This window comes from Erpetoichthys calabaricus, chromosome 13 (assembly GCF_900747795.2).
Source record: "Erpetoichthys calabaricus chromosome 13, fErpCal1.3, whole genome shotgun sequence".
Classification (NCBI taxonomy): domain Eukaryota; kingdom Metazoa; phylum Chordata; class Cladistia; order Polypteriformes; family Polypteridae; genus Erpetoichthys; species Erpetoichthys calabaricus.
In genome coordinates this window covers 20,114,841-21,268,273 of record NC_041406.2, presented here as the reverse complement: position 1 = coordinate 21,268,273, position 1,153,433 = coordinate 20,114,841, and the positions used below count along the sequence as shown (strand labels likewise).

General features: G+C 41.9%; 5 protein-coding genes and 1 long non-coding RNA gene across 19 annotated transcripts; 2 read left to right on the top strand and 4 right to left on the bottom strand.

Annotated features, from left to right (window-relative positions):
* Positions 1-28,198: 28,198 nt before the first annotated feature.
* smpd5 (sphingomyelin phosphodiesterase 5) lies at positions 28,199-82,007 on the top strand. Its single transcript, XM_028818001.2, has 8 exons — positions 28,199-28,493; positions 50,428-51,694; positions 56,565-56,640; positions 61,292-61,432; positions 66,567-66,656; positions 71,863-71,920; positions 76,140-76,287; positions 79,946-82,007. Exons 2-8 carry the CDS (start codon positions 50,564-50,566, stop codon positions 80,051-80,053), a joined length of 1,752 nt encoding a protein of 583 aa, XP_028673834.1. The 5' UTR covers positions 28,199-28,493; positions 50,428-50,563; the 3' UTR covers positions 80,054-82,007.
* Positions 82,008-97,812: 15,805 nt separating this feature from the next.
* Positions 97,813-148,130, bottom strand: LOC114664027 (uncharacterized). Of its 3 annotated transcripts, XM_028817999.2 has the most exons (15): positions 148,056-148,130; positions 143,805-143,870; positions 141,486-141,554; positions 129,955-129,979; positions 122,185-122,271; positions 116,442-116,578; positions 116,066-116,182; positions 111,570-111,630; positions 109,846-109,980; positions 105,179-106,055; positions 104,250-104,307; positions 103,279-103,350; positions 103,044-103,142; positions 101,570-101,624; positions 97,813-98,747 (listed from the first exon to the last, which is right to left on the bottom strand). In XM_028817999.2, the coding sequence occupies exons 2-15, from the start codon at positions 143,859-143,861 to the stop codon at positions 98,362-98,364; spliced, it is 2,235 nt and encodes a 744-aa protein (XP_028673832.2). In that variant the 5' UTR covers positions 143,862-143,870; positions 148,056-148,130; the 3' UTR covers positions 97,813-98,361. The 3 variants fall into 3 exon arrangements, with proteins under 3 accessions (XP_028673832.2, XP_028673833.2, XP_051791606.1); XM_028818000.2 differs by lacking the exon at positions 103,279-103,350 and having other exon boundaries at positions 105,170-106,055; XM_051935646.1 differs by lacking the exons at positions 129,955-129,979; positions 148,056-148,130 and having other exon boundaries at positions 105,170-106,055; positions 143,805-143,871.
* A 19,865-nt stretch (positions 148,131-167,995) lies between these two features.
* On the bottom strand, positions 167,996-243,328 carry LOC114664026 (regulation of nuclear pre-mRNA domain-containing protein 1A-like). 6 transcript variants are annotated; one of them, XM_028817995.2, is made up of 7 exons: positions 242,960-243,328; positions 217,062-217,191; positions 211,892-211,998; positions 207,316-207,410; positions 202,029-202,155; positions 198,488-198,663; positions 167,996-169,636 (listed from the first exon to the last, which is right to left on the bottom strand). In XM_028817995.2, the coding sequence occupies exons 1-7, from the start codon at positions 243,108-243,110 to the stop codon at positions 169,487-169,489; spliced, it is 936 nt and encodes a 311-aa protein (XP_028673828.1). In that variant the 5' UTR covers positions 243,111-243,328; the 3' UTR covers positions 167,996-169,486. The 6 variants fall into 6 exon arrangements, with proteins under 6 accessions (XP_028673828.1, XP_028673829.1, XP_051791630.1 ...); XM_028817996.2 differs by having other exon boundaries at positions 198,488-198,603; XM_051935670.1 differs by lacking the exon at positions 167,996-169,636 and adding an exon at positions 189,073-190,127.
* A 14,706-nt stretch (positions 243,329-258,034) lies between these two features.
* On the bottom strand, positions 258,035-273,020 carry gstr (glutathione S-transferase rho). The gene is made up of 6 exons (XM_028817994.2): positions 272,769-273,020; positions 271,757-271,822; positions 267,108-267,213; positions 263,654-263,772; positions 263,348-263,436; positions 258,035-258,332 (listed from the first exon to the last, which is right to left on the bottom strand). Exons 1-6 carry the CDS (start codon positions 272,940-272,942, stop codon positions 258,200-258,202), a joined length of 687 nt encoding a protein of 228 aa, XP_028673827.1. The 5' UTR covers positions 272,943-273,020; the 3' UTR covers positions 258,035-258,199.
* Positions 273,021-372,765: 99,745 nt separating this feature from the next.
* LOC114664022 (FH1/FH2 domain-containing protein 3-like) lies at positions 372,766-1,095,015 on the bottom strand. Of its 7 annotated transcripts, XM_051935621.1 has the most exons (30): positions 1,094,374-1,095,013; positions 1,035,602-1,035,708; positions 967,551-967,615; positions 754,400-754,467; positions 744,966-745,071; positions 664,293-664,387; positions 611,676-611,787; positions 602,964-603,058; positions 593,920-594,063; positions 588,759-589,009; positions 585,918-586,016; positions 560,457-560,555; positions 549,411-549,830; positions 536,941-537,060; positions 531,601-531,735; positions 525,476-525,526; positions 503,960-504,168; positions 464,284-464,667; positions 459,197-460,083; positions 444,244-444,402; positions 440,572-440,754; positions 436,402-436,521; positions 423,048-423,209; positions 416,474-416,664; positions 413,946-414,138; positions 404,555-404,578; positions 394,453-394,624; positions 392,770-392,931; positions 378,268-380,795; positions 372,766-377,991 (listed from the first exon to the last, which is right to left on the bottom strand). In XM_051935621.1, the coding sequence occupies exons 1-29, from the start codon at positions 1,094,536-1,094,538 to the stop codon at positions 380,713-380,715; spliced, it is 5,061 nt and encodes a 1,686-aa protein (XP_051791581.1). In that variant the 5' UTR covers positions 1,094,539-1,095,013; the 3' UTR covers positions 372,766-377,991; positions 378,268-380,712. The 7 variants fall into 7 exon arrangements, with proteins under 7 accessions (XP_051791581.1, XP_051791584.1, XP_051791582.1 ...); XM_051935624.1 differs by lacking the exon at positions 549,411-549,830 and having other exon boundaries at positions 1,094,374-1,095,015; XM_051935622.1 differs by lacking the exon at positions 404,555-404,578 and having other exon boundaries at positions 1,094,374-1,095,012.
* On the top strand, positions 1,094,478-1,097,235 carry LOC127530046 (uncharacterized). Its single transcript, XR_007936579.1, has 2 exons — positions 1,094,478-1,094,618; positions 1,097,162-1,097,235. It is a non-coding gene; the product is annotated as an uncharacterized LOC127530046 (long non-coding RNA).
* The last annotated feature ends 56,198 nt before the right edge of the window (positions 1,097,236-1,153,433 follow it).

The following is a 1,153,433-nucleotide window of genomic DNA, read 5'->3' as shown; positions in this document are numbered from 1 at the left end:
GCCATTCCAGCCTGGAGTCTTCTTGGGTTCGATGTGACAAACTTCACACACCAAGATATGGGGATTTCAAGCTGGGTCAGGTTTGATGGAGACCATCTAGAGGACAGCCATCTTCAAGTCTCTCCTGAGATATTTGATTGGTTTCAAGTCTGTGCTGTGGCCGAGCCACTCAAGGACATTCAAAGAGTTGTCCCTAAGCCAAGTTATGTGGTTGGGTCATTGTCCTGTTGGAAGGTGAACCTCAGGCCCAGTCTGAAACTGCATGCACTCTGGAGCTACATTCCTTTTATTTGGCTGCATTCATCCTCCCCTCAATTCTAACCAATCTCCCTGTCCCTGCACCCTCATGGTGTCACCACCATGCTTCACCATAGGGATGATATTAGGCCAATGATGAGAGGTGCCTGATCTTCACCAGACATAGTGTTTGGCCAAAGAGTTCAATGTTTGTCTCATCAGACCAGAGAATCTTTCCCCTCATGTTTTCAGACTCCTGTAAGCTATCATATACCTTTAATTTAAGAGTAACTTCTGTCTAACCACTCTGCCATAAATGCCACATTAATGAAGTGGTCATCCTTCCATCTCAGCAGAGGACTTCTTAAGCTCTATTACAGTGACCATTAGGTTCTTGGTCACCTACTTGACTAAGGCTCTTCCTGACTGGTTACTCAGTTGGTTGACTCTAGAAAGAGCCCCGGTGGTTCCAGACATTTTCAGTTTTACAATTACTAAGGCCTCAACGCTTCAGAAATGTTTGAATCCCCTTGCTCTGACCTTTGCCTCCCACTAATTTGATTACAGGGGTCTACAGAGAGTTCCTTGGACTTCATGATTTGATTTTTGTCCTGACAGGCAGTGTGAATTGTGGGACCTTCAATACACAAGTGTGTGCCTTTCTAAACAATGTCCAATCAATTCAGTTCACCACAGGTGGACTCCAATCAAGTTCTAGAAAAGTCTCAAGGAGAATTAAAGCAAACAGGAGGCACTTGAGAACAATATGGAGCACAACAGCAAAGGGTCTTAATACTTACATGAATGAGAGATTTCAGTTTTTGATTTTTAATAAATTTGCAAACCTTTTTGGAAACACAGTTTCACTTCGTCATTATGGGTTATTGAGTGTAGACTGACGGACAAAAATAGCAAAATGTATCCATTTAAAATGAAATGTACAACACAAGAAAGTGTGCAGAGAGTTAAGGTTTCTGAATGATCTCTGAATTCTCTGTACATAACACAGAAATTTTACAGACCCCAAAATCAGCAATGAAGCACAAAACTAAAATACTTTTAGCTTAATGGCTTCAATTATAGGTTTGAGGGGTCATTATTGTCACATGTACAGAGTACAGTGAAATTCTTATCGTAAAAAATCTTACACCAGTGATGAGCTAAATAATTTGTATGAAGCTGAATTTGCAGCAAAATCAGTGTTTCAGTTTGCAAAAACCAAAAATGGACAAATGAATGATATTTTACTTCCAGTAAAATCCATGCCATTGACACAAGAAGAAAAGCGTTTGGTTCCCGTCAAGAAGCATTTATATCTATTACTGCCACAGGCATCATCCATCCATCAATTTTCCAACCCGCTGAATCCAAACACAGGGTCACGGGGGTCTGCTGGAGCCAATCCCAGCCAACACAGGGCACAAGGCAGGAACCAATCCCGGGCAGGGTGCCAACCCACCACAGCAGGCATCATCTGTCTTTCATTTAGTATTAAAATTAATAAATAAAAATCACCAGACTCATTTCCTATCCTGCATAGGGAAATTGTTAAGGGGTCAGCCATTTGTTGAGATTTGTCTGGTAGTATGATCCCCACTTTGTCGATGATGGTGACAATCTCAACAATCGTCTCACATCATGAAGACCTTTGAGAGGCTGGTCCTGGACTATACGTGTCTGCTTGTGATAGACCACTTGGACCCACTGCAGTTTGCCTACTGGACAAAGATTGGAGTGGAGGCTGGAATTATCTGTCTGCTTCACAAAGCTGGCAGCACTGAGAGGATTCTGTTTTTTGATTTCTCCAGTGCCTTCAATACCATCCAGCCAACACTGTTAAGCGGTAACCTCAGAGATACACAGGTGAATGAGCTTATGGTGCCCTGGGTAATGGATGATCTATCAGGCGGACCACAGTCTGTGAGACTCGAGGAGTGTGATACGGATTTGAGCAACAATGGAGCACCACAAAGACCAGTCCCGTCTCCTTTCTTATTCACTCTGTACACCTCGGACTATAAATATAACTCCAAGTCATTTCCACAACCTCTTCTACGGGAATCAAGAAACAGCAGGTTAACTATTTAGGCGTGACTTTCGATGTAGTCAGATTTTCCTGTAGAGAAAACCCAGTACTGTAATGTGGGCGATGGTGCATTCTGGTGTGTCTTCATGTGTAGAATGTGCATCATGTCACATTTTTTTAAAAAAACAAGCTGCACTCCTCTGTGACATTGTGAATGAAAGGCAAAAACAGCATTGATTATACTGGTGTGCATTAAGCAGCTGCAGAACAGAAGTGTACAAGAGGCTAGGGATTGTCATGTATGGGCGTCTGAGGATCACCCATCGGAGTCTGCTGATGCTTGCAGTACCACCCCAGGGTGAAAGGGGGCGCAATAGCTAACTATATCATCTCTTTTTCCCTCTGCAGGGCTGAGAAAACACCCAGCGAGGGTAATTGAGCCCTGCCCACAACACTCCTAGAAAATCCACCCCTTCTGGTCAAACCCCAGAAGATGCGCCGTCAGTTGAGAAGCAGACCTCCTGCATGAACAGACGTCCCTGAAACTGATCAGCTCAATCAAGCACTGAAAATCGAGAAGCAGAGTAAGCTACCCAGGAAGTTTGTGTGCTTGTTTTCTGTTATTGCGTTACGGAGTGCCTGTTTTAGTTCTATTTTTTGGACTCTTGCATTAAATGAGGTGGCCCAGCTGGTCCCCAAACTTTTCCTACGGACTCCTATGCTCACATACCTCTTGACAGGAGCAATATTCCTTCGTTATTTACCTCAATAAATCCTTTAACATCCCGCAAGAAACTCTTTTAAATGAGTTTTGCAATATCAAAAATCACCTGAAAAGTTATGTTTAGTGTTGCCTTTGTCACTCATCACTAGTCAAAACTCTCTGGCACTTTGATTAGAGGGTATGATGACTCAAAGGTTCTGTCTTCTTTACTTGAAAAATCTCAACTGGACATTTTTAGCAGTGTGGTGTCATCTACAAGAAAATACAGTGACTATCAATGGAAAAGTAGGGATCAGACCAGTCTTCGATATTGAGACATTAAAAAGTCCTTTGCCCAATTGCTATAGGTGACAACCTGAAGTATTTCTTCACAAATATCACTCATCCAAAGTGTAAATCCATTTGTTTTGATGCAGAGCTGAAAAGAAGCAGTGCACCTCTGTTAGGAGTTTATTTTGTAGAAGTCCCTGCATCAGTTTAGATAATTTTACATTCATTTGGGTTGTTTTTAGGTCACTGAAGCTAATTTCTCAGTGTCAAAATTTCTCTATTTCTTTTTGCTTAATTAGGAAATATTTTTTGGAGCATTTCATCCATCATTTTGTAATTTTGCTATCGCCATGATACCGATTTCCCATTGTTGAGGCTAACGCACTGGTTGTTAGGAGTGTGTCCTTGGAAGTTGTGACCTTTGATCATGACACAACGGGATGACAGATCACCCATGAAAACACCTCCTGTGGATTCAATACCCAAATCTTGTTCCACTTTTGATTTTTAGTTATTTATTTGCATTTTTCCTTAGATTTTTGACCACAAATTTTGTCTCACATTTGGGTTAGATACTCGTTATTAGTGATCTTCTGGTTTTGACTCTTTTTTTCTGGCTTTCATTAATCTCCTGGCTCACTCGTAAACCTTGTCTAACTGTCAACATAGCACTGCCTTGGGAATGTTGAGAACTAAGTAGGAACCAAACCTTGGCTGGGACACCAGTCCACTTTAGGGGGTCATGAGACAGCATCTAAAGGAATTATGGCAAGAGAAAGAATAGGATCAGGAGGAAATAACACAAGATGAGAACTGCAGTCTGGCAAGGTCTGCAGGAATTATGGCAAGGAACAAACAAAATGCTGGGGCAAACCAAACATCAGAGTTCAAAGTCAAAACAGAGATCCAAAACCTGTGGCCTACTTGATAAGTCAACAAAATACCACTATAGAATTTGAGATTTATCCAACTGAGAGATAATAATACGGAGAGTCGTCGCCATGTTTATAGTAGAACTTCCACATATGTCACAGATGCAGTCCACATCACCTGTAACTTATAAACTTGTTTTTTTACCTGGGCTAAGCTGGAGTTGCCAATTAATCTAATGTTTCTTTGGAATGTGGTAGGAGAACCAGAGTATCTTCTAGAAAAGTCTGTGCAGATGTGTAAAAATGTGTAAACAGACAGTGACAGGGCCTGGGATTTGGACCCAGACATTTGCTGCTGTGTACTACCACAAATTACTGACTGCTTAATTAGTCTAATTGGTCCTGATTACAGTGACCAGTCCATTAACAGACTCGTGTATTTTTGTGTAATACCTTCTACTTGCTCTCTAGTGTTGTCCAGGGGTCCTGGATGTTTCCTCTTTTCTCAACCACTAACGAAGCCTCATGAGCTTACCAGAACCTGGCGGTGCACTTGCTTGGTTCAAAAAAGGACCATCATCTCCAGAACTGTGAGATAAGCCTCCGTGAAGCCACAAATGTGGTGCCTTCAAAGGGTCAGTTAAGAATCAGGAGGCAATTTAACAGCCCAGGCATTCACAGCCCTTCACAATACAATGTTAGCCATTTCTGTATTTATTTGTCCTGTTTATAGAACATCAAAGGTGAGAGTTTCAGAGCAATCTGTGTCCGCCAACTAAATTTGTCATTCAAATCTGCATTCTGCTGGCTGTGCAGAGATGGTGTATGTTTTTCTTTAAAACTGCTAAAAGGTCAGACATTTATAGCTAAACATAAAATATATATTTTTAGAAAAAAAAAAAAGAGAATTCCAGCAGTGTTACTAATCTTCTAAAGCTATAATCAATGAAACACCAGAATAGAAGATTCCATTGAGGCAAAAAAGTACGAAGCATTTCATCATTCCTTCACCCAGAGAACACAAATTATATAAAATCACTCAGCTGTCCTGCTATAGATGGAGACAGCGGGTTTTAAATGGGAAGGGAGATGAGACGTAGTTAAAATGAACAGGCAAGGGGCGAAAGCAGAAAGTCAAAACGCGCTGTTGTCAAGGCCAAACAAGTCAAAAGACAAAGATAAAGTTGTTGTACCAGGAAATGCTAATCAATAATAACTGCACACTAAGTTTTGAGGCGTTTATCTACAAAATCATAAACTGGTGGCATCTGAGAAAAACAAAATGGCGTAGCAAAAGATGTAATGAGAAATGACAAGACAGAAAGAATAAAGTTTTGCAGAGCAGCCAGTACCCCAATTTAATACGAACTAAAGATTGTAGAAAGAAAACAAAAGTACTAAAGGAATTATTGTGTATCCGGTTCACAACAAACGCCGATTTCTAGCAACACAACCCTTTAAATAGCCTGCTGGGCAGAGGAGGTGGGACCTACAGGGCCAAGCCAGAGGCAGTGGGCAGAAGGAGAGCAGCTGATGCTGGCTCCATAATGCTGCAAGGATGCTCCCAAATTGCTTGACTGCAACCCTATCTATATTACTAAACGAAGGTTGTATATATGCACGGATGCAGGACAACGGACGCAGGACGCCAGACACATCGAAGCGCACGCGCGCTGCGACTCAGCGCCCCAGAGTCAAACCCAGTGGCTTCCCAGACTCAGTAGGTAGCGTCCAAACAACACAACACAACCTGTAAACTAAACTTCAGGTCACAATACAACCACTGCCCGAACGCGCACACCACCGCATATAAAACTTTCGTTTAGTAATGGTTACGAAGGTTATATATATGCACGGATGCCAGACGCAACCCGTGCCAAAAGCGCACGCGCACTCGCACAGCACCCAAGAGTCAAACCCAGCGGCTTCCCAAAGTCAGTAAGTGGCACCCAAACAACACAACGCAACCTGTAAACTAAACTTGACGTAAAGCGTGTACGCCAACAAGTTGCCATGGTGACATATTTAAACATTGACATAGAATAACTAGACACCTCATGACTAGCAGAATCGTACGTCAACGTCGCCGCCATATTGTGAGTGGCACTGCTGTGGAGTGAAGTAATGAATAATGTGCTGCTAGGGATTGTACAAACCGCTGTACGCTCCAAACCAGATCCCGGGGGATTAAATTTCATGGGTAAGGCTGAACAATTGTTTTGGTTATATTTGGTCGTTAGAAAATCCAGTTTTATAATCTTTGCTTTAGCTAAGCCAGGCTAAGCTAGCAAACCTATGCATTTATGAGCTCAAGTGAGCCTGCAAACAACGTTTTGGCTAAACGTATTTAGTCACTATTTAGATTGTTGTTAGCTGTTAACATTTCTCAAACTTGATGATGTTTTTTACTCAAGGAGCACATTGAGGAAACACAGTTTGAAACTGACAATCATCATTTTATGCTCATGTCTTTAGTTGTGTCTGTCTTCCACAAACTAAGGCTGCGCCATATTGCCAGACTGAATACTCTCAAATTACAAGATCTGAGTGAGCGAGAGGAGTGTAAGTCTGGAGGAGATCAGTGAGGTTGTGGAGAGCTTTAAATGTTAAGAGCGGTATTTAGTATTGCAATCGGTAGTTAACAGGGAGCCAGTGAAGTTGAGAGAGAATAGGTGTAATATGTTCAGTGGATTTACAACAGCAGGATATTATCCTGCCAGCAGAATTTTGAAGAAGTTGTAAGCGATGGATACGTTTTTGTGGGATGCCAGATAAAATAGCATTACAGTAATCTATACGTGACGTGACTTGGGCATTAAACAATACTTCAGTACTGTGTTTCCAGGACAAAGTCTGGAAATGTTTCAAAGATAGAAGAAGGCAGTCCCCGAAATGTTACTTATATGAGAGGAATGGTTAATAATAATAATAATTATAATCATTATTATTTAATAATTGCCATTATTAGTGTATCAATGGATATAAATAATTGCATTTAAACGATTCGCCAAAATCTGTCATATGTAAATGATACTGTTTTAAACGTTATTGTTTTTTCATCAGAAAACCCGGTTTCCACGTCTACCTGTATTAGTTTAAATGGCACTTTTGCCACTCGCAATAAGGCTGACGTATCGTGTCTACTGGAAAACACAGTGAATGCGGCGTCTATCTATATATGTGTATGTATTTAAACTTGAGGTAGTGGTGACTACTGACAGTGCCAGCAGTCAGCTACTCCACAGTGCCAGCGGTCAGGGGTTCAATTATGATTCCTAACAGCAAATGACGTCTAGCTAACAACACACCCATAGATAAACAAAAACGAGACTGCATGGATAAAAACAATGAACGAAGGCACCTACAACGCGCTTCTGAAACACCAGAACCAAACGAGTCACGGCTCCAAAAAGAAACAGCTTTACTACAAATATATTTATTTCATTAAATGAAAACTTTCCCAGGACGCTCCCACCCTCCATGATCTTACATCTCTACAAAGATTGGAGGGAACAAAAAGTAATTGCCATTCTTGGATTTGTGATTCTTTAGAGAATCGGGGGTTTATGGGTGTTAAATAAACGTTTAAACAAAAACTAATTTCAGTATGGTAAAAAAAAACAGAAAATAAATTGGATAGATGTTGTAAAATTTTAAAACAAATCCACGTTATAACATCAGCCATGCAAATATCATTATTGTTATAACGAACACAAGGAATGGCAAAATTAGGGATGGAGGTTACCAGGAGATGAAACAACGCAAACACTGTGTGAACTTAAGCATCTATCTATCCATCCATCCATTATCCAACCCACTATATCCTAACTATAGGGTCACGGGGGTCTGCTGGAGCCAATCCCAGCCAACACAGGGCGCAAGGCAGGAAACAAACCCTAGGCAGGGCGCACACACACACACACACACCAAGCACACACTAGGGACAATTTAGAATCGCCAATGCACCTAACCTGCATGTCTTTGGACTGTCCGGAGGAAACCCATGGAGACACAGGGAGAACATGAAAACTCCACGCAGGGAGGACCCGGGAAGCGAACCCAGGTCTCTTAACTGTGAGGCAGCAGTGCTACCCACTGCACCACCGTACCGCCCAGCATCTATCTACCACCTAATAAAACACTAAGGTCTGTGTGTCCAATCCCTCTGAGCAATCTGATTGGTCAGTTTGGCTTTGGTGTGATTGGTCAGTTTGGCTTTGGTTATATGATTGAAAGAGGAAGTGCGAGTGTCAGACACACGAGGAGAACTAAAGGCATAGGAGGCATGCTGAGAGTGTTGCCTTCAAAGATGGCAAGTATAAAAGCATAGAGGAGGAGAGCAAGACGGAATCTGATAATTTGGCTTTACCAGAACATGCTCGAGAGAGGGAGCACCAGTCAAGAGAGGTTCAGACCCACGAGGATACCGAAGAAAGGTGCTGAAGTAACATGCAGAGCAAGAGGTAGCAAATATTTTTACATGTATTCTATTACTTGTCTTTGACTGGTTATGTGGCTAGTGTGTATAATAAAATGCTAATGTCTGTGTGCATGTGTATGTGTGTGTGTGGACCCTTCAAGAAATCTGATTGGTCAGTTTGGCTTTGGTGATATGATTGAAAGAGGAAGTGCGAGTGTCAGACACACGAGGAGGAGTAAAGGCATAGGAGGCACACTGAGTGAGAGTCACCTTCAAAGATGGAAAGTATAAAAGAAGGACAGGAGGTGACATAGGCACCTTGAAATAAGACAAGCCTTACGAAAATACATTTGAGAAAGGGAGCACCGGTCAAAACACGCGAGGACACTGAAGAAAGGTGCTGAAGGTACATGTAGAGCATGAGATAGCAAGTATTTGTACATGTATTCTATTATTTGTCATTGACAAGTTATGTGGCTAGTGTGTATAATAAAACTCTAATGTCTGTGTGTGTGAGTGTGTGTCTGCCCCCAGCTCCCCCCCCCCCCAAGCATTCTGATTGGTCAGTTATGCTTTGGAGTGATTGGTCAATTTGGCTTTGGTGATGCGATTGAAAGAGGAAGTGTGAGTGTCAGAGACATATGAGGAGGAGTAAAAGCATGGAAGGCACACTGAGAGAGAGTCGCCTTCAAAGTTGTCAAGTATGAAAGGCACCTCCAAAATAAACACGAGAGGAGTGTGAGGAGACGTTCACACGTGCAAAAAGAGAGGAAAGGCAGCGAAATTACATGCAGGGCAAATATGTTTTAATTATCGTATTACCTGTCTTCGATTGGTACCATGGCTAGTAAATTAATAAAAACACAGCCAATCTGTCACCAATCCATCAGGTGGCACAGGTGACCATCTAAGGTGCCAACACCTGAGGTGCACTATTTATGTAGCTGAAGCATCATGCACGCCATACCTTTCCTTTACGGCAGGGCTATGTATAGCAAGAAGCACCGTTTTGGTAAGTCAAGGGCATGCATGCTGAAGGGGAGTGAAAGCCCTCCCTGAATACCACCCTGCAACCCACCGCCCCCCATCCAACAATCCTTGAGAGTCTAATAATACTGAAGCTTACTGTGGACACCAAGGAGCACTGTTTATGTAACTACTGTATCAGGGGCATGCGAACCCCCAGTCCACCTAGGGCTCCATAGGGGCTTAGGCTAGTACTGAATAAAACTCTTATTTAATTAATTATAAAAGACTTCATAAAAAGCTATAGGCCATCTTTTGTCAACCCAAAATGCTAATCAAAAATCAAAGTGTTTTAACAAAAGGGCTGAAGTCTTATGCAGGGATAGTGTTTAAGGTAGGGGTGTCGAGGGGAGCCAATCCCTGCCAACACAGGGCACAAGGCAGGAACCAATCCCAGGCAGGGCGCCAACCCACCACAGGACACATACGGGACAATTTAGAATCGCCAATGCACCTAACCTGCATGTCTTTGGACTGTGGGAGGAAACCCACACAGACACGAGGAGAGCATGCAAACTACATGCAGCGAACCCAGGTCTCCTTACTGCGAGGCAGCAGCACTACCACTGCACCACCGTGCCACCCTAGGCACAAGTTTTGCTGCTAATTAACTTCTTTTGCCTTAGTTTTAATTAACTTGACTCAGGCCCCTTAGTTGATTTTTTCCTTTAATTAGTAGCCAAACAATGAGACACAAAACGAGCAGCGACATGATCTGTGCGCATCACACAGTATCTGAAAATAAAGAAAGGTGAAGGTCGCAGTAAGGATGATCTCTCAGGTCACTAAAACATTTTGACGATGTTCTTAGAAAAAACAGAAAATCAACAGTTTTGGAAATGTGTGCTGTGGCAGAATGAGAGCAGCAACAAGCCATGGAATTAAATAACGGGTTTAATTAACAGTAAAAATCGGCTTCTCATTAAGAAACTGGTTGGATTGAAATTGGTTGCAGTTTGAAGGCCCAATTTGGCTGGTCAACTGTTGGCTTGTTTCACGTCTCATTTCTGTTTGGCTGCCATTTAATGAATAAAAGAATCAATTCAGAGGACTGAATCTTTAAAAACAGTGCTAATCAAACGAAGAGAAAAGAAGTTAATTAAGAGTGAAAACTGGTCACTGATTAGGAAAAGGGTTAGAATAAAAACCTGTGTGGCCTTCCAGGCCTGAAGTTCGACACTGCTGGGTTAAAGGATAAGCTGGGCATTTTTCAAGTCAAAGTTACTTCTTCATAAACATGGTATATATGCATTTGCCACACTAAATTGTGTAAGTAAAGCGTTTTCTATAAATTTAAAGAAGTGCATGTTTTGTAATGTAATACTGTATGTCAGTTTCCAACACAATTAATCCAAACCAGGTTTTGTGGGGAGGTTCTAAAGCCTGTCCCAGCTAGCACAGGGTGCAAGGCAGGAACAAACCCTGGACAAGACACCAGTCCAACACAGAGCGAACGCACAGACACACACACTAGGGCCAATTTAGAGTCACCAATACACCTAGCCTACATGTCTTTGGACAGTGGGAGTGCCCAGAGGAAGCTCACACAGCACCATGCCACCCATGATACAGTATATTATACTATTGTAGCATTTGCAGTGAGTAGTAGAATCGGTCCTTTGCTCTTTACATGGCTCTTTCAGGTGGCTCACTCCTTTTTAAAGGACTGTTAGCCTTTGCCACAGAATAGGGATTGCTGCTTGCGACTTTGCAGGCTTGACGTTTTTATAGGAGCCCCTGCCGCTGATGATGGAATGCAAACTCGTACTGTGGGTGACTCATGCCTGGCTAATGTAAGTTGTCAATGCCGTTATAATATAGTATAGGTGGCATAGCAGTGTAGAGGTTAATGGTGGTGCTTCACAGAGTCTTGCACCTGAGTATTGTGTGTGTAGAGTTGTCATATTCTCCTCAAATGTGCATGGGCTTCCCCAAGGTTCTCTGCTTTTCCGTCCATTGGTTAGGTTAGTTAAACTGGCCTCAATGTGTGGATGAGTAGGCCCTGTGATGAATGAGCACCGTGTCCAGCACCAGGTTGTTTGTTGCCTTGTGCCCAAAGTAGCCAGAATAGGCTCTTGTCACTTACTCCCCTAAACTTGTGTAAGTGCTCAAGGGGATGGACTGGCACCAACTGGGATGAAAGGCAATTCCTGGCCTGGACAGGAGGCCATAATAGCAGAAGGATAGGGGGAGACAACCTGGCCAGTCTACATGCTCCCCTGACACACTAGGTGGCAGCCTCCCTGGGCATTGCTACTTGTGCGGACACACACAAGGCACATTGGGCATTGTAGTCCCATAGAGCAGCCTTGTTGGGGTTCCATGGGTGATGCCAGGGTGTGCTGGAGGGATTGATCATCTCTACTTTATGGGACTTCTGATTGGTCCATGGAGCTATGCCCTAGCACTGGAAGTACTCCGGGGTCCAACATAAAAGAAACCACTCGACCTCATCAAGGTGAGTTGCAGTTGGGTGGAAGAGGACAAAGCTCATCTCGAGAAGTGCAAAGAGAGAGGAAAAGAGAAGAAAAATAATTTTATTTTGATTGTGTTTATTAAAGGAGCCTTTTTGTAACATATTTGTAAAAATAAACCTTTTTATTGTATTGGGACTTGTGTCATGGTGGTTGTGTCTGAGGTTTAGCCTTTTTGGTCACATTGGATTAAGAATGTTATGTTTTAATATAATGTAAGTTGAGGCACAGTAGTTTGGGTTGCTCACAGGTACAGCAAACTGGATTTTAAATTTGATTCAGTCACGGTGCAAAATCTGCAGTGCAATAAGTCGGGATGAATGAGTTATCTGAAAGACATTGCAGTCAAAGCACATTTTGTTCCATCAAATGTAAGTAAGTAATTAAGTAATTCAAAGACGGGCTTTTCTAGTTGCTTCTGATTGGTGGTGGTAACGGAGTGTGGGCTATCTCCAAAACAACTGTGAATTTGCTCCATATAGATTACAAATGATCTCTTCTACATGCTTTGGTCACACTGCCCTATTTTATTACAGTCATGGTGCCTTTCCGAAATATATGGATGCATTGTCACAGCGCCTAGAGAGGGGCCGATGACCATCTGGTTTGTTCAGACTGGAATTTTACTTTTTTAACTCTCCGCTGCTGGCAGTCCTTATCTTTCATACATGCTCTAACATTCTGGATGGTGTGAGAGATGGAGAAATGGAATTACTGTAGCTACTCTACACCCTGAAAAGGACCTTTGGCTTCATCGGTGGATGTTTCTGCCATGCTGCTCAGGTGTTCTGCAGCTCCACGCATTCCCAGCTGCTTCGAACTTTTGTCTACTCACATATGCTGCCCGGCTCTGTCTAACTCTGCTCATCGGAGTTCAGAGGCAACCTGCAAGCTACTCTTTCCCTCAGTTCCATGAGCTGATGCAAGGCCAAGGTCCACATATGAGACACATTGGTGGCTATTCATCAACAACAACAACAACAACATTTATTTCTATAGCACATTTTCATACAAATGATGTAGCTCAAAATGCCTTACAGGATGAAGAAAGGAAAAACAAAAATATAAAAATAAGATTAGGCAATACTAAGTAACAAAGAATAAAGTAAGGAGGAATGAAAAAACAAAACAAAAAAAAAACTCCAGAGGGCTGGAGAAAAAAACAAAATCTTTAGGGGTTCGGAGGCCACAAGACCACCCAGCCCACAGAGCCTCCAGACTGAAATGCTCTCCAAGTGCTGTTTATGTGCTCCATCTATTCTGCTCACCAAGCTCCTCCATGTAGTCCCATCCCCTTAGAAAGGTCTCTGCCATCCGAGGAGCATATCCCTTTCAGATATGGACCCAGGGGTGCTATACTGCCCTTTCTCAGAACCCTTTTTCTCGAGGGTTACACAAACTTCATCTGCCGGGATATTTGAGGGATGCAAGGTGATCTGGACTGTCCTGCCTGAGGTGAGCTGTCATGAGTGTAACTGAAGGGTTCAATGGCATTGGTGCTAAACCATTCCCTTTGTCTTCAGTCATTAATCAATTCTTCATCCTACCTCTGTCACCAACATAAAGACCCAAGGGGTACGAGAGACGGAGAAATGGAATTAGCTACATTATGCCAACTACTAATGAATGGCCTTAAAAAGGACCTTTGCTTTCTTCATCTATTTCTTCTGTGGCTCCATGTGCTTACAGCTGCTTTGATCCTCTGCCTGCTCATACACACCACCTGAATCAACTTCACTTTGTTTATTTGGAGCTCGAGCCAATTTTCTTGCCACTGTTTCCATTGGCGCCATGCGCCAACCCATACCGAAGCTCCATTTTCGAGATTGTCCGGAGGTTACACATCAGGGCTGATGGCCTCTACCGGCTGGGAGACGTGATATACAGTAAGTACTATTAAGTGCTGTGTTTGTACCCCCTCCACACTAATGCTGCTGACTAAGCTGCTTTTATGTCAGTTTTTTCTGGTACCCCCCTCAGCCCCTCGTAAAGGTTTCTACCATGCATCTAAAGAGTGTATTCTTCTCAGTTCCACACCCAGGGGTACTAAAATATGGTTCCCATTTATATTTATATTTATTTGCTTAGCAGATGCTTCTATCCAAAGCAACTTACAAGAGAGGCCAATATAGTCAAGTAAGCATCAGTTTGGAGGACTGTTTGGGAATAAGTGTTACAGGACAAGGGTGCAAAATTGATCACATAAGTGAAGAGCTCAGAACGAAATACAAGCAAGTTACAATTCCTAGGTTACAAAGACCTAATGAAGCAAATATCAGTTAAACAGAAATTCAACATCAATTTCTTTACCACATTTTCATACAAAAAATGTAGCTCAAAGTGCTTTACAAAATGTGAAAGAGAAAGTTACAAGAAAAGAGAAACAAATAAGATTCAGCAATAATATTAAAGAATAAGTAACAAAGAAAAAAAAAACAAAACTAGATGTTCTTAAAAACAGATAAATGTTAAGTAGAGGAGTATGGTCTTTATCTAAAGATATTGATTTACTGTATGCAAACGTTAAAGACGCATACAGTGCCACTCCGCTGCCTGCGCTTGGGAAAGGAGATCTTAACCTGGTTCTGCTTCAGCCTCACTACAAACCAAAAGTGAGAGTCCTACCTGTAACCAAACGATCATTCAGGAAGTGGACCCCGGAGGCTGAGAATACTCTGAGATAATGTTTTGGAACTACAGACTGGGATATCCTGCAGGGATCACATAGTGAGAACATTGAGGAGGTTGTTGACTGCACTACTGACTACATCAACTTCTGTATGGACATTGTAGTTCCAGTAAGAACTGTACGCTGCTATGCTAACAACAAGCCATGGATTACAAGTGACATCAAGGGCCTTTTGAACCAGAAGAAAAGGGCCTTTAAAGACGGTGATCAGCATGAGCTCAAGCGCATGCAGAAGGAACTCCGAGTCCAGCTCAGGGCGGCGAAAGAGCAGTACAGGAGAAAGCTGGAGCAGAAGTTGCAGAACAACAGCATGAAGGAAGTGTGGGATGGGATGAAGATCATCACTGGCGGCAGCTCAAAGCGGGGTACCACCATCGAGAGAGACGTGAAGAGAGCAAACCAAATGAACATCTTCTTTAACAGGTTTGACCACCCTAACCCACTCTCACCTCGGAGTACTGCACTCTCTACACATCCTTCTGCTGATACCAACATAGGAGAGACATCCCCACCCACAATTACAGCAGCGCAAGTGAGCAGAGAGCTGAGGAAACTTCGTGCCAGCAAAGCAGCAGGTCCAGATGGAGTATCGCCACGACTGCTGAAGGTCTGTGCATCAGAGCTGGGGAGTCCTCTACAGCGCATCTTCAACCTGAGCCTGGAACAGGGGCAAGTCCCGAGGCTTTGGAAAACATCTTGCATCACACCAGTCCCAAAGGTATCACGTCCTGGTGAGCTGAATGACTTCCGGCCTGTCGCTCTAACATCACATGTGATGAAGACCATGGAGCGGCTGCTGCTTCACCACCTGAGGCCACAGGTCCAACATGCCCTCGACCCTCTGCAGTTCGCATACCAGGAGAAGGTGGGAGCGGAAGATGCCATCATCTATATGCTACATTGATCCCTCTCCCACTTGGACAGAGGCAGTGGCGCTGTAAGAATTATGTTTCTAGACTTCTCTAGCGCCTTCAACACCATCCAACCTCTGCTCCTTAGGGACAAGCTGACAGAGATGGGAGTAGATTCATACCTGGTGGCATGGATCGTGGACTATCTTACAAACAGACCTCAGTATGTGCGTCTCGGGAATTGCAGATCTGACATTGTGGTCAGCAACACGGGAGCGCCGCAGGGGACTGTACTTTCTCCGGTCCTGTTCAGCCTATATACATCGGACTTCCAATATAACTCGGAGTCCTGCCACGTGCAAAAGTTTGCTGACGACACTGCTATCGTGGGCTGCATCAGGAGTGGGCAGGAGGAGGAGTATAGAAACCTCATCAAGGACTTTGTTAAATGGTGCAACTTAAACCACCTACAACTGAACACCAGCAAAACCAAGGAACTGGTGGTGGATTTTAGGAGACCCAGGCCCCTCATGGACCCCGTGATCATCAGAGGTGACTGTGTGCAGAGGGTGCAGACCTATAAATACCTGGGAGTGCAGCTGGACGATAAATTGGACTGGACTGCCAATACTGATTCTCTGTGCAAGAAAGGACAGAGCCACCTGTACTTCCTTAGAAGACTGGCATCCTTCAACATCTGCAGTAAGATGCTGCAGATGTTCTATCAGATGGTTGTGGCGAGTGCCCTCTTCTACGCAGTGGTGTGCTGGGGCGGCAGCATTAAGAAGAAGGATGCCTCACGCCTGGACAAACTGGTGAGGAAGGCAGGCTCTATTGTTGGCATAGAGCTGGACGGTTTGACATCCGTAGCAGAGCAACGGGCACTCAGCAGGCTCCTGTCAATTATGGAGAATCCACTACATCCATTAAACAGTGTCATCTCCAGACAGAGGAGCAGTTTCAGCAACAGACTGCTGTCACTGTCCTGCTCCACTGACAGACTGAGAAGATCATTCCTCCCCCAAACTATGCGACTCTTCAATTCCACCAGAGGGGGTAAACATTGAACATTATTCAAGTTATTGTCTGTTTTTTACCTGCATTTTTTTTATTTTTTTTTATTACTCTTTAATTTAATATTTTTTGCTGCTGGAGTATGTGAATTTCCCCCTGGGATTAATAAAGTATCTATCTATCTATCTATCTATCTATCTATCTATCTATCTATCTATCTATCTATCTATCTATCTATCTATCTATCTATCTATCTATCTATCTATCTATCTATCTATCTATCTAAAGTGTCATGATGTAAAACTCAAGTGATGAGGAGTCCGGTGATAAGCTCAGATGGCTGGGAGGACAGAAAAAACAAACAAAAAAATCTGCAGGGGTTCCAAGGCCAAAAAGACCACCAAGCCCCATAGGGCATTCTACCTAACTTAAATGTTCCTAATTTATTCCTCCTTGTTTCCAGGCTTCATATGAGAGGATTCAATGAGCTGAGACACCCACCTTCATTCCATTATCTCAGAGGGGGTGGATGGTGACTCGGTCAGGTGGTGGTGATGCAGATGGCCACCACAGAAGAACTGGAAAAGACAGCAGAGAATAGTAGAAATTAGTACATATTGTGGATCCCTGAAGAATATGATCATTCTATGCCTATAGGTATCCTTCAATAAGGGCGCGTAAATAAAGGCGAGCTTCAAAAGGGCGACCTCAATTGGGCGCAGTGAATAAAGGCAAACGCAACAAAATTATTACAGAAAATGTATTAGATAAAGGCAATGATTGAACGTATAAAAAGGCGAAAGCAAGAATATTAAAACATCCAATTAATTAATGCATGAACTTCTAACGAACTATTTCTGGAACAAATTTGTGAAGAAAATTTATTAGATAAAGGCAATGATTTAACGCTGATGACAGACCTTGGGTTGCTGTAGCCACGAGTTCCTGCGGTCCGTCAGTAGAAGAAGTTGCTCGTTGTTTGATGTCCACTATTGCTTTCCTTGTTTCAATCTTCACCACATCTGGAACATTGTTGTGCGTAGATGGTCTCTTGATGAATAATCCATTTTTCTCTTTTTATATTTTTATTTTATTAATTTTCATTGTAATCATTCCATACAAACAGATCAATTTATAACCCAACAAATTTAAAAACAAATCAAACCCCATCCCTGAGAAGGAGAGCTTAGCTAAAGGAAAATTTCTTTAAGCTTTTTAATAAGGCAACATTAGACAAAAGAAGGGGAGAAGTAAATATCTATATAAATAAGAGATGGAGAAGGGAGTTAAATGCAATAATAGTTAATTCTCTTATTCTAAAATAATATTGATTAAATCCTGCCAAGTTTTGAAAAAATTTTGTACAGATCCTCTAACTGAAAATTTGATTTTTTCCAATTTCAAATAATATATAACATCGGTTTCCCACTGACTTATAAGAGGAGAATTAGGATTCTTCCAATTTAACAAAATAAGTCTGCGTGCCAAGAGTGTAGTGAATGCAATCACCGTTTGCTTGTCCTTCTCCAATTCAAGTCCATCTGGAAGGACACCAAACACAGCTGTTAGTGGGTTAGGAGGGATTGTGATACTAAGGCTGTCTGAGAGGCACTTAAAAATTTTTGTCCAAAATGATGTTAGTTTGGTGCAGGCCCAGAACATGTGACCCAGTGAGGCAGGAGCTTGGTTGCAGCGCTCGCAGGTTGGATCCTGGCCTGGAAACATTTTGGACAGTTTTAAGTGAGACAGATGAGCTCGATATATAATTTTTAGTTGAATAATTCTATGCTTTGCGCATATAGAACTCGAGTGAATTCTCTGCTTTGCTACCTTCCACTCCTTTTCTGATATATTGATTAAGAGATCTTCTTCCCAATGTCCTCTTGGATCTTTGAAAGGTAGGGACTCTAATAAGATTTTATATATTGCGGAAATAGTGTTTGTTTCCTCGGAATTGAGCAGTATTTTTTCCAGCATTGTGGAGGGTGCAAGGTGGGGGAAATTGGGCAATTTCTGTTTAACAAAATTTCTAATTTGAAGATAGTAAAAGAAACGTGTAGCTGGGAGGTTAAATTTTGAACGTAATTGTTCAAAAGATGTAAATATGTTGTCTATATAAAGATCTCTGAGCATTTTAATCCCAAAACTTTTCCAGGTATTAAAAACTGGATATACTTGCGAAGGTTGAAAGAGGTGGTTCCCTTGCAGAGGTGCCACTGATAAAAGATTTTCCATCTTAAAATGCTTCCTAATTTGGTTCCATATTCTGAGTGAGTAAAGCACAATTGGGTTATTAGTATATTTGCGATAACTTGCATTTATTGGAGAGCAGAGCAGGGAATATAAAGAAGTACTACAGGATTTTACTTCTATTGCAGACCAAGCCTGTGTATGTGCATTTATTTGTGTCCAGGTTTTTATGGCTTGTATGTTTGCTGCCCAGTAATAAAACTGAAAATTAGGTAAAGCCATGCCACCGTCTGCCTGAGGTCTTTGTAGGGTCGCTCTTCGGATACGTGGGTGTTTTGAGTTCCAAATGAATGAGGTTATTATTGAATCTAACTGTTTAAAAAACGATTTATTGATATATATTGAAATGTTTTGAAATAAAAAGAGAAGTTTAGGAAGGATATTCATCTTAACAATGTTAATTCTTCCGGCTAGAGTGAGATGAAGGGTTGACCATCTATGCAAGTCTTGCTTAATTTTTTCCATACAGACGCCAAAATTTTGTTGATAAAGAGCTTTATGTTTACTTGTGATATTTACCCCTAGGTATTTAAACTGATCTGCTATGGTAAAAGGTAGGGTGTCTAATTTAATATTATATGCTTGTGAGTTCACTGGAAAGAGTATACTTTTATTCAGATTAATTCTAAGACCAGATATCTTTTGAAATTCTGTTAGTGCTGTTAAAACAGCAGGGACAGTGTTTTCTGGGTCCGATATATATAAGACCATATCATCTGCATATAGAGAAATTTTCTGTTCCAATCCTTCTCTGACAATCCCCTTTATCTGATGAGAATTTCGGCAGTGAACCGCCAGTGGTTCAATAGCGATTGCAAACAACAGTGGCGACAAGGGACATCCTTGTCTGGTACCACGTTCTAGTTTAAAGTAGTCTGAGCAAATTTTATTAATACAAACTGAAGCTTTTGGACTGGTATACAGTAGTTTAATCCAAGCACAAATATTCGGGCCAAACCCAAATTTCTCCAATGCAGTGAAAAGGTAATTCCATTCGATCATGTCAAATGCCTTTTCTGCGTCTAATGATAGTAATATCTCTGGGGTGTTTGATTTTGCTGGTGAATATATAACATTAAACAAGCGTCGGAGATTTGAAGATAGATGTCGGCCTTTAATAAATCCAGTTTGATCTTGTGATATTACCGAGGGCAGCACTTTCTCCATCCTTCTAGCTAGGATTTTTGAGAGTATCTTAACATCATTATTCAGGAGTGAAATTGGTCTATATGATGCACATTGTAACAAGTCCTTATTTTGTTTAGGAAAGACGGTGATTAATGCTTGTCGAAATGTTTGAGGTAGTATTTGGTGGTCTTTAGCTTCTGTAAATGTTACCAATAAGAGTGGAGCTAGCTGAGTGGAGAATTTCTTATAAAACTCTACGGGGTAACCATCAGGGCCTGATGATTTCCCGCTTTGTAGTGACTTTATAGCGTCTAGTAATTCTGTTAGCGTTAGAGGTTTATCTAGTTCCTCAGCACTTAAAGCATCTATTTGTGGTATTTGTGAATTATCCAGAAATGCATTAGATTGCGTGTTGTCTTCTTTGGGCTCAGTGGAATATAAAGACTTATAGTAATCTCTAAATGTGTGCATTATTTTATTATGGTCGATGATTTCTTCTCCATTCTTGTTGGTGATTACTGGTATTGCATTGTGAACTTCTTGTTTATGAATTTGTTGAGCTAAAAGCTTATTAGCTTTTTCTCCGTGTTCATAGTAATGCTGTCTAGACTTATAAATAAGTTGTTCAGTTTCTTTAGTTGTTAAGATGTTAAGTTCTGTATGCAGGGCCTGCCTTTTCCTGTGAAGAGCTTCACTTGGACGCCTGGCTTGTTCTTCATCTATTCTAGTAATTTCATTTCTTAGCTCTGACACTTTCTTGGTTTCTAATTTATTTCTATGGGAAAGATATGAAATAATCTGGCCTCTTAGGAAGGCCTTTAGAGTTTCCCAGAGTGTTCCTGCAGAAACCTCTGTAGACGTGTTTGTCTCTAGGAAGAAGCTGATTTGTTTGGATATAAATTCTGTGCAGTTCTCGTCTGCCAATAAAAGAGGGTTAAGACGCCATCTGCGAGGTGAGTACGAGGGGCTTATTGATTTTAGCTCCAAGACTAGAGGGGCATGGTCAGAGATAACAATTGTGTCATATTTGCATGATTTAATTGTAGGCAGGAAATTATTATCTATAAAAAAATAATCAATTCTTGAGTAGCTATAATGCACTGGTGAGTAGAACGAATATGTTCTTGAGTTTGGGTTAAGAAACCTCCAGGGGTCTGATAAGTTGTGATCATTTAAAAACTGTGTAATTATCTTTGCAGTATTAGATGTCGTCCCCCCTGTCACGGGAGTCCTATCTAAGAGTGGATTTAAAACACAATTAAAGTCCCCAGCCATTATAATTTTATGAGTGTTCACATTGGGAATGGATGCAAATAGATTTTGCATGAATTCCTTATCATCAACATTGGGTGCATAAACATTTATCAAAATCATTTTACTGTTATATAAGTTGCCCATGACCATCACATATCTCCCTTCAGGGTCCGACACTACCTCTGATGCTACAAATGGAACTGTTCTATGTATGAGAATTCCCACCCCTCTAGTTTTCTTTATAAAGCTAGAATGGAACATTTGGCCAGTCCAGTCTTTTTGTAATCTGAACTGATCCTTGGTTAGTAAGTGGGTCTCCTGTAAAAATACTATTTTAGCGTTTAAGCCTGTTAGGTGAGAGCATACTTTCTTTCTCTTTAATTCGTGATTCAGGCCTTTAACATTCCAGCTCACAAAGTTAACTGTCCCATCATGGAGACATTGATTCTGAGTTTTTAATGTCATTTTATAGTTTTAATTGGTAATATGGCAGTTTTAATCTTAGTTTCAAGATTCCCCAGGAGTTGTTGCATGTTAGCCTGTTGCTGCATTGATATTTATAATTATAAGGATTATAAGAATAGATTAAATATAACCTGCTCTCCTTCTCTCCCCCCTTTATCCCCCCACCCCCCCCCCATTTTGCCTCCCCACATGAGGCTAGACCCCACTTCGCGATGTTCCAGTCCTCTGACATACGAAGAGACAGAGCACGTCCAAAACAAAAACAAACCCCACCCTGCAGCGGCGTTAGAGAATTAAAACAGAGATATCTTTTACAGTTAAATCCTTAATACTATCTGCCGAAAATGTTCTCATTAACAATATTTAAGCTTGAAATAATCTTCAGCGCTTTTAAGTAAAGATATTAAGATTAAAAAAAAAAAAAAAAAAAAAAAAAAAAACAACCCTGGGAGTGATTTTAAAAACTAGTCTAGGATAAACCTGGTAATTCATACTGTAATAGTATAATGGTAATTGTATAAATAGTAGAACAAGCATTAAACCAAGGGTATGAAGTTAAACAGTCTACTTTAAGGTATAGTAAAATAAAAAAAAAAAATAAAAAAATAAAAAAAAAGGAATAAAAAAATAAATAAATAAAACGAATCCTACTTTAATCACTTCCACATTTTCACACTCACGTCTATAACTCTATAACTCTGATTAAAACATAAACATATAACATATAAAGTCCAGATAAAAACAAAAAAGAAAAAAGAAAAAAAAAAAAAAAAAAAAGAAAATAAGATGTATAATTATAATACCAGTCTCTTTAAACATGGATCCAGCGATCAGATCATAGGTCTTTCCCGTGCCTTGATAGAATATGGCTCTTTAATTTTAATTAACTTTCAAAAAAGTGTCGGAAACAGCTTCTTTAATTCTTTTTCAGCTTCTTCTTTGCTGAAGAAGATATAATGTCCATCTTGAACTTCCACTTTCAGTTTGGCAGGATACAAGAGGCTGTATTTGATATCGGCTTCCCGTAGCATCCTTTTAATGTCGTTGTAGGATCTGCGTTTTGCAGCTGTTGATGGTGAGAAGTCGGGAAAAATACGAATAAGATTATTTTCGAATATAATCTCTTGCTTGTGTCTGAGAAGTGCCATCACATCAAGCTTACATCTTAGTCGTTCGAAGTGGACAATAAAAGACCTAGATTTAAAGGCGCTTGGTATCTTTGTGCGATAAGCCGTGGCTATCTCATTGTCGAGTTTAAAGTCATCTCCAATTATTTTAGACAGTAATTCTACTGCAAATTTCACTGGGCTTGAGCTTTCTAGTTTCTCAGGTATACCCTCAATTCTTATATTATTTCTTCTGCACCCATCCTCCAGGGCTGCAAGTCTGTCTCCAAGTTTTTTGTATTCCGAGTTCGCAGCTGTGGCTTTTTCATCGGCGTTAGATGCCAATTGTTCCGCTGTTTCCACTCGAGCCGTGAGTCCCTGCTTAACGTCTTCCAGCTGATCTGAAACGTCATTAATATGATCATCAAGCCTTTTCAGTTTGGAGTTAGTTTCTTCAATGTGTTCCACTAATTTCTCCAACATGCCTTTAAAGTTCACGTCGAAACGTTCAAATAGACGCGTTTCCTTATCTTTGTTATCCTTCTTGAGCTCAGTGGCCACCTTCTTAAGATCATTTGTGTTATCTTTCTTAAGCTCATTCATGGCCGTAACCATGGCAGTGGCCAGTGTAGTGTTCATCTCTTTCTGTGTAGCTATCTGTGTAGCGATCATCTCTTTCAGTTCGGACAGTTCGCTTCTGCTTTCGTGCTCCGCAAGTGAAAATGCAGCTCCTGTTACAGGCTCGCGATGAGTAGATGAGAGCACGTCCTGCAGAGCCCTTTCTAGTCTCGAATGATCCTCAGAAATCGGCGATCCCTCGCGACCTGTATCACTTGCACCTTCGCTCCCATTTTCACTCTCGACTGGAGACGATACAATGGAGCGGGGCCCCAGGAATTCTGCGCACTCTTCTGCCTGTTCTAGGTCAGTCTCCGTGATGCCATACCTTACACTTGCACTCAGGCCGGAAGTCTGTCTGGACTTCGATGCAGCTTTAAGTTTCTTTTCCGGTTCTTTCTGACTTTTCTTCTTGTTACTCATGCTTGTATATTGTAGTGGAAGTTCCTTGGTCGGGTTAAATACAGGATACCTCTAAATAATATGAAATACGTGGGAAAATAAAGCCGCTGCTAGCGGAGCTCTGCTTCAGACGTCCATCTCCTATAAACGGACGAAACCAACCCCCCATTTTTGGTATGACAGCGAGACGAACATTTTCCAATCCTATATTCAGTGCATTTCCAGATGTGTTTCCCGTTGATAGTTTTCTCCTTTCTGAATGTGTAGCCTTCGACTACGAGTAGATCTGCACCTTTGTTGCTCCTCACATATTCCAGAGCCATTTGAACTAAATTATCTACGAACGCCTTTATTCGCCACGCTCAATTGAGGTCGCCCTTTTGAAGCTCGCCTTTTTGTGCACGCCCTTATTGAATAGACCCATGCCTATATAGTCTATCAGATTTCAAAATCCTCCTTTTAACATATAAAGCATTAAATGGCCAAGGTCCGGCTTACTTGTCCGAATTTATCATGACTTGCAAACCAGAGCGCACGTTAAGATCTCTAGATGCCGGTCTGCTTATGATTCCAAGGATTAATAAAATAACAGTGGGAGGTCGAGCTTTTAGTTACAGGGCCCCTAAACTGTGGAATGGTCTGCCTGCTACTATAAGAGATGCCCCTTCGGTCTCAGCTTTTAAATCCCGGCTGAAGACTCACTACTTCAGTTTGGCATACCCTGACTAGAGCTGCTGATTAACTGTACAGACTGCATCTCTGTTGTTAGTCATTAGCACTAAAACATAAGTAACATGATAGTTATAATTGTTTCTCTTCTCGGTACTCAAATGTGGCACTTGATGCCACGGCCCACCTGTCAAGTTGTTTTGCCTGCCTAAGGTAAAGTCATCCCTGATGGAGGATCGCAGGAATCGTGGGAAGGAGGGGTCCTTTCATCGGATTGGCTGGCCCAGCGCTGTTTAAGCCATGGAATGGCCAAATGGGGGAGGCAGTTTGATGGATGAGGTCTCCAGGACTCTGAACAAATCCAAATCTTCCTATGTGATATCATCTACTGTTAAATTCTGCTCCGTACTTCTGAAATTTTTATTTTTATACTGTATTGAGGATTTGTTCTGTTCTGTGTATTGTATTGTATTGACCCCCTTCTTTTGACACCCACTGCACGCCCAATCTACCTGGAAAGGGGTCTCTCTTTGAACTGTCTTTCCCAAGGTTTCTTCCATTTTTTCCCTACAAGAATTTTTTTGGGGAGTTTTTCCTTGTCTTCTTAGAGAGTCATGGCTGGGGGGCTGTCAAGAAGCAGGGCCTGTTAAAGCCCATTGCGGCACTTCTTGTGTGATTTTGGGCTATACAAAAATAAATTGTATTGTATTGTATTGTATCAGGAATAATACAACTAAAATGTAGTAGCCTTATTAACTCTTTCAGGGCTGCTGTCGACTTTTGTCAAAAAGAGGAGTAGACGATAGTAATCGACTGTAAACTGTGACAAAACCAACTGTTATGTTTTAGTTGGACTCTTGTTGCTAGAAGGAAAGTTAGATTCATTGGTTTGACCAAGATTTCCTGCACTCGCATGAGTAGAAAGGCATAAACAATGGCAAAAATGGCACTGACATCTGGCGAGAGATCATAGCGAATGCGTAAAACAAAATACTCCATTTTGCCTATTATCTCTGAACTGGACTATGACTTGTCAGACTCAGATTTTGATACAAGTGATTGAAAACGGACGTGAGGTTTTAGCTTTTGCTGAATGGTCCCCAGCAAATTGTTGTACTGACAATGTTCACCAGGGAGGGGTGTCACTTAACAATGATAAGAGGTAGAAACCAGATTTGCAGTGCACTACGACTGTGTCCCAGCCACGCAAAGACAGCCTGGCCACAAACCTGACGCACATTCTTGGCAAGCTGGCATCCACAGCATGCAGCAACAGACGTTTTATGTTGATTTCTGTGTGAAACCATTGCTTTTCAGAAACTAAGCCCTCAAAGAGTTAAAATAATGGGGTTTTAGAAGTTTTTTTAAAATGTTCCACGGTATTAGCCTGCCAAACTTCTATTAAGTATTCCAGATCTTGGTGCATAATAGCAAAAGGCCGTCTCACCACTTCTTTATGTTTGGCTCTTAGAATTATAAGCAGAGCACCATTCAAAGATCTAAGGTTACGACTTGGGGAGTGTAGGAGGACAGGCATTCCAAAATATAGGATGTGGTAAGATTATTTAAGGCTTTGTAATCAATTTCTAGTATTTTAAGTTTTTAATTCTGAATGACACAGGTAACCAATGCAACAACGCTAAAACTGGTGAGATGTACTCCGATTAGTTAAGATTCTGGCTGCTGCATTCCTGCACTAATTACAAGTTCTGTCCAATTAGAAGTGCATTACAGTAAACTAGTTGACTAAAAACAAAAGCGTGAACTAATTTTTTTGTGTCTTGTAAAGTTATAAGAGGTCTAACCTTTGCTTTAGTCCTTAAATGAAAAAATGCAGTCCTAGTAATTTGGTTAATATGCGATTTAAAGTTTTATTTTTAAATCACCTAACAAGAGAGTCTTCAAATGCTTCTTAAACATATTGATGGAGCCAGAACTTTAAATGGAGGTGGGCAGCTTGTTCCACCAGCCAGGAGCAACACATCTTTACTAAGATTTGATATCACGCAGACGTGTTCAACAACAGACCTGAGTGGTTGAGAAGGAACATAGAACCTTATAAGAGTCTCCATATATAGGTGCTCACCCATTGACTACTCTGTAGGCAAGCAGCAAGGATCTGAACTTAACATTTGTTGCCACAGGGAGCCAATGTAGCGATCTGAAGAGAGGAGTGACATGTGCCCACCTCATCTGGTTAAATCCTAGATGTGCCGCTGCATTTTGAATCAGCAGCAGCAACCTGGTGACACATGCCATAACAAGGCTGTCTTAACATATGGGCACAATGGGCATTGGCCAGGGGCCCCAGGAGCACAGGGGTCCACAATGTTTCTGATGCCTACGTATGTTGCTATTTTGCTATCAAAACAGGGGCCCAGCACACTACTTTGCCCTGAGGCCTATGATGCCGTTAAGACGGCTGGGCTGATACTTCTGCCAGCAGAAAGTTGCAGTACTCCAGACATTACAAGACGACCAAAGCCTGGACCAGGGGTTGTGCAGTGTACTCTGTCAGATATAGTCTGATCTTACAGATGTCGTGTAGAGCGAATCTGCCAGATTGAGAACAATTGAAACATGGTCCCTGAAGAATATCTGATCATTGATCACCACCCCAAGGTTGCATACTGACTTGGCAGGTGTTAATGATAATGAGCCAAGCTGAAGAGAGATTGTTCTATTTAATTGTGACTATTTAGCAGCATAAACAAGTCAACAGAAACACGCACTTATTCATCTGTTACATTTTTTGTGCTTAACATTTTATTATTTTCCACCTTATTTGAAATATACTTTAATTATGTGCAACACTCTGAGCTTTTAAATGGAAATGAGTTATACAAGCATAAATGAATTTGTATTACATCTGAACACACTGCTTAGTGTGGTATTTCCTCATTATCCGTGTGCATGTATTTTTATTGCTTTTCTGCACAGACACTGCTTCTCTTTGTTCCATTTAATAACAATATATCTGTTTAACCCAGTTCCACCAATGCATCACACTATTCGTCATAAACTGTGAGAGCACGACTCAGTCAAGTGTATTTAGGATTGTCAAATGTAATTGTGCGTGACTGTGACAATTAACAGCCTGGCTTCGGTCCAGCGATCTCGGCTCCTGCTTTTAGCAACAACGGGTTCGGAAAATGTATGAATGCAATTAAGGTATTCAATGTACAGTATATGATCAAAATACAAGAGAGACAGCGATTTATAATTTTGATTTTGAGTTTAAAGTTTCTGTAATTTCGACTTTGTGGTTTGCATGCTCATCAAATAGCCACTGGAGTAAAATAACGCATCTGCCTGATTAATTTTGAACCATTCAATGAAGCAAAACCGATAACCAAACAAATGGTTGTCGTGTTAACAATTGGCCACTCCCCGTTTTACACTATGCCCCTCCCTTCCTGAAGTCTCTCTGAACATCGACACTCCTTCTTTTGCTTAATACTGCCTCTTAAGGTCAAATCCTATTTGAATGTTTGAATTAATTTGCATGACACCGCCTCTCCATGGTCGATTCTCCCAAACTATTTGCATATTTCGCAGCAGTCACCGCATATTGAGCATTTTCCTAGTTTGCATAACCCCGCCCCTCAACGGTCCTTCCTCCTGCAAATATTTGTTACGTGTTTATAAACTCCGCCCTCTTCATTCTAATAAGGAGTAAGTCACTGTCCATTTTACTTTAACCACACCCACACTAAAAACCCGGCAGTAACTTGGTATTGCAGCGTGCACGCGAGATTCGGGAACGCGCACGTGCTGGCTGCTGTCTTCTTGAGGAAGCGATTAAGCGTCGAAGTGTACCTCTGCAGGACGTCGGATGATTTATTTTTCTGTGTGCTTTACATTCCTAAACTGGCATTCGGTGGCAGCGGTGATGAGGATACGTTTCAGTTTTTTTCTACGTATTTACAACACAGATCTTATTTTAGCGGCTACACGTGAGAGTCTTAAAGCAGCTCAAAAAAACGAACAGCCGACAGGTAAGCGTGAGAGCGTCCTGCCCGCCGCGCCTCAATTTCAGATGGGTTGTAGTCAAGCTTTGCCGTATCTTGCATCAATACCTTTTTGAACTTAAGATCTGTAATGAATTAACTCTAGCGTTTTTGGGGATAGAGTAGATAATGTCCGGTTTATTGTGATATTATTCTCTTGTCCCATTAAGTAAACTTTGTTTTGGACTTATTGAATGCAGCACTGTCTTCTTCTCGATACTAGAGAGACTTGTCTTGAAACTAAGCGTAGCGGACGCGTATGCGAGGCCGTGCAAGTTAGATGCCAGAAGAGAGGCTTAACGAACTCCGGCCCCACGACGGGGTAAGAAAGCTCTTGGTGTGACCGGATCCTGCACACCAGCTGGCCTCACATTAGCCCATCTGTCCACCAACCCCACAAGCTGCCGGACGGGCATCTCGCGCGTTAATTCTGTGAAGGTGCATGAAGTATAATTGGGAGTGCGATCACTGGTAAAAATTCAGTGGATCCGATATGCTGGTTCGAAGTAATGTGCTCGTTACGAGTGGCTCTCGAGATTTTTGGCTTTGTTCGTGAATTTTAGAGTCCGTATAGAAATCTGTATACAGTACAACAACAGATCATAAAGACGGCGGTGCTATAGGTTAATTTGTAACCTCTGATCTCGCAATCGGGCAAGTTCCAGTTTCGGATATAAAAACCTTACGGAAATGTACGAGACACAATAATAAGAAATGTAATACAGTATATAGTAGGAGATCTAACAGGATACAACAAAACCTGAACTTAGCCTGTGTTTTATGCAGCAGGAGTCTTTTTAAAATTGGGAACCCATTGTTATTTGATGAATCTGTTATCTAAATGTGGCTAATCACTGATCTAAATAATTTTTTTCTTGAAAATTCACGTACTTGGAAGGTTTAAAAAAGCAGAGCAAGGTATTTATATATGGAAATTTGTGTTTCATGTTTGATAGAAGTGATCATTTAACTATGTTACCATTCACAAAGGTTTCACGTTTGTTTGTTTTATTTTAGATAAAATGTAATTTCTGGTCACTTATTAATTGTGACAGCCGTGCAGGAATTTTATTTTATTTTTTTTGGTGGCCAACCTATTAAATTTGAAAGTATTAAAATTTTTGGGAGAATCTTTCCAAATTCATTTTGCCATCACTTTATATATGCTTGACATTATATTTTTTTATCTCATTTCCTGTAGATGTAACAATTAGAAAATGCTGAGAGACAAGTCCGCTTCTGAAAGGTTTTTGGTGTTTTATTAGTTTTAGTTCTGAAATGCTGTGCTCTGATGGATAAAATAACTTGACAGGGCTTTCTGCCTGAAAATGATTTGCTTTGAATGTTTTCGTTTTTCAAGACCATACCCAGTTTTCCAGCTTTTGGTCCGCTTCTTCAGTTTTGCCAGTGAGCCAATGTTGTGACCAAAATGTTCTAGCTACAGAGATGGCAGCAGTTTGAAGTTAGTCATATCTGGATGATTGACCTAATTTTTAGACCTTTGTTGTATTTGATCAACATTACTGACACTAGCCTGGTTAATATTACTGTATATTATTGAAAGGTGTTGGGGTATGTGCTTGCTGTAGCAAGATTAGTCTATTCTTCTGCCCATATTCTTCATCTGCTCAATCTGTCCCTGCAGCCTGAGGGCACAAGGCAGGAGATTCTGTAATACTTTCTTTCTTGTAGGTGCAACTTTCACACCTGCCTGTTGCTGTAGGAAATACTTTTTAAATGATCTGTTTCCAAACTAGTATTTCTGGAATTTTTAAACCTGCCCTTTTTTGTAAAAAATACTTTTCCTTTCATACCTGTATAGTCTCTGTCCTAGTAGAACATTTTAAAAGTATGTGCAGTGCAGATTAATGGCTAAGATGCTGAAGTGTTGCATGTTCAGTCCTCTATACTGACTCAGTATGGCACTCTAAACAAGTCCATCCATCCATTTTCCAACCCGCTGAATCTGAACACAGGGGTCTGCTGGAGCCAATCCCAGCCAACACAGGGCACAAGGCAGGAACCAATCCCGGGCAGGGTGCCAACCCACCGCAGGACACACACAAACACACACTAGGGCCAATTTAGAATCGCCAATCCACCTAACCTGCATGTCTTTGGACTGTGGGAGGATACCGGAGTGCCCGGAGGAAACCCACGCAGACACGGGGAGAACATGCAAACTCCACGCAGGGAGGACCCGGGAAGCGAACCCAGGTCTCCTAACTGCGAGGCAGCAGCGCTACCCACTGCGCCACCGTGCCGCCCTCTAAACAAGTCCCCGGGACCTATCCAGTAGTTCAGTTATTGAAATGGTAATGGGGCAGAAGCAGAGCATCCTACATTATTTTTGATCCGAATAATCAAGTGTTTCTTCCTCCCAACCACCCTGCTAACCTCACTATGGTTTGATATTGTTTTTTTCCCCTTCTGGCATTTCCAGTGCCAAATTCTTTTATTATATAAGCCAATATCTTAACCAATAAAGTCAGATTTCTACATACAATAAATATATCTATATTGGCAATTATGAAATTATGGATATTGTTAACAGCTTTGTGGAAAAACTTTAATTTTTTTTCCAGTTCATTGTGACACAAGCTTTATACTGGCAGGACATCAATTTAAAAAAACGAACAGATACAGTGTGTTTGGGGAAAAAGTAGCCGGATGTGGAAGCAGTAATCTTTAGAAGTTTGCTTAAAGGAAAAACTATGTTTAAGATTAAAACCTGAGTGACAAAAGTGGGTAGTGGATGCTAAGATGAAGGACTTGGAGACTCTGTGGTAGATGACCAAAGCAATAATGATGGAAAAAAATGGAAGTTTTAAATGACATTAAAGGATTAAAAAAAAGCTAAAATACATAAGCTCTTTTCAGGTGTCATTGGGTTTCTTTCTTAACATGTTTGCTGAATCCTCGTCAATTCTATTATGATTTATTTTTTAAAAAGAGATATATCTGGTATGTTTTTAATAAGTTTTTTGGTCTCCCCATTATGCTTTTTCATACAGACAAATGACCATAAATAAGACAAACCCACTTCTGTGCTGTCACCATTTTCTGTTGTACCTGTAGCATTTGTGAATATCTAGTGACAGTCATGTCCGTTTTCTGTTTTTCTTAAACTTTAATACATAAGAGAAGTATGAGTGCACTTTACTGTTCTCAGTGTTGTATATATCTGTTATTTTTCTCTCATGGCCTGACATAAAATTCTACTTACTCTTATTTTTGCCTTCACTCCTCTTTTTTATGACCTTATTTAAAGGATTTTGGAAGATGAAGTTTCCCTAGCTTATATTTAGATAGATAGATACTTTATTAATCCCAAGGGGAAATTCACATACTCCAGCAGCAGCATACTGATACAAAAAACAATATTAAATTAAAGAGTAATAAAAATGCAGGTAAAAACAGACAATAACTTTGAATAATGTTAACGTTTACCCCCCCCCACACCCCCGGGGTGGAACTGAAGAGTCGCATAGTTTGGGGGAGGAACGATCTCCTCAGTCTGTCAGTGGAGCAGGACAGTGACAGCAGTCTGTCACTGAAGCTGCTCCTCTGTCTGGAGATGACACTGTTTAGTGGATGCAGTGGATTCTCCATAATTGATAGATACTTTATTAATCCCAAGGGGAAATTCACTATTGATAGGAGCCTGCTGAGTGCCCGTCGCTCTGCCACAGATGTCAAACTGTCCAGCTCCATGCCTACAATAGAGCCTGCTTTCCTCACCAGTTTGTCCAGGCGTGAGGCGTCCTTCTTCTTAATGCTGCCTCCCCAGCACACCACCGTGTAGAAGAGGGCGCTCGCCACAACCGTCTGATAGAACATCTGCAGCATCTTATTGCAGATGTTGAAGGACACCAGCCTTCTAAGGAAGTATAGTCAGCTCTGTCCTCTCTTGCACAGAGAATCAGTATTGGCAGTCCAGTCCAATTTATCATCCAGCTGCACTCCCAGGTATTTATAGGTCTGTATCCTCTGCACACAGTCACCTCTGATGATCACGGGGTCCATGAGGGGCCTGGTCCTCCTAAAATCCACCACCAGCTCCTTGGTTTTGCTGGTGTTCAGGTGTAGGTGGTTTGAGTCGCACCATTTAACAAAGTCCTTGATTAGGTTCCTGTACTCCTCCTCCTGCCCACTCCTGATGCAGCCCACGATAGTAGTGTCATCGGCGAACTTTTGCACGTGGCAGGACTCCGAGTTGTATTGAAAGGCGGATGTATATAGGCTGAACAGGACCGGAGAAAGTGCAGTCCCCTGCGGTACTCCTGTGTTGCTGACCACAATGTCAGATGTGCAGTTCCCGAGATGCACATACTGAGGTCTGTCTGTAAGATAGTCCACGATCCATGCCACCAGGTATGAATCTACTCCCATCTCTGTCAGCTTGTCCCTAAGGAGCAGAGGTTGGATGGTGTTGAAGGCGCTAGAGAAGTCCAGAAACATAATTCTTACAGCACCAGTGCCTCAGTCCAAGTGGGAGAGTGATCAGTGTAGCATATACAGTGGTGTGAAAAACTATTTGCCTCCTTCCTGATTTCTTATTCTTTTGCATGTTTGTCACACAAAATGTTTCTGATCATCAAACACATTTAACCATTAGTCAAATATAACACAAGTAAACACAAAATGCAGTTTTTAAATGATGGTTTTTATTATTTAGGTAGAAAAAAAATCCAAACCTACATGGCCCTGTGTGAAAAAGTAATTGCCCCCTTGTTAAAAAATAACCTAACTGTGGTGTATCACACCTGAGTTCAATTTCCGTAGCCACCCCCAGGCCTGATTACTGCCACACCTGTTTCAATCAAGAAATCACTTAAATAGGAGCTGCCTGACACAGAGAAGTAGACCAAAAGCACCTCAAAAGCTAGACATCATGCCAAGATCCAAAGAAATTCAGGAACAAATGAGAACAGAAGTAATTGAGATCTATCAGTCTGGTAAAGGTTATAAAGCCATTTCTAAAGCTTTGGGACTCCAGCGAACCACAGTGAGAGCCATTATCCACAAATGGCAAAAACATGGAACAGTGGTGAACCTTCCCAGGAGTGGCCGGCCGACCAAAATTACCCCAAGAGCGCAGAGACGACTCATCCGAGAGGTCACAAAAGACCCCAGGACAACGTCTAAAGAACTGCAGGCCTCACTTGCCTCAATTAAGGTCAGTGTTCACAACTCCACCATAAGAAAGAGACTGGGCAAAAACGGCCTGCATGGCAGATTTCCAAGACGCAAACCACTGTTAAGCAAAAAGAACATTAGGGCTCGTCTCAATTTTGCTAAGAAACATCTCAATGATTGCCAAGACTTTTGGAAAATACCTTGTGGACTGATGAGACAAAAGTTGAACTTTTTGGAAGGCAAATGTCCCGTTACATCTGGCGTAAAAGGAACACAGCATTTCAGAAAAAGAACATCATACCAACAGTAAAATATGGTGGTGGTAGTGTGATGGTCTGGGGTTGTTTTGCTGCTTCAGGACCTGGAAGGCTTGCTGTGATAGATGGAACCATGAATTCTACTGTCTACCAAAAAATCCTGAAGGAGAATGTCCGGCCATCTGTTCGTCAACTCAAGCTGAAGCGATCTTGGGTGCTGCAACAGGACAATGACCCAAAACACACCAGCAAATCCACCTCTGAATGGCTGAAGAAAAACAAAATGAAGACTTTGGAGTGGCCTAGTCAAAGTCCTGACCTGAATCCAATTGAGATGCTATGGCATGACCTTAAAAAGGCGGTTCATGCTAGAAAACCCTCAAATAAAGCTGAATTACAACAATTTTGCAAAGATGAGTGGGCCAAAATTCCTCCAGAGCGCTGTAAAAGACTCATTGCAAGTTATCGCAAACGCTTGATTGCAGTTATTGCTGCTAAGGGTGGCCCAACCAGTTATTAGGTTCAGGGGGCAATTACTTTTTCACACAGGGCCATGTAGGTTTGGATTTTTTTTCTCCCTAAATAATAAAAACCATCATTTAAAAACTGCATTTTGTGTTTACTTGTGTTATATTTGACTAATGGTTAAATGTGTTTGATGATCAGAAACATTTTGTGTGACAAACATGCAAAAGAATAAGAAATCCGGAAGGGGGCAAATAGTTTTTCACACCACTGTAGATGATGGCATCCTCCGCTCCCACCTTCTCCTGGTATGCGAACTGCAGAGGGTTGAGGGCGTGGCGTACCTGTGGCCTCAGGTGGTGAAGCAGCAGCCGCTCCATGGTCTTCATCACACGTGATGTCAGAGCAACAGGCCAGAAGTCATTCAGCTCACTAGGACGTGATACCTTTGGGACTGGGGTGATGCAAGATGTTTTCCAAAGCCTCGGAAATCTCCCCTGTTCCAGGCTCAGGTTGAAGATGCACTGTAGAGGACCCCCCAGCTCCAGCGCACAGACCTTCAGCAGTCGTGGCGATACTCCATCTGGACCCGCTGCTTTGCTGGCACGAAGTCTCCTCAGCTCTCTGCTCACCTGCGCTGCTGTAATTGTGTGTGGGGATGTCTCTGCTATGCTGGTATCAGCAGAAGGATGGGTGGAGGGTGCAGTACTCTGAGGTGAGAGTGGGTTAGGGTGGTCAAACCTGTTAAAGAAGTTGTTCATTTGGTTTGCTCTCTTCACGTCTCTGTCAATGGTGGCACCCCGCTTCGAGCTGCCGCCAGTGGGGTTTATGGTGTGGTGATGGTGACAGCGGATCAATTTAAGGTTTCTTCATGGGTCCTGCATGTATTAATAAGAATTAATTACATTTATATAGTGCTGACACACCCACGTAACACTTGGCTGCGGCAGATAGAGGGTCATTTCCGGAGGGTGGGACTGGACTGTGTGTTTGCCTGGAGGGTTGCCAACTAGAATCCCAAGCTGTTTTGTCATGTTGTGGGGGCTGCAACGTGCTATACCAGTGCATGCTCCCCAGCCTGACCTGACCTTTCTTGCTACCCAAAGCGCTTTACATAGGTGGAGGGGGAACTACTTCAACCACTGCCAATGTATAGCACCCACCCGTATAATGCAGTGGCAGCCATTTTTGTGTCAGTACGCTCACTACATATTAACTATTAGGTGGTGAGAGGGAGAGAGAGCCAATTAGAGACAGGTTTTGATTAGTGGGCCAGAATGGACAAGGCCATGATGGACAATTTAGCTAGGACATCAGGAAATACCCTACTCTTTTCGAAAGATGCCCAGGGTTCTTTAATGACCACAGAGAGTCAAGATCTTAGTTTTAAATCTCATCCAAAGGATGACGCCATATTTACAGTGCAATGTCTCCATCACAGCAGCGGGGCATTGGGATTCACAAACGGACCATAGGGTAAGCATCCCCTTCAATAGCAACCCAAGCTTTTCTTAGAATGTCTCCCATCCAAGTACTGGCTGGGCTTCAGATGGATGACCTGGTGATTTAATAAATTTGTTTTAAAATGCGTCTGTTTAAAATTTTGCATGTTTGTAATTTAAGTTTAAAATTGACATACATGTCTGTTCTCAGTCAGTGTTGATGGTCCGTGTTTCTTTACACCATTACTCGATTCCCAAACAGTGCCTTCAATGTGATTTTTACACAGTCCCCTATATATTCCTTCTGAGATTGCAGTTTTCTGCCTCAGTCAAAAGACTTGTTGTTAGGTGAATTGGCAACCTTAAATTGACTCAGTGTCTGCAAGCATGCCCCGTGATGGACTGGCGCCTTCTCTTTCACATATTCCTGCCAGAACAGGTGCGTGCTTCCTTTTCTGGAACAAGTTCAGTTAATTCAAAATTGATCCTAATTCCACAAAATAAATGTACTTTTGTGTGCAGTAAAATTACTGTTAATTTTCTTAAACTTTTATAAGAGGTTTCAACATTTTCAGTCCTAGTTTAATCCATCCTGGATACACAAGTTATTGAACTTTATAAAGTGAAGAATTGATAATCATGGCTCAGACAATAAATAAAAATGAAATGTCCATCTTATAAGTTAACTTTATCATGACTACTTTTTTTGTGTAAAGTAGCAATTGGGTAAAAGAGGCATGAATTGCATGTTTTTAGTAAAAACACTGTAGCCAAAAGACGCACAAGATTAACTGACCCGGATTTGAAAAATTCCTTTGTCAGAGGGAAGATTTTTCATCTGGCCGTTGAGCAAAAAGACGATGTAAAATGAAGGATGCTGTTGTACCTCTGCATTAGAGTTGTATCTCATATACAAGTCAGAATTCTTACATTTGCTTGCAGTTATTAAAAATAAAAATAGCAGTACAGGTAGTGCAAGTGCCACTACATAAGGTGCCCTCTTTCCAGGAAGGGAGCCTGGAGTTGAAGGACAGCAATGAACTGGTGTCCTGACCAGGCTGGGAATTGATCCCTTGCCAGGAAGGGAGGCTAGGATAATGAAAGGTTTGGGGGAGTTAGCCTTTTGGGAACATATAATCCCCAGACACACTCGAGGGCAGTGTTCCTGTGTCACTGCTCCAATTTTTCCAGACCTTGGGACATCCTGGGAATCATAGTCTTGTGGAACAACCCTGTTGCATGCAATGGGTACCACCAGTGGAAGTTACATGAGTGAACTGTTTAACATATACATTTTAATTTAAATTTAAAATATAAATAATTTTTTGGGAGACTTTATTATAGGACCTGTAGAGATATTTAAAAAGAAACACAGCTATTTTATTTGAACCTATGACTGTATTTGTGTCAGTTGTGTCCAGGGTTTCAGGCTCAGTGATACCTCCTGTCGTCCACAGCAGACACACAGTTATCAAGCCCAGTGCAATCTACATTACAAACTAGTGATATAATATAAGAGAGTTCATATAAACATAACCTTTGTCTTTGTTGTCTTATTCAGCATCCTTTTAGCGTTGACTTAGACTTTGTTGAGTATAAGCAGCGAATGAAGCGTAGGCTCCTTTGTGACAGTTGTACACTCTGACTCTAAGTAGGGAGTCCAAAGCAGGCGCTCATCAGTCTTGATGAAGACTGGTGCCTGATCCACAGGAATCTGGCAAAAGTTATACACCAGTTTTTAAGCCATCTGCCATGGTAATTTTACTAACCACGTCCCCACAGGTAGGATGATGGCGGTAGGCAGGCACTTCCTGAGGTTATGGTTGTGGTGATTCACAGGAAGAGTGGCATACATCCAGACTCACTGGGATTTATCCTTTTAATCTTGTCTCTCAAACGTGAATACATTACCATCATTTTAGTATTCTGACTAAACCTTGTTGAATGTGGACAAACATTTCAGTTGATGCTGGGGTTCAATTTTTTGGAATCTAAAGAAAAGGCCATGTTCACTGATGATAATCCTGCTGCTTCCTCTTCCCTGCTCTCTCTTTCAGTGGCCTTTTAAGTGATGTTCAGGACCAGACTGTCTGAAGACTTCATGCCAGAAGCACTCACACTTTCTCAAAACCTAATGCAAGGGGGATTATAGTCAGTACAGCAGAGACTGGTGGGTGGCATACACTTTTGCGATTACATACTAGTTGGCCATGCTTGCCACCCTGCTCTAGCCAAATGTCCCTCAAAAATCGGTCCTCTTTCAAAAGTAATGCCCTGTTTTCTTCAAGACAGTGTTATAGGCATTGAGACCTTGCTGGAAATTTGTGTCATTGATTTAAGAGCTGTAGAACTATGCCTGAGTAGAAGTCTCTGTATACAGCAAGTTTTTAAGTTCCTATGTAGTTGAGCGTGTGCTCTTATTTGGCAGCTATGTAGCTCTTAATTTCATTAAATTAAAAATCGGGTTTCAAAAACGGGTTGCTGAATGAGTCATTCTCTTGGTCTGTCTAATTTCCCTGAAATTACTTTTCTCTGTATTTTGGAGTGCCTCAACAGACCTGATAAGTAAAAAAAAAAAAAGAAAAATGATCATATAAAATAAGTTAGAAAATAAACTTCCCAGTAATGTAATTTTGAGCTGATTTAACCGTTTAAAGCCAAGAAAACACATTTTGCCTCTGAATTTGTTGTGTATGAACATTAATAATATTAATTAAAAAAAAAAATAACAGAAAAAGTAAATCTATTTAATTTTATAAAAATAGATGTACTGTATAATTGGTAGAAGGGTTGTGTCCTCATATATAATATCATACCGTAAGTCTCTAAAGAAGAGTCTGGTGACAAGGTCCGATGACAGGGGGAAAAAAAAAACTCCATTTAAGCTGAAGGAAAAAAATCATGTTTGCTGGAGTTCCAAGGCCAAAAGACCACCCAGGTCCCAGTGGGCATTCTACCTCAAGTCGTTCCTCATTGTTTCCAGGCTTCATTTGAGAGGATTTGATGAATTGGGTCTTGTTGACAGCTGGGTCACTCTCTTTCATTCCAACATCACAGGTGACTGCATAGAACTTCAGTTAAGTGGTGGCAGTGCAAAATGCCACCACAAAAGAACCGGAAAAGAAAGTAGAGATTAATAAATATTAGAAATCCACGAACAGTATGATAATTGTCTTAATAGACTATATAGGCAGAATACAACTAAAATGTAATTATGAAAATTTTACATTAAAAATGTTTTTTAGCGGATTTTTTTTTCCAATTGCTCCACAGTATTAGCCTGGTGAATCTCTATTGGTAAAGTATTCCAGAATTTTGGTGCATGGCAGCAAAAGACTGGTTCACCCCTTCTTTTAAGTTTGGCTCATGGAAAAGTAAGCAGACTGCTATTAGAAGACCTATAGTTACGATTTGGAGACGGGGATCAGGCACTCCAAAATATAGGAAGGGGCAAGATTATTTAAGGCATTATACACCATTAGTAGTATTGTAAAGCCCATTCTAAAGGACATGAGTAACCAGTGTAACAACAGTAAAACTGGTGAGATATGCTCAGATTTTCCTTTTCAAGTTAAAACTAGTTCAAAATAACCCTGCATGAGGGTGATATAGTTATGTTGCCATTTTTATAACAAATTATATTTCAGTTCACAAAGCATCCCAGTGTGGTTTCTAACCTCAAAACGCGAATTAATATATATTTGTTTTTTGGTTGGCACTTTCTTATACTTGCTGTTCCTGTCTAGAATATTCTGACACCTTCTGCTAGTTTCATTAGGAGTGAGAAAGAAAGGCTTTCTGGGTGCTACTGGCAAAACCATTGACGTACTGCATCTCAATAACAAAAAAAAGGAAACTAAACACTGGGTCACAGCTGCTTTCATCGCTGCTTGATAATGATCAAAGCACCTGCTGTTCTTTCGTCTCATTTCTGATTTCCCATGAGGCTAGATCTCTGGCTACCACTGCACTGAGTATTGCAACGGGCTCACTGAGTGGAACAAATCTGCTCGGTGTTACCATATATATTTTGGCATTACTCTGTAGGATACACTCCTTTCTGGCTTGTTTTGGCTCTTTAGTTTCCTTAATTTTCTGTGCTTTGCTGCTGTCTAAAGGTGTCTAAAATGATTCACAGTACATCTTCATTTCTGGTGTTGAAGACGACTCGAGTTTTTTTGGTGTTCTATAAAAGGACCTCAAAGATCATGCTTTATTTGTAGTTCTACCCTTCATCAAAATTGTTTTGGTGCATGTTACTTATGCTTTACAGAGTATGTGATAGATTGTATAGTATTGGAAATGGAGATAAAATAGCCTTTTAGTTAAATTAGCTAATCAAATCATAAAACATTAATTTTTATGTGGGTAGTAAAAGTATACTAACACACATAGAAACTTTTAACTTGCAAGAAAGTTTGATTGGGGCCATACAGTTTGCTAAACAATCTAAAAACAAGCAGGTGTAGGTAGTGGCCTTTTTAAAAGATAAATGATAATAATGCAGAACATCTATAAAACACGCATGTGAAAACTCAGTTTGCTTTTAGTGGTATAGGTCATCTGGTAGGCATGTGTGAGAATGTAGCAGGAGGCTTTCACAGTTATGGTCCTTCAAATTGGCATTAGATGTTTGGCAGTAAAGATGATAGAATCTGCTAATGTTGTCAGTGGACTCAGCACTGTGATTCCTGCCCACTGAAACTTTACCAGAACAGAAAAGGAGAAATACTGCAGAGCGGACAAAACTGTAGAACAGAGGATGACCATATCTGCCACTCGCCATCCCCACTTCTGATTTGATGTTGCTTTTTTTTCTTTTCTTCCCCTTCTCTAAGGCTACAGCTTCCAGTTATTGTCCCGGTGGGGGAGGAGAACACACAGCTATTCACTATGCGGGGGAGTGGTGGAAATTGGTTACTTCATGTAGCTGTGATCAATATTGTCACTCAGTGCAGAGAAGTGCACTAAATCCAGCTTCACACAAATGCAGACACGGTAGTGTTTGAGTATTTCATCTTTCATCATAAGGCTGTAGACATTTTCAGATGTTGTTAATGCATTTTCGAAGTGTGCTCACTAGTTTAGTTCTTATTTGTGCTGAGAAAAATTTATAGTGTGATCTCTGAAAGTCATTTTTTTTTTTTTTTTTTAATCATCCAAATCTTTTCTTTCATGTTGATTTAAGCAGACTGGAAAGAGAAGAACAAAGGCTGAATGTAACATTGCACATTTTCATCTCCTTTAGACAGGACAAATAACAAACACAAGTTAAGTATTTGACCCAGTACTTGTGCTCACCTGTAGCTGGAGTAATCGAAAATGTTTAAGAATTTATAGGCAGAAATTCATTGGAGGTTAAAAAAAAAAAAAGCTGACTACTTTAAATTCTACTGATTTCCTCCTTTCAGCTCAAATAGTTTTTATTTCTTTTTACAAGAAAAATGGTAGTTTTGCATTTATGTTAGAGTGCACTACTTATATTGTTAGTACTGTACAAAAAACAACTGTTTAATATTATAATTACATTGATGTAGTGCTTTTCTAACCTACTCAAAGTTCTTTACAAATAAAGTTGAGAACCACTTCAGACACCACCAATGTATAGCATCCATCTGGTTAATGGAACGGCAGCCATTCTTATGCCAGTATGTGCACCACACACTATCTGGAGGTCAAAGAGATAGCTAGCCAATAAGAATGGACAATTTAGCCAGGACATTAGGTATCAACCTATACTTTTTGAAAGATTCCCACAAGTCTCTTCAGAGTGAGTCAGGACTTCTGTTTTACATCCCACTTGAAACATGGCACCAATTTTTGCAACACAGTCTCTTTCTCTGCACTCTGGCATTGGGATCCACACACAGACCACAGGGTAAGCACCCCCTGATGGCCTCACCAACACCTTTTTGCCAGCAACCCAAGCTTTCCCTAGTTGATCTCCCATCCAAGTATTGGCCAGCCCCAAACATTCTTAGCTTCAGGTGAATTCCCTGTTCTGAAGTGCATGTGCTATGGCTACTCGCCATTATAGGAAAATCTCAAACCTGATTTTTGTACTTAATGCAGTTCACGTCTTTACATTTCGTTATTTTTTTCTTTTAATTATGGGATTAAACATGTGCAAGTACCTTACTGCTCTTTGTGAATGAATTGTGTCCAATTTCTATTTAACTTCTGATGATCCTGAAACAGCTACAGTTAGGCCACCTTGTTAAGTGGTGAGGTGCTGGCAGTTTGAATAAACAATTGTATTTTCCACTGTGAAAGTATCTTCTTCGTTTTGTCAGTTCAATAAGGTTCTGTATATGCCGAACATATACATTTAGAGAAGGAAAATACTTGTGTACATATGTAAAAAGTCAGAAAACCCAATTGGTATCACATTTGATGCCCACATAACTGCACTATGTGGATTTTAGGCCAAGTATAACTGGATGGTATGGGTTACCCGACACCAAAGACTTGTTTGCAAATGCCACCCCAGTCCTTCTTTTTGCTATTAGTACTTGTTATGTCTCTTTTTCTGGCAAAGTTCAAGTATCAAGTTGAAGTGGTAAGATCTATATAGTCTGAACCTCCGAACTGAGCTACTTCTAATCATGCTTTTGTAAATTACTACAAAGTAGTGTGGATTTGGGGGACTTGTAGCATATGCCAGTGGGCGTCAATGTATAAGCAACCTTGGAATTTCCAAAAAGAAGCTAATTTGCTGAGCATCACAACACCTGGATAAGGCACGCACTTTGCAGATTGGCTCATTTTTGCTGCATGTTTTGTCATTTTGCCAATCATTCTGTTTCTTATTGATGACAAGAAAGAGATTTATGTTACTAGTCAAAACCAGAGGGGTAACTTTGCTCTATAAATTGCGATACAAGTATTTTCTAAAACTACTATTTATAAATCTCCATACTAAAGAAGTAAAACCATGTACCTCTCAAAACACCATTTAAAAATAGACTACTGTATTTAATGCAGTAGATTATTTTATCAAATACAATATATTTTTCATTTACATTTATTTCTGAAATATGATTGTCAGAATTGCAAGCTAAAGGAAGGGGCTCTTCACATAGATTTTAATCCCTTGCTCTGTACATATGACAGTATTGACCCTATAAACCTAATCAAACTTTCACTGAAGTGCAGTAAATGGAAAAACAAGTTCATCTTGACAAGCTCACAAAATAAGCAAAGGGTGTTACAAAAAAATCTTAATGCATTTCAGTCTTTCAGTTCATGCAAGAAATAATTGGAAGAGCTTTATTTCATTTCAGAAAAGTTTTTCCTTAAACTCCATTTAATCTTGCCAGTTCCTAGACCCACTTAATCAAACACAGGGTTGGTGTAGGCTCTTGGTCAGCGCAGGCATTTGTGTAACTACAGACGTGGTCAGATTTGTTGGTACCCCTCCACAAAAAAAGAACAACCCACAGCTGTCTCTGAAAAAAACTTGAAACCTACAAATCTATTGGGCACCCATCATTGTTTATTCCTTATTTAATAAAATATCAGAGTTTGATTTAAAGTTTTCATTCAACAGAATGTTTCAAATAATAACAAAAATGATAATAGCATGGACACAAATGATGGGACCCATAACCTAATATTTTGTTGTGCAACCTTTAGAGGCAATTCTTGCAATCAAGTGATTCCTGGAGCTCTCAATGAGATTTCTGCACCTATCAACAGGTTGTTTGGCCCACTCTTCCTGAGCAAACTGCTCCAGCTGTGTTGGTTTTGAAGGGGACTTTATCCAGACTGCATGTTTCAGTTTTTTTGTGTAGCTGGTCAGTTGGATTCAGATCAGGACTCGTAGAAGGCCACTTCAGAATAATCCAATGTTTTGTTCTTAAGTGCTTTTTAGCTGTGTGTTTAGGATTATTATTCTGTTGCAGGATCCATGACATGTGACTGAGACAGAGCTTTTTGACATTGGGTAGTAAGTTTCGTTCCAGAATGTCTTGATAGTCTTGAGATTTCGTTGTTCCCTGCGCAGATTTAAGGCACCCCATGCCAGGTGTAGAGAAGCAGTCCTGAAACCTCACCAAACCTCCTCTATGTTTCATAGTAGGTATGGTCGTCTTTTCTTTGAAAACATTTTTTCATTTGTGAACACAGAGCTGATGTGACTTGCCAAAAAGCTGCAGGTGTGTCTCATCTGTTGAAAGGACATTCTCCCAGAAGAATTGTGACTTGCCAATATGCAGTTTAGAAAATTCCAGTTTTTATATTTTTCTTTTAACAGGGGAGTCCTGCAAAGGATGATGTGATCAGACACTGATGGACCTTGACCTTGGAGTTCAGCTTGTATCTCTTTGGAAGATGTCCTTAGTTTTTTGTTTACCATTCTCACTATCCTTCTGCCCATTCTGGGGTCCATTTTCCTCTTGTGGCCACGTCCAAGGCAGCTGGCCACAGTCCTATGGACCTTAAACATCTTAATAGTATTTGCAACTGTTGTCACTGCAGCATCAAGCTGCTTGGAGATAGTCTTCTAACCTTTGCCTTTAACATGCTTCTTTCATTTTCTTTTTGATCTCCTCAGACATCTCTTTCCTTTGGTTTCTGTGGTCCAGGTTCAGTGTGGGACACATGATGATACCAAACAGTAGAGTGACAACTTTTTTCCATTTAAATGGACTGAATGACTAACTACACAACTTGTTTGAAAAATCCTTCTTACCCAATTATTTAGGATATTTTCTAGGGGTACCGACAAATGTGTACAGACCATTTTAGAATGAAAGACTTTGTCTGTTCACACGTGCTTAGTGTTATTCTGCCATGTCAAAGGTATACAAGGGACAACTGCTTTTCATTTCATCACTTTCCAGGAGGCATACAGCCAGGGCACCAACAAATTTGTCCACATCTGTATTACTAAAGTGTATTACAAATACACTTTTGAAATAATTGTTTTGGAAATATATGTGTGATTTTTGTAGTATCCTGGTACAAAAGGAATTGTAAAATGAGTAGTCTGTTCATTAAGTGTTGTGACCCTGGGCATCACTGCAATTTTAGCCAACTGTGCTTTTCAGTGATTTTATTGGAATTAATGTAGTAAGTTCTTGCTAGGTCTATAAGACTGCTTTAAAGATACCGTGCAAATTTGAAAAAAAATCTGAAATCCTGTTTTGGGGTATTGAGTGTTGCTGGATATGAGGAAAGGATTAAATGGTTTTAGCACAAGGCTGCAACATATAAAATTGTGAAAAAAGTAAAGGGATCTCCATACTTTCTGAATCCACTGTAAATTTGGTTTATTGCATTTTGTATGGCTGGTTTCTTGTATTCTTTGGAAATATGCTAGAATATACCACTCTTATGTGTGTTAATTTTTTGGTACATACAGCATGTATTTTATAGTGTTCATGTTCATTGCCCATGGTCTTATAACTATAACCACTCATATAATCTTTTAAATGCAATTATTAGTGAATAATAATATCCTTCCACAGTTCTCCATTTTTCTGTTTAGAAGATTTTGAAAAATAATGTTTAGTAAAAGTTTCATTTAACGGTTGTTAAGGTTTAGAAATTTTTTATTCATCTTCAGTTTTGATTTTTTTTTTTCCAAATGTGCGTTCATATGTGATATCCGTCTTATTTTCTTATCTAACGTTAATATATTACTGATGGAGCATTCAAAGCAATAACTAACCATGACAAAGTTTTCTTATTTCAGTAAATAGCAACAGCTCTTAGTAACAGCTTCCCGATTCTCAGATGACTCATTTAATATACATAATATATTTTTTTGTACTACCCACATTAGCACCTAGGAGGTAATCTGCGCAGTAATGGTTCTGTGGAATAATGGGACTGTGTAATAAATGTAGGATAGGCATGTGTGTGCTTATATGTAAAATGTAATATGAAGGTAATTTTCAAAAAAGAACCACAAGAAGCTGCAGTCATCTGGGTGCCTTCTGTGTGGATTTTGCATGTTCTAAATCTTTATGTGAATTTTCTCTGGTGTCCTTGCCATTTGGAATCTGACTGCCAGCTAAATTGCCTTGGTAAGTGTGGGTGTTGAATGTGTTTTGTATGTTGTGAATTTCTGCCTTTTGTGTTACATACCATGTGAGCTATAATGTATGCCTTCTGTTAGATGTGACCTGAAAAAGATACACGTGCCACATTATTACTGCATGTCTATAAAAGGATATTCATTTGAAACAATTTTGATACTAAAGAGGTTCTTTGATATAATGGCAAGTTGTACAAGTCTGCAGAATTTCTCCTGAATGCTTAGATTTACCATTCCACCCTACATTCTTGAACAGCTTTACATAAGTGTTGCAAATTCTTGAAAGTATTTATACCTCAATCAACACATGACATAGTTGATATCTTTTTATCCTATTAGGTTTGTCATTCCTGTTTTCTGTCATTCCAGAGTTTTGCTGTAGAATAACCACTGTTTTATTAAATTAGACATTTCAAGATTAGAGCAGTGTAGATAGATAGATAGACACTTTATTAATCCCAAGGGGAAATTCACATACTCCAGCAGCAGCATAATGATACAAAAAAAACCATTAAATTAAAGAGTAATAAAAATGTAGGTAAAAACAGACAATAACTTTGAATAATGTTAACGTTTACCCCCCCGGGTGGAAGTGAAGAGTCGCATAGTTTGGGGGAGGAACGATCTCCTCAGTCTGTCAGTGGAGCAGGACGGTGACAGCAGTCTGTCGCTGAAGCTGCTCCTCTGTCTGGAGATGACACTGTTTAGTGGATGCAGTGGATTCTCCATGATTGACAGGAGTCTGCTCAGCACCCGTCACTCTGCCACAGATGTTAAACTGTCCAGCTCCATGCCAACAATAGAGCCTGCCTTCCTCATCAGTTTGTGCAGGCGTGAGGCGTCCTTCTTCTTTATGCTGCCTCCCTAGCACACCACTGCGTAGAAGAGGGCACTCACCACAACCGTCTGATAGAACATCTGCAGCATCTTATTGCAGATGTTGAAGGACGCCAGTCTTCTAAGGAAGTTTAGCCGGCTCTGTCCTCTCTTGCACAGAGAATCAGTATCGGCAGTCCAGTCTAATTTATCATCCAGCTGCACTCCCAGGTATTTATAGGTCTGTACCCTCTGCAAACAGTCACCTATGATGATCACGGGGTCCAGGAGGGGCCTGGGCCTCCTAAAATCCACAACCAGCTCCTTGTAGCTTTTAGGGATCACATTCAACAGAGTCATATACAGATTAGTGAATCTTATTCTGAAAAACAGGGCTACAGGATTTATTATAGATTTTGCAAACACCTGCCTTTTTTTAGGATTTCATAGATACTTGTGTGATTGAAGGCTCCATTTTGAATTACCATTGGATTGTCGGAACACTTTGTGTGTGTTTGGGCTTCTCTGGTTTCTCTCCCACATCCTAAAAACATGTTGGTAAATTAATTGCCTACTCTAAAATGATCTGATGTAATAGAATATATGCATGAGTGTAAACTGTAATGGACTGGCATCTACATTTTATTATTTAGGATCATAGGTGGCAGACCATATCCTAACAGCATCAGATGCCAAGGGAGAGCAAAACCAGTGTAGTACTACAGCTCCTTCTAAGACACATGTTTACACACAGGTTTGTCTGCTTTCTGGCATTCTAAAGTTCAGATGTATTGTTACACATACATAGCACATTGATATTCTTACTAGCTTTCACTTCTTGATCTAGAATGAATTTTGGTTCATTTTGTTGATACAATATAAGAAGGCTATTTTTTCCTTCTAAAGGAACTGAATTTAAGAAAGTGAGGGAAAACTCGAGGCATTTTATACATTTTTTTTTTCTTTTGACCCATCTGAGTAAAAAAGTGTAGACATGAAAACCACTGATGTGTTTTTTAGGTTTTAATTATTACAAGTAAACTCTTGTATTAAGTAACAATGTTTAAATTGCAGCTTGGCAAAAATCAGTTTTAACTGTCTAAACGAAACATCACAGTCATCATTAAAGGAAGAATTACAAACCGTTCAAAATATTTTTAAATTTTCAATTCTGATGTATAAAAGATTGAAGGAATATTCAAAAAGAATAAAGTACATTTTACATGTCCTTAGAGTTTTTCTACATCAGGGGTATCAAACTGTTTTATTGAAGGCCAAAAAAATACAAATGATGCTTCTCTGTTCATCACAATTGTTTACTGTGTCTCACGTCTGTCTGGAAACTGCCTTCTGCCTCTATCAGATTTTCTTTTTTTTTTGACATTGTAGTAGGTTAGAAAAGATGGAGCCATACAGGGGTGTGCCCCTGTTCTGTGTGATCAGCAGAATGCATAACGTGATAATATATATATATATAATATATAATATATAACCTATTCTTAATTGAGATTTGCTCATGTAAGGTAATCTAGCCGCTGTTTGATTTTTTTTTTCAATAAGTGCCAAGCAATGTGTGGTGTCATGTGCATTTTGAAACAGCAGCTGTAATCTTTTAATGAGTGGCAATATGAGACAGTTGTGGCTACACATGAAAATACAGTTTATCATGCATACAGTATTTACACATTATACAAATGTATTGCTGTTACAAACAAATGTAAATCAGTAGTGAACTTAGAAAACAAACAAGTGGTGTGCACAATTCAATCGTGCAAGTGGTTGAAACACTTGTTTAATAAATAAATTTATATAGAGCATTGCCAGTAATTTGAATTCTTGGCTAGGTCTTGCAAAAATTACTTTAGATAGAAGAAATTATATATATAAAAAATACACCAGAATGACTAAAGAAAACCTCTGACTTGGCTTTCACTTACGCAGTGGAGTATTATACAGGAATATTATTGTTGGTATGAAGACCACCCTGTAGCATTTCTTGACACACTTCTGCTGAATAATTTGTTGACTGAAAGTCCTTGGTGTGGGAGAAAAAGGATGTAAAGCATTGTTCATAATGGCACTCAGTTTTGTTTGAATTCTCTCCTTTGTTATGACCTTCAGGGGTCCAGAGTGTGTCCTATAACTGAGCCTGCCCTTTTAATTAGCTTGTTAATTTGGCGGGCCTTCCTTGAACTGCTGTTACAAGTCCAGCGCTTCACAGTGTAGAAAATCGTACTGGCCATCACAGAACTATAGATGATGTGAAGGATGTTACTTCCCATTTTAAAGGAATGCAGTCTCCTCTAAGACAATGATGACCAGTTTGGAGAGTACATAGATCACAGCTTAGTCTTTTCACCATCTGTCTCTGAGAGCCAGTAGCAAAATCTTCTTCCATTGTCAGAGCTAAGTGATCTCATGTGCAAGTTTTATTGTACTAGAATGATCGTGCTGTACTTGTGTGAGCTGGCAGTGGATGAAATGTATGCAAAATAGTTCATATTTCTAATTCTGGACACATTCTTGGCCTGTAGTCTACATTCTTGCAGGAATGCTTTTTCCTTTTTAAAATCACACCCTGAATCCCACCCATTAACCATTCCAAATAAAACCTGCAACCAGTAAACAGAGTAAGAATCTCCCCTCCACCCAAGTCTGTACGTACATCCCATTTATATATAAAAAAAACAATATCATGGACACAGTAGTCCTTGTATCAGGCAGGGTTAATACCCCAGTCGTGCATTTAAAAAAGACGAACAAAGCCCTGTCTCAAATAAGGTCCAGGGCAAGGGAGTGGGGAATAAATAATCCTAACTGTACTGAAGTAATCTGGCAGTTACCTGGGGCTAATAATGTGCATCTTCTTTATGAAAACTTTGCACTGGACCATTGAGGCAAGTGCATGTGGATTCTTGGTCGGACAGGTGTTGTGAAATTATTGATAATATTGCAATTTTACATTTATGTGCATCATGCATTCACCTTCCCATCCTAAATATGCTGGCTTATATAATTAAAAAATAAAGTGAGCAAAATACAAGAATTAATGTTTTTTATGAATTCATATCCACTGTTTTTAATTCAATTTAGAATTTTTTAATTTCAGCAACAGTTTTGAGTTGCAGCCTTTAGCTTGTATACATTTTGTAAATAGATTCTTTAGTGATACAGCTAATTATCATAGATACCTGCAGGTTCTCTTTTCTATCTCCATAATTGCATATTTAAGAAAACTGTCTTGTAAATTTTGTTAAGGATTCTTGCTATCTTCTTAAGGAGTCAAGGTTGGGGGGCTGTCAAAAACAAGGCATGTTAAAGCATACAGAGTCATTTCTTATGTGATTTTTTTTTTTGGGCTATATAAGAAATAAGTTGTTTTAAATGTAAATGGTTGCCACAAGTTTTTGTTTTTTTATTATGCTAAGTGTGTTCTTCAAAAAACTTCTTTCCTTACACATGTTTGAAAATTGCAGTATCTTGCATTGAAATATTATTCCCATCTGTCTCTGGTCAACAACTGTGTAGTTTTTTTTTTTTTGTTAAATATAATAACTGTACATTAATTCACAAGAATGAGAATGTGAAGACCAGAGATTTTCACATCCCTGTCAGGTTGTTTATTGAAAACATCATAAGGATTTATTGTGAGGCCAAATTCTGTTCCATTTCCAATTTATTTGTGTCATCTACCAAGTAATATATCTAGTTTATGTTTTCATATATTTAAATGGTTTCTTTTTTTCTGTTTTACACTCTAGGGTTTTGTTGGTTTTGAAATTCATCCAACCAGACAAGGAAAAGTAATGAGGTGACTATGAAGAGACGTGAATTTCATACAAGAGAAAGGTGTGAAAGGACATTTTTTGGCTTTTCCTTATTTGTCCTGAATCAAGTATGACATTACGAGAATCTGCATTTGCCAATGGCTTTCTTGCTGGTGTGCACTGCCTGGCTTGGGCACTTATATTCCCTTGTTACTGGTTCTTGGATCGACTTATTTCAGTGTGCATTCCTACTACAAAGGAACGAATGCATCGTCGAGAGCAGGCATGCTATCTTGTACCTTTAAAAGTCATTTTTGGTTCTCTTGTATTTTCATTTCTGTTTTTGCTCACCTCTCCGATTGCATTGATTGGCTTTCTCTTATGGGTGCCGCTACAATTGAAAAGGCGACCCTTTGTCTATTTCCACAAGTGTTCCACTTCTGAGGATGAAAGTTTGAAAAAGAAAACAGATGACCAGGCTATACAGGCAAGCTTTGGGTTTTTAACAGCGAATCTGTGTCTATTGCCAGATTGTTTAGCTCGATTCAACAACCTGTCTGACACTCAGCGAAGGTCTTCTGTCATTGGCCAATATATTGTTCAAGGTGTTACAAGACCCAGGATAAAGATTTATGTTGATTCACCCAGCAGTGGTACCTTAAGTCATGGGAGTAAGAATAGTCTCCTTACACCTTCTCATACCTCTGGGGGCTGTACAGACTCCCAGTCACCTGGTAGGCCTCCTTTGCCACCAGATTCCCACGTAGCAATTGAAGATGACAACACATGTTTAGTTTGTGAAAATGAGAATCCTTTAAATACCGGCCCTGAAGATGTCGCCATTGCTGTAAGTGACAATTTCAAAGAGCAGGATCATCGCACAGATGAAGCCGAAACAGTGTCAGACAAGAACTCTAACCAGAACTCTAATGTCTTTGGACGTTTTAGCCATAAATTAAAGGGTGGTGATGTACCCTTTGAGATCTCTGCTCATTTCCCTGCAAGTGTGGATTTTATATGCCTTCAAGAGGTCTTTGACAAAAGAGCAGCTAAAAAGCTCAAGGAACATTTGAGTCCTGTATTTAATCATGTGCTATATGATGTGGGGATCTATGGTTTTCACTATTGTTCTAGCTTCAAATTCTTTAACAGTGGAATTTTCTTTGCAAGTCGCCATCCAATATTGGATGCCACCTACCATTGCTTCCCTAATGGAAGGGGTGAAGATGCCTTAGCTGCAAAGGGTCTGCTTTGTGTTAAGGTATGTGTGCACTTTTAAAATGTTTTTTTTTTTCTTCTTTTTTATCCCCCCCAGTTAAATTGCATGGCTTTGCATTAAAACTACATTAGAATGATAAACATGTAGGAGGGCTTCATATTATATTTCCTATCCATTGTTTAATGTTTTTCATGAACACTGCAATATACTTTAGTATTAGCATTTTGATTTTCATTACCATGTTCTATCTTGTACCGATAGTGATGTCACAAAGAATCTATATATATATATATATATATATATATATATATATATATATATATATATATATATATAAAATTCACTAAGCCAACAGAACAGGCAAGACAACCATGGGATATGCACGATATAGCCACGCCTGCCAACTCAGAGACCCGCCCACCAACGCTAAGATGATGGGATACGCCGACAACTCACAGAGCCACGCCTGCCAACAACACAGAGCCACACCCACCAACTCTAAGACCATGGTACGAGAACGCCTGCCCGCCCGCCTGACTGTTACCAGCGTGTAAAACCATCGCAGCTTTTAACTCACAAACTGCAACAACTCGCCAAACAAGGACGCCCTGTCTCTAGAGGCATTCACACTGCCGGAAGACAACCATGGGATACGCAAAAAATAGCCATGTCAGTCAACTCACAAAGCTCAGCCCACCAACTCACTCCCACCAACTCTACGCGTCTACCCACGCTCTCAAGGCATTCACAGTGACTGCTCGTGTGCCCGGACGCAACAATTCACCAACTCGCTTTCGTCTCTGCTACAGTACACATGCACCACTGAGCCACGTTGACTTTTCATGATTCTTTTCAGTTTCGGCTGCATTTCTATATATAATCCACCAAGTCGTCCGACCATGGGATACAAATGACAGAGCACCACCTAACAACTCGAACCGATACAGAGACACACCCACCAACTCTAAGAGCATGGGACGGGAAAGCCTGCCCGCCTGACTGTTACCAGCGTGCACCGCAATGTACTGGAGTGTATAACCATCACAACTGCTAACTCACAAACTGCAACAATACACCAAACACCGCATCTGACACTGTCTATATCTAAGAAGATATATAGATACTCATTATTCCCCGGCACGCGTCCACCCATGCTCTCAAGGCATCCACAGTGCCTGCTCATGTACCCGGATGCAACAACTCACCAAACACAAATTTTGCTTAATTTGATTCAACACGGGAAACCTCACCCGGCCCGGACACGGGGAGGATTGACAGATTGATAGCTCTTTCTCGATTCTGTGTGTGGTGTTGCATGGCCGTACTTAGTTGGTGGAGCGATTAGTCTGGTCAATTCCGAAAACGAATGAGACTCCCTACTGCTAAATAGTTACACGATCGCCAAGCGGTCGGCGTCCAACTTCTTAGAGGAACAAGTGGCTTTCAGCCACGTGAGATTGAGCATTAACAGGTCTGTGATGCCCTTGGATGTCCGGTACTGCACGCGCGCTACACTGAATGGATCAACGTGTGTCTACCCGTCGCCAACAGGCGTGGGTAAGCCGTTGAACCCCATTCGTGATGGAGACCTGGGCTTGCAATTGTTCCCCACGAACGAGGAATACCCAGTAAGTGCGGGTTATACGCTCGCACTGATTACGTCCCTGCCCTTTGTACACACACACACCCCACCCCCACCATCCCCCTCGCTACTACCATGGTCAGGTGACTTGGTGGATTATATATAGAAAAGCAGCCGGAACCGCAAAGAACAATGAAAAGACAACGTGGCTCAGAGGTGCACAGACGACAGCGACTCGGGTGAGGAGTTAGGGGCGGGCACATGAGCAGGCAGTGCGTACTGAACGACGATTGTATGTTGGTTCGTAGCGTGCATTGTTGCAATGTTACTTTTCTTGGTGGTTTATTAAATTACGGATTTTGCAAATGTTAATTTTTTTCCCTGTGCTTAAAAATCATTAAAAAAGCAGTGTGATTATGCGGCGTTGGCTAGTTATTCCTAAAACATGTATTAAATTGGCAGTTGGAGTTATGCTTTTTAGACCATTCTGGAGTGGGCTATTCCTTTAACAAATTTGTTACTTACCTATTGTAGTTTGCAGTGGTGGCCACAAAACATTTTTAATCTCTTGTTTTCGTGGAAAGCGGACGTGACAAAGTTTCTGATAGAATGGGACCCAAAAGGAAGAACGAAGAATGTCTTAAAGGACACATTTATGTAGTAGCATTTACAGTACTTTTTCTTTTTTGATTTATATTTTTACAGAATACTTTGCTGTTTACCCCACTAATATTCTTGGTCATTGACTGAGGTAGTTGCCCTATAAGTAACCTAACAGGAAATACAAGCAAAATTTTAACATATACGACTGCCCAGGAGCTTGAAATGAAAAGTTCTGTCTAAGAGATGCAGTGTTTTATATACCTGACCTATCCACATATTCTCCAAGGCTTGTTGCTGTTCATATACCTTTCTAGCTCAGGAGAATCTCATTATTAATGGGGAAAAAAAGCTTATAAATGTAAAATTGTAACCTGCTGGATTTCAAATTTTGCTTGTCACTCTTTCCAAATGAAAGTAATTGGGCCACGTAGACTAGTTTTGTTCTGAGAATCTTAGCATATTATGGTGTTGTCTTTATAAAATTGCCCCTTGCTTGTGTCAGTGAATCTTGACTTTAATTATTTAAGCCATATGCTAGATAAACATGTGATCTTTCAGTCTGTTATGCAGCAGTTTCAAAATGTATTCAGACTCCTTCCTTCACTCTCTGTACACTTTATTGTGTTGTAGATTTTATTTTAAATGGATACATTCCAGTTTTTTGCTCATTAGTCCTCACTTAATAACCCATAATCACAAAGTGAAAACATGTTTTCAGAAAGGTTTGTAAATTTATTATAAATCAAAAACTGAAATCTCTTTCATACAAGTTTTCAGACCTTTTACTTTGGCATTCCAGATTGTGCTCAGATTCATACTGTTTGTGTCAGTTCTTCTTGAGACGTGTCTGGAACTTAATTTAGTTTGCCAAGGTGGACTCCAGTTGACTGGACATCAGTTAGAAAGGCACACACCTGTGTATATTGGGTCTCACCATTCATACTGCATGTCAGGACTAAAAACAAGCCAACAATTCTATGAACTTTCTGTTGAGCTCTGTGAATAAATTGGAATGAGGCATAGATCAGTGCAAAGGTATTAAAACCATTTCTAGAGCTTTGAGTGACTTAGGAGCACAGTGGCCTCAATAATTGTGAAATGGTAGAAGTTTGGAACCTCCGGGACTTTTCCTACAATTGGATATCCAGCTAACCGAAGAGGAAGAGGTGGCGCAGTGGTAGTGCTGCTGCTTTGCAGTAAGGAGACTGTGGAAGATTGTGGGTTCGCTTCCCGGTTCCTCCCTGTGTGGATAGCGCTTTGAGTACTGAGAAAAGCGCTATATAAATGTAATGAATTATTATTATTATTAAGAGCCTTGGGTTAGAGTGGTGAGCAAGAACCTAACGGAGCTTGAGATCTTCTGCTGAAATGGGAGAACCTGTTGGACAATTGACCATTTCTCAGTTTTACAGTTAAAATGAAATATATTCTCCCAACATTTAACTTGGTCGTGTATATTTTCTGAGAACATATTCCTGGCTATTTGTTTTTGTTGTACCAGAATATAGAAAAGTAGCAGAAACATCAAGGTTTACCAAATTAAAATCTATTTTAATTAATAAATGATGGTTACTGCCACAATGTTTATCCACCTAATGAAATTCAGATTTTGCAGTCACAAGTCTAAACATAAGCCTCAGGTTTTAAAACTTGATTAACACAAATGGCAACAATAGATAGCAACAATTTTGGCGATCTAGAAGTACCCAGCACCACTCGTATAGGTCTGCTACAGAATAACATTCTTTTTGTGAACAAGTTTATTAATTATTTGGTGGTTATTATTTTTAAATGTATCTTTATTTTACCATTATCTGGCGGAGTTTTATATTGCAAAGGTCACTGCATGTCAGTCATTTACTTCTCCACATACCTTTCAGATTGGGAGAAATTTAAGAAGAGTTGCATAAAATTTTTATACCACACTATGACCCATAGACCATATAAAAGTAGGAATAAAGGAAACTTTGATTCTGTAGCACCAAAAAATTAAATTTAAGGTCCAAAGCAGTGCTGGCAAGATTATGTGCACAATTTTTGTGAAGTTCTCAATATTTGTGGTGGTTAGTCAAGGTCAAGGACAATCACTGAAAGCTGTCAACCATCTCCCTTCTGCTTCAACAGTGCCCTCGCTGACACTGCACAGGTTGTAAAGGTGGCGGCTCTGTGGAATTGAAAAGATGCCCTGATCCCCCCAACCCAGTCACACAAACACACACACACACCCTGTTCTTCAGACCTGGCCACATGTGGCTACCACCTGTTCCATTATATGAAAGGCTATCTCAATGTGTTGCATTCTGTCAGTGATGAAGATGCCAAGTCTGCTAAAAAAGTATTGACCGTATAAGCAAGACAAAATGTTCTGAGTGGCATAGAAAAAGCTTTGTGAACTTTATTTTGTTTTAATGTTTATGTGGATTATTTTAAAATTCAATTCTCAGTAGAGGCCAGGCTTAACTTTTTGATTGTACTGTGTATGTATGTGTGTGTTTTGTACTGTATATAATATACGATTTCTTTGTGTTTACTGCCTGTCTAACCATTCTGTATTTGATGTAGTTGTGTAGTGTGGTGAGCTCATAAGTAGAAGTGTGCTTAATTTTATTAAAGTGAATTATGACAAAGCTGCACTCTAGACTTTTTCCATCATAGACTGTTCCAATCTATCCTGTGCATGTCTGCAAGGCTTTTATATCTTAATGTTTGCAAATTTCTGTTTTTAAGGTCCAACTGGAACATAACTACAAAGAGAAAAAGCTAATTGGTTATTTTAACTGCACACATCTTCATGCTCCTGAAGGTAAATGTTTTCATTATCGTACACTTAAATATCATTGCATTAGCTTTTCATGCCATGCAGGAGTTGGGTAAAAAAAAATCCTGTAAAGGATCTGGTTCAACCTTTTATGTGGCAGATTTATGAAATAAGTAAAGCTGTGTGCTCAGAAAATACAAACAGTGCACTTACTATCTATTACCTGACACATTCCCTTTTAGAATCAGATTTTTGTTTTTTATTCTGAATTCTCCTTGTTTTTTAGCTGCAATCCTTTGTGGTGGTGTTAATAAGCCATTGTGTAATCACCGTAGTTTACAGTGATTCTGGAGGTAAATGTTGGGCAAAAAATGTAATGACAATATTCAGTACAGTAATCCCTCGCTACTTCGCGGTTCACTTTTCGCGGATTCACGACTTCGCGGATTTTATATGTAAGCATATCTAAATATATAACGCAGATTTTTCGCTGCTTCGCGAGTTTCTCCGGACAATGGGTCTTTTTACTTCTGGTATTTGCTTCCTCAGTTGGTTTGTCCAGTTGATTTCATACAAGAGATTCTATTGGCGGATGGCTGAGAAGCTACCCAATCAGAGCACGCAGTTAAGTTCCTGTGTGCTGCTGATTGGCTCAGCGACGGAGTGCTGCATTAACTAGGAAGTCTCATCTCACTCATTCAGCATTAACGTGCTCTTGCTACTGCATTCAGGGGATTATCACCTTCATCGTCATCATTTTTACTGCGCAGCATATTCATCACCATCATCACGTCATATATAGCTACGTGCACTTCGCTATACAGTAAGTGTAAACTTACAGTGGTGTGAAAAACTATTTGCCCCCTTCCTGATTTCTTATTCTTTTGCATGTTTGTCACACAAAATGTTTCTGATCATCAAACACATTTAACCATTAGTCAAATATAACACAAGTAAACACAAAATGCAGTTTTTAAATGATGGTTTTTATTATTTAGGGAGAAAAAAAATCCAAACCTACATGGCCCTGTGTGAAAAAGTAATTGCCCCCTTGTTAAAAAATAACCTAACTGTGGTGTATCACACCTGAGTTCAATTTCCGTAGCCACCCCCAGGCCTGATTACTGCCACACCTGTTTCAATCAAGAAATAACTTAAATAGGAGCTGCCTGACACAGAGAAGTAGACCAAAAGCACCTCAAAAGCTAGACATCATGCCAAGATCCAAAGAAATTCAGGAACAAATGAGAACAGAAGTAATTGAGATCTATCAGTCTGGTAAAGGTTATAAAGCCATTTCTAAAGCTTTGGGACTCCAGCGAACCACAGTGAGAGCCATTATCCACAAATGGCAAAAACATGGAACAGTGGTGAACCTTCCCAGGAGTGGCCGGTCGACCAAAATTACCCCAAGAGCGCAGAGACGACTCATCCGAGAGGTCACAAAAGACCCCAGGACAAGGTCTAAAGAACTGCAGGCCTCACTTGCCTCAAGTAAGGTCAGTGTTCACGACTCCACCATAAGAAAGAGACTGGGCAAAAACGGCCTGCATGGCAGATTTCCAAGACGCAAACCACTGTTAAGCAAAAAGAACATTAGGGCTCGTCTCAATTTTGCTAAGAAACATCTCAATGATTGCCAAGACTTTTGGGAAAATACCTTGTGGACTGATGAGTCAAAAGTTGAACTTTTTGGAAGGCAAATGTCCCGTTACATCTGGCGTAAAAGGAACACAGCATTTCAGAAAAAGAACATCATACCAACAGTAAAATATGGTGGTGGTAGTGTGATGGTCTGGGGTTGTTTTGCTGCTTCAGGACCTGGAAGGCTTGCTGTGATAGATGGAACCATGAATTCTACTGTCTACCAAAAAATCCTGAAGGAGAATGTCCGGCCATCTGTTCGTCAACTCAAGCTGAAGCGATCTTGGGTGCTGCAACAGGACAATGACCCAAAACACACCAGCAAATCCACCTCTGAATGGCTGAAGAAAAACAAAATGAAGACTTTGGAGTGGCCTAGTCAAAGTCCTGACCTGAATCCAATTGAGATGCTATGGCATGACCTTAAAAAGGCGGTTCATGCTAGAAAACCCTCAAATAAAGCTGAATTACAACAATTTTGCAAAGATGAGTGGGCCAAAATTCCTCCAGAGCGCTGTAAAAGACTCATTGCAAGTTATTGCAAACGATTGATTGCAGTTATTGCTGCTAAGGGTGGCCCAACCAGTTATTAGGTTCAGGGGCAATTACTTTTTCACAAAGGGCCATGTAGGTTTGGATTTTTTTTTCTCCCTAAATAATAAAAACCACCATTTACAAACTGCATTTTGTGTTTACTTGTGTTATATTTGACTAATGGTTAAATGTGTTTGATGATCAGAAACATTTTGTGTGACAAACATGCAAAAGAACAAGAAATCAGGAAGGGGGCAAATAGTTTTTCACACCACTGTATCTACTGATTTCATATTGCTTAGCAGTTGTCCCTGTTATTAATAGAGTAAAGGGTGGGTTGTAAACAATACAGGGAGGGTTTAAAAACGTCCAAATACACGTTAAATAAATAAATATGGTGTCCCTACTTCGCGGAAATTCAGTTATCGCGGTCGGCCTTGGAACCTATCTCCCGCGATAAGTGAGGGATTACTGTAATTGCTCATGAGTGAATTTTTGAGAGCGCTCAAGGTTGTTTTTTTTTTTTTTTTTTTTATAAAGTTGTACATTCAGGCATAAGTATAACTGAAAAAAACTGGTGGAAATCCGCGAAGTAGAAACCATATGTTCATATGGTTCTTTTTATATATGTTAAGCCCTTATAAACTCTCCCACACTATTATAAACATTTCCCGCACAATTATACAGCATAAACCCTTTGTATTCTCTTAGGTATTAGGTAAGATTCGTTGAAATTATGTATGTAAACACAGTTTATATACAGTAAAACCTAAATATTATTTTGAAGATATCGAGTGTCTCCGATATCACATATGTTACAGCCATTACGACAGACAGGCCACCAGCAATAAATACATACAATGCAAGAAAAATTGTATACAGTAAAATGTGTGTACAGTGACACTAAACTATGTACATGTAATAAGTACTGTACGTAGATAATTAATTATGGTTACTCACCAACAATGACACGACGACTTGTCCGATAACGATTTAATTTTACTGCACAACAAAGGAGAGCGTTACAGCTCTTCTAAAGGAGCCTCTTCAGGCGACTGTTTAGCACCGCCGTTGTTCTTCTTGCAGCACTCTACAATCCAAATCCCTAAAGCAGATTCCATCCAGACTACTGCCTTATCACGTCCACTTGCAACTCATGTTGTGCCCTGATTAAAGGACACTGCGGCTGTAGATCTTATATGCTTTTCCTCCTTTTTAAATAAAAAGAATCGTGGACTCATTGATGCCGTAATGGTGTCCTGCAGCGGTGTAGCTGTTCCCTTCCTTCAACATATCCAAAACTTTTACCTTTTCTGCAGTCATTTGCATCTTCTATTGGCGCTTGAACACGGCCCCTGAAGCAGGAGCACGAGCACGTTAATGCTGAATGAGTGAGATGAGACTTCCTGGTTAATGAAGCACTCCGTCGCTGAGCCAATCAGCACACAGGAACTTTAACTGTGTGCTCTGATTAGGTAGCTTCTCAGTCATCCGCCAATAGCGTCCTTTGTATGAAATCAACTGGGCAGACCAACTGAGGAAGCATGTACCAGAAGTAAAAAGACCCATTGTCTGCAGAAACCCGTGAAGCAGTGAAAAATCCGCGTTATATATTTAGATGTGCTTACATATAAAATCCGCGATAGAGTGAAGCCGTGAAAGTCGAAGTGCGATATAGCGAGGGATTACTGTATAGAATTTGTTTAAAATTGTATTTTTATAGCTAAAGTCATGTCCAATTTACATACTGTTTTATAGAATTTAACAGTTATCTCTTGGCGCTAGCTTTATATTAAGTTTTTGCGTCGATTTAGGTGGAGAGAGTAAACTGTACACTAATCTGTCTTTTCTAGCTATCCTTAGAATTTCAGACTGTAAAAACCTAAACTATTGACAGTTTTGGAAAAAAAAAAAAAAATAAGATTGAGGAGACAGAAGAATGTGAAGTGGTTGGGGCACCACCCTGGTGACCCTGTATAATGAAGGTTTGTACAAAAACAAAAAGCATGTAACAAGTTGTGGAAACATCTGTTTTGAACTCATGTCTAAAAATAACTAATTTAAAGATGGCTGATCTGCTGGCCAAACGGCTTTCAGGCAGAAAGGGGCGGGTCTAAGAGGGTGGACAATGGAAGAGAAATCAGAGGTGGAATTGCTATCATTCTTCCATTCTACAGACAGAAGAAGAGAGAAGGCTTATAACAGCACCAAGCCCTGGTTCGGCGGGTAACTACCATCACCAGATCCCTTTAAACTGTCTCCCAAGTGCACGTGTGAGACTATATGGTATATGCTAGCTGTTGTCTGTGTACTATTTGCAAAAAACAGATCTTAAACGTGTATGTTGACATGACCAATTGGAAGGAATGTTATACTGAAGATGTAGAAAGCAGCTGAGCTTGTGTGTTCTGTACCTTCTGTAGCTTTTGTTTTGTTTTAATTTATCTTGATAATTAATTGAGATTTTTATTTTGGATTAAGAATATATGCCTTTTTTTTTTTTTTTTCTTTTGTGTAGCTGATGGGCATATCCGTTGTGAACAAATGGATATGCTGAGCAAATGGATCAATGAGTTTCAAGCACGCACCTTGAGGACTAATGAGAATGTGGCGTTTGATGTTCTCTGTGGGGACTTCAACTTTGACAACACTTCCCCTGGTGAGAATATTTATATTCTTTAAGTGGAAACAGTTGATGTGCTTTTTGTCTCAAGCAATTTGCTCCTTTTCAGTTGTTAGTATTTTGGAAATCTCTTCCTTTTCATCAGAGTTATTTACCTGTTTATTTTTAGATTCCCACACAAATATCAGGTTTTGTTTCTAGGATTTGCCAAGAAGCAAGTGCACTTTTCTTTTGGTATTATTAGTTAGTTTGCTTTAGTTTAAGACCCTGCACTTAAAATAAGTAAATATTCAAATTTATTTGGACATGCATGTACATTTGTACATATTTTGTTTTTTTTATCCTTTATTATTATAGTAAAGGCTGCATTGGCGGCTCCATCAAAAGTAAACACACATGGCAAAAAGAATCATCATCCTAGCAGTATTCAGGCAAGTTCTGGTAAATGTAAGAGCCATCAAAATCCCAAACATCTACACCTCTGTCTTATTGTTTCAGTCAAGTAATGTCGACTGGGTGCAAAAGTCCTTCTCAGGATAGTGAGACATAAAAGCAGCCTTAAAAAAAAGCTGAAATCCATACGAGCCACACACACTGGTATACTTTTACTTTTTTGTTTTTTTTTTTCCTTGTGCATCTGCAAATCATGAAGCGATTATAACACTGTTGCGTGGGTTCAGCTAGCAACACTCAGTTGGAGTCCTGCGTTGCAAATGTATTGTGACACGTTTTATTGCCAGACAGGCACAGAGAATAGTTTTAGATCCAGAACAATACCGACTAGTTAGTAAGACAGCAGCATGGTGAGAACAGTAAGCAAGAGGCAGGCAGGTCGAAGGTGGACTTATTGTTTTTGGAGGTGCCCAACTGGCAGCAGCAGGGTGATATTATGATAATAATAATTCATTACATTTATATAGTGCTTTTCTCAGTACTCAAAGCGCTATCCACATATTCAGAATAAATCAGCATCTGTGGACTCGCCCAGAAAAGTGGGGATCAACTTTTTTTCCTTACAGATGTAGCTATATTTTAATAAAGGTGGCCTGAATACTTGTAATTATACCTCATTGTTGTTGGCATTATGTCTCAAACCACCAGTCATGTAAGACAGAGACTAATTGTGGGACGAGGCATGTTGGGTGATGAGGCTCTTTAAAGTTGGGGGTTTAAAGCACTGAAATAAAATGAAAATCTAAATTATGACCATTATGTTCCTTTTGCTTTATTGAGAAGGTCTCGACACTAAGCAGTTGGGGATCTCTGATTCAAGAGTGAGAGGGACAGAATCAAATGCAAAGATATTTTTAGAGCACTGGAGAAGTGTTTAGAAAAATTGCCAAGAGTACACTTCTGGATCAAAGTTCAGGGCAGTGGGATAGGGAGAAGAAAAACCATGTTGTGAAGGGGTCTGGCTGCAACTTTTACTAATGAAGATAACAAACTAATCGTTTAAAATTGCGTAAAGGCAGACCGTGGAAGTGAAGTACAAAAAGAGATCAATAAAATGAAAGTGTTTTTGGAGTAACTTTGTGCCAATATTATCTATTAAAGTAAACAACAGCTGTTTTTTTGACAGTTGAATGTCAGCTTTTGCCTTTGAACATGACCTTTTTTGGAATTGGAATTACAGTATATTTGAATAGTGAAGTTTGAACCGACAGTCTTGCTGCTGATTGAACAGTAAATACAGCTATTGCTAGCATACAGTGTACATGTTAATACAATGGTTTACTTTTGCAGTAAAGTATTATTCATGTATAATGATGTATTACTAATTTGTAATTTATTATGTAATAGTATCTTGTAATTGTGATATCCACATTACTAACCGAGAATGGTAAACCGGATGGACGCAGGGACATCCGGCCATGGGCTGTGGACGCAAAAGACGTACTGCGCAGGTGCCCCAAGAAATGAGGCGCTGCGACCACAGAAAAAAGGAGTCAGACGCCGGCGACGCACACAGCGCCGCACGAAACCCATTGCACACGAAACGGGACACACACACAAAGAGGAGGATTCCACAAGCCCCTAGCACACAAAAAAAAAGAAGCCGCTCGCGCCCCACCAATCCCACCACCCCCTCCAAGCAACACCCCCCCCCCTCCTCAGACGCCCACGACACACAAAGCCGCCCTCCAGTAACTGAAATAAGAAGTGAGGCGACGCGCCCCTAGAAAACCAAAAAGAAAGGAGTCAGACGCAAGCGCCACATAGCACACGAAACGGTACGCACACAAAAAAGAGGATTCAGACCCACCACACACAAACACCCCCTCCACTAACAGAGATAAAAAAAAAGTGAGGCTACGCGCCAAGAAAAAATATCTCGGCTCCAAAAACGCAAAGCTCAAATAAGCAAGGGTTCAAAACGAAACACCTCGAGTCTCACAGATACAAAAACGGTAGCGAAGGGACAAAATAAATAAACACAGACGTCTACAACGCGCATCTGAAATGCCAGAAAACAAGCACGCAACGCTCCAAAAAGAGAAAGCTCGACTAACCGACATACAAAAACGGGCAAGGCTCAATACAAACAATGAACGCCGTAAACTGCAACGGGCTTCTCACACAGCACAGGCAAATCAATTACAGCTCCAGAATAGCACATCCCAAATCCTGCACATACAACGACAAGCCTCTCAAACGGCACAAGCAAAACATACACGTCAAGGACATCAACGACAGACACCTGCTAAACGATTGCGCCAGTTAGCTGACAGCGCGTTCAATAATAAGTCCACTATTCATGAAAATTCATTGGGATTAATGAATGTCATTTGCAATCATTGTCATTCACTTAACTTCCCTGAAGAAACAACTGGCAATACAAGTAATGAATTTACACGTTGTTGTCACAAGGGTCAAATTAGACTGCCTCCTTTACATTCATATCCTGCATATCTACAGAAGCTTCTAACTAACGAAGTACCTGAAAGTAAAAACTTTACGAACTGCATTAGATCCTACAATGGTTCATTTGCTTTTTCATATACCGGAGTAAATATCAGGCCACCAAAAAGCAATGGCCCATACTGCTTTCGCGTATGTGGACAAATATTACATCGCATTGGAACAGTGCACCCTGAAACAAATCAAGAACGCAAATATGCACAAATCACGTCGGCACCTACAACGCGCTTCTGAAACCGCGGAAGAAAAAATGTCTCGGCTCCAAAAACACATGTCACTCCTTATTCAAAATACCGGTCCCAATCACAGAAACATCGGTATCCACTATGAAAATGAACAGTAACAATGCACGTGACATCCGTCTTGCCACACTATTAATTATAGATGAATTTACAATGGCATCCAGTCACTTACTCAACACCATTGATAAACTTCTACAAATGTTGATAAATAATAATATTCCCTTTGGAGGAAAGGTACTTTTATTAGGAGGAGATTTTAGACAGTGCTTAGCTATTGCTCCACATGCCATGCGCTCAGCTATTGTTAAGTCCACCATAAAATACGCGACGACGTCATACATAAACAACAAGAGAGTGAACTACAATACAAATACAGGCACGACACCTGATTGGTGATAATACGAAGAAACGAACAGTCCGCTTATTAACAGTGAGTGCAATCCTCCTTATTACTTATCCATATTCCTAACGATACGATCACGGGTACAAAACTAGACGGCTAGAGTAACGGGACCACAAACACGCACCTGCATCAAAAAAAAAAAAAATTCACGTCGGCACCTTCAACGCGCTTCAAAAAAATGTTACGCGGACAATTGGCATTGCTTTCAAAAGATACACTTAGTACAAAACATGCGATGTCCAGATCCCGAATATAACAATTGCTTATTACAACTGGGAGATGGTACACTCACCAATACAGATGTACTTCACCCAGATATTATTACAATTCCTCAACCCTTTATCTGCGACGACTTACTTACGGAGATATTTGGAACAGCAATCTCATTAGACCAAATACCCCTTTTAACACAACGGACTATATTATGTCCAAAAAATATTAATGTTGATCACATTAATAACCAGGTCATTTCATTACTTCCTGGAGAGAGACGGCTCTTTCTAAGCTCTGACAAACTTGACTCTGATGACGACAATGAACATCTGAATTTCCCCTTAGAATATTTGAACACTATTAACCCAGCCGGATTACCACAACACAATCTTAGCCTTAAAAACGGTACAATAATCATGCTATTAAGAAACCTTAACACTAAACAGGGTTTATGCAATGGCACACGTTTAGTCGTCTACACCATGACACACAATGTTATTCAAGCGACAGTTCTTACAGGATCACATGCTAACAATACTGTTCTGATTCCTAGAATTGACCTTACAAGTTCTGACCTGGAATTACCTTTTACATTGAAACGCCGACAGTTCCCCATTACACCTGCATTTGCCATGACCATCAACAAATCACAAGGACAAACCTTGGACAAGGTTGGCATCTACCTCACTGAACCCGTTTTTGGACATGGACAACTTTATGCTGCCTTCTCACGTGTTCGACGTTCATCTGACGTTAAAGTTAAAGTTATAAATGCTCCATGCCAAGGAAGACTCATTCAAGGACAAGACACCATCTTTACTACTAATGTTGTGTACAAAGAAATATTCCAATAAACCATTACACTGTGCCAAGCACTTTATTGTTTGCTTTCTATATGCATCATCCACACCTTCACACTATTCTATATCTCATTCATACATCTCACTCTTTGTCATGCCCCAACACCAGGGGTTGGCGAGCGGAGCCCCCTAGTGTATATATAAATGTGTTTAACATTGTTAAAATTAACATTGTTCAGTTATTGAGTTCGCTTTCAGTACCTAATAAACATTTCCTTTTTAATTTGTATTTTATAACAACTTGATCCACACTGATTTGCTGTTGCAGTTTCTAAATTGTTGCCAGTAGAGGAGCACATTAATGGTTGGTGGATTTTATCTTATTCTTCACCACAGCTACTAACCTGTAAGGTTGGTAACACAAGTCTATCAAGCTGTGATGTTCTGCTTCATGGGTCCTTGTCATTCTAATGTCGGACATTGCATGGGAGATGTGGAGCCTACGTACTTCCCCTTAAAAGTGGTTCCCTTTTTGGAGTGAGAGATTTTGGGATGCTGATACCTTTTGCAATTTTCTCTTTTCATATTTTCAGATGACAAATCGGAACAAAATCATAATCTCTTTGATGACTACCGGGATCCTTGCAGAAAAGGTCCAGGCCAAGAAAAGCCGCAAGTGATAGGTTGGTATTACACTGTGTGTTAATGTTTTCCTTGATTCCATTGTCTGTGGGTTGGATGTATCGGGTAAAAATCACTGTTACTCTCGTGATTGGATTATTCAAATTAGAGTAAAAAGTAATGTGTTTAGTTATTTAAAAAGTTAACTTTCTCTTTTAGTTTTGGCTATATTTATTTTAGTAAACGCTGGGGACGAGGTGGTGAATTCTGGGTGTTGTGTATTAGACATCTAAAAATGAAGATTTATCAGTCGGCCAAGTTTGATTAGCCAATAACAGAGCTTCCCCAACATAGTGAAATACTGTATGTTTTTCAAGTTTTTCTTCTTCAGATACAAGTCAGTGTTTCTGAACCACTGGATCTTAAATATTATATGTGCTTATGATCCCACTCATCACACTAAGGGGGGGTTCAGCCAGCTCCCGATATTGTATTTGTTTATAATCACGCTGAATACTCAGAGGGAGACCCGTCCTTCCCCGGTTGTGTGACCCTATATTTTAAATGTTAAAGGGTAAGATGTTGCTATGGGTCATCAATCACCGAGCTACTTGACTTGGTAGCCCTTATTTGTGATTTCTGTTTTTTGTGCATGTTTGCTTTATTCCTGAAATATGAGGGGTGTTTAATAATTTATCTACCTGAGTGTGAAACAAAGTAGCAAGCATGTTGAAACAAGTCTGGTGGTGTTGTGATGTGTCTCAAGGTTAGTCATGCACAGTTGTGGCTCAGTGCGAGTCTAACTTTCCAAGAGACAATGTCAGGAGAGTCCTCATGTAAATCAGGTAAGAAAATGCTAGATTTTGGAGCAACGTTCAGTGATAAAATTTCTCACAAAAGAAGGGAAAAAGCCAAAGGAGATCCATGAACGCATGACTGCAGTTTATGGCGAGTCTGCCCCATCATTCTGCAAAGTAAAAGTTTAGAGCAAACAGTTTAACTGGGGTAGAGAGTCCATTGAAGATCACCATCACACTGGAAGGCCTATGGCAGAAACTTCCACAGAAATGTGCAAGAAAGTCAAGGATTTCATTTTTGTCAGACAGAAGAATTAAGGTTTTCCCTAATAGTTGAAGAAATGGGCATCTCAGCAGGTACAGTTTAGATAATAATTTATGAAAAGTTGGGCATGTGAAAGGTCAGTGCAAGGTGGGTTCCAAAAATGCTGACGCCATGTCAGAAGGCCACAAGGCTCCAATGCTGTCAGGAGAACTTGGAGATACTTCGTGAAGACAAAGTGAATTTTTTTCATCGTTTTGTGTCTGGAGATGAGACTTGGGTCCATCACAGAGATACTGAGTCCAAAATGGAGTCAATGCAGTAGAAGCACAAGTCATCCCCCACTCCAAAAAAAAAAGTTCAAGGCAGAAAAAGTCATGGCAACTGTCTGCATGGGACATCGAAGGACTTTTGCTTCTGGAGTTCAGCCCAAACAAGACAACCATAAACGGGGAGAGTTACACAAACATAATGATCGCTTTGTGGGAGTCAATCAAGGAAAAAAGTCGAGGATAACACACAGCACATGTGATGCTTCTTCACGACAATACATGTCATGTTTACATGTCACGTCAATCACAGGCTGCCATCTAAGAATGTGGGTTCCAGCAGCTGAACCATCCACCCTACAGTCCTGACCTGGCTCCGTCAGATTATTTCCTGTTCCAAGTTTTGAGGAAATCTCTTCGTGAACAGCAGTTTTCAAGTGATGAAGACGTCAAGACAGCTATGATGTCCTGGTTTGAAGGTCAAAGAGATGATTTTTTTTCAGAGGGGTAAAGTCATTGCAGGAAAAGTGGATGAAGTGTACAGAGCGATCAGGGGACTATACTGAAGAATAAAACACATTTTTTGAAAACTCTCTTTTCTTTCCTACCGAGGTAGATAAATTATTGAAAGCCCCTCGTATAGTAGTAAAATGTTTTCAATGTTGTACACCAAAAATGGTGGTTTTCTACTTTATCATTTCCATTTTAAATTGACTAATACAGAACTTAATAGAAAAAATTGGGAGAGAAATATGAATGGGAAAAAAAAATGTTTTGGGGTGTAAAGCAGTGCTTGTCAATGTTTTTCAGTGCCATGACCGACCTTTATCCTATATTTTTCCCAACCCACTAAGGGAAAATAGAGTGTGATCATCAGAACGGGTGTTGTCTCCCTTGCTGATTTGAGCATGATTGTCAGAGCAGGGGTGGCACTGTGGAGGAACCATGGTAAATCAAGCGTCGCCATTGGAGTGGGATGGGGATTGAGTGTGATTGTCAAAGTGGAGACTCGTTACCAATATTAATCGCATTCGCCCCTCCCTCACTCCTCACGCCACTGCCATTCTTGTTCATAGTCTTGTCTCTTCTCGGCTGGACTACTGCAATTCACTCCTCTTTGGTCTCCCGAATAAATCTCTTCATAAGCTTCAGTTAGTCCAGAATTCTGCAGCACGTATCATCACTCAAATCCCATCTATTCACCATATTACTCCGGTCTTGCAGCAGCTTCATTGGCTCCCGATTAAGTTTCGTATTGATTTTAAGATTCTACTATTAACATTTAAGGCCATCCATAACCTCGCCCCTCCATATCTGTCTGACCTTCTTCATGTTGCCATTCCATCCCGTAACCTTAGATCCTCTTCCTCAACCCATCTGACTGTCCCTCCCGCCCGTCTAACCACCATGGGAAGCAGAGCTTTCAGCCGTTCTGCTCCAAAGCTCTGGAATTCATTGCCTGCGGATCTCCGAAATATCAAATCATATTCATCCTTCAAATGTAAATTTAAAACGCATCTGTTTAAAATGGCTTTTTCTTTTTCCTCCTGATTATAATGGTTTTGTTTGGTTTTAATTTCTAGATTTTCTGATGTTTTAAGTTTTTTATAATTGTGTCTTTTATTTAATTATTTATTTATTTATTTATTGTTGTTCGGTGTCCTTGAGTTCCCTGAAAGGCGCCTTGTATAAATAAAATGTATTATTATTATTATTATTATTAATATAAAGTACAGCAACTTTCAACCCACTGGCAGCTGTCCAGTGGTTAGGAAAACCTGTTGTGAAATATAAACTGCTCAAAAAAATTAAAGAAGCACTTTGAAAACACACCAGATCTCAAGGGGGGGAATCCTGCTGGATATCTCTACTGATATGGTAATGTGTTAGGAACGAAAGGATGCCACAGCATTTGATGGAAATGAAAGTTATCAACCAACAGGGCTGAATTCAAAGACACCCCAAAAATCAAAGAGAAGAAATGATGCAGCAGGCAGGCTAGTGCATTTGGCCGATATTTCATTGCAGCAACTTAAAATTGTGCTCAGTAGTTTGTATGGCCCCCACTTTCTTGTATGCATGCCTGACAATGTTGTCCTGCATGCACCTAATGAGACGACAGATGGTGTCCTGGGCGATCTCCTCCCAGATCTGGACCAGGGCATCACTGAGCTCCTGGACAGTCTGAGATGTCGGATGGACCAAAACATAATGTCCCACCCAGAGGTGTTCTATTGGATTGAGGTCAGGCGAGTGAGCGTGGGGGCCGGTCAATGGTATCAATTCCTTCATCCTCCAGGAACTGCCTGCATACTCTCGCCACATGAGGCCGGGCATTGTCGTGCACCAGGAGGAACCCAGGACTCACTGCACCAGCTTAGGGTCTGACAATGGGTCCAAGGATTTCATCCCGATACCTAATGGCAGTCAAGGTGCCGTTTTCTAGCCTGTAGAGGTCTGTGCGTCCCTCCATGGATATGCCTACCCTGACCATCAAGTCAAGTCAACTTTATTGTCATCTCAACCATATACAAGTATACAGATAGACGAAATTGCAAAGCTCAGGGTCCACAGTGTAACAACATGACGTGCAAATAATAATTTAAAAATAGAATTAAAATTAAAATTTAAAATTTAAATTAAAATTAAAACACAAACAAGACAAGACATTGTGCAAATCACTGACCCACCACCAAACCGGTCATGCTGAACGATGTTACAGGCAGCATAACATTCTCCACGGCTTCTCCAGACCCTTTCAAATCTGTCACATGTGCCCAGGGTGAACCTGCTCTCATCTGTGAAAAGCACAGGGCGCCAGTGGTGGACCTGCCAATTGTGGTATTCTATGGCAAATCGAGCTCCACAGTGCCAGGCAGTGAGCACAGGGCCCACTAGAAGACATCAGGCCCTCAGGCCACCCTCATGAAGTCTGTTTGATTGGTCAGAGACATTCACACCAGTGGCATGCCTGCTGAAGGTCATTTTGTAGGCTCTGGCCGTGCTCATCCTGTTCCTCCTTGCCCAAAGGAGCAGATATCAATGGGTCCTGCTGATGGGTTAAGGACCTTCTACGGCCCTGTCCAGCTCTCCCAAAGTAACTGCCTAATCTCTTGGAATCTCCCCCATGCCCTTCAGACTATGCTGGGAAACACAGCAAACCTTCTGGCAATGGCATGTATTAATGTGCCATCCTTGAGACGTTGGACTACCTGTGCCACCTCTGTAGGGTCCAGGTATCTCCTCATGCTACCAGTAGTGACACTGATTGTAGCCAAATGCAAAACGAGTGAAAAAATAGATGAGGAGGGAAAAATGTCAGTGGCCTCCCTCCATTCCTGTTTTGGGGGTCATCTCAATGTTGCCCCTCTAGTGCACCAAAGCAGCTGAAACTGATTAACAAGCCCCTCAGCTAGTTAACTGACCAGATCAATAGCCCAGAAGTTTCATTGACTTGACGCTATACTTGGATTAAAAAGTGTTCCTGTAATTTTTTTGAGCAGTATAGTTGTTCTCCAGCGACATCTAGGAGAGTAGACTAAGAATAGAAGGAGTAATGAACCAATTGAGCATTCCAAAATGAGTCGTTCACTACATTCAGGTCAGATGTTTTGCAGAATTTGTAGCAATTCTGTACTTGGATTTTGCTCAATTTTTTATATTCTCTTGCTTAATTTTGGATAAGCAATGGGTTATTAAAAAGCAGTCAAAACAGGAATCCTTGAAGCCTTATTACATATTGTTTTCTTCTTTGGAAAGTACTATCACCTTTACATATTATGTTTTTAATTATTATGCTTACAAAAAAAAAAAAAAGAAGCCCGTAACTTTACATGTGGCCATAATTAAAGTTTGTATCGTGTGTTTGCTGAGCTGCTGTGACATTGTTTTTGTTAATATGACCAAACTCCTTAAAAAGCAAAACCATTTTATTTGGTAGGAACTCTACTGGAGCAGCCCAAACTATACAAGGTAGACTCTCCAGAAGAACTGCAGAGGTAAGTGAAACCGTTAGAAGCAACTGATGTACAGTGCCAGATTGAAGTGGTCATTTTTATCATGTTATTCTTATTTTTTTATTATTAAAACACTGTTCCCTGGATGCATTTTTTTGCCTTGGTGATGCAGTAGGTAGGATGTTTTGCTGATTCAGAACTTGATCCCCAACTTTAATTTGTGGCCCGGGTGCCTTTTGTGTGAATCTTGAATTTCATTCCCACAAAGACTCTTGTTGCCAGTTCTCTCTATTTAGTTCTTCCAAAAAATCATCAAGTCGAGTCCCTAAAGTTCTACTATCTACCACATGACTTGATAACTTACTCCGTGTGCCTATGGTTAGGTGCAGGTAATAAACCATCAACCCGGTGTATGAACACTTTATTTAAAGGGGGGAAAAAAATGCAAAATAACATTTTCCTGTTTACCAAATCCACATTCAATTTCAATTTTTTCCTAACTTGCTAAACAAAGCAAAAATGGAAGAGAGTATAATTAAAGTCGGGCAAAGTGAAGGGCGAAAGAGTTTACAGTGATTGAGCATGTTCACAAGATACTGTGTAGTGTTGTAAATTTAGAGAGGCATCAGTGATGGGTGACACATGCAGCTAAACATTCTTCCATTTGAAAAATTTATGGCGGGCTAGCAGTGTAATGTCATTTTTCACAAGTAGGATCCTAATTCAGAGTATAATTTCTCCAGTCTCCGTCAAGACGTGCTTGTAAGGTAAAATTTCAAGAGGAGTCTTACTGTTTTTTGTGCAGATTCAGGAATCTTGTATTCTGTTTAGGGTCGACTTGCATTCATTATCTGAAGATCTAATTCAAGGTCCAGTTTCCTAGTGTTCATTTTTGTGTTAATTAGTTTTTATTTAGTTTTTGATATATTTGAACAAATGTGCAGCATTGTATGTGCAAGTTCTGTATTTGTCATCACATTGAAGACATTTTTGCCTTGAGAGTTGTCGAGGTGCTCTGCTCCTGCACTTGGTGAGGAGCTTGGTGTAAGAACAGATTACAGTATATCGTATTTCTGAGGTAGTAATGATAGAAAAGAGGAAGACTTACCCAATTTTTTGACACCCATTGTGTGCCCAACCTACCTGGAAGGGGGGGTCTCTTGCAGAGAAAAAAAAAAAAAAGTTTTTTTTGGCAGATTTTTTTTATGTTCTTAAGGAGTCCCTGTTGGAGGGCTGTCAAAAAACGGGTCTAGAGGAATGCCCAGTGGGCTTTCACTTGTGATTTTGGGCCTGTGGAACGAGCCCCGGACACACACAGGCAGACATGTTTTACTCGCCACCACACGTTTATTTACACTACTAATATTTACAGTTCAGTGCCACACACACCCCAATCTCCCCCCAAAGTCCAGGCCAACCACACTATGCCTTCTTCGGACCGCCTCCTTCTCTCTCTATCTTCACTGACCTCATCCATCTTCCACCCGACTCCAGCCTCTCTGTGAAGGGAGGCGGCCCCTTTTATGAGCACCCAGGTGTGTTCCGGCAATCTCCCACCGACATGCCCCAGTGTGGCGGAAGTGCCGGCTGCGTACCCGGAAGCACTCCGGGTGTCCCCACTCGTCTTCCCCCCCCAGCACTTCCGGGTGTGCTGGAAGCGCTGGGGTCCAGGGTTCTCCAGGCATGGGGGCGCCCCCTGGTGGTGACCACGGGCCCCTACAGGGTTGAGCTTCCCAGCTCTGTACCCGTGGTCCCCAAAGGAACCAGGGCGGTCGCCCCCTCGTGGTCTGGAGGAGGCATGAGCCCTCCTCCTGTCTTCCTGGGTGTCCCAGCTGGGTGCCACAGGCCATACATGAAATAAGTTGTTTTTGTAGTAGTGCTGGTTCAGATTATGCTAAGATTCACATCATCAAAAAGACAGTGATTTATTTATTTTATGGTGAGGGACTCCAGGAACACACCCAGTCTTGACCCGGCATGTACACACTTACTCACAGAAAGTTAGTGGGCCAGTTAATAATAAATAATGATATGTATTAATCAAGTGAAGGAAAAAAACAACATGTATGGAACAGGCCTTCACCCTGATCCCCAACTGTGATTATACATTAAACACAGCTCAATAAACACCTAACAATGTCCAAAATATAGTTCAATTTAGCAGGTGCATTTAATAATGGATGGGCGAGTGAAAAATCCGGTGAACAGTTAAGTGTAAGCAATGTACAGTTTGCCCTACCAGTTTCCTGATGCAGTGTGGGATGTGGTGATAGAGAGCGCTCCCTCTGATGAAGACGTATCCAATCTGTACAAACTCACACGAACATGCAGGCACAAGACAGACCATACAGCCAGTCAGGAAGAGTAATTCAAGATAATCAATGGATAATAATCCAAACGGGTATGAGCAGCGTATGAATAGACAGACAGACAATCGCGATTCCTCCTCCAGTGTCTTCCATGCCCCCTTTTTAAAGAGTCTGCCTGCTTGATCTTCTTCCCAGAAACCTTTGTACCCTCTGAAGCTGTCCGATAGCGTTATACCACCGGGGCCATTGAGAGATGTGGCACACTAGTAGCACAGCTTCATTAAACTGGATTATATGATTTGGTAGCAAATTAAATTTGTGGCAAAAGATGATTTCAAAGGGTGCAAATATATTTTTGCTTAAAAGTCTTAAAGGCTCCAGGTATTGTGTGTTTTGGAGGGTTTGTTTATCATCAGTAGCGGCACCTTTGATGGGACGTTCTTGGTGAGTATCATATAAGGCAGTCTGAAATGACATTGTTAATCATAAATCCTAACAGAAAAAAAAATTTAAAACTGTTTTGTAACATCTTGTGGTAGATTATTATATGCATAATATGAATCTTTATATATAATCTTCATTTGGATCTTGATCTTTGTTTGTCCGTGAATTCACTGCCTTGTGTGGTGTTCCTGGTGTGTTCAGTAGAGGGCAGTAGTGATGGAGGAGGAGAGGAAGTGAGGGGGAGGATCGTTGGATGAGGTTGGAGTGTGGTGATTAAAGAGGATTGAACTAAAGGAGACTACATGCTGTTTGTACTGCTGAATACACAACATCTTGGTTGTTACTTTTGTTTACAAACACTGTCGATAGCACTCTTTGTGTTTAGATCTGGCGTAGACACCGTGCTTTGTGTTTAGATCTGGCGTAGACACCGTGCTTTGTGTTTAGATCTGGCGTAGACACCGTGCTTTGTGCTTAGATCTGGCGTTGACACCTGCTTCGTTGTCGAGACTGTGGTTTTTTGTGTTTCTATCGACCGTCGTTGGCAGCACTTCGTCCAAATCGAATGTTCACCCACTTCTTGGAGTTGGCAGTCAGAGAATACAAGTCGGACACACTTCTGTGATTTTCCGTCAGTCGGTGTTTGGAGTTCAAGAAAGAAGCATTGGTTCTTCCTTACTCTTTGGATTGCCACAAAGCAACCTGCGAGATTGGAGAAAGGTTGAGAAGACATCGTGAGAGGAAACGACAGCGTCGTGAAAACGAGACGGACTGTGAACGGAGAGAAGCAGAAATGCTCCTACACCGCCACATAATTACTATTCGGACTGTGATTCCGAGTAGGCCGTTCCTATCGAATTAATGTCCAAGGGTTTTGTTTTGTAATTTTGTTTCCCTTATAAAAAATCATAATGCTGTGCGACGAAGGGCCCAGTTCACGACTGGCAGCCGCGTTTAAACAGGGAGCCCTTCACAGACAACTTTAACACGTGCAACGTAGTTGGGCGCACATGGCTAGTAACCAAATAATTCTCTTGAAACCTGAATTTTTTTTATGAAGATTGCTTCTGTATTACTGTGTAACTGAAGCAGTCCCTTTGCATTTTTGAGCCTGTATTAATTTTCAGCGGTAAAGGTTTATAGTAAAAAGCTACATATTGGAATGCAGATCACTAATTTAATTTGACCCTCTAATGCTTAATGATAGGAAGCTGAATATTTCTTGTAAAATCATTGCTTACCTATTGTCTTTTTTTTTTTTTTTTTTTTGCTTAAAAGTAGTACCATAAACTTTGAAAGTGTAAGAAACTTTATATTTCAAAAGTATTAATTGTGTCATTTATTTATTCATCATTTTCTAATACATGAATTTTACAGGACTTGAATGTTAACTAAATGAAAATGGGGAACCAACATCATGAAATGCATTCCCGGTTGTTAATATGATGTTTGAAAGTGTTAGGCACCCTAATGCGTTTTTCAAATGTTTTCTTCTTCTCATTTCTTAGAGTGCTAGAAGATGAGAATGACAGGAAAATATTCTTGTCACCTCCTGTTGGCTTGGATGGCAGTCCCTGCCATAACATGAACCCTGAAGCTCAGTGGGTTGGGAGACGCCTTGATTACATTCTGTACAGAGAGAAGCAGTTTACAACTGTGAGTTACATCATCCTCCATCTGTGACTAATCTTTTTTTTCATATATATATACATATTTTCAGTCTTCCACATCCACTTGACAACTTCAGGTCAGTGTGACTGACTGTGCAGTACACGTTTAAGCTGATTAAGCATTCTGGAATTAAGTGTATGTATCTGTATGTGTGTGTGTGTGTGTGTGTGTGTGTGTGTGTACACATATATACAGTACTGTGCAAAAGTTTTAGGCAGGTGTGAAAAAATGCTGTAAACAAAGAATGCTTTCAGAAATATAAATAATGATTGTTTATTGTTATCAATTTACAAAATGCAAAGTGAGCGAACAAAAGAGAAATCTAAATCAAATCAATATTTGGTGTTCCTAGCTTGTGCCTTCAAACCAGCATCAATTCTTACAGGTCCACTTGCACAAAGTCAGAGATTTTGTAGGATTCTAGTCAGGTGTCTGATCAACCAATTCTACCAAACAGGTGCTAATGATCGTCAATGTCACACATAGGTTGAAACACAGTCATTAACTGAAACAGAAACAGCTGTGTAGGAGGCTTAAAACTGGGTGAGGAACAGCCAAACTCTGCTACCAAGGTAAGGCTGTGGAAGACAGTTTCATGTCATGGCAAGATTGAGCACAGCAACAAGACACAAGGTAGTTCTACTGCATCAGCAAGGTCTCTCTCAGACAAAGATCTCAAAGCAGACTGGGGTTTCAAGATGTGCTGTTCAAGCTCTTTTGAAGAAGCACAAAGAAACGGGCAACGTTGAGGATCGTAGACGCAATGGTCGGCCAAGGAAACTTAGTGCAGCAGATGAAAGACACATCAAGCTTATTACCCTTCGAAATCGGAAGATGTCCAGCAGTGCCATCAGCTCAGAACTGGCAGAAACCATTGGGACCCTGGTACACCCATCTACTATTGTCTGTTTTTTTCACCTGTATTATTATCATTCTTTAATTTAATATTATTTATTGTATCAGTATGCTGCTGCTGAAGAATGTGAATTTCCCATTGGGATTAATAAAGTATCTATCTATCTATCTATCTATCTACTGTCCGGAGAAGTCTGGCCAGAAGTGGTCTTCATGGAAGAGTTGCAGCCAAAAAGCCATACCTCCGACGTGGAAACAAGGCCAAGCAACTCAAGTATGCACGAAAACATAGGAACTGGGGTGCAGAAAAATGGCAGCTGGTGCTCTGGACGGATGAGTCAAAATTTGAAATATTTGGCTGTAGCAGAAGGCAGTTTGTTTGTCGAAGGGCCGGAGAGCGGTACAGTAATGAGTGTCTGCAGGCAACAGTGAAGCATGGTGGAGGTTCCTTGAACATTTGGGGCTGCATTTCTGCAAATGGAGTTGGAGATTTGGTCAGGATTAATGGTGTTCTCAATGCTGAGAAATACAGGCAGATACTTATCCATCATGCAATACCATCAGGGAGGCGTATGATTGGCCCCAAATTTATTCTGCAGCAGGACAATGACCCCAAACATACAGCCAAAGTCATTAAGAACTATCTTCAGCGTAAAGAAGAACAAGAAGTCCTGGAAGTGATGGTATGGCCCCCACAGAGCCCTGATCTCAACATCTTGAGTGTGTCTGGGATTACATGAAGAGACAGAAGGATGTGAGGAAGCCTACATCCACAGAAGATCTGTGGTTAGTTCTCCAAGATGTTTGGAACAACCTACCAGCCAAGTTCCTTCAAAAACTGTGTACAAGTGTACCTAGAAGAATTGATGCTGTTTTGAAGGCAAAGGGTGGTCACACCAAATATTGATTTGATTTAGATTTCTCTTTTGTTCATTCACTGCATTTTGTTGATTGATGAAAATAAATGATTAACACTTCCATTTTTGAAAGCATTCTTTGTTTACAGCATTTTTTCACACCTGCGTAAAACTTTTGCACAGTACTGTATATTTGGTAAACTTTATTAATCCCTGAGGTGAAAATGTCTTTTTTGCGTGGCCTTTGGAGTTAAGAGGACAGGGCCCATCACTGTACAGTATTTATTTACTTATTTGTTTATTCATTTATTATTACATATAATGATGCATGAGTCGCAGACTTGCACAAGAAAGAAGGAGTTGTGTCCAGGTTTCCAAAAAGGTCTGCTTTAATGTTGTGAAGACAGGAACAATGAAAAGCATTTTTAAATGGGGGCTGTCACTTTAACACACACAAATACAGTAAGCAAGAGCTGACACTGATGTCCTGCTTTAGTTCCCTTCCTCAGATTAAGAACAGATAGCTTTTCAGAGAGAAGACAGAAAGTGAGAGTATGGCCGCCAGGTCAGTGGTTGGTTTTAAATGTTCCTCACATCAACCATCGGGCAACAGACAAGTTACGTGGTGAGCCTGTGAACTTGTAGCCAATCCAGCAGTGGGCAACATAATCCTGCCTATTTTATTAGAATTTTTGTTGCACAGCACAGTTGCTTGGGTATCGCACTATACAGTATGTGTGTGTGTGTGTGTGTGCATACATATATTAATAATACAATGGTGCAATCAGTTTAATTTAGATTCTCTATTTGTACAAAGTACAACAAACTTACCATGTGCATTTTCCTTGGCTATGCAGATAGAGCAGAATGTAACGGGCGAAAAGTAGACACCGTTTAGGAAAGAATTAATCACATGATTTGAAAGCACATCTGTCTGTTACAAGCCATGGCTGAGCATAACCACTGAAGAAACAGAATTGCAGAAGAAAAGCCTAATTATAAGCAGAATAAAACCTGGCAAAGGCCTGTTGTCATAAAGCCACCCACATTGATCGCTGTGTTCACGTTAGAACACAATTTCATGTTACATATACCAGGACTGTGAAAAGAAATACCAAACTTATCTTTTAAGAATGCATCTTTTAGCACCAGAGTGTACATAGTTTAATATTTTTCAAACAAGCTTTCATAATTGGAGACATCCCTAAAAACCACCATATTGGTACATTCAGTGAGTTTTTATAAGGACATGAAGATGTCTATATATCCATCCATTTTCCAACCCGCTGAATCCGAACACAGGGTCACGGGGGTCTGCTGGAGCCAATCCCAGCCAACACAGGGCACAAGGCAGGAAGCAATCCTGGGCAGGATGCCAACCCACCGCAGGACACACACCCACACACCAAGCACACACTAGGGCCAATGTAGAATCGCCAATCCACCTAACCAGCACCTAACCATACAAGGAAACCGGAGCGCCCGGAGGAAACCCATGCAGACACGGGGAGAACATGCAAACTCCACGCAGGGAGGACCCGGGAAGCGAACCCAGGTCTCCTAACTGTGAGGCAGCAGCACTACCCACTGCGCCACTGTGCCGCCCTGAAGATGTCTAATCAATGCTTAAACAGTGCGACATCTGCGTGAATCAGATAAGTACAGAATAAATCCCTACCAGGGTCTTTTCTGTCTCACAAAGTAAACACAAAGGCAAAGAGGGGAAACGTTTGTGTTTAGTTTTCTCAAAACTGTAGGAAATAAAAGCATCATAGACTTGGTTATAACACCCGTTTTGTGGGCCGTTTAAACTGATTCTGCCAACATGAATGCAGTGCCAAGTGCCATATCCTTTGGTATATTTCTTTGAATGGAAAAGGTTGTCTAAATGCATTTATAATTGTCACTTTTAAACTTTTTACCTCCTTTAGGAAGTTGAAGAGTTCACATTCATCACTCACCTCGCTGGACTGACTGACCATCTTTCGGTGGGCATGAGGCTATTAGTAAACATGAACACAAACACGGACAATCCATAATGAGATTCCACTATGATGCCCCCAAAATAATCAACATGGACCACCCCCCCTCAAAGCTCATAAAGAATTTGGTCATCTTCAAGAGTAAGAAGACATTTGTTGATTTGGTAGATTTCCTGGATGCCAGTGCTCCCAGTTGCTTATGCCATGTCTTCACATTTATTTCCTGTAAAATGTTCCTCCTTCTTCCCTGTAGGTTTGTGAGTGACGCTAAGTAGCACTTTTTCTTTTTTTTTTTTTTGAACTGTGTAATTAGAAGTTTTTGAAACCCTGCATTTTATTTAAAATCCTGACTTGAAGCAGTTCCACAATCTTAAATGAGCCAGCCTGTGGGAAAGACATTTTAAGATGAGGACTGCACTATCCTGTTAAAATATAAAGAGAAATTCGGGTGCTAGACGTTTATGTTCTAAGGAGGAAAATTTGAGTCCTGAATAAAACGGATGTAACTGATGACTCTTAATGGAAGCCATAATAATGGGTGAAACTCCTGTATTTAAATCCTATTTCAATATTGTATGGGTGGACAGAAGTGAAAACAGGCTTGTATACAGTATTGCTGCTTCATCGGCAGGTAAAATAGAAATACTGGGGGTCTTTAAATGTGTAATCTTCTAACATATAAACGTAAAAAAGGCAGTAGTCCGTCGTCTTTCTTTCTTCCTCTCTATGTATGGTTGATGTCCCTGCACCTCCTTGTCCTTCACATCTTCTTTTCCTTTATCCACCCACCTCTGCTTTGGCTGCCCTCAGTTTCTCTTCCAGTGCTCTTCTCTTTTGCCCACCTACTCCTCGTCTCTCCTCATCACATGGCCATATCACTTCAGCCTACTTTCCGGTACTTTCTTAGCTGTCTCTCCCACTTTTGTTGTATCTCTGATTGTCTCGTTTCTTTTTCTGTCTTTATCGTAACTCCACACATCACAAGGCAGTAGTCAATATTTGATTATTTTAGTACTTATTTTTTTTTTTTGCTATGCAAAGGAGGGGGAATACGTATTTGTGCACTCAAAAAACAACCACCACCCCTCAAATTGTACCCGTGTGATACAAGGGCAGTGATTACGCCTAACCAAGCTCGGCTGAAATGCTCAACACAGTTGAGATTTACAAGACTGTGCCACGACGAACTGCCAAAACTACAGCAGAGTGAGGGTTCAGTACGTGCACAGCTAATCAAGAGGGGTACATGTTTAAAATTTGGAGCAAATGTCCTTGTAGCTATACCTAGCTGTTGTAATGACATGTCGATGGAGTGATTATCTAAAATCTTGCAAAGTCGTCCATCCAGTGTTGTATTTAAATTGCTTGACAATTCCCAGCATCTTTGGCTTTGCATGAATTGACTCTATTGGAAGACTCTGTTTTAATTTTATCATTCATTTCTGTCCAATTAAAAAATATATATATACTTGGCGTAAATGTATTCTTTTCTTTGCCGGTGATTTTTATTTTGCATTATAAGTTTCTCAAAGTGCCATATGTGACATGTACAATTCACTTTGCAGAGAGAAGTGCTGTTATTACACTTGGAGCCCCTGCAGGTAAGTAAGTCGCTCCATTGTGCTGGAAGGTGCCATTCTGCCTGCCCACATGTTGGCTTTTAGTCGAGTGGGAGTGAAACGGGAAATGGCTGAAGTTAAGCTTACTTGTTTTCTAGTTACTGTACAATTAGAAAGCCTGTTGAGTGGTGATCAGGAAAGAAGCAGTTAAAGGCTGGTCACTTTTCCCTTTTCTTTCTTTAAAGATAGGAGCTCCTGCTGTCTGCTTACCTAAGAAAGCTGACCTCCATTGTGAGGTTCACAGAAACTTTTAAATCTGAAAGTTGCATTTTTTGCATTGTGACTTTAACTCTTCAGACGAGTTTTTAGAGATTTGAAATTGTCTGCAGTATTTCCAAGCCGAATTACAATACAGTATACTGTATTGTAGAAGACATTACTATTTCAGTATTGTAAGTGATAAGGCTCGTGTCCAGCTTCATGAAAACAATGCTTAATAAAGATGGCTTAAAATTCTTTCTTAGAGTTGTGGCCATTTGCATCCGAACTAGTCTTACAGGGTGTGAACTTTCACAAACGTCGCACCCACAGTGTGTCTCCCTTCACTGGCTTTATTTGGAGCTAAAGAGCAGGATGGTCAGTTAATATATAAACGTACTGTGCCCACTCAGAGGGATGGACATGCACATCAGTGATGTGGCGGTTGTGACTTGCGTTACTTCACTGGTTCAGAAGTGGCTGCAGATGTTTCTTCCAGCCAGTTTCACACTCAGTGAGTCATAATATTGCTTTGCAGTAAGGAGATTGTGGGTTTGCTTCCCAGGTCCTCCCTGTGTGGAGAGCGCTTTGAGGAGTGAGAAAAGAGCTATATAAATGTAATAAAACTTTGCAAAATAATTTTTTTTTAAATAATTTATTCTGAAAAGTGTAGTAGCTGTGACCTGGTTCGTAGGACAGGGCCATCCACCTAAGATGAAGAGTCTACTTCTTTAGCATCTTTCATAAAAGCGCCTATCTGGGTTAAAAAAACTTTGTCTCAGTGATGCCCTGCCATTGGCAATTTCTGGATCAGGTGTCAAACTCCAGTCGTGGTGGGCCGTAGTGGCTGCAGGTTTTCATTCTAGCCATCTTCTTCCTTAATGACCAGGTTTTGCTGCTAATTGACTTCTTTTGCCTTCATTTGAATGAACTCAACTCAGGCCCCTTAGTTGTTTCTTTTTCCTTAATCAGCAGCCAAACACTAAAGAGACACAAAAGAAGCTGCCACATGAGCAGCTCACCTGTGCCCATCACACAATATCTGAAAATTAAGAAAAGTGAAGGTCTCGGTAAAGTTGATCTCCCAGGTCACCAAAACATCTTGATGGTGTTCTTAGAAAAAACAGAAAAATCAACAGTTGTGGAAATGTGTGCTGTGGCAGAACGAGAGCAGCAACAAGCCATGGAATTAAATAACGGGTTTAACAGCAAGAATCCGCTTCTCATTAACCCTTTGCGGTCGTTAGGCCAGAAAACTGGCCTTAGTAAAAAGTGCGCTATAGGTCGTCAGGCCACCGCGGGTTGCCCTGCAAGTTTCTGACCGATTTGCACAGTCGCCTGGTCGAGAAAAGTGGCCCGTGTTATTCCTACGTGCTTGAAAAAAATAACTGCTGTAATTATTGCCGTTTTTTCAATAATTAATTACGACTAATGTAGCGTGACGTTGAAAATTAAATACGACTGCAAAGGGTTAATAAACTCGTTGGGGTGAAATTGGTTGGAGTTTGAAGCCCCAGTTTAGCTGGTCACGTCTCATTTCTGTTTGGCTGCCATTTAATGAAGAAAAGAATCAATGCAGAGGACTGAATCCTTAAAAAGAGGGCTAGTAAAATGAAGGGAAAAGGAGTTAATTAAGAGTGAAAACTGGTCACGGATTAGGAAAATGGTTAGAATGAAAACCTGCAGCCACTGTGGCCCACCAGGACCGGAGTTCAACACCCCTGGTCTAGAAGCATGGATGCTCTACAGCAACTGGTTTAAACGCACTTTAACTGATTATGTGGAGAAATCGCCTACAAAAGGACCTGCAAGTGTTCCTTAACATTTATAGAAATTACTGAAGAGAAAAGGCAGAGCCAAGTGGCTGAATTTGGCTACAAACCTACCGGGCAGAGCACACCTATAAAAATGGGCACATTGGATACCTGAAGGACATTTTAGTAAACTGCATGTATTGCTGAAAGTAAAACGTTTCAGCCATTTTCTAGTGTGTTTTAAATTTCCAAATATTCATTGTGTTTACTGGAGCTTGAAGAGTTTGTCAGGAGTTCATTTTCAGTCAGCTGGCACAAGTTAACCCTTGAATAACACATTTAAGGGGCAGCTTCTGATATGCTGGAGAACATTTTAATAAGGAGTAATCGGTCTTTACAAAGAAAACAGCTAAAGAATGTCTCCATTGTAATGGAAAAGACCTTATTAGCATAAAACTGACAATTCTAACCAAAAAACATGAGTACAATACAGTAATTTGTTAAGTTATCAAGTACAGGGCATTCATCAGTCTTCAGCTTTCTCTTAGCAGTAGAAGAGACACCAGCAAACGTGGCCTGAAGTCCCCAGCGAAACCCACTTCCCATCCAACATACTCACCCCATACACTCTAGAGGCACTTGAGAAGAATAAAGCAGACCAAGATTTACTGCTATAAACGACTAATAGCTGAGCACTTACACCAAAACCTTTAAAAGCTGGTCCTGCCTTTGGCAATTATGTGAACAAGAAGTAAAAAGGTGCAGGTGGGTGGGTGTGCCCGCTTTAACAAGAAAGAAACCAAACTGCATTTGTTTTGTATTGAATGTGAATTGACCTGCATTTGTACATAGATCCACAACCCTTGTGCTTTGAATAAATGTGCTGAATTATTTAGTAACACAAGAGGACTTGGGCTGATTTGTTGAGTGGAGGTCTAGCAGCGGCCTGAATTGCAAACACAGACAAAGTGACAGAGGAGCACATAAACACCTTCAAAGTATGAGCTTTGTGCTGCTCAGAAGCCAACATGCATCATCACTTTCTCTACAGTCTACTCACTGGCCACTTTATTAGGCACAGTGCAGTTCAACGTCTCGTTAATGCAAACCTCTCATCAGCCAATCACATGGCAGCAACTCAATGCAGTTTGGCCTGTAGACATTGGCAAGATGACCTGCTGACGTTTAAACTGAGCATCAGAATGGGGAAGAAGAAAAGGTGAGTGAAGTGACTTTGAACGTGGCCTGGTTGTTGGTGCCAGCCAGGCCACACTATGTTCAGAGTACTTCAGAAACTGCTGTTCTGCTGGGATATTCACACACCAACATCTCTAGCATTTACAGAGAATGGTCTGAAAAAGGGAAAATACCAGTGAGCGGCAGTTCTCTGGGCAAAAATGCCTTGTTGAGGCCCGAGGTCAGAGGTGAATGGCCAGACTGGTGTGAGCGGATAGAAAGGCAACAGGAACTCAAATAAGCACTCGTTACAAACGAAGTATGCAGAAGAGCATCTCTGATCACACAACATGTCAAACCTTGAAGCAGGTGGGCTACAGCAGCAGGACACCACACCGGGTGACACTCCTGTCAGCTAAGAACAGGAAACTGAGGGTACAATTCACAGAGGCCCAGCAAAACTGGACAACAGAAGATTGGAAAAAATGGTACCTGGTCTGGCGAGACTCGATTTTTGCTGCAACATTCAGAATTTGGAGTCTGCAACATCCCAGCCATCCTGCCTTGTAACAACAGTTCAGACTGGTGTTTTCTTGGCACACGTTGGGCCCCTTAGTACCAACTGAGTATCATTTAAATGCCACAGCCTACCTGAGTATTGATGCTGACATGTCCATCCCTTTATGACTGCAGTGTACCCGGATAACACGCCATGTGACAAAGCTCAGATCATCTCAAACTGCTTTACTGAACATGACAACGAGTTCAATGAACTCAAATGGCCTCCACCGTCACCAGATCTCAATCCAGTAGAGCACCTCTGGGATGTGCTGGAGCAGGAGATTCACATCATGGATATGCAGCTGATAAATCTGCAGCAACTGTGTGATGCCATCATGTCAATATGGACTGAAATCCCTGAGGAATATTTGCAGCAACTCACTGAGTCTATGCCCCAAAGAATTAGGGCAGTTCTGAAGGCAAAAGGGGGTCCAGCCCAGTACGAGCAAGGTCAGTCAGCACTTTGAGCTACTTTTTGTATGAAAATGTGCTATATAAATAAATGTTGTTATCTTGTATAGCGCCCAGACAGTACAATGACCTACTGAAATTAATCACGTCAGTTGACTCCATGAATTCTTTTAAAAAACAACTCAAAACTCATCTGTTCAGAAAGGCTTTTAGCTCTACTTGACTTTATTACCCTTCTCTCAGTTTACGTCCTCACAGGTGGTGTAGTGGTAGTGCTGCTGCTGCTGCTTTGCAGTAAGGAGACTGTGGAAGATTGTGGGTTTGCTTCCCAGTTCCTCCCTGTGTGGATAGCACTTTGAGTACTGAGAAAAGCGCTATATAAATGTAATGAATTAATTAATTCTCTGTCAAGATGCTCATGTAACCTGTGTGTGTGTGCGAGACCATCAGTTATGTTGTCTGTTAGGCTTTTTCTCTGAATTCACTGTCATAATCATCTTTATTTATTTGGTTTGTACAACGCTATATACTGTATATCCTGCGCACGGGAAAGGTGCTATATAAATAAAATGTATTCTTGTTATCTTCCAACCTGCTATATCCTAACTACAGGGTCACGGGGGTCTACTGGACCCAATCCCAGCCAGCACAGGGTGCAAGGCAGGAACAAATCCCTGGGCAGGGCACCAGCTCAACGCTGGGCACACACCAGGACAATTTAGGAGCGGCAATGCACCAAACCTGCATGTCTTTGGACTGTGGGAGGAAACCCATGCAGACACGGGGAGAACATGCAAACTCCACGCAGGGAGGACCTGGAAAACGAACCCAGGTCTCCTTACTGCGAGGCAGCAGCGTTACCACTGCGCCACCGTGCCACCCAGTACTAGCAATGTGTACCTGATAAAGTGGCCATTGCACATGTACAGTATGGCTGTTGTATTCAGAAAATATCATTCTGCAGCCTAATATTTCACACTGAATTTAAAAAAAAATGGTAGGCTGAAAGATGTTACTGCAGCAGTACGTGTGTGTGTGTGTGTGTGTGTGTGTGTATATACGCTGTATATAAAATATGAAAAGAGGGGGGTGGAAAGTTAACTGGCACTGGCTCAGCAGTGTTGGTTCATGCATTGTGCCCACACAGTGGTGGCAGGACAGCACCAGCTCCACTTGCCCCTGAACTGGCCGAATGGCAGAGATCAACTGTGTGTTACGTGCACATCATTAAAGTGGGTAACACTTCAGTGATGTGTCAGGCAGGCCGAGGGGGCTTTTCAGCAGACATGCTGGTTCGACTGATGGCTAATTCCAGTTTCATACCAGTCTTCCATGGTGCCCAGCCCAGGACAGTTGCCTGGCAAAACTACAATTCCTAGCAAGCCTGAAAATTGGATTCAGCAGGTTTACTTTTGTTTTGTTACATCAAAGAGAAAAGTTACAAGAAAAGAAAAAAGCAACACCAAGTAGGTAAGAATAACAACAAATATGTGACAAAGAAAAAGAAGAACTCAATCCATACAGTCTTCTAAATGACAGACAGATATACAATTAGTAGAGGAGACGATATCATAGTGTTAGTCTCTAAACAGGAGTTTGGTGAGAAGGTCAGGTGGTCAGGAGGACCAAAAAACAAAAAAAACTCCAGTTAAGCTGTAGAGAAAAAAAAAAAAAATATATGTGCAGGGGTTCAAAGCCAAAAGACCACCCAGCCCTCCCTCATAAATGTGCTTAAATCCTTCATTGTTTCCACGCTTTGTCCCAGAGGATTCAGTGCAATGGGTTCCTTTGAACTTCACACCTACACACAGGAGGAGGAGCCCTAGGAGAACATGCAAACGCCACAGCAACCGTACCCAACCGAGACCTGGTAGCCAAGTGGCACACTGGACCATCACATCACCTCCCCGTCTACAAGTCCAGACATCCTACTACAAGAATGTGCGCCACTGTGATCTGAAAATGGCTCTGGGTAAGTTAAAGAGACCAATTTCAGTGTTGCAATGCAGCGTTAGTGAGGCCCACATTGTTGTAGCGGACCCCGTAGACTGAATGTGTGACACGGTGCCCACCTGCTTGTTCCCTCAGTTGGCCGTCCTCGGTGCCCGTTAATTCCCACTGTGATGTACTTCTGCAGATTGAAATGAGAGAAGTCGACGACCGTCCCACGCAATGCAGATGGCTCCGTGAGATGTGAAGAAAGAGGGAGCTTCCCGGATCTGGGACACACTGTTCTAGCAGGAGATCGGTCGTCATAGTAACAGCCACAAACTCGGACAATGCTTAGCATGAAGCTACACAGCACTTCTCAGAAAAGAAGATGATCAAAATAATACCAGTCAGGAATGGATGGAAAGGGGGGCTGGCTGGCAAGAGAACCCACCCCTCAGCATCTCAGTGCCCCTCCAGCCTTGGTCAGTCAGGCCTTGCCACCTTGTCATCCAGCAACTCGGGGTCACCAACGGCTTATAAGGGGAGGGACAGGAAAGATCTCATCAAATCCTCCACTGCCAGAGGACAAGTTTCCAAAGCTGGTGTTTTAGGTTGTGAAACCTGACATTATGCCCAACTATGTGCCAACATGGAGTAGGCCTTTTTGAAGTGACAAAAGGAGGCGCAAAACGGGCTGCCAACGCGGACTACCTGGGATCCACTTACAAGGAAGTTCTTCCTCAAACACATCCGTAATATTAAGAGTTCAACAGCTCCATCAAAGAGAGCTCAAGGGGGCCAGTGAGTGCATCCACAGCGTTATGGAAACATCTAGAAAATAACATCTTTTGGTGATTCTTGAAGTGTCATGCTACGCCATTTTCTAACCCACTTAATCCAGAATTAGGGCACGGAGGGAGGGGTCTTGGAGTCAATGTCAGCTAGCATAGGGCAGAAGGCAGGAACAAACCCTGGCCAGGGCGCCAGTCCATCACAGGGCAAATGCACAAAAGGGCCAATTTAGCAACACCAGTTCACCCAAGTGTAAGAGTCTTTGGCCGGTGCGGACAGAAGGAGAACATGCCAACTCCATACAGGGAGGACCAGTGATTGTGACCTGTGCAAAAAGGGTGGGCACCCTTCGCCAAAATTGTTACCCACAGACAGACATGCAGGTGCTTGTTGTAGCCAACGAGGGTTTTCCTAATCCAGAGCTGGGCATTTTCACCGATTCTTCCATGTAGATCACCTCAAGTTCAGAGATTTTCTTTGAAGGCCATCTCTCAATAACGTTCAAGTCCAGGGACTCTCAGCACTGTTCCAAAAGCTTCAGCTTTCACTGCTTGAGGTAGTTCATGGTGGATTTGGATGGATGCCTTGGAACACTTTCCTGGAGTTGTAGCCAATCTCTTTTCCCCCCCAATCACACGTGGGTGACATCGCCAGAGGTAAGCACACTGGGGGGGGGGGGGGGGGCACTGTCACTAATGGTGTCATCTTTAGGCCTGAGAAGACACCTAATGAGGGCTCTTGACCCCTAAGCAAACCCCACTGACCTTCCAGTGGAGTCTGAATGAAGCCCCCAGCGAGTCTCACATAAACTCTATTGGCTGATTTTGATCAGCGCCCTTCTTGTTGTGCCACTGCACAACCCTCTGGTTTGCTTTGGACCCGAGGATAACGACGTTGGAAAGCCAACAATTCCTGTTGGTCCCCATTTGTCTGTCACAATCTTTTTTGATGGACTGTATGAATCATTTTCTAATACCAAGTGGAATCCATTCTTCTCCCTATCCATGAAATGTTACCTGTGCCCCCGACAACCTCAGCGATGGTAAGAGACAATTAGAGACAGGGGATGATTAGGGGGCCAGAATGACTAGGCTGTGGTGGGCAATTTAGCCTGGACATTGGGATACAGCCCACTCGTTTTGAAAGATGCCCAGGGCTCTCTTAGGACTACAGAGTCAGGACCTGGAGGAGGCACCATTTTTACAGCACAGTGTCCTCAACACTGCATTGGGGTCCACATTCAGACCACAGGCCCTGCTGGCCTCGCCAACACTTCTTCCAGCAGCAACCCAAGCTTTTCCTAGATGGTCTCCCACCCAAGTACTGGCCGGGCCTGAACGTGTTTAGCTTCAGGTGGGTGACCTCTTGTGAAGTGCAGGTGCTATGGCTGTTGTTACAGAACCTTTCCCTCATCACTGCAGGCATCCATTATCTTAATTTTCTTCTGAACTTGGAGAGGATCTGAAGAGTCCCTGGGTATTTGGGGTTACCAAAAGTATTTGAGAGTGAGAATTGGTCTAGCTCTGGCACTGGCATGGAATTGTTAGATTAGCTGACAACTCCAGACCACCAGCACTTTACAAGTCCTAACAAAGGGGATGAGTTTGAGATTTTACAAGAGGAAGGGTGCCCACCTGGTCATATTCACCAGTCACAGCATCTTCAAAACAACGCATTTAGAATCAATAAGGACCTGAATCACCCTGTGGGTATGAAGCAACTCATTTTAAAAATAATCTGCTAAATTCTTCACTCAGCTGGGAAATCATCACTGCAAGCAAACAACAAATCGACCTCAAGCTGTGCCTCAAAATGACTTAACACAAACAGCGGATACAAGACATGGCATTCTTAAAAATAACCTATCAGCAGATACAGGAGAATCCTGGCCATTACTGAGGGCACCTTCTGGATGGAGCAGCCGAGACTCAGAGATGGATACTTCGTGAGCACAACAGACAATGATACTCGCCCTCTGTATGTCACCACGTCTTCAGTAACTGACTGACCCACGTCATTAATTACCCTCTATGGAAGCCCCCCCACCAAGTTACTAAGACCCCAATGAGAAAAGTCATTCTGACCCCACAGTTAGTGTTTATGGAAATTATTCACCCCTTGAATGTTTACACATATTACCGTCTCTCTATTATAACAGGAGACGACACTATCGCCAAGAGATGTTTTCAAGTCCCGCCCTCCTCTCAATCATTTACAGTTAACGGCCCACGCCCGCGGTCCTCTCACCTCTCATTGGTGTGAATGCTTTTGTCAGACACAGTTCCTGCGGTCTCAGCTCTTATAAATGTGTATGTTTTCTTCACTTTAAGCTCCCAATAAAAGACTTGCGTCCAAATCTTAAAGAATTTCATCCCAAAGGGTTATCAACAGAAGAAATGAGTTACTCACAGGGAATCCTAGCACCGAGAAACGAAGTCAAATGAATTAACATGAAAACTGTCGACCAGTTACGTATTTCACCAATTTGCAGTGTATCAATAGACTATGCTGAAACAGTTGGTGGTGATGGTGCGGAAGATGGAAACATCAACTTACAATACCATGAAGAATATCTACAATCGTTAACACCGTCCGGTCTTCCACCACACGAATTACGATACATCCTTCTTTCAACAGTAATGTTATTACGTAATTTATGTCTGAGTGATGGGCTATGCAATAGGACAAGATTATTTGTATTCAAAAGTGGTTGAACAATTCTGACATGTAAAATTTTAACAGGCGACAAGATAGGTAATGTAGTACATCTACTGCGGATAACAATAGACACCAAAGGAGATCTTGATATGCCATTCGCATTAAAACGTTTACAGCTTTTGCTATGACAATTAAATCACAGGGACGAACATTGGAAAAAGTCGGTTTATTAGAGAGAAAAAAAAAACAATATTCACTCACGGGCAGTTGAATGTTGCGTTGTCCAAACACGGAATCAAAATTCAATGCGATAATCGACGAAAATTTAATGGCAAATATTTTTAATGAAGTTTTACAGTGAAAGTGTAAATTTAAAAAGTATTTGCATGTTAATTTCAAAGCCAAACAGAACGAAAACAAATGCAACAAATACGTCTAACGCAACCAGAAACACTTTTCTTTCAATTTATTAAGTTTTACTATGGTTAATTACTCACTGTAATGTAAAATAGTTCTATTATGCATATGTAACAACTCCCATGAAAATAATCACTTTAAATTGTACATCTGCTTTCCCATACGCGAGTGACAGAACTGGCGAAGTGGCTAGGGCATAGTGCCCGCCTGGGGGTTGGCAAGCAGAGCCCCCTAGTTATAAAAAAAAAAATGTAATCACTGTGGATTCAATTTGCATTTTCTTCTCATTAATCAACCCAGACTTTAATGTCAAAATGAACAGAGATCTTTGCAAAGTGGTCTGAATTAATTACAAATATCCAACACCACATAAGCATTAGTGTCAGTATTCAGATGGTCCTTTGACAGCCATGTGTGCGCAGGTCATGTCATCTTTGCATATCTCCACTCTGCCATTCTCTTCCATTCTTCTTCCTTATAAAACTGCTCAAGCTCCGTCAGGCGCCACGCTGATCCTGAGTGACCAGCCTTTGTCAAGTCAGGCCAGAAATTCTCAGATGGAGATGTGGACTCTGACTTTGCTATTCCAGGACATTCACATTGCTGTTTTGAAGCAATTCCTGTATTGCTTTGGCTTTCTGCTTGCAGTTGTCATCTTGCTGGAAAACAAATCATCATCTCCCAAGGTGTATGTTTCTTGCACAGTCCATCACTTTTTCCTCAAGGATTTCCCTGCATTCCTTTTGCCCTCAAGCCTTCCAGGTCCTGCTGCTCCCGGCACGTTTCACGGTGGGGATGCAATGATGTGCAGTGTAACATGGTGTTTAGTCCAATGGTCAAAAGGCTCCATTTTGCTCTCATCAGACAACAGACCCTTCCTCCAGCTGACTTTAGCATCTCCCATATGTTTTGAGGCCAACCCTAGCTGAGCTGTCGTGTGTTGCCACTCTCCCATAGAACTGTAAATGGTTGCTGTCTGCACAGTCCATCCAGTACTTATCCTGCCTCTGAACTCTTTTCCCTCATGCCCTCAAGCAGAAGGTATCGCAGCCTGAAATGTAGAACTACCAGGTTTAAAAAGTTTTTTTCCTACTGCCGTTCGTCTTTTAAATGAAGCATTTTAGTATTTTATGTAGGCTGATTTTAACTGTGTGTTTTTATTAATGTCTTGTGCATCGTATTTTCGTTCTGCAGCACATCTTGGATGTTCTGCTAAATGACAAATAAAATTGAATTGAATTGAATGTGACTCCTTCAGAGTCCTCGGAGGTCTCTTGATGGCCTCCCTCCCTCGTCTTCATCTTACACGCTCACTCAGTTGTTGTGAACGGCCTGCTCTGGGCAGATTTTCAGAGGAGCTGTACTCTCGTCACATCTTCATGACTCATTTAACTGGATATTCAGTCACGTGGACATTTTCTGGTCGCTCTCCTATACCAAGTTGTGCATTTTGATCTCCTTTTCAAGGAGTTGCTCGTGTTCTTTCATCTTCATTGTGCAGGTTAGCCCACCACACAGGTTCTGCACACGGAAGAATTTAAACGACAATCAATGACGGGTGGTCTCCACTGAACTAATCATGTGCCTTCTAAAACTAAAATGGCTGCAACACTGAAAGGGGCAACTACTTGCACCATCAGTTATTTTATGTTTATTAATTTAGATTAGAGATATCTGTTTTCACTTTAACATTAAAGACTTTTTCTGTTGATCAATGTCAAAAATCCAAATCAAACCCACTGAGAGTCTGTGATGTGTAAGAATAAAATGTGAAAACGGCCAAGGAGGTAAATGCTTTCCATAAGCACAATGAAGGCAATGGTGTCAATGACAGACGTCATCCGTATGTGCCGCAATACATTTGACGAAACAAGTTGAGTCTGGTTTATTGAAATGTTAAAGAGGCCCAAGAAAAATTTCTCCTCAGGACCACTAAAGTGCATACTTCAGTCACTGTCCGTCTGTCAGAGATGGCCATTGTAACCGTAGCGATTTCTCAGAAAGAAAGAAAGAAAGAAAGAAAGAGAGAGAGAAAGAAAGAAAGAAAGAAAGAAAGAGAGAGAGAGAGAGAGAGAGAGAAAGAAAGAGAGAAAGAAAGAGAGAAAGAAAGAAAGAGAGAGAGAGAGAGAGAGAGAGAGAGAGAGAGAGAGAGAAAGAAAGAAAGAAAGAAAGAAAGAAAGAAAGAAAGAAAGAAAGAAAGAAAGAAAGAAAGAAAGAAAGAAAGAGAAAGAGAAAGAGAAAGAGAAAGAGAAAGAAAGAAAGAAAGAAAGAAAAATTAAAGATGAAGTCTGGAGGTTGAAAGAAAGAAAGAAAGAAAAATTAAAGATGAAGTCTGGAGGTTGAAAGAAAGAAAGAAAAAGAAAAATTAAAGATGAAGTCTGGAGGTTGAAAGAAAGAAAGAAAGAAAGAAAGAAAGAAAAATTAAAGATGAAGTCTGGAGGTTGAAAGAAAGAAAGATTAAAGATGAAGTCTGGAGGTTGAAAGAAAGAAAGAAAGAAAGAAAGAAAGAAAGAAAGAAAGATGAAGTCTGGAGGTTGAAAGAAAGAAAGAGAAAGAAAAAGAAAGAAAGAAAGAAAGAGAAAGAAAGAAAGAAAGAAAGAGAAAGAAAGAAAGAAAGAGAAAGAAAGAAAGAAAGAGAAAGAAAGAAAGAAAGAGAAAGAAAGAAAGAAAGAAAGAAAGATGAAGTTTGGAGGTTGAAAGAAAAAGAGAGAAAGAAAGAAAGATTAAAGATGAAGTCTGGAGGTTGAAAGAAAGAAAGAAAGAAAGAAAGAAAGAAAGAAAGAAAGAAAGAAAGAAAGAAAGAAAGAAAAATTAAAGATGAAGTCTGGAGGTTGAAAGAAAGAAAAATTAAAGATGAAGTCTGGAGGTTGAAAGAAAGAAAAATTAAAGATGAAGTCTGGAGGTTGAAAGAAAGAAAGAAAGAAAAATTAAAGATGAAGTCTGGAGGTTGAAAGAAAGAAAGAAAAAGAAAAATTAAAGATGAAGTCTGGAGGTTGAAAGAAAGAAAGAAAAATTAAAGATGAAGTCTGGAGGTTGAAAGAAAGAAAGAAAGAAAGAAAGAAAGAAAGAAAGAAAGAAAGAAAGAAAGAAAGAAAGAAAGAAAGAAAGAAAGAAAGAAAGAAAGAAAGAAAGAAAGAAAGAAAAATTAAAGATGAAGTCTGGAGGTTGAAAGAAAGATTAAAGATGAAGTCTGGAGGTTGAAAGAAAGAAAGAAAGAAAGAAAGAAAGAAAGAAAGAAAGAAAGAAAGAAAGATTAAAGATGAAGTCTGGAGGTTGAAAGAAAAAGAGAAAGAGAAAGAAAGAAAGATTAAAGATGAAGTCTGGAGGTTGAAAGAAAGAAAGAAAGAAAGAAAGAAAGAAAGAAAGAAAGAAAGAAAGAAAGAAAGAAAGAAAGAAAGAAAGAAAGAAAGAAAGAAAGATTAAAGATGAAGTCTGGAGGTTGAAAGAAAGAAAGAAAGAAAGATTAAAGATGAAGTCTGGAGGTTGAAAGAAAGAAAGAAAGAAAAATTAAAGATGAAGTCTGGAGGTTGAAAGAAAGACAAATTAAAGATGAAGTCTGGAGGTTGAAAGAAAGAAAGAAAGAAAAATTAAAGATGAAGTCTGGAGGTTGAAAGAAAGAAAGAAAGAAAGATTAAAGATGAAGTCTGGAGGTTGAAAGAAAGAAAGAAAGAAAGATTAAAGATGAAGTCTGGAGGTTGAAAGAAAGAAAGAAAGAAAAATTAAAGATGAAGTCTGGAGGTTGAAAGAAAGAAAGAAAGAAAAATTAAAGATGAAGTCTGGAGGTTGAAAGAAAGAAAGAAAGAAAAATTAAAGATGAAGTCTGGAGGTTGAAAGAAAGAAAGAAAGAAAAATTAAAGATGAAGTCTGGAGGTTGAAAGAAAGAAAGAAAGATTAAAGATGAAGTCTGGAGGTTGAAAGAAAGAAAGAAAGATTAAAGATGAAGTCTGGAGGTTGAAAGAAAGAAAGAAAGATTAAAGATGAAGTCTGGAGGTTGAAAGAAAGAAAGAAAGATTAAAGATGAAGTCTGGAGGTTGAAAGAAAGAAAGAAAGAAAGAAAGAAAGAAAGAAAGAAAGAAAGAAAGAAAGAAAGAAAGAAAGAAAGAAAGAAAGATTAAAGATGAAGTCTGGAGGTTGAAAGAAAGAAAGAAAGAAAAATTAAAGATGAAGTCTGGAGGTTGAAAGAAAGAAAGAAAGAAAAATTAAAGATGAAGTCTGGAGGTTGAAAGAAAGAAAGAAAGAAAGATTAAAGATGAAGTCTGGAGGTTGAAAGAAAGAAAGAAAGAAAAATTAAAGATGAAGTCTGGAGGTTGAAAGAAAGAAAGAAAGAAAGAAAGAAAGAAAGAAAGAAAGAAAGAAAGAAAGAAAGAAAGAAAGAAAGAAAGAAAGAAAGAAAGATGAAGTCTGGAGGTTGAAAGAAAGAAAGAAAGATTAAAGACGAAGTCTGGAGGTTAAATGAAAGAAAGAAAGAAAGATTAAAGATGAAGTCTGGAGGTTGAAAGAAAGAAAGATTAAAGATGAAGTCTGGAGGTTGAAAGAAAGAAAGAAAGAAAGATTAAAGATGAAGTCTGGAGGTTGAAAGAAAGAAAGAAAGAAAGATTAAAGATGAAGTCTGGAGGTTGAAAGAAAGAAAGAAAGAAAGAAAGAAAGAAAGAAAGAAAGAAAGAAAGAAAGATTAAAGATGAAGTCTGGAGGTTGAAAGAAAGAAAGAAAGAAAAATTAAAGATGAAGTCTGGAGGTTGAAAGAAAGAAAGAAAGAAAAATTAAAGATGAAGTCTGGAGGTTGAAAGAAAGAAAGAAAGAAAAATTAAAGATGAAGTCTGGAGGTTGAAAGAAAGAAAGAAAGAAAGATTAAAGATGAAGTCTGGAGGTTGAAAGAAAGAAAGAAAGAAAAATTAAAGATGAAGTCTGGAGGTTGAAAGAAAGAAAGAAAGAAAGAAAGAAAGAAAGAAAGAAAGAAAGAAAGAAAGAAAGAAAGAAAGATGAAGTCTGGAGGTTGAAAGAAAGAAAGAAAGATTAAAGATGAAGTCTGGAGGTTGAAAGAAAGAAAGATTAAAGATGAAGTCTGGAGGTTGAAAGAAAGAAAGATTAAAGATGAAGTCTGGAGGTTGAAAGAAAGAAAGAAAGAAAGATTAAAGATGAAGTCTGGAGGTTGAAAGAAAGAAAGAAAGAAAGATTAAAGATGAAGTCTGGAGGTTGAAAGAAAGAAAGAAAGAAAGAAAGAAAGAAAGAAAGAAAGAAAGATTAAAGATGAAGTCTGGAGGTTGAAAGAAAGAAAGAAAGAAAAATTAAAGATGAAGTCTGGAGGTTGAAAGAAAGAAAGAAAGAAAAATTAAAGATGAAGTCTGGAGGTTGAAAGAAAGAAAGAAAGAAAGAAAGAAAGAAAGAAAGAAAGAAAGATTAAAGATGAAGTCTGGAGGTTGAAAGAAAGAAAGAAAGAAAAATTAAAGATGAAGTCTGGAGGTTGAAAGAAAGAAAGAAAGAAAAATTAAAGATGAAGTCTGGAGGTTGAAAGAAAGAAAGAAAGAAAAATTAAAGATGAAGTCTGGAGGTTGAAAGAAAGAAAGAAAGAAAGATTAAAGATGAAGTCTGGAGGTTGAAAGAAAGAAAGAAAGAAAAATTAAAGATGAAGTCTGGAGGTTGAAAGAAAGAAAGAAAGAAAGAAAGAAAGAAAGAAAGAAAGAAAGAAAGAAAGAAAGAAAGAAAGAAAGAAAGAAAGAAAGATGAAGTCTGGAGGTTGAAAGAAAGAAAGAAAGATTAAAGACGAAGTCTGGAGGTTAAATGAAAGAAAGACAGCTCAGTCCTTCATACAGACAGTTTGAGTCCAAGCTCCAGCTCCACCTTTAGAGGGAGACTCTCTTTTCTACTTACCGCTCATGCAGTTCTGTGAATCCTGACTTGATGCCATGACGTGTGCAGTTTGCCTCTTTTCCTACTCAACTGCTTTGCCTCGTATTCTTTTCAGCTTGTGTTTTCTAGGATAGCTGCTATCTAATGCAAAATGATCTGTAGGTAGAAGCAAAACACGTTAAACACGTCATACACAGCAACTCACTTTTTATATTACGCATCTCTGCCAAACAGTTTTCACTTGAGAAAACAAAACACTTGCATGCACTTTCAGAATTTCCCTTACTTGTTGAAGAGATTTGTGCTTCATTCTGTCCAGGAAAGGTCACAAGAACTTTAGCGCAGTCTGACAGAGACGACTGTTTTGAGGTCATAGTGAAGCAGATGGACTCGTTATAATTAGAGGGGAAAAAAAACGTAAAAAAAAAAAACTGCACATGAAATCGATTAATTAAGAGAGTTCAATGTGGCTTTATTAAATCTTTGAAAACGTACAGAAAACAACAACTTACAAATGAAATGAGGCTAAATGATCAGACCTCCAATATACCACATTTAATAAAAAAAAACAAACACATTAAAACAATAAGAGCCAACAAACACCTGTTCATTACAAATAACTTCTACTGTCATGGAATTTAAAAGGCGGCTGACGGGAGAAAAAAAAAATGTTTTCTTTGGTCGGGAAGTCAAAAGATGAGGATTTGTAGGATACTGTTAAAGATTCCAGTATATTACATTATGAACACTGATCCTCTGTTTGAGAGCTATTCAGTTTTCATAAGCCTTGTGCAGGCGAAACACGTGGCTGGCTGGCTGGTCTGCTGCTTCCTACAGTCATGGCCGTGCCTTGTATCCACTGACGAGAGAAGAGCTGGCTCATTGTAACCTAGAAATGGCTAAGCAAGTAAAAGTAAATTCACAGACAATAAAGATAGATAAATTTGTCGCTTCAGGGAATTCACTTAGTAAGTACTACATTTTTTTACTTTAACAAATATTACTTCATTCCGCGTGAAAAGTAACTATAGCTGGATGATGCCATCGTATCTGCAGAACCAGCTGCCCCACGCTGTTCTGTTGCCATCCAGTTGCGAGATTGCATTGGCTCCCCCCTCCATCTTTCACACATGTCAGACGTAGGAGGATTGTAAGATGAAGACTGAGCCGGTCTCGAGTAATCTGCTTTCATTTCACCGTACTGTTGAGCTTCTTCATGATAATAAGGTGCATCCTGGGTATACTGCCCTCTGCCAGGTGACCACTGCCTACTCCTTATCTGAGGCTCAAGGCCAAGCTGGGAATTTGGTGGATAAAATCTTCTATTAGGCGATCTGCTCCCGATGCCAGTATTGTACTGCTCCTCTTCAAAAGTTGCACCAACACCTACAAAGAAATGTCATTAAAATAGTAAGAGAGAGCCAATCATATACACTATCTGTCAAAAGTTTTTAAAACACCTCAGTTTTTCTTCACATTTAATCAACTGAAATAAAATGAATGATCTAAAATGGTGAAAAGGTAAGCAGTAAATTGCCAAAGGTTTAAACTTGGAGTGTATCTTAGCAAAAACTGAAAAAAGGAAATTTCAGAATATTACAAATGGGCCTTCTTCATGAAACAACTAACAGGTTACAACTACAGATGTTCTGCAGCAATTAAAGTAAATGAAGCTTTGTAAGTTGAAGCAAACAATTGGCACAGGTGTCCCAACTTCTGTTGATTACTTAAAAACCCCTCAGTCTGTCCTAAAGCAGAGTGTTACTACACCCTCTGAAGTGCTACTTGGGAAAATATTCAAGCACGGCTTAACAGTGGTGGACGCAAAAAGCAAGCATCGGTTTCTACTGTGAAGAGGAGACTTTGTGCTGCAGGTTTGACCGGACGAGTGGCAGATAAGAAAGACAATCCTGAAAGGACAGAATAGGGCCTTGAAATACAGACTGGACTACTGCAGACTGGACAAAGTCTCCTCTCCATACTCCCACAGGGGTGCACCAGGGATGCCACAGTGACTGCCAAGGACACCATTAGTTATTTGGAAATTGTAGAGGGAGAAGGGATGCTTGGGTTAAATAGGCTGAAATCTAACAAATGGCCAGGGGCTGAGAACATTTGTCCTATGGTACTCAAGGAAGTCAGGGAGTACAAACAGAATATAAATCCTTAACCCACATTTATCAAAATCACTACACACTCAGGAAATTCTTAAGGACTGAAAGCTAGCAATTAGCCATATTACTAACCGAGAATGGTAAACCGGATGGCATGGATGCAGGGACACGGCGATGGGACCATGAGACGTACTGCGCAGGCACGTACAGCGCACGTCTCATAAACCGCACGCGAAGTTGTATCCACCGCGCACGAAGGAGTCACGGCCCAAAAACGAAAGAGCTCAACTGACGTGAATGAGAAATGAAGCAACAACGTGCCCATAGCTAACGACTACCAACACAGCCACACAAAAAACAGGACTCTGCGCTGCAGCCTAGATTCAAACGGAAGAGGCTACGTAGGCCCCATTGTTCCATAAAGTACGAAAGGCGCAGGTGTCAGCGCCATATTGTGAGTGGCACTACTGCGGAGTGAAGTTAGGAATGATGTGATGCTTGGGTCGACTAATGTATTTCAGGATACCTAACGCCGGGGGTAGGCGAGCGAAGCGAGCAGGGGGCGGAGCCCCCTTGTTACTGTATAAAGGGCGATCAATCAGATCCAACTAACTATAACTATGCAGTAAGCTTAAAATGCATAATCCAAAAACGTATGGAAGCAATTACTAAGGCAAAGACTGAGCATCATGTTTGAAGATCAGGTGTTATTAGTGGATTCAGACAAGGCAGGCTGTACTTCACTAACTTTATGGAATTCTATGAGGAACAAAAACCATTCAACCAGTGAGATGCTATATATTACTTGATATTCTGAAGGCTTTCGATAAGATACTACATGAAAGCTTTGTGATTAAACTAAAAGAGGTGGCAATGCAAGGCAGTGTGTTTAGGCTGGTACAAAATTGGCTTAAGTACTAGGGGATGAAGCATTATTATGGTGAAAGGAAACTTCAGAATTAACCGATATTAAAAGTGGTATCCTTCAGGGATTAGTGCTGGAGTCGATGCTTTATTAAATGTACAAAGATGAACTGGATAGGAAAATAAATAAGCTGGGTAGGCTTGCAGATGATACTAAATTAGATGGAATGGCAACGAATCTAAAATTACAGCTGAATTGTGAGAAAGAACCAGAAGTCGTAAAGGATTCGCTGCTGTCTAAACTCAGGCAGTTTACAGAATCCCAAGAGCTAATAGGATGTTAGATTAAACAGAACGATGTACAGAGGACAAGTGAGGTTATGATTAAGCATTGTGACTCAGTAGTGAGATGTCATATGGAGTATTATGTGCAGTTTTGGTCTTCAGAGTAGACCGACTATGCGGATTCCAGGACTAAGACTATGTTCACAGTACTAATGTGTTTTTATTTAAAAACAGTATTTAGGGGCGATGACTTGCTGCATCCCAAAAAAAAAAAATAAAGTGTGGGGCAAGAAGTGTAGTTTCTCCATTGGAGTATGTTACTGACAGACTAAGCATTTTACTAAATTCAGGGACTCGTTTCATATATAAGGGCGTATGGCCAGCCTGCCTAAGAAGCATGAGTTATGAGAACGGATTAAAAGACATGATTCTTCTTAAACATATTAAGAACTGGCATGAATCAAGTGTTTAAAATTATGAGAGGAATTAGTATAGTCAATTCCACAAGTTATTTTTAAATGAATTATTCAACAAAACAGACACAGGTGTAAACTTGGACAAATTTCACACAAATGGTAGAATGTTTTTCTTCCACATAGGTAACCACAGAAACATTGAATATATCTAAACATTTCAGTATAAAACAGGATTTCAGGGATTTTAAAACTCAAACTGGTGTTATTTTGAAGAAACTCAATGAAGAGGACTTGTGAACTTGATGAGCAGAATGGCCTACTCTCGTCAAAGCCCTTCTAATGCCTTCGGCTCCAAAGAGTTCATACCTCGTTTCAACAGTACCTTTGACGCCTTACTAGATACATCGTCCAGTATGATGGAGTCTACACAGCTTAAAAGTACAGTATTAAAAAAAAACAAAACACTTTAGGTGAACCTGAAATCCGTTCTGGACAAAAGACAATTTAGTGTTACACATAAGGAGTTTACCTTGGTGGTTATAATCTTTAGATATGGATGGCTGCTGAACATTTATGTTCATATCCTGAAAAAAGTAAACAACAACTGTTATTAAATCACAAACAAGAACAAAATACTAGGGGTGCACAAACTTACATTTATGAAGATGTTTCAGAATATCACGTTACTTTTAATAACAATATCCAAAGAACACAAGTCCTTTTTTTTAAATAAGATTTTAATTGTGTGTTCAGTGTCAAAAATTATTGTGTAAAAGTGGAAGCAAATAACATATTCCTCTTCAAAAACATTAAAGATCCTAAATAGTTAATTAGCCAAAATATTACACTAAACGTTACATATGTTGACTTTAAAGGAAGTGCATGCAGTGTGTTTCTATGTAGATACAAGCAGGTGCTGAGAAAGTACATTTGCTCTATATTGCACTAGCGTAAGAAAGAAATCTGCAAAACTCACAAAAGTCAAATTTCTGTCAAAGTCTTTAATACTGGTCAACTACTGGTGAGCCCTGTCAAATACAACAAAGAGGAAGGCTGGAACTGCAGCCACTTAGGGAGGAACAAGAATGGCTCTTCGTACAATTTAAAGGTAAATCAGCAGCCCCTGAAAAACCCTAAACACCTCCCTAAATGTGTCTTTGAAGCACACTGCCTTTGCAACAACTGACTTGAGATATGAATTACAGTATTTATTTACAGATAATGAAGCTAAAAAAAAAAAAAAAAAAGTTACTAAAATAAGTAGAACCCATCCCTCGTTTCTAGTAAAAGGAGGATATAATGTTATCTAGTGGAGGAAAAGAGTAAGAGCTCAAATGTATGAAAAGAGAAAAAAGGTGTCAAAGTGATATTAAAAAGTAAAATATATGAAAGTACTTAACTGGACCATTTTATCTACACATTGACCAAATCAAAGTTTGTGGTGACATATTCTAGGGATTTTCTGAATCAGAACAAGAGCATCTGAATTTGGGCAAGGCAGTACTGTGCTTTTCATCACTATAAGTCACAAAAGACTGGCACGTCTTCCAGTGCCCATCAATTTTCAGGGGGAAGTACTCACAGAACAACCCAACTCTACCCCCACTGCACAGTGCTTACACATTTAAATATTTTAGCAAAACAACAAAACAATATTTTTGTCACAATGAAATCAACTCCTTGCCCTTCCACCTTAATACAAGTGTCGATCCAGATGCTACGTCTGTTACTCCAAAAGGTGGCGCATCACAAATATTAGCACTGCTTTCACAAATCCCATTCCAAATGGCATATAACAGATGTATACATTGCGTGGTAAACTGCAAATGTTAATGCTGAGGTCCATGTTGATTACTGAGATTTCAATCCATCTTAGACCGATAGCGCGGCTAATATGGTTGTATTTAAGGTTTAAAAAAAAAAAAAAAAATTATACTCCATTATGAAAAAAAAGTACTTGTTCTTGATTTTTATTAAAGTTTACAATCAATCAGTTTATTTACCAAACACTGCCGTTGCTTTGACTGAAAGTTCTTCAAAAGATGAACCAGTTTCTCCTTCAGGAATGCAGCTTCTTCTACATTATTTATTTCAACGTCTTCCTAAAATTTAAAAAGAAACACAATCCAATCAACAAGTACAGCTTTACCTCTTTTGAAAGAATACATTTTGCTTTTAACTGCACTACTCCCAAATGTTAATGCTAGAGAAAGAGACTAGAGTTAAAAGATGGCATACCAATGAACAAAACAAATTCTCTTCCATGGATCTGTAAGATGTTTGGTCATAGCCACCCATGTTATATTCTTCCTAGAGACCAAAAAAAAAAAAAAAAAATGTCAGTATTTGGCTTTACCTTTATAGTAAGCTGAAAGACAATAATAACTTCAGATCAAACAAGACAAAATCGTAGCACTAGTGAGAGACTGGACAGAGGGAAAAAAGATCAATATAAATTTTTCAAATTCTAATGACAGATAGAATAGATGGGTAGGATATTTTACTTTTTCATTCCAAACTTTCTGCCTATAGAATATAGTCAACATTCATGCAGTTCAAATGATCATTCATTTTAAACAGGTGTCATTCACACAAAGTCAACATGCTAAATTCTGCAGCCTACCTCAGTAGCAATCTAATGTAATGGCAAACTAGGCTTACTTAACATTTTGATTTTAACAGTATACAAAAACACCTTAAAGAAAAAAAAAATTTAATTGTTAAGTTCAGGTCTTTTGTAAATGAGATCAAAGACAAAAACTAATGTTCTATTGTTCTTCAATTTGAAGAGGGGCAAACAGGTAAATGAGGGATAAAACTGGGCAAAATGTTTCAAACATTGCCTCCCAATAGCTGCCAATGGCTACACTGGTAGCAGATAAAAGCATCCAGCCACAGCAGCCCTTTTTAGGACCAAGTATGCCTGCCGCTGAGAAAATCTTTTTCATATTTACACACAACTAGAAAAGACATGTTGAATGCACTACAAAATGAAAAAAATGCATTTACATCTAAAATGTTGGTTTTGCAGAGTCACCCAATACAAATGTATAAAATCTATAAGGAAGCTGGCTTTGGTGTACACTTTGTGATACCTTTGCCATCCATTATTTAACCAATGGCTTTTGGTACACAAAAATCCAAGCAAGTTAGAAATTTAAATTTATGAACCTTGTGAAAAATAAATGCATATACATCTAAAAGTTTACCTCTTTGGAGGTCAGAGGGTCCAGTCTGGGTCTTTTGTTTGAATAAGAGCCACCAAAACTAAAAGAAAGAAAAGATTAGAAAAAGGGAAAAGAACAGCAAACAGTCTTAAGTTACTACAGAAGCGAGGACCTCCTCTATTATACTGAAATGCACACAAAATACTTCTTGTGCAATGTGTTCAGGAGTGGAGTGCACTCTGGTTCTTGCCTTTGCAGGTGTTCAACAAGGGGTGAGAAGAAAAGATTTTAGAAATCTGCTACGAGGTTGAAATCCTGCAAATTTCAATGCATGTTTCATGCAACAGACTGTGGCCACAGTAGGAGGTGGTATCTTCTAAAAGGGGTTAATCAATTTGGTTCTTCCACAAGTTCAATTTGTTTCTCACAGCTTTAGACAGGAGTAGATCATAACACAGGACATACATTTACTGACAAAAAGCAGACTCTTATAAGCTAGATATGTGCAAATATTTTAGGAGCTGGCCTTCATTAAACAGCACAATACCAAAGTAATCTCCTAATGCACCCAACTGCTAGGCAACTGACCAAAAAAAAAGGATGCTTAAACGGAAACTACACAAAGTTCTTCAATACTTAATGATTAAATGACTGACGCAGTGACAGGTGCAAAAACAAGAATGGTGACCGATTTAAATTAAAAAAAAAAAGCCCTTGTACTACTATCATGCAGTAGTTAAACAAGTCTGAATGTTTTAATGTGTACTGCTAATGAATGTATTCATAAGCTATCATCATAACAAGGTGCGTTAATAGCACTTATCCGAGGTCCAACACTGGTCTTTATACCAATTAGCAATGCTACACAGGTTGCACTGGGTGCTGTAATTATTTTTGAAGTACCTACACAGCAATATTTTTCAATATTAGTAAATATAGTCTCCTGCTTACAAACGATATACCTTTCATACCTCTCAAAGTCATTCCGTTGATTAAGCATTGTTTCAGAATAGCTCTCAGGACCCCTTTTGCCAGCATATCTTCGACTGGAAGTATCTGTAGAGAACTCTTCATACGGCTGCTCTTCTGGATATCTTCCAGCTGTTCGTATATCACAAGGCTTATTTGGCAGATAACCTTCATCAGACGCAACTTCAGGATACAATGCATTAGATGGATCTTGATTATACTGGACATTTGAGGTCATGTTTGGGTATCTCCTTTCAGCTCGAGTGTCAGAAGGATATCTTCCTAACAAACCTTCACGCATACCTCGCCCAGTCGGCTCCTCCATAGGACCATGCCTTTCCAAAGGTCTTTCATTAAAAGGTTCTGGCCAACCTTCCTGTTCTTCTCTTGGGCCCCTTTCAAGTAGCCTTTGCCCTGCACCATTTTCAATCATGTATTTATCTGGACCACCTTCAAACCTCTTCCTTTCAGGAGAAAATCTTCTTTCAGACCAATTATTAAAACTCCTTCTCTCCAAATCTTCCTCATAATTGTAAACAGAATCCCGTCTCTCCTCTGGATACCTGCCTCTACATTTCTCTTCAAAATACCTTCGATCTTCATCAGCATTCAAGTGGTGGCCATCCTTCTCAGGATATCTTTCATAAAAATCATTACCGTGGTATAGTTCATCTAAACTCTCATCAATGCATCTTCTGTTTCGCCCGCCATCAGGATATCTTTGTTGCTCATCCTCATAGTAATTCCTGCTAAAATCTCGTTCTGCATATTGCCTACTGAATTCATCCCGTGGCTGCCTTTCCAAATCTCTGTCCCAATAACATCCCCTCTCTCTTTCCATGTAATCTCTGTCCATATCATATGATGTCCGCCTTTCTCCTGGGAAATTAATACAAATTAAATTAACTGCACATAAAAAAACTGCATTGTTGAGAAAGAAAAAAAAAAAAAAAAAAAAAAAAAAAACTGCCAAAGGGTGTTTTTTTTTTGTTTTTTTTTTTTTAATGCATCACATTATCCACACTTGCCATAAAAAATGAATGCAACTCTGGAGAAAAATATTACATGCATAATGAATGGGGAGAAACTTATCTGAAATAAACTAAAAACAGAAAAAGGTGGGAAATACTGCAGATTACAAAGTGTCTAATTATGTCAATCAAGCACTTTATTTTTAACAATGATCAACACAAACCAATAAATAATTAAACAAGAAACTGAAAACAATGTATGGTATAGTCACCCCTTGACTGGACAAAATGACAGCCCTCGTTTTTTTTAGGTTAAGTCTAAGGGTTTTGCACGTCTGAACATTTAAAAAGTTCTTCCTCAATTGCTCAGGATGTATGAGTTGTTTCTAAGCAGTCATTTTAATGTACACCTACATATTTTTAATTTAAAGAACACAATTTGACCAGTCGTCTTCAGCATAAGTTGGATTTTTAATTTTCATCCACTATATGGCTATACAGTACTTTTACATTATTGTTTTTCTGAAAGCAGCTTCTTCCAGTCCTCCTATAGAACACATGGCCTTTTTACTAGGCTACCAGTCACTATGAAATCATTTTTGTCTTCTGTCTTATGAAAACTTCCAGACACTGACACGGAGTACATGAGCATGCCTCACATTGTGATTTTACAGTTCCAAACACATGATTAGTACTAAAGTTATACTTTGATCTCATTCAGCCATTTCTGAAGTAACGAACATTTCTTCTGCTTCAGGCATGCCATTCCATCAGACCTATTATAAACATTCTGTTGGTCTCAATCATTCTTTCAGACCACACCATTACTTTTACGGCATATCTTGCTTTTACACAAAACTACAATGGCACACTATTTTCTCAATTTCTCTGTAATGAGTTTTATTGAACTTTATGGAATTTCAATGGCTCTGAAAAGAAACAGCAATCCCTGAACTAGTGCTGGGCGGTATACCGGTTCATACCGAAAACCGTTTTTTATGATATGGATTTTTCTTATACCGCAACACCGGTTTAAATTGCCTAAACGACATTCGGAACGTGGTGCAGCGGGAAACTGTTCAAGTGGGGACCTTTTTCACTGCTACACCGCTAAACACAGATTTGTTGCACTAGGGCTCTTTTTCACTGCTACACCACCAAATAGTGGGCGGTAGCATAGGTATGCCGCGCGGTGAAAATGGACAGAGCGCCGAAAAAAAGCAGTCATGTCTGTCGCCTGGAGATGCTTTAGTTTTAAAAGGTCAGATGTGTAAATACTGTTTCTATACTACTGGATAATACTGCAAGCCAAGTTATACTTGTTTTATTTGTTTTCAATACAGTGTAATGTACCTGGGTACTGTGTAATAGTGTGACGACATTTTGACTTTATTCTCGACATTTCCACTTTAATCTTGACACTTATGACGAGAATAAAGTCGACATGTTGACTTTATTCTTGTAATTTGTCATTAAAGTAGAACATCGTAAACTAAACATCATAAAATGAATATTTAATTTACTAGATTTTCTCAAACCCCGTCATAAGTTATATAGCACATTAACTGCTTTGTGTTAAGTGATTCGTTCAGAGATGGGCGCAACTCTGAATGGATGGCATAATTAAACATGTATAACAAAGATATTAAAGTTCTGAACACTCCGTGGGCTAAGTTTATAACTAGTTTTAATTTCACAAAGACGTTTATCGTGTGGTGATTGGTTACGTGGTGAAAGAAAAAAACTGGGGTTTTGGTAGCCTACGTCAGATAGAGACAGCATGCATGCAATAAAGATAGCCCACTCAGAAGAACATGCATTGAATTATGTGTTCGTGTCTCCGACCAGCAGATCACAAACCCAACATTTACACAATATTTAAGTTAAACCTGTGCGATAGCTATTCATACATCCAGTTTTTCGGAGCCTCGTCACACCTGCCATAAAGTTCTCTACACTGAACATACACCTGGGGACCCCTTACTGCGAGGGAGCAGCACTACCGCCTCACTACCGTGCATGTGTAATACCTGCTTTAATGCATTTCATCATGAAAATGATATCAAGTATTTATCTTAGCATTCTAAATACTTCAGAAAGCAGGAATATCATTAAGTGAATGGATTCTGTATGGTGATCGCTGTCTTCTCTTAGTGCGGAGGAAGTCAGTTTAAGAAGCGTAGTGATTAACCACTGGGTTGGGGAACGTAACACAAAGCATTTAATGTCCTGCATTAATTTATGACGGGGTAAATTAAGTAATTGATTAAACATTGATTTTAGGAAGAAGTTTAGTTTACGACATTCTACTTTAATTATGAAGTAAACAAAGAGAATAAAGTGGAAATGTCGACTTTAATCTCAACATAAACGGCAAGAATAAAGTGGAAATGTCGACTTAATCTCGACAAACGGCAAGAATAAAGTGGAAATGTTGACTTTGTTCTCGACATATAGTTTGTTTTTTTCTTCCCAGTATAGCTTAGCTTGAAGCAAGGTCCATATCAATGCAGTTTGCCTAAATGATGGTTCAGTTGGTAAAGATGTCATCACCAAGTTGCACTTGTTGTATTTTACTTTCATTTGGTGAATACTGTGTAATGCACCTGGGCTTGAAGTCTTCAAGTAATAGTGCAACTATCAGTAATAATACTATTATTTATTTTATTGTTATTATTTATTAGTTTAAATATTATGCAGTTTAATGATGATAAAGTTGTTTAAAAAGTCACTTTAACGTGTCAGTGGACAGAGATTGTTAACATTAACAGAAAGTGTAGTTGGTTTACAAAAAATATTTACTATTTATTCCTTTTCTAAGACATATTCGGTGCAATACAATTTTTGACAAGCACTTCTGGATATTTTACTAAGTCTAAATGCCTCTTTGTATGGTTGAAAATATGTTGTCAAAATTAGTTTTTGCAAAATTTGCTCAATAAAAAGGTTCTATATTTTGACTGCATCTGTCATGCAATGTGATACCTTCTCCATTAGTGCCACCCCCTTGAAAACTATCACTTTATGGGGCAATGCAAAACTGTATTAATACTTGTGTGCACATTAAAAAAAATTTTTTGTACAATGTACAATACTCTTGACAGTGGAATAGGTTATTCTTAACCACATTTTCCACTGTAATTACTGGCTAACATCCACTCATGCATGGGGAAAAAAATACCGTCGAATACCGTGAAACCGGGATAATTTAGAAAAATACCGTGATATAGAATTTTGGTCATACCGCCCACCCCTACCCTGAACTGCTGCTTTAGACAGTAGATTTGTAAATTAATGCTCATTCATCTTTTTTCTTCTTTTTCTAAAGCTGTTCCAAGCACCAGCTGTGTGCCACTCCAGGAACCGAAGTACTTAAACATCTTAACTGCATATGGTTTACGAGGTAATTTCAAAATAGAGCGGCTTTCCTCAACATCAGTTTAGCAAAGCAAATGAATATATTTCTTGGTTTAGTTTAGAAGTTCAATAAATCTATAGACTTCCATTTTGACACTGAGTTTTTTGCTTAGATTAAAGACAAAATGTACTTCTAACTTTTATAATCCTTTACTGTAACTCAATCTGGACAAAGGTCAAAGGGTGCAATACATGGGTTGTGTGTGTGCATATTTTTTCAACAGCTACTTTAACAGATTTACCCCCTTAATTATAATTAATTCTTATTGATTTTTAACCACCTCTTGCCAGACCCACAGAAGAACGAGAACCAGACAGATTTCCTGCAAAGGCTGTTAACTGATCAAGGACTTTTCTAATTGACAATGGTTCATCAGATGAATTCCATGCGGTCTTCCTCATTTTGCCTAACAATGCTGTTGGAAAAGAGAAAAAAAAAATTCAGAGTCAGCTATTCAAAGATTTATGAAAATAATTCCAAATCACAACATATATTTCTAGGGATCACCAAAAAAGGGGTTATTAATGCTCAATGTAAGAAATGGTCACTAATTCATTATCAGACAAATAGTAAATAAATAACGGAAAACTTAACAAAATGGTCATTCTTGTCAGGCTGTCACCCAATGAAACTAATTGTAACCAACATTATACTTAATACCACAGTATCAAAACTAGCTGCAAATGCATTTATTTCAGTGATCATAATTACATTGTATATTTTAAAAAAAAAGGACTAAAGTATTATTTTTTGAAACTACTCAAAACTGCACACTAATAACCAAACTTCAGTCTGGCAGTGAAGGTTGGTAGCAGGTGTTACAATGGTTTGGACCCTGCACAATGCTGTATTCATACAAAAAAATACAACAGAACATGAATATTCAGTTTATCCGCCTGAGCTAAATTTTAAAAGAATGCAGCTTTTATCACTACTGCTTAAATGAGGTGTCAGTAATACCTACATCTAAAAATTGTTTAACTGGGGACAAAATATTAAAATGTCTTCACTTAAGACTTGATTAAAGTAATGTCTTAGTCAAGTGTTCATACCACTGTAAGGATACGTACAACAGCTTCACGTCAATAAGGTGCCACAGACAATGTAAAGCATACATTGTTTTATCTTTTAAGTAATGCTCTACCAGGGCCAACTATAAATCACTTGCTGCAAGTTCTGACAGAATCTAGGTGTTGGTCTTCTAAAGGAAATAGATTTTTCACTGAAACAATACGTTAAATGTGCCTATGCAGCAGAATACAGCTTTTCCCACCTTCTTGTGGAAATGTAGATGTCTGTATTCACAAATAATAATGCTTCAAGCTTCCATCACACTTCTGCATTTTCCAAAACTTATTTTCACAACAGCATAATGCAGGTAAATCCATGACACACCAGTAAAATTGACTGTATTCTAAGGCCCCGTTCATATTATCATAGAGTGCAGTGTGACCATCCCGCTTATTCTTTGTACTATTTTGCATATTACTGCATTTTGTTTTGCAGTTCACTAGGAAGCACAATTTCTCGCTTCTTGCACAAGGTCAGGGCTGTGCACAATCACAATCCAAGGGCTGCAGAGGAAACTCAATATTGTCACCATCTTTGAAGCATCTTAAGGACTGCATTTGCCATGACTTATCAGTGGTTGGTGGAAAATGGTAAATGTAGCAATATCAAGCAATTATTGATCATGCTAAACTCAAACAGCATTTTGTGAGGTGATCCATGTATTGATCGGTACTGGCAAAGACATTCTAGTGTATTCCACCACCTATACATTTATAAATGGAACTAATGTTTGTAGTAATTAAACAGTTAATATCTATGAAAATAGTGAGCCAAACCAAACACCACACACACGCTTTGTTAAACCAGCGTTATTTTTTCTGGTCTATATGAAAGATTTTTGTTTTGCATATTACTGCACATTCATTCTAAACATATTCAATTTCAGACTTAATTCAAAATGATGAAACATCACCAGAACAAATAAAAACTCACACTTAAGGTATCCAACTTTTGGTTTCTGCTCCTGCATAGAATTGGCATTCTTTTTGGACTGCTATAAGAAAAAGAAATTGTTCATTAAAAGTAAATAACATTTTTCCATAATTTTACTAAAATAAATAATAAAAGCCAGTAGCATTTAAACAACAATATATTACCTTTGCCTTGATTTATGTTTGTGACAGGTGTCACACGATAATATATTTGAACACTTTATAATTTATTTGGTTGCAACATTAATACAAGAAAAAAAAAATTAAAAACAATAAAACTCTAAACTGACTTCTAAATATGTCCAAGGTGGGCTCAGCAAATGTTTCACATAGAATGGTTGCCAAGAGAAACAGACTAGCTCAAGTCTATGATGACTGTAAACACTGAGAACAATAAAATGGGCTTATAATAAATAAAAACTCATGTAGTACATTCTATAAGATACCATAGTATATAAACCTTTATCATGTCTACAAAATCAATGAGGCAACTTCAATATGCCCTTAAACTATATGTGCAAGGACAATGACCTGTTTAAGTGTTCCAATTGAGTGTGTTTACATGCACATACAAACCAGGATCAGGCGAGTAACCCAGTAAAGGCAGAAATCTGGTTTCTTAAAAAAAAAACCCCATTTGCATGCATGAGCACTCTTATGGAGTTCTCCTTTGGCAAAATGCTCCAATGACATAGAAATGCATTAACAAAAAAAGACATTGGCGGCCGTGAATCCAAAAGCAAGCATGGAGGTTGTGTCTCCTAAGCAGTGTGGGAGAAACTTTACTTTTAAAAGTACCTTCATTATATTACTTGTTACTTACAAAACAGTAACTATGTTACACACGTACTTCATATAAAATTAAAACGTGTTCCAAAGAGTGTGTTACCTTTGAATTGAAAAACTTCACATTTGACTGGCCAGCATTTTGTATTAAATCCTAAGTCCATACACTGCATGAACCTTCATAAAACTTGCCAGAAACACAGTCAAACCATGATCATTTTGTTTTATGTCCTCAGACTGAGCCACCAATGACAACGCCGTATAGCTGGGTGAAAACTATACTAAAACTAACACTTTGTTAATAGGCTTGTTACCAAGTTGCACAGGACACTCTTCTTCTTGGCTATGTGACTGAGGCCTGCAAAGTTTGATTCTTACCTTACACCCAGTTCTGCCAAAGGAGAACTCCATAAGGGCACCTCATGCATGAAAACGGGTTTTTTTAAGAAACCCGATTTCTGCCTTCTGATCCTGAGTTTGTATGTGCATGTAAACCCACTCATTCAATATCTCATTGTGGCTGTGGAACACTTAAACAGGTCATTGCCCTTGCACATATATTTTAAGGGGAAATTAAAAACCTTGATATTTTTCTTAATGAAAGGAGCACTGCGTTAGGTTACTCATTACTTTAAAAAGCAACTGAATTACTTAACACGTTACTTTTAATGGATTAACTCTACTGTAGTTCAACTCATCAACATACATTTAGTGAATCCTGATATATTGAGACAGTCTATTTCAACCAGATTTGCCTCAGGAAATTTAGCTTTGCAGATACTCCTGCTATCTTCTACCCATGGCTGCTGCCTGTTAATACATGCTCAGACTATGAAATCCTTAACTGTAACCCAGTTAAAAAATTTCACAGGGGCACAAAACTGGGTTACACATTAAGTATGGACATCCACAAGAACTTAGGAATATTGCAGCCCAACAAAACATGAGATTTCAGTAGACTCTCCACTTTGATTACATCAGATCATGTGTGTGAAACATTCTAAAATTCAGCAAAAATCAGTTTTTTAAAAACTATAGTCCTCTGTGGAGAAAAATGTTCTAGTGTACTCTGGCACATTACAGAATGTACAGCAGATCATTACTCTTACACCCCTGACATCAGCTTGTGTGTGTATACTTACAGTAGACCACTAAGACACTTTAAGTCTGCCTTTCTCTGGCAATTACTTTTCTGTGCATCTTTTAGTATTATTTCACATATTTTGCTGCACCAAAAACACCAAGACCATCAGTCTGTACTTCCTCTGGGTCACTGTCAGCAGTCACCTATGCTCAACCATTATTTGATGTGCCGCTCCATCATGCTCATATAATGTTTTTCCTCTATCAGATTTACTATTTCCTGAATAACGATTGGATTTCCATTATGCTGAAACACTCTTGTGATGAACTTCTCTATGTTAAAACACTTTGTCAATAGCAAATGTTCAGACTGTAATAATTTTAAAAACTTTGGCATGCTGTACCATTCAAAGCATATCCACAGGTGATAATGACCTCCCCAGGCCGTGCTCATCCACACTGCTAATTCTTAAGTATGCCATAAAGCTCAGGGTTTTTGATCACATTATTGTCAATGTACCAAACCTCAGCTATATTGAAACACGCTCTAATATTGCTGTTCTAACATAAAGCTGATTCAACATGGATGTAATCTCAATATGTTAAGCAAATGGATAAAAAAGTGACAAGTTGTTATCTCCAAATAAGGAGACTATCTAGATGCAATTATTTTGCAGAAGCTTCTGGGGTTGTCTAATTGTTAGAACTGAAGATCAATTGAATACCTATTGAATAGCTAATGTCCTTCCAGCGTTTGGCTCTAAAACTTCAACAGTCTTAATGTGGGTTATTGTAAAATCAAAATTTGTATTTCTACATTAAAGCCTACACAACGTGTTATTTGTACATGGATTTCTTCTGTTTTTGTATCCGTGAATTGCCCTGAGCAAGGAAAAGGTGCAATATAAATAAAATGTAATATTGTTATTATTCCTTGATTTTAATGACAATGCCTACAAATTCACCCTTCAATATTAGGCTTTTTCTTGCAGTTTAAAAAAAACAGGCACATATTTTAAAAACATACTAATAGTGAGAAATAGGAGTGTGTGTTTTTAGCAGCAGATTGGTGCAAGAAAAGAGTAAATGCAGTAGGTATAGGCTACAAGATATAAACTGGGGCACACAGAAGTGTGGAGATGGTCGAGAACCAAAAAAACTGGTTCAAAAGCATTTCACATACAATGTAGGAGGTAAAATGGATTAGGAATCAATGTCTGAAATAATCAAGAACAAAAATGGCATCAATATTAAATAAAAATCGTGGCCTATGGAATATAGAGGTGGTGGCAAACAAATGCCCCAAAAATTACATACAACACTAATAGTTAATTTAAAAGTATGACTGTCACTAAAATACTAAAATATGATTTTGACATTCCAGTTCAATCTAATATTATGCTTGTACAGCTTCCCCAGATTCTGGCCTTTGAGTGCTGCTGACTTCATAATTCCTCTCATTTACTGTAGCTGTTGAAGGCTGGCTACTATGAAACCTGCCACAAACCTGAACAATAGAACCACCATCATCATCATAACAGCAGCCAACAATTATTAAAGAGGCCAATCTACCAATCACAAATACAGATGTTATATTAACTAAAAAGGCAATAAGAAAAAAATAAAGCGACTTTCATTTGCAACACAAATTGACAAAGAATTACATGTACTGTATGCCCACAGTAATCTGATTTTTGGATGATGGTTTATGAATGAATGGGTTAACTAGGCTAGCGACTAACAAAAATATGACCGTGGTTTTCAAAGTTTGGTCTTGCTGACAACCTCAGCAGTCAATCTATGACAGCAAACTTGGGTTTTAAATTTCTCAAAAACACATCAGTTCATTATGCTGTACTTAAGGTATTTATAATAATTAGGCCGCTAACCAACATCCAAGCTAATAAATGATTACAGCAAAATACCTACCACTACCTCCATAAAGCACACTATCCAGTTTTCTTGCAGCCAGTAACTGTTAGTTAACTTTGCCATGAGTGGGCTTGTGGAGAGGACTCAACATGAACCAACAGGGTTAATGAACAGAAAAAGAGAAAAATTTATGACTAGCAGGAATATTCATGTCTTCTTTCATTGCTTTTTACAGTCACCTCAGGCACCCGAGCACACTACTGGGGACATTTTTCTTTCAGGTGGCGCAGTGGTAGTGCTGCTGCTTTGCAGTAAGGAGACTGTGGAAGATTGTGGGTTCGCTTCCCGGTTCCTCCCTGTGTGGATAGCGCTTTGAGTACTGAGAAAAGCGCTATATAAATGTAATGAATTATTATTATTATTATTACTGTCATTGTGGTGTTAAGCTGTACACATCCATGTTACTGGAAGTATAAGCGTATGTTGTCCCATATAATGTGAACAGGTGTCTAGAAAGAAAAAAAAAAAGCTCATATTTTGTCCGTCACTAGCAACTTAGTAAAGAAAAAAAATAAAAGATACTGTGGACAATTACTGGAAGACACATAAAAATGTTTCAGGCCAAAACTAGATTTTTTTTTGTCAATACCTGGATCGGAGTGTTTATTTGAATATGGGTAATAGAATAAATATGTAACCTAAAGATAATGGATGAATAAAAATACTAGCAAAAGCAAGCTACACGATTATATATACCTCAACTTCACCCCTGCCTTCTTGTTGTTCGAGCAGCTCTGCTTGAGCTCTGATGATTTTACCGAGTTGTGGGGTATTGTCTGCTCCCCAAGTAACCAAGTCTGGTCGATGAGTTTCCTGTAAAGGGAAAAAAAAAAAAAAAGTTCAGTGCTCTATTTGAAAAATTTTTACAAAAGCAAAACAAATGGATATTCACTGTGATAAATAAAAAGGTACATAAGACATGTAAAAATCTCATTTCTAAAATGAGTTGTTTTTGATGCTAGTAATTTATATAGATTCAAATCTGACCAGTACACATATACTGCAGGATTGAACTATTTGTAACACATAAAGCTAACATAAGCATAAATAAAGTAAAGCGATACATGCTTACCAAATATTTCTTCCTGTGTTTCTTTCCAACAATATGCAACGCAACATCCGCCATTTCTGCCTCTAAAAAGCAGAGTCTACACATGAACTTAGGAACTTCACCTGGCTTAACATCAACTTCAGCAACATGCTGCAATCCTAGACAAGCCAAAACATCAAAGTTATATTAAAAAAAAATCAATAATGAACACAACCTTTAAGTATACAGGAGATGAAGCTAAGAGTTGCTAGATAATACAATTAAACAAGTTGTCTAAAACATTAAAAAAATATTTTACTAAACACAGTTTTCTGCCATAACAAAGCAGTTAATAATGCAGACTTTAACCACCTCAGCATTAGACCCAAGTGTTACTCAGGGTGTAAACACAGTGCTAAAAGCGTTAGTCCCAAGTGTCACTCAGGCAACAGTATAAATGCGTGTCATATAAGACCAGAGGATTACTTGGGTTGCAAAAGGTACCAACAGTGTTAGTACTGAGCGTGACTTGGGCAACAATATAGATGTGTCTTGTGTAATCGTCAAGCCCAAGCATTTCCCAGGCAATGGTATATAGGCATCTTCTCCTTGCCTCATAATGGTGTCTTGTAAGAAACACCTCTTATCAACAGTGATGATGAAGTGAATCTGTCTTCAGGCAGTGAAACTGAAATGGTCAGTGAAACCGAAAGTGATTCTGGGAATTCGAAAGTTGACACTTACACATGTGAGCCTGCAGTTTCAGTGCTTCAAAAATTATCCCAGGTTCTCCAGAAAGACGGAGGCAGGCTTATCTCATCTGAATCATTCAGTGTTAAAAGATCACGAAGCTGGTGACCCTTCCGACATTTTGTCAGATGGTCAATAAACTACACTACACCATAATGCCTGCAACACTGACCTCATTTCATCTCATGACAACAGGCATTGTATCTTCTGCAGTCCATCATCACTTTTCATCACAAGAGGAGCAAAGAATGGCAACTGTTTTTTTTTGTGAGAGAGAGGGGGGCTATGGAACATATCCCCTTGCAGATACAGGGGGACTACTACATCTGAATATCTTTTAAAACAAGCATCTCAAATGCATTTCCAATTATATGAAAACACCTTCAGGTCTATTTTGAGATATCTAGAGTGCATTTCAAGAGAAGTCCTATTTAAAAAAAAAAAAAAAAAAAAAAAAAACTTTTGCAAGAAGTGATTTTAAGTTAACTTTAATCAATTCCAGATATCTTAAAATGCATAGGACATCAGTGTGCAGATACTCATGGTGTATTTGCGGTATCTAGAAATACACAGAAAATTATTTTGAAATATTAGATATCATGAAACATGCTTCAAAAATCTCTCAATTGTCTTAAAGTTCACAAATGTCTTCAAATAGAACTTGTTTCAACTTAAGATGGGTTTCAGGTTTAGTCAGCAGTCAGTTTTCCATTTCTTCTTGGCTACTCCTGCTTTTTAATACATAACCCAGAAATGAGGGGTTGATTTGCTCTTTAAAAGGGATTTACCAAGTATTACTCTGAAAGATTTGGCTGTTATTAAAAAAAAAAAAAAAAAAAAAAAAAAAAAAAAAAAAATCCAACTTTGTAATCATTTGCTGGCTAATGATTACAAAACTGATAATGACTATGAAGTAGCTCAGCAATGCTTCTAGTTAAATTCCTCATGAAATTAAATAACTGATTAGTAAGAAAGAATTTAATGTGAAATGTGTCCCCCCCCACCCCCAACAGATTTTATAAGCACGACTTTACTTTTTATACATATCTCTCAAACATGAACTCTTAATTGTTCCCAAATGACAACTGAAAAAGATAATACACTAAATGCTAAAGATCCGTCCATCCTCTTCCGTTTATCCGAGGTCGGGTCGCGGGGGCAGCAGCTTGAGATACTCAGACTTCCCTCTCCCCGGCCACTTCTTCTAGCTCTTCCGGGAGAATCCCAAGGTGTCCCAGGCCAGCCGAGAGACATAGTCCCTCCAGCGTGTCCTGGGTCTTCCCCGGGGCCTCCTTCCGGTTAGACGTGCCCGGAACACCTCACCAGGCAGGCGTCCAGGAGGCATCCTGATCAGATGCCTGAGCCACCTCATCCGACTCCTCTCGATGCGGAGGAGCAGCGGCTCTACTCTGAGCCCCTCCCGGATGACTGAGCTTCTCACCCTATCTTTAAGGGAAAGCCCAGACACCCTGCGGAGGAAACTCATTTCAGCCGCTTGTATTCGCGATCTCGTTCTTTCGGTCACTACCCATAGCTCATGACCATAGGTGAGGGTAAGAACATAGATCGACTGGTAAATTGAGAGCTTCGCCTTGCGGCTCAGCTCCTTTTTCCACCACGCCAGACCGATGCAGAGCCCGCACTACTGCGGACGCCGCACCGATCCGCCTGTCGATCTCACGCTCCATTCTTCCCTCACTTGTGAGCAAGACCCCGAGATACTTGAACTCCTCCACTTGGGGCAGGATCTCGCTACCAACCCCGAGAGGGCACTCCACCCTTTTCCGGCTGAGGACCATGGTCTCGGATTTGGAGGTGCTGATTCACATCCCAGCCGCTTCACACTCGGCTGCGAACCGATCCAGAGAGAGCTGAAAATCACGGCCTGATGAAGCAAACAGGACATCATCTGCAAAAAGCAGTGACCCAATCCTGAGTCCGCCAAACCGGACCCCCTCAACGCCCTGGCTGCGCCTAGAAATTCTGTCCATAAAAGTTATGAACAGAATCGGTGACAAAGGGCAGCCCTGGCAGAGTCCAACTCTCACTGGAAACGGGTTCGACTTACTGCCGGCAATGCGGACCAAGCTCTGGCACCGATCGTACAGGGACCGAACAGCCCTTATCAGGGGGTCCGGTACCCCATACTGAGTACTTCCCACAGGATTCCCCGAGGGACACGGTCGAATGCCTTTTTCCAAGTCCACAAAACACATGTAGACTGGTTGGGCAAAACTCCCATGCACCCTCTAGGACCCTGCTAAGGGTGTAGAGCTGGTCCACTGTTCCGCGACCAGGACGAAAACCACACTGTTCCTCCTGAATCCGAGGCTTGACTATCCAACGGACCCTCCTCTCCAGGACCCCCGAATAGACTTTTTCAGGGAGGCTGAGAAGTGTGATCCCTCTGTAGTTGGAACACACCCTCCGGTCCCCCTTTCTTAAAGAGGGGGACCACCACCCCAGTCTGCCAATCCAGAGGCACTGTCCCTGATGTCCATGCGATGTTGTAGAGATATGTCAACCAAGACAGTCCTACAACATCCAGAGCCTTGAGGAACTCCAGGCGTATCTCATCCACCCCCGGGGCCATGCCACCAAGGAATTTTTTGACCACCTCGGTGACCTCAGTCCCAGAGACGGGGGAGCCCACCTCCGAGTCCCCAGGCTCTGCTTCCTCATTGGAAGGCATGTTAAGTGGGATTGAGGAGGTCTTCGAAGTACTTCGCCCCACCGACCCACAATGTCCCGAGTCAAGGTCAGCAGCGCACCATCCCCCACCATATACAGTGTTGACACTGCACTGCTTCCCCCTCCTGAGACGCCGGATGGTGGACTAGAATCTCCTTGAAGCCGTCCGAAAGTCGTTCTCCATGGCCTCCCAAAACTCCTCCCACGCCCGAGTTTTTACCTCAGCAACCACCAAAGCCGCATTCCGCTTGGCCTGCTCGTACCTATCAGCTGTCTCCAGAGTCCCACAGGACAAAAAGGTCCTGTAGGACTCCTTCATCTTGACGGCATCCCTCATCGCCGGTGTCCACCAACGGGTTCGGGGATTGCCGCCACGACAGGCACCAACCACCTTACGGCCACAGCTCCGGTCAACTGCCTCAACAATTGAGGCACGGAACATGGCCCATTCGGACTCAATGTCCCGCACCTCCCTTGGGATGTGGTCGAAGTTCTGCCGGAGGTGGGAGTTGAAGCTACTTCTGACAGGGGGCTCTGCCAGACGTTCCCAGCAGACCATCACAACACGTTTGGGCCTACCAGGCCTGACCGGCATCCTCCCCCACCATCGAAGCCAACTCACCACCAGGTGGTGATCAGTTGACAGCTCCGCCCCTCTTTTCACCCGAGTGTCCAAGACTTGTGGCCGCAAGTCCGATGACACGACCACAAAGTCGATCATCGAACTGAGCCTAGGGTGTCCTGGTGCCAAGTGCACATATGAACACCCCTATGCTTGAACATGGTGTTCGTTATGGACAATCCGTGACGAGCACAGAAGTCCAATAACAAAACACCGCTCGGGTTCAGATCGGGGGGGCCATTCCTCCCAATCACGCCCTTCCAGGTCTCACTGTCATTGCCCCACGTGAGCATTGAAGTCTCCCAGCAGAACGAGGGAGTCCCCAGAAGGTAAACCCTCTAGCACCCCCACCAGAGACTCCAAACTGCTGTTTGGTGCATATGCACAAACAACAGTTAGGACCCGTCCCCCCACCCAAAGGCGGAGGGAGGCTACCCTCTCGTCTACCGGGGTAAACCCCCAATGAACAGGCTCCAAGTCGGGGGGCAATAAGTATACCCACACCCGCTCGGCGCCTCCCACCGGGGGCAACTCCAGAGTGGTAGAGAGTCCAGCCCCTCTCATGGAGATTGGTTCCAGAGTCCAAGCTGTGCGTCGATGTGAGTCCGACTATATCTACCCGGAACCTCTCAACCTCGTGCACTAGCTCAGGCTCCTTCCCCTTCAGAGAGGTGACATTCCACCTCCCAAGAGCCAGCTTCTGTAACCGAGGATCGGACCGCCAAGGTCCCCGCCTTCGGCCACCACCCAAGTCACACTGCACCCAACCTCCTTGGCCCCTCTCATAGGCGGTGTGCCCATGGGAAGGGGGACCCACATTGCCTCTTCGGGCTGTGCCCGTCCGAGCCCCATGGGTGCAGGCCCGGCCCACCAGGCGCTCGCCATCGAGCCCCACCTCCAGGCCTGGCTCCAGAGGGGAGCCCCGGTGACCCGCATCCGGGCAAGGGAAAACGCTGTCCAAAGTTTTCTTTCATCATAGGAGGTTTGAACCGCGCTCTGTATCATCCCTCACCTAGGACCAGTTTGCCTTGGGTGACCCTACCAGGGGCATAAAGCCCCGGACAACAGAGTTCCTAGGATCATTGGGACACGCAAGCCCCTCCACTACGATAAGGTGGCGGTTAAAGGAGGGGAAAATGCTAAAGATAAGCAGCTATTTCAATAAAAATTTGACCTGTAAAAATCATTAGCAGGTAAATAGTTATATAATAAAGGCATTTCAAAATAAGTAACAAAGCAAATCAACACATCTAGAAGATTGATATTTTTTAACTCCTATAAAACATTAACATTATTGTGCCACTCTGTAATGACACAATATAGGTCTGATACAGCAAATAAGAGTATCCTTAATTAGGAGAGGGATTCCAATATTAAAAAAAAAGGGTCTAGGGTGGATCAGAAATCTTTACCTGCTGTGGACCTACATGGACTGAGTGAAGTAGCAAACCCATAATTTTTAAAACTGAGGATTAAAAGTGATAAAAGGAGAAAGTACTTACATGGTTATAGAAAATATGTTAAGGTCAGATATCAAAGCTAAACAAGTCAAAAATGTATTATCAGAATCTGTTTACTCAATTATATTAGGCTATGTATACATGCACATAAAATAGATTTTTCTCCACTTGTCTATCTGAATAGGACAGTACAATCAGATTTTTCATAATGTTCACTTCTTATTGCAAATATTCAAAAAATGTGCAATGAGTATCAACTTACCAATTAATGGTTCACCCAACTGAAGATAATCAAAATAATCATTCATATTTTCCCATTTCGGCAGTCTATAATCTCTTCTGAGCTTCCCTGTTAAATATGAACACAGGAACAAATTAAATACTAGATACTAATCCAACTGATTGATGGGAGCCTCAACCCAAAAAGAAAATTACATACAATATCTTATTAAAAGACTATGCATGAACACACACATGATTTCAAAGCTATATGATTTTTAAATGGTCTCAGTCCAACTTGCAGTTTTCATCAAACTTGACAAGCAAAGTTGAATATATAGCATTTATTGTTCACAAAAAAACGTAAACATACCTTTGGTCTTAGTAGACTGATTTGCATGTTCATTCATTTGCATTTACACAATACAGTCCCATAAACTGTATTAATATGAACAACCAGGTTTTAAGTACTTCATTTTGTTTTTGTGGACAGTAGCAATCACGTTTTTAGTGGATTAAAAACGGATCACTTCAGTTTTGGCCACAGAATACTCATAACTTACTTGTATGACATCCATTTAGGCCGGTAACAACTTGCCATCCTTAGTTTGTTGTACTACAGAACTAAAAACGGATTATTTACCCGAATGTCTCTGATAAAAAAATCAGGTTCAATTTTGTAACAAGGTGGAAAAAACAGATTATTCAGTTGTTGAAAATTCAGTGTCAACTTTTTCTAGTAGAAGCAAAAGAAACTGTTGAAGAAACCTGAGTAAAATAAAATTACTTACAATTTTTAAGTGCAAAAAATTAACCACCACACTTTCTGGTAACCCTAAAGATTACACATAATAGGATCAAAGTTAACCTGTAAAAGACAGATGACAGAGGCCACTTTATGCTGCAACACATAATTGTGTCTATTTAAAAAAAAAAAAAAACAAAAAAAAAAAAAAAATGAACAGCAGAATTGTATTTTTCTCTTTGTCAACTTCACACATTTTATAGTGAATACCTGCCAAAGGTCACAGTCAATGAGGCAAACTGGACAACATCATCTGCATAAAGCAATGGTGCTATCCCTAAGCCTCCAAAACTGGACACACTCACATCCTTGGCTTCATCTTGATATCCTGTTTGTGAAAATCACAAACAGGAGTCATGACAAGAGACAGCCTTGATGGAGCATGACACCCACAGTGAACTTAACACCAAGTACTCAGACAACACTCATTGCAATCATATAAGGAACAAGCTGCACACAAGAGCAGCGCTGTTACCCCATATTCCTGCAGCACCTCACACAATACATGCTGCGTGACATGGTCATATGCTTTTTTCAAATCTACAAAACACATGTAGACAGATTTAACATACTCCCATGTACTCTCCAGCACACCTCTGGGTGTGTGAAGTAGCTGGGACGAGAATCAGCATGTTCAGGTTTAAGTTCATTGCCCTCTGCAAGAAAACAGTGCATTGCTCTTTCCATCTTAGGAGGGAACAACTGCCCTTAGAGGAGGTGTTCAAGTACCTTGGGATCTTGTTCACAAGTGATGGACAAAGGGAATGCAAGATCGACAAGTTAACTGGAGCAGCATTGCACCGGCTCCGTGATGGTGAAGTGAGAGCTAAACCCAAAGACAAAACTCTATATTTACCAGTCGATCTACATCCTTGTCTTTGCCTATGGTCATGAGCTGGGGTAATAACTGAAAAAAATAAAAGAGTGAGTTGCAAGCAGCAGATACATTTCTTTGAAGGGTAGCTAGGTTGACACACTGTGATAAGGTGAGAAGCTCAGCAATTCGGAAGAGCCCGAGTAGAGTCGCTGAAGTTCAGTTTTCACTTCTCGATTCGGAAGTAGTTTGGGCATGTCATAAGGATGCCCCTAGGCAGCTCTCCCTTGGGCACATCTCACTGGGCATAGACTGAGGCAGATTCAAGACTCATAGGAAGGATCAGCTTCTTGACTGGCTTGGGAATGCCTGGAAATTCCCACAAACAAGTGGAATCAATAGTTGGGGACAGGGAAGTCTAGGCTGACCTACCTGGCCAGCTGCTACCGAGACCCTCACCAGAAAAAGCAGCTTCAGAAAATGATGAGACTTTATTAACTTAGATGCAAGCTGAAAGCAGTACTACAATTTTCTAGCATTCATTTACCAGGTAAGCTTTGATTGACCATAAAAAATTGAAGTCTCTTGCTCACATCATTTTACTCCTGGATAATAGGGGTTAAAATCATCAACTGTATACTGTGCAGAGATAAGCCATCATATTCATTTTTTTGATCTGCAACATTCAAAATCATACAGTGTAACAAAAATATTTGGTGATAATTCTTCAACTGAAAATTTGCAATAAAAACATTAACTTACCTCAGAAACTAAACCAGTATTAAACATAGCTAGCAGGTCAATAGTGCCAAGTGAGGAGAACAGAAATCTCAATTTCCATTCTCAGCATATGGAAGATGACAGGTTTGCAAAACGTGATGCAACATTTTCACATTGCTGTACAGGTATCTTGGGAGGACCATGTGAAATTCAGTCTCATGTCAGAATTAAGTAAGCAATTGTATTGAAATTTAAACACAACACAATCAACAGCACAAGTTCCATTATAGATTTCATACAGATCTTCAATCTTTTCAGGGTGGCATATCAAGGAACGTTAACATGACAGATGCTTTAGAGTCAGAAAAATCAGAGTAACAGGAACAGAGTGATTTAAAATTTCTCATGTTGTTCCTCTTCTTTACACCATTAAAGTCAGATGGTAAAAAAAGGTACAACCTTTAACAAGATTACATCTGATATACAGTCATATGAAAAGGTCTGGGAACCCCTCTCAGCCTGCATAATAATTGACTACTTTAAACAAAAAAAAAAAAAAAAGATAACAGTGGCATGTCTTTCATTTCCTACGAACATCCGAGTACTGCGGTGTTTTCTGAACAAAGATTTTTAGTGAAGCAGTATTTTGTTGTATGAAATGAAATCAAATGTGACAAACTGGCTGTGCAAAAAATTTGGGTCCTCTTGTAATTTTGCTGATTTGAATGCCTGTCACTGCTCAATGCTGAGTACTGGCAACACCAAATTGGTGTGATGAGCTCGTTAAGCCTTGAACTTCATAGACAGGTGTGTCCAATCATGAGAAAAGTATTTAAGGTGGTCAACAGCAGGTTGTGCTTCCCTTTGACTCTCCTCTGAAGAGTGACAGCATGGGATCCTCAAAGCAACTCTCAAAAGATCTGAAAACAAAGATTGTTCAGTCTCATGGTTTGGGGGAAGGCTACAAAAAGCTCTCTCAGAGGTTTAAATTGTCAGTTTCAACTATAAAGAATGTAATCAGGAAATGGAAGGCCATAGGCACAGTTGCTGTTAAACCCAGCAGGTCTGACAGGCCAAGAAAAATACAGGAGCGGTATATGCACAGGATTGTGAGAATGGTTACAGACAACCCACAGATCACCTCCAAAGACCTGCAAGAACATCTTGCTGCAGATGGTGGATCTATACATCGTTCTACAATTCAGCACAATTTGCACAAACCATCTGTAGGGCAGGGTGATGAGAAAGAAGCCCTTTCTGCACTCACGCCACAAACAGAGTCGCTTGTTGTATGCAAATGCTCATTTAGACAAGCCAGATTCATTTTGGAACAAAGCGCTTTGGACTGATGTGGCAAAAATTTGAGTTATTAGGTCATAACAAAAAGCACTTTGCATGGCGGAAGAACACTGCATTCCAAGAAAAACACCTGTTACCTACTGTCCAATTTGGTGGCAGTTCCATCATGCTGTGGGGCTGTGTGGCTAATTCAGGGACTGGGGCCCTTGATAAAGTCGAGAGTTGAATGAATTCAACCAGTTGCCTTGAAAACTTGCATATTGTAATCTTTTTAGTTAGCCAATAAAAGGTGTCATTTTGCTTGGCTTTTCTCCAAACCCAATATCAACAAATTCTTCAGGATAATGCTCAAGCATCAGTCACAAAGTTGAAGTTACACAGGGGTTGACCCAAAACACAATTCAAAATCTACAAAGGCATTCACGCAGAGGGAGAAGTACAATGTTCTGGAATGGCCGTCACAGTCAACCGACTTGAATATCATCGAAAATCTATGGGATGATTTGAAGCAGGCTGTCCATGCTCGGCAGCCATCAAATTGAACTGAACTGGACAGATTTTGTATGGAAGAATGGACAGAAATACCTCCATCCAGAATCCAGACACTCATCAAAGGCTATAGGAGGCATCTAGAGGTTGTTATATTTGCAAAAGGAGGCTCAACCAAGTATTGATATAATATCTCTGTTGGGTGTCCAAATTTATGCACCTGTCTAATTGTTATGATGCATATTGCATATTTTCTGTTAATCCAATAAACTTAATGTCACTGCTGAAATCCTACTGTGTCCATAAGGCATGTCAGATATTAAAAGAAAGGAAGTTGCTACTTTGAAAGTTCAGCCAATGGAACAAAAATCCAAAGAATTAAGAGGGGTTCCCAAACTTTTTCAAATGACTGTATTGATTTGTGAAAAGCAGAGATTCACCTTCTTGCACAAAACTCATATTAAACTGTGCTTGAGATAGTAACTCAAAAATTTACAAAACTGAGTTGCTCTGAAACACTTAAAATGCACGTACTCATCTCAATAAACTGAGCAAAGTAATACTAATGTTCAAGGATGAAATATATAAATGCTGTCAGTGCTTGAATACTAAACATCCGAGTCCTTAAATGCGTTTAAAATATGTATTAGGACAATCAGGAATGACAATGCAAAACATTTGCAACAAGGGAAACTTCTTTAAAAATCAAGAAAATACACAGCTCATTATTTTTTAAAATTTAAACTGTAAAGAGTTTTTGTAAGAGAGTCTATCAAGCATTAAATAAGTTAAAATACCGGTGACTAACTATTTGCACTCTAGAGGTGGTGACCCGGTTTATTTAATATGCAACAGTTTTACTACTAGCATGAATCAAACCAGAAAAGGAAACTAGAAAGTTGGGGAGATAAAACAGAAAAATAAGCAAAACCATGACGAACTGCTGCTCCATTGCAGTAAAATTCATGCTACATTTTTTATCCCACTTTATTACTACATAATGTACAGCTTACAAATACAAAACTTTTGAAGCAGGCCTTTGAATGTCTACATTTAATAAACTTATTATTTTTGTACCATGGTACTTTTACTAATATCTTACTAATGCGAGTAAAAAGCCAGACTCTACATAGGAGATGGTTTTATACCTTTTTTTTTTTTGGTTTTAAAAAAGACAAAGTTTCTTTATACAATTTTAACTGAAGGATGAAATACTATTTGAAATACTACTAGCAACCTTTGTCTTTTGTTGTAAGATTTTGAATGTGATGCTAAAACTTTCTTCAGAATCAAAAGCCAACTCAAGATGAATACAATAACCTCAATTTTACTGAGAAAATGAATTCACTTAACATTCAACCCTACTGCTCACTGTATCTGGACTCTCCAACTTAAACGGAAGACAAAAAAAATTGAAAACAAGCCCCCTCTCCATTTCAAAATGATGGAAATGCCAATTTAAAAAAAAAAAAAAAATTCTAATATAAACTCTTTAAAACGTACAATTTCAATTTCTCAGATACTGCAGTAAGCAGAGTTCCACAACCTTGCTTTACCAGTGGAAAACATTTTTTCCTAGATTTAAATAATGCAGACACCTTTTTGCTTTCAGTCAAAAGTCAATAACCTGGGTTTTATTTGAATTTATGAAAAACAAAAAATTGTTTTTCAATTTCAATTTTACAAAGCTCCCTGTCAGATTTAAGACAAAGTCCACCGCTGTAAAACAAAAACCAACACAAGGTCTGTAAACTAAGAATAAAGGCTTAACAAAATGGCACATGAGGACATGATGGTGGCTGACATGGAGCCTAAGATAAATTAATCAAACACAAAGGTGCACCAGAACAAAAAGATCAGAGATGGTAATGACCTCCGATGCTTATATTAGATCAAAAGGGCAATGAATTTCATGGGGAATCAATACATTCAACACACTTGTTTAGTGGATACTCATATTTTTACATACAGCGCACTGCAGTTATGTAACTGCATCTAGGGTTACGCCGTCTAAAATGACACCTGTCTATAATGACAATGTGAAAAGAAGATAAAACGAACTGCCATAAACAAATTCAATATTTCAGAATGACTACAAAGGCATGACAAATGCATAAAGGACAATGGTAAATCAGCTTCATGCAAGCCACAGCCATTTCTCCACTTGCTTTTAAAAGATAAAACAGCTCAGCATGGTCTGCTCTCCTGTGTGTGCTTGGCTGGAATCACCACTTCAAGAGAGGCCCACTGAATTAACTAATTAAAAGGGCAGGCACAGGTATGGCATACACTCTGGGCCTCCTGTAGGACGTAACAAGGAGAGAATTTAAACAAAACTGACTGCCATTATGAACAAAGCTGTACATCCTCTCTCTAACACCAACACTGAGGGCTTTCTACCAACTGATTATTCAGCAGATGTGTATCAAGAAAAACTACTTCGGCTCCTTTATTATCAACAGGAATACACCAGTATAATGCCTCACTGTGACTGCCGGTTCAGAGGTTTTCCTTTCAACTTTTTCATCATTCTGGTGTGTGTTCAGACCATAGATAAATATATACAGTGTATGTACACTCACTACCTATTAATGTAGTATTTATGTAAAGAGCTCCTGTAAAAATGTAAATTTCCCCAAGGGGCCAAAAAAGTTCTATCTATTCGATCATACCCCATGACACTTTTGTCTTTTATAGAAACTGAATCACATTTGCACATACATTTGGTTTTAAAAGTAGTCAGTATCTGTTTTCTGACCACTTCAGAATGTAGTCGGAATGATCTGATCACAAGTGCATTTACTCCCCGATTTTTTAATATGGTGAGAACTGCTATCTGATCAACATCGTGTTAATGACAGGTATAAATGGGGGCCAGAAGCTGACTGTACTGGAGACTACAAATTTCTAGAAGTGTCCACAAAAGAACAACTGTTGAGCAAAAACAGAAGTGGATATGGAGGTATAAAATAAATGTGATTATTATCAATGATTATTTGCTTGCAAAATATACCAACATACACAATAGATTAAATGGCAGTTCTAAAAGTGCCAAGTGACTGTGTCCCCTTGTAATTAATGCACCCCACCCGGCCATGTTCATCATCAATGAACTCGGACAGAAGTCAAACTACAAAATTATATAAATTGCACTGGAAAGCTAGCAACACATGCTTATAGATTTTCTAAGATCCAAGACATAAATGTTCGTGAGGAACCATGGCCTATCAGACAAATATAGAGAACTGGGAATGAGGGAAGTTCCTGTACGATCAACAGTTTTCCATTTTAGGCATATGGTATGCTAAACTGTGGTTCCATTAATCCTTGTTTCTCCTTACATAATAATAATAACAACCACATTTTATTTATATAGCACCTTTCCCATGCTCATGAGGTCTTTTAACCTAAAGGACATAATTCCCTTATTTAAAAGGGTCCCCATCATATAGTACATTTATATAAATAAATTGTCCCACACACAAACATATGCAGAAAAAAAAAAAAAAAAAAAACCACTAGGTCACCACCTTCCACTGCAGTCTAGCTTAGAATAATCACTTGAAGTCGAAATGTGACAGTGGTAGTAATAAATAAGAAAATTCTCAAAACCAAGTGTATGAGGAATATTTCCAAGAAACTAAAACATCCTGTATACTATTAAGAATAAAAATAAGTCTACTTACCACAAGCCACAAGCACATCCTCTTTCTTTCATATGAAGGAGATTGATGGATCCGAGAAAACAAGTAAAATAATTTATTAGTCATAAACCAAGTCAAAATAAAAATTCATTCTGTCCAGTTTGCAGACAAGGACTTATTTTACTACCGTCAAGGTACTGAAACATTTCAGTAATCTATGAGGCTCCGCCAACTCCAAGGCAGAGAACAAAGTAATTAAAAAAAATACTTGTAAATGATAAGCATTCCCATCCAAAAAGCCAAACGTTATACAAATAATGGATATACACATTTTGTCCACTGAGCCACTCAAGGACAAATACTTTTGGAGGTACTGTTTACCTGATGCTGCTAAAGCATGCAGCTCACATAAGGCTATTAACTCAGCAATATGGGGACAGTATTTAAAGTGTACATTTTTACAATATTAAAAATAACTCGTGTACTAACTAGAATAACTAGCATCTAAAAATGGGCTGTATAAGGTAGGAGTAACCATTGCTCACTTCAAGGATGCGTTCTAGCTTCTCTCTTCAGTCTCGAGAGAAATGTAATGGCAGCTCCTTGGTGAGGAATCGCATCTGTTTTAATGTTTCTTTACCATCTCTGTGCAGTTTATATTGGAAACTAAAGACTGTATTACATTTACACAGCTTTTTCATTGTGGGGAATGTAAGAACTGGTCAACTCGCAGTTGCTGACCTCATCACTGGACCAATCTAAAGCCCAAAATTCGCTGAGCAGGTCTAATTTACCTGCTTCATGCTCACCTTCCAGCACAGCTTTTACTAGACCCATTCTGTGACAGCCAACATGTGCTGCAGAGAGGGGTTAACAGATCCAGCTAGTTCAGACGGATTTGCAGCTCCCCCCCCCCCCCCCCCCCCCCCCCCCCCCCCCCCCCCCCCCCCCCCCCCCCCCCCCCCCCCCCCCCCCCCCCACCCCCCCCCCCCCCCCCCCCCCCCCCCCCCCCCCCCCCCCCCCCCCCCCCCCTTTAAGTTGTTTTCCTTTTTCTTGTGGTACCATAAAGAGACAAATGGACAAGGTTCTCTTTTTTGGATCCAAAACACCTGAAATACTTATTCGTTGTTGCATTACATGCATTGGATTTTCAGCTGAGCATTCACTGGTTGTCGGTTCACGCGCACACAAGCCCAACCATACAACAGCTAATAAAATCAAACCTGTTTGATTCTGTCAGAGGGAGTCATGGACTGGTTGGTATGAGTCACTGGGGAGTTCACATTACACACCTGGCTTCTTGGAAGCGCAAAGCCAACTCCCACCAACTTAAGATTTTATAAATGAAACGTTACAACTGAAAATCATTGGAAAATTCACATGTGACATGGCCTGAAGGAGAATTAGTGTCTTCAGTCACTTGGAACATAGTGAAAGCATGACAGCTTTCCAGGTTCAAGCTTCTTAATCCAGGGAGTAAGGTCAAGAAATGTTCTTTTACCCGAGCTGAAAAGATAACCTAAGCAAATAGTCATAGGTTATACTTTACAGAGCTCTAGTAGAGTGTACAGTAAAAGTCATGTCTTAACTCTCTGGCTAGTAAAGGTTTTTCTTGCCTCTTCCCAAAAGTACAGTGAAACAGTGGTTGCAGGGTTAGTGGGGATGACATTCTCCAAGGTTCTTTATTGGCTTTTTAATTTCTGTGGCCTTCCTTTCTTTCTGTACAAGTGTGCAAACTTGATATCCTCCAGACCAGTCTTGAACACATGGATCCAGTAAGGTATTGTGTTTAGTTACCTACTGTACTCCTTGGTTACAACAGTCTGTGCAACCAGACACACTTGCAAATCCATTATTAAATTTGCTGATTTTCCTCCTGATATAATAATGCAAAGACCACAATCTCTTCCTTAATGTCTTTTATCCCAAAGTACTTGTCATAGACTTCTAAAAGCTGAGGCAGACCACATTAAAATCTACATCAGAGTAAATGGCATAGAAATAGACAGCAGCTTTGGATTTTTTGCAGTAATCATTGATGATGATTGGAAATGGGCACATAACATCTTAGCGGTCCTCAAGAAGGCAATGCATACCTTTACTTCTTCAGCACAGATGTGTCCATCTATGCTAACCATCTATAGTTCGCAGTCCTGCACAAGTCCCATTCTGGTAAATGGCACAGGATCATTAGCACTCACTCCACAAGATTGAGGGACAGTTTTCATCCACCAGTCATTAGGCTATACATTTAACATAAATATGCAAGCTTTACGTATAAACTGCCAGCATTAAACGGAAGATATTTTCATTAAAATGGTGAATGTAATAGGTACTGCAGCACGTAGATATGTTCTTATATTTTAAGGAACAAACAGAAATTGTACAAATGGCTGCTTAACTTTTCCTAGGACAGATGTGTGTTAAAGCATTAACAAGTTATATACAATTAACCTGATAAAAAGACCTACAGGCGAGTCTAAGTGTGGTGTTTCCTTTAGAATCTGCTGCTGTTGTAACACAATAAGGATCAAAGAGAGGTATACTGGAACTTGCCTGTGGGATGCTTACAAATAAAAACTTTAATAAACTTGAGTATAGTTTGACAATCAATTTGAAGTTGAAAAGAAGCGGCGCAATCTACAGTTACACTCTCTCAAAAGGCGAAATACACAGGATGTCTCAATGGTTTGAGCTTGGTTTTCCTCAGAAAAGACCAACGAAACAGTAAGTTTTTTACCCAGATGACACATTACTGAAAGACAAATTATCCATTGCAAATGGTGTAGGATTCATTTACTTTCAGAGTTACCACTTGTAACATCTCATATTCCCACTTTCTTGTCTTAAATGTATGGGAAATGTTTTGGAAGATACAGTGTTAATGTTGATTTGCTGCTAAATATGCACAAAAGGTAATTAAGGGTCAGACCTTATGTTTGTTTTACTATTTGGCAAAATCAAAAACAATATAAATGCTTTAAGTGCATGTTGTATTAATCCAAATAAAATAGAACCACAAAAATGCCATTTGCAGTGTCCCTGATAAATTATTACTAAATTAGGTAAGGGGTCCAGGTTACATCACAACTGAGTTAATTATAATTGTGCTGTTTTTTTTCCCCACACTGCCTCTGGGAGAACTACATCTTCAAAAAGCATTCATAAAAATTCCTAATGGGGAGCTCTGATTTTAGACTTCAAAAATAGCCATAACTTGTATATAAATAATGTCACTCTAGATATACTCACTTATGAAGTTGGTAGTATTATTTAAAGTTTTTGATCAGTACTAAAATTTTTAATTTGGTATCAGTACCAGCTTTCAAACCGCACTACTGGAACCAAAATGATTCCAAAGCAAATAATGAATAATTCAAAACACTCCTTCCTACTCCAGGCTCCCAGGTGCACTGCGCAGTTGCTTGCCATACCACACACCTCTTCCCTCTTGACAGCCATGAAATCCCGATAGCAATTAAGTAAAGAAGGTTTGGGTGTGGGTCGCACAAGAAATCCAGATCGCACCAAACAAAATGGTTTCCCCATCAAGTCCAGATCGCATTGCAGTTTTGCAGTGTGGTGGGAACATTGCAGGACCCCATGAAGTTCCAATTGCGTCAAAGCATGTAGTCTATGAAATGGATATTTTTCCACAACTGCAATAGCGAGTTTTGAAGGGATGGGCAGTGGTTGGGAATAAGAGGAAAGCATACATTTACTTCCACTATTGAAAATCCCCAAATGCTGGCACTATAGAGTTTTGAAATGTGTTTTTTATACTGTGCAACCCTATATTAAGGAGAGAAAAATTCTGCAGCCATTCACCAATGCTAACTGCTGCAGTGCAAAAATGGAGAGAAGCAAACAAAGTGAGTGTATATGTTAACTATAGCACAAACAAAAATGTGGCTGCTAATTATTCCCTGAAAACAGGACATTTAAAGCAAGTTTCTCTCACACTCTGCAACTGCAATAGATTTAGCAGAGGTTATCCAGGCATAACCGACACATCTGTATCACTAATAGGGTCTACAAAAACAACAAGGCAGCATTTTAATAGTGTAACAGAAAAAAATACAGGTAACCCAGCCACAGGGGATGCACAAACCAATGAGTTTCTTCGTGCCAGTCCCAAGCCCGGAAAAATGGGGAGGGTTACGTCAGGAAGGGCATCCGGTGTAAAATATTGCCAAATCAATAAGTGGACAATACAAATTTCCATGCCGGATCGGTCGAGCCCTGGGTTAACAACGACTGCCACCAGTACTGTTAGCAAACAGGGTGCTGGCGGAAATTGGGCTACTGTTGGCCGAAGAAGAAGAAGAAGAGGGGAGAGACATGTCCGGAGGCAGGAGGAGAGGTGGAAAGTAAAGAGAGTGGAACGGAGGGTAGGAACTTTGAATGTTGACAGTGTGACTGGTAAGGGGAGAGAGTTAGTCAATATGCTGGAGAGAAGGAAGGTTGATATATTGTGCGTGCAAGAGACTAAATGGAAGGGGAGTAAGGCCAGGTGGATCGGAGGTGAATTCAAATTGTTCCATCATGGTGTGGATGGGAGGAGAAATGGGGTAGGAGTTATTCTGAAGGAACAGTATGTCAAGAGTGTTTTGGAGGTGAAGAGTGTCAGACAGAGTAATGATTATGAAGCTGGAAATTGGAGGTGTGATGATGAATGTTGTTAGTGCATATGTACCGCAAGTTGGGTGTGCAATGGGTGAGAAAGAAGATTTCTGGAGAGAGTTGGATGAAGTGATGAATAGTGTACCCAAGGGATAGAAAGTGGTGATAGGAGCAGATTTCAATGGGCATGTTGGTGAAGGAACAGTGGAGATGAGGAGGTGATGGGTAGGTATGGTGTCAAAGAGAGGAATGAAGAAGGTCAGAGGACAGTTGATTTTGCCAAAAGGATGGACATGGCTGTGGTGAATACATATTTTAAGAAGAGGGAGGAACATAGGTTTACGTACAAAAGTGGAGGAAGATGCACACAGGTAGATTACATCCTATGCAGAAAAGTTGATCTGAAGGAGATTGAAGACTGCCAAGTGGTGGCACGGGAAAGTGTAGTTAAGCAGCATAGGATGGTGGTCTGTAGGATGACGGAGATCAAGAAGAGGAAGAGAGTGAGGGCAGAGCCAAGGATCAAATGGTGGAAGTTGAAAAAGGAAGACTGCAAGGTTGAGTTTAGGGAGGAGGTGAGATAGGCACTGGGTGGCAGTGAAGAGTTACCAGACAGCTGGGAAACTACAGCAGAAGTAGTAAGGGTGACGTCAAGAAGGGTGCTTGGCGTGACATCTGGAAAGAGGAAGGTGGAAAAGGAAACCTGGTGGTGGAATGAGGAAATACAGGAGAGTATACAGAGGAAGAGGATGGCAAAGAAGAAGTGGGATAGTCAGAGTGATGCAGAAAGTAGACAAGAGTACAAGGAGATAAGGCACAAGGTGAAGAGAGAGGTGGCGAAGGCTAAAGAAAAGGCGTATGATGAGTTGTATGAGAGGTTGGACACTAAGGAGGGAGAAAAGGACCTGTACCGATTGGTTAGACAGAGGGACTGAGCTGGGAAAGATGTGCAGCAGGTTAGGGTGATAAAGGGGAAAGATGGAAACTTACAAGCGAGGAGAGTGTTGAGCAGATGGAAAGAGTACTTTGAGAGGCTGATGACTGAAGAGAACGAGAGAAAGAAGAGGTTGATGTGGAGATAGTGAATCAGGAAGTGCAACGGATTAGCAAGGAGGGACAGCTATGAAGAGGTTGAAAAATGGAAAGGTCGTTAGTCCAGATGACATGTGGAAGCATGGAGGTGTTTAGGAGAGATGGCAGCACAGTTTTTAACCAGATTGTTTAATGGAATCTTGGAAAGTGACAGGATGCCTGAGGAATGGAGAAGAAGTGTACTAGTGCCGATATTTAATGATAAGGGGGATGTACAGGACTGTACTAACTACAGGGGGATAAAATTGATGAGCCACAGCATGAAGTTATGGGAAAGAGTAGTGGAAGCTCAGTTAAGAAGTGAGGTGATGATTAGTGAGCAGCAGTATGGTTTCATGCCAAGAAAGAGCACCACAGATGCAATGTTTGCTCTGAAGATGTTGATGGAGAAGTTTAGTGAAGGCCAGAAGGAGCTGTATTGCATCTTTGTGGACATGGAGAAAGCATATGACAGGGTGCCTCGAGAGGAGTTGTGGTATTGTATGAGGACGTCGGGAGTGGCAGAGAAGTACGTAAGTTGTACAGGATATGTAGGAGGGAAGTGTGACAGTGGTGAGGTCTGCGGTAAGAGCGATGTATGCATTCAACGTGGAGGTGGGATTACATCAGGGATCAGCTCTGAGCCCTTTCTTATTTGCAATGGTGATGGACAGGTTGACAGACGAGATTAGACAGGAGTCCTCGTGGACTATGATATTTGCTGATGACATTGTGATCTGCAGCGATAGTAGGGAGCAGGTTGAGGAAGACCCTGGAGAGGTGGAGATATGCTCTAGAGAGGAGAGAAATGAAGGTCAGTAGGAACAAGACAGAATACTGTACATGTGTGTAAATGAGAGAGAGGTCGGTGGAATGGTGAGGATGCAGGGAGTAGAGTTGGCGAAGGTGGAGGACTTTAAATACTTGGGATCAACAGTACAGAGAAATGGGGATTGTGGAAGAGAGGTGAAAAATAGAGTGCAGGCAGGGTGGAATGGGTGGAGAAGAGTGTCAGGAGTAACTTCTGACAGACGGTATCAGCAAGAGTGAAAGGGAAGGTCTACAGGACGGTAGTGAGACCAGCTATGTTATATGGGCTGGAGACTGTGGCACTGACCAGAAAGCAGGAGACAGAGCTGGAGGTAGCAGAGTTAAAGATGCTAAGATTTGCACTGGGTGTGACGAGGATGGATAGGATTATAAATGAGGACATTAGAGGGTCAGCTCAAGTTGGACGGTTGGAAAGCAAAGTCAGAGAGGCGAGATTGCATTGGTTTGGACATGTGCAGAGGAGAGATGCGGAGTATATTGGGAGAAGGATGCTAAGGAGAGAGCTGCCAGGGAAGAGGAAAAGAGGAAGGCCTAAGAGAAGGTTTATGAATGTGGGGAGAGAGGACATGCAGATGATGGGTGTAACAGAGCAAGATGCAGAGGACAGAAATATATGGAAGAAGATGATCCACTGTGGCAACCCCTAACGGGAGCAGCTGAAAGAAGAACAGAAAAAATACAGGTCTTCAAAACAAACTATTTCCATTATGTGAGTAGTTTCAGACTATTTCAGCTATACCAGATACAAGGTGAGAATCAATCACAGACAATATACAAGTCAACAGAAAGGCACACTAGTGTTTGGATACAGCAGTCTGCAATATAGAAATTCATATAATGCAGGAAATGTCTCATAGTCATGACAGCATTGTTTGCAAATGTGCCAGCAGTGACTGACTCAGATCATTTCGCTATGGCTTCATTTTTAAATTCTATAATATATTTATATAGTACCTTCCCATGCTCAAGGGAACACATGCACAAAATTTTCTATATTACTCAATATTAAACTTTTATCTCATCCACAGCTGGCTTTGATAATATAACTTTTTTATTTTACACTACATGCAGGTCTTGGGTTATGACCGAGTTCCTATCCTGTGGATGTTTGTATCCCAATTTTTAACACAAGACAGAACCTATACTTAAAAATGCCTATCAACTCTTTTAGGGCTAAAATTTTTTTTTTTTTGGCTTAATTTCTCCAATGGCTGCATATTTTTCCAAAAACTAACTTTTTTAAAAAAAAAACACGAAGCAAAGGTTTAACATATCAAATCAACAAAAAATATTTACTTCTGACAAATGTTACTGTCTTGCATGTTGTATGAGCCTACATACTACATGATTTCACATATATGTTATACAGCAAAGTCCTGCAAAGTATGATATCGCTCAAAGCAGCCAATTGCATGCATTGCCACATTGCACTGGTGCTTCCTTTTCAATTGTCTGTTGCTGCATTCTCTCACATATATTGTTAGTGTGTACTGTAGAGTGACAAGTCACCCGTTTGACATCATGCCATGCCACTGTCACCAAGTTTTCCGCCCACATGAAAACCGTATTGTCACCTCTTTTCATCTTCAGCCTGTCTGGCTACAGCTGTGAAGGCATGTGTCTCCTGTTCACCCTCACTGTGCCACAAGCTCCAATTCCCCTGCTTTGTAGCTCCATGAACAATTCTGGGCATGTCTAAAAATTGTCCATGTACACAACATGACCCAAATGTTCATAGCTCTGAAGCAGCTCCAGCACAACCTGACATGTCAAGGGACAGTTTTCTCTTTGAAAGAAACACTTTCCTGTATATGTAATTACTTTCAGGCAGAAACCAGTGTTTGCTTCTGCCAGTACAAAATCCTTTATGCCATACTTTGTGGGCTTGTCTGGCATATATTGGCAGGAAAAAAGGCGTCCCTTGTATTTTATCACAGATTCATCCACAGACAAATCACAGCCAGGCTGATAAAATTGTTTATATGTTGGTTCCACAATGTCAAGCAGGGCCTGAACTTTATACATGGGGTTATCCCCTTGGGATTTGCTTCTGGTTATCACAAAAGTGAATAAAACTTTGCAGCAGCACATACCTATCACGCGGTATAACCTGTCCAAAGCCACCAGGGGACAAAGCACATTTGGACCAATGCTCCCTGAAGTTATATCATCAGTTTAGTCCCACCTCTATTTGTAATACCATAAAGTCCTTCATCTCGTCGTTTGTTGTGGGTTTCCACTTTGAAAAACAAGAATGTGGTGCAAGCGCAACCCGCGATTCAAAAAATTTCTCTGCATACCTGTTTGTCTCGCCTGACAGTAGTTGAAAAGCAGCATCAGGAGAGAGCAGCCTGAAGTAATCCAGCGGCCGGTAATCTGTCGTGTCCAACTGCAAGCCATGTTGTCTTGTGAAGTCTGGCAGCCAGTTTGGCTCCCACGGATCAATGTCTGGGTATTCTTCCAACACGAACATTGCCGTAGGTCCATCGGCTGCGTGAATGCGCTCAGCTGGCAGTCGATCAGCTGGGGCGGCATCGGCTGGTGTCCGATCAGCCGATTCCAGTTACTCACTCTCTTGCTCGATCTCCTGATCACAGTCAACAAAATCAGATTCTGAAAAATCAGAGTCCGACTCAGCGATAATGTGCAAAACATTGTCTGCCGAGTATTTTGTTTTCTGCACTCGCTTCGCTCCCTCGTGAGATGTCGATGCCATCTTGCCTTTGTTTACATTTCATAACTCACACACATGCAAGGATTAGATGCAGAGTCAATGAGTCTAACATTCCTCCAAGCAGAGAGGGAATGCCTGTGATGTAATATTGAGTTTTGTCGCCATTAACAGCCGATTGTCGCCCTCTACCACTGGATGTCGACTTTGTCGACTTGCGCCCTCAACCCCTCCTTGTTGACAAAAGTCAAAATCCACCCTAAAAGAGTTAATGTAAAACTTGCTTTATTAGTTATTTTATAGAAACCATACTTTTAGTTGAAACTATTTGTGTTTTGTTATTTAGTAAGACAAGTATATTTACCTTATGAAACATCATACAGTCTAATAATTATAAACTACCTAATGGAGTTGAATATGGCATAATAACTGGGAAAAAAATTAGGGGGTGACTGTGAGGTGTGCAGTCTTTGCTGAGGAGCTGCCCAGGGTATTGCTTATCCCTTCCATCGGCTACACTGCTTCAGATGGCATGGCTGGGACATGCACTTAAGATCCTAGGATGCAAAACTCAGTGAAATGGCCAGCTCTGGATTTAGCTGCTTACCTGGGATGGGGTTTGGTGCCCTCCTGTGTAAGTCACCAGTTACATTTGGCAATGTGCAAATAAAAGCTACAAATGATTTAAAACAGTGACCAAGTATGTATTGTATTATGCCTTAGCATTAGAGGGCTGCAATTAATTGATTTGTGCAAAATTTCGTTTGAGATCATCATAAGTAAAAAAGGAAATGGAAGTTGCTAGTTGAAAATTGAAATGCATTAGAAATTACTTATTTTTGGTTTGCTTGCTCATATCCACAAAACTGTCATAAACCAAGACATGCTTGTAAAAGCTATTAGGATTGTTAAAGACCAGACTTATTTTAACTGAAATAATGATTTTCCCAGCACTGCTTCATATTTGTTTTTTAAAACAAATGTATAAAATTGCACATTTATGATGATTAGAGACATTCTAAACATTTTTCATTTTGGTGTAAAAACTTTGCATCTAACACAGACAATTTAAAATCACTAACGACACAAAAATGCATCCCTTTGAAACGTGGGGCTAAAAGCATACTGGGAGGAACTATATAAGAAAGGTCAAAACAGACTATTAGGAGGCGGTGTTCCTTTAATGTGGGTAGTGACATCCTTCACGTTCATTAACTCTAACTGCCAGTGCTTTTATCTACAATGTAGTGTGCTGGGACGGTAACATCACTTCAAGAGAGGTCCACCGAGTCCACAAGCAGATTAAAAAGACAGGCTCAGTTATGGAATGCACTTTGGGACCCCTTTACATAGTGAAGAGGACAAAACAAAACTGAGTGCTATTATGAACAATGCTGCACACCTCCTCTCTGACACACCAAGAACTTTTAGCCAACAAATTACATAGCAGAAGTGTGTCAAGAAATGCTACTGGGCCTCTTTAATGCCTGTGGCGACATGTCTGCAAAATGCTTCACTGGGGCTATGACTGCCAAGTCAGAAGTTTTCTTTCTTTATAGTCATTCTAGTCTGTGCTCCAAGTATACTGTTTGGGTGTATTTATTTATTTAATGAGTTTCTGTGAAAAAAACAACATTTCTTCCCAAGGACAAATAAAGTTCTATTTAATTCTTAAAAGATTAACTTTACTGTATGAAATATTGGGTAGAATGACACAGCAAAACGGAATAATGTTTAAGCAAATAAAATTTTAAGCACTTACTTACAGCAGAATCTCTTTTCCAGCAATTTATTCCACCACAGATTGTAGTTGAAATAGCCAGAATGTCACAGAATTGTTAATTTCTTAACTATAGAACGTGATAGAAATAAATAACAAAACTAAAGCTGTATATTTTCTTTCCCCAGGCAAGTGTTTTTTTTTGTTTTTTTTTTGAATAAATGACGTGCAGAAGAAGCATAACATGTTCCAATTACCTGTAGGATGAATTTTCTGTGTGGGCATGTCAAAATGCTTGCCATTAATCATATATAAATGGAGATATTTATCAAAAAGAAATATGTAAAGACCAATCTTCGAGATGTACTGCTTCACACTGTACTATTTTTATCTCATGTTTTTCTTTAACAATTAAGACAGTGAAGTTGATTTCACATGAAAATGTCAAAAACACTTACCTTATATAAAAAAAAAAAAAAATACAAATATATTGTCTAGTTTGTTACTGCCATAAATAGTTAAGCTTCTTTCCCACATGAAAGAAAAATGTGTAATTCAACAATTTTACTCTTTGTACTATCAATTTCATTACAGTAACAAACTGTGAAGACTGGCTTCTCTTCAAATGCTTTAAGAAAACACAAAAATTGTCCCTACCTTTAAATGTCGAGATGTTGTTAAATGTATTTTATAATCTGTCTCACCAAGTAGTTTAACATCACATATCTGTCAAAAAAATACAAAAGCGCTTTTATATAAGTGCAGTATAAATGATCTGAACAAGTTTAATCACATTTAAAACATCTGCAAACTCAAATACAGCCCTCTTTTTGATTTGGCATATATTTTTTGCCCTTGACAGTAGTTAACATATTCACGTGTTACAAAAACTAAGCAAATCCTTAGGACTGCTAAACTAATACTGACCAGGGCCTGTTGGCATGATTGCATCACACAATTTCTATAGATTTCTTAGCTGCACATTGATGCTGCCAATCTCCTATTCTATTACATCCCCGAGGTGTTCTACTGGATTCAGATCTAGTGACCGGGAAGGCCACTGAAGAACACCAGCTCATGGTCATTTTCAACTAGTTCAGATTGGTTCCAACATGAAACCAGTTGAAGATGACCTTTGGTTTGTGACATGGAATATCATACTGGATGTAGTCATTAGAATGTGACTAAGTTGAGGCCATTACCATTGTGGGAGCTTGAACGTGACAAAGTATAAAGCTGAAAGAAAAAAAAACAAAAATGCTAACTTTTACAAGTACTATAAATTTATACCGGCTGTTATACATTTGATTTGCATCTGTGTTTTTATTGTAAATATTAACATTAAGAGCAGTTCACTACTCAAAATGGTAAACTTGGGAACCAGCCAGTATCGAACCAGCGACCTCTTGATTAGGAGTCAGCAGTTCTTAACGCTGCGCCACCCAAGAAATCATGTCATTGATTTACCTTAAGGCAACTTCTTTTTCTTTGGATATACTCTTGAATAAAAGCGCATTGTTTTGTTATACTTGTACCTTTTGTGAAAGTGTCTATTTGATATTTGGACTTCAGCCTTCATACATTATACAGTTCATGTCAACATTTTGTCATTTATTACTAAAACATGAAAATCGTTTTAGCGATGTGTTTACATAGATCGTTGTAGACGGAACACACAAAATGCATGTATTCCAAATGACGATATATTATTTACCCTTTACAATTCTAGGCACCTAACTCCCAGATAAACCACTTGAGCGCTTAGATTCTTCTTTGCGACTTGAGCTGCGGCGGTGAGGATATGGGATAGCAGGCTGCTTGCGTTGATCGACACATTTACAACACAAAAGGCGCTGACGGAGAGGTGCAAAGGGATTTAAGGTGGGCCAGGATTACAAGTTTTTTCGTAGGCTGCGGTAACTAGTGTTAAGGGATGCACAAGGTTAGCAACAATACTAAAATAGTCTAACACTCAACTGATAACTAACTGGTATTAAATGTACACAAAGCCTGCCAAGAAAACATCCCCCACACTACTAGTCTAGACTGTTAACACAAGGGAAGTTGGATGGATAGATTCATGCGGTTGACTCCAAACTCTGTCCCTGCCACTTGTGTGCCTCTGAAGAAATCAAGATTCATCAGACCAGGCTATGCTTTCTAAATTTCAATTGTCCAATTTTGGTGAACCTATGCCCACTGCAGCCTCAGCTTTTTGTTCTTGCCTGACAGGGGTGGAACCTGACATGATCTTCTACTGCTGTAGACAACTCATCTCAAGATTGCACATGTTGTGCATTCTCAGATGCTTTCTGGCTCAAAACAGTTGTACAGAGTGGTTATCCAAGTTACCACAGCCTTTCTGTCCACTTGAATCAGTGTGGCCATTCTCCATTGACTTCTTTCATTAAAAAGGCATCTTCCACAGGGCTGCTGCTCATTGGATGTTTTTTACCATTCTGAATAAACTCTAGAGATTTCTTTGTGTAAAAATCCAAGGAGATCGGTAGTTACTGAAATTCTCAAACCAGCCTGTACTGTACTAACAGTCATACCATGGTCAAAAACATCACAGAAATCACATTTTTTCCACCATTCTAGTGTTTGATGTGAACATTAACTGAAGCTCCTGATCTGTATCTGCATGATTGTACGCATTGTGCTGCTGCCACATGACTGGCTGATTAGATATCTGCATGGATGAGCAAGTGTATAGGCATTCCTAATAATTTTTTTAGTGAGTGTATGTTATAGTTTATTGCATCTCTCTGATAAACACAGGTAATGACTGAAATATGCGCTTTCCAATGAGAGAACACATAGGTATGAACACATATGCACAATATACCTAATAATATGCTTGCCAAATCTGTGCAGAGAGGTTTTAAAAACAGCATTATTTTGAATGCACCTGATATTTTACTGTTCAAGAAATCAAACACTGAACATTTTTCAAAATACTTGATGCAAACTTACTTTGCATTCAATCAGTTCAGAGCCTGATTGAGAAGTCTGTGGCTTGGAGCAGCTCATGGCAGAAATCTGTGATTAAAAGAAAAGCAAAATTATTTACTTAACATTATTCAGACATCTGAATTTTACATGTTTCAGGATTATAAAAGTGATCTGATGAAAAAAAATGATACCTATAGTAAGCAATGTACCAGCAGACAGCTTTTGTGTAGCATCTGGAACTTATCATAGAACACACACAAAAAAAGCCCATTTTTTCCCCACTTTTTCATTTGACCTGCACATCTTCACCTTTATTATGCAGCTTGGCCTAGAGGCCAAGACACTTAACTATGCTAGTCACATTGAAGCCACCTGTGTAAGACCAGCTCAAAATTTCCAGAACAAGACAACCCCTTTAAACATACATTATATACACACTCCCATTCAACTTGCAAAAAATATGCCCTTGTGGTCCTTCAATGAGTTTTGTTTTTTTTTTTTTTTTTGTTGAAAGGACAGCACTGTAACGCAATAGGTAGCACTGTCACCTAACATCACACAGAATCCAGTTTTCAATCTTGACTGTGGTGTTTGGTGTGTTAAAATTATGCATTGTGTAGAGTTTCCCCATCTGTTTTTAAACTTGCATTATCTTAATATGGGGAAAGGTTTTACCATCTGCAGTGGCCATCAACTAAATCCACTGTAAGACAGAATCACAAGTAAGTTGCTAATTTGCCTAACAAGCATCTCTCTGGGATGGGCAAGGTAAAACTTGAGCAAAACAGGAGTGAAATATAATGATACAGAGCTTAATTACAAGTACTATAATCTCATTCTTGTCTCTAAACTGCAGCTTATTTTTTCAAAACTATACACACAATCCCTACAAAAACTTGCGTAACATAAAAAAAAAATGTCAGACATCTCTTCCAAAAAGTACACACTTTTTTATTCAAAGCCCTAAGAATTCTTCAAAAAAAAGCATTTTTCCATCAAACGTTACTGTTTATCAAACTGCCAAATGAATCACTCATCCTAAGCACCGAGGAGATAAACGCAAAACATTTTTCATTTTCAGTGTGCATTTAATGGCAGTCTGCTGTCAATGGTTCCAAATGTATTGTAACATTTCTTCAAATGTACATGCACATAGTCATTATACAATAAAACACAAATAGGAAAAAATCACCTTTCTGTTGTTATGGAACAACTGCTGGAACTGCCCACACCTATTCTGACACTGTTTCTGAAGTTGCACTCACTATCAGTGCTCCTGATCATCTTACAAAAGTTACGTGCCGGGTCTCTCTGGTTCTACTTATCCAATACCCTGGGACTCTCCACCTGATTTATTGAACTTTCCTGGGCTAGTAAAGCGTGACACCAATATTCCAGGGGTCACGGAATGCAAAGATCGGCGGAGTGGTGGCTCTGAGGCTAGGGATCTGCGCTGGTATCCCGAAAGTTGCTGGTTCGAATCCTGTAAATGCCAATTGGGACTCTGCTCTGTTGGGCCCTTGACCTGCAATTGCTGAGCGCTTTGAGTAGTGATAAAAGTGCTATATAAATGCAAAGAATTATTATTATTACTATTACCTGTGTGACATTTCACAGTTAAATCACCCATCCAGCCCAGTCTCTCTTTAGAGCAGTGTTTCCCAACCTTAGTCCTGTTTCCCCCCCTGTGACTGCAGGTTTTTGATTCAACCAGATTCCTAATCAGTGACAACACCGGATAACACTGATCTCATTTAGTTAGCTGGGATTATTTTTCTTTTATTCTACATTCGGAAAAGCACAGCAGCATGATTTTTACAAGACATTTAGAAATATTTCTGCTTTTGCTCTAGATTTAAATGCTTAGCTCTCTTTTGTCGATTTCATTATATTTTGCCCTCTTTGTGCAGTTTTTCCCCTTCGTTGGATCTTAATTAAAAATGAGCAGAGCAGACACTCTGGCACACAACATGGAATAATCAAAGGCTGCAAGTATTTTAGCATCAGACCCACTAATTAGTAAATAATGGACTAATTAAACAATTAGAACACCTAGAAAAGTAGAATGAAAATATTGTTGAAAAGAAAAATACATTATTCCCATATAACTGCTTGGTACATACATACACATATCCAAACTTAGGTTTTCTAATTTCCATATTGTTCCCAAAACACAGAACTTGGGAAATGACACATCACTTAATTAGCCCAGGAGTCCAATTAAAAACTGAAGCTGGTTGGAACAAAAACTTGCAGCCACAGGGGGTCCCCTGGACCGAGGTTGGGAAACACTGCTTTAGAGTAATATGCTGGCTACTGCAATACAGTTTGGACCCTGTGATATCGTTCATTTACACTTAGGGCAATCATCTTTATGTGCACGCCACCAAATATACCAACAGGTCCAGGATAACCAACGTTCTGCAAGAACGCAGCTTGCTTTCATTTAACCACAGATGGAGTGGTGGAGAAATGTCTGCGTAGGACATGCCGTGTTGTAATTAGGTTAGTTGTGACATCCCCACATCATCGCAATTGCAAAGCTCCATTTTTCCCCGTGGCCAAAAGCGTAATGTTACCAACACTTTAATTTTGGCTGACAGGGCCTGCCGTTTTCTGCGTAGGTGACATTTATGCTTTGTTACGATCATTAGTCCATCTCTGTCGAAATCTTTTCACGAGTTTATGGTTGTCTCGCATTTTCAAAACATGCCACCGATCCCGGAATGTGTGTCGAGTTCTGCCTGAATGCTGACTTCTGGTGGCTCCAAGCGAGTCAGGACAGCTTACGAGCTCTCCTAAATCCAGGTGATAAACCCCTAAATTAAGAAAACTGATAAGGTGCTACTAAGAGAAGGGCCAAATCTGCGTCACTCTAAGACAGGGGTCCTCAATCACGGTCCTGGAGGGCTGCAGTGGCTGCAGGTTTTTGCTCCAACCCAATTGCTAAATAAGAAGCACTTGTTGCTCAAGTAACACTTCTGCTTCACTTTAGTTGTCTCGCTTGTTAAGATTTTGAACCCTTATTGTTTATTTCAGTCTTAAACAACTGCATTCTTGGTTTTTAATTACTCCTAATTAGCAATAATGTGCAAATGACAAAAGAGACCAGCATTTCTCCATTTAGCTTGTTACCATTTACACCTGTGTGTATTTTTCATGCTCTATTGGTGGGTTTAATTAAATACTTGGAAAGAAAAAGAGAAAACAGTGAAGGACTGAGAATTACTCATACATTTTAGCCTTCAAATCATTTGGATGATATCCTTAGAAAGGGGAAGAAAATCTAGGATATGAGAATTACCTGACAGAGATAAAGCATGAACGAGCCATAAAATTAAATTGGCAAGAATTGCTTTCTAATTAAGCAACCGGGTTAGAACAAAAGCCTGCAGATCCTCCAGGACTCCGATTGAGGACCCCTGCTCTAAGATTTTAAAGTCTCCGAGGGCCGGTTTTTATACTTTGAGACGCTTGATAAAGACGACACGGTTCGTCAAGATTTGGGATGTCCGATATAACACATTCCTGAAATCCATCCACTCGTACGTTATCATCTCTAGAGAGTCACACAAACTGAACAAAAGGTGAACTGTTCCCGGAGCGAAAAAGCACATACTGTCAATGGCGGCGGCCTGACTGCGCGGCTGTTGGATTGGGGATACTAAATTGTGTATAATCGGGTAGTGGATTTGCAAACTTTTAATTATTTTCGTAGCGTTTTGTCCGCTATGTCGACCTTCTTCATCAGGGAAAGCAGCAGTATACGCGCGTTCCCAGCTACTTTCTATCAGGGGACATATACTGCTTTCTTCATTACCGGAATAATTGTCTTATTGTAATTTTGTACTATTTTTTTTTCTGCACATGGAAAGTGGTCATCAAAATTTTGTTGTACGAAAGTATAATGACACATAAACTCACAAATTATCTCACAGTCGGTGTGGGGGTCTCTCTGAGAAAAACGTAAACAACCCGCACACAAAGTTGACTACATTCCATTGTGATTAAAACGCTACAGCACGTTTAAACAGCGAAATTGCAACTTTTACACAAATACTTCCTACTCAAAAGCGGATACTTACTTCGTTGGGAGAAACTTACAACGCTAAAGAAAATGAATAAGAACTAACAAAAAAGAATTGGAGACCTTCCCGACGCCACTAAATTTGTGGCTACATTCCCAAGTCTATTTTAAACATATACCATTTGCTGAATCTTTTCATAAAACTTAAGAGACATCCAGTTAAAAATAAATAAAAGGCCTCTTACCCTTTCGAAAAGCACCACACAACCACTACACCGTCACATTTGCCGCAGCAATCACCGGAAGTTAGAACTGAGCACTTCCGTTATATCCCTGCACACACGCATGAAGACGGGCGGAAACGAAAACAGATACAAATGGTTCCGGACATTTGACTTCTGTCTCCAATGTGTTCCCCATATTCACACTGTTATTACCGGTGGCTCAATGTTAGCACTGCTGCCTCACAATAAGTTAGACCAGGGTTTATATCCTGGGTCCTTCCTGCGTGGAGTTTGCATGTTCCCCCCGTGTCTGCGGGGCAGGAGGATTGGTGATGCTAAATTGTGTATATTTGGAGAGTTGTTCAACCTGTAAAATACTGGTGCCCCGTACAGGGTTTGTTCCTGCCTTGTGTCCTATGCTAGCTGGGATGGGCTCCAGCACCCCCCTGTTCAGGACTGAGGGGGTTAGAAAATGACTGACTGACTGTTACTATGGAAGATTATTTCTGCCAAATTTAAATGCAATCCAACCTGTTAACCACAATGAAATGTAATAAATATGCACGTGCTGCATTTAATGAGACCTGGGTTCGCTTCCCGGGTCCTCCCTGCGTGGAGTTTGCATGTTCTCCCCGTGTCTGCGTGGGTTTCCTCCGGGCGCTCCGGTTTCCTCCCACAGTCCAAAGACATGCTGGTTAGGTGGATTGGCGATTCTAAATTGGCCCTAGTGTGTGCTTGGTGTGTGGGTGTCTTTGTGTGTGTCCTGCGGTGGGTTGGCGCCCTGCCCGGGATTGGTTCCTGCCTTGTGCCCTGTGTTGGCTGGGATTGGCTCCAGCAGACCTCCGTGACTCTGTGTTCGGATTCAGCGGGTTGGAAAATGGATGGATGGATGCATTTAATGTAGTCATAATTAAAAACATATTGACCAAATGAATGATTTCTTTTCACTAGGGTGCACACTTTTCGTGTCGGTTTAAAACGCAATACAAAAGCAGTGTGCATTTTAATTCATGTTCACAGATCCCATGTCGTAACTAAAAGCAAAGCAAATGTATTGTATTTCACATTGCATTTCGATACAGGACCATGTGTTAATCGTGCCGTAACTGAATGTAATCAAATGACCAATCAGCATCAAAACGTGGGGCGAAGGGCGTCAACAACTGGGGTTAAGAGGTGGGCCAACAAGGGGCATATTCATCCAACACTAAAGACGGCAAACAGGAAGTTGATAAAGCAGGTGATCACAGTCTCATTGAACAGGTGGAAGTTGGCAATCTAAATGACAATTTCATTCTCTTCTGTGTTGAAAGAAGTCAGTCATTTTCTAACCTGCTTTGTCCTGAATAGGACCACAGGGGCACAGCATAGGGCACAAAGCAGAAACAAACCCCAGACAGGTGCCAGGGTGGAAACACACACACACATACACACACCCCAACCACACTACACACTTGAGGCCAGTTAAGCATCGCTGATCCACCTAACCTGCAGGTCTTTGGACTGTGGGAGGAAACTGGAGCACCAAGAGGAGAGTCACGCAGACACGAGGAGAACATGCAAACTCCATGCAGGGAGGACCTGGGACGTGAACCCTGGTCTACTACTGTGCCACCCTGTTGAAAGAAGTGAAAAACTATGTAATATGTGGTTATCACAGAGGGGAAAAAAAAAAAGAAATAACTCTGTGCTGCCATACTTTATATTCTTAGTTATTTAATGTAATGAGTTATTACATCTTTTCACTTGTGGTTACCTGTCCTATTACACTTGCTGAGCAAACAGGCCCAGGCCTAATGTGACTTAAGTTGACCTCTTTTGTAAGTCGCTTTGGATAAAAGCATCTGCTAAGCAAATAAATGTAAATGTAACTGAGTATTAATAAAAAGCTACAAACAAAACAAGCTCAGTCTCACCAACAAATGTTTCACCATATTCTGTATTTAGTTACTGCGGTGGGTTGGCACCCTGCCCAGGATTGGTTCCTGCTTTGTGCCCTGTGTTGGCTGGGATTGGCTCCAGTAGACCCCTGTGACCCTGTGTTCGGATTCAGCGGGTTGGAAAATGGATGGATGGATGCATTTAATGTAGTCATGATTAAAAACATATTGACCAAATGAATGATTTCTTTTCACTAGGGTGCACACTTTCATGTCGGTTTAAAACACAATACAAAAGCAGTGTGCATTTTAATTCATGTTCACAGATCCCATGTTGTAACTAAAAGCAAAGCAAACGTATTGTATTTCACATTGTATTTCGATACAGGACCACGTGTTAATCGTGCCGTAACTGAATGTAATCAAATGACCAATCAGCATCAAAATGTGGGGCGAAAGACGTCAACAACTGGGGTTAAGAGGTGGGCCAACAAGGGGCATGTTCATCCAACACTAAAGACGGCAAACAGGAAGTTGATAAAGCAGGTGATCACAGTCTCATTGAACAGGTGGAAGTTGGCAATCTAAATGACAATTTCATTCTCTTCTGTGTTGAAAGAAGTCAGTCATTTTCTAACCTGCTTTGTCCTGAATAGGACCACAGGGGCACAGCATAGGGCACAAAGCAGAAACAAACCCCAGACAGGTGCCAGGGTGGAAACACACACACACATACACACACCACAACCACACTACACACTTGAGGCCAGTTAAGCATCGCTGATCCACCTAACCTGCAGGTCTTTGGACTGTGGGAGGAAACTGGAGCACCAAGAGGAGAGTCACGCAGACACGAGGAGAACATGCAAACTCCATGCAGGGAGGACCTGGGACGTGAACCCTGGTCTACTACTGTGCCACCCTGTTGAAAGAAGTGAAAAACTATGTAATATGTGGTTATCACAGAGGGGGAAAAAAAAAGAAATAACTCTGTGCTGCCATACTTTATATTCTTAGTTATGTAATGTAATGAGTTATTACATCTTTTCACTTGTGGTTACCTGTCCTATTACACTTGCTGAACAAACAGGCCCAGGCCTAATGTGACTTAAGTTGACCTCTTTTGTAAGTCGCTTTGGATAAAAGCATCTGCTAAGCAAATAAATGTAAATGTAACTGAGTATTAATAAAAAGCTACAAACAAAACAAGCTCAGTCTCACCAACAAATGTTTCACCATATTCTGTATTTAGTTAAAACCGCTAGCAATTAATTTCTTGAAAATGTAACCACACAACTTGGCTTATTTTAACATGCAAAAAAAAAAAAAAAAAAGAAAAACTGTTGACATCTTAACATATGAGTAAACATTTTCAGCAAAAAACCTACAACATACTTTCGTCCTTTCAGTTAATCACTCCACATGACACATTGAGAACGTTATGCTCGCCGACCAGAACACAGAAATGCTTAGAAGTGACATGCCATCCATCCGAAATGTTGATGCCCCTTGCCCCACCTCTTGATGATGATGATTGGTCATTTGATTACATTCAGTTCTGGCACAAATAAGGGGTGGTTTTGAATCGAAATGTAATACACATGGAGATGCTGCTAAGCAAAATGCAACAGATCTGCTTTGCTTTTAGTTACAACACGTGACATATAGACAGCCCTTAAAATGTAATATGCTTTTGTATTTCATTTTAAACTAATATGAAAATTGTGTGCCATAGTGAAAAACAATCAATCATTAGGTTGATAAGTTTTAAATAATGACATAATAAAACCGTGGCTGTATTATTGTGGAATTTGTGAGACATACGAGGTATGTTTACTAAGTTCATCTACTCCCATCCTTGAAGATTAACACACACACATTCATACAGCGAGCCCAGCCAGAGAAAGCAGTGCCAATTGCCAGCCACTCCGCAATATTCTGCACAGGATTCTCAACATAAGGGTAGTGGCATAGCTAGGGGCGGGTGGAGGAGGCGGTCTGCCCAGGGTGGCACATTTTTGGGGGTGGCATTATTGGCCAAAAGGCTCAGTACAATTTAAATGACATTCTGATATCCTCTGATGAAGGAAACTCATCTGTAATTATGTTGTTGGACTTAAGTGCAGCATTTGACACCATCGACCATTCTATTTTACTGCACAGGCTAGAAAATGATGTTGGGCTTACAGGCACCGTGCTCGCTTGGTTTAGTTCTTACTTATCAAATCGATTCCAATATGTACAGAAATGTGCTGACAGTACTCCATCATTATACACAGAAGTTCAATATGGTGTCCCGCAGGGCTCAGTACTGGGACCTTTACTGTTTTCACTGTACATGCTTCCACTGGGATCTATCATTAGGAAACATAATGTTAATTTTCACTCGTATGCAGATGACACCCAGTTATACCTTTCATTTAAATCAAATGAAGTTTCTCCAATGTGGTCTTTAATTAGTTGTGTTAGTGAATTAAAGGAGTGGATGAATAAGAACTACTTGTCTTTAAATACAGATAAAACAGAGATGTTAATTGTTGGAGGGAATGATGCTGATCACAATAATATTTTGTCATCATTTAACTCAATGGGAATCCCAGTCAATTTTACTGAATCAGCCCGCAATCTAGGAGTTATCTTTGACTCTAGCATGTCATTTAAAGCGCATATTACAAAGTTGTCCAAAACATGTTTCTTCCATCTTAAAAATGTTAGGAAATTAAGGCGCTTTTTAAATAAACAGGATTCTGAGAAACTAATTCATGCATTTATCTCTAGTAGGATTGACTACTGCAATGCGGTGTTCACTGGATGTTCAAACTGTTCTTTATACAGCCTCCAGTTAATCCAAAATGCGGCTGCGAGAATTATTACAAGAACAAGAAAATACGAACACATAACTCCAGTTCTTAAATCCTTACACTGGCTCCCGGTTAAGTTCAGGGCAGATTTCAAAATCCTTCTTTTAACATATAAATCATTAAATGGTCGAGGTCCGGCTTACTTGTCTGAACTTATCATGACTTACAAACCAGAGCGCACATTAAGATCTCAAGATGCCGGTCTGCTTATGATTCCAAGGATTAATAAAATAACAGTGGGGGGTCGAGCTTTTAGTTACAGGGCCCCTAAACTGTGGAATGGTCTGCCTGCTACTATAAGAGATGCCCCTTCGGTCTCAGCTTTTAAATCCCGGCTGAAGACTCACTACTTCAGTTTAGCATATCCTGACTAGAGCTGCTGATTAACTGTACAGACTGCATCTCTGTTGTTAGTCATTAGCACTTAAACATAAGTAACATGACAGTTATAATTGGATACTAACCCTCACTTATTCTGTTTTTCTTCTCGGTACTCAAATGTGGCACTTGGTGCCACGGCCCACCTGCCAAGTTGTTTTGCCTGCCTAAGGAAAAGTCATCCCAGATGGAGGATCGCAGGAATCGTGGGAGAGAGGGGTCCTTTCATCGGATTGGCTGGCCCAGCACTGTTTCAGCTGTGGAATGGCCAAATGGGGGAGGCAGCTTGAAGGATGAGGTCTCCAGGACTCTATACAAATACAAATCTTATTATGGGATATATCATCTACTGTTAAATTCTGCTCTGTACTTCTAAAATTTATATATATATATATTTTTTATTTCTTACTATATTGAGAAATTGTTCTGTGTACTGTACTGTATTGTATTGACCCCCTTCTTTTGACACCCACTGCACGCCCAATCTACCTGGAAAGGGGTCTCTCTCTGAACTGCCTTTCCCAAGGTTTCTTCCATTTTTCCCTACTAGGTTTTTTGGGAGTTTTTCCTTGTCTTCTTAGAGAGTCAAGGCTGGGGGGCTGTCAAGAGGCAGGGCCTGTTAAAGCCCATTGCGGCACTTCCTGTGTGATTTTGGGCTATACAAAAATAAACTGTATTGTATTGTATTGTAATTTGTGTGTAAGCAGCAGGGTTCGGAAACTTATCACTCATGAATGAAAAAAGTAAAATCCACAAATGCTTCAAAAATCATTTTCAGACTGTCCTTCTGTGACAGCATCAGACGAAGCAGTTGAAATTTATGAGGCAATAACAAAAATAAACCTAAACATTATAATGATAATAATTTCTAGGAAGATAACTAATTTACAATTTATAATTTTGTTTCGTTATCAATCCGAATGTGTTCTTGTTTTTGCAGAAAACATCCCCACCTATCACTTGTACACTACACTGGTTCTAGTTTTCGCAGCGTAATTATATTAAACTAATAATTAGGACACGGCTTATCAGTGTGTCTATACTAAATTCTTGTCTAGTTGATGCTTATAAATAATTATATGTGAAAAATTATTGCTATTTCCCTATATATGAAAAAATGTATGCAAAATGTATCTTAATTTTTCTCTATACGTCATTTTAATATTCTATTTAAATTTAAATAGGTTAACATATTCAGATATGTTGGAGGGTGGCAAATTGAAGCACCGTCCCGAGTGGCATGGACTCGAGCTACGCCACTGCATAAGGGACTCACTTATCACCAGCGCTGACAAGCATGCAGTTGTCCTGATGACACACATAAAAGTTTGACTCTTTTCGTTATATGTCACTTACCAACCAAACAATGTCTTCCTTTTACTGCAGTTGTTCTAATTATTGAGCAGCAACCTTCCCCACACTAGGTGCCATTTTATTATTTCAGTCACTATAGATAAAAGACAAAGTATAGAAAACATAAAAGCAATGTGGCATTTATTAACATATAACAATAACAAGTTCAGGGAAATATAGTAGAAAATAAAACAGATAGCAAAAGGGTGGATAGAGTCTTTGAAAAGCTTACTGAAAATCAGAAATGTCGAGGAGTGGATGTTGTCCTGGGCGGCTGTTGGTTTAGCAGCCAGTGTTATTCATAGATTACCTCCTCTGTGACACGTACCTCAATCTCTGATGTCGCTTCCTCTGTCGTTGCCCTTCTGTTTTCACTTACTTTGATTCCTTGGATGAGCCATATTTATGTTAAAATGCACATATGGGGTTTCAGGACATGTGATATTTTATAATTCTTTTTTTTTTTTTTTAACATTTATATAGCACTGTTTGGGCGGCACGGTGGCGCAGTGGTAGCGCTGCTGCCTCGCAGTTAGGAGACCCGGGTTCGCTTCCCGGGTCCTCCCTGCGTGGAGTTTGCATGTTCTCCCCGTGTCGGCGTGAGTTTCCTCCCACAGTCCAAAGACATGCAGGTTAGGTGGATTGGTGATTCTAAATTGGCCCTAGTGTGTGCTTGGTGTGTGGGTGTGTTTGTGTGTGTCCTGCGGTGGGTTGGCACCCTGCCCGGGATTGTTTCCTGCCTTGTGCCCTGTGTTGGCTGGGATTGGCTCCAGCAGACCCCCGTGACCCTGTGTTCGGATTCAGCGGGTTGGATAATGGATGGATGGATAGCACTTTTCTCACTACTCAAACGCTCTCCACACAGGGAGGACCCGGGAAGCAAACCCACAATCTCCTTACTGTGCCACCTGTGAGGATATACAGTACATTTCTACATTTGATAGGCTGTCTTATCCTTGAGATTACTGACTCTGCTCAAAGCCTTTTTACACACCTTGTATTTTTCTTTCCCAGGTTATCCACTAATTGAAACCAGGTTGTGGTTTTTAATTATTTTCTGTTCTTGGGTTATAAAGGAGTTGAGACAGCTGCAGTTATAAATCGACTGAAACGGATGCATTATGTGAATTTCCCATTGGGATTAATAAAGTATCTATCTATCTATCTATCTATCTATCTATCTATCTATCTATCTATCTATCTATCTATCTATCTATCTATCTATCTATCTTAAAGTTATGAATTACTGCTGCAATACAAAAAGAATGTACAAAAAAGGATGCTTGCAATGCCTGTCATTAAAGTCCTGTAAATTCAGGTTATCCTGGTTTTTTTGAGTAAAAAATTAAAAATTAATATAGCATATATACTCACGGATAAGTCTGGACTTGATATCACTGTATAATTTCTGGTATTTATAATGTCGGTCATATAAGTCGAATGCTGAAAACTCACGCTATTGGTCCAAGAGATTATGATATGCTAACGCCCACCTGACAGAGTAACCATGGAGCACACGGCCTTTTTTACTATGTATTGTGCCTACATGACCACATGGTGTGACGATGCGGGCTCGGCTCCATGCTCCCATCATCTGTCCGGGAGCCCTTAGACCCTACACCATCGGTAATGTTACCGATGAGCTTAGCAGTGAGGCACAACGTAGCAAGGGGATGGTGCAAAAGTGCAAGGTGCTTTTATTTAAAATAATCAACAAAAACAAGGTGTTCAAAATAAAGTGCAGTGCATTCAAAAACATCTTCAAATAAATAATCCATAAAAACAGTTGTGAAACGTGGAGGTTAAAAAAAACAAATAGAAAAATCTTCTAAAAACAATGAGGTTAAAACAGCACAGGAAGCAATCCTTTAAAAACACAAAGCCCAGCGTCTTCTTTTTACCATTGTGGCTCCCCTGCTACTTCCATCTGGGCTACTCAACAGGAGAGTCGCCTACCTGCAGGAACAGCTGCCTTTCACTCTGGTCTGGTAGCCCTCCGATCCCTGGCTACGTTGGGCTCCAAACCGGACCGAGACTTGGGTTATTTCCCCAGCGGCCAAGGTGCTCATGCTGGGGCTAAACCAGCCCAAAGCCTCCTCGACTCCCGCTCCTTTCGACGGTCAGTCGTCTCCTCTACTGGTCACTCCAGCTCCTTAATCGCTCAGCTGGAGCGACCGCTTCCTTCAGCCCCACCGAGTGTCGGCCAAACACTCCCCTGGTGGGCTCACCTCCCAGCTGCTTGCTTTGTCTCATTCGGCCTGCTCTCGCTCGCTCGCTCACTCTCCTTCTCCCTCACACCGGCTCTCTCCACCTGCTTCCTGCCTTCTCTTGCTAACTCCCGTTCTCTTCTTTCTTTCCTTTTCTTTTTTCTCTCCCTAACCGACTTGCGCTTCTATTTTATTAAGAGGGCATGGCAGCTGTAGCAAATTAGCAGTCCCAGGAACAATCACGGATGCGGGCGGTCTCCCACCTGTGCACTTAGATGAGAAACGCACACACCGCAAATCGCCCTGAGAACTGCTTCAGCCACACAACCACCACGCCCTCTCACTAAGCCGCGAGCGCGGTGATTATTTATTTTAACTGGCCTTTAATGGGAGCTCGGGACCTGCTAGACCACACATGGTAATACACAAACTATTCTGAAGTGACGTTTGCACTTATTGTGCATGGTGGCGCGGTGGTATCGCTGCTGCCTTGCAGTAAGGAGTCTGCGTGGAGTCTGCATGTTCTCCCTGCATCTGCATGGGTTTCCTCCCACAGTCCAAAGACATGCAGGTTAGGTGCATTGGCGATCCTAAATTGTCCCTAGTGTGTGCTTGGTGTGTGTGTGCCCTGCGGTGAGCTGGAGCCCTGCCTGGGATTTGTTCCTGCCTTGCGCCCAGTTTGAAGTAGCGAAAGAAATTGGTAACTGCACTGCTGCAACAAAAGTCAATGCGTCTGAGAACCTGATGTGAGATTGAAGGAGGCAAGAAGATGTAAAAAAAAAAAAAATGAAGTGTCGCATTTTTGAATGGGCGTATAAGTCGGGGTCTGATTTTATGGTTTTATGATTTTTCGGGTTTCAAGACGTGAGTATATATGGTAAGCAGTCTGCAGTTCAAAAAAAGATGATGTACCACTCCAGGACAGTGCCAAAGTGAAATGTGCCGCGTGCACAAGCATTACGTTGCGATAAACTTAACATGCTGGGTTGCATTTAATTTTGGCACAAATGATCTTCCATTTTTTTTTGTGTGTATTTTGTCAGTCAGTCAGTCATTTTCCAACCTGCTATGAAATATAATAATACTCTTCTAAAATAAAGATAGACATTGTGGAGACTGGCTCGTTCACAGACAGGCAGACACGCTCATGTCACCCAACACACGTTTATTAGACAAATTTACAAAGTCCTTATGCTTACAAACCCCAAAGACCCCAAAGTCCTGGCCACACAACAATGCCTTTTCTCTCTTCAGGCCACCTCCTTGCCTTCCTCCCGACATCATCCAACTTCCACCCGACTCTTGTCTCCGTCTGAAGGGAGGCTGCCCCTTTTGTACACACCCGGATGTGCTCCAGGTACTCCCCGGCAATCTTCCACCGGCACTCCCCAGTGTGGCGGAAGTGCCAGCTGTGTACCCGGAAGCACTCCGGGTGTCCCCTCTTTTCTTCCCCCCAGCACTTCCGGGTGTGGCGGAAGCGCTGGGCTCCAGGGTCCCCAAGGCATCGGGGTGCCCCCTGGTGGTGGCCACGGGCCTCTACAGGGTAGAGCTTCCAAGCTCTGTACCCGTGGCCCCCAAAGCAACCAGGGCGGTCGCCCCCTCGTGGGCTGGAAGAGGCACAAGCCCTCCTCCGGTCCTCCTGGGCGTCCTGGCTGGGTACCACCCCCATCCGGGCACCACAACATATTAACAAAATACTTGGTTGAGTACATTTTTTAAAACTATTAAAGATACAGTACATCCTCGATTACACTGGTCTAAAAAAATATTTTTTGTTTGCTTCTGGGAACTTCAGAGCAGCTCTTTAAGTTGTTTACATTGATTTCATCTAGGAAATTGGAATTAAGCTAGCATGTCAGGTTTTTGAAATACACATCATTGACATTTTGACACTTTTGAATATCAATATAATATATCAACACAATATCTGGAGTTCGAACTCTGTCCCACCAACATTGTTTCGATGTATTTATTCTGAAAACAAACCAGAAGACAACACCAGAGACACGTTAAAGCAAATTTATGTGTATTTACCTCAATATAAAAGTGTGCCCAAAAATGTTAGAGCCCCTCGCTTTTGCACTTGTACTGCACATCCGTCTCTCTTTGCAAGAACCAACAGCAGTCACCCATGATGCTCAGAGTGAATTTTCCCCGATATCAGTTTTCCATCACCTTTATATCTTGATGAAATCTTTCCCCAAGCTCATCTCTGACATCTCTTAGATTTGGTGGAAAAAAGTCGAGATGAGAATGTAAAAATTGCGTCTTCAGTGACATTCTGGCTCCCGTAAGCTAATCTAATTTCAGCATATTCTCCATAAGCTCAGTATTATTCTCTGCTCTGTGACTGTCAAGAAAATTCTGGACAACCTGCACGAATGAGGGTGCCGATTCAGTTGGCTTCAGTTTCCTTTTAAACTCATCGTCAAGCATCGGTTCATGGATTTCAGGGCCAACAAAAACACCTTCCTTAATTTTGGCTTCACAGTTCTTGAGACCAAACTTATTTCTTAAATGTTGAAACGCATCGCCTTTACTGTCCAGTCACCCTGGTTGTCCAAGACCTGGAACATCATAACTAAAAAACGGGACGTGCTGCTGGACGAAAACGGTTTTCAGATTTTGGAGTCAGCAAGTGAAATTTGTTAAAGTACAGATGAAAGAATCCCAGTAGCAAAATGCTTGTTGACCAGTGTTATCCGTCAGTGGTCTGGACCAGGGCTGCGACGGATAAAAGAAAAGACAGATAACAGAACAGCTATATGATATGCAGCAGATTAGTTTAGAGAATAGTCATATTCGTTTACAAAACAAAATTATTATGAAAATATATAATATTAACAAAATTAATTAATTCATATATTATAACATCCAGTGTGATAAGCAAACACAACTCAGAGGTACTGGAGTTTTTACGTTTTACTTGGGGTTTTTGTTCCGTAACAAATGGTGCCCTGTCTTATACTCCGTTATCTGGTGTACAGAGCTCACCTCCAAAACAATAAAAGAAAGCTTTTCCTTACCAGTCAGTTTATCTCCTGCCACTCACGTTCTGTCTTTCTCTAACACTCCTGCTTATTGTCTCCTGACTCCTTATTCAAAACTTCCTTCGACCGCACATTCCCTTTTCTCCGAACTTCTCCTGTCACTCATCTCCTGGGAGGCGTGTCCTTACAGGACAGAAGCCCTCCCCCCAGTCCCATCACTTACAGCAGGGGTCCTCAATCACAGTCCTGGAGGGCCGCAGTGGCTGCAGGTTTTTGCTCCAACCCAATTGCTTAATAAGAAGCCCTTGTTGCTCAAGTAACACTTCTGCTTCACTTTAGTTGTCTTGCTCGTTAAGATTTTGAACCCTTATTGCTTATTTTAGTCTTAAACAGCTGTATTCTTGGTTTTTAATTGCTCCTAATTAGCAATAACATGCAATGACAAAAGAGACCAGAATTTCTCCACTTAGCTTGTTACCATTTCCACCTGTGTGTATTTATCAGGCACTATTGGGTTTAAATAAATACTTGGAAGGAAAGTGAAGAGAAAAAAGTGAAGCACTGAGAATTACTCCTCCATTTTAGCCTTCAAATCATTTAGATGATATCCTTAGAAAGGGGATGATAATCGAGGATACGAGAATAACCTGACATGGCAGAGTTAAAACACTAACAAGCCATGAAATTAAATTATTGGCAAGAATTGCTTTCTAATTAAGCAACCGGGTTAGAACAAAAACCTGCAGCCACTGCGGCCCTCCAGGACTGTGATTGAGGACCCCTAACTTACAGCATTAATTCCACCCTTTCTGCTCCCCTACAGCACATCACCAGCTGCGTGCATGTCACAATATAGTAACAAAACATAATATAACGGAATTTAAAAAGAAAGTTACATTACAGGAGAACATTAATATTAATACATTAACATTCATACAGAATAACAATGGTTGCCATTTTGACACGTTTTATCAATTTTGTCGCCATCATGCTTTATTTCGGTCACTGTACATTTTTCAACAGACATTTTAATGACTTATAACTCCCCATATAGTTGAGAGGGAGTCCCTGTAGACTAATCAATATTTGTGGCAGAAGAAAAAGTTCAGTGAAGTCATTCTGCAGGGCTACATGGCAGCTCATTTCTTTGGAGCCCCCTCTGACTGACTTTGTGCAGTGCCTATATGAAGTATTCACTTAATTGGAAGTTTTTGCATTTTATTGGTATAAAACATTGAATAAGAGTGGATTTAATTTGGATTTTTTGACAACAGAAAAAGACTCTTTAATGTCTTTTTCTTCAAAGTAGTTTACATTAATTACAAATATAACACATAAGATATTTGATGGCATAAACATTCACCTCCTTCAAGGCAGTGTTTAGTAGAGGGCAGCCATGACAGCCTCGAGTCTCTTGTCTCTCTTGTGAAATAGGACTGCCCGGACACACACAGGTAGACATGTTTTCAGCCATCATCACACGTTTATTCACACTATTATATTTACAAGTCTTAAGTGCACCACCACCAAACACTAACCCCCACAGTCTCCCCAAAGTCCAGGCTTCAGTAAGCCACCTCTCTTTCTTCTTCTCTTTCACTCTCTCTCTCTCAGGCCTCTCCTTGCCGCCTCCTCTCCGACCTCGTCCACCTCCTCACCCGACTCCAGCCTTGATTGCAGGGAGGTGGCCCCTTAAATAGGCAGGCGGCTGATGACCACACCCGGCCACCTGCCACAATACTCCCCCGCATGCTGAGACTCCACGGGGCCAGCGGCCCATCCCACGAGGACAGATCTTCCTCGGTGGCAGGTCGATATACCTCAGGCCAGGGCCTGGTCCTAAAGAAAAACAGGAAAAACATGGGGCGGAGACATTGCCCTGATGCGCCGCTTCTGCGCGCTTTCTCTGTGCGCGGGCCAACGCTCTCCGCTCCGACCGGCACCCCGATGCTCTCATTCTCGGCCTCCCCATCCGAGATCTCCGTGGTCCCCGCCACGGGACTGCCAACTGGAGCACACTTAGTTTCCACCTCTCAGCCTGCGGTTTCTCCGTCTGCCTTGGCAGAGGGCGGCCCTTCGTGGGACGTGTGCACCCAGCAACATGTCCTCCCATATCGGAGGAGCCAGCTTTCTTTCTCCGACTCCTCCTCTTACTTTGGGATGCCGCAGCAGTTCAGGTCTGCCTGTCAAAAAAGGACAGATCCTGCCCCGCTGGCGTCCGTAGCTTTACGGGGGTGCTCCTCCGGTCAGAAGGTCCAGTGCCGCGCCGATCCTCTCTCGCCAGTGGCACTTGTGCTGGCGCGCCCGCCTTCCCCCCTGATCCTTGCGTCTCCGCCCGGAGGGCACATCGCTCGGGTGGCGGCAATCCGACCAGCAGAAGGGATTCCTCCAACTGCTGCAGAATTGCTGCCAGGGAGAGAAAGTCAGCCGACGGTGTGCTTACCTCAGAAGCAGCGCCACTCGCCAACTGCTTTCTATGGGCCCTTTCCTCCGGCCCATTCGGGTTTATGGCTGGCACAGGATGGACATTCCCTGGTCCCGCCTCCATCCAATCACTGGCGGGCACACAGGACACGCTATCCAACCCCGTGCCTGTCGCAAGGAGGGACTTCCGGTCGGCGGCCATCTCGTCCTCCTTCCACACACGGGGACGAGACTCTGGGCAGCTCGGCGGCTGCTGTGGCTGTCGAAGCTGCAGCCCTTCCTTCTCGGCAGCTCCTCCTGCCGCCGCCGCGTCTTTGAGCCACCCCTGAAACACAACGTCCAACGGCGGACCACTAATGGTCCGCGACATACTCCGTATCTGCGGGGTTGGGTGCATGCCGCCCCTGTGGCACGTGGGTGAGCTTCCCTGCTGTGCCGGGCCTTTCACAGACATTTTAAACATTACAGGTCCCCACCTTGACCCAGGTGGAGCATCCTGCCGACTACGCCACTGTGAAATAGGACGGCCCGGACACACACAGGTAGACACGTTTTCAACCATCACCACACGTTTATTCACACTATTATATTTACAAGTCTTAAGTGCACCGCCACCAAACACTAACCCCCATAGTCTCCCCAAAGTCCAGGCTTCAGTAAGCCACCTCTCTTTCTTCTTCTCTTTCACTCTCTCTCTCTCAGGCCTCTCCTTGCCGCCTCCTCTCCGACCTCGTCCACCTCCTTACCCGACTCCAGCCTTGATTGCAGGGAGGCGGCCCCTTAAATAGGCAGGCGGCTGATGACCACACCTGGCCACCTGCCACACTCTCTATCACCTTTGTATCTCCACTCTGCCATTTTCTTCCACTCTTCTTCTTTACAAAATTTCTCAAGCTCTGTCAGGCGTCACGTTGATCCTGAGCGACCAGCCTTTGTCAATTCTCAATTGGACGGAGATGTGGACTGTGAGTCGGCCACTCCAGGACATTCATGTGTTGTTTTGAAGCTATTCCTGTTGTCACAAGAATGACAAACATACATCATAAAGGTTTGGGGTAGCCACCCATATAACATGCCTTGGTTTAAAAAGGTATTTAAAGGTAGTGAGCTGTTCACAAGACTGAGTCCAAAACAGAACTACGGTGTTGAATCACTACACTTTAAAGGCCAGTGTAGGAAGTGATGTCATTGGGCAGGAAGCAGAAGTGATGGCATCAGAGGCGGGGCCGGAAGTGACGTCATCGGAGGCGTGGACCGGAAAGTGACCTCATCAAAGGCGGGACCAGAAAGTGATGTCATCTTAGGCGGGACCACAAAGTGATCTCTTCAAAGGCGGGACCAGAAAGTGACGTCATCAGGGGTGGGGACTGGAAGTGATGTCATCGGAGGTCCCAGAAGTGGAAGTGATGTCATCAAAGGCACCGGAACCCTGCGGGATTTCCCGAGAATGGTCTGCAAGGGATTGATCGAGAAAGACAGTTAGTGCACCCCGCCACCCCCTGGTCAGATGTGGAATTGCCATTATTCAGGCCCTTTAGTTGACTCCTACTCGCACGTGTGTGACACTGTGTAGGAGATGTTGTCCTGCTAGAAAACAAATCTTCTCCAAGGTGGAGGTTTCTTGCAGACTGTATCCGCTTCTTCTTATTCCCCCCATATTTTGCTGCATTCATTTTATTCTCTACCTTGCCGAGAAGCATTCCCACAGCCTAATGCTGCCACCATCAATCTCCATGGTGGGGATGGTGTGTTAATAATTCTTTATTTATTTATAATAATTAATAATAATAATTCTTTATTTATTTGTCACATACATAGTTATACAGGACAACATGCAGTGAAGTGCATCTTTTCGTATACCCCTTGGGGTCAGAGAGCAGGATCAGCCATTGTGCAGCGCCCCTGGAGCAATTAAAGGTTAAGGGCTTGTTTTTGATCATATGCAATGTTGAAACATGCTCTTTAGTTTGAAGGCCACAGAAAGATCAAGTTTGGTCTCATCAGTCCATAGAACCTTCCTCCAGATGACCTTGGTGTCTCCCATGGGCTTTCCCTTGAGGTGTCCTGCATGCCTTGTCTTTTTGCCACTCCCCCATAAGGTTGTGACTGGTGAAGCATCCAGACAGCAGTTGTCACCTGCACAGTCTCTCCAGTCCCAGACACTGTAGCTTGTAACTCCTTCAGGGCTCCCATGGTGGCCTCCCTCCCTCATCTTCTTCTTCTTGAATGATTACTCACATTTTGTGGATGGCAGATTTCCAGCTGTGCCATACTCTGTCCATTTCATAATGACTGGATAGTCTATGACTTGGATATTTTCTTGTCTCCATCCCGAAGTGTGCTATTCAATCATCTTGTCACTGAGATGCATGCTCTGTTCTTATGTCTTCATTGTGTAGGTGAGTCAAAAACTGACTCAGCACAAGTTGGTCCTTCCACATTCAGGTAGACTATCTTCAATTACAACTCCAGCCGGTGATCTCCACTGAGAAAATTCTGTGATTTTTAAAACCAAATGGCTGTATCAATGATGTTTTTGGTGTGTTATATGTGACCAGTAGGGGGTGCTGCCGACCCCCTTTACCTCAAAAACAACTTAATAGACATGTGCTTCTTTTATTTAATACAGTACCTTATAAAAATGTATTCTTGCACAATTAACAGAAAAACAATTTCATTTATTTCCTTTTAATTCTTCACTTCTCCAGGCAAGCTTTGTCCTCTTCCACCCAACTCTTGTCTCGCCTGGATGAGGCTAAGCAGATTATTTTATGCCTGCCTGAGAGTACTTCCTGTGCTGCCATAGTGCATTCAGGAAGCACCTCTGGGTAAGGAGGAACCTCCTTAAAATAAGAACTCCTCCCTTCGGCAGCACCCAGGAATCCCGGCAGGACTGCCCATTGGAACTAAAACTCCCATGTTGCCCTGCAGGTTTGTACCTGGAAGATCCACCTGAAGGATGTTGTCATCTAGTATTTTGGATACACAATCTCCCCCTGTCCATCCATTATGGCTTCCAAGGACAAGAAAGGTACCAACAACCAACCGGGCCGGGATGCCTGCCCATCCATGTCCTTCCAATACGACTTCCTGTCAGGGCAAGGAGCCACCCACCTTCCTGTTTGGAATGCCAGTCTATCCACCGTGGCACCTACACATATTAAAGAGGGTGAATACTTAAGTGATCAGTTATTTTGTGTTTTACACTACCGGTCAAAAGTTTTACAACACCTCAGTTTTTCTTCAAATTTAATCAGCTGAAATGCAATGAGTGACCTAAAAATGATGAAATGCTAAGCAGTAAACTGGCAGAGGTTTAAAGCATAAAGTTTAGGTTAGCAAAAACTGAAAAAAAAGGAAATGCAAATGGGCCTTCTTCAGGGAACAACCGATAAGTTACAATCTACAGATGTTCTGCAGCACTGAAAGTAAATGAAGCCTTGCAAGTTGAAACAAACAATTTGCACAGGTGTCCCAACTTCTGTTGATTACTTAAAAGGCCCCTATCTGTCTTAAAGCAGCATTGGCACAGCTTGTGTTACTACACCTTCTGAAGTATGACTTGGACAATACTACATTGTCACAGAACAAATAAATAATGACAAATAACACAAACAAGTGAAGGAATCATTACGTGTACAAAATTTGATTCAAATCTTCAATTCATCAAAGTAGCCATCTTTTGCTGATATAACAGCCGAACTGTGGTAACCTTTTTGATTCAGAATGCCAATCACAAATGCAAGTCAGCAAACTCTGCCTCCATCAAAAGAACACCAGACCATCACACTTCCTCCTCCATGTTTGATAGTTGGTACCACACACTGAGGAACCCTCCTTTCACCACCTCAACAGCGTACAAACACCCTGCGTGATGAACCAAACATTTCAAATTTTGAATCATCGGTCCATAAGACTTTCTATAAGTCTGCAGTAGTCCACAGCCGGTATTTCAAGGCCCTATTTTGTCCTTTAAGGATCGGCTTTCTTCCTGCCACTTGCCCTGTCAAACCTGCAGCACAAAGTCTCCTCCTCACAGTAGAAACAGACACTTACTTTTTTTGACCTGCATTGTTAAGCTGTCCTTGAAGCTGTTGTGCTGTGAAGTGCAGATGACATGAGTTGGTGTCCCTCCGGGACGTGTCTTTTGATTGGTTTGTGACTTTGGGTCTGCCAGATGTTTTCCTATCAGAGTTTCTTCCAGTTTCCAGTTGCCTTTGGATTGAGTAGGACACCACTGGATTCAGTGATACTTTGATTTTTTTATATAAGGTTTTTAAGTAATCAACAGATGTTGGGACACCTGTGCAAATTGTTTGCAAGGCTTCCTTTACTTTAATTGTTGCAGACCATCTATAGGTTGTCACCTATTAGTTGTTCCCTGAAGAAGGCCCATCCTCTTTAATAAAGTCCCTTTGTGCGTCCAGATGTCCGTGTGTGTGTGTGTCTTCTGGTGAAGTGCGCATGCACGGGGCTTCTGGTGAAGTGCGCATGCGCGGGACACGGTGCGATGCGCGATATTACTGTCAGAGAAAGTTAGAGGTGTTTTATGGAAATACAAACCAGTATTACTGCAAGAGAAAATTAAAGGTACACAATACAGTGATGCATATTACAGCCACCATACAAGCCAGTATTACTGTCAGAGGAGATTAAAGGCATATTACCGACGCGCACGCCTGTATTACCGCCAGAGAAAATTAAAGGTATACTACGGACGTACAAGCCAGCAGACGTACAAGACAGTATTACTGTCACAGAAAATTAAAGACACACAATACACGGCAGCAGCCCACAAAGAACGGTCAGCTCAGCAAGTAAACATCAACAAAAGAAAGGCTGAAAGAAAGAAAAATACGACCAACAAAAAGAATGAGGTCAAAGTCCCTTGCCATTTAATATAGACTGTTCCTACTAATGTTTATGCACTACTGTTCTAGCGCCCGTTATTGTAACGGGCTTAATGACTAGTTTCTAATATTCTGGTATTTCCTTTTCTACAGTTTTTGCTAAGCTAAACTTTAAATTAAACGTCTAGTATTTTACTGCTTACCTTTTCACCATTTTAGGTCATTCAACAACAACATTTATTTCTATAGCACATTTACATACAAACAATGTAGCTCAAAGTGCTTTACATGATGAAGAAAGAGAAAAAAGACAAAATAAATAATTAAAATTAGGGAACACTAATTATCATAGAATAAAAGTAAAGTCAGATGGTCAGGGAGGACAGAAAACACAAAAAAAAACTCCAGATGGCTGGAGAAAAAAAAAACAAAATCTGCAGGGGTACCGAGGCCACGAGACCAACCAGCCCCCTCTACCTAACATCAATGACCTCAATCAGTCCTCTTTGTATTCAGGGTTCACATGGAAGGACTTGATGATGAAACTGCATTTCAGCTGATGAAATTTGAAGACAAACTGGAAAAACTGAGCTGTTCTAAAACTTTTGACCGGGAGTGTATATTTGAAACTAATTCAGAGCACTTTGCAGAGATCCGTTTTCACTTTGACATTAAGTGATCAGTGTCAACAAAGCCCAGTTAACTCCACGGTGATTCATCCATTTTGTGAAGCTGCTTTATCCTGAGCGGGGTCACAGGGATTCTGACGCCTATTCCCAGCAAGCGCAAAGGGGCAAGCAGCAGTCCATTGCTGGGCTACTGTGATTCAGTGTTGTAGAACAATAAAATGTGAAACGTTTCAAGGGGCTGAATACTTGTTAATGGCGCTGTGCTACTTATGAAGCTAAAGTAAAATGTATAAACGCAGTAAGTGTGAGACCCCAGGGAAGCTTGGCTCAATCCTTACCTCCTCTTTGTTAAAACCCTGGCCGAGGAATAAAGAAATGCAAGTACTCAGTTGCAAACATTATCCTTTTTTTATTTCTACAAATGAAATTACATACCATATTTACATTTCTTTTTTAGTCAGTAATAAGGTCCAAGCTAACACAACAGTACAGCATCAACAAAAGTTAACATTATAAAACTCTACGCTCAGAACGCCTTATAAAATGTTAGCGTTTAGTTGTATGATTAGCAGCAAACTCAAATACTGAGCGATTTATTTTCTTTTTTTTTAAATTGAACTGCCCGTGAACACTACTCCCATTCACGACTACCTGTTTTCACCAGTGGCTTCACGAGAGAGCAGCCACATTTTCACCTCTTTGTCTGGATGAGTGCCACAAACAGCTAGCTGGATTTGCTTTGCTCCTAACCAAAGCATTTGGAGATCAAACAGATTTGCAGATCTTTTCGAGTGGCACTTTGAGGTGCACGCCGAGGGTGACACTCTTTCACTTTTGACTGTGTGATGTGCCATTAATGTGCCAACGTCGATCCAGTTTAGGCAAAACAACTATGGAGAACATTCACTCGAACGCAAAGCTAACAGAACGGCTGAACATTTCATAAAGACGTGTTGATCAAAGAACTTCTAGCAAACGAAACAACTCAATCGTCAAACATCCGATGAGGTAAAGCTGACCATCAATCTGTTTCTCATGCTGGTCAATGTCTATTGTCTCGGAATTCTGGGCCAACTGCATGCGTTGGGCTCACTACTGTGATGGTCTAAGACGTGTGTCTCACGCCAGGCCGGGCCAGGACATTATGATGGCGGCAGACGTGACATCTGCAGTAATACCCTTGTGGAGATTTCTTTTGCTGTTATGCTGCACAACAATACAGTCTGCACACACTCGCTAACTGGAGGAAGTCATCTTGACCGCACCCGACTCTGGATGAGACTTTACTGAAAGATAAAATGAATCCGTTTAAATTTGGAACGGCCTGACCTAGTGGTGTCCTGCTTCTTGATTTCGTTGACTTTCATATCCGACAGATTTAATCTGTTAGTGGGAATATGTGGGGGATAGCATGGATGGAGCAGCAAGGAAAATAAAACATTTAAACAATAAAACTTGCACTGGGAATACAACACAAAAAACTAACAATACGGGGGGTGGGGTGGGGGGGGGAACAAAACACAATTTAACGGTAGCAATCGACACGTCAGAACGGATTCAGAAAGACCTAACACAGAAATGGCACAATTATCCTTGGGATGCTGTTCCACAAAATATTAAATATAGCATTTGACTGACTTGATTGGCTCATCATAAATTAAACAAGAAGATAAATAACATAATACCACAATCCCGAGGGAGGAATGTTATATTTTTTTGTTTAAATAGGAAAAATTCTTGTAGGTACACCAAATGAAGTCAAGATTTACAGAAGACACATTATACAATTGCTCTATATTTTTTGTTTTCTTTTAAATATCCTTTTCACTCTATGAAGATAAAAAAATAACACCACAATTATCTGCCAGGTGATGATGCCGTTAATCGGCGCTGTACAGGTCACCTGAAGAAGGAAGTTGGAGAGGATCACCGGTCACGTTCGGAAGTAAGGAGAGGTCTGGCAAGCTGCTTATTCGGGATCGGAGCTCTTTTCTGACTTGGGAGACTTTGGCCAGTTTTTGTTTATAATCCTGTCAAAAAATAAATAAAAAAAACAAAGAAAGGGTCAAACAAAACCAGCATTTCTGATTAAAACATATATGGGCTTCCCCTACTTTACATATTATTTTAAAACACTTAAGTCGCAAACCTGTTTAATGCAATTTAGGATTACAGGAGATGATAATAATAATACATTTTATTTATATAGCGCCTTTCCCATACTCAAGGTGCCTGGACTGGAGCACAGGGCAAGAACCAAGGCTGGACTGAACACCAGTCCACCAGGCTCACTCACATACACAAACGTAACACGCATGATGTGTGAGAGAAACAGTGACGCTCAAAGAAAAACCCACACAGATACAGGACGGGCGTGGAAACTCCGCCGAGACGGTGAGCTTCACTTGTTGAATTTTTGTCTTTATGGCCTTCATTATTGCAGAGTTATTTTTGACTTGAAGTGGTCTTTATATAAGTCTTAGTAGCAACAAGGGTAATAATTTAAAAAAAAAACATTATGTCAGCCTTCAATCGATCTATTTATTGAAATCACAAAATCAAGTTTTTGGGTCACAGATAGCTGGTGTCTAACCAAACAGAACAAACCAGGGAGCACAAATATACTTCACGATTAACCTTTGAACCTCAGCACATAGAAATGGTGTGCACTGGGCTAATTCCTTTACAAATTTTAAACACTTCAATCATGTCACCTCTTAATCAGCTCTTTTAATCTTTCCTCATAACTCAACACCTGTAGCCCCGAATCAGCCTAGTCGCTCTCCTCTGGACCTTTTTCTAGTGCTGCTATGTCCTTTTTGTAGCCCAAACTGCTCACAGTATTCCAGATGAGGCTTCACCAGTGCGTTATAAAGCTTGTGCAGAACCTCCTGTGACTTGTACTCCACACATCAAGGCGCTATATAACCTGACATTCTGTTAGCCTTCTTAATGGCTTCTGAACACTGTCAGGCAGTTGAGTCCACTGTGACTCCTAAATCCTTCTCATAAGGTGTGCTCTCGATTTTCCGACCTCCCATTGTGTATTCAGACCTAACATTTTCACTTCCTATGTTTAATACTTTACATTTATTGACATAAAATTTCATTTGCCACAAATCTGCCCAAGTCTGTATGCTATCCAAATCCTTCTGTGATGATATAACGGATTCCAAATTATCTGCCAATCCACTTATTTTGGTATCATCTGCAAATGTAATCAGCTTGTTGTTTATAATCTTATCCAGGGTGGGTGCAGTGGGGCGGGTGTTTTATTGGCGTATTATAATGTACCTTCTGTGAGCTGTTGCAATTGTTTATGATTTATTCATTAATAAAAATTTTATCACAAAAAAAAAAAATCTTATCCAGATAATTTATATATATACTGTATATATATATTACGAACAGCCTAGCACTGACCCGTGCTGGACAGCAGTCGTAACATCAGCCAGTTCTGACAGAGTTCCTCACATCATCACCCACTGTTTCCTGTATTTTTTCACCCATCTACACTCCACACCATGAACTCCCTCCTCTTTTAGTTTGATGTTCAGCCTCCCATGTAGGACTTCATCAAATGCTTTCTGATTTGATTCCAATCTCTTGGAGCTGTGAAGCAGCTCCACTTCAATGTGATCCCTGCAACTATTCTATAAGAAAAATGATAACATAGTGAATCCACAAATTAACAGACAGTTCAAGGTCAAACGCACAGATAGCATCCTGGCTTAACAGAGTATTTCTATGGCTGCAGGTAAAGGATAAGTTCGATATTTCTCAAGGCAAAGTTACTTCTTCACAAGTATGGATTGCCAAGCAAAACTGTATTCTAAAATTAAGCATTTTCTATAATTTAAAATAAGACTAGCTGTGCCTGCTTCCCACAGTGCTTGTCTTCCTTCGCAACAACCTTTCACCCCCCAAGGTGACGTGGTTTCCTTTTGGAAGTCCAAATCACAGTAAACTTTTCCTGCCACGTTGTTGGTATTGTGTAGATTTACTTCTGTGTTTATGCAAGAACTCCTCCCATGAAATCACTCTTATCACACAAGTGAACAAAAAAACACATCCCTACCTCAAGAACAACAGTACCAGGAAACCACCTTAATAAAAGGATAAGCATCTGTGTGTCCATTTGGTTTCTGTGCCTCTGTCATTCCACAAGATGGCGCATCACAAATATTTTCAATAATAAAATGCATAACATTTTTCACTCCAACAGATGGTGCATCACAAATGGTAACACTGCTTTTTTGAATCCCAAACCAAATGGCACATGTTCTGCATGGTGCACTACAAACAAGAACGCTGTGGTCTACATTGATTAATTAGATTTTAACCTGTCTTAAGATGGAAAGCACAGCAAGTAAGCCTTAATAAAAGGGTAAGAGTCTGTGTGTCCATTCAGTTACTATGCCTTTGTCACTCCAGATGGTGCATAACAAAACATTTTCTGTAATAAAATCCATTGCATTTGTCATTCCAACTGGTGGCGCATCACAATCATTACCACTGCTTTTACGAATACCATACCAAGTGGCACATAACACAGATATATGCATTGCATGGGTGATTAATTAGATTTCAACCTGTTTTAAGATGGGTAGCACAGCTAGTACACCTTAATAAAAGGATAAGAGTCTGTGTGTCTATCTGATTAACATGTCTCTCTCATTCCAAAAGATGGCGCCTCAAAAACATTTTCAGTAATAAAATGCATTGCATTTCTTACTCTAACAGATGGCGCATCACACGTTAGCACCGCTTTTACAAATCCCATACTAAATGACATTTAACAGAGACGTAGGCTGTAGGCTGAGGTCTACATTGATTACTTAGATTTTAACCTCTCTTAGACAGGTAGCACAACTAGTATGCAATAAAATGATTGATTTTCAGATTCCTTCTGTTGTCATACACACGCGTCAGAAACAAGGAAGGCATGTTTTCTTATATCACAACTGTTGAAGCTTCTTCGGTAAGTTTTTATGCTTTTTTATTTTTTCAGTGTTTCTCCCTGCCCCTTATGCCTCTATTGTAAAGCGCCACTGAGATTGTGATATATTTTTTAAAATTATAGAAAATGCTTTTCATTAGAGCACAATTTCATGTGCAAATAGCTTTGACTTGAAAAATACCAAACTTGTCCTTTAATCGTGTTCATAGAGTAACACTGGCTTGTTCCAACCATCCATCCATCTGTCCAACTGTTTATTTTTGTCTATATTTTTTTCCTGTTTAAGGCTGTAGTTAGAGACTGGTTTTCAAATCCTATCTTTGCCAGTGGTGTGTACTCTGCATATTCTCCCAGTCTTTCCAATGGTTTTCTCCAGTTTTCCTCCAGCATCCTAAAGACACGCAATTTAAACTGACTGTGGACTCTCAGCTGGTTTAGTTTGGGTGACTGAAGGTATGTAAGTGATTGGCCTTGATCTGGCCAGAGTATATTCATGCCTTGTGCCCAGGACTGCCAGGACAGACCCCTATGTCCCGTGACTCTAAATAGAGAGAGCACAGTCAAAAATGACTGAATTGAGGAAAAAAATAATAATTGGAGCTAATTCTGGCTCTGAGGAGACCAGGGACACCAACTCTGCACAGGAACCCAGTTATTTATTGATATTACTAGCTAATTCACTCCCTAATTTCAGTAGTAATGAGTATTTGCTTTTTTATAATGGTTCAATTGTTCCTGCCTTGTGCTGACCCTTGCTGGGTAGACTCCAGTATATCTGCGACCCCTGCTCAGGATAAACAGGTTGAGAAAATGGATGGATGCATAAATAGTAAATTCTCTAAGCCTTGATGGATCATCTACTGTCACCTCCTGATTTGGAGCTGCTACTCCATAAAGGCTTCTGGTGCCCTCATTCCTGCCATGGATGGGTTTCAAAAATGCATGGCTCGGTCTACTTCAAAACTGCCCAGGAACATTAAAACAGCTGACTTTTGTTTAACCCTATTACAAAATGACATTGCATTTGCAATTTCTGGAAATTTGTTAGGTGTACATGATATGAAATAATGACTTGGTGCCAATGTGTTGCAGAAGATTGGGTTCAAATTTTTGCTCGGGGCTTGCTGGGTGTTCATTTATCTCCCACATCTCAAAATGTACTGGAGACTCTAGTTGGGCTCGGTATAAGTGAACGTTCTCTGCAAAGATCTGTCGCAAAAAGCACCAGCTCCTTCCACTCGCAAAATTGGGACTGAATGGGTTCAGAAAATGGCAGAATGAATCGATGGATTTAAACAATGAGGTTTGCTATTTTGGCAGTGCATGTGCACTATTGTGAACCATGTTGTCATGTATGTGCACGATATGCTCGCCTTCCAGGCTCACACAAGGTATGTGGTACCACCCCGGGATGAGAGGGGGCGCTGTTGCTAAGTCGTCTCCTTTTTCTCTCACAGTGCTGTGAAATCGCCTTTTTCGGTCCAGCCGATATAAAAGGAAGACATCCCCGGAAAGTGCTGAGAGTCTGACTGCCAGGAATGACACCAGCAGTGTCCTACACAGAACCACCAGTAGAGGGTGATAAGGGGCTATTGCCTGCTTTTGTTTGTTAACACCATCGTGTGCCTGTTAAGTTAGTTTTTGTTTGATATTAAATGGGATTTGCACAGGAGGCACTCCCAACTATTTTGGGACTCACAATGCATATTTGCTCGCCACCCCTTCAACCTATTTTTCCATTATAAAGCCAAACTGACATTTGTATAGATGGTTTGAATACATACAATGATTTCTGCATTCTTAAGGTACAGTTTCAAAATTCAGACCTCCCCACCATTTTACAACCAATCCAGGGTTATGTTCTAAGGGGTGGAGCCTATCCTGCAAACTCTGGGCACACACCCAAACACATTACACTGGGCCAGCTGAAGGCTGCCACATTGTACATCCTTGGGATATAAGAATAAAACACACACACACACACACACACACACAGACATCTACTTTTGTGCTTCAATACATTTATTGTAAACAATTTCTTCAGTTTCTATGAATTCTACAGAAACTGAAGACTAAGACTATATCTACACTACTACGTTTTCATTTAAAAATAAAGACATTAGCCTTCATTTTTGCCTTTCGTCCACACTAACCTGGCATATTTAACCCCCAAAAGTGGAGACTTTTGAAAATTTTCTTCAGAGCCATATATTTCTGAAAACGTCGTTTCAGCATTGAAGAGCGGATGGGTAAAAACAGAGAGTTTTGAAAACACAGCCACTAAATTGCATTATGATTGGTCCGTGCTTATTCCCTGGCCCTTCCCTCATTGGATCTTGCTCATTAGGTTTTCTCAGCTACTTTTCTCACCTTACACTCATGCATTACTCTCCATAACAATTCAACCTCATCATTTATCCCTACAAAATATTTTATTAATTTGCTTTTCATATCCGCTCTTGCTGTTCTCCTTGTGTAAATGCAAGCTGCAAATGAATGTCTAGGGTGGTGCAACATCATTTTTGATCATTTTAGCGCAAACAACTGTGAAAACTCCAATAGTGTGGACATAGTCTAAAAAAACACACTGGCTTATCACACTGTGAAGCATCACACATTTAGATAGATAGATAGATAGATAGATAGATAGATAGATAGATAGATAGATAGATAGATAGATAGATAGATAGATAGATAGATAGATAGATAGATAGATAGATAATCCCAAGGGGAAATTCACATTTTTTTTTTAGATCTATGATTTATTTGCTGTGCATCTCTTAGTTAATGCTAATCAGGCAAAACAGCATTTGCTACACCACAAGCAAACTGTCATCATATGGCCAGAGACAGTCAATCCACTAAGTGACATAGGCAGCCAACATGAGCAACATCATCTCAGAGGTGCCATTTTTGAAAGTTAAGGGTCGTACGCTCGGGGTACTGAGGGGGACACCCCCCAGGCACTGAAGTCTAATAATACTGACTATCTGCTATGGACAACCTCCATTTAACCTGGCTACGGCTCCAAATGGGTTCTGATCGACACTCCATATGGAGGATTCACCATCTTATAAATAGTCATATAAGTTTTAAGTTTGCAGCAATTTCATCCATTTGGCTTGGTAGGATATTTCCTTAAAAGGCCGAGGTAAGTTAGTTTTTGAACTAAGTGGCCAATACCTTAGAATTATATTATGATTTGTTCAACAATCTTCTTCTTCTACTACAGGACATTCCTAAATGGATGGGACAAAATTATTGGAACCCTTTATAAGAGGCTAAGAAATAATCATCTTGTAGTGAGGCTTCAAGCAGACTCCGTGTCTTCAATCTTATAATCATTCATTCAGTCACATTAAACAGAGGAAAGATCTCACTTGAGTGCTTTGTGACACATTGAACATGGGAAACAGAAGGAAAAGAAGCGCTGTCTGAGGAGGCAAGAAACACAGTAACAGCCAAGCATAGTCAAGAAAAAGGCAACAAGACCACCCACAAAGACCACTGTTGCTAAAATTATCGAGAAATTTAAGGCTCATATTACTTTTGACGCCGTCCCTGGATGTGGCTGTGTGAGGAAGTTTGAACAAAGACTGAATAGAATGGTGGAGAAAGAACCAAGGAAAATTTCAAAACAGGTCCAAGCCGCCCTTCAAGCCTCAAGGTGCACAAATTTCAAGTCACACCATCTGTCACTGTCCGGATGAACACAGGCTCTGTGGTAGAAGACCACCAAAGACCCCAGTTCTAAGACAGAAACACAAATAAGCTATGGAGTTTGCTATTGTACAATCAACACCGGCAAACTACGGATTTCTGGGAGAAGGTCCTTTGCAGAGATGAAACAAACGATAAACTTTTTGGTAAATCACACCAAGTATGTGTTCATAAGAAATGAGCAACATCCCTACGATGAAACATAGAGGAGATGTCTTGAGGTTGCTTTGCTGCTGCTTTTTTGAATCTGTGAGAAACACAACAAAATCAGAAGAGTAGAAGGGCATTATGGAGTGAAACATACAGCCCACTGTTAGAAAGCTGTGTGTGTCAGTCACAGGTCAAGGGTTGTACAGCTGAATAATGACATGAAAGTCCTAAAAAAGCATCCAAAAATGGAGGAGAAGAAAACACTGGACCAAAGTCCCTATCTGAATCCAACTGAACTGTGGAAAAAGCTGAATGTCACAGAACTTGGGCACCCATCAGACCTGAAAAAACTGAAGAAGAGTAGGCCAAAAGACTACTTGGGAAATGTAAAAATCTCATGCAGAGCTACAGAAAGTGCTTGATGGCAGTTATTATCTCCAAAGCCTCTGGTACAAGTTAAGGGCTGGAGCACCACTAGCTTTAGCACTTATTAGTGGCTGCTATTCCTACACGTATACTACATGGAAAAGCTGGTGGGAGGGGTCTTTCATAGAATTTTTGTGCAGTTGAAGGGCTGGTGGCAATGGTGGTCCCCTGTGGAGTTATCGCATATTCAGGGAGATGGTGCTCATGGTGGTTCCCCAGTGGAGTTGTCACACAGTTGAAGACCTTTGGTCCACCATGGACTTTTCGAACGAGTTGTCCATACATGTCAGAATGCAGAACAAGAGGAAAGGCAAGCTAGGCTCCTGATGATCAGGTGCTGGATGCCAGGGATCATTTTTGTCCATGCCATTTTCATTTGTTTAATTATGTCAAACTATAGGTTCAGTCATAGGTCAAAAGCAAAGTTTCTGTTCTATGAAATGTGAAATTAAAATTGTGGATACCAAATACTTTTGACAGTTTCAGTTTAGTCCAGTGAAGAGTTTTGAACATTAGAAAAGTTGTGATGGGAACAAGGTAGCCAGCCCAACAAGCTTGTCCATCCTGTTAATCGAGATTATCCAAAAATAACATCAAGTCAAGGACCTGAAAGCCCTACTCTCTAACACACAACTTGTTAATTCATTCCATGTCTATAGTTCTTTGGTTGAAGAAAAACTTTCTAACAATTGTACAAAATCTGCCCTTAACAAGTTTCCAAACGTGTCCTGATGTTCTTGTTGCAGAATTTATTTTAAAGCAACAACTGGGATTCAACGTGTGTTATATAACTTTACACAACATCTCAGTCACGACTTGTACTCCACATAGTGTGCTATATAACAAACATTCATTTAGCTTTCTTGATCGCTTCTGTACACTGACTGAATGTAGATAATGATGAGTCTACTATGTCTCTATGTCACTTCTCATAACGTGAAATGAAAGGATACTCATTTTTTCAGCCATGTTAGTTCTTAAGTAATTAACTCAATGTAAATATGTAATTACAGTTTTTGTTTCTGTTGTTCTCATGTATTATTTCATGTATTTTTTTTGTCCTCCAAATTAAAAATTAAAAAGTAACCGATTTTCCTTATAGAATGATTTATTAAGTCCTGAAAAAGAGATTATATGCATGCAACATTTCAGATTTTACAATAGCTTAACCAAAAAGAAAACACATACTACTGTCTCTAGTTGACCATTGCCTAAATATACCATTTGCTGCATGTTGTTCACCTCTCATCCCGGTATGGTGGGACTTACCCATAGCAACAATTATGGACCCCCCGTAAGTCAATTATCTTCTTAAATGTTTTCTTATTTTTCATATGTGATTCCTATTTATACAGTTCCTATATAAACCAGCATCCAACTGGATGTTGCCTTTCATTGTGTTCACATGCTAATTTAGAGTAAGAAGCCAGTTGTTTGAGGACTACAGTCACTGGCCTTTTATTTCTTCAAGAGCTTTTGTTCAGTTAAACAGGGATTTCGCCTTGGCACCCCAATACCCATTCACTTTCCATTCTTTTATTTTGTGACACATTGTATATTTGACTGTATCATTTTTTTTTCTATTTTTCTTTACTTTTCACTATTTTGAATAAGTTTTTTATTTACCTATTTATTTTGTATTTGTAATTGTTTTTTCACAGTGTTTGAAATATAATTTATCTTTGGATTATTTTTCTATTTTTTTTACATATATTAAACTAAATCTTGACAGTTTTAATATAAGACTTGTATAATTTGATTTGTTAAATAAATATGTTTTTGTCCATTATGTTATTACTCTTATAATTGTATTGCATATTCTATTGATTATTTCTTATCTGTCAGAATTATGCAGCTTCTATAAATCTTAATTATTGCCCTGCCTGTCTAGCTTTCCTTGAGCTCTCTTAAGAAGCTCTGACATGCATTGTGATTAAAGGATAAGTTGAAATTATTTCTTCATAAAAAATGTCATATAGGCAATTGTGTTCTAAAGTTAAGCATTTTCTATAAATTTCAAAAAAATATCTTGCCCACACTGGCAGCTATAGGGGTTTGGGCATGACCGGAAAATAAAAGCCTAAAAACATACATCCAAGACAGTTGTCTTGTGCTTATAAATTAAATTTCTGAACAATAAATAAATAACTAACAACACCAATATTATGAGGTTTAGCCATTTAAAAGTAGACCAGCTGTGCTGTGTTTGTTTTCTTTCACAATAACCTTTCACACCCCTGGTTTCTTTTTAAAAGACCAAATCACAGTAAACTTTTCGTGCCATGTGGTTGTTTTTGTTTTGATTTACTTCCCTATTTATGTGAGAACTCAGACACAAGAAAAATACTACCAATCACATGAGATAAAACAATTATTTCCAGATCCCTTACATTGTCACAAACATGCATCAGAAACACAGAAAGCATGTTTTCTAACATCTAAACTTTTGTCATTTCACCCAAGTTTTTAAGCTTTTGTTTTCCAGTGGTGCCCCATGCCCCATTACCTCCACAGCAAAGCTACAGTGAGGGCAAGATATTTTTAAAAAATTATAGAAAACACTTAACATTAGAACACTTTCATGAGGTAGATGCATATATACCACGTTTGTGAAAAAATAACTTCAACTTGAATAATACAGGTATTAATTAATAAACTGCACTCATTTTATTTTACTGGATACACAATACTTTTGGTATATTTTAATTATAATATATATGTATATATATGTGTGTGTATTGCAATTTTTTTAACCATTTTATAGTATAGTATATTTAGTATATTCTGCACATTACTATTTATTAATATTCTAAATGATGTTGCACGTGAGAGCATGAAGAATGTCTAAATGGTCCCACTGAGTTAAGAACGCTGATCACAGTGCAGGGGTGAAGTCAATCGCTAGCCAGCACTTTTCTCTTCAATGCAGAACAAAGGACAAATCCTAGGAAGGACCATAACATCAATTCAGTCCTGGGACAAGTTAAACAGCCATACTGCCCTTTTGGATTACGCTCACTTATGAGAACAGAACTCTGTGATGCGAAGCTTTATACCAAGAAACCTACAAGGACTGGAGACGTGGTATTATTTTGTGATTCCATGCATTATACCCTTCCCTTTCCTCTTGAATTGAGTCTGTAATGTTTCAGTTTCCCTTTGAGATGAAATTGTTATCAATCACGCTAAAGAAAACTAGAAGTACATATCCAAAATAGGTAGAGCTGGGGCTGAAGCCAGAACAAAGATGACAAAGGCCAGTTTAACTTCTAGCAAACCTGGTTACAGTCCAATCTAAGTTTACAGAGAGGGGGCTATTATGCACTGTAAAATTTTTAAACTTTATTAATCTACTTCTTGCACAGAATGAGTAAAAGTGCATTCTTGTAGTGTACCTTTTAACTTTTTGCCTTATTTTGTAAATAAAAGATATTTTTCTCAATGATGTGCAAAGGAGTAATAAGATTTCTCAAGGAATCAATAAACAGTGTTACGCAAAATCAGACATTTGTTTGTCCTGGTTACCAGACACTTCCGAAGTTTCAAACTGCTAATTTTTGGCCTTGAAATCAGCTTGTGGGTAATGGTACACACACAAGAAAATGCAGAGGGAGAAAACCATGCAGGTGCTGGCTGACAAGCATGTAGTTTACAGAGGAATTCCATTGTAAAATTTTAGGTATCCAGTTAAAGAAATCAGAAAGCAAAACTAGTACGTGCAAATTTAAAAAAGGGAGCAAGGGTTTTCGCAAGAAATAATATACTTTTAACTAACCAATCTTCCTGCATTTCTCCATTATCTGTAATACATTTTGAAGAGTCAGAGATAGATATGTAGTGTGATATGTCATCTTCATACACAGAAACCATTTGTTCTGATTTTTCCTTTTGAATCCTCTTAATGTCTTTTGTATTATAAAGGCAAACAGCGAGTGGTTCATTAGTAATGGTAATCAGTAAAGGAGAGAAAGGGCATTCTTGCTGTATACCACAGCTGAAGCAAAAAAAAAAAGAAGTTTATATTGTATAGAAAGAGAGGCTTGTAGCAAGTAGTCCCATTAGGTTACAACAAAATCCTTGGAGTGGAGCATAATGAGTTTAATATTATATTATCCCTTGTGTTCATGTAAAACAATGCAGGGTTTATTAAGTACTGTTGCTAGGGCGTTGTCATCAGTGTTTAGAGAAGAGATGGGAGTCTACAAGATTGACAGTTTAAGATTTTTTTTTTTTTTTAACAAAACAATGTTTTTGGTAGTGTCTCAGTCCTCTGAAGTTCTTAAAAAAAACAATAGCAGAAGTGGTCACGGTTTTTATGTACATGATTAGGCTGGTTATCCATCTGGGTCTGGAGATTTTTCACTCTGCGCAGATTTTATTGCACCAGTGATGTGATCTTGAAATAATAGTTGCAAAATAATACATGGATTAATAAAGTATCTATCTATCTATCTATCTATCTATCTATCTAAACGCAATGTTAGTTTTTTTTGTTTAACACTTTTTGATCCATCTATGATAATTTTGGTAATGAAATAACTATCGTCATATACATAGTAAAAATGAAGAGGTTTAAATCACAATTGTTCTATTAAAAGCCACCCTCTGCACTGTTAACCATTTCAAATTAAGATTAGTGGTATTGGTATTTCATCAAACCTCAAAATAAGGCCAGTGAATTGTAACGTTCTTCTTGTGTTTTGTTTCCACCTGCATGTGTAGGAAGATATAATTTGGTCTCTCAGATGTTACTTTGTAGATTCCAACAGAGACAAGCACATGAAATACTGCATATGAATTACATAAGTACAAATATTAAATAATTTCGACAAAATATTAAAGTTTTATGAAACGATTATGTTTCACGTGCTAATTTTATGATAAGAAGATCAGAGATTACAATGGCTTCAGGTCTAGCATGATGCTAATGATATATTTGTTACTATAGTCAAAAAGAGAGGGGGGAAAATAAGTACTTATGGAAAAAATACGTGTGCTTAATACTTTTTGTATGTTTAACTTAACTCCTATTATTTATAGTACTGGCCAAAAAAACGTATATTTTCATGGAGACCAGTGATTACAATATTCCTGATGCATTGGGCTTCAGTGGAGATCTGCTTGAACAAAAGCAAACCATATCAAAATGTTCATAAGTAAAATGTCAGATTACTTGGGCCGCAACAGTCAACTTTTAGGTATCCAGTCGAATGCTCACAACATCCCAAACACAAGTATTTTGGCTAAAATATGGTTAAACTACTTCCAGAAAATGGTCTTGTGCACGGGACAGAAACATGTTCAAACAGAATCGAGCTTTTTAATTGAAAAGCTGCCTCTCCCCTCATTTGTTGGTCATTAAACCACAAAAACAATACTTCCAGGATTTTCAATCTTCTTAGGTGTGTAGTAATGCGCATACTCTCCACCTACTAATGTTTTCTCTTATTTTTCTTCAACTTTTACACAGTAATTATATAACTCTCTTAGATCACGCTGTGCAATGTTGATATCATGTCAAGCACCGTGTCCACTATAAATGAGCTCTTACTAGGCACAAATCGTGATTAATATGCATGTGTGGTACAAATCAGGCAGATCACAGTTTCTAGCATCAAGTTACTGTTCAGTTGAACATTGAAATGTGAAAATCAAGTGACCTTAGTGACTTTCAACTTGAGAAGGTAGTTCCTGTTAGGCATGTCAGTTTTAGCATTTCACAAATGGCTGTCATCGTGGGTTTTTCACACACAACCATTTGAAGGGTTTACTAAGAATGACGACAAAACCAAAAAACTTCCAGTGAGAGGTGTTATTGGGGGGGGACAGCTGGTAGAAGAGAGGGGTCCAGTTAAATTGATGAGAATCATACATTGGATGAGCCGCAGCAAGGCAAATGCCAGCAAGTGGCAAGTGTCAACTCACTGCACCATTTTGTGTGTCATTGTTCTCAGTGAAAAACAAGAAAGTGTCTCTTCAGTGGGCACAGAAATGTCAAAACCCGAGTAGAAGAAAGTTGCTCAGTCAGGCAAATCCGGGTTCCTTGTGTATCATGCTAATGGAAAGATCAGAATTTGGAGCAACCAAATGTGAATCCATGGAGGCATCTTGTTTGGTGGTTGTAGTGTGATGGTGTGTTGAATATTTTCCTGGCACAAATTAGGACTCGGATAGTCACTGATGTACATCTAAACCTCAAGGTGTATTAGAACTTCACTGCTGACCAGGTTTATCCCTTCCTGACTGCAGTTTATTGGATGGGCACTTCCAGAATGTTAATGCAACATGTTACAAAGAATGTGTCCTCACTCAAAGAATGTGTCCTCACTCATAGATTTTTTTTAACATAAGTTTTCAGTGCTTTCACAGTCCCCAGATCTTTAATCACATCGATCAACATTAAGATGAGGTAGAAACGGCTGGCTGTAGATTGTTTAATTTGTAGCAACAGCACAAAACATTCATTTCCAAGTTGGTATCCAACATCTTGTAGAATCCATGTTCAAACAAACTCCTGCTGTTCTGACGGCTAATGGAGATGCAACAAGCGACTGACTAAATGTACATAATAAACCGACAACTAGGTATATGTCAAATGATGACTACAGTAATAATGTGCAATTTCAGTCCTGAGTTTCAGCAGTCCTTTCATCTTTGGGATGTGAACTCATACATAAAAACATCATTCATAAATGTAAACAGATGTGCAAGAGATGTTATTTCTTCTTTGGTTCCAGGTATTAATTATTCCATTGTGATCTTAAACACATTCAAAGTGCATGGGCCTTAGCGGGTCAGTAACTGATAATATTTCACAACAAAATGTAACTTTTATCAAACTTTAACTGAGGTGAAATCAGGATTTCTAGAATAGGAATTAGGCTTTCACACAGGGTTAATTTAGAATTACTAATTAACCTTGACATCTTTGTGTTCTGGGAGAATAAACAACACAGAGAATCCCCATCTGGGAGGCAGTGAGGTGTATTGGTTAAGACTTTGAACTTCAAACACTGAGGGTGTGGGTTCAAATCCCACTACTGACACTGTGTGACCTGCCTGTGCACCAATTGGAAAAACCAAAAGAAACAGAACCAATTGTTTCATAAGTGTTGTAAGTCACCTTGGACATAAGTAAATGTGAATGACTGGGAGCAGGACTTGAGCTGAGGACCTGGATATATGACCTACTGCTTGTGCAGCTCGACAAAATATAGAAAAAGTTCTTAATCTAGCATCAGTAATGTTAATTTTCAACTCAATGTAGACAGTTTGCTGAAACTGCAAAGAATTAAAATCCATCTATCAATCAACCAACCAGTATAATCCTATTCAAAATCTTGGTATCCTGGCAGCTTTAAACACAAGACAAGAATCAACTACACCACAGCATTAGAATTGGCAAGTAACCTGACACACACACACACACACACACACACATATTTAGACTGCAAAAGGGAGAAAACCTTAGATGTAACACAAGGTATAGAAATAGGTGACAAGCAAGAATTGATAAACTTGAAACACAATGTAGGAGTATATATGAGCCTGAATGCTTAACTGATATAAGAATTTCAGCTAGGCCTTGCTGCCAATAATTATGACTCACACCACTACCTTCTCTACAGCTTCTTCGATACTAAAAATTCTCGACTCTACCGCCTCTTCAGAGAGAATGGGTGAATACAGTAATAAATCTTAGTATGAGCAGTTTCTATATTGATAAAGGATACCCTTCTCATAGTGTGGATTGGGTCTTTAAGTCATGAGTAGACCTCGTAACATTCACTCTAATAATGAAACCTGCATTTCCTCCCATTTGAACATAATCTTTCTCTACCACAGGTCATTAAACAAAATGTCCCCATTTTACAGACTGATCCTTCCACAGCAGCCATTTTTTCCCATCTCTCACTTGATCTCCTTCCATTGATGACCTAAACCGTCTCGTCCACAGCTCACTTCACAGAGAAGGGCAGCAGTCCTCAACAGGCAATATGAACTGTAACAGAAGCCACTGTCTTGCTTACACTAAATATCACCAACAATTCCCTTATGTCTGGTTCTTCTGGTACATTCAACAACGGGCCTCTTGCCAGTCAATCTAATTTTCCTACAGAAATGCCAGTGTCCAGCCATCTACATTAGTGAAACAGGGAGACAGCTTGCAAACTATTTCAGGAAGCATACTTGATCCTTTGAAATTAAAGACTATATTGTAAATCACTTCACATCCTTGATCTTAGCCACGCTTACATTTCTGATTGTGTTCTCTCACAGGGTTTTAAAGCCACTTTTCAAAGGAGAACGGAAGAAGATATGCTCATTCTCAGCTTGAGATCATATATTCCTCCAGGTCTTAATGGTCTAACTTTTTAATCTCTCCCTTCATCTTTTGTAATGACACCTTTTTCTCATCTACGCCCACCTATTCTCCTTTCATCTACCATGGCTTTGTTCCTTCCTTGCTTCCCCTTCATTATATGTTACCTGCTCTTTCCTTTTCAGACTTTTTGAAGAATTTATGAAGCCAAAACAATACCGTCTTTCCTTTTCTTTATGGAATTAACCTTCTTTTTCCCCTTTTCCATTAACTATGGCTAGCACAGATATAAAATAAGAGCTACATGATTCTGATGTGTGTGATGAACTGGGCCAGTTTGACAAGAACTTCAGTGATAACAGCCTAACATGCCGGTGTTAAACTTGGAACAGAATCAATACAGGCGTGCAGCTCAGAGTCCTGAATTGTGAAGATCATGCGCCAAAGTGAGATACATGACTATACACATATGCAACTATCTATCATGCATGTTCTCCCGCCCCCAATTACTTTTTACACCATAGTGTAATGAAATAACACTTTAGGCACTGCAAAAATGCATCTATTACTTATTTACTGTTAGGTAACAAGACCTTAACAAAGGCTTCTTTCGGTGTTCATTAACACAAAGCCTCAGTAAAGTCGATATTTATCTCTGTACAGTGTGGCATTTGATATGCTGATAACATTAGTCATAAATATGAAGTATTCACAAGTCTTAAATTGAATGTAATATCAAGCTCAAGCCACCTCTGACCATTCCAAAGTGAAGTTATTTTAGTAGGCCACACGGCACAGATGAGTAACCACTTTACTGATGCTTTGTAAGTGAACACCAAAAGAACCCTTTGTTAAGGTCTTGTTACATAAAAGTAAATGCACATTCAACACATTTTTGCAGTACCTAAACTAAAGTGTTACCAGTGTAATAAAGTGCCAAGCTACCACTGTCCTCATGCATACACACACCAACACTCACTCAAAACAATTCAATCAGTAATAACCAATTATTTTAACATTTCATTAGAATGGCTTCTCTAAACACCTAGAGAAGACCAATAACGACATGGCAAATACATGTAAAGTCCACATGGCTGCTGACCGGACTAAGAAGGAACAACTTTAACCACAGAACTACTGTGCTGCTACAAATTGCTTTAGTGCTATTTTTAATCATGATGTGGTGCACTGTGGTTACAAAAAGGTACGTTAAAACATCCACACTGCTGTCTCCAATTTATCACATTGCACTCCGAAAAATAACTTCTAATACTGGCGTTTCTCATTTGCTGTAAATACAGTAGTGTTAATTAAGCTCAAAGTCACGGGTTTGGCAAGCACTGGAGAAATGTGGTAAGGTTAGATGAATCATTCTTCAATATATGATCCACAAATGTTAGGTTTCTTAGGTTTTAGTTTAAAACATGAAAAGGTTCTGGTGGTTCCATCATGATTTGCATAAGGCGCCTTCAGAAATATTTATATTTCTTCACTTTCTTCATACTTGATTATGTTACAGCCTTATCTTAACATCACCTGCATTCATTTTCTTTCCTCATCAAGCAACACTAAATACCCAAGAATGACAAAGTGAAAACAGGATTTTAGAATTTTTTACAAATTTATTACAAATACCAAAGTGAAATCCCACAGTGACACAAGTAGTTAGACCATTTGCTTTAACACTTGAAAAATGGCTCAAGTGCATTGCATTCTATTGAATGTTTCCCTCCTGGGGTTAGTTCAATTGATTGTATAAGATTATTTAAGATAGGTGCATGCCTTAACTAAAGTCCCACAGTTGAGTAAAAACCACACCATGAAGATGAAGGAGTAGCCTGTACAGCTTAGAGTCATGATTGTGTTGAGACACAGATCTGGGAGAGGCTACAAAAAAGTTTGCTTTCAAGGTTCCAAAGAGTGCAGTGGCATCCAATATTCACAATTGGAAAAATTCTGAAACCACAACTCTTCCTAGAGCTGTTCTCCAGCCAAACTGAGCAAACGACTTTAATATGGGTGGTGATCAAGAACACGATGGTTCTCCAGAGAACTTGTGTGGAGAAGGGGGAAACTACTGAAGACAACCATCACCGGAACACTCCACTGATCAGGGCGTTATGGCAGACAGAAGCTTCTCCTCAGTAAAAGACACATGAAAAGCCCACTTGGGAGTTTGTTAAAAGGCATCTAAATGCCTCTCAGACTTTGAGAAACAAGATTGCCTGGTCTGCTGAAAGCACAATGGAACTATCTGGTCTCAACATCAAGCATCACTTATCCAGAAGAAACCAGGCAATTTTCATAATTTGAGCAATCTCATTCTAATGGTAAGGCATGGTGGTGGCAGTATCATGCTGTGGGGTTGGGGACTGGATGACTAGTCATGGTCGAGGAAAGCTAAACTGGGCAAAACACACAGATATGCTTAATGAAAACTTAATCCAGGGCACTCTGGACCTCAGACTGGGTTGAAGATTCAATTTCCAACATGTCAATGACCCTAAGTACAAAGCAGATATAACAGAGGTGTAACTTAGGGACAACTCTGGGAATATTCTTGAGTGGCTTAGCCATAGAGCAGACTTGAACTCAACTGAAGATCTAGAGGGACCTGAAAATAGCCATCCACCATCCAAGCTAATAATGGCAGAAAATCCCCAACCAAATTCAAGTGTGCGAAGCTTGTCACTTCATACCAAAGAAAACCCCAGGCTGTAATCATTACGAAAGAGGCTTTGAGCACTGACTAAAGGATCTGAAAATTTGTGTCAGTGTGATATTTCAGTTTTTAACTTAATTTGCAAAAAAATCTAAAATCCTGTTTTGGCTTTGTAATACTGGTTTATTGAGTGCTGCTGGATAAAGAGTAAAAAATAAATGTAAACAATTTTAGCATAAGGCTGCAAGATAAGAAAATGTGAAAAAGAGTGAAGGGGCAACAATACTTTCTGTATACCCATTTCCTTAGAAAGACAACTTTATTGCTTATTTTTGCTTAGTAATTTTGAGTGTCCTAATATTTGCATCCCATTGAGCAACATTTCTTCTCTGCACTCTAGAAGTAATTTCTTTCCGGTGTCAGTCGTTCAGTTTACAGAATGATGCGATACAGGACAATGAAATGATTCATGTGCCATGGGTTACTTAGTCAACAGGTCTGGACTTAAAATATTCCTTGAATAATACTAGAATATTTGAAACAATGATTCACATCTTTGTTAACGAGACAGAAGTTGACTTTCTTGAGGATGAAAGATGCAACCCTAAGTGTAATTCCAAATGATACAACTGGAGGATGCCTTATTAATTAATAGTGATGTGTTGAGTTTTCTACCACTATTTGCAGTACAGTAAATATCAAGGACTAAACAAATGCAACTCACATGTCCATGTTCATTTGAGTCTGGCTTCAACTAGACTAACAACAGAGCACTGCACTGTGTGTGTTTGAACTACCCAATAGCCATTGCAAACATGTTGTATCACATTAGTTTCTATCCATTGCAGTTACCACATAATTTTCACATTGCCCTCACTTTTTGATTTACCCTGCTAAGAAATGAGCTGCTAGATATTCATTGTAATTGTTGAGTGTGGGCTAAAAAAAACAAAAAAAAAAAAAACTCACTTATAGGTTGCTACAGGTCCACCTGTACAGTCCTACATTAGAGCTCAAGCTATGAGGTGAAATAATATACAACTTAAGATGTACTTTTGGCTATTTACATAACTTGATGTAAAAATCACTTAGTGTAAAAGCACAGAATATAAAAACTACAATTACATGCACATACTAAAAGAAAAAAAAATTCTATAAAATAAAAACAATGAACCCAACTAACATGTCTCACTTAAACAGTCACTTAAAATACCACACCAGAAAATACTGTTTTGATTTTTATTTATTTGTTAGTATTTTTTTACAAGGTGGCTTGAATAGAAGATGAAGACATCTGAAGACATGTCCTCGTGTCTACCTGTAACAAAAGCTCAAGAGTAAACAGTTAATATCAATTTAAACTCTTTAAAGATATTAACAATTATGTACTTACCGATGAGTGTGCACAAACTTGAAGACATATTCTTTAACTATTAATTACATCCATTAATCAATCAGATTAAAACTGTAATCAAAATACATTAGCAGTATATACTAAAGATGTTTTATGATCTCAAGGCACTCCACACAAGCAAAACTAAACTCATGAAGCAAGGTGAATATTTGAAATGGCATCTACTTCTGTGCTTGAAATCTATAACGTACAGAGCTTCTGAATTTGTAGTTTGTTGTATTAAAAAGGATGTACAATTAAATTGATAAATATTGGTTTGATTTTCCAAAGTACTGTGCACAATTTAAACTTTAAAAAAATTCTACCACTGTTCTCAAGGTAAAGAGGAATTTATACAAATGATCTTATTCTTTAAAGACTTTTATAGTCCAAGTGTTCTAATATACAGTACATTAGGCAATTTATATAAGCACTGTATGACAATATGAACACAAAGCAAATAAAAGCTCTCAATAACCAACACCCAAATATACAAAATGGCTGAATGTTAATTCAGAAGGTCTGAGGTTTGGGATAGTTTTGTTTTAAACTGTTTTTAATTAATCATTTTAGGTTTCACACAAAAATAAAATCAGGTTTTAAAAATGATGATGCATAACTATGTAAGCACTGTAAAGTCCTACACAACTATTATTTAAATGCACATTTTGACAGAGATTACATAAGATTATCTACTTAATGAAGATGTTAGTAATTACACCTAGCAAATTAATTTAATTAAACAGTCTTCTAAAATCCCCACTATTAATATTGGGCCTTCTAGTAATTGTGTCTCTCATGAATGTGTGCAACAGCCAATATGAAGTTTCTTATGTTCTTGTGGTTTACAGATGTTATTGGTCCACAGCAATTGTCTCTGTGCATGACTAGATTAAAAAAAAAAACAACTTTTGAATCTGAAACAATGAATAAGTTATATTTGAAGCACAGTCACTTTTAGACAGATGAGACATTAGGATAAATTAGCTAATAGCAAATCAACTGTAAAGGTATAAATGGTTATTTCTCATGTTATTAGAAAAAAAGTATAAAATTAACAATAGGAAACATACTAATTAAGTAATGTTATGGCATAATGCTCTATTATAAATAAGATTCAAAGAAATTCTACATGAGGGAGGGTAAAGCCAGCTACTGCTAAGTGTGATTATTCAGCAATGTACAGAGGTGCATGTACAGAGGCAGCATAAAGCGCTTGGTGAATCACAATCTGATAATGGGTAAGCAAAGCACTTGCTAACAATGAAGATGTACAGCATGGTGCACTTCTGCTTACCATTTTTAAACAGAAGAAATGCAGCATTGAGGGATGCATCATTAATACTCTATACAGGATAGTATAAGGAATTTTGGCCAAATTAATCATTAATGGCAGGCATTTGCTAATGTTGTCTTAGATAATTAAGCATGCTGAAAAATTGCTACCCTTTTAGACAAGTTCAGTTCTCTGAATGATAACATTAGGTTAAATCATTAAAATACTCTATGTTAAAAAAAAACAATTTGTGGGTCAGCTAGTTAGTTTTTAGTTAAATTAATAAAACTGCTCAAAAAAATTAAACACTTTGAAAACACATCAGATCTCAATGGGAAAAAATATCATGCTGGATATCTCTATGGATATGGATTGGGTAAAGTGTTCGGAACGAAAGGATGGTACATTGTTTGATGGAAATGAAAATTGTCAACCTACAGAGGACTGAACTCAGACACCCCAAAAATCAAAGTGAAGAAATGATGCAGCAGGCAAGCTAGTCCATTTTGACAAAATTTCACTGCAGCATCTACAAATCATACACAGTAGTTTGTATGGCACCCACGTGCTTGTATGCATGCCTGACAACGTCGTGGGGTGGTTGGGGCATGCTCCTAATGAGACGATGGATGGTGTCCTGGGGATCTCCTCCCAGTTCTGGACCAGGGCATCACTGAGCTCCTGGAAAGTCTGAGGTGCAACCTGGCAGCGCCGGATGGACTGAAACCTGATGTCTCAGAAGTGTTCTATTGGATTTAGGTCAGGCAAGCGTGGGGGCCAGTCAATGCTATCAATTCCTTCATCCTCCAGGAACTGCCTGCATACTCTCGCCACATGAGGCTGGGCATTGTCGTGCACCAGGTGGAACCCAGGACCCACTGCACCAGCACTGGGTCTGATAATGAGTCCAAGGATTTCATCCCAATACCTAATGGCAGTCAAGATGCCGTTGTCTAGCCTGTAGAGGTCTGTGCATTCCTCCATGGTTATGCCTCTCCAGACCATTACTGACCCACCACCAAACCAGTCATGCTGAATGATGTTACAGGTAGCAAAACATTCTCCACGGCTTCTCCAGACCCTTTTACACCTGTCACATGTGCTCAGGGTGAACCTGCTCTCATCTGTCAAAAGCACAGGACACCAGTGATGGACCTACCAATTCTGGTATCCTATGGCAAATGCCAATCAAGCTCCACAGTGCCGGGGAGTGAGCACAGGGAACAATTAGAGGACATTGGGCTCTTAGGTCACCCTCAGGAAGTCTGTTTCTGATTGTTTGGTCAGAGACATTCACACGAGGCCTGGTGGAAGTCATTTTGTAAGACTCTGGCAGTGCTCACCCTGTTCCTTCTTGCCAAAAGGAGCAGACACTGGTCCTGCTGATGGGTTAAGGACCTTCTATGGCCCTGTCCAGCTCTCCGTGAGTAACTGCCTGTCTCCTGGAATCTCCTCCATGCCCTTGAGACTGTACTGGGAGACACATCAAACCTTCTGGCAATGGGAGACGCGTATGGATGTGCCACCCTGGAGAAGTTGGACGACCTGTGCAACCTCTGTAGGGTCCAGGTATTGCCTCATGCCACCAGTAGTGACACTGACTGTAGCCAAATCAAAAATAGTGAAAAAAACAGATGAGGGAAAAAATGTCAGAGGCCTTCACCTGTTAAACCATTCCTGTTTTGGGGGTCGTCTCATTGTTGCCCCTCTAGTGTACTTTTTGCTAATTTCATTAACACCAAACCAGCTGAAAATGATTAACAGCCCCCTCTGCTACTTAACTGACCAGATCAATAGCCCAGAAGTTTCATTGACTTGATGTTATACTCTGATTAATAAGGGTTCCTTTAATTTTTTTGAGCAGTATATATACACCCCATGAAATGTTTATTTTTCTATCATCATTTAATAGTATCTTTAGATAACAGTGATGTAATAAATACAATTTAAATTTGTCGTTGCAATAATTAATCCAATCAAAAATGAACAAATATTTAATTTCTGTCTTTGGAAAAAGTTAAGTCCTCTCTTGGCTCTAATAGCTTGTACTGTTCCCTCATATAGGTATTTCCTGTAATTGTTGGTCAGTCTCTGACATCCACTAGGACAACGTTTTTCCCCTTCCTTACGGCAAAATTGTTTCAGCTGAACAATGTTTGAGGGATGTCTTACGTGTGTAGACTATTTCAATTCTTCACCCCATCAGCATCTCAGTGGGATTCAGGTTTTGACTTGGTCATTCCAAAGCCTTCCATTTGTTTCTTTTCAAGCATTCCATTGGTGAATTTACTGATATGTTTATTGTTATTGTGATGTTACATGGTACATTTTCAGCTGGGCATAAATCTCCTGACAGATAGATTTACATACACCTAACACCCTCATCTGGTACAATTAAAACTTCATAGTGAAATCTGATGGTGACCTGTCCTGATGCAGCAAAGTGGCCTCAAGCCATAATATTTCCACAGCCATGGTTTACAGTTATCATCAAAGTCTTCTGGTCAGATGCTGTCTTTTTTTTTTTTTTTACCAAAAAAGTCTTCTGGTACTGTGGCCAAATAACTTTTTGGTCTTGCTCTGTTTTGTCTCATATGTAGATATAATCTGTGCAACCACTTAATAATGGTAGACTCATGCACTTTGACATCAAAGTGGCAAGAACTACCTGTAGATGTGATAAAATTCTGAGATTCTTACAGACTTCTTTCAGCATCTTGCATTCTGCTATGGGGCCGGCCTTTATGAAGACCTCAAGGAGCTCTTTCAATCTAGACATGGTGATAACACACTTCAACAACAAACAGGAAAGCAAACTAATTGTCTGAGATTAACATAAGATAGGTTCAGACAAGACCCTCTCTAATGATGTTCTAATCATTTGCACCTGATCTGGTGTACCAAATTTGAAGTATTTGAGGTAGTGTAATGTTGTAAATTTGACATGATGCTTGCTATGTCATCATCTTTATCTATATATATTGTTAAAAAATGAAGAGCAAATCTTGATATGTTCACATATGTCAAAAAAGAAAACATTTCATGGGGTATGCCTGCTTTTTTACATGACTGTATGATAGACGATTAATTCCTGTCAACTATCCATGTGCAACATGAATGCAACACTAAGAGGTTCTTTATTTTTACAGAAGCTAAAGCAGCCTTTCTGAAAAGCACAAATGTAGCACTGGATGGTGCATAAATAGATCATTAGATCATCATCAGCATCCAGAGACAGTTTAAATTCCTCTTAGAAAAATTTAGAAGGTTAGATAGAGATGGCTGTAAGGGGTACACACTAGATTACTATGTTGAGGCTAGCACAGTCAAGCAGATTGTCATGCTCATTTTTGAATCTGTTAAAGAGTATATCATTAAATAATTTATTTTAGAACCATTTTTCATAATAGACAGTAGGTTATAAGGAACACATTTTCGGCACAACAATATAAACTGCTAGATGTATCATGCTATGTATCAGGCAATTTTAACGTACAATTCACAAGTCCGAGAAAAGCTTTCAGTAACAGCATTACATAACTGGTAAGTTGGAATGGCAGAGCACTACCAAACTGATGGTGTCAAACATTTTCCCTGGGCAACTAACTGTCTGAACATCATATGATCTCATAATGCTGGGGACACATCTGAATTACTTGCTGTACATCTCATTGGAGCCATGTCTGTTGCATGGATCCGAGAGAGGTTTTGGTCTTTTCTACAACTTTCTTCAGGGCAAACAAAATTGCTTCATAATAAATCTGAATGCAGCATGCCTATATCAATCTAGAATTAATAATCACTAATTATACGTATATCTATTTGGCTCGAAGTAACAAAAAATATATAGCTCCTGAAATTCCAAGAACAACATTTGCTGTACTGTACCCATTTACAATATTGTCATGAAGCTAGATGTAATGCCAGGCCAAAAGGTACTGCTTATGTTTAAGATGGCTAACTAAAAGCCACAAACAAGGCAACATTTACAATTACAGTTGCATGGTTAACTTAGTAGAAAAAAAAACCTTAAATGGCAGATTAAATATGTTTTTTATGTCCCAGGAATGTAGCTAAAGCAATTTAATTCAAATATCTGTTATAAGACTCTCTCAATTTAATCAGATCGGTTATGTAAGAATGAGATGAATAAACTACTAATGGTCTTAAGTTCATGATTTTTTTGGTCAACCGTCCTCAATGAAACACCAAAACATGCATATTGCTGCTACTACCACCAATAAAAAAACACACTGCCAGCCAAATGTAGGTAAGGCAAGTATTGCTTTACCATAACCAGGTCTAAAAACAGAATGACAAAGTTGAACACAAAACTGGGTCTCGGTGCTGGGATCAGTCACCATATACAGATCCACATGCTCCTTGTGACCAAGAAAGTCCTCCCCCTAATCACCCCAAGGATACTTCCTTCCACATCTTAAAGATATATGCTCAGTTAAATGGTAACATTTGAACCGAAACATTAAGTGTGTCGGGAAAAGGGTTTTGTAGTGCTTGGTAATTGATATTTTCAGGATACTCTCGGTCTCCTGCATTCCAGAATGAATGAAATCAGGAAGAGTTAATAGATGGATGATTAAAACAGACTTGTTACAGAAATCAAATACATATGGTCTTTTTACAAAAAAATTGCCCAATGGAAGTAGATTTGGCATCCAAAATTATTACCTGTTGGATTGGATTTTATGGTGTTGTTCAATAAGACTGGAACAGACAAATATTTTAAATAGTACAAGTGGATGTACTAAGTACATGCTTAAACAAGCTCAACTGGTTCTTCTCAATCTGTCAATTCAGCAGTGTAACTGAACTGTTCCTACAAGTGGTGAAGATCACAGTCTGAACGAGAGATGAAACAAAGACAATAAAATCAGCTGCAAACTCTAGAGGTAGAAATTTTAGGTTCCAAAAACTATAACCTATCCAAGCATTAGCTGCATCTAAAATGCTGTCTACAAAAACCACTAATAAGGCAGCTAAAAAAAACCCCCAAAAACTTGAATGCATAATTGACAACAAAACGTGCAAGCAGTATACTCACACATAGTAAATTATAAAGAAAGGGGATAACATTTGTGTGCATTTTCACATAAACCTGTTCAAAAATTAATTTGACAAGGTATCTACATGTAGTTTGCATGTCTATTTGGGCTGCTACAACAAATACTGTATATATAATTATATATAGGCTACTTTAAGTTAATACGCAGAACAGAAATGGAAACTTCGAAACAATCCCTTCCCACAATGCTCTGGGGTCTGTTACAGGTACAGACCACCAGATTGGAAGTGTAGGTGCTTGAGCATGCCAGGAGAACTTTCAAAATGCTTGCCACTAGAATATGACTCCATTGAACACCCAGGACATTGCAAATAGTTAAGATATCAATGTTGGTGCAAGTAATTATTCAAATAACCAAGGGAAAGTTTGTATGTATTGCAGCTCTACATTGCTAAGTTTGACATTAATATTATTTTCATCAGTAAAGTGGTGTAAGGACAAATGCCCTATAAAATAAAGAGAGATAGATAACTTTACTAATCCCAAGGGGAAATTCACAACATACATAAACATACAGGTTAGTGAACCTGTTGTATTCAAATATTATAAAACAAAATGGAATTATGTATCAATTCAATGCATATGTGGTTTATCAAAACTGCACGAAGCAAATGTAAATCTGGCACTTTATTTGTATGTTTGCTAGGGTAAATTATCCTAAAATCCATTGTTGTCATGCCTAAAATTGCCCTGTGCCCAGCAACAACATTTTCAGTCAAGACTATAAAGCCTAAAAAACAATAAGTACAGGATTATATATATGATTATGATTATAAAAGGACACCGAGTAATTTGTGTAGAATGAGATGAAACAGCTAAACTATCTGCATAGTTATGAGACAAACTAGAAAGTATAGTAATTGGTTATAACTTAAGAGTGTTTAAATCTGTATGTATTTAATGCATATTATGTATATAATAAATGGTAATGTGGCAACCCAAGTTAGAGGAGATGTAGTACCAATATGCAAACCTCAATAGTAGCAAGTTTTTTGGTTTTAAATTAATAAAAGTCTTCCGTTTCCCCTGCCAAACAATAGGGTGGTTCTTCTATAGCAGGAGTCCTCAATCACGGTCCTGGAGGGCAACAGTGGCTGCAGGTTTTTGCTCCAACCCAGTTACTTAATACAGAGCACTCATTGCTCAAGTAACACTTCTCCTTCATTTTAGTTGTCTCACTCGTTAAGATTTTGAACCCTTATTGCTTATTTTAGACTTAAACAGCTGTATTCTCGGGTTTTAATTGCTCCTAATTAGCAAAAACATGCAAATAACAAAAGAGACCAGCATTTCTCCATTTAACTTGTTACCATTTCCACCTGTGTGTATTTATCATGCACTATTGGGTTTAATTAAATACCTGGAAGGAAAGTGAGGAGAAAAAAGTGAAGGACTGAAAACTACTCATCCATTTTAGCCTTCAAATCATTTGGATGATATCCTTAGAAAGGGGAAGAAAATCTAGGATATGAAAATGACTTGACATGGCAGAGTTAAAACACTAACATGCCATGAAATTAAATTATTGGCAAGAATTGCTTTCTAATTAAGCAACTGGGTTAGAACAAAAACCTGCAGCCACTGCGGCCCTCCAGGACTGTGATTGAGGACCCCTGTTCTATAGTATCAGTACATCATCTACATGTTAAAATATGATCTTTGTTTATTCTGGCTACATATCTGCCCAAAGCATTTCCTGTCTCTTCTTATATTGTACATACAAGTAAAAATTATTTCTAGATATTAATTCAACAGGTATTGTCTTTATGTAATGGTATTAAATCACTAAAATTGCTCTTTGCTGAAGATTCAGTTCTCAGGTATGATCATTTTAAAAATCACTATACTATACACACTATAGCTGCCTTGCCATTATGTGTTTGCTTAATGTCCCATTCAGTTGCACAGCAGATAAAATTTACCAAGCCACAACAGTAGAGCAGCAAGAACCAAATGCATTTTTCAGCATTCTTTTTGTCTGCATATTTGCTGTTTCATAATCAAGAAAAATCTACTGAGAGCACTCCATATGCAGCAATAAAAGTAAATGTTTTTTATGTCACAACCATAAATTTAGTAGTATCTAATAGTCCAATTCCAGTAATGAAATGTTGTATAATATATTATCACATAAGTAGTAGTGATAATAAGGTGAAAAGACTTACCCTTTGATGGTTGTGGGTTTGGACTTTTAAGATGCATCTTAAGTGTGGTATTATATGGTACATTTATACTAAAGTGATATGCAATAATATGCAGGAACTGTGAAGTAATTTAACTCTTAAAATGACTGCTGTTGTGATCCGCTGAATGGTACCAGATTGCTTCACAGTTGCCATTGTCTGAGTTGTCAGAAATTACTCATATTTTCAAGTTATAGATTTGACTTGCCAGCTATCTTTGCTTTCTTTGTTCTAACATGCCAGAGGCTGTTCTCCTTGGTGACATACTGAAATAGGTAAAAGATACATTTTCTAATTGTAACCAAATGTTAAACGCTGGGTCTATGTGGCAACTGCACTTTAAGTAATCCCTTGGGTTAACAAGCTGCATGGGAAATTGAACATATTTTTCATGTCCAGCAATTTATTTATGCAATGGGATATTGTCATGGATTCATAAAAGAGTTTAGTGCAGACAATTACAATACTTCAAACAGAAACATGCAAAGGACTCCTAAGTTTTCATCTATAGGCTGTGTATGTGAACTTTCATAAAAGCAAACTTAATTTGTATGTGGCTCAAGTCAAAATAATTTGACTGATACTATACATATTTATTATATTTTGCCATCCTTATAAACTATACCACCATTGAAAACCATTCCTCACTTCCCCATTATGTTCAGTGAAAAAGTAAATATAAAAAAGAAAGTTATATTTACGCACTTCTAGTTTCTGTTCTTTTTCTGTTAAAATTTCTTTTTGAGCCCGCAGAAAATCAGTAAGCATGCGTGTCAACTGTTTCCGATCGTCTATCTCGGCAGCCAGTCGACCACTATAGTCTGCAAGAAGCATACAAGCATCATCTACCATTCTGGATAACCTGTCACCAGAATCTTTATCTAGAAAATAATAAATAAAAATGATAGAGAGAGAGAGAGAGAGAGAAAAAAAAACAGACACAGACAGAGAGAGTGTTAGGTGGTGAAACATTAAGATAAAATTGTTCCAAATAAATATTATAGCTTTAGAATTCAATAAAATGTTAAAATTAGTTAAGTTACAACCCTTGTAACTTTGGGGGGGTGGGGGATTGAAATGATATTGAAATGGAGTATGTTTTATTGCCTAATAGATTCTTAGATGTAGGTGTAATCGCAAAATGTAATTCAAACACCCCAACATTCTATATTAAATGGTTTATTTATTTAAAATGTGATCTCTCTCTCCCTCTATTATATATATATATATATATATATATATATATATATATATATATATATATATATATATATATATCTCTCTGTCCAGTGTCTGTTCTCGAGGCACTCCTTACCTCTACTTAACTACCGAACAAGAGAACTACTTAACGGACTTAGATTGGTTTTTATGTATAATTTGTTGAACATTGATTCTGCAACTTCTCTCATCACACTAAGAATCATAGTTCACTTGCAGGAGTGATATATTTGCCCTAAACCAAAACACAGGCTGCGGGCCAAGGGGAGGGGGAAGTGTGATGTCAAGAGTAGGGAGCCAGGTAGGGCCCTCCTCGCTGTCCTGTTTCACTACTAGGTGAGCGGAGCTGCGAGGGATGGCTAGTCACTAATATAAAGAAGCTATTTTCTCAAGAGTTGACAGTAACCAATCATATAACCAAACTTAAAACAATATACTAACTGCAATGCATGAGTGTAATATGAAATATCTCTATAATTCAATTTATAATGCCTTTCTCATTAGTCTAACTTAATTTTTAAAAACAAAGCAATATTTGTCGAAAGTTCATGTCATCAACTAGCCTAACCAGCTGTATACTGAGGCAACAAAAACTGAAAAATAACTGTGGTAGCTGTAGATGCATTGCACACAGGTAGATTACATCCTATGCAGAAGAGTTGATCTGAAGGAGATTGAAGACTGCAAAGTGGTGGCAGGGGAAAGTGTAGTTAAGCAGCATAGGATGGTGGTCTGTAAGATGATGTTGGAGATCAAGAAGAGGAAGAGAGTGAGGGCAGAGCCAAAGATCTAATGGTGGAAGTTGAAAAAGGAAGACTGCAAGGTTGAGTTTAGGGAGGAGGTGAGACAGGCACTGGGTGGCAGTGAAGAGTTACCAGACAGTTGGGAAAATACAGCAGATGTATTAAGGGTGACAGCAAGAAGGGTGCTTGGCGTGACATCTGGAAAGAGGAAGGAGGAAAAGGAAACCTGGTGGTGGAATGAGGAAATACAGGAGAGTATACAGAGGAGGAGGATGGCAAAGAAGAAGTGGGATAGTCAGAGATGCAGAATTGTACCAATTGGTTAGACAGAGGGACTGAGCTGGGAAAGATGTGCAGCAGGTTAGGGTGATAAAGGGTAAAGATGTAAACGCACTCATAAGCGAGGAGAGTGTTGAGCAGATGGAAAGAGTACTTTGAGAGGCTGATGAATGAAGAGAATGAGAGAGAGAAGAGGTTGGATGATGTGGAGATAGTGAATGAGGAAGTGCAACGGATTAGCACGGAGGAAGTAAGGACAGCCATGAAAAGGATGAAAAATGGAACGGCCGTTGGTCCAGATGACATACCTATGGAAGCATGGAGGTGTTTAGGAGAGATGGCAGTGGAGTTTTTAACCAGATTGTTTAATGGAATCTTGGAAAGGGAGAGGATGCCTGAGGAGTGGAGAAGAAGTGTACTAGTGCCGATATTTAAGAATAGATAGATAGATAGATAGATAGATAGATAGATAGATAGATAGATAGATAGATACTTTATTAATCCCAATGGGAAATTCACATTCTTCAGCAGCAGCATACTGATACAATAAATCATACACGGAGCTGAATAAGGGGGATGTGCAGGACTGCAGTAACTATAGGGGAATAAAACTGATGAGCCACAGCATGAAGTTATGGGAAAGAGTAGTGGAAGCTAGGTTAAGAAGTGAGGTGATGATTAGTGAGCAGCAGTATGGTTTCATGCCAAGAAAGAGCACCACAGATGCAATATCTGCTCTGAGAATGTTGATGAAGAGGTTTAGAGAAGGCCAGAAGGAGTTGCATTGCATCTTTGTGGACATGGAGAAAGCATATGACAGGGCGCCTCAAGAGGAACTGTGGTATTGTATGAGGAAGTCAGGAGTGGCAGAGAAGTACGTAAGAGTTGTACAGGATATGTACGAGTGAAGTGTGACAGTGGTGAGGTCCTGCGAAAGGAGCAAAAGATGCATTCAACGTGGAGGTGGGATTACATCAGGGATTGGCTCTGAGCCTTTTCTTATTTGCAATGGTGATGGACAGGTTGACAGACGAGATTAGCCAGAAGTCCCCGTGGACTATGATGTTTGCTGATGACATTGTGATCTGTAGCAATAGTAGGGAGCAGGTTGAGGAGACCCTGGAGAGGTGGAGATATGCTCTACAGAGGAAAGGAATGAAGGTCAGTAGGAACAAGACAGAATACATGTGTGTAAATGAGAGGGAGGTCAGGGGGATGGGGAGGATGCAGGGAGTAGAGTTGGCGAAGGAGGATGAGTTTAAATACTTGGGATCAACAGTACAGAGTAATAGGAATTGTGGAAGAGAAGTGAAAAAGAAGGTGCAGGCAGGGTAGAATGGGTGGAGAAGAGTGTCAGGAGTGATTTGTGACAGATGGGTATCAGCAAGAGTGAAAGGGAAGGTCTACAGGACGGTAGTGAGACCACCTTGGGTTGGAGACGGTGGCACTGACCAGAAATCAGGAGTCAGCATCTTTAACTCTGCTACCTCCAGCTCTAAGATTTGTACTGGGAGTGACGAGGATGGATAGGATTAGACATGAGTACATTCGAGGGTCAGCTCAAGTTGGACGGTTAGGAGACAAAGTCAGAGAGGTGAGATTGCGTTGGTTTGGACATGTGCAGAGGAGAGATGCTGGGTATATTGGGAGAAGGATACTAAGGAGAAAGCTGCCAGGGAAGAGGAAAAGAGGAAGGCCTAAGCGAAGGATTATGGATGTGGGGAGAGAGGACATGCAGGTGATGGTGTAACAGAACAGGATGCAGATGACAGAAAGATATGGAAGAAGATGATCCGCTGTGGCAACCTATAACGGGAGCAGCCGAAAGAAGAAGAGGCGGGTTATGATTTAGAGACACAGCTCATCAATTGAAAACATTCTAATCATCCTCAACACAAATTCAATTTCAATATAACACAAAGGCAACTTAATTTTTGTAAAAGTATAAAAGGAATTAGCTATTATGCAAATAAACATTTTGATAAATTTCACAATACATGCCATACCTGTTATTCTGCCTAATAAGGAAACATCCTGAACCTCCAATGGCAAAGCAGAAATCCTGTGTCGAACGGCAGCATCGCCTGAAGCAGCATTTTCTAATTCCTGTAATGCTTTAATGAGTTCCATAGTCTAACAGAGGGAAAGAAAAAAACGCAACATAAAAACAATGACTTAAGCCAAGAAAAGCGATGCATTTAATAGATTTTGTAAAAACTGCTTTAAACTAGGGTTATGTAGTACATGTGGAATAAAACAATATCTGCAAAGGCCAAACCATTCCGCAAAATACTGAACTACTTCACAAAATATCCTGTTAAATAGCCACAGTCTAGGACCATGTAGGCTTGCACAAGACATACGGCTAACACACTTTCTTCTAATGTGTCTGTGTTAAGTTTAAATATTCGCTCATGACTCATAACATCTTGTTTAAAAGAAAAATAAACACTTCAGTTATTCTCATGACTATCCTTTTCAATCTTTGCTATTTCCTTCTATTATAGATACCAAAACAATACACTACTTTCAGATGTTTTCTTTCAACTGCATAATGCATCTTGACTTTGTGTGCCACACACCACACTATAGAACTGGGAAGAACCAGATAAAGTTATTGCCATTCTCCCTACATTGTAATAATGTCTGTGACACCAAATGTACAATTCCTATGTAACAATTTAGAGGAAAGAGCATCCTTATCTGACCTTTGCTACAAAAAGAAATTTGTAAATAACCCATTTTAAGCAAATTTAGAACTAAAATATAAAAACAAAGTGATTGTGCTTAGCAGCAAGGAGCTTAATATACAGGGGAAAAGAAATGAAGTAGAATGTTTTGAGGTCAAAGCAATATCTAGTATTCGAGAGCAAAGAAAACCTCAGTATATGAGAGTCGTAGGACTTTTTGTAGTCTAGTTTGACGATACTACTTTTCTGAGTTTTGGTTCTCCCTTAGTTTAGAATGTTGACTTAGAAATATTTAGTGGTTTCTGACAGAATAAAAAATAAACTGAGTTACTACCATAAGAAACTTGAGATGTGCCACTCTGGTAGTAAAATATCAACTGAGTAAAGAGGCAATTACTTTTTTTGATTAGGTGGAGTCTTGACAATTATGTAAAAGAGTGAGCAAAAAAAAAAATAATGAAAAAAACCATTCACGACTACTCTGGGATTTAAATTAGATAATGAATTCACGTCCAAAATGCCACAGAACTGAAATGATACAAACTTGTTTAAAGACTAAAATGTCAATTGAATATTTTTGCTAGATAAACATTTAAATTATGATTTCAAGCATGCCCCTCTTGTTAAGTGAAAGCTATCAATAATCTTTTGGATTTTTTATTAGGCTGTAACTGAACCAAATGAACCACATTTTTAGTAGCAGTCCAAATTACAAATCATACAAGCACACCAAAGTACTCCAGGTTTAATATTTATGAAGGAAGTCAGACTCCGCTGATGTTTTGTAGATAATCAACACATCTAGAAAAATATGGGATTTAAAGGTTATACTATAATTAAGTATGGCTTCAATGTTAGAGAGACAGACAGTATAACTGCAAAAACTAAGGATTTAACAAGTTACAGGAAGCTGGCAGAAAGATCATAACATAAAGACAAGAACAGACCAGTCAACTCAAAAAAAGCTCACCAGTCCTATCCACCTAATTACTCCAAAATAACATCAAATCAAGTTCTGAAGGTCCCTTAGTCCTACTGTCTACCATACTAACTGGTAACGTATTCCATTTGTTCATGGTTCTCTGATAATATTTGATATTCTGGAAGTTGTCTGGAAGCAGAACATTAAATCATATTAGTGAATCATCTAAATCAGGGGGTTGTTTAAATGTTACAAAAAAAGAGGTAACAAGCAATTGAAGTCACTGCTTTTTCTCTAGCGCTTTCACTTTCACAGACGTAAACATGGTGACCAGTGTATATGCAGAAGTTTATATTATTCTACATCTGGAAAGACAAATTTGATCTGCATGATTAGGATACTTGTTTACAACAATTTATGTACAAGCATTCTAACAACTGAAGCAGCTTGCAGCTGGGGCCACCAAAATGAGTTGGAGATGGTGACTGAGCCAGGTAGCCTTGTGGTTTAAACGTTCAGTGCCATAGCCACTATGAACACTGACTTTTAATAAAGATGATAATACTAAATACCAAAAACTGATAAAATGTCAGAAGGCACTGGAGAGAGGCATCACCAATACAACAACATGTGCAAATTTTTTTTAGGACATTAGAACAATCTAGATGTGAACAGGCCAGTCAGCTCAACAAAGCTCGCCAGTCCTATCCACTTAATTCTTCTAAAAAAAAAACCAAAAAATATCAAGTCGAGTTTTGAAAATCCCTAAAGTGTTACTGTCTACCAAGGTACTTGGTAGCTTATTCCAAGTGTCTATGGTTCTCTGTATAAAAAAGAATTGCCTAATGTTTGTGCAAAATTTACCCTTAACAAGTTTCCAACTATGTCCCCCATGTTCTTGATGAACTCATTTTAAAATAACAGTCTCGATCCACTGGACTAATTCCTTTGATAATTTTAATCATGCCACCTCTTAATCTTCTTTTGCTTAAACTGAAAAGGCTCAGCTCTTTTAATATTTCTTCATAATTCATCCCCTGTGGCCATGGAATGAGCCTAGTCACTCTTCTCTGAACCTTTTCTAGCACTGCTGTGTCCTTTTTGTAGCCTGGAGACAAAAACTGCACACAGTACTTTAGATGAGGCCTCACCAATGCATTATAAAATTTAAGCACAACCTCCTTGGACTTTTACTCCACACATTGTGTTATATAACCTCACATTCTGTTTGCCTTCTCAATAGCTACGACTCTTAAATCCTTCTCATAAGGTGTACTCTCAATTTTCAGACCTTCCATTGTATATTCAAACCTAACATTTTCACTTTATGTGTAATACCTCACATTTACTGACATTAAATTTCATCTGCCACAAATCTGCCCAAGCCTGTAAGCTGTCCTTACCCTTCTGTAATAATTTTTCATTTTTTTTTTAAATTATATGTCTTATACAGCTGTTTTTCCTTTGCAGCTTCATTTTTAACTCTTTATTAACCCACTGCAGAGTTGTTTTTTTTTTAATTTCCTATTAATTCCAAACTTAGGTATGCATGTACCTGCCCTGCATTACACATAAAATATTTTTAAACATGTTCCACTGCGTCTCGACTGTCTCCACACTTAAAAGCTTATTGTAGTCTATCATCTTTAGACTTTGCTGCATCTGTTCAAAATTTGCTCTACCAAAGCTAAACTTAACAATTTTACTCTTTGCATCCATACTCTTACAAAACCCTGAGAACTGAATTATATTATGGTCACTTGACCCTAGTGGTTCAATTACACTCAGTTCTATCCTGATTATTACAAAACACTAAATCCAGACAGTTTCACCCCGCATTCACGCTTTAGCATACTTCAGTACTGTGTCTCTTTAGAGAATCCTTGGGTACCGCTGGCTTGATTTTGTGTCGAATGAGCAGTTGCTTACCTAGTCCCAAATGAGTCACATTACTCGCATGTGAGGAAGCATCAGTTACAGCACTACGGTCACATGGCGTGATTCCCCAAGGATGATCCAGGCTCGCAGGATCCTCATTGTTGAAGACCTGAGTGGCTGGACCAGGTCAAGGGGACACCCATGTAACACCTGGCTGCGGCAGATAGATGATCATTTCTAGTGAGTGGGATTGGACCGTGTGTCTGCCTGGGAGGTTGCCAACCAGGACCCTGAGCTGTTTCGTTGTATGGTGGCTGTGGCAATGCGTTGTACCAGTGCATACTCCCCAACCTGACCTGTTAAACAACAGTCACTGATTACTTCTAAAAAGTCCTGCTCTTGTGCTCCACCATTTGCAAGGTTATCCCAGTTAATATTTGGATACTTCGGAAAGTCACCCATGACTATAATATCCCCCTGTAAACTTGCCCTTTTAATATTACTAAAAAGATGTGTGTTGAACATTGAGTGGTCTATAACACACTCCAAAAAAAAAAGGCCACTTTCTCTAATACTTACCAGACAAAGCCACATGTCCTCACTAAGATGGAGCTCATCGTCCAACTGAAGAAGACTTGCATTTAAATTCTGTTTGACATAAGCAGCATCTGTTCAGTTTATGTTTCCTAAAAAAATGTTACACTAATCTCCATCTTTGTTATTTAGTCAAGATTCCGTTCCTGCTATATCATCATAATTATGCTCTGCTGTTCCGGTTTCCTCCCACAGTCCAAAGACATGCAGGTTAGGTGCATTGGCGATCCTAAATTGTCCCTAGTGTGTGCTTGGTGTGCGGATGTATGTGTGTGCCCTGCGGTTGGCTGGCGCCCTGTCCGGGGTTTGTTCCTGCCTTGCGCCCTATGCTGGCTGGGATTGGCTCCATCTCACCCCCGTGACCCTGTGTTAGGATATAGCGGGTTGAAGAATGACTGACTGACTACATACAAACCTCAAGTCACTTGTCTAATTTTTTGATACTTCTAGCAGAAAGGCAAGCTATTATTAATGTGTTACTCCTGTTACTATTGTTTGTTCCTACATGTATAGTTCTAAACCTGGTCTGTCCTAAACACCCTGCCCACCACTTTCCTAGTTTAAATAAACCTCAACTAACCTATTCATACACCTCCCCAGTACACGGGTGCCCCTCCGGTTCAGATGTAACCCGTCACAGTGGAAAAGGTCCCATCTGTTCCAAAAAGAGTCCCAATTGCTCACTTACCTGGACTGGCATTTGGCACAGGCAGAACTTCACAGAAGACTACCTTGTCAGTTCTGCTCCTCAGCCTGGCACATAACTCTTTGAATTTGGATCGCAGAACTGACAGACTATCCTTATGTATGTCATTTGTTCCAACATGGACAATGACAACTGGATCTACCCCTGCTCTGACTAAGAGCCTATTCACCCTTCCTGGGAGGTTTCCCAACTGTGCACCCAGAAGGCAACACACCGTGCAAGGCTCTCTGTCTCTGGAGCAAACCCATGCTTCAATTCCCTTTTACACAAGTCTGAAAGTCAAATAAGCAGCATTTTTAAAATTAAATTGAATTTATATGCAGTATGCTGCATTCCATACACTCCATAAAGTGCCTTCTCTGTCCAAAATCACTTTAATTTAGTTAATACTGCAAGTCTTGTCATCTGATAAGATTAAAATGTACTCCCATGCACTGAAAAAAAAGTTGTAAAATAAGACACTCATCATTACTATTAAACAAGCAAAAAACAAATCACCATACCTGAGGAGGATCACCAGGAGAGCTCTGGCATGGATATACATCTAAGTCAATCTTTACTTCCTCATATGGCCGTTTCTTTGGCTTTTTATCTCCTTCTAAAATTAGAAGCATAAATAACAAAATGACGAAAATAACTAATTAATGACACCAAAAAAAAATGTGAGATTAAAAACATTTAAGAGTCTCAATTTTAAAAAACCAATTGCTCGGTTCACAATCTATCAAATCCGAGTTTCATCTAACTGCAACACACCTGGTCTTAATAAAAATTTTGGTGAAGACTGACAGCCACTATGGCCTTACCAAACTGCATGAAACGAAAGCATTAAAAGTAAAAGAAAGTTACTTGTATAGTAGTTACAGTAAACTACCCCAGGTTATTTTATATAAATAAACATGATCACCAACTGAATATTGCACTTCATAAATATAGTGGGATATAATAATGTCACTTTATGCACACACTACATTTGTAATTTGAACTAAATAAAAGATCAAGTAGTTCTAACACTGACTATTAAACTGAAGGCAGCTTATGTGTCCCTAAGATTTAGTTTTAAATTAATTATTGAAAAACTCATTTACTATAATTGCAGCAGTCATGTCTAATAAGATTAACAACATCAGAAATGCAATCAAAGAACCAATGTGAAGTATTTATTAATGAAACCAAAGTCAGAACTTGAACGTATTTAATAATTGTACAACTAAATCTAATTGATCTTGCCTTTCTCAAGTTACTAAAAACCACAAGAGCCCTACAATTGCAGTTTCATTTTAAAACACACCAATCTGCTTTAAAAATATTAGTTTAGGACTGGCTGCTGCAATAGCACAGCCTTAACTCAAGACGTTAATGACATATTTTCTGTTGCAGGTAAAATTTCAATAATTACTCTTTCAGACTTAAGCATAGCTTTGTACACTGTTGAGCAAAGACCGGAGAATTATGCTGAGCTGGCAAGCATAACTTTTAGAGTGCTTCATTTCAAACATTTTAAGCTATTTTTAGTATTTGCAGAAATCATCACAGTATTCTTAATTCTGTTTAAAGTCAAACATGACGTACCTCAAGTTCAGTGATGGGAACAATATAGCTTCATGCATGTAAACTTTAAAAGATATTATCCATCCATCCATTTTCCAACCCGCTGAATCCGAACACAGGGTCACGGGGGTCTGCTGGAGCCAATCCCAGCCAACACAGGGCACAAGGCAGGAACCAATCCTGGGCAGGGTGCCAACCCACCGCAGGACACACACAAACACACCCACACACCAAGCACACACTAGGGCCAATTTAGAATCGCCAATCCACCTAACCTGCATGTCTTTGGACTGTGGGAGGAAACCGGAGCGCCCAGAGGAAACCCACGCAGACACGGGGAGAACATGTAAACTCCACACAGGGAGGACCCGGGAAGCGAACCCAGGTCCCCCAACTGCGAGGCAGCAGCGCTACCCACTGCGCCACCGTGCCGCCTAAAAGATATTATTCAATGGCATATTCATTTCCAGTCAAAACTTACATATACATTAATCAGAACTAATGATGCTTCTCTTAATGTGTCATTAATAACCATTTCAATATGATAACCATTAAATGAATTATAACATACAGTGCATCCGGAAAGTATTCACAGCGCATCACATTTTCCACATTTTGTTATGTTACAGCCTTATTCCAAAATGGATTAAATTCATTTTTTTCCTCAGAATTCTACACACAACACCCCATAATGACAACGTGAAAAAAGTTTGAGGTTTTTGCAAATTTATTAAAAATAAAAAAATTGAGAAAGCACATGTACATAAGTATTCACAGCCTTTGCCATGAAACTCAAAATTGAGCTCATGTGCATCCTGTTTCCCCTGATCATCCTTGAGATGTTTCTGCAGCTTAATTGGAGTCCACCTGTGGTAAATTCAGTTGACTGGACAGGATTTGGAAAGGCACACACCTGTCTATATAAGGTCCCACAGTTGACAGTTCATGTCAGAGCACAAACCAAGCATGAAGTCAAATGAATTGTCTGTAGACCTCTGAGACGGGATTGTCTCAAGGAAACAAATCTGGGGAAGGTTACAGAAAAATTTCTGCTGCTTTGAAGGTCCCAATGAGCACAGTGGCCTCCATCATCCGTAAATGGAAGAAGTTCGAAACCACCAGGACTCTTCCTAGAGCTAGCCGGCCATCTAAACTGAGCGATCGGGGGAGAAGGGCCTTAGTCAGGGAGGTGACCAAGAACCCGATGGTCACTCTGTCAGAGCTCCAGAGGTCCTCTGTGGAGAGAGGAGAACCTTCCAGAAGGACAACCATCTCTGCAGCAATCCACCAATCAGGCCTGTATGGTAGAGTGGCCAGACGGAAGCCACTCCTTAGTAAAAGGCACATGGCAGCCCACCTGGAGTTTGCCAAAAGGCACCTGAAGGACTCTCAGACCATGAGAAAGAAAATTCTCTGGTCTGATGAGACAAAGATTGAACTCTTTGGTGTGAATGCCAGGCGTCACGTTTGGAGGAAACCAGGCACCGCTCATCACCAGGTCAATACCATCCCTACAGTGAAGCATGGTGGTGGCAGCATCATGCTGTGGGGATGTTTTTCAGTGACAGGGACTGGGAGACTAGTCAGGATAAAGGGAAAGATGACTGCAGCAATGTACAGAGACATCCTGGATGAAAACCTGCTCCAGAGCGCTCTTGACCTCAGACTGGGGCGACGGTTCATCTTTCAGCAGGACAACGACCCTAAGCACACAGCCAAGATATCAAAGGAGTGGCTTCAGGACAACTCTGTGAATGTCCTCGAGTGGCCCAGCCGGAGCCCAGACTTTAATCAGATTAAACATCTCTGGAGAGATCTTAAAATGGCTGTTCACCGACGCTTCCCATCCAACCTGATGGAGCTTGAGAGGTGCTGCAAAGAGTAATGGGCGAAACTGGCCAAGGATAGGCGTGCCAAGCTTGTGGCATCATATTCAACAAGACTTGAGGCTGTAATTGCTGCCAAAGGTGCATCGACAAAGTATTGAGCAAAGGCTGTGAATACTTATGTACATGGGATTTCTCAGTTTTTTTATTTTTAATAAATTTGCAAAAACCTCAAGTAAACTTTTTTCACGTTGTCATTATGGGGTGTTGTGTGTAGAATTCTGAGGAAAAAAATGAGTTTAATCCATTTTAGAATAAGGCAGTAACATAACAAAATGTGGAAAAAGTGATGCGCTGTGAATACTTTCCGGATGCACTGTATTTGATCTTAAACTTAAAAAAACAATAATAATGGGTGGAAATTCTGCAAATACCAATACTAATTTTACATAGTTAACTGAAAGGGTGAATGTTTTGCAATTAAAAGCATTATATTTGAATTGAGAGACCCAATGTGAATAATTTGGAACATTCTGGGTATTTTTCTCTAATGGTTTCATATCTTCACAGACTGCTCTAAGCCTGTCTTCGGAGACTATGAATACAATGAATTACTGTATCAATTACAATTTGTCAATCAGTGGCTACAGCAGGTAAATATGATCAATAACTACAGCCGACCTAATACAATAATATATAAAGATATGTAGGTAAAATTCACAACTTACGAATGTTTTACAGTTTGAAAACTTATTACAATCAGTAAACACCTTGTGTCCTAATGCAAAGACAGAAAATTATTTGTTTTACACCTGTTAAGAAACTTTTTTAACAAGTAAATCGCGTAGGCAGTATTTTATCAAGTTTCAGGCAGTTACTTTCCTTTCAAGATTATAAAGCCATTTTGAATTTCTGAAAATGATGTGTTTAATAAAATTCTGATTGAAAGTTTGAAGTCTGTTAATTAGATATTTAAACACTAATTTGGACCAAAGCCAATTACACTATAATATACTGTAGAGCTAGGTAAACTGGATTGTGGTCTCTGATACACAATGGCCTGTCTCAACCAGTTAAGCTCTTTTGGTCCTAATGTTCAAATAATCACTGCCCCGTTCTGCATTCAATTTTCGAACTGATCATGTAGGCTTCCCTCTTATGATATCATTCTGCTATACTGTCTAAACTTACTCTTATGTATATTCTATATGAGATTATTATCATTTAACTTTTTAATGATTAATCATTTTACAGTGAGAAAAAAACAGCTATCTTCTTGCAAATCAAACTAATTTATAAAGTTAGTATGCAAAGTTTTGTTTGATTTTTAGTAATTATCAATTGATTTATTGACTATTATTTATCCTGTCAGTATGTATCGCTGTTTTTTTATGATTCTTATGTTGTATGCATCTGAATTTCCCCGTGGGATTAATGTTTATCTAATCTAACATTTCAACAAACCCATGATTATGAATTACGGAATATTAGATCACCACATATTTAGTGACACTTTTCTAAATTAGGCAATTGTATTGACTTTCTCGTTCTTACCAGTGGGAATTGCTCAGATGTTGGAATAAGTGGGCTTTAAAAATGCATAGACAGATGGAAAATGGTTCATTAAACACAATCTTGAAAGTGACGTAAAAATTGCATGGGGATAACAGCAGAATGATTAATTATATAAAAAAGAACTCACGCAGAACTTGCTTAAGTTGGTCAAGTAAATCATTTTCGTAAACAGCTCTTTCATGCCAGATTGATAAAACACGTATTAGGTGCTTCTTACAGCTTTCATCGCTTTCACTGTTAGCAAAGAGAAAAAAAAAATTACAAAATGGGGAAAACAAGCCTAAGGACTTAATAATACAAGCATTACAAAATACCGTAAATTAAATAACCTACATATGCCTATAGATAGTGAAACATACAAACCTCAGGTATCACTCGGTTATAAAAGTCGCACATTTTCTACACTGTAAACCAATATAAATGGATTTGTGTTACTGTAAATGTATGCTAAGTTAGAATGATCTATCAGTAAGATTTGGTGCCTTATGCCAAATGCTGCTACAATAGGCTACAGCTTCTGTAATAGAAAAAAGCAGGCAAAGGTTAGACAAACAGTGGAAATAATCATTTTCATCCTTTGTACATCTAAAATTCCTGTGTTACTTCAAACAGACCGACATTGTTGCCATTGTAGCTGACAGAGTGAACTTACTCAGTTACTACAATGTACAGCTGTGTTTAGTTTTGTATACAAAACAAAAGTAAAAAAAGATTTAACATTTTTAAGAACACAAAAAAAAAACCTCAAGCAATTAACATACAAATACAGGATGCTTGTTTTTATTATGTATTAAACTAGATAAAGAGCCCGTTTCGACAACGTAAGATGAAACGGGCACGAGTTTGTGTCAGCAGTGTATGAAGAACAAATGATAAGAAACGAAGAAGTTGTTTTGTAATGATTGTAGTCCGCTTTACTCATTACTGTACAGGCTTGTACGGTTAGTTGATGAATTTTCCATGCCTATAGTATAATATTGAATGATGAATGTTCCAGTACCTGCGGTGGGTTGGCACCCTGCCCAGGATTGGTTCCCTGCCTTGTGCCCTGTGTTGGCTGGGATTGGCTCCAGCAGACCCCCGTGACCCTGTGTTCGGATTCAGCGGGTTGGAAAATGGATGGATGTTCCAGTACAATATGGAATAGTAATAAGTATAAGCACCACAAACCTGATATAGGTGTATTGAATGAATGCGTAATTGAATCAGAATGCGTAATTAGGCCTCGAGCTGTAGTCGAAATCGACTTTCAGGCCTCTAGAGCTTTAATCGAAGTCGCCTTTCTCTTTGAATTTTTGCGGCCGTAAATCCGTCGCCTGCCACGATGTTGGGGTTGGAAGTCGGTCTCGTAGGGTTTTTCGCGCAGCTGTGCAGAAGGCGACTGCGCATTCGGCTTCGGACGGACGTGAGTGAGTGAGGAGGCAGGAGAATTATGTATTAAGATAAAGCATTTTAATTTAACAGAAACTTAATTCCTGTGTGCAGAAGTGAATCTAGTCTCACTTTCACAGCTAAAAAGAACTACTGACACCCTTAAACCAGCTTCCAGCCCCCTTGATATTGTTCCACCACGTCTCTTAGTGGAAGACTTTGATGTGTTGGGCCCATCCTTACTAGCCATTATAAATGATTCTATTAGTTCGGGGGTTGTGCCCTCATTTCTTAAACATGCTGCTGTCTGTCCCCGTCTAAAAAAGGCAGAATTAGATCCTGGAGTTTTAGCCAATTTTCGTCCAATTTCCCAACTGCCGTTTCTGGCTAAAATTCCAGAAAGAATTATTTATAATCAATTAGTCGATCACAGTAACTCCAATAATTTATTTGAGATTTACCAATCTGGCTTTAGGCGTTATCATAGTGTTGAAACGGCACTCCTGAAAGTGTTCAACGACATCTCTCTTATTACTGACTCAGGTGATGCGGTAGTCCTTCTCCTCCTTGACCTGTCTGCTGCCTTTGACACCATTGACATGAAATATTGCTGATGCGGCTTGAACATCTTACTGGGCTTAAAGGGGCAGCTCTTAACTGGTTCAGGTCATATTTAACTGGTAGACACTTTTCAGTGACTTTTAATTCCTCTTTTTCATCTACTGCTCCTCTTAAATGTGGTGTTCCTCAGGGATCCATTTTGGGTCCTATTTTATTCTCTATATACCTTCACCCTATTGGAGAGATTTTTAGGAAATTTAACATTTCTTTTCACTGCTATGCTGATGATACTCAGGTTTATATTCCTGTCTGCAACAAATCAACTCCACAACTGTCTGTCTGAACTAAGATCCTGGATGGCTAATAGTTTTCTTGATCTGAATCAAAATAAAATGGAGGTGCTTATAGTGGGTCCATCAGCTAAAGCCCAAATTGGTCTTGGACTTCTCGGCTCTTTCTCTGTCTTTTCCAAACCTCAAGTCCGCAATCTTTGTGTTACCTTTGACAGTAACCTCTCTTTTGAGAAACAAGTAAATTCTGTAGTCAAGAGTTGCTTTTTCCAACTTAGTCTATTAGGGAAGATCAAGCCTTTTTTTATCTTCTACTCATGCTTTTATTTTTTCTCGCCTCGATTACAGCAACTCGCTGAATTCTGGGATTAACAAATCTCTGATACACAGGTTACAGCTGGTCCAAAATGCTGCCGCTCGCTTTCTGGTTGGGGCAAAAAAGAATGACTCTGTTTCTCCTATTTTAGCTTCTTTACATTGGCTGCCTGTCAGTTTTCGAATTGATTTTAAAATCTTGCTGCTAGTTTTTAAATCTTTACATGGGCTTGCTCCTGCCTATTTATCTGATCTGTGTGTTTTACACCAGCCATCCAGAGTGCTTACATCTTCTGATCAGTTGTCTCTTGTTGTCCCTTGTACAAAGTGTAAAACCAAGGGGGACAGGGCCTATGCAGCTGCTGTGCCTCGACCTGTGGAACTCTTTACCCCATCATATAAAGGAGTTGTCTACAATTGAACCATTTAAAACAAGATTAAAGACTCATTTCTATTCACTTGCATTCCGTGACCTTCGGTAATACTGATGGTTTCCTCTTTGTGATTATATAACGTTACTTTTATTTATTATGCATCTTATTTTATGTTCATATATTTTATTTCTATTTATGTTTTTATGTTCATTGTTTTGTTGTTCTTTTATTCTATACTATAATTGAAAAGCACTTTGGCCACAGCATTACTACGTTGTTTTAAATGTGCTATATAAATAAATTGACATTGACATTTTAATTAAATAACCCCCAAATCCTTTAGCAGCTAAGGCAGCAACCAGTTTATATAGTTAATGATCTGTTATTCAGCATTACTTTAATTTTTGCCCATTCTTGCTTACAAAACTTCTATATTCAAGTCAAATTTGATGATTATCTTGAATAAACCTACCATTCCAAGTCCTTCCATAACATTTATACTGGTTCAAGAGGATATCCAACCTCTGAAGTATTGCTGGAATGTTACGATTATTGTCAATCTGGAGGAGTCATTTACAGCTAGGCTTCAACCGAGACAATGATACGGTGAGTTTTTGAGAGCAAAGGTTTCCTTGACCTTACCATGACTAATACTTTTATATAGCTTGTGTTAGATATGAATCTCAGCATCACTTGTAATAATAGTCTGAAGACTGTGGAATGTGGTCCTGTTGCTTTCTTTACTGAAAGGTAATTAAGAAGGATGCATATAATAAGGTAGAGTCACCATGTTCTATTTTCTTTAGTTATTGACATCTGTGTTTAAGGAGATAAATGAACTCAAAAACTCTCACACTTTCTCCCAGTAATTGGTTTAACTTTAATTCAATTATCTTAGTCTCTAGTTATATTTACTTTGCTGTGTGAGCTAATGAACTTTGCAGTCCTTTTACTACCACACATGATCCAGTTCTCTAGTGTATCATATGTATTAGTTGCTCAAAAGAACATATTTAAATATTGATGAATATACACCCCTTGTCTTCAAAAAAAAAAAAAAAAAAAAAAAAAAAGCTAGCACCAACTAAATAAAGATATCACAAAAAAAATACGGAATATAGATAAAAGGACTTCATAAACTTCACACAGCCTTGCACATATGTAAATATTACGCTCACTGCAGCAAGATCTCCTATACATAGTAATGAAATACATATTTATTACTTTTGTTCTTATTTCAGTTTCAAACAATTATTAAACATAACACCAATATCCAATTGATGCATAGGAAAATATAACTATCAATTTCCTGATCTGCTTATTCAGTTAAGGCCTACAGCCCATTATAACAGTAAAGTTTAGTCAAGGCTTCCCAACTCAATGCTCTATTTTTCTGCTTGAGATAAATATAGCATTAAAAATTTAAAAATAATATATATCCTGAATAAGTACAAGCCAAGATTGAGAAACAAGTTTAATTAAGGTAATAAAAGCTAAAGGTCAGTTTTGTTTTCCTAAATCTATGCTGTCATTCAACATGTGACTATCTCTGCTACCTCACTAATACATCCCGACTAGAGCAGCACATCTCTCTGCTCTTTGATTGGTTAAATCTACCCTTAAGTAAATTTGTTCTTTAACAATAAAACTGAAGTTCAACAACAATAGCTGGTACCATGACCTTAAGTATGGAAATAATATAATCTTTATATATAATACGCTACCGTGGCTGTTCATTTGTCTGTCCAGGATTTTAAATCACCTGTAGCTCACAAACCATTTCACCTATTGACCTGAAATTTGGTACACATATACTACATGACGTCTACTATCTGCTTTTGGGGTGATGATTTTTATTACTCTTCAATTTTACTGTAGAATCAACTCTTGGCAGCGCCCAGCAGGGCAGTCGTGCGGAGCATACGCACGTGCATCATTCTCATTCCCTACCATCTTCGCAGTCACTTCCCCTACCTCATCATATCTTAAATCAATCTTGAGGCAGATTGAAGACTTAAGTGCCAGCTTAAGTGAAAAATTAAGAAAAACGTACTAAGTAATTGCAACACAAAAACTAAATCAGTTTTAACGTGAAAAGATGTTGACGAAATAAGAGAAGCAGTGGGAAGCTAGGGTGGAGAAAAGAAGTGCTTGCTCAAGAAGCAGCAAGCGCATCAACCTCTGAGCAAATGAATGCTAAACAGAGACAGAGAAAGAGGATGAAAACTATGAATGCTCAAGTCAAATGTGTTCAATGCACGTTATCGTGCAGTACGCCGTTACTGGTAATATAATAATATACTGTACTGTCAGCAGACTGAAAAAAATAAATCATGGATGTAAAGAAAGAAGCTGTGTTTATTTCAGACAAAAAGGAAAAAAATACCTTGCAACATGTTTAAAGGCATCCACTATAACTGGCGCAAAATCTTTTGTAAACTCTGGTCCTTTTCGTTTGCTGTTTTGGATGACATCATTGGCCAGATAAAGAAACGTCAGTTTTCTACCAGCCTTGGCTAAAAAGACAAAACATAAATTTGTTATCTTCAAATTATTTCATGTAAATGTATTAATTGAAAAGTGATAGTCCTCTATCAATAGTAATATGACAAAATTATTCTGTGGAATAACTGATTCAAAGCAAAGACTATGCCGAGATATTTTTACCATAGCCTGGAATATCACAACATAATAGGACAATCTCAAACTTGCTTAATTCAATTAAGGGTCATGTAGGAGGGGTGAATGGAACCTCAGCCAGCAGTATAAAGTACAATATTAGGAAATAGCCCTGGATAGGTCTACAGTCCATCATGGGAAACACACTTAAATACATCAACTCTTCAGCCACATACACCCAGTTTAGTATCCCTAGAGTAACCTCCTTAGTGTTAGGTTTATCCCTGGAAAAACAGGCCAAAAACTTGGATTTTTTTCCCCCACCAAAGAAGAAAAAATAAATTCTGCGTGACAGAAACATATAAAAAACAAAATTTTATCAGAAATATAGTAGGAAAGGTATATCTAGTGCCTGCTGCTGTAAGGATGCAGATTTAGTACATGTCCATCATGTAATGTGTTTTGAAACAGTCACCAACACACAGCCCTATGCTGCAACTGGGACAGCAGAAGTGTATTCCTTTAAACACCTTTCTTATATTATTTCTGTTGCTTGCACAAGTGAGGGTTGAATATCAATGCAAGATGGACATGCCTATTGTGTTACTGTGAGCTACCAAAACAAAAGGCTTCGTGACTTCCACATTGCCTCTAGTCTCATGGTGCCAGACAGGATTCTCAAATGAAACAAATGGCTGGGGACAACCCATTAAAAGGTTTGTAGTGAAAAATGGTGAAATCCTAAGACACCACACCCCACTTTCAACAGTTTGTGGGCTTTAAACCGCCAGGGTTTCAGGGACAGAGCAAAAGAAACTGAACAAAAAACTTGATGCTGAGAAAAAATTAAAAGGTAAAATTGCTGTTATCCATTCAGGGATAGGGCGGCACGGTGGTAGCGCTGCTGCCTTGCAGTTAGGAGACCCGGGTTCACTTCCCGGGTCCTCCCTGCGTGGAGTTTGCATGTTCTCCCCGTGTCTGCGTGGGTTTCCTCCGGGCGCTCCGGTTTCCTCCCACAGTCCAAAGACATGCAGGTTAGGTGGATTGGCGATTCTAAATTGGCCCTAGTGTGTGCTTGGTGTGTGGGTGTGTTTGTGTGTGTCCTGCGGTGGGTTGGCACCCTGCCCAGGATTGGTTCCCTGCCTTGTGCCCTGTGTTGGCTGGGATTGGCTCCAGCAGACCCCCGTGACCCTGTGTTTGGATTCAGCGGGTTGGAAAATGGATGGATGGATGGCATTCAGGGATCAGTAGCACAGGTTAACTGAAGATTAATGATTAATGAGTATAGTGACAGAAGAGACAGTCGCACACACAGACTAATGTAGATACTTGGCTCCACGCATTTGAGAAGTGCTTCTGTCGGCTACGATATCTGATTTTTTGACTACTGTATCAGTACAGTGCATCCGGAAAGTATTCACAGCGCATCACTTTTTCCACATTTCGTTATGTTACAGCTTTATTCCAAAATGGATTAAATTCATTTTTTTCCTCAGAATTCTACACACATGTTGAATTGGTGTCTCTTTAGTAGACTTTTCTGCTGTAGACTGTTTATCATAATCAGAAGCTTGCTTTCTGTGAGGTTAATGAGATCACTGCTCCTGCTTTGAGCGTTGCCTTCATAAGGTGTTGGATTGGTTTAGAAATGTGACACTCAGTGAACAGTTTACTTGTTTTCACCCAGTTTTAAGTAATATACACTCATGGTTGTCTCCAAACATATATTATAAATATGGCTAAATGAGACTACATTTCCCCTGAAATAAACATTGACAGTTGCTGTATTGTGAACAGTGCTCTTCCTGGTCCTTCCACTTGGACGACAAATTCACAATGTCATCACTATTGCTTGATTCAACTAATGGTTCAGTTTTTGTTTGTTCTAAAACTGAGCTTATATTTTTTTCATTTACACACCATTGTGTATTTTAGTTGACGTTTCCACCCCATTCTTGAATATTGACGAACTACCATAGGGTTGTAAAACACTCAAGATTTTTTTAAATTTTTTTTTTATGCAGCATGATGTTATTTTATGCACTAGATGGCAGCAGAATACTGTTCCAAGTGCTGTTTGGGCTTAACAGTGTACAGTATGTGCAAAAAATACAGCAATCTCTGAGTGAGAGCCACTAGGGCATAACCGTAATTACATAGAATTCCAAGCCTGAGAAACACTTGGGGTTAATGCTAAGGAGGTTAACTGACTGATAGAGCTTTGGAAATGTGGTAGAAAAACCAAGCAAATACAGGTCAACATGAAAACTTCACTTTAACTATTGGCTAAATGTAGGATTTTAAACCCAGGATGCTGGACCTACATACACTATGCGGCACCACAGACAAACACTGTGCTACAGGATTAAACATTATTTTATTTTTCCAAATACAAGTCACATGCTGCTATGGTATTTGTGTTACTGTTAAATATCAAATACTGAGAAGCATCTGGTAGGTTCTGACTGTTCAGGATGGTTATCAATGAGATATGCTATTGCTTTTGTTAATATACATTTCATAATTTAAACATTACTAAATATTCTATCAACATTGTCTGAACATGAATTATCCAACACACATCCCTAATTACCACCTACTTTAAAGATGCAAAAAGTTAACAGGTTATAAATAATGAAATCCTTACATTCATTTTAATAAGCATTCTTGAAAATTGCTAAATCACGCTTCTTAGACAACTGGTATATCAAAGCTAATCATGGGAGAGTGTACCAAAAATCATTTGGCCATGTATCACCACATAAAACTGACATTATCAGTAAGGATAGTTTAGCAAAGAAGAAATGAAATTCAAAGTCAAAGTGCTAAAAGGTAAAAGGGGCCTGCGGTGTTAGGGAAAGCAAACCAAGCAAGTAACTTAAAAGTTTGTGCAAAAGGGGCACACGGTTAATACGCAAAGTACATATATGAGCAGTAATATTTTAGGGGTGACATTCTCCACCTTGGTAAAAGCTTGCTCATAGACAGAGCTTAACCCAGAATCAATTTCCGCTAATTCAAATTAAAATGTTTTCATGCTATAGTTCCAATCCAACCTAAGATACAGTTGTAAAACTCATGTCTATGTTAATGCATTTTTATTAACATTATGCATTATTATATTCAGAGTGCTAATTAAAATGCTGTGTAATGATAAACTAATTATGCAAAGAAAATTATTAATATTAAAAATACGCTTTCAATTATTTTGTATTGTTCACATCAAAATGTAAAGGTCTGTTTTCTCTTATTGAAAGCTACTTTCTTTTTTGGTCAATATTCTTAGATTGTAGATTTTAATAAAAAGAACAAATTGATGAAAAAAGGAAATGTTCACTTAATTTAAAACAAAAATATAGTCACATCATCTACCTCAATTCTACCTTTATATTTTCTACACAAGCCTAGGTCAACCAACCCCAACACCCAACCCCCCCCACCCCCAACCCATCTCACCTTTCTTAATCAACAGTTTGATGTTTCAAAGTCAGGCTTCCTGCCTACAACTTCTGTCACATCTCAGATTAGTCAATAACTTGATCTATCACCACAATAATGAGGATCAAGAAACAAATACTTGTTGAACAGTTACCATATAGCATTTAATGTCAGATTTAGGCCAAAACACAAAGGAAATTTTCAAAATATACAGTAATCCCTCCTCCATCGCGGGGGTTGCGTTCCAGAGCCACCCGCGAAATAAGAAAATCCGCGAAGTAGAAACCATATGTTTATATGGTTATTTTTATATTGTCATGCTTGGGTCACAGATTTGCGCTGAAACACAGGAGGTTGTAGAGAGACAGGAACGTTATTCAAACACTGCAAACAAACATTTGTCTCTTTTTCAAAAGTTTAAACTGTGCTCTAGGGCTGCACGATAACAGAAAAAATGATTATCACGATTATTTTGCTCAAAATTTTTATCACAATTAATAATGACGATTATTCCTTTGGTAAATGAAGTCTGTGACCAAAGCAGTGTAGCCTTGGCCAGTTATTCACAGATGCTGCCCTAATCATATTAGTGCATTGTCCGTTGTGATGCACACAAGTCTTTCTTCCACCAAGCCCCATGCGGACATCGCTTCTTTGAAGCCCACTGCAATAAACTCCGCTGTACGGTCTTGTGGGAAAAACGAAGTTTGCAAAAACTTGCTTTTCATCTCAAACTCGCTGTCAATAAAATGAACTGTCAAGCTCAAATAAGGTTCCGCAGTTCTGCTTGACCATAAGTCGGTTGTGGCGGCAAAATATTCAAGGCCGAGGCTGAGAATTTCTCTTTCTATTTCTTTTCGGCATTTCGCATACAGCGAGGGCTGCGCAACATTGGAAAAATGGTTGCGTGAGGGAATGCTATATCTTTTATCAAGTGTTGCGATCATTTTGTTAAACCCCTCACTGCTCACGGTGGTTATTGGACACATATCCTTGGCTATATGGTACGTGATCGCCTCTGTTATTTCCCGGTGTCTTTGCGAGCTAGGCCAAATGGGTGCCCTAAGCAGAAATTTACTTTTGTGCCCCCTCCCCCAAATATTTCGGAAGTAAAAATAAAATAATAAAAAAAACACCTACTATAGGGGCCAAAATAGAACTTTATTCAAATAAAAGTAAATACATAAATAAATTGTATCATTTATAAATTACAATTGTAGCTCTACAGCAAAAAATACAAACTAAAATTACACTTTAAATAAAACATTTATAATAAATAAAATAAACAATAATAAACTGAAATAAAATCAACACTGTCATCTGCTGGAGCTTTCCAAAGTTCAAAATTTACAAAGGCACACTTCTGCTTTTTCTTGAGGCAAAGTCGTAAGTGAGCTCTTCATATGATAAAACCTTTGCTAATTCAGAGTTGATGCTGACAATTGCCAGACCACTCATGCGCTCTTGTGCCATAGATGAGCGCAAGTACGTTTTGATGAGCTTCATTTTAGAAAAACTTCGCTCAGCAGAGGCAACAGTTACAGGGAGCGTCACTGCTATGCGCAGAGCAATCCAGAGATTTGGGTACAGAGGTGAGGGCGCGCGCGTCATCACGTGTGCTTAGCCTACTCTGCGTTCACCGTAAAATGCAATATATACGTTTATATTTTTGTTTATTTGTATATGTATATTATTAATATTAATTTATTATTATAATATATAAAAACGATTTTTTTGAGCAGCTGGGATGGTGCCCCCCTGGGAGTTGGTGCCCTACGCAGACTGCGTACTCTGCGTATAGGAAGCGGCGGTACTGGCTAGGCAGATATGGTATTGCGTTGAACAATGTCCCTGATATTGTTGTCTGTGTTGTGGATGGCTGGTAATTTTTTGTTGTTGCTGTTTGTGCCTTCAGTCGTTGAAATTCTTGATAGTGTACTTTGTGGTGGCTTTTAAGGTGGTTGATGAGGTTTGTTGTGTTACCTTGGGACGTTTGGACGGAACAGGAGCAAAGTTTGCACAAGACTCGTACCTGATCAACATCACATTCCTCGAAATCGAAATAGTTCCAGACAACTGAGTATGACCCCTTTTTAGGAACTAACGATCGCACTTCTGCACGTTGCTCCGCCATCATATGTTTATTCTTACTGACTGTTATTGCTGCTATTGACTTCTACTGCTTCAGAAAGCGCTTGCAATCTAGACGCAGTAACGTCATAGTGACGCAGTCCAATCCGTAAACTCAGTCCATAAAAAACAGTTTGGTCTTTATACTGAAAAATCGCGACGATATTTATTAACTGATCGTGGGTCATAAATATCGTTATCATGAGAAAAAAAAAAAAATTAATCGTGCAGCCCTACTGTGCTCCATGACAAGACAGAGATGACAGTTCTGTCTCACAAATAAAAGAATGCAAACATATCTTCCTCTTCAAAAGAGAGTGCGCGTCAGGAGCAGAGACTGTCATAAAGACAGAGAAAGCAAACAAATCAATAGGACTGTTTGGATTTTAAGTATGCGAAGCACCCCGGCACAAAGCTGTTGAAGGCGGCAGCTCACACCCCCTCTGTCAGGAGCAGAGAGAGAGAGAGCAAAAATCAATACGTGCCCTTTGAGCTTTTAAGTATGCGAGACACTTTGCAGCATGTTGCTTCACTAAGCAGCTGCACAGAAGGTAGCAACGTGAAGATAATCTTTCAGCATTTTTAGACGAGCCTCCGTATAGTCTAGGTGTGCGAACAGCCCCTCTGCTCACACCCCCTACGTCAGGATCAGAGAAAGCGCAAGAGAGAGAAAGAGAAAAGTAAGTTGGGTAGCTTCTCAGCCATCTGCCAATAGCGTCCCTTGTATGAAATCAACTGGGCAAACCAACTGAGGAAGCATGTACCAGAAATTAAAAGACCCATTGTCCTCAGAAATCCGCGAACCAGCAAAAAATCCGCGATATATATTTAAATATGCTTACATATAAAATCCGCGATAGAGTGAAGCCGCGAAAGGCGAAGCAGGATACAGCGAGGGATCACTGTATTCAATTTTTCAGCTCTCCAATGCATAAGTGTAGGCTTTAGAACATGGCTTCTGCTTATCTTAAAACTAATACCAGTAGAGACTCTAATTCATTTTACACAATGATTTGGGATCATTGTTTGTGGAAAAAAAAAAAAAAAAAAAAAAAATCACACAGATCACATTTAAACAAATCAAGTTATAAAAATATTGCTACTCAACAAAACTGTTGTAATTACCTGGATTTCTAAAGTAATGTCTAATAAGCAGAGAAACAGACCTTTAGGACTTTGCTAAATCCAAAAATCTATTGCTGCACAAATCATTCTGTGATTTAACTGATGCAATAAAACTGCATCAACATCATGTACTGATTTTTAAAGTTTTCCATTTAATTATTACAAGCATTTGAACACTTCTAATGCTCTTTATAGCACTGTAAATATACAAACATAGCTGTAGAAAACTATTTTGGTTGACATCTCACACCTGCATTTCAATAAGCTGCAACTGAAATCTAATTTTATTTGAAAAATCAATGTAAAGGTCTTTATGGTAATGCAGTTTAGTGGATATAAAAGCACGATTTTTAAGTTTTTCAGCATTGGGAATATATTTTCTTCCATTATAATAATAAGATTACTGTTAATTTTATTACGAACTATTAATTTTTCTGCATTATGTACTGAAACAGTTTCACTCATGATCTGATTATGCTAACATTTTGGTTATTTAAGTGGCTGCTTTCAATAAAGGAAAAAAAAAAGCATGAAGGTGGCAAATAATGAATGAGCAACAGCTGTGGTTTTCACATGGTGTAACTGAAATGTATGCAAATACTCTCAAAGTCTGAAATGTGCACTTTAATCACACCTGAATTGTTTGATTTGGAATTTTAACCTGTGAAACAGAAGGGTAAATCAAGGAAAATTGTGCCTTTGTCCCAAACATTATGGACAACACTGTATGTCCAAAAATGGATTAATGTGTTAATTTTGGGGGTTGCTTGGATTTTTATTTTTTGCACATTTGATTATACTTTACTGCGGTGGGCTGGCACCCTGCCCGGGATTGGTTTCTGCCTTGTGCCCTGTGTTGGCTGGGATTGGCTCCAGCAGACCCCCGTGACCCAGTGTTCAGATTCAGCGGGTTGGAAAATGGATGGATGGATGGATGGATTATACTTTAGCTTACTGGTTTTACATAAACTTGGGTAAATGCTAAATTAGTAGCAAAATTAAAATTTGATACAAGGCAGCACAACCCTGGGTGGAGCTATAGATAGGCACAGCCTTCTTTCTAGGCAAAAAAGATAAATTTTACGTCAAACTTTATTATTTTTCTCCAGTGAATTTCTCAGTCTAAGTGGCTGTACTTTAACAAAAAAAATTTACACAAGCTTCAAGTATTTCTAATTTTACTAGTAAAAAGCTGTTTACAATAATCCCTCTTCCATCGCGGGGGTTGCGTTCCAGAACCCCCCGCGAAAGGTGAAAATTCGTGAAGTAGAAACCATATGTTTATATGGTTATTTTTATATTGTCATGCTTGGGTCACAGATTTGCACAGAAACACAGGAAGTTGTAGAGAGACAGGAACTTTATTCAAACACTGCAAACAAACATTTGTCTCTTTTTCAAAAGTTTAAACTGTGCTCCATGACAAGACAGAGATGACAGTTCCGTCTCACAATTAAAAGAATGCAAACATATCTTCCTCTTCAAAGGAGTGCGCATCAGGAGCAGAGAATGTCAGAAAGAGAGAGAAAATCAAACAAATCAATAGGGCTGTTTGGCTTTTAAGTATGCGAAGCACCGTGGCACAAAGCTGTTGAAGGCGGCAGCTCACACCCCCTCCGTCAGGAGCAGAGAGAGAGAGAGAGAGAGAGAGAGAGAGAGAGAGAGAGAGAGAGAGAGAGAGACAGAGAAAAATAAACAATCAAAAATCAATACGTGCCCTTCGAGCTTTTAAGTATGCGAAGCACCGTGTAGCATGTCGCTTCACGAAGCAGCTGCACAGAAAGGAGCAACGTGAAGATAATCTTTCAGCATTTTTAGACGAGCGTCCCTATCGTCTAGGTGTGCGAACAGCCCCCCTGCTCAATCCCCCTAAGTCAGGATCAGAGAATGTCAGCGCAAGAGAGAGAGAGAAAGAAAAGTAAGTTGGGTAGCTTCTCAGCCATCTGCCAATAGCGTCCCTTGTATGAAATCAACTGGGCAAACCAACTGAGGAAGCATGTACCAGAAATTAAAAGACCCATTGTCCTCAGAAATCCGCGAACCAGCAAAAAATCTGTGATATATATTTAAATATGCTTACATATAAAATCCGCGATAGAGTGAAGCCGCGAAAGGCGAAGCGCGGGATTACTGTATACTTATAAAAAAAAAAAAAAAAAAAAAAACAGAATTTATGATTCAATATAAAAATGGAGCTAAACAGACAATTTCACCAGCACTATACCCTGACTTTTACACAGACCTGTTAGTACAGTACATTCACTTTCCTAATTTAGAGTTAGTAGTGATTTACTGTTTCAATCCTGTTCTCAAAATACAAAGAACAGAAGAGGTGAGACTTCAGCATTAGCCAACAGAGAGGGTCCCCTGTCCCTCAGACTGAACTAAATTTGATACCACTACACATTTTCACACTTTCACACTAGAACTCTAGAAAGAACTGCTGTGGTAATTTTAATGAAAGTTTGTTACCTGATATTTTCTAATTTTTGTTTTAATTGTTGTAAAAACCATTCAGTATGTTCTGTCTTCAAGAAAGTATGCCTGACTTTTGGTTTTAAAGTAGCTTCTTCATTATATTTCTGGTTGACAAAACTCCCACATGTTTTTAATATATTTACTCAAAAACAAAAAAAAATACATTTAGTATTTTTATAGTTCAAGTTCATTTTTACATTTTTCAAGTTCATTTTCTCTGAAACTTGTGTTAGTAACCTGTATGTATAAAATATGAATATACTACACTATATGTCTCCCCTAGCACCTAATAGTTATTAGATAGATAGATAGAGATAGATAGATAGATAGATAGATAGATAGATAGATAGATAGATAGATAGATAGATAGATAGATAGATAGATACTATCTATCTATCTAATTATTGGGCCATTAGGTACCTAAAAAATGTGAAACAAAAGCCTTAAAACAAATATGTCCACTTCAAGCTGGCAAACACAATGGCTTGAAAAAATGTGCTTTTTCTTTTTTTAATTTATAAATACAGCATTCATTTAACACCAAAACTTACCAGAGGAAATGAATAACATGATAATGAAAAAGTAACTGATTAATTCTTTATAGGCATAAAATTACACCAACTTTTGGTTACTTTTTTGTGTTTATGCATAAAACCCCAGGTATTTTTACTCCTAACAATGAGTTCAATCCAGTCATTGACACTTTGTTTATTCAGATTTTGAAAACCTGTCGCTACTTCTGACAATTAACCCATTTGTATCCCTAGCTTGGAATACTAATAAGCAAAATTCACTTAGCAGTACTACGCACAAGTTCATTCAAGTCTTGCAAGTTACAGTACATAAATCATACAGAAAATGCAGAATATGCCCCCATGTAACAGTCCCCCAGACCACCATCTACCAAATACTGACAGAATTCAATCTGCTTTGACATAATGTAGCACTGAAGTTTTAGTCAATGCCTTAGTTACTTCTTGCATGGACTACAGTAATGGAATTCTTTCTGGCATTCTAAACAGATTCCTTCACAGATTAGAGCTCATTCAAAACTCTGCCACCAGGATCATCAAGCATCCCAAGCTAGCAGACCAGATTACACCTGACCTTATCCGGCTCCTCACTTTTAAAGTTTTACATAAATTCACCCCCAGTAACCTCTACCACTGTCCTCCACCAATCTAACATTCCTAATCATTCTCTGCAACCATCATCTTTGTCCCATCTATTAACGTTGGTATTATTGGCGCTAGAGCCTTTCCCATTGCTGCACCCAAACTCAGGAACACTTTACCGTCTCACATCAAAAATCCATTATAAAATTTAAAAACGCTTTAAAAACTCACTTATTCCGACAGGCCTTTGCAGTGTGAGCTAACTGTTCAACGTCAACATTTTCCAACTCGTAGGCCATGGCAGTATTGCAAGTGGGCTGTGGGTGACCCTGGACGAAACCACATCCAACAATCCAATGATCTTGCTCAATTCACAACACTACAGATGGATCACAGCTGATCCTTGGCAACCACCCACACTTTGATGATCGTGCTCAATTCACCTAGAGGGACCAACCCATGGCCCTCGCACAGATGATCCTGCTAAATTTACCCCCCCACCCCAGTGGTTCACAAACACACAGGCATGTGAAAAACCACAAAAGTTGGGAAATACGGTTCTACATGATATTTATTGCTGTCCGCTAATGTTTAGTTCATGTTGATTTCACTATTGATTAATGTTTACTTATTGTTCTAATGTCTACTAATTGTTTCAGTGTTTACTGTTGTTGTGCTACCGTGGATTTTACTAATGGTCTGTTACAGTCCATGAGGTTAAAAATGAGTGTCAAGAAAGGAGCCTTAAAAAATGTATTATTATTAGAATATCACTTTTATTAAACCATACAAGGCTTTTTCAGTCTAAACTCAAATGGTACATCTTAATGTAAAAAACAGGCAGTTATGGAAAAAATTACATCTTGCCTGAAGAAGGGGCCTGAGTTGCCTCGAAAGCTTGCATATTGTAATCTTTCTAGTTAGCCAATAAAAGGTGTCATTTTGCTTGGCTTTTCTCTGGAAAAAATGACAAAGGTATCACTAATTGAGATTATGTGAAAGGTCATTAAATACCAAAGACTACAGGACAGTACAACAACAACAACATAAGATGGTATAAGGATATTTAAATCAGGCTACACACAGAGTTCATCTAGGGAATAAGATTTTGTAGGCTGCAGGAAAGCACTAAACTGAAACCGTTGCCATCTCTTGCACGGAACAAAAAGCCTCACAAATGAATCTCTCAAATTGTCACACAAAAAAAAAGCATATTTTAGTTAATCTATACATACATTAAATAAGGAGTTCAGTTAAGGGCCAGAATGATCATTTTACTCTAAGCATAAAGGCAGCAATCAAATTAGTCCAACAGGATGATGAGAGACAAACTTCAATAGGCAAAACGCGCATAACTAGAAGAACAAAGACAGCTGAAGCCTATTCTGGATGCTTCAGACATGACATGCAAACCACCCCTAGGTGGGACATTAGTCCACCACAGAGCACACATTACTACTCATCTATTAGGATGCGAGATGGAAGCTGGAGCACCCAGACAAAAACACATGCAGACATAGCTGTGCTCTCTCTAAGCATTTATTTTAGCTAAGTGGCATGAAGGTGTAGCGGTTATAAAAACCCAACCAAAAAAAAAAAAAAAAAGGTAGTATTTGTAATCTATCAATTAATGAGAACATATTAATACTCATAGTGATTACCAGGCTTAAAAATTACATACAAGTCTTGTTTGCAAACCTTTTTATAATCAAAAGCACATGGATCTGGTGCCTCCAAAGAAATCCGCATTAGATTATTTAGCACGATCTGACTCATGCAATTTCTCAATCAGATTTTTATTTTTAGAGGGCAGAAAATCTCCTTTCACATTTAGTTGTTCTCCCAGGCATTACCAGTGCAATAGTAACTACGTTTGCTAAAATGGGAAAGACTGTTTCAGCTCAGATGTTGTTGCTAATTTTAGCAGTATTTATTTTGGATTTAGATTTTTGTATCACTGCCCTTTAATCACTTTTGATGCAATAGCCCATTCATATTTAGTATACAGTAGGTGTAGTCTGAAACTGCAGGTTTGGCATTTTTAGAGTAATAATCAAAAAAAAGTAATCAAAAGAAGCCTGAGCACTGAAAAGTCCTGAAAGCAGGAAATCATTGACATATCAGGAAATGCTGCATCTGTGTGTTTAATAACTGTGCTAATAAACTTATCATAAAATGCACCCTTGAATGGAATAACATTAACAAGTGAATAATTAAAGGTCTGACTATTTGACTGCAAGATGTAGATGAATATTTTGAAAATGTCTTAATTCTGTTTTGTAGCTTTCAAGCTCTATTACTGATGAGTTAACATCTTGCACTTGGCATGATCACTACAAGTTATAGAATAAAGGCAACACATCTGAAACCATCATTAATGAAGCAACAAATTTGTATGTTTTAATGTCTACCTCAGAATGTCCTACACCTGTTATTTTGTTCATTTGCTTCTTTTGTAAGCACAACTCTAACACTCATTTTGCATTCTTTTAGGGACTGTACTGCAGAGTCATGAGATGGCCGTCTAGTGCAACAAGCCCTTTAAAGTTTAATCTGAGAATGTTTTATTCTGATCAAAAATATACTGAACAAACTATTCTGATGGAGGAATCTTGAAAGAAGAAAAACAGCTGTCTTAAAATGTCATTAAATTTCAGTAACTAAAGGCACTTCAGAAACTGCTTGGACATTAGCAAGGCCCAGTCGGTGGTTTACATAATGACATTTGACTGTAAGTCCATCTGTTCTCTCTTTGAACAGTTTTGCAACTCCCTTTGTTTGCCCAATCAGAATGGCTACCCCCTCAGATCCTAGGCTAAACGGATTGCAAGTTTTCAACCTAGGCTGTCAAGGATCTAAATGAGTGTGTTAATGTTTCAGCTTTGCCATCAATCAGATTGCAAGTTGTTACAAAACCAACCCTAACCTCTTTATTTAATTGACCAATATATTTAAAAGATTTCTGCTGTGATCGCTAAAACAACATGTCACTTAAACAGTTTTTCCCCCACATGCAGCTATTCAGACTAATCAGGCCTGAGCTTCTACTCAGTATCTATGTATACCTGCACACTACACTACACTACACTACCTGGACATTATAATCCTACTTTCTCTATTTTTTGAATTAGCCTTGTATGATGCATCATATTTTATCATTTTGTATTTTATCTATTTACATTTATCATTTGTATTCTGTGTTGTCCTTGTCCTTGATTCTCTTTTTTTAATCACACAGAACAATGAAATAATCTTCAGAATGGGCAATTTTTAGTATTACAGACAGGGTTGCCATGTGCGTAAAAAAAAAAATACAGCCCAAGAACAGCTTACCAATATTGAATATGCCCAAAAAAATAGCAAAATACCTGAGGTAGACAAAATGACACATCTGAAAGCAGGGGCTGGTGTAGGAGCAAGAGGGTTTGATACATACCATTAAAGCCTTGGGGATGGGGGGGGACTTCATTCAAGAGGTATTTCAATATGATTGTGTGGGTATGTACCATTACACAAAGGGGGTGGGAGTCACCCACGGAGATTTTACAGCAGTAAAGAACATACACAAGTGCAAGTAGCAACAGAAGGAGTGTCAGATGGAAGAAAAACACAGCAAACGTGGTGGAGGAGCACTGAAAAATAGCGAAAAATACTGTGTTGTTTTTAAAAAGTATAGGAACCAATGAATACAGATCTAATTTCTAATGCTAAAATAGCAAGCAATTCTGGTATTATTCTTTCTACAGCAACTGTGCTTTTTTACCAATGTTTTTAACTAATAATGAAAGAAGTAACTCCTATTTTGTTGATGAAAACAGATTTTAAACCTCCAAAAGAGAAACTTATTTTTCAATGTGCCTTATCTCAGTTTGTTGTAGAATACATTTTTCCTTTATAACAACTGCACAAATGTGCATTTTATTTTGTTCACCAAGCTTTCTTTTCAAAGTCAACCAAGTCACTTCTTTTTTTGTTGGTCATCTCTAAGTATTGTGTACAAATGGCACACATCATTCCATTATATTCACTACTAGCCATTTTTTAAACCAGTCTCTGTTGTGACCTGATAAGTGTCATTTTAATGTTTTTACATTTGAAAGAGAAGGTGCAAAAGCCCTTAACCTGAAAACTACTGGAGGAGTTAGCCCTGTGCTCTGAACGACAAAGGTCACGAAAAAACAAAATCTCCTCTTGGGAATTAATAAAGTCTATTAAATCAAAACGTCATTTACCAGATGAACCAGCTAAGACAATGTCTCTGGTGGAAACCAACAATTCTGTCATAGATTTGGTAACTTCACCACTCTGCTTATATGTTTCATCTCTTTTAAAATAATTAAAGTTATTATCGTTAACTTTTTTCTCATTAATATTTGTAATTTCAAAAAACTTAAGCCATAATGAATAACTTTAATCACTGTAAAACCACCAGCAGTTCACTAGTTATAATTTTTAGCAATTACTTTTAAAAATTCTTCCACTTTCATAAGAATACTGATCTAGAGGTTTTGCTCTCTTCTTTTCCCCACTCACAAGGACTACTCTGAACTTTTCTGTTCAGACCTTTCTGTACAATGTTGTGTAATCTGTGGCCCACATCTATCTTCTCTGCAGCTTCCATACTCCTTTCCTAACACCAACAGGCAACTTTCCCTAGATTCTGTGCAAAATTTACATTTTTTTTTATTTTTGGTAATACATCTTTAAATGTACAGCCCTCACTCCTCTGCCCTATTGCTTACACTAGTGTTGGATCTGTTCTAAACTTTTGATATTGATATTAGTACCAAAATGGTTCTGAAGCAAATAATGGATAACGTCTTACTCCAGGCTCCCTGCTACACCATCATGCTGCACTACACGCTGCTTCCCTTTTTGACACTGCATTCAAGAAATGTGGTGGGGGGGTTTGGGATGATCTCCCATGAAGTCCAGATTATGTTGAAGCAATAGGGTGTTCATTGACATTTGCATTTATTGGATGATGTTAACTTCCGGTTCTATACGATTTTAACATTCATGTTTTTCCATACTTTTCCAGTAACGGTATACCACACAACCCTACTTTTTAGCATCACAAAATGTTTTGCATGCCAGGCAGCTTCATCCTTCCTCTGCAACTGCAGGTTCCAGAATCTCCCACTTAGTCACTTTCTCCAAGCACGCTCCCTCAAGTCCTCCCTCAGCAATAGAAATGATTCACTCAGTTACCAATATCTTAATGATGAATCATTCTGAATGCTAGTGACTTCAATCAAGAAACAAACGTCTATCAGCATGTTCCATTCGTGGACACTACAACCTGGACCTACTCTATCCAAATGTTAATGACTTTAAATATAAACCTCTCGTACAATCTGAGCAGGTCTGACCTCATGTTACTCCCACCTATAACTTTGTTATTGACAGCAGCAACTCTCTACTATTCAAGCCAGTTGTTATGTGTTTGGGGTGTGTGTGTGTGTTAGATTGTTTATTTAAACATATATAATAGATCTATAATTATATTTTGGTTTCTATAAAATTTTAATTTCCCCTTGCCGACAAATAAAGTATCATCTATTGATACAGACATATCTATATATACAGACAGTAACTTACCTAAACTCTGTTATTGTAAAGAAGCAAAACTAACCACTAAAACACTATTTCAGGTTGTACTGTTACATTTATAAATGCACCAAGTTCAAGATACAAGTGTACAATTGATACACCACCCTATTAAACAAAATTTCATCCAACTGAAGACAAAATCTATGTCCCCTACCAAATTCAGAAAGAAACATGACAAACATGCCTAATAAGAAGTGGCTCTTTGTACCACAAACAGCAAAAAAGGTATGATTAAGTTCAGGCATACTTATTTTAGGATGTTATTCATGAATTCTCACCAAATTAATTAATACTCTTCAGTTTTTCCAGTTTGAGGTAATAAGATTTCACACCACCCTGTCAACTTGCTGTGATGATGACTTTGAGCACTTCTAAGGTGCACAAGCCCCAAGTTGGCTACAGTTTTGTGTTCCGGGTAGGGATGTCTATGGCAAACAGGTTTTGGCTGAAAGATCAGATAAAGAATGCTTCATAATGGCCCTCATGGCAATCGAAACTAGAAGACAGTATAGCCTGCCTAGGACAGGCCTGGGGGCAGCATTCACTGGGAAGTGTCTTGTTGTGTGACAACCCACTTAACCCAGCTGGGCTCAGCCTGAAACCATGATATGGAACAGTCTTGTGGGCACAACATCCGCAAGATAAAGTGTGAGGGTTGGGTGCCAGTTTAGTAGCAGGCAGAGGCAGGAAAGATGTTGATGGACTAGACCCTGGCAATGGAAATTCAGAACATTTCCACCTCCCACACCAGCTCAGGCTCCTTACCCATCAGGGAGGTAAAGTACCAACTTGATATAGTCCATATCACCTCCACACATAGCATGAGTCCTGGAACCAAACTTCTTGACTGGAGATGATCTCTCTCTCTCTCTCTCTCTGGATGGATCGACTCATATACAAGGCTGGGTCATACACCTAATACGAATATCTCTGGACCCCACAATACTGAAAAGTGGGTACAGAAATGAAAGATTCACAGATTGATATGGATATATTTTTAACGTTTCATCAGCATTTTCGAAAAAATCATTAGCCTTATTAAGCAACAGAAAAATTCAAACACTGCATATATGCATGTCAGTGAGTACAGTGGTGTCCTACACCAGTGGTCCCCAACCTTTTTGACAGCAAGGACCACTTTATTAGATGCAAATTTTTCCACGGACCGGTCGGTGGGGGGAAGTTTTATACACAATTTACATAACATTTCTATTATTTTTAAGCAGTTCGCATATGTTTGCAACCCGAGATTTCTCTTCTTTTTTTGCATATAACAAAGACATATGCTTTGCATTTGCCATTCCAACAGACTGCACATCACAAACATTAACACTTATCGTTTTTTTCGTGTCTGCCATTTCTATAGGAGGGTGACAATGAGTTAAATTCCAATGGATGTTTTTCAGATGTTGACAAGCAATAAGCAAAAGGTATTACTGAAAACCACAAAAAACAAAAACATCAATAAAAAAACAGTACGAGGAAAGTTCAAAGAAAGATTTTTTTTTTTTTTTTACAATGTTTCTGTTTGGGGATCGTTGTGTAGCCTAAATGTGTACATCTGAGCTGTGGCCTCAGATCTAACTGCTCTGTGGATGATTCATTCAAGCATTTCAAGGTCACCTCGTTGTAATGAAAGCATCTCCTGAATGTACTTCGTAGTAACGAGATTTCTATAGTCTCGTGTCATATGGGGAAACTGTCAGGACCGTAAAAATACTTTGTTGTAATACTCTCTCACCTCGGTCTCTCTCTGGGCCGCTGCAAAGCCCCGCCCACCAAGCATTCTGAAAAGTCTGAGTGAGTCTCCGTTGCTGGCAGTTCTCTCGCGGCCCGGCTGTCAGATGGCTGCGGCCCGGTGGTTGGGGACCCCTGTCCTACAACATCCAAAGGCAACTAGAAGCTAGGAGAATCTTTGAATAGGAACAGATCTGATAGACCCAAAGTCAGAGCCAAATCAAAAGGCAAGTTTCTGAGAGTCACCAACTTGAGTGATAGATGCCACACAGCACAACAATACAGGTCAAAAAAAGCAAGTGTCAGTTTCTTATGTGAAGAGGAGACTTTGTGCTGCAAGTGCAAGTTTGACAGGGTGAGTGGCAGTAAGAAAGCCATTCCTTAAAGGACAAAACAGGGCCTTGAAAAACCAGCTGTGGACTACTACAGACTAGAAGAAAGTCTTATGAACCGATGAATCAAAATTTGAAATCTTCAATTCATCATACAGTGTGTTTGTATGCTGTTGAGTTGGTGAAAGGATGGTTCTTCAGTGTGTGACACCAACTGTCAAACATGGAGAAGGAAGTGTGACATTCTGGGGTTCTTTTGTTGGAGATAGAGTTGGTGACTTGCACAGAGTGATTAGCATACTAAACCAAAGGGCTCATCACAGCATTTTGATAATGCAATACCTTCTGGTCTGCGTCTAATAGGCCAGCACAGTCCCCAGACTTAAATCCCACTGAGTTAGTTTGGGATGAACTGGACGAAATGGTTACAGGAAAGCAACCTACAAGTGCAACAAATTTATGAGAACTTCTGCAACAGTGCTGTGAAGATCTTTCTGACCAATATTTGAGTTCCCTTATAGAAAGAATGCCATGTGTGTGTTTGGCTGTTAAATCAGCAAAAGGTGGCTACTTTGATGAATCAAAAATTTCGTACACTTAATGATTCCTTGACTTTTTTTTTTTTAATTTGCCATTGTTTATTTTTCTATGCCTTGACTTCATGAAACATTAGGACATTAAACTGTGTGCATTTCCATAAAAAAAAAAAATAAAAAAAAAGGTGTTCTTATAAAAAAAAAATATATATATCTCCCTCTCTATTATATATACAGTGGAACCTCGGGTCATGACCATAATTCGTTGCAAAACTCTGGTCGCAACCCGATTTGGTCGTGACCCAAAGTAATTTCCCCCATAGGACTGTATGTAAATACAATTAATCCGTTCCGGACCGTACGAGCTGTATGTAAATATAAATACGCTCGCTCACGCTCTCTCTCTCTCGCTGCACAGGGAATGCACAGGGAGAGACTGAATACGTGCGGAAATCATCGGCGCGTACGAACCGGAAGGGAAATCGGCTTGTCCGTCACCCGAGTGTGTGGTTGTGAACAGATGCAAAAGTTTGGCGAACTTTTTGGTCGTAACCGGATTTTTACGTGGTCCGAGACGTTCAATAAACGTGTGATCCTCTGCAAATGTAGAAATATGTCTTTAATTATTCCTAATGGAATGTATGTATGAGTTCAGTAACAAAAACATATGCTTTGTGCATGCTTTAAAAGAGCATTGCTGGGATCATTAAATCAATCAATCACACAGACACACACTCTCAGTAAAGAAACTGAATTTTTGCTGTCATCTCTGTAATGGGCATGTTTCCACTAGTCATTGGGATTTTGAGAACAAACGGAAGTCTAACTAAAATGTCATGAAAGCTGTTCAACACGTACAACACACGTCATAAGTATTTGGAACTACTAAGATGCAGTCTTCAATTGCAAATTCACTTCACTGATGATGTAATTTTTGAGGTATGGGTCAATCCTATTCTAATTCTAAAGTTATTTCTTGGTTAGTCCATAGACATGTATGTAATAGTACATACCCGATACCTTGAAATCGATATTTTAAAATAAAAAAATAAAAGCTTTTTTTAATATTTGTTATTAAATCGGTTATTACTTTCCAAACCTACATAAACAAAGGACTTGTGGATAATCTTAATTTGAAAAGTCATTTACAAAATATGCTTTAGGAACCTGTTGTTAATACAAATTCCATCAATAATGATGGCAATTACTAGTTTAATATGCACTAATATGATGATGTTTGGATTCACTAGCAGTGATTAAGCATTACTTTTCAATTATTAGAATCAATATATATATATATATATATATATATATATATATATATATATATATATATATATATATATATATATATATATATATATAGAGAGAGAGAGAGAGAGAGAGAGAGAGAGAGAGAGAGAGAGAGAGAGAGAGAGAGAGAGAGAGAGATTGGGAGCATGCACTGGTACAGGGCATTGCCATATCCACCACACGACAAAACACCTGGATTAGAAAATTAGTCTATGTCCACATGTTAAAAGTAACCTATGGTGATAAAGTGTATGTATTATTATTTTATAAATCATGCACTAAATGCCTCCCATTTGTTGCTACATGAGATGAACTCCCTTGTTTATTAAAATTTAGGGCCTGTTACAAGTTGGGAGCAATTGATTAAATATTTGACCCTTACTTGCTCATTTTGACGATGTAAATAAGTGACTAGAATGCTAATGTTAGATTTGTAACCATTACTTGTAACAGTTCAGGCTAAGGCAAGTTATGATTCTGTACACACTCTGTAATACACCAATACCCCAGTTGTTAACAATGCTTACACCAATGCAAAATTTTGGTTGTGAGAAAGCTTTCAGGAAACGTGTTGAAGTATGGCAGACTGATTATTTCAGAGCAAAAAAGCAGTTTATAAAAACCTGACAAAGATGGGAATCCATAAACATTTGATTTATTTTAGTGTGATCACAGAAAAGTAATTATTTCTTCCTGTGTACCAAGAAAACCTAGACTAATGGAAGGCCATTTGCACAATTATGCAAAAAATGTTATCACCATAGCAAGGCTTTACACATAAAAACAACGTCATCTATATGCACAGTTGTCAAGTATTTTCTCCAAAAATGTCTTTCAATGAACCATACAGAAGGGTAAATCAGATATTGCTAACAATTTATCTAAAATGTATAAATTACAGATCAAACCTGTTGTACGTTTTTAACGTTGAATGGATGCCCAACATAGTCTCTGCATCAGGTACGGCAAGGAGCGCTCTTAATCATAAACACTCCTGTACTTTGACTTGTGGTCAAATGATGTAGCACATAGGACAGTTATAAGAGAACACTCCAAAACATTTTAAGAAGTCTACTTCTGTAGTCTTGAGAACAATGGTGATCAACACAAGCAGCAATGGCTTTATCCTGTGGATCTCTGAATCCCTGTTTAAAGAGGAATGGGTCTCGAACACACTAATTCAGACCCAACACAACAGAAACCTCTTATTTTGTCTACGTAGTGTTCTCCAGAACATACTGCTGCCTATACTTGTTTCTTCTCTCCCTAAGCCGAGTTACTGTGAATATTTCACGTATACACAGAAAAGCTATCTTCTGATACAATATGTCTTGTATGAAATATTGAAAAGAAAAATGTCTGTAGACAAATAGATAGATAGATACTTTATTAATCCTAAGGGGAAATTCACATACTCCAGCAGCACCTTACTGATACAAAAAAAAAAATATTAAAGATTGATAATAATGCAGGTAAAAACAGACAATAACTTTATATAATGTTAACGTTTGACCCCCCCCCGGGTGGAACTGAAGAGTCGCATAGTTTGGGGGAGGAACGATCTTCTCAGTCTGTCAGTGGAGCAGTGACTCGTAGGCAGTGCTTTCCAACAACAGTCCTGGGGTCACACTGTGGCTGCAGGTTTTTGTTCCAACCACCTTCTGTTTTTAATTGGACTCCTGGGCTAATTTAGTGATGTGTTATTTCCCAAGTTCTGTGTTTTGGGAACAATATAGAAATTAGAAAACTAAGTTTTGTAAAAAAAAAAAAAACAAAAAACAAAAAAAAAAACTATATATTAAAATTTATCAAGCAGTTATACAGAAATAATGTATTTTTTTCTTTTTAATAATATTTTCATCTTGATTTTCAGTCTACTTTTCCAGATGTTCTAATTGTTTAATTAATCCATTATTTACTAATTAGTGGGTCTGATGCTAAAGTAGTTGCAGCCTTTGATTATTCCGTGCTGTTTGCTAGTGTGTCTGCTCTGCTCATTTTTAATTGTCATTAATAAGATACAACGAAGGGGAAAAACTGCACAAAGAAAGGGCAAAATATAATGAAATCAACAAAAGAGAATTAAGCATTTAAATCTATAGCAAAAGCAGAAATATTTCTAAATGTCTTCTAAATGTAAAAATCATGCTGCTGTGCTTTTCTGAATGTAGAATAAAAGAAAAATAATCCCAGCTAATTAAATGAGATCAGTGTTATCAGGTGATGTCATTGATTATGAATCAGGTTGGAATAAAAACCTGCAGCCACAGTGGGCCCTCAGGACTGAGGTTGGGAAACGCCGCTCATAGGTATGCACACCTGTTTTGGGTATTGAATTTAGAACTCTAGTAACCGGTCCGATTATCTGCCAATTTGGCTCATCAAAAGCATGCATAATACAAATTCTTGATAAAGCAAATAAAAACAAAGTGTGAACTCATGAAAAAACAACAGAAACCAAAAAGTCTTACAAAACTGTTGAGCAAATATTACCAAAGTGAGCTTTGAAAATGCGTGCCAATAACACTGGTCTACAAAAAAATATTTTTTGTTTGCTTCTGGGAACTTCAGAGCAGGTCTTTATGAAGTTTTTTTACATTGATTTCATATATGAAATCGGAATTAAGCTAGCATGTCAGGTTTCTGAAATACACATCATTGACGTTTTGACACTTTTGAATATCAATATATCAGCACGATATCTGGAGTTTGAACTCTGTCCCACCAAAATTGTTTTGATATGTTTATTCTGAAAACAAACCAGAAGACAACACTAGAGACACGTTAAAGCATATTTATGTCAATTTACCTCAATATAAAAGTCAGGTCAGCGTGCCCAAAAATGTTGGAGGCACTCGCTTTTGCGCTTGTACTGCACATCCGTCTCTCTTTGCAAGAACCAACAGCAGTCACCCATCTTGCTCAGAGTGAATTTTCCCCGATATCAGTTTTCCATCACATTTATATCTTGATGAAATCTTTCCCCATGCTCATCTCTGATATCGCTTAGATTTGGTGGAAAAAAGTTAAGATGAGAATGTAAAAAATGTGTCCTCAGTGACATTCTGGCTCCTGTAAACTAATCTAATTTCAGCATATTCTCCACAAGCTCAGTATAATTCTCTGCTCTGTGACTGTCAAGAAAATTCTGGACAACCTACACAAATGAGGGTGCCGATTCAGCAGGCTTCAGTTTCCTTTTGAACTCATCATCAAGCATCAGTTCGCGGATTTCAGGGCCAACAAAAACACCTTCCTTAATTTTGGCTTTACTTTTCTCGAGACCAAACTTATTTCTTAAATGCTGAAACGCATTGCCTTTACTGTCCAGTCACCCCAGTTGTCCAAGACCTGGAACATCATAACTAAAAAACGGGAAGTGCTGGACGAAAGATTTGGAGTCAGCAAGTGAAATTTTTTAAAGTACAGATGAAAGAATCCCAGTAGCAAAATGCTTGTTGACCAGTGTAACCATAGGCGGAAATGTAGGATTCTAATAAAAGGCAACAATTTCTGCCTCTAATTGGCATACATCTATTTCGACCTCCGATTTTTTAATTTTATACTACAGAAAATTACAATACAATGATACCTGATGTCTCTGAAAAATCAATGCTATTTATTATAATGTAAAGCTCTTACTTAAAAAAAAAAAAAACTTTTGTCAGGCTGCAAAAGAAAATGAAACACAGTATAAAGAAACACACAAGCCAATTATAGTAATTTCTACTATAATAAGAGAACAATGGAACTGGATGAGATATTATGGTTGAAACTAGACACTGATCAAGTATGAACACATTCTCGGAATGCTCTCTAAATATTATGTATACTACTGTACTTTCATACAAAAAATATAAATAAATATTTAAACTCTTCAGGGGTGGGGGTGATTTGTTTTCAATCCTATTCTTGTAAAATGTATCTATTTGTATGGAATGTTGTGCGATTTCAATAAAATTAAAAAAATAAATAAACATTTAAACTTACTTGAAAGTGAAAAGAGGGCATACCACAGATACATTGTCTTTTTTTCTTATGAGAATGTGTTCCTTCAATGTAAGTGGTGATATCTTGTACGTCTTCTACAACTCTTTGACAGCCAGAGTAATTACCTAAGCTAAGGTGTTTTGGGCTGGTAACATAACTTCAGTTAAGGCCCAGCAAATCAAAAAGCTAATTAAGAAGGCAGGCTCAGTTATGGGACACATTCTTGACCCAGTGGAGATGGAAGCAACAGAAGAGAGAGCGAAGACAAAACTGAATGCCATTCTGAACAATGCTGCACATCCTCTCTGTGAAACCAACACTGAGCACTGGCAATGAATTATTCAGCAGAAGGGTGACAAGAAATGTGACTGGGGCTCCTTTATACCAACAGAAATGCGCCTTTTGATGTCCCAATACAACCAGTCATTTATCATTAGCCAAGTCTGAAGATTTCTTTTTCTTTTGTACCATTTTGTGATTATCTGATGGTTGGTTTTTGTTATTACTCAAGCTTCTGAAAAACACACAATTTTGCCTCTTGGGATAAATAAGCTACTATCTGTCTGACCGTCAATGGTATGATGATATACAGGGAACAAAGAAGCCTTATGATAAACTGATATAAATGTTCCATATGCTGTAAGTAATGCATGCTATATTAATTCAATGAATTTATTAGTAATTAAAAAAAATTAATCAGTTATTAAAAGATATGCAGTTCTGTATTAGTAGTAAAATAAATCTGTATAACATTTTTTAACACGTGTGTAATATGATGGTTATATTCTTGCCACAACCAAGAACATAGCCATTATTTTACAAATGTATTAAAAGGTGTCTCTATGAGTAATTACTTTTCTAGTTAAAGGTTTGCTAGAATAGGACGAACAAAGAAATTAAGAGATGAACAAAAAACAAGATGTTATTTCAATTTACAGTTCAATTCAAGTTAATTTACAGTTTTCATGAAAAAAAATTAGAACGTACACAAACACCCCAATAATTGTTACTAAAATGTATGAAACTTTGTGTCAACATGCAGATGAATCTGCAGCTTTAATGCAACATGAGAAAGACTGGAAGTAATGTAACGTGAAACACTCATTAAAAATATCTCATTTAAAACATTTTTTTTGTAAAAATAATCTGAGAGTTTACATATCATTGAAAACGCTTTTACCATAACAGACTTAATAGACGTTGTTGAGTGTACAGCTTTCAACACAGTTACATTTAAATTAGAAGCAGATCACTGCCAAACAGATCCCATTTAAATAGAAGAAAGCACTGGTTACCCGAACTAATGAGAATAGGAATTTGATTTATGTAACCCCAAAGAAGACAGAATGACCACAGTCGAAAATCAGGAGACTCCTTTCACAGACTTACATTTCTTTAAGAAAAAAAAGTGTAATACCCGGTTATGAAAAATGTTTTAGTGTGGTTACAAAGAAAGCTGAAAATATAAGCCATCTAATTATTTGAGTGAGGTGTTCCATTTAAAGCAAACATTGCCCAATTAAGGGAAAATGTCGGTCAAGAAATTCTGCAATCTTTTAGAAGTGACTTTGAAACTATCGAGTTTTAGTATTCTAGATAAGCGTAGCTGAAACTTACAAAGATGCATTTTCTCATCTTGACCCCGTAAGTAAAAGGGAAAACGTCTTGTAATGATCCATGAAGAAAACGAGCCATCGAAAAATAAACCCGCGCAGTTAATCAACGTAAATAGCTTCACTGTGCAAACTTTCCAGGGTACTCAAAAACCCTTGTTTTTTTATTTTTATATTTTAGATGTTCCCCAATATTGCGACGAAAAACCATGTAGGGAGCGCAGCTTCACGCCGTATCTGATACGCGCTTCGGCCGCTGCCTTACCTTTTTTCAGCTCCCTGTTCCACACTGTGACGATGGTTTTCGAGTGTTTCCTGTGATGAATTAACCAGAGCGATAATGTTTGAACGCTCTGTTGTGAACTACTAAGCTCCAATAGTTTCTTCTCTAGAGCCGTTTCTGAAAATGCTGACATGATTTGTTGTTATTTTTTTTTTCTTCTTTTTGTTAGGGACGGTTCATCTATGATGCAAAAGAAAAACACATAAGGAAAAGGTTTTCCCCCACCCTGAACATAAACTATAAAAAACTGATTAGTTTTATTTGATCAAGGGCAACAGAACCGCTTTCTTGACCAACAAGTAACCAATACTGCAGAACGATGGTAACAAAAACGGAATTGTGGGTGGTGAATGACGACATCACTCAGCGACAATTATTTGTGCGCGCTTATAAGTGACGTCAGTACTCCGCGCCACAAGTAAACTACTACTAACGATTATTCGTGTGTTTCGAACTAGCTTGGGTAATTTATCCAACATTTAGACCCATCTCAGTTTAGGTCTTACTTGTAATAATACAAAACACATTTCTTTTAAAATAATGTGATTATAATATTACCACGCTTTTATTCAATATATTTAACTCATGAAAAGCAGTGAAGCTAGCACTGATATTCATGAAAAGATAATCGCCAAACAAGATTGTTGAAGATGGTTTACTTAGCCACTCGAGTGGGTCTTTAAAAAGTTTTCTTTAAACTTAAAGTAAACTGGTACACTTAATCACACAGAGAGAGAGAGTAACTTTTGAGAAAAATTAAGAACAACTACACAATTTGTTGCAACAACAACCGCTAATTTCATTACGTAGTGTGTGTTTATATATAAAAGAAAACAAGATTAAATTCAGCTGTATATCCTTCATCAAGTGTTCAACTGTGACATATATGGGAACGGAAAGAGGGAGCAAATGAAATAAGAAAAGGTAAGAGTAGGTGATAAAAAGCTGCCATTAAATAGGATGAAAAGAAACAATAAAGTGGATCATTAAGACCTGGAGAAATACTGTATGTGAGCCCAGGCGGAAAATGTGCTTAGCCTCTTCAGTTTGTGTCTTTGAGGCTCTGTGAAAAAGCACACACTGAGGTCAGTGTAGCCATCTATGGTCCAGGGGTATGAAGTGTTGTACAGTTGGCTTTGTAAGGTCTTTGATATTAACAGCTCAAATGTCCTCCCTGAAAAGGTCTGTTAGCTATCTCCCTGTTTCATCTGTTCATGACTAAACATGACAAACAACAAATGCAGTCATAAGATTTTTAGATTGACAAGAGGCCTGTTGTTTAATGCTGAATTTACCACAAAAAACACAAGGGTAATGTTGGTGACATATTTGCAAGATAGTGGCTCATATTCCCAACCAGGCTCAAAGTGTCTGGTTGGCAATATGGTTTTCCTCTGTGAAGTGAGCCGTGAACAAGACTTTTGTGTAAGTTAGGTGGTCGATGGAAGAAGATCAAGGGAGGGTTAGGATAAGAGACTTCAGTGGAAGGATTAGCCTGTAAAATTGGGAAGTTTTGTTAAATGGCCTGTGGGCGAGAGACAGTGTTTGGGGGGAATGGGAGGACCAGTGGAATGCAGGTTTCATTATTGTTATATGTATATATATATATATTGACAGACGGCCAAGGTCCTTTCCTGGCCAGGATGCCTCCTTAATGGAAGGACTGGGGGAGTAGACATGCACATACCTCCTCCACAGCACTAGATGGCAGCCCACCTAGGTTTCAGGGGCACCTCAGATTCTTACAGGGCTACAGGGGACTTCAGCACAGCCGGAGTGTTAATTGCATGATTCACAGGTCTGATAATGGACTGGGTACATTTTTCTGACATGGTTTGGTGTGCTGTCCCCATAGAAGACTAGAAGATTGGTCTTCATCACAAATCAGTATCCTAAACTCTTGTGTCAGTATAACAGCAATCTGTCACGGAACTGTGGAGTCCCAAAACACTTTCAAAGGTTGCCCAGTAGAAGGGGAAAAACACAGTCAAAAACCCCAACTAGAAACCCAAAGGGCCAAGAAAAAATCTTTAGAAAATTAAAAAGGTTTATTCTCAAAAAGGGTCTGTAAAACAGAAGGCTCAGAAGAGCTCAAAAGAAATTACTGAAGAGGCAGGGCAGACATAGCAAACAAGCCCCAAAACAGAATCCAATGGTGGTGGTCGAAACAGAGCAGAGGTTTAAAATATCAATAAACACTGTCCCAATATAAAATCCAGAGGTTTAGTCAAAGACAGAGGACAGGTTCAAAATTCCAGAAAATCAAAATGCAATAGCAAAGAGAGAAACACACAATAACTGTCCACTCCCCAGCTCCTTCAAATGAACCTCCAGGAAGTATGGGAGGCTCTCCCTTAAGTAGGGTGGAGGGCTGTTCCTGGCAGTGATTGGCATGTGGCCCCACCCCCTTGGGGAACAACCCACAAAACACAAGGAGCATAAACAATTCACTTTTGAAACGAACACATATTGTATATAATAAATAGAAGAAACATCAATATCAATACAAATAAATGGCATGAAATTAGACACTACGAACAAAAAACACAACTGTGAACCCCAGTCAGGGGGAAAATGCTGGATAAAACATGACACAACCATCCTGTAGAAGAGACACTAAGCAGTTCCAAAATACAAGGGTGAATCAAAAAGTAAAAGCAATTTGTAAATTACACTGTAAACACAACGGATCGCAGGTGACGCAGCACAACACATTTGTGATGGCCTATGGGTAGCACACACACATTGCAGCGCTCTGCTGTTAGTTGAAGCCAAGGTCAAATGAAGATGGACGATCACCTGTGAAATTGCAGCATTGTTAAACAAGGTGCTGTAGTGAGATTTCTTTGGGCAGAAGGAGTGAAACCTGTTGAAATTCATAGAAGGATGTTGGCTTGTTCAGATCAGTAAGCTGTCTGTGTATCCATCTTGCACAAACTTAATGGCACCCCAGGTTATCATGTACTATGGCACATGCAAATGAATAGCTGATATCCAAATGTAGAGCAACAATAGACAACGTGATTCATCGGCCTTCTCTGATGAAGGCATTCGCCATGTTTTTTAGGAAGTAGAGACAGAACAGAAAAGGAGGTGGGGTTGCTATTTATGCCAAACAGGATTTAAATGTAAGTCATCTTCAGTTGGACGATGAGCCCCATCTTAGTGAGGACATGTGGCTTCACCTGGAAAATATTAGGGAAAGAGGTCTTATTTTAGGAGTGTGTTATAGACCACCCAATTCAGACAGTAATTTCAACACACAGCTTTTTAGTAATATCAAAAAGGCAAGTTTACAGGGAGATATTATAGCCATGGGGGACTTTAATTAAAATATTAACTGGGATAACTTTGCAGATGGAGGAGCACAAGAGCAGGAGTTTTTAGAAGTAATCAATGACTGTTTTCTAACACAGCATGTTAAAGCACCAACAAGGGGTGAAGCCTGTCTGGATTTAGTATTTTGTAATAACCAGGATAGAATTGAGGGTGTAGAGGTGATTGAACCACTAGGGTCAAGTGACCATAATGTAATACAATTCTCAGTATTTTGTAAGAGTGCAGATGCAAAGACTAAAATTGTTAAGTTGAACTTTGGTAGGGCTAATTTTGAGCAGATGCGACAAAGTCTAAGTAGGATACACTGGGATAAGCTTTTAAGTGTGGAGACAGTCGAGGAGCAGTGGAACAGGTTTAAAAATGTTTTACATGTAATGCAGGACAGAAACATACCTAAATTTGGAATTAATAGGAAACTAAAAACTCCACGGTGGATTAATAAAGATTTAAAAAAGAAGTTGCAAAGGAAAAAACTGCTTTATAAGGCATATAAGACTAATGACTGCAAAGTGAATCGTAGAGCGGATGAGAACATGAGGGCAACCATTAAGAAGAATATCAGGGAGGCTAAAAGACAATTGGAGAGAAATATAGCAGATAAGGCCAAAGACAACCCTAAGAGATGCTTTCGGTATTTTAGTAGTAAAAGAACAGTCAAGGAGGAGGTCAAGTGCATCAGAAATAGTAAAGGGGAATTAAAAGATACAGACAGTGAAATAGCGGATGCCCTAGACTTACATTTTTCTGAGGTGTTTACAAGTGAGCAAGTGGATAACCTCCCAGAGGTAACTGGGACCACTAAGGAGGTACTGAGGGATTTGGAAATTGTAGAAGGAGAAGTGCTGCTCAGATTAAATAAGCTGAAATCAAACAAATCACCAGGACCAGATAATATTTACCCTCCAGTTCTTAAGGAGGCTAGCGAGTACATATATAAACCCTTGACACATATTTTTAGGAAGTCACTGCACACTGGAGAGATTCTGAAGGACTGGAAAATGGCAAATATCATCCCATTATATTAAAAGGGTGACAGGGCAGATCCAAGCATCTATAGGCCAGTAAGCTTAACATGCATCACAGGAAAATTAATGGAAGGAATTATTAAGAATAAGATTGAGCAACACCTGGCAAGGACAGGAGTTATTCTGAACAGTCAGCATGGGCTCAGAAGAGGGAGGTCGTGTTTCACTAACATGCTGGAATTCTATGAGGAGGAAACAAAAGGATACGATCAAAGTGGAGCAGATGATATTATTTATCTGGACTTTCAGAAAGCATTTGATAAGGTGCCACATGAGAGGTTGGGCATCAAATTAAAAGAAGTGGGAGTTCAGGGTGATGTTTTTAGATGGATGCAGAATTGGCTCAGATACAGGAAGCATAGAGTGATGGTGCGAGGAACCTCATCATGTTAAGAGTGGTGTTCCACAGGGGTCAGTGCTAGGGCTGCTGCTATTTTTAATATACTGTATATACATGATTTAGATAGGAATATACTGTAAGTAACAAGCTGGTTAAGTTTGCAAATGATACCAAGATAGGTGGATTAGCAGATAATTTGGAATCCGTTATATCATCACAGAAGGACTTGGACAGCAGACAGGCTTGGGCAGATTTGTGGCAAATGAAATTTTATGTCAGTAAATGTAAAGTATTACACATAGGAAGTAAAAATGTGAGGTTTGAATACACAATGGGCGGTCGGAAAATCGACAGTACACCTTATGAGAAGGATTTAGGAGTCATAGAGGACTCTAAGCTATTGATTTCCCGACAGTGTTCAGAAGCCATTAAGAAGGCTAACAGAATGTTAGGATATATAGCACGATGTGTGGAGTACAAGTCACAGGAGGTTCTGCTCAACCTTTATAACACACTGGTGAGGCCTCATCTTGAGTACTGTGTGCAGTTTTGGTCCCCAGGCTACAAAAAGGACATAGCAGTACTAGAAAAGGTCCAGAGAAGAGCGACTAGGCTGATTCCAGGGCTACAGGGGTTGAATTATGAGGAAAGATTAAAAGAGCTGAGCCTTTACAGTTTAAGCAAAAGAAGATTAAGAGGTGACATGATTGAAGTGTTTAAAATTATGAAGGAAATTAGTCCAGTGGATCGAGACTGTTATTTTAAACTGAGTTCATCAAGAACACGGGGACACAGTTGGAAACTTGTTAGGGGTAAATTTCGCACAAATATTAGGAAGTTTTACTTTACACAAAGAACGATAGACACTTGGAATAAGCTACCAAGTAGTGTGGTAGACAGCAAGATTTTAGGGACTTTCAAAACTCGACGATGTTTTTTTGGAAGGAATAAGTGGATAGGACTGGCGAGCTTTGTTAGGCTGAATGGCCTATTCTCGTCTAGAGTGTTCTAATGTTGATGTGGGCTTGTGTGCACGATGTTGATGGTTGACCTGATCGAGCTTCGTCCTTTACATTTGTTCTTCCTGCTTTACCCCTCTCTGACCCATTCATAAACTTTTTGTTGTGTCAGGCTGTTTTCACTTCCACCCTGAACCAACATCCTTCAGTAAATTTCAGCAGGTTTCACTCCCTCTGCCAAAAGAAATCTCACAACAGCACAATGTTCAACAGTGGCGCAAACCCACAATGGAGTGTCCGTGTTTATGACTTCAACTAGACTAATGGCAGTGAGCTGCACTGTGTGTGTGTTCAAATTAAACATAAGCCATCGTGAACATGTTGTACTGCGTCAGCTTCTATCTGTTGCAGTTAATGTGTCATTTTCAAATTGCCTTTACTTTTTGATTTACTGTCGTATGTAATGAAAAGTTGCATTTTCGTAAGACACCTCAACAAGAGTAAATTAGGTGCAGTATGAATAGACAAAGGCAGGCCATTTATGTTGCTGTTACCTTGTTTTCCTGCCCTGCCTCCCAGTCTGTTGATGCCCCAATCATTATCTGTCTATCTACAGGTATATAAAAGTCAATGTATGTATGTATGTATGTATGTATGTATGTATGTATGTATGTATGTATGTATGTATGTTCCAGCATCACTTCCGAATGGTTGGAGCGATTTTCATGAAACTTGGTATACATGTTCCTCATTGGTCGACTAAAAATACTGTAGGGTGAAATCAGCCCTAACCCACCCCCTTCTGGGTAGGGTGGGGGGTGATCTTGCGGTCTTGTATGCATGTTATCATCCATTTGACACTCGGAGCGACCACCAGAGGGCGAACTGGAGGTGACTGCCAGCATTCTTTATGTTTAAGCACCACCGCACCCCTGTTGCTTTTGAAATTACATTTTTGGGACTCATTCTGTCTTTGTGACTCGAACAGCCATATATATTTCTTATATATAAACGTCTACGTGTGGAAGTGTGTGTGTCTGTCCAGCGCAGAAGTGAGAGGTGGAGTCTAGGTAAGGGCTCCAGCTCTGAGGATACCCAAGCGAGGCCAGCACACCGACAAACGGAAACCTCCGAAGAAAGACAGTCACCTAGCTGCTAATGCACAAATGATGCAAGTACATTGGCAACACCAATCCTCCTAGGAGAGAGATGCCCAGAGTAGTTCTGACAATTTTAATAGTCCCGAACCATGAGGTCTTGGGACCTGAAATTTGGAATGTAGGTTACCCTTGGCCTATAGGTGCTCGCTAAGAAATGGTTTTAAAAATTTCATGGTCCAATTGCGTTCTGTCTGTATGTATGTCCGCTTTTCACAAGAGAACTACTTAACGGATTTAGATCTGGTTGTTTTCTATAATTTGCTTGAACTTTCCAGTTGATTTTGCGACTTCTCTCATCGCGCTAAATACCAGAGTTTGCTTGCGGTACCCGATGTATTCATGCAAATACAAGAAAGTGGCTGTGGGCCGAGAGCAAGGCAAGGCGTTACTCATTAACTCACCAGCTTCTGTTCAAGTTGGTTTACGTCTTGCCACGTGTTGTAGTGCGCCTTGCCTCCACTTAGCTAGCGATACCTGTTTGTTCAACAGACATTATCATCTACAGATTGTTAAGAAGTAACGTTTGATGTTTTTGAGAGAGAGATTAGATCTCCATGTGTTTTAGAGGGTAGCTGCTGATTGCCAAAGACATCACAGCCATGTGCTTTTCTCCCCACGCGGGGAACGCTCTCCCATCAGAGCTGGACACGATCAGATATAGTGCCAACGTCTATTGATTTTTAAAGTTTGTCCTGTTTCATTAAGTCAATGTATGTGTGTGTATATATATGTATGTTCCAGCATCACTTCCGAACGGCTGGACCGATTTTCATGACACATGGTACATGTTTCTCATTGGTCGACTAAAAATACTGTAGGGTGAAATCAACCCTAACCTACCCCCTTCTGAGTAGGGTGGGGTGTGATCTTGCAGTCTTGTATGCATGTTAACATCCAGTTGACACTCGGAATGACCACCAGTGGGTGAACTGGAGGTGACTGCCGGCATTCTTTATGTTTGAGCACCATCACGCCCCTGTTGCTTTTCAATTTGAATAGAGTTGATTGGGGCGGCACGGTGGTGCAGTGGTAGCGCTGCTGCCTCGCAGTTAGGAGACCCGGGTTCGCTTCCCAGGTCCTCCCTGCGTGGAGTTTGCATGTTCTCCCCGTGTCTGCGTGGGTTTCCTCCGGGTGCTCCGGTTTCCTCCCACAGTCCAAAGACATGCAGGTTAGGTGGATTGGCGATTCTAAATTGGCCCTAGTGTGTGCTTGGTGTGTGGGTGTGTTTGTGTGTGTCCTGCGGTGGGTTGGCACCCTGCCCAGGATTGTTTCCTGCCCTGTGTTGGCTGGGATTGGCTCCAGCAGACCCCCGTGACCCTGTGTTTGGATTCAGCGGGTTAGAAAATGGATGGATGGATAGAGTTGATTGGTTCCGAGTATCAACTACAGTAGATGATAACATACATACAAGACCACAATACAAACACATTAGTGAGTCTTCATCCATCCATCCATTTTCCAACCCGCTGAATCCTGGGTCTGCTGGAGCCAATCCCAGCCAATACAGGATGCAAGGCAGGAACCAATCCCGGGCAGGGCACCAACCCACCACAGTGAGTCTTCATTGTTTGTTAATTTATTTTTATTTTTAAAGATGTTTTTTTTAATTATATTTTTCTCAAACAATTAAAAAAAAAAACCTTTATTTTCCTCTGGGGCAACGCCAGGTATTTCAGATAGTAACATATGTAGGTAAGCATCTGAAGGTGTTTACTGAGTATGCCATGCAACTTTCTATACGTCATAGCCCTGTCAGCCATAATATCAAGCATATACTATATGTGCTAATTAACAGAAGAAGGGCATCATGCCACTTCTGCCGAATCACAAATGCCAGTACATTAAGTGGCATGGTACATAAAAGCAAATTGTCTGAGAGCCAGCAGTTCTCACTTGCGATAGGCCTCCCCTCCTATGTGTCAATGAATTAATGAGCCACTAGGTGTCGCACTTTAACTTCTCTTCTTTAGATCTTCATGCAGTAACCTGACTAACTAAGCTTTTATACAGCAATTGTGTTTGCTGCTCCTCGGTCAATACACAATATTGCGATTTAGGTCACAGGCTAATGATATAACTATTTAAAGCCTGAGACCATCCAGAATACATAGTGGTCCTTGGCAGTTGCATGGAAAGCAGTATTTTAGAGGACAAATACCAAACGTGATGGTTTCTACTTGTGTTGTATCTCATTCATCATTTTTCTGAGGATGTGTTTCTTGGCCCTGGTCTGATGAACTGGGCTAGCCTCCCCAGCAATTTTCTTCAACCTGTTTTGGGGAATGATCAGATCCTCCCCAGACAGTCAAGATGAGATAATCCCTCCAATATGTCCTAGTGGGTCTTCTCTGAGTGCACCACACCTTGTACATCTTCCCGGCGTCATGCCAACAGCATGGCCAAACCACCTGAACTGATACATCTATCAGTTAACATTAAATTTAATTGCTTTATTGACTATTAATCTGATTGTAAATGTATTTGTTATTACATCTTTTCACTTGTTGCAATCAACTTTTTCTACCTGTCCTGCTACATTTGCTGAACAAACAGGCCCAGGGCTAATTGAACTCGATTCTGTTTACCTCTGTTGTAAGTTGCTTTGGATAAAAGAGTCCGCCAAGGAAATAAATGTAAATGTACATCTGTTTCTAAAGAAGCAGCAGTTAAACTCCAAGGTCCACCGCTATCATGGAGAGTAAGCCTAGAAACAGTGTGTAGAAATCTCACTTCAACTACTGGTCTCTCTATTATATAAAAAAATCCTTCGACGAGACAAGACTTTTTGGAAAAGATTTTTTTTAAGTCCCGCAAGACAAGACTTTTGCCTTGAGATTTTTTCATGCCACGCCCTCTTCTCAAACATTTTCAAACAAGACCACAGTCCTCTCACCTCTCAGTCTTGTGAATGCTTTTGTCAGACACACTTCCTGCACTCTCAGCTCTAAACATTTTTAACGTTTTCCTCGCTTTAAGTTCCCAATTAAAGAAGACTTTCATTATTGAAGAATTTCATCCTGAAGGGTTTTCAACAGAAAAAATGAGTACACGGGCAATCCTAGCAGTGAGAAACAAGGAAGTCAAATGAATTAACGCCAAAAATGTCAAACGGTTACACAACAAATTGGTTAAAACGTATCAATAGACTATGCTGAAACAGTTGGTGGTGATCGTGCAGAAGATGAAAACAACAGCTTACAATATCACAAATAATATCTACAACCGTTAACACCGTACGGTCTTCCTCCACACGAATTACTGTAGAAAGAAAGATGTATCCAATAAAGGTAATGTAGTACATCTTCAGGGGATAATTTAGACAACAAAGGAGATCTTGATATGCCATTTGTATTAAACCGTTAACAGTTTCCCATTAGAATAGCTTTTCCAAAGACAATTAACAGATCTCAGAGCCAAACATTCAAAAAAGTCGTTTTATTTAATAGAGAGAAAGAAATGAAATTCAATCACGGGCAGTTATATGTTGCGCTGATGCATATGTAACAATTCCCATGAAAATCTGTTTAAATTGTACATCCACATCTCCATACGCGAGCGGCAGAACAGCAAAGAGGCTAGTGCGTAGTGCAGGCCCGGGGATTGGCGAGCGAATTGAGCAGGGGGCAAAGCCCCCCCCTAGTACTCTTAAATTCACAATTTTGGCCTTGAACATTATTGCCTGGCAATGTACGTAGTTGCTAGGGATTCCTCTTTGTATTAAATCAGTGACAAAGGCAAAGACAATGAGCAGCCCAGCATAGACTATTACAAGAACAAGAAAATACGAACACATAACTCCAGTTCTTAAATCCTTACACTGGCTCCCAGTTAAGTTTAGGGCAGATTTCAAAATCCTCCTTTTAACATATAAAGCATTAAATGGCCAAGGTCCGGCTTACTTATCTGAACTTATCATGACTTACAAACCAGAGCGCACATTAAGATCTCAATATGCTGGTCTGCTTATGATTCCAAGAATTAATAAAATAACAGTAGGAGGTCGAGCTTTTAGTTACAGGGCCCCTGAGCTGTGGAGTGGTCTGCCTGCTACTATAAGAGATGCCCCTTCAGTCTCAGCTTTCAAATCCTGGCTGAAGACCCACTACTTCAGTTTAGCACACCCTGACTAGAACTGCTGATTAACTGTACAGACTGCACTCTGTTGTTAGTCATTAGCACTCAAACATAAGTAACATGATAGTTACAATTTGTTACTAACTCTCACCTATTCTGTTTCTCTTCTCGGTACTCAAATGTGGACCACCTGCCAAGTTGTTTTGCCTGCCTAAGGAAGAGTCATCCCTGATGGAGGATCACAGGAATCGAGGGGTAGAGGGGTCCTTTCATTGGATTGGCTGTCTCAGCTGTGGAATGGCCAAATGGGGGAGTCAGCTTGATTGCTGAGGTCTCCAGGACTCTAAACAAATCCAAATCATATCATGTGATATCATCTATTGTTAAATTCTGGTCCGTACTTGTAAAATTTTTATTTTTATACTGCATTGTTCTGTTCTGTGTATTGTATTGTGTTGACCCCCTTCTTTTTGACACCCACTGCATGCCCAACCTACCTGGAGAGGGGCTCTTTTTGAACTGCCTTTCCCAAGGTTTCTTCCATTTTTTCCCTACAAGGTTTTTTTTGGGAGTTTTTCCTCGTCTTCTTAGAGAGTCAAGGCTGGGGGGCTGTCAAGAGGCAGGGCCTGTTAAAGCCCATTGCGGCACTTCCTGTGTGATTTTGAGCTATACAAAAATAAACTGTATTGTATTGTATAGACTAGTGAAGCGTGCACCACACATGATGTGTGCAAGTCTCGAGTCACATAATGCAGAGGTGTCAGCTCATTACAAAGAATTAGTTGGGCAGGGGGCATGGACCTCCCTCCGTGTGCTGCCCCACGGGCCTCCTCCTACAGAGGGAACAGTTAACTAAGCCACCGCTGGCAGGGCCAGCACCACCATTAAGTCGAATTAGGTATTCACCTAGGGCTCAGATCATAAAGGGGGTTAGCAACCGAACAGTCAGTAGGTGCACTAAGAAGCTTGGCCTAGGCTGTAAAATAACCTAGCACTGGCGCTGACTGCTGGCATTTAGTTTCAGGGTTAAGCAAATACTTCTCGATAAACTGTGTTCAGAGTAAAAACTTTGTCTAACATTTCTACTAATTTCCTTTCGACATTGTCTGAATGAATAAAACTTGCATAAGCTTTTATGCAAAACTACAATCATGCAATGTGCTACCGTCTAAGTACGGTAAATGAAATGGTGAAAGTGAATCAAAACAGGACTCGTATACAAAGGAAGCCACTGAATGCACCGTACCATATGCGTCACATTAAATAAATAAAAGTAGAAGATGAAATGTTTTTACAGATCAATAATCAATCAATTGGTTGATCACCTTAACTCTAATAATTTATTTGAGACCTACCAATCTGGCTTTAGGCGTTATCATAGTGTTGAAACGGCACTCCTGAAAGTGTTCAACGACATCTCTCTTATTACTGACTCAGGTGACGCTGCAGTCCTTCTTCTCCTTGACTTGTCCGCTGCCTTTGACACTATTGACCATGAAATATTGCTGATGCGGCTTCAACATCTTGTTGGGCTTAAAGGGGCTGCTCTTAACTGGTTCAGGTCATATTTAACTAGTAGACACTTTTCAGTGACTTTTAATTCCTCTTCTTCATCTACTGCTCCTCTTAAATGTGGTGTTCCTCAGGGATCCATCTTGGGTCCTATTTTATTCTCCATATACCTTCACCCTATTGGAGCAATTTTTAGGAAATTTAACATTTCTTTTCACTGCTATGCTGATGATACTCAGATTTATATTCCTGTCTGCAACTCTACAATAAATCAACTCCACAACTGTCTGTCTGAACTAAGATCCTGGATGGCTAATAATTTTCTTGATCTAAATCAAAATAAAACGGAGGTGCTTATAGTGGGTCCATCAGCTAAAGCCCAATTTGGTCTTGGTCTTCTCGGCTCTTTCTCTGTCTTTTCATGTCCGCAATCTTGGTATTACCTTTGACAGTAACCTCTCTTTTGAGAAACAAATAAATTCTGTAGTCAAGAGTTGCTTTTTCCAACTTCGTCTATTAGGCAAGATAAAGCCTCTCTTATCTTCTAGGGATCTTGAGATAGCTACTCATGTGTTTATTTTTTCTCGCCTCGATTACTGCAACTCGCTGTATTCTGGGATTAACAAATCCTTGATACACAGGTTACAGTTGGTCCAAAATGCTGACGCTCGTTTTCTGGTTGGGGCAAGAAAGTATGACTCTGTCTCTCCTATTTTAGCTTCATTTCACTGGCTGCCTATCAGTTTTCGAATTGATTTTAAAATCCTGCTGCTAGTTTTTAAATCTTTACATGGGCTTGCTCCTGCCTATTTATCTGAACTGTTTGTTTTACACCAGCCATCTAGAGTGCTTACATCTTCTGGTCAGCTATCTCTGGTTGTCCCTCGTACCAAGTATAAAACCAAGGGGGACAGGTCTTTTGCAGCTGTCGCACCTCGCCTATGGAACTCTTTACCTCATCATATAAAGGAGTCATCTACAATTGAACTGTTTAAAACAAGATTAAAGACTCATTTCTACTCACTTGCATTCAGTAACCTTCAGTAACATTGATGGCTTCCTCTTTGTGATTATATTACTTCTATTTTATTATGCATTTTATGTTCATATATTTTATTTCTATTTATGTTATGTTAATTTGTTTTATTTTTGTTAAGCACTTTGGCCACAGCATTACTATGTTTGTTTAAATGTGCTATATAAATAAACTGACATTGACATTCTACATGGAATTAGAGGGCTTTGTGTTTGAAGGCTATATTTCTGTTTTCATTACAGTATTTGTTAAATTTTTTAAGCACTGGGAAGGTGCTCTATAAGCTATTAAAACTGAAAGAAAGGGCCTCTCAGAGACTGGGCAAAGCATATAAAAGCAAGTGGCAGGCACTCGCCAAGTAAATTCTTAGGACCACTACATGATTACTGGTCTCAAACATGTATTAGCCAATTAGATAACTGCATGGATAAACAGTGGCTCCATTTGTGTATTTGGTTTTGTCAGATCCTTTGTTACCCAAAGTTACCACTTTTAGAAATTTTGCATTACATATCGGATGTATTCTAAATCTTAAATATTGATTATACTGTATGTTGCAAATGCAGAAATGCAAGGATTCACAAGCAAAAGTCAACCGTGAAAGAGTCTTCTAAAAACTACACAGGATCAACCTTGAAGTGCTTCAACCACTTACTGTAAGACCATGTTCCTGACAGGAGTTAAAGAAAATCAGTTTATAGAATATCAGCAAATGCCATGCATGGGAGTTCCATCTTAAATGTCGACGGAGAGAAAGACCATTTACTGTTAATCTCTCTACTGCATTGGATCTGACAATCTGTGTGGTACTCTCAGCCAACACTATGAAATAAAAGTTTAACCGAATATGGCAGCGACAACAGATAAGGAGACCAAAAGGATGCTACATTACTCAAAATAGATTTCTAGCAGAACATTTTTACATTCGCATTTGGCTTTGCCAAAACCTTAAAATGCTCAGCTTGAAGCCACAAGTCCATCCATCACTTGCCTTTACCTGTTTATGCAGGCAATCAGGTACAAGGCAGGAACATCTAGTCAGGGTGCCAGTCCAGTCCATCACTGGGCAAAGACAGACGGGCCAGTTTACCATGGCCAATTCACCTAACCTGCATGGGTTTGAACTGTGGGTGGAAACTTACACGGCGTTTGCAGGGAGCACCTGGGGCACGGACGCCAGTCCCCTTGTTGTGTGGCTGCCACGTTATCACTGCGGCACTGTGCCTCCCAAGCCATCATTTTTTTTTTTTTTGTAAATAAACGACCATTTTAGAAATAGACCAGCATGCACCTGTGCAGTACAAATATGTGAAGAAAAACCAAACAAAAGTACATTTGAACTTTTACATTATTTCAATGGCCAAAGGAATCAGAAATATCAGGTTTAACAAGTTGTGCAACCCTAGTAACGGCAGTCAAGGCACATGTTATACAAAAGTCCTTCTTGCGTGTATAATTCTTGTGCATTCCACTATAATTTATGAATGTTAAATTTGCCCTTCGTTGCAATAGTAATGTTGCGTTATACTTACTGCTGATTAAAAGTTTAAAAAGTCTTACTATAGTTAAGTGTAATTTGATGTATTTATGGTGGACATATAAAACAGCACGATTGTATTTTTCAGTATTTTAATAATAACACTACAAAAAGGCCACTAAACATAGATGTGCCATTCTAGAACAGTTTCCATTTTGTTTTAAGTGCTATAGCAGAAAAGGCACTTCACAGTACATGAATCATTTTTTTTGCCTGCTGATAAAACAAAGAGCAGTTACATTAAAGGTCTTTCAGCAGATCCATTCCTTGGGGGCTCTCCTTCCAGTGTGGTGGCCAGGTGGCCAGGATGCTGGGACGTTCCTTCACATGGCTGTAGTAATCTGTAAGCCTGGGGAACTTCTCCTGCGATAGTCTGAGGAGGGTATAAAACGGATTAATATTTTAACTGCCATCAGGTTGAATCCAACTGTATTGCTTTAATGCATTAAAATATGGCTAACCTGCTCAGTGTAAAGGAGTAAAAACTACAAGAGATCAGCAGCGTATATAAAGTTTTCCTCTATTACAATACGGAATCAAGATTTACATCAATTGCACATATGAAACTAGCTAGTGAAATGTATGTATGTAGCCGCAGGAGTGTAAGGCGAGATCAAACACGGGAAAAAACGCGTACCAAAAGAAATCTCTCAGTCCAAAAGTTCACACATCACCCCAGTTCTGATGACACTACACTGGTTATCTGTGTCATTTTAAAATACTGCTTATGGTTTATAAAGCCTTAAATAATCTCGCTCCATCTTATATTTCGGAATGTCTGACACCTTACACTCCCAATCGTAACCGTAGATTTTCAAATGAGGGTCTGCTTAGAATTCCAAGAGCTAAACTTAAAAGAAGTGGTGAGGCGGCCTTCTGCTGTTATGTACCTAAAATCTGGAATAGCGGAGTGATAGAAATTCACCAGGCTGATACAGTGGAGCACTTTAAAAAAACTGCTAAAAACTCATTATTGTAACATGGCTTTCTCATAACTTCATTTTAGTTAAATCCTGATGCTTTGTAAATTCAATTAATTATCATTATTATTCATGGTGGCTCCAAAATCCATACTAACCCCTACTTTCTCTTCTGTTCTTATTTCAGTTTTCTGTGGTGTTGATCTGTGCCACCACCACCTAATCAAAGCATTGTGATATCCCTACATTGATGGGTTAAAGACCAGAAGTCCACATGACCATCATCATCAAGTTCTTCCATGAGAACCCTGAATACCATGAGGACTGATTGAGGTCATTTACAGTATGTGAGGTAGAATGCCTAGAGGGGGCTGGGTGGTCGGGTGGTCTCGTGGCCTCGGTACCCCCTTGCAGATTTTATTTTTGTTCTCCAGACATCTGGAGATTTTTTTTTGTTTTTTCTGTCCTCCCTGGCCATCGGACCTTACTTTTATTCTATGTTAATTAGTGTTCCCTAATTTGAATTCTTATTTTGTCTTTTTTCTCTTTCTTTGTCATGTAAAGCACTTTGAGCTACATTGTTTGTATGAAAATGTGCTATAGAAATACATGTTGTTGTTTAAAAAAGTTTGTTAAAATTCAAAGTAAACAGTCCACACAAGAATAAAGAAAAAAGTTGTTACACACGTAAAATAAAATACATTTTTCCTTCTTTTTTTTGCATCTTCTCTAAACTTAGCTTTTCTTGTAAAACTTTAGTTGTTTCCATAGTTCGATTCTTAACTTCTTCTTTGCAGCACTTTCAATTAAGTGCTTTGTCTTACATGTTTCTTAGCACACACACACACACACACACACACACACACACACACACACACACACACACACACACACACACACACACACACACACACACACACACACACACACACACACACACACACACACACACACACACACACACACGGCATGATTTAAAGCCATGTGCCCTCTACACCTTACACATGGCAAGGCTGAGCACTAACTGAGAATAATGTTTAGTCAGAGAAGTCAGAAATAGCTAGAATATACCAATTCAATTCAACTTATGGGGGTTATAGGAATCTCCCATAGATTATGCACGAACATTTAATAAAACATTTATGATTATTATGTAACTAGGAAATGGCTCTTACAACGTATATGCTTTGTACGATGGTAAACAGATAAAATATTACCTCAGTAATTATCAAGTAGTTTCTGTATTTTATGACAAACCCCCACTTCGAGCAAGTGTCACCATAAACATCCATTTCAATGAACAAAAGAATAAATATGGACAACTTGACTTTAACCTAATCTCTACATTTGCACAAACTGAATCAATAAATCACTACAAGCCATTTTTTTTGGTTTTATACTTGTGCTCACGTCTGCCACAGAAAGAGACCGCTTGTGGGATGCTATGACCTAATAATCAAACAGAAGATAATGGATTGTCAATTTCACCGTGCCATACTATAAATCAGTAGATGAAATTGCACATCATCATGCTTTCTTAACATACAGAACATTGTCAAACCTGCTCCATCCAGCTTAGGGACACATGTGGGGATGCCCTGAGCCAATCCCAGTAGCATTGGACACAACACAGGAATCAGCTCAGGATGGAGTGGCAGCCCACTACGGGGCTTATTCACGCACACACCCACATGGGGGCCAATTTACAGAAGCCAATTATCCTAACAGGCACATCACTGGGGATACAGGAGGAAAACTGGAGTACCCAAAGGAGTATCCATGCAGACACAGGAGGAAACGCAAAGTTTACATGGACAACTAGGCATGGGATTCAAACCCAAAACACAAGACACCATGAGGCAACTACACTAACCAGTGTGCCTCTGCGACACCCTGGTTCTCCGATATAGCACAGCAACTGGATTTCTGCTGATATTCTCCTCCTTCATCTTTTCCCCACTTCTATGCGGGGTCCATGTGCTTCTCTATACAACTCGGTCCTGCACCTCCTTCCCATTCAGTCCCTTCTTCTGCTTCATCCACCTCTGCTCTGTCCTCCCTCACTTTCACTTCCCCTGTACTTCCATTCCCATCACTCTTTTGCCCACATATTCCTGGACTCTCCTTATCACATGTCTACACCTCTTCAATCTACTTTCCTGTACTCTTAGATCTCTCCCACTTGTTTAACCTCCAATTGTCTCGGGTTTTTATTTTGTCCATTTTTGTAACTCCACACATCTAAACCTTCTCATTTCTGCCACATCCAATTTCACCTGCGCTCCCTTTACTGCCCGTCTTAGCTCCATACATCATTCCTGGTCTTATGATCGTCTTAAAAAGCTTACCTTTAACCCACACCTTAATTATTCGATCACACAATAATCCTGGTACTTTCTTCCAACTGCTCCATCCACACAGCACTCTATGGGTTCTAAGCATCTAGTTATTCCACCTCGGGTCACCACTGATCCTAAATACAGGGTGTCTACAAAGTCTGTGTGCACTTTAAAATAGTTGTAACTTTGTAAGTATATGTGATAGAAAGAATTCGTAAAAAGGATTAGAAAGCTTGATGTATCTAATTTTTTTTTGTCTTTAGAAGTTTATTTTTGCCGTATTTGGGGAACTGAAAATCCACGAGTCTGTTGAACATGAAAGAGATTCTCCCAAAGTTAATGTGTGGTGTGCTTTGGGATTAAATTTCAAGTCATAGGGCCATTCTTTTTTGAAGGGCGTGCGGTCAATGGCGGTAGTGTTGTGAAATTTTGCATACAAATTGATATGTGTTCATTTGTAACTTATTGATAATAACAGCAATGGTTTAAGACCCCCGTCTCCCCTTTAAGGACCGGGTCTCTTTGTAATTTTACGACAGGGTTGGGGTGAAGTGCCTCAGACAACTTTGGCTAATATTTCTCTGCAGGACTCCCAGTCAACCCACACAGGAAAGCCAGGCTTCCTAACTGCCAAGCTTTACCTTAACATATGGTTTGGAGGGCAGGTGTGAGGGTGTTCTGTCCCCCCATTGGTCTGAAGTATGGCTGTTTGGAATTTGCTTGTGTCGGAAGCCTTTAAGTACCACGACGCCCTATTGGCTCCAGGGGTTGGACAGAAAACCTATAAATTTGCTTGCTTTACCTCACCCTCTCTCTCTCTCTGTTACCAAAACTGATGAAAGACCATCTCACATCATGAACTGAAAAGGACAACACAATGAAGAGCACAACTCGGCAGCCATATTGAGACAGGCATGCGGCCTGTTCTGAAGAAAGCTGACCACAAATGATGCCTTAACTAGAGACATTTTAAGTAACTAACAGTCTGTGTGCCGCCTGAACTACACATCACCATTTATCAGGTTGTATGGTTGCCAATATTCAAATGTACTTTGCATATTGTTATTATTTATGAATATTATCAATAATACATTGTTTAAAGTGTAACTTGACTCCTGTTTGTCTTTTACTACACCTAATTGCCTGAGGTTATAAATGTAGATGGGAAGGTGGGGAGAATTACAGTATATGGTACAATACCTTATAAACAGGGGTAAGTCTGTGAGATTTGAGGCATTCTGACAAGGAGGTGGACCATTTTCTTGGCCTCCACGTGTGCCAGATTTGACTCCATTGGATTTCTTTTTATGGGGAGATGTGAAAACGAATGTTTATTCAACCAAACCTCGATCTTTAGAAGAGTTGCAAGCTAGGATAACGGATGTGATTACTGCTATTACTGAAAATCAGCTTGAAAATGTCCCGTCCCCAAGACCCCCTCAAAGAACTACAGAATCGTGTTACCCTTTGTCTTTAGAAAAGATCGTGGACAAGTTGAAAATTAACAAGAACAAGATAAAAAAAAAAGTTTCTTTCTAATCCTCTTTACAGATTCTATCACATACACTTATAGAGTTACAACTATTTTAAAATTGCACACTGACTTTATGGACACCCTGTATTTAAATGTCTGCACCATTTTCAATAGCTCTCCCTGCAGGCTAACTTCTGAATCCTGACCAACAACGAACCTCAGATATTCTGTCTTCTGTTTTGTTTATCTTCCAAAGCTTTTTATACATCCAAAAATACCCAAGCCAAGAAGGCATGCTGCAGTCGTCACCCTTTGCATGCTGGTCTCCCATTTGAACAAACAAGCACATTGCCAACTTGTTTCTTTAAAACTGATCTGCAATTCACCCTTCATTATCAACATTTACCATTTACTGGCCGATTGGCAGGTCAACTTAATGATCAGTTTAGCATTTCTGTGTTACTGTACTGGGAGTTCGCATTCATAGATCATTTTAACAGGAATTCAATAATATTACTTGCAGATTTTATTAATAGGGTACTTCACCAGTTATTGCAACATGCAATATCTGTTAGAAAGAAAAAAAAATGCATGGATTTCTCCACGTTGTAGAATGTCATTCTTTTCCACATATTTACTGTAAGCAGTAACTCACCCAAAACGGAATGCATAAGCAACCTGCGGAAAGAACATAACATCTGCCATTGTGAAATTCTTTCCAGTTATAAAGGACCCAGACTCCAACTGCAATGAAGCACAGTGAAGATCAGTTATAACATTAATGTATGAATGACATAAAAATCCTTGTATACAGACTAAAAAAGTAATTTAATCTAACAGCACACTGCTATAGACTTACAATAGCCTGCAAACTTTAGACAGAATATGTACAAAATTATAGTTCTGCGTAAAAAAAAAAAAAAAATTTGCACTCCAATTTTACTTTCTACTTCGTATTTACCTTCTTAAGGTATCCTTCCCAGAGTTTCAGCTCTGCGCACAAAGCTTCCAAGTTCCTCTTCACAGCAGAGTCATGGCGCTCATTTTCAGGAACACGCCAGGTATAATAAACCACCTCACCTGTAAAGAAGCAAATTCATTCATTATATTCTAGTAAAAAAAAAAAAAGTTTTAAAAGCTTCATAAACTAAAAAAAAAGGACTGATCCTTAAAATTTAACCTAATCATTGTTAAACTAACAGCGAGTAAATGTACACCATCCATCTGGACAATTTATTCAGCTGAATTTTTCCATAAAGATAATAAACCATCAACCCAGGGCTGTCTGAACATACAGTATGAGCAGAATGGGCACTGGCTGGGGGTGCAATGAGCACAGGTGTCCTTGAGGCTTCCTATGCCTATTTAGGCTTCTGTTTTGCTATCAGAACAGGGGTCCCAGCAAACTACTTTGCCTGCGGGCCTCTAATGCTGGGGGGGTGGGGGGAGAATAATTAATGTGCAAGAGTATAGTGTGGCGAGGCAGGTAAGACTTAAGCACAAAGTGATTTTTTGATCCATGTACAACATACTCCGTATGGAGAAAAACTTAAGAGTATACAGAACTTCAATTAAACTTCTTGATAAGTACCAAGCCAGCACAGCCTACACTATCTGGGAGCTTTAAAACGAGTTAAAAATTACACATTTATTGAGCAGCAATCTTGTATTCAGCCTTACCTGGTCTTAGTTTTGACATTTAATGTAGTTTCCTGTGTAATATATCTCATAATAGTACCCTTTATGAAACATGTTATACACCCAATAGCCACTATATTAGGTCCATCTGGTCATTAATGATAGATAGATACTTTATTAATCCCAATACTTTATTAATTCCCATTAATGCAAAACGTTTGCTCTTCTTTATAGCCAAGCATGGTGAGAGCATGTGATTAAAACCAGACAAGTGAAGATTTTTTAAAAATGTCACTGACAGAATCTTTTCAGGGGGACATGCAAAGGATAGGGTCAGAATCTGAGGTAAACATAAATATGTGGATCCATCCAGACTTGTGTCAACAGCATAGGCCAGTAGTGGCGGTGTATATGGTATGTGAAATGTCTCCTAGGGTCACATCATACCTCTTGATATCGAGCAAGTCCTTTGGATGCCACAGTGTACCCAAGTGTTGTCGACTGTGTGCATCACTTTATGGGCCGATAGCTCAAAAGAGATTCTTCCAGAAGAACAATACATCAAGTCAGAAATAAAACCATCAAGCTGGTTCCATGAATAGGACTCATGTTTTTTAGTGTCTACTTTGTTTTGGATGCATTTGAATTAATCTGTATTCTCATACAATGTGAATGTATCTGTCCAGGATTTTAAATCACCTGTAGCTCACAAACTGTTTGACCTATTGACCTGAAATTTGGTACACATATACTACATAACGTCTACTATGCGCTTTCAGGGTGATGATTGACCTCCAAGGTTATTCCTCTTTTTAAATTTTTTATTTTATTATAGAATCAACTCTCTGCAGCAACCAGCCGTGCGGCACATGCATATGGGCGTCGTTCTCATTCCCTATCACCTTCGCCATCACTTCCCTTACCTCTTCATATCTTAAATCATTCTTGAGGCAGATTGAAGACTTAAGTGCCTGCTTAAGTGAAAAATTAAGGAAAACGTACTAAGTAATTGCAAGACAAACACTGACTTAATCAGTTTTAATGCAAAAAGATGCCAATGGAAGAAGAGAAGAAGCGGGCCGTTAGGGTGGAGAAAAGAAGAGCTGCTCAGGAAGCAGCAAGCGCATCAACCTCTGAGCAAACGAATGATAAACGTACAGAGAAAGAAAGAGGATGAAAACTAGAAATGCTCGTCAAGTGGAGTCACTGCAGGTTATCGCGCAGTGCGCCGTTACTGGTACTTCTGTATTTAGTGAGTGGTACAATCTATACTTGCATTTTGCCTCAAGTCATCACACTTCTCTACATCTGCTTTTTGTGAGGGGAGCTGTGCAAGAAGTAGTTTGTACTGTTGTATTGTATTAGTGGAGTGGCCATCTTGCTCTGTGAAGAGGATTACTTGTGTTCTTTTTTGTGTGTTGTACTTACCCCATTTTTATTTATTTATTTTTTTTAAACACTCATTGCACACACAGCCCACCTGGATTTGCGTCTCTCCGAATTGCCTTTCCAACGAGATTTCTTCCATTCAACACAAACTTATTTTTTGGGAGTCTGTCTTAAGGAGTCAAGTCTGAGGGGATGTCAAAAAAAACATGGCTCGTCTAAGCCCACTGAGGCGTTCCTTGTGTGAATTTAGAGTGTACAAGAAATAAATTGTTGCTGTGGTTTGCTTCAATAGACGCCACAGTAGCCAGATCTCAATCCAATAACAGCCCCTTCAAGTGAGGTTGTATGGGAGGTCTGCAGCACACAAGGCCAAATAATCTGCAGGAACTGGGACAAGTTATCAAGCTGGCATGGAAGAAAAATACGGATTTCCAGCATCTTGGTAAATTAATGCCTAAAAGAAATCTGGCTGTTCTAGGAGGGGGAAAGAGGGTTTCTACACAGTACTAGATAGGTGGAGTGTACTATTAAAAACATAAAAAACTGAAAGTATGTTTAACTTCAGCAACAAATAACTTGCCAAGACTTTACTAGTCGTATGAATTCTTCAAAGCTGTGTTGGGAAGCTAAAAATTGCACAGTACCATTTATGTCCATTAAAGTTAAAATGATAGTAAAAATAAATGATGCAGCACAAAATCTGAATGCTCTTTTAAAACAGAGCAGAGATAAGAATTTGTTAGGGAGGTCATAATGTCTAAAAGGAACACTATTAGAATAAAAAATATTTAGAACTTAACCTTTAGCGTTAGCCAAAGTATACAAATAATGAAAATAAGTCAAAATGCAAGACTTGTGATAAACAATTGGCTTTGGACAGGGGATCAGGCATTTGAATATAATCAGACAAGGCTCTAATTTAGCATTAGGTAAGGCCGCTTCATATTACTTCACACTTGGGAAGCACAGCAAAGCACACTTCTAATAGCTGCCCTGTAATTTAAGCTGCTAGGCTGGAGTTTCCTTCCATTGTGTAGAGTTGTATTTTATGCATCATTTGTTTTCTTGACACAAAAAAACAAAACAATAAAACTGGAACAATAGATATAGTGAGAATAACAGGTGTGCAGTCTACAAAAACAATTCTATTTTTCCCTGAGTAGCCATTTTAGTATACTGTTTACATCAATGGGAACAATTTTAGACAGTTGTGCTTGCTGCCCATTTCACTTTATTCCAGACACTCTTCAAGCCTATTTTGAGATCATGTTTCAATTCACCGTACACTGTAATTTTCTTTCACTCGGCATGCCATTCAAATGGGTCTCAGCTCCGGTTACAATCTTTCTTCAAGTATGTAATTCAAATCATGCAGATTAAAATTTTACCCAATTTCTGTTGCAAGGTCAGGCATTCAAACATCCTCTGATAAACAAGAGCTTGTTCTTCACGGCAGTCTGGGATCAGCTGGGAGCCTTGGGACTTGAACTGGCCCTGGAGGCAGAAAACAAAGTTGTCTGATGCAACAATGCGACGTTAAAGACTCTGCTGTTTATCACTTGCTTAACCAGAATACACATGCCACGGGGACTAGGGTAGTGTGGGGCCAATTAAAAAGGAAAAGAAGGTCTTTCCCTAGGAAGATGTTCTGAAAGCAAAGGTCGTTGGGGGGTGGGGGGGTTAATGAACTGAAATCAGAATGAAATATTCAAGGTTATAGGGCCGGTTTTAAGTACAAGCCTTAAAAGGCTAAAAAATGTAATTTAATTTCCAGTAATATCAGCAGAATAATTATTTACAATTAAAACGTACTGGAAAGGAGTGCCATCTGGAGGGAGTCCCTCCTAATGATCAGTGACTGAAATCAACGTACAAGAGAATCTGCACAGATATTTGGGAAACAATGAGCCTCCAAGTAAAGTGTGCACATATCAACATTGAAATGGACCGTCCTGTGGATGGTTTAGTGGGTAACACTAAAAATCACAAGGCTGCTGGTTTAATTCTCATCACGGACTCTGTGTGGCCAAGGGAACTTTAACAAACTGGTGCCCCAGTTCATAAAAGGGGTCATGTGGTGATGCAGTGCAGTGATCAGGCATCCTGAGGTAGAATGTGGCACCCAGTTGTTGCCCAAATGGAGTCTCCATATTCTGTACATGTCAATGTAGATGTTCCTCTCGCACCCATAAAACATATGCAGTATTAACCGCTCTAATTTGTCCCAGTGGGAGTTCGAGTAAGGGTGCGTGCTTAGTGGACCCTGTGAAATAAGTTGGCACTCCATTTAGGCTCTAACTTTCCCCCTGAGATGCTGAATTGAAGTAGGTGGTTTGGAGAAGAAAACAAACCATGGGACTGTGGCATTAAGAAAGATACTACATAAAATAATGTGCTTAAAACGCATCATGAACTAAATGTACATTGCAGTTTGGGACAGTGTGGCAAAGTTAGCATTAATATACCAACTGCAGGGCGCCAATATACTTTGAAGCAACTGAATATATGGATAGAAATTTTTAACAAAGTATTTTTCTTCTGCAAACCTATGGAGATTTCCACAGGGCAGGAGGCAAACAATATATCTAGACGGTTTATCTTTAATAGACGAGCTGATAACAAAACATTTGAAAAGCTGGAAAAAAAAACTCAAACACTAATTTTAGAAAGTAGATGCTGCAGCCTTTAAGCTGCAACTAAATGTACGATAAAATTACAATCAGCTCTATAATCCAAACTCGTCTGGGGGATTGGAGGGACAGGACTTTAAAAAACTATCCAAAAGACGCAAGCCTGCTCATCATGATGCTGAATCAGAGCTTTTAGCAGCTCTACCATATTATTTATTTATTTATATTAATATCCTAAGCATTTCCGTGATCTGATTAAAGAACAAAAACACACTGACATTTACAGAAAACTCCTTACTTAATCAAACTATTCTGAGCTTTAGATTTGCAAAAATTTATACAGCTTTGAACTATCAGATGGGTGAAAATGAAATTAAAAAGCTGCTGCCATTCCTTAGGATTAGGTCAGTCTCCCTCTTTACTCCATCACTGACCAAGAAAGCTAACTTAGCTGGAGTAACCTGAAAACAAGTAATAGCACAAAAAGAAATAAAGGGGATGGGGAGGTGGGGGACATATGGTTAAGGAATATCATGAAATATGCTATATGGACAGTCATAGATAGATAGATAGATACAGATACATAGAGATAGATACATAGATACATAGATAGATACATAGATATGAAAGGCACTAAATGATAGATAGATAGATACTTTATTAATCCCAGGGGGAAATTCACATTATGCAACCCACTGTGTAAAATTAACAAAAAAAAGTTTTTACAAGAACGTTTCTCATTTTTTTAAATTATGTATCTTATTGGGAATGACTAAGCACACTCCTCAGCCCAGCAATGTATACTTGGGATTATTGGGAATTGCCTTTACACACAGCCAGACAGAGCAGCTGATTACTAACATCAACTTGAACAGAAGAGCAGCACTGGGACAAATGAAAGTTAAATACGCTGTACATTATAGATGCAATGTCTAAAAAAGCTAAAATCCAGATATCTAGTAAAGTCCACCTGTATTCAGTCAAAAAAACTGAAAATCTGTTAATATTAACATCATTTGGCGGAAAGGAAACTGCACAGCAAGACGACAAACATCAAGTGAGCAGGGATTTGGTGGCCAAAGACTCCTTAATAATGAGAAAGGTTAGAAGGGAACACCAGACTCATTCATGTTGTAAAAAGCTCTTATGAGTGCTGGTGGTTTTTCTAACACTGGTGTACAGAAGGGCATCTCTGAACACACACAACATAATGTGCCTTTATGCCAATGGCCTAAAGCAGCAAAAGCCACGCAAAGTTCTGCTTCCATTAGCTAGGGATATGAAAATGTGGCAATACTGGACACGTGATTTTGTTTTTTTATTTTTTAAGAGATCACAAGACTGGAAAAAATGTCACCTGATTTGACTAAAGTTTATTTTTACGACATATAGATCATGGGATCTGAATTTGGCATTAACAAAAACAATGGGTCTATCCTGCCTCATGTCAGTGGTAAAGGAGGGTGCTGGTGGTGGTAGTATTCTGGTGGCTGGAATACTTTCATTGCACATATTAAAGCATCTTGTACCCAAGCATCATTGTGGACCATGTGCATCCCATTCTGGCCGCAGCCTTCCCTTTTTCATACTGACAATACACCACATCATCATTTCAGACTAGCTCCACAAACATGACAGTAACTGCAGTTTACTTAATGGCCTGCACAATCCCCAGACGTCAGTCTAATGAACCATCTTTGGGATGAGGTGGAACAGGAGGTTAGCAGCAGACAAATCCACAGCAGACGTATGACGTTACTAAGTCAACATGGACCAAAGTCTATGATGAATGCTTCAAGCACCTTGTTGAATCTATTTGTTAAAGAAATCAGATTTTTCTGAAGGGGGACAAAAAAGGGGTCCTATCCTGTAGCAGAAAGATGGACCTAATAAAGTGGCCACTCAGTATAGGGAAACAATTACTGAATAGCAAGGTTATTTCAAAGAATCTTCAGAAGGTGTTTGCTATAGAAAGAAATGATTACATCTGGCCTGAAGAAGGGGCCAGAGTTGCCTCGAAAGCTTGCATATTGTAATCTTTTTAGTTAGCCAATAAAAGGTGTCATTTTGCTTGACTTCTCACTACATTCATAATGGCTAACATATGGACAACACCATAGTACTATAGAAATAAAGAAATTTAAATTTGCTCTGACATATCACATTTATGATTGGTTGTTTTTTTTTTTTTTTTTTTTTTTTTACACACACAGTGTTGGCAGGTACAAGGTCCAGCTTCCAGTGACACTCATTGAATAAGGAGCTTCAGAAAATCCAGTGGATCTCTGGTTTAAAGTCATAAATTAAGAAGTCTGTGCAGGCCACTAAGCAATGCATTACAAACTATAAAATTGCCCTCAGATAAGAGTGCAGAGACAGAGAGATTGTAAACAGGTAAAATGAGACTATTGTATTCAGCTAATGGTCATAAGATAAGCGTCATGTCCCTTAAGGCTTATAAAGTGCACATCCATCTAGATGGCAGTGTGTGTGTGTGTGTGTGGAGTGTTGTGAATGGAGAATCTGTTCAGTTCTTTAACTCCTGCTGAACTCAGGCTTTTGTTGTTTTAGCACCAATGGGAGCAGGGGTCAAAGTCGAAAGCAATTATTGTGTAACTGGAGTCGGAGGGGGTGGGGGGGGGAAATGTACTAACTCCAGCTAAATGTAAACTGTAATAAGGTGTTACAATTGAAAATTCCACATATACAGATTTGATTAACCTGGATTTTTTTCTTCCAGACTTTTGATAATAACACAGCTTTATTCTTGTAGATTATGTCTTTTGTTTAATGTTACGAAGTGTTTGTAAGCTACAACACTGCTACGCCTTTAAACCTGAATTTTAACAAGTTAGCGTGCTAAAAAGTAGCCAGATAATTCAATATGGCAGTGATGAAGTGTATTGAATCTTGTATGCTGTCAATCAACATAATAAATGTATTAATCTAATTACAAATAGAAGAGTCTGAGTTGGTGGTACCAGAAATTGAGGAGTTGGAGTCGAAGGTTTTGGGGGTACCGACTCCTTAGCCCTGAAAGGGAGCATTCAGTTTCTGTTAATTATTGTTTTGTTTTTCTTTTTAAAGCTTAACATTTGAAGGACAATTACTGGAAGTATCTGCAATACAGGATATCAATGAGAAGTTAATATCTTTCGATATTTACTTTCAACTCTGAAAAATTATTTATGTATAGTTTTTAATGTGTTCCAGTACTAAACTCAATAGGAGGGAAGGTAAAGACAAGCTTGTTAATGCTTGTGCAGGTGGCCAAACCCTCACCCCTTTGTGATTGGTTTCTCTTTTCTTTTTTAACTCAGTGTCTAGGCCTTTACATAGATAAAAAGTAGCATTCTTTGCAGAAAACAGAGGAGTCTAAACTAAAATAAGAAAACAATTACATTTACCTCCAAGTACATACACACTCCATAAGATTCGTTTAGGATCATATTTCCGTGCTTGAATGATGGGAGCTATGAAAGGAAAGGGGAAAAAATTTTAAAATAATGAAAAATAAAATTCAACATGCTTTGAAAATTTTCTACAAATACATTGCCTTAACAAATACTTTCATAATACTTTTCAAAAATAATAAATGGTTAATTTTAACAGTAGGCATTCCTGGTGCCTCCCTATAACTGAGGCAGTTTCTATTACGTTACTCAACAGTCACTTACACTTACAAATGAATGAATCCTCCCAACATATACTATACATATATGCATACACACACACACGCACACACACTCTAATGCTGTAATCAACAAATCATGCAGTCTTTATTGCATTTGTCTTCGTTTGATAATGCACAACTATAGATAGTCTGTGGGAGACATGCATGTAAAACATTTCATTGCACAAAAAACTAAGCAAGTGAAACATTCTCACAACAAACCATTACATTGGGTTTCCCATTGTAACGTTTGTTGGCTTATCAAGAAATTTGAATTTAAGAATTATCCATTTTAAGAAATCTTGTCAAGTATATGTTTCGTTCCGATTTGGGGGGAAAAAATCTTGATCTTGCATATGCATTTTTTACACTGCACGTGACGATAAACTTGAATCTGTGCAGAATTCGTACAGTATATAACGTATACGCTGGCATTTCATGTTTACATACTTGGGTTTTTTGAGCGCCCCCTTCCTCGCAATTGCCCATCACATTTCACTGTCATTTTTGCAGACACACGTCATTAACAGTTTTACAATAAATGTAAACGGTGACCTTGGTCACGTCCAAAGTTTTTCGAGGGACAAAAATGCAAAGTCACTGCAATGTGGCGTGGCGATTCGGTGTCACGCCTTGCACTTTGCACTAGTTACGTAACTATCACGGCGCTTGATTCAAACCTCAGTCCGTTAAATTCAGCGGATCTCTTTTCTTTGGTCCCCGAGCCCTAAAAAGTACTCACTCACCTGGCCCCTCGGATTGATGGCGAGCACCTCATCGGACTTGTGCTCCTGCTTTTCGAAGGACAGCATCTTGTTCTGATAACCCTGCAGATTCTTCTCTTCGAGGGCAATCATGATTCTCCAGCAAGGGGGAGAACCGGAGCCCCAATACAGAAACATATTGCTAGCAGCAGACATGATTAATTAGAAGCGAAGGGAAAGGAATCACAAAAGAATCACGAAGGAATCACAAAGAAATCCCGGAGACAACTGAGAAGGAAAAAAAAAAAGATACGCCGATCAAGTGTATTTAACCGTCACGCGAGCCACACCTCTCTCGCTACTCGCTAGCTTTCGCTCAGTGGGCGTGGCGTGGGATGATAGGGTGTAGAGACTGTAATATCCCATCCCAGACGGGCAAATGAATCTCTCAGGCAAGTGGTGGTAATTGTCCAAAAAAACTAATCAATGGTTTTTATTTATTTTTCTTCTGAGTTCACAAGCCGAAAAAAACAATGTAGTCAGGACAAACAGCGAACACTCTACTTCAAAAAACATCCCGCACCGAGTACAAAACTCTTCTTTTACGTGAACCTCCTTTTTTCCAAAAGTCCCTCCTCCCCAGCACCCCAGCGGCTGTTTTATTAAGAGTGGCAGTTTTGTCTCTGCCCGCCCCTCTTTTTAGAACACACTGCCTTGTGGCAATTTCTTTCCCAGATCGTTACAATATGTTGCTAAAAACATAATACAGTACATCTTATTTTTTTGTATGACAACAACTCCCAATTAAAATACAAGTACAGATTATACTAATTACTAAAAACAGAAATGGTAAACTATAAAAACAATCGTTTATTATAGAAAAGACGCAAAAAAATATGTATTTCCTGAACTCGTTTGGTCAAAGCGTGCAAAAAGTGAAGGGTATGAAACAGCTAGCTAGCTGAAGGACCCTGTGCAGCGCCCTGAGGTGTGCCCCTCCTGTCTGGCATAACTGTTAGTAATTCATTCACATCTAGATCCTAGGGGCCGGCTGGGTAGTGGTGTTCGCGGCTGCGACACTATCAGATCACACACTGGTCACAAACAAACCGGCTCTCTAAATGGAATTTGTGATAACTTTTTTAATCGCTTTATTACAGCAGCTGCAAATTAGCATAAATAAAGTAAATTGTGGAAATGGAATGAGGGAGGGGTGGGTAGTAGTAGTCGTACATAAATATATGTAAGATGTGGTCCCGCTTACTTTTTCCACGACAACTTTGTGAAGGAAGATGATTAAAATGTAACGTAAGCCAGAAAGTTGAAACTGTTCTGTGCTATAAAATAAAGCTATTTCAATTTGTATCAGATTAAAACGACAAGACCGGCTGACAGGATACTACTATACAATCGACCTGCACAAGTTCTGAGAAAATGGACATCATAAAGTGAGGTGTCAATGGTTCCAAGAAATTTGCCTTGTTGGTTGGAAATTGCTTGGTCATATACAGTGCATCCGGAAAGTATTCACAGCGCATCACTTTTTCCACCTTTTGTTATGTTACAGCCTTATTTCAAAATTGATTAAATTCATTTTTTTCCTCAGAATTCTACACACAACACCCCATAATGACAACGTGAAAAAAGTTTACTTGAGATTTTTGCAAATTTATTAAAAATAAAAAAACTGAGAAATCCCATGCTCATAAGTATTCACAGCCTTTGCTCAATACTTTGTCGATGCACCTTTGGCAGCAAGTACAGCCTCAAGTCTTTTTGAATATGATGCCACAAGCTTGGCACACCTATCCTTGGCCAGTTTCGCCCATTCCTCTTTGCAGCACCTCTCAAGCTCCATCAGGTTGGATGGGAAGCGTCGGTGCACAGCCATTTTAAGATCTCTCCAGAGATGTTCAATCGGATTCAAGTCTGGGCTCTGGCAGCCACTCAAGGACATTCACAGAGTTGTCCTGAAGCCACTCCTTTAATATCTTGGCTGTGTGCTTAGGGTCGTTGTCCTGCTGAAAGATGAACCGTCGCCCCAGTCTGAGGTCAAGAGCGCTCTGGAGCAGGTTTTCATCCAGGATGTCTCTGTACATTGCTGCAGTCATCTTTCCCTTTATACTGACTAGTCTCCCAGTTCCTGCCGCTGAAAAACATCCCCACAGCATGATGCTGCCACCACCATGCTTCACTGTAGGGATGGTGCCAGGTTTCCTCCAAACATGACGCCTGGCATTCACACCAAAGAGTTCAATCTTTGTCTCATCAGACCAGAGAATTTTCTTTCTCATGGTCTGAGAGTCCTTCAGGTGCCTTTTGGCAAACTCCAGGCAGGCTGCCATGTGCCTTTTACTAAGGAGTGGCTTCCGTCTGGCCACTCTACCATACAGGCCTGATTGGTGGATTGCTGCAGAGATGGTTGTCCTTCTGGAAGGTTCTCCTTTCTCCACAGAGGACCTCTGGAGCTCTGACAGAGTGACCATCGGGTTCTTGGTCACCTCCCTGACTAAGGCCCTTCTCCCCTGATCGCTCAGTTTAGATCGCCGGCCAGCTCTAGGAAGAGTCCTGCTGGTTTCGAACTTCTTCCACTTACGGATGATGGAGGCCACTGTGCTCATTGGGACGTTCAAAGCAGCAGAAATTTTTCTGTAACCTTCCCCAGATTTGTGCCTCAAGACAATTCCTTTGACTTCATGCTTGGTTTGTGCTCTGACATGAACTGTCAACTGTGGGACCTTATATAGACAGGTGTGTGCCTTTCCAAATCATGTCAAATCAACTGAATTTACCACAGGTGGACTCCAATTAAGCTGCAGAAACATCTCAAGGACGATCAGGGGAAACAGGATGCACCTGAGCTCAATTTTGAGCTTCACGGCAAAGGCTGTGAATACTTATGTACATGTGCTTTCTCAAGTTTTTTATTTTTAATAAATTTGCAAAAATCTCAAGTAAACTTTTTTCATGTTGTCATTATGGGGTGTTGTGTGTAGAATTCTGAGAAAAAAAATGAACTTAATCCATTTTGGAATAAGGCTGTAACATAACAAAATGTGGAAAAAGTGATGCGCTGTGAATACTTTTCGGATGCACTGTATATTGCTTGTTTGTCTTTAGTAGTTTTCTCCATTTTTAACAGTTTTAGCAGATAGCACCCGATCTGAAGCCACTGTATCGCTATCTCCAGACTCGGGAGTTGCCACCATTTCACTCCCTGTGCTGTCTGTATAACCTGCAGGCGACCACTGCGACGATTCACCGTCATCAGCATTCTCAGTTACTACCGCTGGCCCTTGCTGAGTTTTGAGAAAGGTACAAATCTTGGTAGGCTTAACATTTTTCAATTTTTACATTTAGCAGCACTACTCATATAATGTTTGCCGGATCTGCTGCTGCTGGCCGACATGGCATTGTATGGCGAGAGTATAGTCAGTCACTCATTTCCCAACCCGCTACAGTATATCATAACACAGGGTCACGTGGGTCTGCTGGAGCCAATCCCAGCCAACACAGGGCACAAGTCAGGAACAAATCCCCGGGCAGGGCGCCAGCCCCCCGCAGGGCATGGCGCGAGTATAAAAAGCGTCAAATTGTTCAAATATTCGCTGTTTGCCAACTAACAGGGATCATAACTTAACAGAACTGCTATGATTTACCATTTACGAGTTTGAATTTCAAAAACTGTTGGCATCAAATCAAAGTACAAAAGTAACAATTATTTACGACTAGTAACGGCGCACTGCATGAATACACTTGACTTGAGCATTCCTAGTTTTCATCCTCTTTCTTTCTCTGTAAGTTTATCATTCGTTTGCTCAGAGGTTGATGCACTTGCTGCTTCCTGAGCAGCTCTTCTGTTCTCCACCCTAACGGCCCACTTCTTCTCTTTGGCATCTTTTCATGTTAAAACTGATTAAGTCAGTGTTTGTGTTGCACTTACTTCGTATGTTTTCTTTAATTTTTCATTTTAGCTGGCACTTAAGTCTTCAATCTGCCTCAAGAATGATTTAAGATATGAAGAGGTAGGGGAAGTGATGGTGAAGGTGGTAGGGATGAGAACGGCGTCCGTACACATGCGCCACGCGGTCGCCCTGCTGGCCACTGCTGAGAGTTGTTTCTACAATAAAATAAAATAAAAGAAAAAAGAGGAACAACCTTGGAGGTCAATCATCACCCCAAAAGCGGATAGTAGACATCAATTAGTATATGTGTACCAAATTTCAGGTCAATAGTTCAAGCGGTTTGCGAGCTACAGGTGGTTTAAAATCCAGGACAGACAAACGGACAGCCATGGTAGCGTATTATAGAAGACCAGTAATGGCGCACTGCACAATAACATGCAGTGAATCCACTTGACTTGAGCATTCCTAGTTTTCATCCTCTTTCTCTGTAAGTTTATCATTCGTTTGCTCAGGTTGATGCGCTTGCTGCTTCCTGAGCAGCTCTTCTGTTCTCCACCTTAGTGGCCCGCTTCTTCTCTTCTTCCATCGGCATCTTTTCACGTTAAAACTGATTAAGTCAGTGTTTGTGTTGCAATTACTTAGTACATTTTCTTTAATTTTTCACTTAAGATGGCACTTAAGTCTTCAATCTGCCTCAAGAATGATTAAAGATATGAAGAGGTAGGGGAAGTGATGGCGAAGGTGGTAGGGATGAGAAAGGCACCCGTACACATGCGCCGCATGGCCGCCCTGCTGGCCGCTGCTGAGAGTTAATTCTACAATATAATAAAAAGATGAATAACCTTGGAGGTCAATCATCACCCTGAAAGCAGACAGTAGACGTTACGTAGTCTATATGTACCAAATTTGAGGTCAATAGGTCAAACGGTTTGTGAGCTACAGGTGATTTAAAATCCTGGAGAGACAAACGGACAGCCATGGTAGCGTATTATAAAGATAATAATGCATATTTACACCATTCATGTGATGTCCTTCAAAACTTCTTCCGTTCACATCCGCTATGGCACGCCAAAGGTCGGCAAATTTGGGAATGCACACTTCTCTGTAAGGCAGACTAGGACGTGTTGTGCCTCCGATGAGACTCCGCACCACCAAACTCACCGAAGTCTAAATTCGTGTAAGCTGTAGGCCCGCCGAATACGTAATATCATCATGGATTGGATTGGACAACAACAACAACAACATTTATTTATACTGTATAGCACATTTTCATACAAAAAAGTAGCTCAAAGTGCTTTACATAATGAAGAAAATAAAAATAAAAGACAAAATAAGAAATTAAAATAAGATTAAAAGCCATAAGTCTGCATGACCATCATCATCAAGTCCTTCCGTGAGAACCCTAAATACAAAGAGGATTATTTCATTTATGTTAGGTAGAATGCCCAGAGGGGACTGGGTGGTCTCGTGGCCTGCTATGTTAACTATCCATCCATCCATCCATCCATCCATCCATCCATTTTCCAACCCGCTGAATCCGAACACAGGGTCACGGTGGTCTGCTGGAGCCAATCCCAGCCAACACAGGGCACAAGGCAGGAACCAATCCCGGGCAGGGTGCCAACCCACCGCAGTATGTTAACTAATGTTGTCTTATTTTAATTTCTTATTTTGTCTTTTATTTTGATGATGCAAACATGGCACTGAAACTGTGAATAAATAACACAATGAACTGTGCAACTGATTTAAGTTATTCAATTTGTTTTTTTAATCTATACGGCCCTGAGTGGGCCCCCCAAGCTCGAAGGCCCTTGTGCTTTGCAAAATCTGCACAATCCATTGCTACGCCACGGGTATGAAATCCTTCTCTGTGCTGATCTAGTGACACAGTCATTAATAATTACTCAATTACATGTACTGCTTGCTATCATGCAGCACTTATTGTCTTCAGCCTAATGCTAAAACCTTTCAATCTTCATTTAAACTCAATCCCAAATAAATTAGTTACAAACTCAATCAGCATTCTCTGGCATTCTGGACATAATCAAAGAATCTTTATTGACTGGTACCGTTCCTAATGCGCTAAAAGTGTTAATTTCAGACTATTATTGCAATAGAATCAGATCTAGATTGCAGTATACTTAATAATGAAAGACTTATTTCAATCTTTGTTTGATCTGATGTATGTGAAAAAGTAGGTGCTGTACGGTTTTCTTTCTCTCCTTATTATCCAGCAGCCATGCCACCTGCACTTGGATGGGAGACTCTCTTTACACAGAGAATCATAGACTTGTGGAATAAGCGACCAATGGGCTATACCTATTCTAGGAAGGGATTATACTGGCGACCCTTTTTCGGGCGATGAAAGTGGACTATGGAATGTTTTCAAAGATGTACATGTACAGAATTTGACCTTGAAGATGGATTTTAAAAGGGTGCCTCTTAGAAGCATCTCAAATATATATACAGTATACTGGAGAATATAACTTGACAAATCCGCTTGGACGGGACACGCAGACCTCAAAATCGGGGCCTGCTCAGGCACAGGGCCTGGGGCGGTCACCCTACTTACCACCCCCAAATGCCACTCTTGATCCCACCTCCCAGAATTGGAATAAGGGGGTTCAAGAAATGAGATAATTTCATGCTTTTTTTGTATAATGTTGATAAACAATTGTGTTTTAACAAACTGTATGGATCTTGTCACTTTCTACTCTGCACATAAAATTGCCTTTAAAGTAAAAAGGGAAGTCAAGCCAATGTAACATTTAGAAATATCTAAAAATTCAACTTAAGATATCTAGACATGCATTTAAGATATCTTAAAATGAATCCCAGGCACATGAAAGTAGTCGTATTTTTCTTTTTGTTGGTGCTCTGCGTCTTGTGGATTTGTGAGTTGCGTTCCCATCCCTTCAGGGTTGGCTATGGCTACTGACCTTTGCTACGTTTCCAACCCCGACTGCTAAAACCACATTTTAGAAACCGGCCTTCATCTTTGCTTTCAGCCAATCTCATCCCTTCATGTGCTTAGCCCTCATAAAGAAGAGCCAGAGAAGATTGATCATCATGTGGGTAATTACTGCTCTCCATTTCCTAAAGAAGGAAACCAACCTGTTTCTGCAATTCAAAGCCAGCTGTGCGTCTTTACTTTACAACTTCCATACCGCTGGCTCCACCGTGTGGCCTGAGATGCAAATTGCAGGTAAAATCGATGTTAGACATGTAATGTGAAAAGTGTGTGTTTTTAATTTCTAAAAAAAAGAGCCTCAGGTTACATTATTAAAGCAAACTCATTTTACAATAAGCAAGATTGTGGTCAATAAGTATACAGCCATTTTCTGAATCTATTTTTTCCATTAAGGGGACTCATCTCATTGACTCAAACATCAGACAACTGAGACATTGACTCAGGCGCCGCCGCGAGTGGCAGCTATTCCAGCAGCTCCGTATATGACTCTGTCTATCTATCTATCTATCATATAGTGCCTTACATATCTATCTATCTATCTATCTATCTATCTATCTATCTATCTATCTATCTGTCTGTCTGTCTGTCTGTCTGTCTGTCTGTCTGTCTGTCTGTCTGTCTGTCTGTCTGTCTGTCTATCTATCTATCTATCTATCTATCTATCTATCTATCTATCTATCTGGGATTAGACACCATTCCATCCATTTAGGTATTTCCACACTCACAATGGGACAGTTTACACTGGATTCACAAAATAGTCAGACCCTTCACTTTCTGCACACTTTATTGTGTGTTGAAGATCTATACAGTAATCCCTCGCTATATCGCGCTTCGCTTTTCACGGCTTCACTCCATCGCGGATTTTATATGTAAGCATATTTAAATATATATCGCGGATTTTTTGCTGGTTCGCGGATTTCTGCGGACAATGGGTCTTTTAATTTCTGGTACATGCTTCCTCCGTTGGTTTGCCCAGTTGATTTCATACAAGGGATGCTATTGGCAGATGGCTGAGAAGCTACCCAACTTACTTTTCTCTCTCTCTCTCTTGCGCTGACTTTCTCTGATCCTGACGTACGGGGGCTGTTCGCACACCTAGACGATACGGACGCTCGTCTAAAAATGCTGAAAGATTATCTTCACGTTGCTACCTTCTGTGCAGCTGCTTCCTGAAGCGACATGCTGCACGGTGCTTCGCATACTTAAAAGCTCGAAGGGCACGTATTGATTTTCGATTGTTTGTTTTTCTCTGTCTCTCTCTATCTCTCTCTCTCTCTCTTTCTCTGCTCCTGACGGAGGGGGTGTGAGCTGCCGCCTTCAACAGCTTTGTGCCGCGGTGCTTCGCATACTTAAAAGCCAAACAGCCCTATTGATTTGTTTGCTTTTCTCTATCTCTCTGACATTATCTGCTCCTGATGCGCACTCCTTTGAAGAGGAAGATATGTTTGCATTCTTTTAATTGTGAGACGGAACTGTCATCTCTGTCTTGTCATGGAGCACAGTTTAAACTTTTGAAAAAGAGACAAATGTTTGTTTGCAGTGTTTGAATAACGTTCCTGTCTCTCTACAACCTCCTGTGTTTCTGCGCAAATCTGTGACCCAAGCATGACAATATAAAAATAACCATATAAACATATGGCTTCTACTTCGCGGATTTTCTTATTTCACGGGTGGCTCTGGAACGCAACCCCCGAGATGGAGGAGGGATTACTGTAAACCTAAACATGACACCGATAATAAATTCTAGGAAGATAAACAACTAATTTACAATTTATAATTTCGTTTCGTTATCAATCTGAATGCATTCTTGCTCTGCGCAGAAAACATCCCCACCTATCACTTGTACACTACTCTGGTTCTGGTTTTCACAGCGTAATTATATTAAACTAATAATCAGAACATGGCTTCTCAGTGCGTCTATACTATATTCTTGTCTTGTTGTTGCTTATAAATAATTATATGTGAAAAATGATTGCTGTTTCTCTATATATGAACAAATCAATGCAAAATTCATCTTAATTTTTCTCCATACATCATTTTAATTTTCTATTTAAGTAGGTTAACATATTCAGACATGTTGGAGGGAGGCAAATTGAAGCACCGCCCTGCCCTGCTCCGAGTGGCACGAACTCGAGCTACGCCACTGGGTTGGGGTATCCTACGAAGCATCAATTACTGCAAGGAAATGACACACAATCAACAATCGAGGGGTGTGGGGGATTGGAGATGCCCCATGAAGCAATGGGTGCTTGTTCTGTCTTGGTAGAGTTCTCTATTACTCTCCTTTCCCTTTTTGTATTATTAATATGTAGCCTTTGTCAGAATGCCACAAATCTCATAGACTTACTGCTGTTTATATGGTATTATACTTTAGGACTTCTCCCCACCTTCCCTTCTACATTTATAACCTCAGGCAATTACACAGAGTAAAAGACAAGCATGAGTTAAGTCACACTTTAAATTATGTATTATTGATAATATTCATAGACTAGGGGGCTTTGCCCCCTGCTCGCTTTGCTCGTCAATCCCCCCGCCTGCACTACACACCAGCAACTTCTCGTCTCTGCCGCTCGCGTATGTGGATTTCACTTTCACCAAACAACAAATCTTTTAATTCTCGCGGATACGCCTCTTCATTGGGAAGAAACACTACTTTTCCCTGATGGCAACACGAATTAGACAATCTACAAGTCTCCAACTTAAAGTTTATAGCCAAACAATATCTACATACTTCTGTGATATCACCTATATTTGCTCTCTTTTCACTTTTACCTTTTCGTCAATATCGCATTGAATTTTGATTCCGTATTTGGAATTACATCATGACAACGCAACGTATAACTGCCTGTGAGTGAATATCGTTTCTTTCTCTCTACAAGAAATGTGTCTGACAATAGTATTCACACAAATGAGAAATGATTGAATTGTGTGCATGGTTATGTGGGCAGGACTTTTCCAAATCTCTTTGCATAAGCTCTTGTCTCACGGGGTTTGAAATTTGACTTTCACCAAACAACAAATCTTTTAATTTTCGCAGATACGCCTCTTCATTGGGAAGAAACACTATTTTTTTTTCCCTGGTGGCAACACGAATTAGACGATCTACAAGTCTCCGACTTAAAATTTAAAGCCAACAATATATTCGATCTCTTTTCGCTGTTCCATTATTTCACTGAGTAATAATTTCCGTTTGTTTGAGCTAATGCGATCTTTACTATCATTTTTTGGAGACTTTTGAATTTTTGTATTTCCATTATTTCTAACCTGCGCTGCATGTGTACCACACCAACGTTTTTGAATTCTTTATGACATTCTATTTTGTCATCTATTCTTTGTCTTTTATTTCCAGCCCCGGGCGTTGTTAAATCTCTTGGCACAACGTCTCGTTTCACAGGACGTGAAAGTGTCTCTCTGAGAAAATCACGTCTCGTCTCCTTCCAAGATTTTTTTTTTTTATCTTCTTCTTCTTCTTCTTCTTCTTTCGGCTGCTCACGTTAGGGGTTGCCACAACGGATCATCTTCTTCCATATCTTTCTGTACTCTGCATCTTGTTCTGTTACACCCATCACCTGCATGTCTTCTCTCACCACATCCATAAACCTTCTCTTAGGCCTTCCTCTTTTCCTCTTCCCTGGCAGCTCTCTCCTTAGCACCCTTCTCCCAATATATCTAGCATCTCTCCTCTGCACATGTCCAAACCAACGCAATCCCACCTCTCTGACTTTGTCTCCAAACCATCCAACTTGAGCTGACCCTCTAATGTCCTCATTTCTAATCCTGTCCATCCTAGTCACACCCAATGCAAATCTTAGCGTCTTTAACTCTGCCACCTCCAGCTCTGTCTCCTGCTTTCTGGTCAGTGCCACTGTCTCCAGCCCATATAACATAGCTGGTCTCACTACCGTCCTGTAGACCTTCCCTTTCACTCTCGCTGATACCCGTTTGTCACAAATCACTCCTGACACTCTTCTCCACCCATTCCACTCTGCCTGCACTCTCTTCTTCACCTCTCTTCCACAATCCTCATTACTCTGTACTGTTGATCCCAAGTATTTAAACTCATCCACTTTCGCCAACTCTACTCCACAACACAATCCTGTTTCTAAGCTCTGTAGGCAATTCCTTTGACCTCATGGCTTGATTTTCCTTCATCTCTGGGACATTCTGTAGACCAGTGGGTGTTTCCTAATCATGTCAATTAATTCAATTGACCACAGGTGGACTCCTAATAAGGTGCCGAAATATCTCAATAATGATATCAATAGAATGGGATACACCAGGGCAAAATTTCCAGTGTCATAGCAAAGGGTCTGAATGTTTGTGTCAGTGTGATAGCTCAGTTTTTGATTTTTAAAACAACTGCAAAAATTCCTGAACCGTTGTTTTTGCTTTGTCTTGTGTTGCTTGATGAGGAAAGACATGAACTGAAACATCCAGTAATTCTTAGCAGAAGGCTGCAACATAACAGAATGTATAAAAAGTGACGGCGTCTGAAGACATTCTGAAGGCACTACAGGTTAGCCAGGGATCAGCTTATGGTTAGGCAGAATCTAAAAGCTGTTAGACTTTTGTTGTTTTCTTTTTATTTGAACTTTGTGTTTTTTTTAGTATTGTTAACTTACCTTGGACAATAAGAAGACATCTTCTACTGCTCTTTAGTGGATTGGCGATTTCTTACCCACTCATAATAAACCTAGGGTTCCTAACACTAGCACTCTTTCTGTCACTATCTACTATATCATAAAACACTATGATTTTGTATATCCGGTCCCTCAGAGCAATCTGATTGGCCAGTTTGGCTTTGATATAATTGGTCAGTTTGGCTTTGGTGATACAACAAAAGAGGAAGTGCGAGTGTGAGAGGCACGAGGAAGAGTTAAGGCGTAGGAGGAAAGCTGAGAGAGACACCATCAAAGACGGCAAGTATATAATCAGACAGGAGGGGAGAAAGGCGCCTCGAAAAAAAACAACAGTCTGAGAAGCAGGCTTTACGGAAATACTGTATGTGCGAGAGAAGAAGTGCAAGCGAAGGCATGTTTGTAAAAGGCATGCTAAGAGTCGCCTTCAAAGAAGGAAAGTGTAAAAATCTTTGTATTTCCATTATTTCTAACCTGCACTGCATGTGTACCACACCAACGTTTTTGAATTCTTTATGACATTCTATTTTGTCATCTATTCTTTGTCTTTTATTTCCAGCCCCGGGCGTTGTTAAATCTCTTGGCACAACGTCTCGTTTCACAGGACGTGAAAGTGTCTCTCTGAGAAAATCACGTCTCGTCTCCTTCCAAGATTTTTTTTTTTTATCTTCTTCTTCTTCTTCTTCTTTCGGCTGCTCCCGTTAGGGGTTGCCACAACGGATCATCTTCTTCCATATCTTTCTGTACTCTGCATCTTGTTCTGTTACACCCATCACCTGCATGTCTTCTCTCACCACATCCATAAACCTTCTCTTAGGCCTTCCTCTTTTCCTCTTCCCTGGCAGCTCTCTCCTTAGCACCCTTCTCCCAATATATCTAGCATCTCTCCTCTGCACATGTCCAAACCAACGCAATCCCACCTCTCTGACTTTGTCTCCAAACCATCCAACTTGAGCTGACCCTCTAATGTCCTCATTTCTAATCCTGTCCATCCTAGTCACACCCAATGCAAATCTTAGCGTCTTTAACTCTGCCACCTCCAGCTCTGTCTCCTGCTTTCTGGTCAGTGCCACTGTCTCCAGCCCATATAACATAGCTGGTCTCACTACCGTCCTGTAGACCTTCCCTTTCACTCTCGCTGATACCCGTTTGTCACAAATCACTCCTGACACTCTTCTCCACCCATTCCACCCTGCCTGCACTCTCTTCTTCACCTCTCTTCTACAATCCCCGTTACTCTGTACTGTTGATCCCAAGTATTTAAACTCATCCACTTTCGCCAACTCTACTCCCTGCATCCTCACCATTCCACTGACCTCCCTCTCATTCACACACATGTATTCTGTCTTGTTCCTACTGACCTTCATTCCTCTCCTCTCCAGAGCATATCTCCAGCTCTCCAGGGTCTCCTCAACCTGCTCCCTACTATCGCTACAGATCACAATGTCATCAGCAAACATCATAGTCCACGGGGACTCCTGTCTAATCTCGTCTGTCAACCTGTCCATCACCATTGGAAATAAGAAAGATTTTTTTTTATAATAGAGAGATAATAACAATAAGCAAAGAACATTTGAATATTAGCAACCATACAACCTGATAAATGGTGATGTGTAGTTTCAGGCGGCACACAGACTTGTTAATTACTTAAAATGTCTCTAGTTAAGACATCATTTGTGGTCAGCTTTCTTCAGAACAGGCCACACGCCTGTCTTAATATGGCTGCCAAGCTGTGCTCTTCATGTCCTTTTAAGTTCATGGTATGTGATGGTCTTTCATCAATTGGTAATAGAGAGAGAGAGGGAGGGGTAAAGCAAGCAAATTTCTAGATTCCCTGTCCAAACCCTACAGCCAATAGAGCATCATGATTCTTAATGGCTTCAGGCAACTTTAGACCAATGGGGCACACAATAACTTTCACACCTGCCCCTAAAACCATTTGTTGAGCTGATGTTTTTACCAGCTAGGCAATCACAGTTTACAACTGTGTCCCCATGTTCTCGATGAACTCATTTTAAAGTAACAGAATTGATCCACTGGACTAATTTCCTGGAGACCCAAACTGCACCCAGGACTCCAGATGAGGCCTCACCAGTGTGTTATAAAGGTTGAGCAGAACCTCCTGTGACTTGTACTCCACAGGCACATCAAGGCGCTATATAACCTGACATTCTGTTAGCCTTCTTAATGTCTTCTGAACACAGTCTGGCAGCTGATAGTGTCAAGTCCACTACGACTCCTAAATCCTCCTCTTAAGACATACTTTTAATTTTCAGATCTCCCATTGCGTATTCAAACATCACCTGATTCAGTAGAATTGTTTTTGTCTTTAGTGAGTGAAATTTCTCTATGGTAAGTATATTAGCAAGCAGGCTATAAATTAATGCTGACTTTTTCTGTTCAGATATTACAGTAGTTCTTGCCGGCCATCACTCCGTAAGCAAATCTTGTAAACAGAATTGTGTGTCCCAGTTTACCTTTAAATGCCATTCACTTAACTGGTGGAGTGCCATGATGAATGTTCAAAGGGAGTGAATCAAACAGTAGGCAGCAAGGCACCCTGACATCATGGATCTTATAAATGGCCTGTAACAAATAACATTTTTAACAGCTCTCCACGTTATATATGAGCCCCCAGTTTCAAATCCGATTGGAACAGTCAGGGGGTATGTTGTTTTGGCTGGCGCCATTAAGTAATTGAATTATTACTGGCAGAGGACAAACATGACTCATAATTCACTGTTACAAAGTGCCCAGCATGCTTTAACTACTTATATGACCACAGTGGCCATTGGATTATTTAAATCATCCTCTATTCAAGTGTATTTGGCGTCCCTCGGTAACTGCCTTAATGTATTCTGTGAGCACCAAAAAGAAGATTGATCAGATGGAAACGTCGTTGGGAGGATGTTTACCAGAAAAACAAATGCAAGCAAACCGGGGCTTTTGACGACAAAGTTTAAAATGAGAACACTTAAAATGTTTTCTCCCCTTTACCATAACCATAATTTGTATAATTTATTTCTCTCAACTACAGCATTTTATAAGGAGACAAATTTATAGGCTGGCAAATAAGAAGAGGTTGTAAGTACACACTGCAGACCTCATTCATTATAGGCCATGGTGCCAAATGAAATACTAGGCTTGATTTAATGAAGTCTAATATGGCTTCACTTCCACTTATTTAATGAAAATCATTTTCAATTTTAGAGTTAGCCATTTGTTTTCAAAAGTAGGTCAGCATAGCAATATTGGTGTTACTTACAGAGCAGCAGCTGTTCTTCCAAATTATAAAAGAAGGAATTCTTCTCAAACATCAAACCATGGACCAAGTACTGACAGGTGGTAACATTATTTACAGGGTCCTGAACTTGATGAGGAAGAAGAGCATCCAGGACCTGAAAGACAGGCTCTGAAAATGAGTGTTTTAGATAGATAGATAGATAGATAGATAGATAGATAGATAGATAGATAGATAGATAGATAGATAGATAGATAGATAGATAGATAGATAGATAGATAGATATGATATGATATAATATTAAAGGGAATGAAGGAACTATATTATACAGACAGACAGAGATGAAAGGCACCATATAGTAGATTGAAAAATAAAATTTATAATAGACAGATGGCACTATATATGATAGACAGAGGCTAAAGACACTAAAGATAGATAGAACATTAGAATACTCTAGACGAAAACAGGCCATTCAGCCCAACAAAGCTCACCGGTCCTATCCACTTATTTCTTCCAAAAAAACATCAAGTCGAGTTTTGAAAGTCCCTAAAGTCTTACTGTCTACCACACTACTTGGTCGTTTATTCCAAGTGTCTATCTTTCTTTGTGTAAAGAAAAACTTCCTAATGTTTGTGCAAAATTTACCCTTCACAAGTTTCCAACTGTGTCCCCGTGTTCTTGATGAACTCATTTTAAAGTCACATCTCTATCCACTGGACTAATTCCCTTCATAATTTTAAACACTTCAGTCAGGTCACCTCTTAATCTTCTTTTGCTTAAACTGTAAAAGCTCAGCTCTTTTAATATTTCCTTATAACTTATCCCCTGTAGCCCAGAATCAGCCAAGTCACTCTTCTCTGGACATTTTCTAGTTCTGCTATGTCCTTTTTGCCTGAATAGACAGATAGATAGATAGATAGATAGATAGATAGATAGATAGATAGATAGATAGATAGATAGATAGATAGATAGATAGATAGATAGATAGATAGATAGATAATGAAAGGCACTATATTAGATAGATAGATAGATAGATAGATAGATAGATAGATAGATAGATAGATAGATAGATAGATAGATAGATAGATAGATAGATAGATAGATAGATAGATAGATCAGCCACGGTGACCACTAGGTTCTTGGTCACCTCTCCCAGGATTACTCATCTTGGCTGGGTGAGGAGCTCATGTTTGTTCAAAACTTATTCCATTTAGGAATTATGGAGGCCTTCAGTGCTGCTGAATTTTTTTGTAGCCTTCCCCAGATCTGCGCCACAACACAATCCTGTTTCTAAGCTCTGTAGGCAATTCCTTTGACCTCATGGCTTGATTTTCCTTCATCTCTGGGACATTCTGTAGACCAGTGGGTGTTTCCTAATCATGTCAATTAATTCAATTGACCACAGGTGGACTCCTAATAAGGTGCCGAAATATCTCAATAATGATATCAATAGAATGGGATACACCAGGGCAAAATTTCCAGTGTCATAGCAAAGGGTCTGAATGTTTGTGTCAGTGTGATAGCTCAGTTTTTGATTTTTAAAACAACTGCAAAAATTCCTGAACCGTTGTTTTTGCTTTGTCTTGTGTTGCTTGATGAGGAAAGACATGAACTGAAACATCCAGTAATTCTTAGCAGAAGGCTGCAACATAACAGAATGTATAAAAAGTGACGGCGTCTGAAGACATTCTGAAGGCACTACAGGTTAGCCAGGGATCAGCTTATGGTTAGGCAGAATCTAAAAGCTGTTAGACTTTTGTTGTTTTCTTTTTATTTGAACTTTGTGTTTTTTTTAGTATTGTTAACTTACCTTGGACAATAAGAAGACATCTTCTACTGCTCTTTAGTGGATTGGCGATTTCTTACCCACTCATAATAAACCTAGGGTTCCTAACACTAGCACTCTTTCTGTCACTATCTACTATATCATAAAACACTATGATTTTGTATATCCGGTCCCTCAGAGCAATCTGATTGGCCAGTTTGGCTTTGATATAATTGGTCAGTTTGGCTTTGGTGATACAACAAAAGAGGAAGTGCGAGTGTGAGAGGCACGAGGAAGAGTTAAGGCGTAGGAGGAAAGCTGAGAGAGACACCATCAAAGACGGCAAGTATAAAATCAGACAGGAGGGGAGAAAGGCGCCTCGAAAAAAAACAACAGTCTGAGAAGCAGGCTTTACGGAAATACTGTATGTGCGAGAGAAGAAGTGCAAGCGAAGGCATGTTTGTAAAAGGCATGCTAAGAGTCGCCTTCAAAGAAGGAAAGTGTAAAAATCTGAGAAGTGGGTTTTAAGGGCACACACATGAGAGAAGGTGCGCTGGTGACGACACGTTAGTAAAGTGGAATGCTGAGAGAGCTGTCTTCAAAGATGGAAAGTGTAAAACTGGACAGGAGGCAAGGAAGGCACCTCGTAAATAATGACAATCTGAGAAGCAGGCTTTATTCTTTGACAGGTACCATGGCTAGGTGTCTGTATACAGTAATATAAACCTGTTTGTTCTCAGGATGTTGTAGGGTCTTGCGAGTGCTCTGTAGTGCCCTCTGTTGGTTACAACCCCTCTTACTCTGGCTAACCATTTTAAATCTTCTACTGAGTCTGGAGGACACAGCCTGGAGAAGTTGAGCACAGTGTACAGTCAGCATCAAGAAGCTGAAATGTATTAGGTGAGAGCCAAGAAATTCAATAGTCTAAATGTTCAGCAGTTGCAAAAACATTTTTTCTTCTCCCTTCACTTTATGTAATGAAATAGTTTGCCCTCCGGACTTGTGCTCCTAAATTTTGTTGTAAAGCCACCGTGTGTTTGTCTCTCTAATGCAGACTAATTAGCCTCCAAACTGATTATCTTCATATTTGTTTGGCCCGTGCCTGCTGAGATCCTGAGATCTTATCAGACATCTCATCTGTGCTTTGGGTTTTGACGCGTTTCACTTTCAAAAGGGGTGCAGGCGAAATCTGCTCAAACCTTGAAGTCTTTAATCGCATTTCATGCCAGTGTTTGCATTTCCCACATGTCTGGAAGCCACAATACTCTTCATGTACTGAAAAAAGGGCAATGATTTTGTCAGACGAATATGACACACCAGAAGTCGGAAAGGTTTCAATTAGAGTCGTAGACTTCAAAATGGCACTTCAAAAAGCATGCATGGATGGGAGTTTATTTGTTTAAACCATTGAAACCATTTGGTACATCAGGCAATAATGCAACTTCGCAAGGCGTGGGCCCCCGGCTTGGGTTCTGTCACAGGCCGCGTTCTGAGTCAAGTGTCTGTGTACAGTATGGAGTCTTTGGTCCACAGATTGGACAGGCTGGGAAATGCACTATGGAGAGGTCATTTTGCTTACAGTACCACCGCAAAGCAACAACGCTCACAAAATAACAACAACCAAAACCAACCACAACAAAAATAACTATTTTATACTTAGTGGGTACTAGAGCAGGGGTCACCAAGTCCACTCCTGGAGGACCACTGTGGCTGCAGGTTTTCATTCTAACCCTTTTCTTAATTAGTGACTTGTTTGTGCTGCTAATTAACTTCTTGTGAATTCATTTTAATTGCATTGCTTTTTCGAGATTTGTTCCCTTGCACTTCTTCATCGTTCCTCTGATTTGCTTCATTTCTTTCCTTAAATGGCACTCAAACAGAAATAAAATGTGAAGTGAGTGAGCCAACAGAAGACCAGCTAAGTCAGGGCCTCAAACTCCAACCAACTGCTTAATTAGGCGCCGAGTCTTGTCGTTAATTAAACCCGTCCATGGCCTGTTGCTGCTCTCGTGGTGCAATCACACACATTTCTGAAATTGCTGATTTTCTCTTTTCTAAGAGCTCTGGTCAAATGTTTTGAGGACCGGAGCAGATCAACATTCCTGAGACCTTCATCTTACTTTATTTTCATATATATTGTATGATGGACACCAGGGGGGTATTTTTCGTATGTGGATTAGTCGTTTAGCCGGATGTAATTGTTTATGATTTGGCCTGATCCTGGATCTGTCGGTTTTTTGAAACTCTTGCTGGAAGTGATGTCATAGCAGCACATCCAAATCCTCAAAGCTGCTCGGAGCAGGTTTGTTCGATGTAAACAAGGATTAGCTCACACACTTAATCAGTGTCCGTGTGTGGAATTCATTCAGTCATGGCTTCGCCGTTCATGAATGAGCGACCAATTGATATCGGTACGCAAATTATAAGAAGAGAATTTCATATAGAGAGGGTTTTGCGCGATCGGCAAGATCCTTTATTGCTCCCGGAGGAAATTCTTTTTGAAAGATACCGCTTTAGCCAGGGGAGAATATTGTACCCCAAAGATTTATTAGGACCTTATATTCGAAGTCAAACTCGGCGAAGTCGGTCTCTCACAACCACACAGACAGTATGCATTGCTTTGAGGTTTTTTGCAAGCAGCACTTTTTTTATATACTGTAGGCGATGCAGAAAATCTAACTAAAAGTGCAGTTTGCCAGGCAATTCGTAAAGTATGTTTGGCTCTGAAAGATTTCCTTCGTGTTTTCATAGTGTCTCCTGGACACCTGCGTATGCAGACAATAAAAGAGGCGTTTCATGCCATTGCAGGTAGGTAATACACAGGCTAAAACACCCACAGTTCCATGAAGAATCTCACAATCAGCCTAACATTCTCATTACCCAGGATTTCCAAATGTGATTGGGGCACATGGGACTGATCAGAGTGGAGTTTGATCAAACATTATTTGGAAAATGTACCTCTCCTCCTGATGAATAATCAGACACAGTGTCTTCATCAAATATTTGACCTTCATCAATATCTCGTTGGTCAGACACAGGTTCTAGGGATATGACATTCCCTGCAACTGACCCAACAAAAAAAGAGGGCTATATGGAACATACCTATGGCACACATTGAGGACAAATATATGCAATGACCATCCTTTACCTGAAATGAAGTGACCACTGCATCCTGCCACTGGTTCTGAGGAGGACTTTCCCCCTAGAATGCCCTCAGAAACAGGGCGATGGGCATTTTGCTGGACAGCCAACTCTTCTGCAGGGGTTAGGTCTGGACCGCGTGGACCTCCACCTGTTTTTTTGCTTGTCTGCCTTCTTATTAGCTTTAAAATGAATGTTCTTTACATTATATATGATTCTTTATGTCAACAATTCTTTAAATAGTTATATACCAATATTTACCAGTTTGAAGTATATTCTTGTACTTCACTTTAACCTGTTCCCGTGTTCTCCTTGTGCTCACGTTTGATCTGGAATTATGACATATTAAATAATAATTAATCTGACACATAGGAAATGAAACGCTGCTTTCAGTAAGTACAATGCACATGCATTTAATTTGTCAGCCACTTTTTGCCAGCCATCTTTTCTGGTTTGGGCTGCTTTTGCAACCCCTTGTCATATTAAATCTTGAAATTCTTCATGTTCTTCGAAAAAAAGGTCCTGCTCCGCTTGTGTGAAAAAAAAAAATGCGCCCATTCATTTTGTTACAGCCTATCAAAGACTTGCTGATCATGTTTTCTAGACTCAATATATATGGGCTTTTCAATCAGCGCGGGCGCACGCAATCATCTCGGATGATTAGATCCAGCTACACTAATCTAATACACGGCTGCGTTTGAAAAACCGACTTATCCTGGATGAGTTTCACCGGCATTAACTCATCCAAGGTGAGGCATCTGATCTCAAATGATTTAAGCAACGTACGGAAAATACCCCCCAGTTGTTTTAGTTCATTTTGTATCTCATTATTGTTTGGCTGCTAATTAAGGAAAAAGAAAAATTAAGGGGTCTGAGTCCTCAAGAGCAAGTCAAATAAAATTAATTCAAAAGAAACAGCAAACACAGGTCACTAATTAAGAAAAGGGTTAGAATGAAAACCTGCAGGCACTGGGACCCTCCAGGACTGGAACTGACAACCCCTGTACTAGAGAAGCATTCAGTGTACCATCATGTCAGACAGAGGAGAGAGGTAGAGAGCATGTGTTGATTACAGCGCGTTGCCGCACCCTGCGCACTGCGAACCGCCCGGATTGAGATCTGAGTGCAGCTGTGAAACAGGTGACACCTCAGCAGCACACTGAACAGTGTGAGGTTTTTTAAAGTAGCTTGAGTGCCAATCCTGTCAGCAACCCCCAAGTTTTCCATGCAAGTTGGAGGACCTTCTTTCAGGGCTGGGTGGCTCTGCAAAAAAAAAAGCCCTAATGCAAATTTGACAGAGATGAACGCAGCTCTTAGTTGAGGATCTTTTGGTTCTCCAGCCTTTATCTTCTCCTGTTGCTGTTGGATTGTCCAATTTGGAGTTTGGAGGGTGGATGCTTACCAACAAATAGTGGTCTTATTGCACTGCCAAGTGAACCTCGGGAACAGTTTGCATGCAGTATGAATGTACAGCAGCAAATACTGTGCATTATGGGAAACAGCTCTGCCTGTAATTCGGCAATCTCAGTGTAAAAATAAATACAGTCAATCCACAGGAATTATGTTGTCAAAAAAATCCAGCAGATACAGAAACCATGGATACTGAAGTATTGATCCTATAGGAGGAATGGGTATAGGTTCTGCCAGGGCACCGGCTCGAGGGGAAGACTGGCTGTTGGAGAACTGTGCCAACCTGCTGCTGTTGCCCCTCAAGGCTTAGTAATTATCTTTCCTCACATTCACTTATGGAATCCTTATTATGACTTTTACTTCCTCTACAGTTAAGTTCGATTATCTTCTACAGTCATATGAAAAAGTTTGGGAACCCCACTCAGCCTGCATAATAATTGACTCTCCTTTCAACAAAAAACATAACAGTGGTTTGTCTTTCATTTCCTAGGAACATCTGAGTACTAGGGTGTTTTCTGAACAAAGATTTTTAGTGAAGCAGTATTTAGTTGTATGAAATTAAATCAAATGTGAAAAACTGGCTGTGCAAAAATGTGGGTCCCCTTGTAATTTTGCTGATTTGAATGCCTGTCACTGCTCAATGCTGATTACTTGTAACACCAAATTGGTTGGATTAGCTCATTAAGCCCTGAACTTCATAGACAGGTGTGTCCAATCATGAGATATAAAGGTATTTAAGGTGGTCAACTGCAAGTTGTGCTTCCCTTTGACTCTCCTCTGAAGAGTGACAGCATGGGATCCTCAAAGCAACTCGCAAAAGATCTGAAAACAAAGATTGTTGAGTCTCGTGGTTTAGGGGAAGGCTACAAAAAGCTGTCTCAGAGGTTTAAACTGTCAGTTACAACTGTAAGGAATGTCATCAGGAAATGGAAGGCCACAGGCACAGTTGCTGTTAAACCCTGCAGGTCTGGCAGGCCAAGAAAAATACAGGAGCGGCATATGAGCAGGATTGTGAGAATGTTTACAGAAAACCCACAGATCACCTCCAAAGACCTGCAAGAACATCTTGCTGCAGATGGTGTATCTGTACATCGTTCTACAATTCAGCGCAATTTGTACAAAGAACATCTGTATGGCAGGGTGATGAGAAAGAAGCCCTTTCTGCACTCACGCCACAAACAGAGTTGTTGTATGCAAATGCTCATTTAGACAAGCCAGATTCATTTTGGAACAAAGCGCTTTAGACTGATGAGACAAAAATGGAGTTATTTGGTCATAACAAAAAGCACTTTGAATGGCGGAAGAAGAACACCGCATTCCAAGAAAAACACCTGCTACCTACTGTCAAATTTAGTGGAGGTTCCATCATGCTGTGGGGCTGTGTGGCTAATTCAGGGACTGGGGCCCTAGTTAAAGTTGAGGGTCAGATGAATTCAACCCAATATCAACAAACTCTTCAGGATAATGTTCAAGCATCAGTCACAAAGTTGAAGTTACGCAGGGGTTGGATATTCCAACAAGACAATGACCCAAAACACAGTTCGAAATCTACAAAGGTATTCATGCAGAGGGAGAAGTACAATGTTCCGGAACGGCCGTCACAGTCCCCTGACTTGAATATCATCGAAAATCTATTTGATGATTTGAAGCAGGCTGTCCATGCTCGGCAGCCATCAAATTTAACTGAACTGGAGAGATGTTGTATGAAGAATGGTCACAAATACCTCCATCCAGAATCCAGACACTCATCAAAGGCTATAGGAGGCGTCTAGAGGCTGTTAGATTTGTAAAAGGAGGCTCAACTAAGTATTGATATCATATCTATGTTGGGGTGCCCACATTTGTGCACCTGTCTAATTTTGTTATGATGCATATTGCATATTTTCTGTTAATCCAATAAACTTAATGTCACTGCTGAAATCCTACTGTGTCCATAAGGCATGTCAGATATTAAAAGGAAGTTGCTACTTTGAAAGCTCAGCCAATGAGAAACAAAAATCCAAAGAATTAAGAGGGGTTCCAAATTTTTTCACATGACTGTATGTGCTCCATTACAGGCCACGTGTGTCTGCAGCAGGGCCACTATGAGGACCTCACTAAACATTCCATTCAGTGGCAGTGTGTACAAAGCACAGGGACTTAATCAGTGTAAGCTTATGGCCTGCATTTACTGAGAATTTCTTATTTGTAGAGAGTAGTTGCAAGCCTTGGCCCCAATCACGAATGGAGTTCAATGGTTTACCCAAACTTCTCAACGCTGGGTAGATACATGCTGATCCATTTACGAGGGTCGTTCAAAAAGTTTCCACACATTTTTTTAACTCTATTTATTAATAATTTCAAAACCACTTTTCTACACAGTCACCTTCCTTTGCGATGCAATTTTCCCAGCGTTGTCCGAACTTTTTAACACCATCAGCAAAAAATGTTTTTGGTTGAGCACATAGCCTCTGGGGCGGCACGGTGGCACAGTGGTAGTGCTGCTGCCTCGCAGTTAGGAGAGAGTCCCAGGTCCTCCCTGCGTGGAGTTTGCATGTTCTCCCCGTGTCTGCGTGGGTTTCCTCTGGGCGCTCCGGTTTCCTCCCACAGTCCAAAGACATGCAGGTTAGGTGGATTGGCGATTCTAAATTGGCCCTAGTGTATGCTTTGTGTGTGGGTGTGTTTGTGTGTGTCCTGCAGTGGGTTGGCATCCTGCCCGGGACTGGTTCCTGCCTTGTGCCCTGTGTTGGCTGGGATTGGCTCCAGCAGACCCACGTGACCCTGTGTTCGGAGTCAGCAGGTTGTAAAATGGATGGATGGATGGATGGACGTAGCCTCTGATGCACCGCTGCTTTCACATCATCATCACATGAAAATCTTGTTCCCCTTAAAGCTTCTTTGAGTGTCCGGAGCGTGTTCTGCATTTGTCACACTGGTACAGCCATTTTCAAACATTTCAATCCACTCATAGACGACTCTACAAGAGAGAACTTTATCCCCATACTGAGCACACATGCAGAGATGAATTTGTGCTCCCGTCACACCTTCTGCCCACAAAAAGTGTATGACAGAATGCTTGTTCCTCTTTGGTGCAATGTATAAGTTTGCAGCGATCTTGACTATAGAGTGACAACTCATATACTAAACAGCAAAGGCAGCCAGCTTGCTTGACAGAACTTGTCACATGACACTCTCAGACATGACCAATTACTACTCCTCCCGCCTTCACCATTTCCAACTAAAATAGAAAAGTGCAGAAACTTTTTGAACGTCCCTCGTGGTTTAAAAGACGTGCAGCCCTGGACATCTAAGGGCATCACAAACCTGTTGTAGGTCAATCTCACATTTTGTTGCTGCAATACTCCTCTGGGAATTCTTATTCTGGTGTACATGGGTGCAATTAGACCGTGGGTATCACAAAATGGGTCACACTTTTATAATAGCAGATAAGCAAATCCTTGGGCAGGAATCTGCGGATAGTGAGGGTTTACTATACACACAGCACATACAAGATCACACAGAACATGTGGCACAAGTGACATTGAGTCGGATCAAACCTAGCAGCTGATTTAGCCTCAGAGCCACTTTATCTCGCTCATGATTGGAGAGCAGTTGACCACATAAAAAAGGTTTCAGTTCACTTGTGATTGGGCAGATCAAACGAACTACATATAGAACTGGTGAGAAACAAATGGGCACGATGTGGACACTGGAGACACATTAACTTTGCTAGTATTCAGTAATATTTATGAACATCAAATAATCCAAAGTGAACATTGTTAGCAAATTCTTACAGGCCTAAAGACAGCAGACATGTGATTTGAGATAAACTAAATAGAAGTGACATTCATGTAGTAGGCTACTGCTAAGTAAATACACAACTTCGGACTGTAGAATTAAATTCACCGGATCCATTCACTGTCTAAACGAAACTGACACACATCACGGAATGCAATCAACATGAGCATTGGCATAAAACAAGCGACTCTGTTTGTGGCGTGAGTGCAGAAAGGGCTTCTTTCTCATCACCCTGCCATACAGATGTTCTTTGTGCAAATTGCGCTGGCCATCAGTGGAGAACTACTTTCGGGTATCTCCAGAGATGTTCAATTAATTTCAAGTTCAGGCTCTGCATGGGCAACTGAAGGACATTCCCAGCGTTGTCCCTAAGCCACTGCTGTGTTGTCTTTGCATTGTGCTTAGGGTCATTGTAATATTGAAAGGTGAGCCTTCAGCCCAGTCTGAGGTCCAGAGTGTTCTGGAGAAGATGTTCATTAAGGATTTCTCTTGACTTTGCGCTGTTCAGGTTTCCCTCAACCCTGTCTAGTCACTCAGTCCCTGCCACTTAAACACAACCCCAAAGCAGGATGCTGCCACCACCAAGAATCACCTTTGAAATGGGATTACACATGTGATAAGCGGTACCCAGTTTCCTCCAGACATGACACTAATCTTGGTTTCATCAGACCAGAAAATCTATTTTCTCATAGTTTGAAAGTCCTTTTGGTACCTTTTTGCAAACTTCAAGCGTGCTCCCATGTGTCTTTTACTGAGGAGTTGCTTCTGTTTGCCTGCTCTGTCATAAAGCCCCGGATTGATGGAATGTTGTAGTGATTTCTGTACTTCTGGAACTTTTCTCCCATCTCTACACAGGTTCTCTGGAGTTTAACCAGACTGACCATTAGGTTCTTGGTCACATCTCTTACGACAGCTCTTCTCCAATGAATTCTCAATTTTGCCAGGTGACCAGATCTAGAAAGAGTTGGAAGACATTTGGTACAACCACATTTTAGAATTGTCCTGTTGGTATGCCTCTGTGGACTATTGTTAACTCCCTCACATTGTTATCTATCTATCTATCTATCTATCTATCTATCTATCTATCTATCTATCTATCTATCTATCTATCTATCTATCTATCTATCATATAGTGCCTCTTCACATCTATCTATTATATAGTGCCTTTCATATCTATCTATCTATCTATCTATTATATAGTGCCTTTCATAGCTATCTATCTATCTATCTATTTATCATATAGTGCCTCTTCACATCTATCTATCATATAGTGCCTTTCACATCTATCAATCTATTATATAGTGCCTTTCATATCTATCTATCTATCTATCTATCTATCTATCTATCATATAGTGCCTCTTCACATCTCTCTATTATATAGTACCTTTCATATCTATCTATCTATCTATCTATCATATAGTGCCTTTCATATCTATTTATCTGTCTATCTGTCTGTCTATCTATCATATAGTGCCATTCACATCTATCTATCTATCTATCTATCTATCTATCTATCTATCTATCTATCTATCTATCTATCTATCTATCTATCTATCTATCTATCTATCATATAGTGCCTTTATGTCTATTGTGAAAGCTAGGGGTCGCTGTTGCTCCCATAAATCCAACAGACAGATACACAGAACACAGGGTAAAAGCACTAAGAAGATTTTTATTCAACTTTCTTCCCTTTCAGTGCCTGCAAGCACCACAGCCACAATAAACACAAGTAAATCAATAATCACACAGTTCTCTTTCTCTCTATCTCTTCCACACCTCCCAGCAAGCTTTGTCCACCTCCACCCGACTCTGGCTCGCCTTGCTGGGTTCACAGCAGTCCTTTATACAGTCCTTGACCCAGAAGTGCGTCTATTCTTCTTCCCACGTAACCTGCCAGCACTTCCGGGTCAGTTGGAGAATTTCAAATCTTTAATCAGCCCAGAAGTACTTCAGGCTTCTGTCCTCATGACTACCTAGTACTTTTGGGCCCAGCTCCCCTGGTGGCACCCATGGCACCCAACAGGGCTGAGAAACCGAACTCCAAGTCCCAGGATGCCCTGTGCGAATCCAGGGCACCACTACATTCTAGGAGAGCTGCCAATTAGTGTTTTGGGGGAGGCAGTGTCCACAAGTAGCTGCCTTCCCCCATCCTTCCATTTCAGGGGCATCCTGGCCAGGTTCAGCTGCCGGCCGTCTCTCACACTATCTATCTATCTATTATTTATTAGTTATTAATATTCATTTTATATTTCTATTAATGATTTTTGAATCTATTAAGTAGTATGATATTTATAAAGTGTTACTAACTCTTCTCTCTTCTCTATATCGTCATGTGGCACTTGGTGCCACTGCTCTACTGCCCAGTTCTTTGCCTGCCTTTCATTGCAGATAAAACAGCACTGGAATCATCAGAAAGAAAGGCCCTGTCAACAGACTGGCCAGCCCAGCACTGACTCAGCTGTAGAATGGCCAATAGGGGGGAGGCCACAAATTGGCCGAGGTCTCCGGGACTCTGACCATGTCTGGTTTGAAACCCAGGACCCAGGACATCAGCAATGCTAATCACCGTGGCTATAATAAAGTTGGTCTTTCCAAAAATCTAAATAGGACTTGAACTCGGAAAAAAAGACTCCCCTGAGTTTTCTTGATTTGTGGCCTGAAACTTCAGGGTTTTCTCAGAACAACATCAAGATAAACTGAAAAAAGCCGAGTTACTTGCCGTTTATTTTGCTGTGACCCCTGAATGGCTCTGCCAGGTCTGCTTTATGAATTCTTGAAAATGCCTGAGGCGTTGTTTCAAGCTTTTTCCAGTGAGCTGTCCAGCTGATCAAAGTCAGTCTCGACAACTGAGAGAGCAGCTACTTGGACTTCTTTTAAAATAAAACTTCTAATCTTGATTTGTAATTTGTCATCCCGATAAATCGGCTTGTGGCAGTGGATTAGCTACTGGCTGTCTGTTCTTAACCTAAAGCTAACAGCCACTACAACAAAAGGTGGTTATTAATAGAGGATAAGGTGGCAAACAAAAGCTTAACAAGCTCAAAAAATGTCTGCATGATGTAACCATCAAGGTGCGTTCAGGGATTTCGTTAATTGATCTGAAAGTTGGAGAAGTTTACATTCCTTAGTTACTTCAAAGAGTCGGTAATGACATATTTGTTTAGTAAATGTATCTTATAACAGTGATTCATATTTAAAAATAGTGCTTACATGAATTAGCAGACTATGCTAAATGCCTGCATTTTAACAGAACTTTACAATATCATGTAGTTAGAAATGGAGCCCAAACAAGCTTGAAGGGGCTCAATAGCTTTTACACACAACAGAGTCCAGCTCAAGTAACCAGCAGATATCCCACCTGCACTTCAGAACAGGTCATCCACCCGAAGCTAAGTATTGATAAAGCAGATCCATCGACATTTTTAGAGCTTAAGGGTGCATCCCATACTGAAGGACATCACTGGAAATTAAGAGGAAGAGCATTTAATACTGAAGCTGGGGACCACTTTTTTATGCAAAGAGTTGTGGGACTCTGGAACAAATGACGGAGACATGAAGATGAAGCAGTAACCTTGCTAACCTTTAAGAAGAATTTGGATGAGACTTTGGGACAGCTTAGCTATTAGCTGAACAAATGGGCTTGATAGACTGAATGGTCTCCTCTCGTTTGTCAAATTTCTTATGCTTCTTATGTTCAGGCCTGGCCAGTACTTTGAAGGGAGACCACGGTAGAAAAAGGTGTTGGTGAGGCCAACAAGTGTAGATCTCAATAGCCGAGTGTAGTGACGGGGACACTGTGCTGTAAAAATGACCCCATCCTTCAGAAGAGATGTAAAGCTGAGTTCCTGGTCATAAAAGATCCCTGGACATCTTTCATTAAGAGTAGGGTGTAGGATACATTGCCAATCATGTACTGGTCATTCTGGCCCCCTACTCGTCACCTGGCCCTTATTGACTAACTGTCCTAACTGTCACCCGTTACCACCTACCGTATTTTTCGCACCATAAGATGCACTTTTTTTCCCCAAAAGAAGGTTGGAAATGTCTGTGCGTCTTATGGAGCGAATATTACGTCACAGACCATGATGTGTATTACCTGACAAAAGTAGACATCCAGGGGTAGAAAGCGACAAAACTCACTGTTATGTTACAGGCATTCCCTCTGTGCTTGGAGGAATGTTAGACTCATTGACTCGGCATCTAATCCTTGCATGTGCGTGAGTTACGAAATGTAAACAAATGTAAACAATGGCAAGATGGCATCGACATCTCACGAGGGAGCAAAGCGAGTGCAGAAAACAAATGTTTTGCGCATTATCACTGAGTCGGACTTTTGTTGAGAGTGATCAGGAGATCGAACAAGAGAGTGAGGAACTGGCATCAGCTGATCGGGACACCAGCCGATGCCGCCCCAGCTGAGCGCATTCGTGCACCTATGGCAAGGTTTGTGTGGGAGGAATACCTAGACATTGATCCGTGAGAGCCAAACTGGCTACCGGACTTCACAAGACAGTATGGCTTGCTGTTGGCCTCGACAGATTACCAGCCGCTGGACTACTTCAGGCTGTTCTTTCCTGAAGCTGCCTTTCAGCTACTGTCAGACGAGACAAACAGGTATGCAGAGCAATTTTTTGAATCGAGGGCTGTGCTTGCACCGCATTCTCGTTTTTCAAACTGGAGACCCACAACAAAACACGAGATGAAGGGCTTTGTGGCATTACAAATATAGATGGGGCTAGACTGGTGATATAACTTCAGGGAGCATTGGTCCAAACGTGCGTGATGATAGGTACGTGCTCCTGCAAAGTGATTGTGAGCAACTGAGCTTCATAAATTCTGACACTAGCGATGAGGAGTTCTTGGGGTTTCCATAAAACTAGAAGAGTGCTTGAACCTTAAAGTCTCTCCTTATTTGTTAATGACAGTGATGATGTTTCTTAATACCGCTGTTGAATTTACATGGTTGAAATATTATTCTGCTATATTTTATTAAACATATTAGTACACCATTTGGTTCAGAATATTTTTCTTCTTGTTTTCCTCCTCTAAACCTAGGTGCGTCTAATAGTCAGGTGCGTCTTATGGTGCAAAAAATACGGTAATAGCTAATGTGTGGAGAACATACTGGCACAAAATGGCTGCCATCACATCATCCAGGAGGATGCTGCACATTGGTGGTGGTTGAAGTGGCTCCTCCATCTCTATGTGAAGTGCTTTGAGTGTCTTGAAAAGCATGATATCAATGCAATGTCTTCTTCTTCTTCAGTTGATGTAAAAATGTTAGTTATTGGTTATAAAGGATCTGAATAACCGTGGTTCAGATTTCATAAGCATAACATTTTTTTTAAAATCTGGAGTTTTGACATTGAATTATAGTGTCAGGGGAATATTGAATCATCTTGAAGTGCAGATCTTGCAGCCCTGAGGTTGTTGTTAGTGTAACTCAACGTTTCTCAACCTTTAAGTATTTGCGACCCGAGTTTTCATAACAGTTTTAATCGTGCCCCCGTAATGTTTTTTTGAAAGGAGCCCACTAATACCAATTTGTTCTTTTTTAATTAATAATATATCATAGATGCATATTTTATTATACCTACTTAACTTTTATCAACTATTTATCTAACTCTATATTTATTTTTCTAGTATCAGAATGTAGTTTAAGTTAATTTGTTTTGGTTTCAATAGATGTATTTTTCATATTTTCAATTCTTCTTTTCTTTTTTTCACATCTTCGCACCCCCTTTTTGTTACTTTTTTGCGCACCACACAGTATGAGACCCGCTGGTGTAACATATTGTAAATTCCGAGGACATGTTTGTCCGCTGTGCGCTTACAGTGGTACGAGTTTGCTCTTGTGGACGAAAAAGGCACACTGACAGCAGGCAGATAATATTTCTTTAGTTCTCTTTATTATTCATTCGGAGTCACAGTAAGTAGAGATTCAAAGAGCATAACTTATTGCCGCAAAGCTCAATTTGAACCCTGAATAAAAGTTAGGAGGGGTTTTTTATAATTCAGTATCTCGTGATTAATAAGACAGAAAAACATCCTTATCATCTAAGTAGAGTTAAACAATAGGTCTGATGAGCTAAGCATTATCTGTGTTCTCAAAGCTAAGCACTGGAGAGACGCCTTTGCATAAACTACATGTACTTTTCTGCAGCCTTGTGACCTTGTCCCTGAGACATTCACTCTGAGAAAGGGAAAACAAGACACAGCTTAGATTTTATTCATGTGGACACTATTTCTCCTGAACCCTGGAATAACATATTTTTGTTAGTTCATAAGCCAAAGCGTCTCTCACTGGCAAGTTACAAAATAGTTGTTATAAAAATTCTAATTTACTAAACACACAAAATACATGGTGCTGAGGACAACATTCTTCTTCTACACTCTTATGTTCATTTCTAAAAACCTAAAATGTAAACTGAAACTCAAAGTCAAGAATTCACATTCAACATCTAATGGCAACAAAATCAATAACAAGGATACGGTGCATTCACAAAGTCCTCAGACCCCTTCACTTGTTTCACTATTTGTTATGTTGCAGCCTTGTGCTAAAATCATTTCAACTCATTTTTAAAACACACCAAGCAACACTTAATACCCCAGAATGACAAAACAAAAAGAAGACTTTAGGAAATTTTGCAGATTTATAAAAAAAAAATAAGAAAAACTAAAATATCTCATTAATCCAAGTATTCAGATCCTTTACTACGACACTTGAAATGTGGCTCAGGTGCATCCCATTCTATTGTTCATCGTTGAGATGTTTCTAAATCTTGTTTGGAGTCCACCTGTGGTCAGCTCAATTGACTGCACTGATTAGGAAAGGCACACACCTGTCTATAGAGTGTCCTTATTGAGCAAACACCAAACCATGAGGTGAAAGGAATTGCCTGCAGATTAAGAGATGTGATTATGTCAAGACGCAGATCTGGGGGAGGCTACACACAAATTTTTGCAGCACTGAAGGTTCCCAAAAGCACAGTGGCTTCCATGATTCTTAAACAGAAGAGGCTTGGACCAACCATGATTTTACCTAGAGCTGATTGAACAGCCAAACTGAACAATCAAGGGAGAAGGAGCATTGTTAGAGAGGTGACTATGATCCAAATGGTTACTCTGGCTGAGCTCAAAGAACCTACATGGTGACTGGAAAAACCTCTAGAAGGAAAACCACCACAGCAACCTTTCACCAATCTGGGATTTATGACAGAGTGGCAAGACAGAAGTCTCTTCTCAGTAAAAGAGGTAAGGAAACCTGCATGGAGTTTGCAAAAAGGTACCAAAAGGACTCATAGACTGCTGGAAACAAGATTTTCTGGTCTGATGAAACCAAGATTAGCGTCATCCAGGGGAAACCAGGCACCAGTCATCACATGTGCAATACCACCACAATGGTGAAGCAGGGTGGTAACAGCATCGTGCTGTGGAGTTATTTTACAGTGACAGGGACTGGGAGACTAGAAAGTGTTGACAGAAAGCCAAACTGACTCAAGTACAACGATTTCCTTCTCAGACACCTGCTTCAGAGTGCTCTGGACCTCAGACTTGGCCTCAGTTTCACCTTCCAAAAGGACAATGACCCTAAGCAGAAAGCAAAAGCAGCACAGAAGGTCACTTAGTGTCAACTCTGTAAATGTCCTTGAGTGGCCCATCCAGAGCCCAGACATGAACTTAATCAAACATCTCTGAAGAGATCTGAAATTAGCCATTCACTGATGGTTTCCATCTAACCTGACAGAAATTGAGAGGATCTGCATAGAAGAATGGCAGAAAATCCGCAAATCCAGGTGTTTGGAGCTTGTCATGTCATTTTTGTGAAATCTGCCCATAGCAAGTTTAATACTGTGTCCCCGTGTTCTTGTTGAACTAACAGCTAAGATCCACTGTCCTAATTTCCACTTCAATCGTGTCGCCTTTTAATCTCCAATTGCTTAAACTTTTAAGGTTCATCTTCTTCAAACTCTCCTCATATCTCACACCTGTCAGCCCTGAATCAGCCTAGTCGTTCTTCTCTGGACTTTCTCTAGCGCTGCTATGCCTTTTATGGAATTTGGAGACCAAAACTGAACACAGTACTCCAGATGAGGCCACACCAGTGTGTTGAATAATGTAAGTGTAACCTCCCTTGACTTGTCTTGTACACATCGAGTTATATAAACTAAATGTTATATCTCAGCCAGGATTCCTCAGCTCACTAGGGTTCAAAATCATGTTTTATGTTTTTTTCCTTCAGTGAGCAATTTACTTATGTTAATGTTACTTTTTATGAATTATCTGCAGTTTTTTTTATGTTTCATTAGTTCTGTGGGTGGTCCCCCAAGAGATGGGGTCACCTGCTAATCACAGCCAAGGCTGGAATCACTGAATGAAAGGAAGAAGTCAACTCTGGATAGGTGGCAAGCCCATTCAAGGGCAAACCTAACCTAAAATTCAACACTGGGCCAATTTAAAGCTGCATAACACGTACAATAGAACATTAGAATTTTTTTAAAAGAACAAGCTAGTCAACCCAATAGACCTCCTCGATCATATCCACACAATTTCTCCAGATAGCATTGAGTTGAGTTTTGCAGGCCCCTAAAGCCTTACTATCTGCCTCACTATGACTCCACATCTTTGGTATATGGGAGAGAAACTGTAGTAACATCCATCCATCCATTATCCAACCCACTATATCCTAATTACCGGGTCATGGGGGTGTGCTGGAGCCAATCCCAGCCAGCACAGGGCGAAAGGCAGGAAACAAACCCTGGGCAGGGCGCCAGCCCACCGCAGGACACACACACACACACACACACACACCAAGCACACACTAGGGATAATTTAGGATCACCAATGCACCTAACCTGCATGTCTTTGGATCATGGGAGGAAACCAACGCAGACATGGGAAGAACATGCAAACTCCACGCAGGGAGGACCAGGGAAGCGAACCCAGGCCTCCTTACTACAAGGCAGCAGCACTACTACTGCCGCCGCTGTAATAACATACCATAACATTCTCCAACCAACCCACTTAATCCAATTCAGGGTGAATATGTCATTGATCTCATTGAGATGTCCATAAGTGAAGACCAAGTAATTAGTCAACTGAAGAACAGGAAAAGCCGTGGGACCAGATGGAGTCAGTGTTTGAGTTCTTAAGGCCTGTGGTGACCAACTTTGTGGTGTCCTCTGTCACCTGTTCAGTCTTTCCATACGGCTCCTGAAAGTGCCGTTGCTGTGGAACACATCCGGCGTTATTCCTTTTCCAAAGAAGGTAGGCACCTCTTCACCCAATGACTACAGACCACTGGCACTTATGTCACACATTATGAAGTCCTTTGAGATGGGGTTTCTGAACTATATAACTCCTGTTGTAGTAGACCACCTGGACCCGCTGCAGTTTGCCCATTGGACAAAGATTGAAATGGAGGATGCAATTATCTGTCTTCTTCATTGGGCTTATTCTTACCTGGACAAAGCTGGCACCACTGTGAGGTTTATGTTTTTTGATTTCCTCACTGCCTTTCAATACCATCCAGCCATCCCTGTTAAGGAGTAAACTCAGAGATATGCTGGTGGATGAGCCTGTGGTGTCCTGGATAATGGACTGTCTGTCCACAGACCATCGTTTGTGAGGCTGAAGGACTGTGTTTGTGATGCAAGTGTGAGCAACACTGGAGCACCATAAGGAACAGTCCTGTCTGCTTTCCTGTTCACTCTGTACACCTCCGAATATAAATATAACATGAGGTCATGTCACTTGCAGAAATTCTCACAAGACCCTGCACTTATTGGGTGTATTGATAAGGGGGTGAGGCAGAGGAGAGGAGTCAGGTGGAGAACTTGGCTTTTTGGTACAAATAGAGTTGCTTGCAACTTAACAAATCCAAGAAACTGCTAATTGACTTCCACCAAAGAGCCCCTACCTCCGGTCACTAGTCAAGGAGTGAATGTCGAGGCAGGTCACCACTACAAGTACTTGGGGATCCACATCAGTGAGAGGCTGGAGTGGTCTCATTACACAGAGGAGCTATCTAAGAAATTGGGGAGTTGGCTCTTTTTTCTTAGGAGACTGCATTCCTTTAATGTGGGAAGTGACATCCTTCTACAACTCTGAGATGGCCAGGGTCATTTCTATGATGTGGTGAGATGGGATTGTAACATCACTTCAAGAGAGGCCCACTGAACCAACAAAGTGCAGGCTGTTATGGAATGCTCTCTGGACCCCCTCAAGGTGGTAGCAAAGGAGAGAATTAAAACAAAGCTGAGTGCCATTATGAACAATGCTGCATATCCTCTCTCTGTCACACCAGCACGGAGGACTTTCAGCCAAATTGTGTCAAGAAACACTATGGGGGCCCCTGTATATCAACCTCAATACACCTGCGTAGTGTCTCACTGTGACTGGGACTGCCAGGTCAGAGATTTTCTTTCTTTTAAATTTTCTCCCTTATTACTCATTCTGGTGTGTGTGTTCAGGCCATAGTTTATGTATATATAACTATATACTATATATATATATATATATATATATATATATATATATATATATATATATATATATATATATATATATATATATATATATATATATATATATAGTGGTAGGTTAGCCTGGACACTAACAGGCAGACACAGAATGTCCCGTAATCACACACATTTATTTAGAAAGTCCAGCACACAACATAGTGCCCATGCACCAAACACCCTTATTCAATTCGGTTCTCTCCCTTCTGGACGTCTCTTGCCGCCTTTCCTCCTCTCCTCCCAAGCGTTGCCTTCTTCCTCCAAACTCCGGCTCTCTTACTTGATGGAGGCGGCCTCTTTTATAGCCACCCAGATGTGTTCCAGGTGCTCTGTGACGGTCTTCTGGTGGCAATTCCAGGTGTGATGGAAGTGCTGACATCCAGGGCTCCACAATCCTCCGGGCGCCCCCCTGTGGTGGCCACGGGCCCCAGTAGGGTTGAGCTTCCATGCTTGGTTCCTGTGGCCTCCATACAGACCAGGGCACCTGCCCTCTCGTGGTCCAGGGAAGATGTAGTCTCTCTCCTGGTCCTTCCAGGCGTACCGGCCAGGCATAACCCCTGGTCGTCCGCCCCTTCTGCACATGTTCCGGGGAAGCAACCATGGGCTCCTCAGTACCTCCTCCAGGACGCTTGGTGGCAGCTTCCTGGCTGACGATGGTGCCTCAGTTTCCCGCAGGGAGTTGGAGTTCTCCATAGCCCTGTTGGGATCTGGGGATACCGCCAAGGGGTACTGCATGGGTCCCGGAGCCAGCCTGGACTACTCTACAGCCCCGCCTGGAAGTGCAATCAGAAACAGGTGATCAAGCACCTGGAGCACTTCTGGGTGGGCTATGAAAAGGACTGGAAACCACCACTCAGGGCCAGAATCGGGAGCAAGAGGACGAGGTTGCCAAGGAGGAGTGGTGGTGCCAGAAGAAGGGTTGTGATTTGTGTTTGTTACTGTGTTGTGGCTGGAGGGTTCACGGGGAAGACGTGCCGTCCAGCTGAAGAAAAATAAAGTCTTCTTGTGTTATTACATGTGCCTCTGTGTCAGTCTGTGCCGGGTCAGGCGCTATATAGCGCCTTAATCACAATATATATATAATAATAATATATATACTATATTAATTTATTTATCTACGTATTTATATATTTGAAGAGCTTCCGTAAAAGTCCAGATTGCCGCCTGGGGACAAATAAAGTTTTATCTATCTATCTATCTATCTATCTATCTATCTATCTATCTATCTATCTATCTATCTATCTATCTATCTACTGTATGTGTCTGCCTAAGGGTCAAAGCCCTTCTCAGCAGCATCAGGCACAGGGCAAGACCCAAATCCAGATGGACACTACCCTAACTTAAAAATGAACTTAACATGCATGTCTGGGTAAATTTGAAAGGAAAACTGGTGGGAAGTCTACAGAGACATGGAGAGGACGAGCAAATATCACACAGGCAGTGACGGAGCCGCCTTGTTTCCTGGAACAAAAAGGGCCCACAGTGCCATCTTAATTTCTTATGTGTTTTAGTTGAAATTAACCTTTTAATTTAACATATCAACACATGCAACAAATAATCACTCAAATAATTATAAATAGGTTATCGGTTATCTCTAGGACTATGATTAAGAAGCAATAAAGACTAAAAGGGTGGAATTCAAAAAGAAAAGGAAATAAATAACACAGAAATGATTAACAAAGTCAATGAACAGAAAGGTCCAAATAACATTCTAAAATGCGATAATAGGAATAACTGAGTTATTAACCTCAAAATCAATAACGTATCTCTATCTCTCTCTAATGAACAACTTCAAAAGTCAAATAGTCCAATCACTGCAAACCCTAAAAAGAACATAAGACCAAGAGAAATTTGACAAATGATAGGAGGCCATTCTGTTCACGTGTTGCTCCTCCGGATAACAAACACCTGAGCTCTCCCAGTGTCTCACCAGTTATTTTTTGAAATGCGAGTAACAATACAGTTGTCTACCAAGAACCTCCAGCAGAGGTCGCTGGAGTGCAGCCTTTCCCTGAAGCTATCAGTACCATTCACAGAAGTGCAGAAGTTTCCTGTAACTTAAGAAGCTGCAACCTCACACCATGACAAGCTGACTTCAGGCTAAGGATCTGGAAAGTGACTAACACTGTCAGTTACTTGAAACTCTGCTTCCTAGTGTAACAGATATACTTCAATGTGACCTCATCCTTCCAGATCTCTCTGCTGCTTTTGACACAGTTAACCATCGGATCCTTCTTGTCACCCTCTCTAACCTTGTCCTTATTGGAACTGCTCTCAGATGATCTACATCCTACATCCCGGGCAGATTCTACTGTATGTCCTAGCAAAGAGAGATGTCAAAGATGCATCAGACAAGCTCAGGGGTGCCCCAAGGATTGGTGCTGGGTCTTCTCCTCTTCCTCCTCGGGCTGCCTTGAGGTTCTCTAAACTTCTTCTTGGAGTCTGCAGAACTTTAAAACTGCAGCCTGGAACCACATTCTAGTAAAACCCCCAATTGCCTCTATGATGACCTAAAAAACATCTCATTCAGTTTGTAACAGCAGTAAGAGATGTGCAGTTCCAACCAGCACAAGAAAAGACATCAATCTTGGCCCAAGTGAAAGACTGGGCCATGCAAGCAGACTTAGGTAAGAAGCTAAGTTTCCCTATTGAGATCACCATCACTTCAATGAGACCTGACATCGTCATGTGGTAGATAACCAAGAAGCTTGTACTGCATGTATTGCTGATTGTGATGACAAACCCAGTCTCTATTTTGGAGCTGGTCCCAAGCTCAGATAAGTGGGGAGGGTGGTATCAGGAAAGGCATCAGGTCGTAAAAATCATGCCTCACATAGAAGTGGAAAAAGATGAAAGGGTAGGAGAATAATAATAAGAAGAAGATGGTTTTAGATAGGGCGGCACGGTGGCGCAGTGGGTAGCGCTGCTGCCTCGCAGTTGGGTGACCTGGGGACCCGGGTTCGCTTCCCGGGTCCTCCCTGCGTGGAGTTTGCATGTTCTCCCCGTGTCTGCGTGGGTTTCCTACGGGCGCTCCGGTTTCCTCCCACAGTCCAAAGATATGCAGGTTAGGTGGATTGGCGATTCTAAATTGGCCCTAGTGTGTGCTTGGTGTGTGGGTGTGTTTGTGTGTGTCCTGCGGTGGGTTGGCACCCTGCCCGGGATTGGTTCCTGCCTTGTGCCCTGTGTTTGCTGGGATTGGCTCTAGCAGACCCCCGTGACCCTGTGTTTGGATTCAGCGGGTTGGAAAATGGATGGATGGATGGTTTTAGATAATTACCCAGGAAGGGTGCATTCAGGATGCCAAAGAAAGGAAGAAGCCATGGCATGCCATGCTGGTGGGGGAGGTGCATGGGTATAGAAATATACCAAATAAAGAGTAAATGTTCCAAACTCATATGCTCATAGGTTGTGCCCCCTGCTTGCTTCGCTTACCAACCCCCGGGCGGGCGCTACACACTAGCCACTTCACAGATCTGCCGCTTGCGAATGGGGAAGAAGATGATCAATTTAAACAGATTGTTATTTTCATAGGAATTGTTATGCATAACAGACCTAACTATTTTACATTACAGCGACAAATTAACGTAGAAAAAAATAATAAACTTAATAAATTGAAAGAAAATGTTTCATGTTGCCTTAGAGGTATTCATTGTGTTATACGTTTTTGTTCCGTTTGGCTTTGAAATTAACACACAAATACCTTTTAAACTATAAAACTTCAGTAAAAAAAATATTTGGAATTAACTTTTTGTCAATATCGCATTGAATTTTGATTCTGTGTTTGGAGTTACATCGTGACGATGAAACGTATAACTGCCCGTGAGTGAATATCGTTTCTTTCTGTCTAATAAAATAAACAACTTTTTCGAATGTTTGTCCCTGTGATTTGTTAGTTGTCAGAACAAAAGTTATTCTAACCGGAAACTGTAAACGTTTTAATGCAAATGGCATATCAAGATCTCCATTGGAGTCTAATGTTATTCGCATTACCTTTCTTGTCACCTGTTAATTGTTCGACCAATTTTGAATACAACTAATCTTGTCCTATCGCATAGCCCATCACTTAGACATAAATTACACAATAACATTACGATACATCCTTCTTTCAACAGTAATTCAGCCGGTGGAGCACCGGACGGTGTTAACGGTTGTAGATATTCTTCGTAATATTGTGAGTTGATGTTTTCCTCTTCCACACCATCACCACCAACTGTTTCAGCAGTGTCTATTGATACGCATTTAACCAATTTGACGCATAACTGATTGACAATTTTCGCGTTAATTCGTTTGACTTCATTGTTTCCTGGTGCTAGGATTGCCCGTGTACTCATTTCTTCTGCTGATGACCCTTCGGGATGAAATTCTTCAATAAGATTTGGACATAATACGTCTTCTTTTATTGGGAACTTAAAGTGAGGAAAACGTAAAAAATTTATATGAGCTGAGAACGCAGGAACTGTGTCTGACAAACGCATTTACACCAATGAGAGGTGAGAGGACCGTGGGCCGTTAACCTGAAATGATTGAGAGGAGGGCGGGACTTCAAAACATCTTTTGGTAAAAGTCTCGTCTCAAGATTTTCTTTTATAATAGAGAGATATAAAATAGGAACCTGGATTGTAAGCACATTAAAATGTGATCTGTGTGAGCTAATACTGATTAACCTGCCAGCAATTATGACACCTGAGTAAGCAGACACCATTTAGAAAACCTGCACCTTCTGTCTTTATTTAAACAGAGCCTCCTGAAAGTTTTAACCTCTGGACTCAATATTCAATCTCAAACAAACTCTGGTGTATCTTTTTAAATGACTGCTATCGATTGAGTTCAGACTCTGTTTCTTTACTGACCAGAAACTTGAATCCTTGGTTAGAATCTTAAAAAAGCAGTTTGTTACAAATGGGCTCTGTAATTTTTTGGACCTGAGGTAATTAGGATCAGAATGGGCAATCAGCCTGAGTAAGACAAATGCTAATTGATTATTCTTGTAATTATTGTTAAATTCCACACAAAGTGAGGCCTTTAAGTTTGGGATGCATGTTGCATTAAAAAAGGAAGAGCAGAACAGGGAAGAGTGAAAAGCAGGGAGAGCAGGGAAGGGAACAGCAAAAAAGAACAAGACCTCTGCAGTCCGGACAACAACCTGTAGCATCTCTGCACCGAGACCTAAAAAGACTCATCTCCCATCATTCGTATTTTCATATCTTTTTTTAAGAAGACTCTTTTTCAAATATATTCCCTGTTTTTGCTGCCATTGTTTTTACTGTGCTTTTATTAAGTTTCCTTCATATGAATATTGATTTTATATTACTTGATTGGATTAAGGTATATTGTTAAGAGCACCTGGTGTGGGTGATTGCTATATTCCCACAGCTGAGAGGGGACACCGCCAATAATAAAAGCAGCAAATCTGCCTTTTGTGAATGTTACAGGTGCTGCTTAACCATTTGGTCTACTTGTGCTGATCTAGTAAGTCGCTTTGCTTAAAGCAGCTGTCCACATGCAGGTTCGGCTGTACATGTGGGGCACTATAAAGCGGCTATATTAAGGTCAATTTTCATAACAATACAGAAGGGTTGGAGAATTTCAGTTTACCCAATGGGGATTGGCTGCCGTGGCTTTGTGAACCATTCAGTAAAAAGAACACTGCGATGACATTCTCAAGGCTACAAAAGGCAATCAAGGTGAGGTGGCTGAGAAAGGAGGTTTGTGGTTGTGGCTATGAAGGGAAAACAAAAGTTAGAGAGAGGACTTAAGATACCAGAAAGTTACTGAGCATCTAAATCCAGCTGGAGGGAGCAGCAGGGAGACCTCCCTGACCACTACCCAACCATCACGAAATGTTCCAGGATTAAAGTAGTAAAGAATTTTGGAGGGATGGATCCCCGCGGATGACCCTGCATCTGGTATCTTGGCAGTGGTGGAGATGCGACCAGCAGCAATATCTTGCAGGTTTCAACATGTATCTGTTATGAAAGCTACCTAACCTCATTGATTTATGGATTACTAGGGACGAATTTAAGTGTTTTTTTACTTCCACGTAAATGGAACTTGGATGATGTGGTCAAAAAAATCTGCTATATATTTAAGTTCCTATTCTGCTTCTATGATGTTCAAAACATTGAGAAAAAATGATTTTAGCATGGTGTCTGTATGTGTATTTGTGGAAAATTGAAATTGATTTTGACATCTTAAAATTACAATTTTTGTCTCGAAATTGTGTTTTTTTGCCTTGTGTTGAGCCCTTGGATGTTGACATGCAAGCAAAGTTAGAACATTCTAGAACATGCTGTTTCCAAGATATCTGCCCTGAAATTCAAGACTGTTTACTGTATACAACAATATTGTCCAAAGAAACGTACCAATGTTCTTCAAACAAGTTGCATTGCGTTTATTTGGTTGCTTTTGGTCAAGTTTGGTCCTAGACTTATCTCCATATCCTTCAAAAGGAGTGTGACCTACAATATGCCCAACGATAACTGCCCTGTTTCGTCATGGGACCAGGCCTATTGAATTGCAAAACTTTTGCATGAGTAGTTTTTGAGATACTGTATAATCAATCCCCAGCTTTCATCAGACCTTTCTATCAGGGATCTATATGGGAGAGAAACTGTAGTAACATCCATCCATCCATCCATCCATTATCCAACACGATATATATCCTGACTACAGGGTCATGGGGGGTCTGCTGGAGCCAAACACAGCCAACACAGGGCACAAGGCAGGAAACAAACCCTGGACAGGGCGCTAGCCCACCGCAGAGACCATTTTCAATTACTATTTAATATAGAAATAATGATAAAAAATATTCACGAGAAACATATTGTTAAAAAATGCTACTTTGATTCATCAGCAGCTTTACAAACATTCTAAGCAACCAGTCTGTTTGTAGTGCTAACTACAATAGCAAGGATAATGTAAATAGTAAGGTGGAAAATGTTAATACTAAGGTGAGAGCTGCTGCTGACATAGTTGCACCTGAAAAGACAGTTAAAAAATCTTCTAGCACTGTTATACCATGGAAGACCCAAAGAGTGTCTGCTTTAAAGAGAACATGCCATAGAGCTGAGCGTAAATGGAGGAAGACTAAACTAACTATCCACTATGAAATATTAAAAGTTAAAATAACAATACAACAACACAGTCCGTCTTGAGAGGCGCTGCTATTTCTCTAAGATTATAAATAACAATGCTAGTAATCCCAGAGTCTTATTTTCTATGACTGATCGTCTGCTAAACCGAGGTAACTCAAAGGAATGCCTCCAAAGTACTTCCAGTGAAACTTGTGAGGCTTTTGCTGTATTTTTTAATCAATAAATTAATGATATTAGAAACAACATAGTACATCTCCCTAATACTGATCATCTTAAACCCCGGTACTCCATTAGAAACAAATTAAATTCTTTCACCAGGATAGATTTACCTGATTTATATAAAATAACTTGAATTACTTTAACTTTAACTGAGACCCTCCACCTGCGTCCTTGACCCAATACCAACACATTTTTTCAAAGAAGTATCGGGCGTGCTAATTGATAATGTTCTTGACATAGTAAACTTGTCATTAGATACGGGGTCTTCCCAGACTGTCTTAAGGCTGCTGTAGTTAAACCCCTACTGAAAAAAAATAATCTCGACCCCTCTGCTTTTGAAAATTTTAGACCCATCTCTAACTTGCCTTAAGTAAAATTCTAGAGAAGGCAGTCATTATGCAGCTAAATGACCACCACAATAAACATGCTATCTATATATATAAAATTCTTTTCGCGTTTGAAACGGAAATTACGTGTGACCACGCGATATGGAAATTACATATATCTTCCTCTTCAAAAGAGTGCTTGTCAGGAGCACAGACTGTCACAGAGATAGAGAGAAAAGCAAACAGATCAATAGGGCTGTTTTTCTTTTAAGTATGTGAAGCACTGCGGCACAAAGCTGTTGGCGGCAGCTCACACCCCCTCCGTCAGGAGCAGACAAAGTGAGACAGGGTTTGTTTGTCAATCAAAAATCAATACGTGCCCTTCGAGCTTTTAAGTATGCGAAGCTCCGTGCAGCATGTCGTTTCAGGAAGCAGCTGCACAAAAGATCACAAAGTGAAGATAATCTTTCAGCATTTTTAGACGAGCGTCTGTATCGTCTAGGTGTGCAAACAGCCCCCCTGCTCAATCCCCCTACGTCAGGATCAGAGAAAGTCAGAGCAAAAGAAAGAGAAAAGTAAGCCGGGTAGCTTCTCAGCCATCTGCCAATAGCGTCCCTTGTATGAAATCAACTGGGCAAACCACGCGATATGGAAATTACATATAAAATGGAAATTACGTATGACCACGCGATATGGAAATTACATATAAAACGGAAATTACGTATGACCACGCGATATGGAAATTACATATAAAACGGAAATTACGTATGACCACGTGATATGGAAATTACGTATGACCACAGAACAGATTATAATACAGGAACTAATCACTTCATTTGTGGACGCCATTTTTGCATCATCTTTACGAATTGTTATTATTTGTGTGAGAGTTATTTTACTGATATTAAAAAGAAGTAAACACAAACACGCCGAGAAGTTTTATTTATTCGTTCACGTGACTGTCGCGGAAACTGCCACATTGTAACTTTTTTTTAGTTGGCAGTACTTGATAGTAGAAGAGATGAGGAAAACAGCTTTGCGTCTTTCTACTTTTTTATTGCACCGAGCTGTAAACAACGGGTCGGGCAATGTCCTCTCTTCTCGCACTGTTTGTGACACTTCAAGTGCCCCGTCGGCTCCTGGGAGAGTGGAAATCTTTGCTAATGAGTGTAATCGGCGCCATCGAAGCAGGACTCTGTTTGTCCCTTAAGGTGAGTTCGGGTCACTAAAACCCCGCAACATTCAAGGTTGCTGTTGTGATCAATTATTTTAAGAAGATGGAGAGTTTACATCTAATAAGATGTACAGACCTCTTTATGTAAAGTGTTGGACTTGGGAATTGTTCTGCCCGTTAAGCACGGAAGAGCAGCATCCACATTTATCAGAATTATTTTTCTCTTAAATCACAGGCACATAGTGCAAGGTTGTCAGACAGAAATTTGGAAGATCACATAGAAAATGTAATTTCTATACCACAGCGGTCGTGTAGCACCTTTCAAAATGGATCTACTCCCAAGAGATGATCCAAATACATTTTAGCTGCTGTTAGTAATACTTACCTGTTGTGTTATAGCGCCTTTAAAATGTAATTTACCCGAAACCACTCCAGTAGTGCTCAATGTATCTTTACTTCTTAAAATGTTAATGTTTTACTGTTTAATAACTTATAGACTACATGTTATTGTTTTCCCTTGCACTCAGTGAGCGAAGCCACTGGGTAATCAACTAGTTCTTGATAAATTTCAGTCAGGTTTTAGAACAAATCACAGTACAATAACTGCACTCATTAAAGTAGTAAATGACTTGGAGATAAATGCAGACAGAGGCCATTTATCTGTTCTCATCCTCTTAGATCTGAGTGCCACATTTGATACCATTGATCACAATATCCTTAGAAATCGCCTTAGTCAATGGGTGGGCCTCTCTGATAGGGTTTTAAATTGGCTTGAATCCCACCTGGTAGGGAGAAAATTCTTTGTTAGTTGTGGTAATTATACTTCTATGACACGTGATATCCTATATGGTGTTCAACAAGGATCTATCTTGGGTCCGCTGCTCTTTTCGATTTACATGCTTCCGTTAGGTCAGATTATCTCGGGGCACAACGTGAGCTACCACAGCTATGCCGATGACACACAGCTGTATTTATCAATAGCACCTGATGACCCCGATTCTCTTGATTCACTAACACAATGTCTGACTTGTATTTCAGAATGGATGAATAATAACTTTCTCAAGCTAAATAAAGAGAAAACTGAAATCTTAGTGATTGGCAATAATGGATATAATGAGGTTATTAGAAATAAACTTGATGCATTAGGATTAAAAGTCAAGAAGGAGGTAAAGAATTTAGGGGTAACTATTGACTCTGACCTGAATTTTAATCGCATATTAATCAGATCACTAGGACAGCATTTTTTCACTTAAGAAATATAGCAAAAGTTAGACCTCTTATATCATTGAAAGATGCTGAAAAATTAGTTCACACTTTTGTTTTCAGTTGACACATTACTGTAACGCACTCCTCTCAGGACCACCCAAAAAAGACATCAATCGATTTCAACGAATGCAGAATGGAGCTGCTAGAATCTTAACTTGGAAAAGAAAATCCGAGCACATCACCCCAGTTCTGATGTCACTACACTGGTTACCTATGTCATTCAAAATTGACTTTAAAATATTGCTTATGGTTTACAAAGCCTTAAATAATCTCGCTCCATCTTATATTTCAGAATGTCTGACACCTTACACTCCAAATCATAACCTTATATCTTCAAATGAGTGACTGCTTAGAATTCGAAGAGCTAAACTTAAAAGAAGTGGTGAGGCGGCCTTCTGCTGTTATGCACCTAAAATCTGGAATAGCCTGCCAATAGGAATTCACCAGGCTGATACGGTGGAGCACTTTAAAAAACGGCTGAAAACACATTACTTTAACATGGCTTTCTCATAGCTTCAATTTAGTTAAATCCTGATTCTTTGTATATTTAATTAATTATCATTATTATTCATGGTGGCTCCAAAATCCGTACTAATCCCTACTTTCTCTTCTGTTCTTTTTCCGATTTTCTGCGCCACCACCACCACATGATCAAAGCACCGTGATGTCCCCACATTGATGGATTAAAGGCCAGAAGTCCACATGACCGTTATCATCAAATTCTTCCATGAGAACCCTGAATACCATGAGGACTGATTGAGGTCATTGATGTTAGGTAGAGGGGGCTGGGTGGTCTCGTGGCCTCGGTACCCCTGCAGATTTTGTTTTTCTCTCCAGCTGTCTGGAGTTTTTTTGTTTGTTTTTTCTGTCCTCCCTGGCCATCAGACCTTACTTTTATTCTATGTTAATTAGTGTTCCCTAATTTTAATTATTTATTTTATCTTTTTTCTCTTTCTTCGTCATGTAAAGCACTTTGAGCTACAACGTTTGTATGAAAATGTGCTACAGAAATAAATGTTGTTGTTGTTCATGGGGTAAACATTACTACAAAACAGCACAAAAGTCAATGACACAAATGTTAATACACTGAACTTATAAGAAATAGGGGGTTAGGTTTCCACAACCGCCAAAATCTCTGATCTTTCACTAGAGTTTGCTCAAAATACACTTCCATCCATCCATCCATTTCCCAACTCGCTGAATCCGAACACAGGGTCACGGGGGTCTGCTGGAGCCAATCCCAGCCAACACAGGGCACAAGGCAGGAACCAATCCCGGGCAGGGTGCCAACCCACCGCAGTCAAAATACACTTTCAGCATAGAATTCTTTATAACAAAACATTATTTCTGATAATATGCACTTGTTATAACACCATAACCATGAAATCACCCATAGAATGCAGAACACAAAATATAATTGGTAACATGTGAGACATTTTTCTTGCTAGTCATTCCCTAGAACTCTGTGACATTTTGTGCTAACACCTCAATCAAAAAAACTTTCGTTGTTGCTCTCGGAAGACACCAAGATTGGCAAGATCTCAACATCCTCTCCAACACTTTGTCCTTTGTGGTTGGTGGATTGTGTTAGACATCACGAAGGACGCACCATCTTGAAATAATCCGTCAGCGACATCTGCTTTGTGCACCTCTTGAGATCCTTAAGGGTCTTGGTATACAGGACCATAGCAGAGGCGAGTTGACGGTTAACCTTCAGGCTGTGATCGATGATGGGGGGCCTTGATGTCTCTTGCCAGTTTCTACTTTCCTCCTTTTAGCAGATAAAATGATGTGTCAATTTGTCAACACCAAAGTCACGGCCAACATTCTAGTATGAAGTTTATCTAACACCTTTACTTTCTCATTAAGCCGCATCACTGACTGTGCATGCTTGGGCTTAGACACTAAAGGACTTTCATTATATTTTGGGGGCATAAGTGTGACACAAAACTTGATTTTTTAATGCAACACAATGAAAATATGCAACGAATGCACATGGAGCTCTTTACTCATCAATGGCAGCATGAACAAGACAGTGAAGCGGATGATAGGATCCCAGCCGCTCCCCAAACGTGCATGTATCACACCTCGCATGTTTTCTCTACTGTGCATAGCCGTGAAACCTGTGAATGTACGCAGTCGCTAACGCAAAAGTAAAAAGGAGATTGATAATAAAATTAAACGAATGCTTGAAGTTGTAAAAGTTAAATGCACGCAAAAATAAATTCACTTATGCACCAAATTCTTGTTTTTTAGAGTTGGTAACGATGAATGTTGCACAATCATTCCACCCCAGAAAAGGAACAGCTGAAAAAAATAATTGAAAGCCCACATTTACAATGACATTTGTGTCCATGATGAGTGTACCGTATATACTCACGTATAAGTCAGGTCTTGAAACCCAAAAAATCGATCATAAAATCAGACCCCAACTTATACGCCTGTTCAAAAATACGACACTATTTATTTATTTATTTATTTTACATCTTCTTGCCTCCTCCAGTCTCACATCAGTTTCTCAGACACATCGAATTTTGTTGCAGCAGCACAGTTTTCAATTTCTTTCACTACTTCAATGACGTTTCATTTAAAACCAGCTTCATATTTTCTTCTGATCGAACACGCCATCGTAGATAAGGGATGCTTTTACAATAAAGGTATATGAGGGTGTGAGATACAAAAAACACAAATTAGTGCAAATGTCGCTTCGGAATAGTTCGAGTATTACTGTGTGGTCACGTAGGCACAATACATAGAAATAAAAGGCCGTGTGCTCCATGGTTACTCTCTCAGGTGGGCGTTATCATATCGTAATCTCTTGGACAATAGCGTGAGTTTTTCCGCAATTGACTTATACGAGCGGCATTATAAAATACTGGAAATTATACTGTAAAATCAAGTTTCGACTTATCTGTGGGAGAACTTATCCGCGATTATATACGGTAAGCCAGCGTTTCTCAACCTTTAAGTATTTGCGACCTGAGTTTTCATAACAGTTTTAATCGCACCCCCCTAACGTTTTTTTGAAAGGAGCCCACTAATACCAGTTTCTTTTTTTTTTAATTAATATCGTAGATGCATATTTTATTATACCTACTTAACTTTTATCAATATTTATCTACCTCTATATTTATTTTCTAGTATCAGAATGTAGTTTAAGTTAATTTGTTTTGGTTTCAATAGAAGTATTTTTCATATTTTTGATTCTTGTTTTCTTTGTTTCACATCTTCGCGCCCCCCTAGGGGGGCCTGCCCCACAGTTTGAGAACCACTGCGGTATGTTAACTTCTGACCACAACTGTACATTTATATACAGTATTATAGGCCAGGGTTAAACATCACATACTGAGCTGTTTTTAAATGTTGGCTCCTTTGTCATTTCTGATTGTCCCATCCATCATTTATGCTACCTCTCTATTAATTTATCTGCTGTCATGAATCGTGAATTTGTTCGTTTTGTGTCTGATTGGATTCCATTTTTGCCATAACTTCATGCTTGATTGGAAACCATAAATACTATGCCTGTGTATGTCCTGGCTTACTGTACTGGCACTACATGCCTGTGATTTACTTCTTAAAATAATTAATCACAAAAGCAACCCTGAATGTTGTGGGGTTTTAGTGACCCGAACTCACCTTAAGGGACAGTAATTAGTTGTGCAGGGCAATTTACAAACAGAGTCCTGCTTCGATGGTGCCGATTACACTCATTCTCAAAGATTTCCACTCTCCCAGGAGCTGACGGGGCACAAACAGTGCGAGAAGAGAGGACTCTGCCCAAAACTGCGAAGCTCTCAACTCGCCGGAGCAGCCCGACATTCCGCGCCTCCCGGCATCCACTTTGTTCTCACAACCCCTCGCCGCTGAATGTGGTCTCGTCTTCACATTGTTTACAGCTTGGCGCAGTTAAAAAGTAGAAAGACGCAAAGCTGTTTTCCTCATCTCTTCTACTATCAAGTACTGCCAACTAAAAAAAAGTTACAATGTGGCAGTTTCCGCGACAGTCACGTGGACGAATAAATAAAACTTCTCTGTCAGAACGCGCCTGGCGGCGGACGGCTCAGCACTGGAGTCCAGAGAGGAGGGCTGGGAGAGGGAGACGTGGGGCGCCCTTCTATGGAATTTCCGTTTCATACGTAATTTCCATATCACGTGGTCATATGTAATTTCCGTTTCAAACACAAAAAGAATTTTATATATATAGATAAACCGAATGGCTTGTTGCATAAGTGAATCATATAGACAGCGTGTAAGATGTGCAAAGTTACATGTTTGTGTTTTGTCCCACCAACGCACCATTTTTGTTTAAGTGTGGTACACCTCAAGGAAATCGTTCGAGACAGTTTCCATTTTCGTTAAGATATCTTGAAGTGATGGCGCTATGCAGTTTTTTACTGTTAAAATCTCCCATTGAAGAGCTTTAGCGAATCTGCCAACTCATCTGTTTTAAAACGGAGAAACTTTCAGGGTGACTTCAACTACAAATTAGTTCACTGTTTCAGTTTTACCTTGAGAGTGGCTACATCAACTAGATTAACTGCCTCTTTTTTACCTCCAATAGTCATGACTGATGACAAGCAGATCCCCAATACAAGTTAACGAAGCTCTGGCACAGTGATTCCCAAACTCAGTCCTGGGGACTCCCTGTGGCTGCAGGTTTTTGTTCCAACCAACGTCAGTTTTTCATCGGACTCTTAGCCTAATTTAGTGAGTTGTTATTTCCCAATTTCTGTGTTTTGGGGTCAACATGGAAATTACAAACTAAGATTAGTAGATTTTTATTAAAATGTAATAAGCAGTTATATGGGGAAAATGTAGTTTTACAGTATTTTCACCCTAATATTCATTCTGCTTTTCCTGGTTATTTAATTGATTATTTACTAATTAGCAGGTCTGACACTGAAGTTGTTGCAGCTTTTATCATTCTGGGTGTCTGCTATGCTGGTTGTTAATTGTCACTATTAGGGTTAAATGAAGGGAGCAAACTACACAGGAAAAGGAGAAAATAAAAAGAAAACAACAATAAGAGAGTTAAGCATTTATAGCTTTAGAAAAAAATAGAAATATTTCTAAATGTCTTATAAATGTAAAAACCATCCTGTTGTTTTTCGGAATACAGAATACGAGAAGAATAAAAAAGACCAGCTAATTAAATGAGATCAGTTGTTATCGATTATTATCACCGATTGTGAATCTGCTTGGAACAAAAACCTGCAGCCTCAGTGGGTCCCCAGGACCGAGTTTGGGAACCACTGCAGACTGCGTGCGCGGAGCAGGCAGTCGCCAACATTGGCTATTTGCGCGTGCGAGATTCCGCTGCTCTTATCAAGAAGTCCCGCTCGGCGCGGCAAAAAAACTGAGAAGGGTCTCGCAGCAGCTTGTAATACCTATGACATAGATCAGGTAATGGCCACAACGTCAGTCACAAAACGCCCTTTGACTCAGATAACCCATAGTGTGCACAGTGTAATGGGGCCCTAATGTTAATCATAGTCTAACGTGATGGGTGTTACATGACTGAGGCTGAGGGCATTTCGTGATGTTGGGGCGTTACGTGACTGACCTCATAGGTACCGCAGTCTGCAGTTACACTCTGTTGACAAAACTACTGGTTGTTTGCGTGCGCGCAGGATTGCACTGCTCTTATTAAGAAGTACCGCTCGGCCTGGCAAGAAAACTGCTCAATGCATCTTCTTCCTCCTGATGATTTAAGAGTTAACAGGTAATTTAAATGATCATACTAATCGTAAAAGTATAAAATGGAAGCAAAGAAAACAAAAGGTTATCTAGATAAGAATGAAGTACCCTGTGGCGTGTGAGCAAATAAACATTAAGTCACTACTAAACCAGGCCCGCAGCTCCATTATCTACACATGTAACGATTCACAATTTCACTGTCACTATAGTTTATGTGGTGGCCAGACGTCCAGGTAACAATCGGTACTGTGTCCCGATAAATAACTGAAGAGTATCAAAATGTTTTAACAAGCCATCCATATAATAAAACATTGCACCACCAAAACAAACATCTTCGCTATATACTGAGAACAAAGCATACAAAACCCCAAAGGCGAAACCAATACCCCAGCTGCCAGTTCGATATAATAGAGCGGTCACCTGACAGTACTGCCATTTATTTCTGTCAACATCAGGCACTATGTGGAATCATATGTGTTCATTCATGAAAGTTTTATTTTTTTGTGCCCTGAACTCTTGCCATTGATGATGAGATCAAGCAGGCATTAAATCAAGGAAGATGGGGTTTATGCCTGGACATACGTGTGACAGAGGTGTCCCAGTTTGGGACATTGAGAATCTGGTCACCCTATAATTCAACAGAGTGTAATTGCAGACTGCGGTACTTATGAGGTCAGTCACGTAACGCCCCAACATCACGAAACGCCCTCAGCCTCAGTCACGTAACACCCATCACGTTAGACTGTGATTAACATTAGGGCCCCGTTACACTGTGGTTAACATTAGGGTTGTAGGAGGGCTATCTGAGTCAAAGGGCGTTTTGTGACTGGCGTTGTTGGCACTGCCTGATCTATGTCATAGGTACTGCAAGCTACAGCGAGACCCTTCTCCTATAATTTACCACCAGAGTGACACATTCACCTGATATGCTTAATGGTCGGGAGCTGTAGTCAATTTTGCCTTTCTGTTTTGTTATGCCCTAAAATTTGTCATAACTGAACAGCCTTGCAAGTCCCATTTCATGAAAATGAATCTACGACCAGTCCTGCTCAAACAAAGAAGGAATTTATTAAAAGGGGTTTATTTATTTATTTAAGGATGTTGTGAGAGGTAGCCCGAACACCATCAGACGGACACCGGCAGTCCTACAAAACACACGTTTATTTACAGCAAACAGTCCCCCAGACACACACACACACACACACAGTGCCCCTGCACCAATCACCCTTCAGGTCTCAGGCCTCTCAATGGTCCTCCTTGGGCCGCCTTTCCTCCTCACTCCCGAGCGATTGCCTTCTTCCACCTGACTCCGGCTCCTCGACTGTAGGAAGGCGGCCCCTTTTATATTCACCCAGATGTGCTCCAGGTGCTCCCTGACGTCCTTCCGGTGGTGTGCCACACCAGCACTCCGGGCGTCCCAGGAAGTTCATCCGCCAGCACAGCCAGGTGTGGTGGAAGTGCAGACATCCCGGGCTCTATGAAACTCGGGGCACCTCCTGGCAGTGTCCACGGGCCCCAGTGGGGTTGAGCCTCCATGCTCTGTTCCCGTGGTCCCCACACTAACCAGGGCAGTTGCCCCCTTGTGGCCCGGGGGATGTATAGTCTGCCTCCCGGTCTTTCCAGGCGTCCTGGCTGGGTCTCATCCCCAGCTGCCTGCCACAATGTGTTAATTGCCATTTTCAAATCGTCATTCTTTGTGAATATGGTTTATGTGGGAGTGAGAGTGGTCTTTGTGATAGACTCCAGTCCTGTCCAGGCTTATTTTTGGCCTTTTGTTCAGTCCTGCTGAGCTAGCCTTTGGCCTCTACAACCCTGAAATGGACAGAGCAGGTTCTAGAACTGACCTACTGAATGCAGTCCATTGAGAGCTACAGTGCCAGCACGGCCCTCCAACACACCTAAATGTTGTGCCATACATACATTTTCAAACTTTTTTTTATGCCAGAGCCACAGAGAATCCTGTCTCGATTATATAGCGCCCCCTGCTGTTTGCTGCGTCTGCCGTTACCTGTAGCCCTTCTACACTGCACATTATGAACTGTAAAGCAGACTAGTGTAGTGCCGGGACTGAAGCCAAATGTCATGCTGAAATTCTTCCAGGTGAAAAATGTGGGACATTATACATAATGACCTAAAATCAGAGCCCCTTTTTAAAAATGAAAAAGGCAGCCTGCACAAATTAGTGGAAATGTCCTATAAAGTTATACATGACATGAACGTGGAAAAAAAGAAAAAAGATATATTTTTGCCATCTTTGCACCAGTGATAATTAATGGCCTTGGACGTTGAGGAAACTGTCCCCCAGCATGGATTAAACTGGCGTAGCTTAATGCCAGCATGAATAAATCACCATGGCTCACGTGTTCCCTTTTTATTGCAGACTAACATTAACAAGGCATCAGCCCAGAACTGCTGATATCAGCTGCTCTTCTGTGACAGCCGCTGTTTTAGGCTGGCAACGCAGTGCAGGACTTTGAGTCGGAGAGCTTGGCTACTCTTAAAAACTGCATTTGCTGGATCTCGTCACCTTGTGAATATTGAGATTACATGACTAGGAGTCACAGGCAATGACAGGTGACATGACTGACTGATGACTTCTAAGCAGGTTCAACTTTCCTGTTGCACAGCAAGAACAATCTGAGGACGACACATTTTGGTAGCCAATCAAAATAAGTACATTTGTGCAAAAGAAGTAATTTATTATTAAAATGGTTATAACAACCCGGCTGCGGTGGGTTGGCACCCTGCCCGGGATTGGTTCCTGCCTTGTGCCCTGTGTTGGCTGGGATTGGCTCCAGCAGACCCCCGTGACCCTGTGTATGGATTCAGCAGGTTGGAAAATGGATGGATGGATAACAACCCGGTTACAGGATAGTCAGTGTGACACAGGGTGTAATTACCATAACCATGTAAGGGTCAGCGTCTTACCCTCCTTTACTGTCTGAGTTTGTGATTCATTCAGAATCTGAAACTGGAGGGTCGTTGTTGGTAAAGATCTCACTTGCTACGAGTTGTTTTCTTTTCTTTGACTTTGATTTACATCTTGCATTTTGGCTTAGACTACATGTGGCGGTCCGGGTTGGCTGCAGTGCCTTAACCCTCTTGAACCCGGGACCGTCGATAGCCAAGATAATCCGGGTAATGAGGACACAGACAGACAAGACAAAGGTGCAAATGGAGCTTTTATTCCAACAATCATGGGTTGAAAAGCTCAGTGCTTTCCAAGAATAAATAATCCATAAAAAACCACTGGATACAAAGTCCAGTAAATAAATAAACCAATGGAGCAGTTCAAGTCCCACAGTTAAGTGCAGTCAGGAGCTTCTTTTAAAACCACCACGAGCCTTAGTTACTCCCTCTGAAAATGACGTCTGCTCTTCTCTACGTTGAAGGTCTCCAGATAGGTGCAGTCATCCCTCTGTACAGCTTGGGCTCCAGCCGCCTCAGGCAGTACCCGCTGGAGTACCCCACTCCCAGCTTGTGTCCTTGCCACTTCCTCTTGGCATCTGCGGGGAACCTGTGAGCCCTGCTTCTGTCTCCTGCCACCATCCTTCTGCATCTGTGAAGTGATTGGTCACAACAGGAGTCGCTCTCCCTCTCAAGCGCTGATTGCTCGCACATTTTGGGGACATTTCCTGTCTGCCAGCCTTCTCCACATAACAGCACTAGCTCTGCCACAATCCTGCCTCTTTCTTTCTTTCTTTCTTTCTACCTCCAGACTTCATCTTTATTTTTTATTTTTTCTTTCTTTTAACCTCCAGACTTCATCTTTAATTTTTCTTTCTTTCTTTCTCTTTCTCTTTCTTTCTTTCTTTCTTTCTTTCTTTCTTTCTTTCTTTCTTTCTTTCTTTCTTTCTTTTAACCTCCAGACTTCATCTTTAATTTTTCTTTCTTTCTTTCTTTCTTTCTTTCTTTCTTTCTTTCTTTCTTTCTTTCTTTCTTTCTTTCTTTCTTTCTTTCTTTCTTTCTTTCTTTTAACCTCCAGACTTCATCTTTAATTTTTCTTTCTTTCTTTCTCTTTCTTTCTTTTTTCTTTCTTTCTTTTAACCTCCAGACTTCATCTTTAATTTTTCTTTCTTTCTTTCTTTCTTTCTTTCTTTCTTTCTTTCTTTCTTTCTTTCTTTCTTTCTTTCTTTCTTTCTTTCTTTCTTTCTTTCTTTCTTTCTTTCTTTCTTTCCTTTAACCTCCAGACTTCATCTTTAATTTTTCTTTCTTTCTTTCCTCAGTCTCCTCAGGCTCCCCTTTATACACCTGAGGATGCAGCGTCCTAATTACCATCAGCGGAGCGCCAATGTGGGGCAGCCGACATAATTAAATATCAGCCTGCCTCTACTCCAAACACCCCGCGGCTGCACCCAGACATCCGGAGACGCACAGTTTTGTTTTTCTTTTATTTAATTTGCACTGCCACAGACATCTTGCATCATACAATGTGAAACATTCTGGCTTTTGACTTTCTCGCTTCCTCTCTTGTTTTATGATTTTGTCTGACGTCCTGTCTATTGTTTATTTGAATCTCATCCTCCTGGTTTCGACCTTGCTTGTGATTCCTATTACATTCTGTCTCCTGATTCTTCTTCTTCTTCCGGCTGCTCCCGTTAGGGGTTGCCACAGTTGATTATCTTCTTCCATATCATCCTGTCCTCATCATCTTGTTCTGTTACACCCATCATCACCTGCATGTCTTCTCTCACCACATCCATAAACCTTCGCTTAGGCCAGCGGTTCTCAAACTGTGCGGCACGAATGTTGCCATATGTGGCGTAATTTCACTATTTGTAAGAAAATTTTAAACTCGTAGTGGTGTATCGGCGGCAAAAAATATAGGAATACATTTTTTTTAGGGTTTCAAAAAAAACGTTAGGGGGGCAAATTAAAACTGTTATGAAAACTCAGGTCGCAAATACTTCCTCTTTTCCTCTTGCCTGGCAGCTCTCTCCTTAGCATCCTTCTCCCAAAATACCCAGCATCTCTCCTCTGTCCAAACCAACGCAATCTCGCCTCTCTGACTTTGTCTCCCTGCTGCAGCCCTATGCTGTTATTACACTCTCAGCTTTGTCTTCTTAAACATCTGACAATTTTCTATCATATGCTAAATGTAGTTACTTATCTAGAACATTCTTGTGATTGCAGAGGCTTTTAAAAATCAAACTATATCTTTATTTTAAAAAAACAAAATATCGGAAGGAGACGAGATGTGATTTTCTCGGAGAGACACATGTCCCACGAGAGAGAGCAGGTTAGAGATAATGGAAGTACGAAAATTCGAAAGTCTCAAAAAAAAAGGATAGTAAAAATCGCATTAGCGCAAACAAACGGAAATTATTACACGGGGAAATAGCAGAACATCGAAAAGATATCGAATATATTGTTTGGAGTTAAACTTTAAATCAGAGACATGTAGATCATCTAATTAGTGTTGCCAGCGAGAATTAAAAGATTCCAAAAACGTTGGCGCGAGACTTTTAACATGAGATTCTTTCAAGTCACGCCATACTTACAACTATTTACAAACAAGACCACCGTCATCTAACCTCAGTTGTGTGAATCCTTTTGTCAGACTGTGAGAGGTCACCCGAACACCATTGTCCACCTCCAGCACCGACTCTTGCTCTTCGACTGTAGGAAGGCGGCCCCAGGTGCTCGCTGACGTTCTTCTGCTGGTACTTCCTGGAGCACCCAGAAGCACTCCGGGTGTCACTGGAAGGTCCTTCCTCCACCCTCCCAGGTGAGGCAGAAGTGCAGATCTCCTGGGTTTTATGAGGCTTTGGGTGCCCCCTGGTGGTAGACACGGACCCCCACGGGTTTGAGGCTCCCTGCTACTTCCTCGTGGTTCCCGTTGCTATCCAGGGCGTTTGTCCCCTCGTGGCCTGGGGGTCGTATAGATCGCTTCCCAGTCCCTCCAGGCGTCCCGGCTGAGTCTGGCCCCCAGCCTCCTGCCACAAGACACACTTCCTGCGCTCTCAGCTCTTATAAAGTTTATCAGGACAATAATTTTATATGTTCTAGATGACACGTCAACGACAAAGCAAAGAAGAAAGAGCATGGACAGACATTCGAGAAAGTCATTTTATTTATTAGAGAGAAAGAAACGATATTCACTCACGGGCAGTTATACATTGGGTTGTCACGATGTACAGTAAGTCCAAACACGGAATCAAAATTCAATGCGATCTTGAAGAAAAGTTTATTCCGAATATTGTTTTTACTAAAGTTTTAAAGTAAAAGTGAAAATAATACATATGTAACAATTCTCATGAATAATAACAATCTCTTTAAATTGTACATCCGGTTAACCAAACCCAGGGTGGGTGAGCGAAACCCCCTTAGTGAAATATAAATCAAAGCCACTTGAATCATTAATGAGTCATAACAGACACGTGCTACAGCTGCCTGAGGTGTGTGTTTGTTCATTAAGCAGATCATCGTTATGAGGACGGGACCTGAAAACGCCTGTATCAGAAAATAGCACGGGAGTGGGGCGCAGTTATCAGATGTGCCTCCAGGTATTGTCTGCTCACAGTCTCGTTAATCAATGTGCATGTGTGTATTTCTGACATTTATTCTTCAGTCGTGTGTGTGATTGTGTTGGCAATTTTTATTTTCCGAGCTGAAAATAATACATCTGGTCGTATTGAACATCAAGACAACAATGATTACGTTTTCACATTAACAGACTTGTGTCACACATCAGAGAGTCACATTCAGGGCTTGTCAAAGGTAAGCACTAGCATCACGGGACACCAGACGTTGTAATCGCTAGCCACCTTGTCTCCTTTTCCACTCAAAGCTCTGAGAGGAGGACACCCAATGAGTCGAGCTATAAAAGTGGGGCACTTCCGGGAGGAGATGTCTCATTTGGAAGATGAACAACCCACAAAATGGACCTTGTGTTAGCCGGCAGCTAGATATCCGTCCATTATCCAACCCGCTATATCCTAACTACAGGGTCACAGGGGTCTGCTGGAGCCAATCCTAGTGAACACAAGGTGCAAGGCAGGAAACAAACCCTGGGCAGGGCGCCAGCCCACCACAGGGCACACACACACCAAGCACACACTAGGGACAATTTAGGATCGCCAATGCACCTAACCTGCATGTCTTTGGACTGTGGGAGGAAACCGGAGCGCCCGGAGGAAACCCAGACAGACACGGGGAGAACATGCAAACTCCATGCAGGGAGGAACCGGGAAGCGATCCACTGGGTCTCCTAACTGCGAGGCAGCAGCGCTACCACTGCGCCACCATACAGCCCACAGCTAGATATATTTCTGTTAATTTCTGTGCCACCGAGTGCTTGTTCTTTTTTATAAAAATCTTTTTTGGCACCCCAATATTTCATTTCATCTGAGTTCCTTTCCTTAATATCTGTCGATGACACTTGATAATAAAGTTTCCCAGTAAACGGACTGTTAATCAGCAATAAAAGCAGTGGCTTGTACAAAACTGCATTTTGCACCACAACAGCGCTCCTGTACACACTGTGTTCTCTGTCAGAGCTTACGACCAAAAACCTTGTGGTTGTGGCTTTGCAGAATTCTCCAGGTCTCGCTCCCTGTGACTAATTTCTATCCTAAAATTAATACTGAGATTGAACAGAAGACCATTCGGAACTCTGGCAGAAATCCAGGAAAAAAACCACTGGAGGCTGTAGACACAGAAACAAAAGATGAGTATAGGAAATGTCTCCAGGAATGGAAGGAGCACTGGGACAAGTGTATCGTATCTCAAGGGATGTGTTTGACAGCGACTAAAACGTTACTTTGGGCAAGTTATAGAATACATTTTTTGTAATCAGTTCTGGGAATTTTTGGGTCCCCCCTCGTACATAATCATACATCCTCTACCATATGGTGCTTCTGAGAAACAACAAAATGATCCAAAGTAAACAAGCGGTCAGACTAATGCTAATAATAAGCACCAATGTTTAACACCCGGTGCTATTTTCTGTGACTCTGACATTTTAAAAAAAGGTTTCATTGGCAGCTTTTGCTCACAGAAAAGTAACGAAAACATCTTATTACATTGTTTGTTGTAAGTTAGTATGAAGCAAGGCGATGACGTCAATATGAGCAAAGGCTTCTGTACACTTAGGAAACCAAATCACCTGTGGTACTCAAACTTCAAGGTTCTAACACCCCAGAACTCCCCCCTTAAACCCTGAACCGTCGATAACAAAAAAGAGGATGAGCCGGGCGAACGAGGACACACTCGGTCAGGAGTAAGTGCATCTGTGCGTTATTTAGAAACAATAAAGTGCAGCGCTCCAAATAAAGTCAATAAATAAATAAGTAATTCATATATCAAAAAAGTGAAATGTGGAAAAATCCAAATAAATACCGTATATACGCGTGGATAAGTCGGGACTTGATTTTACTGTATAATTTCCGGTATTTTATAATGTCGGACTTACAAGTCGAAGGCGGAAAATTCACGCTATTGGTCCAAGAGATTACACCATGCTAACACCCACATGAGAGAGGGGAGTGCACGGCCTTTTATTTCTATGTATTGTGCCTACGTCACCACAGAGTAATACATGAACTATTCTGAAGCGACGTTTGCACTGATTTGTGTTTTTTGTATCTCACACCCTCATACACCTTTATCATAAGAGCATCCCTTATCTACGATGGAGTGTTCGAGCAGAAGAAAATATGAAGCTGGATTTAAATTAAATGTCTTTGAAGTAGCGAATGAAATCGGTAACTGCGCTGCTGCTATAAAATTCAATGCGTCTGAGAAACTGATGTGAGATTGGAGGAGACAAGAAAATGTAAAAAAAAAAAAATTAAGTGTCACATTTTTGAACGGGCGTATAAATCGGAGTCTGATTTTATGATCGATTTTTCGTGTTTCAAGACCCGACTTATACACGAGTATATACGGTAATCAAATGAATGAGCTGTAAAGTGAATTGTGAATTTCCCTTTGGGATTAATAAAGTATCTATCTATCTATCTATCTATCTATCTATCTATCTATCTATCTATCTATCTATCTATCTATCTATCTATCTATCTATCTATCTATCTATCTATCTATCTATCTCTTTTATATAGTGCATTTCATATCTGTTATTATATATAACTTTTCATTGCTATCTATCTATCCATCTATCTATCTAAAGCCAAGGGTAAAAACAAGCCAAAACTGCGGTTGTACTTTGCTTCCAGTGCTGTGCTCTCTCCCAACTCACAGAGGCGAGGTCCCAGCGACTCCCCGACGACTCCCTCCTTCAGCGTCTGCTGGGATGCCCAGAGTATGACTCCCACATCCTTCTGCCTCCGTTGGTGTCTGCAGGACCTCCCGGAGCGCATGATTGCTCCTGTGCTTCATTGTTCAGCAGGAGAGATCCAGTCCACCCATGGAGCGCCTCTCACTCAGCTCTTTCACGAGGCTTCCCCTGACCACTTTGCTGCTTTTTCACTGCACTGGCTCTCATTTGGTTTTTCACTCACCACCTTCATCTTACTCCCTCCATTCCTTTCATTTCTCTGACCCCCTTTCCTTTCCTCCGACTCCATTTTTTTTTAAATGGCCAGGCATGGGTGCTGCAGTCACCGCTTCTGAGGTGAGAACGAAGCACTTGGCTGATCTAATCGTGTCTGCACGTGAATGTACGATCAGCAAAACACATCAGTCAAGCTCAGAGCGGAGCGTACACATTTCACATGGACGGTGACAGCAGTCTGTCACTGAAGCTGCTCCTCTGTCTGGAGATGATCCTGTTCGGTGGATGCAGTGGATTCTTCATGATTGACAGGAGTCTGCTCAGCGCCCGTCGCTCTGCCACAGATTTCAGACTGTCTAGCTCCGTGCCTACAATAGAGCCTGCCTTCCTCACCAGTTTGTCCAGACGTGAGGCGTCTCTCTTCTTTATGCTGCCACCCCAGCACACCACCGCGTAGAAGAGGGTGCTCGCCACAACTGTCTGATAGAACATCTGCAGCATCTTATTGCAGATGTTGAAGGACGCCAGCCTTCTAAGGAAGTGTAGCCGGTTCTATCCTTTCTTGCACAGAGAATCAGTATTGGCAGTCCAGTCTAATTTATCATACAGCTGCACTCCCAGGTATTTATAGGTCTGCACCCTCTGCACACAGTCACCTCTGATGATCACGGGGTCCATGAGGGGCCTGGTCCTCCTAAAATCCACCACCAGCTCCTTGGTTTTGCTGGTGTTCAGGTGTAGGTGGTTTGAGTTGCACCATTTAACAAGGTCCTTGATTAGGTTCCTATACTCCTCCTCCTGCCCACTCCTGATGCAGCCCACGATAGCAGTGTTGTCAGCGAACTTTTGCACGTGGCAGGACTCCGAGTTGTATTGGAAGTCCGATGTATATAGGCTGAACAGGACCGGAGAAAGTACAGTCCCCTGTGGCGCTCCTGTGCTGCTGACCACAATGTCAGACCTGCAGTTCCCAAGACGCACATACTGAGGTCTGTCTGTAAGATAGTCCACGATCCATGCCGCTAGGTATGAATCTACTCCCATCTCTGTCAGCTTGTCCCTAAGGAGCAGAGGTTGGATGGTGTTGAAGGCACTAGAGAAGTCCAGAAACATAATTCTTACAGCACCACTGCCTCTGTTCAAGTGGGAGAGGGATCGGTGTAGCATATAGATGATGGCATCCTCCGCTCCCACCTTCTCCTGGTGTGCGAACTGCAGAGGGTTGAGGTCATGGCGGACCTGTGGCCTCAGGTGGTGAAGCAGCAGCCGCTCCATGGCCTTCATCACATGTGACGTCAGAGCAACAGGCCAGAAGTCGTTCAGCTCACTAGGACGTGATACCTTTGGGACTGGGGTGATACAAGATGTTTTCCAAAGCCTTGGGACTCTCCCCTATTCCAGGCTCAGGTTGAAGATACGCTGTAGAGGACCCCCCAGCTCCAGCGCACAGACCTTCAGCAGTCGTGGCGATACTCCATCTGGACCCGCTGCTTTGCTGGGACAAAGTCTCCTCAGCTCTCTGCTCACTTGCGCTACTGTAATTGTGGGTTGTGCAAAACTTGCGCACCCTGAACTGTCCAGTTTAGTCATAACCTGTGTTAAAATGACGCCACCTGTTGTCATTGTTTTTATCGGTCACTTGCACTTCTAGTTCAGGCTTTTTCCAGTTGTGGCCATGTAGCACAAGCCAGCAGAGAGGTATGAAAATGTACTCCCTTAAAGGCAGCCACAGTAATCTGAACAAAAATGAAAGGAGGTCAGTCATTCACAAGACTTTATGCTGCATCTTCATTTTGCTGAGGAGGATAGCACTAGATTTAAAAAAGCACTAAAGGAGCTCACATGTCCTCTTTCAGCTTCAAGGAAAAGAAGCCAGCAGCCTGATGCTCCGTTTTAAAGAAGCACAGAAACCTGGTGCAGAAGAGCAGGTCTGTACCAAGAGAATTGCTTTTTTAAAATGTCCGCTGGATTCATGCTTGTTATGTTTTAGCCGGGCCTTTTTCCCTGGATTATGTTTATACTTTCTGGTCTTTTCTGTTTATTTTAAAGTACTAGGGGGCTTTGCCCCCTGCTCACTTCGCTCGACCACCCCCACATCCTCCCCCACCCATGCCTGTGCTACGCACTGTTGTGAAGAGGAGGGCTGAACGCACCCCAAAGAGATGCAGTCGCTCCTCTGAAACGGTGAGATAAACAAATACAGTTTGGTTTTTTTACCTCCTCTTTGCTCGATCAGCTGCTACTGCTGTGCTGTGTGATCTGCATCTTGTGCAGTGCTTCGAACGATTAAAAAGCTGTACAGCAGCTGTCCTGTAGTCTCACTTCTCCCCCAGACATCCTCAAACACTATTCAATCTCTTTTCGCTGTTCTGTTATTTCACTGAGTAATAATTTCCGTTTCTTTCCGCTAATGTGATCTTCACTATCATTTTTTTGAGACTTTCGAATTTTCCCCCCTTCCATTTCTCTAACCTGCTCTGCTCAACGTTTTTGATTTCTTTACGACATTCTACTTTGTCATCTACTCTTTGTCTTTTATTTCCGGCCCCGGGCACAAAGTCTTATCTCGCGGGACGTGAAAGTGTCTCTCTGAGAAGGTCACACGTCTCGTCTCCCTGAACAGCTCTCATCTCGCCCCAAGTTTATTTTATATAATAGAGAGATTTGCTTATATATTGTTTTCAATATCGTTTAGTTTGTGTTTTATTTAATATCAATGTTTTTGTATTGCTCTGTCAAGTTCCTTGTGCTGTGTGGTGGATCCACAAGGGGTAAGACCACTCTTACATCACTGCCCTTCGCTTATATTTGAGGGGGGAGCCCAAACATTTCCAGAATCTACGTATTGTATGCCTACAGTCTGGTTAATCGATCCACAGAGTGGCATCGTGCTAAGCTGATCGAGTGCGTATTGCTGGTGCGTATTCTACAATTGTGCACATCATTTAAGCAATTCTTTATCTCCAGACTACCATGGCAGATTTTCAGCAGACGATGATGACCGCACTTTTTGATTGTTAATCACCCACACAGGACTGAACTGCTAAGGCATCAATGGGAAAACCTCAGGAAAAAACTTGTGTAGCATTGGCAGAGCCAGAACTGGATTTTGCACCATGACAATGCCCCTTCACACGCTGTGTTGTCAGTCAAAGAGGTTTTGACCAAATACTTTGTGGCTGCGGCTTTGCTTCACGTCCTCTGTATTCACGAGGCTCTCATTCCCGGTGACTTCTTTCTGCTTGCAAAATTAAAACCGTTTGAAGGGAAGAAAATTTGCTACCAGGAGAAAACACAGGAAGCTCTAGCAGCTTGGTGCTGGATTAAGACCCCCACAGGCCCCTGGGTCACATGATGAAGAGAGCTCCTTAATAGAGAGTTGGCCATACTTTAAACAATGCAGAGCAGTAATCATCGCTATAAATGGTGCACAGACGCTCAGTCGTTTCACTGAGTGCAGGAGGAGATGATTTCAGTCCGTTAACACGTTCAACTAGGGTTGCGGGGTTCCCCTAGGTGACTTTACCTTGTGGACACTCGATTGTTTCATCAAGCCAGAGGGGTTGTCCCCCTTAGTGATGTCAACCCACGGACACTGTTTTGTTTGTGGAGTTGAGGGGGTCCCCACTTGATTATCTCAGCAAGCTGCAGGGGTCCCACTTAATGATTTCATCCCACGAACACTAGGGTACCTCTGTTCACAGATTTGCACTGCAGCAGTTGTAGTGGTTAGAAGCTGTGAACCCGTGTCATAAGTGGTCTCCTGACAGCACGAGCGGAGAGAAGGACTCACACAGAGACCACTTCTGATCCAAATCTTGTGGGTTCACGGCTGACCACCAACAGTTAGCCACAGTGCAAATCTACAAACTGGGATGCTCTGTGATGGGAGTCCATTGCAACACACTTGAGCACAAGGGGTTCTAGTTGTGCGGTGCGCAGGTGTGTGCACTGTGGGATATGGTCGGCCATTCATACCCCCAGGCCACCAGGTGGAGCCCTTCTTGCAACATGGAGGTGCCCCGAGTTCCAGCAGGGCATCATGGACAGTGGAGTTTTACATCACAGCCATGCTGGATACCATGGGGGCCCCCAGGGGACGCTGCAGGGAGGAGCAGGGACTGCTACTCTTTCCCTATAACCCGGAAGTACTTCCCAGTCATGGGAGCGGAAGAAATGATGTACTTCCAAGATAAAGAAAAAGAAAAGTTTTGATCTGACCCAGAAGTGCTAGGAAGTCACATGAACTGAGGGATCAGAAGCACTTCCGGGTCAAGGACTATAAAGGACTGTGGGAGATCCTAGACGGGCGGAAGGGTGCCCACGCGTCTGGGAGTGTTTATTGATTACTGTATTTGTGTATTACTTATGAGTATAGTGGAGTGGAGGGTGCTTGGTGCACATTATTGTCCGAATAAAAATAATTATTGGACTTTTATCTGGTGTCTGGCATCTGATCTGAGGGTTCAAGGAGACAACAGCGCCCCCTATCTGTCTCAGCACAAAAGGTGGAGGCTAAAAGAGAGCGTGAGAGCTCCGCTGATGCTGCCAGGAAGTGCTCTGCCCGCCGTGAGATCTCCTATTGGCTCACACTGTCGGGACGGACCACCAGCAGTGTACTACAGTGCAAATCTGTGATCGCAGATGTTTTATGATGCGAGATCCCAGTAGTACAGTTGGCAAAGAGGGTGGCATTTTAGTGGTGATACTGTGCACAAAATGATGGGAGCTGATGGAGAGAGAGAGAGAGAGAGAGAGAGAGCTCAGCTGACCTCACAAAGAAGGGATGTGCTCGCCATGTTCACAAGTACTGTAGTCACCGTGCAGCCCATGTAAAGAGTTCTCCTATTGGCTCACCGTGACAGGAGATGGCGTTACGGGTTTGTGGCTGATCATCTGTGCGTTGAGGTGCGTTGTGGTGTGAGCCCACAGCAGTACAGTAAGGGATAGTTCATGAATTTCTTTTCCAAACCGTTTTCGTTTAATGCTCAGAAACATGAATTGCCCACACGTATGCGGCAAAATTGGTTTGCAAGATCTGAGAAGGCCAGAATGGGCCTGCAGACTCTCGAAGGACAATCCCAGCTGTTTCCTTCATCAGTGCAGTGAGTGACATGAATAAACATTTTCACATGTTTTCTTGAGGTGCATCCTGAGCCAGAAAAGGGATTCAGTGTTGTTCTAATTTAAGTGTTGAGAGGACATAACTAATGACCTGGGCTCTCATTCTCTTCATGAGTGAACTGCCAACAAATTTATTGCTCCTCCAAGTAATTTATACTCCGTTCTTAAAGGAAAGGATTCATTCTCGCTCCAGGCCAGTGAAAGCCCTGATATAACTTCCGTCCAGACCCCACTTGGTCTCTCACGTTTCAGCGTTATCCAGTTAGGGCATATTTGCTGTCTTTAGTGAGATCCCTTGTTGATAGATGAGGCCCGAGAGCCATCTGCTGCTTGTGTTTTCCATCGTTTTGTGTACAGCAAGAATATCTGCATGAAGAAAATCACTGACATTGTGTGACTGTAGCTGAAGCCAACTGACTCATGTCTACCTCGGCCAATCTGGCACCCCCACTGAAGACCTCCACTGGCTACATGGAAAGCAGTGCTAAATCTTTTAACACAGTAACATAGGCCATTGTGAAATACTCGGGCAGCAAGGTGTACATTTAATATGCTTAAAGCAACACTCACGACTGTCATGAGGTAATACTACAGCTTCAGAAATGGGATAGTCCAGAGAGTGACCTGCGGCAGTGGTCACAATCTTCTCTGGCCGGGAATACAAAACGGTGGTGTTTAAGGGCCCAAAATGGTGTCCACCATGAATACAGTGGACACTTGACTTACAAACTCAATTCGTTCGCGAGGGCTGGTTGTAACTCAAGTTGGTTGTAAGTCAAGACTATTTTTCCCATAAGAAATAATGGAAATACCCCAAATGCGTTCTGAACCTCTCACAGCAACACTTACTTAACCTTCTAATATATAAAGCAGAGTCTATGTATGCTTGATTGTCCTCCATACAAATCTGTACCGGGCGTCCAATCGCCACCAAACTGGGCATGGGGCTGCTTTGTGACCAGGAGGAGGTCATGGGGTATGTTTGGTTGGGAAAAATGTCCATGGTCAAGCGCAGGACACCTTTTGACTGACACAACGTTCTCAAAAAGTCCCCGTACTTATCATCGACAAGATGGAAACACGTTACAACAGACGTTAACGGCGGCGCCATCTAGCGGCACGTTTGGTCTCTGTGCATCCCTCTTTACCAATGTTTCTCAAGTATGAGAAAGCCGACTGCTTTCATCGCGTGAAGGGGAACTGGCGTATGGATGTAAAACGTGAACGACCCAGTGCGCGTGAATGGCTTTCCGTGTTTGTGGTGCTATTTGCTCGCTTTCCGACTCACAGTAAGATTTCAGTCTTGGTCTTTCTGACTGACTGGCGCTATTTGTTTGCTTTCTGACGTATTGTAAATAACGTACATTCATGTCACTCAGGTACTTATTCTGTATGTAATACCATGTGACACATTATAATTGTCCTGCTTTTCGCTAATATACCCATGCCACCTAAAAAAAGACATAGGATTGGAAAGTCCACTTCCGATGCCAGAAAAAAGTCGATTTCAAGGCCGTCTCAAACATTGCGCAGGACGTCAAGATGTTTTCATACCAGGAATTCCGACATTAACGGCGGCACCATCTAGCGGCACGTTTGGTCCCTGTGCATCGCTCTTTACCAATGTTTCTTTAAATTGCCAAGACATTGCAGAAGTGTCCAAGTATGAGAGAGCCGACTGCTTTCATCGTGTGAAGGGGAACTGCCGTATGGATGTAAAACGTGAACGATTCAAATCTGCAGCGGGCGTCCGATCGCCACCAAACTGGGCATGGGGCTGCTTTGTGACCAGGAGGAGGTCATGTGGTTCCACTAATTCCGAATGATTTACCCTTTGATTTCAAACGTCTACAATAAGGCTGAAGGGCAATCACTCAAAGTTAAAGGCATCAATTTGGAAAATCCATACTCATTTCAACTCTACGTAGCATGTTCTACAGTGGACAATCCTCACAATTTGTTCATTTTTGGAACCCCAAGAGAAAACAAAAAATATAGTGTATCCAAAGCCTCTAAAATGACCACTTATATTAACTATTACAAAAAAATGTCAATCAGAAAAATGTTTGTTCGATTTCTATGTTCTGTTTCTTTCATTTTGGAAATTCACCAGTTATAGATTCCCGGGCAACGCCTGGTACTCCTGCTTGTTTCATAATAAAAAAGGGTTGTATAATATGAATAATTTACCAAAAACACCAATCATTTTGCTATTGTACTAACCAAAAAGTTATAAAAAGTGCTTAGCCTACCAGAAACAACAATTTCATTCTGTACTCACCATTTAAGTTGACATCTTTGGCTTGCAGGAAGGAAGGAGGAGGAGGAGAATGAAATGGAAGGTGGCTATTGTTTGGAAGGAGAGCCCCCGTCCATAAGAACATCAGGACTCTGGCTCTCTGGTGTCCTTGGGAGAGGCTGTAGCCCACTAGGACCTGCTTCTGGCTCACTAGGTCTCAAACTTTTCGGAAATAAAAACTGCTCTAAGGTTGTCTGTTTCTGTCTGTTCTTCAACACAGTTCTGTAGTATGACATGACATTGTCATTAAGCAAGTCAATGCAGCGATTAGCTTTTTCTCTGTCTGGGTGGGTCTTCTCTACAAATGTTTGTAGCTCTGTCCATTTTTTCAGGATGTCCTTTATTTCAGAAGAGGAAATTTGCTGCGCTGATTGTTGATCCTCCCCCTCGTCTTCAGAAAGCTCTTCAGCTGCTCAGCCAGAAGTTGCTGAAGTTCCTCTGTAGACAATTCCTCTGAGTGTTCCTCCACCAGTTCCTCAACATCACCACTGTCTACCTGCAAGCCTATGGACTCAGCTATAGTGACAATGTCATCAACCACAGGGTCAGTTGCAGGCTCAGGCTCCACTACAAAGCCCTCTCTCTCCTCTATACTTTTAGGTCACACTTTCTTCCAGGCAGATCTCAGTGTCCTTAGAGAGACATTGGCCCAGGATTTCTCTACTAACCCCACACAGGAAAGGATGTTGTAATGTTCCCTCCAGAACTCTGTAAGAGTTAACTCTGTATCTGAGACCATCTGGAAGCACTTCTGGAACTGTTCCTTGGTGTATAGCTTCTTAAAGTTAGCTATAACCTGCTGGTTCATAGACTGCAGTAGAGGAGTTGTATTAGGTGGAAGGAACTCTACTGTAAGCCATGGGAATTCTTCAGCCAACTCTTCTTCCAAGTCTCTTGGGTGAGCAGGAGCATTGTCCATGATGAGGAGAGCCTTGAGTGGTAAGCCTTTGTCCTCTAGATATATCTTAACAGTAGGACAGAAAACCTCCCTGATCCACTCAAGAAAAAGTACTCTTGTTAGATCTCCACATGACCCCTCGCCTATTCTTCATGGACTGTATGTTTTCTGAACACTCTAGGGGTCTCGGAGTGATAAACCAAGAGAGGCTTTATCTTGAGGTCACCACTCGCATTGGCACATAACAATAAGGGTAGCCTATCCTTCATAGGCTTGTGGCCTGGTATTTTCTCTTCTCTTCCTTGGTAATGTATGTTCTTCTGGGCATTTTCTTCCAGAAAAGTTCAGTTTCATCACAGTTGAAAACTCGATGAGAACAAAAGCCATTTCTCGGTGTTATCATTTCAAAATGGTGTATGTAATTTTCGGCAGCCCTTTAATCAGCACTGGCTGCTTCACAATGCCTAACTACGCTATGAATCCCAGTTCTCACCTTTAAAACTGTGAAACCACCCCTTATTGGCACGAAATGTTTAACCACTATCACTTGTTGATGGCTTATCCTTTAACAGACCTGCATTTATAGCCCAACTTTATCACAAATTATAGACCCAGATAGGCTATCACCTGCCATCTGCCTTTCATTTATCCACACTGATAATTGCTTTTCTACCTCGTCTAGCACTGTTGATCGTGACGTACTAATTTCAGTAACACCTTTAGCAACACTAGCTTCCTTATACAAATCTTTTCTTTGTAAAATTGTTGAGATGGTGGATTTCGACATGCTGTACATATTAGCGAGATCGGTCACACGAACGCCACTCTCATATTTCCGCACAATTTCCTTCTTCGTTTCGATTGTGATCGCTTTCTTTACCTTTGTTACCTTCTCTTCCTTCCTTAGCAATTATCGAAATAAATTATATAAATCACTGCACTGACCGCAATTACGTCCACAAACACATGTATCTGGGCTCCGACTGACGCTTACGAACACTCTCGGCTGTTTGTTTACAATCGCACAAGCGGATACACGTGATTGCATTTGGGTCGCAACGCAAGATGTTGGCCGTAATTCAAAACCAAAATTTTGGTTGTAAACCAAGTTGTTCGCATGTCAGGCCGGTCGTATATCGAGGGTCGACTGTAATCATGAATATGAAATTGAATCAAGACACTTATCTCCTGAAACCTTTTGTTTTATTTCGGCTGGCGACTTTTGATCTAGTGGTTGAGAAACACTGCTACAAGCTCTACCTTACATGTACACGTACTTCCTTTACAGTGGTAGCATTGGCATCGTGATGTGTACAGAGTATAATAAAACTCTGACTTGCATGTCCAGCCACACCATAATGGACTGAGTTTAAGCTCGATAAGCTCAAAGGGCTGTAAGTCGTAATCCTGAACCAACTTTTGTGTGAAGTTGTTGTTATGTTCTCTCAGAGTTTAACTTTCACATGAGGACTTGAATTTCTGCTCACTACCCTCAGACCTGATGTTGGATTGACTGTCCTGGTACAAGTGAGTGTTTGTGACAATAAACTAATGTCTCGCCTGTTGCTCAATTCTGTCTTGTGCCTGGCACTCCAGAAAAACAAAAAAAAAAAAAACCAAAAGAAGTTGATCAGTTTATTGTGCAAATGTGCCCAGATGGGTAACATCATGGCACAGATCCTCCTTGCCACCTGCTCTGACCTTGGCATCGCTGCCCTCAGGTGCTGGTTTGAATCCTTCCTCTTGGGCAGATCCTACAGTGTGTCTTGGTGAGGCTTCACCAGGCGAGCAAGGGGGTGCCACAAAGATCAGTCCATGGCTGCCTTCTCCCTGTACACCACTTCACTAGGCTCCATCATCCACTCCCATGCTTTATCTTATCAGTGCCATGCTGATGATATGCAGCAGAACCTGACGTTCCCTCCAGAAGACCACATGGTATCACCTAGAACTTCTGCATGTCTCATCGCCAGCTAATTGATGGACGTTCTTGTTACCCCAACTTGTCTGTCTATTCGGCACCCCATCTTTGTTCAGTGTGGTGATTGGGGTGGGGTGCAGAGGGATGACCAGAAGTCCTTCAAGGACCGTGTGGCTACGATCTCTCAGTATTGCAGATTCACTTTGTACAATATCCGCAAAATCAGACTGTATCTTACAGAGTACGCAGTGCAACGCCTGGTGCAGGTTCTGGTCTTGTCATAGCTGGACTACTGCAATTCTCTGCTGGCAGGAGCACTGGCATATGGGTCACCAAGCTGCTGCAGATGCTTCCAAATGCAGCGGCATGTCTGGTGTTCAGCCGGCCAAGGTGGGCTCTTGTCACTCCTCTCTTCAGATTACTGCATTGACTCCTTCTAGAAGGACATATTATGCTCAAGCACTTGACGCTTGCCTACAGAGTAGTCCGTGGGTCAGCACGTATGGATATGGAGACACTTGTGAGGTCCTCTGCTCTTTTCGACCACTCAGATCTGCTGATGAACAGAATCTGGTGATTCCACCTCTGCATGGTATCCAATCTCATTCTAGACTCTTCATATGTAGCACCTGGCTAGTGGAATGAGTTACCCACCTCCATTCAAAACTCTGGACTCCCTCGATGTGTTCCAGTAGCGTTAGAAGACTCTCTTGTTTGGTGAAGTTCTAAGTGATGGTCATTAGGTTTTTATTATGTTGGAATTGTAACTCACTTCTGTTTAATTTGGAGCTTTTCACTTGTGGAAACCAATTTTGTAACTTTTGTCCTGTAACATTTGTTCCCAAACAGACCCCCGGACTGATGATTATGTTGACCTCTTTTGTAAGTCGCTTTGGGTAAAAGCATCTGCTAGGCAAATAAATGTAAGATGGAGGCCAGGGTTCATGTCCTGGGTTCTTCTTGTGTGGAGTTGCATGTTCTCCATGTGTCTCCATGGGTTTCCTCCCACAGTTTAAAGACATGCAGGTTAGGTGCACTGGCGATGCGAAATGAAACCCCTGATGTGTCCGTGTGTTCATGGACTGGTGCCATATCCAGCGATTGTTCCTGCTTTGTGCCCCATGCTTGCTTGGATAGGCTCCAGCTTCCTTGTGACCCTGCTCAAGATGCAGAAAATGGATGGATGAATGAATGAATGTGTCCAAAGAGCAGGACGAAAGGGAGGGAGATGAACACAAGCCTGGTTACACAGTTCCATTTTAATCTCCAGAGTCTTAAACAAGAAGCACATGTGCCTATGGAGCGTCGCGTTTTACGCGCTATAAATGTTGCATTTCGCAGCCAATTAAATGCGTATGCCTGTTGTAAAAATGGGTGCCCAGCCATTTACAAGCTGCTAGATTATCTCGCTGCTTTAAACAGCTTGTTTTATTATGAAAGATGACAAAGTGACAAATCATGTCGGTAGACTGCCAGTTTATTCTTTTGGAACTCGTGCATTGTTTTAATTTATTGTTACTGAACTAGTGAAAGTCACTGATTGCAATGATTTGTAATTAACAGGAATAACACGCAACATGAGGCAGAACAGAAAAGCACATTACATTGAATTAAAGGGAGATCTAAAAATGGGGGACAGGAAACGGAGCCAACCTGCTTGAAGTGCTGTTATGTGGCTCTGAGGCTGGGGATCTGCATTGCCAAGTGGAAGGTTGCCGGTTCGAATCCCGTAAATGCCAATAGGGACTCTGCTCTGTTGGGCCCTTGAGCAAGGCCCTTAACCTGCATTTGCTGAGCGCTTTGAGTAGTGAGAAAAGCGCTATATAAATGTAAAGAATTATAATCTGCCACTGCGGAGCACTTGGAAGCATCCACCTAAGGAGATTCGACGCCTAGAGAATTAATTAAAAGTCACAAACTTAGGAGTTTTAACTTTGAATCTTGTTTGTTCAGGTGGCAGAAAGTGGCAAAATGAACATGTGATGAACATGTCACTTTAAATTGGGTCATAGACATCGATATTCTTTTATCTGATCTGTTTACATGTAATACTAGGGGGCCTCACCCCCTGCTCGCTTCGCATGCCAACCCCCCCGGCCTGCACTACGCGCCAGCCACTTCACGTCTCTGCCACTCGCATATGTGGAGTTCACGTTCACCAAACAACAAATCTTTGAATTCTCGCAGATACGCCTCCTCATTGTGTAGAAACACTACTTTTCCCTGATGGCAACACGAATTACACGATCTACAAGTCTCAGAACAATATATTTGATCTCTTTTCGCTGTTCCGGTATTTCACCGAGTAATAATTTCTGTTTGTTTGCGCTAATGTGATCTTTACTATCATTTTTTTTGAGACTTTCAAATTTCCCTACTTCCCTTATCTCTAACCTGCTCTGCGTGTGTATCACTCCAGCGTTTTTGAATTCTTTACGACATTCTACTTTGTCATCTACTCTTTGTCTTTTATTTCCGGCCCCGGGCCTGGTTAAATCTCTTGACCCAAGTTGTCGTCTAGTGGGGTGTGAAAGTATCTCTCTGAAAAAGTCACGTCTCGTCCCAGGATTTTTTTTATGTAAAATCCTGGGACAGTAGTGCAATGGTAATGGTCCTGCCTGGCACTGAGAAGACTGGGGTTCACGTCCTCAGTGTTCCCTGTGTGGACTTTGCATGTTCTCCCTCTGTCTGCGTGTGATTCTTCCCGCAGCCCAGAGTCCAAAGACATTGAGATTAGGGGGTTTGGCCGTAGTGTGTTTGTGAGGTCTCCCTACGATGGACTGTCATCCTGTCCAAGGATTGTTTCTGCCTTGCACCCAATGATTGCTGGGATAGGCATTAGCTGCCCCATGACCCTGCTCAGGATAAGTGGGTTAGGAGAATGGAAGGATGGAAATGCATATTTAGGGTGGCACAGTGGTAGTGTTGGGGTTCACATCCTGAGTGTTCCATGTGTGGAGTTTGCATGTTCTCTCCGTGTCTGTGTGTGTTTCCTCCTGCAGCCCACCGTACAGAGACATGCAGGTTTGGTGGATTGATGTTGCTAAATTGGCCCTGGTGTGTCTGTGAGTTCATCCTGTGATGGACTGGTGCCCTGTCCAGGGACTGGTTCTGCCCTGTGCTCACTGAGATTGGCACCACATACCCATGACCCTACTCAGGATAAGTGGATGAATGGGTATGTACATTTAGGGTGGCACAGTGGTAGCACTGCTGGCTTGCAATAAGAAGCTCATGTGCCATGTGGGTTTCCTCAGAGTGCTCAATTTCTGTTCCACACTTCAAAGACATGCAGATTAGGTGGACTGGTGATCAGAAATTGACCCCTGATCTGTGTGTGTTCACCCAGTGATGGACTGGTGCCTGCTCTACGGATTGTTCCAACCTTACACCCAGTGATTGCTGGGATGGGCTCCAGCTGCCCACAATCCTGTTCAGGATAAAAGGATTAGGAAAATGAATGGATAGAAATGTATATCTAGGGTGGCATTGCCTGGCAGTAAGGAGACTGGGCTTCACATCCTGGCTGTTCCATGTGTGGAGTTTGCATGTTCTCCCCATGTCTGCATGTGTTTTGTCCTGCAGCCCACAGTACAATGACATGGAGTTTTGGTGGATTGGTGTTGCTAAATTGGCCCCTAATGTGTGTCAGTGCCCTGGCACCCTGTCCAGGGATTATTCCTGCCTTGCGCCCTATGATTGCTGGGATGGGCTCCTACTCCAGATAAATGGGTTAGAAAAATGGATGGATGGGTCCGCTTATTTATGGTGGCACAGTGGTAGCGCTGCTGGCTTGCAGTAAGGAGCATGTGTGTGCCCTACGGTAGACTAGCACCCCTCCAGGGTTGCTTCTAGCCTTGTGCCAAGTGCTCCTAGGAAAGGCTCTGGCCCCCCATTGAACTGTGAGACAAGTAACCTGGAGTTTAAGAAAGGGCTGGGAGTCCCATCTTCAGGGCCTCATTTATAAAACTTTGTGGATTCAAGCGTGAAAATATGCACATGCCAAAAAAACAGGAACATGCGTATGCCAAAAAAAATCCGATTTATAAACCCTGGCGTCTGCACATTTCTACATAAATCACAGTCACCTTGTAAATTTGCATATGTGAGCACGCCTCCAACACTGCTCTGAAACATTCATATATGGAGTATGCTAATCAACCTCATAAATATGCAATCACGACGCCGCAGATCTTCATTGGCTAGTAGAGCAGCTGATTCACTGAGACCCTGCCGTCTGCAGTCAAGAATAGCTGGCAGAATCATGCATGGGGGTCAGGGAACAGCATAAGGTGTCAACGTCTGAGTGGTGGCTCTGAGGCTAGGGATCTGCACTGGCAAGCGGAAGGTTGCCAGTTCGAATCCCGTAAATGCCAATAGGGACACTGCTCTGTTGGGCCCTTAACCTGCAATTGCTGAGCGGTTTGAGTAGTGAGAAAAGCGCTATATAAATACAAAGTATTATTATTATAACCACCATCACCTGACATGATTGCTGTCACAATGAATAGTATGGGCCATATGAAAGACCGACGGTTCAGCAAGTCACCTCACCAGCATGCCTGTCACCACGTACAGCTCCATCATGTCCGCCAAAGCTCCTTTACCTCATAAGAAGTAAATCACAGGTTGACCGAGGTGTAATCAGAATAGAAGTTTAATATGTCACTGTGCTCTGTGCAAATATTTTAAATCTGCTTTTCTTTTCTTTTCTTCTCACATGTACAGCTAACACAAAGCCAGATTTAGTACAAAGGGGGCTCAGCATTTAGAACTGCTAGGCAAGCATCTTAAGACAAGACAAGTTAAGGACGACAGCGAAGTGGGCAACGTGCACTGTGTCTGTGTGTCAGAGTCAGCATGACGTTGGATCTTCTTTTCCTTGTTTGGAATGGCATGATTCACCTAAGTAGGGGCCTGCACATGGAGAAAGGGTGTAAAGCCTTGGCACATTGCCTGGCACACCTTTAAAGCCAACAGACGGATGGGAGATAACGTCATCCGATCAATGCAGCAATGAAAATGGCAGACTCTACACACCATGCTCCCATTTCGGTGACAGTCTTGTCATGGCTTCCTTCGTCTGTTATTCATTCTTTTAAAAAACAACTTAAAACTCATCTACTTAGGAAGGCTTTTAACTTAACTTAACATTCTGCCCTTTCTTTCAGTTTACCTGTCTGTCCAGGTGCTCAGGATAAGTCGTGTGTCTGTTATATCACAAATTAGGTTATTTGTTAAGTTTTTCTTTTAGTATTGCATTTATTATTTTACCCTGTGTTTATTGTCCTTTATTCTATTTAATGCTTTGTTATCTGTTTCATTGTTCTATTCAGGAAAACATTTGTATCCAATGTTACATACACCCTGCTGGTTTTTCTAAGACGCTGTGAAGCGCCTTGAGTATGGCAAAGGCGCTATATAAATAAAATGTATTATTATTATTATTATTATGCAGCGTAAATTATCATTAAAGAAAGATAGGTTATTTCTCCTATGTGATTTCTTACTGCCGTATCACTAAGGGAGGGGTATCGCCTTTTTATATTATATCTATATAGTTTCAGGTTATGTAACATGTCGCAATTACAGAAGAAATTATTCCAACAAGGGAGCTAGCGCCCCCTGCTGGATTTACGAGGCCACCGAGCCAAGACATTTGTCAGACTCATCTTGGCATCACATATGACTTGTGCACTGATGGGATATCACTGCTCAGTTAAAAAAGCAGCTTTGTTCTCACTAGATAGATAGATAGAAAAGGCACTATATAATAGATAGATAGATAGATAGATAGATAGATAGATAGACAGACAGATAGATAGATAGATAGATAGATAGATAGATAGATAGATAGATAGATAGATAGACAGATAGATAGATAGATAGATACTTTATTAATCCCAAGGGGAAATTCACATACTCCAGCAGCAGCATACTGATAAAGAACAATATTAAATTAAAGAGTGATAACAGTGCAGGTATACAGCCAGACAATAACTTTGTATAATGTTAACTTTACCCCCCGGGTGGAACTGAAGAGTCACATAGTGTGGGGGAGGAACGATCTCCTCAGTCTGTCAGTGGAGCAGGACGGTGACAGCAGTCTGTCGCTGAAGCTGCTCCTCTGTCTGGAGATGATCCTGTTTAGTGGAGTGGATTCTCCATGATTGACAGGAGCCTGCTCAGCACCCGTCGCTCTGCCACAGATGTCAAACTGACCAGCTTTGTGCCTACAACAGAGCCTGCCTTCCTCACCAGTTTGTCCAGGCGTGAGGCGTCCTTCTTCTTTATGCTGCCTCCCCAGCACACCACCGTGTAGAAAAGGGCACTCACCACAACTGTCTGAGAGAACATCTGCAGCATCTTATTGCAGATGTTGAAGGACGCCAGCCTTCTAAGGAAGTATAACCAGCTCTGTCCTCTCTTGCACAGAGCATCAGTATTGGTAGTCCAGTCCAATTTATCATCCAGCTGCACTCCCAGGTATTTATAGGTCTGCACCCTCTGCACACAGTCACCTCTGATGATCACGGGGTCCATGAGGGGCTTGGTCCCCCTAAAATCCACCACCAACTCCTTGGTTTTGCTGGTGTTCAGGTGTAGGTGGTTTGAGTCGCACCATTTAACAAAGTCCTTGATGAGGTTCCTATAGTCCTCCTCCTGCCCATTCCTGATGCAGCCCACGATAGCAGTGTTGTCAGCGAACTTTTGCACGTGGCAGGACTCCGAGTTGTATTGGAAGTCCGATGTATATAGGCTGAACAGGACCGGAGAAAGTACAGTCCCCTGTGGCGCTCCTGTGTTGCTGACCACAATGTCAGACCTGCAGTTCCCGAGACGCACATACTGAGGTCTGTCTGTAAGATAGTCCATGATCCATGCCACTAGGTATGAATCTACTCCCATCTCTGTCAGCTTGTCCCTGAGTTGAAGGCACTAGAGAAGTCCAGTCTAGGTGTCCTTACTGCAATATGAGAGCAGTAAACGCTCCGATTATGTTAGGAGAACCAGACATTGCTGCAGATTCCCTTTTTCATGTTGGTAAAAACCTGTTACAGTTGGCATACTTAAACCTACAGTGGATGTAGTGCCTCGCCGGTTGATTAATGGCTTGCAGCACACTGGGCATGATGGAGTGAAGCTTGGCTGAGATATTCCTGACCTGTCGGCCAATTTCCTTAGAAGTGACAACAGGTAGCCGATAGAAACTAACGAGAAAGCAAAACAGTTCCACAATACAAATACGCAGCATTGGCATTCTCAAAGTGGAATCCTGGTAAAGCCTTGACAATCGTAACCTGGTGCGGAATTTGAACCTGCATATTAGATGGTAACCCAGATTTAAAGTCACCCATCAGATAAGAACTTCAGACCGAGTGGGTCCATGGCATCTGGACATTTACTTGAGCTCGGACTCACCACTCACGATGAATGTCGGCCATTAACACTGAAGCACTTCTTAACATCTCCTGTGAATGGTATCTAGCAAAAGCTGCATGGTCGCCTCCTCTGAATAACAAACTCTTCAGTCTGGTTTTCCTGTGGCAGACGGCCGTGCTTAACAGTTTATGCTCTTCCTTATTTTCCTTCAAAACACCGTAAGGCAACTGCAAATTCTTCTCGTGGTCTTGTGTTTCCACATTTATGACTACCAGAGCGGCCTTTAAAAGGGGAAGTTCCATTGACCTTTTAGTGCCTGTGGAATTCTTGCATGCCTCATATGTTCAAAAAAAAAAAAACGAATAACTAATAAAAGTACACATTTTGTTCCAAAACTTGCTGCCAAGATAGCAGGAATCATCTCGTTGTCGATATAATTCGTCGTAAATTGTGCACGACCTTGACACTGTAAATGTGCAGAAGAAAAGTGGCCTTTGTCTTGACGTATTACTTTTGACACGCATGATCAGTCTGGGCGGCTAATTATCCACCAGTGACCGGGGCAGGCAATTGTTTAAAGAGTGATGGAAGTAATCAAATCCAGACCCTGTAATTCTAACGGTAGTGTGATGATTTGAAGACTGTCCGACACCCCGCAACATCTGCTGTTCTGATTTCAGCAAGCGGCCAAATTAACCCATTGATTGTTTCGGTGGTATGTGTTAGGAGATTAATGCTTTTGAGGAAAGAGGGTTGAGCAGAGTTGAGATGATAGATGGGGGCGAGGCAGGTGCTTCTAGAAGGCCACGTGCCGGGTAGGCTAAAGAGTCAGCAGACGAGGCCTTTGTCCTAGTGTGGAATCTCAGGAAGAAGAAGAAGAGCTTGCTGATAGGAAGTGACAGCTGCAATGTATGGGTCTCTGACCTGGCTGGCAGGACTTTGAGTAGGTGGTGAAGTAGCGGTACCTCCATCTGTAGATCTGTTTTCTACTGCTTATCTGCTCTGGGTCACAGTGGCAGCCGTCTAAGCCAAGATATCCAGACGTTCCTTTTCTCAGCCATCGCCTCCAACTCCTCCAGGCCAATACTAAGGCGTTCCTGTGTCATTTGGGAGATATAACCTCTCAGCATTTCCTAGGTCTGCCCTAGGCCATGCCTGAACCTCCTCAACTGGCTCCTTTCAAAGCAGAGGAGCAGTGGCTCTACTTTGAGCTCCTCATGTTCATCCAGTCTCCAGGGTTCAGCCCAGACACCCTGTGGAAGAAGCTCATTTCTGCCACTTGTATCTGTAAGCTTATTCTTTTGGACACTGCCCAAAACTCATAGCCACAGGTGAGGGTAGGAATGTAGATTGACTGATAAATTGAGATCTTTGCCTTTTAGCTTAGCTCTGTTTTCGCCACAAGTGACGGATACAGACTTTGCATAACTGCGGATATCGCTCCCATCCACCTGTTGATCTTGCGCTTCCTTTTTCCTTCACTTGTGAACAAGACCCTGAGATCCTTAAACTCCTCTGCTTGAGGTTGCATGTCCTCCCCCATCCTGGAGTGAGTACTCCACCCTTCCCTGGCTGAGAACCATGACCTCAGACTTGGAGATGCTGATCCTCTTCTCAGCTGCTCCACAGTCACCCGCAGACCGCCCCACTGAGATTCCAAACCTTTCACTCTTGCTCTGTTAAGTCACACTTGCCATCAGTCTGCAGTTCCTCCTGTGTCTGTGGTTAAAGTACTTTCTCCTTTCTAATATCTCTAGACTCTCGATGGTTTAGTTGGAAGAGTGCAAGGTGAAGCTGAGAAGCTGCTTTAAAAGTTCATTTACCCAATCTAGAGTAACATTCTCCAAACTACGGTTCTTAATGTACCAAAAGCAGAAGCAAAGCAAATGGATGTTACAATTTGTAACAGTACAACCTGGATGGAGAGAAGCTCTTTTTGCTAGAAGTCTAGGCACCCAATGTGCGAAGAGGGTTCAAATTTGCATGGAAAGAGAAAGAGACCCCCCTGGTGAGCTTGAATATTTATACCTTTCTGATGCTCCTTTACTGTATGGGGTGTCGGTTTAAGAGCCAGCACCCTTCTCATGTGCATACCTCACACCTGTGAACCAATCCTGGCCTGGTACAACCTCTTGTGACTGATTGTGCTACACTTTCAAACAGCACTCAGATACAAAAGAAACACACTTTCAAATGTCTTAATGTTTACCGGTGCGAGACCACCATCTGTGGACAGTAGCGTATTGGCCAGTTATCGTACAATGCATTGAGGCTTTAAAGCCAGCGCACTTACAGTACATGCTGTTCTGTTCTCTCTGTCCTGTGCAGACCACCTCCGGGCTCCCCTTCAGCTAAATACAGTGGAACCTCAGTTCACGAACGTCTCTGTACACGTACAACTCGGTTTACGACCAAAAAGTTCGCCAAACTTTTGCCTCGGTTCACGACCACACACTCGGTATACGAACAAGTCAGGTTCCCTTATGGTTTGTACATGTTCAGTCTCTCCCTCTGCATTTCCTGTGCAGCGAGCAAGAGAAAGAGAGAGCGACAGACACACACACACAGACACACACACAGGCAGCGCGAGACAGAGAGAGCCGCGCGCGAACAGGCACGCTCTAGAGAGAGACACACACACAGGCGCTCCAGGCTCGCAAAAGACAGACGCACGCACACACACACAGGCGCGGGAGAGAGAGGCGCGCGCGCACACACACACACACACAGGAGCGCTCTAGAGCAGGGGTAGGCAACGTCGGTCCTGGAGTGCCTCAGTATGTGCAGGTTTTTGTTCCAACCCAGTTCCTTAACAAGAACTCAATTATTGCTGATGAAGCACATATTGCTTAAGTGACATTTTGATGCTTCATTTTAGTGGTCTCGCTTGTTAAGGTTCTCCAACCTTAATTGCTTATTTCAATCTTAAACTGCTGCATTCAGTGTTTTAATTGCTCCTTATTAGCAATAAGATGTAAAAGACAAAGCAGCCAGCAGTTCTCCAGCTAGCTTTTTTCCAATTACATCTGTGTGTGTTCATCATGCACGGTTTGATTTAATAAAACACTTAATAGAAAAATGTGACAGACTGAAAATGATCTGTTTTAGGCTTCATATCATTTGGATGATATCCTTGGAAAGGAAAAAAATCTACGATATAAAAGCCTTACATTGCACAGACTAACAAGCCATAAAATTAAATAAGGTCTGAGATTGGCAATGATTGGTTTCTAATTAAGCAATTGGGTTGGAATGAAAACCTGTAGCCACTGCGGCTCACCAGGACCGACGTTGCCTACCCCTGTTTTACATCTTATTGCTAATAAGGAGCAATTAAAACACTGAATGCAGCAGTTTAAGATTGAAATAAGCAATTAAGGTTGGAGAACCTTAACAAGCAAGACCACTAAAATGAAGCATCAAAATGTCACTTAAGCAATATGTGCTTCATCAGCAATAATCGAGTTCTCGTTAAGGAACTGGGTTGGAACAAAAACCTGCACATACTATGGCACTCCAGGACCGACGTTGCCTACCCCTGCTCTAGAGAGACACATAGACAGGCGCTCCAGGCTCGCAAAAGAGAGACGCACACACACACAGGCACGGGAGAGAGAGGCGCGCACACACACAGGAGCACGCTAGAGAGACACACACACAGGCGCTCCAGGCTCGCAAAAGACAGACGCACGCACACACAGGCGCGAGAGAGAGCGAGCGAGGGACGCATAAGGTAGAGAAGGCTTGTTTTTGTTTTCACTTCTGTTTACAGTGATCGGTTCGTAGCGTGCATTGTTGCAATGTTACTTTTCTTGGTGGTTTATTAAATTACGGATTTTTCAAATGTTCATTGTTTCCCCTGTGCTTAAAACTCATTAAAAAAAGTGTTTTTAGCGAGCGGTTCCTAGCGCTATAGCGCGAACTATTGCAGTGTTAGTTTTCTCTGTTGTTAAAGGTTTTCTCAGTGTTATTAAATGTTTTTACATTTATTTTACCATTACGCTGTGCATTCTATGGTATAATTAACTATATTTGTGCTTAAAAACTAAAAAAAATATATATATACATACAGTTCGTACAGTCTGGAACAGATTAATTGTATTTACATACAATCCTATGGGAGAAATTGCTTCGGTTCACGACCAACTCGGTTTACGACCAGAATTTTGGAACGAATTATGGTCGTGAACCGAGGTTCCACTGTACTCCTGAGGGTGGCAGCTGGAGCAAGGAAGACAACTAGGAAGTTGTCAAGATGGCAAGGTTGTTGAATAAAGCCCCCCAGCTGTTCCTTCAAGTGCCAGAATAGAGGGCTCTTTGCCCAGGTCTGTTCTACTCAGAAGCCCATGTGCCACCCCTGGCCATACGTCTTTTTAGTCTTTGTAACCGGTGGGTAAAGTGTCTGGTTAGAAGACCCCAAGTTCCTCTTTTTTGCTGTCTCTGAGTGTTTGTGTTGTGTCACACAAATGAGACATACTCAGATAAAGGTTTGGGGCAGCCACCCGTATAATGTGGTATCCTGGCTGGATAGTCATTTTTATCAAATAAACAGCACTGATGTGCATACGATTGAGTCCAAGACAAGACTGAGGAATTAGGAAAAAGGGCAGGGTTTTAAAGAGGAAGACAGGAAGTGAGGTCATAAGGATCAGGGTCGTATTCGTTCTCCATTGGTTCAAGCCCGGACGTGACGTCAGAGGGGCCAGAGCCAGTAAGGTCTCCTTCCATTGGCTCGGTCCCGGGAATGATGTCACGAGAGCCAGGTGGAATCTCCTGGGAATGGTCTGCAGGCAAGAGAGAAAAAAAATCAGTGCACTCTGCCACCTCCTGGCATCTCTCAGAACTGCCGTCACTCAAGCCCTTTAGCTGCCTCCCATGCGCACGTGTGTGACAGTTGTTATGTTTCAGCCGGGGTGGATTCCTTGGCTCATTTTTTTCCCCTTTGTTTATTTTTCTGTTGTTTGTTGCAATTGTTTTTTTTTTTGGTAATGCTATGGTTATGCTCTGTTACTTCATGATTTATTATCTATGTGGCATTCTTCAGTGTTCTTGTGTTCTGTGGGTGATTAAGCGGGGGGGGGGGGGGGCAGCTTGACATCACCATTCCATTATCTAACCCACTATATCCTAATTACAGGGTCACGGGGGTCTGCTGGAGCCAATCCCAGCCAGCACAGTGCACAAGGCAGGAAACAAACCCCAGGCAGGGTGCCAGCCCACCGCAGGGCACACACACACACACACATGGGACAATTTAGGATCGCCAAAGCACCTAACCTGCATGTCTTAGGACTGTGGGAGGAAGCCCATGCAGACATGGGGAGAACATGCAAACTCCACGCAGGGAGGACCCGGGAAGTGAACCCGAGTCTCCTAACAGCGAGGCAGCAGCGCTACCCACTGTGCCACCAAGTGATTGACTAATGTAACCAAATTACTTTAAAAAATCGTAATGTTCCCCGTCACTGGTGGGCAGTTTCTTTCTTTTTTGCTTCTCCTGTTTGCTTTTCTCAGTTTCCTTCCACTTTGGTGTTTTCTTAGATTTAATCAACACGTGTGTAGACCTGTGACACTGTTTGCCAGAAACATTCACCTAACTGTCTCTCCACCAAAAAGCTGACCGCCAAGCTCTTGAGAAAGACCCCTGATATAAACAAGCTAAATGAAATTTATCACCGTAGCTGCCTGGGCTCAGATTAAAACGTAGCACCCTAAGTGAATAAGAAAAATTCATCAAAATGAATGGGTGGGCTAAAATCTCCCCGTGCCCTTCATGTCCCCCCCCCCTTGATGATGAATCTGTTTACTGCAGTGCCAGAAAACAGGTTCAGTAATGGAGAAATGGATGAGAGCATCCACGCTGAACATCTCCAGCACAGGCGGACACCTGCATCACCCAAGGCTGTTGACAGACAGAGACTGGCCAGCGGCTTCCCAGACTGCATTTTTAGCGGCGACCTTTTGGCTCCAAGGTGCGCGTGCTACTTGGACTTAGACGGCAACATCCTGAACAAATTAGCTGATCGTGGGACTGCGCTCCTCTGATGCATTGTTTAAACGGCGGAGAGGATCCGAGCCAAGCGCAAAGAAATACTTTTGATATAAAGGATGGCAGGAAATGACTTTCTGTAGAAATATGGAAACTATGTTTTGGGTTAAATTTGTGGAAAATCATAAAACGGCTTGATGTGCTCTGCCAGGTCAGCCACTTTCAACATCATTTGCTCTGATAAAAATCATTAAAGAGTTTGGAGGCCCTCACTTATCAACAAGTTCAAACAAGTGCAGCCCTGGAACAATAAATAACGGCCATTCTACAAGTGAACACTTTTGTCCTCTTTGGCATTTGTTTTAAATCAAAGTTAGGTTGTGTTGTAAAAGGCAGCTGCACACTTGTTGTTTTCTTACAATTCAGAATCTTCGTGACTGATTTTATGGGCTTCCGATCTGCCAGATTGAGACGAAAAGATGAATCAGTGACATGTGTGTGTCTTACATCAATAAAGGACCCCCAAATATCAGTGGGCCCCCCCAGTGATGAGCGACAATGCAAACTCACCCGACACCTGGGATGTCATTTCATTACAGTGGACTCAGAAAGGATTCCGACCCCTTCACTGTCTGCACAGCTTATTGAGTTGTAGATTTCATTTTAAACGGATCAGTTTGATATTCCATCAGTCTACACTCAACAGCCCATAATGACAAACTGAAAGTGTTTTCAGAAAGTTTTACAAATTCATTAAAAATTAAAAACTGAAATCTTTCATTCATAGAAGGATTCAGATCCTTAGCTCTGGCACTCCCAGTTGTGCGCCGTTGTATTCTTTCTGCTTTAATTCTCCTTCACGGGAGTCCACTGGTGGAAAGCTGAACTGATTGGACCTCATTTAGAAAGGCACTTGTGTACCCGTGTGTAGAAGGTCCTCCAAATCACACTGCGTATCAGGAGGCGAAACAAGCTGTAAAGTCCAGATAGAGAGAGAGAGATAGATAGAGAGATAGATAGATGGTAAAGGCACTATATAATAGATAGATAGATAGATAGATAGATAGATAGATAGATAGATAGATAGATAGATAGATAGATAGATAGATAGTGTGAAAGGCACAATTTAATAGATAGATAGATATGAAAAGCATTATATGATAGATAGATATATAGTGTTGAAGGCACTATATAATAAATAGATAGATAGATAGATAGATAGATAGATAGATAGATAGATAGATAGATAGATAGATAGATAGATAGATAGATAGATAGATAGATAGATAGATAGATAGATAGATAGATAGATAGATAGATGATTCTTTATTCATCCTCTCAGGAAAATTCAAGCATCCAGTAGCTCAAACACATCAGTAAAAAGTGTTAAAATGATTATTAAAGCAAGGAGAATAAACATACATGCATACATATATAGAGTAGGCACTATATATGCACCCGACCCGACACAGATTCACACTGGAGGCACGTATAAAATAAATAAACTGTTATTTTTCTTCAGCTGGAGGGCACATCTTCACCGTGTCCCCCTAGCCACAACACAGTCCCCAAAGCACCAGCACACCACACACTTTCTTCTCCTGCACCACCAGTCCTACCTGGCAACCTCGTCCTCCTCCACCTGACTCTGGCCGCTGAGTGGTGGTCGCTGGCTCCTTTTATTGGGCACCCGGAAGTGCTCCAGGTGCTTGATTGCCAACATCCAGCTGCACTTCCAGGTGTGGCAAAACTCCTGCTGCAGCACCCCCTGGCGGTGCCTGTGGAACCCAACAGGGCTGCACAGAACTCCAACCCCCATGAAGCCCTGGGGAAGTCTGAGGCACCGCTGCGACCCAGGGAGGCTGCCATCTATTGTTCGGGGGAGATACTGGGCTTCCCACCCTTGCTCCCCTGGATGATATGCTGCAGGGGCATCCCGGCCACCTGCCACAGTATATATATGTATATATGTATGAGGGGCACTGTCGCTAATGTTCTGTGCACAGATTTTTTTTTCTTTTATTAGGTTTTCTGCCAAACAGATGGCCAGAGAATGCTGCCGACTACGTCACTGTGACAGTAGGGGGCACTATCGTACATCCAAACCAGCAGACAGTATGTCCAAACACCAGGTAAAAGTATAAGAAATGAATTTATGATAATAATAATGTGCACAAAGCACCTCCACCTCCACAATACTCAATAATAAATCAATAATAATCAATACAATACTCAAATCCTCCACTCCACCCAGCAGCTCTGTCACACTTCCTCCCAACTCCGGCTCAGTCTGCTGGGTTTCCCACAGTCCTTTAAATAGTTGTTGACCTGGAAGTGCTTCTGTCCTTCAGTCCATGTGATGCCATAGCTCTTCTGGGTCAGATGAAAATTCTTCCTTTTCTTCAGCCCAAAAGTACTTCATTTCTTCCGTCCCCGTGACGAGGTAATACTTCCGGGCTATAATAGAAACACTTGTGCCTCCCTGCAGCGTTCCCTGGTGGCCCCCACGGTATCCAGCAGGGCTGTACAGCTGAACTCCATTGTCCATAATGCCATGCAGGAATTCGGGGCACCTCCATGTTGCAGGGAGGACTCCCTCTAGCAGCCTGCCGGCCATCTCTCACAATATATACAGTATATATATGCATACATATATATACTGTAAAAGCTAGCCTGGCCACAGACAGACACGACAACGCAGTGTCCACAAAACACACGTTTATTCCCAACAATATTTACAAACAGTATTTACAGTTCACAGTCCTTGGTTCTTCTGGCCGCCTCCACTCCTGTCTCGCAAGCTCCGTCCTTCTTCCACCCGACTCCGGCTCCCCAAATGGAGTGAGGTGACCCCTTTTATTCAGCCCCGGATGTGTTCCAGGTTCCTGATGATGGACCTCCGGCAGCACTCCCCAGTGTGGTGGAAGTGCTGCCCTTGCACCCAGAAACACTCCGGGCATAAACCGTTCCTGGTGTGTCAGCACTTCCTGGTGTCCCAGAAGTGCTGTCCCCCAGGGACCAAGGACCGGCTGTGTACCCAGGGAAACAAAGTGCCGCTCTCCTGGTTCCTCCTTCCTCCAGGCATCCCAGTGGGGCAGGGTTCCTGGCTGTTTATCACAATACATATAAATATAAATATATATCTACTCGCTATACAGTATATAAAATCCTAAGCCTAAAAGTGCAATGATTTTATGTCACGCTTTAAATCGGGCTTATTTTAAAACCTACATATATATGTTTGGTATCATTCTTTTCAGAATTTATCAAATTTTTATGTGATGTTGTTAGATTTTCAGATTCTTATTCTGTTTTTAAATTCTAAACTAAAAAATATCAACGAAATCCACAATAATCTCCTTGGTCTTTGTTGCGTTCAGAAGCAGGCAGGTCTCCAGACTGCTCCAGTCAGATCCCTGTATTCCCCTGCCTGCCCATTCCTCATACACGCCACAATAGTCGTATCGTCAGAGTGCTTCTGCGTGTGGCAAAAGTCTGACTTACAGAATATTTAAAGTCTGCTGTGCATAATGTGAACAGGAATGGCGCCAGGACAGTCCCTTGTGAGGACCCAGTGTTGCTCACTCCTGTCCTGGAAACGCAGTTCCCCAGTTTGACAAATTTGACCAATTGCAGTCATCCAGTCAGGTAGTTGGAGGTGAATCGCCCGAATCCTCTACTGGTTATCTTTAAGAATGGAGGGTTGGATGGTGTTGAATAGACTTGAAAAATCAAAAAACCCGAATCCTAACATAACCCCCTGGTTCATCAAAAAGGAGAGGGTCTGGTGTTGCACGTACAGCAGTGTTTCCCAAACTCGGACCCCCTGTGGCTGCAGGTTTTTGTTCCAATCAGCTTCTGTTTTTAATTGGACTCCTGGGCTAATTTAGTGAGGTGTTATTTCCCAAGTTCTGTGTTTTGGTGTTATGTGTTTTTTATTAAGTTTAATGTCACTGATCTCTGTGCCCACTGTTATGGACTCATTCATACAGGCAGACCAAGTATGGTACACAGGGCACAGCATCTTCATTTAGAATTGCTGAGCCAAGCACAGGACTAGATAGCCACAGACAACTGGACAATTAAATAGTCAGCCTAAAGACAGACCAGTATATTTCTGTCTTCTGTCAGTACACCATCTTGTTTCCTTGTTGGGAGTATAAGAACTGTATGTAGGCATTGTGCTATTCCTGTATTTTTTGAAGGTGGGGCTGGAATCCTTCCTGCCCTTGTTTGGAACCAGAGAAATGCACCCTGCACATGGAACAACCAAAATAAAAGGACGGACCAACGACCAACACTTTGAAGCTTCCGGGCCGAAGAGTATGTCTTCCGTCCGAGGCCGAGCAGAAGATTATGTCTTCTGTCCGGCTAAAATCCTTTCGGCGTGGCAACGAAAGATGACGGACTGCACAGATCAAAAGTCCCAAGGCTTGATATGTCTGTCATAAGCTTCCCGTTTGTAATGCCGCGTGAAACCGTCAATAAAGAGCTAGAATTATCCTAACTTGTCGTGTAAGCTTGTAACCGTCATTTTGCATGCTGGGTGGGATAATACCTTTTTAATTTATAATAATTTATAATTCATGTTAATTAAAACTCCGCAATATAAAAGAACACATTTCCAGAGAGCTAATGCCTCTTAAGGAAACATTTGGGAACAATACAGAAATTAGAAAACTAAGTTTGGTAACAAAAATATATATATATATATACATTAAAATGTACCAAGTAGTTATTTGGGAATAAGGATTTTTTCTTTTTAACAGTATTTTCATCTTGATTTTCATTCTACTTTTCCAGGTGTTCTAATTGTTTAATTGATCCATTATTTAATAATTAGTAGGCCTGACACTAAAGTAGTTGCAGCCTTTGATTATTCCGTGTTGTTTGCCTGGGTGTCTGCTCTGCTCATTTTTAATTGTCATTAATAAGATACAACAATGGGGAAAAACTGCACAGAGAAAGGTCAAAATATAATGAAATCAACAAAAGAGAATTAAGCATTTAAATCTAGAGCAAAAGCAGAAATATTTCTAAATCTATACTAATAAAAGGCAAAGCCCTCACTGACTGACTGACTGACTGACTGACTCACTCACTCACTCATCACTAATTCTCCAACTTCCCGTGTAGGTAGAAGGCTGAAATTTGGCAGGCTCATTCCTTACAGCTTACTTACAAAAGTTAGGTAGGTTTCATTTCGAAATTCTACGCGTAATGGTCATAACTGGAACCTGTTTTTTGTCCATATACTCAAATGGAGGAGGCAGAGTCACGTATCGCGTCATCACGCCTCCTACGTAATCACGTGAACTGAAAACAAGGAAGAGATTTACAGCACGAGTCAAATGTGGGAACGAAGGTAAATGACGTTAATTTTTGAGTGTCTTTTAATACTGTGTAAGCATACATATTAACACGTGCAATTAAACGTGTGCATTTACGGGGTGATTTCTCAGGCTTAAAAGCTCGCCTTTTATTAAAAAGGTAAATGCAAACTGTTTTCCTACTGAAGGGCACAAACCACTTTAGATTTCATGCTCAACAGTAAGCTCAGCACACAGCTTGGTCATATTACAACCGGAGGGGCGAACTGACAACGTGGTATACAAAGAGATCCTTAACAAATAATTATTGATTCATTTTCCCTCAGTTTAAAAAGGTTTACTTTTCTTCTTAATAAAAATCTTAAAGCAGTACTTCGCTGCTGCGAAGTGTGGGTATTTTGATATATATCAAAATATATTGCGTCATCACGCCTCCCACTTAAGCACGTGAACTGACCCGCTGCCATTTACAGTGCCATATTCGTGAGATACAAGTTTAATGAGAAGACACGAGGTATAAACGACAGTTTGGATCACTGTGTAACAGAGTTAAAATTGCTGTAGCGAGAAACTTTTAACTGCCGGGTCTTAGCTAACATTAAATAAACCCGTGGACATCGCAACATCACACAAGAGAGCGGCTGACGTGAAGTGACTGAACGCAGTCGCCCCTCAGGTTGTAATATGACCAAGCTGTGTGATGAGCTGACTGTTGAGCATGCAACGTACAGTTGGCCATGTGAAAAGCAGTCCTGCCTCAAATGAATGCCAACCTTTTGTAGGGTCTGTCCCTGAGACTTATTAATTGTCATTGTGAAGCAGAGCCTTAGTGGAAATTGGAGGCGTTTGAATTGAAATGGGAGATCAGAGGGTATAACGGGGATGCGAGGAATAAAAACTCTCTCCCCTGAGCCACCGCCAGTAAAAATAGTTGCCTCAATGACGTTCTTTTGCAGAGACGTGACCTGAAGTCTCGTGCCGTCACAAAGTTTCAGTGGCTGTACGCGAATCCACAATCGGTTTCATATTGTTTTCGTACCTTATCAATTGTGTAATGTGTTTTTTGAACAGGTTTGATTCATCGAAGTGATCACTCCTGCTGCGTTCAGTCACTTCACGTGAGCTGCTCTCTTGTGTGATGTTGCGATGTCCACGGGATTATTTAATGTTAGCTAAGACCCGGCAGTTAAAAGTTTCTCGCTACAGCAATTTTAAGTCTATTAGAAAGTGATCCAAACTGTCGTTTATACCTCGTGTCTTCTCATTAAACTTGTATCTCGCGAATATGGCATTGCAAACGGCAGCGGGTCAGTTCACGTGCTTACGTGGGAGGCGTGATGACGCGATATATTTTGATATATATCAAAATACCCGCGCTTCGCAGCGGTGAAGTACTGCTTTAAAATTTTTATTAAGAAGAAAAGTAAACCTTTTTAAACTGAGGGAAAATGAATAAATAATTATTTGTTAAGGATCTGTTTTTATACCACATTGTCAGTTCGCCCCTCCGGTTGTAATATGACCAAGCTGTGTGCTGAGCTTACTGTTGAGCATGAAATCTAACGTGGTTTGTGCCCTTCAGAATGAAAACAGTTTGCATTTACCTTTTTAATAAAAGGCGAGCTTTTAAGCCTGAGAAATCACCCCGTAAATGCACACGTTTAATTGCACATGTGTTAATATGTATGCTTACACAGTATTAAAAGACACTCAACAATTTGTGAATTTCCCATTGGGATTAATAAAGTATCTATCTATCTATCTATCTATCTATCTATCTATCTATCTATCTATCTATCTATCTATCTATCTATCTATCTATCTATCTATCTATCTATCTATCTATCCATCCAATTAACGTCATTTACCTTCGTTCCCGCGTTTGACTCGTGCTGTAAATCTCTTCCTTGTTTTCAGTTCACGTGATTACGTAGGAGGCGTGATGACACGATATGTGACTCCGCCTCCTCCATTAGAGTATATGGACAAAAAACAGGTTCCAGTTATGACCATTACGCGTAGAATTTCGAAATGAAACCTGTCTAACTTTTGTAAGTAAGCTGTAAGGAATGAGCCTGCCAAATTTCAGCCTTCTACCTACACGGGAAGTTGTAGAATTAGTGATGAGTGAGTCAGTCAGTCAGTCAGTGAGTCAGTCAGTGAGGGCTTTGCCTTTTATTAGTATAGATATGTTTATGTGTGTGTGTGTGTGTGTGTGTATTATATATATAAAAGACAGCAAAACTCATAACAATGACAACACAATTACATTGACAATCATGTTACGTTATTTTTAAAATGTTTCTTTTTCTTTTTCATAACCTCTTTAACACACTACTTCCCCGCTGCGAAGCGCGGGTATTTTGCTAGTGTCTTATAAATGTAAAAATCATGCTGCTGTGCTTATCTCAGTGTAGAATAAAAGAAAAATAATCCCAGCTAATTAAATAAGATCAGTGTTATCACTGACTAGGAATCAGGTTGGAACAAAAACTTGCAGCCACAGTGGGCCCTCAGGACCGAGTTTGGGAAACACCGCTTTAGAGGACTGCACCCTCAACACCAGTGTGCTCCTGGCGTACAAACCGCAGGGCATACAACATGTGCTGGACCCGAGGCAACGCAGAAGCAGCTGAGGCCATCGTCTTCATGATGTGTTTGAGACCCCCACCATCAAATTGAGGAGAGACCTCATGTCGAGTGTTTCTAGGTATACGGTGACCTCAGTAAGAGAGAAAGAGAACAAGTCTGGAACCACTGGGACTCTTCCTAAAGTTGTCCATCCGGACAAACTGAGGAACCAGGTGAGAGGGTCCTTACTCATGAAGGTGAGTAGGAACCCATTGGTTCACAAGTCCTCTGCCGAGATAGGAGACCCTGTGTAAGATGGCCCTCTGTGCAGCACTCCATCAATCAGGCATTGCATTGTAGAGTGGCAAGATGGAAGGCATTCTCAAGGAAAATGCAAATGATGGCCTGCCTGGAGTTTGTCGAATGGCATTTAAAAGACGCGGAGAGTGTGAAAGAGAACGATTCTGTGGTCTGGTGAGACAAACATTGAACTGTTTAGGTGGAACTTTATACAGTATCTGGCAAAGACCTGGCACCACTCATCACCCGCCTAATACCAGCCCAGTGGTGGCAATCATGATGAGAGGTTGCGTCTCAGCAGCAGGGAGACTGGTCAGAATTGAGGGAAGGATGAGTGCGGTCGGATTCAGATACGTCCTTGGTGGAAAAACCTCAGACTGGGCTGACAGGTCACCGTTCAGCATGACAATGATCTAATAAAGCAGGGTCCTCAGTCACAGGCCTGGAGGGCCGCAGTGGCTGCAGGTTTTTGTTCTAACCCGGTTGCTTAATTAGAAAGCAATTCTTGCCAATAATTTAATTTCACGGCTTGTTCGTGCTTTAACTCTGCTGTCAGGTCATTCTCATATCCTAGATTTTCTTCCCCTTTCTAAGGATATCATCCAAATGATTAGAAGGCTAAAATGGAGGAGTAATTCTCAGTCCTTCACTTTATTCTTCTTTCAAGTATTTATTTAAACCCAATAGTGCATAATAAATACACAGAGGTGGAAATGGTAACAAGCTAAATGGAGAAACGCTGGTTTCTTTTGTCATTTGCATGTTATTGCTAATTAGGAGCAATTAAATACCAAGAATACAGCTGTTTAAGACTAAAATAAGCAATAAGGGGTCAAAATCTTAATGAGCGAGACAACTAAAGTGAAGCAGAAGTGTTACTTGACTTAAGTGCTTCTTATTAAGCAATTGGATTGGAGCAAAAACTTGCAGCCACTGCGGCCCTCCAGGACTGTGATTGAGGACCCCCGATCTAAAGCATCCAGCCAAGACAATGTTGGAGAGGCTACGGGATGAGTCTGAGTGTCCTGGAGTGGTCCGGCTGTAGAACATCTGTGGAGAGACGTGAAGACGGCCATTTATAGACGCTTCCCATCCAATCTAACGGAGCTTGAGAGGATCTGCTGGAAAGAATGGGAGGAGCTGGCCAAATCCAGGTGTGCAAAGCTCATAGGGAGTCACTGAAGATGACTGAAAACAGGGATTGCTTCTAGAAAGTACTACATTAGGGTCTGAATATGAAAGAGAGATGTACAGTGCATCCAGAAAGTATTCACAGCGCTTCACTTTTTCCACCTTTTGTTATGTTACAGCCTTATTCCAAAATGGATTAAATTCATTTTTTTCCTCAGAATTCTACACACAACATCCCATAATAACAACATGAAAAAAGTTTACTTGAGATTTTTGCAAATTTATTAAAAATAAAAAACTGAGAAATCCCATGTACATAAGTATTCACAACCTTTGCTCAATACTTTGTCGATGCACCTTTGGCAGCAATTCCAGCCTCAAGTCTTGTTGAATATGATGCCACAAGCTTGGCACGCCTATCCTTGGCCAGTTTCGCCCATTCCTCTTTGGATGGGAAGTGTCGGTGCACAGCCATTTTAAGATCTCTCCAGAGATGTTCAATCGGATTCAAGTCTGGGCTCTGGCTGGGCCACTCAAGGACATTCACAGAGTTGTCCTGAAGCCACTCATTTGATATCTTGGCTGTGTGCTTAGGGTCGTTGTCCTGCTTAAAGATGAACCGTCGCCCCAGTCTGAGGTCAAGAGCGCTCTGGAGCAGGTTTTCATCCAGGATGTCTCTGTACACTGCTGCAGTCATCTTTCCCTTTATCCTGACTAGTCTCCCAGTCCCTGCCGCTGAAAAACATCTCCACAGCATAATGCTGCCACCACCATGCTTCACTGTAGGGATGGTATTGGCCTGGTGATGAGCGGTGCCTGGTTTCCTCCAAACGTGATGCCTGGCATTCACACCAAAGAGCTTAATCTTTGTCCCATCAGACCAGAGAATTTTCTTTCTCATGGTCTGAGAGTCCTTCAGGTGCCTTTTGGCAAACTCCAGGCGGGCTGCCATGTGCCTTTTACTAAGGAGTGGCTTCCATCTGGCCACTCTACCATACAGGCCTGATTGGTGGATTACTGCAGAGATGGTTGTCCTTCTAGAAGGTTCTCCTCTCTCCACAGAGGACCTCTGACAGAGTGACCATCGGATTCTTGGTCACCTCCCTGACTAAGGCTCTTCTCCCCTGATTGCTCAGTTTAGATGGCCGGCCAGCTCTAAGAAGAGTCCTGGTGGTTTCGAACTCCTCCACTTACGGATGATGGAGGTCACTGTGCTCATTGGGACCTTCAAAGCAGCAGAAATTTTTCTGTAACCTTCCCCAGATTTGTGCCTCGAGACAATCCTGTCTCGGAGGTCTACAGACAATTCCTTTGACTTCATGCTTGGTTTGTGCTCTGACATGAACTGTCAACTGTGGGACCTTATATAGACAGGTGTGTGCCTTTCCAAATCATGTCCAGTCAACTGAATTTACCACAGGTGGACTCCAATTAAGCTGCAGAAACATCTCAAGGATGATCAGGGGAAACAGGATGCATCTGAGCTCAATTTCGAGCTTCATGGCAAAGGCTGTGAATACTTATGTACATGTGCTTTCTCAATTTTTTTATTTTTAATAAATTTGCAAAAATCTCAAGTAAACTTTTTTCACGTTGTCATTATGGGGTGTTGTGTGTAGAATTCTGAGGAAAAAAATGAACTTAATCTATTTTGGAATAAGGCTGTAACATAACAAAATGTGGAAAATGTGATGTGCTGTGAATACTTTCCGGATGCACTGTAAGTTTTTCTTAATTTTAATGAATTTGCAAAGTTTTCTGAAAACATGCTTTCACTTTGTCATTGTGGGTTACTGAGTGGATATTTAAAATGAAGTCTACAACACAATAAAGTGTGCAGAAAGTGAGGGGGTCTGAAGACTTTCTCATTCGGCTGTGTGCAGACGGAGTCTTCCTCATTTTATTCCACACAATGTGACCTTCAGAGACCCCTGTACTGTAAGACCCCACTGCTCTGTCTGCACCAGAACAATTCGGATTAGAGTAGCACCGTTTTTTTTTGTTTTTTTTTATTCTTTTGTTAAAATAACTTCTTAATGGCCTAAACAGCCAGCTTGTCTTCATTCTTGCTTTTTTCTCTCAGATAAATACTGAACGTCTTTGTATATTTATCTTTAAGCAACATTTCTTTCTGGATAGCAACTTCAAAGACCTGAAAGGCTAAAATATTTTTAATGGATTGAGGGTCTGCATGCGATCGCATATCAGCATGGATAACATTTCTGAAAATGTCTACGTCAAGTCAGCTATCTAAACTGCCGCCTTCGTTTGGGAGATGTCCAGATTTCCACCTCCATGGCTCCGCTCTGTGCATTAAGCAAGGCGATCGCACGCATTATGAAAAAGTGCGTAATGACGGAAAACAGACGCTGGCCTGTCGGAATAAAGACGAGGCTAAGTTCTTGGTGAACCTGTCAAGAGGGGTACGCTCCGTAAACTCACTCGCACCTCAGCAGCAGAGAAGGAGGGAGGGAAGGAGGGAAGCAGTTACTCGAAGTCTCTCCATTAGGGGCAAGTGGGGAGCTGGACAAACTGAAATAGGAGCAGTAAACTCTGTGAGCGGGTGGAAGGACACTCGAGTGCTGAGAAAGCGTTACGGTCCTAGTCGCACTGCCCCCTTTAATCCTAAACAAATTACTAATAAAGAAAATAGGAGCTCAATCAATGGCGCAAGACTCGACATCAAACAGAAATAAAAGGAAGCCTTCTCGACTTTTGGGGTTTAACAGCTCGGTAGAAAGGGTCTTGTACCAAATCTCCATCCTCATGTGGCGTTCTTATCCAGATTGAGACATACAGTACATGCATCTTCCTCTGGGGCATCTGGGCTTTTATAGGGGTCTGACCCGATGGGACAGAGACACTAGGCCTCACTGGGCATCTTCTTGATGAAAGAAGAAATGATATTGTTAGCGATAGTGCCCCCTCTCTCGCTGGGGTGGTATCACTTACCTCCAATGACCCCGGGAGGTGACACTCCCTCAGTAATTGAATTTAATGTGTGATATGTGGCCGGCTTGGCATTCCGGCCAATACCCCCAGGCCGCCAGGTGGAGCTTTCCCTGCAGCATGGACATGCCCCGAGTTCCAGCAGGGACTCATGGACTATGTAGTTTTTATGCGCAGCCCTGCTGGATGCCTTGGGGACCACCAGGAGTCGCTGTAGGGAAACCCGGGGACTCTTATATGCCCTATGATCCGGAAGTACGTCATAATCCCAGGACAGGAGGAAACGGTGTACTTCCGGGTTAAAGAAAAGGACTGTTTACCCTGATCCAGGAGGAATAAGGACTTGTGGGTTGTGCCAGGAACCCCTTCTGGGTCAGGGAGTATAAAGGACTATGGGAAAGCCCAGTACGCCGAGCTGAGCTGGGAGGAAGGGTGGCGACATGTCTGGGATAGGTGGTTATTGTATTGATTATTGATTAGTTGTATATGAGTGTTATAGAGTATAGGGTGCTTGGTGCACATATTTGTCTAAATAAAAGGATTATTTGGACTTTTATATGGTGTCTGACGTCTGCTCAGAGGGTTCAATGGGTCACAGAGACCTTAATCTTTTACAAATGTTAAAATGTTTATTAGTAAAGTCAACTTATTATTATTTATTTAGAAGATGCCTTTATCAAAGGTGACTTGCAAAGCAAGTTATAATATATGAGAACAAGATAAGAACAAGTAACTGAGAACAAGATAAGAAAGTGAGCAAAAGATGAATGGATAAATAAGAGAGGTACTATAGTACAGATAGACAGGCATGAAAGGTACTATATAATACATAGATTGATAGGTATGAAAGGCACTATACAGTATAATAGATTGATTGATTGATATGAAAGGCACTATATAATAGATTGATTGATAGATGTGAAAGGCACTATATGATAGATAGATGTGAAAGGCACTATATAATAGATTGATATGAAAGGCACTATACAGTATAATAGATTGATTGATGTGAAAAGCACTATATAATGGATAGATAGATGTGAAAGGCACTATATAATAGATAGATTGATAGATATGAAAGGCACTATACAGTATAATAGATTGATTGATAGATATGAAAGGCACTATACAGTATAATAGATTGATTGATAATGTGAAAGGCACTATATAATAGATAGATGTGAAAGGCACTATATAATAGATTGATTAAGGCACTATACAGTATAATAGATTGATTGATGTGAAGGCACTATATAATGGATAGATTGATAGATGTGAAAGGCATTATATAATAGATATGAAAAGCACTATATAATAGATAGATATGAAAGGCACCATACAGTATAACAGATTGATTGATTGATATGAAAGGCACTATATAATAGATAGATAGATATGAAAGGTACTATATAATAGATAGATGTGAAAGGCACTATACAGTATAATAGATTGATTGATAGATATGAAAGGCACTATATAATAGATAGATATGAAAGGCACTATATAATAGATTGATTGATGTGAAAGGCACTATATAATGGATAGATAGATATGAAAGGCACTATATAATAGATAAATATGAAAGGCACTATATAATAGATAGATTGATAGATAGATGTGAAAGGCATTATATAATAGATATGAAAAGCACTATATAATAGATAGATTGATAGATATGAAAGGCACCATACAGTATAACAGATTGATTGATATGAAAGGCACTATATAATAGATAGATAGATATGAAAGGCACTATATAATAGATAGATGTGAAAGGCACTATACAGTATTATAGATTGATTGATAGATATGAAAGGCACTATATAATAGACAGACTGACAGAAAGAGAGATAGATGAAAGGCACTCTGTGATAGATAGGAATGACACTATATAACAGATATCAAAGACGCTATATACAGTAGGTGTACAGGTTCATTCTAGACGTTCAGTGAAATTCATCCATATACTGTATGTGCTAATCAGTATGTAACGTGTCACCACTCTCCTGCTCCATGTGTAACGAGTGTAACCCCCTTACCTCAAAACTTTTGCCTTCCTGATGTAATAGATATTTTGGAGTCTTGCACTGTTTTTTGGATATTGGTAACTTTGGAAAAGAAAAAGAAAGTAAAATCGTAAGGAGAGAATGACAATGGTTTTGGAGCAGCAGGAGGACTTAAGAGAGACTTGAAGGTACAGAAGAAACTGGGGATTTCTTTCAGACAGACAAATAAATAGATAAGAAAGGCACTATATGATAGACAGACATAAAAAGCAGGAGAGCCACTATATAATAAATATACTATATGTCACCACTCTCCTGCTCCATGTGTAATGAGGGTAACCACCTTACCTCAAATCTTCTTTCTTCCTGTTATAACAAATGGACCGATGTGAAAGGCGCTATATGATAGATTTGTATAACAGGCTTTTTCATCGCTGATCAACACAAAATGACTTTTTAATGTTAAAGTGAAGACAGATCTCTGCAAAATGGCACATATACAACCCAAAATAATCACTCATGTAAGTATTCACTCCTTCAAGTCAGTATTTAGGAGATGGCAGCCATGACAGTCTTGACCCTGTGTTATGTTGTCAGGTCCCTCTATCAGCTCTGCCATTGTCCCCCTTCTTCTTCGCAAAACTGATAGACTTTGTTGAAGCTGAGTGAACAGCTTTTGTCAAGTCCACCCACAAATTGTCAGTTGAATTGAGATCTAGACTCTGACCAGGCCACTCCAGGACATTCATGTTGTTGTTATTCAGCCATTGCTGTTTGGCTTTACGCTTTTGGGCCCGTCCTCTGGCTGGTAAACAAGTCGTCTTCGACAGTGCTGGTTTTTCTGCAGACTACATCAAGTCTTCCTCCAGGATGCCCTCGTATTTTGCTGCATTGATTTCACCCTCACAAGCTTTCCATGATGTGTATGGTGTGTTTTTCATATTGTGCAGTGTTATCACGGTGTTTTGTCTGATGCCCAAAAAGCTCAATTTTGGTCTCATCACAGCACTGAACCATCTTCCAGCTGACTTCAGAGTCCTTACATGAGTCACATGTGTTTTTCTCTTTGTCTCTCACCCATGCGGTGAATCACCCGGACCACAGCTGTTGTCTTTCTCCCTCAGAGCCACTGTAGCTTGGAACTCCTTTAGCGTCCTTAGAGGTCTCTTGGTGGTGTCTCCCTCACTCATCTTCTTCCTGATTGACCTTTAGCAGATTTCCAGCTGTGCCGTACTCTTTCCATATGTGGCTTGGATATTTTCTTGTCTCCATCCCTGGATGTGTTCCTCTCAAACTCTTTTCCACTGAGTTGCCTGCGTTGTTCTTTTGTCTTCATTTTGTAGGCCAGACTCCCAGGTCACAGGCATTTATTCTACGGTCCATTGAGGAGGGGAGAGTGTTGTGAGGCCATGATGTCGTGACAGTGAAGCAGATGCCTGCAGTGAGTCTTCACAAGGACAGGTCAGGTAAGCCGATGAGCTACTCGAATGTAAAGTTTAGAGAATAAATTTTAAAAGACATGAAGGACACCGGAGTCGGGCTGCTGGTTGCTTCACAAAGCTTTATTGCGAGATGTGTTTACATAGTGCTGTAGAGGTGAGCTTCAACATGGACCAAACGGGGGGCTAGCGTATTACATGGCACCATGAGGAGAGGAGAGGAGCAGGAGATGGATTTCATACAAGAGCACACTAACCCGTCTCCATTTTGCAACTGTGAAGAGATTAAAAAAGGCTTCCCGAGGCTTTCATGGGAGTTCAAGGTGGGCCACGTGAACAGTTTGCTCTTTAATTCAAGTTTATCAAAAGAAAAATGGACAAAAAAAAAAAAAAACAGAAGCAAAACCCAAATTCCGTGACACATAACTGAGCGGACGACAAACTCCCTTACCTAGAAAAAGCACATCTGTACAGATCCTCTCGTGACCATGTATGGCTTATTATTATTATTCATATTTTTTAAATTACAATTCACTAATAAATGGCCTATTTTACACTATTCAACACACAAAACCAAAAAACAAATAAAAACAAAACCATATGAATAGAGACATTTACACATTTTTACAGCATTTATCCTTCGACTTTTGTTTCTAAATACAATTTCATTCTATTTTTACAGATTTTAATTTTACAGTTCACAACACAGGACAATGTGTATGAAGACAGTGAATTGGGACGGACCCCCCCTGCTACAAATGGGAGACGCGGCCGCCCACCTGCAAAGTCACCTACCTCCACCGGCGGGCACTCTCATGGCGCCCGGCCCTGCACACGCCGTTAAGAGGGCTATGGGACTGGCGGGCTTTGTTGGGCTGAAACGCCTTGATCTTGTCACAGTGCCCTGCTGGCAGGAGCTGACCCGGGTTGGGACCACCCGCAGTTGCCAATTAAACTGGCATGTGTATTGTTGGGGGAGCACATTGGAGGGACATGCGGATACGGGGAGGACACGCTTGACAGGCAGGGGACACTGGGCGTCTGTGGGGGGGAACTGCTGAAATGTTCAGAACTGAAAATAAGAACATCAATAGTGGTCTGTAGTCCCCAAAATGACTCCCTTCACAGGCGACTTCTATGATACTGGGGGTGTTGTCACTGATGATGACATCAATTATTATTGTTCTGAAATTCATTATTAATCATCCAAATGATTATAGCTAATAACTCTGGCAACAATGATCATGGTTATGGTCATGACATTAATTATGAATGTTTTTAGATATTAGAGCCATTATTAATGACGTCAGTTATTACATACAGACATTTTCAAACCTGCTTAATCCAATTCAGGGTCCGGGAGGGGGGCACCTATTCTGTCAGCATTGGCACAAACCAAGAATTAACCTCCTCAAGCCCACCAAAGGGATTGGGCAGACCCTAAATGGGACGCCAGTCTTGTGGTTAAATGCATCGCCAATGTTGGCACTCGCTGATTGGAGTTTAGGAGGTCAGGTGCTGTTGGGTTTGTTAAATTTACAAACAACGGCGTTTTGTTTTAGTCAAACCCTTCAATTACCGGAGTCACTAATAATAATGTCGGTATATTCAGTCAGTTATTACAATTACAAAATGAATTATTATTACATTTGTCACTAGTGACGTCAGAGTGTTTTTAATTTGATTATTAACAGTCATTTGGTTTAATTAAACCTTTCATTTATCAGGTTCACTATTAATAATGGGAGTCAGCTCTTATAATTATTACATATATTATTCATTGTTTTGATTTATTATATTTGTCACTAATGATGCCACTGTGTTTTTTAACTTCATTTTTAATACTGTCATTTGTTTCAGTCATACTTTTCATTTACCTGATTCTCTGTTAATAATGTTAGTAAGTTTAGTCAATTATTACAATTATGAAATATTCACTGTATTAATTATTATTCCACTTGCCACAAGTGATGTCAGTGTGGTTTTTATATTCATTATTAATTAAGTCATTTATTTTCATTAAGCCTTGCATTTACCAGACTCACTATTCATACTCATTATGGCTATTGAATTGAGTCAGTTATTTATTTATTAAACATATTACTGTGCCTAATGTCATAGTATTTATTGTTTAATGTTCACTGTTAATTAAGTCATTTAATTTAACTCTTCATTTACCAGACTCACTATTCATACTCATTATGGCTATTGAATTCAGTCAGTTATTCTAATTTATGAAATATATCATCCACTATCATCCATCCATCCATTTTCCAACCCGCTGAATCTGAACACAGGGTCACGGGGGTCTGCTGGAGCCAATCCCAGCCAACACAGGGCACAAGGCAGGAACCAATCCCGGGCAGGGTGCCAACCCACCGCAGGACACACACAAACACACACTAGGGCCAATTTAGAATCACCAGTCCACCTAACCTGCATGTCTTTGGACTGTGGGAGGAAACCCACGCAGACACGGGGAGAACATGCAAACTCCATGCAGGGAGGACCTGGGAAGCGAACCTGGGTCTCCTAACTGCGAGGCAGCAGCGCTACCACTGCGCCACCGTGCCGCCCTCATCCACTATCACCTGCTACTTATTATTTATGTTTATCTTTATACGTTGGTTTTGTCATTTGGTGTGGACAGCAAAGAAAGAATTTCATTGTACAGGGAAACGTGTCTCCTTACTGTGCACATGACAATAAACTTTGAACTTGAACTGATTCTATTTATTGCATTTGTTACTAATAATTTCAGTGTTTTTTAAATTAATTTTGAATGTTTCTGTTTGTGTAAGTCAAACCTTTCACTTCCCATATTCTCTATTAATGACGTGAATCATTTTGATTATTAAATTCTGTCAGTTATTACATTTATATTAAACGTTCCCTGTGTGCTGTTAGTAATAATAAGCCGCCTGCACAGAATGAATACGTAGGGCTGAGAAATGAGTCAAAGTGAAACGCACTTAACACAAAAAGGGTTTGTTTTACCAAAAAGTCAAAACAAGAAACCGAGTGGCGAAAAACAAAACGTTACGCAAAATTGCAGTAAAAAAAAAAAGAGGAAAGCATGAGATTTCAAACCAGAATAGTAAAAGCAGACATGTACGGCGTAAGGTTTTGAGTTTTCGCATTTCTCCCAATCACTGATTGCAAGTTGATGGTCGTGTGAAGATGTCAGATGTCACAGTCGGCGCTTCCACAACCACCTCAGCCATTTAGAAAATGGTGGCGCAAAAAACAACAGTGGCATTGCAGGATGGTAAGAAACTTTAAAAAGTAGACACTGCAGAGAATACTCTTAATGACAATAAATGACAAACAGATTTCAGCAAGGTCATTGCTAAGTGGAGTTAACTGCCGTATCGGTGGTGAAGAGCTATTAATGGGGCCACTGAGTTTGCTAAATTCATTATTAATGACTTTGTTTTAGTCAACCCCTTCATTTCCATGATAGCTATTAATAATGTGTTATTATGGTTATTAAACTCGGTCAGTTATTATAAATGTTACAGATTCACTGTATCAAGTACTGTAAGTTGTCACTAATGATGCCATAAAGTTTACTAAATTCATCATTAATAATGTCCTCCGCTTCATCAAACCCCACTTATTATGGCCACTGTTTTAATGATTTCAGTTCTATCCATTTCACATTAGACCACAGCACTGGTTATAGTTTATTAAGTTTGGCGTTTGCTATTGTCAAAGCCTTTATTATATTCTGGGATATGCAGCAGTGGGTAAGGTGGCCTGCTGCCATGACTGTCAGCTGGACAAGCAGAGTGGCTATGATGATGATTAATAAACTCGACTCGTAGCTGAAGGCTTCATTCATTTTCACTGATTCTGTTTGCACCACAGACCCCCCTCCCTGTTACCAGCTCAAACTGGGGGGGGGTTACTGAAATCCAACCCAGCCTTCCGCTCCCATTTGTAGCAAATCGGCCTCCTTTTCTCCATCCCATTTGTAGCACGGGGTTCCTAATCTCCCCGTGTTAACACCGATTCTCCCAACATTCCAAGTTTACACCAGCCTTAAAAACAAGTAATAATAATAAAAGAAAAACAGACAATGGGCGAGGTGGTACGGTGACCGTTCCCTGGATGCTATGCCACCCATTTGAAAGCTATACTGTCTCTGGTAGAAAACAAAAAAAAAGTGCAGACATTTTTTGGATTTCAATTGTAAAAATATAACGATGCATCATATTAAAGAAAATTCAAAAGCAAACAAACTGACAACGAAAACCCCTAACTTCAAGACACAACGGACACCAGGGCAAGCGCTGTTGTGTTTTGTCCACAGCATGAAGGTGCGCAGGGGGCCGGGATGATCAGCTCGAGTGACTGTGCACTGTGTCACCAAGCATGGCACGCGTGTCTCCAGCTGGAGATGGGATGGATGGTATTGTTCTGTACAAACAAACCTTCAGCATCGCTCGTCTTTATACAGGCGTTTGTCCACACAGACGGACATTATTGTTGTGCTTTTATCTGTTAACCACTGCATTCTCTGGCTACATTTATACTGAATGTTGTTGATGGCTATGCAGTTTTCATAAGATTCTTAGGAAAGAATATCTTAATCATACTCTGCCCAACCAGAAGATGAAAGCGATATGAAAGTTAATGCATTGTTGTGCTATTGTGTCATTAAAGAGCCTCTGAGGTTATCTATCCAGCACTATTTATAAAGTCTTAAATCTAAATGTGCTCATCTGGCTGGTCAAGACGGGACCTGCTGTGGGGAGCCCTTGGACAGGCAGTCACACATCTTCACTATACAGTCCATTCTCTCCGCTGTATGCCTGCTCACATGTCTTCGTCGAGTTTACTGACGTGTGAAATCCAGCGAGAAGGATCCCACGATGGATACACGGAATGGACAGGTCATCCCACCAAAAACACAACAAATAACTTAAGAAACCCAATAGAAAAGCCGTCAACAGCATCCTGATGCTTGCTTATTATGTAATATCAGCTGTAATGCTGCTGAAACCTCCATCTCTGATCTCAAAGCCCAGAGTTACCAGAGGCACTAGTGATAAACCACTAGTGGATCCGTTCATGGGAAACACGGGCACAAGAAGGGGACGCTGGCCTTAAGAAAACTAACCCGATAATTTCAAGGGAGTTATCCCTTCGGGGGTCAATAAAATCCTGTCTATCTGACGAACCTTCTTCATTCAAAATCCTGAAAACCATGTCTGTCTGTCTGTCTATCCATTATTCTGTCTGTCTGATGAACCTTCTTAATTCAAAATCCTGAAAGCCATGTCTGTCTGTCTGTCTATCTATCTATCTGTCTGTCTGATGAACCTTCTTAATTCAAAATACTGAAAGCCATGTCCATCCATTTCAAGAACCTTCTTAGTTCAAAATCCTGAAAGCCATGTCTGTCTGTCTGTCTGTCTGTCTGTCTGATGAACCTTCTTAATTCAAAATCCTGAAAGCCATGTCTATCTATCTATCTATCTATCTATCTGTCTGTCTGTCTGTCTGTCTGTCTGTCTGTCTGTCTGTCCATTATTCTGTCTGTCTGATGAACCTTCTTAATTCAAAATACTGAAAGCCATGTCCATCCATTTCAAGAACCTTCTTAGTTCAAAATCCTGAAAGCCATGTCTGTCTGTCTGTCTGTCTATCTAACTGAATGTCTAGTCCTAAAATGTGAGTAGAAAAGCCTGAAGAAATGTAATAGACTGGTGTCTGCTAATGTGACTGTGTTGTAATAAACGTATGTCCATCCATCTATCCATTATCCAACCCGCTATATCCTAACACAGGGTCACGGGGGTCTGCTGGAGCCAATCCCAGCCAACACAGGGCACAAGGCAGGAACCAATCCCGGGCAGGGTGTCTGTCGATAATCTTAAATCTATGACATGATGCCTTTCCAACCTATTACATCGCTCATTTCATATCTATACTTCCATCCATTTATTTTATAACACTACTGACTCTTGCATCAGACAGGGGTGATGTCAGCGCTGAGCCGCCAGCAGTACAGATTCAAATGAACGTCATCACTGCCAGTTGTAGGGGAGCCCATAAAAAAGGGTGAGCTAGTCAATGATCATTCGAGTGTGACTAAAGTGATCCGTCTGTAAAGAGCTGACGTTGGTTCTTTCTAGGTGAGTGGTGCACTGTGCTACCTTACGGTGAGTGCCACACTGGGCTTTGTTTAGGTGAACAGGAGGAAGATAATGAGGTGTTGCACCGTCACAAACATGACCTCTGTTACCACCCCTTGAATGGAGGATACCCAGGAAAACAGTTAATCACTTCCATTCCCATCGGACTCTCACCAGTGGAAGGTGGCGTTCATTTGAACCTACATCTTGTACTGAAAGGACCCCCTTGCAGTGAGCGAATTGCTGAAATGCCTAAGCTGCCTCTGAGGACAGAGTCTTCGTCCTTGTGTCTATTTGTCCTTTGCGTTACGAGACTAAACAGGGTTTTCCCCAAAGCTTCTAATGGCTACTTGTGCGATGGCTCTATGATATTTATTCTGTGTCATTCATATTACAGATGAAGACGGTGAATACTAATCTAGTAAACTAGATGCTAAACTCGTCTGTTTCGGTGATGTTTCGCTTTACCAATCAAAAGCTTTTGCCTGGGCTTCTGACACAGCTCTCTTTAAAGAGGAGACCCCCTTCCCAATCATGTTTATGTCCATTCTTGTCTTCAGGTATGTCCCATTTCTCTGCACACTTTCCCAAACCATGCTGAAAATTTGAAAGAGAAAACCAACAAGCCCTGTCTGTCATTCTTAGATAGCCAACAGCAATGTCCACTTTGGAGTACTCATCTCCCCCAATTGAAGGTAGAAGTTTAACAAACTCCCATTTGTGACCGCTAACACTTTGAAGTCCCTCAATTCCCTATGGAATGGTGATGGTGGCACACAGAAGTGTAGCCAGGAATTCATTTCAGGAAGGGGGATGAGAAAAGCAGACGAGTCACAATTCCATCAATGATCAATCAGTTGGAACCGTCATAAAATATATTTCTGGGGGGTTCAAACCTGAATTCCCCCACCCTGCTCAACGATTTACTGCTAAGATGGCCACACATCTCAAAAACTAAAACATCTTCCCGTGCCACTGCTTCCACCAGATTTAAACACAAGACCTTGGATGTCTTAAGATGGAGGCTCCTGCATGTTGACAGCTCTCCTATCACCTGGAGGGTTTATCAGAGATAACGGGTGACCTGCGGAGGTATCATGTCGAATCTTTGGTTCTACATATAGAGTACTTTACACACCATTCATAGTCTTTCTCTCAACGTGCTTTCCACTTTCCCCAGCCTCACATAATACGACTCTTTTGGCTCATCCGTTATTTTTTTGTTTCGGAAGCGGCTGACGCACTAAGACAGCAGATTTCTAACCGTCGCTTCCCTTTTAGTGCACAAATGGAGTGTTTGCCGTCTCGGTCGACTCGCCATTGCCACTGCCTGTGCCTCTTTACTACCCAACCGAGGACAGCCCCTGTCATTTCACCTCTGCCCATAATGGAAAATCTCTGGCTATTTTACGGCAAAAACGACGTTTCTGTGCTGCCATAGCCTAATATCGCGTATCTGCACAAACGCTTGCTACGTGCTGGGATTATTTGCCTACAAAAGCTGTGGACTGCAACTTTACCGCCTCGTGGCGGGGTACCTTAGTATGCTCTAGGCGCGTCTGAGCACTGACGAGAGCGTGACACGGTTACAAGAAGAAGCCAACGTAAACCACAAATCACGTAACAATCGGAAACTCAACGTTTAACTAAAAACGACAACCAATGAAAGAAATAACAGAAGGGATAGGATTTAATCTATAAATTACAACAATCCTGATGTCAGTAACAGTCAAAAGACTAAAGCGCTGTGTTTTTCACGAATTCCTTAATAATTCGGTCTGAACCAAATAAAAAAAAAAAAAGAGAGCTCTAAGGTAACTGGACGCCAGGAGCAGCTGATGGCAGGCAGCCGGATGTAGTCGCCACATGTTTGACCCGAGTTGGCCGATTTCTTCTGGACGTTTCTTCACACCTGCATTTCAGAAGTGCTAACGAGACCCAGGGCCTTCGCCTCTTCTGGTGTCAGGCCAGTCTTCAGGGTTCTTCTCACTGTGTAATTCAAAGAAAAGATGTAAGAAAAGGGATCAAAGCTGCCGTAATTTCATCCTGATGTCTAGCATGCTGTCTTTGTAATAAACAAGCACAGATTAGGCCGAGGAACACGTTTGATCGAAAGCCATCAGCCTAGAGAAAACCATCAGTAGTGGTGCCACCATTCAGTTAGAGAACATTCCAGCAGGTGTGTTTGTAATTCAAAGCTAATGTGATGACAGGGGGTGAAGTGGGCTCACGTTGCGATGACCTGTACATAAACAAGATGATGGACAGGAAAAAAAAAAAATAGTCTTTCACATCAGAATGTCACACGGATGCGGAAAACTAGAAGACTGAACGATTCTGTCGGGCAAAGAAGCAGGACACTAGCTACAAGGACGTTGGCACTAGAAAATGAAAACGACACCACACACAGTGCCTTCATGAACTCTTCAGTTTTACATGTTTAGTTATGCTGCAGCCTTGTGCTAAAATCATTTCAATTCATTTTTATTCCTTATCAAGCCACTCTCAAAACAACAAAAGGCCAAAGCAAAAACGGGATTTTAGGAAGTTGTGAAAATTCATTAAAAATAAAAAGCTGTAATACAGTCATATGATAAAGTTTGGGAACCCCTCTCAGCCTGCATAATAATTGACTCTCCTTTCAACAAAAAAGATAACAGTGGTATGTCTTTCATTTCCTAGGAACATCTGAGTACTGCGGTGTTTTCCAAACAAAGATTTTTAGTGAAGCAGTATTTAGTTGTATGAAATTAAATCAAATGTGAAAAAATGGCTGTGCAAAAATGTGGGTCCCCTTGTAATTTTGCTGATTTGGATGCCTGTCACTGCTCAATGCTGATTACTTGTAACACCAAATTGGTAGGATTAGCTCATTAAGCCTTGAACGTCATAGACAGGTGTGTCCAATCATGAGATATAAAGGTATTTAAGGTGGTCAACTGCAAGTTGTGCTTCTCTTTGACTCTCCTCTGAAGAGTGACAGCATGGGATCCTCAAAGCAACTCTCGAAAGATCTGAAAACAAAGATTGTTCAGTCTTCTGGTTTAGGGGAAGGCTACAAAAAGCGATCTCAGAGGTTTAAACTGTCAGTTTCAACTGTAAGGAATGTAATCAGGAAATGGAAGGCCACAGGCACAGTTGCTGTTAAACCCAGCAGGTCTGGCAGTCCAAGAAAAATACAGGAGCGGCATATGAGTAGGATTGTGAGAATGGTTACAGACAACCCACAGGTCACCTCCAAAGACCTGCAAGAACATCCTGCTGCAGATGGTGTACCTGTACATCATTCTACAATTTGCACAAAGAACATCTGTATGGCAGGGTGATGAGAAAGAAGCCCTTTCTGCACTCACGCCACAAACAGAGTCGCTTGTTGTATCCGAATGCTCATTTAGACAAGCCAGATTCATTTTGGAACAAAGTGCTTTGGACTGATGAGACAAAAATTGAGTTATTTGGTCATAACAAAAAGTGCTTTGCATGGTGGAAGAAGAACACCGCATTCCAAGAAAAACACTTGCTACCTACTGTCAGATTTGGTGGAGGTTCCATCATGCTGTGGGGCTGTGTGGCTAGTTCAGGGACTGGGGCTCTTACTAAAGTCGAGGGTCAGATGAATTCAACCCAATATCAACAAATTCTTCAGGATAATGTTCAAGCATCAGTCACAAAGTTGAAGTTACTCAGGGGTTGAATATTCCAACAAGACAATGACCCAAAACACAGTTCAAAATCTACAAAGACATTCATGCAGAGGGAGAAGTACAATGTTCTGGAATGGCCGTCACAGTCTCCTGACTTGAATATCATCGAAAATCTATGGGATGATTTGAAGCAGGCTGTCTATGCTCGGAAGCCATCAAATTGAACTGAACTGGAGAGATTTTGTAGGGAAGAATGGTCACAAATACCTCCATCCAGAATCCAGACACTCATCAAAGGCTATAAGAGGCGTCTAGAGGCCTGTTAGATTTGCAAAAGGAGGCTCAACTAAGTATTGATATCATATCTCTGTTGCGGTGCCCACATTTATGCACCTGTCTAATTTTGTTATGATGCATATTGCATATTTTCTGTTAATCCAATAAACTTAATGTCACTGCTGAAATACTACTGTGTCCATAAGGCATGCCATATATTAAGAGGAAGTTGCTACTTTGAAAGCTCAGCCAAAGGTAAACAAAAATCCAAAGAATTAAGAGGACTTTTTCATATGACTGTATCTTACATTGACCCCTTCAAGTGATCATTTTGTTGATAATCGTTGAGCTGTTTCTACACCTTGTTTGGAGTCCACCTGTGATCAGTTCAGTCGGTTGGACTGATTTGAAAAGGCACACACTTGTCTATAGAAGGTCCCATAGGTGAGCAGAAACAACACCACGAAGTAGTGAGATGCAGAGCTGGAGGAGACTACAAAAACATTCCAGCAACACTGAAATTCATCCCACAAAAAGCACAGTGGCCTCCATAATTCTTGAAAAGAATACGTCTGGAACAACTACCACTCTTCCTAGGGCTGGTCATATGGCTAAACTGAAGAGTGGGTGAGGGGAAAGAGAGGTGACCAAGAACCCAATGGACACACTGGCCGAGCTTCAAAGAAACTGTGTGGAGACGGGAGAATCTTCCAGATGGACAACTATCACTGTAACACTCCACCGATCTGGGCTTTATGGCAGAGTGGTCAGACACAAGTGTTTCCTCTGTAAAAGAAACATGGAAGAAAGCATCACTGGAGTTCGCAAAATGGCACCTAAAAGACCCTCGAGACTGTGAGAAACAAGATTCTGAAAGCAAAACTGAACTGCTTGGCCTCAATTCTTAGTGTCCTGTCTGGAAGAAACCAGGCATTGTTCATCACCCGTGCAGTGCCATTACAATGGGAAAGCATAGTGGTGGCAGCATCATGTTGTGGGGCTGGGAACTGAGAACTGAAAGATACAAAGGACTTCATATTATTTTAGAAGATTTAAGTGAATACGACTGGTGAGTTTCAATGGGCTGAATGGCCTGTTTTCGTCTAGATTGTTCAAATGTTCTAATATCCTTGATAAAAACTTGATCCAGAGTGACCTGGACCTCAGACTGTGGAGAAGGTTGACCTTCCAACAGGACACAGAGCAAAGACAACACAGGGGTGGCTTAGGGGCAGTTCTGTGAATGTCCTTGAGTGGCTCAGCCAGAACCCAGACTTGACCCCAATTGAACATCTCTGGAGACACTTGGAACTAACTGTCCACTGATGGTCTCCATCCCACCTCTGCAGAGAAGAATGGCAGAAAATCCCCAAATTCGATGTGGGAAGCTTGACCCAAGAAGATTCCAGGCTGAAACTGCTGCCAAAGGGGCTTCAACTAAGTACTTAGGAAAGCGTCTGAAGACTTGCGTGAATCAGATATTTCAGTTTGTGTATTATCCTGTTTCCTCGTTGTCATTCTGGTGTATTGAATGATGTTTTAGGAGGGAAAAATTGAAATGATTTTAGCACAAGACTGCAATATAACAAAATGTGTAAAAAATAAAGGGGACTGAAGACTTGGTGAAAATGCTGTAACTCTGACAGGAAACATTCCCCATAGGAGATTTGTATGTGTGATAATATTTGAAATCATTTACGTATTTAAATTCCTGGCCTTGGGCACGCAACACGTTTACTCAGAGCTCACAACTGGCCTCCCCTGCTTTGAACCATTTGATCAAGGAAGGCATTTTAGAGGTGGCCCTTCTCATGAAGAAGATAGATAGACAGATAAGAAAGGCACTATATGATAGATAGATAGGAAAGGCACTATATGATAGATGGGAAAGACACTATATAAAAGTGATAGATAGATAGATAGATAGATAGATAGATAGATAGATAGATAGATAGATAGATAGATAGATAGAAATTTAGTTGTCCCCAGGGGGAAATTTGGATACTGCCTGTCCTGCAGAAGCATTGCTGCCAATAGGTTCAGTGTTGTCAAGTGTACAAAGTTCAATGAAATTCTTACTTACATGTGGAAATCCACACACAACATGTCACCATTCTCCAGTGCATTAATACAGACATGATGAGCGTCATGCATGCGTTTGGTTATATTTTACCTTTTTTTTGTCACTTTTCATTTCTGTAGTGTAGTACAACTGGTTCACTTGGTTTAATGGCTGTAGGTACTCTCCTGTCAGGTTTCCTCCGCTTTGTGCCACTCTGATTGTTTTCAGCCCAGAAACCCATCCCGCCCCCGACATCTGCTACACTTGAAGACTATTTACCTTGTGAGGGACCAATGAGTGTCCCTGCTGGGATGGCTACTGCTGTCTTACCTGGTCAGGAGGCCATGGGAAAAGAAGGACAACTGGGGAGAGGTGATATTCCCCTGCTATACCAGGACAGGGGCACATGAAATGCTGCAGCAACAGCTACACCATGGTTGGCATCCCAACAGCCCAGGAAGGACACACAGATTGGGCTTGTGTACTGGGAACACCAGGACAGTGTGTGAATGCCTGCTATGGGCAGAGTGTTCCTCCGTACAGCGGGTGGCAGCAACCCCCTGGAGAGTCCCAGTATGGATACCCATAGGGCAGCATGGGAGTTGTGGTCCCAGGGGCCTGTCCTGCCAGATTCTGTGGGGACCGCCGGGGGAGCTGTGGAATTTTGATGGCACAAGGACCGTTGGGAATCCTGCCAGATCCAGAAGTGCTTCCTGGAGCTAATAGATTGAGCAGCGGAAATAATCCCAGGTCTGGAGTTAAAAGTGAGTCCTCCACTCGACTCGGCAGTCAGAGATGGCGTCGTATGTGGAGGAGGGAGTGGAACAGTGTTGTACAGATGGTATTGTTGCCATTAAAACACTGTAGTTGAACTTGGACTGTTGTGCTGCAATTGTGTTTGGGGGTTTGAGGGTGCTGATATGCCCTGTAGATGCCACGCTCTCTTACTTCCATATTTGTCTACACATGGAGTACTAGCAAGTGAAGGTAACTGTTACAGAAACCTTGAAATGTGCAGACCATCACCCTACTTACTAGGAGACACTCCATGGGTGCCAAGAAAGGCCCCACTCAGTTGTTCACATGTCCGACTTATTTATGCACAATTATTTAGTTTGGGGTTTAAAGTCGCAGATACATCATTAGCATCCTATACATTTCTGTTGTCTTATGATTTGCTGGCAGCAGCCTTTTGTGGGAACATTCAGTTTTAATTTTAAACTGTGTTTGATTATTAATGTTAAGAATTAGATATGATCTGGCTTGTCACTATAAATGGATTTTTAAATTGAAGATGTGCTGCTGTCATTGTAGACCCAAGCGTCGGTTCATCCCAGCTGCTTTTCACAGGGTGAGCATAGAGGATCTGAAGGCTACTTTACGTCTTCAACATCTGAGAATGTAAGAGACTCTGAGGACATAAAGTGGGATAACTACTAGATAATAAAATAGTAAGGTCTCTGTGTGTGTCCAGTTCCTCTGAGCAATTTGATTGGTCAGTTTGGTTTTGGTGTGATTGGTCACTTTAGCTTAAGTGAGGTGAGTCACAATGTATTCAGGTACTGTGACATTTAGGGTGCTACAGAGGACCGGCTGAAACTTCTTATATCAGATGCTGTTTTAATGCTGAATAGGTTTCATCTCATATGGTCAAATGGAGTCGAAAAGGCAGGAGACGGACTGAAAATTGAGCACATTATAATTACAACTAAAATGTTACCCAGAAATCAAAATGGCATCTGAATATGTCCACATTAATGACTAGGGAGATAAGTTACATCCCTCCTGGTTAATGTTTATTAACTCAGCAACAGAAACGATTCACTCTGTTACCGACACTCCAGTGATGAATCATTCTGACCCTCGAATGCTCAACCAGGGGAACTTTAGAAGAAACAAATTTCTATCAGCATGGACCATTTGTGGACACAACAGGCTGGACCTGTGCCATCCAAATGTTAAGTGTCTTGAAATGTAAACCTTTGGAATAACTCAGCAGTTCTGATGACATCTTACTGCCACATACAAGTCTGTTATTAGATGGCAGCTACTCTCTTACCAAATCAGGCATTCTTGTGGGCATTTGGGGAGGGGGGTTGTTAATATATTGATATTTTTCTTCTTTTGTTAACTAAACATTTTACCATACATTGTATTAGGTTGTATGTCAGTCAGTCATTTTCTAACCCACTTAGTCCTGAATAGGGTTGTTGGTGTCTGCTGGAGCCTGCCCCAGCTAGCATAAGGTCAAGGTAGGAACAAACCCTGGACAGGGTGCCAGTCCATCAAAGGCAGTGCCAGGTTATTTTGCACCCTAGGCCAAGCTTACTAGTGCACCAACCGACTGTACAGTAGCTAACCTGTGCGGCTGGGTCCCCCCCCAGCCATCCCCTTATGATCTTTGCCCTTAATAGTGGCACAGATCACAGCCTTACACTGGGGCCAATTCAGGATCACCAATTCACGTAACCTGCATGTCTTTGGACTGTGGGAGGAAACCCACGCAGACACTCCACACAGGGAGGACTTGGGATGCGAAGCCTAGTCTCCATACTGCGAGGCAGCAGTGCTACTGTGCCACCATGCCGCCTTGTACTATATATGACAAATAAAATTGCCTTAGCCTGTAAACCACAAAGCTGCCCGCTCAGTGACTGTATGCCACTCGCTGAATAAAGTTTAAGTTAATTGTCACATACTGAGCCCAGTAAAATTCTTCACCTGCCTGGCTGGCAAGTTGCTTTGGATGACAGTGGAATTTTACAAAACAAATTGCATGTACCCGTACATTTTTTACAGCATTTTGTGTTACTTAGTTTAATGGCCGCCACCAGTTTGCAGCTTTTATACTCACCTATCATCGTGGAGGTCTGCACCTTTCAAACACATGTGAAACTGACCTGGGCTGTTTGGTTTTTGTGATCATAAATATTAAACTAAATATTTAATCTCAGATGTTATGTTGTTCTCCTTCAGATATCTAAAGCAGCCCCACTATAAATTTTATTCTCATTAAGAAAGAGATATAAATATAGAGCCTAATGTACAGTATATACACATTTTTTGAACATTAGCGCTTAAGCTCTCACTGGGAAATGGCCACTTGGCACAGATCAAGAACATATGGCCAGCTCCATGAGGCCCACATAATGGGGCCTGGCTCTTCGTGGTCTACACGGCCGCATCTGTCAGAAAGTTTAAAAAAAGTGTCCTATGCGTCCGTCCCAAGCCAGCTGCTGTGTGTGACTACTGTTTCTGGGCTCAGAAAGTGTTGCGATTTTGTTATATGGGGTGCAAGAAACATAGAAAAGCCAAAAAGGTAAGCCTGCATCATGGGGTCTGTTGCATGAGGACTTACACAGAAGGGACCCAAAGTGTCACATTCCGATACTGGACTGATACCAGCCTTCTTTTAATGAGCTGTGAGGCAAATGTGACCTTTATTCATAAACAACAGATAAATCAAAATGATTCTGGAGTCCATCCACACCGAATGGGTACATCACATCTTGGTATGTGTCTGGATCCGGGCCTGGAGGGAGATCCAGGTTATCTGTCTCTCTTTCTCAGGTTAAGGGGTGAGAGATGTGGTGACCTTAAGACTCTTTAAGGTTCACCCTGCAGTTCTGGATCCCTCAAATCTGGTTATCTGTTGCAGGTCATTGTCTGATAGCTCCATATTTAATGTCTCTAAACCAGTGGTGTCAAACTCCAGGCCTGGAGGGCCGCAGTGGCTGCAGGTTTTCATTCTAACACTTTTCCTAATCAGTGACCAGTTTTCACTGCTAATTAACTCCTTTACCCTTCATTTTACTAGTCCTATTGTATTTTTAAGGATTCAGTCCTCTGAATTGATTCCTTTCTTCATTAAATGACAGCCAAACAGAAATGAAATGTGAAACGAGCTGACAAGATGACCAGCTAAATTGGGATTTCAAACTCCAACCAATTTCACTCCAACCAGTCTCTTAATGAGTAGCCAATTCTTGCTGTTAATTAAACCCATTATTTAATTCCATGACGTGTTGCTGCTCTCATTCTGCCATAGCAGACATTTCCAAAACTGTTGATTTTTCTATTTTTTTTCTAAGAACACCGTCAAGATGTTTTGGTGACCTGAGCAGATCAGCCTTACTGAGACCTTCACATTTCATTATTTTCAGATATTGTGTGAATGGCACAGGAGAGCTGGTCATGTGGCGACTCGTTTTGTGTCTCATTATTGTTTGGCTACTAATTATGGAAAAAGATACAACTAAAGGGTCTGAGTCACGTTAATTAAAACTAAGGCAAAAGAGGTGAATTAGCAGCCAGAACAAGTCGCTAATGAAGAAGATAGTTAGAATGAAAACCTGCAGCCACTGCGGCCCTCCAGGACCGGAGTTCGACACCCGTGCTCTAAACCCTTCAGTGAAACTCCTAAGGTGACAATGCACCACACCTGAACCTATGAGACCAGGCAGATATAACAAGCTAAACACAAATTAATATTAAAAGTGTTTTGCATATTTAGCATATTTGATTAAGCAGAAACATAAATTGCAAAGTTAAAAAGAGTACATGCAAAATATACATAATAGAACAATAATATTTTTACAGCAGTTTAGCAGCAATGACACAGATTTCGCCCCCATCTCTGGGACTGAGGTCACCGAGGTGGTCAAAAAACTCCTTGGTGGCAGGGCCCCGGGGGTGGATGAGATACGCCCGGAGTTCCTCAAGGCTCTGGATGTTGTAGGACTGTCTTGGTTGACACGTCTCTGCAACATCGCATGGACATCAGGGACAGTGCCTCTGGATTGGCAGACCGGGGTGGTGGTCCCCCTCTTTAAGAAGGGGGATCGGAGGGTGTGTTCCAACTACAGAGGGATCACACTCCTCAGCCTCCCTGGAAAAGTCTATTCAGGGGTCCTGGAGAGGAGGGTCCGTTGGATAGTCGAGCCTCGGATACAGGAGGAACAGTATGGTTTTCGTCCTGGTCGCGGAACAGTGGACCAGCTCTATACCCTTAGCAGGGTCCTGGAGAGTGCACCTGTCCTCACAGGTGGCGCAGTGGTAGTGCTGCTGCTTTGTAGTAAGGAGACTGTGGAAGATTGTGGGTTCGCTTCCTGGTTCCTCCCTGTGTGGATAGCGCTTTGAGTACTGAGAAAAGCGCTATATAAATGTAATGAATTATTATTATTATTATGGGAGTTTGCCCAACCAGTCTACATGTGTTTTGTGGACTTGGAAAAGGCATTCGACCGTGTCCCTCGGGGAATCCTGTGGGGGGTACTCTGGGAGTATGGGGTACCGGACCCCCTGATAAGGGCTGTTTGGTCCCTGTACGATCGTTGCCAGAGCCTGGTCCGCATTGCCGGCAGTAAGTCGAACCCGTTTCCAGTGAGAGTTGGACTCCGCCAGGGCTGCCCTTTGTCACCGATTCTGTTCATAACTTTTATGGACAGAATTTCTAGGCGCAGCCAGGGCGTTGAGGGGGTCCGGTTTGGTGGGCTCAGGATTGGGTCACTGCTTTTTGCAGATGATGTTGTCCTGTTTGCTTCATCAGGCCGTGATCTTCAGCTCTCTCTGGATCGGTTCGCAGCCGAGTGTGAAGCGGCTGGGATGAGAATCCGAGACCAGGGTCCTCAGCCGGAAAAGGGTGGAGTGCCCTCTCAGGGTTGGTAGCGAGATCCTGCCCCAAGTGGAGGAGTTCAAGTATCTCGGGGTCTTGTTCACGAGTGAGGGAAGAATGGAGCGTGAGATCGACAGGCGGATCGGTGCGGCATCCGCAGTAATGCAGGCGCTGCATCGGTCTGTCGTGGTGAAAAAGGAGCTGAGCCGCAAGGCGAAGCTCTCAATTTACCAGTCGATCTATGTTCCTACCCTCACCTATGGTCATGAGCTATGGGTAGTGACCGAAAGAACGAGATCGCGAATACAAGCGGCTGAAATGAGTTTCCTCCGCAGGGTGTCTGGGCTCTCCCTTAAAGATAGGGTGAGAAGCTCAGTAATCCGGGAGGGGCTCAGAGTAGAGCCGTTGCTCCACCGCATCGAGAGGAGTCAGATGAGGTGGCTCGGGCATCTGATCAGGATGCCTCCTGGACGCCTCCCTGGTGAGGTGTTCCGGGCACGTCTAACCGGGAGGAGGCCCCGGGGAAGACCCAGGACACGTTGGAGGGACTATGTCTCTCGACTGGCCTGGGAACGCCTTGGGATTCTCCCGGAAGAGCTAGAAGAAGTGGCCGGGGAGAGGGAAATCTGGGCATCTCTGCTCAAGCTGCTGCCCCGCGACCCGACCTCGGATAAGCGGGAGACAATGGATGGATGGATGGATGGACACAGATTTTGTCTTTCCTCTCTCTTCAAGACGATTCTCTCTTATTACAACTCTCATTCTGTTTATAAAAGATTTATTTTGTGCCCAGGTTCTGCCATTCATTAATTCATTTTCATCCCACCCTGGATTTTTCCCTCCTGAAATGGCGTAATTTGTCCCCCTTTTTAAGATAAATGACTTCTTCCTATTTCTTTAACACATCATTAAAATATACTTTCATTAGATGTTCCCTATGTTTCTGTTTAATATTTTTATAAACACACTGTTGTAAGTAATTATTCTGTTAATTTTTTCATAATGTAACAGTTCAAGAGACCAGTATCCGGCACTGCATAGATCTGAGGATTAACGACAGTTCAAAAGGTTCATTCCCTGTGCCGCAGTGCACAAGGTGGCATGGTCTATAACCCTGGTATACATACTAAAACATGATGTCATCTTTACAGCTCTCACGGGGTCATATGATACACAAACACAAACATTAGGAAGTTTTTCTTTACCCAAAGAACGACAGACACTTGGAATAAGCTAGCAAGTAGTGTGGTAGACAGTAAGACTTTAAGGACTTTCAAAACTCGACTTGATGTTTATTTACAAGAATTAAGTGGATAGGACTGGCGAGCTTTGCTGGGCTGAATGGCCTGTTCTCGTCTAGAGTGTTCTAAGGTTCTAATGTATGGGTGCAGCTCTGCAGGTATGCTACATTCATTTCACCTGCAACAATTTAATACCAAAATTATGCCAAGTTGTATAAATTCATTTTATTATGATAATCATTTTGACTAAAACATAATGGGTCACTGATGACCCTCAGTGCGGTAAAGTGTCAGTATTTTCTCCTGTGCAATTTATATGCTGTATTTGTAAACGGCATTTCAGCAAAATCTGCTTTTTCCAGGATGTCTGGGTATCTCTATATGTTGATAACAGCTGTGTTTCTGTCCTGTTACTTTTTATGTAGCCATTTACAGTATTAGAAAGGTAAGAGATAAGAAAATAAGTGGCAGGACGCTTATCAGCCCAGTAAGTCCTTCAAAGATTCCCTGTTGTTCATAGCAGATGACGAGTCAGAAAGAGAGACAGACAGTGCAGAGGTTCACTTTTGATGCCATCAGATTATAAATGTTGTGGGCAGGAAATTGTAGAAGGGCAGACATCAGATGCAGAAGAGGACAGTTATATTGCTGTAATAAATAATGTTGTGGATTAAAAAATGTGATTTACTGAATGTGGATTACTGAAATATATCTTGGTAAGGAGTACATCAGATAAGCTCATTTGTGTTTTCTATTTTAACACATTATTGTTTATGAAGCTTGACAGGTTGCATAAAAGTTGGACATAAAGATTCACCACACTCTGTACACATGACAATACTACGACCACTACTAGTAAAATTAAAATGATCATACTTTAATGCTAATTAATCGGAGTACTTTCATAATAGTTTGCACTATGTTCCATAGAGAATGCTCTCTGGAAGGTGGGCATGCTTTAGATTTGGTGGCGTCCACTACTAATGTATCACACTTTCACATTCATTGTACAATATTTTTTATTTTGTGGTGGTCTGAACCCAAAAGTGCATTGCCGTTACAGGCCCCATACGTCCACATGCTTTGAAACTCATTATTATTATGATGATTCACTCCCATAACTTACATGATTTCCGATTTGCTCGTGACCTTTTTCTTTCTCTAGGCACAGCTCTCTGACTTGGCACTTGTGTTGCCGACTTCACGATGCGATCCATGATCTCATCAGCTGCATCATCTGTCGCGTTTGGCGAGTCATCATTAGTCGGGTTCCATGATCCAACACGACCTGCAAAGAGGAAATCAATCGTTGACACTTTGAACATCGTGAAGGTTTGCAGAACGACAGGTAATGATACACATATTCCTGTTGTGGCCTTTAGAACAAACTGGTGTCCTGTCCAGGTTTGGTTCTCATCTAGCTAGTAGGACAAGCTTGGCCCATTGCGGTTCTGAATTGGATTAAGTGGGTCTGATGATGTTATTTTCACAAACAGTAATGTGCAAACAAAAAAAACGGGTGAAAGCAGCATCCTGTACTTTCTCACTGTCCTTTAATGTTTCATTTGTTTTCTTACCTCAAAGTAAGACATACCTACCATCAGGACATTCTGGGACTTTTCACCATACCCCCCTCCACTCATAGTCAATGAAATGTGCAAGTGTCCACACACCAAAATGACCAAGGGGGGCTCGATGAAATGATGAAAGAGTGGGAAATACCCCACTGCATTTCATGACGGGGTGTCCATGTGCTGCATTGTTAAAAGTATGATCAACTTTCTGTTAAGGAGCTAAGTCACCCAGAGGCCTGGGGTGTCTTAATCTGGGCTTGGTGCCTTCAGAAAGTATTCTGACCCCCTCACCTTTTTCACATTTTGCTAATCATTTTAATTCATTTTTTTCCTAAAATCTCACATTGACGCAAGAATTTAGACCCTTTACTCGTTGAAGCCCCTTTGGCATCGATTACACCCTTTAGTATTCTTGCATTTGAGATGGCAAGTCTCACATGTCTGGATTGGGGGATTTTATGCTATTCCTTTTAGCAGATTCTCTCAAGTTCAGTCAGGTTGGATGGAGAGCGTCGGTGGACAGCTAATTTCAAGTCTCTCCACAGAAATTTCAGTTGGGTTCAAGACTGGACTCTGATTGGGCAACTCAATTACGTTCACAGAGTTGACCCAAAGCCACTCCTCTGTTGCCTCTGCTCTGTGCCGAGTGTCATTGTCCTGTTGGAAGGTCTCAGTCTGAGGCTCACAGCACTATGGAGCTTGAGGGGCGTCTGAAGCTATCAACACACCTAACACTCCCAAGGAACACAAACACGCACACACATTCAGACTCATCCATATTAGGCCACTACAGAGTATTTAATATGGTTGTTTTTTTTTAAATATGGGAGGATAATGGAGAAAACCCAAAATGACATGGACAGAACGAGCAAAGCTAATCTAGTCCACTAAACAGGTCCGCGGAGTTGGTGCTTCATCAGCAGAGGCGTGGAGGTTTAGCCTCCCCAATGTCCATCCGTTTTTTGAATTTTCATACAGTGATTGGGCTGAGACTCACACCCTGCTTATGAGCCATGAGTCAGCAGGATTATTTAATGCCACCCTGGAGAAATGACATCCATAAATAACAGCCAACAATCCACACAAAATCAACCTCATTTTTGAAAGCTGTTAACGAAGTTGCCCATTATTATTATTTTTTTAAGTCACTGAATGGTAAAAACACATGGATGATGACCTCATGAGAATCGAGAGCCAAAATGCACAGGCAGCACTGGACTTCTGTGATTTCTTACCTCGGTTGGCTCGGGTACGAACGCGGACACCTGGCACCACTGAAGTGCTGCTCTCGCCACTCTGCAGGCTGGTCTTCAGCACGGCTTTCATGTTTTCGTGTTCTGCAGCATCTTCTGCGTACTCGAGGCCTTGTGGCTGAGTGGCGGCCGTGTTACTAGAAAACTTTCCACTCTGAAATGAAAACCCAGGAACAACAAATTACAGTTAGTCTCATTCATTCATTTACTTAAATGAATCCATTAAAATGACAGACTAACACAACGACAACTCATTCATTTATAAATATGCTTTTTCAATTACAGGGTTACAGGAAGTCAGGCACAAGAGGGAAGTAACCCAGGCTGGGATGCCAGGCCATTGTAAGGCACACTCAAACTGCACCTATCTAGTCACCAAATACATGGACAATAAGCGAGATGCAGAAGAAACTCAGAGTACCTGGAGAACAAGGGAGAGAAGGGGGGGGAATGTGCCAACTCAGCAAAGAGCTGGAAGACAATCAACCTGACCACTACACCACAGTGCCACCCAGGATAGGCACATCATTCATCTACTGCACCACAGTGCCACCCAGGATAGGCACATCATTCATCTACTGCACCACAGTGCCACCCAGGATAGGCACATCATTCATCTACTGCATCACAGTGCCACCCAGAATAGGTAATCATTCCTCTACTGCACCATAGTGCCACCCAGGACAGGTGCATCATTCATCTACTGCACCACAGTATCACCCAGAAAAGGCATTTCATTCAACTACTGCACCACAGTGCCACCCAGAATAGGCATTTCATTCATCTACTGAACCACAGTGCCACCCAGAATAGCATTTCATTCCTCTACTGTACCATAGTGCCACCCAAGATAGGTAATCATTCAACTACTACACCACAGTGCCACCCAGGATAGGTAATCATTCCTCTACTGTACCACAGTGCCACCCAGCATAGGCACATCATTCATCTACTGCACCACAATGCCACCCACGATAGGTAATCACTGCTCTACTGCACCATAGTGCCACCCAGGATAGGTGCATCATTCATCTACTGCACCATAGTGCCACCCAGAAAAGGCATTTCATTCAACTACTGTACCATAGTGCCACCCAGGATAGGTGCATCATTCATCTATTGCACCATAGTGCCACCCAGGATAGGCATTTCATTCAACTACTGTACCACAGTGCCACCCAGGATAGACATTTTATTCATCTACTGCATCACAGTGCCACCCAGAATAGGTAATCATTCCTCTACTGCACCATAGTGCCACCCAGGATAGGTGCATCATTCATCTTCTGTACCACAGCGCCACCCAGGATAGGCATTTCATTCATCTACTGCACCACAGTGCCACCCAGGATAGGCACATCATTCATCTACTGCATCACAGTGCCACCCAGAATAGGTAATCATTCCTCTACTGCACCATAGTGCCACCCAGGACAGGTGCATCATTCATCCACTGCACCACAGTATCACCCAGAAAAGGCATTTCATTCAACTACTGCACCACAGTGTCACCCAGAATAGGCATTTCATTCATCTACTGAACCACAGTGCCACCCAGAATAGCATTTCATTCCTCTACTGTACCACAGTGCCACCCAAGATAGGTAATCATTCAACTACTACACCACAGTGCCACCCAGAATAGGCATTTCATTCCTCTACTGTACCATAGTGCCACCCAAGATAGGTAATCATTCAACTACTGCACCACAGTGCCACCCAGAATAATAGGCATTTCATTCATCTACTGAACCACAGTGCCACCCAGAATAGGCATTTCATTCCTCTACTGTACCACAGTGCCACCCAAGATAGGTAATCATTCAACTACTGCACCACAGTGCCACCCAGGATAAGCGCTTTATTCATCCCAGTTTGTTCCAGTTTAATGGCACAGAAAGCCACATCTGTACTGGTAGCATCAGACTCAAGCAGGAATGAGCTTTGGACAGGGTATTACAGACATTTACTGATTACAGGGAGGAACAGCGGTACAAGGCACAATGAAAGTTGGAAGACCACCCTGCACTTTGGATACTTAACTTATATTCATAAAGATGTCTGCTATTGACACACACTCATGCATGGAGTGTGCCAAGTTCTGTTACCTACATACAGGCTGTCACTGAATTTGTATGGTAATTGGACAAACTGCTATACAAAATGGAAATGTGCGTCAAGGGGGGATTTGAGATTTAAAGCTAGGTCACATTAGATGACTTTTCCAGCAATTTTCCTGTTGTAGCCTTTATTTACATAATTTTAACTGGTCAGGGACAGGCAGTGGCGCGCTCCTGTGAAGTTGATGGTCTAATGTGACATACCCACCGACTGAGACCAGCTAGTCAATCTGTCCATCACCACTGCAAACAGGAAAGGGCTCAGAGGTGATCCTTGATGTCATCCCACTCTCAGCAGGCTGTCATTCATACCGCACATCTACCACAGTCGCACTTTCCTTATACATATCCTGCGCCACCCTCCCATACTTTTCTGCTACTCCAGACTTCCTCATACAGTATCATAACTTCCTTCTTGGCACCCTGTCATACACTTTCTCTAAGTCCACAGACACGCAATACGATTCATCAACACTCTTACGGCAAACACTGCATCTGGCATGAAACCATAATACTGCTCACAGATTGCCACCTCTCCTCTCAGCCTGGGATCTGTCACTCTTTCACATATCTTCATGGGGTGGCTGATCAACTTTATACCCCTGTCGTTACTGTATCTCTGCACATCCCTGTTATTCTTGAAAATTGGTACTAATATACTTCTTCTCCACTCAGACATCTTCTCACTTGTCAAGATTTGGTTAAACAATCTAGTTAGAAAGTCTACTGCCATCCATCTCACCTGAACATCTCCAAGGAGAGGTGGAGGCACACACTGGAGAGAAGTAGAATCAAAGTCAACAGGAGTAACATGGAGTACATGTGCGTGAATGACAGAGAAGGTGGTGGAAGGGTGTGACAGCATAGAGCAGAGGTGGGGAACGAAGATGAATTGAAATACTTGGGTTCAACAGAGAGATCGTGACAGAGAGGTGAAGAAGAGAGTGCAGGCAGGGTGGACTGGGGGACAGGAGTGATTTGTGATAGAAGAGTACCTGCAAGAGTGAAAGGGGAGGTCTATAAAACGGTAGTGAGACCAGCTATCTCGCACAGATGAAAAGATAGGAGGCAGAGCTGCAAGTGGCGGACTTGAAGATGTTAAGATTTTCACTTGGAGTAACAAGGGTAGACAGGATTAGGAAGGAGCATATTAAAGGGACAGCACAGGTATGACAGTTTGGTGACCAAGTGACAGAGGCTTGATTGAGATGGTTTGGGCAGGTGCAGAAAAGAGATGAGGGGGTACATCAGGAAAACAATGTTGAGGATTGAACCACAAGGCAAGAGGAAAGCCAAAGAGGAGATTTATGGATGAGGCGAGGGAGGACATGAAGGAGGTCGGTGTGGCAGAAAATGATGTCAAAGACAGGGATAGATGGAGACGGACGATGTGCTGTGGCGACCCCTTAATGGGAGCAGCCGAAAGAAAAAGAAGTAGAACTACTGTAGAGTACACACATAGGGAAAGTATTGTGATGGAGTTGAGATTGTCACTTGGACTTTTCAAGAGATCGGAATGTTGTAGAGAAATCGGAGCAGGATCCAAACACTTCTGGAGTGACATCTGTCTGTTTATGTGTGTGTTACCCGTCTATTAAGGTGCAACACACACCGGCTGACATATTTTAGCAAGTGTACTTCTTGCTAAATCGACTTCTCGTTTTTATTTTAAAGCCCTCCTTACTCACAGACACGATGTTAAATGTGACGCTAAGACGAAATTTCAGCTTGAAGAATGTTTTTTTAAAAGTCCTGCCTGGTGAAAGTGACTGACTTGTAGGGAACGTGCGGCTCACTTAATGCCAACCCACAGTCCAAACAAGTCAGCAGCACATAATCAGAGCCCTCCATTACAGGCGCTCATTCCAGTGACGTAGGGTGTTAGAATAACATCAAGTTGCAAACAATCCGCTGACCTCCAGAGTCAAACTGTTACGAGACTTGAGAAGAATATACTGCATGATGACAGATTTATAGCCAGAATGGGTTTGTATAACACAGGAATTTGTCAGCAGCGATTGATTTAAAAAGTACAAGGTCATGGATTTGAAACGGAACGTTATGTAAATGTGACAACTGCAAAACGAAATTCCCATATCAATTTTTGTTTTGCTTTAAGCCCCCCATTCCCACCCTGTGAAGTTGTCAACTGTGGATTTGGCAGAAACAGAAAAAAAGGTTTCCAGATTACATTTGGAGGCTCAAATCTGTTTTATGTGACTTTTAATCCAAAGAACGTGAGGTCACCCAAAATATCAAAAGTAATAGTGCAGGAGTGGTCAAAAAAAAATAAGGGCGGCCGGTTCGGTCCCCACTGTGGGACCCTGTGCTCCAACTCTTAAGAAATTATTCAGCCCCCCCATCACGTTATTGAATTGTAGATTTAATTTTAAATGGGTAAATTTGCCATTTTTGCCTGACTATCTACATTCCATAACCCCTAATGACAAAAAGCGAAAACGCGTCTTCAGAAAGTTGTATAAATCAACAAAGACTGAAATCTCTCATTCACAGAAACATTCAGACACTTTGCTGCAAATGGTCCTCAGGTGCCTCCTCTGTTTGCTTAAATTCTCATTGTGGTGTTTCTAGAACTTGACTGGAGTCCACCTGGGACAAAATGAATCAAATGGACCTTGTTTAGAAAGGCACACATGGACCTGTGCGTACGTTTTCAGAAAGACTTGCAAATCTCTATCATAGAAAAAAATCTTTTGATACGACAAGACTTTTTAGAAGACGAGACGAGACTTTTTGGAAAAGATTTTTTCAAGTCCCATGAGACGAGAATATTGCCACGATAATTTTAAAAGTTATGCCATCCTATCAACCATTTTCAACCACGCACACGGTCCTCTCACCTCTCATTCGTGTGAATGCTTTTGTCAGACACACTTCCTGCGCTCTCAGCTCTTATAAATTTTAACGTTTTCCTCACTTTAAGTTCCCAATTAAAGAAGACGTATTATGTCCAAATCTTATTGAAGACTTTCATCATGAAGGGTTATCAACAGAAGAAATGAGTACACGGGGAATCCTAGCATCGAGAAACGAGGAAGTCAAACGAATTAACGTGAAAAATGTTGATCGGTTACACAGCAAATTGGTTAAATGCGTATCGATAAGACTTCGCTGAAACAGTTGGTGGTGATGGTGCGGAAGATGAAAAAAACAAATTACAATATCCAGAAGAATATCTAAACTGCTGCGGTGGGCTGGCGCCCTGCCCGGGGTTTGTTTCCTGCCTTGTGCCCCGTGTTGGCTGGGATTAGCTCCAGCAGACCCCTGTGACCCTGTAGTTAGGATATAGCGGGTTGGATAATATATGGATGGATGGATGGATGGACAACAGTTCTAGGGTGTTGTACCGTGTTAGCCATTATGAATGTAGTGAGACATCAAGCAAAATGAGACCTTTTATTGGCTAACTAGAAAGAACACAATATGTCATCAACCTATGAAATTGAAATAGTGCCAAAATGAAACACTTTATAATATTAATACATTTAAATATTGTTGAAAACTTCAAGTGAATTTGAATTTTATTAATACAACAGTTCTCTGTGGTGGGCTGGCGCCCTGCCTGGGGTTTGTTTCCTGCCTTGTGTCCTGTATTGGCTGGGATTGGCTCCAGCAGACCCCCGTGACCCTGTAGTTAGGATATAGCGGGTTGGATAATGGATGGATGGATGGATATCTAAACCGTTAACACCGTCTGGTCTTCCATCGGCCGAATTACTGTAGAAAGAAGGATGTATTCAAAGAAAGGTAATGTAGTATATCTTCAGGGGATAACATTAGACAACAAAGGAGATCTTGATATGTTATTCAGATTAAAACGTTAACAGTTTCCCATTAGAATTGCTTTTGCAAAGACAATTAACAAATCACAGGGACAAAAATTAAAAAATACAGAGAAAGAAACGAAATTCAATCACGGGCAGTTAAACGTTGCATTGATGCAAACGTAACAGTTCACATGAAAATTAAAATCTGTTTAAACTGTACATCCGCATCCCCATACGCGAGCGGCAGAACCACAAAGAGTCTAGTGCGTAGCGCAGGCCAGGGGGTTGACGAGCGAAGTGAGCAGGGGGCAAAGCCCTCTAAGTTTATTAAAAAATAAAACCTGAAATCTTCAAGTAAGGAGATTTGGCTTCTCTTTGATGTTCATTTTTTTTACGGTCTTGATATCCAGCTTTTTGGAATTTAACTTTTTGATTTTGACTTATGCTGGTTATAATATTTCTGAAATGTATTTAAAGATCTTTGTTCATTTTCATGCCTTTTTTAGCGCCACCTTGCTTTGCGGGATGGCACCATGTTGTGGACTTTGCATCGTCTGATTGCCATGGTTACCAGCCGGGAGTGTGCGGTTGTGTCGTCGTCAAGATGGTTGTGAAAAAAAAAATTCATTCCACGAGTTTTGCTTTACCTCCTTCACACTTTGTTTTTCTCACTATGGAGTGGAGGCGCTGCTGCCCCTGCTGGTACTCCTGCCAAGCTGACGCTCCGGTGAATGACCAGTCTGCTTTTCTGACGTGGACGCTGTTGAGGGGCTGATAACGAAGTACTTTAAACCTGTTTGTTAAATGTTGGATAACGAAGGGCTTCAGAAAACACTCTAAACACCTCCTCATTCTTTACCTGCGTTGTTTGTTATCTTCTTTGTATTTCACTTCATGTTTTCGGAAAACTCACCTCTCATTATTTATTTAGCTGGTCTTTTATTTTTTTGTGTTCATAAAAGTGCGGTAGTGTGAGCTTTACATTTATAATATCAATGAATACCCTTCCGTTACTGTAACATTTTTCTGTTCCTCTTCTTCTCGTGTAATTTTATCCTAACAAGGACACAGCAGAACAGACATGGGGGGAAAACAACACTGAATAATGTAAAGCTGCAGCCTCCTCAGCATCAGACCCACTCACGTGCTTGGTATTAAATAACTAGTGGAAAGAACGTAATGACAATGACAATAAAAACCTTCAAAAACAAGATAAAAAAACCAATACATTATTTCCATGTAACATTTAAAATGTGTGTTACTGTGCAGTCCAGTCCAGTGAAAGAATGGCTTGCTTAATTCAGGCAGAATTCCAGGTCAAGGCAAACTTGTAACAGCCACAGTGAGTCCCAAGGGCTGACCCGGACCCCCCCCCCCCCTTACTACTTACACACTCAAACACACACAGATATCACTGAACACACAGTAAGAAAGAGAGAGGTTGGGAGCATGGACTGACACAGAGCGCTGCCGCACCCACCACATGATGAACCACCTCAGGACCCCAAATGAGGACCTGAGTGCTGCTGTACAGCAGGTGACGCCTCAGCACCACACTAGTTTGAATGGAGTGGAACAGAAAGTCTGCCGTTTTTAACAGTGGAGTGGCTGCAGTGCCAATCCTGCCAACAACCCCCAAGTTTTCCCTGTAAACTGGAGGACCTGCTTTCAGGACTGGGTGCAGATTAACGTCACACCCAGGGTGGAGCAACTGCAGGTTAAGGGACTTACTGAAGGGCCCGATGGAGTGGAGTCACTTCTGGGATTTACGGGATTTGAACCGGCAACCTTCCTATTGCCAGTGCAGATCCCTACCTTAGAAGACGAAGCAATTTCAGTAATTCACATTAGTAAATCAGGCTCCTATAAAGCACTTTAACATTATAAATTGAGACATTACCAGATAATAAAGAAGAAGGCAAAAACAAAAAGTTCATTCAACAGCAGAGCTTGAGAAAATGAACCTCTGGGGGGCATCCATTGTGAATTATAAAAGATAAAGTCACAGCTCTGATGACCTGGGACTAATGGCCACCCACCCTTACCAAAGTTAGTTTTGTAGTATGATAGCCCAAATACTTACCTGCCTCATTTTACATATTTAACCCTGCAGGCTAACAGAAGCTTGATTAAGTTATTTTTATGATTATTTTAAAAATTTCTTTTCATCCCCACTACATAGCCTGACAGTGATTATTTGTTGTGACACCCGAATGCTCCACAAGTCCCACACCAGAAACCAACCACCTAGCCAATCAATGAAAGTCACTTGGATAAACCAGTCTGAATTTTTATTCAGTTACTAACCTCCCGATTACATTTCTTAAAGTGATAATATTACAGTGGGGCTCCGGTTTTCCTCCATCCCAAAGACATGCTTGAAATTTTCATTGCTGAAACCCAATTGGCCCCTGTGTTGAAGCATTAATGTACCGGCCTGGTGATGGCATCCAGGGCTGGTTACTGTCTGGTGCCCAGTGGCGCTGCTGGGATATGAACTGTTGACACTGGCACTGATTGGGTTAATGAGGTTTAAGAATATGTCTTGTTACCACTGTGTGTCGACTATGTGGGATCCTGATTTGCTCTCTCCAAATGTTATATAGTGCCTTTCACATCTCTCTATTAATTATATAGTGCCTTTCACATCTATTTTATAGTGCTTTTCTCTCTATCTTATAATGCTTTCTATCTATCTATGTATTATATAGAGCCTTTCACATCTATCTTTCTATCTATCTATCTATCTATCTATCTATCTATCTATCTATCTATCTATCTATCTATCTATCTATCTATCTATCTATCTATCTATCTATCTATCTATCTATCTATCTATCTATCATATGACCTATGTCCATATATTCAATCTCTTTTCGCTGTTCGGTTATTTCACTGAGTAATAATTTCCGTTTGTTTGTGCTAATGTGATCTTTACTATCAGTTTTTTGAGACTTTCAAATTTTAGTACTAACTTACTAACCTGCTCTGCCATGTGTATTGCTCCAAGGTTTTTGAACCTCTTTACAACGTTCTACTTTGTCTTCTACTCTTTGTCTTTTATTTCTGACCTGCTTGCTAGGTTTTCAATTCCACTTGGTCTGGGCTGATTATAACTTTACTTATTTTCTGAATTTGCACTTAGATTATTATTGTTCTTTTTTGAATACTTTTCTCTCCTATGCTTTTTGGCTTAGTCGTTGACATTTCATCTAGAACGTATAAAATTGTTGTCCAGAAAAGGACTACATCGAACGAAACAAATAGATTGTATGTCTTGTATTAAAATGAGGAAAACATAAAAATCTATAAGAGCTGAGCGCACAGGAATTGTGTCTGACAATAGCATTCACACAATGAGAGGTGAGAGGATCGTGAGTGTGGTTGAATCTCCTGGCACAAAGTCTCGTCTTACGGGACTTGACATTTTCTCTCTGAAAACGTCTTGTCTCGACCCAGGATTTTTTTTTATATAATAGAGAGATATCACCTCTATCCATTGGCATTGTTTACCTGTACAAATATGTAGAAAAAGTCAACGATTTCCATGGGGTGTACTAACTTTTTCACAGGACAGTACTGCACGACAGCCACATTGACTCTCTTCTGTGACAATCACAAAAAACAAAACACTTTGTTAATGAAAGTCTCAAAGCTTTCATCCCAGCATCTATCCATGTTATAAAGTCACCTTATCATCACATGAATGTGGGAAACCAAAGCCTCCTGCAGTGTCACTGGGCACTATCCATTAACCAACCAGGCACCAGGTGAGTACGGGGCACACACTCTTGCCTACCCTTCCAGGGCTGAATTAGAGCTGCATGTCTATGGGATGTGGGAGGAATCTGACGTACCCACCTCAAGACAGGAAGAACATGCAAACTGCAAACGGCCAGTGACCAGGAATTAGACTCGGGTATCTGGACAAGTCAGGCAGCAATGCCCACATGTCTTAAAAGATTAAAAAAATCATCAATGTGGTGAAAGCTTCTCACATTTTGTACATTGATAAAAGTAAGTGGGCTTTCGCGGAGGGTCAGTCAAAGGCTATAAAACTTTTCACACTCGCCTGGCATGGCCACCATAACAGAAAAAATAAAAAAGCACAGGTCACCTGGGAGTTAGCAATGAACACTGCAAGCAAAAGCGTGCCAAACCAAAAAGCCGCCCTACCTCGCTGTCATCTTCGTCGTCAGTCTAGAGGAGGCAGGAAGCAAAGAGGAAATGGAGAGAGGCGCAGGAAGTACATGTGAAAGAGAAGGAAGCACATGAGAAAAGCAAGCTGAACAATCCTGAAAGTTAAAAGAGCATTAGAGAGATGAGAAGGGCAGGTGGAGAGCCGCAGAGCAGGGCACCCAGTAAAGAAGACCCCTGTAACCACACGGTCATTTAACAGACTTGATCAAATAAACTTTAACCAGACACCTAGCTGTCCGAGATGTCTCATCTGTTAGGCGTATTAGATGTGCTGAGCATATGTTGGTTATGAGGAAATCAAAGAAAAATAATGTGAGCAGCCGAGCAAAGCCTTTATGGGTTAGTGTCAATGACACCAATGAATAAAACAAGTCACAGTAAATAACAATCAAGGACTCACATGGACAAAGCGCTTAGGATACTTGGCCGTTACACATCATAATGACAGGACATTGTGGCCTGGGGTGGGGGTACCACTAGGCTGCCGGTTCAGTTTCTGTGACTGTCTCAGGGCGTGACACCAAACAAGTTTCTTAACCGGGCTGCGCTCTGACTGTAAGAAAACATAAAAGATACCTGGCAACCCTAAGTGTGTACATCCCCTTGGATAAACGCATCAGCCATATAAACGGTACACAAAACGACAGAGGATGCGCTACACTGTACACCACAAGGCTTCTGCTTCAAGCGTTACCTACTTCTCATGAAAAAGCCACTCGACACAGTGCTGTGAGAAAATAATTTGGAGACGACGATAGCTAAATGTTTTGGTTTGCTTTCCATATTAAAATAGAGCATCCATCTTAGAAGTATAAAAGGGTTAATAAATGTCAGAAACCTGTTCAGGCATATCAGGTAATCGGATAAAGGTCAAGTGACAACAAAGACAAGAATACACCAGGAGCAGGCACCAAAAGTACCATTAAGAGAATGTCCTGTAAACAATAAAACTGGACAGTTGTCACAAACGCAGAGATTTCAAGGGTAATAGCTGAACGTTATAGTTATGAGAAGACTGTAATAAAACTGACTTTCATTTACTAAGTCATTTGAGTGTAACCCAATGAAAAAATCAGAGTACACGTCAGGTGATGTGTACACATTAATTAGCACTCTTATGTAAATTCAGTTGTTTATAAAATGGACCTCTGTCCTTATTATTCTGACCATTCGGATCATTTTGTAGCAGAGTGCTGTGATGAATGCTCCCTCCCCATTCAAGCATTTGCTGAAGAGATAATGAAAGACACAATGGACAAGTTTCCTCCTGCCTGGCTCCTGACTCGAGGTTTTATCAGCCTTGTCGTAATAGAGGATACGTTTCTTTCTCTAATAAATCTGTTTGATTTCTACCACAGTGCTTTAATGCATGTCGGAATGGCATCCGCTACACAAGTTGTCCTCTGTACATAATAAATAGACAGGGAGGCGCCCTTGAATGGAAACCTCAAGGCCGCTAGTTCAGTGTCTTTAATGACTCACTGAGTGCCTGTGAGCAAGTCACATAACTTACCTGTCTGTACTCAAGATTAGATTAGATTAGATTTATAACTATTTATGTTACCTGGCTCTGCCTTGGAAAACTTCCGAAGACACCGGGTCTGAGTTATAGTGCCGAGGGTTAACCGGACGTATCAGAAATGCTATGTAACTAACTGACGACTTTTTGGTATACCAGATGTTTTTTTTCCCCAGTGGCTGGAACTCCCTCCTTTTGAACACGCTACCTACTATCGCTCATGAGTAAAACATTCCATGTCACTTGGCTTTTGCTGTTGGTCATTGTTTTATAAGAAACTGTCTTCTTTTAAACTGAAATGGGTTAACGAGAAATTAATATAACTTCGCTCTGCAGCACATCCAGTAAAAATGGCAGTTTCAGTCAGATTTGAATGTAACGCTTTGATCTGTAATCTTACACTGTTATAAAGTTTTAGTGGGTTTCGATAAAAAGCTGTTTAGTTTAGGTACATCAAAAATGCATCAACTCCTCATTTACTATTATGTGACGAGACCTTAGTAAAGACTTCTTTGTGTCTTCATAATACTTATTAAGTCTTTATTCACCTTTTCAATTTGACTGACTAACAAAACGTCACTTTGGAGTGGTCTGAGGTGGTCTAACTGTGACACACTTCTCTTGATATTACATATTTAGTATAAGGCCTGTGAATCCTTTGTATTAACAAGTCAAGTTAGCATCATGTCAATGTTCCACACAGCACTGAGATGAATGACCCATCTACTGATGCTTTATAAGTGTTCTGGAGACCAGAAGAGGTCTTAGTTAAGGTCTTGTTACATAAGAGTACTTGAGTAACCGATTACTTTTTTCAGTACCTAAAGTGTTACCAAAGCGATATACACTGAACTGTGGCTTCCCTTGAACTTATTACATACAGCATTGATGTTTACAGGCTGCACATTTAGAGGGACGTGCAGTGAACTGAACGTTTGAGCATTATACAGAAAAGAAGAGGTGAAAAGAAATAATCCAATCCAATGCAATGTCCACCTCCTCTATGTTCTGTCCATGGGGAAGCGAGTTGCCCAAGTGTTTAAACTGACCAGGGCATGCCGTCGCTCCTGCTTGTGTCGTACCTAGTTTCTTGAAGTGGGCTGGTGTGCCACACTGTCAGTTCTTTGTGCTTGGCGAACCTGAGTGCAGCAGCATAATGCCATATGGTCTGCCAGTTCTCAACAACATTGCATGCATTTGCCACCCATAAACCACCTGTTCTTTGAAGTTTTCCTATCTAAGAGCGCTGGGCAATAAAATCATTTGAGATGAGTAAGAAGAAGCCGACAGAATACGAACAAGAGGAGGCCACTTGCTAAACACGTTACATCTTTGAGCTTCACCTAACGTTTCTTTGTCCACTTCGCATCTCCTTTTCTGTGCAGCTCGCTGCCTCGTCTCTTTTTCTTCCCTTTCTCACTCGCCGTCAGCCCCACGTGTCTGCATGATTACAGAGTTCACTTGCACGAACTGCATATCCCATTTCTCAGTGTGACCACTGCTGAAGCAAAAAAGTTTTTGAGATCTTGGGGTATTTCGTTTTCAGGTATTTATTTACAGTATTTTTCGGAACATAAGGCTCACTGAATAATAAAGCGCAATATCAATGAATGGGTCTACTTTCATACATAAGGCGCATCGGATTATAAAGCGCATTCAGCGAAACAAAACAGTCAGATAACTCAAACTTTATTCAACTCATTCACAATAACTCTCAACATTGTTCAGCTGTAACATAAAATACAAAACAATACACTCACTTTTTCAGTTCATTTCTCTTCCACAAATCCATCAAATTCTTCATCCTCAGTGTCTGAGGTAAATAGTTGGGCGATTTCAGCATCAAGCATGCCCGGATCTCTCTTGTCATTATCCGAGTCAGTCTCATTGCTGTTACTTAGCTGTTTAGTGATGATTCCGCCCTTCGTGAAAGCTCTGACGATACTTGAGACTGATACCTTAGCCCAGGCATCCACGATCCATTGGCAGATAGTGGCGTAACTCGCCCGGCGTTGCCTTCCTATCTTGGTGAATGTGTGTTCGCCTTCTGTCATCCAATGCTCCCACGCAGCTCGCAATTTAACTCTGAACGACCTGTTGACGCCGAACAGTTGGGAGTTCTTTGGTTAATCCACCCGGAATGATGGCAAGCTCCGAATTAGTTTGCTTCACTTGGATTTTGACAGTATCGGTGAGATGGGCGCGCATGGAATCGCAGATCAATAGAGACGGAGATTTGTGGAAAAAGCCATCCGGTCCCCTGACGTAAACTTCTCTCAGCCACTCATTCATCTCCTCGTCCATCCAGCCCTTTGGGTTAGCTTTGATGATGACGCCGGCCGGAAACTTTTCTTTTGGCAAAGTCTTCCTCTTGAAAATGACCATGGGTGATAGTTTCTGGCCATTAGCCTGGCAATCGAGAACTACAGTGAAGGATGACTTCTCGTTCCCTGTGGTGTGTATAGATACCGTACTGGTTCCTGTTTTCTCGACAATACGGTTCACGGGGATGTCAAAGGTAAGAGGGACCTCGTCCATGTTGGTGATGTGTTCTGGCTGGATCTTTTTTTCAGTGATCTTGTTCTTGCAGTAAGTGCGGAAAATGGCCAGCTTTTCTTCTTAATCCTTTGGCAGTTGCTGCGAGATGGTAGTTCTTGTGCGGATGGAGAGATTACGTCTTTTTATAAAACGGAAGCACCAAGAAGGACCTCCTCGAAAGTCAGCGATTTTCATGTCAAGTGCTACTGCTGTTGCCTTGAGTCAAATAGAGACTGTAGAGACGCTTCTACTGCTGTTCTCTGTTCAATAACCCACTGTTCAAGTTTGTCCTCTAACTGTGGCCATCTCGCTTTGTTCCCTTGGAAACTCTGTTTGGTCTTCTTTACTTGGCACAGGTCATCTTCTTGCTTCCTCCACTTCTGCACCATTGATTCATTAATGTTGAATTCTCTAGCAGCTGCTCTATTCCCATGTTCTACTGCGTGCCTGATAGCCTTGAGTTTGAAATCCGCTTCGTAAGCATGTCTCTTAACAGGTGCCATTTTGGGGTCCTAATAAACACACTGCAATACCGTATGTTGAAGTACAGTACGTATTACTCCATGAGGCCCCTGACTACGATAGCCATAATGCTCCAACAATCCAACAAGTGGTGCGGCTCCGTAGCTTACCAAAGTCATTCTAAAACATTTTGACAGATTTTTGAGCACCGTGTATCACATAAAATCAGTTCGAGGTCAGTAAGCACAACCAGAATTAATACATAAGGTGCACCGGATTATAAGGCAAACTGTCGATTTTTGATAAAATTAAAGGATTTTAAGTGCGCCTTATGGTCCGAAAAATACTGTAGTCCTTTCTGTACCAAAAGAATGGCAGCAATTAGAATGAACTGAAGGAGCTTTAAGGTGGATGTGCACTGGAACAAGTAGTAGACCAAAAATTTACACACAATGAACTACATGTAGGAAGAAAAAACGTTAGGTTTGAATACACAATGGCTGGTCTGAAACTTGAAAGTACACCTTAACACTAGAAACCCTGAAGCCTACGAAAAAAGTCGTGAGGTGCGGAGGAATTTAAGGTGGCCCGGCATTACGACTTATTTTGTGGGCTTCATGGTTTCTAGTGTTAAGAGAAGGATTTATGAGTTGTAGTGGACTCAGTGCTATCAACTGCCAGACAGTGTTCAGAAGCCATTAAGAAGGCTAACATAATGTCAGGTTATATAGCGCCTTGATGTGTAGAGATGTGTAGTCCAAATTCTGCTCAAGCTTTATAACACACTGGTGAGGCCTCATCTGGAGTACTGTGTGCAGTTTTGGTCTCCAGGCTACGAAAAGGACATAACAGCACTAGAGAAAGTCCAGAGAAGAGCAACTAGGCTGATTAAAGTGGGCTACAGGGGGTGAGTGATGAGGAAAGTTTAAAAGAGCTGAGCTGATTAAGACGGTGACTTTAAAATGAGTTCATCAAAACACGGGAACACAGATGGGAACTTAGGGGTAAATTTTGCACAAACTGGAAGTTTTTCTTCACACAAAGAAGCACAGGAACTTGGAATAAGTGAGCAAGTAGTGTGGTGGACAGTAGGACTTTAGGGACTTTCAAAACTCAACTTCATGTTTATTTGGACTGGATGGTCTGTCTAATGCTCTAATAAAAACAATAGGTCTTATATTGCACAAAAATGGATAATTCTCAGTTTCTCAGAGCAGACAGTGTTGTGCACAGGTGGTCTTAAACCAGTTAACTGCTTATGCTAAGCATGGCACTATACTGCATAGCGACTGCTCTGAACTCCCACCCTGGTACCCTCACCCTCAGCTCTCTGGTTTTGTTTCTTCCTGATAACATTTATGCCCAGAAGCACCAAAGTGCTTTCAGCCTAAACATGAAACATTACTCCCCACCAAAAAAATAAAATGGCATCTCTATCAGGAAGGAGTCCAGGAAGTGAACGGAGACACACGTCTTTCTTGTAAGCCACATTTGTTCTCAATTATAAGCTATAATTATTAGCAATTTTTAAGAAGAAAACCTGAATGGAAAATGCAATTTGTGGAATCAATTTCAAAGGGAAGCTCAAAGGGATATTATCATCTTCCCTGAGGAAACCCAAGTGCTCCTTTTTTTTTTTTTTCTTCAATAAAAACGCTTTGAAAAATCTTGAAAGGCTATACATATATACAACTGGAGACCCTCTCTCTTATTAAAATGGATCTGAGGGGGGGTTACAAAGCGAGCTTCGAGCCCTTTGCTCGTCAGTAAGCGCCTCTCGATGTGTGGCCAGCTTCAGAGGTACAGGAAAGCCGCCGTTACGCTTAGCTGAGGTGCGCTGATCCTTTCACTTTCTCACATTCACGTCGCCTTTGGTGTTTTAAATGAAATCCTTCAGCCTCATACCGCTGGTAAAGAAGGTGGTAATATAATATAACATTCTTTAACTCACTTATTCCAGTTTGGGGTGGCATGGCGCTGGGGGGGGCCTACTCAGGTGCAACGGGCAAAAGGCAGGAAGCCATTCTGGATGGTCCACTCCTGCACTCACACATATGGGGTTCATTTTAAAACTGACTTAAGAGATGTGGGGAATAAAAAAAAAAAAAACGCGCCGAGTAATCGTCCATCCAGTACTTCCATGTAATCGACACTTTAGGGGTACCGCAGAAAATCACTCAACCGAAGACTTTACAGTAACATGGAATCAAGAACACTGCGGTGGGTTGGCACCCTGCCCGGGATTGGTTCCTGCCTTGTGCCCTGTGTTGGCTGGGATTGGCTCCAGCAGACCCCCGTGACCCTGTGTTCGGATTCAGCGGGTTGGAAAATGGATGGATGGATGGAATCAAGAACATTAACTGTATGGCTGTGTCAGAGGCCATAGCACCCGCACTCCAGCAGAGGCCACCCACCTGAAGCTAAGCATGGCTGGGCCCAGCCAGTACTCGGATGGGAGACCATCTAGGACAGGGGTGTCCAACCCCGGTCCTGGTGGGGCGCAGGTTTTCATTCTAACCATCTTCTTAATTAGTGAGCCGTTTTTACTGCTGATTAACTTGTTTTTCCTTCGTTTTAATTGACGTGACTCTGACCCCTTAGTTGTTTCTTGAGCAGACAAACGATAATGAGACACAAAACAAGCCGCCACGTGATCAGCTTACCTAAAAACAAAGAAAGATGAAGGTCATGGTCATGTTGGTCTGCTCAGGTCACCAAAACATCTTGATGGTGGTCTTAGAAAAAACAGAAAATCAGCAGTCTGCTGAAAAATCAACAGTTTTGGAAATGTCTGCTATGGCAGAATGAGAGCAGCAACAAGTCATGACATTCAATAACGGCTTTAATTAACAGCAAGAATTGACTTCTCATTATGAAACTGGCTGGAGTGACACTGGCTGGAGTTTAACATTCCAGTTCAGCTGGTCATCTGTTGGCTCGTTTCACATCTCATTTCTGTTTGGCTGCCATTTAATGAAGAAACAAATCAATTTAGGGGACTGAATCCTTAAAATCAGGGCTATTAAAATGAAGGGAAAAGGAGTTAATTAGCAGTGAAAACTACTCACTGATTAGGATAAGGGTCAGAATGAAAACCTGCAGCCCACCAGAAGTGGAGTTGGGCACCCCTGATCTAGAAGAAGCTTGGATTGGTGTTGGTGAGGCCAGCAGGGGGCGCTTACCTTGTGGTCAGAATGTAGATACTCCAGTAAATAGTTCTTCAGATGAGACATAAACCGAGGCCCTGACTCTCTGTGGTCATTAAAGATCTCTGGGCATCCTTCAAAAAGAGCAGGGTGTATCCTGACCTCCAGGCTAAATTGCCCACAATGGTCTGGTCATTCTGGCCCCCTAATCATTCCCTATCTCTGATTGACTCTCTGTCTGTCACCATTTCACCATGATAGCTAATGTGTGGTGAGAGTACTGGCGCAAAAATGGCTGCCATTGTATCATCCAGGTGGGGGCTGCACATTAGTGGTGGTTGAAGCGGCTCCCCTATTGCATTGAGTAGTGAGAAAAGCGCTATATAAATAATTATTATTAGTAGTATTGTTAACTTATATAATATTCATGATGTGTGCAAATAAATGTAGCGTAAAATAAACAGGAAATTGAATGGCGTGGACAACTTCACTTAATTTGAAAACAAACACGTTGGGTTGGGTTGGCTTCATCACAGGATGAATGTTTCGGTTGTTGAGTGTATCTTGTTCTCTTCTTCATGAAATATGTTAATCTGCACATCATATTGGGGGGTTTAGCAACCAAGAATTTGGATTTTCATATTCATTTTTGTATATAATACTGCGTTTTAAAGTCTCGTTAATCTGTAAACTTTTTGATAACTTTACCCAGAATTCCACAAGGCTGCTTTACTCTTTCAAATTACCCTTAAATGTGGTTGCTTCAACTTGCATATATTTAACACTTTTGTCTCTTGTCTGATTGAGGGCAAAACGGATCCCCAGTATGAGTTTGTGAAGCAGCAGGGAATACACGTGTGCAGCAGCTCACTTCACCTGCTGCTCGTGGAACGTTAACTATAAGTGGAAAACAAAACAGTAACAAAAAGCTATTAATCTAGAAATGAATGGAAGAAGAAAGGAATTATTCATGTCAGCATCTCTCTGTAAAGACTGAATAAACAAACATGTACTCCGTATTCACGTTACACTAAAAACAACTTCACGTCTGCATTATCTGCACGTCCGAATGATTCCGTATTTCTGTGACACTTCATTTATCAGCAGAGCTCCAGACCTGCTCTCCATTTGGGCCTTTAGACTTCAACACATTTTAATGCTTCAGGTACGTCTTTCAAAAATACAACTTTTAAGAAATCTGAACTGAAATTAGCTACAGACCTCCACAACCACAAGAGCACATCAGTCGACGCCATTTTTATATCACTTGAACTGGAAAAAGCTCCTGAGCCACCACAAGTGTATTTGGGCTACGTTTTTAATCACATTACATTGTAAAGGGCTGTTAAAAAGCATGTATTTAATGGGGTCTACTAACGCATGCAACTGCATTGTATTATTAAAATGACTTACTGTTGTAAAATATTTAGTAAGAAAATAATGTGATAACTGACTCTTTGAAGTTGCTAGAAAGTGTAAAGTGCTCCGAGTTTCAAGTCCGTTACCTAAGTCTCCAAAACACACCGGACAGGTACATGCATACACTTTCTAACTTGTTATATCGATCTGTTTTGTTGAAGGTTTGGGGGGGAACAGATAGAGCCCCCACTGTCCACAGCATTCATTGTTGTAGAGTGTGTGACTGCAGTACCCGGCTACCATACGGTACTAGTGAAGCCACTGCTAGACAGCGGATACTTACATCTGTAATCATTTTCCCTCGGGTCTTGTTCCTCTCTCTGTGGTTCGCTCTCTTCTGCTTCTGCTGTAACACTCTCTCTCTCGTCGTGCGATACTCCAAGGCAAACTCACTGATGGTTTTGCAGAACTTGTTGATGTTTACTTCCCGGACTGCATAAGGCGGGTGGCCCATAAATAGAAGAAAGGCATGGAACCTGCGAGGAATGGAGGCACGTTAGGCTTCTGCACATCGCTCATGGAATGATAAAGTACTATAAATACTAAAACTACCAGTGTCCGACAAACACACACACACCCCTTTAAAACACACTGACAAGGAACTCCTGCATCACTACTCAGTGACTGGGTCAACATGATAGACAGACAGACAGACAGACAGAGAGAGATAGATAGATAGATGTGAAAGGCACTATATGATAGATATCAAACGCACTATATTATAGATAGATAGATAGATAAGATAGATATGAAAGGCACTATAAAATATAGATAAGATAGGCAGATAGATATGAAAGGCACTATATTATAGATAGATAGATAGATGGGAAAGGCACTCTGTAATAGACAGACAGATAGATAGATGGATATGAAAGGCACTATATGATGGACGGACAGACTGACAGGCAGATAGACAGATAGATATGAAAAGCACTATATGATTGATAGATAGATATGAAAAGCACTATATGTTAGATAGATAGATAGATAGATAGATATGAAAGGCACTATATAATAGATAGATAGATAGATAGATAGATAGATATGAAAAGCACTATATGATTGATAGATAGATATGAAAAGCACTATATGTTAGATAGATAGATAGATAGATAGATAGATAGATAGATAGATAGATAGATGTGAAATGCACTATATGATGGGGGGCCACTTGCACCAATACGCTCACCACACATTAGCTGTTAGGTGGTGATGTGGTGAGAGAGATAGCCAATTAGAGACATGGGATGATTAGGGGTCTACAATGACTAGGCTGTGGTGGGACACTTAGCCAGGACATTGAGATACAGCCCATTCTTTTCAAAGGACACCCAGGGATCTTTTTATGACCACAGACAGTCAGGACCTTGGATTTATGTCTGATCTGTAGGATGGCACCGTTTCTACAGCACTGGAGCTTTGGGGTCCACATTCAGACCACAGGGTAAGTGCCCCCTGCTGGCCTCACCAACACCTCTTCCAGCAGCACCCCAAGCTTTATCCCAGATGGTCATGTTTAGCGTTAGGTGGGTGACCTCTTCTAAACTGCAGATATACATAAATATTGTAACTGTCACCCTGGCCAGGGTCAGTTCCTACCTTGTGCCCAATAATGCTGAATTAGGCTTTGGTCTCAATGACCCTGAATAGGTTTGAAAATGAACGCAGAAATATCATATCTTATATTGAGGACCTGAGAGCAATGAAATTTTCTTCTTGTTAATCTCACTGCTACAGTCTACAAGGGAAGATCAAAGAGTTTTGTACCCACACATGAAAGGGCTATTCCCCATGCTAATTCTGTAAGTGCTAAAATTTGTGAATTCTAAATTTGTACCGTTTGTACTTTGTAGTGCACAAGTCTTGTTTTAGAGCCGAATCAACACGACATCAAGTATCCTGTTTTCACTGAATTTCTAATGCTCGACAACAATGTGCCCTGAAGATTCAATCTCAGCCAGTCGATGTCTACCCGTTTATTCAGTGCCCCTTCACTGTTTTGTTAGGTGGCAGCCTTGTGCTAAAATCAGATCAATTCATTTTTTCCCCACATCAAGCATCTCACAATAAGAAAGCAAACACGATTTTAGAAATTTTTGCACATCATTTAAAAATAAAATGTTGACACCTGAAACGAAGCATCGCCTCACCCAGTGCACCAAGGAGACACTCAAGTCAATGGATTCATAAACTGGGGATTAAACTTGGAAACATCGCTGTGACACACAGCCCAAACAACAACAGAAATAATAGGAACATAAAGATCTGTCCATGCCAAGGAATTTCAAGGTGCGGGCCAGTGTCAGCAAGATCATGGGCACAACGTTTAATGAGACCGAGAGTGTTCTCCTTATTGATAAGAAGTCTCAAAATGTCCACATGGCTGGTCACTACTTTGCTGATATGCTTGGGAATTTCAGGCAGTTAATTTGTGAAAAGTGGCAAGAAAAGCTGCTGACCATCACACTGCTGACTATCACAAGACTTTGTCAAACCCACTTAATACAATTCAGGGTCACGAGTGGTAGCCATTGGGCACAATGTAGGAAACAGCCCTGGATAGATGGCAGTCCATTGTAGGGCCCACCGATACAGACATCCACACTCCCACTTGGCCAAGAAGGAATCGCCAATTAACTCATCTTAGGCGATGAGGATGGAAAGCCTATGCAGACATAAAGAGGACATACAAACAGCACACAGATGAGGACTGAGCTGAGCCGTGGGCTCCATGAGGCAGTAGCACTACTACTCACTATGCCCTCATGCCACCCCATAACATATTTAGCTCTAGCTATCAAATCAAAGTACCTGTTAATTATTCTTTTGTGCACAATTTTTAAAATGATAATTCTCTCAGCACAGTCTTTCAAGAACTCCGACATCTTTTGTTTCAGCACAGGCTTCATTTCGTGTTTTGCAATGACCTTAAGATGATCCCATGATGCCTTGCACCTCCGCTCCATTTGCCACAAGTTATCCTGAAGTTGTTCAAAATCCACCTGTAAGGGTTGGAAAAAAGTGTCATCATTCTCTGTAACAAGAACAACCAAATACATGAATACAAATATTCACTTGGAGTTTGATTTACATTAGGATGAAGTTTCTGGAATTCTGTAATCTCATGAATGGTTATGACAGCAACAAAAGGAACAAGACTAAAACTCGTCCTGATGGGATGCTGGCCAGCTCATCTACTTCATAGAAAAGCACAACAATCTCAAAGACACTGAGTCCAGTTCAGGCCACCAGGTGAGCCGATCCACACACATCTCAGGAAGATCTAAAGATGAGGGTCCTCGGTGAGTCCAGTCAGAGGAACAAGGATAATCTGATGGCAAACACACATGCCTTTCTTAGGTATCATCTGAAAGCATTTTATAGTGCCTTTCCTATCTATGTAATCCTTTTTTGTAATAGTGACACTCCGCAGAAAAGGCGGTGGGAGGGGGGCTGACACAGATAGAAATCAGCTGACGTCACCAGGTGGGGCACCAATTACAGTGTTCAGAAAATGGTCTCTGCAAGGCTGACTAATGGAGCAACTCCTTTAGCTCACCCTACAAGGGGACATCTATCTATCTATTTATCTATCATACCATATACAGTAATCCCTCGCTACTTCGCGGTTCACTTTTCGCGGATTCACAACTTCGCGGATTTTATATGTAAGCATATCTAAATATATAACGCGGATTTTTCGCTGCTTCGCGGGTTTCTGCGGACAATGGGTCTTTTTACTTGCTTCCTCAGTTGGTTTGCCCAGTTGATTTCATACAAGAGATGCTATTGGCGGATGGCTGAGAAGCTAACCCAATCAGAGCACGCAGTTAAGTTCCTGTGTGCTGCTGATTGGCTCAGCGACGGAGTGTTGCATTAACCAGGAAGTCTCATCTCACTCATTCAGCATTAACGTGCTACTGTTTCAGGGGCCGTGTCCAGGCGCCAACAGAAGATGCAAATGATTGCAGAAAAGGTGAAAGTTTTGGATATGTTGAAGGAAGAGAACAGCTACACCGCTGCAGGACACCATTACAGCATCAATGAGTCCACGATTCTTTTTATTTAAAAAGGAGGAAAAGAATATAAGATCTACGGCCGCAGTGTCCTTTAACCAGGGCGCAAAACGAGTTGCAAGTGGACGTGATAAGGCAGTAGTCTGGATGGAATCTGCTTTAGGAATCTTTGCAACAAGGTCGACGACGTCATGACCGCCTACAAGCTGCTACGTGTACTTCGCTATACAGTAAGTGTAAACTTATCTACCGATTTCATATTGCTTAGCAGTTGTCCCTGTTATTAATAGAGTAAAGGGTGGGTTGTAAACAATACAGGGAGGGTTTAAAAACGTCCAAATACACGTTAAATAATTAAATAAATATGGTGTCCCTATTTCGCGGAAATTCAGTTATCGCGGTCGGCCTTGGAACCTATCTCTCGAGATAAGTGAGGGATTACTGTAGTACCTTTCACATCCATCTATCTATCTATCTATCTATCTATCTATCTATCTATCTATCTATCTATCTATCTATCTATCTATCTATCTATCTATCTATCTATCTATCTATCTATCTATCGTGTCTCTCCTATTTATTGTGTTGTGCGTTTCACTTCTATCTTTATGTCCCTGTAACAGACCTCCATAGGTCTGCCTTGTCTTTGTCTCAGCTTTGCCATCATGGAGAGCTCTCGGCCTATGAAGTGCTTTCTTATACAGTTAAGTGCCAACATGCAATGGCACATGTGGTTCTCTATTTCTCTCTAACATTCCTATTATTATTTTCAGCAGCACCCATTCCTAGTGTTATCTGTCGTTCATTACGGACACTACAGATTCTAATGCATTTAGAATGTCAGTTCTCAGGCTGTTGCTGACACAAATCAGAGTTAGTCCCATATTCTCATAGTTATTACCGATAGTCTTTTGAATGTACCTTTTCTTTCTAAAATATTTTAAACAGTATGCACCATACACCTTAGACGGTACAGTTTATTTCAGAAGTTCCAGTTTGGCTCCTGCACCTGTCATGGCACAGAAGTGACACTAACCCATCTTGTAATGACAGACATTCTAAAATCGTCTGGTGAAAGGAATTCCACAGTAATTATGTTATTAGATTTAAGTGCAGCATCTGACACCATTGACCACTCTATTCTGTTACACTGGGCTCTCATGCACAGTCATTGCCTGGTTTAGTTCATATTTTCAAATTGATGTCAATATAATAATAGCAGTAATAATAATTCCTTACATTTAAATAGTGTTTTTCTCACTATTCAATATTCTCAGTGAGCGGGGAGCCACTTCAGCCAGCACTAATGTGTAGTATCCACCTGGATGATGCGATGGCAGCCATTTTTGCGCCAGTATGCTCAACACACATTAGCTATTAGGTGGTGAAGGGGAAAGAGATGAGTTAGCCAATAAGAGAGGAGATGATTAGGGGGCCATAATGACTTGGCCGCGGTGGGCAATTTAGCCAGGACATCAGGACACAGCCCGTTCTTTATGAAGGATGCCCAGAGAGACCACAGAGAGTCAGGACCTCGGTTTTCCATCTCATCCGAAGGACAAACTCATTTGTACAGCGCAGTGTCCCTGTCACTGCACTGGGGTCCACATTCAGACCACAGGGTAAGTGCCCCCTGCTGGCCTCACCAGCACTTCTTCCAGTAGCATCCCAAGCTTTTCCTAGATGGTCTCCCATTAAGCACTGGCCGGGCCTGAACAGGCTTAGCTTCAGGGTGATGACCTCTTCTGAAGTGCAGGTGACATGGCTGCTGCATTTATATACAGAAATGTGCTGACAGTGCTCTGTCACTAGAATCAGAAGTTAAATATGGTGTCCCAGAAAAAGCGGAGACAAACAACGAGACTTCCTTAACTGTACAGAACACACCGACGTTTGAATGCAGCCAGCTCTCAGGTACAATCTTAACGTGCCACCTCTCAGGCTTTAGGTCACTCGGGTCACATTACATTTAATTCATTTCATTCATTGCACAACAAAAGCCATTTGCAGTATCTGGCAGCTCTCTTCCTGGATTAACCTGAAAAACAATTAATCTTCATGATGATGGAAAGCCTACGGCGTGTTTAAGGGAAGAATGAGTGAAATTATGTAGAACTGAAAAAGGAGGCGATGCTGTAACCAGTCAGTGATTCAAAGCGCCGTAGACTTATGTTCGTATGAGGACTTCATTCCTGATATTTTCTGGACCTGCTGTATCTTCACCTAGTGGCCACATGGGGTTTATCCAGGAGTAATTGGAAACTGACTTGGCCTCCAATCAATAAGCCCCCCAATAGTGAGCTGCTGTGAACGTCTCCAGACCGATACTCTTGTATTACGAAAGAAAATGTTGATAATGTCCAGCTATTACTTGTGAGACACCACATTCCAGTTAGTTTAAGCAGACTTTACCACATTTGGTATAATGGCACCCGGTCAGTGCTGCTGCCACACAGATCATCATCTTGGGTTCAAGCCCCATGGCTGATTACTGCCTACATGGACCTTATATGTTCTTCTCAAATCTCTATGGGTTTCCCCACCGACCCCAAAAGGTGTGCAGGTTAAGTTTATTGGGGTTACACATTTGCACTACTGTGGGTTTTGGACCCCAAGATGGACAGATGCCTCATTCTGGGTTGGTTCAAGTGACACTGGCACCGGCTCTCGACATCCTGAGTTGGCTTAAGCAGGTCTGCTACCCTTTCTGCTGGTGTTACTGCAGTGCAGGTGTGAGACTTTAACTTCAACAGTTTCTCGCAGGCACTTTTCTTGGTATTTTTTTGTTTATGGATGAAACACAATCAACCCCGGGAGGAGCACAATGCGTCTGCCAGGCCTTCAGACACGAGGACTTACATGACAGCGGCTGGGCCAGTGATCACTCTTATTAAAACGTGTAGTAAATCTATCAAGCCGTAGCGAGGGACTGGCTCCCGCTTTGATCCTCAATCTGCTTTTTGTTAGGACTCTGCTTTGAATTAATACCGAAATGTTATTTTATACACACAGACCGCACTGGCTACACTGTTTATTTAGAATTCGTGTAAACTGTTCCTGCTTAACATTTTGTTTAAGTGTTCAACATGCTTCTTTGAGTTTTCGTATAAAAAGTAGCCCTTTGGCGGGCTTGTTATTGTAACGTTATCTCGAGATATTTGGACCCTGCAGTCCTGGTTCTCTGGCCAGTCTTATTCTCAGAGTGCTGTAGAGGAGCTCCATGGGTTCGAGCCGTGGCCTGGCGGTTAGCATTCCTGATCCCGGATCGCCCGCTGACCACCTTGAATTACCCTCAGGAGTCTAATCCATTGATGCTGGGAGACGGACAGCACAACGCAATCAAGTTCAGGTTTCTCAGAAATGAGACAAAGGGGGCTGAGGGCTTTTAAAAAAAAAACTTGGTATGATGTTACCGGACAAACTTGTGGAAAGGTACAAGAGTGCCCCGTACCACCTGGGTGACACCGACTTCTTTCCAGCTGCTCATGGAGTGTACTGCGGTCTGCTGAGTCCACTCACTTGTGAAGATAATTTGAGTCCTTTACTCAGAGACTTGTCCTCAGGCCACCACGATTCCATGGCAGACAGGGACTTAGATAAAGTAACACAATGCCATACAACAGGGCTCTGATCCTGCAGGGCTACTATGGCTGCCACTTTCTTCATCAGTGACCCATTTCTACTGTTAATCGACTTCCTTTTAATCTCAGTGTTTTTAAGACTCAGTCTTCTGAGTTGATTCTCTTTTCCTTACATGGCAGCCGAACAGATATGAGACGTGAAGCGAGTCAGGTGACCCGCAAAGTCGAGTCCTCAGACTCCAAGCAGTTTCTTAATTAGAAGCCTTAATTGTTGTTAATTAAACCCGTTTCTTAATCCCACAGCCAACTGGTGCTCTCATTCTGCCATAGCACACATTTCTTTTTTATTATTTTTTATCAAAGAGCACCATCAAAATGTGTTGGTGACCTGAGCAGATCAACATTCCTGAGATCTTCACCTTTCTTTATTTTCAGATATTGCACGATGGGCACAGGTTAGTTGGTCGTGTGTTTGGCATTATTGTTTGAATGCTTCTTCTTCTTTTCATCTTTTCCCTCTCTACTATGGGGGGTCGGAGCACTTGGTCAAACTTCTCCAAACAGCATCAGTCTTGGACCTCCTTGCCACTCAAAATCTGGCCACCAGGGGGCAAACCTGCCCAACTTGGTACCGGTCCCAAGCCCAGATAAATAGACAGGGTTAGTGTCAGGAAAGGCATTCGACTGTAAAACTTTTAATTATGGAATCAATTCAGTCAGCTTCGGAAAATACTGTTTGACTGCTAATTAAGGATAAAAGAAACAATTGAGGGGTCTGAGTGTTGAACAGCAAGTCAATTACAATTAAGGCAAAAGAGTTAATTAGCAGCACAAAACTGATCACTAACTAAGAAAAGGGTTAGAATGGAAATGTGCCACCACAGCAGCCCTCCAGGATCGGAGCTGGAGACCCCTGGTGTCCATACACCAGACCCCCTTGTGTTTTTGAATGACTGAAGACCGTGAGCCTCCAGACGCCCTACGCAGTGCTTATTCTGCTTAATGGTTAATCTGGCCGGCCCTGCTGGGAGGAAACTGGGACAGACACGGGAAGAACATGCAAGCTCTATGCAGAGAGGACACGGGAGGCGAACCCTGGTCTCCTTACTGTGAGGTAGCAGCGCTGGCACTGCACCACTCTTATAAACATATAAAATAAACAAATAAACAAATTTGAGAGTATTTAAAAATACTCCAACTTTCAAACCAGCTAACCGACTGCACTTGAATGTTAGGCCATATTGAGGCCTGACTATGACTTTCGGGCACATAATGAGTCCTGCAATTATAACAATTTAGATTAATTTGACTAAAACGTTTAAACTGTGTTAATGCCCCGGTGTGACCTCCTTTCTCTCTGCAGGTGAGAAGTTTGAAGCCCATTTGTGCCTACTGCGAGTGCTGTGGCATGAGCTTTAGGTGCCTTAATAAAGTGCTTTTAGCACTCGGAGGGCTGTAATTGGTAAGCCGCAAGTTCATTACACCGAGAGCGCCTTGCAGGAATGTGCTGAAATGGGCTTTGCCACGCTAAACGCATAATCCACAGGGGCAGAAAAAAAAAAAATCAACCCACCAAATTCAGAACAGACGAAGCTAATTGGTAAAATAAGTCCGGTATCTAAGGAGTGCTGCATAAATAAATAACACGAAGATTAAAGAGCTCATTCACATGCCAGTTGCTGTCAACAGTTTTTTTTCCCCAAGTGTTTGTTAGAATAATGTTTAAAAAAAATCAACATTATAAAGTCTAATTAACATACAAAGAAAAAGAGAGATTTCAATGCCTACCTTAGCTGATCTAGTAATGGCCCCAATCTCCGAGTAGAGGTCAGAGCTATCCGGAAATTTCTCCACCACAATTGTGCAGGCATGGTGTATGAGTGACTGCTTGTGCACGGTGTCCTTCACCTCTGGGACCTTCTCCAGGTAACTCAGCTCGAAACCTTTAGCCTTTAAAAAAAAAAAAAAAAAAAAAAAAGAGATAAATCGGTTAACCAAGTTAGTCATTTAGGCAAATGAAGCTGTTCACCTCTTAAGATTGGGCCGATTTCAGTACTAAATAGCTTATTGAGTTAAGAGGAAGGCCATCATTGTCTGTTGTTCATCTGCCCAGCCATCAGTGTGCTAATCTGCTTTATCCAGTCACAGGTGGCAGGGATTGGGTTTACTTTCATGTGCCCACTGTATGACAACATTCTGATTTTCACGTCTGTTTTACCTTGTGTGATAGTTGTCCGGACACCACCAGTCGGAAACCACATCTTTATAAAAAGCACACGTTTATTAAATGTTAATAAAAACAGTGTCAACACTACACACAATGCACTCAGCAATAATCACCCTTCAATTACTCTTTTTCTCAGTCCTTGGCCGCCTCTACTCTCCTCCTGGGAGCTTCGTCCTACTCCCACTCCTGACTCTGGCTCACTGACTGTAAGGAGGCGGCCCCTTTTATTCCTGCCCGGATGTGCTCCAGGTGGTTGCTGACGTCCATCCGGCAGTACTTCCTGGTGTGGCGGAAGTGCTGCCCTTTGCCCCGGAAGTACTCAGGGAGTCCCTGGCACGTTCCTCTGCCATCTTGCCGAGTGTGGCGGAAGTAACTATTTCCGGGTCCCACAAGGTTTAAAGTGCCCTCTGGCGGTGGCCACGGGTCCCAACAAGCCAGAATCCTTTGTTCTCTTTTCCCGTGGTCCTTTCCTGCTCCATGGCGGTTGCCCCCTCGTGGCCCGGAAGCTATTCCTACCACCTTCCGGTCCTTTTAGGCATCCCGGCCAGGTAATGACCCCGGCCATCTGCCACACTTGGTAGAGTAATATATATTGCTCTGCTTTCCCCTATTGTATTATTAATATGTAGCCTTTGTAAGAATGCCTAATCTCCCCGACTTATCACTGTTTATAAGGTATTATAGTATATAACTTATCCCCATCTTCCCTTCTATATCTATAGGCAATTAGGTGTAGTAAAAGACAAGCAGGAGTTAAGTTACACATACAACAATGCATTATTGGTAATATTCATAAATAATAACAATATGCAAAGTACATTTGAATACTGGCAACTTGATTAAATAGTGATGTGTAGTTCAGGCGGCACACAGACTTGTAATTATTTAAAATGTCTCTAGTTAAGGCATCATTGGTGCTCAGCTTTCTTCAGAACAGGCCGCATGCCTGTCTCAATATGGCTGCTGAGCTGTGGTCTCCATTGTGTTGTCCTTTCAGTTCATCAGTTTGGGCTTCATCAGATGTTAGTAAGAGAGGTAGAGTGTGGTTGAGCAAGCAGATTTATAGATTCTCTGTCCAACCCCTAGAGCCAATAGGACATCATGGTACTTAAAAGCTTCTTATCCATGCCAATTCCAAACAGCCATACTTCAGACCAATGGGGGAATACAACATCTTAGCACCTGCCCTCTAAACCATATGTTAAGGTAACCTGGCTTCCTTGCGGGGTATGAAAGACTTTAGCAGAGAAACACTCGCCAAACTGGTTTAAGGCACATCCCCCCCATCTCTGTCGTAAAATTCAAAGAGACCCATTCCTAAGGGGGTAAACATGAATGCTTCTCACTAATGTAACATTAAATTACATTGCTTTGCCTAAATTACAAAGACATACAAAATATTTATCAAGTTACAGTATATGGAAAATCTTACATCTCAACAACGTCTTTAGTAGATTAGTGACAGTTGTATGAGACCAACAACACAAGTATCACAAGTCAAGTCAAGTTGGGGAGCATGCACTGGTACAACACGTTGGTGCACCCACTACACGAAGAAACAACTCAGGATCCCGGTTGGCAACCCACCCAAGTAGGTCCAGTCCCACCCTCTGGAAATGACCCTTTATCTGCTGCAGCCAGGTGTTATGTGGGCGACCCCTTGGCCTGGTCCAGCCACTCGGGTCCCCAACAATGAGGATCTTATGAGCTGAATCACCCTCGGGGAAACGCGCCACATGGCCGTAGTGCCGTAACTGACGCTCCCTCACAATGCAGGTAATGCCACAGGGTATCACAGCATACATTAAATACAACAAAAGACGACACGCTCATCTGTGAGCCCTTTGTTAATAACCATGTTCACTGTGCATGTCAGATTGTCTTAAAATACGGTCTGATTTTTACCTAAGTTACCAGAATGAACAAACACAACCTGGTTTATCAAATAATTTAGAAAAATTCTTGTACATGTTATCACCACAAGGGGGCACCACTGAGCCCCAAACCGCAGACACAGTAATGCCCAACACACTTTTAGGTTTGAATAAAAGACATTGATTAGACCACAGCAACTTTCCATAGATCAATAGCAGTACCAATAAATCAATCAGTTTCTTCCTCCTTCCTTCCTCCAATTGAGGGTTACCCGCCCCTAACCCTAACCCGACTCTGACTCTCCGATGTGATGCAGTGGGCTTCTTTTCAAGCTTCTGGTGCCACACTGCATCTGGATCATATAGAAAGTAGGGCGGTCCTCCACCAACAGTTCCCATTTATTGGCTCCCAGGGACCCTCGACAGGGTTGCACTTCTGGACTCCAACTCCCAAGCACCCCTGCAGGTTTCCCAACTGGGCTGCCCACAAGAGGACCACTGCCACCTACTGTACGGGGGATGGAACTGCTCTGGTCCAAGCATTATTTTATTCCAGTTGGGCACAAAGTTTTTTCTTTGTCCAGCCGGCCAACTCATCTGTCCCTCTGTTCTGACCTCTAGTCTGGGTAAGAAACCATCCTACTTCCCGGCTGGAATGCCTGACCTCCTTCTACAATGTTTTTTTTTTTTTGGTGATCATTTGCTTATTTTATTTTACAAAGTCAATAAGAAGTCAATATTTCAAAATGTGTAATAATCAACATGTAAAATAGACCCACATCGTGCCCCTAATCCACACCATACCACCATAAACCACTCCTGTGGCTGCCCGACCACACCACCACACACTAACCAGGGAGGGCCTGCACCACGAAAGATTTAACTGTGGGGGGGGCGGCCCACTGAATACCTCATTCAGAAATTTACAGTGCAAGTTGGAAAAAGCATGTGAACCCCTAGGGTGATAACTTCAAACAAAAGCTTACTGGAGTCAGGGGTTAGCAAAGCTGGGGTCCAGCCGATGACATGAGGCTGCAGGTGTGGTTTGGAGCGACATGGACCTTAAAATAAATAAATAAAAACATTTGGAGTGTGCCATCCACAAAAACGAGATCTCAGAAGATCGAATTCTTATTTCAGATCTTACTGTAGTTAATGGAGGACAGTTTTCACCTGATACGATCAAACTGAGTGGGCAAGGCAGGAAAGGGACTGGAAATTGATGTGAATAAGCAATGGCACCAAAGTGTGGAAGGCAGAAAAATAAGCCGCAACGCTGTTATTTAACAAAAGGGGGTCTTAATTAGCATTAATGCTGATCCAGAACTTTAACATTAAAGTCCCGAATACCCGTAAATTAACACAATAGGCACTCTAAATAGCTTGGAAGTCAATCCCCCCAACCACCGTCTCTTAAACATGTCATAAATCAATCCCAAACTGCTTAGCTGCAATACGGCCTGTCTGGTAAACAAAGCCCACCAATGCATCTACTTGTTGTGGAGGCTGAAGCTGGCTGGTTTGTGTCCCCCTCCCCGCCTACAAGTGTGAAGTAGACAGCACCCTCGCCTCCTGTATAATGGGGTGGTACAGCAGCTGCTTGGCGTCAGATAGGAGAGAGAGAGAGAACTGCAACGAGTGGTTAAGTCTGCCCACTAATGAGGACATTTAAAGCAACAGGTCCAACAGTAAAGCCCCCTCCATTATGGAAGATGTCACTCATCCTGCCCATGGACTGTCTGCCCCCCTTCCCATTGGGCAGCTTATGGACTGGCACTGCCAGCTTTTTCTTGGATGGTATTAGACTAATGAACACAACATCACTAATCCTGACTGTGTGACTTACTGTATACTACACTTTTCATTTTGTTTCGTAGTCTTGTGTAATAAACTCTTTGCTGCTGCTTTTTTTACTTGCTGCTAATTAGAGGGCATACTGCAATAATATTTCTTGTAGCTATAGTTATCTTACTTTACTTATGTATAAATGATATTCTATTCTGTCTTATTGTGTTTATCTGTGATACCTTTATCACAGAGCTATAGGGGTTAAAGGGCTACTTATGGGGTACTTTTCTATTATGGGGTCGTGGGCACTGTTTAATTATATGTTTCTGCATATGGATGTTGGAATGACAATAAAAGACCCTTGATCCTTATATCAAACAACAGTTAAGTCATGTCTGGTGACTTTTTAGTGACCCTTAGCAAACATATTCTCAGCTTTACTGCTTACAAAGATCATTAAATAACAGTAAGAGCTGATCTTTCTTTAAACTTCATGATACTTCTTTAACAAAAACAGGACATAAGTCACACCACCTTCACATAATTCTGATGACCGCCTGTGGAAAATATGTAGTTTATGGGTAAGATCTACTTAATAAGTACCTATAAAGATGCAGATTTGGTTAAAACTTAAAAAAAAAATAACTAGTATGAAACTATTTAGCATACATGTGTAGCAGCGCTACTTAAAATGTACTACATCTCCCAGCAGCCTCAGCAGTATGATGCTATTGGACAGCTTCAGAGGATTTAGGGGCTGTTGGGAAAAAGATTGAGGAAATAGGCCCTTTAATAAGGAACCTGAAAGACACTGGGGGGATCGCAATTGTCCGTCTATTTGTTCATACGCCTCTCACACTCGACTGGATAACAGCTCGACCACCTTGGATTAAAGTTTCCATCTGGACATACGTGCTGTCCTGTGCCTGCTTGTCCATTTGAGTTTGACTTCATCTGGGAGCTTCCATTCACCTCATGCCGCATTAGAACCTGGTAGGACAAAACTTTACATTTTTTCCAGAGACCTGTTGACAAGCTATTTCTGTCACTCATCCATCATCAACTGCGCCTGCTGAACTGGTCTGCACTTGGACATTGTTGTTAGTGTTTCTTGTTTGAGTTTATTGTTCATTGTTTTCTGTTAGTGTTGCAATTTATTATTTTTTTCAGGGATCTGGCAAGAGCCTTATGTACGTGAATTGGTTATTTTTTATGCATTATTTTTTTATTATATTATTTGATTAATAAATTTCATTGTTACTTGTCGATTTATTGTGTCCCTAACAGTGTCTCTGTGTGTGTGTGCGTATATATATATATATATATATATATATATATATATATATATTTTTTTTTATATATATATAAAAGCCAAATACCACTGACTCACTCATCACGGAATCTCCCTAACCATAAGGACTTGGGACTTGAAATTTGGAATGTAGATTACCCTTGGGCCATAGGTGCTCGCTAAGAAACGGTTTTAAAAATTTTATGGTCCAAGCACAAAATTTCTTATAGTTTTTTAGACCTGTTTGTATGTCTGTCCACTTTTCCTGAGAACTACTTAACATTTAAGTCAGGTTTTTTTTCTATAATTTGCTTGAACATTTTGTTGATTTTGCGACTTTCTCATCGTGCTAAGTATCATAGTTCGCTTGCGGTACCGATTTATTAGCACGAATCTGAGACAGACTCATCGGGCTGCGGGGCCCTCCTCACTTACATGTCTGCCTCGGGGTGTAACCTTAACTCCGCTTAGTTAGCAAACGAGAGAACTACTTAACGAATTTAGATCTTTTTTTTTCTATAATTTGCTTGAACATTCTGGTTGATTTTGTGACTTCTCTCATTGCACTAAGAATCAAAGTTCGTTTGCAGGAGCGATATATTCACGCTAATCTGAGAGAGGGGCTGTGGGCCGAGGGGAGGGGGAAGAGTGACGTCAGGAGTAGAGAGCTGGGTGGGGCCCTCCTCACTGTCCTGTTTCACTAATACGCGGGTGAAGCCCCAGGAGATGGCTAGCATATTTACACACACACACAAACATGCACGCTGGAGGTTTATCAGAAGTTAGTGATAGCAACACCAGGGCGAGAGAGGGAGCTATCGCTAACACGGTCATCTCTTTTGTCAACTTCAGCAGCGAGAAGACACCCAGTGATGGCAAGCGACTCCACCTCTTCCTGCCAGAGTCATATAAAAAAGCGCATGCCCCAGAGAATGGCATTGCATCTCATTTCTGACCCAAACTGCCACCATAATGGAGCTCCAGAGGAAGACCCACAATGTCAGGGTTGGCCAGGTGAGCTTTAAGGATTTTCGTGGTGGTACCCTTAAAAGAAGAGTCATGAAGACTGCTTTTTGTTTCTGTTTAACAGTCTTTAACACCATTGAACGTTCTCTTTATTTAGTATTATTTGGGTTAGGATTAAAATGGGTGACACTCCATCATCCCAGCACTTCCTTGATGTTCACGAGTGTCCTTTGACCCATTCAATATATATATTGTGACCAGTACCAGCAGCGCCATTGAGCCCCAAACCCTTCAACACATCAACATAAGTTCAAATAATGGTTTATTTTGACAAACCAAAGTCTGCACAAACGCAATTCCTTTTATCTACACCTTTTATTCCTTTCCTTCCTTCTCACTCTCCATCTCTCTCTTTTTCCAGACAAGGATGAGGTCGAGCTGCTTATTTTATGCCCTTCTGGTGTTACGATACTGCCAGCTGCAGGTACTTCCGGGTCAGGTGGAGGTTCTCTGAAGTGGGGATCATTTGTCCCTGCAGCTCCCTCTAGAGGCACCGATGGAACACCGCAGGGCTGTGCTACTGGACTACAACTCCCAGTCAGTCCCGTGGGCATCTATGCAGGGACTGTAGTCCAGGAGGACTGCCACTTATTGTGTTGGGGAAGCAAATAGTCCATATAATTAGTTTCCCTCTGTCCTTCTAATAAATTGGCCTCCTGGCCGGGTAAGAGACCTTGAACCATGCTTGCCGGAACGCCAGTCCATGCCTGGTGTCCATTACTATATAAACATGTATGTATACAGTATATAGTAATGTAGACCATGAGTGAAGTACTGTGGCTGGAGAATCCTGATTTGGGGGTGGCTTTGCTGCCTCAGGGTCTGGACAGCTTGCCACCATTGAAGGGCAAATGAATTTCCACATTTATCAAGAAATCCTACAGGATAATGTCAGGGAAGCTGACAATGTGACTGTTTTGGTGCGTGTGTTCAATTGTCTTGGTGTGTGTTATTAGCTTAAGCATATTGTTTGACTATACTGGTGACGTAGACGAAGATCAGATTTGATTTTATGACCGATTAATGCATAAAGCCAGATAATTCCAAAGGATTCCCACAGCTTTTTCTTGCCATTGCAGAAGAATCACACATCAGGTACACTCAGGCAGTTAACAGCGTTGTGCCAATTGCGAGTGTCCCACTAGGATTACTGTAGCTTAGACTTTCCATCTGCTTTTTTAGTTCTAGAGGACCTCCCTGAATTGCTTAATGGTAAAAAGGGAATGTTAGTAGTTAGGAGAATGACATGAACCAGACAAGAAGATAACTGCAATGAGAGTCAACGTCTAAACCTCTGAGAGGGTTGCTGTCAGAAAATCGAATCCCTGAACCATAAACAAAGTTGAAACCAGAATCGCCAGGAGTTGTCAGCTAGAAGATGCTGAGAAAATAAAACTGTAAATAAAGCTGAGAAGTGGAATGCAATGAGTCGTGAACCAGAAGGCATAAAATACGAAGACTTCTGAGACTGGTAGCCCTGGGCTGAACAGGTGCCATATCATAATTCATCCATCCAGCCATTTTATGTATCCTTTACATGGTACAGTGGGTCAGAGCGGGTTCTGGCAATAAGGGTGAACCAGGCGGTGTAGTCCATCACAGGACACTGGACCAATTTGGATTTCCCTCCATTCAACTGACAACCTGTTTGTGGATTGCAGGACCAACTCAAAGCTCTTGAGGTGTAAAAACATAAAAACCATTGGGAAGACTGACTTGTTAATATAAGATGTGAGTTCTATACACAGGATACATACTTCTGTTATATTTAGGAGGCTCAATTCACTTACTAAACAAACAACAAAGCCACAAAATGAAAGTAAAGTTTCCTGTAGTGCTGTACACAATACACTGATACACAAACCTTGACATAATGCTTCTTCTTTTTTTTCCCCGTGTAGGTGCAATGTCTGCATCTTGACCCGACTAAAGGTGTCCTCTGGGGTGATGTGTTCTCTTAACCTGTCTATCTAACGCTTCTTTGGTCATCTTCCATCCAAACTCAGGCGTAAGGCTGTCTTAGCCACCAAATTTTCATTGCTTCTCAGCACATGGCCATACCATCATAGCCGTTCCTTTCGTGTCTTCTCAATGACCGATGCCATCACTTTCTGATGGGGGCGCAGTGGTGGCTCTGAGGCTAAGGATCTGTGCTGGCATCCCGAAGGTTGCCGGTTCGAATCCCTGTCACTGCCAAAAGAGATACTAGCTACTCTGCTGGGCCCTTGAGCAAGACCCTTAACCTTCAATTGTTCCAGGGGCGCTGTACAATGGCTGACCCTGCGCTCTGACCCCAAGGGGTAAGCGAAAAGATGCATTTCATTGTGTGTTGTCCTGTATAACTATGTATGTGACAAATAAATAAATAAAGAATAAAGAATTAATTTCTGCACGGCTCACTTCGTGACATGGTCCAAACGCGTCACCCCAAGTATCCAACAGAGCATCCGCTTTTCCATGACGTGCAGTGTTTGTTCGTGTTTCAGCATTCAGCTCCATACAAGGCCACTGGCCACACCACCGTCTTATAGATTTTGGCCTTGAGGTGAATGGGCATCTTGAGGTCGCAGAGGACCCCCGCCACTTGGTGCCACAAGGGTACGGGTGTTGGGGAAAGTGTCACCGTCAGCACTGAGTGTGAATCACAGATACCTGAAGAGGGTGGACTGGATCAGGTCCTGGCCGACAGTGATGGTGCCATCCGCTTGAAAACTACAAAAGCTGCTGTTTTTATTCCTGTTTGTGGCATTTCAGTACACAAAGGAATCGGTGTGAATGGAATAGACGAACGGTTACACGGACTGTGTTGACATGTTGCTTAAAGGTGTTTAATACATACAGTTTTATTCAGCTCATGTTTTTTTATGAAATATTTTGTTTTTATAGTTTGCATTTTATTTCCACTTGAATTAACTCTGTTTCGTTTTCATAGCGTCTTGTTTTCGTTTATTTCGGAACACTCCGAGTAGTGCTACGTGACCAGTTTAGTCGTGCTGTTGACACTACGGGTTATGACACTAGAAATATGCCGGCATTCGTATCACTCGCAATTCCTTAGTGGATACGCTTTAGAAATCTTAGGAAGAACTTGACAAGAGTTTTAATTTAAACAGGCCCTAGTGATAGTTTACCGAAATTGTTTTTGATCCTCGACTTTGGTTTTTGCTTTGTTCTTTGGTGTTGAAATCTTAAGCTCTTTGTAGTGAAGGAAAAATGAAGCCTCGTGAAGCTTTGAGGCTCTCTTTCTATTTGTGCCAAAAAAGATTTGAAGCTTTGAAGCCTCAGCCCCAGTATGAACAGCGACATCAGGTGGTTAACTGAGGTCAAGGCAAGCTCTCAAGCGCAAGTGAAGCAGCACTCACTGTTTCAGTCTCATGTCACCAGTACCAGGTCACCAGGTCAGAAAAGTCTGAGTTCATTTTATTCTGCTAAGTTCCTTGCCCATTTATACTATTTAACTTCTGAACGCCGTTTTCTGCTATTAGTCGCCATCTGCCACCAAAGCTCTCTAAATCTCCCTCTCCTCACAACCCAACATTGTTGAATTAGAATGATGCATTTTATATAGGCTACCCGTTAATTTAGCACCAATGTTGTCAAACCAATAAAGCGCGCTGTGAAGCACTGATGACATTCCAGGCTGCAAACGTCACGGGTCACGTGACAGCGGTGTTTTGACCCAAGCTCCGACACAATGACTCGACTCACTACTCTTCAGATTGACTGACACAAGCTTTGACGAGTCTGTATCATTTTCCCATCTCTAGTGCTTTGTCCACTCAGATTTGACCTCAGTGTGCGTGTGACCATGTTTTTAGTGTGCATTTTACATCTCCTGGTTCACATTTCTTTTTACAAGAATTTTGAGATGGTTGTCTCATAACAACGTAAACTGATTTTTCAAATCCATCCATCCATCCATTTTCCAACCCGCTGAATCCGAACACAGGATCACGGGGGTCTGCTGGAGCCAATCCCAGCCAAAACAGGGCACAAGGCAGGAACCAATCCTGGCCCGGGTGCCAAACCACCGCAGGACACACACAAACACACCCACACACCAAGCACACACTAGGGCCAATTTAGAATCACCAGTCCACCTAACCTGCATGTCTTTGGACTGTGGGAGGAAACCAGAGCGCCGGTTTCTTCTTAAAGATTTCAGTTCAGCTCCATGTCTTGGTAGTTTTTCCAGAGTCCCACAACTCTTTGAGTAAAGAAGTGCCTCCACTCTCCAGTCCTAATGTACTTCTCCTTAATTTCCACTTAAGTCCACTTAAGCTCAAAGAATGTTGCTGGGTCTACTTTACCAACACCTTTGAGGAATTTTAAGACCTGGATTAGGTCCCCACGCCTCCTCCTCCTCTCCTTAAAACTAAACAGCTTTAATTCTCTGACTCTGTCACAGTAGGACATGTCCTTAAGTCCCATGATGCACTTGGTTGCTCTCCTCTGCACAGTTTCAAGTGCTGCAATGTCTTTCTTGAAGTGTGGTGACCAGAACTGCACACAAAACCCCAGAAGATGTCTCACTAGTGAATTATATAGCCTGACCATAACATCCCTTGATTTATATTCAACAGGTTTTATATTATAACCTAACATTTTATTTCAAGATTCTTTATTTGTCACATTTCACGCAGTGAAATGCATTCTGATCTGCTTATCAAAACTGTGCAAAGTTAGAAGAATATCAGTTAGATTAACAAAAAGTCCTAAACTGAAAGATAACACTATAATAGGACATAAATAAATAAGTAAAATTAAGTGAAATAAAGTAGAATTAAGTGTTAAAGTGCAATAGTGCAGTGATTAATTGTGCAAAACCAAAGTTAGACAGGTGCATAGTTAAAGGACAGACCAATTTCCAAAACAAGGTAAGGGTAGACATCATGGTACAATTACAGTCCAGTCTAAGTATGTGGAGGGTCATGGATGAGATGGCATGTTCTGATTTAACTGTCTTATGGCTTGAGGATAGAAACTCCTTCTGAGTCTCTCTGACCTGGCCAGGATGCTACAAAACCTTTTGCCTGATTTTAACAGATGGGACAGGCTATTGCTAGGATGAGATGAGTCTTTGATAATCCTGAGAGCTCTGGTCCTGCATCTTTTGGTGTAAATGTCCTGCATAGATGGTAGAGCTGACCTGCAGCAGTGTCCCGCTGCACAGGTCACTTTCTGTAGGGCTTTACGGTTCTGAACACAGCAGTTTCCAAACCAGGATGTAATGTTCTGTGTCAGGATACTTTCCACAGCGCCAGAGTAGAAAGTCTTTAGAATCCCTGAAGAGACCTCAAACTTCCTAAGCTGTCTGAGGTCTGAACTTGGATGTGTTCAGACCATGTCAGGTCCTCAGAGATGTGAACCCCCAGGTATTTAAATCTGTTCACCCTTTCCACTGGAGTCCCATTAATGATGAGGGGCTTATAGTCTGTCATCTGCTGAAGTCCATCACCAGCTCCTTGGTTTTGCTGACGTTGAGCTGCAGGCAGTTTTCCTGACACCACAATGTCAGGTTCACAACTTAATCCATGTAAGCCATCTCATCGTTGTTCGCGATGAAGCCCAGTACCACCGTGTCACCTGCAAACTTCACGATAGTGTTGGAGGAATACGTGGCCGTGCAGTCATGGGTGTAGAGGGAGTACAGCAGGGAGCTAAGAACACACCCTTGTGGAGCTCCTGTGTTGATGATGATGCTGTTGGAAACACAGTTACCAACCCTCACTGCCTGTGTTCTGCCTGTGAGGAAGTCCGGCACCCACACACACAAGCAGTTGTTGAGTCCTAAGTCCCTCAGTTTCACAAACAGTCTACAGGGTATTATTGTATTGAATGCTAAACTATAGTCAATGAACAACAATCTCACATAGCTCCCGTTTCTTGTCCACATGGCTGAGGATGGTGTGCAGTATGTAGGAAATGGCATCCTCCGTCGATCTTTTAGGACGGTAGGCGAACTGGAGTGGGTCAACGGTGCTTGGGATGGAGGATGAGATGATGTCTTTCAGTAGCCTCTCGAACACCTTCTTAAAATATTAATTGCCTTTTTATTATTATCTTCTGCACATTGCTTAGTCGATGAAAATGTTGTGTGAACATAAACCCCGAAATCCTTTTCAGAGGTTCTTCCTGTAGGCTGGTGTCTGCCATCTTGTATTTATAATTGATGTTCCTTTTGCCCATGTGTAGCACTTTGCACTTTTTTACATTAAATTGCATTTCCAGGTGTTCGCCCAGTTCGGAAGCCTGTCCAGGTCTGAAGCTTGAATTCTCTCTGCTGCCTCCTCAGTGTCTGCTATCCCTCCAATTTTAGTGTCCTCTGCCAATTTGACAAGTTTGCTAACTACAGACAGACAGACCCCTGAGGGACTCCAAGTTGAGCATTCTCCTCTCATAATGGTTGGCGTGATTTCCCCACAAAATATAACTTTTTATTGGTGTGCAAGTTAAATAAGTGTCAAAATAATCCTTTTGTCAAAAATGGAAAATTCATTTGAGGAGACAGTGCCCTCTTTTGCCTACTCTGGATCTATAAGGTATCCACACTAACCACTGCGCCACACACATTGGAAGAAGTCTTCTAATAAGAATGGACTGTACTACAGTGGCAGGCTTTATAAAATCAGAGTCAGCACAGGGTACAACAGAACCAAACATGGATGGGCCATGACTGGGCGTACTCAGACAGAGTGGGCCGGAATAAAACTCACGTGGACACGGAGAGAACGGACAAACTTCACACAGACATTTGAACCAAGGACTTTGTAGCGGTTACTCTGACTTGTTTTAAAGGAGTGTTCGTCTGTGGACTTTTCTCACACTTTAACTCTAATGATACCATTAAAAGTACAATTGAAGCAAAACCTTTGAGGAGGCTCGGGTGACATATTCTATAACTTAAATGAATAATAATTGCTCAAATTGACTTACATTTGTTCCATTCAGAAAATTTCCAATTGTTAACAAGGTCGATAGGATATGTCTCAGTGTCTTGTTTTTTTCCAGCTGGTCCATCCCTTCTTTCAAGTCTTGGAGGGGCTCCGCTACTTCCTGCCAATCACAGACACATTCATTTTTCTTTAAATTTATACTCCTAAACATTATTACATAAAATGATCATAACTGCATAATCCAATACAGGGTTGGGTTGAGTTGGGGTGTGGGGGGTTTGTCTAGAAAGCATAAAACATCCCGGAGATACTAAATATTCCCAATTCATCATGCCAGCACCCTTAAAGGGACACTCCACCTAAAAATGACATTTTTTACGTTACATACCCATTGTAGTTTGTAGTGAAAATGTTTTCATGCAGAACAGAGACTGAGAAGTTTCTGGTGCAGTATAAGTCTACAGTGACCAGCAATGGACAACAGAAAAGAATATCAAAACCTCCATGAAAAAAAAATCCCAAATTACTCCTGTTACATAATCCACATGCGGAGTCATCCAGTTGTACACTCACAAGATCCCAAACACATGGGTTCTTACTAAAATATTGTTAAACTAATGGAACTCACGGCCCTCAGGTGCTAAAATTAAAGGGAAGTGAACGTGTGTGCACCGTGTCCTGGGGGATTATCGGGAGAGGCTCCCATCGATGACAAAGACAAGGAGCTCTTGATACATTTCGTGCATTTGAAACCAGCTTCCTCTTTCAGTTCCTGTCAGTGTCGTAATGTCTGTTATTAGTTCAGGTGGTTCATATTGACCATTCTGGCAACTGATTCTTTTGTTTTCTGAATTAAAAAATACCGGCCCGAAGTTTTGGAATCAACGCTCTTCAAGCAAACATCAATATGAGCCTGGAAGAGCAGCGTTTGCATGGGCGGAAGTTGTGAGTATTTGATGATCTCCTCTATGGTGTCGTCACCCATTTCTATACTTTTGTCATTGTATTCTCTATTGTGGAATACGCCTGCCACGTCGATAAGCCATGGTATGAGCCAGTTGTTCAATCCAGGCTTATCTCTCGCTTGAGTGTGTTTTGTCGTATTGTTTCTCATTTTTTGTCACTGAACTGCCTCCTGTGATTGCCTTGATGCTCAGGAGATGTCGCCGCTCAAGTTCTTTATCACACTGGCAGCACTGTATTTTTGTGATCATAACAGTCACATTGGTGTGAGGACAGGAGCACAGGTCAGTCTACACAGGCATTTGTCTGTGTTTGTTACGTGTGTATTCTGAATACCATACTTGACAGATGGCCCTGCTGTTCTTCTTCTTCTTCTGATGGGTGGCCACAGCAATGTGCTCCACGCTCAGCAGGTGTCACTTTTCTTTTCTTTTCTGCCATGTCAAACTCTCAAGCAGTTTGCCATAAAACAAATATAAACTCTGATAACTTTGCGGAGGTTGATACTGTTCAGTTTCTTTTCTTCGCCTGTATATGTCGTGTCATAAGCTTTTGATTAAGATCAAAATCAAGGTTCTGGTACAAATGATTTGTGAATAATCGTGTCACGGTCACAATCCCTAGCATTTTATACTTACATATATATATATATATATATATATATATATATATATATATATATATATATATATACACTGTACATATATATATATATATATACTGTATATATATATATATACTGTATATATATATATATATATATATATACAGTGATCCCTCGCTATATCGCGCTTCGCCTTTCGCGGCTTCACTCCATCGCGGATTTTATATGTAAGCATATTTAAATATATATCGCGGATTTTTCGCTGCTTCGCGGGTTTCTGCGGACAATAGGTCTTTTAATTTCTGGTGCATGCTTCCTCAGTTGGTTTGCCAGGTTGATTTCATTGGCAGATGGCTGAGAAGCTATCCAGCTTACTTTCTCTCTTCCTCTCTCTCTCTCTCTCTCTTGCGCTGACGTAGGGGGGTGTGAGCAGGGGGGCTGTGTGCAGCTGCTTCCTGAAGGACAGGCTGCACGGAGCTTCGCATACTTAAAAGCTCAAAGGGCACGTATTGATTTTCTGTGGCTCTCTCTCTCTCTCTTCCTGCTCCTGACAGAGGGGGCGTGAGCTGCCGCCTTCAACAGCTTTGTACCGGCGGTGCTTCGCATACTTAAAAGCCAAAAAGCCGTATTGATTTTTTTTTTGACTGCTTGCTTTGCACTCCTTTGAAAAGGAAGATATGTTTGCATTCTTTTAATTGTGAGACAGAACTGTCATCTCTGTCTTGTCAAGGAGCACAGTTTAAACTTTTGAAAAAGAGACAAATGTTTGTTTGCAGTGTTTGAATAACGTTCCTGTCTCTCTACAACCTCCTGTGTTTCTGCGCAAATCTGTGACCCAAGCATGACAATATAAAAATAACCATATAAACATATGGTTTCTACTTCGCGGATTTTCCTATTTCGCGGGTGGCTCTGGAACGCAACCCCCGCGATGGAGGAGGGATTACTGTATATATATATATATATATATATATATATATATATATATATATATATATATATACACACATATAGATAAACCACTTCTAGCAAACAGAACACACTTGGATGCAAATGAGCATTTGAACTGTAGACTCGCCTCCCATTGTTACATTTATATACAGTATACTGTATATTCACAACTGGAGCATTCTGGGATTATTTAGCAGCAGGCTGTGAAATTACATGGGGGAATCGACCTTCTTCTTGTTGAAGCATATGACACATGCTGTAGATGTTATAACAGATGCACTGGCGTCCTGACTGGGTTGGAGTATAATACCCTAATTAAAACATAGAGATGCATCCCGGCCAGGATAGTTCCCAATTTCAATCCCAGTCAGGGAAATGGAATAATAGATAGACTGAAGGAGGCTGAATATCACGATCAATTCAACCCCCAGCACGATAGGCGGTGCTGTTTCTCTGGTTTACTCTCAGTTTAGAAACCTGCAGGGTTTCCTGGGTCTTGTAGTTCAGAAGGGCAGCCCTGATGGGGTCCCTGGGTGCCACCAGGTGTCACTGCTGGGAAAAAAGCTCAATGCTTTACAGAACGTCCGTATGGCCTGGAAGTGCTTCTGCAGTGTACTGCCACTCCTAGGTCCACCATAAAGGGAGGCGTCTCACCCCTGTCAGGGAGATGGAGTTGGGAAGTTAAAGACAAGGCTTGCCTTGGGGAGAGCGGAGGAACATTGTGTTGGATTGTGAGCTTGTAGCTACTGGTGACTTGGAGGAAGAACCTGTGACAGGTTCACTTCATTTGTACCCTTGACTGTATTTGTGTACTTGTGTCTGGAGTCTAGGGGCACCAGGGCTCCCCCATTTGGTCACATGCTTATTCTCGAGGCATATGTCTCTTCCTAATATTATATTTATTAACTTCAATTTTTTTAATCTTTAGTGGCATTCGTCTCTCAGTATACACTTTTTATTGATGTCACATGATATGTAATGTTATCCAATGAATAAGCTGCTCCTGGGCTGAATGATGGGGAGGGAGGCGGGATTACAAGTCAATGCTCTTTCTTGGCTCAGTTTGTTTGGTTTCAGTTCACAGGAGTGTCTTACTGAGTTTATTTTATTAAACACGCGCATGTTGTGAGCATACGACTGGAAGGCTTCACGTGTAGATTATAAAGGTGAGTTTTTCATGGATGTTTTGATACGGTTTGCTGTTGTCCAGCACTGGTCACCATAGACTTTTGGTTATTTTTGTTCTGCAGTGAAATATAATGTAATTTTTTTCTTGGCCATCACTACAAACTACTTGGGGTAAGTAACATATACAAAATATCACTTTTGGGTGGAAAATTCCTTTAATGTGTCCGCTGAGCAGAGACGGACAATTCAGCCAGTGCCGCCAGGTGAGAGGACCCGAAGGAAACAATGAGAGACGCCTCAAGCTCAGAGGACAGCAAATTGGTAGAGAAGGTTTCTACGCCATACGTCTTAGCAATTCCAGATTACTTTTGTATTTTTCAGTTTACCACACTTGAATTCAGGATAATTTTACAAGATAATACATTTCATAATTAGAAAACAAAGATGGCGTATTTGTTAGTCTCAGGAGCTGCAGGAATTCCACTTCCTCCCTAGTAAAAGCTTTGGCTTTCAATCAGAAAATTTCGAAGACCTTGCGGCTCTTGCTGACTCAGCAGTACTTACCTTCTCCATTAATTCATAGTCCATTTTAAAGGCCCAGAGCTGGAGCCTGGCAGACAGTTCGCTGATAGAAGAAAGGGTGAGCAAAAATTGTTCGGCGCTCCCGAGAGGAATGTCAGGGTTAGCCAGCTGAGCTTCCTGGATCTTTTGCTTTTCTTCCTCCGTTGGGATCATTGTCAAAATTTTCTGTAAACAGTTTAAAAACAGTTTAATTTACAAACAGCCTTTTATAAGGTGGTCTGATTCATAGGACTGAGTAAACACGCAGAGTGGTGACAGGGTCATCACACAATCTCACCCCAGGTCATAACAGTACACTCCCCCACGCATGAGTTTTTGAAACCCCCTCAATCCAAATGCAGGCTCATGGGAAGTGCCAGTCTGTCCCCACACTACTGGCTGTGCCAAGTCAGAGAGCGGCCTGGTAGAAGGTACCAAGCTGAAGGCTTAATGATGGACAGCTCCAGTGCTGACTTCTGAGTGTCGCTGCACCAAAGACGACTCATGTCTGTGCCTCTTGGTTTGTTCTCTAAGGCCCACTTACTCTCATGTCATGTTCTAACCCTGCAGTGCTCACTGAGGTGCTCGCTGACTTATTTATTTGGTGGGAGCTCCACGAACGCACCCAGCCTTGGCACCACTCACACACAGAGACACAGAAACAAATGGATTAAACGGTAATCAACATGAATATATTAAATAAAAATAGCAGGAGAAATCTAACTAAACAACAAACAAATACAATCCGGCCCCCAGCTCCCTGCCGGCAATCACATCTCTCTGTTATATACAAAAAATCCTGGGACGAGATGTGACTTTTTAGCCTGAGATGAGACGTGACTTTTTCAGAGAGATACTTTCACGTACTATGAGACGAGACTTTGTGCCAAGAGATTTAATAACACCCTGGGCCGTAAATAAAAGACAAAGAGTAGATGACAAAATGGAACGTCATAAAGAATTCAAAAACGTTGGCGTGATACACATGCAGAGCAGGTTAGAGATAATGAAAGTACTAAAATTCAAAAGTCTCCAAAAAATGATAGTAAAGATCACATTAGCGTTAACAAATGGAAATTATTACTCGGTGAAATAACGGAACAGCGAAAAGAGATCGAATATATTGTTCTGAGACTTGCAGATCGTCAAATTCGTGTTGCCATCAGGGAAAAATAGTGTTTCTTCCCAATGAAGAGGCGTATCCGCGAGAATTAAAAGATTTGTTGTTTGGTGAAAGTGAAACCCACATACGCAAGTGGCAGAGACATGAAGTGGCTGGTGCATAGCGCAGCCTGGAGGGGTTGGCGAGCAAAGCCCCCTAGTATATAATAAAACCCGTAAAACAACTACAAACACGATAAACACAAAGTCCAACATGCTGTTCATATGAATCGGCAACCGGGGCTGTGGAATGATAAAGAAAAGATAATCCTGAGATCAGGTTGCTGTAAGAAATGTGAACTGCACTGAGGGGTGATGAGATTGAGAGCGCTCCCTTTGCTGAAGCTCGATACCCAATCCAACTCAGTACTCACACAACAGGAAGGCACGAGACTCTCCATACATCCATACAGGTGATAGTCCAGGACAAAATGACAGACGATCAACCCAGACACAAACTCCAGCCTCCTCCTGGCTAGCCGGACCCCTTTTAAAGGGTCCGTTGGCTGATCTTGTCCCCAACAGCCCCTGTGCCCTTCACTGATGTCCAAAAGAACCACATCAGGGACTGCTGGGAGTTTCAGTTTCTTAATTCAGATAGCGCTGCTACAACTTACTTAATTCAGATTGGGGTTCACTGGGGTTAGGGTTGGGGTTCTGCAGCCCATCCAAGCTAGCACAGGGTACAGGATGCCAGTCGATCACAAGGCCAACACACACAGTGGGAGGAAACCCAGGCAGATATGGGGAGAACCTGGGATGTGAACTTGGTGTCCTTACACTCCACTGTACCACCCAGAAGCCATTTTATATTTGATAAAATAAACAGAAAGCCAGTCTGAGCGGCGTAATGTGGATTGTCCATAGCTACATCAGAAGCAAACAACTTTACAAAGGTACTGCTATAGAATCAGGCTAAACTACTCCTGATCCACGCTTTGGTCTTGTCACGTCTGGACTACTGCAACTCTCTGCAGCAGGATGGGTCACCAAGCGGCTGCAGATGTGGTGGCATGTCTGGTGTTCAAACAGCCAAGGTGGGCACATGTCCCTCCTATTCAGGTCACTCCACTGTAACAGTACGTGTTAAGTTCAAATCCTTGATAGCTGCCTACAGAGTAGTTCAGCATCTACATAGATGGAGACGCTTGTGTGGTCCTGGGCTGATTCCCACCCACAGAGGCAGTCTGTGCTCCCATGACCACCAAGAGTGTAGTTGGAAATCCTCAGCAACGCAGTTCAATCAGTCCACGACTCACCCCGATTCTGTCTTAACTCGCATGGGTGGGTTTGTGTGTATGGGAGGGCTGACAACCAATGAGCGCTCAGCCAGAAGTCCATTGCATCTAATGCAGTTAATGAGGAATAAGGAATTCTGGGATTTTGGTCCTTGAAAAACAGAAGAGAGGCTCATCTCTCTGATGAAACAGAATGGAAAAGGTCACCACTGCTACTTACTGCTCATCCGAGATTGCGGATAAGACCTTTACACGTCACGGTTTACAAGCTCTGTAGTTTCATGGATCTTTAGGCTGGGTTCCTTTGGCTTTTGTTTAACATTTTGGTCTTAACGATGGTACTTTTAAGATATTACTGGCTACTCCCTTAATATTTATTTGTTTATGACTGCAGCTCTTTTTCTGCTCCTTTCTCTTTTCTGTGCTGAATTCAACTTTAGCACAACAATGATAAACAAGGCTGCCTATGAGGTTTGGTTTACCATATTGTTTGGTTGCCCTCATCCCTTCAACATCGTTTTTGAGTCACCTTGACTATTTCTTAGAAATGCCTCCAAACAGTTACACAGGACAACATATTTTTCCAAAGGTTTTGCTTCCTTGGAAGTTTCAGGTAATTATCAATTTCTTTGTCATACCATAACATCCTTAAGACCACTTAATTCAATTCAGGGGTGCAGGTACACCAACCAGAAAGGAGGAAACCCTGGACTGGGCACCACATCCATGGCTGGGCCCACTCAGGGTCAGTTTAAAGTGGCCAGTTGTCCTATGAACAGCTGGAGAAGCCCCCAGCACAGACATAGAGAGAATGTGCAAACAGGGGCCACTGCTTTGAGGCTAAGTTAACATCAAATCCATTAAGACTGTCAAGATGGCATAGACAAGGCTGATTATTTGTATTTTATTTCCTTAAGAAGGAAAGTATGAGTTGTAGATAAGCGGAAGCCGACAGAACAATCTGTCAATCTCAAACATAACGGCTTTCATAGCGGGCATACCAAGACCCTCGTCAGCACATTTGTTGATATTACAACTCAAGGAGAATCGCCAGACAAGGACGTTATGTAGCTGATATCACGTCTGGCTCCATTTAACCACATTCAAGGGTAAGTAATGTGGGACCCATTTCAAGCTATCAGAGCAGATGGGATGCTGAAAGCACAAACCCCCTAATTGGAATTACAGACCCTAACATGAAACAGCACGGCACCACTTCACATGTGCGGATCGTCTGAAGCGGCTCAAAAAAAAAAAAAGAACGAAAACGCTGTACCTCTATCCCTTCTTTGTTTAAGGCATATTCATCAAAGTTGAGAATGGCAGTCTTGATCGTTCTTGGCGGAGGTAACACCGTCAATCCGATGTTAATGGCGTTGCTTCGTTTGGAGTCCAGAACGATGATTTCCTGTCTTTTACCATCAGCAGCAGTTTTCTGTAATGGGAGGAAGACAAAGAAGAAAGAATAATGAGCATAATGGTGATGCGCTTGAGATAACCTTCACACCCGAGGATGAACCCAGCAAGCCTGTCAGTTTCAAGTCACATAAAACAAGAAGGCCAGGGCCGAGGGCAGCACCGGGCGCACAACGCAGGCCATCTCTGTCTCCGTCTTGGCAGAATTTACACATCTGTGGCCAAGAAACGCCAAGGGGAAAATGTCTTCAGCCCGTAAACGATGGGATTTCTCAGTTCATACCGAGAATGTTTGAATTGTACTGCCAGGTACATTTTGAAAAGCCCCCCCCCCCCCAGCGTGCCGCCAAACGTCTACCTCTGAGGAACAGAAGCAACGACTCGGTTATCTCTCAAGCCCGGCCGCTAGGGAAATTAAAAAACACATGCCGATCTCATGTTTAACGCGTCGTGGAGGGCTGTGGCCTTCCTTCTGAGAATTGTTTGTGAGTTCATGGAAGTGGTGGTGGGTACCGGAATCTCAGAATTACGGATCTGTCACTGGCCAGACGTCGACTTGTAATCCATCAGATTTCTGAATTTTGACATGAAGTGTCACAGATAGGCTGAACTTCCACAGTAACGGCACAGACACACTGGAAGCTGTTTGTGGAAAAGAGGATGGTGGCAAAATTGGATGCCATCATGGAAAATCCCCTCCAGGAGGCGCTCTCTTTTAGCCACGGGCACCTCTGGGGGACTTTTCTCCACTGCTATTCTCCTGACATCCCAGATTACTTATCCACCTGTCTGGGTTTCTTTGTGTTCATCTGGTTGCTATGTCTCTGTCATTCCAACAGATGGCACATGGCAAACATGTAGTAGTAATAAGAAGCATTACAGTAATCCCTCCTCCATCGCGGGGGTTGCGTTCCAGAGCCACCCGCAAAATAAGAAAATCGCGAAGTAGAAACCATATGTTTATATGGTTATTTTTATATTGTCATTCTTGGGTCACAGATTTGCGCAGAAACACAGGAGGTTGTAGAGAGACAGGAACATTATTCAAACACTGCAAACAAACATTTGTCTCTTTTTCAAAAGTTTAAACTGTGCTCCATGACAAGGCAGAGATGACAGTTCCGTCTCACAATTAAAAGAATGCAAACATATTTTCCTCTTCAAAGGAGTGCGCGTCAGGAGCAGAGTCTGTCAGAAAGACAAAGGAAAGCAAACAAATCAATAGGGCCGTTTGCTTTTAAGTATGCGAAGCACCGCGGCACAAAGCTGTTGAAGGCAGCAGCTCACACCCCCTCCGTCAGGAGCAGAGAGAGAGAGAGAGAGAGAGAGAGAGAGAGAGAGAAAGAGAGAGAGACAGAGTTTGTTTTTCAATCAAAAATCAATACGTGCCCTTTGAGCTTTTAAGTATGCGAAGCACCGTGCAGCATGTCGTTTCAGGAATCAGCTGCACAAAAGATAGCAACGTGAAGATAATCTTTCAGCATTTTTAGACGTGCGTCCTTATCGTCTAGGTGTGCGAACAGCCCCCCTGCTCAATCCCCCTACGTCAGGATCAGAGAAAGTCAGCGCAAGAGAGACAGAAAAGTAAGTTGGGTAGCTTCTCAGCCATCTGCCAATAGCGTCCCTTGTATGAAATCAACTGGGCAAACCAACTGAGGAAGCATGTACCAGAAATTAAAAGACCCATTGTCCGCAGAAATCCACGAACCAGCAAAAAATCCGCGATATATACTTAAATATGCTTACATATAAAATCCGCGATGGAGTGAAGCCGCAAAAGGCGAAGCGCGATATAGCGAGGGATTACTGTACTACAAATGTTTGTGATGAGCCTTCTGTGGGAATGAAAAATGCAACGCCAGTGTTATATGCCATCTGGTATGAGATTCCAACAGACGGCACATGACAAACGTGTAGTGGTAAAATGCATTGCATTTGTCAGCGGACTCCTAAAGACCCCTTCACTGTCTCCACACTCTATTGTACTGTGGATTTTGCTTTAAATGGATGCATTTGCCTTTTTTGCCCATCAATCAATGCTCAACAGCCCAAAGTGACAACAAGAGTTCAGAAAGGTTTGTAAATTGTTAAAAAATCAAAAACTGAAATGTATGTGATATGTGTGATATTAAAAATGAAATCCAGAAAACGCAACTCTAGAAATCACCGTTCTGTCTGATTGACAGGGGGAGACTGGTCATCTTGATGCCCCCACAATCTTCTGGATCATAGACTACCTGACCACCACACAGCAGTTTGTGAGGCTGAGGGGCTGTAGGTCCTCATTGAACTCTCCTGTCCCCCTTCCTGTTTACCCCTCCACGCAGCAGACTTCCAGCACTTGCCACCTACAGAGATCCTCAGATGATTCGTCCATCATAGGCGGCAGTAACAATGGAGATGAGTCGGAGTTGCAGGAGGCTTGTGGAGGACTTTGTCTTGTGGTGAAGGGACAACAACCTGCAATTCAACATCAGTGAGACAAAAGAGCTGCTGGTGGGTTTCCAACGTGCCACGATGCCTCTAAGATAATTCACCATTTGGTGGGGGACATGTTAGGGGTGCAGAGCTAGAAGTGCCTGGGGGTCACATAAACAACAAATCAGGCAGTACAAGAATGGTCAGAGCGGACTGGACATGCTAAGGAGACTCAGGTCTTTTGATGAGTGCAGCAAGCTGCTGGAAGTGTTCTACCAGTCCATAACAGCCAGTGGGCTGTCCTACTGTATGCTGTGGGGAAGCAACCTGAACATAAAAGAAGCACAACGCCTGAACAAACTTATGAGGAAAGCCTGCTCCACCACAGGGCCAACCCTGGACACGCTGGAAACTGTTTGTGGAAAAGGGGATGGTGGCAAAATTGGATGCCATCATGGAAAATCCTCTCCAGGAGGCACTCTCTTTTAGCCACAGGCACCTTTTCTGCTCCACTGCTATCCTCCTGACATCCCAGATTACTTATTCACCTGTCTGTGTATCTTTGTGTTCATCTGGTTGCTATGTTTCTATCATTCCAACAGATGACACATGGCAAATATGTAGTAGTAATAAGATGCATTACTACAAATGTTTGTGATGAGCCTTCTGTGGGAATGAAAAATGCAACGCCAGTGTTATATGCCATCTGGTATGAGATTTGTCAAACGTGTAGTAGTAAAATGCATTGCATTTGTCATCCAACAGATGGTGCATGGTAAACATTAACACTGCTTTGACAAATCTCATACCAGATGGCATGTAACACTGGCATTGCATTTGCCATTCCCACAGAAGGCGCATCACAAACATGTGCAGTAATGAATTTTATTACTACAAATGTTTGTGATGCACCATCTGTTGGAATGACAAATGCAATGCATTTTATTACTACATACACTGCAATAGAGGTCTACGTTGATTACTGACCTATTTTAGATAGTTAGCACAGCTAGTATTCTTTAATTTGCTATTTCTGCACAAACACACATTTACAGTTTATTATCCATCTGCTGATTGATGGTATTATTTCCCTGTAACTCTGTATGTTTGCTTTTTATGTTTCTGCTTCTGTAAACATCTAAATTTCTCCTATTGATTAATAAAGTGTATCTAATCTAAATTGTGTATTAAGATACGTACAGTAAATGACATGATGGGGGTCTGCTCTAGCATTGAGCCTGCATGATCATCTGCATTTTAAACGTGTTTCTGAATTTTTGCACATTTCTTTGATTTCATGTATTGCTTGCTCAGGTTGTCAATGATGTTGCATTGGTTTCTGGTTATAATCGTCTGTTCTTGTCCACTGTGTCTATGGTCGGCTCTGGACCAGTATAACCCCAAACTCAAAAACTGACAATCATTACCATAACACGACACTCTCAAACTCATCTCATCCAGTTCATGGAAACGGGAGAAGATGTGCCAGAGAAGGATTTGCAATGTAGAACGATGAGTTAAAGCAGAAATGCTCTATTGTTTGGGAACATCTCGATTAGAGGACTGATGTTATTCTTACTGAGCAAAACCCTGCAACTGAAATAAACCAGATGTAGATTTGTGCACATATGGGAAGACGTGTGACGTCTCCAGAAGTGCACCTTCCCGGTAGAGAGGTAGAGATCTGTGCTCAAAAACTCGCAACTGCATTTCCTGTTTAGGATGTTCCAGAAGTATCTGTTTAACAAAACGTTAGCGAAAAACAGCGTGTAACATGTGGACTGTCATGAAGTAGGAGGCACAAGCACTAAAAAGTATGTAGTTCCAAACACTTCTAATAGTGTCCACTAGAGGGGGATATCACTGTCAAACCCTGGATAAGGAATACGTGGAAGCCGTGACTTGTTCTAAATTAAAATTGCATTCTTCACAAATCACGATGAAGATCTGTAGAGCACAAAGGCAAAATGGAGTTGCCTGAAACAATGGCAATTCCCATCGAACAAAGTGGTCAAAAAAATACCAAGAAGGTCAAAATTCCAAAATATACAACGGGCATTAGAAGGGCAAAAGACAAATAATTCACCGACTGACAGAGCACATTGACAATGAACTGCCGGGAACTGTGAAAGACCCTCTGGACTGACAGGGCGGTGACTGGCAGGTGGCCTCGCCCCTCGAGGGATCACCACACAAAACACATGGAACATAACAAAGGCAGCTTCTCTACACGGACAACACCAAAAATAATGATAGACGCACGTAAAGAATCAAAAACGAACATAAAACGTAAACCCTGGGTGACACGTGACACGGATTGTGCAACACATTTTGTTTTTTTCCTGACAGACATTTTTAATTCATTTGCCGTTGTTCATCATTGGTCGCTATTGGCTTGAATTACAGAATATCATAAACTTTGTTATCTCAGTTCTCCATGAAATTATATAGTTATCACTACAAAACATACGACACAGCAGTGACCTTTACACCTTTGACCTCTGGCTGGTCTTGTGTGACAACTGCATGGCACCGCAAATAAACACAATGGACAAAATTGTGGAAGCCTTATCACAACATGGCACTGCCATAAAGCAGATTTACATGACAGAAAATAAATAAACTCATTGTGTTCCTTAAACTCCCAAACCCCTAAGCGATGTCCAGGCCAAGGAATACAACTGGGATCTGGAGAGCCGGCGTGTCAGGCTCGTGCTGTTTGGCCGGTTTGACTTTTTCTGGCTCTCAGTTTGGTTTCGTTTTTCAGGTGTAACAAAAGGCGCTATATAGGCACCTGACTCGACACAGAAGGACACAGAGGCATGTAATAAACCAATAGACTTTTTATTTTCTTCACCCGTGGGCGCACGTCTTCCCTGTGACCCACAGGCAATACACAGTCCAAAAGCACTTGATACACACACCAACAGTTTTCTCCCTTTTACCACCACTCTTCCTCAAGCGTAGTCCTCCTCCTCCCGACCCTGGCTCTTAAGTGGTGGTGGCTGGCCCTTTTTATAGCCCACCTGGAAGTGTTCCAGGTGCTTGACCACCTGGACCTAATTGCACTTCCGGGTGGGGCTGAAGATTCGTCCAGCCGGGCTGCTGACTCCATGCAGCTCCCCCTAGCGGCCATCCGAGCCCCCAACCAGGCTGTGGAGGACTCCAACTCCCATGGAGCCATGCGACAGGTTGGGGGATCACCGTCCGCCAGGGAGGTATTGGTATTGAGCTGCCCATGGTCGCTCCCCCGGAACAGATGCAACAGGGGCGTCCCTACCGGGCATGGGACCCGGCTGTCCGCCACACACGCTTTTCAATTTTAGAATATAAACTTTAGCCCTAGAAGTTCATTCTCTTCTTGTTATTATTTATCTTTGTTTTGCACTTGAACCTTTGGATTTTGAGTAAAATTCAAGTTATTTTGTTGGGTAACGTTCTGTTTTTGCCATCTTGGCTTTTTCTTTTGGGAAACGTCCTAACAGCCAATTTTTGTTTTCTCAGTATCTTTTGTGAAATTGATAATCGAGAATCCACTGGATCAGGACAGAGGGATGTGGGCAGGATAGAGGACTGGGCAGATCTGTGGCAGATGCCAGTAAATGTAAAGCATTACATGTAGGGGTTTAAATACACAATGAGAGGTCTGAAAATAGAAAGGACACCACACACTATCAACGTCCAGACAGTGTTCATTAACAAGTCTAACAGAATGGCAGGTTATACAGCGCCTTGATGTGTGGAGTACAAGTCCAAGGAGGTTATGGTGAAGCTTTATAACTCACTGGTGAGGCCTCATCTGGAGTCCTGTATGGAGTCTGGGCTCCCAAAAGGACATAGCAGCACTAGAATAAGTCCAGAGTGGAGCGACTAGGCTGATTCCAGGGGGTGAGTGATGAGGAAAGATTAAAAGCGCCGAGCCTTTACAGGAGATTAGGAAGTGGCTTGACTGGAGTGATTAAAATTAGGACAGCAATTAGTGCAGTGGATCGAGACGGTTACTTGTAAAATGAGATCATTAAGAACATGGGGACACAGAAACTTGTTATGGGTGAATGTCACACAAACATTAAGACGTTTTTCTAGACACAGAGAACAACCGACATCTGGAATAAGGCCTATTCATCAAAGTTGAGAATGGCGGTCTTGATCGTTCTCGGCGGAGATAACGCAGCCAATCCAATGTTAATGGCGTTGCTTTGTTTGGAGTCCAGAACGATGATTTCCTGTCCCTTTCCTGTAGTGTGGTAGACAGTAGGACTTGAGGGACTTCCAAAACTCGACTTGATGTCATTTTGGGAGAATTCACTGGTGAAGACTGGCGAGCCTTGCTGGGCTGACTGGCCTGCTCTCGTCCCGATTGCTGTAATGTGAAGGCCGCTATTTAAAACTCATAGGAATTGTGGCTCCTGATATCAAAGAGCTCACTGGGGGACGCGGTGTGAGAAAACACCGAGCACTGAGCACTGGCCAAATGAGGTCTCCTTATCAGATCGGCCTGGCGAGACAGCTGAACAGGAGGGAATTTTACCAAAAAAAGGCACCAAGCCATAAATAGATGGTCTGTTATTAATAGACTTACTTTACTTTAATAAATAAATAAATACGTCTCTGTTACATTTGATATAATTCTTTGTTAGAACCAAACGGGCTCCTTAGGAATCAAAAATAGCTCGGCTGTGTTGCATGCGACCATCTGAAGCCGATTTTTTTCTTTCGTTTTTTAATTGAAAACGTCTTTCTAGTCAACAGCAGGAAGCGCCCATTTATTGCTCAGAAGAAATCATAGCTGGGGATTAAGGAGCGGTGAGAAATTGATCGCAGCTGTACAACCTGGGCTCTCCAGGAATGCTCCTGCTATTTATTTGACTTTCTTGTTAGTTCGAAGTCTTTTCTGTCAGATGCTAAGTAACAGGTGTAATTTAGCAAATGAGGAAAAGGGGAAAAAAAAAAAAATAATACGAAAATGGCAAACCCGTCTTCGACAGTCAATAATTAAACACGCCTTGAGTTCTGAACACAAACAGGCTTTCCTCTTTGACATGTGGATTTTATTTTCTCCTTTTTAATTGATGATTGCATACGCAGCGCAGCTTTTTAGCAGCCAGAACTCTTTCCGGGATTTCAGAAATAGCTTGTGGTCCGCCGTAAACCAAAGACTGGCATCTTCATCAGCAGGGCAGAAGCTCCGGTTGACTATCCTCCTTCATTTTGTGCACTTGAGACGTGACAACACTTGACAGGATCTGTTCAGTTCAGTGCGGCGTGCCACCTGAGTGGTCTTTGTGCACAAAATACCATCAAGACCCTCAGTGCCCACTCTATGAGGGTCACCTGCATGTGAATGCGAGTAGCTGCCACTTTATCTATACTGGTGGTGAAGGGCAAAAGCAAAACGAAAGGATGCAAACTTCCTCTGGAAGGAATCTGAGTTCTTTAAATGCTTTAAATCTTAAAATATCATAAGATAAGAAGGTGAAGGGCCAGGCAGGCGTATTTCTCGGGATGTTTCATAGGACGGTTAGTGGAGTGCGCAGCTACACATTTGACGTTTGATTTAATGTTATGAGACTTCATTTACTTGCTGTGTTAAATCCTTACCTCTTTGATTCAGTTGTGGATGTGTTCGGAGTCATCACCTGCTGCAGGCGTTTTTCTGATGACATTGTGTTGTGTCGCACATAAATCCAAAAACAGCATCCACACAGAAATATTTTTTGATGTTATCCACAATCTCGGATGACTAGGAAGGGCATGACGCTCAACTTTGATCCCACTTGTCACGAATATAGTAAAACTGCTAGGAAGTCATCGGATTGTTTTTTTGTCCCTTGTCATCACCGCACAACTCCAAGAGACACGGCATAGCAAATTTGTGGCATCTGCCCCTCAAAATGGCTGCCTTTCAGAAAACCAAAATGGCGCTAGAAAAAAAAAAAAAAAACGGATTCTGCTACCTAAAAAATCTATTAGGCCGGGAGATTATTAGATGATAATTTGTTGATAGCAGAGCTCAGGAAAGCATACAAAATACCGTATATACTCGTGTTTGAGTTCTCCTGCGGATAGGTCAGGACTTGATTTTACCGTATAACGTCCGGTATTTTATAATGTCGGTCATATAAGTCGAATGCAGAGAACTCACGCCATTGGTCCAAGAGATTATGATATGCTAACGCCCACCTGAAAGAGGAACCAAGGACCACACAACCTTTTTCTTTCTATGTATTGTGCCTACGTGACCACCGGGTAATACCCAAGCTATTTATATGCTTACATATAAAATCCGCGATAGGGTGAAACTGCGAAAGTCGAAGCGCAATATAGCGAGGGATTACTGTATTGTGCCTACGTGACCACACGGTAATACCTGAACTATTCCAAAGCGACGTTTGCACTGATTTGTGTTTTTTCTATCTCACACCCTCATACACTTTTATCGTAAGAGCATCCCTTATCTACGGTGGAGCATTCGATCAGAAGAAAATATGAAGCTGGTTTTAAATTAAAAGTCGTTGAAGTGGCGAAAGAAATTGGTAACAGAGCTGCTGCAACAAAATTCGATGCATCTGAGAAACTGATGTGAGATTGGAGGAGGCAAGAAGATGTAAAATAAATAAATAAGTGTTGTATTTTTGAACGGGTGTACAAGTCGGGGTCTGATTTTATGATTGATTTTTTGGGATTCAAGCCCAACTTATATGCGAGTATATACGGTATTTATATTTGGTGAATACAGATCATGCCAATGCCCACCCCTTCACTCATTTTCTAGCCCACTTATTTGGCTCAGGGTTATGGGGACCTGCTATGAACGTACAGCGGTGCCTTGTTTCAGGAGGCCGTTTGAACTCTGAATTGTTCGAAGTCTGAATCAGTTTTCCCCATTAGCAATAATGGAAACTGAATGAATTCGTTCCCAGACCTTAAGACAACACCCATTTTGATAAACTTAAACAGCAAATACACATCATTTAAGGTAAAAATAACACAATTAAATGTCCTAAATAACGAATTAAAACATGAAAACAATCAATAAAATTTGTAAATACTGTATAATAAAATGAGGAGCGGTGATGTCCTGTGTGGATGCCATGGTTAATACTGCATATATAACCAAACACACCACAAATTAGGCGAAAAACGCACGGAAAAGACATGAGCATAATGCAAGAGATGCTTTCACAGCGAGAGCGACAGACGACTCGGGCACATAACTGATGATGTTCACGCTCGCTGTGCAAGCACCATCTGTTGTTCACTGCACGTGCAGTCCGAACGTAGAAGCATCGTACAAACTCTGGATCAAATTTCTGTCGAATTTAGCATTCGAACTCGGGAACATTCAAAGTTAGAATCGTTCGAAGTACGAGGCACCACTATATTAGAAAATGGAAAGTGCCCTGAAAAGCACACAGTGGGTGTGACTTGGGAGTCAGGGAGTTTAGGACTTTTCTATTTATACAATAAGAACAAGGAATTAAAGGGTTAAGTGCTGCTCTTACTAAAGAAGTGGGGGATCACAGTGACCCCCTGAAGGCTTGTCATTAAGAGAGACAATGAAGAGGACTGGATGAGTTGTGCTTGCACGGAGGTGCATACGTGTGGGGTCTGTGCGTGTGTGCACACGGGTGACAAGGTAATTGAGGGGTGTGAGCTACTAGGTGACAACTGAGGACACACAGGATTGGATGAGGTTTACCCCCGTAGACTCCTTTAAGGGTTGACCGAGTACTGGAAAGTTGAGTTGTCGTTCGAGGTGTTCATTGGAGTTCTAGTGTGTCGTTCAGATCTGATGAATATGTGGGAGAGAGAGCAACGGAAAGACAGGATGCACAAGCTGACCTCTAGGTCATGTGAGGGGTGCAGTGGGCTGACGATGAAGAGGGAGCAACGAAGAGCGAATGAAAGCATGTGTGGGATTAGTCTACCGATTGACTTGTGGAAATGGAAGAAGTGAGCAAATCTCGAGAGGTCTGAATGAAAGGGGTCAGGGAGGAAGTGAACAAATGATGGGTTGTTGGATCCTTCAACACTTGTAATAGTTTTCATTTGCCTTTGTTCTTTTTATTTTTTGAATGTGCTGCTGTTGACATTGATTGGTTGTTTGGTTTGGCACTGATGAAGATAAACAAGTTGCTGATTTTGCACTTCTCAACAACGGTCTGTGTCTCCCTCACTGGCGCTCGTCTATCAACTACAAGATGCCCAGGCAATATTGTGACACAGTGGGTCGATGGAAATGCAAAATGAAATTAGAGAAGGAGATACAAGCAGAAAGTCCTAATCCTAACTTCAGCGAGGAGGCTTCCTGTACACTGCAAAGAGAGAAAGAGCGGAGAGCAAATAAAGAAAGAAAGATACTAAGACATGAATGCCGCCATCTTATATAGGAGGGATGTGATGGTATAACACGTCATATTACCAGCAATAGACAAAGTAACAGCAAAAAGTGAACAGGAAACAAAATTGTTCTGTCGTGATGTTGCTCAACATATTGATAAATTATAATTCAAAATAATTAAATAAAATCAACCAAAACTTATGTGATGAGCTGAAATAAATGATAGTAATCGAACCTTAACGGCAGCTTTCAGAGCAAGGTGGGATCCAATCCTGAATGGGATGCTTGTCTAGAATTTTTAAAAGTCCAGCAATTTGTGTGAGTGAAAACGGTAGCCACACCGTCATTGTGGGTTCTGTCTCTGAAGGTGACACCAGTATGCCCACCTCACTTTTCTTTATCGTTTTTAAACCCAATGTTCCGACTAAACAGAGACGACATGCCAGGAAGTGATGCCCAAAATGACAGCAACGTTGGCCTATTACACAGTTTTTGTGTTTAATCTTTTGAAGTCAAGGATATCTCCATTGTAAGCCAGATATGTTTTACATTTAAAATCTAAGCATTTTGAAAAAGTAAAATGAAATGCAATGTGACAATCATTTGCAGAACTCCTAAGAACACAATTCAATCCAAATGTTTTTTTTTTTTTTACAAGGATTCAAATGAGGTGTTCCTAAGGATTAAGCTGCACCATATGGAATACAATACAGTAGATTTAAAGCCAGAAAAAGTAAATTATAAGCAGTGGACTGCAAAAGCGGGTTCAATAATTAGCCCCATTGCTTCTCAGTGAGGAAAATATTGTGGTGGTTTGGCGTAAAAAGGTCCCTAAAATAAATACATGTGTTTCATAACACAAGAAGGAGTTTCCTTAACGGAAATGAAGTCCAGGATTGTAGGGACATCTGGGTCCTCTTGGGGAAGTTAGAGGGGCTTGGATCCCCTGGACATCCCCAGCTTGTTCCGGACCCCCGGATGCGTTTCCCTGGGCTTCTTCCTGAAGCGGTTTCTTGGCTGGGGCTTAAGAGCCCCTTCAGGCTGGACGGGAAATGTACTTCAACTTGGACATCCTGACATCTGCACCAGTACATTCGGTTTACAAAATTAGGTCACATATAATTTTTAACTTTAGATTTTCTTCTCTGATAACAGTTTACATATACTGTAAGCATTTACTTTAAATGATTAACTATTTTGGGACCTGTGGCCGGTGGTCATGGCCCTTACTAGGCCAGGACACTTCTATACTGGACGGACTGGGGAAGAGAGCATATTCAGAGCATTACCTCCCCCGGGGCGATTGATGGCAGCCCCCTTGGGTTGCAGCGGTGCCTCTGACTCTCACAGGGTTCCATGGGAGTTGGAGTTTGGTGCAGGCCTGTTGGGTTCCGTGGGTGCCACCAGGGGGTGCTGGAGCTGCTGCTTAGCTCTTAATTGCAGCACTTGTGCCACACCTGGACACATTGGGACACCTCGAGCACTTCTGGATGCTCTATAAAAGGAGCCAGCGGGCACTACTCCGGGATCCAGAGTCAGGTGGAGGTGGACAAAGTTTGTTTGAGGAGGAGTGGAGGAAGACAAAGAAATAGGAAGAAGAAAAGTGTGCTTTCGAGCCGTGTTCTAGTGCAGTGCTGTATAGGTGGGAAATGGGGGGAAAAAGCATAATAAATAAAAATGTGCATGTTGACCTTGTGTTCTGCGTCTGCCTGTGTCGGGTTCGGGTGGACGGAGCACCTTCTGCAAGCCGCAGATCTTTGAGTGACAGTTAATGGCAGAGAGCTGTTGCTAAAATATACCATTTACCTTTAGGTTGATTGACATGAACTTAGGATTTCTAAGTACAATAAGTCCCAAAAATGACACCAAAATGGCCACGGGGTCAAAAATTGGATCTTTATAAATAGAAAAAACATATATTTTCACAAAAATGCTATTCTTCAAAAAAAACAAAAAGCTCCACAGAAATCCACACCAATAATTCAGCAGCAAAGCAATAGATACTAGAACTCATCAACACCACGAGCGCATTCAATGAACCGCAAGGGACTGGGGGGGGTTTCCTTCTCCTTTATACGGTGATAGTGATGAGCAGGTGGCCCTGCCTCTTAGGGGACTACCCTCAAAGCAAATGGCACATTTAAAAACTATATAGGCATATAAAATCTAAACAATACACAAAACTAATAAGACACCCAAAATAATGCAAATAATTAACACCACTAACACTATTAAGATTCAGAAATTGACAAAAAAGGGACATAAAACAGGAATCTGAATGCCAGCCTGGGGTGGTACCCCTGCTGAAACAGAATACTGATCGGTGTAACTGAAATGCTTCCTGGCTATTCGGATGAGACGTAAAACCCAAGGCCTGACTCTCTCTGGTCATAAAAGATAAAGTGTAAGGTGTACCCTGATGTCCAGGCTTAATGGCCCACCACGGCCTGGTCATTCTGATCCCCTTATCACCCCCTGTCTCTAATTGGCTCTCTCTTTCTCACCCCTTCACCACCTAACAGCTAATGTGTGGTGAAGATTACTGGCACAAAAATGGCTGCCATCGCATCATCCAGTGGTGGTTGAAGTGGCTCCCCACATTTTATAAAAAGTGCTTTGAGCAGTGAGAAGACTGCTATACAAATGTAAATAATAATAATTATAATAATAATAAAAATAATTGCTATATACGAATGAACCAAACTAGCTGTTCTGTTACATTTCTTCAACAAAAACACTTGGGGGTCCACTGATTGATTTTGCGAAAGGACGTCCACCTTGGAGTTTATTTAGAATGACGACTGAAGGCTCACCTTTATTTACTGAGTATTTTCCACATCATAGGCCACTGCGTGTGAATTAGGATTTTTTTAGGAACTCAATTAGTGGGAGAAAGTCAGTGAGTAAGTCATTTTCTAACCCGCTTAGTTCAGACCAGTGTCACAGGGTCTGCTGGAGCCCATCCCAGCTAGCACAGGGTGCAAGGCAGGAACCAACCTTGGACAGAGTGCCAGTCCATCACAGGGCGAACACACACACACACCCACACACAAACACACACACTAGGGCCAATATAGGATTGCCAATTCACCTAACCTGCATGTCTTTGGACTGTGAGAGGAAACCCACACAGACACGGGGAGAACATGCAAACTCCACGCAGGGAGGACCAAGACCTGGTCTCCTTACTGCGAGGCAGCAGCGCTACAACTGTGCCAGCCCATAGTTGGAGAAAGTGAGACAAAAAAAATGAAACGTGAGTGTCATGGTCGAGCCAGGGTTCCTCCCATGGCTCGTGTGTAAAGTGCTTCTTTTTATCTTCTTTTAAGGTGAGTTTGCTTATAATACGAGAAGCATTATAGTGGGATATCAGCAGGATAATTTGGCCTACCAAGCTTCAAGAATTGTTTGGGAATGGTTTGAGGAGCATGATGAAGAGGTAAAGGTGTTCTAGCCTCCAAATTCCCCAGATACCAATCCAGACTGGCATCTGTAGGATGTGTTGGAACAGCAAGTGTGATCTGCGGTGGTATAACTGCACAACTTACTGGAGTCGGAGGATCTGCTAGTGTCAGATACCACAGGACACCTTCAGAGGCCTTGTCAGTGCGGTATGGGTGGCACACAGATGATTTGGCTCAGAGTATACACATACAAACACGTCAAAACGCCTGTTTATCACGATACGTCCATCTGTTTTGATCGCGTTGTGTATTTACGAACCTCTGTTTAACAGATCTCCCTTATGCCCCTCTTTCTTTGTGCTTCCTAGTGCCTTTCACTGTCGGACATTCCAGCCCTGCTGCGGACACCGGATGATGTGATGCCTCACGGCTTACCGTCTTACTTGACTTTGATCATCTGACACACCCGCCCTCTTGTGGACACCAGATGACATTATGCCCAGAAGGCATCCATGCCCACTTTATCACTTTATATACATAGCGATCCAGAGAACTTGACATTTTGTTATCTAAACATGCAGTAATGGCCCATAAAAGCAATGGAGTTCATACAGTTTCCACTCAAGGGACACATCAGTGCTGCTTACCTTAGTGACGGGCAGCTCCTTCGATTTGGTTTCAAAGAGGTGCTCGAGTTTGGACGTGTCCACTGTTATGGGCTCAAGTTTACCCCACAGAGAGTCTTTAAACCGTTTGTGGTTCTTGTACTGCCAGTCTATGATTCGCACCTCGTTCCAAAACAGCCTGATGGTCTTTTTCTTTTTCTGAAATAATGGCTCCCCTCGTTGCTGCTGTGGAGAGCCGACGTGCTGGAGGATGGTCACGGGTGGAGGGGGAGGAAGCATTGTGCTTGGAATTGGAGGGGGTGGTGGGCAGCCGAAAAGGGGGGGTGGCGGCGGCAGGGCCATGAACAACAGTGGAGGAGGTGGAGGTGGAAGGATCTGCTCCCCTGAGCTCATCAGGCTGTCCGTGTCCAAGACATTGACATCATCCTCCTCCCCCAAGTCTGTAAAGTCCATATCCTTGATCTTCAGCTCTCGAGGACTGGCCATCAGCTGATCCCAGATATAATCTGATTCTTTCTTGGGCTGGACAGGTGCTTTCTCGGGCTGCTTGTCACCAACCTCGCTCTCCGATGGGAGTAAACCCTTAACCATCTCGCCGCTGTTGAATTTTTCCGCAAAGGCCTTGACGCTGCCTTGGTTGTCCAAGTTCTCAATGTCTTTTTTCCTCAAGTTCTCTTCACTGGCCTGCTTGTTGGCCTGCAGAATGGAAATTCGACTGGCTAGACTGGCCACCGACTCTTCGGACTCTTTCTCCTTCTCTTCCTCCTGGTCTTTTTCTTCTTCCTCTTTCTCATCCTGTGGTTTCTTGTTATGAGAATACAACATATCCAGCATGAAGAGTTTGTTGTTGAGGATTTTACTGCACTGCTCGTTTACATCCACATCCTTAATACTTTGTGCCCACTGACCTATAATGAAACCAGAAGTGAACAGCACAGGGTTAAGACAGAAAGCACCGGAAATGCCCAGTTTAGTAAGCACTGCACTAAAACCAAAAATACTTATACAGCAATAGCTGGAGCCTCCATTTCTGCCATACTACATTGTGATTGATTACATTTATAATAAATGGTCAAGGTTCCAGAAGGGATCTTATTGGGTACAGAGTAGCTGGAGGGCAATCAGAGAGCCCCATGCGTCTCAACTGTTTCAATTCATTTGATTTAGTGCTCTTCATGGAGGACAGGCTCCGACCGCTTGCACATATTTACAACTGTAATACATTAAAAGTCCATTATTAAACCATACAACGTGTACACACATAAACACACAGCAAATGGTCCAGTGATTCACTGCAGCTGCTCTGGCCGCAGCCTCATTGCTGATTGGTCAAAAGACTACATGGGAGGAGTTGTGTGCTCAGGTGGCCACACCCTCTTGGAAGTGGAAAGAATTTCTAGGCCGGAATCCTCAGCTCTGTGGCCACAGACATTCAACAAAATAATCCTTAGACGTACATGGAAAAATAAACCATACAAGATTAAAAATGTCTGTCGCTTTTTGAAGTTTAAATTGATTAAAGAATTCAGGATGGGAACATTTTCCCAAAATAGCTATTGTGTTTTAATAAAATGTGACTTGGATTGCAAGAAATGGCAGCGGAAATGACTACATTATTATGAGGTCTCTTCTTGTGGGTACTTGGAGGGGCTTTTGTGATCACACTGAAGTGAAAGTGTGCAAAGAGTGAACGCTTGGGCGCCTGTGGGCCAGTGTGCCCTGTGTGTGTGAGTATGAAACACCTAGGTGACTAACAACACTCCCAAAGATGGCAGCACTGTTCAAATGTCCAGTACTGGCCCTTCTTTTCTACTTTTCAATTGCAACAATAACATTTATTTATTTACTTAATAATCATATGGTACCTTTAATCACTAGCTATATATAGTGCCTTTCCTTATTTGAAACCCTGTTTTTTTAATCAATCTATTTGTATATTTGTATCTATTATATAGAGTTTTTCTTAGAGTACCCTTCCTGTCTTTTATTTTAAATATTTTCATTTTACCTACTTTAATCTTATACAATATAATGGTCTACCTATCTATCTTTTATTTTAAATATGCATATGTGGCGCACAGGCAGGTGACATGACTGAGGGGGTCTGAGCTGGGATTGGGTTGCAAGTCCAGAGCCATGGGTACCACTAAAGGGGGACACTGGGGGGAATCAATGCTACTGAACATAAGGGCTTGCATATCGAGCTGAAATTCACTTTCCAGTTACCCCTGGATAAACCCCACGTGGCCCTAGGAGAAGATACAGCAGGTCCAGAAAGTATCAGGAATGAAGTTCTCATACGGACACAAGTCTAAGGCGTTTTGAATCACTGACCAGTTACAGCATCGCCTCCTTTTTCAGTTCTATATAATTCCAGTCATTCTTCCCTTAAACACGCCGTAGGCCTTCCATCATCATGAAGATTAATTGTTTTTCAGGTTAATCCAGGAAGAGATTTGCCAGATACTGCAAATGGCTTTTTTTGTGATTTCTAACTAATAACGAGAGTCGGTTTAGTTTGTGTAATGAAATGTAATGTGACCCGAGTGACCTAAAGCCTGAAAGGTGGCACGTTAAGATTGTACCTGATAGCTGGCTGCATTCAAACGTCGGTGTGTTCTGTACAGTTAAGGAAGTCTCGTTGTCTGTCTCCGCTTTTTCTGGTACGCCATATTTAACTTCTGATTCTAGTGACAGAGCACTGTCAGCACATTTCTGTATATAAATGCAGCAGCCATGTCACCTGCACTTCAGAAGAGGTCATCACCTTGAAGCTAAGCCTGTTCAGGCCCGGCCAGTGCTTAATGGGAGACCATCTAGGAAAAGCTTGGGATGCTAAATTGTCCACCGTGGCCTAGTCATTATGGCCCCCTAATCATCTCCTCTCTAATTGGCTAACTCATCTCTCCCCTTCACCATCTAACAGCTAATGTGTATTGAGCATACTGCCGCAAAAATGGCTGCATCATCCAGGTGGATACTACACATTAGTGCTGGCTGAAGTGGCTCCCCGCTCACTGAAAATATCAAGTAGTGTGAAAAACATTATTTAAATGTAAGGAATTATTATTATTATTACTATTATTATATTGACATCAATTTGAAAAATGAACTAAACCAGGCAATGACTGTGCATGAGAGCCCAGTGTAACAGAATAGAGTGGTCAATGGTGTCAGATGCTGCACTTAAATCTAATAACATAATTACTGTGGAATTCCTTTCACCAGACGATTTTAGAATGTCTGTCATTACAAGATGGGTTAGTGTCACTTCTGTGCCATGATGGGTGCAAGAGCCAAACTGGAACTTCTCAAATAAACTGTACCGTCTAAGGTGTATGGTGAATACTGTTTAAAATATTTTAGAAAGAAAAGGTACATTCAAAAGACTATCGGTAATAACTATGAGAATATGGGACTAACTCTGATTTGTGTCAGTAACAGCCTGAGAACTGACACTCTAAATGCATTAGAATCTGTAGTGTCAGTAATGAACGACAGATAACACTAAGAATGAGTGCTGCTGAAACAGCCATCGAAATAATAGGAATGTTAGAGAGAAACAGAGAACCACGTGTGCCATTGCATGTTGGCACTTAACTGTATAAGAAAGCACTTCATAGGCCGAGAGCTCTCCATGATGGCAAAGCTGAGACAAAGACAAGGCAGACCTATGGAGGTCTGTTACAGGGACATAAAGATAGAAGTGAAAGGCACAACGCAATAAATAGGAGAGACACGATAGATAGATAGATAGATACTGTAGATAGATAGATAGATAGATAGATAGAGATGAAAGGCCCACAATATATCTACTATATAGTATGCTTCTCATATATCTATTTGTCTATTATATAATGCACCTTTCATCTATATTATTATGCCTTTCATCTAGTATACTTATCTATTATACATAATGCCATCCCTATCTTTATATTATATAATGCATGTTTCATATCTATCTATCATATAGTGCATTATATCTATCTTACAATGTTTTTATCCTGTATCTTTCAGATATACAGCATTGCCATCTCTATCTATTATATAGTGCCTGCTCCTGTATATAGTGCCTTTCATCTCTATCTCATTCATGTCTTTCTGTGTCTCTTTTATTTTCCACTTCAGTGCTGTATTGTAACCATACTGGTTCTGTAAATGGACTTTTTGTGATGTGCTCTATAAAACATCCATCCATCATTATGCAACCTGCTATATCCTAACTACAGGGTCACGGGGGTCTGCTGGAGCCAATCCCAGCCAACACAGGGCGCAGGGCAGGAAACAAACCCTGGGCAGGGCACCAGCCCACCGCTGGGCGCTCTATAAAATATTTGTTTTACGTCCTCTATTTGTGTATCATTGCTGTATATAAGTTGTGCCAGAGCCATGTGAACTTATGAAAAGTAATTAAGTCAGTTTATTTTATTTTTCCAACATGTTTATTTCAAAATTGTCTAACCAACTACCAGAAACTATTGTGAGAGTAAAACTGACCTGGATATTAGACTAATGTATGGCAGATCTGTAGGACAGAGTCACTCTCACATGGACAATTGTAGAGTCATCAGTTCACCTACTGTAACTGTTTTTGATGAGAACATTCATGAAATGCACAGCAGGCACAGGGAGACCAAGTAAACTCTACATGGACAGTGGCCAGGACAATCCAGGCCTGCCCGTGGGGGCTTTGAGACAGCAGCACTGTGCCATCTGCTGGTGAAAATGCAAAATGTAACTTTAACAAGGTGCTGGGCTCAAGCAATAAAAGGAAAAGTGTCTGTGTGTCAGTCTGGTTTCTATGTCACTGTTATATGCCATGGGATTTGTGAAAGCAGTACTAATGTTTATATTGCACCATCTGTTGGAATGAAAAAAAATCAACATATTTTATTAGTACATGCATTACAATATACATTCCAAAAGATGGTGCACTACAAATGTTAACATTGCGTACACTGAGGTCTCTGTTGATTAGATTTCAACTTGTCTTAGACGGGTTATATGTTGTGTTGGGTGCATCCAGATTATACCAGCTACATAAACTCCCACCATGGAGTCACAGGAGTGTTGATGTGTGTGTGTGTGACATGGTGCAGTACACTCACCAGGCTCGCTGTCATTTGCTAGCTTGTCCTCCCTCTCCTCTCGCTCTAAAGTGCTGCTGGCGGAGGAGATGCTGGATGCAGAACAGTTGTCCTTCTCGTTTACTTCTTCATTCTGTCTCTCCTTCTCGCTCAACACGGTGCTTTCTTCTGGCTCACGCTCTGGCCCTTGCTCCGGTTCTGCCTCTGGCTCCACCACCTCTTGAGATTCTTCCTCTATCTCCTCCTCCTCCTCCTCCAACTCCACCTCCACCTCCTCTTCAGGTTGAACTATGGATTCCTGCTCAGTTTCCGAGGACTCAATCTGAGTCTGAACTTGCGTTTCTTCACTTTGTAGGTTTGGTAGACTCTCAGAGTTTACTTCTGGCTCAGATTCACTGGCAGTTACTGTAGGAAAAGAAAAAAAAGTTTAACATCCATGTGATTGGCTGATGAGATATTTACATTAACAAGCAGTTGAACAGGTGTACCTAATAAAGTGGCCGGTGAGTGTGTGTGTATAAGTATATATTACATATATAGTCATATGTAAAAGTTTGGGAACCCCTCTCAGCCTGCATAATAATACTCTCAAATCAACAGAAAAGATAACAGTGGTATGTCTTTCATTTCCTAGGAACATCTGAGTACTGGGGTGTTCCCGAACAAAGATTTTTAGTGAAGCAGTATTTAGTTGTATGAAATTAAATCAAATGTGACAAACTGGCTGTGCAAAAATGTGGGTCCCCTTGTAATTTTGCTGATTTGAATGCCTGTCACTGCTCAATGCTGATTACTTGTAACACCAAATTAGTTGGATGAGCTCGTGAAGCCTTGAACTTCACAGACAGGTGTGTCCAATCATGAGATATAAAGGTATTTAAGGTGGTCAATTATAAGTTGTGCTTCCCTTTGACTCTCCTCTGAAGAGTGACAGCATGGGATCCTCAAAGCAACTCTCAAAAGATCTGCAAACAAAGATTGTTCAGTCTCCTGGTTTAGGGGAAGGCTACACAAAGCTATCTCAGAGGTTTAAACTGTCAGTTTCAACTGTAAGGAATGTAATCAGGAAATGGAAGGCCACAGGCACAGTTGCTGTTAAACCCAGCAGGTCTTGCAGGCCAAAAAAAATACAGGAGCGGCATATGCGCAGGATTGTGAGAATGGTTACAGACAATCACCTCCAAAGACCTGCAAGAACATCTTGCTGCAGATGGTGTATCTGTACATCGTTCTACAATTCAGCACAATTTGCACAAAGAACATCTGTATGGCAGGGTGATGAGAAAGAAGCCCTTTCTGCACTCAAGCCACAAAAAGAGTCGCTTGTTGTATGCAAATGCTCATTTACACAAGACAGATTCATTTTGGAACAAAGCGCTTTGGACTGATGAGACAAAAATGGAGTTATTTGGTCATAACAAAAAGCGCTTTGCATGGCAGAACAACGCATTCCAAGAAAAACACCCGCTACCTAGTGTCAAATTTGGTGGAGGTTCCATCATGCTGTGGGGCTGTGTGGCTAGTTCAGGGACTGGGGCCCTTGTTAAAGTCGAGGGTCAGATGAATTCAACACAATATCAACAAATTCTTCAGGATAATGTTCAAGCATCAGTCACAAAGTTGAAGCTATGCAGGGGTTGGATATTCCAACAAGACAATGACCCAAAACACAGTTGGAAATCTACAAAGGCATTCATGCAGAGAGAGAAGTGCAATGTTCTGGAATGGCCGTTACAGTCCTCTGACTTGAATATCATCGAAAATCTATGGGATGATTTGAAGCAGGCTGTCCATGCTCGGCAGCCATCAAATTTAACTGACCTGGAGAGATTTTGTATGAAGAATGGTCAACAATACCTCCATCCAGAATCCAGACACTCATCAAAGGTTATAGGAGGACAGCGTCTAGAGTCTGTTATATTTGCAAAAAGAGGCTCAACTAAGTATTGATGAAATATCTCTGTTGGGGTGCCCAAACTTATGCACCTGTCTAATTTTGTTATGATGCATATTTTCTGTTAATCCAATAAACTTAATGCCACTGCTGAAATACTACTGTGTCCATAAGGCATGTCATATATTAAAAGAATCCAAAGAATTAAGAGGGGTTCCCAAATTTTTTCATATGACTGTACATTATATATATATACATACACATACACACACACACACATATATATATATATATATATCCATCCATCCATCCATTTTCCAACCCGCTGAATCCGAACACAGGGTCACGGGGGTCTGCTGGAGCCAATCCCAGCCAACACAGGGCACAAGGCAGGAAACAATCCTGGGCAGGGTGCCAACCCACCGCAGATATATATATATATATATATATATATATATATATATATATATATATGTTTGTGTGTATGGAATATAATATGATATCTATACAGTATATATAAAATTCTTTTCGCATTTGAAACGGAAATTATGTATGACCACGCGATATGGAAATTACGTATGACCACAGAACATATTATAATACAGAAACTAATCACTTCGTTTGTGGACGCCATTTTTATATCGTCTTTACGAATTGTTATTATTTGCATGAGAGTTATTTTACTGATATTGAGAAGAAGTAAACACAAACACGCCGATCTATCCCATAGAAGTGTGCCCCACATCGCCCCCTCCCTCCTCTCTGGATTACAGCGCTGAGCCGTCCGCCACCAGGCGCCTTCTGACAGAGAAGTTTTATTTATTCGTCCACGTCACTGTCGCGGAAACTGACACATTGTAACTTTTTTTTTAGTTGCCAGTACTTGATAGTAGAAGAGATGAGGAAAACAGCTTTGCGTCTTTCTACTTTTTAACTGCGCTGAGCTGTAAACAATGTGAAGACGAGACCGCCTTCAGCTGCGAGGGATTGTGAGAACAAAGTGGTCGCTGGGAGGCGCGGAATGTCGGGCTGCTCCGATGGGTTGAGAGCTTCGCAGTTTCGGGCAGAGTCCTCTCTTCTCGCACTGTTTGTGACACTTCAAGTGCCCCGTCAGCTCCTGGGAGAATGGAAATCTTTGCGAATGAGTGTAATCGAAGCACGACTCTGTTTGTAAATTGCCCTGTACAACTAATTACTGTCCCTTAAGGTGAGTTCGGGTCACTAAAACCCCGCAACATTCAAGGTTGCTTTTGTGATTAATTATTTTAACAAGTAAATCACAGGCACGTAGTGCAAGGTTGTCAGGCAGAAATTTGGACAATCACATAGAAAATGTAATTTCTATACCACAGCGGTCGTGTAGCACCTTTCAAAAGAGATCTACTACCGAGAAATGATCCAAATACATTTTAGCTGCTGTTAGTACTACTTACCTGTTGTGTTATAGCGCCTTTAAAATGTAGTTTACCCCAAACCACCACAGTAGTACTCAATATATCTTCTTAAATGTTAATGTTTTACTGTTTAATAACTTAGACTACATTTTATTTTTTTCCCTTGCACTTAGTGAACGAAGCCACTGGGTAATCAGCTAGTAATATAATATAATATAATATAATATAATATAATATAATATAATATATCCATCCATCCATCCATTTTCCAACCCGCTGAATCCGAACACAGGGTCACGGGGGGTCTGCTGGAACCAATCCCAGCCAACACAGGGCACAAGGCAGGAACCAATCCCGGGCAGGGTGCCAACCCACCGCAGGATAATATAATATAATATAATATAATATAATATAATATAATATAATATAATATAATATACCCTGTGTGTGTATATACTGTATATCTCTCTATTATAAAGGGAAAGTCTGGAACGAGACTTTCTCGGAGATAATTTCAGGTCCCGCGAGACGAGACCCATTGCCATGAGATTTCGACAAGTCCCGCCCTCCTCTCAAACATTTACAGCCACGCCCACGGTCCAATCACTTCTCATTTGTGTGAATGCTATTGTCAGACACAGTTCCTGCGCTCTCAGCTCCAAGCGGGATCGGAAATAAAAGACAAAGATTAGAAGACAAAGTAGAACGTTGGCGCTGTATACATGCAGAGCAGGTTAGAGATTATGAAAGCAGTGGAATTCAAAAGTCTCAAAAAAGTGATAGTAAAGATCACATTAGTGCTAACAAATGGAAATTATTACACTGTGAAATAATGGAACAGCTAAAGGAGATTGAATATATGAACATAGGTGCTATGACAGAAGTATGTAGATATTGTTTGGCTTTAAATATTAAGTCGGAGACTTGTAGATTGTCTAATTCATGTTGCCATCAGGGAAAAGTAGTGTTTCTTCCCAATGAAGAGGCCTATCTGCGAGAATTAGAAGTTTTGTTATTTGTAGAAAGTGAAATCCACATATGCGTGCGGCAGAGATGTGAAGTGGCGCATAGTGCAGGCCAGGGGTTGGTGAATGAAGCAAGCAGGCCTAGTGTGTGTGTGTATATATATATATATATATTCCACACACAAACAAAACAAAAGGAGTTTACAGTTCTTGATGTTCAGTCACACAGTCATGAAAGAAAAGAGCTGAATCATTTCTACTGGGAACGTGAAGGTCTGTAATTTCATTGTTCTCAGTCCTTTAATTGTGTTGATTTGGCATAAGAAAAGTGCTTTTAGTGCACTTATAAAACAAACAGTCAAAACACTCGGTCATAATTGTCGCCTCATGGGATGACCTCTTGCCTCCCACAGTGCTTCAGGCCGAGTGGCCGCGATACACACAGTACATGTCAGTTAAGACACACATGTCATCTGTCACATGCACTGGCTACTCAGGACTGGACCAACCAAATGAACAAAGTAGACATTCGCCTATAGCAGCACTTGAGCAATGGTGGAGGCGGCCAAATGTCCCACTTTAAAGTGTTCTGAGGTCTATTAGGGACTTGATGGCAGCGCATGTCACCCTGCCAAGCTCTTCCTTTAATCATAAGGAGTGGCTCTGGCCGCCTGCCCCGACTCTAAGGCACTGGCACAAATTCTTATGAGTAGTGTGAGACACTGGTGACCTCCTTTGAAGTGCAGCACATTAAAATGACCACAACTGTCTGGCTGTGAGTAGAAAAAAGGAGACGGTTGAAAGAGCGGGCACTCCAACAACATGGCGGCTCATTCTTATAACACTCAGTTCTTAGGCAGTGGCCTCCCTGGCACTTTACAAGAATGAAGCTTCTCAAAGCTAAAAGTGATAAAAACTACAGCAGCCCCACTATACTGTGATAGCGGAGTGTCTTAATGGACTGGTGACAACTTCAGTAGAGCATAAATGGGTGCAGAAATTTAAAATAAAAGATGACATGAAGATCTTCACCAGTGTGCGCACTTTTGAAAAAGAAGCTGAATGAACACAATATGATAATTCCTCTAATAATTCTTTTTGGTTCTTTAAGGATGCCAGCTGGCTGTATTTTTCTGGTTAGTGTCTACTGACTTACATTGGCGAGGGGGAGATGGGATCTGTGCTGGTGCAGGATGTGTGTCCTGAACTGCCTAGAAAATCCTGCAGGACTCCCGTAATGTCGTGTTCCTTGTGCTGTAGTGACTACGCTTGTGTAAAGTCAGTTCCTAAATGGATATTGGGCTTTTAAAGGGGTCACAGAGGTCAAAGAAAAATAAAAGACACTTCCACAAATAAGAATAAAAATTGCACTTTTGTTAAGAACTTCACTCTCACAACTACAATCCTTGTCTTGCATGGCTGCCTGACCTTTGCTACTCTTTTGGTGTTGGCTTGAGGTTAAAACAGGAATCCATCCTAAGAGGGGTGCCAGACCACTGCAGGGCACACTCAAACAGCCCTCTACAGTGCCAGTTTAGGGTCAATCAGTTAATCTTCAAGCCATGAACAATAGACGCATGAAATAAGTGACCAAGTAGTGTGGTGGACAGCATGATTTAGGGACCTTCAAAGCATAACTTGACGTTACTTTGGACAATCAAGGAGTACAGAATGGACAGGCTCCTTGAAGGGCCTGTTCTTGTTGCAATTTCTCAACCGTTCTAACGTTCTTAAAAAAAACAGTAGCAGCAGGAGAAAAACCCACGCACATGTGGGACTGTCTCTTAACGTGAACAAGATGATTGTTGCCTTCAGGAAGACCCATGCTGTCCTCTATCCAATGGCATATCAATGCCTCCACCATGGTGGACAGTACCAAACCCCTTGGTGTACATCTGGCAACTGAGCCCATCTGGACAATTAACACCACCTCCATAGCCAAGAAGATGCAGCAACGTCTCCACTTCCTTCAGCAATGGAGAAGAGCAAGCTCACCTGCTCCCATTGCTCACCCCATTCTACAGGGGGCCACCATCGAGAGTGTTCTGACCAGCTGCATCACCGTCTGGTTTAGGAACTGCAGTGTCTCTGACAGTAAGGTCCTACAATGGCTAGTGTTCACAGCAGGAAAGGTCTCCGGGACCTCCCTACTTTCCATTAAAGACATCTTTATGAAGCATTGCATCTGTAAAGTCTTATGAAGGACCGCTCCCACCCTTCCCACGGACCCTTTGTCCCACTTGGAAAAAGGTAATGTGGCATCTGAAGCGGTTCATCTGAACTCTGTGCTGACCCCTTGCGCCCTGATCTGCCCCTAGTAGCTTTTATATGCAATGCTGTTGTTATACTTGACACTACTGTTGTTTTTTATTACTAGGTGTTGTTATTATTTATTTATTACTATTTACTTCAATGTATTAATTACTATATACTCATTACTTTAACCAAAGTGTTATTCACAGCAAATTTGCTGCGTTTGCCCCTTGTTTGTTGAATTATTTACTGATAATTTGGCCAGTTTAGGAGAACGTTTTTTCCTCAGTGCCCATAATGCTTTGCGAGGCCAACAAGACATTCCTATAACACCCAACATTGGACGGGTCCGCCCACCTGGGTATATAATGCTGATCACTAGCATTCCAGACCCTGTGGGCCTTAGTTAGTGGTGTTGACCAGATAAGTTCATAATGCAGGTTCTCAAAATGTTATTTTTATCAAACATACACACCATGAATTACAAGTTATCTGTGCTTGTCACCAAATGTGCAGGTCGATGTTTGAGTTCCACGTCAGTATAAGAGAAGGAGGCGTGTGCCCTATGCATGCATAATTAGCCACGTGGAGATAAATAAACAAATTACGAAACACAGGGGACTCTATGAAATATTAATAATAACGAAAGATGTATTATTATTTAAAAGACGTTTGTATGTTTCTGATAGAAGAGAAAGTGCAAAGATTCAGCACAGACAGTTTGGAAAGCCTTTGGCACGACTTCAAAAAAACAGAACGAGCCAGCGCGTGAGTTCAGCCATGACACGCAACTTTGAATTTTCTGCCTACATACATATATTTCTGACTTTTGACTACAATTTTGGCATTTCCACTTTGCTTTGATGAAATATATGATGGAGTATCTCTGACTGTGTTCTTTTATTCTTTGATATCACGGAGGCCCGGTGGTGCAGTGGTTGGCATTGCTGCCTCACAGCTCAGGTCACCTTTTTGGCCACAATAATCGGTCCAGTATAGTTGGCAGGCGTTTCCCCAGCCCTCGGGGACACTTTAAAGATGATTTCACCATTATTATCCACTCAAATCTACTTCAGTTAGTCCTTCCTTAATTGACATCAATGCATTTCGCCAAGTTCATCAATATTTGCAAACACTTCCGTGATTTCTCTGAACTCGAGGCGAAACGAACACTGTGGAGTTCGCTCATGGCTTCTCGTTACCTATGATTTACCTCTATTTATTTATCTAATACTAATTATGATGACTGTCAAAGACAGGTAATAGAAGAATACATGTAAAAATGTTTGCCCTCTCATGCCCTACATCACCTTTCCTCAGTATCGTCATGTGCTCGCCATTGCCCTGCTAAAGCCGACTCTGTCATTTCGAGACGCCTTGCACACCACCCGTCTGCTTTTATACTTCCTGCCTTGTGCGTCTTGCTCCTCATCTTTTGATTATGTCACTAAAGCCAAACTGACCTATCAGCTTGCTTGTAAGGGCCGGACACACACACACACACACACACACACACACACACACACACACACACACACACACACATAGAGCTTTGCGTTTTCTTAGAGAGTAGAACTTATTGTTCTTTACATGTCTTGCACTCGTCCTGTGTTTAAGTTGCCCTGCACTTCTGTTATTTTGTACCACTGTATGCTGCAATAGGGTGTATGGATGGTATGACCATAAGCCCACTTGACCTGAGTTGAGTTGAAGAATGTGCAAACTCCTCACCGACATGCCAATAAGGACAGATATGTTGCTTCATTGGCAGTTCCAGAGTGCAACTGTGTGGACCATGCAGTGTATGGATGCCCGTTCCAAGACTGGCATCTGCTTTGAGGGCAATGCTACTATGATAGGCTCTAACCCTCAGTGACCTTGAATTAGATTAAGCTGGTCTGAGTATTTAAATAAAAATAAAATTTACAAGAAAAAGGATATTTAGTTCAAAACGGCTTACTTGTTTCCATTCAACTAGTGTGTGTAAAAAAATGTCAGGCGGAGTGTCCAAGTCCCCAAGGTGCTGCTTTCGGCTACACATGCTCCCGCATATTTACAGCTCTCTAGGCAGAAAAACGCTTTTCAACATCTGCATGAAATTTACTCTTAACCAGCCTTAAACTGCACTCCGGTGTCACTGGAAAAAAATTGCTCTAAATGAAATTACAGAATGCCAACAACAGGCCTTTCTCCCATGGCAATTAACAGGCCAGTTAAGTCAATTTGATAGTCTGCAGCCGAGCGCCATGATGGCAGCTGCACTCCCTGACATGTGGGACTCTCATTTACATTTAGACGCTGATATTAAAGTGTGATTTTTTTCCGGAGCAAATGACAAACAAGGATATTAGTTAACGCAGGGGATGCATGAAAGAGATGAAACTTAACTCAGTTTTACTGGAAAACTTGACATTTACACTGTTGATTTGTCTTCTCGGAATGGTTTTTCTGTTAATCGTTCCCATGCAGCCTTTGTGCGTGATCCCAAAGAAAGATGATCAGTTGCGGTCTCAGCGTGACACTTGTTATATTTTGGCTAAGGTTCCCCTCTACCGGTTTGGGGTTCAGATCCATGAGTTGTTCATCGTTCATTTATGTTCATGTTATTTTTGTTAACTGTTTGCTGTATTTTCTTAGCCTGTGTTATGTTGCATGTATTCTGTGGGTGGTCCCCAAGAGGCAGGACCACCTGACAATCCCTGCTAGGATCTGACCCCCGCTCTCTCCCACAGTTCCTAAAAGTTCATTTCAAATGTTTCTTGTGGTTTTGCTGTGCTTGTTTAATTTTCGATTTTCTGGATTGCCGGACCTTTTTTTTGCTCCGTTTCCTAGCTATTTTTTTGGATTCCGTATTGGGAATATTTTGGAATTTCCTTTCACAGGCATTGTATGCCACCTGATCAAAGCACAGTGCAGTCCCTACATTGATGGATCGAAGGCCAGAGGTCCACATGACCATCACTGTCTAATTCTTCCACGTGAATCCTGAAAACCATGAGGACTAAGTGCGTTCATTAATATTAGGGGGGCCGGGTGGTCTCGTGGTCTCAGAACCCCTGCAGATTTTTTTTTTTCTCCAGCCTTCTGGGTTTTTTTTTTTTTTTTTTCTGTCCTCCTGGCCATCAGACCGTACTTTATTCTTTGTTACTTGGTACAGGCAGTCCCCGGATTACAGTACGTATGAGATAGGGACTGTAGGTTTGTTCTTAAGTTGAATTTGTATGTAAGTCGGAGCAGGTACATTATTTTAATACATGCTATTGTTGACCGACTGTAACCAAGTGCTCTGCCAATGAATGGTGGAGTTTCACCTCTCTCTGACCTTTTTATTATTTCTACTTTATTTTCCATGGTGATGGTTTTTCTCTTCTTTACTGTGTCACCAGCACTTCCATCAGATTTGTGTTTCACAGACATTGTTGAAGGGTGAAGACAAAAGGTTAAGATGAGCTCTTCTGCACAGCACTGTACACGCTATCACAGCTGGATGGCACCCGTCGTCAACACGTCTGATGTACTGACAAGAGACAACTTCCTGTTATGTACGTAACATTACAAGCAGGCTCGCTATTGAGAATGAATGGGGGCATCGAGGGGCAGTTCACCACCAGCCCACCTCACAGTCACCTCCACTTGCATACAGTATGCTGCCTGCAGTGTCTGCCCATCGAGAACAAACAGGGTGCGGCCAAAGGCGGGTAGTGAATTGCCCACCACTGCTCCCATTCAACAGGCAACCACCAGAGGCACACTACAATGCTACCCCCTGCCACCCCGTTCACCCTCAATGGCCTCCGTTCAGCCACAACTGGGTCACCACTTGCAGCATTACCAGCTGCCCACCGAGAAAGAACGGGGCAGCCGTGTGTGGTGGGCAGGCAGTGAAACGCCCCCCTCCGCTCCATCCAGCCTGCGTCCAGCCAGCAGCAGTAGCTGTGGCGCCGTAGTGAGCAAGCAGGGAACCGCCCCATCAAGCCTTCGTCCTGCACACGAGTGACAGCTGTGGCCTCGGTGACTATGGACAATGGGTCACCGGGAGCCGCCCGAGGGACACTACACTGTGCGAGCAGCGAAATCGCCCCCCTCCAGCCACCGCTTGCAGTGCCCCCAGGCTGAAGATGACGGAGCAGCAGTTACTGAGGTGCATGTGTCGCAGCTGTGGCCCCGTTCGTAAGTTGTAGGTCGGATGTCCGTAACTTGGGGACTACCTGTATTGCCTAATCTTATTTTTATATTTTTCTTTTTTCTTTCTTCATTTTCTAAAGCACTTTGAGCTCCATCAGTTATATGAAAATGCGCTATAGAAATATTTTTAACAGAGCTTTTTTGTGAAGATCCCTGCATTTGCAATCAGCACTAGGGGTTTGGCTGTGATGTGCCCCTCTAGCGGGCATTTCTGGAAGTGTTTTTGGTACTCACCTGGGGCCTCATGTATAACGCCGTGCGTAGAACTCACACTATAACATGGCGTAAGCACAAAAGCGGGAATGTGCGTACGCACAGAAAAATCCAGATGCAGGAATCTGTACGTACGCAAACTTCCACGTTCTTCTGCTACATAAATTCCAATCAGCGTGAAAAGTAACGTACGTGCACGCGCCTTCTGTCCCGCCCCAACTCCTCCCAGAATTACGCCTCTTTGAATATGCAAATCGATATAAATAGCCTTCTGTGAAAAGACAATGGGAAAAGCACGGGGGGAAAATCTAAGAATTTCAGCAAATACCAAGTGGAGACAAAGGAAAAACGTACTATTTGTTGGTTTAAACAGTGGTATCATCAACAAAAGAAAGTTGATCGAGTGACAGAGTGTCGGAGAAACTCAAAAGCTCAAGTTCACAAAGTCACACAGTGCCCGAAATAAAAAAAAAGCTGTCACATATCAAAGTCGGCGTGAAAAGGCGACTCATAGCGGACGGTCTGAGTGTCATATGAAAGCTTATTAGGGTACAGAGAAAAAAAATAGGCACACAGTGGGAAAAAAGCACGAAATGTCAACTTTAATCTCGAAATTTCCACTTTAATCACAAAGTTGATTTTGTCATTAAAGTAGAACATCATAAACTTCATCTTAAAATCGTTTATTTTATTAGTTTCTCAAGTAGCACGTTAAATGCTTTGTTCTGTGTTTGATCTTCTATGTGCTCTATGTGTGTGAATCACTACGTGCTTCCGTTCTTTCTCTTTCTCCGACAGGACGCAGAATCCATGACATTCATGATATTACAGCTCTCTGAATAATTAAAATACTGAGATGCATACGTGATATCTTTTTCATGATGATAGGAATGAAAGCATGTTATTAAACATGGGAACACGGTGGCGCAGTGATTGTTCATATCTCACGCAAGAGGCTTGCTGCGCCATGTGCGACCTTCGATGAAATAATTTATTATAGAAGTACTGTCTCTTTCAAACGTACTAACCTCCAATTCCTGTCCTTACTTTTCTTTCTCCAAATACCCAATCGCCACACAATCAGCTCTGTAATAGACGTTAAGCCATCTGTAAGCTCAGAACGCTGATTCTTCAAAACTTTTAAGGAACATTGAAATATCTTCGTAGTACGTGTTTAATTATTCTATTCGTCTATCCTTCCAGTGTTGCGTCAGCACCAGCAATAATACAGAGCAAGGCAGGAGCTATCCTTGAACTAGCTATACGCTGCGGCACCGTGTCCTCACATGTTTAATTATTAACGATACAGATTATTTAAATGAAGTTAAAGTTTTATCTGTATACTATAAGCAACATATTTTGCTGCATTTCATCTTAAAAATGATATCGTCGTCATACGCGCTTTATAAAGTGGCGCAGGTTGTGGAATATTATAACTGTAGTGGAAGTTTACAGTGAGGTGATTGTACTTATAAGTACATACAGTTCTACAAGGAGCACTTGATGGACTGATTGAGTGCGTTTATAGTTCTTGGGATGAAACTGTTTCTGAAACGCGAGGTCCGTACAGGAAAGACTTTGATGCGTTTTGCCGTGGCTGAGGTAGTGTGTGCTAGAAACTGTATACCGATAATTCTCTTTCCGATCAGCTGCTGCTGTGATTCACACTCAGATACAGTGATATAAATACTCCGAGTGGTGCAGTGAGAGTAATATGGAAAAAGATGATCCGCTGTGGCAACCCTTAACGGGAGCAGCTGAAAGAAGAACAAGATGCAGTGAGAGTAACAACGCTAAAGCAGTTATGGTATTTGGAATACTATGGCTATTCCCTGGACCATTATATTGCTACAGATTAATTACAATCAGATGCATTACACTAATAAACAATATGCAGTTAATTTCAGTGTATTTATAAAGCCACGTCAGGAATGTGCGTCTAAGAAAGAAAGGGTAACACACAGGAACAATAGCACTGCTTTGACGCTGGGTGCCGCCAGTCTGCAAAACCGAGTGGAGAAATTGTGTATGTCAGGGTATGAGGTACCGTGGAAATGTGCGTGGCTTTATGTCAAATTTAGGTTTTACACATCGCGATTTGAGCATGGAAACGTTCGTACGCAACATTTCTGTGCATACGCACCGTTTATACATGAGGCCCCTGGTCACAACAACATTCTGCAGGGCCGCAGTGACTAATGCTGTCTTCTTCAGTTGCCAGTTACTGCAGATTATGAATCCTCCTTTAACCGACTCACTTTACAATGTTTACTTAATGGCTGCTGATTAATAGTGTTGATCTGTGAAAGTTGCTGAAGAGTTTTTCACAGAGAACATGCTGTGTTCCCCCAGTGACCTTATTTGCTGAATAGTTTCCTGTACATTCGCTGTGCGACTAGCCTAGATGAATGTTTATTCCCAGTGCCCCATGATGCATTGCAAGATCAGCGTAACATCACGGAACTGTAACTGCCACGAGTAGAACTTTCACGTATGCGTACTGTAAGACTGCTGCTCATGCTGTTATGCACATGCATGAAGCCACGACCGGATCCAGCCAGATTTACACCCTCATATGTGTAAAAAAACAAACAGAAAAGAAATTTCCAGCATTTTCATTTGAGGGGTACTATAACTCACCATAATGAGAATATTATGAGTACTGACACAGGATAGATAAATCTGATCCCTGGGTGCTCCTTCAGTGACTTAATGCACAGCACAGCCAATTAAGCATGCATAATTAGCCACGTGCCGCAGCAAGCCTTAATGGAGCAATCCCCATTCTCCCTCCCCGAGTCCAAAAAAAGAAATAACAGCAAAAGATTTATTATTATTGTTAAAACATTCAGTCTTCTTGATGATAGACAAAGTGCAAAGTATCTGCTCAGATAGATTGGAAACAAAATAGATGTGCAAGCTGCATGGACCTACGACTTCAAACAATGAAATGAGCCCATGGTATGTGTGCTCCAAGATTGGAATTCTGTGAGCAAATGTGTATACACACACCAGCCACTTTATTAGGTACACTGCTGTTCAACTACTTGTTAATGTAAATGTCTAATCAGCCAATCACATGGCAGCAACTCGATACATTTCAGCCTGAAGACACTGTCAAGATGACCTACTGACGTTCAAACTGAGCATCAGAATGGGGAAGAAAGGGGACTGAAGTGACTTTGAATGTGGCCTGGTTGTTGGTGCCAGACAGGCTGATCGGAGTACAGTCGACCCTTGATATACGACCGGCCTGACATGCGAACAACTTGGTTTACGACCAAAATTTTTGTTTTGAATTACGACCAACATCTTGCGTTATGACCCGAATGTGGTCACGTGTATCCGCTTATGCGATTGTAAACAAACAGCCAAGAGCGTTTGTAAGCGTCAGTCGGAGCCCAGATACTTGTGTTTGTGGACGTAATTTCGGTCAGTGCAGTGATTTATATAATTTATTTCAATAATTGCTAAGGAAGGAAGAGAAGGTAACGAAGGTAAAGAAAGTGATCACAATCAAAATGAAGAAGGAAATTGTGCGGAAACATGAGAGTGGAGTTTGTGTGACCGATTTCGCTAATATGTACAGCATGTCGAAATCCACCATCTTGACAATTTTACAAAGAAAACATTTGTATAAGGAAACTCCTTCCAAACAATAACCACCTTCCATTTCATTCTCCTCCTCCTCCTTCCTTCCTGCAAGCCAAAGATGTCAACTTAAATGGTGAGTACAGTATGAAATTGTTGTTTGTATAACTTTTTGGTTAGTACATTAGAAAAATTATTGGTGTTTTTGGTAAATTATGCACATTATACAACCCTTTTTTATTAAAAAAAATTAAGTAAGTGTTGCTGTGGGAGGTTCGGAACACATTAAGTGCATTTCCAATATTTCTTATCGGAAAAATAGTCTTGACTTACAACCAACTTGAGTTACAACCAGCCCTCGTGAACGAATTGAGTTCGTAAGTCAAGGGTCCACTGTATTTCAGAAACTGTTGATCTACTGGGATTTTCACACACAATCATCTCTAGGGTTTACAGAGAACGGTCAGAAAAAGGGAAAAATATCCAATGAGTGGCAGTTCTCTGGGCGAAAATGCCTTGTCGATGCCAGAGGTTCAGAGGAGAATGGTCAGACTGGTTAGAGCTGATAGAAAGGCAACAGGAACTCAAATAAGCACTCGTTACAACTGAGGTATGCAGAAGAGCATCACTGAACACACAACATGTCAGAATGGTCAGAAAATGGGAAAATATCCAGTGAGTGGCAGTTCTCTGGATGAAAATGCCCTGTTGATGCCGATGGTGAATGGCCAGACTGGTTCGAGATGATAGAAAGCACTTGTTACAACTAAGGTATGCAGAAGAGCATCTCTGAACACACAACACGTCAGACCTTGAAGCAGGTGGGCAACAGCAGCAGGAGACCACACCAGGTGCCAGTCCTGTCAGATGAGAACAGGAAACTGAGGGTACAATTGGCACAGGCTCAACAAAATTGGACCAGAGAAGATTGGAAAAATGTTACCTGGTCTGTCAACTAGGAACACTCACCGCCCAGCTTATTGTGTGTGTGTATATACATATATACACACACACACACAAATACACACACACACACTGTTGACTGTTTGTTGTATTTTGTTTGTGGTTATTGTTCCAGCTGTCTCTTTTTTTTTATTTATGGCATGGTGGTGCAGTGGTTAGCATTACTGCCTCACCGCTCAGGTCACATTTTTGGCCACAGTAATCAGTCCAGCACAGTTAGCAGATGCTTACATAGCCCTCTGGGATGCTTGAAAGACTATTACTGTTACGAACTAAAGATTTCTCAAGCACAAAACTTCCAATAATTACTCAAAATGCCTACTAGAGGGGAATACACAGTCAAACCCCAGGTAGTAGTGAATAGGGCAATGAAGAATCTTTATAGAGTACAGTAATCATGGACTATCTTACAAACAGACCTCAGTATGTGCGTCTCGGGAATTGCAGATCTGACATTGTGGTCAGCAACACAGGAGCGCCACAGGGGACTGTACTTTCTCCGGTCCTGTTCAGCCTATATACATCGGACTTCCAATATAACTCGGAGTCCTGCCACGTGCAAAAGTTTGCTGACGACACTGCTATCGTGGGCTGCATCAGGAGTGGGCAGGAGGAGGAGTATAGAAACCTCATCAAGGACTTTGTTAAATGGTGCAACTCAAACCACCTACAACTGAACACCAGCAAAACCAAGGAACTGGTGGTGGATTTTAGGAGGACCAGGCCCCTCATGGACCCCGTGATCATCAGAGGTGACTGTGTGCAGAGGGTGAAGACCTATAAATACCTGGGAGTGCAGCTGGACGATAAATTGGACTGGACTGCCAATACTGATTCTCTGTGCAAGAAAGGACAGAGCCGCCTGTACTTCCTTAGAAGACTGGCATCCTTCAACATCTGCAGTAAGATGCTGCAGATGTTCTATCAGACGGTTGTGGCGAGTGCCCTCTTCTACGCAGTGGTGTGCTGGGGAGGCAGCATTAAGAAGAAGGACGCCTCACGCCTGGACAAACTGGTGAGGAAGGCAGGCTCTATTGTTGGCATAGAGCTGGACGGTTTGACATCCGTAGCAGAGCAACGGGCACTCAGCAGGCTCCTATCAATTATGGAGAATCCACTACATCCATTAAACAGTGTCATCTCCAGACAGAGGAGCAGTTTCAGCAACAGACTGCTGTCACTGTCCTGCTCCACTGACAGACTGAGAAGATCATTCCTCCCCCAAACTATGCGACTCTTCAATTCCACCAGAGGGGGTAAACGTTGAACATTATTCAAGTTATTGTCTGTTTTTTACCTGCATTTTTTATTACTCTTTAATTTAATATTTTTTGCTGCTGGAGTATGTGAATTTCCCCCTGGGATTAATAAAGTATCTATCTATCTATCTATCTATCTATCTATCTATCTATCTATCTATCTATCTATCTATCTATCTATCTATCTATCTATCTATCTATCTATCTATCTATCTATCTATCTATCTATCTATCTAATCCCTCCTCCATCGCGGGGTTGCGTTCCAGAGCCACCCGCGAAATAAGAAAATCCGCGAAGTAGAAACCATATGTTTATATGGTTATTTTTATATTGTCATGCTTGGGTCACAGATTTGCGCAGAAACACAGGAGGTTGTAGAGAGACAGGAACTTTATTCAAACACTGCAAACAAACATTTGTCTCTTTTTCAAAAGTTTAAACTGTGCTCCATGACATGACAGAGATGACAGTTCTGTCTCACAATTAAAAGAATGCAAACATATCTTCCTCTTCAAAGGAGTGCGCGTCAGGAGCAGAGACTATCAGAAAGAGAGAGTAGTACTAGGGTGTTGTACCGTGTTAGCCATTATGAATGTAGAGAAAAGCCAAGCAAAATGACACCTTTTATTGGCTAACTAAAAAGATTACAATATGCAAGCTTTCGAGGCAACTCAGGCCCCTTCTTCAGGCAAGAGGAAGAGAGGAAAGCAAACAAATCAGTGGTGCTGTTTGGCTTTTAAGTATGCGAAGCACCGCGGCACAAAGCTGTTGAAGGCGGCAGCTCACACCCCCTCCGTCAGGAGCAGAGAAAAACAAACAAGCAAAAATCAATACGTGCCCTTCGAGCTTTTAAGTATGCGAAGCACCGTGCAGCATGTCGCTTCACGAAGCAGCTGCACAGAAGGTAGCAACGTGAAGATAATCTTTCAGCATTTTTAGACGAGCGTCCGTATCGTCTAGGTGTGCAAACAGCCCCCCTGCTCACACCCCCTACATCAGGATCAGAGAAAGTCAGCGCAAGAGAGAGAGAGAGAAAAGTAAGTTGGGTAGCTTCTCAGCTATCTGCCAATAGCGTCCCTTGTATGAAATCAACTGGGCAAACCAACTGAGGAAGCATGTACCAGAAATTAAAAGACCCATTGTCCGCAGAAATCCACGAACCAGCAAAAAATCCGCGATATATATTTAAATATGCTTACATATAAAATCTGCGATAGAGTGAAGCCGCGAAAGGTGAAGCGCGATATAGCGAGGGATTACTGTAAAACTATTTATCTTCACAAAATGCTCTGTAATATTCAAAGTCCCAAACAGCACAAAAGGCAAAAGGAGTTTCCTGAAACAGCAAACACTTTCAAAAACACAATTCAGAATGCAAAGTCATAGCACAAAACAAGGGTTCAAAATGTCCACAAACTCACAACAGCACAAAACAACACTGGAGAAACACAGCATGTCAGGGGTGCAGTCACAATGAACTGCAAGGGACTGCGGGTTTTCCTCAGCCTTTATAGAACTGAAGGCTGTCCCATGATGGTGATGAGCAGGTGGCCCCACAAAACACATGGAACATAAAGGAAGATACAGAAGTAACATAGTAACTAAATGACCAACACTATTACCATCGAAAAATGAACAAGACAGACATAACACCGGCATTTGGATGTTGAGATTCATCAGACCAGACCACATTCTTCCTGTCCTCGACTGCCAAGTTTTGGTGAGCCTGTGCCCACTGCAGCCTCAGCCTTCTGTTCTTGGCTGACAGCAGTGGAACCTGAAGTGGTCTTCTTCTGTTACAGCCCATCCTCCTTGAAATTTGCTGTGTTGTGCATTTTGAGATGTTCTGCTCACCACAGCTGTAAAGAGTGGTCATCTGAGTTACTGTAGACTTTCTGTTGGTTTGAACCAGCCTGGCCATTCCCCTCTGACCTCTTGTCAACAAGGCATTTCTGACCGCAGACCTGCCGCTCACTGGATGTTTTCTGTTTATCACACCATTCAGAGTAAACTCCAGAGACTGGGATGCATGCAAATCCCAGGAGATCAGCAGTTACAGAAATGCGCACACCAGGCTGTCTGGTGGCAACAATCATGCCACAGTAAAAATCACTGAGATTACACTTTTCCCCATTCTAGTGTTTGACGCGAACATGAACTGAAACTCCTAACCTGAATCTGTGGGAATTTGTGCACTGCACCGCGCTGATTCAATCACTGCATAAAAAAGCAGGTGCCCAGGTGGTCCTAATACTTTGACCAGTCAGTGTAATTATTTCCATAGTTCAGCATTTTGCCTCCTTGATATATTAAGTAAAGTGACTTGGTTTGGATTTGTGGGAGCTTGGAGTTGTTCTGGAAATGCTTCAGTTTTGTAGAAGACGTACCAGTTTTATTTCTGCTTCTGTTTATTGCTTATCCATCCATCCATCCATTTTCCAACCCGCTGAATCCGAACACAGGGTCACGGGGGTCCGCCGGAGCCAATCCCAGCCAACACAGGGCACAAGGCAGGAACCAATTCCGGGCAGGGTGCCAACCCACCGCAGGACACACACAAACACCAAGCACACACTAGGGCCAATTTAGAATCACCAATCCACCTAACCTGCATGTCTTTGGACTGTGGGAGGAAACCGGAGCGCCCGGAGGAAACCCACGCAGACACGGGGAGAACATGCAAACTCCACGCAGGGAGGACCCGGGAAGCGAACCCAGGTCCCCAGGTCTCCCAACTGCGAGGCAGTAGCGCTACCCACTGTGCCACCGTGCCGCCTATTGCTTATCCCCCTATGTATATAATGATTTTTATTTGCTGGTAATTTAATGTTAATTTAAGTCAAGTACTTTACATACCAATCACTTTAGACCTTGGTTCTTCTTCAATTACGGTTGATTTATTATGTTTTCATTTATCTTTAAATAACTAGGGGGCTCTGCCCCCTGCTTGCTTCGCTCGCCAACCCCCTGGTATGGGGAAGCAGATGTACAATTTAACCAGATAGGTATTTTCATGGGAATTGTTACATATGCATAATATAACTATTTTACATTACAGCGAGTAATTAACCATAGTAAAAAATAATAAATTGAAGAAATTTATGTTTCATGTTGCATTAGAGGTATTCATTGAGTTAAACGTTTTCGTTCTTTTTGGCTTTGAAATTAACACGCAAATACTTTTTAAACTTACACTTTTACTATAAAGCTTCAGTCAGTCATTTTCCAACCCACTATATCCTAACACAGGGTCACAGGAGTCTGCTGGAGCCAATCCCAGACAATACAGGGTGCAAGGCAGGAACAAATCTCCGGGCAGGGTGTCAGCCCACCGCAGGACACACACACACCTACCACACACTTGGGACAATTTAGGATCGCCAATGAACCTAACCTGCATGTCTTTGGACGGTGGGAGGAAACCCATGCAGACACGGGGAGAACATGCAAACTCCACTCAGGGAGGACCCAGGAAGCGAATCCTGGTCTCCAAACTGCGAGGCAGCAGCGCTACCACAGCACCATCTATAAATCTTCAGTAAAAAACAATATTTGGAATTAACTTTTCATCAAGATCGCATTGAATTTTGATTGCGTGTTTGAAGTTACATCATGACAACGTGACGTGAGTGAATATCGTTTCTTTCTCTCTAATTAATAAACCGACTTTTTACATTACAGCGAGTAATTAACCATAGTAAAAAATAGTAAAACGTAGTAAATATGGAGTATTTGAATTTCCCCTTGGGATTAATAAAGTATCTATCTATCTATCTATCTATCTATCTATCTATCTATCTATCTATCTATCTATCTATCTATCTATCTATCTATCTATCTATCTATCTATCTATCTATCTATCTATCTATCTATCGTGGCGGGTGGCCGGCTAAATATTCCGGGCCCTCACCCCCAGGCCGCCAGGTGGAGCTCTCACAACGACATGGACGTTCCCCAAATTCCAGCAGGGCCTCATGGACTTTGTAGTTTATATGCACAGCCCTGCTGGATACCCTGGGGACCACCAGGAGTCGCTGTAAAGGGGCTATCGGACTGTTACGTGCCCTATAACCTGGAAGTACGTCATGATCACATGACAAGAAGAAATGACGTGCTTCCGGTTGAAGAAAGGAGCTTTTTATCCGACCCGGAAGTGTTCGTGATCACATGGACAGAAGACAGAAACGCTTCCGGGTCATGGACTATATAAAGGACTCTGGGAAACTGGTACACTGAGCTGAGCTGGGAGGAAGGGTGGCGAAGTGTCTGGGAGTGTGGAGGATTGAGTACTGTATTGTTTATTGATTAGTTTATGAGTATTGTGGAGTGGAGGGTGCTTTGTGCACGTTATTGTCTAAATAAAAGTAATATTTGGACTTTTATCAGGTGTCTGGAGTCAAGTCAGAGGGTTCAAGAGGACGATAAGGGCCTCAAACTGTCACACTATCTAAATTGAAAGAACATTATGTTTCATGTTGCGTTAGAGGTATTCGTTGCGTTATATGTTTTTGTTCTGTTTGGCTTTGAATTTAATGCATGCATTTACTTTCTAAACTTACACTTTTACTATAAAACTTCAGTAAAAACATACGCCAAACAATAAATCTTTTAATTCTTGTGGTTACGCCCCTTCATTGGGAAGAAACACTACTTTTCCCTGATGGCAATATGAATTAGACAATCTACAAGTCTCCAACTTAAAGTTTAAAGCCAGACAATATCTACACACTTCTGTCATATCACCTGTGTCCATATATTCAATCTCTTTTCGCTCTTCCGTTATTTCAACGAATAACAATTTCCATTTGTTATCGTTAATGTGATCTCTCCTATCAGTTTTTTGAGACTTTTGAATTTTACTACTTTCATAATCTCTAACCTGCTCTGCATGTATATTGCTCCAACGTTTTTGAACCTCTTTACGACGTTCTACTTTGTCTTCTACTCTTTGTCTTTTATTTCTGTCCCTGCTTGGACCTGCTAGGTTTTCAGTTCCACTTGGTCCGGGCGGATTACTTTCCTCATTTTCCAAATTTGCAATTAGTATTATCCATCCATTATCCAACCCGCTTTATCCTAACTACAGGGTCATGGGGGTCTGCTGGAGCGAACACAGGGCGCAAGGCAGGAAACAAACCCTGGGCAGGGCGCCAGCCCACCGCAGGGCACACACACACACCAGGGACAATTTAGAATCGCCAATCCACCTAGCCTGCATGTCTTTGGACTGTCAGATAAAACTGAAGCACCCGTAGGAAAGCAATTAGTATTATTTTTTAATTCTTTTCTCTCCAACGCTTTTGGACCTCTTTTCGAAGCGCTGCCTTTTCTTCTTCATTTAGTTGTTGACATGTCGTCTAGAACTCATAGAATTATTGTCCAGAAATGGACTATTATGAATGAAACGTATAGATTGTATGTCTAAAAATACTGTCTAGAAAAGCTTCTTTAAAGGATGAAATGGAGGACTTTTCAGAAATGACTTAAAATGAGGAAAATGTAAAGATTTATAAGAGCTGAGAGCGCAGGAAGTGTGTCTGTCCAAAGCATTCACACGAATGAGAGGTGATTGGACTGTGTGTGTGGTTGAATGTGATTGAGAGGAGGGCATGACTTTAAAAAATCTCCTAGCAAAAGTCTCGTCTCGCGCGACTTGAAATGATCTCTTTGAAAAAGTCTCGTCCAAGGATTTCATTTTATAATCGAGAGACTAGATTTATCGTTACATTTAGTAAACTGTTCATTTCAGTCCAGTTCCTCCGATTGATTTACTATTACAGACCTTGATGTCGAGTTTCCTGCTCATTCCCTGTGGGTGGTTCTTCGTGACAGTTTACCAGCGAGGATAAGATAATGCAAAAGATAGGAGAGACATTTGAAAAACCACAACACAGAAACTCCAAAACATCAAAAGAAAGACACTGCAATGTTATTGTGACCTTGAAATACAAAGATGCGTTCTCATTTTGTTGTTTCAACTGCTAAACAGCCACAGTCTATCAGACGGCCGAATTGGCAACTAAAAGGCTAAAGAAGAACAAGGAAAAAAAAAAAAACAAAACAAAAAAATGCTGCTCTCTCATCCGCATCTGGTGACCTCCTCGAGAAAACTAAAAATAAGCTGCCGGCCATTATAAAGGCCGAATGAGAGAGAAGTAGAACGACAACAAAAGCAAGAAACTCTGTCAGTGGGCATTAACATAAAACCGCAAGGCACACCCCCCTAGTGGGCATTTAATGACACTTGGAGTTGTGCTGTTGGTCGATCCCATCACATAAACGAGGACAAGCTGATATCCGTCACTCCAGGGTCACCTCACTTCACTGAGCCCCCCAAGCACACGTGGATATGACAAAGACTGGTGGACTTTGCTTTATATTATGTGACGTGGCACCCTTCACGATGCTCTCATGGCAGAACACGACTGTAAACCAGCACAAGGCAGCAGTGCTTCCCATCTGGGGCACCTTCTCGTTGGCACGTCTCTGTGATGTCCAGCTGTTTATCTTTTCTTTTGCCCCCAGTACTGCCTCACCCCTGCCCACCCACCCTGCTCACCGTCTGCGTGGGATGTGCCCATCTTTCTCATGTCTTTGAGGGCACTCTACTTTAATGTCTGTCCCCAGTCATGTGGGTCAGGTGGCTTGCCAGTTCAGTTCTCGCCATTTAGTGATGGATGTGCGTCTGCGTTGCTACAAGTCCAAGCGGACCCCGCTGCTAATTCTCGTCAGCCGCGTGGTCTCCAGAGCGGATGCACCTGTTTCTTACTTTTGCATGACAGACAACTAAAATACCTCATTAAAGGCCAAACTGCAAAAATGTGACCACTAAAGCGCTGCCCCTTAAAACCCCTACGGGTCACCGTATTCATTCTCTGAAGTCACTTTGGAATAAAGAACAAGAAGCTCACCGGGATAAACATTCCCGCACTTTGAAACTGAATATGAGCCGGCAATTATTTTTTAAGATTTTATGAGAGCAGCAAATTGGCGAGGCTCTGGTTTCTGCGTCCTTGGGCCTCTTCTCCCTACAGAGGATGTCTTTGGGCTATAAAAATGCAAAATGACATCTGGACCCTCTGCACACACAAAACGGATTTCAGGAATAAAAAGATCCGCCAGTGCGATACACGAAGCAGTCGCGTTTCATGTGGCTTGTGGTTAATAGCATTTCACTAAATGAATGTAGTTGGCTCTCTGAATAGCTGGGAAGAAAGAAGGAAATGGAAGAACGTCACAAAGAGCTTCAGCTTTTAGCAATCGCATTTTATAGAACACAATCAGGTTGCTCATCAGAGCCGCGTCTCACTCGTTTCTTGGTGTGACGCAGGTTGTCCCCAACCTCTGGTTTGCCTGCACATTTTAACACCTTCAGGTTAATCTTTGTTTCACTGAGTTTGTTCCTAAGTGATGGATGGTGCCTACCTGGGCAAGACATTCAAAACCTGGCAGGATGAGAATGCAGATTTCACTGAATGGCCCACACTGTCGCTCAGTAATGCAAAACGTAAAAAACAAAACCTGTGGAGTACAGAAGACGTCGTTTCAGATTCGTTACCGGAGTCTCACCGGCCTGATCTACTGGACCTTCTAATGCGCGTCCCTTCGTTGTGCCACTGGATGCTGCTCAATGGGCGCTATATAAAACGCAAGATTACTGACTGTCTGAGCTGGAAGTGTAACAATTCGATTTTAGGTCGGGTTCAGGTCCATGACTGCCATTTAAATCTCCGTCATGGCCTCCCTGTGCGACCCTCGGTGAAGAAATCCAAGCGAAAGTGTGGTAATATGGAAGCAATTGCAATCAGACCTGTCACTTGTAATGTGAAAAGCGTTACCGATATAGCGACAGACAAATGACAAATAAAAGTGTAAAGTGAATAAAGGGGAGGCCATGACTGGTGCTCCTCTGTGTGCCCGTTTAGCGCATATCAACAGAGAGCTTGCCTGGGCACCTTCTCTCTGTATCTGGCCTCCACCGCTCCCCGCTAGTAAGCCTGTGCTTGCCTTCATCTTTTGACTCTCTGCTACGTTCTTAATACTCCTTCCAAGGTATCCCTTAAATCAGTTTTGGGCACTGCCATTTCTAGCCTTTTTGCGGCCCTAACCCCTCTGTTCTGTGTGACTGTTGGACATGGACTATGGGGGCCCTTAAGCGGTTGCTTAGCTCAGTGATACTAGGAGACTACCCTGGTTGTGGGGTTCTGGTTGGTCAAGAAAGTCACAGTTCCCCCAGTGGTCCCTAAATTCACTGCACTCCTTTAGCTCTGAAGTGTACTTCAAATGGCTGGCATCCTTGGCAACTTCTGATAAAAGCAAAATCCTACCGTTGCGTGAACCCTATCTTGATGTTACTTCCTAGCTATCTTCTAAATCAGCTGTGATGTCCAGGTTGGGCCTGTGAAGTCTTAGGATCATCGGATCATGGTGCTCACCTCCTGGTGGTCTCCATGTCATGGCTCTACTCTCCGACTCTGTTAGGTTGTCGACTGTGTTTAAATCAGCTCTGGACTGTGGTTAGGATAACAAAATTACAGAACCATCAGGTTACAGTGCCCCCTGGTGGCATCTACACTTACATTTATTTGCTTATCAGACACCTTTAGTCAAAGCAACTTACACAAGATTTCAACATAATGGAGCAATTGTTGGTCTGGTGGACTATTGGGAAACAAGCATTCCAAGGTTAGGGTGAAAAATTGATCATCACAAGTGAAGAGCCCGGAACAAAATACAAATCCTAAATTATAAAAATCGAACGGCTAATATCAGTAGGACAGAAACTCGCCAGATAAGAGAGTCGTCAACTGCTTCTTGAAACACATTGAGGAAGGCATAATGTTGGATGGAGATGGATTGGATGCCATGCAGTGATGGCACCACCAGGCACCATCCGCTACCAGACCTGAGTGGTCAATAAGGAGCAGAGGACCTCAGATCTGTCTCATCATATATGGGTGCTGACCCACAGACCACTCTGTAGGCAAACATCAAGGACTTAATATGTGCTGCTCGAGGGAGTAGTGATCTGATAAGAGGAGCGATATGCGCCCACCTCAGCTGGTTGAACACCAGACATGCCTATTGCTGCATTTTGAATCATCTGTAGTGGCTTGGTGACACGTGCTGGTTCTCCTGCCAGCAGAGAGTTTCTGTACTCCAGACGTGACAAGACCAAGGCCTGGTCCAGGGGCTGAGCTGCATATTCAGTCAGATACTGCATGCTTTGATCTTGTGAATGTCACACAGCTTAGATCTATAAGACCAAGAGACAGTTGCAGTGTGCCCAGTGAAGGACAGCAGGTCATTGATCAACACCTCAAGGTTGCGTACACTAACCCTAAACCTTATACCCCCCTGAACCCTAGAATGTATTTAAAAGGCCTTTCATTCCTGAGCAGCATCTGATAAGAACATACTTAGATCACGCAACGCATCGAAGCGATAATCTACACCGCGATCGGTTGGGAGCAATAAGGTGGAGGGGTCCTTCCAGATCATGCCACGCTTTGCAAAGCCTCACTCTTCATAGCCCACTCCCTGGTCCACCGTATCGAAGCAATAATCTCCACCACGATCGGTTTGGAGCAGTAAGGTGGAGGGGTCCTCCTGTGAACTCCCAATCATGCCACACTTTGCAAAGCCTCACTCTTCATTGCCCCCTCCCTGGTCCACCATGCTATACATTACATCGAAGTGATGGTCTCTCCAATGAAGTCGCAATCGGTTAGAAGCAATAAGGTGGAGGGGTCCTCCCAGATCATGCCACGCTTTGCAAAGCCTCACTCTTCATAGCCCACTCCCTGGTCCACCGTGCTATATGTCGTATCAAAGTGATGGTCTCCCCCATGAAGTCGTGATTGGTTAGAAGCAGTAAAGTGGAGGGGTCCTCCTGTGAACTCCCAACCATGCCGGGCTTGAAAAGCCTCACTCTTCATAGCCCCTTCCCTGGTCCGCCATGCTATACGCCGCATTGAAGAGATAATCTCCACCGCGATCGGTTTGGAGCAATAAGGTGGAGGGGTGGGGGTCCTGTAATTATTTGATCACACGTTGCACATGTCCATTCTGTCTGAGGTCCCATTTACACCAATGTTTAAGCCAGTCCCGTGCTTAGCACTTGATTTCTGAAGCTCGTCTCAGCTTATTTATAACACAAATCACCCACATGAAACCAATACCACCATGACTTTGATACATTGAAGTAAACCGTCAGCAATCTGGCTCAGTTCATAAAAGCCTACGCCGCAATGGGGAAGTCTCATCTGAAACTCATTACTCTGCTCAAGGCAAACTTTCAAAAACAAAGGATGTAACAGAGAGGGTAACGTTACAACAATGCTAAAAATGATATCAAGACTGAGGAAGTTTATTGTAAGAATATTAGTGGAGTTACCATATGGAGCGAGAATCGGAAATGTGCCTTATGTGTTCATGGCTGCAGCAGGAATGTCCTTTTTTAAACAGCATGGGTGGGAGAATAATATTGTTAGTAAGACTGCTGAGTAAGAAAAACAAGAGTGCCAAATTGTTCTCAAGTGTCACGGCTGAAAGCCGTTTAATTCAAACTATTGTAACGGGAGGGCAGGAGTGGCACACTGAACTCAGAGCGCCAGGCCAGGCAGGTGGCCATTTAGGAAAGATTTGGAAGGTAGGTGAAAGAACACGAATGGATGGGGGCACAGAATTTAGTGGACAGAATTGAGGGAACATATCATAATCAAGAAATCAAATCAAATAGGGGAGAAAAATGAATGCTGGCTTCCAACAGAAGGACAGGAGTATGGAATTGAACAGACACAATTAGCAGTGGTGTTCTCCATGGCATGGCATGGTTCTCTGACTGATAGGTTGTCGACTATGTTTAAATCAGCTGTAGGATTGGGGTTAGGATAACAAAGTCATGGAACGCAACTAGGAGGCACCTACATTTACATTTATTTACTTAGCAAATGTCATAACCACATACACTTCAGAAGAGGTCATCCATCTGAACCTAAGCATGTTTGGGCCTGGCCAGTACTTGGATGGGAGACCAACCAGGAAAAAGCTTGGGCTGCTGCTGGAGGAAAACATGTTGGTGAGGCCAGCATGGAGCGCTTACCCCGTAGTCTGAATGTGGATCAGAATGACCCGGTGCAGTGACGGGGACACTGTGCTGTAAAAAATGGTGAGACATAAAACCCAAGGTCCTGAATCACTGTGGTCATAAAAGATCCCTGGGCATCCTTCATAAAGAGTAGGGTGCGTCTCGATGTTCTGGCTAAATTGTCCTCCATGGCCTGGTCATTCTGGCTCCCTAATCATCCCCTGTGTCTAATTGGCTAACTGTCTGTCACCCCTTCACCACCAAACAGCTAATGTGTGATGAGTGTACTGGGACAAAATGGCTGCCGTCACATCATCCAGGTGGATGCTACACATAAAATGGCTCCCCATTCACTAAAAGTGCTTTGAGTAGCGAGAAAAGCGCTATATAAATGTAAAGAATTATTATTATTTAAATTTATAACAATTTTTACTGATGTGTTTGAGGTATTGGAGGTCTATATTTACCAGAGGGGATGAATAAAGTTCTATCTATCTATCTATCTATCTATCTATCTATCTATCTATCTATCTATCTATCTATCTATCTATCTATCTATCTATCTATCTATCTATCTATCTATCTATCTATCTATCTATCTATTTATCTATCATATAGTGCCTTTCATATCTATCTATCTATCTATCTATCTATCTATCTATCTATCTATCTATCTATCTATCTATCTATCTATCTATCTATCTATCTATCTATCTATCTATCTATCTATCTATCTATCTATCATATAGTGCCTTTCATATCTATCTATCTATCTATCTATCTATCTATCTATCTATCTATCTATCTATCTATCTATCTATCTATCTATCTATCTATCTATCTATCATATAGTGCCGTTCATATCTATCTATCTATCTATCTATCTATCTATCTATCTATCTATCTATCTATCTATCTATCTATCTATCTATCTATCTATCTATCTATCTATCTATCTATCTATCTGATAGTGCCTTTCATTATCTACTGTATCTATCTATCGTCACACACGTGTGAGTAGAAGGAAGCTGTGTGGACCAAGTAAGTGTAATTCCACACCAGGCCAGGGGGTGGCGGGGTGCACTAAACCTTCTGTTACTTCCATAGACCAAACACAGGAAAACCTGTCTTACTCATCCCTAAAGACGTCACTTCCGGTCCTGGCGCCTAGAAGAATGTCGCTTCCGGTTCCCTTACATCATTTCCAGTCTTGGCATTTAAAGCCGCCATCTTAACCACTATTCATCAGTTCTTGTTTGGACTCCTTCAAAGACACTACTGTTTTACTTCCAAAACCCACTGCAGCCAGGGATAATATATGGGTGGCTGCCCCAAACCTTTTCAAGTGTGTCGAGTCTGATCCTTTCACACTGTCTATCTAATTTTGCAATCTAATGCAGGAATGTTTTACTCCGGTGTAATTGTGTATAGCATGTTCAAGAGTAAGCCGCTCCAGTGAGCTAATAATATCATTACTATTTATTATTTGGGCTGGTGCAGTGGTAGCTCTGCTGTCGTGCAGTAAGGAGACCAGGGTTCACGTTCTGGTGGAGTTTGCTTGTTCTCTCTCCCTGCGTCTACGCTGGTTTCCTTCAGGTCCTCCCACTGTCCAAAGAAATGTAGTTAGGTGGGCTGGTGACACTAAATTGGCCCTGGTGTGTGTGTGTGTGTGTGTTTGCCCTCTGATGGACTGGCACCCTGTCCAGGGTTTGTTCCTGCCTGGTGCCCTGAGCTAGCTGGGATTGGCTCCAGCACCCCCCTCACAACCCCATACTGGATTAAATGGGTTAATAAATCACATGACAGAAAATGGCTTTTAGAGGTACAGAAATGAGTCACTTTTGGTGTAACGACAGGCAGAGTTCATTCATGGAGTCAGCACTGGAGCTATCCATCATTAAGCCTTGTGTGAATTTTTCAGGACTAAGAGGGTTAGAACACAAGTGACTGACTTATTATTTAGCTGACGCCTTTATCCAAAGTGAATTACAACATCTGAGATACAATCGGTTACATTTCTTTTGTCTTGGTAAGTGGAACCCAGGCAAGTCACGTGACTTGTTCAGGGTCACACAGTGTCAGTAGTGGGATTTGAACCCACAACCTCAGGGTTTGAAGTCCACTGTCTTAACCTCTACAACACACTGTCTAATAATAATAATACTCTAAGGTTTAAAAAAAATGTAAACAATCTACAAATATTGTGTACAGAAAAGTACCTGGTAGTGTACAAAGATACATCCAATTAACTGATGGCACTAGAAACGTGACTCGCCTCCCGGGTGACGCAGCTAGATATGCAATAAAGAAGAAAAAAATCTCCAAAGAGATGGACAAGAGCATGGAATTTAACAGACACCATTATATAATAAAAGAAGAAAAATGAATGTCAGCCTCCACAGATACATGTACTAAGCAACGCGCTCAGCTGAACCACCCCTTAATGGCGGGGAAGTCGGGTCCACAGTTGCCATTTAGAGTTTCACTAAGAATTCAATTGTTTTAATCATCACTAACAATTCAAATATTTTTAAAACACTACTAAATGATGTATGTGGAGAAAAATTATGGCAGATGAGCACCGCGGCCTCGCAGTAAGGAGATCATTGGTTCGTGTCTCGGGTCCTCCCTGCATGGAGAGCGCTTTGAGTAGTGAGAAACATGCTATAAAAATGTGAAGAATTATTATTATTATTATAATAAGATGAAAATACACAGTATGTGCTGATGGTGTGAATTCCGCTCATGGTAAAACACCGTTTTGTTTCGGTTCTTTTGCGAAGTGAAACCCTCACGTTTTGCTTGCAAATTCACATTTTGTGTGCAATCGCAAAAAGTACAATAAAGTGCAAATAAGCGCACCACTGCCAGACACGCTCAAAATGAACCGCTAGAAACGATGGGAGACCCTCAAGATTTACAGTGATGGGGGGGGGGGGGGGGGAGTTCCTGGTGCTGATTGGCAGGTGGCCCCACCTCTTGGGGGGACGGCCCACAAAACACATGGAATCTAATTCAGGCACGGCACACGGTGCAGATACGCAACATGAGACATGGATTTGAACCCCAGCCAGGGGAGGACCCCCATAAAACCTGTCTGGGGTTGTCCCACCGCAGTGGCGCAGCTAGAGTTTGTGCCGCTTCAATTTGCTGCGCTCCAACATATCTGAATGTGTGAACCTATTTAAATAGTAAATTAAAATGACATATAGAGAAAAATTAAGATAAATTTTGCATAGATTTATTCATATATAGAGAAACAGCAATAATTGTTCACACATAATTACTGTATTTATAAACATCAACTAGACAAGAATATATTATAGACACACTGATAAGCCGTGTTCTGATTATTAGTTTAATATAATTACGCTGCGCACACCAGAACCAGAGTACTGTACAGGTGATAGGTGGGGATGTTTTCTGTGCAGAGCAAGAACGCATTCGGATTGATATCCATCCATCCGTCCTCTTCCGCTTATCCGAGGTCGGGTCGTGGGGGCAGCAGCTTGAGCAGAGATGCCCAGACTTCCCTCTCCCCGGCCACTTCTTCTAGCTCTTCTGGGAGAATTCTGAGGCGTTCCCAGGCCAGTCGAGAGACATAGTCCCTCCAGCGTGTCCTGGGTCTTCTCCTGGGGCCTCCTCCCGGTTGGACGTGCCCAGAACACCTCACCAGGGAGACGTCCAGGAGGCATTCTGATCAGATGCCCGAGTCACCTCATCTGACTCCTCTCGATGCGGAGGAGCAGCGGCTCTACTCTGAGGCCCTCCCGGATGACTGGGCTTCTCACCCTATCTTTAAGGGAGAGCCCAGACACCCTGCGGAGGAAACTCATTTCAGCCGCTTGTATTCGCGATCTCGTTCTTTCGGTCACTACCCATAGCTCATGACCATAGGTGAGGGTAGGAACATAGATCGACTGGTAAATTGAGATCTTTGCCTTATGGCTCAGCTCCTTTTTCACCACGACAGACCAATGCAGAGCCCGCATTACTGCGGATGCCGCACCGATCCGCCTGTCGATCTCACGCTCCATTCTTCCCTCACTCGTGAACAAGACCCTGAGATAATTGAACTCCTCCACTTGGGGCAGGATCTCGCTCCCAACCCTGATTGATTCAGATTGATAACGAAACAAAATTATAAATTGTAAGTTATTTGTTTATCTTCCTAGAAATTATTATCGGTGTAATGTTTAGGTTTATTTTTGTTGTTGTCTCAAATTTTTTTTACTGCTGTGTCTGATGCCGTCACAGAAGGACAATGACAATTGAGTAATTAACTATAACGTTACTTTGTATTACACAGTATCTATGGAGTAGTAACTCATAGTTACACTGTACTTATACAGGTAATTACATAGTAGTTACAATGTAATCATGGACACTTAATGTAAAGTGTTACCAATTATTTTTGAAGCAGTTGTGGATAATAAGCAGAGAATTTTACTTTTTTCATTCATGAGTGATATTTTTCTGAACCCTGCTGCTTACACATGAATTGTACTGAGCCTTATGGCCAATAATGCCACCCCCAAAAATGTGTCGCCCGGAGTGGACCCGCCCCCAGTTATGCCACCGGTCCCACACATTGATGCACTGCCACTTCACTGACATGCATGTCATGTCATCACTCAGAAGTAATAAGGGTATGGCGCTCATCACTCATGCCAGGGTATCTGTTCCTGTCACGGTGCACTTTTAGACAACAACAGGGACATTAAATGGGGCAACGGGACAAAGAGAAAGAGCTGATTGTTCAGGCCGGGTGTTCAACTCCTGCCCCAGTGCATTTTTATAAAAAAAAAGAGAAGGCCACAAAGGAGGGAGTATTAAGAGGACAAAGCATTCATCACATACTGTAAGTCTCGTGTCCCACTCCTGAAGAAGACGAGGAGGCACACAAAGGAGGAAGCAACAGGTTCCATGCAGCCATTGTCCACTCAGCACACTTTCTGCGGTCAAATTCTTGCCGAAAATAAACGTTGATCTAATTTCCCAGCCATTTTTTTCACCTTTTTTATTTTTTTTGTTTTTTTGAGCTCTGTAGTTAATAGTTTGTTTTCGGCGCATTGCTCCAGTGTTATAGCAGACATCACTCAGTTAGCACAAATCCCCTGCTGAGTCCTGGGCTCAAAGTCCAAGACTCCAGGCGTCTGCTGCTGCAAATCATTGTGCTGTCAGAGCACTCAGCCAAAGAAGAAGCATGGAATATTTTACATAAAAAGAACAAAAAAAAAAACAAAAAACTTGTGACTATCCATGTGTTCATTTTCATGTCGGTTGAGCTGAATGCAGGGAACCGGAGCCGGTGTGGACAACAGTGGGCACAAGACTGGAGCCCACCTTAGATAAGAAGCCAGTAGAGCTACTCAAATGGGAGAGCCAATAGATACGTCAGCGGATGCATTTGAACACAACTGACATCCCAGGGCACCACAGAAGTGGGGGGGAAACGACTATGAAGGGCCAAAGCTACCCATCACCTCTCACTTTACCTCAGTACTTTAAAATGTGTGAAAAGTTTCAATGAATAACATGTGGGGATTCCTTCACACTGTCCAAATGTATTTTTTGAGGCAGACAGTAATTAATAACCGCAGTTACGAATTACTTCAAGACACACAGAGGGTTTGTGAGTAATCGGCAGAAGTTGGGACACCTGTGCAAATTGTTTGCTTTAACTTGCAAGGCTTCATTTACTTTCAGTGCTGCAGAACATCTCTGGGTTGCCACCTATTAGTTGTTCCCTGGAGAAGACCCATTTGTAATATTCTAAAAATGTTTACTTCAGTTTTTGTAACCTAAACTTTACATTTAAAACCTCTGGCAGTTTACTGCTTACATTTTCACCACTTCAGGTGGCTCACTGCATTCCAACTGATTAAATTTGAAAGAAAACTTGAAAAACTGAGGTGTTCTAATATTTTTGACCAGCAGTGTGTGTATATAAGAGTGTGACAGGCTACCCCTGGTAACGTCTTCCCCTCTTTTGTCTCCAGCGCCAATCCCACCCAAGACTGTTGATGTCATTTCCTCTGTTTGCAAACCCACAAGCCCCGCCCCTTCCGACTCGGACGCAATATAAAGAACAGTGTTCATCTGTGGAGCCCTCATCTGAATGGACACATTGGCACACCAGAAGCTGTTCGGCCGAAGCAGAATGATTTTTATTTATTTCGGGACCAGAAGGTAATGAGAAGTCAAGCAAAACTGACACCTTTTACTGGCTCAGTAAAAACATTACAATATGCAAGCTATCTGCGGTGGGTTGGCACCCTGCCAGGGATTGGATCCTGCCTTGTGCCCTGTGTTGGCTGGGATTGGCTCCAGCAGACCCCCGTGACCTTGTGTTTGGAATCAGCGGGTTGGAAAATGGATGGATGGATGGATATGCAAGCTTTCGAGGCAACTCAGGCGCCATCTTCAGAAAACCAGAGCAAAACGAGGGTACCCCACCGAGGTCAAAGCCAAAGAGACAAACCCGATCTTTCACCCAAGCTAGAAACTTAAAAGAAGAATAGAGTGGTAAACCGGTTCTGGTTCTGTCCCCCTGTGTTCTCCTTTTGGACACACGTTTGTCACCTGTCACTGTCTCCCTTTCTTTCCTGCAGTAACCCTCTGTTACCGAAAATCTTTCTCCTTTTAGACCTTTCTAGGCTTCCACACAAACTTTCTGAACACAAGTTACTCTGTCTGGGTACCCTGGCAGCCAAACTAATTACTGCCTCCCCTGTAAGACACCTGAATGTGCCACAGTCGACAACTGGCAGGCCTCCTCCTACAACTTAACACATGTGGAGTTGTCTGCAGCGCGGATTAAAGGCGCTTCCAGTAATGTCATCGAATCCTGGTCTGCTACGGCTCAACTGTGCAAATCTCTTTTCATTTTTTATTATCCCTTGGCTGGGTGAGAGAGGGTGGGTTACTTTGTATGTTATGTCCGTTTATTGATGCTTCCTGTCAGTCTGTCTTTATTTAATAAAAAGTTGATCACAAAAAAAAAAAAAATAGAATAGTAAACTGGAAAGTACATAAAAAAATCAAAGAATGGAATTAGTAATTCCTCTACTTCCCCAATTTGCTCTTTAAATTTGAATTTATTAGGTTAGAATGTTGGCTGGATGCACCATCTGTTGGATTGAAAGATACCAAACATTTGCCTAATACACGTGGCAAACGCCTTGGAATGGGCACGTCAAGAATGGCGCCCTTGAGTGAGAGTGGGTCACGAGTGATACCTTAGGTCAGGGGTGACCAACGTCGGTCCTGAAGGGCCACAGAGGCGGCAGGTTTTTGTGCCAACCCAACTGCTTAATAAGAAGCACGTATTGCTCAAGTAACACTTCTGCTTCATTTTAGTCATCTCGTTCGTTAAGATTTTGCATTCTTATTGCTTTTCTTAAACAGATGTATTCTCGGTTTTTAAATGCTCCTTAGCAATAAGATTCAAGTGGCAAAGAAGTCCGCATTTCCCCATCTAATTTGTTTCCATTAATACCTGTGTGCGTTTATCGTGCACTATTTAGTTTAATTAAATACTTGGAAGGAAAGTAAAGAGAAATAAGTGAAGGACTGAGAATCACTCATTTGTTTGAGGCTTCAAATCATTTGGATGATATCCTTGGAAAGGGATATCTAGGATATTAGACTGACCTGCCATGGCAGAGTTAGAACCATGAAATTAAACTATTAGCAAGAGCTGTTTTCTAATTAAGCATATGGGTTGGAACAAAAACCTGCAGCCACTGTGGCCCCCCAGGACCGACTCGGCCCATCCCTGCCTGAGGTATTGTGTAATGCACTTGCACGCTGTTGAGTTCATTGACAGTCGCCCCTTCAGATTCTCGAATTCTGTTCAGTTCACGTTTTGGGTTAGTCACGTGTTGGCCATGAACAGGTAAATGGGAATATTTTTACTAAAAGATCACAGAAACTCACAGGTGAAAAATATAAACAATGCTGGAAATGATTTGAATCACAAACTCATATATAATAAGTAAAAGTTAATGTTTTTAATATTTGATAGTGTAAGTGCGGGCGGCACGGTGGCGCAGTGGGTATCGCTGCTGCCTCGCAGTTAGGAGACCTGGGTTTGCTTCCTGGGTCCTCCCTGCGTGGAGTTTGCATGTTCTCTCCCGTGTCTGCGTGGGTTTCCTCCGGGCGCTCCGGTTTCCCTCCCACAGTCCAAAGACATGCAGGTTAGGTGGATTGGCGATTCTAATTGGCCCTAGTGTGTGCTTGGTGTGTTTGTGTGTGTCTGCGATGGGTTGGCACCCTGCGGGATTGGTTCCTGCCTTGTGCCCTGTGTTGCTGGGATTGGCTCCAGCAGACCCCCCGTGACCCCTGTGTTTGGATTCAGCGGGTTGGAAATTGGATGGATGGATAGTGTAAGTGCATATTACATAAGTTAAATAAAACTGTATAAAATGAAAGGTTATTTTTGGTAAGAAAACTGTGGGGCATATGCCAGCTACCACTTGGCTCCACTCGCCCCCTTAATAATCCAGCAGATCTGGACACTTGCCCCCCCAGCTGCTGTACACGCCTCACCGTCGCCATCATGCGCTTGCTTCTCTCTCACCTTTAACAGAAACCCGTGTAGAGCTTTAGCCATTCCTCTCGGCTGTCATCTTCTCGACTTCCTTTCTCCCGATTTCTTTTCTTATCTGCCCTTATCCTTTTTGTTTTTATCCGTACGACCAAAAGGGTCAAACACTGGGAGATCAAAAATACAACCACCAAAACCAAAACATAAGACAATAACCACACTTGAAAATTTTCAAAAACAAAGATATTTTGCCAGCAGACCGAAGAGGACACGCCCCCCCAAACAACGGGATCTCCTAACATGGCAGCAGAATCACTTGAAAGTGTTTCATAACAACAAAACTAAACCCTAAAATTAAAAATAGAATGTCATCACCAAAATCCCCAGGATAGAAAACCCACAATTCCAATACCAATTCATACCAGAAGGGTCAGGAAAAGGTGGAAAAAATGACTTAAGACAAAATAACTAACATATCGGTGAAAGTGTGGTGAGATGGAACGTTCATCCTTGTGCTTTGGCTTAACTACTGGGTCACATTTCCAGGAATGTGCTTCTTAACATGGTGATCGAGTTAATTTTCTCACACTTTTCCATCTAGAACATAAGCAATATAAAGAAGTTTGAGAAACGAGAAGAGACCGTTCAGCTCCCCTCTGTCGCTTGTTTGTGTTAAGCTCAAAGCTACGCTGTCGTCCAACCTCTCATCCAGGTTCTTCTTAAAAGGTCCTCCAGGTTTCTGCTTTAATTCCATCACTTCAATAGTTTTGTTCCTGAGTCCCACTACTGTTTGCAGGACGAGAGAGCCTCCTGGCTTCACTTCTAAAGTGTCCTCCCCCCTTACTTTCCACTAACGTCCTCAAGAAGTACCTGATTCCACTGTTAAGTTTGAAAGAATTCTGCTGGGTCTTCTTTATCAACGCCTTAGAGGATTTTTTGAAGGCCCAGATAGGTCCCCATGGAGTCTTCCTCTGCGTGAGACTAAGTACAGGTTCAACTCTCCCAGGTCTGTCACAGCAGGCCATGTCTTTAAATCCTGGGATGCTCCTGGGTTGCTCTCCTCTGCACAGCTTCAAGTGCTGCTATGTCTTTCTTGTACTGTGGTGATCAAAAGTTCATACAATGCTCCAGATGCTGTCTCACTACAGTAGCGTTATTTAGCCTGAGCATAACGCCCCTCAATGTATAATTGGCAGTTCATACAATATAACCTAACATTTTATGTGCCCTTTCGACTGCTCCTGCACATTGTTTAGATGATGAAAATGTTGTGTCAACATAAACCCCTAAATCCTCTTCAGAGTTTGATTCCTGTAGGACAGTGTCTCCCATCTCATATTTATAACTGGTATTCCTGTTGCCCAATTCTAGCACTTTGCACTTTCCTGCAAGTGCTCACCCAGTTCTGAAGCTTGCTCACGCCTTTCTCAATTGCTTTTGCTGCCTCCTCAGTGTCTGCCATTCCTCCAATTTTAGTGTCATCTGTGAATTTCACCAGTTTATTAACTACACTGGAGTCGATGTCATTCATGTAAATCAGAATAAGGAAGGGTCCAAGGACAGACCCCCGGGGGGGCTCCACTGATGTTCTCCTCTTATCTGTACTCCTTTGGCCAATTTAACCAACTTGATACCCAGTTGCATCGGTTACTCATTGATGCCTATAGCTTCTAGTTTTAAATGACTCTTCAGTGTGCGGCTGAGTTAAAAGCTTTTGGAAAATCCAAGACAATTATGTCATAAGCTTTGCCAATTATTGTACTTGCGTGTTTCAAAAAAATCTAAAAACTTCTTTCCTTCACATCACGACGGACCTTCTCGCATCTGCATCTGGAAAGGGACTCCCGATATGGACTTTTTAAGATGGAGTGGCTGTTCTGGCACAGAACACCCACACATACTTTTACGCTTTCTTTAAGTAAACCCTACATGGGCTCTTGGGCACAACATAGTGGATGGGGGCGCCGGGTCAGTTGCACAGCACCCGGTACAAATTGCAGAGCACTTCCATGCATATGCTCATTCTCAAAGCCACTGAATCCAAATCAGGACCCATTGGGGGGAGGGGGGGGGGGGGGGGGGGGTAATGCTGGGCACAAGGCACAAAACAAACTTAGACGGGGGATCCCAGTGGGCAAATTTAGAGTTGCCAATTAACCCAATACACATGCCTTCGAATATGTGGATGGAAAACCCTGGCAGACATTGGGGACAACGTGAAAACCGAGTGTGACATTTGAATCCTGGTTACTGAATCCAGAGACTCACTTCAAAATTAGGGGACATTCTGCACTCGGTGTTCTGCATTTCATGCCCTGACCGAGAGGCCGCCGTCAAAGTTTAAAAGGACGCCCATCTGTGGCGGGCACGTGTGATCGTTCAGCAGCTGTTCTTTTATATGGCACGGCTTTCATTCTCTAAAGTTCACCTTATACTGTAACTTTTCCCTCCAGGGGGAGACCTCTGGCTGGGCATCAGAACTCAGCTGAGTTACCCCATGCCACTATTATAGCATGAAGTTTGCCAGTCTTATTTTGTAATTTGCACTGCAATGATGAGCTGGCATCCCATCGGGGTCACATCATAAGAAATTCATAGGACCAGACATGGGATTTGAGCCCTTGAGGGTGCAGCACCACACAGATATTCATAACAACACAGCGGCCTCAGACCTTCTTAGTGAAGTTCACGGTCTTTGGTTGTGAAGCGATGGCACGGTGGTGCAGTGGTAGCACTGCTGCCTCGCAGTTCATGCATGTTCTCCTCATGTCCATGTGGGATTCTTCTGGAAGCTCCAGTATTTATATTATTTATTAGGCTGTTGCCTTTATCCAATACGACTTGAATCAATGTTTTAAATACAACTGGTTACATTTCTTTTGTTTTTTTTTCCATTTGGCAAGTGACTTGCTCAGAGTCACACAGTGCCATTTGAGTGATTTATACCCACAACCTCAAGGTCTAAAGTTCAAAGTCTTACCCACGATGCCACACTGTTAGCCATACTATGCCCTGCTGCCTGCTGGTTTCCCCTCACAGCCCAAAGACATGCAGTTTTGGTGGACTGGTGAAGCTAAACTGGCACACAATGTACATATTGGTGATTGTGTGTTCACCCTGCAATGGACTGGCATCTCCTGCTGGGATCATCTCCAGCTTCCCTGCAACCCTGAGTTTGGAAATGGATGGATGGATGGATGTTTGTGGAGCCAACTGCAGCATCATCAGACAACAAGCAGGAACTGACTCTGCACGGGCAGCGTGCCAGTCCACTGCAGGGCATGCACATGATAAAACTGATTTGTAAACGGGTGCACAGAAAAGCATGCAAGACTTACCATCTGCCAGCTTGGGAGAAGGACAGGTCACAGACTGGGTTTCGGGCTCTTCTGAAGATGGTGTGGCACACCTGGGCACTGGCGACGAGGAGGATGATGTTGGTGGGCAGGGGCTCAGGCTGAGGGTGAGTTCACTGCGCCCCCTGGGGGCTGCACGGCTCTTCTCCTTCTCGTACTCCTCCGCTGCTAGCCTCTCCACATTCTTGTACCTGAAACGGCAGGACACAGTGCCTGAGACTGGTGTGAGCGCCACCCCGAGTGCCAGCTGATAGTCAGGGCACATGCCATAAATCGGCCAGTCCAGTCCTGGCAGGAATCAAATGAAATACTAGCTCAGTGCAAGGCTTTTTAAAAAAGAAGGCAGTTGACTTGCGGAAGCCAGGGGCACTTCAGGCGTCTTCTGGCAATGGGGCAACTTTTATTCTTTGGGTTATAGTTAGCTCCAAATGCAGTTGATTGATTTCCAAAATTTTTAAAGAAAATATCCAATGAATATAAAACGCAATCAAATGGAGAAAAAAAAAAACAAAACAGGAGTCACCCTTTGCGGTAAGAAATCAGAATGTTATGCCCATAACAGGAGCACAAGTGACACCCAGCCGGTCTGCAGCGCTCGCTGAGGCTGAAACGGCGTGTTCACCCACTCGCTAGAATGGGAAAACTTTTCTGAGTTCGCGCTGCTCAGGGCGGAAAAAAAAAACGAAGAAGAAGAAAAAAAAAAAAAAACGTCTCTGCCTACAGAAGCATTTTGCTGATATCCAATCATCTCGGCCCTTTACGTCACGTATAGTTTATTCATCAAAGTCTGTTTAGGGAGAACAAAGGATACATCTGTTTTGCATTTGGCCAGACTGAGCTCCTAAACTGTTTATTAAACCCGGCCTACCAATCACATAATATGCGCTTGGGCTTCACAGATTAAACACCCCAAATAAATTAGACTGGGATGTTCCAGATGTTTACTTTTCTTTTTTTTTCTTGCGCTCCACATTTCTTACTTTATGTCTTAAAACTTATCACAGTTGTAAAGGGACATCAAGTGGCCAGGTTTTAAGGAAACTGGCACAATTAATTACGGTTCACCACACAGAGGGGAGCACGTGTCGCATTAAAGCTCACACTCGTGTGCGCAAAAGTGTCAGAGATAGCCTAGTAGAAAAACCGGCACTCTTGGGTCATGCCCTGATTGTCACGGCCCTGGTGGCGATTCAGGGTTAAGTCTGAATATGATAGTTAAGCTTCAGGGGGGTTAGAGTGGTGCGTGCGCTAGATGTGCGGCGGTCTACGGGCGCTGGACTGAGGCTCCATTCCAAGAATGCGCCTCCTGCCTCGTGTCTATGCCGCCGAGATGGCGCTGCATGTTCCCAGGGACACTAAATTGCATTTAGTAGACGGAGGAGGCACAATTTGTGGAATCCATGTCATGGAAAACAACTGGGGGCTGTTTTTGACAGCAAAAGGGGGCCTTACACAGAATTAGCAGAGAGTTCCCTAAGGATTTGCTGCATAAGGAAAAACAGGACAATTTAGAACTGGACCAGGTTGGGTGGGGGGGCCGGGTTGTATGGTGGGAGGAGCTCGAACCTGTATGATAGTCCAAAAAGGTCGGCTGGAGTCGTTCATTAAAAACAATAATCACGCAGGCAAAAAAAAAAAAAAAAATGAAGTGAAAGAAATGCTTGGAAGAGGTTAAGAAAATGAAAGGCCACATAAAAGCTGGTGCTGACAGGAAATCCAAAATCTTGGGACACTCGTGACAACCCACCATCCAGAGGGCTAAAGAACAGGTCCTACAATGAGAGGTCAGCGTCAGGTTTGAGTGGAGCATGCACTGGTACACGCCGTGTTGTCGCACCCACACATGATGAAACAGCTTTGGGATCCGTGGTTGGCAACACCCGCCCAGGCAAACACACAAATCCAGTCCCACCCTCCGGAAATGACCTCTCTATCTGCCGCAGCCAGGTGTTACGTGGCATCCCGCTTGGCCTGGGTCCAGCCACTCAGGTCCCTCAACAAAGAGGATCATGTGAGTCGGATCACCCCTCGGTAATCGTCTGCCACATGGCCGAAGTGCCGTACTGATGCTCCCTCACAATAGCAGGTAGTGTGCCTCATTCCGGGACTCCATGAGCAACACACAAGTCAAACCAACGGTACTCAAGGATTTTCCGGGAGAGGACCACAGTACAAAAGAGTCCAGCTCTTCGTCTCAGACACTGGATAGCGTCCATGTCTCGCAACCATATAGCAAGACAGGAAGCTCCAGGACTCTAAAGACTTAGACCTTTGTCCTTTTGCAGAGATATCAGAAACGCCACACACCCCTTTCCAGCGACCCTCATGACCTCCCACGCTCTCCCCAATCCATCTACTGACTTCATAGAAAGAGTCACCAGAGAACATGAATGTCACTGCCCAGGTAAGTAAACCTCTCGACGAGGTTGGACACTCTCCGCAGTACAGACACACTGCTGATGGCTGAGCACAAGAGGTCATTAAAAAGCCTGGATCTTGGTTTTTATCAGGTCTTCCACAAGCCCAGACCCTCAGGACTCCTTGCTCAGTCTCTCAAGCGCGCCCTGATCAGAGCCTCCAATTGACTCCCGTGAAGACCACAGCATCATTTGCAAGTCAATATCAGTGAATGTTTCTTCACCAACAGATGTGGAGACTCTCTCCGAGAGACTCAGAGATTATTCTTGTTTAAATTCTGAACAGTGGAGCCTCTGCGGGGAGCCTAATCGAGGTCTTCGAGAATTCTTCTAAAGACATCGATAAAGAGTGCTGTCAAGTAATTCACATATGATTACCAGTACCTCGATGACACCAGTGGAAACTTACAGGGGACATGCATGTAGGACTGGAGTCAAGAAGCACTTCTTTATGTTGTGGGACTCTGGAACAAACTACTGAGACATGAAGCTGAAGCAGAACGCCAGTGAGAAACGACTCAAGAAGAATCTGGATGAGATATTGGAACCGGCTCAGCTACTTGCTAAACAAATAAGTGTACATGGACTGGATGGTCGTCCTCTCGTTTGTCAAATTTCTTATGTCCCTGTGTTCTAGATAAAAAGGGTTTGAATACAGAAACACTGAGAACCTTTAAGAAGAATCTGGATGAGATACTGGGAGAACTTAGCTGTTGGCCAGGAGTAAATCTAGTAACTAAGTCTATACTTTTATCATCTGCAAAACTGCCTAAAATCAGAGCTTTGATGTCAAAAATAGACTTGGAGAAACTTATCAATGCCTTTATTTTCAGTAGACTAGATTACTGCAATACTCTTTTCTCAGGCTGGCCCAAAAAGTCTGTTCAGAATGCCAGTGCCAGAATGCTTACCAAAATTAAGGAAAAGAGAACACATTATGTCAGTACTAAGATCACTACAATGAGCTCTCCAGTGAGCTATAGGATTGATTTTAAATATATAAGTCATCTTAGGCTGCGGTGGGTTGGCACCCTTGCCCAGGATTTGTTACTGCCTTGTGCCCTGTGTTGGCTGGGATTGGCTCCAGCAGACCCCCGTGACCTGTGTTCGGATTCAGCGGGGTTGGAAAATGGATGGATGGATGGATAAAAAATCTTAGGCCCAGAATACATCACAGAGACCCCATAGAACTCTTAGATCCTTAGGGAGCCAGACAGCTGGTTATACCTAGAGTGAGATTAAAACCAAAACGAAATGGCTTTTAGCCACTATGCAACACAAAAATGAAAAAATCTGCACAGATCAAAACATGTTAGAGACACCCCCAACAGTAGAAGCTTTCAAATTAAAAACTCTCTTATTTTTCTGTGCATTTGACTGATTATGTACTGGGCTGCACTATTACTGAACCGAAATGCTTCTGTGTCACCATTTTATATTCTTCATTTTATATGTTGTTTGAACTTTCTGTAATTTTACTGTCTCTCTATTATTTGTTTGTACATTGCATTTTAACCTTATCATGTGAATCGTCCAATGGTACGAAGTCTGTGATTATCAATAAACGTTCTTTGCTTTGCTTAAACAAACAAGTTTGATGGGTTGAATGGTCTCCTCTCATTTGCCAAATGTCTTGTGTTCTTATGTTTCACACAGGCGATGGTGGGATGTCAAACATTGTGCATCATGTGACTGTCGGTCACTCTGGCAACTGTAAGCAAAAGGGTGGAGCCCTGAGAAGTCCAAATGGAACTGTGATCAAATAAAAATTATAAGATTGGTCGATGAATGAATTACGGTGCTGCTGAGATGGCACCTGCTCAGCCCAGGATTGCAGGGCATTATGAGGAAGGTGTGTTAAGATTGTATTTTTGTTATCATTTTGCATATTCTTATTTTCACCGTTAAGGCTGATCTAACACTTGTTTTGAGGGGTTTTGGGGTTGTTTAGTTTTTGTTTAACTAATGTCCCTGGTAGTTGTATAATTTCTTGTATTGTTCTGGCCATCATTTTGGTTCATTATGACAGCTGCTAATTTATGAACCCACCATTAGGGAAAATGCTGCATGTTGTTAGAAGGCGTGTTTCAGAGGTCATAAACTTAGTCATAGATGCAGTGGGTTTAAAGGTCGGCTGAAGTGTCAGTCCTCTATCTGAACCGTGGATTCAAAAACGCTAAAACAAAAATTAGCCAAACCTTTCCTGGCTTGTACTTTTGTTACAGGCCTTTGCTAGTTTTTGTCTCGTTCTTTGGCGCTTTATTCAGTACTAGACAAAGAGCCCGTTTCGACAACGTAAGATGAAACGGGCACGAGTGGAATAGTATATTATGTAATAAGTATAAGCACCACAAACCTGATATAGGTGTATTGAATGAATGTGTAATTAGGCCTCGAGCTGTAGTCGAAATCGCCTTTCAGGCCTCTAGAGCTTTAATCGAAGTCGCCTTTCTCTTTGAATTTTCGCAGCCGTAAATCCGCCGTCTGCCGCGATGCCTGTCTCGTAAGGTTTTTTGGGCAGCTGCGCAGAAGGCAACTGCGCATTCGACTTCGGACATGCGCAGAAGGCGACTGCGCATTCGGCTTCAGACGGACGTGAGTGAGTGAGGAGACTGGCGAATTATGTATTAAGATTTATGGATCTCTTGGTTTCAAGCCTCTCCTGGCTTATGTGCATCTCCCGGTTGTCCTACTAAGTCACTTCTTATCAGCTCACTGGTAGAGCTTTGTGAAGTTTGCACAGAATTACTACTGGCCTTCTGTTCAGGACATTCACAAAATACACTGCTCTGGAAAGGCAAACAGGATTGGTAAAGAGCTCGGCCATCCTGCACAGACACTTTTCTCCCTCCGTGCACAACTGGATTTATTGATGGTTTTCATTGTCAGGTCCTAAGACCCCTTACAGGTCACTCGGACTGACAACTGCCTGAGTGGACCTGACAGGTGTGTCTTCTATCTGTCCATCGTTTGATGTATTTAAGGTACGAGGTTGTACTCGTTGTATTTTTGGCTGCTCTTGGCCTTGTTCTACTCTCAGGAGTCTGAGGGAGACATGCAAGTGGGCATCTCATTGTACTGTGGACACTGGTGTTGCATGGCATACCAGCATTAAAAAAGTACTGAACTACCTCATGATTTAATGAGTGCTCTACCAGTATTATGCAAAATTTAGTAATCTTACTACAAGAAGATGTAACTTTAACAAAAATGTGTGGAGGACACGGACCAGGTGTGCTGATTCTCTGCAAGAATATATGGCGTTAGATGATTACAAAATGTGTGGCGCTTGCACATGAACTTATGCTGCATTCCATTTGAACTGGGAAGTCAGAATTTTCAACTGGAACGCCTCCTTAAGTCAGATTTCCATCTTGGAAACTCGGGGCTGGTCTTTCAAGTCTGAGTTTGCCCGACTTCAGATCATGACGTCAATCCAGAATGGTGATGTACGCTGAAAGCTGTAGTACTGTACTGTTCATTAGCACTTTTGTCCATGTGTGTCTCATTAAATCAGTCGTACACGCAGTACTGTCCAAACCTGTTGACATGTTGCTATGGTATTTGGATATGTAAAAAGCCGAATTGTGCCTTGTTATTAACTGCTGTTTATTCTGACTGGAGAAAGCAAAGCAAACGTTTTCCTTGATTCGTCCATATTGCTTTTCTGGTTGTTTTACTGGAACACGGTCAACTTGGGTGTGACGTCATTCCCAGCTCCGACATCCGAGGTAAATGGGATGCAGCATTAGGGTTAGGCAAAGGGGGATAGAGGGGTAGAGAGGAGGAGAATGGAAGGAGCGTGAGAACTGGTTGGCAGAAGGTGCACAAATGCAGAGGGCCTGTCTCGGAGGAGTTGGAAAGCTATTGACGGAGAGAATAAGAATTTACTGCAATACTGGCACAGCAGGTGGCACTGCCGAAAAGACAGGAGGCGGAGCTGGAAATGGCATCCCAGCAAAGATAGAGCAGTTTAGAACAACCAATTTCCGAGATATCTACCCAAACTGCCAAGATTTCAGAAGAAATTGACTTACCTTCTTCGAATATGGTGTTTTGTCTTGTTATGGGCTTTTCAGATTAAATTAAACATCTTAATGAGGGTAGATGGAATTAGGAATGAGTTTGTTAGAGAGACAACACAGGGACGACAGTTAAGTGACCAAGTGAGAGTGGCTAGACTGAGATGATTTGGGCATGTGCAGAGGAGAGATGAGGGGGTACATCGGGAAAAGAATGTTGGGGATGGAACAGCCAGGCATGAGGAAAAGAAGAAGGCCAAAGAGAATGGTTTATGGATGAGGGAGGACATGAAGGCAGTCCATGTGGCAGAAAATGACGTCAAAGACAGGAACTGATGGAAACAGATGATCCGCTGTAGCGACCCCTAAATAAGAGTATACTGGCTGAGCAGGAGCAGAGCAGTGTGGTGTATGGGAAAGAGTGGTGGCTCTGAGGCTAGGGATCTGCACTGGCAATCAGAAGGTTGACGGTTCGAATCCCGTAAATGCCAATATGGACTCTGCTCTGTTGGGCCCTTAAGCAAGGCCCTTAACCTGCAATTGCTAAGCACTTTGAGTAGTGAGAAAAGTGCTATATAAATGCAAAAAATTATTATTATTATTATTATTATGGGAGCAGCATGTGTAAATACAAGAGAAGAGAGAAAGAAGGAGCCACGTGCCTCAGGGCCATGACACTGAAGTGACTGACAGACTACACAGCCAAATCAGTCAGGCTGAAAAGCGACTAAAAAGACAAAGGGGTCCGTCATGGCCTTAAAGGTGGTGGGGCTGAACGTCGGGCGACAGATCAGGACGCTCAGTGCTGCATAAGGCGTCTCACCAGTGACTTCAGTCCCCAGCATGTGTACCCGTGTTGTTCTTCCCTTCCTGGTTGTGATTATTACAACATTTAAAGTACGTTCAATGCCTCGATATTCTGTTAATATAGTCAGCGTTCAGTTTGCCAGTATTTCTTTTGGCGGAAAAACAATAGTTTTGCATTTATTTTATGAAAAATACAAAGTTATGTTATTTGCTTTGATATTATTTTGGTACTGAGGTGCGAAAACTGGTTATCGGTACAAAAGTTCAAATTTTAGTGTTGCTCTGACATTTCTATAAAGGAACCTGATGGTATCTGACACACCTTTAGGCAGAGCATCTAAACTCCACCTCAGAAGCATTCATCTTCATAATAAAATAATATAAAGTACTTGGGGATCTTTGTGTGTCTCTTAAAAACTTCCATCTGTGCTCAATTATACACTCCTGTAACTGAAAAGGGAGGTAATCCATTGTGAGACGGCAACCGCAAGTGCAAGAGGGAGTCTGCTTTATGGGAAAAGCCTCTGATGTGATTTACTGTACACTTGGTATAAATTACAGCCATTAAAAGGGTTAAAATAAAATAGACATGAAAGCTCTAATTGCTATCTGGAATAAAAAAAAAAAAAGGAATGCGATAGGTTTGGAGACAAAACTAATTTAAAAAAGTCCAGTCATTAGCATATACGCTTTCCAACGTTCATAAAAGTCTCCTGCCACTTCATTTATATGGAGAGCAAGCGTTCTGTGCCATAATGTCGGCCGAAGAAGAAACTGCACAAGACGCACACATCAAAAAGATCCGTATTGTGTTTAACAAAACTAACAGAACACAGAGGTAACAAAGAAACAACTTTTCCAAAGTGACTTATATTTTGTTACAGCTGGTCGGGCGGGGGGTTTCTGTCAGATTTATTGTGTTTTTTTAATTATTATTTTTCATATTTGTATGTTGGGTCCTTCCTGCGTGGAGTTTGCATGTTCTCCCCGTGTCTGTGTGGGTTTCCTCCCACAGTCTAAAGACATGCAGGTTAGGTGGATTGGCGATTCTAAATTGTCCCCAGTGTGTGCTTGGTGTGTGTGTGTGCCCTGCAGTGGGCTGGCACCCTGCCTGGGGTTTGTTTCCTGCCTTGCGCCCTGTGTTGGCTGAGATTGGCTCCAGCAGACACCTGTGACCCAGTAGTTGGGATATAGCGGGTTGGATAATGGGTGGATGGATATTTGTATGTAGTTTCTGTTATGTTGGTTTATTATGTAATGTTTCTTTACTGTCTCTTCACATGTGACACCATTCCCTATGTGTTGTGGGTGGAGCCTCAAGAAGGCCAGGCCATCTGACATCACTGCTACTGGCTCCTCCCATCCCCTTTTTTATTGAAGTCAGAGGGAGGAGGCCAGCAGTGGATCACTGAGTTTGTGTCGGAGCCTCTTGGGTATTGCTTTTCTAGTTTATGCCTGCTTTTTGGATTTTTAAATTGACCCCTGCTCTCTGTGTGTGTACGTGTTCATTCTGTGATGGACTGGCACCCAGTCCAGGTGTTGTTCCTGTGACGTGACACTGCCCTGGATAAGCAAGTTAGGAAAATGGATGGATGGGTGGATAGCAAGACTTACTACTTCTGTTTTGGAATTCTTATGTTCTGAGTTACGCATTGGCTTACCTAATCCTGGTATTTAAAATCCTCAAAGGCACTGGTAAAGTAGATCCGGCAGAATTCATTCAACTTAGTGATAAATCTCACACTCGAGGATATCAGGGGAAGTTAAGGGAAAGTGCTTTAATGACTGAAGTCAGGAAACATTTATTTACACAAAGAGTTGTGAGAGTCTGGAACAAAATACTGAGACATGGAGCTGAAAGAGAAACCTTAAGAACTGGGATACTGGGACAGCTTGGCTATGAGATAAACACACAAGCTTCACGGACTGAACGGTCTCCTCTCGTTGGTTGCCTTGGATTGCCTAAGGAATGAATGTCCTTTTGCCTCTTTTTGGCTTGGTGTCATTTTAGTGTTTTCTTTTATTTTCAATTATTTAATAAATACCTTAAATTATGAAGATTTCTTTGTTGCACTGTATTTTGAAAATTTAGAGCCAGGGTTGGGTCTTTTAGGATCACATTCTGCAAGTAGCAGTTGGGGGCTCGCTGATTTGAAGTGAGCCTTTTCTGGACAGTCTAGTGAAGTTCCAGGCCTGTCTGCTGGAGCTTTTTGCAAGGCTCACACGCTGCTGCCATAATTAGTGTATCTGTAAAGCACATACAGTAGTGCATTTGTATCACCCTTTTTATATTTGGGACACTGGCAAGTTAAGTGTTCTTATCAATTTTGTCTATGTGCCATTGAGAAAGGAAAGAATTTTATACTTAATAATTAGCTTAAACATAGACAGGAAGGGCACTAAGTAAAAGTGATAGAAGGACAGTTAGTTAACTAGACACGCAGATAGATATATACATTGATAGATAGAAATAGCACTATATAAAGTGGTAGATGTACAGTTAAATAAGAAAGGCACTGACAGATAGATAAATGAAAGATTCTACATATTAGACAGTTAGCAAAGGTACTACATAAAAGTGATAGATGGAAAGAGAGGAAATGCACTGTAGATATACATAGATATGTAAGGCACTATATGATAGATAGGTAGATATGTAAGGCACTATATAATAGATAGATAGATTGATAGATAGATAGATAGATAGATAAGGCACTATATAATAGACAGATAGATAGATAGATAGGGCACTATATGATAGATGGATATATATATAGATAGATATGTAAGGCACTATATAATAGATAGATAGATAGATATATAAGGCACTATATAATAGATAGATAGATAGATACTTAAGGCACTATATGATAGATGGATAGATATATAGATAGATATGTAAGGCACTATATGATAGATAGGTAGATATGTAAGGCACTATATAATAGATAGATAGATAGACAGATAGACAGATAGATAGATAAGGCACTATAAGATAGATAGATAGATAAGGCACTATATAATAGACAGATAGATAGATAGATAGATAGATAGATAGATAGATAAGGCACTATATGATAGATGGATAGATATATAGTTAGATATGTAAGGTACTATATGATAGATAGGTAGATATGTAAGGCACTATATAATAGATAGATAGACAGATATATAAGGCACTATATAATAGATAGATAGATAGATATATAAGGCACTATATGATAGATGGATAGATATATAGATAGATATGTAAGGCACTATATGATAGATAGGTAGATATGTAAGGCACTATATAATAGATAGATAGATAGACAGATAGACAGATAGATAGATAAGGCACTATAAGATAGATAGATAGATAGATAGATAAGGCACTATATAATAGACAGATAGATAGATAGATAGATAGATAGATAAGGCACTATATGATAGATGGATAGATATATAGTTAGATATGTAAGGTACTATATGATAGATAGGTAGATATGTAAGGCACTATATAATAGATAGATAGATAGACAGATAAAGGCACTATATAATAGACAGATAGATAGATATAGATAGATAAGGCACTATATAATAGACAGTGTGAAGGACGACCGGCTATGGACTCCGGTCGCCACCCCCAGGCCGCTAGGAGGAGCCCTCCGGACAGCATATTGGTGCCCCGAGTTCCAGCAGGGTCTCATGGACTTTGTAGTTTCTATACACAGCCCTGCTGGATACCTTGGGGGCCGCCAGGAGTCGCTGTGAAGGGCCTCATGGACTCTTGTATGCCCTATAACCCGGGAGTGCATGTCAGTCACGTGACTTGAGGAAGTAACGTGCTCCCGGGATGAAGAGGAGGACTGTTTGCCCTGACCCGGAAGGAAAACGGACTTGTGGGTTTGGCTTGGAACCATTTCCGGGTCAGGGGCTATAAAAGGACTCTGGGTAAGCCCAGACACTGAGCTGAGCTGGGAGGAAGGTGGGCTAAGTGTCTGGGAGTGGAGGATTGGTTATTTGAAGTGTTTATTGTGTTTATGAGTGTGTGGAGGAGAGTGCTTGGTGCACTACTGTATTATAATAAAAAGAATTATTATTATACTTTCACCTGGTCATCAGAGTGGTACCTGAGGGTTCGAGAGGTGGACAAGCGCTTCATCTGTTACAACAGATAGATAGATAGATATAGATAGATAAGGCACTATATAATAGACAGATAGATAGATAGATATAGATAGATAAGGCACTATATAATAGATAGATAGATAGATAGATAGATAGATAGATAGATAGATAGATAGATAGATAGATAGATAGATAGGAAAGGCAATATATGATAGATAGATAGATAGATAGATGAAAGGGACTATATAAAGTGATAGAAGTCTAGATAGATGAAAGGCACTATATATTAGAGTGGCAGATGTTACGTTATGTTGAACACATTATCCGCTGTGGCAACCCCTAACAGAAGCAGCCGAAAGAAGAAGAAGAACAAGAAGTCAGCAATATTGTAATGGCTGATATTCTGTATGCTCTTTCTTGTCTTCTTCTTTCTCATTTTAGGTCTCAGGCTCCGTTCAGAATGCCTGTGAGATTTTCTTGCCAGCCCTTAGCTTTGTTGTCATGTTTATTTGCATAAAGGCTTATGGCATAATGTTAAGATCAAATCATTACAAGGATTCTGGAGGCAGACAAAACACTGGTGACCTGAAGAGGCTGAGCACATATGGATGCATTAAAAATAACTGACTGAAAGGGGAAAAAATGTTTGGCAGCATTCCCCAGATTTCCAGCCAGAAATCAATTATACAATAAAATTTTGCGGATTCTGATCAAGTTTCATTACTTGGGACCACCCAGAGTTATAAGCGAAAGTTATTAATGTGTTACAGTGGAAGCGTACGCCCCGAGTATGAAAAAAAGCTTAGGTTTTAAAGATAAATAAAGCAAATCAAAACCCACTTAAAACAATTTCACACACACAGAAAGTGAGGGCTCCAGTGTCTAGGAAAACAAGACAGTGAGGTGCTGCCTCGGCACAACACGCTTGTTCTCATTCACTAAAAATGAGTCGGACCACCTTGCCCTGCCGTATGCTTCTTTAATGAGAAAATTGACAATACAAGATCCCAGATTTCAGTGTCACTTCACAAACACAACACTCGATTTGTACACCATGTTTCATCTCGCAGACACCACTTTAGTAATTTTAATTTGCTAACAGAACAGGATGTCATAACTTTAACATCTAAAATGAAACTTGCTACTTGTTCCTTTGTGGCAGTGCTACATGAATAGCGATGTCTTAGATATGTTCTGTGCTGAGTCGCGTCTTTCATAGCTTTGTTCCATTTATATGGTCTGTGTGTGTCTGTGTAAATGTTGTCCCCTGGAAACAAAGGGGGAAGGATAACGCTGTGGAAGAGTCACCCCTTGTGTTAGTTTTCCCTGTCAAACCCATCAATTCCATCCAGGTCATTGCTATTTAAACATGAAGACGAAAGGAAAAAGAAACACCTACAACACCGTTATTTCACAAGACGAAAAAGAGCCAAGAAAGAGCACCAATTCAAATCATTTTACAATTTTTCCCGCTTGCTGCTTTCAAAGCTAGACAGTAGCAACACTCAAAACCCCAGGCTTCTGGATTAAACAGGCCGAGGATTATACATTGAGACTGTTTTTTGTCATTTGGGGAGAGGAGCAAGTCAACAATTTCATTCAAATATAATAACCATAGGACACTTTCCAGCTGGACAAGTTTCACATTAACTCATCATCCTCTACCGAATATTGTCGGCTTTTATGTGTGTTTTCGAATGTTCTGTGTGTCTTACTTCTTTCATGTTCAGTGTAAGGACAAGGGAGGGTTTATACTGTATATTTATTTGTGCCTTTTGATTATTTTGTAGTGCTGTTCACTTTCTGGGTATGTGTTGTGTGGGGGGGCTTTGGAGGGAGTGAAATATATGTATTGTTTTATTGTTTGTTCTTTTTTCACCATCTATATATATATATATATATATATATATATACTGTATACTCCTTATTATTTTAAATACGGTTTGCTTTTGCTTATTTAACCATCGATTGAGGAAGCTATTTGGAAGAGGTACGGCTCGTCTGTTCTGAATTTTCCTCAGTTTGCCAGGCCACGGGTCTTGGTGGTGTAGCTGCCATTCCGGATGAGTGGGTCGTCCGTTACACCTTAATCACAGGGCCCAACAAAACTAGTAAAAACTCAGAGGATATTCTGACAGACCCATTCTTCACAACATCAATAGTTCATTACAAAATGGTACAGTTCCTGATGCACTGAAAGCATCAGTTGTCAGACCGTTGCTTAAAAAGCCAGACCTAGACCTGCATACGCTTAAAAATTACTGCATTTCTCTAAAATACTTCAACAAGAAGTCGCCACTCGGCTTCAGCCTCACTTTACATGTCACAATTTATTTCAGAAATTTCAATGTCTGCACCAGTCGTAGTACAGAAACAGGCCTGACACATGTTGTAAATGACATTCTGATATCCTGTAATAATGAAAATCCCACTGTAATTAAAGTATGCTGTTAGTTTTAAGTGCAGCGGTTGACACCATTGACCACCCTCTCTTACTAAAGAGGCAGGAAAATGACATTGGGATCACGGGCACTGTGCTTTCCTTGTTTAGTTCTGATTTATCAAATCAATTCCAGTGTGTACAGAAATGTAATGAAAGGACTCCCTCATTGTACCCAGAAGTTAAATATGGTGTCCCGCAGGGCTCAGTACTCACATTTCTATTGTTGGCACTTTATATGGAAACTATCATTAGAAAACATCATATTCATTTTCACTCGTATAGCTATACGTTTCTTTGACACCAAATGATGTTTGTCTGAGGATATCCGTGATTGAGTCATTGAGTTAAAAGAGTGGATGGATAAGAACCACTCGTCTCTGAATACAGAAAAACGAAATGTTTTTGTATTGGAGGGAATGATGAGTTGGTAACAGCATTCTGCCACTCTTTTAACTCAGCTAGAATCTCCATTAGTTTTACTGAATCAGCACACATTGTAGGCGTTATCTTTGACACGTCAAATTCCGATGGTGTCAAGATATACAGGATAATGAGAATTCAATTGATGCATTTATTTCTAGTAGGACTGACTACTGCAATGTGTTATTCACTTGCTGATCAATTTGTTCTTTATGTAGCTTTCAGTTAAACTCAAAATGTTGCTGCAAGAATTATTACAAGGACCAGAAAGTATGATGGTGACCTGAGGACCTGAATGGCATGGCAGAAGCCATTGCTGAAGATGCCAATGGTCTTTTTGAGGGCCACTCACTAGCAAGCAGTATAAAGAGACTAATTCCATTCCTTCATTCCCAGCACCCTTTGGGTTGTTAGAGCATAAATGGTCAAGGCTCTGCTTACTTACCTAAACGTATCATTGTTAACAAACCAGAGTGGGCATTAAGATCTCACAAAGTCTGCCTATTAAGATTTCAGGGATTACTAAAATGACAGTGGGACGTTGAGTGTTTAGTTACAGGGTCCTGAAGCTATGGAATGGTCTTCTTGCTTATATAAGAGATGCCCCTTCAGTCTCAGGCTGAAGAGTCGCAAATTTAGTTACGCATACCCTGACTAGAGCTGCTGTGCATATCTGTTTGTTAGTCATTTGTACAAAAATATGTGTAATACAATATTTATAAACCTTTACTAACCCTCCTCTATTCTGTTTCTCTCCTCAATGTCTTGTCATGGCACTTGATGACAACTGCTCTACGTCCAAGCCATTCTCCTGTTCAATTAGACTGGACTGCCAATACTGATGCGCTGTGCAAGAAAGGACAAAGCCGGTTATACTTCCTTAGAAGGCTGGCTTCCTTCAACATCTGCAATAAGATGCTGCAGATGTTCTATCAAACAGTTGTGGCGAGCGCCCTCTTCTACGCAGTGGTGTGCTGGGGAGGCAGCATTAAGAGGAAAGACGCCTCACGCCTGGACAAACTGGTGAGGAAGGCAGGCTCTATTGTTGGCATGGAGCTAGACAGTTTAACATCTGTGGCAGAGCGAAGGGCGCTCAGCAGGCTCCTATCAATTATGGAGAATCCACTGCATCCACTAAATAATGTCATCTCCAGACAGAAGAGCAGCTTCAGCGACAGACTGCTGTCACTGTCCTGCTCCACAGACAGATTGAGGAGATCGTTCCTCCCCCAAACTATGCGACTCTTTAATTCCACCAGGGGGGGTAAACGTTAATATTTAACATTATACATAGTTATTGTCTGTTTTTTTCACCTGTATTATTATCATTCTTTAATTTAATATTATTTATTCTATCTATCTATCTATCTATCTATCTATCTATCTATCTATCTATCTATCTATCTATCTATCTATCTATCTATCTATCTATCTATCTATCTATCTATCTATCTATCTAATGGAAAAGTCATTTGAGATACCGAGAGAACTGGAATAGCACAGGGAGGGGAGTAGGAGACCAGGTGGCTGAGGTCTCCAGGACTCTGACTGTGTTCAACTTTGTCTTGGATGTTCTCTCTTATTACTGAACGTGGACCACCCAGAGGTTTACATTTTACTGGGATGCTGCTGCCTCAGTTTTTGTTTTCCTCTCCTTCACTGTCAACTGGCCACAGTTCAACAAGTAATTAATGGACAGATATTGTTGGTGGGTGGCACAGTGGTAGTACTGCTGCCTCACAGTAAGGAGACCAGGGTTTGCATCATCCTGGGCTCTCCCTATATGGAGTTTGCACGTTCTCCCCGTGTCTGAGTGGGCTTCTTCCGGGTGCTCCGGTTTCCTGTCATAGTCCGAAGACATACATGTTAGATGGATTGGCAATGCTAAGTTGGCCCAAGTGTGTGCTTGGTGTGTGTTGACCCTGTGATGCACTGGCGCTCTGTCCAGGGTTTGTTCCTACCTTGCACTCTATGATAGCTGGGATAGGCTTAAAACCTGTGAACCTGTTCAGGACTAAGTGGGTTAGAAAATGACATGACGTGTACTTTTATTAATTTGTAAACTCTATACTTGCATTTTACCTGAGAACTTGTGACAGCACCCTGCGACAACATTTAGTGAAGAGCCTGACACAAAAGTAACAGAATTAAAAGTCGAAGCTCAAAGCTCTAAAGACATTGTGTGAAACAGAGGTCTGGGTTAGATGGTTTCAATTAACGGCTTTGTAACCCTCTGGAAACCTGAAAATCAATACGGTAGAGGGGGGGGTACATGCAGATACATTTTAAATGCATGTTATGGTGTCAAAAATCATTCAGCCCCCATGACTAAGTTTGGGGAATAAACATTGCAGCAACCAGTAGACAGCTCATCTAAGGTGGGCCAGGGTGACATGCTTGAGTGATGGTAGCCCACTGGTTTGACAAAGAGGTCTTAGATGTGGGAAAAAAACAGAATGTCTACACAGGGAGAACATGCAAAATGCACTCTCAAACACATGGTGACAAGGCTGTCTGCTCCACCACCTGCAAGGGGCACTGCGCCACCATGCTGCCCAATCTGTTAATCCCACTCAGTCGTAGATTTGGACTTCACAAGCACTACAAAGAGATAAGCAGTGAGCTGCCTGGACTCCCATCGAGAAAACAACACCAGTTTTAAGACTGAGGCCTGGAGGACTGGAAATGCTCAAGCTAACAGACTGCTGAGCTGTCTCAATACCCGCCACTCCTACCAGTTCCAGCTATTTAGATGGGTTTCATTTTGTTTGGAGAAGACTTATGTTTTATTTTCTATTTACTGAGCGGATAATCGAGGTCGATTAATGAAGCCCAACAGAGGCCAAGGCTCTTAATTTTTGAGTGAAATATGAGTCATGGAGGCCAAGCCAAGACTCAGCATCAATTGAGGTCTGGATGTCGAGGAGAGCCAGCCGCTTTAGAGAGGAAGCGTTAAAGTTCAGCGTTCTCGTTCACTCGGCTTGAGTTTAAGTGCCTTACTTGTACGGTTGTACAGCACACATATATTACGGGATTAAGAGCTCTTCAATGTTATAATCAGGCAATGGCTGGTTGCCACTGTGGATTCCTCATCAAAGAGCAGATACTCTCTAGCTGCAATGCATGTGAAGAACGGAATTGGAAATTGATGACCGCCCAACCCCTTTTTCTTTCCCATGTAAAAGAAACAACCATTTCCTATAGTTTTGTTCTGACTTCCTGACGATCGTAACATTTAAGTGAAAGTAAATCTGACTTTTCCCTGCCAGTAGATTTAAAAATACTGTAAATGATCATTATGGCTGAAAAATCACATTGCCAAATAAGGGTCTTTAGCCTTGGAGGACGATATGGCCCTTCTTCCAAGCTGTAAACTTCCTCTCCGTGTTCCTCCATACAGTTCTGAACAGCCTGTCGCGTGGCCCACTACCATCTTCAGCATTCATCCTCACCCATTTCGCGGTAAGTCAATTTAATAAGCTGATCAAAATGGAAAATGGAAACCTGAGATTGTGTACGGGCACTGCCACATGGTTGTAACGAGTTCTTTTCATTTCTTTTTCCCTGCCTCTTTATGGTCACAGGGCACATATTTTTGGATGCTGGTATTTTGAACCCTGAGGAATGTAAATTTCCCATTGATTTTGGAATATTCCCAATGGTTATAAAGTTTTACAATGTCTTATCGGGAGGCCATCTTGAGGAGTTAACCATGGTGATCCATCTCACCATCCCAGAGGACTGTGTGGCGCTTGGGAAGACGAGTATCCGATATTAGCATTTGCTGTTTGATTTCTTGAAGTGATATTCTCTAACTGGCATTCTGGTGTTTTCAAACTAAAATGTTCTTCTGGCTTTAGACTTTTGATCTTTGGGTTAGCAGTTTTTAATGTTTAACGATCAGTCGGCAGTCTCCTTTTGTCACATTCACCTGCTCTCAGGGCTATTTGGAACTCTGACTTGTGACGTTTCACCTTCCCATCTCAGTGAGTTTACGTGGGCTTCTGGTCGGACTATTTGGAGAAACATGAGTTTGCTGTTCATTTGTTACTTGGTCTGCCAATAATAAAAACACAATTAAAGATAAGTGTCTTTTGCTATTTATTTCCTCAACAAATTCCATGTGTTAAATACGTATCACCGCCCTGCCCAGGGTTTGTTTCCTGCCTTGTGCCCTGTGTTGGCTGGGATTGGCTCCAGCAGACTCCCGTGACCCTGTAGTTAGGATGTTGGGTTGGATAATGGATGGATGGAAATACGCATCACTTCAGTCTAAATGCAATTCGACCAAAAAAATGGCATTGTGGGCTGCCCAGCTTATGACTTTATTTTAAACAATTGACTAACATGAAGAGTCAGCGTAGCATCAAAAATCGGCCAGTTTGTGTAACTTTGTTTTGTCTGAATTGTCCGACTTGCATGTCCGAGTTGGTAAAGCATTCAAGAATTCAAGGGGAATTTCCGACTCGACAACTTGGATCTACCGTCTGTCCAAGGGTTTTGACCTCGGCCCGCTTTCTGACCACGTCTTCCTCCAGATCCCATTTTCAAATGTTCACTGTCTGGCCTTGAGTCATTACACAGACAAGCACAGCTTGAGCCACGTAAGCCTGAGCTTCATGGGCTGAAACAAAACTCCACAAATGCTGATCTCCATATTTTCCTACACAAGTATTTTTCTGTTTATAAGAATTAGTTCTGATTGCTCTGAAATCATTTCAGTTTGTCTGGTACAAGACCCCCCCCCCCCCCCACATATGAGACACCATTTGACTTGTCTTGATGTCTTGTTATGCAAGATGTCAAGCTTTTTTGCCCAATTCCTTCACTCCATTTGGCCCTCTACGCCGCAAAACTCCTCATTTTAGGCCATTTTTGGACCATATTTTTTGCAAGAAGTTACACCCTTAGGAAAACAAGTAAACCACTAGGTGTCTGCAGAGAAAACGATTAGCAAGGACTTGAAGTTGTACATGTCATATCAGCTCACCTCAGGGGTGTGGAAGAATAATTTTAGGGTAACATGGCATTTATCTAAAAGAAATAACATAAAGGCTTAATAAATGTCAGACACCTGTTCAGACACATCAGGAAACCAGATAAAGGTCAAGAGAACAACACAATGTATACTGAAATATAAGAAGTGGATTAGGAAAAATACTGAGATGGTCAAGTAAATAAAGAAGAAAGGTTAATATACAAAATGTACTGAAGGATGACCAAAAGATGACTAAGAAGTCAGCAGATGTCCTGTAAAGAACCAGAATGGACATTTGTTATATGCACAGACATTTCAAGGGTGGTGGCTCAAATGAAACGTATAAGAAGAACCAGAATATAATATAATAGACTTTTATTCTATATATAAATCATTTGTGTGTAAACCAATGAACCAACCAGAGTAAAATGTATGCATTGATTGACACTGTATGTTAATTCAGTAGTTTATAAAATGAACCTTTATTCTTTGTTTCTCTTATCATTCTGACCCTGCTGTTCCAGACTGCTTTTGAATCATGCTCCCTTCTAAAGGTATTTTGCTAAGGAGTAATTAAAAGATACAATGAACAGCTTTTCTCCGGCCTGGTTACAGATTTGTCCTGTTAGGGGATGTTTTCTTTCTTTAATAAGATGTTAAATTTTGACCACAGGGTTTCACCCCCCACTAAAGAAGTACAAGGGGTCAAAGTTACATCCTTTCACAAAACTTCAAAAATGGGGATCGGTATTATTGAGTGTAGCTTAATGCTACTGTTCCATGCTGATCACGAATAAGATAATATTTTTTAAATTTAATTCTTTGCTGGTGGTCCTTGCCCTCTTAAGAGCCTCCCTCAGAGGGTTAAAAATAACAAATTTCACACAGAAGCATCATTTTAAACTATTTCATGGTCAGTGATTATGAATATGATGTCATTTTTGATCCTTTCTTAGGGACCTCTATGAAGCTCTCTTTGTAAGAGGGTGAGATAAAGGCACAATTCTATTATTATCGAGAATATTTCAACTTTACTGCGGTGGGTTGGCACCCTGCCCGGGATTGGTTCCTGCCTTGTGCCCTGTGTTGGCTAGGATTGGCTCCAGCAGACCCCCGTGACCCTGTGTTCGGATTCAGCGGGTTGGAAAATGGATGGATGGATGGATATTTCAACTTTAAACATTTAGACTGAAGGACAGACACAGTTTAATATATTTTACATATCTGACACAACTTCTCTTGTTTATTATGAACTTCCACCTCATGACGTAACTCATTACATTTCTTAGGACTGCCCCAAATTAGGGCAGCTTACACTAATTCTGTTTTTTTTAAGAACTGATATTTCTTTATGGGATTTTCGGCAAAGCTTGGACCTTCAGACATGTTTGCTTTCTTGTATACGAAGTATAGGGAAATTATTGTAATCATCCAAAAATTCAAATTTCGAGATTTTGAAGAATCTCGAAGTTTTAGACCTCCCCGAGTCCGAAAATACAATTTTTGGAATTATGTCTATGTGCGTGTGTGTGTGTGTGTGTATAAACACGATAACTAGAGTACGCTTTCACTTAGGTCAACCAAATTTTACATACAAGTATTAGGTACAAAACATAGATTTCTATCAACTTTTGGGTTATTTCCATTAAACAGACGATGGTAATTTACCTTTTATTCATGCAGCTGCAGAGTCTGATTTATTCAACTTTGCTTTTATAATAATTTTTCAATGTATTATTAATTTGATTTGTTGTTGATGGTTCTTTATTGTCTGCGGTGGGTTGGCACCCTGCCCGGGATTGGTTCCTGCCTTGTGCCCTGTGTTGGCTGGGATTGGCTCCAGCAGACCCCCGTGACCCTGTGTTCGGATTCAGTGGGTTGGAAAATGGATGGATGGATGGATGGGTTCTTTATTGTACATAATATGAAAATATAATCATTGTCTTGCGGTTTACTCCTCAAATATCCATCCCTATATCTGAGTATATGAGAAAGTCGAGAGGATACATTGGCTTCACATCACAGGTCACTTACCTGTCCATCCTTTTGATCAAATGCATCAACCCAGACCAAAATGGTAAATACTGGTGGGGGGGGGGGGTCATCTAAAAACTAGGGTGGGCTTGGTATGATAAACTCCCAAAAACCCACCATTTTTCAATACATGTTAAATTACTGGCCTGATAATAAAAATATAGCCGTTTGCAGAGAAAGTCATGTGGTTTTTCTGTATCACCTCACTTTTTATATAGAGATACGTGAAGATGAAAAAACAACATAAACTGCAAATGACAGACTCACCTCTCTTCTCTGGCATGCCTGTGCTCCTCCCTCTTGTCCACGTAATCACGACTGAAACAGACAAAAAAGAACATTCAAAATGTTAACCAAAATGTGTTAGAGGTGAGTTCAAGTCAAGCTAACTTCCACAGTTCAATAAGTTACCTCACTTCTGGCGTTGGGTCATGCAGCAGACTTTACTGAAACTCTCCACTTGTGTTTTATTATTATTAATGTTTTAATGTTATTAATTATTATATTAAGGTTTGGCAAACGAGGAAGGCATTTTCTCACGCGGTGAAGAAAATAAAAATAAAAGCCCTGTGTTTTGAACTTGTGTCCTACGTCTGTCTGTGTCAGGGCTGGCCTCTCCAATAGATAGATATATATATATACTGTATTTATAAGAGACAAGATAGATAGATATCACGTCAGGCATGTGCATCTGAGGAGTACCTTCAGGGCTCAAGTACAGTAAGCAACACCATTTTGAAACACGTGGAGGTGACGTCGCTAACTGTCCTTTCTCTCCCAAATGAGTTCAGAGATAAACCCCAGACAGGACGTGTGACCCCGCTTGCCGAGCCCTGAGAAGACTTCGCCCCTTCCAGTCGAGACTTTATAAAAAGAGGTGGTCTCAAAGATCGTTGTCTCTTTTGGACAGTGAGATCCCAAACAGCTGAAGCTCCCAAGTAACCTGATGCTACTATTCATAGTGGTTTGCCCAAGGTTATTTGTGAAGGCTGGATTGGTCCAATTTTTGTTTGTTGAGCCTACGGGCCAACATTCTTTTGTTTTTAAAACTAATTGGGGTTGCCTGCCAAGACGCTCCCATAAGGGTTGGTCTCATTTTGGGAAGAGCAGACCACTGGATGGAGCTCTGACCTGAGAGAGCTTGGTTCTCTTTTCTGCTAAATGAGCAATATGGCCTGATTTTGTTTGATTTTTACTTATTCTGTTGATCTGTTTACTTATTAAAAGGGCAGACCCAGTTGGTGCCTCAACACTTCTTTGATGGACTTGTGTGTACCCTCACTCAATATATATATATATATATATATATATATATATATATATATATATTTATTTATTATTTACAATTTTAATTTCCCCTTGGAGACCAATCCAATCTGATCCGATCTGATCCAATCTAATCTAATCTAAAATGTAAGCCTCCCAACCCTGCCCCATGCATTGTTAAAACAAAATCCCTGGGACAGCCAGAATTTATTTTCAGCAGCTGGTTTGGCCCTGAGGTTACATCACTTGGGTCAGTGGAACTTGTGTGACAAGCCGCCAAAGACTTGTGGGTTTGACTATATTTCAGCCGGTACCTCAGCAGCTCGCTGTAGGATGGGACATGGCAACTTGACCTTCTTATGGTTCCAAATTACTGAGAAGTCAGCTACTGAAGCCTGCCTGCTAGACCCCAGCTGGATAATCAGCATCCAAACAGAAATTATGGTTCCTTTGCATCTACGCACACAAGAGGAGCACAGAGATAGAGTTAGAGATCCATCCGTTGGTGGAAACAGCCACCTTCATTTGTTACTTTCAAATCTGGTAGAATCCTGGCTCAGCTGACAGGGATTCCTCCTTGTGACTCACTGGACCAATCCATGGGTGGCCTGTTGTTATGATCTGTGATTTTCAAAAACTGATTGTGCAAATTTCAGCAGAGTTTCTGGCTAATTATGCTGTTTTTGACAGATGGCGCAACTGGGAGGTTGGGAGCCATAAATTCTTCATTCGTGACCTCCGTGCATTTTTGTTACCCAAATGGGAAATTAAACATGGCTGTCCCAGCAACAGATGCTAACTAATAGTTCCATAGTCTGGATCAGAGAAGAAACCAAAAAGCAATAAAGGTGCAAAAGGTTTGTTGTTATGTTTAAAAATGATTTTTATGCTCTAATTCATAATAAGCAGTACTACTGGTGCTTGGAAACTGCCTGATACTGAGGAGCATTCAGAGGTCTACTCTTGTGTGGATCAAGGAACAAATTCATGGCACTGTCTGCGAAGAGAAGAAGAGTAAATCATCACACATGATTATGTTTGGCCTGTGACTTTGCAGTCCATAAAGTAACTGCACTGAGCAACCACTGAGCGCAATCAATGTACGAATACTAGTGCTGATCAAGCTAACATCGGTTAGTCCATTACTGTTCGTGCTGGTAAATAATAAATAATATTTATTACTTTGGGTAAAGGTGACTGGTTTAAAGTAAATTATTGGAATAAACAAAATAAACCTATCAGGGGGCGGCACGGTGGCGCAGTGGGTAGCGCGGCTGCCTCGCAGTTGGGAGATCTGGGGACCTGGGTTCGATTCCCGGGTCCTCCCTGCGTGGAGTTTGCATGTTCTCCCCGTGTCTGCGTGGGTTTCCTCCGGGCGCTCCGGTTTCCTCCCACAGTCCAAAGACATGCAGGTTAGGTGGATTGGCGATTCTAAATTGGCCCTAGTGTGTGCTTGGTGTGTGGGTGTGTTTGTGTGTGTCCTGCGGTGAGTTGGCACCCTGCCCAGGATTGTTTCCTGCCTTGTGCCCTGTGTTGGCTGGGATTGGCTCCAGCAGACCCCCGTGGCCCTGTGTTCGGATTCAGCGGGTTGGAAAATGGATGGATGGAACCTATCAGGTGTACCTGTACATACTGTCCATTCATGGTGTAAGCTGCCATTTTGGATTGACGTCATAATCTGAAGTTGGACAAACATGGACTTGAGAGACAGGTTTTGCGAGTAGTAATTTTGAGCTCAGGGTGCGTTTTGTTTGTTTTTTTCGGAGTCAGAGGTTGGAAATTGTGAGTTCCGAGGTTTAGTAGAATGCAGCATTATATGCTGATTATAGGGGATTGATACATAGAGATTCCAAAATTCAGGTTTCAGGTTTAAAAACTATTTACTTTTCACGATGGCATAATTTTCTCTTGGGTGCCGCCATTTTGTATTCCATTACCATGATGCAAGCTCTTGTTGCTGGGGGGGTGCTCACAGAGGTCGTGACTCTGGCCTTGTTTGGCCAGGGGTTTAAAGTTGGCATGAGCGGCCATGTTTTATCTGATTTTTAAGGACATGCCTTGAATTGCTGTCTTAAAGACTATTGTTTTTGATTTTTCCTGGTTAACAAATCCTTTCTGTTGCTTTTAGTAAGGGGGATTTCGATTCACTTTGCTGATTCAGTTTAGTTGAACTACCTGATTAAGTGAACAAAGCATGACAATATAGTAGTCAGTCATTCTCCAACCCGCTATATCCTAACACAGGGTCACGGGGGTCTGCTGGAGCCAATCCCAGCCAACACAGGGCGCAAGGCAGGAACAAACCCCAGGCAGGGCGCCAGCCCACTGCAGGGCACACACACACACCAAGCACACACTAGGGACAATTTAGGATCGCCAGTGCACCTAACCTGCATGTCTTTGGACTGTGGGAGGAAACTAGAACACCCGGAGAACACGCAAACTCCAACAATATATTAAAAATTTGTAGTTAAAATCAGACACTAAGTTCATGAATCCTAAGTGAGCAAGAATTGTACAACTTGTTCTCAGGTAATGACTCAATTTACAAACAAGAACGAGAGTCGTATCACTCATTTGTGAATCAGACGAGTGGGAAACGTGTGATCCATTCTCAGGTACCGAGAGAGTAAATCAGTTTAAGACTCAAATAAATGAGAATCATGTGACTCGTTCGCAAATCAAATAATGAGAATCATGTGACTTGTTGGTCTGTGGTCCGTGTACTTTTTGGTATTTGAAATTTCATTTTAGAAGCAAAAATGAAAAAACAAAAATGAAAGGAATTTTCAGATTATGATTTTTGATCAAAGAATGAAATGACGGAAAATAAGGTATTTTGTAATTCTGTGGTAGCAAATAGCAGTGATAAACTTAAAATTTCATATACTTTTCTCGCTTTATTTGTGATTCAAATAATGAAAGTGTAATAGCTCAAAAACAACAAAACAGATGCATTTTCATTGTCTGAAACCAGAGGTACTTCTTCTTCTGTGCGATTTTTGATGACACATATGAACAGTCCTCCTCCTCACAACACATCGACCGACGACCTTGAAGTTTCACTACATGGCATCAGTAGAGGATGGATCATTACATTGTTTTTCGGAACAGTAAAAGAGTGACACTCCGGGACGAGGACATAACTGCAGAAAAACTGAGTCGCATCTTTCAGGTAAAAATACAAGCTTTGCAAACTTTGCTTCACTGATGTGGCAGTTCTTTTATGAACGTTATTGTTATTACTTACTGTGAAACAGCTAACATTTGGCGATTTCATTTACTAACACTAAGTCTGGCAATTTTTATAGTGCTAGCATTTTGAATGGTTTCTCATTGACTTTTACCGGCTACTATAGCGAGTAATCATTTCGAGTATTAACAGTGCGCACAAGTGTAACACGTTAGGAGAGCAACGTGATTTACAGAAAGTTTTCTTAACATGTGCTACACTTGTCAATGATCAACCATTCACACATTTACACACATTCAAAATGCTAGCACTACAAAATTTGCCAGGCTTAGTGTTAGGAAATGAAATCACCAAATGTTAGCTGTTTCATAGTAAGTAACAACAACAACGTTCATAAAAGAACTGCTACATCAATGAAGCAAAGTTTGCAAAGCTTGTATTTTTACCTGAAAGATGCAACTGTTTTTCTACAGTCATGTCCTCGTCCCGGAGTGAACATTGAAATGTTCTGCTGATGCCATGCAGTGAAACTTCAAGGCCGTCGGTCGATGAGTTGTGAGGAGACCTCTTCGCACGTGTCATCAAAAATCGCGCAGAAGAAGTAGTACCTCTGGTGCCAGACAACGAAAATGCGTCTGTTTTGTTGTTTTTGAGCTATTACACTTTCATTATTTGAATCACAAATGAATCCAAAAAAGTATGTGTAATTTTAAGTTTATGACTGCTATTTGTTACCACAGAATTAAAAAATACCTTATTTTCCATCATTTTATTCTTTCTTTCATTTTCGTTTTTTTGTTTTTGCTTCTAAAATGAAATTTCAAATACCAAAAAGTACACGGACCTACACGGACCCTTGTTCTTGGGTATTGATTCAGTGATGCAGTTCACAAATCAAATGACGAGAATCGTGTGACTTATTCTTGAGTATTGAATCAGTGACTCGCTGCACAAATCAAATTCAGAGAGAATCATGTGACTTGTTCGCAAATCAAATGAACGAGAATTGTGTAAGTTGATCTTGGGTAATGATTCAATTCAAACTCAAATGAATTAGTGGATAATGCAGGGTGAGCCAAAATGAAGTACCACATTTGTCCAGGTCGTTGTGTGAGGTAGGGGTGGGGGTCCTTTGATAGGCGATCCATTGTAGTTTTCAGTCGGCAACATTGAAGCCCTCAAGGATGGTATTCGCCACAAAATCACTGCCATTCCCCTTGAAATGGCCGAACGAGTCATGTGAGCGTTCAGAAATCGTCTGGAAGCGTGTATCGCTAATGATGGCCACCACCTTGAACCATCTTTTTCAAACACAGTGAAAATAGTCTAATCTGTATACCCTTTCTTGTATCGTAATGAAATTTATTTTATCTTGAAGCGTATTTGTAGAATAAACGTTTGAAATCTGGTACTTCAGTACACCTATTGTACTCACCGTGTGGGACAGCAGGCACATTAATTAAAAGCGGAATTAAAAGATGACCTCTAAGCAAAGCAACAGGCGGTGGTTCATAATTGAGAAGTCAAAAAACAAATAACCGAAAAAGTCCCTTGGACGATTTATCGTAGTCAAATAAAGAAGGCAAGAATTCAGAAACCAATAAACACACAAACGTAGCCAAAGTTAAAATGTTTATCAGAAATTATAGTCAAAAATGCAGAGCTAGAATTATTTAACTACAAATATTCAAAGCAGCAAAGGAATTCAAGTTTAAAGGCTGTGGTTGAATCTAATTTAGGATTGCAAGAGAATGCCCCCTAATTTCAACATTGCTGAAAACTTATCAAACATCAAGTAGTTGTAACCATAAGATTCCTCAAAAAAACCCTAAAATAAGTTCTAAACAAAATGAGAGGTTGAACAGAAAGATAAGCCTGATCATGACATGAAACATAATGAACGCTGATGCCACCACCCGGCCCAGGGGCTTACTTGAATCTGTTCCTCTCTTCTCTCTCTATTCTCTGCAATCGCTCTTCTCTCTCTTGCCTCCGTCGTTCTCGTTCAGCTGCCAGAGATTCTTGGTGTTGTCTGTATGAGGAGGTCAGGAGCCCACCAAGCGCTGGTCTGAAAGCCAATGAAACATCACTTGTTTAACTTTTGTCATTTTGAAATGAATCGATAAACATGTAGCAAACACGCGGTGGATGATCTAACAGCTTCAGCTTCGTTGATGTGTCCAACCTCACCCTTCAGTAGGCTCTCTAGGTAGAGATGACGTGCACCAGTGTCTCAGCAATAAGTTCTATTATGGGATTGACTTGGACAAAAACAAATGTGTCTAGTACAGTACGCCAAGGTAAGAAAACTGAATTATCTGACGGGAGCACAAGGCTAGAATTCACTTCAAAAAGTCTTAAGTAATTGAGTCAGCTATCCTGTGATACGTGTTACTGTACAGCCATGTTTGCTGCCCTAGCTCAAGTTTATCCCTTTTTCAGTTAATATTTAAACAACAAATAGATTATGCTTCTTTTGGTTTAGTTTTGTATGTACTGTATTTTATTTGTTAAATACAGAACTTTTATGAATCATTTTTCAATTTTGTATTATGTTAAGTGACCATGTCTTCACGTCTCTTGTTGTCTGCCCTGCCTCCTGTATGTGGAGCCTAAAGAGGAGAGGCCATCTGTTTACACGATGATTACTGGCCAGCCTCTGTAGTATTTAAAGCATTACTCGGATGGGATTAGTTTGACACCAGAAAGTGGGGTAAAGTAATAACTACTAGAGGACCCTGGGAAATTTTAGTCCCGTCCGAATTGCTCATGTCAGTAACTTTTTATGGAGTGCGTGTTAATGTCTTGGTGAAGATTACAGAACCTTTTATCTTCTATAAAAAAGTCCATAAAAATAACTCCAGGTTAAATTAATCCAGTGTGAATCGACATGTCAGTAAAATTCTGTGATATGAGTGACTAGGACGGGACCAAAATTACAGAGGTCCTGCCGTACCTCTTTACCTTCTATAAAAAATCCTCACAAAATAACTCCAGGTGAAACTAGTCCTACACAAATCGACATGTCAGTAAAATTTCATAATTTGAGTGATTCGGACAGGACCAAAATTAATTTACCTTCTATAAAAAGTCCATAAGAAATAACTCCAGATTAAAGCAGGGTGGAGCGAATTGACACATCAGTAAAATTCTGTCATTTCAGTGATTTGGATGGGACCCTAAATACAGAGGTCCTCTGGTACCTTTTTACTTTCTATAAAAGTCCATAAGAAATAACTCCAGGGTAAAGAAGTCCCAAGTGAACTGACGTGTCAGTAAAATTCTGTCATTTCAGTGATGGGACTGACTCCTCTGGTAATAACAATTTTACTCAGTGCCTGAATACTCCTTGTTGTTTAAGCTGAATAAAGGTGCGGACAGACATGCGGTTGTTATAAATAAGGGTCGTTAATGTGGTCTGCACTGATGGTAACCACACGTTAACTGCTGGTACTCCTAAGGCAAGAAGGGGGAAAAGCAGGTATGGAGAACTTCAGGCGCTGACTTTACTCCACGTCCTGGTGTAAAACTAATGATATCTGAAAAGGACTTAAGTCAGAGCTGAGGAAGGGTCATAATCTTCGGCTTTTGGTTTGGCATTTTTTTTTAAACATTTTATTGAATTATAAAATCAAATAACATTCCACACAAGCAAGTCAAATTTTACAAAACTAGGTTTGAATCAAATCAACTCCCACCCATGAGAAAGAGAGCTAGGCCAGCGGAATAAAACTTTAATAGTAGGGAAATAAATAAATAAATAGAATAGAATATACAGAAGCGTACTTGGGCCACGGTGAAAAAAAAAATATGGACACAGTGAAGAAGAAAAAAAAAACTAAATGTCAAGATTAAAGTCGACATGTTGACTTTATTCTCGACATTTACACTTTATGAGAGTCGACATTTTCACTTTATTCTCGTAGTTTATTTTGTGAGTAGAGTGTCGCAAACTAAACTTAATCTTAAAATGAATGTTTAATTTACTAGATTTTCTCAAACCCTGTCATAAGTTAATGTAGCACATTAAATGCTTTATATTATGTGTTCCCGACCCAGTTGTTAATCTCTACGCACTTCTTAAACTGACTAACTCTGCACTAAGAGGAGGTGCCGGCAGCGATCGCCGCGCATTGACTTCATGATATTCCTGCTCTATGAACATTCAGAATACTAAGATAAATACTTGATATCCTTTTAATGATGAAATGCATTAAAGCATGTATTAAACATGGGTGGCGGGGGGCACGGTAGCGTGGCTATAGTGCTGCTCCCTTGCATTAAGGGGTCCCCAGGTGTACGTTCAGTGTAGAGAACGTTGTGGCAGGTGTGACGAGAGCTCCAAAAAACTGGATGTATGAATGGGTATCGCACAGGTTTAACTTAAATATTGTGTAAATGTTGGGTTTGTGATCTGGTGGTTGGTGACACGAAAACAGAATTCAATGGATGTTCTTCTGAGCGGGCTTTCTTTATTGCACGCGTGCTGTCTCTATCTGACGTACCAAAACCCCAGTTCATATCCTTCCTTTTTCTTTCTCCACATAACCAATCACCACACGATAAATGTCTTTGTGAAATTAAAACTAGTTATATACTTAGACCATGGAGTGTTCAGAACTTTAAAAAAATCTTTGTTATACATGTTTACTGTAATTATGCCATCCATTCAGGGTTGCACCCATCCCAGCAAGCATTATGTGTGAGGCAGGAGCAAATCCTGAACAGGGTGCCAGCACATTGCAGGGTGAATATGAGCAATACATACAGTAGCAGGGTCAATAAAACATAACAAAACCCCACATCCTACATGACATTGAAAGGAAACTGAAGCACGCCAAGTAAACCCACCAGAAAAACATGGAAACTCAAGGCAGGGAACACCCGGGACCCCCTTGCATGCGAGGTAGCAGTGCAACCTCCACACCACCGTGCCCCCACATGCTTTAATGCATTTCATCATGAAAATGATATCAAGTATTTATCTTAGCATTCTAAATGTTCAGAGAACAGGAATATGATGTGAATATTCATGATATTGTGCGGTGATCGCTGTCTGTGCCTCCTCTTAGTGCAAGAGGAAGTCAGTTTAAGAAGCACGTAGCAATTAACATGGCTCAGGGAAAACTTAACACAATGCATTTAATGTGCTACCTAACTTATGATGGGGTTTGAGAAAATCTAGTAAATTAAACATTCATTTTAAGATTTTGCGACATTCTACTGACAAAACAAACTACGAGAATAAAGTGGAAATGTCGACTTTAATCTTAACATAAATGGCGAGAATAAAGTGGAAATGTCGAGAATAAAGTCAACCTGTCGTCTTTAATCTCGACATTTAGCATTTTTTTTTCTTCACTGTGTCGTATTTTTTTTTTCCCCAGCGTGGCCCAAATACACTTCCGTAAGAATAAAACAGAACAGAATAAAAAAAAGGGAAGAGAATCCACTTCATCAGTTTAAATGCTTACTCTAAAATGTTACTGATTATACCATTGGTTTGTGATTTTGACTTCCTGTTTGGGATTGTCGCTTATTTTTTGATTTGAGTTTGAGTTTACTGGTTTGAACTCTTTTTCATATTCTGGTCCTGTTTTTGGATTTGTTTGCTTCAGGTTTGCTTTTTACGCAAACATTTTTAATTTTTTTTTTGCCTCTGGTTTTACAGAATCCTTCCAATGAATTGTTAAATGCTAAAAGAACTTATCTTTGTTTTTGGGTTGGCAGGTTTTAAAGTTTTTCTCTTTTGTGGCCTCTTTTTTTTTTTTTTTGCTTTTGGATATTTGATTCCTAAAAGCAATTGTGACAATTTTGTCCATCGTACAGGAACTCATTGGTTCCAGAAAAAAAAGCTCCTGTGGTGTGAAAATGCCTGATGATCAAGTAGTGTGGTAGTAGAGGAGGACTTTAGGGACCTCCAAGACTCAATCTGACGTTATTTTGTGAATTTCCCGTTGGGATTAATAAAGTATCTATCTATCTATCTATCTATCTATCTATCTATCTATCTATCTATCTATCTATCTATCTATCTATCTATCTATCTATCTATCTATCTATCTATCTATCTATCTATCTATCTATCTATCTATTTTAGAGAAATTAGCTGGACAGGACTGGTGAGCTCTGTTGGGCTCAATGGCCTGTTCCCATCACAGTTTCTCTAGTGTTCTCATGTTCAAAGATGATGCACAGATTGTCATCGACTTACAATGACTAGGCATTTATTGGCTTTTCAACTTACGACTGCTACCGCGTCTTGCGGGCAAACAGCAGTCTTCGCCATGCCAGCTCTCTTCCTCCTACTGCTGTATCTGTCGTCGGCGTCATTCATCTCGATCTCAGTTTATTTCCAGCAGCGGCTTTGACTGCTTTTTCAAAACCCCTAAACATGTCTACTAAGAACAAAGTGCCTTTGACCTGCCAAGAAGGAAAGAAAGGCCATCGGTCTCGACATAAAAATGAAGGAGGTCAAGCGGTATGAGGGAGGAAAGAAAGTGAAGGAGATCGCCTGTGACTTTAAGTTATCGCATTCAAAACAGTACAAATATCTGCAGTACTGTAATAATAAAAATATCATCACCATGGCTAAAGAAAGTTAATAAAAGGGTTGTAAATATAAGAAAATGGTCGAATAATAATAATTCTTTACATTTATATAGTGCTTTACTACTCAAAGTGCTTTGTAAACTCCACGCAGGGAGGATGTGAACCTGTGATCTCCTTACTGCGAGGCAGCCACGCTAACCACTGCGCCACCTGACCATTTAAATACAGTGGTCCGTCTTATGTCCAGAGAGCCTTATGACCACTCTGTCCGAACTAAACCTGCTTGTTAGTCGACGACTATCTATACTGGGGTTCATCGTCAGCTGTAAGAGTAAACTGAAGTCAAAGGAAACAGCGTGAGGCGATGTGTGTTTTGTGACGTGGTGTTTTGAAAAAGGGCAGACTTTCAACAACAACAGTGCTTAGGTGTGACGTGGCACTCAAATGACATTATGAGGTCTAGTGTGTGTGTGTGTGTGTGTCTAACAGCAGTGTCCATGCAGATCTCCCCCTGAGTGTGGTCTGCATGTCCTCCCTGTGCTCCTTTTGCATTTGCAATACTAACTGAATTTCTTCATAAATAAAAAGACAACAGTGTCTGGTATACCTGATAGAAAACAATAAAAATACCCCAAAGTTAAAAAGAGGATAGAGAGAAGGAGAACCCAAAAATGGCCGCTGACAAAGACAGAGACAAGAGGAACATAAGGCTTGAGCAAACCTGTCTGCTTTAGGGTCCTGGGAGGGTGAGCCGGGTACTCCATAGCGAGAGCTGGGCGTAGCGGGGGCACTCAGGGCGGAGTAAGGCCTCGGGAAGGTGCTGGAATTATAGCCGTTGAATCTGTGAGAGAGACCAGGAGAAGCAGAGACAGAAGGAGAGAGAGAAAGAAACAACGGTGTCAGGTGGCAAGCTGGCATAATGCAAAAGCCTGGGCAACGCCAGCACACCTGGTCACAGCAAACCTGGGAAACTGAAGACTGGTCAGCTTGACATGGCAGCCGTTACTGAGCTTTCATGTCTCACTAGGCTTACAAAGGTGAATATTCCTTTTAATGATGCAACCCCCCACCCCACCACCCCCCTAGAACTCCCACCAGCTGCAGCAGGCATCAGCTGGTAGCAAGTGAACCAGTTAGACCCTTAAGTCAGATCAGCCAGGCAGGAACAAGTCAAGCAGTTCAGCAATACGTCTCACCAACTACAGAAAAACCCAGGATGTCACATCTGTCAAGTTCAGCAATACGTCTCACCAACTACAGAAAAACCCAGGATGTCACATCTGTCAAGTTTTCAGCAAATTGAGAAAATGAAGTCGCCCCTGTAATTAACGACCTCTGGATTTCATTTTTCCTGAGCTTCACGTACACAATATTATTTTTTTTTTTTCACAAATCAACAACACCTGCCATTTAAATCACGCAGTCGCAGCACTTAAATCACATGACCATAATCCGACGTTTTCATTGGTAGGTGGTCTTTCCTCATTGGTCAGTGGAGTTGCCAGGTTTTTGTCTTGCACTCTGTCTACATATCCATCGTGCTATGACTGGACTAAGACATATTTGGCCATCACCACTACCTTATAACATCAGAAAAGACCCAATAACTCCAAAAACTAAAAAAAAAAACCTCAATTTTGATAAAAATGGCAGTTCCCAGGTTTCTCCATTGCATGTGAGATGGCGTGTCAGTAACACTTTAGTTAAATAGCCGATATGTCGTGAGGCCATTAGGACAGTTCTCTCCCGGGCCCTGACTTGTATAACAGCCCCCCTGGCACGTCTTGGGTACCAGTCAGATTACTGGTGCTACACTTAACACTTTAGAGTGGACCTTTAAAAGCACTGAACCCGCTCACAAGCCCATAATCACCAAGTGAACCCAGGCTTTCAGAAAAGTTTGAAAAATTAATTAAAAATCAAAAAGTCAAATCTCTCCTTCCTAGAAGTATTCGGCTCCTTTGCTGTGACACTCCAAATCGTGGTCAGGCACATCCTGCTTGCTTTAATTTCTCCTTGAGATGTTTCTAGGACTTCATTGGAACCCACCTGTGGCAAACTGAATTGATTGGTCATCGTTTAGAAAGGCAAACACTTGTGTATTTAAGGTCCCACAATTCACACTGCACGATGGGACAAAGATATGAAGTTCAAGGACCCTCTGTAGACCTCCGTGGCCAAATTCCGGTGCGGCACAGATCAGGCTAAGGGGGTCAAACCGTTTCTGAAGCTGTGCACAGGAGTACAAATAAATGTGAAATGGAGGAAGTCTGGCACCACCAGGACTCTTCCTAGAGTTGGCCATCTGGAAGGGCTTTGGTCAGGGTGGTGACCAACAACTTAATGGTCACTCTAAAAGAGCTTTAGGAGTGCTCTGCTGAGATGGGAGAACTTGTCTGAAGGACGACCACCTCAGCAGTGTTCCATCTATCAGGCGTGTATGGTTGGGTGAATAAACTGAATAAAAAGGCCTATGACAGTTTATAGGAGAGCACGAGAGCAAAGATCCTCCGGTTTGATTAGACAACCATTCCAAGCACTTTGTCTGTCCAAGACCAGGCACTGCTCACCCTCTGCTAATTCAGTCCCTAGGGTGAAGTATGGTGATGGTGGCAGCATCATGCTGTGAGACAACAGGGACAGACATATTGGTCACAATGGAAGGAAGGATGAATGCAGCCAAACACAGAGAGGTCCTTGAAGAAAACCTGTCTGTTGGACTCTGAGAGCACCAGGAAAAAATTCTCTGGTCTGAGGAGACAAAAATTGAAATTTCTGGGCAGAACTCCAAGTACTATGTTTGGTGAGTAGCAGGCATGGCTTATCATCTGCCTAATACCATTCTTGTGGTGAAGTGTGGCTGGTGCAGCAACATGATATGGGGGTACAGGAACCAAATACAGAGGGGGTTTTGAAGAAAACCTGCTACGGAGTGCAAGCCATCTCAGACCAACGACTCAAAGCACACAGCCAAGACAATGCTGGTGTGTCTCTGGGACAAGTCTCTGAGGGTCTTTGAGTGACCCACCCAAAGCCCAGACTTAAACCCCACAGAACATTTCCATTTCAGTAATTGTAAAACAGAAGAAATCCAACACCACCAGGACCCTTCATAAAGTTGGCTGTTCACCTAAACTAGCTAACCAGGTAAGAAGGACCTTGGTCAGGTTGGTGACCAACAACTTGATGGTCCCTCTATGAGAGCTTCAGACGTCATCTGCTGAAATAGAAGAACCTGTCAGAAGGACGACCGTCTCAGCAGTGCTCCGTCAATCAGCCGTTTCTGGTAGGGTGGCTGGACAGAAGTGAAAGGCAAGTCTCCATAAGCTTATCACGCCTGGAATTGGGCGCTTCATCCCATTCTTCCTGGCAGATCCATTTGATTCAATGGGAAGCATCTCTAAACTGCCAACTTCAGGTCTCTCCGGAGATGTTTACGTCTGGGCTTTGGATGGGGTCACTCAAAGACCCTCAGAGACTTGTCCCAGAGCCACTCCACCATTATCTTGGCTGTGTGCTTTGAGTCATTGGTCTGAGGTGGCATGCACTCCAAACATGTTTTCAGAAAGGTCTGCAAATTTATTAAAAATCAAAAACTGAACTCTCTCATTCATGGCACTCCACATTGTGTTCAGGTATCTCTTGTTTGCTTTAATTCTTCCTGAGATGATTCTAGAACTTGACTGGAGTCCAGCTGTGGCAAACTGAATTGATTGGTCATCATTTAGAAAGGCACACACTTATGTATTGAAGTTCCTACAATTCACACTGCATGTCAGGACCAAAACCAAGCCATGAAGTGCAAGGAACTCTCAGTAGACCTCCATGACTAAATTGTGTTGAGGCATAAATCAGGGCAAGGAGATCAAACCAGTTTTAAAGATCTGAGTGCTCCAAGGAGGAGAGTGGCCTCAGTAATTGTGAAAATGAAGAGGTCTGGCACCATCAGAACTCTTCATAAAGTTGGCTGTCTGCCCAAACCAGGTAAGAAGGACCTTGGTCAGGGTGGTGACCAACAACTTGATGGTCCTTCTATGAGAGCTTCAGAGGTCCTCTGCTGAAATGGAAGAACCTGCCAGAAGGATGACCGTCTCAGCAGTGCTCCGTCAATCAGGCTGGACAGAAGTAAAAGGCGTGTGACAGTTTAAAGGACTCTGACAGCACAAAGGGAAAGATCTTCTGTTCTGATTAGACAATCAACTGGACTCTTTGAGCAGAAGTGCAAGCGCTTTGTCTCTCCAAGACCAGGCACTGCTCACCATCCCTAAGGTGAAGTATGGTGGTGACATGCTATGGGGTTGTAGGGACAGAGTGACCGGTCAGAATTGAGGGAAGGATGAATGCAGCCAAACACAGAGAGGTCCTTGAAGAAAACCTGCTCCAGAGTACTCGCCACCTTAGACTGGGGCATTGGTCCACCTTTCAGCATGACAGTGACCTGACACATAAAGCCAGGACAACGCTGGAATGGCTTTGGGACAAAGTCTGCCAGCCAAAGCCTGGAGTTAAACCCCATAGAACATGTGTGGAGAGACCTGAAGATGGCAAACGCTTCCCATCCAATCTAATGGATCTGCCATAAAGAATGGCATTAAACTGCCCATATCCAGGTGTGCAAAGTTTGTAGATACTTATCCAGAATGACTTGAAGCTGTAATCTCTGCCAAAGGAGTTTCTACTAAGTACTCAATTGATGGTCTGAATACTTTTACAAATGAGAGATTTCAGCATTTGATTCTAAGACATTTGCAATCTTTCTGAAAACACGTCTTCACTTTGTTATTATGGGTTATTGATGGGTAAAAATGGCCAATTTACCAAATCTAGAGACCTGAAGATTGCAGTTTACAGACATTTTCCATCCAGTGTAACAGAGTTTGAGAAGATCTATCAGGAAGAATGAGATAAACTGGCCAATCCAGGTGTGCAAAGCTTATAGAGACCAAGAAGACTCAAAGCTGGAATTCCTGCCAAAGGGGCTTCTGCAAAGTACAGAATTAAAGGTCTGAATACTTCTATAAAACAGATATTTCATTTTTTAAATACATTTATTTACCTTTCTAAAAACATCTTTTCACTTTATCATTATGGATTACTGAGTGTAGATTGATGGGCAAAAATGGCAAATGTATCCGTAAATAAAGTGTGAGGAAAGTCAGGGGCTTGGACGTCTTTCTGTTCCCACTGCAGAACACTGCAGAAGCTAAAACACTAAACTTTGGGATGCAGAGGCTAATCAGTTGCAAATGCAGAGAATTCCTGTGGCCACTAAGGGGACACAAGCAAACTCTGCCTGAAAGTGACCAAGTCACAGCAGCAGGTCACTCAGAGTTAAACTACCCACTTCCACAAAAGGGCACCCACAAAGGGCCTGGCACTTTGCTTTTGAGCAGCTGAACCCATTCACCAAGTCCATAATGACCAAGTGAACCCAGGGTTTCAGAAAAGTTTGAAAAATGATTAAAGATCAAAAACTCAAATCTCTCGTTCCTAGAATCCAATGCCAATGAAAGGAGCTCCCATATAAGAGGAGTAAGGGCAGGTAATTGGAGATTGTATGGAATAAACCCAGGAAGGACACCACTTTGCTAATTCTGTTAGGATTCGTGAGACATCCATGTGTTGGCTTGCCTCCCGCTACCCACTTTGCGTTCATCACGGTCCAGCTGGTATAAGTGGTGCTCTTACTTCAAAACCAGCCACTTCAACACTGGCAGCTTTCTTCTAACGGTTTTCTAAGTAACGCCGTAATCGTCCTCCACGTCTTGTTTTTCTAGGAAGTGTTAACAGACACATAACCGCCTTGTTATCTCAGGAATTTTTGTCATTAAAGTGGACTCTTCTATTATTATATCTGTTACGACAGCTCCTACTGCGTGCAGACCCACAACACACAACGAGACCCCGCTCGAGATATTCACACCGCAGCTCCCAGCTGTTCCAGGGCACGGCTGCAAGTCTTGGGCTATTTTTAACCGCGGGACACCATCCTGTCTGTTTAAAGCAGGCATTCTTAAGGAAGCGGACAAGCGTGTATACTCTTCAGAACGCTCTCATTTACTTTCTGTCTGAAGGCAAGTTCAGTGCGTGGCCAAATGAAGGCAACAGTTAACAAAATGCTCCATGGGAAAAAAAAAATGACTGGCAGCTTCTTTAATTAGTGAAGGATCAAAAAAAAAAAAAAAAGGAAAGTATGAAGAAATCCACTGATGGCAAATTTAGAGAGTTGGAGGCCTCGTGTAGTGGATTCATAAAAAATATCCAGCCTCCTTCAAATTCTGGAAACATTATTGTGTTGTACATTTAAGTGAACAAACTGGCCATTTTTGCTCATCAAGCGATGCTTCATAACCCATAATGACAAAGTGACATGTTTTCAGAAATGTATTAAAAATCCAAAGCTAAAAATTCTCATTCATTAGAGTTTTCCAACCTTTAATTCTGTACCTGGCAGAAGCCCCTTTGGCAGGAATTCCAGCTTTGAGTCTTCTTGGTCTCTATAAGCTTTGCACACCTGGATGTGGCCAGTTTTTCTCATTCTTCCTGATAGATCCTCTCAAACTCTGTTACACTGGATGGGAAATGTCTGTAAACTGCAATCTTCAGGTCTCTAGATTTGGTAAATGGCCCGTTTTTACCCATCAATAACCCATAATAACAAAGTGAAGACGTGTTTTCAGAAAGATTGCAAATGTCTTAAAAATCAAAAGCTGAAATCTCTCATTTGTAAAAGTATTCAGACCATCAATTGAGTACTTAGTAGAACCTCCTTTGGCAGAGATTACAGCTTCAAGTCATCTTGGATAAGTATCTACAAACTTTGCACACCTGGATATGGGCAGTTTAATGCCATTCTTTATGGCAGATCCATTAGATTGGATGGGAAGCGTTTGCCATCTTCAGGTCTCTCCACACATGTTCTATGGGGTTTAACTCCAGGCTTTGGCTGGCACACTTGTCCCAAAGCCACTCCAGCGTTGTCTTGGCTTTATGTGTCAGGTCACTGTCATGCTGAAAGGTGGACCAATGCCCCAGTCTAAGGTGGCGAGTACTCTGGAGCAGGTTTTCTTCAAGGTCCTCTCTGTGTTTGGCTGCATTCATCCTTCCCTCAATTCTGACCGGTCACTCTGTCCCTACAACCCCATAGCATGATGCTGCCACCACCATACTTCACCTTAGGGATGGTGAGCAGTGCCTGGTCTTGGAGAGACAAAGCGCTTGCACTTCTGCTCAAAGAGTCCAGTTGATTGTCTAATCAGAACAGAAGATCTTTCCCTTTGTGCTCTCAGAGTCCTTTAAACTGTCACACGCCTTTCGCTTCTGTCCAGCCTGATTGACGGAGCACTGCTGAGACGGTCATCCTTCTGGCAGGTTCTTCCATTTCAGCAGAGGACCTCTGAAGCTCTCATAGAAGGACCATCAAGTTGTTGGTCACCACCCTGACCAAGGTCCTTCTTACCTGGTTTGGGCAGACCTCTTCATTTTCACAATTACTGAGGCCACTCTCCTTCTTGGAGCACTCAGATCTTTAAAACTGGTTCGATCTCCTTGCCCTGATTTATGCCTCAACACAATTTAGTCATGGAGGTCTACTGAGAGTTCCTTGCACTTCATGGCTTGGTTTCGGTCCTGACATGCAGTGTGAATTGTAGGAACTTCAATACATAAGTGTGTGCCTTTCTAAATGATGACCACTCAATTCAGTTTCCCATAGCTGGACTCCAGTCAAGTTCTAGAATCATCTCAGGAAGAATTAAAGCAAACAGGAGGCACCTGAGCACAATGTGGAGTGCCATGAATGAGAGAGTTCAGTTTTTGATTTTTAATAAATTTGCAGACCTTTCTGAAAACATGTTTGAAGTGCATGCCACCTCAGACCAATGACTCAAAGCACACAGCCAAGATAATGGTGGAGTGGCTCTGGGACAAGTCTCTGAGGGTCTTTGAGTGACCCCATCCAAAGCCCAGACGTAAACATCTCCGGAGAGACCTGAAGTTGGCAGTTTAGAGATGCTTCCCATTGAATCAAATGGATCTGCCAGGAAGAATGGGATGAAGTGCCCAATTCCAGGCGTGATAAGCTTATGGAGACTTACTCAGGGAGACTCGAAGCTCTAAGTGTTGCTGAAGGGGCTTCTACAGAGTACTGAAATAAGGGTCTGAATACTTCTATCAAGGAGAGACTTCAGTTTTTAATTTTTTACTACATTTACGTACCTTTCTGAAAACATCTTTTCACTTTGTCATTATGGGCTATTCAGTGCAGATTGATGGGACAAAATGAACAAATCTAGTGTGACACACGTGTGACTAGGAAGACATTGTACTGACCAAGCAAAGGTAATTCCACTCCAGGCCAGGGGGTGGCGTGGTGCACTAAACTTTCTCCTGTTATCTCTGCAGACCAGCCGCGGGAAAACCTGTCTGATTTAGAGCAGAAGACATCACTTCCGGTTCCGGCACTCAGAAAACATCACTTCCGGTTCCGGTGACTAGAAGATTATCACGTCCGGCATCTACTCTGAACATCACTTCCGGTTCCCTTACATCACTTCCTGTTCTGTCCTTTAAAACCACCATCTTGACAAACCATCGACAGTTCTGTTTTGGACTCGGTATAGAGAACATCTCTGTATTTAAAAGACTCTTTTGCAGCCAGGAATAATATACGGGTGGCTGCCCCAAACCTTTTTAAGTGTGTTGAGTCTATTCATTTCACACTAGAGACCTGAAGATGGCAGTTTACTGATGCTTCCCATCCAATCTAACACGAGAAGAAGGAGATAAAGTGGCCAAATCCAGGTGTGCAAAGCTTGTAGAGACTTACCAAGACGACTCAAAACTGGAATTGCTGCTAAAAGGGGGCTTCTACAGAGTGCTGAATACTTGAATGAATGAGAGATTTCTGATTTTGATTGTTAATAAATTTGCTACCCTTTCTGGGTACTGAATGCAGATTGAGGGGCAAAAATGTCAATGAAATCCGTAACACCGTGAAGTGGGCAGAAAGTGAAGGGGTCTGAGTACTTTTTAAATCCACTGTAGATGTGAACACAAAGCCTGCCGACTCCGTTTACGCCCGTGTTTCTTGCAGGTACGCCTTAACTGTGAAGGACAAGCCGAGATTTAGTGCTTGTGAACGAGTCTGAGTCCCGCACGGCTCCATCCAAGGCAACTCTTTGCCAAAAGTAGTAAGAAAAACAAAACAAAAAAACAGGCAGTCATAATTTAGCACAACCACCTTGTGGCCTGATTAACGGCATTAGAGGGCTATTTACAAATATCTGCATAATTCTTTCCTTATGTTCTGGAGCCTCATATCCGAAGTTGGAAAATCATTAAGGATTCCAGGTAGTGCTCACAAAGACGCGGCCCTGGCTCTCCGGCCTGCTATGTAGGCATCACAAACTCATCTCATTAAACTGCTGTTGGGTTACTAAGCGCGGTCCTTCTGAATGTTTGTGCCCGGCACTTCATTAATAGTCGGCTCATTATCGTAAACACAGACGGCGATTTCAAGAATGTCGAAACAAATGGTTACTTCATTTTACTTGTGGTCACACTGGATGAACAAATCTGAATTGCTAACCTCCTCACTTCAAGACATTTACAATAAGCATGGCGCTACATGCTTCCGCTTATGCAAAAGGCAGAGGAGCAGCAGACATGAGGAAATCATTTGCCGTGTTTGAAAGGTCCGAGGTCACCTCAAGCACACAGTTGGTTGCAATTCAGTTTTCACTTTTATGAAACAACCTACCTGCTCGAGGAATAAACATCACAGGAATCCGGGGATTTGCTGGAGTAGCGCGTGTCGGACAGACAGACAGAGCAGGACGAGAACACAAGTGAGCAGGACAACAGCGAGGAGGCACTCAGTCAAAGGGGGACGATACGAGTGAAACCCCCCAGAACAAAAAAAAAAAAAAACAAAACCAAAGGGCTCAGAGAATTCAAGAGTTATAGCTTTGTTTGGATACACAGGAAATGAAAAAGCACAACTCAGTAGGACTGTAGTTAAAACAAACACAAAAGAAACAAGCAGCGCATCTAAATCAAATTGGACTGAACGTTACATAAATCAAGACATCCGTGGATTTTACTCTTTAAGGTGGGCTATAAATAGTTGAATGGCAAAGCAAGGCAAGGCATGCACTCCGAATATACAGTATGTTAGAAAAGGTGGGCAACACGTCCAGCCCGCTTCCTAAACCAGGCACTGATGGATGGATGAATGGATGGATGGATAGATAGATAGGAAAGGCACTATATTGATAGGCACAGACGGACAGACAGACAGACAGACAGACAGACAGACAGATAGATAGATAGATAGATAGATAGATAGATAGATAGATAGATAGATAGATAGATAAAGGCACTATAGGACAAATAGACACAGTTGCATGACAGGCTCTATAGAATAAAAATTTACAAACAGACACATACATACTGTACCTAGACAGATGTACAATATTAGAGGTACTAAACGATACAGAGATAGCTATTTCATGTCATGTCATTTTTCAGCCTTCTTAAAGATAGATAAGAACAGCTCTAGGTAAGCTGAAGACATGGGTAGATATGAAAGATATGATATGAAAGACAGACAGATAGAAATGAATGGCTCTACATAATATAGACAGGTAAATACATTAACAAATGAACAATGATAGATAGATAGATAGATAGATAGATAGATAGATAGATAGATAGATAGATAGATATGACAGGCTCTATTTAATATATACAGACAGAAAGATACAGTACATACTGCACAAACACAGAAAGATGACTAAAATTAAAGGCACGAAATGATAGACAGATATGAAAGGCTCCATATAATATAGATGGACAGATAAATACATTGACAGATGCACTGAATGAAAGGCCCTATATGATAGACAGATAGCTAGGAAATGCACTATATAATTGATAGGCAGATATGACAGGTTCTATATAATAAACATATACAGATGCAGACACACATAGACGGGTGCACAATATTAAGGGCACTATATGACAGAGGGAGAGATAGATATGAAAGGTTCTATATAATATAGATAGATAAATATGTACAGAGATAGATACACAGTATCAAAGACAGATTGTGAGAGAGAGTTCATGAAAGGAATTATATAATAGATTTGAAACCACAATACAGGCAGTTTGATGTACCGGTTAAGGTTTTGGACTTCAAACCCTAAGGTTGTGGGTTCAGATCAATCCCACTACTGACACTGAATACAGAGAAAAAGACCATGAAAGGCACTATATAATACACATGAAAGGCACAATATGATAGATAGACAGGTGTGAAAGGCACTATATAATAAACAGACAGACAGACATATAGACAGACTATATAATACTGTAGATAGAATAAAGGCACTCCTTAAAAAAGGACTAGATAGATAGTATGTGTATAGATAGATGCAAAAACCACTATATAATACATACAATAAAGGTGCTCTTTATAAAAGGAATAGATAGATAGATAAATAAATAAATATAGATAGATAGATAGATAGATAGATAGATAGATAGATAGATAGATAGATAAAGGCACTATAGGACAAATAGACACAGTTGCATGACAGGCTCTATAGAATAAAAATTTACAAACAGACACATACATACTGTACCTAGACAGATGTACAATATTAGAGGTACTAAACGATACAGAGATAGCTATTTCATGTCATGTCATTTTTCAGCCTTCTTAAAGATAGATAAGAACAGCTCTAGGTAAGCTGAAGACATGGGTAGATATGAAAGATATGATATGAAAGACAGACAGATAGAAATGAATGGCTCTATATAATATAGACAGGTAAATACATTAACAAATGAACAATGATAGATAGATAGATAGATAGATAGATAGATAGATAGATAGATAGATAGATATGACAGGCTCTATTTAATATATACAGACAGAAAGATACAGTACATACTGCACAAACACAGAAAGATGACTAAAATTAAAGGCACGAAATGATAGACAGATATGAAAGGTTCTATATAATATAGATAGATAAATATGTACAGAGATAGATACACAGTATCAAAGACAGATTGTGAGAGAGAGTTCATGAAAGGAATTATATAATAGATTTGAAACCACAATACAGGCAGTTTGATGTACCGGTTAAGGTTTTGGACTTCAAACCCTAAGGTTGTGGGTTCAGATCAATACCACTACTGACACTGAATAGAGAGAAAAAGATCATGAAAGGCACTATATAATACACATGAAAGGCACAATATGATAGATAGACAGGTGTGAAAGGCACTATATAATAAACAGACAGACAGATAGACAGACTATATAATACTGTAGATAGAATAAAGGCACTCCTTAACAAAGGACTAGATAGATAGTATGTGTATAGATAGATGCAAAAAGCACTATATAATACATACAATAAAGGTGCTCTTTATAAAAGGAATAGATAGATAGATAAATAAATAAATAAAGATAGATAGATAGATAGATAGATAGATAGATAGATAGATAGATAGATAGATAGATAGATAGATAGATAGATAGATAGATAGATAGAGTGGTGCACATTTAAAAACAAATCAGGAATTCAGAGAGCTGTGAACGATTCTGCCAAGCCTGGCCTGCGCCTGCTGTGCCTATGAAGGTGACATTTCCTTTCATTCTTTTGCCCCCTTACACCCTCGCCATCCCAACATCCTGACAGTTAAACCCAATGCTGACTTGAAGTAAAGCTGTGAAAGAAGAATCCCCCCACCAGACACACACCCCCCTCCCACAAGAGCTTTTATTGGTACTTTGAACATTTCAGCCCTCCTCTGTTTCCTTTTCACTTGAAAGAGGAGAGGAGCCACAATGAAAGGCAGATGAACAATAAACAACTGGAGATTCCAGGAGGCTGTAAAACGGAAAACTGACTTTGCAAGCTTATGGTTTAACAGACGAAACCCCAGACAAATTTGGCAGAAGCACTGAAGATCCCAAAATATCCCGCGTATCATCCATGCACCCGCCCACACTTTGTTAAGCAGCTTCTCTTTGAATCTACTAATCCAAGTGAAGTTAAACAAACGTGTGGTTAAGTGTCACCCCAGTTACTCAAACGTTTAGTTGCTCAAACCAAGCACCTGCTCTTCTTTATTAATTGCCAGTGTCATCATGTCGGGGTTAATCAGTTCATCTACCTGTTTGGCTGTCTGGTTTCAGCCTCCGTTACTTTAGCTGCAGATACTGGAGGTTCGTCAAGGTCATATGAAAAGAGATGAAAAGGCGAATGTGTGAGGTAGGGCAACTTTTCGATCGTTGGAGACACCACTGGGGTGATGTTGGTGGATGAAACTTGAGATCCACTTTTGGAAGCACTGCTGGTACTGGAGGGAGACTTTCTGTTGGCTAACAATGAGGAAAGGACAGATGGCGGAGGTGACAAATGGCTGGAATCGTGAGGGTTGAAGGAGCCCATCGTCGTCAGCAGGGAGGCAGAGGGTGGGCTCTTGAGTGGAGGTTCCAGCGCAGTTGGGATGAAGCAAGCTATGTACTTTGGAGCAGAGACTGAGCTCTCCTCTTGCTTTGTGTTGTCTATTACTTGAGGTGGCGAACCCTCGCTGAAAGGAAGATGAAGGAAGCAGCGTTGGCAATGAAGACAAGCAAGTATGGGATTGTGAAATGGGACAACATGAATGAAAGAGACAGAAAACACAACCATGGACAACACAAGGAAACACACCGAGATCAGTGCAGTGCACTACGTGTAATCCTGGCTGGCTGAGATCAGACGATTTTTGAGATGTGGAATGATAAAACTATCACTACAGTATTATCAAGTTTAATTGTATAAAAGTCATCTTACAGTAAATATAAAGCAGAGTGTAACTTTCTTGCGGTCTTGTATGTATGTCATCATCTAGTTGACGCTCTGAACATTTCTGGTGTGCTCCGTAAAAGCAACCAACAGTTTTATCATGAAAACCCCGCAGTATTACTTGTTTCTTGTTTAATCTTTGTTTTTGTTATTTTCATCTTACATTATTCTTATTGTAAAAACACTTTATTTTCCTCCTGGGCAATATTTCAGCTAGTTCTTAATAATCTAGAATGGACTAATGCCCCCTCAGTGTCCAGAAAGGCTTCCTGCCTTGCAGCCTTCCTCCTGGGTGCCGTCATATTGTTTGGCTGCTGCTGTAGCTGTCAGAACATTAGAGCAGGCCATTCGGCCCAACAAGCTCATCCATCCTGGTCACCTCAATTGTCCAAAATAACGTCAAGTCGAGGTCTGAAGTCCCTAAAGTCCAGCTCTCCACCACACTACTCGGTCATTTATTCCACATGTCTATGGGTCTCTGTGTGAAGTAAAACGTTCAGGCACAAGAACAGCTTTAGCTCTTTCAGGGCGGTAGAGGACGGTAATTAGCTGTAAGCGGTGATAAAACTTGCCGTTAAGTTTTAGTTTGACTCTCTTTAAAGTTAGCTTTGTTGATTTGACCTGTGCGTGTATGACTAGCGAAGAGCAAACAACCCCTCAACTGGCATCGACATCTGGCGAGAGACAAAAGGGAATGCACAAAGTGAAATACTCTGTGTACGACATTTTGCGCATCATAATCGCCGAGTCAGACTTGGAGTTGTCAGATTTTGATGTAAGTGATCTGGGTATCGAACACGAAAATGAGGGACCAGCATCAGCTGACTGTGGTGCTGAACATGTCCGTGTAGCTAATGCACCTGGGAGGACTGGCTCTTACGATGACAAGAGGTACAACCCAGATTGGGTCAGACTGCAACTGCTGTGCGAAGACAGCTAGGGCGTGGGGCCTGTCGCGTATTCCTGCAGGTCATCGAGCTGCCCCCGCGCCAGAGACGCCGAACGGGCACCGACAGCAGCCATGACATGCAGCAAAAGACGACTTGTGTGTGAAACCATTACTTTGTGTGCTTTTCAGAAAACTGGAAAAAATATTCCGCCCACAAAGAGTGGTTGTCTCATAAACGTGGACAAATATGTTGGTACCCCTCCATGACAAACAGAAGAACCCACAATTGTCTTTGAAACTGACAAAACTAATGGGCACCCATCATTGGTCATTCCACATTTGACAAAAATCAGACTTTGCTTTAAAGTTTTCATTCAACAGAATGTTTCAAATAACAACAAAAATGATAATAGCATGGACACAAATGATGGGACCCTTAACCTAATATTTTGTTGAGCAACCTTTAGAGCAGGGGTGTCGAACTCCAGGCCTGGAGGGCCGCAGTGGCTGCAGGTTTTCATTCTAACCCTTTTCCTTATCAGTGACCAGTTTCCACTGCTAATTAACTTCTGTTCCAATCATTTTAATAGCCCTGTTCTTAAGGATTCAGTCCTCTGAATTTATTCCTTTCTTCATTAAATGGCACTCAAACAGAAATGAGGCATGAAACGAGATGACCAGCTAAATCGGGTCTTCAGACTCCAACCAGTTTCACAATGAGAAGCAGATTCTTGCTGTTAATTAAACTCGTTTCTTAATTCCATGGCTTGTTGGTGCTCTCATTGTGCCACAGCAGACATTTCCAGAACTGTTAATTTTTCTGTTTTTCCTAAGACCACCCTCACAATGTTATGGTGAGCTGAGAGATCAGCCTTACTGAGACCTCCACCTTTCTTTATTTTCACATATTTTGTGATGGGCACAGGTGAGCTGGTCATATGGATTCTTGTTTTGTGTCTCGTTATTGTTTGGCTGCTAATTAAGAAAAAGGAAACAACTAAGGGGCCTGAGTCAAGGTAATTAAAATTAAGGCAAAAGAAGGTAATCAGCAGCAAAAATTGGTCACAAATTAAGAAGATGGTTAGAATGAAAACCTGCAGCCACTGTGGCCCTCCATGACTGGAGTTCGACACCCGTGCTTTAGAGGCAATTCTTGCAATCAAGTGATTCCTGGAGCTCTCAATGAGATTTCTGCACCTATCAACAGGTTGTTTGGCCCACTCTTCCTGAGCAAACTGCTCCAGCTGTGTTGGTTTTGAAGGGGACTTTATCCAGACTGCATGTTTCAGTTTTTTTGTGTAGCTGTTCAATTGGATTCAGATCAGGACTTGTAGAAGGCCACTTCAGAATAGTCCAATGTTCTGTTCTTAAGTGCTTTTTAGCTGTGTGTTTAGGATTATTATTCTGTTGCAGGATCCATGACACGTGACAGAGACAGAGCTTTTTGACATTGGGTAGTAAGTTTCGTTCCAGAATGTCTTGATAGTCTTGAGATTTCATTGTTCCCCGTGCAGATTTAAGGCACCCCATGCCAGGTTTAGAGAAGCAGTCCTGAAACCTCACCAAACCTACTCCATGTTTCATAGTAGGTATGGTCTTCTTTTCTTTGAAAATATTTTTTCATCTGTGAACACAGCGCTGATGTGACTTGCCAAAAAGCTCCAGATATGTCTCATCTGTTGAAAGGACATTCTCCCAGAAGAATTGTGACTTGCCAATATGCAGTTTAGAAAATTCCAGTTTTTATATTTTTCTTTCAACAGGGGAGTCCTGAGAAGGATGATGTGATCAGACACTGATGGACCTTGACCTTGGAGTTCAGCTTGTATCTCTTTGGAAGTTCTCCTTAGTTTTCTGTCTACCATTCTATCCTTCTGCACATTCTGGGGTTCATTTTCCTCTTGTGGCCACAGGCCTATGGACCTTAAACATCTTAATAGTATTTGCAACTGTTGTCACAGCAGCATCAAGCTGCTTGGAGATGGTCTTTTAACCTTTGCCTTTAACTTTGCTACTCTGTCATTTTCGTTTTGATCTCCTCAGACATTTCTCTTCTTTGGTTTCTGTGGTCCAGGTTCAGTGTGGGACACTTGATGATACCAAACAGCAGAGTGACAACTTTTCTCTATTTAAATGGACTGAATGACTGACTACACAACTGGAGACAGGAGTGATACTTATTAAAGTTAAAAGCTTGTTTGAAAAATTCCTCTTACCCAACTATTTAGGATATTTTCTAGGGGCACTGATGAATGTGTACAGGCCATTTCAGAATGTCATTGTAGAATTAGCAATACTTTGTGTCTGTTCGCACTTGCTTAGCGTTATTCTGACATGTCAAAGGCATGCAGGTATACAAGGGACAACTGCTTTTCATTTCTTCACTTTCCAGGAGGCATACCGCACTTTGTCAATGAACTGTAAGAGGACCAACAAATGTGTCCACGACTGTACACTGTATGATGATAAGTCTGGCTCTGCCATTTAAGTTCTACTTCAGTATGATGGCTCAAAAACAAACGTACATTAAGATTTCTGCAATTCTAATTTTCACTTCATTTTTTTTTTTAACAAAAAGAATCAACCCTGTAAGGCAAGTTGTCGTCATGTGAGTGTGTCTAAGTGCTGCAATTGAGCGGCGCCCTCTTCAGGACGGGTTCCTGTCTTACACCCAATGCTACAGCGGTAGGATCAGGCCTCTGTGACCGTAATCTGGATGAAGCGGCACTGAGAATGTTAAATTTATGTTATAAGAATTCTGCCTTTAATTTTAAGAAGGCCTTTACAAGCTTTTTGGCAGTGTTTCTCCTCCTGGGCCTGATGAATCACAGCTCCTCCAATTTTTCATTTTAAATCAGTTCTTAAACATAGTGCAAGTGTCCTTTTGAAATCTGAACAAGTGTCTTCCAAACTTTCCAGTTCCTTTAAATTATTGGAGCTGTAAGCTGTGACCAGACACCTCAGATGAATTAGTGCCATCAAGCTGTGCAGGGGGATGAGGGGTGTTTAGAAGGGCTGCAGAAGGACGAAACGGATTGGTGGGGATGCCCTTCAGTCACAAGTTTCCCCGCCCACCTCTCTGTCCTCGGCCAGAATATTAGCATATCCCACGTGTTGGAGTTGAACAGATGTTTTGCTGACTTGACTTCATATTCGGCTGAGTTTAAAGTAAGTTCTATGGAGTCTTCAGGGCACTTATTATGATATTCACCATTTCTGACAAAAATATGTCTGCTTTTGCTAGCTTGATTAAGTCAAATTCATTGACTGAATACAGTCAGGTCTACTGGGTGCGTCTAGTCGAATTTAACCTCCTGTCATTTAAATTTGGTTGACTGAGTGACAAAGGGAGCAATTACTTTTCACATGGGTAGTATATGTATCGGTAAACATTTTACCTTCCGTAATTCTAATGATCTTTAAAAACCACATATTGTGTTTACTTTGGCTGTTTCTTTTATTATACTAAATTTATTACACTTCATATTTTCAACAGTTCCTTGTGCTTCATTTCAAATGCACTTGGTGAGTTATTGAGTTTCTACTGTGCTTTTAGATTTCTTTGAATTTCTGATTAATATAATATAATATAATATAATATAATATAATATAATATAATATAATATAATATAATATAATATAATATAATATATAAACATCTACGCCTGGAAGTGTGTGTGTCTGTCCGGCCCGGAAGTGTGAGGCTACAGCATGAAGCTCAAAGAAATCGACTCTGTCGCCAAAGTAAAACAGTCCACGAAAGAGAAACTTGCTTAGCCACTAATACACAAGCGAGGTGAACACATTGGCAAAACGAAAACTCTAAGGAGAGAAAGACTCGCTTAGCCACTGATGACAACGGAGGCGAGCACGTCGGCAAAACAAAACCACTGAAGGGAAAATTCGCTTAGCCACTAATGCAACACCAATGCGATTGATTGATTCAAGTGCCAGAATCCACAGTTTCTAGGAGCCCGGGCTTTTTACAGCACAGGCCTACACAGCTAGTATAATATATTATAGCACATGTTAAAAGTTTTCAACCCCTTGGACGTTTTCACATTTTGTTTTTGTAAAATCTGAAAAACAGTGGATTTAGTCTTGCTGGTCTGACACTGATGAACAGAAAAACACTCTTTAATGTTAAAATGAATGCGGATCTCCACAAAGTGAACTTTTCACCTAGGATTCCTTCCATGGCTGAGGAATCAGAACTTTGTTTTATGTACTTTTGGTGCATTTTTGATTCTTTCATTTACATTAACACTGTTTGGGTTTGCAGTAATCCCTCGCTATATCGCGCTTCACCTTTCGCGGCTTCACTCCATCGCGGATTTTATATGTAAGCATATTTAAATATATATCGCGGATTTTTTGCTGGTTCGCGGATTTCTGCGGACAATGGGTCTTTTAATTTCTGGTACATGCTTCCTCAGTTGGTTTGCCCAGTTGATTTCATACAAGGGACGCTATTGGCAGATGGCTGAGAGGCTACCCAGCTTACTTTTCTCTCTGTCTTGCGCTGACTTTTTCTGATCCTGACGTATGGGGATTGAGCAGGGGGGCTGTTCGCACACCTAGACAATACGGACGCTCGTCTAAAAATGCTGAAAGATTATCTTCACGTTGCTATCTTTTGTGCAGCTGCTTCCTGAAACGACATGCTGCACGGTGCTTCGCATACTTAAAAGCTCGAAGGGCACGTATTGATTTTTCACTGTTTTGTTTTTTCTCTGTCTCTCTCTCTCTCTCTCTCCCTGCTCCTGACGGAGGGGGTGTGAGCTGCCGCCTTCAACAGCTTTGTGCCGCGGTGCTTCGCATACTTAAAAGCCAAACAGCCCTATTGATTTGTTTGCTTTTCTCTATCTCTGTGACAGTCACTGCTCCTGACGTGCACTCCTTTGAAGAGGAAGATATGTTTGCATTCTTTTAATTGTGAGACGGAACTGTCATCTCTGTCTTGTCATGGAGCACAGTTTAAACTTTTGAAAAAGAGACAAATGTTTGTTTGCAGTGTTTGAATAAAGCTCCTGTCTCTCTACAACCTCCTGTGTTTCTGCACAAATCTGTGACCCAAGCATGACAATATAAAAATAACCATATAAACATATGGTTTCTACTTCGCGGATTTTCTTATTTCACGGGTGGCTCTGGAACGCAACCCCCGTGATGGAGGAGGGATTACTGTATTTCTTCATTTCATTTTGTCTTTGTAGCAGTGCTTTGGTTATGTTGCCAATCATCGGCAGGAACTGCCTTTCTGCCTATCCGGATGGTCTCCCACAGTTCCTTGTGGCTCATTTCTTTCTCTCTCTCTCTCTTTTTCTTTCTTTCTTTCTTTCTTTCTTTCTTTCTTTCTTTCTTTCTTTCTTTCTTTCTTTCTTTCTTTCTTTCTTTCTTTCTTTCTTTCTTATTCACGTAAATGGAAGAATCACTGTCTGTCTGTCTGACTGACTGCGTGTCTGCGAGGTTGCTATGTCTCTGAGTCCAACAGATGGTGCATCACAAACATTAGCACTGCTTTTATAAGTCCTGCACCAAATGGTATGTAACAGAGACACATCAATCAGACGGACACAGGTCAGGTCAGGTTGGGGAGCATGCACTGGTACAGCATGTTGCCACACCCACTACACGACAAAACAGCTCGGGATCCTAGCTGGTAACCCTTCAGGCAGATACGTGGACTAGTCCTGCCCCCCGGAAATGACCCTCTACCTGTCGCGGGCATGTGTTACATAGGCGTCCCCTTGGCCTGGTCCAGCCATTTGGGTCCTCAACAATGAGGATCCTGTAAGCCAGTTCACCCTTGGGGAATCACACTACATGGCCGTTGTTCCGTAACTGACGCTCCCTCACAATGCAGGTAATGTGCCTCATTTGGGACTCCGGTACCCAAGGATTCTCCGAAGAGACACAGTACAGAAGGAGTCCAGTCTCAGGACTCTAAAGACTTGGACCTTCGTCCTTTTGCATCGATATTGGGAGCACCACACCCCCTTTTCCAGCGTCCTCATGACCCCCATACTCTCCCAATCCATCTACTGACTTCACAGGAAGAGTCACCAGAGACATGAATGTCACTGCCAAGGTAAGTAAACCTCTCAACGAGGTCGACACTCTCTCCGCAGACAGACACACTGCTGATGGCTGTGCCTACGAGGTCATTAAAGGCCTGGCTCTTGGTTTTTATTAGGACACTCAGGAGCCCACACACTCAGACTTCTCGCTCAGTCTCTCGAGCACCCTGATCAGAGCCTCCATTGACTCGGCGAAGATCACAGCATCATCAGCAAAGTCATGATCAGTGAATTTCTCTTCACCAACAGATGCCCCACAGCCGCTGGACCCCACAGCCCTGCCCAGTACCCAGTCCATGCAGGCACTGAACAGAGTAGGAGCAAAAACACACCGCTGATGAACCCCAGAATCAACTCTGAAGAACACAGAGGTTCTGCCTCCACTCTGCACAACACTCACTGTACCAGTGTACAGGCCGGCCATGATATCCAGACACCTTGAGGGGAACCCGAGAAAGACTCACGATGTCCCACAGGGCGGCTCAATCAACTGATAGACTCACTGCACTGCAAACGTTAACACTGAGGTCTGCATTGATGACTTGGGTTTGAACCCATCAGAGACGGGCAGCACAACTGGTTTATCTGTAACCCATGATGACACTGACTCTATGACCACCCCATAGATGTATCTTTGCCATTTTATTTTTTTATGATATCACAATGGCATGATCAGTAATTTTATTAAGGACTTGACTGAGCAGTTTCAACATTCCAAAACAAACTAAATGTCCCATGAATGACATATTGCTGGAGTTCCGGGTCATCTTTGGTAAGAAATATCATTTTCTGGTTTAGAAGGCTTAAAAATGTGAGATCATTATACTAAGAGACATTTATCTTTAGAAATATAATAAATTGTCACATTCTCAACCCCCCAGCGGACCCCTAGAAGAATCGGGTCAAGGCAGGAATCAATTCTGAAAGGTGCACCAGTCCATTGCAGGGCCAGTTTAAAATCGCCAAGGAACCTGACATGTGCATTTGGGATGTTGGAGTGAACACTCATGCAGACGCAGACAATGTGGAAACTTCACACAGACATGGAGCAGATGTGGTATTTGAACCTACGTGTCCCGCTTGGGAGGAAAAAAAAAACTGGCAGCAATTTGGGGCGTAGTCATTTAAATAAACCAAAATGAAAACCAGGGGTCCAAAACTATCCTTTGTAAAAAGTGAACAGGAGAAGCCAAATGTTTGTTAACTAGAGAACCGAGGAACGAAAGTCTTTTGAAAACACTAAGTTATCCGCAATCTTGGATGAAGACTGGCCATTAGCAATGTTCTTGTAAAGGCTCACTCTGATGACGTCACGTGATGTGGGATTCTGGGGTCTCCTCCAAGGAAACACACCGTGGATTCAGAAAGGGTTCAGGCCCCTTCGTTTGCTGCATGCTTTATTTGTGCTGTAGATTTAATTGTAAATGGATAAATTTGCCATTTTTGTCCGTCTGTCTGCACTCAATAATCCATAATAACAACATGAAGAAACACTTTCAGTAAAGTAATGTATTAAAACTTGAATCTCTGCAAGTATTCAGACTCCAAAAAGTGGTCAAGTGCATCCCGCTTGCTTGGATTCTCCCTGAGATGCATCCACAACTTGACCGGAGTCCACCTGTGGTAAACTGAATTGACTGGACATCATTTAGAAAGGTCAGAACCAAACCAAGCTGCGAATTCCAAGGAACTCTCCGGAAAGTTCTGCGACCAAATTCTGGTGAGGTCATTCAGGGCATCAAACCATTTCTAAAGCTTTGAGTGTTCCCAGGATCCTCAAGAACTGGGGAATAGAAGAAGTCAGGAACCACCAGGACTCTTCCTAGAGATGGCTGTTTCGCTTCTCTCCCATAGACAACACAATAATCGTAAATACAAATTTTTTGATAAGTCAGTAATTCTTTCAATAAGGAAAACAAGATTTAATGTCGTGATATAAATACTTTTCACTTGCTTAAATTTCATGTATTGCTCCAGAGTGCACACCACCTCAGACTGGGGCGGCAAATCAATGACCTGAAGCACACAGCCAAGACAATACTGGAGTGGCTTTGGGACGAGTCTCAGGGTGTCCTTGAGTGGCCCAGCTAAGGCCGGGACTTAAACTCCACAGAACATCTGAAGAGAGACCTGAAGATGGCCATTTCTAGACACTTGTCATTCAGTCTATCAGAGCTTCAGGGGATCTGCCAGGAAGACTGGGATCAACTGGACAAATCCAGGTGTGCAAAGCTTGTAGAGACTCATTCATGAAGACTCAAACAGCTGGAATTGCTGACAAAGGAACTTCTCCAAAGTCCTGAAGGTTTCAGTTTTTGAGTTTTAATAAATTTGCAAACCTTTCTGAAGACGGTTATTCACTTTGTCATTTGGGTTACTGAGTGTAAATTGATGGGCAAAAGTGGCAAATGTATCCATTTAAAATTAACTCTACAACACAGTACGGAAGGGGTCTGAATATTTCATGAATCCATTGCATGAACCAAATGGCAGTGACTGTCAGAAAACAAATATGGTGATAAAGTGGCATATGCAAAGAGCCGTCAAAAAAGGAAGCTAACACTATAAACCAAACCTCTTATGATCATAAACTCATATAAGGTGAGAAAAGCTATGAAAAAAACAAAGAAAAGGTTACGGGAAATGAAGTAAGAACGCCATTGTAACAGGACGCAGGATCGACACGGCAGCAGTGCTAATTGCTGAGCCACCAGGCTACTCCTGTTTTATGTATAGAGGAGAATTAAAATGACACTTAAACTCCTTAAATGCAATTTTAGTTGCTGGTATAGGAGATAGATAGATAGATAGATAGATAGATAGATAGATAGATAGATAGATAGATAGATAGATAGATAGATAGATACAGGTGTGTACTCACTAAAACCAGCAATTTAAAGTAAAAAAAACAAAAACATTAGCCTCTTAATGTAATAAGGGGATCTGCTAAAACGGCCAATTTGTTTTCTTGTCTTGCTGCTCATCTTCTGCATTCGCGTCTTTATGAAAAACAAGCAGGCCGTCTGTCTCTCTCTCTTTGTGTTTCGCCCGCTCGGTTGCCTGGCACTGGGCTTGTTTTGCGCCAACAGTATCGTGCCATGGATGGGTAACATTAATACACTTCCAACTTTTTTCCATCTCCATGATAAATCCCAGGATTGTTACAGGAATACATCAACAAGAGGGTGAATTAAAGGCCATCGATACAAAATGGAAATATTGCCTGTTGTCTGAAAACAATAAAAATGAATTGAACACAGACACGACAAAGACAAACACACAGAACAGAGCAAAAGGGTGACACAGGGAGGCACAGTGTGAAAAAGCTGGAGGGCTTGCCAGTCTAAGGACGGGGCAGGTGGAGGGGGCACAGGGACGACTCTCCAGGTTTAAATTGTACCTGTGTTGAACCTGCCTACGAGGTCCTTCCTCTCCCTCATCCTCAGTATTGGGCTCTGTGACTGCTTGTGGCTGGTCATCCTCTTCCTCATATTCCTCTCTGTGGTAAAAAAGGGGTGAGGCCAAAAGAAAGAAAAAAAGGAAAAGGGAGACAGAAACCATGGAAGACAACATGAAAAGAGGCAACAAGCAGCAGAAATGTCAAGTTAAGCTAACAGAAACGGACACAGAGAAGGCTTCAGGAGGAAGAAAACTGCTGAAAAGAGGCTTTTGGAAGCAGGCGGGATACCCGATCTCATTCAGCTTGGCACATATCCCTTTGTACAGACATTCATATGGCAAAGTTAGGCACATATGGCTGGCAGACACACACAACAGAGCTTGGTCAGCAGCTGAGACGAATTAAAGATGCAGATGAATATTCTGACACAATTGTCTCTTTTACAGAACATGGACCTTAAGACTAACTCCTTCATTTTAATTTGACACCTTTAATGAAATCAGATCCCTTCAATCAGATGTTTCATTGATATCTCAAGAAAATGAGATAATGAATAATGCAAACATGAAGGATGGACAATGTTAATTCACAAATCCTGCGAAAAGACAATTTCCCCTCAGGGGATTAATACAGTGTACCAAATACCCTCAAAAAATAAAACCCACAATAATAGATGATACACATAATTATAATAATAGATAACACATGATATAATACACCATATAATAATAATACACAATTTTGTGTGGCTGGTGTGAGGAACGGCTCTTGTCCTTACCTAGCTGGGATGCCCTCAGGATGAAGGACTGGGGGGAATTGCGTGCACAGGGCATTATCTCCTCTGGAGCACTAGATGGCAGCTCCCCTGGGTTGCAGCAGTGCCTTGGGTTACCACAGGGCATCATGGGACATGGAGGTCTTTGACTTAGCCCTGTTGGGTGCCTTGGTTGCCACCAAGGGCGTACTGCAGGGACTGGGGAGCCCTACTGCTACTCACCCAGAAGCGCATTTGGACCACGTGTACGGAAGACTGGAAGTACTCCTGGGATTTAGATAAAAGGAGCTGCCGGTCTCATATCGACGAGCCAAAGTTGGGAGGAAAATGGACAACACTTGTGAGGAGGAACGGAGGAGGCAGTGAAGGACAGAAAGAAGGAAGAGGAGAGTTGCTGTGTGCCCATTGGGCTCTTTGTACTTGTGGCTGTGGTAGGAAACACTTATGAGAAAGAGTTTCCCACAATAAAAGACTCTGCCTTTTAAACTTGTGTCCATGCCTGCTTGTGGTGGGGTGAGCTAGAGCACCACCTGGTGTCCACACTGGACAATCTTCTTTGTCGTCTCCGCCAGCGTCTTTTGTCTTCTAAATGTGCCGATTAAGACGAGCAGCAGGCAGCCGGCTATTCCATCTCCCACCGTCGCAGAACGTTCACTAAGTTCTCTCAGCTCATGCCTTGTTTGATTACCTGGGAGTGACTGAACTTCTGGAGTTTTAGAGTGGAAATAATAGATCGTTATTTGGAACACATGCATTTCATGTGTGTTCCGTTTCTACAGTAATCTGTGTAAACACATTGTTAAAACAGAAACTTTTTCATATTTTAGTAATAAATATTACAAAATGTAGGCATAAACTATAGAATGTGTGAAGCCTGAAGTCCAAAGATCAAATAAACACTTTCACAAAAGTTCAAGAACGATACAACACTTTCCATGGCGTAACGCTATGATTTGCTGACTCAGAGCGTAGCAACTCTACCGTGCCTCAGAGACCCAAGTTTGATTCTCAACTGGGGAGAAAGTGTTATTTTTTTTTTCTTTTTAATCTCAAACGGACATAAAATTTATAAATTGGTATGCGCTGTAAATCGTTAAGTTTAAAATGTCGATCGCGGTTATTTCTGTTGATTAATTCATGCTTTTTACTTAGAGTCAGAACAGGAGCTTATTCAGCTTCTGATCTGACTTTAACAGCGCCAGTATAAAGTCACACCCGATCTGGCGCCGTTTGTTTAAAAAATAATATTGCATTATAGTGCGTCTTTATGTGAAAACAGCATGTCAGATGGGGAGTGTCTGATGATTGCATATAGCGCTGAAGTTACTGCTCTTTACTATGCTTTCCTCTGCATGTCCTGGAGTACAAAAGATACAGCGGTAGTATGTATCGTGATACACTGCAGGGCTATAGCGCGTCTTTACGTGAAAACAGCAGTGTCAGATGGGGAGGGGAGGGGAAGGATCCTGAACGCAACTGAGAGAATGAAAAGTGAATAAAAAAAAAAAAAAAAAAAAGACAAAGCTAACCTTTACAAGTATCATAAATTACACCGGCTGTTACAGACTGAAATCAAATGTATCTTTTTATTCTAAAATAGTAAGAATAAGAGCAGTTCACTTCTCAAAAGGGAGTCGTGCAGGATCGAACTCATGACCTTTTGATTCCCACTCAGCAACTGATACTGTTACGCCACAGGGCCGTCGTAGTAAATGAATGTCAATGTCACATACTAAGGCGGCTTTTTTTTCTGCATTTATATTTTTGAATAAAAGCGCACTTGTTCTGTTATATCTGTACCTTTCGTGAAAGTGTTTCTTTGATATTTGGACTTCAGGCTTCATACGTTATATAGTTTATGCCTACATTTTGTCATTTACTACTAGAATATGAAAAACATTTCAGTTTTAAAAATGTGTTTACACAGATTACTGTAGAAACGCAACACACATGAAATGCATGTGTTCCAAGTAACGATCTATTATTTCCACCCTAAAACTCCACTTCAATCCCAGATGATCAATCAAGGCGTGAGCTGGGAGAAGTTCGTGCACGTTCTAATACAGTGGAGCATTTTAAAAAACTGCAGAAAACACATTATTTTAACATGGCTTTCTCATAACTTCACTTTACTTTAAATCCTGATACTCTATATCCAATTCATTATAATAACTATTCATGGTGGCTCTAAAATCTGTACTAACCCCTACTCTCTCTTCTGTTTCTTTTTCCAGTTTCTTTGTGGTGGCGGCTTGCACCACCGCCATCTACTCAAAGCACCGTGATGTTCCAACATTGATGGATTAAAACCAGAAGTCTGCATGACCATCGTCATCAAGTCCTTCTGTGAGAACCTTAAATACAAAGAGGACTATTTCATTTATGTTAGGTAGAATGCCTAGAGGGGGCTGGGTGGTCTTGTGGCCTGGAACCCCTGCAGATTTTATTTTTTTCTCCAGCCGTCTGAAGTTTTTTTTTTGTTTTTTCTGTCCTCCCTGGCCATCGGACCTTACTCTTATTCTATGTTAACTAATGTTGTCTTATTTTAATTTCTTACTTTGTCTTTTATTTTTCTTTTCTTCATTATGTAAAGCACTTTGAGCTACTTTTTTGTATGAAAATGTGCTATAGAAATAAATGTTGTTGTTCTAAGTCGGTGGGGGGATGGAATAGCTGGCTGCTTGCAGCTTGTGTTTATCTGCACATTTAGAAGACAAAAGACACTGGCGGAGAGGTGCGAACGGATTTAAGAAGCAATTTAAGGTGGGACGGATCTACAAGTTTTTTCGTAGGCTCTGGTAATTCTAGTGTTAACTAGAAACATTTTAAGTAACTAACAAGTCTGTGTGCTGCCTGACGTTACACAGCACCATTTATCAGGTTGTATGGTTGCCAGTATTCAAATGTACTTTGCATATGAATATTATCGATAATACATTGTTTAAATTGTAACTTAACCCCCTGCTTGTCTTTTACTCTGTGTAATTGCCTGAAGTCATCGATGTAGAAGGGAAGGTGGGGAGAAGTTATATACTACAATAACTTATAAACAGTGGTAAGTCTGAGATTTGAGGCATTCTGACAAAGGCTACACATTAATAATACAAAAGGAGAAAGTAGAGTAATAGAGAACTTTACCAAGACAAAACACTCATATACACAAGCACAAGAACATGTTGTCTTGTCTCTCCTCCTCCTCCTCTCCTCTCTCCACCACACTGCTCTCCTCCAGTCAAGTGTTGCTCGTCTTCCTCTCACCTCCGACTCGTCTGCACAAGGCAGTGTGGTCCCTTTTATTGAGGACCTATGAGTACTTCCGGTGACGTGACGTAGCCAGTTGGAAGCACTTCCGGGTTATGAGAAAGCCTGGGAGATCCTCCTCCAGCAGCACCCCCTATCAGATCCCCACATAGCTGCTCCTTCAGACTCCAACTCTCGTGTAGTCCTGTGGGTGTACAAACTGGGACTCTAAATGTGGGATACTGCCCACCTATTAAAGTGGGGGATAAACTGCTCCCTGCCATGCTCTTCTGCCGGGACGGGGATCATAAGGCATTCCGACCGGGTATTACCCCCATTTAGTCCATCCTTCCTTTATGGTATCCTGGCAGGGTACGGACTCCACTTCCGTTCTGGGCGGGACCCCCAACCATCCTCTGGGTTATCAACAACATAGTGATGACTATCAAGAACAGAATAGAAAAGGAGAGCCTTATGTGCAGTTAAGGAAGAAGGAGGGGGAGGAAGGCGTCCTTGAACCTCTTGATGAAGCCTCTAAAGGCCTGATAACACACACCACTTAAAATGGCTGAGGGTTAACCGCCTTTGTTTTTAGCAGAAGTAGTAGATTAACATAAAAATCTTTTTTTTACATTTCAAAGAATTAGCCTTCTTCTTGTTCATAACATGTTCTTTATGAACTGAACCCCCCCCCCCAGTCAATGGATTTGATTTATACTACGAGGTCCTCAAGAAAATAAGCATATGAGTCAGACATAATGAAACAAGAGTTCAATTAAAGCCATACTGGGCCATCAAAAGAGCTCAAGTTCCAGAGAGAACGCAGACAAGCTCCTGCGACCTAATTCAATTTCCTTCAGCCAGAAGTCACTCTATATACACAAAAATACCAACATAATTAGTAAGTAATTACTTTAAAGGGAGGAAATAATCCCAAACATCCACTATGCCTATCAATATTAATAGCTACAGACGGCAATGATGGAAGGTTCAGCATTTCTGGGCCATGAAAGGCCATGACACTCCACCAGGACAGTGTCAATCTGTCTTATAGCGCCGAGCGAGTTTCACTCCTGCCTTGGCACCGGTGATCCCCTGAAAGCCTGAAATTGAATACGATTGTCCCTGACATAAGGGGCGAATCTCCAGCTTCACTTGAAAAATGAAAGCTTTAAAAGACGCCACGTTCACCATGACGTTGCCTTACTGTTGTGATCAAAAAGGAGAATCTCCTTTAAGGGTTTCTCTCAGGACTCAGGGGGTCATCTAAGGTCCAAGTCACATACACTCGCCGAGTAAATTCTTCGGACCACTGCACTAATACTGAGTAAAGCCTCCTGTTGCTCTCCAAACAGCCTCAGTTCTTCATAGCATGGATTCCACTGGATGTTGGAGACATTTCTGGTTCATGGTGACATGACTGAGTGCTACACTCTCATGCCGCTAATCTCCTGTTCTACCACATCACAAAGGCGTTGTGTTGGATTCAGATCTGCTGACTGGGAAGGCCACTGCAGGTCTCAATGTCACATTCATGAAGCCAGTTTGAGATGACCTTTACTTTGTGACATGGTGCCTTATTATGCTGGAAGTAGCCATTACAAGATAGGCAAATTGTGGCTGTAATCAGGTCAGGTCAGGGAGCATGCGCTGGTATAGCACAATGGTGCACCAACCACATGATGAAACAGCATGGGATCCTGGTTGGCAACCCAAGGTCCAGTCCCACTCTCCAGAAATGACCCTCTATCTGCCGCAGCCAGATATTACGTGGGTGTCCCCTTGGTCTCGTCCAGCCACTCAGGTCCCCAACAATGAGGATCCTGTGAGCCAGATTACCCTCAGGGAAATGTGTCACATGGCTGTAAGTGCTGTAACTGACGCTCCCTCACAATGCAGGTAATGTGTCTCATTCAGGACTCCGTGAGCAACACAAAGTCAAACCAGCCTTACCCAAGGATTCTCCGAAGAGACAACAGTGCAGAAGGAGTCCAGCCTTCATCTCCGCATCCATGTCTCACGACCGTACAGCAAGACAGGAAGCACCAGGACTCTAAAGACTTGGAACTTCGTCCTTTTGCATAGATATCGGGAGAGCCACACACCCCTTTCCAGCGACCTCATGACCCCCCTAATGCTTTCCCAATCCGTCTACTGACTAGCGTTGTGACTTATTAGGTCTATGATTTCTAACGGCTCGTTTATACTTCACGTCATGGCTGCCACGCGTTCCCGGCGTTCATTTGACGCATCCTCTGAGCAGGTCCTCAGAAATTAACGCGACTCGTTAGCGAGTTGCAGTACCAGCAAAAAGTCGGTGTGATAAAAGTCGGAACTCTGTGTTTACTATTGACACGTGACAGAAAGCTGCTTTGAGGATCCTCCGGGGTCGATGTGCCTGCTTCGATGTTTGATGAACGGTTTGATGTGGTGAAGCAGAACGCGACATACAAATGAATAAAGTGGTGCTTTTATATTTGAGCATCGCATATTCCCCATCATAATAACACGATACATTTTAAAAGTCTTGCATATCATCTTCTGTGCAGTCTTTCTTTTTTTTGTACCTTCACAACAACATCAGAATGTACAGCGGCATATTTGAGCCACAGATACAAAAATTAAGGACACAGTGAAAAGATATATTTTGTGATTAAAGTGGATATTTCGGCTTTAATCTCGAATTGTCCACTTTAACCTCGTAGTTTACTTTATCATTAAAGTAGACCGCCGTAAATGTCATCTCAAAACCAACCCACTTACGTGCTTCTGGGGCTTCCTCCTGATCTGACAGCAGCGGCAAGCAGCAATAGATCACCACACAGAACACATTAAATGTATGATATTCCAACTCTCTGCACATTTAGAATCCTCAGATGTATACTTGATATCACTTTCATGATAAAATGCATTAAAGTATGTATGTTACATTTTACAGATAAGGTGTTAACTTCAATTAAATATTGAATACTGTTAATAATTACACATGTGGGGGTGACACGGTGGCGGAGTGTTAGTGCTGCTGTCTTGCAGGGAGTCACGTCGCTGGTGTTTCTGCCCGGAGTTTGCATGTTTTCCTGCTGGGTTTCCACACTGTGCGGTTTCCTTCCAAAGATGTGCAGATTTGGTGACGCTAAAATGATGCCAGTGTATGTGTGTGCTTGTGTTCAGCTTGCGATGAGCTGATGCCCCGTCCAGGTATTGTTTCTTTTTTGCGCCCGATGCTTGCTGGAATGGGTGCATCCCTGAATTGATGGATGTAATCATTAAACATCCATTCTTTTCACAGATAATGCAGCAAGGTCTCCTTGGAAATGAATGGGTGTTTCAGGCAATTCACAACACAGCGAAGCTGAACCTGTTCTCGCCATGATGATATCTCGCACTGTCACCTGGTGGAATCTTCCAGATTCACGTAAAGTACATGCGCAAGTATAAACAGTACAACGCTTGCGTAGCTGTAGCGTCCGCTGGAGCACACATTACATTGTGTGAAGTATAAACCTGGCGTAAGACGATATGCCACTGACAAGCAGTTGGGTGCCTTGAGACCACCGATCATAAAATGGCTGTTGTCACCCAAGTGTACTTGGCAGACAGCGTGAGGGCTCTTATAATGGCAACACTCCAAGTCAAGGGGTGGCGCTGTTGCCTAATGCTTCTCCTCCTCTCTCCCTTACAGACCCGACGACCAGCAGCACCAGTGATGTCACTTCCGGGTCCAGCTCACCTGACCCCGCCTCTTCCACTCTAAAGGGGCTCCGCCTCCCTCTTGAGCCAGTTTACGTTTTGACTCTCGTCTTAAAAAGACGTCTTTCGCTGCTTTGCGATTTTTCTATCAAATATGCGGGGTTTGCCTTCAAGGTGCCCCAACTCTTTATAATCTTCCTACGTTTTTCTCACAATATAAAAAAAAATGAATGGAGCTGATGTATGGGAATGTTAAACTGAATGTTTTTGCTTGATAAAGCTAAGTGACCTCTTTAGTGCTACTTCTTGTCACTAGTGTCATTTAAAACTGCACAGAGCGATTGGTGGGGCCATGAAACTTGTTTTCCTAAATCTACACAAGTCAGGCGGCACTGAATGCGGTTGACGGATTTATTATGAAAGGAATCGGAAGAAAGAGGGGGCATCTTGATCCTTGACAAATGTGCTTTGAATTTAAACAGGATTATGTACCGTGAAAAGGCGCCACACAAAGACAGACACGCCGTGCCTAGCAACGGGACTGAACAATCGACGAAACGGCAAATCTGGGCCACAAGGGCATCTGGCACTTTTCTGTATTTCATTTGGGACTAATTTAATTTAGGTCTCTGTGTTCACGAGCAATGGCCTGGATAGACGGGGGGACCCTGCTTAAAAAGCCTCAATTCCAGTACCGGCAACATTTAGGTGGGATTCTTTTCTTCAGAGACAGTCGGTCAAGTATGTTGTAAAGGGTGCAAATAATTTATATGCTGTACGAGTTTATATATTTATATGTGTTTATATGTTTACTACCCACATGACCTGTGGGAGACCTGTGATAGAATACATTGTCAAGCACGCGCCTCAGTGGGTCACACTCCGGGCCCTTATGTACTACTACCCCGGGTCGAGAGGGGGCGCTGGCTCCAACTTTGTCCTCTTCTATTCCCTCTGTAGTACTGAGCAGAACACCCAGTGAGGGCGACTGACTCCGCCACTTGCGGCCCCCCACCTATAAATCCCCGGAGGGAGGCGTGACATTGTGAGCAGAGTGCACCGCAGGACGGGGCTCCAACCGGGTGATTACAAAGCCCGACGGCTCCTGGGTTGGATTTTGGACTTTTTTGTTTCGTTTTGCAAAATTTAATTTTTTCTGTTTGATTAAATGGGGACAGCCGGGATAGCACCCCAACATTTCTTTGTGAAACTTGCAGTTCTTTCCACAGCCACAATATTTAAAAGTATTTGATATCTGGTGCCCTACGTGTATCCTTTCTTCGGTATCCTCTACTCTCCTGACCGCTGCTCCGTCTGTCACACGTGTTGCCATAAAGCCTGCTGCTCAGACTTTGCCATTACTTTTGAGAGGACTCAATGGCCTCCTATCTGATCTTGCATTTCCTATCTTTGAAGGTGACTCTCTGCGTGTCTGTCACCACCTGATTTGCACTACCTAGTAGTGACATGTGCCTCCTATGCCTTTCGTTATTTTGGCTAATACCCACAGTAGATGGACCCCCATTGCCCACATCATTCATATTCTTTGAAGGCAACTCTCAACCTCCCCCTTACACCTCTCTTTGATACTCTCATGTGTGTTAACCTCCCTTGTCTGGCACTTTTGTATCTCAATTTCAATTGGCTGAACAACCACAACACAACTGACCAATCAGATTGCTCAGAAGGACCGGACACACATGCAGACATTTGAGTTTTATTATACACACTAGCCACGTAACCTGTCAAAGACAAGTGAGAGAATACATGTCCGCTTTTACACTTCCCATCTCTGAAGGCGACGCTCAGAATCTTTGTCACTTGCCGATTTGCACTACCTGGTAGCGACATGTACCTCCTATGCCTTTACTCCTCCTCGTATGTCTCACGCTTGCACTTCTTCTTTCAGTTGTGCCACCACTGCTCAAATTGCTCACAGAGCCTGGATACACATACAGACCTTTGTATTTTGTTATACAGTAAATGTGTGTATACTGCACACAAACAAGACTGTCACATGTGACCACAAGGGGACATCACTGAGCCACCAACACCAGACACAACTCCACGAAACACAGCTTATGGTTAAAAATCAAGGTATTTGTTACACATAGACACGTTCACAGGCTTTAAAATCAGTCCAACACTGTAACACTTCTCCCTCTGTGTCTCCTTCTAGTCCTCCATTGCTAGTGTATTCCCAGTATGACCTGTCCGGATGAGGCAGAGCAGACCCTTTTACGTAGGACCTGGGAGTACTTCAGGGGCTACAATATTGCATGGCGAAAGACTGGGCATTCTGGGAGCCGCACAAAGTCAAGAGGGTTCATTTCCAGCTGTGCCCCCTAGCTACACCCAAGGACCCTTACAGGGGCACCCTTCTGTACTACAATTCCCAGGCAGCCCTGCAGGTGTCCAGCCCGAGGAATCCTGCCACCCAACACTCTAGAGGATGGATCGTTCCTAATAGCCATCCTCCCCCCGTTCGTCCATTATTCGTTCATCCCGACTGGAATAGGAATGGAGGATCATCTGTCACCATCCAAGTCCATTCACACATAAAATTAAAAAGACTGACCATTAAAGAGAATTTTATTTAAAAAATTATTACGTTATTGCTTGCCAGTCCTTCCACAATCACCTTCTGTGAGGTCCATCAGCACATTAGACAAAGCTGAGTACCATTATGAACAACGCTGCACATCCTCTCTCTGACACACCAGCACTGGGGACTTTCAGCCAATGAATCATTCAGCACACGTGTCCAGAAATGCTACAGGGGCTCCTTCACACTATGCCTTAAAAACCCCTCGCTGGAATTGAGACTGCTCTCTTATATTTAGCCAAGGCAGAAGTTCCCTTTCCTTTTAGTTATTCTGTAGTGTATTGTTAAATGTTTAATTTATTGAGCTTCTGTAAAAAACTACATTTTCCCCTGGAGACAAGTAAAGTGCAATGTGATGTGATGTAATGTAAATAAAAGACACTAGAGAGTCACATTGGAGTGTAAACCCCCCCAGTCCATTCTACGCTTTTCACATCTCCAGAGATATTAGGACCACCCATTGAGTCCTCACTAGGTGGTCTGATTATATCAAGGCAGACAACTCATAATAGATGTCACATAACATTAGTTGTCCATCATAAATAAGTAAACACGCCCTTTCATATCTCCTAGGAGGCACACGTTCTGCAGACATTTGGGACATCACAGTTTACTCATTCACTGGATCAGCTCCTACTCTCCTAACTTCATGGAGGCCTTCAACAATAATTCTTTAATAATGTCCCGAATCACAGACATGACAGCAGCCAGCTTTGCCTTTCTTGCAATTCTCAAACCCAACTAGCCCAATTATGGGGCATAGATGGAGGACGGACCTGATTGGGGGCCTGGGATGCCAGTTTGCCAAAAGGCTCATTTTGTCAACACAAGTAGACAAGACATACAGACCGACCAACCAACAGTCAGATAGCTAGATACGTAGACAAGAAAGGCACTATATGATAGAGAGATAGATAGATAGATTTTAATTTTAGTATAGTCTGCAGGATAGATAGATAGATAGATAGATAGATAGATAGATAGATAGATAGATAGATAGATAGATAGATAGATAGATAGATAGACACTACAAGATAGATAGATAGATAGATAGATAGATAGATAGATAGATAGATAGATAGATAGATAGATAGATTTTAATTTTAGTATAGTCGGCTAGATAGATAGATAGATAGATAGATAGATAGATAGATAGATAGATAGATAGATTTTAATTTTAGTATAGTCGGCAGGATAGATAGATAGATAGATTGATTTTAATTTTAGTATAGTCGGCAGGATAGATAGATAGATAGATAGATAGATAGATAGGAAAGGCACTATATAATAGACAGACAGACGGACAGATATTTAAGGCACTATATAATAGACAGCTACAGAGATATGAAATTCACTATATACATGAAATGTACTATATAAGAGACAGACGGATGGACAGCACTTTATTTGTCCATAGAAGGAAATTTGGCTTTTTACAGAAGCTCAATAATTGATAACATCTGAATTAGTTCATGAGGTACAAGTACATAATAAACAAAGACCACTCATGTCAGATATTTGAAAAATTAAAATGTGTGCTTCAATTTAAATGTTTAAAGCAGGGGTACTTAACTTGAGTCCTGGGGGTCCACAGCGGCTGCAGGTTTTCATTCGTAGTTAGAAGTCAGGCCTAGTAGATAACTGCTATGTAATTAAATGACTTGTTAGCACTTTCATCCTTCCGTGACACATCTTTATCACATTTTTAATTTTTCATTTTCTGAGAATGTCATCCACGTTTTGTGGTCCAGAATAGATTTGTACCTTCTGGTCCTTCCCCTTTTGTCTCATTTAATAACACAGATACTTTATGATGCACATGCACACACATTTGAATGGAGGCACGTTAGGCTGGAGAGCTGCTGGCTCCTTTGTCATTTGCACCTCATTATTAACCGATGGCTAGTTAAGTAAACTGGTGACATTAAAACCTGAATGCACCGCTCTAGAACTAAAAAGAGGTAATAAAGAGTCATAACAAACAAGTTAACTAAAACAAACCCCAAAAGCATTCTGTTTTAATAAATGAGTTCTAATTAAAAACATTTGGTTAAAGCAAAAACCTGCAGCCAGTGCAGCAGACCTCCAGGACCAGAGGTGAGTAGCGCTCAGTTAAAAATCTAAATATTCTCAATTGCAATAGACATTTGTCATTTGTCACCCTCTGTTAGAGTTTCATAGAGGGCTGGATCCCTAGTAAAGGATCCAAAATCAAAGATAACATCACTGACCTCGAAACAATCTGAAACAGTACTACACATGCTTAATGTTTGAAATGTGTCATTTGTAACCTTCTGTGAGAGGCTCTTAGAGGGCTATGTCTGTGGGTAAAGAATCAAATATCAAAAATATTATATTTGTGATCAGCAGCCTTGAAAAACCATAAAATGACACTCGTATGCCTGTATCACTGATCCACATTTTCTAAAAGTTTTGTAACAAGCAGTCATTTTGATCCCTCGTATGCCATCAGGGGTGAACCCCCGGAGTCGGCTGATGTGGCCTTCAGGTCCTTCTGCTCATTTTAGCTGCAGACACCTATTGGCTTACTGTTTATCATAAGGGTGTCATTTTCTACACCATACATGGCCCAGAAACGGCCTAAAGATGAAGCTTTTCAGGTCTAGAGGGCCCAATTCAGGGAGGAATCCCAAAAAGGCTGACGCCTTGTGTAACTAGACTTCCTGACAACCGAAGGGCATGTCACATGTGACCGGTGAGTCAGGAGGCGCCAGACAATAAAAACTTCAAAGTGTTCACAGGCCATTCTTATGAACCCAATCTCTATATGTAAAAGCCAAATACCACTGACTCACTCATCACAAAATCTCCCGAACTGTGAGGACTTGGGGCTTGAAATTTGGAATGTAGGTTACCCTTGGCCTATAGGTGCTCGCTAAGAAACGGTTTTAAAAATTTTGTGGTTCAAGTGTGTTCTGTCCGTATGTCTGTCTGCTTTTCACGAGAGAACTACTTAACGGATTTAGATGTGGTTGTTTGCTATAATTTGCTTGAACTTTCCGGCTGATTTTGCGACTTCTCTCATCGCGCTAAGTACCAGAGTTTGCTTGCGGTACCCGATGTACAGTAATCCCTCGCTATATCGCGCTTTGCCTTTCGCGGCTTCACTCCATCGCGGATTTTATATGTAAGCATATTTAAATATATATCGCGGATTTTTTGCTGGTTCGCGGATTTCTGCGGACAATGGTTCTTTTAATTTCTGGTACATGCTTCCTCAGTTGGTTTGCCCAGTTGATTTCATACAAGGGACGCTATTGGCAGATGGCTGAGAAGCTACCCAGCTTACTTTTCTCTCTCTCTTGCGCTGACTTTCTCTGATCCTGACGTAGGGGGATTGAGCAGGGGGGCTGTTCGCACACCTAGACGATACGGACGCTCGTCTAAAAATGCTGAAAGATTACCTTCACGTTGCTACCTTCTGTGCAGCTGCTTCCTGAAGCGAAATGCTGCACGGTGCTTCGCATACTTAAAAGCTCGAAGGGCACGTATTGATTTTTGATTGAAAATCAAACTCTGTCTCTATCTCTCTCTCTTTCTCTGCTCCTAACGGAGGGGGTGTGAGCTGCCGCCTTCAACAGCTTTGTGCCGCGGTGCTTCGCATACTTAAAAGCCAAACAGCCCTATTGATTTGTTTGCTTTTCTCTATCTCTCTGACATTATCTGCTCCTGAGGAGCACTCCTTTGAAGAGGAAGATATGTTTGAAGTCTTTTAATTGTGAGATGGAACTGTCATCTCTGTCTTGTCATGGAGCACAGTTTAAACTTTTGAAAAAGAGACAAATGTTTGTTTGCAGTGTTTGAATAACGTTCCTGTCTCTCTACAACCTCCTGTGTTTCTGCGCAAATCTGTGACCCAAGCATGACAATATAAAAATAACCATATAAACATATGGTTTCTACTTCGCGGATTTTCTTATTTCGCGGGTGGCTCTGGAACGCAACCCCCGCGATGGAGGAGGGATTACTGTATTTATGCAAATCCAAGAGAGTGGCTGTGGGCCGTGAGCAGGGGGGCGGGTCCTTCCTCATTCACTCGCCAGCCTCTGTTCGAGTTGGTTTACGTCTCGCCACGTGTTGGAGTGCACCTTGCCTCCGCTTAGCTAGCAGTACCTGTTTGTTCAACAGACAATATCATCTACAGATTGTTAAGGAGTAATGTTTGACGTTTATAAGAGAGAGATCAGCTACGTGTGTTTTAGAGGGTTGCTGCTGATTGACAGAGACATCACGGCCATGTGCTTTTCTCCCCAAGCGGGGAACACTCTCCCATCAGAGCTGAACACAATCAGATATAGTGCCAACGTCTATTGATTTTTAAAGTTTGTCCTGTTTCATTACTATGTGGGCGCAGCCGCGGAGGACAGCTAGTAAATAATATAACTATATTTTAACAAGCAACACACTCCTCTCAGAAATACACCGGGATGACTAAAAAGAAAGAAGACTTGAGACTTTTACAGTCACAGTGAGGCATGAGACCACCACCACCACCACTGCTACTACCTAACCGGCTTGTCTTCGGGGATGTGGGAGGACAACTGAGAAAGCCAGCAGGAAACCACACCAGAAACAGACAGGACATGCTGACTCCACACACAGGCGAGGAACTCAAACCCAAGATGAAGGATCCATGAAGCACGAGTGGAACCTCGGCACCACCTTAGCAATTTCAAAGTGCCAATCCACCTGTTACAGACCTGTAGAGAAGGCTACACATGGCATGGCGCATAAATTCCTTTTCAAAATCCTTGTCGCTCTATGGCAACACATGTGTCCCCCTTTTTAATGATCTAATGGTTGTCACACACATGCGCACGGGAAGCAGCTAGAAGGACCAAAAGAAGGTAATTCCACGCCAGGCTGGGGGGGTGGCGGGGTGCAGGAAACCTTTCTACTTTATCTTTGCAGACCAGACACGGGAAACTCTGCCCGATTCCGACGGTGCCACTTCTGGTGCCAGGTCCATGATGTTATTTGCGGTTCTGGGCCCATGATGGCACTTCCAGTATACCAATCCCTACCACTTCCATAAAAGGACGTCATTTTTGGCTCTGGCACCAAGGACTCACTTTGGGTGCTATCACTTCTGCCAACCTGCTTTAAAAGCAAGACAACCTCCACTTGTATTCCGTTCTGCTTTGGACTCAACTCTGTACACATCTGTGCAGTCAGGATTCGAGTCTACGGGTGGCTGCCCCAAACCTTTTTTCGTGCGTCAAGGCTATTCATTTGTTTCCACACGACCTAACGAGTATTTCGGTGCGGATACAGCAAGCGAGGGTGCAGCACAGCACACGCACACTGACCTTTGCTAAATCACCCCTATTTTGAAGCATACATTCGAGTCTCCATATTCGCTCTCCTCCAAACCCATTTCACCGAGAGCAGCGGGATGTGATAAATACTCTTCAGGCCGAAAACCACTTAATTGCGCGCCTCATATTTTATGTGTTTTCTTACTCTACTTCATTATTTATTAGAAAGTGCAATTCCCAGTGTGAGGCCTGCATGCTGCATTACATGAAAAGATCACTAATCTCCCGTCAGGAGCCATTGATAAAAAGCAGCATTCGGTAAAGGCCAGAATTCACGATATTCTAATAATTCACCATAATTTGCACCTAGGGAATATGCTACGGAAGCAACGAAAAATATTTTTGTTTTAAACGCGTTCATTTATAAGACTTGACTGACCCATATGGCCATCGGGCTGTTATGGTGGTAAATTTAAATTCTTAATTGCAAAAGCGTCAGCAGCCCTGAATGTGAACGCTGAACCCCCTGACAAATGGGGCAAACTGACTAACCAAGGCACACATGGTGAAGAGTGAAGGGGCTGAGGTCTGCAGGACTGACTTGGGTGCTATAACCTGCCTCGGATGCCAGTGGTGGAGCAAGGTGTGCCCGGGGGTATGTGGCCTGTCTGAGCGGGTGCAGCTCAGACCTCGAGAGTGAAGCCACACAGCAATGGAGAACATAATGGGGGCAGTTGGCTGATTTCTTGTCAGTGTTCATGAGCTCAGCTACCACAGCCTTCCCATCATGGAGGCCCTGCGGGCCAGTAAGTTCACCTGCACCCACAGAGTTGGTCAGAAGGGAGAAACAAAGATGAAGCTCAGATGAAGGTCCAGATGGAGTATCGCCACGACTGCTGAAGGTCTGTGCATCGGAGCTGGGGGGTCATCTACAGCACATCTTCAACCTGAGCCTGGAACAGGGGAGATTTCCGAGGCTTTGGAAAACATCTTGTATCACCCCAGTCCCAAAGGTATCATGTCCTAGTGAGCTGAATGACTTCCGGCCTGTTGCTCTGACATCACATGTGATGAAGACCATGGAGAGGCTGCTGCTTCACCACCTGAGGCCACAGGTTCAACATGCCCTCAACCCTCTGCAGTTTGCATATCAGGAGAAGGTGGGAGCGGAGGATGCCATCATTTATATGCTACACTGATCCCTCTCTCACTTGGACAGAGGCAGTGGTGCTGTAAGAATTATGTTTCTAGACTTCTCTAGCGCCTTCAACACAACCCAACCTCTGCTCCTTAGGGACAAGCTGACAGAGATGGGAGTAGATTCATACCTGGTGGCATGGATCGTGGACTATCTTAAAGACAGACCTCAGTATGTGTGTCTTGGGAACTGCACGTCTGACATTGTGGTCAGCAACACAGGAGCGCCACAGGGGACTGTACTTTCTCTGGTCCTGTTCAGCCTATATACATCGGACTTCCAATACAACTCGGAGTCCTGCCACATGCAAAAGTTCGCTGATGACACTGCTATCGTGGGCTGCATCAGGAGTGGGCAGGAGGAGGAGTATAGGAACCTAATCAAGGACTTTGTTAAATGGTGCGACTCAAACCACCTACACCTGAACACCAGCAAAACCAAGGAGCTGGTGGTGGATTTTAGGAGGCCCAGACCCCTCATGGACCCCGTGATCATCAGAGGTGACTGTGTGCAGGGGGTACAGACCTATAAATATCTGGGAGTGCAGCTGGATGATAAATTGGACTGGACTGCCAATACTGATGCTCTGTGTAAGAAAGGACAGAGCCGATTATACTTCCTTAGAAGGCTGGCGTCCTTCAACATCTGCAATAAGATGCTGCAGATGTTCTATCAGACAGTTGTGGCGAGCGCCCTCTTCTACGCGGTGGTGTACTGGGGAGGCAGCATTAAGAAGAAAGACGCCTCACGCCTGGACAAACTGGTGAGGAAGGCAGGCTCTATTGTTGGCATGGAGCTGGGCAGTTTGACATCTGTGGCAGAGCGACGGGCGCTGAGCAGACTCCTGTCAATCATGGAGAATCCACTGCATTCACTAAACAGGATCATCTCTAGACAGAGGAGCAGCTTCATTGACAGACTGCTGTCACCGTCCTGCTCCACTGACAGACTGAGGAGATCGTTCCTCCCCCAAACTATGCGACTCTTCAATTCCACCCGGGAGGTTAACGTTAACATTATATAAAGTTATTGTCTGTTTTTACCTGCATTGTTATCAATCTTTAATTTAATATTGTTTTTTTGTATCAGTAAGGTGCTGCTGGAGTATGTGACTTTCCCCTTGGGATTAATAAAGTATCTATCTATCTATCTATCTATCTATCTATCTATCTATCTATCTATCTATCTATCTATCTATCTATCTATCTATCTATCTATCTATCTATCTATCTATCTATCTATCTATCTATCTATCTATCTATCTATCTATCTATCTATCTATCAGCAGGCTGAAGTGACTCAAATCCCATTATTTTGCCTTAATGTGGCATCAATCTGATGTTTTCAGGGCTGTGTGGACACAGAAATCCGGTCTTTTCAAATCAGATTGGAGTCCCTTTCTTATGTGGTCCCAACCGATTTGTGGCCCTGCGACATGAATGACAACGGTCAGAGCGGAATTCACGTGAGTTTTTTTGACTGTACGCACGATCTGAGTGCTGTCATCATCATCAGTCAGCACCGGCAACTCGGCAAAAACAAAAATGGAGGAGAACTACAGCTGTGACAACAGTCATGGGCTCACCACTGTTGGCTCCTTTCTGGTATCCATACATCTCTTGGCGCAGCAGTGCCAGCGATAGCTGTGAAAACACATAAAGCAACCCGTCTGGCCAATCACGTACAGCTGACCAACCATCTGCCATCCTCCAGAGCAAAATGCGATGCACACATGAGCTACCATCGCATCCATCTCACAAATTTGAATTTTTTTGTTGCTAGTGACGCAGATGATGTGCACATGCGTGTCATTTTGGATGACCGTTGCGTTCACATTACGGTTAGATACAGCAGGTCACTTGTACTTATGAATGGTGTCACAGATGGCCGGGACGGCTCTTCATTCTATGGACCGGGGGAGCAAGTCTGGTCAGGACAGTACCTCCCTTGGAATGCTAGATGGCAGACCCCCCCTGGGTTGCATCTGGGCCACGGGCATGGGATTTTGGAACTTAAGCCTGTTGGGGTCTGTGGCCACCACCTTGGGGGGCGCTGCAGTGGTTCCCATGTGAGAGGGTTTTCCATCACACCTGGACACTTGGAGCACTTCAGGGTGGGCTACAAAAGAAGCCAGCGGCCACCACTCCGGATGCCAGAGTCAGGAGGAGGGAGACAAAGCTTGCTGGAGAAGAGTGGAGGAGAAAAGAAGAAGAAAAAAGTATTGTGGTGATTGTGTTTGGTGCTTACTGGGACAGTGTTGTGCCTGTGGGAACGGGGAAGGCGTTACCCCCAGGCGAAGAAAAGGAAAAATAAACCATTTATTTGTTTCATCGGTGTGCCTCCTGTGTCTGCCTGTGTCGGGTTGAGCGCTGGTATAGCGCCTTTGTCACAACGGGAACCATCAAGATGGGCAAATCCGATCTGAATGAAAATTCAGAATAGACAAATGAGATTTGTAATGTGAAGGCGGCGATAAAGGAAGAACTGAGGATTATGGGAGAGCAGGATTAGGTGGTTGGACCAGTGCTGTGGAATGGAGGCGAAGAGGAACGGCACTCCTGCTGAGCAGCTGGGAGCAGGTGCAACCATGGCCTCCAGGGGTCCTACTGGACTAATGGAAGAAGCAGAACGAAGGGAGCCGGACACCAAAACAAAATGTCCACCACACCAAGACCCCGAGCAGAAGGTCTGATTGAAGAATGAATCAACTGCAATGGACGATTACAGCAAAGTAACACCATGGTTGGCAGCACTGCCTCACAGCTCCACAATCCTGGGTTCAAGCCCCATCTCTATGGAGTTTGCATGTTCTCCGTCCCATCCAAGACTCATGCTGCTTGATGCCGGAACAAGACGCATCTTCCAACAACTCTGAAGGACCCCCTGGAGCAACTATAGCAGCAAAGGGTGAAAGGCCAGATTGGTTATGGCCGCTGTCTAGGAAATGGAGAGAACATTCAAGTTCTACACAGAGCGGGATATCAGCACCTTTAATCCGATAACAAGACTTCTCTCTATATAGCGCCTTTCACTGGCCTCTTCACAAATACAACATGGTGACAGGGCGGCCTGCATGTTAACAAATCCACTCGGGACATTTCCTGAGGAAAGGCACCAGGAATAAAAAACAAAAAAACTACTGGGTGTGTGAACTCTTATTGGAAATTGAATTTTGATGGATTTGACTATTTATTTTTTTGGACCAGATCACAGAGTTGTGGGCGAGTGACCACTTCAGAAGGAATTTAATTAGCCAACATCATCGTTAAAACTTTATTGGAGATGTTAGAAGTTGCAGAATATTTCCGTTAAATGGTGTGTATTTAATAAACCGCCACTTCCCTCTTTCTCAGTCTCTTCCAGTCTGGCTGAAGTCCTGACCATGCAGAACTGCCACAACTCTCAGAAGAGGAATTAAACTCCATTATAGTCGAGGAAAGTTCCAAAACCCTACAGTAATTACGAAAACACCATCGGCTGAATTTCTGACATTTCAGCCTCGAAGACAACTGAGATAAAAGACGCAATGGTGGAATGCCTTTTGCTTTTTCCATGTTGGCTCGGTGGGACGCTTGGAAATGTGGCTAATCAAAATGTGTAACAATGCATTGGGCATTCGGAGACTCGAAAAAAATGCTAACTTATTGTCGCTGTGGCTGGGAGCGGACTTGCTGATAAAGCGAAAAAACGACTGAGGCCATATTGAATCCTTCAGATGGAGAGAGATGAAAACGTTTGGGAAAAGTTGTAATGACTGGGAGACTTAAAGGAATACGCCACCCCAAAGGATATTTGTTTGTATGTTACAGTATTCTGTCTCTGCCTCGCATATTCCTTCTCTCAGTTCTTACCCTCACTTTAATCTGGCTGACGTTACACAAGTAGTGCTGACCTAAATGTACAACAGAGGATACAAAATGTCTGAGGGAAAAGTCACCTGTGGAGACCAAGGCCGGACAACAGCCAACCATCATCAAAAACATCCCTGAAAAAATCTCACGTTACCCGTGGTGCATCATCCACATTTTGACTTGGCTGTCACCAAATTTTACTCTTTTTAATTTTATTTTTTAGTCATTCTGGTGTGTGTTCAGACCATAGTGCATGTGTCTGTCTATCTTTAATATAGCGCCTTTTACATCTATGTATTTATCCATCCATTATCTAACCTGCTGAATCCGAACACAGGGTAACGGGGGTCTGCTGGAGCCAATCCCAGCCAACACAGGGCACAAGGCAGGAACCAGTCCCGGGCAGGGTGCCAACCCACCGCAGTCTATCTATCCATCTGTCTATAATATAGTGCCTTTCTCATCTATCAATCTATCCATCTATCTATCTTATAGTGTCTTTTACATCTATCTATCTTATAGTGTCTTTTACATCTATCTATCTATCTATCTATCTATCTATCTATCTATCTATCTATCTATCTATCTATCTATCTATCTATCTATCTATCATATAGTGTCTTTTACATCTATCTATCTATCATATAGTGTCTTTTACATCTATCTATCTATCTATCTATCTATCTATCTATCTATCTATCTATCTATCTATCTATCTATCTATCTTATAGTGTCTTTTACATCTATCCATCTATCTATCATATAGTGTCTTTTACATCTATCTATCTATCTATCTATCTATCTATCTATCTATCTATCTATCTATCTATCTATCTATCTATCTATCTATCTATCTATCTATCTATCTATCATATAGTGTCTTTTACATCTATCTATCTATCTATTTATCTATCTATCTATCTATCATATAGTGTCTTTTACATCTATCTATCTATCTATGTATCTATCATATAGTGTCTTTTACATCTATCTATCTATCTATCTATCTATCTATCTATCTATCTATCTATCTATCTATCTATCTATCTATCTATCTATCTATCTATCTATCTATCTATCTATCTATCTATCTATCTTATAGTGTCTTTTACATCTATCCATCTATCTATCATATAGTGTCTTTTACATCTATCTATCTATCTATCTATCTATCTATCTATCTATCTATCTATCTATCTATCTATCTATCTATCTATCTATCTATCATATAGTGTCTTTTACATCTATCTATCTATCTATCTATCTATCTATCTATCTATCTATCTATCTATCTATCATATAGTGTCTTTTACATCTATCTATCTATCTATTTATCTATCTATCTATCTATCTATCTATCATATAGTGTCTTTTACATCTATCTATCTATGTATCTATCATATAGTGTCTTTTACATCTATCTATCTATCTATCTATCTATCTATCTATCTATCTATCTATCTATCTATCTATCTATCTATCTTATAGTGTCTTTTACATCTATCTATCTATCTATCTATCTATCTATCTATCTATCTATCTATCTATCTATCTATCTATCTATCTATCTATCTATCTATCTATCTATCTATCTATCATATAGTGTCTTTTACATCTATCTATCTATCTATCTATCATATAGTGTCTTTTACATCTATCTATCTATCTATCTATCATATAGTGTCTTTTACATCTATCTATCTATCTATCTATCTATCTATCTATCTATCTATCTATCTATCTATCATATAGTGTCTTTTACATCTATCTATCTATCTATGTATCTATCATATAGTGTCTTTTACATCTATCTATCTATCTACCTTATAGTGTCTTTTACATCTATCTATCTATCTATCTATCTATCTATCTATCTATCTATCTATCTATCTATCTATCTATCTATCTATCTATCTATCTATCTATCTATCTATCTATCTATCTATCATATAGTGTCTTTTACATCTATCTATCTATCTACCTTATAGTGTCTTTTACATCTATCTATCTATCTAACTATCTATCTATCTATCTATCTATCTATCTATCTATCTATCTATCTATCTATCTATCTATCTATCTATCTATCTATCTATCTATCTATCTATCTATCTATCTATCATATAGTGTCTTTTACATCTATCTATCTATCTATCTTATAGTGTCTTTTACATCTATCTATCTATCTATCTATCTATCTATCTATCTATCTATCTATCTATCTATCTATCTATCTATCTATCTATCTATCTATCTATCTATCTATCTATCTATCTATCTATCTATCTATCTATCTATCTATCTATCTATCTATCGAGCCACTGTAAAAACCCAAATCCCCACCCTGGGGTAAATGCTATCTCTGTGATATTTCATATCTTTTGCCCTGTTTGTTCCCTCTGTGCTCCTCCGACACCTTTCTTCAGTATCCTCTTGTGTGTCTGAACCTCTTTTGCTCTTTCAATCACATTCCAGTAGAGCCAGCTTTTCAGACTCTGTCATTTCGAGGCGCATTGCTCACCTCCTGTCCACTTTTATACTTCCTGTCTTTGAAGGACACTCTGTCAGCGTGACTCCTACAGTCATATTCCTCCTTGTGTCTCTGACACTCGCATTTCCTCTTTCAATTGCATCACCAAAACCAAACTGACCAATCACACCAAAGCAAAATTGACCAATCAGACGGCTTGGAAGAACCAGGCACACACACTCACACAGACTGTAGCCTTTGATTATAAAGTAGAAAGATATTTTATTAAACATACATACGTTCAGGACAATATGAGTAATGTGAGATTTTTAATGGAAGATTTTGATGCCGTTTGGTCACCATAGATGCCTATTATATCAGAAACTTTTCTTATGGACATTGAGGACGTTGCTAAACAATACATCTAAATCATTAGTAATTAATAAAAAAAAAGAATCCTCGATCTCAAAAACCTCTAATACAAATACAAAATTATACTACATAATTAGCATAAAATCAAATCATGACAAACACATCCCAAAAATCACACTGTCTCTGCTGCTCAACTTACTCCCAAGTCCATTTCACACAAACGTAATACAAACGACCTCCATGATTCTCCTGCCTTGCCTCAAAAGGTAAGACCCTGTAAAAATCCTCTGCCGCTTGGTACAACATTCGTTGAGCAGGACACTCCTGATTTTAATGACAGTGCTGACATATTTCGTACTAAGTGCTTATTTTGTTGTAATGTTGTGAAAAACTGAAATGAACCCAAAAAGCAATGCAGACAGCCTATTTACTGCAGTACTCTTTAATCATTTCGTGGTGCGCCATGTGCTGGAATGCATTTTGTTAGGCATTGTGAAGGACAGTCGGGTCCCATGCCCGGCAGGGACACCCCTGCTGCATATGTTCCGGGGGAGCAGCCATGGACACTTCAATACCTCCCCCGGGACGCTTGGTGGCAGCCTCCCTGGTGGACAATGATTGCCCAACCTGGCGCATGGCTCCATGGAAGATGGAGTCCTCCTCAGCCTGGTTGGGAGCTCGGATGGCCGCTAGGGGGAGCTGCATGGAATCTGCAGCTGGTCGAATCTTCAGCCCCACCCGGAAATGCAATTAGGACCAGGTGATCAAGCACCTGGAACGCTTTCGGGTGGGGTATAAAAAGGGCCAGCCACCACCACTCAGACAGCCAGGGTCGGGAGGAGGAGGACTACACTTGCGGAGTGGTGGGTGGTGGTGAGAAAAGAGTGCTGTGGGGAAAAGAGTGTTTTTGGGACTGTGTATTGCCTGTGGGTCACGGGGAAGACGTGCGCCCACGGGTGAAGAAGAAAATAAAAAGTCCTTGTTTTATAGGTGCCTCTGTGTCCTTCTGTGCGGGTCAGGCGCATATATAGCGCCTTTTCTACAGCATATACAAATAAAAAACATGGCTTTCCACTTCACCACTTTTGTGGAGTGGCACCAAAAATCAAAACCTCAAATGAAAAATTTGGATGTGAGCATCAGCAGGCTTTACGCTCTAGAAGCCAAATTACCTGAAATATTCTATAACATTTTAATTAATTATTTACCTGTCTCTTTCTGATCATAAAACAGGTCATTATGATAGCAACTGATGAGAAGAATTCATAATTAATTGCAGAATTACAGTATTTGAGGGTTCTTCTAGAGTGCCTCCTTCTCTGGCATATTTTGGCTCAAAAACTCATCAGCACATCGTCATCTCATAACAGGCTTACGTTTCGAGTTTGGTATTTTTCCCTCCAGTCGTTTTAGCTCTAGACCATCCCCAAGAAACTGTGACACACAGAATGACAGACAGACACACACACATCATCGAGATATCGATGTTTCCGGTATCAGGGGGACCCTAAAATGTCGAGATCTGTCGAAAACTGGATATTGAAATTTTTGACGAATCTAAAGCTTTCACTCCTCCGATAGACGATAGGTTAAGGTTGGGGACGCGCAAAGCAAAAAACACTCCAAGTACTCATCTTCAGTGTACTGAAGTCACATCACAGTGTAAAATACTACAAATTCATCCCCCACATCTAACAGAAAGAAGTTTAAAAGACGGGTTTATACAATAATCACAATAATTACAGTACAGTAAAGCACAAAGTTTCGCAAAAATTTCAAGGCCAAAATAACAAAGCATTGTTAACCATGCATATGCCGTTCACGTCATCCATCATGAAGATGAAAATGGACATCACAAGTGACAAATCACATTCCATGCTTTTCTCTCATCGAACCGACAAACCCCTTTTAAGGTAACACAATGAAGCGATGCAATATCGACATGCTTCACCAACTGGAGGGCGCAATATGCCATACTCACACTGGCCATGGCGCAAACTCTGCCTCAAACATGCTCTCGCCCTCTGAGTGGTCATCAGCCCTGTAGGCGGCCATGTGGCTCTCAGGCCTGCTCGTATTGCTGCAAGCCGGCGGTGGCAGAGTTCAGAGATGCGAAGGAATGAAAATGGAATGGAGGAGCCAAAAACCAATGAGAAAAGATGACATGAATTAGTAAAGCAGACTGATCGGCTTTTCAGATTCTCATCTCCGTTCTCCAGAAATCATTGCTGGGAAAAGAATAGACTAAGCCAGTGGTTCCCAAACTTTTTCGATTCTCGGCACCCTTGCTGAATCCAGTTTTTCCCAAGGCCCCCCGTAAAATTCTAATGAGCAAAATAGCCAATAATTATTTTTTACTTAAAGGGTTAAGTAAAAATAAATAAAACACGTATTTAAGATCACAAAAAAGTGAACAAATTCAACTAATTACAACTAGTGGGATTGTGGTGTAGCAGGTCTGCGGCTACGAAAGAATGGCGGCTTTTATATAATCCATAAGCCGTGTCAGTCTCCAAGGGCGTGATCGTGCAGCCGTGGGGAGTTGATGGAGTAATTGGGGGGAGTCGCACCTGCACGTGAGGGTGCGATCGTTCTCAGTTGCTTAATCGGCTTCCTACGGTGCGCAATTGAGACGTTGCGTCCACGGAGCCATATAAGAATGGGCCAGCACAGAAGGAGAGTGTAAAAAAAGCAGACGAAAAGGAAAGGAAAAAGGGAGCGAGAGTGGAAGTGGGGTGAAAAAAAGAGGACGAGCCAGCCAGCATGAATGAATGAGAGAAGTCAGCGCGATTCTATGTGCCACCTTGTAAGATGCTACCAATGCTTTGTTGATTTAATTCTTTTAACTTTCTGTTAAAGTAGTCCTGAGATTTACTAACCATGTTGGGATGATTGGTGTCTAAATGGTGTTTCACCTGACTTGGTAGCAGGCACTCTGGTGCCAAAACTTTCATAGACAGTACACACTGCGGCCTCTCTTTACCACTGACTTCTGTCAACGTAAAGCCAAAGTCCAAATAACTGTCGTCATGTTTTCGATGTTTGCGCTTTTTCACACTCTGGCCTCTTTATTTTCACTCTCACAACGCTTATTACTGTTTAGTAAAAAAACGATCCATCCATCCATCCATTTTCCAACCCGCTGAATCCAAACACAGGGTCACGGGGGTCTGCTGGAGCCAATCCCAGCCAACACAGGGCACAAGGCAGGAACCAATCCCGGGCAGGGTGCCAACCCACCGCAGATGAGAAGAAATCTCTCTATTATAAAAAAAAATCTTGGAAGGATACGAGATGAGATTTTCCCGGAGAGACATTTATACGTCCTGCAGGACGAGTCCATGCCTGGGGCCGGAAATAAAGGACAAAGAGTACATGACAAAGTAGAACGTCGTAAAGAATTCAAAAATGTTGCCGCAGTACACATGCACAGCAGGTTAGAGATAATGGAAGTACGAAAATTCGAAAGTCTCAAAAAAACGATAGTAAAGATCGTGTTTGCGCAAACAAATGAAAATTATTACTTGATGAAATAACAGAACAGCGACAAGAGATTAAATATATTGTTCGGATTTAAACTTTAAGTTGGAGACTTGTAGATTGTCTAATTCGTGTTGCCAGTGAGAAAAGTTCCAAAAACTTTATGAAGTCCTGTCAGATGGTGACTTTTAACATGAGATTCTTTCAAGTCACGCCATAGTTACAACTTTTTACAAACATGACCACGGTCATCTAACGTCAGTCATGTGAATGCTTTGGGCAGACACACTTCCTGCGCTCTCAGCTCTTATAAATGTTATCAGGACAATAATTTTATACGTTCTAGATGATACGTCAACGACAAAGCGACTAAGAGGAAAGAGCAGGGATAAACAGTCGAGAAAGTCGTTTTATTTATTAGACAGAAAGAAACGATATTCAATCACAGGCAGTTATACGTTGCGTTGTCACGATGTCAGTCCAAACACGGAATCAAAATTCAATGCGATCTTGAGGAAATGTTAATTCCAAATATTGTTTTTACTAAAGTTTTAAAGTAAAAGTGAAAATAATGTATATGTAACAATTCCCATGAAAATAACAATTTCTTTAAATTGTATACCCGGTTAACCAAACCTGGGGGTGGGCGAGTGAAGCGACCCGGGGGCAAAGCCCCCTAGTACTTCAAAAACTTCACTTGACTTAATCACAACAATACACAGTTGATACAATCTCCAAAAACGAATTCAACACTAAGGCCGCGCCAAACCGACAGCTGTTTATATACAAACTCAAAGTACCGAGAAAGTTCGATAAACTACTAAAACAATCGAGAAACTTAATTCTTGTAGAGCGCCATCTAGTGATCATTTGTAGAGGCTTCCACAAACAGTTATTTCTAAGTGAGTTACGGGTTTGCACCACGGTCTGCCAGATGTCGCGTCCTATCACATTGAATTGAAAATGGAAATAAAATTATGAAAATGTTGTAATATTTTGTGGCGCTCCTGTGAAGAAGCCGCAGTACACACTTTGGGAACCACTGGACTAAGCTGATGGAGCTGAGCAGTGCATGGTCTGCTATTGTGAAAAAAAACCAGCGTCACTGGCCAGCATGGGGGGGTCCTTACTGTTAAGTCACATGTTAAATGTTTACTATTTTGCTAATAAAACAAACAGCTGCTTATATCACAATTACCTCCACATTAGTGGCTAAAGACGCGTTGTGGTACCGACACACACACAATGAATGGTGTCCTCACATGAGACTTTTAAAAGATGGACACTCTCCCAAAAAGCACGAGACACGTGGACAATGACACAGACACGACGTGCCCCTTACTTTTCGCTGAGATCTTCAATTCTTGGACTGCAGTATGGCATAAATCCGTTGGCTGATTGACCATAGGGACTGCTGGGGCTGGCGGGAGCAGACGTGGGTCCCTTGCTGTTTTGGATGGAATGCCTCCGGCTCCTTCTGCGCTCCAGGCCCCGCCGCTCACTTGTCCCCCCAACACTTGACCTCCTTCGATCCTTCCGACCCATCGGCGGTGGCTGGCTATCGTCATCACCATCTTCATGCCTTAAGGTCATCTGTTCAACAACAAAAAAAAAAAATCTTAGCATTGGTGGCCACTTTGGTGACCCTGAAAAGGAGGACCCCAAAATAATAAACTAAGTCAAGTCAAGTCGGTTTACATACAATGGCACAGGACCGCAGTGTGGTGGTTCGGGTCGGCTCCACGCTATGGGCTGCATCTTTTTTTTTTTTTTTTTGTTCTTTATTTCGTCTTATACAATTTCTCGTATTAGGAATTTGTTAGTTTTCGCATACTCCTTGGGGTCAGAGCACAGGGTCAGCCATTGTACAGCGCCCCTGGAGCAATTGAAGGTTAAGGGCCTTGCTCAAGGGCCCAGCAGAGCAGTGGCCTTTTTGGCAGTGACGGGGATTCGAACCGGCAACCTTTGGGATACCAGCGCAGATCCTTAGCCTCAGAGCCACCACTCCGAAATTTGAACCCGCCATCGCCGATTATGTACCTGAGATATAACTCAGCAGGTGAGGACACAACACATACACATAGCAAGGGGTTTAGTGCAAAAGTGCCTGGGTACTTTTATTAAGACAAAACAAAATGGTGACAAGAAAAAGTGACAATCCATGAGATTTAAAGCAAGACTTAAAATGAGAATAAAAACCAACAGTCATCAGGACAATGTTCTTTCCACAAGACCCTCTTCATCTCCCCGGCTCACCCATTGCTCGCTCAGCTGGCGGAGATGGCATTAGCCTGCGGTCCTCACCAACCTGACTCCCACGGGTGGTGTTGGCCAGACAATTCGAGGTCGGCTGTTCTCTCGTCTTCCTTCTCGCTCGCTCTGGCGTACCTCGGATGTCCCCTCGATCGCACCTACTCCACTACAACCATTCAGTGGGGACGATTTGGCCCTAGAGCACCAATCCTTTGCTCCTACGTGGGACCAACGACCGCACTGACTTTCCACCCTAGCTGGCTGGCTGGTTTGTCCTGCCACTTCTCCCAAATGCTGTTCTCACGGCTCTGCTTCTATTCTGTTCACCCATACAGGCTCCCTTTATAACGAAACTTCTAACTGGGCACAGGATGCAAACACACTGCACCCTCTGAGGAATCAATGAGGCACCTGCCTGATGCACTCACTCGTACGTGTATTGGTGATTAGGCAGACACCCCCAGCTGTCCTCAGCGTGAAGCGTGCTGACGCCCGATTAGGGTCTGCACACTGGCGGGGCGCAATTACGTATTTAAAAGGAGCCCAGTGCCACGGGACACTTATCACACGCAGTATCAGTGTGAGAAAAATTACAAAGTATACGATAAATGACTACTTAAATAAATGGTAAATGAATAGATAGTAACACAGGGTGAGCCAAAATGAAGTACCACACTTCTCGAGGTCATTACGCGAGGTAGAGGCGGCCGAGTGGGTTGGACTGTGGGGTCCTTAGGTAGGCGATCCCTTGTTGTTTTCAGTCGGCCACATGCCTTGGTCCGGTGTGCAAAGTGCTTTCACTGTCGAAGCTTTCTTCAAAAATAATGAATCCATCATCACTACGCAACACGCCTTCCGAATGCACTTGAACATTCCTCCCAAATTCGAAAACAATTCTTCAGTGGGTGGCTAAATTTAGACAGACGGGTACAACATTGAACAGGAAATCTCCAGGCCATCCTCAGACTGTACAACCGCCTGAAAACATCCGAGCTGTAAGGGCATCAATTTTGCTGTCTCCTAGACGTTCAGCGCGCTTCTAACACGTCTTTGATTTTGTATGACGACCTTAATTTCCATCCACACAAAATGATGGCACTGCAGGAACTCACTGCGAGAGACTGGGAGAGCTGTAGAGAGTTGTGTGCCAACATTCTGCAAACCGTTCATCGAGACGCCATTGTCACGTGCAGCGACGAGGCACATTTCCATTTGAATGGTTGCGTAAATAAGCAAAACTTTTGCTACTGGGCTGAAACCAACCCTCATGAGCTTCTTCAGAGACCCCTGCACAGTGAGCATGTTACAGTTTGGTGCACCATTGCAGAATTTGGCATTGTAGGCCCTTACTTTTTTGAGGAGGGGGGACCTACGTTCACTGTCACTTCAGAACATCACATTGAAACGCTAGAGAACTGGAAAAAATGAATGTGGCGGATGCCTGGTTTCAACAGGATGGAGCAACAGATCATATGGCCTGTGCAGAAATCTTTGCAAGTTTTGTAGGAGATGCTTTTCCAGGGAAGCTGATCTCCCTGCGCGGCGATGTCGGGTGGTGTTCACGTTCGCCTGATCTCGCTCCGTGCGATTTCTTCTCCAGCTCAAAGTATACTAACACCGACCTCAAAACCCTGAAGCCCTCAAGGATGCTATTTGCCACAAAGTCGTCGCTATTCTCCTTGAAATGGCCAAATGAGTAATGCAAGCATTCAGAAATCGTCTCGAAGAGTGCATCGCTAATGATGGCCACCACCTTAAAGACATCATTTTTAAAACACATTTGTATCCCCCTTCTTGTGTCGTAATGAAATTTATTTTATCTTGTATCACTTTTGTAGAATAAGCGTTCTGAAATGTGGTACTTTTTTTGCTCACCCTGTACATTGAAGTAGTAATAAATAAATAAATATTAACAACAACTAATAATAAAAATGAGTGCAGTACCAAGTGTATCAAATGCACAGCATGTAAATAAACTCCTAGGCAGGTGGGCACCACAGGGTTCAGCGTGCGGACAGCCACGGAGTAGAAGCCGTTACATTACCAGGCCCAACTGGTTCAGAAGCTCCGGTACCTTCTGCCAGATGAAAGTGTGACAAAGAGACCATGGGAGGGGTGCGAGTGGTCCTCCAATACACTTGGTGTCTTTAGTGGAGGGCAGGGTGGTCCCTATGGTCTTTCCTGCTGCTAGCCATTGTAGGGTGTTGCTGTCGGAGACATTGCAGTTCCCAAAGCAGATGGTGATGCAGCTGGTCAGAACGCTCTCAATGGTGCCCCTTTAGAATATGGTGAGAAGGGTGGGCTTGCTTTGCTCAGCTGTTAAAGGAAGATGAGACGCTGCTGCACCTGCTTGGCAATGGAGGGGAGTGTTAATTAACCAAGCAAGATCAGCTGCCAGGTGCACACCAAGGAATTTGGTGCTCTTGACAGATTCCACCAGCAGAGCCCCTCGATGGGTAGTGGGGTGTGGATGGCATGGGCTTTTCTGAAGTCAACAGTCATCTGTTTTGTCTTGTTCATTGTAAGTGACAGATTGTTGCACCTGTACCAGTCTGCCAATCATTGTATCTCCATTCTGTAAGCCCACTCCTCCCCTTTCCTGGTGAGACCCCCCACCATTGTGTAGCTAGCACATTTAACGATGGTGTTAGAGCTGAATGCAGCCGTAGAGTGGTGAGTCAGCAGAGTGAGCAGAAGTGAACTGGGTACACAGCCCTGTGGGTGGGCACCAGTGCTCACGTGATGGTATTGGAGATGGGCAGTACATCCCCCTTTACAAGGGGTGGCTGCATCCTGTCTGGAGGACCCTAGTATAGACACCCACAGGGGAGTTGTGGTCCCAGGGGTCTGTCCTGTTAGGTTCTATGGGGGCCACCAGGGGGAGCTGTGGAATACTGATGGCACAAGGACCATTGGGATCCTGCCAGACACAGAAGTGCTTCCAGGAGTAACAGATTGAGCACTGGAAGTACTCCAGGGTCTGGAGTTAAAACCGGGCCATCCACTCGACTTGGGGTCAGAATCGGGAGGAAGAGGATGAGACTACATGGGAAAAAATACACAGAAGACCTCAACACCACCACGAGCACATTCAGTGAACCACAAGGGACTGTGGGGGTTACCCCTGCCTTTAGAGGGCTGGATGGTGATGGGCTGGATGGTGATGGGCAGGTGACCCCCATCTCAGGTGGGACCACTCATGACACACACAGAACACAACAGAATACACGTGGACATAAATTCTGTTAACATAAAATATGAACAAAAGAAACATAACAGCATTTGAACCCCAACCAGCATGAGGAACTCTGGCTGAAAAAATGACAACAATGAGCCAGATGCTATCTATTATATAGTGCCTTACATATCTGTCTATCATATAGTGATTTACACATCTATCCATCAATCTATCCATATATCTATCATATAGCACCTTACATATCTGTCTATCATATAGTGCCTTTCATATCTATCTATCATATAGTGCCTTTCATATCTATCTATTATATAGTGTCTTACGTATCTGTCTATCTATCTTTCATCATATTGTGCCTTTCATACAGTATCTATCTATCTGTCATATAGTGCCTTTCATATCTATCTATTATATAGTGCCTTTCATTTTTATCTATCTATTATATAGTGCATTTCATGTCTATCTATCCATTATAAAGTGCCTTACACATCTATCTATCTATCTATCTATCTATCTATCTATCTATCTATCTATCTATCTATCTATCTATCTATCTATCTATCTACCATATAGCACCTTACATATCTGTCTATCATATAGTGCCTTTTATCTATCTATCTATCTATCTATCTATCTATCTATCTATCTATCTATCTATCTATCTATCTATCTATCTATCTATCTATCTATCTATCTATCTATCTATCTATCTACCATATAGCACCTTACATATCTGTCTATCATATAGTGCCTTTTATCTATCTATCTATCTATCTATCTATCTATCTATCTATCTATCTATCTATCTACCATATAGCACCTTACATATCTGTCTATCATATAGTGCCTTCTATCTATCTATCTATCTATCTATCTATCTATCTATCTATCTATCTATCTATCTATCTATCTATCTATCTATCTATCTATCTATCTATCTATCACATAGTGTCATTCACATCTCTCTCTCTTTCTCTTAACTGTATAGCCCTCTTCCTGTCTCTGTAGTCTTCAGCCAGGCTACCCCAATGATTTCTAATTTCTTAATCAGTACCTCATAAATATTAAACTGCTCCACTAGGTCCAGGTCAGTTCCCTTCTTATTCAAGTGCCTCTGAGCGATTGCTTCGATCCCCTGCTCTTCCAGACAGTCCACCACGTCATAGAAGGAATCCTGATCTGGCAGGCCGGCGAGTGTCTGCAAAGTCAAAACAGAAAGCGCCTGAGCACGTTACCTTCCAGACGCAGAGCCCAATTCTGGCCTGAAAGCTGCCAGACAGAAATAAAGCAGGTCACAATGAAGCCACATTCCATCTGTTACCACACACATGCAGAGCAAACGCTCAGCAGAAAGTCCGATTTTGCCTTTTTTGTGTATGATTAGGTTAGCTGAGCTGTGTGGCATACATGATAATAACATGAAGAATGTTAGGAATGAAACTTTGAAGAGCAGTGAAAGGCCGATGTTTAAAGGCAGCCACACTTGAAGGAGTATGGCAGTGCTTAACAACAGCAGGGCTGCCAGAAATAGGAAAGGCTGCGCTCCTTTTGGCTCCCCAGTTAATCCCCCCCGACTCCTTTCTTCTAAGCTGATGCTATCTTTAGCCGGCAGCTTTCTCATTTTTATTTGATTCTTTCATTCTGTAAAAACTTGTAACTTTGTCTCATAACTTTACCAAGCTGTTAATATCAGCGGAGACTCCTGGTAACTTGTTCCACATGGCTGACTTCACAGAGCTATCCTGTGGAATTCTTCATCAAATCTTATGTCATATAGAACACAAACAGCACGTTCACCAACTTTATTTTCCATGATGAGCTCCACCCCTTTATGGATGAGCAGCAGCATGTGAAGGTTTTGGGGGGGGTGGTGGGGGGGGGGGGGGTTTGATCGGACCAGCAGCTTTGTGCTTACCAGTCCAATGGCTGCACCTCTATAAGGAGACTTCACTTAATGCACAGTCGGACTTCCTGTGGTAACCAACACCTCAAGGTGCTTTAGCAGCGCAACACAAATGTCTTCATACTTGAACAGATGGGCGCTGCTGCTTCACAACAAGGAGCCGGGGTGGAGTCTGCATGTTCTTCCCGTCCCACAGTTTAAAGACATGTTGGTTAGCTGTGCCCTGGTGTGTCTGGGTGTTTCCCCTGTGACTGACTGGCACCCTGTCCAGATGCTGTTCCTGCCTTGCGCCCTGTGCTTGCTGGGATAGGCTCCAGCTGCCCCGTGACCCTACTCAGGATAAGGGGGGTTTAGTATATGAATGGATGGATTTCTAGCGTTTAAGTGACCGACTCGGGGTCAGTGCCAGAAAGTGACTTTAAGATTCACAGTCCATACTTCACTGCAGATACACGTCATGTGACTTCTTTAAAATCATTTACATTTTTTATACAGCACTCACTCTCCTACAGTGACTTGCAAAATGTCTTCTGAATTTCCCCCAATGGAACTCTAAGACGTTAACCCACTCATTTAGGGTCTCACCACAAATCTATTAGCTGGGATTCTTTCCACTGTCAGAAACTTGGACTTTTGACAATCCTGTTAAACGTTTCGCACAATCTTGCTTCTTCCACCTAACGCCTATATCACATCACACAACTCTTCATTGTGGGGAGGGTCAGATATGTCGGTCACAGTTGCTGATCTCAGCGTCGCGCCACGTTAGACTCCATGACTGAAAATCACAGGCCACGTCACATTTACTGACCGAGTGCTGATCTCCCACCACAGTCATGCTCGACCCTTTTCCTGACAGCCAATAGCGTGCTGCCTGACGGCTGGGCCGCTATACACAAGGTTAATAATAGGAGCAGCGATCAGTAGCACTCTCTTCCCTTTATTTATTTCTTCCTTTCTGTTAGACTGAAGACGAGCTTCTCTGCTGTTTATTGAGGTTTAAAATTCTACATTCTATGCATTGTACGGCCGGTTGAACTCTCATTGGTTCTCAGCTGTCACATGTAAAGAGCCTGCCCCTCCGACCAAAGAGAAAAAGTCAGGCCTGTTTGATTTTATCTTAGCCAATCTCAGACTAGTTGGTCTCTGCTGTTGGGTATGTCACATGATTGGATTCACCAACGACTGCCTCTGACTGGCTAAGACTATGAAAATGAAAATCACTGGAAACGTCATCTAGTGTGACATGTGCTTTACTGGCTGAGAGCTGATCTTCCAGCACAGACGTGATCGCTCCGTTTTCTTACAGCCAATAGCGTGCTGCCTGACGGAGCTGGTGCAATACGAAAGGTTAATAGCTGGAGTGAACGAATTCATTTATTTTTCCATTCTGTTATGGCATGTAAAATAAGTGACATCAGACAGACGAGCTTCTCTTCAGTTTGTTTGGTTCAAAGCACATGTGTTCCTTACTCCTCGTTGTCACAGTCTACGCATTGTACTGCCGGCTGAATGCTCATTGGTTATCAGCTCTCACATGCAAAGAGCCCACCCCTCCGACTAACGAGACAATCAGACCTGCTTGATTTTCTTTTAGCCACTCGTAGACTAGTTGGTCTCAGCTGACCGACTGGCTAAGATGAAGTACATGAAGGCTATGCCTAAAAATCGCTAGAAAAATCATCTAATGTGACATGGCCTTTAAGGACATTGCCAGTCTCAGACAAACTGTTTTCCAGACAGAATTGGAGATGACAGTGCCTGCGTTTGTGTTATCCCGTCTCGATTACTTCATTTCTATGTTCGTGTCCCTAAATTCATCTTCACATAATCGCATATTAATAACTAGCTGGCCCCCACGGCTCCACCCGCGTAGTAGTGAAACAGGACAGTGAGGAGGGCCCTGCCCAGCTCGCCACTCCTGACGTCACGCTTCCCCCTCCCCTCGGCCCAGAGCCTCTGTCTCAGATTAGCGTGAATATATGACTCCTGCAAGTGAACTATGGTTCTTAGCGCAATGAGAGAAGTCACAAAATCAACTGGAATGTTCAAGCAACTTCTAGAAAAATAAACAAAAAGGCAAGGCAAGGTACGCTCCAAAACGTGGTGAAAGGTAGAGCGATTGAACGGAGGCTGGTGTGTGAGTGAGGAGGGTCCTGCCCAGCTCGCCACTCCTGACGTTATGCTTCCCCCCTCCCCTCGGCCCACAGCCTCAGTCTCGGATTAGTTTGAATATATCGCTCCTGCAAGCGAACTATGATACTTAGCATGATAAGAGAAGTCGCAGAATCAACTGGAATGTTCAAGAAAATTCTAGAACAAAGCCCAATCTAAATCCGTTAAGTAGTTCTCTCGTTCGCTAGCTAAGCAGAGGTAAGGAACACGCCCTGAGGCTGGCACGTGAGCGAGGAGGGCCCCGCTTCCCCCTACCCTCGGCCCACTGCGTCTGTCTGAGATTCGTGCAAATAAATCTTTGCCGTAAGCAAACTATGATACTTAGCATAATGAGAGAAGTCACAAAATCAACCGGAATGTTCAAGTAAATTATAGAAAAAGCCCAATCTAAATCCGTTTTCTCGTGAAAAGTGGACAGACAGACAGATGTTGGATTTTATATATATATATATATATATATATATATATATAGAGAGAGAGAGAGAGAGAGAGAGAGAGAGAGAGAGATGTTTTTGCATTTTATCTCCGGCTTTAATTTGTTCAAACTTGTTTTTGTCTGTTACTGTGTTTTATTGTGTAAGTTTATTTATTTTATTCTTGGTTTAGTGTGAGTGATTCTGATGACCGTTTGTTCTCAAAAAGTGCTATATAAACAAAATATATTTACTTTCTTACTTATGTACTTTCTTTAATAGACAGCAGCCCAGGGGGCTTGAAATGCACACGACAGTTGTTTCCATGTTGATTCAGCTGGAGCCTCAGCAGGTGCAGCGGTCTACGCGGTGTCATCGAAAAGAGTGGCGGTGGCTGAACCCGTGACCTCATCAAGTAAAGCATAATGTCTTTGACAACAGGGCACCTGCTTCATTTCAATGAATACTTGTTTTGCAGAAGGGATAAAAGGTTTATTGTCCTGCGGTGGGTTGGCAGCCTGCCCTGGATTGGTTCCTGCCTTGTGCCCTGTGTTGGCTGGGATTGGCTCCAGCAGACCCCCGTAACCCTGTGTTCGGATTCAGCAGGTTGGATAATGGATGGATGGATGGATAAAAGGTTTATAATGCACTCAAGGGAGTGAACTCCAGTGCTGAACACTGGGATTATGAGAGGGAAAGGATGCTGGGAAAGCTAAAAAGAAGTTGGAGAGAAATATGTCAGAAAATGAGAAAAAAAAAATCAACCAAAGGAATTTTTTTTTTTAGTATTTTAGTAGTAAGAATGGTCAAGGAGGAGAAGAAGTGTATTAGAAATGGTAAGGGCAAATTAAAATATACAGATTGTGAAATAAAAAAAACACATTTTTCTGGAGTTTTCACATGTAAAGAAATTGATAACCTCACAGTAGTGACAGGGATTGTCAAAGATGTGCTTGGTGCTTTTAAAGCTGTAGAGAGAGATGTGCTGCATAGATTAAATACGCTGAAATCAAACAAATCACTGGGATCCACTAACAGCCACGCCACCTGCACGTTAGAACAAGAAATCCATCTGAAGCTAAGCATGTTTGGGGTCGGCAAGTACTTGAATGGGGAGACCATCTAGGAAAAGCTTGGGTTACTGCTGGGAGAGGCGTTGGTGAGGCCAGTAGGGGGCGCTTATCCTGTGGTCTGTGTGGATTACAATGAGATGTAAAACTGACTTCCTGTGTTCATAAAAGATTCTGGGCAACCATTCAAAAGACTAGGGTGTACCCCAATGTCCTGGCTTAATTACCCATCATAGTGTGGTCATTTTGTCCCCCATATCATCTCTTGTCCCATATTTGTTAACTATCTCCCACACGACTTCACCATTTAATAGCTAATGTGTGGTGAGCATACTGATGCAAGAATGGCTGCCATTGCATCACCCAGGTGGGTGCTACACATTGGTGGTGGTCGAAGTCGCCCTCTGCTGTCTATGTAAAGCACTTTAGGTTTCTAGAAATACGCTCTATCTATCTATCTATCTATCTATCTATCTATCTATCTATCTATCTATCTATCTATCTATCTATCTATCTATCTATCCGAGAGTGCTTAAGGAGGTTACTGTATATAAACGACACATATTTTTAAAACTCTTTGCATTCTGGGCAAACTCCTACAGATTGCAAGGTAGCATATGTTGCCTTATAATATTAGAAAGGTGAAGTCACAGGGGGCGGCATGGTGGCGCAGTGGGTAGCGCTGCTGCCTCGCAGTTTGGAGACCTGGGTTTGCTTCCCGGGTCCTCCCTGTGTGGAGTTTGCATGTTCTCCCCGTGTCTGCGTGGGTTTCCTCCTGGTGCTCCGGTTTCCTCCCACAGTCCAAAGACATGCAGGTTAGGTGGATTGGCGATTCTAAATTGGCCCTAGTGTGTGTTTGTGTGTGTCCTGCGGTGGGTTGGCACCCTGCCCAGGATTGGTTCCTGCCTTGTGCCCTGTGTTGGCTGGGATTGGCTCCAGCAGACCCCCGTGACCCTGTGTTCGGATTCAGCGGGTTGGAAAATGAATGGATGGATGAAGTCACAGGATTAGCAGTCCAGCACCTTGATGCTACCTCACACTGACTGCTTTCTGTCAGATTCAGTAAAACTTGACTTTATGGAGTCTTTTCCATACTGAAAACTGTCAGTTTAAGGGGATATACATCAATGTCAATGAGTGAGTCAGAGATGGACGTGCTTTATTGTTCTTTGTCTTTATCTAATACCAGTAACGGCGCACATGTTACATGTCAAGTGAATCCACTTGACTTGAGCATTCCTAGTTTTCATCCTCTTTCTTTCTCGTTACGTTTATCATTCGTTTGCTCAGAGGTTGATGCGCTTGCTGCTTTCTGAGCAGCTCTTCTTTTCTCCACCCTAGCGGCCCGCTTCTTCTCTTCTTTCATCTGCATCTTTTCGCGTTAAAACTGATTAAGTCAGTATTTGTGTTGCAATTACTTTGTACGTTTTCCTTAATTTTTCAATAACCTGTCACTTAAGTCTTCAATCTGTCTCAAGAATGATTTAAGATATGAAGAGGTAGAGGAAGTGATGGTGAAGGTGGCAGGGAATGAGAACGGCACCCGTACACATGCACCGCACGGCCACCCTACTGGCTGCTGCCGAGAGTTGATTCTACAATAAAATGAATAAAAATAAAAAGAGGAATAACCTTGGAGGTCAATCATCACCCTGAATGCGGATAGTAGACGTCACATAGTATATGTGTACCAAATTTCAGGTCAATAGGTCACACAGTTTGTGATCTACAGGTGATTTAAAATCCTGGACAGACAAACGAACACCCACAGTAGCGTATTATATAGATAGATAGGGCCTACACTGACCACCGTCCCAAACACTTTCTAGTTACCCTAACATTTTTATCTTTTACAAGTCTTGTGACTAACAAAAGGTAGTGCGGATAGAACCAGCAACTGTGTGTATTGCAGTCCAGCACCTCGGTCACTGGGCCACGCTGCTCGTCTGAACATATGGCTTAGATTCGGCTTTTAGGACGGATAATTTTTTGATTTTCTTTCATTCACAAGCCACATGATGAATTCAATTTTTATTGCCACTGATCCAGTGGACAGTTTGCAGCTAACTGGCCAGGACACAGCAGGACATTCCTAGGACTGAATGACTTTAACGTGTTTGGCCGTGTTCTCTTTCTGAGGTCATCACCTTTATAACTGCAAGTCGTTCTAAACTAACCCCACAATATTCAATGGCTAAAGGGCTCAATGGACAGATCACTTGGCAGATGGATGGATTAATGAGTGAGAGGCAGATGGATGAATAAATTGATGGATTATTGGTTAAGGTGAGAAATGATCACATGGCCTGAATGGGTGAATTTTCGCATGGAGTAAAGGGGTGCCCAATCAGAGTTTGCCACAAGAACAACCACGTGTCATTATGGCAGGCCAAGCAGAGGTGGTATTTTCCATTGTTATACCAACTCCTAGGGAACAAATACAGCAGACTAGCAGTGAGGGATGGAGGATATGTTAGTAGTGTCCCAGATTACCACAGGATAGCTAGGGGGTCATTAAGGTTACATGTGGACCACTAGTGCTGAACATTTCTGAAAGAAAGAGGATCACTGTGAAAAAAATCAGTATATAGGATATACAGTATATACAGGGTGGCGCAGGGAAACGGGAAATTTTGGAACTAGGTGTTGGTGACCCTGGGGCGTCGGCAGTTGTTTGGGACCAATGCGACCTCATTTAGAACCCCTTGCCATTAGTTATAATGGAGCAGTGGAGTGGTGTGCAACGAGCCTTTGCTATGAAAGCCTTTTATAAGAATGGTGATTGTGTGACTGTCGCGCAAAGGGAATTTCAGTGTGACTACCAGTTAGGACATAATGATTGTGTATATAAAATGCTAAGGATTGTTTCCTTGTGTCTGTTACATGATTACTTGCAAACTACTAGGGGTAGAAACTTCATCTTGGTTTTAATCGAATGCTTATGACGTGATATGTGCTGGAGAAGCAGAAAATGTGTCTGTTGTCAATTTCAGCAAAGTTACAGGGAAACTGCATAGGGAAACTGACCAAGAAGGTGACATGGCAGAAAGAAAAAACAGCAACATCTGCTAAACATGAAGCAAATTACTGAAGCCAGTTATGTGATAGGAAGAAGAATGATAGCCCTGGCATCGACTAAGCATCAAGAAGCGAGGTAACTCGGGATCTACTGGAGCTGGAACCTTGATCTTGGCAGAACTGGAGGTCCATGTGTTTCTAGCATATATGATGTATTTCACACACGTGGTATGTACACGTCTTCCTCAATCTCAGGTGCTCTAGGAGCATGAGGGTCCTATGCAGTATATCTGAAGTGTTCCTAGGGCAGCATTCTGACAGTCACAGATCTCAGATGTTGTCTCTGATGATGTCTCCCAACCTGGGGGGGTCACCACATGAAGAGCTCCAGTCTCCACCCAGACCATTTTTACCGTCACTTTCTAATTCTTCTCTTAGACCTTGGTATATTGTTCTGGTTTCTCAGCATCTCCCCCCAACCTTATTAACGCAGCTTGACTCATTTTGTTTTGTTACACTTGTGCACATGGGGGGCAGCTTAAGGGCTCTGGTGATAGTAATTACCTGCCGAGCCAGGGGTTGGCGCCATGTTCTACTGCTTTCTCTCTTCCTCCCTATGCAGAACAAATGATTGACGGCTGTTCCACCGCTGACGTCACTTCTGTTATCCACCCTGCTGGGATTGCCCCCTCCTGCCTGGACCCCATATGACCATTCAGCCATTTTCAGTTCAGTTCAGTTCAGTTCTGAGATCCTGCCTGGAATGATGTAATCCACAAGCTGTTGTGTGTTTTATCATTATTGCCTTATTTCAGTTATACAGGGTCACCAGGGTGGTACCCTAACACTTTGACGTTGCTTTGTCTCCTCATTACTTGTTCTTGTCCCTCTCGTTACATATTGAGGCATACAGTTTTCTTGCGTCGTACCCAGCGCTGCTCTTATGTGATGTTTTATCGAGTTTACATTGCGTGGTGTCTTTCTGTTATTTCAACATTAGGTTTTGAGTTTACAAATCGTTTTTTTTTTCGTTCATTGTATGGCCCACGGTGTGGAGTTGCACCCAATAAGAAATGAATCAACTGCAGAAGAGGGTGGAGGGCTGTGAGGGGGCATTCTTGACCACTGAAAGTACACCTAGGGCTTAACCCAAATCAGACCCAACATGGGGTAAACTGACCTGCCACCTTCTCCTCCCCGGTGAGTTAAGCTTGTTGCTGAAGGTAGTTTATAGCGTCCAGGGTGTGATGGACGGAAGATAAGAGATCAGGGATGAAGAAACAGAGCGAGAGGTGTTGGCAGGTGTGCTTAGGCCACCCCAATGTGCCTGCATATTTAGGTCCAGACGGGTAGTGGATGTTCACTATTTCCCCGTATTTACTTTGTGTTGCTTGAACTTGCATTGTTTTTCTGCTCTTTTAATATCTTTTCCCAACTGATGATTCCTTTTGGGTATTTTTGTCCTCCTCATTTTCCACAATAAGTCCACGTTGCCCCTCCATGTGAACAATTCACTCACCTTATTTATGAGGGTCATGGCGTACACAAGCAGCTCTGTATCGACCCCGTCCTTTTCGTCCAATATTTCCATGGCATTTGACCATAGTTTGGTTCCTAGAAGAGAACAAAATAATAATAAACAATAATAATTTACATTTATATTGTGCTTCTCACATAGTGAGTGGGGTGCCACTCCAACCACCACTAATTAGAACATTAGAACACTCTAGACGAGAACAGGCCATTCAGCCCAACAAAGCTCGCCAGTCCTATTCACTTATTTCTTCCAACAAATGTGCAGCACCCACCCAGATGACATGATAGGCAGCCATTTTGTGCCAGTATGCTCACCACACATTAGCTGGGAGGTGGTGAAGTGGTGAGAGAGGATGATTAACAACAACAACAATGACATTTTATTTCTGTAGCATGTGTTCATACAAATGATGGAGCTCAAAGTGCTTTACAAGATGAAGAAAGAAAAGTTTATGAAAAATAGAAATAGAAAAATAAGATTAGGCAATACTAAATAACAAAGAATAAAAGTAAGTTTTGACGGCCGGGAGGACAGAAAAAAACAAAAGAAAAAAAAACTCCAGAGGGCTGGAGAAAAAAAAAAAAAAAACAAAATCTGCAGGGGTTTCCAAGGCCACGAGACCACTTAGCCCTCACTGGGCATTCTATTTAACCGAAATGATCTAAATCAGTCCTCATGGCTACAAGGCTTCACATGGAAGAATGAGATGATGATGGTCATGTGGACCTCTGGCCTTCAATCCATCAATGTAGGGACAGCACGGTGCCCTGATCAGGTGGTGATGGCGCAGATGACCATCATAGAAAACCAGAAAAAGAACAGCAGAGAATGTAGGGGTTAGTACGGATTATGGAGATATGATAGAAATGGTAATTAAATGCATATACAGAATATATATCTCTCTATATATAAAATCCAACGTCTGTCTGCTTTTCACGAGAGAACCACTTAGCAGGTTTAGATTGTATTTTTTTCTATTATTTACTTGAACATTCCAGTTGATTTCGCGACTTCTCTCATCGCGCTAAGAATCATAGCTCACTTGCGGTACCGATTTATTTGCGTGAATCTGAGAGACGCGCAGCGGGCCGAGGGGTCAGGAGCAGGGACCTCCTCACTCATGCGCCAACCTTGGGGCATATCATACATCCGCTTAGCTAGTAAACGAGAGAACTACTTAACGGATTTTGATTGGGTGTTTTTCTAGAATTTGCTTGAACATTCCAGTTGATTTTGCAACTTCTCTCATCACGCTAAGAATCATAGTTTGCTCGCAGGAGTGATATATTTGGGCTAATCCGAGACAGAGGTTGCGGAAGAGTGACGTCAGGAGTGGGGAGCCGGGCAGGGCCCTCCTCATTGTCCTGTTTCACTTCTACGTGGGTGGAGCCACAGGGGACGGCTAGTAAATAAATATATATATAAAAATATTAAGGGGCCAGAATGACTAAGCAGTGGTGGGCAATTTAGCATGGACACTGAGATGCACCCTACTCTTTACGAAAGATGCCCAGGTATCTTTTATGACCACAGAGAGTCAGGAGTTTGGTTTTATGTCTCATTCGAAGGATGAAAAGGAAGTGATGTGCATGAAATATACTAACATGGAGTACACACCTGCTCCCCCGGATTAACCTGCAAGGCTGTTTCATTCCAAGGTTACAAAGGGTCTTCACCTTCTAAGGAAACATAACTAGCAGAGCAGACACTCATTTTTGGTAAGACTTCACAATAAAGGCCACTAACTGCTGTAGTAACAAGGCCTTAACAAACATCTTGATTTGCCCTAACAGGGCCTGCAGACAGAGCTGAGACAGGACCTCACAGAACGTAATCCATTATAAATGTTTCTAACTACTTCTCTCAAATCGTAACAGGGTTACTTTACTTCTGAGTAATCACGTTAATAATGTGGAGATGTTCTACCAGTCCACAGTGGCCGGTGTGGTGTTTTACGCTGCAGTCTCTCCAGGGGAAGCAATCTGAGCTCAAGAGATGGCTGAACAAACTGATCAGGAGAGCCTGCGCCATCACAGGAGGAACCCCAAAAATAAAAAAAGAGGACGGTGACAAAAGTGGAAGCCATTATGAAAAAATCTCCTCTATGCCCGCCAGGATGTGCTCTCTTGAAGCAGTTTTAGCCACAGGCTCATTCCACCATGGTGTGCTAAGAGGTGCCTCTGGGGGTCAATTCCGCCCACTGCTATCAGGCCATACAATGCTTCATCCCACTGTGCTTGTTAAGCTCATTTTGAAATATCTGCACAGTATACTTTTATTTCGCCCTGTGACGGTCTGGCGCCCTGTCCGGGGTTTGTTCCTGCATTGCGCCCTATGCTGGCTGGGATAGGCTCCGACAGACCCCCGTGACCCAGTACAGGACTTGGTGGGTCAGAAAATGACTGACTATACATTTATTGATTGATTGGCTGGATTATCTGTCCTGAGGCTCTATATCCTTGTTTTTATGTTTCTGCTGCTGTATGCACCTGAATTTCCATGTGGGATTATCTAAATTTATCTAATTTAACAAGTTTACTTTTATGCTGCTCTCTACACCCACACAAACAAGTACCAACTGGAAAGTACAAGGGTGGCATCCAAATATCCTGTCAGTGCTTAATGAGGAGAGAGTAACCATTAACAGTGAGCGTCGATTCAGTAGTTAAATACGTAAACTTCACGACTTCCACCAGCACTGGGCCCTTTCAAACATATGAACCGTCAAGTAGAGGCTTTCAGCTAACAAAAAGAAAAAAAAAATCTCAATAATGAAAAATAAAATGGATTTAACTATTCAAATGCTTGCAAACGTGGAAACGTTGGTAAATGTAAAACTTAATGCTGGGGTGGCGGGCAGCAGATGACAACACTGACTGATCACGTAGGGCCAGCTTACCTGACACTGTTTATTGGGTAACACAGTTAGGGTCGCTTTACACTTGATGGTCAGAACACTTCCACACATGTATCATGGCAGCCACGTGTTCCTTTACAAACAATAAATGTTCTGACAGAGTGAGATCTGCCCTTCAGAATGATACACAGGCCGGGGGTCTTCAATAATCTGAAGGTTCAAACCTAATTTTTTGGCTAATTTGACAACCCTAAACACTATTGACACTCCTGTGTGTGTCTCTCTGTCACCTCCATGCTTTTTAAAGCCAACTCACATAAGACCTCTTTTACAGCCATTTTCTGTCAAAGCCTTCGTTTACATAATCGTAGCAAATCGGAAGCAGTCGGTGGTGAGCTCCCGTGAAGACCTGTCACATCATGTGACATACCTAGCGACTCACTCCAGCCAGTCTTTAGTCGTAGCAGCTGGCTCTGTGTGTGTGAGAGCAGACAGCCAATCAGTGCTCATCCAGGAGGACAATGCATAGAAGGCAACCAATGAGGAAAAAGGACCTCACAAACAGAAGAGACGCTCGTCTGTCTGATGTCTCCTGTTTATCACAGACAGATACAGTAGACAGACAGATAGATAGAGAGATAGATAGATAGACAAATGGAATGACGGATATGGAAGGCACTATATAACAGATAGATAGAGAGATAGATATGAAAAGCACTACAGTAATCCCTCGCTATATCGCGCTTCGCCTTTTGCGGCTTCACTCCATCGCGGATTTTATATGTAAGCATATTTAAATATATATCGCGGAATTTTTGCTGGTTCGCGGATTTCTGCCGACAATGGGTCTTTTAATTTCTGGTACATGCTTCCTCAGTTGGTTTGCCCAGTTGATTTCATACAAGGGACGCTATTGGCAGATGGCTGAGAAGCTACCCGGCTTACTTTTCTGTCTCTCTTGCGCTGACTTTCTCTGATCCTGACGTAGGGGGATTGAGCAGGGGGGCTGTTCGCACACCTAGACGATAAGGACGCTCCTCTAAAAATGCTGAAAGATTATCTTCACGTTGCTATCTTTTGTGCAGCTGCTTCCTGAAAAGACATGCTGCACGGTGCTTCGCATACTTAAAAGCTCGAAGGGCACGTATTGATTTTTGACTGAAAAACAAACTCTCTCTCTCTCTCTCTCTTTCTCTCTCTCTCTTTCTCTGCTCCTGACGGAGGGGGTGTGAGCTGCCGCCTTCAACAGCTTTGTGCCGCGGTGCTTCGCATACTTAAAAGCCAAACAGCCCTATTGATTTGTTTGCTTTTCTCTATCTCTCTGATATTATCTGCTCCTGACGCGCACTCCTTTGAAGAGGAAGATATGTTTGCATTCTTTTAATTGTGAGACGGGACTGTCATCTCTGTCTTGTCATGGAGCACAGTTTAAACTTTTGAAAAAGAGACAAATGTTTGTTTGCAGTGTTTGAATAACGTTCCTGTCTCTCTACAACCTCCTGTGTTTCTGCGCAAATCTGTGACCCAAGCATGACAATATAAAAATAACCATATAAACATATGGTTTCTACTTCGCGGATTTTCTTATTTCGCGGGTGGCTCTGGAACGCAACCCCCGCAATCGAGGAGGGATTACTGTATATAACAGATAGATAGACAGGAAAGGTACTCTATAATAGATAGACAGACAGATAGATAGATAGATGGATAGATATAAAAGGCACTATATGATAGATAGATAGATAGATAGATAGATAGATAGATAGATATGAAAACCACTATATGATAGATAGATAGATAGATAGATAGATAGATAGATAGATATGAAAGGCACTATATGATGGACAGACAGACAGACCGACAGACAGAGAGTTCTATCCACTTACTAAAGTGCTACTCAATTTATTTTTTATTTGTCATCATTAACAAAGTCTTGGTGGCTTCAAACTGACAACGTTCACATCACATATTATATTGGATGCCATCACGTGACTCTTTCTAAGTATGTGATAATTCTTGATATGTTTTTCCTTTACAGTCCGAGCACAGATACCTTGAGCTGAAGGTGAGAACTGAATCAGCACACGGCCTACCTGTCGATACTTTACTGTGTGTGTCTCTCCTCTGTTGCTTTGGCCTACCGTGCCAGTGTATATAATAACTCAATGAAGTTATCGTGTATGTGATTTTAATAGGAATGGACATTAGCAGTTTTGGATAACAGCATCTCATAAATCTCCAGTCAGGTTTTCAAATCTGCTGGCCAATCCCACATCTGGCACAGCTGTCTTTAAAGGCTCAGTGTTACGCTTGTTTGTTATTTTAAAAGAGGATATGTTGATCTAAAGCTCATCTCTTGTGGACATGTTGGCCGGCAGTCCAAGTGGAACTGTTAAGCTGCAGACATACACACACACACATGCTGCCCAGTTTGTTAAGCCAGTCAGTGACTCGGGTTCAGGGAATGCCACTTCCCAGGCAACTGTCCCATTCTGAAGACAGAGTGACACTGAGCCAATCATTGGCTTTGCTGACCTAAATCTAAATCGAGACCCAACTTCTTCCTGCCATCTCAATGCTTGGCCACCACATTAGAAAGAAAGAAAGAAAGAAAGAATGGTGAGTTTTTTTTTCTTTCTGGACATATGGAGAACATTCCCAAATTTTAAAAGACTCTTTTATGAGCTGCAAAACACGTTCCTAAGTGATTGAAGCAACTCAGATAAGGCAGCCCTTTTATGTGTATATACTGTATTATACAGCGACACAGGTCAGCAGACACATGGACCCCGTTATGAACACTTGGAGGGGCCCAGCCATCCTCTGTGGCCATAACTACACTCAGAGATGTGCTGTGTTGGGTGATCTGAACAGGCCGACTGTAATGAGACTCTCTGCAAACAGAAGGCGTCTGAACGCTGCTGCTGCTGATGATGAACTTGCTTACCAGGACAAGAGGGAGAGGTCACGAGCATGGACTGATATAGTACTTTGTCACACCCATCACATGGCAAACCACCACAGGATCCCAAATTAGGACCCGAGTGGAGCTGCGCAACGGGTGACACCTCAGCACCACACTAGGTCAGATGGAATGGGACAGTGTGAGGTTTTTTACAGTGGAGTGGCTGGAGTGTCAGTCCATAGGAGGACCTGCTTGCAGGTTAATGTCATACCCAGGATGGAGCAACTGCAGCTCAAGGGCCCAACTAAGTGGAATCACTTCTGGCATTTACAGGATTCAAACCGGCAACCTTCCAACTGCTGCCGGCGTAGATCCCTACCTTCAGAGCCACCACTAGGATGCACAATAAATCGGAGAGCCAACTCGGATATCAGTGACGGCTGTTTGTGGTTTAGAGGATCTGAGAGAGGATACTGAGCTGGCAAGCTGGGCTCTTTCACATTTAGAGAGATAGTGAGAGAGACAGAGATGTGAATGGTACCATACGATAGATAGATAGATAGATAGATAGATAGATAGATAGATAGATAGATAGATAGATAGATAGATAGATAGATAGATAGATAGATAGATAGATAGATAGATAGATAGATAGATAGATAGATAGATAGATAGATAGTGTGACAGATGGCCGAGGGACAATGGAAGGAACGGGGGAGTGAGCTTTTTCAGGACATTTTCTCCCCCGGGCCAATAGAGGGCAGCCCTTTTGGCTTACAGAGGGGCCATGGGTTTGGAGCATGGAAGGTCAACCCTGCTGGGGCCCGTGGCTACCACCAGGGGGCGCCGGGATGTTTTCTGGGCCCTGTTTGGCAGCACTTTTGCCACACCAGAATGTCGTTGGACACCTGGAGTCCCTCTGGGTGTCCTATAAAAGGGGGCTAGCTGCCAATATTTAATGGCCAGAGTCGGGAGGAAGAAGGGCAAAGCCTTTGTGGAGGACTGGAGGCACAAGGACTATGCTGTCGTCGTGGGCATTATTTTTACATTGCTGGGAATTGGCAACTGAAAAATAAAGGTGGGTTGTGTGGTGAACCTTGGTCCTGCCTATCTGTGTTGGGTTGGGGCGGCTGTACACACCCGGGCATCACAATAGATATTTTTATTTTTTAAAACTTTCATTGCAATTATATATAGGAAAACCATAATATCAAATATAACCATTAATGACAACAAATTACATACTAGAAATACAAATTCAAAGAAATTCTCCGGTTACTCCGCATCATTGACAAAACACAACACTCCCCAACTTTTTGCTTTTTACAAGAAGTCCTGATGGCATTTATAAGTTTATAATATTACAATTCTTTTTTTAAGTCTGCTCTTAATTAGCACATGAGTGCTTTATCTTTATTCCTTCTTGTTTTTCAAATTGCTAAATTTGCCTGGCCCAGTAAAAATAACAACTTGCCAAGTATGTAGTTCAATTTAAGAGTCCTAGAAATCACTAAACCAAAAACAAATGTATTTATGGTGAATGCCAACTGCAGTTTCCTACAAAAAGGAATGACAAGGTCAAAGGTCAGTTCCTGAAGTGCTCTTCGAGTGCTGACTGTGGATCAGAAAACATGTCACCAGGAATTCAGTCACAAGAACTTGGACCTTCTTAGAGAGAATCCCACAGACATCTCCTCATGGATTGTTACTTGGGATGAAATGCGGGTCAACCACCACTGGAGGAACCTACACTTCCACAAAGAAGTCCTTATATGAGGAAATGCATATGTCTCTGTTATATGCCATTTGGTATGGGATTAGTAATAGTAGTGTTAATGTTAGTGATGCACCATCTGTTGGAATGGCAAATGCAATGCATTTTATTACTACAAATGTTTGTGTTGCACCATTTGTTGGAATAACAAATTGAATGCACGTCCCTGTTATACGCCATTTGGTAAAGGATTTGTAAAAAAAGCAGTGTTAATGTTTGTGATGCTCCATCTATTGGAATGGCACATATAATGTATTTCTTTACTACAAATCTTTGTGCAACACCATCTGTTGGAATGACAAATGCAATGCAGATGTCTCAGTTATACGCCATTTGGTATGGGATTAGTAAAAGCAGTGTTAATGTTAGTGATGCACCATCTGTTGGAATGGAAAATGCAATACATTTCATTACTACAAATGTTTGTGATATACCAAATGTTGGAATGACAAATGCAATGCACATGTCTCGGTCATACACCATTTGGTATAGGGTTTGTGAAAACAGTGTTAATGTTTGTGATGCTCCATCTATTGGAATGGCACATGTAATATATTTCTTTGCTACAAATCTTTGTGATGCACCATCTGTTGGAATGACAAATGCAATGCAGATGTCTCAGTTATACGCCATTTGGTATGGGATTAGTAAAAGCAGTGTTAATGTTTGAGATGATCCATCTATTGGAATGGCACATGTAATGTATTTCTTTGCTACAAATCTTTGTGATGCACCATCTGTTGGAATGACAAACCGAATGCATATATTTCAGTTATATGCCATTTGCTTTAGGATTTGGAAAAGCAGTGTTAATGTTAGTGATGCACCATTTCTTAGAATGACAAATGCAACACATTTTATTGTTAAAAATATTTATGATGTGCCAGCTATTGGAATGACAGAGCCATAGCAAGCAGATGGACACACAGATACACACACACCTGCCTTTTTATTAAAGTGGATAGATGGCCAGCTCTTTCCAATATCTCTATATATTTCCTTCAGAAATGTCTCCATTCGACTAACCCTTTTGTCAAATGATGGCTGGGTCAATGAACCCGTCACCTAATTCTAATGAACTGGCGGTGCCCTTGTGAGCAGACACACAGAAGTGTGCCTCCCCACAGTCATTGTGGCGCGATACCCAAAGCGACCTACCTCTCTTGCTGTCCACCTTACTGACGGCTTCGATGAGCAGCGGTGCATTGGACTCCGTGTACTCCACAAACACCAGCAGCAGCTTCAGGGCCGTCTTCACCACGAGCCGGAACTGCGGAGACAAAAGACGAGAGGAAATAAAAGTGGTGTGCCGCCATTAGATATGCTTTGCCCAAACAGCGTTATCCTGTGCAAACCTAACAAGAAAAAAAAAGAAGACCCCCATGCGCCTGCAGCTCTGAGACAGCTTGTGCTTCAATGAGATAAGGCAAGGAATAAAAGGAAAATGGCAGGCGAACTGAGCTTTTAAACTTTATCTGCCACATGAGCCAAAGGAGCGTCTGCTCGTGGTTAAGGTGCTGCTCTTTAAAACTCGAGGTCACAACCTGGTGAGGCACTCACTGAATCACTTCTGTGATCCGGAAACCGAAGAAATGCAGAAAGCACTAAGGGCTTGCGATTTGCAAGTTACTTTGGCTAAAAGTGTCAGCCAATGAATAAAGGCTGGTGATCTCCTAAATGGAAGCAAAGGTCCAGTTTAATGCTAATTAAGAACACGCGGACACAACAGCGGGCCATTCAGTCTATTTGTTCCTTATTGGGTTAGTTAACTGATAACCTGTCCCCAAAATGTCATCCAGGGTCTTCTTAAAGGTTTCTGCTTCAACTTCACGACTTGCTCATTTGGTCCGGTCGTCCACGACTCTGTAGAAGTGCTCGCTGGCCACCATCTTAAATGGACCTCCACTGGTGAGCTCAAGTATGCGACCTATTGATCACCAACGGTCCTTATACACTACTCAAAAAAATTACAGGAACACTTATTAATCAGAGTATAGCATCAAGTCATTGAAACTTGTGGACTACTGATCTGGTCAGTTAAGTAGCAGAGGGGGCTGTTAATCAGCTTCAGCTGCTTTGGTGCACTAGAGGGGCGACAAAGAGACAACCCCCAAAACAGGAATGGATGGTTTAACAGGTGGAGGGAGGCCATGGACATTTTCCCCTCCTCATCTGTTTTTTCACTTGTTTTGCATTTGGCTGCGGTCAGTGTCACTACTGGTAGCATGAAGTGATACCTGGACCCTACAGTGGTGGCACAGGTAGTCCAGCACAGCCTCAAGGGCATTGAGGAGATTCCAGGAGACAGGCAGTTACTCTAGCAGAGCTGGACAGGGCCCCTCATAGTAGGTCCTTAACCCATCAGCAGGACCCAACGGTGTCTGCTCCTTTGGGCAAGGAGGAACAGGATCAGCACGGCCAGAGCCTACAAAATGACCTCCAGCAGGCAGGCCACTGGTGTGAATGTCTCTGACCAAACAATCAGAAACAGACTTCATGAGTGGCCTGAGGGCCCGATGTCCTCTAGTGGGCCCTGTGCTCACTGCCCACCTGGCACCGTGGAGCTCGATTGGCATTTGCCATAGAATACCAGAATTGGCAGGTCCACAACTGGTGCCCTGTGCTTTTCACAGATGAGAGCAGGTTCACCCTGGGCACATGTGACAGATTTGAAAGGGTCTGGAGAAGCCGTGGAGAATGTTATGCTGTTTGTAACATAGTTCAGCATGACTGGTTTGGTGGTGGGTCAGTGATGGTCAGGGTAGGCATATCAATGGAGGGACGCACAGACCTCTACAGGCTAGACAACGGCACCTTGACCGCCGTTAGGTATCGGGATGAAATCCTTGGACCCGTTGTCAGACCCTAAGCTGGTGCAGTGAGTCCTGGGTTCCTCCTGGTGCACGACAATGCCCGGCCTCATGTGGCGAGAGTATGCAAGCAGTTCCTGGAGGATGAAGGAGTTGATACCACTGACCGGCCCACATGCTCACTCGCCTGACCTCAATCCAATAGAACACCTCTGGGTGGGACATTATGTTTCAGTCCATCCGACGCCTCAGCCTGTCCAGGAGCTCAGTGATGCCCTGGTCCAGATCTGGGAGGAGATCATCTAGGACACCATCCGTCGTCTCATTAGGACGTTGTCAGACATGCACACAAGAACGTGGGGGCCATGATTTGGAGTAGGATTTGGAGTTGCTGCAATGAAATTTCGGCCAAATGGACGAGCCTGCCTGCCACATCGTTTCTTCACTTTGATTTTCGGGGTGTCTTTGAATTCAGTCCTCTCCAGGTTGATTATTTTCATTTCCATCAAACGATGTGCCATCCTTTCATTCCTAATATATTACCATATCAGTAGAGATAGCCAGCAGGATTTATTGTCCCATAGAGATCTGATGTGTTTTCAAAATGTTCCTTTAATTTTCTTGAGCAGTTTATAAATGAGGGCTAGCATGGAAGATTATTTGAAAAGTCGACATATTGATGTGGTCCGGCAAAGAGCTCAATAACTGCAGTTGGCAAGTCTGACATGACCTTCAACTGGAATCATCGAATGTGACATCGGCTTAACATGGCCTGACCTTAACAAAAGCATTCACTTGAAATTACAAACAGAACAGAAACGAGACCCGTCAGACACCCACCAACTAGCCCGGAGTGCCCTGCCATTGTAATTCCTTTACGCTCTTAATGGTTTCTTCTGTCAAGTGCGATTGGCCCGGCTCTTTGGTCTGACAGCATTCTGCTCTTTTTGGTCTCTCATGTCCATCTCGTTTCCGGTGGTGGCGTCCTGCTCATTCCCTGAGGACGGGGCTTGGGGTGAGCACCGCTCAGATCTCCTGCTTTTATTTAGTGAAATGTCCGACATGCTCAGAAAACCTAACAAGTGCCTACATTGAGACCACCTCTCACCCACCCCCTCATGCTGATTTGCCGTGACATTTTGAGCTGACACTGCCAAAGGGCAAAGCTGAAGTTTCCTGAATGTACAACATGAAAATATGGAACAGACTGCACTTCAAAAAAGCACGAAACGTGTCTGGCCTCTTAACTGAAACTCCAACAATACGGCAAAGACCTGCAGAAATCGACTTTGCCATCCCTGGTTGGACCGTCCAGTTATTAAAGTTTAAAAAAAAAAATAAAAATCACATGCCTTCAAGGGGCTTTCTGTATTAAAACTGGGAACATCACAGGGATGGCAATAATCTTCCATTTACAGCACCTTCCGAAATACACATGTTGTTGATCTGTCCAGGAAACGTCCCTGGAGAGCTTACTGTTCAGTACTAGGTCCTCTCGCACTCATGTGGGGCAAGTTTAGAGCTGCCAATGAGTGCCCAGGGCACAATGACACTGGAGGACCAGTGAGAACCACTGACTCGGACACAGCGAGAACATGCAAACTCACACAGGGCGGGAGCTGGAGCTCAGAACCACCACACAGATGAGATAGTCGGACTGAGACCAAGAGAAAACTCCAGGCAAAACAAAAACACAGAGAGACAACGACGAAAGGCACTATATAAAAGTCAGAGAGAGAGAGGAAGGAAAAGCTCTACATAAGAACATTAGAACAATCAAGATGAGAACGGGCCATTCAGCCCAACAAAGCTTGCCAGTCCTGTCCACTTAATTCTTGTAAATAACATCAAGTCAAGTTTTGAAAGTCCCTGAAGTCCTACTGTCTACCGCACTACTTGGTCACTTAGTCCATGTGTCTATGGTTTTCTGTGTGAAGAAAAACTTCCTAATGTTTGTGCCTAATTTACCCTTCACAAGTTTCCAACGGTGTCCCCGTGTTCTTGATGAACTCATTTTAAAGTCATGTCTCGATCCACTGGACTAATTCCCTTCATAATTTTAAACACTTCAATCAGGTCACCTCTTATTCTTCTTTTGCTTAAACTGTAAAGGCTCAGCTCTTTTAATCTTTCCTCAAAACTCATCCCCTGTAGCCCTGGAATCTGCCTAGTCGCTCTTCTCTGGACTCTTTTTAGCACTGCTATGACCTTTTTGGAGCCAAATCTGCACAAAGTACTCCAGTTGAGTCCTCACCAGAGCATTAGACAGCTATAAAATAATACAAATTATGAAAGGCAAAGCATAATAGGTGCATAGTTAGATGACAAGCACGAGACAGAAACTGAAGTGAAAGGCATTAAATGTGATACATCAATGTGAAAGGCACTATATGAAAAAAATATCAATAGCATTAGATAGATAGATATGAAAAAATTATATAAAATAGATGTATTAATATGAAAGGAGCAATACAGTATACTCGACAGAAAAATGAAGTAAAAATACAGATAGATGTGAACGACATTTTATAATAGATATCGTAAAGAGACATAAAATGCAATAAAATACTAAGAGATAGATGTGAAATGTAGTGCCATATAGGGATATACTGTACATGAAGGCACTATATAATCATAGTATATACTATTATGTATATGTATGTACTAATAAAAATAATATATATATATATAAAATATATATATGTGTGACCAGACCTATACATAACTAATGCAATACAATATAAAACATAGATATGAGAAAGGCACTTCATAATAAATAAACAGATATGAAAGGCAATAAATGACGGATAGGTACCTGAAAGATACTGTGTTATATATGGATAGTAATTAAAGGCACTATAGAAAAGAAATGTGAAGTGCAATAAATGATAGCTAAAGATAGACAGATAGCTAGATATTATAGAGATGGAAGGAACTATATTATACACAGATAGATGCAGATAAAGTACACTATATAGTAGACTCAAAGATAGATATTAAAAGTACACTATATATAATGGCACTGTATATGATAGACAGAGGCTGAAGACACTAAATATAGATAGATAGATAGATAGATAGATAGATAGATAGATAGATAGATAGATAGATAGATAGATAGATAGACATGAAAGGCACCATATAATAGAAAAGTGAAATGCAATAAATGATAGCTAGAGATAGACAGATAGCTAGATATTATAGAGATGGAAGGAACTATATTATACACAGATAGATGCAGATAAAGTACACTATATAGTAGACTCAAAGATAGATATTAAAAGTACACTATATATAATGGCACTGTATATGATAGACAGAGGCTGAAGACACTAAATATAGATAGATAGATAGATAGATAGATAGATAGATAGACATGAAAGGCACCATATAATAGAAAAGTGAAATGCAATAAATGATAGATAGATAGATAGATAGATAGATAGATAGATAGATAGATAGATAGATAGATAGAGTGCATCCAGAAAGTATTCACAGCGCATCACTTTTTCCACATTTTGTTATGTTACAGCCTTATTCCAAAATGGATTAAATTCATTTTTTTCCTCAGAATTCTGCACACAACACCCCATAATAACAACGTGAAAAAAGTTTACTTGAGGTTTTTGCAAATTTATTAAAAATAAAAAAACTGAGAAATCCCATGTACATAAGTATTCACAGCCTTTGCTCAATACTTTGTCGATGCACCTTTGGCAGCAATTACAGCCTCAAGTCTTGTTGAATATGATGCCACAAGCTTGGCACACCTATCCTTGGCCAGTTTGGCCCATTCCTCTTTGCAGCACCTCTCAAGCTCCATCAGGTTGGATGGGAAGCGTTGGTGCACAGCCATTTTAAGATCTCTCCAGAGATGTTCAATCGGATCAAAGTCTGGGCTCTGGATGGGCCACTCAAGGACATTCACAGAGTTGTCCTGAAGCCACTCCTTTGATATCTTGGCTGTGTGCTTAGGGTCGTTGTCCTGCTGAAAGATGAACCGTCGACCCAGTCTGAGGTCAAGAGCGCTCTGGAGCAGGTTTTCATCCAGGATGTCTTTGTACATTGCTGTAGTCATCTTTCCCTTTATCCTGACTAGTCTCCCAGTTCCTGCCGCTGAAAAACATCCCCACAGCATGATGCTGCCACCACCATACTTCACTGTAGGGATGGTGCCAGGTTTCTTCCAAACGTGACGCCTGGCATTCACACCAAAGAGTTCAATCTTTGTCTCATCAGACCAGAGAATTTTCTTTCTCATGGTCTGAGAGTCCTTCAGGTGCCTTTTGGCAAACTCCAGGCGGGCTGCCATGTGCCTTTTACTAAGGAGTGGCTTCCGTCTGGCCACTCTACCATACAGGCCTGATTGGTGGATTGCTGCAGAGATGGTTGTCCTTCTGGAAGGTTAATAAATAGATAAATAAATAGATGTGAAAGGATGATAGATAGATAGATAGATAGATAGATAGATAGATAGATAGATAGATAGATAGATAGATAGATAGATAGATAGATAGATAGATAGATGTGAATGGCGCTATATAATAGATTAAAGGCTACAACAATCCACTTTTATCTTCTTGCACTTCAATCAATGTTTTTATTTTCCAAAATCGCTTCTTTCACTCATTGGGAAGCTGGGCTTCTGCTGGCAGCACTGGTGGAAAGGCAGGATGTGCGCAGCTCCAAGACACACTTAAACACACACACTCATTCACAACGAGGCAATTTAAGGAATCCAAATATCCTAATCTGCAGATCCTAAGGACATGAAAAGAAGTCAAGGAAAGCGTACCAAAGCACGGAGGAAGACCAGAATCACGAGATGCTAAGCACTGCGCCACTGTGTGGCCCCCTTTCACGTGTGCTGCTCTAAAGCGTCAGCTACACAATTCTTGAAGCACATTTGTAACAATGCTGTCCAGATGGGGCAGACCAAGCTCGATGTGCACTGGCGGTTTTTAAAGACGACTAACCCCCTGTGGGCCGATCCCCCCTGACTTGTGGAAATGATTTCCTAGCACACGTTTCAGCTGTGCGCTGTAATGTATCTGGAATGCAAATGAAGTCCAGTTCACAAACTTTGGAAAGTGCACTTATAGAAATCTGGATCCCACCTTGCAAGCTCAATTAAACCAAAGAACGTATGTCATCCGATGGCAGTAAACATCTCCATACTTTACACCTAACTGGAAAAATATGTTCGTCAATTACAAGAGGTCCAAGTAGAGGAGCAGCAGCCTTCACATGCCAAGGCAAAAGGCCAGGAACGCTTTCAGGGCTGCCTCTCAGGCTCGTAGTTCATTAATGAGTATAAAAATGGCAGGGCTGCACAAAGGACATGAGAATGCTGGTGGGGTTTTAAAGTAAACTCGCCGTGCCGGCTGTTTACTGTAGTGAGTGTTACTTTGTTCTTTGTCATTCAGAGCCTTCACAAAGTCTTCATCTCCCTTCCCTTTTTCACATGTTGTTGTGGTGCAGCCTTGAGCTCAAATCGTTTCAATTCACTTTTTCCACATCAAGCAACACTCAACACCCCAGAATGACAAAGCGAAAACAGGACTTTAGCAAACTGATAAAAATAAAATAAAAAAACCGGAAATCTCCGAGTGACGCAGGTATTCAGACCCTTTCTCAGTTCTCAGTTGAAGAGAAGCTCCTTTGGCAACGTGGAGTCTTCTCAGGTGTCACACCACAAGCTTCACACTCCTGGAATTGGGGATTTTCTGCTATTTATCTCTGCAGATCCTCTCAAACTGTCAGGTTGGATGGAGACCATTGACGGTCAGCTATTTCCAGGGGTCTCCAGAGATACTTGATTTGGTTCAAGTCTGGGCTCTGGCAGGGCCACTCAAAGACATTCCCAGAGTTGTCCCTAAGCCACTGCTGTGTCATCTTTGCTTTGGGTTTTGGGTCAGTGAACCCGGTCTGAGGTCCAGAGTACTCTGGAGGAGGTTTTCATTAAGGATATCTCCATACTTTGCTCCATTCAGCTTTCCCTCAACTCTGTCGAGTCTCCCAGTTTTTAACCCTACAGCAGGATGCCACCACCAGCATACTTCACTGATGGTATGGTACTGCACAGGTGATGGGCGGCTCCTCCAGACCAGAAGATTAGAATTGAGGCCAAAAGTGGTCAACCCTGATTTGATCAGGCCAGAGCATCTAATTTGTCACAGTCTCAGGGTCCTTTAGGCGACTTTTTGCAAACTCCAAGCCGACTTTCATGTGTCGTCTGGCCACTCTGATGGAAAGCCAGGATCAGTGGAGTGTTGCAGTGCTGGTTGTCCTTCTGGGAGTTTTTCCCATCTCCACACAAGTTGGCCATCAGGTTTCTTGGTCACCTCTCATACTAGGGCTATTCTCCCATGAGTACTCAGTTCGGTCAGGTGGCCAGTTCTGTAAAGAGTCATCGTTGTTCCAAACTTATTCTATTTAAGATTTATGGAGGCCGCTGAGCTTTCTCGTAGCCTTCCCCAGATCTGCGCCTCAACAAAATTCTGTCTCTAAACTCTGCAGGCAATTCCTTCGACCTCATGACTTGGATTTTGCTCTCCTTCTATAGACAGGTGTGTGCGTTTCCTTATCAGGTCCAATCCACTGAATTGTCTACAAGGGAGCCCCAAACAAACTGCAGAAACATCTCAATGGCGACCAAGAGAACAGGAGGCACCTTAGCCAAATGTCAAGTGTCATTGGGGTATTTCTGTTTTTTCATTTAAATCAATTTGCAGAAATTCCCTAAACTCCTGTTTTCACGTTGTCATTCTGGGGTATTGAGTGTTGCCTGGTGAGGGAAAAAAGAAATGAATTAACACGATTTTACAACAGCCACACCAAGTGCTGATTGTCTCTCCCATTCATTTGCACAGACGCCATGGTCTCTGAAGACTAATGGTTGCCTCTCTGTCTCTCCTTCTAAATATATATCTCTACACATTGGCTGCACAGGCTCCTATGAAATTAAACCTTTTTATTTTATAATGATTTCTGTTGGCTCTTGGGTTTCTAGTCTGGGTTTTTGACAGTGTTTTCCCCCCTCTAGTGGGCAACTTTGGAAAGTGTTTTTCGTACCTGTGCTTTCGGGACTCCCCAGATCACGACACAAAAATGCAGAAAATCACTGAAGAAAGCCACCACTTGCGCGTTCATTGCACGTTCAATGAACCACAAAGGACTTTGGATTTTCCTGTCTATACAGGGCTGAGGGCAGTCCATTGCAGTGACTGGCAGGTGACCCCGACCCTTGGGGAACCACCCAGCAAATACACGCAGAACACACTTTGACACATGAAAACTAAATAAACCACACAGATGACATACAATATGAAGCAAACAGTCAAAAATTAGACGTCTGAAACCCAGCCCTGGCTGGAACACAACATATTAGGCATTTGGATGACGATTTGGTGACTTCTGGAGTGATGTGTGTCTGTCAGTCTGTGCATCAGGATGTGAGGCTACGGACGCCATAACTCAGAAACAGATCCTTTAATCTGAATGTAACTTGGCCTTGTACTGTAAATGAACTTCACATTCATAATAGAGGTCAGTCAGACATTTTGTAACCCACTGAACACGGTGACAGGGGTCTGCTGGAGCCTATCCCAGCTAGTGTAGGGTGCAAGGCAAAGACAAACCCTGGACATGGCGCCAGTCCATCACAGGATGAAAATACACACACCCCAGCAACACACTAGGACCAATTTAGTGTCGCAAATGCACCTAACCTGCACGTCTGTGGGCTGTGGGAGGAAACCCACACAGACACGGGGAGAACATGCAAACTGTGAACCCTGGTCTCCTTACTGTGAGGCAGCAGCACTATCACTACACCACATAATAAAGGGGAATTATATTATTGCGTGTCAATTATTATTATATTATATGATATTACTAGCTGATTACCCAGTGGCTTCGCTCACTGAGTGCAAGGGAAAAAAATAAAATGTATTTATAAAATAAGTTTGTTAATTGCCAGTTTTATTCTTCAACAAATACAGAGCACTTACAATAACATCGAAATCAATATGAACAACATTATTAACATCATTATCATATGAGAATATGAAGTAATATATAAGAAGCACATTGCATATAAATATAAATTATTAAACAGTAAAATGTTCTTCTATAATTTGCTACCATGGCTGTTCACTTGTCTGTCCAGGATTTTAAATCACCTGTAGCTCGCAAACCGTTTCACCTATTGACTTGAAATTTGGTACACATATACTACGTGGCGTCTACTATCCGCGTTCAGGGTGCTGATTTTATCACTCTTTATATTTTTATTTTATTTTATTGTAGAATCAACTCTCGGCAACACGCAGCAGGGCGGCCGTTCTCATTCCCTACCACCTTCGCTAATCATTCTTGAGGCAGATTGAAGATTTAAGTGCCAGATTAAGTGAAATGTTAAAGAAAACGTACTAAGTAATTGCAACACAAAAACTAACTTAATCAGTTTTAACGCGAAAAGATGCTGACGAAAGAGAAGCAGCGGGCCGCTAGGGTGGAGTAAAGAAGAGCTGCTCAGGAAGCAGCAAGCGCATCAACCTCTGAGCAAACGGATGATAAACATAAAGAGAAAGAGAATGAATACTATGAATGCTCAAGTCAAATGTGCGCCGTTACTGGTATTTTGATAAAAGAATTTGAACAACATATAAGAAGCGTATAAATTATTAAACAGTAAAACATTAACATTTAAGAAGTAAAGATACATTGAGTACTACTGCAGTGCTTTCGGGTATACATTTTTTGTTTGCCCATTACGTGCATAAATGTATAAATTTTTTGGTGTACCTATCTGAGAACACGTGACATATAACTGACTGTGGGAGAAGCATGGATTTTAAACACGTGTTGAGTTCATCTGCTAGTGTCCCTCGTGGAATAACTGGTAATGTTTGACGAAAATCTCCTGCGAGTGAAACGACAGTACCTCACATTATTTTGGTAGGATCTCTGAGATCTTGTATTGTTCGGTTCAAGGCTTCATAAGCTCTTTTATGTGCCATGGTGCACTCATCCCAAACTATTATCTTTGAATGTTGCAAGACTTTTGCCTTTCCAGAGCCCTTGCGTAAGTTGCAAATTGGATTTTCGTTGTGAGCGAGGTTTAATGGTAATTGCAATGCCGAATGTACTGTACGGCCTCCATCTAATAATGTAGAAACGATTCCCCATGACGCTACAGCCAGAGCTATGTCACCATTCACTCTCTCAGCAAGAATCAGGTTTATTAAGAATGTTTTTCCTGTTCCTCTGTGGTCATACGTAATTTCCGTTTCAAATGCGAAAAGAATTTTATATATATATATATTAACCTCTTTAATAAAATCCCTGTGTGCATCCAGGTGTCCGTGTGTGTGTGTCTTCTGCTGAAGTGCGCATGCGCGGGGCACGGTGCTATGCACGAAATTACTGTCAGAGAAAGTTCCGCATTGCCGGCAGTAAGTCGAACCCGTTTCCAGTGAGAGTTGGACTCCGCCAGGGCTGCCCTTTGTCACCGATTCTGTTCATATCTTTTATGGACAGAATTTTCTAGGCGCAGCCAGGGTGTTGAGAGGGTCCAGTTTGGTGGGCTCAGGATTGGGTCACTGCTTTTTGCAGATGTTGTTGTCCTGTTTGCTTCATCAGGCCGTGATCTTCAGCTCTCTCTGGATCGGTTCGCAGTCGAGTGTGAAGCGGCTGGGATGAGAATCAGCACCTCCAAATCCGAGACCATGGTCCTCAGCCGGAAAAGGGTGGAGTGCCCTCTCAGGGTTGGTAGCGAGATCCTGCCCCAAGTGGAGGAGTTCAAGTATCTCTGGGTCTTGTTCACGAGTGAGGGAAGAAATGGAGCGTGAGATCGACAGGCGGATCGGTGCGGCATCCGAAGTAATGCGGGCTCTGCATCGGTCAGTCGTGGTGAAAAAGGAGCTGAGCCGCAAGGCGAAGCTCTCAATTTACCAGTCGATCTATGTTCCTACCCTCACCTATGGTCATGAGCTATGGGTAGTGACCGAAAGAACGAGATCGCGAATACAAGCGGCTGAAATGAGTTTCCTCCGCAGGGGGTCTGGGCTTTCCCTTAAAGATAGGGTGAGAAGCTCAGTCATCCGGGAGAGGCTCAGAGTAGAGCCGCTGCTCCTCCGCATCGAGAGGAGTCAGATGAGGTGGCTCGGGCATCTGATCAGGATGCCTCCTGGACGCCTCCCTGGTGAGGTGTTCCGGGCACGTCTAACCGGGAGGAGGCCCCGGGAAGACCCAGGACACGTTGGAGGGACTATGTCTCTCGACTGGCCTGGGAACGCCTTGGGATTCTCCCGGAAGAGCTAGAAGAAGTGGCCGGGGAGAGGGGAAGTCTGGGCATCTCTGCTCAAGCTGCTGCCCCCCGCGACCCGACCTCGGATAAGCGGGAGACAATGGATGGACGGATGGAAATTAAAGGTACACAATACAGTGACGCATATTACAGCCACATACAAGCCAGTATTACTGTCAGAGGAGATTAAAGGCATATTACCGACGCGCACGCCTGTATTACCACCAGAGAAAATTAAAGGTATATTATGGACGTACAAGCCAGCGGACGTACAGGACAGTATTACTGTCACAGAAAATTAAAGACACACAATACACAGCGGCAGCCCACGAAGAACGGTCAGCTCAGCAAATAAACATCAACAATAGAAAGGCTGAAAGAAAGAAAAATACGACCAACAAAAAGAATGAGGTCAAAGTCCCTTTGCCATTTAATATAGACTGTTCCTACTAATGTTTATGCACTACTGTTCTAGCGCCCGTTATTGTAACGGGCTTAATGACTAGTTATATTATAATATGCTACTATGGCTGTCTGTTTGTCTGTCCAGCATTTTAAATCATCTGTAGCTCGCAAACCGTTGAACTATTGACCTGAAATTTGGTATACATATACTACGTGACGTCTACTATCTGCTTTCGGGGTGATGATTGACCTCCAAGGTAATTCCTCTTTTTATTTTCTTTTATTGTAGAATCAACTCTCGGAAGATGCCAGCAGGGCAGGGCATGCATACGGGCACAGTTCTCATCCCTACCACCTTTGCCGTCATTTCCTCTACCTCTTCATATCTTAAATCATTCTTGAGGCAGATTGAAGACTTAAGTGCCAGCTCAAGCGAAAAATGAAAGAAAACGTAATAAGCAAGCGCATCAACCTCTGAGCAAATGAATGCTAAACGTACAGAGAAAGAAAGAGGATGAAAACTAGGAATGCTCAAGTCAAGTGGATTCACTGCACGTTATCATACAGTGCGCCATTACTGGTTATATTGAAATGTAGAGATGTGAGGTAATTGAAAGGAACTACTCTGGGCGTCTCTCGCCTAGGAGGATTCGTGTTGCCGACGTGCCTGCATTGCTTATGTATTAGCGGCTAAGCGAGTAACTCTTTCTTCGGAGATTTTGTTTGGCCGACATTCTGGCCTCGCTTGTGTATTCTCAGAGATGGAGCCCTTAGCCCGACTCCACCTCTCACTTCTGGGCCAGACAGACAGACACACACACACACACACTTTCACGCATAGACATTTATATGTAAGATTATAAGATACGCCCGGAGTTCCTCAAGGCTCTGGATGTTGTAGGACTGTCTTGGTTGACACGTCTCTGCAACATCGCATGGACATCAGGGACAGTGCCTCTGGTTTGGCAGACCGAGGTGGTGGTCCCCCTCTTTAAGAAGGGGGACCGGAGGGTGTGTTCCAACTACAGAGGGATCACACTCCTCAGCCTCCCTGGAAAAGTCTATTTGGGGGTTCTGGAGAGGAGGGTCTGTCGGATAGTCGAACCTCGGATTCAGGAGGAACAGTGTGGTTTTCGTCCTGGTCCTGGAACAGTGGACCAGCTCTACACCCTTAGCAGAGTCCTGGAGGGTGCATGGGAGTTCGCCCAACCAGTCTACATGTGTTTTGTGGACTTGGAAAAGGCATTCGACCATGTCCCTCTGGGAATCCTGTGAGGGGTGCTCAGGGAGAATGGGGTACCGGACCCCCTGATAAGGGCTGTTCGGTCCCTGTACGATCGGTGCCAGAGCTTGGTCCGCATTGCCGGCAGTAAGTCGAACCCGTTTCCAGTGAGAGTTGGACTCAGCCAGGGCTGCCCTTTGTCACCGATTCTGTTCATAACTTTTATGAACAGAATTTCTAGGCGCAGCCAGAGCATTGAGGGGGTCCAGTTTGGTGGACTCAGGATTGGGTCACTGCTTTTTGCAGATGATGTTGTCCTGTTTGCTTCATCAGGCAGTGATCTTCAGCTCTCTCTGGATCGGTTCGCAGCTGGGACGGGAATCAGCACCTCCAAATCCTAGACCATGGTCCTCAGCCAGAAAAGGGTGGAGTGCCCTGTCAGGGTTGGTAGCGAGATCCTGCCCCAAGTGGAGGAGTTCAAGTATCTCGGGGTCTTGTTCATGAGTGAGGGAAGAATGGAGCGTGAGATTGACAGGCGGATCGGTGCGGCGTCCGCAGTGATGCGGGCTCTGCATCGGTCTGTCGTGGTGAAAAAGGAGCTGAGCTGCAAGGCAAAGCTCTCAATTTACCAGTCGATCTATGTTCCTACCCTCACCTATGGTCATGAGCTATGGATAGTGACCGAAAGAACGAGATCGCGAATACAAGCGGCTGAAATGAGTTTCCTCCACAGGGTGTTTGGGCTCTCCCTTAAAGATAGGGTGAGAAGCTCAGTCATCCAGGAGGGGCTCAGAGTAGAGCCGCTGCTCCTCCGCATCGAGAGGAGTCAGATGAGGTGGCTCAGGCATCTGATCAGGATGCCTCCTGGACGCCTCCCTGGTGAGGTGTTCCGGGCATGTCCAACTGGGAAGAGGCCCCAAGTAAGACCCAGGACACGCTGGAGGGACTATGTCTCTCGACTGGCCTGGGAACGCCTCGGGATTCTCCCGGAAGAGCTAGAAGAAGTGGCCGGGGAGAGGGAAGTCTGGGCATCTCTGCTCAAGCTGCTGCCCCTGCGACCCGACCTCAGATAAGTGGAAGAGGATGGATGGATGGATATTATACATACACAGTATTTATATTATATTTGGAGGAGGAGATTTTCTTTTTCAATAAGATATGTTTTATGCCTCCTAATAAAAGCTTGGTGTGTATTATTTTAATGTAGGGAATGGCCACTTCTGATTGCTTCCTCTTTGGTCCTGGGCAGTGCCAAGCAATTGTCTTCTGTCCCCAAACTTCAAATGCGATGTATTCGGATTCAGCTGATTAAACACTGAAAATAAAGTAAAAGTCCAAAGGTTCGCCTAAAATTGAGCCTTCCATAACTTAACTGTATGCAGTAAATCAAAGTTTCTCCGAGACCTTGAGGAGAGCAAGCCGAAGCCAACCAGACATACTGTAAAGCATCGAAAGTGTGAGAAAATCCAAATGCACGCTTCAATCTGATGCTTTCCAGAGAAAAGACTCCTGGCCCAAGTCCCTAGTGGCCAGCTGCCATGTTCATGTATCACTGACTAAATCTGAGAAGAGCAAAGAGAAAAGCGAGGTTGTAACCAGGCCTCTCCTGAAGAGACAAGCCTGGGTACGCGGCACTGTGTCTGGAGGGTCCAAATGCCACTTCAGCTCATCTCAATGTGTTAGAAGAGCCACAGACCACAGTGGTGACGGCTCGATGAAGTCTGCCACTCGGTGTATTTCCACTCTCACTCACCTTTGGAAGAGGCCTTTCACAAAAAGGGGCCAATAAGACATTGGGGTACATGGGGGAGGCCTGAGGATGGCAACGAAACTCAAGCAAGAGGGCACATGAGCTGAGATTTGAACCTACAGGTGGTAGGACAAGCTGTAATGTCATCGGTGGGTTGGTCAAGTCTTCTCCTTAATCTGTGTGCTCATAAAAGGATTGAGAGAATTTCTTTTCTCAAATTTCTGGTTTCTGAACTTTGACTTTTCTGTCTGAATTTGATTTCTAAGTAGCGATTCGGCTTTGGTGCAAACAGTTTTGATTTCATGATTTCAACTTGTTTCTGGTTTTCTCTGTTTCATAGTCAGGCAGAATAGTTGGGACTTCTGTACTCATGAAGTGAGATGGACCGGGGCAAGAGAGGAGATGGGCCTGTTGTTCAGTTCAGAAGTCAGTCAGTCATTTTCAGACCCGTTTAGTCCTGAACAGGGTCACAGGGGTCTGCTGGAGCCTATCCCAGCTAGCATAAGGGCGCAAGGCAGGAACAAAACACTGGACAGGGTGCTAGTCCATTGAAAGGCAAACACACACACACACACACACACACCCAAAACACACAGTAGTGCCAATTTAGGATCACCAATCCACCTAACCTGCGTGTCTTTGGACTGTGGGAGGAAATCCACGCAGACACGGGGACAACATGCAAACTCCACACAGGGAGGACCCGGGATGCAAACTTTGGTCTTCTTAACTGTGAGACAACATCACTACCACTGCGCCACCATGCCACCCACCAGCTCAAATGTGGGGATGTTTATTAAAAATGAAGAATTAAAGTGTCCAAAAGTATAACAGTGCACACATTAAAATAAATACCTTGACAAAAGAATAAGTTTCTGTTTTTCTGTCTGTCCAGCTGCTGTTTCTGTCATTCCAACAGATGGCGCATCATATATTTAATAAATGCATTGCATTTGTCTTTCCAACAGATGGCACATCATATATTTAATAAATGAATTGCATTTGTCTTTCCAACAGATGGCACATCATATATTTAATAAATGCATTGCATTTGTCTTTCCAACAGATGGTGCATTATATTTTTAATGAAAACATTGCATTTGATATTCCAATGCATGGTGCATCATATTTTTAATAAATACATTGCATTTGTCCTTCCAACACATGGCGCATCATATATTTAAGAAATGCATTGCATTTGTCTTTCCAACAGATGGTGCATTATATTTTTAATAAATTCATTACATTTGATATTCCAACGCATGGCACATCATCCATCCATTTTCCAACCCACTGAATCCAAACACAGGGTTGCGGGGGTCTGCTGAAGAAAATCCCAGGCAACACAGGGCGCAAGGAAGGGAACCAATCCCGGGCAGGGCGCCAACCCACTGCAGGACACACACACACACCCAAGCACACACTAGGGCCAATTTAGAATCGCCAATCCACCTAACCTGCATGTCTTTGGACTGTGGGAGGAAACCGGAGCGCCCGGAGGAAACCCACGCAGACACGGGGAGAACATGCAGACTCCACACAGGAAGGACCTGGGAAGCGAACTCGGGTCTCCCAACTGTGAGGCAGCAGCGGTACCACTGCACCACTGTGCCGCCCATGGCACATCATGTTTTTAATAAATGCATTGCATTTGTCATTCCAATAGATGGCGCATCACAAACATTCACACTGCTTTTACAAATCCCATACCAAATGGCATATAACTGAGATATTTGCATTGTATGGTGTACTGCAAACATTACGATGTAAACATGAGGCCTACATTGATTACTTACATTTCAACAGTTAGTTCAATAAACAAGTTCATAAAATCAAGTGTCCTTAGGTGCTCAAATAAATAAATAAATACTTTTAAAATCCCAGCAATCTTTCCCACAGTATCCCATTCTCCTTTCCTCAGGACTTCTTCACAGGTCCACATTGTATAGCCCATTACATCCGGGTCTGCCACTTTGGCCAGTGACGGCAGCTCTCCTGGGTGCTTTGCCCTCACACAGATGTCATCACGCTGTGTCCCCATGGCCTCTCTCCACCCTCATTGCTTGAATATCGCCATGTCCCAGAGAGTCCTATCCCTGCCCCAGCCATTGGTCTCACACCCCTGAACTGCTCAACAGAGCCGATGCTGTCTGCCCCGTCCTGTCTCCTCCCAGAATACTCATCAAAGCAATCGCGTGCTCTCTCGATCTCCATCTGCCTCCCTTCCACCTTCCTAAGAGTAGCCCACCTCCTGTTTGTATTGTAGTAACCCCGGCTGATACTAATTAATCACGTGGTGTCTTCCTAATTAACTAAAACTCGAGCAATCGCATGCATGCATTTGTGTGTGCACCACCGGCCGGTGGTCTAGCCACTGGGCTATTTGATTAAACGTGACGACTGGTCTTTCCTGTGGCCAAATCCGCTGTGATGGTGATTGGTTCATTGAAAGTGCAGGTCAATGCCGGGTATAAAAGAAGAGGAAAACACTTTGGAGATGTGCAGACAGGGTGTTAATGAGTCAAACAAGAGAAGCATTTCTAATATGTTAACAATGTAGTAAAAGACAACGGACTGATTTCCAGGTTGCCGCCTCAGCGCTCCAACAGTCCAGGAATGATCGGCGGTCTGCCCACCATGTCTAGAGTTTGCATGTTCTCCCTGTGTCTCTGTGGGCTTCACCGTACACCCCAAAACACGTGAAGCGTACGCCGAACTCTTCCCTCATTCCAGTCAGGTGAGTGTACGAATGCGGCCTGCTCTGTGTCAGCGTTGCCTCCTGCCTACTGAAGGAAGCAGAGTGCCACACGTGGCTTCTATGAATTAACATTTAGGACTGTAAACAACATGCAGAAGACCTCCGTTCAGGGGCTACACTCACTGCTCCCGGAGGCCGGCTGCACATACAGTAAGCAAAACAAACAAATGCGTCTGCCGACTTTCTAGCACCTGCAAGATACACACACACACAAGACACGAGTCCTCTGTGATGTTTTCTGCTTCAGGCTCAAGCGCGAATAAGACACTGCGTGACTTAAAAAGGGACAAACGAGGGAGGACGAGCGTCAGAGATGAGTGCCGTGTGTGTGTAATACATGCCGACGCAAATGTTCTGAAGCTTTTCATGTCTGGGGGAGCCATATGTGCTTATGATTTCCTTCACGTGTTGTACATATGCCTCCCAGATTGCAGTCCATAAACAGCGGCGCACGCACAAAAGACAACTGAACTCGCAAAAGAAAACAAAGACAACCGTCCGATCTGCACTTGAACCAGCTTCCATTTTACACAGTAATCCGCCGTCCCGACTTTGAGTTCTACACTTGCTGCTTACCTGTGTACAGTCTGCATGTTCGCCAAATGGCGCAAGTGTTAAGGTTTGGAACTTCAGACCCTGAGGCTGTGGGTTCAAATCCCACTACTGATACCAATGTGACCCTGAGCCAGTCACTTGACCTGTCTGGGCTCCAACTGGAAAAACCAAAAGAAATGGAGCCAATCATATCTCACTAATGTTGCAAGCCGTCCTTGGATACTTTAGTGGATTAGTGACCTCAAACTGGGCTCACAATGACTGGTATTTCCACCAGGGCACCGGATGCCAGCTCCTTTTTTGGAGTGAGTGTGTTTGCCATGTTATGGAGGGCACAGAGGACCATGGCACTGGCAACTGTGACAGTGTCCTCATTTCAGTCCCAACAATGATCTTCAGGTTTGAATCTTTTCAATGTGGTGGTACGTTCAGCTTTGAGTTTGCTCCTGCCACCTTGCAACTTCAAGAGTCCGGGTTGCGAAGGGTCTCCCGGGGTCCATGTGTGTATTCCGTTTTTAATATCCACTTCTAGTTCCTTGTCTTGTGCCCACAGTGCAATGAGATTCTTACTCGGATGTCTCCCTCTGACTACTGCCAGTAGCTGTGGTGTCCCAGTGTCGGGGAAACCCGATTCCCAGCAGATGGCGCTGTTTTGCAAAAAATGAAATAAGTAGTAAACTCGACTCAGTATTGTTAAAATGTTTATCAGCAGCTCTGCGATGGACTGGCGCCCTGCCTTTCACCCACAGCTTGCAGGGACAGGGGGACAGACTCCAGCTTCCCCGTGACCCTGCTCAGGATAAGAGGGCTTTGAAAGATGGAAGGAGAGCCTTCTTTAGCCAGCAGCCTGCCCTTCAGAAGGGGTCATCCACCTGAAGCTAAGCATGTTTGGGCCCAGCCACTCCTTAGATGATAGACCATCTGGTAAAGCTTGGGTTGCTGCTGGTAAGGCTGGCAGGGGGTGTTTACCCAGTGGTCCTAACAAACCAAAAGACACTGTGCTGTAAAAATAGCCACCGTCATTCGGATCAGACGTAAAACTGAGGGCCTGACTAGCTCTGCTCATAAAAGACCCCTGGTCATCTTTTGAAAAACAGTCGGGTGTTTACCCAGTGGTCCTAAAGACCCAAAGCAGTGATAAAGATAAAAATAGCTGCGCTTTTCAAAAATTACCAAAGTCCTGCAGCTTCAGTTTGCTTTATGGGATTCTGGGAATAGTCTGACACATTGAAAAGATTCCACAGACAAAATATCTTCGTTTTTAAAAGCTTTACTAAATTCAAAGCAAAGCGGTTCACACAAAAATGGAGAAAAAGTTGGTATTGTGAAGTAAAGAAAAGTGATTTAAGAAAAGTTCTGTTTAAAGCTTTTACATCTTGTTTGTTTCTTAAGTTTTCTAATACAGTTGAACCATTTCTAAATGGTCAGAAAACTATGTGCCTGTCCCACTTATAAACTGCAAATGGGTCTGTCAGTCCCTGCTAACGATGGGACCACCTAAAACACATCGACTTCACTACCACACTGCATTACAGAGATAGCAAAAGAAAGTCCTGCCTCACACAGTGCATCCAGAAAGTATTCACAGCGCATCACTTTTTCCACATTTTATTATGTTACAGCCTTATTCCAAAATGGATTAAATTCATTTTTTTTTTCTCAGAATTCTACACACAACACCCCATAATGACAACGTGAAAAAAGTTTACTTGAGATTTTTGCAAATTTATTAAAAATAAAAAAACTGAGAAATCCCATGTACATAAGTATTCACAGCCTTTGCTCAATACTTTGTCGATGCACCTTTGGCAGCAATTCCAGCCTCAAGTCTTGTTGAATATGATGCCACAAGCTTGGCACACCTATCCTTGGCCAGTTTCGCCCATTCCTCTTTGCAGCACCTCTCAAGCTCCATCAGGTTGGATGGGAAGCGTCGGTGCACAGCCATTTTAAGATCTCTCCAGAGATGTTCAATCGGATTCAAGTCTGGGCTCTGGCTGGGCCACTCAAGGACATTCACAGAGTTGTCCTGAAGCCACTCCTTTCATATCTTGGCTGTGTGCTTAGGGTCGTTGTCCTGCTGAAAGATGAACCGTCGCCCCAGTCTGAGGTCAAGAGCGCTCTGGAGCAGGTTTTCATCCAGGATGTTTCTGTACATTGCTGCCGTCATCTTTCCCTTTATCCTGACTAGTCTCCCAGTTCCTGCCACTGAAAAACATCCCCACAGCATGATGCTGCCACCACCATGCTTCACTGTAGGGATGGTATTGGCCTGGTGATGAGCGGTGCCTGGTTTCCTCCAAACGTGACGCCTGGCATTCACACCAAACAGTTCAATTTTTGTCTCATCCGACCAGAGAATTTTCTTTCTCATGGTCTGAGAGTCCTTCAGGTGCCTTTTGGCAAACTCCAGGCGGGCTGCCATGTGCCTTTTACTAAGGAGTGGCTTCCGTCTGGCCACTCTACCATACAGGCCTGATTGGTGCATTGCTGCAGAGATGGTTGTCCTTCTGGAAGGTTCTCCTCTCTCCACAGAGGACCTCTGGAGCTCTGACAGAGTGACCATCGGGTTCTTGGTCACCTCCCTGACTAAGGCCCTTCTCACCTGATCACTCAGTTTAGATGGCCGGCCAGCTCTAGGAAGAGTCCTGGTGGTTTTGAACTTCTTCCACTTACGGATGATGGAGGCCACTGTGCTCACTGGGACCTTCAAAGCAGCAGAAATTCTTCTGTAACCTTCCCCAGATTTGTGCCTCGAGACAATCCTGTCTCGGAGGTCTACAGACAATTCCTTTGACTTCATGCTTGGTTTGTGCTCTGACATGAACTGTTAACTGTGGGACCTTATATAGACAGGTGTGTGCCTTTCCAAATCATGTCCAGTCAACTGAATTTACAACAGGTGGACTCCAATGAAGCTGCAGAAACATCTCAAGGATGATCAGAGGAAACAGGATGCTTCATGGCAAAGGCTGTGAATACTTATGTACATGGGATTTCTAAGTTTTTTTATTTTTAATAAATTTGCAAAAATCTCAAGTAAACTTTTTTCACGTTGTCATTATGGGGTGTTGTGTGTAGAATTCTGAGGGAAAAAAATGAATTTAATCCATTTTGGAATAAGGCTGTAACATAACAAAATGTGGAAAAAGTGATGCGCTGTGAATACTTTCTGGATGCACTGTATTAAGGTTATACCATCATCTATGGCTATGAGAGAAAAGTACACTCTGCTAGCTGTCTGCCACGGCTCCTGCCACGTAGTACTGGAACAGGACAAACTTTACAAATCAATTAAGAAAAGAATGTAATAATTTGTATTGAGAAGAATTTATATTGATAGCTTTCATATCCGAGGGCCTCTTGATATACAATATTTTTAGTTTTGGGGCAAGAATGTAGTTGTGTGTATTGACAAAAATGTAAAAAGTTGGCAAGGTATCTCTGGCCAAGTGGAAGGTAGGTACGCTGCAATGTCTAATGCTGGCACTGTATCCGATCGTGTTCAGCTCTGACGGGAGAGCATCCCCCGTGTAGGGAGAAGAACAAGTGGCCGTGATATCTCTTGGCAATCAGCAGCTACCCTGTAAAGCACACGTAGCTCTGATCTCTCTCTCAAAAACGTCAAACGTTACTCCTTAAAAATCTGTAGGTGATAATGTCTGCTGAACAAACAGGTTTCGCTAATTACATGGAGCCAAGGTGCACTCCAACACGTGGCGAGAGATAGAGCTACTCGAACGGAGGAGTAGGGACCCCGTCCGGCTCCCTACTCCTGAGGTCCTGCCTCCACCTCCCCTCGGCCTGCAGCCTGTCTCTTGGATTCATGCAAATATATTGGTACTGCAACCGAACTGTAATATGATGAGAGAAGTCAGAAAATCGACCACAATGTTCAAGCAAATTACAGAAAAAAACCCGCTCTAAATCCGTTAAGTAGTTCTCTTGTGAAAACCAGACAGAAAGACGTACAGACGTTGGGTTTTATATATACTGAGATTTAAATTAAGCAAGCACTAATATAAATTTAACTTAAAACATTAACTTTCTAAGATTGGCTCTTACAGCCACCGCCATTCAGTGGTCTGTCATTACTGGATGTTATGGTTCACACATTTTGGCCCCACTGGTATACGTACAGATGGCTTTCTTTCTAAAAGTAACCACTGTAGCTGATTTTTGAGTTTAGCCTTTCTCCCAGCAGGTGGGCAGTAGGTCTCAAAGACCCCAGGCCATCTTTCAAAAACAGTAGGGTGTTTCTCAATGTCCTGGTGAAACGGCTCACTACGGCCGTGTCCATTCTGCCCCCCATAATCGTCACCCGCCAGCCCATCACCACCTAATAGCTAACGTGTGGCGAGTGTGCTGGCACAAGAACGGCTGCCTTTGATTACCCAGGGGGACGCTGCACGTTGGTGGTGGTTGAAGTGGCTTCTCGCTGTCTGTGTAGAGCGCTTTCAGTAGGTTAAAAAGGCGCCATATAAATGTAACTCACTAATTACTGACAGATTGCAATTAGCAAACCCAGTTTAGCCATTGTAATAGTTTTTTATTTTCATTTGTGATGATACACATAATGTGAAAACAATTCTCTTTGGAGTCTGAGAAATTCTCTCTGTGTTTGGTGCCACCGGCCTGTTTCTGGGTTGCCTGGGCAGACCTTTTGACCACACGCGGTGCTTTTGGCCTCACTTTGTACTTGTGCAGCCAGAATTTTTCAGTTCTGTCTCGGAGTCTGAAGGATTGAGCTCTCTCAACCAATGACTATTTGGATGTAAAAGGAGCGTGAAATTGTACTGTACATGTCACTGCCATGGGATTGTCATCATCAGTATTATCAGAACAACTGTGACGAGATCAGGCCATTCAGGCCAACAAGCTCGTCCATCCTACTGTATTCACCTCAATTGCCCAAAATGTATCATCAACTTGAGATCTGAAGGGCCCTAAAGTTCTACTGTCTACCACACTGCTTGGTCACTTATCACAGGTGTCTGTGGTTCTCCTAATGTTTGTGTGAAATCTGTCCTTCACAAGTTCCCAAATGTGTCCCTGTGTTCTAGATGAAGTCATTTTAAAGTCACAGTCCGCTCCACTGGACTAATTCCCTTCATCATTTTAAACACTTCAATCATGTCGTCTAATAATCTCGGTTTTCTTCAACTGAAAAGGTTCAACTCCTTCAGTCTCACCATCACCCTTTGCTTTCCATGTTTGAGGCAGTTTGGTGTCCACCTACACACACACAGCACATTTACATTTATTTGCTCGGCAGACTCTTTAATCCAAAGCGACTTACAAATGAGGTACACAGAATTAAGCCTGGGACTGTTTGTTCAGCAAGTGTACTATAGCAGGACAGGTAGCAAAAGTTGATTGTAAAAAGTGAAAAGATGTAATAACTAATACATTTACAATCATAGATTAATAATCAATAAAGCAATTAAATTTAATGTAACAATAAATCAACCATCATTATGAAAGATCACAGAGTGAAGTTTGTTTTCTAATCAATTAGACAGAAACTCACAGAACAGGTGGGGTTCCAGTTCCTGCTTAAGTACATTGTGGGAGCTGGCAGTACGGTTGGAGGTGGGCAGCTCAGCCCGTTCCACCAACTACACAGGAAAAGAGTCTGAACTGAGACTTGATGCCACCCAGAGGGGGCATCACCTGACGCTGTTCTCTGGCAGACCTGAGTGGGTGAGAAGGAGCAGAACACTTCACCAGTGTCTCCAAATATGCAGGTGCTGACCCACCGACTACTCTGGTGTTAACCTTATTAATGGGACTTTTCACATGTTAACATTTAAATGTACAATTGCTTTAACACTTCTTCTTATTTCGGCTGCTCCTTTAGGGGTCGCCACAGCAGATCATCTTGTTCCATATCTTTCTGTCCTCTGCATCTTGTTCTGTCACACCCATCACCTGCATGTCCTCTCTCACCACATCCATAAACCTTCTCTTAGGCCTTCCTCTTTTCCTCTTTCCTGGCAGCTCTATCCTTAGCATCCTTCTCCCAATATACTCAGCATCTCTCCTCTGCACATGTCCAAACCAACACAATCTCACCTCTCTGACTTTGTCTCCCAACCGTCCAACTTGAGCTGACACGGTAATGTCCTCATTTCTAATCCTGTCCATCCTCGTCATACCCAATGCAAATCTTAGCGTCTTTAACTCTGCCACCTCAAGCTCTGTCTCCTGCTTTCTGGTCAGTGCCACCGTCTCCAACCCATATAACATAGCTGGTCTCACTACCCTCCTGTAGACCTTCCCTTTCACTCTCGCTGATACCCGTCTGTCACAAATCACTCCTGACACTCTTCTCCACCCATTCCACCCTGCCTGCACTCTCCTTTTCACTTCTCTTCCACAATCCCCATTACTCTGTACTGTTGATCCCAAGTATTTAAACTCATCCACCTTCGCCAACTCTACTCCCTGCATCCTCACCATTCCACTGACCTCCCTCTCATTCACACACAAGTACTCTGTCTTGTTCCTACTGACCTTCATTCCTCTCCTCTCCAGAGCATATCTCCACCTCTCCAGGGTCTCCACGACCTGCCCCCTACTATCACTACAGATCACAATGTCATCAGCAAACATCACAGTCCACAGGGACTCCTGTCTAATCTCATCTGTCAACCTGTCCATCACCACTGCAAATAAGAAAGGGCTCAGAGCTGATCCCTAATGTAATCCCACCTCCGTCCCTCCTATCGCAGACGTCACCACGGTCACACTTCCCTCGTACATACAGTATCCTGTACAACTCTTACGTACTTCTCTGCCACTCCCGACTTCCTCATACAATACCACAGCTCCTCTTGATACAATACAATTACTTTAACACTATATTGAGTATCAGAATGTGCCATGGAGGTCACCACTATATCAAACACTCCAACGACAGGCCCAGCCGCCTACCTTGCCAATTTTGGACGAGACCCGATCAGACTCCTAGTTGATGAGACAACTTTGATAACAAAGTGGTTGTTCCTGAAGAATTGTGTGTTTGTTGTCTGAGGATGAGCTGCTTTGCCCGCACGTGGGAAGAAAGTCAACTGTAAGGAGAACGCCCGTCAGAGCTGTCAAAAAAGTTGCCTGCACACTCTGCTGTTTAGCAGACGGCAAGCCCCCGTGGGTTGTCAGGACAGGTGTTTTCTAAAACAGTAAGGCAAGTGTGTGAAGCAATTACAGTCCACCTGGGTTGTGCTAACTTTACTTTCGAGTGTGATATTGAGGCATACACATTCCTCAATGCGCCATTGTTATTGGCCTTCCTGAACCGGTAGTAACTTTTTTTCAGGCTTCTGATTGGCCAACATGGCATTACTGTTAAGGTTATATCGCCGCCTGTTGGTTTGGCATGCTCTTGACAGCGGATTTTTGCATTTTCATGTGGATGGAGATTTTTTAATAAAACAATACGCGCGTGGATGGGAATATTTTAAGAACGAAGGAGGAAACTGCCATTTTAAAAAATTCCGTGTGGACGAGCTCTGAGTGGGCCACTGGCACCCTGTCTATGATTTCTTATTTTCTTACACCTGAGTCCACCAGTGTAGGCTACATCTCCCAATAATCTAAAATTTGAATTAAGAAGGTTTGATGAGTGAAGGAACAAATGAGTTAATATTTATAAAATGCGATCAGCACTGCGTCATACAAAATGAATGCAGAGCACTCGCAGAGGGTGGCACGAGTTCAGTAAAGATGGCCCCTGACTTACTGCTCTTAACATTTGCATTACAGGTGTGCATCTTAAAACACACAACTTTAATTTTCATTATCCTTCTCAATCACCACACTACTATTTCACCAATTATTTCCATGTGTATTTTATGTTCTCATTTTTATCGAAATCCTCTTTGAGACCTACTGCCCACCTGCTGGGTTAAAGGCTAAACTCAAAAATAAAATCAGCTACAGTGGTTACTTTTAGAAACAAAGCCATCTGTACGTATACCTATGGGGCCAAAATGTGTGAACCATAACATCCAGTAATGACAGACCACTGAATGATGAGGCTGAAGTGCGTCCCATCTGGCCAAAGTTCTGCGACTGGGAAAGTCACGCCAGTCTGGCGGCCCCTGCAGGATACCGCAGATCGTTACTCATTTTTGAGTTATTGAATTTTGTCCAAAATAACATTCGGTTTTCAATGTCCCCAAAATCCATGTCATTTTTATGTTGTGAGACAAGAAAATTGGAACTTTAGAAAATTATGACAAGAACAATCACACAAGGCGTGCCACAATGTGCTTCAACAGGGCCTGCCTTTTGACAGACCCCAGCCTTGACTCTCTAAGAAGACAAAACCATTGTAGGGAAAAAAAATGGAAGAAACCTTGGGAAAGGCAATTCAGAGAGAGACGTGCAGTGGGTGTCAAGAAAAAGGGGGTCAATACAATACAATACACAGAACAGAACACAAGTAATCCTGGGACCCTCCTTCATAAACCAATCATAACTTTAATTGCTCAAACAGCACTGCCGCTTCTCAGTTCTCAGCACTCCCTGCACCTCTGTGGATGCTGCATGTTCTCTTTGTGCCTGCGTGGGTTTTCCTTCAGGTATTCCGCTTTCCTCCCACATCTCCAAAGGCATGCAGGTTAGGCTCAAGCCAGGATCCATCCTGAGACTCACCAGTAGCTATGTACCCAGGCCGATAGATTTACGCCGAGGAGTCTCGTAAGCTCTGCCCTTGATGTGTTTGATTATATTTGTCCCTCACACTCAAACACACACAAATAGCCTCTACATGCTTTCTCAGGATGACTCCACCCCTTCAGACAACACCTCTCTCACAGGCTCCACCCCTTCTAAAAAAAAACAAAACCTCTTTCAGGACTGCACACCTCTGACTTGGTGTCAATGCCACCCTCACAAGCTCCTTTCCTATTACAACACCTCCCTCAGACGTTCCAACCCTCCTGTCAGCAGCTCCCCTACAGGCTCCAACCCATAAATACAATACAATGTATTTTTCTACAGCCCAAAATCACACAAGAAGTGCTGCAATGGGTTTTAATAGGCCCTGCCTCTTGACAGCTCCCCCAGCCTTGATTCTCTAGGAAGACAAGGAAATAAAAAAAAAATGGAATAAACCTTGGGAAAGGCAGTTCAAAGAGAGACCCCTTTCTAGGTAGGTTGGGCGTGCAGTGGGTGTCAATACAATACAATACACAGAACAGAACACAAGTAACCCTCAATACAGTACAATACAATAATGCGAGTACATCAGACTTTCACCCCTCTCTTACAGTACTTGTCTCACTGACCCGGCTCCTTCTAACAGTACTTCTTTCACAGGCTCCACCGTTTTCAAAGCTTCACCTCTTCTGCCTCTCTCTCATAAGCTCCACCTCTCCCAGGATTTACCCCTGCTGACAAGTACAGTACTAGTCTCTGCAGAAGAACATGGGCGTTCCCCAAGCAGTATGGTCGGGTTTCAAGCATCCAATCAGAGAACGTAATGGGCGTTCCCCAAGCAGTATGGGCGGGTTTCAAGCATCCAATCAGAGAACGTAATGGGCGTTCCCCAAGCAGTATGGGCGGGTTTCAAGCATCCAATCAGAGAACGTAATGGGCGTTCCCCAAGCAGTATGGGTGGGTTTCAAGCATCCAATCAGAGAACGTAATGGGCGTTCCCCAAGCAGTATGGGCGGGTTTCAAGCATCCAATCAGAGAACGTAATGGGCGTTCCCCAAGCAGTATGGGTGGGTTTCAAGCATCCAATCAGAGAACGTAATGGGCGTTCCCCAAGCAGTATGGGCGGGTTTCAAGCATCCAATCAGAGAACGTAATGGGCGTTCCCCAAGCTGTACGGGCTGGTTTCAAGCATCCAATCATCGTTAAACCTTTTTCTCGGTGACAAAAAACAGGGAAACTGGAACGCAACCTGCAAAATACAACTGTGACGGCTTGGTTCCGTCACTAACTTTCAATATTTAAAATGCGATGAGCCGGGATGTGTAATGTGCCTGTTTTGCTCTGCATTAAGCGGTACCGTTCCAATTTATAACCACACACATCCACACGCGATCTCCTGCTGAGCACGTTTTTTTTTAATCAACCTACCTTTCTTCCGGATGTCAATGTCAGATACGCTGCACATTACATTTATTCTCGTCACTGTGTTATGTGTACATTCTGTCTACCTCCCCATCCCCTTAGCGCAGTAACATGACTGTACAATACCAATATTTCTTTTGTCCAATATATATTTATATTCTGCTACAATATTCAAATTAATGTGTATTTAGCTCCTATATAATATTCTGTCTCTGTGCAATGCTCATGCACTTTACCTTTTATATGATTATTCATGTGTAGATATTCCACAAACCTAACACCAGCTTTTAAAACAAATGGCTCCCTCACTCGAGGACATTGCCAACACCCGGTACCATAGCAGAGCAAAGATCATCATCAAGGACACGTCTCATCCCGGTCATCAACACTTCGAACCTCTGCCCTCAGGAAAACGTAACGTCAATCAAAATACGCACGAACAGACTGCCGAACAGCTTATTTCAAAAAGAATTTCAGTCGTTCAATAATAACTTTCAATGTCTTTAATATCCATACTCATAAATCTTGTTCATAATACCTTACACTTTTAAAGACTTTATATTTTTATCTTTTACATGATTGCTGCACGCATCCAGACTAAGATTCTTTTTCCAGTATGATAAGAAGTCCCGTCACACAGCCAATCAGATACTTAACTTGAAATCCGCCCAGTTGTCGTTTTAGCCAATCAGAAACTCCAATGGAACCCGCCTACTCCGCTTGAAATCCACCCAGTGTTTGTTTTCGCCAATCAGAACAACGCTTTGAAACCGCCCACTGTAATACACTTCCAGTACTTGAAATCCGCCCACTCGGGTCAGTGTTCTGCAGAGACACCCTTCTCCCTGCTGACAGCATGTCTCTCCCAGACTTTGCCACTTCTGGCATCACCACTTTCACAGATCTCCTTATACAACACCTGTCTCCCAAGTCCCACACCCCTTGTGACAGCATCTCTCTCACAGGCTCCAGCCCTTCTTAAAAACCTCTTTCAAGGCTTCACCCCTTTTGACCTTCTGACCTCATCTCTCTCTCTCTTTCAGGTACTGCCCCTTGTTGCAGCACCCCTTTCAGAGGCCCATCCCACTTCTGACTATACCTCACCCATTCTCATAAGATTTCTCTCTCCTCTTGTCACTTCACCTCTTTCACTGGCTCCACCCCTTTTTATGGCACATGTCTCACAGGTTTCGACGCTCGTGACACGGCCATTTTCACAGATCCCACCAGTTCTGATTGCATCTCTCTCACAGGCTCCATGTCTTCCTAAAAAAACATATTTCAAGGCTTCACCCCTTTTGACCTTCTGGTAGCCTCTCTCTATCAGGTACTGCCCATTGTTACTGCATCTCAATCTCATAGGCTCCCCCCTTCTAACAGGACTTCTCTCTCCTCTTGTGACACCACCTCTGTCACTGGCTCCACCCCTTTCGACTTTCTGACAGCCTCTCTGTATCAGGTACTGCCCCCTGTTACTGCAACTCTCTCTCTCATAGGCTCCTCCCTTCTGACAGGATCTCACCCATTCTAACAGGGCTTCCCTCTCCTCTCTCACTGGCTCCACCCCTTTTTACAGCACAGGTCTCACAGGTTCCACCCCTTCTGATGGCACTCTCTCCCAAATTGTTGTGGGCCCACCATGCTGAAAATGCACTCCTTCAGGTAAGCGTCAGACTCCATGTGAAAGGGCAATTGCTTTGGAGGGAATGCCATTGTAAACAGTGGTGCACAGTAAAATCTGTAGCTGCCCAAGTCTATTTGGCACAACATGTGACACAACATGCTGAGCTCAGACCTGGGCTTCACTACATAAAGGGCAACTCACTGGAGGCAGAGATGAAGTGCAGGGGCGGGTGCAGGGCCATGCCAGCTATCCCGCTTAAACCCCGGAGCAGCCACTCCAATGGGCACCTCCTCACAGTGGCCCTGAGAGGGTCTATTTAGGTGCACTTAAATAAAGTGAAATCTCTATGGGGGGCATGTTGATGCCACCCCAGCACTGCCTCCGTTCTTTATAGAGTTAATAAAGTCAATCTAAAGCTGATTATGATAAACTGCAATCTTTTATTAGAACGGTATTTCGGTCAAAGAAAACAAATTTCACGAGGCAGCTGCTGAAATGGGGCTAACAACAGGCGTGCAACGCCACATTAAAAAAGGCAGGGGTGAGCTCATAGCAGTGCGTGCCTCTGGGAGCCGCCATGGAAATACAACAAAGACTTTGAGAAGGTAGCACTTAATAAACAAATTCCAGACGCGAGCATTTCTTTGAACGTATTAATCAGAAATCTGAGCAGAGGAGCTACCACCTCAGCCTTATCAGCGGCTCAGACGCCGTTACTCATGCGACTGCCCCATGCTGACTTTAATCACATAATTAGGGGTCAAGCCAAGGACCCGGCCAGCAGGCTGTCCTTCGTGTTTACATGGCTTCAAAACATTGCAGGATCACAGCCAGACACTAACGAAATTAAAATTAAGAGCAAAGGAGGTGGCGCGGAGCTTCACACGACAAACTGCACGGTCCTGCCGACCCGAGTTCAAACCCTATGGAGGGAGTTGCATTTGCGTGTTCTCCCTGTGTCTTTGTTCCCTGTGTATTCTTCTTTTCCTCTCTTCATTTTAATTGGGACCCTTTTTTTAAGAAATGTGTTGTCAAAACAAGTGCTACTGCAAGCTCCCATGCAAAAATGTCACATATTCAAAAGGAAACTTGACTGTTTTGCTTCTCTTTACTTATTATGATGTTATTTTTGACCAAATCTATGACGCGAGACTCGGGAAGCCGCAGTGTGATGCACTTCATTTTACTGTGCCCACCATATGTGACAACCGATACTCACTGGCCACTTTATTAGGTACACCTGTTCAACTGCTCGTTAATGCAAATATCCAATCAGCCAATCACATGGCAGCAACTCAATGCATTTCGGCCTATAGTTATTGTCAAGACGACCTGCTGATGTTCAAACTGAGCATCAGAATGGGGACCGAAGTGACTCTGAATGTGACATGGTTGTTGGTGCCAAACAGGTGGCCTGTATATTTAATAAACTGCTGATCTACTGGGATATTCATGCACAAACATCTCTAGGGTTTACAGAGAATGGTCTAGAAAAGGGAAAATATCCAGTGAGTGGCAGTTCTCCGAGTGAAAATGCCTTGTTGATGTCAGAGGTCAGAGGTGAATGGCCAGACTGGTCCGAGCTGATAGAAAGGGAACAGTAAGTCAAATAAGCACTCGTTACTACCGAGGTATGCAGAAGAGCATCTCTGATCACACAACCTTGAAGCAGGTGGGCTACAGCAGCAGGACACCACACCGGGTGACACTCCTGTCAGCTAAGAACAGGCAACTGAGGATACAATTCACAGAGGCCCAGCAAAATTGGACAACAGAAGATTGGGAAAAATGTTACCTGGGCTGAGGAGTCTCAATTTCTGCTGCAACATTCAGATGGTAGGCTCAGAATTTGGCATCAACATCATGAAAGGAGAAATCCATCCTGCTTTGTATCAACAGTTCAGGCTGGTGCTGGTGGTCTAATGGTGTGGGGGATATTTTATTGGCACACTTTGGGCCCCTTAGTACCAATTAAGCATCATTTAAATGCCACAGCCTACCTGAGTATTGTTGCTGACCATGTCCATCCCTTTATGACTGCAGTGTGCCCATCTTCTAATGCCTTCTTCCAGCAGAATAACACACCATGTCACAAAGCTCAGATCATCTCAAACTGGTTTATTACACAAGACAATGAGCTCACTGGACTGAAATGACCTCCACAGTCACCAGATCTCAATCCAGTAGAGCACCTCTGGGATGTGCTGGAGCAGGAGATTCGCATCATGGATATGCAGCTGATAAATTTGCAGCAACTGTGTGATGCTATCATGTCAATAAGGACCAAAATAAATGAGGAATGATTCCAGCACCATGCTGAATTACGTCATGAAGAATTATGGAAGCTCTGAAGGCAAAGTGTACCTAATAAAGTGGCCAATGAGTGTATGCGAATTGAACGGATTACACTTCATTGTTTTAAATTAGTGCATAGCCTTGTGTTTTCCACCTACATATCGTCAGTTAAGCTCAATCAGTGTTAAATGATTTTCGAGGTTAAAAAGCAAAACCAAAAGGAAGTAAGAAGAAGCACACCCTGCATATAAACTGATGGAGCCAAGCCACGACTGAATAGCATGAAGCGGATTTTTTCCTACAGCTGATGGAGAAGCTGTTTTTCAGAATGTGACAAGAAGACAACAGGACGGCGCTTATGAGGGAGTAGAAGTAATTAGTAACTTTTGTTTTTTTGATGGTAGACATTTCAAACCCACTGCACACTGAGGCAGTGCTAATGTTCAACTTTGTGATGCTAATGGAGAGTCGAGATATTTAGCAGGTTTTAAATCGCCTTTGTAACGTTACCAAATACCATTTCCATACGGCACATAGGACTCGGCACATTCAAAATGAACCGCAGGGGACTGTGGGAAACCCTCCAGATTTACAGGGGCGAAGGTGATTGGCAGGTGGCCCTGCCTCTTGGGGGAATCACCCACCAACCACATGGAGCATAACACAGGATTAGATACAGATACATAAAATGTAAAGAATACTACAAGTCACAAACGAAAGAAATAATTAACACATCCAAACAAATTAATGTAGGGCGTTCGACAGTAAGCAGCTCGATGTTATGAATGGCCTATTTTATTAACTCTTTCTTCCTCCTATAGAGCATTTTCCATGTGTCTAACTTGGCCACTTTTTCCTTGCCATCCTCATTCCTGAAACACTTATTATTTTTTAACATCTTCCCATAACATCAGGCAAAGTGGTGGGTCTGAGGCTAGAGGTCTGCACTGGCAACTGGAAGGTCACCAGTTCGAATCCCATAAACGGCAGAAGTGACTCCACTCTGTTTGGCCCGTGAGCAAGACCCTTAACCTGCAATTGCTTGCTTCATCATGGGTATGACATTAGTCTGCATCCAGTCCTGCATGCAGGTCCTCCAACTTACAGGGAAAACCCGAGGGTTGGTGGCAGGATTGGCACTGTAAAAACGATTCAATTCAGACTAGTGTGCTGCTGATCCGTTACACGGCTGCTCTCAGGTCCTAATTTGGGATCCTGAGCTAGTGGGGTGGCAATGTGCTGTATCCGTGTCCGCTCCCACCTCCCTCCCTTGAAGTCATGGTGGATTTTTGCAAGCGCCGCCATTTTGCGAGTCCCAGGTTGGCTGCTGCCTAGGGGATTACCTGGGAGTGCGCAGTGTGTGACGTCATCTGTGTTATGTGTGCGATTTTCTATGTGTTTACTTTAATATTTTTTATACTCTACTCCTGACTAATGACTTCTAATTTTTGTTTAGTGTTTTCTAGTTCGATTTAAAAAACTTTTTTGTCTCTCTCTCTGGTATTGAACCTCACTCATATTTTTGACCTTGCTTCATCTCTCATTTGTGAATTTCCCATTGGGATTAATAAAGTATCTATCTATCTATCTATCTATCTATCTTCTGACTCCTTTAATTTAACTTCTCCGACTTCTGCCGAGTCAAAACCCTCAAGTCAAATAATAATAGTAGGTTTAAAAAAATAGAGACTTAATATTATATACAGAAAAGTAGAAGAATGGAAAGGCCGTTAGTCCAGATGACATACCTGCTAAAGCATGGAGGTGTTTAGGAGAGATGGCAGTGGAGTTTTTAACCAGATTGTTTAATGGAATCTTGGAAAGTGAGAGGATGCCTGAGGAGTGGAGAAGAAGTGGACTGGTGCCGATATTTAAGAATAAGGGAGATGTGCAGGACTGTAATAACTACAGGGGGATAAAATTGATGAGCCACAGCATGAAGTTATGGGAAAGAGTAGTGGAAGCTCAGTTAAGAAGTGAGGTGATGATTAGTGAGCAGCAGTATGGTGTCATGCCAAGAAAGAGCACCGCCGATGCAATGTTTGCTCTGAGGATGTTGATTGAGAAGTTTAGAGAAGGCCAGAAGGAGTTGCATTGCGTCTTTGTGGTCCTGAAGAAAGCATATGACAGGCTGCCTCGAGAGGAGTTGTGGTATTGTATGTGGAAGTCGGGAGTGGCAGAGAAGTATGTAAGAGTTGTACAGGATATGTATGAGGGAAGTGTGACCGTGGTGAGGTCTGCGGTAGGAGTGACAGAGGTGGGATTACATCAGGGATCGGCTCTAAGCCCTTTCTTATTTGCAATGGTGATGGACAGGTTGACAGACGAGATTAGACAGGAGTCCTCGTGGACTATGATGTTTGCTGATGACATTGTGATCTGTAGTGATAATAGGGGGCAGGTTAAGGAGACCCTGGAGAGGTGGAGATATGCTCTAGAGAGGAGAGGAATGAAGGTCAGTAGGAACAACAAGACAGAATACATGTGCGTGAATGAGAGGGAGGTCAGGGAGATGGTGAGGATGCAGGGAGTAGAGTTGGTGAAGGTGGATGAGTTTAAATACTTGGGATCAACAGTACAGAGTAACAGGGATTGTGGAAGAGAGGTGAACAAGAGAGTGCAGGCAGGGTGGAATAGGTGGAGAAGAGTGACAGAAGTGATTTGTGACAGACGGGTATCAGCAAGAGTGAAAGGGAAGGTCTACAGGACGGTAGTGAGACCAGCTATGTTATATGATTTGGAGACGGTGGTACTGACCAAAAAGCAGGAGACAGAGCTGAAGGTAGCAGAGTTAAAGATGCTAAGATTTGCATTGGGTGTGACGAGGATGGACAGGATTCGAAATGAGTACATTAGAGGGTCAGCTCAAGTTGGACGATAAAGTTGGAGATAAAGTCAGAGAGGTGAGATTACATTGGTTTGGACATGTGCAGAGGAGAGATTCTGGGTATATTGGGAGAAGGGTGCTAAGGATAGAGCTGACAGGGAAGAGGAAGGCCTAAGAGAAGGTTTATGGATGTGGTGAGAAAGGATATGCAGGTGATGGGTGTGACAGAACAAGATGACGAGCACAGGAAGATATGGAACAAGATGATCCACTTTGGAGACCCCTAATGGGAGCGGCCGAAAGATGAAGAAGAAGATACAGAAAAGCAGATAGCTAGTTACACAGTACTTCTGATACTGCGATGAACCGACAACACGATAACTGAGGTCCACTGACACTAACATCTAACACTGCACTATAACAATGTGACAGGTGCAATACTGTGATGTCTGCTATAATCTAAAGTGTTCCTAAGCACGAATGTCCCAAAAAAATCTCCAAAATGTCCACTAGAGGGGGAAACCATCAAACCCTGGCTACATACCAAGGGAAAATGCAGGATTGTTCTAAAATAAAAACAATTATTGTACAAAATGCTCTATAACAATCAGAGCCCCAAAGAGCACAAAAGGATAAAGGAGTTGCCTGAACCAGCAAGGCATATCCAGAACAAAGAAGTTCACATACACACTACAAAAGGCAAAGCAAATGAAACATTAAAAAAAAGAGCAAGGGTTCAAAATATTCTGAAAATTCACTAAAAACAGAAAGTTAAACAGAATCCAACAAAACTCAATGATGTCAGGACATTCACAATGAACCGCAAGGGACTGCCTTTATAGGGCTGTGGGCAGATGGCCCTGCCTCTCAGTGGATCACCCACAAGATACCTGGAACATAGAAGAAGATATTTTGACATAACTAAATTATCATATAAAACAAGTAAATGTGACATCTGAACCCCAGCCCCATGGGGTGGGTACCCTAACCGACACTGTCATTTTCAATTTGTCCGTCTACTAAAGGTGGTATATGAGAATAATTTGAAGGAGGAACACTTACATACACTTATTCATTCTTTAGGCCCACCTTAAACAGCTCGATGAGGTCACCACTAAGTGACTGGAGAAAGGTTTCTGCTCTCTCTGGCTTCTCCATCGAGAACTTGCTGCTCTCTATTTTATTATCTTTTTCCTTTTTGTGTCCCCTCAGGTACTTAAATAATGTAACATTCTTCCCCTCACTGAGAGGTACAAATAATTAACTGATTAAAAAAAAATGACATCACACAGCAATAAAGCAAATGACCCCAAGGCTACCATCCCTCTGTAATTTGGATTCTTTTATGACGCTTTGGCTTGTGCACTGGACGTTTCACACATTAGCACATGAAAACAAGCTAATAGTTACGACATGGCAAGGATAAAATTTGGAATTAAAATGCAGCCAAAAATCCATAAACGGCATTGCCGGTTTGTACCGCTGCTGCTGCTTCCCTTTTTAAAGCTGCTCTTCCCACATTTTATTACGTCCTTTTAAAGGACAACCAGCCTGCTCAGCCAATGCCCGGTTTTGCTCCGGTTCATCTGGTCCCCTTGGCTTATCCAAGTGACGCTCACGTGTGGCTAAATAACAACTTTAAACTGGACAGAGATGAGGGGTGCCTTGAGGATGGAAAGGCCAGCCGTGAGAAATAAAAGGAATGCGGAAGAGGAGGCTTATGGATGTGGTGAGGGAGGACATGAAGGCAGAAAATGATGTAAAAGACGGGCATAGACGGAGATGGATGATCCGCTGTGGTGACCCCTTAATGGGAGCAGCCGAAAGAAGAAGAAAAAGGAAGAAAGAAAGGAGGTGAGGTGGAGTATCTGGTGCTATTGTCTTACAGCTTTAGTGACCCAGGTTCAAATCCCCCACCCTGTCTTCCTTGGTGAACGACGGTCATCTTCTCACATCCCCAGTGACATGCAGTGTAGGCTAACTGGTAATTCCAAAATGGCTTGATAATAAATACATGATTACGTGTCCTTAGGGTCCTGTAAATGAGAAAAGGAGAAGGATGGAGAGATATTCAGTCCAAGGAACTCTATCTTTAAGCAGCTGGCACATTTACTTACAGGTGCCCAGCCATGCTAAGTGGATAAGGAGGGCCAGTGACACCCCCCTCTAAGACCCCAAGGAAAACACCTTTAACCTCACAAAATGCCCCTTACGATTGGGGCATCCCTAAAGGTAGCTGGCAATCCTGGCTTGCAACTTACTGCCTTACAACTGGCACAAAAATGAACCCCAAGGGTTAACGCCATTCTTATTATGCCTGGCACAGAAAAATGATCCCCGAAGGTCTAGACACTCTTTAACAATCCTTAAGAATCGTATCTCTGAAAGTTCTCCATGCCAATAGCTATAAAGCGCACGGCTCACAAGAATTTGAGAGTCAAAGAAACCACTGGCACACTGTTGAGCTGGCACACAGTGGATAAACTAAGCCAAGGCTTTCTCTTATTTCTCTGGCAGTACTGTGTCCCTCCTTTTGGGCTGCACGGGACCCCTGTGACTTTCTGACGTCTGGAGGATAAACTGCTAGGCCTGGTAATACCTTTAAGCGGGGTGTTCAACTTCGATCCTGGAGGGCCGCAGGGGCTGTTGGTTTTCCTTCCTGACACTTTCTTCATCAGGGAGCGGTTTCTGCTGTTAATTGACTTCTATTCCTGGCATTTTAATTGTTGTGTTTTTAAAGACTCCGTCCTCGGAATTGATTTTTATTTCTCCTTAAATGGCAGACAAACAAAAATGAGATGTGAGGTGAGCCAACAGATGACCAGCTGACTCCAACCAATTTCTCTCCTGCCAGTTTTTTAATTAGAAGACGGCTCTTGTTGTTATTTACCTCCATGGTTTGCTGGTACTCTCATTCTGCCACAGCAGACATTTCCATCTCTAAGAGAACCTTCAAAATGTTTTATGGACCCGAGCAGATCAACATTCCTTAGACCTTTACCTTTCTTTATTTTCAGATATTGTATGATGAACGCCGGTGAGCTGGTCATATGGCGGCTCACCTTGTGTTACTGCTAATTAAGGAAAAAGAAATAAGGGGTCCATGTCTTAAATAGCAAGTCAGTTACAAATACGGCAAAAGAAGTTAATTAGCAGCAGAAACTGGTCACTACTGAAGAAAAGGGTTAGAACAAAAGCTTGAAGCTACTGCGGCTCCCCCAGGATAGGAGTTGGACACCCATGACCTTGCCTACCCTGATGACGTGATTGTCTGTTCCAGCACCTGAGAAGAACATCTACAAGGGGTTTATTGGTGGTACCACAGAGCTCCCACAAAGTGGACTCTTGAAGGAAACCAAACCAAAAATGCTACTTCGGTCTAAATATCTGGGCTATGTGGACAAGGTAAGGTCAGACCCCAGTGGTCCAAGAACTTGATCCAAATCTAAAAGGCAAGTGGCAAGCCTTTCTTGAACTTACAAGATATTAATGAAGGTATGTCTCCTGTTTTTCTGAGAGAGCTGTGCCTGAAACTGACCTAACGGGGAAGAATAAACCCAATGGGGTGGTTTGGACTAATTAGGCAGAAGCCGCCCCTAACTAGGTGCCACTCTTCACTGCACCTAACCTTTCTCTCCCTTTATGATCCTACAGACTGACACATCTGAAATTGGCCATGTTCAGTCGAGTACCTCATATCATTCCTGAGCTGGACCAAGAGGTGAAGCAGGAAGCCCTTGTGATCACCAAATGAAGATTTTACCTGATGGGCCGGGAGTTGACTCCTGTTACAGAGCACGCCGTTCCAACAGAGGATGGCTGCTTAGGAGAACTCCAAACCCATGTGTCACCCTGTGTCATGTAGGGTAAAGAATTCCAAGGTGGTTCAATGCCCTGCCTGCATGGCCATATAAGACGGAACCTGATCGGAAGTTGGTATTCAGCCTGGAAACAGCTACTGTACCACAGAGGTCGTGCCTCGCGGCAGCTCATCCATTTGAACCTGTTGGATTTGCTTGTGTTTTGATGTTTTATGCCTGGATTTTCATTTAATTCTTTTGAAACATGTTTCATTGCAGTCTTTTTCAGTAATTTATTACCAAATGAGAAATAATTCTGTTTTATTAGCAGCTTGTCATATTGGTAAACCCGGAGGAGCACTGACTTCTTAGCAAGCCTGACCGGGTGCTGCCTGATTAGCCAGTAGAAGCAAAAGTGTCCCACCAGAAAGGGAGAACAGCCTTAGTAGCAAACTACACGGTGTGAAGTCAAAGCTATTGAGGTACACTGCAGGGGGCGCCGTCGCGCCGTTATGCTATCATACTGAGGAAGACTACTACTTACTAGAAGACTACAAAAGACGTGTCAGTGACGTCAGTAATGTAAACTATGGGGAGTGTGCTGTTATAGTATGATACTGAGGAAGACTACTACTTACTAGAAGACTACAAAAGACGTGTCAGTGATGTAAACTGTGGGGGGGGTGCGCCGTTATGCTATCATACCGAGGAAGACTACTACTTACTAGAAGACTACAAAAGACGTGTCAGTGACGTCAGTGATGTAAACTGTGGGGGGGGGGGGGGGGGGTGCGCCGTTATGCTATCATACTGAGGAAGACTACTACTTACTAGAAGACTACAAAAGACGTGTCAGTGATGTCAGTAATGTAAACTGTGTGGGGGGGGGGTGCGCCGTTATGCTATCATACCGAGGAAGACTACTACTTACTAGAAGACTACAAAAGACGTGTCAGTGACATCAGTGATATAAACTGTGGGGGGGTGCGCCATCATGCTATCATACTGAGGAAGACTACTACTTACTAGAAGACTACAAAAGACGTGTCAGTGACATCAGTGATATAAACTGTGGGGGGGTGCACCGTCATGCTATCATACTGAGGAAGACTACTACTTACTAGAAGACTACAAAAGACGTGTCAGTGATGTCAGTGATGTAAACTGTGGGGGGGGTGCGCCGTTATGCTATCATACCGAGGAAGACTACTACTTACTAGAAGACTACAAAAGACGTGTCAGTGACGTCAGTGATGTAAACTGTGGGGGGGGGGGGGGGGGGGTGCGCCGTTATGCTATCATACTGAGGAAGACTACTACTTACTAGAAGACTACAAAAGACGTGTCAGTGATGTCAGTAATGTAAACTGTGTGGGGGGGGGGGTGCGCCGTTATGCTATCATACCGAGGAAGACTACTACTTACTAGAAGACTACAAAAGACGTGTCAGTGACATCAGTGATATAAACTGTGGGGGGGGTGCGCCGTTATGCTATCATACCGAGGAAGACTACTACTTACTAGAAGACTACAAAAGACGTGTCAGTGACGTCAGTAATGTAAACTATGGGGAGTGTGCTGTTATAGTATCATACTGAGGAAGACTACTACTTACTAGAAGACTACAAAAGACGTGTCAGTGATGTCAGTGATGTAAACTGTGGGGGGGGGTGCGCCGTTATGCTATCATACCGAGGAAGACTACTACTTACTAGAAGACTACAAAAGACGTGTCAGTGACGTCAGTGATGTAAACTGTGGGGGGGGGGGGGGGGTGCGCCGTTATGCTATCATACTGAGGAAGACTACTACTTACTAGAAGACTACAAAAGACGTGTCAGTGACATCAGTGATATAAACTGTGGGGGGGTGCACCGTCATGCTATCATACTGAGGAAGACTACTACTTACTAGAAGACTACAAAAGACGTGTCAGTGACATCAGTGATATAAACTGTGGGGGGGTGCACCGTCATGCTATCATACTGAGGAAGACTACTACTTATTAGAAGACTACAAAAGACGTGTCAGTGACATCAGTGATATAAACTGTGGGGGGGTGCACCGTCATGCTATCATACTGAGGAAGACTACTACTTACTAGAAGACTACAAAAGACGTGTCAGTGACGTCAGTGATGTCAACTGTAGACATGCTGCTGTGGTGTTTGGATGCGTAACGCGTTGTTATCAACTGCTGTTTATTTCGATGGAGCGATCACAACAAAGGTTTTCCTTGATGTTTCCTGGAATGCGGTCAATTCGGATGTGACATCATTCCCAGCTCCAACATCCGAGGTTAATGAAACGCAGCATTATTTAGAGGGCTGGAGCAGATGATGCCATGAGGTCAGTGATGTAAACTGCAGGGGGGGGCGCTGCTTTATTCTGCTCATTGCCCATTCATTTCAAATGGCTGGACAGGCTGATGTTTTATTATTACTGTAAACTCGATGGGTACCATCCTTGTGCAGCTTTACCATTCTGTCATAGGGGGCGCTGTCCTATTAGGTATCTAGAAAGGGAACTGCCTTGTTAGCAGACTAAAGAGGGGACTGTCAGATGGTGACATTGTTTTGGACGGATCAATATGGCACTGCAGTGACAATCTCATTTTGTGCTTGACAGCCACATAATCTGATAAGGAAAAAAAGGACGCAATGACACTGAGAGCCAACTGCAGATGGCACTATGCCAGCTCTCTGCATGTCCATATATGGAAAGGTGTAAAGCCCCTTTATTGTCAAATCCATAAAACCCAGCTCTCTTGTGGTAAAAAATAAAAAAGGCAGGCGTCTCTGCTCTTACGTACCTCATGCCAGCCTAAACGCATGCCAGCACAGAAGAAACGCCACTTAATCTGTGAATCCCAGCTGAACTCTGTCTTGATGGATTTTTCTGGGGATGCCAGGGTTAACGGAGAAGTTGGCCCGCTCATCATGTCAAGGAGATGTTTATTGCCAATAGTCTGAAGACTCCGACCAGTTAAGGACACTGCAGCGGCCTCCTTGTGATGCTACTTTATGGCCCTGGAGTCAGACGTTGGCACACTTTCCTTCCTATTCCGGTCCTTATAAGGCTGCAGCAGATAAATGATGTGAGGATTTGCTGCAGGACCTTAAGACCAGGGCCGCTCCTAGTATGAGCAAGGCAAGCGTCCATTTGGGAGTCCCAAACCCCCACAAAGAAAAGGAGACTGGAGGATCACATAATGGACCCCAAAAAGGCTTGAAACTGCCACGCCTGCTGCTTCAACTACAAGAAAGAGAGAGAAAGACAGACAGACAAACGGTCCAGCTGACCACCAGCTCAGTCATCTGTAGTGTGTCGTGGGGGGGTACAACATGGTGCTGCTATGGCTGGTGCTACCAAAGACAGCCCAGCCACTGTCTGTGTGGACTTTACACCTCCTTCCTGGTGCCTGGGTGGTCCGACACACATCCCACAGGACTTGAATGTGCCCTCTGATGGACTAGCAGCCTGCTCAGCACTGGTTTTTTACTGGCCTGCCTGTAACTGGTGCCACAGACATGCGCATGGGAGGCAGCTAAAGGGCTCAAATGAAGGGAAATTCTACGGCAGACCAGGGGGTGGCACACTGCCCTAATCCTTTCTCACTTTCCACTGCAGACCAGTTCCGGGAAATTCCGCCTGGCCCTGATGACATTACTTCTGGTCCCGGGATCCCAACGGCGTCACTTCCAGTCCCAGGCCCCGATGACATCACTTCCGGTCCCGGGATCCCAACGGTGTCACTTCCAGTCTCAGGCCCCGACAGCGTCACTTCCGGTCCTGGGATCCCAACGGTGTCACTTCCAGTCTCAGGCCCCGACGGCGTCACTTCCGGTCCTGGGATCCCAATGGTGTCACTTCCGGTCTCAGGCCCCGACAGCGTCACTTCCGGTTCCAGGGTCCTGACTACGTCACTTGCAGACCCAGAGTCCCGATGACGTCTCTTACTCTGCCTTCTTTTAAGCCGCCATCTTCGTCTCATCCACGTCAGTTGTACCTCGGACTCAAAAGCCGCTCTATTGCACAACCAAATTTCACATTTGCAGCCGAGCTTCAAGTATACGGGAGGCTGCCCCAAACCCTTTTCTGGCTCTTGTCTTTTCATTTGACACTGGATTGACCTTAAACAGGTTAAGAAAAATGTAAATATGTTAATAAACATAACCGAGTTACGTTTAAGGCTCGGATGGGACCCTGCGGGCTGGAGTTCATTAGCGTCAGAGCACAGCGCCCGTCCATTCCCACGAGCCTCCTCGCTGTGACAATGACAGAGCTAAAGTCTCCCACTTACATTTATTTATTTAGATGACATCTGTATGGAAAATGGACTACAAATTGCAAATAAACAAGTCAATTGTTTCCATATTTTCACTGTGGGAGCTCAGGGAGGTGAAGGGACTCGGGGCTGAACCGGCAGCTTCAGCAGTACAAAGCGTCGGCCCCATGAGGTTTTATTACAGGCCTCAGAGCTTTCCAGAAGGTTACTTTATATACTGTACATACTGTAAGTAAACTAGCAAACATTACACCAGCAAGGCAGTCCACACAACGCCTCCCATACAGTCGCTTTACAGCGTGAGCTCTGGCAGAGTAATAGGGGATGAGACTGCAGTCCATACTATTAACCACAAGGGGCCCCAGCGCTGTTATTATACCCCTCAAAACTCCTGCCTTCCATCCATTTCCTTATCCTGAGTGGGCCTATCCCAGCAAGCACCTCAGAACTCTTTATTCTTTACAGCACCTTTGTGCAGTGTGTCCGTGTGGGTTTGTCTCCTGCCACTCTGGGTTTTCACCTGTGTCCTAAACATGGAGTGTGATGGAGTAGTTGTGTAATGTCACGGGTACAGAACACAGAGAAATTCTTATTTGAATGCCCACCCGACATGCCACACTGCAGCTAAAAAGTTAGTAAAGACACTATAAACCAGGCAGTCACTCTGCAAAGGGTTCAAAGGGTACAAAACGGACTCCGGAGAGGATGGGCTGGAATTCCGACTAGAGTTGAGGACGACAACCTCCCTGGCCAGGATGAGCTGCAATGGAAGGACCACAAGAGTGGAGGTGCAACACGGCCAGGATGAGCCTCAGTTCCTTATTCCCATTTCAGTCAGGATGAATGACAGGGGGAGGCTGGAAATTGTGAACAATTCACTCCCCCCCAGCACGAGAGTTGGCAGTATTGTACTCATCCAGTTTGCTCCCAACTTGGACACGTGCAGAGTCATCTGAGAATTGTAGAATTCCCAGGGGTGCTAAATGAGGGGAACCTTCCTGCTTTGTGCAACTTCCACGTGGCCTGGAAGTGCTTTCGGTGTGCAATACCGTGGTGCTGGAAGAACTCCTGGGGGTCCCACACAAAAGGGGCGAGTCAGAGGAGAGCACTTGCAAAGGAGGACTGGAAGGAGACGGAGATTGTGTCTGGTGGTCGGTTTCTCTGGGACACCCCCTAGTGGTCTACATACGAGGTGAGACACAAAAATAACTGGATTGGTTAAAAAAAAATCTATATACTGTATATATTTATTGATGAATTCCTGCATTCTAAACCTTGTCTTCCTTCCTACTTTCTATATACTCCCTCTCCTGATCTCTACACCGCTCCATTGATTGAAACAGTGCTGGAAGTCTTCTTGCTTGAGGCTCTTCAACAGGGTCGCTGTTCCTGTCTTCACTTCATCCACTGAAGAAAAATGTGTTCCCTTCAGGTCACTTTTGATTTTCGGGAACAAGTAAAAATCACAGGGAGCTAAATCAGACAAACAGGGAGGATGATCGAGGACAGGAATGTTTTTGTCAGTCAAAAACTGCTTTACGGAAAAAGCAGTACGATCCTTTTGAACAATCTGATTCACCGTTTTGATGTTAGCATCGATTCGAGATGAGCGTGGGCGACCTGGGCGTTGAACGTCTTGCACATTTTCTTGTCCTTCCTTGAAATGTTTGTGCCACTCAAAAACTTGTGTGCAAGACAAACCGTTATCACCGTACGCTGTTTTTATCATTTCATAAGTTTCTGTGGCCGATTTGTTCAATTTTGTGAGAACTTTGATGTTGATTTGCTGTTTGATTTTTTCACCCGACATTATCGTGGCAACTCGTGTAGCGATTGTTGTGCAAATACTGACTGGGCAATTCACAGGATATACCTAGACGGTCGGCAATTTGAGGGGTCATGTAGGAGGGGATATAGTTCTGTGATTCATGTCCGGCCGACCTCCAGACAGTTTTCCAAGAAAGCCCCAAGCCCAGTCCGGTTATTTTAGTGCCTCACCTTGTGTATATATGTATTTATTCAATAGATATACTGGAGAGTGCTAAGTGAACTCTTGGTTCTCCTAAATCCACTTTGACTAGACAACAAAATTCCTAAGCTTATAAAGACACAGATAAGAAAAACAGCGAAAATGCAGAAAACCAATCTTTATAAAGCGCAGAAAGTTCAAATGCACAAGTAATGACACTATCCCAGCTATGCCATCTTTTAGATGCAGTTAAAAGAAATACTTTGTTTTGTAACAGAAATATACGGTATACTGTATGAGCATACAGATGTATAAAATTGGTGAGGCATATATAGAAAGTCACACGCGAGTGAGTTGGGAGCTTCAATACAACAATATGGAGGGAAGAACACAGAAGAGAGCACTGGGAGAAACGCAATCACTAACAGCCTGTCCTCTCACAATTCAGAGGACAAAGTTCACTAGCATTACTTCCGGCTTCGCCCCAAAGAACCTACCTCTTCTGCCCAATGGGCTGCGTAAGGACAGCATTACCAGGTGGCGGCATTTATGCATGAACTGGAGAAAAAAAGAGAATGGAGCTGGTGCTTTTGTGCTAATTTACTTAGCATGTGATTCATAGATAGATAGATATGAAAGGCACTATATAATAGATAGATAGATATGAAAGGCACTATATAACAGATAGATATGAAAGGCATCATATAATAAATAGATAGATAGATAGATATGAAAGGCACTATATAATAGATAGATAGATAGATAGATATGAAAGGCACTATATAATAGATAGATAGATAGATAGATAGATAGATAGATATGAAAGGCACTATATAATAGATAGATAGATTTTAGTTCTGCCAAGATGACATAATTTCCTTGACTGATATTTAAAGCCGCCATCTTGTCTCAATAAGTTCAGTTCTGTTTTGACTCACATCTATGAACATCTCTGTTCAATTTAAGCCTCATTTTCCAGCCCTTGAACAATATATGGGTGGCTGCCCCAAACCTTCATGATGTCTAAGACTCATTCATGTGACACTGGGTTTGGGGATCTGAGATGCCCACTATAGGCTATAATAGATAGATAGATAGATAGATAGATAGATAGATAGATAGATAGATAGATAGATAGATATGAAAGGCACTATATAATAGATAGATAGATATGAAAGGCACTGTATAATAGATAGATAGATATGAAAGGCACTATAAAATAGATATATAGATAGGAAAGGTGCTCTATAACAGATAGATAGATAGATATGAAAGGCACTATATAATAGATACTGTAGATATGAAAGGCACTATATAATAGATAGATATGAAAGGCACTATATAATAGATAGATAGCAATAAATGTGTCCCTTGGCCTTATATATTTTAATAATGTAAGCACAGGTGTGTTAAGTGACTTGCTCTTTGTCACCCATGGACTCAGTGCTGGTGGTAGTAAAACTGATCACCTTGTATTTTAAAGTCCAGATGTTTCTCCACTAGACTGTACTGTCTAAATGTTTACAGCTGCACTTTTACTTCCATTATGCTGCACCTCTCACAAAGATCCTGTATAATTTCTAAGGTGATCAGCTTCCTTTTCATTGGCTTTTTCTACAGCCCGTTGACACTTTAGGCCTTTAACTCATCTATTATGTAATCCATCTTGGTTATGTACTTTTGAAGCCCAAAACTAAATGTGCTGTAAAATAAAATTATGACATTATTATTAATGACACCACCCTACCATTCCAGTATTTCTTGCTGCTTACTCTCAAACAATGACCCATCCTATCAGTCTTCTCTGGGCCACCAGCAGAGGGCAGCAACGACACAGCACTGCCCACGGCTCATTGCTTTGATTTGCTATCCAGAATGCGAGTGGGAATTTATGGTGAGCTAATTAGGAAAAGGGTTTATTTATTTATTTATTTTTTATTATTGATGCAGAATTTTTTATTCTCCAGGCAATAGGCAGAGGCTAACGCTGTGCTGAGATCAATGCTTTTCCTTGGAACTGACTAGTAAAACAACATCTCAGTACTGTGAAGTTGTAGTCAGCAGATTTCAAGTAAGACACACATTGTAAAGTATGTCCAGATAACAACATTTATGGGTGAAAACAGAGAGCACCACATCTGCAGCAAGGGAGGCAAGGAGTCAGAAACTAATTCTTTCGGTACATAGCAAAGTTGCACATTGATTACCCAAGTGACACGGTCACTGTGTTCTGTACATGACAATAATGACATCATAAATTTATACAGCACTCCTTCAGCTAGATTTGCGGACATTTCTTTTTCTCAGGTCACAAGGCTGCTCAAAAGCCGCTCGCATGGACTGCTGCATAAGCCGGCCTGAGATGTGCTTCTTGCATGTACAGTCTGATGGTGTTGTCAGTGTATGTGTTTGTATTCTTGGTCTCTTGTTGCTCCTATGTGGCTGTCACTAACCAATGAACTCCATAGACAAGACAATAAAGAACGTGAATGCTGAACACCATCACAAGGAGCTTTAACAACCCTTAGGCAGCTATGACGTCAAACCTGACATAATTTAAGAAACAGTAGGATGGGATTAGCCAGGTACACCAGCAGGGCCAATGGTGGGTCAGGCAGTCACCCCACATTCTTCGCTTTCCTCTTGAAAATCTCAGGCACGGTGTTGACTGTTGGCTGCCTTTTCATTCAAAGTTTAATGTTAATAGACGGTGTTAGGGTCTGGCACCATGTGCAGGGTTGGTTCCACTTTTGCAACCTAATGCCATCAGGATGGGCTCCAGCCCACTGTGACCTGGAGTGGGTCTAGACAGACAGACAGACAGACAGACAGACAGACAGACAGACAGACAGACAGATAGATAGACAGATAGATAGATAGATAGATAGATAGATAGATAGATAGATAGATAGATAGATAGATAGATACTTTATTAATCCAAATGGGAAATTCACATACACCAGCAGCAGCATACTGATAAATAAAATATTAAATTAAAGAGTGATAACAATGCAGGTATAACAGACAATATCTTTATATAATGTTAATGTTTACCCCCCTGGTGGAATTGAAGAGTCGCATAGTGTGGGGGAGGAACGATCTCCTCAGTCTGTCAGTGGAGCAGGACGGTGACAGCAGTCTGTTGCTGAAGCTGCTCCTCTGTCTGGAGATGATCCTGTTCAGTGGATTCTCCATGATTGACAGGAGCCTGCTTAGCGCCCGTCGCTCTGCCACAGATGTCAAACTGTCTAGCTCTGTGCCTACAATACAGCCTGCCTTCCTCACCGGTTTGTCCAGGCGTGAGGCGTCCTTCTTCTTTATGCTGCCTCTCCAGCATACCACAGGGTAAAAGAGGGCACTCACCACAATCGTCTGATAGAACATCTACAGCATCTTATTGCAGATGTTGAAGGACAACAGCCTTCGAAGGAAGTATCTCTCTATATATAAAAGGAAATCCTGGAATGGAAAGCAAATGCAAGGCTACGATACGTGATAATCTCGAAAGACATTTTAAAGACCCGCGAGACCAAGGAGACTTGCCACAGTGCTTCTCGCAGGGACCATAAACATGAGACTTGGTGCCAAGAGATTGTCCCAGGGCTGTAGCAAAAAGGACAGCAGCTGTACAGGCTTTAAAAAGATCGAAGGGCAGCGCGACGGCAGCTACCCCAAACGAACACGAGCAGCGTTATGCATCCTGCAAGAAAGAATTCAACCACGCCCGTGGCCAGAAATAAAAGACAGGTATTGCTTTTATTACAACGTCACGCGAGACCAGGCAGTGGACCATCATTTAAAACAAGTCAACAGACCTCTAAGCTAGCAGTTGTTGGATTGCTTTTGGCAGGCAAGCATCATGTCCTCCGAGCTCTTAAAACAACGACATGCGACAGGCAGAAGAGGCAACTAGCAAGCAGCAAAAAAACAGCAAATGATCCAAAGGCATATCCTTAGCGTACGTTTAGCCGCAACACCCTTCACAACACGAGCAGTATTATACGTCTGGGAAGAAAGAGATGTAACCACGCGCGGGGCAGGAAATAAACAAACAAGTATTGTTTTTACTAAAGTTTTTAAAGTAAAAGTGAAAATAATGCATATGTAACAATTCACAAGAAAATAACAATCTCTTTAAATTGTAGATTGCCTGCCTAAGGTAAAGTCATCCCTGATGAATGGGGACATGGGAATGAGGGGTCCTTGCATCGGATTAGCGCTATTTCAGATGTGGAATGGCAAAATGGGGGAGGCAGCTTGATGAATGAGGTCTCCAGGACTTAAAACAAATCCAAATCATATTATGTGATATCATCTAATGTGAAATTCTACTCCGTACTTCTAGAATTTTTATTTTTATATTGCATTGAGGATTTATTCTGTTCTATGTATTGTACTGTAGGGCTCAGAATTAAAAGACAATGAGCAAAATGACAAACTAGAACTTCATAAAGACGTTTACAAACGTTGGCGCTAAACACATGCAGAGCAGGTTAGAGATTATGAAACCAGTGAAATTAGAAAGGCTCAAAAAAAAAATAAAATGCGCTATACACATGTGGAGAAAATTAAAGGATATGAAAGTAGGAAAATTAGAAAATATACAAAAAGAAAGTAAAGATCGCAGTAGCGCAAACAAACAAACTGCCTCATTTAACTATGCACCAGTCTAACTTTGGTTTTGCACAATAATTGCTACACTATTGCACCTTAACACTTAATTGTACTTTATTCACATAATTGCACTTATTTATTATGTTCTACTATACTGCTACCTTTCAATCTATGACTTTTTGTTAATCTAACTGATATTCTTCTAACTTTGCACAGTTTTTGATAAGCAGATCAGGATGCATTTCACTGCGTGTTGTCCTGTACAACTATGCATGTGACAAATAAAGAATCTTCAGAATTTCAAAAACAGAGTTTACCGCACATGCATTTATTGGTTACTTTGTTCATGTATATATATTTATCTGTCTGCTTATTTAAAAAGCTACATTTACCCGAGGAGTCAAAAACGTTCTATCTAGCCCTTGTACAAAAACCAAGACAAAAGCTGGGGTATCACCTTGGTAACCCCATGTACCTTTGGACTGTGAGAGGAAAATAGCACAACATTACAGACAGGAGTCCAATGCAGAACTCTACTTACTTTGTTACTTTGTAAAATAAAATTATTAAATGCTGATGATGTCGATCGTTTTGTCTGTGCTGAAATTCCAAACAGAGAAACCTATCCTGAACTCATTAAAAAGATTCAGCATATTGGGACTCGTAAGATTACAAATATTGTTTTTACAGAAGTTCTGAAATAAAAGTGAAACTAATGAAATAGCAACAATTCAAAGAAAAAAAAATCTTAAAAGTGTAAAAATTACAGTCAAAGCAAAACCCTTCCCTACAATCAAATGTTAGGAAATCTTGATGCCCAAATATTCAAGTGAGACCACCCCAGCCCACCATCCTGCTCTCCGGTCTGATGTTAGTAAATACAGAAGCTCGATACACCTACAGTAGATGGAGCCCGCTCTCCTAACTAATGTTAGTAAATCTGGATGGCAAAATCTCCACTCTAAATCAGACTTAACACGTATGCATTTGCAGAGTTACTACATCTATTAGGTTTTCCACCGCAGAGGTCTCCAAAAACTGTTGCTGTTTTCTGAAGGTCCATAAGTCAAAAAAGTCTGAAAACCACTGATTGAAGGGACCCAAGTGACAAATGGGACCAGTGGCCAAATACATAGCATAACATTTGCAAGAGCTAAGGCACAGGCGATGTGCAAAATTGAACAAAACATACTGGCACGGCAGCCAGAGACAGCTATTTTGCTGATCGATTTAGCTGGTGGATTATTTTTTCAATTGATTAATTAACTGGGTGTTTTAAGAAAATCCAAGGCTTGTGCAAAAGTGCAAGAACTACATTCATCTTCCAGGTTCACCTAAAATAAGTAAAATCACCTGAGGAAGAGAGGGGGCGCTGCTGCCAACAGTCTCCTTCCTTCTTCACAGCCCTTGAGAAAGTGCCGCTTGAGGGCACCAAGACGAAAGAAGCCCCACGGCTTCTTGTCCACCTGATATAAGAGGAGACCGTCTCTCATGTTTAGATGCTGACCAGGTCTCTGCGCTACCCCCTGAGCCACAGCTACATCCTCCCAGCCGTCTGATTGGACGGACTATTTGTTAAAAAGATAACACGCTTGGAAGTGCTTGAGTGTTGTTGCTTCTCGTGCCTTTATTGTTGAAATTAAACAGGACCTTTACCCAGCCTGCTTAGTCCTGCAGCATCATTTCACCCATCTATAGCGTTCATCTGAAAATGCCACAAAATGGTGCCATCTGCAACAGAAGCCCGTTTAAAATGACGGCCAGGTAACGTCTCACAAGTACAGTTATTTTCCAGAATTATTACAGGTGGCATTATGATGTCAACACCTTTCCCTGTGGAACATTCTGGGATTCCAGCTATAGTTCAATCTGCCATCCACCGTTTCCCTGAAGAAGCTAGGTGAGATGTGCCACTCTGACTCGATGTCACACTCAGCTGCTTGTACCGCCAATAACGGGGTCCTTCCTGATAGGTGTAACCCTCCCCGACCACACGGGCCACATTCTCCACCATAAAATCATTTTGGTAGGGTGGCTTTCAAATGATTTCAGAGCCTCAAACCCATTAATCCATGTCGGTCCACAAAAATCCCCCTAAATCCTTCACATAAGACGTATTTTTAAGTGTTAGACCCCTTATTGAACAATCAAATCAAATAACACTTTGCATTTTTTTTACATTAAATTTCAATAACCCAAGGCAGAATTCTGTCCAGGTTGACGTGAAATGAGTATTCGCCATTCCAGTACGTTTGACTTTGTTGCTAAAGTTGACCACCTTCTTAGTTACACCCTTTGATCAAATAAAAAGACCAGGGGCCTTCGCGCTGACAACACACTTTGGCCATTTATGATTTGAACCTGCCCAATGTAGCTTTAGGGTCACGGGGTCTTTTGTCCTACCTCGAGAAAGGAATATGAAAAGCACACAACATGCAGGGTAGTCTTGTACTTTCCTTACCTTTGAGCCTATAAGTGTGTAGAGCCACTGAATGGTTTCGTTGTGACTTATAACTCCATTCATCCCATCGACGTACAGCATGATTTGCCCAAGTGCTGTGAAGAGAAAAGGAAAAGAAATCAGTGGAATCCTGCTGCAATGTGACAGTGACACAGTTGTTCATGTCCAGCGGTGACTAATCTCTAAGAACACAATCGACACCTCTACTGGTCACACCAGCATCATTATTTTTATTCTGCTCTCTAGCTACAGAGCACTTTGGAGTGACCAGGCCTTGTGACCCCCAGCAAGCACAACACAACTATTCCTTAGATGGCTTTTCCTAGCAAACACATCTTTACAAACTTATTTGACTAAGACTTACCCTTCACATTAGTGACTTGAAGTCCACACTAAAAACACAGACTTTAACACATTAATCTCCATTTTTGCTTTCATCCACACTGCCCCGCCATTTTTATCCCTTGAAAATGGAGCTTCAGTGTGGACGAGAGAAGACATACAGTTTTGAAAATGCACACTAACTGCGCTCTGATTGGCTCGTGCTTATCATGTAGCTGTACTCTGATTGGACCCTGCTCATTATGACATCTCATTCCCTGATTGGTCACTTTTTTCAGAAGAAAACCATAGCAGACATGTAGGAGTTGCTGTCCATGACACTTGTGTTGCTTACCTGTATGCATCTAAATTGTGTTTCGTCCAGTTTGAATGCTGTATACATGTGTAAAAGGTAAACAATTTACCGGCTGCTACGGTTTTGTGATATATCCTGTGCCTGGTGGTGCTACCATCTCTTTCAGGATTTTTCTCCACCCATGTATGCTTGCCCACTGTAGGTGAAAGCATGTGTTCATTTGCGTTTTTGGTCTTTTTAGTGTGGGCGAAAATTGTTTTTGGTTATCAATGCCGTTTATAAATGGAAAACACAGTAATGTCGCTGAAGCCTGTGTTTCTGATTTCCCAGTTACGAGTCCAACCTGCTTTTTGATTCTCCATTAATCTTCTGGTCCATTGCTAAATTATTTCCCATTTTTCTCATTTCTGGCACAACAATAAATAATTTAAAGTATACAGTATAAACAATCAAGCAGGAGCTTGAACCTTTGAGACTATATATACACTGTAAATACATAGGTCTGAGCACAATCTGGGTGGTCACCTACCAGGTAATGCTTGTGGTTGGACAGCCAGTCGGCAAACATTCGCCACATCCTCTCAGTTGCGAGAAGCAGATCATTGACATAATATATGGTACCTGCCAAATAATGCAAAGTGCATAAACCTGAAGAGCCCCAATTAGGGTGTGTAGTCTTTGTGTTATCTGGCAGCAAGGACATCCAGTTCAAGCTGAAACTCTGGTATGAGGTGTTAATTACGTGCACTAATGCTTCTCCTTTCCTACAGGAACAAGACAGACCTAGTCCGCTTTCTCTTCTGGCTCCAGACCACGCCCTCTGATGACCTCAAATCCACCTTTTCCCTCCAGATGACCCACCTCTTCCTCCCCTCAGCTACAAAAACCCACATTCTCTACACTGCATTCAGTCCTGTTTAGTGACTCGGTGGAGTATTACGCATCCCTTTTTCCTTACAGTAGTTCCAAAATATACAAGATGAATCCCCAAACCTTTATCGTTTTTGCTTTCTCTATTATATACACTGCCTGGCCAAAAAACAGTCGCCACCAAAAAAAATATTTCGAAATAATATTTCGTTGGACCGCCTTTAGGTTTGATTACGGCATGCATTCGCTGTGGCATTGTTTCGATAAGCTTCTGCAGTGTCACAAGATTTAGTTCCATCCAGTGTTGCATTAATTTTTCACCAAGATCTTGCATGATGGGTGCATCACTTCATCTGCCTCTCTTCTTACCCTGATGCGCCCATCACTCTGGAACAGGGTAAATCTGGACTCATCAGACCACATGACCTTCTTCCATAGCTCCAGAGTCCAATCTTTATGCTCCCTAGCAAATTGAAGCCTTTTTTCCGGTTTGCCTCACTGATTAGTGGTTTTCTTACGGCTACACAGCTGTTCAGTCCCAATCCCTTGAGTTCCCTTTGCATTGTGCGTGTGGAAGGAGGAACCCTGGACCCACTGCACCAGCTTAAGAGTCTGACAATGGGTCCAAGGATTTCATCCCAACACCTAATGGCAGTCAAGGTGCCGTTGTCTAGCCTGTAGAGGTCTGTGCGTCCCTCCATGGATATGCCTACCCTGACCATCACTGACCCACCACCAAACCGGTCATGCTGAACGATGTTACAGGCAGCATAACATTCTCCACGGCTTCTCTAGACCCTTTCACGTCTGTCACATGTGCTCAGGGTGAACCTGCTCTCATCTGTGAAAAGCACAGGGTGCCAGTGGTGGACCTGCCAATTCTGTTATTCTATGGCAAATGCCAGTTGAGCTCCATGGTGCCAGGCAGTGAGCACAGGGCCCACTAGAGGACGTTGGGCCCTCAGGCCACCCTCATGAAGTCTGTTTCTGATTGTTTGGTGAGAGATATTCACAACAGTGGCCTGACTGCTGGAGGTCATTTTGTAGGCTCTGGCAGTGCTCATCCTGTTCCTCCTTGCCCAAAGGAGCAGACACCAGTCCTGCCGATGGGTTATGGACCTTCTACAGCCCTGCCCAGCTCTCCTAGAGTAACTGCCTGTCTCCTGGAATCTCCTCCATGACCCATGAGACTGTTCTGGGAGACACAGCAAACCTTCTGGCAATGGCATGTATTGATGTGCCTGCCATCCTGGAGAAGTTGGACTACCTGTGCCACCTCTGTAGGGTCCAGGCCTCATGCTGCTGGTAGTGACACTGACTGTAGCCAAATGCAAAATGAGTGAAAAAACTGATGAGGAGGGAAAAATGTCAGTGGCCTCCACCTGTTAAACCATTCCTGTTTTGGGGGTCGTCTCATTGTTGCCCCTCTAGTGCACCAAAGCAGGTGAAACTGATTAACAGGCCCCTCTGCTACTTCACTGACCAGATCAATAGCCTGGAAGTTTCACTGACTGGATGCTATACTCTCATTAAAAAGTCTTCCTTCAATTTTTTGAGCAGTATATATATGTATATATATGTTGTAAGAAGGACGCTATATAGCGCCCGACCCGACACAGATTGGACACGGGAGGCATGTGTAAAATAAATGAAACTACAGTAATCCCTCGCTATATCGCGCTTCGCCTTTCGCGGCTTCACTCCATCGCGGATTTTATATGTAAGCATATTTAAATATATATTGCGGATTTTTCGCTGCTTCGCGGGTTTCTGCGGACAATGGGTCTTTTAATTTCTGGTACATGCTTCCTCAGTTGGTTTGCCCAGTTGATTTCATACAAGGGACGCAATTGGCAGATGGCTGAGAAGCTACCCAACGTACTTTCTCTCTCTCTCTCTTGCGCTGACGTAGGGGGGTGTGAGCAGGGGGGCTGTTCGCACACCTAGACGATACGGACGCTCGTCTAAAAATGCTGAAAGATTATCTTCACGTTGCTATCTTTTGTGCAGCTGCAGCTGCTTCCTGAAACGACATGCTGAACGGTGCTTCGCATACTTAAAAGCACGAAGGGCACGTATTGATTTTTTTCTCTGTCTCTCTCTATCTCTCTCTCTCTCTCTCTCCCTGCTCCTGACGGAGGGGGTGTGAGCTGCCGCCTTCAACAGCTTTGTGCCGCGGTGCTTCGCATACTTAAAAGCAGCCCTATTGATTTGTTTGCTAGAGATTGTTTTCTCTATCTATGTGACATTCTGTGCTCCTGATGCGCACTCCTTTGAAGAGGAAGATATGTTTGCATTCTTTTAATTGTGAGGCTGAACTGTCATCTCTGTCTTGTCATGGAGCACAGTTTAAACTTTTGAAAAAGAGACAAATGTTTGTTTGCAGTGTTTGAATAACGTTCCTGTCTCTCTACAACCTCCTGTGTTTCTGCGCAAATCTGTGACCCAAGCATGACAATATAAAAATAACCATATAAACATATGGTTTCTACTTCGCGGATTTTCTTATTTCGCGGGTGGCTCTGGAACGCAACCCCCGCGATGGAGGAGGGATTACTGTATTTATTTTCCTTCCCCTATGGGCGCACATCTTCCCCGTGTCCCACAGGCAATACACAGTCCCAAAACACAACACACAAGTAATGAAAAAGCACTTTCTCTTGTCCTCCTCCACCCGACTCTGGCCGCTGAGTGGTGGTCGCTGGCACCCTTTTACTTGGTACCCAGAAGTGTTCCAGGTGGATGATTGCCAACATCCGGCTGCACTTCCGGGTAAGGCGAAACCAGTGCCCAAAAGGGTCCAGCAGCTCCTGTTGCAGGACCCCCTGATGGCGCCTACAGAACCCCACAGATCTGCACAGAACTCCAACCCCCATGAAGCCCTGGGGGTGTCCGAGGCACCGCTGCAACCCAGGGAGGCTGCCATCTAGCGTTCAGGGGGAGATACTGGGCTTCCCACCCTTGTCCCCCTGGCCAGGCATGGGCCCCGGCCATCCGTCACATTGTGTGTATGTATATATCAAAAACAGAATTGATTTTTAAACATAAGAAAAAGGATTGAATGTAATTCAAGGGTTAACTAAATGTAACTTAAATCTTAAGTGCATGAGGACTTAGTGGAGATACCAACATAATTTTCCAAGGTTAGAATGAGATAAAGGAGTAACAAACCCCCCTCCAGAAAGCAGGGATAAACTGATGGGAAAGCCCACACACCCCTCCTATGGTCAATCTGTTAAACAGCCCTCTTAATAAACCGGTGTTCAGAATAATGGTAGAGTCTGAAGTTATTGGTGGCGTTAGTTGATTGGAGGAGATGATAAAGTTCTGCATATTAAGAGTCAGGTGACGTATTAGATGAAGTGATGCAATTAGAAAAAAGTACAAAAGCAGATGAACTGTTGACTGCTCACTCCATGGACTGAGACATCTGTGCGTAACTCTGCGTCACTCAGTCATCTGCTAACCTGCTAGACTTGGATGATGAGGGTCCGCTGGAGCCTATTCTAGCTATCATAAGACACAAGGCAGGAACAAACCCTGGACAGGACACCAGTCTGATTGCTCACTCCATGGACTGAAACTACTCTCTGACTGCCTTATTTGAAGATGGAGGAAAGCTACGCAGTGCCCCCATCTTGCCAGGCTCAAAATGAACAAATAATGAATGAATAAATTAGATGAAGCATCAATGTCCGCAGAAAAGATGGAAACACCAGATGGAATCCCAGTTTATTAGAAGACACACTCGGGTAAAACACACACGCGGTCATCAGGAGGTGCTTACACTGAGGTTATCAACAGCTCTACCTCTTGACTCAATAGCCCCTTATAGGAGCCCCCCATTTTACAACCACTGGTATATAAAAACTGGTATCACAGTAAATAAGGAGCTGCTACTCGTCGATTCAGTTCCTTTAATGCTTATTCCAGGTGAAGATGAAGACTGGATGAAAAGGCACAGCGCACAAATCCAAAAATATGTTTTGTCCCTCTTGTAAATCCTTGACATTTATGTGACGGATTGTTCACTAGAGACCTTTAAAAGTCATAAAAATGTATTCCCTGGAAAGGTATTGTTAGAGAGAAGCCCTAAAACTCCCTTCAGCTCCACTAGGAACCTCCTTCTAAAGATAAATGCAGGAGGGGAATTTTTCAGAGACACCATCTGTGACATCTCACTTGATCGTGTACATTTCCTGTTGATGTGCTGTTTGGTCCACTTGGCACAAGCAGCAGTTATTTATTAGATTTACAAATTGAAATAAGAATAGTTAAGTGTGTATCGCATTACATCAATGACATGACAAAAAGGCTACTGCTGGCCAAGATGGCTGGGCTTATGGGGGCCCAAGCTAAAGGAAACAAAGGAAGGGTTTCCCTGTGTATGGATTGTGATTCTATGCTTTGCTTGCCAATTTTTGGCCTGTTTTTCCAATTTTGTGTTTTATTTTGATAAATAATTTTTGGGTCATATGACGCTTTGTAGTATTTTTTGTTTTCGATTTGAGGTCTTACTGTTGTCCTCTTCTACATTTGTTGAGACAGTCTGGTGATTTTTGAACTTTTAACAACTTCCGCCCTATTTCTGAGACTGTGCAGGCCAAAGCCTGCCTTTGGAGTAGGGGTGAGGCCACCTAGGGTGAGGCCCAGGCCTGAATTATTGGCAGATCTGGCCTTTGGTGTGGGTTTTTGGAGGCTTGCTCCTCTTTTTCTACTTTGTTTGGAATGAATTCACAACATTTGCTATTAAAGTTTAAGTGAAAAGACCCAAGAAATTAAAAAAATATAGTGAGTCCATCAACGCAAGCGATTAATAAAATACATTAAAATAAAAAATCAGACAGCCAGCTAAACTTAAGAATCTTTTACCCAGCACATCTGCCCACACTCTATATAAATAAAATGTATTATTATTATAATTATTTTTATACACACCGTCCAACCCAAGTTAGCTCTTTAGCTGCACAGAGTTAATAAAGCGTCTCATGTAATTTGCTGCAAGCCATCACAAGGATGTTTTTTGCCAAAAATTACAAAAAGAAAGCAAACACTTTGAAAACGACTAAAACATATTAATGAAGAGCCACTAAACCTCAGTGCCAAACCTTCTTGGATTGTTCTGGAATTCCAATAGACTTTCTGAAACAAGCAGATCTCAGAGAGGGATGGCCAGATGTCTCCTCTTAGGACATGGCAGTCTGCTCCGGTGTCTCGCGACCTGCAGGATTCCTCATTTGCCTCAGTCATGTCTTCCCACTTAGCAATCTGCAGTTCAAGGGTCTGACAGGTCTCCAGCTAGAGCCCCTCAGAGGTTAATGTGAGTCGATATTCTCAAGGGGGGGTGCAAGTGAAAGAGCAAATGTGGAGTGACAAGAGCTGACCTTCTGTAAGGTGCTAATGAACAAAAGCAGGCAGACTTGATCTAAAATGATGGGTCAGGAATCCACCTGAAAGTTACCAGATGGTAGTTTGTTCGGTTCTTTCATTTTAAAAAGTGAATTTAAAAAATTATGTTGTATTAGCTGCTTAATAATATTTCGGTTTATGGAAGGTTGGGGCTTATCCAGACAGCACTGAACACAAGGCATCCCTGGTCAGGTGTCTCTGAACGTGGCCTGGCTGTTGGTGCCAGACAGGCTGGTCTGAGTATTTCAGAAACTGCTGATCTACTGGGATCTTCACGCACAACCATCTCTAGGGTTTACAGAGAATGGTCTGAAAAAGGGAAAATATCCAGTGCGGCGGTTCTCTGGATGAAAATACCTTTTTGATGGCAGAGGTCAGACGTGAATGGCCAGACTGGTGTGAGCCGATAGAAAGGCAACAGTAACTCAAATAAGCACTTGTTACAACTTAGGTATGCAGAAGATCATCTCTGAACACACAACCTTAAATCATGTGGGCTACAGCAGGAGACCACAGTGGGTGACAATACTCTTGTCAGCTAAGAATAGGCAACTGAGGCTACAGTTTGCATGGGCTCAAAAATATTGGACAATAGAAGATTGGAAAAACACTGCCTGGTCTGACGAGTCTTGATTTCTGCTGCAACATTCAGATGATACGGTAAGAATTTGGAGTCAAAAACATGAAATCAGGGATCCATCCGGCCTTGTACCAATGGTTCAGGCTGCTGGTGTGTTAATGGGGACATTTACTTGGAACACTTTGGGCACTTTAGAACCAACTGAGCATCGTTTAAATGCCACAGCCTACCTGAGTATTGTTGCTGACCACATCCATCCCTTTATGACCGCAGTGAACGTATCTTCTGATGGCTTGTTCCAGCAGGATAACATGCCATGTCACAAAGCTTAAATCATCTCAAACTGGTTTATTGAACATGATAATGAGTTCACTGCACTCAAAATGGCCTCCAAAGTCCCCAGATCTGAATCTAATAGAGCACCTTTGGGATTTCATGGAGCGGGAGATTCACATCATGGATGTACAGCCAACAAATCTGCAGCAACTGGGAGATGCCATCATGTCATTATGGACCACAATCCCTGATGAATGTTTCCAGTACCTGTTGAACCTACGCCATGAAGAATTATGGCTGCTCTGAAGGCACAAGGGGGACCAACCTGGCACTGGCAGGTGAGTGTATATACAGTTAGGTCCATAAATATTTGGACAGAGACAACTTTTTTCTAATTTTGGTTCTGTACATTACCACAATGAATTTTAAATGAAACAAGTCAGATGCAGTTGACGTGCAGACTTTCAGCTTTAATTCAGTGGGGTGAACAAAACGATTGCATAAAAATGTGAGGCAACTAAAGCATTTTTTGAACACAATCCCTTCATTTCAGGGGCTCAATTGTTTTGTTCACCCCACTGAATTAAAGCTGAAAGTCTACACTTCAACTGCATCTGAGTTGTTTCATTTCAAATTCATTGTGGTAATGTACAGAACCAAAATTAGAAAAATGTTGTCTCTGTCCAAATATTTATGGACCTAACTGCATATATATATATATATATATATATATATATATATATATATATACACACACACACTAGAGGGTTCCACCCTGCTCGCTTCATTTGCCAGCCACTTTGCGTCTGTGCCACTCACGTTGTGAAGAGGGGGGCTGAATGCACCCCATGGAAACGGGGTCGCTCCTCTGAAACCCTCTCTTAAACAGTGATACAAAGGGAAACAAATGCAGTTTTTTATTACCTCCTCTTTGCTCGATCAGCTGCTGGCTTGCTGCTGCTGCCATGCTGGTTTGAACATTTAAAAGCTTGTCTTTTATTTCCGGCCCCGGGCATGGTTACATCTCTTGGTATTTTTTAGTTTATAATTAAAAAACGGAATAAGAATCTGAAAATCTAACAACATCACATTTAAATTCGATAAAATCTGAAAGAAATGATACCAAACATATATACGTAGGCACATACACACACACACATTTATATATATATATATATATATATATATATATATATATATATATATATATATATATACATACACACACACACACACATATACAGTCATATAAAAAAGTTTGGGAACCAGTCTTAATTCTTTGGATTTTTGTTTATCATTGGCTGAGCTTTCAAAGTAGCAACTTCCTTTTAATATCTGACATGCCTTATGGACACAGTAGTATTTCAGCAGTGACATTAAGTTTATTGGATTAACAGAAAATATGCAATATGCAGGCTAAAAAAATTAGACAGGTGCACAAATTTGGGGACCGCAACAGAGATATGACATCAATACTCAGTTTAGCCTCCTTTTGCAAATCTAACAGCCTCTGTGAATTTCCCCTTGGGATTAATAAAGTATCTATCTATCTATCTATCTATCTATCTATCTATCTATAGAAGCCTCCTATAGCCTTTGATGAGTGTCTGGATTCTGGATGGAGGTATTTCTGACCATTCTTCCATACAAAATCTCTCCAGTTCAGTTCAGTATGATGGCTGCCGAGCATGGACGGCCTGCTTCAAATCATCCCATAGATTTTCGATGATATTCAAGTCAGGGGACTGTGACGGCCATTCCAGAACATTGTACTTCTCCCTCTGCATGAATGCCTTTGTAGATTTCAAACTGTGTTTTGGGTCATTGTCTTGTTGGAATATCCAACCCCTGAGTAACTTCAACTTTGTGACTGATGCTTGAATATTATCCTGAAGAATTTGTTGATATTAGGTTGAATTCATCCAACCGTAGACTTTAACAAGGGCCCCAGTCCCTGAACTAGCCAAACAGCCACACAGCATGATGGAACCTCCACCAAACTTGACAGTAGGTAGCAGGTGTTTTTCTTGGAATGCGGTGTTCTTCTACAGCCATACAAAGCACTTTTTGTTATGACCAAATAACTCAATTTTTGTCTCAGTCCAAAGCACTTTGTTCCAAAATGAATCTTGCTTGTCTAAATGAGTATTTGCTTACAACAAGCAATTCTGTTTGTGGTGTGAGTGCAGAAAGGGCTTCTTTCTCATCAACCTGCCATACAGATGTTCTTTGTGTAAATTGCGCTGAATTGCAGAATGATGTACAGATACACCATCTGCAGAAAGATGTTCTTGCAGGTCTTTGGAGGTGATCTGTGGATTGTCTGTAACCATTCTCACAATCCTGCTCATATGCCGCTCCTGTATTTTTTTGGCCTGCCAGACCTGCTGGGTTTAACAGCAACTGTGCCTGTGGCCTTCCATTTCCTGATTCCATTCCTTACAGTTGAAACTGACAGTTTAAACCTCTGAGATAGCATTTTGTAGCCTTCCCCTAATCCAGGAGACTGAACAATCTTTGTTTTCAGATCTTTGGAGAGTTGCTTTGAGGATCCCATGCTGTCACTCTTCAGAGAAGAGTCAAAGGGAAGCACTACTTGCAGTTGACCACCTTAAATACCTTTATATCTCATGATTGGACACACCAGTCTATGAAGTTCAAGGCTTCACGAGCTCATCCAACTAATTTGGTGTTACAAGTAATCAGCATTGAGCAGTGACAGGCATTCAAATCAGCACAATGACAAGGGGACCCACATTTCTGCACAGCCAGTTTTTCACATTTGATTTAATTTCATACAACTAAATACTGCTTCACTAAAAATCTTTGTTTGGAAAACACCCCAGTACTCAGATGTTCCTAGGAAATGAAAGACATACCACTGTTATCTTTTTTGTTGAAAGGAGAGTCAATTATTATGCAGGCTGAGAGGGGTTCCCAAACTTTTTCACATGACTATATATATATATATATATATATATATATATATATATATATATATATATATATATATATATACACATACATATATATGTGCATATCTTTGAATATGTTATATGTGTGAATGAATCGTACACACTTTTCTGTTCATCGCTGGTGGTTTAAGTACCTGCATAGAACTACACAGTGAGCTCAGCAGCGATATGAACCCGCATCCTTGGAGGATCCTTACACAGAAGCCTTGCCACTAAGAAACCGTGCCAGCTACTGGAAATACCAAATTAGTTTTCAAATGGCTGAAACTGAGCTGAATGTGAAGGTAATGAAAGACATAGCATGAAGGCCTGTTTACTCAGCTGTAAAGAATTGTCTTTCAGCTTGGGTGAACCCTGAATTGGTTGCACTTCCACACTGCCTGAGTCAGCTGGCAGCAGAAACAACTTGAGCTCTGTGTCCCCTTGTTCTGCCCGTCTGCTTTCGAGCGGCGTGCCCAAAAAGGAAGGCAAAATAGAGAAAGCAGGCAACCCTGGAGCGGCTTTGAAAATGCAATCTGAGCTGAAGCCATCACTAGTAGGCACCCTGACTTGGTGGTCCTGACACTTTTACAACCCTCTTCTAGACCTGGTAGTGAGGCTGGAAACTCCGCCTCCAATTTCTATAAAATCAGATCCTCTAAACTGAGGTGGCAAGGCTGGCAAAGCTACATTGGCAGGGAGGAACTGAAGCCGGGGATTAGAAGACAAAGGGACGGCTTTGTGATGGCGTCATGCAATATGAAAGAGGAGACGCCACATCACCTGGTATTCAGAATTGAGAGCCTGTGAGGGCCTTTTTGGATTATGTTCAGATGATTTTGTGTTTTTGGTTGATTCACAAACTCCCCCTTCCTGTCATTTTGTAAAGGTAATATTTTGATATTGTGAAAGTCATAATCACGTCACTCCAGGCCAAAGCCATAATTAGAAGCACTCTTCACAATTTACCAGCTCCTGTCAGTTTCCTCCACTTGTCAGGTTCCTTTTCATGGTGTCGCCTGGCTTTCGTTGCACCTTCTCTAATGGAAAGCCCTACACTTTGAAGGTTTATAATGGTCTGTCTTTCTTTGCCAATTTCCCTTTTTCTCACCATTATGATAGCAATACAAGTGCCACATTGTCCAAATAATACTTTAGAGGGTGTAGGAGCACAGTGTATTTTAACACTGCTTCAAAATATTACTCCTGAAGAAGGTCAGGTCAGGGAGCAGGTACATGTTGCTGCACCCACCAAATGCCAAAACAGCTCGGGATCCTGTTTGGCAACCCCCTGGGCAGACATGTGGTCCAGTCCCCCACCCCTGGAAATGACTATCATTCTGCCGCAGCTAGGTGTTATATGGGCATCGCCTTGGCCTGCTCCAGCCACTCAGCTACTCAACAATGAGGGTCCTGTGAGCCAGAACACCCTCGGGGAATCGTGCCACATGGCCGTAGTGCAATACAGTGCAGGTCATGTGCCTTATTCGATGAAGAGATGAAGCGCGGGAAATATAAAATCCAACCATCCATCTGCCTACTGTATATTTAAAAGACAAGTCAAAATAAATTGACGCTAGCAAGCCCAATTTACAGTAATCATGCAGAGGCCTTCATGCGCAATGGCTACTTTTGATTTTTGTAGCCACAGAAGTGATGAAACGTTCCCCTACTGCCTCGGATAAATGACAATCTCTGTTTAACTTTGCTTGGCTGGAAGCAGAGAATACTCCGGCATACCCAGAGGGCCGACCTGAAAAAAAAGAAAGAATTCCAAACGCCAGCATATTCCACCCAGCACACTGTCATTCAAAGTCTGGCATGGATTGCCGTATTAAAAAAAAACTCCTAGGAACAAAAGCAAGACGAGCAATTCTAGTATCAGAGGGTGTAGCGGCAGGAGACCCCAAAACGGATTGTGACTCGTGGTGTGTCCCTGAGCGGGTCACTTAACCTGACGGTGCTCTAACTGTAAAAGTATCAGTAAAAGTAGACAAAATAGCCAATAATAAAATTAAATACAAATTTTTTCTAAGGTTTTGCTAGATGAAAATGTTTCAGTGCTTACGACAGACTCAAGCTGAACACAAATATAGTTTTAGATTGGCCGTATCATTTGAAGAAACATGAACTGGACTTTTATTGAATTTACTGTGTTTAAATAACCACTTAATGAGGCTGATTTAATTGAGTAGCTCAACTCAACAACAGTTGGCCAGCACTAATGGACTCCACTTGCCCTAATGACACTTTTCCATCATTGTGATGTCCTGGTGATAACTAAGTTTTTCAATGACTGCAGCAAGATTAGCAGAGAAGAATTGCAAGTGCGAACGCAGAAGTTGAATCTTCAGTGACACGTTGTGCTTCATGGGTTTGTATGCTTGAAGCATGTTGTCAACCAGCTGGGCGAGTTTGCTACTCTGCAGCTGACAGGCATATTTTCAACAACATCCTTGACCGTCTTCAATTCAAATTCCTCTGGCACCACTAGCAGATCTTCAAATCGTGTGGCATTGATGACATGTCTGATTTGAGGACCAACAGAAATGCCTACTGTTCGTATCTTAATCTTGACATCAGCTTTTCATAGAAACATTGGTCTCAAATGTCAAAATCTTTCATCTTCCATGTTCATCTCTTTCACAAAATTTTCCATCAGCACAAATTTTATATGAAGAAGAGGGGAGGGAAAAATTTCTTTATTGGGTGGACAAGTGGTTTGTGTGGCACACTTTTCTAACCCTGCTTACGGAGTGGTCAGGTCTTTTACTTGTGATGAGACCCTTTAGCACGATGATCCCATCCATCCATCCATCCATTTTCCAACCCGCTGAATCCGAACACAGGGTCACGGGGGTCTGCTGGAGCCAATCCCAGCCAACACAGGGCACAAGGCAGGAAACAATCCTGGGCAGGGTGCCAACCCACCGCAGGACACACACAAACACACCCACACACCAAGCCCAATTCAGAATCGCCAATCCACCTAACCTGCATGTCTTTGGACTGTGGGAGGAAACCGGAGCGCCCGGAGGAAACCCACGCAGACACGGGGAGAACATGCAAACTCCACACAGGGAGGACCCGGGAATCGAACCCAGGTCCCCAGATGTCCCAACTGCGAGGCAGCAGCGCTACCCACTGCGCCACCGTGCCGCCCACGATGATCCCATTCGCAGTATTTCATGCATTCAGGGCTGCAGTGCCACAACTTTCAGATCACCACAGATGTTCCACTTCTACACTGTATGTATGCTTGTAGAACGAGAGGAGGTCAAACTTCAGATGAACTTCAAAGAGCAGCGGTGCTCTTGTTAACCTGGTCAGACAGAGAGCGATGAACTGTCTGCAGTTGAAGAGTCTCCTAAAAGATCCTGATTAGACATACAGTACAAGCAAGTGTCTCATATGCAAAAAGCAACCTGCATGTTTTAAAAATAAACCTAACCTGATGCAAGGGAAAAACCCGCCTGTCGCCTCAGATCACACATTGGTATTTGAAGACATCGATGGTAGAGTGATAAACGTGAACAATACGTTGTCATAGGTGCTGCGTGTGCTCTCTGTTGTTCAGCGTTACAATGACAGTCCAGGAGTTAAAGTTGAAAGAACTGCCAGTTCTATTCATTTAAATACGAATTGCAAAATATGCATTTGAAGTAAACAATGTGTCACACCCCGTCAAGAAGAGTGACATTAAGAGAGCCGATAATGAAGAGCCACAGAAGATGGAGATTTCAGGACTCAAAACACCCGAATCAACAAATCAGCCTAACAACAGCAGTAAAGCACAGACAAGGCTGCACAAAATCCACCTTCTGATAGTCCGTCTACACTCAGGTCCATAAGAATTTGGACAGAGACACATAATTTTGGCTCTGTGCACCACCACAAAGAATTTGAAATAAAGTAATCATTATGTGATTGATGTGTAGAATTACAGTTTTAATTTAAGGGGCTTACCAAAAATATTGTATGAGCCATTTACGAATGACAGCTATATACAGTATGTACTCATTTTCAGGGGCTCAGAAGTATTTGGACATTAGACTGACAAGATGTTCCATAGCCAGGTGTGAGCAGATCCCTCGTTATTTCATTATTTATTAAGCAAGTAGAAGGTCAGGTGTAGATTCGAATATGAGGTCTAAAGAGCTGCCCATGCAAGTTAAAACAGACCATTGTTAGCCTGAGAAAACAAAACAAACCCATCTGAGAGAGAGCAGAAACACCAGGAGTGGTCAAATCAACCATTTGGAACGTTCTTAAATAGAAGGAACACATTGGTGAGCTCAGCAACACCAGAAAGTCTGGAAAACCACAGAAGACAACTGTGCTGGATGATCACAGAATTGTGTCTTTGGTCAAGAAGAACCCCTTCACTACATTCAGCCAAACCAAGAGCACTCTCAGGGAGGTCTACAATGAAGAGAAGACTTCATGAAAGTAAAAACAGAGGGTTTACCACAAGGTGCAGACCACTAGTAAGCCACAAGCATCAGAAAGACAGATTAGACTTTACCAGGAAACGATTTTGAAAAGCCTGTCCAGTTCTTGATAAATGTTCTTTGGACAAAGCAAACCAAGATCACTATATAGCAGAATACTGGAAAGAGAAGAGTATTGGGAAGAGAAGAAACGGCTCATGATCCAGTGAATACCACATCACCTGTGAAACATGGTGGAGGCCGTGTCATGGCCTGATCATGTGTGACTGCCAATGGAAGTGGGTCACTGGTGTTTATTGATGATATGACTGCTGGCAGAAGCGGCAGGATGATTTCTGAAGTGTGCAGGGCGCTATACTGTCTGATCAGATCAAATGCTGCAAAACTGTTAGGATGGTGCTTCACAGTACAATTTATTTATTTATTTTATTTATATAAACAACATCAGGGCTGACCAAAGTGCTGTACAATAAAAACCAACATATAAGACAAACAATAACCAAAAGGGTAAAAGAAACAAAAACACGTAAGAGTTGAAGAAATTCATAATAAAAACAAACAATGAGCCAAAACATACTGCGATAGCAAACCAAGTGCTTTTTAACAGAAAGAGGCGGAATATTCTTCAATGGCCAAGTCAATCAACTGACCTCAACCCAACAGAAGACAAAACTGACGGCAGAAAGTCCAACAAACAAGCAGCACCTGAAGACAGCAGCAGTAAAGGCCTGGCAAAGCTTCACTACGGTGGAAAGCCAGCACTTGGAGATGGCAGTCATTGACTGGAAAGGATTTTCAACCAAGTATTGAAAGTAATTATTATATTTATGATTATGTTAGTTTCTCCAAATACTTTTGAGCCCCTGAAAATGGGGGTGTTCATGTATAAAAATGGCAGTCTTTTCTAAATGGCTCATACAATGTTTTTGTTAAACCCCTTAAATTAAAGCTGAAAGTCCACTTCAATCACATCTTGATTGCTTTGTTTCAAATCCATTGTGGTGACACACAGAGCCAAAATTATGAAGATTGTGTCACCGCCCAAATACTTATGGACTTGACTGTAAATGAATAACTAAAGACATTTATCTTCTTCTTCTATTGGCTGCTCCCGTTAGGGGTTGCCAAAGCAGATCATCTTCTTCCTTATCTTTCTGTCCTCTGCATCTTGCTCTGTTACACCCATCACCTGCATGTCCTCTCTCACCACATTCATAAACCTCCTCTTAGGCCTTCATCTTCTCCTCTTCCCTGGCAGCTCTATCCTTAGCATCCTTCTCCCAATATACTCAGCATCTCTCCTCTGCACATGACCAAGCCAACGCAATCTCGCCTCTCTGACTTTGTCTCCCAACCGTCCAACTTGAGCTGACCCTCTGAGGTCCTCATTTCTAATCTTGTCCATCCTCGTCATACCCAATGCAAATCTTAACATCTTTTAACTCTGCCACCTCCAGCTCTGTCTCCTGCTTTCTGGTCAGTGCCACCGTCTCCAAAGAAATTTATCATTGCTGTCTAATTGGAAATACAAACATGCCATGACAAAAGTGACGCAGCGTTTTAACACATGCTACACACACACACACACACACCAACCACAGTGCTTATCTAAACTGTGTTTGTGGTTCTTATGTCATACAGTGATGTAATACCTGTAAGTAAAATGACAGAAATACATTATAGCAGATGAAGGCACTTCTCACACAAGTGGAGCCAAGTAACTGCAGTGCTCCGTGTGTGTGTGTGTGTGTGTGGCTGTCTCCACTGTCACTGTGCTCATTACAACAAACACATTAATCATTAAGCTTCAGTTACTTTGTGTTGCTGAGCTCCTGAATGGATAACAACAATATAAAGCCTTCAATTTTCTCTCAGCGTCAAGTCTTCTGTTTCTTTTGCTGCCTCCCTGAAACCCCAGCGGTTTAAACTTCATGGACTGGAGGGACTGGGGGCGAGTGTTTTAGGTAGAAGCCCTGTGAGTGGAGCCTTTGCAGTACAGGATTCACTACACACTTTTTAACGGGTTGTCCCCAGACGTGTATTCACATTTGAGAAGCACATCTGGACCCACAAGACCACTATTGTACTGTACCGCTATGATTAGTCGGTGGGAGACATGCCAGTAAGAATTTCAATGTGCTGGGAACACATGACAATAAATCTGAGCAGGAACCTGAAGCAAAGCGCTTGTGTGAATGTGTGACAGGCAGTGTTTGTGGGTTGGCATTAATCACAGGTCACAATTAAATCTGACCATTAGAGAGAATGAATGCTGGTGGATGTTAATAATTCTCCCTTTAATTCATTACCCCAAGTTTAAACAGAAGAACAAACGAGACGAGAACAAGCCATTGAGCTCAACAAAGATCACCAGTCCCATCCACTTGATTCTTCTAAAGTATCATCAAGTCAATTTTGAAGCTAAAGTCCTATTGTCCACCATGCTACTTGGTAACTTATTCCAATTGTCTGCGGTTTTCTGTGTGAAGAACAACTACCTAATGTTTGTGTGAAAGTTGCCCTTAACAAGTTCCTGTGTCCCCGTGTTCTTGATGAACTCATTTTAAAATAACAGTCTCGATCCACTGGACTAATTCCTGTCATAATCTGAAACACTCCGATCATGTCACCTCTTAATTTTCTTTTGCTTAAATTGTAAAGGCTCAGCTCTTAATTTTTCCTCGTAATTCACCACCTGTAGTCCTGCAATCAAGCCTAGTTGCTCCTCTCTGGACCTTTTTCTCGTACTGCTATGACCCAAACCCAAACTGCACCCAATACACCAAATGAGGCCTCACCAGTGTGTTATAAAGCTTCAGCTTTGGTTACACTGCAAACTGTAATAAATGACACTGACGTCCATCCTTTGCTATACCCACTTGATGTTGGTCAGGCACACTGGGTCACTCACGCTATCCTAATCCTCCTCAGGACATGTGATAACTGTAGACCGCATGGCACCAGTGCAGGGTCACCAATCGATTTTAGACCACCAAAAGGTAATTAAATCATGGGGAAAGCTCTGTGACAGACATGCCGACTCGGCCTGGTCCCGTTATAAAGGCGAAATGAACTTTAGGTAAACTTATAAGAGGAAAGATGGCCTCTGTTATAACATTTAATATCTCAATACATAAAGAACACAGCCCCAGTTTGAAAAATTGTAGAAAATGTCATAATCTTCTCATTCTGATGTACATGCAGAGCCTTCGCTAACCTTTTGGATATTTTAGTCTCGCTAAGAGATTATGTCATATTTGCCTCCTTAACTCTCTAGGGCTGTCTAATATGAAAATGGCGCACTGTCGCTAGTCTTATTGGTCTTTAATGTATGCACTACAGGGAAGCCTTTTAAGCTTTTAAACGCAGGTTGCCTCAAAGTAATTACAGCATGGAACAAAATACATGAAAATCGAATGTCGTGACTTGAGCCCAAACATCCAGCGTCACTGCAAGACATCTCAACTCGGAGGCCTCCTTCAAATAACGCTGAGGAGACAGCTGGACTGATTCCCGAAATTGGATTTCAGACGTAGTTGAGTATACGACTACTGAGCATCCATTAGCTTCTGAGCTGTCAGCGTCAGGTTCACAGCTTGTTGTTATTACCAGACCCACACACATTACATCACAAAAATGGCACCTCTTATCATCTCCTCCAAACACCTGCAGAGCAACATGTGCTGGTAAGGAATTTACTTTCCGACGCGGAAAGCTGAAGGCAGTGAGCCCACTTAGAATGTTGTGACAGCGGTTTGGTGATATAGTTACAGAAATGTGCTTGTGTAGGCCGTCTTGTCAAACAAATGACCTCAACCTGAAGAAGGGAGCGCAAAGCCCACGCATAAAGACCTGCACTTGCTCATATCAGGCCAGTTGGTATCATTCCCTCTATACAGGATTTCAGGGAGCTGGGGCCTTTCTTGGTGATGCTTTGGATTAGATACCAGTCCGTCATGTGACTGGGGTCTGTCCCCAGCCATAGAAATAGATAGAGATAGATACTTTATTAATCCCAAGGGGAAATTCACATACTCCAGCAGCACCTTACTGATACAAAAAACAATATTAAACAGTGTTAAAAATGCAGGTAAAAACAGACAATAACTTTGAATAATGTTAACATCACCCCGGGTGGAATTGAAGAGTCGCATAGTTTGGGGGAGGAACGATCTCCTCAGTCTGTCAGTGGAGCAGGACGGTGACAGCAGTCTGCCGCTGAAGCTGCTCCTCTGTCTGGAGATGATCCTGTTTAGTGGATGCAGTGGATTCTCCATGATTGACAGGACTCTGCTCAGTGCCCGTCGCTCTGCCACAGATGAAAAGCTGTCTAGCTCCGTGCCTACAATAGAGCCTGCCTTCCTCACCAGTTTGTCCAGGCGTGAGGCGTCCCTCTTCTTAATGCTGCCTCCCCAGCACACCACCGCGTAGAAGAGGGCGCTCGCCACAACCGTCTGAGAGAACATCTGCAGCATCTTATTGCAGATATTGAAGGATGCCAGTCTTCTAAGGAAGTATAGTCGGCTCTGTCCTCTCTTGCACAGAGAATTAGTATCGGCAGTCCAGTCCAATTTATCATCCAGTGCAGCCAGTTCGTCAATCTTATTTGATATTGAGTTCACATTTCCCAGGATCACAGAAGGCACCGAAGGCTTAAAACGCCAAACTATGATACAACTTCTGTTCCAGCTTTCTTCTGTACTGCTCCTTTGCCGCCCTGAGCTGGACTCTGAGTTCCTTCTGCACGCGCTTCAGCTCATGCTGATCACCGCCTTTGAAAGCCCTTTTCTTCTGATTCAAAAGGCCCTTGATGTCACTTGTAATCTATGGAGAGCTAAAAATAACCTGTCAAAATCCGCATGTCCACAAAGACCCGCGCTTGCTTATATCAGGCTGTCTTTTATCAATATGCCTGTGTAGTGTTGGGCGCAAACAGGAAGAAACCCCATTCCAGAACCGCACTACACTCATTTTAACTGGTTCACTTCCAGGCCTTTAATGACTTCTTGGGCACAGCCATCAGCAGTGTGTCCGTCTGCGGAGAGAGTATCGACCTCGTCGAGAGGTCTACTTACCTCGGCAGTGACATTCATGTCCCTGGTGACTCTTCCTATGAAGTCAGTAGACGGATTGGGAGAGCATGGGGGGGGGATTAGGTCATGAGGTCGCTGGAATGGGGTATGTGGCGCTCCTGATATCTCTGCAAAAGGACGAAGGTCCAAGTCTTTAGAGTCCTGGTGCTTCCTGTTTGTGAGACATGGATGGTATCGAGTTACCTGAAATGAAGACTGGACTCCTTCAGTATTGTGTCTCTTCGGAGAATCTTTGTGTACCGTTGGTTTGACTTTGTGTTGCTCATGGAGTCTCGAATGAGGCACACTACCTGCATTGTGAGGGAGGGTCAGTTACGGCACTACAACCATGTGGCACGATTACCTGATGGTATTCCGGCTCACAGGACCATCATTGTTGAGGACCTGGCTGTGGCAGATAGTGGGCCATTTCCAGAGGGTGGGACTGGACCACATGTCTGCCTGAGGGATTGCGAACCGGGACCCTGATCTGTTCCATCATATGGTGGGTGCGGCTCCCTAACCTGACTTGACTTTCATTCATTCACTCCTTCATTTTTTTGAACCTGTTCTTTCCATTACAAGCTCACAAAGAGGCAGACTCTGTACTCTCTACATCCCAGACGCACAGGGTGAAAAGCAAAATGGTGCATTGGGATGCCAGTCCTACACAAGGCACACTCAACTAGCAGTCGCTAGCAGGCATTGAGGTCTGGTGTCAGACCCTCGCCATATAGAGTGGTGCTTGAAAGTTAGTGGACTCTTCAGAATTTTCCATATTCTTGCATAAATAGGACTTAAGACATCATTAGATTTTTCACACGAGTATATAGGCAGAACTCAGCTAAACGAATGAGACAAAAATATCATACCTGGTTATTTATTTACTGAGGAAAATCTGTGAATGGGCGAGATTGGGGTCAGGTGTCGTTAATCAACGTGATGACAGTCAGGTGTGAATGGACACCCTGTTCATATTAAAAGAGCAGGGTTGTGTCAAGGGCTTCGTCTTCGTATCATGACACGGACAAAGGATATGTCAGAGGACTTCAGAAAATGATGCTCACCGCACTGGGAAACCGTCTCTAAAGAGTTTGGACTGCACCCACCCAAATTTGGGTACAAATGGAGGACGTTCAAGACCCCCCAGGAGTGGTCGACCAACAGAGATCACTCCAAGGGCAAGTGGTGGGATTGTCGGCGAGGTCTCAAAAGAACCCTGGGTCACTTCTGAGCAACTCAGAGCTAATGTTCATGAGTCCAAAAATCAGGAGAACACTGAATCACAGTGGTGTGCATGGTGGGGTTGCAAGGAGAAAGCCACTGCTTTCCAAAAAAAAAAAAAAAATGTTGCTTCCCGGCTACAGTTTGCTATGGACAAGCCTGAAAGCTTTCGGAGAAATGGACAGATGAGACCAAAATAGAAGTCTTTGGTTTAAATGAGAAGTGTTAACTTTAGAAGAGGAGAAACACGGCTTTCCAGTATGAGAAGCTCACCTCCTCTATGAAACTTGGTGGTGGTGGCTGCAGTATCGTGCTATGGGCCTGTTTTGCTGCGTCTGGGCCAGGGAAGCTTTCCATTGTGGATGAGAAAATGAATTCTGGATTATACCAGTGAATTCTAAAAGAAAAATGTCAAGACATCTGTCCATGAACTACATATCAAGAGAAACTGGGGCATGCAGCAAGACAACGAGCCCAAGCACACAAGTCGTTCTACCTAAGAGTGGCTAAAAAAGAACAAAATAAAGGCTTTGGAAAGGCCAGGTGAAAGTCCTCACCTTAACCCAATAGAAATGCTGGGGAAACACTGGAAGCGTGAAGTTCATTGGACAAAACCCAGCAACATCCCTGAGTTGAGGCAACGCTCTGTGAAGGAATGGGGGCTAAAATTTCTCCAAGCTGATGTGCAGGACTGGTCAAGACCTACCGGAAACATTTAGCTTCACTTATTGTCACAAAATGGGGTCACACCAAATACTAAAAGCAAAGGTTCACATACTTTTTCCACTCACAGATTTGTAACACTGGGTGATTTTCCTCAATAAATAAATGACCAAGTGTGATACTTTTGTCTCATTTGCTTAGCTGGGTTCCCCATATCTACTTTTAAGACTTGTGTGAAAATCTGATGAGGTTTCAAGTCATGTTAATGCAGAAATATGGAAAGTTCTGAGGGGCGCACTAGCTTTCAAGTAGCACTGTAAGGAGGGTATGGTATGATGATACACGGTGTCACCTATGTGTGCCTTGGGGACAGCTTAAAGGCTCTGGTGGTGGTGATTCAATGCCACTCCACAAGGTGGCAGTGTGTACCATCACTTCTTCTCTTCCTCCCTCTACCAGACCAGAAGACTGACAACCTGACCACCTCTGATGTCACTTCCAGCGTCTGCCCCCCTGGACCCACCTCTTCCTGCCTGGCCTGTACTTGACAGGGAGTGTCACCATCTTAGCCAGTCTGATATGAGACTCGTGTCCCTAGGGACATTATTTTTCTGCCGAAAAGCCTTATTTTTTTTGCCTTTATAATCTATTAGCTGTGTAAGTCCGTCCTGTAAAAAGCCCAAGCTCCTAGAAACCATGGATACTGGCACTTCAATCAATCAACTGCATTGGAAGGGCATTAGCGGCTAAGTGAGGTTCACTTTCCTCTGCGGTTTTGTTTTGCTGACGTGCTTGCCTCCATTTTCTGTCAGCGGCTAAGCGAGTTTGTCTCTCCTCGGAGGTTTCGTTTTAAGCGAGGTTCTCTTTCCTCGGTGGTTTTGTTTTGCCGATGTTAACTAATGTTGTCTTATTTTAAATTTCTTATTTTGTCTTTTATTTTTCTTTTCTTCATTATGTAAAGCAATTTGAGCTAATTTTTTGTATGAAAATGTGCTATATAAATAAATGTTGTTGTTGTTGTTGACGTGCTCGCCTCCATTTTCTATCAGCGGCTAAGTGAGTTTCTCTCTTCTTGGAGGTTTCATTTTGCTGATGTGCTCGCCTCGCTTGTGTATTAGCGGCTAAGTGAAGTTTCTCCATCTCACTTTGGCGACAGAGTCGCTTTCTTTGAGCTTCATGCCGTAACCTTGCACTTTCTGGCCGTTCAGACAGACGCACAGACTTCCACACGTAGACGTTTATATATAAGATGGGGTCACCCCCACTCTATCATCTTTTCCAATGGGTATGGCCTCCATCTACTTACCTTATTGGCTACTTATTTCATATAGTTAATCACATACATGCATTCATTGTTGTTTATGTATCACTGTACAAGATGCACACCTCTGTCTACTGTACCAGAATGCATTAGTAGGCCTTGTTATATAGTAGGTGTCTGACATCTGTCTTCACTCACAACTGACCCTGCACATCCCGCATCCCACAACAAAGATCTTCTCTTATATGGACAAGGGCTGTCAAAATAGTCAAAAAGTAAGATCAATATTCCAAATGAAAAACAGTAAATATTGAAAACTATTCAAACTTAAAGTAATGATTCTGGCAGTTATACACGTACTGTACGTTCATAAGGAATACGCATCAGTTAGTTCAGCCGCGACAGGGTGAGACGTGAAAGAACAGTGAAGAGGCAGGAAGGCCGAAATTGGGCTTGTTTGATTATTCTGGAGGTGCCCAATAGGAAGTGGCAGGGTAACGATTGTATCACGGCATTCAAAAAAAAAAAAAAAAAAAAGAGCCAACTGGCATGTGTGGACTCACCTGGAAAAAGCGGCTCCTGTATGGCTAAGGGGATCGTCATGGTGTCAAATCAGGGTCCCACAATCGGTCTGCTTTCTTACCTTTACATTGCAGCAATGTTTTAATACCGGTGGGCTGAATATTTTGTAATTACACCTCATTGTTTTATGTGTCATAATCAGCAGCCATGTCAGACAGAGAGTAATTGTAGGCAACAGTGTGGTGGCTGTTTGAAGTGGGGATTTTAAAGCGTTGTCAAGCAAAAAGAGGTTGTTTCGGACATGAAAGGAGAAACGCTGAGCATATTGGGAAAAGGATGTTAAGGAGGGATCTGCCAGGCAAGAGGAAAAGAGGAAGACTAAGAGAAGGTTTATGGATGTGGTGAGAGGAGACATGCAGGTGATGGGTGTGACTAGGGGTGGGTGGTATGACCAAAATTCTATATCACGGTATTTTTCTAAATTATCCCGGTTTCACGGTATTTGACGGTATTTTTTTCCCATGCATGAGTGGATGTTAAACACATTTTCCACTGCAATTACTGGCTAAGAATAACCTATTCCACTGTCAAGAGTATTGTACATTGTACAAAAAAAAAACATTTTAATGTGCACACAAGTATTAATACAGTTTTGCATGGCCCCATAAAGTGATAGTTTTCAAGGGGGTGGCACTAATGAAGAGAAGGTATCACATTGCATGACAGATGCAGTCAAACCTTTTTATTGAACAAATTTTGCAAAAACAAACTATAATTTTGACAACATATTTTCAACCATACAAAGAGGTATTTAGACTTAGGAAAATATCCAGAAGTGCTTGTCAAAAGTTGTATTGCACTGAACATGTCTTAGAAAAGGAATAAATAAATATTTTTTGTAAAACAACTACACTTTCTGTTAATGTTAACAATCTCTTTCCACTGACACGTTAAAGTGACTTTTTAAACAACTTTACCATCATTAAACTACATAATATTTAAACTAATAAGTAATAACAATAAAATAAATAATTGTATTATTACTGATAGTTGCACTATTACTTCAAGGCTTCAAAAGCCCAGGTGCATTACACAGTATTCACCAAATTGAATTCTGTGTTCGTGTCTCCGACCACCAGATCACAAACCCAACATTTACACAATATTTAAGTTAAACCTGTGCGATAGCTATTCATACATCCAGTTTTTCGGAGCCTCGTCACACCTGCCATAAAGTTCTCTACACTGAACATACACCTGGGGACCCCTTACTGCGAGAGAGCAGCACTACCGCCTCACTACCGTGCATGTGTAATACCTGCTTTAATGCATTTCATCATGAAAATGATATCAAGTATTTATCTTAGCATTCTAAATACTTCAGAAAGCAGGAATATCATTAAGTGAATGGATTCTGTATGGTGATCGCTGTCTTCTCTTAGTGCGGAGGAAGTCAGTTTAAGAAGTGTAGTGATTAACCACTGGGTTGGGGAACACAACACAAAGCATTTAATGTGCTATATAAGTTATGACGGGGTTTGAGAAAATCTAGTAAATTAAATATTCATTTTACGATGAAGTTTAGTTTACGATGTTCTACTTTGATGACAAAGTACGAGAATAAAGTCAACATGTCGTCACACTATTACACAGTACCCAGGTACATTACACTGTATTGAAAGCAAATAAAACAAGTATAACTTGGCTTGCAGTATTATCCAGTAGTATAGAAACAGTATTTACACATCTGACCTTTTAAAACTAAAGCATCTCCAGGCGACAGACGTGACTCCTTTTTTTCGGCTCTCTGTCCATTTTCACCGCGCAGCATACCTATGCTACCGCCCACTATTTGGTGGTGTAGCAGTGAAAAAGAGCCCTAGTGCAACAAATCTCTGTTTAGCGGTGTAGCAGTGAAAAAGGATCCCACTTGAACAGTTTCCCGCTGCGCCACGTTCCGAACGTCGTTTAGGCAATTTAAACCGGTGTTGCGGTATAAGAAAAATCCATATCATAAAAAAAATTAAAAACGGTTTTCGGTATGAACCGGTATACCGCCCAGCACTAGGTGTGACAGAACAAGATAAAGAGGACAGTAAGATATGGAAGAAGATGATCCGCTGTGGCGACCCCTAACGGGAGCAGCAGAAAGAAAAGAAGTAAAGAAAAAATGAGGAAAATCAGAATTGTGAATATTTTCGGTTTGCTTTAATGAGAAGGTCTCAGCATTAAACAGCAGGCAGGGGTCTCAGGTTTAAGAGAGAATGGGACCAAATAGGTTGCAGTTTTTTAGAGCAGCGGAGAAGCGTTTAGAAGAACTGCTCCACGTACACTTGTGGGATCATCAAGAAAAAAGATTGCTGTAAAGGTGTCTAGCAGCATAACAAAATGTCCAGCAAGTCTGTGTAAGTTTTATTAAAATGACTACATGGCTGATCGTGGAAATGAAGTGCAAAAATAAACCAGTAAAATACTGCAGCTTTGCACAGGGCGTCTGCAGTCACTCAATGCCATAATTAGTGCGAGTAAAACAAACAACTGCACTTTTGCAATCAAATGTCAGCTTTGCCTTCTAAAAAAATATCTTTTTAAAATAAATCTGAATCACGACGTTCAATCTGACTCCCGTCTGACCCGGTCAATATCTCTCCCTGCTCTGTCCTGCGCCCCACAAAGAGGAGTCTGACGTCTGACTGCGCCCGTATCTCTCCTTACCCTATCCAGCTTCTAAACAAAATGAGGATTTGACAACTGATCCCGCTTAGATATGACCCTCCTCAACTTCAGCTAGACTAATGGCAGAGCGCTGTGCTGTGCATATTCAAATTACCCATAAGCCACTGCAAATGTGTTGCATTGCATCAGCTTCCATCCATTGTGGCTACTGCATAATTTTCAAATTGCTTTCAGTTCTTGATTTACCCTCGTATTTATCTATATACACACATATCTATACATATTGCGAGACTTCTGAACTCTTTTGAGACCCTCCCCTATGGGACGACATGTAGAACCGCGACTGTCGCATCTATCGAGGGCTGCTTGTCTGTTGCCAAGGCAACCACAGATTCGCAGCACCACAGAAATAACTACAAGCTGATCACTGCCACGTGCACAGCCACCCGATGGGTGACGCAGGGAACATTATAACTTGGCCACTGGCCTGGCCCCCCACGACCCTGCCTGCTTGCTGAGTCTGTGTATAGTAGAATGGTAGACCCCGCCACAATAAATAACCGTGCTGTTCCTGTTTGAGTTGAATAAAGTAGGTTTTGTTAATTTATTGAGACTCAGCCTTGTCTTTAGGGTGCAAGACACCAACTCACGTGTCACAATATACTTGTTGTAACCACAAGGTGCCACCACTGAGCCCCAAACCTCAGACACAATGCCACCCAACACAGTCCCAGGCTCAAAAAAAGGATTTTTATTGCACCAAAAATACCTCTTCAAGTGTGTACAACCAACAAGACCACAATTACAAAATAAATGAATTCTTTTATCACGTCACAGGTCGTCAAGAGCACTTCCGGGTCGTGTAGAAAGCAGGGCAGTCATCGCTGAGCCATGTTCTCTGGTGGCACCCAAGGACATTGACAGAGCTGCGTTTCTGGACTCCATATCCCATGCTGCCCTGTGGGCTTCCTAAGTGGGTTCAGCCTGGAGGAACACTGCCACCTGCCATGTGGGGTAATGACCTGCTCCTGGCATCTACCTTCCCTCAGTCCATCCAAACTGAAGACTGAAGGACGTCCCTGCCAAGCTGTGTCTTTACTCTTGCCATCGCCGGGCAAGAAAATCAGCCTTCATCTCAGTCGGGAAGCCCGTCTGTACTCCTTGGCACTTACATTGCACACATCCATCTTCTACTATCCTAAACTACTATGAGTTTATTTATTGCAACAAGCGTGTTTGGGTTATTTGTTGAACGTAAGTCCATTGTACGCCAAACCGCAACAGAGAAAGTGGCAGTGTTAAAGTAGGCTTTCCCTGATTTGTGAGTCTCGTTGAATCATTGGTATAGTATAGATCTCTTCTGGCATCCTGGCTGGAAAGTGAAATGGAGATCTTAGATTTATTTGGCATCCCTTGGAGGGCATCTTGATAATTGTTGTAATTAATTGCCAGCATTGAGAAAGGAAAAACTGATAATTATTTAATGGGGTGATGTAATTCAACTGCTTTCCTTCAGCTCTCTGCATGGGGTTCTTCTCTGGGTAACTCCAGTCCCCTTTGTGTCCCCAGAGACGTGCACGTTGGGTTCACTGGGTGACTTCATATTTAGCTCTCTGATGGACTGGCATGTCATTCAAGAACAGATGCTACCTTGATACCTGAACACCTTCGAGTGGATTAACAGGGTTTGAACGTAAAGGTTACCATTCATTAGTGTTTATAGCCCCTCTCATTATAGTGACACCGTCCACTGCTGGCCGGAGAGCGACGGGGAAAGCTGCACTGCATGCTGAAACGTTTCCATCCCCCAGTATGGCAGACGCTAAACATACCACATCGTACTGACACGAGAAACGTGCCCTACATCTGCAGGCAGTCACGTTGGCCATTAGCCCTTCAGTGCAGGAAAGCTAGGCCCTGAAGTAATGACAAGTTTGAAATGTTCCACTTACAATAAACGTATGTTTAAACACAGCTATATGACAAAAATGGAAAGAAAAAAAAACAATACCCACAGTCGTCAACTTTGACCTGGTAAGAATGAGGTAATGAATGAATCCAGCTGAAAACTTAAAATCCAGCCTTTATTGAGGTGGACTGCCACGTTCTTCGATTTGAAGCCAGATGGTTACCTCTTGCTTTATAACTTAGCATTCCCAAAACTGTTCAATCCCGATCAGGACAGGGGGCTGGAGCCTACCCTGGCAGCACTGGGCACAAAGCATGAACCAACTCTGGCCACTAATAAGACAGTCCATCCAACCATCCATGACAATGTCCTTCCTAATGAAATTCAAAGCACATTACCACCTGGGTGAACTCCCATGGGGCAGGCAGTGTGGTGTTGTGGTTAAGGCTTTGGACTTCAAATCCCACTTCTGACACCACTGTGTGACCACTTCACCTGCTTGTGCTCCAACTGGAAGAAGAAAAGAAAGGTGCCTGACTGTATCTCAAGTGTTGTACAGTAAGTCACCTTAGATAACAGCCTAATAATAAAAATGACCTCTGTTTGGATAATAAGACGATATGCCTCGAGTCTGTTAACGAAGGAACTCACTCATTCATTACCCAAGGACACTTTGGGTTTTAAACGGGTCAGATGGGGCACCCAATCCATGGAGGGTCCACTTACACACAGAGAGCTGAATCGCCTAAACTACTTGGAGAATCCACACTGAAAGTGTTAGAAAGTGTGGCAGGAATCAAGACCGCAATTAAAGAAAGAGATTTGTCCTCTACTACGAAAGGCTGAGTTAGTAATCAGACGGGAGAAAAGCTCTTGATTGCGTCATTTAATTAATCCTCGACAAATGCCTTAGAGCAGGGGTTCTAAACCTGAGGTCCGTGGACCCCTTGGGGGTCCCTGGATGGGTTTCAGGGGGTCCATCAGGGTCAGATAAAAATGAACATTTATATTCACTATGCAGCCCGGTAATGTTGATTTTTCTCGCGTGGACTTTCTCATGTGATTTTTCTCTCGCCATTATTTTTCTCACAAGTATGTCTAATACGTGAGTTACATACTCGTGAGAAAAATAACGTGCAAGAACAATGTTGCGCGAGAAAAACAGCGGTCACCGTACAGCCCTCCCCCTTATCCCAATCAACGGTTTCCCACTGAAAGACATGACAGAAAATTCACCCTGCCACTGTTTACAGCACCGACCGCTAGGCGTCTCTTGACTTGCTGTTGGCTCACGTTTACCATTTAGACGTGTGTCATCACCTCAATAAATAAAGTACATTCTATTCATTGCATGCAAAGTTGTGTTCATGTGAATAATTCTGAGGAAGGGGGTCCATAGCTTTCATCAGATTCTTAAAGGGGTCTGTGCCTCAAAAAAGGTTAAGAATCACTGGTCTAGATGGAAAACAAACACTGCAACGCTGCACTGATCTGGGCTTTGACAGTAAAAGGCACATGAAAACCCACCTGGAACAAGATTCTCTGGTCTGGTGACACCAGCATTGACCCGTTTGGCCTCAATTCTAAGTGTCATGGTTGAAACCAAGCACCGCTCATCACCTGCGCAAGATGCTATCAAGTAAAGTGGTGGACAGTAGGCCTCTAAGGCAGGAGGGCTGCAGTGGCTGCAGGTTTTTGCTCCAACCCAGTTGCTTAATAAGAAGCACTTATTGCTCAAGTAACACTTCTGCTTCACTTTAGTTGTCTCGCTTGTTAAGATTTTGACCCCTTATTGCTTATTTTAGTCTTAAATAGTTGTATTCTTGGTTTTTAATTTCTCCTAATTGGCAATAACATGCAAATAACAAAAGAGACCAGCATTTCTCCACTTAGCTCGTTTCCATTTCCACCTCTGTGTATTTATCAGGCACTATTGGGTTTAAATAAATACTTGGAAGGAAAGTGAAGAGAAAAAAGTGAAGGACTGAGAATTACTCCTCCATTTTAGCCTTCAAATCATTTGGATGATATCCTTAGAAAGGGGAAGAAAATCGAAGATATGAGAATGACCTGACACAGCAGAGTTAAAGCACTAACAAGCCATAAGATTAAATTATTGGCAAGAATAGCTTTCTAATTAAGCAACCGGGTTAGAACATAAACCTGCAGCCACTGCGGCCCTCCAGGCCTGTGATTGAGAACCCTTGGTCTAGGGCCTCAAATTGTTATAACATTGGAGGAATTAGTTGGATAGGATTGGCTATCTTCATGGGGTGGAATGGCCTGTTATCATCAAACATTTCTCTAATGTTTTAATGCCACATCAGTGGTGAAGTACAGTTGTGGAAACATCATACTGTGGGGTTGGCGACGAGTCGAGAGAAAGCTGAACAAAGCAAAGTAAAGAGGTGTCCTTAATGAAGACTGGGCTGAAGGTTCACCTCCTAACAAGGCATAAAGCAAAGACAACACAGGAGTGCCTTAAGGACAACTCTAGAAAGGTCCTGGAGTGGCCCAGCCAGAGCCCGGACTCAAATCCAATTGGACATCTCTGGAAAGAACAAAAATTAGCTGCCCAACCTGATATGAGGATGTGTGGAGAAGAATGGCAGAAAAATCCCCAAATCCAGGAGTGTGAAGCTTGTCACCTCAGCCCCAAGACGACTAGCAAACTGGAATTGATGCTAAAGGGACTTCGACGATGAACTGAGCTACAGGGTCTGAGTACTTGTGTCTATGTGAGATTTCAATTTTTTATTTTTCACACATTTTTCAGTCATTTCTAAAACCCTATGAAATGTGAGCACAAGGCTGCAACACAACAAAATGTATGAAAAAGTGAAAGGGTCTGAAGACTTGTTGAAGGCCCTGTATGGAGAAGACATGCTAACTTAACTCCTCATGGACAACGGGTGGGTGTGAGAACTGAGTCCAAAGGGCTGGCTTCATGAGGAGGGCAGATGTGTTAATCACTTCACCACCATATTGTCTCTCATCTTGCTTTATGCTAAATAAAAAAAAAAAAAAACAACTAAAACACGTCATCAGACATTCTCCGCAAATACACTGTGACCTCACTGGCAGTCGGTGTTCGCACAGGACAATTCCCAAGTAGAGTCATAGCTGCAATACTCTATTATCACTTGGAATTGCTTCATGGTTATCTTGGTGGCACTTCATGGATGCGTCCTCCCAAGTGCCATAACCAGTAGAAGTACAAGCACAGGGCTCTGAGGACGGAGAGACACAATCGAGAACACATGGAAATTAAAAATAAAAATATGGAGGGAAAGTATAAGGCTTGAAGACAAGCTGCACTCTTCTGTTGTGTGCTTTAAACCTCCATATGATGGATTCTCCTTACCCTGAGAAATATGTGCTGTACAACGTGGCTCATCAACCTCAAACTCACTTCCAGGTAGTGTCACTTGTCACGTCACAGGATCACCTGCCGGGCTTATCTGAGATGACGTGATCCCCCACTGGGACGAGGGGGGGGGTGGGTCGCTGTCACTAACGGTCTTGTCCCCTTTTGTTTGACTTCACAGTGCCAAGAAGATGCCCAATCAGGACAACTGAGACATAGAAGCCACGCCCCTTCTGACCAAGACAGCATAAAAAGCGGATGTCCCCTAAAGTTGGTGTGGCTTTTTGGAGCAGTGTGGAGCTCCCCAAACCCTGACCCAACCTTTAGAGAAGCCCCTTTCAAGGCCACTTTGTAAGTGACTGCACCCGTGAGTGCCTTTTTCTGTTGTCCTTTACTGAATATTTTGTTTTCTGTATTAAACGTGGCAAACCGGTTGGCGTCCCAACTTTCTTTTTTAGGACTCTCTTAAATCTCAAGCAGATTTAAGCCACAAGACCCCCAGGTGGTCTGCTTTGGATCTTGGGCAGTTCCTTTTGGTCTTCAGCCTTTGCTCTTCCATCACTCTGATGCAGGTTTGTCTCGTCTGTCCACAAGACCCTGTTTCCAGACTCTTTAAAGTGCTTTTTCATCCATCCATCCATCCATTGTCTCCCGCTTATCCGAGGTCGGGTCGCGGGGGCAGCAGCTTGAGCAGAGATGCCTAGACTTCCCTCTCCCCGGCCACTTCTTCTAGCTCTTCCGGGAGAATCCCAAGGTATTCCCAGGCCAGTCGAGAGACATAGTCCCTCCAACGTGTCCTGGGTCTTCCCCGGGGCCTCCTTCCGGTTAGACGTGCCCGGAACACCTCACCAGGGAGGCGTCCAGGAGGCATCCTGATCAGATGCCCGAGCCACCTCATCTGACTCCTCTCAATGCAGAGGAGCAGCGGTTCTACTCTGAGCCTCTCCCGGATGACTGAGCTTCTCACCCTATCTTTAAGGGAGAGCCCAGACACCCAGCGGAGGAAACTCATTTCAGCCGCTTGTATTCGCGATCTCGTTCTTTCGGTCACTACCCATAGCTCATGACCATAGGTGAGGGTAGGAACATAGATCGACTGGTAAATTGAGAGCTTCGCCTTGCGGCTCAGCTCCTTTTTCACCACGACAGACCGATGCAGCACCCGCATTACTGCGGATGCCGCACCGATCCGCCTGTCGATCTCACGCTCCATTCTTCCCTCACTCGTGAACAAGACCCCGAGATACTTGAACTCCTCCACTTGAGGCAGGATCTCGCTCCCAACCCTGAGAGGACACTCCACCCTTTTCCGGCTGAGGACCATGGTCTCGGATTTGGAGGTGCTGATTCTCATCCCAGCCGCTTCACACTCGGCTGCGAACCGATCCAGAGAGAGCTGAAGATCACGGCCTGATGAAGCAAACAGGACAACATCATCTGCAAAAAGCAGTGACCCAATCCTGAGCCCACCAAACCGGACCCCCTCAACGCCCTGGCTGCGCCTAGAAATTCTGTCCATAAAAGTGACAAAGGGCAGCCCTGGCGGAGTCCAACTCTCACTGGAAACGGGTTTGACTTACTGCCGGCAATGCGGACCAAGCTCTGGCACCGATCGTACAGGGACCGAACAGCCCTTATCAGGGGGGGCGGTACCCCATACTCTCGGAGTACCCCCCACAGGATTCCCCGAGGGACACGGTCGAATGCCTTTTCCAAGTCCACAAAACACATGTAGAGTGGTTGGGCAAACTCCCATGCACCCTCCAGGACCCTGCTAAGGGTGTAGAGCTGGTCCACTGTTCCGCGACCAGGACGAAAACCACACTGTTCCTCCTGAATCCGAGGCTCGACTATCCAACGGACCCTCCTCTCCAGGACCCCTGAATAGACTTTTCCAGGGAGGCTGAGGAGTATGATCCCTCTGTAGTTGGAACACACCCTCCGATCCCCCTTCTTAAAGAGGGGGAACACCACCCCGGTCTGCCAATCCAGAGGCACTGTCCCTGATGTCCATGCGATGTTGCAGAGGCGTGTCAGCCAAGACAGCCCTACAACATCCAGAGCCTTGAGGAACTCCGGGCGTATCTCATCCACCCCTGGGGCCCTGCCACCAAGGAGTTTTTTGACCACCTCGGTGCTTTTTCACAAACTATAATCTGGCCATCCTGTTTCTGTGGCTAACTAGTGGTTTACATCTTGCAGTGTGGCCTCTGTGTTTCTGTTCATGATGTCTTCTACAGATAGTCGTCTCTGACACACACACACATCAGCCTCCTGAAGACTGTTTCTAATCTGTCGGACAGACTTTGGGGGCTTCTTCTTTATCATAGTGAGGATTGTTCTGTAATCGGCAGTGGAGGTCTTCCTTGGCCTACCAGTCCCTTTGTTCTTACTGAGCTCACCAGTGCATTCTTTCTTCTTTATGATATTCCAGATAGTTGATTTAAGTCATCCTACGGTGTCCCCAGTGCTTTTATTCTTGTCTTTTAGCCTCATAATGGCTTCTTTGACTTTCAGTGGGGCAATTCTTGTCCTCGTGTTCACAATGGCAACTACAGACTTGAAAGAGTAGAAGCAGGCCGGGGTGTCTTATGAAGCCATAAAAACACACCTGAGGAACCATAAACCCACAAACCCCTGTGGCACCAATTGTGCAAAACATTATGGCTCCTTGAAATGGGGGGGGGGGGGGGGGGGGGGTATCCATGTAGAAAAAGTGTTGTGTGCAAATCCCCTTAAATGAAAGTCTGTTATGTGCACTTTAATCACAACGTCTGAATTGTTTGATTTGTAAGCAGAGTGATAAATCAAAGTAAAACATCTCTCTGTCCCAAACATTATGGAGGGCACTGCAGATGAAGACGCAACCACATTTTATTAATAATCAATGCAAACATCCAGGAATTCCAAAGAGTCTGCTTACTTTTTCTTGCAAAGCCATTTCAGCTAAGTGTGCTCCGACTGAATTTTATAGAAACCATCTTGGAATATCAATTTCAAAAAGCCAGGGATGCTGTTAATGTCACAAGTTTTATTGGAAAGTTTAATGCAATGGAAATGGAAACAAATGGTGCAGTTAAACGTTTAATGTCTGGCCCCACCACCTTTGCAGACAGGCCAGTGGAGGACCGTAATTGCCTGACATTTTGTTGCCTTGTAAAACAAACTGCATGCAGAGCCCCAGTAAGGCGTTATAGTCCCACAGAGAATGGTAGAGGGGTCAGGCCTGCCATATGCTGAAATCAAACACGGTCAAGGACGGCAAGCGGCTATTAGTCATTCGCAATACGGAGCGAAGTGAACACGATTTCCTCCGGCTGGCATGATCTCATTTCACTTTTGTTGGTTATTTCACAGCTTTGTACGTCTGTTTGCGGCTTTTTTTTTTTGCATCCCGGGCTTCTGGATCATAGCAGTAGCTTGGACGACACAGCTGCTGTTTTTCGATAACAGAAATTCAAGCTGAAATTTACGGGCATGAGTACGGTAAAACTCTCACTCGTGTGTCTGACCATCAGGCAACACGTCGTCTCTCTTTGTGCCCGCTCAGTATAGTCTCCGGCCCCAAGGAGACAAGGGCAAGCGCTAGGCAAGTGAGTGTTGGCCGTAAGTAAACAGGCTACGTTGTACATGAAGGATAAAAGAAAATAAAATGTAGCTCTGCTATAATTAAAATTGGACTGTGACCCACCGCAGGATGGCTGCTGCTCTCGTGGGATCTAATTAGCCTCTTAATTTTATCGCTCGACGAGCCTTCTTTTTGATCTCATTGAATATTTGAGATTAGACGTTTGGCTGGCCGATGCTCTCCAGATGCCTGCAGCCTGGTATTCTGTAATTCACTTCTGGGAAATTGGGGTCCTGTCTACCCCTCTGATAACTTTTCGTTTCAACTTTGGACAGTGAGTGGCCACCAGAGTATAGCTGGACATGGTGAAAGGTCAAGAAAGAGCAAACCGAGTCATCTGGGAGAAGTGGAGTACGTGATGTAGGATTCGGGTGACACAGATAGAGAGGGTGAGGGCACGCTGTATTTGTCAAAGAAGTGCAATAGCAAAAATTACAGAGCAACGAATATGGGAGACCTGGGCTAAAAGATCTCAGGAACGGGCCGGGGCTTTCATCTTACCTTTTAATCAGTGACTGGCAGATGATCCACTTCTAGATCTTCCTTTATGTTAGGGATTGGCTGGGGTATAAAGGCCAAAAAACACAGTAAGACATGAGGCGGTGGAAACCTGAGCAAAAAGATATCCAGCACAGATTGGGATCCTTCGTCTATGCCAAGGTTTGACTGGGGCTTAAACATCTTAAATATCTCCACAATCCGTACTAACCCCTACTTTCTCTGCTGTTCTTTTTCCAGTTTTCTGTAATAGCGATCTGCGCCACCGCCACCACCTTTTGCATTGTTTGTGTTTCTGATTGAACTTGTTTCCTTTGTTTTTTGGCTCTGGTTATGTGTTCCCTTCTGCCATGTGATTTACTACTCTGTGTTCTGACTACGATTTTGGCTACACGTCCTGAGCTGTGTTATTTAACTGTTGCCTTCATGCTTTCGACCCCTGTGTGAATTTGGACTTCTCCGTGCTATCTCCACATTCCGTTTTCCCTCTAAACTGCTTTCATCCATTGCAAGGAGTAAACGTCCGTAGCTCTTCCCTTATGTGAGGAATTGGCTGAAGCTCTGCTCTTTACTCTTCCTTTATATCCAGGGTTTACATGCCAAAGTGCTTGGAATTTGAGCTAAAAATGTCTGGAGTGGGTTGGGGCCCTGTGTTTTAGTCTTTTCTTTATGTTGCAGATCGATTCAGGTTTTAAATCCAGCCTTTGCTTTATCTCACAGATTGACCTTCTCTACTGTTATGAATTGCCCATAGCCATTCCCTTATTAGGGAGACTCCACCCAAAAATTATATTTTATATGTTATTTTCCCAATGTAATGATATAATTATAGTGGTAGCTGAGACAAAAATGTTAATCTCATGTTTAGTCGAGAAATTAAATCATAAAATTGGGTCAACAGGTGGCCAACGCTGGACAGTGGGAAACGATGTGAAAAACGTCCATGGAAGAACATTATAAGTTCTCACTTAACTCATGTCACTTAATTCACATGTCCGATAAGCATGCAAAATGTGTGCATACTATTTTATTAACAATTCTTGAAAACCCTGCACTGAATGTAAACAGGGAACATGTCATTACCCAAATGCTGTGCGTTTAAATGGAAGACAGGCTTCGTCACCAATGAATTGAAGGAAGAGGCAGATGTTCCATTCAAATGCCCAGAATTGTGGGAATTTGAGCTAACAATGTCAGGAAACACGTTGAGGCTCCACCCTTTAAGTTGGAGATTAACTCTGGACTCTGCCCTGCCCGTTTCCTCGTCTCAGTGTTTGGCTGGGGCTCCGCCTCTTTGCCATTTCCTTATGTCAGTGATTGGCTGAGGCTCTGCCTCTAGCTTGTTCTTGTGTGAGGGATTCCCAGAGGCCCCGCCCCCATTGTATCTGTAAGTAATTCTGAAGGTTCTTTATTAACTTAATACTTAATTTTTTATATTATTATTTTGTAATGTTACAAAAAACACGATGCATGAAAAAGCTGCATCATCTCAGGCACCGGCCCTTGGCAGGAACTAAATGACTTCAATAGCAACCAATGTGCCGGCATTACTTTAGTGTCCAGATGGACAAACCGAGTCAGGCATTCTACCTGCTGTTTAGATAATTCACATTTACCCAAACAGAACATTAGACTGATTTTGACAAGACCAAGCCATTCAGCCAAAAAAGATTGATGATACGTTTCACCTAACTTCTGAATTACCGTATATACTCGCGTATAAGTCGGGTCTTGAAACCCAAAAAATCAATCATAAAATCAGACCTGACTTATATGCCTGTTCAAAAATACGACACTTATTTATACTTATTTATTTATTTTTTTTACATCTTCTTGCTTCTTTCAATCTCACATCAGTTTTTCAGATACATTAAACTTTGTTGCGGCAGCACAGTTACCAATTTCTTTTGCCACTTCAACGACTTTTAAATTAAAACCAGCTTCATATTTTCTTCTGATCGAATGCTCCATTGAAGATAAGGGATGCTCTTACGATAAAGGTGTATGAGGGTGTGAGATACAAGAAACACAAAACAGGGCAAACATTGCTTCGGGATAGTTTGGGTACTACCATGTGGTCATGTAGGCACAATACATAGAGAAAAAATGCAGTGTGCTCCGTGGTTACTCTCTCAGGTGAGTGTTAGAATATCAGCATTTCTGGGACGAATAGTGTGAGTTTTCCGCATTTGACTTATACGACCATCATTATCAAATATGGGAAATTATACAGTAAAATCTATCCCCAACTTATCTGCGGGAGAACTTAAACGTGAGTATATATGGTATTTTGTTTGCTCCCAGGGATAGGATACGGTCGTTTGGAAACCTGAACTGGATTATTTCAGAATGTTATATTATATCCAAAGCAGCTTTCAATTGTTTCATTACTGATTCAACTGGACAGCAGTCAGGTGAGGCACCTTGCTCAATATCTCAGAGTATATCTTTGGGAGAAGAGCAGCTTGAATGAGCATAAATTGTTATAACTTAACTCCCATAAAATAATTGAGTCTATTATTTAAGAGGCTTAACTCTTTTCCAGTCCATTCCTTAAATGTACTTAACATAATCAGACTCTGAAACCCACTTAATGGACTCCAGAGCCAACAGAATGGCATCACATGAAAGGTCACAGGCACTATTCACACAAATTCACACAGACAGAACTGCCAATCAAGCAGATACACATGTCTGTGGGTAAGTGGTTAAAGAGTCAGAGTAAGCCTTTAGGGAGAACCAAGGCAAGCTCTTGTAACAGGGCCCGGTACAGAAGTATCACGGTAAGGCATGAGAGTAACACTCACTGATCATAGCACTGGGGAGTGGCGTCATGTTCCATGTCGATTAGCACATGCAAGTAAAAATTTCCCTGCACTCTGTTGATGTGACGATAATGACCCTATGAACCCACGGCTCAGCTGCTGGCTTTCAGTCCGGAGCTCTCCACTCCATTACTCTGCCATGATGGGGTGCTGGAAGTTTCAGTACAATGTGGCATACTCAAGGCCATATAGCGCCTTCTGCTGGACACATTCAGCACTCTCAGTACAGTAAATGAGTCACAGGTCAAGAAGGTCATCCAAAAACTGTTAAGCTCCAGGACACTAGATTGATATCCTGACCGGGATGGATGGTATTCCCATTCTCAGAAAGGCCTATAAAATGGATGGACAGGGATAGACCACCTTTCAGGACTGTTTACTCTCCCAATATACTAGGTGACAGTGCTCCTGGGCCGGTGCATCAGAATCAAACAGAATTGCCTACCAGTGGGGTTCACTCTCCCATTACTCTGCCATGATGGAGCTTTAGCTTTTATCTGGCACACACAAAGTTTTATAGCACCTTCTGCTGGATCCATTCAATACTCCTGGTACAGTAAATGAGTCATGGGTCAAGAAGGTTATCCTCAAACCCTAGAAGGTGTAATGGGAGGGAAACCCTGGATCGATGTCCTGGACAGGATGGATACGTCACACCACTTTCCAGGATTGGTTACTCCTCCAGTACACTAGGTGGTAGCGCTCCAGGTCTGGTGCACCCATACAAACACCTGCAGGGCATACTGGGAATTGTAGTCCTGTTGGGCAGCCCTCCTGGGTCCTGTGAGTGCCACCACTCATTGAGGAGTGTGCGGGGGGTCCCTCTGGTTGAAGTACCATTTGCGAGCAGGACTTTGGCAGACCACCCGGCATACAGCAAACAAAACACACGGGTTATTATTAGATGTGACTACTAAAGATGTCTCTTCATCTCCTTTTCTGGGATTTTTCAACGCTTTAGCTCTCCAGACGGGTAGGCGGCTTTTAAAACAGAACACTCTCTTTAGCCTTGATGCCTTGGAATGATCTGCCAACATTCTTACGTTTTGATTTACTCCCTTGTATAAAAAAAGACAATTTTCCTAGACAAATAAGCTAAATGATGTCTATAGTAATAAATTTTAAAAGTAAAAAAAAAAAAAACAAAACACCCTTTTTGTAGTTTCTCATCGGTACAAAAGGTATCTTTATTTAATAGCAGCTATTTAAAGGAGTTTTAATGAAGAATCTAGGAAGGAGTGATTCAGAAGTTCTTAAATTATGAAGTGCTTTACTGGGGCTGTCAGCCCACAAGGTAGGAGGTCGTCATTCTGCACCATAAATGAAGTCCACCACGCTTAATAGTGCTGTTGGATTTGCAAGCTATTCAAGTGTGTGCATCGATGTGGGCTACGAGAGAAATAAACAAAGCTGAAACTAACAGGATGGTTTATAATTATAGCGCCTTCACACTAAAATGAAAATGCAGGCAGCATACGCATGGAAGATGGATTACGGCCTCAAATATAAGTGTTTCTCAGCCGAGCCAGGGGCTGGCGCCGTCCTCTGATGTTTTCTCCTTTTTTACTTTCTCGTATACAAAGTATAGGGAAAGTATTGGAATCATCCAAAAATTCCATTTCGAGATTTTGATGAATCTCGACGTTTTAGACCTCCCTGAATCTGAAAATACTATTTTTTGGAATTTTGTCTGTGTGTAAACACAATAACTTGAGTGCGCATTCACTTATGTCAACCAAATTTTGCATAAAAGTATTAGGTACAAAACATAGAATTCCATCAACGTTTGAGCTATTTCCGCTAACCGGAAGTGATACTTTACCTGAAACATTTCCCCAAAAATATAAAAATGTTGACAATTTCACATCATATTATGGTAAAGCACCACATTCTAAGTATTTTTTTTGCCGCTATGCATTTTTTCAAAAATCATACCGGTCTTCAAGATAATTGCAATTTTCCGTTTGATGTTCAAATAGTAATACACACATATTTGAGAACGTTTTTGCTTTATGTAAATGAAATTTTGTGTACAAGTATTACATTACTAAAATCTCTTGCAACTTTTGACCCACTTCCACTTACTGAAAGTGGTATTTACTGAAATGTTCACCAAAATAAAATTATCCTGGCAAATTGTTTAATTCATGCAGCTGCAGAGTTCGATTTATTCAACCTTACTTTTAATTGTTCAATATCTTATTAATTTGATTTGTTGTTGATGGTTCTTTAATGTACATATTATAAAAGTATAATCATTCTACTGTGGTTTACTCCTCAAATATCCATCCCCATATCCGAGTATACAAGAAAGTCTAGGGGAGACCACTCCCGATTCTTCCCCCTCTGCAGACCATCAGAAGAACCCACCATCCAAATGACGTAATTCCCACCTCCCAAAACATTGCGGCCTGATGACGCCATTTCTGGTTCCGGTCCCTCAAGATACCTGCTCTTCCTGTCTTTTGAATATAAATCTGCTATCTTAAACTATCATGCCAGTTCCGTTTTGAACTCAGGGTGTAAAGACCTTTGTTATTTTGCATACTTTTTTCCAAATATCATTAGGACAACTCCCTAAATCTTTGATTGTTTTTGGGCTCTTATTACAGCAACTCCGGTCCTGGAGGGCCCAGTGGCTGCAGGTTTTTATTCAAACCCTTTTCTTAATTAGTGACCTGTTTTTGCTGCTAATTACCTTCTTTTGAATTAATTTTATTTGATTTGCTCTTGAAGACTCAGATCAATTAATTGTTTCTTTTTCCTTAATTAGCTGCCAAGCAATAACGATATACGGAATGAGCCAAAACACGACCAGCAAACTGCGACCATCATACATCCATCCATTTTCCAACCCGCTGAATCCGAACACAGGGTCACGGGGGTCTGCTGGAGCCAATCCCAGCCAACACAGGGCACAAGGCAGGAACCAATCCCGGGCAGGGTGCCAACCCACCGCAGGACACATACAAACACACCCACACACCAAGCACACACTAGGGCCAATTTAGAATCGCCAATCCACCTAACCTGCATGTCTTTGGACTGTGGGAGGAAACCGGAGCGCCCGGAGGAAACCCACGCAGACACGGGGAGAACATGCAAACTCCACGCAGGGAGGACCCGGGAAGCGAACCCAGGTCCCCAGGTCTCCCAACTGCGAGGCAGCAGCGCTACCCACTGCGCCACCGTGCCGCCCACCATCATACAATATCTGAAAATAAAGAAAGGTGAAGGTCTCAGGAATGCTGATCTGCTCAGGTCCTCAAAACATTTGACCAGAGCTCTTAGAAAAGAGAACATCAACCATTTTGGAAATGTCTGCTATAAACCTGACTTAGCTGGTCTTCTGTTGGCTCACTCACTTCACATTTCATTTCTGTTTAAGGAAAGAAATGAAGCGATTCAGAGGAATGATGAAGAAATTGAGGGAACAAATATTAAAAAAAAAAAAAGGTCAATTAAAATTAATTGAAAAGAGGTTAATTAGCAGCAAAAACTGGTCACTAATTAAGAAAAGGGTTAGAATGAAAACCTGCAGCCACTGAGGCCCTCCAGGACTGGAGTTGGAGACCCCTGTCTTACAGTATTCATTCTTCATTTTTTTCTGTCCACCCTGGCCAACTGACCATAGCATCAGACTGTCATTTAGAGACTTACAAAAACAATCTTATATTTAAGGACTTTGTTTCTCTTAATTATTTACTGTCATAAACTGTTAGTCCCAAAAGCACACAAGTTACAAAAAGAAACTACTCAAAAAAATAAGGGAACACTTAATCATCCCAGTCTAACACTATGTCAGTGAAGCTTCAGGAAAATCAGTCTGTCCAGCTAGGAAGCACAAGCGATTGTAAATCAACTTTACCTGCTTTGGGGCAAATGAAAGTGACAACATGGGCACTGGAGGGGCAACAGCAAGACAACCCCCGAAAAGGGAATGAGGGCCACAGATAGTTGCTCTCTCCTTATCCTTCCTGACTGATTCTCTCTAGTTTTGCATTCAGCTGGTGTTCTTGTCACAACTGGTAGCATGAGGCGGTACCTGCAGCTGATTCAGATGGCACAGGTAGTCTCAGCTCCTCCAAGATGGCACATCCATACGTGCTGTCACAAGACTGTTGTGTCTCTCAGCACAGTCTCAACAGCATGGAGGAGATATGAGGAATGGGCCATTACATGAGGATTACTAGACAGGACCGTAGAAGGGCATCAACCCAGCAGCAGGACTGGTATCTGCCCCTTTTTGTGAGGAGGTACGGGAGGACCACTAGAATCAGAGTTCCACAAAATGACCTCCAGCTGGCTACCGGTGTGCATGTTTCTGACCAAACAGCTCGTGTGTCTATCTTCAGTGGGGTAGTGATGGGCATTACGATTCACTTTCAACCCTAAATTGCACTCAGTGGGTTGAGAATGGTGCATAACAAACGTACTGTTCATCGATTCATTTTATTAATGCATGTATCCAGTTAAAGCCCTCATTACACCCCATGACGTTTCCAGCGATCTTCTATCTTAGCCTTCATTTTCACACTCTCAGTCAGTTGTGCACCTCCCATAGAAAGTCATCTGTGACTAGCCATTACAAATTACAGACGTGGGTGTGACGGTGTGGGTCAGCCCCCTGCTACCGTGTCCTTCGGGGGAGCCACTTGAACCCGCTACCGCTGATACCGTAGTACCTGACGGATGAGCCAGCGGATGAGCAAACAACCCGCAAACATAGCAAGGGGTAGGTGAAGCCGTGCCAATGCTTTTATTAAAACATTCATAAACAGTGTCCGAATAAACAGTGCAGTGTAAAAAGTGCTCAATAAATAAATAATCTCTTAAAATGAACTGTGTCCATAAACAATCAGAATAAAATGAAATTAAAAATATAGGCAGAAAGCTGATCCTTTACGATTCTGAGCCCCGGGGCCTTCCCTTCAAATCTGACGTCTCTCCGTCTTACCCTGATCAGGCCTCGCCGCACGGGGAGACGTCAACCAACAGGCGCAGACAACCATTTATGTTGGCCCGTGTCCCCACCGCCAATCAAATGGCGCTCCATGGGGAGCCACCAGGCCTCTGCCAATCCTGGCGACAGCACACCCTGAGCATACCAACAGGAGCGACTCCCTCGGCCCTCTCCTAAGTGCCAGCCTCACATTTCTTTCTGGGACTCGCCTTCCTGTTCGCCTGCTTCCTCCCGTCTCTCTCACTCCTGTCTTTTTTTCCCCCATGCTTTCCTTTTTCCCTTTCTGATCCTCATACCGGCTCCCCCTTATATACCTCTGCAGTAAACCGATGAAGCAATCGAGACCGGCCGTATCCTCACGTGCAGGAGCGTCTCGCCGAAATTGCTCCACCAACCTTCCTGCTGCTGAGTACGCACGCACACCCACAGAGATTGAGCCCGCCATTCAATTATTTATTTAAAAACGGGCCACTGAAATGTTAAGTTGCGGACACAACATACCAGAGTGTGGGGGATTGGCTCCTCTGTTGAGCACTCAGCCAGAAGTTCACTGCACACAACTGACAAGAGCCGATTCAAATCGACAAGAAGAGGAAAGACAAAGGGGAGCGATGGCAGCTTCAAGGAATGATGGCAAAAACGGGTGTTCTGGGAAGTCTGGAAGGTGTCACGTAATCCATCATCGCCTGATCTGACTATCTCTAGGGCAAAGAGATGTTAAGAGTGACATGCCCTCCAAATCAGAGTCTTGACTTTGGGATACAAGGATCTTGTATTTATCCCAGGAGCACTGGATGTAAACCACGAACCAGTCAAGATGTCAGTAGGCCATTTGGAATCGCAAGTCAACCTAACCCAACCTAACCCGCTCGTCTCTGGGCCCTGCGAGGAGAAGCAAAGAACTCACCAAGCTGAACTGATCATCTGGACCTTCATCTGAGTGAGAAAATTCACTTAGAAATCAGGGAGTTGGCCTTTAAATGTGTTTCCTCTGGCTGATTTTAGCTTGTACTCACCTTCTACAGGAAGATTCACTCGAAAGACGCCCCGAATATTCTGTTGGAACTCCCGTTAGGATGAAGCAATCTGAACCAAACAAATAAGCTCTATACCTTGACGTATGTGTTATTGATTGCATTACATGTGATGCTGGAAGTGGTTTCTGTTTTCTGCCAGACACATTTCGACGTGGCGCTCTATGTCCTTGAACGTATCGACAAGCGTCTCGGGGGGAATGACAGCAATTTCAAGTTGGATGTTTTCCTTCAAATCTTCTACAGTGCGAGGCTTGTTCCGATAGACTTTTCCTTTAAACAGACCCCATAGGAAGAAGTCTGGTGGTGTCAGATTCAGCGACTGTGGTGGCCAAAGCCCCTATTGCCGAAGGAGGACTCAGTTTTTGCCATGCTCCTTGCCAATGTGTGACACATTGCTCCATCTTGCTGGAAGCAACCTTTCGTTAACTCATGATCAATCAGTTGATTCTGTCATCGCTTAAATGAATCGGTGACCCAACAGGTTCACATCATGAAGACGCGCTGCTCAATACTGTACACCACCATCCTGATGAGAAGTTGAGTGACTGAGTGAAGGGGTACGGGTGGTAGGCGCCCAGAAGCTGCAAACAGAGGTTAAACTTCACAATGGCTGTCTGATGCCTTCCTCATTGCTCCAACGCAGGGGCATCCCGGCTTCGTGGAAGCTCCATATACTGAGGAGCACATTGCACGTTGTTTCGTTCAGATTGCTTCATCCTGGCGAGAGTTATTACAGAATATTCGAGACCTCTTTCTAGTGAATCTCCCTGTGCTATTCCAAGCCAGCATACTAACACAAGGCACAAAAAGTCAGAAGCCCACCCAAGGCTGAAGATTATTGTCATTGGCAGAAGATTACACATCTGGTGAGGATGGACACAGTGTTAAGCCCTTCCCAGAACCCACTTATGTATTTCCAACCGGGGGACGCACACACGTGTACCCCTGACACATGTATCTACTGTATCCCCCTGCATCTTCATAAGCTCCTTTCTTTCTTTTGAACCAGAACGTCCCCTCATTGTGTTCTCATTTGAACTCCTGGGCACGGCAATCCACAACATGAGGGGAAAATGGAGAGCAGGTGGGCTGCGTAACTCATTGGCGCTGTGCATTGGAGGTCTAAAGGCTTCCATAACCTTTTGTGATGATGACATACCCAATAAAGTGATCCCATCAACATCCTGGCCACGGTCCGTCTGTCAAGTAATGAATTATTTAACAGAGGTGATGAGACGGCAGGCGCTGTTCAGTTGTGTGAGACCACGCTGGCAGGCTGGCTGGCTATTTGGAAGTGAAGTCTCAAGAACTGAATGGAAGCCTAAGCCAACATTTTGATTTAAATGGTGAGTTGATGAGAAGAGAGCCATGCTGATTTATGATTCTGGGATACAACTGTTAATGAATCATGCAATGAAAATACTCACAAATATAGGAACAGAATAGATTTCTAGATTGGCCAGCGGGTATTTTTATTTTTTACTTTCCATATGTGCTGAGAAATGAAGCTTCTTTCACCTTTACTTAAGAAGTAAAAAATAACAGAATGTGGTGGATTGTGCACACTGATCAATGTGTGACGCCAAAGCACAGGCAGTGCCCGTCTATACCCTTGGCAGCCCACAATCATGCCGGTGTGCTGCCCGCTGCTCTGATCTCAACTTGGGGTGACAATACAGGAATAAAAATGAGAAAACCATAAAGTTCATCCTGAAAACCTGAATTCAATACAGTAATGCCATTTCAAAATATCACCCAGTCTGGCACTTCACAATCATGGCACTTCAGCGACACATCACCCTGATCTGTGAGAAGGGACAGTTCTCATTTCATGAACCAACTCTGCATCTACTAACTTTATACTAGTGTCCTGGGTGTCAGTGTTTGTCTGTCTGTCTTAGATAAGAAATGGCACTATATAATAGATACAGTAGACAGACAGACAGACAGACAGACAGGCAGATATGAAAGGCATTATATAACAGATAGATAGATAGATAGATAGATAGATAGATAGATAGATAGATAGATAGATAGATAGATAGATAGATAGATAGATAGATAGATAGACTCTCTTAACTGCTAATACTATTACTTCATTCAACCCTGCACTTAGATTTATTTGTTAACATTTGCTAATGTATCACACAATGCAAGCTTTCTAGATTTGCCGGTGCTTTTTCATTTTTGCGACTAATCCCATATGTTTACCAATCATATTAGTCACAGCATCAGTACAAACTGAAATACAGTTTGTGAATTTTACCTTAAATCAGCACTTAAGGACTCAGACAAAGCTAAAAAATGTCTTTTCCAGTTGTGTGACTTTTTAATTTGAAGCAGTTCAGAAACTCTTTTTTAATGTAATTTTCCTCCCAAGCTACGTACCCAACATAAATAAGTAACTACACTTTATCAGCAATGTCTGTTGACTTATCCAACTGAAGAGCATAAATGTTTGACATTTTAATTTTATTTATGAGATGCTGATGAATATCTTTGTGCATCATAAATTTTATTATTGTACTGTTTGTAATTTTTTAGAAAAGCTTTCTCCAAGCATTGTTTGTTAGGCATCCAGCATACAAGGCGTCTTCTTCCAAGGTGAAATTTGTTTAATAGATAGATAGATAGATAGATAGATAGATAGATAGATAGATAGATAGATAGATAGATAGATAGATAGATAGATAGATAGATAGATATGAAAGGCACTATTAGATAGATAGATAGATAGATAGATAGATAGATAGATAGATAGATAGATAGATAGATAGATAGATAGATAGATAGATAGATATGAAAGGCACTATTTGGTAGATAGATAGATAGATAGATAGATAGATAGATAGATAGATAGATAGATAGATAGATAGATAGATAGATAGATAGATAGATATGAAAGGCACTATTTAATAGATAGATAGATAGATAGATAGATAGATAGATAGATAGATAGATAGATAGATAGATAGATAGATAGATAGATAGATAGATAGATAGATAGATAGATAGATATGAAAGGCACTATTTAATAGATAGATAGATAGATAGATAGATAGATAGATAGATAGATAGATAGATAGATAGATAGATAGATAGATAGATAGATAGATAGATAGATAGATAAAGGCCATGGTGGGTAATTTAGCCTGGCCATCATGAAATAACCAATTATTTTCCAAAGATGCCCATCTCGCCTGAAGAAGGGGTCCGAATTGCCTCGAAAGCTTGCATATTATAATCTTTCTAATTAGCCAATAAAAGGGGTCATTTTGCTTGACTTCTCACTACACCCAAAATAGCTAACATGGTACAACACCCTAGTACTAAAGATGCCCAGAGAGAGTCAGGACCTCCATTTTACATCTCATCTGAAGGTCGGTGCCATTTTTACAGCACAGTGTCCCCATCACTGCACTGGGGCCCCGGGTTCCACATTCAGACCACAGGGTAAGTGCCCCCTGCTGGCCTCACCAACACCTCTACCAGCATCAACCCAAGCTTTTCCTAAATGGACTCCCATCCAGGTACTGGCCAGGCCCGGCCATGCTTAGCTTCAGGTGAATGATATCTTCTGAAGTACATGTGGCAGTTAGACAACCACAAGGCAGTTCATCCTGTTGCACAGCGCACATCTGTGTGTTGTGTGGAGAGATTTAAAGAGTTCACAGTTGGTTGCATGGTCTTTAAACTCTTTTGCCTTTTCCACCTTCTTTCTGGAAGAGGCAGAACAGAAAGACCACCCTTGACTCCGCCACCTTGATTTAAAAGCCCAGCTCTACCAGCAGAGGTTGTGTTTCAAGTACCAGACAGAGCATGAGGTACTTCCTTTGTCATGGCATTGTCTCCCTTCTTCAGTAGACATCTTGCTCTCTTTGCCTTATAGCTCATAAAGGGGATGACTACCTGGTACCCCAACCCTTTATTTGCTGACTACTGTATCTTTACGTTGTTTCAGGGTCAACAATGAAGTCCCAGAAGCCCACCAATTCTCTGTCATGTGGGGAGACTCCTCTTATTTAACCTCTAATGTGTATAATATCTGATAAATTTTGTTTTTTTTCCAGTTTGGAGTTTTATTTATAGGTGGAGATTTCATTTCTGATTTTATTTTTTTCTTTTAAAGGTGTCGATCATTGTTACTCTCTTTAATTTTTTTTCATTTTACTCGATGTCAATTGAAACAGTACCATAAAGCATTAAGGCAGCACCTTTGATACTGAAAAAGAAAGGGTTAATCCAAACACATCAAAAGATGCTAATAAAAATACCAAAAGATTTGAAATGCGTCTTCAGTCAAACGCCTGAGAAAAAAAAAAAATTAAATAAATAAAATAAAAATAATAAAAAGAAACGATCAGATCCTGTTATGTCATTCCAAGAGACAAGTCGAACTTTGGAAAATTGTGTAGCAGGACCTGCGGATTTCTGTCATATTTTATAATTAGGTTAATGTTAGATGGATACGGATGACTGGAATTGATATATTAGAGACACGGCATTCCAGAAGGGTATTAAACATGCTTTATCTTGCAGAATTTTTATAATTTTTAAACCAAAGGAAAAAAAATATAACATTGCTTGCTGTAATTATCATTTTTTCTAATCATAAGGCATTTCTCAGGCTTTGCACGATTAACATCAAACAGAAGACTTGAGCATCCAAGATGTGTCATGGGAACTAGACATGGACATCACAGGGCGAGAAAAATGAACTGCTTGTTGTGGTTTACCAAGGAGCTTATTAAATAACTAGAATGGTCAATGAAGACAAAACCAGTGTGGGTAGAAATGACGGCACAGACACTGTGGATATCATTTTACTCATTTCATCCACCTTAATAAAAGGATAAGTGTCAGTGTGTCCGTCTGCCCCGTTTCTATGTCTCTGTCATACCAACTGAGGGCTCATCACAAGCATTTTTAGAAATGAAATGCATTGCACTTGTCATTTCAACAAATGGCGTATCGCAAATATCAGTACTGCTTTTATGAATCCCATAACAAATGGAATAAAACTGAGACACATGCATTGAATCCCACACTAAACAGCATATAACAAAGATGTGCATTGCATCTGTCACTCCAACAGATGGCGCATCACAAACATTTGCAGTAATGAAATGCATTGAATTTGTCATTCCAACAGATGACGCATCACAAACATTAACACTGCTTTTACGAATCCCATAACAAATGGAATAAAACGGACGTATGTATTGAATCCCATACCAAACAGCATATAACAGAGACGTGCATTGCATCTATCATTCCAACAGAAGGAGCATCACAAACATTTGTAGTAATGCATTTTATTATTACAAATGTTTGCGATGTGCCTTCTGTTGGAAAGACAAATGCAATGCAATTTATTTCCACATGCATTACAGAATACGCTGCAATAGGTGGTGCACTGCAAATGTTAACGCTGAGATCTACGATGATTACTTAGATTTCTGACTATCTTAGACCGGGAGCATGGCTAGTCAACCTTAATAAATGGTCATGTGTCTGTGTGTCCGTCTGGTTGCTATGTCTCTGTCATTCCAACGGATGGATCATCACAAACTATCACTGACTTTATGAATCCCATAAGAAATTGGATAAAAGAGAGATGTATGAATTGCATGGTGCACTGCAAACATTATCACTGCAGTCTCTGTAGATTACTGAGATTTCAACCCGTCTTGGGGGCGTAGCATAAACTAGTCCACCTTAATCAAAGGACAAGTGTCTGTGTGTTCGTCCATTTGCAATGTTTCTGTCATTCCAAAAGATGGTGCATCACAAGCATTTTTAGAAATGCATTGAATTTGTCATTCCAACAGATGACGCATCACAAACATTAACACTGCTTTTACGAATCACATAACAAATAGAATAAGACAGAGATGCAAGTATTGAATCCCATACCAAATAGCATATAACAGAGATGTGCATTGAACCTATCATAATCAGATTTCAACCCATCTTATGTTGACATCTCTGCACTGGCTGCAGGTTTTCATTCTAACCCTCTTCTTAACGAGTGACCAGTTTTTGCTGCTAATTAACTTCTTTTGCTTTAATTGTAATTATTTGACTCAGGCCCCTTAGTTGTTTCTTTTTCCTACAGAATAATGAGACACAAAGGAGGTGGCACATGACCAGCTCACCTGCGCCCATCACACAATATCTGAAAATAAAGAAAGGTGAAGTTCTCAGTAAGGTTGATCTCTCAGGTCACCAAAACACTTTGATGGGGTTCTCAGAAAAAACAGAAAATCAACAGTTTTGGAAATGTCTGCTGTGGCAGAATGAGAGCAGCAACAAGCCACAAAATGAAATAACGAGTTTAATTAACAGCAAGAATCGGCTTCTCATTAAGAAACTGGTTGGAGTTTGAAGCCCCAATTTAGCTGGTGATCTGTTGGCTTGTTTCACGTCTCATTTCTGTTTGGCTGCCATTTAATGAAGAAAAGCACAGTGAGCCCACTTTAATAAAAGTATCTGTGTGTCCGTCTGGTTGCTATGTCTCTGTCATTCCAACGGATGGTGCATCACAAACATTTCTAGTAATAAAATACACTGCATGTGCCATTCAAGTAGAGCAGAAATTACACATAGACACTTGTGGCAAAGCTGGCACCCGATGACAGTGCCATATTTAAAGTCACTGAGCTGTTCAGTACGACCCATTCCACTGGCAGCGGAGACTTCATGACCGTCTGCTCGATTTGACGCACAAGCTAAGAATAAAACACCTGAACTTGCTCATTTGGAGGGATGCCCACATGCTTTTGGCCACATTGTGCACCTCAAACTGACTTTCTGTTTCTAAAGAACTTCTTTAAAAATATCTGGAAAAGCATTTCAGAGATGTCAGACCAGAGTGGCTGTTACTTCTAGAGAGTGTCATTTACATTTGGCCAACGCCTTTATCCAAGGTGACTTACAATATTTATGATACCATTGGTTCCATTTCTTTTTGGTTTATACCATTGGAGCCCAGGCAGGTCAGGTGACTTGCTCAGGGTCACATGGTGGTGTCAGTAGTGGGATTTGAAGCCACAACCTCAGGGTTTGCAGTCTAAAGCCTTAACCACTGCCTGTGTCATTCCCACCTGCTCTTCAGCTCCATTTGGTCCATTTTATCCAACCCACTTACAACAATTTAGATATCTCGGAATTGATATTTTCCAGTCTGTTGGAAAAGTGTTACAGGAACACTCCACCCAAATCGCATTTTGTCATGTTACTTACTCTATGTAATTTGTAGTGGTGGCCGAGAAGACGTGTTAATCTCATGTTTACCAGGATAAACGGACATAACAAAGTTTGTGACAGGACCAATAGTGAGCAAAGAACATCACAAACCTCCCGTTCCACAAGTCTAACAATCCACACGTCAAGTCAAGCTGTCCTATGCTCACAATGAGCAAACACCTCGTCACGCAGGCTCAGTCCAGGTATGTAGTAACCCATCGAGATGATGCTAACACTGTCATCTCCTCCTTTTCCCAGAGTGCCAAGAAGTCATTTAGCCCCGCCCCTTCCGGTCCCACCACAACCCAGTCCCGGGTGTCCCAGATGGAGACGTCACTTTTGACCAAAGCAACCCGCAGCACGGAGCTCCTCTAAAGAGCGACATAACCTGAGCAGAATCCCCGCAGGAGGGACGAGTGCTATTTTTCCGATTCTTCTTCTTTATTTTCAAATCTTCAGATGAATAAATGGGACGACCCGACTGGCACCCCAAAAATCCTGCGTTGTCATTATTGCACCCGGCCACACAGTACGACTATTTTTGCTGAAGTGTTGCTGAATGAACAACTCTGGGAAATGAGCGGAGTATACAAACAGGAAGCCTCGCCAGATGGGGGTGTGCACTTTGAATAGAAGACCCGCCTCTCCTCCTCATTCATTGGTCGATACGACGGGATTACTTCATGTGTGGGTTATGCAACAGGCGTATCGTGAGATTTTGGTCTTGTTTGCTGTGGTCCAGCACTGGTCACAATGCGGTCTCGATCTATCAGATTCTTTGTTAAGTCCACTTTCCACAAAAACAGGAGACTAAAAAATTTTTTAGCTATCACTACAAACTAGTAACATATACAAAATGATCATCCTTTTAAAACTTGACATTGTACGAGATGGCTATGTATTCCCCTTACATTAGTGGGGACAAATTATACTGTCAATTAATATTGTCCCACCAAAATTTTTTTGAATATGTTTCTCAGAGTATTCCTATAAATATGTAGAAACTGTTCACCCCAAAAATACTAGGAGCCCGGGCCAGGCTGGCACCCGCCGCTCAATGGTCCATCGTTAGGAAGCACACACCAGTTGTCTTAGGGTTAATCTGATATGCTGACTGAGTTAACATACAAATCCTTAGGCTGACCATTGAGATCACTGCACTTGTGTTTCTAGTCCAATTAATGAAAGGACCGGAGGACATCTCTAAGAACCCCTCATGGCAGACTAAGCATGCAGCTTGTTGTGTCTGTGGCCGTTCCCAGCAGCGCTCAGTGCAGAGAGAACCTCCAGAGCAGCAGCCATTCTTCTACTGGACCCGAGAGCAAATTCAAATAAACCCTTTTGTACAGAAGCTGCGTTCATTTCCTCTGTTTCTTTTTCACTTATTAAACCATTTTGGAAGGCCTCCGGAGGAAAGAGAAGTATGCGTGGCAACCTCAGGCATGAAAACTTGTCAGATGTGTAATACATAATTAAACCAAATAAATACACTCTGTCTGTACAGAAAGATCCAGAGCACTGCTGATAAGCTGAGCCTCATGAGCATACGCAGATATTAATTAAAAAAAAAAAGTCTGTGAGTGGTTCCTAGCTTTCGACCATTTCTAGTCTGCGGTTATTCATTAATAATGATTTAACACTATAATGTCAGCTGGTACAAAGAAAAATATAACTGGGCCATCAACCACAGTTGTGTATCCTTATGTACAACTTTGCAGGTTTATTTTTCATTTTAAATAAATATTTCCCATTGCAATGGTTCATTATGCAAAGAAGAATTTAACTGGACTATTGTTATAAGATGGTGTCACACACACGTACACCTTGGGGACAGCATAAAGGCTCTAGTGGTGGTAATTCAACACCCATCCACAAGGTGGCAGCATAGCAGTGTGTTCTCTTTCTCCCTCTACAGGCCGGATGATTGACAGCCCAAGTCTGACATCACTTCCTGTCCCAGGACTTTTTCATTAGGTACAGTGGCTTCAGAAAGTATTCAGATCTTTTCACTTTCTGTACACTTTATTGTGTTGTATATTTAATTCAATAATTGATACATATCATTTATGTAGTGGGCAAAAAAAATGCAAAAGTTGAAGACATGTTTACAGAAATGTTTGAATATTTACTAAAAATGAAAAATTGAACCGAAGGATTCAGATCCTTTTTTTAGTACTTTATAGAAGCTCCTTTGGCAGCAATTCCAGCTTCAAGTCTTCTTCCACAAGGTGGCGGTGTAGCAGTGTTTACGAACGCCTCTTCTCTTTCTCCCTCTACAGACTGGATGACTGACAGCCCATCCAAGTCTGACATCACTTTAAGTACCCGCCCCCTGGACCAGCCTCTTCCTGCCTGGCCTGTACTTATAGGAAGTGTCGTCATCTTTGCCAGTCTAGTCTGAGACTTGTGTCCTATGGGATGTTATTTTGTTGAAAAGCCTTTTATTATTTTGCATGTATAATATAGGGCGGCACGGTGGCGCAGTGGGTAGCGCTGCTGCCTCGCAGTTGGGAGATCTAGGGACCTGGGTTCGATTCCCGGGTCCTCCCTGCGTGGAGTTTGCATGTTCTCCCCGTGTCTGCGTGGGTTTCCTCTGGGCGCTCCGGTTTCCTCCCACAGTCCAAAGACATGCAGGTTAGGTGGATTGGCAATTCTAAATTGGCCCTAGTGTGTGCTTGGTGTGTTTGTGTGTGTCCTGCGGTGGGTTGGCACCCTGCCCAGGATTGTTTCCTGCCTTGTGCCCTGTGTTGGCTGGGATTGGCTCCAGCAGACCCCCGTGACCCTGTGTTCGGATTCAGCGGGTTGGAAAATGGATGGATGGATGTATAATATATGGGGTCAGGTGTCACCCCAACTCTTTTTTCTTTTGTCTGTGTCATCTTTTTACAAAGGATTTGTTTCATTATTGTTTTTCTTTTTTTGAGTGCTATGCTGTGTTTCTCTGTTCATTTTTCTTTATCATTCTGGGTTCTGATTCTAAATCAGAGGTTAGTTTTTAAAGTAGTTCCCAACACCACACAACCAATTTTGTGTATTCATGATAGGCGATGAGTGGCAGAGAGCACTTACAGCTAATGGACATTATGATTACAGGGTAGTGCTCTACACACTTGCCAATGCACCTGAGATTTTCCAATCATCTGTCAACTACATTTTTTCATTTGGTACAGTGGCTTCAGAAAGCTTTCAAATCTTTTCACTTTACTGTGTTGTACATTTAATTAAAAAAACTGATAAATTTGCCCTTTTTGTCCATAACATAATGATAATGATAATGTTTGAATATTTCCTAAAAATCAAAAAGTGAATAGAAGGATTCAGACCCTTTATTCGGTAATTTATAGAAGCCCCTTAGGCAGCAATTCCAACTTCAAGTCTTCTTTGGTGAGTCTCCACAAGCTTTGCACACCTGGATTAAGGCAGTTGATCCATTTCTTCCTGGCAGATCGTCTCGTTTGATTGGATGGGAAGTGTCTATAAATGGCCATCTTCAGGTCTCTCCACTGATGTTCCATGGGGTCTAAGTCTGGTGAAAGAGAACGCAAGAGAGGCCAAAGCAGAGGTGGATGGATAAAGTAAAAGAAGATCTGATGGAAGAAGGCTTGAGTGGGGTGGAGGTGCAGGACAGAGAAGGCTGATCAAGTACATCAACCCCACATAGTAATGGGAAATGATGAAGAGGGAGAAGACAAAGAAGAAGAATATACAGTGGATTAGGAAAGTAATGTGACTCCTTCACTTTCTGCACACTTTCTTATGTTGGAGATGTAATTTTCAACGGATAAATTTGCCATTCCATCTGCACTCAGTAATTCATAACGACAAAGTGAAAACATGTTTTCTGAAAAGCTGAAATCTCTCATTCATGTAAATATCTAGACCCTTAATTCAGTACTTTGTAGGATCCGCTTTGACAGGAATTACAGCTTTAAGTCTTCTTAGGCGAGTTTCTACAAGATTGGCACACCTGGAACTGAGCAGTTGATCTCATTCTTTCTGGCAGATCCTCTCAAGCTCCATTCGATTGGATGGGAAGTGTCTGTAAACGGCCATCTTCAGGTCCCTCCACGGATGTTCCATGGGGTTTAATTTGGGGCTTTGGTTAGGCCACTCAAATACACTCAGAGACTCGTCCAGAAGCCACTCCAGCGTTGTCTTGCCTGTGTGCGTCAGGCCATTACTGAGCTGAAATTGAACCATCACCTCAGTCTGAGGTGGCCTGCACTCTGTTGCAAGTTCTCTTCAAGGCCCTCTCTGTACTTGGCTTCATACGTCCTTCTCTCAGTCCTGACCAGACCCCTCTGCCCCTTTACTGAGCAGTGCCCCCATAACTTGATGCCGTGCTTCACCATAGGGATGGTGTTAGGCAGGTGATAAGCAGTCTCTGGTCTTCACCAGACATAGTGCTTGTAGTTCTGCTCAAAGAGCTCAGCTTTTGTCTCATCAGACCAGAGTCTTTTAAATGGCGCTTGGCAGCTTACAAAAGAGGGGCTACTCCGTCAAGCCACTCTACCATAAATACCTGAGTGCTGCTGAGATGGGAGAAACTGTCAGAAGGATAACCGAGGACTTCTGAAGCTCTGTTAGAGTGACCACTGGGTTCTTGGTCAACTCCCTGACCAAGCCCCTTTTTTTCCCGGTTACTTGATTTTGCCAGGCAGTCAACTCTAGTGAGAGTCCTGGTGGTTCCAAACTTCTTCTGTGTCACAATTACTGAGACCATTACGATCCTAGGCACACTCGGAGCTTTAGAAGTGGTTTTATCCCCTTGCCCTGGTCTGCACCGCAGCACAATTTGATCACAGAGGTCTACAGAGAGTTCCTTGGACTTCATGGCTTGCTGTGTGACTGGTGGGATCTTCAATACACAAGTGTGTGCCTTTCTAATGGATGTCCGATCAATCTGGTTATTCTCCAGTGGACTCCAATCGAGTTCTCAACACATCTGAAGGAGAATTAAAGCAAACGGGATGGACCTGAGTGCCACAGCAAAGGCTCCAACTATTCTATGAATGAGAGATTTCAGTTTTTGATTTGTAGCAAATTTGCATTATGCGTTTCTGAGTGTAGACTGACGGGCCAAATTGGCAAATGTATCCACGTAAAAACAAATTTACAACCCAATAAAGTGAGCTGAAACTCAAAGGGCCTGGATGCTTTCTGAATCCACTACATGATGTATCGAGTCATCACGTGATGATCCCAAACACAGGTCAGTGTAACCGTGTGGGGATGCTGAAGGATCGGCGTACCACCCAGCTCGATCTTTTGTCCTAAATGGAAAGAATTGCATTCCTTATGTTGATAAAGCCCGCATCCATACTGTTATCCTTTCCTCCAACAACAACAACATTTATTTATATAGCACTCCAGACTGTTACTTTGCCTCAGACAATGTGGAAAGATGTGCAGCTCCAACATCTGCCTGCAGACCTTCCGTGTTCAGAGCCCCCATGTTTTGCTAGCATTAGGCACATCACCCAGAACTGCCCTGTTACAATCAAAAGGGGTCTTTTGTTTCACTTTATTCATAACTGGCAATACCGTAACAGCACACGGGTGGTGGGTGTGGGGGCTGACGTCCCACTTAAACCTCAGGTATATTAACCTGTAATGATTTCAGGGGGGCGTTCAGCTAATATAACATCCCAGGTGATGTAAAGAACAGATTAAAGGAAGGGCTGAGATCTGAAAACCAAAGTGAATGAACTAATAACAGCTCCGTCAAGTGACACGCTGTAATTAAACGTCAGATATTACACTGGCATTAAACAAAAAAAAAAAAAAAAACACAAAACACAACACTGGCCTGCTGCTCTCAGGAGGGTTGTGTAAGGCTGAGGCGGAAAAAAAGGATTTTCCAGAGCTTCCAAGGGATAAAGTTTCACTCTGTGCACAAATCCTTTACGCCTTTTCATTTCACATGTGAAGAAGAAGAAAATAGAAAGCCAGGTTCACCCCTGAGTTGTGGTACCACTGTTGTGCCATTTTCAGAATGAAGAAAATGTTCGAAAACACTAAAAAAATCAAAAGTCCCAGAGGCTCGGGATTCATCTTTCACGTGAAGGTGTTGGCTTCACAGTTCAGTTCTTAACTAATGTTTAACGCGGCTCGTCGGGTTTGATGAAAGGTGACAGCCTAAGACTTGCGCATTTAGTCTGCTGTCAGACCAGAAGCAGTGAGCGCGTGGGACAGCTTAGACGTGTCTTCGATTGTGCTGATGTGTCAGGATCGGTTACTGTGACCGAGCGTCTTACAGTGACATTAACACCGCTTGTAGAACTAGAAGGAGTCTGCTGTGTCGTGACGGAGTCTCACAGGAGTTTGCACGTTCTCCGCATTGTTAGGTTTGGCATCCATTTCAGATCTTTTTCTCAGGTTTCCCCGCGCTGTTCTGCCGTGTCTAACCGCATTAGCAGTGTAGTGATTGTAAAGTTTTGTTTATTAAATTACCGTATATACTCACGTTTAAGTTCTCCCGCTGATAAGTGGAAACTTGATTTTACTGTATAATTTCCAGTGTTTTATAAAGTCAGCCATTTAAGTCGAATGCGGAAAACTCACGCTATCGGTCCAAGAGAATACGATATGCTAACGCCCAACTGAGACAGTAACCACGGAGCACACACCCTTTTTTTCTATGTATGGTGCCTACGTGACCACACGGTAATACCCAAACTATTCTGAAGCGACGTTTGCACTGATTTGTGTTTTTTGTATCTCATACACCTTTATCGTAAGAGCATCCCTTATCTACGAGGGAGCGTTCGATCAGAAGAAAATATGAAGCTGGTTTTAAATTAAGCGTCGTTGAAGTGGTGAAAGAAATTGGTAACTGTGCTGCTGCAGCAAAATTCGATGTGTCTGAGAAACTGGTGCAAGATTGGAGGAGGGAAGAAGATGTAAAAAAATATATATATAAGTGTCGCATTTTTGAACAAGCGTATAAGTCGGAGTCTGATTTTATGATCAATTTTTTGGGTTTCAAGCCCCGTCTTATACGTGAGTAATTACTTATGAGGTTCTACTATTACCTTTCTGTTTCATTTTGAGGTTTAGAACTTGCAGAATGTACAGTGGAATTTTTTCAGTTTGGAGAAGAAGGCTTATGATAGAGTGCCATGTCTGGAGGTGCATGGGAGAGAATGGAGGACTGGAGAAGTGTGTGTGAATGACTGTTCAGGATGAGGGAGTGAGGACTCGGCTTAAAAGAGCTGTATTGGGGTAATAGATAAGATCCCAGTTAGAGGAGGTCTGCACCACGGGTCTTCTTACCTCTTTGATTTGGTTATGGATGTGTTGATTGGTGGGGTAAAAGACCAAACCCCACTGATGCAGGCTTTGTGCTGATGACATTGTATTGTGTAACACTAGAAAAGAGGGGGTGGAGGGAAAGTTGAGAGACTGGAGAAGAGCTTTGGAAGAAAGAAGACTAAAGAGAAATAGGAAGAAGAAGACAGAATCACAAAACACGTTTAATAAGGACCAAGAAAAACTGACACGGAATGCCGTATGAACATTACAGAGCAATGCCACCTGGCACAGACTGCCAAAAAATACAGTAAGCATGCTACACCCTATCGGCGAAATTCACAGCTAAGTCAAGATTGGGCACAGGTACAGATTCCAGGTATTTTTGGGTACCCCCTCGTAGTATCAGCAATTTTACCTTTTGGCTTCAACACTCACTTAGCTCTCTGATTTGCCTTCTGCTTCTGTCACTTTGATTGTTGTGCCTTACTGGTTTTGAGTGTCCGTGACTCCATTTTCAGCCTTTCGTTTCTTCTCCTGGTTATTTACCTCACAATAATTCTGGGCACTCCACATGTCCTCTCACACTTGATCCAAATCTGATATTAGTTATTTTGCTTTTTTTTTTTTTTTCAATTTAAGGGTGTTAAAATATTTTGTATCTTTCTGTGACACCATTTGTAGTAATAAGGTGTTGTACCGTGTTAGCCATTATGACATTGTGCCTGAAGAAGGGCAAGTTCGAGTTGCCTGGAAAGCTTGCATATTGTAATCTTTTTAGTTAGCCACTAAAAGGTGTCATTTTGTTTGACTGTGATGCCATTTTAATATTCTCTGAGCATCATCATTGTGGTGCCCGGCTGTTAGCAGTACCTACTGTCATGGACTTGGATTTCCAAACCACATTAGTCGAAACCCTGGAGAGGTGGAGATCTGCTCTAGAGAGGAGAGGAATGAAGGTCAGTAGGACCATCATGACAGAGTACATGTGTGTGAATGAGAGGGAGGTCAGAGGAATGGTGAGGATGCAGGGAGTATAGTTGGCGAAGGTGGATGAGTTGAAATGCTTGGGATCAACAGTACAGAGGAATGGGGATTGTGGAAGAGAGGTGAAAAAGAGAGTGTAGACAGGGTGGAATGGGTGGAGAAGAGTGTCAGGAGTGATTTGTGATAGACGGGTATCAGCAAGAGTGAAAGGGAAGGTCTACAGGACGGTAGTGAGACCAGCTATGTTATATGGGTTGGAGACGGTGGCACTGACCAGAAAGCAGGAGACAGAGCTGGAGGTGGCAGAGTTCAAGATGCTAAGATTTGCATTGGATGTGGCGAGGATGGACAGGATTAGAAATGAGGATATTAGAGGGTCAGCTCAAGTTGGATGGTTGAGAGACAAAGTCAGAGATGCGAGATTGCATTGGTTTGGACATGTGCAGAGGAGAGATGCTGAGTATATTGGGAGAAGGATGTTAAAGAAAGAGCTGCCAGGCAAGAGGAAAAGAGGAAGGCCTAAGAGAAGGTTTACGGATGTGGTGAGAGAAGACATGCAGGTGATGGGTGTAATAGAACAAGATGACGAGGACAGAAAGATATGAAAGAAGATGATCCGCTGTGGCGACCCTTAACAGGTGCAGCCGAAAGACGAAGAAGATTAGTCATTATATAATAAAAGTACTTCCAATCATGCCCACTAGATGGGGATATGCCCACCAAACCCCATCTAGTAATAAGGGCAAGCATAGAATCAAAAGGTTTACTTTACACAAAGCTCTGTAAAGATATGAAGCTCCAAAGAGCACAGAAGGTGAAAAGGAGCTTCCAGTAAAGGTAATCCAAGATGAGCAAGTTCCGAAACAGTAATCCAAGGAAAGGTCAAAAAATGATTGAAAATCTAGAAGTTCACATGAAAGCTCAGAATAAGGCACAAGAACTCACCAGCCCCAGAGAGCATTCGTATTGGACCGCCAGGAAGATCTATGGAAGACCCTTTGGATCTACAGGGTGGAGGGCAGTTGGTGGCAGTGATTGGCAGGTGACCCCGCCTCTTGGGGACCCACCCACAAAACACACAGAATATAGCAAAGGTAACTGATATACAAAGACAAAAACAAAGAATGATATACATAATCGATATAAATTGAAGAATCCAAAATGAACAAAAAAATAAATAAAAAGTCGAATCCCAGCCAGGGGAGGAACCCTGGCTGAATAAATGACAGTCTACCACACTGCCATGGGATGACACCCGGAGTTACGCTCACGTGTGAAAAGGTCGACATTGGACATTTCTGGGTTGTCCGAGTTTGTGGATTTGATCAAACAAAAAGACAGAAAAGACAATAAAACAAACTGCATGTGTGCTTAGAGCTCTGGTTGTTTCAGACAGGCTCAGTTCTCAGTGCTGGAGTTTAGTTTCCTGGAGGGTTTCTCCGATTTACTGGTAATGCCCGATGCGACAGGCCCATAGCACACAGGTGCAGGTCAGGGCCGTCCCGCTGATCACGTTGGCCACACTCCACAGACGCACTGCTGCAATGCCAGAGTCGACCTTTACTCTTTTTGAAGTGCTCAGTTTAAAACTCTAATGTAGCCCATTAAAATGGCAAGATAGCTCTGCTGAAAATTGCTGAGAACTGCTGAACCTTATGATGAAGTGTAAGCTGGCCACTTCATGTTTAAACTCCATCTAAACTGGGGAATGAAACTTCTGAGCGCAGGACATGACCCACAAAATAGGAAAGAAAACCATTTAAGGCACAGAGTCGGGAGCAAGTGCATGGCACCAGAGACACGAGTCACCCACCTCACAGGCTTACGGACAGAAGGCACGCTAAGATTTCTGCGAGGACTCATTCCTGGTGTCACATAATACCAAGTGTTGGTGACGATGTAACATGAAAAGGAAAAATAAAAACAAAGAAATGCAATTGTTTAACACATGATGAAACTTGCTGTCGCTCCAGATCAGTGGCTTATCTACTGCTTCCTATCAGCGTTGGAATTTTTATAGGAAACCGAAATCAAAAACAGCTGTTTAGTGAATCTTCAAGCCAAGATTGCGTGGAAAGGAAGCATTTATTTACAAAAAGAAAAAAAAAAGTGAAAATGCCTAAAAAGGTAGAGCGACGGCAGCCTTTCAGTCTGTGTGGCCCATAGCTGCGCTGCTTGCCCGCTAGTTGCACAGACTGAAGGCAGACTCGTGTAAATCAAGCCGTACAAGGGGGTCTGCTCAGTATTCTTGTTTTCAACTACTAGAAACGCACCCCCCAACACCATCAAGTCTCCACATCCCACTCACCAGCAGATTTAACATTAAAAATCCCAGAGCACATATAAATTGTTACACAAATCTGGTTCTGATTTGGAGGACTGGTGGGGCAGAGGTAGCGCAACATCAAAACATGTCATGACTAAAATGAAACTGCCATTCTTGGCTCCAGGGATCCACCTACAAAACCATTACGCCGGACCGAGATTAATGCAGGCGCACTCTTTCCACTCGCTCAGAAGGGTCACGCAAACAAGAGAGGAATACTTGACACCAGGAGACTGCCTGGGTCTTGGCATGTCAGCTGAAATACGCTGCATTGAGGGACGAGATGTGCAGCCGAAGCCCAGCCATTTTCACACATGGTCACTGGTCAGGAAACATGGACTGTGTATTCAGGCCAGTTCAGTGTTATGGTGCCGTGTCTGGCAGGAAAGGCTACAGGTAGATAGATAGACACACAGACATGAGGGGCATTATATAACAGACGGAGAGACAGATATATAGACAGACAGATAGATAGATGTGAAAGGCACTATATAACAGAGAGGTAGACAATGTCACATATGTACGTATGGGAGGCAGTCATTGGGCTTGACTAAATTTGTTTATACCCCGGACCGAGGGTTGGCAGTGCACACTAAAGCCTTTTCTCCTTCCTCCACAGATTCTCAGAAGGAAAAGTCCAACTGACCTTACTTCCAGCTCCACTACAGACTTCCCGTATAACCCCATCACTGACCCCACTGCCGGGTGCAACACTTAAAGACACACCTCTTCCTGCCTACCGTCTATTAAACGACCACTCCTCCGTATCAGCCGCAGTTCACATAAGGACTCAGTCTTGAATGATTACTTGCCTGTTTTGACATTGCAATTGCTCATTGTTTCAAGTACACAGGGTGGATCCTCAAACCTTTCTCTTTGTTTCTCTTGACTTATTACAACTGATAGATAGATAGATAGATAGATAGATAGATAGATAGATAGATAGATAGATAGATAGATAGATAGATAGATAGATAGATAGATAGATAGATATGTAAGGCACTATATTAGATAGATAGATAGATAGATAGATAGATAGATAGATAGATAGATAGATAGATAGATAGATAGATAGATAGATAGATATGTAAGGCACTATATAAGATAGATAGATATGTAAGGCACTATATTAGATAGATAGATAGATAGATAGATAGATAGATAGATAGATAGATAGATAGATAGATAGATAGATAGATATGTAAGGCACTATATTAGATAGATAGATAGATAGATAGATAGATAGATAGATAGATAGATAGATAGATAGATAGATATGTAAGGCACTATATTAGATAGATAGATAGATAGATAGATAGATAGATAGATAGATAGATAGATAGATAGATAGATAGATAGATAGATAGATAGATAGATATGTAAGGCACTATATAAGATAGATAGATAGATATGTAAGGCACTATATTAGATAGATAGATAGATATGTAAGGCACTATATTAGATAGATAGATAGATAGATAGATAGATAGATAGATAGATAGATAGATAGATAGATAGATAGATAGATAGATATGTAAGGCACTATATAAGATAGATAGATAGATATGTAAGGCACTATATTAGATAGATAGATAGATAGATAGATAGATAGATAGATAGATAGATAGATAGATAGATAGATAGATAGATATGTAAGGCACTATATAAGATAGATAGATAGATATTGCGTGACTGTGCTGCCACAAGATTTCAATTCAGACCTGAAATACATCTAGAAGGAGGTTAGACAAGCCAGATGGAGAGAGTATTAAACCGATTTTAAAATGCAACAAAATAAAGTTAAACAGGCAGGCAAGCCCTGGCACACCGGCAGGCATCCCAGCTCCCCCGTCTGTCTGCACGCTGGTCGATTTCCTCAGATGCTGATTGCTGACTTTGATGAAGGGCTGATTTGTTGGGCTCATCAGGCTTCCAACATACAGCATCTCTTGTGCGCTCAAGGACGCTGATTTATTCCCATTTCCTTTCAAGGACACATTATGATTAAGAAAGGAAGCCCTCGGCGATGAGCAGACATATGTCCCGACCACAAAGTGGACTTCATGAAGATGCGCCAGACCTCCTATTCAGATCAGAATAGATTTTTCCAAAAGAACAAAGAGAAAAAACGTTCCAAATTGCTCTTTACGTTACCTCCTCTGTGCTCTTCAGCTATACTGCATGCTCAAGGCAGGAGTAATTGTTAACAAAACACATCTAAAATATTTTTTAAAAGAAAGATGGCAAACATGAAAATCACAGAAAAGGGAAAGCAGATGGACATGTCCTTGAAGCGCTGGCTGAAAGGTGGAGACCAACTGATATATTTCAGTCAGGGTTCCACCTCGTCATGTTTCTTGTCTTTTTTGTGCCATTTATCTTTGTTAAGGTTATTTTTCTTTATTATCTGCTATGATGTCAATGTCTTCATCATGTTCTGTGTGTTTTGTGGGTGGTTCCCCAAAAGGCAGGACCGCCTGCCAATCACTGCCAGGTACTGCCCTCCGCCCTCTATATTTTGGAGGGTCTCCTGTAGTTCCAGGCGGTTCTTTGTGATGCGCTCAGGGAGTTTGGTGATTTTTGTGTTCCTTTGGACCTTTTGGATTTCTGTGGATTTTTGTCCTCTATGCTCTGCTTTTTGACTTCTCCTTGGGATCTCTGTAGTGGGACGATGTTCACCTTTGATTGCATTGTGTTTTTAGGCTACGCCTTTACCTTGGTGCTCCACAGGGCATTTTTGTGAAAACAAATCTTATATTTCTAAAAACTCTTCAAAGCTCTTTTTGTGTCTGGTCAGGCATTAACACTTACCCAATGGGCATTAATGGAAGTGTTCTTAGTGCTTTCAAGACTCCTAGTCATTACATCAACAATGGATGGGACGCCAGGTCATCGGTGGACGCACTCTCACACACATAACCACTTTGGGCCACATTAACGCCACATTTGGGATGATCAGAGCACAGATAGAACTTCATAGAATGGCCAGACGCAGGGTTTCCCCAAACAGAGTGCTGGAGATGTGGGATTTACAGTGCCATCTACTGCCAGTCCATGCTGTACCTCAATGACACAACCAATCACAAAGTCCTAAGAGCCACACGTTTACCCAAAGTAATGACACTCTTTGAACTGGGAAACAAATGGTTAAGTACGTTATGGGTCATTCTTGTTTGTGGCCGACTCATTTTAATGAGCAAATTTCTACACACAGTGTAATTTATTTTATTATTGTTAGCATTGCTAATGGACAACATTATTAAAAAAACGTATAGTTTTACAACCCGCTATATCCTGCCAGCATTTTAATAAAAAGCATAAAGACGCATGAGCTGAACTGTTGGTGAGGAGCTTGTCCTTTTATCCGGGAGTCCCCGACATCCCCTTGAAGAGAAAATCTTTTCTCTGTCGGGCCTGACCCGACGTAAACGGTTAAATGAAAGAACAGCCGGTTACACGTCTTTATCCCAGGAAACATTTGCAGGCATGCACAAAAATTCTTGCTATTCTTCCAAAAATAAGATGTAAAGAGCGGTTTCATGTATGACTGCTCATTTAAGAGCACATTAAGCGATGAAGGGCACTGAAACGCTTTAAGGTTATCTACCCCACTTAAGCCTTATTTGAATACTGGGAACTTAATGAACAGTTATAAAGTTTCCCACCTGGCGGATGACTTTGAAATTCCATCAGAAACCTAACATTAACACCAAAACTGAAGAGAAGAACTTGCCACAATTAACACAATTATCGCCTGTTGAAAGTAACCAAGATAAAAGGGTTAACGCTTCCGTGATCTTAAATTGTGCAACGTTCTAAATATTTCCTGCAGGCTGAATTGCAAAACACTATAGGAATGAAAAGACGTGGGCACACGTTTTGGCATAACTTGCAAGGCAAGTAGCACAATGGCAGCTCTTTTAGATATAATTAACTATAAATAGAGATCTGACCCGATCCAACCAAAATGACAATTAACAAGGCTCATTGGCTTTCACCAGTGGAAGCACCACAGAGGCAGATATCCGATCAGGCCACCTACCCCTCCACACCGACAACAAGCTCATCTACGGTGTCAGCACTGCCACCTGTTATGTCCGTGATCACCTGTCACACACTTGCAAGTCGGGGACATTTTAGGGCTTCTGTTATACCTATAAAAAGCGCAATTCCACCCCAGACCACAGGTTGTCACTGTTGTTTATGCCGTTACCCCTTTTTGCCTTCAGATCTGAGGATCGTCGACAAGGAGAAGTGTCCTGCTGCAGTCAGGACAGTTTTAGGCCTCGGACAGGTCTGAGCACTTCAGACGCGATGAGGTCCATAAATTGACTCCCCCCCCCCGCCATGCCACCCTTTCTGGAGCCACACTCCTGTTTCGCTGGTGAACTGACGCCCCTCATGACATTTGCAATTCCCTTTAGTTCCTGCACTCAAATGTGTATTCAGCATTTATTAAACTTCAAGACTATCGAGGTCTCTCAGTTCTGCATCCGAAGCAGTTGCTTTGGTGCCATATTAGAAACAAATTGAACCAAAAATCTTAACATTTTGTATTTTATACTATACGTTTTATATCTGCGTTTGCCACGTCTCATTCACGAGACTGCACTTTTTAATACGTTAGTTATATGCTGCACTCATCGGAGTAGTGGCTCAATGGCTAAGGATCTACACTGGTAATCAGAAGGCTGACCCCAAATAAAAATGGGAAATGCTACGGAAGAAGACGAAGAAGAATAAATTGTATGCTGCACTCAGCTACGACTAACACTACACATTCTTATAGACTCTGAATTGAATAAATCATATAATTTGTGTAAACACTACGCGCCAGACGTTCTTTAGAGTACTGTCTTCGTGGTCCTCTCTGTGTTACATCATTAGTACTGTATTATTACTGGAGTACAAAATTTGAATATTTATATTAGCGATGCATTAATTGTGGAGGAGTTTATGCTCCAGAGGGCCCTTAGAAGCACGAAGAGGTATAACGTAGTTGTTTGAGTTGCCCAGCTAAGACCTTCTCTGTTAGCCGAGTGGCTTTGCTTACCCATTGAGGTTGGCTCACGACCTCGCAGCAACTACGAAGAGACATTTATTACATCAGCACGACAGTTGGTGAAGCTTTTTTTTTTTATAATAAATATTTTTTTGCACACACATGTTCAGTTTGCTACCATTTCTATAATGGTACATTTAGCACAAAAGTGGAGAAGTTTACCGCTAACACGGGGGTGGGGGTGTATAAAGTGGGTGGAGTCAAAAGAGATGCAGCTGACAGGGGCGTCATCTTACGGGCCTCAGAATGTCTCAGGTCGCTGAATCTGTCCTGACCGCAGCTGGACTCTACTGTGGACAGGAGGAACCCTGAAGTCCACGCATTTTCTGTACCTCCAAACCAAGGCACCAACAGTCGATCTGAGACTCACATCTGTATAAGACGCAGTGAAATGATGGAGTGTTTCAGTCGACATTTATTTCCTGCCAGAGGTGCATAGTTGTGTTTCTTATCTGTATTGTTTAATTTTATGTCATTTATTTCTAATCTTTATTACGTACATTTTTGTAAAGGGGAATGACCTAGGGCAGGGGTTGGCAACCTATGACACGTGTGCCAAGCATGACATGCGGAATGACTTTCACTGGCACTCTGATTGAATTGAAATATAGTAAAAAAGTATATTTTAATTACAGCCCACGCATTCGCGCCCCCACCTACATTTTGCGTATGCAACTCACATGTAAATGGAAACCATATGTTCAGTGTAGGCCGTGGTACATTAAAACTAACCTCTTGTTATTATACTTTAACTAGGGGGCTTCACTCACCAACAAGCCTGTGCTACACACCAGCCACTTCGTGTCTCTGCCGCTTGCGTATGCGGATTTCACTTTCACCAAACAATAAATCTTATAATTCTCATGGATACGCCTCTTCATTTGGAAGAAACTCTACTTTTCATTGACAGCAACATGAATTAGATGATCTACAAGTCTCTGACTTAAAGTTTAAATCTGAACAATATATTCCATCTCTTTTCGCTGTTCTGTTATTTCACCGAATAATAATTTCCGTTGGTTTGCGCTAATGCGATCTTTACTATAAGTTTTTTGAGACTTTCGAAGTTTCCCCCTTCTACTGTCTCTAACCTGCTCTGCATGTATATCGTACCAACGTTTTTGAATTCTTTACGACGTTCTACTTTGTCATCTACTCTTTGTCTTTTATTTCCGGCCCCGGGCGTGGTAAAATCTCTTGGTACAAAGTCTCGTCTCCTGGGACATGAAAGTATCTCTCTGAAAAAGTCACGTCTCGTCCCAGGCTAAAAAGTCTCATCTCATCCCAGGACATTACAGCGCGTGCGTTCGTGCTCCGTGTCCCCCACCAACATTTTGCGCGTGCGACTAAAATGTAAAGGGAAACCATGTGTTCAGTGCAGGCCGTGGTACGTTAAAACAAACCTCTTGTTATTATTAAGTGATGTACTGCCCTAAAATGCCTCATAAAAGACAAAAACATGATGTTACCTCTTTTCAAGACTCTCGGATGAATGAATATGGATTTGTACAACAAAAGGGTCGTGCTGAGTGTGCGTTATGCTGTGAAAGTGTTGTGTGTCGTACATCAAGTGTACAAAGACATTACCAAACTAAACATTAGTCCATGTTTAAAAACTCTGATGAGAAAAGTGAAGCTATATAAAGGGCTCTTTCTGGCTTTAAGAAACAAACTACTTATTTTAGTCAAATAATTGGAACCAAAAATAAAGCCATTGAATGTAGTTATACAATTGCTTCGCATTAATTGATTAATAGCTCTGATTAATAATAACGAATGGTTAATCATATTAGAATTCTTGATAATTTTTTCTTATTCAAACTATGTTTTTGTATTGAAAAAACTTATCATTTATAATTTGTAATACAATTTTTAATACATGTGTTGAAAATTAAAATTTAACAAAACATTCTTTTCAAATATGATCCTATGTATTTTAAAGTATTGAATGACCAATAATATAAGATCCGGTATACTTTTGAAGCCCATTATAACCAGAACAATTTTGATATTATATATACGTAACAAAACTGGTAGAATTGTGTTGGCACTCGACATAACATTGTAACATAGGTTCGGCACGACACCACTGAAAGGTTGCCGACCCCTGGCCTAGGGTATGTCCCATGTGTTTTGTGGGTGGTTCCCCAAGGGGCGGGGCCACCTGCCAATCACCACCAGGAACTACAGGAGGCCCTCCCATAAGCAGTGTGGATTTCGTGTGTCTCGTGTTTACTGTGCCTTGTTGCTATTGCTTTGTGTTTTCTGGATTTTTTGAACTCGTGCTTTGTTTCTCGACTGCGTCTTTGGATTCCGTTTTGGGACCGTGTTTATGGATTTTCAAACCTGTGCTCTGTTTCTCGACTACATCTTTGGATTCTGTTTTGGGACTGTGTTTATGGATTTTTGAACCTGTGCTCTGTTTGTGACTACGCCTTTGGATTCTGATTTGGGACTTTGTTTTCTGTGATTGCTTTGCCTTTTCTGGCAATTTCTTTGAGCTCTTCGGAGCTTCATCTATTGCAGAGCCTCTGATAAAATAAACCTTTTATTTTTATAAAGATTGTTCTGGCCTTAGCCAAGGCTTGATGCTATCTAGAGAGGGGAATTTGTGAATGTGCTGTTGGAGCTTTTTGACGACAAACACACATTTCATTTGTTACTTTCTTTTGGCTTACAATCAGACAGTTAAACGGGGACTGCTTCTGGTGCCTCAGCCTTTAATGATTTGTCCTTTGTTTTCTTACACACCACTAGAGGGTAACGCTTTGGGCTAACTGGGAAATGGCAGACAATGGTGACCTGACTACAGCTGCACTGAAATCCTTGATAACATGTTAATCGGTCATGCAAAAAAACGTAAGTGAGTTGCCTGAGGATGAAACCCTTCTTTCTGAGTTTCAATGTTGGCCCACAGATGGTCTGGAATCTGTTCATAGCTGGTTCACGATTTGTGAGATGGGCCTTGCTTCCCAAGAGCCTGAACTGGATTAAGTGATTTGAGAATGATATGCTCTGTAACTTTAGGGGGATCACACTGTTCAGTTTTCCTGGGAAGGCCTATGCCTGGGTTCTGGAATGGAGGGTCCAGATGATTGTCATACCTCGGGTCCAGGAGGATCAATTCCGATATCATGCTGGCTGCGGAACATGAGACCAGCATTTTACCCTCACAAGGATTCTAGAGGGTTCATGGCAGTATGTTCCACCAGACTGCATGTGTTTTGTAGACTTGGGAAAGGCAAATGACAGCAGGCATTGGGGTGTCCTATGGAGGGTTCTACCGGAATATGGAGTATCGGGTTTGTTGTTGCAGGCTATTTCGTCCTGTTGTGACAGTAGATGGCGCTATACTAGCACTTAACCCGACACAGACAGATGCAGCAGGCACATTTATAAAAGCACCGGTTTTTATTTTCTTTTCACTCGTGGAGAACATCTTCCCTGTTCCTACGAGGCCCAAAACAGTCGAAGCACAAACATAAAACTTTACTTTCTTTTCTCTTTCCTCTTTTTCCTGCACGGCAAGCTTCGTCTCCCTCCTCCCGACTCTGGCTCTCGGAGTGGTGTCTGCTGGCTCCTTTTATAAGGCACCCGGAAGTGCTCCAGGTACTCGTTGACCTAATTCTGGCAGCACTTCTGGGTGTGGCGGAAGAGAGGACCCTTCAGGGCTCAGCAGCAGCTACAGCACACCCTGGTGGCGCCCCCGCATCCAAGCAGGGCTGTATCCAACTCCATCTCCCATGAAGCCCTGTGGGAGTCCGAGGCACCGCTGCAACCCAGGGGGGCTGCCATTTAGCATTCCAGGGGGGTTACTGTCCCAACCAGGCTTGGTCCCCCTGTCCTCCCAGCGTGGAGGCATCTCAGCTGTACAAGGGTCCCGGCCATCCACCACACTGTACAACCAGTGCAGCAGTGCAGAAGTACAGTAAGTCTAACTTGTTCCTGGTGAGTGTGTACAGAGTATGGACAGAATATCTAGGTTCATCCAAGGAGTGGAGGGTACCCAGTCTGGTGACCTTAGGATCACATCTGTGGTGGTTTTACCCTGCTGACTTCATTGAGCTGTGACCTCTGAGGGAGAGTTCTGCAGCAGAGTGTGAAGAATCCGTACCTCCAAATCTGAGGTCAAGGGTGAAATGCCCTCTCCAGGTTGGGAATGAGGTGCTGCGTCAAGTGGAGGAATTTAAATATCTCAGGGGTCTCGAGGAAGATAGAGGGAAGAAGGAAAAGGGAGACTGACAGGAGGATCGGCGCGGCGCCTCCAGTTGTACAGACATTGTACCAGTCGGCAATGGTGAAGAGAGAGCTGAACCGATCTACGTTCCCACCTTCACCAATGGTCACGAGCGTTGGGTAGCGACCAGTCACGTTACTATTACTTTAAAACAAGTTCTTCTGTTAAAACACGGGGCACAGCTGGAAGATGGTTGTTGTAAACATCACGCAAATGTCAGAAAATGTTTCTTCAGTCAAAGAACCACAAATATGTGGACCAAAGTACCAAGTGGGGTTCAGAGAAGTACTTTTGGGATCTCAACTGGATGATATTTCACAAAAATTAGGTGATTGGGATTGATGAGCTGTGTTGGGCTGAAAGGCCCGTTCTCATCAAAACTCATTTATTTTTTTATTTCTTATGATAAGTGATGTAGATACTTGGAATTTCCTACTGAAGCATGCAAGCTCTCTGCCAATTTCAAAGAGAGTTTCTTTGCATATTGATAAAATTTTACCAGGTTTGAATGTTCAGGTTAAAGGAGTGCTTGGCTAGCATCCCCCCTCGTATCTTCCAAAGCTACATTGTCTAGACAGTGATGAGTCAGGGGTCAATTCCACCAGCAAAGGACACTGGCCACACAGCCATAACTGCATGCATTCTGGAGCTCTCCCACACAGAACCGACAGATTTAAATAACCCGGTCATTCATTGGAAAAATTTGCTCAGAAAGAATTTTATGTGCAATCTATTCATTTCCAAAATAGGAAATAATTTTGGAAGACGAGAAAAAGGTCTGTGACCTCCAACATGGGACGTTTTGTCCATTTTGTCTGATAACTGAACATTGCTAGTGAGCTCTCTGTACACCTAGTCATTAGGCCCACCATCCTGTGCCGAGGTTTCTCTTATCAGTGTTATGCTGTATCTGTGAATTCCTCCACATGGTGTCAGCTAGTATCTCAAGTTGTCTCACTCAAATCTCAACCAAGATGAGGGACCACCATCCTTGTTATCTCAGCCAGCCCATCTATTCACCATCCCAAGCTGAATTCATACTAAGGTTCTGGAAAGTGGCCACCATTGTTAGTTATTTGAAATTCTCAAGTATAAGTGTTACAACAGGTGTACTTCTATACCTCTCCACTGCTTTTGACACAGTCAACCACCCTCTCTGACCTCAGCATTACTGGAACTTCTCCCACATGGTTTGAGTTCTATCTCTTGGTCAGATCCTAACATGTGTCCTGATGAGAAGAGATATCAAGGGTGCATCACACAAGTTCGAGTTGCCCCAAGGACTGGTGCTAGACCCTCTCCTCTTCTCTCTGTATATCCAATGCCCAGATACTTGTGTAGGTAGGGAGCCTCCTACCGCTTTCCACGTATATCTGCCAACCTAGAACTCCCAGGAATGGAGTCCATTCTGGCCTGCAATCCACCACCACCAACCACACCAAATTTGCAACCCGCAGAATTTGTGACGAGAACACAAATGTTATTGGCTCATTTGCAAACTTTCTCTCCACATGGAAAAACAAAAGAAAATGTTGGTATAGAATGTGTTAAGGAAGGATGTTTACCTGCCACACTTTTCACTGTTAAAGTCAAATCACCGGGGTTTGTGACTGCCATGGCGTCTTTCTGGAAGGATCAGTGTATGGTGTGAGGATTAGGGTCAGGGGAAAGTGGACACAGATGGTGTTACCTCCGCGTGTGAAACAGAGGCGAGGGCATTAATGTGAGAGCGTGTTGGGCCATGTGGGAGTGAGCGGCCACAGAGAGACAGAGGTTTTAGCCGCATAACATCTCATGGGATGAAACACCTCTTGCTTCTACCCCAAATAACTGATTTTTTTGAGTTTCTCATTTTGCCATTGTGAAAATTTATGGGCTTGTCATTAACGATGAGTGATGATGTCATTTCCAGTTGATCAACTAACTCCACCCCTTCTGGTTCTTCAGGATCTACAGTAAGAAGAGCGACCCTCAGAAGCAGACTGTCATTTTAGACCACTACCCTGACAGGAAACACAGGAGCACTAAGCTCAGCAGACATACTTCATTTTGTGCATATTGCTCTTTCAACACTTTCTCTGCATTTCTGACAAACAAATAGGATCTTCTTCTGAAGGCCTGATACTTTGGTATGGTCTTGTTAAATCTGGTAAACCAGCATTTTTAAATTTATAATCAGGAATGACTGGATCACTCAGATCAATGCAAGCAAGTGTAATGTGAGGCTCCAGTGACATTATGGTCAAGTGTCAGGATGGCAGGCTGAGTTACCCAAGATATTGAGTTTGGCCATCAGCCTCACATACACCCCTGACCCGAATATTTACCAATGAATTCTTAGGATTGCATGAGTGACTGGACAGTCTCCCCCCCATCCCACCCCCAAGGCTTGGAAACATGAGGAGAACTCCACCTGGAAGCACCACATCCTGGAACTGACCCTCTTCCACAACAGTGCTTCTACATGGAAATGCCACCCACCACCACAGCTATGGCACAACTAAACCATTTCCAGAATATCAGTCACTGGGGTTCTATCAAAAGGTCATCCTAGACATGTTAATTGATGGAATTAATAAAGAAGGCAGTGTGATGTGACGGTTAAGGCTTTGGACTTCAAACCCTGTGTTTGTGAGAGAAAATCCCACTACTGACACCATGTCACCATTAGCAAGCCACTCCAACTGCCTGCGATCCAAAACAAAAGGAACAAACCAATTGTATCTCTGAAATGTTGTAACTCACTTTGGATAAAGAAGTCTGTCAAATAAATAATAAAAAGAAGAATAATAACATTATAAGTGGAGTTGTGGAGTCGGAAACAATTATTGGGTTACAGGCGTAAGGGTCACTAAAGATGTTTTAAATGTAATATGTCTTAAAAATTAGAATTTCACTTATACTAAGTCAATTAAATTGCTTTTTCTCAAAGCCTTTTGGTAAAAATAGCCTCTGTTTTAATTTTGTAAGCATTATTTAATAAATATAAAAAAGTCATAGTGGCATTGCTAGGACTTTAAACTCAAACTTTAACTGTGAAACACCAACACTGAGGGCTTTCAGCCAACAAAACATTCAGCAGACGTGTGTCAAGAAACACTAAGGGGCTCCTTTATAAGTAATAGCAATATGTCTGCATAATGCCTCACTCGGACTGGGACTGCCAGGTCAGAACTCTTCTTTCTTTTGCTTTATAGTAACTCCAGTGTGTGTTCAGACCAAAGTGTGTGTGTGTGTGTTTTTATTTATTTACTTATTTATCTACATATTATCTATGTATTTATTTAACGAGCTTCTGTAAAAAGCTAAATATCCCCCTGGGGACAAATAAAATTTTGTCAATCTATCTATTATATAGTGCCTTTCACATCTATCCATCTATTATATAGTGCCTTTCACATCTATCCATCTATTATATAGTGCTTTTCACATCTATCTATCTATCTATCTATCTATCTATCTATCTATCTATCTATCTATCTATCTATCTATCTATCTATCTATCTATCTATTATATAGCACCTTCATATCTATCTATCTATCTATTATATAGTGTCTTTCATATCTATCTATCTATTATATAATGTATCTATCTATCTATCTATCTGGTTAGATTGATTCACAGTCACAATGATGATGTGCCCTGTATCTTGTCACAATCAATATAGCAAACATATTAGTTTAATTACAATTAGTGGAGTCAGAGTTGGTGGTACCAGAAATTGAGAATTTGGAGTTGGAGTCTGAGCTGAAGGTTTTATGCACCGACTCCACAGCTCCGGATTTAAGTGACTGTGATAGTCTATTCTTAGGTGAAAGCACAGCATAGATAATCTCATTGGAAAGTGGGCTGAAGAGATTTCAAGATAAAATTACACAGCATGCCTGTTCCAACTGTTGGGGTCAAGACGCCATTTCACAAGTCAAGACTCTTAGGAGATTTTTTCTGTCAATCAGATCTACCACCACCATATAATGACTCTGGCCCAAGGCAAGTGGAGGGTGGGGAGGTCTCCTGGGTTACACATAATCCTCCTGTTCCCACTGCTTCTTTAATCAGGCAGTTCAGCAATCAGAACAATGTAATGAGACACTGATCAGTAAAAGCCTGTGAAATCTTTTAGAATTGACTATATAATGCTCCAAAGAATCTGCCATGATCAGCAGATTGTGGGTCACTACATTCTTCTGTGCTACTTAGGATGTGTGAATTCTGAAGCATAAAGGGAAAGAAAGTGTGAAGCCATGGGCAGAAAAGGCAATGTGGAAACAGGCACCAAATGGAATGGCAGTGACACACAATGTCAGGCTCTCCCTGTGAGTGTCAGCATCAGTAGTGTTAGTAGAATGTCATCCTGGGCTGGATGTTTGAATATTTAGGGAGGACAGATAAATAACAAAATAAACTTTATTCATAATGATTTTTCTTTGGGTGGGCACTGTCCACATGTAGCAACATCCCTACTCAGCATTCTGTACCACTTTATGAAGAATGTTCAAAACATTACTTTTATTATTTGAAAAAAAAGTATTTATTTAGATAGATAGATAGATAGATAGATAGATAGATAGATAGATAGATAGATAGATAGATAGATAGATAGATAGATAGATAGATAGATAGATAGGAGAAATAAAAAAATGAACTTAAAAAAACAAGAAAATAATGAATATTATAACAAACCACAGCCCTCCAAACACACAAAAGAACACCTGGCTTAGATAGCAGGCGTGCAGGTGTCAGTAAGATGGTCAGATCTGCCCAACTGTATCACAGATTCACATTTTAAGGCCATTAACGTTTGAACAGAGCAGGTCCGGCTGGCTGTGTCCTCCAATGGAGCAGGTTTGTTCCTCACAAAGTTCCCCTGGTTGAAGCCACCAGAATTCTGGAGTCAGACTGATTCATTCACTACAGTGTTGGTAACAGAGTGAATCATTTCCGTTGCAGAGGATGACGTAAACGTGGATACACTCCGTCAGCATTTCAAGTTATGGATCGCACCTTTTAGTTTCAATTATAATGTGCTTGTTTTTTTACCATTTGTCATTGCCATAAATGTTCAGTCCCTCACCTGCCTTTTCCACTGTCTGATCTATATTACTAACCGAGAATGGTAAACTGGATGGCATGGATGCAGGTACACGGTGATGGAACCATGAGACGTACTGCACAGGCGCATATAGCGCACGTCTCATAAACCGCAAGTGAAGTCGTATCCACCGTGCACGAAGGAGTCACGGCCCAAAAACGAAAGAGCTCAACTGACGTGAATGAGAAATTAAGCAACAACGCCCCCATAGCTAACGACTAACGGCACAGCCGCAGCCCAGATTCAAACAGAAGAGGCTACGGAGGCCCCACAGGTCCACACACCGCCATATTGTGAGTGGCGCTACTGCGGAATGAAGGGGCAGGCGACACCGCCATATTGTGAGTGGCACTACTGCGGAGTGAAGTTAGGAATAATGTGCTGCTTGGGACTGTACAAACCGCTGAACGCTTTACACCAAATTCAAACACAATACAGCTCAACAATACAAACACGAGCCCACCTGGATAACATCAATGAACGCAAGCGCCTACAACGTGCGTCTAAAACTGCGGAAGCAAAGCAGGCACGGGTTCAAAACAAACGAGCTCGACTGACGGATATACAAACACGCACCCGCATGAATACAATCAATGAACGCAGGTGCCTACAATGCGCATCTGAAATGCCGCGGGCAAAGCGGGCACGGCTCCAAAACGAACGAGCTCGACTAATGTATTTCAGGATACCCAACGCCGGGGGTAGTCGAGCGAAGCGAGCTGGGGGCAGAGCCCCCTTGTTTTATCAGATTATAAGTTTCCAGCATTCATAGCATCTTAAATAAGAAGTATAGGCCGGTTCACCACAGTACTCAATAATGCCACGGCACATAACCTCTCACCGTGACTCGCCATGAGATGTTCATATTAGAAATGGCTGAGCTGATGTTGTCTCCCCACTCTCAGTGCACTTACACTTGTGGTCTGCGTATTTCTAAATCCATTATGAAAACTGTTTCTTTGTTGAACACATAGTAGGTAATGCGCTTGTTCTGTACCGAGTCCACAAGGTGACATTAGAATACATTTTAATTTAAAATATGTCAGAAAACTAGCTAAGGTCATTACCAGAAAGTCAAAATAAATTCTTCCCAAAAAAAAATGTAATCCTAAAATTGTTGTGAAAATAAGAGAATGAGAGAGTCAGAAGCCATAAGAGTTTCACATAGCCAGAGCCGACAGACGTAAGTCACAGTCAAAAACACAAAGGATCGTAAGAGAGAAAACCGAGAAGGACAGTAACAGACTAGCGCCAAGTGCTTTAGCAGGTATCCCGCAAACTTAGACAACCAGTATGTGCACGACGCAGACCTGTAAGCACTGACACTTTGATGTGTGTGCCCACTTCCGACTGACCTGCCCTAGCGACTGTTTGATAACCAAACCAAACAAAATACACAAAATGGCGGCACCCATATCACAAAAGGGCATCGTGGCAAAATGTATTTGTTATTTAACATCAATAACGTGTCTAAGTAAAGAGTAAATGTAACTACTACATTGCTACAAAAAGATTAACAATTCAACTCAGATCATGACACAAAATGCCAATTTGGTTAAAGATTCTGTGAAAAACCTAACTCTGAACTTTACTACTGTGGCCAGAAAAGTGGGTAAAGTTGTCATGTTTTGACTCTAGGTTCAACTTTTGAGTTTCATTTTAAAAAATTGGTTCAGTCTTGTTTTTATCATTTAAAGATTATTGCTAAAGTCAGACCCATATTGGGTTTTAGCAACACCGAGAAATTATTTCATGCTTTTATTAATGCAACTCCTTGCTCTCAACCCTTAGCAAAACCAGTTTGTCCAGGCTGCAACTGGAGCAGAACGCTGCTGCAAGACTCCTCACCAGGTCTAAGAGCTCTGCTCATATCACCCCTACTGCCAGTTAGTTATAGGATCCAGTTTAAGACCCTGCTTCTAACCTGTAAAGCTCTGAAAGGGTGGTCTCTTGGCCTTGGAACCCCTGCAGATTTTGTTTTTCCTCCAGCCCTCTGAAGTTTTTTTGTTTGTTTATTTTTTCTGTTCTCCCAGCCATCTGACCTTACTTTATTCTTTGTAAATTAGTATTGCATAATCTTATTTTTGCTTCATATAAACTTTTCTTTCTTCATCTTGTAAAGCACTTTGAGCTATAGCATTTATATGAAAATATACCATATAAATAAATGTTGTTGTTGTTGTTGAATGATATGGCAAAAATAAAGACATGTTGAACTTTTACCAAACAGTAAGACCTCTTAGATCATCTGACCAGTGCCTACTTGTCGTTCCAAGCTGTAGATTAAAAACAAAAATCGGGAGTGGTCTCCCCTCGACTTTCTCATATACTCAGATATGAGAATGGATATTTGAGGTTAAACCACAAGACAATGATTATATTTTTATATTATGTACAATAAAGAACCATCAACAACAAATCAAGTCACATTATTAATATATTGAAAAATTGTTATAAAAGTAAAGTTGAATAAATCAGACTCTGCAGCTGCATGAATAAAAGATAAAGTACCGCTACCAGTTAGCGGAAATAGCTCAAACGTTGATAGGAATCTACATTTTGTATCTAATACTTGAATGCAAAATTTGGTTGTCCTAAGTAAAAGCGTACTCAAGTTATAGCATTTACATATACACACAGACAGACAGACAGACATAATTCCAAAAATGATAGTTTCAGACTCGGGGAGGTCAAAAACGTCAAGATTCATCAAAATCTCGAAATCGAATTTTTGGATGATTACAATATTTTCCCTATACTTCGTATACAAGAAAGCCAAAAGGGGACAGAACCTTCTCTGTTATGGCCCCCAAAATTTGGAATGGACTCCCCCTTGATATTAGAACATCTGATGCTGTAACTACATTTAAATCTCGATTAAAAACATATTACTTTCTTGTTAGTTTATTTTTATATCTTTCTATCATGTGTTTTATTTATTTATCTGTTTTTATAATGGCTTGCTATTTTTATTCCCTTTTTGGTTCTTTAATTTTACATGAAATATTGTAATGGGTTTTTTTGTTCTGTTGTTGGAAAGCACTTTGTGCATTCACTTAAAAAGTTCCCCTATAAATAAAGTAATAATACTAATAGTAATAATAATAATTATGACAGATTTTTCACTTTGCCATCCTCTGCAAATTGTAATGTACTTTTCTCTACCATTACTCATCTGTTCGTGATAATGATGTCCCCAGCATCCATCCCTTAGTCGATGTGGACAGCAGTCCTGGGCCCTGTATTTTTGTGACACCTGTCCAGCAACATTTAAACATCTCTGCCCACTTTTAAATACTTCGGCAAGGTAAAGCCTCCATTCTGAGTTCATTAAATGGATGGGAATGTCATCCCCTTCAACATCTACTCCCCACAAAGTCTAACAACACTTCTCTCTTCTTTGATCCAATTTGATAGCCCTGAAGCCACATGGAAAGCGATGTCAAGTTCAACAGCAGCATTGTACCAAAACACCAGAAAGAGAGTCACCAGGGTGAGCCACCTCACTAAACCACACAAGTTCAGAAACCTCAACAAGTGAACCCTTATGAAAAATATCAAGCAAAACTTCTCAAAGTTACGGCGCTTAAGGGCATTTCCTCAGATTTCCTCAACTCAAACTTAAAGAATCTGACAGAGCGGCTTACCTCTCAAGATGTAATTCTGGTAGTTCTGGTCTGCTTCGGCTCCCACCTTTATCAGACATGTCAAGCCCTCAGCAATGACAAACTCGTGTACCAAATCCTTATCGTCCTGCAAAATTAGGAAAATAAAAGATCAAGATTTTAGTTAAAATAGAATAAGACACAAAAAAAAGTTGCAAGTTATTGACAAAAGGTCTAAACAGGGCTGGATTAGCAATCATTAAGCAAAATAGGAACGTGCTTAGGGCATCAAAGGAAGGGGGACACCACAGAAATTTTCCATTGTCGGATTTAAAGTGGACCATATGGTGCAAAACTGCAAATGGTGCAGCTGAACCAGGTACCACAAAAATGGGCTCCCACATGAGATGAAAAATTACTTACGTAAACAAAGAATACTACAAATAATAATAAAATAGTAATAATAGAGGTTAATAATATATATTAATCTTGGGAATACAACAAAATTAGCATCTGGTAACTGCTACACAGTCTACCAAGGCTCATGTGATCCTTCTTGTCTTGGTCATGTCAGCTGAGAGTGAGTGCAGCTCATATATTATATATATATATATATATATATATATATATACAGTGGTGTGAAAAACTATTTGCCCCCTTCCTGATTTCTTATTCTTTTGCATGTTTGTCACACAAAATGTTTCTGATCATCAAACACATTTAACCATTAGTCAAATATAACACAAGTAAACACAAAATGCAGTTTTTAAATGATGGTTTTTACTATTTAGGGAGAAAAAAAATCCAAACCTACATGGCCCTGTGTGAAAAAGTAATTGCCCCCTGAACCTAATAACTGGTTGGGCCACCCTTAGCAGCAATAACTGCAATCAAGCGTTTCTGATAACTTGCAATGAGTCTTTTACAGCGCTCTGGAGGAATTTTGGCCCACTCATCTTTGCAAAATTGTTGTAATTCAGCTTTATTTGAGGGTTTTCTAGCATGAACCGCCTTTTTAAGGTCATGCCATAGCATCTCAATTGGATTCAGGTCAGGACTTTGACTAGGCCACTCCAAAGTCTTCATTTTGTTTTTCTTCAGCCATTCAGAGGTGGATTTGCTGGTGTGTTTTGGGTCATTGTCCTGTTGCAGCACCCAAGATCACTTCAGCTTGAGTTGACGAACAGATGGCCAGACATTCTCCTTCAGGATTTTTTGGTAGACAGTAGAATTCATGGTTCCATCTATCACAGCAAGCCTTCCAGGTCCTGAAGCAGCAAAACAACCCCAGACCATCACACTACCACTACCATATTTTACTGTTGGTATGATGTTCTTTTTCTGAAATGCTGTGTTCCTTTTACGCCAGATGTAACGGGACATTTGCCTTCCAAAAAGTTCAACTTTTGTCTCATCAGTCCACAAGGTATTTTCCCAAAAGTCTTGGCAATCATTGAGATGTTTCTTAGCAAAATTGAGACGAGCCCTAATGTTCTTTTTGCTTAACAGTGGTTTGCGTCTTGGAAATCTGCCATGCAGGCCGTTTTTGCCCAGTCTCTTTCTTATGGTGGAGTCGTGAACACTGACCTTAATTGAGGCAAGTGAGGCCTGCAGTTCTTTAGACGTTGTCCTGGGGTCTTTTGTGACCTCTCGGATGAGTCGTCTCTGCGCTCTTGGGGTAATTTTGGTCGGCCGGCCACTCCTGGGAAGGTTCACCACTGTTCCATGTTTTTGCCATTTGTGGATAATGGCTCTCACTGTGGTTCGCTGGAGTCCCAAAGCTTTAGAAATGGCTTTATAACCTTTACCAGACTGATAGATCTCAATTACTTCTGTTCTCATTTGTTCCTGAATTTCTTTGGATCTTGGCATGATGTCTAGCTTTTGAGGTGCTTTTGGTCTACTTCTCTGTGTCAGGCAGCTCCTATTTAAGTGATTTCTTGATTGAAACAGGTGTGGCAGTAATCAGGCCTGGGGGTGGCTACGGAAATTGAACTCGGGTGTGATACACCACAGTTAGGTTATTTTTTAACAAGGGGGCAATTACTTTTTCACACAGGGCCATGTAGGTTTGGATTTTTTTTCTCCCTAAATAATAAAAACCACCATTTACAAACTGCATTTTGTGTTTACTTGTGTTATATTTGACTAATGGTTAAATGTGTTTGATGATCAGAAACATTTTGTGTGACAAACATGCAAAAGAATAAGAAATCAGGAAGGGGGCAAATAGTTTTTCACACCACTGTATATATATGGGCACCAGTGCTGCTGCCACCACCAAGATTCACCACTGGAATGCTATTGCAGAGGCGATGAGCCGTGCCAGACTTCTTCCAGACATGATGCTAATCTTGGTTTCATCAGCCCAGAGAATCTGGTTTACTTAAGTGCCTTTCTGTAAACTCCAAGAGGGCTTTCATGCATCTTTTACAGAGGACATGTTTCTCTCTTAGCATCAGTGGAGTGTTATAGTGGTGGTTGCCCATCTGGAAGTTTCTCCCATCTTCACACAGTTTCTCTGGAGAACAGCCAGATTGTTGCTCACCTCTCCTACTACGGTATATCCCTTGCACACCAATTGTTGAGTATGGCCAGCTGGCCAGCTCTAAGAAGAGTTATGGTTGCCCCAGATGCCCTGCATTTAAGAATAATGAAGGCCACTGTGATCTTGGGAACCTTTAGTCCCAGCTCTGTGTCTCAACACAATCGTGTCTCAAAGCTCCGCTGGCAATTCCTTCAACCACATGGTTTGGTTTGATCTCCTCTCTTACCATGGCCCTTCTCCCACAACTGCTCAGTTTGGCCAAGTGGCTGGCCAGCCTTTATGAAGAGTCACAGTTACTCTAAACTTCTTCTATTTAAGAGCTGCAGTATGATGGCAATTGTGCTCTTGGGAGTCTTCAAAGCTTTCCTCAGATCTGTGCCTCAACACAATCCTGGCTCTAAGCTCTGAGGGCAATCCACCTCACGGCTCTCGGTTTTTGCTCACCCATGAGACCTTTTGTAGACACGTGTGTGTGCACATGTCTGTTTTAATCAATCCAACGAGGTCAACGCCAAACAAGGTGTAGAAACATCTCAATGGTGATCAATAGAATGGGAGACACCAGAGCCAGATTTCAAGGGTGACAGCTAAGCGTCTGAATATTTGTGTCTATGGGATATTTCCATTATTTGCATTTGCAAAAAATGATCTAAGATCCTGTTTTCATTTTGTCATTCTGGTATACCGAGTGTTTGAGGAGGGAAAAAAAAAATAAATGTAAATGATTTCAGCAATTGGCTGCAACTTAAGAAAATGTGAAACAAGTGAAGGGGTCTCAAGACTTTCTGCACACACTGCATAGGCCCCAAGTGTTTACCTGGGTGATAACTGAATGAATGAATGCTGCTGTTCGGCTTGTGCTGCCCAAGCACACATTTCATATCATTGAAGATGGCGACCAGACTAGAATGTGGGGAGAACCCAAAGCAGTTAGCAATTCAAGATTTGCCATCAGCTTCCTGGATTGACGCTGGCACGTCGGTGTCACTGTGCATACACATGAAGAGTAGGCATGGAATGCTGACGTGTTTAGGAGAATAAACACCTCCTGTAGATGACACCCGGCAGCAAACGTGTTGCATATTTCATACAGTAGTTAGAATAAAAACACATTACAGTGACAAACTCCTGCTCCCCTATTTCTTTTTAAGCAACAGATGAAGTGAAAACATCAAAGCTGTCGGGCTTCTCAATATTGTAATTCTTTCATGTATTTCATCATTCATTTTGGAAAAAAATATGTTTTCCTTTAGCAGCAAATGAAGCATTTGCTAAAGACATACTGTGAGAATGCAGCACCCTAGGCAGATCTTTCATAAAATGTATGTTGCGTGTGTGTTTTTTTTTTAATAATATGTTCTTTAGGGGCTTATAAAATGGAAATTTTGTATTTTTATGTTTAATAAATGAATCATTATGTGATACAAAAAAAATGACCTTGGCGAAAAACTGTCTTTTCAATGCTCATAATTTGTACTTCACAGAAACCAGATGTGAAACCCAAACCACAGACATTCCCCGACTTTAAACATGCCCCAACTCAATACCCCATACCAATACACAAAAGGATCATGCAGGTTGATTAAAAGTAACCAAAAAGATTCATAAACCTTACATAAGGTAAGATACAGACAGAGTGTGATTTACGGTTAGTTCACACCAGCGCCAGCCAAGGTTCCTATAACTACTGTAATTGAATAACACTATGGCGGTCCAAACAGATTGCAAGTATGGCATTGATTAAGTAACTTAAGGTATACAAACATGGCACAAAAGGGGGCACACATCAAAAAAGCCTATGCCACTTTGGACTGCCCTATAAGGGGGGGCCTTGGCCACATACACAAGTAATCACAAAATTAAACAGCCCCTTTCTTCCAAATCCAGTGGCCAACTCTGCTCCTCTCCCACCTCCAATCTGAGCTGAGTGAGGAGATGAAAGGCCGGAGAGGCCTTTGGTGCACCTCGGCTGCCATTCCATTCTGACAGGAAACACCTCCGAGTCGTATCGAATAATATGAGGGTGAATTAAAAAACTGACTCGGTTACCACAACGGATAGAGGCTGACACAACACAGCACATTTGTGATGGCTTATGGGTAGTCTGAATACACACAGTGCAGCACTCTGCCGTGAGTCTAGTTAAATGAACATGGACTCTTCACTGTGGGTTTGCACCATCATTGAACGAGGTGCCATAGTGAGATTTCCTTGGGCAGAGTCAAAGTCAAAGTGAACTTTATTGTCATCTCAACCATATACAAGTATACAGATAAGACGAAATTGTGAAGCTCAGGGTCCACAGTGTAACAACATGACGTGCAAATAGTAAATTAAAACTAGAATTAAAATTTAAAATTAAAACACAAACAAGACAAGACATTGTGCAAAGACAAGACAAAGAAGTAGCAGCAATATTGACATGTAGTTAGCAATATGAACATTGATGCAATGTATGGTATTTGCAATATAGATACATAAATATAGTCAATAGATATGTAATATAATCAATAAATAATAGATATAGATAATACAGAAATTATCAGTGTATGATAATACTTGTTTAAGACGTGTAAACAATGACAGGTCAGAATGTTTCACAGCAGAAGGATATCGAGTGTCAAAATCCTTAAATGTCAGTATGAGATTTTCAGTTCTTCTCTACCTGCACAATCATCTTTGCAGGACAGTGGCTCGCATGTATAAAAGTTCTGTTTTTAGAGGTAGTTGAGGCCGTATGGAAGATCCCAGGGGGCAGCCTGGTGTTAAGGAGTCTGACAGCTTGGGGGTAAACACTCTCCTGCAACCTGGCAGATCTGGCTCTGATGCTGCAGGATCTTCTCTTGGATGGCAGACGTGTGAAAAGTCCATGTGAGGGGTGTAAGGGGTCCTGCACAATGCTACAGGCCTTGCGGACATTGCATTTGTAAAATATGTCCTGTAGTGAAGGGAGAGGCACCCCAGTAATGTTCTCTGCTGTCTTCACTATTCTTTGCAGGCGCTTGTGGTCGGATATGATGCAGAGGGAGTGAAGCCTTCCAAAATTCACCAAAGGATGTTGGGTACCCATCTTGAGCAAACTTTATGGCACTCCAGGTTACCATACATTATGGCACGTGCAGATCTATAGGTGATATCCAAATGTGCAGCAACTGTGGACAACAAAATCCGTTGGTCTTCTTTGATGAAGGCATTCGCCATATCCATGTGGAGTTATTTGTGCGCGCGATGTTGATGGTTGACCACATCAAGCTTCAGCGGTTACTCTTGTTCTACCAGCTTTAAAGCTTTCTACCCATTCATAAACTTTCAATGAGATGTGCTGTTCTCACTTCCACCCTGAGCCAACATCCTTCAGTGAATTTCAGCGGATTTCACTACACCTGCCCAAAGAAATCTCACTACAGTGTGTTGTTCAACAAGGTGCCATCCTGCAGTGCAGCATCCATGTTCATTTGACTTTGGCTTCAATTAGAATAATGGCAGAGTGCAGTGCTGTGTGTGTTCACACTACCCATAAGCCACTGTAAACGTATTGTATTGCATCAGCTTCTGTCTATTGTGGTTAAAGTGTAACTTTCAAATTGTCTTTACTTTTTGATTTTTCCCTCAAATTTGCCTTTTTATTCACTTTCATGCACTACTTAGAGATGATGAAAACGTGCCAAAATAAACTCCTCAATCCTTTTCTGAGGTTGCTTTCTGCAGGACAACATCTCCTATCTTGTATTTCTAATAGATGTTCCCGTTACCCACGTGTAGCACATTGTACTGTCCTCCATTAAACTGTATTTTCCAGGTGTTCACCCAATTCTCTTTGAATTCTTTTTTCTGCCATTCCTCCAATTTTAGTGTTATCTGCCAATTTGATCTGCCAAGTTTACAAACTACAATGCAATCAATGTCACAAGTTAAAATCAGAAAAAGTAACAGCCCAAGAACAGACCCCCGAGGGACTCCACTGATGTTCTCCTCTTTATTTGTACTCTCTGTCTCCTCCTGGTTATCTAGAATGAGATCCAGATTTGTAGGTTACCTCTGATGCCTTAGGCTTCTAGTTTCACAATTACTCTCGAGTGTGCGCCTGAGCCAAAGGCTTTTTGAAAGTCTAAGTCAATTCTGTTGTATGCTTTACTTTTGTCAAGCAAACACTTTGGCAAGATCTTCCACTCGTAAACTCATGGTGACTGAAAATAACATACTAAATAACATAGAGGTTCTTTCTTTCTTTCTTTCTTTCTCTTTCTTTCTTTCTTTTTCTTTAATTTTGCATGGTATAGAAGTGAGACCTACTGCTTTATAATTACCAGGATCCACTTTGTATCCATTCTCAAAGATTAGGGTGACATTTGCAACTTTCCAGTCCCCATATACTTCTCCTTTCCCAAGTGACTGCTCAAATACGCCAACTAAGGGTTTATAGCTCACATCTTTCATTCCTTTCACTACAACTGGTACATCCCATCAGCTCCGGGGGTTTTATTAGTCCTCAAAGTATTGAGGGTTTGAAGCAAATCTACACCTGACTCGGTGTCACCAGGTCTGTGGCTTCTCATCCAATTGTGCTATTTTTGATCAGGACAAAAATAGCCTTTTGCAGGTTGTGATTTTTTGGGCTACTTCTTAAAAAAACAACACAGTATTTTAGGCTATTTTTCAAACCCCCCCACTCCAACAATGTTTTACCATGTTTTCATCCATCTGGCACTCCTTTCCCCACTATTCACACTTGTATTATGTTCTTTTACGATCTAAAAATCATGTGATGGTATATACCAGGGGTCCTTAATCACAGTCGGTCCTGGAGGGCCGCAGTGGCTGCAGGTTTTTGCTCCAACCCAATTGCTTAATAAGAAGCCCTTATTGTTCAAGTAACAATCCTGCTTCACTTTAGTTGTCTTGTTCGTTAAGACTTTGAACCCTTATTGCTTATTTTAGTCTTAAACAGCTGTATTCTTGGTATTTAATTTCTCCTAATTGGCAATAACATGCAAATGACAAAAGAGGCCAGCATTTCTCCATTTAGCTCGTTTCCATTTCCACCTCTGTGTATTTATCATGCACTATTGGGTTTAAATAAATACTTGGAAGGAAAGTGAAGAGAAAAAAAGTGAAGGACTGAGAATTACTCCTCCATTTCAGCCTTCAAATCATTTGGATGACATCCTTAGAAAGGGGAAGAAAATCGAGGATATGAGAATGACTTGACATGGCAGAGTTAAAACACTAACAAGCCATGAAATTAAATTATTGGCAAGAATTGCTTTCTAATTAAGCAACTGGGTTAGAACAAAAACCTGCAGCCACCGTGGCCCTCCAGGCCTGTGATTGAGGACCCCCGGTATACCCATTCTATCACTCAAAAGGGAAACCCTCCCACCCAAGTCGGGATTTGGTATGTACCTAACCCTCTTGCTCTGGCACCACCCGCCCCCAGCATTCTGGTGTGTCATTTTGTTTACCTCAGGCATTGGGCTATTTTGTTTGGGACAAATTCACATTGGGCTACATTTTCAAGGAACTTGGCAACCCTGACTTTAAAATGGGAGCCTGCTATTACTTCTGCAATTGACGGACATCTAAAACACGAGCACTTCACCTTCACTGATGACTCATAATGGCCTGGAGTGAATACATGTGGTTGTTGACATGGGTACAAACTGGCACCCTGTTCAGGGTTATGGCCTGGCTTGCACCTTAAGGTATTAGGATACCCTCCATACCCCACTGTGACACTTAAACTGGATTAATCCGGCTTGGTGTGAGTGATCATGTGCTGTCCATGTCTGGGTCCTACCTCACACCCGATTTTGCTACGATGAAACCTGAATTGCACTAAAATGAGTTCTTTTGGTCTTTTTGATGGCGCTCTCCTCATGTACAGTGTCATGACACCAAGCTGCTTTGATAGCAATTCAGATCCATCAAAGGTATCGGAGGTGACATTCTCTAACATGTTTACACCAAATTGTTGTATGCTGCTCGAGCTGAGATCAGAAATGAGCCAATCTGACATGACACAAGTTTTCTGAGTGTGTTTTAATGTTCTGCTTTCCTTGTAAAAATGCTTTACAATCAGTGTCAGCAATTAAAGTATAATTATGCAAGGAATAACACGCACCAGGAGGCTTCATGCGCGGTTCATGTTGTGTCAAGTAAACTGCATCTGGATGGGTTCCATGGCACTAAGATATAAAAATGTGCAGGTTGGGGGATTTTGTACACCACACTTACATCACCAACAGCCCACCGTACACAATGCTATGAAGTGCCTGGTCGGTTTAAAGAATTGGGAGCAACACTAAAAATAAGAGTACTATGGCTGCAAGTGAAATTGTATTCCCTCTTGGTATTCATAAAATTATGGGAATCTTTCATGAGATGGTCAAATGATGGGAGGGCAACAAAGACAATGGCTGGTGAAGAGAAGCTGGGGCACTTTTAGCCAATCGCTCGTTTTTTAAACTTAAAAGGTCAATCGTGAAGTGTTTAACCCAGCAGCATCAGGTACAAGGTGCCAGTCTATTACACTATTCTGCCATTTTCCAGTTCAAGAGATGGAGTCAAACAAACATTCAGACTGGGCAAATTCAGAATAGCAAGTCCAACTGTCACACAATATCCATTATACACCTACCAGTCCTGGACTGAGTAACTGCCCACCACAGGACACGCACACCCACAAGCGCTCCCAGAGACGGCAATCGAAGTTGCACGCACATCTTTAGGAATATAGGAGGAAACACCTCACATGGACATGGTGAGAACATGCAAATTACACACAGTCCCTGAAATGACAAATCTCCAGCTTCATCTGCATTGTGTTCAGTTGTGGTGCATAAAAATGAAAGTCAGGAGTACGGCACAACACGCACAACCCGGGATCAGCACTCACAGCCTCGACCATGGAGAGATGGAGACGCTGTACCTGAAAAATCTGCTTCAGTGAGAACAGGGCCCTCCTCAGATCACGGCCATTCGAGTTGTAGAGTTTCTCTGAAAGACAGAAATGACAAATGGAAATTAGCGGTCAGGTGCAGGACAAAGAAAGGATAAAAAACGCAAAAGGCTCAGCCACGGGACACAGGGACAGGCCGTGTGTAAGACACCTGGCACACACAGCTCTCCAATGGGGGCTTGCAGTAGGAAATGAAAACATGGACACCACTGCCTTTAATTTTGGCATTAGCTTCTAGAAAATTCTAGAATGTGTTTTGTGTCTTCTGCTTATTTATTTATTTTGTTCCATGTAGAAACTGAATCTTAAAAACCAACCTGTTACTGATAATAATAATAATAATAATAATAATAGATCCATTTTCCAACTGCATACCCAGATCAGCTGGGTCAGAAGGCTGAAAAGAAAAGTGGGAGCCAACTTGTTTGGGCCACCAGTCCAAAATATAATAATGACTGACGAGTTAGTTGAGTATAGACTCTTGAGATATGTTGGGCTGAATGGCCTCTTCTTGACGTAGCTGTGATAATGTTCTAATAATGATAGTAACAACAACAATAATCACGGCGCCCAATCCAGTGACAGTCCCTGTATTGCACCAAATGCGAGCAGAATAGGCTCGAGCTTCAAACAAGCCTCTGACTGGATTAAGCAGATTGTCCAAATGTATTAACAAGAATAATAAAGTTATTCTTATTATCAACACCATTGTCTAACTCATGAAACCAGTTTAGGGTAACAAGAAGCCTGCGTCTATCACTATGACACTGAATGGGATGACAGTCCATTAAAGAATAATCAGATAGATAGATAGATAGATAGATAGATAGATAGATAGATAGATAGATAGATAGATAGATAGATAGATAGATAGATAGATAGATAGATAGATAGATATTAAAGACACTATAAAATAGATAGGAAAGACAATATATTAGATAAATAGATATGAAAGGCACAATATGATAGATAGATAAAAGACGGGACACCCTCCATCAATTTCAAGATCCTTCTTAGTTCAAAATCCTGAAAGCCATATCTATCTATCTATCTATCTATCTATCTATCTATCTATCTATCTATCTATCTATCTATCTATCTATCTATCTATCTATCTATCTATCTATCTATCTATCTATCTATCTATCTATCTATCTATCTATCTATCTATCTATCTATCATATAGTGCCTTTAACATCTACCTACTGTTTCTTCTTGCCCAGTATTTTTTCATGCATCAGTTTACAAATCTTTTTGTGCTCAGGTTGTTTCCGTCAGCCTAAGCACTAATTATTACAAAGTTTGAAAATCTTTTTGATTTCCATCCAAAACAAACACTGAGAAGTCACAGCATACACATAGTTGAATGTGTGAGGTGCCTGACTGAAGTACCCCTCTCAGATCTGAGGTCTTGCTTTCTTCAGGTCAGGTTTATTTGCTTGTTTTTTTTTTCTTCTTCTCCCCGTTTCCCAGTGGCTTGCATGTTGATGCAGCACCTCAGATGCACGCAGTCAGGTCTACAGGTGTATCCATCAAATTCTCACCATTCCTCTGTACTTTTTGGCAAGAAACACATAAATACAACGCCTTGCCAAAGCCCTTCTCAATGTTGTCTTCTTTGATGCACTCCATAATTGTGTAGATTCCTTCCAATTAGTCAGATTTTTGTAAAACAAACACTGAACAAACAGCCAAAGGGCCCGCGTAGGCCAGCAGACCTTCTCATAGACGTCTTCGACTTTCTGTAGTACTAACCATTTTAAACCTCCAATCAGGCTCGTCTAAGGTGATCCTACACTTGAACTGTTATTATTTTGGACATTTTTTCCACATTCACATTATTTAACAGACATTTTCATCAAAGGTGCCCTTCTAAGTCCACAAACCCTAATGTAATTAGACATGTTCATCTCTTCATTTTACTTTTGTGTGGAGTTAATGCGCCATCCAGGATGCCATTCACTGCCTTTTGTTTTGTCTGAGTAAATCACCATTTAAGCCACTAATGAAAAATTGCATTTACACATTTCTTCCAACAGATGTCAGGATAATTCAGGAATTCCAAGCAGCAAGTCCAGCCATTCACACTGTGGCTCTGAAAATGCAAAATTACTTAATTTACGGTGTCATATGATGGAGTCTGACTTTCTGACTATACAGTATCTAAGATATATGTGTAATATATAAAATTGAACAAAAAAAAGACATAAAACAAGACTCTGAATCACAGCCAGAGAAGAAGATATGACACATAATGCCTCAGTCTGAGAGGGACTACCTAGTCAGAAGTTTTCTTTCATTTTAGTCATTCTGGTATAAATATTCTTATTTACTTAACAAACTTCTTTAAAAAGCCAAATTTCCCTCTGGAGACACATGAAGTATTTAGCTATGTCATAGTGCCCTTTACATATACAGTATCTATCTATCTATCTATCTATCTATCTATCTATCTATCTATCTATCTATCTATCTATCTATCTATCTATCTATCTATCTATCTATCTATCTATCTATCTATCTATCTATCTATCTATCTATCTATCTATCTATCTATCTATCTATCTATCATTGCTAATGGTACGGCCAATTTACGTGACAAAGGTACGGTGTTTAGCATTTCTGCTGAAGCGTTACCTTTTACAATGTTTTCCCTACCAAAGATTAAACAAACTCAGAGTATCTGCTTTTCCTTGCCTCGCTCTTATGTCCTACAAAGCCCATTCATTCAGGCTGCAGTGGTCATTCTGACATACAAAGCAACTTACCAGGAGTCATACTTTCACTTAAATGCAAGCTACTGTGAGAGACTCAAATGAGCACGGTGGGGCTGGACTACCCAGAAGAACGGGATCCATCTGGTCAGAGGTACAGGAGAAGAGAAAGCAAGGGAAGCCAAAACAGAAGGGGGATGGATAAAGTAAAAGAAGATCTGAAGGATAAGAGCTTGACTGGAGAGGAGGTGCAGGGCTGAGCTGTATGGAGAAGGCTGATCAGGGACATCAACCACAAATAGAAGTGGAAAAAGATGAAGGGAAAGAAGTAGTAATTATCATGGACAGGCACCTTTTTTAAATAATGACAGTAATAAGAAAAAGAATGCAACAGCAATTAAATAAAAAGGCTAATATTAAAATCAATTGTTTTGGTGGTGGTGGACCTTTTGCTCTCACCAACCTGTGAATTGCTGTATAACTTCTGACTGACAACTTGATTTGCGCCTGCCCTCTGGTCACCACATCATATGAATTCCTTATGCTAATGTGAAATCAACAATAACTCAAAATCTTTCCATCCACTTTCTATACAAGCTTTTCCAGAGCAGGACCTCAGAGAAGCTGTGTCCTATGGGAGCAAGTAAGAAACAACTAAAGAAACACAAAAAGAAACATCCCTGCCTTACTACACTTGATCCCAGGTCCAATTCCCAGCTGGTGGTGGTTCTTCTATGTGGAATATCCATGTTCTCCCTGCTTTTGATTCCTAAATAGCTGGGAGCAGGCGTCATAAAAAGTGCTCTGTGATGAACTGACATCACATTCTGGACTGGCCGCTGCCATACACCCAGTACTGCTAGGACAGACTCTGCCCATCCCTTTGTCCACTGATATCCTAGGCTGAATTTCTGCCTCACGTTACGCCATAATGAAACTCAACTCTCACTTACTGTATATACTCGTGTATAAGTCGGGTCTTGAAACCCGAAAAATCGATGATAAAATCAGACCCCGACTTATACGCCCTTTCAAAAATGCAACTTTTTTTTCTTTAACATCTTTTTGCCTCCTCTAGTTTCGCATGAGCTTCTCAGACACATCGAATTTTGCTGCAGCAGCACAGTTACCAATTTCTTTCGCTACTTCAACGACGTTTAATTTAAAACCAGCTTCGTATTTTCTTCTGATCGAATGCTCCATCATAGATAAGGGATGCTCTTATGATAAAGGTGTTTGAGGGCATGAGATACAAAAAACACAAAACAGTGCAAACGTTGCTTCAGAATAGTTTGGGTATTACCATGTGGTCACGTAGGCACAATACATAGAAAAAAAGGACATGTGCTCCGTGGTTACTCTGTAACGGTTGTCACATATTGTTTTTATTGTATGCTTTTAACTGTTTCTGCCGCTTGCCCTTTAGTGATGATGTCCCCGGCAATTAAGGTCTATGGGATATCTCTTTAAGGGGAGTAGGGGTCCAAACAACGCCTGAAGGTCCTTGCCGAAATGAACTTTGGTGTGATGTAAATCTTCCTTAAAAGGCAAGGAGGCGCGTAGTTTAAAAGGAGAGAAGAAAAAGTAAAGGAGGGAGGAGTGCGGAGGAAGAAGAAAGTTTGTTTAGAGAAGTAGCTGGGAAGGAGAACGGATTTTGGTAAAAGAAGCGATTAATAAAGCATGGAAGGCTCCGAAATCACGGTTGGACGCAACGAAGAGCTGTGCGGGCTAATCGGAAGGATCTTCGGAGTGCACAGCTTTAAGTTGGATTTGTGATGAGGGCAGCGGCCATGGAAGGACGCTAACGCTCAGACTCCCGAGTGAGACGGATTGCAGTTTTTAACGAAGAATCGTCGCCAAGCCGGTGAGATTGCTCCTTTTTACCATTAAATACAGTTTTCTAGTCAGCGGATCTTAGTGACTGAATTACTGGATTATTCACTGACTTCCCAGGCCGAGTGGCTAAACTCTCTAAATCAACGGTATATAAAAGGGACTGGGGAACGAGGGGGGGGGGGGGGGGGGGGGGGGGGGGGGGATTGTGAGACTGTGTATATAATTTATATTTGTATATATGTGTATATATGTGTATTACTACAGATATTTACTGTGAATTTATGGGGGGTGTTGTTAAATAGGATATATCTCTGTTTCTTTTCCTAGCTTTCTTTCTTGCTTTCTTTCGGGATATTATATAAGGAGGGATTTAACTGGTGTTTATTATTGGTGTGATTTATAATATATATTCTTTTGATTTGGCTAAACAACGGTTGGGTAATTATTTCATTTTTTTTTTTTTTATAAATCCATAAACAACTCCATCTGGGGACATCAAAATTGGGTCGAAGGTTCTGTCGGTTTTCGGACATTATAGTAATATTTTTCCTAAGAGTAGGAGTTTTTCGTGTGTTCCGGGCTCCTCATTCAACTATTAGGGGAGTTCGCTACAACTCTCTCTGGTGGGCGTTAGCATATCATAATTTCTTGGACCAATAGTGGCTGGCTGGGATTGGCTCCAGCAGACCCCCGTGACCCTGGGTTAGATAATGGATGGACCTATAGCATGATTTTTCCGCATTTGACTTATACAACCGACATTATAAAATACCGGAAATTATACAGTAAAATCAAGTCCCGACTTATCCACGAGTATATACAGTAGTTCTTCTCCTCTTTTTTTGGAAGAAGCATCAATGTGGATGACTGCACACCACTTCCAGCTTACTGTATCCAAGGCACTTCAGACAAGCATTGATTGCACCACATCACTGCACTTCCATCAAGAACTTCGTCCCGAATGACCGCCTCACCTTCACCCAGGACATCACATCAAACTCCAGTGTTGACAGTCCGCCCCTATTCAACATCTGGAGGATCCACACCCACCTCAAATGAGGTCTTTTCCTTGAACTGAATGTTTTTATCACACTATTTAGGCTTTGGGTTAAAATTCAGACCAGAGGCTGAGTGAGGTGTCTTCAGATGCTCTAAATATTTTGCCCTGTTGCCAACAGCTTGAAGTGCTTGGATTGTTTGTGGTGGTTTGGTTTGTTTTGTTTTGACAAAATGAATTAGTCACATCTCTGTCTTCCTCAATTATCTCTCTGGCAGGTTAGATCTTCATTAAACTTTGCTGTAGTCACCTCTCATTGCTCATTCCTGGGAATCACTTAAAGCCTGAGGTTCTGCCAAAGGCCCAAAAATCACAGATTGTACACATGAACTTTGTTTTTTCCCCCCGACTTCCTGACATTGTAAACACATTTCTGTGGTAAATAAAATGATCGGCAGAATGGCTGAGTTTTGCTGTCTTAACATGACAGCCGTCAGTCGTTTTGTATTTATTCAAACTCGCAAGAGCTATAAAATTAGTTCTAAATGCAGCCATTGATCATTCTTTCGACGTTATCCCTAAAGTAAATGAAATGAATGACTAACTCAAATGTTCGTTTTCCCACTTTGGTAGTAGATCTGCTGGAATGAGAGTAATTCACAATTCATCCACATCACTATCGACTACCGTTTCCACATTACCTATCAAATGGATGTCTTTAATATCGATTCTCGTACATCCCTGACAGGTCTGGTAGACGTACTTGTCAACTACTTCAAATGATTACTTTTGCACATTGACTGGCAGGTCTGGTATTGTGATGACAACTCAGCGGGTTTTAGTGAAATTACTGATCCTCTTTTTGACATTTCCTCTCAAACAGATACCTTTAATACCGATTTCTGATGGTATACCGAAGTCTGATGGTATAAGAGTAACAAGCAACTCACTAATCTGACTAGTGGCTACTCTCTCAACATTAGCGCTCAGCTACAGTAGATGTCCTTGATGCCTTTCTCAAATGCTGCACATTGACTGCCAGGTCTTGTATTAGGATGATAATTTCACATTTTTCAATACGATTATCGATCACATTTTCAAAGTTACTTTTTAACTAGATGTAGCTACTGACTACGTTAAATACTACATTTTTTTCAATTGACAGGTAGGTCTGGTATTATGATAACAATTGTGACATTTTTCAATGTGATTGCTGATGACTCTTTTGACATTAACTCTCCTAAAGATGTTGTCAATCTGATTTTTGCATATCACTGGTAGTACAAGGGTAACGAGCAACTCACCAATCTGAAAATCAATCACCCTTTCGATGTTAGCTTTCAACTAGATGTCCTTGATAACTTCTTCAAATGATAGTGTTTGAACATCGACTGCCAGGTCTGGTAGTGTGATGAGCACTCATCGTCTTTCAAAGTGGTTACTGATCACCCTTTTAGCACTGACTCTCAAACAGATGTCGTCAAGGCTGATTTTTGCACATCACCGAGGAGTCTGGTAGTAGAAGAGTAAAAGGAGTAACTCATTATTGTTCATCAGGGCCAATGGACAACTTTTTCAAGATTGGCAGATGAAGTAGATAACTGAATGGGGACCCTTTCAACATTACTTCTTAAGGTAGATGACATGGTAGACAGCTTTGAGCTAATATTTGCACACCATCAGGTATGTCCGTTAGTACGTGCAAGGGCAATTTACTCAAATTATGAACAACGAAAGAAGACCGTGATATGCCTAAGGGGTGTTTATTGATTTGTGCAGTTCACTTGGGAGTTTGCAGTGTGAAACGCAACCAAACTAACCGGAAATTGAGACAAAGTATCCTCTGACTCGGAACTAAGAAAAACGGCCAATGATTGTGAAAACACCTGAAATGTAAAGAAGTGGGACAACTGGGAAATTCTGACCACATGTTACTGCCACCTACAAGATGGCTATTGACAGCTGCACTTCTCTGGTGTTTGGGGGGATGTGGTTTGTTTTCATTTTTATACTATTCTTGAACTTCTATAAAGCTTGAAACTACCCATGAAAGCAAATCAAGTTTCATATTTATCTATCTATTTATCTATCTCTCTATCTATCCATTTAGTATATAGTGCCTTTCATATTTATCTATCTATCCATCCATCTCTTATATATATTTCTCTTCTGGTTCATCCTGTTTCCACTTCAAAATCGGTCCCGCCCACATGCAGCCGACACGGCATTTCTTGAATTCCTATTCGTCCTCTTCCATGTCATGTACTATACTGGCCTGCTGAGCGTAATCCATCCAACAAGTACTCGAGGTGCTGCCAGAACGGTAAAGTAGCTTTACCACCTTTGCGGGAGCCACCTGTGTCTTTACAACAGCTTCTTACACAGCAAACATCAGAAGCTAAAAATTATCGTGAACACATTCGAGAATACAACTCTTCTTTAGCGTTTGCTTCCATGGGTGCACAGATAACTCAACCTCCTGGCCACGGACCATACTGTTTTAAAATACACGGGCAAATTTATCACCAAATCTCTCCACTATACGCTAACACTTCTACCTCTAAAGGATATGGACAGTTGTATGTTTTTGACACAGCGCAAGCTACTGAAGTACGCTTACAAAATAAAGCAAACTCTGCATGCATCGAAAATGTACTTCTCCAGCTAGATTCCATGTTCAGAACCATCAACCCCTTCGCTAAATCATACAAACACATGCATGAAATCGCTCAGTCCAATCCAACAGTATCTGTATGAATGGTTTTCAAGGGAAACTCTAGGCACGATTATACGACGATACAATGCCCTGACATTGCAGCGATTTTCGTCGGAGAAGATGGCGAAATGCCTGCCGAAAGGGACATTTGTATCTATCCCATAGGCAACTCCTGTAAACAGATTTCCACGCTCAATATGAATTGCGCTCCTATGGTTTACCCACTTTTATTCCCTTATGGAGACATTGGCTGGCACAAAGATTTACAACATGCTCCCGATAAAAGAAGCGCCAAGCGAATAAGGTTTACTCAATGCCAATTTTACGCATACAGATTAACAATGAGGAATACATTTAGTATTTTGCACTCCAGCGGCAAACTATTCCAACAGTACGTCATAGATGCGTATGTTAAAACAGAGGGCGTGCGTCTCAACTATCTCAGATTATATCAACAAGATCTGCGCATCGAACTATCAGACGCACTGCAAGCAAATGCTGAAAATAACAACGTACTTGTAGGCAAAATGATCATATTACCGTCCATATTTCCAGGAAGTCCAAGATACATGCAACAAAACTATCAGGATGCCATGGCCATAGTACGTAAATTCGGAAAGCCTGATTTATTTTTCACATGTAATCCTGCTTGGCCAGAAATTCTACATGCACACTGCGTCTTTCAAGAAGTATTTATTTCTTCTTGATTTCTGAATTCCTTTCTCACCGTTTTCTGTTCCTATTCTTACACCGCCGCATGCTACGGTGGGCATCGGCTAGTCTAGTATATAATGCCTTATCAATCTGTCTATCTATCTAGTATATAGTGTATTTTATATCTATCTCCATCTCTCTATCAATATATCTATCTATTATATAGTGCCTTTCATATTTATCTATCTAGTATATAGTGCCTTTAATATCTATCTATCTATACTAATAACAGGCAAAGCCCTCACTGACTCACTCATCACTAATTCTCCAACTTCCCGTGTAGGTAGAAGGCTGAAATTTGGCAGGCTCATTCCTTACAGCTTACTTACAAAAGTTAAGCAGGTTTCATTTCGAAATTCTACACATAACGGTCGACAACGTCCGCCATGTTAAACTTTCTTATTTATGGCCCCATCTTCACGAAATTTGGTAGGCGGCTTCCCTGCACTAACTGAAACCGATGTATGTACTTATTTCAGTGGTATGATGCCATTGTCGGCCGCCATATTGAACTTTCCATATTGTGTAGGTATTTTAGACTTAGTTTACATTGTTCAGGTACCCATTTCCTTTATCATTCCAACCGTACCCCCATTAACATGTCTATCGAGGTGATCACCATCGATCTAAGAACTGTCACTTACCGAGTGGTTTCCATGCCCAGAGATGGCGCCTGCCTTTTCCATTCTCTGTGTTACATATTGCACGACCATATCAGGCTCACTCTTGATATCCTGAGGAACATTGTGTCTTATGTATTGAATGACTGGGACAGGTCCAAGGTGTGGACTGATGACGGTACAGGAGATAATTATACTACACAGGAGCACTAAAAGAGTGAAATGCTTAAGCCCTTCACCTATGGTTCTGTATGTGAGTTGATGGCTGCCTCTGAATTGTTCGGTTGTCGCTTTCAAGTGTACTGAAATGGCCAAATATTTTACACCTTTGGACAATCGCCAATGCCACTTAAACATCTTAGATTCACAGGTGACGATTTGAGTAGTGGACACTTTGATGTTTATGAATATTTAAACTCTCAAAAGCTGGATGCAAAGTTATTGATGAAATCCATTTCAATTCAAACACCTCCAATTTCCAGTAAGGCTCTGCTTCGCAATGACAAATAATAAGTCTCAGGGACAGACCCTACAAAAGGTTGGCATTGATTTGAGGCAAGATTGCTTTTCACATGGCCAGCTATACGTTGCATGCTCAAGAGTAAGCTCAGCGCACAGCTTGGTCATATTACAACCAGAGGGCCGAACTGACAACATGGTATACAAAGAGATCCTTAACAAATAATTATTAGTATATTTTCCCTCAGTTTAAAAAGGTTTACTTTTCTTCTTAATAAAAATTTTAAAGCAGTACTTCGCCGCTGTGAAGCGCGGGTATTTTGCTAGTCTAGTATATAGTGCCTTTCATATCTATCTATGTAATATATAGTGCCTTTCATATTTATCTATCTCTATCTCTCTAATGATCTATCTATCTAATATATAGTGCCTTTCATATCTATCTATGTCACATGTACTGCATTGTTGGGAGTTTACATGACAACAAGTAAACAGACTGCCACTAAATGGCAGCACCCACACCAAAACAAAACACATTTGAAAACATTATAAATAATTTTGTATAAATGTAAATGCATGAATAGAAAAATGAACTACTATTCCAGGATTTAAGAACAAATGCAAGAAAATGGATCCAAGGATTAGTTGAAGAAGGTTTGTCTTCAACTGGAGTTGTCAGTGGTGAACTTAAGTGCTTGTGCTTAGATAGTTTTGATCATTCAGACAAACAAGTCCACTGAAGAACAGTAAAAAGAGCAATAGAAAAAAAGTAAATATACAAAAAGTATCAAATGTCTCCTCACACAACACCACGTACTCCAGGTAGCCATAAAAATTTACTAGAAAATTGATTGAAGAGTTTGTCTGTACAGATTTGTCTTCAACTGGAGGGCCGTCTTACCAGCATCCAGGCCCCCTGGCAGAGCAGTGTGCTGGGGTACCTGTTTTGATAGTAAAACAGGAACCTACGAAGGCTTCAGAAACATCGTGGGCACCCCGGCCAGTGCCCATTTTGCCCACATATTAAGATGGTCTGGGGGATCAAAGGTGAATTTAAGTGATTAGGTTTTTGATTGTTCAGAAAGATAAGTCAACTGAAAAGAGCGACAGAAAGCAAGAAAAAGCATAAATCAGCAAGTGTCTCCTTACACAACTCCAGTGTAGTCCAGGTACCCACAAAACTTTACTAAAAAATGCAGGATCCATTAATGGACCGAAAGGTTAATCAGTACAGGTTTGTTTCCAACTGGCGGTGCCAGAGGTGAATTTAAGCGTTTCTGCCCAAGCGTATTCATAAGCCAACCCAAAGATAGGTAAAGAGAGCGACAGAAAACAAAAATAAACATAAATTAGCAACAGCAGCCTACATGCCACAGGTACCTGTAAATTCATTTGAAAAAAGGCACGCTGAGAAAATAAATTGAAGGTTGAGGTTGTTACAGGTTTATCTTCAGCAGGAGGTGACAGAGAGGACATTAAGAGTTTGTGATCATTTAGCTCAACAGTGGGCACCCGCACCCTGAGATCCTTTCCACTCACAGCTGCCCTGCCACGCTAACCCCATCAGCATGTAAAAGAAGAGGTGAAAGGAGGCAAAAGGGCAGAAAATCCCAGAATTAGCTTTCCCCATCCCAAACTGTACTGAGTGTGCAGTAAGGCTACTCCGCCGCAGGGACCTGCGGACTTTCATTAATAACGACGGTAACTAAACAAAGGGAGCAGAGCCTTAGTAATACCAGGCAAAGCTTTTGGCCTTCCTAGAAGAAATTCAAACTTTTTGCTGACCGTGCCAAACAAAGCAAAAATTTGCCTGAAACCTCGACTTTCCCTACTGGATGAAATCCATTACTTCCCAGCAGGAAGCCTTCCAGGCTTTATATATTAGCGAGCCCTTCTGGGGATGCTGGCTTGACTTACAAAAGCTGACCCAGCACAACTTCATAGCCGAGACTGTCGCGACACCCGAGTGGGCTGTGCAGGCCGCCCCGTGATAAACCCCCAAGGCTCCCGAGAGAAGGGACACTGGCGGAGGAAACGGCACATGCCCAAAAGTGGCCATGCCGATCCTCCTCCTCCTCCTTCTTCTTCTTCTTCTCGGGGGTCCGTGCATTTTCTCCTCGCCCTTCCCCCGCCACTTCCACTCCCGCTGCACAAATGTTTTTCTCACTGCCTGTTGAGACAGAGAGCTGCGGCCGCGTTGACAGCACATAATCCCTAGGAGCAGGGGCTGAGCTCTTCTGCCAAAAAGTTTTGATTTATCCAGGTGCTAAATTGATCTACCATCGAGTACCAATATTTAGATTTTTCCTGTCAAAGACTGCCAAAGCAAGTAACGACGAGTCAGTCAAACGTCAGTCCGGCAGCCGCAGACACCTGACAATTTGCCGGCTCTCAATTGTCCTTTTCTCTCCTGTAGCTTTCAAGCCGAGCGCCGGCACATTCCTCGACATTTCTTATTTCGTTTTTTTCTTTTCGGCAGTCAGAATCATTCGAGTAATGATTTATTTTTTCTTTGTGGTGTAGAGATATGTTTTTTTAGTTACGGAGATGGGAATCTGAGGTGCACGTGGTGAAGCAAAAGAAGTGTCTGCAGTAAGGCAGGCAGCCATGTACTGTGGAACGGCGGCGGCAGCGGCGGCTTCAGTCTTCACATCATTATGTAACATTAACCCGATTCAGGGTCAAGAGGGGCATCAAAGCCTGCTCTAGCAATGTCAGGAGGGGACGGGACCCCCGGCACACGCTCACACGTGGATCAATTTGGAATTGCCGGGTCACGTTTCCTGTGGGAGGAAAGCCCATGACGGTCACGAGCAGAACGTGCAAACCAGTCACTCACAACACGTTTGAGGGTAAGGTAGCAGCACTAACACCTGGATCACTAGGCCACCATTTCTGGGACCTTCTCCACCCATCCAATTATCCAATGAACTCACCAGAACAAGTGGAACCCGGGGTGTACCAGTGTGGCAGGACAAGCTTTATTACCACGAACCCAGCATTCGATTTGCTAATCAGTTTAACATGGAGGTGTTTGGGATGAGGGGGGATGTAAAGGCGTAATCACTTAGACATGGCTGCAAACTGCACAGTGTCTAGGCCCAGATTTCAATCTGTGGCTGTACAGATGTGAGGCAGCAGTGCTAATTTTGGTGTGGGTTCTCCCAGGCTCTCTCATCTTCTCCTCCAATTCAACAACATGCTGGCAAGATGACTGGCAAACAAGGCTGAGACTGCCATGTGATGGACTGGCATCCCATCCTGAGTCGTAGCCATGGCAGTTATTTCTACTTCTTGAGACCTTATGTACATGTTCAGAAGATGCATGGAGGAGTTAAAAGAGAAGTAAGAACTGAACTTCACCTCGTACTTCAGTTTTGTATGTTGTGACCGCATACATTGGTGATATCTTGGGCTACCAGCCTATACGTTTCAGGTACGACACCTGATTTTTATTTTTATGAGCACTGGCTGCAATAATGGACAGCTGCTGTTTTTGCATGTTTCTCACTCACAACTGGTTTCCAGTCGTTTAGACACTTCAAGATGCCCAGGGTCTGATCTGTGCACGGGTTCAAGAACAGGGGGCATTACATATACATGTTGCATAGGACATAAGAACAATATGGGGTCATGGCAGGTGAATGAGAATAATTCTGCAAAATAAGACACAAAAAAAACAATCTACATATCTAATAGTCTCAAGGCGTAAGATCAGAGAGGTCATGTCACGTCATCAGACTTAAAAAAACAAAATGTCAAGCCGGCCTCCTCGTGTATGACCAGTTGTACATTAAGTAGTACTGCATGTCTCAGTACAACCTGGATAAATAAAAAGAATTACATTACATAAATGATTTCTCTGAATCCCATATTCATAAAGGCCAAGATAGTTAATTCAGTTCAAAGCAGCTTGCCTGTCTGTGTCGGGTAGGGTGGCTGGTATGACCCCTGGGCATGATAGATAGATAGATAGATAGATAGATAGATAGATAGATAGACAGATAGATAGATAGATAGATAGATAGATAGATAGATAGATAGATAGATAGATAGATAGATAGATAGATAGATAGATAGATAGATAGATAGATAGATAGATAGATAGATAGATAGATAGATAGATAGAGATGTTACCAACCCAGCAAAACCACAGCATAGAAAATCCCTCTGGCCACTTGCAGTAGTGACCCACCTCTACATCCGCTCCTTGTATAAGTGACCGGGCATAGTGGCTCTTTGGTGTGGTGAAAGTCAATAAGCAGTTCCTTAGCTTTGCTGATGTTACGTTTCTGACAGTTCTCTTTGCACCACCAAGTTTTCCACCAGACTCCTCTCCTCTGTCTCATCCCCCTTTTTCAATTCACCCCATAGATGCAGAGTCATCTGAGAATTTCCGCAAGTGACATGAGCTGGTGTGATATTTATAGTCTGAGAGTGAAGAGAAAAGCAGACAGGCCTTTTCCTTGAGGTGCTCCAGTGTTGTTCACACAGTTGGTGGGTCTCACAAACTATGGTCTGTGGACAGGCAGTCCATCATCCAGGACACCACAGGCTCACCCACCTGCATATCTCCAAGTTTACCCCTTAACCGGGATGACTGGATGTTACTGAAGATGCTGGAGAAACAAAAAAACCGAATCCTCACAATGCGGCCAGCTTTGTCCAAAGGCGAAATATCCGATTTCCAGTTTCTCATATTCATTTTTGATTTATGAATGGGTTATTATTACGTCAGGGTGGCACAGTGGTAGCGCTGCTGCCTCGCATTAAGGAGACCTGGGTTTGCTTCCCGGGTCCTCCCTGCGTGGAGTTTGCATGTTCTCTCCTCCGGGTGCTCCGGTTTCCTCCAACAGTCCAAAGGCATGCAGGTTAGGTGCATTCGCGATCCTAAAGTGTCCTTAATGTGTGCTTGGTGTGTGGGTGTGTGTGCCCTGCGGTGGACTGGCGCCCTGCCCAAGGTTTGTTTCCTGCCTTGCACCCTATGTTGGCTGGGATTGGCTCCAGCAGACCCCTGTGACCCTGTAGTTAGAATATAGAGGGTTGGGTAATGGATGGGAGGCACGGTGGTACAGTGGGTAGCGCTGCTGCCTCACAGTTGGGGACCTGAGGACCTGGGTTCGCTTTCCGGGTCCTTCCTGCGTGGAGTTTGCATGTTCTCCCCGTGTCTGCATGGGTTTCCTCCGGGCGCTCCGGTTTCCTCCCACAGTCCAAAGATATGCAGGTTAGGTGGATTGACGATTCTAAATTGGCCCTAGTGTGTGCTTGGTGTGTGTTTGTGTGTGTCCTGCAGTGGGTTGGCACCCTGCCCGGGATTGGTTCCTGCCTTGTGCCCTGTGTTGGCTGGGATTGGCTCCAGCAGACCCCCGTGACCCTGTGTTCGGATTCAGCGGGTTGGAAAATGGATGGATGGATGGGTATATGAAACTTAGAACTTGCCTTAAGAGTCCCCCCTTAATATATGATTGCCGGCGTCTCCATTTGTTGGCAGCTGGAGTCATGCTATCATTGAGTGTTAATTACTTATCTATGCCTTTATCAATATGGGATACAGAGACATTTTTTATGTAAGATAATTCTTTTGATACATTTCTTTTGCTTATCTGAGTTGTACTAAGTAAAAGTAAAGTAAAAACCAAATATATAATGATATAAAATTACGTCCAGTCATTGGCAGCTTTTCAAGTTCAAAGTTTGGCAGCTACACTCATTTCTTGAATGTGGCATTTTTATAACTGTGCTCATTGTACACATTTAAGATAAATCTTATTTGCCTCTTATTTTAAAAAGCTATGAGCGAACCCCACTGAAATCACTTTACCTCGTGGAATTGTTCGGGAATTTGGTGAACTGCACTGAAGTCAATGGGGACGGAAAAAATGATTGAGTTTAGAGTGGATTATAACAGTGCAATGGTCTTTTAAGTGTCCCTGAGGCTGAGGGAAGTGTTTGCAAGGTTATGCTGCACCAATTATTATGGCCAAAATTGTGACTTGAGCTGTGAAGTAGCACTGTCAACCACTGTGCCAACTTGACATAAAATTCTGCTCCAAGTCCATAATGCCGGTCTGCGTCTCCTGAGCTCCTTTCAGTACAACTAACTAACATCTGCAGAGCCTGCAATGCAATGGATCAGATCAGCGTTATATACTTTTTTTTTGTTCTTTATTTCGCCTTATACAATTTCTTGTATTAGGAATTTGTTAGTTTTTGCATACCCCTTGGGGTCAGAGCGCAGGGTCAGCCATTGTACAGCGCCCCTGGAGCAAATACAGGTTAAGGGTCTTGCTCAAGGGCCCAGCAGAGTAGGATCTCTTTTGGCAGTGATGGGGATTCGAACCAGCAACCTTCTGGATACCAGTGCAGATCCTTAGCCTCAGAGACACCACACCGATCTGTGCCAGGTGGCGAGAAGAATAATATGACTTTCTAAACAGCTCATAAAATATTTTTGTTCAATCCCTTGAATTAAAGCTGAAAGTCTACACTGTGCCATCATCATGGCCATCAGCAGTGTGTCTGTCTGCAGAGAGAGTGTCGACCTCGTTGAGAGGTTTACTTTCCTCGGCAGTGACATTCATGGCTCTGGTGACTCTTCCTATGAAGTCAGTAGACGGATTGTGAGAGCATGGGTGGTCATGAGGTCACTGGAAAGAGGTGTGTGGCACTCCCAATATCTATGCAAAAGGACGAAGGTCCAAGTCTTTGGAGTCCTGGTGCTCCCTGACTTGCTATATGGTTGCGAGACATGGACGCTATCCAGTGACCTGAAATGAAGACTGGACTCCTTCTGCACTGTTGTCTCTTTGGAGAATCCTTGGGTAACGCTGGTTTGACTTTGTGTTGCTCATGGAGTCCTGAATGAGGCACATTCCCTGCATTGTGAAGGAGCATCAGTTACGGCAAGGGTGATCCAGATCACACGACCCTCATTGTTGAGGACCCATGTGGCTGGACCAGGCCAAGAGGACGCCCACATAACACCCGGCTGCGGCAGACAGAGGTTTATTTCCTTTGGGTGGGACTGGACTGCGTGTCTGCCCCCGGGGGTTTTTGAGAGGGTACATGGTTGCCAACCAGGATCCCGAGCTGTTTCGTCGAGTGGTGGGTGCAGAAACACGTTGTACCATTGCATGCTCCCCAACCTGATTTGGCCTGACCTACACTTCAATTACATCTTGATTGCTTTATTTCAAATCCATTGTGGTGGCACACAGAGCCAAAATTATGAAAATGGGGTCACTGTCCAAGTACTTATGGACCTGACTACAGAAAGGCGCCATACAAAATAATGTTTGGTCATATGATCTTTTTAAAGATTCACATGATATATGAACGACATGCCTGATTTAGCCTGTGGAGCTGCTGTTCCCTGGTCTAAACTCTTTCAGGAGTCTTGGCTTGAAAGTTAAGTCTTGTATATATTTTTGGTCACTACCCATCAGCCTTAGACGGTCAAGGTGTCCAATTCCTTAGCCAAAAACCTTGTGTCAGTGGTTCTGTTTGGGAACGTTAAGTAACAAAGAGGTGATGGACCTCAAAATGAAGTGCCACCTGTTGACTTCACATGCCCTTTAATCATCTAAGCTGGGGGGAAGATGATCTGTCACAAGAGTTGTGTATTTTGACCAAATAGACCATCCACCAATGCAGACTGGCAATGCTTCGCTGAGTTGTGGGGGGGATTCTCTGAGCTGGAGAAGAGAACTTTTGGGAAGCAGCATTGAGGTAAACAGTTTGAAACCAAAGACTTGCTGCTATACTGCAGAGTGGTCTCCTTACAGATCACTAGCCTGATTTCCTTCCTTCTGTTTTACAAAGACTCAATGGCATTTTTCTGAAGGAGGTTCTGGTCCAGCTGAAACAGACATCAGCATCCTCTCCAGTGGTGGACTTTCTGGACAATTGGCTGCCCAAAATACTGAAACAGGCAACAGCTTCCAGAGAGGGGGATTGCCAGGGGTTTACTTACTAGCCCGAGACGCAGTGGCATTCAAGATGCTAAGGGACAGTCCTGAAACGCTGACAGTGAAGAGTTTAACAGGAGGATGGAGTTCTGCTGTCAAGTGGACAGAAGCGGGGCACTCACCTGTATACTGGATGTGATGATTGTTACCTTAGTCACTTCTATCTTAGCCTTAAGGCGGTGGGGTTTGAAGGGCTTCCCGTCATACCAGCATTTGATCTCAAAGTGCGTCAAGGTGCCAAACTCATTAGACTGTAAAGCTGAAGGCTGGCAGGGCAGTCCTCACCACTGAGTCACTGCGCCTGACTTAACCTGCCTGCCTTACAATATGCAGCATGTAGACATTAAAAATGAAAACAGCAAACCTTTGATCATAAAGCTCTTTTCTTTCCGTGAACCTCAACTGGATAAGTGGGTTAGAATACGGATATGCAGGTTAGGCAAATTAATTATGTGTGTGAGTGTGGTCAGCCTGTGTTGGACTGGCGCCCTGTTCAGGTGTTGTTCCAGCCTTGTGCGTGATGCATGCTGGGATAGGCTCCAGCTACCCCGCCACCCTGTCCTGGTTTGATAGCAAGGTGGCTGGATTGATGGGAAAAAAAGGAACTACATAAAATACAGATCACTGGTTTGTTACTGAAAGAGAGATCAATGAATTAAAACCTTACCAGGTACTCAGGAATGCCAACTGCATTAGAGGCTGTGGCAGAAAAGAGGATGCGACATGTCATCCTGGTGCACCTTTTGTCACCTTTGTGAAGACTCCTCCTATAGAACTGGTCATCACCTGAGCTAGTCATCAGTGATACACTGGCAAAGAAAGGATTTCTTTATAACTTATTATTACTACTAGCTGTGCTGCTAGTCTAAGACGTGTCGACATCTAAGTAATCAACGCAGACCTGTCCACATTTGCAATACATCAAGCGATGCATGTCTGTGCTATATGTCACTTGTTATAGGATTTGTAAAAGCAGCGCTCATGTTTGTGATGTGTCAGCTAGTGGAATGAGCAAATGCAATGCAGTTTATTAGTAAAATGTTTGTGATGCGCCATCTGTTGGAATGAGAGAGACATAGCAGCTGGGTAGATGACGCACAGGCACTTATCCTTTTATTAAGGAGGATCATAATTGTTGTTGTATGTGGGGACATTTCTGGGACAAGGACTTAAGTCATGTTTTACATTTTGTTTAACTGTTTTATACTGTGAGCTTATGTTCAACGTTGCTTCTGGAGCAGACGATTTATCTGATCAATAAATAAGATCAATAAAATAAATACAGTATGTACACACTCACCTATCTAATATACAGTGCCTTTCCTATCTATAAACTTATTTATCCAACAGTATTATGTGATACCTTGTGTATCAATATGAAAGCAGTACAGTATACAGTGGAACCTCGGTTTGCGAGTAACTTGGTTTACGAGTGTTTTGCAAGACGAGCAAAAATTTTTGATAAATTTTGACTTGCAGTACGAGTAGTATATATACACTTTGTCTGCTGAGCGTCATGTGATCACAACTGAGCTGATGGTTCTTCTCTCTCTCGCTGTGGGATTGTGGGCAATCATCTCCTATTCTCTGTCTGAGCCGCGTGCCTCACTCATAGTAAACATCCGTACGAGTGTATACTGTTTACTACAGCATTAGCTTTGTGACTGTGTGTGTGCGCGCGCTTGTGTGTGTATGTGTGTGTGCTTGCTCATTCGTGCGCACGTGTGTATGATCGCTTGCTCGCTCGCGCATGTGTGTATGTGTGTGCACACGCGCGCGCTCGTGTACTGTGACGTGCAAGTCCCCGTCTTGCACACTAAAACACAAAGCTGAGTCTCAGTACTTTAGCAACACCAGCTTTATTCAGCTTGAAACAGACACAGCAGTCAGGCACATCGATTACCCATCGATGGCAGGCGCTTATAGCATGTCCGCGATCTTTTTGGATTCGCTTTTACAGCGAACTGCCACAGCGCTGGGAGACTGCGATTGCTTTGGGACACTCTTCCGTGTGTCATCCCGCTGGGTGGAATCCCACAAGAGTTTAGAAACTCACTCACACCAGCCATGATTCTTTTCAAAGGTAAAGTGCAGGTTAATTTGTTTTATGTATTTTTTTTTTATATTTTGTATTAATCATTTTTATATGAATAGTTTTGGGTTGTGGAACAAATCATCTGAGTTTCCATTATTTCTTATGGGGAAATTCACTTTGATATACGAGTGTGTTGGACTACGAGCACGTTTCCAGAACGAATTATGCTCGCAAACCGAGGTTCCACTGTATATAGTGCATTTCCTATCTATGTAATCTTTGTCTTTCATATCTATCTATCTATCTCATATAGTGCCTTTGACAGCATGACATAATGCCTTTCATAGCCATCTGCTTATAAATCTTTATTACTGCATATTGTATTTTTCCTATTTGTTTTTCACTCTAAACAGTATGATCTAGTGCTTTTCTTATCTATGTATCTGTCAATAGCATATAATGTCATTCCTGGCTGTCTGTCTAGGTAGTGCCTTTCATATCTTTCTTATTATACAGTGGCTTTCCTTTCTATCTATCTGACATCTTTATGTAATGTCTTCCCTGTCTATTAAATTCTTCTCACATTGTGACCTTTCGATCTATCTAATCTTTGTTATAAAGTGCCTTTCTTATATATCTCTTATTCATCTGGCTATCTAAGAGCATTATATAATGGCTTTCATAGCTAATTTTCTTATTTAGTACAGTATCTTACTTATACAGAATCTATATAATACAGAATCTTTCATATTTATCTAACAATCAGACATTAATATGTAATGCCTTATTTATCTAATTATCTCTGAAAATATTATATAGTGCCTTTCCTATCTATGTATTCTTTTATGCCTTTTCTATTTAACTGATCTTTGTTGTATAGTGCTTCTCCTATCTACCACATATAAGGCCTTTCACAATCAATCAATCCATCCATCCATCCATCAGGGTTAAGCTTCTAAGCTCCAAACCCATGGCCCCGATGTAATCCAGGGAGGCTGCCCTCTCGTGTTCTAGGGGATGTACTGCCCTTAATACAGTATGTCCTCTCACCCGGTCCTTCCATCATAGGGGTGTCCCAGCCGGGCAAGGGCCACGTGCTTTTTTATCTCCATATCTATCTATCTATCTATCTATCTATCTATCTATCTATCTATCTATCTATCTATCTATCTATCTATCTATCTATCTATCTATCTATCTATCTATCTATCTATCTATCTATCTATCTTATAGTGCCCTACATTATCTATCTATCTTACAGAGCCCTACATTATCTATCTATCTATCTATCTATCTATCTATCTATCTATCTATCTATCTATCTATCTATCTATCTATCTATCTATCTATCATAAAATAAGTCAAGTGAGTGATGGGCTTATATCAGGCCCAGACAGCTGTGACAGGCCCAGTGTGGCAGTTCAACCATATTGCGACCTGCTTAGGTGCCCCCTAATGGAGAGCCACAGAACTGCCGAGGTCATGGGTTCATGTCCTGATTTGCAGAGTGAATGGGTGGCGCTGAATCAGTGGTGAATGGAGTCTGTCTGCATAGGCTGACTCACTACGGAGCAGTTCAGGTCTGCCATTTGTGGTGTAGCTACTAAAAAAAAAATGCTTGAAACAAAAAAGATAAATTCTTGTGTTAGCCGAGAGGAAAATATAAATCAAACTACTGCAGCTCAGCAGAAGCTGGAGTGGACATGGACGTTCCTGGAGTAAATAGATGGTGCTTTATGCTTTTCTAAACAGAAACTGTACTGGAAAAAAGGAAAAACTGAGGCTAGTGACATTAGAGACCGCAAGGCCGACTTTGCCAAGTGCCGTGAGGGACAGCAGAGTAGACAAACTACTGGATGAGGTCAAGATAACTATGAACCAAAAAGAAAAATAAAGAATGTGCTACACAAAAATACCAACGCAGTCAGAATATTCCTGACAAATGTCATTGTGTTGTATAGCTAACCATGCAAGCACTTCAGTCTCCTCTCTTTATGTGGGCCTCACTGATGTCCAAAAAGCCCACCAAATGCCCTCTTAGCTTTGAGTTTCATGCAGACGACTGTTCTGAGGCCGGGCTTCCAGGGCTCCTGCGCCTTTGATCATTTCAAACCAAAAGTAATGAAAAGACACTGTTTTCCCCCTTTTAGATAGTGCAGCTTAAAGGACTAATTACATGAAAGAATGTGTAAGCTGCACTCAGAGGACTTCGGCGCCCAGAACACGGCTATTGTGCCCATGCAACACAAGCAATTTCGCAGGTGGTCGTTCATTTCATGGACGTGATTAAATTATAGGAAGAATCTTACATTATGAGCCTTGCAATGTGGGGGGTTGCAAAAGTAGGAATCTGTGGGGGCTGTCAGGCAGCAAAATGTTAAAGAGAAGTCCAACATGCTAATCCAGGGGCATGAAGAATGTACATTCTTCACACAGATAATAGTCAGGGGCACACTCTGAACCCAGGACGCTGGATTGGTAAGGCAGCAGTGGTACCCACCATATTATCCTTCCAGCCCAGAGTTATTATAGTGGGCAGAATTTCTACCAGTGGGCACACGATTTCAATGTAATGTTAAGTGTATTTGTATCATCAGTCAGGCCAGTGCGGGGCTGTGTCTGGGACTGTTACCTGACTTGAGCTTGGAGCGAGTTCAGAAAATGGATGATATCTAATGATCAACATAGGTCAGTAAATAACGCACAGCAATTCTAAACCAGCCCAGTATATGTGAGTATGGGTGGCTACGTGTGTTATCAATGATGGACTGACACGCCATTCCAGGCTCATTCTCCTTATATGCCTGATAGTCTAAAGATATGCAGAAACAGTAAAGGGTTTAAAGCAGACCTTATGAGGTTGACTTAGGAGTCCTGGTGGACTGTCGAGGCCACATATGTCATGTCATATCATGGTAGCTGGCTGCAGAGACGGGGTCAGTGCGATTTTCCAAGTGGGGGGCTCTGATGATTGTCCAATCATTCAACAAAGATACTTGCAAGGGGAAGGTTAGGTTGCGTCAAAAAAGTTTTTAAGAAACCCTGCGCTAAAAAGTTCCAAGAATGGTTACATAAATGTCCACTAAAGGGGGAAATTCATTCAAAAACCCTGGCTAGATACAAAAAGGGCCATTTAGAAAAATGTAAAATGAAAAGATTTATTATCACAAAAATGCAGAGCAGACAAGGCCAAAAAGGAGATGGCATCAAGGGCAACCCAAGGCAAAAAAGTCCCAATAAACAGAGCAAATGATCAAAATGCCAATGAATCAACATGGCAAAGCAAGGCAAAAACACAAGTAACATTCACCAACTCCCAAGCGCAATTGAAATGTTGGCTGAATGACTCTCATCTGGCGAACATCTGTTAGGTTTTGTAACACGCTTGTGTTTTCTTCTGGGCCTCTTCACTTGTGGTGATCAACTTTACATTTATTTATTTGGTGGACGCCTTTATCCAAGGCAAATTACATTTATTATACTACTGGTTCCATTTCTTTTGTTTTTTCCAACTGGAGCCCAAGAAGGTCAAGTGACTTGCTTAGGGTCACACAGTGGTGTCAGTAGTGGGATTTGAAACCACAACCTGAAGGTTTGAAGTCTAAAGCCTTAACTACAACATCACACTACCTGCAATTCTGTACCCTCGTCTTATCACATTTGTTCCCAAGCAGACCCCCAGACTAACATTTACATAATTACGTGGACCAGTTTTGTAAATCACTTTTTTATAAAAGTGACTGCTAAGCAAACAAAAGTAAATATAAAATGATGAAGAAATGAAAAGCAAAATACTGTCTGTATGACGTGAGTCCGTGTAGCGCCATGCCTGCCCTCTGTGCTCCGCTCTGCTCTACTAACTGAAACACATGCCTGTTTTACGCAGCCCCTCTGGTTAACACTGGACTTGTTTTTCTAATCCCTCTCTTGTTTTCACAGCTCTGCGTGCAATGTTCCGCTTTCTTTCATGGGTTTCAAGTAGTCACTGTGGCCATCCCTATTAAGTTTTACTGTGTCTGAGCCGCAGCCCTGGGGTGCTTTCATTGTAATGTGCACCTTTCCGCCGCTCCAGTTGTTTTTGTTTCTATATATTGCAGTGAAGTTGTTCAGAGTCCAATAAACTGCTTTTTATGCTCCTCTAATGAACAAGTGTGCCGGCCGGTGTGGCTAACTAACGCCTTCCTCTCGTGTATCACAGTTGTTACTCAAGCTCAGGGCTTGCTCTCCTTGCCAATAGGAAGTCTGGGAAAAGTCGTGAACCAGGATGACTCTGTTTACTTTTATATGCAATAGTAGTGAACCAATAATAGTAACATTTAAATATTTACATTCTCATCATTAATCTTGCATTTATCAACCATTCATTACACTATATATCACCATACATCTAGAGTACATCCACGTAATTTGACTCATGTGCACAAATACAAACCAAACTAAAAACAATATCAGACTGGTAGGACCAAGAATTAGCAGATGAAAACTAACAGTGGGATGCAGGCCGGGATTCAAAGTGTAGCCTCTCATTTATGCAGCTAGCCAGAGTATGCCAGCCACACTGCCCGTTACATCTACCATGGTGCAGAACTAAATATAGCCTCACACACAGAATCCCCACACCGCGCCTGGCCACAGTGCAACCTCTTACTCACCTAGAGAGTCCCCGACTGTCTCTGCTATAAGGTAGCATATCACTCACCTGGCCAACCCTAACTCCACAACCATAGTGAGGCCTACTAATGGCCAAGCAAGTCTCCACCCTCCAGCCACAGAACACCCTCTCACTCACCCAAAAAGTCTCTGCCCCCTAACCATAGCAAGGCCTTTCATTAACCCAGAAAGCCTTTTCCCCAACAACACCACAGCGCATACTTAACCAGAAAGACTCCACCCCCAGCCACTACACAGCCTCCCAGTCACCCAGAAAGTCTCCGCCCCCAGCCACAGCACAAGCTCATACTTAACCAGAAAGACTCCACCCCCAGCCACTACACAGCCTCCCAGTCACCCAGAAAGTCTCCGCCCCCAGCCACAGCACAAGCTCATACTTAACCAGAAAGACTCCACCCCCAGCCACTACACAGCCTCTCAGTCACCCAGAAAGTCTCCGCCCCCAGCCACAGCACAAGCTCATACTTAACCAGAAAGACTCCACCCCCAGCCACTACACAGCCTCTCAGTCACTCAGAAAGTCTCCGCCCCCAGCCACAGCACAAGCTCATACTTAACCAGAAAGACTCCACCCCCAGCCACTGCGCAGCCTCCCAGTCACTCAGAAAGTCTCCGCCCCCAGCCACAGAGCAACCTCTCACTCACATAGAAAGTCTTCACCCACAGCCACAGCACAGCCTCTTTCCCACCAAGAAAGTCACCGCCCCCAGCCACAGCACAAGCTCATACTTAACCAGAAAGACTCCACCCCCAGCCACTACACAGCCTCTCAGTCACTCAGAAAGTCTCCGCCCCCAGCCACAGCACAAGCTCATACTTAACCAGAAAGACTCCACCCCCAGCCACTACGCAGCCTCCCAGTCACCCAGAAAGTCTCCGCCTCCAGCCACAGTGCAGTGTCTCACTTACCCAGAAAGACTCCGCCTCTAGCCATAGCACAGCTTCTCACTCACCCAGACAAAGTCCCAGCCCACGCTGTTATGTAATAATTTGTATTTGGATGTATTTTATTTTTTATTGCTATTTTTGAATTACTGTTTTTCATATTTTCATTTTGTTTTTGTTAAGTGTTGTTTATAAGTTAATAATTATGTTCTTTTACTTCAAATGTTACTCCATTCCTTGTAATTTGTGGGTGGAGCCACGATGACCTCACCACTCCTGAGTCCTCCCTCTGGCTATTTAGGAGCAGGAAAGGCTCAGACGAGGAGATCATTGCGCTAAAGGAGTCTTACTCCAAGTATCTTAACTTCTTGTTTCAGACAGGTCTCAGCCACCTGAGGAGAGTGTGTCCCTCTCAGGTCCTGCACACCTTGGGGTTTGGAGTGGGGCGCTGAAGTACATACAAAACACAAGAAAATGATCCAATTTGGGTTTGCTTCTTGTCAGTTTCATGAAGACTCGTGAATTTAACAGATGCTGGCCAGTAAAACATGCAGGTTTTCATACAAAAGGAAAAGTAACGTGCTATTTGTAACACATTACATTTAACAGTAATTAACATATTTACTTACTTTCCTTTGTAATTACTTGTTATTTTTACATATTTAGTTAATTTTCTTTGTAAGTTATTCTTAACTAGACATTAAGCCTGTTACAATAACGAGCACTAGAACAGTAGTGCATAAACATTAGTAGGAACAGTCTATATTAAATGGCAAGGGACCGTCTATTTTCTGTTACAGTAATACTGGCTTGTATGTGGCTATAATATGCGTCACTGTATTGTGTGCCTTTAATTTTCTCTCGCAGTAATACGTCTCTCCAGCAAGTACTGTGCAGTTCCCCAGCAAGTATTTTAATCTGTGCTGGCGTGCTGCTGATTATTGTATGTGTGGCGTCTCCCCAGCAACAGATTTTATGTGCGCGAAAATAAATCTACTTTTAAAAGTCACCCTATTGTAATATCATGAAAATTCGTATATTTAGGAAAACCCCTTCAACGACTGACACTTTACACTTTACCGGGCCAAGTTTGTTAATCGCAAATCTGACATCCTCAGAGTGAACACTTGCACAACAACAAACACTAATCCCACCTCTTTGGGGAAGCTGGTCTCCGTGTCTTTTGTGTTTTAGGTCTTACCTCATTTACCGAAATCCGATTGAATCGGCCGCACGATATTTTATTGGTCCCGCCCTCTCTGTCTTGTGTGATGCGTCAGGCGGCCTTTGAAGCATCTGCTTTGAAGTGTCGCACCGTGCCCCACGCATTCGCATTTCACCAGAAGACACACACACACGGACACATGGACGCACACAGGGGTTTTATTAAAGAGGATAGCAACATTCTGTAGTACTGCCCGCCATAGATGGTGCCTATGAGTATATTCGGTACATGAGATGCTGGTATCACTACTGCTACTTTGCCACAGTGTAACCCGTCACTCACTCAGTGTTTTGGCAGACCACCTCCCAACTCCCCTGTCTGATTGTCCTACAAATCTTTGCCCCCATTGGCTCCCATGTTGCTTCCACTATATAAATGCTGGTAAACAAATACACTGCAATGAGAAAAGTGGATTGAGAACCAAATGTGATGTCTTTATTTATTTATATTTTTTGTAAACAGCACTTCAGAATCCTTAATCCTTGGGAAAAGCTGACATCCTGAAAAACTGACCATGCTAGTCCTAAAAAAAGAAAACCAGCCAACCAAAATCAAAAGGTTTTCAGATTATTGTTGCAGTTGCATATTTCCATCCAGTGTACGTCCCCCCCAACTTCTCTCCTTCTCCCTCCCTCGCTCGCTCGCTGTCTGTGTTTTTGCCGAGTAAAAGTAAAACCAAAGCGTGTAATTACCAAGTGAATTATTACGTTCTGCCACTGCTCTCAAAGGGCGGCATAATTGCTAGGATCGTCAGAAAAACGGCAGCGATCGAGAGAGCGCCAATCATTTCAGATTACGCCTGCACTTAAGACACGTTAGGCTAATGGAGCTCCTCAACAGCAACAGCTGAAAAAGGCTGCGGAAACATCAATGCGCTTTACCTTGAAAAAAAAAAGCATGGAGCAAGCCGGCACAAGAAATGCCATTAAGGAGCCAAAACAGAAAAGTACTAACAATGTTCATTTTTTAGATTTAACAGAAAGAAATCCAGACTCCTAATGGCTTTAGTCTGCCATTCATTTGAAGAAAAAACAAAAACAAAACACAAAAAGCTGCCACTGTGTATGTGGTGGGCAATAGGGGGCACTCTTGAGCCATACGTGAACTGAGAACAAATGCCAAGGATGACTTTTTTTAAAAAGTGCATTATTGACAAAAAAAAATGATCAGGAACACAAGAAGCAACTGTTTCGTTTTTTATTTTATTTTGATTTTGCATATTACTGCTGTTCTGCAACTTTCACAGTGTGTACGAGGGAAGACACAAAAATAACCAGATTGATAAAAAAAAATACATATATACTAGGGGGTTCCCTCCTGCTCGCTTCACTCGCCAACCCCTGCACTATGCACCAGCCATTTCGCATCTCTGCCGCTCGTGCTGTGTATGAATGCACCCCAAGAAGACACAGTCACTCTTCCGAAACCCCCTCTTAAAAGGTGATACAATAGGAAAGAAATAGTTTTTTTTTTACCTCCTCTTTGCTCGATCTGCTGCTTGCTGCTTCATCTCACGCGGCACTTCAAACATTTAAAAGCCTGTACAGCAGCTGTCTTTGTCTTTTATCTTTGTCGTTAATTTCCAGCCCCGGGCGTGGCTAAATCTCTTGGCACAAAGTCTTGCCTCACGGAACGTGAGTTCTTGATATTTTTTACTTTATAATTTAAAAACGGAATAAGAATCTGAAAATCTAACAACATCACATTAAAGTTCTGAAAAGAATGATACCAAACATATATATGTAGGTTTTAAAATAAGCCCGATTTAAAGCGTGACATAAAATCGTTGCACTTTTAGGCTTAGGATTTTATATATAGAGAGATAGACTGATGAATTCCAGCATTCTAAACATTGTCCCCTTCTATATACTCTCCCTCCCGATCTCTACACCTCTCCATACGTATCTTCCATTGATTGAAACAGTGCTGGAAGGCTTCTTGTTTGAGACTCTTCAACAGGCTTGTCGTTTCTGTCTTCACTTCATCCACTGAAGAAAAATGTGTTCCCTTCAGGTCACTTTTGATTTTCAGGAACAAGTAAAAATCACAGGGAGCTAAAACGGGAGAATAGGAAGCATGATCGAGGACAGGAACGTTTTTGTCAGTCAAAAACTGCTTTACGGAAAAAGCAGTATGATCTTTTCGAACAATCTGATTCACCGTTTTGATGTTTTCATTGATCCGAGACGAGCATGGGCGACCTGGGCATTGAACGTCTTCCACATTTTCTTGTCCTTCCTTGAAACGTTTGTGCCACTCAAATAACTTTTAACCGTTCTCACCGTACACTGTTTTTATCATTTCATAAGTTTCTGTGGCCGTTTTGTTCAATTTCGCGAGAAATTTGATGTTGATTCACTGTTCAATTTTTTTCACCTGACATTATCATGGCAACTTGTGTAGCGATTGTTGTGCAAATACTGACTGGGCTCTTCACAGGATATACCTAGCTGGTCGGCAATTTGAGGGGTCGTGTAGAAGGGGATATATGTCTATGATGTACATCCAGCTGACCTCCAGACAATTTTCCAGGAAAGCCCCAAGCCTAGTCCGGTTATTTTTGTGTCTCACCTCGTATTATTGGAATTTATATAATGGTTTGTATCTGTTGTGTTTTTCACATGCGGAAGTGCCATGTTGCTTTTATGGGTAATCACAGTAACCAACACTTACTGTAGGTGTGTGGCGCATGACGTCACGGGCGTGAATGTACAAAGGTCAAGACATTTGATTGTCCGAGTCCTCTGAGATTACAGATGAACAAAGACTTTCACTGTGCCATGTGTTGCATCGTTTAGACCGTCTGGTTACTAGATCCCTGGCTCGGATTCTTTTGGCGATGACTTTTGGTTCTGGTTTTCGGCTTATAACAACACAGGACAAACATCTAGTTAGAATATTAAGCTTGTCTTTTTACTTGTGTTTCCTGTTTTGGTGGCAGTTTAAAATTCTCGTAGCTGAGACTTCCCAACAGTAGCGCCCTTGGCTGTTTCACTAGACCTTACGCTAGACCTGTCAGAAGGGCAGGTTGTCCTGTAGACCGATTCACCTTAAACGACAACAGATATACTCCTCTGCAATGACCTTCTGCACAGTGCCTACTCTCTGACTTCTCTTCCTCGCACTCTTGCCATGAGGTCAAAAGGATGGATAAGAGGATAGACAGGAGTCAAAAACAAAGTGAAAGCCATAACTGGAAGACAAGCAACTAACCGACAAAACCCAAACATAATCCTAACTCGTTAGAAAAAAGAGATTAAAGAACTGATCATGAGCTCCGCATCAGTGACCATCTCAGAAAAACCAAAACGCAGGCTTGTCTGTACTCCCTTTGAAAACGAGCGTTAGTTTGTAATTCATCCAGTTTGTTACATGAAGACGGCACAGTCGCCAGTATTACGGTTGGAAGAGGAATGCATTGGGCTGCCTGTTGGCTCCTTAGCCTGAAACCAGCACTTGTGCATCTGCCTCTTTTATATGTCCTGCGCTTGTTGCCTTAATAAACGTCGTCCCATCTCTTCAGAACGGAAAGCTCTGGAAGCAGCTCAGTAGATACTATGTCTGTACCAGGCAGGTTCCATTGCAGTAGAAACTCCCAGCTATCCCCAAGTCACTCAGGTTGAATATAAAACCCCTTTGGTTGACAGAAAGTGATGCCAGAAAACATAAAAACAAATAAAAGTGACTACATAACACCTTTAGTGATAAATATCTTCCTTTACCCCACTTGAGAATATGAACCCGTGATTAAAGAACAATCTCAAAAAAATAAAAAACACTGACAAAGACAGAGATGAACAGACCTACTGCTGGTCACTGCTAGTGCAGAACCCATTGTTTTGTAGCCCAACTTTCCCTATTGGGCCAATAAAACTGAATTGAATTAAACTCAAGTTAGATTTTGCTTTTTATACGAGATATCCGTAAACTTGGACACTTAGGTGACCACAGGACACAGACTGTATACCCTGTGATCCCTGATGCTTCTTTGCTCATAACCTTTGATGAAGTTGCAATCTAAACTCCTGTGGAAAACAATATGGCATTGCAGAACTTTCTTAGATTTTAGGGTTTTTTTGTGAGATATCTGTTAACTCAGACAATTAAGTGGCCTCAGCAAATGAACTTTATACCTTGTGACCCCTGACGTTACTTCGTTCATAACCTCCAACAAAGCCAAAGCCACTATCAGCCTCATACCAACCAGTAACTCAAACCATGCAAAACTGCAACTCCTGTGCAAAACAGTATGGTATTGCGGAGCTTAGTTAGATTTTAGTTTTTTTTTTTTGTAAAATATTTGTAAGCTTGGACAATTAAGTGACCCCAGGAAATGAACTTCACATCTTGTGACCCTTGATGTTAATTCATTCCTAACCTCTGATAAAGCCACAATCAACCTCATACCAACAAGTAAACAAAACCACGCAAAACAGCAAAACCAGTGGAAATCGATGTGGCATTGCAGGACTTAGAATTTAAGGTGTTTTTTTGTGAGATATCAGTAAATTCGGACAAATAAGTGACCCAGGGAAATTAACTTTACAGTATACTTTGAGACCCTTTAAGTTACTTCGTTCAAAACCTCCAACAAAGTCACTATCAGCCTCATACCAACAAGTAAATAAAAGTCACGCAAAACAGCAACTCCCATGCAAAACAATATGGCATTGTGGGACTTAGTTAGAATTCATTTTTTGTGAGATATCCGTAAACTCGGACAATTAAGTGTCCCCCAGGAAACAAGCTTTACAAGCTTTGACCCCTTACGTTACTTTGTTCATAGCCTCTAACAGTGTTGCAAACAACCACATACCAACCAGTTAACAAAACCACTAAAAACGATAACTCCTCTGCAAAACAAAATGGTGCCGTGGAATATTTAAACATACGAAAACAACCCCAAAAAACTAATGTCAGGAACGGCTGAAATGACCTCAGAAACATATACAGTTAAATAAATCCTGTGAAAAATCACAGAATAACCAATAACAAAATAACCAATCATGACAGAACCTTTTCCTGATTCTGCTAATGACTGCCCAGAAGGGGCTTCTGAGCCATGGCTGGGGAGAACATCTTAGGATATCTTGGGTATAATTTCCCAACCCCAGACTCCAAACTAAAGGATAGACAATCACCCGGTGAGTCTCAGATTTTCATTTCCTTTCCATCTTCTTACAGCAGAACTGAATTGACCGGTGTGTTGTCTAAAGATGGCTCCTACCACGATAGCCCGTGAATTGAGTCAAGATGATTAAAAAACAGATGGATGGATAATTCGCCGTGCTGCTTCCCAGCTCAAATATCCTCTGTTCACCTCCCAGCCTGGTCAATTTCTTTGTGGAGTCTGCATGTTCTCCATGTGAAGGGCTGCCAACCGTCCTCATTTTCCCAGACGTCCTCATTTTTAACGCTCCATGGACTGTCTGGGAAGAATTTATAAAATTTTGAAAATGTCCGGAATTTTGGCTCCTAAAATTTGAAACTCTCCATATCCTTATCACTGGTAAAAACACAAATCAGCATTTGCGGAAGTAGTGCACACACTTTTTTCCCAGAATCTTCACTTCCATTCCGTTAGTAAATGATGCAGAGATTGACGAGAATAGTCGACGTCTGTCCAACTTGGCTTTTTCACTTCGTCTTTTGAACTCAGCTTTATCTTCTTGGCGAGTAGACAGTTCATTATAAATATTGTTCCTTTCCTTAATTATTTGTGATCCTAATTCACCGTAACAAAGTGAATTTGTGCAAAATTGAAATTACAATTTCATGTTTTCTATGTGAGATCTTATTTTCGATTCTTCTTTCAGCAACTCGGTTAAAAAAGAAATTTCATACATCCAGGTCCAGTCTGTCGTATTTAAGTGCATTGATTAAGAACTGCTTTGTGATATTTGAATGGAAAATATTGTTTTTACTACCTGCTCTTCCAAAATGGATTTATAATTGTAAATGAATGAGTTCACTATTAAAGTTTCACTTAATCAAAAAATCTCACATTTACTCTGTCATAGAAATGGAATATCTTTTTAGTTATCAATTGATCAAAGTAATAATTTACTTCTCCAAATAATTTAATAATATTTTCATAATTGTTTCATTTACACAAATTCACAAATACCCATTATGCCAAAAAGCAAGTGTGAGTTCACAGACTACTTGAACAGCAAGTCTCCTTGTTTTCGAAAGGGCCAAACAGATTCAGCTGAGGGGCTAAAGCTCCCAAGATTCAATTTCAGTAGCATGTGATGTAAAGATTTCTGTTCAGATTTATCCAAGAACCCAGATTTACTGAGAAAAATAGCTTCAGTGGAAAAATATAAAAGAATGTAGATAAACGCAAATAAACTAAATTAAAAAGAGTACAATTATTTTTATTTTACTAGAAGTGAATTTACCAGGTGGATCATTTTTTTTACAGGTTTAAGACAGTTAAACTGTCCAAATAAGAATGGAAGGAATGAAGTCTGTTAACTTAAGAGGCTTGACATATTCAAAATATTTAATGGGTTATTACTTTGCCGGGGACTGTGATGGTGGCCATCATATCATAATTATAGTGATAAACTGCTACTAAAGGTTCATATCATTTTTAAAAACAGTATAAAGGGTGTGTATTACGGCATCCTAGGGAAAGGCGTCTCCAAAAGTCCTCCTTTTTCGACCCAAATGTCGTCAAGACAGATGGCAGCCCTATCCATGTGCCTGTATCGGATTTCCGTGGATCCTCCAGTTTTCAGCTCACCCATCACAGACAAGCTTTGCCGATTCCTTGTGCTTACAGCCCAGCAAGCATGAAAGTACTCATCATCTCTGACCTCAGAAGCTAAACATATTCAAGTTTCAGCCAGTATCTGGTTGGGATGCCACCCGGAAACCTCGACTGCCATAAGCCTAACATTTTATGTTCCTATGGATCAGGTACCTGGCTGCCTATTGGCTAATCAGACGAGTCTGAAGGACTATGTGGTCTCCTCCATTTTGTCAAACATCTAATACTCCTTTGTGTGTGCCCTATGATGGACTGCTGTTCCTTCTAGGATTGGTTCCTGCATTACACCCATAAATGCCAGGATAGGCAGTATGTCACAGCGAACCTCAACTGGAAGAGTGGGTTATAATATGGATGGATGGAGTGTTGGATGGATGACAACAGCTGTGTGCTGGGACTCTCTTCTCACAGCTCTATAACTGAATTAACAACTGAACTGAATGATGAATGACAGTGCCAGCTGTAGAAGAAATCTGATCTGTGCTTTTCTGAGGCCACTTCACCATTACAGGGCCTAACCCAACACCACGAGCAAGGCAAGAATGGCCTCCTGATGGAATGCCAGTCCAGTGCAGGGCACAGTCACACACACCCAATGAATTAAAAAACAATAAAATGACCAAACTCTACCCAGATGATGTCTAGGCTGGTTATCGAACCCATGTGCTAAAGCTAAGAGGCAGTAATGCCTACCACTGTGCCAATCCCTAATGTTAGCTCGAAACGCAAAACAGCAAAGGCATTTTTCTTCTCCTACCTGGTAATTACATTTCTACTTTCTCTTTCTGTAATATAAAGCTTCATAAAACAAAAGGCTCGCTCAAAGGCTCTTCTGACTCACTGAAGCTCGGAACAATGCATTCCAGAAACCGTCCAAGTTTTTGTTTCTTTCCCAGAATTCCTTTCTAGGAGAGCTAGGTGGCAAGGAGCCCGGAATCTTTTGCCAGCTAATCATAAGGTTTGGGCACGGTGCCAGGCACCAAAAACCATGTCATTGATAATTGATTACAGGGAAGGAAAATATGAAATGAAAACACCAGAAAAAGATCCTAATTCTGCCGTCAGAAAAACCAAGAGGATACGGGGAGGCTCTCAGGATTACAGCATGTTGAGCTCCGTTACAGCAGCAGATGCCTTCAACAATTAAATTTTGTGATTCATAAAATGAAAATGACTGAGACTGGGGATTTCAGGTTGGCTAATAGACTTTAACGCTCTTCTGCAAATCTCATCACCAGTTGCCTACATGCTGGCATTCAAAAGCGAATTAATTTAATATACCAAGGAGCCACAGGGAGTCACATGCAGATGCCCATTAAAGTAAAAGAATGAAGGAGCTGGTAAATGAAACGGCACCCACACCTTTCTCACAGGCGTCAACATCAGCAGTGCAGCAGACCGACGGTATTTTTTCCAATACAACTCAGAGTCCTGCCACGTGCAAAAGTTCGCTGATGACACTGCTATCATGGGCTGCATCAGGAGTGGGCAGGAGGAGAAGTATAGGAACCTAATCAAAGACTTTGTTAAATGGTGCGACTCAAACGACCTACAACTGAACACCAGCAAAACCAAGGAGCTGGTGGTGGATTTTAGGAGGCCCAGGGCCCTCATGGACCCCGTGATCATCAAAGGTGACTGTGTGCAGAGGGTGCAGACCTATAAATAATTGGGAGTGCAGCTGGATGATAAATTGGACTGGACTGCCAATACTGATGCTCTGTGTAAGAGAGGACAGAGTCGGCTCTACTTCATTAGAAGGCTGGCGTCCTTCAACATCTGCAATAAGATGCTGCAGATGTTCTATCATATATATATATATATATATATATATATATATATATATATATATATATATATATATATATATATATATGTGTGAATTTCCCATTGGGATTAATAAAGTATCTATCTATCTATTAGACGGTTGTGGCGAGCGCCCTCTTCTACGCAGTGGTGTGCTGGGGAGGTAGCATTAAGAAGAAAGACGCCTCACGCCTGGACAAACTGGTGAGGAAGGCAGGCTCTATTGTAGGCATGGAGCTGAAAAGTTTGACATCCGTGGCAGAGCGACGGGCGCTGAGCAGGCTCCTGTCAATTATGGAGAATCCACTGCATCCACTAAACAGTATCATCTCCAGACAGAAGAGCAGCTTCAGCGACAGACTGCTGTCACCGTCCTGCTCCACTGACAGACTGAGAAGATCGTTCCTCCCCCAAACTTTACGACTTTTCAATTCCACCTGGGGGTGTAAACATTAACATTATGCAAAGTTATTGTCTGTTTTTACCTGCATTATTATCAATCTTTAATTTAATATTGTTTTTTGTATCAGTAAGGTGCTGCTGGAGTATGTGAATTTCCTCTTGGGATTAATAATCTATCTATCTATCTATCTATCTATCTATCTATCTATCTATCTATCTATCTATCTATCTATCTATCTATCTATCTATCTATCTATCTATCTATCTATCTATCTATCTATCTATCTATCTAGGCCTGGTCCATTTTATGCCATATTTACGTCCTATGGGATGAACATTAATAATTGTTTGGTTTAAAGAAATCTATTCTAAAAGTCAGAACTATTTGTACAGCAGTTTATAACCTCAGAGCATCCCAATGTATTAATGCTTTTACTGAAAAGTTCATTGTCTATTAAAGGAAAACAATGAGGGAATCGGCAAATAAAACAGCCCCTGCACCTTTGTCACAAGCATCAACATCAGTAACACTGCCAGCCTACATAATAATAATAAATTACTTTTATATAATGCTTTTCTTGCTACTCAAATCACTTAAAACAGGAGGAACCACTTCAACGAGCACCAATGTGTAGCACCCACCTGGATGTTGAGACAGCAGTCATTTTTACACGCGTACACTCACCATACATTAGCTGTAGTGAAGGAGTGAGAGAAATAGCCAATTAGAGACAGGGGATGATTAAGGGGGCCAGAACAACTAGGCCATGGTGGGTAATTTAGCCTGGACATTGGGACACACTCTACTCTTTATGAAGGATGCCCAGGGATCTTTACTGACCACAGAGAGTTTTTTTTTTTTTTGTTTTAATCTGAAGGATGGCGCCATTTTTACAGCACAGAGTCCCCGTCACTGCAGTGGGGTATTGGGGTCCACATTCAAACCACGGGGTAAGCGCCCCCTGCTGGCCTCACCAACACCTCTTCCAGCAGCAACACAAGCTTTTCCTAGATGGACTCCCATCCCAGCACTGGCCAGGCCTGAACAGGCTTAGCTTGCTCTCCTGACGTGTAGGTGGTATGGTTTGTACGGCTTGTTTATGAACCAAATTTAATTTTATTATTGTTTTGGTTTTTTTTTTTCCTGTGTCGTCGTTTTGTTTTTCAGGGGTCCTGCCATTCTGTGGTCGTGAGGTGACGTCACTACCGGAATACTTGCATGAACAGTGCTTCTAAGCTTTTCGTGAAGCCTCTTAATTAGTTTCCTGGTTTTTGACTTTTGTCCTGCATTTTGGTTTTGATAATCAATTTACGGACTTCACGGTTTTAAACCCTCGCTTTATTTATTCGATTTACGTTCACCTCCTAGTCCATCCTTCCTGCCCAAGAGGTCTACATTATGAATAGCACTATTAAAATTAGACTTGCCTGAGTCTTACTAATAATTTTGTTTTGTGGAAATTACTTTTTCTGTGAACTACCATTGGGCTGAGGTTTTAGGAGTAATTTTTCCGTCTCTAAAAAAGATGTATTTTATTTTCCGTTACGTACCTTATTAATAATGCTGTCATTTTGTTTTTCGATGTGCGCTGCTAGTCTGTGAATTGGTCGTGAAGACACTGGCCCTAGTGACATAATCAGTGTGACGTTTTATAAATCGGCATATCACGTTTCATTATTTGTAATTGGATAAAACAAAAACAAACACCTTTGCATTGTGTCACGCTACTTAATTCTGGCTTTCTGGTTTTGATTTTCTTTCTTGTCACTTTCTCCTCTGATTTTGCCGTTGTTACTTCCTATCTTCTCCGTCCTCCTGGTAATGTCTTTAACTTTGGTCTTTGGCCAGTTTTCCATCTCCTGCTCTCAACTCTCTCTTCACTTCTCTTGTTTGGCTCCTTCGTAACAGCCGGCCATTCACCTAGACCTTCTTGCAGAACACTCGTGACATCTCACCTTCCCACTTCACTGTCGTGTCACGTCACGTCATGGTCTAACCTTTCCCTTAGGAATGGAGGCCATCCCAGGTAGCATAGGGCGCAAGGCAGGAATCAACCCTGAATAGGGCGCCAGAGCATCACAGGCCGAACACACACACACACACAAACACACACACACCAAGGACACGCTAGGAAACCAAACACATGGGGAGAACATGCAAACTCCACGCAGGGAGCACCTGAAATGCGAACCCAGGGTCTCATTACTGTAAGACCACCACTGCTTGTGCTTGCGTGAATTTTGGAAGGCGTTTCAGGAGAGACTGTTGACTGGCTATAAGATTTTGTTAGGTACCGATTTTTTTGACAAATATAGATATCTTTTTACATTCACTCTGGGCTTTCATTTTTATCGCTATTTTGCACTGCACTCGTCACGTGTTTTAGTCATGATGCCCGAGTACGGCGTGATGACTTCTAGAGTGAAGTGTGTCAAGTCATAAATCTGTTGACATGATAGCTCAAAAGAGAAATTACTCAATTAGAAGGAAACTTGGCACAGTTCGGCTCAGAGCAGCGTAAAGTGCTCAACGTCTGTTACTTCTGAGTGGATATTACTCTACAAACACCAAGTGCCATAACATATACGGAGAAGGAACTGTTTGACTTTGCATTTTCTGCCATATACATGTTTTAAACATTCCTGACCAAATGAGGAAGACTTTTGCGGTGATGTGTCTTTGTGCGCGAGTCAAGCTATGTATGAGTCTGTGTAGACAAGACAGGTCAAAAATGAACAATTTCAACAACATAAAACGCAGTACAGATACTAGAAATTGAAAATTCAAGATGGGTACACACTGAGAGAAAACGGTTTTGCTTTGCTAAAGTTCATACACCATTGAGTGGGCTGGCATCCTGGCTGAGATAGACCCTGGTGCATTGCCTTGCTGGGAAGTCGATGTAATGGATAGTCTGGAGGAGAGGCGGGCTGTTCCCTGTCTTAGCCAGGAGGCTGGCATGGGAAGGGAGAAAGAGATGGGCTGGCGTCCTGGAGGGAGAAAACAGATATCTAGCTAGGTGACCATTACAATGGATGGGATGTACAATTGGTGGAACATCTACGTCCACCCGTTCGTTGGTGTTTCCTTTTATGTGTGGAAAGCGAAAAAGAAGTGAGTCACAATGGGATACTGTCTCCCGCATGCATGTCCTTCCGAGTACACCAGATGGCAGCGTCACTCTTGGTGAACTCCATTTAGACAACTGCAGGGCAGCATGGGAGTTGAGGTTCCTTAGGCATACCCTGTTATTTTCCATGAGTGCTGCTGAGGAGACTGTCGAAAAGGAGGGTCCTCTGGCACAAGGTGGTTCCATCCAGCCTATAAGTGCTTTCTGGAGACTATAGTTCAGCAAAAGAAGAATTCACGGGTCGGGTTTATAAGGGGAGTCAGAGTCGGCTGTGGAGGGGAGACAAAGCACTATGAGGAGGAGGAAGAAAAGAAAAGAAAGAAGAAGTATATTGTGATGTGAAAAAAACCGCCTGTGACAAAGGTATTTTGTGTTTAATAAGGGGGTGACGTGAACCTGGGACTGCTGCCTGTGTAGTTGTGTTAAGGGTTTGGGGCTTAGTTACACCTCCTAGTGGCCACAACATTCAAACATACACACCCACCCATATGTACAGTATATCAACTTTTTCCTCTATAGGTATTCTCACTACACATATAAACACACACGCGCATATATATATATATAGTATACATACATACTGTACATATATACTGTAGATACATACATACATCATATGTGTGTGTGTGTATATATATATATATATATATATATATATATATATATATATATATATATATATATATATATATTCATTGCATTCGTAGTCTGAATCACAATCTGATTGTATGGGTGGTTACCTACCAGGTAACGCTTGTGGTTGGTCAGCAAGTCAGCTAACATCCGCCACGGTGCCCTCATTTCAGTTGCGAGAAGCAGATCATAGAATGGTTGAAGTAGTTTACTATCAAATAATGCAAAGAGTACGCGACACGTGTTCCGAGGTTCGATTCCCGAGAGGGAGTGCAGTAGAGTGTGTACGCCTGATGAGCCCAGAATGAGGGCGAAACACGTGTCGTGTACTCTTTGCATTATTTGACAGTAAACTATTTTCAACCATTCTATGATCTGCTTCTCACAACTGAGGGCATCGTGGCGGATGTTAGCAGACTTGCTGACCAACCATAAGCGTTACCTGGTAGGTAACCACCCATACAATCAGATTGTGATTCAGACTACGAATGTAATGAATGTAATTACCCCGATCTACATGCTGTCAAATAAACGAACCACACGCTGTGGCGCAACGTTAGGGGCTTCGCCTCTAGCGCTGACGTCCGAGGTTTGATTCCCGAGAGGGAGTGCAGTGGAGTGTGTATGCCTGATGAGCCCAGAATTAGGGCGAAACACGTGTCGCGTACTCTTTGCATTATTTGACAGTAAACTATTTCAACCATATATATATATATATATATATATATATGTATATATATATCTGCGGTGGGTTGGCACCCTGCCCAGGATTGGTTCCTGCCTTGTGCCCTGTGTTGGCTGGGATTGGCTCCAGCAGACCCCCGTGACCCTGTGTTCGGATTCAGCGGGTTGGAAAATGGATGGATGGATGTATATATATATATATATATATATATATATATATATATATATATGTATATACACAGATCCACACATATATAGATGCACATACATATATATTGCGTGTGACAGGGAGACAATTTGAGGGCTCATCTAATTGTAATTCCATTTCAAACTAAGGGTTGGCACTGTCACCTAATGCTTCTCCTCCTTTTGTGCTACAGATCGAACAACTGCCACTCTACCTCACACCATTTCTGGGTTGTTGTTTCCTGGTCCCGCTCCTTTTAGTTTGGCTTCCTCATAAGGGGTACCGCCACCATCTTTTGTCTCAGTAAAGTTTTGACTACTGTCTGAAAAGACCGTCATACTTTGTTGCTTCTTTTTTACCACCAAATATACGATGTTCACCTTCCGAGCTGCTCCAACACTTTGTAACTGTCATTCTGTTTTACTACTATATACTGTGTGTGTGTGTGTATATTATATATATATATATATATATATATATATATATATATACACACACACACACACACACAAATACAGTACAAATACTTTCTCCATCCAACCTCACAGAGTTTGAGAAATTCTGCAGAATCTGAAAATCTCCAAATCCAAGTGAGTGAAGCTTATCACGTCAAACCTGGAAAGACTCCAGGCTGGAATTGCTGATGTAGGGGCTTCACCTAAGTACTGAGGAAAGGTCTGAATGGGATACATCAGCTTTAAATGTTTAATAAATTTGCAAAAATTTCTAAACTCCTGTTTTTCCTTTGCAATTCTGAGGCATTGAGTGATGCTTGATGAGAAAAAAAAATAAAATGATTTTGGCACAAGGCTGCAGCATAATGTAATGTATAAAAAAGTGAAGGAGTCTGAAGACATTTAGGTTTCACTCTCTCTCTAAATATTATTAATTGTACATATATACAGATTCAAAAGCAAAAGTGAAAAGTTGATAGATGCATACCTCATAAATGCATATGTCAGGTTAATTTAGCAATTACTGAATTGGCTCCACATGACTGTGAATGCGATCATCTTATGTGACTTATTGATAATGACATGCCAAGGTACACATTATTGCCCCCTGCTGGTCTAAAAAGGATAAAATAACAGTGACCTTAGGATTGGAATTTTTGTGGTTCAAGAAACAAGGGAAATGTGCTACAATTTCCTGACCTTTCTTAAATTCCACAAATTACAAAGATCTTTTTAAAATTTAAGGGTGTGTGCTCTCCTATCCAACCTAAAATTTGTCAAACTACAGAAGAATGTTTTCCAATTCCACATACATTTGCTGAGAATGTGTGTCTACAGACATCAAAAAGTTGGACAAAATAATAAAATACTGGAGGGTTTAAAAACAGCAGTGCTAACCTACAATGAGATATTGACATAAACACGGCATGAGCAAGTGGACGAGCGCCTCTTAAAACTCAGCCGAGGAGTTTTAGAAGACTTGAAAAAAGGAACTGCCATTCTTTTCCTAAGGCTGACAAAGAATTTTTTCATTTGTGCCACAATGAAAATAACTGCAGAGAAATCAAATGTTTGAGTCATTGGCTTAAAACTCGTAATGGTAAGAAAACACATGTTGGATATGAAAACACTGAAGCGCAAAAGAAGTCCACACCAGCCAAGGCTGTGAAATGGCAACACAGCTGCCCATGGAGCTCTGAAGTCATTACACGATATTCATACATTTTATAGTGCCTTTCATATCTATCTATCTATCTATCTATCTATCTATCTATCTATCTATCTATCTATCTATCTATCTATCTATCTATCTATCTATCTATCTACAGTGGTGTGAAAAACTATTTGCCCCCTTCCTGATTTCTTATTCTTTTGCATGTTTGTCACACAAAATGTTTCTGATCATCAAACACATTTAACCATTAGTCAAATATGACACAAGTAAACACAAAATGCAGTTTGTAAATGGTGGTTTTTATTATTTAGGGAGAAAAAAAAATCCAAACCTACATGGCCCTGTGTCAAAAAGTAATTGCCCCCTGATCCTAATAACTGATTGGGCCACCCTTAGCAGCAATAACTGCAATCAAGCGTTTGCGATAACTTGCAATGAGTCTTTTACAGCGCTCTGGAGGAATTTTGGCCCACTCATCTTTGCAAAATTGTTGTAATTCAGCTTTATTTGAGGGTTTTCTAGAATGAACTGCCTTTTTAAGGTCATGCCATAGCATCTCAATTGGATTCAGGTCAGGACTTTGACTAGGCCACTCCAAAGTCTTCATTTTGTTTTTCTTCAGCCATTCAGAGGTGGATTTGCTGGTGTGTTTTGGGTCATTGTCCTGTTGCAGCACCCAAGATCGCTTCAGCTTGAGTTGACGAACAGATGGCCGGACATTCTCCTTCAGGATTTTTTGGTAGACATAGAATTCATGGTTCCATCTATCACAGCAAGCCTTCCAGGTCCTGAAGCAGCAAAACAACCCCAGACCATCACACTACCACCACCATATTTTACTGTTGGTATGATGTTCTTTTTCTGAAATGCTGTGTTTCTTTTACGCCAGATGTAACGGGACATTTGCCTTCCAAAAAGTTCAACTTTTGACTCATCAGTCCACAAGGTATTTTCCCAAAAGTCTTGGCAATCATTGAGATGTTTCTTAGCAAAATTGAGACGAGCCCTAATGTTTTTTTTGCTTAACAGTGGTTTGCGTCTTGGAAATCTAAAATGCAGGCCGTTTTTGCCCAGTCTCTTTCTTATGGTGGAGTCGTGAACACTGACCTTAATTGAGGCAAGTGAGGCCTGCAGTTCTTTAGATGTTGTCCTGGGGTCTTTTGTGACCTCTCGGATGAGTCGTCTCTGCACTCTTGGGGTAATTTTGGTCGGCCGGCCACTCCTGGGAAGGTTCACCACTGTTCCATGTTTTTGCCATTTGTGGATAATGGCTCTCACTGTGGTTCGCTGGAGTCCCAAAGCTTTAGAAATGGCTTTATAACCTTTACCAGACTGATAGATCTCAATTACTTCTGTTCTCATTTGTTCCTGAATTTCTTTGGATCTTGGCATGATGTCTAGCTTTTGAGGTGCTTTTGGTCTACTTCTCTGTGTCAGGCAGCTCCTATTTAAGTGATTTCTTGATTGAAACAGGTGTGGCAGTAATCAGGCCTGGGGGTGGCTACGGAAATTGAACTCAGGTGTGATACACCACAGTTAGGTTATTTTTTAACAAGGGGGCAATTACTTTTTCACACAGGGCCATGTAGGTTTGGATTTTTTTTCTCCCTAAATAATAAACACCATCATTTACAAACTGCATTTTGCGTTTACTTGTGTTATATTTGACTAATGGTTAAATGTGTTTGATGATCAGAAACATTTTGTGTGACAAACATGCAAAAGAATAAGAAATCAGGAAGGGGGCAAATAGTTTTTCACACCACTGTATATCTATCTATCTATGTATCATATAGATGCATATCATATAGCTCCTCCTACATTTATCAATCAATAAATTGTATAGTGCCCTTCATATCTGTTATATAGTCATCCTCCATATGTACTTTGTTGTGCCTTTCATATCAATCCATTTTATAATGGCTTTTATATCTATCTATATCTTAATGCATAATTCGCCAACCTCCTCACTCACTCACTCACTCACGTCCGTCCGAAGTCGAATGCGCAATTGCCTTCTATGCAGCTGCCCGAAAAACCTTACGAGACCGACATCACGGCAGGCGGCAGATTTACGGCCGCGAAAATTCAAAGAGAAAGGCGACTTCGACCGACATCCAACCCCAACATCGCGGAAGTCGGCGGATTTACGGCCACAAAAATTCAAAGAGAAAGGCGACTTCAATTAAAGCTCTAGAGGCCTGAAAGGTGATTTCGACTACAGATCTAGGCCTAATTACACATTCTGATTCAATACACCTATATCAGGTTTGTGGTGCTTATACTTATTATATGTTATACCAGGGGTGGGCAAAGTCATTCCTGGAGGGCCGCAGTGGCTACAGGTTTTTGTTCCAGCCCAATTGCTTAATAAGAAGCACTTATTGCTCTAGAAACACTTCTGCTTCATTTTAGTTGTCTCCCTCATTAAGATTTTGAACCCTCATTGCTTATGTAAGTCTTAAACAGCTGCATTCTCGGTTTTTAATTGCTCCTTATTAGCAATAAGATGCAAATGACAAAAGAAACCAGCAGTTATCCATTTTGCTTGTTACCCTTTACACCTGTTGTATTTATCGTGCACTATTTGGTTTAATTAAATACTTGGAAGGAAAGAGAAGAGAAAAAAGTGAAGGATTGAGAATTACCCATCCATTTTACACTTCAAAGTATTTGGATAATATCCTTAGAATGGAAAAAAAAATCTAGGATATGAGAATGACTTGACATAGCAGAGTTAAAGCACTAACAAGCCATGAAATGTAATTATTGGCAAGGATAGTTTTCTAATTAAGCAACTAGGTTGGAACAAAAACCCACGGCCACTGCGGCCCTCCAGGAATGACTTTGCCCACCCCTGTGTTATACTATTCCACTCGTGCCTGTTTCATCTTACGTTGTCAAAACGGGCTCTTTGTCTAGTTTATCTATAATATAGTGCCTTTCATATATATCATATTGATCTATCTATTTTATTGTTCCTTCAATATATATTCATCTATTGGACCGTTCCTTTCACATCTATCTATCTATCTATTATATAGTGCCTTTCAAACCCATTTTACGTTTCCTTTAATATCAATCTATCTATTTTGCAGTTTCTTTCGTATTTATCTATTTTATAGTGCCTTTTCTACCCATCTTTCTATTTATAGTGTATTTCTTATATACCTCTATCTATTATATAGTGCCTTTGACTTCTGCTTATCTGTCTATTATATAGTGCCTTTCACATCTGCCGATCCATAATACAGCACAGTTTTCTATTTTATTTTATTGTATATCCCTCCTTCTACTGATTGTAGCTCCCTGTGTGTTTGTTTATTATGTAGTGCCTTTCCTGTCAGAGTATCTATTAGATAGTACCTTTCATATCTCTAACACAGTATAGTTCCTCCCTATTTTATAGCGCCTCTCTGTCTTGTGTATGGTGTGTCTGTCTTCCACACGTACCTCTCTGTTTGTTTTACTGTGTATTCCCTCAGCCTGACTTCATCTCCATGATGGACCACATAAAAGGCCAGTTACAATGTCAGAGCTAAAAAAGCCCCCCAAACAGAGGAGCTATGCATTGATAATATCTTTCTGTTGCCAGTGTGGACCGCAGTCCTTTGCCATACAAGATGCCCTTCCTCACATGCCCACTGTACCCCCCCCCCTGCATGCCCAGCTATCCCAGCGACTCTGCCTTTCCCGGTGCCATCTTTCTGCTGCGCCTTTTGCTTCTTTGCTCCCCATGCGATCCTCGTGTTTACGCCATGAGGTCCATTTCCCAAGGGTTAGGTTTAATTTAGATACAAAAGCTTGCTGGATAATTGAACTGTGCGTTTAGAAGTGAGCGCTGTGCCGCTGCGAGGTGAATGTGGTTGGCCTCAGCGCGGGAGGTCAGCCAGTTGGTTGAGTCCAATGTCCTAAAATAGGCCCGTAAATACTGTCTCTGCAAAATCCAGGGCTGGCAGGAGAAACAAATCACTTTTGCATTTAACTCCATGTTATTTATTTTTTCCTCTGTCATGACTAACTTATATAGTGTGGTCATTAAGGACCAACATTTTTAGACAATTCCAGAGTGGTCCGCGTCAGTGGTTGGAAACATCACATGCTACTCGTGTTCTGTCTGCCTTTCATTTTTAGATTTACTGCTTTGACTTGACAAATACCACGTTCTAATTATAAAGTGCAAACCTTTCAATAAGAGAATAAAGGAACGACAATAAAACATCTCCAACAAAAGAGTTCTTCTCTAATAACAAACAGCATCTTGCATTTCTTTTGAATGTTCTCCTTGGTACAAGAATGAGAGAGCAGCTGCCATCTATCTCTAGCAATGGAATCACCGCACCGCAATGACAAGGATATTAGAGGCACAACAACACATTCACAGATCCGTTTACTGAACCCACCTGATCCAGTTTCAAGTGTACAGACGTGTGGCACCCGCCCTCATAGCATCAGGTGTAAGGCAGAAAACAACTGCGTCCATCACCAGGCACAACCGCAAACACATCTAAGGGCCAACTTGGAATGTGGGAAACCCCTGGTGAGCAGAGAAAACGTGCAGTGTGGACCCTCCTAGAGACTGGGATTTCAAATCAGCGAGCATTGTGGAGCTGGGAAGCAGCAGCACTAAACACTGGGCCACCCAAAAACAAACAAATGAAGCTACTGCACCATCAGCTAAGCATCTAGCACTAGACCACCACTTGGACCAGTGGACGTGCATCATGGTGGACTGAAGAAACAGAAGACAGGATAAGGAAAGAGACGGGACAAGGCGAGATGAGATAGGATAGGATAAGATAAAGCAAGGTAAGAGAAGATGACATAGGATAAGACAGAATATGGAAAAATAAAACAAGACTAGGACAAAGATAAGACAAGGAAGAATTCGACAAGATAAGACAAGGAAAGATACAACAAGGGAAGACAAGACAAAATACAGCAAGAGATATGATATGGAAAGGTAGAAAATGACAAGATGAGATAGGATAGGATAAGTCAAGATAAGATACAATAATATGGGATAAGGCAATATAAAACAAGACAAGGAAAAGGATGAGGATGAACAAACATGACAAGACAAAATACTGCAAGATGAGACAAGACAAGATAAGGAAACAGACACAAAAGGAAGGGTAGTATAAGATAAGACAAAAGACAAGGTAAGACAAAACCAGAAAAAGATAACACAATGTAAACGATAAGATGAGGAAGAATAGAGCAAGACAAGGTGAAGTAGAACTGTGGGCTAGAAGGACAAGATGAGATAAGGCAAGATGAAATAAAATGGGAAAAGAGAGAAGACAAGACAGGGAAAGAGATACAATGAGATCAGATAGGGCAAAATAAGACAAGGTGTAATAAGATAAGAGTAAAACAAGAACATATATGAAATGGTAAGGTGAGATAAAACAAGACAAATAAATATACTGTAAGAGTAGAAAAAAAACATGAGGGCGATGGATAGGACAATATAATAAGGTGTGATAATATGAGATGAGATAAGGCAAGATAAGACAAGATGAGATGGGATAAGAAAAGATACAATAAGAGAAGGAAAAGGTTAAGGCAAGAAAGAATATGACAAGATAAGACAAAATACAGCAAGGCGAGACAAGACAAGATAAGGAAAGAGATATGATATGGAAGGTTAGGAAACAACAAGATGTGATAGGACAGGATAAGGCAAGAAAAATATGAAAGGAAGGACAGGATAAGATAAAACAAGTAAAACAAGAAAGGTTAAGGCAAAACAAGAAAAGATAACTCAAGGTAAAAGATAAGATGAGGAAGGATAGAGCAAGACAAGGTGAAGCAGAATTGTGGGCAAGAAGGACAAGATGAGATAAGGCAAGATCAAATAAAATAAGACAAGTGAGATAAGGCAAGATGAGACAAGACATGGAAAGTGAGGCAACAATGAGAACAGACAGGACAAGATAAGACAAGGTGTAATAAGACAAGAGAAAAAACAAGAATATATAAGAAACGGCTAAAACAAGAAAATATGTAAGACCAGAAAAGGCATAAGAGGAGGGCTGATAGGACAATATAATATTAGGAAAGATAAGACACAGCAAGATGAGATGAGATATGGTGAGATAAGACAAGATGAGATAGGATAGCACAAGAGGAAATAAAATGAGGCCAAGAGAGATAAAGCAAAATAAGATACAACAAGATGAGACAAGACAAGAGAGGATGAAATCCGATAAGAAGAGATAAGATAAGATAACACAAGATTGAGATACGGCAGGATAAGAAAAGACGGGGAGATAAGGCAAGATGAGAAAGTCTTCTTTTAGGTCCCACTCATCACCTACGTGGACTATGCATGACCTTCCTGTGTCTGTAGATTTTCTTAAGGTACTTCCACATTTTCTTGAATTCTTGCTAGGTTTTATGTTGTCTGATTTCTTGCCTTTCTTTAATTCTCTGGTGTTCTTTCTAGATGGATTTTTAAGTAATATGCTGTATAAATTCTGCAAACTTGATCTGCTTGAGTGAATACGATTTAATTTTCTTGAAAAAAAATTAATTTAAAAAGGTACTTCTGCTTCCCTCCCACATTCCCAAAGCTAAACCGGTGAGTCTAAATTGGCCGTGTGTGACTGACGTTGTGAGTGTGTGCTTTAGTGAACCCTGTGATGAGGAAGGATAAGACGGGATAAGATGAGGCAAAATAAAGAAAGAGACCTGATTAGGAAGGACATGACAAGGCAAATGAGGAAGGTTAGGATAAAGCAAGATGAGACAAGGAAAGCGATACGGTGAGGAAGGCAAGGTCCATGAGTGCCGCCTCGGCCGGTGCTGCACCCCTCCTAGCTCCTGATGTTGCCAGAACGTGCTCCGTTCGCCCAACCATCTCAAGTGTGTTTGACAACATTCTGCTATTTTCAATATCCAGATGTCAAGACATGTATGCAGTACACAGCTAGCTGGCTGGCTGCCCCCATTACATTTTGCATTAGCTACACTTGATTTGATTCTCTTCTGTCAGCTTTTTTCCTGAAGACAGTCACACAAAGTTAAATGAATTAAGAATCCAACATGGCCATGAATGGCACTGAGACTTGGCGGAACATCTCCCGGTTATGACAACTGCTACTCGATAAGGCTTTTTCACAAGGGGATATCCCTACTGGCTTGGAAGTCTATGGAGACTCAGTATTAGTAACACGGCACAATGTAACACTAGGAATGGATCTGCTATCCACCCCTAATGGCCAGTGCTCAGAAACCTGCTTCCGATGCCAAAAGACACTCAATCCAGAAGCGTGAAAATGAGAAGGCGCCAGAAATTGAGTGTGAATGCAGGAGCAGGAGACGGTTGTTTGTCTTAGATGAGTGTGTCTTTATGCTTTTGATTGCCTAATAACTTGAAGAGTGCCATATGAAAACAATGGAGTTTTTAATACAGTAATTATTACTGGACCTCAGTTCTAAACACAGATTAATAACCATCGAGCTGCTGCAGGTTTGGTTGAAATCAAATACTCGTCTGTCTCTGTTTGGACTGCAACCAGATTTGAGGAGGAGAGATGACTTCATCAGGACTAAAGGGAGCCTTATTGGGATGTCAGGCAAGCAGAGGCTAAGTGGCCACAGACCTGGAGTTGTCATCGTTGTGCCACGACAGGACCATATGTGAGTAACCGTACCTGCATGGTACAGAAACATGGCAAAAAAAATAAAATTTGTAAGTCCCTTTGGACAATAGAAATAGCTTTTAAGAGACACAAAACTGTCTGCTCAGTCAGTGTGACACCAAGTGAGCTCCTTCCCCTTCAGAATCAAACCGCAGTTCTACTGTAATGTGTGCGCTACTTTAGACAAAGCAAATGTGACCACCAGGAGGCGTTGCAGCACCCTCAAATCCCAGACACAAGTCCCTTACAAACACCTCATACAAAGGTTTCAAGGGGGGCACAAACCAAACACACTACAATGCTTCAGCCTCCTTTTCCTTCTCTCCTTCCACTCCTCCAGGTGAGCTTCGTCCACTTCCACCCGACTCGGGCCGAGTTTGGTTCAGCTTCTTTTATCTTTTATTTCTTTTTACCTGGATAGCCTGTTGGAAACACTTCCGGGTCAATTGGGGTCCCAGAAAGTAGGGATTAGAAATTCCAGTTGGTCACCCTGGAACCCAACAGGGCCGACCCGTATGCAATGTGGGTGTCTGTGTGGGAATCCCAACCCAGGGATACTGCCATCTGGAGTATTGGGGAAGAAAACGTTCAGCCACACTCATCTCCAACGGGACTTCCATTGTACTGGGCTCACGGCCGGGTAAGAATCCTTGTTCAATCCCAGTCGGGATGCCAGTCCATTACAGTGTCAACAAAATACAAACATACAAGGTTTACATGTTTTATTTCATATGGCACGAGACACATCCGGTATGTCATTAGTTCTTTTTACTTTTGGCAGTGAGTTTCATGGCTGTCTTTTTACTTTTCATATAGTAAATCCCAAACCTATCAAGATAGATTTATTTTATATTCTACCTTTCCTACATTATAGTTTATGTTAGAGGAACATGGTGGTGCAGAGGTTAGCACTGCTGCCTCCCAGATCCAGCAAACCCGAGAACGAGTCCCACTTGGTCGGTCTGTCTGTCTGTCTGTAGCTTGCATGTTCTCCCCAGGTCTTTGGGTGGTTCTCCTCCAAGTATTTCAGTTTCTACACACATCGCTAGACCTGTGCAAATTAGGCTGACTGAGGTTTCCATTGAGGCCTTGTACAGATGCATTGTAAGAGACGGCTGACAATCCAACCTGGCTGGGACACCAAAGATATGGAAGGATGGGAGAAAGCAGCTTCTTTAGGGCACCATGGGACTTTATCTTTATCTCAGCCCTGTTGGGTGCCGCCAGGGGGTGCTGTAAATATAGAGGAACCATATGACCCAGAATATAAGAGGACTGAACCGACCTCACTGGGTCGAGCCAGATTCAGGTGGCAGGTGGATAAAGCTTGCTGGGAGGAGCAGAGGAAGAAGAAAAAGAGAGAAAGAATAACTGTGTGCTGTTTTACTTATTTACTTGTGGCTATGGTGGTGGGAAACACATTGTGAAGGGTCTCCAAAAATAAATAAGCTCTCGGTGCTTTTAACTTGCGCCAGGCATCTGTTGTGTTGGGCTTGAGGAGCAATAGTGCCCTCTAGTGTCCACAGTATGTATGAGTGGGACCTGCAATGGACTGGCATACTGTCCAGGTCTGATTCCGGCCTTACCCATGTCACACATGGGCACAAAGAAGGCACTTGCAAGGCTCTTATATGGTAAGCAATGCCACAACAGGCTGAGAGGGGAGGAAACTGTCACTCACTAACTACTTTATACTCCCATCCATAGGTCCAAGGGACCAGAAGACGCCTGACCACACCTTCACCCACCTCCCAAGCCGTTCCCCTTCCATGCTCAGACAGAAGCGTAACAGAAGTTGGGGGTTTCTTTTGATCCGGGTGCAAGAGAGAGAGAGACTGAGAAGTGGGACATCTCTAACAACATTTAAACAAGCATTAACGGGTTGGTACCACAACATTTGCACTTGTGTTCATCTGTTGTATCACATCAACTACTCTGAACTTCATAAGTGGGTTTAGAATCACCAGTTTACATATTCTGCGCATTACTGGTGATGTAGGAGAAAAACTGGAGTGTAGATAAGGATAAGAAGTGCCTATCAGGCACAAGGCCGGTGCCAACACTAAACGGGGTGCCAGTCCAGCACAGGGCACACACATGTATTTGGAATGGCCATTGAACTTAAAATGCCTTTCTTTGGTGTGTCGGTAGAAAACTGGAGTGCCAAGAAGAAAACACTCAAAAACAAGGGGAGACAAAGCAAACCACAGACAGACCAGAACTTGGGGCATGCGATTTGGAACTAGTAGAAAGTTTAAAAAACTCTGCAGTGGGTATGTAAAGGAAATAAAAGCTATATGAGGTGTATAAGACTAATAACTCCAATGTGATTTGTAGGGCATATGAGAACATGAGGGCAGCCATTACGAAGACTATTAGGAAGGCTAAAAGGGAGTAGGGAGGAATACAGCAGATGACCCAAAGAGATTGTTTCAGTGTTTTAGTAGCGAAAAGAATAGTCAAGGAGGAGGTGAAGTGGATCAGGAATGGTAAAGGGAAATACAGACACTGAATGAGCAGATGTTCTAAAGCCACATTTGTCTGAGGTCTTTGCAAGTGAGGAAGAGGATAACCTCCCAGCAGTAAAAGGGATGACTAAGGAGGTACTGAATAGTGATGGGTCGTTCTTGAACGATGCGTTCATTTTGAACGAATCTTTAATGTGACTTGGGAAGAACGAGTCGTCTCATGGGAGTGATTCGTTCAGTCGCACATGCTCATTTGCGCAACTTCATAAGCTTGACCAACTCAGTCTGAGCCGGAAACAGAATTGATTAGTTCATCTCTCGAGTCTTCGGGTTTGAGTCGTTCGTTCATCACGTGACAGCCCCATAAGCTTAACCTATGCAGTCTGAGCCGGAAAGAGAATTGATTAGTTCATTCCTCGAGTCTTTCGAGTCGTTTGTTCTTTTGTCACGTGACCACTTACCGGCTCAGTACCTCAGCCAAATACTAACGTAAAATTCCATTTGTTGTATGTTGGATCATATTTAGAAATTATCATAAAATTATCAAAAAAATCTAAAACGCATTTTCTTATAAATAAAAAAGGTCTGTCAATTTCTGTCACTATGATTTTGTTACTGTTTCTTGAGGATCTGTGGTGTGTTATTTTATAAATAAATAATCCTGTTACAAATAAATTATTGATTAATTTGTCCTTTGTTTACTTTACTGATAGACAAAGACAATAAAACACTAGGCTACATAATAAAATAATCCAAGCCTACAATTACAAAGTACTTATAGTTAATAATCGTACACTATTCTATAACAGTGTTCATTTTTACTCCAGTTTTGAGTTTCCTGGTATAATAATTGTTTTTCCAATGCAGACTTAACATATTGATCTAATATTTGTATAAAAAGATTGGTCAAAAAGGACATAATGACAAAGTAAAAGCAAATAACATTTTGAATTTGAATGAATAAGGTTAGTTTAAAATATTAAGGTTATGATAAGTTAAACTTCAAGTTGTAACCCAAAATGAAATAAAAACTGGAGAGTTAAAGTCATTTACAACCAACATACAACAAATGGAATTTTACGTTAGTATTTGACTGAGGTACTGAGCCAGTAAGTGGTCACGTGACAAAAGAACGAACGACTCGAAAGACTCGAGGAATGAACTAATCAATTCTCTTTCCGGCTCAGACTGCATAGATTAAGCTTATGGGGCTGTCACGTGATGAACGAACAACTCGAACCTGAAGACTCGAAAGATGAACTAATCAATTCTGTTTCCGGCTCAGACTGCCTTGGTTAGCTAATTGGGCTGTCATGTGATGAACGAACGACTCAAACCCGGAAACTTGTCAGATAAGAGGCGAGGTGAGCGAATCATAGACTAAAGACCCAGGTAAACAATGAATTAATATTTTCTGTTTCTTATAGCATTATAGTTTTGTCTTGTTTGTAGTGTGATCAACATTTGTGTAAGCAGTAGATGTGTTAGGGAGGTAACAGGTAACATTTTAATTATATTTTGCTAAAATGAACGAAATGACTCGAAAAAGGATTCGTTCATTTTGCTGAACAAGACTCAAAGGTCCGAGTCTGTAAAATGATCCAAACTTCCCATCACTAGTACTGAAGGATTTGGAAATTCTAGAGAGAGAAGTGCTGTATAAATTAAATAGGCTCAAATCAAACAAATCACCAGGTCCAGATAATATTTATCCTCAAGTTCTTAAAGAGGTTAGCAAATACAGATATAAACCTGCACACTGGGGAAATTCCGAAGGACTGGAAAATGGCAAATGTTATCCCGTTATAAAAGAAAGGTGACCGGGCAGATCCAAGCAATAAGCTATAAGGCAGTATGTCTAATGTGCATCACAGGTAAATTAATGGAAGGAATTATTAAGGGTAAGATTGAGCAGCACATGGCAAGAACAGGAGTTTTACTGAAAAGCCAGCATGAGATCAGAAGAGGGGGGTCACGTTTTGCCAACATGCTGGAATTCTACGAGAAACCAACAAAAGGATACGATCAAAGTGGAGCAGAGGATATTATTTATCTGGACTTTCAGAAAGCATTTGATAAGGTGCCACATGAGAGGTTGGGCATCAACCTTAAAAGATGTGGGAGTTCATTGTGAGGAGTGTAAATGGCTACAGAATTAGCTCAGACACAGAAAGCAGAGGGTGATGGTGCGAGAAACCTCATCAGAATTGGCTGATGTTAAGAGTGGTGTCCAGCAGAGGTCAGTGCTGGCACTGCTGTTGTTTTTAATATAAATAAATGATCTATAGGGCGGCACGGTGGCGCAGTGGTAGCGCTGCTGCCTCGCAGTTAGGAGACCCAGGTTCGCTTCCCGGGCCCTCCCTGCGTGGAGTTTGCATGTTCTCCCCGTGTCTGCGTGGGTTTCCTCCGGGCGCTCCGGTTTCCTCCCACAGTCCAAAGACATGCAGGTTAGGTGGATTGGTGATTCTAAATTGGCCCTAGTGTGTGCTTGGTGTGTGGGTGTGTTTGTGTGTGTCCTGCGGTGGGTTGGCACCCTGTCCAGGATTGGTTCCCTGCCTTGTGCCCTGTGTTGGCTGGGATTGGCTCCAGCGGAACCCCGTGACCCTGTGTTCGGATTCAGCGGGTTGGAAAATGGATGGATGGATAAATGATCTATATTACTAAACCACAGTTAATTTATGCACGGCGGACGCACCGAGGCGCATGCGTACTGCGCCGTGGCGCCCGCCCCACAGTCAAACGCAGCGGCTTCCCAAAACGCGGCGGCTTCCCAGAGTCAGTAGATGGCGCCCAAACAACACAACCTGTAGAGTCAAACGCAGCAACTTCCCAAAACGTGGCGGATTCCCAGAGTCAATAGGTGTCGCCCAAAATAACACAACGTACTGTGCCGTGGCGCCCGCCCCAGAGTCAAACGCGGCGGCTTCCCAAAACGCGCCAGCTTCCCAGAGTCAGTAGATGGCGCCCAAACAACACAACCTGTAAACTAGACTTAATGAACGAAGGCACCCACACAAAGAAACCGCTTTAGTTCAAATAGGGTTATTGAATTAGATGGAAACTTTACCATGCCTACGACCTGTGAACTAAACCTGAGGTAAAGCGTGCACGCCAGGTTGTATAGCCGCCCGGATGCCCAGACTCAGTGGCTGGCACACGAACACCACAACCTGTAAACTAAACTTGCTGTGCTCCACTCTGCCAGCAGTTGGTATCAACAAAGGCAACGGAATCACGTCTCCACAAAACGAAACCGCTTTAATACAGATATGCTTATTGAATTAAATGACATTTCCCCAGACGCACCCACCCTCCATGATATGTCATCCATCCAAATATCAGACGGAACAGAAACTGATTGCCATTCTTGGATTTATGATTCTCTAGAGAATCGCGGGCTTACTTGTTTAGACAGAAATATTAATAAGAAGATGGTTAAGTTTGCAGATGACACCAAGCCAGGAGGATTGGCAGATAATCTAAAATCTGTTGAATCATCACAGAGGGTCTTGGACAGCACACAGGCTTGGGCAGATTTGTGGCGGATGAAATTTAATGTCAGTAAATGTAAAGTATTACACATAAGAAGTAAAAATGTGAGGTTTGAATACACAATTGGAGGTCTGAAAAATTGAGAGTACACCTTATGAGAAGGATATAGGAGTCATAGTGGACTCTAAGCTATCAACTGCCAGACAGTGTTCATTAATAAGGCTTACAGAATGTCAGGTTATATAGCACCTTGATGTGTGGAGTACAAGTTCACGGGAGGTTCTGCTCAAGCTTTATAACACACTGGTGAGGCCTCATCTGGAGTCCTTTGTGCAGTTTTGGTCTTCAGGCTAGAAAATGGACACAGTAGAGCTAGAATCAGTCCAGAGAAGAGCGACTAGGCTGATTTGAGGGCTACAGGGGATGAGTTATGAGGAAAGAGTAAAAGAGCTGAGCCTTTACAGTTTAAGCAAAAGAAGATTAAGAGGTGACATGATTGAAGTGTTTAAAATTATGAAGGAAATTAGTCCAGTGGATCGAGACTGTTATTTTAAAATGAGTTTATCAAGAATACGGGGACACAATTGGAAACTTGTTAAGGGTAAATTTCACACAAGCATTAGGAAATTTTTCTTCACACTGAGAACCACAGACAATCACAGCGACCAAGCAGTGTGGTAGACAGTAGGACTTTAGGGTCTTTCAAAACTCGACTTAATGTTTTTTACATGAATTAGGTGGATAGGACTGGCGAGACTTGTTGGGCTGAATGGCCTGTTCCCGTCTAGAGTGTTCTAATGTTCTAATGCACTGCCAGGATTCTGGATCGGTGAGGTACCAGTTAGGGTAGACTGCTGCACCACCGTGCCACACCATAATATAACACACCTATAAAGGTAATTGTGGTCAGAGCCGGAGTTAAACACAGTTTGATGACATCCTGGAAGGGAGGCCACCCTTAACTTGTTCCCAGGTGGGATCCCAGAAGGGGACAGGGTTAAGAGGGACCCTCGAATTATTACTTCAGGAATGGGAGTATAATGGAATACCACAGAGAAACAAAGGCAGCGAGTGGGCCAAGACTGAGTCTGAGTTCCTAGTGCTGTGAGGCAGCATCATTAGCCACCGCACTACTACAGTATGTTGCCATGTTATTATTTGTTTTTAGCCGATCCCTTGACTAAATTACGTCTGTGATTATTACAAGTAACAGGGCTGGCCTGGCATCCTTATAGGCCACCAAAGCATGCTATGAAGTGAAGTGCTTCATTTATTCAGGGTACCAATGGTGTGGATGTGTCCACTTTCAATATCCTTTACCTTTTTATATCCATTATAACAATAAATTACAAAAAGTAGGTGGTGTGTAACACCGTATTAATCCAATGCAAACAATGTTTCTTATTAAAATAAAACAAAAAAATAATGTGGCCAAATGTTAGTGCCCAGGAGCAAAAAAGTGGCTTTTGGCGCAACAGCTGGGAAACATATGTTTAAAATAACTATTACAGCAAAGCTCATGATAACATAATGCAAGGAAACCAAAATATGTGTTTTAATGAACTATGTGGTAACAGTTAAGAGAAGGGGCTGCCTAGAGGGCTTCCATTAGTCACTCGCTGCTATCTAACAAGACTTTAAGAAGGGCTTTGTGTTAACAAGATTCCCAAATGACACTTTAGAATGGGGGATACCCATAGTGCATCCATTAGTCAGTTACTGCGGCGTGACAAGACCCTAATACAGGCTCTGTTTGAGTTGCGTCACCAGAGATGATTAACAGAAGGGGTACAACAAGCCTTCGACATTCACTGCTACCTAGCAAGACCTAAAAAGGGCTTTGTTTAGCTTTAATAGGGCTTATGAAGGACCACTGACACCGCTGGATACTTGTGGTTCAGCCATTAGTTAGTTACTGCTACAAAACAAGACCCTAATGCTGACTGTTTGAGTTGCGTTACAAGAGGTGCTTCTCAGCTTGGCTAGAGCAGGTCCTTCAATCTAGTGACATTCACTGTTTTGTTACAAACCCTTAACAAAGACTTTGGATAACCTTAACATGATTTATGAAGGTCCAGTGACACTGCTGGATACCCATAATGCATCCATTTAGTCAGTCACTGCTGCATAACAAGACCCTATCATAGGCCTCCTGAGGAGGCTGAGGAAGTTTGGCATGAATGCCAACATCACCTCAAACTTTTACAGGAGTGTGGTCGAGAGTTTGCTGACGGGCTGCATTACCATCTGGTATGGGAGCTGCTCTGCCAGCAGCTGGAAATCACTACAGAGAGTGGTGAAGGCAGCAGAGCACATCACGGGCAAGAGTCTTCCTGCCATTGAAGACATTTACCTCCATCGATGCCTGCGTAAGACAAGCAGCATCATAAAGGACCACTGCCATCCAGCACGGCAGCTGTTCTCCTTGTTACCGTCTGGCAAACGATACAGGAGTCTGGCTGCTCGGACTACTAGACTTAAGAACAGCTTTTACCACCAGGCCATTCGACTCCTCAACAGCAACACCTGAACACTTACATACACTTACATGACACCTACATTGCACTACTCACACACAAACTGTACCTGCACACACTCTGAATACTGACTGGAACATGCTTCTGCACTTTATGGAATATGCATCTGTACTTATAAAACATTATCTGTGCAATAACTGTCATTTGTACTTGCTGCTCATCCAACTCATATTGCTCTATAACTTCTTTTATACTTACACATTTTATTTTATATGGCTTGTCTATTTTTAACTTGTAAATTTTTTATTTTTTTAAATTTTTTTAAGCTTTATTGAATCTAGGCTGAGTGACTTGTTTTTCTCGTCATACACATTTCATTGTATGTTGACCCTGTGTTAACCTATATATGACAAATAAACCTAAACCTAAACCTAACCTAACCTAACCAAAAGGTGGTTATCGGATGGACTGCGACAAGTCCTTCAATCCTATGACATTAACTACAGGGGGTCCTCGGGTTACGACACAGTTCTGTTCCTACAAAGGTGATGTAACCCGAATTTTGGTGTAAGTCGAAACACACCCTAGCCTAAGTCACTTACCTATTCTAACACATTTGCAAAATCATAATCTAGAACATAAAAACACAACTAAGCCACAGAAAGAGGACATAAATATATTGTACTGTAGTAACAGAAAAAATGAGTGTAAAAACAAATCCTTACCTTTATTCCTTCTCACATCTCAATTTTTACAAGTTTTTATGGGAGTGAGTGTTGTAAACTCGAAATGTCGTATGTCGAGACATCGTAACCCGAGGACCCCCTGTATATGTTAATAGACCTTAAAATGAATTTGTTCAACCTTAATAGGACGTACGAAGGCCCAGTGACACTGTGGACTACCTGTAGTGCAGCCAATAGTCACTTACTGCTGCATAACAAGACCCTATCATTGGCTCTGTTTGGGTTGCGCTATAAGAAATGATTAACAGATGGGCTATAGGAGTCCTCCATGCCTACAGAGTGTCTATTAGACAGTCACCGCTATGTAACAAGACCTTACAATGGCTCTGCTTACCCTTAATAGGGCTCATGAAGGACCAATGACACTGCTGGATACCTGTAGTGCAGCCAATAGTCAGTCACTGCTAGAAAACAAGACCTGATCATAGGTTCTGCTTGAGTTGGGCAACACAAGGTGGTTAACAGATGGACTACAGCAAGTCCTACAAGTCTACGACATTCACTGCTACCTAGCAAGACCTTAAACAGGCTTTGTTCAGTCTTAATAGCTCATGAAGGACTAATGACACTATTGAATACCTGTAGTGCAGCCATTAGTCATTTATTGCTACAAAACAATACCCCAACGTAGGCTCTGTCTGAGCTGTGTTACCAGAGGTGATTAACAGAAGGGTTTTGGCAAGTCCTTCATCCTACAACATTCACTGTATTGTTACATGACCTTAACAAAGACTTTGTTCAACCTTAACAAGACTTATGAAGACCCACTGACACTGCGGGCTACCCATAATGCATCCATTAGTCTGTTACTGCTGCATAACAAGACCCTATCATAGGCTCTGCTTGAGTTGAATTGCAGTAGGTGCTTATCAGATGGACTACAGCAAGTCCTTCCAAACTATGACAGTTGCTGCTACCACGCAAGACCATACAATGACTCTGTTTACCCTTGATAGGGCTTATGAAGGACCAATGACACTGTTTAATACCTTAGTGCAGCCAATAGTCAGTTACTGCCACAAACAAGACCCTAATGCAGACTCTGTTCGAGTTACGTTACAAGAGGTGGTTATTGGATGGACTATACTACAGCAAGTCCTTCAATCCTATGACATCACTATATGTAAGAAGACCTTAAAATTACTTTGCTCAGCCTTAAAAGGACTTATGAAGGCCCAGTGACACTGTGGGCTACCTGTAGTACAGCCAATAGTCAGTTACTGCTGCATAACAAGACCCTATCATTGGCTCTGTTTGGGTTGTGTTACAAGAAATGATTAACAGATGGAATATATGAGTCCTCCATGCCTACAGAGCATCTATTAGACAGTCACCGCTATGTAACAAGACCTTAGAATGGCTTTGTTTAGCCTTAATCGGACTTATGAAGGTCCAGTGGCACTGCAGGCTACCCACAGTGCATCCATTAGTCAGTTACTGCTGCATAACAAGACCCTGTCGTAGGTTCCGTTTGAGTTGAGCCGCAGTAGGTGCTTATCAGATGGACTACAAGAAGTCCTTCAAGCCTATGACAGTTACTGCAACCCAGCAAGACCTTAAAATGGCTCTGTTTACCTTTCATAGGGCTCATGAAGGACCAATGACACTGTTGGATATCTGTAGTGCAGCCATTAGTCAGTTACTGCTGCATAACAATACCCTATCATAGGCTCTGTTTGTGTAGCGTTACAAGAAATGATTAACAGATGGGCTATATGAGTCCTCCATGCCTACAGAGGATCTATTAGCTTAGCTATTTAGCTGTAGTAGGTGGTTATCAGATGGACTGCAACAAGTCCTTTAAGCCTACGACAGCCACTGTAACCCAGCAAGACCTTAAAATGGCTCTGTTTACCCTTAATAGGGCTCATGAAGGACCAATGACACTGCTGAATACCTGTAGTGCAACCATTAGTCGGTTATTACTACAAGACAATACCCTAACATAGGCTCTTTCTGAGCTGTGCACCCACTAGTCAGTTACTGCTACAAAATAAGACATTAACGCAGACTCTGAGTTACGTTACAAGAGGTGATTAACAGATGGGCTATAGCAAGTCCTCCACTCCTACAGACCATCTATTAGACAGTCACCGCCATGTCACAAGACTTTAAAATGGCTTTGTTTAGCCTTAATAGGACGTATGAAGGACCAAAGACACAGGTGGATACCTGAAGTGCAGCCAATAGTCAGTTATTACTACAAAATAAGAACTTAACACCGGCTCTGTTTGAGTTTTGTTAGCAGAGGTGTTTAACAGATGGACTGCAGCAAGTCCTTCAGTCCTTTGACATTCATTGTTTTGTAACAAGATCTTTGTTCAGCCTTAATTTGACCTGGGAAAGCCCAGTGACACTGCAGGCTACTTGTAGTGCATAAAGTAGTCAGTTACTGCTGCATAACAGGACCCTAACACAGGCTCTGTTTGAGTTGTGGTTATCAGATGGGCTGTAGCAAGTCCTCCATACCTACGGAGCATCAATTAGACAGTCACAGGTACAAACAACAAGACTTTGTTTAGCCTTCATAGGACTTATGAAGGATCAATGACATCACTTTTTAGAATTGGGGCCACCTGTACTGCCTGTGTAACAAGTCCTGCGTGATAAGACCTTAAGAAAGGCTTTGTTTGAGTTACACTGCAGTTAGTGACCGACTAGCAGATGGACTACAGCAGGGGTCTCCAATTCTAGTCCTGGAGAGCTACTGTGGCTGCAGGTTTTCATTCTAACTCCTTTCTTAATCAGTGAGCAGATTTTGCTGCTAATTAACTCTTTGTCTTAATATTAATTGATGCACAACTTAAGACTTTGGCCCCTTAATTAGCAACCAAACAATATTAAGAGACAAAATGAACCAACACATAAACAACAACCTGCGTCCATCACACAATAACTGAAAATAAAGAAAGGTGAAGGCCTCCTTAGTAATGTTACTCTGCTCAGGTCCACAAAACATTTTGACAGTACTCTTAAAAAAAAGAAAATCAACAGTTTTGGAAATATCTGCCCTGGGCCAGAATGCCAGAATGAGTGCCATGGAATTAAATAACGGGCTTAATTAGCAACGAGAATTGGCTTCAAGTTAAGAAACTGAATGAAGGTTGGAGTTTGAGGCCCCAACTTAGTTGGTCATCTGTTGACTATCTTCACATCAGATTTATGTTTAGGTGCCGTTTAAGGAAAAAAGAATCAATTCAGCAGTAAGAGTCTCAAAAAAAATCAATTCAAATAAAGGGAAACAGTTAATTAGCAGCAAAAACTGGTCACTAATTAAGAAAAGAGTTAGAATGAAAACTTGTAGCCACAGTAGCTCTCCAGGCCTGGATTTGGGGACCCCTGGACTACAGGCTTTATGGGCCTGCTAGAGACCATCGATTAGTCACTTAATGCAATGTTAACTAGGGAATCCCGGACATTTTTCATTTCCACATTCCCGGGAATGAAACTGTTGTAATTACCGGGAAAACGGGAACGGCCAAGCTTGCATATATAGCGTGTAAAAGTGTAAAAATCGATCAAGAAATAACAGAGTTATAGTTGAAAATAATTAAGGTGGCGCCATTGCTTCAGCTTTCACTTCATCAGACAACAGCTTTGAACAGCAACTTGAAATTGCAATACGTCAGTCTGTTGCATCCGCATTATCTGTGCCAAGAAACTTGCCATCACAGAATGATGACACGAAACTGGATGCATCAGTAAAAGCTGAAATGGCGGTGTTTCAGAGCAACTGCAAGCGCGGGCGTTGTTTAGAACAAGTGTATCAGTATCTGATGATTGTGCCGCCTACTTCAGTGGAGGCAGAGTGTGCTTTCTCAGCGGCTGGCATACTTCTGCACGAAGGTGCGCTCTTGCCTGGACTACCGCACGCTGGACATGTTGTGCTTTCTACGCTCTTATTACCGCAACTAAAGATACATGTACTTATATGACAGCATGAACTGCCTGTAGATAAGGTTAGTCTTTTATTTGTGTCAACATATTGCAGTAGTTTTATTAAAAATAAGTGTCGGTCATCTAAAACCGTTCACTTGTGAAATGCCCGTGCACTGTGTCATTCCCGGGAATGACATGCAGGATTCCCGAATTCCCAGGAATGGATAAACCCGTCCAGGAACGGATTCCCTAGTGTTAACTAGACCTTGATAAAGGCTTAGTTCGAGTTACAAACCAATAAGTCCTTAAGAACGCCTTTGTTTAGCATTAATAGAACTTACGATGGACACTTTAAAGTGTGTGCTACCTGTAATGTTAGCCTCACTAATTAGTCAGTCCCTGCTACATAACAAGTGTGTAACGAAGGCTCTGTCTGAGGTACATGGCAATGAACGATTAGTAGACAGACCACAGACGTCAAGAGCTTGCTGTGGTGTTTCTGCTAGTCAGTCACTGCTGTATAAAAAGACCACGACAAAGACTTAGGTGTTACATTGCAGTAGGTGATTAATAGATGGTCCATAAAAGCCATGGCATCAAGTAGTCACACGATCTTAACCATGGCTTTGTTTAGAATTAAGTGGACTTGCAAAGCACCAATGACAGCGCTATAGAATTGGGGCCACCTATCCTGCCCCTGTAAGACGTCAGCTAGGGCTGACTTAGTCTGAGTTACACTGCAGTTAGTGACCGCCTGGCAGATGGAGGCTTCACGGGCTTGCTAGAGACCATCAATTAATCACTTAATGCAGTGCAACTAGAACTTGGCAAAGGTTTAGTCTGAGTTACACTGCAGTTAGTGACCGCCTAGCAGATGGACTACAGGCTTCATGGGTTCGCTACAGAACATCAATTAGTCGGTCAATGTGGTGTGACCAGACCCTGATGAAGGCTTTGTTTGTGTTACGTTCTAATAGGTGGCTGATAGATGGATTACAGCAAGCCCTTCTAGCCTACAGTGCTTCTATCTACCCCATGCTGCCATGTGCCAAGGCTTTAACAAAGGCTTTGTTTTGCTTTGATAGGACATGCTAAGGACCAACGAGAAGGGGAGCTACCTACACTGCCTCCATAACTCAGTTAGTGGTGTGTAGTAAGTGGCTTCATTTGAGTTACACTGGGGTAAGTGCCCGACTAGTAGACGGACTACAGGCTTTGTGGGCTCGCTGGAGACCACTGATTAGTCAACTGATGGGGTGTAGCTGGACCGTGACACAGGCCTTGTTTGAGTTACACTGCAGGAGGTGACTATCAGATGGTACTTTAAAATGGCTTTGCTTAGCTTTGATGAGACTTGCAGAGCACCAATGACAGCAGTTCAGAGTTGAGGTTCGACAAAGGCTTTGGAGTTACATTACAATCTATAGATGGAATACAGCTGAGCCCTTCAAGCCTACAGGGCATCAATTAAACAGTCACTACTATGTAACAAGACCATCAGAATGAGTTTGTTTAGCATTAATAGGCCTTAGGAAGGACCAAGGACACTTCAAAATGTCTGCTACCTGTAGTGTGTCCATTAGTCAGTCCCTGCTACATAACAAGAGCTTAACGAAGATTTGATTTGTGAGTGACTGTCTGGCACCCACAAAACCAAAAGATCACCGGTGACTCCCTGTTTTCACAGAGAGGGGCTCTGGTAGGTCACAGGTTTGCGCTTTGTGCAGTGTTTCACATTTGCCCTGTTGTTTTATGCATATTCCCTCGGGTACTCCAGTTTTAAAAGATGTGCACTTCTGGTGAGTTGGCATTACTAAGCTGGCCATGTGTTGGCCCTTCAACAGACTGCTACCTACCCATGGTGGATTACCACTCGGTGTCAAAAACTGTCAGGATGGGCTGAAGCCCACCATACTGCCCCTGAACGGCTTCAGCAGTTTAGAAGAGCAGAGAATGAAGTCTGAACCTGGTGGGTGGCCACTGCCCCTCCGTGAGGCCGTGTCAGGCCCTGCCCGCTGGTCTCAGCTTGTATACCGTACTGTACGTGGCTGCGCCGTGAGGGGCACCGCACAAAATACACAGGAGCAGACAGACTTCTCATTCTGCAGGTCTCCTCACTTTGTGGTTTAGGGAGGATCCCGTCAAATAATATGAGGGGGGGAGGACTAAGTGAGGGTTAAAAGAGAAAATAAATAAATAAATAAAATACTCGTAATAATAAAAGTCTTGGCACTCGGCTTAAATATTTGCACTGTGAGAGTTTGCAGGGTACCAAACAGATCGGAGTCATAAATCACAGCAGTGGGGAAAACCCAATGAAAAAGAAAAAAAAGAAAAAGAAGAAGAAATTCTAAAGTTACAGTTCAAGAAATGGAATTCAATCAGACTCCACGACATCAGCCAGGGGGTCATTGGGGGGCAGCGGGCGGCGGACGCAACGGCTCAGTCATGCAGGTACTCACTCAATCGGATATTCAATCACTCGCTCACTTAATGAACCGATTGATTCTTTCATTCATTCACTCACTCACTCACTCATTTGGTCATTCATTCATTCAATTATTATTTGGGTCAAACATTCACTCCATTATTCATTCATTTATTCTTTCCTTCATACATTCACTCACTGACTCCTTTCTTCATTCTTTCATTCATTAATTCATTTACTCACTCATTCATTTATTGGTTTGTTCTTAGGGTGATACATTCACTCCATTATTAATTCATTCATTCATTACTCATTCCTTCATTCATTCAGTCACTCATTCATTTGTTCATTCACTCATTGGTTTGTTCTTTGGGGAGCACATTCACTCCCTTATTCATTCATTCATTTATTCCTTTGTATGTTTATTTGTTCATTCATTACTCATCTCTTCATTCATTAACTCAGTCACTCACACATTCGTTTGTTCATTCATTCGCTCATTTGTTTGTTCTTTGGGCCATACATTCACTCCCTTATTTATTACTTCTTTAATTCCTTCTTATGTTCACTTGTCTGTTCATTCACTCACTCACTCATTCGTTTGTTCACTCATTTATTTATCCATTCGTTTGCTCTGTCATTCATGCATTCATTCCTTTACTCACTGTGATTCTGTCCTTCATTGATTCATTCACTCACTCATTCATTCATTCACACACACACACATTTCTATTATGTATTTATTCATTTGATTGTGTCACTTTTGACGTTTCTTTTTACTTGTTCATATGTAAGGCCTTCAGAAGTCACTCGGCCTCCTTCACATTTTGAACATTTTGTTGTGTTGCAGTCTTCTGATAAAATCTTTTCATTTCATTTCTTTTTCCTAATCAAACAACACTCGGTGTCTCAGAATGACAAAACACGACTTCAGACATCTTTGCAACTTCGTCACAAATAAAAAAACTGGACTATCAATCCCCTTGACATGAGCATTCAGACCCCCTGCTGGGATAACCTTAAAAACTGGGCTCAGGTGTATCCCATTCTAAGTCCATCTGTGGTCAGCTCACATGACCAGATGTCATCAGTAAAGGGACACATCTCTCCACTGAAGGTGCCACAAATCACAAAGTGGCAGGAACTGCTGGCAGAGCTCAGAGACAGCATTGGGTCGAGGCACCCGACTGAGGATGGCTACAAAACAACTCTCCTGGCACTGAAGGTCCTCCAGAATTCTCAAATGGAAGACATTTGGCATAAGCACGCCTTCCCCTTAGAGCCGGCCACTCGGCTAAGCAGGAGGGCTCTGGAAAGAGGGGTGACCAAGAAGCTGATTGGCCGCACTGGGTGAGAAACATCCTGAAGGATAACCGCAACTGCAACACTCCACTAATCAGGCAGAGGAGCCAGATGAAACATGACGGCCCACTTGGATTTTGCAAAATGGCACCTGAAGGACTCTCAGATTGTGTAAAAACAAAGATTTGCAGGTCTCAACAAACTGAGACTGAAGTTTTAGGCCTCAATTTGGAGCTTAATGTCTTATTTATTTATTTTGGTATTTGGTATACTGTTTTCATTTCTGAGGGGACAATTGTCTTTCCACGTGAACTTTGGAGGTCAGAGCACAGGGTCAGCCATTGAACGGCGCCCCTGGAGTTTTGCTGAAAGGGCCCATGGAAGTAGAGCCTTCCAGACACCAGTGTAGCACCATTCCATCAGTGAAGCGTGGTAGTAGCAGCATCAGGTAGTAGGGCTGGGGACTGGGGGACTAGTCAGGGTTGAGGGGAGGCTGAATGGATCGACGTTCTTAATGGGCACCTGTTCCAGAGAATTCTGCACCACAGACTGGGCTGAAGGCTCACCTTCCAACAGGACAAGGACGCTAAGCACAAAGCAAAGACGACACAGGACTGGCTCAGGGTCACCTCTGTGAATGCGCTGGAGTCACACAGCCAAAGCCTGCACTTGAAGCCAGTCAAACATCTCTGAAAATCGCCATCTACTGATGGTCCCCACCCAACCTGACAGAGCTTGAGAGGGTCTACTGAGAATGACTGCAGAAAATCCCCAAGTCCAGGTAGGCAAAGCTTGTGACATCAGACAACGGACAGGAGTACAGCACCTAAACTCAGTGTCCTCCCAGATGCAGGCCCACCTCTGCCAGTGCCGTTTCCAGTCAACGCTCCACCAGCGGCTCAAAGCCCCGGGTGCACAGACATTGGACCACTCCGGCGGCTCCTTTCCTTTTCACATTTCAGCCCCTGAGCGCCGTCATCAAGATTTCAATCTCAGGGGGATAAACAGATGTTTTCCAGCTTCCTATTCTGCCAATCTCAATCATGGATTCTACTTGTGTAAAACAGAAGACCTTTTTGCAAAAATATTTGTATTTTTTTTTCAGGTTTTTAAAAATAGGTTCCTTATGTTCACAGAGGACATACTGCCCACTTTTTCTCCAGCAAGCTGCACTGTCCTATAAAACAAAAAGCCAAATGGCATCGTTGTTTTCTCATCGATAAACGCATCTCATCTGTGCAACACTCGCTCAACCAACAGCTGGGGCCCTGCAGTGACAGCAGTGTCCCCCCTCTCTGAATAAACGTCACCGCTCCAGAGGTCCTGAGTCTTCAAATGATTCTTTAGCACAGCTAAATGAATATTCATGAGGGGACACATTTGTACTTATTGGCAGCTCCAAGGACACCAAGGATGAATTGGCCCTTTAAAAGTTCTTGACTGCTAACTTGAAGGATGGAATAAAAAAAATTAATAATAATAAACTACAACTCTTTAAAGCAGGGGGTGTCAAGATCAGAGATGGGGGAGGGGCACAGTGGCTGCAGAGATTCTCTATTAGTAACATAAAAGGCACTATATAATATAGGAAGGGCACTAGATATATAGAAAGATGTGAATGGTGCTACATGATAGATAGATAGATAGATAGATAGATAGATAGATAGATAGATAGATAGACAGACAGACAGACAGACAGACAGACAGACAGACAGACAGACAGATAGATAGAAAAGGCACTATATGATAGATAGACAGATATGCCTGAGTTCAGCCTGCACCACACCCTGACGCACACCAATTCCAGAGTCATCCACTGCAGAGGCGTCAGTCAGCTAACTGCCAAGAATTGCTCAGGCAGGAGATGTGGACCTCCCTCAGTGTTCTGCCCCGTAGGCTTCCTATTTTGGAGGTACAGGCGGTTCATTTATCTAAGCCATCGCTGGCTTTTAGTTTTAGGATTAACCAAATACTTCCCAAGTAACTCCATTCTGAGTTAAAACGTCAGTCTTTTCTACAAGTTTCCCTTGTTTTTTTGCCAAACCCCCCACCAACAATAATCACGCTCTGTAATGCTGCCTAACTGTGATGAATGAAATTGTGAAAATGATAATCTTGAAATCTAAAATGACTGGAGAACAAAGCAAGCCACTGAATGCATTGTACCATATGCATCACATCGCTGGAATTGTAAATCCTTAATTGGTCATTCACAATGAAATGCCCATTTCCAGCTCAGAGAGAGCGGAGGTGTGATTCTGGATGTGCTATCACTTCTTCTAGAATATACTCTTGTGGAGTGATTACTACTTACTACTGACCGACTGTGGGGAGCTGTGCTCATGGCCAGCAGACGCTGAATTGACTTTTGAATTGAATTGATTGATATGGACAGGCATCAACAAAACCTAGGAACTACTTATTGACTTTAGCCACACCCAACAGCATCTATGTCCAGCCACTATTTAAAGAGTGGATGAAAAAGTGGTCTCCTCCTACAAGTACTTGGGGGTCCACATTAGTGACAGGTTGCACCGCCCTCATAACACAGAAGAACTATATGAGAAAGGGCAGAGTGGCTTCTTTTTCCTTAGGAGACTGCATTCCTTTAATTTGAGAAGTGACATCCTGCACATTTTGTAGAACTCTGTGATGGCCAGTGGGACATACGCTGTGGTGTGCTGGTCTGGTAACATCAAGAGAGGCCCACCGAATCAACAAGCTAATTTAAAGGGCAGGCTCAGTTATTGGATGCACTCTGGACCCCTTGAGGTAGTAGCAAAGGAGAGAATTAAAATAAAACTGAGTGCCATTACGAACAATGCTGCAAATGAATCATTCAGCAAAAAAAGTTCTATCTAACTATCTACTGTCTATTTATCTATCAATCATATAATACCTTTCTCTATCTATCTATCTATCTATCTATCTATCTATCTATCTATCTATCTATCTATCAATCTATCTATCTATCTATCTATATATCATATAGTGTCTTTCACATCTATCTATCTATCTATCTATTAGTGCATCTATCTATCTATCTATCTATCTATTAGTGCATCTATCTATCTATCTATCTATCTATCTATCTATCTATCTATCTATCTATCTATCTATCTATCTATCTATCTATCTATCTATCTATCTATCTAGTGCCTTTCATATCTCTCTCTATTTATATTATATAGTGCCTTTTCACATCTATCTATCTAAATCTATCTATCTATCTATCTATCTATCTATCTATCTATCTATCTATCTATCTATCTATCTATCTATCTATCTATCTATCTATCTATCTATCTATCTATCTACCTGGAGGTCATAGCAAAGGAAGAGTGAATTAAAACAAAGCTGAGTGTCATTATGAACAATGCTGCACATCTCGTCTCTGACACACCCACACTGAGGACTTTCAGCCAACAAGTCATTCAGCAGGAGTGTATCAGAAAACACTATGGGGGGTCCTTGATACCAAAAGCAATACATCTGCATAACATCTCACTGGGACTGTGACATCCAAGTCTGAATTTTTCTTTCTTTTGAATTTTCTTGCTTTATAGTCATTCTGGTGTTGTGTTCAGACTAATGTGTGTGTGTGTATATTTATTGATTCATTTACTTACTTATCATCTTTTTATGTATTTATTTATCGAAAGAATTTCTGTAAAAAGCCAAATAAAGTTTTATCTATCTATCTATCTATGGAGGGAGCAGACATATTTACTTGCCTACCCAGTAAAACTCTTGCATTGATTGTATAGGGGGACGAGACACACTGCCTTATCCACCTAGGCAGCTTTACCGTATACCAAGGCATGATAGGGACACCTCTTCAGGGATTTTCTTGAACATTCTTCACTGTTTAAGGTCTTGTACTGCCTCTGCCTCAACATTTTAGGAATGTTTTGGAAGATTTAGAATTTGCGTGTATTCACAACAAAAAAAAAAAAACTGAACTCCTTGACATTTTACTATTTTCAGTTCCATTCTGGTCAAAGAGGATTTAAAGAGCATGGCTTTCGCTTTCTGTTTTTATTAGCAGTTAACAAACCACCCCCACTTTTTTCTGGAATTGAGGAGGTAACAATGGATGGACTTTGTGCTCAGTGCCCACCTGAGTAAGCTCAAGGCAAATATTCACAGGGCTTTCACATGATACACGTGGGACCCTGAAAACAATTCCTTGGTTTATGGCTGGTATCTTAAGGGTCTTTCCAGTCATTGGAACTCAGGGTCTGGAGGTGAATGAAGACTGCTGGCCAGAAAGCAGGCTTTGAGATAAAAGTACAGGAGGTGAGGAGGAGGAGGAAGCATGGGTTGGGTGCTATTTATTTGGGGGGGGTGTATTTTGTATTTTGTTAAATCCAGGGGTGCAGCCAGAATATTTCTTTATTTCTTGACACTTTGCCATTCTTCATGTTAAAAAATAAAGAACATGAGAATGGGTTAAGTGACCCTTAATTCTGGGCTTGGAGACCCTTGTGATGGGCCCTGAAGATAAATAAATGGTTAGTAAGGATGAATGGATGGTGTTTTCCTCCTAAAGAATGTCACCCTGGCCATCAGGGAGAGCTCAAGCCCTCACGTACTTCACCAGCACATTCATCCGCCCTCACTAACCACCAGTGGTAATGCACAGCTGGCACTCAAATTCTGCCAAGCCTGTTGTCCAGGACCCCCGCTAGCTTGCTGGCTGCATTTTGATATCCTCAGAAGTTTCACCTTAGCAGTCTGAAGCCTTCATCTCCCTAATTCCAGCCTTACCTACTCATGCCTCCTTGAGGTATCGCTTTTCTTACCAAATATGGTTCTCTGGTGACTGTTTTCATCTCTGCTGTGCTCCAGACCGGCGCTTCGGCTCTAAGCGGACAGCGAGATAATTATTGCCAAACATTTTTTCAGTTTCTACTAACTAGACGGGGCCTTTTTCTTTCAAACGAATTGTTCAATATTATTTTTGGCATTGCTGTCCATTAAAAAAAGAACAAAAAAAACACAGGCAGTGTGGTGTAGTGGTTAAGGCTTGGGACTTCAAACCCTGAGGTGGTGAGATCAAATCGCACTTCTGACACCACTGTGTGACCCTCAGTAGGTCACTTCACCTGCCTGGGCTCCAACTGGAAAAACAGAAGAAATGGAACCAGTTATATCTCTCAAATGTTGGATAAAGAGAGAGTGAGAGAGGCTGGGAGTATGCACTGACACACCCTCCACACCACTTCAGGGTCCCAGATTAGGACCTCAGGTGACACCTCAGCACCACGCTGGTTCAGACAAAATAGAACAATGTGAGGTTTTTTTTTTTTTTTTACGGTGGCTAGAGTGTCAAACCTGCCGCCAGCCCCTAAATTGTCCCTTGTAAGTTGGAGGACCGTCTTGCAGGGCCGGCTGCAGGTTAAGATCATACCCAGGAGGGTGCGACTGCAGGTTAAGGGCCTTCCTCAGGGGCCCACTGGAGTGGAATCACTTCTAACATTTATGGGATTTGAACCAGCAACCTTCCTAATCCATGGCCTCAGAGCCACCACTCTGCTTAGGAGTCAGTCCAATAAGAAATAAGGATAAGATTAGTGGTGTAACCACCAGGAGGCGCCACTGAGCCACAAAACAACAGACACAGTAATGCCCGACACGATTCTAGGATAAAATAAAAGATGTTTCTTTTTTCAAGACATGCATGCAAATACTAACAGCCAACCAATCACAATACGAAACAAATTCTTTCTCCTTCCGACCTCTCCTTCCTGACACAATGGAGAGAGTCGCCTTTTCAAGCCAGACCCAGGAATGCTTCAGGTGCCGCAGCGGTTCCTCTGGGAAGCACACTTTGGTCATATGGAATACAGGGAGGTCCCCCCTCTGCCAACACCTAGGGACACCAACAGAGTTGCATTTCCGGACTCCAACTCCTAAACACTCCTGCAGGTGTCCAAGCCAGGACGCAACAAGAGGATCACTGCCACCTGCTGTATGTCGGATGGAACTGCTCCCAGCTTCCGGCACTCCACCAATTATGTTATTGCAGCTGGGCACAAAGTTGCCACCTTGCCTGTTCCTTCTGTTCTGGCCTCCTGTCCCATCCAGGTAAGAAATTATCCTCCTTCCCGGCTGGGATGCCTGTTCTCCTTCTCTGGCATCGGCAAGTGGAAACAACCTTTCAGCAGCGCACTTGCTAGCACTGAATGAAGCCAGGTCATTTGTGGAGCTAACGCTCGCCGCTGAACGTGCGAATAAATGTAAGGACTGAACTTCAAATAGCATGCATGTTGGGAACATGGAGCCAACACAGCATGCTAAAGATCACGCAATTAGATCGTTTCTCGCAGACGAGGGAGTTTCAGATGTTCAGTATACAGTCTGGCCCACAATAAAGCAGCTAATAATTAAGGCTGTGAAGCGACGCACATTACTCACCCTGGGCGTTCAACAGTTTAAAAAAACAAACAAACAAAAGAACGCTGCGGCTTTGGGGTTTCACAGATTTGAAAATAGAAATGTAAGCTCTTGGACAAATTACACATCATATCATAATAACTCGCACACGCTGACACATGTCTGGTTTGTGGCATTGGGGGCTGCTCGCGCTTCTCGCTCAAAGCCAGCCTGCCCTGTCAACTGTGTCACCCTGAGGTGGCCACCAACTTTCGGATCTGCAACCTCAGATGTGAATCTGTTTCTTCAAGGCCGCAGGGTGCGGAAGAGCAGCAAGCACCGGGTTCGAGGCAGGAGGAAGGCGCGCCAGTGCAGTCTTTACATTTTCTAGAGGACTTCTCACGTCTGCTTATAGAGGGGATTCTCCTGGGAGAGCTCAGGGCACTTCAGAGGGGTTAAAGCAGCGCCCCACATACCAGGGGTCTTCAGCGGGTATCACGTAGGTATTTATTTTTATTACACCTACCCCATCCACTTAATATAGTGCCTTAAACAAATTACACAGCATCTGTCACATTGATGAATTTTCAAAAAAGCCTTTCACATCTTTTATATGTGTGTTTATTTCACGACATGCACTTCATAGTGTCATCCACATCTACTAGGCAGGGTCTTAACTGACATCTACAGTATCTGTCTTATGTGGAGTACTGCCCCCGAGTACATAACACCTGCTACATGTAACTCTTCACTATAGTGCCTTACACACTTTACACTGCACCAACCACGGTTATCTATTTTATAGTGCCTTTCACTTCTAATAGATACGTGCCATCCATAGTCATTTATTGTAGAAAATACTACACATTTTTAATGTTTGTGCAGTGTTTACATCTGTTTAATAAAATGCCTTTTATGTGTACTGGATGTTTTCCTCGTCTACATAGCACCTTCTATCCATCCATTATCCAACCCGCTATATCCTAACTACAGGGTCACAGGGGTCTGCTGGAGCCAATCCCAGCCAACACAGGGCACAAGGCAGGAAACAAACCCCGGGCAGGGCGCCAGCCCACCACAGTAGCACCTTCTATGTGTAGTTATTTAATATAGCGCCTTTCATATCCATTAGACGTGTTCTTAATCTACGTAAAGTCTTTAAAATGTGACAATTTTACACAGTGCCTTTCATATCTATTAGACGTATTCTTAATCTACAGTACATCCTTAATTTACATGCCACCTTCTATGTGTAACTATTTTATATAGTGCCTTTCATATCTATTAGATGTGTTCTTGATTACACAGCACTTTCCATTTTTTTATTGTACTGTGTATAATATTTGTAACAAGTGTTCCATGTCTTCCAGCTGTTTAATAAAGTTCCTTTCATATCTATAAGATACATTATTAATCTCCATAGCAGCATGCACATTGATCTGTTTTATATAGTGCCTTAGTAACTATTAGTATAGTATTAGTATATACTATAAGATGTGGTCTTAATTTTTTGTGCAGCTTTCACATCTGTTCAATAAAGTGCCCCTTTGCACTTATTAGATATTACATAGCAATGTGCACATTTATCTACTTTATATAGTGCCTTTCACATGTACTGCATGTGTTCTTAACCTACACAGTGCCTTATCACATTTATCTGCTTTATATAGCGCCCTTCACATTGGTTGGATGCGTTCTTAAACTGCACAGTGCCTTCGGCATTCACAGCATCTGTTGTATATGCCGTAGTGCTTTTACAAAGTTTTATACATATACTGTATGATTTTAATTTTTGGAGTAGCTTCCACATCTGTTTAACACAGAGTGCCCTTCACTACCAGTTAAGGGAGAACACAAAAGAGAATGAAGGGCTCTCCGTCTCATGAAGTGAATTTATTCAAACCAATCTGCTCGATTAGCAGGTTCATTAAATGGTTTGTAATAAAGAAAGCTGTTGGAATGAAAACCCGCCATCCAGCGACCCCCAGCCCCCCACCCTTACCCCCCTGAGGTTATGAGTATCGAGTGAGCCCAGGACGGCCAGTCACTCAGCTCGCTGTGCCCTGCTCTGCCCGCTCAGTATTAGCCTGGTGTGCCCACGGCTTGTGTTTATTACTGTGTTTGCAAGACCAGTCTGTCTTTCAAACAGAGTCAAAGCCGAATGTTAAAATAATGTTATTCTGTTATGTTTGGCTCAGACTTTTCTATTTTATGGCAACCTTTCATCACTAGGAATTATTCCAGAAAAACACCAAGTAATCCTAAAAGAGGAACAGAAGGCTATCAGGGGTGGGAGGTGAAATGGCAGGTCCTCAGGATTACAACAATTTCTGTCATTGAAAGAGTCCAGCGGGAGATTTAGGAAGAGAAACACGGGAACAAATGTCACGGATTGGATATGATACGCCGTTTATTCCTAGTCTGTAAAGTCCCTGTTGTAAAGCATTGAGCAGGTGGTGAAGTGAACCCAAATCCCTGCACCTGTGGTATGGAGATGTTAAGCACTGAGTCACCATGCCACCCCAAATTATTGTAAAGCTGTCCTGGGCATCGGCCTGCACAGGCCCTGTAGCTGTGAGGTAGGGGCACTGACTGCTTTGCCCCCATGCTGCCCTCTCTTCACACTGTTCTAAGCAGTGAGCAGGCTGGGAGCAGTGAACCGGAATCAGGAGTGATAACAAATGTGCTACCGTGCCACCCAGAGTTCAAAGCTAACTACTGTGCTGCCCTATGACTCGGCAGTGAAGTGAACCCAAGTCCCTACAGCTGTAAAGTGGAAGCACTAACTAATGCGCCATTAAGCCACCCTGAATTACTTTAAAACTGGCCTGCACAGTGACTGGGCTCAGAGCTGAACTCAGATCCCTACTTGGCAGGAGTGCCAGCTACTGTTACGCCATGCTGTCCTGTGCAGTGACAGGGCTGTGAACTGAAGCCAAGTTCCTACAGCTGTGAGGCAGGGGCACTAACCACTGTGCCATCATGCCACTCTGAACCGTGAAATACAGACACTTACTTTCAAACTGTCCTGTGCAGTGACGAGTAACGGGAATGAAGACACTCGACATATTGAGGAGTCTTAAATAGAGAAATGAGAAAGAAACCATAGCTGCAGCCAAAGTCAGGATTCTGGCATGGCACTTTGAATGATTGTGCAGGGACTAGGCTGTGCAATGAACCCAGATCCCTGTCCAATAGCGGTGCCAACTACTGTGCCACCACGTTGCCCTATTTTAAAGCGATTCTGCCCAGTGCACTGTCTGTGAATTGTACCCAAATCCCTGTAAAACAAGGGTGCCAACTACTGTGCCACCATGACATACTGCCCTATTTTAAAGTCGTCCACCGTAGTGACTGGGCTGTGAATTGAACCCAAGTCTCCACAGCTGGTGACACAGGGGACACTAAGTACTGTGCCATAATGCCACCCTGGAATTGTAATACAGATACTAATTTTAAAACTGTCAAGTGCAGAAACTGGGCTGAGGTTATGCCATGCTGCCCTAATTTTAAAGTTGTCCAGAGCAGTGACCAGGCTATGAATTGAACCCAAGCCCATGCAGCTGTGTGGTAAGGGGCACTAACCATTGTGAATTTTGAAACACAGAGACTAGGCTGTGCAATGAACCTATATCAAAGCCCAATAGGGCTGCCAACTGCTGTGCCACCATGCTGCCCTATTTTAAATCCAGTGGCCAGGCTGTGAACTGAATCCAAATCTCTGCAGGTTAAGTCAGGGGTGGTACTAACCACTGTACTATCATGCCACCCTGTTTGAAAGTGGTGAAACGAATGCCAGCTCCGCACGCCTGTACTGCAGAGATGGTAACCACTGTGGCACTATGCCACCCTGAATTGTAACCTGAGGATGCTTATTGTAAAGCTGTGTTGTGCAGTGATGGGACGGTTAATTCTGTGAGGGTAGGGGCACTAACTACTGTACCATCATGCCACCCTGAATCACTTAGAACTGTCCTGTGCAGTGACCGGGCTGTCTGTGTGAACTGAACCTGCAGCTGTAAAGTAGGGGCACTAACAACGGCGCTTTTATGCCACTCTGATACTTACTTTAACACTGCCACGTGCAGCAACTTGGCTGAAAACTGAACCCAAATCCACATGTGGCAGAGATACCAACTGCCATGCAGCCCTATCTTAAAGCTGTCCTGAGTGGTGACCAGGTAGTGAACTGAACCCAAATCCCTGTGAGGCTGGGGCACTAACTACTGCGCCACCACACTTGCCCTTTTGTAAAGCTGTTGTGAGTGGTGACTGCGGTGGAGGGAGGGGGCTAACTGCTGTGCCACCCTGAGCCATGAAATGCAGAGGCTTATTTCAAAGCTGCCCTGCTCTGTTCTTGGTGTACAGACCTTAGTGAGGCAGCGGGTGCGTCTGAAATGCTGCACTGACTTTCAAGCACTTTCTTTTATTAGTACTGGACAGCGTCCAGCCGTCTTCGTTCTGAGCGTCCCGTTTATTTTGTCAGGCGCTTTCCACAACAAGTCCTGTGGACAGACGGCAGCCTCGGCCCTGGAGACAGACGGTGAGCTCGGCCTCAGTAAACTCACACCGCTCGACTCTCACAGAGACTGAAACAACAGAACGCTGCAGCTTTGTTATTCTTGAGCGAGAAGTCGAAGATGTCAAGTGTCTGAGCATTCGGCGCGGAGACTACGTCATTAGAGAGGGGGGCATCCCGGGACCCCGGAGGTCAAGTGAATTCGAGGAACCTAGTTCGGTCTTGTTACAGACTGATGAGTGAAAAGTATGCAAAGGTGCTCAGCAAAGCAGAGACAAGAATGGTGCTGAAACAGACGCCTCGGATTCTCTGGGTGTCACGTAGAGACGAGGTAACAGAAGAAGGAAACTACGAGAATGGCAGTCACGACTGACGTTGTTCCCAATAGCAGACATGTCATGAAGCCTGCCTCCTGCTGATGCCTCTGAATTAAGAACACACTCCCCTGTGTTGTCGTAAAAAATTCTGCATGAGATGTGTATTTACCAGTAGATTCAGGAAGCATCCGGAGCCTTCTCTATCTGAACACAGATTTCATTTTAAATGGATAAGTTAGCCATTACTGCCCATCAATCTACGCTCAGTAACCCATCATGACAAACTGAAAACTGTGTAGGGCGTGGCCCATGGTGAGTGACCTTATTAGAAACATGAAGGGGTGTGGCTTGTGATCATTACTAATGCAGCATTACCTTGTGGTACAATTATGAAGGGGTGTGGCCTGATAACTGCTTATTGAGTATGGTGTATGTGAAGGGGTGTGGCTTATGATAACTATCAGGGAAGGATGACCTTATAATTGTGAAGAGGTGTGGCCTAAGCCAATTAATGTGGTAGGATTATGAAGAGGTGTGTCCTGATAACTGCTAACTGAGTGTGACATAAGTGAAGGGGTGTGGCTTGTGATAACTATTAGTGCAGCATGACCTTATGATAATTGTGAAGGGGCATGGCCTAAGCCAATTAACAATGTGGTATGATTATGAAGGGGTGTGTCCTGATAACTGCTAATTGAGTATGGTGTATATGAAGAGGTGTGGCTTATGATAACTCTTAGTGCAGCATGACCTTATGATAATTGTGAAGGGGGGTGTGCCCTGCTCACACTCACACTTTGATCAGCACTGAAGCAAATGCCTTGAATTTGTCTGTAGTGGTTTTTCATACAGTACAACACATCTGTTTCTATAATTCTAAAACTGAAGCACAGGCAGCCGAAGTGTCCTGCTCATAGTGACACAGTGACCCAGTGATGAGGACTGAAGCACATGCCTTGAACCTACATATAGTGCCTTTCGCAGTGAACATTATTACAGGCCCGATAAAATTGCTTCAATATTCTAAAACTGAAGCAGAGACATTGAAAGTGCCTCGCTTACAGTCACACCCTCACGAAGGCTAAAGCACAACCCTTAAAACTGAACAAAGGGCCTTTTGAGCTGAACCCCTTCTCAGTACAACCCACCTGTTTCAATATTCGAAAACTGAAGCACAGAAATTTGAAGTGCCTTCACTCTGGTCATAAATCCATCAGGGCTAAAGCAAAATGCCTTGAGTTGCATACTGAACCCCATGTACAACTCATCTGTTTCTATATTTCACAGAGTGAGACAGCAATGAGGCCTGAAGCTCATGCATATAGCGCCTTTCATAGTGAACCCTGTGACTTGCACAATACAACTGTTTCGATATTCAGAGGCGTCTGAAGTGCCTTCATTATGGCCTCACATCAAGAAGGGCTAAAGCACATTCCTTGAATTTGTATATAGCGCCTTTTGTAGTGATACCTATAGTAGGCACAATACAACTTTTTTGACATTCTAAAAGTGCCCTGCTTATGATCACAAGTTCATGAGGGCTAAAGCATGTACCATAAAATTGTATATAGTGCCTTTTGCACTGCACCCTCTTACAGCACAACCCATCTGTTTCAATATTTCAAAACCTGAAGCACAGGCAGTTGAAGTGCCCCACTCGTGGTCACACAGTGAGACAGTGATGAGGACTGAAGCATAGAGCGCCTTTCATAATGACCCCAATTATTTGCACAGTACAACCGTTTCAATACTCTAAAACTGAAGCACAGGCAGCCGAGGCGCCTCCCCTACGGTCACAAATACCAATCTGAAACCTTCACCTTTGAAACTTTCAGTCCCACGTCTTCACCACTAGAGAGCGACACCGCCTGGCTGTTCTCTGCTGCAAACCCACCTTTTGCATGACGGGCGAGGGCAAGGGGCTCTTTGAACTGCCGAAACCCAAATAAACTCCTCAAAGAATTCTGTTAATGGAAGAACTTCACTACATTTATTAGGGTAACCTGTGCAAAGGCGCTGACTGGCTAAACAGTATGGATGCCAACATTAAGACTGAAACATAAAATGTGCACTGATTTTACTGCTTAAAAATGAATTCAAGCACTAAACATGAAAGGAGAAGTGCCTGCCAGATCGATAAAAACGCATTGCCAGTTAGGCTGGTGCCAAGTGAAGCAACTGGCCCACACCCAGAGGTGCAGCAGAGCAGAGGCATAGAAATCAATCAAAGGGTAACCATTTCAGAAATGAGTCAGTCCGTGTTTTATATAGCACCATTCACAAAGCTGGCCAAGCAACATCGATTATCTCCTTGCTGTTACTTGGTCAGAGTGAAGTCTGGTTGCGCTCGATGTTGATTTATTTAAGCACGGTGGAGAAACGTGTTCTTTTGTGGAATTAAAGAGATAAGGATGATCTTTTTTAGTGTCACCATAAGGCCCTTAAAGTTTAGATGCTTGCTCAATGTGAGAGGCCGTCCTATAAATCATGGCTGCCACGATATCTCAGGTCACATGTTTCGTGTTTCAGCACAGGGTTTTTATGCCTGCCTAGTATCTATTTTCTGTTTTTAATTTATTTTCACGTAATTTCTGCTGTTTATTATTTAAAGTTTATGTAAAGATCGCCCATTCCTTGTACTTTGTGGGTGGAGCCCTCAGAAGGTGGGGCCACCCTGACATCACTGCTTCTAGCTCCTCCCACTGCCTTTATATTTGCTCAATTGGAGAAGCAGCCAGCAGTGCATCACTGAGAGCTGTTTGAAGTAATGGCGAGTATTGTTTTGCTTTTGATTCTTTCAGGTTTCTGGATTTTTCACTTCTGTTTTGGAATTTCTCATTACTTCACAAGTCATTGGATCTGTTCTCCCCAGGATTAGAGTGGCCTGCATTATTCTTAAATGGAAGAAGTCTGGAACAACCCCAATGTAACCCTAGAACCGTAGTAGTAGTAGTAGTAGTAGTAGTGGTAGGAATTGGCTCTTTTTTGCGAGGCTGCAAAAACATTGTGATCGGCAGTTGCTGCCGCTGCTTCTTTTTCCGGTCGAAGAGCAGCTTGTAGGCGGTCATGACGTCGTCGACCTTGTTGCAAAGATTCCTAAAGCAGATTCCATCCAGACTACTGCCTTATCACGTCCACTTGCAACTCGTTTTGCGCCCTGGTTAAAGGACACTGCGGCCGTAGATCTTATATGCTTTTCCTCCTTTTTAAATAAAAAGAATCGTGGACTCATTGATGCTTTAATGGTGTCCTGCAGCGGTGTAGCTGTTCCCTTCCTTCAACATATCCAAAACTTTTACATTTTCTGCAATCATTTGCATCTTCTGTTGGGGCTTGGACACGGCCCCTGAAGCAGGAGCACGTTAATGCTGAATGAGTGAGATGAGACTTCCTGGTTAATGCAGCACTCCGTCGCTGAGCCAATCAGCAGCACACAGGAACTTAACTGCGTGCTCTGATTGGGTAGCGTCTCAGCCATCCGCCAATAGCATCTCTTGTATGAAATCAACTGGGCAAACCAACTGAGGAAGCAAGTACCAGAAGTAAAAAGACCCATTGTCCGCAGAAACCCGCGAAGCAGCGAAAAATCTGCGTTATATATTTAGATATGCTTACATGTAAAATCCGCGAAGTCGTGAATCCGCGAAAAGTGAACCGCGAAGTAGTGAGGGATTACTGTATATGTAAAATCCTAAACCTATAAGTGCAACAATTTTGGGCAATGATTTTATGTCACATTTTTTGTCACGCTTTAAATCGCGCTTATTTTAAAACCTACATATATATGTTTGGTATCATTCTTTTCAGAATTTATCGAACTTTTAATGTGATGCTGTTAGATTTTCAGATTCTTATTCCGTTTTTAAAAACGGAAACTAAAAAAATAACAAGAACTCACATCCCGTGAGTTGAGACTTTGTGCCAAGAGATTTATCCACGCCCGGGGCTGGAAATAAAAGACAAAGAGTAGATGACAAAGACAGCTGCTGTACAGGGTTTTAAATGTTCGAAGCACCACGCGAGATGCAGATCATGCGGCACGGCAGCAGCAGCAAGCCAGCAGCTGATCGAGCAAAGAGGAGGTAATAAAAACTGTATTTGTTTCCCATTTTATCACCATTTAAGAGGGGGTTTTGGAGCAGCGACTGCGTCTCCTTGGGGTGCATTCAGACCCCCTTTTCACAACATGAGCGGCAGAGTACCACGAAGTGACTGGTGGCTAGCGCAGGCCAGGGGGGTTGGAGAGCAAAGCGAGCAGGAGGTAAGCCCCTTAATAATAATAATAATCTTTCTTTACTTCTATATAGCACTTTCCTCACTACTCCAAGCACTAGTAATGAGTGCGGAGCCACTTCAGCCACCACTAATGTGTAGCACCCACCTGGATGACGTGATGGCAGCTATTTTGCGCCAGTATGCTCATCTCACATTAGCTGTTAGGTGGTGAAGTGGTGGTGAGTCAGAGAGCTGATTAGGGGCATGAGATGATATGCCTGTGGTGGGCAATTTAGACAGGATATTGGGATATACCCTACTTATTTTGAAGGATGCCCAAGGATCTTTCATGATCGCAGGGAGTCAGGTCCTCAGTTTTGTATCTTATCTGAAAGACGGCACCATTTTAACAGCACAGCGTCCCCATCACGGCATTGGAATCCACATTCAGACCATGGGGTAGGCGCCCCCTGCTGGTCGCACCAACACTTCTTCAGCTTCAACCCAAAGATTTTTCCTAGATGGTCTCCCATCCAAATACTGGCTGGGCCCAAACCTGCTTAGCTTAAGAAAGGTGATCAAGAACCAAATGGTCACTCTGGGCGAGCTCCAGAGAACCTGTGTGCAGATGGGAGAAACTTCCTGAAGGACAACCACTGCTGCTACATTCCATAAGTCTGGGTTTTATGTCAGAGTGGCTGGATGAGACATGTCAGGCCATACTGGGGTTTGCAAAATGGCCGCTAAGGACTCTGAGACAGTGAGGAACCAAATTCAGTGATCTGATGAATCCAAGACTGAACCGTTTAGCCTCAGTTGTAAGTGTCACATCTTGAGGAAACCTGACACTCTTTATCACCTACACAATACTATTCCACTAGTGAGGCAGGGTGGTGGAAGCATCATGCTGTGGGGTTGGGGTCTGGGAGACAAGACAGGGCTGAGGGAAAGCTGAAGAGAGCAAAGTACAGAGATATTCCTAATGGAAACCTGAGCACAGCACTCTGGACCTCAGACTGGGCTGAAGGTTCACCTTCCAACAGGACAATGACCCTTAGCACAATGCAAAGATGACACAGGAGTGGCCTTAAGGACAACTCTGGGAATGTCACTGAGCAGCTTAGCCAAATCCCAGATTTGAACAAACTCAAACATCTCTGGAGAGTCCTGACAATTGTTGTCCATCGACATTCTTCATCCAACCTGAGAGAGCTTGAGAGGATCTCAAAGAAGAATGGCAGAAAATCCCAAAATCTGAGTGTGTAAAGCTTGAAGCGTCAGCTCCAAGAAGACCCAAGGCTGGAATTGTTGCCAAAGGGACTTCAACTAAGAACTGTGGAATGGGTGCGAGTATTTGGGTCAGTGGGATATTTCAGTTTTTATTTTTAATAAATGAGTAAGAGTTTCCAATTTCCTGCTTTCGCTTTGACATTGTGGGGTGTTGAGTGTTGCTTAATGAAGGAAATAATGAAATGATTTAAGTAACAAGGCTGCAAAACAGCTGTGTGTAAAAACTGAAGGGGTCTTAAGACTTTCCAAAGGCACTGAAGACACGCATGGCATTCCATACTCAGCAGAAGGTCTCATTTGTTTCCAATGGCTCCACCGCTATAGGGTACACGAGGACCTCACACCATCATTACCTTCATTACCGTTTTCCAATTACAGCCACTTCAGATGCTCTGCATTTTGAACGATCAGCACGAGTAGGCCAGTCCATTAATAAAGACGTACCATCTCAATGGGTCAGTTCAGTTCTTTGCTCCTCAGGGAGCTCGATGAAGGCCCACCACAACTCCGCCACTTTAACCCATACCTTGCACGCACAAAAACAGGTGGTGTCTCTTTTGCCCCTCGTCAGTTGATTTTCCACCTCTTTAACGTTTTTCCATGTGTCGCCCAGCGCACTAAATTATTTTTTTGTCAAGAGCGATTTTATTTATCCATAAATACGTTGTGCATATACCTTGTCCCCAGAGGAATGAACTATTCAGATGTCTCAATCCAAGACAGGAAGGAGTTTACACCAGGTAAGAGCCTTAAGGCTCGTTAGCGCGCAGAACGCGAGTCAAAGGTCGAGCAGAGCAGATGTGCGATTAACTCTCCGTGTTGCATCCCCTCTCTCTCTGCCTGTTTCTGCTGCGGATTGTGTGAGATTCCCCTCAGGCACGGCTGATAAGCATCAGTACTTACGGTTGACTTGAGAAGGGCTGTCAAATTCAAAGGTAAACACTGCAACACCTCATGCATCTGAAGTTGAGATGACACGCCTGATATCTCGACTGTTCAAGACGCTGTAAGGAACGCAGATGAGCGGACTGACCACACAGGTTATCTGTCTTAAAACACCAGCTTTAGTGTGGGACTGCTCCTTCAGAGACACACTGCTTGCGAGGTTGGGTCAGGTTTTGGTTTTATCAGCAGCCATTTCACCTTGGCAGAACGAAAAACACCATCACGTCTGAACGAAAGACACCAACAACTGGTCAGCCTCAGTGATCACTGCCTCTACCTTCTCTCTCACTCTCTCTTTTTATTATAAAAGCATCAGTCCAGTCAACACACCAAGAATTGCTAATTAAATGGAGTTAGTCAGTCCATAAATGACAACAGGGCCGGGTTAAGACCTTTAGCAGCCATAAGCACTTCAAAGGTTTGGGTGCCCCCATATATATGAAGCCGTACTCACTCTCTAGCCGACATGACCAAGACAAGAAGGATCATGTGAGCCTCGGTGGACTGTGTGGCAGTTACCAGATGATATTTTTTGTTATATTCCTAACATGAATACAGATCATTAACCTCAATTATTACTATTTTATAATTATTTTAATTTTTTGTGTATGTATATATATATATATATATATACACACAATATATTATATACACAATATATATAGTGATTTTTTTCGTTGATGGCTGCAGCCATTACTAGGCAAGTAATTGAACAACCCCGTGGCATCACTTTATTTAAGATGGCCACTCACAATTTTGATCAAAAAACTTTACTAGTGTTAGCCGTTAGAGACATGCCCTTTGAGGATTATACAGAATAAATAACAACACGTAGCTGGTCGCTGCATCAGTTCAGGTCCATGTGCTTTTTACAGCTCATTGTTCACGTCACACTTTCACATCCTGAACACAATCTCTGATCGATTTATCACTTATTTATTACTAGAACATGTAGGATGAGAACACGCTCAGCAGCAGCCACTGAAAAATACACTTTGGAGTTCAAATACAAATACCAACAGTTGAAGTCTGTGCGTATTATCTTTCACAAAATTAGTTCTAATTTTCTTTGCCAATATTGATGTTTTATGATATCTAAAAATACATAACTTCATTTTATTTAAAAGAAAAAAATCAGATCATGCTTGCCCTCAGAGAGGAACAGTTAGAGGAATTTATTGCATATTGTAATCTTTTTAGTTAGCCAATAAAAGGTGTCATTTTCGCTTGACTTTTCACTATAAATGGAAAGAAAGAAAGAAAGAAAGAAAGAAAGAAAGAAAGAAAGAAAGAAAGAAAGAAAGAAAGAAAGAAAGAAAGAAAGAATTCCATGACCACATTGACTGTTTTCTTCTTCCCTTAACAGCAGTGCGTGATCACACAAAGCTCATAATTTGGAGTGCAATTTCACAACAGGCACAAATGCACTCCAAATTAGGAGCTTTCATTCAGCATTAAGGGAAAGTTGAGAAGTCAAAACATTTTCCCCCCAGTTAACGTTTTATGACAAAATGAGTTGAGCTGTCGAACAAATGTTTTACAAAGTAGGTATGTCCCCCCCTCCACCATATGTCAAACTGAAACAATTACAACCCTTCAGGGGCTCCTTATCGTGTGCCCCCACTTAATAAACAAGCCCTGACAACACAAACACACACGTGTGTGCATGTCTGCATTTCTGCACTCGCATTATTTCAGTTTTTGATTCTTAACTCGATCTAAACAAAGTCCTGTAACAGATGAAAGCTGATGGCAGAGTCTGTGCTTTTACAACTTTGAGATTCTATCATGTTGTTTATGTTTGAAAATACTTTCCAAGCTTAGTTCCCACACTGATGGTACTGTAAAAAAAAAAAATTATATATATATATACACACACACACACAAACATATATAAAAACATATATATATACTGTAATATCCAACGTCTGCCTGTCTGAGAACTACTTAACATATTTAGACTAGATTTTTTTAATATGCTAATCGAGTAGCATACTATTGCACTAACCTGGGACAGAGGCTGTGGGCTGACGGGAGGGGGAAGTGTGACGTCAGGAGTAGGGAGCTAGGCAGGACCCTCACTACTTTACGCACCAGCCTCTGGCCATGTGTTGGAGTGTACATTGCCTCCACTTAGCTAGTTATATCTGTTTGTTTATTGATTTTTAAAATTTGTCCTGTTTCACTACTATGTGGGTGAAGCCACGGGGGACAGCTAGTCTATATACACAGTGCATCCACAAAGTATTCACAGCGCATCACTTTTTCCACATTTTGTTATGTTACAGCCTTATTCCAAAATGGATAAAATTCATTTTTTTCCTCAGAATTCTACACACAACACCCCATAATGACAACGTGAAAAAAGTTTACTTGAGGTTTTTGCAAATTTATTAAAAAATAAAAAAACTGAGAAATCCCATGTACATAAGTATTCACAGCCTTTGCTCAATACTTTGTTGGTGCACCTTTGGCAGCAATTCCAGCCTCAAGTCTTGTTGAATATGATGCCACAAGCTTGACACACCTATCCTTGGCCAGTTTCACCCATTCCTCTTTGCAGCACCTCTCAAGCTCCATCAGGTTGGATGGGAAGCGTCGGTGCACAGCCATTTTAAGATCTCTCCAGAGATGTTCAATCGGATTCAAGTCTGGGCTCTGGCTGGGCCACTCAAGGACATTCACAGAGTTGTCCTGAAGCCACTCCTTTGATATCTTGGCTGTGTGCTTAGGGTCATTGTCCTGCTGAAAGATGAACCGTCGCCCCAGTCTGAGGTCAAGAGCGCTCTGGAGCAGGTTTTCATCCAGGATGTCTCTGTACATTGCTGCAGTCATCTTTCCCTTTATCCTGACTAGTCTCCCAGTCCCTGCCACTGAAAAACATCCCCACAGCATGATGCTGCCACCACCATACTTCACTGTAGGGATGGTGCCTGGTTTCCCCCAAATGTGATGCCTGGCATTCACACCAAAGAGTTCAATCTTTGTCTCATCAGACCAGAGAATTTTCTTTCTCATGGTCTGAGAGTCCTTCAGGTGCCTTTTGGCAAACTCCAGGCGGGCTGCCATGTGCCTTTTACTAAGGAGTGGCTTCCATCTGGCCACTCTACCATACAGGCCTGATTGGTGGATTGCTGCAGAGATGGTTGTCCTTCTGGAAAGTTCTCCTCTCTCCACAGAGGACCTCTGCAACTCTGACAGAGTGACCATCGGGTTCTTGGTCACCTCCCTGACTAAAGCCCTTCTCCCCCGATCGCTCAGTTTAGATGGCCGGCCAGCTCTAGGAAGAGTCCTGCTGGATTCGAACTTCTTCCACTTCCGGATGATGGAGGCCACTGTGCTCATTGGGACCTTCAAAGCAGCAGAAATTTTTCTGTAACCTTCCCCAGATTTGTGCCTCGAGACAATCCTGTCTCGAAGGTCTACAGACAATTCCTTTGACTTCATGCTTGGTTTGTGCTCTGACATGAACTGTCAACTCTGGGACCTTATATAGACAGGTGTGTGCCTTTCCAAATCATGTCCAATCAACTGAATTTACCACAGGAGGACTCCAATTAAGCTGCAGAAACATCTCAAGGATGATCAGGGGAAACAGGATGCACCTGAGCTCAATTTTGAGCTTCATGGCGAAGGCTGTGAATACTTATGTACATGTGCTTTCTCAATTTTTTTATTTTTAATAAATTTGCAAAAATCTCAAGTAAACTTTTTTCACATTGTCATTATGGGGTGTTGTGTGTAGAATTCTGAGGAAAAAAATGAATTTAATCCATTTTGGAATAAGGCTGTAACACAACAAAATGTGGAAAAAGTGATGCGCTGTGAATACTTTCTGGATGCAGTATAGATATACTGTATATGTGTCCTCTAAAGGGACCTGATGTTTTAGGGGAGCAGAGAAACCCATGGCCCCAGAAGTAATACCGAGGTTTGTGGAGAATATCCAAACTCTATGCAGACAATGACTGGGCACAGTATTGGAACCACAGATCCAAGCCATCCTGATATGTGTTGCATAAAACCTATAAACCTATGAGTGTATTTGTATATACGAAGGGGGACCCAAAAATAACCAGAATTTTGTTGTTGTTAGGTTATTTATTTATTTCAGGTTATTTTTGGGTCCCCCCTCGTATATCTCTCTATTATAAAAGAAAATCTTGAGACGAGACTTTTGCCAAGAGATGTTTTCAAGTCCCGCCCACCTCTCAACCATTTCAGGTTAACAGCCCATGCCTGCAGTCCACTCACCTCTCATTGGTGTGAATGCTTTTGTCAGACACACTTCCTGCGCTCTCAGCTCTTATAAATTTGTATGTTTTCCTCACTTTAAATTATAACAATAAAAGAAGACTTATTATGTCCAAATCTTATTGAAGAATTTCATCCCGAAGGGTCACCAACAGAAGAAATGAGTACACGGGCAATCCTAGCACAGAGAAACGATGAAGTCAAACAAATTAACATGAAAATTGTCGATCGGTTATACAACAATGACATGTAAAATTTTAACAGGTGACAAGAAAGGTAATGTAGTACATCTTCCACATATAACATTAGACAACAAAGGAGATCTTCATATGCCATTCATAATAAAACATTTACAGTTTCCCGTTAGAATAGCTTTTGCTATAATTAACAAATCACAGGGACAAACATTCGAAAAAGTCGGTTTATTCATTAGAGAGAAAAAAATGAAATTCACTCACGGGCAGTTATATGCTGCGTTGTCATGATGTAACTCCAAACACGGAATCAAAATTCAATGCGATATTGACAAAAAGTTAATTTAAAAAATTGTTTTTACTGAAGTTTTACAGTAAAAGTGTAAGTTTAAAAAGTATTTGCGTGTTAATTTCAAAGCTAAACAGAATGAAAACGTATAATGCAACGAATACCTCTAACGCAACATGAAACATAGTTTTCTTTCAATTTATTACATTTTACTGTTTTTTACTAACATTTCCTATGAAAATAACAATCTGTTTAAATTGTACAACCGCTTCCCCATACGCGAACGGCAGATCCGCAAAGTGGCTAGTGTGTAGCACCAGCCCGGGGGTGGGCGAGAAAAGCTAGCAGGGGGCACTGCCCCCTAGTAAATATTTATTTAAATACAATATATACATATATATTCATTTAGATAGATAGATAGACACAGTATATACTGTATATATACGTACATACATATACTTACAGTATATATATATACATATATATATATATATATACATATATATATATATATACTAGCAAAATACCCGCGCTTCGCAGCGGAGAAGTAGTGTGTTAAAGAGGTTATGTAAACATATATATACATAAACATATATACTTATATATACATATCTACATATACATATATATATACATATACACATCCACATATATATACATATATCAACATATATATACACATACATATATACATATCTACATACATACACATATATCTATCTATCTATATTTATATATCTCTATCTATCTATCTCTATCTATATTTATATATGTGTTAAAGAGGTTATGAAAAAGTAAAGGAAACATTTTAAAAATAACGTAACATGATTGTCAATGTAATTGTGTTGTCATTGTTATGAGTGTTGCTGTCATATAATATATGTGTATGTGTATATGTATATATATATATATGACAGCAACACTCATAACAATGACAACACAATTACATTGACAATCATGTTACATTATTTTTAAAATATTTCCTTTACTTTTTCATAACCTCTTTAACACACTACTTCTCCGCTGCGAAGTGCGGGTATTTTGCTAGTATATATATATATATATATATATATATATATATATATATATATATATATATATATATATATATATATATATATATATATCTATATACACATACATATATATATATATATATATATATATACAAATATATACACATATATATATATATACACAAATATATACACATATATATATATATACAAATATATATATATATATATATATATATATATATATATATATATATATATATATATACACATACATATACACACATACATGCAGGTTCAATAACATAGAAATCAATATAAACAACATTAACATCATTATCATATGAGAATATGAAGTAATATATAAGAAGCACATTTCATATAAATATAAATTATTAAACAGTAAAATCTTCTTCTATAATTTGCTACCGTGGCTATTGGTTTGTCTGTCCAGGATTTTACTTCACCTGTAGCTCGCAAACCGTTTCACCTATTGACTTGAAATCTGGTACACATATACTACGTCACGTCTACTATCCGCTTTATGGGTGATGATTGTATTACTCTTTTTATCTTTATTTTATTTTATTGTAGAATCAACTCCTATCTGCGCACACCAGGGCGGCTGTGGGCGGATGCGTATGGTGTATTCACTCCACGTTATCGTGCATTGCACTGTCACTGGTATTTTGATAAAAGAATTTGAACAACATATAAGAAGCGTATAAATTATTAAACAGTAAAACATTAACATTTAAGAAGTAAAGTTACATTAAGTACTACTGCAGTGCCTTCGGGTATACCTCATTTTTTGTTTGCCCATTACATGCTTAAATGTATACATTTTTTGGTGCACCTACCCGAGAACACGCGACATATAACCGAGCGTGGGAGAAGCATGGATTTTAAACACGCGTTGAGTTCATCTGCTGGTCTCCCTCGTGAAATAACTGGTAATGTTTGACTAAAATCTACAGCGAGTAAAACGACATTACCTCCTATTTTTTTTTTTTTTTACGATCTCTGAGATCTTGCTTTTTTCGGTTCAAGGCTTCATAAGCTCTTTTATGTTCTATGGTGTACTTATCCCAAACCATCATCTGTGAATGTTGCAAGACTTTCGCCTTGTATGTAGATCGGGGTAATTACATTCATTGCATTCTTAGACTGAATCTCAATCTGATTGTATGTGTGGTTACCTGGCACTCTGTAGGGTTGCCACCCGTCCTTTAAAATAAGGAATCGTCCCGTATTTGAGAATGAAATTGCACGTCCCGTTTTGAATCAATACGGGACGGGATTTGTCCCGTATTTTTTTTATCATTTTTTTTAAAGCAGCGTCTCATGCAAATCATCCCACACGCATTTTATGAAGATGCCTCCTTTACTACTTTTCATTGGGTAATACTTGATGTCATCGTTAGTTTGATTGGTCTTTTTAACTGTCCAGTGAGGAGGGCGGGTCTTTTAAGTAGAGTCTGCAAACTGTTGGCACTGGGATGTGGCACCCGCTGCAGTATGCGTCCCTTATTTTTTTGTATTAAAAGTGGTAACCCTACCTGGCAGGTAACACTTATGTTTGGTCATGAAGTCGTCTAAAATCCGCCACGTGCCCTCTTTTAATTGTGAGAAGCAGATATATATAGCCAAATTCTCGCGCTTCGTTGCGGTGAAGTACTGCTTTTAATTTTTTAAGAAGAAAATGAAACCTTTTTAAACGGATCGAAAATATACCAATAACAATTTGTTAAGGATCTGTTTTTTTGTGAACCTCGCTTTTCACAGCTGTCGCGCTACGGCGTGTGTTTCGTTTATTTGACAGTATGTAGATCATGGTAATTACATTCATGGCATTCGTTTTCTGAATCACAATCTGACTGTATGGATGTTTACCTGCCAGGTTACGCTTGTGGTTGGTCAGGAAGTCGCCTTACATCCGCCACGTGCCCTCTTTGTGTTCCCAGAAGCTGATCATAGAATGGTTGTAATAGTTTACTTTCAAATAATGCAAAGAGTATGCGACACGTGTTTCTCCCTAATTCTGGGCTCATCAGGCATACACACTCACTGCATCCCCTCTCGGGAATCGAATCTCTATCGTCAGCGGTAGAGTTGAAGCCCCTAACGTTGCAGTCAGCAAGTCGGCTAACATCCGCCATGTGCCGTCTTTCAGTTGCGAGATGCAGATCATAGAATGGTTGAAACTGTTGCCCCTAACGTTGCGCTGCGGCGTGTGGTTCGTTTTTACCTCGTGTCTTCTCATTAAACTTTTATCTCGCGAATATGTTATTGCAATCCGCAGCGGGAGCGTTTCTATAAACTTAATTTAAACTTACGTTTTACACCGTGCTTTGTTTTCCTTATGAACATGCTTGTATGCTTCATTCACTCCCTTCTCAATTGTTTAATGAATTTTTTGTTCTTCGCTGTTTGCGGCTCCTCCTTCATTTGTCCCTACTGCGTTCACAGTCTTTTCACGTGATTACGTGGGAGGCGTGATGACGTGACACTCAACTCCTCCTCCCACGGCCATTGAGCTGCCATCCATTACAGTATATTGTGAAAAAAGAGGTTCCAGTTATGCCCATTACGCGTTGAATTTCGAAATGAAACCTGCCTAATTTTTGTAAGTAAGCTGTAAGGAATCAGCCTGCCAAATTTCAGCCTTCCACCTACACGGAAAGTTGCAGAATTAGTGATGAGTCAGTCAGTCAGTCAGTCAGTCAATCAGTCAGTCAGTCAGTCAGTGAGGGCTTTGCCTTTTATTAATTAGTATATATATATATATATACATACATATATATATATAGGGGACTGTGTATATCCTTAGTATTTACAGTTTATACCTTTAGGGGACTGCATTTCTTTCACGTGAGCAGTGACATTCTTTACATCTTCTACAACTCTGCAATGGCCAGTGTGATGTGCTGTCCTGGGCCGGGACCATCACTTCAAGAAAAGCCCACCGAATCAACAAGGTAATTAAAAGGGCAGGCTTAGTTATCGGATGCACTCTTGACCCCCTAGAGGTAGTAGAGGAGGACAGAATGAAGACAAAACTCTCTCTGACACACCAACACCAATGACTTTCAGCCATTGAATTATTCAATAGAAGTGTATCAGGAAACACTGTGGTGGGCTCCTTTATACCAATAGCAAGTCAGAAGTTCTCTTTCTTTCTTTCTTTCTTTCTTTCTTTCTTTCTTTCTTTCTTTCTTTCTTTCTTTCTTTCTTTCTTTCTTTCTTTCTTTCTTTCTTTCTTTCCGTTCCATTGCATTTTAAGAGGTGGTTTGTTGTTTCACATAACATACTGTATTTGTTTACTGGGCTTCTGCTAAAATTTAAATTCTCCCTGGAGACAAATAAAGTTCTAGATAGCTATCTGTCTACACATACATAAATACACACACACACTCACCATGTGTGCTTGGTACCCAGACTCCTATCTGTGGAATCAGAAGTGACCCTGCAAGTACTCACTCACAGTCTGGGACTTCCAAAGGGGTTTCAGCAAGCAGGTCATTGAACCTGGACGGAGAGGTGGACAAGGGTTCAAATGGTGGGAGGTAGAGGGGCCTGATGTGTTTCGGAGAAGGAGCTGAAAGTGAAAAAAGGGAGCATGTTCGTATTGGGTTGAGGTGATACAGTGCTGTGGACACCCCATCAGTTACTGCTCAGTCAGGGTATACGCATCCAGTTATTGTTTTTGCCCCTAATATTTTGATTCTTTTAGTTCTCTTGTGTTAGCCCTCTTTATGCTTACTATTTATGTAATAATCCCTGTGACTGGGACCCATTTTGTTCTTTATTTTTTTTTGGGAATCCCAAAACACAGACCCTTTGTGATTTCCCCTCTGTCCACATTTTCACTGTTTCTAAACTCTACTTGGTATCTGAAAAACTCTCAGAATTCTTAGTGGACCACTTATCAGATGTGTCATCAATCAAAATCACCATCCCTTGCGTTCTGAGATTCTTCAGGTAAGGAAAGCAGACGTTTCGAGGTATGGTATTTCTACTTATTAATCATGGCACTGGGCAGTAATGACGTGTTGTATGCTGGCTAGGGATGCACTGTATTTACCAGTACTGAAAAAGTACAGAAAAACCCAAACCCAAATTACAAAAGGGTACGGCACCAGGATTTTGGAATTTTCGGTACTGGAAGTAAACGTTAGGTACATGTCTATAAAGGGCATCTACTGCATTTGGGTATTTCTGCCCAAATACCTCCTTTGAGGGGGCCACCTCCCTATCCAGATGATCATTAAATCACCAGAGAGAGCAAACCACCTAATTCTGGTGGCCTAAATAAATGGGCAGGTTCAGTTATGGGGCACACTCTGGACCCCCTGGAGGTCACAGCATAGGACAGAATGAAAAAAAAAAAATGAGGGCCATGATGAGCAAAGCTGCACATCCTCTCTGTGACACACTAACACTGAGGACTTTCAGACAATGCATTATTCATCAGAAGTGTAAAGAAACGCTACGGGGGGCTCTGTTATACAAACAGTTATATGCGTGTGCAGTGCCTCACTGGTGCGGGGACTGCCAAGTCAGAGGCTTCCTTCCTTTTGAATTTTTCTTGCTTAATAGTAATTACAGTGTGTGTTCAGACCAAAGTGTGTGTTTCTATATTTATGCTTTTACTTACTTGTCTACATATTTATGTAATTATTTATTTTTGTAAAAAGCCACCATTTCCCTAAAGTGGACAAATAAAGTTCTATCTATCCATCAGCTATATAGTGCCTTTCATGTCTTTCTACCTGTCTGTTATATAGTGCCTTTCACATCTATCAGTTACATAGTGCCTTTCACATTTATCTGTTATATAGTGCCTTTCACATCTATCTATCTATCTATTAGTTATATAGTGCCTTTCAAATCTATCCATCAGCTATATAGTGCCTTTGTATCTATCTATCTATGAGATGTTGAACTTAAAAAGGCCACTGGCATAAACCAATCAGCCTTTATTTCATATAGCATGCAGACCACCACAACTGTGTTTATAAAACTCACATACTGCACATTCCTTGAATACAATTCAGTTTAACAGCAGCAAATTCAATGCACTCCTCTTATAAGATGCTTTATAAAGCACAATTTGCCGCACCAATGTTGGAGGTCACAGGGTGAGCTGAGGGATCTATTCCAGTACATGTTGGCCAGTATATATGTGAAGAGTGGGCACTGTTTTTTCAGAAGAAGGTCATTGGTGTGTGTGAGCTCGGGCACAGCTGCCAGGAGCTTTCCTTCTTCTGTGTATCAGACTGCAATGGTTAACTAAGTCACACCAAACAATAAGTTAATAATGATGCTTTGCTGCACCCTCTGCCCCACAGTTGAGAAGTGGGACGCTGTACCCAGTCATGCCACCACCTATTCACAGCTAGAAGGGTGTAAAGAACTACAGTAGTCAGCGCATGAGCTCTGGCGCTGGACGCCTGTCGTCTGACTGTCGGCGAAGTGCCATATTTGAGGGATGTAGATTAGACAAAAGCAAGAAGATAAACTGCAGTCGAAAGTGTCTGTTATCACGTCAGTATTATGAAGCCAGGCCAAAGGGACTCAAGTGTCGACACGCTGGCACAGAAGTTTTCTTTTATCTTCAGTAAGCAAGTGCCAAAAAAAAGACCATAAAATAACATACTTCTTAATTAGATTTATAAATAGAATCTGTGCAAGTATTAAATCTACTGAAATCTACACAAAATGAAAGGAATTCCATCACCTGTATTTTTACTGGGTTCTTTTCTATTTATGATATACATTGTGACCCCAGACACAAGTTCCAGGCTCTAATATAATAAAATACCTTACACAGGCTTCCCTTCAACAATCGCATAAGAACAATACAATCCACTCTTTTTCTTCTTCTTTTTCCTTCCCTTTCATTCCCTTCTTCCTGGTGTGCTTTGTCCACACTCCGCACCCCACTCCAAATCTCCGAGATGAGGCCAAGCAGCTTCTTTTATCTCAGATCCAGAAGCATTTCTGAGTCATGTGGAAGTCCCCATAAACTGGGATCACAAATAATCACAACAAACTCTGGCTACACCCGTGGAACCTAAAAGGGCTGCTCCATGGTACTACAGTTCCCAGCATGCCTTGCAGGTGTCCCCAATGATCCCGAGGCCCAGGGTTGCTGCCATCTAGCGTATGGAGCCTTTCCCGATCACTCCATTATGTTATCCTTCCAGCCTGGATTAAGGTCCTACTTGGACGCTGACATGCTCCTTAAATTGTTGGATTTTCCTGCCAACCTCATGGCAAACACAGGAAGAGTCCTGGACTAGGACCCATCCTGAAAGGGACGTCAGCCCAGACATCTTATCCAGGACAACATGTCCTACAAGCATCAAGTTTACTTAAAAGAAAACTCTGCTTAGGGGTCCGAGTGGGATTACTCGCTCACAGCTCTAGGGGTCCAGATAAGGATGTTACACACGTGTGAATAGGAGGCATCCGATGGGCTCAAGAGATGGTAATTACATGGTGGATCAGGGGGTGGCAGTGATCACTAATCCTTTCCATCTTTCCCCTGCAGACCACCCAAGGGAAATCCAGCCTAAACCTGACGACCCTACTGTGACATCTCTTTCTCACTGCCCGTCTAAATGCCGTCTTGCCACCATTAATTCAGTCCTGTTTTGATCTCAGTGTGTAAAGACCTGTGATTGCTGATATTTTTGCATTTTTTCAAGTGCCTACCCCAAACCCTTTTCTGTCTTCCTGTTGTCTTTTCACAAAGGTAACTGAAAAACTAAAAAAAACGGAATAAAACACAACTCTCAGCCAGCTGTCCGTATAACCTCCTGGCCAGAGGGGCCTCTTCTCTAGTAGGCCTATGATTTTTATTGACGTCCATCTCTTCATCCATTTCTGAACAGTTCTTAGGGGCTGGTCATGAACAGGCTGCCAGTTGATCACTGGGCACACTCACTCTACCATATTCAAGTTAGAGTCGCCAATGCATCTAAGATGTTTATATTTGTCGTGTGGGAGGAAAATCCAGAACCTTTATATTATATAGCGCCTTTCAGGGTGAATGAATGTCCATCTGTAAAATCATACCCCACTTTACGCCAAAGGGTCACAGGTCATCAGTCAGTTTCATCTTTCAAAGCATTTTAAAATGACTCTTCTTCATTAACCTTAAAACTACATCCCATCTGTTAGGAGTCAGCCATCTGGATCACCCGTCCCCATTTAGCTCCTTAAATATTACAGTACAATACATTTATTTCCATGTTTTACAGGACGTTAACAGTGGGGACTGAACTGGCAGCCTTCATGTTTGCTCAGTCCATTAGTTGCCTGGGGTCACTCTAGTTGGGCACACGGTGTGGTCTGGAAGATGAGCTACATGGACAACATGTGACACACTGCATGACCTTGAGCTGGTCACATAATACTGTGACAAGGTACAAAGGCGGGTGGCACTGCCACTTTACAGCTGTTGGCTGGGATTCTGACTCATTGGCCTTTGCATTGTCTTCATGCATGTACACGAGTCTCACCAGGTACAAAGACCAATTGTTATAGTGACTGGCCACTACGCTGGCCCAGCTGGTAGGAGCTGGTGCCTCTGTGTCCCATGGCATATTGGCTTTTCCTTCCAGGGTTGCTCCTGGAGTGACTCTGAAATGAAGCATAACAGGTTTTAGAAGATGGATAGAAGAATGGATGGATGGATGAAGAAGGCACGTCAGCTGGTTAGCAGCATGAAGACTCTCCATAGACCTTGAACAGCCCTGCCTCAGAGACCTTCAGTATGAAGACACCCGTGAGGATCTTCAGACGCACATTATGGAGGTTCAGTTATTGCATCCTTGTATATGAAGATTTTTTTCTTCTGTAAAACCCCCCCAAAAAAAAAGACCATTTATGAACTCCATCCCATCCATTTTCACTCCCTCTGAACTCTTCCTGGTATCTGGAAATTGCTCCAAATTCTAAGCAGACCATTTGTCAGATGTGCCATCAATCAAACTGGCGAACCAAATGCTAGGATGGGAACCAAGACGACACGCTCCCTGGTACCTGACAGATTACAAGATCATTCATTTTCAGACCGGGACACAGAGCCCTCTCTGTCTGTTCAAGGGAGAATCCGGCCTGGCACTACATGCCACAATCTCATGAATGCTTGGAAGATTTTTGAGGACTTTTCTGTATTTGGGCTTGCATGTATTTAATACATTTGTGTTTGATTTAGGGTTTTGGGGCGTGAGGATTCTGAGAGGCTAGTTTTTCTGGCTTAGTCACAGTTGACAGCAAGGATGGACACAAATAAAATGGGAAATTCTTAGCCAGTCTTCTATGTAAACTCCCAGTAACGTTGCTTGGCATACTGGTACAGGAAAAGTACTGAAAAAGTGTAATTTTAAAATGGTACGGTACCAGCATATTTGGATTTTCAGTACCGGAAATAAATGTCAGCTTTCCTCTCAATCACCTCGACAACAGCTACTGCAGTGCATGCTTCAATGTAATCAGGACTTCACAAGGGGACATTATTGCTTGGGGGACCTCCATGAAGTCGAAAGTGTCCGCTACAGAGTGATTGGAACTTCACAGGGGACCAAATCCCCTTTATTGCGATCAGGACTTCACGACTATCAAGAGGACAGTGATGCGTAGTTTGATATGATTGGGCGGTGCAACAGTGAGGTGAGCAATTGTGTGGTGCAACAGGGAGGACGGGGGATTTTGGGCTTATCTATTATTTGCTTTGGAACTGGTTTGGTACCGTTATTGAGGTTCAAAAGCTGTTATCGATACCAAAGTTGAAAGGTTAGTATCAATCCAACACTAATTCCCAGTCAACGGAGTCTTTTCTCCTTACACAGGGATATTATTTGCTTCCATCTCTTCATCTGTTTATGAAGCATCTGAGGAGCCAGTTACGGAGCAACCATAGGGCACGCTCACCCTGCCCTGCTCACATAACAGTTGATACAGGGCCTTCTTAACGCATGGGCATGCTGGGCAGTTGCCTGGGGGCCCCACAAGCATAGGGACCCCATGCTAATCTATGTACAGTATCTTGTGGCTTGCTGTTGATAAATAAATACTAAACTAAACTATAAATATTTGTCATTGTGTTACAAGTGGACATTGGCATTCACCTCTGATTTACAGTAGTACAGTAATCCCTACTCCATCGCGGGGATTGCCTTCCAGAGCCACCTGCGAAATAAGAAAATCCGCGAAGTAGAAACCATATGTTTATATGGTTATTTTTATATTGTCATGCTTGGGTCACAGATTTGCGCAGAAACACAGGAGGTTGTAGAGAGACAGGAACGTTATTCAAACACTGCAAACAAACATTTGTCTCTTTTTCAAAAGTTTAAACTGTGCTCCATGACAAGACAGAGATGACAGTTCCGTCTCACAATTAAAAGAATGCAAACATATCTTCCTCTTCAAAGGAGTGCGCGTCAGGAGCAGAGACTGTCAGAGAGATAGAGAAAAGCAAACAAATCAATAGGGCTGTTTGGCTTTTAAGTATGCGAAGCACCGCGGCACAAAGCTGTTGAAGGCGGCAGCTCACACCCCCTCCGTCAGGAGCAGGGAGGGAGAGAGAGAGAGACAGAGTTTGTTTTTCAGTCAAAAATCAATACGTGCCCTTCGAGCTTTTAAGTATGCGAAGCACTGTGCAGCATGTCGCTTCAGGAGGCAGCTGCACAGAAGGTAGCAACATGAAGATAATCTTTCAGCATTTTTAGACGAGCGTCCATATCGTCTAGGTGTGCAAACAGCCCCCCTGCTCAATCCCCCTACGTCAGGATCAGAGAAAGTCAGCGCAAGAGAGAGAGAAAAGTAAGTTGGGTAGCTTCTCAGCCATCTGCCAATAGCGTCCCTTGTATGAAATCAACTGGGCAAACCAACTGAGGAAGCATGTACCAGAAATTAAAAGACCCATTGTCCGCAGAAATCCACGAACCAGCAAAAAATCCGCGATATATATTTAAATATGCTTACATATAAAATCTGCGATGGAGTGAAGCCGCGAAAGGCGAAGCGCGATATAGCAAGGGATTACTGTATCACGGTTACCTCTGCAACCTCACATGCCTGTATGTTGTCAGAAAAACGACCAACAGACATAATAAATGTTTGGGGCAGCCACCTGTGTAATACGCACTGGCTTCAAAAGGTTGAAATTGAAGATAGTTGTGTACAAGACGGAGTTCAAAACAGAACTAAATAGGTGGATGTAAGATGGTGACTTTAAAGGCCGGTGGAGGAAGTGACATCATCAATGCCGGAACCGGAAGTGACATCTCTGGGGACTGGAAGTGACGTCATCACAGGCTCCATATCCGGAGGTGTCGTCATCACAGGCGCCATAAGAAATAATAATAAAAAATAACAGAAGTGATGTCATTACAGGCGCCGAAAAAACCAGAAGTGACGTCTTCAGGGGCGCTGGAGCCGGAGGTGATGTTTTCAGAAGGATTTCCCGAGATTGGTCTGCAAAGAACTGAGAGAGACAGTCAACGCACACCGCCGACCCTGGTCTGGCGTAGAATTCGGATTTCACGCACAACATGACGTAAAAGCGTACATGTTAACGTCACTTCAACTCAATTCTCTGCAAAGAAATTTTGCAAATGTTTGTGTTGAACACTTGATTAATAATAAATAATTCATAGTAATGTCATACTGTGTCATCTCCGTCTGTATGGTTTACCAATTGAGCATCATTTTGGTGTTTTTCAAGGCTCATGTTATATTGCTCAAACGTTTGTGTTGATTAATCTTTACTGTACAGCATGTTTTTAAATGTTTAAACACTGATTTTGTTGGAAGTACAAATACAATAAATATATGTTTAATTTTTATCGACCATTTACATTTTTATTCCTGTGAGTGATTGTGTAGGTAGGGACCCCAGTGCCCTGCTTTGCCCGGGGGCCTGTAATGTGATTAAGATGGCCCTGAATTAATAATGTACATAAGATGATATAAGTTTGTGATATGGAGGGAAAAATCAAGAATCTAAATTTTATAAAGCAACTTTCACAGTGAATGAACATACAGTACAGTGGATTCAGAACGTTTTGACACCCCTTCACTTTATTGTGTTGTAGATGTGATTATCAATGGATAGATTTGCCATTTGTGTCCATCAGTCTACACTCAATGACCGATCATGACATGTTTTCAGAAAGGTTTTGAGAGTTTACTAAAATATCAGAAATTGAAAGCTTTGCTGTGGCTCTCCAAATTGTGCTCAGGTGTATCCTGTTTGCTTGAATTCTCTTCGAGATGTGTCGACAACTTGATTGGAGTCGGCCTTATTATATGTGATTTTCTTTTACAGATGGACTTGCTCATGGTGACGTAATGAACAAGAAGTGAGGGGACACAAACTCCATGGGACTTGGGAATAAACTACTGAGTCATGGAGCTGAAGCAGAAATCTTGACAAGCTCTAAGAAGAATCTTCATGAGATGTCAGGCAGGCTTAGCTATGAGCTAAACAAACGGGCGCGATGGACTGAATGGTCTCCTCTTGTTTCTCACATTTCTTATGTTCTGCCTATGAACCCAGGACACCATACAGCCACTGCAAGGCAATACTGTACCTCTATTATTATTGTTAAAACTCAATACATCAAAACTTAATAAAAAGTGTTATAACTTAACCTCCTTCAAGAACTTTCCTCTTTAGTTCCCCTTTCCAAATGAAATCTTACTGACCTGTAGATAACCTCAAACTTAGTGCTGCGCTCACTCCGTTTAATGAATGAAGCAGACAGGCCTGCAAACAGCAAATACTGTGGGGACGGAAACCTTGTTTGACCCTGAAGCCGATGGCACGTTAATTCCAATTAGGGTTTGCTAATAGGCAGATCAAGCAAACCGTTTATTTCTGAAATCACACTGTGATTGATGAGCAAGCTGATGAAGGGTGGCTCCTGTGTTGGGCCTGGTGGTGAAGGAGTTGCTGCTGTGACTATCTAATGGAAGGCAAGCTAACAACTGGAGAAAAACTACAATCTCTGACATATTGTGTGTGTGCATCCAAATACTGTTATGTCTGTCTTTCTATGTGTAAATGCATAGCAAATACTGTATGTGTGTGGATATCAAGAAATTGGTTTATGCATGTGTCCATCTTATGTCTACAGTATATTGTATATACTCATGTAGTGCAAACTTGACTCACTCACTCACTATTTCCCATTTAGTTAAAAAGTTGAAATTTAGCAGTATGGCACATCTAAGCCAGTAAGTATCCACTAAGAAAAGACATTTCGCTATATCAGGGTTTAGGGGTAAACAGCCCCTGCCACAAAAGAAAAGCTAAGTTTCATATATACTCGTGGATAAGTTCTCCCACGGATAAGTCGGGACTTGATTTTACCGTATAATTTCCAGTATTTTATATTGTCGGTCGTATAAGTCGAATACGGAAAACTCACGCTATCGGTCCAAGAGATTATGATATGCTAACACCCACCTGACCACAGAGCAAGCAGCCTTTTTTTTCTATGTATTGTGCCTATGTGACCACACAGTAATACCCAAACTATTCCGAAGCGACGTTTGCTCTATTTTGTGTTTTTTGTATTTCACACCCTCATACACCTTTATCCTAAGAGCATCCCTTATCTACGATGGAGCGTTTGAAGCTGGTTTTAAATTAAACGTCGTTGAAGTAGCAAAAGAAATTGGTAACTGTGCTGCTGCAACAAAATTTGATGTGTCTGAGAAACTCATGTGAGATTGGAGGAGGCAAGAAGATAAACAAACAAAAAAAACAATTTAAGTGTCGCATTTTTGAACAGGCGTATAAGTCGGGGTCTGATTTTATGATCGATTTTTCGGGTTTCAAGACCCAACTTATATGTGAGTATATACAATACCCCAAAATTTTAAAAATGCCTTGACAGAATTGATCGAAATTCAGTAAAGTTGCTTAGAAAAGAAAATTAGCCAACATGTGTTTTTGTTTAATTGGTCGATATTTATTAATATTATGCTAACTTGTATGCTCTGCATTGCGCTGAAAATGAGATTTATGTAAATGAATAACATAGCAGAAATGACTGACAAGCCAAAAAGGTTGAAGACTCACTACTTCAGTTTAGCATACCCCGACTAGAGCTGCTGATTAGCTCTGCCTACTGCATTTCTGTTTGTTAGTCGATTGTACAGATGTATAAGTAATACACTAATTATTAACCATTACTAACATACTGTACATTCGGTTTCTGTTCTCGGTATCCCGATATGAGATTTGGTGCCACTGCTCTACTGCCAGGCGTCTCTCCTACATATGAAAAAGGGGCGTTGGAATCATCGGTTGGAAAGATTGTCTCATCGAGCTGGACAGCCAGCACAGACTCCACTACAGAATGACCAGGAGATGGTGCAGGTGGCCAGTTGGGCCAAGGTCTCCAGGACTGTGACTTGGTTATTGACCTTCTCTTTCACAGTTTTAATCTTCTCCTGTTTCCAATTGGTCACATTAGTTGGTGGAAAGATGGTGTTGGATTACATTTTTGTTTAATCAGTTTTTACCTTGTGTTCCAGTTTTGTATTTAGTATTCTTGTATTTTGAACTAGAATTATTCACAGTGCTCTGGGCCTGCACTCAGTGAAGAGTGCTATACAAATAATATGTTGTATTGTAATGTACTGTAAATGAAGATTCATCAGACAATAATATTCAGTCATGCACATCTGGTCATCACGTACCTACTGTAGCTGCAGAGACAGGAGTAGACCATGGCATGGTGTAGGGTTCTATACAGTATACAGGTACTGGAAAATTACTAAAAAAGCTACATTTTAAAACAGTACGGTACCAGCATTTCGAGATTTTCAGTACTGCAAGTAAACGCCAGCTTTCTTGTCAATCCTCCACTCCCTTATCTCCTTTCATGCCTCTGTTCCTTAGCACCCCCTCCCATTCCATTTACACTTGCTATTGCATTTTGTGGAAAGACAGCCGTTTGACTTCACAAAACAAAACTACACAGTTCCGACACAACTGAAACTTCCCAGCTATCAAGAGGGAAATGGTGTGCAGTGTGGAGCGATGGTGCAGCACAACAGGGAGGTGACCAACTGTGCTATGAACCAGAGAGGCTGGAGTATGACGAGGGGTTTTGGAGTTAGACATTATTGGAACCATTCTGGTACCAGTACTGGGAGTTATCCGTTATTTGCTTTAGAACTATTCTGATACTGCTACCGAAAGCTGGCATTAAAGTGTTTACCTCTGATCCAACACAAGCATGGTGTTCAGTTGCTGTAGCCCATTCACCTCAAGGTGCCACATGTTGAGTGTTCACAGCTCAGAATCTGAACCCAAACCACTGGACCCATGATGCAACAGTGCTACACACTATGCATCCCGGTCTTCTAAACACAGTGTGTGATGGGTCCTTCCTCTGTCATAACCCCAGGCCAGCAGAGCACTCTGAAGTACACTACATTAAATAGCACAACATTCACAAATTCACCTAAGCTAATTTAGAGTCGTACTTGGAAGTTTTGCTCAAGTAAAAGTAAAAATTGGGACTTATGAGACATTTAAAAGAAAATCTCTCTGCATTCAACCGCTGCAGACACAAAAGCTGGCCCACTGGGGGGGTTCACTGGACGACATCCAAGTCTAACTGTTTAGCTTCCCTCGAGACGGGCGTCTTTGACACTAATCGTCTGTACACCATGTAAAACATTAGCATTCCAGAGTCAAAATGACAGCCTTCAAATCAGAAGGAAAACACCTCTCCCCAGGAGGATCTGGTGGGTTCCATTTTAAAACTTTTCAGTCCAACTCTGACACTCTTGATTAACGAATGCAGGGCGTCCTGAAGCGCTAAGTGCACAAGCAAGGTCAGATAAGGGTGGAGAGATGGGCCTTGCTGATTCTTGGAAAGCTGCGCAATGTCAGAAACGGCACTCAAACTTCACTCTAGGACCCTGATGGTGAAAAATCAAGAGACGTCCTGAGAGTAAGAAAAGTGCCCACTGATTTTAACTTGCAACTCTGAACCCACCTGCTTCCCTGGTCCACTTACTGTATCTTGTTCAAGCATGGGAGAGCTGCAGGAAAATGACTAACTATTATAAACTATTAACACCCATAACAACACACTGCTGGGGTCTCATCATGTTCTAATTATAAACAAATGACATTCACCAGCGACTGGACGTATGCAGAATCCATATCAGAGTTCTATATTTAACTGGAGAGCTTATTGAGAAAGGCGGCAGTTAAGTTTAATTTAGTTACTGATTTAAGAGGCGCCGATATTCCACTCGGTCAAAGCCTAGCTAGCACATCTGAAAAAGATAACTGCAACAACACAGAAAAAAAAAAACAAACAAGCAGCACAGGTGGTACATTGGAGCAAGCAATTCCTGGCCAGATCAATGTCTGGGTAACGAATCTCCCCAAATCTGAATGGGTTTTCTTCTAAAGATGTGTGTCTTGGGTTCACGGTCCCTTGAGAGTGTGTGTGTGTGTGTGTTGACATACAGTAGGGAGTGTAACATAAATTAATGTGACCAAATTCTGAAACCCACTGAATTTATGGGAGACTGAAGTGTACCCCGGTCACTGAATAGCAAAATAAATAAAAAAAACTCTCTACACTGATTATCCCTATCAGTGCTACATAGTCTGATTACATTTAAAAGTAACAAGCAACCTAACGCAATACTAATCTTCTTAAAGTAAAAAGGCCTGCATTGCTATTATTATAATTGTTATTATTATCATTATCCCAGCAGCACTAGGTGTAATCAATGAAGCACACGTGTACCGGTATGCCACTCCTTTGCAGGGCTGAGTTGCACAGCCAAGCAGAAAACAGTGTGTGCTGCATGCAATCCAGTAACTTCTTCTTCATTCGGCTGCTCCCATTAGGGGTTGCCACAGCGGATCATCTTGTTCCATATCTTCCTGTCCTTGTCATCTTGCTCTGTTAAACCTCATCACCTGCATGTCCTCTCTCACCACATCCATAAACCTTCTCTTAGACCTTCCTCTTTTCCTTTTACCTGGCTGCTCCATTTTTAACATCCTTCTCCCAATTTACTCAGCACCTCTCCTCTGCACATGTCCAAACCAACCCAATCTCACCTCTCTGACTTTGTCTCACAACCGTCCAACCTGAGCTGACCCTCTGATGTCATCATTTCTAATCCTGTCCATCCTCATCACACCCAAAGCAAATCTTAACATCTTTAACTCTGCCACCTCCAGCTTTACCTCCTGCTTTCTGGTCAGTGCCACCGTCTCCCACCCATATAACATAGCTGGTCTCACTAGCGTCCTGTAGACCTTCCCTTTCACTCTTGCTGATATCCGTCTGTCACAAATCACTCCTGACACTCTTCTCCACCCATTCCACCCTGCCTGCACTCTCTTTTTCACTTCTCTTCCATAATCCCCGTTACTCTGTACTGTTGATCCCAAGTATTTAAACTCATCCACCTTCACCAGCTCTACTCCTTGCATCCTCACCATTCCACTGACCTCCCTCTCATTTACACACATGTATTCTGTCTTGTTCCTACTGACCTTCATTCCTCTCCTCTCTAGAGCAGATCTCCACTCTGCTCTGTTGGGCCCTTCAGCAAGGCCCTTAACCTGCAATTGCTGAGCGCTTTGAGTAGTGAGAAAAGCGCTATATAAATGCAAAGAATTATTATTATTATTATCATAGTACACAGGGACTCCTGTCTAATCTCATCTGTTAACCTGTCCATCACCATTGAAAGACAATAGACCAGAGTAAAATAATATGTACTAGTATAAATGCCTGAACAAATAACATGTAAATAACTTGTGACATAACATACGCACAAATTAGGGCCAGTAGTCCGAATTTAATTTAATTTAATAGAACCAGGAGTACTTGGTGCATGGCAGGAACCAACCCCGGATGGATGGGATGCCAGTCCATTATTAACACCCACTGCAACACAGGGCCAATGCAGAGTCACCAATTAACTCAACTAGTATGTTTATGGTGATGTGGGAGGAAAACCCAGTCAGACAAACTACAATAAAGAAAACAGAAATGAGCCCCGTGGAGAACATGCAGACCTTCGAGAACCTGACAGCACGGAGCGAGTCACCAGCGAGACGAACACAGGATTAGGCACATTATTAAAATGGATGGGGCACACATATCATCCATCTCTCTCTCTCTCTCTATATATATATATATATATATATATATATATATATATATATATATATATATATATATATATATATATATATATATATATATATATATATAGTGTGGTCCAGATCTAACTATGCAATTATTGCATTGCTTTACATTAAAAGTTGCATAGTTAGATGTAGACCAACCTGTATATTATATATATACTAGCAAAATACCCGCGCTTCGCAGCGGAGAAGTAGTGTGTTAAAGAGGTTATGTAAATATATATATACATAAACATATATACTTATATACATATCTACATATACACATATGTACATATATACATATATATATATATATATATATATATACATATAGACATCCACATATATATACATATATCAACATATATATACACATACATATACACACATACATACATACACACACATATATATATATATATATATAAATATATATACTGTATATACACATACAGACACACACATATATATATATATATATATAGCAAAATACCCACGGTTTGCAGCGGAGAAGTAGTGTGTTAAAGAGGTTATGAAAAAAAAAAAAGGAAACATTTTAAAAATAACGTAACATGATTGTCAATGTAATTGTGTTGTCATTGTTATGAGTGTTGCTGTCTTTTATATATATAATATACACACACACACACACATAAACATATATATACATATAGATATATATATACATATCTACATATACACATATCTACATATACATACGTATATACACATATACACATCCACATAAACATATATATACATATACAAATTTACATATCTACATATACATATATATATATATATATATATATATAGACATACATATATACATACATACATTCACATATATATATATATATATATATATATATATATATATATATATATATATATATATATATATACATATATATATATATATATATATATACATACATATATATATATATATACATACATATATATATATATATATACATACATATATATATATATATATACATACATATATATATATATATATACATACATATATATATATATATATACATACATATATATATATATATATACATACATATATATATATATATATACATACATATATATATATATATATACATACATATATATATATATATATATATATATATATATATATATATATATATAAACTGTATATATATAGGCGGCACGGTGGCGCAGTGGGTAGCGCTGCTGCCTCGCAGTTGGGAGATCTGGGGACCTGGGTTCGCTTCCCGGGTCCTCCCTGCGTGGAGTTTGCATGTTCTCCCCGTGTCTGCGTGGGTTTCCTCCGGGCGCTCCGGTTTCCTCCCGCAGTCCAAAGACATGCAGGTTAGGTGGATTGGCGATTCTAAATTGGCCCTAATGTGTGCTTGGTGTGTGGGTGTGTTTGTGTGTGTTCTGCGGTGGGTTGGCACCCTGCCCGGGATTGTTTCCTGTCTTGTGCCCTGTGTTGGCTGGGATTGGCTCCAGCAGACCCCCGTGACCCTGTGTTCGGATTCAGCGGGTTGGAAAATGGATGGATGGATGGATGTATATATATATATATATATATATATATATATATATATAAACTGTATATATATATATATATATATATATATATATATATATACTGTATATATACATATCTACTTAGTGGCTCCTGTATTTAGGATATAGAAGGTTGGATAATGGACGGATGGACATTTGTATGCATAGCCCCATTTGCCCGTTTTCGTTTTTTTTTCTTTCTTCAGTAATATTTCAGCAAACCCGGAGCTTGTCAGTTCAAATCCTGGTACTGACACCACTGTGTGACCCTGAGGAAGTCACTTCACCTGCCTGTGCTGCAAAAAACAAAAGTAATGTAACAAATTGTACCTCAGATGTTGTAAGTTGGTGGAATAAAGGCATAAGTAAAACAGATAAATATGTATTATACACATAGGAACTATTCATTTATTTTCAGTTAAGTCATCTGCAGCAAACTTTTATAAATGAGGGTTTCTGATTTTTAGATAGTGCAAACTGTTTCTTCTTTATTGACGTTTTCTCTTGGAGAGCTTTTTTCATTTTATTGAAAATGAAAGCAGCAGCTGCCAAAATATGTAGCTTTTTTATTAATTTTTCAACATTGTGTAAAATAAATGTATAAAGTAACATAAAAAGTTAAAATAGTGGTTATTCTTTTACACTAAAATATTACTACAGAGATAGAAAAAAAGTAAAATGGATATGTTCTTTTTCTTTAAGGAGATTAAATATTAGTGAAGAAAGAAAAAAAAAAATTAAACAGCCAAATGGGGCTATGCATACGAACTTAAAATGTTTAAATAAAACAGAAATATATATTTTATTTTTACTTGCTTAACTTGTGGAGGGTGTATCCTGTAGCAAAGCCCTAACTTTTTTCGTGAAAGCACGTTTCAGTCAATAAGTGTTAAAAAAAACGTGTAAAGATATTGACAATAAGCTAAGTCATCTGCAGCAAAGTTTTATAAATGAGGGTTTCTCCTTTTTAGACAATAAGCTACGCAAACCCAGGAAGACATGGAATCGTTTAAATCAAGTATCATTACATCTTCCTTTCTTAAAGAGAAGTAAGGCAGTACTTATAAGCTTACATATTTATATATAGACATACATATATATATATATCTATATCCGAAGCCGTGCAAGCACACTCTTTTGAGAATGCAACGTATAGTTGTACAGAAGAAAAGCAATGTTGCCTCAAATGAATGGCAACCTTTTGTAGGTCTATGAAGTTAATTTAAAGTTAACGTTTACGCGGTGCTTTCTTTCCGAAGTACCTGCACTCATGAATATGTCTGTATGTGTCAGTCGGTCAAATCCAGGCGCTTCGCACCGGCGAAGTACCGCTTTTAAATTTTTATTAAGAAGAAAATAAAACGTTTTTAAATTGAGGGAAAATATACTAATAACAGTTTGTTAAGGATCAGTTTTTTTGTGAAGCTGCCTTTACTCGAGTGATCACTTCGAGCTGACTTGGTGGCCAAGTGTAAGCGTTACCTGGAAGTAAGCACCCATACAATCAGATTGTGAATCAGACTACGAATGCCGTGAATGTAATTACACACTCACTGCACTTGCTTACGGTAATCGAACCTCAGACGTCAGCGCTACAGGGGCTTAGCAGCGGTGAAGTATTGGTTTTAAATTTTAATTAAGAACAAAAGAAAACCTCAGAGGTTCGATTCCCGAAAGGGAGTGAAGTGAGTGTCCGGCTACCTACCAGGTAAAGCTTATGGTCGGACAGCAAGTGACGTAACATCAGCCACGGTGCCTTCAGTTGTGAGAAGCAGATCATAGAATGATTGAAAATAGTTTTGCATTTACCTTTTTAGTAAAAGGCGAGCTTTTAAGCCTGAGAAATCACCCCGTAAATGCACACGTTTAATTGCACATGTGTTAATATGTATGGTTACACAGTATTAAAAGACAGTGAAGAACGTGATTTACCTTTGTTCCCGCGTTTCATAAAAGGCGAGCTTTTAAGCCTGAGAAATCACCCCGTAAATGCACACGTTTAATTGCACGTGTTAATATGTATGCTTACACAGTATTAAAAGACACTCAAAAATTAACGTCATTTACCATCAGCCACGGTGCCTTCAGTTGTGAGAAGCAGATCATAGAATGATTGAAAATAGTTTTGCATTTACCTTTTTAGTAAAAGGCGAGCTTTTAAGCCTGAGAAATCACCCCGTAAATGCACACGTTTAATTGGACATGTGTTAATATGTATGGTTACACAGTATTAAAAGACAGTGAACAACGTCAGTTACCTTTGTTCCCGCGTTTGATAAAAGGTGAGCTTTTAAGCCTGAGAAATCACCCCGTAAATGCACACGTTTAATTGCACATGTGTTAATATGTATGCTTACACAGTATTAAAAGACAGTCAAAAATTAACGTCATTTACCTTCGTTCCCGCGTGTGACTCGTGCTGTAAATGTCTTCCTTGTTTTTAGTTCACGTGATTACGTAGGAGGCGTGATGACGCGATACGTGACTCCGCCTCCTCCATTACAGTGTATGGACAAAAAATATGTTCCAGTTATGACCATTACGCTTTGAATTTCGAAATGAAACCTGCCTAACTTTTGTAAGTAAGCTGTAAGGAATGAGCCTGCCAAATTTCAGCCTTCCACCTACACGGGAAGTTGGAGAATTAGTGATGAGTCAGTCAGTCAGTGAGTGAGTGAGTCAGTCAGTCAGTCAGTGAGGGCTTTGCCTTTTATTATTATAGATATATGTACATATATATATATATATATATATATATACAAACACATACAAAGTGTATATATAGATATTTATATATATATATATATATATATATATATATATATATATATATACACACATACAAAGTGTATATATATATATATATATATATATATATATATATATATATATAAAACCCAACGTCTTTCTGTCTGTCTGCATGTCTGTCCGCTTTTCACAAGAGAACTACTTAATGGATTTAGATCGTGTTTTTTCCTATAATTTGCTTGAACATTCTGGGTGATTTTGCAACTTCAGTCATCACGCTAAATATCATAGTTTGCTTGCAGGAGCTATTTATTTACGGTAATCCGAGACAGAGGCTGTGGGCCGAGAGAAGGGGGAAGCGTGACGTCAGGGGTGGGGAGCTGTGCGGGGCCCTCCTTACTCACACGCCAGCCTCCATTCAAATCGCTCTACATCTCGCCACCCGTTGGAGTGTACCTTGCCTCCACTTAGCTAGCGATACCTGTTTGTTTATTGATTTTTAAAATTTGTCTCATTTTCCTAGTATGCAGGCGGAACCATGGTGGGACAGCTAGTAGTGTATATACGTCACATACATGCCTATAAAAGAGGTTTAGTAGTCTTCTTGAATTAAAATTCCATTATAATACATGCAGCATTTACTAAAAAATGGGATTACTGTGTTGAAAACTAGCCAAAAAAAGCTAAACAGGAATGGACTATTTAAGCGACACCACAAAGCCTGTGCTCAGTAATGAGTACAAAATGTTTTTAAACCTGATAAACTCTCCTCTGGGCCTTTCAGAAAATTCTTTAGAAGAAAACTACAAGGACACGAGCAATTTTCAGTAAGAGACAATAGACAGAGCACGACTTCCATTCAAGCAAAAAGCCGCACACTGGTGTCATGTGCGTATCCGCGGCAGATCTGGTGTTGGCGCGGCTCTGACGCTTAGGCAGTGCCAGATGTTCACCTTGGAAAAAGCGGAATGATGGCTTTTGTCAGAGCTTGAATGATTCGTATTAGTGCATGTCCTTGTTCGTTTTTCATTTGCTCTTAAAATTAAGTGGTTCAATATAATGGAATCAGAGAAAACAAATATTTGAAAAGAACAAAAGAGTTAAAGGGCGGCAGTGTTTGCAGTAGTAGCGCTGCTACATTGTAACAAGGAGACTGGGGTTCAAATCCAAGGTGCTCCCTGCATGGAGTTTGCTTGTTCTCCATGTGTTTGCATGGGTAAAAATTTCGGTTTCTGCCCACAGTCTAAAGACAAGCGGGTCAGATTAGCTGGCAATGATAAACTGGCCCCTTAATTAGCACAGTGGTAGCGCTGCTGCTTCATAACCAGAAGGCTGGTGTTCAGATCTTGAGTCCTGCATGGAGTTTGCATGTGCTCTCTGTATCTCTGTATGTCCTTACTCCAATAAAATTCCAGTTTCAGGTCCACAGTCTTAAGACATGCGGGTTAGATTGGCTGGCCGTGCTAAACGGTCCACTTAATTAGAGCACAGTAGTAGCGCTTCTGCTTCATAACAAGAAGACTGCTGTTCAGATCTTGGGTGTTCCCCATGTGGAGTTTGCATGTTCTCCCTGTATCTGCATAAGTTTCCTACAGGTATATTCCAGTTTCCACCCACAGTCTAAAGACATGCAGGTAAGGTGGTCTGGCGATGCTAAGCTGGCACCTTAACTGGCACAGTGGAAGCACTGCTGCTTCAAAACTAGAAGGCTCTTGTTCAGATCTCGAGTCCTGCATGGAGTTTGCATGTGTTCTTTGTATCTCTGTATGTCCTTACTCCAAGAAAATTCCAGTTTCAGTCCACAGTCTTAAGACATGCGGGTTAGATTGGCTGGCAGTGCTAAACTGGCCCCTCAATTAGAGCACAGTGGTAGCGCTGCTGCTTCATAACTAGAAGACTGCTGTATCTGCATGGGTTTCCTCCAGGTAAATTCCAATTTCCGCCCACAGTCTAAAGACATGCAGGTTAGGTATGCTGGCAATGCTAAACTGGCACCCTGAACTAAGTGTGTGTTAGTGTTGGATCAGTATTAAAATTTTGACTTTGGTATCAACAGCCGCTTTAGGACCTCAGTACTGGTACAAAAACAGTTCCAAAACAAATAATGGATAACTCTAAACCGGCCCCTCCCCATAATACCCCATCTTACTCCAGCCTCCCTGGTGCCACATTATACAACGCTTCTGTTTTAATATTTGTGATATGCCACTTGCATCGACACAATTAGGTGCAGGTGTTGGGGTCTCCGTGAAGTCCCAATCGTATCGAGTCACAAAGTGAATTCCCCACAAAGGACGGATCACATCGAATCAGTGAAGGTGGAGGAATCCCCTATGAAGCTCTAATCACACCAAAGGGCTTAGTTTTGTTTTATGAAGTCTACGAAGCAAACGTTTTTCCACAACTGCAATAAAGGGGGGGATGTGGGGGGCCTGTGTGATTGAGAGGGAAACTGACGTTTACTTCTAGTACTAAAACTCCTGAAATGCTGGATCATTTTAAGATTTGGGTTTTTCCGCAGTTTGCCAGTACTGGTATAAAACACAACACTAGTGTGTGTGTGTTCACCCTGCGATGGGCTGGCACCTCATCCTGGGATTGGTCTTTTGGCTTGGCTAGGCTGCTGGGCCTTTGACCTTGAGGTGTGCACATTCACACATTTCTGGGTCAAACGTATAAAGTTCACCTGCATTGGATGAGTGCAGTGGACGGTGAAGTGTAGTAATTGAAGATGTGAGTTCCAAAATCTGCTAATTACACCTTTTGGTAAAATTTAGTGAACATGTGATTGTGACTTTTCATGCAGTTGGTCATGCGCCGAAAATACGTTTGAGCTTCAAAACCTGCTAATTGCAACAGTGTAGCGCTATAGTTGTAGGGATTTAGCTTCAAAATCTGCTTACGGCCCCAGATTTTCCTATTTATCTCCAAGATTTATCTTTTGTACTTAGCTGATTTTGGAACTGAGCTCTTCAATTGGTCTCTGTCTGGTACGGCAGATTAACAGGGGCACCACCCAAACAATGGACCACATTCTCCATAAATGTTCCTGAGGCTCTCCATGTACTGATGAAGACCTTAAGGATGCTAATGACGCAGCTCTTACCTGGATACAGCAGTGGCGTGATAAGATATGATGATGACCTTTATTGGATCCGAGTTTGCAGATGATCTAAATGAATTCACGAGAGCCCTTTGTCATTTTGTTTCTACGTTGTCACTGAGCCCCCTAGACTTTAATTCTTAATAAGCGTTTCGGTGCTTCAGAAAGACAGGAGAATCTTTGTGTGTTTTCTGGCATTTCTCTTCCAGTCACTTCAATTATTTTTCAGAGTTTATCCCTTCAATCAACTATAGCACACTTTGAGGAAGGCCCGGTCGATATTAGGACACTAGCCGTCAGTTACATTAGCTACAGGGCGGGCCTTATAACAGCATTCTGGATGGACGTATCAGTGTAACTTGGTCAAAAAGTCTACTGGCGCACTAGAGCCACTAGGATGAGTTGCTGCTGTTCATAATGGTAGTGGGTCGTGAAGTGGGTCGCCACTATGACAATCATACTCAATTCACCAAGGAGGACCCTCTCCCCACTCTGACGATCACACAAAATTTACTAAGGGTAAGTTTGTGGGTCACAAAGACACTTAACTGGGGAAAAAAAAGTGGGTTGTGGCACCAGAAAGGCCGAGGTGGCAGCAGGGAGACTGGTTATTGTACATTCAGCTCCCTGCAAAGCCATAATAATGAGCACCTAACCAGGGTTGTTTGCTGCCCTTTAAAAGAAGGCTGGGGTCCGGCGTTAAGAGAAATCCCTGAGGCTGCACTCCCATAGCACCCTCTAGTGGCCCCACATGTCCCTGCAGTCCTCCTAAGGTCATCCCAAGAATGGAATAAGCAGGTCACGAAAACAGATGTATTTATAAATGTGCAGGACACATGGCATTAATTAGCACTGTCTCCCTGCTGCTAAAGGCAAATAAATCTTTGTCAATATCTGCATCAAATCTCTATAATTATATATATATAGAACAAATGCACATATACAGGAAGATAGTCTCTCTTAACATAAAAAGCTAAGGGCTGTCTGTCTGTCATGTGATTATGTGTGACCTGATGGTGATAAAACCTTGATGTTGGTCCTGATCGAACTATCCTAGGTGCATATATATACAGTATATACTGTATGTACATATATGTATATAAGGGATTGCAAAAGTGCATACACCTGACGAGCCCCAATAAGGGTGAAACACGTGTCGTGTACTCTTTGTATTATTTGGCAAATACTGTATCACATATCTATGATCTGCTTCTCACAACTGAGAGGACGTAGCAGATGTTTGCTCACTGGCTGACCTGGTAGGTAACCACCCAAATAATCTGATTGTGATTCATACATAACAATCCATCCATCTATTCATCTATCTATCTATCATTCTAATTCATCATTCTTCATCCAGTGATGATGTGGTTGGCACTGCTACCTCACAGGTCCATAACTCTGGGTTCAGTCTGTGTGGAGTCTGCATGTTCTTCCTGCATCTCCTTGCATTTTACATCCACTTCTAAAACACAAACATTTGAGGATTGTGGGTGTGCTCTGTAATGCGCCCTGTGATGGCCTGCCACCAAACTTAGCCACAGTCCTTGAGTGCCAACTGATACTGTATGACCAGGACAGGCGTCCCCACCGTGAAACCCTGGACTGGATAAGCTGATGGAAAATAGATCGATGAATGGATTTTATATATGTACACACACACACACACACACACACATATATATATATATATTTTAGCGTTTCTGTTAATGATTTTCAACCACTTGAACCTGCATTTAATGTGTGCAATCCATCCACCCATCTGCTATTATTTTTGGTTTGTCACCATAGGTTTGACTAATGTAACTGCAGGACATGGTAAGACAATTGATACTTATGATCTGGGGGGGTATTGACTTTTCACATGCAGTTTACATAGGTTGTATCCCAAGAGTGAAATCCCCCCCCCCATTTCTGACTGTCTGTTTTGTCCACTGAAGTTACATTTGTCTTCGTTTAGAAGATGGTGAGAAGTGGATGATAAAGAGTTATGCTCTGCTATGTTAAACCATAGAACTTCTGAAGAAGAAGGTTTGTAGTTTTTGACATGCAATATTTATAAACTGGATTGAATATGTGAAGTCCATCCATCCATTTTCTATCATGTGTGGCTTTTCACCTGAGGTTAGATTTGTGTAATTCAAGATCCAGGTGAGGGTGGCACGGTGGCGCAGTGGTAGAACTGCTGCCTCACAGTTAGGAGACCTGGATTCGCTTCCCGGGTCCTCCCTGCATGGAGTTTGCATGTTCTCCCCGTGTCTGCGTGGGTTTCCTCCGGGTGCTCTGGCTTCCTCCCACAGTCCAAAGACATGCAGGTTGGGTGCATTGGTAATCCTAAATTGTTCCTAATGGGTGTGTGTGTGTGTGCCCTGCGGTGGGCTGGCACCCTGCCCGGGATTTGTTCCTGCCTTGCGCCATGTGTTGGCTGGGATTGGCTCCAGCGGACCCCCGTGACCCCGTAGTTAGGATATAACGGGTTGGATAATGGATGGATGGATGGAAGATCTGGGTGATGATTGTTAGTCAAGCCTCGATAGGTAAAGCCAATAAACTGAAATGAGGGTACTTACTTTATCACATACATTTCAGTTCAAGTTCAAGTGAGGATAGTCATTCCCATCTAATTACTGAAGGCATAAATGACATCTTATACTGCGCCATTGCCATCTGTCACTTGTCATAAAGCTAAACTTTGATTTACCGTGTGGAAGATCAGCAGCCCTGTTTCGTATTCCCCAAGGCGTCTTTGTGTGTAGACGTGCTCAGGGTATCTGACTGAAATACACTGCTTCTTAACTTCCATTAGGTGTCCTCACATATGTATGTTCATACATCCATCCATTTACTGAACCTACTTGCTTCAGGTTTAGGGGTGTGTGGAGTTTGGGACTATCCAGGGGTGGAGTGTCAGTGGGTTACAAGGCACAATCACCCGCAGTTAGTCATACAGGGCCAATTTAGAGATACCAGTAAATCCAAACTTTGTGTGTTTGGGATGTGGATGGAAGCCAGAGTACCTGGACAGAATCACCAAGTAGGCACCGGGAGAACAAACAAAACCTAAATACACAATGACAGGGATAGAACTGGAACCCCCTTCTTAAAACTTTGGAACCCAGTTTTTCCTGAAGCTTTGTGACCAGGCTGGGACGTGAGCTCAGTTTCCAGAAGCTCTGTGCTCAAGCCAGGATTTGTGCTTGGGGTTTCCAGAGGCTCTGTTACCTGAACTGGGATTTGAGTTTAGTTTCTAGAAGCTTTGTGACCAAGCCAGGATTTAAAAATAACTTCCTAAGGCTTTGTGACCAGAATGAAATTTGAATCCAGTTTCTAGGAGCCTTCTGATCAGGCTAGAATTTAAACAGATTTTTCCATAGCTTTGTGACCAAGCCTAAGATCTAAGCTCAGCTTCCAGAAGCTTTATGACCAGACTGGAAATTAAACCCATTTTCCTGAAGATGTGTGACCAGGCTGGGATTTGAGCTTAGTTTCTAGAACTTTTGGGAGTAAGCCTGGGTTGAAGCCCTGTTCCAAGAGGTTGGGAGATAATGATGGGATTTGGACCGAGTTTCATGAAGCCTCGTGACCAGATGAGTTTAGACACGTGTTCCAGAAGACTGAGATTTCAGTTTATTTTCTAGAACTCTTCATGACCCGGCTGGGATTCAGACCCAGTTTCTGTAAGCTTTGTGACCAGGCCATGATTTAAAAATTGGTCACCAAAACATTTGGAAGCTATTTCTGAATTTCAGCTCAGATTACAGCAGTTTTATGAACAGGCCAGGCTTTGTGACCAGGCTGCAATCTTTGCCCACCTTATTGGAGCTTTGGGGCATCAGGGCTAACTGCTCTGCCACCCCTCCAAGTGCATGATCCACTATAAATGTTAACGTTTGTTCACGGGTGACATCTCTTCTGTCACAATTCAGCAAATCCTCTTTGGGCTCCTTGCGTTTGCTTTAATTCTCAGGGCAACCACCAAAATAAAAAGGGATAAAGGGGGTCAGGTGAGGACAGCAAACTAAGAAATGCAGGATTTTAGGGCAAAGCAAAGGGCAGCCAAAAAAACATGGCTGATGCAATACGAGGCCAACCCAGAAGGCAGCTTCCCACTCGCCATTGATGCCTAGAAGCTTCTGCTGTCCTCTTCATGTTCGCATGCAAACAAACGGCAGCTCGTCAAACGGTGGCCACAATGACTCAACATGCCAGCTCGGAAGAGCAGACTGGCAACAGCTCATTTCCCAAAGAGCGTGTGGTATGCGCTCTAATTGTGGGGTACATCTCCATGTTAATTGCTCTGACCAGATCTCTCTGTGGCACATGTGGTAGGCCACCGAGCCCCGTGAGAAGCTATTTATATTTTATTTCAACCAGCAGAATGAAAACTTCCAACTGCCCACACGCCAACTCAGTTGTGCCCACTTTGCATCAGTGCTGTGACATCCTCCTGGGAGTTGGTCCAGGGAGAAAATAGGAAATCCCTGAAGATCAGCTTAAAATGGACAGGAGACATGAGTGGATGCCAAGTGGATTTATGTATTCCAGAGACTGGACTGGCATTACCGATATGCTTGTTTAACTCCATTTCTGACTTGAAATGCTTTTGAGAGAACATGCAAGCTCAGCAAAGCTAGGAATTAAACTGGCATGGAAGAACTGGGAGGTTGTGGTGCTGTACTCTACTGGACCATTAGCACATCAATAATGTCTGAACAAAGAGTGCAGATGAGCTGGAGGAAACCAGAATGAATGTCCAGAGCAAACTCACCAAAACCAACACAAACGGAAACCCAACTAACAACTGAACTGAGGCTCAGGCACATGCAGTTGGCAACAACTCCAGGTGGACCAATGACAGGCAGAAATCCAGTCCACCACAGGGTGTACTCATGCACACAGTCCCAGCACAAATGTAAGGGAACACATCTTCAGAATGTGGAAGAAAAGCCACAACAGGGAAGACCATGAAGGGCCTACAAACAGAGTGCCCTCGTGGTCTCCTGGACTTGCAGTGCTAAGCACTGTCCCACCATGCCGCCCTAATTTCCTAGCTTGCTTTATGAGTTTGAGAACCATTACTGTTCTTGTTGAAGGTAACACACGTGTCAGCTCTGAAGGAGACATGTCAGGCCGTCACAAAAGTACAACATCCACCCGCATGGAAGTCAGGCATCCAGCACAGAAGACCAACATTTGCAAATAAAAACCGGACTCTTCTATGTAAAAGGTTGGTGGAAAAATTCAAAAATGGTTACTTATAGAGCATACAGTAAGACTCCTTCGCTTGATATACCACGGTAACAATGTAAATTGCAACATAATGTGTTAAATTTTCCATTTTCATTGATACTAATCCAATTAAACTATACAAACTAGGCCTCTGAGTAAAAATATACTGTAGTCTCTTTTTTTAATGTGCTATTTAATAAATAATATAAAAAGCCACTGTGGCATCAATACAGCCTTTAAACTGGCACTTTTAACAGGTCAGGGTGCTAAAAAGTCACCTGATGATTCACGATAGCGGTGATGGTGTCTTGCATGTTGTGTGAGTTCAATCAACAAAGTCAAACTTATTAGTGTAATTACAAAGAGAGATGGACTCGGAGTCGGCGGTACCAAAAATCGAGGAGTCACAGTCGACTCCACAGCCCTGGTTCCTTCCCCAGAGCCTTGCACCCAATGCTTGCTGGGATAGGCTCCAGCTTTGCCACAACCCTGCTCAGGATAAGCAAGTTTGAAAAAAAAAAAACAGAAACGGATGTCTATTTAACAAATCAGAACAGAGAGTAACCGTCCTGGACCCTCACATCCACAGCTGACGTCTGCCTTGGGCCAAGCGGGACTCCAAAATTCGACTACGTGGACTTTGAAAATGAACTCATTTTATACAAAGACAGTGTTCCCCTTGAAGGTAAGGCATCATTTGCCGGAAATACATTCAAAGAAATATAGGTCAAGTTTAAAAATAAAATACAGTAATTAAAAAAAAAAAACCTGGAAGATTTATCTATAATATACTTTAATTGCGACCTTAAGCTAGAAAGCCATGATTTCGTACACTCCAATCCCAAAAGTGGCCAACAAGTAAGAATGAGCTTTTCAGCCTGACTGTTTCTTTTTTTTTATTACCATGACCTTCTTTCCCTGCACCATCTAGAGCTCTGACTCCTTTTCTGGCAGACAACGTTCTTGTTTATCCAGCCCATCTTTTTATTTGGCCAGACGTACACTGCAATTAACACTGATTAGGTGACCCACTATCCCGCTGCATTAGCGACGGAGGGGCTCTTCACTGTGACACTTTCAATAAGCCGCTCTCGGCTGACAACTTTGCTATGCTTGTGCGAGGGGGAGATGACCGGCCTGGACTGTCCAGTAAGGTTGCACATGGTGGCCCACTAATTGGCAGCGCTAAGCATTGCGGCTCCAGGCCGAGAAGAATTCTTCATGCCTACAGTTTTACAACACTGCAATTAAGCTGAAACCCGCACTTATTTGCACATTCCCTCGACTGAAACCACAGCACTCTGTCATTCTCTCACTTTCTGCTATGGCTGCTGGGTTATTGAGGCCAACCCTGCGACTTCACGTTCCACACTTTGTGTAAAACGTACGTATGACGCTTGGCTTAACACTACGCTAATGTACAATAATTAGATTTATAAAGGGCTCTCCTTGACTCTTAAAGACACTTTAACCTCTTCCATGATGTGATGGCTGCCATTATTGAGCCAGTATGATCCCCACACATTACCTATTAGGTGGTGAAGAAGCAGCCAATTTGAGAGCACACACACACACACACACACACACACACACACACACACACACACACACACACACACCAGAATGTTAAGAATCCTATAAATACATTTATTATTAGACTGGCACCTTTATCCAAGGTGACTTACAACATTTGAGAAACAATAGGCTACATGCACACTCTCTTCCACATTCTGTGTCAGCCAGCTGCTGCAATACTGGCACTGATACCAAAACGGACTAGCTATGGCATTTTTCACCCGATCGCGTCCAGACTTGCCCTGCCTTATGGTAAATGATGTAAGTCACATTATTCACACATTGTGCTGAACGTCGAGAGCTAAAAAGGTGAAGGGCTTCAAACCATATGTTTCAAGCTACATTCAGAATTAAGATGGTAAGATCCAGACATATTAAAAACTTGTGTCTACTATGAACTTCCCTGGAACAAATATTAAATTACTTTAGGGTTCTTGAAGAAAACAGAATTTCAATCTTCTTCTTCTTCTTTCAGCAGTTCCCATTAGGGGTTGGCACAGTGAATCATCTTGTTCCATCTCTTCATGTCCTTGTCATCTTGCTCTATCACACCCATCACCTGCATGTCCTCTCTCACCACATCCATAAACCTCCTCTTAGGCCTTCCTCTTTTTCTCTTCCCTGGCAGTTCTATTCTTAGCATCCTTCTCCCAATATACTCACCATCTCTCCTCTGCACATGTCCAAACCAACGCAATCTCGCCTCTCTGACTTTGTTTCCAAACCATCCAACTTGAGCTGACTCTCTCATGTCCTCATTTCTAATCCTGTCCATCCTCGTCACACCCAGTGCAAATCTTAGCGTCTTTAACTCTGCCACCTCCAGCTCTGTCTCCTACCTTCTGGTCAGTGCCACCGTCTCCAACCCATATAACATAGCTGGTCTCACAACCGTCCTGTAGACCTTCCCTTTCACTCTTGCTGATACCCGTCTATCACAAATCACTACTGACACTCTTCTCCACCCATTTCACACTGCCTGCACTCTCTTTTTCACTTCTCTTCCAAAATCCGCATTACACTGTAATGTTGATCCCCAGTATTTAAACTCATCCACCTTCGCCAACTCTACTCCTTGCATCCTCACCATTCCACTGACCTCCCCCTCATTCACACACATGTATTCTGTTTTGTTCCTACTGACCTTCATTCCTCTCCTCTCTACAGCATATCTCCACCTCTCCGGGGTCTCCTCAACCTGCTCCCTACTATCGCTACAGATCACAATGTCATCAGCAAACATCATAGTCCAGAATTTTAATAATTAGTCATTAAACTTCATTCAGGGATAGGTGAATATGTATGTAAGCTTAATATTGCAATGGCGTTGGACACGTTATATCAGCCAGGGAGTAGTCCCCAAAAGAATGAGCTGGCATAACATCATCACGCAGAAGCGCCTATAAAAAACTGGTGCACTTGTTTTTTTTCCCAACTAGTGCGGCAAAAGGCAAGCAGTCCTTTTAAAGATAGTGAGTCACCTCAAAGAGCCATGTAGAGGGCAGAGTATCTGTCCATTGTGGTGCTTGGCGCTGATGCTACAATACATAATAACAAGTGTGCTGGACATCTCACCTTGTCAAAAAAGCAAATATCTTTGTCTAAGCTAGCAAAATGGTGAATGCCAATCCACTGCTTCATTGTAATGGTCTCAATATGATTCTTCAGCTGGAGGATCTCCTCTCTGAGAGACATGTTTTCATATGCTGAAGTGTAGTTGTGGTCCTCGAGGATTTTATCACCCTCCTCCTCACCTGGTGTGTCAAACTCCATTGGTCGCTTTCTCCACTTCCAAACCTCCGGCCTTGAAATTGTAACAGAGAAGATGTTCCACTTAGACAACGCAGGAACCGCTCCCTTCTTCAAGTCACCAACCTGTCTTGCGAAAATCTCTTTTTTAAAATGCTGGCTACAAACTCAGGTATGGGGACTAACCGTAATTATCTTTCTCTCCGGAAAGTTATTATCCATTTAGAAAGGGTTTCCACATCGGAGGGAAATGTATGAAAACTAAGTACCTTACTTAGTGGAAGCCCAACATAAAGGTACAAGGCAACGTTTAGCTGTAGAGCTGTCTGTACGTTGCAACCTAAATTTCTTATTATTGGACATTCTCACCACTAAAAAAATCACAAGTGCAGTATGGACATTGGAAGTGGCTTAGCTGGCTGAGACTTCACCAGACGTACATCAGCACTAGTGTGTGCATATTGCCTATTACTTACATTTTTTTTTGTTTTCCCAGTTGGAGCACAGGCAGGTCAAGTGACTTTCTCAGGGTGACATTAATGTCAGTAGTGGGATTTGAGTCCAAAACCTCAGGGTTTGAAGTCCAAAGCCTTAACCACTACACCACACTACCTGCCTGTTACAGGCTACAAGGGTTAGGGTCACATGTACTTACATGAGCCAATTAACACACAGCAGTATGAAAATACATTAGATTTAACAGTTGTATTGGGTTAGACTGGAGTAATTCAATATATATATATAGTGTATATATATATATATATATATATATATATATATATTCACGGCATTCATAGTCTGAATCACAATCTGATTGTATGGGTGGTTACCTACCAGGTAACGATATATAAAAAAAAATTGTGAAAGACACTATTCTGCAAACACATAAATAAAATCATTAATGATGTCATTGCTATGCTTCCAGTCTTTGTTTTAATCTTTTTCAAGTAGTTTCTAAATGTTTATTATAATTATGTATGTAATGTGTTTCATTTTTCATTGCTGTGCAGTTTTGTTTCATGTGTGCTTTGGGGGCGGGGCTACCTGTTTTCATGTTTGACCCGCCCCCTGAGACCCATTGGTCTGATATGGTTCATTGTCATATTCTTGGTCTGGATGAGTTCTCTTGTGTTTTGCATTTACTTTACTTATTGATTACTGGACTTTGACTTTTTTTGTACTGTTTTTGACTACAGCATTGGAAAGTTGTTTGCTTTTCAAGTTGCCCTTTGAGAAAATCCTTCTGGGTACTTTTATGCACTCTTTAGAGCAATTCTTTGACACAGTGGTTCTGGAAAATAAAGCTTTTATTGTTATAAAGATTCTTTGTTTGCCCTTCACTATATAGCCAGAGGTTTATAGTTACCTTTTCCTTGTCCTATGTTATTACTATATTTTGGGACTTTGATTTTGCAGGCCCAGAATCCCAATGTGAGTACCAGAACTCCCTGAAGGAGTTTCCTCAGCCAGTGTGGAGGCCTCTCCTCTGGGTTTCGCTTGGGAAGAACTTGTGCATCAGAACAATCATGAACAATACTGCGGTGGAATGCCATTAAAGTAAGTTACTATATCACATAATTAAAGGAGCTCCAGCAGTGGAGCTACAATGAGGTCAGGCTCCGCAGCCTGAGCCACACCCCTTTGGGTCAGAGGACCAGCCCCCTTTCCACTGGCTTCACCCATCCACCTGCTCAAGGGGCACCTGACCACCTCTCAGAAATATCAGACAGCAGAAGGTTTGAGGTGTGAAGAAAGGCACACAGAAAAGAAACATCTGGAATGAAAAAAAAACACCTGACACTGTTTTCACATAATAAAAAAATACATCATTATTAATTCCAGACTGTTCTCATTAACTTTAAAAACTTCAAAAAACAGCGACGGCATTATGGGCTCAAAATGAGTGCAAGTTGTAGACCCCCTCCGTGTACCAGAGTGCTTTACAAGTGCAATTAGCTCCCAGCCATCCGCGCTTTCTGATCGTTTGTTGACCTCAACACAGTTCTGAATTTCACAAAGAAAAAGTGAAGTAGACCATAATGGAGAAGCAGTGAACTGGCCAGAAATGCTTTATCCAGGGTCCAATTTCTGGTTTAAGTATATTTTCCTTTTGTTTGCTTATTTCTGTTGTTTTTCAGTTATTATTTTTATGTGTTTTTGTCATTTTGTAACTTTTCTACGTTACTCAGTCAGTCATTTTCCAACCCGCTATATCCTAACACAGGGTCAGGGGGTCTGCTGGAGCCGATCCCAGCCAACACAGGGAGCAAGGCAGGAACAAACCCCGGGCAGGGCGCCAGTCCACTGCAGACTTTTCTATGTAATATTGCTTTTCTTCTTTCATTCCAATAGATGGCACATCACAAACAACTGTAGTAATAAAATACATTGCATTTGGCATTCCAACAAATGACGCATCATAAACATTTAACACTGCTTTTCCAAACCCTATACCACATGGCATATAACAAAGACAAATACATCCATCCATCCATCCATCTTCCAACCCGCTGAATCCGAACACAGGGTCACGGGGGTCTGCCGGAGCCAATCCCAGCCAACACAGGGCACAAGGCAGGAACCAATCCCGGGCAGGGTGCCAACCCACTGCAGGACACACACAAACACACCCACACACCAAGCACACACTAGGGCCAATTTAGAATCGCCAATCCACCTATCCTGCATGTCTGTGGACTGTGGGAGGAAACTGGAGCGACCGGAGGAAACCCACGCAGACACGGGGAGAACATGCAAACTCCACGCAGGGAGGACCCGGGAAGCGAACCCAGGTCCTCAGGTCTCCCAACTGCGAGGCAGCAGCGCTACCCACTGCGCCACCGTGCCGCCCAGACATATACATTCCATTGGTCATTCCAACAGATGGCACATCACAAATATATCTACTCTATATATACTGTATATATAAAATCCTAAGCCTAAAAGTGCAACGATTTTATGTCATGTTTTTATGTCACGCTTTAAATTGGGCTTATTTAAAACCTACATACTGTATATATGTTTGGTATCATTCTTTTCAGAATTTATTCAAACTTTAATGTGATGTTGTTAGATTTTCAGATTCTTATTCAGTTTTTAAATTATAAATTAAAAAATAACAAGAACTCATGTCCCGCGAGACAAGACTTTGTGCCAAGAGATTTAGCCACGGCCAGGGCCGGAAACAAAAGAGAAAGAGCAGGACAGCTTCTGTATAGGCTTTTAAATGTTCAAAGCGCCAAGGGAGATGCAGATCACGCGGCACGGCAGCAGCAGCAAGCCAGTAGCTAACTGAGCAAGGAGGAGGTTAAAAAAAAAAAAAAAAAAAACTGTATTTGTTTCCCATTGCATCACCGTTTCGGAGTGCCAGAGACGCGAAGTGGCTGGCACATAGCACTGGCAAGGGGGGTTGGCAAGCGAAGTGAGCAGGGGGTAAGCCCCCCAGTGTATGTATATATATATATATATATATATATATATACACACAGGTATATATATATATATATATATATATATATATATATATATATATATATATATATATATACACACACAGGTATATATATATATATATATATATATATATATATATATATTGTGAAAGATTGACGCCTCCGTGACCCCTTGAACCCTCTGAGCAGACGTCAGACACCATATAAAAGTCCAAATGTTACTTTTATTTAGACAAATATGTGCACCAAGCACCCTATACTCCACTACACTCATATACAATAAATCAATAATCAATACAATAACCACCACTCCCAGACACGTCGCCACCCTACCTCCTAGCTCAGCTTGGCGTACTGGGCTTTCCCATAGTCCTTTATACTCCCTGACCTGGAAGTGGTTCCTGGCACAACCCACAAGTCCTTATTCCTCCTGGATCAGGGTAAACAGTCCTTTTCTTCAACCCGGAAGTACACCGTTTCCTCCTGTCCTGGGATTATGACGTACTTCCGGGTTATAGGGCATATAAGAGTCTAGGGGCTTCCCTACAGCGACTCCTGGTGGTCCCCAAGGCATCCAGCAGGGCTGTGCATAAAAACTACATAGTCCATGAGTCCCTGCTGGAACTCGGGGCACGTCCATGCTGCAGGGAAAGCTCCACCTGGCGGCCTGGGGGTATTGGCCGGAATGAAAAGCCGGCCACATATCACAATATATATATTTGCAGTTGGAGATCCACAAAGGGAGAAAAAACGAATCACGTATCATAAAATAGTTTTATTCCTGAGCTTTCAACCCCTATCAGGGGTCTTCATCAGAGGATAATGCTTAGACTTACAAGAATCAAAGGCAATATATAGCAACACATTCGGGGGGGGGGGGGTGGGTGGAGGTGACTAAGTCCGTATGATCAAAAGGGGGGGGGGGGGGGTTATCGTTAAATTAAAGTGCGTATGTCCTTTTTAAGTTGGCATATGCTGGGTTTATGTCCAAGTGTCTGTTGATGGCATTTTCATCTGATAGCCAAGACTCGGCCAACTCTCTGGCGCTTTTTGTACTGGCCTTAAATTTTACTTTCACGTTGTCCCAGTTGAATGTGTGTCCTGTCGATTTAGTATGTGCATATATCAAAGATAGTGCGTCCTTTCTTCTGACAGCGTTGCGATGTTCCTGTACATGTGTTGAGACAAGATTCTACACTTCGCCAGCAATCACCCGGTATCTCATAAACGGAGCTACGTGAAAACCCTATTTAAACGAGTCCACACGCATTGTAATACCAAGGAAACAAAAATTAATGAGAGACGCTATCTCTTCCAACTTTTCACCTCGAACGGATACTCAAAATCATTCATTAATCGGAGTCTACACAGCAGGCGCCAAAGGAATCAGCATACAAGCGACGTAAATCAGAACCCCCACCCCACCTGGCATTCACTCCCATACCACCATAATGTGTCAGAAGGCATGGCACGCACCCTGACCAAGTGGGGCATCAAAATAGCACATAAACCCACCAACAATCTGCGCATGGTCCTGTTTAATGCTAAAAACAAGAAATCGACAGCCGAAACACGAAACGCAGTTTATAGGATTCCATGCAATTCTTGCTCAGCTGTATACATAGGACAAACGTCAAAAAGAATTTCAACACGTGTACAGGAACATCGCAACGCTGTCAGAAGAAAGGACGCACTATCTTTGATATATGCACATACTAAATCGACAGGACACACATTCAACTGGGACAACGTGAAAGTAAAATTTAAGGCCAGTACAAAAAGCGCCAGAGAGTTGGCCGAGTCTTGGCTATCAGATGAAAATGCCATCAACAGACACTTGGACATAAACCCAGCATATGCCAACTTAAGAAGGACATATGCACTTTAATTTAACGATAACCCCCCCCCCTTTTGATCATACGGACTTAGTCACCTCCACCCACCCCCCCCCCCCACCCCCCCTGAATGTGCTGCTATATATTGCCTTTGATTCTTGTAAGTCTAAGCATTATCCTCTGATGAAGACCCCTGATAGGGGTTGAAAGCTCAGGAATAAAACTATTTTATGATACGTGATTCGTTTTTTCTCCCTTTGTGGATCTCCAACTGCAAATATGCAAACCGTATCACAGACCTTCTCTTCCATATATATATATATATATATATATATATATATATATATACATATACATACACACACACACACACACACATACATGAGGAGGAACCCAAAAATAATGAGTTTTCTTTAAAAAAATCGTATATTTCTCAGAACAATACCAACATTTAAAATAGTCTCCCTGAGACACAATACACTTGTCCCACTGCTTTTTCCATTGTTCAAAACTCTTCTGAAACTCTTGCAAAGTGATTGCATTCAGTGCCTCCGTCATTTACTTCTTGACCTCCTCTACATCCTGAAAACGCTTTCCTTTAAGGTCCCTCTTCATTTTTAGAAATAAGCAAAAGTCGCAGGGTGCAAGGTCTGGGGAGTAGGGGAGGTAGAAAACTGCTGTCATCCCATTTTTCATGAGAAATGGTTGCACACTCAGTGCCGTTTGGGGCGGAACGTTGTCCTGATGCCTCACCTCCACAATTCGGGTCATTTTCTCCGCACTGCATCACGCAATCGCTTGAGCACTTCCAGGACGCCGCTTGGCCAAATGATGCAGAGGGCTGTCTAGTACACAGACCAAGCAGCAAACGTCAGAACTAGCACCCCTTCAGCATCCAGAAAAAAATTCTCGTTATTATTGGGTCCCCCCCTCATATATATATTGATTGACTTTGCTGTTTCCTATTGTAACTCTATTCTTCTGTACTCAATGATTGATTGATACTTTATATTTCTTAATGGTTCAGTACATATAATTGTGTTAAGATTTCTGCTTACTATTTTGTGGCATTATTTTTTGTAAGCAGATCATCTTGTAGCTTTTGAGATTTTTATGGTAGTTTTGTTCCAGTTTAGAGTCACCCATTAACTTGAAGGCCACTGGGAGTCCCAAATAAGAAGGGGGCCTCACTTTCAAAATCCCCAGCTAGACACAAACAGGCTTCAGAGATTGCCTACAAAATAAGAGATTTATACTTTACAAAACACTATTCCAATATCAATGAAGTTCCATGGTTCAAAAAGGCAAAACAGAACTGCATATAACAAGAAAGGCAATCGATGGCAAACAAGTTGCAAAACAGAAATTCAAAGAACAGTTAAAAACAAAGTTAAACGTCGAATTATCTAATAAATCCCAAAGCACAGGGGAAAAAAAAAAATCAGTAAAAATTCCCAAGCGCAAGAACTCTCTAAACTTCCAGAATGCATTCACAATGAACCACCATGAACTGTGGGAGACCCCCTGGATTTATAGGGTGGTGGGCTTTAGACCCGCCTCTTAAAGGACCATACACAAAACACATGGAACATAACCAGGGCATAGCCCACAATGCAGAGATATTAAACAAAAGAAACATTAGCATGAATAAATGATCCTATAGTTAACAAAAAAGACATAAAACAAGGATTTGAACCCTGGCTGGAATTATAACAGTTGGGAAGAAAACCTGAAGGAGTACACAGAGAAAGACCACACAGACAAGGGGCCAATGGAGGAACATCAGACTCCACGCTGACCGTGACCACGTTTAGATCCAAACCCAGGTGTCCAGAACGATGAGGAAGCTGAGGTAACACTACCATTGAACTTAGTTATATACTGTATGTACATTATGTGCTTCAGGTCCTCCATAACTCTAACACTGGACTTCGCAGGAGCAGTAAAAACATGAAAGGGTGTCATGCATCTGCAAATGGAAAACAAAAAAAAAGCAGGAGATGGTAACCTGTGTGCTCAATAGTAAAAGCAAAGTTAGGAAAGCTGGGCTGATGGAGACGGTTCCTGGGGGAAAGGCACAGGTGTCAATGGAGATATTCATTTATTTATACATTGCATTTTACAACTCCCCCTACTCCAGTTTTGGCTGATTTTCACATCATGTTCTCCCACTTTTATGTTTTCTTCCGGACATTCCTGAAAGCCATTAACCTGTGTACCTTGCAGTAATGGATGAGCAGGAGACAGTTTAACCGTGATTCTGTGGAGACACCGCACCTAAAACTGTCACTCAGCGACTTAAACCTCTCAGCGTTTTCTTGGACTGACTTACGGCTTTCTAGAGGAACAAAAAAACAAACTACCAGCCAAACACAAAGCACAGGGAGCTGTCCACGTTCGCCTGCACTGCACCGACTTATTTAACTGACGCTTTTATTGACTTGCGGATCCCAAGTGCGCACAGATGTTTGCTGCTGTCTGGCCTGTCATACCACTTGTCATGGGTCTGTGGGCGACTCGCAGATGAAAATCTCACTGCACTGTGTGCACACAAAGGACAGCTTGAACAGAACAAATTTAACAAGTCCGCAAATGGTGCCATGGCCGGTGTGGGGAGGACTGGCATGGCAACTCATTGGCCAATAAAGCCTATATAGCCAGCTCGGTTCAGTCCCACTCAGTGTGTACAGTATAGCAGCATACGCAAACGTCTTCAATCATGTGGATCAATGTGCGTGTATGCGGAATATAAAAAAGACAGCAACTAAAGTCATCCATAATGCCTCCCTTCAATGATAAGTACAGGACTATTTATCATATACAGTAATCCCTCGCTATATCGTGCTTCGACTTTCGCGGCTTCACTCTATCGTGGATTTTATATGTGAGCATATTTAAATATATATCACGGATTTTTCGCTGGTTCGTGGGTTTCTGCGGACAATGGGTCTTTTAATTTCTGGTACATGCTTCCTCAGTTGGTTTGCCCAGTTGATTTCATACAAGGGACGCTATTGGCAGATGGCTGAGAAGCTACCCAACCAGAGCGTGTATTACATATTAAATAAAACTCCTCAAATATATTGTGAGCACGGGGGCTTTTCGCACCCCTAGAGGATACGGCTGCTCCTCAAAAAACACTGAAAGATTACCTTCACATTACTCCCTTCCTTGCTGGGCTTACATGTGGCTGCTTTTTTGCGCGATATGCTTCCCACATGGTGCTTCACATACTTAAAAGATCAAACAGCACATATTGATTTTTGATTGTTTGCTTCTCTCTCTCTCTTGCTCTGACATTCTCTGCTCCTGACGGAGGGGGTGTGAGCAGGGGGGCTGTTCACACCCCTAGACGATATGGACGCTCGTCTAAAAATGCTGAAAGATTACCTTCACGTTGCTCCCTTCCTTGCAGCTGCTTTGTCAAGCGACATGCTCCCGCACGGTACTTGGCATACTTAAAAGCTCAAACGGCACGTATTGATTTTTGATTGTTTGTTTTTCTCTCTCACTCTCTCTGACATTCTCTGCTCCTGACGGAGGGGGTGTGAGCAGAGGGGCTGTTCGCACACTGGCCTAGAGGATACGGACGCTCCTCTAAAAAATGCTGAAAGACTACCTTCACATTGCTCTCTGCCTTGCAGCTGCTTTGTCCGGCGGTGCTTCGCATACTTAAAAGCCCAAACAGCCCTATTGATTTTTGATTGTTTGCTTTTTTCTCTCTTTCTCTCTGACAGTCTCTGCTCCTGACGCGCAATCCTTTGAAGAGGAAGATATGTTTGCATTCTTTTAATTGTGAAACGGAACTGTCATCTCTGTCTTGTCATGGAGCACAGTTTAAACTTTTGAAAAAGAGACAAATGTTTGTTTGCAGTGTTTGAATAACGTTCCTGTCTCTCTACAACCTCCTGTGTTTCTGTGCAAATCTGTGACCCAAGCATGACAATATAAAAATAACCATATAAACATATGGTTTCTACTTCGCAGATTTTCACCTATCGCGGGGAGCTCTGGAACGCAACCCCCACGAACGAGGAGGGTTTACTGTAGCGCCTTTTCCATCTACCTGTTACATAGTATTTGTCATACATTATGTGTCTATCGATGCTTCTAATTCATTTTTATATCTCTCTTACAAAGCACTTTTTTTATCTACCCATATTACAGAGTGCTTGTTGCTGTCTAGCTATGCTGACTACAGTTGCATGTTTTTTGAAGTAAACTGTTTGAAAGGATGTCAGCTCAGATGGTCCAGGGCTTTGAGAGTCAGACGAGTTAACCATCTGTTATACGTTTACAAAAGGATGGGCCACTTGTCTCGTTTATCCTTCTACTAGTCCACAATTAAAACTCAAGGTATAGACAGTCATTTTTAAGCCTGCACACACTAGAGCCGCTTTGTGAAAGTGACTGTCTGCCCTAATTGGCTCCCAAAGGGCTTTGTAAAATAAACAGCTTACTCCACTTTGGTGTCTCGGTTGTACTATTGAAAATCTGAATAATTCTAATTTATTAGGGGTTGACAGCATATTGTGTCTTTTACTTGTTACTCCATTACATAGTGCCTTTCCTATTTATCTGTCTGTCTATCTATTAAATTATGTCTTGTGTAGATCTATTACATAGTGCTTTTTCAATCTAATAATCAATCATGTAGTGTCTTTTACACCCATGTACTGTCACATAACATCATGCGTCTCTATCTGTCAATTACACAGCACCTTTCAGATCAGTCAATCACAATGTGTCTTCAATAGCTATGTGCCAGTCATAAAATGTCTTAGATCTCTAGTATATGGCACATTTAATCTCTCTCTGTGTCATATTGCATCTCTTTATCTATCAAATTGTGAATATGTGTCAAGTGTCTTTTATGTTGATGTACCTGTCACATGACGTCTTACATTTATCTGTTACATGCCACCTTCATATAATCCAGATCTTTCATATTGCATTTTTTTATTCGCTAATACTGTAAGAAGGTTTGTTTCTGTAATCTGTCTATCATATAGCACCTTGTCTAACTATGTAATATTTAATAAGGCACAGACGGACATCCTGGCTGGACAACAGCAAGACTTCAGGATAAAATGGAAGGTGCCAGGGAATGGATAAGCAGACTCTGGAGGCCAGGAGCCACTAATTCATCCATACATTAGGTGCCAGTGGTCCACTGGAGGCATCCCAGCTTGGACACTTGCAAGGGTTCATGGGAACTGGAGTCCAGAAGTGCAGCCCTGTTAGGGTCCATCTGGGGGGGTTGGGAATCCAGTAGAAAAGGAGTCTGCTGCCTCACCTCGGGAGGCAGCAGGCAACACTCAACTGGAAGTGGAAGGAGACAAAGCTTTATTGTGTATTTTTGGGCTGTTTCACTGTTTGTGTGCATGCTGGATTAAAAAAATCCATAATTTTAACCTGTGACTATGTTGGGTATTATTTCGTTTGGGGTGTGGGGCTCAGTGGCACACCCAACTAGTTACAGCACATTTAATTTATTTATCTATCAGAGTGTCTTTCCTATCTATTTTTAACTTCTTTCTTGTCTGTCTATCTAGTTATCATACCACATATTTTCTATCTGTATATTTAATATTCTAATTAGGTGCATGTCATTCATCTGCCTTATCATTAAGTGCCTTCCATATCTATCTTAATGTTTTTCTGGTCTATTTATCTGTCTATCTATCCATCTTCACGCTGCACCTTTTCTATCTATATGGTTATTATTTTCATAAGGTTTTTTTCATCCGTCTTCCATATCTATCTACTATATCTATTGTGAAGAATGGCAGGGATGGACTGGCATTCCACCTGGGATGAATTATATTCCCTGTCTCAGCCAGGAGGCTGGTATGGATGGACTGGCATCCTGGCAGGGTTGGACAGAAGAGCCTTACCCAGTTAGAAGGCCAGTACAGGTAGTCGTCGACGTACAACCACGTTCAGTTCTGATGGACCGGTCGGAAGTCATTGGGATGCAAGACGCACCGGTATATGTATTCAAACTTGACCGCATGTAGAGTACTGTATAGTAAGTCCTTTAAGTTGTATTATTTGTTTAATATCTTTTTTTATCATTACTAGCACACCGTGTACATTTTCTATCTTTTTTTATTATTTTGTTTCATTATCAGTGTTGCTCACATTGGCGCTGAACTTTTAGCAGCTTCACGAATCCTGTCTTTTCTGTGTTATGTTACGTCATCAGTGTTCGCCTCTCCCAGTGTTCATTGTGTTAGCTGTGTGTTAGTCACATGCGATCGCATTCACTTTCTTTCCTGACTCATACTGCTTGATCATCTTCATTTTTGTATCAAGATCAATTGCCATTTTTCCTGTAATTGTAAAACAAATGTAACTGAACACAGTTGAAACCGCTGCAGGTAATAAACTGAGGTAGAGATGAATGAGTTACGGCATACGGAGCTGGCGTCGTTTGCCTATGAGATGCAGTAGCAGTCGCAATCTGAATAGTCATAAGACACATATATCATAGGTCATAAGTCAACAACTACCTGTATAATGGAAGAGCCTGCGGAGACTGCCTTCAAAGACCGTATGCTCCTCTGATACGCTAGGTGGGAGCGCCTCTAGACCAGTGCACCCATGCCCACACCTGCAGGGTATACTATAGTCATACTGAGCAGCCCTCTCAGTATAGATAGATAGATAGATAGATAGATAGATAGATAGATAGATAGATAGATAGATAGATAGATAGATAGATAGATAGATAGATAGATAGATAGATAGATAGATAGATAGATAGATAGATAGATAGATAGATAGATAGATAGATAGATAGATATGAAAGGCTCAATGGGTACCACAAGAGGGAGCTGCAGGGAAGGACTGTCCATAATTTGGGAGGATTCCCACTGATCTGGAAGTGCTTCCTTCATACAATGACCTGGCACCAGAAGTAATTCCAGGTCCTGGTTATAAAGGAGCCCTTCACCTTAACTCGGGGAGTCAGAGTCAGGAGTGGAGCAGAGAGACACTCAGCTGGAGGGGCTTCGAGAAAGGAAGAAGGAGAAAAGGATTTGCTTTCTGCTGACTTAGAGGAAGAAGCCAGATATAAGGTATTTTCTTAAAATAAAGAAATGCTTTATTTGGAATCGGGAATTGTGTGGTCTGGTGGTGTCTGTTGTTTGGGGATCTGCTGCAGCACCCACAAGTCACAACTATCTATCTATAATATAGTGCCTTGCATATCTATCTATCTATCTATCTATAATATAGTGCCTTTCATATCTATCTATCATATTGTGCCTTTTATATCTATCTGTCTATCTATCCATAATATAATGCCTTTCATATCTATCATATCGTGCCTTTTATATCTATCTATCTATCTATCTATCTATCTATCTATCTATCTATCTATCTATCTATCTATCTATCTATCTATCTATCTATCTATAATATAGTGCCTTTCATATCTATCATATTGTGCCTTTTATATCTATCTCTCTATAATATAAAGCCTTTCATATCTATCTGTCTATAATATAGTGCCTTTTATATCAATCCATCTATCTATCATATTGTGCCTTTCATATCTCTCTATTTATCCATAATAGTGTCTTTCATATCCATCTATATCATATTGTGCCTTTTATATCTATCTCTCTATAATATAGTGCCTTTCATATCTATCTATCATATTGCACCTTTCCTGTCTATCTATCTATTATATAGTGTCTTCTCTATCATCTATCTATATTCTAATAAGGTACATTTTATCCATCTTTTTTATCAGTCTATCATATAGTGCCTTTCTTATCAATCTAATATTCTAACAAGTTGCATTTCATCTATCTATTACATAATGCCTTTCTTATCTATGTATCATATAATGCCATTCTTAAATATCTATCTATTATATGGTGCCTTCCTTATCTATCCATCTGTCTATCTCAATCATCTGGTGTCTCCATCATCTCGTGTTGTCACCCTCGTCTCATGTAATGTCCATTACATTTTCTTCCTGGAGGTTCTTCTTAGTGTTTGTATCCCTTTACGGTTTTTCCTAATTATCCTGTATGGCACTTTGTTGTCTTGTCACTTTGAGTTAAGCTTTGTAAACAGCCTTGAGACTTAATAATGTGTAAATGGCACTATACAAATTAAAGTCTAAATGACACACTCATCTGCGGTGGGTTGGCACCCTGCCCGGGATTGGTTCCTGCCTTGTGCCCTGTGTTGGCTGGGATTGGGTCCAGCAGACCCCCGTGACCCTGTGTTCAGATTCAGCGGGTTGGAAAATGGATGGATGGATGGATGGATGACACACTCATTAAAACTGATGGGAAAATAATTTTAAAAAACAGTAATAAACAGCATAATCAATATAAATTTGTGCAATAACATGAATTGGCCAGGTAGCTGACAGCAGTTGAATGATGAATAGAATTGACAGCACTAGCATTACCCAGATGAGAGTAGTCTGGTTAATTAGTAGTGATGCTTTTATCCAAAGTGGCTTACAAAGCACAGAGCTGCTTTTCCAGAGTTCTACTGCTGGAGCACAGGCAAGCTGAGGACTCACTGATGGTCATAGTTAGTAAGGAACCACTACTGGGTAGACCATGCGATTTAAATTACAACATATTTGCCACTAGAGGGCCACACTGCCTGGATAAGCAGGTGGTCCACTCCATTCAGTCCACTTTGCAAATATTTACTATTTTATATTATTATTACTTATTATTTGCCTGATGCCTTTATCCAAAGTGACTTATTACGTCTGAGATACAGTTAGTCACATTTCTTCTGTATTTCCAGGTGGAGCACAGGCAAGTACAGTAACCTACTCATGGTCACAGAGTATCACTAGCGGACTTTGAACCCACAACCTCTGGGTTTGAAGTCCCAAGCACTATGCCACATCGCCTGCCTATATTATATAGTGCCTTCCCGCAGTGAATAGCACTCCAAGGCACAGTACAATGGATTTCAGATTCCTAAAGCTGGACTAGTGATGAGTGAACTGATTTTTTTTTTTTTTTGTAATCCTTTATTCACCGTATACAATTTCTTGTATTTTTCGCATACCCCTACTTACTCTCCTGAGAAGTTTGGGGTCAGAACGTTGGGTGCAGCACCCCTGGAGCAACTGCAGGTTACGGGCCTTGCTCATGGGCCCAACAGAGTAGCATTCCTTCTGTCAATGCCGGGATCCGAACCGACAACCTTCAAGCTACCAGCCCAGGTCCTTTAGCCGGAAAGCCACCACTCCAGTGAGTCACTAGAAGGTGCTGAGCCAACCATCTTTAGATTTAATGTACATCACGTCAGCCACTGCAGGCTTGAATCCCATATTTTGTTTGCAGACACAGTCTATTTAATATAGTGCCTTTCTACAGTAAGGACCACTTCCAGAAGTCCAAGTGTACAACTATGGAGACTGAATTGATAGCCTGTGATTTAGTCAAACACATTACTACTAGGAAATGCAGTTCGATAAAGACAGCTGGCCCATGCAGGTAGTGCACTTCTAATATACTTTGTTTGATACAGTGCCATTGCTGTGTAATAATCACTGCCAGGCCTTTCATAGGCAAAAGGTCCCTCTCAGGGTCACCCAGCGAGTTAAACAACAACCTTGTGCTTTACGGTCCACTGCCTCAGCCAGTAGGCGACGTGGCCCATTTGTGTTCTTGGAATTACCTAATAGGTAACTTCAAATGCAAGGTCAGTCTTGTCCTTCTCTTTTGTGTGAATATTCACTAAAATGCAATGAACTCCTGCTAAACCAGAACACGCTCTTCCAGACCACGAGATCGGCAGGACTAAGGGACGAGTTCCGTTTTATTGTACTGTACTTTTCTCAGACGTTAACCTTAAGTAAGACCACAAGGACACAGTGAGACATCTCTTTTGGTTGGTTATTTCCATATAATCATATTTTATATGCTATGAAGCCAGTCTAAGCAGGTAATCAAATAAGACAGCCATGACTCATAAATAATTCAGAAGAAATTTTGGCTGGCCATTAGAGAAATATGAGAAGGATCATTTCACTGGGAGCAGTTCTTATATCCCTGGCACTTTATTAAGGCTTCACATTTGGACTTGGGTGGACAGCATTCCCACCTCACAATGCTGAGCTGACAGTTCATTTCACATATGCAGCACCACAGCCTATCCCAGCAGAACCAGGCACAAGGCAGGAACCGACCCTGAAGAGGGATCCAGTCCATCAGAAGGCCCACTCACACACGCAGGAGGCCAATTTAGAGTGGCTGGTGACTCCACGCACAAAGCAAAGACAACACAGGGGTGGCTTAGGGATGACTCTGGGAATATCCTTGAGTGGGCCAACCAGAGCTCGGACCCAATTTAAAGATTGCTGGAGGGATGTCAGTTGCACTCCATTTGCCTGCATTGCTTTGCACACGCTTTCAGCAGACTTGGGTAGGAACCTCCACAAAAGACATTTACAGAGGCAAATGTTCGGGCAATCGTATTATTCCTTCTCCTGGCTGAAACAATCTGTCTCAATATTCAGAAATGACACCATCTGTTTCAGCTCTGCTTTAGGACAGACTAGAGGTTTTTAAGTAATCCACAGAAGTTGGGACACCTGTGCAATTTGTTTGCTTCAACTTGCAAGGCTTCATTTACTTTAATTGCTGCAGAACATCTGTAGGTTGTAACCTATTAATTGTTCCCTGAAAAGGCCCATTTGTAATACTCTGAAATTTTCTTTTTTTTTCAGTTTTTGCTAACATAAATTTTAAATTTAAACATGTGGCAGTTTACTGCTAATATTTTGACCATTTTTAGTCATTCACTGCATTTCCACTATTTGGAAGAACAACTCAGGTGTTCGAAAACTTTTAACCAATAGTGTATGCTGTAATGATTATATATTTACATATAATTACTCACATATTTAGAGATAATTAATTAAATATAAATTAACATTCAATAACAATAAATATACATTGTAGCAACCTCCCAGTGACAGGTTCGGAAGGAGAACACAGCAGGACAAAGAAGTAGTTGCAAGAACACTTTACTCTTGACAGTATAAGAAGAATACAAGAATGGAAAAGAACAACGAAGGAAACTGAACAAAAACGATTTAGAATGACCTATAAACCTGTCATTGTTGGGGCCCTGACAGACGCCCTAAAAAAAGTTCCCTATACATAATCCTCCTCTCCTTCTCGTTGTCCCTAGAACCATCCAGAAAGCCACGCCTCTATTTCCAGCTCCTCCGTTTAGGGTACCACCCCTTTCATTCCTTCTACTGTCAACCATTTCTCTATATATATGTATATATACCATATATATATTATATGAATGTATGTATTTTATACTATATATACAGTATATATATTATATGAATGTATGTATTTTATACTATATATACAGTAATCCCTCGCTACTTCGCAGTTCACTTTTCGCAGATTTACGACTTTGCGGATTTTATATGTAAGCATATCTAAATATATAACGCAGATTTTTCGCTGCTTCCCGGGTTTCTGCAGACAATGCGTCTTTTTACTTCTGGTATTTGCTTCCTCAGTTGGTTTGCCCAGTTGATTTCATACAAGAGATGCTATTGGCGGATGGCTGAGAAGCTACCCAATCAGAGCACGCAGTTAAGTTCCTATGTGCTGCTGATTGGCTCAGAGACGGAGTGCTGCATTAACCAGGAAGTCTCATCTCTCTCATTCAACATTAACGTGCTCTTGCTACTGCATTCAGGGGATTATCACCTTCAATCGTCATCATTTTTACTGCGCAGCATATTCATCACGTCACAAATAGAGCTACGTGTACTTCGCTATACAGTAAGTGTAAACTTATCTACCTATTTCATATTGCTTAGCAGTTGTCCCTGTTATTAATAGAGTAAAGGGTGGGTTGTAAACAATACAGGGAGGGTTTAAAAACATCCAAATACACGTTAAATAATTAAATAAATATGGTGTCCCTACTTCGCGGAAATTCAGTTATCGCGGTCGGCCTTGGAACCTATCTCCTGCGATAAGTGAGGGATTACTGTATATATATATATATATATATATATATATATATATATATATATATATATATATATATAGATAGTGGAACCTCGGTTTGCGAGTAACTTGGTTTACGAGTGTTTTGCAAGACGAGCAAAAATTTGTAATAAATTTTGACTTGATAAACGAGCGAGGTCTTGCAGTACGAGTAGTATGTATACGCTTTGTCTGCTGAGCGTCACATGATCACAACTGAGCTGATGGTTCTTCTCTCTCTCTCGCTGCGGGATTATGGGCAATCGTCTCCTATTCTCCGTCTGAGTCGGCGTTACTCACTGATATAGTCAACATCCGTACAAGCATATACTGTTTACTACAGCATTAGCATTGTGACTGTGTGTGCGTGTGCATGTGTGTATGTGTGTGTGTGTGCTGTGCACTCGCACCCTAAAACACGAAGCTGAGTCTCAGTACTTTAGCAACACCAGCTTTATTCAGCTTGAAACAACAACAGTGCGGTTATTTATACACACAGACACAGCAGTCAGGCAGGGCCCTGCACATTTATAATGTTCCTTGTATCACCCATCGATGGCAGGCGCTTATAGCATGTCCGCGATCTTTTCGGATTTGCTTTTACGGCGAACTGCTATAGCGCTGGGAGACGGCGACTGCTTTGGGACGCTCTTCCGCGTGTCGTCCCGTTGGGTGCAATCCCACAAGAATTTAGAAACTCACTCACACCAGCCATGATTCTTTTCAAAGGTAAAGTGCAGGTTAATTTGTTTTATGTATTTTTACTTTATATTTTGTATTACTCATTTTTATATGAATAGTTTTGGGTTGTGGAACAAATCATCTTAGTTTCCATTATTTCTTATGGGGAAATTCACTTTGATATACGAGTGCTTTGGACTACGAGCACGTTTCCGGAATGAATTATGCTCGCAAACCGAGGTTCCACTGTATATTATATATATATATATAAATATATATAGTACGAATTGTGAAATTATATATTTGTGATGCTATCCGAGGGGGCAAAGACCTAAAATATGTGCAATATCTAAAAATTAATCAACTGAATAAAAAGCATCGACTCACTTAAACGGGTAGTTCGAAAGAATCTGGCTCCTTAAATTGACTCGAAATGCCCATCACTTGACTGAGTGAGGCACTACAGCAGCAGGACTTCTATTCATTTTCACCCCACGCATGTCACGGCGACACGGAGGAAACGTTGGAAATGCTCCACTTAAACGTGTGCCGTATGTGCCGCATCATTTAAAATGCGACTCACATACACACACATCTACTCTCCTTCTGAACGATAGCGACCCTGTTTTACTTTTTAAGTGTCCGCCTGCCAAGAAAACTGGCGAGGGTTTCACTCCACAAAACGGTCAAGGAGAAGCGAACCTGGAGCAGCCCACTCACGCCGCACTTCACTGCCTTTCATCGACTCGCTGCGGTTACAGACTCGGGTGAATGTTTACAGCGGAGCGCTTTAATGATTAATTCAAGCTGAATAACAGATGATCTAACGCACGAGTAGACCCCTCACCGAGCTTGCCGCAGGTCATTTAATTAACTTCCACAAAAAAAAAAGAAAAACACAACAGAACACATGGCCGCAAACGGCGTACGTACGGCTTTCAAACCAGATGGCATTCATGCCTGATTGTCTAACCGAGCTAAAGGTTTTCACTGCTCCGCGCTATTGGATGCTTTTCGGGGGGCTCGTGTCTCTGCTGACAGGTTCCTGCATACTTTTCATAGTTGTGTCACATGCCCACCTAAGGCACTTCTCAGGAGCGTTCGACTGTGGAATTCTCAGGCAGCGCCAGGGAGGGTTCACGACTTTTCATGTGTTTATAGCGACTTAAAAAAAAACAAAATCTTGATGGGCTAATTGTTTACAGGCATTTATCTGGAAATCTCGAAATCATACATCCACCCAGCCATTATCTACTGTATACCCAGTCATTCAGGACAGAGTCGCAAGGGTAGGCATCAGCAGGAGGCAGGAATGACGCCTGAATGGGGCGCAGGTCCATTGCGGGGAATATTTGGTGGGTGGGTGGAGTAGTTTAAGTTGGGGAAATTTATAACCTGTATGTCTTTGTGCTGTGAAAGAAACCCGGAGCACAAGGAAGATGTAACCTGGGAGAACATGCAGACCAAACGCAGGGAGCACCAAGGACGTGAACCTGGGTCTATTCACTATGAGACAGCTGTGTGAACACTGCACCACCATGCTTCTTCTTCCTGATTTTCCCATGGGATTAACGCAATGTATCTAATCTATTCTGACTAAATATCAAGGAGTTAAAACTCCTATTATGTGCAGTAAGCCTATATATGTATAGTATCGAAAATAGTGAGTTTTGATTATTACTGTAACATTGCCAAACCTGCTCAGTTCAAATGAGGCTCACTGACTATCCTGGCTACATCAAACACAAGCCTCAATGGGGTACCAGTCCTTCACAGGCCCACTCGAGCACACAGTACCACTTAGGGAGTCGCCAGTTAATGAACCTGCACATCCTTGGGAGCACCATGAGATGAACTGTACACTGACATGAGGAGACCATGCAGAATCATCACAGAAAGGGCCACTCTGAATTCATCAATTGTGCACCAAGAGTACACTTTAAGGATTCACGGTAATTCCAAAAACATGCAGGTTAAGTGGAATGGTGATGCTAAATTGACCACTGATGTCTGTGTGTGTGTGTGTATGTGTGCGTGTTCACCCTGTGATGGACTGCACCCTGTCCAGGTGTTGTTCCTGCCTTGCTCCCAATATTTGCTGGGATAGGCTTCAGCTGCCCTGCAACTCTCCTCAGGATGAAGTGGTTCATGAAGGTGGATGGATTGATGGATGTGATACAATGTTATCTCTTTCTGCGTATAATATGAGGGACCGGCTTTCCAGCTGGAATTGTTTTGGGATTCTTACCTGGCTGGGACGCCACTAAAACGGAAGGACAGGGGAGAGCAACATTTCTGGCTTATTGTCTCCCTCCTGGGCACTAGGTGGCAGCATCCCTGGGTACTGGTACTCATTCAGACACCTGCAGGAAATGCAGAGAATTGGAGTTCAGTAGTGCAGCCCTGATTGGTTCTGTGGGTGCCGCCAGGGGGTGCTGCAGGAAGTTCCACTCTTAATTATTTGGGACTTCTGTATGGCCCGGAAGTGTTTCCAGCAGGCAAAGTACTCTTGAATTCTCAATAAAAGAAACCGCACAGCCTTGTCCAGGCCAGTCAGAGCCAGGAGTGGAGATGGGCAACACTCACCTCGGAGGAGTAGCAGTGCAGAGAAGAGAGAAGAAGAGACACACTGTGGAATTGTTGTACATTTGGTATTTTGTAATAAACCCCCCTTTATTTGAACCCGGGACTGTCTTGTACATTTGTATTTGCGGCTCAGTGGCGCCCCCTAGCCTTTACAATATATAAAGCCTGTTCTCCTCATATCTACAAGGGTTTTCACCCACAGTTCAAAGACATGCAGATTAGATGAATTGGTCATGTTAAATTGACCCCTGGTGTGTGTGTGTGTGTGTATGTGTGTGTGTGTGTGTGTGTGTTCACCCTGTGACTGGTCAACACCTTGTCCAGCCCTTTGACTATGCTCAGGATGAAGTGGTTTAGGATGGACAGATTGATGGAGGTATGGATTTTATACAATGTTATATGTATCTATCTCTATCTGTAATAAGCATGTTCTCCTTGTGTCTACATGGGTTTGGTCCAGGTGACCGAGTTATCTCCCACAGTCCAAAGACATGCAGGTTAGATGAATTGGTCAGGTTAAATTGACCCCTGGTGGGTGTGTGTGTGTGTACCCTGCGACTGGTCAACACCCTGTCCTGCCCTTTGACTCTGCTCAGGATGAAGTGGTTTAGGATGGACAGATTGATGGAGGTATGGATTTTATACAATGTTATATGTATCTATCTCTATCTGTAAAAAGCATGTTCTCCTCGTGTCTACATGGGTTTGGTCCAGGTGACCGAGTTATCTCCCACAGTCCAAAGACATGCAGGTTTGATGGATTGGTGATGCTAAATTAGTCCCTGTGTGTGTCGGTGTGTTCACTTTGCAACGGGTCAATGCCCTGCCCAGGGATCATTCCTGCCTTACACAGGTTGCTTGCTGGGATAGACTTCAGCTGCCCTGTGACCCTGCTCAGAAAGAAGTGGTTTAAGACGAACAGATCGGTGAATGGATGGATGTTATACAATGTTATTATGGCATACACTGTTATATATATATATATATATCTACCTATGGGATTCCTCCAGGTGCTCCAGTTTCCTCCCACAGTCCATAGACTCTCAGATTGGGTAGATTGGTGATGTTAAATTGACCCCCAGGGGTGGGCGGTGTGTGTCTGTATGTTCACTTTGTAACGGTTCAACGCCCTGTCCAGGGTCTGTACCTGCCTTGTACTTGAATCTCTCTGGGATGGGCTCCAGCTTCCCTGCAACTCTGCTCTGGAGAAGCAAATTTAGTAAATGGATGGCTGGATTTCTACAAAAAGACAGGCAGGTGGTTTGTCACAAGCACACTCAGATTATCATTGCTGCCTTACATTACATACTGTGAAGGATTTGTCTCTCTAGGACATTATAGGAGGGGCTGATTTTAATCATCAACTCAAAAACCCTCTGATACTGCACCTTTCTTCAGGGAATGCTATCTCGAGGCAACTCTTATTTATCTCTTCTAAGCTGCTCATCCAGGTTAGAGTCAATGGCAGCCAATGCCAGCACTGGTAGGAAACAAAACTTGATGTGGTGCCAGCCTACTGGAGGGCACTCACACGCCCACACTCACTCGTACTAATTACCCAAACCTGCATGTCTTTGAGATGAGCGGGGAAAACCAGAACTGGATGAAGCGGCTTTAAAAATATTATCTCATTTTGCCACACAACACGCTGAACCCACGCAGTGTGGCATCGTGGGTAAGGCTGTGGACTTCAAACTCTGAGATTGAGGGTTCAGATCCCACTACTGACACCACTACCTGCCTATGCTCCAACTGGAAAAACAAAAGAAGCTGAGCCAAATGACGTCTCAAATGTGGTAAGCCACCTTGTATAAAGCCGTCAGCCAGATTACTACATGTCAATATCCCCCTGTGCTGGGTTGAAATCTTCACGGATTTGACTCAATGTCTTCCTAACTGTGTGTCTTTTTTTCCTCTCACGATCCACAGATGTCCTTGTGGGTCATTCTAAATTGGGTGTGAGCACCTTGTGTTGTCCAGAATTGGCTCCAGCATTGCCCCTGCCGCTCCAGTGTAACGGAAAAAAGGAAATTCAACAAATGGATGGCTGCAGAACAGATCAATGGGAGGCTGAGGTGGACGATCACGGCCGGTCAGTACGGATCACACTGCCACTTGTCATGATTTTTTTTTTGGCTCTAATGCTTACGTGGCCTGCAAGATGCAACATGAAGCAGCCAAATACTTTCACCCTTGTGTTCATTAAAATAGAATAATTAGTGGTGCTGGGACAAAAAAAAAAAAAATCAGAATAACAGCAACTTCATTAGAGGAGCCTGCTACTGCCAAGGAATCTGCCTCATCACCAGACTCGGGGTTCGGGTTACACAGAACTGCTGCTTCGGCAGCAGCTGGGGATGTATTTTTAAAGAGACAATTTCCTTTTTTAGATTATTGTTTCTTACAAAGTTATTCTTGGGGCACCCATTGCCAGTCTTTGGCCAGAAGCTGAGTAAATGTGCTGCTGTGGAGACAAGGATCTCTTTTAGCGGACACTTTTCTGTTTTTACCAGTGCTGATCCTCAAAACCCAATGTTATCCAATCTGTGGTCACAGGGGAGCTGCAGCCTATCCTGATAGCACTAAAGAGGGCGAGGTGGGCACCCATCCATGGCATGACCCGCTCATCCACATACCCACATTGACTCTGGGACAACCTGCCATTTAAGTTAACCTGCACTCCACTGGGGATGTGGGTAGGGAAGCAAAGTCCACAGGGAGAAAATGCAAACTCTGTGTGGATTTGAACTAGTGATGGGCGATTTGCAAACGATTTGTTCTTTGTGACCAATTCTTTTCAGTGAATCATGGGACTCGAATTATGAGCGCAAACAAATCGATTCAGTAGACTTCAACAAGAGAGCTAAGACGCACGAGTGATGCCCTCAGCCCCTCCCGTTTAGCCTTTAAAAGCGCATGTGCAAGTGCCGCCCATGTGATTCTCATTCATTTCACTTATCATTTGACAATTCAAACTGAATGATTACCATTTGATTCACAAACAAGTCACATGATTCTCATTTCTCTGATTTGCGATCTGAATCATTACCCGAGAACGAGTCCTATGGTTCTCGCTCATTTGATTTGCAAACAAGTCACATGTTTCTTGTTTATCTAATTTGTGATATGAAGCATTACCCGAGAACGAGTCAAGTCACACAATTCTCATTGATTTGCTTTGTGAAAGACTCGCATGATTTCTCATTCATTTAATGTGTGAAATGAATCCGAAAACAAGTCACACAGTTCTCGCTCATCTGATTCGAAAACGAGTCACATGATTCGTGTTTATTTGGTTTGTAAATGATCCACATGATTCTTGTTCATTTGATTCACAACCTAAATAATTACCCGATTACTCATCTGATTCGCGAATGACTTACATAATTTCTCGTTCATACGATTCATAATTGGAATCATTATACCGAAAATAAGGCTCATGATTCTCGTGCATTTATAAACTAAATCATTACCCGAGAACGAGTCACACGGTTCTCGCTCATGTGATTCACAAATGACTTGAACGATTTTTCATTCATATGATTCAAGTTCTGAATCATTATCTGAAAACAAGGCACGTGATTCTCATACATTTGTGAACTGATTCATTGCCCGAGAATTGGGTTACATGATTCTCACTCATTTGATTCACAAACGAGGCGCCTGGTTTTTGTTCATTTGATTTGTGAACTTAACCACACCCTCGAGAATGAGTCACACGATTATCACTTATTTGATTTGTGAAAGAATTACATGGTTTGTCATTCATATGATTCAGGATCTGGATCATTATCCAAAAACAAGACACATGATTCTCGTACATTTGATTAGTAAACTGAATTATTACACACTTCTTTTGATTTGTGAATATGCGTCACACGATTCTTGCTCATTTGATTCATGAACTGAGTCACAACTCGAGAATGACACAAATGATTCTTGCTCATCAAATTCGTGAATGAATTTCTCATTCATAGGAGTCGTGATATGAACCATTATCTGAGAAGAAAACAACACGCAAACATTTGATTTGTAAACTTAATTAGCCGAGAACGAGTCACACATTCTCGTTCATTTGATTCGTGAACTGAAAAAGTACCTAAGAACGAGTTAGACGATTCTTGCTCGTTTGATTTGCGAACAAGTCACCCAGTTCTTGTTCATTTGATTTGTAAACAATTCACATGATTCTTGCTCATCTGATTTGTGAACTGAGTCATTACCCAAGAACAAGTCACACATCCTCACTCATTTAATTTGAGAATTGACTCACTATTCGAGAACGAGTTACACAATTCTTGTTCATTTGATTCCCGAAGCAAACCACTGACTCATTAAATGAGATCTAGTTGCATAATTCTTGTTCACTTATAATTCTCGAACTTTGTGTCTTATTTAATTTATGCATTTTCACCACATCATCATGCTGCGTGCATTCAAAAAGGCTAATATTGTACGATAAAAATAACTGGTATTTTTAATATAAGATGCAATAAATATTAATTATGCGTTATAATTAAATAAAATTAATTTATGATTCATTAAAGGGGTAGAAAGAAAGACCTTTTCTGAAGGTTCATTACATTATGCAGATCAAATTAGGACAACGCGTGCATGTGTTGATAATTGAGCAGAACTTCCCCAGTCCAATAGGTGGCAGTAGAAAGTTCATTACATTATGCAAATTAAATTAGGACAATGTGTGTCGGTTTGTGCGCGTGTTAATAATTGAACAGAACTTCACTAATTGATACTGATATAGCAGATCTTCACCAGTCCAATAGGTGGCAGCAGAAAGCTCATTACATTAAGCAAATTAAATTAGGACGATGAGTGTTAATAATTGCGCAGAACTTCACTAGTCCAATAGGTGGCAGTAGAAGGTTCATTACATTACACAAATAAAACCCACACAATGTTGTGTGTTGTGGTGGTGTTATAATGACAAAGCAGAACTTCCTCAGTCCGATAGGTGACAGCAGGCAGGCCCTGGAGGCTCCAGGCGGCAGACTTACATACTTGGAGTCACCTGAGAATTTCTGCCAGTGACATGAGCTGGTGTTGTTTTCACAGTCTGAGGTGTGCAGAGTGAAGAGTAAAGCAGGCAGGCCTGCTCCTTGTGGTGCTCACACAGTCCTTAAGTCTCACACACTGCGGTCTGCCCGACAGAGAGTCCATCATCCAGGACACCACAGGCTCATCCACCTGTATATCTCTGCGTTAACCCCTTAACCTCTCTTTATTGACCCAATGTGGAGATGTTTTTTCCAATTCCCTATTAATTCCAGACTTTGAGATGTACCTGTCCTATATTACATATCAAACGTTTTTAAACCTGTTGCACTGCTCCTCGACTGTCGCCACACTTACAAGCTTATCCCACTCTATCCTCCTTAGGCTTTGCCACATCTGCTGAAAACTTGCCCTACCAAAGTTAAACGTAACAGTTTTGGTTTTTATGTTATGGTCACTTGAGCCTGGCGGGTCAGTCACCTCCACACCTTCAATTCAATCTGTGTAACAATCCATCCATTTTCCAACTCACTGAATCCAAACACAGGGTCACGGGGGTCTGCTGGAGCCAATCCCAGCCAACACAGGGAGCAAGGCAAGAACCAATCACGGAGCAGGGCGCCAACCCACCGCAGGACACACACACGCAATCGCACACCCACACACCAAGCACACACTAGGGCCAATTTAGAATCACCAATCCACCTAATCTGCATGTCTTTGGACTGTGGGAGGAAACCCACGCAGACACGGGGAGAACATGCAAACTCCACGCAGGGAGGACCCGGGAAGCAAACCCGGGTCTCCTCACTTCAAGGCAGCAGCTCCACCACTGCACCACCGTGCCGCCTTCTGTGTAACTACAGAATACTAAATCTAGACAGGTGTCCCCCCCCGCATTGGTGCTTTGACATACTGTGTTAAAACGCAGTCACTGATTAAGTCTATAAACTGCTGCTCTCTCACTCCACTCTTTGTAAGGTTAGCCCAGTTCACATGTGGGTATTTAAAGCCCCCCATCACTGTAATACCCCCCTGTAAATTTGCTTTTTTTTTTAAATGGTATTATTAAGATATCCCATAGTTGTGTTGTTTGTTATAGATGTCAGAGTTTGCTCATTCCTCTCCAGTGATTTACAGCAGTGGTGTAGTGGTCAGGTGCGGACCCTCCTCCAACAACACCTCCGTTTTCCTCTTTTACCCCCAAAGTCCCGAGTTATTTTTAAACCAAAGGCCCCCTCCGTTACCTGTGAGGCCCTCTCATCCCGCGAGCCGAGCAGATCTGCCGTCGACTCCGGCCCATATGTTTTAGCCATGTCAACACTTTCCAAAGATAACAGGCGATTTTCAGTGTCATGCCTGGCATATCTGTGGAAGCCAGTCGGTGGCTAAAATTAAACTGAGGACAGACACGCTCAGGAGGGAGTATGAGGTCTTCCCAGTGTAACAGGAAAAGAAGCGCGCAAAGAGGAGTGGAGCCATTACTGTATTCAAAGGAAGCCTGGGGGTGAATGGCAGCTGCTGGGCTGTAAACCAGAAGGTCACCCACTCAGTGCCCACCACTGTGTGTCATCTGCAAGTGAGCACATTAAAAAAACAACATACAGAGACAACAATACGGCAGCACTGTACTTATGACTGTGGAATGGTGTTCATTACTGCAAGGCGCTATATAAAATTGTGAACAACCACCATGAACAATAAGCTATAAGTTAAGGGCAAACTTCACCACACCACTGACTCACAAAATGTATCCCCATTGACTCGCTTCACCAGTAGAAAGAACTAAACTAACAGTATACTGATATGGCACCCTATGGTGGTGTTCAATATAGGAAAGGCGCCATACAAAAGGGACTTTCATTGTTCTGGAGGCAATGTGGACTCGTGGCTAAGGTACAGAACTGTAAGCAACTCCCGATGGAGCTCCATTTTTAGAATACTGAAACAAGAGAATTGGGATGGTGTTCACCAAAGTAAAAGTGCTAAATAAAATGAAATTGGTGTGCATCACAGTAAAGGCACTATATAAAATAAAACTGGTGCCCACCATAGTAAAACCACTATTCACCTTAGTAAAAGGGCAAGTGTCTGTGTACCCATCTGGTTACTATGTCTGTGTCATTCCAACAGATGACACATCACAAACATTTGTAGCAATAAAATGCATTGCATTTGTCATTCCAACATATGGTGCATCACAAACATTACCACCACTTTTATATTAAATGGCCTATAACAGAGACAGGAGACTGGCCATTAACCAACTGGTTAGGCGCTACATTCAGTTTTCATATGGTGTACATACTGCACATAAATATATATGACATAAAAAGTTAATTTGCTGCAGTGTCTGGTTCTCCTAACATAACCGGAGCAATTTACTGCACTCATTGCAATAAGCGCCAAGATGCTCTATATATTTGTCATTCCAACAAATGCCGCATCTCAAACATTAACACTGCTTTCATGAATCCCATACCAAGTAGCATAAAACAGAGACATAAACGTTGCACTTGTCCTTCCAACAGATTATTACTTCTATGAATGTTTGTGACGCACCATCTGTTGGAATGAAAAATGCAACATATTTTATTACTTACATGCATTACAAAATGTTAATTACTACGTTGATTACTTAGATTTCCTTTTTTTTATTAAAAGCAAACAACAATCCATACAATCAAATCAAACATAACAAAACCAAAATTCAACCCTCACCCAAAAGAAAGGAAGAGAGAAGAGCCAGCCAACAAAGCAAATCTTTGAAGCAACAAGGAAAGAAAATGAGTAGAAGCTTATTCTAAAATGTTATTGATTAGATCCTGCCATATTTTAAAAAAGTTCTAAACAGATCCTCCGAGTGAGAATTTGATTGTATCCAATGTCAGATTGTATAGGACATCAGTTACCCACTGACTTAAGGTGGTGGGTTGGGGTTCTTCCAGTTGAGCAAGATAAGCTTATGTGCTAGTGGTGAGGTAAAGGCCATTACGATTTGTTTGTGTAAGACATTAACATCAAAACCCACCCACTGTGCCTTGGGGGCAATTCCCTTGCCCGTCATGCCCCTGGGTCTGTCTTTCCCAAATTGGCCTGCTCTCCCACCAGCGTGCACACAGAAGGGGGAGTGTCGGAGATGAGCAAATGGAGGGACGGTACCATCGTCAGTTCGACGGACATCCATGACATGAAAGGTTCTATACAAAATAAAGTTAGTATGCAGGTCACCGTGACTTGTACTGCGTAAGGCAAAAGTCACTTGTTTAAGCAGCAGGTGTGGACCAGAGCTACAAAACCTGACTCTAAACCGGGTTTAACTACTATAAAAAGGCACTATATAATACAAGACTGTTTACTATATACTGCACGCACCCTGCAAAGTTTTAAACCCAAAAGCACAAAGTCTAATGTTATGAAACTTTAAAACGTTTCTCCGCTGGCCTAATAAAATAAGAAGCAGAAGAGTGCTGATCATGCCATCCCGCTTCAGAATGCATGCATGCTTTATGCCAAGCTAATTGGTTCTCTAAAACCATGAGCTGCATTTTTTCCTGCCCTTCAAGCCAAGGTATTAGAACAATATTTCAGCTGACATAAGGGAGATTTAAGGTTATTAAGAAACAAAATACTACCACTAATGGCACTAATAGCATTTGGGGTTATGGCATTCGGATGGAATGGCACTCTGGCAGCCGAGAACGTTCATTTTCCCACCGTTCATGACGCTGGGTGTGCTGCTGCTTCACATTTCTAGGGTTGAGGGTTCAATTCTCAGGTAGATCAACAACTACAATGGAGTCAGAAAGGATTCAGACCCCTGCCTTTCCACACACTTTAATTTTCAATGGATGAATTTGCCATCTTGTCCATCAGTCTACACTCAATAACCCACAATGGCAAAGTTACCACGTTTTCAGAAATACTTGTAAAAGTTATTAAAAACGGAAGTCTCTCATTCATAGAAATATTCAGACCCTTGATTCAGTACTTTGTAGAAACACCTTTGCCAGTAATTCCAGCCTTGAGTCATCTTAGGTAAGTCTCTACATGCTTTGCACACCTGGATTTGGGCGATTTATCCCATTCTTCCTGGCAAATCCCCTCAAGCTCCATTAGACTGGAAAGGGAAATGTCTGTAAACTGCCATCTACCGGTCTGAAGTGCACGTCCCTTGAGTTACCAAAACGATGACCCCGAGTGTCCATAGCATGAATTCAGTATTATTAGATTTCAAAGACCAAGGGGATTTGCACATGCCCTTTGAGTATCATAAATGGCACCGCTCTAGTGACAGTGCCCTAGGTGGCCATCTATGTCACCTAACCGATTGGCAGGTGCCTCCATGTTTGGGCTTTTGGTGGGCCACTCAAGGACACTCAACAGATTTGCTTCAACCTCACCCCACTGTTTGTCTTGGTTGTATGCTTCGGGTCACAGTTTCTTTAACTTTTTTTCCTTGCCAGCCAATGTTGCCCCTCTTACTGTTTTTGAGACCCAGCCTATGATCGGGTAGGCACAGCAATGTCCATTGCTTAAACGACCCAACACGAGACACTTTGCAAACCTAACGTGAGCCAAAACGGTGACTTGCGAGCATACGTGTCCCGATGGCATTGACCAATACCTTACAAAACAGTTCTTGAGGTCATTGCAGTGTTGCAAGGTGAACTATCACCCCAGTTTGAGGTCCCATGAACTCTGGAGCAGGTTTTCAACAAGGACCTCTCTTTGTTTAGCTGTAGTCATCCATCCATCCATTATCTAACCCGCTATATCCTAACTACAGGGTCACGGGGGTCTGCTGGAGCCAATCCCAGCCAACACAGGGTGCAAGGCAGGAAACAAACCCCAGGCAGGGCACCAGCCCATCGCAGGGCTGCATTCATCCTTCCATGAATTCTGACCAGTCTCCATGACCCTGCCACTGAGGAAAACCCCTACAGCGTAAAGTTGCCACCACCATGCTACTCCGCAGGGATGGTATTAGGCTAGTGATGAGCAGTACCCGGTCTTCACCAGACAAAGTAACTGGTGTTCTGCTCAGAGAGGTCCATTTTTGACTCTTCAGACCAGAGAATCTTTCCCCTCATGCTCTTTGAGTCCTTTAAACTGTCAGACACATTTTATTTAAGAGTGGCTTCCATCCAGCTACTCTACCAGAAATGCCTGATTGACAGAGCACTGCTGAGATGGTTGTCCTTCTGACAGGTTCTTCTGTCTCAGCAGAGGACTTATGAAGCTCTCACGGTCACCACCCTGACCAAGGTCCGTCTTACCTGGTTAGCTAGTTCAGTAGGATAGCCAACAAGGGTCCTGGTGGTTCCAAACATCTTCCATTTCACAATTATTGAGGTCACTGTGCACCTGGGGATGCTCAAAGCTTTACTAATGGCTTTATCCCTTTGTCCTGATCTGTACCTCACCACAAATGTATTGTGGAGGTCTACAGAGAGTTCCTTGGACTTCATGGCTTGCTTTATGTCCCGACTTGCAGTGTGAATTGTCGGACCTTCTATACACAAGGCTGTGCCTGTCTAAATGATGTCCCATCAATTCAGTTTGTCACAGGTGGACTCCAGTCAAGTTCTAGAAACATCTCAAGGAGAATTAAAGCAAAGAGGAGGCACCTGAGCACCATGGGCAGTGCCACAGCAAAGGGGCTCAGTACTTAAGAGATTTCAAGGTTTGATTTTTAATAAATTTACAAACCTTTCTGAAAAGATGATCTCACTTTGTCATGATGGGTTATTGAGTGTGGGTGAAAATGACACATATCTATTGGAAATTAAATTGACAACACAATAAAGTGTGCAGAAAGTGAAGGGGTCTGATTACTTTCTGAATCGGCTGTATGTGGCTTTCGCCACCACAGAGCCCACTCTCCCACACGCTACCACAGGTTCAGTTTAGGCCTAGTCCACACGTACCTGGGTATTTTTCAAAATGTAGCTTTTTTGTGTGAGTTTTGGTCTTTTGTCCACACACAAACTGCGTTTTAGGTCCCTGAAAGCGCACCTTTTGAAAAACTCCTTCCAGGATATGGATTTTAAAAAACCTTCCTGTTTACGTGTAGACAGGGAAAATGGAGTTTTTAGCTTGTAACGTCAAGAGTGTGCGCCGGAATCTTCTTTGCTTAAAGTCAGTGTGTACCCCACTATCTCTTTTGTTTACATAAGGCAATTTTGTGCATTGGCGGGCATAGCTAAAGTAGTGTTGGTGTTAACCTTGTTAACGGGACTTTTTATGTGTTTACATTTAAACGTTGTGGACCACCAGGCAGGCACACCGCCACCCAATCCTGACACACATTTTTTTTTTCTTTTTCTTCCCGTGGGAAACGCCTTCACCCATTTCCCACTGGTACAACACAGTCACAGCACAGCACAAAACTCTTTTCTTTCCTCTTCTCTCCTTCCTCCACTCCTCCTCCAGACAAGCTTCGTCTTCTCCCACCCGACTCTGGCTCCCGGAGTAGTGTCTGCTGGCTCCTTTTACAAGGCACCCGGAAGTGCTCCAGGTGCTCGTTGACTCATTTCCAGCACCACTTCCGGGGTGTGGAGGAAAAGCTGCCCGTAAAGGCTCAGCAGCAGCTGCAGCACCCCCTGGCAGTGCCCACAGTTCCCAACAGGGCTGTATCCAACTCCAACTCCCATGGAGCCCTGCAGGAGTCCAAGGCACCGCAGCAACCCAGAGGGGCTGCCACCTAGTGCTCCAGGGAAGGTAATGTTCTGGCCACACTTCCTCCCCTGGTCCTTCCAGGGTGAATGCATCCTGGTCAGGCAAGGGCCCCGGCCATACGCCACAACATACAATTACTTTATGACTATACTGAGCAAAAGAGACATCAAAATGAGGTCACTGCTACACCGAACACTCCGACAACACAGAATCCACCGCTTACATCGCCGATTCTGGACGAGGTCTCTACTTGGTGGGACAACTTTGAGAACTGTTGAGAGAATTTTCGTTGGTCAAGGACATTGCTGTTGTCTTGGAATGCTCTTAACAGCTATTTTGCATTGTCATGTGAATGGAGATTATTTAAAAAACGTCGCATATGTGGACAGGATTTTTTTTTTCTTTAAGAACGAAGGAGGAAAAGTCCCAATATGTTTGAAGTAGGGCTTAGTATCATCTGTAGCAGTTGAGGTTCTGATCCACCTCTTGAACCCTCAGATACGACTCCAAACACCAGGTAAAAGTCCAAGACTTCTTTATTTTTGGATAATCACGTGCACAAAGCACCCTCCACACCACACTACTCATATATTCCTCAATACTACAATACTCACAAATCCTCCTCTCCCAGACACTTAGCCACCCTACCTCCCAGCTCAGCTCAGTGTCTGGGCTTTCCCAGAGTCCTTTTATACTTCCTGACCCGGAAGTGTTTCCGTTCCATTACCCACACGTCCTTATTCCTTCCGGGTCAGGGTAAACAGTCCTTATCTTCACCCCGGAAGCACGTTGTTTCTTCCTGTCATTGGATTATGACTCACTTCCGGGTTATAGGGCATGTATGAGTCCACGGGCCTCCCTACAGCGACTCCCAGTGGTCCCCAAGGTATCCAGGAGGGCTGTGCATAAAAACTACATAGTCCATGAGGCCCTGCTGGAATTCGGGGCCCGTCCATGCTGTCGGGAGAGCTCCTCCTGGCGGCCTGGGGGTGAGGACCGGAATATGAAGCCGGCCATCCATCACACATCACATAGGAAAACAACAGAGACGCACTAAGATGTCCACCCGGGGGGGAGGGGGGTAAACGTTAACATTATTCAAAGTTATTGTCTGTTTTTACCTGCATTTTTTATCACTCTTTAATTTAATATTGTTTCCTTATCATTATGCTGCTGCTGGAGTATGTGAATTTCCCCTTGGGATTAATAAAGTATCTATCTATCTATCTATCTATCTATCTATCTATCTATCTATCTATCTATCTATCTATCTATCTATCTATCTATCTATCTATCTATCTATCTAAGAAGGTACAAACTCCACACCAACCAGCACCAGAACTCTGCACCAATGAGGCGACTGCACTAACCACTGTACCACACTGCTGCCCACATTAAAATAACATCTTACATAACTTTATCATCATGTGATAAGACTGACATCCCATCCTAGGTTGGTTCTCACCTTATGTTCAATGCCACCAGCTCCTTTGACTGAGAGATGGAAAAACAAGTCTTCAGAATTCACATTTACACTGTATTTAAAGTAAACTTTTTCCTAAAGAATTCCTCCAAAAGCATAGTAAATTACCCAAATCCAAATGCTACTCTTCAAGTGTGGTACTTAAATGAATTGCAGCTACGAGAATGTTAACAACATTGCACTTGGAGGTAATGGTACATCCATCAGCACTGCTTTCCTAAAACTTCTAAAGTGCAAAGTCAACCGTTTCTTGCCAGTGGTGCATTTAAAATGCTGCAGGAAATGAGCGCACTGTCCGACGGCTAATGTCTTATCTGCAGATACTGTTTAGACAAGAGAGACAAAGGAGTGAAGGACAGGACCACCCGCCACTCTCACGTGGTCCGGAAAGCGTGGATTCACGAGATGCTGTCGGCGTGTCATTCCTAAGCACATCTGAGAAATTGACAAATGAAACAACTTGACTAATAAAATGAAAACAACACTTTAAAGGTCTGAAAACTGTGCTACCCATCTAAGATGGGCTGAGATCTAAGTAATCAGTGTAGACTTCAGGGTATTCAATGTGAACGTTTGCAATGCACAATCTATTGTAATGTACTTAGTTATCCAAGTAGCAATGAAATGCATTGCATTTTTCATTCCAACAGTTGGCACATCTCAAACATTACCACTGCTTTTACAAATCCCATACCAAATGGCATATGACAAAGATGGACATGCAAATGCACAGACACACAGACACGTGTTCTTTCATTGAGCTGGATTTGGTATGGGATTCATAAAAGTGGTGTTAATGTTTGTGATGCGCCATCTGTTGGAATGAAAAATGCAATGCAATTTTTTACTAAAAATATACGTGATGCGCCATCTGTTGAAATGATAAATGCAACACATTTTATAGCTCGGTGAGTTGATGCAGAGGTGGTCCACTCCTAAAAGTATTTGGGCTGATAGGTTGGACTGGTCTTGGAACACAGAGGAGCTATAGAAGAAAGGGCAGAGCAGGCTCTCCTTCCATAGTATTTCTTAAATGATGGTAGCGACATCCTTCACATCTTCTACAACTCTGTGATGGCCGGTGTTGGGCTGGTAACATCACTTCAAGACAGGGCCACTGAATCAACCAGCTAATTAAAAGGGCAGGCTTGTGGACCCCCTGGAAGTAGTAAAGGAGGAGAGAATGAAGACAAATCAGAGTGCCATTATGAATAATGCTGCACAATCTCTCTCTGACATAAAAACACTGAGGAAATGAGAAATGTGACTGGGGGCTCCTTTATGCCTACATAATGCCTCACTGGGACTGGGGCAGCCAAGTCGTTTTTTTTTTTTTTTATTTTCTTCATTGTTCTGACCAAAGTGTGTATGTGTGTGTGTGTAAATTTATTTATTTACTTCTCTACCTATTTATTTATTTATTTATTTATTTAATGAGCTTCTGTAAAAAGCCAAATTTCCTCCTGGGTACAAATAAATTTCTAGCTCTCTATAGATCTATCTATCTGGTTTCTAAATATGTGGAGTTTGAATGTTCTCCTTTGGTGGGAATTTTTCTCCAGGTAATCCAGTCCCCAAAGACATTCAGCTTAAGTTAACTGCAGAAAAGTCTCCATGTTCTCCTCATGTTTACACTCTTCCTCTAATTTGGAGAAAAACTGGAGTTAACACCCTATACAGGGTTTGATCCTGCCTTGCGCCTAATCCTAATGCTGCAGTGATAGAGTAAAGTCTCCAGAGACTCTGTAGTAGGAGAATTGATATGATAGATAGATAGATAGATAGATAGATAGATAGATAGATAGATAGATAGATAGATAGATAGATAGATAGATAGATAGATAGATAGATAGATAGATAGATAGATAGATAGATAGATAGATAGATAGATAGATAGATATGAAAGGCACTATATAACAGACAGACTGACAGATAGAAAGGAGCCCCCTGTCACGTTTTTTGACCCACTTCTGCTGAATGATTTGTTGCTGAAAGTCCTCAGTGTTGGTGCGTCAGAGAGGATGTGCGGCATTGTTCATAATGGCACCCAGCTTTGTCTTCATTCTCTCCTCCTCTGCTAAAGCTGAAGCGCGCACACACCACCTGTCACTCTCCTCAAAACAGAGGGTGCCCCATAACTGAACTGTCCCTTTTAGTCAGCCTGTTGGGATGATGTTACCCAGCACACTACATTGTAGAAAATGGCACTGGCCATCACAGAGCTGTATAACATATAAAGGACGTCACTACCCACATTAAAGGAACGCAGTCTCTTCAGAAAAGAGCCTGTTCTTAACTATGTAGTTCCCCTGTGTTACCAGATGCAGTAACCACTAGGTCCAGTGATTAGTACTGCTACCTCACATCCCCAGCGTCTTGTGTTTGAACCCCTCGCCTGGTCTCTATCCATGTGGAGTCCGCATATCCCCCTCATTTTCTTCCCATACTCCAAAGACATGCATGTATGGTTAGTTGGCTTTGTGTGTGAGGGGGTGTAGACTGAATGTGAGTGGTCCTTCACTGGTCAGGCACCCCGTCATGTTTACACTCAACATCTTTGAAACAGACCAACAGGCTATATCAACAGATGAATGGATAAAGACATCTGTCGCTTACTTTTAAGCTCATAACCTGCTGATCAAACTCATTCTGCCCCACTTTCTGCCTGGCTGCATTTCATTCTCCTCAAGACACCCACCTCTCTGCTCAAACTCAAACATTGACGGCCCCGCTCAAAGCCAGCTTACTAGCCAACTTCTAAAAGACCCGCTTCTGTCAACTTGTTCATCAATCACTGCCCAGTGGAAGCCCCTTCAACCTCTCTGAAGGTGTCCGGGCTGACATGGGGTGTCTCCTTCCTACTTAACTTTCCCAATGTCTGGCAGGTCACGTTTGATGTGACTTCAGCCTCCCGGGGCACAAAGCTCATGCTCGCTTTCCCATAACCCACTGATATGTTGTTGGCAGGGCCTTTCACACCCGGCCTTCTGAGCTGAAGGCATGAAAAGGAGGAGGAGAATAAAGACGTGGCGGCTCAATGGAAGTGCAAATCGATGGGAACAAAAGAGAAATGTCTATGTTTGTGTTTACATACTCAGAAAAAGGTCCAAGACCACGTGATAAATGTTCAAATATTATATAAGTGAGCATAAACTGCATGTATTACATCAAACAGACTCCCAATTATTATTTTTTATACTGAATTTAATGAAACATTATATTACTTAGACTCATAATTATCTCGCTACAACTAGCCATCTATCTACAGGAGATCCTGTTTAATCAAATTAACATGGGCCAGGAGGAAACTGGTGCCTATTCCAAGCTCATTAGATGCCAGGCAGGACCCGACCCCGGACTGGCCGCCAGACCACCACAACCCCTACACCAAGCCTTAATTCTATTCGACCACATCTTTGATAATACAGACACAGTTACACAAAGGGAATGAAGGCTTTTCAGACGTGGACACATTTACAACAAACGGTTTAAAAGCATATTCAGAACACAGATGTCCATTCATTTTCCAAAAATGCTGATCAGAATCAAAGAAATTGTGAATCAAGCACAACATGAACCATGTGCAAGGTGGAACATGAGATCATAAATTTGACAAAAGAGAGGAGACCACTCAGTCCACCAGGCTTGTATGCTTAGATGTCCCAACATCTCATGCAGGTTTCTGCTTCAAGACAGGAAAAAACCCTGCACTGGGTGCCACTCCATGACTTGCCCTTACTCATATAATGAGTGCTTTTGAGGATGCCACTTCACCCTGGAAGCACATTTTTGGCATGTGGGAGGGAGGGAGGCTGCATCAGTCAAAACCCAAATGGAGCCCATGGCAGGGAGTGGAGTTTGGGGTCCCTATCAGTTTCCAGAGTACACACCCCTTGAGTTAGCTAAATGGTGCCTCTTGGTGCTCATAGTGCAAACCAAAGGGTGGATTTGGGCTTAAAGGTCCAGAGTGTGTGCCGCTTGAGTTACATAAATGGCGGCACTGAGTGTCCATTGCATACATTCAGTATTATTAGATTTCAAAGATCAAGGTGAGGGGGGAGGAGGTCTCATGCACCCCTTCACTTACCAAAACGGTGCCCCTTTGTGTCCATAGCGCAGATGGAGGTGGGAGGGTTTGGGTTTAAAAGCCCGGAGCGTACACCCCTTGAGTTCTATAAATGGTGACTCTGAGTGTCGACTTCGAAGACGGAGGTGGCTTTGGCAGGGGGAGGATTGCACCCACACACAGCATTTACTAATTTGGCTGACACCTTTACCAAAGGCGACTTACAACATATATGATACAACTGGTTACATTTCTTTTTGGTTTTCCAATTGGAGCACAGGCAGGTCAAATAACTGGCTCATGGTCGCACGGTGTAGTAGTGGGATTTGAACCCACATCCTTAGGGTTTGAAGTCCAAAGCCTTAAGCACTACAACCACACTACCTGTCTACCTACCTTGAGCTTCCAAAATAGTGGCCCTCAGTGTCCATAGTGCAGACGGAGGTGTGGGGGATTTGGACATACAGGTCTGAAGCACAAGTCTCTTGAGTGGCCAATAACGATGACCCTGAGTGTCCATAGCATGACTTTGGTATTATTAGATTTCAAAGATTAGAAAGGGGGCGGGGTTTGCACAAGCCCTTTGAGTAACATAAATGGCACCGCTCTGGTGACAGCACCCAAGTCAACTGTCACCTAATTGATTGACTAGTTCTGGTGGAAGAAATCTGCGTACGTGAAAAAAATGTATGCATATACAGGGAGAACAAATAAACCTAACACTGGAAATCGCACAAAGAGACAGGGAGAGTAGACAAACGCTACATCGGAATGGTAACATAACTCGAGACTTGTGACTTAGAAGTGCTAACCAATACGTCCCAGCAGCATCCTCAAGTCAACGATACATAGCCATCAATTCCAGGACAGGGCTGTAGGTGGCGGTAACTCTTCCCTAACCTAACCTGGCCACTGCCCGTCACCAGCTCTTTTTATCTTGCTTTCTCTAACCTAACCCAACATAATCGAATACAAAGCACAGAGTGGACTGCCAGCCTGTTAGATGGCCAAGCAGTTTATAAATATTTGTACAATATTTATCATACATGACATACCTTTATTGAAATTTCAAACTTTTGCTGATGTAAAAGCTAAAATCAAGACAAATGATGTGAAATTGCTTCTTGCCTTTGACAAGACCTCATTGGCAAAACTTGGGCTGTTCTCAGAAAAACATACTTCAAAAATTAAATTAAACTTATAATGCCTGGGTTACAAAAGGACGCAGACCCTTTAGGTAACACTGTCTGGCGGCCCCATTTGCTTTCATTCCAGCATTATGTGCCTTTGCATTGGTCTCCCTTAACTTGTGGCGATTTTATCCACTTGTCCTTTGCACAAATGTTCAAAGGCAGTGAAACTGTGCAGATCTGCTGCGCATGGCCTCCTTTAGGTGAGCTCATGGATTTCTGATAAGACTGAGGTCCCCACTTGGACTGGGCATTTGGATGCTGATCTTGCTTTTTAAGCCATGTCTTGGTTAAGGGGGCCTCGTTCGTTATGTCGCGGTGAAAGATAGAACTGTACAGACCTGGCTTTCTAAGTAACATTGTAAACATCTTGTGTATATATAATAATAAATATTCATTACTAAGACAGAAAAGTGCGGTAGCAGCTGAGACATGCCTTTAACATACCACATGTGTACACATTTACACAGTATTATGCTGAGATTCGTTCAAGTGTTTACACCCTTGCACATTTCTTAGTTTATATTTTGTTATTTTTATGCAAGTCATTAGAGTAAACTCAAGACAACACAAAATGAAAACTCAATGTTGGTGAGGAGACTATCTCATATGCTGAACTTTACTGTGTATACAATGTAGATACCCCAGAGGACAGACGGGCGTCCTGCCCAGGATGGAGGTGGAGTCCTTACCCAGCCGAGATGCCCTAATGGAAGGATGGGCTAAATGGGGGCAATACCTGGCTGGGACGTCTCATGAGCCCCGTCCTGGATGGGATGCTCGAAGTGTACAAGAACTGGCATAATAGCATGGCAGGGAGCAGTTCAATCCCCACTTTAATAGGTGGCAGTGTCCCTCATTTAGAGTCCCAGTTTGTACACCCACAGGACTGGAGCCCGAAGGAGCAGCCCTGTGGGGATCTGATAGGGGGCGCTGCTGGGGGAGGATCTCCCAGGCTCTCTCATAACCCAGTAGGGCTTCCAACTGGCTATGTCACGTCACTGGAAGTACTTATGGGTCCTCAATAAAAGGGACCACACTGCCTTGTCCAGATGTCGGAGCTGGGAGGAAGACGAGCAACACTCGAGTGGAGGAGAGCAGTGTGTTAGAGGGAGGAGAGAGAGAGAGGTGGGGAGATGGAGAGACGACTTTTGTTTAATGCTTGTGTATATAAGGTATTTGTGTAATAAGACAGCCTTTGTTTGAACTGACTTGTGTGCTCATGTTTGGGGTATGGGGCTCACTGGCACCCCCTGCCCTTCACAACAGACACATGAACACACACAAAGTTGTACATTTTCTAAATACACTTGGTCTAAGTTTAGGGCTAATGGATGGGCAGATGGATATCACTATCCATCTGTTTTGTAACTCATGAAGGTCAGTTCAGAGTAGCAAGAAGCCAGTACCTGTCACAGGAACACTGGGCACTAGGTGGAAAACAAACATGGACAGGACACTGGTCCATCAGAGAGCACACCCTACACAAAGTTAACAGAGAAACACTCGCTCACATTGGGTCAATTAAGAAACAGAAAAATAAACTTACATGCATGTCTTCCAAATGTTGAGAAAAACCAGATTAGCTTTTATAAGCCCACACAAACACAGGAAGAACTTGGAGATGTGATAGAGGAGTGCTAAACTCTCTGCCACTCCGCCACCATTAATATGTCTGTCAACGTTTGAAAGAGTATATATTTTAAGGATGGTGAAGAATATACATATACATATATACATATATATACACACACACACACGCACACTACTAACTGATTCATCTTTGTTTACCTCCACAGTGCAGAGAAACTGCCCAGTGAGGGTAACTAACACAGACCCTTCCAGTCCCAGAACCATTAAAGTCCAGCTGCCCTTAAGAAGGTGTCACTCGCTGACTGGAAAGCAGAGGAGACGAAGCTCCTGCAATCCCAACCAAAGACCCTAAAAGAAGCCTTAAAAACTGTTAGGCCGCCACAGGGCGATATTTTAGTTTGTGTTCACATCAGAGCGCTGTTTTATTTTATTTGTTTCAAGTAAACGGGGAGAGAGCCGGGTTGGCACCCCAACATTTATCTGGCCTTTTGACTTGTCTCTCCCTCAGACGACCACTATATATATATATATATATATATATATATATATATATATATATATATATATATATATCTATACTAATAAAAGGCAAAGCCCTCACTGACTGACTGACTGACTGACTGACTCACTCACTGACTGACTGACTCACTCATCACTAATTCTCCAACTTCCCGTGTAGGTGGAAGGCTGAAATTTGGTAGGCTCATTCCTTACAGCTTACTTACAAAAGTTAGGCAGGTTTCATTTCGAAATTCTACGCGTAATGTTCATAACTGGAACATATTTTTTTGTCCATATACTGTAATGGAGGAGGCGGAGTCACGTATCGCGTCATCACGCCTCCTACCTAATCACGTGACCTAAAAACAAGGAAGAGATTTACAGCACGAGTCAAACGCAGGAACGAAGGTAAATGACGTTAATTTTTGACTGTCTTTTAATACTGTGTAAGCATACATATTAACACGTGCAATTAAACGTGTGCATTTACGGGGTGATTTCTCAGGCTTAAAAGCTCGCCTTTTATCAAACGCGGGAACAAAGGTAAATCACGTTCTTCACTGTCTTTTAATACTGTGTAACCATACATATTAACACATGTGCAATTAAACGTGTGCATTTACGGGGTGATTTCTCAGGCTTAAAAGCTCGCCTTTTAGTAAAAAGGTAAATGCAAAACTATTTTCAATCATTCTATGATCTGCTTCTCACAACTGAAGGCACCGTGGCTGATGTTACGTCACTTGCTGTCCGACCATAAGCTTTACCTGGTAGGTAGCCGGACACTCACTTCACTCCCTTTCGGGAATCGAACCTCTGAGGTTTTCTTTTGTTCTTAATTAAAATTTAAAACCAATACTTCACCGCTGCTAAGCCCCTGTAGCGCTGACGTCTGAGGTTCGATTACCGTAAGCAAGTGCAGTGAGTGTGTAATTACATTCACGGCATTCGTAGTCTGATTCACAATCTGATTGTATGGGTGGTTACTTCCAGGTAACGCTTACACTTGGCCACCAAGTCAGCTCGAAGTGATCACTCGAGTAAAGGCAGCTTCACAAAAAAACTGATCCTTAACAAACTGTTATTAGTATATTTTCCCTCAATTTAAAAACGTTTTATTTTCTTCTTAATAAAAATTTAAAAGCGGTACTTCGCCGGTGCGAAGCGCGTGGATTTGACCGACTGACACATACAGACATATTCATGAGTGCAGGTACTTCGGAAAGAAAGCACCGCGTAAACCTAAAGTTTAAATTAACTTCATAGACCTACAAAAGGTTGCCATTCATTTGAGGCAACATTGCTTTTCTTCTGTACAACTATACGTTGCATTCTCAAAAGAGTGTGCTTGCACGGCTTCGGATATATATATATATATATATATGTATGTCTATATATAAATATGTAAGCTTATAAGTACTGCCTTACTTCTCTTTAAGAAAGGAAGATGTAATGATACTTGATTTAAACGATTCCATGTCTTCCTGGGTTTGCGTAGCTATATGGTTACATAACCTCTTTAACACACTACTTCTCCGCTGCAAACCGTGGGTATTTTGCTATATATGTGTCTGTATGTGTATATACAGTATATATATTATATATATATATATATATATATATATATATATATATATATATATATATATATATATATATATGTGTGTATGTATGTATGTGTGTATATGTATGTGTATATATATGTTGATATATGTATATATATGTGGATGTCTATATGTATATATATATATATATATGTATATATGTAGATATGTGTATATGTACATATGTATATAAGTATATATGTTTATGTATATATATATGTTTACATAACCTCTTTAACACACTACTTCTCCGCTGCGAAGCGCGGGTATTTTGCTAGTATATATATATATATACATACACATAGTGGAACCTTGGATTGCAAGTATAATTTGTTCTGGAAACGTACTTGTAATCCAAAGCACTCGTATATCAAAGCGAATTTCCCCATATGAAATAATGGAAACTCAGATGATTCGATCCACAACCCAAAACTATTCATATAAAAATGATTAATCCAAAATATAAAGTAAAAATACAAAAAACAAATTAACCTGCACTTTACCTTTAAAAAGAATCATGACTGGTATGAGGGAGACAAGAGAGAGGAGGGTTATTGTGTAGGACGGCTTTCACTATAACTAACGGAATCCCTGCTATCTGTTGGCTCACTGGAATCTTCTTCTATTTTTGCGACTTTAACAAGGAAACCTCTCCAATGACAGTTGCTTTTGCCTGAAGAGTCACTACACTTGGACACAAAGTAAAAAAATGCTTTACACACTGCAAGGTTTCTAAATTCTTTTGGGATTCCACCCAAAAGGACGACAGGCGGAAGTGCGTCCATGAAGAAACCGCAAGCTCCCACTGCTGTAGTAGTTCGCCGTAAAAGCGAATCTGAAAAGATCGCAGACATGCTATATGGGTGATACAGGGAAAATTATAAATTCAGGGCACAGTATTACTTGGCCACTAACCTGGCCATGACCCTGCCTGACTGCTATGTCTGTTTATTGGAGAGAGGCAGATCCCGCTACAATTAATAACCGTGCTGTTTTTGTTTCAAGCTGCATAAAGATGGTGTTGCTAAAGTACTGAGGCTCAGCCTCGTGGTTTGGGTGCAAGACAGGGACTCACATGTTACAGCACACACAAGTGGTCACAATGCTGTAGTAAACAGTATACACTCGTACGGATGTTGTCTATATGAGTGAGACACGCTGACTGAGACCGAGAGTGGGAGACGATTACCCACAATCCTGCAGCAAGAGAGAGAGAGAAGAACCATTAGCTCAGTTGTGATCAAGTGACGCTCGGCAGACAACACGTATACATACTACTCATACTGCAAGACATCACTAATTTATCAAGTTAAAATTTATTACAAATTTTAGCTCGTCTTGCAAAACACTCACAAACCAAGGTTCCACTATATATATATATATATATATATATATATATATATATATATATATATATATATATACACTAGCTGTGTAAGCCAATGCTGTTAAAAGGCCGGGGTCCTGGAAACTATTGAAATCGTCAGAAAAAAACTGAAATGTAGAGATGTCAGGTAATTGAAAGGAACTACTCCAGGTATTTCTCTCCTAGGAGGATTCGTTTTGCCCATGGGCTCACATCACCTATGTATTAGCAGTAGGAGGAAAAGTAAAAGGGATACCGTTTTGCCGATGTTAGCAGCTAAGCGACTTTGTCTTTCTTCTGAGGTTTCATTTTGCTGATGTGCTGGCCTCACTTGTGTTATTAGAGGCTAAGCGAGTTTTCTGTTTCCTCAGAGGTGGAGCCCTTACCCTGACTCTACCTCTCACTTCTGGACCGGACAGACAGACAGACACAAACACTTCCACGTATAGATGTTTATATATAAGATATATATATACACACCTATATACACAAATACAGTATGTGTGTGTGTGTGTAAACTTGACTGGACAGTGACCAGCAGGGAACAACATTCTGCACTCAGTGTACTATTATGTTCCTGCACCAACAGGAGGCAGCATGGGAGACCACGGACAGTTAATGGAGAATGTTAGTCTGTGAGACAGTAACTCCACAGTCTACTCGATGTCAGCGGGGAGTATCTTCACACGGTTTATGGTTCCCTGTTGGCTGTTAAGGGTTAGACTACTGTACCTAAGAATGTTAGCCGGGGCTGAAAAGCATCAGAAGGACCTGCTAGCCCACAGCCCCCCTATATCATCCACATGTTTAGAGTTCACCACCTGTACTTGACATAAGACATCCCATCTGAGTAACGAACGGATGACCAAGTTCTACAGAGCAGCTTGGTCGCCTAACTGCTCCACGGTGCTGCCTAATGTCAGTCATTTTTTAATGAATTCTTTTTCCCCCACTTACTGATTTTTTTTTAAACTCACCTAAACTCCATTAATGGCCATTGACAACCCTGCCGAATAAAGAACGTCTGCCTTTGCTGTTAAAATATAAATTTGCTCAACTTTCAGTGCAGTAAAATAAGCAAAGGGTTAAAAGGGCTGCACTTGGAGCTCTGATTAGAAAAGCAAACCACGTCCATTAGGCCTAAAAACACAAGCATGTTGTAACCGGAGCCTAGGCTTTAACACGATTATACTACCAGATGCCAGTATGCCCAGCGTTAACCAGGGCTTACTTCTACACAGTGCAGATTTATTACATCCCAACAGCATATTGTACATAACCACTGATATGGCGGTAACGGCCTGATGGGAACAGACAAGACAGTACCCTGCCATAAGCCTGCAGACCGTCCAGGGTTATATTCCCCACGCAGTTGTCCAGTGACATTATTTATTTTCTTTAGTAACACCCCCGACTATCTCCCCTGACCCCCCAGTTCCCGGAACTCTGTGCTCTCAAGCATTAACTCTGAAAAAGCCGCAGAGAAGCATGAAATCAGAAGGCCAGTTGAAGCATGAAGCTTCATTACCGCATGTAGAACCGGCACACTCCTTCTGAGAAGCACTGGGGGGAAATTAAAAGGATGCTTATGGCTCCTCTGCCTATGTTTACTAGAAATGTGTGGGTCAGCAGTGAGGACTGAACTTTACTGTCCAATGCCGTAGCCAACAGTCCACACTGCCTAGTGAAGGAAGATCATTCTGGTTAAAGATGGCAACTTTCAAAACTTTTTAAAAGTATTAGAAAGTACGGGGCATTTTAAACACTGGCTCACTTATCAGCTAAAAGGCTGCTCTTAGTATGTGTGAAAGAAAGCCTATCCTGTGTGAATGAGGACCAAATCAGCAGGTGGGCAGCCATTCCACCGCAATCATCAGAGACCACCCAGCACAGGCAAAGCCAGAGTTGTAAAACATTTTTTGTTTGCTCTTATCTGCTCTTGTTTTGTACTTTTGTCTTATAAACCCAGTGCCAATCAGATTATTCACTAATTTTCCTAATACATATTCTCATTTATTTCATTTCTTAGTGTTATTAGGCTTAATTTGGGAAAGTTCCACACTCTGGAAGTATAATATATCAGGTCTGGCCTAACAGTAGTTACAGGCAGTTTTTCCTCCTCTTACTCTTTGACTCCTATAGAGTGTTTAATCCAGGCTGCCCATGTCAACCAGTAACCCCTATATACATAGGTTTACAGTAATCCCTTGCTATATCGCGCTTCGCCTTTCGCGGCTTCACTCTATCGCGGATTTTATATGTAAGCATATTTAAATATATATCGCGTATTTTTTGCTGGTTTGCGGATTTCTGCGGACAATGGGTCTTTTAATTTCTGGTACATGCTTCCTCAGTTGGTTTGCCCAGTTGATTTCATACAAAGGACGCTATTGGCAGATGGCTGAGAAGCTATCCAACTTACTTTTCTCCGTCTCTCTCTTGCGCTGACTTTCTTTGATCCTGACGTAGGGGGATTGAGCAGGGGGGCTGTTCGCACACCTAGACGATATGGACACTCGTCTAAAAATGCTGAAAGATTATCTTCACGTTGCTACCTTCTGTGCAGCTGCTTCCTGAAACGACATGCTGCACCGTGCTTCGCATACTTAAAAGCTCGAAGGGCACGTATTGATTTTTGATTGTTTGTTTTTCTCTGTCTCTCTCTGCTCCTGACGGAGGGGGTGTGAGCTGCCGCCTTCAACAGCTTTGTGCCGCGGTGCTTCGCATACTTAAAAGTCAAACAGCCCTATTGACTTGTTTGCTTTCCTCTTTCTCTCTGACATTCTCTGCTCCTGACGCGCACTCCTTTGAAGAGGAAGATATGTTTGCATTCTTTTAATTGTGAGACGGAACTGTCATCTCTGTCTTGTCATGGAGCACAGTTTAAACTTTTGAAAAAGAGACAAATGTTTGTTTGCAGTGTTTGAATAACGTTCCTGTCTCTCTACAACCTCCTGTGTTTCTGTGCAAATCTGTGACCCAAGGATGACAATATAAAAATAACCATATAAACATATGGTTTCTACTTTGCGGATTTTCACCTTTCGCGGGGGGGGTCTGGAACGCAACCCCCGCGATGGAGGAGGGATTACTGTATATGTAGATTGTCACGGATGAGCATCAAAGAATCTCCTCACAGGCTGATCGACATATTTAATAACCTGCCGGGGCAAAAGAGGGTGCTTTTGCTAACGCTCTCTTCTCCTTCTCTCCTCACAGCCTCAAAAACTACCCAGTGAGGGCACTTAGCCCCGTCCCTTCCAGTTCATCAGCTATAAGAAACCCAGCTGCCTAGAAGGAGGCATCTTTTGTGACCAGAGCGACCTGCAAGACGGAGCACTTGTGATTGACCCCAAATTCTGTGGCAAGAGCCAAATCATTGCACCTAAGTGGTACAAGCATAAAGCCAAGAGGCACTCCTTTATGTTGGACTTTTCTGTTGACTAAATGGGACAACCCAGTTGACATCCTAACTTTTACCTTTGTATGACGAATTATTCCTGTACCTAGCTACAACCCACACACACACACACACACACACACACACACACACACACACACACACACACACACATACATACATACATACATACATACATACATACATACATACATATTGCGGCAAGCGGCTGGGGGTGGTACCCAGCTGGGACACCCAGAAGGACCAGAGGAGGGCTTACACCTCCTCCAGACCACGAGGGTGCGACCGCCCTAGTGGCTTTGGGGACCACAAGAACACAGTTTAGGAGCTCAACCCTATAGGGGCCTGTGGTCACCGCCAGAGGGCGCCCAAAATGCCTGTGGAGCCCTGGCCCTCAGCACTTCCGCAGCAGCGAAGTACTGCTTTAAAAATTTTATTAAGAAGAAAGGTAAACCTTTTTAAACTGACGAAAATGAACCGGTTGTAATATGACCAAGCTGTGTGCTGAGTTTAGTCTTGAGCATGAAATCTAATGTGGTTTGTGCCCTTCAGAATGAAAACATTTTGCATTTACCTCTTTAATAAAAGGTGAGCTTTTAAGCCTGAGAAATCACCCCGTAAATGCACACGTTTAATTGCACATGTGTTAATATGTATACTTACACATTAAGAAGAAAAGTAAACCTTTTTAAACTGAGGAAAATGAACCGGTTGTAATATGACCAAGCTGTGTGCTGAGTTTAGTCTTGAGCATGAAATCTAACGTGGTTTGTGCCCTTCAGAATGAAAACATTTTGCATTTACCTCTTTAATAAAAGAGCTTTTAAGCCTAAGAAATCACCCCGTAAATGCACACGTTTAATTGCACATGTGTTAATATGTATACTTACACATTAAGAAGAAAAGTAAACCTTTTTAAACTGAGGAAAATGAACCGGTTGTAATATGACCAAGCTGTGTGCTCAGTTTACTCTTGAGCATGAAATCTAACGTGGTTTGTGCCCTTCAGAATGAAAACATTTTGCATTTACCTCTTTAATAAAAGAGCTTTTAAGCCTGAGAAATCACCCCGTAAATGCACACGTTTAATTGCACATGTGTTAATATGTATATTTACACAGTATTAAAAGACACTCAAAAATTAACATCATTTACCTTCGTTTCCGCGTTTGACTCGTGCTGTAAATCTCTTCCTTGTTTTTATTTCACGTGATTACGTAGGAGGCGTGATGACGCGATACGTGCCTCCGCCTCCTCCATTAGAGTATATGGACAAAAAACAGGTTCCAGTTATGACCACGCGTAGAATTTCGAAATGAAACATGCCTAATTTTTGTAAGTAAGCTGTAAGGAATGAGCCTGCCAAATTTCAGCCTTCTACCTACACGGGAAGTTGGAGAATTAGTGATGAGTGAGTCAGTCAGTCAGTCAGTCAGTCAGTGAGTCAGTCAGTCAGTGAGGGCTTTGCCTTTTATTAGTATAGATTGTTTTATTGAATGGAAGCACAATGACATCTTTTGATTTCCTTCACCTTTTCCATTGCAATCTGCTGAACTCTGTCATTGAAACCAGTCACAGTACCGATGTCCCTTAAGAAGTGAGAACTGTCACTGTCTCAATCCATCTTAAATTATTCTTCACAAGTTTGAGTGTCCGACTTTCTCCTGCACAGTTATTTAGCAGTAACGGTAGTGCTATTATTACTATTATTATATATTATAGTCTGGCATCGGGACAAACAAGAATGTATGAAAACGGAGAACTTTTTAAGAATTAATGGAAAACATAAACCAGCTCACGTGACCACTTACTGTATCTGTTCAAAAATATGCCACGAGTATTCTATACTTCAATTTTTTCTGTTGTTTTCTGTACTATTATGATACCTGGGCTATCTATCCATTTCACCAGAAAAATGAAATGGCTTAAAACATGCAAGCTGTAATTACTATTATGTAGATGTAGTACTAATATTGTCACGTGTACAGAGTGCAGTGGATGTTCAACCAACACGCAGCACGCCACCATTCTCCAGCACCTGGATAAACAAGACTTAACTAAAGTAAAGGACTTTCCTGGAATGAACACAAAACACAAACCAACTTCCCCTGATGCACTCCCTACCACTTGATTCCATGAGGACATTACCTGAAACCCTCTGGAAAAAGAACCCTGACTCAACTTTACATCTATATAAATAAATAACCTTCGTAAGTCACAGCTTTTCTTTCTTTGTAGTAATTCTAGTGTGTATTTGAGGGAGGTTGCCGTTGTTTGTTATTTTATTTATTTATTGAGCTTGTATATATATATATATATATATATAAAAAAAAAAAAAACTAAATTCCCCCTCGAGACGAATAAAGTGCCATCTGTCAATGTGTCTGTGTGTTAATAACAAGCTGGGCAGAATTGCAGATGTTACTAAACTAGGAAAAATAACAACTAGTTGGGCTTGCTGTTATTCTCTCTCTGCACCTATGAGGCCAGATTGTTTAGTAACATAAGGTGGACTACCACAGCTACGGTGACAATATATTTATTTATATATTGTCACACGTGTGCGCTAAGGGGACAGCTTAAGGGCTCTGGTAATGCTAATAAGCCACCACTCTAGGGGTTGGCACTGTGTGATAATGTCCCTCCCTCTAAGAAATTAACACTGACGGACATCACCACCACTTACATCACCTCCGATGTCCGTCCACTTGAAGACTCCTCTTTCTGATGGAACGCCTCAAAACCGGAAGATCTGAACAGTTCAGTTCTGTTATGAACTCGCATCTGTGATAACGTTTTATACAACTGCTGAGTGTTTTCTTTGCTGAAAATCATTCAGTTATATGGGGTTACCAGGGTGGTACCCCAAATTTTTATAGTGGTCTAGTCTATTCTCTTACAATATAAAATGTGCACACTGTATATATACAGTATACTGTATATACAGTACATACATAGCTGCCCCTTAAGCAGGTAGTCTGGCATAGTGACAATTGAACCGGATTTTAAAACAAAAGTTCAAGTCCCACTTCTCACTCACTGTGTGACCCTAAGCCAACTCCAATTACAAAACTATTAATTTGCAATGTATCAAAATCATGCGAGTAAATCTGGGTGATTGACAAAGAATAATTTGCCACAGTGGCAAAGGGCACACACAGAAGATCCATAGACCTCAGTGTAATCAGCATTAACATTTGCAAAGCACCATCTGTTGGAATGTATTTTGTAATGCATGTACTACCACAATCCATTGCATGTCATTCCAACATATGGTGTATCACAAACATAAGTACTGTAGTATTAGTACTCATACCGAATGGCATATAATAGAGACATAGCAACCAGATGGACACACAGATACACAGGCGCTTATCCTTTTCTTAAGGTGAACAAGCTGTGCTACCCGTCTAAGACAGGTTAAAATCTAACTAATCAAATGTAGACCTCAGCATTAACCTTTGCAGTGTACCACGGAATTCATATGTCTGTTATATGCCATTCAGTATGGGATTTGTCAAAGCAGTGCTAATGTTTGTGATGCGCCATCTGTTGGATAGCAAAGACATTGCAACTGGATGGATCCTTTTATTAAGGTGGATATACGGGGTGTGTGTGTGTGTTTTTTTTTTGGTATTTGTTATACTATTAATTCCCAAGGGGAAATTGTCTTTTCGCATGACCTATGGAGGTCAAATATCTAAATAAATAAAAACCGTACATACATACAGAAACACATGCACACCTATTAAACATCAGTAATGTTCACTCTTTTGAAGGCTTGTCTCATAAATCAATGAGCTGCTGATGTAGCTGGCTTATTCATAGTTAAACTTCAACTATTTCTAACTCTCCACAAAGCAAATAAGACATCAAGGTCAAGGGGCTGACATGTAAGGAGCCTAAATCTTCAAAGGGTCAGTTGTGCTGATGAGTCTACAATATGGAAGGACAAAAATGCCATACATCATTTACAGCTTTGGATGTTAGCTGAGTTCATTAGGCTCCGCCTAGCCCCCTAAAAAAACTCCTCAAAGGGGTCCCTCCAGAAAAGGTTCAGGCATGGAAGAGGCTGATCAGGAACAACATGCCACCAACAGACCCACACAGAGAGGCCTGAAGATTTCAAGATGCACCTCAAGGGTGGACTCTGAGCAGCCAAGGCAGACAGGAACACAGCATGCAGACAGGAAATCATCCATCTCAATCAGTCAGTCCTCTTTGTACTGTGAAAAGGCACTTTTGTAGTGCACACAATCACGTGGTAATGGAGTATTTACTACAAAAATAAAATCTATGACAGCCTGAGGATGTTATGTTATGGTACGTTACATTATAGTGCAGAGCGGCACGGTGGATAACACTCTTACTGTTGGAGTATCATTGCCAAAACTCCCTCTGATAACCTGAAGTGGATAAGCAGGAATATAATATAATATAATAACATGTACTGTATAGAGTGGTTTTATAACTAACTCAAAACGCTTTACACAGACAATAGAAAACCACTTCAACCAGCACCAATATGTGCCATCCATCTGAACGGTGTGATGGTAGCCATCCTTGTGCCAGAGCACTCACCCCACAGTAGCTCTTAGGTGGTAAAGAGGTGATGATTAGGGGGCCAGAATGACTAGGCCATGGTAGACCATTTAGCCAGTTTAACAGGAAATCCCCTACTTTTTCAAAAGATGCCCAGAGATGTTTTATGACCATATTAGAGTCAGGACCTCAGCATGACGTCACATCCAAAGAACCTCACCACTCTTTTGGCACAGTGTTACAATGACTGCACTGGGACATTGGGATCTACACAAAGGCCACAATGGCCTCACCAAGACCTCTTCCATAAGCAACTGAAGTTTGTCCTAGGTGGTCTCCTTTCCAAGATCTGGCTGGGCCAATGCATTTTTAGCTTCAGCTGGGTTACCTGTTCTGAAATGCATGTGGTATGGCTACCGGAATATAGCAATTTATAATATAATAGCGCCAGAGAATGGCAACATATTGGTCAGATATGCAAGTAAAACATTTACTGCAGTCTGTGCATGCGCCAGTACTACTAATATAACATAATGTCTTATATACAGTATAAACGTCTACACGTGGAAGTGTGCGTGTCTGTCTGTCCGGCCCGGAAGTGTGAGGCTACAGCATGAAGCTCAAAGAAAGCAACTCTGTCAACAAAGTGAAAACGTCAAGAAAAGACAAATGAGAGAGAAACTCACTTAGCCGCTGATAGACAAGGGGGGGGCGAGCACATCCACAAAACAAAACTGACGACTCTGCATTTCAATTTTTCTTCTGATGATTTCAATAGTTTCTAGGAGCCCGGTCTTTTTACAGCATTGACTTGCACAGATAGTAATCTTCTCATATAATACACTACCATGGCTGTTTGTTTGTCTGTCTAGGATTTTAAATCACCTGTAGCTCACAAAGCGTTTGACCTATTTACCTGAAATTTTGTATACATATACTACGTGATGTCTACTATCCACTTTCAGGATGATGATTGACCTCCAAGGTTATTCCTCTTTTTATTTTAATTTTATTGTAGAATCAACTCTCAGCAGCAGCCAGCAGGGCAGCTGTGTGGCACATGTGTACGGGCGCCGTTCTCATCCCTATCACTTTCACCGTCACCTCCCCTACCTCTTCATATCTTAAATCATTCTTGAGGCAGATTGAAGACTTAACTGCCTGCTTAAGTGAAAAATTAAAGAAAATGTACTAAGTAATTGCAACACAAACACTGACTTAATCAGTTTTAAAGCAAAAAGATGCCAACGGAAGAAGAGCGCCACTAGGGTGGAGAACAGAAGAGCTGCTCAGGAAGCAGCAAGTGCATCAACCTGAGCAAACGAATGATAAACTTACAGTGTAAGTTGCGCTGTTACTGGTATAATATAATACAATACAATACAATACAATACAATACAATACAATACAATACAATATAATATAATATAATATAATATAATATCATATCATATCATATCATATATAATATATCCCACCCTAAACTGGATTAAACAGTGTTTGAGAATATTACTACTACAGCTTAGTGCCACTGCTGGATTCACCATCCAGGGTTCCAATTTTGCGTTCGGTCACTGACTGTGAGGAATTTGCATATTCTTCTCATGTCTGGTGATGCCAAGCTGGCCAGGTGTGGGTGTGTACCTGTGTGGGTCCCATGATGGCCTTCCACCCAGTGTGGCCAGGACATATCTGGCCTCCATAACCTTAAAGTGGATGAAGGGAGGTTTGAGAAAGAGAAGAGAGGACAGGAGACGAGAGGATACAATACACTATAGTGTACCTTGTGTTAGTTAGATTAAGTGGATTATAAGTCAACATAACATAATATAATATAATGACATATGGAAGTGCAGTGGTCAGCTTCTCCATATTCAGCATCCTTAGTTTTGAAGGTCAAGTTTCTTATCATGTGTACTCAGTACAGCGAAATTGTAACTTACAGGTCTCTTCAGAAAAATGACAGTAATAAAATACCAATAAAGACATTAGCACAAAAAAGCAGATGTTGACAATTTGGAGCCTCTGTTTATGTGACATCTGCACAATCTCCATGTGTCTGTACTGTCGTCAAGTTTTTTCTCTCACGTAAAAGAAACAAACTTTAAGTTAACTGGAGACCCCAAATTGGCTATGGAATGGAGACAGTGTTGGTGTATGAATGAGTAGGCCTTGCACTAGACCAGAGATTTATCCTACAACAACAACAACATTTATTTCTATTTCACATTTTCCTATTTTGAGTGGAGCTCAAAGTGCTTTACAAGATGTCAAAAAAGTAGTTATTTACAGTGCATCTGGAAAGTATTCACAGCGCATCACTTTTTCCACATTTTGTTATGTTACAGCCTTATTCCAAAATGGATTAAAATCATTTTGTTCCTCATTTTCCAACCCACTAAACCCTAACACAGGGTCATGGGGGTCTGCTGGAGCCAATCCCAGCCAGCACAGAGAACAAGGCTGGAACAAATCTCGGGCAGGGCACCAGTCCACCGGAGGGCACAAACATACCCCCGCACACCAAGGACACACAAGGGACAATTTAGGATCGCCAATGCACCTAACCTGCATGTCTTTGGATATTGGGAGGAAACCCACGCAGAGAACATGCAAACTCCACACAGGGAGGACCCAGGAAGCGAACCCAGGTCTCCTTACTGCAAGGCAGCAGCACTACCACTGCGCCACCGTACCGCCCTATTAAGAGAAGTAGAGTCCTTAAATATAGAATAGTTTTTTTAAGTCTCTAAATGCGTGTCCAGTCATAAGGTCAGTTGACAGAAAAAAATAAAATAAAAACCCAGTTTAAATCTGTAGGGCTTATAGGCCAAAAGACCTCCCAGCCCCCACTGGGAATTCTGCCTGATATAAATGTACTTAAGTCATTCTTTTTTTTGTCTTTTTAAGGCTTTGTCTTAGAAGATTTGATGCAGTGGGTGTCAGGGCAAGCTGGAGTACCCGCTTTCATTCAAGCATCACGGGCAGCCGCACAGGACTTTGATCAGAACTCCACCACAGAAGAGAAAGCAGGAGAAAAGTAAAGATTAATAAAGATGGCAGATCCATTGAAGAGTATTAGAATTCTGTATGTATCTAGTTTATTAAGGGTAGAACTAAATTATAGTTTCAAAAAGGGAAAATTAAAAAGGTCAGTTTTTAAGAGTTTATTTTGATGATCCAATGTATTACCCTGGTGTATTTCAGATTTCTGGTGCTTAACAGTAGAAGGCTGCCTCAGCATTTCTTTAATGCTTCGCTCCTGGAATAATAAGCAGACTGCTATTAGAAGATCTAAGGGTAGTTGGAAAGCATTCCAGAATATAGAAAACAGCAAGATTGTTTAAGGCTTTATACACTATTAGAAGTATTTAAACCTCCTTAGCATTAGATTTTTTTCTTGAAAAGACATGTAAAAAGCATTGTACTTTTTGGGTGAGAAAAAAACAACATTTCTGTTTTTTACTTTAAAATGTGCAAAACACTAAAAAGTATGCAGTCAGAAGTGTAAAAAGTATAATAATGATGCAAATAAATACAGAGCGAGCGTCACTTTTGGATTCATCAGACTCACTTTCGGTTTCACTGTCCGTTTCAGTTTCACTGCCTGAAGACAGATTCACTTTGTCATTGCTGCTGATGAGAGGCACCTCAACACGACTGCTTGTATCACTGCCAAGTGCGTGCAACACGTGGGCTGCTGAAAGTCATTTTTTTATGAGACACTATTATTACTAGGCACGCCTACAGGGCAGAGGAGAAGATGCACCCATGCCATTGGCCCTGGTAATGCAAGAAGCAGCTATACAGTTAGAACATTAGAACAATCTAGATGAGAACAGGCCTATTCAGCCCAACAATGCTTGCCAGTCCTATCCACTTAATTCTTCTAAAAAAAATATCAAGTTGAGTTTTGAAGGTCCCTAAAGTCCTACTGTCTACCACACTACTTGGTAGCTTGTTCCATGTGTCTGTGGTTCTCTGTGTGAAGAAAAACTTCCTAATGTTTGTGCGAAATTTACCTTTAACAAGTTTCCAACTGTGACCCCGTGTTCTTGTTGAATTCATTTTAAAATAACAGTATTGATCAACTGGACAAATTCCCTTCATAATTTTAAACATGTCAATCATGTCTCATCTTAATTTTATTTTGCTTACACTGAAAAGGCTCAGCTCTTTCAATCTTTCATCATAATTCATTGGTTGGAGACTTCTGCTTTTAGCACTCTTTCTAAAGCCCGAGTGACGCTCAGGTCTAACTCTAGGTAGGTTAAAGTCAATTCTAAAGGACACGGGTAACCAGTGTAATGACGCTAAGGCTGGTGTGATGGGCTCAGCTTTTCAGTTTGTAGTTAAGATTCTGGCTGCTGCATTCGGTACTACAGTAATCCCTCCTCCATCGCGGGGGTTGCGTTCCAGAGCCACCCGCGAAATAGGAAAATCCGCGAAGTAGAAACCATATGTTTATATGGTTATTTTTAGAATGTCATGCTTGGGTCACAGATTTGCGCAGAAACACAGGAGGTTGTAGAGAGACAGGAACGTTATTCAAACACTGCAAACAAACATTTGTCTCTTTTTCAAAAGTTTAAACTGTGCTCCATGACAAGACAGAGATGACAGTTCTGTCTCACAATTAAAAGAATGCAAACATATCTTCCTTTTCAAAGGAGTGCGCGTCAGGAGAGAGAGAACAAAGCAAGAAGTCAAAAAAAAAATCAATAGGGCTTTTTGGCTTTTAAGTATGCGAAGCACCGCCGGTACAAAGCTGTTGAAGGCGGCAGCTCACACCCCCTCTGTCAGGAGCAGGAAGAGAGAGAGAGAGAGAGAGAGCCACAGAAAATCAATACGTGCCCTTTGAGCTTTTAAGTATGCGAAGCACCGTGCAGCATGTCCTTCAGGAAGCAGCTGCACACAGAAGGTAGCAACGTCCCTATCGTCTAGGTGTGCGAACAGCCCCCCTGCTCACACCCCCCTACGTCAGCGCAAGAGAGAGAGAGAGAGAGAGAGAGAGAGAGAGAGAAAGTAAGCCGGGTAGCTTCTCAGCCATCTGCCAATAGCGTCCCTTGTATGAAATCAACTGGGCAAACCAACTGAGGAAGCATGTACCAGAAATTAAAAGACCCATTGTCCGCAGAAACCCGCGAAGCAGCGAAAAATCCGCGATATATATTTAAATATGCTTACATATAAAATCCGCGATGGAGTGAAGCCGCGAAAGGCGAAGCGCGATATAGCGAGGGATCACTGTATTTGTAGATGATTGAGGTCTTTCTTAGGCAGAGCAGTTAGGAGTGCGTTACAGTAATCTACTCGACTAAAAACAAAAGCGTGAACTGATTTCTATGCATCTTGAAATGTTATAAGAGGTCTAACTTTTGCAATGCTCCTTAAAGGGAAAAAAAAAAAGTTTCACCTGATGCTACCAAGGTAGGCTGTAGACCCCCTGAGACCCTACACTTTATTGATCTGGTTTTAATATCATGTTATGCCATGTTACATAACTGCTGAATTAATGAGTGAACCCTTTGGGTCAAGGTTTGTAGCAAGGTCATACCGGGCTTCTGAACTACCAGAATGTTTCTTTTGTTGTGGTAAATTGCTGGTTTTTTGTTCTGACCACCACAGGTTTGAGTGTAGGAAGTGACCATGACATTCAGTAACCCTGGTGGCATGAACGATGACTTTGAGCAGGGACAGTATAAGAACCCTGAAGAATGTGTCCCCAGAAGAGTAGGAACTGGAGCTTCCAAGACTGCAGAAATCTTGTAGCGTAGCTGGCTAAGTTGTTTGGTTTTTCATTTAGCACAAGTGAGGGTGGCAACCAAGGTATGGTGGGTAAGGAGCAAGCCTATTGCTTTATGCTCAGTATATATACCATATGTTTATTTTAAATTGAGTATTTACTTTCTATCAAACACTCTACACTGTGCAGCAAATCTTCAGTGTGACTGCAGCTTGCTGTTCTCACATTTCTGCACTTTCTGTAAACAAACACAGTTTATTAGCTACATGTCCTAATCGTTGCTTAGAGTGGATTTACTGAAGATTATAAGAAGGATTACTTCTTACACAAGAAAAAGCCGTCAAGACTCAGTGAAATGTGTCAAGCATTTTGTGAACACCTAATCTGGAATAGAGCAGTAACTACTGGGGGGGAAAAAAATTCATGAAGCATGAAAATATGGACGGCGGAAAGCACCTGTTTGAATGCTGGACGTGCTCCAGTTATTTCTGGCTAAACTGCGTGACCCGGACTCGTTTTCTTCCTCAGTTCTAACACCAACCAACAACTGGTCAGGACTGCTCACTCAGGTCAAATTCCGTGCGGCTAAGGCTCTGTTTTCTTTCACCAACTGCCATGCCAGCACTGAAACACGTGGGAGGGCGGAATCTGCAAGTCTGCATTCGCACCTCGGCGCTACAGCTTATTGGAATTAGCTTTCCAACAGTGCCTCAGTGTTTAGGAATGGAGGCCAATTAGTAATTGACACTTAATCGACACGAACATGAAAGCAAGCTAACAAGTTGAGCCTGACATTGGCAAATCTTAAAACTCATAAATATATCATCTGGATCAATAGACGTGGAGCTCCATGCCAGAAGGGATAAAAAGATTCCAAAGAGTGGCAGAGATGCATTTTACGGTCAGAGTAAGACCCCAGTGCAGGGCCTCAGAGTAGGGTGTGCCTGGAGTGGAGGGCAATGCTAGCATGGAGTGTCAACTGTGGCGCCTAGTGAGACAGGCCCTGTGTGATCTGTTGATGAACAAGCTGCTCACAATAAGTGCAGTTGTTCCAATTTCCTCCTTTGCTTACCTTCAGTTTCCCTTATCCGAGATTTCAATTATTCTTTTTTTAGCCTTCAGTGGATACGGCACAAGCATTCATCCATCCACCCATTCCCTGAACCTACTCAAACCAAAGAAAGAGTGCCAGGATGCGGGTGCCTACACTAAGAGAACCAGACCAGGGCTGGGTGGTGGCAGGGTCATTGAATCACTTACAGTCACACAGTCAGACAGCTGGAAATAGTTTTGGACAGGGTGATACGTGCCAGTCGACTGTAGGACTTACACACACACACGCTGATGAAGGAACACTTTAAAAACACCAGTCAAACTAACCTGTACATCTTTGGGATGTGAGAGGGAAACCAGAGATCCTGAAGAAAAATCCACACTGACACACAGAAAACATGCAAGCCCCACAATGAAAGTGGCCAAGCTAGAAATCAAACACAGTGCCCTAGAGGTGTGAGGCAACAGTATTAGATATCCATTTAAAATGTCGAATTAGCCATCTGTTGTTTAACTTATATATTATATTATATTATATTATATTATATTATATTATATTATATTATATTATATTATATTATATTATATTATACAGGGTGGGCCATTTATATGGATACACCTTAATAAAATGGGAATGGTTGGTGATATTAACTTCCTGTTTGTGGCACATTAGTATATGTGAGGGGGGAAACTTTTCAAGATGGGTGGTGACCATGGTGGCCATTTTGAAGTCGGCCATTTTGGATCCAACTTTTGTTTTTTCAATAGGAAGAGGGTCATATGACACATCAAACTTATTGGGAATTTCACAAGAAAAACAATGGTGTGCTTGGTTTTAACGTAACTTTATTCTGTCATGAGTTATTTACAAGTTTCTGACCACTTATAAAATGTGTTCAATGTGCTGCCCATTGTGTTGGATTGTCAATGCAACCCTCTTCTCCCACTCTTCACACACTGATAGCAACACCGCAGGAGAAATGCTAGCACAGGCTTCCAGTATCCATAGTTTCAGGTGCTGCACATCTCGTATCTTCACAGCATAGACAATTGCCTTCAGATGACCCCAAAGATAAAAGTCTAAGGGGGTCAAGGTAGGGACCATCTCTGGACTGGGTATCAGCCCAGTTAAAAAAAGCACAAATATTGTTTTGTATTATAATATAACATTAACCTCATAATCCAATTCAGGTTCATGACTGGACAGAGCTTATACCAGCAGTGCTGGGCACAAAGCAGTAACCATCACTGAACAGGGCACTAATGCAGTACACAGCCAAACTCCTCTGGGGTCACTTTATACTTGCCAATTAACCTAACTTGAATGTCTTTGGGAGGTGGAAGGAAAGCCTAAACAGACACAGGCAGAACATGCCAGATCTACATTGATAACATATAAGATTGGGCTTCAAACTCAGAATGCTACATACATGAGGTGGTAGTGCATAGCACCTCCATACCTTTAATGTGGGAGGGAAACTGGGGTACACAGACACAGGGGGAATGTGCAGACTTCATGAAGAGGTTCAAAACCGTATTATAGGTTGCACTCTACAATTGTTTTTGGTGTGTGTCTTTGTCAGTTCTGTGTTACTGTCACTCTTCTGAGGAGAAATGCAAGTCAGAATTTTATTACACTGAGCACACATGACAAGAAACTTGAGCTTGAAAACTGAGATGGCTCAATTTGGAGAGGCAGCATTTGAAACCACTACACCTCAGTGTGTCACTATATTATATTATATTATATTATATTATATTATATTATATTATATTATATTATATTATATTATATTATATTATATTATATTATATTAGTAGTTGTGTGTGGACTTTGGGACATAAAAACAATCCGAAGACTCCCTAGCAGTTTTACTATATTCGTGAACTTGGACAGGTATCAGCTAACTCTTAAGAATGACCAAGGGCTGAGGACGTGGACCCACCTGTGTTTGCTACCCCACTGGTTTTGGTAAGAAGACACTTGTAATACCATATCTTAGTCATATCGCTGGCATATGAGTCATATTAATCTTTAGAAAAAATACCTCCAGATAGACAACGTTTTAGCCTTGCCCATTGCTGAGCTGCGGCTTTTGCTTCCTTTCGATGTTGTGTCTCTACATTTGTGTCATTAGCACAACGTCTTTCATAGTGAGAAGCGAGATGCAAGCAAGCACTGAATAAATTGGTTGAGTGGGAGCAGAGTGGACTGCTACATACACACACAGGTCTTTCGTTTATATATGTCTTATATTACTCGCTGTGCTACCCATCTAAGACAGGTTGAAATCTAAGTAATCAGCACAGACCTCAGCATTAGCGTTTGCAGTGCACCATCTATTGGAATGTACTTTGCAATACATTTAGAAATAAAATGCATTGCGTCTGTCTTTCCAACAGATGGTACATCATAAATATTTGCAGTCATAAAATGTTATGACAAATGCAATGCACTTTATGACTGCAAATGTTTATAATGTGCCATCTGTTGGAATGAGAGACATATTAAGCGGACAGACACATAGGCACATATGTTTTTATTAGGGTGGATATACAAATATTTGTAGACATAAAATGCATTACTGTTATTAACATTATAAAGTTCACAGACAAATGTCACATTTAATTTTGCTCTCTCTTCGTTCATGACATTCAACGAGTTCACTTATAGATGGAGATAAAAGGCAATACATTTACATTTACTTATTTGGCAGATGCCTTTATCCAAGGCGACTTACATTTATGACAGAATTGGTTACATTTCTTTTAATTTTCCAATTGGAGTACAGACAGGTGAAGTGGCTCATGATCACACAGTGTCAAGTAGTGGGATTTACAAAAATGACTCCCAGTGTAACTGAAATCTAGTGAGAGACGTGTGTCATAAAACATTGAAAATACTCAGTACAAATTAGGCAGTGTGGTAAAAGTCATTTTTAGTAAGCAGAGTGGGTGTCACTACCCGATCTGCACACATGCGTACAATTTTTACTGTTACATCACTGCCTGATCCGTGCATCTTATTTTACAACATGAGACCCCATGCAATTTGCACCTCAAATGCGCTATCTGCTTACTAAAAATGACCTTTTACAAAACTGTCTGATTTGTACTGCACAACCACATGCGTCACTCGCCACATTTAAATTACACTCGCGAGTCATTTTTGTATTGCTGTTTATCTCCATCTGTAAGTGGACTTGTCACTTCTTACTGGAAAAGATTGGAACTTTTTAATGTTATAATGTCTTGAAAGAATATTTGTCACCTGAAAAATTTATATTGTTTATTCACAATAAAACTGCAAATATGATAATAAAGATTAACAACTAATTATTGAAAATGACAATTGAACTTTGGCTGGGGATGCTTAAACAATACGTATGCAACTTCCATCTGTGAACTTAATAATGTTATTTTTTTACTTTGTGACATTCATACAGAATTTTTTAAGTAAATTGTATTGATGAAAAAGGCAATAAGGTCCATGCCATGAAGTGGAATGTTTTGTTGTTGTTTTTATTTTCCTTCACTAAGTGCATGCGGAGTTTGTTACATCAACTCAGTAATGGCATCATCACACTTGATGTAAATTGCCTGCTCTGTTTTGCACATGCGTGTACAATTTATGGCAGGTAGGCTTTTTATGCCGCGTGATCAGGTGGTGACACTGGCCCTGCAACTCGGACTCAGACAAACAGATGAAAATGAATGAACAGAAGGATGGATGGACATCCTTAATATTTGGAAGAATAAGTGAAGCACCATCATGAAGGCGAGGGGTGAGTAAGCAGAGATAATAGCTAACCTAAAGTGGGCTTAATGGGTGAAGGATAAATGACGTCATTGACAATACTGAAATGAAGCGCTAAAAATTGACAACTTCTATACAGCTGAAGTAAAGTGAAACACCATGGCATACTGTATCAATAACATTTCAGACATTTAAAATAATTATGTACAAATAGTTCTTGCAACTGAGAGTGCAGGCCAGACTTCCTTGGAGCCACACAGTGAGACAGTGTGACGAGGACTGAAACAGCAGCCTTGGTGTTTAAAGTCTACTGCCCCAGCCATTAAATGAAAATACACAATGAAGCGTCCGCCACAAACAGGGACAGATGATTCTAGAAGTTTTAGCTTCCGAGCCACAGTAGGATTCAAGTGGCCTGAAATGGCGTGCCACGCTGACAAAGCACAACGTCCATTTTCACTCCATTCTTCCGTGTTTTTGCTCACACTTATAAAGGTTTTGCCTGCCAGCCATGCTTAGTGATTGAAAACTCCGGGTCATTATATCCCTTAACACCCTGCCCCTTGTGAAGACCCCGTTACAATCGATTGTTGTTAATTGTTACTCCCTCATCAATGCTTTTCCTGCTTTCAACTCGGTGGCCCACAGGAATGACCTCTGACACCTGAGTGATATTTGCAGCTTTTAACAGCCTTCAAAGGAAAGTGAAAAGCGGCCATTGAGGGCTTTGAATGCCAATTGTTCCTCGTTTGTTCCCTGGAGGAGGAGGAAGGGTAAAGCAGGAGTTTGTTTTCTCTAGCTGTAGAGAAAAGCCAAGCAAAATGACACCCCACATGTGTTAATATACAGTAAATGAAACCATTTTGGTTTGAAACTTGCAGCCTGCAGTCTAAAGTGCCGTTCATGAAATTGAGTCACAAAAATGAATTTACGAAGACAGACGTAAAAACACATGGAGTGTTTGCTCTCGTGTGGCCTGCTGGAAAAGCCAGCAAACCCCAAGAGTTCAGGCGCACCACTGACTCACTGTGTGGCCCAGCGCTCCTACTGTAGAAATCGGATCAGACTGTGCTGGAAATATAAGGTGATCACTATGGGAAGGCGATATATAAAGTGCAGTTTACTAACATTTGATCCTTCTAATTTTTTATACAGCAAGTATGGCCAAGTGGTTCAGGAGCTGCACTGTTAGCCAGAAGGGTCCAGGTTTTATCTCTATTTCAAATAACTATGCGACTCCGAGTTCATCATTTCACCAGTCGTGCGCCATTGCAAATAATACATGACCATGTCCCTTGGGGTGTCTTGTGGGGGGCACTTCGGGAGTATGGGGTACCAAGGCCTGCTAATAAGGCTATTCAGTTCCTGCACAACTGAAGTGAAACCTTGGTTCACATTGCCAGCAGTAATTCAGACTCATTCCTGGTGAGTGGGGGATGTCACCAATCCTGTTCATAATTTTTATAGACAGAACATCTGGGTGCAGCCAAGGGGTTGAGGGGTATCAGTTTGGTGGCCACAAGATGGCATCTCTGTTATCTACAGATGATGTGGTCCTGTTGGCTTCACTGGGTGGTGACCTCAGGTGCACAGTACGAGGATTAGGCCAGGACGAGGATCTGCACCTCCAAGTCTGATGTCATGTTTCTCAGCCGGAAAAGGGTGGAGTGCCCGCTCCAGGTGGTGGATGAGGTGCTACCTCAAGCACAGGCATTTAAGTACCTCGAGGTCTTGCTCACAAGTGAGGGAATAAGGGAGCAGGAGATTGACAGGCGGATCGGAGCGTTGTGTGGAGTTATGTGGACATTGTACTAGTCTGTCATGGTGAAACATGAAAAAAGGCAAACTCCGAGAGTGTGCTCTCCCCATGGCCATGAGCTTTGGGTAGTGATCAAAAGAAGTAGATTGTGGATACAAGTGATGGAAATTACTTTAATTCACAGGGTGTCTGGGCTCAGCATTAGAGATGGGGTGTGGGGTGCAGACATTCGGTAGGAGTTCAAAGTAGAGCAGCTGCTCCTCTACATTGAAAGGAGCCAGTAGAGGTGGATTGGGCATCTGATTAGGATGCTTACCTGTGAAGGAGTTTTGGGCATGTCCAATCGGGAGAAGACATAAGGGGCAGATCAAGAGAGACTGTATCTCTTTGCTGGCCTGGGCACACTTCAGCCTCCCCCTGGAGGAATTGAAGGAAATGATGGGGGGAAAAGGGACATTAGAACAATCTAGATGAGAACAGGCCAATTAGCCTAAAAAACTCACCAGTCATATCCATTTAATTCTTCCAAAATAACATCAACATGAGTTCTGAAAGATCCTAAAGTCCTACTGTCTACCAGACTACTTGGTCACTTACTCCATGTGTCTGTGGTTCTCTGCATAAAGAAAACCACACAAACATGCTGAACTTCTGGGCATCTTTGCTTAGGCTGAAGACCATGTGATCTTGTGAATTTCCCATTGGGATTAATAAAGTATCTATCTATCTATCTATCTATCTATCTATCTATCTATCTATCTATCTATCTATCTATCTATCTATCTATCTATCTATCTATCTATCTAAGAGGTAGGAAGTCGATGGCTGGGTGGAAATTTCTAAAGAAATGCAAAGTACATAGTCATGTACAGAACATATAAAGCACATCGAGATGGTGTTCACTATAGACATGGCCTCCGTAAATGAAGTTTTTTGTACCTTTTAAAAATGATTCGGCTGCCTGAAGGACAGTTTTGGCACAACTCTTGTGCAGGTAGTATGGCCACTTCATTTAGGCCATGGACTATCAGTCACAACGCTTCAGGTTCAATCACAGCTTTACAGTTTGTGTCATGCACTTATAAAGCACCTTGAGAATATGTCCATTATATAGGGAGGCATCATGAAAGTTTGTATTCTTTCATGACTTTACAGTACATAAGCAGGAGTAAGAATGCTCATTGAACTCTTGTGCAAGCAGAATGGCCTAGTGGTTTAGGCAGTGGACTGTAGGCCAGTCTCCATCACTGACTCACTGTGTAACCACAACTGAGTCACTTCACTGGCTGCGCCCCAACACTAACCAACTGTGTCATCAACTGACTTGTGATGTGTTCAATGGAAAGATGCTTTACTAATACTGATACTCTTTCAAGATAGACACCAGAAAGACAATTATTATCTTAACTCTTGTGTAGACAGTATGGCCAAGTGCACTAGGCACTGGACTGCAAGGCACAACCTCACTTTGCTACTGTAAACAGCTTGTGTTGTTTCCTTTTTCATCACATGCCAAATGTACACTAGTCTGCCATTGTGTGGCTTTAGACACACAGGTTTAACTATAACCCAGGGGTTTCCAACCTGGGGTGCCTATACGACCCCAAGGGGTATGAGATGGCATTACAGGGTGTACGACAAAGAGGAAGGCTACATCACGATTCGTCAAAATTGAGTGAGGTGCGCTGTCCCCAGTTTACCGTGATGCAGTTGGTGTCTTGCAGTGTGCTGTCATTTGTAGTTTAGTGCTCCTGTTCTATGATATGAGAAGAATTAAGCATGTGCAGGAGCTGCAGAAATGTGCACTATTTGCTGTGGGTGGAGTGTTCATAAAGGCGAATAACTTTTTCAACAGAAGGGGAAGTTGGACCTTGCAACGATCTATAGAGATTTCAAGATTTGATTGACATTTTTGGTGGGGGAGGCGACAATCTCAATGTACTTCACACAGCCCTGACTCATCTGCAGTGCCCTAACACTTATGTTAGGATGCTATTCGTCGATTTTAGTTCAGCGTTTGACACCATAATCCCGGACAAGCTGGTACAAAAGCTTCATAATCTGGGTCTGTCCACATTATTGTGTCTCTGGATCAGGGACTTTCTCACTAACAGGCCTGAGGTGGTAAGAATTGGAGATCGTACATCAGCCACACAGGTTTTGAACACAGGCACGCCACAGGGTTGTGTGCTCAGCCCAGCACTCTTCACGTTATTTACGCATGATTGCTCTGCCATCCATGCCACAAATATGGTTGTGAAGTTTGCGGATGATACAACTGTGGTGGGTCTCGTATCAGACAATGATGAGACTCACTATAGAGAGGAGATACAACACCTAGCACTATGGTGCTCAGCCAATAATCTCATCTTGAACATACAGAAGAACAGTACATGCTCCTATATTCATACATGAGGAGGCTGTAATGTTTGTGGACAATAACAAGTTCTTGGGTATCCACATCACATCGAATCTGACCTGGTCTTTGAACACATCTCACCTGGTAAAGAAGGCCCAACAAAGACTCTTCTTCCTCAGGAAGATGAGACGTGCTGGATTCTCGTCTCGGCTACTCACAAACTTCTACAGATCCGCTATAGAAAGCATTTTCTGTCACAGTATGACAGAACAACTGCATAGCACAGGACAGCAAGGACTTGGCATGGGTGGTGAGAACAGCACAGGGGATCGTCAGAAGTCCTCTCCTAGACCTGGACTCTGTATATGCTGGAAGGGTGCAGAAGAGGGCCAAATATATAGCTGCAGATTTTACCCATTAGGGAAATGGACTGTTTGTACCACTGCCTTTGGGAAAGCGGTACAGAAACAAAAAAACGCGTACCAGCAGACTGAAAGACAGCTTTATCCCCCCAGAGCTGTGAAGCCCATCTGCCCCTGCTGATAGATACACTTACATCTACCCCTAGCCTGCCCCCCTGTAGACATGCACACACACTTTCCCTCGTAATCAAACACACACACTTGTATTCCACCTTTGCAGAACCACGCACATAGATCACTGGTCTCTGCAGGCGTACTACCGCAGGAAAAGTCTGGACTTGATGATATTTTATTGCTGCTGTCTTTTATACTTACTATGTTTATTTTATTATTTATAGTGTATTGTGTATTTTAAGTATTCTGCCTTGAAGCCGAGTCCTACCAACAAAAAAATTAGTTATGTGTATGCATAATGACAACAAAGAATTCTATCTATCTATCTATCTATCTATCTATCTATCTATCTATCTATCTATCTATCTATCTATCTATCTATCTATCTATCTATCTATCTATCTATCTATCTATCTATCTAATATAGTGCCTTACATATCTATCTATCTATCTAATATAGTGCCTTACATATCTATCTATCTATCTTATATAGTGCCTTACATATCTATCTATCTTCCTATCTATCTATCTATCTTCCTTCCTATCTATCTATCTATGCAACACCCCATGTTTGTGTTATACTATAGTTTATATACGTTTATAATAAAACCCAATGTGAAAGGAACTATATAAAGCCTTGCCTCTCCCTGCAGCCTCCTCAGCTCATAACACTTCTACATTTTCTCAAGCCCTCAATTCTTCTTAGGGATCCACATGGACGTATATGAAGACACCATTTTTTTTTTTTTATCAGCAACTCCCAATACACCACTAATAACCCGAATGCTGCACAGGACCAGACATCAATGAGGACTGGCCCAGTTGTCAGCCACAAAAGGCAGCTGTTTACTCAACTTCATACACCTTCCAATGGATTCATCCATTTATAGCCGACAAGCTTTTTCATCAGAATTTCTTATCACATTCAAGACAAAAAAGGCAAAACTCGCACTAACAAAATAAATGAAGCACTGCTCCACCTCAGACGTCTTGTGTTCCTTTTCCACTCACGGCAGGAGTAACTGCCGTCCCTCCAGAGCTCCTTATCGTGTCAGAGAGCTTCTTGTTGAAGCCTACTACTGTGTGTTTTCAGGTATTAAGTTCACAAGAAATTTCCCCTTCTATATAAAAAATAAGCCTCCCGGCTGAGAACTCATTTTGCTTTTATAGTTTGCCAAACGTGTCAACCTGCATTTGGTTTTAGTCTCTCTTAAACTGGTTTTGATCTTCTATTATGATGTAAGCTCAAAAAAAAAAAAACTTCATTCGCTTTGTTCTTCTGCTCCTGGAAATGCTTCACATCGCTCAGTGGAGAAAGAAGACATGAGCACGCCAGACAGTAGGAGATCGTTCAAATTCACCTCCACAGGTAAAAACAATGGACGACTGATGCCAAATGGCAGGCAGGTATGTAATTGCTGGTTTGAAAACTCATACAACCTGCTATTGGCGGATCTTTCATGAATGCTGCTCTATGCACTTCTTAACATGCTTGACTAAAAGCACAAAGTGCAAATTAAAGTAACGCTGGCAGAAAAAGGGAGCTGAGCCCACTAATGGCATAGGAAGCTTGCCAAGGAAATTGTGGAGTTGCTATTGAATTTCCAAAGATATGTGTCTACTCTCTCCTGAAGAGCACCAATGACCACTTTTCTTGACCCTTATATCACATCCATAGCACAAGGGACGTGACCAGTCATTCAAGGGAGTGTATAAGAAAGGGGCATTATAAAGAATTGGCCACCCAGAGGGCACCATCCTCCAAGCTGTCATGATAATAATAATGATGCTACATTTCCCCTTTGGTACAAATAAAAGTTATACCTATCTATAATGTAACGCCTTATCAATTTAAATTGTGATACCTTTTCTATCTATCTATCTACCTATCTATCTATCTATCTATCTATCTATCTATCTATCTATCTATCTATCTATCTATCTATCTATCTATCTATCTATCTATCTATCTATCTATCTATCATATAGTGCCTTTCTTTCCTTCCTATCTATCTATTTATCTATCTATCTATCACTTTTAAACAGTGCCTTTCCCATCTATCCATCTATCTATCTAACATACAAGTGTCTCTTGGGTCTCGGTTCAATCAAAAATACAGGAAAAATGTGTGTGACACTGCCACAAAGTAACTCTGGAAAATTAAAAACATCACTTCTTGTTAGGACAGCACCAGCTCAGTCCCTTCTGCATCCTCTACTATTTAAACCGCCTCCCTACTGGAAACTGGCATTCATTTTGGACCCGACATTTCGCCAGGACAGAAGTGCCCTATTAGCAAAGTCATTCACAGACTGCCAGAGTTAACAGAACATAAGACATCCATCCATCCATCCATTTTCCAACCCGCTGAATCCGAACACAGGGTCACGGGGGTCTGCTGGAGCCAATCCCAGCCAACACAGGGCACAAGGCAGGAACCAATCCCGGGCAGGGTGCCAACCCACCGCAGGACACACACAAACACACCAAGCACACACTAGGGCCAATTTAGAATCACCAATCCACCTAACCTGCATGTCTTTGGACTGTGGGAGGAAACCGGAGCGCCCGGAGGAAACCCACGCAGACACGGGGAGAACATGCAAACTCCACGTAGGGAGGACCCGGGAAGCAAACCTGGGTCAACATAAGACATGATATATTTTTTTAAGAAAAGCATTTTCTTTCATTACTAAAACTCCTTTTGCTTGTTCTCAATTTCTTTACACTATCTATTATGCAGTGTTGTCTATTCATCTAACACTTTCATATTGCATCTTTCCTATCTATTCATCTATAATAATAATAATAATAATAATACATTTTAATTATATAGCACCTTTCTCATACTCAAAGTGCTTCACATGAATTCAGAATGAACAACAGTGAATATACGACATTGGATGCTAAATAATATCTGCATATAAAACTTAACAAATATAAAAACAAGAAAAACAAAACTTAGTAAGAGACAATAAACCAAATAAAAATAAAACAAACATAAAATTACAGGAAAAACCTTAACAAATAACCTAATTTGTGATACAAATACAAATCATTCTCAGCACATGGACAATATCATTTATATAGTGCCTTTCACATCTGTCTACCTATTGTGTGGGATGGCCAGCAGTACAACCCGGCCGGGACGCACAAAGGATGGGGGAAGGCAGCTACTTTTGGACACTGCCTCCCCCAAAACACTAGATGGCAGCTCCTCTGGAGTGTAGCTGTGCCCTGGATTCCCACAGGGCATCCTGGGACTTGGAGTTTGGTTTCTCAGCCCTGTCGGGTGCTGCCAGGGGGATCTGTTGAAGGACCTGGGGACTCATCCTTTCCCTGTAGCCCAGAAGTATGAGGTAGTCACGAGGACGGAAGCCCCAAAGTACTTCCGGGCTGAAGAAAAAAGCCAGTTTTTCATTAGACCCAGAAGTGCTAGCCAGTCACATGCTCGAAAGGACAGAAGCACTTCCGGGTAAAGGACTATTTAAAGGACTGATGGGAACTCAGCAGGTGAGCCAGAGTCTGGAGGAGGTGGACAATGCTTGCTGGGAGGTGTGGAGGAGAGAATTGTATTGTGTTTCTGCTTATTTACCTGTGCTATTGTGGCTGTGATACTTAAGGCACGGCCTCTAGGAAGAAAAATAATTAAAATACTTCTTGGGACTTTTACTAGGTGTCCAGAGCTTCTGTCTGTTGGGGTTAACAAGGCGACCCCTAGCGTTTTTACACTATCTATTTATCTATCTAATATGGTGCCTTTCCTATCTATCTGTCCAGTTTAGTGTGGTGCAGTATATACCAAGAAAGCTAATTTGTAAAGCAGTGCCATACTAGCATTGTGCTAAATTCAGCACTGGAAGTAAATGGTTATGTACAGGCACCTCTCGCTCTGCTGTGCATCAGCTGGACCTAAACTCCATTTCTGTGGATTTCTTACAGCAGTCAGCCAGGTTGTTTTTACTGATGGAGCCCACAGGCACCATGTTTTGGCCAGGGTTTGTTGCCTGGATTAAGTCTATTTTTCCCTTTTTGTCATTTCTGTGGTTTTGAATTATTATTTTTCGTGTGTTCTTTGAGCATTTTGTAACTTTTGTTAAAATACTAAATAATGTTAAAACGGAGCAGTATCATGTAACTGTTATGTTACAGCCAGGGTTTAAGTTTATATTTACGTATTATGTATTTATGTTTGCCTATATTAGTTGTGTACTGTGAGTGGGACTCCAAGAGGCAGGGCCACCATGATGTCACATCTGAGAGAACACCATCAGCCTCCCTCAGAGTGTCACTGCTCATTGTGGTCTTTTTATTGTCTTTTTCTACCTTTAATGTTCTCTAAGGACTTCCCAAAGGTGTGTTAAAATATCAAGTATTGGTGAATGTGCTTATATGAATGTGGCTGCATTCCATCCTAGATGCGCTCCTGCTTTGTGTCTAATGTTGCTAGCACAGGCTGCAGATCCCTTTAACTCTGTAACAGGGTAAGCTTGTATATAAAAAGAATGGTTACATACGTGGATTTCACATAACTAAAGCAAACATTTCAACGGTTTGAGGGAATGTGGTGGAGAGTACACTGTTATAATAAAGTTTTGGCTAAATAAACAAATGTAAGGCACAGGATCCACATTTTGTCAAACAGTCAAAGACGTCATGATGCTAAATTCAAAATTATATGAGCCTTCAACAAGCCGAGGTTAAGTCTACATTTACTTTTATTTGCTAAGCAGATGCTTTTATGCAAAACGCCTCACAAAAGAGGGGAACATCATCGAGTAAACATCAGTCTGGGGGACTGTCTGGGAGCAAGTGTAACAGCACAAGGGGATAAAATGATGTACGTAACATCAGACACAAAAACATGGAAAAACAAAATAACAATAATTAATAATGAAGGAGTTCTTTTCTTAGGGAGCCCATATGCAATAAGCATTAATTCTACATTTCTGCCTCTTAAGTCCTATTTATAAAGCAAGCTACCCAACATGGAATGATCTATGGTTTCATGTTTTAGTCATCACACGTGCCCAACATGGACTGCTGTGCTTTGCAAGAGCACTGTGTTACTGTGCGGCTGCTTCTGCGCTGCATTCATAATAATCTGAGGTTAACCGTTTAGGTGTTGGCCTGGTCACTGTCTGTGTGAAGCTGCCACATTCTCGCTGTTATTGATCTTCTAGGGGCTCCATACCTAAAATGCATGCAGGTATGGTGGGCCTGTGTCCTGTTAAGAGTGTGTGGCATGTGTGAGTCCTGTGAAGGACTACTGTCCTATAAAATGTCATTCTCAGTGTTTCTAGGATGCACACCAGCATCTCACACTGAATTGGGTGGGCAGGTTAGAAAATGGAAGTTTTTCATTTGAGAGACTTTGTTAATCCGCGAGGGAAAGTTGTCTTTTCGCATGACCTTTGGGGATCAGAGCACAGGGTCAGCCATTGCACATGGATGGACATCTTGTAGAGGACAAACACAAAATGTTGTAACGAGAACCAGATCTATTACTAAAGTTGATATATGAGAGAAAGAAACAGGATAGACAATGGCGTAACACTCTGGTGCGTCTGGTGGCTAAGTTAATTGATATGAAGGTTGGAGTATTTTGCTTTTTTCAATTACTTAATGTAAGAGTCAGTTATCACATTTTAGTTTATTAAATAATTCAAAAGTTGTACAAATAATAGAATTCAACTACATGTGTTAGCAGACAACATGAAGTGAGTGATTTTAAACAGCACTTTACAATGGAGGTAAAAACAGAGTACAAATAGGCTTGTTGTGGCTCAGTGGCTTTGCAGACTGCAACTCAAGTGATGAGACAATGTCATCGACTGATGTGTGTTACCGGTGGAGGGTCTCTGATTAATTGTTATTCTGCTTTCTTAAGCATAACAGTATTGAAAATACACCCAACAGAGTAGTATCTAATAATTAACAGATGAAAAACATCTATTAATATAAAATGAATGAATGAATGAATGTCTTTATTGTCATTGCACAAGTGCAATGAAATTGGATGCCATCCTATCAGTGCAAAACAGCAAGAAACTATAAAACTACAGAAACATATAAATAAGAAGATTTGTAAAAGGGATTCTAAAAGTGGAAAAGCCAAACATGCATCACTACACAACAAGACGTTTTTTACACAATCTGCTGCTATTCGTTGCCTAATTTGTCCCCTTTAAACTTTCACCGTATCACCATTATTTAGTGCAGTTCACAGCCTTTGGGTAAAAGCTATTTTTTTGTCTATTTGCAGCAGCTCAAACAGATAGTGACCAGGGTGGGATGGATCTTTAATTATGCTCCGGGTCTTTTCAGGCAGCTAGAACTGTAAAGATCTTCCAAGGATGGGAGAGGACATCTGATGATCTTCTGGGCAGTAGTTACAATCCTCAGGAGTGTCTGTCTGATGCAGTGCAGCTGGCAAACCACACACAGATGCAACAAGTCAATGTGCTCTCTATGGAGCAAGAGTAAAAGAACAAGAGCAGTTTTTGAGTGAAATGGCTTGTCCTGAGAATCCTCAGGAAGTAAAGTGTCTGCTGTGCCTTCTTTACCAGCTCTGTGGTGTTAGCGCTGCAATTCAGGTCCTCCTCTATGTGCACACCCATACCAGTGCTAGTATAGAATCCGTATCAATATTACCTCATCGAAGAAAAGAACTGAAATAAGGGTCCCTGTCTAGCTATTAATATTACTTAAAACACAGTAATTCGTTAAAATTCCATAAATAAGTAAGACATTGGAAATATTGGAACTGATTCATTGTATAACAGGAATACATGATGGGCAAGAAGATCAGGGGCTTGCCGCGATGGTTTGTGCACATCACGAGGGCAGCTGGGAACCAAAGATCAGGGGCTTAAGCCACTGAAGCCCCCCATCTCCATCCTAAACCCGTCCTCTGTTTGTATCAGTTAGGGCAGATGTTCCTTTCCCGTGTTATTAATTAGTTCAAACCCCATTTATCTTTAGGCCCTTTATTGATATTATTGTTCAATCAATTCAGTCTCATGTATTCTTACATAATTGCTTTTTCCCCCCCCCTTCCATTTATTTCCAGAGGAGTGACTTTTTTTGTACACTTTTAGTTAACTTACCAAAAGCAGCTGGAGAAAGGCACTGCAGTGTAAGGTGTTTGTGTGCGTCAGCTCTGTCCGGCATTTGATCAACTTGCACTGGACATCTGAGCAGCTAACCGACGAGTAAAAGAGGAAAATATACAAAATAAACAAGTTCAGGCCACCACTCTCAACGTAAAATTGAAACAGTAAACTAATACAGTAATCCCTCACTTATCGCGGGAGATAGGTTCCAAGGCCAACCGCGATAACTGAATTTCCGCGAAGTAGGGACACCATATTTATTTAATTATTTAACGTGTATTTGGACGTTTTTAAACCCTCCCTGTATTGTTTACAACCCACCATTTACTCTATTAAAAACAGGGACAACTGCTAAGCAATATAAAATCGGTAGATAAGTTTACACTTACTGTATAGCGAAGTACACGTAGCAGCAGTCATGACGTCGTCGACCTTGTTGCAAAGATTCCTAAAGCAGATTCCATCCAGACTACTGCCTTATCACGTCCACTTGCAACTCGTTTTGCACCCTGGTTAAAGGACACTGCGGCCGTAGATCTTATATGCTTTTCCTCCTTTTTAAATAAAAAGAATCGATGTCCTGCAGCGGTGTAGCTGTTCCCTTCCTTCAACATATCCAAAACTTTTGCCTTTTCTGCAATCATTTGCATCTTCTGTTGGTGCTTGGACACGGCCCCTGAAGCATTAGCACGTTAATGCTGAATGAGTGAGATGAGACTTCCTGGTTAATGCAACACTCCGTCGCTGAGCCAATCAGCAGCACACAGGAACTTAACTGCGTGCTCTGATTGGGTAGCTTCTCAGCCATCCGCCAATAGCATCTCTTGTATGAAATCAACTGGGCAAACCAACTGAGGAAGCAAATAAAAAGACCCATTGTCCGCAGAAACCCGCGAAGCAGCGAAAAATCCGCGTTATGTATTTAGATATGCTTACATATAAAATCCGCGAAATCGTGAATCCGCGAAAAGTGAACCGCGAAGTAGCGAGGGATTACTGTATATAGTTGAAGTCGCTGGACAAGTTCAGAAATTCACCAACGCTTTTTAATGGGAAATTTTGACATTTTAAAGCTTTGTACTGCATGATTTGTTCAAGATAACCAAACAAAAATGGAATCGTCTGAACCAATCAGTCCACAGGAAGGCTGAGTTGTTTCATGTGGACAGACAGTCTGACGTGGGTTTTCACAATAGGTGCTTGGTGCATTATATGTGAACTAGCTGCCTGTGGTCTTCAGGACAAAAAAACAACCCAAAGACTCCCTAGCAGTTTTACTATATTCATGGATTTGGAGAGGCGTCAGCTAACTCTTAACAATGACCCAGTGCAGAGGACCTGGACCCACCTGTGCTTGCTGCCCCATACTGGCTTTCGTAAAAAGACACTGGTGGTACCATATCTTAGCTGTATCGCTGGCATATGAGTCCTATTAATCTTTGTCTTCAGAAAACATCTCTAGATGGACAACGTATTTAATGAAAACTTCAAGCCTTGCCCTCCGTTGTTGATGTGTTTCATTTCCACATTGCTGAGCCGTGGCATTTGACTTTGTGTCCCTTAATTTGTGTCATTAGCACAACGCTGTTGTTGCGCGGCAGCATTTGCTGCACACAGGTCTTTCGTAGTGAGAAGTGATGCGCATGCAAGCGCCGAAAAAATGTAAAAGTGTATGCATGAGCCATCTAGTGGCTGTGGTTAAGTGTGAGCAGAGCAGACAGCTAAATATACACACACATGCACACACACATAGAGGTCTTTCATTTATATATGTCTAATGCACCTAAAAAGGGCAAGAGACAAATAAGTTACAACTATAACATTATAATACACACAGAACCATAGACACACTGAATAAGTAGTGTGGTGGAGAGTACAACTGTAAGGACTTTTAAAACTTTGCTTAATGCTTTTTTTGGATTAATTAAGTGGATAGAACTGGTGAGCTTTTTTGGCCTGAATGGCCTGTTCTTGTCTCGATTGTTCTAATGTTCTAATGTGTGGTGATTTATTTGTTTTTTAATATTTAGATTTTTCTTGAAATTCTGTACGTAAGCATTTCACCACAATTTGCACTATATGTATGTGACACTGCGGTGGGTTGGCACCCTGTCCAGGATTGGTTCCTGCCTTGTGCCCTGTGTTGGCTGGGATTGGCTCCAGCAGACCCCCGTGACCCTGTGTTCGGATTCAGCAGGTTGGAAAATGGATGGATGGATGGATGTATGTGACAAATAAAATTGAATTGGATTTTAATTTCTATTGGATGACAGTCTCTTTGTAAATGTTTTCTTATTTTCTCTTTAAATTACCGTCTCTTATTTAAAAAAAAAAAAAACACACCTTTTGGTTTCAGCTCAGGCTCCTTGGTACTTTATGTGGGTTTGGTGTGACTCGTGAGTGGCCCCCTAGGGTCCAAAACCTCTTTAAATGCAGACAGTAAACCCAACTTTTGACCTGACTTGGTCAGTGCTCCTCATGTGCTGTATTCTGAATGCTGCCACAAACAGTTAAGAATTCCTCCTGTTAAACTGACAGGCGCCATGTTACATGCCATATAAAGCGTTTACGTTATGAGCACCAATCCTAAAATAATAAATGTGATGTAATTCTGTCTATCTGGACAGAGCCTGCTGGGCTCTGCAGGGTTTTTTTTTTCTTTCCATCCCATCAGTAGCTAAGCATCCAGTGGCAAATTTCATTCAAGTGTTATTGATTTGCCACTTTGGCAGGGCTGCGGCTTTCCATTGCAGTATCTGTCTGGAATACTGTTAATCTGCTCACGATGGCAAAAGTCATTCTTTGCACATAAGTCTTTCTGCATATGGCCTTTCCTTGCTGTTGGTAGAAGTGCTGCTCTATACATTTGCATTATACACTCAGAGCTCATTTTACAAGACTCTTAGCAGATGCTGGACATGACCCAGGGGTCAAGCCGGTCAGGTGCTAATGGACAGCCATCAGTGCCATCTTGTCAGTAGGTGTTTTTTTTTTGTTTTCCAAGCATGCTTCTCACAAATGTTCCTGCATTCTAATTCACCTAAATATGCAAAAGTGTGACTGCATTGGCTAAATCACATAAGTACACATTCATGCCAACCTATAGTATGCTATTTACCTGGGTGGCTCATTTGTGCTATGAATAACAAAACTTTCCTCACAAGAATTTCCTTGTACTGTACACAATTAGCCATTTTTCTCTTTGTCACTTCAGTTTCTGTAGACGACTGACATGTGTCACGTCCAACCTCTCAAAAGTCACCTTCTTCGTTTCTGTATTTCATATACAGTTAAACTTCAAATGACTGATCCTACTGGGAATCAGAACTGCAGAGTTTGATTAAACACAGTGGTGGGACAGGAAGGCCTGCAAGCCACCACACAACTCCAGGGACCAGGTCAAGTCATAGCATGGACGCTGTCTCAGGAGACATGCTCCTCATGGAAGAAAGGGTTAACAATGAAGGACTGGCGTCCTATGATTCTTGTGAGCTTAAAACAGAATAAGCTGCTGCAGAAAATCAATGATCAGATGGAGAATGTGCAAGTGTGTGTGCATATGATTGTGTGTTGTCACAACTGTGCATACGGGAGGTAGCTTACGGGCTTGAATAACTGTAATTATCCGCCAGACCATGGGTTGGAGCCGTCATCTAATACTTTCTCCTTTTCTCCCTCTGCAGACCCAGAGAAGAAACTGCCACCTGATGACCTCACTTCCGGTTCCCCTGGACCTGCCCCTTCCTGTCTCAACTCTATATAATCGCCATCTTTGTACATTGTGATCAGTTCATTCACATGTTCTGTCTGTAAAGATGTATCTGCCATTTTGCATTTTTTTTTTGACTTGTTTTGAAATATATGGGGGTACCATGGTGGTATTCCCCAACTTTTTATCATGATCTGTTTCTGTTTATTCCACAGTGTATATTAACATGGACGTACAATTTAGGGATTACCAATACAATGCTACCATACTAGTGGTGTACTGGTAAAGTTCACATTCATATCTGTCAATCAATCTATCCATCATATAGCATCTTTCATATTTAATAATCCATCCAACTATGATGGGAGTACCATTTACATGTACGTTAATTTGTTTAGCAGACGCTTTTATCCAATCAGACTTACAACACAGGTCAACATAATCAAACAAACCTCAGTCTGGGGGACAATTTAATACCAAGTGTGACAGGACAAGGTTACAAAATTGATCACCACATGTGAAGAGCTCAGAACAAAACACAAGCAGTTTACAATTCATAGATAATAAAAACCTAACAGCTAATATCAGTTAGACAGAAATGAACCAAACAATAGTGTCTTCAAATGCCTCTTAAATACATTGAGAGACTCAGAATGATGAATGGAGGTGGGCAACTCATTCCACCAGCCAGGAGCTACACATGAGAGGACTGGACTGAGATGTGATTTCAACACAGAGGTGGCATCACCAGATGCTGTTCATTAGCAGATCTGAGTGGTCAAGAAGGAGCCCAGCACCTCAGAAGTATCTCCAAATATGTAGGTGCTGTCTCATTGATTACTCTGTAGGGAAGAATCAAGGGTTTGAAGTTAATATGAGCGGCTACAGCTAGCCAATGTTGGGATCAGAAGAGAGGAGTGCCATATGCCCACCTCAGCTGGCTGAACAACTGATGTGCTGCTGCATTTTGAATCATCGGCAGCAGCTTGATGACACCTGCCTGTGCTCCTGCCAGCATTCATCTAGAGCAGATATTAATCAATCAATCTATCTATCTATAAAGTGCCATCTCTTATACAGTGCCTGTTTCACTGGTCTCTCAAGTAATGTCTAATGTACTGTATATATAATATAATGCATTCTACATCTACCTATCTATCTACAGTATCTATTATATAGTGCCTTTCCTATCTATCTATCTATCTATCTATCTATCTATCTATCTATCTATCTATCTATCTATCTATCTATCTATCTATCTATCTATCTATCTATCTACCTACCTACCTACCTACCTACCTACCTACCTAATAGTGATTTACATCTTTGCCATTTGTCTTAGTAACTTTAAGAATGTCTGTCTTTGTTTTAGAGGCTGCTGAGGTAGAACAGTAACGACCAGGGTCCCAAAGTCAAGACCCCAGTGAACACAAACTTTTGATTTCATTGTTGCTTTGGGTAAATATAGAATTATTATTTCACACTATATTAATTAAAATGGCTGTAGGTAATTGCACAGTCATGTCTAAGTAAATAATTTGCTTCAATAAAACCTAGATTAATCAAAAGATGTTAAGAGAGCATCTGTCCTGTGTGTACCTAGAAGCATTTTCAGGTAAGCCCACAGGGTTTTATATGAAATCCTCAGATGTAACGTCCAAGGAACACAAGCCAAAGTGACAGAATGAGCGTTTCCCAACAGCCTGCCTGCCGAGGAATGTACCTCCATCTACAAGAAATTGTCAACTCTGTTTAAGAAGGCCAATTATACTGTGAAAGCTACTAGAGTCAGCAGCTCAGATAAACTGCGACTTCTGGTAATTTAAGGATAACAAAAAAAAAAAATACAGCATAAGCAGAGTTGCAAATGTATGCCAGTGGTTTTTAAAACATTTATTTAAAAGACCAATATGAGAAGCAAAGGTTATATAAATCATGCATTTCAGCTTTTTCTTTTTCTAACTGGAGATCTCTTTCTATTGCACATTTTTGTTAATTTCAGTATACCTAATCTGATCCTAACAGGTAAAAAAATATGAAAGGTTCTAAACAAAATAGACAGACAGACAGACAGACAGACAGAGAGAGAGAGAGAGAGAGAGAGAGAGAGAGAGAGAGAGAGAGAGAGAGAGAGAGAGAGATAGATAGATAGATAGATAGATAGATAGATAGAGATAGATAGATAGATAGATAGATAGATAGATAGATAGATAGATAGATAGATAGATAGATAGATAGATAGATAGATAGATAGATAGATAGATAGACAGACATCCATTGGCTTAAATCACAGGATGAACAGTTAGCATTTGAATCCATCAACAGCGAAGTCTACTAATTTTTTTTACTTTTATATTTACCGTAATATGTTTGATCTAATGTTTCACTATAGGTATTAGGCTCACTGCTATATTTTATTTTTTGTACTTAGTATGTTTGATGGCTGTGTTCTTCATCCATGTCTTTTTAATGTTATGTTGTGGTATCTCTGTAAAACCTGTCAACAAACCAAATTTCCTTTTTGGGACATTAAAAATGACTTGAATTGAACTGAATCAGGCAGATAATAAAGGAGGCAGATGTGCTGGATGCACATACAGTTCATATTTGAGGCTTCACTGGAGGTTGTTCCAGATCTGAGCTTTTCCAGGACACTTTCTCTCATATGAACCGATCGAAGGCTCACTGGCATACCTGTTGTATCCCAGCATCGGCTGTCTTTGCATTTTAATACAGTATCAAACACCAAAGCACTGCAACTATTGCGATGAGGTGGGTTGTAACTGTAAAAATACAGGTTGAAGAAAATCAAGATGACAGATATTTGTACATTTCTTTACTGTTTAGTAATAAATAGTGCACAAAACAGGAACAGCTCCTTGTTCCCTTTCTCTTCAGAAGCATTCGATCATGCGAGTGATCCCTACTGTTTAGCGGGTCTTTCCGTTGTCATTAAATACACTCAGACATGCAAGTGGGGTGCTGCAATGACCTGTTTGCTCTAATAGATGGCATTTAATCACACACAAAAAAAACATAGAAAACTGATAACTTTGTAAGCACCTGCTAAAATTTCCAGAAGTGCATTTTTGTATTAAATTAGAATACAAGTTTAAAGGGGGTTTGGCTTGTCCTATAAGTTTTGTCTTGTCCAACACTGGCACTTATCTTAATACAATAATAACCTATTAAATATAAATAAAGAGCAGGTTGTAGTTAAGTTCTGTCTGACAAGGCCTGAAACTCAAGCTGCTTCAGCAGACAGGAAAGAAAGACCAGCGACAGGTGGCTGTCATCTTACTGTGACGGTCATCATCCACTTAGAGGAGCTCATCTCTCTTCTCTCCCTACAAAATAATCTGCGTGTCCTGCTGGAACACAAAATCTTTCATTTATGGGTGGGGCCTGACATCCACTTGTTAGCCAATAAGAATGAGCACCACCATGAAGCTGCTAGAATGCCGAGTATGAAGAAAGAAAGAAAGAAAGAAAGAAAGAAAGAAAGAAAGAAAGAAAGAAAGAAAGAAAGAAAGAAAGAAAGAAAGAAAGAAAGTTTCAGATTACTGTTTCTTTCAGAAGAGCTTTCATTATAAAACAGACTGAAATTGAGTAATTACAGAGTGCTTAAGATGCATCCAAAAATGCATTGACTCACAGAGAATAAAGCAGTAAGAAAAAAAATCTCTAAAGTGAAAAGTAAAGTGCAAACTTGGATGGCATACTTTTCTGTATGTTGACAAAATAAAGTTTTGGCATCTATATATAACTTAATGAATAGTGAGGAATATGCAAATATAAATATACACCTTACAAATGAGAATTCAAGTTTATCCAAATAAAAATATTAAAAAATTATCTGTTATGTACCAGCAGTAGCAGATAGCTGGCAGATGATAGATAGATAGAACTTTATTTGTCCAAAGGGGAAATTAGGCTTCTTACAGAAGCTCATTAAATAAATACGTGCATAAACAGGTAGATAAACAAATGTATATTTATACACACACATACACTATGGTCTGAACAGACACCGTGATTATGGCAAGTAATACGAGATGAGGCCTCTGCTATTATTACTACAGATATGAGTGAAATCTTGTGAAAGTTGCATAAGTGTGAGAAGGCTATGACGATTGATATTTGGACTGTCACTGTGGCACAGACATTAACAACCTTCCATTTGTCCATTTTCTAATGCACATATACTGTTCAGGTTGACAGATAGCTGGCACCTATCCTGGCGGCACTGGGTGAAAGGTAGGAACCGATGATGGACAAGGCATCGGTGTTCCTTGTATGTTTATGAAAGAGAAGAGGGTAAGCACTGCTGCCTCACAGCTCTACTGTCCTGGGTTTGAATCTGGTCATTGTCTGTGTGGAGTCTGCTCGTTCTGCTCCTATCTACATGTTTTTAGTTTGGGCTGCTCTGGTTTTCCTGTCACATGCCCAATGAAATGCTGATTAGGTTAATCAAAGGGCTCCAAATCAAGCCCGTGTGGCTGTGTGGGTGAGTGTGAGTTGGTCTGACCTGGATAGCTGAACCGCCTTCATGTCCAGTGGTGGTTCCTGCCATGTAGCCAGCACCACCGGGATCAGACTTTTCCCATAACCCTGAACTGAATTAGCCAGATTTAAGGATGTTAACATAGAAAGCAATTGCCAAAGCAGCATTAGAATACCAAGCAAATGAACTTCAGCTTCAGGATAGCAGAGCGTTACTTTTCTTTTGCACAGGCCTATTTACCGTAAATGAGCTCCTAAATCATGTTACACAATCTCCTTTACTGCATAGTTTCAAGTACTGCAGGTAAAGCCTAATCCTTAAAGAGGTTTGTCAGCCCACAACCCTTTAAAGATAATCAGTTTGTCGTTATTGGGCAGGGGGGAGTGAAAATGTTTGTCTGAAAGGTGAAGGGAGTGCTTATCAAGCTAAATGGTAAAAAGCCTTCTGGATGGCTGAAGTCTACTTAATTGTTTAATAGGCACTGGGCTGAGGGGCAGTGGGATGGATTAACTCTTTAGAAGATACAGAGAAGAGCAGGACAGATTATGGCCATCACAATGAGGAAGCGGGAGCTCAATGAGGGGGTGAAAGGCTGAGGCTTGAGCAAGTGGCCAGCTTATCATGATATTGGTAGCTTCCAGGTACATTTATGTTAAATTCTGCCCCATATTTGTAAAATTTTTATTTTAATACTGTATTGAGGATGTGTTCTGTTCTGTGTATTGTATTGTATTGACCCCCTTCTTTTTGACACCCACTGCACACCCAACCTACCTGGAAAGGGGTCTCTCTTTGAACTGTCTTTCCCAAGGTTTCTTCCATTTTTTCCCTACAAGGGTTCTTCTGGGAGTTTTTCCTCGTCTTCCTAGAGAGTCAAGGCTGGGGGGTTGTCAAGAGGCAGGGCCTGTTAAAGCCCATTGCAGCACTTCTTGTGTGATTTTGGGCTATACAAAAATAAATTGTATTGTATTGTATTTAGCTTTACTTTATGTTGTTATTGATTGAATCTGCTGTTTGCTTATTTAGAAATTAAGTTTATTCTTTATATTTGGCAGCATGGAAACCCTTTGTAGTGCTATGGCCTCACAGATACTGCATACTGGGTTCAAATTCCACACACCGTTGTCAATTTGGATATCCTTCCTGTGCCTGTGTCAATTGTCTTCTGAGTATTCTGATTCTTACCCCAAAACAGTCAGATTAGGCTAAGTGCCAACTCCATACCATACCACCTGTGCTTCAGAACAGGTCATACACCTGAAGCTAAGCATGTTTGGGCCCAGCCAGTACTTGGATGGAAGACCATCTAGGAAAAGCCTGAGTTGTGCTGGAAGAGGTGTTGGTGAGGCCAGTAGGGGGCGCTTACCCTGTGGTCTGAATGACGCAGACACTGTGCTGTAAAAATGGCGCCATCTTTCGACTGAGACGTAAAACATGACGTCTCTGCGGTCATACAGTTAGGTCCATAAGAATTTGGATAGGGATACAGTTTTCATAATTTTGGCTCTGTGCTCCACCACAATGGATTTGAAATAAAACAATGAAGATGTGATTGAAGTGTAGACTCACTCACTATGTAAAGCGCTTTGAGTGGTGAGATATAAATGTAAAGAATTATTATTATTATTAAATTGGGCTCACATAAGTATGCTCTGGCATCTCATCCAGGCTTGGAACTCAGTTTAGTGGGTTTGAGAATGTTATGTCAAGACTTGACTGTTGCTTCTCTGCAATATAATTTACATATTATGGAGCAGTGATGTGCGTTACATCGTCAGATTACTGTACTTTTTAAAGTAACGAGTAACATAATGCAATATTTACTTTCTTGAAGCAAGAATGCGATCCCTTAAAAAAAACACAGATATGCATTACTACTGAAGGTTATTGTAAAAAACAAAGATAAAAAAAAACAAATTGCTATATTATACCGCAGAAGTTTTGCCTTTCTTTGCAAAGAACTTGACTGCTGCTGGCAGAGTAAAGGCTGCTTTCTACTTGATGTGTGCATGCAGGTTGCACTGCAACAATTATGTTACATGTGGAGTTCCAATCATGTCAAAGCAAATTGGGTGGGATTGCCATGAAGTCCTGATTGCGTTCAAGCAATAAACTGGGGGGTCCCTGTGAAGTCACCATTGCATTTAATCAGTTTAGGGGGCGGTCCCACTAAAGTCCCGATCGCAGCAATATCTACAAAACTGCACAGCTGACTGTCGAGGGAAGATGTTGGGAGTTGGCAGGGAATTGACAGGAAAGCTGAGGTTTAAGTGTGGTACCGACAATCCCAAAATGCTGGTACTGGATTTGAAAATTTGGGCTTTTCAGAACTTTTGCAGTACTGTTATACCACCTCACTCTAACATATTATAAATATTAGATGTAAGTGCGTGTAAAGAAATGTTACTGGGGCTTCTTCACACCAACAGCAATATGCCTTTATAATGCCTCACCGTGACTGAGACTGCTCTTCTTATCTGCAGCCAAATCTGAGGCTTTCATTCACTTTAGTCTGTCTGGTGTGTACTTAAGATGAGGCTTGGTGTTTGTCAAAATAATATTTATTTTTTTATTTATTGAGCTTCTGTAAAAAGCCAAATTTCCCCCTGGGGACAAATAAAAAGCTAGTCCTGAATATGCTCCAAAAACTCACAGAGAGAGAGATTACCCACAGTCACAGTGCAGCATCTGATCTGAGTGCTCCTCGACTAACAAGATGTTTTCCCTGCGGCAGCTACTACAGAAGAGTAGAGAGCAGAGGACACCTCCGTACCTCGTCTTAATTGATTTGACCAAGGTCAAAGACCTTGTCTGTCAGGGTGGTCTTCTTTGCTTTGATGCTGAGACAATTTGATACCTTCAAATAATCAGCTGAATGGGGAGTATCTTCGCACCTCAGCAGTCAGGCCTAAGAGCTAAGACCAAAATCAGGCCATGCTGAATGTCAGTGATGCTGCTGCATTGACCACCCACTCACAAAGAGCTACTGAAGTGACTGATGGATCAGTTCTCCAGAGCATGTCAGTCTGAAGAAGACCAGTGAGATGGGCCAAGGTGTCGAGAGTGCACCTACGATGAGCATCAGTACACATTACCTGTACCTTGGCTCCACAGTTACTGACACCCACTGTCTGGATGCAGAGATCGGGCCTGGAGGATCAGCCATGCTGCCTCAACCTTTGCCAAGTTGATTTAGAGCATCTGGAACAACATGAAATAAACTCTCCATGCCAAGATGGCTGTCTACAGCACCTGAATACTATATGGCAGCAAATCCTGGACGCTCTGCTCCAGACAAAAAAAGCAATTAAATGCCCTTCATATGAGTAACATCAGGTGCATTTCCAACGTGTGCTGGCACGACCACTTGACAAACAAGGAGGTCTTTACATGTGCAAAGATCTTCACACCCTGCTGGTGTAGCACCACCCTTACTGGATTGGCCATGTTTGCCAGCATGTCTGATGGAAGTATCCTTGTATGGTGAGGCTGACTGCTGGCACCCATAGATGGAAGTCCGCTCTCATAGACATTTATTTAAAAAGTTCTCTCAGATAGCTGCTGAGGTGCCTTCTTCATAACTACTGGTGTGCTCCGCATTGTGACAGGGCGGCCGAGACAATGTTTTTATTTCCACACTAGATAGAGCAAAGGGCCAATGGTGTCTCATCACAATCAAGCATCTCTTCGGCCCAGCTATAAATTACACAGATGATCACGGGATCTGACAAACGAGGTGTAAACCTGAAGGTAAGAACTGTGCCTCTTTGCCCCCTGTTAACCTACGAGTCACTTCGACCAGGCATGTTTGACATTTCGATCCGACACCTAGACGCACAATGAAACGCTTTGAGTTGCAGCTTTTCTTTTTTCTGTGTCCACTCAAACCTCAGGAGAATGGCTGGGGGTGGGGAGGGGGATATCGAAAAGCAAGGCTAAAACCCTAAAGCCATGGCGCTTCCCAGGAATCCTCAGGGCACTCTTTAAATTAAAGTCAGGTTTCACAGAACTGTAAACGCTCTCCACATGTGTCGTCTTTCAAGTGAAAATGGTTTCCATTAAAGGTGTCTGTTACCGAAAGTGGAGTCAGAGCACCAAAGACAAAAAAAAAAATCGACTTCAGGCTGTGCAAATCAGATGGGCAAACAGCCTGCAGACTACAGTATTGATGGGCACGGGAACCAAATGATTCAAGTGCAAATCTGTTACTCTGATGTCTTCTGACTCGTCTTCGGTAGCTGAAATTGAAGGGCAGGGCACAACGTGACTTAAGGTCATTGACGGTAATGTGTTCCTCTGTTCAAGAAAAACACTTAAGTGACAATCTAAATAAACAAAAAAATACAAGCATGTGAAATGTCATTTGGTTTCTCTACTGGCCTTGATGGACTGGCATCTCTTCTGGGACTGGTTCCTGCCCTGGGCATGACCATACTAGGACCCAGAATTGTACTGAGCTAGTTTAATAATACCTGTTTTTCCATTTTTTTGCTCCTATCAAAAATTGTAAGTATTCTTTATAGATTCAAAGGCACCAAAGTCAAAGCCAGCAACAGAATTGATTTTTCATTTCCAGTATTTGAGAGATGAAGGTTTAGAAATGGGAAAAGAAAATGAGTATATGTTTTTAAACAATTATTTAGACTTGACATGATTAGCCAAGAGATAAAATCCCTCCAGTGTGCCCTGGGTCTGCCACTGGATCTCTGCTCAGTGGCACATGCCCAGAGCAGCTCTTGGTGGGGGGGGGGGGGATGCTACCTAGTTGGGTGTCATCCTTACGAACCGCCCTAACCACCCCAACCACCTATCAATCCAGAGGAGCGGCAACATTACTCTGAGCTTCTCATTCTATCATGTAGTGTCAGGCCAGCCACCCTGTAGAAACCCCAGTTCCGCTGCTTGTACCTGAAATCTCATTCTTTCACTCATTACCCACACCACATGATCATAAGAGAGGACAGAGATGAAGATCGCTCCACTTCACCACCACGGAATAGTACGGCACACACATAACAGCTGCTGCCACTCTTATCCACTTGTCCATATCACTAACCCTTTATTTCATTCACACTTGAACAAGACCCTGAAGTAATTGAACTCACTCACCAAAAGTAATGCCCCCCCCCCACCAATCCACTCTTTTCTGAGAGAGAACCAAGACCTCAGACTTGGAGGTGCTGATCCTCACCCCAGAAGCTCCACACTTGGCAGTGAATCTCTCAAGTGTGTGACAAAGATCACAGTCAGATGAGACAAACAGGACAACATCATCGGGATAAATCAACACTGTGTGGCACCCAGCTGGGGTTCCTACCCGGATGGGATGCCCAGGAGGACCGGAGGAGGGCTTGTGCCTCCTCCAGAACATGAGGGGGCGTCCGCCCTGGTTGTTTTGGGGGCCACGGGTACAGAGCATGGAAGCGCAACCCTGTAGGGGCCCGTGGTCACCGCCAGGGGGTGCCCCGCTGCCTTGGGAGCCCTGGACCTCAGTACTTCCGCCACACCCGGAAGTACTGGGGGGAAGAGGATTGGGGACACCCGGAGGACTTCCGGATATACCGGCAGAGCTTCCGCCACACAGGGGTGTGGCTACAGAAACCCTCAGGAAGCACCTGGAGTCCTTCCGGGGTGTATAAAAGGGGCCGCCTCCCTCCAGTCAGGAGCAAGAGTCGGGTGGAAGAGGATGAAGCTTGGTGGAGAGGAGTGGAGGCGGACCAGAGACTGTGAAAGGCATTGTGTTGTGGCCAGGACTTAAAGGAGTTATTGGTGCTTCGGCACTGGGTCTGTGCAGTGTAAATATGATCAATAAACGTGTGTTGGGTGATAACATCGTGTCTACCTGTCTGTGTCCGGGCTGTTCCCCACAACTGCTACACCCTATCCATCCCAACTGGACACCATAACATCCTCAGCTTTGCATTGCTATCTTGTCCATGAAAACGCAGCCTTGACCGAGTCCCAAACCCACAGTAAACAAATTCAAGTTAACGCTGAGCACTCGGACACAGCTCTCACTGCTGCATTTGTATGGGGAATGAACGGCACACAAGAGCTGCCCTGTTAATCCGTATTCCTGCATCACCTCCACCGAGAAGGGTATCCAGAGGGCGTGCTCACCTACAGTGGGCTCACACTCCCCAGCCTCCCAGGTAGGCCATATGAAAGGGTGCAGGAGGGGAGACTTTCATCCAATGGTTGTAGCCAAAGGTACAGGAGGCACAATGTGGATTCTTTCCTAGCTGTGGAATGGCAGACCAGATCTTCTCCCATGGCACAGTTTGTGGACGGTTCATGGGAGTAGGATAACCCAAGTCTAGATGTGCTTGGTAGATTTGGAGAAATCATATACAGTAACATTATACGCTGTCAGGAAAATCACACACTGCTTCAAAACCTCTATTAACTACTGAGATGTTTGCTAGTCTTTCCCCACAAAGCCGCATACAGAATATCAACACTTGACACAGCAAAACGTGCTGGGACATTACAGAGGAGCTGAACTGATCAGGGCACTGGCACAGCCAAGCTGGCACCAGTGCCACTTACTTACTTCTGTTTGGCATTTCTTCGTGCCATTACGTGATGTTTTCCCAATCTGCAAATCAACCGAATAACACATTTAGGGAACATCGTAAATGTGTGTTAAATTACCACATTATGGCGTTGTACAGTTTCCTGGCCCAATAAGGTTTAATTATTTCAAATGCACAAAGCATGTGTAGTTTCTGGAAAATTGGCGACCACACATGTAAATGATATATTTTGCACTGTAGACAAGAATGAAAAGAAGGGGAAAAAAAAGGAATTGCTTTACCGTTTTCGGAGGAGACAAACCTCGGCAGCAAACGACATTCCCGATTTTTATTAACTTTTACAGACTTAAGTGGGATCCCACATATTTTTACTAGCAACTACCAACTTTCTAGTTTACTTGTTTTGATGTCACAAATGAAATATTTAACATTTCCCCAAGGTTAATCAGCAGACCATTTTTATATAGTGTTAAAAAATAAAAATGCCATAAAAATAAGAGCCAAGTTTCCACATGGTGTAGTAGGCAGGCCTTGCCTATTGTTTCAGCACAACGGTCAGCACTTTAAAAACAGCCCAGCATCTACACAGCATCTCGGATGTACTGCAAGTGAGGACAGACTGGGTCCACCGTGGCCAAGCAACAACAGCAGCAACAAAGCAACCCCTCCATTAAACCTAACGCATCCACCACCGATCTGCTTAAAGGCTTTGAACCCAAATCAACAGCCATATGCTGAGTTTGCAGCCGTTCGCAAAGTGACAGCCGTGATTATCGGCCCAAATGATTCCCAGCTGTCTGGACTTCTGAGCACTTCCAAAGACCTCAGGTCAGTAGGCTTCTGCAATCTGCTTCTTTTCCATAAAAAATTAAAATGGCAAACCTACGCCATCACTTACCGATGCAGGCGTGAACTCTCACCGAGAGCTGTGTTCTGAGCACCATGCTGTGCTTCTTTCCCCTCCTGTCAGAGAAGAAGACAAGAGAAAAATAAAGTGTTAATGGACTGAACTCAGACACGTGCCTTCTCCTTTATTTAGTCAATACTGTAGTATTACGTGAGTACTTAGACAAAATAAAATAAAATTACAAAAGCAATTCTATTGTCGGGTATACTCAAAAAATGTCACTAAATTTCTCAGGTTTCACTGGTGAGGTTATCCACACATTCACCTCCTTTCTAAAACCACTTCAGGATTTTGAGGATCTGGAGTCTGATCTGAACGCAATGTCTCCTGGACGAGTTCACACTATCACACCGTGCAGATTTAGGATTGCCAAACAACACAGGGACGGGGTAGGGCAGGAGAGGAGAGCAAATGCCATTTACACGGACATGGGAAGACCATGTAGATTCCACTGCTGTCCAACTTTATTCTTCATAGAATCCTCCATGAACACCAGAAAGCACACAATACTAACAACAACACTCATTACCCTCACACATATTCATACAAAGGATATAGCTCAAAGTGCTGTATAAAAAATATCCAAGAAAAAGTCACAAAAAACAACAAAACAAAACATGTTAGAAGTGCATGAAAACAACATGGAGAACTGAGAAACCAAAAATAGTGGAGAAAAATTAAACAATACACACTTAAATAACACAAAAATACAAGTAAGAGAAAAGTGTAGAGTCCTTATGTGTACATTCGTTTTTAAGTCTCTTAATGATAAGTCCTAACTCAGAGCAATTTTCAGAATGTCATGGTTAGGTAAATAGGCACACTGACAGGGAGGAAATATTACTATTATGTTATTACAGTAATCCCTCGCTACTTCGCAGTTCACTTTTCGCGGATTCACGACTTTGCGGATTTTATATGTAAGCATATCTAAATATATAACGCGGATTTTTCACTGCTTCACGGGTTTCTGCGGACAATGGGTCTTTTTACTTCTGGTATTTGCTTCCTCAGTTGGTTTGCCCAGTTGATTTCATACAAGAGATGCTATTGGCGGATGGCTGAGAAGCTACCCAATCAGAGCACGCAGTTAAGTTCCTGTGTGCTGCTGATTGGCTCAGCGACGGAGTGCTGCATTAACCAGGAAGTCTCATCTCACTCATTCTGCATTAACGTGCTCTTGCTACTGCATTCAGGGGATTATCACCTTCACCGTCATCATTTTTACTGCGCAACATATTCATCACCATCATCACGTCATATATAGCTACGTGTACTTCGCTATACAGTAAGTGTAAACTTATCTACCGATTTCATATTGTTTAGCAGTTGTCCCTGTTATTAACAGAGTAAAGGGTGGGTTGTAAACAATACAGGGAGGGTTTAAAAACGTCCAAATACACGTTAAATAATTAAATAAATATAGTGTTCCTACTTCGCGGAAATTCAGTTATCGCGGTCGGCCTTGGAACCTATCTCCCGCGATAAGTGAGGGATTACTGTATATCATTATTAGCTGTGCTACCCATTTAAGAAATCCCCTTGAAATCAAAGGTAGACCTCAGCGTTAACATTTGTAGTAAACTATAACTGGAACTGATTTTGCAATGCATGAAGTAAAAAAAATGTATTGCATTTGTCATTCTGACTTTTCCTCTTTCATTATGGTAGATTTGGTGTGGGATACATAAAAGCAGTGTTAATGGTTGTGATGCGCCATCTGCTGGAATGAAAAACGGAATACATTTTATCACTATAAATGTTTGTGATGCGCCAACTGTTGAAATGAAAGATGTAATGCATTTTATTATCTGTATCTTATCTGTATGTCCATTTGGTTGCTATTTCTCTGTCATTTCAAGAGATGTTGCCTCACAAACATTTGTAGTAATGAAATGCACTACTACAAATATTTGTGCTGCACCATGTTTTGGAATGACAAATGCAATGTATATGTCTCTGTTATATAGCATTTGGTATGGGACTCATAAAAGCAGTGTTGATATTTGTGATGTGCCATCTGTGTCTACATTCATTATCCATCTATCATATACTGCCTTTCTTGTCTATTTATCATCAATCCATTATACAGAGTCTTTCACCTGACTACCTATCATGCAGTGCTTTTCCTGTCATCTATTTATATCCTGTCTTTCCTATCTATCTGTCTATCTATCTTATATAGTGACCTGCCTATCTATATGTCTGCTGTCACACCCTTGGGTGTAGGGGGCATCTTCAGGGCTTATATTTTAGGTGTAACACCACTCCAAACCACAAGTTGGCAATGTCATTTATGCCTTTTCCTGTTTTGCCCTTAGAAGTGAAGACAGAAAACTCAAGGAATAATGACACCATTTCCACTTCCTCAGGTCCCAGGGTTTTTAAGAGCCAAACTCACCGCAAGTCAGCAGTCCATTCAAAGACTCACTCATGTCTGGAAAGATGCACAGAGACCAGCGATGGCTGAAGACATTTTTTTTTTCTCTTCTTTTCTTTATTTGGCTGTGGCAAACTGCCAAATTAAATGGGGTTCACTGGCGGGTGCTCTACATCTTTATCTTTGTGATTTGATTTTCTAACACTGTCTTTTATTTTAAATAGTGCATTTTAGCAGTTTCTCTCATTATATTTTTGTATTATACAGTGTTACCTACCAGTGCACTTCCTGTCTTTTATTTTGAAAATTGTCTTTCATTAGTAAATTTATATAGCTATCTATCATATGATGCATTTCATATCTAACTATCTGCAGTGGGCTGGTGCCCTGCCCAGGGTTTGTTTCCTGCCTTGCGCCCTGTGTTGGCTGGGATTGGCTCCAGCAGACCCCCGTGACCCTGTGTTAGGATATAGCGGGTTGGATAATGGATATCTAACTATCTATCTACCAACCATATACCGTTAATGCATGTCTTTAGTACAGTGTCTTTTATATCTAACATGTAGTGTTTCCTATCTATCTATCTTATAGTATCTTTTATATCTATCTGTGTAGCACATAGTGCCTTTTCTGTCTGTCCATCTACATATCTATCCCTATGCTGCATTTCTACTTATCAACTGGAAAACAGACTGCCTTTCCTATCTATCATCAGTCTATTTTATTGTGTGTTTCACGTGTCTTTCATGCAGTGCCTTTCCTATCTGTCTATCCTATAGTGCCCTTCCTTTCTTTATGTTTGTCTTTTATTTTAAATGGCGCCTTTCATCCAGCTTAACAAAATGACAAGTGTCCAAGTGTCTGTGTATGTATGTGTCTGTCTAGTTGCTATGTCACTGTCATTCCAACAGATGGTGCATGACAAACATTAACACTGCTTTTACAAATCTCATACCAAATGGTGTATAACAGAGACATACACATTGCATTTGTCATTCCAACAGATGGTGCATCACAAACATTGGCTGCAAAGCATTTTATTGCTTCAAATGTTTGTGATGTGCTTTTGTTGTGTGTTTGTGATTTTCTTACTAAATGCATTACAAAATACATTGCAATTGGGTCATTGTCCATCTGTATCATGAAATGCCGCCCAATCAATTTGACTGCATTTATCTGGATTTGAGCAGACAGTATGTCTCTGAACACCTCAGAATTCATTCAGCTGCTTCTGTCCTGTGTCACATCATTAATAAACACTAGTGTCCCAGTGCCACTGGCAGCCATGCACGCCCAAGCCATCACACTGCCTCCACCGTGTTTTACAGATGATGTGCTAGGCTTTGGATAATGAGCTGTTCCACGCCTTCTCCATACTTTTTTCTTGCCATCATTCTGGTAGAGGTTGATCTTGGTTTCATCTTTCCAAAGAATGTTTTTCCAGAACTGTGCTGGCTTTTTTAGATGTTCTTTAGCAAAGTCCAATCTAGCCTTTCTATTCTTGAGGCTTATGAGTGGCTTGCACCTTGCAGTGCACCCTCTGTATTTACTTTCATGCAGTCTTCTCTTTCTGGTAGACTTGGATATCGATACGCCTACCCCCTGGAGAGTGTTGCTCACTTGGTTGGCTGTTGTGAAGGGGTTTCTCTTCACCATGGAAATGATTCTGCGATCATCCATCACTGTTGTGTTCCGTGGACGTCCAGGTCTTTTTGCGTTGCTAAGTTCACCAGTGCTTGCTTTCTTTCTCAGGATGTACCAAACTGTAGATTTTGTCACTCGTAATATTGTAGCAATATCTCCGATGGCTTTTTTCTGTTTTCACAGCTTAAGGATGGCTTCTTTCACGTGCATGGAGAGCTCCTTTGACCGCATGTTGTCTGTTCACAGCAAAATCTTCCACATGCAAGCACCACACCTCAAATCTACTCCAGGCCTTTTATCTGCTTAATTGATAAGGACATAACGACGGACCTGCCCACACCTGCCCATGAAATAGTCTTTGAGTCAATTGTCCAATTACTTTTGAGCCCCTAAAATGAAGGGATTGTGTTCAAAAAATGCTTTAGTTGCCTCACATTTTTATGTAATCGTTTTGTTCACCCCACTGAATTAAAGCTGAAAGTCTGCACTTCAACTGCATCTGAGTTGTTTCATTTAAAATTCATTGTGGTAATGTACAGAACCAAAATTAGAAAGAAGTTGTCTCTGTCCAAATATTTATGGACCTAACTGTATCTGTCTATCTAATGGATGGATGAATGAACAGATGGACATTTACTGTACTTGCTGTATAGTAGCACTGGCTCACTTTACTCCTTAACATGTCACTTTATTGTTAGTTTGAATAATATTGTTTAATCATTCTCCCATCTGTGAACTTTCTTGATCCGGTTCAGTGTCACGGAGGTTGGAGTCTATCCTGGCACGATCAGGAACAAGGTAGGAGCCAACATTGAAACAGGATGCCAGTTCATCCCAGGATGTTATTTCATACACACTGCGAGAGTTCAAAGTCTGATAAAAAAAAAAATAAAAAAAAAAAGACATGCAGAAGCAAATTGCACATTAAAATATAACCAGCTTAATGGCCAGGAGGAAGAAAGGCAACTGTTAAGGAGGAAACCTGCAAACAAGGCTTTCATTGTATTGGGGGCACACAATACATTTGTTATAATTTCTTATTAATTGGCTGATGCCTTTATCCAAGGCAACTTACAACAGTTGAGATACAATTGGTTCAGGTTTTTTTGATTTTCCAATTAGAGCGCAGGCAGGTGAAGTGACTTGCTCAGGGTCACATGGTGTCATTAGAGGAATTTGAACCCACCAACGTCAGGGCTTGAAGCCAAAAGCCTTAACCACTATGCCACACTGCCCTGTAAACAATATTTGAACATGTTGCCATGCCAAATGGTATATAGCAGAGAAAAACACATTGCATTTGTCATTCCAACAGATGGTGCAGTATAAGTATTTGCCGTAATGCATTTTATTATGACCAATGTTTGTAATGTACCACCTGTTGGAATGACGAGTGCAATGAATTTTACTACTACATGCATTACAAAACACATTGCATCCTGCCACCCTGAGCAGGCCCCGGGTTCCCTGTGACCCTGAATTGGTTTTAAGTAGGTCCAGGGAGTGGATATTCCTTACTAAATTGCATCCATCCATTCCTTTTGTAGCCCACTCATCCATTTGAAGAGTTGCAGGAGGCTGGCACAGGGCAGGAGTCCAACATAGGGACTATGTAAGGTGTCAGTCCTCCATAGGGCACACTCACAGACACGGTGTCAATTAACTTTCGGAAGTGGGAGGGAAAACTGGACCACACAGAGGAAATATTTAATACGAGTAAAAGGAAATGAAATTCCTTATAGTTGAACTGTGTGATGATGTTTAAGATGATTTTGTTGCATCGTGGGGCTTGACGCATTGATTACCTTTGAAAATGGACAACCACATTAACAACCCCTTGGTTCAGAAACTTAACACATGTGAGGTGGGCACAACGGCTCAGCCTAACGTCCCTGCATCATGAGGTCCAAAGGAGACGCTGCGATCTGAACTTATGACCCCCGGCGACGTCTTCGATAAACACCCAGCACAGCCACCGGCCACGTGCTGCCTTTACAAGGTGATAAATGAGCTCCCGGACCAAGCAGCTTCTTCTATGTGTTTGAAAAGTCTTAGCCTGTTTAGCTAATGGATGGCTACGGTGGCTTTCAACATCACTTAAATATTTTCTCAGGAAATCCGATCCGAAATTCTTGACGAGAAAGCCTCCTCTTCATCTTGACCCCTTTGAAGAGGAATCGGTGGTTCCCCCACACTTGAGCTCAAGCCTTTGGTGAAAAATCAGGCATCCCTACCGGGTCATCTTACTAATCGTTTCCAGAAGTGCCGAACACTTGAGAGGCTGAACGCCTTGTTTGCTTTTCATTTAAAAGCCAGGAAGTAATATCAATTTCACCCTTCATTCCCTTAATAGGTAAGTAATTAAAATAAATAAAAAAACACCCCCCACCCCCCCACTACACACCTGACATTCTTGTTGTTTTAGCACTTTTACAAGATGAAGTGCACACCGCTCCACTCTAATGTCTAGTGACTCAAAGCCCAAGAAACAATAACTTGGATGAGCCCCCTTAAAGCCCCTTGGGTTCACTCAGTGCAGATAAAAATTATTCAGCCCCCTCCTTTCTTGGAAGGTTTCACACTTCAATTTTTAGCAACATTAAATCACAGTCGATGTAATTTAGCCTGCTGGACCCTGATCAACAGAAGAAGAGTATTGGGGTAAGTCAGAAGGCGGAATTCCTCATACGGGTTAAAGACCCCACACAGTGACTCTGCAGCACGCCTCTCACTAACTGTTCAGTGGGACACTGCGGCACAGATAACAAAGCACCTACAGAAGAAGACAAGAAGAAGACGCATCCTAGCGTCTACTGCATCATTTTAAACATTCATAAGTTTCCTCCCACCAATGGGAGTACACGCCGTGCCGAGATGCCCCTTCTTAAACGCACATCATGCCCTGCGTGTGGGGCCCGTGATGGAAGGACTACAGACAGAGTGTGTTCAGAAATCTACATTTGTCCAACGTCCAGTAGACCTAGCTAACTGCTGACACTACAATAAGGCTAGTGATTTACTGGAGTAACAATGGAGTAACAGCAGCATTATGGGTAATAGCTCTGACATCGAAAGTGTAACTATAGAAGAGTTTTTGTGCCAAAATTAAAAGCAATCCAACGTGTTAACTAAATTGAAATGCAATACACATGCAAGTGGGCTGTTTGCTTTTGGCACAGTCTCATTGTGTCGTAATGAAAAGCAATTCAATCAAATAATCAATTGCTTTTCACTACGACGTGCAATTTTCGCATCAGTTTAAAATACAAAACCGTATCGCATTTTAATTCATGTCCATAGATCACACATCGTAACTAGAAGCAATTGTAATTATTATTAGTAGTAGTAGTATTAAAATTGTTCTTTTTGTTACCACATGTCATAAGTGATACTGATGGCTATATCAAGTAACAGAGTAATAGCACATTGATATCCTGGACCATTATTATTTTTATTATTATTGTTACAAGTACTAATTAGGCACTCATTTAGAAAGGAAACAAATCAATTGCTATGTCATTGCCATTAAATATCATTAAAGTCCAAATCTATGGATTGTCAACCGGATTGCAGCAACCCTCCCCCGTTTTTCAAAACTTCAGCTCATCACGATATACTTGAAGTCATCCATGGCACAAGAACAAATGAGCAGCGTCGTGAAGCTGTCGTGTGACGGCCTCACAGATGACTTTACCTCCTGAAAATGTAGATAAGTGCTGTGGTGATATGCAATAAAGAGCCTGAAAAAAAAAAAACCCTAAACATACACATACATTCATTCAGAGACGGACGGACGGACGGAAGGACGGACGGACGGACAGACAGACAGACAGACAGACAGACAGACAGACACTTTATTAATCCCAAGGGGAAATTCACATACTCTAGCAGCAGCATATTGATAAAAAAACAATATTAAATTAAAGAGTGATAAAAATGCAGGTATAACAGACAGTAACTTTGTATAATGTTAACGTTTACCCCCCCCGGGTGGAATTGAAGAGTCGCATAGTTTGGGGGAGGAACGATCTCCTCAGTCTGTCAGTGGAGCAGGACGGTGACAGCAGTCTGTCGCTGAAGCTGCTCCTCAGTCTGGAGATGATCCTGTTCAGTGGATGCAGTGGATTCTCCATGATTGACAGGAGTCTGCTCAGTGCCCGTCACTCTGCCACGGATGTCAAACTGTCCAGCTCCATGCCTACAATAGAGCCTGCCTTCCTCACCAGTTTGTCCAGGCGTGAGGCGTCCTTCTTCTTAATGCTGCCTCCCCAGCACACCACCGCGTAGAAGAGGCGCTCGCCACAACCGTCTGATAGAACATCTGCAGCATCTTATTGTAGATGTTGAAGGACACCAGCCTTCTAAGGAAGTATAGTCTTCTTTATATGTTTGTTGTTAAAATGAATGCTACATTAAGAAATACTAATGTAGTGGATTCGGGTGGGGGGGGGGCAAGAAGAAGCTGGCGCATAAGGCCCCGGTTTGGCTAGGGGCAGCTCTGACGCTGCCATACTCTAGACGCTGCATACCTCATTGAGGCAAACACTCCTGTTTTCAGATATTTGACTATGTGCCTTCAAGTCACCTTCCTGAATCACATACGGGTAACTCATTTTACTTACTAAGAGCTTCTCTTTCTCTGTCGGCAACCAACATTCTCTTTCACCGCAGCTACAGTCGTGGCAAAAAGTTTTGAGAATGACACAAGTGTTGGTTTTCACAAAGTTTGCTGCTTCAGTGTTTTTAGATCTTTTTCTCAGATATTTCAATGGTAGACTGAAGTAGAATTACAAGCATTTCAGAGGTTTCAAAGGCTTTTATTGACAATGACATGAAGTCATTATCGTTTATGCAAAGAGTCAATATTTACAGTGTTGGCCCTTCTTTCTTTTTCAAGACCTCTGCAATTCACCCTGACGTGCTGTCAATCAACTTCTGGGCCCAATCCTGACTGATTGCAGCCCATTCTTGCATAATCAATGCTTGGAGTTTGTCAGAATTGGTGGGTTTTTGTTTGTCCACCTGCCTCTTGAGGATTGACCACAAGTTCTCAATGGGATTAAGGTCTGGGGAGTTTCCTGGCCATGGACCCAAAATTTCTATGTTTTGTTCCCCAAGCCACTTAGTTATTACTTTTGCCTTATGGCACAGTGCTCCATCATGATGGAAAAGGCATTGCTGGTCTTTAAACTGTTGAATGGTTGAGAAAAGTTGCTCTCGGATGAGCAACTACAAGGAAACTCCAAATCAATAACATTCATGTGTCCAGTGGGCACCTGAACCTCCACACTTTCTCCATGCAGACGAACTGACATCTCTTCTGGGCATCTTACCCTGCACTTCACTGTCTCCTACAACCCAGGTAAATTATAAAGACTGTTTAATCCAGGCATACACATCTATAAAGAGCTTTAATTGTTACTTAAAACAAAACCAATGACGTGGCATTGTCACAGCCCTGCCCCTGTCTGGTTTATGTCATCATGTGGAGAGGTGTACCGTGTACCTTGACTGTGACAGCCTAAGCAGAACTTTTCTTTTTTTTTTAATTTCCTTGCTTTATAGTCATTCCAGTGCGTGTTCAGACCAAAGTGTGTGTGTGTCTATTTATTTATTTACGTACTTACTTGCTTACATATTTATGTATTTCTTTACTTAAAGAGCACCTGTAAAAAGCCAAATTTCCTCCTGGGGATAAATAAAGTTCTATCTATCTATCTATCTATCTATCTATCTATCTATCTATCTATCTATCTATCTATCTATCTATTATATAGTGCATTTCACATCTATGTTTCCATTATACAGCGGCTTTCCTATCTATCTATCTATCTATCTATCTATCTATCTATCTATCTATCTATCTATCTATCTATCTATCTATCTATCATATAGTGCCTTTCACATCCATCTATCTCTGTTATATAGTGCCTTTCCTATCTATGTTTCTGTTATATAGCGCCTTATCTATCTATCTATCTATGTTTCTATCTATCTATCTATCTATCTATCTATCTATCTATCTATCTATCTATCTATCTATCTATCTATCTATCTATCTATCTATCTATCTATCTATCTATCTATCTATCTATCTATCTATCTATCAAACAAACGTGTGGCCTCAAAGTCAGTAAGCAGCAGGTTTTCAGTGACATGCACCAGCTAGTCATTATCTGACAATTTACAGACTGACCAACCGCTCCGAAATCTGAAGACAACAAAACAATCACTGGGAGCAGGGGTGGCAAAAATGAGCTGTGGCTCCACACCACATTTCGACACATGACCTACATGATCCATATGTCCATTTTTTGCCTGCTTATCCAGTTAAGGAAACCAGCCTTAGCTATAGTACCAGTTCCTCACAAGTCATATCTTATTCATTTAAGAGATACACAGCAGACTTCCAGCACACTACCAGCACTTGCCACCAATGGAAATTTTCTGATGACTCCTCCATCATAGGCTGCATTAATAATAGAGATATGTCAGTACAGGAAGGTCCTGGAGGACTTTGTCTTGTGGTGCAGGCACAACAACCTGCAACTCAACATCAATGAGACAAAAGAGCTGGTGGCAGGCTTCTGGTAGGCCAAAGAGCCTCTGAGACAAGTCATCATCCAGGGAGAGGATGTGGAAGTGGTGCAGAACCACAAGTACCTGGGTGTTCACATAAACAACAAACTGGACTGGTCTGACAACACAGTGGCGCTGGACAAGAAGGGTCAGATCAGACTGGACTTGCTAAGGAGACTCTTTTGATGTTTTCAGCAAGCTGAACACTGTGGTGTTGTACACTGCAGTATCCTGGGGAATCAACCTGAACACAAAAAAAGCACAATGCATGAACAAACTTATGAGGAAATCCTGTGCCATCACAGGACTGACTCTGTGGAAGAGAGGATGGTGGCAAAACTGGATGCCATCATGAAAAGTAGCCTCCAGGAGGCGCTCTCTTGGACCACTTTTAGTCTCAGGCTCATTTCATCAAGAGGTGCTAAGAAGAGCCTCTTGGTTTTTTTTTGTCCACTGCTATCAGGCAATTCGGTGCTTTCCGGCTGACATCCCAAACTAGGTGCTGATAGCTTTTAAGTTTATTTTGCAATTTATTTATTCATTCATTTATTATTGCATGATTAATTGTGTTATTTGTCTTGTGAGTCTATATGTTTGTTTTTTATGTTTCTGTTGCTGTATGCATATAAATTTCCCTTCGGGTTTATAACGATTACCTAATGTCCTCTAATATGCGTTACAGGTATTATATTTTATAATATCATAGCATTCTTAAATCCGCCTTACCCTCTCTTCCATCTTTTTTGTTCTATTTATTTATTTATTTATCTATTTACTTATTTTTACTAGTTTAAAGTTTTACTCTGCTGGCCTAGCTCTCTTTCTCATGGGTGGATGGATGTTGATTTGTTTCAAACTTAGTTTTGTTAAACATGAATTGCTTGTATGGAATGTTTTTTGATTTAAAAAAGAAAAAAATTTGCCTATCCCAAATTACAGTCATATGGGGGTCGTCCACACTGGTTACAAAGTGGGAAATAAACTGGCATCCTGTCCAGGGCTATCACAGGAGCTGCTCATTCACACAGACGCACCCATAATTTAGTGCCGCCAGTCTACCTGACCTCACTTTATTGTATAGCCTGGCCTGCTTGGTATTCATTTTAGGTTTTGAGTGGGCTTGAGAGTGCCCCCTGTCCCCCTTTACATACTTCTTTAGGCATATTGATGTTCTATAGGAATCATTGAAAATGGTCCTTATGTGTAGTTTCATCAACAGTCTATGGAGTGCAGATGATGACAAGGTTTTACCTGCAGGCAGGATTTCCTAAACATAATAATCCGTAACAGGTTGTCTTAAGTATACTTAAGTCCCTTAACTAATAGCAGGATTTAAATCCACTAACCTGTCAAAGAAAATTGGGCTTAATTAAGGACAAATAATAATCATTTTCCTTAACATATCCAATCTTCAGTGATGTCAGCTGAATTTCTTAGTGCTCACTTGAGTAAAGCTATGATTTATGTTAAATATATTAGAATTATATATTTATATATATGCCAGGTATACTTGCCAGGACACAAAAAATTTTTTCTAGAGGACTGATATTTAATTCCGTACTCTCATGTGGCATACATACTGCATTTTCTATTATTTCCTAGACTCTTTGCTTTCCTCATCTTGATTTCATCTTTTAAGCCACTCTTTATAAATTTAGATAAAACAGGACTTTCCGCAGGGCACTCATTTTTTGCAGTTGGAATTACTATTTTGCTTTCAGTAATTCAATCTGAGTCAACCTTGGCAAAAGATCACAAACAGTGCTGCCAACTAAGAATTATCTGAATTTTTACCCCTGTGCCACCTTTGGCAGGTCTGAATGACTTTGGCAATCATTTTCTGGCTGCCACTGAAGCCCTTTCTGTTTATTTCTTATGCAAACAGGGGTGTGTGCAGTAAATCTTGCCGTATCTTTTGGAGCTGGGGAAGCATACGGCACTGCACTGCAGGGACTAAGATAAAGGAAGCTACTGAGTGATAAAGTGCAGAATAGCCTCTATAGTGTCTCTCTCGCCTCCAACGTATAAATAGCTCTTCACCATTTTAAGTTCAAACTTCACCAATGGAAAGTTGCAGATTCAAATCAAAAGGCAAGCAGCACAGAACAAAATGAAAAAGTTGAAAGACACGCTTAAAGAAAGGGGAGCCTGGACCTGAAACTGTAAATGTCAGTGGGTTAAGAGAGAGAAAACTGTAACTGCTCTAGCTGGAAATGGTACATGGATTGTATCACACAGCTCCATGTCGGATAGAAAAAATAAGACGGGTAATCGTGAGTGTTGGGCAGGAAGCCCTGATGTTCCTATCTTGTTTGGAGAAGTGCATGCGGATGGGCCATGTGCTACAGTACAAGCTTTAGTGCAACTCATCTGAGAAGCCAGCATTTACTTTTACTCATGGACCTGTAGCATTAGGGCTTAACAATGGAGTACAAGTGCACTAAATGACACAGAGGATAGGCAGCTCAAAGGAAGGTATGGCCATGTCATTTGGGAATGGGGAACTCAAGAGATACAGGGTCAGTCAGATAAAGGATGTGTGTGTGTGTGTGTGTGAGACGCTAAATGAGTCACCACTTCTTGGCTATGCTCCAGTTCTAGAAAATATAGAAACAACTGTAATGTATAAAGGTCACTTTCAATAAGGACACCAGCCATGAACATTACAATAAGCTAGACGCAAACAGGCCATTCAGTCCAACAAAGGGCACCAGTCCTATTCACATAGGTCAGGTCAGGCTGAGGAGCATGCACTACTACAGCATATTGCTGCACCCCCCACAACACGACAAAACAGCTTGGGATCCAGGTTGGCAACCCCCCAGGCGGACACGCGGTCATCCAGTCCCACCCTCTGGAAATTTCCATCTATCTGCCACAGCCATGAATTACGTGGGCATCACCTTGGTCTGGTCCAGTTGCTTGGGTCCTCAACAATGAGGATCCTGCGTACCGGATCACCCTCGAGGAATTGCGCCACATGGCCGTAGTGTTGCAGCCGACGCTCCCTAACAATGCAGGTAATGTGCCTCTTTCAAGACTCCATGAGCAAAACAAAGTCAAACCAGTGGTACCCAAAGATTCTCCGAAGAGTCACAGGAGTCCAGTCTTCATTTCAGGTCACTGGATCGCGTCTATGTCTCGCAACCATATAGCAAGACAGGAAGCACCAGGACTCTAAAGACTTGGATCTTCATCCTTTTGCAAAGATATCAATATAATTCTTCAAACAATAACATGAAATCAAGTTTTGAAGGTCCCCAAAGTCCTACTGTCCACCACACTACTTGGTCACTTATTCCATGTGTCTGTGGTTCTCTGTGTGAAGAAAAACTTCCTAACGTTTGTGTGAAATTTATTCTTTACAAGTTTCCAACTGTGTCCCTGTGTTCTTGTTGTACTCATTTTAAAGTCACGTCTCGACCCACTGGACTAATTCCCTTCATAGTTTTAAACACTTCAGTCATGTCTCCTCTTAATCTTCTTTTGCTTAAACTGTAAAGGCTCAGCTCTTTTAATATTTCCTCATAACTCATCCTCTGTAGCCCTGGAATCAGCCTAGTCGCTCTTCTCTGGACTTTTTCCAGCACTGCTATGTCCTTTTAGTAGCCAAGTCTGCACACAGAACTCCAGATGAGGCCTCACCAGTGCGTTATAAAGATGAAGCATAACCTCATTGGACTTGTACTCTACACTGCTTTGCAGGAAGGAGACTGTGGAAGATTGTGGGTTCGCTTCCCGGTTCCTCCCTGTGTGGATAGCGCTTTGAGTACTGAGAAAAGCGCTATATAAATGTAATGAATTATTATTATTATTATTATTATTATTACACATCAAGGCGCTATATAATCTGACATTCTGTCGGCCCTTCTGAACACTGTCTGGCAGTTGACAGTGTTGAGTCCACTACAACTTTTCATAAGGTGCACTTTTGAGTTTCAGACCTGCCATTGTTTATCCAAATCTAACATTTGTATTTTATATGTGTAATACTTTACATTCTGCCCAAGCCTGTATGCTTTTCAAGTCCCTCTGTGATGATTTAACAGATTCCAGATTATCTGCCAATCCACCTATCTTGGTATCATCTCCAAACTTAACCAGCTCTTTACTTATATACCTATCCAAATCATTTATATTTACTAAAAATAGCAGTGGCCCTAGCACTGACCCCCACTCTTAACATCGGCCAATTCTGATGAGGTTCCTGGAACCATTACCTTCTGCTTCTTGTGTCAGAGCCAATTCTGCACCCATCTACAAACATCACCCTGAACTCCCACTTCTTTTAATTTGATGCCCACCTCCTCATGTGGCACCTTATTAAATGCTTTCTGAAAGTCCAGATAAATAATATCATGTGCTTCACTTTGATCATATCCTTTTGTTGCTTCCTCATAGAATTCCAGCACGACCTCCCTTGTCTGGACCCATGCTGACTGTTCAGTAAAACTCCAGCTCTGCGGCCTTTTGATTGCCTTGACCCTGCCTGTCTGGAACAAGTTAATGACTGACTACTAATGTATATTTATGGTCAGAAACACATTCACCAATTTAATAATGACTCTTAAATATTTTAAAGCTATTTTAATGATTTGTCTTATTGCCAGTTTGTGTTTTCATGGGCAATGCCATATTGGTACTATAGACACTTGTGAGTTGCTAGAAATGTGATGTGCACTATTACGAATCTTTGTTTTGATGCTCAAGGAATTTACCCATTTAATTTTTGAAAGATTATAGAGTATTTTTTTATTCTTTTAGCAATATTTCAGTGATGGAGAGCCGTTTTGTATGGGTTTAACCGTGATCGCCACCATTCTGTGATGTCTTCTGCATGCCTGTTGTTAAGGCCAATCACGAGAAATAAAGAGAAGGTTGAGTCCAGGAAATGATGAACGGCTTGAAGATCAAAGTGAAAGCAGTTACTGGGAGGGCAGAGAGATGGAAAATAGCAAAGCAAAAAGACATTAAGCTAACTTGTCCAGTATTTCAAGAGGACATGGGAGAAAAGCAAAGCCAGAAAATCAGAATAAAGTAGCATGACATAATGAAAACAGTAACAAAACGAGCATTGCGTTGGTGTATAATGAGTTGATGATGTCCAACAATAAAATGTGAAATGTTCTTGGGGAATTTTTTATTGGCATGTAAATTAAAAACTAAACGGAAGGAGGAATGAACAAGAATACAGTGGGTATAGAAAAGAATCCCCCCACACACACACCTTCAAAATATTCACTTGGCTTTTATAAGCTGCACTGACCAAATACAGCGGAAAAATATTTTTTGTGTTTATCTTTATTTCAGGCTGCAAAGAGACAAAATTGAGTATTTGGAAGAGTAGGGGGCGATTCTTTTCTCTAGTCACTGCAGATGTGGCGCCTACACTGTATGTGCACAGGTCATGAGGTATAAAATTTCAAATGTGCCGTTTATTGCCAGAGTGCTACTGTAAATGTCGCCTGGGACACAACGTGCAAGGTAATATCCTTAAAAATGGCAGGGCAGTCAGCATCTGAGAAGATCACAGTAAAGAAGACTTCAGTGATTCCCCATTTATCACTTCTTCAGCCTGAGCACCTCCACTGAAACGCATGTCAGACATTAGAACATTACATCTCCTTATTTAAACTGCAAGAACTTGGTACTTTCCAAATCTGTGAAAGCATGTCAGCATTGTTTATGACGTGACTCAAACAGCAATGAATCATCATAATCGGGTGAACAATTTAATACCTGCAACGCTATCTGAAAGGCGTGGTGGGTCACTTTGTTTCCCAGCTTCTTTTGCAGATATTTGCCCAAGTTTGTATTTGGGATTAATGAGATTCAAAAAGAAACTCGAGTTGGAATGAAAAAGCAGCACCATTCCTGTATGTGCAAGTCCTGCAAATGACAGGCTGATTGGCATCTCCCCCATTCCGTGCCGCAGCCCAGTGTGTCTGAGGATATGCCTGCAACTGAAGAGACGGCTATCAATGCCGATGGATTCAAGGTGCTAAAAGACTACAAGAATGTTTGACCTGTCAGCAATGCCTGTACAGGGATGGCACACAAACCTCACCATTTCAACAAGTAGGCACTGCCCTCTGCTTTCATTCCTTAGCTAGTGATAGGCATCGTAAACACAAGGCAAGCATGTCAGCGGATGAAGACACAACAAGCATGATGAAAAACGACGATAATGCCCTCAGCCTGGCTCACCTCGGCTTAGTGGGGCTCTTTAGCTGTCAGAGATAAAGCGGCTGCATTGTGTGCCAGTAATCTTACACCCTGCCTCAACCTCCCAAGATTCGAGAAATGGACAACCCAGTAAATCGTCTTGAAAATATCTGTTGTTTAGGGAATCAAAAATCACAAATGAATGACTGCACACATCTGAGTAGGATCAGACCAAGGTGTGCGCAGCGGCTCCTGGGATAGGACAGTCACGTATTGTCAAGACAATTAATGGATGGGACCAGGGTCAATGTGTGCACACTTTAGAGTGGCTCAGCTACAGTCCCCTCGAAAAGTATTGGAATGGCAAGGAAGATCAACTTGTTTTTGCTGTGCGCTAAAGACATTTGTGTAGCACAGTGCTTCCCAAACTCGGTCCTGGGGACCCCCTGTGGCTGCAGGTTTTTGTTTCAACCAGATTCATAATCAGTGACAACACCTGATAACACTGATCTCAGTTAATTAGCTGATGTTTTTTTCTCTTATTCTACATTAAGAAAGCACAGCAGCATGATTCTTATATTTAGAAGACATTTAGAAATATTTCCATTTTTCCTATAGATTTAAATACTTAACATCATTTCTTGATTTCATTATATTTCGCCCTTTCTCTGTGCAGTTTTCCCCCTTCATTGTATCTTATTAATGACAATTAAAAATGAGAAGAGCAGACACCCAGGCAAACAACACGGAATAATCAAAGGCTGCAACTACTTCAGCATCAGGCCCACTAATTAGAAAACAATGGATTAATTAAACAATTAGACCACCCCAAAAAATAGAATAAACATCAATATGAAAATATTGTTAAAAAGAAAAAAAAATACATTACTCCTATGTAACTGCTTAGTACATTTTAATATATTTTTTTAATCAAACTTCGTTTTCTAATTTCTATATTGTTCTCAAAACACAGGATCTGGGAAATAACGGATCATTTAATTAGCCCAGGAGTCCAATTAAAAACAGAAGCTGATTGGAACAAAAACCTGCAGCGGGTCCCCCAGGACCGACGTTGAGAACCCCCACAGCTCACTCTGACCCTCTTCTTCATATTCATCTTTTGATCTTCTACACAAATTCACTGGCCTTGCTGTTCCAATACTTTTGGAGGGGACTGTAATATCAAGTTTGAGCAATGAGGTGTGTATGTGTGTGTAAGGGGGCAGAGCTCACTGCTAATTCTTCAGGCTTGTCTACACAGTTCAGGGTTATGGAGTACGGGCACCTTCACTGTAATCACAAGTTTAATCACTGCGTTCCAGACATTAAAAAAAAAAAGCCATCATTTAGTTGGCACGCTCACGTAAAAGGACTCCAATTACACTCACAGCCTCTAACCTTTGGCATCAACCTGCTGCAGACAAGACTGGCGGTAAAGCGTTATGGAAACAGACGAGTTAATGGGCCTCTCAAGTCCCTTTTGTGATATGATATAGTCTTAACGCTTTTCCAGTTAAAATTGCTTCCACTTTGCCCTTATGTCCTTGTCACTGCTAATTTTTATTTAACAGACCACATGGTATCAGCTAGAATCTCTGCATGTCTCACTGATATTGCCAGCCAGGATGAAGGAGCACCATCTCTGGCTCAACAAGGCAAAGATGGACCTTCTGATTATCCCAGCTCCTCCGTCTAGTCAATTCATTAATACTAACACCTGTCAAGTCAGCACTCAACCTTGGGGTGGTGATTGATGAACATGTCCTTCAGGGACCAGCCTCTCGTTCTTACAGATTCACTCTATACAATATCCACAAGATCAGACCGTACCTGACATAATATGCAGCACAACTCCTGGTCCAGGCTAAACATCTGAGGTTGAAAAAGGAGGACAGGTTCAGACATCTGACAGCATGTGGATCACAAGTCCTGGCACAGGCTTTGTTCTTGTCACATCTGGACTACTGCACCTCTCTGCTGGCAGAAGTACTGGAATGTGTCACCAAGGCACTGCAGAGGATAATGCAGTGGGGCACATCTGGTGACATCACATATGTCAATTCTCCTTTCAGATCACAACACTGGCTTCCTTGCACGTATTAAGTGAAAATCCTTGATGCTTGTCCATGGAGTAGTCAATGGGGGTCAGCACCTATATATATGAAGGCACTCAGGAGGTCCTATGTTCCTTCTTGACCACTCTGGTCTTCCGTGGAATCAAACCTCAATGAAGACTTTTGTCAAGTGTACCCTTCTGGTTGGTGGAATGAACTGCCCATTCCTATTAGAATTTCTGAGTCCCTCGATGTGTCTAAGAAGGGTTTGAAGATGCTCTTGTTCAGTGAACTTCTGCCTAGCTGATAATGGCTTTTTGTTAGGTCTTTGTAACCTACGACACATAACTCATTTGTATTGTGTTCTGAGCTCCTCACTCATGGTGATCAACTTCATGACCTTCTCCTGTAACACTTGTTCCCAAATAGTCAACCAGACAACTAGGTTTCTAGAAGCTTCTTTCTACAGGTCTCAGAAAGCTCTTTCTACCTCGGTAAGATGATAACACACACTTTAACGAGAATGAGCAAACCAAACAAAACGTTTGAAGTTGAAATAAGAGGATTCTATATATAAGAGGAATAAGATGGTTCAAACACCATCCTCGCTAACCACAAAAGAACTCTGTTAGTTAGTTACATGGTATGTATGATACACCTGATTAATTCACACCTCAATAAATGACACCCACTGCTCTAGTTAACGAATATTGTGGAAATTCATGGGAGTATGCGAGTGGCCCAGTGACTGAATGGAAGTCAAGACTTATTTAAATAACTAATAGGAATGAATGAATGAATACATTAATGAAGGTTCACCAAAATAGATAATTAAATTGAATAAACAAATGAATAATAGCCTAATTAGTCAATATTCAAATAAAGTTGAATGAATGAATACATGAATAAAGGATTACCCAAATAGACAATGAATATTCAGAAACATTAATTTGAAATAATAACAAAAGAAAGAAAGAAAGAAAGAAAGAAAGAAAGAAAGAAAGAAAGAAAAAGAATTAACATGAAAATGACCAAGGCAAATTTGGAAAACTATTTTTAATGAGTAAATGAATGGATAATTACCAAAATGGTGAAGCTCAATTTAGAAAATTCATATGAATGAATGATGAATTAACTAAGTAATGATCACTCAAAAAGACAAGAATATTATCTAAATGGACAATGTATATTTAGCAAATTCATTTAAACGAATGACTACATGAATAAATGAATGATTGAGTGAATTAATACCAAAGTGGTGAAGGCAAATTTAGAAAATTAATTTTAATGAATAAATGAATGATTACCACGTAATTAATGTGAGTGTATGAATAAAAGAATGCCAAAATTGTCAAAGTTTATTTCAAGAATACATTTGAATGAATGAATGAATGAATATCCCAAAAAACAAGGAATTTTAAGAAAATTCATATAAATGAAGGGAGGAATGAATGAGTACCCAAATTGTCAATGAATATTTAGGAAATTATTCTAAATTAATAAATGAATGAATGAATGAATGAACAACAAAATGGTCGGGGCAAAATCACAAAATTTATTTGAATGAATGAATTAATTAAAAATTATCCTAGTGATCACTACATGTTTAAAGAATTCATAGGCATGAATGAATACCCAGGCAGTCAAGGAACAGTTAAGGAAATAATTATGAATGAATGAATGAATGAATGGAGTAAATACCCCAAATGATCAAGGCATATTTAGAAAATTAATATGAATACATTTCCAGACAGCCAAGGAATCCATCCATCCATCCATTTTCCAAACCGCTGAATCTGAACACAGGGTCACGGGGGTCTGCCGGAGCCAATCCCAGCTAACACAGGGCACAAATCAATCCCGGGCAGGGTGCCAACCCACCGCCGGACACACACAAACACACACTAGGGCCAATTTAGAATCGCCAATCCACCTAACCTGCATGTCTTTGGACTGTGGGAGGATACCGGAGCGCCAGGAGGAAACCCACGCAGACACGGGGAGAACATGCAAACTCCACGCAGGGAGGACTCAGGAAGCGAACCCGGGTCTCCTAACTGCGAGGCAGCAGTGCTACCACTGCGCCACCGTGCCACCTCAGCCAAGGAATATTTAAGGAATTCATTTTAAATGAAGGACCTCATGCCCTTCACACACCATACCAATTTAAAGATGATATTTCTAAAATTGTCTTTAAAATGTGCCATAGACTAAAGAGGATGTCATGTACCAGTCATACATGTATGTTTAGAAAACATCCATCCTCCTTCCTCCTGTTTGTTGTCATGTTGCTTTTGCACTTATCTGGGCTGCCTCTGGTGCAAGTGAGTTGACAGCCAAACAGCCCGATTGTGTTTAGATTGTGACAGGAAACTGGAATTGCACAGCACTTCTTTTTTGATAATGGAATATGCGGACACTATTCAAAAGTACTATCTAGGAATATAATGGAAAATAAAAACAATATCCACCCATTTATTGTTAAACTCTTTCAATCTAATTTTAAAGATGCAGGAGGTTAGAGCCTATCCTGGCAGCAACCGATACAAGGCAGCACAAATCCTGGATGCCACTGCAGGGCTCATGCACATACACTAAAGTCTTCGAACTTTAAATTGCCTGTCCTACTTTTACACAAATTGCGTACTGAGGAAACCTCATTGAGGATGATGTCCACCGCACCATGGAAGACACTTCATGACCTGAGAGTTAATAAAGTACAGTATGTCTGACCCATTTCTTGCTTTGGTTTGACTGCTGCTCTCTGTCAGTACATTTCAAATGAAAGGGCTTCCCTCCAAAAGTTAGCTATGCAGGATACCTAAAAGGGTGCTGCTTTTAGTGAGATGTCTGACATCCTTCTCTCTTTTAGTTTCACATCAGAGAATCAGTGTCCCATGGTGGGCTGTTATAAAGTGACAAATGATGGCACATACTCAGACTGGTTGCCTCCCTAGTGGCCAAGGTGTTGATTTGTAAACCTTTAGTTTGCCACTACAGTTCTTTGGGACACTGAGAGTTAAGTATGAAGTAAATATGCAAACAAATGAAAATTAGTCTTGGACCGTATGTACAAACCAACTAGGGATGGTGTTCCAGTACAGAGAGGCACAATATGACATTAAGGCTGTTTCTTAGATCAGGTGGTCAACTACAACTTCTCGACCAGCATAGCCTCACAGAAACAGAAATATCCAGTCTGGTCCCTGAGACTGAGATGGAGTGCCGTTACTGTAGAAGTAACCTGACGACAGTTGTGCTTCCAGCAGATTTGTTATTATTCATACATCAGCATGTCCGAGAACATCGGTGATGTAAACTGACTGAATTTAAACACTTCATATGAGAGCAGGCAGCTTAGCGAAACATCTGTTTAGTGTTCTGGTTTGTTGTGCACAGCCTCTGGTCAAATGGCTACTAAAATGAATCTTTTATTTACTGGATGAAAAGGGTAAGCTAAACAAGAAGCGCTGTGCAGGTTTTAGTTTCTTGGGTGGCATGGTGGCACAGTGGTAAGCACTAATGCCTCTCAGATCCGGAGTTTAAATCTCAGTCAGGTCATGTGGAGTTTGCACATTCTCCCCATCTCTGTGTATGCTCTCCTCTGAGTTCTCTGATTTTACTGCCACACCCCTACGATATGTGTGTGTGTGTGTGTGTGTTGGATTACCTGGTCATTTCTAAAATGGGCCGGTGTGAGCACTCACACACTACAGCAGTTGGGTTTCTGTCCAGAGTTAATTCCTGCCTGCCTATCATATTCTAGAGGGATAGGCTCCAGCCTCCCACATTCCTTAACTGGATTAAGGGAGTGTGAGAATATTACTTCATGTTTTACTATCATCTCCATATAGTGTTAAATAAGACTTAATATTATAGTATTTAATACAATATGCAAGCTTTCAAGGCAACTCAGACCCTTTCTTCAAGCAAGTTGCCTCGAAAGCATGCATATTGTAATCTTTTTAGTTTGGTGTCATTTTGCTTGACTTCTAATTGCACCCATAGTGGCTAACACGGTACAACACCTTAGTACTATAGTATCTATATACTGTATATAAAATCCCTATGTGCGTCCAGGTGTCCGTGTGTGGGTGTCTTCTGATGAAGTGTGCATGCGCGGGGCACGGTGCGATGCGTGATATTACTGTCAGAGAAAGTTAGAGGCGTTTTACGGAAATACAAACCAGTATTACTGCAAGAGGAAATTAAAGGTACACAATACAGTGACGCATATTACAGCCACATACAAGCCAGTATTACTGTCAGAGGAGATTAAAGGCATATTACCGACGCGCACGCCTGTATTACCGCCAGAGAAAATTAAAGGTATATTACAGATGTACAAGCCAGTGGACGTACAAGACGGTATCCTTCAATAAGGGTGCGCACAAAAAGGCGAGCCTCAAAAGGGCGACCTAAATTGGTCGCAGCGAATAAAGGTGCGTGTAAATAAAGATCTGCACCTTTGTTGCTCTTCACATATTCCAGAACCATTTGAACTAAATTATCTACGAACGCCTTTATTCGCCGCGCTCAATTGAGGTCGCCCTTTTGAAGCTCGCCTTTTTGTGCGCACCCTTATTGAATAGAGCCGTACAAGACAGTATTACTGTCACAGAAAATTAAAGACACACAATACACGGCGGCAGCCCACGAAGAACGGTCAGCTCAGCAAGTAAACATCAACAAAAGAAAGGCTGAAAGAAAGAAAAATATGACCAACAAAAAGAATGAGGTCAAAGTCCCTTGCCATTTAATATAGACTGTTCCTACTAATGTTTATGCACTACTGTTCTAGCGCCTGTTATTGTAACGGGCTAAATGACTAGTTTAATATAAAAGAATATGCAAACAGGCTGTCATTTACAACAAATTGTTCTCATATACTGTTTAAGAAGCTGAGAATGGAGCCTTCAGAGGGTGACATTAGACACATACAAGTAAGGTTCAACTATTTACATTCTTTAGATTTCACTGTGGCAGGCTAAATGATATGCTAAAGGCCGCACAGTGAGATGGGGCAGGTCCTTCACCTGCCTGCCAAGATACTGTACATAAATGACATCCATCTGCCCCCTTCTGAACCCACTTAATCCAAATCACAGCCACAGTGAAAATATTATACTAATACCTTAGCAGAAACTATGTTATCAGAGATATGTAACCATACAAGGATTATGAATACATATCGTAACATCCTTGTTGGTTGGTGGTCATCTGCTCCCTCCATTTTTCACTCTTTCCTTTACTCGATATTTGCACAGTTCCTTCCGAGCAAACTCCATGTGCACCTTTCTGCCTCCTGCACTGCCTGCGCACTCAAGCTAGGTGCAGATCTCCAGAGTCCCACAACTCAGGAACTCTGCTGGACAGCCAATTGGATTGCACATTTTGTCGCTTGGTATACCTGTACTTCAGTCAATAGATTTCACTCCTTCTGCCCAAAGAAATCTCACTATAGCATGATGTTCAACAATGGGGCCATACCATAGTGACTAGACTAACAGCAGAGCAATGTGCTGTGTGTGGTCAAACTACCCTATAACCATTGAGAACGTGTTGTATTGCATCAGGTTCAAACTGCTACAGATACCACATAATTTTCATTTTGCTTTTACTTTTTGATTTACCCTTAAATATATGTATATGTATATATGTATAAATACAGTGGTAGGCAAAAGTAGATTTAGAGTTGTTTGTATGGATAAAAGACACACACGTTATGATTATTATAATAGCTTTAGTAACTCAATAGCTTTTTAACTTTATTATCACAAAAGAATGTCACAGTGCACTAAGGTACAATCTTGTAAGTGCTCAGATTGCTGGCCTCGCATACTCACAACTGTAAACCTACTTTTGCCGCCCCTGATCTGTCTCCTATGAACACATTCGTGACTATATATATACTGTACCCACACATATATACAGTGCATCCGGAAAGTATTCACAGCGCATCACTTTTTCCACATTTTGTTATGTTACAGCCTTATTCCAAAATGGATTAAATTAATTTTTTTCCTCAGAATTCTACACACAACTCCCCATAATGACAACGTGAAAAAAGTTTACTTGAGATTTTTGCAAATTTATTAAAAATAAAAAAATTGAGAAAGCACATGTACATAAGTATTCACAGCCTTTGCCATGAAGCTCAAAATTGAGCTCAGGTGCATCCTGTTTCCCCTGATCATCCTTGAGATGTTTCTGCAGCTTCATTGGAGTCCACCTGTGGTAAATTCAGTTGACTGGACATGATTTGGAAAGGCACACACCTGTCTATATAAGGTCCCACAGTTGACAGTTCATGTCAGAGCACAAACCAAGCATGAAGTCAAAGGAATTGTCTGTAGACCTCCGAGACAGGATTGTCTCGAGGCACAAATCTGGGGAAGGTTACAGAAAAATGTCTGCTGCTTTGAAGGTCCCAATGAGCACAGTGGCCTCCATCATCCGTAAGTGGAAGAAGTTCGAAACCACCAGGACTCTTCCTAGAGCTGGCCGGCCATCTAAACTGAGTGATCGGGGGAAAAGGGCCTTAGTCAGGGAGGTGACCAAGAACTCGATGGTCACTCTGTCAGAGCTCCAGAGGTCCTCTGTGGAGAGAGGAGAACCTTCCAGAAGGATAACCAACTCTGCAGCAATCCACCAATCAGGCCTGTATGGTAGAGTGGCCAGACGGAAGCCACTCCTTAGTAAAAGGCACATGGCAGCCTGCTTGGAGTTTGCCAAAAGGCACCTGAAGGACTCTCAGACCATGAGAAAGAAAATTCTCTGGTCTCATGAGACAAAGATTGAACTCTTTGGTGTGAATACCAGGCGTCATGTTTGGAGGAAACCAGGCACCGCTCATCACCAGGCAATACCATCCCTACAGTGAAGCATGGTGGTGGCAGCATCATGCTGTGGGGATGTTTTTCAGTGGCAGGGACTGGGAGACTAGTCAGGATAAAGGGAAAGATGACTGCAGCAATGTACATAGACATCCTGGATGAAAACCTGCTCCAGAGCGCTCTTGACCTCAGACTGGGGCGACGGTTCGTCTTTCAGCAGGACAACGACCCTAAGCACACAGCCAAGATATCAAAGGAGTGGCTTCAGGACAACTCTGTGAATGTCCTTGAGTGGCCCAGCCTGAGCCCAGACTGGAATCCGATTGAACATCTCTGGAGAGATCTTAAAAGGGCTGTGCACCGACGCTTCCCATCCAACCTGATGGAGCTTGAGAGGTGCTGCAAAGAGGAATGGGTGAAACTGGCCAAGGATAGGTGTGCCAAGCTTGTGGCATCATATTCAACAAGACTTGAGGCTGTAATTGCTGCCAAAGGTGCATCGACAAAGTATTGAGCAAAGGCTGCGAATACTTATGAGCATGGGAAAGGCACTATATAAATAAAATGTATTATTATTATTATTATTTCTCAGTTTTTTTATTTTTAATAAATTTGCAAAAACCTCAAGTAAACTTTTTTCACGTTGTCATTATGGGGTGTTGTGTGTAGAATTCTGAGGAAAAAAATGAATTTAATCCATTTTAGAATAAGGCTGTAACATAACAAAATGTGGAAAAAGTGATGCGCTGTGAATACTTTCCGGATGCACTGTATATATGTATGTCCTGAATTAACATCTTTCTCAAATTACCTCTCTGCAGTTTGGCTGACTGACCGCTAGAACCTCTCTGACATCACTTCTGGGGTCCATCCCCTTGGACCCATCTCTTCCTGCCGGCAGCACTGAAAGGCAGAAGCTCCACTGTCTTTGGCAGTTCTGTTTGAACTTGCGTATGCAGAGACGACTCCTGCGTGATTTGTGCTTTTTTTTTTTTATTTTTTTTTTTTACTTTTGCTGTATCCAGTTATACAGAGTGGCCGTCCCTTTATCGTTGTCCTCTCTTTTATAATTTATACAGACACACATGCAAACGTACACACACAGATACGGTGTACATGCCCACTATACTGCCAAAATTACAGTATATGAAAACCCTCCAAATTATCAAGTTCATGCGTTTCATCTGCATCAGTTGTGTATAAAATCAAGTGCTCAGCCTTGCAATCTCCATTGGCAAACACTGGGTCATGCTGAAGAGTTCAGGGACTTTACACAAGGCACTGCCCTAGGATGCCACGTTTGCCACTAGTCAGCACATGAAATTTGTGCTCTGCTAGATCTGTCTTCTGGTGTTTCCCTGATTTCATGTTCAGTGTGTCACACTTGACAGGGTCTTCTGCTCTCCAATGACCACTGACTCCAAAGATGCTCTCCACCTTCCAGCGCTCAGACTTTGTTTTGCTGAGCTATCCAGAAAAGCACTCCTCTGCACATGGCCTTTTGTTTTTTCCCCTTTAGAACTCCATAAAGGAATGTGGCACAGTGGTCAGAGATGCTGTAGCCTCATATGGAGGACATGGATTCAGTTTTTGGTCCAGCTATTGTCTAGACGGAGTTTACACAATCCTCCTGCTAACTCGTTAGAACATAAGGAAGGTTTTGCCTAACCTGAAAAAAACTATAATTATGCTTAAATGTTTTTTTCCTGATATTCTGGTTTGTTAGATTAACTGGTGACTTGGCCCAGTATGAAAGAGTTTGGGTGTGCCAGGGTTTTATTCCCACCTTGTACATGGTGCTGCCAGAATAATTTCTCTTTTGGAAAATGGAAAGAACCCATGCTCCAGAGCACGTGAAGTCATGAATACAAGTCAACCTTAGATTAAAACAGCAGTAGAGAGCAGAACTAGATGGGATCATGGAAGATGGCTATCCATTAAGGGGAAGGGGGGGGGGGGGGGCTTCAGAGGATGAGGGAATCCCCAAACCCAAACAACCACAACCAGGCCTGATTGCCTTAATCACTCCCTCAGGCCTGCTGGCACTCCAGGATGTTTACTGCCTTGGCAGAGCCCTGCCAGTACTGCTGATGTTAACTGGATGTAATTACCACAGTTTATGCTTCAAATGAGACTCGCTGGACATAATGTGCCGGAGCCCAATACAAACCAGCAATTAGAACAATTAGGTCGTTTTCTCCTTGATGGCTATGTAATTAACAAATAAGCAATGGAAGAATAATCTGGGATCCTACATTTGCTTTTAAGGCTCAAAAAACAGACACCACAGCTTAAAGAAACCTTCAAGATCTGAGTTTCAGGCTCTCCTCACTGGAAACGCACAGCACAACAAAACTTAAAGTAAAATCAATCAAGTGGTAGGAGCGGGTTTAGGAAGCTTCCGTATACGGGGACAGTGCCCAGCATTATGGACATCAACCTATCTGAGTGTCTTTCTATCTAATATAGTGCCATTCATTCATTCCATTCATCCATTTTCCAAACCATATTCTGAGTAGGGTCATAGGAAAGCTGGAGCCTATCCCAGCAAGCAAGCACCTGGACAGAGTGGGGGGTCTATCACATGGTTACTAAACAGACATGGCTGCACAAGGGTCAGTTTAGCATTGCCAGTCCACCTAACCTGAATGTCTTTTGACTGTGGAAGTAAACCCACGAGAACACAGCAGGAACATGTAAACGCCATGCAAGGAGGACATTGCCTTTCACATCTATGTACTGTATGTGCGTCTGGGGATCATTTTCAGGGCTAAATCAAGGTAAACAATACCAGCCTGGACCGAGGGGAGGCGCTGTCACGGCTCTCGGAAGAACCTCAGCAAAGGCATGTGACCCCTTCTGTGGAGCCCAGAGAAGGCCCCATCCCTCTGTGGACAGGAATAATAAAAACAGACGCGTCCTGAGCCTCACTCTTATCTATGTTTTATACCCTCTATGTATCTTATATAGCTCATTTCATATCTCCCAGTTACTTACTGAGCTTCAAGTATATACATCTTTTCATATTTATCTCTGCATTATTGAGCTTCTATCTATCTTATTTAGCACTTTTCATATCTTTCAATAAATTATTGTGCCTCAATCTTATTTAGCTCTTTTCCTATCTATTTATGGATTATTGAATCTCTATCTGAGTTTCTTCATTGGATTAATAAAGTTTACTTAATCTATTCTATTTTATTTAGCTCTTTTCAAATCTATCAATAAATTATTGATTTATTGAGCCTCAATCTTATATAGCTCTTTTCATATCCATCTTTCTATCTTTTATATAGTGCTGTTTATAAGCTGCTCTATTAAATAGCACATTTCATATCTATCTATCTATCTATTATATATCGCCTTTCATATCTATCTATCTATTTACCTAACTATCCATGTAGCACCTTTCTGATCTAACTATTTATTATATAGGGCCTTTCATTTATCTATCTATCGAACATATAATGTCCATCCATCCATTTTCCAACCCGCTGAATCCGAACACAGGGTCACGGGGGTCTGCTGGAGCCAATCCCAGCCAACACAGGGCACAAGGCAGGAAACAATCCCACCGCAGGACACACACAAACACACCAAGCACACACTAGGGCCAATTTTTAGAATCGCCAATCCACCTAACCTGCATGTCTTTGGAATGTGGGAGAAAACCGGAGCGCCCGGAGGAAACCCACGCAGACATGGGGAGAACATGCAAACTCCACGCAGGGAGGACCCGGGAATTGAACCCAGGTCCCCAGATCTCCCAACTGCGAGGCAGCAGCGCTACCCACTGCGCCACCGTGCCGCCCTACATATAATGTTCTTTCTATAAATACTTTATATCTGTTGTCACACATGTGGGAATGGGAGGCAGCTAAAAGGACCAAAAGAAGGTAATTCCACACCAGGCCAGAGGGTGGCGGGGTACAGTAAACCCTTCTCTTTTATCTCTGCTGACCAGACATGGGAAACTCTGCCCGATTCCAATGATGTCACTTTCTGGCCCCACCCTGATGATGTCACTTCCGGTTCCAACACCAAGAACATCAATTCCAGTTATGAGTGCAAGAACATCACCTCCGGTTACGGCCCCAAAAAAGTCACTTCCAATTCCTGCTCCAGATGACATCACTTCCGCCAACCAGCCATAAAAGAAACCCAACCACCTCTTTGCAATCAGTTCTGTTGTAGACTCAATCTGTATACTTCTGTCCTACCAAAACCTCAATTTTGCAGCCTGAATCAAATATACGGGTGGCTACACCAAACCTCTTTTGGTGTCAAGGTCCATTTATTTCACACCGTCTATGCATTTGTCAAATTGGGCCTCATCAATCTATCCCTCTGTCTTTTATATAGTGCCTTCTCCGTCCTCCTATCAGTCTATGGTTTGGGATTCTGCTCCCAAAATGAGATGAGACTTCCTCTTTTTCTTTTTGCTTTGGTCCTGATTAATCTCTGAGTGGGTTTTACTCCAAGTTGCCTGCACATTGTGTGTTCATTTGCGGCTCTAAAGATGCACTGTGTGCACGTGTGGGTCCCGTTGTGGACTGGAGCCAGCCAGTCATGCCAGTGCTGTCAGGACAAAGCCTGAATGGAATTAGGCAAGTCGGATAATGGCTGGATGGGCTCACTGCAGGTATGCGTACACCCAGTCCTAAGTGTTAATCACACTATGCATTTTCCAGTGTCAACAATTTTATCAGGTGAATCAAATGGCTGAAAACAATAAATACCTGTGAGATGAAATCAGTGATATACAGGAAAGAATTTGAAACTGAGAAGTTTTTCCTGAGAACTGTGAAATGTTTATTTTGATTGTTGCTCTCCTACACCTTCCCTTGCGCTGCTGTAACGGATACTTAGAATCCAAAATTGTGTGAAGCTGAAATTATAGCTGAGTAACAGATTTGTTTTTTCCTTTATTTTCCAGTCTCCATCTACAAGTTATTTTATGGACCGATCAGTAGGTGGCAAAAGGGTTTTGAAATTGAACCTAAGCTCTTAAACCTGAGTGTGCCAACATGAAGGGGGGGGGGAGGGGGGGGGGTGTCTCTGGGCCTGTAATATAAAAAAATATATATCTCAGCAGGGAACTGAACCCAAGTGTGTGAGATATCAGCCATACCACTGTGCTACTGTCTAAGTCCTGATTCTTCCTCAGAGATGCATTAATAATGAAGCAAGAAATATCCACTAACAAGGCTTATTCTTTCTTTATCCTAGTGCCTATACCACACTTGCACAGGGTCTGCTTTTTGGCACGCCAGTCTGAGAGCATCTTCATGGACAGCATCTGTTTGCTGCATATCCTCTTTCAGGTGGTCTATTCATTGTTTCTCTGGCCGTCCTTGTGGCCATTTTCCCCTTGAGCTAGGACGAAGGGTCATCTTTGAGACTGGTCATTGCTGAAATCCATGTGCCCGTACCATCAAAGGTGTGCTTCATGAATCTTCTCAATGATGGGCACCACATGATTCTTCACACACTGTTGTTCATGATGCCAACCAGCTGAGCATTTTAATCTCCATGGCGTGGAAGGCTTGTTCGTGCTTTGAGGTTGCAGGACACAATTCCATTCTACACAAGTTCACCATTTCATTCCATACTGGGCAGATGACAGCTTTGCAGATTTTTTGCCTTCAAGTAGATTGGCACTCCCAATCATAGAACACTCCTGTGACTTGGCGCCAGTTCAGCCACATAGTGTTGACTTGTGCTCTGGCACTGGGGAAGGAGTCACCATCTGAGTAGACAAGTGAGCGAGCCCAGTGGAACCTCAGTTCACGAACGTCTCTGAACACGTACAAATCGGTTTACGACCAAAAAGTTCGCCAAACTTTTGCATCTGTTCACGACAACACACTCGGTATACGAACAAGCCAGTTTCCCTTTCGGTTTGTGCGCACCAATGATTTCCGCACGTGTTCAGCCTCTCCCTGTTCATTCCCTGTGCAGCGAGCGAGAGAGAGAGAGAGCACGCGACACACACACACACACACACGCATGCGCACGAGAGACACACACTCACAGGTGCACAAGAGAGACACACACACACAGGCGTGCGAGACACACACACACACACACAGGCGCGCGAGAGAGAGGGGGCTGGACACATAAGGCAGAGAAGGCAGTTAAAGAATGCACTGGGCTTGTTTTTGTTTTCACTTCTGTTTACAGCGATCGGTTTGTAGCGTGCATTGTTGCAATGTTACTTTTCTTGGTGGTTTAATAAATTACGGATTTTTCAACGTTCATTTTTTTCCCTGTGCTTAAAACTCATTAAAAAAGTGTTTTTAGCGAGTGGTTCGTAGTGCTATAGTGCAAACTCTTGCAATGTTAGTTTTCTCTGTTGTTCAAGGTTTTCTCAGTGTTATTCAATGTTTTTACATTTAGTTTACTATTACGCTGTGCATTCTATGGTATAATTAACTATATTTGTGCTTAAAAACTTAAAAAATATATATATTTACATACAGTTCTTATGGTCTGGAATGGATTAATTGTATTTACATACAATCCTATGGGGGAAATTGCTTCAGTTCATGACCAAATTGGGGTACAACCAGTGTTTTGGAATGAATTATGGTCGTGAACCGAGGTTCCACTGTACTTGAATTTGGCGGCCATGTTGAGAGTTAGGCCACCAATATAAAAAGTTTAATCCATTTGTGTCCCACATTCCAGGTATGCTGTCTTCTTGATGTTGGGTCACAGGCCATTGTCTTCCCAAAGCATTTTCCACTGCTGCATGTGGGACTATAGTTCACATTGCACTTCTTTGGTAAGTAGGGCAATGTCAATGAAGGGTAGTGCCCACAGGTGTGGTGTCTGGATGTCTGCCTTGTCCATATCCATACACAGTAAAAAAAAAAAAAGCAAAAGTGAGAGCATCCATTCCTGATGAATGCCAATGGAGGTGAGGCCAGTGCTTGAACTGGATCCAAGTGGTACTCTGTTTATGTCCTTGGCTTAGGTCTAGACCGTGCGAAACTTTGGTCATCGTGATACACTGACAATCAATTGAGCATGAACCTTCAATGGTCATAGCAGGATGTTAACAAAAGGTGTCAGTGCCCTATGTAGACAATGCAAGAAGTGCCAGTACTATGTACTGGTGTGTACCGGCCCACTTCAAGTAATGGGTGAGGTGCCAGCAGGGCATCGCAAGAAGCTGATGATGTTGTTACACAGTAATTGGATCCAGCAGATGTAGGCTTTGGGGACATGGTGGGTTCTGAGGGCCATCTCCTCATGGTGTTAGCCGGAAATAATACCCTCCAGACTCTGGCTAACAGTGAGGGCTTCCATGATCAGGTGGTACAACGCAACAGCTGGAGTTATTTATTCTGGATTTATCATATGGTATTTACAAGACTTACTGCTGCCTATAAAAGTGTGCAGGAAGAAAGCAGTAATTAAGCAAATGACATAAGGGCTGGTGAATCAGTAGGCGACAGGTGAGACCACCATGCTGAGACCACATGACAGCAATGAACTGGTGATAAGAAACTGGTCCATTTGTGACAGCAGAAGCCTAACTGACTTACAGTAAGATGAAGAAGCACCATAGCAGAGCACTTCTCACACCTTCAAGGCCCCAACTTTCTAGCAATTTCTTTTAAATCAAAAATCAGAGATTCCTCCTATGGTAACTCAGAATCAGCCTGCAATTGAGGGGCTACTCTGTGTTGGATAGGCGTCCCATTCAGGATGGGCCTGCTGCTACTCCCTAAGATTCTGTCCAGAATAGGTGTGCATGGAAAAGTACAGATGGACGATTTGAATTCTGCAGTCCTCGAGTACAAAAACTTCCTCTTGCCTTCTGTGAAAGCTGACAAATGAGAGGCCTGAGACCGGAGGTCATTGTAATTGGAACTACAGGAAGACAACCAGAATCATACGACAGCTTTATCAGGTGCCGCGCCGAGAACTGATTGATAATACACACTGCAGGGTGGAGGTTAATGACACATGAGATTAAATAAAAGAAAAAAGGAAGCACCATGTCATTCTTTTGTGGTGTAACAAGAACCATCTGGATCAGTGCTATGCTGCAAATTGAACGATGAGTGAACAGCCAGGTCTTTGAGTGGCCTGCCCTCATCCAAAGTGTACAGTTGAAAGACATGATGAGTGTATGGCACCCTAGCCAGGAGCCAAATGAAAGTGGGCATCATGGTGCTTTAAAGACACAAACTCACTGAGTAAATTCTTCAGACCACTAAACTTATACTGAGTAAGGCAACCTTTTGCTCTCAGAACAGCCTCAGTTCTTCATGGAATGGATTCCAGAAGGATGTTGGACACATTCCTTTGAAATTCTGGTCCATGTTGATACGACTGCATTACACAACGTCTGCTGATCTGTCCTCTGCACATTTATGATGCCCATCTCCCATACTACCAGATCCCAAAGGTGTTCTGTTGGATTCAGACCTGGTGAGAAGTATCCAGCTGCAGTCAAGACAGTTTTAGGCCTCTGATAGATCTGCGCATTTCAGACATTATGAGGCTGAAACCTTTGAGGTCTTGTGAGAAACATGAAGATGTTTATTTTCAACTCTTGTATAAATGTACAATTAAAGAATTTACTAACTGGATTCAGCTGACACTTTTAATTTGATGTGTTGCTTTACCTAGAAAATTGATTCATTTTATTTTTTCACATAAAAAAGGTCTGTTGACTCTCTGTCTCTTCATATATACAGTTAGGTCCATAAATATTTGGACAGAGACAACTTTTTTCTCATTTTGGTTCTGTACATTACCACAATGAATTTGAAATGAAACAACTCAGATGCAGTTGAAGTGCAGACTTTCAGTGGGGTGAACAAAACGATTGCATAAAAATGTGAGGCAACTAAAGCATTTTCTGAACACAATCCCTTCATTTCAGGGGCTCAAAAGTAATTGGACAAATTAAATAACTGGAAATCAAATGTTCATTTCTACTACTTGGTTGAAAACCCTTTGCTGGCAATGACAGCCTGAAGTCTTGAACTCCTGGACATCACCAGATGCTGGGTTTCCTCCTTTTTAATGCTCTGCCAGGCCTTTACTACAGCGACTTTCAGTTGCTGTTTGTTTGTGGGCCTTTCTGTCTGAAGTTTAGTCTTCAACAAGTGAAATGCCTGCTCAATTGGGTTAAGATCAGGTGACTGACTTGGCCATTCAAGAATTTTCCACTTCTTTGCTTTAATAAACTCCTGGGTTGCTTTGGCTGTATGTTTTGGGTCATTGTCCATCTGTATCATGAAATGCCACCCAATCAATTTGACTGCTGTATTTAGCTGGATTTGAGCAGACAGTATGTCTCTGAACACCTCAGAATTCATTCGGCTGCTTCTGTCCTGTGTCACATCATCAATAAACACTAGTGTCCCAGTGCCACTGGCAGCCATGCACGCCCAAGCCATCACATTGCCTCCACCATGTTTTACAGATAATGTGGTATGCTTTGGATAATGAGCTGTTCCACGCCTTCTCCATACTTTTTTCTTGCCATCATTCTGGTAGAGGTTGATCTTGGTTTCATCTGTCCAAAGAATGTTTTTCCAGAACTGTGCTGGCTTTTTTAGATGCTCTTTAGCAAAGTCCAATCTAGCCTTTCTATTCTTGAGGCTTATGAGTGGCTTGCACCTTTCAGTGCACCCTCTGTATTTACTTTCATGCAGTCTTCTCTTTATGGTAGACTTGGATATCAATACGCTTACCCCCTGGAGAGTGTTGTTCACTTGGTTGGCTGTTGTGAAGGGGTTTCTCTTCACCATGGAAATGATTCTGCGATCATCCACCACTGTTGTCTTCCGTGGATATCCAGGTCTTTTTGCGTTGCTGAGTTCACCAGTGCTTGCTTTCTTTCTCGGGATGTACCAAACTGTAGATTTTGCCACTCATAATATTGTAGCAATTTCTCGGATGGGTTTTTTCTGTTTTTGCAGATTAAGGATGGCTTCTTTCACCTACATGGAGAGCTCTTTTGACCGCATGTTGTCTGTTCACAGCAAAATCTTCCATATGCAAGCACCACACCTCAAATCAACTCCAGGCCTTTTATCTGCTTAATTGATAAGGACATAACGACGGACTTGCCCACACCTGCCCATGAAATAGCCTTTGAGTCAATTGTCCAATTACTTTTGAGCCCTGAAATGAAGGGATTGTGTTAAACAAATGCTTTAGTTGCCTCACATTTTTATGCAATCGTTTTGTTCACCCCACTGAATTAAAGCTGAAAGTCTGCACTTCAACTGCATCTGAGTTGTTTCATTTAAAATTCATTGTGGTAATGTACAGAACCAAAATTAGAAAAATGTTGTCTCTGTCCAAATATTTATGGACCTAACTGTATATTGTAGAAAATCAGCCCGGCTACAGACAGACACACAGACCAACAATATCCACAACACACACGTTTATTTCTTTTTGGCACAACACAATGCACAAACCCCAATAAACTCAGTCCTTTCTTCTGCTACCTCTACTCCTCACTCGCAAGCTCCGTCTTACTCCTCCAGACTCCGGCTCCCCGAGTGGAGTGAGGCGGCCTCTTTTATACCCCCATCCGGAAGTGCTCCAGGTGTTCCTCAATCAATTTCCGGCAACACTGCACTGCGCTGCGCTGCAGACCCATGTTCCGGATCTGTCCAGGCGGCCCCTGGCGGCGGTGGCCACAGGCCCCAGCAGGTTTGAGCTTCTCAGGCCCTGATACAAACCAGGGGAGGTACTGTTGTTGATATGTCCACTCTCCCGGTCCTCTCCTCAAAAGGGCGTCTAGACCGGGCAAGGTCGCCGACCATCTATCACATATATATAAAAACCAATAACAAAAGACAAATCCATTCTGTGGTTTTGCTTCAGATGCAGAACTGAGAGACCTCGATCGTTTAGAAGTTTAATAAATACTGAATACACAAGCCTCAAAACTACCGAGTCCACAGTTTTGAGAGCAAGAACCAAAAGGAACTGAACTCAACATGAGGGGCATGTAATGTAGGCGCCAGTACACCGGCGAAACCAAGAAGTGGCTCCTGGAAAGTGGGCAGAGTAAAGGAGACACCTCTGACAAGGGCGTCATCTTACGAGCCTCAGAAAGTCTCAGATTGCGGAGTCTGTCCGAGGCTTTGGACTGTCTCGCCTTCAGCTGGACTCTATTGGATCTGGTGGCTTGGAAGGCCACTGAAGAACACTAAACTCACTGTCATGTCCATGAAACCCATTTGAGAAGACTTACTTTGTGACACACTGCATTATCATACTGGATGTGGCCATTACAAGATGGGTAAATTGTGAACATGAGGTGAAGGCACAGTCAGCTACAATACTCAAACAGGCCATATTCATGCAATGATTGATTTGTATTAACAGGCCCATTCTCTGCACCATAACACCACCACCAGTCAGCCGGGAATGTTGGCAAATGGTAGGTTGGGACCCATACTCTGACCCTACTATCTGTATACCTCAACAGAAACTGAGATTCATCAGACCAGGCTATGTTTTCTGTCCAATTTTGGTGAGTCTGTGCCCAATGTAGCTTCAGCTTTCTTTTCTTCGCTGACAGGAGAGGAACTCAATATGGTCTTCTGCTGTTGTAGCCCACCCACCTGAGGGTTCAACATGTTGTGCAATCAGAGATGTTTTTCTTTTCATCACAGTTGCCACAGCCTTTCTGTCAACTCAAACCAGCCTGGCCATTCTCATCTGACCTCTCTCGTCAACAAGGCATTTCTGACACTCACTAAAAGTTTTTTACTTATTGTACAATTCTAAGTAAACTCCAGAGACTGTTGTATGTGAAAATCCCAGAAGATCAGCAGATACAGAAATACTCAGAACAGCTCGTCTAGCACCAACAAGCATGCCACAGTTGAATCACTGTGGGTACATGTATCCCCCCATTGTGGTGTTTGATGTGAACATTAACTGAAGCTCCTGGCCTGTATCTGCATCATATTATGCAATGCAATGCTGCCACATGATTGGCTGATTAGATAATTGCATGGATAAGCAGGTGTACAGGTATTCCTAATAATGTGCTCAGTGAGTGCATAAACAAGTAAAATAATGTCAGCATGGTGTAACATTCAGGTGCATTCACAAACTTGGTTTGCCAGTTTGGAGCATTTTAAAGTCACTTCATCAAAGTGTCTGTTATCATAAATTTTGTTTAATGATATGCCGGACCCTTATATAGCTCCATTATTTTATCCCATCTTTTATTGGGTTTAAATTTTTACAAATACGTAATTCACCCTCCTGAACCTCCTGCATAAAATGTCCTATCAACATTTTACACTAAAACTCCAAATTTCTGAGTTAAGTGTACATTGTGTATACCGCCGGAAGATGGCTTTGCATGACAGTGCTGCACGCGTTCTTTCTAGCCTCTGGGGAGTGGAGGGGACATCAACCTTGCATATGTTGTTTCTCTTTATGAGTCGTCGTAGTCAAGCAAGTGGATGGCTGATCCATCCTAAGAAGCTTGTGCGGGGCAGTTGAACTGGTAATGGACTAATCCTCAGCAAACCATGTGAGAAAGTGGACATACCCCTCTGAATGCCACTTCTCATTTCACACGGATGCTTATAGAAGCTAATATTCATAATAGGCCCTAAATGGATTGACCAAGGTTATAATGACTATTAAAAATATTCATCTCCTTGGTGGAGTTCACATTTTATTGTTATATACAACTTTGAATCACAGTAGATTTTGATTTATTTGACACTGGTCAACAGAAAAATGTCAAAGTGAAAACAGACCTCTGTAAAGTTGTCTAAATTAATTACAAACATAAAACACCAAATAATGGATCTCTTAAGTATTCACCCCTTTAATTTGGCACACCTAAATCATCACTGGTGCAGCCAATTGGTTTTAGGAATCACAGAATTAGTTCAATGGAGATCACATGTCTGGGGTTTCTTTTGATTGCAGTCTAAATGCAGCTGAATGTAGAAGGGCCAACATGTGGTGAGTCAATATGGAGGACTAACCTATACAATGAAGACAAAAGAACACAACAAGCAACTCCATGAAATGCACAAATCAAGGGATGGAGACAAGAAAAACATCCAAGTCACTGAATATGCAGTTAAATCAATCATGAAGACATGGAAAGAGTACAGCACAACTGGAAATCTGCTACAGCAGGCCATGCACAAAAACTGACTGATCGTGCAAGAAGACGATGAATGAGGAAGGCCACCAAGAGACCTCTGAGAACTCTAAAATAGCTTCATGTGGCTCATTCGAGGTATGTAATTACCTGCCAGGATAAGAGGGGATGCTGTCGCTAACATTTATTTCTCCTTCTCTCCTCGCCATACAAAGAAACCGCCCAGTGAGGACATTTAGCCCCGCCTCTTCCTGGCCACATCCTGCTTTTTCCATCTCAGGCGAATTGCCAAACTCAAACCAATTCTGCCTTACCACCTCCTGGAATCAGTAATCCATGCATTCATTACGTCCCGGCTTGACTATTCTAATTCCTGCCTATATGGTATTAGTAAAGCCACTCTTTCTAGACTCCAATTGGTTCAAAATACGGCTGCAAGGCTTTTAACTGGAAGCAGCAGAAGCCAACACATTACACCGATTTTAAAAACCCTACACTGGCTGCCGGTTAGATTCAGAATTGATTTTAAGATACTCCTCTTAACCTATAAGGCACTAAATGGTCTAGCCCCTGCCTATTTGAGTGTTTTGCTCCATCGTCACAATCCCCCTCGTGTTCATAGATCCGCAGATCAGCTGCTCCTAACCGTTCCCAAGGCACGTTTTAAAGTTCGTGGTGAAAGGGCTTTTTCCGTCTGTGCACCCAGGCTCTGGAACTCCTTACCTTTAGTGGTTAGGCAAGCCGCTTCAGTCGCCACATTCAAATCACACCTAAAAACGCACTTCTTCACATTGGCTTTTAATTCTTAACCTGTCTTATTTCCACTTGCTTTTTGCTATTTCTCTGTTTTATTGGGTCCCCTGACCTGTTTTTTGTGTCTCTGTTTTAATTCTCTCTTAATGTTTGTTTTTAATATTTTGCTTTTAGTCTTGCTTGTTTTAACTGTACAGCGCTTTGGTCAGTTGTAATGCTGTGTTTTTAAGCGCTTAACAAATAAAAATGGTATGGTATGGTATGGCTGCCTGGAAGGAGGTGTCTTTTTGTACAGAGCAGATCGGCCGGACAGAGCTCTCTATAAAGACCTGGATATTAACGGCTGAAGAGACTACTATTTTACTTTTGTTGATTTGCCCAGACAGGCTGTGTTTTGATGTCATAAAAGCATTGATTTTAGTTTGGACTGTAGAATTTAAACGGGATGACCTGTTTTGTGTCCCAATCATTCTTTCATCCTTGTCCTGTCCTTCTAGCACTTGGCCTCACAAGCTACAGTGGAAGAGACTGTGCAGACAACAACTGTGGCCCAGGTGCTTCACGGGGGGAGTGACAAAGGGAAAAAACCACACAGGACATCTCGGCGAGAGTTTACAGAAGTCAGCTAGAAGAATGGTCTAAGTAGACCATAGCTGCGATTTCTGACCATTAAACTAAATGCACAGTTACATTGGACATTACCAAAAACACATCATCTCCACGACGAAGCATGCTGGTGGCAGGGCCATTATGTGGGGATGCTTCTCTGCAGCAGGACCTGGAAGGATGATAAGGATAATATAAGCTCAGCAAATTCCTGGAGGAAAACCTGATGCAGTGTTTAAGAAACGTATCTGGAAAGCCAAAGCTGCATAGGAATGTGAATGTCCTGGAGTGGCCGAGTCAGAGTCCAGATCTCCATCCAACTGAGAATTTGTGGCTGGACTTGACAAATGCTGTTCACTCAGGATCAACGTGACGCCTGACAGAGCTTGACCAGTTTGGCAAAGAAGAAGAAAGGTGAAAAAATGGCAAAGTTGATAGAGGGAGATAGATAACGACCTGTGCACACAGACTCATGGCTGTCATGGCTGCCCATCTACTAAATGCTGACTTGAATACTTGAACTGCAATCAGTTCTTTTGTGTAATTATTTTATTCTCCTTTGCAGAGATCTGTTTTCACTTGGACATTAAAGTGTTTTTTTATGTTGTCATAAAAGCCCAATTAAATCCACTGTGATTCAATGCTGTATAACAATAAATTATGAAAACTTTCAAATGGTTAAATACTTTTTAAACAATGTAAGCTGCTGCTTTGTACAATCTGGCTGCAAAATTTCCCCTTTCAGGTTGCAAAACAAAAAATATAAAAATCTCAAGAGTTAAATGTCCCTTTTATTCCCGTTAACACCTCAGTCGTTCTTCCCAACCACAACTAGCCAATATCCTTCCTTTAGCTGCTCTGCGGCAGCTGTAAAGGCCGAGGTCACACTCAGGTAACTCTCTGTTCTTCTAATTTTGATCGAAGCGGAAAGTCGAGAACAGGCTGAATGAATGGAAAAAGGAACTGCCTGCACAGATGGGAATGATCTGAGACTCGGGAGACTTGATACTTTCAATAAATGCTGATAAATTAAATGAGAGAAACATAAATGTCTGGCTCCTCCGTGGAGAGTAAAACGAGGTTTAAAGATTTATGTTTGGGGACTCGGACTGAAGTGCTTTTTTCGTTCTTCTTTGAGGAGCTGTACTCCGTTTAAGGGTGCTTGTGAGGGTCTGTCTCTTTAAGGGCTGGATGTGTCACAAGATGTGAGCTCCAGCTTGTGTAATTAGATGACTGCGCACGGGTAATGTGGAGTCACCAGCGTAGCGGCTAAGACACTGCACCCTGTACAACACGGCTGCCAATTCAGTTCCTATGCGATCTGAAGCTTGTGCACCAAATGTACAGAAACAACTGTACTGCGTGATTGTGAACCTTAAACACCCAGCATGGAAGGGTGCTATATAAAGTAAGATTTCTTTGCCTGTTAGCTTCAGACCCCTGGGTTCAATTCCCACGACATTAATTTGGCCAAAGAGAACTTCCATACAATTTATGAATCATAACCTGAGTTGCCTCAAAAGCTTGCAAATTGTAATCTTTCTAGTTAGCCAATAAAAGGTGTAATTTTGCTTAATTTCTCACTAAGCGGCACAGAACAAAAAGAAATGTCAGCCATGCTATTTTCAAAGACAGGGACGGGTCATGCCCACTCTATTGCTAAAATTCTGAATGGGAGACAACCTCCAAAATTTCTTCTGCATTTCTAAAACTAAAATTCAATGGGTCTTTGACTTTCTTTTGATATTATGTTAATTCACCTCAAACCCTCTGTCTCCCTTATCTAAAATTACCTTGACTTTATAATAATCATCGGAGGCCTGTCAGTCTCAGTATCACCATTCCTCTGTTGGTCTTCTCCACTTGTCCATCTTCCTTCCCACATCTCAAAGACCTCTTATACTGTAAGTTGATTGACAATTCCACATCTCCTCCATGTGAGAGTGCCTGTAGGTGGTGACGGCTGGTGTCCTATCTCAGAGGTTGGTTTCTGCTTTATGTTTCATGCTGCCCCTGTCCACTGTGGCCATAAGGAGACTGTGTATTAAATGTAATGTTAATTCTTAGTCATACTCAATACTTCACATCAAAAGGTCACTCTGAGAACCTTTTAGGGGCACCTTAAATCTACACTGAAAGCAGAGACCTAAATAGGACCACCTATCATGAATTGTGAGCATGAAAATCCTCCTAAAGCCCTAATAGGGCACGGCTACTGACCTCATCCTATGACAAAGAGTATTGTTAGAAAAATTTCTGTGGCTACATGGAATAATACTGGGAGCTTTCCTTCGCATTTTGTCATAAGGTTTAGGTAAATGGAAACAGAGAAATGGTCTATGAAGTACAGTGTAGGGCCATTAAGCCACGGGCCAGTAATCCGCGAATTCGCTTAAGCCGTGCAAAAAACTTGGATCCCAATTTTTTGACACTATGGATCATACAGACCTAAACATGGCCTCTCAAACACTCGAGACAGGTGTTGACAGCTGTCATTTTGGCATTTCGAATGTCCGTGATTGACATGCTATGCACTATTGTGGATTAAATATTTAAATGCTGGCTTATAACTTCAAAGAGGTACAGTATTTATAGAAGATTAGTCTTTTATTTATCAATAAACAATAAAATAACTTACAATGAAATTCAAATATTAATCTGTTTTATCCACGCTAAGTGTCAGCGTTATGGAGGCCGCCATTGTAACTGATTAACACCTTACAATGCTACAAAGTTAATCCGCGGTAAATCCGCAAAAAATCGACTCGTATTTAAAGTGTTATTTTTAATTCGATAAATGAATATGCAGCACGCAATATCACGATCGTGAGAATACGGCGCTACTTTCAAAATGGCGACTCGCGGGTCAACACGTGAGAAAGGATTGTGATCAAAAAACATTTATTTTTTCATTATTTATTGTAATTTATGCATTATCAAAAAATATTTAAGCCGCGGACCACCTAAGCTGCGGTTAAGCAGTTTGGACCTCAATCACTGTGGCTTAATGGCCCTACACTGTACTGCAGGAGAAACTGGTTGGTGTTTACAATTAAATAAATCTAAATTACACACATTGCTGTTGATCACAGTGCCAGAGAGTGGCAGCATGTCCCTGCATGTTGGTTACACATGAAATTAAGAATTAGTCATAATACCACCACCACCACCACTACCACTACCATTACTACTACTAACAATAATAACAACAATAGCAATAATAAATAAACAATTCACTGATAGATTCCTCTTGCAATAAGAAAAAGCAGCATTGAAAGCACTATAAAGTCAATTTTTGAGGCATAGGCTATGAATAATAGTATATTAAATAAAGATGGATTTACTAATGTCTGCTATGATGATCCATCACAATCTGATTTGCTTGGTAGAATGCTTTGCAATGGTCACTTTTGCAAATGGTACTGTATAAAAGGGGCGGCACGGTGGCGCAGTGGGTAGCGCTGCTGCCTCGCAGTTGAGAGATCTGGGGACCTGGGTTCGCTTCCCGGGTCCTCCCTGCGTGGAGTTTGCATGTTCTCCCCATGTCTGCGTGGGTTTCCTCCGGGCGCTCCGGTTTCCTCCCACAGTCCGAAGACGTGCAGGTTAGGTGGATTGGCGATTCTAAATTGGCCCTAGTGTGTGCTTGGTGTGTGTGTGTGTTTGTGTGTGTCCTGCGGTGGGTTGGCACCCTGCCCAGGATTGGTTCCCTGCCTTGTGCCCTGTGTTGGCTGGGATTGGCTCCAGCAGACCCCCGTGACCCTGTGTTCGGATTCAGCGGGTTGGAAAATGGATGGATGGATGATGTACTGTATAAAAGAGTACCTCAACAGTATAAAACTCCTCAAAATGATTCTTACCATTCTTACATTTGGTCAATAACCAGTTCCTTGCTTTTGCTGATGTTAAATTGCAGACAATTCCAGAAGTTTGTCTTCTAAGATGGAAGCTGGAGCCTATCCAAGGAAGCAAAGCCAGGCTATCACAGGATGAGCACACACACGCGCGCGCACACACACACACACACACACACACACACACATATCAGGAGCCAATGCAGCACTACACTGTAATGTTAGTTGCTTTGAAAAATGCAATTTAATGGTGCACACTGTGGATGCCTTAAAATAAAAGTAAATTAAAGGTGACCTCACTGATGGATAAGTAATCTGTGCTATGACACTAAGCTGGAATCTTTTTTGCTCTGTAAGGCACTTTGTAACCACACCCTTTGTAACTTGCTTGATGCATAATTAAGATTCATCAATTAATAATATTGCTGCAAAGTTCACTCACTGACAGACAGACAGACAGACATGCACTAAATGACAGATATGAAAAGCAGCATATGATAGATGATGGGAAAGGCACAATATGATGGACTGATATGTGAAAGACACTATATTATAGATTGTAGATATACAGATAGAAAAGACACCATATGATTGATATGTAAATAAATAATAAAGATATTATGGAATAGACTAGCTGTGCTACCCATCTAAGACATGATGAAATCTAAGTAATCAATGTGGACTTTAACATTAGCCTTTTCAGTGCACCATCTATTGCAATGTAATTTGTAATGCATGTAGCAACAAAATGCATAGCTTTTGTCATTCTGACAGATGCTGCATCACAAAAATTGTAGTAATAAAATGCATTGCATTTTTATTCTAACAGAAGGCACATCACAAACTTTAGCACTGCTTTTATGAATCCCACACCAAATCCACATTAACAAAAGAACAAGTGTCTGTGTGTTCGTCTGAGGCTACGTCTTTGTTATATGCCATTTTGTATGGGATTTGTAAAAGCAGTGCTAATGTTTGTGATGTGCCTTCTGTGGAATGAAAAATGCAATGAAAGACAGACAGAGAAGTGAAAGGCACGATAGATAGATAGATAGATAGATAGATAGATAGATAGATAGACAGACAGACAGACAGACAGACAGACAGACAGACAGACAGACAGACAGACAGACAGACTGCTCCTTCTGGTGCTCCAGTGTTGCTCTAAACTGGCCTGAGTGTGGACCCTTTGATGGAATGGCATCTTGTCTAGGGTTGTTTCCTGCCTTGCGCCCACTGTTGCCTGGATAGGCTGTGGCCTATATAAAATAACGACAGACTGATTTGTGGTTTCCTCTGTTCTATAAGGCACCTTATAACAGTTCCCACTGTATATAAGGCACTGTGGTGTAGTGGTAAAGGCTTTTGACTTCAAACCCCGTGGCTGTGGGTTCAAATCCTGCTGCTGACACTGTGTGACCCTGAGCAAGTCGCTTCACTTCCCTGTACTCCAACTGGAAAAACAAAAGAAATGCAACCAACTCTTTCTCAAATGTTGCAAATCATCTTGGACAAAGGCATAAGCCAAATAAGAAATAATAATATAAATGATTGCTTATTTGACTGATTCTTTCCCTGATGCCACAGTGCATACTCATTTCTTTTATAAGGTGAATGCTATGAGTGAAGGTTCATAAAATAAACATTATATCACACTTAGTCAATGTTATCTGTAAAGTGTCTTATTATGGTGCATACTGTAAAATAAAGGTTGACTGATTGATTTTATTATGCTACTGCCAAAACGATGACAGATGTAATATTATTACTCTGCAGATGGCCCACTGGAGGTTCATTTCTGTTAAAATGGCATCTTTCCAAATGTTGTGTTGCTTCTTAAACATTACAACTACTCTAAGGGTGACAGGCACCACAGAGAGGGACAGAGTGCTTGACACGGAGCTCAGAAGGTGACAGACAGTTACTGCTAACCTATGCCGAACAGTCACTTGCTCAATACTTCCTTCACTCGTGCTAAATGCTTGGCAAATGACCTCTGGCTCCAAGCTTGTGGGTAACCATTCCTGAAAGAAGAGACGGCATATGACAGACCTTACTCAGTTTCAGCTGTTTTGCATGAAATCCGAGAGACGGCAGCTACAATGTGGCAATTTGAGGAAACAGAAGCTGACAGGAGTCTGTGCAGAAGCCACGTTGATTTTAAGCAAGAAAATAACATAGTCACTGTGCCAGCGGCTACATGGGGCATGAAATGGAGCTGCACAGACGTCATAAGCTTCCAGTGGTGTCTTATTCAAGTGAATAAAAATGCAAAAATTGCCATGTTGAAATAAGGTGGGGTCATTAGGGTAGTGCAAACACTTATTAAAAAATGCACAGGAACTAAGAAAACTGAAGCCTAAGCCACGACAATGGCTGCCACCTCCTGAATGGCACATCAACCAACCACATGGCTTGTATGATCACTGTTGCCTACTGACGCCATGAGAGGTGGTTTCAGAGTCAGCTTGTGGTTGGACACTTCGAGCAGAGCCCACATGCCAAGTAACACCCTGAAGAAACCCAATGCTGGGTTCCAGGAGCCAAGAGGAATGACTGACACTGTAATCCAAATCCTTCAAAGTGGTATCGGCCACATGAGGTGACCCAGAGGAATCTAATGAAACAGCAATGAATGAAGGCCCGTTTTATATACCTAGGCTAACAACCACAAGTGAAGAGGGGAACGTGCAGCTCATGCCAGACTGAAGGAAGCACTTGGTACCCATATTGATTCAAGGCTGGGAGACCTTCTGTGTGGAGGCACATGATGTTTCTTGCACAACCCAAAGGCCACGCCATGTTTACTGGCAACTCTAAACTGTAGGCATGGACTGCAATGTTCTCCATGGGAGCCGGATAGACAGTGCTATCAGGTTACAGTGGACTGGATAATTGCATGTAGTACTGGTAAGAAAGAGGCCTGTGCTCCATGATAACTGGTAAGGACATACTGTAGAGGCTCCAAAGTAAAAAGAAAAAGAAAATACACAATGACACAAGTGAAAAAAAACAATACTTAACAAACAGACCATCTTAACTAAATACAGCGACAGTCAAGAATGAATTGCAAATGCCAAGCTATAAGCCATGGTGCCTTACAGTTGTCTGCATATTTATTGTTTGAATTTATATACAGAAATGTTACCTGAGACACATAGTCATATGGTGGGTCAGTGGTGGGCGCTGAAGATGCAGCCCAGGCTGAGTAGGCTGAGCTCCAAACCATCAACCACTAGGGGGCCAAAGTTGTAAAATCTCAAATTCCAGGATTTTTATGATGTAGTCATGGTAAATAGTTTAAATAGTTAAATAATAAAAAAGATAGAATGCATCACTAAGATGCTAATTTTACTGATTTGTTGTGAAATCCACATACGCGAGCGGCAGAAACACGAAGTTATACATATAAGTACAGTGCATCCTGAAAGTATTCCCAGCGCATCACTTTTTCCAGATTTTGTTATGTTACAGCCTTATTCCAAAATGGATTAAATTCAATTTTTTCCTCAGAATTCTACACACAACACCCCATAATGACAACATGAAAAAAGTTTACTTGAGGTTTTTGCAAATTTATTAAAAATAAAAAAATTGAGAAAGCACATGTACATAAGTATTCACAGCCTTTGCCGTGAAGCTCGAAATTGAGCTCAGGTGCATCCTGTATCCCCTGATCATCTTTGAGATGTTTCTGCAGCTTAATTGGAGTCCACCTGTGGTAAATTCAGTTGACTGGACATGATTTGGAAAGGCACACACCTGTCTATATAAGGTCCCACAGTTGACAGTTCATGTCAGAGCACAAACCAAGCATGATGTCAAAGGAATTGTCTGTAGACCTCCGAGACAGGATTGTCTCAAGGCACAAATCTGGGGAAGGTTACAGAAAACTTTCTGCTGCTTTGAAGGTCCAATTGAGCACAGTGGCCTCCATCATCCGTAAGTGGAAGAAGTTCGAAATCACCAGGACTCTTCCTAGAGCTGGCCAGCCATCTAAACTGAGCGATCGGGGGAGAAGGGCCTTAGTCAGGGAGGTGACCAAGAACCCGATGGTCACTCTGTCAGACCTCCAGAGGTCCTCTGTGGAGAGAGGAGAACCTTCCAGAAGGACAACCAACTCTGCAGCAATCCACCAATCAGGCCTGTATGGTAGAGTGGCCAGACAGAAGCCACTCCTTAGTAAAAGGCACATGGCAGCCCGCCTGGAGTTTGCCAAAAGGCACCTGAAGGACTCTCAGACCATGAGAAAGAAAATTCTCTGGTCTGATGAGACAAAGATTGAACTCTTTGGTGGGAAAATCTGGCACGATCCCTACAGTGAAGCATGGTGGTGGTAGCATCATGCTGTGGGGATGTTTTTCAGCGGCAGGAATTGGGAGACTAGTCAGGATAAAGGGAAAGATGACTGCAGCAATGTACAGAGACATCCTGAATGAAAACCTGCTCCAGAGCGCTCTTGACCTCAGACTGGGGCGACGGTTCATCTTTCAACAGGACAACGACCCTAAGCACACAGCCAAGATATCAAAGAAGTGGCTTCAGGACAACTCTGTGAATGTCCTTGAGTGGCCCAGCTAGAGCCCAGACTTGAATCAGATTGAACATCTCTGGAGAGATCTTAAAATGGCTGTGCACCGACGCTTCCCATCCAACCTGATGGAGCTTGAAAGGTGCTGCAAAGAGGAATGGGCGAAACTGGCCAAGGATAGGTGTGCCAAGCTTGTGGCATCATATTCAACAAGACTTGAGACTGTAATTGCTGCCAAAGGTGCATCAACAAAGTATAGAGCAAAGGCTGTGAATACTTATGTACATGGGATTTCTCAGTTTTTTTTATTTTTAATAAATTTGCAAAAACCTCAAGTAAACTTTTTTCACGTTGTCATTATGGGGTGTTGTGTGTAGAATTCTGAGGAAAAAAATGAATTTAATCCAGTTTGGAATAAGGCTGTAACATAACAAAATGTGGAAAAAGTGATGCACTGTGAATACTTTCTGGATGCACTGTATACATATATATGTATGTATATACACATACATATATACATACAGATATATATATACATCCATATATATTATATATATATATATATATATATATATATATATATACTGCGGTGGGTTGGCACCCTGCCCGGGATTGGTTCCTGCCTTGTGCCCTGTGTTGGCTGGGATTGGCTCCAGCAGACCCCCGTGACCCTGTGTTCGGATTCAGCGGGTTGGAAAATGGATGGATGGATGGATATATATATATATATATATATATATATATATATATATATATATATATATATATATATAATATCACCCAAGGACAAGCCTGGATAAACTGCCCCTTGAGGGCACACAATCAAAAGAAGCCCAGCCACTTCCAGCCTGCAACATATAAAAGAAGGGAAGCCACAGAGGATGGCGTTGCATTTTTGGTGTGGACCTGGCTTGAGATTCTTGAAGCCCATTTCTGTTGCATATTATCCGTTTTATTGAAATAAAAAGAGAAATATAAAGAGGATTTGTTGCCCTCTGACAGGCCAAGCAACTTTTCGGCCTGTAATCATTTCTTCATACTGCCACTATATATATATATATATATATATATATATATATATATATATATATATATATATATATATATATATATTATATATATAAATTTTACCTGCCAAATAATACAAAGAGTACACAACACGTGTTTCACCCTAATTGGGGCTCATCGAGTGTATGCACATTTGCATCTCCTTGCAGGGATCGAACCTTGGATGTCAGCGCCTGAGGTGTTGCACCATGGCAGCTGGTTGACTTACTTCACAGGGTCTAGATAGAAATTACGGTGAAACACGTGTCGTGTAGTGTTTGTATTGTTTGGCAGGTACTATATATACCATGCCTATGATCTGCTCCTGGCAACTGAGAGGGCATGGCGGATGGTTGCTGACTGGCCGACCAACTGCAACCCAAATAACCACCCAAATAATCACATTGTGACCAGACACATATATATAAGTCAGGATAAGTGTCTGTGTGTGTATCTGTGTCTCTGTCCAGTTGCTATGTCTCTGCCATTCCAAAACAAGGTGCATCTCAAACATTTTTAGTAATAAAATGCATTGCATTTGTCTTTCCAACAGATGGCACATCACAAACATCAACGCTGCTTTATGAATTCCATGCCCTTGTGTGCCCGTGAAGTACAGATTGCGTTGAAGCAATAAAGGATCTTGTGAAGTCCTGATTACTTTAACGTCAAAAGCAATAAGGGGAGTTCCCGTGAAGGGCAGATTGCATTGAAGCAATAACAGACCCCATGAAGTCCCAATCAAATTGAAAGGAATAAGTGGGGGTTGGGGAGGTTACCCTGTGAAGTCTTGATCACTTTGAAGTAATGAGAGGGGGTTCCTGTGAAGTACAGATCATCTCAAAGGCATAAGGGATCACGTGAAGTCCCCATCATGTCAAAGCAATAAAGGTGGGAAAGTCCCATATGAAGTCTCAATCATGTTGATTCAATGGGGGGGAATCCCCCATGAAGATCCAGTGGTGTTGAAGCATGTAGTTTTGTTTCATGAAGTCTACGAAACAGATGTTGTTCTACGTACATCTACATAAGAGGGTGTCAAGAGAAGTTGGGGGTTGACTGAGAATACAGCTGACCTTTACTTCTAGTACAGAAAATCACAAAATGCTGGTACTATACCGTTTTAAAATGTGGGTTTTTCTGAACTTCTCCAGTACCAGTGCAACACACAACCCTACTGCAGACCTCTAATTAGAGCTGAAGATACAGGGTTGGGAGGCATCATTGACCTTCACGTGGGTAAACTGGGTCATGTATCAACGATTTATTGTATATGACAGCCACAATTTTTCATAGCCTGAGCAGTCAAGAAGTTGTCAATAAGTGACATTCACAGGAGGCTGCTGGAAATTACTGAACAACCAAAACCAGCTCAGTTAAATGTGATACATCGATATTAACGGAATGAAATTTCACAACTGATCACAATTAAAAAATATAATCGATTGACAAATGACAATATATAGGTGCCTTACACCTTACGTTTGTGGGATAGTCTTTGGCTCACCAACCCTAAAATAGAAATAGCAGGCTCACAAAATGGATGGCTAGATGCATGGTGTGTGTGTGTGTGTGTGTGTGTGTGTGTGTGTGTGTGTGTGTGAGAGAGAGAGAGAGAGAGAGAGAGTCTTCTGCATTGAACTGGCTCCTTAACCTGAGATGATTCCAGTGTTTCTTCCAATGTTGCCTGGACAGGCTCCACCACTTCCTAACACTCTAAGAACAAAGGCAGGCCCTGAAAATTGAGGGATGGCCAAACATCTCTCACAGTACTTCGTGCTGCCATGTCTTGCTCCAGCTGTCTCCCAAACACCTAAAAAAACGTTAAAGACACCGAGGGCCTGGATTTGGGCTCGTCTTCTTACACATGTTCAGAGCCACTGCCAGTGAAGAAGTGGGACTGATGTATGATGAGCTGCTGAGCTGCAGCAGGCCTGTCGTGTCATGGTCTCAGCACAGTAAAATTGCCAGTCTCCGATGAACTCTGCAAAGCGATAAATGAACACTTGCAAGTGTCTACACGGCTCCGATGGAACCATATAAATACCACGAGCGCTGGCACATTCTTTGGCCACACCTTGAAGTGCTTCCAAAGTGCCGTCTGTTGCAGGCCGGGAGCCCCCAACTGCTCCCAGAAGCTTCTATTAGCAAGTTACGGCAAGCGGCGGATTGTTCTCAAGTGTCTTTGTTGGACCTCCTGCAAAGCCAGCAGTAATTTGTAAAAGTATATAGCCTTTCAAAAGAGCTTCAGGGGAGAAAAAAACAAAAAAGAGAAAGACTGGCTCTTCAAGGGGCCTCAGATATCGTTGCCATGGAAAAGCACTGGCAATGTCCTCAGTGTGGGCAATACAAAGGCCCTGGGAAGAACATTTTCAAGGACTCTCTAAAGACGGGCTGATGTGCTGTAAGCAGTGAGCTCCACTGAGGCTCCTCTGTATTGCATTGATAATTAAGGACGCAAAGAGATTAGCCGTGTTGATCATTTGTATCATTTACTTGGAAGATTCAACAAAATGAAATAAGCCTCCCTTATTGGAAAATCCATCCAAAAAAAAAGGCAATGGATACATGTCTAGCAATACATTGGCTTTAGATAGATAGATAGATAGATAGATAGATAGATAGATAGATAGATAGATAGATAGATAGATAGATAGATAGATAGATAGATAGATAGATAGATAGATAGATAGATAGATAGATACTTTATTAATCCCCGGAGGAAATTCACATACTCCAGCAGCAAAAATATTAAATTAAAGAGTAATAAAAAATGCAGGTAAAAAACAGACAATAACTTGAATAATGTTCAACGTTTACCCCCTCTGGTGGAATTTAAGAGTCGCATAGTTTGGGGGAGGAATGATCTTCTCAGTCTGTCAGTGGAGCAGGACAGTGACAGCAGTCTGTCGCTGAAACTGCTCCTCTGTCTGGAGATGACACTGTTTAATGGATGTAGTGGCTTTATCCAGGTCAGGGAAGTGGGGAGCATCAGAACGAACTCAAGATGAGATGGCAGTCCATCACAGGACACACGTCGTCATACACAGCTGGTTTAGTCACAATCAACACAAACAATTCAGGGTGTGGGAGGAAAAGCTAACATGGGCACAGGGAGGGCACAGGAGCTGCTGCTGGACTTTGAACCCGGGACTCTGGGGCTGTGAGGAACAAGTGCTGCTGTGTTTAGCCATGTGTTTCAAAATTATACATGCCAGCCATACCGTGGGACACTGCTGGGCATGTGGAGCATTTCTTATTTCAAAACCCTATGGACTTCCACAAATTTGTATTCTACAGCAATGTTAACCATTGGGCCACCTCTTTCTTCTTCTCCATTGTTGGCAAGTTAGGCTGTTCTGTATAGTGGCTTCCATCTCTCTCTCTCTATATATATATATATTATATATAAATATATATATATATATATATATATATATATATATACACAAACATACACTAGCTGTTCCCCGTGGCTCCGCCCATGTAGCAGTGAAACAGGACAAACTTTACAGACAATAAAAATTTTTTTAAAAATGTAATTCTTGCCAAGCAGAAGGTAGGTACGCTCCGACATCAAACGTTAGCACAGTATCTGATCGTGTGTTCATCTCTGACGGGAGAGCGTCCCCCATGTGGGGGGAAAAACATGAGGCCGTAATATCTCTGCCAATGAGCAGGTACTCTCTAAAACACACGTAGCTCTGATCTCTCTCTCGAAAACGTTTAAAGTTTCTCCTTAACAATCTCTAGATGATAATGCCTGCAGAACAAACAGGTATGGCTAGTTAAGCGGAAGCAAGGTGCACTCCAACACGTGGTGAGAGGTAGAAGAGCAACTGGAACGGAGGCTGGAGTGTCCTCAGCCCACAGCGTCTCTCTCAGATTCATGCAAATAAATTGGTACTGCAAGGGAACTATGATACTTAATATGATGAGAGAAGTCACAAAAATCAACCAGAATGTTCAAGCAAATTATAGAAAAAATACCCGATCTAAATCCGTTAAGCAGTTGTCAGGTAAAAATTGGACAGACACACAGACATTGTATTTTTATATAAATGTTATATATACAATATAATATAATACATATATATATATATATATATATATATATATATATATATATATATATATATATATATATATATACACACACACAGTATATATACACATACATACTGTATGTGGGAAGCACGGTGGCGCAGTGGTAGCGCTGCTGCCTCGCAGTTGGGAGACCTGGGGACCTGGGTTCGCTTCCCGGGTCCTCCCTGCGTGGAGTTTGCATGTTCTCCCCGTGTCTGCGTGGTTTCCTCCCACAGTCCAAAGACATGCAAGTTAGGTGGACTGGTGATTCTAAATTGGCCCTAGTGTGTGCTTGGTGTTTGTGTGTGTCCTGCGGTGGGTTGGTTCCCTGCCTTGTGCCCTGTGTTGGCTGGGATTGGCTCCAGCAGACCCCCGTGACCCTGTGTTCGGATTCAGCGGGTTGGAAAATGGATGGATGGATGGACATACTGTATGTTATGTTGCAGTTTCCTATAGTGCCTTTCCTATCGCTATTTACTGTCCATTTTACATTAATTATACAGTGCGTTTTGCATCCATTTATCTATCTATACATTACTATATGAAATACAGTATCTTAGTCTTTATAGAGGATTTCAAATTTTTATCCATATATCATTCCTAGATGTTCGTGTAGGGCCTATCTGTTTTATGCAATGTCAGTCTTATCTATTTTACTCTTTATTTCACACGATGCCTGTTAATCTCAATCACCCTTTCTGTTTATCTTTGGTACTTTCAAATATATAGCGGTTTACTTTCTATGCTGTCCTTGATTTAAGTTAAATTAAATAACTAAGTTAAATAGTGTCATGGGGTGGCACGGTGGCACAGTGGTAGCGCTGCTATCCTCGTAGTAAGGAGGCCTGGGTTCGCTTGCGTGGAGTTTGCATGTTCTCCCCGTGTCTGTGTGGGTTTCCTCCCACAGTGCAAAGACAGTGCAGGTTTGGTGTATTGGCAATCCTAAATTGTCCCTCGTGTGTGCTTGGTGTGTGTGTGCCCTGCGGTGGGCTGGTGCCCTGCCTGGGGTTTGTTCCTGCCTTGCGCCCTGTGCTGGCTGGGATTAGTTCCAGCAGACCCCCGTGACCCTGTAGTTAGGATATAGCGGGTTGGAAAATGACTGACTGACTAAATAGTGTCATGCCAACATATGCTGTGTATCAATAACACAGGGTCTTTCAAATATATAACTCTGTACTTTACATGGTGCCTTTCTTCTATGTTAACGTTTACTTTTGTGATGGACGCCCAGACGATCACAAAAGCAAAGTCCTCTATCCAAATAAATGAAGGTTTTATTTGAAATCCCTCCAAAAGGTATTACACAAAGCACAAAAACACTGGTCTTTCTCTCTCCACAATATACTCTCTCACCACCGCACTCCCCTCCTTCAGTCGAGTGTTGCCTCCCTACCACCAAGCTCTGACTTGCCTGAATAAGGGAGTGTGGTCCCTTTTATGACAGACCCAGGAGTACTTCCGGTGCCTGGGCAATTGCCCGATGGAAGTACTTCCGGGTCACACGGAAGTCTATTATCGGAGAAGGGAGATTGTTTCCCTGCAACACCCTCTTGTGGCACCCCGTGACCCCAGCAGGGCTGCCCTGCAAGACTACATTTCCCAGCATGCCCTGCTGGCTTCTTACTGGATGTGGACATCCAGAACTCCTGCCATCTAGCATGCTGGGCGAATAACAGTTCCTTAGTGATATCTCTGCTTTTATAGGAGCTGTCCCTCCATCTCTTTCTTCCGGGTCTGCTTCCCTTCCTGGCTGGGATGTCCATCCAGCCAGTGTGGCATCTACACTTTATATAGTGCTTTTGAAATATTTCACAGTTATATTTATTTGCTTTGCAGACACTTTTATCCAATGCGACTTACAAGGGAGATTGATGTAATCGAGTAACATCAGTCTGGGGACTGTTTTGAAAAAGTGTAACTGGACAAGTTACAAAAGGCGTTCACAAATGAAATGCTATGAAGCTACCATAACAAAAAACATAAACAATTAGCAATATGACAGACATCCACAAGACACAAAATACACACATGGAGTAACATTCAGGTGCGTTTGAGGACTGCAATCCTCAATGGACAGAGCTCAGTAGGTTGGTTCTAATACTTTGTCTATCCATTTTAGGGCAATGGGGATGAAAGGCTTGTAAACTGGTAACGGGCAAAAGGCTAAAAACAGACCTAGGCAGGATTCTAGTCCATCAAAGGGACCACTCTCCCTCCCTCACTCACTCTCTCACACACATACACACCATATTCACACACAGTGACAAATTGCAAGTGACAACACTGCCTAAATAAATAAATCCATCCATCCATTATCCAACCCGCTATATACTAACCCCTAACCACAGGGTCACGAGGGTCTGCTGGAGTCAATCCCAACCAACAAAGAGCGCAAGGCAGGAAACAAACTCCGGGCAGGGCGCCAGCCCACCACAAGGCGCACACACACACACCAACCACACACTAGGGACAATTTAGAATCGCCAATGCACCTAACCTGTATGTCTTTGGACTGTGGGAGGAAACCCACGCAGACATGGGAAGAACATGCAAACTCCACTCAGGGAGGACCTGGGAAGTGAACCTGGGTCTCCTAACTGTGAGGCAGCAGCACTACCCACTGCACCGCCCCTAAATAAATAAATCCCCTTTGTAATTCCTTCTGTGCTTGAGCATGACTGGCTGTAGTAATTTTCATGAAATAGGACTTGCACGTCTGCTCATTTATGACAAGGCAAACTTTACTACAGCTACGGACCATTAAGCATATCAGGTGAATGTGGCACACTGGTGGTAAATTATAGGATGACCAGATTTTCAAAGTCCAAAACTGGGACACTTTGGTAGCACTTATGCACATGCATAAAGCTCATCCATGCTTGTTCAATGGCTCCTTCATCTCATCGTCATCATCATCAAGGCAATGCTGTCCGTTTCTGTCTATGTCTTAGTCGTCTTCGCGATGCTGTTCAAATTTAACACAAGTTAACACAACTAGCAGTCCCAGTCTGGGCTTGAGATCGCGTTCTTATATTCGTATACAGTATTAAAAGGGAGTTTTTTGCCCTTGGAGTTTTGTAAATATTGTATATTCTAAACGTATTGTTAGGATGTTTATGTCAGCAGAGTAATGTTTTATTAGATGGGAAGCCTGTTCAAACTGGGACATTTTGATATTCTTCAATTATTTATCATGACGCATAGCCTGAAATTGGGATTGTCGCTGTCACTGCCACGTCTGGTCGTTCTAATAAATGATAGTGAATAAATGATAGTTAGTTAGTTAGAAATAGTGAATCACTACAAAACTTCAGATAAGGAGCTATGAAGTTGTTTTATTGTAAAATAAATACTAAGTAAATGTTTATTCGCTCTGTGCACTGCGGCTTACACGCCACAGGGTACTTCATTTATATCTAGCTAACCTTTCGTTTTCCGTGCTTGTATTTTATCCTTTTACAGTTAGGAAAATCATTGGACTTACCTGTTACAACCTGAGCATCCGGAGGATTGAGGCGCTGCTGCTCGGCATCACTTCTGTTTGCTCTCAAGCCGCTGTGAGGACGTCATAAAGCAGAAACAACCAGCTGAAGCAGAGCTTTCCCCGCGCACGCGGCCATCTCGACTCGCCGAACAAATTCCTGCGCACACTCAATCAGCCAGTGACAGCGACTTCCTATACCCGCGCCACACTCTGGGGCTATCAGAGATGAAAAAGGAATAAATATACGAAATAACGGAGTTGGTGTATCCGCTATCTGTGTACAATTTAACAGTAAACTAATTCCTAATTGAAGTCGCACAGAACGTTTCTCCATATTAAGAGAGACGAGCTTGCTAATTCGTCAACATTTTTCAACTTAAGATTTTGAAATTTTAAAACCGTGTACGGCGCGATCTATTTAAGATATCTTGATGAAAATTGAACCGACATGGCAAACTTCGTTGAAGACTAAGTGTGGCACATTTCAACGAGATTATTATTAATAGGCCGAGTTGTTTCATGCGGACAGACAAACAGATAGAGGGCTATGGCAGTAGGTGCTTTGCTCCTTATATACGAACGCAGCTAAACACATTCATTAGCAAACTGACAGAACAGCGGGGGGTTTCAATCGCTTATTAAACACTTTGAAAGAGTCGGCCGGTCGGAACGAGCTGGACAGCTTGTTCCATCAGTCCATTTAATCCATTCATCAGTTGTTGTCTTCATCATAAACAGTCTCATCCATCATATAGTGACTTTTATATTTTTAGCTGTTACCATTACTTCTTTTATATGGTGTTTTTCAAATATTTTAATCCATGTATCAATCTTGGTCATTATTTTACAGTCTCATGTCAATTTACATAAAGCTTTTCATTTATCCATACATTATATAGTGCCTTTTCATATTTTTGCCCATATATCTTTCTTAGCAGTTATGTTACAGCGTGAAACCCATTTATACAGCATCTTCATCTATCAAATAGTACCTTTTAAATCTATCTGTCTGCATTATATAATGCCTTATCTACTGTATCTTAGTCTTTACTTAGATAAATAGGCAGATATCTACATGTGAAAGGAACTATATAACAGATACAAATAGCTAGATGTGAAAGGCACTATATAAAAGATAGCTAGATGTGAAAGGCACTATATAAAAGATAGATATAAAAAGCATTATATGTTTGTTTATGTTATATGTTATATGTTATGTTATATGTTTATGCTATATGTCATATAGCATTATATGATAGATATGAAAGGCACAATATAACCGATAGACTGAAAGATAGATATAAAAGGCATTATCTAATAGATAGATAGATAGATAGATAGATAGATAGATAGATAGATAGATAGATAGATAGATAGATAGATAGATAGATAGATAGATAGATAGATAGATGTGAAAGGCACTATATAACCAATAGACTGATATAGATATAAAAGACATTATCTAATAGATAGATAGATACTATATAACCAATAGATTGATAGATAGATGTGAAAGGCACTATATAACCAATAGATTGATAGACAGATATAAAAGGCATTATATAATGAATAAATATTAGAAGTGTCTTGACACACTCCTGCTGAATTTTGTAAAGTGCCTTTCAAATATTTTAACCAGCTATATTCTATTTTACCCAGTCTTATTCCAATTAATTGAAAGCTGTTCATCTATCATATGGTGCCTTTCATGTCTATCTAACATGTGTAATGCCTTTTACCTATTTGGTTTGGTCTTTTTATGGTACCTTTCAAACATTTTTATCTATAAGTCAGTCTTCGTCTTTGTTTTACGCAGTCCCACTCCATATGGTGTAGTGGTGGTTACAGCTCTGGACCTCAAACTCTGAGGTGGTGGGTTCAGGTTACGCTACTGACACTGTGTGACCACAAGCAAGTTACTTCACCAGCCTGTGTACCAATTGGAAAAACAAAAGAAAAGAAGCGAATTGTATCTGAAATGTTGTACTTAACTTTGGATAAAGGCATCAGCCAAATATATAAATGAAATGTACAAAGCGCCTTTCATCTAGTTATGATATAATGCCTTTCACTTTCCTGTAACTTATTATGTACTGAATCATTTAAAAAAAATTAGTTATGCTAGTTTAAACCGCACTCCTGTGTCTTTCATACAGCACCTTGTAATGGTGTTCTCTTTGGTTAAACATATAGTATATATATATATACTAGTATAGTATATATAAAATAAAAATTGATCAACCAGTTTATTAAATTTAATTTATTTTCAATCAGAAATTCCACAAGATGGCCAGTGGACTGTTTCAACATGGCTGAACGATTTCTCGATTTCCAGTAAATAATAAAACCGTCCATTTTCCATGCCTGCTGTTTCAACTTTACCATAACCATACCGGCGCTCTGCACGTCCACAGTGTTCACTTCTCATGATCTTGTGGATTTCCTCCAGGATTCCACTTTCCACCCGAAGTCCAAACAGATGCTGTTTGGTTGCTTGATCATTTTAAACTTCACCAGTGTCACTCAGTGTGACTGCCCGGTTGGCATCCCGTCTGGTGTTTGTTCCTGGCTTGCTCCTGGTCATGTTGGAATACGCTCCATTACCCCATCAGCCCCTCTCACTATCCCGGTACTGGAAAAAAAAGGCAGTTGAGGAAGCTGGAACGATGACAGGAGGTTACAGACTCGTGAAGAGTGGAAACTGAATCCCAGAAAGTGGCCCCTGTGTAAGACAACTAAGCGGATGGTGCAAATGTCACATTCAAAAGGAGAATAAAAAAACAGGACAAAAGTGATGAGAGGCTGAATGTCTCAGTGTAAATATTAGACGGCTTTTTATTCTTCCATTTATTGAAGTTCAGCTGCAAGATTACTCTCAAGGGAAGATGGGCAGTCTATCAAAAAGCCTGTGGGCAATGGAGGAATTGCGACTTTGTATTGTTATTTAAGTCAGTCAGCTGTAAGGCCAGTTTACCACTGTTCCAAGTAACATCAGCCTGTCATTCAATGGCGGGGCTGACATTATTTGCTGGAAATGAATACCAAGTCCCACAAGCTACTAGGTGGAACAATACGGACATTGTGGAGGCACTCTGGAGCACTGAGACATGCATTCTGGCTGCAATCGCATTCTCAGCGTCTGTGTATATCACCTTGGATGAAAGGGCAGGAGGGCTCACCATTACCCTTTTCCTTGAACCACAGATTTCCTCTGCCTGAACTCAAAGTTTGATCCCCTACAGATGATCAATTTTAAAGTAAAGTGTGCAAAGAAACGCGCTTCTACTGTCCCGATTGTGACGTCTGGCTGTGTGTTTGGTGACGGTTTCAAAATATATCACATGACGGATGTGCACTAAATCTGCATCAGTGCACCAAGTGGACACTAGACATGTGTTTCCTACTGTATTTATGTTAACGTTCTGGTATTTACATGTTTCTGTTACAAGTAATAACATTTCTTCTTGATGAAAAAAAATTCAATGTCTTAGGTTCATTTTTGTTAGGGTCAACATAATGCTAAGGAGGTTGAAATTGGGGTACGCAGTTCACGAAAATGAATGCTATGTAAGCAGAACAGGGCCACTCTACAAGATGAGGCTGGCGGCGAGTGAGAAAGGGAAGCTGCCATGTATAGCTGCCTAGAAAAGGAGATGTGATGTGGACGAAGAAAAGTTAGGCGAAGCTCAAAGAAGACGTGGTTAGAAAGTGGCCTCCCTGAGAAAACGCAGTACTCCCTATTCTGTCGGCTTCTTCTGACTTGTCACGATGCGGTCTAAGATATATTTAAATTCAAGCTGGACTGGACTGCCCAGCACTCTTAGACACAAAAACTTAAAAGAACAGGTGGGGTTGGGGGCATCAGTGGTAAAATGCATGCCACATTGCCAAGAATTGGGGTGTCCCCTTCAAGGTCAGACCGTGATGTGCCACTGCACTCCATTTGCAAAGCACAAACAGAACTGCCTGGACAGCATGCCAGCCCACTTCATGCCCTGGGCACAACACAAGTGGGAGCGACAGCATGCCCTGCTCAGTTCAAACACTTGGGCAGCTCAGTAATGGGGTCCCCCATGGACAACACAGAGGAGGGGACAAAGTACATACTGTAGTTCATAGTAGTACTTGTTTTCACCTGTTCTTATCTGTACAATACTTAAAATGTTCAGTTCATTGCATGCACCACGTGAATGTGCAGCCTGTAAACCTCAATGCTGTATGTAAAAAGTTAAAGGAAACCACAATTCAGTGAATATCTGATCTAATCCCAGTGTACAACTAAGCTCTCCAAAACACTGTATTGGTACAAAATTACACACCAAAGCATTACTTTCAAATGTGACAGAAGCTGCTCGTTTTACAAGAAACTGCTGGTGGTGAAATTATATGTATACCCAAAATTCCCATTATTTCTACTAATTACCCAATTGAATTCAACAAAATACAGTTTCCTTTAAAACTGTTTTGCAATGCCCATCACCAAAAACCAAAGTGAGTAGGAAAAGCAGGAATTGATCTATGGAAGGAATGTTTGACTCAATTGTAGGTAGCATGTTCAAGAGTGCGGCCTCACAGTAAGGAGGCTGGGATCACACCCTGGGTCCTCCCTATGTGGAGTCGGCATGAGCTCCTCGTATTCGTGTGGGTTTCCTCCAGTTGCTCTGGTTTCTTTCCACAGTCGAAGGACATGCAGGTTAGGTGGTTGATAAAGCCAAATTATGTGTGTGTGTGTGTGTGTGTGTGTGTGTGTGTGTGTGTTCACACTGCAATGGTTGACAACAGGTCCAGGGATTGATTTGCCTTGAACCTGACCTGTCACACACGTGCACATGGGAGGCAGTTTTCGGGCTTGAATAATTGTAATTATCCACCAGACCAGGGGTTGGCACTGTCAAATAACACTTCCTCTCTTTCCTCCACTACAGAGCTATAGAAAGAAATCCCGCCTGATGACCTCACTTCCAGTTCTGGCTCTCCTGGACACGCCTCTTCCTCCTTCACAGCTATATAACCGCCATTTTGTTCATTGTTTCTCAGTTCATTTCTGATCTCTGTCTGTAAATACATTGTATTTGGCTTTTCAAGTATACGGTAGTACCACGTCGGTATTTCCCAAATCCTTCATTGTTGTATTTTGTGTTTACTCTACACACCCTATGCTTGCTGGGTTAGCCTCCGTCTCCCCCATTACCCTGCTCAGGATTAAGCGGGCATAATAATGATATGGTATGTTCAACAGTGAGGGATGCCAGTGAACTAATAATATTAGCACCTGGGTAGAAAAAAAATATTACATTATAACTACTGTAAATATATACACAAGCTGTGCTACCAGTCTAAAATGGGTTTAAATCAACATAGACCTTAGCGTTAAGGTGTGCACTGCATCAGGCAATGCATATGTCTTTGTTATGTGCCATTTGGTATGGGATTCAAAAAAGTGGTGCTAATGTGTGTGATGCGCCATCTGTTGGAATTGACAAATGCAGTGCATTTTATTACTAAAAATATTTGTCAAGTGCCATCTTTTGGAATGAGAAAAACCTTTTATTAAGGTGGATATATATATATATATATATATATATATATATTTGCAGCTGGAGATCCACAAAGGGAGAAAAAGTGAATCACGTATCATAAAGTAGTTTTTATTCCTGAGCTTTCAACCCCTGCCAGTGGTCTTCATCAGAGGATAATGCTTAGACTTACAAGAATCAAATGCAATATATAGCAAAAGTTATGTGCGTTTATGGAGGAGGTGGCTAAGTCAGTGTGATCTTGGGGTGTACAGTTTATTTATTATGAACATGTTCTTCTTAAGTTTGCATATGCTGGATTTATATCCAAGTGTCTGTTGATGGCGTTCTCATTTGATAGCCAAGATCCGGCCAGCTCTCTGCCACTTTTAGTACTGGCCTTAAATTTTACTTGTACATTGTCCCAGTTAAACGTATGTCCTGTTGACTTAGTATGCGTGTACATCAATGAAAGTGAGTCCTTTCTTCTGACGGCGTTGCGATGTTCCTGTATACGTGTTGCGATTCTTTTTGAAGTTTGTCCTATGTATACCGCTGAGCAAGAACTGCATGGAATACTGTAAACTGTGTTTCGTGTTTCTGCTGTCGATTTCTTGTTTTTTATTTTATCAATAGCTGCATATTAATATATGCATATATAAATTATAACAACCACAACTGTATGTATTCATGTGAATTTTCTGCCAAAGCCAAGACAAGTAGCACTGAACACAGGACAGGAGTCAGTCCAGTTTGCCAGTCTATTGGTGGGCACATAAAATGCCCCTGTAACGTGCAAATTCAGTACAAGACAATGACTGGGACCTACATTTGGAACCCAGGTTCCAGGATCTAAGAAGCCTGCCCTGTCCTTAAAAAAATAACATTTTTTTATGTGTTAACTGAACACAAGTACATGACTGGGTTAGAAGTCCACACTATCCTTAAAAATGTTAATATACTGTATAATAAAAACCTGACAGACTGTAAAATATTACTGCACTATTTATGTTTTAGAATTTTTGTAATGGTTTAGCATTTCATAGGGTTTAGTGGTTAAGGAACCACAAGTTTGCTCTAATAAGGACCCAGGATGTGACCCTGGGCAAGCCAGTTCACCTGCCATTGTGCCAGTTCTAAAAGCCATGTGCAAACAATTTCACTACAGATATGCACTGGAATAGCCTTTTCCACACAAAGGCACTATATAAATTTAGGTTTATTGTTTTGTAATGCACTGTCATACCAAAAGAATGAAAAAAGGAGTAGAAACAAAAGTAGTTTGAACAAGGCTCTTTTCATATACTGTATAATAACGCTGTTACGGAGGTTATGGTTTTCATTAGCGGGTATTCTTGCTCCACATATTCCCACAGGGTCCTTCCAAGGTTGGCAATCAGTTTAATCTGGCAGAGTCAAACTACAAAGGTAAACCGTTTCATGCAGATTTTAAATGAACAGGCTGCATTGATTTTAGTCATGTTTCTTGCTGTTAGAGCTTATAAAAGTGGAAGGGGAGGGGGGGGGGGATGCGGGCATTAAAAATAGTTTTGTGATTTCCAAAGCTGTGAACCACATGAATCACATACCTACAGGATGCAGCGGGTTGAGTTTCCATACGGCACTTTAAAATATATTTAGCACTGAGACCACCTGAAGAGCTCTGCTTTGACTGCAGTGCATGCCAGTCCCTTACCACCTGTGCGGTGAGGAATTTCAACTCATTTGAGAGTGAAAGTCCCAAAAGTGGAACGAAAACAATGCATTACACAAATCCACACGGCTTGGCTTTAATTTCATGTGACGCGCAGTGCCCAGCCTTGTCTGACTGGTAAAGTCACAGGAATGACAGTCATCTTCATACTGCTTAAATAGGTCGACATCTGTAGAATCACTTTCATAAAAATTGTGCTGCCACATTTTCCAACATCTACTGTGAAATTACCTGCAACCAAAGTGGCAAATGCCAACAGTTCTGGGGTTTGGTCTTTGAGGATAACACCAGCCCTTAAGCTTTACAGGGTGGGTGGGGCTAGACGTTTGAACAGTAAGTGGAGCTCGTCCTTTGAAAACCTCAAGAAGTTTTGAGAAACATGGCAGAGACATTTAAAGACAAGTGTTAAACAGGAGCCAGACACAGCCATGATGCTGAAGTCGATTATAGAAAATGGCAGAAAGTGACAGCGACAGTTCATGAATCAGATATATGTAAATCATGTAACTCATTTGCAAGTCAAATGAACAAGAATAATGCGACTCATTCTCGGGTAATGATTCGTTCATGAATCAAATGAACAAGAATCGTGTGATTTTTTCACAAATTAAATGAAAGAGAATGGTGTGACTTGTTCAAAAATCAAATGAACAAGAATATTGTGACTTATTTGTAAGTGAAATGAATGAGAATATTGTGACTCGTTCGCAAGGCAAATGAAGAATTGTGTAACTCGTTCATAAGTCAAATTAACAAAAATTGCGTGAATATTTCTAAACAAATCAGAGAATCATGTGACTTGTTCACGAATCAAATGGACAAGAATTGTGTGACTCGTTCATGAATTAACTCAGAATATTGTGACTCGTTTGCAAGTCATATGAACAATAATCATGTGACTGATTTGCAAGACAAATGAACAAGAATCGTGTGACTCGTTCACAAACTAAATTGAATGAGAATCACGTTTCTTGTTCCTGAATCAAATGATCAAAAATAGTATGACTTATTTGTGAGTCAAATGAATGACAATACTGTGACTCATTTGAGAGACAAATGAACAAAAATCATGTGACTCGTTCTCGGGTAATGATGGTAAACAAGTCAAATGAACGAGAATCATGTGACTCGTTCACAAATCAAATGTACAAGAATTGTGTGACTCATTCATGAATGAAATGAGAATATCGTGACTTGTTTGCAAGACAAATTAACAACAGTCAAGAGTCGAGTGACTCATTCTTAGGTAATAGTTTGTACACATATCAAATAAACGTAAATCGTATGACTTCTTTACGACTCAAATGAATGAAAATCGTGAAACTCGTTTGCAAATCAAATGATCTAGAATCGTGTGACTTGTTCTCAAGTAATGATTTGTACACAGATCAAATGAACGAGAACTGTGAGATTTGTTCACAAGACAGATGAACTAGAATCGTGTGACTCGTTCTCGGGTAATGATTCATACACAAATCAAATGAATAAGAATCATGAGACTCTTCCTCGGTTAATGATTTGTTCCTAAATCAAATGGATGAGAATCGTGTGACTCGTTCTCGGGTAACGATTCAGTTGGAACTTGGAAGAATCAGTAAATTAAATATCCTCAGTGCATTCAATGAGCCGTAAAATGTGTATATAACAAAAAAGTTATAAATTAGAGTAATTTTTACAAGACTCAGTTTTTTATGACTACAGTAATCCCTCCTCCATCGCGGGGGTTGCGTTCCAGAGCCACCCGCGAAATAAGAAAATCCGCGAAGTAGAAACCATATGTTTATATAGTTATTTTTATATTGTCATGCTTGGGTCACAGATTTGCGCAAAAACACAGGAGGTTGTAGAGAGACAGGAATGTTATTCAAACACTGCAAACAAACATTTGTCTCTTTTTCAAAAGTTTAAACTGTGCTCCATGACAAGACAGAGATGACAGTTCCGTCTCACAAGTAAAAGAATGCAAACATATCTTCCTCTTCAAAGGAGTACGTGTCAGGAGCACAGGCTGTCACAGAGATAGAGAAAAGCAAACAAATCAATAGGGCTGCTTTTAAGTATGCGAAGCACCGCAGCACAAAGCTGTTGAAGGCGGCAGCTCACACCCCCTCCGTCAGGAGCAGACAAAGAGAGAGAGAGAGAGAGAGAGACAGAGTTTGTTTTTCAATCAAAAATCAATGCGTGCCCTTCGAGCTTTTAAGTATGCGAAGCACCGTGCAGCATGTGTTTCAGGAAGCAGCTGCACAAAAGATAGCAACGTGAAGATAATCTTTCAGCATTTTTAGACGAGCGTCTGTATCGTCTAGGTGTGCGAACAGCCCCCCTGCTCACAACCCCTACGTCAGGATCAGAGAAAGTCAGTGCAAGAGAGACAGAGAAAAGTAAGCTGGGTAGCTTCTCAGCCATCTGCCAATAGCGTCCCTTGTATGAAATCAACTGGGCAAACCAACTGAGGAAGCATGTACCAGAAATTAAAAGACCCATTGTCCGCAGAAACCCGCGAAGCAGCGAAAAATCTGCGATATACATTTAAATATGCTTACATATAAAATCCGCGATGGAGTGAAGCCGCGAAAGGCGAAGCGCGATATAGCGAGGGATTACTGTAGTTTATTGAACATATAAAGGAACATAACCATATTAGTTTATTATCATGTTTAAATATTCTGTTTAAAACAATCTCAACAACAAATAACACTAAACAAACAATACATTCTAATGAGGTGTTGCTACTGTTTTGTCCTTGTATAAAGAGAGACTGATCAGTGGCAGTGTTGTTGTAGTTGAAGTTTGAAAGAATCCTGAATCAGACGGGCAATGCTTTAAACATCTAAATGAAACGGGCCGACAGCATCACACATGCACTTTAGCACCCCATTGAACTCTACTGAGTCAATTCATCTCTTTGTGAATCGATTCCCATGATTCACTCAAAAGAGTCATAAAAAAAGAATGAACCGTTCACCGTCACTATACGGAACACCATTACTTTAATTCTCATGGTAAAAGATGATGTAACGATTTCATATTCTGAATCCTGATTTCTAGCGTGTTGATTTTATTAATAGTTTACCGCGCTGTCATTTTGTTTCTGTAGGCATCAAATGTTGCTAGGCACTATAAGACAGAGGGTAAGGACACTTTGAGAAAGACAGACTTGTACACACCCACAATGGGTTCATTGTCTCTTCTGTGTGTCTTTGCAATACGGAGGGGAGTGGTGGTGATTAGCAATATTTAGATAAAAAAATATGCAGATACAGCAATGTGAACAATAAACACAGTCTGAGCCAGGGTTTGAACCCTAGTTCATAAATTGCCTCAGTGCCACTCTACTAAATGAACAGCATTTCAGAATGGCATAACTATGGGACACACCACGGACACTGCTAGACGGCCAATGCTACCCGTGGCCACCTTCTTCTTGTACTTTCGAGCAGTTTCCCCAGCACTACCAACCCCTCCTAGACACATCCTTCCGCCTGTGGGAACTCACATCTGTTCCACATCTTCCTCTAGCACAAGATAATAAGGAACTCTTCACTCAACAAGTGCTACCCAACAGGTAAAAACTCCAATTTGTGTAAATCTTTGCTTTACACACAGCAATACCAATGTCTCCTCCATACTTTCAAACTGCTGAGTTTAAAGTTGAACACATATATCTTACCCTGCATCTTCCTGAAATCCTTCCAGTTCATCCTTCTGCTCGGCCAGTGTAGACTCCAAATCCAAATAGGTTCCATTGTGAGAAAGCTGCAGGGTGCAGTCATCAAGCTGTAATCAGACAAAGAATTAGAATTAGGACTACCATGGAAACATAAAAGAAGAACCAATGTGTTGGACATTAGCTGATAGCGATCGCCCAGTCTGCTTCTTTAGTGCAAGGCGCCATATCACAAAGCATATTAGGAGACTGAAGGGCAATGCAGCACAAGGTGAAGCAAAGCATGCAAGTGGCAGCAGACACAGACGGCTGAACCGATCTTCAGATTCTGTAACAGGTATGTGCCATGTGGGTCACAGTGTGGTCCATTCCTGGACTTTAATGTACAGCCTTGAATTAATCAGATGCTGGGAGATAAAAGGGGCCAATGGTCTGATTAGCCAAAGAAGTGTGCCAATGGAGCAGGAGGCTCCAACCACTGTCCACTAAGAATGATATATGGATAAAAAATATATAAGAGATACTATACAAAGTTTTGTACATATTTCTATATTTATACATAATATATTGTATATCTCTCTATCATAAAAAAAATCCTGGGAGAGAAAGACGGGAGACGAGACGTGATCTTCACATTAAGATCACGGAATACACTTAAAAGACCTGCGACACGAAAGAGTTTGGAAACGGAGCGTTTCGCGGGGACCTTAAACATGAGGCTTTGTGCCAAGAGATTGACCCAGGACCGTCTTACGATGACGTAGAACATGAGATTCTTGCAAGACACGCCCTACTTACAACCAAATAGGAGCACGGGCAGCAAAACATTCAGTCATGTAAAGGCTTTGAGCACACAGAGACCCAGGGTCTCAGTGCATATAAAGCGTATAAGGACAACACGTTATAAATGAAACGTTGACGACTAAGCGAAGAAGAAAGCAGCGCGGAGAAAAGAGACTCAAAAGTGTTGGAGAGAAAAAAGAGCAAAAAAGAAAAAGAATAATCGAGGTGCAAATTCAGAAAATAAGGAAAGTAATAATCAGCTTGGAACAAGTGGAATTGAAACAAAGCATGTCCAATCGGGCTAAGAATTAAAAGACAAAGAGTAAAAGCCAAAGTAAAATTTCATAAATACGTTCAAAAATGTTGGCACTTTACACATGCAGAGCAGGTTAGAGATTATGAAAGCAGTGGAATTCGAAAGGCTAAAATAAAAAAAAACGGCGCGATACACATGTGGAGAAAGTTAAAGAATATGAAAGTAGGAAAATTACAAAGTATAAAAAAAAAGAAAGCAAAGATCGCAGTAGCACAAACAAACGGAAATTATTACTTGAAAAAGGGAAAATAATCACCATGGACCAGGTGTCATTGAAACAAAAGCAGGACAAAGCGAGGTCAGAAATAAAAGACAAGAGTAGAAAACAAAGTAAAACGTCATAAAGATGTTAAAAAACAAAGGGGGCCAAACACATGCAGAGCAAGTTAGAGATTTCTGAATTCCAGTTTTCATTGACTCAAAAAAAACATAGGCGCAAAACACATGCAGAGCAAGATACAGAATATGAAAGCAGAAAAAAACGACAGTTGTCAAAAAAAGAAAGCAAACATCACATTAACGCAAAAAAAGAGGAATTATTACTCGGAGAAATAATGAAAAGGCGAATAGAGATCGAATATATGGACAGGTGATATGTCAGAAGTATGGAAATATTGTAAGGCTTTGAAGTTTAAGTCAGAGAATTTCAAAAATGTGTTTTACCTCACATGCATTTATTGGTTACTTTGCAAAAAAAAATGATTAACTGCTGATGATGTGGATCGCTTTGTCTGTGTTGAAATTCCAAACAGAGAAACCTATCCTGAATTATGGTACAAAGTCATTAAACACGTGTCTCACTGACCTCATTTAAAAGATTCAGCATATTGGGACTCAAAAGATTCCAAATATTGTTTTTACAGAAGTTCTGAAATAAAAGTGAAACTAATGAAATAGCAACAATTCAAAGAAAAAAATCTTAAAAGTGTGTATTCGGAAAACCAAACACGGGGGTTGGCAAGCGAAGCGAGCAGGGGGCGAAGCCCCCTAATATTTATATAACATTTGTATGGCGGAAACAATTTATTCACAAAGCATACTTCAATATATGCAAGATGATTGACAGGAATATCTCATCCTGTTCGCCATCATGTTCAACACACAAAAAAACAATGAGCAACAGCACCATTTAAAGCCCGGACACAAATTTTGCAGGGAATAGATAATAACACAGTCCATATTTGGCCCTTCAGGTCATTAATATCACAAACTTTCCTGCTATACATATGCTCCTTCACCATACCCCATAACCAGAAATCATAGGTGGTCAAATCAGGGGAGTGTGGAGGCCATGGCAATGGTCCACCATGACCTATCCATCGACCTGGAAAGGTATGGTTGCGATAAAAATAATCCATTAGTGTTAACAGAATTTTGACTCACCCTGTATACACACATAATACATTGTCACATATGTAACCCTGGGGAGTGTCTCACAGGTCTGGATCCAGGTTCTTACAGAGGGATGACAAGGAGTGAAACACCATCCTAAACATGGCTTCTGTTCTCCCTGGAATTGACAAGAAGCTCCTGGAAGATGTGTTGCCATCACTTCCAGTGGAAGTGACCTAAGTCAAGCCCCACTCCTTCCGGTTTGCCCGGTACTTAAAGGCCTGCACCACTGGAAGTCATCATTCACAGCTGAACCTCGTTCAGAAGAGGGCAGAGCTCTGATCCTAAACACACTCTTTGAACAGTCTCTGGAGCAGAGATTTGTGGGGTTTTCTTTTGTTATTTTTTTTTTCAATCCAGGATATTAATTGGATAGGCGGAGTGGTGGCTCTGAGGCTAAGGATCTGCACTGGAAATCGGAAGGTTGCCGGTTCGATTCCCGTAAATGCCATAGGGATTCTGCTCTGTTGGGCCCTTGAGCAAGGCCCTTAACCTGCAATTGCTGAGCACTTTGAGTAGTGAGAAAAGCGCTATATAAATGCAAAGAATTAATAATAATAATAATAATAATATTATTATTAAGGGGTCCCAATGGAGCTCCCTTTGTCTTGTACCCTTTTAAAACATATATACATAAAGTGCTATATAATAGATATTAATTATAATGCACCTTAATTAAAGGATGTGTGTCTGTTGCTATGTCTCTTTCCTTCCAACAGATGGCACATCTCAAATATTCGTAGTAGTAAACTGCATTACATTTGTCATTCCAACAGGGGGCACATCACAAACATTAACACTGCTTTTACAAATCCCATAACAAATGGCATATAACTACAAAAGAACTACAAAGAGGACATAGCAGCACTAGAAAACGTCCAGAGAAGAGCGACTAGGTTGATTCCAGGACTACAGGGGATGAGTTATGAGGAAAGATTAAAAGAGCTGAGCCTTTACAGTTTAAGCAAAAGAAGATTAAGAGGAGACCTGATTGAAGTGTTTAAAATTATGACAGGAATTAGTCCAGTGGATCGAGACAGTTATTTTAAAATGAGTTCATCAAGAACACTGGGACACAGTTGGAAACTTGGTAAGGGTGAATTTTGCACAAACATTTGTAGGTTTCGCTTTACACAGAGAACCACAGACACTTGGAATAAGATGGATAGAAAGATATGATGTGTGGATGTGGCCTGTGATGGACTTGTGCCCACTGCTGGCTTTAGACCCCACTGTGAACCTGATGCTGTCCCTTTTGTTCCAAGGCAGTCTCCAGAGTGATGTTGACCTGTTCTGTAAGTTGCTTAGAATACCAGCGTCAGCTAATTAAATGAATATAAAATGGAAATGCTGCTGCTTGGACTGGCTAATGGAATTAAAAAAAATATGCATAAATTAAAATATGCTAATAAAAAATGCTAATGCAACAGTGAGCACAAATCAGGGTACTTAGCAGCATTAGGCGATTGGCAGGGTGCAATCCTTGACTGAGTGCCAGGCCGTCTTAGGGAACACTCATTCAAACACACAGGGGGCTAATTTGGCACTGTCAATTAACCAAATGTGCACATCTGGGGGATGTTGGAAGAAAACCCAGTGCAAGGGGAAACTGTGCAAATCCCACAGAGAGTAACAGAACGATGGATCAGATGAGACACTCTGCCATCATGCCGCCTGATTGCATAAACGAAAAAGGGTAAACAAAACAGGAATATACTGTATGTTCATATGTAAAGTGAATTAAATTATTACTCATGAAGCATTATGAAGTACTTGAAATCAGCAACGGTTACTCTATCAGTTCACGCCTACTACAAGTATGTACAGTATATGTATATATATATATATATATATACGGTATATATATATATATATATATATATTATATATATATATACACACATTTTTTTATTATTTTTTTTTTTAATCGGAATTCTTGACTGAGAAAGTTCCTGAGTGGTTCATGTGGTCAAACCCATAAGCGGAGCAGGGCGAGTCGAGTCGCCAGTAGATTGTGGGTTTCGGCTGTGCTGGGTGTCAGCCTCAGCTTGCCAGCTCCTCTGGCCTTGGCGATCCTTCGGGGATTATTAGGAAAGTATGCAGCGCCTGGCTTTGTGATTCAGAGCACCAGAACTTGAGGCAAGAAGGAGCAACAAAAACATGGAGTGTTGTCCTGAGTGCATGATGGTGCAGTGATGAGGAAAACACGAGTAACAGGCAGCTCGGAGAGAGATGCCAGAGTCAGTACAGGTGAACACTTCCAAAAACTACAAATGCCCACCTCTTTAACTTGGCATTTTGTTGATCTTGTAAGAAATTAATAGCCTATCCTCATATGTGAGACGAGGAGGAGGAGTAGAAATAGGTTCTTGTCATAAAATGTTGTTTTATAGACTGATCACTAATCCTTGCTTTTGTGTTTTCTATTTTTCTGGCGCTGTTTGCCATTGCCACCTGGCCAAAGTACCCTGTAGCCATACATGATGCTGGAAGGTGAAGACAGCTCCAGAAGAGAATCCTGTTTATGGTGACACATTTATACACTGTCCCGTGACCCAAGGGGAGCTTGTGGCCTTGGAACCCACAATGGTTTATTTTCTCCAACATCCCACTGACTAAAGTTTTTGATTTCTTCTCCTTCTCGCCCATCAGACGATAGCATTAGTTATTAGGTTGGACATTGTGCTCCTCATTCCTACTCATTTATATAACCTGTTAATACAGGGGTCTCAAACTCCAGTCTTGGAGGGCCACAGTGGCTGCAGGTTTTCATTCTAACATTTTTCTTAATTAGTGACCTGTTTCTGCTCCTAATTAACTTCTTTTGAATTCATTTTAATTGACTCGCTTTTGAAGACTCAGACCCCTTAATTGTTTCTTTTTCCTTAATTAGCAGCCAAACAGTAACAAGATACAAAATGAGCCAAAACATGAGCAGCAAACTGTGACCATCGTACAATATCTGAAAGTCTCAGGAATGTTCATCTGCTCAGGTCCACAAAACATTTGACCAGAGCTCTTAGAAAAGAGAAAATCAACAATTTTGGAAATGTCTGCTATTGGACAACAAGAGCAGTGATAAGTCATACAATTAAAGAACAGGTTTAATGAACAACAAGAATCAGAGCCTAATTAAGCAACCAGTTGGAGTGAAATTGGTTGGAGTCTGAGGCTCTGACTTAGTTGGTCTTCTGTTGGCTCACTCTCTTCACATTTCATTTCTGTTTGAAAGCCATTTAAGGAAAGAAATGAAGCAATTCACAGGGGAAATTCAGGGGAACAAATCTTAAAAACAAGTCCATTAAAATGAAATTAAGAGGAGTTAATTAGCAGCAAAAACTGGTTTCCAATTAAGAAAAGGGTTAGAATGAAAACCTGCAGCTACTGTGGCCCTCCAGGACAGGAGTTTGAGACCACTGTGTTAATAAATTATGTTTTTTTAGTATTTTATTTTTCATTATTCTTTTGATTAAGTTATGACTACCCAAAGTACCCTGTGCTGTCTAATGAGTTGAAGTAAGAATACTCTCAGAATACTCTCAGCTTCTCACTTGCACAGCACAGTACAGTACATTTTACAGCACTTTCTTTGCCTTCTTCTTGGCTTTCTCCTTTTCTCGGTTGCCTCCACTCCTCCTCCTGCAAGCATCATCCTCTCCCTCCCAACTCTGGCTCCTGGAGTAGTGGCAGCTGGCTCCTTTTAAGGTGGCCCATTAGCATGTTCTGGAAATACTCCCAGGTGTCCCCAACATAATAGAGCTCTGTAGCCTCCGCGACTCCACCTGGCGGCACCTATGAAACCCAACAGGGCTGCAGTGAACTCCAACTTCCAGAATGCTCTACAGGAATCCGTGGTGCCACAGCAACCCAGAGGGGCTGCCCTCCAGCATCCCGGGGGAGATAATGCCCTGAAAATATTCTTTCCCCTAGTCCTTCCATCCAGCTGGCATCCCACCCAGCTAGAACCCCTGGTCATCTGCAACACCAGTTTTAAAATTATAAAATCTCCCATTGAAAAATATTGGTGAATTTGGAAGCTAGTCTGCTTTACAATGGAGAAACGTTCTGTGCGACTTCAAGCGTGAATTAGTTTACTGTTTACCTCGACAGCAGTTACTCCAACTTGCATATTTTGTAAATGTTCCTCTTTTCTACCTTTGACAGTTGCCATCGATGACAAACAGATCCCCAGTACTGTACAAGTTAACGAAACACCAGCAGACTGTGAGTGTGTGGGGTAGGAAGCCACTGACACTGGCTGTTTGTGGTCATGGACTGGTGGGTGAGCAGGCATTACTCTATTGGCAAGTCTAGCTTGGTGAGCACCGAAACCCCCACACACGTCTTCTTCCTCCTCCCGATAGATTGATAGATATTCCTCTTTTTTACCTCTGACAGTCGCCACCGATAACAAACAGATCCCCAGTACTGTACAAGTTAACGAAACACCAGCAGACTGTGAGTGTGTGGGGTAGGAAGCCACTGACACTGGCTGTTTGTGGTCATAGACCGGCGGGTGGGTGGGCATTACTCTATCGGCAAGTCCAGCTTGGCGCACACAGAAACACCCACATGTGTCTTCTTTCTCCTCCCGATGCTTTAAATTGTAACAGGTATGCTAAATGATCTTACTAACCACAAAAGTATGAAATGCAAGCAAGGAAAACAAAAAGTTATCTAGATATGAATGAAGCACCTTGTGGTGTGTAAGCCACTGTGCACAGAGCAAATTAACATTGACGCGGTATATTTACCATACACTACCCCAAGCTCGCAGCTCCATTACCTGCAGATTACTGTCATTCACTATTTCACTACATTGGCCAGATGGCCAGGTGACAGGGACAGCCTCGATTTCAGGCTATGCGCCCCAATAAATAAGTGAAGAATATCAAAATGTTTCAACAGGCTGCTAATCAGTATATTTAGAACAACACATACAAGACTACAAGGGGGACCCCTGTATTGCCAATAATTTGTTTCAACTTGTGAAGTAAATTCTTGTAATGTGACCACTTACCGTGAAAGGCACTGTATAAAAGAAATGTTAACTGATAAACAATTAGCCCATAACTAGAAAATGTATCAGTGTAAGGCTTCCCTGCTGAAGAAGGAAGGATGCATCAAATAATTAAAAAGAGCCCATCACACACTTCGGTCAAGCTCTATTACATCCCTGGAGGCAACCGTGACTACACCTTAAATGAATGAAACAAGGACACCACACCTAACTAATTAGTAAAACAATCCTGCAGCAACCTAAGAGTTAACAGTAAATGAAAAGAAAACAAGGAACTATAAAAAAAAAAATAAACAGTGTTTAATATTGCTGCAAATGGCAGGGATACCCCTGCAGGGCAGCAACAGACACACAGGAGCAGTTCAACGCTTAAGTGGCAGGCAAATGGCGTAATCACAAGATAAGACACTGAGGAGGTCTCCCTGCCGATGGTCAGCAGCCTAACTGGTAATTGAGTTCCTCGTCGGTGCAGTGCCATTGTATTCTGTGACTTCCTTTCTGTGTCTAAGGAAACCACAACATTTGCTCGTCTTTGGTGGCCTCCCCTGCAGGCAGACTTGCACTTTATGAGGCTTTCACTGGCCTTCAAACAAGCAGTCGCCATAGGAACTGTGAAGTCAAGATAGAAAGTAGAGATACTGAGCTGGAATGTCTGTGACACCTTGGAATATGTCAGGAATACCGTAACATGTGCAAGTATCCCAAAACAGGGCATGCATGCATATCACAATCTACCTATGGATCTCTTTAGATAGATAGATAGATAGATAGATAGATAGATAGATAGATAGATAGATAGATAGATAGATAGATATTTAAAATGCTAAGGGTTGTGTCTGTCATGTGATTACTCACAAACCACTTGGCCTAGAACCTCGATTTTGGTCTTAATCAAAAGCATTATGACATGATACGTGCTGGTGGCGTAAAAAAAGTTGGGTTTCAGCAACCTCTGCAAAGTTATTGGAGTTTGTGTCTTTCTTACAGTAAACTGCTCAAGAGAAAAAAAAAACAGTACAGACATCTGCTGAATATGAAGCAGATTGCCGAGGTCACCCATTGGAAGAAGCAAAAGAACAGCAGGCCATCTGCTGAGTGTCAAGCAGGGTATACAGAGTGCACACATGACAAAGACAGGCAAATGCCTGCCCAGACTGACCTGTGCTCTTGTCCTTTCACCAAAGTGATCATTATGATTGCAAAATACGTACAGTGCTACAGATTGTGATGGTGCGAAAAAAGAACTCCAGTGGCAACATCTCCCAAGCATCAATCCACGTTAAGATGAAAGAAGCACATAACAAAGTGAGAGGTAAGCCTGAATTGAACAACTAGCTAATACTATGGCTTCTCGACGCGGCAGACCTCCTTCAACATACAGAATGCAGTGACAACAGTGACAACAACACAGTAAACGAATGACGGCAAATGAGGAGATTGTCCAATATTTGCAGCTTCCGCCCACGTAAACACTACTTTTCCATGCTCGTATCGATGTCTGGTTGAAGAGCGCTGCTTCCAAAAGTTAGATGGGCTATGTGCTCTCTTTTGTCCAATACTTCTTCACACTGAAAACAAAAGAATGTGTTACCAAAATGGAACTGTTTAGCTTGCTCAATATGAACCAGCAGAACTCATAACAGACATAATGACTTTGACAGGACTGAAAGAAGAAGCCATTTAGAACACATAAGACGTATCAACAGTTCCTTATCTTCTGCATCGATGGAAGCCTCTCTTGATAATCTCCCAGGACACGGTGCATACACTTAAACAAACAGTAGTACACCTGTATTAACTCAGAATTATGACACTGGCACCCATACTGAACAGTGGGGTGTTGATAAAAGCAGCAGCTGATTTCAGTCATTTCACGTAGGGATTGTGGCCCTCATTAGCAAAAGCATACAGCGTAATTGTGATGTTGTGTCCCACTGTGTGACCCTGAATAATAGAAATTACCTTATTACAGATATATAAAAACACCTTTTAATTTTAATCAAATTCAATGTAATAAGAATTTTGCTGCACCACATACTGGGCAGGGCAGTAAGCTTGACTTGACTTGAATAGCACTTTTTTCATGTTGGCAGTGTGGCCCCCTAGTGGCTAAAGTATCGGACTGTAAACACTTTTGACTTTCCGAGTCACCCCTGCCAGTGCTTACCCTGTAGAAATATGGAAGCCGCCGATCTATCCTATAACGATAAAGAGTCTTGAGCTGGTGCTCATTATAGGAGGTCACCAGCAGCATATCCAGAATCTGATTGGCCCTGGGGCAAATCAATCAATTAGCAACACCAACATCCATCCATCCATCCATCCATCCATTTTCCAACCCGCTAAATCCGAACACAGGGTCACGGGGGTCTGCTGGAGCCAATCCCAGCCAACACAGGGCACAAGGCAGGAACCAATCCCGGGCAGGGTGCCAACCCACCGCAGGACACACACACAAACACACCCACACACCAAGCACACACTAGGGCCAATTTAGAATCGCCAATCCACCTAACCTGCATGTCTTTGGACTGTGGGAGGAAACCGGAGCGCCCGGAGGAAACCCACGCAGACACGGGGAGAACATGCAAAACTCCACGCAGGGATGACCCGGGAAGCGAACCCAGGTCCCCAGATCACCCAACTGCGAGGCAGCAGCGCTACCCACTGCGCCACCGTGCCGCCCAACACCAACATGTGAAATTAAATAAAATCCAATTAAAAAATGACCACCATGATTGAGAAATGCCAAGCATACAAGCCACCGAAAATGTCACAACTAAGCTATATGGAGTGCTGGGAACCATAAACTCAGTAATCTTTTCACTCTGCTGTCAGGTAGGCAAGCATGTAATTAATAAAGAAGTTTGAAACGACAACCAGACAGTCACTGTGTGTCCTGGTGCCATTGCCCTGCCCTGTTCTCACTCCTTATAGTTACACCACTATATACTGTAAAACCGGCATTTTTGTTACATTGTAATACTTAGGCTTTTGTGAAGGAGCTGCAATTGTGAGGCAAACAAAAAGAGACGTAAGGGGGAATATAAAGTGCCTTCTGCCTCTGAGCCGGCTTTAGTTACATTCTGGTATGAGGAAGGCAGGAACAAAACGTTTTGGACTCGTTTCCAAGGGTGCTGCGCTTTAGCCTGTGATATTCCGGGTTAAGGGAGGGCTATAAGTGCCTCTGTGTCGGCCTCAGTCTCACTGCCCCACAATACTGGCACCCCAGCCCCCACCCATGCTGAGCAGCCTGTTGCTTAGCAACTGTAAACATGTGGATTTGCCCTTAAAGCCGAGTCCTGTTTTGTTTTCCTCAGACATCTCGTTATCATATGCAAAAACTAATGAAAGTGAGGCGAGCCAGAAAACAAATGGTGCCAACACACACACACACACATGCACACACACAGAGCGCCATTCACATGGCTGAAAGATATAACTAATGCAAACCTTCCTCTTTGAACTCTGCACCATATTTCTTTTTCATTTGTTTCTAATAGCACATGAACTTAATTTAAAGCAAACAACACTAAATGCATTAATTATACATACATACTGTATGTCATTTGGTATGGGATTTGTAAAAACGGTACAAATGTGCATGAAGTGCCATCTGTTGGAATGAAAAATGCAATGCATTTTACTACTACAAATGTTTGTGATGCGTCATCTGTTGGAATGAAACATACAATGCACTTTATTGCTACACGCATTACAAAACACATTCCAATAGATAGTGCACTGCAAACATTACCCCTGAGGTCTATGTTGACTACTTAGATTTCATATCCACCTTAGATGGTTAGCACAGCTATTGGCACACAACAGAGACCTAGAAACTGGATGGACACACTACACTGCAGACATTAATGCTGAATACATCCAACACTGAGTAACAGCTGGATGGACAAAAATCAGTTTATCTACCTTAATAAAATGACAAGTGTGTGTGTGTCTGTGTATCTGTTGCTAGGTCTCTGTTATAAAAGCGGTACAAATGTTTATGATACTCCATCTGTTGGAATGAAAAATGCAAAGCATATTACTACTACAAATATTTGTGAAGCACCATCTGTTGGAATGACAAATGCAATGCATTTTATTACTACAAATGTGTGTGATACCTCATCTGATACAATGAAAAATGCAATACATTTAATTCCTACATGCATTATAAAATACATCCTGATAGATTGCACCCTGCAAACGTTATCCCTGAGGTCTACGTTGATTGCTTCGATTTTAACCCATCTTAGATGGGTAGCACAGCTAGTGGCATATCACAGAGATGTGCCAACTGGATGGACACACTACACTGCAGAAATTAATGCTGAATACAACTAACACAAAGAGACTGCCAGACAGACACAAATCAGCTCATCCACCTTCACAAAAGAACAAGGGTCTGAGTGTATGTCAGGTTTCTATGTCTCTGTTATATTCCACTTGTTATGGGATTCGTAAAAGCAGTACTAATGTTTGTGGTGCGCCAACTGTTGAAATGACAAATACAATGCATTTTATTACTAGAAATGTTTGTGATGTACCATCTGTTGGAATGAAAAATGTATTTTTTTTATTATGACATGCCTCACAAAATACATTTCAATAGATGGTGCACTGTAAATGTCAACACTGAGGTCTATGTTGATTACTCAGATTTTAGCCCATCTTACACAGCAAGAATATGACATAACTAAACATTTCCAGTGCTGGAGGGCATGAGCTTGTGCCAACATCATCGGACAGCCCTGGATTAGACGTCACACCACTGCAGGGCCCATTCACATGCATTACGAGTTATCCTAATGGAAACATTTGTGGGATGAAAGCCAGAACACCAATTGAGAATAAGCAGAAAAATTAACAAAAGAAGAGAGCAAAATTAAGTCAATAAATGAGTCTACAAACTGCAGAAAACATGAAAAAAAGAAAAATGAAAAACAAAACTTGCTCTGAATGTGGATATGTTGATCTTTAAGGTATTATATTATCCTTTTTCCCCCCCCACAGTTTTCGTTTTTACTCATTTAACTTGTTTACTTTATAAGTCGTCTCCCTGTCCGTTTATTTGAATTACGTGATACTAGAGTCAGTGATGTGTGAACTGCACTCCTCCTGTACGTCACCTTCTTTGTATCTCCTTTTTATTTTCCACCATTGTTTTTTGTATACGTCTCTTTGTCCCATGTTTTTCCTCATTTGCTTTTCTTGAACATTTTGCAATGTTCACTATCTGCATGTTTATTAATATTTTGTCAATTTGTTGTCTTTTTTATTACTCTATAATTATACGCCTGCCAAGATATTGCCAACAGAGCTTGTCTTCATTTGTTCATACAATATTCACTTTAGTCAGTCAGTCAGTCAGTCATTTTCCAACCCGCTATATCCTAACACAGGGTCACGGGGGTCTGCTGGAGCCAATCCCAGCCAACACAGGGCGCAAGGCAGGAACAAATCCCGGGCAGGGCGCCAGCCCACCACAGGGCACATTCCCACCCACACACCAAGCACACACTAGGGAAAATTTAGGATCGCCAATGCATGTCTTTGGACTGTGGGAGGAAACCCACGCTGACACGGGGAGAACATGCAAACTCCATGCAGGGAGGACCCGGGAAGCAAACCCAGGTCTCCTAACTGCGAGGCAGCAGCACTATCACTGCGCCACCATGCTGCCCACAATCACTTTATTTAACATATTTTTCTTTTCTTCTCTTAATTTCTTTCCACAATTTTTTGATTTAGTTTTTGCACTATTTTGTTTCTACTTTCATGCTTATTTTGATTTATCATCAGTAGCAAGTTATTCTTCATTTCTTTTGAACTAGATGGTTGCTTATATGACGACAATCAGAACATCAAAATCCACACAGAGAGAGGGAGGTCATGCAGACTCCACACAGGAAGTCGCCAGGTGTGGGATCTGAACACACAGCATCCTGAATTCAAGAGGCAGCAGCAATACCCACTGTGCAATCGTGCCAACTGACAGCAAGATATATCAAGGCCAAGGAAAATGACAAGAGAATTCTAGAAGCCCCCTGGCATCAAGTCAGGTCTAAAAGTAAAACACAATGAGATGAAAGTCCGCCGACATCAGGTGATAGTAATGGCAGCGTAGGGTTGCGTGGTATATGGTGCACGGCCGGTATACCAGCTGGATGGAAGGACCAGGGGAGAGAGCGTGTTCAGGGCACTATCTCCCCCTGGGTTGCTGTGGCACCATGGATTCCCACAGGGCATGCTGGGAGTTGGAGTTCGCTGCAGCCCTGTTGATGCTTCGCAGGGGAGCTGCAGAGGCTACAGAGCCCTATTATATCAGACTTCCGGAACATGCTAATGGGCCACCTGGAATGCTCCCGGGTGCGGCTTAAAAGGAGCCAGCTGCCACTACTCCAGGAGCCTGAGGGAGAGGACGACGCTTGCCAGTGGAGAAATGGAGGCGACCGAGAGATAAAGAGATCCAAGGAGTAGACAAAGTGCTGTGATTTTTACTTACTGGTGCTGCACTATTGGACTGTGCTGCTTATGGGAACGAAAGGGAAGCGTTTCCCACTAAAATATTCGTGCACTGTGCTGAAAGTTATTCCTGATGTCTGTCTGTGTATGGTTTGGGCACCTGGAGTGCCCCCTGCAGGCCACAATGATTACTAAATAAATACCAGGAAACCACCCCTTGTAAAACACCATTGGTACCACCATTCCATTAATCTCAGTACCAGAAGTAAACAGTAGTTTTCAAGCACCTCGCAGTCAGTCGTTTACTAGTGAAATTGAAACTCCAAGGCGGACCACCCCCCAACCTCCAATGTAATAGCTCCAATCACCAAGAGGGACCTCTCTATACCCCACCCCCCACAGAACCCCCCATCAGTATGGCAGCACAAGAGACAGAGCTGAACACAACAATGGGGGATTGGATGTCTAAGAATGATAAAGGGGGCTTAAAAAACGAGGAGTGTACAGTGACAGGACAGGGTGCCCTATGGGTCATTTAGGTCACACAAATGGGCGTACAGGTCAGGCAGTGGCTGGATGGCTCACATTTCACGTAAAAAAAGAAAACTAAAAAAGTCAATGGCAATTAGAGGGTGGTACAGTAGTATTGCTGCCACCCATCTCCAGAAGCCCTGGCTTGATTCTGACTCGCGCCACCATCTCTGTGGAGCTGACATGTTCTCCCAGTGGTGCTCCTGCTGATTTCCATGAGATTTTCAGGTTCCACCCACATAGAGAAGGCTGCCATGTTATGGTAGCTGGAGACTCTTACTGGGCCCAGTACGGCTATGTGTGTTTGTGTGGGTTAATGTGCCCTCACATGAGCTGGCACCTCCTCTATGAAGCCCATAAGCTCTGACTGAGCACAACCCTGAAATGGAAAGCATGAATGGAAGTCGTGATGACAAGAAGAAAATGACCAACGTATTGTGAATGTTTTTATATTTACGGGCAGCTCCAGTCACTCCAGTTTAACACAAGGGGCCTGTTATAGGAAGTAACATGTAAATTATGGGATGGAGACCACCAGTGAATAAAACACAGCATGGATAACACAAGGAATTTACACATGTATATTATGGGAAGGTGGTCATGTGTGAGTGCAAACGCAGCATGGACACCACAGTGAATTTATAGGTATATTATGGGATTGAAGTCAAGTGTGAATAGGAACGCAGCAGGAACATCACTGTTAATTTATAGGTGTATTATGGGATGGAAGTCATGTGTGAATGCAAACGCAGCATGGAAAAGACTTTGAATGTATAGGCACTGTGACCAGTAGGGGGTGTTAAAGGCCCCCAAATCCCAAACACAACCACACTACAGAAGACCATGGTTCAAATAAAACAGGCTTATTAACAAAAGTACCTTAGAATAAGGGTCTTATAGAGTATGTTGGTTCTGTACCAATACTCTCTTCTCTCTCTCGTTCCTCCACTCCACCCAGGCGAATGTTGTCCAACTCCTCGCCCAGATGAGATTGAGCCGCTTCCTTTATCTTAGACCCGCGAGTACTTCTGATGCTAGAGCAAGTTCCAACAGAAGCACTTCTGGGTTGAGAGGAATTCCCCAAAAGAAGGGATCACAGACCCTAGCAGCATCCTCTGGTGGCAACTCCACCTAACGTATCGGGTGGGTTCAAAGAGCCATGACCATCTTCCTATCTATCTTTCTATCACTCTGGCTTTGAGGTCAGGTATTGTTCCTCGATCTGACTATGCCAGGACGCTCCAAACTGGCATCTGCTGCCATCTTCCTGGCTAGGTAAGGGAATGCCCTATCTTTCCTCCTGAGATTCCAATGGGCTGGCCTCCCATCCAGGTGAGGAATCCTTGCTCCATCCCAGCCAGGACGCCTGCCCAAGTGTGTAGTCCTTTACAGTATATTATGGGATGGAAGTGATGTGAGAATGCAAATGTAGCAATGATATCACAGTGAATCTACAGGCATATTATGGGATGGAAGTCATGTGTGAATGAAAGCCAACATGGACATCACTGTTGAATATGAAGATATATTATGGGATGGAGGTTGTATGTGAATGCAATCGCAGCATGGATATCACTGTGAATTTATAGGTAAATTATGGGATGGAAGTCATATGTGAATGCAATCACAGCATGGATATCACTGTGAATTTATAGTTATATTATGGGATGGAAGTCATTTGTGAATGCAATCGCAGCATGGATATCACTGTGAATTTATAGGTATATTATGGGATGGAAGTCATTTGTGAATGCAATCGCAGCACGGATATCACTGTGAATTTATAGGTATATTATGGGATGGAAGTCATTTGTGGATGCAATCGCAGCACGGATTTCACTGTGAATTTATAGGTATATTATGGGATGGAAGTCATTTGTGAATGCAATCGCAGCATGGATATCACTGTGAATTTATACACCCTGTAGGTACATTATGGGATGAAGGTCATGTGTCAATGAAAGCCAACATGGATATCACTATGAATTTTAGATATATTATGGGATGTAAGTCATAAGTGAATGCACACGCAGCATGGATTTCACTGTGAATTTATAGCTCATAATATTATAGGATAGAAGTCATGTGTAAATAAAAGCAAATATGTATATAACTGTGAATGTGTAGGTATATTATGGGATAGACGTCACCTGTGAATGCAAACAGAGCATGAGATCTCACAGCAAATTGATAGGTATATTATGGGATGGAAGTCATATGTGAATGAAAGCATGGATTTTACATGGAATTGACACATGTATATTATAGGATGGGGATGATGAAAGCCAACATGGATTTCACTCTGAATTTATAGGTATAGTAACTGTTCCATGCTGCTCTGCCCGCATAGTAGTGAAACAGGACAAACTTTAAAAATCAATTAACAATTAGGTATCACTAGCTAAGCAGAGACAAGGTACACTCCAACACGTGGCAACAGGTAAACAGATTCGAATGGAGGCTGGCGTTTGAGTGAGGAGGATGCCGTACCTCCCCCCCTCAGCCCGCTGCGTCTCTCTCGGATTTGCGCAAATAAATCAGTGCTGCAAGTAAACTATAATACTTAGTGCGATGAGAGAAGTCACAAAATCAACTGGAATGTTTAAGCAAATTATAGAAAAAAACCCGATCTAAATCCGTTAAGCTGGTCTCTCGTGAAAAGCGGACAGACACAGAGACAGACGTTGGATTTTATATAGAGAGAGATGATGGGATGGAGGTCATATGTGTGTTAATGAAGGTCAACATGGATATCGCTGTGAATGTGGAGATTATATATTATGGGATGGAGGTCATATGTGAATGCAAACGCAGCATGGATATCATTGTGGATCTATAGGTAGAGTATATCATGGGGTGGCATGAAAGTTAGTATGGCTATCAAAGTGAGTTTACATCTAAATCATGGGATGGAGGTCATATATGATTGAAACACAGCATGGTGATGTTTACACATATACTCCACCTAAATCTAATATTTGTTAAGTGTTATTTGCACTGTGTGTTTAATAATGATAACCAAAAAAAAAAAAATTTTAATCTCATGTTTTCTCGGAGAACGGCGATAACAAAGTTTGTGATAAAATGAACATCTACGGTGACCACCGTCGGACAACAGCAAACAATATCAGAAACATCCAAGAGAGGAATAAAAAAGAAAACTCTCCTGTCACTTGTGTCACATCATCCACATGTCAGCTATTCAGTTATGAGGGACATTCAAAAAGTTTCCGCACTTTTATGTTTTCATTGGAAACGGTGAAGGCAGGAGGAGCAGTAATTGGGTATGACGCTGGGAAAATTGCATCGTAAAAGAAGTGACTATGTAGAAAGGTGATGTAGTTTGTTTTTGAAATTCTTCATAAATAGAGTTAAAAAAACAAAAGTATGAAAACCTTTTGAACGTCCCTCCCATATGCATTTTTGCTAAAATATTGTTAAACATTTCCAGAAAAATCATTTGCTGACCAAAACAGGAAAGACACTGACATAAAGCTGAGCTGTTCGAAGTCCTGGCCCGTGGACTGGACAAGGGGGCGCTACTGGCCTCTTCTCCTGTCACCGAAGGCCCCTCTCCGTCATCAGAAGCGGTAGACCCCCAGAGTGAAGTCGGGCCTGTGTAGACAGACAATCGGAGTTCCTGCTCTCCTTAAACTGTTTCATTGCTCCTTTAACCCAAAGCAATCCAAGTGTGGAGTTTGCGCATTCACCCTGAGTCCATGTGACACTTTACTCTCACATCCCAAAGACATGAAGCTTCGATTAACTGGTCCTCTACTATCAAGCGTGCATGAGGGTGCCCTAAAATAAACTGGCACCTGGTCCACGGTTAGCTCCTGCCTGGTATCCAGTGTTGCCAGGACTGGCTCAGGCTCCCTGTGACCCTAAAACAGAATTCAAAGAACAAAGAAAATGGCCAGATGGACATCACTCAGCTGTGTCTTGTATTTGAGATGACATGGTAGGTACAATATGTGTTCAACAATCTGCCCCATGATTGAGACATGGAGATCACTTAGCCGGAACAATGCTTTTAATTATAACCCAATTTCTACTACGCCTAAAGTCAGATAATTAGGTGCTGTTGTTCGAAACAAGAACTTGCATTTCACACAATGTAAAAGAGCTCTTAAGTGACTTGAAACGTTACAGCGGTGGTCCCGCTGTGTTCCGTATCTGTGGTTCACTTATATCATCCTTGCAGTTTCAAACTGCGGAAAATTTGTTTTCCCATCTCTGGGCCAGGGGTTACATTTAGGGACCTTTAAAACCCCCCGAGCATTCACTTCAAGTGGTGGGACAGGAGGTGGAGCAGGCAGTTGGCAAGAACGTCCCGGCCCAAGTGGTCATTAACCTAATCTCCATGCGGGCCGCTGTCTGGAGGTGCCTGGGGGGCACACGGATACGCCGTCAAATCGAGCCGAATAATGAAACAGGGCTGCTCCTCGAGGGCTCTCAGGATGAAAACGTGAATTTGGACAATGTCTGGTTCTCATATAAAAACTGCACGTATGCCAATTTTTCCTCATGTATAAAAGATACACAGATCCACTGTTGGTAAGCCACAGGCCCACAAAATATAAACACTAAAGGACATCAAGAAAAAAACAAAAAAGTAGAGGAATGCGCACATCGTCTGGCTCTGACATTGCACCCGCCGTAACATGCAGACCAACTGGACTAAGAACGCAACCAGCACGGAGGCCGATGCCCCTGTAGATCACAACACAGAACCGTAAAGTCTCCTGTCAAGGCCTACATGACACCACTCGGCTACGCAACAACACATCAGTGCTGGGAAGACGATTTAACAATCCTGGGGAAAGGAATTTACCTTTGGGCGACAAAGTAAGAGCCAGCAGTTTTGGTCTACACGTGGTTGCTTAGTAACTGACAAACCTTGCCATTGTGTAATCCTGGGGTCCTGCCTTTACGCCCTATAATCCTCCTCTATTCAGTGTTGGAAAAAAATCCGCAAAATCCCGGTGGACTTTTTGGGGGTCCACAGATTCAGTAAGGGTATTGTGCCCAGCGAGACCATCTTGACAATAAGCTGTCACTTTATTTACATATCCATACACGTCCATCCAGGAATCCTTTATAGAGGTCCCTGGGGGGTAGGGGGGCGGGGGGGCAAAGCCAGTCCCACATAGAAGAGCACATCCCTGTCCAGGCACTGCGTGTGGAGGAGGAAGAAGGCAGGCCGAGGTGCGAGTCTAGGAAATAAAATGATTTGTGTCTTTACAATATAGAGAACAACTTACAACTTCCTAAAGGTCAAAGTTGCAGAGGTTATCCTAACTGGAATAAAAGGGCAGTTTTTTAAGTATATTTCATAATTTAAACACATTCTGAAGCACAATATAAAAACAACTTAAATGTGGAATCTGATGAAGAACTCTGATCAAAATGTCGGACACCTCTCTGGTATTAACTTCATTATCTGACCAGCCCTGCACTCTGAATTACTTTGTAAGATGGTGAGCCGCTCTAAGGTCACTGAATCCCTGTGACAGCAGGTCGTCCACATGAAGGCCAAACCCTTTCAGCCATTGCAACAGAAGCTGGTCATTCCACGTCGGAGATTGTTCCAGAACAGGGGTTCTCAACCTCGGTCTTGGGTACCCCCTGTGGCTGCAGGTTTTTGTTCCAAGCAGTTTCTGTTTTTAATTGGACTCCTGGGCTAATTAAGTGATGTGTCATTTCTCAAGTTCTGTGTTTTGGGAACAATATAGAAATTAGAAAACTAAGTTTGGTAAAAAAATATATATATTAAAATATACTAGGCACCTATATGGGAATAATGTATTTTTTATAATTAATTAACTAATTAAGTGAACTGTTCTATGTTTTGAGAACAATACAGATATTAGTAAACTAATATCCCTATTAGTAAAAGTAAACTAAAAATATATTTTATATATATATATATATATATATATATATATATATATATATATATATATATATATATATATATATATACATACATATACATACATATACACTTTTCCAGGTGTTCTAATTGTTTAATTAATTCATTATTTTCTAATTAGTGAGCCTGACGCTAAGGTAGGTGCAGCCTTTCCTGATTCAGTGTGTTTGCCAGCGTGTCTGCTCTGCTCATTTTTTATTGTCATTAATAAGATACAATGAAGGGGGAAAACTGCACAGAGAAAGGGCAAAATATAGTGAAATCAACAAATGAGAGTTAAGCATTTAAATCTAGAGCAAAAATGGAAATATTTCTTAATGTCTTATAAATGTAAAAATCACACCGCTGTGCTTTCGTAATGTAGAATAAGAGAAAAAAAAAATGCCAGCTAATTAACGGAGATCAGTGTTATCAGGTGTTGTCATTGATTAGGAATCTGGTTAAAGCCACAGTGGGTCCCTAGGAATCCCCCTGAGAATCCCTGTTCTCGAATATGGCAGCTTTACTATGACACTTAATTCATTCAAGTCCCTCAAAAACGCTGGTCGTCCACATAAGACGAATGCACGAGAGGACAGGATAATGTGGAGAGTCTCGATGGGGAATTGGTTCAACCCTGCAGCTCGCCATTTCAGCACAGAACAGGGTAAGGATTGGTCTCGGCATACAGTGTCTTGTCGTTTAAGACTATTCAGACGGTGAGCCCACTCTGCAGTGACAGAAAGAGGAAAACTGTTTTTGTGGAACACTGAACAGGAAATTGCTGCCATCAGCCCTACAATGCTTGCTGTTCAATTCTGCTCTGTACTTGTAATATTTTTATTTTACTATTGTATTGAGGATTACTTGTGTTCTGTTCTGTGTACAGTGATCCCTCGCTATATCGCACTTCGTCTTTCGCGGCTTCACTCCATCGCGGATTTTAAATGTAAGCATATGTGAATATATATCGCGGATTTTGCACTGCTTCGCGGATGTCTGCGGTCTACAGTACGTGTGCTTCCTCAGTTGATTTGCCCATTTGAATTCAAACAAGGGACGCATTTGAATTGAAACAAGGGACGCTATTGGCGGATGGCTGAGAAGCTACCCAATCAGAGCACGCGGTTAAGTTCCTGTGTGCTGCTGATTGGCTCAGTGACAGAGTGCTGCATTAACCAGGAAGTCTAATCTCACTCATTTTGCATTAACGTGCACAAGCGCCAACAGAAGATGCAAATGATTGCAGAAAAGGTAAAAGTTTTGGATATGTTGAAGGAAGGAAACAGCTACACCACTGCAGGACACCATTACAGCATAAATGAGTCCACGATTCTTTTTATTTAAAAAGGAGGAAAAGCATATAAGATCTACGGCCGCAGTGTCCTTTAACCAGGGCGCAAAACGAGTTGCAAGTGGACGTGATAAGGCAGTAGTCTGGATGGAATCTGCTCTAGGGATTTGGATTGAAGAGTGATGGAAGAAGAACAACGGCGGTGCTAAACAGTCACCTGAAGAGGCTCCTTTAGAAGAGCTGTAACGCTATCCTTTGTTGTGCAGTAAAATTAAACTCATCGTTATCGGACAAGTCGTCGTGTCATTGTTGGTGAGTAACCATAATTAATTATTTACGTACAGTACTTATTACATGTACATAGTTTAGTGTCACTGTACGCACATTTTACTGTATACAATTTTTCTTGCATTGTACGTATTTATTGCTGGTGGCCTGTCTGTCGTAATGGCTGTAACATATGTGATATCGGAGACGCTCGATATCTTTAAAATAATATTTAGGTTTTGCTGTATGTAAACTGTGTTTACATACATAATTTCAACGAATCTTACCTAATATCTAAGAGAATACAAAGGGTTTATGCTGTATAATTGTGCGGGAAATGTTTATAATAGTGTGGGAGAGTTTATAAGGGCTTAAAATATATAAAAATAACCACATGAACATATGGTTTCTACTTCGCGGATTTTCTTATTTCGTGGGTGGCTCTGGAACGCAACCCCCGTGATGGAGGAGGGATTACTGTATTGTATTGTATTTACCCCCCTTTTTTTTTTAACACCCACTGCCTGCCCAACCTACCTGGAAAGGGGGTCTCTCTTTGAACTGCCTTTCCCAAGGGTTTTTTGGGAGTTTTTCCTTATCTTCTTAGAGAGTCAAGGCTGGGGGTGCTGTCAAAAGGCAGGGCCTGTTAAAGCCCACTGCGGCACTCCGTGTGTGATTTTGGGCTATATAAAAATTAACCTTATTGTATTATTACGTGAGTAACAACATCATAACTTGGGGGCCCGCCCATTAGGATCTCCCTGTGTTATTGCACCCGCTTAATGTGGCGTAGGAGTTAAGCGTTTGGACTTCAAACCCTGATGGTTGTGGCTTCAAATTCTGCTACTGTCACCGAGTGACCACGAGTAAGTCTCTTCACCTGCCTGTGCTTCAATTGCAAAAAAAATATAAGAATTGGAACCAGTTGTACGTTCAAATGTTGTACGTCGCCTTGGATAAAGGTGTCAGTCAAATAGTAAGTTGTAATAATAATCCAGCATAAGGTGGAGGGGCCTATGCCAGCGGCACAGAATGCCAACCTTGAAGACTTCTTCACATTCAAGCAAAGCTCACATGCAAACTCACTTGCAGTAACTTCAGCTGTACAGTTAATGTCTACAAGTCAGACAGCATGCTCCTCTTCTTTTTTCACACACAGCACACTTTGGGAGACTCAAACTGCAATACTGAAGAATTAAAAAAATAATAAATATGTCATTTGATCAACAGACGCTAGCTGGAGTTTCATGTCCCAGTTGGGTCTGCACTGCTGTAGCTGCTGAATGTGAACTTCTGAGTAATACAACACTTGAAGAAATAATAAAAAGGACATGCTTACAGTAGAAACAGATAGCGCCTTTCGTCATGCAAGAGCTTCTCTGACGTAAGACTTGGGGCTTATCATCTATGAAGAATGTGAGGTATAAAGAAGTGCAAGTCCTTGGAGGCCCACTTAGCTGAAGAGCACTAATATATATATATATATATATATGTATGTATCACTCTAAACCTCTGAGCGTCACTGAAAAGCACTATAATAAAAAAAAAAAAACAATGACATGCAATTCAAATGTGCACGAATGCTTTGAGCCAGACCTCCATGGAAAGGGCAAAGGCGTCACCTCATTCAGCTTCAGTGTTTTGTGTGGAGCTGTAAAGCCAGGTGAGCCCGACTTCGGTGAAGGGCGCTATATAAAGGACTGGTGAGAATGAGCAGAACTGTAAATCTATTTGAAGGCTTTGATCTTGTCTTCAAGGAGGAGCGTATTGTAAAGAATAAATCTGCGTAACGGCTTTCGGCTCATCCTCAGTGAAAGGTGCTATATAAGAGCTGAACTGGAAATCTGAGTAAACGCTTTGACTCTGTCCACTGAATGGTCAGTCAGTCAGTCATTTTCCAACCCGCTATATCCTAACACAGGGTTATGGGAGCCTGCTGGAGCCAATTCCAGCCAGCACAGGGCACAAGGCAGAAACAAACCCCGGGCAGGGCGCCAGCACACACTAAGGGCAATTTAGGATCGCCAATGCACCTAACCTGCATGTCTTTGGACTGTGGGTGGAAACCCACGCAGACACGGGGAGAACATGCAAACTCCACGCAGGGAGGACCAGGGAAGCGAACCCAGGTCTCCTAACTGCGAGGCAACAACGCTACCACTGCGCAACCACACTGAATGGTTTAATATTAAAAAAATGAAGGGAGACGCAAACTAAGCGTGAACATATTCAGTTCATCTTTTGTGCAAGTTGCTATATAAGAATGTAAATCTACCATGTAGAAACATTTTGATCCTGTCTTCAGTGAAGTGCGCTATATACAGTAAAGAAGAAAGTGAAGCGTAAATATGTGCAAATGCTTCAGGCTCATTAATAAATCTTTGCTTTTTCTCACTATTCATTGTAAGAGCCAATCTTAGAAAGTTAAAGTTTTGAGTTAAACTCATATTAATGTTTGCTTAATTTGATTAGAATATACATTTCTTCCATAGTCATAGACAATGGTATAATCTTTTCCCCCTATAAGTCAGTAAGAGGTAGAACCTTCTTGCTATAACGAAGATACAGTGTGATAACTGAGTCAGTTGTGTTCAGAACACGTCCCAGTAAACAGCGTCTTGTAAGACCCATTTTCAACTCAGAAATGGGGTAGGCATACAGTTTTGTGACCGTCATCATTTTGAAATGGTTCAGAAACATTTTGAATTGATTTGTAACGATTTGAAATGTAACAAGACTTAAAGTTTGAACAGAACTTTTCTTAACAATAATTTTTCTTTATTTTGCTATTTTAATTTTTTTTTTTGTGTGCACTGTTTTACTTTGAATTTTAACTAAAACTTAAAAACAAAGATATTTTGTCTGTGGAATCATTTCGGCACGTCAGGCTTTTGTTGAATCCCATTTTTTAAGTTAGAGCTGTAATTTTGGAAAAACGCAGCTCCGCTCATCTTTACTGAAAGCCCTTATAGAAGAAAACGCTGAATTGTAAATGTGAGTGAACACTTGGACTCTGTCTAGTGAACAGTGCTGTATAAAAAAAAAAGAAAGGAACACGCAACATCAGCATATTCAGGTCACTTTTGTGAAAGGAGCCATACAAGAATGTCCTGAATTGTAAATCTATGGGAAAACTTGGATCTTCAGTGGAGAGCGCTATATAAAGAACAAATCTGTGTAAAGGCTTTTGGCTCATCCTCGGTGAAAGGTGCTGTATGAGAGTAAGCTGAACTGGAAATCGGAGTCAACGCTTTGCCTCTGTTTACTGAAGAGTGTTATGCAAAAAAAAAATAACGAGATATGCAAATCAAGTGAACACATTTTCAACTCAACTTTTGTGAAAGCTGCTATACAGTATAAGACTGTCCTGAACTGTAAATCTGAGTGAACACTTGGACTCTGTCTACTGAATGGTGTTATATTAAAAATTACAAAAATGGGAGACTAAAACTAAGCATGAATATATTCAGGTCACTTTTCTGAACTTTTGTGCTATATAAGTATCTCCTGAACTGTAAATCTACAGGAACATGTGGATCTTATCTTCAGTGAAGTGCGCAATATGAAGAATAAAGTGAAGTGTAAATCTGTGCAAATGCTTTGCTGGAAGGCTCTACAGTATATAAGAATAAGCTGATCTGTAAATCGGAGTAATCGCTTGGACTCGGTCTACTGAACGGTGTTATATAAAAAAAAAATGAAGAGAGACGCAAACTAAGCATGGACGTATTCAGTTCATCTTTTGTGAAAGGTGCTAAATAAGAATGTCCTGAACTGTAAATCTATAGGCACATCTGGATCGTGTCTTCAGTGAAGAGCGCTACATAAAGAATACAGTGAGGCGTAAATATGTGAAAAGGCTTCAAAGCCCATCTTTGGTGAAAGGCGTTATACCAGAATACGCTAAACTGTGAATCTTTAAATAACTCTGATGTTGTCTTCAGTGCAGGGTTGCTATCTTCTTAAATAATACGCTACTGCGGCTGTCCATTTGTCTGTCCAGGATTTAAATCACCTGTAGCTCACAAACCGTTTGATCTACTGACCTGAAATTTGGTACACATATACTAAGTGACATCTACTATCCGCTTTCAGGGTGATGATTGACCTATAAGGTTATTCCTCTTTTTATTTTATTGTAAAATCAACTCTTGGCAGCAGGGCGGCACATGCATACGGGCGCAGTTCTCATCCCTACCACCTTCGCCGTCACTTCCCCTACCTCTTCATATCTTAAATCATTCTTGAGGCAGATGGAAGATTTAAGTGAAAAATTAAAGAAAACGTACTAAGTAATTGCAACACAACACTGTCTTAATTAGTTTTAATGAAGAGAAGAAGCGGGCTGCTAGGGTGGAGAAAAGAAGAGCTGCTCAGGAAGCAGCAAGCGCATCAACCTCTGAGCAAACGAATGATAAACACACAGAGAAAGAAAGAGGATGGAAACTAGGAATGCTCATGTCAAGTGCAGTGCATCATTACTGGTATAATAATAAACCGAAGTGTAAAAAGGCGCAAGTACATTCTGTCTCTTGTGAAGTGTGCTATAAAAGAATAAGATGAACTGTAAATTCGTAAAGTGAGCTATTTACGCGCCAGCCTAAACCAGCTTTATCCAGTTCGGGGGAATAAGGGCGGCACCCCAGCATGGAGGAGGTGCCCAACTGCCCATCCACCACAGTATTTAAGAATAAAGAGAACAGTAAAGCAGCACAAGCGTGCTATTAAAGTGAGTTGAGTAAACACTCCAGGTCTGTCCACGGTGAAAGATGCTATATAACCGCAAATCAGTGAGTGCTACGACTGCCTTTTTTGAAGGGCGCTATATAAGAATGAGTCTACCGCTTCCTACAGTGTCCTGCATGCCTCTCGGCACAGATGAGCTCTGTTGTAAACTGAAGTAACTCAACGTGACCAGCAGCCTTGGACCCCACGCCAAAGGCTGTCCGGCCGTTTCCCGCTCTCCTCCTTCTCATTCATGGATCAGTCAGCCTTTGTGGCCGAGACCAGGGGGACTGCGGGGGGAGATCAAAAGCAGCTTTCTCCATCCAAATGTAAATTGTTTTGGAGGGGCTCGCTTGCACTGGTAGCTCATTTACATGTCACTCTCAAAGTGGGCTTTAACATCACAGAATGCTTTTGGGCTCAGGAGGTGCAAAAGAGAGTGGGGGTTGGGGGTGTCTTAGCACCTTTTGAAAAGAAAAAGGGGGCTGAATGTCTCATTACTGTCCTCTCCACAGGACCCACAACTTCTGTTGATCTGAAATACCCGATTTTTCAGCAGACTGAGACCCCCTTCTCTTTTCTGAAATGGGAGCCTGTCCTGGCAGTTATGGATTCCATTACACACACACACACACACACACACACACACCTGCTCACACTCACGCCAGGCCCGTAGTAAAACACAGCACTCAACCGTCACAGCCTTCCCAGAGGCCAGTGGCTCCAATGATTTTGTCGACTCCAGCAGCCACCCCACCTGCACTACCCAACAGACCATCCACCTGAAGCCAATCATGTACATGGGTGGGAGACCAGCTAGGAAAAGCCTGGGCCAGCAGGGGGTGTTTATCCTGTGATCTGTGTGTAGATCCCAAAGCCCCTGTGCAGTGACAGGGACACTGTGCTCGAAAAATTGGCACCAACCTTCACCTGTGCCGTAAAACTGAGGTCCTGACTCTCTGTGGTCACAAAAGATTTCTGGGCATCATTTGAAAGACAAAAGTAGGGTGTATCTTGATGTCCTGGCTAAATACAGGGTGAGTCAAAATTATGTTAACACTAATGGCACTGCTATGGATGTCTCTCTATTATATAAAAAAAATCCTGCGACGAGATGAGACTTTTTAGAAGATTTTTTCAAGTCCCGCCCACCTCTGAATCATTTACGGTTAACGGCCCACGCATGCGGCCCTCTCACCTCTCAGTCTTGTGAATGCTTTTGTCAGACACACTTCCTGCGCTCTCAGCTCTTATACATTTTTATGTTTTCCTCACTTTAAGTTCCCAATTAAAGAAGACGTATTATGTCAAAATCGTATTGAAGACTTTCATCACAAAGGCGATTCTAAATTGGCCCTAGGGTGTGCTTGGTGTGTGGATGTGTTTGTGTGTGTCCTGCGGGCGCTCCGGTTTCCTCCCACAGTCCAAAGACATGCAGGTTAGGTGGATTGGTGATTCTAAATTTGCCCTAGTGTGTGCTTGGTGTGTTTGTGTGTGTCCTGTGGTGGGTTGGCACCCTGCCCGGGATTGGTTCCTGCCTTGTGCCCTGTGTTGGCTGGGATTGGCTCCAGCAGACCCCCGTGACCCTGTGTTCAGATTCAGCGGGTTGGAAAATGGATGGATGGATGGATGGGTTATCAACTGAAGAAATGAGTACACAGGCAATCCTAGCACCAAGAAACGATGAAGTCAAACGAATTAACGCGAAAATGTTGCGGTTACACAGGAAATTGGTTAAATGCATATCGATAGACTATGCTGAAACAGTTGGTGGTGATGGTGTGGAAGATGAAAATATAAACTTACAATATCACAAAGAATATCTACAACCGTAATACCGCCTGGTCTTCCACCACACTAATTACTGTAGAAAGAAGGATGTATCCAAGAAAGTTAATGTAGCACATCTTCAGGGGGTAACATTACACACCAAAGGAGATCTTGATATGCCATTCGTATTAAAATGTTAACAGTTTCCTGTTAGAATAGATTTTGCTCTGACAATTAAGTGTCTTGTATGTCTGTAGTACTAGGGTGTTGTACCGTGTTAGCCATTATGAATGGAGTGAGAAGTCAAGCAAAATGACACCGTTTATTGGTTAAAAGGGCCTGAGTTGCCTTGAAAGATCGCATATTGTAACCTTTTTAATTAGCCAATAAAAGGGCTCATTTTGCTTGACTTCTCACTACAAAGACAATTAACAAATCTCAGAGCCAAACATTCGAAAAAGTCATTTTATTTAATAGAGAGAAAGAAACGAAATCCACTCACGGGCAGTTATACGTTGCGTTGTCCCGATGAAAGTCCGAACACAGAATCAAAATTCAATGCGATATTGACGAAAAGTTAATTCAAAAAATTGTTTTTACTGAAGTTTTACAGTAAAAGTGTAAGTTTAAAAAGTATTTGCGTGTTAATTTCAAAGCCAAACAGAACGGAATCATATAACACAACAAATACCTCTAATGCAACATGAAACATAATTTACTTTCAAATTATTACATTTTACTATTTTTTAATATGGTTAATTACTCGCTGTAATTTAAAATAGTTAGTTCTGTTATGCATATGTAACAATTCCCATGAAAATAAAAATCTGTTTAAATTGTACATCTGCATCCCCATACATGAGCGGCAGATCCACAAAGTGGCAAATGCGTAGCTCCCCCTCAGGGGTTGGCTACTGAAGCGAGCAGGGGGCAGAGCCCCTTGGTACTTATATACAATTTCTGTGGCACATATGGTACACGTGTTGAACGTGATGGCGAACAGGTTGAGACATTCCTGTAAATCATCCTGCACATATGAAGTATGTTTTGTGAATAAATTGTTTCCGCCATTCAAATGTTAACATAATTCTGACTCATCCTGTATATATAAACTAAACATATTTAGAATTAAATATAACTTATTTATTATAATTTACTAAATATATTTATATAATTTACTACATTACTAAATTATTTACATGTAGGTTACGGTTACCCTGTAAGTAAGAAAGAAAAGGAAGCTGCACCTGGTGTAGCCCACCAGATGGATTTTCCCATCGCTGACTAAGCGGGCCTCCGTGTTCATTTGGGTGAATATTTATTAATTATCGGTCACTGTAGTTGGTGTTACTAGCAAGGCTAACGTGGGGTCCTAACTGTTGATTTTCGCTCCATTATGTAAGCTTTAATCACGACACCACTTAGGCCCCACTTCCTTCCTTTCCCAGGATCTCCTTCTCAATCTCTCAGCAGGATTCTCCATAATACGGCATGACTGGAGTGCAGATCAGCGTCAACCTGCCGTCTTCCAGTTTCAGATAAGTGAAGAAAATACAATAATATAAACGCAAATGTTAATGAAAAAACATAATGTGAATTGTCTGCACAATGGATGATGGGTCTGTGCCTAAGGAGCCACTCTGCTATCTGGAGGGTTGCCGGGTTGAATCCCTCCACTATCAAAATGGATCGTACTCCGTTGGGCCCTTACCCTGAAAATCAGCAATGGATGACCCTGCTCTCGGACCCCCAAAGGTCATGAGAAAGAGACAATTTCCACTCAGGGATTAATAAAGTAAATCAAAAATCAAATCCAGCCTGCAGCCCACTCCTCCTATCCGTTCTGTGGTCTCAGCCAGGGTGGATCACAGCGTCCTCGGCATCTACCATCTAACACTTCTAAATACACATGGTTACAAATACAAAAAGGAATTAAAAGAAAAACAATCTTTTATCGTGTTTAGTAAATACAGGGGGTACAGCCCAGCGCCTGCCTCTCTATGACGAAACTGACACACAAATTGCTGCACTCCGAGGTTTAATCCTCCTCTGCCTTTGAGTCCAAAGCCTGGAATTCAGTGGATTAATAAAAGGTTAAATATTTAACGGTGTACACAACCGAGGTGTCAGCGGAATAATCCCACTTGAAACTCAGCCTGGCGTCCATTTAAAAACACTGTAAGGCTTTTCACAGCAAAAGAAGAGCTAGGTGGCCATTGCATGGCATTCTTCACAACTTTTCTGCTTTTTATAGATGTCAGTCAACAATCCCACATCCAGGTGGACATCCCCCTGGAGGGGCCAAGTCTTAGACCTCACTGTCAGCAGTCGCATTCCAAGTTTGGCTTTTGTCGGCAGTTTAACAGTTGGCGGGAGCAGCATAAGGGGTGCAGCTGCCCAAAACCTCAGGCATTGATTGGGTCGGCATGAATGGGTGATTAATGGACGGATGACCAGCAACTCTGCCACTCAGTTTGCCAGTCTTTATATACAGTTGAAGTAGTCAGGCTGGCTGATCAGCAGCCGTTTTTACTTGGCAGGTTTCATTACTGTCACGCTGTGTGTCGAGTGCAGTGAAATAGTTACTTGCATGGTGCTGGAACCAGTCGCTGAACTCTTTGGAATTCCCAGGATTTCTACACTGATCATTAATAAAGTGTGGTCTGATCTTCATCTAAGGCACAATCCCCCTGAAGCTAACCCTGTTCAGGCCCAGCCAGTACTTGAATGGGAGACCACATCTAGGAAAAACTTGGGATGCTGCTGGAAGAGGAGTTGGTGAGGCCAGCAGGGGGCGCTTACCCTGTGATCTGAATGTGGACCCCAATGCCCCAGTGCAGTGACGGGGACACTGTGCTGTAAAAATCGCACCATCCTTCAGATGAGATGTAAAATGGAGGTCCTGACTCTCTGTGGTCATTAAAGATCCCTGGGCATCCTTTAGAACAATCTAGATGTGAACAGGCCATTCAGCCCAATAAAGCTTGCTATCCACTTACTGTATTTCTTCCAAAAAAACATCAAGTCCCTAAAGTTCTACTGTCTACCACACTACTCGGTAGCTTATTCCAAGTGTCTATCATTCTTTGTGTAAAAAAAAACTTTCTAATGTTTGTGAGAACTGTCTGCTGTGTCCCCATGTTCTTGATGAACTCATTTTAAAGTCACCGCCTTGATCCACTGGACTAATTCCCTTCATAATTTTAAACACTTTAGTCAGGTCACCTCTTAATCTTCTTTTGCTTGAACTGTAAAGGCTCAAGTCTTTTAATCTTCCCTCCTAACTCATCCCCTGTAGCCCTGGAATCAGCCTAGTTGCTCTTCTCTGGACCTTTTCTAGTGCTGCTATGTCCTTTCTGTAGCCTGGAGACCAAAACTGCACCCAGGACTCCAGATGAGGCCTCACCAGTGTGTTATAAAAGTTGAGCAGAACCTCCTGTGACTTGTATTCCATACATCAAGGTGCTATATAACCTGACATTTTGCTTGCGTTCTTAAGGTCTTCTGAACACTGTTGGGAAGTCGATAGCTTATAGTCCACTACGACTCCTAAATCCTTCTCATAAGGTGATAAGGTGTGTTCTCGATTTTCTGACTGCCCATTGTGTATTCAAACCTCACATTTTTACTTCCTATGTGTAATACTTTACATTTACTGACATTACATTTCATTTGCCACAAATCTGCCCAAGCCTGTATGCTGTCCAATTCCTTCTGTAATGATATAACAGATTCCAAATTATCTGCTAATCCACCTATCTTGGTATCATCTGCAAACTTAACCATCTAAATCATTTATGTATATTAAAAATAGCAGCGGCCCTAGCACTGACCCCTGTGGAACACCACTCTTAACATCCTTCATAAAGAGTAGAGTGTATCTCAATGCCCACCACAGCCTAGTCATTCTGGCCCCTTAATCATCCCTCATCGTCTCTAATTGGCTCTCTCTCTCTCCCCGCTTCACCACCTGACAGCTAATGTGTGGTGAGCTTGCTGGCACAAAATGGCTGCCAGGTGGGTGCTGCACATTAGTGGTGGCTGAAGTGGCTCCCCACTCACTGTGAGATATAAATGAGTGTTAATAAGTGTTATATACAGTAATCCCTCGCTCTATCGCGCTTCGCCTTTCGCGGCTTCACTCCATCGCGGATTTTATATGTAAGCATATTTAAATATATATCGCGGATTTTTTGCTGGTTCGCGGATTTCTGCGGACAATGGATATTTTAATTTCTGGTACATGCTTCCTCAGTTGGTTTGCCCAGTTGATTTCATACAAGGGACGCTATTGGCAGATGGCTGAGAAGCTATCCAACTTACTTTTCTCCGTCTCTCTCTTGCGCTGACTTTCTTTGATCCTGACGTAGGGGGATTGAGCAGGGGGGCTGTTCGCAAACCTAGACGATATGGACGCTCGTCTAAAAATGCTGAAAGATTATCTTCACGTTGCTACCTTCTGTGCAAGCTGCTTCCTGAAACGACATGCTGCACGGTGCTTCGCATACTTAAAAGCTCGAAGGGCACGTATTGATTTGTGCTCGTTTGTTTTTCTCTGTCTCTCTCTCTCTCTGCTCCTGACGAGGAGGTGTGAGCTGCCGCCTTCAACAGCTTTGTGCCTCGGTGCTTCGCATACTTAAAAGCTAAACAGCCCTATTGATTTGTTTGCTTTTTTTCTCTATCTCTCTGACATCTGCTCCTGACTTGAAGAGGAAGATATGTTTGCATTCTTTTAATTGTGAGACGGAACTGTCATCTCTGTCTTGTCATGGAGCACAGTTTAAACTTTTGAAAAAGAGATAAATGTTTGTTTGCAGTGTTTGAATAACATTCCTGTCTCTCTACAACCTCCTATGTTTCTGCGCAAATCTGTGACCCAAGCATGACAATATAAAAATAACCATATAAACATATGGTTTCTACTTCTCAGATTTTCTTATTTCGCGGGTGGCTCTGGAACGCAACCCCTGCGATGGAGGAGGGATTACTGTAAATGAAAAGAATTATTATTATTATGATGATGATGATTCTAGACAAACACAGAGTACACTAATAACACACAGTCAAATCCACCTCAGTAACAGAGTGTTAGTTGTGAGAAACATCTTCTAGATGCAATGAGACACATCATCATCGATGTGACCAGGGGTCATCAGGTGTTTTGGGTCTCTCAACATCAGACACCCTTGCCCAGGTCACCCAAGCCCAGGACTGATCATCTGGTGGCTCTCCCTTTGGATTCAGTAACTGATCTGATGGCTTCCCTCTTCGTTTCCCCAGTGATGTTCAACAGCGTTAGGGCTTTGAACTGTGAGCCTCCCCTGACAAACCACCTCAGTGGGCTCACACTGAGTTCGCCAGCCTTCCTTCGGATGCTCTTCAGTAAGCTCCTCACACTTTAAATGTCTCCACTCTTTACCATACTCAAGACGCTCTTCTCCCAAGGCAGAGTGAGCTTCAAACATGACCGTGTGCTTTGGTGGTCTCCGAACAGATAACCATGGGAGTTGTCAGTGCAATATTTTCTGGGACTCTCAACTGCTTATCCAATTCAACTCCCAGCTGCCAGTCAAAAGCTGTGGCCAAGAAGCCCGTCTTTGCTCTAAACTGTGGGTGGGTGTTTTGGCCAGTCTTGACAAAGTGGGACGTATTCCTAGAAGGGTGTGGATGCTTAGTTGCATTGATGTCTGTAGTAACATGGCCACCATTGCCTTTAGTATCCAGTCGTACTGCCAGCAGTACTAACCTTCTCCAAGGGTTGGTGCAAAGGGGGCAGGAGGGGTGATTCACTCTTTCCCCTGACTTGAAGGTTAGCTGGAGTTGGTATGGAGTCGCACACCGCTTGGACTTGGACACGGACCCTGGTAAAGTCAGACTGCTAGGAGATTTTCCATTGCAATGCACCCATCCACTTTGCCCAAGAACCTTGGCTGCTTGAGGTCGGTCAACCATCCTGCTGGCTCTTTCTTTCTCCACACCAGCACAAACTTCTTTCATGATCATCTGGCGTCTTTCTCTTCCACAGGCAGTCTTTGGGAAGAGGCCGAGGCCTGCCCTCCCTGTTGTCACTGTGCCCACCAATGCCTTTCTGTCTCAGGCGCAACTCTGCTAACTTCAGCTCTTCGTCTTTACAATACATTTACCTTTATTTGTTTAGCAGACACTTTTATCCCAAGCAGCTTACAAAAGAGGTCAGCATAACTATACATCAGTCCTGGAGAGTGTTTTAGTGTTTTGGCCTTCTCATAACTTCACTGTAATTTAATCCTGATACTCTGTATATCCAATTCATTATAATAACTATTCATTCAAAATCTGTACTAACCCCTACTCTCTCTTCTGTTTCCTTTTCCGGTGTCCTGTTGGTGGTGGCGTGCGCCACCACCATCTACCCAAAGCATCATGATGTTCCAACAATGATGGATGGATTAAAAGCCAGAAGTCTGTATGACTATCAGCATCAAGTGACTCCATGAAAAACCCGAACTACCAAGAGGACTATTTCATTTATGTTAGGTAGAATGCCCAGAGGGGACTGGGTGGTCTCGTGGCCTGGAACCCCTACAGATTTTATTTTTTTCTCCAGCCTTCTGGAGTTTTTTTTTTGTTTTTTCTGTCCACCCTGGCCATCGGACCTTACTCCTTTCTATGTTAATTAATGTTGTCTTATTTTAATTTCTTATTTTGTCTTTTATTTTTCTTCTCTTCATTATGTAAAGCACTTTGAGCTACTTTTTGTATGAAAATGTGCTATATAAATAAATGTTGTTGTTGTTGTTGTTAGAACAAGGGTTTCAGGACAAGGTCACAAAATCGATCATCACAAGCGAGGAGCTCAAAACTAGTTGATCTTTCCTTAGTAACAAGAACCCATCAAGGCCATCATCAGTTAGACAAAAATTCACCAAACGAGAAAGTCTTCAAACACACCAAGGGAGTCAGAAGTTCAGATGGAGGTGGACAGCTTGTGCCACCAGCTAGAAGATACACATAATAAGAGTCTGCACTAGGGTATACCGGTACTCAACTACGCAAAAAAACTCAAAATTTAATACGGGACGGTACCAACATTTGTGGATTTCCGGTGTTGGAAGTAAATGTTAGCTTTCGTCTCAATCAGCCCCCCAAATAATTGCAATCGTGTAAAGACGTGCATTTCTTGAAGTCGAAACTGCACAGTCTATTGTGATCAAAACTTCACAGTGATACTCGCCTTATTGCTTTGCCGTGATCAAGATGTTGTGGTGACCCCTCACCAGTGGTTTAGTGCTATCAGGGCTTCATATGGTTTCTCCCCAACATTGTGATCAAAACTTCAAAGTGACACTTGCCTTATCGCTTCGCTGTAATCTAAACTTCACTCGCCTTATTGCTTTGACATAATCGAGATGTTGTGGTGACTCCACACCATTGCTTTAGTGCTAGCAGGACTTCATATAATTTTCCCCACCATTGTGATTGAAACTTCACGGTGACACTCGCCTTATCGATGGCACTGCCAGATAGCATCTATCAGCAGACCCGAGTAGTTGAGCAGGAGTGTAGGGCCTCACAAGTGTCTCCATATACGTACTGTAGGTGCTGACTCACTGACTGCTCGGAGGGCTAGCATTAACTTAACTACAGTGAGCCAGTGGAGTGACCTGAAAAGAGGAGTGACGTAGGCCCATCTCAGATGGATGAACACAAGACCACCCACATCCACAAAGACCGGGAAGGTCAGTTTAATGTGTGTGGCCTGCAATTGACTGCTGTCCTCTCCCAGGGCTGTTCCCAGCTTTGTACCCATTGCTACCACGATAAGACCCAATCCCCTGTTACCAAGAATTAGATTCAGTGGGTCTGAGAGTGTTGTGCTGTCCAGTTTAGGGTGAAAGGTGCCAATATATATCCCCCCTCCCCCAAAGCACTGACTGCGAGGTGAGACCACACTCCGGGTGGGACAGCAGTTATAAATGTTCCACCAGTACCATGTGGCTGAACAGGTGTAGCCACACACAAGTGGTGCAACAAGCTGCATTTTAAACGCAGGGTCCTTGTAAAAGGATGGCACACACCCCCCCCCCAGAAACTAAACACCCACTTTATACACCCAGTAAGACATCTGAATTGCCAGCCTTTCATTTTTACATTCAAATGAAGGCCTCCTTTTGTTCAAGTTGTTCATTCAGCCTTGATCTTCAGTGTCACAATTCTATGAAAAGACACTATATAAAACACGGGAGCGATCCTATTCTTTTTTGTTTCTTTTATTTCCTATGTCTTGGGTTTTCCATCATACTTTAATTCATTTAGAGGGCAACAAAAACGCATTAATGTAAGCCACAATGGAGCTTTATGAAACGCCTCAGTGAAGAAAGGACGCTGGAATTCACTTAAGCATAGGCCTCCGCTCCTCTGCCACTCAAACTCTCAATTACCTTAAGTGATCTAATTATCCACTCAGTACTTTGGTCCATTTTTATCTTTCCCATGGAAGGGTATCATCTCGTTTTCTGGGGGCTTGCAGACACTTTTTCTGCTTTTCAGACACCTTGGTAAATTCAAATAATCCCAGCCTGCTAGGCGATGGAAACACTCTGAGTACTTGAAATGGACTTCCTGGTGCACTCTGGGTAGCCCGACAGCTTAATAAATTGGATTTGAAACCACAAGACTAGAGGTGCAGTGACAACCCCCACCCCCACCCCCAACAAGTCCCTTACCCCCTCTATGCCACCTCATGACCTTTAGGTAAGCTGGCAAAGGTGTGTTAAGGATCAAATGGGCAGAGGGAGGGAAAATTAGGAGAACAATCTGGAACTCACTGTGGGTGAAAAAGTGAGTACATATATACATATATATATATATACATATATACACAGTGAGTACATATATACATATATATACACATATATATATATATATATATACATATATACACACATATATACACATATATACATATACATATATACAACTACATATACACATATACATACATATATATTATATATATATATATTATATATTATATACTATATATTATATATATTATTTTATATACTATATATTATATATATTCTATATATATACAGTATATATATACAGTATATATATGGAAGAGAAGGTCTGTGATATGGTTTGCATATTTGCAGCTGGAGATCCACAAAGGGAGAAAAATTATTCATTTTTCTCCCTTTGTGGATCTCCAGCTGCAAATATATTATATATTATATATATTATATATATATATATATATATATATATATATATATATATATATATATATATATATATATAAAATATAAATGGACCGGGAGAGGGGCAATATCTTCCCCATGGCGCAAGAGTGCGGCCCCACTGGATTACATCAGTGCCACAACCACCAGAGGGCACCTTGACGATCTCGGAGCCCTGGATGGCAGCACTTCCTCCACACCAGGAGGTGCTGCAGTAAGTTCATCAGGGCACACCCGGAGCACATCTGGGTGCAACATAAAAGGAGCCGCCTCACTCCATTTGGGGAGCTGGAGTTGGGTGGCAAAGGACGGAGCTTGTGGGAGAGGAGTGGAGGTGGCAGAAGAGAAGAAAAGAAAGAGAAAAAAGAAGTAAAAAGGACCGAGTTAGTGCGCTGATTTATGCACTGTATTGTGTAAATAAGGGAGAGGAGTGTGTGTTTTGGACATTGTGTGTTCTTGGTGTCTATCTGTAGCTGGGCTGATCTTCTACAATATATATATGCACAGAGTAAAAGGCTGAAGAGTTCAAGAGAACATCAAGTTGAAAGCTCTTGTCACGTGTCCCCCAAACAACGAGGCTCTTGCAGAATAGTGACGACAGTAAAAAGCCATCAACAGCACACAATTATTACAGCACAAGGCAGCACGGCCGCTGCAGGGTTAACAAATAGGCTGAGAGCAACACTCCTTTATAATGGCGGGAACGACAGCCATTGAACAGTTCTCCTCAGGAGCAATATTTTCAAATTAAGGGCCTTGCTCAAGGGCCCAACAGAGTAGGATCCCTTCTGATTTGAACCGACAACCTTCCTTATACCAGCGCAGATCCTGAGCCTCACAGCCACCAATCTGCACTATTACCTATTATTATTATTATTAGCAGCATTATAAGAAGCACCCTGTGCTTCTGCTTTAGCCTTCCAATAGCGTATTGGGACTTGTTTGCTTTGGATTGCCTTTTAGGCAACTCCTTTCTGCTCACTTGAGCATTTGTTGTTATTTTTGCCCATGCTGTGCCTTTCTTCAATACATTATTTCCTTTTCTAATGGTTCCTTTATGCCCTTTTAGTTACACACCAGAGTTTTTTACTGCTCCTCTCCCTTGTAAGGCATTTTTGATAATCACTTAGAGGTCTCTTGCTGTCTTTGAACTTTTAAAAGCCACCTCACCATTTTTAGGGCCTGCTTAGGCCAAAACCTGCAGATGGTGTTTAGGGACTGGCTGCTTTGGGGTGGGCGTCTTCTGGACGATTTTGGAAGCCTTACTTATTTATTTTTTATTTAATTGTCATTCAGACTTAAAAGTGCACAGCTGAAAGAAATGGCTCAACGTACAAACATACTCTAAGACAAGTGCACATTATACAACGACAGACAGACATAACGGACAGCACAGACAGACAAGTATGTGTATAATCCAATAAACAAACCGAAAATATTGTGCATTACATAAAAATACTTCACGTTATTGCAGGATTACAAATTGTGACAACAACTCGACATTGGTAAAATAGTAGGAAAGTGCTCAGGTGACGAGAAACATTAAAGCAATGCACAGATATAACAGCATTTTAGGAAGTAGGCGTTCTGAATTGACGTATTCCTACAGTCAGTGTGTGTGTGTTCAGGAATCCAGCGGTCCCGACAGGTCAGCATGCTGTGTGTGATTTGTGGGAGTTGATGTAGGAGTGAAGAAGCTCCTACTGAGTCCGGTGGACTTGCACACCATAATGTGGTAGCGTTTGCCAGAGGGCATGGGCTGGGTGGGTGGGGTTTTTGAATATCTTGGTGGCTCTCCTAAGGCAGCATGACAAGTACAGGTAGACCTCGGACAGACAGGTGGCTGGTTCTGAGGATTTTCTCTGCTGTCCTCACCACTCTCAGGAGAGACGTCTGCAGCTGCCATACCAGACGGTGAGCGGAGGCTGCTGGTCAAGGTGCCCTGTATAGCGCCTCTGTAGAGTGTTGTTTAGGACCATCTTTGGTGGGGGGGTTTGACAAGGAAGGTGGTGGTTGTAGTCCATGTCATGTCATTCTTTTACCCATTTCATCATGGGTCAAGTTTTAAACTTGTGATTGATTACTTTGTGTTTTATATCTGTAATTAATTTAGACCACTTTGCAGGGATCCATCTTCGCTTTGACTTTAAAGAGTCTTTTTATGTTGAATGGTAATAATGATAACAATGTGGTATGATAATAAAATGTGAAAACTTTGAAGGGGATGAAAATGTTTTCTAGGCCCCGTGATCCTAAAACCCTGGGTTGGACCCCCTGCACTCAACACAAATACACAAAGTCGAGACATCAAAATACCAGGAGATGAACCAAAGTGACCACAGTGAGCAGGAGAACACCTCCAGTATATTAACTCTGACTCAGGTCAAATTGAGAGCTCACAATTACACAGGCGACTACAGAATGATACCCTTGATCTCACGTGCCTCGAAAACACGACTGCATTTGATAAAGAAAAGGAAGATTACATCTCTCAGAACGTCACCTGAGCTTCGGGAAAGGGAAAGCAATAGGAATAAGAAGCAGTGATTACGTGAAAGATTGAAGGATATCAATAAGAACGTATCCACCCGCGATATCGATCATCAGAAAGCCTTTGATTGTCTCGGAGGCTGGGGATCTGTGCCGATAATAGGAAGGCTGTCGGATCGAATTCCATGAACGCCACAAGTGACTCTACTCCTTAAGACAGAGTGGTGGCTCTGAGGTTAGGGATCTGCACCGTCCGATTGCCAGTTTGAATCCTGTGAACACCAGAAGTGACTTTTACTCCACTGGGCCCTTGAGTAAGGCCCTTAGCCTGCAGTTGCTCCATCCTAGGTATGACGTTAATCTGCAACCAGCCCTGCAAGCAGGTCCTCCAACTTATAGGGCAAACTTGGGGGTACTCCAGCCACCGTTAAAAACCTCACACTATTCCAGTGTAGCGTTGAGGTGTCCCCCGCTGCACTCCGATCTCAGTCCGGGTGGTTCACCGGGTGGAGAGTGCAGCAACACACTGTAATCAGCACATGCTCCCCATCCCTCTCCTTTGTTAACGTAAAACACGACAAATCCATGGCAGTCGACAAAGCTGGACCACCAGAAACATGAAGACGACGCAGAGTACAGGAATGGACAAGCATGTGTTCACACCTGTCAAGAACTATTGTGTCTCATTCAAAATTTGACAAGACAAATGTCATTTGCTGATAATTGGCTTGGCAGGATGGAGCGGGATGGAGAAGGTTGATGATGGATATCAACCCCTCACACAGAATTGGGAAAAGATGAGAAAGAAGAAGATCATGAGAGGTTCGGAATGGGGGAACATTCTGGAAGGGAAACTAAATGAGAGAAGGGTCAGGGGCCGACTGACAAGAAGCTGGATCCATGATACTGTATCACTGAGTGGTGTAGTGTAGTCACATAAAGAGGAATGGAGACGAGTGAGGGTCTGTTAAGTTCAGAATTAGGGTAGATATACGAAGACTGAATTATTGTTGCTGTCCCCTTTAAGACCACGTATCTTCCTTGTGGGCATGCGCTGATGTTGTTAGTTTTTTTGGTGTTTGTATTGCAGTTCTCTTTTTTGCATTGCTGAAAGTAAAGTATTTCACATTCAAACTGGCCAACCCTCTGATAGAGGACAGCACTCGAAACAGACAAAATCAACCAGACACGCACGTCACTTGGGGGTGAACGTGCCAACTCCACTCAGACCGTGACCGGGCATGGGAATCACACCCGGGATACTGGGCCCACGAGACCGCAACGCTAACCACAATGCACTGAGCTGCCCAGGCTAACAGTGGAGTGGTCTCAAATAAGACTAAGGAGAGTCCTGCAAGTAAAATGCCCACCTGGGGGCTTGGTGGTTAGGCATCCCCCCCACCCCCATAGACCCTACTGTTGCCATTTTTTCCTCTACAGCAGTCTTGCTGTCAGTAAAGGAGCCATAAAGAGAGTGAACCACCAAAAAGCTCACGACAGAGCAGGTCACCCACGAAAAAACAAAACCCATCAGAGCTTCTCAGGCTTTGCTCACTCTTATTACCCGGCAGGACAGCCATGCTGTTATCTATAAAAAGTGCCTTTCCACCCCCTTGAATTTCATTCCAGCCATTTGAAGAATGAACGTGTAATTACGGCGCATACCAAGAGCACAGTTCCTCTCTAGTAGGCAAGAGATAACAATTAGAGGTCAAGAGCGGACAGCTGAGCGGTTAACCTCACCGTTCACGTGCCATGTACCGCTAGGGTCAGAAGTTGACAGTCTTCTTCAGCAGGCCGACTTGCCTCTGTTGGCCCACCTGATCGGCAGCAACCCACCCCTCACAGACACGCGCTGCATCTTTCAAAAGGCACTTCTGCTCTCCACCAAAATAAACTCTGATGCATTAAGACGCCGGGACCGACATCGCCAGTCGTCCAAGGAGCTGCTCGCATTTTTCACTTTTAGGTCTCGTTGCCAAAAAGTTCCCAAAGCCACCACTGAGGCTTCTTCTGCCGCCGCCGCTGCCGCCACTGCTGCTGCTATATAAAAATCTTTGTTTCCTTGGCTCCGGAATTGGAGCTGCTAGTGCGGCCACACAGGCCATCAGCTCTGGATGTGCAGGAACTCCTCCTGGGCTTTGAGAGGAACTCCAGCATGGACCTTAGGACTTGATGTCTTCTTACCTTCCTGATATCCTTTATTGATTAGACACCTCAGGAATTGCTTCAGCTTCATTCAAAGATGGGATTTAAAATGAAAAAGGTAACTCCTGGATGTTGTTAAAATTTCAGATACAACAATGGAATGCCAAGAGACAAACAAAAAGAACAAAACAGAAAGACCTGGGCCATCAAGAGCACAGAGCCAGAGGTGCTCCAGGGGAGTACTGCCATAAACAGACTGCAAGAAGGACTTTTCAACTTTTAAAAGATTACACGTTTAAATTTGATTAAATCTTAGACACAGCCATGGCAGCATCAGGCTCAAGGCTGGATCCACCCTGGATGGGATGCCTAGGAATACAAATTATGATCATTACTATTGTTAGAGACACACAGATAGATGTGAAAGGCGCTATATGACACAAACAGACAGACAGACAGACAGATAGATAGAGCCACACGGGATTGAGGGGCATCCCAGAGAGTAATTCCGTGCCCAGATGGGATGCCACAATAAAGGAGAATGGAACAACAGGAACAGGAATCCTTACCCAGCAGTGAGGCCAGTATGTTGGAAGGACTGGGGGAGACAACAGTATGTGGGTACTGTATTCCCCAATATACTTGGGGGCAACATCCCTGGGATTTGGGACCCTTTGAATATTCACAGGGCATCGTGGGAGTTGAAGTCCCGGAGTCCTGTTGGCTCAGTTGGGTTCTGCGGGTGCCACTACAGTAAGCTATGGTCCCTACTCTGTGGGACTCCCTTCTGGCCTGGAGATACTTCTGACAGACCATGTCCTAGCCCTAAATATATTCCTGGGTCAAAGATAAAAGGAGCTGGTTCACCTTGGCCCAGGGAGCCTGAGGACTAAGTTCTTGGAATGATTGGAAGGAGAATGGAGGGATTCCACATACAGTATCTGTGTTTTTGACTCAGTCCAATTGAAGTCTGAGGGTAATAAAATGGACATTATTTGAACTCTTGGTTGTGCAGAGTTTGATTGGGTCTGGGGAGTTTGGGGTTCGATGGCTTCCCCTACTGGTTACAATAGACAGACAGACAGATATGAAAGGCACTATATGATAGATAGATAGATAGATAGATAGATAGATAGATAGATAGATAGATAGATAGATAGATAGATAGATAGATAGATAGATAGATAGAAAGATAGATAGATAGGAAAGGTACTGTATGACAGACAGACAGACAGATGTGCACTGGCCCACCCAATATCTCAACAGGTTGGAGTTCTTTTGCTTGAGGGTCCCAATGACTTGCAGGAGGTGTCCTGTTACACAATAAATGGATAAAGGATTCCAGCACAATAAAAGACAGCTCGATGGAGCAGACGAGTAAGGAGCCGAGCTGACCCCCCCCACACACACACCCGCCGGTGGTCCGCACTAACAAGTGAGGACTCTCGCTCTCTCTTAGCCTTGTCTCAGCAGACCACATTCTCCAGCACGCAGACCATGTATGAACAAAGGTTATTTATAACCCAGGGATCTGGGATCAGCGTTCCAGTAGCGTCACCAGCCAGATTAGAGACAAGCAGCGGCATGATAGCAGCGGACAGTTGACCTGACCAGCATGTGGGCGCCAGATAAATAAGACACCTCACGCTGTGCATAACGGAACAGGCTCGATAAAAAAAAGTAATTCTATGTATTTTTACATTTTTTTGTGAAAGATGTGGACTGTAATTGCGAGGCCTAATTTGGCCATGCAGGAGTGAGTGGATGGATGGGCATGGCGTGTGTGCCCGGTGATGGCTTCGGTTGGCTCGGCTACTGAATGTGGAATACGTGACCAAGCAGTGTGGTAGACAGCAGGACTTTAGGGGCCTTCAAATGTCAACTTGGTGTTAGTTTGGGTGAATTAAGTAGGTAGGACTGGTGATCTTCTTGTGTAAATTTCTCAAATGTTCTAATGATTGTCTTCAATAATGACAGGAAAGATGGACTCAATAAATGTCAACGCAGTCTGCTGACTGATGTTACAAATGCCATTGTTATTATGTCAACTATTATGAAAAAGAAGAACAATAAGAGCAGTTCAATATTTTGGTATTTCAGCCACACATCCATCCATTTTACATTCCAATGAGGGGTCGCTGCAGTTCAGTGGGGGGCATTGTGCCCGAATGACTGCCATCCCGTTGCATTAACGCATTAACGCCTATAAGCAATGCAGCTTTTCGAGAGGCTGCTCATGAACGGCACACGCTCCTCACTACCTGAAGACCCCGACCCTTTACAGTTTGCATGTTGCACAGAGGATGCCATCACCTTGATCCTTCATGCAGTACTGGCCTCATTTATGGATTCAAACATGAAAATATGTGCATGCCAAAAAAAAACAGGAAAATACGTATGGCAAAAAAAAATAGGTGTATAAAACCTGGCGTACGCACGCTTCCATACAATTTACTGTTTATAAGTCAAAATCATTGTGTAAATACGCATACGTGAACATGTCTCCAACGCCGCCCTGAAACATCCATATATGGTCTATGCTAATCAACCTCATACATATGCAATCACAGCACTGCAGACCCTCATTAGCTGGTAGAGCAGCCAGCACCACCCCACCCCCCTACCTAAACCCATCGAGACCCCGTCACCTGCACACGAGAGTTTCTGGCTGCACTCCACAGCGGACAGCATAAGATCACATGCCGCATTATAGAGCCCCGCCACTGCACTCCGGGGGGACGCAGAAAGGCGTCAGGTGCCAGTGTCTGAGCGGATAGACACCATCACCTGCCACATGTAATGACGGTGATTGCTGTCATCTGAATAGCGGGGGCCGTATGAAACACTGGGGATGGGGGGTCAGCCAGCTACATCACCAGCCAGCCACTCAACCCACACAGTGCAACTTAACCTCAAAATAAATGAACGATGAGTTGACCGAGACCACTGAGACACCATGTTTGCCAGTCACATCCTGGATGACTTGCGCATTAATGGAGTGTCACTGCTCACGGTGACACCACTTTCAGGGGGTACACTTGCTTAAAGAAGATCTCTATTAGTTCTCAAAAACGACATCTGACGAGATTTGCTGTGCCAGGAAAGAGCTAGAAAGGGTGTCTCAGTGGCTGACGTTAGAGGTGGGCGGTATGACCAAAATTCTATATCACGGTATCTTTCTAAATTCTGCCGGTTTCACGGTATTAGACGGTATTTTTTTCCCTATGCATGAGTGGATGTTAACCACATTTTCCACTACAATTACTGCAGTAGACTGGCTAAGAATAACCTATTAGACTGTTATGAGAATTGTACATCGTACAAAAAGACATTTTAATGTGCACACAAGTATTAATCCAGGTTTGCATGGCCCCATAAAGTGATAGTTTTCAAGGGGGTGGCACTAAAGAGAAGGAATCACATTGCATGACAGATGCAGTCAAAATATAGAACCTTTAATTGAACAAATTTTGCAAAAGCTTAAACTATGATTTTGACAACATATTTTCAACCGTCTAAAGAGGCATTTAGACTTAGTAAAATATCCAGAGGTGTTTCTCAAAAGTTGGATTGCACTGAACACGTCTTAGAAAAGGAATAAATAGTAAATATTTTTTGTAAACCAACTACACTTTCTGTTAATGTTAACAATCTCTGTCCACTGACACGTTTAAGTGACTTTTTAAACAATTTTACCATCATTAAACTGCATAATATTTAAACTAATAAATAATAACAATAAAATACATAATAGTATTACTGATAGTTGCACCATTACTTCAAGGCTTCGAGCCCAGGTGCATTACACAGTATTCACCAAATTAAAATAAAATAAAACAAGTGCAACTTGGTGATGACATCTTACCAACTGTACCATCATTTAGGCAAACTGCATTAATATGGACCTTGCTTCAAGCTAAGCTATATACATAAATAATAAAAACTGCAACTTGCATTTATAATGCTGTATGTGGTATAGCCCTATGGAAGCGCATTAGGGCCACTATGAAGAAAAAAAAATATGGACACGGAAGAAAAAAACAAACTATATGTCAAGAATAAATTCAACATGTTGACTATGTCAAGATTAAAGTCGACATTTCCACTTTATTCTCAGTTTATTTTATAATTAAAGTAGAATGTTGTAAACTAAACTTCATCCTAAAATCAATGTTTAATTTACTAGATTTTCTCAAACCCCATCATAAGTTAATGCAGCACATCAAATACTTTGTGTTAAGTGTTCCCCGACCCAGTCGTTAATCACTACGCTTCTTAAACTGACTTCCTCCGCACTAAGAGCAGGCACCTGCAGCAATCACCGCACAGAATCTATTCACTTCATGATATTTCTGCTGTCTACCAAAACCACACGATAAATGTCTTTGTGAAATTAAAACTAGTTATTAACTTAGTCGACAGAGCGTTCAGAACTTTAACAATATCTTCGTTATACATGTTTAATTATGCCATCCATTCAGAGTTGCGCCCATCTCTGAACGAGTCGATAGCACATCGCAGAATGAATACAAGCAAAACATACACTAGCAAGTACAAAAACAAGTACAACTTGGCTTGCAGTATAATCCAGTAGTATAGAAACAGTATTTACACATCTGACCTTTTAAAACTAAAGTATCTCCAGGCGACGGATGTGACTCCTTTTTTCGGCAAAAGTTCTTCTGTTCATCACATGTTCAACTTTACTTTTAGTTCAGTTTCGGAATGCTCTCTGTCCATTTTCACCGCGCGGCATACCTATGCTACCGCCCACTATTTGGTGGTGTAGCAGTGAAAAAGAGCCCTAGTGCAACAAATCTGTGTTTAGCGGTGTAGCAGTGAAAAAGGTCCCCACTTAAACAGTTTCCCGCTGCGCCACGTTCCGAACGTCGTTTAGGCAATTTAAACCGGTGTTGCGGTATAAGAAAAATCCATATCATAAAAAAAATAAAAAACGGTTTTCGGTATGAACCGGTATACCACCCAGCACTAGCTGACGTGTCGTCATCGTCCACTCAGCGTGTGGCATCTGCTCGTCACCTGTTGTTTTGAAAGAAGTGACATAGCATTGTCACAGTATGTGCTATTGTTATTTGGACTTAAAAAGAAATGTTAAAAACCAGATCTCAAACTTTGCCTTTGTCGATCAATCGCTTTATTAAGAGAGAGGAGGAGGTTAGAAGCAGGCACTGATATACAGTAGCACCACATGACCAACCAACTCAGGACCCCAGATTAGGACCTGAGTGCAGCCCTGGGACAGGTGACACCTCAGCACCACACTAGTTCAGATGGAATGGAATGGAGCAGGGTGAGGTTTTTTGATGGTGGCTGGAGTGCCAATAATGCCAACAACCCCCATGTTTTTTCCTGCAGGTTGGAGGGCCTACAGTGCATGCCAGGCTGGATGCCAATTAATGTCACACCCAGACCTTTATTAAGGTTGAAGAATAAACTCAAATTAATGAATAAATCAGTCTGGGGGTGCTAAATTTACTTGTAAATGGGGGGTGAGGAAGGTTGAGAACTCCTGGTCTTATCGTCGATTCTCTTATTAGTTCACATGTTTTGTACTTATATTCCAAAACTTAACATTGAGATCTTTATGGATATTCATAAAGTCGTGTGCTGTCACTCACTGTCCTTACTTAATGCACAGTCTGGGAGTTCAGTGCGTGTAGAATTGTATGGGACCAATGAAATTCAATTTGAGCAGGCAAGACCCCTGAAGGGCCCCCATTTTATCCCTCTTTATAAAATATATCACCTTTTAATCAGCATTCTGGGTCACGGAGTAGAATCAAGCTTGAGCACGTTACCCCGATTTTGGCATCCCTTCACTGGCTTCCAGTTCGTTTTCAATTCCATTTTAAGATCCTTGTATTTATTTTTAAATTCTTTAATGGTTGTGCCCCATTTTATCTGTCGGAACTGCTGCACCCTTATGTACCATCTTGCCCTCTCTGGTCAGCAGAAATAAAATAAATAAAAATAAATAAATGTTTACACTAATTTGAATTCTCTGTGGCGAAGGACACAACAAGAAGCTCGGGGTTCATGTCACACGTCCTCCCGGTGTGCAGTTTGCATGTTCTCCCCATGTCCACGTCCAAACACATGCTGGGTTATGGTGGACTGGTGATGCCAAACTGGTCCCAGTGTGTGTTTCTGTGTGAGTTTCTCCACCCAGGGATTGTTCCTGCCTTGTGCCCTAATGCTTACGATGTTAGGCTCCAGCATCCCTGCCATCCTGCTCAGGATAAAGCGAGTTGGGAAGGTGGATAAGATGGGCGAATTCTGCAATGTAATCACTAATTACGATCACAGCATGTGGGGTCTCAAATGGAAATTGTTGCTTGCTACCTGCTGATTTAAAATGTGGACCCCACCATGCCCGATATAATTACAGACATATGACTGGCAGCCATCGCACCCTTCAGAAACAGGCTGTACTAGTGAATGTTTCTGGCCTCTGGATAATCACGGACCCCTCAGTTGTTTTCACTTCAGCTCAGAATTAACTGGAGGCTCCGTGTTTATTATAGTGGTGACAGAAGACGAGAGAAGCTGAAGAAGGGAACTTGACAGCAAGCCAGAAAGATGGGCATGATGAATGAGGAAGTGCGGGGCCTTCAAGTCAAATACACGGCAGGGACCCCAAGGCTGGAGGCCCCCCCCTTGTCTTGAAAGTCATCTGACAGCCCCAGGACAAGTCACCAAAATTATCAAAAAGCAGAACTTCATCTCAGAGATAAGTCAGCGAATGGAGAAGTACAGGAAGAATCAAAAAGGTAGGCAGACACAAAGTCCTTGGTGCCATAATAAATTATCTAAACACAGCGAAGAGCCGGGCACTGCCAACACTTTGTCTCATATGTACAGTGGAAAGCCGTCACCTTCTTCCAAATAAGTCACTGTAGCCACATGAGGCAATTAAAAATAATTGGGACTGAAGTAAACTGAAAGGTAGACACACATAAGGGGGCACAGGGGCTGCGTAACTCAAGACGCTGAGGCCATGGGGTGTCTGGACTGAGATCTTTAAAGAGAAGAAGAAGAAGAAGAAATGGGGGCTGCGGTTCAGTGAGGGCCACTCATGAAGAACAGGGGAGCAGGGAGACCTCGGACACAACAGACCCTCTAAGTCAAAGAGCCATGTGTCTTAAGAAAACGACTCACCGATGAGGGATAAACGGCAGTACGGCAGGGCCAACTACACACACACACGTATACCTGTCCCAAGGAGTCCCTATGCAATGTGTATATGCAAACACACACACATATATTATATATATATTGTGAGGGATGGCCGACCAAATATTCCGGTCCACACCTCCAGGCCGCCAGATGGAACCGCCCCAGCAGCATGGAAGGTCCCCAAATTCCAACAGGGCATTATGGACATTGTAGTTTTTATAAACAACCCTGCTGGATACCGTGGGGACCACCAGGAGCCGCTGTAGGGAGGCTTACAGAGTGCTACGTGCCCTATAACCCGGAAGTGCATCATGATCACATGACCGGAAGGAACGACGTGCTTCCGGGTTGAAGAAAACGACATTTTATCTGACCCAGAAGTGATGAGGACTTATGGATTGTTGGACTGGAACCACTTCCGGGCCAGGGGATATAAAAGGACTATGGGAAAGTGCAGACACTGAGCTGAGCTGGGAGGAAGGGTGGCTAAGTGTCTGGGAGAGGAGGATTGAGTATTGTGTATTTAATAATTGATTATCGAGTATTGTATAGTGTTTATGAGTAGTGTGGAGTGGAGGGTGCTTAGTGCACGTAATTATTATAAAATAAATAATAATTGTACATTTAACTGGTGTTTGGCGTGGTACATGAGGGTTCAAGGGAGCTCTAGTGCCCTCTACTGCTACAATATATGCTGTATAAACACACACGCTCTGAAGATGAGGGTCTGTGCCGATATCCGGAAGGTTGCTGGTTTGAATACCCATTACTGCCAAAAGAGATCCTACTCTGCTGGGCCCTTGAGCAAGACCCTTAACCTGTAATTGCTCCAGGGGCACCGTACAATGGCTGACCCTGCGCTCCGACCCCAAGGGGTATGCGACTACTTAACAAATTACTAATACAAGAAATGGTGTGATATGCACGCGCACACACACACACACACAAACACACACACATATTATGGGGTGCTAAACAGATAGAGTACTGTAAATATATTGAATGTATAAAGTCAAATTCTGAAAACATAAAGTCAACATCTAAATACATGAGGTCATTTCACACTTTCACTTTACATATCCAGACTGATTTTTTTACAGTATATACTGAAATTACTATATACATTTACAATTTAAATTTATATATTCAGAAATTCATATATTCTAAAATTCAAAATATTTGCCTGTGAGGCTCCCCATAACATATACTATAAATACAGACAGAGAAAGTTATCGTCTATGTACACGTGTCTATTTTATATATTTACACACACACACAGTATCTACGTAAGTCCGATTATATCCCATATCCCAAGTCTGTCCTACTATTATTCATATCTTCAGAAGTTACACGTTTCCGTGTGGCTCATTCATTTATTATGTGTGATTTTTATTTGGTTTTGTTACACGGAGATTGTGGAGCTAAAGTCAGTCCTGTCGTATCTTACTTTACAGACGTTGCTCTGTTGTGCTGTTGTTATGCCCCTTGACTTTTTTTTTCCTTTCTTGGACCCTGAGTTTCTGATTATATTTGACATCAGCTCTCTCTTTGACTCCCAGTTCTGACTTTGGCCCATTCCTTAACTACACATCTCCCGGTCATTTTCATTTTTTTTTTCTTTCAACGTCTCCAGTTAATAAACATACTTGCCAGCCAGGGCCTTTTTCTTGTATAAGTGATGTAAGCAAACACCTGGGGGGGTCCCATAGTCTGGAGGGGGGGGGGCCCAATTCATGTGGAAAACACAAGTGCAAGCCCCAAAATAATTATACTGCCTGGGGCCTCAAAACAACTGGAAACGCCCCCCCCCCCGGCAGCACCAAGCACAAGGCCCACCTCATGCCCAGACAGGGGAGCAGTCCACCACCTCCACCGCCTGGGGCTACTTCAGAAAAAAAATAAAAAACAAAACAACAACAGGGAGGCAAAAACACAAAACCTCCTGTCCTGTACAGACCTGTGCAGCTTCACAAAGACCTTCAGTGCTGCTCTGCTGGTTAAACACTCAGATGCTTTTCATACATGTACAGTATGTGTGTGTCTATACATACATATATATATATATATACATACACACATACATACATAGCCTACATACATGTGTATAGATATCTATATATATACTATTTATATATATATTTATGTATAGATATATACTATATATATATATATATATATATATATGGTTGAAATAGTTTACTGTCAAATAAATGCAAAGAGTACACGACACGTGTTTAGCCCTCATTCTGGGCTCATCAGGTGTACACACTCCACTGCACTCCCTCTCGGGAATCGAACCTCGGACGTCAGCGTCAGAGGCGATGCCCCTAACGTTGCGCCACGGCGTGTGGTTCATTTATTTGACAGCATGTAGATCGGGGTAATTACATTCACGGCATTCGTAGTCTGTGTCACAATCTGATTGTATGGGTGGTTACCTACCAGGTAACGCTTGTGGATGGCCAGCAATCTGCTAACATCCGCCACGGTGCCCTCAGTTTGTGAGCAGATTGCTGGCCAACCACAAGCGTTGCCTGGTGTGTACACCTGATGAGCCCAGAATGAGGGCGAAACACGTGTCGCGTACTCTTTGCATTTATTTGACAGTAAACTATTTCAACCATTCTATGATCTGCTCCTCACAAACTGAGGGCACCGTGGCGGATGTTAGCAGATTGCTGGCCAACCACAAGCGTTACCTGGTAGGTAACCACCCATACAATCAGATTATGACACAGACTACGAATGCCGTGAATATATATATATATATATATATATATATATATATATATATATATATATATATAGATATGTGTGTGTGTATAGATATCTATATATATTTATACTGTAAATGTGTTGTAAAAAAGTGCTATATTGTGCCCGACCCGGCACAGACTACGCAGAGGCATGTGTAAAAACACAAAAGATTTATTTTTCTTCAGCTGGTGGGCACGTCTTCCCCGTAATCCCCACAGGCACAACACAATCCAAAACAAGCACAACCCTCCAACACAATACTCCCTTCTGGCACCACCACCACCATTCCTCCTCCCGTCAAGCTTCGTCCTCCTCCTCCCGACTCTGGCCCTTGAGTGGTGGTTGCTGGCTCCTTTTATGGCTCACCCGGAAGTACTCCAGGTGCTTGATCACCTGTTTCCTCTTGCACTCCCGGGTGGGACTGAAGACTAGTCCAGCTGGGCTCAGGGACCCATGCAGCACCCCCTGGTGGCCACCCCAGATCCCAACAGGGCTATGAAGAACTCCCATCTCCCATGGAGCCCTGCAGGAAGCTGAGGCACCACCGTCAGCCAAGGAGGCTGCCACCAAGTGTCCTGGGGGAGGTATTGAGCAGCCCATGGTTGCTCCCCCGGAACATATGTCCAAGGGGCGACCCGGTTGGGTATTGGACCCGGCCATCCACTACAGTGTGTATATGCATTGATATCTATATATATTTTTACTGTATATATGTGTGTATATATAATTGTGTGTGCATACAACTCAATAGGAAACTTTTACTACTCGAAGGTTAGTCTGTGGTGGCTCATGAAACTTAAAAGATTCTCATTGATATTTCATTTACAAATCAACTTTGTCTCGGATGTTAATCCTAAAAAGCCTTAAGAGAAAAGGCTTCAGACAAAAAGGAGACCCAGCTGAGGTAAAAGGGGTCAAAACTGAGATTTTGGTCTGAAGAGCATGTTGTATTTTGTGAGATCTCGTTCTGTTCTTCATATTTCTGACTTATTGTGGTAGACTGGCTCCTTTATCTAAGGCAGGGGTCTCCAGCTCCAGTCCTGGAGGGCTGCACTGGCTGCAGGTTTTCATTCTAACCATTTTCTTAATTAGTGATCTGTTTTTGCTGCTAATTAATTAATTTCTTTTGAATGAATTTTAATTGACTCATTTACTACACACACACACACAGAGTCATTCCCACCCTAATTGTGTTGTACAATTGCTACCAGCCCCCGCCGGCCCCCTCATCGGGGTCTCTAACAAACGGCCCCTCAAGACTTGTGTCTTCCTCACCCCTTAAGACACATGCGGTGTGTTTCTTATCCACGTATTCGCCTGATTCCCTTACAACATCTGAGGTGCAGTTGGTTTCCGTTTCTTTATTTTGTTTTTTCCAGCTGGAGCCCAGGTAGGTGAAGTGACTCGCTGGTGGTCACACAGTGACAGTGGTGGGATTTGAACACTCAACCTCAGGGTCTGACATCACGTCGCGTCATTTTCTAATCTGCTTAATCCAGACCAGTGCTGCCATGGGGTGGGGCCTATCCCAGGTGTCATAGTGTGCAAGGCAAGAACAGACTCAGGACAAGGTGACCCCCCAAACACACACTGGGGGCCACTTCACCTAACCTGCATGTCTTTGGACAGTAGGAGGAAACAGGAGCACATGGATAAAAGAGAAAAAGCAAAGCGCGTGAAGTCCGTTCACCTCACTGTGATGCCACGTCGCCCAGGGTGTGCAGTCCAAAGCCTTAACCACTGCAGCCCAAAATACAAAAATACACCTTCTGGTCCTCACACTCCATGATCTAAACGTGTGTGTGTGTCACTATAAATGTCACAGCAGGACTCACACATACGGACACTTTACACAAATACAGACCGACAGAAACGAAAAATCCAAAAAAGTGATCTTTGTGGTTTCTCCTTGACAGCAATGAGATCAGAAAGAAGTAAAATGGAGACGTGTTCTTGTGTCTCACGCTTTTTTTTTTGTCCCGAGACAAAATACCCCACAAGTGTCTCCGCTTGAGCTTCAGGTGAGGACCTCAACCGAGCCACACGATAGGCTCAGACTTGTCATCAGAACAAACGGGACAAGAACGGGCCATTGAGTACGACAAAACTCGCCAGTCCTGTCCGAAGGCTTCACTCCTCCAAAATAACAGCAAGACGAGTTCTGAAGGCCCCTAAAGTCCTGCTGTTCTTCGCTTAGTCCTTGACATTTTCATTTTCTGTTTTAAAGTATTTCCATTGTGTGTTCAGTGTTATCTGTCGTTTGTCACTTTACTCCGATGACCAAACTGTAGTCCTTACTCCTGAATGATACGATTAGTTGCTCTAATTTAGAGTGCTGATCACACTCATTCAGGAACAAAAGGCAGACATTGTGTCATCAGCAGGGCTATGGGCACTGGCCGGGGGTCCCAGGAGCATGGGGGCCCATGATGTTTCTGATGCCAATGTAGGTTTCTGTACTGCTATCAAAACAGGGGCCCTGGGGGTATACAATGCTGGTAACACGGCCCTGTGTCATAGTGGGTAAGGCTTTGAACTTCAAACCCTGCCATTGTGGGCTCAGATCCCACTCCTGACACCACTGTGTGACCACGAGCAACTAACAGCACCTGCCTGGCTGGGCTCCAAATGGAAAAATGAAATGACCCCTTTTATCGGCTAAATAGAAAGATTACAACGTGCAAGCTTTGGAGGCAACTCGGACCCCTACATCTACCTGAAGATGTTACCTCCAAAGCTGGCATATTGTAATCTGCTCAGTCAGCCGATAAAAGGGATCACTTTGCTTGACTTCTCATAAAATCCGTAATGGCTAACGCAATACAACACCCAAGTCTTCTTCTTTCGGCTGCTCCCATTAGAGGTTGCCACAGCGGATCATCTTCTTCCATCTCTTCCTGTCCTCTGTATCTTATTCTGGTACATCCATCACCTGCATGTCCTCTCTCACCACATCCATAAACCTCCTCTTAGGCCTTCCTCTTTTCCACATGCCTGGCAGTTCTCTCCTTAGCATCCTTCTCCCAATAAACCCAACATCTCTCCTCTGCACATGTCCAAACCAACGGAATCTCGCCTCTCTGACTTTGTCTCCCAACCGTCCAACTTGAGCTGACCCTCTAATGTCCTCATTTCTAATCCTGTCCATCTTCGTCACACCCAATGCAAATCTTAGCATCTTTAACTCTGCCACCTCCAGCTCTGTCTCCTGCTTTCTGGTCAGTGCCACCGTCTCCAACCCATATAACATAGCTGGTCTCACTACCGTCCTGTAGACCTTCCCTTTCACTCTCACTGATATCCGTCTGTCCCCAAGTAATACAGAGAATAGGAAAAAAATGGAAACCAATCGAATCTCAGACGTCTTAGATCAGGAGTCTCAAACTCTGGTCAATGGAGGGCTGCAGTGGCTGCAGGTTTTCATTCTAACCCTTTTCTTAATTAGTGACCTGTTTTTGCTCCTAATTAACTTCTTTTGAATTCATTTTATCTGACTTGTTCTTGAAGACTCAGACCCCTTCATTGTTTCTTTTTCCTTAATTAGCAGTCAAACAATAATGAGATACAAAATCAGCCAAAACATGAGCAGCAAACTGTGACCATCATACAATATCTGAAAATAAAGAAAGATGAAGGTCTCAGGAATGTGAATCTGCTCAGGTCCACAAAACATTTGACCAGAGCTCTTAGAAAAGAGAAAATCAACAATTTTAGAAATGTCTGCTATTGCACAACGAGAGCAGCAACAAGCCATGGAATTAAAGAACGAGTTTAATTAACGACAAGACTCAGCGCCTAATTAAGTAACTGGCTGGAGTTTGAGGCCCTGACTTTGCTGGTCTTCTGTTAGCTCACTCACTTCACATTTCATTTCTGTTTGGGTGCCATTTAAGGAAAGAAATGAAGCAAATCAGAGGAATGAAGAAGAAATTCAGAGGACCAAATCTTAAAAAAACAAGTCAATTAAAATAAATTCATAAGAAGTTAATTAGCAGCACAAACAGGTCACTAATTAAGAAAAGGCTTAGAATGAAAACCTGTAGCCACTGGGACCTCCAGGAGAGGAGTTGGGAAACACTGACTTAGACAGTAGTAGGAGGCTGATTTTTTTTTTGGAAAGCTTAGTGAAAGGACTCAATTTAGGCAAAAAACAATTGAGAAGTTTCAGGCCTGAAGGAAAGGAGGACAAAATTTATGTTCAAGGAAATATTGGTATCCTGATCATAAAGGCAGAATATGATTTAGGTTGGATGGACTTGTCCTGTGGGTGTAGTACAAGACAGGCTGGGGGTGAGTTATGTTTTAAAATTGGGGGGGGGGGTCTGTGGATCTTCCAATGTGAATTTCTGCCCAAGTGAAGTAAGCCTGGCAAATGTGCACAGGAATGGGCAGACTGGCAGCAATTGTACAACACAATTAGGGTGGGAATGACTCTGTATGTGTGTAGTAAACGAGTCAATTAAAATTCATTCAAAAGAAGTTAATTAATTAGTAGCAAAAACAGATAACTAATTAAGAAAATGGTTAGAATGAAAACCTGCAGCCAGTGCAGCCCTCCAGGACTGGAGCTGGAGACCCCTGCCTTAGATAAAGGAGCCAGTCTACCACAATAAGTCAGAAATATGAAGAACGGAGGGAGATCTCACAAAATACAACATGCTCTTCAAACCAAAATCTCAGTTTTGACTCCTTTTACCTCAGCTGGGTCTCCTTTTTGTCTAAAGCCTCTTCTCTTAAGGAATTTTAGGATTAACATCCGAGACAAAGTTGATTTGTAAATGAAACATCAATGAGAATCTCTTAAGTTTCATGAGCCACCACAGACTAACCTTCGAGTAGTAAAAGTTTCCTATTGAGTTGTATACACACACAATAGTATACATTTTATATATATATATATATATATATATATATATATATATATATATACAGTATATACATACACACACACACAACACCCAAGTACTACAAGAGAATTATAAAAAGAAATGGAAACCAATTGTATTTCAGACATTGTAAGTCACCGTAGATCAGGGGTCTCAAACTCCAGTCCTGGAAGGCCCATATATATATATATATATATATATACTGTATATATATATATATATATATATATATATATATATATATATATTTGTAGCTAGAAATCCACAAAGGGAGAAAATGAATCACATATATTAAAACAGTTTTTTATTCCTATGCTTTCAATTCTTACCAGGAATCATCATCAGAGGTACAACGATTAGACTTACAGGAATCCAAGACAATATACAGCGCACACACACACACATATATACAGTATATAAATACACATAACGCATGTCTGTCCAGTGCTTGTCCACTTGTTTCTGCTGTCGCTTTTTAAAGGTGACAGGCCGCCACTGACCCTTATCAGGGGCTCGCGACGCGTCCAGCGACACTCCAATCCAATAAAGTTCCCTCCTTAAACTGTTTATAAACACGTCTTTGAAGCCCCCCAGATGGTTACAAACTAAAGGTCTCCGCACAAAGAGAGCCCTGATGTAAACACGGCCATTAACGCTCCGGAATTTCTCTTTATTTTTCTTTTTTATGAGTTGCTGCGCTCTCGTAATCCTGAACGGTTAGGTCGTGCAAATTAGAGGAAAGGCTCCGAATCCCACCGCTCACCCCCCAAATCAGTCCTTACAAGTACATCCCGTCTCCGACACCTATACTGTATTTGGATATATGTGTATATGATACTTAAGTTACTAATGAATAAATTATAATTATGAGCTAATTAAATATACGCGGAATTAGGGAATTATCTCGTTTGAGAAGTGGACCCATTTTGCCACTAGTTTAAGACCCTCCTCGATGGGGTCGCCTGGTGTCCCCTGTCAATTCTCCCCCGGCCTTGTCAAACACCTCGAGTCCTCCGCCACAAGGAGCTGCGGTTCCTGCCGTGCTCCCGTATATACGACAACCCTCTGTGCCCGCCGCGCTCTCCCCGTGAACTCAGGCCACCGGACTCAAGTTGGTGGCCGCCGCACCGTGAGGCGTGTCTTCTACACGTGCGCGCCCTCCTGCCCGCTCGCTCGCTCCCTTCTTTACCGAGGACAGGGCGCTCGGTGGCGTTGCAGAGATGCGCACTTCGCTCCGCGGCGCCAGCCGTCATAAAGCACTGCAGCATTTCTGGTGGCGCATTGGACCCGAAGCTGCCTCAGCAGAGGTACGGCAGCCGCTGCCACACCTCCAGTGCGTACTAAGCACATACTGAGAGAACTCTATGGAAACAAAATAACAAAAGTGCACTAATTAGGGAGGGGGGTCCACCCCTCCGCAACTGCCTTGTGATTTTTCCAAACGGCCACTCCAGGACGTTTAGTTGTCAGCATCTCAGTCACCTAAACGTCCACGCATACAAATGCCATGCCCCCCGCATACTGCGCACCGACGGCGACCCACCTCCTCAGGTTCTCGGCTGTACGGTTTGCCCACACTTGCACTGGTTTGCCTACCTTTTGGGGGGCTTTGAGAAGCCTGTGAACTCCTGCAATCTGGTTGATGAGAGGGATATCCTCCCTAAAGGTGTACACCGGCGGTCTGGTCGGCTCGGGAAAATTGGTACTGTTGAAAGGATCGGTGTCATCTAGGAACTGGACCCTGCAGACGAACGTAGCCATGATGTATCCATGCAAGAGCGCAGAAGTGTCCGGTATGAGTTCCTCCGCAGCGTAACCCAAAGCACTGTCACCAGCAGCAGGTTGCAGACTCTCAGTAGAGTTACGTCTCCAACTTCTCGGCTGGCTCACTGCGGAACCGTCCTAGAAACCACCACGCTAAAAAAAACAAAAAAAAAACCAATTCGGGGCACTGTCTGGGATGTCCACCCTCCCCACCCCTGCCTTAAAGCAGAGTCTCCCACGTAAGCACAGCGGCAACTTTCAAGGGCATCTGGAGCAAGGTGCCGGCAGACTGAAGCCGGCAGAGAGAGCAGCTTGTGGAGAAGTCGGGAAAAGTCCCGTCCTCGCTCGCTCGCTCGCTCACTCACTCAGCCCCCTCCTCCCCCTTCGCCGACTAACGCGAGCGCAGCTAGCGCGGCAGGCGGCCGAACAGCGACATCTAGCGACCACAAGGTAGAACAGACACCAAAACCTTTGACGGTAAGTACGCTCGCTCTCATCAGGGTGAGAAATGAATGCTAAGATGTCCCATAAAATGTACCCAGCTAACATTTGTTCAAGTTTCTGCGGGATTTGTGAACATAAGAGCTGGATTGTCTGCAACTTCTGCTTTTCATTGACAAATATGTTTTGCTTTGATAAGAAATTAAGTTTTGATCAATCAGTGGTGCCCCTTCCAGGGCTGACCATAAAATGTCATTTAAAAGAGGGCACTAAAAAAACTGAATATAAAAATGATAACATTATATGACATAGTGCTGAACTTTAGACCCGGTTTTATTTCTGTGAGATCTTCTGACTGTAAAATAAGCGAATCCTGTCACCTCTTTTTGTCCCAATTGTAAAAATTAAATGTAGAAACAATCGTGTTTGCCGCGTGCCATGGGATTAAAGCGTCATATAGCATAAAAGATGTTTGTGACTGCTTTGAGGAAGTTTTAATTGTGTATGGAATGGGGTCTTCTTCAAGGGCTGGTGTGTGCATTGTGAGGTACGCAGCAAAACGCTTACAGGTGTTAAAGTCATCCTCAAAAGTGTCCACTGGTTTTACAGATACACCTGAAGAGTTAACACTGGAGACCCCGAACTGAATAAGCACAAGACAAAATGGATGGAGAGGTTCCTGTGAACAGATTTACGATCTGTTTACTTTGTTGAATCGTTTATCCAAAGCAGCTTACAAATCACAGTAATAGAGATGCCATCTTAATACCCCGGGGAGGATGGGCTGAGGGTCACTTAGGGTGAATGGAGAGGACTGAATGGCAGCCAGGGAGTTGGACGTCCAGTGCCTTGGTCACATGACCCCTTCACCTCTTCATTTTATATATAGCGCCTTTCTATACATGATCCCAAGACACATAATAAATGCAGAGATCAATAAAAAATTTGAGATGGGAAAATGATACCGAAGCGTCGAACCTTGTGTCGGTCAATCTGAAGCGTAGTGAGTCGAGTCGTTGTGTCAGAGCTTGGGTCGAAACACTGCTGTCACGTGACCCGTGACGTTTTCGGCTTCGAACGTCATCGGCGCTTCACAGCGCGTTTTATTGGTTTGACAGCTTTGGCGCTAAATTAACGGGTAGCCTATATAAAAATGCATCATACTCATTCAACAATGTTGGGTTGTGAGGAGAGGGAGATTTGGAGGGCTTTGGTGACAGATGGCGACTAACAGCGGCCAACGGCGTTCAAAAGTTAAATTGATGGACAAGGACCTTAGCAGAAAAAAAATGAACAAAATATGCTCTTGAGAGCTTGCCTTGACCTCAGTTAACCACCAGATGTCGCTGTTCATACTGGGGCTGAGGCTTCAAAGCTTCGAATCTTTTCCGGCACAAATAGAAAGAAAGCCTCAAAGCTTCACGAGGCTTCATTTTCCCATCACAATATCAGGCTAGCAGTAGCACCTGACATTACGCTGTGGTCCTTTTGTCTGCTAGTCTGCCTTCACTCTGTTCTGGTGTTTCACAATTCCCTTGGACTGCAGTGACACCTGTGAGACTCCAGGTGGCACTGTCTTTAAAAAAACTCATACTAAAAAGGGGGAAAAAATGTAAAGGTAGGGTCCCATTTTGGGTTCCAAAGCAGTCTAGTGTGTCCCAAGAACAAGTCGGATCTGTGTGTAAAAGGGTGCGGAATTGTATAAAGCACACACACACACCGCACCAAGCTTTATAAATAAGACTGTCATGTCTCAGTCTGGGTTTTGCCTCACTGGGATTCAAGTTCACATTTGGTGTTTCTTTTGTTCTTTCTTAGTTCTTTTAGTTATGCTGATTATGTGCATCATTCTTTATTTTGGGTTTTGTCTATGCATGTAAGCTGGTCCATGTGTTTTGGGGCTGGGCACCGATGACCACCTACTGCCTCAGGATCTCGGCTGTACAGTTTGACCAAACTTCCACTGGTTTGGGGGGCTTTGAGGAGCCTGTGAACTCCCTAAAGGTGTACACTGGAGATTTGGTTGGCTCGGGATATTTAGTACTGTTGAAAGGATCGGTGTCATCTAGGAACTGGACCCTGCAGACGAACGTAGCCATGATGTATCTGTGCAAGAGCACAGAAGTGTCTGGTAAGAGCTCATCCACAGTGTAACCCAATGCACTGTCACCAGCAGCAGGCTGCAGACTCTCAGCAGAGTTACGTCTCCAACTTCTCGGCTGGCCCACTGCGGAACCGTCCTAGAAACTGCCAATCACTGTTAGGGCCTACCTTCCACCCTGTAAGCTTGGAGGGTCTCCCACCGTTCCTGGTGGTTCATTTCGATTGCACTTAGGAGTGTTTGGTGCATTACTTTAATTTTTCTGTGCTTGTGAGTTTTTGGATATTTTGAACCTCTGACTACACCTTGGATTCTTCACTTGGATTTCCTTTTGTTGCTGGAAACGTCTTTTGTGCTCTTCGGAGCTTCAGAGTGTAACAGAGCATTTTGTGACAATCGGCTTTTCATTTTCTAAAGACCCTACGTTTGCCTTTATCTCTAGCTGGACTTTGATGAAAAATCTCCCCCAGTGGGCATTTTGGGAAATGGCATTGGGACTCCTAGCCATAATAAAGACTAGCCGATGTACCCGGCGTTGTAGAATGGGTTAAGGAAAGAAAGCAAAGGTGTATGTGCTTTAAAATGGTGACTGTGTCGTTATTGCTAGCTGTCCCATCTGCTATTCACACTGCCTCTCTCTCAATGTCTCTGCTCTCGAGAGTTGAGAATTTGTTCTTGTTGGGTCCAATTTGATTGTTGAATTGCCATAACTCCTTACTGGGGTATAACCATGAACATTGTCATGTCTGACTCGTCCTCATAGTTCAAGGTGGACAGGTCATAGTTCTTAAACTACGAAGGAAAACCGAGAAAGAAGGAGTTAAACAATAACCCTTTGATCCTTTGTGTTGCATCAAACCCCACTCAACACCCCCCTCAAAAAGTGGCCGATACCCCTTTTTATATTAGACAGAAGCATCAGACAACGTTGCCCAGGTAAGTCACATTAAGCTGCTCATTTCATCTGCTTGTCTGACGTCAGTCTATTTGGATGTTTCACTTGCTTTGAGCCACCAGGTGGCACTGGTGTGCAGTCTGTAGCACACAGGAAAAAATAAAAAAAAAACACTGGGGGGACACCCAGGGTCCACATTTTGGGTTACAAAGTACTTTATCTTTCCCGTATGGCCCTAGAGGGCAGCTATGCAAAATTTGTTCCAGATCGGTCATAGGGTGTAGGGTTGTATAGGGAACAGACATTCTATTCTGTTTACCGTATATACTCGCGTATAAGTCGGGTCTTGAAACCCGAAAAATCGATCATAAAATCAGACCCCGACTTATACGTCCGTTCAAAAATACGACACTTCATTTTTTTTTTTACATTTTCTTGTTTCCTCCAATCTCGCATCAGTTTCTCAGGCGCATCGAATTTTGTTGAAGCGGCGCAGTTACCAATTTCTTTCACTACTTCAATGACGTTTAATTTAAAACCAGCTTCATATTTTCTTCTGATCAAACGGTCCATAGTAGATAAGGGATGCTCTTACGATAAAGGTGTATGAGGGTGTGAGATACAAAAAACTCAAAACAGTGCAAATGTCGCTTCAGAATAGTTTGGGTATTACTGTGTGGGCACGTAGGCACAATACATAGAAAAAAAGGCCGTGTGCTCCGTGGTTACTCTCTCAGATGGGCGTTAGCATATCATAATCTCTTGGACCAATGGCGTGAATTTTCCGCATTCAACTTATACGACCAACATTATAAAATACCAGAAATTATACGGTAAAATCAAGCCACGACTTATCCGCGGGAGAACTTAAACGTGAGTATATATGGTAGATTATACAAGTATACTGGCACACATGCTAGCGTGGGGCGGCAGGGTGTCACAGTAGTAGCACTGCTACCTCGCAGTTAGGAGACCATGGTTTGTGTCCCAGGCCCTCCCTACACGATGTCCCCGTGTCTACAGGGGGCTCTGGTTTCCTCCCACTGTCCAAAGACATGCATGATAGGTGGACTGACTGTGCTAAATTTGGTTTCGTGTGTGTGCATTCATCCTGTCCAGGGTTTGTTCCTGCCTCGCACCCAAAGCTAATTGGGATGGACTCTGTCCCCCCAACCCATGACCCTGCTCTGGTTTAAGTGGGTTTATGAAGTGACACGACACAACATGCCAGCGTGGGGAGAGTATGGTGAAAGGAAACACAGGAGGGAGAGTAAGGGTGTGGTAAAGCTGCTGACGCAGTCTCCGCTACCATTCATATAGAGTGAGGGAGAAGTCCTGGGAAGATGTCAGGTGGCCTCATCACCACTATCAATGTAAAGTGCGCTGAATATCTAATTAATTATTATGATTAGCCCCACCAATTCTGGTCCCCGAGATACTGTATATAAACCAGCCCAGCTCCAGAAGTTGGCATTCGTTGTGAAACCAACGTCAGACAAGGACAGAGCTCCCCCCAGCAAGGCTTAACATTAAGATCACAGAACGTATGAAATATGATGACAAATCCTGTTTAGCTAACAGCTAAGCTGTCCCAGTATCTCATCCAGGTTCTTTTTAAAGGGTCTCCAGAATTCTGCTTCAGCTCCATCGCTCGGTAGTTTGTTCTAGAGTCCCACAACTCTTTGTGTAAAGAAGTTCTTCCTGGCTTCAGCTCCAAATTCACTTCTCCTTAATGTCCACTAATGTCCTCGAGTTCGTGATTCACCCTTAGGAGAAAAGAATTCTGCTGGATCAATGCGTTTGAGGATTTTGAAGACCTGGCTGACATCCCCACACAGTCTTCTCTGCTCCAGGCTAAATTTAACTCTCAGAGCTTGTCAAAGTAGGACAGTCCTGGGATGCTCCTGGTTGTTCTCCTCTGCACAGTTTCATGTGCTGCTTTGTCCTTTTTGTGGCGTGGTGACCAGAATGTCACACGGTACTCCAGATGTGGACTCACTAGGGCGTTGTATGGTCTGAAAACACACACACATGGTCCTGACATGCATGCTTTTTTCAAGCCATGGTGTTTTCTAATGCATGATTTGACATTTTGCTTCTTTGTCATGCTAGAAACACCATGTTGTCTTACCCATAATAACCCTGTTAAGCGTGTGTTCATTTGCAGAAAGATCAGCCACAACTTCAAGCTGCCCTTGTTGCTGTTCATCCATCAAGATTCGAGACACACGAGCGACACTACATGGCCTTACCAGGAATTAACATGTCACACCTTGTATACGTGTACTGTTGGGGACGAGCAACTGACCAAGTCCTAAGAAAACGTGGGGTGCCGACCCGGCCACTCCGTTTAAAAAAAAAAAAGGCTTTCATCCATCCATCCATTATCCATCCATCCATCCATTTTCCAACCCACTATATCCTAACTACAGGGTAACGGAGGTCTGCTGGAGCCAATCCCAGCCAACACAGGGTGCAGTCAAAAAATAAACACAAGCAAGAGAGGAGCAGACCAAAGAACTTGAGCTGCCGATGGCCCTGTGCTAAAGGTCTGTCTGAGGAGCTCCGTCACATTGTAGGCTCGGGTCAAGACTGAGACGCCTCCTTCTGGGAGCGGCCGCCTTTATACGGTTCAGACTAGAAGGGGCGGGGCATCTTGGCGCAATGAGGGCGGGGTCAGTTGTGCTCATGGGGCGGGCAACTTCTCAGACTTGTGGATGGAAGAGACAAGACTATAAGCAACATGCATACATACATACCTTACATACTGTATATACAGTATATATATATATATATATATATATATATATATATATATATATATATATATATATATATATATTACAGGGTGTCCATAAAATCTGTGTGTAATTTAAAATAGTTGTAACTTTGTAAGTATATGTGATAGAAAGAATCTGTAAAAAGGATTAGAAAAAAGAAACACATTTTTTATTGTTCTTGTTAATTTTCAACATGTCCACCATCATTACTAATACAAAGGGTAATACGATTCTGTAGTTCTCAGAAAACATTTTCAAGCTGATTTTCAGTAATAGCAGTAATCACATCAATTATCCTAGCTTGCATGTCTTCTAAAGGTCGAGGTTTGGTTAATAAACATTTGTTTTCAAAATGTCCCCATAAAAAGAAATCCAGTGGAGTCAAATCTGGTGAACGTGGAGGCCAAGAAAATGGTCCACCTCTTCCAATCCACCTGTTAAGGAATTTCTCATGTAGTAACTGTTTAACGTGCAAAGCAAAGTGACAAGGAGCGCCATCTTGTTGAAGCACTGTATTCTCTATCAGTCCTAATTGTTCGAGTTGAGGAATAAAGTCATTTGGCAGCATTTCTAAATAGCTACCACCATTAACAACACGCCCTGCAAACAAGAATGGCCCTCTGACTCGATTTTTTCCCAAATTAACACATTAACTTTGGGAGAATCTCTCATGTTCAACAGACTCGTGGATTTTCAGTTCCCCAAAAATGGCAAAAATAAAACTTCTAAAGACAAAAAAAAAAAAACTAGATATGTCAAGCGTTCTAATCCTTTTTACAAATTCTTTATATCACATAAACTTACAATGTTACAACTATTTTAAATTGCACATAGACTTTATGGACACCCTGTATGTATATTGTGGAAGTTTCAAGCACACACACTTTTGTTTTCTTCTCTTTCTTTTACAGCACACAATGCATAGATCACCCACAAATATTGCTCAGTCCCTTCTTCTTTTCTTTTTTCTCTTTCTCTTCTTCTATCTTTCTTTCCTTTCTTCTGCCTCCAGTCTTCTCCTTACAAGCTCTGTCCTCCACCTCCCGACTCCGGCTCCCAGAATGGAGTGAGGCGCGGCCTCTTTTATATCACACCCAGAAGTATTCCAGGTGTTCTCCAATTACTTTCTGAGTGTGGCGGAAGTGCTGCTGTCCCAGGACTCCTCAAGTGACCAGGCGCCCCAACCCACGACAACCACAGGCCCCAGCGGGGCTGAGCTTTTAGGCTACAAGCCTGTGGTCCCAACGTATTCCAAGGGGTTCATCCCCTTGTGTTCCGGGGGAGGTGTTGTCCTCAATATATCGTCTCCTCCGGTTCTTCTGTCTTTGGGATGTCCTGGTCAGGGAGCTTCCCCAGTCGTCTGCCACAATACATACACACTGGCCACTTCAACTGTTTGCTAATGCAAATATCTAATCAGCCAATCACATGGCAGCTACTCAATGCATTTACGCCTGTAGACCTTGTCAAGACGACCTGCTGACATTCAAACTGAGCATCAGAATGGGCACTGAAGTGACTCTGAACGTGGCATGGTTGTTGGTTGTTGGTGCCAGACGTGCTGGTCTGAGTATTTCAGAAACTGCTGATCTGCTAGGATTTTCACACACAACCATCTCTAGGGTTTACAGAGAATGGTCTGAAAAAGGGAAAATATCCAGTGGGTGGCATTCCCTTCTGCTTGGCATGCATTACAGAACAGTCGGCCTGACTCTGGGCCAGACTCTGAAAGTCTTGAAAGACGTCCCAAATTCAGGCTTTTGTTAAACAGCCATCAGCGTTGGGTCAGCTTCTCTATACTCTCTACATTCGCACTTTACGCAGTGTCATTTCTTCTCATGGCTTCTCCTACCCCCTCTATGCTGACGATGCGCAGATCTGCCTGGTACTATAAGAGATGCCCCTTCGGTTTCAGCTTTCAAATCCCGGCTGAAGACTCACTACTTCAGTTTAGCGCACCCTGACTAGAGCTGCTGATTAGTAGTGCAGACTGCATCTCTGTTGTTAGTAATTAGCACTAAAACATAAGTAATATGATAGTTCTCATTGGTTACTAACCCTCACCTATTCTGTTTCTCTTCTCGGTACTCAAATGTGGCACTTGGTGCTACGGCCCACCTGTCAAGTTGTTTGCCTGCCTAAAGAAAAGTCATCTCTGATAGAGGAGTACTGGAATTGTTAGGTAGGTAGAAGGGTCCTTTCATCGGATTGGCTGGCCCAGCACTGACTCAGCTGTGGAATGGCCAATAGGGGGAGGCAGCTTGATGGCCGAGGTCTCCAGGACTCTGAACAAATCTAAATCATATCATGTGATATCATCTGCTCTTACATTTTGTTCGGTATTTGTCATATTACTATTGTATTATTATATTGTGTTGAGGATTACTTGTGTTCTTTGTATTGTGTTGTATTGACCCCCCTTTTTTTTGACACCCATTGCATGCCCAACCTACCAGGAAAGGCGTCTCTCTTTGAATTGCCTTTCCCAAGGTTTCTTCCATTTTTTCCCTACAAGGGTTTTTTCTTGTCTTCTTAAAGAGTCAAGGCTTGGGGGGCTGTCAAGAGGCAGGTCCTGTTAAAGCCCACTACGGCACTCCTTATGTGATTTTAGGCTCTACACAAATGAATTGTATAGTGTTGTATTATCTTCCCTGCGGTGTCCTGGCGTCTTGCCTGGGGTTTGTTTCCTGCCTTGCGCCCTGTGTTGGCTGGGATTGGCTCCAGCAGACCCCTGTGACCCTGTAGATAGGATATATCGGGTTGGATAATGGATGGATGGATTATCTTCCCTTCATTTCCCTCTTACAGCCCACAGGTTTCAGCTCAGACCCCCAGCTGTCTCTCTCTGACATCTCGTCGTGGATGAAGGCCCACCACCTTAAAGTTAGCCTTTCCAAGTCAGTTCATCCTGATTCTCCTTCTTCAGATTCGTCTGTAAGCTCTGCCCTTGAAGATGCCACCCTGTCACCATCAGTCACAGTCTGGAATCTCAGCGTGACTCCTCACTTTCGCCCATCAAACACATTTCTTCAATGACACAGTCGTGTTGTTTCTTTCTTCACAATATTGTGACTATTTGACCTTGCTGGCCTATTGCAGTTCTCTCCTGGAGGGGATTCCTTCAGCTGTTATCAGACCCCTCCAGCTCCTCCAGAATGCAGACCATTGTTCTCTGTTGCCCATTTCGCTCCTGCTACTCCTCTGCTTCAGTTCATAACTCTCGTCTTGACCTGCAGTTCTCTGAACGGCTCTGCTCGGGTTCCTGACCACCCCCTATGAGACGTCAAGGGGTCTCTGTTGGTCCTCTGCCTGCCTGCTGACTCTCCCTGCTCCTGACAGACTCGATGACATTTCTCCGTTTTTGCTCCAAAGCAGTGGAATGATCTGCCGTTGACTTTCAGCATCTTTTGAAAATGCACCTTTTTATGAAATCTTTTGGACCTGCTTGGCGTCTCTTCTACAGTACAGGATGGCTGCTGTGGTAGTGACACTGCGATTAGGACCCTGAGGTGTGTCTCGGTCTACATTCTGTAGCAGTGGTACAACTCCATCTTGCTTGTTTTTTTAATCTTGTCCTCTGTTGCATTTGATGCTTGCACCTTCTAATGTACTTTGTAAGTCACCTTGGATAAAGGAGCCTGCTAAATAAATAAATAATAATACTATTACGCTTATCTGTAGTGTGAGGCGTGTAGTGCTTAACCTTATCCCACTCGACTTACTGGCCACTCGTCCACCAGGCTGGTTAATCCTTTGCCAACAGATGACAGTTAAGTGAAAGCAGTTGACAGATTCTTGTGATCCATGAAATTGAACGTCATTTGCTTCTGGGGAGGTCAGCCATGGCAAATTTAGACATGGCATGCTTGCCAGGGGTCCACTTTCAGGGCTCGTTTGGAGGTAAGCACTACCACCTCAAACCGAGAGGAGGCGCTGACACTAACTGTCCTTCCTCTTCCACTTGCAGCTCCGCCCAGTGAGGGTCTGTGGCCCCACCCACAACACAGAAGGGAGGCTCCACCCCTTTCAAGTTGAGACGCCTTTAAAAGAGAAGTTGCGTCTCATTCGGACCCGAGCTTACTTGAGAACGCACCACCGGTGACACTCACTCCCACTGTCTTTTTTTGTGCGGCCTGATGAAGCCACTCTTTTGTTCTCTATGTGATGATTTGTGTTTTATTTTTGCCACGTCATTAAGCGGGATTGGCCTGGTTGGCTCCCCTCAAACATTTCTCCTTTGAACCCTAAAGAGCAGAGACACCAACAAAGGTCTGTATCGTTACAGCTCTGGTGTTTCTCAGTATGGCTGAGAGACGTGGACTATGAAGAACACCCTTTGGCTTTGGCACTGGGGAAAACTGCTGAGAGCTCCTTGTACTGCTGGAAGATCTAAGACATCAGTACCACCTGACTTCTCATTGGAAGGCTTGATTGTCAAAGAAAAGATGAAATGTAATTCATCGTCATTATAAATTCCAAAACACGACCTTCTCAAACCCACTTAGTCCATTTCTGGAGCATAGGGGACAAGGCAGGAACCAAGCCTGGTCAGAGTGGCAGACTGGCACACACCCACACCGTGTCATATGTGGCCAGCTTACCCAACTCTCCTGTCGCTGGGATCTGGCAGGGAAGCTTGAGTGCCTGGGAGGAAACCCACACAGACGTGGGGAGAACATGCAGCCTTGGGTTCAAACCCAGGCGGCTGAGGCTGTGAAGATAGAACACGTGCCACCGTGCCACCACAATTCACTTTAAGGTCATTAGACCTTACAATAAGTGTCTCCTATTTCCAGCACAAGTCATCCATTAGTCTGCTCAAATAGCTGCTGCTGGTTCTCGAGTGCTGCGCTCAGGTCTCTGGTCAAGTTGGTTGCCATGAGCTTCTTATCAGATGGTCTCCATAACATCGTGACACACACAGCACTATTCGCATACAGCTGATGCCCTATTAACCCGTTGGAATTTACACACAGGAAGATGACCTGCAGGCTGCTCGGTGGCGATGGCGGCGTACGTGTGCTGCTCCCATTGTGCTGATCCGGTCTGAACTGGATGGCCTCCTTCTTTTTTTGGTCGGTACTTCATTGTTTCAGGGACTCTTTGACCTTCGACTAACCTCTCACATTAATCTCTCACATTCAGTTTACAGCCTCCTGGACCAGAGCCTCGTCCAGAAGTATCAGGAACGAGTCCATCACAGGGCACACTGGGAGGCGTAGGCTAACTGGACACACAAGTAAGAATTTCACTGGCCTTTGTGCACAGGGGACCCAACACAGCAGATGATCTATGGGATGTAAGAGGGAAAAAATGGAGAAGATGAAGGGAAACCCATGAAGATAATGGGACAACATGTAACCCCCTAAGGTCTGTGCACTAACCGCCATGCCACCATGCTGTTACTTGAATAGAAAATGGAGCAATACTGACAAAATAGCCAGCAACACTTGACAACATGTCGCCTACCTAAAGCTAAGCCTGTTCAGGCCCAGCCAGAGCTTGACGGGAGACCATCTAGGAAAAGCTTGGGATGCTGCTGGAAGAGGTGTTGGTGAGGCCAGCGGGGGGTGCTTACCCCATGGTCTAAATGTGGATCCCAGTGCCCCAGTACAGTGACGGGGATTCTGTGCTGTAAAAATGGTGCCATCCTTCGGATGAGATGTAAACCCCAAGGTCCTGACTCTCTCTGGTCATTAAAGATCTCTGGACATCTTTTAAAGATAGTAGGCAGTTCCCCTGATGTCCTGGCTAAATTGCCCATCATGGTCTTCCTCATCAACTCCCATCCCTTATTAGCCAGCTCGCTCTCTGTCACTAGTGATGAGCGATTTGTGAACGACTCCTTCTTTCGGAACGACTCTATCCAGCGAATTGATCGAATCGGCCCACAGGCCGTCAACGGGACTCCTGCTAAAACACATGTCTGTCCTACGTGACGTTGTCATCGTCTTCCATTTTGTTGCCGCCATCCACTGGTGGATGTGTCAGGTGAATGCGCCAGACTCGTGAGTGAGTGAACGAATCAGTGCCCAAAAATCAGCCTAAGGACTCTCGTGTGTCTGATTCCTGAATGAGTCAGTAGCCCAGAATGAGATGAGTCTCACGTCTTTACCCGAGAAGCAGCCTAACCTGCACCAGAGTGATGGCCTCCCGACAGGTCGATGACTTTAAACACAAAGCAAAGACAATACACGAGTGACTTAGCGACAACTCTGAGAATGTCCTTGAGTGGCCCAATCGAACATCATCTCTGGAGATAACAACAAATAGCAGACCACCATCAGTCTCCATCCAATCTGACAGAACTTGAGAAGATCTGCAGGGAAGACTGGCAGGAAATCCCCAAATCCAGGAGTGCCAAGCTTGTTGAGTCACCCAAGAAGACTCCAGGCTGGAATGTCTGCCAAAAGGGCTGCAGCTAAGCTCCGGAATCTGAATACTTGTGGCAACGGACTATTTCAGTCTTTTATTTTTAATAAATTTGCTAAATTTCCTAACATCCTCCTTCCATTCTGGGGTACTAAGTGTTGCTTGATGAGGAAGAAATGAAGTTCAATGATTTGAGAACATGAGAAAATGTGTAAAAAGTGAAGGGTCTGTGTGCTTTCTGAAGTTGCTGTACATTTCTGTTTGCCCATCCTTTGCTGAAATGAGCCCACTCTGACAATCCTGACGTGAAAGGTGAACGTGTCACGTGACTATGGCCAGGCTATCTGGACCAATAGCAGGCAAACATTTTCACTTTGTCATTATGGGCTACTGAGTGCAGACTGAGGGACACAAATGGCAAATAGGTATATTAAAAAGTGACAACACAACAAAGTGTGCAGAAAGTGAAGGGGTCTGCGTACTTTCTGAATCACCTTGAATTTGGAATTGTGCTGCCAGGCATGTTGTGATGTAGAGCTCCCTGAAGGAGGCGCTGTACTGCAGATTACAAATCGACCAACTCACTTGGCTTCTTTGTGTCATTGGAGAAGAACAAAGGAGGAAAGAGCTGTGAACATTTCAGACAATTAAACTCTTCACTTATGGGGCTTACCGGCTCTGGGCATGTTTTGCAACTGCAGGTTTTGTTGTCTACAATTTGTTCCTTAGAAACGGCGTCGTGTGCTTGGCTCAACGTCACCTGTCAATCTAGTATGTCTGGAATGTGCCATTAGCCACCATTGGGCCCTGGGCTGTGACCCTGACCACAGGCTCTCGTCATGTCATAATAACAGGGTAGTCAGCGCAGCACAGTTGGTCACTTTCTTTTCACCTGGTGGATCTCAAAAATTGCCAAATTGAGTTTTAGAAGTCCCTAAGGTGCCATTTGCCTGTGTGAGGAAATACTCTTTAATATTCATTAAAACCAGACAAGCAGTATGGCATAGTAGTTAAAGCTCTGGTCGTCAAATTCTGAGGTTGTGGATTCAGACCCAACTACTGACACTGTGTGACCCTTAGTAGGTCACTTCACAGGCTTGTGCTACAATAAGATAAGAAAAGCAAAGACATGTCCATCCATCCATCCATCCATTTTCCAACCCGCTGAATCCGAACACAGGGTCACGGGGGTCTGCTGGAGCCAATCCCAGCCAACACAGGGCACAAGGCAGGGAACCAATCCTGGGCAGGGTGCCAACCCACCGCAGGACACACACAAACACACCCACACACCAAGCACACACTAGGGCCAATTTAGAATCGCCAATCCACCTAGCCTGCATGTCTTTGGATTGTGGGAGGAAACCGGAGCGCCCGGAGGAAACCCACGCAGACACGGGGAGAACATGCAAACTCCACGCAGGGAGGACCCGGGAAGCGAACCCGGGTCCCCAGGTCTCCCAACTGCGAGGCAGCAGCGCTACCCACTGCGCCACCGTGCCGCCCCTGCAAAGACATGTCAACAGTTATATTTTAGATGTTGTAAGTCACCTTGATAAAGGCATCAGCCACATAAGTAAATGTAATTAAATAAACATTCCTCCTCAATCAGCTGTCATGTGTGCCATTTGTGCAGAACTCATTTTAAAGAAACAATGGGCAGCACAATCCACCTTAATAAAAGAACAAGTGTCTGGGTATATATAGTATATGTCTGTCTGGGGCTAAAAGCACCATGTGTTGGAATGAAAAATGCAATGGATTTCATTACTTCAAACATGTGTGATGCACCATCTGTTGGAATAAAATTGCAATGTATTTTATTACTTCAAATATGTATGATGCACCATCTGTTGGAATAAAAATTCAATGGATTTTATTACTTCAAACATATATGATGCACCATCTGTTGGAATAAAAATGCAATGGATTTCATTACTTCAAACGTGTGATGCACCATCTGTTGGAATAAAAATGCAATGGATTTTATTACTTCAAACATGTATGATGAACCATCTGTTGGAATAAAATTGCAATGAATTTTATTACTTCAAATATGTATGATGCACCATCTGTTGGAATAAAAATTCAATGGATTTTATTACTTCAAACATATGTGATGCACCATCTGTTGGAATAAAAATGCAATGGATTTTATTACTTCAAACACATGTGATGCACCATCTGTTGGAATAAAAATACAATGCATTTTATTACAACAAATGTTTGTGATGCACCATATGTTGTAATGAAAAATGCACTAAATTTTATTACTTCAAACATTTGTGATATACCATCTTTTGGAATAAAAATGCAATGTATTTTATTACAACAAATGTTTGTGATGCACCACATGTTGGAATGAAAAATGCAATAAATTTTATTACTTTAAATATTTGTGATGCACCATCTGTTGGAATAAAAATATATTGCATTTTATTGCTACAAATGTTTGCCATGTGCCTTCTGCTGGAATTAAAAATGCACTACATTTTATTACCATCTGTGTGTCTATCCAGTTGCTACATCTCTGTCATTTCAACAGATGGCACATCACAAACATTAACACTACTTTTATGAATCCCATACCAAATGGCATATAACAAAGATACATGCAATGCATTTGTCATTTCAGCAGATGGCATATCACAAAATGATGTAGTAAAATTATGTTATTACTACAAATACCGGTTGTATGCCATCTGTTGGAATGACAGTGACATAGCAACCAGATGAGCACACATACACAGATACACATCCTTTTATATAGATGGATGTTTGTGATGCGCCATTTGCTGGATTGAGCAATGCAATGAATTTTAGTACTAAAAATGTTTGTGATGCACCATCTGCTGGAATAAAATGGCAATGCATTTCATTATTACAAATGTTTGTAATGTTCCATATGTTGAAATAAAAATGCAATGCATTACAAAACACAAGCATTAATGCAGAGTACACGGGGGTCTACATTGATTACTTAGATTTGATGCCATCTCAGATGGGGAGCCCAGCTGGTTTTACACACTTCTGTTACTCATTCACTGGTTGTTTATTTCTTGGTACCCAGGACTTTGGATCTACAAGGCAGCTGCAGGAATTACTCTGCCAGCACCAGGGGTGCCCTGATGAGTTTTTAGAGCTGACGCTGATGTCACTTTTTTTTTCTTTATCCTTTGAAAGGTTTTTCCATGGAGCCTCCAGCATAACCAGGTGCCTAAAAGTCTTCTGTTTCATATTAAAGTGGCATTTGTACAATTAAACTGCAGACTACAGGTGTTACCTGTTTGTTTTTGATTAACAAAATAGAATACTATCTGCTTATCATTCAGTGACTTTAAAAATATTTAAATAAATTCAATCCCCTTAAAATATACTTTTTAAAACTAATAAAGAAACAAAATTATGCATCCACTAGCTGTGTAAGCCCATGCTGTAAAAAGCCCGGAGTCCTAGAAACTATTGAAATTGTCAGAATTAAAACTGAAACGTAGAGATGTCAGGTAATTGAAAGGAACTACTCTGGGCGTCTCCCTCCTAGGAGATTCATTTCGCCGACGTGCTCACATCACTTGTGCATTAGCGGCGGGAGGAAAAGTAAAAGGAGTATCGTTTTGTCGATGTTAGCGGCTAAGCGACTTTGTCTTTCTTCAGAGGTTTTCGTTTTACTGACATGCTGGCCTCGCTTGTGTTATTCGTGGCTAAGTGAGTTTTCTGTTTCCTCTGAGGTGGAGCCCTTACCCCACCATTCACTTCCGGGTCGGACAGACAGACAGACAGACACACACAATTCCATGCGTAGACATTTATATATAAGATAACACGCATGTCCTAAAAGAAATTAAAAAAGCTCTACATAATGACAAGGCACAATTCTAATAAAATGTTCCTAAGATGTTTACCAAGAAGATAGAAAGGCTGAGAAGTTATGCGTACATTTAATTACAGGACAACACGACGAGCACTGAGCTCACTAAAGCAGCTTCTCTTCATGTCTGCCAAAGACTTCCTTCCACTCCACGATCAGCGTGAGGGTGTTTAGAGGGGCATTCAGACCTTTCCGCTCTGCACACTTTAACCCTTAAACTGCCGGAACCAGTTATAGTCGGTTCCCAATGCAATTTGCCAGCACGCTGGAGCCGAGTTCAATCGGCGAAGTACGTCCATTGAACAGCACAACCGGCTATAGTCGCTTCACAGAGCAATTTGCCAGCACACCGGAGCTGATCAGTCCGTGCCGTACATTCGTTGAGCAGCCAGTTCGTGATCACTGGCGCCCTCTAGAGAATCAGCGTCACCGTCCCTGGGATTCAGCTGCTGCACCAGACTAGCCTGCCAGCATCAGCGTTGGCCTCTGCGTGCTTGTGTGCAGCCAGTTCAAAGGTCAAAGTCAAAGCGAACTTTATTGTCATCTCAACCATATACAAGTATACAGGTAGATGAAATTGCGAAGCTCAGTGTCCACAGTGTAACAACATGAAGTGCACATAAAAAAGTAAAATTAGAATTAAATTTAGAATTAAAAATTAAAACACAAACAAGACAAGACATTGTGCAAAGACAAGACAAAGAAGCAGCAGCACTATTGACGTGTAGTAAGCAATATGAACATTGATGCAATGTATGGTATTATGCAATCTAGATACATAAATATAGTCAATAAATATGTAATATAATAAATAAATATTAGATATAGATAATACAGAAATTATCAGTGTATGATAATACTTGTTTAAGATGTGTAAACAATGACAGGTCAGAATGTTTCACAGCAGAAGTAATATCAAGAATGTCAAAATCCTTAAAGGTCAGTATGAGATTTTCAGTTCTTCTCTACCTGCACACTCGTCTTTGCAGGACAGTGGCTCGCATGTATAAAAGTTCTGTTTTTGGAGGTGGTTGAGGTCGTGTGGAAGATCCCAGGGGGCAGCCTGGTGTTAAGGAGTCTGACAGCTTGGGGGTAAAAACTCTCCTGCAGCCTGGCAGATCTGGCATTGATGCTGCAGGATCTTCTCTTGGATGGCAGAAGTGTGAAAAGTCCATGTGAGGGGTGTAAGGGGTCCTGCACAATGCTGCAGGCCTTGCGGACATTGCGTTTGTAAAATATGTCCTGTAGTGAAGGGAGAGGCACCCCAATAATGTTCTCTGCTGTCTTCACTATCCTTTGCAGGCGCTTGTGGTCGAATATGTTGCAGTTGCCATACCAGACAGTGATACAGCTGGTCAGAACACTCTCAATGGTGCCTCTGTAGAAGATGATGAGGATGGAAGGAGGAAGACTTGCTCGCTTCAAGCCACCTCAGGAAGTGTAGTCTCTGCTGGGCTTTCTTAATTAGTGATCAAGCGCAGTCAGCTCGGTGATTTACTGAATTTCATTAATGGCGTCAGTTGCACCTTGTACATATAATAAGAGATTGTTCCAGTAGTTATTTTTTATAGTTTTTACAGTTCATTAGCAGTGTGTAAGATGATCCGTCTTGCAGTAATTGTGATGTGTTCCATTAAAATTTCACTTTTTCTTTGTGAATTGTGACGTTTACTTAAAAAGTGCAGCAAAAAAGTATTTGGTGTACTTGCATTAACCCCCCACGTATGTGGCAGTTTAAGGGTTAAGGTGTTGTAGATTTATTTTTCGGTGGGTCAGCGAGCCATTTTTGTTCATCAGTCTCCACTCAGTGACCCATAATGACAAAGTGCTTTCTGAAAGGTTTGCTCGTTTTTTTTAAAAAAAAATCAAAAACTGAAATCTCCCAACACGTGTTCAGACTCTTCGCTATGACCCTTGACCTTTAGCCGAGGTGCGTCCCATTCTACTGATCATCGTTGAGATGTTTCGATAGCTTGTTTGGAGTCCACCTGTGGTCACTTCGGCTGGTTGACGTGATTAGAAAAGACACCCGCCTGTCATGGAGTAGAGCAAAAACCAAGGCAGAGTGTCCAAGGAGTTGTGTGAGGGGCTCAGAGACAGGAGTGCGTCAAGGCAGACATGAGGAGAAGACCACAAACGAGTGCAGCACTGAAGGCTCCCAAGAGCACGGTGGCCCCCATCATTCTTAAGTGGAAGAAGTTTGGAACAACCATAACTCTTCACAGAAATGGGACATCCATCCATCCATCCATTTTCCAACCCGCTGAATCCGAACACAGGGTCACGGGGGTCTGCTGGAGCCAATCCCAGCCAACACAGGGCACAAGGCAGGAACCAATCCCGGGCAGGGTGCCAACCCACCACAGAACACACACAAACACATCCACACACCAAGCAGACACCCGGTGTTTAATATGTCACTGTGATCTGTGCAAATATTTTAAATCTGCTTTTCTTTTCTTTCTACTCACATGCACAGCTGAGCCAGATTTAGTACAAAGGGGGCTCAGCATTTAGAACTGCTAGGCAAGCATCTTAAGACAAGACAAGTTAAGGACAACGGCGAAGTGGGCAACATGCACTATGTCTGTGTGTCAGAGTCAGCATGACATTGGTTCCTCTCTTTGCCTTGTTTGGAATGGCATGATTCACCTAAGTGGGGGCCTGCACATGAAGAAAGGGTATAAAACCTCTGAAGCCGACAGACGGATGGGAGATAACGTCATCTGATAAACGCAGCAACGAAAATGGCAGACTCTACACATTGGGCTCCCACTCCCGAAGGTCTTACCATGGCTTCCTTGTCTGTTATGCCGCTTAAACCATCATTAAAGAAAATTATTCCTCCTATGTGATTCCTTACCGCTGTATCACTAAGGGAGGGGTATCGCCTTTTTATATTATATCTATTGTCACACACAAGCGATTAGGGAGCAGCTAAAGGACCTGACAAGCAGCGTGAAACCGCAAGGCAGGGAACGGCGACGGCGTACTTACTGCTCTCTCTTTATTTCAACAGTGTGAGAGGCGGCCGGCAGCTTATCCCGGCCAACACATCCAGGCTGCTAGATGGAGTCCTCCCTGCAGCATGGAGGTGCCCCGGATTCCTGCAGGGCATCATGGGAGATGGAGTTCAACTTGACAGCCCTGCTGGGTGCCATGGGTTCCATCGGGTGACGCTGCAGGGAGACGCAGGGATTTTTATTTTCCCTATAGCCCGGAAGTACTCCCAAGTCACGGGGACAGAAGAACAGAAGTACTTCTGGGCTGATGAAAAATATAAGTCTTCATCTGACCCGGAAGTGCTATTCAATCATATGGACTGAAGGACAGGAGCACATCCGGGTGAAGGACTATTTAAAGGACTGGTGCAGACCCAGCAGAGAGAGCCGGAGTTGGGTGGTAGTGTGACGGAGCTGCTGGGAGGAGAGGAAGATTTATCGTATTATTGATTTATTTGTTTATGGTGGTGCTAGTGGTGTCTACTGTGGCACAATATCGAAAAGAAGAAATTAAAATATTTCTAAGTGCTTTTACTTGGTTTCTTGAACGTTGTGTCTGCGGGGTTTGAGGAGCGACAGCGCCCTCTAGTGTCACAACAGGAAAGACAAGTAAACACCGCCGTGAATTCATGTCCAAAACTCTAGCCAGAAGTCCGAGGTTCCTTTATTTCCTCCGGTCCTGCAATGGTGACGTCACTCCGTCCCAGGATCCCCTGCGCCTCCTTTCCCAGCATTCCCACTTCCGTTCCCACCTCATAAAATGTCTGCGTTTCGTTATACTCATTGTCTCTTTGGATGTACTTCATGACTGAGCGTTTGTTGTTTGTAACAAGTACTTTACAGTATACGGGGATGGACTCCCCAACCCTTAAAAGCTGTTTTTGTGTTTTCTTCACACTCTGTAGTTTCAGGTTATGTAACACGTCGCAATTACAAAAGAACTCATTTCAACAAGGGAGCTAGCACCCCCTGCTGGATACACCTGAACAAACTGAGCAGTCCTGGCAGAAGGGTGGCAGCCGAGAACACAATGGACACTCATGGGGGACATGTTCAGAGGGACAACCATCACTGCAACACATCCACCGATCTGGGAGTTTAAGGACAGAGAGGCCAGAGGGACGTCACTCCTCAATAAAAGACACCTAAAGGATTCTCAGACTGTGGGAAACAAGATTCTCTAGTCAGAAAAAATAAGAATTTCATCATCTCTGGAGGAAAACAGGCACTGCTCATCACGCAAGGTGGTGGCAGCAGCATCAAGAAGGCTGGGGACTTGGAGACTCGACAGGGTTGAGGGAGAGCAGAAAGGAGCAAAGGACCGTCGATGAAGACCTCCAGAGCACTCTGGACCTCAGACTGGGCCAAAGGGTCACCATCCCTAACCACAAAGCAAAGAGTGGCGTGGGGACAACTCTGGGAATGCCCTTGAGTGGCCCACCCAGAGCCCAGACTTGAACCTATTTGAGGGTCTCTGGGGACACCTGACTGTCCACTGGTGGTCTGCATGCAACCTGACAGACCTTGAGAGGATCTTCATAGAAGAACGGCAGGTGGGTGAAGCTCTTCGTGTCACAACCAAGAAGACCCCAGGCTGCCAAAGGGGCTTTTAATGAAGGGTCTGAATTATTTGTGCCAATACGAGATTTCAGTTTTTTTTTTTTTTTTATTTAATAAATCTGCAAAAATGTTGACAATCCTGTGTTCATTTTGTCATTCAGGGTTGTTGGTTGACAAGCGGAGAAAAAAAACGGATTTAAACGATTTGAGCACAAGACTGCGACCTGAGACAACGTGAAAACGTGAAGGGGTCTGAAGACTTTCTGAAGGCTCTGCATACGTCAAATAAACTGTATTTGTATGATGATGATGATGATGATTCAGATTATTAAACTTGCCCTGTGAGTGTTAGGATGTGTGTGAGGTGACCATGCTACTGACCAGCAGCCCACCCAGGACTTGTACCTGCCTTTGCACCCAAAGCTGCCATGAGAGCTTCAGGTCCAGTGTTACCTGGCTGTTACCTAATTACAATTTTAGATGTTTACTTTCGATTTATTAAAATTATGTTTTCTGTAGCTAAGTCAAGTTGGGGAGCATGCACTGGTACAGCGCGTTGCCGCACCCACTACACGATGAAACAACTCGGGACCCTGGTTGGCAACCTCCCAGGCAGACACGAAGTCCAGTCCCAGCCTCTGGAAATGACCCTCTATCTACCGCAGCCAGGTGTTATGTGGGTGACCCCTTGGCCTGGTCCAGCCACTTGGGTTCCCAACAATGAGGTCTTATGAGCTGGACCACCCTTAGGGAAATGCACCACATGGCCGTAGTGCCATAACTGACGCTCCCTCACAATGCAGGTCATGTGCGTCATTCGGGACTCCATGAGCAACACAAACTCAAACCAGTGGTACCCAAGGATTTTCTGGAGAGACACAGTATCAAAGGAGTCCAGTCTTTGTCTCAGGACACTGGATTGCATCCATGTCTCTCAACCATATAGCAAAACAGGAAGCTCCAGGACTCTAAAGACTTGGACCTTCGTCCTTTTGCATAGATATCGGGAGCATCACACACCCCTTTACAGAGATCCCATGACCCCCCATGCTCTCCCAGTCCGTCTACTCACTTCATAGGAAGAGTCACCAGAGACATGAATGTCACCGCCAAGGTAAGTAAACCTCTCGACGAGGTCCACACTCTCTCTGCAGACAGACACACTGCTGATGGCTGTGCCCAAGAGGTTATTAAAGGCCTGGCTCTTGGTTTTTATCGGACACTCAGACTCCTGACTCAGTCTCTCGAGTGCTCCGATCAGAGCCTCCATTGACTCTGCGAAGATAACTGCGTCGTCAGCAAAGTCAAGATCCGTGAATCTTTCTTCACCAACAGATGCCCCACAGCCACTGGACCCCATGACCTTGCCCAACACCCAGTCCATACAAGCACTGAACAGAGTAAGAGCAGAACACACCGCTGACAAACCCCAGAATCAACTGGGAAAAACACAGAGGTCCTGCCTCCACTCCGTGCAGCACTCACAGTACCAGTGTACAGGCCGGCCATGATATCCAGCAACCTCGAGGGGATCCTGCGAACCCTCAGAATGTCCCACAGGGCAGCTCATCAACTGAGTCGAACGCTTTACGGAAATCGACAAAGGCTGCAAAGAAACTCTGCTGATATTTGCGTTTACGCTCCATGAGAACCCTCAGTGCCAGGATGCGGTCGATGGTAGACTTCTTAGGTGTAAAGCCAAATTGTTCCGGTCGCTGGTAGGTAAGCAAGTGATCAGGGATCCTATTGAGGATGACCCTAGCAAGGACCTTACCTGGCACCGAGAGCTGTGTTATCCCCCTGTAGTTGCTGCAATCCAGGCGATCACCCTTCCCTTTCCAGATAGGGACGACAAGTCCTGTTTTCCAGTCAGTTGGGATGATGCCAGTCTCTCAAATGGAAGCAAAGATTGCTTGCAATGCCAGGAGGACAGCCTTACCACCAGTCTGGAGAAGTTCACCCCGGATACCACAGATCCCTGCAGCCTTTCCTCCCCTCAGCTGGTTCACCACCTGTGCAATCTCAGTGAGACTGGGTGGTTCACAGCTAATTGGAGGATCAGCCTCAAGGACCGTGGACCCAGAGATATCCAACGTCCTAGCTGGAAGATCAGCTTTGAACAACTGCTCAAAGTAGCCAGCCCAGTCAGGGTCCTTCCGGATGACACTGCAGTTGTTTCTGTAGTATACACAATATATTGCTCATCTTAACCAGCTACTTCTCACCCTATCTTCCATCCATCCATTGTCCAACCTGCTGAATCTGAACACAGGGTCACGGGGGTCTGCTGGAGCCAATCCCAGCCAACACAGGGCACAAGGCAGGAACCAATCCTGGGCAGGGTGCCAACCCACCGCAGGACACACACAAACACACCCACACACCAAGCACACACTAGGGCCAATTTAGAATCGCCAATCCACCTAACCAGCATGTCTTTGGACTGTGGGAGGAAACCGGAGCGCCCAGAGGAAAACCCACGCAGACACGGGGAGAACATGCAAACTCCACGCAGGGAGGGCCCGGGAAGCGAACCCGGGTCCCCAGGTCTCCCAACTGCGAGGCAGCAGCGCTACCCACTGCGCCACCGTGCCGCCCCACCCTATCTTGAAAAATGAAAAAATGAGACATCAAGCAAAATGACACTTTTTATTGGTTAACTGAGCAGATTACCACAGGCAAGCTTTTGGGGGAACTCGGGCTTCTTGTTCTGACTTATCCAAAGATCTTCACTAGATGTTGTTCTCCTGCCTTGCTAAATGAATCTTAGCCTGGAGAGATCTATTGTCTCACTTAAAGGTTTTCCAGTGCTGCCTGTTTCTGTCCTGGTGTCCACCGGGAATTCCAGTCTCTGTATGACATCTCGCCTGAAGAAGGGGCCCGAGTTACCTCGAAAGCTGGCAAATTTAGTTAGCCAATAAAAGGTGTCGTTTTGCTTGACGTCTCATTGCATCCTTAATGGTTACCACGGTACAACACCCTACTTACTACTGAAAAAGGAATGGAAATCTGAGTAAGAGTAGAAGGTTAATTGAACAGTTTACCTGATCGCCACAAGGTGGCAGCCTTCCACAACAAAAGCCTGGAAGAACCGAAAATGAAAGCCTAGCATGTGCTGTCGGGCGTTGGAGGGCTCCTGACAGGCAATCTTTACTTCCTGCCTTTATTCAGGTCTACTCAGTACAATGCAGGGGGTCTGACTTATAGATGGGCCGGGGGGGGGGGGGGGGGGGGGGGGGGGGTCCTTTATTCTAAGTGCTGTCATTGGGGCTTTAGAAGTCTGACTAGTAGCAGTCATTATGAGTTGCACTATGCAAGCCATTTTGATTCTCTCAAAGAAGGAAGAGCACAATTGTCACGATAGGACGCACAGGAACAGAGAAGTGTATAGAGTACTAAGGATGGGGGGGCCGTAACGGTGGGTCAGTCCCACGGAGGAGCGTTTGTGGCTTCACCTTGACCAGGGGTCTCCTACTCCAGTCCTGGAGAGCTACTGTGGCTGCAGGTTTTCATTCTAACCCTTATTTTAATCAGTGAGCAGATTTTGCTGCTAATTAACTCTTTGCCTTAATTTTAATTGATGCACAACTTAAAACTCAGGCCCCTTAATTATTTTGTTTTTCTTTAATTAGCAACCAAACAATATTAAGATACAAAATGAGCCAACACATAAACAAGAACCTGCGTCCATCACACAATAACTGAAAATAAAGAAAGGTGAAGGCCTCCTCAGTGATGTTGAGCTGCTCAGGTCCAAAAAACAGAAAAAAAGAAAATAGAAAATCAAGAGTTTTGGAAACGTCTGCCATGGCAGAATGAGTGCCATGGAATTAAATAACGGATTTAATTAGCAACAACAATTGGCTTCAATTTAAGAAACCGATTGAAGTGAAGTTGGTTGGAGTTTGAGGCCCCAACTTGTTGGTCATCTGTTGACTATCTTCACATCAGATTTATGTTTAGGTGCCGTTTAAGGAAAAAGAATCAATTCAGCAGTCAGAGTGTCAAGAAAAATCAATTAAAATAAAGGGAAACAGTTAATTAGCAGCAAAAACTGGTCACTAATTAAGAAAAGGGTTAGAATGAAAACTTGCAGCCACAGTAGCCCTCCAGGACTGGAGTTGGAGACCCCTGACCCAGACTAACGGCAGAGCGCTGCACTTGTGGTGTTCAGACTACCCATAAAACACTGCAAACGTGGTGCATTGCGTCAGCTTCTATCCATTGTGGTTACTGCGTAATTTGGAAATTAGATTAGATTATTTATTTATAGGGCGGCACGGTGGCGCAATGGGTACTGCTTCTGCCTTGCAGTTAGGAGACCAGGGTTCGCTTCCCAGGTCCTCCCTGCGTGGAGTTTGCATGTTCTCCCCGTGTCTGCGTGGGTTTCCTCCCACAGTCCAAATATATGCAGGTGAGGTGCATTGGCGATTCTAAATTGTCCCTAGTGTGTGTGCTTGGTGTGTGTGTCCTGCCTGGGGTTTGTTTCCTGCCTTGTAACCTGTGCTGGCTGGGCTTGGCTCCAGCAGACCCCCAGGACCCTGTGGTTAGGATATAGTGGGTTGGATAATGGATGGATGGATATTTATTTATAAAAGCACATTTAAAACAACAGAAGTTGTGCCAAAGTGCTGTACAAAGAAGCATTAAAGTAAACACAATGCAAACAATCATGCAGAAGCAGATTAATAAAACAACCAATTATAACATCCATCACAATCCCATTTGCCAAATTGCCTTTACCTTTTGATTTACCCTCATAATATAAACACTTCACTCCATCTTAGATACTAAGAAAGGATAGAAGTTACGATTGTCAGGCCATGTCACATTACACGACTTGTCTAGCAAGTTTCAGCCATTACTTTCATTCACATTATCTTAGTGACACAGCACCAGTCAGCCACCTGCACCCGTGAAGCCAGTCGTGTAAAGTGACACGTCCTGCGTCTCCGTTCAACAAGTCTACATGCTTGATTTGGTGTTTAGTGGTACGGGTGGGCTCTGTGTGTGCGTGACAGCTGACAACCAAGGAGTGCTCAGCTGAATGCAGTCTGTCCACTCACTCTCCGTCTCAGCCCTCCAAACTCTTGCTCTCAGAAGCTATACCGCCACTCACTGCATCTTGTGCCCACTTAGTATGGAAGTCCTGGCTGTGGGTTTTGAGGATATTGTGGATTGGGAGTCTGTGGTGTAGTGGGTCCATAGCTCACTAGCCAAAAAGGCCACTTTTTAAATAAATATTTGCCATACTCGTGGCTTAGAGAGGGAGCGTGGTAGTGTGTGGTGGATCGGTTCCCAGGTGATTCGTGATACAGATGGTCCTCGCTTAAGATAGATAGATAGATAGATAGATAGATAGATAGATAGATAGATAGATAGATAGATAGATAGAAATGAAAGGCACGATAGATAGATAGATAGATAGATAGATAGATAGATAGATAGGATAGATAGATAGATAGAAAAGGCACGATAGATAGATAGATAGATAGATAGATAGATAGATAGATAGATAGATAGATAGATAGATAGATAGATAGAAATGAAAGGCACGATAGATAGATAGATAGATAGATAGATAGATAGATAGATAGATAGATAGATAGAAAAATAGATAGATAGATAGATAGATAGATAGAAATGAAAGGCACGTTATGATAGATAGATAGATAGATAGATAGATAGATAGATAGATAGATAGATAGATAGATAGATGAAAGGCACTATATAATAGATAGATAGATAGATAGATAGATAGATAGATAGATAGATAGATAGATAGATAGATAGATAGATAGATAGATAGATAGATACTTTATTAATCCCACGGGGAAATTCACATACTCCAGCAGCAGCATACTGATAAAAACAATATTAAATTAAAGAGTGATAACAATGCAGGTATACAGACAGACAATATCTTTATATAATGTTAACGTTTACACCCCCTGGGTGGAATTGAAGAGTCGCATAGTTTGGGGGAGGAACGATCTCCTCAATCTGTCAGTGGAGCAGGACGGTGACAGCAGTTTGTCGCTGAAGCTGCTCCTCTGTCTGGAGATGATCTTGTTCAGTGGATACAGTGGATTCTCCATAATTGACAGGAGTCTGCTCAGCGCCCGTTGCTCCTCCATGGATGTCTGACTGTCCAGCTCCGTGCCAACAATAGTGCCTGCCTAGATGCACTGCACTTTAATTTGAACACTTTGTTTTTGGTTTGTTGATTTTAAATAAAAGCACATTTGCACTTTTTGCACCATCCCCTTGCTTCATTGTTGTGCCTCGCTGTCTAGCTCATTGGTGACATTACCAACGGTGTCGGGTTTAGAGCTCCCAGAAGCAAGATGGGAGCATGGAGCGGAACAGGTTCACATTAATAGTAATTAAGAAGTTAAGATTTTCAAGCTGAGACAAACAGCCTCAGTATTTTCTATCCGCGGTGCATTCTGGGTAACTCTTTAATGTCTTGCTAGAGTGCGTCAGTGAGACACGTATGTATTACTAACACAACACAAAGCCGTTTCAAATGTCTCATTAATTAGCAGGAAGTGATTAGGACAGCAGAGGTACTCCAGGTACTAATTATGACAAGTGCCTTCTAAGTCTCGCTAAGTCCAAATAAACCACTTGACAAAGTGAAAACCTGCCTTAAGAAAGGTTTGTAAATGTACTACAAATCAAAACCTGAAATTTCTCACAGATAGACGTATTCAGACCCCTAATTCAGGACTTTGTAAAAGCCTCTCTTGGCAGCAATTCCAGTTTGCAGTCTTCTTCGGTGAGTCTCTATTAGCTTTGCACGCCTGGATTTGGGCCGTTGATCCCATTCTTCCTTGGAGATCCTCTCAAATGCTCCATTAGACTGGACAGCAAGTGTCTGTAAACAGCCATCTTCAGGTCTTTCCACGCATGTTCCATGGGGTTTAAGTCTGGGATCAAGGACACCTACACACTTGTCCCAAAGCCACCCCAGCGCTGTCTTGGATGTGTTTGTCAGGTCATTATAAATGGCCATCTTCAGGTCTCTCCATGTATGTTCTAAAAAGGATTAGGTCATTCAAGGACAGTCACAGAATTGACCTGAAGCCACACCAGTGTTGTCATCATGCCATCGTTGCCGTAGTCGGAGGTGGTGTGACCTCTGGAGCCGGATTTCTTCAAGGACATCTCCGTCTTTGACTGCCTTCATAAGTCCCTCAAGGCTGACCAGTCGCCCTGTCCCTGCACCCCCATTGCATGATGTGGCCACCACCAGGAATGGCATTAGGCAGGTGATGAGCCGAGCCTGGGCTTCACCAGACATGGTGCTTGGACTTCGGCCCAAAGAGTTCAACATTTGCCTCATCAGACCAGACTCTCTGTCTCCTCAGCCTCTCAGGGTCCCTTAAATGACATTTGGCCGACTCTAAGTGGGTGTTAGCCCCTCTGCCATAAACACTTGTTTGACAGAACGCTGCTGAGATGGTCGTCTCAGTGGAGGACTTCTGAAGCTCTGTTAGAGTGACCATGGGGTTCTTCGTCACCTCCCTGACCAGGGCTCTTTTTAAGGACAGTTAACTCTAAGAAGAGCCCCTGTGGTTTCAGTCTTCTTGCATTTCCAGCTATTAAGGCCACTATTGAGAAATGGCTTTATGCCCTTGTCCTGATCTGTACCTCACCACACTTTGATTGCAATGGTCTGCAGAGAGTTCCTTGGACATCATGGCTTGGTTTTTGTCCTGACGTGCAGCGTCAAGTGCAGACCCTTATTAAACTGTCCAGTCAGCTCTGTCTTCCATAAATGGACTCCAGTCAAGTTCTAGACCAGAGTTTCCCAACTTGTGGGCCATGGCTGACTCCGGGATGAAACTCCACCACCCCTCACTGCTCCGATGATTGTGCTCCATTCACATTGGCAGCATTGCATGTGGGCTGTGGCTGATCCTGGATGACCACCCCAAACCCCCCACTGCTCGGACCATCGTCCTTGATTCACTAAGAAGGAAAATCTTTGACAATCGCACTGAACTCATCTAACGCACTAACAACTAGGACCACCAACCAGCCCACTTTTACAATAGCGCTTGACTTACCGAGAGGGACCACCCCACTCCTCCAGCTCAGGTGATTGTGCTAAATTCTTGAAGGGGGATTCCAAACCCCTCCCCTCCACTGTTGGTATGTGACAAACTGGGTAGTGACACCACAAAAGCCGGGAGACACGGGTGCAGAAACATCTCAAAAGCAAATGGATGCATCCGACCACAATTTGGAGTGTCGCAGCTAAGGGTCTGCATACTTAGATGAATGAGAGGTTTCAGTTTTTGATTTTTAATAAATTTACAGATCTTTTTGTTGGGTCAGACAGCAGCTATGCCACCTGTACTTCAGAAGAGGTCACCCACCTGAAGCTAAGCCTGTTCAGGCCCAGCCAGTACTTGGGTGGGAAGCCATTTGGGAAAAGCTGGGGTTGCTGCTGGAAGAGGTGTTGGTGCGGCCAGCAGGGGGCACTTACTCTGTGGTCTGAATGTGGACCCCAATTCTCCAGTGCAGTGATGGGTCACTGTGCTGGACAAATGGCACTGTCCTTTGGATGAGACGCTAAGCCGACGTCCTGACAATCTGTGGTCATAAAAGATTCCTGGGCATCCTTCATAAATAGCAGGGTGTATCCCAATGTCCTGGCCATATTGCCCACCACAGCCTAGTCATTCTGACCCCCCCAATCATCCCCTGTCTCTAATCAGCTATCTCTCCCACCACTTTAACCAGCTAGTGTGTGGTGAGCACACTGGCACAAAATGGCTGCCGCCACATCATCCAGTTGGATGGCGCACATTGGTGGTGGTTGACGTGCCTCCCCACTCTCTATGTAAAGCACTCTGAGTAGTGAGAAAAGCGTTATCCTCTTTAATAAAATCCCTGTGTGCGTCCAGGTGTCCGTGTGTGTGTGTCTTCTGGTGAAGTGCGTATGCGCGGGGCATGGTGCGATGCGCGATATTACTGTCAGAGAAAGTTAGAGGTGTTTTACAGAAATACAAACCAGTATTACTCCGAGAGGAAATTAAAGGTACACAATACAGTGACGCATATTACAGCCACATACAAGACAGTATTACTGTCAGAGGAAATTAAAGGCATATTACCGACGCGCACGCCTGTATCACCGCCAAAGAAAATTAAAGGTATATTACGGATGTACAAGACAGTATTACTGTCACAGAAAATTAAAGACACACAATACACGGCGGCAGCCCACGAAGAACGGTCAGCTCAGCAAGTAAACATCAACAAAAGAAAGGCTGAAAGAAAGAAAAATACGACCAACAAAATGAATGAGGTCAAAGTCCCTTGCCATTTAATATAGACTGTTCATACTAATGTTTATGCACTACTGTTCTAGCGCCCATTATTGTAAACGGCTTAATGACTAGTATAAATCTAAAAAATTATTATTAGTATTGAGCCACTTGTTCAACAGCTCATGAGTTTGCTACTACATGAAGTAAGTTAATCGTAAAATAAAAATTGCTCATCTAAAAATGAATGTGAGAGAAAAGAGCTACATACATGTCAAGAATTTCTATTGTTATCTCTTTGTCATTATGGGTCATTGGCTATTGATAAAGTGTACAACAATGGCAAACGTGTGCATTTAAAATGAAATCCACAACACAATCAGGTATGCAGAACATGAAAGGGTCCAAATACTTACTGATTCCACGGTGTCACACATGGAGGGGACACTCAGAGGGGATGCAATAATTATTCTTTGCAGTTATATAGCGCTTTTCTCACTACTAAAAGCGCTCAGCAATTGCAGGTTAAGGGCCTTGCTTAAGGGCCCAACAGAGCAGACTCCCTTTTTTGGCATTTACGGGATTCAAACCGGCAACCTTCCAATTGCAAGTGCAGATCCCTAGCCTCAGAGCCGCCACTCCGCCATATGAATGAAATGCAATGAAATGTTGGGGGTTCAGAAGGATTTACAGAAAAGGAAAATTCTAACTGAAGGAGCGGCAGAACAATGGAAGTCATCCCTACCATCCAACAAAACCGAATCGGAGTGTGTGCTGACACAGCTCGAAGGACCCCTTGGGCTCAGGTCACTCCCTGACTGGCAGAAGCTCTTGTTGATTCGTGACGTGGTTTTCATTGTCGATATTTCAAAAGGTGGAGAGGGGCCCACTGAGCCGAGTCTTAACACTCCCCTCTCAAAGCTCCGCTGATGACCTGGGAGCTGTCACTCTTAAAATGCCTGTTGTGGGATTGGCTCCAGCAGACCCCCGTGACCCTGTAGTTAGGATATAGCGGGTGGGATAATGGATGGATGGATGGATAATATAATATAATATAATATAATATAATATAATATAATATAATATAATATAATATAATATAATATACTGCGGTGGGTTGGCACCCTGCCCAGGATTGCTTCCTGCCTTGTGCCCTGTGTTGGCTGGGATTAGCTCCAGCAGACCCCCGTGACCCTGTGTTCGGATTCAGCGGGTTGGAAAATGGATGGATGGATGGATAATATAATATAATATAATATAATATAATATAATATAATATAATATAATATAATATAATATAATAAAATATAATATAATATAATATAATATACTGCGGTGGGCTGGCACCCTGCTTGGGGTTTGTTTCCAGCCTTGTGCTCTGTGTTGGCTGGGATTGGCTCCAGCAGACCCCCGTGACCCTGTAGTTAGGATAGAGCGGGTTGGATAATGAATGGATGGTGTATATATAAGTTGATAAATATCTTTATTTGTAAGTCAGATAAGGCAAATGGAATATTAAGTGTTTCATTCATGAGAACAGCAATATTTTGATGTTTAAAGACCCCCCCACCCTTGGCTTTAGGGCTGACTTTAGGAATTTATGGCAGAGTTGGGGGGGGGGGGGGGACAGGAAGGCCAACCTACCAGGCTGGCAAACTTCACTCAGGTGCAGATGAGTAACTGGTGTGACGATGTGGGTTTGCTCTGTGGTCCCATTCAACTTCTGGGAGCTCTGAACCCGACACCGTCGGTAATGTCACCGTTGAGCCAGGCAGTGAGGCACAAAAAAGCAAGGGGACGGTGCAAAAGGTGCAAAGTGCTTTTATTTTAAAACCAACCAACAAAAAGAGTTCCTTAAATAAATAATCCATAAAAACAAGTGAAACGGTGAAGGTTAAAATACGTTAGAAAAAAAATCTTTTAAAACCCGAGGTTAAAACAATGGCTGGAAGTTGTCCCTTTAAAATAAAGTCTGGTGCCTTTCTACTGGTGACTCCCCTGCTTCTTCCGTCCAGGCTATGCACCTGGGGAGCCACCCTACCTGCAGCTGACCTTCTCTCTGCGTTCTCCTGCTGGTCTGTTCGCCTCACCGATCCCTGGCTCCAGTAGGCTTAACCAGACTGTGACTTGGGCTCCCCAATGACCAGGGCGCTCACGCTGGGGCTTTCACGTCCCAAGTCCAGACTGCTTTCTGTGGTGAGCCATCCTTCTTCCGGTCACTCCCACTCTTCATAAAATGCTCAGCGGGAGTGACCAGAATCGACTGCTCGTCGGGTGCCGGCCAAACACCCAGGCTCACTGCTCAGCTACCCTTAATCAGCACGAGTCTGCGCTCTCCTACACCGGCTTTCTCCTCGCTGCTTCCTGCCTTCTTCTACTTCTAACCTCCCATTCTTTCTCCTCTCTTTTCTTCTTTTATCCCCCTTAGCCACCAAGTCAAGTTGGGGAGCATGCACTGGTACAGTCCGTTGCCGCACCCACTACATAACGAAACAACTTGGGATCCCAGTTGGCAACCCCCCAGGCAGACACACGGTCCAGTCCTACCCTCTGGAAATGACCCTCTATCTGCCGCAGCCAGGTGTTACGTGGGCGACACCATGGCCTGGTCCAGCCACTCGGATCTCCAACAATGAGGTTCTTACGAGCCGGATCACCCATGGGGAAACACGCCACATGGCCGTAGTGCCGTAACTGACGCTCCCTAACAATGCAGGTTATGTGCCTCATTCGGGACTCCATGAGCAACACAAAGTCAAACCAGTGGTACCCAAGGATTTTGCGGAGTGACACAGTAGCAAAGGAGTCCAATCCTCGTTTCAGGTCACTGGATAGCGTCCATGTCTCACAATCATATAGCAAGACAGGAAGCACCAGGACTCTAAAGACTTGGACCTTCGTCCTTTTGTAGATATCGGGAGCGTCACACACTCCTCTTCATGACCCCCCATGCTCTCCCAATCCATCTACTGACTTCATAGGAACAGTCACCAGAGACATGAATGTCACTGCCGAGGTAAGTAAACCTCTCGACAGGTCGACACTCTCTGCACAGACAGACACACTGCTGATGGCCGTGCCCAAAAGGTCATTAAAGGCCTGGCCACCTCACGCTTATATTTATCACGGGGACGTGGATCAGATGTGGCAATTAGCAGCTCCCGGGAACAATTACAGATGTGGACGACTCCTCACCTGTGCACTTAAGCGAGGATCGCCCACATCACAAACTCCCTGGGAATCGATCCGCCACACACTACCATGCCCCCTTTCTAAGCCACGAAGGCGATGATTATTTATTTAAAAAGTGGCCTTCTTGACATGAGCTGTGGACCCGCTACATCACACTGGCTGTTGGTCTAATGTTGGCCGTTTGGTTTTGAATCAGAAGCCATTCTATTGGCCGTAGGATTTCAACAGAGAATCAGGACCACACAATGAAGAGCACAACTCGGCGGCCATATTGAGGCGGAAACAAGGCCTTAACTAGAGACATTAATAGTAACCAGGAGTCTGTGTGCCGCCTGACACTACGCCTCAGTATTTGTCAAGTTGTATGGCTGCCAATATTCACTTGTACTTTGCTTATTGTTATTATTTTATGAATATTACCAACTAGCAAAATACCCGCGCTTCGCAGCGGCGAAGTACTGCTTTAAAATTTTTATTAAGAAGAAAAGTAAACCTTTTTAAACTGAGGGAAAATATACTAATAATTATATTGTTAAGGATCTCTTTGTATACCACATTGTCAGTTTGCCCCTCTCGTTGTAATATGACCAAGCTGTGCGCTGAGCTCACTCTTGAGCATGCAACGTATAGTTGGCCATGTGAAAAGCAATCTTGCCTCAAATCAATGCCAACCTCTTGTAGGGTCTGTCCCTGTCCCTTATTATTTGTCATTGCGAAGCAGAGCCTTACTGGAATTTGGAGGTGTTTGAATTGAAGTGGATTTCATCGATAACTTGGCATCCAGCTTTTGAGAGTTTAAACATTCATAAACATTAAAGTGTCCACTACTCAAATCGTCACCTGTGAATCTAAGATGTTTAAGAGGCATTGGCGGTTGTCCAAAGGTGTAAAATATTTGGCCATTTCGGTACACTTGAAAGCGACAACTGAACAATTCAGCGGCAGCCATCAACTCACATGCAGAATCATAAGTGAAGGGTTAAGCATTTCACTCTTCTAGTGCTCCTGTGTCATATAATTATCTCCTGTACCGTCATCAGTCCACACCTTGAACCTGTCCCAGTCATTCAATACATAAGACACAATGTTCCTCCGGATATCAAGAGTGAGCCTGATATGGCTGTGCAATATGTAACACAGAGAATGGAAAAGGCAGGCGCCATCTTCGGTTGTCCAGAATGGAGAACATGCTGGGTATCTCTGGCACTGCCCTCCAGTGGTTCAAGTCCTATTTGACTGATAGGCAAAGAGTTTGTTAGTCTTGGCAACAGCAGGTCCAGCACAGCGCCAGTCACACAAGGAGACCCTCAGGGCTCTGTCCTCGGCCCTCTTCTCTTCTGTATTTATATGCTTCCCCTTGGCCATATTATCCGTAGTTATGGACTGGATTATCATTTTTATGCAGATGATACTCAGCTCTACTTCAATGTTAAAAGTGGAACTTCATCAGAGCTTTCTCAGCTCACAACCTGCCTTAGTGAAATTAAAACCTGGATGGAGCAGAACTCTTTAAAATTAAATTGCAATAAAACTGAACTCCTGCAAATTGGGACTAAAATGCAACTTAATAAAATGAGCTCCTTCCCAGTCCATCTTGGCAGTGATCTCATCAGACCTGCCTCTACTGCAAAAAATCTTTGTGTCATTTTTGATTCCTCCCTCACTTATTCCACCCACATAAATCACATTAAGAAACTTTCTTACTTTCACCTCTGTAACATATCCCGTGTTCTTTCCTTCCTCTCCTAATGCTGAGAAACTTGTCCATACTTTTATCACATCCCGCATTGATTATTGTAACTCGCTGCTGGCAGGTGCCCCTTCTAATCTTATATCACAGCTCCAGCTTATTCAAAACTCGGCTGCAAGAGTCCTGACACGGACCAGCAGCAGCGAGCACATCACACCCATCACTGGCTCCCTGTGTCTTACAGAATCAAATATAAAATCCTACTAATAACCTACAAAACCTTAAATAACCTTGCGCCAAACTACATCAGTGACCTTCTCCATCACTATGTGCCTGCCCACCCACTAAGGTCCTCTGATTCTGGTAATCTTGTTGTGCCCCTCACTAATCTACACTCCATGGGTGACAGGGCCTTCAGCTGTATAGCGCCCAGACTCTGGAATGACCTACCGAAATTAATCAGGTCAGTTGACTCCATGAATTCTTTTAAAAAACAACTCAAAACTCATCTGTTCAGGAAGGCTTTTAGCTCTACTTGACTTTATTACCCTTCTCTCAGTTTACTTCTCTGTCAAGATGCTCACATAACCTGTGTGTGTGTGTGTGTGTATGAGACCATCAATTATGTTGTCTGTTTTTTTTTTTCAGAATTTACTGTCTTAATCTTCTTTATTTATTTATCTGGTTTGTACAATGCTATATACTGTATATTCTGCCGTTCTTTATTATATTCTGTAAGTGCCTTGAGCATGGGAAAGGTGCTATATAAATAAAATGTATTATTATTATTATTTATTATCTCCGGGCATGGAAACCACTCGGTAAGTGACAGTTCTTTGATCAATGGTGATCACCTCGATAGACATGTTAATGGGGGTACGGTTGGAACGATAAAGGAAATGGGTTCCTGAACAATGTAAACTAAGTCTAAAATACCTACACAATAACTATAATCGTAATAAATGAACAAATAAACAGCGGAGAAGCCGTGGATTAAATAAAAAGGCTGCAGTTATCAGCAGGGAGACGTGAATACCGTGGCGAAGCAAGGAAGGGAATGAAGAGACCGGAGCGATGGACGGCCTTATATAGGCAGGCAGCCAACTATGTGGGAGGCGTGGGGATGGGGGACCCAACGGCGCCTCACACGGCGACCGAGCTGCAGGCTATGGACGTATATATGTACGTAAGTAGGATTCAGTTAGCGTTGGGAACCCGCGTACCATATTTCTTGAAGATGGGCCCATAAGTAACAAAGACCGTTGGAAAGTTCAATATGGCGGCCGACAGTGGCGTCATACCACCAAAATTAGTACGTACATCGGTTTCGGTTAGCGTAGGGTTAGCCGCCTACCAAATTTCGTGAAGATGGGGCCATAAATAAGAAAGTTTAACATGGCGGACTTTGTCGACCGTTACGCGTAGAATTTCGAAATGAAACCTGCTTAACTTTTGTAAGTAAGCTGTAAGGAATGAGCCTGCCAAATTTCAGCCTTCTACCTACACGGGAAGTTGGAGAATTAATGATGAGTGAGTCAGTGAGGGCTTTGCCTTTTATTAGTATAGATGATACATTATTTAAGTTGTAGTTTAACTCCTGCTTGTCTTTTTTTGTACTAATCTTACTTTATTTCATATCTTGCTCAAAACAGTTACGAAGGTAAACTCCTATCCATTTTTTCTCTCTCGGCTCCCTTTCCTTCACCCGAGTACAGTCCCTCGGGCAAAACAGCCAAATAATTGCATCAAAAATAAGATTCACTAAAAGTCTGAAAACAAACAGCACTATATGAGGCTTGTCTTACCTTTGGAGTTTCTTATCATGAGAGGTGATCTTTTCATAAAGTGAGATATTTTCTTTGATCATTTGGATCAAGTTCTGTGGGGATAAAACTTTTTTCATGTTAGTCAGTGCACACCTGGACTTCCATTAGACCCCTTTTATTAAATTTATTCTGTCCCAATCTTTCCCCCCCCATCTTTATCCAATTTAACCTCCACTAACGAGTCCTGCTCTACCTTTTTCCAAACTCTCACGGCCGTGGGCCATTCCCACATTACGTCACCAACCAACTCATTTCTTGTACATCCTTCCCTAAGGCATTTGGGGTCTTGAACTATTTTCCGTTTGCTCAATGTCAGATTTCTCTCTAATACCTCGTGAGCTGCTAGCCATGCTAAATGTGTTAATTTAGTGGTTGGAAAGTTTTCAAAATCTTTTTCGATTCTTTCTTCAATTTTCCGTTAATAGTTGAATCTCCTGCTTGTCTTTTACTCTGTGGAATTACCTGATTATCGATGTAGAAGGGAAAAGTGGGGAGAAGTTCTGAAGTACAATACCTTATAAACAGTGGTAAGTCTATGAGATTTGAGGCATTCTGACTAAGGCTACACATTAATAATACAAAAGGGGAAAGAAAAGTCATAGAGAACTCTACCAAGACAGAACAATGCCAAGGAAAAGTTGGGGTAACTTCCCGGTAAACCCAAAAGAGACGGCCAACCTGCGGCTCAAACAAAAACAACACACGAGTCAATTCACGAGGGGCTCTGATCCTCACGAGGGTCACTTGGGTGTCAGACGCCAGGAATGGGCCGGCTGAGGCCATAAGGGGCGGGGCTTTCTCTGAGTGGTGAAACAGGGCGGAGCTTTCTCTGGTCGGCAGGGCGGGGTCAGGTGTCCTTCTTGGATGTCTTTTCTTGGCTGCCGAGGAGGAAGGGGAAGATAACGTTAGCGCCAGCGCCCCCTCTTATCCGGGGGTAGAACTGCTTACCTCACCAGAGCCAGAGCCAGAAAGGTGGTCCCCAGGCTCGCACGCGTGACAAGATCCAGTAGTGGTGATTCAGGCAAGCTGTGCCCTTGGACGTGACTGGACATTATGTAACACTTCATTATTTACTTTTTAGTTCTATAAAAATAACATCAGATGGGAAACTGTGTGTTCCATTCCATAACTTCGTGTCCTCTTTTTATTTGAGGCTGCATAACAGGCCCGATAAAAACTAATGGATAAAACTCCACCGAAGATTAGCCGCGACAAATCACTCTTGGCCATTCGTGCAAACTGCAATCTTAAAACAAACATTTGTGCTTGTTCAGCCGCTCGATAGTGAAATGCAGCTACGCCTTAAAACTGCACGAAGATATGGAAAACAAGGCGGTTCTGGGGGGGGGGGGTAATAAATAAAAATAAATAAATAAGTCAATCTGAAGCCCATGATGGGGCACCAGTCTACTGCCATTCACCCGGGGGTAAGAAGATGTGGGGGGGGAAACTACCGAGACCAGACCACCTGGGATTAGGGCCCAAGAACCTGGAGATGTGAAGAAGCAGTGCATCCTGGTACACCACTTGCTCAGATCAGGGTGGCAAGGTGCCATGGATGATGGTGAAGGTGGCACAGATTATAACTGGCATCCTGTTGCCTTCTTTTCAGAATGACACGAAAGGCAAACAGGATTACTAAAGACCTCCGCCATCCTCCCTCCTGGACCGTTGGTGCTGACTCAGGGACAGCTAATCATAAAGCGCACTGCACATGTCCCTGTTGTCATAACAAACGCATGACAAATACAGAAAATAAAAAAGCCAACCAGAGGACGAGTTTCTGAGGGTCGACGGCTTGTGTGATCAGCGCCTCACAGGATAACAGCTTCATGGTGGTGGTCTGAGTAAGTGAGGGTCACTTTCACCTGTGAAGAGAAGATGTAGAGCTGCGGGTTTGACAGGACAAGTGGCAGTTTCAAAATAAGAAAAGGAGGCCTACCTGGACCAGGAATCACCAACCACCTCAATGAACCCAGAAATGAAGACACAGAACTAATAAGCAGTTGGAGACACGGACACAGTGCAGCACTTGGGCTTGTCCTGTGCGGACTGCTGACCCTCAGAGACTTCTCTTCTGATTCTGTTGTGGCTTTGGGTCAGCCAGACCGACTCCTCTCAGTTCCCTCCACTTGTCAGGTTCCTTTTGATGGTGGAGGAAACTGAGACCTCAAAAGGAAAGAGCTTGTCGTCGTTTGTTAATTACGTTCTTGTCACCATTACGATAGCAGTAAGCAGCACAACATTGTCCAAATAACACTTTGAAGGGTGCAGCAGCACAGTCTGTTCCAGCACTAATTAATCAATGTGGACCTCAGTGTTTATGTTTGCAGTGCACCATGCAATGTGTACATCCCTGTTGTATGCCATTTGGTATGGGATTCGTAAAAGAAGTGGTAATGTTTGTGATGCACCATATGTTGGAATGACTGACAGACTGGACAGACACACAGATACTTATCCACTTATTAAGGTGGAATAGAGGATTGTAAGTAATCGGCAAAAGCTGGGACACCTACAGGAATTGTTTAAATCAACATTCAAGGCGGGCGGAGTGGCTGCTGCCTCGCAATTAGGAGACCTAGGTTCGCTTCCCAGGTCCTCCCTGCGTAGAGTTTGCATGTTCTCCCCGTGTCTGCGTGGCTTTCCTCCCACAGTCCAAAGACATGCAGGTTAGGTGCACTAGCGATCCTAAATTGTCTCTAGTGTGTGTGCTTGGTGTGTGTGTGATTGTGTCCTGCGGTGGGCTGGTACCCCTGCCCGGGGTTTGTTCCTGCCTTGTGTCCTGTGCTGGCTGAGGTTGGCTCCAGCAGACCCCCTTGACCCTGTAATTAGGATATAGCGGGTTGGAAAATGACTGACTGACATTCAAGGCTTCATTTAATTGCATTGCTACAGAAAAGCTCTAAGTTGTTAATTCATTATGTGTTCCCTGCCCTTTTTGTGTACATTGTTTTTCAGTTTTTGGTAAACTAAGTTTTTATTTGAACCTCTAGCAGCTTACTGTCACTCATCTAAAACCTTTGACTGGTATAGTATGTATGGACCAGCTGTGCTACCTTACTAAGCCAGGCTGAAATCTAAAAAATCAACTTTAACGACCTCAGTGTTAACGTTTGCAATGCACCTTCTATTGGAATGTAATTTGAAACACGTAGTAATAAAATGCACTGGAGTTCACTGGGACATTACAAAGAGGGATTCATAGCCCCTAATGACAAAGATGCACAATTTTAAAAGAGTACCCTACCCAGTACGTGGTTACCAGAGCCTCCATGTTGAGCCAGACCTATGGAAATTGTCCCAAAGAGGCCCCATGGCACAATCTCAATGTGGGACTGTGGTCCAGTGGGCCCACCACCTGCAGGAGGAATACAATACAATACAATACAATAGAGTTTATTTTTGTATAGCCCAAAATCACACAGGAAGTGCCGCAATGGGCTTTAACAGGCCCTGCCTCTTGACAGCCCCCCAGCCTTGACCCTCTAAGAAGACAAGGAAAAACTCCCAAAAAAACCTAGTAGGGAAAAATGGAAGAAACCTTGGGAAAGGATAGAGGCTGGGTGCAACATGTCCTGGCCGATGGTCGAAGGCAGTGGCCTTGGCGGTCTCTTGACTCTTGGAACGTGGAATGTCACCTGGACGTGGAGTCAGAGTTGATACATGAGGCAGAACACTATCAACTAAATATAGCTGGGCTCACGTCCACCCACTCGCTTGCTCTGCAACAAAACTCCAAACAGGCTGGACTCTCCTTTACACTGGTTTATCCCAGAGGGAAAGCTGTTGGGCCGGAGTGGGCTTCATATTGAGCCCCTGTCTGGTCGATGCCATGTTGGAGTTTGGCCCAGAGAACGAGAGGGGTGCCAAGAAGTGTAGCCTGAAAGCCATAGGTGCCCGTTGAGATGGCAACCCAAGGACCCAGTGGTGGACACCAGAGTGAAGAATGTTGTCGGGGTGAGGAAGGAGGTTAGCACAGAAGTCACCTGAAGCAGCAGAGGGGTACAGATAGGCCTTGGCGGTCAGGAAATCAAGAACCCAGGCATGGGAAGAGTTTGAAGAGACCAAGGAAATCGACAATCCATTGGGCTCAAAGAGGTTCTGGCAGACCATCAGACGACTCAGAAGGGGCTTCACCCTGGATGTTCTCAGCAGAAATGCTGACCTGGACTTTGGATGTAGCCTGGCAGTGGAAAGAACACTGTGAGGAGCTTTTGAACCAGATGGACATGCCCTCTGTGGAGGAGGCAGAGCCAAAAGACAATGGGGGATCAATGCTCATGTTCCTGAAGGAGGTCATTGAGATTAGTTTAGCAACTCCACAGTGACAAGACCCCTAGAGATGGATGACGTCCACCTAGAAGTGTTGAAGGCTCTGGACATCGGTGGGCTGTCATGACTGATGTGCCTTGCCAATGTTGCGTAGTCGTCAGGAGCTGTTCTCCTGGAATGGCAAACTGGTGGGGGGGGGGGGCTATTTTTAAAAAGGCGCGTCCAACTATCGAGGGATCACACTCCTCAGCCGCACTGGAAAAGCTTATGTCAAGTTGCTGGAAAGGAGACTCTGGCCAATTGTGGAACCACAGATCCAGGAGGAGCAACGTGGATTCCGTCCAGGCCTTGAAACAGTGGGACAGCTTTCATGAAGAAACTGGAGGGGTCCCGGGAGTACACTCAATCAGTCTACATGGACTTAGAGAAGGCATATAACCGCATTCCTCAAGGGGGTTCTGTTGGGGGTGCTGGGAGAGTACTGGGTTCTGGGGCCCCTCAAAGGCCTATTCAGTCCCGGTATCGTCAAGTGAGAGCTGTATCCGGACCACCCTTAGCACTATCCCAGTGGGTGAGACATACCACCAGGGCTGCGCTTTAACTCCTATTCTGTTTGTGATTTTCATGAATGGTATATTGAGGTGCAGCCATTGGGAGGACGGTGTCCAGTTGGGTGTCATGGAATCGTGTTACTGGTTTTTGGAGATCATGTGGCCCGGTTGGCTTCATTTGGCTGTGATGGGTTGTGACTGAGTGTGGATAATAGGATGAAGAACAGCGCCTCCGAAACTGAGGCCATGGTCCTCAGTAGAAAAAATGTGGACTGTCCTCTCCAAGTGGGAGGTGAGTTAGTCTTAGGTGGAGGAGTTGAGTATATTGGGGTCTTGTTATGAGTGAGAGGAAAAGGGATGGTGAGATCGACAGATGGATTGGGGTGGCGAGTGCAGTTATGGGGTGAAGGAGAAGCTGAGCCAAAAGGTGAAGATCTCGATTTAGAAGGTGATCTACATCCCCTACCCTTACCTGTGGACAAAATCTTTGGGTGACGACCAAAAGAATGATTTTGTAGGTACAAGCGGCTGAAATGAGCTTTCTCTGCAGGGTGGCTGGACTCTCCCTTAGAGACAGGGTGAGAAGCACAGACATCTGGGAAAGGCTCGGAGTAGAGCCGCTGACCCTCCACAACGAGAGGAGCCAATTGAGGTGGTTCACACATCTGATATGGACTACTCCCTGTGGAGGTTTTATGGACACGACCAGCTGGAAGGTGGGAGTACACGGGTCCCACTGGGAGGATTATATCTGCCAGATGGCCTGGGAACGCCCTGGGACCCCACACTACGAGATAGCAAGAGCGACTGGGCAAAGATACGTACTCTATGGGCCTCACCGCTTATCTGGTCTCGGATAAGTGGTGGAAGATGTCTGAATGAATGACTTTCAAAGACACACGTTAGGTGGGCTAAGCACTCTAAACTGACCCCATGTCACTAAGTGGGTGTCTTGTGATGGACTGGCGCCCCCTCCGGCCCTGCACTCTGTCAGGATTGGACAAACCAAGTAATGATAGTGAAAGGATGGCAGATATTTATGACATATATTTATTTGCCTACTTCCTAATATTCATTTTCTATTTAGTGCTATTATTATTATTATTCTTTGCATTTATATAGCGCTTTTCTCACTACTCAAAGCGCTAAGCAATTGCAGGTTAAGGGCCTTGCTCAAGGGCCCAACAGAGCAGAGTTCCTATTGGCATTTATGGGATTCGAACCGGCAACCTTCCGATTGCCAGTGCAGATCTCTAGCATCAGAGCCACCACTCCACCTATTGACAGGACTTTGTGTTGCTGTTTCTGTCGTTCCTGTTGCTCTGTGTTTCTCGGTACGGTAGGTCTTCTCACTAATTACACCGCTGGGAGAATTTCACTGTACTCTGCACACATGACCCTCTGAGCCGATAAATAAAGTGAAGTATGAAAATATTAAAATGTCTCCTTATCGTCGCTGCAGTACATGTTACAGCCACAAGATGTCACCTGTGGTATTTTATGACACATTTATTAGTTTCCAAAGGTGAAAAATAAAAAGCCACCAGATTTGCTTGCTGACTTTTGAGAAAGTTCTGCTGCTGTTGGATGGTCTCATTCCCTGTGACCCCGAACTGATCTGATAATGGAAGGAAGTCTGGAAGGATGGATGGAGGGCCATACAAAGGTTAGCCCAGGAGCGATTCAATTCATTGTTAAAAGGGGACTCCAGTTGTCAAATACCAATGACCACCCTGCCTCATCACCTCCCCTGAATTTCTTCTTCATTCCTCTGATTTGCTTCATTTCTTTCTTTAAATGGCACCCAAACAGAAATAAAACGTGAAGTGAGTGAGCCAACAGAAGACCAAATAAGTCAGGGCCTCAAACTCCTGCCAGTTACTTAATTACGTGCTGATGCTTGTCGTTCATTAAACTCGTTCTTTAATTTCATGGCTTGTTGCTGCTCTCATGGTGCAATAGCAGACATTTCTGAAATTGCTGATTTCCTCTTTTCTTATAGCACCATTAAAATGTTTTGTAGACAGTGCTGGATTAACCAATAGGCACATGTAGCATATGCTACGGGCCCCGCAATTTCGGGGGCCCCCAAATGGTGGACCTAATATTTAATGAAAAAGTGTAGCATTGAAAAACTGGTCTTTAAAAATATTATCTTTACGTTTTTAAACTGTAAATTTCTTGCACAACAAAACTTTAGGGGCCCAACACATAAAATTCACATAAATATTATAAGATTCTTATTATAATCGAGAGTAAAATAATTATTTAGTCCGGTTTGAACTGTTCAGAATCTAAACTTCAAATGATGCAGACCAAAAGGGCCCCCAAATTTGAAATGTGCTACGGGCCCCCAAAGCTCTTAATCCGGCCCTGTTTGTAGGCCTGAACAGATCCGCATTTCTGAGACCTTCACCTTTCTGTATTTTCAGATATTGTATGATGGACACCAGTTGTTTTGGCTCATTTTGTATCTCATTATTGTTTGGCTGCTAATTGAGGAAAAAGAAACAATTAAGGGGTCTGAGTCTTGAAGAAGGAGTCAAATAAAATGAAAGTAAAATAAGTTAATTAGGAGCAAAAACAGGCCACTAATTAAGAAAAGGGTTAGAATGAAAACCTACAGCCACTGCAGCCCTCCAGGATCTGAGTTTGAGACCCCCGATTTAGATCAGTGTTTCCCAACCTTTTTTTTTTTTTTTTTTCCCTAGAGTGGCACATCTCTTGTCACCAAAATCATCCCAAGGCACACCACTACCTTACTAACTGCAAACACGTATACTGTATATGTATGGCATACATGTGCTCAGCTGCGACTACCGCAGGAGCTGCGAGATCAGCGTTCACAGACACGACACTTGCAGAGCACTTTGGTGCATCTTCTGGCTGCTTTGCCCCTTTGCCTGCCCCTTTCTGCCTCAGAGGCAACTGGTATGCCCGTTATCCATATCAGCCCTGTGAGACTTGCTGGTGACCACACAGCCAGGGCAGATGGACTCTAGCAGCCAGGAGACGCGTCTGAAGTGGATGTATGGGAGAACGGACGGAGGGCCATACAAAGGTTAGCTTAGGTTTCGATTAGGGAGCTCGAGCTGTCAAATACCAATGACCACCCCGCCTCATCACCTCCACTGGCAAGGCAAGGGAGTTTAACTCTTTCAGGGCTGATGCTGAATTTTGTCGAAATTCAGGCGTAGACGACGGTAATCGGCTGTAAAACTCGTCCTTACGTTTCAGTTCGACTCTCTTTGTTTGAAGGAAAGTTACGTCGCTTTGTTGATCTGACGTCGATTCTCTGCGAGTGAACGAGTAGTGAAGAGTAAACAGCCTCTAAAATGGCATCGACATCTGGTGAGACTAAAGTAAACGTGCAAAGCAAAATACTCCATGGACGTTTTACGTTCAATGACTTTTCGGACTCTGAGTTTGATGCAAGTGATCTGGAGGTGGGTATCGAAAATGAAAGTGAGGTACCAGCATCAGCCTATCGGTCCCCAGCTGATCGTGGTGCTGAACGTGTTCGTGTAGCTGATACACCTACAGCAGCGTTCGCCTAGGAGGACCACCACCATATTGCATCACACTATGACTGCCTCTGAGAGGTTGCTGGCCCACCAATGCTGCCGAACAGACGCCAACAGGAGCCACAGCACGTAGCAACAGGCGTTTTTATGTTGGTTTTATGTGGCAAACCAGTGCATTGTGTGCTTTTTAGAAAATGGAGTTTTTTGCAAAAAATATTCAGCCCTCAAAGAGTTGAATGACATTCTTGTTATGCGCTCGTCACTGAGCATCGGCTGACAGCGCCGGCACAAGTTTAAGCCTTTATTATTATGAGCGTTGACGTGACAAACATTTTACACCTCAAAAGTGATGCATGTGATGCGCTGACCATATTTCAGTTCCCTTTTACGACGGCCAATGCTGCGTATTTGCACTGAACAACTTTTTTTTTTTGTATTTTTTGTCAGTTTATATCAGCCACCTGGGGTCACATCTCAGTGAACTGGCACATCTCGGCCGAGCTCCACTCCATCTTCTGCCTCTGCTAACACAGTGCCCAGTCCTTGGCCATTTCCGCTGTACTCCATAAACCCACATCACACAATCACGAGTCCTCTGATTTTCCTCAAGTCTGGCATCCCAGTTTATCATTTAGCGCACCCACAGAGTCATCCATCCATCCATCCATCCATTATCCAACCCGCTATATTCTAACTACAGGGTCAAGGGGATCTGCTGGAGCCAATCCCAGCCAACACGGGGCACAAGGCAGGAAACAAATCTCGGGCAGGGCGCCAGCCCACCGCAGCTGAGTCATTCCCACCCTAACTTTATTGTACACTTGCTGCCAGTCTGCCCAGTCCTATGCAAGTTTGCTGGGCTTACTTTACCTGGGCACTCCCCACCCCCCGCCAACCTGCCTAGGACTCTAGTAGCCAGGAGACACGTCCCAAGTGCTCGCACAGCTGCTATTACGCCAGTATCCTCCCCACACAGGTCTCGACCACCTGCTGAGCTCATCCCTCTCAGGTTCGGACCCCACACTATTATTTCCATGACACGGCACACCTGGGTAGCTCTGATGGCGCGCCACTGTGCCACAGCACACTGCTCCAGAGGACTACAGCTACTTTCATGCCATTTGTATCTTTCAGAAAGATGTTTTAGGTCTCGTACCCCCATCATCTACCACAACGTTTTGGCACTGACACTTTGAAACAGCTGACAGAGAAAGCAAAAAAGGGGCATTACTTACACCACCCCTAGTTGCCACCTCACTAAAGTCGCACTCGCTTATCTGTAGCTATGTTAAGGGCAGATGTGAACTGTGAACCATTGATGTGAACTTGAAACAGTGAGCTGACGATTGCCCAATCGCTTTAAATTAAGAAAACCTAAAACAATGCTAATTCGCTGCCAGTAAATGTGGGCGTGTCCAGGGCACAGAGAGCTGAAAGCAACCAATTAAAGGGCAGCCTCAGGTCACCTGCCTGCCAAAAGACCAACAACTTACACGGACTCTCATTTGGCTGGCGTCCTTCACCCTGGAAATACAGAAATTCACACAGAAATTAAACAAAACAAGTCGGAACCAATTCTTAATGGATGTTAACATAATAATAATTCTTTGCATTTATATAGCACTTTTCTCACTACTCAAAGCGCTTAGCAATTGCAGGTTAAGAGCCTTGCTTAAGGGCCGAACAGAGCAGAGTCCCTTTTGGCATTTACGGGATTCGAACTGGCAACCTTCCGATTGCCAGTGCAGATCCCCAGCCTCAGAGCGCTACCCACTGCACCACCGTGCCGCCCCCATTCATCTTATCACCTCAAATCACCATCATTATCCGAGGTGTCACTCACTTAACAGACACAGCCATTGCTTTGCAATGAAAATAAACAAAAGCAAAGACTGAATGAATACATACCCTGCCAGGCACTGGCGCCCTCTTCAGGTGCTGTTCCTGCCTTGTGCCGTATGCTTGATAGGAGAGGCGACCCTGCTCAGGAGGTGCCAAGCCAGGTGGACTGGCAGATTAACTACATTCTACTAAACTGTTACAGAGGGGCTTGGACAGCATACAGGCTTGGACAGATTTGTGGCAGATGAAATTTAATGTCAGTAAATGTAAAGAATTACACGTAGGAAGAAAAAATGTGAGGTTTGAATGCACAATGGGAGGTCTGAAAACCAAAGGTGCACCTTATGAGAAGTTGTAGTGGAGCCAACACTGTCAACTACCAGACGGTGTTCAGAAGCCAATAAGACGGTGTGGAAGATGAATGTTCTCTTCGTTCCCTTGTACTAATCCATGTCTGAGAAGTTAAGCAGAAGTAAGCTTTACGAAACCATACATTGTGTAAAAGCATGCTTTGATGAGCAAACAGAAAAATATTTGTCCAAGGGACTCAAGGTCTAAGCATTCCACACGAGTCTGCCTTATCCCGTTTCCTCTAATAATGAAAAGCCTGCGCCTGCCTACTTTATTATTTTTCTCTTTGCAGCTGCAAGCCACCAATATCTTTGCTGCAAAGCTTAAAAACTTCAGTCAAGGACACGGTGTACTTTGAGAGGGCTAAGCAGATCATCCATCTTCCAACCCGCTGAATCCAAACACACGGTCACGGGGGTCTGCTGGAGCCAATCCCAGCCAACACAGGGCACAAGGCAGGTCTCCCAACTGCGAGGCAGCAGCGCTACCCACTGCGCCACCGTGCCGCCCCCTAAGCAGATCATTGTTTTAGAAATGCAGCTGCTTAAAACTTCAACCTTGAGAGATGACTGGAATGATATTAAATCACACGTTCTAGGGGTATAAAACTTTGCCCCACCCGACAGATGGGGTTCAGAAGAGCCCTGACGCTGTCAAGTAATATTGATTGTCTGCTTTCTGAAACTCTGCTCACTGTGACGCTGAAGAATAAAGCTGCTATATAACCCCACCTGCTGTCTTGTCTGAGTCTTTGTCCACAAAGGCTAACAGAATGTCAGGTTATATAGCACCTTGATATGTGGAGTACAAGTCACAGGAGGTTCTGCTCAAGCTTTATAACACACTGGTGCGGCCTCATCTGGAGTACTGGGTGCAGTTATGGCTACAAAAAGGACATAGCAGTGCTGGAAAAAGTCCAGAGAAGAGGAGACATGATTGAAGTGATTAAAATGAGTCCAGTGGATCGAGACGGTGACTTTAAAGTGAGTTCATCAAGAACACGGGGACACATTTGGAATCTTGTTAAGGGTAAATGAGTTTTACTTCACACAGAGAACCAGACACATAGAAAAAGTGACCAAGTAGTGTGGCAGACAGTTGGACTTTAGGGACCTTCAAAACTCGACTTGATGTTACTTTTGAAGCATTAAGTGTTTAGGACCAGTCAGCTTTGTTGGGCTGAATGGCCTGTTCTAATGTTCTAATAAAGCGAGTTTGGGAAATGGCTGAATGTATACATGTGGTAATATCTTCCTAAAAACAGAATATTACATACAGCGTTTTGCACCCATTGACTTAATAAATTACATTACATTATAATAATATCTGTAGTACTAGGGTGTTGTACCGTGTTAGACATTATGAATGTAGAGAAAAGCCAAGCAAAATGACACCTAATGATTACATCTCGCCTGAAGAAGGGGCCTGAGTTGCCTTGAAAGCTTGCATATTGTAATCTTTTTAGTTAGCCAGTAAAAGGTCTCATTTTGCTTGGCTTTTCTCTACATTACAATAATATGAAATGCAGAGTTTAAAAAGACAAAGAAAATGTGTGGAAGATTCTCTGGGCCGGGAGAAAAAAATCTGTCCTCAATTAAATGTCTAAGATAAGCAGGGTTTTGAAGAATTACTAAATGACACGACATTGTGGACCTTTGTGAGCACCGTCTCCACTCTCTGATATCAGGGGTGACACGTAAAGCTGACTGAAAGCGAATGACTGTCCTAGAATGACAACAGACATGGGACGATATCAGACTGGCTGCCTCTGCAAAGGGGTTTTTAAAGGACCTCTCTGGTTCTCCTCCCACATCTTAAAGCCATGCCGTTAAAATCAAACGGTTACTCTAAAATTGGCCGGGTGTGCATGAGTGAGTAGGTGCCATTAGTAGAAGAACCGTCAAGGAGGAGATGAAGTGTGTCAGAAACACTAAGGGAGAACTAAAATACACCGACGGTGAAAGGGCAGATGCTCTAAACTTACATTTTTCTTTTTTTATTATAATTTTATTGAAATCACACAACATTCCATACAAATAGATAAATTATTTACAAAAATAGGATTGAAAACAAATGAACCCCCACCCCTGAGAAAGAGAGCATGGCCAGCAGAGTAAAACTCAAAGCTAGTAAAAATAAGTAAATAGATGAATTAATAAGTGAATAAAGATAAATGGAGAAGAAATAGAAATGGGGAGAGAATCCGATTTCTCAATTTAAAAGCTTATTCTAAAATGTTATCGATTAGATCCTGCCAGGTTTTGAAAGAGTTCTGCACAGATCCTCTGAATGCGAATTTGAATTTTTCCAGTTTCAAATAGTATATAATATCAGGTACCCACTGACTTAGAATAGGAGAGTTAGAATTCTTCAAGTTGAGCAACACAAGTCTCCGTGCCAATAGTGTAGTGAAGGCAATCACAGTTTGTTTGTCCTTCTCCACTTTAAGCCCACCTGTGAGCCCACCAAACACAGCTGTTAAAGGATTAGGAGGGATTGGGACACCAAGGCTGTCTGAAAGGCATTTAAAGATTTTGGTCCAGAATGATGTTAATTTGGTGCAGGCCCAAAACATCAGGCCCAGTGAGGCTGGAGCTCGATTGCAGCGTTCGCAGGTTGGATCTTGACCTGGAAACATCTTTGACAGTTTTAAACGAGACAGATGCGCTTGATATATAATTTTGAGCTGAATAATTGTATGCTTTACACCTATGGAGCTCAAGTGAATTCTCTGCATTGCTACCTTCCACTCCTTTTCTGAGATATTGAGTGAGAGATCCTTTTCCCAATGTACTCTTGGATCTTTGAAAGGGGGGGGACTGTAAAATGGTTTAATATATTACAGAAATGCTGTCTGAGTCCTCGAAACTGATCAATATTTTGTCCAGCATAGAGGGAGGTGTGAGGTGAGGAAAATTGGGCAGGTTCTGTTTGACAAAGTTTCTAATTTGAAGATAGTGAAAGAAATGTGTTGCTGGAAAGTTAAATTTGGAGTGCAATTGTTCGTAGGATGCAAAGACGTTGTCTATGTACAGATCTCTAAGATAAACTTGCATTTTTCTGTGTGGAAGTGGATAAACTCACAGCAGTAACAGGGACTGCTAAGGAGGTACTGAGTGATTTGGTAATCGTAGATGGTGAGGTTCTGCTCAGACTGACCACTTTCTTTTACTACACAGGCTGGAAAATTGGATCCACAGGCACTGTGCTTGCCTGGTTTAGTTCTTATTTATCAAATCATTAGCAGTACTTACAGAAATGTGCTGATAGGATTCCTTCATTATAATCAGAAGTTAAATATGGTGTCCTGCAGGGCTCAGTACTCGGACCTTTACTGGTTTCGCTTTACAAGCTTCCACTGGGAACTATCATTAGAAAATATACCATTCATGACACCCAATTATACCTTTCTGTTGGAACAAATGATGTTTCTCCAATTAAGTAGTTGTGCCAGTGAGTTAAAGGAGTGGATGGATGGGAACTAATGTCCCTGAATACAGAAAAAAACAGAAATGTTATTCATTGAAGGGAAAAATGAGACGGCAACAACATTCTGTCACTCTTTAACCCAGCTGGACTCTCCATTAGTTTTACTGAATCAGCACACAGTGTAGGCGTTACCTTTGACACGTCATCTAAAACACACATTACGAAACTACCCGAAACATGTTCTTTCCATTTTAATATTATTAATATTATACTAAGACATTTTCTAAATAAGCAGAATACTGAGAAATGTATGCATGCATTTATTGTTAGGGATGACTACTGCAGTGTGTTACCCACTGGATGTTCAAATCTTTCTATATGCAGCCATCAATTAAATTCAAAATGCTGCAGCAAGAATTATTACAGAAACTAAAAAACCCAATTGTGCTTTACTCACTCAGAATATGGAACCAAATTAGGAAGCATTTTAAGATGGAAAATCTTTTATCAGTGGCACCTCTGCAAGAGAACCACCTCTTTCAACCTTCGCAAGTATATCCAGTTTTTAATACCTGGAAAAGTTTTGGGATTAAAATGCTCAGAGATCTTTATATAGACAACATATTTACATCTTTTGAACAATTACGTTCAAAATTTAACCTCCCAGCTACACATTTCTTTTACTATCTTCAAATTAGAAATTTTGTTAAACAGAAATTGCCCGATTTCCCCCACCTTGCACCCTCCACAATGCTGGAAAAAATACTGCTCAATTCCGAGGAAACAAACACTATTTCCGCAATATATAAAATCTTATTAGAGTCCCTACCTTTCAAAGATCCAAGAGGACATTGGGAAGAAGATCTCTTAATCAATATATCAGAAAAGGAGTGGAAGGTAGCAAAGCAGAGAATTCACTCGAGTTCTATATGCGCAAAGCATAGAATTATTCAACTAAAAATTATATATCAAGCTCATCTGTCTCGCTTAAAACTGTCCAAAATGTTTCCTGGCCAGGATCCAACCTGCGAGCGCTGCAACCAAGCTCCTGCCTCACTGGGTCACATGTTCTGGGCCTGCACCAAACTAACATCATTTTGGACAAAAATTTTTAAGTGCCTCTCAGACAGCCTTAGTATCACAATCCCTCCTAACCCATTAACAGCTGTGTTTGGTGTCCTTCCAGATGGACTTGAATTGGAGAAGGACAAGCAAACTGTGATTGCATTCACTACACTCTTGGCACGCAGACTTATTTTGTTAAATTGGAAGAATCCTAATTCTCCTCTTATAAGTCAGTTGGAAACCGATGTTTTATATTATTTGAAATTGGAAAAAATCAAATTTTCAGTTAGAGGATCTGTACAGAATTTTTTCAAAACTTGGCAGGATTTAATCAATATTATTTTAGAATAAGAGAAATAACTATTATTGCATTTAACTCCCTTCTCCATCTCTTATTTATATAGATATTTACTTCTCCCCTTCTTTTGTCTAATGTTGCCTTATTAAAAAGCTTAAAGAAATTTTCCTTTAGCTAAGCTCTCCTTCTCAGGGGTGGGGTTTGATTTGTTTTCAAATTTGTTGGGTTATAAATTGATCTGTTTGTATGGAATGATTACAATGAAAATTAATAAAATAAAAATATTAAAAAAAAAAAAAAAAGAAACTAAAAAATATGAACACGTAACCCCAGTTCTTAGGTCCTCGCATCAGCTTAGGGCTGATTTCAAAATTCTCCTTTTAACATATAAAGCATTAAAAGGCTGAGGCTCTGCCTACTTATCTGAACTTATCATTACTTACAAACCTGAGCACACATTGAGATCTCAAGATGCTGGCCAACTTAAGATTCTAAGGATTCATAAAATAACAGTAGGAGGTCGAGCTTTTAGTTTCAGGGCCCTGAAGATGTGAAATGATCTGCCTGCTACTATAAGAGATGCCTCTTCGGTCTCAAATTTTAAATCAGGGTGAAGGACACACAACTTTAGGCCAGCATACCATGACTAGAGCTGCGGATGAGCTGCACATACTGCATCTCTGTTAGTTAGTCAGTTGTACAGAAATATAAGTAATGCAATATTTATAAACCGTTACAAACCTTCCTCTGTTGTGTTTCTCTTCTTCATTTCCTGATGTGGCACTTGGTGCTGCTGTTCTCCTGCATATGGCGAAGTCATCTCGGATTCTCTCATCAGACTGAACGGCCAGCACAGACTCCACTATAGAATGACCAGGAGGAGGTGGGTGGCCAGTTGGCCGAGGTCTCCAGGACTGCGACCGTGTCTGACTTTGATTTTTACTTTTCTCTTTTACAATTACAATCTCTTCCGTAGTTCATCAATTAACTAATGGACAGATATTGTTGGTTTTCATTTTTGTCATTCTCCACTTATGAATTTGTCGTCTGGGCCTTACTCTTCTTTTTCCTGCCCTGGTTACTTCCAGATTGACAATAATAGACGCCTTTGTATGCTTGGTTTAGTTCTTATTCATTAAATCAATTCCAATACGTACAGAAATGTGCTGACAGTACTCCATCATTATACACAGAAGTTCAATATGGTGTCCCGCAGGGCTCAGTACTGGGACCTTTACTGTTTTCACTTTACATGCTTCCACTGGGATCTCTCATTAGGAAACATCTTGTTAATTTTCACTCATATGCAGCTGACACCCAGTTATACTTTTCTTTTAGATCAAATGAAGTTTCTCCAATGTTGTTTTTAATTAGTTGTGTTAGTGAATTAACTTGTCTTTAAATACAGATTAAACAGAGATGTTAATTGTTGGAGGGAATGACGCTGAAAATAACAATATTCTGTCATCATTTAACTCAGTTGGAATACCCATTAAGTTTACTGAATCAGCCCGCAATCTAGGAGTTATCTTTGACTCTAGCATGTCATTTAAAGCGCACATTATAAAGTTGTCCAAATCATGTTTCTTCCATCTTAAAAATGTTGGGAAATTAAGGCGCTTTTTAAATAAACAAGATTCTGAGGAATTAATCCATGCATTTATTTCTAGTAGGACTGACTACTGTAATGCGGTTTTCACTGGATGTTCAAACTGTTCTTTATATAGGCACCAGTTAATCCAAAATGCGGCTGCAAGAATTTTTACAAGAACAAGAAAACACGAACACATAACTCCAGTTCTTAAATCCTTACACTGGCTCCCGGTTAAGTTTAGGGCGGATTTCAAAATCCTCCTTTTAACATATAAAGCATTAAATGGCCGAGGTCTGGTTTACTTGTCTGAGCATATCAGGACTTACAAACCTGAGCGCACATTAATATCTCAAGATGCCGGTCTGCTTATGATTCTGAGAATTAATAAAATAACAATGGGAGGTCAAGCTTTTAGTTACAGGGCCCCTAAACTGTGGAATGGTCTGCCTGCTACTATAAGAGATGCCCCTTCGGTCTCAGCTTTCAAATCCCGGCTGAAGACTCACTACTTCAGTTCAGCACACCCTGACTAGAGCTGCTGATTATCAGTGCAGACTGCACCTTTGTTGTTAGTCATTAGCACTAAAACATAAGTAACATCCATCCATCCATCCATCCATTTTCCAACCCGCTGAATCCAAACACAGGGTCACGGGGGTCTACTGGAGCCAATCCCAGCCAACACAGGGCACAAGGCAGGAACCAATCCCGGGCAGGGTGCCAACCCACCACAGGACACACACAAACACACACCAAGCACACACTAGGGCCAATTAAGAATTGCCAATCCACCTAACCTGCATGTCTTTGGACTGTGGTAGGAAACCGGAGCGCCTGGAGGAAACCCACGCAGACACGGGGAGAACATGCAAACTCCACGCAGGGAGGACCCGGGAAGCGAACCCAGGTCTAACTGCGAGGCAGCAGCGCTACCACTGCGCCACCATGTCGCCCACATAAGTAACATGATAGTTATAATTTGTTACTAACCCTCACCTATTCTGTTTCTCTTCTCGGTACTCAAATATGGCCCTTGGTGCCACGGCCCACCTGTCAAGTTGTTTTGCCTGCCTAAGGTAAAGTCATCCTTGATGGAGGATCACAGGAATCATCAATTAGAAGGGTCCTTTCATTGCATTGGCTGGCCCAGCACTGACTCAGCTGTGGAGTGGCCAATAGAGGGAGGCAGCTTGATGGCCGAGGTCTCCAGGACTCTGAACAAATCCAAATCATATCATGTGATATCATCTCCTGTTACGTTCTCCTCTGTACTTGTCATATTTCTATTGCACTATTGTACTGTATTGAGGATTTGTTCTGTGTAGTGTATTGACACCCCTTCTTTTTGACACCCACTGCGCACCCAACCTACCTGGAAAGGGGTCTCTCTTTGAACTGCCTTTCCCAAGGTTTCTTTTTGGGAGGGTTTATTTTTTTGGTGTTTTTTTCTTGTCTTCTTAGAGAGTCAAGGCTGGGGGGCTGTCAAGAGAACAGGGCCTGTTAAAGCCCATTGCGGCACTTCTTGTGTAATTTTGGGCTATACAAAAATAAACTGTATTGTATGAAATCTTCAGTTTCTTGCAAATATGGCACATGGAATAACTTTCATTCTGGAAAAAAAAAAAACAGTAGACTGATACGTTTCTTGAGAAAGGCGTTTTAATTTTTGGCCATTTTTGAAATCTGGACTGAACTTTAGGAACACCAGTGCCTTGCAATCCAAGTGAACAAAACAGCAAGTGTCAGCAATGGTAATGCGGTCACAAAGGTTTCTCTGTTAACCAACTTGAATTTGAAATGCCTAACTAAGAATAAGATGAGGGTGTTGACCATAAGGACACTGAAAGAGTGGCTGCTATAATGAGGCTTTCTAGTCCGATGTGAAGAATAAATTAAAACTCAGCCATTTCAAGCAATAACAGCCATTAGAGACACTAGTAATGCCTTGGCTATATTTTAAAATCATGTGTTAATGGTCTCTTAATAATAAAAAGTATCAATTTCTGTTACAAACATGACAGGACTTCTGACCGGTAAAGTATGTACACAGCGTTGTGAAAAATCGCCTCTACTTTTGCTTATCCATACCATTTAGTTCTTTCTGAACTCCAAACAAATTTAGCGTAATAGTAATGACAACTTGAATAAACACAAGACGTAGTTTTTAAATGATTGATTTATTAAAGGAAAAATAGTTCACCAACACTTATGTCACCTTAGTCACTTGCTCAACCAATGAGCCAAACTGAAAAGACAGCGGGTTAAATTTGATGAGACACACCCAAGCTCGATCGCCGCCAGCCTATTGAATCTAAACATTACTTACATTGAACCTTTCCAGCAAAGTGAAGTTGGTTAAAAGTTCTCAATAAGCAGCACACTGTGCCTCATTTAAAAGACATTTCAGAAGACCTATGAAAAAAAGGAACTGAAGTATATCAGTCATGAAAGCCGTCTCTAAAACCCGGGGACTTCAGTGAATCACTGTGAGAGCCAACATCTCCCAATAATAGAGAACATGGAAAGAGTAAACAGAAAACTGATCTGGGAAGTAACAGAAAAACCCAGATGAACATCTAAGGAACTTCAGGTCTATCACAGCTTCGGTAACACCAGTATATTGTACTATTAGAAAGACACTGGGCAACAATGGTATCCGTGGGAGAGCTGCAAGGCGAAAAGCACTGCTAAACAAGAGGAACATCGAGACTGATCTAACATTTGCCAAAAAACACTTTGATTACCCCCATAACTGTTGGGATAATCTTCTGTGGACTGATGAGTGAGACGTGGAACTTCTTGGAAGACACGAGTCCTGTTGCATCTGCTGTAAAGCTTTCCATATTAAGAACAGCACGTCCACAACCAATCATTGTGGTGGTAGTGCGATGGTGTGAGGATCCTTTGCTGCTTCATGGTCTCGGCGATTTGCGGTAAGTATGAATTCAGATTTCTACCAAAAAGTACTGAATGAGAATATCTAGTCATCTGTCCACGATCTGAAGCTCAAGTATCATTGGGTTAGGCAGCAGGACAACAAGTCCACCTCTCAATTGCTCAAAAAAAATAAAAAGAATATTTCTGGAGTGGCCTAGTCAATGTACTGACTTGAACTCCACAACTTGATGTTGAGGCTGGACCTTAAATGGGGAGTTCATAGTCAACCAAACACCCCCCCCCCCCCCCCCCCAGTGTGTGTGGCTGAATTAAAACAATTCTGTTGAGGAGAGTGGGACAAACTTTCCCCACAGAGATACTACAAAGACTACTCTCTTCTTACTTGGGAGTGTTTGATTGCAGTTGTTATTGCTAGATGGCACAACCAAGTATTACATTAGGGGGCAATTACTTTTTCACACATGTGATTCAGGTGTCAGTGAACTTGTTTTTCCTTCAATGAATCAAATGATCATTTTTATGTACTGTGCTTACTCAGGTTGCCTTTTTAATTATACTAAATTTGTTTGGAGAGGAGAAACAATTAAGCAAAAACAGAGGAAATCAGGAAGGGGCAAATATTTTTTCATATCACTATTCATGCAAGATAAAGCGATCATCAGCTTACATTACAAAGTCCAACATTCCTAAAATAGAATGAACACTTTTGGGAAATTCCTGAGATTTCGAGCACAATCGAGCTGTTTTCGTGTCACTGCTGATACCTCTATCAGTGTTGTACTTTCTTGTACTCTTTGCTCACCTTTGTGGAACTTGACCTCACGAGTGACGCCGGTACGTCCTTATCTCACAGGCAGTTCACCCATAAGAGAGTCAGGCTGGCCGTTACGTTGTGAAGGCTGGCGTCCGTTTGTAAAGCTGCGCTCTGAGGCTTGACGCTTGTCCGACTGGACCTGACAGGCGCACCTCACTGGCGTTGGGGTTTGTTGCTGCTGCTCAGCTAATGTAAATTGACTATACTGTACTCAGAATGAGCAGGTGTTAAGGCTTTACGTGTGCATTTGTAGTACAACTGCCTCCAGGTTCTTGGGTGTCACGTTAAAAGGTATACTTTGAGTACAAATAATGTGACTAGATTTCATTGATTTAATTAACAGTATCATTTACATAAACAATAATTTCACAGCATATTTCCATTAACTGTGGTGGGTTGGCACCCTGCCCGGGATTGGTTCCTGCTTTGTGCCCTGTGTTGGCTGGGATTGGCTCCAGCAGACCCCCGTGACCCTGTGTTCGGATTCAGCGGGTTGGAAAATGGATGGATATTTCCATTAAGCAATAACCCCCCCACACCTGGGTGACTGAGCTCTTTAACAGAGAGAGTCGATGACACTTTTAACAGCGCGGTGCTCGGACGCCAGGCTGTTTCATGCAGCTCGTTATTTCTCACTCTTCTTTTCCGTGCACGACTCAATCGGGTCCCCCCTTCGTCATTTAAGGCAGCACGCGTGGACTGTTGATCGTTTCATCAAGGATCGTATCGATATAGCAGTCTGGACATCGAGCGGGGGTGGGGTAGGGGCGGGGCGTACCCGGAACGGCTTGATGGTAGCTCCGCCTCCGCTCCCAGACGAGGTATTGACTTTGTAGAACTGGTGCGCAGTGAGCTTACAGCGCCAATATGAAGCATTCACTCCCTTGGAGGTTTTTACATGTTATTGTTATAACTGCAGATTTAACACAATTACAAAATTTATTACAGATTTAAAACACAAAATAATGTATCACATATACTTTTAAAGTTTCCTCCCACAGTCCAAAGACATGCAGGTTCGGTGCATTGGCGATTCTAAATTGTCCTTAGTGTGTGCTCTGCGGTGGGCTGGCGCCCTGCCCGGGGTTTATTTCCTGCCTTGCGCCCTGTGTTGCCTGGGATTGGCTCCGGCAGACCCCCCGTGACCCTGTAGTTAGGATATAGCGGGTGGGATAATGGATGGATGGCTGGAGTGTTAAGTGCACTCCTACTGCACGTCACCTATTTTGTGTCTTCTTATTTT

Excerpts from the sequence above, each read along its gene's own strand:
- LOC114664022 (XM_051935621.1), bottom strand. The coding sequence starts at position 1,094,538 with ATGGCTACGTTCGTCTGCAGGGTCCAGTTCCTAGATGACACCGATCCT. Across the intron at positions 436,522-440,571 it reads ACTATGAATTAATGGAGAAG|GAAGTAGCGGAGCCCCTCCA; the intron begins GTAAGTACTGCT and ends TGTGATTGGCAG. Across the intron at positions 404,579-413,945 it reads GAGGGAAAATGATTACAGAT|ACTGACGACGAAGATGACAG; the intron begins GTAAGTATCCGC and ends TGCCTCCTCTAG.
- LOC114664026 (XM_028817995.2), bottom strand. The coding sequence starts at position 243,110 with ATGTCAGCATTTTCAGAAACGGCTCTAGAGAAGAAACTATTGGAGCTT. Across the intron at positions 211,999-217,061 it reads GCCTTTAAACATGTTGCAAG|TGAAAGCGATGAAAGCTGTA; the intron begins GTATTTTTTTCC and ends CTTTGCTAACAG. Across the intron at positions 169,637-198,487 it reads AAAAAGAACAGAAACTAGAA|GATTATAAACAAAAACTGGC; the intron begins GTGCGTAAATAT and ends ATTTTTTGACAG.
- LOC114664027 (XM_028817999.2), bottom strand. The coding sequence starts at position 143,861 with ATGAGCTGCTCCAAGCCACAGACTTCTCAATCAGGCTCTGAACTGATT. Across the intron at positions 111,631-116,065 it reads AAGGCAGGGGTGAAGTTGAG|CAGTCCAAAAAGAATGCCAA; the intron begins GTATATATAATC and ends TTTTTCTTATAG. Across the intron at positions 103,351-104,249 it reads ACCCTCTGACCTCCAAAGAG|GAAGAATATAACATGGGTGG; the intron begins GTAAACTTTTAG and ends TTTGGTCTCTAG.
- smpd5 (XM_028818001.2), top strand. The coding sequence starts at position 50,564 with ATGACATTACGAGAATCTGCATTTGCCAATGGCTTTCTTGCTGGTGTG. Across the intron at positions 51,695-56,564 it reads AGGGTCTGCTTTGTGTTAAG|GTCCAACTGGAACATAACTA; the intron begins GTATGTGTGCAC and ends TCTGTTTTTAAG. Across the intron at positions 76,288-79,945 it reads GAGAGAAGCAGTTTACAACT|GAAGTTGAAGAGTTCACATT; the intron begins GTGAGTTACATC and ends TACCTCCTTTAG.
- gstr (XM_028817994.2), bottom strand. The coding sequence starts at position 272,942 with ATGTCTGCTGCTAGCAATATGTTTCTGTATTGGGGCTCCGGTTCTCCC. Across the intron at positions 263,773-267,107 it reads GACCTTGCAACAGAAATTGG|GTGAGGTGGTTTATTATACC; the intron begins GTAAAATTTTAA and ends GCTTCTTTACAG. Across the intron at positions 263,437-263,653 it reads GGGAAGGATACCTTAAGAAG|TTGGAGTCTGGGTCCTTTAT; the intron begins GTAAATACGAAG and ends GCTTCATTGCAG.